At 41.8% G+C, this 1,153,433-nt stretch overlaps 8 protein-coding genes, 6 long non-coding RNA genes and 1 pseudogene across 59 annotated transcripts in view; 7 read left to right on the forward strand and 8 right to left on the reverse strand.

Annotated features, from left to right (window-relative positions):
- LOC144464645 (uncharacterized) overlaps window positions 1–2,910 on the reverse strand; it is a 13,861-nt gene extending 10,951 nt beyond the window's left edge. Inside the window, exon 1 of the long non-coding RNA XR_013492312.1 lies at window positions 2,800–2,910. This is a non-coding gene — a long non-coding RNA (uncharacterized LOC144464645). The remainder of the gene's footprint in view (window positions 1–2,799) is intronic.
- Window positions 2,911–42,143: 39,233 nt separating this feature from the next.
- Window positions 42,144–44,585, reverse strand: LOC117251032 (uncharacterized). Of its 2 annotated transcripts, XM_078172295.1 has the most exons (4): window positions 44,461–44,585; window positions 43,634–43,731; window positions 43,045–43,444; window positions 42,144–42,867 (listed from the first exon to the last, which is right to left on the reverse strand). In XM_078172295.1, the coding sequence occupies exons 2-4, from the start codon at window positions 43,728–43,730 to the stop codon at window positions 42,438–42,440; spliced, it is 927 nt and encodes a 308-aa protein (XP_078028421.1). In that variant the 5' UTR covers window position 43,731; window positions 44,461–44,585; the 3' UTR covers window positions 42,144–42,437. The 2 variants fall into 2 exon arrangements, with proteins under 2 accessions (XP_078028421.1, XP_033472880.2); XM_033616989.2 differs by lacking the exon at window positions 44,461–44,585 and having other exon boundaries at window positions 43,634–43,743.
- Window positions 44,586–44,702: 117 nt separating this feature from the next.
- LOC144464646 (uncharacterized) lies at window positions 44,703–46,108 on the forward strand. Its single transcript, XR_013492313.1, has 3 exons — window positions 44,703–44,762; window positions 45,873–45,974; window positions 46,053–46,108. It is a non-coding gene; the product is annotated as an uncharacterized LOC144464646 (long non-coding RNA).
- A 935-nt stretch (window positions 46,109–47,043) lies between these two features.
- Window positions 47,044–50,224, forward strand: LOC117251031 (uncharacterized). Its single transcript, XM_033616988.2, has 2 exons — window positions 47,044–47,185; window positions 47,391–50,224. Exon 2 carries the CDS (start codon window positions 47,591–47,593, stop codon window positions 48,929–48,931), a length of 1,341 nt encoding a protein of 446 aa, XP_033472879.2. The 5' UTR covers window positions 47,044–47,185; window positions 47,391–47,590; the 3' UTR covers window positions 48,932–50,224.
- Window positions 50,225–96,709: 46,485 nt separating this feature from the next.
- LOC117251027 (dihydropyridine-sensitive L-type skeletal muscle calcium channel subunit alpha-1-like) lies at window positions 96,710–687,561 on the forward strand. Its single transcript, XM_078166193.1, has 42 exons — window positions 96,710–97,088; window positions 97,362–97,467; window positions 116,533–116,672; window positions 131,538–131,680; window positions 131,981–132,133; window positions 135,658–135,863; window positions 168,550–168,653; window positions 168,827–168,972; window positions 223,354–223,435; window positions 238,795–238,955; window positions 242,389–242,614; window positions 268,476–268,683; window positions 268,820–268,940; window positions 269,077–269,191; window positions 280,582–280,684; window positions 280,786–280,855; window positions 280,953–281,085; window positions 313,048–313,177; window positions 313,315–313,374; window positions 319,744–319,850; window positions 319,986–320,073; window positions 320,161–320,268; window positions 320,374–320,426; window positions 350,432–350,578; window positions 350,802–351,003; window positions 387,822–387,980; window positions 388,750–388,860; window positions 421,907–421,990; window positions 424,446–424,493; window positions 426,946–426,972; window positions 427,069–427,194; window positions 427,280–427,345; window positions 427,779–427,870; window positions 429,823–429,982; window positions 468,465–468,592; window positions 505,045–505,141; window positions 506,919–507,021; window positions 559,955–560,056; window positions 573,309–573,439; window positions 653,076–653,201; window positions 654,246–654,400; window positions 686,641–687,561. The coding sequence occupies exons 1-42, from the start codon at window positions 96,901–96,903 to the stop codon at window positions 686,648–686,650; spliced, it is 5,025 nt and encodes a 1,674-aa protein (XP_078022319.1). The 5' UTR covers window positions 96,710–96,900; the 3' UTR covers window positions 686,651–687,561.
- On the forward strand, window positions 533,230–535,171 carry LOC144464642 (uncharacterized). Its single transcript, XM_078172287.1, has 3 exons — window positions 533,230–533,270; window positions 533,479–533,668; window positions 534,685–535,171. Exons 1-3 carry the CDS (start codon window positions 533,230–533,232, stop codon window positions 535,102–535,104), a joined length of 651 nt encoding a protein of 216 aa, XP_078028413.1. The 3' UTR covers window positions 535,105–535,171.
- LOC144464647 (uncharacterized) lies at window positions 535,592–536,393 on the forward strand. The gene is made up of 3 exons (XR_013492314.1): window positions 535,592–535,774; window positions 535,900–536,021; window positions 536,171–536,393. It is a non-coding gene; the product is annotated as an uncharacterized LOC144464647 (long non-coding RNA).
- Window positions 687,562–691,264: 3,703 nt separating the features above from the next.
- On the reverse strand, window positions 691,265–773,159 carry LOC144462470 (uncharacterized). 2 transcript variants are annotated; one of them, XM_078166262.1, is made up of 8 exons: window positions 773,000–773,159; window positions 764,724–765,005; window positions 731,216–732,151; window positions 730,998–731,061; window positions 730,767–730,867; window positions 719,270–719,413; window positions 715,835–715,872; window positions 691,265–692,254 (listed from the first exon to the last, which is right to left on the reverse strand). In XM_078166262.1, the coding sequence occupies exons 1-8, from the start codon at window positions 773,046–773,048 to the stop codon at window positions 691,904–691,906; spliced, it is 1,965 nt and encodes a 654-aa protein (XP_078022388.1). In that variant the 5' UTR covers window positions 773,049–773,159; the 3' UTR covers window positions 691,265–691,903. The 2 variants fall into 2 exon arrangements, with proteins under 2 accessions (XP_078022388.1, XP_078022406.1); XM_078166280.1 differs by lacking the exons at window positions 730,767–730,867; window positions 730,998–731,061; window positions 731,216–732,151; window positions 764,724–765,005; window positions 773,000–773,159 and having other exon boundaries at window positions 719,270–719,973.
- Window positions 773,160–801,193: 28,034 nt separating this feature from the next.
- LOC144462481 (uncharacterized) lies at window positions 801,194–816,945 on the forward strand. 2 transcript variants are annotated; one of them, XR_013490772.1, is made up of 7 exons: window positions 801,194–801,278; window positions 802,326–802,463; window positions 802,886–802,928; window positions 806,457–806,541; window positions 807,173–807,265; window positions 807,436–807,591; window positions 816,456–816,945. It is a non-coding gene; the product is annotated as an uncharacterized LOC144462481 (long non-coding RNA). The 2 variants fall into 2 exon arrangements; XR_013490774.1 differs by lacking the exons at window positions 807,436–807,591; window positions 816,456–816,945 and adding an exon at window positions 806,721–806,807 and having other exon boundaries at window positions 807,173–807,427.
- Window positions 809,144–827,245, reverse strand: LOC144464273 (uncharacterized; the record flags this gene model as incomplete). Its single annotated transcript, XM_078170804.1, has 5 exons — window positions 809,144–809,251; window positions 815,177–815,573; window positions 823,206–823,249; window positions 823,436–823,561; window positions 827,033–827,245. Coding segments are annotated over 5 exons (888 nt in total), but the record flags the coding sequence as incomplete, so codon positions are not given.
- Window positions 827,246–837,346: 10,101 nt separating this feature from the next.
- Window positions 837,347–1,153,433, reverse strand: part of plekha6 (pleckstrin homology domain containing, family A member 6) — a 374,661-nt gene continuing 58,574 nt past the window's right edge. The window contains exons 2-29 of one of the 42 annotated variants that reach the window (XM_078166767.1): window positions 1,142,126–1,142,263; window positions 1,127,536–1,127,588; window positions 1,065,032–1,065,115; window positions 1,063,750–1,063,787; window positions 1,061,618–1,061,732; window positions 1,054,655–1,054,771; window positions 1,054,383–1,054,455; window positions 1,000,630–1,000,730; window positions 909,869–910,050; window positions 907,628–908,206; window positions 905,319–905,805; window positions 901,199–901,285; window positions 899,304–899,357; window positions 893,574–893,645; window positions 893,093–893,173; window positions 892,174–892,323; window positions 888,024–888,119; window positions 881,155–881,266; window positions 880,898–881,037; window positions 878,745–878,912; window positions 862,693–862,768; window positions 860,573–860,676; window positions 859,765–859,923; window positions 856,335–856,481; window positions 851,862–851,995; window positions 849,946–850,094; window positions 843,829–843,936; window positions 837,347–842,928 (exon numbers count right to left, since the gene is read on the reverse strand). In XM_078166767.1, the coding sequence (XP_078022893.1) occupies window positions 843,839–843,936; window positions 849,946–850,094; window positions 851,862–851,995; window positions 856,335–856,481; window positions 859,765–859,923; window positions 860,573–860,676; window positions 862,693–862,768; window positions 878,745–878,912; window positions 880,898–881,037; window positions 881,155–881,266; window positions 888,024–888,119; window positions 892,174–892,323; window positions 893,093–893,173; window positions 893,574–893,645; window positions 899,304–899,357; window positions 901,199–901,285; window positions 905,319–905,805; window positions 907,628–908,206; window positions 909,869–910,050; window positions 1,000,630–1,000,730; window positions 1,054,383–1,054,455; window positions 1,054,655–1,054,771; window positions 1,061,618–1,061,716 (3,465 nt within the window). In that variant the 5' untranslated portion in view covers window positions 1,061,717–1,061,732; window positions 1,063,750–1,063,787; window positions 1,065,032–1,065,115; window positions 1,127,536–1,127,588; window positions 1,142,126–1,142,263 and the 3' untranslated portion in view covers window positions 837,347–842,928; window positions 843,829–843,838. Of the gene's footprint in view, window positions 842,929–843,828; window positions 843,937–849,945; window positions 850,095–851,861; window positions 851,996–856,334; window positions 856,482–859,764; window positions 859,924–860,572; window positions 860,677–862,692; window positions 862,769–878,744; window positions 878,913–880,897; window positions 881,038–881,154; window positions 881,267–888,023; window positions 888,120–892,173; window positions 892,324–893,092; window positions 893,174–893,573; window positions 893,646–899,303; window positions 899,358–901,198; window positions 901,286–905,318; window positions 905,806–907,627; window positions 908,207–909,868; window positions 910,051–911,809; window positions 911,855–966,560; window positions 966,704–1,000,629; window positions 1,000,731–1,000,840; window positions 1,001,281–1,054,382; window positions 1,054,456–1,054,654; window positions 1,054,772–1,061,617; window positions 1,061,733–1,063,369; window positions 1,063,461–1,063,749; window positions 1,063,788–1,065,031; window positions 1,065,116–1,126,288; window positions 1,126,375–1,126,405; window positions 1,126,751–1,127,535; window positions 1,127,589–1,142,125; window positions 1,142,264–1,153,433 lie in introns of those variants that run through there. The other 41 variants (XM_078166712.1, XM_078166743.1, XM_078166636.1 and 38 more) reach the window with 41 other exon arrangements.
- LOC144463002 (uncharacterized) lies at window positions 936,284–937,526 on the forward strand. Its single transcript, XM_078167535.1, has one exon. The coding sequence runs from the start codon at window positions 936,284–936,286 to the stop codon at window positions 937,154–937,156; it is 873 nt and encodes a 290-aa protein (XP_078023661.1). The 3' UTR covers window positions 937,157–937,526.
- Window positions 1,025,392–1,029,907, reverse strand: LOC144463153 (uncharacterized). Of its 2 annotated transcripts, XR_013491341.1 has the most exons (3): window positions 1,028,308–1,029,899; window positions 1,027,904–1,028,059; window positions 1,025,392–1,026,598 (listed from the first exon to the last, which is right to left on the reverse strand). It is a non-coding gene; the product is annotated as an uncharacterized LOC144463153 (long non-coding RNA). The 2 variants fall into 2 exon arrangements; XR_013491442.1 differs by lacking the exon at window positions 1,025,392–1,026,598 and adding an exon at window positions 1,026,614–1,027,658 and having other exon boundaries at window positions 1,027,904–1,029,907.
- Window positions 1,081,952–1,088,613, reverse strand: LOC144458333 (uncharacterized; annotated as a pseudogene).
- Window positions 1,122,520–1,126,280, reverse strand: LOC144463351 (uncharacterized). The gene is made up of 2 exons (XR_013491543.1): window positions 1,124,342–1,126,280; window positions 1,122,520–1,123,954 (listed from the first exon to the last, which is right to left on the reverse strand). It is a non-coding gene; the product is annotated as an uncharacterized LOC144463351 (long non-coding RNA).

The following is a 1,153,433-nucleotide window of genomic DNA, read 5'->3' on the forward strand; positions in this document are numbered from 1 at the left end:
TAGTGTGCACTGCAGCCCACAACACATCAGTTTGGGGTGACTGTGACCCAGATGGTAACGTAGGTTAGCACCTTGCATGGCAGCTCCCACCATTGGTGTGTGAGTGTGTGTGTGTGAATTGGTGAATGAGAGGCCATTGTAAAGTGCTTGAATGCCTCAGCTGGTGGAAAAAGCACTATGTAAGTGCAGTCCATTTACTATTTGGCCCATAGGAGTAACATGGGGGTTAAGTGTCATGCTCAAGGACACTGACATGTGGACAACAGAGCCGGGATTCGAACCACTAACCCCTTGGTTGATAAATGACCCGCTCTATGAGTACGTGAGACAAAGCCAGATTTTTTCATGAATCTTGTTTTGTCGGATTAAGTTTTTTCTCTGCTGTTATAGCCTGGGGGTACCTCTGCAAAATACAGGAGGGTATTCAGTGATTACCCCTTGAGCATTTTCAGGTATTAACCACTGTTCAGAAATTAACCCCTTCATGGCCAACTAAAAATGGTGCACAGAGAGCACACCCCTTGATGTGATTCGGATCCACACCAATAATTGGTTGAAGAATCCAAACCATAATTCCCCTTTTAAGGGGTTCTGCGTTGGCCCATGCTACATGCCTCCACCAAGTTTGAAGAAAAAACAATATTTTTTTGTGTAATTCCAGACGAATTAATCCAACAAAACAATGTTTATCCCTATGTTTTTGGTGAGGGAATGTTTTTTTTCAAACTCCCTGTAAGTGACATCCAGAAAGAGCATAAGAGTGAGGCTTGTTATTGTCTAATTCGAGGCACTTTGTCAAGGTGAACTTACTAGGTGATGGATCAGAAATGAAGATCAAGCTACTCAAAGCGGTCTTTGCTATTTTATCATTAAAAATCAAAGTGGCACAAGAAGGGGTTGGGGTGATCCAGTGTTTCCCATACATTGACGAGACTATGGCGGCCCGCCATAGTTTAATTTCCCCCGCCATAGTCTCCAAAAATCGGCCAGATATAAAATGCCTCTGGTAAATGAACAACACTCTGTAGTGCACCGGCTGGAGCGCCGTCAAAAATAGACCCGGCCCATATTTTTAGCGGAGTGGAGCGCCAAGCCGCTTCTAGGCTGCGGCTAGGAGGGCTGCGGCGCTTCTGGTGGAGCAGCTTATATTGACTTAAATGGCCGCGATTAGCTCCAGCACCCGCGCCTCGGCCAGCTTGCGCACGCGATGGATCCAGTGGGTTGCCATAAATGGGTCTGTCCCAGAGGCATTCAACTACCAGAGGGCTTTTGAATTCTTCTTTTTGAAGCTGTGTAAAATGCTCTGATTCAGGGTGCCGTACTTGCAAATCATGAGGGAGGGAAGCAGTAATTTGTGTCTGTTTGTGTGTAATTAATTTGAGTCTTACCTTTTGTTTTCTTTTCGTATTGCGTATTTTGTATTGTTTTGCGTATCTGTAACTGTGTTTGTGAGTGAGAGAGAGTTTTAAAAGAATATTTTGTCTGCACATGATTTAAAATCATAAAATAGCCCTGCAGAGGCATATCAGTACGTTAGTCATTTTCCTTTTGATTACTGAAATGTTAAACCACTAATCCTTAGCCATATTTTAAGTGTAACCCTTCACCATAACATACCACTACTGTTTTTATCAGTAAAAATCAGGGCTGGACTGGCATTTTTGGCCATGGCGGCCCACTATGATTGGTGATATGCCATACATACACACTACGCTGTTACCAAAATTAAAATAAATCTCAGTTGTACCCTACATGCCTGCATCAAACACTGCCGCCCGCTCTCCGGCTGCACTTGCACAATTCTGAAATTTGCTGTAGGCTACTACAAAAGCTTGAAATGAACGTTAAACTCATTGTTTTTTTATTGAAAATATGTCACTGACTTCATTTATTATGTATAATTTCTCTAGCAGCAAACACATTTAAAGGAGACGCTTGTCAAGTCTTTTATACGTGCGCTGTCTGGTGCTGAAATCCCCGCTGCAGCCGCCGCTCCTGCTGACAGCAGACCGGGGGAGAAAAAAAAAGACATTTCTTTGCTCTGTGCTTTCAGAAAATAACCAGGGTTAGAGGAAGAAAGACCAACGGTCTGTACAGCAGCCCCACTGTGTTTGCCAGGGCATACCAGGCTGTGTGATTATGCACAAAGATTGGTTTAAGGCATTGGAGCAATTTCATACAATTTCGGACATTTAACGTGATAAACTAATTTCAATTCAACATGGTCATTTGCTTAGAGGATTCAGCTGAAGCATAATGAGTATTATATGTCATTAAGATTAAGTATTTGCTTGTTTTGTGGTTAATTATGCACATGATCCGTTTGACTCTATCATGCGTCCCTGCAGACATGGGCAAAAGGGTCAATACGCAGCCTCCGTTTACTTTGCGTCTGTCTCGTTCATTCAAACTTTGTAAACACGGTTGGCATATTCTGCCATCATAACTTGGCTCTCAGAATTCACCAGATTGATGCCTTTAAATCAAATACAAAATACAAAAACAAAGCATGCCCCCGGACCCCCCTAGAAGGTTCGGACCCCCCGCCATAGTCTCCAAAGATCCTGTGGGAAACACTGGGTGATCATTCTTATAGCAAACATGATTCCTAACTATAAATAAAAAATATTCCTTAATTTTTATATTTTTAAACCTTTAATGCTGTATTTGTTTTGATGCCAAAATTCACATCGTGATCATGAACACAGCAAACACTATAAAAAAATTAAAATTAAAGAGTGTAGAAAAAGCACTGAGCACTGTGTCTGTCATTTATATCTTGCATATTTTGTGACTTACCGGTTTTGCTCTCCTCCATGTGCTCTAATGGCACGGTTGCATCCCCTGTCCCTGGCACCAATCAGCCATTTTGGCACTGCTTTTTCCGCATCTTTCCTTGTTATGTCTTTGGTGAGGTAAATTTTTTTTCAAACTCTCTGTAAGTGACATCCAGAAAGAGCATGAGAGTGAGGCTCGTTATTGTCTAATTCGAGGCACTTTGTCAAGGTGAACTTATCAGGTGATGGATCAGAAATGAAGATCAAGCTACTCAAAGCGGTCTTTGCTATTTTATCATTAAAAGTCATAGCGGCACAAGATTATATATAGGAGTGTTAAGTGTTCCCAATGCAGTTGCTTTATGACACTGATGATCAATGAACAGTGTGCTCAAAACAACACTGATGTTGTGTTGAGAATAAATAAATAGCATTAGAAATGTTCCGTGCACATATTCACTTCTGAGTAATTAATTAAATGATCTAAGCCACAATGGTGTCAGTTCGTTATTAACTTGGATTTTTAGATATAGACAGAAGACGGGGGAAACAATATAGGAAATGAAATGATGATGTTTATGGAATGTTTATTTGGAGATGGGTAAGTTTATGATGTTATTTACGCTTCAGACTCCGCCATGTTGGACAGCCAGCGCAGTTGTTTCTGCTGTTGCCATGACAACGCGCATCCATGAACCAGTCACCTGTTAACCCAAAACACCGGCCGGTCACGGCTTTTCACATGTCCGAAAACGTCGCAGCAGATTTACAAACAGGCGTTATTTGGACAAGCTAACCGCATATGGGGAATCTACATGGTTGCTTTCTCGCCTGAAAAAATGTTAAATCTTAATAATGTGACTCAACAGTCCCACTGTGAAAATTGCAGCTGCTTGTGAGTCTGCTAGTCTCCACTCTGTTCTCCTACAGAAAAACGCCGTTTTTTCATTTTCGGTTTTCCGTTTTGGTTTCAAGACGGAAAAACAGACCCATTTGCTTATTTTTCTGATTTTGTTTTGAAACGGAATAATGAAAGATCGAACCATACACGGATTAAACATACAGAGTTGCTCACTAACTGTCACGAAGTTAACGTTTGGCGTTATGACGGCATATCTACGTTGCTAACGCATGCATGGCACTGTGTTATAGTATGTGTTGTTCTATGTCTGTGTACATATAGCATAAGAAATCATACTCACTGTGCCATAAAATGCATTATGAATCGTCATGACGTTAGCCAACATGCGAGCCTCCTAGCGGAAACGGAAACACCGTTCCTGTGTCCTGTGTATTTGTGTAGGAGATAATAGAATCCCATTAGAAAAACAAACCGAACCATTAGGAAAACATAAGTAGCCATTAGAAACCATTACAAAACCAGTAGGAACCATTAGAAACCAATAGAATATGCCTAATGGTTTCTCTGACTTTTTTCAGCAGGGTGGGCTGCCTGGCTGTTCTTTTGGGCTCCTAATAAGTGAGCATGGACGGCCCAACCCGACGGACAGGCCGGGCTGGGCCTCGGGCCTCTTCTTTTTTATTTTTTTTGGCCGGGTTCGGACCGAGAATTAATGCTTGTCACTTGCATTAATTAGTCACTCCTCTCGCTCATAGACGGTAGAAAAATGTGAATGTAACCACGCCGTACCGGGCTGGCCCGCTGACCCACCGGCCCACCGGGAAAACTCCTGGTACTCCCGGTGGCCAGTCCGCCCCTGGACACCGCTCCTCATTCTCAAACATAAGTCGCAAATACAAAACAGTCTGTTACACTAGCTTTAGCTTCACATGTCCTGACAGAAGCCGACACAAGGAGACAGTGAAGTAATTCCCTGTGGCTTAGGCTAGCTTACACAGCTTAGCTAGCTTACACATGAACAATACTAGTTACCCAAATTTCAACCAAACAGGAACATCAAGAGGAACAGTATAGAAATTAATAATATAATAATAACAACAACAATTATTATTATAATGGGGCGAAGTAGCCGGTTGATAGTGGAAAACAGCATTCTGGGTTGGTTTTGCTGGTTGCAAATGAGAGTGGAGTAGTGGTGTGTTTTGGCCTGGGAGAGAGCTTCTTTATAGGACCTCACATCCATAGGCCTCAAGGTTGACAGTGAGGCCAGATTTTTTAAAGAACCTCTCCAGTTAGCGCCAGTGGCCTTCAAGGGGTGGAGTTCAGTGGTGAACCAGGGGCCAAGATGGGTATAGAAGACAGTCCTGATTTTGAGGGGGCCAAGAGAGTCAAGCCAGCAGGATAAGGCGGAGTGGCAGTGAGCAGCCAGCCCATCAAAAAGGGTGTTGGAATGAGCAGAGGCCAGGTGGGTTGTTATGAAATTGGTTAGGGCTGGTGTACTCACTGTCTTGATGTTCCTGTATGTGATGGTCCATTTTGTGAGCTGCCAGAACAAGACAAGAACAGTGAAGAGGATTGCATGGTGGTCAGACAGAGCAAGAACAGTGAAGAGGATTGCATGGTGGTCAGACAGAGCAAGGTTCAAGCACTGAAGATGGGATGGGATTGTGCCAATGGAGTTCACAAGGTCCAGTGTGTGGTCTTTGGTGTGGGTGCACCCTTTAACATGCTGTGTGATATTGAAGCAGTCCAGTATGCTAGTGAAAGGAATTCAGTGGCGAACAAGCAGTTGGTATTGTCCACATGACCCCCAATAATCATTATGTCAACATTTTGGGAATGTTATGATGAAGAAAATAATTTTTAAAAAGTCTTGATAGCAGACTGTTGCCATGTAACAGATCATTGCAAACAGTTCTGTGTCCATACGAACAAATGCAATTATTTTCATTCAGAGCAGTAAAAAACTTTTTAACTCAATAAAATCATATGAAAAATGTAATAAGCAGGATAATACAGTGAGTTGATTATTATTGCAGAAAACCTCTTCAAGGGGGATTTGTATCAGGATACTGATCATCCTGTCAGGATTTTTATCCTCAAGAATGACCACCTCGCTGTGCATTATCCATTACATGGCAACCTGTCCATTGAAGCTAAAACACAAAACATGACTAGAGGGCTGGCAAAAATATTGTCGTGCTGCCCCCACCCTCCCTCGTTCATTACAGCTGATGCATTGAGTAGAAGTTACATGTTGCCTGTAACTGTATACTGAATAGGTAACAATTCTCTTTTATTCCTTTTTCAATCAAACTGCTACATAGCCAGCAATGATGATGTGTGTGTGAGGAGGAGGGGCAGAGGAATTAATAGAATAGAATAGAATTTATTGATCCTCGAAGGGAGATTAAATTGCTTTGTAGCTCAACACAACAAACTATGTATTCTGATGGCAGTTTATATGAAACATTTCCAGAATCTCAGTTCTGCAACGTAGCTGGATCAGTCGATCTCTGCCTCATCCCTTCCATTCCACCGGTGCTATGAAGATGGTTTCTAACTTCCATTGTGTGTGCATTGCTTCACCACAGCCTCCAATGTGTCTAATCTGATTCCTATCACAAAGCCAGCTCTTTTCACCAGTCGGTCAAGCTGTCGTTCATCTTTCTGTTTTATGTTGCCTTCCTAGCAGACGGCAGCATAGAACAGTACACTTGCCACTACAGATTGGTAAAAACATCTGCAGCATATTTTTGCAGATGTCTGGATCTGAGCCTCCATAAGAAAAAGAGCTGCTCTGTCCCTTTCTGTAGAGTGTATCTATGTTAGGGGACAAGTACAACTTGTTGTCCAGGTGAACTCCCAGATATTTGTAGGTTAGCATTACCTCAATGTCCACCCCACGGATGTTCACTGGCTGGTCCAGGAGCTTGGACTTTTGGAAATCCACTATCATTTCCTTTATCTTTGTGGTGTTCAGTTGGAGGCAATTGTAAATATGATTAGTTTTTGGGTGACCCTGCAGTTTATGTCATTTGGAGTTATTCTGTGTATGCCTGACCTCTCTTGGATGCCCATGATGAATTTCTCCTGACAGAGTCAATAAATACAAATTAATCAATCAATCAATGGGGATCTCAGGAGAACATTATAAAATTCACACACACAAATCATTTGTGCAACGTTTTTAGAACTATCCAGAATTCAACCAAATGGGAACCTCAGGGGAACATTATAAAATTACTCTCAAAAGACGTTACAAGCATCTGGTTATTAGAATGTTTTATGAATGTTACATCAAAAACCAAATATGTGTAGAACTTTCTTAGAACTGTTGGGAAGAGGAGGAGCTAAATATGATCATTGGCAATAATTCATAATTATTAATATTAATTATGGATTATTAAAATATTTGATTAATTAATAACTAATTAATTATTACATAAGCATAATAATCATATTAGCTTACAGCGGGGCACCACCGAGAAAACCCGGACCAATGATCAGACGTAAATTCAGTCTCAAGAGTGTTCACTTAGGAAGCTAATTCTAGGGAGATATCAGCAACTATAAGATGAACAGGAAGGAGTGGAGCTCAGGCACTGACTTTGTCAACCAGCTTCATCACAGTATACAATGAAAGACCAGAGCAACCTCTCTTTGCAGTATAACAGGGTTTATTCACACTGATGACATTAATTTACAACCAACATCAACATTGCTCTATAAACCCTATCAACTATAAAACATTACCCAATCAACCAGCAAGCATCGAGAAGGGTGTGTGTGTGTGTGGGTGTGTATGAGGGTGTGGGAGAAAGTGGGTGAGTGAGCAAGAATGTGTGTGTGTGTGTATGTGTATGTATGTGTGTGTGTGAGAGAGGGCGTGGAAGAAAGTGGGCGAGTGAGCGAGAATGTGTGAGTGTGTGTGTGTGTGTGTGTCTGAGCGAGTGGGTGTGTGAGAGAGAGGGAGGTGTGTGAGCGTAGCAAGATGGCGGCTGTGACGCTGCAAGCTACGTCACGCAATGGCGGCTCGCCAAGAAAGCACGTGACTCAAGAAAAAAGGAGGGGAGCCGGTAGAGAGGGAAGTTCAAATTGCTCGGCTCCAAGTGTAGGTTAGTGGAAGAGAGGAAGAGAGAAAGGGGAGCACTCAGAAGTGTGGTCACGCAGGCGGTATTGAGATGCAGTAACCCGTCTGTGTTACGCAGAGACGCGCTTGGCTCAGCTGGTGAGCGGCGTGAATCTGGACATCAAACCAACACAGCTGAAGTACTGATCAATCCCGCGTGCGGGGCGACACAATAGCGGTCCGACGAGGTCGGATCACTACGTATTACAAGCAGACGCAAACGGGCAGAAGAACAACAGACAGCAGCAACACAGGCAATATTTTTACAATATCAATGCAGCCAAAATCGGACACGGCGGTCCGTATCAACAAGCCCTTACAAAACTTAAAAAGAAAACACACACTAACTAATACCTGCCCAGAGCTAAAGCCTCTTACTGTTGCAGAAGGTGGAGTGATGTGTCAGTCGTTCCTCGTGCGTCCTTTGTTGCGGCAGAGGTGAAGTGGTTAGCGGCTCACAGCGGCTAACGGGTCCTTGGCGAGGGGGCGAGTCTCTGGCGAGGCGAGTTAATTCCGGCTCGTAGCGGGGAATCACTCGGGGAAAGAAGGGGGTCCTTGTCCTTCTTCTTGAAGCAGGCAGTCCTTGTTATCTACTAAACTTCGCATCCGCGGGCATCCGGGTGAGAGGGTCAATCCGTGGTCTCGTACCGGGCTACTCTGTGTTCCTCAGTGCACAGAGTGAGGGAGAGGAGAGGAGATCAGCTCGACCAGCGAGGGAAATCCATAGGCCTAAAACGCGTCTAACTGTGCACAGTAATAACTCTTTCTAAAGTGTTCGCTGTGTGGGACGAGTTGCTAAGCTTTAGGAACAGTTGTGGGTACTTCTATTGGCTATGAGGATCGCAGCCAGAAGCGTTTCCCTCAGGCACGCTTTGTGATGATATACCCCGGCGTGACGTCATCGGTGCGGGGTTGGCCATGGCGGATTTCACCCAATGGGAGCTGTGTATTTCAAGGGATCTCTGCTGGTCAGCTGGGGTGCTGTGTTGGGGGTTGAATCAGCTGATTCACACAGAGAAAGGGGGTTGACTGATTCCTTTGTTCTTTTGGGCGCCAACATGTGGTCTCAGGCTTTGATTGTTACATGTAGGCCCAAAAGTTTATGGATAAAGTGTAGGCCTTTGTTAGAAATCCTTGTACGGCACAACATCCCCCCCTTTGATCTGAAGAGTGGGGGTGACGGTCACAGTCTTTGGATCAACGTAGGGCCGGACGGTTCCTAAATTGGATGTTAATTGAGTTCACAGTCCATGTGTTCCTGGGAACCAAAAGATGATTAGTCCGTACAGTTCATAGAGCATTGAGGACTTTAGCATCTGGGCAATTACTTGAGGCTATCTCTGGGCAGACTTCTTACTAACTCTAAACATTTCTTACAACCAAAAGAAAAGAAAGAAAGGAGAGAAAAAAAACATCACTTCAAAACTTCATAATGAACCACATTCTTTGCTGCTTTTCGGCTTATCTTCACAACATCAGAATAGTTGGAAAAGGAAGGAGAAGGAAAGGAAGCAGGAAGTGGTCAGGGGTTAATGACCTACTCTTGGAGAGGGCTGGAGCTAACCCGTGATGTGGGTACAGACTGGTGTGCAAATCGCGGTGAACAACTCGGAGGGTGTCCAGTCTGGTCTGTAGTGTTTGTATGTGTCTGTACATGATGTGTGCAATAATTGCGGTGATGACCCAGCCACTAAGGAGGAGCCCGAGGGCAACCAGGCTGACGTGGTGTTCTTGGTAAGATGACGGCCTGCTTAGGCGACTATTAAATGTGGTGGCCAGTCCAGTCGGTTTTAGACTAAGCTGTACCAATTTAGTCCCTTCAGCCAGAAGCTGCTGTTGAAGGGTGTCATCTATAGTGAGGTTGTGCCCTTGGAAGGCGTCCATAACCTCAATCTCCACTTTGTGTCTGTCGGGGTTGAGGTGATGGAGGACAACTTCCTTGATGTGCACGGTGGCTCCCTGAGGAACCGTCAAGAACACTGTCTGATTGGGTAGGGTTAGTTGAGTGGCTGTGTCATGGCGGTCGTAGGACATTAAGGCTTCGGTGGCGGGTGTGCTCACAAGCCATCGATTACCAGCTCGTTCTACTTTTGTCCCTGTCTGTTTGTCTTTGACCGACATTTTAGCTTGGCACTTTTGTTCGGGGGATGCGGCTCTTAAGCCACAGAGGTAGTTAGTGACATCTCTGACAAAAGGGTTGCCTGGGCAAACCCAGTGAATGTCTTTTGTTTTAGTGCACATGTCTAGGTTTGGGATGAGGTAGAGTGAGGGGTGATCGTCATGATATGCGAGTGAGGTAGGTGTCTTTAAATGAATATGAGTGTTGCCCTTCCAGAAACCGACATTCAATACTGACTTAAGTCTGTATATGTTCTGTCTTTCTATGATGGGCAGGTTGAGGAGGAATCCGATTTCTAAGCTTTGAGGGTTTACAGAGATCGGGATGGCGCTGCCAAGATTATATGCCAGGTGTACCTGCGATGGACGCACAACAGTGGTGGTAGCAGATTTCAAGATCTGAGTCACTAGATCTAGGGGGACCAGATAAGCTGGAATCCTTCCGCTGCTCAGGCTGTTAACTGAGGAGCTAATCTCCCTGAGGAGGTCCTGCATTAGATCTCTGACTACCTGCACGTATGTTACATCCTCTCTAACAATTTCCGACAAGGTTCCCAAGGCATGCAAAGTGTTATTTAGGATGGTGGAGTGCAGATTGACAGTCACTACGGTGCCCTGGAGGGTTTTACCAAGTCCCTGCAATTATTCCTGTTGGAGGCGAAGCCTCTGTTGGATTTCCGGCATCTCTTCATCGAGTTCGCCCATATGTTTTTGGAGTGCCCCAATGCTGATAGAGTTAGCAGCTGAGAGGCCAATGGAAAACAGGGACCCGACCGCTGACGCTGCGGCAAGCAGACCGCCCAGGAACCGTTTCGGTCTTCTTTCACCATTAAGGTCTTTTTCAGTGACCAGGAACTTTTGCAGCTGTTCAAGGGTGTGGATGGTCATCTGCTTCGCGTGTTCGACGGTGTCATGGGTTTGGGTCCCGCTTAGCCTGCCCTCGGTCAACTGTGGGGGGAGGCGGATGTGTCTTCGATACACAATCCAGGGGTCCAGGCGTACGTAGATTCTCTGGGTGTAGAGATCGCAATGGGTGATCAAGAGCCCTGGGGTTTCTTGGAGGATGATACTGGTCGGTGGGCCGGGTTCGACTATCACCAAGGGTGTGGTGACATGTAGGTTGAGGAGGATGCCGAAAAGCCAAGGGAGGCCCATCTGTAACGAGACCAGAGTGTGATTACTGTGTGTCAGGAGTGGACGAAGGGGTTAGGGGTTGTTGCATGCCGGCATGGGTGAGTTGGGCATGCAGTTAGTCTATGGAGCTACTGTGTAGGGTCTCCTTCCCTCTGGGGTGGAGCTGGCTCCGCTCTTTCAGGAAGAGTGAACGGCTCAAAGGGTTTGATTTGGTTCGCGTGAACCCACTTATAAGCCGGTGTCTGACTGGTCTTTGAGGTCCGAATCCGATAGGCAACCGGAGAGAGTTTCCCCACTATCTTGAAGGGGCCTGACCAGCGGGGTAGGAACTTCTTTGAAATGCCTACCGGTGTGGCGAACTTGAAAAGGAAGACTTTATTGCCCACCTGGTACTCGCGGTGGGATGCTTTCTTGTCATAGTAGGCCTTGGACCCTTTCACACTAGCCTCTAGATTTTCTTGGGCCCATGCAAACGTGGTCTGAAGGTGCTCGCGCAGATCTGTCACGTACTGATGTGCCGTGTAGGCGGTTGTGACACTGACATCTTCTGGGCGGTACAGGAGGTGCAGTGGAAGGGTCATCTCTCTCCCAGTCATCATTTTGAAGGGCATGACTCCGGTGGTGCAGTGTGGGGTGGACCGAATGGCCATCAGCACCAGCAGGAGCTTCATGTCCCAATCCTTGCCACCGCTGCTCACATACTTCTTTAGCATGTTGACGATAGTGCGGTTGGCACGTTCGACCTGACCAGATGACTGGGGATGATGCGGAATGTGGAAACTGACTTCCACTCCAAGAATTCCGAACATGGTGGTCATTACACTTGAAGTGAAATGGGTGCCTCGATCTGAATCTACCGATAGGGGTAACCCCCAGCGACTGAACACGTGGTTCATCAAAAGGACTGCGGTTGTTGCGGCTGTGTCGTTGGGCGCTGGAAGGCATTCGACCCACTTAGTAAAGGCACATGTGACGGTAAGGAGGTATTTGTTGCCACGAGAGGATTTGGGGACTGGTCCGATCCAGTCAATCTGGAGGTGGGACCATGGAAATGCAATTCCCCTGTTTTGAAGTGGGGCGCGGTTCAGCGGTTGAGACGGCTGGAACTGGCAGCAGGTCAGGCACCCCTTGACGTATGACTGGACATCGCGAGCCATTGTCGGCCAGTAGGCAACCTGCTGAAGGGTGTGGAGGGTTGCCTTGTAGCCCCGGTGGCCACTAGTTGGAGAGTCGTGGGCGTGAGTCAGCATGACCCCCCTATGATTGGTTGGAACGACCCAGCGGGTCGGTCCTTGGCCATTGTGAGTGTGGACCAACAAACCTTTGTCAAACCTGAGATGTGGCAGCTCTTTGTGTAGAGCACGTAGCTCTTTGGACTCAATGGAGGAGGTCTGTAGCGCACCCTGAGCAGGGGGGTTCAAGATGAGCTGCCGAATGGTTTGAATGGTCGGGTCTCGTTCCTGCATGGTCACCAAGTCTGCATCACCGGGTTTACGGCCCAGGTGCAAGGTCTGCGTGCAGGTTTGGGGGTCTTCTCGTCTTTCTCTCGCCTGCCAGCGGGTGATGGCGTTCACCGCGCAGGTTTTGGCCGTTGGAAGCCATTCTTCTCTGAACTCCCAGGGTGTGCCCTGTTCAGCCCCTAGCTTAGCTAGACGGTCGGCTTCATCGTTACTGTCCTTGTCAGGACCAGAGGTTTGGGAATGACCCTTGACTTTCTTCCAGTATACGGTCATTCCCCGGTCCGTGACGAGCCAGTCGCATGCCAGGAAGAGTTCAGAGTTCTTGACTTCCTTATTTCTGGCATTTCTCATGTCGTTTTCCTTCCACACAGGGAGATGAGAAACGAAGCTGTGCCGAGCGTAGTTGGAGTCAGAGCAGATCACTAGTTGTTCCATAGCTGCCTTGGCGGCTTGTTGCAGCGCGATGAGCACTGCGGCAATCTCTGCATACTGGCTCGTCTTGGGACCCAGCCAGTAGTTGTTTGGTTCGTCAACCATGAAGTTGACCCAGACGATACCAACCCCTGCCCGAAGTTGGTGCTCATGTTGGTACGCACAGCCGTCCACATAGACCCTTGGGAGGTCTAAGCAGATGTTCTCATCATAATAGTGGTGGTTAGAAGGAAGCGATGGAGTGGTGACGAGTGGAGGCTGGAGGTTTGGCTGCCCTTGGCAGTCACAATGCTGGCAATCCGCCAAAACTGTGGCTTAGAGCCATTTTGTGGTTCTGGGCGTATTTAACCTCAATGTCATAGCCTTGCAATGCCATCATCCAAGAGGCAATGCGGCTGTTTGATACCCGTCCTTCCCGCAGGCGTTGGCTGTTTAGGAAGGTGACAGGTTGGTGGGAAGTTTCAATGAGCACCTTCTGGCCTCCAATGTAGCTACGGAAATGTTCCACAGCCCATACGGTGGCAAGGAGGGCCTTTTCGCAGTCAGAGAACTTCATCTCGACACTGCTCAGGGGTCGGCTCGCGTAGGCGACGACCCGTTTGTCTGTATCGTGCTTTTGTGCCAGAGCAGCACTGAGGCAGTGGAGGGAGAAGCTCACCTCCAGATGAAACTCCTTGTCCTTGTCAGGATAGGCCAGACAGGGTGCGGCACAGAGTTTCTCTTTCATCTGCCGAAAGAACTGTTCTTGGGGTTCTCTCCACTCGAACAGCTGTGAGTGGCCTAGCTATCTCCGCGTAGTCTTCGACAAACTGTCGGGAGTAGTTACAAACCCCCAGGAAGCTCCTGAGCTCCGACACATTTGTTGGGGCGGCTATGTTCTGAATGGCTCGAATTCTCCCGGATTGGGGCTCGATGCCGTTAGCGCCCACCGTGAGACCCACGTACTCTACCTTAGTGCGGCACCACTGGCCCTTGGCGAGCGCCAGTTTGGTTCCTGCAGTGGCGAGCTGGTTGAGCACGTGTCAGATCTCGGTCAGATGCTCCTCAAAGGTTCTGCTCCTCATGAGGATGTCGTCCACATAGATGAGGTTACCACGAGCGGCGGCGTCGCTCATGGCTTTGTGGAGGAAAATGTTGAACTCGGCTGGGGAGTTTGAATACCCAAACGGGCAACGGTTCCAGGTGTACTGGCGGTTGCCGAAGGAAAACGCCAGCTTGTACTGGTCGGCTGGGTCAACTCTCATGGTCCAGAAGCCATTTGCCACATCCACTGTGGAGAAGAAGCGAGTGGTTGTCACCTTGGCCAGCTCTTGGTCCAAGTGGATCATGGGCCAACGGGAAAGTGGGACCTGCTTATTCAGCGGGCGGTAGTCAATGGTGAGCCGCCACTTGCCGGTTGGTTTCAACACCGGCCAGATTGGAGAGTTGTACGTGGAATTGCATTCCCGGATGATTTGTTTCTCAAGCAGCTTATCGAGGATCTCATGGATCGACTCATAAGCTGCTAACGGGATCTTATATTGACGCACAAACGTTGGAGGTGCATTCGGATTGGTTGGAATGCGGACTGTGTGGAGGTTCGTGACTCCACAGTCATGAGAGTCTTTTGAGAAAATGTGCTGGAAGTCACGGAACAAATTCCGCAGCGCATCTCTCTGATCGTCTGATGTCAGTGCGTCTGCCTTCGCGAGCTGTTGATCAATCTCTGACTCAAAGTTGTGGTCAGATGTCTCCGGTGGCGAGTGCACCGTGGCGTCGCTCAAAGGTGCACCATCTGACTGAGTCATGAGGGCATACACGACCAGATCACCTCCAGTACCCACGGATGCGCTGCAGATTGCTTCACTCTGCAGCGTCTCATGACGGGTGACGGCGATCATTTTGGTCGGGAATGTGAAGAAGGCGTCGCCTGGACTGTCATTAGTGATCAAGGATGGAGGCAGCTCTCCTGTTACTGGTATCATCAGCTCAAAGTCATGGAAGGAGCTGTCGATCAACATCCCTAGCGGTTGTTGCGTGGTGACTCGAATCGGGCTGTTTGTTAGATTCTGGACCAGCAGGTAGGTTGAACGGTTGTTCAGTTCCAGAAGGGGTGTGCCATAGACTAACAAGTCCAGCTCACCGAAGCGGGGCAAGGGTTGAAAGAATGCCCGTGAACTAGGAATCTTCTGCCCCTTAAGGATCACCAGGAGAATGGGGGCGCCCGCTGTGCATGCCGGGATAGTCAAATCAACTTCGCTGGCCACCTGACATGCTTGAGGTACAGTCTGCCCTGATGTCATGTACTCCAATTCAAGAGATGGAGGGTGTTTTTCGGCACTGGTCTGTGACCACAGGACTTGGTTCATTGTGTCCAGCTGGGCGCCAAGCCTGACCAGAAGGTCTGCCCCCACAAGGAACGATGGGAAGAGTTTGGGGACTACGCTCACCAAATGTACAACCTCTTTTCTTCCAATGTGCACAGAGAGAGCGCACACCCCAACTGCCTTGATAGGGGTCTGCGGTGTCTGTGCAGAAAGCAGGCGGTGGCTCCGCAGTGCGAAAGTAGGAGAAGGGTTGAGCAGGCACAGATCATTATAGAAGTCCTGACTGATGGCGGATTTCTCGGACCAGAGTGCCAGGAGCGCGTCAGGGACTGAGACGCCATTGAGGTGCACGCCTCCAATTATCAGGGCACTGTACAAAGCTGGGTTTGTATTCTTTAACGCACAAAGAAATGATTCATGGCTGTGCAGAGAATTGCGGTTACCGGCCAGCACTGGCTGAATGGTTGCCGGCGGTGGCGGAAGAAGGTCAGAGCCAGGATCGGGCTCTGAAAGAGGCATGAGCTTCGGCCAGGGTCCGAAGGTTCCCCGGATGGCGGCGACATGTCCGCCTAAGGCTGACTGACTGAGTGGTTTGGGGGTGTCGACCTGAGCCCAAATGTGTCCATGGTGGCAGTCAATGAGCTGAGCGAGTCGATCTAGCAGGTCTTGACCAATGAGCAGCGGCTCCGTGTCAATGGTGCAGATGTGTAAGGGGTGGACAAGCGTCATTTCTTGGAACATGAGGTCGACCCAGGCACGCCTAGTGATGGGTGAACTGTCTTGGGTGTAGCTGGTGATGCTCACATTACAGGCCTCGATCTGCAGGGGTTTGCCAAGGGTGGCCACTGCCCTGGCAACTTCTGAAAAGCTGTTGAAGTTTATCAGGCTGATTTCAGAGCCAGAATCAAGGAGGGCAAGGGCGTTGGTGCAACCCCCTACCACCACTTGGGTGTAGATACGTCAAGCGTTACCTCTTCGGACCAGATCGCCCAAGAATGATAGGAAAGGAGGGCGTGGAGTGGTGTGTATGGCAGTTGATGGGAGTGCTTTCGGTTCCCCTGGCTCCGTACCCCAACCTACAAGGTAAACCTTGGCGGTAGAGGGTACGGTTGCCCGGCCTAGTCATGCTGATGGAGGGCCAGTGCCAGCTCCCTTCTGGGAGTCTGGCGGGCCTGGTGGACGGCAGGGTATGTCCAGCTGCTTCACTGCTTCTGACACGCATTTTTGGATCAAGTCCTCCATCTTAGGCTTCATGCCCTTCTCTCTGGAGGGGCTCAGGGTGCCATTACGCCACTTACCTCTTTGGTTTCCCTGGTTGGTGTTCTGTTCTAACCGGCCTCTCCCTCTCTGCTGAGAGGTGTCTGGCCGTGACGCTCTCGTTTGGCTCTGGGGTTGGGGATGGCTGCCACCCCCCTGGTTTCGCCACCCACCCTGTTGGGTAGGCGGTTGCTGCTTCGGGGGTCTACCTCTGACGTCCATTCTAGCATGCGGAACCTCGCTTCCTTCCAGTGCTAAGTCAGCGTCCTCCGAAGCTTGGATCCCCAGGACCCTGGCGTCGACCTCGCGACCTCTAGAGGGACGCATGCATGTTTCCCATGCCAGCTGTGCATATTTCTTTATTTCTTGCATGGTGAGCCCACGTGTTCTGCAGTGCATCCTAACGTCGTAACGCAGGCTCTTGTGGAGGTTGTGGAGGAACAAGGACTTGAAAGCATGATCTTCTTCCAGGCCTGGTGCGTTACGACCCTGGAAATAGGCAGTTCTCAGGCGCCTGAAGTATTCTCAAGGGGGCTCATGTTTCCTCTGCAAGATGGCAAAGGCGCCGAGGGTGGCAGAGGCTTCGTCGGTGTACAGCGAATACTCCTCGCGCAGCGCTTTCTGAAGCGTTGCATAGCGGTCTCAGGTGTTAGGTGGAAGTGTTTCCATGAACACATGGACGCTCCTTGCCGTGGTCTTCCAGACCAACTTAAGTTTTTCCCTTGACGTAGCGTCAGGTAAGTCGACAAGGCAGCGTTCGACTTCCCGGAAGTAGTCCTCGATGTTGGCGTTGGGGCTATTCGGGTGGAAGCGCTCTATGTCCTTGGCAAGAGACTCAAGCTGTCGGGTACGCAGGCCCCGACTGTGGTACGACTGTTGACCGTCCGATTCCGAGCTTCCTGAGTCGCTCGGATCGCTGTAGCGATAAGCACGGCTCCTTCCCCACGGCCGCGGGGAGGGGGTGCGGTCGACGTGCTAGCGTGGGCTACGCGATGCGCCCAGCTCCCGGGTTAAGGATCGTCTTGAGTCGTTCATGCCACCTCAGGCGTGGGGATAGTCTCTCCCCTTTATGTTGAAGCGGGGGTGACTGGGAGTTGAAGGGGGTGCGGCCCCACAGCGTGGAGCGCTGTCCTCCCATGAGCGACCTGATGGGGGTGCTTGATAGTCGTCTACAACAACTAAATCGGAGGTTGCGCTGCTAAAGTGTGCTCGACTTCTAGCACGCGACTCCTGGCGTGCAGGGTTGGATAGCTGTGCAGCTTCCATCCTCCGCGGCAAAGCAGCCTCGCTTATCAGCGAGGGTCGGGGTTCCCGATCGTGCGGGTTCCCCGATGGAAAGGAATGGTGGCTGGGGCCACTAGGAGCGATTTCATCTAGCCCAGGAAGGCTGTCATGCATTTCTTCAGCTTTCAGGCCGACGGCTAGACTTACCTGGCCAGGCCGGTCTTCTCCATGCTTAAGTTCTGCTCTTCGTTGAGCAGAACGAACCTCAGCACGCAGGAGATCAAGGTCTTCCTGCGTCTGGTCAAACTCAGCCTGGGCTCTCTGTGCTTCACGCTGCAGGCTGGCGTTTTCCCACTGCAGCTGGGCAATCTGTGCTTGTTGTTCCGCTGCTTGCAGATGAGTTTTGCGCTGATACACAAGGAACATTTCGCCCACCATGTCTTGGATGGTGCGCTCTGGCTTACCTGCCGGGTTGTTGGCGTAATCCACGAGTTCCTGTAGCGCAGAATGACAGTCTTCGTTGTCATAACTGTCAAGCCTGTCCTTTTCTTCTGAGGAGAGGCGAAGGAATGCCACGACCACGTCCCTCAGGACTGGCTCGAGTGACCTCTTAGGAGCTTCGGCTCCGCCCACCTGGGGTGTTTGGGAGTACATTCTACTGGTAGTGAATGTGTCCTACCCAGTGGGTCTTACAAGAGTTCTGTAAATACAGAAGACTAGAATGCTGATGCGGGTGCACAGGCGTGAGGTTTCAACCTGTGGCTTACAAGCTGCAGTGTTACAATGTTGTCCTTCCTAACCTACTCTGTTAGTGTGTTAGTCTGCTGTAAGTGACAACAACAATAACAACAACAACAATAAAATTTTTTTTTTTTTTTTTTTTTGAAGTTATTAATTTGGTATTATTATGCGTGAATACTGTAATAAATCTGGTATCTTCAAAGCCTCACACGGGGCACCAAATGTTGGGAAGAGGAGGAGCTAAATATGATCATTGGCAATAATTCATAATTATTAATATTAATTATGGATTATTAAAATATTTGATTAATTAATTAATAATTAATTAATTATTACATAAGCATAATAATCAAATTAGCTTACAGCGGGGCACCACCGAGAAAACCCGGACTAATGATCAGACGTAAATTCAGTCTCAAGAGTGTTCACTTAGGAAGCTAATTCTAGGGAGATATCAGCAACTATATCAGCAACTATAAGATGAACAGGAAGGAGTGGAGCTCAGGCACTGACTTTGTCAACCAGCTTCATCACAGTATACAATGAAAGACCAGAGCAACCTCTCTTTGCAGTATAACAGGGTTTATTCACACTGATGACATTAATTTACAACCAACATCAACATTGCTCTATAAACCCTATCAACTATAAAACATTACCCAATCAACCAGCAAGCATCAAGAAGGGTGTGTGTGTGTGTGTGTGTGTGTGTGTGTGTGGGTGTGTATGAGGGTGTGGGAGAAAGTGGGTGAGTGAGCGAGAATGTGTGTGTGTGTGTATGTATGTGTGTGTGTGAGAGAGGGCGTGGAAGAAAGTGGGCGAGTGAGCGAGAATGTGTGAGTGTGTGTGTGTGTGTGTGTGTGTCTGAGCGAGTGGGTGTGTGAGAGAGAGGGAGGTGTGTGAGCGTAGCAAGATGGCGGCTGTGACGCTGCAAGCTACGTCACGCAATGGCGGCTCGCCAAGAAAGCACGTGACTCAAGAAAAAAGGAGGGGAGCCGGTAGAGAGGGAAGTTCAAATTGCTCGGCTCCAAGTGTAGGTTAGTGGAAGAGAGGAAGAGAGAAAGGGGAGCACTCAGAAGTGTGGTCACGCAGGCGGTATTGAGATGCAGTAACCCGTCTGTGTTACGCAGAGACGCGCTTGGCTCAGCTGGTGAGCGGCGTGAATCTGGACATCAAACCAACACAGCTGAAGTACTGATCAATCCCGCGTGCGGGGAGACACAATAGCGGTCCGACGAGGTCGGATCACTACGTATTACAAGCAGACACAAACAGGCAGAAGAATAACAGACAGCAGCAACACAGGCAATATTTTTACAATATCAATGCAGCCAAAAATCGGACGCGGCGGTCCGTATCAACAAGCCCTTACAAAACTTAAAAAGAAAACACACACTAACTAATATCTGCCCAGAGCTAAAGCCTCTTACTGTTGCAGAAGGTGGAGTGATGTGTCGGTCGTTCCTCGTGCGTCCTTTGTTGCGGCAGAGGTGAAGTGGTTAGCGGCTCACAGCGGCTAACGGGTCCTCGGCGAGGGGGCGAGTCTCTGGCGAGGCGAGTTAATTCCGGCTCATAGCGGGGAATCACTCGGGGAAAGAAGGGGGTCCTTGTCCTTCTTCTTGAAGCAGGCAGTCCTTGTTATCTACCAAACTTCGCATCCGCGGGCATCCAGGTGAGAGGGTCAATCCGTGGTCTCGTACCGGGCTACTCTGTGTTCCTCGGCGCACAGAGTGAGGGAGAGGAGAGGAGATCAGCTCAACCAGCGAGGGAAATCCGTAGGCCTAAAACGCGTCTAACTGTGCACAGTAATAACTCTTTCTAAAGCATTCGCTGTGTGGGACGAGTTGCTAAGCTTTAGGAACAGTTGTGGGTACTTCTATTGGCTATGAGGATCGCAGCCAGAAGCGTTTCCCTCAGGCACGCTTTGTGATGATATACCCCGGCGTGACGTCATCGGTGCGGGGTTGGCCATGGCGGATTTCACCCAATGGGAGCTGTGTATTTCAAGGGATCTCTGCTGGTCAGCTGGGGTGCTGTGTTGGGGGTTGAATCAGCTGATTCACACAGAGAAAGGGGGTTGACTGATTCCTTTGTTTTTTTGGGCGCCAACATGTGGTCTCAGGCTTTGATTGTTACATGTAGGCCCAAAAGTGTATGGATAAAGTGTAGGCCTTTGTTAGAAATCCTTGTACGGCACAACAGAACATTGTGGGAAGGTTACCCAAAATGCAACCAAACAAGAACCTTAGCGGAACATTCTAAAAATTATTCCAAAAAAACATTACAAGCATCTGGTTAGTAGAACGTTTTAAGAATGTTACATTAAAAACCAAATATTTGTAGAACTTTCTTAGAACGTTGTGGGAAGGTTACCCAAAATGCAACCAAACGGGAACCTCAAGGGAACATTCTATAAATTACTCCAAAAAAACATTACAAGCATCTGATTATTAGAACGTTATAGGAATGTTACATTATTTGTAGAACTTTCTTAGAACATTGTGGGAAGGTTACCCAAAATGCAACCAAACGGGAACCTCAGGGGAACATTCTAAAAATTACTCCAAAAAAACATTACAAGCATCTGGTTAGTAGAACGTTTTAAGAATGTTACATTAAAAACCAAATATTTGTAGAACTTTCTTAGAACGTTGTGGGAAGGTTACCCAAAATGCAACCAAACGGGAACCTCAGGGGAACATTCTATAAATTACTCCAAAAAAACATTACAAGCATCTGGTTAGTAGAACGTTTTAAGAATGTTACATTAAAAACCAAATATTTGTAGAACTTTCTTAGAACGTTGTGGGAAGGTTACCCAAAATGCAACCAAACGGGAACCTTAGGGGAACATTCTATAAATTACTCCAAAAAAACATTACAAGCATCTGATTATTAGAACGTTATAGGAATGTTACATTATTTGTAGAACTTTCTTAGAACGTTGTGGGAAGGTTACCCAAAATGCAACCAAACGGGAACCTTAGCGGAACATTCTATAAATTACTCCAAAAAAACGTTACAAGCATCTGGTTATTAGAATGTTTTATGAATGTTACATCAAAAACCAAATATGTGTAGAACTTCCTTAGAACGTTGTGGGAAGGTTACCCAAAATGCAACCAAACAAGAACCTTAGCGGAACATTCTAAAAATTACTCCAAAAAACGTTACAAGCATGTGGTTAGTAGAATGTTTTAAGAATGTTACATTAAAAACCAAATATTTGTAGAACTTTCTTAGAACGTTGTGGGAAAGTTACCCAAAATGCAACCAAACGGGAACCTCAGGGGAACATTCTATAAATTACTCCAAAAAAACGTTACAAGCATCTGATTATTAGAACGTTATAGGAATGTTACATTATTTGTAGAACTTTCTTAGAACGTTGTGGGAAGGTTACCCAAAATGCAACCAAACGGGAACCTCAGGGGAACATTCTATAAATTACTCCAAAAAAACGTTACAAGCATCTGATTATTAGAACATTATAGGAATGTTACATTATTTGTAGAACTTTCTTAGAACATTGTGGGAAGGTTACCCAAAATGCAACCAAACGGGAACCTTAGGGGAACATTCTATAAATTACTCCAAAAAAACATTACAAGCATCTGATTATTAGAACGTTATAGGAATGTTACATTATTTGTAGAACTTTCTTAGAACATTGTGGGAAGGTTACCCAAAATGCAATCAAACGAGAACCTTAGGGGAACATTCTAAAAATTACTCCAAAAAAATGTTACAGGCATCTGGTTATTAGAACGTTCTATGAATGTTACATCAAAAACCAAATATCTGTAGAACATTCTTAGAATGTTGTGGGAAGGTTACCCAAAATGCAACCAAACAAGAACCTTAGGGGAACATTCTAAAAATTACTCCAAAAAAACATTACAAGCGTCTGGTTAGTAGAACGTTCTACGAATGTTACATCAAAAACCAAATATTTGTAGAACTTTCTTAGAACGTTGTGGGAAGGTTACCCAAAATGCAACCAAACAAGAACCTTAGGGGAACATTCTAAAAATTACTCCAAAAAAACGTTACAGGCATCTGGTTATTAGAACGTTATAGGAATGTTACATTATATGTAGAACTTTCTTAGAACGTTGTGGGAAGGTTACCCAAAATGCAACCAAACGAGAACCTTAGGGGAACATTCTAAAAATTACTCCAAAAAAACGTTACAAGCATCTGGTTAGTAGAATGTTTTAAGAATGTTACATTAAAAACCAAATATTTGTAGAACTTTCTTAGAACGTTGTGGGAAGTTTACCCAAAATGATTCCCTGATGCATTTGGGTCTTCCTTGAACTGACACGTAACATCCTGTAAATTGGCAAATTTCATAAACAAGCTCTGTTGGCCTGGAAATTGATATACAAACATAATTTTTACCAACTAAGTTCTGTATTTGGAACAACAAGAATATTCAATATGAAAATGCATCTCTTTATTTTGGGAAATGGGTTAATGGTGGCATTATATTGGTTAGATGACTCATTAATACTGAGGGGGAGATACTGACATTCCTCTCTTCAGCTTACCACCCATTTTGTCCAGAAAATATACAGTAGTTTTTGATACTTTGCTAAGGGGGGTGCTGTCGCTTCTGAGAGGTTCAGAATCAAGGATTCAATCACTGACACATCTAATAGAGGTATATTCATGGCAGAAGTTTCCAAGAATACATGTTCAAATAAACACATGAGGAATCACATACAAGCTGTTACTCAATTGGGCTTCAATTTATGATAAAATTGATAGGCTGAAAGTTTGGCTAGTTGGGGACAATTTTTGTCATAATAAGTTTAAAGAGGTCTCTTTTTTTTTGTTTTTTTTTTACAAGATGGCGCCCCCAGTGTGGACGCCTGTTACAGCACCTCCTGCTCGCTGCTGAGCTTCTCTCAATTTCTTTTTCATTTAACTTTCTTATTTGGAGTTTTTTTCAGTTAGCTAGCTAGCACTTATGTTCTGTTTTGTTATGGAGACAAAGACTGCTCTCTTTATAGCGGTCTTTCTCCTATTTTTCTATGGATATGATCGTGTGCGGGGACCTGGCATCCAGCCGTGGCTCCATTGTTTACACCCGGGACCAGCTGTTAGCGCTACAACACACTCCAAGCCCGAGGAGAGGCACGATATTCCACGGAGGAGACGTGGATGTCGCGCTGGAGTGCAGTGCCAACAACGGAGGAGATGGTACAAACCCGTCCTCCTGTCCGTCGTTATGGGGAACGTAAGATTGCTCCCCAACAAGATGGACAAGCTGTCGGCGCTGACTCGCCATCAGAGGGAGTACGCGGAAGTACCAGACACGATTGCCGCACTGGACGGATTCCAGCTCATCAGACAGCAGACAGCAGTAAGAGGAAAGGAGGAGGGCTGGCTGTGTTTGTGAATAATAGATGGTGTAACTCTGGGCACATCACTATCAAGGAACAGCATTGCTGCAGGGATATTGAGCTGCTGGCTGTTGGCATGAGACCATATTATCTACCCAGGGAGTTTTCTCATGTCATTATGGTAGCAGTGTATGTCCCCCCTGTCTGCAAAGGCTGAGTCTGCTTGTGACATTCTCCACTCTGTTACAAGTAGGCTGCAAACACAGCATCCTCAGGCCCTCCTTCTGATCTCTGGGGACTTCAACCACGCCTGTCCATCCACCACGCTGCCCACCTTTACTCAGTATGTTTCCTGCCACACCAGAGACTTATTTTATGCCAACACCAAGGAGGCATACCACTCATCCCCCCTGCCCCCCCTGGGAAGAGCTGATCACAACCTGGTTCATCTTCTGCCTGTCTACAGACCTCTGGTGCAGAGAGAACCAGCAACCACCCGCACTGTGAAGAGGTGGTCTGATGAGCCCTGAACCCTGAAGGACTGCTTCGAGACCACTGTGTGAGAGGTACTCAGTGATTCCCATGGGGAGGAAATTGACAATCTGACATCATGTATTACAGACTACATAAACTTCTGTGTGGAAAGCACTGTACCCACCAGGGCTGTACACTGCTTCTCCAACACCAAACCCTGGATTACTTCAGATATAAAAGTTCTGAAGGAGAAGCGGAGAGCTTTTAACTCTGGAAATAAGGAGGAGCTGAAGGCCGTGCAGAAGGAGCTACGGAGAAACATCAGGCGGGGAAAGGAAGAATATAAAAAGAAGATGCAGGAACAGCTGCAGCAGAGTGACGTCAGCGGAGTCTGGAGAGGTCTGAAAAAAAATTCAGGACACAAACAACCAGACTCCCAGGCCAGAGGCGACCAGCAGTGGGTGAATGATCTGAATCTGTTTTTCAACAGATTTAATCAGTCTGCTGCTCCCCTGGCCCAGACACCACGGCTGCAACCTCCCTCATCCTCACCTTCACCTTTCCCCTCACCTACACTCCTGGCACACTGCTTTGACACCTCCCCCACCCCCGCTCCCCCAGACATCTCACCACCCACCACCCCTCCCCCCACCTCATCACCTCCACCCCCCAGCACACAGTCCCCCTGCTCCAGATTGTCCTTCACTACCTGTCAGGTGAGAGATCAGCTGAGGAAGGTAATACAATACAATACAAATTTATTTATATAGCACATTTAAAAACAACAGCGTTGACCAAAGTGCTTTACATCAAATATAATATACAAAAAGTCAATAAATAAAACACAAGAAAAGGAAACACAAAATAAGACTACAAAAGGCTGCCAACTCTCACACAGGGGTCGAAAAGGCTGACGCAAACAGGTGGGTTTTTAAACGAGATTTATAAACAGGGAGGGTATCTACCAGTCTAACCTGGAGGAGCAGCTCATTCCAGAGTTTGGGGGCCACAATCACAAAGGCTCTGTCTCCCCTCTGCGCTAACCTTGTTCTTGGGACAACAAGAAGTGATCTGGCCGCTGATCTCAATGACCGTGCTGAAACACATTTTTGCAAAAGAACGGAAAGGTAGGATGGGACCAGCCCATTCAACGCCTTAAAAGTAAACAATAAAATCTTAAACTGGATTCTAAAATATACAGGAAGCCAGTGGAGGGACTCCAATACGGGGGAAATGTGCTCTCGCCTGCGTGCTCCAGTTAATAGTCGAGCAGCGGCATTCTGGACTAACTGGAGACGAGAGAGGGAGGCCTGGGAAACACCAACATAGAGGGCATTACAATAATCAAGTCAGGTGGAGAAAAATGCATGAATAACCCTCTCAAAATTATTAAAAGAAAGGAAAGGCTTAACCTTGATAAAATCCTTAACTGAAAGAAGCTGGATTTTACAACTGAATTAATCTGCTGATCCATTTTAAAACCATTATCGATTTTAACCCGGAGATTTGTCACAGTGGATTTGACATAAGGAGCAAGAGAGCCCAGGTCAAGCGGGGCTTTGGAGGCACCACTGGGTCCAAACATTATGACCTCAGTTTTACTGTCATTAAAATTTAAAAAGTTCAGAGCCATCCAAGCTTTAATGTCCTTTAGACATTCAGACAAGGGCTCTATACAATTAGGGTCATTGGCTTTCAGGGGCATGTAGATTTGACTGTCATTGGCATGAAAATGGAATGAGATGCCATGTTTTTTAATAATAGCACCTAAAGGGAGCAGATATAGAGAGAAGAGGATTGGCCCTAGAATGAACCCCTGGGGGACTCCATAAGGGAGAGGGGCACATGACGATTTATAATCCCCAAGGTTTACCAAAAAACTTCTCTCAGACAGGTAAGACCAAAACCACTCTAAAGCAGTACCACGAATACCCACACAGTGCTCTAGGCGAGAAATGAGGATCTTATGGTCCACTGTATCAAATGCTGCTGTGAGGTCTAAAAGTACAAGAATAGCATGGTCCCCATTGTCAGTGGCTAAAAACAAATCATTAAAAACTCTTAAAAGTGCAGTTTCTGTGCTATGAAGAGGCTTAAAACTGGATTGAAACGTTTCAAGAATGTCATGTGTATTTAAAAAGCACTGTAGTTGTACAAGTACAGCTTTTTCTAGTATTTTTGAGATAAAAGGGAGTTTAAAATTATTTAAAACTAAGGTATCCAGGTTGGGTTTTTTAATCAAGGGCTGCACCACAGCCTGTTTAAGACACATTGGCACAATACCACTAGACAGACTGCTGTTTATAATGCTAGAAACATCGACTGCAATAGAGTCCCAGACTTCTTTAAAGAGGCGAGGAGGGACAACATCAGCAGGGCAACCTGAGGGTTTCATTTGAGCAACAATTTCCTTCAAAGCAGAAGGTGACACAGGCTCAAAGTGACAGAAAGTCATAAGAAGGAGGTGAGATACCTGCTCTAATAGAAGCGACCTTGCCCACAAAGAATTGGAGAAAAGCTTCACAAATTTGAGTGGAAGCCTCCAGATTACTGGATTGGGGGACGTTAAGGAAGCTGTTAATCGTACTAAATAGAACACAGGGTTTGTGACAGTTATTCGAAATTATATCAGAAAAGTATTTTGTCTTTTGAGCCTTTCCCCTTGACTGCTGTAACACTGGAATTTCTCAATTATGGGATCAATAAAGGTGTATCTTATCTTATCTTATCTTATCTTATCTTATCTTACCTTGCATCAAATATATCCAGCAAAGAAGGTCATGGAGACATCCTGACTTATATTGAATATTCTTGTACTTCCATCACTGACATTTGTTGCATCATATGTATACCAGTACATTTTGGTTAGATGCTCAATTTTATATAAGGAGAAAAAACTGGGCAAACAATTCATTTGCAGGGTAAGGACATTGTTTTATATGTTTTATACTGTTTTATATTTTATTTTTGTACAGTTTTATTAAAAAAAATAAAAAAATAGGACAAACAATGAAAAAGTAATATGATCAAAATACTGCCTCATCGCTTAATGTGGAATTTATCAAAAACATCGTTTGACTACTTGCCTTTTTATCTTAAAGGCCTCTAATTGTTGAAGTTCTTGAAAGAGACGTTCAAAATCTGGTTTGGAGTCCACCCACCTCCTTTTTTTGGATGTGTAATTTTCTCAATAGTAAAACCCCAATTACAAAAAAGTTGGGACATTGTGTAAAATATAAATAAAAACAGAATGCAATGATTTGTAAATCCTTTTGGGTTACATTCAAATGAATACAGCCCAAAAACAAGATATTCAATGTTTAAACTGATAAACTTGATCATTTTTTGTAAAATTTACACTTATTCTGAATTTGATGCCTTCAACACGTTCCAAAAAAAGTTGGGCTAGGGGCAAAAAAAGACTGGGAATGTTGTTGAATGCTCAAAAAACACACAGGTAAGGTATATTGGTAACAAATGATAGTATCGTTGATAGGTATGTAAGTGACATCTTCAAAAGGCTCAGGTGTTCACAAGCAAGGATGCTCACTTTTTGAAAAACTTTGCGGGCAAACAGTCTTAAGCCTACTTTACACTACATGGTTCAAGTGACCCAATTCCGATTTTTTCCACTGAAGTGGCACAGATCCGATCTGTAACATGAACGTGTAAACAGGAAAAAACCTGAGCAGCTGAAGCTGCGGCTCACACCCTCGGCACACACACACAGACAGTGCTTCTGCTTGCCAGCCAAACGTGTGCGCAACTGTGAGCAGTGTTGGGGAAGTTACTTTTAAAAAGTAGTGTTTGCTCGTTACTCGTTACTTCTTAAAAAAAGTAATCCCTTACTTTACTTAGTTACCCTCTGTGAAAAGTAACTTTTTACGTTACTCGTTACTTTTACGTTACTTTTATGGTGCTTGACTTTGAACCCCATCTCATTTCCTAAATGTAAAAAAATAAAAAAAAAAATCTGAGTTTCCCACTGGTATTTACCACTTTGGTGATAAAGATTAAAGAGTGAGAGTTAATTTGTGTTAACTAGGCTACATGAATTTGTTACATGACAGATTACTACTACTAATAGCCTATTTGCCAGACCTGCTGCATCACTGAATGAGGAAAATATTAATATTCACAGACACTATCTTTGAACAAATAGTGTCATATTCATGAATAAATCATTTTCTGTTCTGTTATTACGTGTGTAACTGTGAGACTGTGTTTGTGTAACAGACTCATACTTTGCAGTAAGCTACAGACCTGCACGAATAAATTAATTCATTTTCTCTTCTGGTATGGTATGGTAGGTACTTTATTAACCCCTTGGGGGGAAATTTCAATGTCACAACAGCAATTTAAAATACACAAAATAGGAGCTGCTGCAACAGGCTGCCGTTCACACAGCGCCAGGAAGGTAGGCAGGTTATGATTGTTCTGTTTTCTGTCAACACAATGCTGCGTTTTATTGATGTTTTGGGGGTCGTTTTGATTTCCTTTGAGGTTCCAGGGTTGCCCATGTCTGAGGTCTGACTAGCGAGGTAAACGTTACATTAAACAACACTTACCCAGCCATACAAGTGCAGTTCGCTGTCAGTATATAGTTGGTCGACTTGTTCAGAATCGCCCAGGTCTTGTACATTAGTTAACGTTACTGTTTTGTGTCCTTGTCGCTGGCGCGGCAGTACTTTGGTCCGTAGAGCACAAAAACCATCAGATAAATCCCGGTATTCAATATCTTGGACATGACCGCAAAGTACAAAATTATACACATCAAGGGATTTATATGCCTTGAGTTTTTCATGCGTATAAACGCTGGGTTTCTCCACAAGATATAAAAAAATATCCGGCCACTGTAGCTTAGGCCATTTCGTTGGGTCGGTGACCAACTGACCCGACATTAAGTACGGGTCAGGAAACCTCACTCCGTTGCTAATTGTTAGCTTATTACAATAAGCTAACCTGTCTTCAGTTGAAAAAACGTTAAAATAATAATCTTCCATATTCCTCATACGATTCTTGATTTTGGCGCTCCTGTCTGTACTGTTGACATGGCAACTGTCACAGTTCCTGCCTAGTGCGCAGCTGAGGCAGACAGGCAGTGTCACCGTCAAATCTGTCCCCAGGAAAAGTAACGTTGTGCCCAACTGACAAAGTAACTACGTTCCGTTACCATATTTTCAGTAGTAACGCGTTACACTACTTTTTACCCAATAAAAGTAGTTACGTTACTGTAACGCGTTACAGTAACACAACACTGACTGTGAGAAATAAATATGTGAGGTGTACGCTGCTTTTCTATCTTTTTTTCTGTCAACAACATACACTCCTAACACAGGATGGGTTGTTTTTATTGACTGAGTTGATTATTAAGCCATAGTAATGCGCAGATCGGCTCTGATAGCACCCGAATCAGCATGTACCTATCAATCATCCAGCCGCACCCGTCTGCAGCTGCACGGACATTTCCACCGCTCTGTGTAGGCTAAGTTACCTTTTAAATTATGTGGAGCAGCGCCAGCTTTCAAGGTGATTTATTCTTTAACGATTAACTTCAAATATTTAAAGTTAGTCCTTAAAATTGCTTTCAGTAATGTAAACATTTCCATGCGCGCAGTAATGTCACTGTAGCAAATACCGTGGGACATTTACACAGTGGTCAAGAGTGCTGGACCGGAAGTGTCGCACGAAAAAACGGAAGCTGGCTGCGTTCTGTTTTGCCTCCGTGTCTCTGTGAAAAATAAGGTGAATAGAACATGAAAACAGCAGTCAGGAAAAATCGGATATAGGCGACAAATCAGAATTGGGCATCAAGACATGGTAGTGTAAAGGCAGCCTTAGTGTTTGAGAACAACTATTCACAATGCACATTTGCAAAGAATTTGGGGATTTCAACTTCACCATTCCATAATATCATCAAAAGATTCAGAGAATCCAGAGAATCAGAATCAGAATCAGAAATACTTTATTGACCCCCGAGGGGAAATTATTTATGTTACAGGTGCTCCTTGCAAGAAAGGAAAGATACGTGAAAATATAAGAAATTTAAACAGTAGTATTTACAAATATATAGTTAAATAAACAGGAATTATTAAAAAACATAAACGTAAACAAATATGTATATATATATATATATATATATATATATACACATATATATATACGTATATATATATATATATATATATATATATATTTGTTTACGTTTATATATACGTATATATATATACACACATATATATATATATATATATTATAAGTTGAACAAGATTATTTACACAAACAGAATATATACAGTCAGGGTGAAATGGGGTTATTGCACAAGTTACATTGGATTTTTGCAGTGTGTGTGAAAAAGTCTCAGGGCCACTCAGAGGGAGGAGTTGTACAGTTTGATGGCCACAGGTAGGAATGATTTCCTGTGGTGCTCAGTGGTACATCTTGGTGGTATGAGTCTCCCACTGAAAGTACTCTTGTGCCTGACCAGCACATGGTGGAGTGGGTGTGAGACATTGTCCAAGATAGTTCTTAGCCTAGACAGCATCCTCCTCTCTGACACCACCATCAGAGTCACACTCCGTTCCCACAACATCACTGGCCTTGCGCATCAGTTTGTTGAGTCTGTTGGCGTCCGCCACCCTCAGCTTGCTGCCCCAGCACACAACAGCATAGAGGATAGCACTGGCCACCACAGACTCATAGAAAATTCTGAGCATAGTCCGGCAGATGTTGAAGGACCTCAGTCGCCTCAGAAAATAGAGACGGCTCTGGCCCTTCCTGTAGAGAGCGTTAGTGTTCTTAGCCCAGTCCAGTATATTGTCAATGTGTACCCCCAGGTACTTATAGTCCTCTACAATGTGCACACTGACCCCCTGGATGAAAACAGGGGTCACCGGTGTCTTGGTCCTCCTCAGATCCACAGCCAGTTCCTTTGTCTTTGCCACGTTGAGCTGCAGATGGTTCTGCTCACACCATGTGACAAAGTTATCCAGAACAGCCCCGTACTCATCCTCATCACCCTTGGTGATACATCCAACTATAGCAGAGTCATCAGAAAACTTCTGAAGATGGCAGGTGAAGAGGAAGGGAGAGAGGACAGTCCCCTGCGGGGCCCCAGTATTGCTGACCACTCTGTCTGACACACAGCGTTGCAAGCGCACATACTGTGGTCTGCCAGTCAGGTAGTCTACAATCCAGGACACCAGGGGGGCATCCACCTGCATTACTGTCAGCTTGTCACCCAGTAGAGTTGGACGTATGGTGTTGAACACACTAGAGAAGTTAAAAAACATGACCCTCACAGTGCTCGCCGGCTTATCCAAATGAGCGTAGACACGGTTGAGCAGGTAGATGATGGCGTCCTCAACTCCAAGTCGGGGCTGATAGGCGAACTGGAGGGGGTCCAAAAGTGGCTTGACCATGGGCCGGAGCTGCTCCAAAACGAGTCTCTCCAGGGTCTTCATGATGTGGGAGGTCAATGCCATGGGTCTGTGGTCCTTGGAGCCACTGGGCGCAACGTCTTTAGCACAGGAATGAGGCAGGATGTCTTCCACAGCAAGGGGACCCTCTGGAGACTCAGGCTCATGTTGAAGACATGCTGAAGTACTCCACATAGCTGGGGGGCACAGGCTTTGAGCACCCTGGGGCTGACACCATCAGGGCCTGCAGCCTTATTTGAGGGGAGTCTCATCAGCTGTCTTCTCACATGGTCAGCAGTGAAGCACATTGTGGAGGTGACGACACATGGGGGAGGGGTGTAGTCCTCATGATGGAGAGTACAGTCAGTCTGGCCACGGGGGGAGGAGGTGTGTGTGTGGGGAGGGGGGGGGGGGGTGTCAAGCAGGAGGGTGTTGAGGTGTGAGAGGGAGGAGTGGGGGAGGAGGGCAGAGTGGGAGATGGTTGACCAAGACAGACAGCAGAAGAGTCAAGGGGGGGGTGGGCAGATGTCCTTTGTTACCCACAGTTTGTTATTTGGATAACAATGGACAGTCCTGGCTGGGACAGTGGAGTCCACACAGAAGTTGATGAAGTCCGTGATGCATTCTGTGAGCCCGTCGATGTCCTCCCCATGTGGCTCACAGAGTGCCTGCCAGTCTGTCACACCAAAACAGCCCTGCAGTGTCTCAAGTCTCCTCCGACCATCTCCTCACTGTCCTCATGGTCGCAGGCTGGCTCTTGACTAGCAGGAGTTGAGGTGCACCAGGTTGTGGTCCGACCTACCCAGAGGGGGAAGGGGGGAGCAGCTGTATGCATCTTTGGCATTAGCATACAGCAAGTCCAGTGTTCTCTCCTCTCTGGTAGGGCAGCTCACATACTATGTAAATTGGGCAATGTTGTTTCCATGGTGACATGGTTGAAGTCACCCGAGATAGCTATGAAGGCACTCGGGTGTTTAGTCTGCAGGCGAGCTATGGCAGAGTGAATGACGTCACATGCCGACGTCGGGTTGGCAGAGGGGGGGATGTAAACAGTTACAATAATGGCATCTGAAAACTCCCTGGGCAAATAATACGGCCTGAGTCCAACAGCAAACAGTTCAATGTCTGGGCAGCAGATTTGTTCCTTAATGGAAATATGGTCAGGACTGCACCAGCGGTTATTTACTAGAACAGCAAGCCCCCCTCCATTGCACAGTCTGAAAGCCGCTGATGGAGACGTTGTTGTCGGGAATGTCCTGGTGAAGCCATGTCTCAGTGAATCACATCAGACTACATTCCCGATACTCCTTCTGACTCCTGGCGACCGCTGTCAGCTCGTCCATCTTATTTGCCAGCGACCTCACGTTGCCCATGACGAGAGAGGGGAGACATATCTTCTCTTCTCCATAAGCCTCCGTTGTCTCAACCCTGCTTTTTTCAGCTGCTGTTTACTTCCTCCCCTGCATCCTCTGTGTGTTTTCCTCCACAGTTCAGCTGGTATCTTCGATGTTCCGGCCGCCAAACTGACCGGCCTCAGCGCAATCAGCTGATCTCTGGAGTAAAGAATGCGGCCATGAAGTTGTTGCACAATGGTGCCGGGTCCAAATGAAATAAGTAATTCCAGAGTGAGGAAAACGAGCACAACTCACAAGGCGCAGTTTCAAAATGACAGTCACAAAAAAGCAAGCACAAATACCAAACTTAATAAAGCAAAAAAGTAAGAAAACTGAGAAAAACAAGCAGGAGCGACTGCAACAGGCTGCACGTGCAGGCGCATGCGCACTAAATCAGAGAATACTCACCATGTAAGGGACAAGACTGAAAACCAGCACTGAATGGCTGTGACCTTTGACCCCTCAGAAGGCACTGTATTAAAAACTTGGTTGTATAAAGGATATTATTTCATGGACTCAGAAACACTTTTGAAAACCATTACAATTTAGTTTTACTTTTACACACCTTTCTTTACTAAACTAAATGTTATATGTAACACATGTATTCATATATATATATATATATATACACATATACATATATATATATGTTTGTAATTAGGAATCCATGTGAATGTGATTTAGTCCATATTCATCTGCTGTGGTCCACACAAGCACTACATAAAACTGAGTTGTCCTATCACCAACCCATGAAAAACTCCATAGGCTCCACATGGGAGAAACTGGTTTTGCCCACATGGGACCTGTATGAAGCCCAACAAGGGCCCGTCATCAACCCATGTAAGGGAAAATCTGTGGGACCCACATGGGGAAAAACAGTTCTGCCCATGTGGGACCCGCATGAAGCCCAACAAGGGCCCATCATCAGCCCATCAGGGCTAACACATGTGGGGCCTCCATGGAAACTGAGGACAAATTTAGCTGGGCCCCAGATGGGCAGCCAGACTGGGCCCCACATATCAGCCCTGGTGGAGCCCATCTGGGCCCCACATGAGTGTGCTGGCTGGGTATATTTCCAGTCATCACAGGAAACTGATGAATGACAGCTTTCAGAAAATTTGCTTTTACTCTAAAGTAAATTTTGTCTGATCCACTTTTTAATCACAAAAATTCTAACCATTGCACAAACAGTTTAACAAAATTAAGTCAAAGCTTGCATTCATGAAAACATCCATATTAAAAGGTTACAAAAAGTACACATGAAATAAATGAAAATATTTGTAACAGTAATTATAAAACCTATGGATTAGGACCCAGTGTCATAATTTGCAAAATCTTAATTTCTTGTGAAACAACTTCTTTACTGTGGAGTAAATATCACATTGGTCGAGGCGTTGTAACTTTCCTCAAGTGTCCTACATGAGAGAAAGATGACAGGTTAAAAAACACAGGTAGAAAACATTGACAACAGCCTGTCTTGGTTAAAAGCCCACTCACCACCAAAATGATCTTATTGCTGAGTAAGTGGCTGTCATTCATAAAATAGTTATGTGTTTAAGTTCTGTAGATATTCGACTTTATATTTGAATGTGATTTTAAATTTAACTGTACTATCAAGACAACTGGAGTATGAATGTACAATATGCAATTCATCCACATTAAAATAATTGTTGCTATCAAAAAGAAACTGAACTGTTATCAAACCTCACTGCCACTGTGGAATCACGCTATGTTCGGCTGTCTCATTATGAGAATATTTTTTCCATTGGTTCTTCACAGACTGTGTGTGGGGAAAAAGGAAGTAATTCTCACTTTGATAAAGGGTCTTTGCATAAAAGGCACTAAAATGTTAAAGTTGGTAAATACATGTCATGTTCCTTGATTGATAAAATCTTCATTTGGCCTTTTGCATCAGGGGAACACTAAACTGCACTGGTGTGTCAGTAATTTCACCTTATCAGTAATAGTACGGAGCAAGCTGTGCCCTAATCGAGTACTTAGTAATGTATGACAATTAGTAATTTATGTAATGCATTTAAATGTATTATGGACAATAATTCATCATTTTAAACTAAGTTTCTTGACTCTTTGTGAGGTACTGTATGAAAAAAGGTGTCTTACTTCAGTGTTCAACAGATCATAATCAATTTATTTTAGCAAAACAAAAAGGTGGTGGCCATCACAGTCCTCATATTCTGTCTGTGCATTATCTATTGTTGTGTAACTACAGGCCTATATCATACACTAATCTTCGTAATATTTTATATGTTACAGTCAAATGTCACATTAGTTTTTTTTAATTACGTTACACACCTTATTGTAATTTCATACAGTTAGCCACTTTTTAATTTACATACACAAGTATAGCCTTAATGTTACGTTAACGTTACACTGCTCATATGACAGTAACATTGCATCACGTTAGCTAACTAACGTGGTGGACCTTTATTTTCAAACCTCACACAGCCTTTTGTTCAAAATATTCTCCCCCTAAATGCCTAAATCCTAACACTTCTCTGTTAGGTTCTGATTTCGATGCATCCCCGGACTGGCGTCTTGCTCGAAGGCTAACCGTTAGCTGGCTGGTTAGCTAGTTAACGAGCTAAGCTTGTGCTGTATCATATTGTCTGCTGCTCTGTAACTTGATGTGGATGTTGCTGCTGTGATACAGGTCGCACTTGAAAATAAGACCTCCGGTATCAACGTGATTTTACATGTCCTAAATAAAGGCTTAATAATATCCCATAGGAAAAATGTGCTGCTCATCTGTGGTTCAATCTCATCTCTTGAGATCAATTTGAGTTTCTCATATTGGTATCATTCTGTGATCATTTGTTTCTGAGTTACTTCTCCTAAGGGTCCCTTAGGAGCAAGAGTTAAGCTAAAAAGAGACAAGACATCACTAAGACAATGGAGGTTGAGTTGCGATAACCATTTGAGCAATACTTGAGAAGTAAGATAAACAGAGGAGATCTCATAATTGTCTGTCCCTGATCTCAATTATGTCTTGGTTATTTTGAAGGAGAATTAAAGAGAATAACATGAGATGAATCTGAGACTTTTATGAGACAAATCTGAGAAGTATGAGCCATAAGAGATCTTATCATTGTGTGTCCAATGTCTCTTCCATGTCTTAATTATTTCTCTTAAATGTCTTACTGAAGCTATATGAGAATTCTATCTGAGCCATATTTGAGAAATATGAGAACAAATTGAGAATGTAATTTAAAGATTAATTATCTTTAGTAATTAGAATTAACTGTAAAAACAATACTCAATATTGCAAAGTTTAATACTTTTATTTTGGTAACACCATAAGTATTTGGGTAGCAGCATTTACATTTTTTTTAAATTAAATTAAACATAAAAAACACATTAAACAAAATACAAAAATAAAAATAAATTAAATATAAAATGTAAATGAGATACGAAAATAAAAAATAAATAAATACAAAAATAAAAACAAATTAAATATAAAATGTAAATAAGATACAAAAATAAAAATAAATTAAATACAAAAATAAAAATTCAGTCGTCATCTACTCACTCCCTTGCTGTTAAGAAGTCAGGTATAGTTTTTAAATCCTCAAAACCTAAAACCTTAAAAAAAAATTCTACGGTAATCACAGATAAAACCAAATAAAAACCTTCAAAATCCTCCAAGCAGCGGGATGCAGAATTATGTTTTTTGGGGATACTTTTATTCGGTTTTGTCCGTGGTTACCGTAGAAATCTGTTGTCTGGAAAAATTATGTATTTAAAAAACTACACCTGACTTCTTCTCAGAAAGGGGGTGAGTAGATGATGACTGAATTTTCATTTTTGGTGAACTATTCTTTTAAGTAAAACAGAAATACATTTACAAAGTTGGAGACATGCCGTTTACACCCAGAGATCCATTTAGAACGGTGTGAAAGCTTTGTTTATGGAACATGAATAAGCACCATGTGAACTGTAGTGCAACAATGAACACACTGACCAACACTGCTGAGGTATGTGGAACAATCACACTTGGGTTTGGATCAAGCACATGTGAAAAGGACCTGAGAACATATTACCAGTAACTCACATACTACCAAACCTCAGAGTCAACTTGGCAGGTACTGACTTAACACCTCTGGTCCATGAAAATGAAAAAGAAAAAGAAAAAAGACAGGGTGAGAGAGAAAGCAGTCCACATACTGTAGGCTATAGCAGTGGCCTACTCCTTAGAACCTGCTCTGGCCCTACATTTGTTGACAAAGGCTTTCTTGAGCTTGGCCTCCTCGATTTGTTCCCAACCAGGTAGAGTAGCACATCTCAGGACATAAGCTGTAAGACAAGAGCATTAAAATCTGGCATGAGTAATTTGACAAAAAGACTTACCACAGCACACCATACACAACTGCACTTCAGGTTAAAAGGACATAATACCGTGAGATGTCCATTTCAGTTCAAAGAATTGCAAATCAGCAAGTTAGTTTTTTGGGCCAATCATAAACATAAATGTAAACAACATTCTGTTATCCTTAAAGGTGCTGTAAGTGATACTGGATAAAACTTCATTTCTGGTGTTAAACTTCTATTCTGATAGTAATCATTGCTAAACTGTCCTGATTGGATATAATCATTATCCCCACTATCCTGGCCTGAAAACACACAGAGCCTAATTTTGAAAAAACTTACTTAGGATTCCGTCAACTTTTTTACGGTCAAGGACCCGCTTTCCTTCCTTTCCTGAGGGGTTGTTGCCAGGGCGACCAAAGGGGACTGCATTTTGACACTCTTCAACAGTGAAGAAATGATCAAAAAGTGCATGAAACAGACGCATGCAATTTGGTTTTGATGCTTGATTCATGGCAGCAAGGCGGAACGATGAGATGAACACGCCGCTCCCAGAAAAGAGCTCCTGCTGGCCCGATGGTGAAGATGGGCTGTCACGATGTCTCTCTGGAATGAGGTCGCAAAGAGTCTGAAGCTCTCTGACCTGGCCTGGATCTGAAAGGGAGAAATAGTACAAACAATACAAGAGTGAGAAAATACCAAGCTACTCTTTATAAATGATAGTGCTGCACGATTAATCTAATCGCAATCGCGATGTCAGGCTGTGTGATTACATATCCGCAGAAAAGGCTGCGATTTGCGATTTAATGTAGGCTAAATAAATGTTAACGTGTGTGCCTGTGAACGTGGCTGCCTCTCCTGTAGTGTGTGGAGTTTGTTGACATCACGCCCACAAGCTATCCTGGTGCGTGCAGCCGGCGTGCAGCAGTGACCAACACAGACGCTGAAGAAGAGCATGAGCTCGACCATGAACAGGCTGAGTCGGTGGCGACAAAAACATCTGTTACATGGCGATACTTTGGATTCAGGTACGGCGACGTTGAACAGAAAGACGTGCTGTTGTGTAAAAGTTAAAGTCGCCACGTCCCGCGGCAACACGACCAATCTATATCAGCACTTGAGACGGGACGTGGCGACTTTAACTTTTACACAGCACGACTTTCTGTCCAACGTCGCCGTACCCGAAAGACGTGCTGTATAAAAGTTTAAAAGTTAAAGTCGCCACATCCCGCGGCAACACGACCAATCTATATCAGCACTTGAGACAGCACAGCACAGGGAAAGTAGGAAGAGTGCATGCAAGTGAAAGCCGAGCCGTGTAATGTTTAAGACAATGAGACAACTGAAAGCCGCCAGAGCCTCATAAAACAACATCCAAGCACAGTTAAGCAAACATTTGTAAGTGTCACAGGGAAATCATGGACTCCATAACAAATGAAAAATTGAGCAATTTTGCTCGGGTTCGGCCCACTTGACACGCTGCTGTGTTGTGCTATGGCGCTGGAATCTGTCATTTACGTGACAACGCCTGAACGCAACATATGCTCGCTCCACTGTGTGTACAGTTCCGTGCTGCGCTGCTGTGTGAACAGCGTGTTTGACTGTGCTCAGTCTGTTGATGGTCATTGACACACTGTCCGTCCATAACAATAACTATGTCAGATCAGTGCCCCCCTAATATAATGTAGGGGAAACACTGAATCAAGCAAAAAGACTCATGATACCATTTATTTATTACATTTTATTGTAATTATATTGTAATCGCGATCGCAAATCGCAATATTGTCCACCATAATCACTGCACTAAGCTGGTTTAAATCTTATTTATCTGATCATTTTCAGTTTGTTGACGTTCATAATGAATCATCCTTACGTACCAAAGTTTGTTTTGGAGTTCTGCAAGGTTCTGTGCTCGGACCAATCCTATTTATTCTATATATGCTTCCTTTAGGTAACATCATTAGAAATCACTCTATAAATTTCCATTGTTATGCAGATGATACACAGTTGTATTTATCGATGAAGCCAGAAGAAAGTAATCAATTAACTAAACTCCATAACTGCCTTAAAGACATAGAAACCTGGATGAGAACCAATTTCCTGATGTTAAATTCAGACAAAACTGAAGTTATTGTTCTTGGCCCTAAACAACTCAGAGACTCTTTATCTGATGACATAGTTTCTCTAGATGGCATTGCTCTGGCCCCTACCACTACCGTAAGAAACCTCGGAGTAACATTTGATCAAGATTTGTCTTTTAATTCTCATTTAAAACAAACCTCACGGACTGCATTTTTTCATCTGCGTAATATTGCGAAAATTAGGCCTATCCTGACCTGAAAAGATGCAGAAAAATTGGTCCACGCTTTTGTTACCTCAAGGCTGGATTACTGTAACTCTATTATCAGGTAGCTCTAGTAAGTCCTTAAAAACTCTCCAGCTAATTCAGAATGCAGCAGCACGTGTACTAACAGGAACTAAGAAACGTGATCATATTTCTCCTGTTTTAGCTTCACTGCACTGGCTCCCTGTAAAATCCAGAATTGAATTTAAAGGTTACTCGTGGTCCCTAAAGTCTCCAAAAGTAGATCAGGAGCCAGAGCCTTCAGCTATCAGGCTCCTCTCCTGTGGAATCATCTTCCTGTTACGGCCCGGGAGGCAGACACCGTCTCCACATTTAAGACTAGACTTAAGACTTTCCTCTTTGATAAAGCTTATAGTTAGGGCCGGCTCAGGCTTGCCCTGTACCAGCCCCTAGTTAGGCTGACTTAGGCCTAGTCTGCCGGAGGACCCCCCTACAATACACCGGGCACCTTCTCTCCTTCTTTCTTTCTTTCTCTCTCTCTCTCTCTCTCTCTCTCTCTCCTTCTCTCTCTCTCGTATTCTATTACTGCATCTTGCTAACTCGGCCATTCTGGATGTCACTAACTCGGCTTCTTCTCCGGAGCCTTTGTGCTCCACTGTCTCTCAGATTAACTCATATCACAGTGGTGCCTGGATAGTGTGACGTGTGTGGTTGTGCTGCTGCTGTGGTCCTGCCAGATGCCTCCTGCTGCTGCTGCTGCCATCATTAGTCATTAGTCATACTTCTACTGTTATTATACACATATGATTATTGTCACACATGTATACTGCCAGATATTAATATATATACTATCAACATATTGTACCACAGTAGCCAGAACTATAACTATAATATTATTACTTTCATTAATGTTGTTGTAAGCTACTGTCATTACCGTCTGTCTCTCTGTCTCATTGTGTCATATGGATTACTGTTAATTTATCATGCTGATCTGTTCTGTATGACATCTATTGCACGTCTGTCCGTCCTGGAAGAGGGATCCCTCCTCAGTTGCTCTTCCTGAGGTTTCTACCATTTTTTCCCCTGTTAAAGGGTTTTTTTGGGGGAGTTTTTCCTTATCCGCTGTGAGGGTCCAAAGGACAGAGGGATGTTGTATGCTGTAAAGCCCTGTGAGGCAAATTGTGATTTGTGATATTGGGCTTTATAAATAAAAATCGCACATTTTTACTAAATCGTGCAGCACTAATAAATGGTTAAACAGCTTTAATGGCAGGCAAGTTCATTTTTGAACATATTACAAACATGCCTACACGACCTTGTGTAGGCCTTCTTCAGGGCATACAGTATCTCACATAAGTGAATACACCCCTCCCATTTTTGCAAATATTTCATTATATCTTTTCATGGGACAACACTATAGAAATGACACTTTGATATAACTTAAAGTAGTCAGTGTACAGCTTGTATAGTAGTATAGATTTACCTTCCTCTGAAAATTACTCAAAACACAGCCATCAACATCTAAAAGGCCAAAACACACCGGCGGCGTCATATGACGGTGGCGTCATTGACGCGAGTCAAGTGCCGCCCCCAACACACACAAAAAGCGTTGCGCTGCGGGGCGTCAACCGGATTTCTATTGCACACTCCAGTCCGCTAGGCTGGGAAGTACAAAATAGCGCTTTTTCAAGGGCGGCGACGCTGATAAAATAGGACAATAGCATGAAGTGCCGCGGCGCGGAGCGTCGACGCGCGTCGAGACACCGCGGGTGTGGGTTTGTAAATAGAAAATAATGGGGGCGTCTGTTTTGACGTGCATCATACGCCGCCGGTGTGTTTTGGCCTTATACAGCTGGCAACATAAGTGAGTACACCACACAGTGAACATGTCCAAATTGTGCCTAAAGTGTCAATATTTTGTGTGCCAACCATTATTATCTAGCACTGCAATGAATTGTTGTGCTGTTAAATTATGTTCATACTATAATTTAACATGTTATGTGTTATTTCTAATTTGCTAACGATATCAAGGATTGTGTGCAATAAATAAGCTTAGTTCATAAACCTTTGTTCGACTAGATTATTTTTAACACCACGGCAAGCCACAATGCCACACGCCACCCCTCACTGCCCTGCCCACCACCACAAGTAAATTCTCAACCTAGGGGAAACACTGCATTAATGCTTTTATAACAGTTTTTCTCATTTGACTTTTAAGCCCCCACCCCCCTCCCCTTTTTAATAACCAAGGCGCAACTTCCCATACTGTTTTTATCTTATACCGTTTGTTTAACGCCACAGCCCTCTTTTCTGCCTTCTAGGATAGTTCAAACAGTATATTTATGTGTTCAAGGCCCAATCACTAATATAGGTAAACAAAACAATCACATCATGAATGAATTAGCAGAAATTACTTGCCTATTCTCGAGATGCCTTCATCAATCCTTCTCTTTTCACGTAGCATTCTTTCGACCTCCCCCTTACATCCATCACATGGTGTCCATGCATTTTCTGGCTGCTGTCCATATGGGATGTTGCCCTCGTCAGATGAGCTGCTGTATCTGTCCGGTGCCAGGCGAGCTGCTTTTCCGCTGCCAGGTGGATTGACCCCACTAGCTGGCGGGCCAGCTGCATGGCCTCCGCCGGGTGAAGGACCAGAGGTGTTGAGGCCATATGGTGATGGGCCAGCTGCATGGCCTACATCAGGTGATGGACCAGAGGTGCTGAGGTCATACAGTGATGGGCTGGGTGTATGGCCTCCATAGAGTGATGAACCAGGGGTGTCGAGGCCATACGGTGGTGGGCTGGGTGTATGGCCTCCGTAGGGAAATGGACCAGAGGTGCTGAGGCCAATACGGTGGTGGGCTGGGTGTATGGCCTCCGTAGGGAGATGGACCAGAGGTGCTGAGGCCATACGGTGATGGGCTGGGTGTATGGCCTCCGTAGGGAGATGGACCAGAGGTGCTGAGGCCATACGGTGATGGGCTGGGTGCATGGCCTCCGTAGGGAGATGGACCAGAGGTGTTGAAGCCATATGGAGATGGGCTGGCTGTATGGCCTCTGTAGAGTGATGGACCAGAGGTGTTGAGGCCATATGGTGATGGGCTGGCTGTATTGCCTCCGTAGGGTGATGGACCAATGGTGCCTCCTTTGGTAGAGCTATCATAAAATTACATTGAACCATAAATTACATTTCTGTAAACACAAATTGCCCAGAATAGATATGACAGATAACTACAAAGAACTGACTGAAGTGACCGGCATAGACATGAATGAAGGGTAGAAGTTTTGAACTTGTGGGCCCAGGCGATTATGTAATAATTATGACAAGCCTACCCATAGGGTGGTGGGCCAACGGTGTTGCGGCCTCTTGCATGTCCCCCGTCAGGTGATGGATTCAGCGCTGGGATTTTCTCGCCATGATCAGACAGTGGGCTACTATCTATTATAAGGGTGTCAGACCCTGACGTTGAGTCTGATGGCTCATCGCCTTTTAACATATTTAAAAAGGACTCCTGTGGAATTGGGTGGCCTTTTGGCGGCTTAGCCTGATCTTCCCCTGAAATATATTCAACAGTGGCCCTATAAAATTTACCATCTGACCACTTTGCTAAAACAGGATCTCCTGATCGAAGATCTTGCAGCTGCACAGGAGCCTCATCTCTTGCCAAAATGTCAGATCCTGTAAAGATTTTGCCGGTATAACCATCCTCCCATCTGACAAATGCAAAACACCCTGAGAGAGAGAGAGAGAGAGAGAAAATGTTTAACAATTTCTATCTGGGCACAACAATTTAGACTGGTATTTTTAGACCCTATTTAGACCATAATGTTATGATTATTAAACCCCCCCCCTTCTCTATTTGCAACATAAAGCATACATAACAGAAACTATACCAGTTCACAGTATTACCTCAATACTTACCAGATTGCTCATTTGGGGGAGGGGAGCTCTGCAGGTCCTTTATTTTCTGGGTGGGAACCCGAACCCTCCTTTTCGCCGGTATTTTCTTTTTGTCCATCCTGTTAATGAAAAAATACATTTTGGATCATCAAGTATAATATAAATACACACTATTTTAACCTAATTCAATTCATATCTTTGGGGACAAGAGTTGGATCAAAATGAGCAAAAATCAAATCAAATTATTTTCCTAATTGAATGTTAGTTTCATAACCTGTAAAACCACCAAGATTAAAATAATTTTAAGACCGTGAACCCTAGCGTCCCAGAAAAGAGCAGATCATTCCAATAATTTCCACTGGCAGTCAGGGGGATTGCCAATGGAAATTAGCCTTTCGGCTACAATTGGGTGCATTTACATTTTATTTTTAAAATGTTCATTAATGTACGTTGTCCCTCTACAACAAATAAAGACAAATGAAATGAAATGCAAGCTGACAACATGCCGACTTGTAACACAATGTGTTGTGAACTTGGAGATCTGCAATTTCATTATTTATATTTTCAAGTCAAGTTTAAATTGAATCAAATCGTTGCTAACGTTACTTGTTGGACAGGTGCCATTAACGTTAGCTTAACGTTACCTCGTTCCACCTTCCAACGGACCACTCCTAGCTTACCTAATTCCACCTTCCAACGGACCACTCCTATCTTACCTAATTCCACCTTCCAACGGACCACTCCGTCGTCACAACAGTTAAATATTTCACCTTTAGTCAAAATAATTTCTTATTCAACTCTTCACAACGTTACGTAGTTGACCAACTAATATATATTACGATTCTTACCTCTCCAAGTCTCGGCGTAGCCGGGCAAAACTTGCAGCAGCAGCAGCGGCGGCGGCCAACGGTCACGTCCGTCACTTATCTTCCCGCAGCTGCAACATTCAAGATGCCGGTTGGTCCAGTAAAATTCTGTCGTCTTTGAACGTGATGACATCATTGTGCGTGGCTCGAGATTTGTCCAATGATATTCTGTCTTTCTGGAAAACACGAGTAGCATTGCACGCATGCTTATTTTGGGGGCGGAACTGACATGTTTACGTTTGGAAGAAGCAGCACAGCGTCTCTGTGAAGAATAACGACAAAAGGTAAGTAATAGGGTAAATTGTTTTTGTTTTGCGAATTAACGGACTCTGTTAACACACATGAGGTAGGATTCTTTCAACTACAGTAACGTCACCACGTTACGAAACAGAGATATAAATGCCGCATTCAACGGCACGACCGCCATCTGCCTAGCTATGATACCTAGCTACACCTAGCTAATACATGTAACGTTATGTCTACTGAGGCAGAACGTCTAGTCTTCATTAAAATAATTACAACTCGCTATATCTATGGTTACGAATCTCATAGACTTCAGACTCTTCAGGAAGGTCAAAACATACGGGAAATACACGTGCGTCTCAAAGAATAATTGTGAAATTGTTTGGCAAAAACACACATCTTTGTAACCACATTGAAACTCTGGTATTCATTCAGTGGTGATAAATTGAATTTAAGCACCTAAGCCTAGCTGTATTTGTTCTTGATAATTTATATTTCATTCTGCGACATAGTTAATTATTAGATTCATTATGTAGATTATACATCATGATATTTTTATGAGTTAGTAATACAAATGAGTTTACATTACATTTACATTAAAGTGATCAAATTGATAATTAATGATCAATACTTTTGCGACTTTAAGAATATGATGCTAATAATTATTTTGTAGCTTGACGTAAGATTTTGAAATTGTGATACTTAACAGTGCAGTAGCCTAGTATTAATACAACAGCTCTATATTATTTCTGACACCAGTCATTGCTATAATTGTTAAATGACCATGGTCTCCTGTTTCCCCCTGCTCTTTAGAAAACAGAAAATGCATTTTCAGGTCGGGATATCAATTTTATCCAATTAGGAGAGAGAATTCACGCAGGATAAAGAATAAAAAAGTGAAATTGGAAGTGATAAGATAAGAGAAACTTTATCTATCCCAGAGGGAAATCAAAATGGTACAAAGAAATGAACAGACAAAATTGGAAGTGGAACAATATAAAACTGATGCTTGCTTGAAAATGTATTTCTGTTTACTAAAGAGCTGATTAGATGGGGAAATCTGAACAAACACTTGATGATTCATCATAGAGTTTTACTTTTACAAAAAGTTCCACTGTATATTCCAGCAACTTGTGTCTTTATTTATGTAGTATTGGAGTGTCAAAATGACCAGACGAAAACCTGGAAAACGATGGAGAAGGACTGGTAATGAAGAAGACCCAAATAAACGACCAAGAAGGACTGCACAATTGGTGAGTAGCCTGGCATAGCCGTGTTGCAGCAAACTTGCAGCAGATATGATATTTAATACCTTATTTTCCTCCCTGCAGTCATCTCTCCCTGCAGCCACCAATGTTCATGTGGAGACTGATCAGCAATATTTAGGTAAGTTATGAAATATGTGTGTGTGTGTGTGTGTGTGTGTGTGTGTGTGTGTGTGCTTTATGTTCAGAAGACAACTCCTCTGCTGTCTGACCTGTTTCAGCCACACCCAGTCCCAAGTGCAGAGAGAGATATCCTGAACACAATTAGTTATGATTGAGAATCACAGGCCCTGTAGATAGATAGATTGATAGATTGATTGATAGAATGCAGTCCACAGTTGGTCAAACCAAACATGGCAATATTGCTTTCTCTTATCCTGATGACAGTAGCACGTGTGAAAAATGAAACGTGAAATGTGAGTTATCTCAGCATGTATAATTAATATTCTTTGAACCTTTCACCTTTAAGTTAAAGCTGTTAATAACAAGGCCATGATCCTTTCATATAGGTCACCGTGTGGCTGCAGCCTCATGTTTAGTTCGCTGCTGTGGCATTCTACTCATTATTGGCATTGTCTGTCACTGTCAGCCTGTATCATATATGTCCTTCCAAACCCTGTCCAGCTACTCATTCACCTGAGGTCCCACAACTTCTCATTGTTATGTGTGTGTTGTGTTGTGATGAGTTACATTCAACACTGTGGATTACTGTTATCACAAACACAGAAAGAGATGTAAACATAAACTGCTACAATGTGATCAAGATGTGGGGAAAAAAGAATATGCCTCCCATTAGCTGTATTTGTATAATGTGTTCCATTTATGTCAACTTGCCTTTTGTGTTTTACATGTTTTCTCTTTTTCCTTTTTCATCTATCTATCTATCTATCTATCTATCTATCTTGCAAGAAAGTTTCTCACAAGAAATCTGTTCTTTGCTAATTGATGAAAAATGTAATTTAAGTAAAATGCGACTCTTTCAATATTTTCAAGAGGGTCCTGATCCAGAAAAAGGTGTGAACCATTGTGTGTCCTCTTCTCTGTGTCAGGAGGTAGCAGCAGGGGAACACAGCAGAGGGGGGTGCCTCCTGGAGGAGCCCAAAATGCTGCACTTCAAGGGGAACACGTCCAACTTCCGGGTGTCCATGCGGGATGTACCACACTCACTCTGGAACATCAAGCCACTCACCACCTGCCAGGTACACACACCCTCTGCCTGCCTGCCTGCCTGCCTGCCCGCCCAATGATGTGCAGTATATGTTGTCACTGAGCAGATCCTGCTAAAATATGACAACATCATTTGAGTGTAAGAAAGTTATATACAGCCTGAGACGATATAGGTTTTGCATTGTGACAAGATGTTGTTTTTTACCCTTAATGATTTTTATTCTATTTTATTACCAGCACAAGGAAGCGTGGCACAAGACAGTATTTCAACTGTTGACTCTATCGAAGACAATGAAGAACCATCATCTAGATCAGCCTTCAGAGATCCTCCTGATGGCCTAACAACTGAACTACATGGCAATGCTGAGTATGATCCATCTCAATCATTTGAGGAAGCTTTCCCTGATGTGGGGGATTGGACGTATGATGATGGATATATGTTCAGTGAGGGATTTGAAGAGGGTTTGAGTGAGGACTGTGTAGAAGAGTCAAATTTCAAGGACACAGCAGACAAACCATTATATGACAATGCATCAATAACTGTGGCAGAGTGCCTTTTGATCATCATGGCTTACGTAAACTGTCATAAAGTAACTGATAAGGCCCTTAGTGATTTGCTTAAAATGTTCAAGTTGCTTTGTCCCGATAGTCTGAATACAGACTGCTTAAACAGTGTACAGAAGTTCAAAGACTTTTTTTTCTCCCACTCTGCATCATCCCCTATTGTATTGCATACATATTGCAGTAATTGTTTTGGGTCATTAGAAGGTGAACAATTAGAATGTCTGTCTTGTGGGACCAGTGTGTCAGAAGAAAGATCCTCATCCTTCATAGAGGTTCCAATTGAGGCTCAAATAAGGTCATTATTTCTCAAGCCAGGTTTTCAGGAGAAGCTTAACTTTAGATTAAGCAGGAAGAAGAAAGATCCTAACAACATTGAAGATATATATGATGCAGAAGTTTACAAACAGCTTGTAGATGGAGGTGGTCCTCTGAGTGACCCTAAAAACATCTCACTTACTTGGAACACGGATGGGGTACCTATTTTCAAATCGTCCAAGTTTTCAGTGTGGCCTTTTTATTGTATCATCAATGAATTGAGTTTCATGGAACGCACAAAAAGAGAGAATATGATATTTGCTGGACTTTGGTATGGGGATTCAAAACCATCCATGGTTACATTTCTTAGACCACTAAGTGACACACTGAGTAAACTTGCAGACAATGGAATTCTTGTGCAACCTGCAGAGTTGACATCTGAACCTTTTGTGTGTAAAGTGCTCACCATTGCTGGAACATGCGACTTGCCTGCTAAAGCATTAGTCCTTAATTCAGTGCAATACAATGAGAAATTTGGATGTCATAAATGTGAGCAGCCAGGAGAGACTGTGAAGACAGGGGAGAGGGGACATGTCCATGCATTTCCATACCAACATAGAGATCCAAAAGGGCCACTGCGCACAAATGAAAAGTTTGTTCTTGATATGAAAATCGCAAATGAGACCAAAACCACTGTTAAAGGGGTGAAGGGTCCCTGTTGGCTTAGCAAACTTAAAAGTTATAACCTTATCAAAGGCACTGCCATAGATTACATGCACTCAGTCCTTCTTGGAGTAATGCGCCTTCTGATGGTTCTGTGGTTTTCTACAGAGTTTTCTCGTCAGCCTTTCAGCATGGCAAAAAATGCCAAAGAAATTGACAGGCGATTTCAGGATATCTCTCCTCCATCCTCAACTCGATATCCTCGATCAGTGGCATCTCACAGAATGTTTTTTTAAAGCATCAGAATATCGGGATCTTTTGATCTTCTATGGACCTGTTGTTTTCCGTGGAATTCTTGCAACACTGTACTACAATCACTTCCTTCTACTAAGTGAAGCCATTTTCATTTTGTTGATGGAATCCATATCAGTTGAACAGATTGATCATGCAGAGAAACTACTGTGGAACTTTTGTTCTCAAATGGCTAATCTCTATGGTGAACGGTACGAAACTGCAAATGTACACCTTCTCGTGCACCTAGCAGACAGTGTCAGGGCCCTTGGTCCATTGTGAACTCATTCATGTTTCCATTTTGAAGACAAGAATGGCTATTTGTTAAGGCTCATACATGGCACTCAAAATATACCTATGCAGATGGTCCATGCAGTCAAACTTGTGCAGTATATTCCTCTTATTTCACAAACCATAAAGCCAGTGAATGCCATAGCTGAATTTTACACACGGATGACTAAAGATGATAGTTTCTGTCAGGAAAATGATTTGTCTAGGACTAAACTATATGGAGCATCTAGTGAACTTCAGCTGGACAGAGTTCACCTCTCTACATTGGAAAGACATGCTGGTCACTGCATCAATTCTAAAACAGTAAGCATCTTTCACAGAGCACAAGTTAAGAGAAATTATCTCACATCAAAACACTATGGGAAAGGCAATAGAAGAAACAATTTTACAGTTGTTTTTTCTAGTGAAGGACAAACAAAGTATGGACAGATTGAGTTCTTCTTTACATCAGAACAATCATGTGCCAAATGGGCCCTTGTTCATGAATTCAAAGGTGCAGGTTTTTCTTTGCTGCAAGATAGTGTAACAAATGGTACATGCAATCATGTTGTTCCCCTATTGGAAACCTCTGCCAATACAGTAGTTTCCTTGGATCATATATTGGGTAAAGTTATTTTCCTTGACTTGACATCTATGCCTGGCATTGTGTTTGCAGCTCATTTCCCAAACACACTTGAAAAGTTTTAACCCTTTAACCCTCTTGTTGTCCTGAGGTCAAGAAAGGAAGGAAAGTAGGGATGAAGGAAGGGAGGAAGGAAGCAAGGAAGGAAAGAAGGGAGGGAGGAAGGAAGGAAGGAAAGGAAGGGAGGGAGAAAAGAAGGAAGGAAGGAAGGAAGGAGGAAAGAAGGGAGGAAGAAGGAATGAAAGGAGGGAGGGAGGAAAGGGAGGAAGAAGGAAGAAGGAAGGAAGAGAGGAAGGAAGGAGGGAGGGAGGAAAGAAGGAAGGAATGAAAGAAGGAAGGAAGGAGGGAGGAAAGAAGGAAGGAGGAAAGCAGGGAGGAAGAAGAAAGGAAGGAAAGAAGGATGGAGGAAGGAAAAGAGGAAGGAAAGGAGTAGGGAAGGAAGGGAGTAAAGGAAGGAGGGAGGGAGAAAGGAAAACTGGAAGGAAGGAAAGGAGGGAGGGAGGAAAGAAAGGAAGAAGGAGGAAAGGAGGGAGGGAGGAAAGAAAGAAGGGAGGAAGGAAGGGAATAAAGGAAGGAGGGAGGGAGAAAGGAAAAGTGGAAGGAAGGAGGAAGGAAGGGAGTCTTAAGTCTCAAAAAGGTGTCTTTTGAGCACATCATGGCTCTTTGTGTTAATGGGTTAAATTTTGGAACTCAAATTTGTAATTAATGAGTTATATGACTTGTGTAAGAAATCAAATTTTGTAAGTTGAACATTATGTAAATAAACCATATATCTCATAAATTATTTGCCTGAATTGATTACTTATTTTCTCAAGTTTTGGCATGAGATAAACTGAGATATGATTGAGGTATAATATTAAATCATGTATCACATTGAGACTCATTTGAGAGCTTGCACTACTCTCATTTTTCTTTATGCTGAGACGCTAGAAAAGAGACAACTGTAAGAGAATCTGAGAACTCAAATAGTGAGCAGTGAGAGACAGAATCATGTATATTTCTCACTGAGACATACTTGAGATAGTGCGTCCAAGTAAGGATATCAAAATGAGACATATTTGAAAGTGGCGCAATATGTCTCATTTTTCTCTTAGCTGAGATCAGGAAAAGAGACAGCTGTGAGAGAATTTAGAGAACCCGCACAGTGCTCACTGTGAGACTTATTTCTCAGGAGAGACATTTGAGAAGAATGAGAAAACCACTTTGGTCTCGATTAGTGCTCATTTATATCTAGGAGATGTAAATGTGATATAAAGGAGATCTCATCTTCAATTTTGCTTTGCTATGAGATGATAATAAGCTGACAAGCTAGATGGTGACCGCTAATTAGTGCTAACATATAAACATCCTAAATAAAATAATAACATTACTAGAATTGCCGAATTTCACTTACCGAAAAACCTGGAGCACAGACTTCTTGGACGGTCTGTTGGTATAATTAATCGAACAGCAAGCCATATTACTCCAATATTTGCCTGAAAAAATATCCGAAAGGCACAAACACGGCTGAGAGGACAGGTTCAATGCCTTGAACATCGGCACAAATTGGCTGAGATGACGCTAGGGTGGCCATTTCCACAACACCAAAAAGGAGGACACTTTGCAGCATTTAGTGAGGAAAGAAAAATCGCAACATACAACTCTAGTGTACTCCCCACGACAATACAATTTTGTACATGATAACGATGGTATCATGATACAGTGATTCTGAGATACTCTGTTCATCACGACAATTTATCTATGATATATCATGATGTATGTGTAACAGAAGAGGAAAAAATATTCCTGAGAAGGCAAAAAGTATTTGTTCACAGTATTTGTATTTATTCAATACATCTGTCTTGCAAAGTGCAGTGCCACAAAGCAGAACATTTACAGTATGGCCTTAAATGTGCAAATTAAATTTACATAAAAATAAATAAATAAATGCAAAAAATATACATTCCAGTTCTTAATAAGCATATAGAACTTTTTTTATGTAAACAACAAAAGACAGTAAGAAGAAAAAACACCATGTAACGGGTGAATATTGAACTGAAAAGTCCACAGTGTATTCCACAGTGATTCAGTCCTTTGGGGACATGTCTGCAGTGTATTTGTGTTTATGTATGTGTGTGTGCAGCTGCAGTCCACCTGTATTTTAACTGATTTAAGTCCCTGTCCTCAGTATCCTGTTCTTCAATATGGCTTCAGCCCTCAGCAAAATCCACCTTCACCTGCTGCAGCAGCTCAGGAGACAACAGCACCTCCAGGGTCCTCATAGGCAAGCCTCCACTGCCTGTGGGTCTTTCCATCTCCTGCAGAGGGTAGTCCACATAAAACATAGCCAAAATACTGTTATCAACCTTCAAAAGTCTGTATTGTTTTAAACCTAGTACATATTCATTTCATAAAGCCCATGCATAAAATCAGAATGTTGCATTACAATCAATTTGGCAGAAGTGTTAAGTGTATATTTGTTTAATTAAATATAGTATACAACAAACAAACAAAAGATGATAATATTGTACTCACCAAATAATTGACTCTCTATCTGCAATACTTCTGCCCTTTTCTGGCTGCATCCAAGAGTTTTTTGTTTCCAAGGAACTTCTGGTACATGCTTGTGCAGGGAAAGGTGAAGTTTACACAAACTTGGAGCTCTGCCTTTACGCTGTCCACATCCATACGGTTCCTCTCATTTCTCCATGCAGATGTCATCATTGAGAAGACTCGTTCTGTGTATGCGTTGCTGCATGGGATGGAAAAAATGTAGGCACTGACCTTCCTGAGATTCACAAGTGGTACATCTGCTTTGGAAAACAGTTTCAGATACCGCTCCACACTGTGGCAACCTTCCATTTCCGGAGAGCTGAGGGAAGCTTCCACTATGGCATATTCCTCATAAAGTCCATCCACATCAATGTCTTTCAGATTGCAAGTCTGGACAGCATCACTGTATTCTTCATATGACACAGCAGTTGTGAGGCCAAGCTTTCCCACTTTGCAATGAAAGCTGTTCTCAGAGAAGTCATATCTTTCACTTATGTATTTCTTGGCTCTTTCATAGAAACCAAGGAAATCCATTTCACATTTCTTTGCCTGGTTTGGGGATAGCTGCTTGAGCTTGCTGTTCACAACGAAGCCAAAGAACCTGTCCTTCAATCTTCTCTCAAGTTTCTGTTTCAGTTCAGTCATTACCTTAAACACAGATGTTATGCTGAACAATTTGGCCTCAAGTGCTTCGATGGTGTCTGAGAGCAGTTTCAGGATGTGACTGAGGAAAAGGAAATATGTCTCAGATACTTAGGTGTTTTCCTCTCCAAAGCATTTCCACAAAATCTTGCCGCATTCCTCCTCACCTTGACTCTGAAAGTAGCTGGTCAGGGGCTTCCAAAACTTCAGCATTCTATCAATAGATGGAAGCAGGGATAACCATCTTGTCACAATGTGCCGCAGCAGATTGCATTCCTCTGCTTCCACAAACTCACAGAATTCCTTCAGTTGTGCTGGTCTGCTTGCTGACACACTAAAGTGGCTGTAAACCTTGAGTACAGCATTTTCAACATCAAAATCCTGTCTGCCTGCTGCATATCGTGTTGCATTGTGGAGAATATGGGCTAAACAGTTTGCAGGTAACACATCCTTTTGTGTCAGTTTCAGCTTCTGATAAACACTGTTGTGTTTTCCGTAGTTCACGCTGGCGTTGTCTGCTGCATAAGCAGACATGTTTTGCACATTTAGACCAGACTTCTCCAGTTTAGCAAGCAGCTGGTTTGTTATAGCCTCTGACGTTTCGTTGCTGTCACTGTAAAAATCCAACAGTACATGTTGCACGCCTTCCTCAAAGTGCAAGTATCTTAGTACAACTGGAAAACACTTGGTCGTAGCTTTATTTGATGCGTCGGTTGACACAGAAAAATACAGATTGTTTTCTTTGATGTAATCTGTATGTGTTTGTACAGAGTAGGGCGCTAGGACATTCTCACACAAAGCCTTAGCTTTTGTTTTTCCACAAGTCATCCCCTTAGCTGTAGATGAGTCACTGAAGATCTCTCGGTCAACTTTAATTCCACAGTCTACACTCCTGTATGACTGGTGATGCTTGACTGCATGATAAACTTTACAAAGTTCTGCAGCGGATATCTTGTCATCTTCAGGCGATGACGTTGCTTCCCGAAAAAACAACCGGAGGGAGGAGGTGCCTGCGGCCCGTCTGTTGTATTTATGTTTCTCCATGTTAGCATGCCTTTCAATGGCCGCCTTTCCTTGTGTGCTAACGTCCACATCACAGCGACAAAGTGTGCAATACGCATGCAAATCGTCTTTGCTACTTTTGCTGACAAACGTGTGCTCTTTTGACCATTCGGCATTAAATGAGGTCCGTCTTTTCGGCATGTTAACATTCAGTTAACGAGATGAGTGACACAGCTAGCACATGGGAACAGGGGGCGGCTTGTTTACATTTTCAACCAATGAGAAATCGGAGAATTGAGTGACACCGCTTTTAACCAATCATTTTTAACCAATTTTTTTTTAACCGAAAGTCTTACACCATTGGACGATATGCAGCGTTGCGTTCAGGTGCAACTCCAAAAAGGAGGACAAATAAGCGTCCGGCTTGAGGCTGCGCCGGACGCCGGACAAGGCATTTAAATTCCGGACTGTCCGGCCTAAATCCGGACGTATGGCCACCCTAGATGACGCCCCCCACAGTGGTCATGAAAGGGGAAATTAACTATAGAGACCAAAACCATTTTTTATACCAGGCTGTAAACATGTTTATTTCTGCTCTAAACTTCCGCATTGGTCTCACTCGTCTCCCCCGGAGGTTGGGGCTTGGTTTTAACTCACAGGCCATGCTCTGTCAAAGGTCTCTGACACAGGCATGCAAGATATGAGGCACATCATAAGAAAAAATGCAAGAAGGAAAACTACACCAAGCCATTGCAAAGAGGACCACATGACAAGAACAGTTTTGTTTCAATTTAGCTGAAAAGAAGATTTCTTGGTTGGATGTGTGGTTCCTCTGTCTCAGGATGGCTATTTTACAGGGCATAAACTGTGAATGAACATGCACTTGCATGGCACCTTTCTTGTGTTTTGACCACGCAATGCACTAAAATAATAATAATAATAATAATAATAATAATAATAATATATAATTTATTTGATATAGCACCTTTCACAGAAATTAAATGTGCTTCACAAAATACAATCAAGAAATCAAACAATAAAACATGCAATCAATTAAACAAAGGGAATATAACAAATAAAATAAGGCTATAAAAAAAGAAAGTGAAACATAGAGCAAATACAGGTTACTGGGGCCCCAAAACAAAAACATACCAGAGAACAAGCACTGGACCATTGAGGGTGGGACATAGTCTTCAGTTAAACATTTCTAAAGAGGCCTAATGGAGGAGAGCTCCATAGTGTTGGAGCCACCACTTAAAGCGACACTTACCTTTCTGGAAATTCTCATATGGTTCTAAGAAAACTCTGACCAATCATTGCATTCTGTCGGAGTTTTCTCCTGTCCTGTCTGTCTTCCCCACGTGGAGGCCTCTGACTGACGTAACCGCTCGTGTAATATCCCAACCCCCACCCCTGAGTCTGTGAGACAACAAACAGGGTAGTAACAGGGACGCTTGTGGATATAAACTAGTAACAGGGATGCTTGTGGATATAAACTAGTAACAGGGATGCTTGTGGATATAAAAAAGGGACGAGATGGTCACAGAGTTTCTGCTTGACAAGTATTTTTAGTTTGCCTCTAAGTTTGAATGAACATGGCAGCGCGACCAATGCTTGTGGCAGCCTCCATGTGCACTGGCGAAGGAAACACGGTGCATCAAGAAGTAAATTCTTCAGTGCAATACAGTTGCAAGTTTCTAACAGACATTAGAAAACGCTGCAGAGATCTAACGCTACAACCAAGAGAGCTCAGGATGTGTAGCAAGCTTGGCCTGCTACGTCGAACTAGCCCTGAGATGACCGTGGTTTCACCTGAGGCTGTCCTGACAGGGAGACGCCGGCAGCGCTGTGACAGGATGCGGGAGCGGAGGGAGATGTTCCCAGCAGCTTTCTGGCGAACATCCACTCGCTGGACACGAAAATAGATTACACTGTGGAGATCCACTCACTGAGGAGTGAGGGACTGCTGCGTCTTTGTGTTCACTGAGACATGGATGAATGGTAACATATCAGACTCGGTGTTGAGCTAACGGGGCTAACACTTCATAGAGCCGACAGGGCGGCTGCATCATCTGGTAAGCTCCGGCAATATACACAAACAATCCATGGTGCTGTGATGCGAAGAGGATCTTCCAGTTCTGCTCTCAGGATGTGGAGTTTTTGACTGTGAAATGTCGGCCCTTTTCATCTTACAATTGCACTATATGTTCTTTCTTATATGTTGCACAAATTGTTTTTAAATGTTATGTTTCTTTTTGCTTGGGTAATGCAAAATGTCATTTAGTTTTTGTGTTGCGCATAAAAATGACAAATAAAGAAGTTCAGTTAAGTTTATAACGTTATATATGACAACACAGCATCCAGTTGCTAATGGCTAACGTAACTGTAGTGTAGCCTCTAAAACATAACGTTATCTTCCTTGTGCGTTTCCACTTACTAGTAACGTTAACGCTACTATCTAACGTTAGCACTGTAACCTTATTCTAAAACTCATCAGTCATCACTGACTACGGTTGAGTTTTAAAACTCTGGGGTTGCGTTTGACTGTCTTGGTTGTGACGTTACCCTCACTCTCCTCTTCCGTGTATCTAACGTTACCTTGCCAACGCCTATGTGTATCATAGACATAATGAGCACGTAATGGAGGAGGGGGGAGTAGGTCTTTGGAGGGAGGTGGAGTTGTGGATGTTCAATTTTTTTCTAAGTGCTGTGTGAAATGCAACAAAGGTAAGAGTTCCTTTAAAAGGCACAATCACCTTTTGTTTTCAGTCTGGAGCAAGCAACAGCCAGTAGGTCCTGTTTTGAAGACCTAAGGGCTGTACTGACAATATATGGATGGGAGAGATCACTGATGTATTCAGGTGCCTGACCATGGAGGGCTTTATACATAAGAACAAGTATCTTGAAGTAAATCCAAGTGTAACACTAAAATGGGAGTAATGTGGGTTGACCTGCTGGACCCGGTTAACACCCTAGCAGTAGCGCTCTGGATTATTTGAAGATGATTCAGAGAAGATTGTTTTCGACAAATAAAAAGAGAATTAGGGTAGTCCAGTTGGGAGGACACAAAAGCATGGATAATCATCTCCAGCTCAGGTCGAGATACCACACACCTGAACTTTGCAATGTGCATGTAAGAAGTATGTATAAAGCAAATAATATAAGACCTGGTACACCACACGAAAGAGCAGCAGTGTCAGACCTGAAAGGACCGAGAGACAGACACTGATTGAACAACATCATTACTACACAGTTATGCCTTTGAATGGTCACAATAAAAGGCCACTCTAAAATATGAGGTTTGATCTTGCAAAAATACATGTATAGGATTTCACATAACTAGTGTTACAGAAATGTATTTTTTGGCCACAGATACCCCAAATCAGTCAGCATCTGGTGTGATCACCATTTACCTCATGCAGTGCAACACATCTCCTTCACACATAGTTCAGGTTGTTGATTGTGGCCTGTGGAATGCTGGCCCACTTCTCTTCAATGGCTGTGTAAAGTTGCTGGATATTGACAGGAATTCTAACACCCTGTCGCACAAGCCAACCCAGAGTATCCCAAACATACTCAGTGGGTTACATATCTGGTAAGTATGAGGCCATGCAAGAACTGGGACATTTTCAGCTTCCAGGAATTGTGTTCAGATCTTTACACCACGGGGCCATACATTATTGTGCTGCAACTTGAGGTATTGGTGGCAGATAAATGGCATGACAGTGGGCCTCAGGATCTCGTCATGGTATCTCCGTGTATTCAAACTGCCATCAATGAAATGCACCTGTGTTCATTGTTGGTAGCTTATACCATCCTACACCATAACCCCACTGCCACCATGGGGCACTCTGTTCACAATGCTGGCATTAGAAAACCACTCATCCATAAGCCACAAGCCATCTGTCCTCTGGTCAATACAGTGTAAACAGAAATTTGTCCGTGAAGAGAAACGTCACCAAGGACACCATCAAATGTGTGCAGATGCCCACTCAAGTCGGTTAAGACAATTATCCGGAGGTCCTGAGCCAGTTTGGTTACACATTGTCAGTGGTTGTGTGACTGTTTGGATACACTGCCAAATCCACAGAAATCACATTAGATATGGCTTGTGGTAGTGAAAGAAACATCCAATTCATTCGGGCCCCCAACTGGGGGCATTTATAGTCCCCCAATTAGGGGACTTTGAGAGCGACTTTGCAAGCACAGTGTGAAACAATGCACTGATCATTTTACATGCCCCAAACACAGCTCAAACAACAACTAAATAAAAAACAACAAATCCAACTCCATAATGCACCGATATCCCGTCCCACTCGGTATATTTCGGGCTCTAACTCTACCACATGTTATGCAAAACACACACCGTTCATCTCAAATGAAAGCTGAGACTCCACTGTTTCTACACCAAAGCGCTCTACCCCAAAGCATCACAGAGATAGAGGCCAAAGAACAACATCAGAAATCTTTTCGCCAAAATATATTTGTAATATCTCTCTTACCTTGTTGTTTTTGCCGTGAAAAGCTCATTCTGCCATTAAATCACGCTTCATTCCCATTTACCGACTTGCTGTCCATCATTCAAATGAATCCGGGCGGAAAAAGTTGACGGCCAGAGGTTCCAGGGGAAGCATAACAATGACCACTCACAGCAGCCAACATCGCCCCACAACACGTTCTGCTGACTCTGATTGGCTTACAGTGCTGTAAATCTCGTTTCGGTGGGTATAGCATCATTCTATTGGCTCTAACGAATCAAACAAAGTGTCAATCACTCAAATGGCCAAGTCGTCACGGAAATACGGGCCTCCAAAGCTCATAATAGAAACTCAGTTTCAAATGTAGTAAGTGTGTATTGGTCAGTTTGGAGTGGGAAAAACAGGAAAAAAACGAAACGGACAGTTGTATGTGTATATCCTAAACATCATTAGGGATTTACAGAAACAAAAAATGAAAGATGTAGGATTGTACATGACAAAAATCACATACAAACATGATGCAATTTTGGAGAGCTTGGCTGAATTTTCTGTACTAAAACCTCTCTAATATTGTTTTGCTTCACTTTATCAGAATCAACCTTTGCAGAGTTAATTTTCACATATTGTACTATGATTTGATAGAGGTCTAGAGCTGCAATTTTCGAGCAGAGGCCTATAAAATAGGCTTAGCTTTGAAAAGGTTAAAATCAGTGACATCTATGGCATTTGTGTTGTGTGATCAACTGCACATTTGAGTGTGACCTTTTATTGTGACCATCCCAAGAACACCTCTGTAGTAGTCATACTGTTCAATCAGCATCTTGACATGCCACACCTGTCAGATGGATAGGTTAACTTGGAAAAAAATTGTAACCATGACATGCGCACGGTCGCAGTGGCCTGTGGGAGAGTCGTAGTGAATGACTTTTCTGTGAGTGTTGACCATGCCAGAAGTCTAGCCTACAGCAAATCTACACTGCTAAACATCAGGGCCAAGTATGCTGGAAAGATTGCAGAAATAGTGTGTGAATTGGACATACTGCGACAGATGGAATTCTATCAGACACCATCCAGGGGAGGAAGAAGTGGAAGCGGTGCCAGCGTAGACAAAAAAGGGGGAAGAGAGGCGGCATCCAACAGCTAACCCCACCATGCCTGCGGTACCATTGCTACTGCTGTCTAATGTCCACTCCCCCGACAACAAGTAGGACTAACTGCAGTGTGTGAGGAGAAAATGGAGAGAGTGGAGGGACTGTTGTGTTTAAGTTTTTGTGGAATCATAGCTCTCCATTGGCAGAATTTCTCTCAGGTGGACCACATCGACATCAGGGAATATGCTGATGCAGTCACCAGCTACATAGACAAGTGTACTGAGGATGTAACTTTCACCAAGACCTTCACCATACGCAGCAACCAGAAGCCTTGGATGAATACAGAGGTCCGTTCATTGCTAAGATCCTGTGACGCAGCCTTCAGGGTGGGAGATGCAGCTGCCCTCCATACAGCCAGGGCTGCCCTCTCACAGGGGATCAAGGCAGCAAAAAGGGCCTACATGGAGAAACTACAGGGGCACCTCAGTGACGCAGGAAATACCAGACAAATGTGGTAGGGTATCCGGGAGCTGATGGACCACAACACCAGGCAGCAGGTTGACGTCAGTGACACCAGTCTTCCAGACAGGCTCAACAGCTTTTTTTGCACGCCTTGAACCATCAAACCAGACACCAAAGGGGCGTGCCAGTCCTGCTGTATCCCGGGTTATGCCAGCTTTAACCATCAACCCTACGGACACCAGGAGGGTCCTAACCAGGGTCAACTCCCGAAAAGTAGCAGGTCTTGATAACATCCCAGGACAAAGCATGTGTTGATGAGCTAGCAGATGTACTGACGGACATCTTTAATGTTTCCCTCAGCCAAGCCAATGTCCCAAGATGCTACAAAACCTCCACCATTATCCCTGTGGCCAAATAGTCTGAGGTATCATGTCTGCATGACAACTGCCCTGTCACTGCTGTTTTGAATGGCTGGTCATACCAAATATCACAACCAGCCTCCCCCCTGCACTAGACCCCCTTCAGTTTGCCTATTGGCCCAACCATTCCACAGAGGATGCCATATCCACCATGCTTCATGCAGTCTTGTCTCATCTGGACTGTACAAACATCTAGGCCAGGATCCTGTACATGGACTTTATTTCAGCGTTTAAAACCATCATTCCCCAGAGACTAACAAATAAAGTGCTTCAACTCTGCCTCAACACCGCCATCTGTCTCTGGATCCTGGACTTTCTGACTGAGAGACCTCAGTCAGTCCGAGTTGGCAACATGACTCCCAACACAATCACGCAGGGTATTGGATCCCCTCAAGGCTGTGTACTCAGCCCTTTGCTGTTTACACTGCTTACAAATGACTGTGTAGCGAGATTCCAGGGAAACCTGATTTTCAAGATTGTGGATGACACCACAGTTGTGGGGCTCATCCACATGGACAATGAAGACTATGAACTAGGCTACTTACCTTTAGTTAACACTCATATATTAGATATGATCAATATATCCTTATTAACAGGCTATGTACCACAGTCTTTTAAGGTAGCTGTAATTAAACCTCTCCTAAAAAAAGCCCACCCTGGATCCAGAGGTGTTAGCCAACTATAGACCAATATCTAATCTTCCCTTTCTTTCAAAGATCCTTGAGAAAGTAGTCGCAAACCAGCTGTGTGATTTTCTCCATGATAATAATTTATTTGAGGAATTTCAGTCAGGATTTAGAGTGCATCATAGCACTAAGACAGCACTAGTTAAAATTACAAATGACCTTCTGATTGCTTCAGACAAAGGACTCGTCTCTGTCCTTGTTTTATTAAGTTTAAGTTTATTTACTTTATTAATCCCCCTGAGGGGAAATTCAATGTTTTCACTCTTGCTTGTCAATTACACACAGGTCTGAAAGACACACACATGCACAAACAGGACCTATACATGCACTAAGTGGAGAGATGTCAGAGTGAGGGGTGCCCTTGGTGAGGTGCCCCGAGCGGTTGGGGGGTTTGGAGGTGAACTGGCACCTCTCCAGCCACCAGTCCACGCTCCATATTTTGGTCTGGACAGGGACTCGAACAGGCGACCCTCCGGTTCCCAACCCAAGTCCCTATGGACTGAGCTACTGCCGCCCCAAGATCTTAGATCTTAGATCTTAGTGCGGCATTTGACACTATTGACCATCAAATTCTGCTACAGAGACTGGAACACTTAATTGGCCTGAAAGGTTCTGCACTAAGCTGGTTTAAATCTTATTTATCTCATCGTTTTCAGTTTGTTCATGTTCATAATGAATCATCCTTATGTACTGAAGTTTGTTTTGGAGTTCCGCAAGTTTCTGTGCTCGGAGCAATCTTATTTACTCTATATATGCTTTCTGTAGGTAACATCATTAGAAATCACTCTGTAAATTTCCATTGTTATGCGGATGATACACAGTTGTATTTAGCCAGAAGAAAGTAATCAGTTAACTAAACTTAATAATTGCCTTAAAGACATAAAAACCTGGATGAGAACCAATTTCCTGATGTTAAATTCAGACAAAATTGAAGTTATTGTTCTTGGCCCCAAACAACTCAGAGACTCTTTATCTGATGACATAGTTTCTCTAGATGGCATTGCTCTGGCCTCTAGCATTACTGTAAGAAACCTCGGAGTAACATTTGATCAAGATTTATCTTTTAATTCTCATTTAAAATAAACCTCACGGACTGCATTTTTTCATCTGCGTAATGTTACGAAAATTAGGCCTATGCTGACCCGAAAAGATGCAGAAAAATTGGTCCACGCTTTTGTTACCTCAAGGCTGGATTACTGTTACTCTCTATTGTCAGGTAGCTCTAGAAAGTCCTTAAAAACTCCCCAGCTAATTCAGAATGCAGCAGCACGTGTACTAACAGGAACTAAGAAACAAGATCATATTTCTCCTGTTTTAGCTTCTCTGCACTGGCTCCCTGTAAAATCCAGAATTGAATTTAAAATCCTACTTTTAACTTATAAAACTCTAAATGGTCAAGCTCCGTTGTTGGTATTCACAGGCACCTTCTCTCCTTCTCTCCTTCTCTCTCTCTCTCTCTCTCTCTCTCTCTCTCTCTCACGTCCTGGTGCCCGGTGTATTATAGGGAGTCCTCCGGCAGACTTTTAATGCACATTTCCCAATGATTGGAATCACATCTTGTTAACTCGGCCATTCTGGATGTCACTAACTCGGCTTCTTCTCCGGAGCCTTTGTGCTCCACTGTCTCTCAGGTTAACTCGTATTGCAGCGGTGCCTGGATAGTATGACGTGTGTGGTTGTGCTGCTGCCGTGGTCCTGCCAGATGCCTCCTGCTGCTGCTGTTATCATTAGTCATACTTCTACTGTTGTTATACACATATGATTATTGTCACATATGTATACTATCAGATATTAATATACTTTCAACATATTGTACCACAGTAGCCAGAACTATAATTATAATATTATTACTTTCATTAATGTTGTTGTAAGCTACTGTCATTACTGTCTGTTTCTGTCTCTGTCCCTGTCCCTCTCTCTCTCTCTCTCTCTCTCTCTCTCTCTCTCTTTCTGTCTCATTGTGTCATACGTATTACTGTTAATTTATTATGTTGATCTGTTCTGTACGACATCTATTGCACATCTGTCCATCCTGGAAGAGGGATCCCTCCTCAGTTGCTCTTCCTGAGGTTTCTACCGTTTTTTCCCCCGTTAAAGGGTTTTTTTGGGGGGAGTTTTTCCTTATCCGCTGTGAGGGTCCTAAGGACAGAGGGATGTCGTATGCTGTAAAGCTCTGTGAGGCAAGTTGTGATTTGTGATATTGGGCTTTATAAATAAAATTGATTGATTGATTGATTGATTGATGTATGGGGAAAAGGTCAAACATCTGGAGAGCTGGTGCAGAGACAACAACCTGGTGCTCTATGTGGAGAAAACTAAGGAGATGATCGTCAACTTAAGGAGGTCGTGGCCTGAGCACACACCTCCCTGCATCAGTAGCTATGTTTCCATCCAAAAGTGATTCGAATCATTGGGAAATGTGCATTTAAAGAAATACGAATCCTGTGTGTTTCCATTAAATGTACAGACTTTGGTGAGAACTACGAACTCGGAAACAAAACAAGTCTCGCATTCTTCTTCTTTTACGTTTTATGCTATGTCAGACTTAATTCGAACATAACTGTTTCCATCCTCCGTTCTGCGTATTTTAGTTTGTGCAAATCAGGGGATTTTAATTCGAATTTTGGCGTTTCCATCATAATTTTCCGATGTGATACTTCTAGATGCGTATCTAAACAAGCTGATGGAAACATGGCTAGTGGCTCCACAGTGGAGAGAGTGGAAAACATCAGGTTCCTGGAAGTGCAGATCTCTCAGGATCTCTCCTGGGGCCCATTGCACAAAAGCAGGATTCAGACATCCAGGATAAATGACAAGAGCGTCCAGGCTTAATTGGTTGCACAAAGACCAAGCCAGGATGAGCAGACATGGATTCATCAAGCCAGGTGAAACCAATCCTGGATCAGTGCGCACGTGGCTTCCTCAAATAGACCCCGCCATTGATCACAGAATCACCAATTCGCCATGGCAACAAGAGCGGCGTACTTTTCCCTGTCGGAGGCAGAAATCCTCATGGAGGCTTACGAAGAGGTAAAGGATCAAATCAAAAAGAAAGGCAACACCGCTGCAGTTGTAAAACAACGAGAGAAAGCATGGCAAAGTATTGCAGACCGCCTGATTGTGTAAGTAGTGCACAAATACCATCACAACTACAATCCAAATAGTTAATTAACATCTCCGAAAACGTAGTTGTACTCTGATTATGAATCAGTTGAAATTCTAAGTGAAATTGACTGCAGACGTGAGTGAAATTGTGTAAATGTAACTCCATCAGAGTGTATAACTCTTTGATATTCCCTTTGGGATAAATAAAGTTGCTCTTATTTTATCTTATCTTATCTTATCTTATCTTATCTTATCTTATGTTTGCTCCTCATGCTCCATGCTCCCCTGCTATAATCCTATAATCATGCCCATGCCAGGACAAGGGCCAGGATCAAAATGACCTTTGGCCTCCTGAAGGCACGCTTTCACTGTCTTAACCACTTGTGACATCACTGTGGCCTGTGCTGTCCTCCACAATGTGGCCTGCCTGAGGAAGGAGAGGGCCCCCAGAGTGCCATCACACATGGACTGGGACAATCCTCAAGGGACAGTTGTCTTGATGCTCTTCACCAAGGTGCCACACATGCTGAAAGAGCACCAAGACAACTGTCCCTTGCCTACAGTCAAGTATAGTGGTGGCAGCATCATGGTTTGGGGCTGCATGAGTGCTGCCAGTTCTGGGGAGCTCGGTTCATTTGGGGAAACATGAATTCCAAGCAGAGCATGATCGCCCCTCTTCAGAAACCGGGCTGCAATGCAGTTTTCCAACATGATAATGACCCAAAACACACCTAGTAGATGACAACCGCCTTGCTGAGGAAGCTGAAGGTGAAGGTGATGGACTGGCCAAGTATGTATCCAGCCCTAAACTCACCGGTGCACCTGTGGGCCATCCTCAAGCTGAAGGTGGAGGAGCACAAGGTGTCTTCACATCCATCTGCTCCATGATGTCATCATGGAGGAGTGGGAGAGGATTCCTGAAGCAACCTGTGAGCTCTGGTGAATTCCATGCCCAAAAGGGTTAAGGCAGTGCTAGATAATAATGGTTGGCACACAAAATATTGACACTTTAGGCACAATTTGGACATGTTCACTGTGGGGTGTACTCACTTATGTTGCCAGCTGTTGATGGATGTTGATGGCTGTGTTTTGAGTAATTTTCAGAGGAGAGTAAATCTATACTACTATACAAGCTGTACACTGACTACTTTAAGTTATATCAAAGTGTCATTTCTATAGTGTTGTCCCATGAAAAGATATAATGATATAGTGTACTCACTTATGTGAGATACTGTAGTCTATGGGAAACTGTAAATTATCTAATGATTGCAAAATCATCTAAAATCATCATTTATCTAAAATGATTGCAATTAATGATCACAAATGTTTAAATAATGACAGTGGGTCTGGTTGAATGTGATAACAATGTGCAGTGGGCAGTGGAATAACTATTGGTTTCCGTTTGTGGTGACTGCTGACTGAGATAAGGGATGACATTAAATAGATCCTGGAACTTAGCCTGGTCTGGAGCAGGCTAGCTCCACAGAATAAATCTCCCTGGTAACTTATGTCATAACATATCTCGCTTTCCACTATCCTGCTTTTGTGCAACCAGATCACGGATAAGTTGAGCCAGGATAACCAAGATATCCCGGCTTAATCCTTATCCTAGTTTTGTGCAATAGGCCCCTGGTCCCAGAATACCATCAGGGTCAGGTGTTGTGTTAGTATCATACTGGATTTTTAGTTTGTGATTTATTGTTGAATAATTAGGGTTTTATTGTATTTTATTGACGTATACTTTATGGTATTAGTATTTATTAATTTAGTGTTGGAAGAACACCCCCCTCCACACAGACACACAGACACACACACACACACACACACACACACACACCACAGGTTTTTCATGTGCAGGTTTTTGGTAAACAAACAGGAAACATTGCTGCTCTGACACTGATAACTGTGCAAATTAGTCTACATATATGTATAATATTTTATTTTGATAAACTCCATCAAAAGTCTCTACAGCTCTTACAGCCAACTGACAGGTGATCCAGCCATGATCAGCTGCCTCTGACATCGCTTCACGTTTCAGCCTTTGTGCTTGAACCCCTAATGAGCTGACTGGCATTTCTCAGTCAGAATACAGCATCCAAAAACACTGGTTCCTACACTTCCCATCATGCACCTTTATACAGTCCTTCATGAGACTAACTAAGCCTTCTCAAGTCAAATCACATCATTAAACTAATTTTTCAGAGTCTACAACTACAGTTTTTCAGACAGATTTTCTGTGGTACATTGATAGTCTAAATTCCTAAGGTGTGACAACTCTGATTACATCACTTTGGCATCATCGAGTTTATTTTGTCAGATATGATTAAGCTCTTTCAGAGTCACAGAAGACATCCTACAGATGTTTAACAGGTTGTGTTGTACTCTCATACACAAATATTCATGTGTAAAATTGGCAGAGTGCCCTTTGAAAGAAGTTAAGTGCCACAACTGAAAGAGTAGCAAGGTTGAGGAGCTTAAACTATTGAAGAGCCAATAAATGAAAAAGTTTTATTCTCCCTTTTTTAAAATTACACTTTCAATTTACTCTGAAACAACTGACTAGTTAAGTATTTATTTCAATTATCTTACTGTACTATTTGTTTTCTGCTCTCAATTTACATTCTGACTTATCAGCTTTATAATCCTAGTCATGTAAGCATTTATGAATAAGCTTAGTCAAAAAGGTTCTGTGAAATCTGTGTCTTGTTTGTTCTTCAGATCAGAGAGTACTCAAAGCTCTCAGAGATTTAAGCCATGCATCAATACCACCATCAGCAAAGAGTTCCGTGAATTTACCTGCTGACAGGGTCCATTCAGCTGATGGAAAGTTTCCCAGGTCAGGATGGTGGATCTCAAAGGTGATCTTCCCTCAGACCATCAAGAAACATCAAGATGTGTCTTCATACAACCTCAACTCCTTTGGTCTACGTTATGGAAAATGACAGGGAACATGATGTCTGTTGTTATTCTGTGTTAGATCTGATATTTTCATTGATTGCAGTTTACATAATTTTTACATTCAGACAAGGGAAAGAAACACTGTTACTGTTAAGGCTCAATTAAAATAATAATAATAAAAAATCAGTGAAAGACTATTACAGGATGTGTTTCCTTTTTTCAACTCTATACATAAGACAGGGGGAACACAAGAAGAAGACAGAAAGTGTGCACTCCAGAACTAAATGCAAGCACAGGTATTTCACCATATCCATGATATTCCAAAGTTCAGAAGCCTTTTTAGTAGTCAAATAAATAAATACCAATTAGAATGGGAGAAAAGCAGTAGATCTTTTCAAAATCTACTATCTACAAAATCTATCTATCTAATCTAGCCGCAGATGTCTATTTTAGGCCTCAAGCCAGCATGGACTGTTCGGAGCTGAAAGCTACAAAGAATCAAGACCTTTGACAGTTTACAACACCTGTTTTAAGAAGATGACCAACAGCTTTTATGATGATCAGACAGACGATCAGCTCATTCACTTATGTCAAATTTCTGGGCCATGCTTGTCTGTGGCAACACGTGTCACAATTCGGAATGCAGGTTTGGATCCAAACACAGACACACTGATGAGGAGGCAGCAGGTAAAATTCAATGATTTAATGTTGAAAAAATAAACTTACAGCATGTAGTCCAAAAACAGCCAGGCAACAGAGCCAAACTTAAAAGAAAGCAGGAACACTAAAACAATGGAAAAATCTGGAAATATGCTGAAATACTTCTCATAAGCAGTGGCGACAAACTGACAAGAGACAAGGGAGGACAAGGACTAAATACACAAATAGTGCAGGGTGATTAGACACAGGTAGACCCAGTGCAGGCGTGTGGCGTAGGCAATCATAGGGGGCGTCACAAATGGGAGAAGAAAAAAAAAATCAAAATAATAAAATAATATTTATATACATAATTATAATCATTTTATTTGTGTAGCACAGTTCATGTATGGAAGCGAATCGTGACCATTATTTAAATTAAAATGCATTTGCAGGAATGCTTTTTCATTTTAAGAATGTGGCTGCATTATTTGACTCATAAATAAAATTAATCATCAATCATCCTATTTACATTTTAATTTTCTTCTTCAAGACTGCTCATTCTTTCACTTAATTAAAATGAAAAAGCAAAAGACATTTTAGATTTAATTTTCAAAATATCCCCCAGCAAACAGATAACAAAATTCAATTTGAAATGTAAAATTTGAAAATTAAAATTCATTTGCAGAAATGCTTTTTCATTTTAAGAATATGGCTGCATTATTTGACTCATAAATAAAATTAATAATCAATCAACCTATTTGCATTTGCATTTTCTTCTTCAAGACTGCACATTTTATGCCATAATCAAAAAGAAAACAAAGAGGACATTGCTATTTCATTTTCGTGGTCTTCCCCACAAAATAGTGCCCATAATTCGAAAACGATTTGGCAATCTGAGCGGCGCAGGAGAGTGACGTCAGTAGCCGCTCTTCTTCAGCTCCGTGCTGACCGTGCTACCCATCTAATACGGTAGGGGGCGTTGTGCACATCTGATATACGGACGCATCACAGATCATGGCGCTCCCTGAGATTGTGCAAACACTGTTAGGATTAGCTGCCCAGGTGGATTCTAATATTATATCTGAGTCTGATGCCCGTGACCGAGTTGAGCAGGTCATAGAGAGCTTGGCTGCATACTCTGCCATCACAGATTCAGACGTTAATGAGGTTGCCTTAGCTAACCTCTCTTCAGTCCTGGAACGACTGGATGCTGTGGAGCCTCAAAGGGACGAGGACGACCAGCCATCAACATCCCTTTCGAGGCCGTAGAAAACTATTGTAATGCTGGTGTTGAGTTAGCATTAACTGTATAATATGGTATATAGGGTAGCGTGGGTAATAACAGCATGGGGACAACTTCTCTGGAGGAAAACGTGTGAATACTTTAATGTCCATTTAGAAAAGTAGGACAACTGACTATTTATTTATTATTTATTTATTTATTGACACATATCACTCCACCTAATGTAAACAAACACTACAAAGCAGCTTATAGTTCCTCATTCCAACAAATGTAAATAATGTATTTATCAAATAATGAGCCATTAACTAAATCATGAAATATTCAACTAATACCCAAAACAAACATTTGAAAATTAAAATGTAAATAGGATGATTGATGATTAATTTTATTTATGAGTCAAATAATGCAGCCACATTCTTAAAATAAAAAAGCATTTCTGCAAATGCATTTTAATTTAAATAATGGTCACGATTTGCTTCCATATTCATGCAGCAAGTGCAACTCATTTTAATTAAGTGAAAGAATGAGCAGTCTTGAAGAAGAAAATTAAAACGTAAATAAGATGATTGATGATTAATTTTATTTATGAGTCAAATAATGCAGCCACATTCTTAAAATGAAAAAGCATTTCTGCAAATGCATTTTAATTTAAATAATGGTCATGATTCGCTTCCATATTCATGCAGCAAGTGCAACTCAAAGTGCTTTACATAAAAAAGTTAAAGTACACATAAAAGACAAGATAAGATTTGATCACACACTCACACATACACACACACACACACACACACACATTAAAATACAAATTAGGTTTGAACCAATCAAGTAAATAAAAGCTACAGAAATGCAAGTCTAAAAACACAGGTTTTTAAATTTTTTTGAAGCTGTCTACTGAATCAGTCATCTGACATCCTCTGGAAGGCTGTTCCAGAGATGAAAGCCAATGACACAGAATGCAGCATCACCGTTCTTTAGTTCTACTCTGGGGGACATTTAATAGACCAGAGTTGGAGGATCTAAGGGATCTGGAGGGAGTGTAGTTGACCAACTTATCAAATAAATAGTCAGGAGCCAGTCCATTAAGAGATTTAAAAACTAAAAGTAAAATTTTAAAATAAATTCTTGATTTATTTTATTTTGAAATGAACGGGAAGCCAATGTAGAGACTTTCAAACCGGAGACGCGTTCTCAATGTTTTGTCTTGGTGATAAGACAGACATACTGCTGCATTCTGGATCGTCTGTAGTTTGTTTAAAGACTTCTCCGAGAGGCCTGAAAACGTTACAACATTACAGTAGTTAAGTCTGCTGTAAATAAAAGCATGAACAAGTTTTGATGTCTTTAGATAAAAGAGGTTGTAAACGGGCAATATTTCTAAGAAGAAAAAAATCATTTTTGGTGATGTCTTTTACTTCAGAACACAGGTCACAATCAAAGATGACACCAAGGTTCTTTGCTTCATGCTTTTTGTTCCCAGCCAACTTTTGTAAATGACTTTTAAATTGAACTTGCTTTCTCTTTGATCCAATGAATAGAACCTTGGTTTTGTCCCTATTGAGTTGTAAGAAATTTTGGGACACGTAATTATTAATTTGTTTAATACAGCAAGAGAGTTCTTCAACTGGGCCTGTATCATATGAAGAGAATGATATGTACAGCTGAGTATCATCAGCATAGGACTGGAAATCAATTTCATGCTCTCTAGTAATATTTCCCAGTGGCAACATACAGATTAAAAAGAGTGGGTCCAGGATGGACCCCTGGGGGACACCACAACTGACCTCAATTTTGTAAGACAGTGACTCACCCAGGGACACAACATAGTCACTTCCTGTCAGATAGGATTTGAACCATGTTAGAACTGAGCCTGAAATGTTTGGATTGGTATGGAGCCAGTTTAGAAGGATGCTATGATGAATGGTATCAAAAGCTACACTTAAAGGGATAGTTCGACATTTTGGCAAATTGGCCTATTGCCGTAATCCCTATAGTCATATGAGTAGGTACATTACCTTTAATTATCAGTGCCGGCTGTTCTGAGATTGGTGGGGCAGAGCTGCCTGCTGCTCGGCGCACAAAATGGAGGTGAACGGTACAGCCCCCTCTCTCCCTCAAAACTAATCAAATACACCATCACATGACTCCAAAACCCTCTTGTGGACAACTTGTAGCTTATACATTCACCACGCTATGAAATAATAATGTAATATTACGAGACACAGTTGTTTTGAAGCCAAATGCACAGCCAGAACTACATTCCAGAAATGCACTACTTGCTGGGCGGAGTGATTTCAAACAGTGTATGTTTAGTGCAGTTACTCCCGTCATCAAAACAAGTTTGTTGAGAAGAAGCCAGAATATACAGAGGAAGAATTACAGGTTTTGGAAGAAGAGAGAGCAAGAAGAGAGGCTGCCGAGCAACCAGGGGCTGAGGCTCCCCTTAGAGCCGGCATGGATTGCTAGCTTATAGTTAGGGCTGGCTCAGGCTTGCCCTGTACCAGCCCCTAGTTAGGCTGACTTAGGCCTAGTCTTCCGGAGGACCCCCTATAATACACCGGGCTCCCTCTCTCTCCCTCTCTCTCTCTCTCTCTCTCTCTCTCTCTCTCTCTCATCCTATTACTGCATCTTGCTAACTCGGCCATTCTGGATGTCACTAACTCGGCTTCTTCTCTGGAGCCTTTGTGCTCCACTGTCTCTCAGATTAACTCATACCGCAGCAGTGCCTGGACAGCGTGACGTGTGTGGTTGTGCTGCTGCCGTGGTCCTGCCAGATGCCTCCTGCTGCTGCTGCCATCATTAGTCATTAGTAATACTTCTACTGTTATTATACACATATGACTATTGTCACACAAGTATACTGTCAGATATTAATACATACTTTCAACATATTGTACCACAGTAGCCAGAACTATAACTATAATATTATTACTTTCATTAATGTTGTTGTAAGCTACTGTCATTACCTGCATCTCTCTCTCTCTCTCTCTCTGTCTCATTGTGTCATATGGATTACTGTTAATTTATTATGCTGATCTGTTCTGTACGACATCTATTGCACGTCTGTCCGTCCTGGAAGAGGGATCCCTCCTCAGTTGCTCTTCCTGAGGTTTCTACCGTTTTTTTTCCCCGTTAAAGGGGTTTTTTTGGGGGGAGTTTTTCCTTATCCGCTGTGAGGGTCTTAAGGACAGAGGGATGTCGTATGCTGTAAAGCCCTGTGAGGCAAATTGTGATTTGTGATATTGGGCTTTATAAATAAAATTGATTGATTGAATTGATTGATGGATTGGTGGTGTAAATGTGGGGCTTACTGGCCACTTTATTAAGTACACCTGTGCAATCTAATACAATCTAATACAACAGCTATGCCACACATTCTACGTTTACAAAGCTTTTACATTTTCAGTTTTTGTTGACATTGTCAGAAAAGTGATTATTCTACTTTATTATTGAGGTCGTAGTGGGTGGTGCTGGTGTACTGGAGTGCAATATATTGTAAAGTGTTGCTAATATTTTGTCCCCCTCAATTAGACAAAATTAGGAGGCCAAACCAGTACACCACCACCATTCACTATGACATCAATAATAAACAAAGTAGAATCATCACTTTCTAGACAATGTCAACAATAACCGAAAATTTATAAGCTTCAGGGAAAAAATCATGGTATAGCCGTTCTACTGGATTGCATTAGATTACACAGGTGTACCTAACAAAGTGGCCAGTGACTGTATGTTACATACATTGATGGTGGGATGGGATGAGAGTACGCCTCAAAATAACCACCAGAACATGGGGAGAACATGCTAACTCCACACTCATAAATCACCACAACTCCTGAGGGAACAACAACACAAAGGCCTCTAGTTTCGCAGAGTGGGCGGAGGCGCAGCGCACCTGCGCTTCGCCAACTGGGTGTGGCCAGGCGGATTTTGCAAGTTTGGCACACCATGCGCACTGACACAGCTACTTCTCTTTCCCACCTCCGTCCCTCCTACCTGCGCAAGTCGGAAAGAGGGAGGAGAGAAGGTGTGGAGTAGGTTTTACACACATCACACCAATCAAATGAGCCCCTCTCCTCGCCCTTAAATGCACTGCATGAAGGCGTAATGAGAGTTTACTCAATTCAGCATGGCAGAAGAGAGCAGCAGCGTCAGACGGTCAAACTTCTCCCAGGAGGAAACTTATGTTTTGGTCCGGGAGGTCCAAGCTCGCAGTGTCCGCATATATGGAACTGCGAGCAGACCTGCACAGGCTGATGATGCAAAGGTAGCCTGGGAGGAGGTCACCACAATCGTAAATTAATGTGCATGTCTCTCTTTCTCTCTCGCACTCTCACTCTGTTTCTTTTCTTCTGACTTTTCTAAGATGACAGATGCTGAATATATACTCCCTATTTGATGCTGTGGCTGTCTGTGGTTGGCTGAGAGGGATGTGAACTCATTAGTTTGCAGCTGTGTTAATCAAATCAGGTTGGGTTTCCATTACGCATGCCAAATCTATGTGCTGATTGCAGATAGTTGCATTGAATAGTGGTTTTTGTGGCTATTTATTGCATCGTTACTGTGCCTGACATACTGGAGACCTGTGTGCACACTGTCTGCCGGTCAGCCAAACTTTCACTTACACCGGCTGTGCTCCACCTGCGCTAACAGTAGACCTGGTTTCAGCTGGCGAGCTTTTAGCGTACCTTCGGCGAAGTCTTTTGGCACGAAACTGTCACTGCGCCAAGCTGGATCTGTCGACACCTCCCCCTGCTGCGCCGCCACACCCATCTCGGCGCACCTCGGTCTGCCAAACTACCAAACTGAGTGCGCCTAGGGTTGCGCTGCTCGAAACTAGCTCTGCGCGGGGTTCGCCACCCTGCGCCGCGCCAGGAAACTAGAGCCCAAAATGTTCCCTAGCAGTCTGTTTATTCCCAACAATGAGAAGTAATGCCAGTCACTTCACAATATGCTCTGGGCAAGCACTTATCCATAAAACCACAACATTTGTAGCCTTATTTACCATGCTTGGGTTTTAGGCTAATGTTACTCAACATGGAAGTGACGTTACAGCAGAGAGATTGCTGAGCAAAATACACAACGATCACTTACCATGTCTGCTCGTTTTGTGATGCCAACAGATGGTATGGCAGTATCTTTCAAGAAAAGCGTTTGAACCATTACTGAGCTTCTGCGCTCCATCCTTTCACTGTAGTCCTCTGGTAAAAAATGGTTGGAGCTAACAAACATTTTCCGGACCATTTCCACAGGCGTGTTGGGATCGATGTCCAGCACAAATAGCCATCGTTTCATCCTGTCCGTAGTTTTGGTTGGTACTACGTGAAAGTTCTCTCTGCTCCATGTCTTCGGCTTGTTACCGCAACCTTTTACAATATATGTGTAAACCATGATTTACAACAACACTCTGTAAACTTTTCTCAAACTTTCTGGTGCGTCCAGCTGACGATGCCGCAAATGCAAGGCTGCAAGCAATAACTACGGCACTGTCTCAGGTACGCACTCTGTCACTTCGCCCAGTGGTTTACTCAAGAAAGAAGTTCCGAGTATTCGCCTCATGTGTCGTAATGTTAATTAATTATCCATTTCAGCGGGCAGCTCTGCCCCACCGATGTCAGAACAGCAGGCATTGACAATTAAAGGTAATGTACCTACTCATATGACTATAGGGCTTACTGCAATAGGCGAATTTGCCAAAATGTCAAACTATCCCTTTAAATGTAACATCACTTTCTTTTCATATTTACCCTTTGAGAAAGTCATTAAATGTTGTTCAGTGTTTTTAATATCTGGGTGAAAATGAAATTTAAAAACAGACCCATGATTGCTCCTTACTTTGGTGTTATTCATATTCCACATATTAAACAAAGTAAAAGTTTACTCAGTCGCTATTTCAGCTTGAGTAGCTTTTACCACCAACAGATGCTGATTACCACACATCTAGTCTCCTAACATCCTGTTGAATAGATGAACATGTGGATAAAAGCACAGGTAGTGGTAACCTCTACCTCCATCACGTCTAACAAAAGGCAGAGAAACTGGTCCTGAGTCAGTGTCGCTGGATGACCAGAGCCTCAGGTCATCACTCACCCCCAGGTCCCCAAGGCCTACATTAGAAGCTATTGATGTTACCCTTAATGTTGCAGCAAATTAGAAACACATACATGGAAAGGGAGTTGTTGACAAAACTAAAAAAATAAAGGACTGCTGATTGTTGTTTTTGTATCTGCAGAGTTCGTTGAATGCCAAGGTATGGAAATCACAAAATCGACGCCAAAATGAACAGTTTGAATCAAAATGGCCAACTTCCTGTTTGGAGTAGAGCATTGGTGGCAGAGACTTTTTTTGTGCGTCTGGACAACTTAAATATATGCAAACATTTTCATCTTCCTACTCCAAAGAAACCCCTATGGGGAGGGTTTTTTGAAAATTTCAAGGGGGCGCTATAGAGACATTTTGTCCCCCCCATGGGCGATGCCCCCATCCAAAGGCAAGAGCTTGCCATTCTTAACCTGTGTATCAATTTTCATGAGGATATGAAGCCACTGAAGCCATCAAAAAGCCAAATGTATTTGATGGCGAGGGCGGCACCATAGCGGCCATGCCCCTTGACATATAGAAAAGCTTTTAATAATTTTTGATAAGCATGGTCTCAGGGTGATCTGTACCAAATCTGAAGTTGATTGGACAAAATCTGTAGGAAGAGTTCGTCAAAATACAAGGTGTCGAAATCACAAAATCGCCACCAAAATGAAAAGTTTAAATAAAAATGGCCGACTTCCTGTTTGGAGTAGACCATTGGTGGCAGAGACTTTTTTGTGCGTCTGGTCAACATACACATGTGTACCAATTTTCATCTTCCTGCTCCAAAAAAACCCCTATGAGGAGGGGCTTTTGAAAATTTCAAGGGGGCGCTATAGACACATTTTGTCCCCCCCATGGGAGGCGCCCCTATCGGATGCAAGAACTCGCCATTCTTGGCGTATCAATTTTCATGAGGATATGAGATCGTTTAAGCCATCAAAAAGCCAAACGTATTTAGTGGTGAGGGATCGATAGTCGCCACGCCGCCACATGGACACCATTAGATGTAGCTTCACAGCGTTCATAAGGTAGCTTTACCAACTTGTTCTGCATGCATTAGAAGTGGAATGAAGTTCATGCGGTCAAGTTTGTGTCATCAGTACATTTTAAAGTAAAAACTGGTCACATCCTGTTACCACCGGGAGGCAATGTGAGTAAGGTGGGATATTAATATATCTGGCCATTCAGGGTGGAGCCATCATCATGTCCAGCAAGTTTGAAGCTGCTGAGATCAAGTATGTGGGAGTGAGGTCCGTTCGAAATTCGATGGCGAGAAGACGAAAAGTCGCCAAAGTTTGTCACGCCCTATAGGCCACGCCCCTTGACATAGAGAAAAGCTTTTAATAAATTTTGATCAGCATGTTCTCAGGATGATCTGTACCAAATTTGAACTCGATCGGACGAAATCCCTAGGAGGAGTTCATTCAAACATGTCAAAAATTCAAATCAAAATGGCTGACTTCCTGTTGGGTTTACGGCATGGATCCAAGAGGATTTTTTGTGCATCTTGGCATGTTCTATGAGCCCACCAATTTTCATGCATGTAGGTGAAACTCACAGGCAGGGCTCGAGGCATGAAATTTTCAAGGGGGTGCTATGTTGCCATTTGGCCCCGTCCACATAGAACACTGCCGAAATATCAAATTTTTCACCAGACCAAACGCGTGTGCCCAATTTGATGAGTTTTTGAATTTGGGAAAGGGGCGAAATTGGGGATTAAATGGTCGTAATAATAATAATAATAGTAATTAAAGCTGCAAGCAGCTATGAACGGGCCCTCGCACCTTCACGCAACTCGGGTGGGCTGGCAGGATGCCTTCTGATGCGTCAGTTCATTTCTGTCAAAGTTAGATATCGCATGCAGGAGTGACTCTGCATATCCTTGATACAGTGCTGGAATGATATATTTCACATTTTGTATCACTTACTCTTTCCACTAGAGGGAGTTGGAGAGCGCACTAATTATACATCATGTTTTTGTACATCAAATATACACCACAGCATTGAAATTTCAGGTTAATCCAAAGATAAGTGTCTGATAAGAAGTACTTCCTTTCGACACTAGGTGGCGCTATGATTATCAGGCAATATGGTAATGAAAATGTGTTCAGGGCGGGACTAATATGAATCATGTGAAGTTTGGTGGAGATTGGACCATTTATGCCAGAGCTACAGCAATATTGTTTTTCATGGCGAGACCTCAAGATTCAACGCTCGGCAGCGGGCGCGCCATTCAACATTGGGCAAATCCTGTGATAACTTTTGGTCACAACGTAGTCACGCTTACATACACCAAGTTTGGAGCCAATCTGATTAAATGTGTAGGACAAGTTCGTTAATTTACAAGCCCTGGAAATGGGCAAAAATGCACAAAAGTGGCACAAGTAAATTCAAAATGGCGGACTTCCTGTTGGGTTTGGAGCATGGCTGTTACAGGTGCCCACCAAGTTTCATACATGCAGGTCAAACCAGCTTTGGGGGCTGCTTAATTGAAATATTGTAGGGGGCGCTGTTGAGCCATCTTGGTGCATCAAAACACAAAAATCACATCAGACAATAGGACTTGCGACCTGTGATGTGTATGCCATGTTTGGTGAGTTTTCAAGCATCCCTTGTCCCTTCAAAACATCATCGTGTTTGATGGCGAACAAGGCGGCGCCACAGTGACAGCGTTTGATGAAAACTAAAAAGCTTCATTTTTAAGTATCATCAAGGTCTAAGGACTTAGACCAGCAAGTTTGAGGTGGGTCTGATTAACCTGCTAGAAGCGGGACATCAAAGAATGTATAAAGTAGCTTTCTGTTGCCAGAAGGTGGCGCTATGGCGGTGATTCAAAATTCCTCTGTAGATGTGTTCAGGGCTGGACTGTCATCATATGTGTGAAGTTTTGGCAAGATATTCCCACATGGAGTCAAGTTACAGCAACGTTTATCATCACAGCGAAACATCAAAGTTTGCCCCCAGGCCATGGCCACGCCCTTCGACGAAAACTCACAGTTTCTACAATAAAGCATCATCAACGTCTTACGACTTTTTTCACCAAGTTTGAAGTGGATCTGGTCAAGTCTGTAGGAGATGTACATTAAAGTCTAAAACATGACATTTCCCATTGCCAGTAGGGGGTGCTATGGTTATCTCTAATTATTGACATGTAGATGTGTTCAGGGCGGGACTGTCATCAATCCTGTGAAGTTTGGTCAAAATTGGACCATGTATGCTGGAGTTAAAGTACTTAAAAACTACTTCCTGTTTAGTGGCGAGACCCCTAACTTTGACGCCATCCCACGGTCACACGCATTGACGAAAACTCAAGCTTTTGATAACTTTTCATCTTCAAGGTCTTGGGATGGGACAGACCAAGGTCTGAAGTTGCTCGGATGAAATCTCTAGGACTAGTTCGTTCATTTAGGACCCCTGTAAATGGCCAAAAATGCACCAAAATTGCACAGTAAATTCAAAATTGCCGACTTCCTGTTGGGTTTAGAGCATGCCTCCAAGAGGCTTTTTTGTACGTCTCTGGGTGTTACATAAGCCTGCCGAGTTTCATACATGTAGGTTAAACTAGCTTCAGGGGCTGTTTCCTCAAACTTTTGTAGGGGGCGCTACTGAGCCATTTTTTGGAACCTGCACATGAGACCCTTAAAATATCAAATTTTTCACCAGTTCTGAGATGTGTGCAAAGTTTCATGAGTTTTTGGGTATGTTAAGCCTCCCAAAAAGGCAATTCATTTGGAGGAAGAATAATAATAATAATAAAAAATCCTTGCATTTCAATAGGGTCCTCGCACCCCTAGGTGCTTGGGCCCTAATGATAATAATAATAATAATAATGATAATAATAAATCCTTGCATTTCAATAGGGTCCTCACACCGCTAGGTGCTCGGGCCCTAACAATAATAATAAAAAATCCTTGCATTTCAATAGGGTCCTCGCACCGCTAGGTGCTCGGGCCCTAATAAAAAATCCTTGCATTTCAATAGGGTCCTCGCACCGCTAGGTGCTCGGGCCCTAATAATAATAATAAATCCTTGCATTTCAATACGGTCCCCGCACCGCTAGGTGCTCGGGCCCTAATAATAATAACAATAATAATAATAATAAATCCTTGCATTTCAATAGGGTCCTCGCACCGCTACGTGCTCGGGCCCTAATAAACAGCATGATTACAATAGGGTCCTTACGGACGACTTCGTCATGCTCGGGCCCTAATAAACAGCGCGATTACAATAGGGTCCTCATGGACGACTTCGTCATCGCTCGGACCCAAATAATAATAATAAACAGCGCGATTACAATAGGGTCCTCACGGACAACTTCATTATCGCTCGGGCCCTATTAATAAAAAATCCTTACATTTCAATAGGGTCCTCGCACCGCTAGGTGCTCGGGCCCTAATAATTAACGGTGCAGTTTCAATAGGGCCTTCGCCGGTCTTCGGTCGGTGCTCAGGCCCTAATAATAAAAAATCCTTGCATTTTAATAGGGTCCTCGCACCGCTAGGTGCTCGGGCCCTAATTAGAGCTGCAAGCAGCGATGAATGGGCCCTTGCACCTTCACGCAAATCGGGGGAGCTGGCAGGACGCCTTCTGACGCGTCAGTTCATTTCTGTTAAAGTTAGACGTCGCATGCAGGAGTGACTTGGCATATCCTTAATACAGTGCTGGAATAACATATTTCACATTTTGTATCACTTCCTCTTTCCACTAGAGGGAGTTGGAGAGCGCACTAATTATACATAATGTTTTTATACATCAAATATACACCACAGCACGTAATTTTCAGATAAATCGAAAGATAAATGTCTGCTAAGAAGTACTTCCAGTCGCCACTAGGTGGCACGATGAGTATCAGGACATATGTTAATGAAAATGTGTTCAGGGCAGGACTAATATGAATCATGTGAAGTTTGTTGGATATTGGAACATTTATGCCAACGCTACAGCAATTTCATTTTTCATGGTGCGACCTCAACAATCAACGCTTGGCAACAAGCGTGCCATTCAACACTGGGCAAATTCTGTGATAACTTTTGGTCACAACGTAGTCACGCTTACATACACCAAGTTTGGAGCCAATCTGATTAAATGTGTAGGACAAGTTCGTTAATTTACAAGCCCTGGAAATGGGCAAAAATGCACAAAAGTGGCACAAGTAAATTCAAAATGGCGGACTTCCTGTTGGGTTTGGAGCATGGCTCCAAGAGGCTTTTTTGTACGTGATAGAGTGTTACAGGTGCCTACCAAGTTTCATACATGCAGGTCAAACCAGCTTTGGGGGCTGCTGAATTGAAATATTGTAGGGGGCGCTGTTGAGCCATCTTGGTGCATCAAAGCCCAAAAATCACATCAGACAACAGGACTTGCAACCCCTGATGTGTATGCCACGTCTGGTGAGTTTTCAAGCATCCCTTGTCCCTTCAAAACATCGTGTTTGATGGCGAACAAGGCGGCGCCACGGTGACAGGGTTTGATGAAAACTCAAAAGCTTCATTTTTAAATGTCATCAAGATCTAAGGACTTAGACCAGCAAGTCTGAGGTGGCTCTGATTAACCTGCTAGAAGAGGGACATCAAAGAATGTATAAAGTAGCTTGGCCGACTTCCTGTTGGGTTTAGAGCATGCCTCCAGGAGGCTTTTTTGTATGTCTCTAAGCGTTACATAAGCCTGCCAAGTTTCATACATGTAGGTTAAACTGGCTTCAGGGGCTGTTTCCTCAAACTTTTGTAGGGGGCGCTACTGAGCCATTTTTTGGAACCCGCGCACGAGACCTTTAAAATATCAAATTTTTCACCAGTCCTGATATATCTGCAAAGTTTCATGAGTTTTCGGGTATGTTAAGCCTCCCAAAAAGGCAATTCATTTGGAGGAATAAGAAGAAGAAGAAGAAGAAGAAGAAGAAGAAGAAGAAATCCTTGCACTGCTAGGTGCTCGGGCCCTAATAATTAAAGCTGCAAGCAGCAATGAACGGGACCAGTGCGAATTATTCGTAAGAGTCAAAATGTCGATAAAACAAGCAATGTCAAGAGAACGCAAATCTAGTGTTGTTCCATTTTCTGCATGTGTGTATATGTGGTGTCTGAATGTTCAGGGCCAGAGAGTGTGTGTGTGTGGGTGTGTGTGTGTGTGTTGTCAGGAAACTATGTTTATCATAGGGAAAAAACTTGTTTTGAAATCTAGTGTTCAGTTTTTTGCATATGCGTATATGTGGTGTGTGTAAGTGTTCAGGGAGGGTGTGTGTGTGTGTGTGTGTGTGTGTGTGTGTGTGTGTGTGTGTGTGTGCAGAAATATAAAGCTTTTATGTCTATGGACTCAAAAATGTGACCTTAGTCACAAGATTATGATGTGTTGGCCCTCATCCTTTCTTACAGAGATCATCATGAGGATTTGTGTGCTGCACCTTAGAACACTTCTAAAATCCAAACCGTTCCAGTAATGACAAATTCCTTCACAAGTAATGTTCACCAGGGGTAGAGCTGTAATGTGTGCACGTTTGAAGCAGTTATGATAAACAGTGTAGGAGCAAATATTTTTTGAGAGACAGAATTTGTGAAAAACATCATCTTACATTGAAAGGGCAATAGCGCACTTCCTGTTGGACTGAGGTCAGGGGTTGCAGCGCGAGATTTATAGGTCTTGATGACACGAACAAGCTAGTTTTGGTTTGGTCTTTCTGAGTGATTCCTACCGGTCGCAGCGGGCATTTTAGTGTGTCTAGGTGGCACAAAAATCATCAGGAGGTTTTATAAGCCATCACCTGGAAGACGCCATTAAATCCAAACCATTCAAGTAATAAAAAAGTTATACAGAATATTTGATAAGGATGCGTTGATCTGTGATGTGTGCGAGTTTGAAGCCCTTACGATAAACGGTGTAGGAGGAGTAGATTTTTTAAGAAATCTTTAAAAAAGAGCATTTTTGAGGCAAAATCTTACTTTGAAAGGGCAATAGCGCACTTCCTGTTGGATTTAGGTCAGTGGTTACAGCGCGTGATTTGTAGGTCTGAATGAAACCAACAAGACAGTTTTGGTTCATCTTTCGACGTGATTCCTACAAGCCACAGCGGCCATTTTAGTGTGCCTAGACTGCTAGGTGGCGCTAGAGAGGCCATTTTGACACTTTTCAGCTTGTTTTTTTCATTTCATTAAATTTATCGCCAGTCCTGACATGCGTGCCAATTTTGGTGAGTTTTGGAACATGTTTTGGGGGTCAAATTCCAGTTTAAATTGGCGGCGGATGAAAGAAAGAAAGAAAGAATAATCATAATTAAAGCTGCAAGCAGCGTTTGGCGGGACCTCGCACTCGTGCCCATTTCGGCCCCCAGCATATGTCTTCATTGAGAATTATTTAGAAATATCAAACATATTGCCATAAACACCAAAAAATCCTTACAGAGCTGAAAGGTTTGTTGTTTGAATGCTTTCTGTAGCTGTAGGTATGTAGAAGTGATGTCACAGTATGCAAATTAGATAAGTTAATTTACTCCCATCTGATTCCTGTTACTTTATTTTGAGGATGAGATGACAAAAACAACACAAAACAAAAGAAATCTACTGTGTAAATATGTTCAAAATGTTGTTTTACTGAGATTTATTAAATCCAATATGGCCACCGCCTAGTGACGCCACAATATGCAAATTAGATGAGTTAATTTACTCTCATCTGATTCCTGTTCCTTTATTTTGAGGATGAGACGTCAAAAACAACGCAAAACAAAATAAATCTACTGTGTAAATATGTTCAAAATGTTGTCTTACTGAGATTTATGAAATCCAATATGGCTGCCGGCTGGTGACACCACAATATGCAAATTAGATGAGTTAATTTACTCCTATCACAAACTTTGGGTCATGATGAATATTTTTCTCATTTACAGTATGCCTTTATCTCTCACCACTTTCAAGCCACAGCCTTTTGAAATGTTGAAATGAAAATGGAATATTTTCCTCAATAAACTCTGGCACCTAAAGGGTTAAAATGGAGATTGTGCCCCTGTCATGTCTGCATGTAAGATGTAGACACGCACAGACATCATGTTTCTGTGAGTTTGTGTGTGACAGCAGTTGCCATGGTAATTAAGTAAGTGCACCTAGCAGAAGAGCATAGAGAAAAAGACAGAACACACAGGAGACCTGTTTTAGTGGAGATTTAACTCCTCGAACAAATTCTTCCCATTCCCAAACTGTTGGTCCAATCATCAAAAAAAAGTAATGGAGAGATAAAGTTATAAAGAAGATCTGTTTAGCAGCAGTTGAGCTGGCACGTGTCCCTGTTTGAAGGCGATACGATAAACAATGTAGGAGGAGATGTGTTTTTTTGAGAGCACGTTTGAGGTAAAAAAAAATCAGCGCTCCCTTCGCTTTGGAGCCACTCAGCAAAAATGTGTATGTGTGAGAGATTCCATGTCAACTTATCTGTGAGCAGGACAAATTTTCCTACGTTTTGTGGTATAAATTGTGTCTGTACAGTGAAAATTGTGGCCATGGCAGCGAGTTAAAGACAAAAGTTTTAGACGATTTTTAGAGCCCTCTCCACTCTAGCTCACAGCATTCCGTGCAATACACACCCATTGTAAACTGAGAATTTCTCCACTTTTGCTCGTGGTACTTTGAGAGGCACAGATGAAAAACGGTAAAAGATATGAAAAAGATGAAAACATGAGTGAATAGATGAGACCTGTGGCAACATTTGAGAGTTGGAATGGAGTCTGTAGCACAAAGTATGGAGACGCTGTAAATGCTAGAAAAAGCCCTAAGATTGGTGTCTTTCTCCCCCCTGCTGCCATTCATTTCCTATGGGACAGCTTTCGAAGATCGCCAGGACGTTTTTCTGACATCTCACCTTATGGAGCCCATAAAATCCAAAGTAAACGAGTAATGAAAAAGTTACGAATAACTTTTGATTAGAACAAGTTGATCTGTCATCTGTGCAAGTTTGAAGCCGATTGGATAAGCGGTGTATGAGAAGAAGATTTTTTAGGAAAGGCAGTTTTAAGGCAAAATCTTACTTTGAAAGGGCAAATAGCTCACTTCCTGTTGGATTTAGGTCAGGGGTGTCAGTGCGTGATTTTTAGGTCTTCATGAGACAAACACGCCACTTTTGGTTTCATGTTTCTACGACGTTCCTACAGGCCGTGGTGGCCATTTTTGTGTGCCTAGGTGGCGCTAGAGAGCCCATTTTGGCACTTTAGGGGTTAATGTCATGATTTTCTAAAATTTTTCACCAGTTCTGATGTGTGTGCCAATTTTGGTGAGTTTTTGAGCATGTTTAGGGGGTCAAATTCCAGTTCAAAGAGGCGGCGGGAGAAAGAATAATAATAATAATAATAATAATAATAATAATAATAATAAACGCAGCAAAAACAATAGTGTTTCGGCGAGGACTGGTCTGTGAGAATAAACGCAGCAAAAAGTATAGGGGGGGTCCTTGCCTTCGGCGAGGACTGCTTTGTGAGTAGTCCACTGCTGTTGGGCCCGGTCACTAATAAACGCACGCAGCAAAAACAAGAGGGTCCTCGCCTTTGGCGAGGACTGGTCTGTGAGAATGAACGCAGCAAAAAGCAAATAGGCTCGGTCCCTAATAATAAACGGAGCAAAAACAATAGGGTCCTCGCCTTTGGCGAGGACTGCTCTGTGAGCAGTCCTCTGCCTTCAGGCTCGGTCCCTAATAATAAAGAATAAACGGCAAGGACTGGTCTGTAGGAATAAACGCAGCAAAAACTATAGGGAGGGTCCTCGCCTTTGGCGAGGACTGCTTTGTGAGTAGTCCACTGCTGTTGGGCCCGGTCACTAATAAACACACGCAGCAAAAACAAGAGGGTCCTCGCCTTTGGCGAGGACTGCTCTGTGAGCAGTCCTCTGCCTTAGGGCTCGGTCCCTAATAATGATAAACGCACCAAAAACAATAGGGTCCGCCCTTCAGCCGAGGTCCCTAATAATAATAATAATAATAATAAACGTACCAAAAAGAGAATTATGAGACACTGCAGGGCTGTTTTGGGGTGACAGACTGGCAGGCACTCTGTGAGCCACATGGGGAGGACATCGACGGGCTCACAGAATGCATCACGGACTACATCAGTTTCTGTGTGGACTCCACTGTCCCAGCCAGGACTGTCCATTGTTATCCAAATAACAAACCATGGGTAACAAAGGACATCAAAGCCATCCTCAATGCAAAGAAGAGGGCCTTCAGAGCTGGTAACAGGGAGGAGGTGAGAACAATACAGGGGGAGCTGAAGATAAAGATCAGGGAGGCTAAGGAGAGATACAGGAGGAAGCTGGAGAGGAAACTCCAGCAGAACAACATGAGAGAGGTCTGGAGTGGAATGAGGACCATCACTGGCTTCAGGACCAACAACCACAGAGGAGTTGAAGGCAGCATGGACAGGGCCAATGAAGTGAATCTGTTTTTTAACAGATTTGACACTGCTGGCCCTGCCCATCCCCCCCGACTCTTCTGCTGTCTGTCTTGGTCAACCATCTCCCACTCTGCCCTCCTCCCCCACTCCTCCCTCTCACACCTCAACACCCTCCTGCTTGACCCCCCCTCCTCCTCCTCCTCACACCTCATCCCCCCGTGGTCAGACTGACTGCTCTCTCCATCATGAGGACTACACCCCTCCCCCATGTGTCGTCACCTCCACAATGTGCTTCACGGCTGACCATGTGAGAAGACAGCTGATGAGACTCCACTCAAATAAGGCAGCAAGGCCCTGATGGTGTCAGCCCCAGGGTGCTCAAAGCCTGTGCCCCCCAGCTATGTGGAGTACTTCAGCATGTCTTCAACATGAGCCTGAGTCTCCAGAGGGTCCCCTTGCTGTGGAAGACATCCTGCCTCATTCCTGTGCCAAAGACGTCACGGAGGACTACAGACCTGTGGCATTGACCTCCCACATCATGAAGACCCTGGAGAGACTCGTCTTGGAGCAGCTCCGGCCCATGGTCAAGCCACTTTTGGACCCTCTCCAGTTCGTCTATCAGCCCCGACTTGGAGTTGAGGACGCCATCATCTACCTGCTCAACCGCGTCTACGCCCATTTGGATAAGCCGGCGAGCACTGTGAGGGTCATTTTTGACTTCTCTAGTGCATTCAGCACCATCCGTCCAGCTCTACTGGGTGACAAGCTGACAGCAATGCAGGTGGATGCCCCCCTGGTGTCCTGGATTGTAGACTACTTGACTGGCAGACCACAGTATGTGCGCTTGCAACGCTGTGTGTCAGACAGAGTGGTCAGCAATACCGGGGCCCCGCAGGGGACTATCCTCTCTCCCTTCCTCTTCACCCTCTACACCACGGACTTCAGCTATTGCACTGAGACCTGCCATCTTCAGAAGTTTTCTGATGACTCTGCTATAGTTGGATGTATCACCAAGGGTGATGAGGATGAGTACAGGGCTGTTGTGGATAACTTTGTCACATGGTGTGAGCAGAACCATCTGCAGCTCAACATGGCAAAGACAAAGGAACTGGCTGTGGATCTGAGGAGGACCAAGACATCGGTGACCCCTGTTTCCATCCAAGGGGTCAGCGTGGACATTGTGGAGGACTATAAGTACCTGGGGGTACACATTGACAGTAAACTGGACTGGGTTAAGAACACTAACGCTCTCTACAGGAAGGGCCACAGCCGTCTCTATTTTCTGAGGCGACTGAGGTCCTTCAATATCTGCCGGACTATGCTCAGAATTTTCTATGAGTCTGTGGTGGCCAGTGCTATCCTCTATGCTGTTGTGTGCTGGGGCAGCAGGCTGAGGGTGGCGGACGCCAACAGACTCAACAAACTGATCCGCAACGCCAGTGATGTTGTGGGAACGGAGTGTGACTCTCTGATGGTGGTGTCAGAGAGGAGGATGCTGTCTAAGCTACGAACTGTCTTGGACAATGTCTCACACCCACTCCACCATGTGCTGGTCAGGCACAAGAGTACTTTCAGTGGGAGACTCATACCACCAAGATGTACCACTGAGCGCCACAGGAAATCACTCCTGCCTGTGGCCATCAAACTGTACAACTCCTCCCTCTGAGTGGCCCTGAGACTTTCACACACTGCAATAATTTAATTTAACTTGTGCAATAACCCCATTCACCCTGACTGTTTATATTCTGTTTGTGTAAATTTTGTTTACAATATATATATGTATGTATATATATATATATTTATTTACGTTTATGTTTGTTAATAATTCCTGTTTATTTAACTATATACTGTATTTGTTAATACTATTGTTTAAATTTCTTATATTTTCATCTATCTTTCCTCTCTTGCAAGGAGCACCTGTAACATAAATAATTTCCCCTCGGGGATCAATAAAGTATTTCTGATTCTGATTCTGATTCTGAAAAACAAGAGGGTCCTCACCCTTCAGCCGAGGTCCCTAATAATAAAAAATCCTTGCATTTCCATATGGTCCTCGCACCGGTAGGTGCTCGGGCCCTAATAATAATAATAAAAAATTCTTGCATTTCAATAGGGTCCTCACACCGCTAGGTGCTCGGGCCCTAATTAAAGCTGCAAGCAGCTGTGATTGGGCCCTCGCTCCCCCATGCAACCGCGGGGGCCTGAGGTACACGGGGGCTGTAGCACAAAGCGAGAAGGGAGAAAAAACCTGGCAGGAGCGAAAAAAACACAATGTTTTGTTCATCCACCAGGTGGCACTATGAGCGTAACCAGATGTGGGCAGGTGCGTTCAGGGGTGGACCGTCATCACACGTGAAGTTTCAAGCAAATCGGACAATGTCAATGTTTAATAGGGCATTTCCTGTTTCCACAAGGGGGCGGCATGAGCAAGATTGCGTACAAGCATATGGAGGCATTGAGGGCGGTGCTCTTATCATGTATAGAAATTTTGAAGCAGTTTGGATGAAGTATGTGGGAAAGAGAGCTGCTTGAATGTGGATGGCGATGCATCAAAAATGGCAGTGCCATAGCAGCCACTCCCTTTGACCTACAGACATGCAGAGCACAACTTTTAATCAGCATGGTCTCTGGATGATCTGTAAAAAATTGAAGTCACTTGGATGAAAACCCTAGGACTAGTTTGTTAAAATACAACATGTGGAACTCACGCCAAAATTACAAGTCAAAAACTGGCACTTTAAACTGATGTGCACTTTAGGGCTTTGTGCAATTTCATCTGGCACCTTAGGGCATTGTGCAATTTCATCTGGCACTCATGCACTTTAGCACTTGACACTTTACCCAGCACCTATGCACTTTACTCTTCAAAACGAAACTCTTATGGTCTCCCTACCTGTGGGCTGGCTCTCCACCCACAGTCAATCTGTATTGCAATTTATCTGTCTGTCTGTATATTATGGTTTGTGTTTTTCAATGTGTTTTTCACTGTTAGTGCTTGTTTTATTGCTACTGCACCTTTTTTCTTACTGTGAAATGTTGTACTGTCTTAATTTGTTTTTATGTTAATGGGACTACGGATGGAAATTAGCGTCAAGCTACAATCCGGCATCTTTACATGTTTTAACATGTTCATCAATGTGCACTGTCCCATTCAAATAAACAAATAAATAAATAAAATCAAAATGGGCGACTTCCTGTTTGGAGTAGACCATTGGCGCCAAAGACTTAATGTGCATCTGGACAACATACACGTGTCCCAATTTTCATCTTCCAACTCCAAAAAACCCCTATGGGGAGGGTTTTTTGAAAATTTCAAGGGGGCGTTATAGAGGCACTTTGTCCCCCCCCCCATGGGCGACACCCCTATCAGATGTAAGAGCTCGCTATTCTTGAACTGTGTATCAATTTTTATGAGGAGATGAGGTAGCTGAAGCCATCAAAAAGCCAAATGTATTAAGTGGTGAGGGATCGATAGTCACCACGCCCCCACAGGGACACCATCAGACATAGCTTCACAGCGTTCATAAGGTAGCTTCACCAACTTGTTCTGCATGCATTAGAAGTGGAAAGAAGTTGATGCAGTCAAGTTTGTGGCATTAGTACATGTTAAAGTAAAAACTGGTCACTTCCTGCTATGAGTAAGGTGGGATATTAACATATTGGGGCATTTGGGGCGAAGCCATCATCATGTCCAGCAAGTTTGAAGCTGCTGAGATCAAGTATGTAGGTGGGAGATCCATTCGAAATTTGATGGCAAGAAAACGAAAAGTTGCCAAAATTGGTCACGCCCTAGCGGCCACGCCCCTTGACATAGAGAAAAGCTTTTAATAACTTTTGATCAGCATGTTCTCAGGATGATCTGTAGCCAATTTGAAGTCGACCAGATAAAATCCCTAGGAGGAGTTCCTTCAAATTTAAGTTGTGGAAATCGCCGTAACAAAAAAATTCAAAACAAAATGGTGGACATCCTGTTGGGATTTTACCATGACGTCAAGAGACATTTTTGTGCGTCTCGGTATGATACATGTGTGTACCAAATTTCGTTTGCCTACGACAACTTAACCCCAAGGGGAGGGGTTTTTGCAAATTTGTAGGGGGCGCTATTTCGGCATTTCGCGAAATGATCATCAATTTCAGAATCGAACTAAAGGTATAACCTACACCACTTTCATGTTTACAGTTTAAACTTGCATACTTACTATGGCAGCCACGTGTTTTTCAGATTTGTTGTATACAGCGTTACATTTTAGCATGGGTTTATACAACAGTATGCTGCTAATTGTCACAATTTGTGCAATGTAATTTTGCTCCCTGTTACCCTTAATTAATGGCACTTTAATGAAACCTTAATGAAAAGTATTGTCATTATTCTTTTTAATTGATAAAAAATTAATTTGCCATTTAGACACATTAAAGTTTGATACATTTCAATACTGGAAACAGTTTTAGTACAGATCTAGACCACATCTGGTCCAGAGCTGATCAGAATGTAATTTTTGGGTAACACATGTTTGCTTATTTGGGCATATTATTCTATGGGCTTATATTAACTTGCTTTTTGCTGCCCTGGACCAGTTTTGGTCCAAAGCTGTTGCAGATCTGACAAATGAGTCCATACCAGGTCAGGCCCATTGTCCAAAAAGATACTGGTGTGGATCTGTTTTACCAATTCGGTACGAACTTTTTAGCACTTCTGGACCAGGGTTCAGTTATATTTTGCTGTCTGGGTTTCAGCCAAACTCACAGTTTTTGCTCTTCTTCTGCTCTGTAATGAATCTGTCCACCAATATTCCTGCTGACATGGTGTGTGACCAGAAGTGAATGCTCAAAAACAATGTTCTTTTTTGGGCTGCAGTAATCCTTAAATGCTGTAAGAACTTCCTCCATTGTTACATTTTCTCCGGCTGGAACTATAGTGAGTGTGCTATAAACTTCTAGTGCCTCCACGCAGACAGTGTGAAACAGAAAGACTACTTTTACCGCCTCTTATTTGTCCAGCACACCCAAAGCGACAATATACAGCCAAAAGCGTTGCTGGTGAGTATCAGCGGTGACGGAGGCTTTAACTGCTCCGTGTTCGCGCCATTTACTAGCTGCGCTAGGGCTCCGTTAGCTATCGGCTAATCTTCAGTTAGCTCACTTACAGCACCGTCCTCAGCTCACTATGACACCATCTTCTGATACCATGTTGTGGCTTTATGTTATGTAGACTACTGTAGTACCACTGTCTGTGGGTTACTAACATATTCAATGATATTCACACACGGGCGAGGCTGCGGTACAAGAGTGGTCTTTACTGGCGCTCTTCTCAACAATATACAACAGGCCTGAATAATCAATCACACACCCTAGTGTTGACATTGACAGTCCAACATTATCGAGCACCGAGTGCTTGATCTAATACACAATTCATTTAAACCCTTGCTGATGAGGAACGATGAGGATGAGCTGCATTTAAAACAAAAAAAGAAAAAAAACAAAGGGCGGGCCCAAAACACACAGGCACAGAACAGTCGTAATTGTATTGGAGTTAAGTAGTGGTTTGATCCCTCTGACTGATATGTTAACCCTATGGGCCTGAACGACGCATAGTGCGTCCAAATTCACACCTGTTCTTCTCTACTGATTTTCTCCGCGACACGCATATCACGTGAAACAGCGGAATTGTAGCATTCCAACAAGGCCAAGCACTTGTCGGTAGTCCAATGTTTTCACAGCGAAAAAAAAGGATAAATTTACACTAAAATTATGTATAACAGAGCTTTCATACAGCTTTGCACACACATTACTCTTGGATGGATTACTCGCGAACGCAGGCTCACACAGAAATGCCACACATATCACATGAAAGCGCAAGAGCAGACCTTTCCAATGATACCACACACATCATTGTGCTCTCATCCCATCATGCTATAAATCCAGATTAATTGTCTACAAAACAAAAACCTGACAAATTTCTTTACAACCCATTATACAGATCTTGTTATCAGTCATTTCATATAGTGAGGAATATCATATCTTACCACGTCTCAGGCTTGCGTGTCTTGCCCTGTCTATCCACATTTGTAGTCCGGCTTTCAAGATGCAAATATCTCCATATTGTCCAGTTGACATTCCATCAAACTTTGTATGACAAGGCCAGGCACTTCACCTTTGCGCACCCAGACAACTGCAGCCTAATTATGCATGCTGACAGGGCCGTAGTCACCATATACATTGAGGGGGACATGTGTTCCCCCCAATGCCCAAAATGCCCCCCCAATATATAACTGAAACTGAAAAACAACAACAAACTTTGTTTACTGCAAACAAAGTGGCAAATATTATCTTGGAGGACATCATTGCACTTGGTTGACTATTTTTTTTATGATCTTAGATGTAAATATTGCATGTTTCTTTCAGATAAAACACATTTTTGACTTGTGAATGAGTCAATGGAATTTCTTGCAATAATGAAAAAATACTGGCAATCATGTCCGCCTGGCACAAACCACATGTTTTGGACAGCTGTGAAGTGACAGAATGTCCTAGCATCATGGTTCTTATATTGCCAGATTCCAGAGAGTCTTCCCTCTTCATATGTGGCAGAATATGTCATCTTCCAACTTGCTATGGTGAGATACATGTAAAAATGTAAGAATTTAGTCACACAGATTTGTTTTTTTCATTGATATAAAAGTTAATATAAAATACAGGCACATAGAATGACATGTAACGATGGCAAATCTGGTTAGCCCGGACTGTCCTGAAAAAAACAAGATATAGCATGTGTATGTAGCCTTTATAATGACTGTGATATGAGCTTAGAAGTAAAGGCAGTAAAAATACCCCAAAAACACCTAGGGCCCATAGGGTTAATAATAACAAACTAAGCACAAAAAGTAAGGAAATTTGTGTTTGGTAGGTTATTTCCTTGTTGTAACAATGCTTCTTGGCAATAAATCTTATGCCACTGGGATGCCTGTTTATTTCCCTTTTAAATGGTGTGGGGTTGGGCCCATGAAAAAATTGTCAGATCTTCTCTGCCAATGCCAAACAGATTTTTTTGCTGTTGACTCTTGTTTGCTGTTGTTTGATGGATTGGATGATTGAAGACTGAAGAAACAAGACATATTGGCCATTTAACAATTTATTCATTTAACAAACAGGAGCCTCAATAGCTTGTGGACGATCCATAGACAGCCACAACAGCCTGGCACCTCCTCATGCTGGTCACCAGCCTGGTCACACGGCTGTGTTATGGCATCCCATTCTTCAACCAGCATTTGTCACAAGTCAGCCAGCGTGGTTGTGTTGGTCACTCTGGCACGAACAGCACGCCCAAGCTAATCACACAAGTGTTCAGTGAGGTTTAGGTCAGGACTGCTGGCAGGCCATTCCATCCTCTCCACTCCCAAATTCTGGAGGTAGTCTCTGATAAACCTCACTCTGTGGTGGTGAGCGTTCACACCATCACACTGCCTCCACCAAAAGGTGTTACTTTATCGGTGCAGCAATCAACAAAGTGTTCTCCGCGTCTTCTCCACACTTTGACCCTGTGATCCAACTGCCAGAGGCAGAATCTGGACTCATCGAACGTAACGTTCCTCCACATGTTTAGGTTACAGTGCACGTATTGCCAACACCAGCGCAAATGGGCCTGACGGTGAAGGGCATTCATGGTAGGCCTCCTGGCACCCCTATGAGACCAGAGATTGGCTGCGTTCAGTCTGTTCCAGATTGTCTGTGCAGCGAGCCATCAGCCATATCATCCTGCAAACCTTGACTGCAAATCTGTAGAAGACTACCTACAGTGCCAGAGTGCTGACAGGATGAGGGTGCAGTCTTCTTGGGACACCCACTTGTCTCTGACATCCCCCGTTATTTGGAACTTGGCCTTCAGTTTGCAGATAATAATAATAGTTTATATTTATATAGCGCCTTTCAAGATGTCCAAGGACACTAAAACAAAACAAGACAGAGCAAGATAAACAGACTAGCTGCCAAAGGCCTGTGTGAATAAGTGTCTTTTCAGCACAGACTTGAAAGTGTTCAGAGGGTCGGGGACGCCACACTGAAGGCTCTATCCCCAAAGGTCCGCCTATTGGTGCGGGGGATTGAGAGGAGGCCTGGGTCAGAGGACCTCAGGTTAGGTCAGAGGACCTGGTACTAAGGCTCACTCCAAATAATACAGCAACTTGGTTTTGCGGAACACCAGCTTGAAGTTCGCACAGGCCCTATACAGGCCCAAGAGTCAATAGCAACAGCAAAAAAAAGCTGTTTGGCATTAGCAGAGAAGATCTGGCCAATTTTTCATGGGCGCAACCCACACACTCAGCTCTGCTGATCATCCCACAAATGCATGTTCCTTACAAATGTGGCACCATTTAAAAGCCAATATGTCTTCTTTCTTCAGACTTCAATCATACAATCCATCAAACAACACCAAACAAGAGTCAACAGCAAAAAAAAGCTGTTTGGCATTGGCAGAGAAGATCTGACAAACTGTTCATAGGCCCAACCCTGCACCATTTAAAAGGGAAATAAACAGGCTTCCCAATGGCATAAGATTTATTGCCAAGAAGCATCGTTACAACAAAGAAATAATCTACCAAACACAAATTTCCTTACTTTTTGTGCTTAGATATGACATATAACTGTCTGCTAGTTTAGTCCAGTGGTACAGTGGGGCGGCAGTGGCTCAGTCCATAGGGACTTGAGTTGGGAACCAGAGGGTCGTCTGTTCGAGTCCCTGTGTGGAGCGTGGACTGGTGGCTGGAGAGGTGCCAGTTCACCTCGTGGGCACTGCCGAGGTGCCCTTGAGCAAGGCACCGAATCCCCCAACCGCCTCACCAAGGGCAGCCCCCTCACTCTGACATCTCTTCACTTTGTGCATGTATAGGTCCTGTTTGTGCATGTGTGTGTCTTTTGGACCTGTGTGTAATTGACAAGCAAGAGTGAAAACAATGAATTTCCCCTCAGGGGGATTAATAAAGTAACTAAACTAAACTAAACTAAACTACACAACCTACGGGTTTGGCCCCTTCAGATGGTCTGTAGATAAATCTGAGAGATTGTCAGATAATTAATGTGAGCAGACGGGAAAAAAGTTCTGATGCACAAATCTGTACTATATTAAATACATTGAAAAAAAATATGTTTTGCCCTTGCTATTTTCTTTTTGAAGGTTGAGAGAGTAGCAATGCAAGAGACACTCTAGTATTAAGAAATGAGGAAAAGAAGCCTGCTGTTTCAGAGCAACCTGCAGGTAAGATATTTATTTAAGTTTATATTGATAATTATTATTAAATAAGAAATTATTTTTAATCAATATTGGTCAAAGGTTTCTCCTTTTGTCATCTTTTTCCTTCACTATATGTACCTTTGGTATTATTTGAGGTTCACAATTGTGTATTTTACCAAGCAGTTGTTGGCTAATTAGTTTTTATGATTCATATGCACTAAAATTCACCGGAATGCAGGAAAAGAAGTCTGAAGTAAAATTTTCCTGGTGGGGAACCCCCAGACCCCCCACTTACAAAGTGGCCTGACTGGGGCTGTATTTTGCCCTTTTTTTCTGGTCTGAATGATTTTGCCAGTCCAGCCCTGTTTTTAACTGAGCTAAATTGGCATCATTTAAAGTCAGCTAACTGTTATCAAAAAACACATAACTCAACGTACATGGTCTGATATAAAGATTGAGTGCAGGGTTTCCTGCCTCTTGGTGGTTTGTTTGCTGTACATTTTTGTTCTAACATACAGCACATCCTCCCCACTCGCATTTACAGAGGGAGCATGCCTGTCTGCTGTGGTGACAACAAAAGAAGCAGAAAGTGTGGACCCTACCCATCCACTCAGGGACAACTTGGAAAACAAGCTCTCACTTGTTAAAATAAATTGTCATCATTCCCATTCCCAAAAAGCCAGCTATCAGCAGTCTAAATGACTAAAGACCCATAGCCCTCATGTCAGTTGTTACAAAGTGCTTCGAAAAACTGGTGGCACAACATCCCCATCTACCAGGACTTTACCTGGGCTGCAACCACCACAGGAGTGGTCAAGAAGGCCCAACAGAGACTACACTTCTTAAGACTGCTCAGTAAAAGCGGACTAAAAGACAACCTGTTGGTGACCTTCTACCGCTCCACTATTGAGAGTGTGCTGCCATACTGCATCATTGTGTGATAAACTGGCTGCCCTGCTGCAGACAGGAAGGCCCTCCATAGGGTTTTCAGGACAGCAAAGGTGATCGGCTGTCCCCTACCCTCTCTGGAGGACATTTCCAGCTCTCTGTGCCACAGTACAGCCAGGAGGATCACCAAGGACAGTTTCCATCCTGGTAATAAACTCTTTGCACTGCTTCCCTCTGGAAGGTGCCATGCAAGTCTTGAAAGCCGCACTGAAAGACTCAAAAACAGCTTCTTCCACTGGGCCATTGGAACTGTGAATGCTGCTAAGCTGAGCCACCTCACATAAGCTAATAGGGGCAATATTTTACTTTGTACTGATCAGATGTGGCACTTGAATTTTGTTGCACTGTGTAAAGACAATAAAGGCATTCTAAACATGTACCCTGTGTCCACTAGGCCCCTGCCACCAGAAGTGTCTTCATGGGACATAAAACATTTAGTAAGATCATTATTTGTCATAGGGAATCAGTAAATACTACATACTATTCAGCAACCTAAGATCTCTGCTGACCCAGGATGCGTGATTCCAACCTTGTCTCCCACAATACTAAGAACCAAACTCACTTACCTTTTTTTTGCCCACATTCAAAATTTGTAAACCTCTCTGGCATTAAAGTCATTCTTCATTAAAAAAGATAACAAATGTTATTCTCTACAATGCGTGGAAATGTTCAGCATCTTTTTTAGACTTGTGCAAATTTTAATTTCAATGTTAAAAGGTCATGTAATTGTGTCGTTACAATGCATCACCTCATAAAATTATAAAGATAGACACTATAAAGTCTGTGAAAATACAAGTGCATATTGTATTGCAATATCCTTTTATCCCATTTGTAATTGTTTTTGTGCTTCCACCCCTTTGTAATTTCAGGACACTAATCTTTTTTAAAAAAAAATGATATGCTCTGACTGTATCTGTGTAAATGTCCTCTTTTGTCACCCCACACTACAACAGCCATGCTCATTGTCTATATTTATTCTCTTGACCCAACAGCTGCTCAGTAAACCAATCCCTTACAAGAAGGGGGCAGCTGCCACTTCATAGATAGAGACAGGGAAAGAGAGAGAGCTCAGTAAAACCAGTCAGAGAGAGACAGTGTGACATAAATTATTGAGATAAGTTAATACGGGTTATAAATGAGTGGACAGATGTAGCCAACACAATTACTGCATTTTGAAAAAGTCTTCGACAGGCCTTCTTGGAATACCACCTCTAATTCAAAGCAAACTTGGTACAAATACCCTTTTGAAGCTGCAATGGCAGATGGCAGCAGTCCCCCATTGTCATCCTACATCATGGATGAGGAAACTCTGAAGAGAAAACAAAAAGAGAAGCTAAAGAAGCTGATGGCTACAGGAGGCAACCCGAGGCCTGCACGCTCTCTCCTCTTCTTAACACTGAGGAATCCCTTCCGCAAGGCATGCATCAGTATTGTGGAGTGGAAGTATCCTGCTGTAGTAAAGGGTCCTATAGGGCAGAGGGTTGGCTGGATCAAACATAGGTTAACATTTTATGTGATTCCTGCTACCGCAGACAATATTTATTTTCAGTTACTGTTAAATTTATTTTAAATTTTAAATGTAAAATGTAAATTGTAGTACAGCTGTGTGTGTGTGTGTGTGTTGAGGTGTTTGCAGCAGTTTATTTATGTGATGTGGGAACGTCTATATCTGAACTACTATGGATGGCATGTTGGCTTCCTATAAATCAATTTCAGACCTTTTGAAATCATAATCCTACTGGCCATTTTTGCCAACTGTGTGGCCCTGGCTGTGTACTTGCCCATGCCTGAGGAAGACAGCAACAACACCAACAGCAACTTGGTGCGTCAGTATGCTTGTGTTTGTTCAAAATGCAATGAGATATTATTGATATCTCGTTGTATTTTGAAGATATTGGGGGAAAAAAACTTATTGATGATTCACATAAAACTACAAACTACAAATTAGAGGGGGTTACTTGACTGTCATGACATGTCTGCTTAAAATCACAGCTGCAAATTAAAGCAACAATAGATGTAAAAACAATCTTTTCAATCTTTTCCTCTTTTTCAATTTCTTGTTTAATTTATTGGAAGTGACCAATGTAAGTGCACTTGTCCTTTAAACTCAATTTTTAAAAAAAGCAACAAAATAAAAGACATCTGGTACATTCGTTACAGGTGTATCAGTTTGTAGAACAACTTTGTAGAACTATTTTGAATAGTTACAACAAGAGGCTGCACTGCAACATGCAAATCACTCCTCGTGGCTGCCTGCGTTTTCCCTGTCCTCGTGGCTGCAACCTGCGCTCTCTTCATCTACTACTTCATCGCTGCTGCTGTACACAATTTAAAAACTAAAACATCCATAATTCATGTAGGAACTGCTGCAGCCAATGTGCAGCTGGTGGGAGCTGCAGGATGACTTAACCACCATGATCAGTTTTTAATGCTTTATCAGGCAATAACTACTCTGGACTCTGTTCAAGTGTAATTTTTGCGACAATTAGGACAGGATTCGGGATTTGGGACAACTGCTTGGATTTCGGGACTGGTCTCCCTAATAGAGTTCACTGTGAGACACTGTTAAAACTTTTTTGATAACTTTTGATAAGCTTGGTGCATTGTAAATCCACATTTAAAAAACTAACAAAACGGATCTACGATTATGGAGATGTCAAAAATGTGTTTTTACTCAGGCAGACCTTAATGGTTGTTGAGGGCTTTTTGTAGAGCACACTGAGCTGAACCTTTATCTTGCATTTTAAGAGGGGGGTGTGGCCTTTCCAAAACTGAACTTTTGGGCCCTAATTTTAGCAACCCCATCTGGCTGATTGGTGTAATATGTGTTAAGGAGCATTTGCATGTAACTTTCAATCACTGGTGAAAATTTCATGTGTCTGTAATGTACTATCTCACGGGAATTTGCAAAAACATTGCTGAAGGAAAAAAAAAATCTAAATGAAACAATAATTCTAAAATTAATTCACACAAAACAATAGGTTTTCAGCCCTTAGGGATTGGACCCCTAATGAATGTAGCGGGAAGCAGCAAGTCTGGGGTTCAACCGAGCATGGTCTGTTAGAAATTGAAAGCTGAAAAGGATCAAGACCTAACTAATAAGTTTTATGATAATGGCAGATGCTTATTCATTTACAGCTTGGTCACATGCTTCTGCAGCAACGCCATAACCTGCTACTGGTCAGTTGGTAAAACAATTTGGAGTCATGTTTCAACAGCTTAAAAATTCCCACCAAGTTTTGTAATGATTGGACAAACAATTTCTGATTTTCAGTTTGTGTTTTGCCATACCCATTTTGTAATTTACATTTGTAGCATCCCCAGGTAATTATTTTGAATGGACCTTTCAGTGTATGTTTCAGGTAATTATGTGAACACATTTTGCAAGTTTTGTGATGACTGGCCCAACGGTAATGGATTTACCTTTATTTATTTGCTGATCCACACCCATTTAAAGTTCATTGGTCAATATCTTCAAAACCCAAGGAGATATCTCCAGGACTTTAAGCTTGATATAGGCTTAGTCCAGTCATTTTCTATAGAAACAAATTGTACAAGATGAACCTATGGTTTAAGAGGAGATGTTGACATTTTTTTTTTATTTTTTTTTTATTTTTCAAAAGATTGAAAAATGCAGAAAAATCTAGTCAGGCAGTCTGCCTGACTAGATTTTTTGCTCTTGAAGCTTTTTTTCCAGAGAGTCCACTGAACCTGGGTGTCAACTTCTTGGACTCTGCCTGCAAGGGTAGGTCACAGGTTGACAGCCACACCCTCTGGCCCACTTGGTAAATGGTACTTTCAGGCAGCCCTCGACATCAGAGGAAAATGCCTGGCTCCATCACATTTCCACCAGAGAAGGGGGTCTCCATCTCCCTGAATAACAGGCTCGCAACAACAAGCAGTTATCTCTGCTCCTGCTCGCTCCTGTATGGTGCCGACTTGGCCTGCCACCGCATCGGCTTTTCTTTGAAAGAGGCTGTCCAGAATCATCTTCTTTTGGGTGGTTCAGGTTTCGCTTCTCCTCCCTCCACTCTGATGGCCACTGGACCTACTGCTGCTGCTGCTGCTCCCAGAAGTTTTGAAATTGTGGGGTTTTTTTGGGACCAACTCGCTTGATGCGCAGCTTGCCATGTTTTCTTCTCTTTCTCATGTCCGAGCTGTCGCGTGACGACGTCACATCCAAAAACTTTATCAAATGTCATCTCCCAACAACAGTTAAGGGCAGTTATAAGAGAAACATTATAGCCTACTATTAGTTTTAAATTGTAATTAGTATTAAATTGAAAACTCAACCAAACATACATAGGTGATGGACAAGCACTCATTATTAAGACATTAAATAAATTATATTTAATATTATATCAGGCCCCTCTAGGCCTATATGGGCAGCAGATTTTTTTTAATGATGGTAATGAAACTGATACCGTTGCTATTTTTATATACCGCAGGATACCTTATTACTGTATTATCGCCCAACCCTAATGAGAGTGCAAAACTTCTTCCAGAATACTGATGTTAACTAGGATCCCTGGAAACCACACTGGGAGCTTGGGCAGGTGCATGAAGTGGGCCATCAGACTGAATCAGTCTACAATCATCAGAATGGTGGTGTGCCCATTGGATGGTGTCAGAAGTCCAAAGAGAAGCCCATTAGAGGACGTTGGACCTCCAGCTCTGAGGAATGAACAGGCGGTCAGGAGGGCAGGAGCTAGGACTGGGCTGGTTCTCCAGAATGGCCTAGACTTGGGGCGGCTGTGGTTCAGAGGTAGAGTGAGTTGTCCACTAGATTGTCCATTAGATTAGCGGCTCGATGCCCATCTCCTCCAGTCTTCCTGTGGAAGTATCCTTGAGCAAGACACTGAATCCCAAATTGCTCCTGATGGCTGTTCCATTGGTGTGTGAGTGTGTTAAAAACTGAGTAGGTGGCACCTTATATGGTAGCCTCAGCCACCAGTGTGTGAATGTGTGTGTGAATGGGTGAATGTGACTCGTAATGTAAAAAGCGCTTTGAGTGGACAGATGACTAGAAAGGTGCTATACAAATGCAGGTCCATTTACTTTCTCCTCTACCTCCCAGGTGAGTGAGGCAACTAAACCAGGAGCAGGGGGGCTAGGGGTGGCTCCACAAACTGGTGGGACAGGGCGTCGCAGGAACCAGCTTGGTAGAAGAAGGAGAATTTCAACCTTGTAAAAAACAGGGATCATCTTGGTTGCTAAGAGTTAAGCCTTTTGGCGGACTGGATGTACTCAAGGATCTTGTGATTGATCCAAACCAGAAAGGGCAACTTGGTATCTTGAGCTAGTTGCACCACTTGACCAGGGCCAGCTTAACAGCCAGTAGCTCTTGGTTCCCCATGTTGTAGTTTCTCTCCATCAAATAGAGTTGCCTAGAAAAGCAAGGGCAGGAATGGAGTTTCTGGTCATTAGCAGCCCACTGAAATAGGATGGCTCCCATTCCAACATCGAAGGCATCCACCTCCACAATAAATTGCTTTCAGGGTCAGGTACTTGGAAGATCGGGGCCAATGTTAACTGTACCTTGAGGTTCTGGAAGGCCTCTTCAGCCAAGGAGGACTACTGGAACAGCACCTTGAATGAGGTAAGGAATGTGAGCAGGGCAACCACAATGCTCTTGCCACAGGTGAATCTCAGATAGAAGTTTGTGAACCCCAGGAACTGCAGCTATTAATGTGAGTTTGGGACAGGCCGGGATGTAACAGCTGACCCCTTGGCAGGGTCCATCTGCATGCTTCCCTGCCCCATGATGTACCCCATGATGGAGACAGATGAGTATTTCTCAGCTTTGATGAACAAATAGTTCTTTAGGAAGTACTAAATGATAACATGGATGTGATGCACATGCACCTCCTTTGACATCATTGACAAGGGCCTGGAACAAGGCTGAGGCATTGGTGAGGCCGAAAGGTATAATTTTTATGTCATATTTATGTCCTGTTGGGGTGTTGAAGGCCATCTTCCACTTGTTACCCTCCCGGATCGAGTGGTAGGTGTTGCGTTGGATGACGTGATTTTGCAGGACCAACATTGCAATCAACCAATCACAGCCCTCTGACATCATCAGTGTGCTGTTCCTGTGCTTCTTTCAAAATTCCTTTGTACTTCTTCAGAGCTGAGCTAGTTTTCCAAATCAAAGTTAATGCAATTGAACAAAATCCGCAGTAACATTGAACAAAAACGTTGTGAGCAACAGCAGGGTTAGCGACTTGGCCTGCTAACTAGGTTGGCAATACTAATCAGTAAACTTGCTGATAAACAAGAATATTAGTGAGCTAGCTAGGTTCATTAATCACGCGTTGGCATCAGGGCCCAAAGAAACCACCTTGAAAACCTCCCATTCAGCAGTTCCTTAGTCTCCTTAGGGGAAGAGTTGTAGGGCTGCAGGGAGAAAAGGATGGAACAGTGCATGATAAATGGGTTGCAGCCCTTAGGATCTTCAGCATTCCACTCTGGGCTCCCCACCTGCAGCTCCAGTGCAGTCCCCAGAGGTGCAGGTGTTGAGCAGAAGGAGGAGCTGTTATTGCCAGCTGGGTCAGGGTTCCTGCTAGCTGCTGGACTTGGGTGGCTAGTGCAGCTAGTGCATGCTCATGGGTGGTTCGACCTGATTTGCCTCAGAGGCTGCACTGGCTGGCAGTGCCTTGTGCTGCTGGAGGATGTCTTCAACCCTCTCGAGGCTAGAGGCCTCTCGATTGTACTGTAATGGGTTGTCTTTGGACCCAAATGCAGTCTCTGGATACCAGGAACAGTTGATAAAGATGTGTTTACAATTCAACACTCCAACACTCCACAAAGTCCAGCTGAACCGAGCCGGGAGACAGGTGAGTGAGCAGTAATGCTTGCCCAAACACACAGTTCAGTTCAATAACATGCAATGGTACTGTGTAGAAGCAGGCAGGAGATGTAGTGGGGAACCAGGTAGAAGGTAGGTTGAGGCCAGGCAGAGGATTGAGAAGCCAGCAGCCAGAAGGCTGGTGCATTTATCAAAAATCAGATGAGGCAGAGGCGGCAACAGCGTCTGGAATAAAGTGCTCAGGAGTCTTGCATGAGTGGCAAAGAACAATCTAGCAACAAGTGTCTGTGAGGGTGGGCTATATACAGGCTGTGAGTAATGAGAAACAGGTGAACTTGATGAGGTGAATGTGACCGATGAGGCGGGGAAAACCAGGGTGAATGGAGAATGACTGACTGGGAGCTGGGTGACTGGGCATGCAGAAAAGAGCAGGTCACCATGAACACAAAACTGTGACACTGAGTACAAATCCTAGCCATTTAGTCGTTTCAAATTAAATCAATCATTTATTTAAGGTACAACTCCAGTGAAATGCGATCCCATTAGCTCCTTTAACTTGTACACTGCAATTTAGACCTTTATTGCATCTTCTGCTGCTTCAAAATTGTCCATGCTTCTGGATGGTTCCAGTAATACATAGCTTCTGATTGTGGAATGATTTAACTGTCCATTCATCCAGACCTCCAAAAGAAAGCCGCATGGTTGCCTTTCCTTTCCCACTTCTGCATGGTGTAATCTGATCCGCAACAGGGCCCACCAACACACCAGTCCCTGTTCACCAGAAAAAACACTCCTCTGTTCACACCTGCACATGAGAGAGAGAGAGAGAGAGAGAGAGAGAGAGAGAGAGAGAGAGAGACAGAGACAGAGAGACAGAGAGACTTTGACTTTTAAAACAATGTTTATTTACATAATAGTATAAGGACAAAATCTGTTTCTTTCTCATCTACTTCAACTGGTAAACTGAAAACAATAAATTACTACAATTCCATCACTACACACACACACACAATATTGGGTTAAAAATTAAGGACCAGTGAACCGTCTTCCGTCAGTGAACATAAAGCCTGTCTAATCCCCCACAGAGCCTTGAAAGAGTGCAGATTACTGGTCAGGGTATAGAAAGCGTGCTCTATTTTTAGACGAGCCGCCACCAGACCCTTCAGACTCTGCACTACATCGGTCCAGCCCTGACCTAATCTGGTTCTTCCTGGTCTTCCAGATAGCTAATTTTGCAGTTCCAAACAGAAAATTGATTAGAACCAAAGTTGATCTCTTACTTGATACATATTTAGGCCCAAATACAAAACAGGGGACAGAGAAAGTCTCTCTCAAAACCTCCACCCATTCCTGCAGTACCCTAAATAAGCCCGCTAACCGAGGACAAGATACCACTAAGTGCTCAAGTGTCTCACTTTGTGCACAGAACGGACATCCCTCCCCAGTGCTTGGAACCAGGTGAGCTCTGTGTCTGTTTGTGGCTATTGCTCCATGTATAATTCTCCATTGGAGGTCAGCCACCCGTTTCTCAGCAGGAGGCTTATACAGGACCCTCCACCTGCCTTTCGGGGTAGAGTCTGAAGAAAAAACCTCATTCCACCTCGACTCTTTTACCTCAGCCAGAGAGCGAAGGTTCAACACCTTCACACAAGGTTGATATAGCAGCTTCTTCCCACAAGAACTGAAATTGCCCAGCACTGGTGTTTTTAGAGAGAAAAGTCTTCCTCTCTCCACTCTCCAACAGCAGGACTGACAATCATGGAAGGGCAGATGTACTTTTCTTCACTCCACTGGTCAACCAGAGCACAATTTTTTACAAACACTCTCAGTGGTGGCACAGACAGGGACTGCCAGACTTCCTCCACAGTCCTCCTCAGCACTCTTGATGATCTGATGTTAGTGATATCACCAAGTGTTTCCATGGAAGCTTTTGCCAGATGTCCCAGTTTAATAATGCCAGCCTCAACAAACTTAGTCCTAAATGTACTGGAGGAAAACATGGTGTTTACAAGGAAGTCATTATAAAACAGTGGCTCCTCAAATAGCCACATTCCTGGTATGGGGTCAGGCGTCCGTGTGACTTTCAGCGTCTTCCAGGCATCAAGCACTGAGGTGTAGAAGGGTGTAAGCCCAGTCAGGTCAGCTTCAGGTCTCAGCAGAAACAGTTGTTTATCCAGCCCAAGTCGCCCAGCTGTCCTGAGAAGCAGCCGAGCAGGAGCCAATTAGCCGTGACTGCAGCCATACAGCAGCCTGTGCGCTGTCTGCAGTCTGAAGGCTGCAGTTCTGGACAGAATGTCTATGAGTCCTTGTCCCCCCTCTGCCACAGGGAGATATAAGGCCGATGCCCTCAACCAGTGCTGACCAGACCAGAAAAAATTCACAAGGAGCCACTGCACCTCCTTCACAAGTCCTGACGGTGGCACTAAAACAATGAGTCTGTGCCACAGAGATGAGGCAGCAAGGTTATTAACTATCAGAGCTCTCCCCCTGTAGGACAGGTGAGGTAGCAACCATTTCCATTTAGACAACTTGGCTTCCACCTTGTCCAGCACTCCCTCCCAGTTCTGCCTCTGAAAATCCTCAGTTCCTAAGTATACTCCTAAGATTTTAGCTCCCCCTTTTCCCCACTTCAGATTCCCTGGAAGACCAGGAATGCTCTCCAAGCTCCACTTACCCACCAAACAAGCTCCACTTTTTCCCCAGTTAACCCTGGCTGAAGAAGTTTTGGCGTATAAAGCCAGGCTTTCTTTCAATGCTTGGACGTCTCCCTGATCCTGGACAAACACATTTATATCATCCGCGTATGCTGATACAACAACAGGAGGGCTTTGAACTAGCTCTGGCAGAGAGAGACCCCTCAGCATGCTCCTCAATCTGCGGAGAAGAGGTTCAATAGCAAAACTATAAAGCTGCCCTGAGATGGGGCATCCTTGCCTTATCCCTCTCCTCACTGGCACAGGGCTGCTCAGCCTTCCTCCCACCTTTACCACACAACAAGCACCACTATACAGAAGCTTTACCCAGGACATGAATCCCTCCCCAACACCAAAAGCCTGCAATGTAGAAAAAAGAAAAGTATGATCAACACGGTCAAAAGCCTTCTCTTGGTCAATGGATATGATACCAACATTGATATCATATAACTCACAAATATCAAATACATCTCTCATCAGGAATAAATTATTAGAAATTATAGACCTATCTGGAACACAGTATGATTGATCAGCACCAATTAACATTTCAATGAAGATTTTCAGTCTATTTGAAGAGAATCTTGGAGAGAATCTTATAGTCCGTGCATAAGAGAGCTAGTGGTCTCCAGTTTTTTAAAAGGGCTAAGTCTCCCTTCTTAGGCAGCAGAGAGAGAACTGCACGCCTACATCAAGCTGGAAGTGTCCCTTTTTCAAAACACTCTTTAAAAATGTCCAAAAGGTCATGTCCCAAAATATTCCAGAAATGTTTAAAAAAGTCTGATGGTAAGCCATGTATTCCAGGAGCCTTGCCTGACGCCATCTGAGACACAGCAGCATTCAGTTCATCCAGTGTTATGTCCAAACTTAAAGTGTCCTGATCCTCTGGACTCAGCTGAGGAAGCCCCTGCAGAAGCTCCCCAGCAGCATCCACATCACAGCTATCCGCCCTGAACAAGTCCGTATAAAAATCCACTGCATGTTTCATCATCTCCGCTGACTCTGTGGTCACCTTTCCATCAGGGAAACGAAGACACACCATTTGTTTCCTTACACCAACTGACTTCTCTAAATTAAAGAAGAAAGTTGTCGGTGCATCCATGTCGTGGAGTTTAGTAAAGCGGGCTCAAACTAGAGCTCCTTTAGAGCTCTCTTGCATGAAAGAGTTTAGTTCTTGTCGTTTAGAAAGTAAGACATTGTTATTGTGCTGATCAGTTTGTGAGACAGCAAGATTTTCCAGGTCTCTTATCTCTTCTTCTAGCCTTTGCACAGCTCTCTTAATGTTAGCTGTCGAATAAGATGTATATTCCTGGCAAAACACCCTAATCTGAGCTTTTCCTCCCTCCCACCACTGGGAAAGGGAAGTAAAATCATGTTTCCTTGATCTCCAGTAATCCCAAAATAATTTGAATTTTTCACAAAATGTTTTATCATGTAATAATTTAACATTAAAGTGCCAAAAGGATTTTGGTTTTCCAGTGGGAGATAAAATCAGCTCCATTACAATTAAATGATGGTCTGTAAAAACAACAGGGAGGATCTGACAATTAACAACTCGAGTAGTAAAAGAACCAGACACATAAAACCTGTCTAATCTAGCTGCACTAACTCTACCATCTGTTATTTTGACCCATGTGTACTGTCTGACTGAAGGATGTTTCATCCTCCACACATCAACCAAATCTGTTTTCTTTAGAACATGAGATAAGACAGCAGATGACTGAAAGTGTGGCTCCTCTCCAGTCCTATCTAAAGTAAAATCAGTGCAGCAATTCCAGTCTCCACCCAATACAATACACTCCCCTTGATCAATGTCACTTAACTTTTCTTTAATTATTTTAAAAAGCCCTTCCCGCCCAGAGCCTTGGTTAGGTGCATGAACATTGATCAACGTAAAAACAAAACCATCTATCTTAACTTTCACCATGAGGACTCTGCCCTTCACTATTTCTGTGCTGGTTAAGATGTTAACTTTTAAAGTAGGTGACAATAAAATTGCAACTCCTGCACTAAAATTTGTCCCATGGCAAAGGACATGTTGCCCTCCCCACCATAAGCCCCAGTCGATTTCATTCATTACATCACTGTGTGTTTCTTGTAGAAAAACTATGTCTAGTCTTTTCTGTTGGATGACTTCTGCTATTAAAGCTCTCTTCTGTGCATCTCTGCCCCCATTTATGTTTAAGGATGCCACCCTCAAACCCTGCATGTAAAAAGAGGAGAAGAGACAGAACAATAAAAAGCCAGACAGAAACAGACAGTAGAAAAAAGACACCCAGTGTTGTATGATCATGGTACTTTAATTAAGTTTCATTTTCTTTCCCCCTTTAACTTTTAAAACTTTTCTTAGACCACTGACATGTTTTCGGAGATGGTAACATTTCCTGCCATCCAGTAAGTCCAAACCAACAACCTTCTGAAGGGTTGTCACTGATTTCATAAATTTTCCAACATCAGGAAAATACATGAATGGATTTACCGAATGTGTCATCCAAAAAAACATGTATCTCTTCTAGAGAATACAGATCTACATTTTGCGAAACACTTTCAGTGACAGAAACATTATCTGATTCTGATTCACAATCCACATCAGCCTCATCATCCTCAGGACATCCAGCAGACTCCATCACCTGCTCCTCTGCTTCCCTGTCCGGTCTGACCTGCAGCAGCTCAGCATCCTTCACAACAAACATCTGAACATCTTCACTCTGCCCTGTGTGGACTACAGGTTTAGCCTCAACCTCTTGTGCGTTATCTTTAGACACAGAGCCAACAACACCGCTGACCCCGACCTCGGATCCACTGACACCAGCAGCCGGTCCGATCATGGAGCACCAACACCAGCAGCCGGCCCAAACACAGAGCCACCAACACCAGAAGCCAGCCCGAACACGAAGCCACCGACACCAGCAGCTGGCCCGCTCACGGAGCCACCGACACCAGCAGCTGGCCCGAACATGAAGCCACTGACACCAGCAGCTGGCCCGCTCACGGAGCCACCGACACCAGCAGCCGGCCCAAACACGAAGCCACCAACACCAGCAGCTGGCCCGATCACGGAGCCACCGACACCATCAGACGGCCCAATCACGGAGCCACCAACACCAGCAGCTGGTCCGACCATGGAGCCACCAGCAGCGGCGACCCCGGGCACAGAGCCGCCAGCCCCGCTACATACAGGTGAGGCAGAAGGCCGCTGCCTGCTGCTCCCCTCACCGCTGTCAGCCACAGCGGGTCCCGCTGCGTGCTGTCTGTGGGGACAAGTGATCCGCTTTCTCATAGTGGATTGACGTGCTGACGTATTGTGGTAAGCGAGTTGTGTCATTTCCGGTGTTTCTGTGACAGCGTCTCTGTACTGCTCTGGTGAATTCTGCTAGCCTGCTTTCTCACCTCAGTTGCTTTAACGCTGCTTTAACGTCTACTTCAAGTCATAACCCACACTGGTTCTGTTTAAGCACTTATAGCTCTCCTTCTTTCTACGACTTTCTCGCTAATCTCTTAGCTGTTGTTTGCACGCTCTTAGCCTTGTTAGCTACTTTAGCTTAGCCATGGCTTCTCCTTCTCCTGCTCTTTCTTGCCCGGTGTGCCAAATGTTCAGTTATGCCTCTGCCTCCTTTAGTGACAGTGGTAATTGTAATAAGTGTAGCTTATTTGCTGCGTTGGAGGCGAGGCTTAGTGAATTAGAAGCGCGGCTCCGCACCATGGAAAACCATTCAGTAGCTGCAGTAGTTAGCCAGCCCCCTGTAGCCGGTGCGGAGCCACATAGCATAGCCTTAGCCTCAGCTAACTGTCCTCCGGTAACTCCCGTTCAGCCGGGAGGTTGGGTTACGGTTCGCCAGAAGCACAGCTCCAAGCAGAAGCCCATGGCTCACCACCAGCCTGTTCACGTTTCCAACCGCTTTTCCCCACTCAGCGACACACCCGCTGAGGATAAAACTCTGGTTATTGGCAGCTCTATTCTGAGGAACGTGAAGTTAGCAACACCAGCGGCCATAGTCAAATGTATCCCTGGGGCCAGAGCGGGCGACATTGAATCAAATTTAAAACTGCTGGCTAAAGCTAAACGTAGATTCAGTAAGATTGTTATTCACGTCGGCGGCAATGACACCCGGTTACGCCAATCGGAGGTCACTAAAATTAATATTGCCTCGGTGTGTGAATATGCAAAAATGATGTCGGACTCCGTAGTTTTCTCTGGACCCCTCCCAAATCTGACCAGTGATGACATGTTTAGCCGCATGTCATCATTTAACCGCTGGCTGTCCAGGTGGTGTCCAGCAAACGATGTGGGATTTGTTAATAATTTGCAAACTTTCTGGGGAAAACCTGGTCTTATTAGGAGAGACGGCATTCACCCCACTTTGGATGGAGCTGCTCTCATTTCTAGGAACCTGGCAAATTTTATTAGTAATTTAAATCCCTGACAACCCAGAGTTGAGACCAGGACAGAGAGTTGCAGTCCTAAACGCCTCTCTGAGCTTCTAGTTCAGTTACCCAGCCATAGTTTTCATAGTTTTATACAAACGGTGTCTGTCCCCCGACCACCTAAATTATTTAAATCTAAAATTAAACAAAGAGGAGTTGTGCATAACAACCTCATAAAAATTAAAACCTCTTCTGTGACAGAAAGACAAAACAGGAGAATTAAATGCGGACTGTTAAATGTCAGGTCTCTATCGTCTAAAGCAGTGTTAGTAAACGAATTAATATCAGATAATCATATTGATTTACTCAGTCTCACTGAAACCTGGCTGTGTCAAGATGAATATGTTAGTCTAAATGAGTCCACTCCTCCCAGTCATAATAATACCCACATTCCTCGAGGCAGCGGCCAAGGAGGGGGAGTTGCAGCCATTTTTAACTCTAGTCTGTTAATCAGCCCTAAACCTAAACTAGATTATAATTCATTTGAAAGCCTCGTTCTTAGTCTTTTACATCCCACCTGGAAAACCTCGCAGCCACTTTTATTTGTTATAGTGTACCGTGCTCCTGGCCCGTATTCTGAATTTGTATCTGAATTCTCAGAGTTTTTATCCAGTTTAGTTCTTAAATCAGATAAAGTTATTATTGTAGGCGATTTTAACATTCATGTCAACGTTGATAATGACTCCCTGGCTACCGCGTTTATCTCATTAATAGACTCCATTGGCTTCAGTCAGGGTGTACATGAACCCACTCACTGTTTTAACCATACCCTCGATCTAGTTCTGACGTATGGAATTGAAATTGATAACCTAAAAGTCTTTCCACAGAATCCCTTGCTATCAGATCATTATCTGATTACTTTTGATTTCTTTTTACTCGATTACACGCCACTCAGCAACAGTTACTATACTAGATGTTTATCAGATAGTGCTGTCGCAAAATTTAAGGAAAAGATTACTTCGTCGTTAAATTCAATACCAATACCTTCAGTAACAGAGGTTTCCCGTGCCGACTTTAACCTCTCCCAAATTGATCATTTTGTTGATAGCGCCGTAGGCTCGCTGCGAACAACGCTCGACTCTGTAGCTCCTCTTAAAAAGAAGTTAACAAAGCAAAGAAAGTTTGCTCCTTGGTATAACTCTCAAACCCGTAGGTTAAAACAAATATCGCGAAAATTTGAAAGGAATTGGCGATTAACCAAACTGGAAGAATCTCGTTTAATCTGGACAGACAGTCTCAAAACTTATAAGAGGGGCTCCGCAATGCCAGAGCAAACTATTACTCAGCATTAATAGAAGAAAACAAGAACAACCCCAGGTTTCTTTTCAGCACTGTAGCCAGGCTGACTGAGAGTCAAAGCTCTATTGAGCCTTGTATTCCTTTAGCCCTTAGCAGTAATGATTTTATGAGCTTTTTTAATGACAAAATTCTAACTATTAGAGGCAAAATTCATGACCTCCTGCCCTCGGATGGTAGGCCTACCTATCTAACCTCAAACACAGCTGTAGAATCTAATATATATTTAGATTGCTTCTCCCCAATTTCTCTTCAAGAATTGACCGCAGTGATTTCTTCATCTAAATCATCAACGTGTCTCTTAGACCCCATCCCAACTAGGCTACTTAAGGAGGTCTTTCCTTTAGTTAACACTCATATATTAGATATGGTCAATATATCCCTATTAACAGGCTATGTACCACAGTCTTTTGAGGTAGCTGTAATTAAACCTCTACTAAAAAAGCCCACCCTGGATCCAGAGGTGTTAGCCAACTATAGACCAATATCTAATCTTCCCTTTATGTCAAAGATCCTTGAGAAAGTAGTTGCAGACCAGCTGTGTGATTTTCTCCAGGATAATAATTTATTTGAGGAATTTCAGTCAGGATTTAGAGTGCATCATAGCACTGAGACAGCACTAGTTAAAATTACAAATGACCTTCTGATTGCTTCAGACAAAGGACTCGTCTCTGTTCTTGTTTTATTAGATCTTAGTGCGGCGTTTGACACAATTGACCATCAAATTCTACTGCAGAGACTGGATCACTTAATTGGCCTAAAAGGTTCTGCACTAAGCTGGTTTAAATCTTATTTATCTGATCGTTTTCAATTTGTTGACGTTCGTAATGAATCATCCTTACGTACCAAAGTTTGTTTTGGAGTTCCGCAAGGTTCTGTGCTCGGACCAATCCTATTTACTCTATATATGCTTCCTTTAGGTAACATCATTAGAAATCACTCTATAAATTTCCATTGTTATGCGGATGATACACAGTTGTATTTATCGATGAAGCCAGAAGAAAGTAATCAATTAACTAAACTCCATAACTGCCTTAAAGACATAAAAAATTGGATGAGCACCAATTTCCTGATGTTAAATTCAGACAAAACTGAAGTTATTGTTCTTGGCCCCAAACAACTCAGAGACTCTTTATCTGATGACATAGTTTCTCTAGATGGCATTGCTCTGGCCTCTAGCACTACCGTAAGAAACCTCGGAGTAATATTTGATCAAGATTTGTCTTTTAATTCTCATTTAAAGCAAACCTCACGGACTGCATTTTTTCATCTGCGTAATATTGCGAAAATTAGGCCTATCCTGACCCGAAAAGATGCAGAAAAATTGGTCCACGCTTTTGTTACCTCAAGGCTGGATTACTGTAACTCTCTATTATCAGGTAGCTCTAGTAAGTCCTTAAAAACTCTCCAGCTAATTCAGAATGCAGCAGCACGTGTACTAACAGGAACTAAGAAACAAGATCATATTTCTCCTGTTTTAGCTTCTCTGCACTGGCTCCCTGTAAAATCCAGAACTGAATTTAAAACCCTACTGTTAACTTATAAAGCTCTAAATGGTCAAGCTCCGTCATATCTTAGAAAGCTCATAGTGCCATATTATCTCACCAGAACACTGCGCTCTGAGAACGCAGGGTTACTCGTGGTCCCTAAAGTCTCCAAAAGTAGATCAGGAGCCAGAGTCTTCAGCTATCAGGCTCCTCTCCTGTGGAATCATCTTCCTGTTACGGTCCGGGAGGCAGACACCGTCTCCACATTTAAGACTAGACTTAAGACTTTCCTCTTTGATAAAGCTTATAGTTAGGGCTGGCTCAGGCTTGCCCTGTACCAGCCCCTAGTTAGGCTGACTTAGGCCTAGTCTGCCGGAGGACCCCCTATAATACACCGGGCTCCCTCTCTCTCCCTCTCTCTCTCTCTCATCCTATTACTGCATCTTGCTAACTCGGCCATTCTGGATGTCACTAACTCGGCTTCTTCTCCGGAGCCTTTGTGCTCCACTGTCTCTCAGATTAACTCATACCGCAGCGGTGCCTGGACAGCGTGACGTGTGTGGTTGTGCTGCTGCCGTGGTCCTGCCAGATGGCTCCTGCTGCTGCTGCCATCATTAGTCATTAGTCATACTTCTACTGTTATTATACACATATGACTATTGTCACACAAGTATACTGTCAGATATTAATACATACTTTCAACATATTGTATCACAGTAGCCAGAACTATAACTATAATATTATTACTTTCATTAATGTTGTTGTAAGCTACTGTCATTACCTGCATCTCTCTCTCTCTCTCTCTCTCTCTCTCTCTCTCTCTCTCTCTGTCTCATTGTGTCATATGGATTACTGTTAATTTATTATGCTGAGCTGTTCTGTACGACATCTATTGCACGTCTGTCCGTCCTGGAAGAGGGATCCCTCCTCAGTTGCTCTTCCTGAGGTTTCTACCGTTTTTTTTTTCCCGTTAAAGGGTTTTTTTTGGGGGAGTTTTTCCTTATCCGCTGTGAGGGTCTTAAGGACAGAGGGATGTCGTATGCTGTAAAGCCCTGTGAGGCAAATTGTGATTTGTGATATTGGGCTTTATAAATAAAATTGAATTGAATTGAATTGAATTGAATTGTGACCCACATCTCCTCACTCGAAACACTTCATGTTCCCAGAGCTTGCATACACTATATAGGACCCCTCCTCATATTTGACACGGAAAGAGACATCCAGTGTTTGAGTCGGAGACTCCAGAAACATAAACACTTGCCTCCGCAGAGACTGAACATGTTTCAGCTTGGCGTCCTTGCAGCCCAGACTCACCGTCCGGAACCCGCTCGCCAACCTCCCGAAGCGCTTCAGCTCTTTTTCCAGCGCCTCGTTGGAGATAAACGGAGGGACTCCGGACACGGTGATCCGAGTGGAAGGCACTGCCAGTGGGGAAACCTGTATGAAGTCATTGTTCACATTTAGACCGCTCTCTATGAGCTGATGGACAAACCCCTGCTCCTTCAGGAACACCACCACAGCTTTATTCATTCGCGAGGCACACGAGTTTCTGTGCCCCACCTGTTCACCTACCGTCAACAGAACATGCTTCACCATGGTGTTGGGCTGCGCTACCACCCTTACTCCATGCTTCAGAGACAGGGACACCGTCTCAGAAGATGCCATCCCTGCCAAGAAACACTGTTTACCGTCAGCCAAACAACCACCATACAACTACAACCATACAATAAACACAGGATGAAAAAAGAAGAAAAGTTTGAGAAACCATTCAAACTCTCAACCACCAATCTCCCAGCATGCACTCTGACAGAGAGACAGAGAGAGAGAGAGACAGAAAAGGGTGGCTCTCTGTCTATCTGCTTGAATACTGTTTGTGTCCATGGTGGCAATGGATGTTTAAAGAGACCAGGATACAGCGTTGGAGGCTGGACCCCATTTATTCCTATGAAAGTTGCTCAGTCGTGCATAAAGCCAAAAACAATTAACTGCTGCAAGTAAAATTATCTGGATATTTGGCATTGCTTCTGCATTGGGCCCTAAAGCACTGGAGACTTCCATCAGCTGAGCCCGCTACTTACGGCATAGTGCTCCAATAAGTTAAAATCACTTAAATGTGCAGATCTTCTAGACTTCCCAAATGTTATCCAACCATAGTAAAAGGAATTATTTTGCGGGGGTTGTGACATTCAAAAAAATGTATCCACTGATTTACAGACATCTCTTTCACTATTTAAGTATATGGGGAAAAGTCTTTTGGGGCCCAGTAGCATCACATGGTAAACTCAGATGTTTTAATTCCACTGTTTGGCCACTACAAAAATAAGTTTCAAGTTTTCAAGACTCAGATTGAGAAGATTGAGGAGTACCATAAGCAGTAGGCTACTGGTTGAAAAAACTTTTTGTTTTCTTTTTTGTTAAACTTTGTTTTATTTTATTTTCAATTTTGCTGACAATCACATAAACAAGAATACAGAGGGGCATCTCTAACATGTGTGGTTTTTCTTCTCACTTCTTTCCAATTAGTCCAGTTAATTGTAGGTAGCATCATTTTCCATGTAGGTGGTCCATTTCCTCCAGTTTTTGTCAAATATATGTGCCTTGAGTTTTAGTTGGTAAGTCAACTTTTCCATTGAGTGAATATCCAGGATGATCTCAAACCATTGCTCCTTGTTTGGTATTTCCACTTTGTACCAGTTCCTAGTTATAGCCTTTTTGCTGGCAATAAGTAAAATTTTAACCAGATACCTGTCTTCTTTTTGCACAGCATCATCAATTTTTCCCAGGTACATGACAACACAGTTATTTGGGATATCATATCCAATATGTCATTAACAGTTGTATTTACAATATTCCAAAAAGGTTTTAATTTACAGCAGTGCCAGAAGACATGTGTATGGTTGCCCTCTTGGTTCCCACAGAGCCTCCAGCATGGTTGTTGGGTCTTTAATTATCTGCTCTTGATCGGGGGTGTTATGAAGAACCTAGTGAGGTTCTTCCAAAAATATTCCCTCCATGTCTGTGAGCTGGTGGTAGTGCATTGTGTCATGCACATTTCGTATCAATCATCCTCCAAAATGTCAATATCTAACTCTGATTCCCATTTGCTTTTGAGGTATAGCGTTGAGTTTTCTCTATTATCCTGAAGGGCTTTATAAAAGGCTGAGATGACCCTAGATTTACCCTGATGATATGCATCCACTATAATTTGGATAATGCCATTCAATTCGGTTTTAGAATCAATTCTAATCTCTTTCATAACGTGATCTCAAATTTGTAAATATCTGAAAAAATCTTGTTTTTCTAATCCAAATTTCTCTTTTAATTATTGAAAACTCAAACTTCCCCTGTTTAAAAATGGTGCAGAGAGCAGTAATTCCTTTCTCTGTCCATTGTTTAAACCTTGAGTCATTCAGACCTTGTAGAAACTTTTGATCATACGCCACCCAATTTAATATTTTTCTTTCTGCTTGTAATTTGTATTTCCTCATTATCTTTTCCCAAATTTCCAGAGAAGAATTTGTTATTGGATCTATTGTCCTTTTTATCATTTCTGTTTGTTCTTTATTACCCAACAAAATTTGAATTTGTAAATCTGTAACTTCCATTTCCATATCTTTCCACCTCGCTTCATAATCAGGTATGCACCAACATGCTACAGGTCTCAGCTGTGCTGCATAAAAATATTCTTGCAAATTTGACAAGGACATTCCACCCCTACTCCTTGCGAGTTGAAGAGTTTTATATCTTGTTGTTATTTTACATTCCAATGGTGTGTGAGTTTGTAAGTGACATGAATAGACTAGTGTATAGATTAGTGTGACGTGTAGCATTAAACTCTCATAAGAAACATGAGCAGAGGAGGTCATTTCACTCCTCAACCAACAGTGTAAGCCCCAAGTGAAACAAGAAAAAGTCACAAAGCCTGTTGAATAAAACACACACACACACACACACACAAACAAAACAAACACAAAAAAGCAGTAAAACCTGTAAGGCACAGGTACAACAATATGCTTAACTGAATAACTTCAGCTCTATCCCTGACAAAGTCTGATATGTTTTATATATACATATTACATTGTTTTTAATATATTAAAATCAAAACCTTGCATAAAACATTACTAATAAAAACATTTGAGACTAACTTGTATATGCGAGTAACAACTGCTGTTGTTTTACAGGAAAGCCTGGAGTACATCTTCCTCATCATCTTCTCTGTAGAGTGTTTCCTGAAGATTGTTGCCTATGGATTTCTTTTTCATGCAGACGCATACTTAAGAAACTGCTGGAACATTCTGGACTTTGTTTGTGTATCTGTTGGGTAAGTTGATAAGATTGTGTTGAGTCTACTTAGTAATTTAATGTTCTGGCCATATAACTATATGCAGTGTTTTGTAGTGTCATTGCTTTGTAAAATAGTGATCAAGATAGTGGTCAAGAGGCAGAACCTCTTGGCATGAGTTGACATGCCAAGAGGGTTCAGGGTTAGATGTTTGGCCCTGGTCCATTCTCTTGTGGAAGTTCTCCCCTCATCCCTATGGTTTCCCAGCAAGTGCTCAGGTTTTGCCTGTCCTCTGATGAAGCCCAGTCCCCAAAATATAGGCTATTTGATTTAAAGTAACAAGGTTATGAGGCAGTTACAAGACAACATCTCCCCAGGGTGTTCTCAGTCATATAAGTAGCAGTCTAACAGATATGGCATGCTGACAGCAATGTTTTCATTCAACCATAAATATAGAAAGTCACTATTTACTGTGTTGAACCCATCAAATACATTTTAAAGCCCCCTTCCAGTGTATTTGTTTATATATATATATATATATATATATGTATATTTATATTCCAAGATTATGCAGGTACACTGTCTTAAATATCATCAACATTGTCATGAGCATGAGTGTTTCTGAGATCAAGTCATTCAAAACCAGTCCAGAACCAGTTTGCATCTATTTTGTCTTACCACTGCCCCCTGGAGGCTACAAGTGGAACTATGAAACATCCAAATGCCCCAGGGTTCCCGCAGCTGCCTGTTGAAGACTACAGGTTTCAAGCTGAGTTGAGTTTACACTGGACTAAAAGCAGCATTACCACCTTGAGAGCCTAAAGGAACTCTCTGCTAAGACCAGGCAACAGTCTGACAGCCCCCTGTGGGTCCAGGTATAACAGTCAAAGGTATTTAGGGAGGCATGTGATGTATTTGGACTAGCGGAAGTGAAATGCTGTGATATTGACTCTGTTGCTGAGGTTCAGCACCAGTCAGAGGTCAGGCCGCACTTAGGAAGAGTTATAAATATTACAGGCCGGTTCAGGGCCAGCTTGCCATTAGCAGGCTGGAGTGATGTGACTGTAACTCACACATACATATGGCTGCATTGTTTACTCCAGAGACCAGCTGATCGCACTAAGTCCGGCTGGTTTGGAGGCCAGAACATCAGGGATCCCCCCTGAAAAAACACATAGAGGATGCAGAGGAGGATTTAAAACAACGGAAGCTTATGGAGAAGAGGTGATATAAGCCGTGTCTCATCTCTCTCATCATGGGCAACGTGAAGTCGCTGGCAAATAAGATGGATGAGCTAACAGCAGTTACCACCAGTCAGAGGGATGTGCTTTACTGAGACATGGCTGCACCAGGACGAACCCGACGACAACGTCTCCATCAGCGGCTTTCAGACTGTTCAGGCCGACTGGAATTGCACCGGGAGCAGTAAGCGCAAAGGAGGGGGGCTTGCTGTTCTAGTCAACAACCGATGGTGCAGGCCTGCCCACATTACTATCAAGGAAGGAATCTGTTGCCCAGACATTGAACTGTCTACTGTTGGACTCAGGCCGTATTATTTGCCCAGGGAGTTTTCACATGCCATTTCGGTGACTGTTTCCACCCCCCCCTTCGTTGGCATGTGACATCATTCACTCCGCCATAGCCCATCTGCAGACACCCGAGTGTTTTCATAGCTATCTGGGTGACGTCAAACATGTCACCATTGCAACAACATTGCCAAACTTTACTCAGTATGTGAGCTGTCCTACAAGATAAGGGAGAACCCTGGACTTGTTGTATGCAAATGCCAAGGATGCATACAGCTGCTCCCTCCCTGCCCCTCTGGGTAGGTCAGACCACAACCTCGTGCACCTCTACCCCTGCTATGTACCTCTAGTTAGGAGCCAGCCTGCGACCATGAGGACAGTGAGGAGATGGTCGGAGGAGGCTTATGAGACACTACAAGGCTGTTTAGAGGTGACAGACTGGTAGGCACTCTGTGAGCCGCATGGGAAGGACAATGATGGGCTCACAGGGTGCATCACAGACTATATCAGTTTCTCTGTGGACTCTACTGTCCCAGCCAGGACTGTCCATTGTTATCCAAATAACAAAACGTGGGTAACAAAGGACATCAAAGCTATCTTCAACGCAAAGAAGAGGGCCTTCAGAGCTGGTAACAGGGAGGAGATGAGAACAATACAGGGGGAACTGAAGATCAAGAAGGCAAAGGAGAGGTACAGGAAGAAGCTGGAGTGGAAACTCCAGCAGAACAATATAAGAGAGGTCTGGAGTGGAATGAGGGCCATCACTGGCTTCAGGACCAACAACAACAGAGGAGTCAAACTCAGCGTGGACATGGCCAGTGAACTGAATCTGTTTTTTAACAGATTGTAGACTACCTGACACACACAGACCACAGTATGTGCACTTGCAACACTGTGTGTCAGACAGAGTGGTCAGCAATACCAGGGCCACGCAGGGGATTGTCCTCTCTCCCTTCCTCTTCACTCTCTACACCACGGACTTCAGCTCTTGCACTGAGGCCTGCCATCTTCAGAATTTTAACTGATGAGTCTGCTATAGTTGGATGTATCAGCAAGGGCGATGCGGATGAGTACAGGGCTACTGTGGATAACTTTGTCGCATGGTGTAAGCAGATCCATCTGCAGCTCAGCGTGGCAAAGACAAAGGAACTGGTTGTGGATCTGAGGAGGACCAAGACACCAGTGACCCCTGTTTCCATCCAGGAGGTCAGTGTGGACATTGTAGAGGACTATAAGTACCTGGGGGTACACATTGACAACAAACTGGACTGTGCTAAGAACACTGACGCTCTCTACAGGAAGGGCAAGAGCCGTCTCTATTTTCTGAGGCAACTGAGGTCCTTCAACATCTGCCGGACCATGCTCAGGATTTTCTGTCTGTCTGTGGTAGCCAGTGCTATCCTCTATGCTGTTGTGTGCTGGGGCAGCAGGCTGAGGGTGGCAGATGCCAACAGACTCAACAAACTGATCCGCAAGGCCAGTGATGTTGTGGGAATGGAGTGTGACTCTCTAATGGTGGTGTCAGAGAGGAGGATGCTGTCTAAGCTACGAATTATCTTGGACGATATCTCACACCCGCTCCACCATGTGCTGGTCAGGCACAAGAGTATTTTCAGTGGGAGACTCATACCACCAAAAAGTACCACTGAACGCCACCGTAAATCATTCCTGTCTGTGGCCATCAAACTGTACAACTCCTCTCTCTGAGTGGCTCTGAGACTATTTCACCCACTGTCAACAATCAATCAATCAATCAATCAATCAATCAATTTTATTTATAAAGCCCAATATCACAAATCACAATTTGCCTCACAGGGCTTTACAACATACAACATCCCTCTGTCCTTTGGACCCTCACAGCAGATAAGGAAAAACACTATGAGACGGAAAGAGAGAGAGAGAGAGAGAAAGAGAGAGAGAGAGAGAGAGATGCAGGACAGACAGTAATGACAGTAGCTTACAACAACATTAATTAAAGTAATAATATTATAGTTATAGTTCTGGCTACTGTGGTACAATATGTTGAAAGTATATATTAATATCTGGCAGTATATACATGTGTGACAATAATCATATGTGTATAATAACAGTAGAAGTATGACTAATGACTAATGATGGCAGCAGCAGCAGGAGCCATCTGGCAGGACCACGGCAGCAGCACAACCACACAGGTTAAGCTATCCAGGCACCGCTGCCATATGAGTTAATCTGAGAGACAGTGGAGCACAAAGGCTCTGGAGAAGAAGCCGAGTTAGTGACATTCAGAATGGCCGAGTTAGCAAGATGCAGTAATAGGATACGAGAGAGATAGAGAGAGAGAGAGAGAGAGAGAGAGAGAGAGAGAGTAGAGAAGGAGAGAAGGTGCCCGGTGTATTATAGGGGGGGGGTCCTCCGGCAGACTAGGCCTATGTCAGCCTAACTAGGGGCTGGTACAGGGCAAGCCTGAGCCAGCCCTAACTATAAGCTTTATCAAAGAGGAAAGTCTTAAGTCTAGTCTTAAATGTGGAGACGGTGTCTGCCTCCTGGACCGCAACAGGAAGATGATTCCACAGGAGAGGAGCCTGATAGCTGAAGGCTCTGGCTCCTGATCTACTTTTGGAGACTTTAGGGACCACGAGTAACCCTGCATTCTCGGAGCGCAGTGTTCTGGTGGGATAATATGGCACTATGAGCTTTCTAAGATATGACGAAGCCTGACCATTTAGAGCTTTATAAGTTAACAGTAGGATTTTAAATTCAGTTCTGGATTTTACAGGGAGCCAGTGCAGAGAAGCTAAAACAGGAGAAATATGATCACATTTCTTAGTTCCTGTTAGTACACGTGCTGCTGCATTCTGAATTAGCTGGAGAGTTTTACTTACTTTTACTTACTAGAGCTACCTGATAATAGAGAGTTACAGTAATCCAGCCTAGAGGTAACAAAAGCATGGACCAATTTTTCTCTGCATCTTTTCAGGTCAGGATAGGCCTAATTTTTGCAATATTACGCAGATGAAAAAATGCAGTCCGTGAGGTTTGTTTTAAATGAGAATTAAAAGACAAATCTTGATCAAATGTTACTCCGGGGTTTCTTACGGTAGTGCTAGAGGCCAGAGCAATGCCATCTAGAGAAACTATGCCATCAGATAAAGAGTCTCTGAGTTGTTTGGGGCCAAGAACAATAACTTCAGTTTTGTCTGAATTTAACATCAGGAAATTGGTGCTCATCCAGGTTTTTGTCTTTAAGGCAGTTATGAAGTTTAGTTTAGTGCTTAACTAGTAAATTATTACATATTTATTCCGCAGTTCACTGCTGACTTAATACAATATTCCATGCAATAACTAAAAGTTTTATTACTCGGTGCAATAATTTAACTTGTGCAATAACCCTACTGTCATACATACATACATTTCTTTTTAAACTGGCATATAATCAATCAATCAATCAATTTTATTGACTAACTCCGCGAGGATGCCGATGTTGTCGCTCCCCTCCACCTCTGTTAAATGGTATCTCCCAGACACACTATGTCATCAAACCATGCCATATTTGGTATTGATGGATTCAGGAAGCTCTTGACTTTTCAAAAATAACATCATTTTACTTTTAATTCTTGTATGTGTGTATTGTATTTTGCACAAGACCAGACTAAACACAGTCTAAAAAGTGGTGACAAGTCATGTCATGCCGTTTTTCGATGGGAAAAGTTACAGGATTACATATGCGGCCTTATGAGCAGCTGTTAGCATGGACTTAGCTGTTTTATAAAAGGTAAGAGTCTCACTCCTACCACTATTTTTGGCTGAGATATGCCATCTATAAAGTGGGATCATAACTTTCATATTTCCTGTGGCTTTATTCTGGTGATGTTTTATGGTGTTTCTGTGTCAAAAACAACATTGGCTTTCACAGTCACACCTGATTTCAATACGGTACAATGTCAGAAGCTGGCTGAGTGTTGTTTGATCTCTGACAGTACTGTTTTGAAGCCAAAAGACCGACTTATCTTTTGGAGCTCCACCTGGATCTTTTCATGGTAAAACACTGTAGAATGGTCATATGTTGTGCTTTCTTCTTCAAATTTAAAAGAAGCGTTCATTGATAGTTTGCCTACAGCCCCATACTTTCATTTACCTCCACAGATGAAGCCATAGATGGACTATGGCTATTTCCAGATCCACTGGCTACATCTAACTGCTTCATCTGACATTTCCTTCACTGTCTTCCTCAAACTCTGTCCCTGCACAGCTGATCTTGCTATGAATCCCCTACACCCCACTTCCACTGGACAAATCCTAGTCTTCCATCCTCGCTGCTCAGCTTCTGCTCCTAAGTCTGCATATCTAAGCTTTTTTTCTTTCATAGGCTTCTTCCACTGAGTCTAGAGTGCATCATAGCACTGAGACAGTACTAGTTAAAATTACAAATGATCTTCTAATTGCTTCAGACAAAGGACTCGTCTCTGTACTTGTTTTATTAGATCTTAGTGCGGCGTTTGACACTATTGACCATCAAATTCTGCCACAGAGACTGGAACATTCAATTGGCCTAAAAGGTTCTGCACTAAGCTGGTTTAAATCTTATTTATCTGATCGTTTTCAGTTTGTTCACGTTCATACTAAAGTTTGTTTTGGAGTTCCGCAAGGTTCTGTGCTCGGACCAATCCTATTTACTGTATATATGCTTCCTTTAGGTAACATCATTAGAAATCACTCTGTACATTTCCATTGTTATGCGGATGTAGGGATGGGCACTGAACTCCGGTATTGAATGAGCCCCGGGGCTACATTCTTCAAGACTGCAGTATTGATAAGCTCTGACCTTAACGGTTCTGCTATCGGTACTGGAGCAGTCGCGTTTTTTTTTTTTTTTTTTTGCAAGATAAACCATATCTTGCACATTTATCTCACCAACTCCGTCAATTATCCATCATTGTATCATAATTTTCGCTATTCTCCCTGAAGACGAGAGATCTGTCTCGCTCAACCTGGCTGCCTGCTGTGTGTGAGTGGAGAGCAGGGGGGCAGAGCTGTTGTTCCACTGACACACACACACACACACACACACACACACACAAGACAGCGCATACACCAACTCAAGCTCGTAGCCTACCTTTAGATAGATAACGATGGCGGAAATGGTCAAAAGTGTACGTATTCCTGTCAAATACGGTGACCATAGTGTTCTGCGGCGCAAGATAACGGCTTAACGGCGACGGAGAAGCCTGGCTCCAGGTCCAATAATTTCCTCTTTGTTGGTGTCATGACTGTCCAGAAGTACCTGAACAGCCGAGCCGTGGCGGCACACAGGTATATGACGTGTCAGAGGGGGAACGAGAGTCACATTTCTCTCTCTGTGGCAGGTAATGGTCCACAAACCTGAGCGCACTTTAGGGACTGTTCTTTACTTATGAAGGGACTGTTCTTTACTTGTCAGGGGAGGAGGGTGGCTGGTTGATTTTTATTTTATTTATTTATTTTATTTTGATTCCCCCTATGTTAATCACTTATTGATGCTGTTTTTGAAGTATGAATAAGTCAATAAGTAATTTATTCCATTGAAATATCAGTGATGTATTATAGAAAAGTGATTTATCTTTTTAAAAATGACAAAAGGCACATCTGCCTAATTTTTGCTGTGGTATTGTGATACTACTCAGAACCGTGATACTTTCACTGGTATCGTACCGTGGGTCCCAATTTTGGTACTGTGACAACACTTTTATGTATTTTACATTTGAAGTTGTAAAAAGTAAAATGTTTTGTTAAAAAACTATTTTGTTGCATAATGAGAATTGAGAAAATAAAGCAATTTATGTTCTTAATTAGTTTTTTTGTTCCTCAAAAAGTATCGATAAGAGTATCGTTAAAATACCGGATCGATAAGCAGTACCGATAAGAGAAGCAGTACTGTTAAAATCTTAATGATACCCATCCCTATGTGGATGATACACAGTTGTATTTATCGATGAAGCCAGAAGGAAGTAATCAATTAACTCAACTTCATAATTGCCTTAAAGACATAAAAACCTGGATGAGCACCAGTTTCCTGATGTTAAATTCAGACAAAACTGAAGTTATTGTTCTTGGCCCCAAACAACTCAGAGACTCTTTATCTGATGGCATAGTTTCTCTAGATGGCATTGCTCTGGCCTCTAGCACTACCGTAAGAAACCTTGGAGTAATATTTGATCAAGATCTGTCTTTTAATTCTCATTTAAAACAAACCTCACGGACTGCATTTTTTCATCTGCGTAATATTGCGAAAATTAGGCCTATCCTGACTCAAAAAGATGTAGAAAAATTGGTCCATGCTTTTGTTACCTCAAGGCTGGATTACTGTAACTCTCTATTGTCAGGTAGCTCTAGTAAGTCCTTAAAAACTCTCCAGCTAATTCAGAATGCAGCGGCACGTGTACTAACAGGAACTAAGAAACAAGATCATATTTCTCCTGTTTTAGCTTCTCTGCACTGGCTCCCTGTAAAATCCAGAATTGAATTTAAAATCCTACTGATAACTTATAAAGCTCTAAATGGTCAGGCTCCGTCATATCTTAGAAAGCTCATAGTGCCATATTATCCCACCAGAACACTGCGCTCCGAGAATGCAGGGTTACTCGTGGTCCCTAAAGTCTCCAAAAGTAGATCAGGAGCCAGAGCCTTCAGCTATCAGGCTCCTCTCCTGTGGAATCATCTTCCTGTTGCGGTCCGGGAGGCAGACACCGTCTCCACATTTAAGACTAGACTTAAGACTTTCCTCTTTGATAAACCTTATAGTTAGGGCTGGCTCAGGCTTGCCCTGTACCAGCCCCTAGTTAGGCTGACTTAGGCCTAGTCTGCCGTAGGACCCCCTCCGGGCACCTTCCCTCCCTCTCTCTCTCTCTCTCTTGTGTCCTGTTACTGCATCTTGCTAACTCGGCTATACTGCATGTCACTAACTCGGCTTCTTCTCCGGAGCCTTTGTGCTCCACTGTCTCTCAGGTTAACTTATATTGCAGCAGTGCCTGGATGGTGTGACGTGTGTGGTTGTGCTGCTGCTGTGGTCCTGCCAGATGCCTCCTGCTGCTGCTGTTATCATTAGTCATGCTTCTACTGTTATTATACACATATTATTATTGTCTCATATGTAAATATATACTTTCAACATATTGTACCACAACAGCCAGAATTATAATTATAATATTATTACTTTCATTAATGTTGTTGTAAGCTACTGTCATTACCATCTGTCTTGCATCTCTCTCTCTCTCTGTCTCTCTCTCTGTCTCTCTTTCTGTCTCATTGTGACATACGGATTACTGTTCATTTATTATGTTGATCTGTTCTGTACGACATCTATTGCACGTCTGTCCATCCTGGAAGAGGGATCCCTCCTCAGTTGCTCTTCCTGAGGTTTCTACCATTTTTTTCCCCCATTAAAGGGTTTTTTTGGGGGGAGTTTTTCCTTATCTGCTGTGAGGGTCCTAAGGACAGATGTAAAGCCCTGTGAGGCAAACTGTGATTTGTGATATTGGGCTTTATAAATAAAATTGATTGATTTTACTCTGTGCAGTAATTCAACTTGTGCAATGACCCTACCATCATACATACCGCTAAAGTGGCGCTGTGGCACAGTAGAAAGCCGGTGCACTCATTCATTGCAGGACGAAGAAGGGGTGAAGAAAATTTCAAGACATCCCGAGATAAAATGCATGTTTATTGAAAAATAACAGCTATACAAACACACGGTAACCCCCGTACACCTGCACATGCACGAAACACAATACAATGTTCTACAACAGACCACGGAGTCAAACATTAGTCCACATTAGCTCAGCGAGTGTTCAACCACCGGCATGTCTCGGCTAACATCAACCAACAAGAATGCTCCCGGGAGTTAGCCGAGTGCTAATCGAGTGACATGCGCTATACACACATTAGAGGCTGAACGCTTATAACGCTAATAAACCACAAATTATAAGTTACCTAAAGCACGTTGGGATAGCGTGGTGAACATCAACACACAACCATTTATAAATAATTCAGCCGTAACAACTGTGTGGCACAAACTCAGTGCTTTGGTTATAAATAATGTCGGGCTGGGTTCGGCTTCGAACAGAAATATGCGGCTGTGCCGCACTCTAACACACACACACACACACACACACACACAAACACACGGAAAACTGGACATTATCAGTTTATAAAAAAAACATTTTGTTGCACATCACCTTTAGGAGCCCATAAAATCCAAACCATTTGAGTAATGAAAAAGTTATACAGAAGATCTGTTAAGCAGGAGTTGGCCTGGCATGTGTGCATGTTTGAAGCTGATACGATAAACAGTGTAGGAGGAGATGTTTTTTGAAAAAGAGAACTTTTGAGGTGAAATTTTACTTTGAAAGGGCAAATAGCTCACTTCCTGTTGGATTTAGGTTAGGGTTGTCAGCATGTGGTCTTGATGAGACAAACATGCCAGTTTTGGTTTGATCTTTCTACGACATTCCTACGTGCCGCAGTGGCCATTTTTAGTGTGCCTACGTGGCGCTAGAGAGCCCATTTTGGCACTTGAGGGGTTCATTTTATAAAATTTTTCGTCAGGTCTGACATGCGTGCCAATTTTGGTGAGTTTTTGAGGATGTTTAGAGGGTCAAATTCCAGCTCAAAGAGGCGGGAGGAGCTGCCTACTAAACATACCAGAAACAATTTTCTTATATACGCATACATCTGTCTGTATACAATATCTGAAAAAAGTAACAAGCATGTAATAGTCACACCCCTACATACTGTCCACTGTATGACATGTCATAAAATCTAAAATCAAATAAAACAGAATAGAGAGAACTTCATGTCCAGCAGCTCATAACAGATAAAAAACAACCACACTTCCCCTCATCACAACAACACAGTTGTATTCAAATGAACATAAAATAAGTTAAAATAATCAATCAATCAATCAATCAATCAATTTTATTTATAAAGCCCAATATCACAAATCACAATTTGCCTCACAGGGCTTTACAGCATACGACATCCCTCTGTCCTTTGGACCCTCACAGCGGATAAGGGAACCCCCCCCCCCCCCAAAAAAAACCCTTTAATGGGGAAAAAAAACGGTAGAAACCTCAGGAAGAGCAACTGAGGAGGGATCCCTCTTCCAGGACGGACAGACGAGCAATAGATGTCATACAGAACATATCAACATAATAAATTAACAGTAAACTGTATGACACAATGAGACAGAGAGAGAGAGAGAGAGAGAGAGAGAGAGACAGAGACAGAGAGAGATGCAGGACAGACGGTAATGACAGTAGCTTACAACATTAATGAAAGTAATAATATTATAATTAATAATAATATATTGATATCTGATAGTGACAATAATCATATGTGTATAATAACAGTAGAAGTATGACTAATGATAACAGTAGCAGCAGGGGGCATCTGGCAGGACCATGGCAGCAGCACAACCACACACGTCGCACAAATAGAAATTAAATTAGAATAAATTTGTCCATTTCACAGTCCAGCCAGTTGTGGCTAATATGATGTGTGTAAGTGTGTGTGCGACTGGATTCAGGTGGTGTTAAACATTGTCATGGGGATGAAGGATCTCCTGTAACGCTTTGTTCTGCAACACAGTGAGATGAGCCGACTGCTGCAGCTGCTCCTCTGTTGCTCCAGGAGGCTGTGGAGAGGGTGTCTGCTATTGTCCATTATAGCTTTCAGTTTGTTCAGTGTGCCCCTCTCCACCACAGTACATAGTGGGTCCAATCTCCTGCCGAACACTGAGCCAGCTTTTTTAACCAGCTTGTCCAAAGGCTTGGTGTATTTGTCTGTCAAGCTGCTTCCCCAGCACACTGCAGCGGAGAAAAGTGCACTTGCCACGGCTGCGTGATAGAACATGGTCAACATCTCCACACACACATCAAAGGACCTCTGTGTCTGCAGGAAGAACAGGCAGTTCTGCCCCTTCCTGTAGAGCAGGGGTGGCCAACCCACGGCTATCAGTGTGTGGCTTTTGGATCCATTAATTAAAACCATCGGCGTGCGGCTCTTCCGTCATAAAAAAATCTATTTATTCTTATGAGTGCGTATGGCCCTTTAAGAAATGTAACAGGCTTAAGTGGAGCGAGTGAGAGAGAGAGGAGTGCGCACGGGCAGGGTGTGGAGTTTGGGAGGAATGCAGGACTGCAGTGTGGAGGCGATATCGCACAACAAAAAATGTCAGGGAAGAAATGCGTGTCTCTGTGTGTGTGTGTGTGTGTGTGTGTGTGTGTGTGTGTGTGTGTGTGAGAGAGAGAGAGTATGAGAGAGGGAGAGACTGTGAGTGGATGTGTGTGGAGTAGTGTTGCACGGTATACTGGGACCAACGGTAGACCGCGGTAGGCTGCTGCTTAAACACCACGGTACATGACATGGTGCCACTACTGTGGGATAAGTTCAAAGTCCAATCAAAGGAGGGTGAGTGTCCTTGCGCTGGCCAATAACAGCCATATTGCTCCGCAGCTCAAGATAACGGCTTACAGGTGACCGAGAAGCCTGGCTCCAGGTGAATAAATTGGCGTCATGACTGCCCAGAAATACCTGAACAGCCGAGCTGTGGCGGCACACAGGTATGTGATGTGTCAGAGGAGAAATGAGCTGTTCACATTTCTCTCCTTGTGGCAGGCGGTAACGGCCCACAAACCTCACCACACTTTAGGGACTGTTCTTTACTTATGAAGGGACTGTTCTTTACTTGTCGGGAGGAGGGTGGCTGGTTGATTTTTATTTCATTTATTTATTTTATTTTGATCCCCCCTATGTTAATCACTTATTGATGCTATTTTTGAAGTATGAATAAGTCAATAAGTAATTTATTCCATTGAAATATCAGTGATGTATTATGGAAAAGTGATTTATCTTTTTATAAATGACAAAAGGCACATCTGCCTCATTTTTGCTGTGGTATCGTGATACTACTCAGAACTATGATACTTTCACTGGTATCATACCGTGGGTCCCAATTTTGGTACCCTGACAACACTAATCTGGAGAGTGTATGAGAGTGGGAGAGACTGTGTGGAGAGAGTGGGAGAGGGAGAGACTGTGGGTGTGGAGGGGGGATGGAGAAAGACAGTATGACGCCAGGGCCACACTGCCACGCTGCCTGCGAAGCGCAGCGTACCGAAATTCTCGCGCACGCCGGAGCACCTCTGTTCACATCAGATGCGCATTTCTCCACGCCGGTCGACAAGTGATTCTGCTCCCAGCTGTTTTTTTTTCCATCATGGGTAACTGCCCGGCTTGACACATTCGCTCGTGGCTCGCGCAGTAAATAGACCAGACGCCGAAATGATCGCTGCAGAGCCAGCGGCGGAGCTGTGCGGCGCGGCCGGTGTGGATGAGACATTTGGTTAACATGGGCACCGAAAGGAAACTGGCTGCTCTTTGAGGCTATCCGCGGCGCTTCCGCGGGCGGTGTGGCCCTGGCATGAGAGACTGCGTTTGTGTATCTCTATTCATGGTTATTCATTTGTGTGTGACATAAATAAATCTGGCTTTGAAAATTAGAAATGTATGGATTTTGATTTTATGTCATTTCCTGTTTGTGTGAGAGAGGGAGTGCGTTTGTAAGCACACGTGTATGATGTGGATCTTTGTACTACCACGGTAATGTTTGTGGCTCTTGGTCTCTGACTGGTTGGCCACATCTGCTGTAGAGGGTGTCAGTATTAGAGGACCAGTCCATCTTATCATCCAAGAGGCCCCCCAGATATTGGTAGGTGTACGCCACATCAATGTCCTCCACCTGTATGGAGACTGGTTGATGGGGTGACCTCTTTCTTCTAAAATCCACCACCATCTCCTTGGTTTTAGCTGTGTTCAAGTGGAGACAGCACTTATTGTACGAGTCCCTGAAGGCATCCACAAGGTCCCTGTACTTGAGCTCCTGATCGCTCCTGACACAAGCCACAATAGCTGCATCGTCAGAGTATGTGACAGGACTCTGATTTGTACTTAAAGTCAACAGTTTTCTTTACACAGCAAAGTTCTGATAGTATGTACATCTTAAAACAATATTTTCTGCCAAAAGACTTTGGGGCTGCATATGAGATGTCATTTGAAATATTTAGCAATACATCTTACTCAAGAATCCACTTGAAAGGCTCAATGCTAAATGCAAGTTGCTCACTGCCTTCCTAGTGTAAAGATAATTGTCATGGTAATAATATTTTAAAAGTACTTGTAGAATTAGGATCAAGCAGCTCTGTGGTTTAGTTTTCGCTTCTCTGTTGGCCGCCTACTGATTCAAAACTTTTCTGGGGAAAAAAAAAAAAAAGTATGATCCAATGTTGCAGATTTCTAACAGGAACTGCTCAATTTGAATAAACAGAACAGGACCTGGATTGTCTAATTTTTTACAGTTAATTTGATGTTCAGTTTGTTTCTGCTGTCAACCAATAAAGTGTCTGTTTCCTTTTCTTGGTCCAGACTGTCATAATAAAATCAGCCTTTAAAAATGCATTATTGGTTGACCTCTGATACCCACCTTTTTTCTGGCCATTTGTTTGGCCAACTATCAGCCCAAAAAAAACACCGAAATAAATAGAGCAGTGGCTCCTAATTGGTGGGTTGCATTCCAAAAGTTGGACTTGCAAATGTTTCAAGTTTGTAACAATGACATCTTATTTTTAAGTACAGCACATTTCTGGCTCATAGCATTTATTTTGAAGTGGCATTCCTGCTGTAGAGTGAGTAAATGACAGACAGCTACTTAACAGAGACAGCAAACTAGCTTGACAACATGGCCAAACACAAGCAGATGCCAAATGTATTCAACTATGTGGACCTTGAACTAGTGAGTAAGGAGATATCTGGACCTCGTGGCTGGACCAGTTGGGAACCACTGATATAGAGCATACCTATTTCCTCCTACCTATCTACCTTGTAAACTCAACTCATCAACTACCGGTACGCCACTGGCTGACATGTCAACTCTGTAGAGATGGGGTACGTCCCAGTCCCCTTATATGATCTACTTTTTCTGCTCTGAGGGGGATCTCTGAGGAGACATGAGCGAGGATACATGAGACCTGCCTCCATTAAGCATATCACTTTAGATTATGCCTAAGAGAAAAGAAAATGCCATTTTACTAAGAATGCTTTTCCTTAATCTCTTGCTTTTAGCCTTTTTTCCCTGCATCTCTCACTCACATCCTCAGTAGGTAGTACATAGGTTTAAAGAAAATATGCAAGTCAGGTAAATGTGGATGCAATTAGGGAACTGAGTTTGACCAATGAGCATAGTCGGGGAAGATGCTCATTGTTTCTTACAGTGTATTTCTGGAACTTTGAATGTTCTAAACAACCATTTTGGCAAAAATCTAATACCCCAATATAAGACAAAACATATTTTCTGTTTTTATCTTTCTAGCCTCTTCACTGTGATTGTGGATGCCATTAATCACATCAGTGGGGTGGAGGCTCCAGTAGGAGAGAAAGGTGGTGGCTTTGACATGAAAGCTTTGCGGGCATTCAGAGTCCTCCGGCCACTTCGACTGGTCTCTGGAGTCCCCAGTGAGTAACCGGTCTGCTATTAAATCAGATACTTTGTACAACTAAATTACAGAATTTGCTCATGCTATAGCCAATAAAGTTGATCTTAATATTATTGTTATTCTTAGTAGTAATATTTATAATTAGTAGTAATGTAGACTTATGTCAGTGATCTACTGTCAGTGGTAGCATTAGGGGCATTAGCTTATTTCACTAACAGCTATTAACTGTAGGGGGATGATTTTTTGCTTTGATAGACAGCACATTGTGTAGATTATTTTAAGGAACAGTGGTTTGATTTATTCTTGTTTTCTCCCTTAGGCCTGCAAGTGGTGATGAACTCCATTCTAAAATCCATGCTGCCTCTTTTTCACATCACCCTACTGGTCCTTTTCATGGTCACCATTTACTCGATCATGGGATTGGAGCTTTTCAAGTGCAAAATGCACAAGACCTGCTACTACATTGGCACAAGTAAGCTACAGAATGCAGCACAACAGGGTTACATAAGACAGTAGTACTGCTGGTGCACTAACAGGATTTATGGCAGGATTTAGGGCCAATAATTAACTTATTTATCATGTACTGGCACAAAATAGTTTTTGTCTTCCTATAACTTGGTGTCTTTGCTGTCAGAAACATTTCTTTGACATCATTTTTTATTTACATCGATTTTACTCAATAGATTTCATTACATGTCTGACACAGCAATTTACTTAATCTCAAATTATGTAAAGTTATTGACAATGGATTTTTAGCGCCTAGAGTTTTTGTTTGTTTGTTTTTTAAACCCAGTACTGGGCAATATACTGTACTTTATGAAGTTAGTTTTGCTTTATAAGGGAAAATATGCCACACACAAGTGACATAGTTAGATGAAGAGATGCAGAAAGTTTGTACTCACTGTCTAGCTCTCCTGTTGACATACAGGGGATGTGTTGTTTCTGATCATTGTTGCTAACTGCAGCATAGTGCTGTTTGTGAGGTCTGTATTTCTACATAACACCATTAATACAATATCAGGAACTGTGGGTGTTAAATTAAATTTACAAGTTGACAAGTTGAACTGATGATGTAGTGGTCAGGAATGGTAGTGAAAAATAGCTAAGGTTGATAGATTGTAGTAATGCAATTACATTAATATTGTAGAAAATGGGTACTAGCCTAACGAGAATGTGTATGAACATGTTTTTTGAAGGTTAAGAAGTAAGCTTGATGTTACCTTACAAACAAAGAAGTGATCCTACTCACTTATATTACAATTAGATTTTTGCATTTTCATTTGAGAAACCAAGAGCAAAGGTATGGGGTTTATACTCAATATTGACCAGTACTGAATTTAGGTGGAGTTGGCACTAGGAGGGAAAAAATGATTAAGAGGCTACCATGTGTATAATATATGCACATGCACACGCACACACACACACACACACACACACACACACACACACACACAGAGGTCAACATAACCACTACTCACACAGTCTCCGCTCTCTACTGGACTCCATGGGTAATACTCTCCTCCAATCATGAGCATGCGTTAGCTACCTGAGATTTGCATAAACACAGCTGCCTACCCAAATAGGTGTGGACTGTGCAGTATATAAGGCAGTAAGGCACTGTCCATCATCCTTTTTCTCTTAAGTGATAGCGATTTGCCCATTGAACAGCTTTCTCCATGCATAGAGAACCTAATCAGTACCACAGCGCAGACCCCCCCCCCCCGTGCCCAACTCATTGCTGAGGTGCATGGTTGCAACATTGTTATATGTTGGTGTTCATGGCCGCCTGATTATGTTTTAAAATGGAGGAGCAATCCTTCCCTAGAGTAAAAAAATATATATAATTCAAAACAAATTGTATGCATTTCTACACCACCTGCACTAGTCTAAATTACTGAGATTGAGATTGTTATGACAACAAAGAATGCATCAAGAACAGTATAATTGGGTGGACCAGGACAGGAAATTATTGTTAGAAGAACAATTTTTCATGTTTATAATTATATTTAGAAAACAAGTAGAAACAATTTGGGTGAATGAAATGGCTCCACAGTAACCATCTAATTCCAATCTCACACAGGTTCTAGTGGTGGGCATTCTAAATGGCACCACAGGCTGGTGTAGGTATCATGTTATAAAGGAATGAGTAGTCAATTAATCAATGTTCAAATTACAAATTTTTAACCTAGCCTACATTATCTGAAATCAGGAATTATTTTAATGCACATCGCAGAAGGTGACTCTTGCTTCTCAAAACTTAAAATGGCCATTTTAGAATAGAATAAAATAGAATAGAAAGAACTTAATTCAAAGAATTACCATAGCAATCAGGGGTGGACTTGACAATTAAGTGCCCAACTACAGGGACCAAAACAGTGAGTGAAAGCTCTATTGTGATGGTAAGGTATGAAAAATATTGAATTATGTAACTACTCTAACTCATTGTACTCCAAAAGCACTTCTTTATAGAAAACAACTGTATACTTTGACATCAGAGGAAAACTATGTCCCACTACCTTTACCTGACGGATAAATATTACTGATTAAGTTGCAGATTCCAATCTTTACTCAGAAAATATAAAAATTAAAAGTAGTTCTTCCTCTATCCCTGCCAGTTTACCAACATTCCTTGTTAGAAAATTAATGAAAATAAAACAAGACAGAGTTTGCCTTGGGGCCCCAGGCCTCCACATTACTAAATCTGCCCATGATAATGAAAGCACAGCGAAGAGCGGCTAGAAGAAAGGAGACACATGAAGTCTGTGTGTTCAAAACAGTCCTGAAGTGCCTCCATACTATGCAAACCCTCACCTGCTTAACAAAGGGCCTTCCTCTGGTCAGGGGCTTGTATGCAGTGATTACCATGACAGAGAGGTGGTCTGAGGAGCCAAGGTGTGGTGCATTCTTGGGTGCTTGAGGCCTTGTGAAATGATCCCTTTGAGCCTCTGGAGGGCTTCTCTCTGAAGGTGATGTCATTCAAGACTACTTTGCTGCTTCAGTTTACCTCAGTTACAAGAGTGTGGAAACTGAGGAGCCCTGTGGGTGCACCCCAGCCGTTTGCTGCTTTGTGATGACCACAGTGTGGCTAGTGTCGGACCAAATTCCTCCTTTGTTCTGAGGGAGTTTGTTAAGTTGAGAGACAGTTTGATGTTTTTTGTCTTCCACTGCATGAGGGGGACAGAGAGGCAAAATTGCATCTGGCATGTTATGTTGAATGCACAGCCCTCATCAGACTCACTGAACAACTGTTCGTTTGCTTAGATGATGGTATGGAGTATAGTCTCTATCCTAGAAATGCCTTGTAAGATGGCTTCACAAGTGTATCTCCCAAGCCTACAGACAGGTGGGCAGGGACCTTCCCACTGTGATCTGCGCACACTCTACATGTGGTGTGGCAATGTTGGTGGCCTTGTTCAAAGGGATGAGTGTCAAAGACACATGTACGGCAGTATCTTGGTCTACGCCCTGCCTGTTCTTACGGTTCTATCTCTTAGACATGTTGGGCTCCTTTTCAAGGTCTAGTGGCCTAGGTTATAAAAAAGTAGGCGGGATACAGTGACTAACCATTAGCTGGTCAGGAACAGTGTGGCTGGGTCGATGTTATGTTGTGACAGGGCATTCATGCATCGAGCTCCGCCCATGCAGTCCAGTAGAGGGCAGAGCCTGTGTGAGATGGAGCAAAGGTTATGATATTGTAACCCTTGTTCTATCAGCACAGGCGGAGCCCTCTGCCTAGGGGTCCTGTTGCTCCTACGCCACTTGGTGAAGAGGATATATAATTGTGGACAGCATCGTGTACTGACTTATATACATTTGGTTTCGCAAGTCTTCGCTTATGCACATCCTGATTTGCCATCTGTGTAATTCAAATCTCAGTGGGCAAATATGTGCTTGTGATTGGAGGAGAGTATTAGCCATAGAGTAAAGTAGAGAGCTCCATTTGTGCTAACTAGGGTTACATTATCCTAACCATCAATATCCTCTTCTGGCTTTCAGATATCATTGCTACAGTGGAAAATGAGAAGCCAGCTCCATGTGCTCAAGCAGGGAATGGTCGGCGTTGTACCATCAATGGCACAGAGTGTCGAGCTGGCTGGCCAGGTCCAAACCATGGAATCAGCCATTTTGACAACCTAGGATTTTCCATGCTGACTGTCTACCAGTGTATCACCACACAAGGATGGACTGACATCCTTTACTGGGTAACATATTAGTCTAATCTAACAGCAAACTGGTTTGCTCTTACAGTAACTTTCTGGAGGAAAAAAAAAAAAGAAAAAAAATATATGTATATACATACATATATATATATATATATATATATATATATATATATATATATATATATATATATATGTATGTATGTATATATATATATATATAGGCCTGTCAGGATAACAAATTTTGCTGGGCGATTAATTGTGTCAGAAATTAATGCAGTAAGTGATAATATTAAGTAATATTGTGCTTTAAGACCATTTTTATTATTATTGTAATTTTTCTGTTTTTAGACCATTTTTTAAACTTATGATAACGATAATAAAGGCATAATGATGCAAGCGCACCCTTTCAAAGAGAAATAAACATTTATTTAACAAGAATATTTAGGAATGCAAAAAAAAAAATTTAAATATCTGAAATAACACATAAAAAAAATGATCAAAATAAAAACAAAAAATAGACTGTCAGTCTCTCACTCTCAAGTGTGCAGTTAAGTTGGTCGTATTCACTCTTTTTGTTGAGATGGTTTTAGTACAAACCTGGCACACCGGTTCGTCGAAATTACTGGGCACCCCTCTGTCATTTGGTTTAAATCCAAAACACTCCCACACAGGGGCCGTGGCATTTGGTTTAGGAACAAGTTCCATGCCTTTCTCCGACGCTCAACTCTCTGTTTTTTTCTCCGCCTCATCTCCCCCTCACGAAGATCGCACTGTGTGTGTGTGTAGCCCATAGCCCCGCCTCCCCCACAGAGACAAAGACACTCAATGACAAGAGCTTTCCCTCCGTTCATTACGCATTAATATGGCAATTAATCGCGGCCGGAAAAGTCACCATCTCCCTTTTAATTTACCGTGAAATTAACCGACTTATCGCATATCGCGACAGGCCTATATATTTGTATGTTTGTATTTATATACAAATATTATATATATATATATATAAATATATATATATATATATATATATATATATATATATATAGTTCAGGCCAAACGTTTGGACACACCTTCTCATTCAATGCGTTTTCTTTATTTTCATGACTATTTACATTGTAGATTCTCACTGAAGGCATCAAAACTATGAATGAACACATGTGGGGTTATGTACTTAACAAAAAAAGGTGAAATAACTGAAAACACGTTTTATATTCTAGTTTCTTCAAAATAGCCACCCTTTGCTCTGATTACTGCTTTGCACACTCTTGGCATTCTCTCGATGAGCTTCAAGAGGTAGTCACCTGAAATGGTTTCCACTTCACAGGTGTGCCTTATCAGGGTTAATTAGTGGAATTTCTTGCTTTAACAATGGGGTTGGGACCATCAGTTGTGTTGTGCAGAAGTCAGGTTAATACACAGCCGACAGCCCTATTGGACAACTGTTAAAATTCATATTATGGCAAGAACCAATCAGCTAACTAAAGAAAAATGAGTGGCCATCATTACTTTAAGAAATGAAGGTCAGTCAGTCCGGAAAATTGCAAAAACTTTAAATGTGTCCCCAAGTGGAGTCGCAAAAACCATCAAGCGCTACAACGAAACTGGCACAAATGAGGACCGACCCAGGAAAGGAAGACCAAGAGTCACCTCTGCTTCTGAGGATAAGTTCATCCGAGTCACCAGCCTCAGAAATCGCAAGTTAACAGCAGCTCAGATCAGAGACCAGATGAATGCCACACAGAGTTCTAGCAGCAGACCCATCTCTAGAACAACTGTTAAGAGGAGACTGCGCGAATCAGGCCTTTATGGTCAAATAGCTGCTAGGAAACCACTGCTAAGGAGAGGCAACAAGCAGAAGAGATTTGTTTGGGCCAAGAAACACAAGGAATGGACATTAGACCAGTGGAAATCTGTGCTTTGGTCTGATGAGTCCAAATTTGAGATCTTTGGTTCCAACTGCCGTGTCTTTGTGAGACGCAGAAAAGGTGAACGGATGGATTCCACATGCCTGGTTCCCACATGCCTGGTTCCCACTGTGAAGCATGGAGGAGGAGGTGTGATGGTGTGGTGGTGTTTTGCTGGTGACACTGTTGGGGATTTATTCAAAATTGAAGGCACACTGAACCAGCATGGCTACCACAGCATCCTGCAGCGACATGCCATCCCATCCGGTTTGCGTTTAGTTGGACGATCATTTATTTTTCAACAGGACAATGACCCCAAACACACCTCCAGGCTGTGTAAGGGCTATTTGACCAAGAAGGAGAGTGATGGAGTGCTGCGGCAGATGACCTGGCCTCCACAGTCACCGGACCTGAACCCAATCGAGATGGTTTGGGGTGAGCTGGACCGCAGAGTGAAGGCAAAGGGGCCAACAAGTGCTAAACACCTCTGGGAACTCCTTCAGGACTGTTGGAAAACCATTTCAGGTGACTACCTCTTGAAGCTCATCGAGAGAATGCCAAGAGTGTGCAAAGCAGTAATCAGAGCAAAGGGTGGCTATTTTGAAGAAACTAGAATATAAAACATGTTTTCAGTTATTTCACCTTTTTTTGTTAAGTACATAACTCCACATGTGTTCATTCATAGTTTTGATGCCTTCAGTGAGAATCTACAATGTAAATAGTCATGAAAATAAAGAAAACGCATTGAATGAGAAGGTGTGTCCAAACTTTTGGCCTGTACTGTATATATATATTTATGTGTGTGTGTATATATACATATTAGGGCTGTCAAACGATAAATTTTTTTAATCGCGATTATTAATTAAATAGTTATTTTGCATTTCAAGGCAGTTTTAAGCCCATAATGTAAAGCATTTCTTACCAGAGTGTTTTAATTGGGAATCAAATGAACACAGAGAAAGAATTTCATTTTTGACCTTTTGTATTTTCTTTCAAAAAAGTATACAATACGTCAAATACAGTTTTCCAATTAGAAAAAGTGCTATGTAGACCCACTTGTCTACTTCAAAAATACATCTTAAACAAAATGCTACAACAGTGTGGTCATGAAACCATGACTTAGAGGTTGGAAACAACTTCTAAGTATTAAGAGGAATAAAGTAACAAACAAACATAAAATACAATTTTCAAATAAAATTGTCATGTAGACCCACTTGTCTACTTCAAAAATACATCTTAAACAAAATGCTACAACAGTGTGGTCACGAAACCACAACCACAAGTGAAATGAAAAAAACTGCACTCATTAGACATGAGATTCAGAACTCCCATATGCGTGTAACAATTGTTCCCCAGAACGGTAAGGTATACGCCGGGTCAGAACATGCCAACCTGAAAGCATCCCTTAGACCTGAGTCTTCTACGATGTTGACTGGTCTGCAGTCAGTTGCCACCCATTTTGCGATCACTTTTGTTAACTTCTTCGATGTACTTTCATCCACGAGTCTGCAGCGACTCCCACACTCCAAAATGGTACTTTGGCGGAGCTGAGGCTCGCTTGGCTGGGGTGCGCTGGCTGCACCTGGGTGTTTATCGTGGAGGTGGTAACTCAAACTCGACATACTCCGGTGGTAGTTAAACTCCGTTTGACACAGGTTGCATTTTACTTTTGACTTGTCAACTGAACCGCCTGGAAGTTTTTTAAAGTTAAACAAGCCGTTTAAAAGACCAGTAGCACTCTTTCTTTCCATCACTGCAGTAAGCCACTTCGAAGCATGACGCTACAGCTAGAGGAGCCGACTACGGGTGAGTAGAAGGGACAAAAAGGCTTGCGAAATTAAAATTAAATTAAAATGCGATTTAAAAAAAAAATAAACGCGTTATGGATTGCATTAATCTAATCGCGATTAACACGTTAACACTGACAGCCCTAATATATATATATATATATATATATATATATATATATATATGTGTGTGTGTGTGTGTGTGTATATATATATACTGTATATATACATATATATACACTGAACAAAAATATAAACGCAACACTTTTGTTTTGCTCCCATTTTTCATGAGCTGAAGTCAAAGATCTAAAACATTTTCTATATACACAAAAGACCACTTCCCTCAAATATTGTTCACAAATCTGACTAAATCTGTGTTAGTGAGCACTTCTCCTTTGCCGAGATAATTCATCCCACCTCACAGGTGTGGCATATCAAGATGCTGATTAGACAGCATGATTATTGCACAGGTGTCCCTTAGGCTGGCCACAATAAAAGGCCACTCTAAAATGTTCAGTTTTATCACACAGCACAATGCCACAGATTTGAGGGAGCGTGCAATTGGCATGCTGACTGCAGGAATATCCACCAGAGCTGTTGCCCGTGAATTGAATGTTCATTTCTCTACCATAAGCCGTCTCTAAAGGCGTTTCAGACAATTTGGCAGTACATCCAACCGGCCTCACAACCGCAGACCATGTGTAACCACACCAGCCCAGGACCTCCACATCCAGCATGTTCACCTCCAAGATCATCTGAGACCAGCCACCCGGACAGCTGCTGCAACAGTCGGTTTGCATAACCAAAGAATTTCTGCACAAACTGTCAGAAGCCGTCTCAGGGAAGCTCATCTGCATGCTTATTGTCCTCATCGGGGTCTCGACCTGACTGCAGTTCGTCGTTGTAACCGACTTGAGTGGGCAAATGCTCACATTCGATGGCGTCTTGCACGTTGGAGAGGTGTTCCCTTCACGGATGAATCCCGGTTTTCACTGTTCAGGGCAGATGGCAGACAGCGTGTGTGGTGTCATGTGGGTAAGCGGTTTGCTGATGTCAATGTTGTGGATCGAGTGGCCCGTGGTGGCGGTGGGGTTATGGTATGGGCAGGCGTATGTTATGGACAACGAACATAGGTGCATTTTATTGATGACATTTTGAATGCACAGAGATACCGTGACGAGATCCTGAGGCCCATTGTTGTGCCATTCATCCACGACCATCACCTCATGTTGCAGCATGATAATGCATGGCCCCATGTTGCAAGGATCTGTACACAATTCCTGGAAGCTGAAAACATCCCAGTTCTTGCATGGCCAGCATACTCACCGGACATGTCACCCATTGAGCATGTTTGGGATGCTCTGGATCGGCGTATACGACAATGTGTTCCAGTTCCTGCCAGTATCCAGCAAGTTCACACAGCCATTGAAGAGGAGTGGACCAACATTCCTCAGGCCACAATCAACAACCTGATCAACTCTATGTGAAGGAGATGTGTTGTACTGCGTGAGGCAAATTGTGGTCACACCAGCATTTTCCTACTTCTGTTGGTACTCACATCAGAATGCACATTACCTCCAGAACACACCACAGAGTCATTTTGTTTATCATTGTTTTTCAATTCAATACCACCCTTGTTCTTTCCTTGAACTTTCATGCAGTGATTCAGGTGATACCATGTTGTGCTTCCTTCGACCTTTGATGTACACCTGATCACCTGGCACCACTGGTTTCTCACCCACTCGGTTGAGACTTGGTTCTCTCCTCCTTTCCTGTAGATAAATCTATGAATAGCAGCTAGTTGTTTCACATTGTCTTTTAGTTCAATCTGCAGTTGTTCAAGCGGGGGTCCCTTGTAGGGGCCTCGCAAATGTGGTGCAGGCACAGGTTGACCTGTGAGCGTTTCATGCGGTGTTAGATGCATGCTTCTGTGAGTCTGCATGTGTTAAGTCATCAGTGCAAGAGGCAAAGCATCTACCATCACCATGCCATTACTTTCTGGGTGATACACAGCTGAAACCCTTTGTTTAATTTGCAGCTGTTGTAGAACACTTTGTTTACTTTATGTGCAAAGGTGGAGCCGTTGTCTGAACTTATCTCCGACGGGATGCCAAAACGTGGAATGACTTCTCTTGTTAGAAACTTAATTACTGTCTCTGAACCAAGATCTTTTGATGGAACTGCTTCTACCCAGTGTGAGAAACAATCTATGATAACAAGCATATAGCACTTCCCCTGTACAGATTTTATCTCGTCAACATAGTCTATAGCCAGATGTTTAAACAGTCCTTCCTGGACCGCAAAGTGTCAGACGGGGGTCTTAATGCTTTTTTGCACGTTGTTTTGAGCACAGATCTCACATTGATTTAGTACTTCAATAACCATGGCTTGCATGTACGATGACCCGTATCCTTGCTGCCTTATCTTTTTTAACACTTCCCCCCTTGCACAGTGATGTGCACTGTGCACTTGGCGGGAGCAGAAAATCAAGAGGGAGAGGGATCCAAAAAAAACTAAACACCACCTGTGACAGAGCACACCAACAACAAAGGAATCCTGAAGGGACAACACCACCAGGGCATTTGGGCTGCTGCTGCTCGCTTCGGCCACCAGCACCTGTTAAACAAAAGAAAGAAGAAAACAGTTACTAGAAGCGTGACATATAGTTACCAAAACCAGTTGAAGTAAAATACCTTAAAATCACACTACCTGAGCAGAGCCAAAATAACCGCCCCCCCCCCAAAAAGTATATATACACAAAATAAACAAAACCCAAATACACCAAGACTTAACCAAATGAACTGAGTCCACAGAATCAATCCACCTCAGATGAAGAAGACAAAAGAAATGAAACAATGTAAATACAATAAAAGGTGTCTGCTTAATGAGCAGTGTTAACCAGGTGAGCCAAAAAGAAAGCCAAAACGGTACTCTGAAGAAAGAGTATCTGCAGGAAAAGAGAGAGAGACAAAACAGCAGTCTGTCCCAGTGTGGCAGTTGGAGACGGGCCGCACACTGAAGAACACAGGTGAAGCCTCGCAGACAGCAGGTGGGTAAGAACAGCGAAACTCACTGCTCAACGCTCATGGAAACCAAGCTGCACCCAGCAAAAGCCCGCACGGAGTCACTCGCTCCCCCGGCCCACATCCACGCCAGGGTGCTGTAATCGGGGATGCCGATGCGCCAAGACGTGACATCTTGGCCGCACCAAACAATGCTCCGCTCCGCTGGGCGACAATGACAGCAGTGCGCTCAGTAGGGGTGTGCCAAAATATCAATCAATCAATCAATTTTATTTATAAAGCCCAATATCACAAATCACAATTTGCCTCACAGGGCTTTACAGCATACGACATCCGTCTGTCCTTTGGACCCTCACAGCAGATAAGGAAAAAATCCCCTTTAACGGGAAAAAAAAACGGTAGAAACCTCAGGAAGAGCAACTGAGGAGGGATCCTTCTTCCAGGACGGACAGATGAGCAATAGATGTCGTACAGAACAGATCAACATAATAAATTAACAGTAAACCGTATGACACAGTGAGACAGAGAGAGAGAGAGAGACAGAGACAGAGAGATGCAGGACAGACGGTAATGACAGTAGCTTACAACAACATTAATGAAAGTAATAATATTATAATTAATAATAATATATTAATATCTGATAGTATACTTGTATGACAATAATCATATGTGTATAATAACAGTAGAAGTATGACTAATGATAACAGCAGGGGGCATCTGGCAGGACCACGGCAGCAGCACAACCACACACGTCACACTATCCAGGCACCGCTGCAATACGAGTTAACCTGAGAGACAGTGGAGTACAAAGGCTCCAGAGAAGAAGCTGAGTTAGTGACATCCAGAATGGCCGAGTTAGCAAGATGCAGTAACAGGACATGAGAGAGAAAGAGAAAGAGAAGGAGAGAAGGTGACCGGTGTATTATAGGAGGTCCCCCGGCAGACTAGGCCTAAGTCAGCCTAACTAAGGGCTGGTACAAGGCAAGCCTGAGCCAGCCCGAACTATAAGCTTTATCAAAGACGAAAGTTTTAAGTCTAGTCTTAAATGTGGAGACGGTGTCTGCTTCCTGGACCGCAACAGGAAGATGATTCCACAGGAGAGGAGCCTGATAGCTGAAGGCTCTGGCTCCTGATCTACTTTTGGAGACTTTAGGGACCACGAGTAACCCTGCATTCTCAGAGCGCAGAGTTCTGGTGGGATAATATGGCACTATGAGCTCTCTAAGATATGACGAAGGTGGACCATTTAGAGCTTTATAAGTTAACAGTAGGATTTTAAATTCAATTCTGGATTTTACAGGGAGAAATAGGAGAAATATGATCACATTTCTTAGTTCCTGTTAGTACACGTGCTGCTGCATTCTGAATTAGCTGGAGAGTTTTTAAGGACTTACTAGAGCTACTAGATAATAGAGAGTTACAGTAAACCAGCCTTAAGGTAACAAAAGCGTGGACCAATTTTTCTGCATCTTTTCGGGTCAGGATAGGCCTAATTTTCGCAATATTACGCAGATGAAAAAATGCAGTCCATGAGGTTTGTTTTAAATGAGAATTAAAAGACAAATCTTGAACAAATGTTACTCTGACATATTATTCGTATAGGCATGAATAATGCCTTTGAAACAGATATTTCTAATATACAAATATACCAGTTATTATTCGGATGGGAAAAAACATGCGCGTCATGCACTTTTTTTTTTTTGGTGATGTGGTTGAGAAACGCCGCGCTAATCAAACAAAGCAAACACTGGCTAGGTATGGAGTTGAACAGCCGAGCCGTGGCGGCACACAGGTATGTGACGTGTCAGAGGAGAAATGGGCCGTTCACATTTCTCTCTTTGTGGCAGGTATAGGTCCACAAACCTCACCGCACTGAGGGACTGTTCTTAACTTATTAGAGGAAGAGGGTGGCTGGTTGATGTTTATTTTATTTATTTATTTTATTTTGATCCTCCCTGTAGCCACAAATATTTTTCCTTGAGCTTTTCGAAGTGACTGGTGGAAAATGCATGACCCTTCACCATGAATTGGAAAAAAATCAAATTCATGGTGAAGAGTCATGCACCTAAGTGTGCCAGGCCACCCAACTACAAAAGCCAGTGGACTAAAGACATCCTTTGTGCCTAGTAGTAGAGCAGTAGGCCCAATGTAGCCCTGTGTGTGTGTGTGTGTGTGTGTGCTGGGCTGACTTATGTGTGTATTCTTATATAAACTATGTCTTATATAAACTATTCTCAATGCAAAACTTACTATTATTATCATTATTATTATTATTATTATTATTATTAGGGGTCCAAGCCCGCGGGGCCTGGGAAACCTATTGTTTTTGTTCAGACTCTTAGGGGGCTGAGCCCGCAGGGACTTTGGAACGCGTATGGAAGCAGATGCGTTTCCCAGGACCAGCGGTGCTGGGAAACCTATTGTTTTTGTTCAGATTTTTATTTTTATTATCCATCTTCTTATTATTATTTTTGCATAAGTAAAAGTGGTGCTGCAGGCTACACCGTGTAAGGAAGGGCAGTGCAATTTGGAGGGTTGGTCAAGACCCCTGCAAGGACCTCAGACGCAAGAAATTACACATATGTACCTGCAGGGGGCTCTACAATCAAGGCCAACACGTTTTGGCATGTAACTCCCACACTGTATGTTGCACATTCAAAAGCCTTATATCCATGGATTCCCTGAATGGAGCTGCATCATGTGTGCATGGTCCCGCCCACTTCCACCTAACTTTTTTCCCGCCAAAAATGGCAAAATCTACTTTTTCAATTTCCTCCTAGAGAGCACCTAGCGATGCGAGGACCCTATTGAAATGCAAGGATTTATTATTATTATTAGGGCCTGAGCACCTAGCGGTACGAGGACCCTATTGAAATGCAAGGATTTATTATTATTATTATGATTATTATTATTATTATTAGGGTTCGGGCAGCTAAGCTGCCAGGACACTATTGTAATCCTAGGTATTCTTCTTCTTTCTTCTTTCTTCTTCTGAGGAAATCATACTTCCCATGCAGAGCATGTGAGCGGAGCGGACCGGGCGAAAATTTCTACTCCTTGCTCGCAGACCTGTCACTTTGCGCCACTCGTCCGCTCGGTTCTGCGCATTCTTCACTCCGCTCCGGTCCACTCCATCATAAATTTTATCCCACTCCACTCGCTCACCACTCTGCTGAAAAAATCTGCGTTGTACTACCCTAACCTGTAATCTTCTATTCACAAATAAAACATGAGCTTGGTAGATTCACCGGGGAAGCCCTCTCCCCTCTTCCCGCAGTTAGGGACCGTTCTCCACGGTACCGCTGTCGGCAGGGTGGAAATAAGTCAAAGTGTGGAGGAGATGGACCGGGTTAAGTGGCCGACCTCCGGGGAAGCCCTCTTGCCTCTCCCCGCAGTTAGGGACTGTTCTCCAAGGTACCGCTGCTTCTCTTCTCAGTTTCTTTTCTGAAGTACACAGTAAACTCCATAGTTTTGAAAGAAAATAGTGTGGGTGTGCGCAGGTGCAAAGATGCATTCTGGGTGGGGCATGAGTGACCGGAGCGAAATTGGAGTGAGAGGTAAGGCTCCGCTCCACCTTAAAAAAAAAAAAAAAAATTGCCGCTCCTCGCTCCTCGTGAAAACTCACCAAACTTTGCACAAAGGTCCAGTCTCATGCCAGATATCCTCAGCTGTAAACTCAAGCCAATAGTCCTGATGGTGGCGCTACAGCAAGCGTCTAAAGTTCAAAATTTTGAAAATTCATAACGAATCAACCATATGTGCTACAACTTCACAACTTTCATCAAACTGTAGCCCCAATACTGAAGAAACTTTTATACATTTAAACCTATTAAAAATTATGAAGTTCATCACTGTTTTTTTCAAAAACTTTAAAACTTCTTAAACCAATCTCCTCCCACAATTTTTGCTCAGTTGACACTAAACTTGATACAGAGCATCTTCAGACTGTCCTACAAAAACTACGTTTCTCATATTTTTGATTTATTAAAAACTGAGCCTACAGTGCATCAAAATGTTTGACTGTACACGGTACTGTAAACATATACATGCAAATTGTTGCAAAATAAATCTTCAATGTTCATGAAAAAAATGACAAAATTCTAGAGTCATAGTAGATGATGTGTGGCAAATTTCAGAATTTTATCTCAAAAACTGAATTTTTGACAGCATTTTGAGTCAATGTAAAAATGGAAATTTTAAACATCAGTTTTTCACTGATGGAGTAAATCAGTCGTTGTTACAAACAAATTACCAACATCTCCATGCTGTCTAGATGCAATATGTGTATTTTCAGATTTTTGTTTTGACAACTGAATTTTTTACAGTGGTTTGAAATCTGCTTTTCCATGCATGGGCGGCTGCTAAACCTGCACGTCTGGCTTAGTCAATTTGTGAAGCTACACATGAACTGTCACTGACTAATTAGCTCAGTGAGATAGAAATTGATGCTTAGTCTCAGAGGTTGTGAGTTCAAGCCTCAGCTGATGCAAAAGGCAGATTGTGTTGCTAAATTCCTAAATGTCTTCCAATTCTTCTGCCTGTTGCTCAGAATTGCCTAAAAATGCCCGGACCCGACCCATCACTGCGCAGCAGCTATAATTAGGGCACAAGCGAAGACGAAGTCATCCACGGAGGACCCTATTGAAATCACATTGTTTATTAGGGCCCAAGTGACGACGAAGTCGTCCGCGGAGGACCCGATTGAAATCCCGCTGTTCGTTATTATTATTATTCCGACATTTCGTGTCCCAATTTCGCCCCTTTCCCAAATTTCAAAATGCTTCTGACTTTCCACATTTGTCCAGCCACATCCGAAGTTTGATAATTTTGGGCGGTTGCACATGGTCGACGCGAAATGCCGAAATAGCGCCTCCTACAAATTTTCAAAAAACCCTCCCCATTGGGGTTAGTTTGTCGTAGGCAAACAAAATTTGGTCCGCACATGTATCATACCGAGACGCACAAAAAAGTCTCTTGACGTCATGGTAAAATCCCAACGGGAAGTCAGGCGTTTTGTTTTGAATTTTTTTGTTACGGCGATTTCCACAACTTAAATTTGAACAAACTCCTCCTAGGGATTTCGTCCGATCGACTTCAAATTAGCTACAGAACATGCAGAGACCATGCTGACCAAAAGTTATTAAAAACTTTTCTCTATGTCAAGGGGCGTGGCTGCTAGGACGTGACTAATTTTGGAGACTTTTTGTTTTCTTGCCATCGAATTTCGAACGGCTCTCCCGCCCACATACTTGATCTCTCTTGAACAGCTTCAAACTTGCTGGACATGATGATGGCTCCGCCCCGAACGCCCCGATATGTTAATATCCCACCTTACTCATAGCGCCCCCCGGTGGTAACAGGTAGTAACCAGTTTTTACTTTAACATGTACTGATGCCACAAACTTGACCGCATCAACTTCATTCCACTTCTAATGCATGCAGAACAAGTTGGTGAAGCTACCTTATGAACGCTGTGAAGCTACGTCTAATGGTGTCCATGTGGCAGCGTGGCGACTATCGATCTCTCGCTACTAAATACGTTTGGCATTTTGATGGCTTCAACGACCTCATCTCCTCATGAAAATTGATACACAGGTCAAGAATAGGGAGCTCTTACATCTGATAGGGGCGTCACCCATGGGGGGGACAAAATGCCTCTGTTGCGCCCCCTTGAAATTTTCAAAAACCCCTCCCCATAGGGTTTTTTTGGAGTAGGAACATGAAAATTGGTACACATGTGTATGTTGTCCAGATGCACATAAAAGTCTCTGGCACCAATGGTCTACTCCAAACAGGAAGTCAGCCATTTTGATAATGTTGGAGTAGGAAGATGAAACGTCACACCACGTCAGGGTTAACTTAGTCTGAGTTTTCACATAACCGCTTCAGTGATGCGTGCTGCTGGCCCCCCACGTTGACGCGGGAGAGCAAGGGCCCGATCACAGCTGCTTGCAGCTTTAATTAGGGCCCAAGCAGGTCATAGACCTGCGAGGTCCCTATTGTTTTTCAAATGATTTTTTTTTTCTTTGTCGTAAATGATCGCATTTTTCACTGCCTGAACATACCCCAAAACTCACCAACCTTGGAATATAAGTCACACCTGGCGAAAAATTTTATAATCTATTGTCCTCCACTAGGTGGCGCTATAATTAAGGAAAGTGTGTTTTGGCTCATAACTCCCATATACTTTATCGCACATTCAAAAACCTTATAGCCACACATTCAGTGAATTGTGCTGAATCTAGTGCTATAAGCCACGCACATTTCCGCCGACCGTTTTTTTCCCGCAAATTCGCAAAATGTCGCAAACCTACTTTTTCGAAGTCCTCCCAGGCAATTTCAACGATTGGCGTGAAACTTTGCACACAGCATCTGTGGACCGTCCTGACAAAAAGTTATTAAAAGAATGTCGATAGTCCAAACAATACTCAAGTTATTAAATAGCAACTTCCTGCACATTTTGTTCTAAACAGGAAGTGCTGCATATCTCCATATTGGTGTATCCGAATGACATGAAACTCAGCAAAATTTTGGGTGATGACCACAAGGTGGCGCTCTTTAAATTGAAGTATTTTATATCTCAACATCGGTCAGGCGGATTAACACGAAACTTGGTATAATTATTGTCAATGCACTCTTGAGAATATCTGACGAAGAACTTACCGATCTGCCACTAGGTGGCGCTCTGGTGGCCGTGTAATTTAATATTTGGCACTGTGCCAACACCATAACACTCATGGAAATAAAATTGATAGGGGTGGTAAAGACTGGCCCCTGTAACTCACACACCAAAAATGACCAGCAGGTGGCGCTATTTTCAATGCAAAAGTGTTTTTGGCTAATAACTCCCACATAATATGTTGCACATTGTTAAACCTTCTATTTACGTGTTCTCTGAATTCAGCTGAATTGTGTGGTGTAAGTCACGCCCACTTTCGCAGTAACTTTCCATTTGCTAAATCGCGACAAATAAAAAACTCTTCCTAGGCGATTTTACCGATTTGCACCAAACTTTGCATTGAGCATCTGTCAACCCTCCTAACAAAAAGTTATTAAAAAATATAAAGCAACAAATTCCTGCACATTGTTTTCAAAACAGACAGTCTTTCATATCTTGACCAAATACAGTCGGATTACCACAACACTTTTGCTAATTGTGTTCCATGGCCCGATGAGGGTTTGTGCATAGCTTTTCTCTATTTCAAGGGGCGTGGCCGCGATGGTGCCTCCCTCGCCAACAAATACGTTTGGCTTTTTGATGACTTCAGCGACTTCATATCCTCATGAAAATTGATACACAGGTCAAGAATGGGGAACTCTTACATCTGATAGCGGCATCGCCCATGGGGGGAACAAAATGCCTCTATAGCGCCCCCTTGAAATTTTCAAAAACCCCTCCCCATAGTGGTTTCTTTGGAGTAGGAAAATGAAAATTGGTACATATGTGTATGTTGCCCAGACGCACAAAAAAGTCTCTGGCACCAGTGGTCTACTCCAAACAGGAAGTCAGCCATTTTGATAATTTGTAATGAATCCCTCACAAGCAGGAGACCAGAGGAGCATTCGGGAAAAAGGCCAGTTTATTTGAGCACTCCAAAAACTCCAGTAACACTCCAGGGGGTAAAAGACTCCGTCCCAAACTCTGACTCTTCTAGCGTAACAGACACACTTCATACACACATACAGTCAGGTCCATAATTATTTGGACAATGATACAGTTGTCATCATTTTGGCTCTGTACACCACCACAATGGGTTTTAAATGAAACAATGAATACTTGCTTAAAGTGCAGACTCTCAGCTTTCATTTAAGGCTTTTTTCAAAAATGTAGTATGAACCGTGTAGTAATGACAAGCATTTCTTCACACAGTCCCCCGACTTTAAGGGCTCATAAGTATTTGGACAAACTAACATAATCATCAATTAAACAGTCAGTTTTAATACTTGGTTGCAAATCCTTTACAGTCAATGACTGCCTCAAGTGTTGGACACATAGACATCACCAGATGCTGGGTTTCTTCCCTGGTGATGCTCTGCCAGCCCTTTACTGCAGCCGTCTGCACTTCCTGCTTGTGTTTTGGGTGTTTTGCCCTCAGTTTTGGCTTCAGCAAGAGAAACGCATGCTCATTTGGATTCAGGTCAGATGATATGACTTGACCATTGCAGAACATTCCACTTCTTTGCCTTAAAAATGTCTTTGGTTGCTTTTGCAATATGCTTCAGGTCATTGTCCAACTGCACTATGAAGCATCGTCTAATGAGTTTTGAAGCATTTGGTTGAATCTGAGCAGATAATGGTGCCCCAAACACTTCAGCTTTCATCCTGCTGCTCTTCTCAGCAGTCACATCATCAATAAATACAAGAGAACCAGTTCCACTGGCAGCCATACATGGCCATGACATAACAGTACCTCCACCATGCTTCACTGATGAGGTGGTGTGCTTTGGATCATGAGCAGTTCCTTCCCTTCTTCCTTCTCTTGTCTTCCCATCATTCTGGTAGTTGATCTTTGTTTTATCTGTCCATACTATGCTGTTCCACAACTGTACAGGCTTTTTAGATGGTTTTTGACAAACTCTAATCTTGCCTTCCATTTTTAAGGCTAACCAGCGTTTTGCATCTTGTGATAAACCCTCTGTATTTATTCTAGTGAAGTCTTGTCTTGCTTACAAGAGCAGCAGGATGAAAGCTGAAGTGTTTGGGGCACCATTATCTGCTCAGATTCAACCAAATGCTTCAAAACTCATTGGACGATGCTTCACAGTGCAGATGGACATTGACCTGAAGCATATTGCAAAAGCAACCAAAGACATTTTTAAGGCAAAGAAGTGGAATGTTCTGCAATGGCCAAGTCATATCATCTGACCTGAATCCAATTGAGCATGCGTTTCTCTTGCTGAAGCCAAAACTGAGGGCAAAACACCCAAAACACAAGCAGGAAGTGCAGACGGCTGCAGTAAAGGGCTGGCAGAGCATCACCAGGGAAGAAACCCAGCATCTGATGATGCCTATGTGTCCAACACTTCAGGCAGTCATTGACTGTAAAGGATTTGCAACCAAGTATTAAAACTGACTGTTTAATTGATGATTATGTTAGTTTGTCCAAATACTTATGAGCCCTTAAAGTTGGGGGACTGTGTGAAGAAATGCTTGTCATTACTACACGGTTCATACTACATTTTTGAAAAAAGCCTTAAATGAAAGCTGAGAGTCTGCACTTTCAGCAGGTATTCATTGTTTCATTTAAAACCCATTGTGGTGGTGTACAGAGCCAAAATGATGACAACTGTATCATTGTCCAAATAATTATGGACCTGACTGTACTCGTTTACCATATTGAGTGGGGACCCCTCCCCTCTCTGCTCCACCAATCTCCAGTCCGCATGCTGACTGACAGCGTAGCCTGTAAACAGAGCTCAGCTGTTTATTTAGCCTAGCAATATCTCCGGACTATAGCAGCTGCAATGGACGACTCTGAACGCGATTTTGAAGAGTTCCTTGTAGCAGACACAAATCCAGAGCCATACCTGTTTCAGCCGGAGCGTACAGATGAGGAACTCCATGTGTTTGATGCTGAGCGGGTGAGAAGAGAGGCTGAATGCACAGAATGGGATTCGGTGCTACCATCGTTGGGGAGATATATCATCAGGAGGAAAAGCGCCGCAGAGAGTGCATCACAAGGAGTGAAGTTGCGTCTTCTTTTCCTCGCAGATGATGGTTCAGGTTCATTCCCTCCTGTTGCGTGGTAAGTGTGGTCCATTCGCAAACTTTATAACTAAAAAAACGTTTCACTACTCTCTATCAATGAACTACTAACACTCTCTGCTGTTTTTTTGGAGTTGCAGCCATTTTTAACTCTAGTCTGTTAATCAGCCCTAAACCTAAACTAGATTATAATTCATTTGAAAGCCTCGTTCTTAGTCTTTTACATCCAACCTGGAAAACCTCGCAGCCACTTTTATTTGTTATAGTGTACCGTGCTCCTGGCCCGTATTCTGAATTTGTATCTGAATTCTCAGAGTTTTTATCCAGTTTAGTTCTTAAATCAGATAAAGTTATTATTGTAGGTAATTTTAACATTCATGTCGACGTTGATAATGACTCCCTGGCTACCGCGTTTATCTCATTATTAGACTCCACTGGCTTCAGTCAGGGTGTACATGAACCCACTCATTGTTTTAACCATACCCTCGATCTAGTTCTGACGTATGGAATTGAAATTGATAACCTAAAAGTCTTTCCACAGAATCCCTCGCTATCAGATCATTATCTGATTACTTTTGATTTCTTTTTACCCGATTACACGCCACTCAGCAACAGTTACTATACTAGATGTTTATCAGATAGTGCTGTTGCAAAATTTAAGGAAAAGATTACTCCGTCATTAAATTCAATACCAAGTCCCTCAGTAACAGAGGTTTCCTGTACCGACTTTGATCATTTTGTCGATAGCACCGTAGGCTCGCTGCAAACAACACTTGACTCTGTAGCTCCTCTTAAAAAGAAGTTAAAAAAGCAAAGAAAGTTCGCTCCTTGGTATAACTCTCAAACCCGTAAGTTAAAACAAATATCGTGAAAATTTGAAAGGAATTGGTGATTGACCAAACTGGAAGAATCTCGTTTAATCTGGACAGACAGTCTCAAAACTTATAAGAGGGGCCTCCGCAATGCCAGAGCAAACTATTACTCAGCATTAATAGAAGAAAACAAGAACAACCCCAGGTTTCTTTTCAGCACTGTAGCCAGGCTGAGTGAGAGTCAAAGCTCTATTGAGCCTTGTATTCCTTTAGCCCTTAGCAGTAATGATTTTATGAGCTTTTTTAATGACAAAATTCTAACTATTAGAGGCAAAATTCATGACCTCCTGTCCTCAGAAAGTAGCTGTCTAACCTCAAACACAGCTGTAAGACCTAATATATATTTAGATTGCTTCTCCCCCATTTCTCTTCAAGAATTGACAGCAGTGATTTCTTCATCTAAATCATCAACGTGTCTCTTAGACCCCATCCCAACTACGCTACTTAAGGAGGTCTTTCCTTTAGTTAACACTCATATATTAGATATGATCAATATATCCTTATTAACAGGCTATGTACCACAGTCTTTGAAGGTAGCTGTAATTAAACCTCTACTAAAAAAGCCCACCCTGGATCCAGAGGTGTTAGCCAACTATAGACCAATATCTAATCTTCCCTTTATGTCAAAGATCCTTGAGAAAGTAGCCGCAGACCAGCTGTGTGATTTTCTCCATGATAATAATTTATTTGAGGAATTTAAGTCAGGATTTAGAGTACATCATAGCACTGAGACAGCACTAGTTAAAATTACAAATGACCTTCTGATTGCTTCAGACAAAGGACTTGTCTCTGTTCTTGTTTTATTAGATCTTAGTGCAGCGTTTGACACAATTGACCATCAAATTCTACTGCAGAGACTGGATCACTTAATTGGCCTAAAAGGTTCTGCACTAAGCTGGTTTAAATCTTATTTATCTGATCGTTTTCAGTTTGTTGACATTCATAATGAATCATCCTTACGTACCAAAGTTTGTTTTGGAGTTCCGCAAGGTTCTGTGCTCGGACCAATCCTATTTACTCTATATATGCTTCCTTTAGGTAACATCATTAGAAATCACTCTATAAATTTCCATTGTTATGCGGATGATACTCAGTTGTATTTATCGATGAAGCCAGAAGAAAGTAATCAATTAACTAAACTCCATAACTGCCTTAAAGACATAAAAACTTGGATGAGCACCAATTTCCTGATGTTAAATTCAGACAAAACTGAAGTTATTGTTCTTGGCCCCAAACAACTCAGAGACTCTTTATCTGATGACATAGTTTCTCTAGATGGCATTGCTCTGGCCTCTAGCACTACTGTAAGAAACCTCGGAGTAATATTTGATCAAGATTTGTCTTTTAATTCTCATTTAAAACAAACCTCACGAACTGCATTTTTTCATCTGCGTAATATTGCGAAAATTAGGCCTATCCTGACCCGAAAAGATGCAGAAAAATTGGTCCACGCTTTTGTTCCCTCTAGGCTGGATTACTGTAACTCTCTATTATCAGGTAGCTCTAGTAAGTCCTTAAAAACTCTCCAGCTAATTCAGAATGCAGCAGCACGTGTACTAACAGGAACTAAGAAACGAGATCATATTTCTCCTGTTTTAGCTTCTCTGCACTGGCTCCCTGTAAAATCCAGAATTGAATTTAAAATCCTACTGTTAACTTATAAAGCTCTAAATGGTCAAGCTCCATCATATCTTAGTGAGCTCATAGTGCCATATTATCCCACCAGAACACTGCGCTCTGAGAACGCAGGGTTACTCGTGGTCCCTACAGTCTCCAAAAGTAGATCAGGAGCTAGAGCCTTCAGCTATCAGGCTCCTCTCCTGTGGAATCATCTTCCTGTTACGGTCCGGGAGGCAGACACCGTCTCCACATTTAAGACTAGACTTAAGACTTTCCTCTTTGATGAAGCTTATTAGTTAGGCTTATAAGCTTATAAGATAGTTAGGGCTGGCTCAGGCTAGTCCTGTACCAGCCCCTAGTTAGGCTGACTTAGGCCTAGTCTGCCGGAGGACACCGGGCACCTTCTCTCCTTCTCTCTCTCTCTCGTATTCTATTACTGCATCTTGCTAACTCGGCCATTCTGGATGTCACTAACTCGGCTTCTTTTCCGGAGCCTTTGTGCTCCACTGTCTCTCAGATTAACTCATATCGCAGCGGTGCCTGGACAGCGTGACGTGTGTGGTTGTGCTGCTGCCGTGGTCCTGCCAGATGCCTCCTGCTCCTGCTGCCATCATTAGTCATTAGTCATACTTCTACTGTTATTATACACATATGACTATTGTCACACATGTATACTGCCAGATATTAATACATACTTTCAACATACTGTACCACAGTAGCCAGAACTATAACTATAATATTATTACTTTCATTAATGTTGTTGTAAGCTACTGTCATTACCTGCATCTCTCTCTCTCTCTCTCTCTCTTTCTCTCTCTCTCTCTCTCTCTCTCTCTCTCTCTGTCTCATTGTGTCATATGGATTACTGTTAATTTATTATGCTGATCTGTTCTGCACGACATCTATTGCACGTCTGTCCGTCCTGGAAGAGGGATCCCTCCTCAGTTGCTCTTCCTGAGGTTTCTACCGTTTTTTTCCCCCGTTAAAGGGGTTTTTTTTTTGGGGAGTTTTTCCTTATCCGCTGTGAGGGTCTTAAGGACAGAGGGATGTCGTATGCTGTAAAGCCCTGTGAGGCAAATTGTGATTTGTGATAGTGGGCTTTATAAATAAAATTGATTGATTGATTGATTGATTTCCTCCTCCTTCTTCCTTCCTTCTGCTGTCTTTGTTGGTTCATTTATACACGCGAAACGCGTTCTCTGGCTGGCTGGATTGTCCGCTCGGGCTACCTCACATACATGGCGGCGCAAGATGGCGACCTCTCTAAAGCAAGGCCCTTGCTATATGTATATATACATATATACAGTACAGGCCAAAAGTTTGGACACACCTTCTCATTCAATGCGTTTTCTTTATTTTCATGACTATTTACATTGTAGATTCTCACTGAAGGCATCAAAACTATGAATGAACACATGTGGAGTTATGTACTTAACAAAAAAAGGTGAAATAACTGAAAACATGTTTTATATTCTAGTTTCTTCAAAATAGCCACCCTTTGCTCTGATTACTGCTTTGCACACTCTTGGCATTCTCTCGATGAGCTTCAAGAGGTAGTCACCTGAAATGGTTTTCCAACAGTCTTGAAGGAGTTCCCAGAGGTGTTTAGCACTTGTTGGCCCCTTTGCCTTCACTCTGCGGTCCAGCTCACCCCAAACCATCTCGATTGGGTTCAGGTCCGGTGACTGTGGAGGCCAGGTCATCTGCCGCAGCACTCCATCACTCTCCTTCTTGGTCAAATAGCCCTTACACAGCCTGGAGGTGTGTTTGGGGTCATTGTCCTGTTGAAAAATAAATGATCGTCCAACTAAACGCAAACCGGATGGTATGGCATGTCGCTGCAGGATGCTGTGGTAGCCATGCTGGTTCAGTGTGCCTTCAATTTTGAATAAATCCCCAACAGTGTCACCAGCGAAACACCACCACACCATCACACCTCCTCCTCCATGCTTCACAGTGGGAACCAGGCATGTGGGAACCAGGCATGTGGAATCCATCCGTTCACCTTTTCTGCGTCTCACAAAGACACGGCAGTTGGAACCAAAGATCTCAAATTTGGACTCATCAGACCAAAGCACAGATTTCCACTGGTCTAATGTCCATTCCTTGTGTTTCTTGGCCCAAACAAATCTCTTCTGCTTGTTGCCTCTCCTTAGCAGTGGTTTCCTAGCAGCTATTTGACCATGAAGGCCTGATTCGCGCAGTCTCCTCTTAACAGTTGTTCTAGAGATGGGTCTGCTGCTAGAACTCTGTGTGGCATTCATCTGGTCTCTGATCTGAGCTGCTGTTAACTTGCGATTTCTGAGGCTCGGATGAACTTATCCTCAGAAGCAGAGGTGATTCTTGGTCTTCCTTTCCTGGGTCGGTCCTCATGTGTGCCAGTTTCGTTGTAGCGCTTGATGGTTTTTGCGACTCCACTTGGGGACACATTTAAAGTTTTTGCAATTTTCCGGACTGACTGACCTTCATTTCTTAAAGTAATGATGGCCACTCGTTTTTCTTTAGTTAGCTGATTGGTTCTTGCCATAATATGAATTTTAACAGTTGTCCAATAGGGCTGTCGGCTGTGTATTAACCTGATTTCTGCACAACACAACTGATGGTCCCAACCCCATTGATAAAGCAAGAAATTCCACTAATTAACCCAAGTTAACAGCAGCTCAGATCAGAGACCAGATGAATGCCACACAGAGTTCTAGCAGCAGACCCATCTCTAGAACAACTGTTAAGAGGAGACTGCGCGAATCAGGCCTTCATGGTCAAATAGCTGCTAGGAAACCACTGCTAAGGAGAGGCAACAAGCAGAAGAGATTTGTTTGGGCCAAGAAACACAAGGAATGGACATTAGACCAGTGGAAATCTGTGCTTTGGTCTGATGAGTCCAAATTTGAGATCTTTGGTTCTAACCACCGTGTCTTTGTGAGACGCAGAAAAGGTGAACGGATGGATTCCACATGCCTAGTTCCCACTGTGAAGCATGGAGGAGGAGGTGTGATGGTGTGGGGGTGTTTTGCTGGTGACACTGTTGGGGATTTATTCAAAATTGAAGGCACACTGAACCAGCATGGCTACCACAGCATCCTGCAGCGACATGCCATCCCATCCGGTTTGCGTTTAGTTGGACGATCATTTATTTTTCAACAGGACAATGACCCCAAACACACCTCCAGGCTGTGTAAGGGCTATTTGACCAAGAAGGAGAGTGATGGAGTGCTGCGGCAGATGACCTGGCCTCCACAGTCACCGGACCTGAACCCAATCGAGATGGTTTGGGGTGAGCTGGACCGCAGAGTGAAGGCAAAGGGGCCAACAAGTGCTAAACACCTCTGGGAACTCCTTCAAGACTGTTGGAAAACCATTTCAGGTGACTACCTCTTGAAGCTCATCGAGAGAATGCCAAGAGTGTGCAAAGCAGTAATCAGAGCAAAGGGTGGCTATTTTGAAGAAACTAGAATATAAAACGTGTTTTCAGTTATTTCACCTTTTTTTGTTAAGTACATAACCCCACATGTGTTCATTCATAGTTTTGATGCCTTCAGTGAGAATCTACAATGTAAATAGTCATGAAAATAAAGAAAACGCATTGAATGAGAAGGTGTGTCCAAACTTTTGGCCTGTACTGTATATATGTATAAAAGCATAATTATAAGGCTACGAAAACCAAACGAATTTTATTTTATAGCGATTATACACTTATATAAACATATTAATGGGTAGAATATTCAGATTCAGATTCAGATTGACAATAAACCATGCCAAATATTACACACTGGCCCTTTAAAAGCTTTTCTCTATGTCAAGGGGCGTGGCCGCTATGGCGACACCCTCACCACCAAATACATTTTGACCTCATCTCCTCATGAAAATTGATACACAGGTCAAGAATGGTGAGCTCTTGCATCCGAGGGGGCATCGCCCATGGGGGGACAAAATGCCTCTATAGCGCCCCCTTGAAATTGTCAAAAAACCCTCCCCATAGGGTTTTTTTTTTTGGAGGAGGAAGATGAAAATTGGTACACATGTGTAAGTTGCCGAGACGCACAAAAAAGTCTCTGGCACCAATGGTCTACTCCAAACAGGATTTTGATTTTTGACTTGCCATTTTGCCGTGATTTCCACATGTTGTATTTTAACGAACTAGTCCTAGGGATTTCATCCAATCGACTTCAAATTTTTTAGAGATCATCCAGACACCATGCTGATCAAAAGTTGTGCTCTGCATGTCTGTAGGTCAAAGGGCGTGGCTGCTATGATACATGTGCATACCATCATACAAAAACTCTCCTGATGTCATGGTAAAATCCCAACAGGAAGTCGGCCATTTTGTTTTGAATTTTTTCGTTACGGCGATTTCCACAACTTAAATTTGAACGAACTCCTCCTAGGGATTTCGTCCGATCGACTTCAAATTGGCAACAGATCATCCTGAAAACATGCTGATCAAAAGTTATTAAAAGCTTTTCTCTATGTCAAGGGGCGTGGCCGCTAGGGCATGACAAATTTTGGCGAATTTCCGTTTTCTTGCCATCATATTTCGAACGGCTCCCACATACTTGATCTCAGCAGTTTCAAACTTGCTGGACATGATGATGGCTCCGCCCTGAACGCCCTGATATTATAATATGCCACCTTACTCATAGCGCCCCCCGGTGGTAACAGGAAGTGGCCAGTTTTTACTTTAACATGTACTAATGCCACAGACTTGACCACATCAACTTCATTCCACTTCTAATGCATGCAGAACAAGTTGGTGAAGCTACCTCATGAACGCTGTGAAGCTACGTCTGATGGTGTCCATGTGGCGGCGTGGCGACTATTGATCCCTCGCTACTAAATACGTTTGGCTTTTTGACGGTTTAATGACATCATATCATATGCCCAGACGTACAAAAAAGTCTCTGGCTCCAATGGTCTACTCCAAACAGGAAGTCAGCCATTTTGATTTGACGTCATTTTGCCGTGATTTCCACATGTTGTATTTTAATGAACTAGTCCTAGGCATTTCATCAAATCAACTTCAGATTTTTTACAGATCATCCAGAGACCATGCTGATCAAAAGTTGTGGTCTACATGTCTGTAGGTCAAGGGGCGTGGCTGCTATGGCGCTGCTATTTTTGATCCATTGCCATGCATATTCAAGCAGCTCTCTCTCCCATGTAATTCATCCAAACTGCTTCAAAATTTCTGTATGTGATAAGAGCCCCGCCCTCAACGCCTCCATATGCTCGTAGGCAATCTTGCTCATGGCGCCCCCTTGTGGAAACAGAAAATGCCCTATTTTACATTGACATTGTCTGATTTGCTCGAAACCTAACATGGGTGATGAGGGTCCACCCCTGGACACACCTGCACACATTTAGTTACACTCCCAGTGCCCCTGGTGGATGAACAAAACATTGCATTTTTTCGCTCCTGCCAGGTTTTTTCTCCTTTCTCGCTTCGCGCCACAGCCCCCATGTGCCTCAGGCCCCCACGGTTGATTGTCGTCTATAGCGCCCCCTCAATTTTCAAAAACCCCCCACCATAGGGTTTTTTTTTTGGGAGTAGGAACATCACAATCAGTACACATGTGTATGTTGTCCAGATGCACATAAAAGTCTCTGGCACCAATTGTCTACTCCAAACAGGAAGTCGGCCATTTTGATTTTGACTTGTCATTTTGGCGTGATTTCCACATGTTGTATTTTAACAAACTAGTCTTAGGGATTTCATCCAATCAACTTCAGATTTTTTACAGATCATCCAGAGACCATGCTGATCAAATGTTATTAAAAACTTTTCTCTATGTCAAGGGGCGTGGTCGCTATGGTGCCTCCCTCGCCACCAAATACGTTTGGCTTTTTGATGGCTTCAGTGACCTCATATCCTCATGAAAATTGATACACAGGTCAAGAATGGCAAGCTTTTGCATCTGATAGGGGTGTCGCCCATGGGGGGGGGGGGGGGGGACAGAATGCCTCTATAGCGCCCCCTTAAAATTTTCAAAAACCCCTCTCCATAGGATTTTTTTGGAGTTTGAACATGAAAATTGGCACACATGTGTATGTTGTCCAGACGCACATAAAAGTCTCCGGCACCAATGGTCTACTCAAACAGGAAGTCAGCCATTTTGATTTTGACTTGTCATTTTGGCCTGATTTCCACATGTTGTATTTTAACGAACTAGTTCTAGGGATTTCATCCAGTCGTCTCCAAATTTTTTACAGATCATCCAGAGACCATACTGATTAAAAGTTATTAAAAGCTTTTCTCTATGTCAAGGGGCATGGCCGCTGTGGTGCCTCCCTCGCCACTAAATATGTTTGGCTTTTTGATGGCTTCAGCGACCTCATATCCTCATGAAAATTGATACACAGGTCAAGAATGGTGAGCTCTTGTATCCGATAGGGGTGTCGCCCATGGGGGGACAAAATGCCTCTATAGTGCCCCCTTGAAATTCTCAAAAAACCCTCCCCATAGGGGTTTTTTTTTGGAGTAGGAAGTTGAAAATTTGTACACACGTGTATGTTGCCCAGACGCACAAAAAATTCTCTGCCATCAATGGTCTACTCCAAACAGGAAGTCGTCCATTTTTAGTTAAATTTTTCATTTTGGTGGCGATTTTATGATTTCCACAACTTTGTATTTTAACAAACTCCTCCTACAGATTTTGTCCAATCAACTTCAGATTTGGTACAGATCATCCTGACACCATGCTGATCAAAAGTTATTAAAAGCTTTTCTCTATGTCAAGGGGCGTGGCCGCTATGGTGTCTCCCTTGCCACCAAATACGTTTGGCTTTTTGATGGCTTCAGCGACCTCATATCCTCATGAAAATTGATACACAGATCAAGAATGGCTAGCTCTTACATCTGATAGAGGCGTCGGCAGTGGGGGGGGGGGGGGGGGGGGGGGGGGGAATACCTCCCCCTTGAAATTTTCAAAAAACCCTCCCCATAGGGAGGTTTCACATAACTGCTTCACTTATGCGTGCTCCTGGCCCCCCGCAGTGGCACGGGAGAGCGAGGGCCCGATCACAGCTGCTTGCAGCTTTAATTATTATTATTATTGTTCTTATACATCTTATTATTATTTATCCGTAAGTAAAAGTGGTGCTGCAGGCTACATTGTGCACACAAGGGTGGTGCAATTTGGAGGGTTGCTCCAGAGCCCTGCAGGGATGTCAGACATAAAAATGTACATACCTGCACCTGGGGGGGGGGCGCTACAATCAAGGTCAATGCATTTTGGCATGTAACTCCCACACCGTATGTCGCACATTCAAAAGCCTTATATCCATGGCTTCCCTGATTGCAGCTGCATCATGTGCATGGCCCCTTCTACTTCTGCTTAACTTTTTTCCTGCCAAAAATGGCAAAACTGCAAAATCTACTTTTTTGTAGTCCTCCTAGAGAGTTTGACCGAACTGCTTGAAACTTGGCACCTAGACTCACAAGATGGACCTGATGTAGAGTTGTCAAAAGAATTTTGCCCGGTTATAAAATGTATGAATTATTGACAAACAAATTTTTGTAGCTAGCTATGAAAATGCAAACTGTTCCATATCTTTGTCAAATTAAAAGCTATGAAGCCCAAACCTGAGATCCTTGGTAAGTATGTGACTGTGAGGGTGTTAATTAAAGTTAATGAACATTGGCCACTAGGGGGAGCTATAAACATGGGAAGTTTATATTTCCTAAACGGCTACACCGATTTTTATGAAATTTGGTGGGTATGATGTAGGGCCATTCCTGAGGCCATATATTGAAGGTGGTCATGACTGGTGGATGTGGCATAGCTTATTACAAGATAAACAAAAAACTTTTATTTCAGCTGAACTATTGTACTGAGGGCTGTAATATTTATAGAGTACATGTAGAATAGGACACAGACCTACCCTACCAAAAATTTTGCAGATACTCCACTAGGTGGTGCTATAACAGATACAAACACGTTTTTTCCTGTTACTTCCAAATTTTAAATCACATTGTTACACCCACAAATGTAATGACAGCCCACAAACATAATAAACCACAAACGTAATACAAATCTGCAGCTTTGAATATAATACTCCTGCAAATGTAATAAATTTCCCACAAACGTAATAGCAGCTGCCTACTACAAACGGAACACACAATTTTCCGCAAATGTAATAACTATTACATTTGCAGGAAATTATTACGTATGTGGGAAGGTGAAAATCTAAACTGTAATAACTTACCACAATTGTAATATGAGACTGAATAATGGTCTTTGTGGTTGTTGTTGTTTCTTTGTTTACTTATACACCTGCCAATAGTGATGCGTGTGTTGACAAGCAACCTGCAGGTTGGGTGGGGCGGGTCAGAAAGTGACAGAGCAGCGTTCTGAGTAAGTTAGAAATAACTTACAGAAACACACACATACACACACACAAACTGGTCATTCCTTCTCAGTTCACAGAATTACTCTGTGGCAGCAAATATGTCGTTTAATTGGATTTATTTTATTTCCTTCTGCCTCTTGTTAATATGGATTTCTCTGCAGCATCTGGCCTACAGTACCTGTTCAGCACCTTGGACAGCAGCGCTGCGGGATGGGTTGGCTCTCATAGGGGGTCAGGTGCAGGTTGTAAGGTTTTAAAAACCATGGTTTACAATAACTTAATCCTCCTCCACTCAAAAATGTGTTTTCTTCTTTTTCCTACAGATGAATGTTTGAGCCTCACTGTGCAGAATGATGTATGTGCAGAGCTTGACACTCGAAGGCTGTGTGTGTGTGAGTGTGTGTGTGTGTACGCCCCACCCGACCAGCGGGTTGCTTGTCAACACATGCATCACTATTAGCTGGGGCCTGTATCACGAAGCAGGATTTTGTCTTAGCGAGGTAACTTCAGGGTTAACCCTGGGTTTTCGGTCTCACGAAGCCGGTTCAGTTCTTATCGGGGTAGATCACCATGGTAACTTACTCTGAACGGCTATCCTGCTCCGGAGCAGGGTAAGTTCAGGGTTGAATCTGATCCTATAAAAAGCACCACCCACTGGCCAATCAGCTGTTCAGAAAAAAATGACTCCGCTGGCAGAAATGCAGCCCAGTCATGACGGGAAGTTTAATTAATTTGATTGATTTTGATTTGAAAGTTTATTTTGAACATCAAAAAAGAAAAGAAAGCAACAACAACAGACAATGAAAAGATTGTTCAAAACGGAGTGGAAAGAAGTCGAACTTTCATCCCACCCCTTCATAAGAAAGAAACTGATCATTTGTGGACACTTAATAGCACCATTAATTAGTGCCAATGTTTTGTTTTGTTGGAGGAAATGCTCCCTGTTAAAGATAATGGGCCTAATTGACAGCTTTGCTGCTGGAAATGTGGAAAGTAGCCTATCATGTCTACACTTCATGGTGTTTGAGGGATTTTCCTTTTTGTTTTTTAAAGAGGGAGACTAGGTATATTTCTGCGCAGCTGTTAATTTCTAACACAGCTCAATATCAGGATGATTTTATTCAGACTATCAATTTGGTGTTGATATGATTTAATTGTGGCATCAGCTTTAAGCTTTATTGTAGCATATATAATGTTATGACAAAGAAGACCAATTTATCAGACGCAATGATGTTAGACGATAATTGTAATACACGCAATTCATTTGCGCAGCATTGATTTCATGGGATTCAAGGGTGTGATCAGTGTCAGATGTACAGGTACAGGTACTGTAGCTACTTGAACCAGTGATGAGTAATTTAACCTACACATCATTTTATTTGCTACCTTGTTTTGTCTTGATTTTTCCCTCTCTCCTCCTCTATTTCTTCTTTCCTGACCCGTTTCTTTTTCTTCTCTATCATGTGATTTCATTGATGTTTTGACAGGGGAATTTCTTTGATAAGCTTTTAGTGGCTTCTAACCTCTCCGGCACTTTTCTTTTTTTTAATCTTGTAAATCTTATTTTTAACATTATGTGCAAATAAACTAATCTAAACTAAAACTAAACATTATTCATCCCGTTATGCGTTGCTACGCATGTTTCCTCCTCCTCCTCCTGCCACGGTGTTGGCCTTTTCTCTAATGTTGCTTTCCTCCTCCTCATATTTTAGTAGAATTAATCTCTGATCCTCACGAGAAATACTTTTTTTTCCCCTCACATACGGCGCTCTGTGAGGACGCTCTGTGAGGACGCTCTGTGAGGACGCTCAGTGAGGACGCTCAGTGAGGACGCTCAGTGAGGACGCTCAGTGACGCTGCGCTTCTCTCATGATTGTGATTGGTCCGCTGCGTGCGCGTTCACGGCTTTTGATAAAGCAACCCTGGGTTGATTTACCGGGTTGATATCCAGCGTCGTGATACCGATTATCCTGATTGCCATTGTTAGGGTTAGTCAACCCAGGATAGGTCTGAGTAACCCAGGAAAGGTTGATCTCGTGTTGTGATACAGGCCCCAGGTGTATAAGTAAACAAAGAAACAACAACAACCACAAAGACCATTATTCAGCCTTATATTACATTTGTGGTAAGTTATTACAGTTTAGATTTTCACCTTCCCACATATGTAATAATTTCCTGCAAATGTAATAGTTATTGCATTTGCGGAAAATTGTGTGTTCCGTTTGTAGTAGGCAGCTGCAATTATGTTTGTGGGAAATTTATTACATTTGCGGGATTATTTCATTCAAAGCTGCAGATTTGTATTACGTTTGTGGTTTATTATGTTTGTGGGCTGTTATTACGTTTGCAGGTGTAACACAACATATCCATAAACTTTATATATTGCTGACATAGGCCACACCCACTTCTGCGAAATTTGGTGAGGATGATGTGGGGCCAGCCGCCAAATTTGGTAATGATTGGTCAAAGTCGGCTTGACTTATTGCAACAAACGCATTCAGCCTTTTGCACTTCCAGCGCACTTCCCATTACGGTGAATACTGCAGCTCAGACGTTGGCCTGTGTCCTGACGCTCGCCCCGAGCCCATCATCCTTTGGGGCCAACTATCGTGGGCTCCATGGGACATGGAGGCCGAGTTGCGTGGGGAGGCTTGGACCCCGTTCATGACTGCTTGCAGTTCTAGTTATTATTATCATTATTATTATTGAAAAGTGAAGTATGAGGATATGAAAATATATTTCAGAACTTATTATATGCCAATATTAAATCTATTTACTGCTTTGAATGCTCAGAAATAGCATTGCCAATGATTATAAAGTTAGAAAATACAGTGTAACACAACTTCTGGTATAAGCCACGCCCACTTCTGTTTTTTATCCAAATACAGATACAGATAATTTTGCTGGTTGAACAGATACAAATACAGATACAGATACAGATAATGACGTCTCTGCGCATCCCTAGTGCTCAGGCTTGGGGAGGCTTGTGCACCACACTCTTGACCACGCCAAACAATTTTCTCTGCCACACCAACCTGGATGTTGCCTCTAGGAGGAAGCGAAAGGAAGAGAGGGGCGGCCAGCTACCTGTACTTCTAGGGGCGCACGGCGCCACTTCTCAATTAAAGTTTGGGGGAGTCTGTTGTGTTAGTCCTCAGTTGCTCTTCCTGAGGTTTCTACCATATTTTTCCCCCGTTAAAGGGTTTTTCTGGGGGAGTTTTTCCTTATCCGATGCGAGGGTCCTAAGGACAGAGGGATGTCGTATGCTGTAAAGCCCTCTGAGGCAAATTGTGATTTGTGATATTGGGCATTATAAATAAAATTGTTTGACTGATTGATTGATTATGCATAGCATATGTGTTATTTTACAGTTGTGAATTTTAAAATGACTTAGTCACAAGGGCTCCCTGAAAAAGCTCCACCTCCACTGTGCTGAGAATCTAGCTCCATACTTGTTCCCAAGGGTTTAGTGCCCCTGCCCTCAAAACAGGTGCACTTGTCCGTATGGACATTATCCCTTGACAAAGTATCAACTTACAGCAACATTTTTAATCAGCATTTTGATGTACAAATAGACAACTTTTCAGCTAACTTAATTAGTGTGTAATTAGCTACATTAAATGTTGACTAGTCCCACTACTGTAAAGTGATTGGCTTCAAAAATTGATATATTTTTGACTGACATGGGATTGTGAGCCTCTGATGGGCCAAAGTAAAAAAGAAATTGACAGATACCCTGACAAGTTTGCACATGCGTATGTCTAAAACGGTGGCTCTGGAACTTGCTATTGCACAAATCTAAAACTGTGGCTCAACAGCTCTACAGTTGAGGATATTGTGATTAAGAGTGAAAAACAAATCAACAAAAAACAGAAATGTCCATTTAAGCGCTTAGTGTACAGAAAAACACTTCTAGAAAACCCAAACTGATATTGTTTTTTTCCCTTAAGACAACAGAGGAGGCATTTGTCCATCCTTTAAGTACATTTAGAACAGTCTATGATGCTAAAAATGAGTAGAAAACAGCGGTCAAGGTCAGAAGTGTCATTGATTATAAGAATCATAAGCCAGCAGTTGGCCTGCTATTAATTGCCTCTGTAACCTGAGAAGTGAGGCAGGCCCTTCCTTTCAATACAGTCTCTAATTGGCTATTGTAGGCTGTGGAGAGGACATAGAAGCTCACGTTGGCTCAAGTGAGGTGTCAGTCAAAAGTTTGGAATTCAGCAAACATTTTGGTATGGTGATGTCAACATATTTGCATGCAATACGGAGTTATGCAGACAGTAAGAAGAGAAATATTAACATTTAAAATGATGCAATGACATTCTGTTGATATCTATGGATGTAATAATATGTTTGTACTAAATATTTCACTGGATTTAGATCATCTAGACCTTTGTGAATGTATGAGAACTATTCTTGCTGGAATATTATTTGATCTGTGCGTTACTATGAAGTATAATAGGTGAGTTAAATCCATTTGTTTGTTGTTTGTCTGGCAGAAGCATTTATTGAACCTGCTGTGGTGGTTGTATCTTCAATTTGTTGGCATCAATCAAACCACAAGAAGCGTAGCTTTCTATTGACAGGTTGTATGAGTTAACCACTTCATCACAGCAGTTGTTTATATAGCATAACATATCATAATCATTTAATAAACCATACCAGGGCCCACAGGTGAGTCTTCGGATTGTTAAGACCTATGCTATCTCATATCATTTATAATGTCATGGTTTTTTCATGGGATGTGGTATGTAACTGTCTTTGGTGTGATGAATACTGAAGGGTAAACAAATTTTGGATCAACAAAAATTTATGAAAAAAATTAATGGTGGGATATAGTAATTGCTGTATCTTTTCATGCATAGATTGTTAGAAGTTGAGTAAAGCATATTGATTTTTGCTATCATTCCACAACCAGAATCCATGGAATAAGACTTAAAAAAAAAACACTAAATCACAGTGCAAGAGTTAAAGGAGCTGATGGGATCCCATTTCACTGGAGTTGTACCATTTATTATTTTCATGAGTTGAATAAATGATGATTGATTGAATGATAACTGCTACCTACAGTGTAAGAAAGCAATTCATTTTTAAAGCTATGTACAACTTGATGTTTGGTTAATAACACATGCTGACTATTTTTGTATTGTTTTTATTTACATTTTTTTTTTTTTTTTTACCAGAATGTTAATTAGGTGACAGTAAACAGTCAAACTTAGAACAACTCTGTCTTCATCAGCAATAGCTTAACTTAGTGTTTCATCAGAGTTTCAACACACTGCAACTAAGGGACACATACACACAAACCACTTTCCACTCTGTGTACAGAGTCAAGCAATAAAAGTGTATTTGCCTTTAACTCCACTTTTTCTGGCAAATATGGCATTTAATTGTTGGTTATTACAAAATGTAAGTTACATGTTTTTAGTTCTTTGATAAAGACAAAAATGTGTGCTTTGTGTGACAGGTAAATGATGCCATAGGAATGGAATGGCCATGGATCTATTTTACCACACTTATCCTGGTTGGCTCCTTCTTCGTGCTCAACCTGGTTTTGGGTGTTCTTAGTGGGTAGGAATACCCTAAATTTATCTACCACACTTCCATACATTTATTTTGCATAATCATGATTTACTCTTTGCTTTGTCCATTTCACCCTGTGATCTTTTCTGTCTGCTCTTCACATTATCTCTTAGTGTGCTCTGTCTTTTTAATTCAGATTCAGTGTCTTGTTTCCCTTCTAGTGAGTTCACAAAAGAGCGAGAGAAGGCCAAGTCCCGCGGAGAGTTTCAGAAGCTGAGGGAAACCCAGCAGCTGGATGAAGACCTCAAGGGCTATATGGAGTGGATTACTCAGGCTGAGGTCATGGAGAATGAGCAAGAGGGACAGGGTAAGATACAAGACACAGACTACTTGTTGAATTGAACAGAACAAAATAAAATACTTTACTTTTTTTATATATGTATATATACATTTTTACATTGTCAACCAATCTTTACTTTTCTATACTGACAGTTTCTATTTCTCTGTAATCTATAGCAATATTATACAGTGCAGTTCTGATCTCCAAATATATTTAGTTATAACACTGAAAGTTTAGTTTAGTTTATTTAGTTTATAAAAAGGACAACGTGCACGTACATTAGTTGCTTACAAAACAATAAGATGTTTGCACTAGATTTAGCTAAAGGCTAATTTCCATCTGTAGTCCTCAACATAAAACATGAAACACAACAAAATACACAATCCACAATTAACACAAAGGAGCACGCAACATCAGATACAGACACATCATATACAGACACATATATAACGTCTCACGTGACATGCACATGTATGCCCCGCACGCTGCATGGCACATAATGCTATACGGCATATGATACCACACAACATGCACAGCACACCACACAAGAGTCATGTTTCCATCAGCCTGTTTAGATGCGCATCTAGAAGTACCGCATCGGAAAATTAGGATGGAAATGCCAAAATTTGAAATAAAATCCCCTGATTCGCACAAACAAAAATACGCTCGTTTTAGCCAGGTTTTGGTTGATTCGAAAAAATGTTGATTTGCAAAACGGGGGATGGAAAAAGTTATGTTCGAATTAAGTCTGACGTAGCGCACCTCTCTCCATGGTGATATCCACACTCTGGGTCGGGAAGGCAGTAATGCATTTACAAGCTGGTTGCCAACTGCCAGAAAACGTAGAAGAAGAAGAATGCAAGACTTGTTTTGTTTTTGGTTCTGAGGAAAACTCGCGCGAGTTCGTAGTTTTCACCAAAGTCCGTAAATTTAATGGAAACACTCAGGATTCGTATTTCTTTTAATGCACATTTCCCAATGATTTGAATCACTTTTGGATGGAAACATAGCTAGTGTCATACATACATACATACATACATACATACGTACACAGTATAAAAAATTATTCCTAATGTAAAGTGCAGGGCAAAATGCACCTAGTGTGCCCATATAAAGTGCAGTTTAGCCTATTATAAATATTCAGTGTTGCCTACATAAAGTGCCAATGCAATGCCTATGAATTTTTTTTTTTTTCCCCGTTTTTTTTAAACAGTAAAGTATAGTGCTGATGAAAAGTATTACGTTTACAGTGAGGTAAAATGCACCTATTGTGCTTAGATAAAGTGCTGTTTAGCCTATTTTAAATATTCAATATTGCCTACATAGAGTGCCAATGTAATGCCTATGGATTTTTTTTTTTTAAAAACAGTAAAGTGCTGATGAAAAGTATTAAGTTTACAGTGAAAGGACAATATTGACATATTACAGTTTCTTTTTAGGTACCAACCATGGTAGTTCAGAGTTGCAGAGGGAAATTAAATACCAGTAATGCTAATTAAGAGTTACAGAAGAGTTCTAGTATACCAGGACTAAGGTAACAGTCAACAGTAGTAACATTCTAAGTGTATACAGAACCAAAGAACAGAAAACAAACCAAAAAAAAAAACAACGTGAAGGTGAAAATACTCCATCTGCCTTTTATCTAATGTGTCTGGATGTGCTCAGGATTAAATGGGTAGTAGGCTACTCAGCAAGAAACTTAATCAGAATCGAAGGTTATGATATTGTTACCCTAAATTCTATAAGCACAGAGGGAACCGTCTATGGGACTCCTTGGGTAATACTCCTCTAATCACAAGCACGCATTTGCACACTAAGAAAAGCTTAAATGTAGCCGGCCCAGCCAACCAAGGCCCTAGGCCCTAGTAGGCCCATGGTGTGCCCTTGGCCCGGCCCGGCCCAAGTAGAGGCGAAGAGACACAGGCCCATGACCGTAAAGTTAAAGTTCCGCTGATTGTCACACACCTGAGTGTGTGAAATTTGTTCTCCGGATTTGACCCATCCCCTGAGGGAGCGGTGAGCAGCAGCAGTGCCGCGCTCGGGAACCATTTGGAGCCCTAATTAATATTCAAAATCACTCAGATGTCTACACAAGGAGAAAAAGAAATTACAGAGACGAGAATAATTTCTGAACAGCTCCGTGAAGGAAAAAAAAAGCTGCTTACCTTAGCATATTGGTTATATTCCAACAACATTGGAAAAACAATTATTCCAAGAATAAAGTGTCAACAATTTGTCCCACAAAACGAACTCGCCCAGAAAAAAAGACGTGATGCCACTGTCCTTTGGCATGCTCTCGACACAGTTGAACTTGCTGATTCGGTCCTGGAAGTAACGGAAACCCTGCTGGCAGCCAAGGCTGTAGTGAAATATTTAAAGCAAGCATTCAACCTGGCGTGTCAGCTCCCCAACTCTCTCAAACTGATGGCAGAAACCCGATTCAGCATGGTCTTCCTCACGCTGCAGTCAATCCAGTCAGTCTACACAGAGCTGCAGGAGCTGCTTGACAATCGAGGAGAGAGCCACATATCATGATCTCTTGTAGCCAAAAAAGACGTCATAGGCCCGGCCCGGCCCGTGCTCTGAGCTGTTGGTAACTTTTGAGCCCGAGGCCTGCCCTTCAGTGGTAAGCAACTGAAATGGGTGGAGCTGTGGCCTGACCTTGAAGGATCAAAAGATAAGCAATAGACAGGCAGGGCGTAGTACATACGGTGCTGCACATACGTCCTTGACACTCACCTCGCTGAACAAGGCCTCCGAAACTTCACATGCACTCACAAAGCCATCTCACAAGGAGTGTTTTGGTTAGGGCTCATCCAGCCACACCATCACCAAAGCACATAAACAGCTGTTCAGTGCATCTGATGAGGGCCATGTGTTCAAGAAAGATAGATAGCGGAGGCTATGGTGACCAAAAGCAGGTAAACATAACATGCCAATGTAAGTGGGCAGAGCAGATGCATTTTTGCCTCCTTGTCCCTCTCATGAGGTGGAGGTAAAAAAAAAAAAAAATACAATGATGTCACTCTCAACCTGAATGAACTCCTTATGTTCTTGTGATCTAAGGAGGGATTTGGCATGACAGAAGCCCCACTGCGGTCACCATGAATTAGCAAGCAACTAGGGTGCACCATTAGGGCAGATGGTTGAGCTAATATATTTTGTTTTATAAAGTGTTTGTTTTATGGCTTTTAATTATTTTTATCACTGTGAATTAAATTTGTTGTATGTCATTGTAAAGCGCTGTGTCACTGTTAGAAAAAGTGTAAACAAATAATGTGTATGATCATCATAATTAATATTTATCTCGCGTGTTCCAAAATTGCCCCTTACAATCAGGGATTTCCTTTTCACATTCAATCAATCAGTTGATGGGTAGGTATAAAAAGCAGCAATCACAGCATGTTCAGACGCATGATGGCTTACTCTTAGAGGATGTGGTGGATGGGAGACTCTGGAGGAAGCGGAAATTCAGGGACCGGCAAGACCTACTGGCCAACGATGATGAGTGGCTTATGAGCTGGTTCCCCTTAGCCTTAGTAATGCCCATATTGAGTCCACCAAATAACACTGTCTTTCTGTTATCAACCTCCACAACAAGAACTTAAACCTCACATTGTGTTTAGTTTTTTACGTTTTCTTGCTACATCTTCATGCAGTTTCTTGTTATTAATGAATATTAATTCAGGGCATTTCACTGGCCATTCATAGGCATCTATGGGTGGGGCAAGACGCTCATCCACTTGCGCCAAATTTCAAGTAGATTGTGTTTTATAAAGGTGTGGGACAGGCGTGGGACATGTGTGCACACTGTGTTATATATATCAGGATATTTTTGTGCCTAAGCACTTTCTGTGCATTGTTCATACGTCACCTTTAGTCACCTTTCCTGCACCCAGTTTTATAAATGAGGCCCAAGGTCTTGAGCACCAACGGCAGGTCCAATTGTTGAGAGGAGGCACGCATCACCAGGTGTGGTCTCCTGACCTGCAAGACTTGCGTCCCAATCTCAAGAACCGAGGCTGCTGTGGCTGGACCTTGAGCTTGGGATGGCTGCTGAGGCTCCTGGGCCCCCTGGATTTTGTTCGCATCTCCACGCCTGGATGCTGTAGGGTGATCAAGCCTGGTTATTTTGGATTTAAACTAATGGACTTTTACTCAGCATCCTGACATCAGAGAATAATTGGTGACCAACCACTGGGTCACTTCAAAGATAGACCTTCACTCAACTGATAAGTTCTCAATAACCCCCACATCACCAGATGTGGCTGGAGAGTTTACGACATGTCACAAACTCTGGAAACGAACAAAGAGACAGACTCAGCCACATGGTCTGAAACGTGTTTCAAATGTAAATCACTGAATAAACTAAAGAGAAGAACGTAACTTTATTATTTAACATGTTGATGTTGGTGTTATCCAGGAAGACGATTCAAGTTGAGATGCCACTCTGACACCATGACCCCTATGGTGCAGACGTCTGTATGTATGTTAATGTGATAACACCCACCTTTCCCTGCAGTTGTCTGTTCCTTAAGAGGACAGACAGAAATGCGGATTCTAGGAACCAACATGTGTTGATTGTAATTTTATGTTCCACCTTTCGTTCTATTTCAGTGCATATACATACACGTGTATATATATATATATATATATATATATATATATATATATATGTGATGTTATGACATGATCACCATGTATAACATTTAAATCTGAATTAGTAGTGTCTGTTGACCACTTATTTATAAGTTGGTAATATCCTGTTGCAGACAATGTGTGTTTGATACCATTCAATAGCAGACAGCGCCACGCTGGTAAATATGGAAGCATTAGAAATGTTCCAAGCTTCATTAATTATCTAGGAAGCAATTAAAGAAAATTAAACTTTAAATTAGCAAAGGTACAGGAGGGGAGGAGTGAAATGTCCTGCCAGTGACAGTGAACTGCTCCTACTGGACATCAGCCTGAGACAGACAGCTGGCAAGGCCAGTCACGGCGCAGAGGCCGGAGCCTGTCTGCCAGTCTCAACCCCTTTGAACAACTATAAGATGAGAAGAGACTTTTTTGTCTTGTTAAGTAAAAATAAGTTAAAGAAGTTAAAAGAGAAAAAGAAGAACTTGAAGAAGAACTTTTGAGAAGCCGGCGGGCCCTGCTGGGCCCCATCCAGTGTGGCCCCGCTGGGCAATTTGATTGCATTCTGAGCGAACTGAACATGCTAAAACCCAACAGAAAGAACTTTATGCCACAAGGTCTGCCTAACTCCTGTGTTGCGTCTTGGTCTCCTGTGTCAGTAGTTTAGAATAAATGTTTGTCTAAAAAGTTGTTGTCTTGGTCTTCTGTAGGATTACATTCAGTCACTTTACGGGTGCAAAGATCCTGGCTATTTGAGCTCTATTTGAATTGACAATTGATAATTAATAATTTCCCCAAAGTGCGTTAAACATTCTTGTCTGATCAACAAGAGGTGTGGTTTTATTAGTCTGACTATGAAATTATATAGCTGGACGAATAATTAAAGTGGTTATGTTTAATAATTCTTATTAACGTCACTTTTTCTTAATATTGAGCGAATCAAATGCTACAGTATTCATGGTGAAAAACGTAGGCACCTGAATAAACTGTTTATAATCAAACAAATCTTACTGGTGGAGAATGCAAACCCTAAATGAATCATATCAATCAAATGTTTCATACAAAATGGTGGAGAATGTTGGCGAGCATTTATTTAATAAATGCTGCCACAGAATAAATTATAAATTATGTAACAATCAATATTTCCTACAATGCGGAGATTTAATCTGATGGTCAGCTTAACCAACCTGTCCCATGTGGATGGGGGATCATGGAACACCAGTTCATCTTTAATGTAATCTGCCAACCCATGGAGAAAAGCGTCACACAAGGCTGCAGAGTTCCAATCACTCTGATGGGCCTGTGAACAAAAGTCTATAGAGCAGTCAGCCATAGTCTGATCTCCTTGGTGCAGACTCCTCCGTCCTCAGCCTGTGTATGCTCCAAAAGCCCCCACGCTGTAAACCCTGGGAAGTTCAGCAGAAAAGCCTGGAAAGATGAGCCCGCCATAGTCCTCTTCTCCAATTCTGCAGTTCCTCGTAGGCGAGCTCTCTGCGCTGAGTCCATTTCTGACCAGTGTGTGACAGGGGGGTTTTGAATGCAAAAATAGCACCACTGACAGGCAGGACAATTTATAATGAGTTTTGAATCTTTGATAAACAAAGAATGAGCAGGCAGGTGAAACAACTGGGATACTCAATAGCTTGACTCAGAGCCTTCAGAGAAACAGGCTCAGTCCAAAGGCAAAATCACCATACCACTATGCAAAATTTTACAGTCCCTGTGAATATAATCCATTTACTCATATTCCACATGTATTTTGTATCTACTCTGTGTTAAGACCTCATATTATCAAAAGCAGAGGCAGTCACATGCTGAAAAAATGCCATTCAATGAATGATTAGACAAAAGTCAAATCAAACATTGAATAAAGAAATTATTTCAGGGTATTTAATCAAAAGTTCAACAAATAGCCCTACCTTTTTTTTCTCATTTATTCATTCAATTTTGAGGGCTGCTTTAAGCATATATTGGTTAAATTGTGTGCTGAACTGAGATAGTGTAAAGAGTATGTGGTTGTCAACTCTGTTGTCAACTCAATTTAGCGTAAATTTGGGGCATTATTTGGCCCTCTTTCCAACAGGTTACCTTAACATGGTTGGTACCAATGGATGCCTTAGGTCCTCTACTCTGGTTAGATACAGTGACTACACTGTAGCTTTAAAACTGAAGCCAACACAGCTGGTTTTATTTGCTAACAATAGTCTGCCTCACTTCTCATCTTCAGCTCTGCCTGTCATACCTGCTGCTTCTTTTTTGCTACACATTTGTCCATCGTCTCTCTGCTTCTGTCATTGTCTTGTTCTCTCTGTACTCTGGCTTTTCCTTTAGTGGTTCTTTTGGTGAGGCATTGTGACTGATTCTCACATGTTAGCATTAACAGCACTTGTGATTTCTGAGCACCGCGTACCTGACAGAGGTCGGATGGACTGATCCATTTCACGATACCTACGAGTGGTGAGAGTATCAGCTGGCATGTTGAAATGTGTTTTAATGATAAAGATACATTTATTTATTATGTAAATACATATAAATTGTATTGTCAGTGATACAAGTCAGTAAGTAAATTGTTTTATTTGATCCCTTTTATGGGTCAACCATAGACATTATCATGGGCCCCACCCCCTTGGCCTTGGGCCTGGGTTATTTGTATCCTTTGACCAGTAGCGGCCCCAGTACATTTAGAGCCTCCCCCTCAACAGTTAACCTCTCGAACTCCCCTCGGACGCCGGTGTCCGTGCTCCCCTGTTGTTAAATGATATCTCACAGGCGCACTACGTCACCAAACCATGTGATGTTTGGTATCACCAGATTCAGGAAGCTCTCGGCTTCACTTTCACAAGAAACTTAAGGGGGTTTTCTTTCTGGCAAGACCTCATGCATGCATGTAGTCAGAGCGGTTCAGACGCTACAGTCATTTTAATTTGGGTATGTCATTTTAGGCATTTTCGCCACAAAATGGGGGTGTAGTGCAAGAGGTTAAAGTACTGCAAGTTTATTACCAAATGGAAATATACATCCTAGCTAAAAGAATAAAAAGATAAAAGGTATGTGCTAATTTCCTTTCAGTAACATTTTGTGCGTTATAAGTAATCTTATAAATCAATAATCAAAAAAAAAAATTATAAATTAAAGCAGGAAGCAGCGATGAACGGGCCCTCACACCTTCACACAACTCAGGGGGCTGGCAGGATGCCTTCCAGCGCGTCAGCTCATTTCTGTCAAAGTTGGACATCGCATGCAGGAGTGACTTGGCATATCCTTGATACAGTGCTGGAATGACATATTTCACATTTTGTATCACTTCCACTTCCACTAGAGGGAGTTACAGAGCGCACTTATTATACAAAATGTTTTTGTACATCAAATATACACCACAGCATGTAACTTTTTTAACCTCAAGATTCAACGCTCAGCAGCGGGCGCGCCATTTAACACTGGGCAAATTCTGTGATAACTTTTGGTCACAACATAGTTACGCTTACATACACCAAGTTTGGAGCCAATCTGATTAAATCTGTAGGACAAGTTCATTCATTTACAAGCCCTGGAAATGGGCAAAATGCACAAAAGTGGCACAAGTAAATTCAAAATGGCGTACTTCCTGTTGGGTTTGGAGTATGGCTCCAGGAGGCTTTTTGTACGTGATAGAGTATTACAGATGCCTACCAAGATTCATACATGCAGGTCAAACCAGCTTTGGGGGCTGCTTAATTGAAATATTCTAGGGGGCGCTGTTGAGCCATCTTGGTGCATCAAGGCACAAAAATCACATCAGACAACAGGACTTGCAACCTGTGATGTGTATGTCAGGTTTGGTGAGTTTTCAAGCATCCCTTGTCCCTTCAAAACAACATTGTGTTTAATGGTGAACAAGGCGGTGCCACGGTGACAGCGTTTGATGAAAACTCAAAAGCTTCATTTTTAAGTATTATCAAGGTCTAAGGACTAAAGCTGTGTTCACACCAAACGCGAATTTGCAAATTCGCATGTCAAGATTACATACAAAGTCAATGCAAAGACGCGATTAGACGCGAATTTGCGCCAGGTGGCGCGTTGGACACGATAGAGGTGTTTAGCCCAGCGCAATTGATGTGAAATTCACGTCCAGCGCCTCATCGATCGAGTTGAAAATATTGAACTTTTGAGGCAAATTCACGTGAGATTCTCCCGACGTCACTGGCGTGTGTCAACAACTGGACATTGTGGTGTGTGACGTCGGGAGAATCTCACAACAATAAACTGCTACTCACCAGAGACAGATGGACAGATGCTCCGCAGCTGAAATGGAGCGCCTGTAGTTGGTGTCCTGCCAGGAGATCCTGGCGCCAACCCTCGCCAACAGGTCCTAAAACTGGGCCCCAGTCAGCCTGAAGTACCGCTGAAAACGGCTATCATCCAGACGAAGTTCCTGGAGGAGGTAGTGAAACTCGCCGAGCTGGATGCACTTCTGCAGGATAGGGTGAACCCAAAAACGACGGCGTTTGGCCCTCCGACGCATCTGGGACTTCCAGAGCAGGTACAAAGCAGCGATGGTGGTTATCTCAGCCTGACGTCCAGTTGTTGATGCCAAGATGGAGGAGAAACTTATTGCGGTGTGCGGCTACCCGGAGCTATATGATACTACGTGTCTACTCTACAGAGACCGCAACAAAAAGGAGCAGGCTTGGGTGAAAGTCGCCGAGGAGACTGGTCTACTTGGTAAGTTCTGTAAATATGTGTCTTTAATTAGTTTGCAGAATGGTTGTACTATGAACGTTAGCACTAGCTTAGCTCCAGTTAGCACAGCCGGCTTCCCCGCTACTCGCGTGAATGACGCGATAACTCGAATTAACAAAATGGTCCAGCGTCCAAACTCACGCGTTACGTGCGAGTACTCACGCCCAGTGTGAATGCAGCTTTAGATCAGCAAGTTTGAGGTGGGTCTGATTAACCTGCTAGAAGAGGGACATCAAAGAATGTATAAAGTAGCTTTCTGTTGCCAGAAGGTGGCGCTATGGCGGTGATTCAAAATTCCTCTGTAGATGTGCTCAGGGCTGGACTGTCATCATATGTGTGAAGTTTTGGCGAGATATTCCCATGTGGAGTCAAGTTACAGCAACGTTTATCATCACAGCAAAACATCAAAGTTCGCCGCCAGGCCGTGGCCACGCCCTTTGACGAAAACTCACAGTTCCCACAATAAAGCGTCATCAGTGTTTTATGACTTTTTTCACCAAGTTTGAAGTGGATCTGGTCAAGTCTGTAGGAGATGTACATTAAAGTCTAAAACATGACATTTCCCGTTGCCAGTAGGGGGCGCTATGTTTATCTCTAATTATTGACATGTAGATGTGTTCAGGGTGGGACTGTCATCAATTCTGTGAAGTTTGGGCAAGATTGGACCATGTATGCTGGCGTTATAAACTACTTCCTGTTTAGTGGCGAGACCCCTAACTTTGACGCCATCCCACGGTCACACGCATTGACAAAAACTCAAGCTTTTGATAACTTTTCATCTTCAAGGTCTTGGGGTGGGACAGACCAAGGTTTGAAGTTGATCGGATGAAATCTCTAGGACTAGTTCGTTCATTAAGACCCCTGGAAATGGCCAAAAATGCATCAAAATTGCACAGTAAATTCAAAATGGCGGACTTCCTGTTGGGTTTACAGCATGCCTCCAAGAGGCTTTTTTGTCTCGGAGGGTTACATAAGCCTGCCAAATTTCATACATGTAGGTTAAACTAGCTTCAGGGGCTGTTTCCTCAAACTTTTGTAGGGGGCGCTACTGAGCCATTTTTTGGAACCCGCGAACGAGACCCTCAAAATATCAAATTTTTCAGCAGTTCTGATATATCTGCAAAGTTTCATGAGTTTTTGGGTATGTTAAGCCTCCCAAAAAGGCAATTCATTTGGAGGAAGAAGAAGAATAATAAATTAAAACTGCAAGCAGCTGTGACCGGGCCCTCGCTCTCCCGCTCTCCTGCGTCTACGCGGGGGGGGGCAGCAGCGCACATCACTGAAGCGGTTATGTGAAAACTCAGAGTAACTTAACCCCGACGTGGTGAGACGTTTCATCTTCCTATTTCAAAAAACCTCCTATGGGAAATTTCAAGGGGGCGCTATAGAGGCATTTTGTCACCCCCATGGGCGACGCCCCTATCAGATGTATGAGCTCGCCATTTTTGACCTGTGTATCAATTTCATGTGAATATGATGTCGCTGAAGCCATCAAAAAGCCAAACATATTTGGTGGCGAGGGCAATGTCATAGTAGCCACAGCCCTTGACATAGAGAAAAGCTTTTAATAACTTTTGATCAGCATGGTCTCAGGGGCTGAGGCTGTTGAGCAACCAGGGGCTGCGGGGAGATCCAGAGCAGGCATGGATTGTGATGTAAATATGGGGCTTACTGGCCACTTTATTAGGTACACTTGTGCAATCTCATACAATCCAATACAACAGCTCTGCCACACATTGTACGTTTACAAAGCTTTTACTTTTTCAGCTTTTGTCAGAAAAGTGATTATTCTACTTTATTATTGAGGTCGTAGTGGGTGGTGTTGGTGTACTGGAGTGCAATATATTTAAAAGTGTTCCTAATATTTGTCCTCCTCAATTAGACAAAATTAGGAGGCCACCTCAGTACACCACCACCATTCACTATGACCTCAATAATAAACAAAGTAGAGTCACCACTTTCTAGATGATGTCAACAATAACCAAAAATTTAAAATATAATAATATAATGGTATAGTCGTTTTACTGGATTGCATTAGATTACACAGGTGTACACAAAGTGGCCAGTGACTGTATGTTACATACATACAGATTTCCTCAAATAGTAGCCAGAGCTACTATTAACAAAATAATAGTTTGGGACCGGGCTACAAATAGGGGCAGGCTACTGTTTGAAGGAGGCTTTCAATAAAATTTTTTTTTTTAAATCACAGCCAAATTTGAAAATACAAATACTGTATTTTTTTAATTTAAACAGCAGAAATATTTATGTAAACCTGTCTTTACAGTAAAAATGATTATTTTCTATATAGTATTACAAAGAAAATACTGTGTTATTCATAGTAACATCCTTTACATTAACAGTAAAAATAGTTTTTGGTGTTTTTGTAAATCACCAATATTTACTATTGACTACACCACAGTGTACTAGTTGTCCTGCCTTGAAACAGCGAATCATCTCATCCTCTGTCCCATCTGCAGCCACCGTGATGCCACACACCTTACAAGACAACATGCCACAAATTAATTTTAAAACTAGGCTACATTCGTAATAATGACTTTTTATCTGACAATTTTGATTAGGAATAGCAATTTCTTTTTTTTCCATTACTGGCAAAAATGGGCTTCCATAGATAAAGATAGTTACACACCCTAAGCAGGCGTCATATGCCAGATGTTTCCACTTGCCACACAATAAATAGAACATAAGTCTTTAAGCTGGTTAATATTTTCTCCATCAGCTATCATTCTAAACAAGACTGTTGCCATACATATAACATGAATCTACCTACACATTATTTACATATTTAACAATGTCAAACACAACACAGAAGACCCAAAACAACCACATTGACTACATCTCCCAGAAAGCCCAGCGCTCTGGGAGCATGCGCGAAGCAGTCTCGAGATGGCAGCGCGGACATGTGAAGACACGGCCTGTGTTTACATACTGCACTAGCCTTGGACTAATACGTTCATTGCATGAACGTCTTGAAAACGAACCCCGTTTTTCGTTTGGGGGTTCCCGGTCTCGACCGATTCACGTCTCCATAAACGTTCAAATCAAACATGTAATGTACTAACCGCATAGTCACAGATTGCACACTTACTACCAATGTGTAATACACCTCCCAACCGCTAAAGTGGCGCTGTGGCGCAGTAAAAAGCCGGTGCACTCATTCCTTGCAGGACAAAGAAGGGGTGAAGAAAATTTCAAGACATCCCGAGATAAAATGCATGTTTATTGAACAATAACGGATATACAAACACACGGCAACCCCCGTACACCTGCAGGTGCACGAAACACAACACAATGCTCTACAACAGACCACGGAGTCAAACATCAGTCCACATTAGCTCAGCGAGTGTTCAACCACCAGCATGTCTCGGCTAACGTCGACCACCGAGAATGCTCCTGGGAGTTAGCTGAGTGCTAATCGAGTGACATGCGCTATACATACATTAGAGGCTGAACGCTTATATCGCTAATAAACTACAAATTATAAGTTACCTAAAGCACGTCGGGATAGCGTGGTGAACATCAACACACAACCATTTATTAATAATTCAGCCGTAACAACTGTGTGGCATAAACTCAGTGCTTTGGTTATAAATAATGTCGGGCTCGGTTCGGGTTCGAACAGAAATATGCGGCCGTGCCGCACTCTAACACACACACAAACACACAGAAAAACATTATCAGTTTATAAAAAAAACCCCGGACGCCCCGGACAGGACGTGAAAAGTGGACATGTCCGGGCAAAAGAGGACGTTTGGTCAGCCTAACGCCATTAATGTTACCTAACAAAAAGAGAAATGTTAACAGCTCGTTTCTCCTCTGACACGCCATGTACCTGTGTGCCGCCACGGCTCGGTTGTCCAGGTACTACTGGCCAGTCATGACACCAACGAAAGAGGAAATTACTGGACCTGGAGACGGTAAGCCTTTATCTTGCGTTTGTCAGCTGCACTCATGTTCCCTCCTTTTGTGAAGGTCTTGTTGCCGTCCTCTGCATACCAGGCGTCATATGCCCCACGATGTATTCCCCCGACATTTGTTCGGAGTATTTCAAAACTTCTAGCTTTAAATGAACACTGAAGTTGCGTCTTGTCGCCATCCTATCTGTTTACAATCAGCTGAGAGTGCACAACTGAGCATGTGCATGGATGAGGGTTAATGTGTGTGTGTTTTGAAGAGGATTTGAAGATTTTCAAATTTACTTCCATTCACATTAATTAGACTGCCACCAGAGCGCCACCTATTGGCCAATTTGCACCGAATTTTGTACAAACCCTCATCGGGCCATAGAACACAATTAGCAAAAGTGTTGTGGTAATCCGACTGTATTTGGTCAAGATAGGAAAGACTGTCTGTTTTTAAAACAATGTGAAGGAATTTGTTGTGTTGTATTTTGGGCGTTTTTTGGACTATCAAAATTCTTTTAATAACTTTTTGTCAGGAGGGTCCACAGATGCTTCATGCAAAGTTTGGTGCAAATCAGTCAAATCGCCTAGGAGGAGTTCGAAATAGTAGGTTTTTCATTGTTTGCGATTTTGCAAATGGAAATTTAATGCAAAAGTGGGTGTGCCTTTCATCACACAATTCAGCTGAATTATGGGAAAACTGAGATATAAAGTTGCAAAACGTGCGACATGTTATGTGGGAGTTGTGGGCCAAAAACGCTTTTGCATTGAAAATAGTACCACCTGCTGGTCATTTTTGGTGTGTGAGTTACAGGGACCAGTCTTTACCACCCCTATGAATTTCATTTCCATAAGTGTTACGGTGTTGGCACAATGCCAAATATTAAATTAGACTGCCACCAGATCGCCACCTAGTGGCAGAGCGGTAACTCCTTTGTCAGATATCCTCAGGAGGGCATTGACAATAATTGTTCTAAGTTTCATGTTAATCCGAGCAACCGATGTGGAGATATAATGTACTTCAATTTAAAGAGTGCCACCTGGTAGTCATCGCCTGACATTTTGCACAGAGCCTCAGGGGCTCATGGGGAAGTAGTAAACTGAGTTCTATGTCATTCGGATACACCAATGTGGAGATATGCAACACTTCCTGTTTTGTACCAAATCTGCAGGACGCTGCTATTTAATAACTTCAGTATTCTTTGGAATATCAAAATTCTTTTAAACTGGTCACTTCCTGTCACCACCGGGGGGCTCTATGAGTAAGGTGGGATATTAACATATCAGGGCGTTCGGGGTGGAGCCGTCATCATGTCCAGCAAGTTTGAAGCTGCTGAGATCAAGTATGTTGGTGGGAGAGCCACTCGAAATTTGATGGTGAGAAAACGAAAAGTCGCCAAAATTTGTCGCGCCCTAGCGGCCACGCCCCTTGCCATAGAGAAAAGCTTTCAATAACTTTTGATCAGCACGTGCTGAGGATGATCTGTACCAACTTTGAAGTCAATAGGACAAAATCCCTAGGACAAGTTCGTTCAAATGTAAGTTGTGGAAATCGCCGTAAAGAAAAAATTCAAAACAAAATGGCCGACTTCCTGTTGGGATTTTACCATGACATCAAGAAACTTTTTTGTGCGTCTCGGTGCCTACAACAAACTAACCCCAATGGGGAGGGTATTTTGAACATTTGTAGGGGGTGCTGTTTAGGCATTTTGTGCCGACCATGCACAACTGCCCAAAAATATTGAATTTCGGATGTGGCTGGATGAATGTGGAAAGTTAGAAGCATTTTCAAGTTTGGCAAAGGGGCGAAATTGGGACACGAAATGTTGGAATAATAATAATAATTAAAGCTGCAAGCAGCTGTGATCGGGCCCTCGCTCTCCCATGCAACCGTGGGGTCCTGAGGCACATGGGGGCTGTGGCGTGAACCGAGAAGGGAGAAAAAATGTGGCAGGAGCAAAAAAACCGCAATGTTTCATTCATTCACCAGGTGGCGCTACGAGCGTAACCAGATGTGACCAGGTGCGTTCAGGGGTGGACCCTCATCACACGTGAAATTTCGAGCAAATCGGACAATGCGACTTCGTCGTCGCTCGGGCCCTAATAATAAATAATAATAAACAGCGCGATTACAATAGGGTCCTCACGGACGACTTCGTCGTCACTCGGGCCCTAATGATAATAATTCCTTCAGTTTCAATAGGGCCTTCGCCCGGCTTTCGGTCGGTGCTTGGGCCCTAATTAAGTTGTTCAAAAGAATAAAAAATAAAAGTATATATGACAAGAAAAAGAAATAAAATGAGTAAAATGTAGAAATTAACTTTGTAAATGAACTAGGATACTAGATTTGATTTTGAAATTCTGGGCTGATACCGACACCATTGTTTAAAATAACAATTTCCCTGATAGCTGATACCAGTGTTTTTAAATTGGTGTTTCTTTTGTTCTTTGTTATTTATTCTTCTTTTGTGCCAGGGAGAGACAGAAACACTATAAAAAATAAATGAACAGTTTTAAAGACATTCAGTCCTTCATTACACTACCTTTGATTGAGTACAAATTCATAATCGACATTTATGAAACAACCTTTCAACATAATCTTTTTTCACATGAAAAATATTGTTTTAAAAAACTGAAAAGTCCTTTTTACCATGTATGATATATCATAATTCCCTCCCTCATATCTATTTTATAGTGTGTGAAAACATCAACAGTTATTTATCTTTCGAACAGCTGTATTTATTCAAGTTTCTCACTTAAAGCTGTGTTACATTATTACACATCATGAGAACCAAGAAAAAAAGGGCCTCTCTATTATTTAGTAGACTTCGCTATGTAGTTAGGTTTTTGTGGCTTTATGTAATATTTTAAAATAATGGTAGTAAAAGTATTGGTTAAAAAAATAGTAAAACAGAAACATTTTATTTTTTTTCTTCCCCCATTTGTGGTGCCCCCTTTGGATGAAGATGCCCTTAGCATCCGGCTATACTGCCTTTGACCCTCCTTGTCAGTGGGCCTGTTTTCAGTTTTCTGCAGATCAGAGAAGCTGTAGCTCTCCTTATCTCTGCTGTTAATCAGTCAATCAATCAATCAATTATTTATTTTTTTTATAAAGCCCAATATCACAAATCACATTTTGCCTCACAGGGCTTTGCAGCATATGATATCCCTCTGTCCTTAGGACCCTTGCAGCAGATAAGGAAACCCCCCCAAAAAAAACCTTTAATGGGGAAAAATGGTAGAAACCTCAGGAAGAGCAACTGAGGAGATATCCCTCTTCCAGGACGGACAGACGTGCAAAACAGATCCACATGATAAATTAACAGTAATCTGTGTGATACAATGAGACAGAAAGAGAGACAGAGATAGAGAGAGATGCAGGACAGAGCAGGAGGCATCAGGCAGGACCATAGCAGCAGCACAACCACACACGTCACACTATCCAGGCACCGCTGCGATATAAGTTAACCTGCAAGAGAGGGAGAGAGAGAGAGAGAGAGAGAGAGAGAGAGAGAGAGAGAGCTCGGTGACCAATTTTTCTGCATCTTTTTGGGACAGGATAGGCCTAATTTTTGCAATATTACGCATATAAAAAAACCCAGTCTGTGAGGTTTGTTTTAAATGAGAATTAAAAGACAAATCTTGGTCAAATATTACTCCGAGGTTTCTTACGGTAGTGCTAGAGGCCAGAGCAATGCCATCCAGAGAAACTATATCATTAGATAAAGAGTCTCTGAGTTGTTTGGGGCCAAGAACAATAACTTCACTTTTGTCTCAACTTAACATAAGGAAATTGGCGCTCATCCAGGTTTTTATTTCTCTCTTTTTTTTTTTTTATATGTAGATTTTATTAGGGGTTACATAAACACATACACAAACAGACGAAGGACAGAGCAGTACAAAACATTGCAATACTAGAACAGTATTACATAAACAAAACAAACTCGGGGGGGGGGGGGGGGGGGGGATGCAGTACAAAACAATAAGTAGGTAACACTGAGTTAGCAGTGTGTGCAAGCACTATAAAAGTCTTGACCTTACACACATGATATTTCCTGAGGGAAACATATGGAGTAGAGGGAGACAATATGGATGGAACTTAGGTGCAGACATGTGGACAGTCAATCACTAGGAACATCAACAAAAAGCCCTGTTAACAGTCTTAGTGGGCAAAAGGCCTTGATTCAATGGGACCACATTATGCTGGGGTGGGGGCAAGGTGCTGTGCTGTCATAAAGTTTCTAATTATGTCCCATAAGCCGTCCTCCCTCCTGTGAAGGTCCAACAGTGCCGAAGCAGCCTTTTCCATGCTTACAAGATTTAAAAATCATTCATCTAGCCATTTCAGGATGTTAAAACAGTCGAGGTTTCTAACTTTCCAATTCATGAGTATTATACGTTAGTTGCAAGACATGCGAGTGAGACAATTTTTTGTGCAATTGAAGAGTTAATGCCAATCGGTTGAACACCTAACAGGCATGTAGCTGGAGAAAGGGTCAGTTCAGTATATAAAATTTGGGACACTGTGGCTTTGACTGCATCCCAGAGGGCCTTGACAGTAGGACAGAACAAAAGGGAGTGGGCCAGGGTGCCTACCTCCCCACACCCATGCTAGCATAGGTCTGAAACAGTTATCCATCTTGTTTAGCTTGTAGGGCGTGATGTAAGCTCTTTGTAAGATTTTAAAATTGATAAACCTGAAACGTGCACATTTAGTAAAAGATACAGAGTTATTCCAAATTCTGTCCCATTCATGCTGGGAGAGTGAGATACCTAAATCTTCCTCCCATCTTGTCTGAGCCCTAGCGTTGGTATTGGAGGAGGATAGGAGTAGTAATTTATAAATGCCTGAGACCAGACCTTTTCCACCCACAAGTTTTTTTAGGGTTTTGTCTAAGTGTTCATGACTACACACACTTGATCCTTTTGAGGATATTTTGGTAATAACAGCCTTAAGCTGGAGATAGGAGAGGAAATTGGAATTATTCATATTAAACGTCGATAACATTTCAGAGAAAGGTATCGTGGTGTTATCCTTCACAACTTGCCCTAAAGTATGTAATCCACAATTTTTCATAGAAGAAATGTTTAAAGGGAGGCCGCCTGCTGAAATAAGAGGGTTACTCCATAGTGGGCAGGAGGGAAGGGAGCTCCCCACAATGCCTAGCCTTCTGTGCACGAGCTTCACTATGCCAATGGAGCACCTAATTACTGGATTGTCTATGCCTGCCATATCTTTAGGACAGTACCATAATGATGGTAAGGATATATGTTTATTATGGTCTTTAATTATCTGTTCCTCTAACCAACCCCAATTTGGCTTCCAGGCTTTAGTGCTATAACCCCATACAATAGGAAATCTGGCATTGTATGCAAGGTAATATAAATACATATCAGGAACACTTAGACCTCCTTTACTCTTCAACATGGACATCTTTTTATAACTAATTCTGGGTTTTTTATTCTTCCATAAAAATGTAGAGAATATAGATTGAATATCTTTAAACCAGTATTGGGGAAATTGAAGGGGAATGGATGATACTACATGGGCTAGTCTCGGCAGAACATTCATTTTTAATATGTCTACCCTGCCCCATAATGACAACGGTAAAGTTGACCATCTTCTCAAGCCTTCTTTGATTAATTTAAGTAGGCCTGGACCGTTAGCATCAAAAATCTTATTGATTGATGTTTTAACCGTTATACCTAAATATTTAATACCTTCAGGTTTCCAAATAAAAGGGGCTGAGCCCAAATGAGACGAGCGAGTAAGGGAGTTTAATGGTAAGGCTTTACATTTACCCCAATTTATTTTATAACCTGAAAGCAGACTAAAGGTTTTAATTGTCTCCAACACTCTAGGAATAGATTGAAGGAGGTCAGTTAGAGTCAATAAAATATCATCAGCAAATAAATTAATTTTAAACTGGTGGCCGCCCATGAGGATACCCTTTATATTAGAGCTATTACGTATGGCACAGGCTAGAGGCTCGAGAGCTAAGATGAAAATTAAGGGGGAAATTGGGCATCCCTGTCGTGTCCCTCGATACAATTTGAAGGGATCAGAAAGTATGTTATTGCTTCTAATCGTGGAGACTGGGTCAAAGTAAAGTGTTCTAAACCATTTCATACACACCGGAACAAACCCAAATCTAGATAAAATCTCGTACTCATACTCGTACTCGTTGTCCTCCGCTTATCCGGGTCCGGGTCACGGGAGCAGCAGCCTCAGCAAAGAAGCCCAGACAGTCCTCTCCCCTGCCACTTCTGTCAGCTCTTCCGCGGGAACCCCGAGGCGCTCCCAGGCCAGCCGGGCGATGTAGTCCCTCCAGCGTGTTCTGGGGCGGCCCCGAGGTCTCCTCCTAGATAAAATGTTAAATAAATAAATATGACCATTCTATTCTATCGAAGGCTTTCTCAGCGTCCAGCGATATTGCTATCGCTGGACGCTGAAGTGAGCCTGCTCTATGCATTACATGAAACAGCCTCCTCATGTTGTTAGCAGACTGGCGGCCAGCTATAAATCCCACCTGGTCCAGGTTTACAAGAGAGGGAACTACTTTTTCCAGACGAAGAGCAAGGACCTTTGCAAACACTTTGTAATCATTGTTTAAGAGACTTAAAGGCCTATAATTGCCCATTAATTGGTGATCTCTACTGGGCTTAGGAAGTAAACATATTATGGCTGTACGCATTGACAATGGCATTGACTGAGATTCAATCATGTCGTTGTACAACTCAACCAGCAAAGGAGATAATGCGACCATAAAACATTTGTAGAAGTCACTTGTAAAACCATCTTCTCCTGGACTCTTGTCAGATGATAGTGATTTTACAGCTGTCATAATTTCCCTGGTTGTGATGGGATTCTCCAGTTCATCTATCTGAGTAACACTTAAAACAGGAAGTGACACATTCTTTAAAAAAGTGTCCAATTTGTGATCTTGAACTAGGTACTCACTTTGATATAGTTCTGAGTAAAACTCTCTAAAAGCATCACTGATTAGTTTTTGATCCGTTATGATTGTGCCTTTAGCGTTCTTTATTGCTGGAATACACTGTTTGCTCTCCAGCTGTTTAAGCTGCAGAGCAAGCATCTTTCCCGCTTTATCCCCACACTCAAAGTGTTTCCTCCGAAGCCTGTAGAGGGCAAATGCAGTCTCTTCATGTATTGTTGCTTGTAAGTCGGCCCTTATTGAGAGGACAGAGCTCTTTAACATTTGGCTCGTGGGGTCTTGCATGTGTTGCAATTCCAATGATCTAAGTTCATTACATAATTTATCTTTCTTTGCCACAGCTTCCCTGTGCTTTGCTGATGCGTAGCTGATTATCCAACCTCGACAGGTGGCCTTAAAGGCCTCCCAAACAGTTTGTATAGAGGAAACAGAGGCTGTGTTTATAGATATAAATTCCTCTATTCTGGTTTTAATGTGGGAAGTAAAGGTATCATCTTTTAAAAGTGCATTATTGAATCTCCATTGTTCAGGTTTATTGAGGGGAGGATGGTCCAATATGACTATACTATATAATTCAGCATTGATAACCTTTTCTACCTGAGAGTTGGATAATAGGAGATAATCAATTTTAGAATAAGAATTGTGTACCTTCGAGTAGAATGTATATTCCCGAGAGTGAGGATTCACAGGTTTTTATTTCTCTAAGGGATTTTTGAAGTTTAGTTAATTGATCAGTTTCTTCTGGCTTAATCGATAAATACAATTGTGTATCATCCACATAACAATGGAAATTTACAGAGTGATTTCCAATGATGTTACCTAAGGGAAGCATATATAGAGTAAATAGGATTGGTCCGAGCACAGAACCTTGTGGAACTCCAAAACCAACTTTAGTACATAGAGATGATTCATGAACAAACTGAAAACGATCAGATAAATAAGATTTAAACCAGCATAGTGCAAAACCTTTTAGGCAAATTAAATGTTCCAGTCTCTGTAGCAGAATTTGATGGTCAATTGTGTCGAATGCTGCACTAAGATCTAATAAAACAAGTACAGAGACGAGTCCTTTGTCTGAAGCAATCAGAAGATTATTTGTAATTTTAACTAGTGCTGTCTCAGTGCTATGATGCACTCTAAATTCTGACTGAAATTCCTCAAATAAATTATTATCATGGAGAAAATCACACAGCTGGTCTGCCACTACTTTCTCAAGGATCTTTTAAAGAAAGGGAAGATTAGATATTGGTCTATAGTTGGTGAACACCTCTGGATCCAGGGTGGGCATTTAGAAGAGGTTTAATTACAGCTACCTTAAAGGACTGTGGTGCATAGCCTGTTAATGAAGATATATTGATCATGTCTAATATGTGATTGTTAACTAAAGGTAAGACTTCCTTAAATAGCCTAGTTGGGATGGGGTCTAAGAGACGCGTTGATGATTTAGATGAAGAAATCATTGCGGGGAGAAGCTATCTAAATATACATTAGGTCTTACAGCTGTCTTTGACGGGAGATTGGTTCCGTTTGAGGGCAGGAGGTCATGAATTTTGCCTCTAATAGTTAGAATTCTGTCATTAAAAAAGCTCATAAAAACATCTCTGCTAAGGGCTAAAGGAATACAAGACTCAGTAGAGCTGTGACTCTCAGTCAACCTGGCTACAGTGTTGAAAAGAAACCTAGGGTTGTTCTTATTTTCTTCTATCAATGGTGAGTAATAGTTTTCTCTGGCATTGCAGAGGCCCCTCTTATACGTTTTGAGACTTTCTTCCCAGACTAAATGAGACATGTCGGTCAGGCGGAATGTAGCGTGATTTAACGGCAGAATGAGCTTTTCAAGGCAAAAACAGCAAAGGTAAGAGAAATATTACAACTATATCTCGGCGAAACGATTTCTGTTGTTGTTCTTTGGCCTCTATCTCTCTGATGCTTTGGTGTAGCATGCTTTGGCACTTATGTGTGGAAACAGCGGAGTCTCTGCTTTCATTTGCATAACATGTTGTCAAATTAGAGCCCGAAATATACCGAGGAGTTGGATTTGTTGTTGTTTATTTAGTTGTTGTTTGAGCTGTGTTTGTAGCTTGTTGAATCCCATTTTGTAAATTACAACTTCATGGAAATGAGCATCTTTTTATCTGTAGTATTTGTAGAACTCCTGTCCACCTTCTTTAAACAACAGGATAAAATTTGGAAGATTTATAGGAAAACTAAGGACCCCGCTGTCTATACAAATATCGATCTTTAAGGAATTTATGCAAAACAAAGACAAATAATGCTAAATCAGATTTAAAAAAAAAACAAAACAAAAAACAACTCACTTAAGATATCCATAGTCCAAAACAGTTCTGGAAAAATATAAATACTATTCTCACTAAGTCAAACAAAAATACCAATACACAGATTCCACTCACCAGTAATATCATTCATGACCTGCACGTTGTTTCAAACGCCTTAAACCAAACATTTCTCCTCTGTAGATAGCTCTCTTGTGTTCGACTCACCTATGCTAGTGATTCTCTTAGTAGCTCTCCCTGCAGAAGCCCTTTCTCTTTTCAAAGAATACTACCTGTTGAAGTTCAACGTGTAATTATTGCACTTAAAGATGACTGCGCACCTTGTCCAGATGGCATTGAGATAAAAATATATTAAGTTGGCTGCTCATATTTTAATGTATCTACTCTGTGATTTATTTAATCTGTCATTATCAACCTGTGCCCTCCCTTCTGCCTGGAAATGTGCTATGGTTACTCCACGTCATAAGGGAGGTGACAAGTATGACATAAATAACTATCGTCCAATATCTATTATCAACTCTGTGGCCAAAATTTGTGAGAAATTAAATTTCAATCAATCATCATACTATGTTGCAGAATGCAATATTTTATCTTCATGCCAGTCTGGCTTCAAACCTAATTTCTTAACAACTACAGCCATTTTGAAATTCACAAATGACGTGTTTACTGCTTCTGAAAATGGCAAACTCACTGGTGCAATTTTTCTTGATTTATCTGAAGCCTTTGACATTGTTGATCATTACTTACTTCTGGACAAACTCTACTACAGTGGTGTCTCTCAAAACACTTTACTTTGGTTTAATTTGTGTAGGGACCTCAGCCAGTCTAAGAACAAAGGAAACGCGCCAAGCTTCCATTAGTCCGGTAGCTATAAAAGTGTAAATCACTTTTGAAATTCAAACTCTTGCTCCCTATTGGGCGACAGCAGCCAGGTTCAGGTGGAGTCAGAAGGAACCCCCTATGACGTCACTGAGACTTAAATTGCCGCTGCGTGCTGACGCCCCTCGCGATAAGCTGCTGGAAGGAAGCCAAAGCTTTCTGTGCGCAAGTTACTGCTAGGGAGCACCTCAAACGTTTGAATTTAACTGACCTAGGCCGCCCATTTTGTTTCTTGACTCGCTGGACAAGGAAAGACACTTTTTCTTTTCTTTTTAACACTCCACGGAGCACCAAAGGAACGCCGCGCAACCGTTCCTCAGCATCTGCAGATTTTGGAGAACCCCCTTTTTCTCCTGAGGAAGATGGAGTCACCGAGGCCCCGTTTCTTCAACCGAGTCGACTCAGCTGATCCCTCTTCTGGCACACCGAGGACAGCATCTTTCATTCCGCTGCAGGACGCTACAGCGGCCCGCGCACTCATCCCACAGCAACAGACGGGACACACGTCGTCGTGCTGGCAACTCAAGTAAGAGAGCTTCAGTCTGGGCAGAGACTTTATATATAGCGTATGACTTAAGAGTGACTTTAACTGTGATTTTGTGAACTTTGAGGACTGCCATTCTCTTTCTCTCTACCTCTCTTCCTTCACACACACACACACACACACATGCACACACGCACACAGAGACCCACTTGCATGCTTTGATTTGTTGCTTCTGGGAAGTCAATTTAGTGTAGTATGTTTATTAAGTGAACAGCTTGTGATTGTTGAATCATAATTGTTTAATAAACATTTGTGACTTTACTATAGCAGTCCTCTGTGGTGATTTGTGCATTGTTTTGTATCAGTAACTGATTGTGATGGTCAGTGTTCGGGTTCACGCCTTCTAATTATTTGATTGTTAATATTCACCTATATTAGCAAACTGAGACGAGGTTTTTTCCCTTTTCGTCTAAAAACCGGTTGGTCATTGATCCCTGTATCCAGGGTGGTGCCCCGGAATTATTAATACATACAGTGGTGGAAAAAAGTTTTCAGACACCCTTAAAATTTTACACAATCTCAAATATTATCATGAAATATTTGTGGAAAAATCTTTTTTGTGTTTCAGAAGGTGTGGCTGCATTAGACAGATACAAACAAATACAAATTATATTTTTTTGTTTATTGTTTACAAGAAAAACTAACAAAACTAAATTCTTGACAGTTTCAATATGTCAGTTCTCAACATTGTCGGTATCAAAGTCAACAAATAACAGAGAATGTGTTCAAAACTGAACAAAAAATAAATAAACCATCACATCATCAAATTAATATTTAGTAGTCCTGCCATTGGCACATAGTAGAGCTCTAATCCTGGCTGGCATGTTCCCCACAAGCCTTTCACACTGTTGAGGGGTAATCTTGTCCCATTCTTCTTGAATTACTGCTTTTAATTCTCCTAAATTCTTTGGTTTATGCTTTGAAACAGACCTTTTGATAATCCACCACAGATTTTCAATGGGGCTCATGTCCGGGGATTGAGCTGGCCACTCTAAGACCTGGATACTGTGCTCCTGCAGCCAAGTTCTACTGGCCTTGGATGTGTGGCAAGGGGCATTATCTTGTTGAAACATCCAGTTTTTACCTCGACGGAACAGTGCACGCGCAGAAGGGAGCATGTGGGTTTCGAGAATGGTACAATACTTGGTAGAGTTCAATGTGCCATCACAGACAGTGAGATGACCAACACCAGCAGCACTCATGCATCCCCAAACCATGATACTGTCTCCACCATGCTTGACAGTAGGTACTGTACATGCTGGAGATAATGCTTCGCCTGGCCTTCTGCGTACCCTCACATTAGTAGGAGGAAGATAAAGCTGGAAACTGGACTCATCTGACCACAAAATCTTCTTCCAATTCCTGGCTGTCCAGTTCTTGTGTGCCTGGGCCCAACGACGCCGGTCTCTCATTGATCAGGGGCTTCTTGATAGCCTTGTAGGACCTTAAGCCATGATCTAAAAGTCGGCCACGTACAGTGCGGGTGGAACACTGGACACCAGTTTGGTTTGACCACTGCTGCTGAAGCTCCTGTGATGTCATTCGGCGGTTTTGCCTGCACATGCGGATCAGGATGTGGTCGTTTCTTGCTGAAGAAACCCTTGGACGCCCAGATCTTGGTTTGTCTTCCAAGCTGTTGGTTCGTCTGTATTTCTGCAGAGTATATCCAACTGCTGAAGGACTGCATCTGCACTTCGTGGCTATCTGGCGGCAACTGTACCCTTCCTGGCTGAGAATCTTTATCTTCAGGCGTGTTTCCTGCGTTAGGTTCCTTGTTTTAGCCATTTTTGTGTCTGAAGAACTTTCAAATGTGCTGGCTTTATGTAGACACAAAGCTTGGCAACAAAAATTGTGTCTTTTAATAAAAAGAACGACCTTCATCACTGGTACCAAAATGACCCAATACTTAAAATTTCTTATGTATTTTTATGGAACCAATCAATTTTAAGTTTTTAATGGCTTTTTTAGGATTTATTTAGTATTTTGGCTGTGACTGTACTAAAAGAAATTGCAATTGAAGACCTAAGAGTGATTCTTAATGCAATATTTCACAAATGCATGGGGTGTCCGAAAACTTTTTTCCACCACTGTATTAATAATTTAATTTCTTAACTATTTACCATTGGTAATTAATAATCAATAACCAACTTGCCTTTAGCAAATCCCTACATTTGTATCTTCATAATAGACGCCAGCATGTCAGTATCAGTGGATGCCGATGTGATTATCTGATTGTTGAGAAAGGAGTACCTCAAGGGTCATCTCTAGGTCTGCTCCTTTTCTCCATTTTTATTAACGATCATCCGAGAAGTTACTCCAACTTCCATATGCTGATGACACTGTAATTTATACATCTAATGTAAACAGATCTGTAATTGAAAGATCTTTACGTTGTGGAGTTGCCTCTATTCAGAAGTGGTTCTCATCCAACAAATTACTACTGAACAAAAACAAGTCTTGCAGTATGGTGTTTGGTAGTAGATCAGGTCTTGGTGACTTTACAAATTGGTGTATCTCTTTTAATGATGGATCATCCCTTGAACATCTTGGTTAAATATCTTGGTCTCTGGATTGAGCCAATGCTCTCTTTCAAACAACATACTGACATAATAATTAATAAATTAAACTACAATCTAGCTATACTGTATCATTCCAAAAATTGGTTTTACTTCCAAACAAGGAAGAGAATTTATTATTAAAATTATTAATTTTTTTTATTATTATTAAAAACGCATTAGTGCTTTTAGAAATGGATTTGTCTGTGAAATCAAATTGTTTTTTTTTGTTTTTTTTTAGTTTCTGGTCTTGATGCTCTGGCATGCGGCCTTTGTGCCCTTAAAAAGATTACCTTGCTGCAGGCCAAATGGCCTTGTCCCTGAAAAGGTACAATTTCAGCCCTGCTACCAAGTACGATTTTTCTGTTATGCATTGTATTTTTGATGGTGATGTTTTTACGCACATATCCACAGACCAGAGAAATGGAATACACAGTAGTCCTCTAAATATGCTTAACATTTCAGCGATCATAATAACAAAGAGCCACAAAAGCTACTTCTATCAAGTGCATTTAACCATCTGGATACAACCAAGCTTATTTATTATTAAATAAACAATACCTAGGCTCTATCAATAAATTTGGTGATTAACTTTTTGTCAACTGGCTCAGTAATTAAGCAAGGGAGTGAAGGTGAATTTGCAGGTCCAACAACTGTGCCGCTCTGCACGCTACAGATGTTAATAAAAATACAGTTACAGATGCAGCCACTTTTTTTTTTTTTTTTTATTTTTTTATTTTTTAATTTTATATACTTTATTAATCCCCGAGGGGAAATTCAATTTTTCACTCTGTTGTCAATTACACACAGGTCCGAACACACACATGCACAAACAGGACCTATACATGCACTAAGTGGAGAGATGTCAGAGTGGGCTGCCCATGACAGGCGCTCTGAGCGGTTGGGGGGGTTCGGTGCCTTGCTCAGGGGCACCTCGGCAGTGCCCAGGAGGTGAACTGGCACCTCTCCAGCTACCAGTCCACGCTCCATATTTTTGGTCCGGACAGGGACTTGACAGGCGACCCTCCGGTTCCCAACCCAAGTCCCTATGGACTGAGCTACTGCCGCCCCCTTCAAATTTCCCACGCCATCTGCAAGCCTTCCGGATGCCTGCCAACTTCCAGCCAACTTCCAGCCAAATACCATCCCCCCCCCACCTTTCTGGGGGTGTGCCTAGATTCCATTGTAACATACCCATTTATTCAATTATAAGGTGTCACCATGAGATGGCGCTTCCTTCACAGAAACACAAAAACTAACAAAGGTTTAGAGGTGCTTGTACTTTACCTACAGTAGTAGTATTTCCATTCTATGCTACATTATATATCTACTCCACTGTCTCAGATGTGAATAATACACTTTTATTGTACTACTTTAATCTTAAAGATTTATTTTGGCCGCGTGACCGGCTGGACAAGATGGGGGCTTAGGCCTTTTGCTCTCGACCTACCCTCCCCATATTTGACTAGTTTATCCCACCAAATCTCTTTTTTTGACACACGAAGTATTTTGTTAACTTTTTAAGGCAAAAATGACTGACTCTGGAAAGAAATTCGGCCCAAGTGGAGCCCCTTCGAAGTCTATCAAGGGGACTCGCGGTGCTGAACTTGAAGCTATCACAGACACGCTAATGGAGAAGCAACGGGAATATCTGGAACCCCAGCTCGCTCAGCTCCATGAAATGGCCAAATGCACCGACGGAAAGCTAAGTGCCATCCAGACTGAACTGGCCTCGCTTTTGGGGAGTATTCACATAATAAAAGCGGATGTTTCGGCTCTGAAGTGCACTGTGAAGGACAACTCGAAGGTCGTAGCCAGCCATGACGCAGCACTACAGGCGCTGGAAATTAAAATGGCAGACATGGAAGATAGGAGCAGACGCTGCAACATTCGCATCATCGGCTTGAAAGAAGGAGCTGAGGGGTCTAACGTTGTGCAGTATCTCTCTCGGTCACTCCCAAAATGGTTCCCTTCCCTCCAGGATGAGACGCCAGAGATTATGCGGGCTCACCGTATCTTCAATGGTCGCTCTGTCGGGGACAGGCACCGCACTCTCATATTCAATGTCCTGTGTTACACAACCCGCCAGGACATCCTCCAGGCCGCAAGGACGGAACCAGTCACCATCGATGGCAGGAGAGTGAGATTCACCGCCGACTACAGCAACCATACAGTCAAATGCAGCCAAGCTTTTGCTCAGGCGATGGACACCGCACGATACAGGGGGATTGAGTTTTTTCTTCTCTACCCAGCGAGTTTGAAGATCAAAGATGGACCGGACTACTACTACTACTACTACTGTTCAACAGCCCCGGAGAGGCGGAGGATTTTCTCAACTCCCTACCGATAGCGACGCAGGAGCGTCCTCTCCGGGCCCCGGTCAGCGAGGCAGTCAGCCGCCATACCTGCGGAAACGCTGCACAAGCGGCTTCGGAGGATAACTGATTTCGCCCGCCTGCTGGATCACCTTGGTGTTGTGGCTGATGGCCAGACTTGAGTCTACAATCATAACTCATCGATATTAGACTGCATGCCCTTGGGCTGGCTCATGGGCTTCGGCTACTCCGAAACAGCTGACTTTTTCCGGTTCACCGGGAATTATCACTCGCCGATTTTGCACCAGATAGTAGCTGCAGCCCCGGCTTAACGTTGGGCTCTTAACTGCATGATATGAGGGACGGATGACTGAACCTTTTTCTTTTCAACCATTCACTTTTTTATCATCATCAGTTGCACAAGCCCGCTCAAGCTGTGGGAGTTTTATGGACGCTGAGTGAAGGTAATATGCATATGGATAATTTCGTTGTTTTATTTCTAGTGTTGGGTTGGCGCAACTGCCCCATTTTATCCCAGTGTATAGTTATTAACGTGCTGTATACCAGTCCCGTGTATTCATACAGTTGTTGTTTATGTTACAGCTAGAGGGATGAGTGATTTAATTGGTTTTGCACTGGGTACTTCGCTTCTATATTCTTGGTGTGACAGAGTTGTTGGGTACAGCGTCATTAGTACAATGCCTTTTCTTTCCTTTTTTAAAAAAACTTAGCCTAAATCTTATTTTGTTTATTTATTTACTTTAGTTATGAATTCTTTTTCTTTAGAAAACTGCGGGCCTCTGCATATTTCTACAGGCTCCTCCAGACAGTCCTTGGTTATAAAATTGGTTCAATTAATGTCGCAATAGGATGGTGGTTTTAAACTTCCTGCTCTGTATGCTTCTTCATATGTGCTGTGTGACAAAGTTTCATTTTTATTTAATTATATGTACATTACATTTTTTATTATTTTTTTTTATTATTTTTTCTTTATTTTTAATCGTATTGCTGAGGCAGCTAACACCATATATGGCAAGGAACCGCTCTGATTTGATTTGTGCGACACTGGTGCACCATTGTTTTTTGTTCATTTTAATGATAAAGCAGATTTAGGTACCTTACCTCATATTTGCGCTTTATGGTACCATCCCATATGACGGAGGCAATATCAAGAAATGGTGGGATAACTATGCTGGATTGCTTTGTACTGTGACTTAAACTTGGGGAGGTGGGATGGGCCATGACTGATCTACTGCTGACCAATTTCCATCCATGGTCACGGAACTTAGTAAGAGGGAGGGTTTAACAGTTAGGGCTTGTTCTAGCTCTCTTGGGTGGGTGGATGGGTGGGTGGGTGGGAAGGCAGGGACCTTTTGTTATTTTTTTTTCTCTGTTATTGTTTCTTTTTGCTTTATCACGTGGAACAGTTTGCAGGACAAGTTAATATGTGAGCTTATTTTTTGGTTTGTGAGGAAAGAGCCTAATTGGACACTAGTGATTGTTTGTTTCTGGGTGTTTTGTGGTGTGGTCACGGGCACTGTGTATATGTTTTTACTGGCTTTCACCTTTGAGAACAAGGCTTTGGATTATGACTGAGCTTAATATCTTGAGTTGGAACTTGGGGTCAGAATATCCCACACAAAAGAGTCAGCACATTGGGCTTATTACGCAGGAGAAAAATTGATATCGCATTATTGCAGGAGACACATCTTTTGGCTGGTGATGTGAGGCGCCTTGCAGATAAAAACTATCATATAATAGCTTCTTCGTTGTGCACAAAGACCAGGGGTGTAGCTATTGTAGCCAGACGTAACCTTAAGTTTAAGATCCAGGACATGTGGTTGGATACAGTGGGCAGGCTGGCTATTGCCAGAGTGGAGGTTAAATAGCATGGGGGCTTACAGATCTATCGCGATTAACCAATCCAACAGTTAAAGATTACACTTTTTTTTCTGCCCAACACAAATCTTCAAGAATTGATTACATTTTTACAACCCCTAAATTTTTTCAAGGCATCCATAATGTTGTGCTGTTTCCCATGGCCCGGTGTACTGTGTACAGTGATGTTTAGTAGCGTATCCTCTCATGCACCAAGGTGGCGCTTTAACAATACTCTGCTTAAACAGGAGGAATTTAAAGCACAGTTTGTAGTTAAACTTAAGGAATTCTTAGAGTTTAATATTGGATCAGTTGATGATCCTAGAGTGCTATTAGGGTTGGGTACCGTTCATAACTGAACAGATACGGTACCGGTACCGGTATCTGGAATTCGGTACCGGTACCCAACGGTACCTTATTTCGGTACTTTTTAACCCTATGGGCCCTAGGCCTTTTTGGGGTATTTTTACTGCCTTTACTTTTAAGCTCATATCGCAGTCATTATAAAGGCTACATACACATGCTATATCTTGTTTTTTTTCAGGACAATGTGGGCTAACCAGATTTGCCATCATTTCATGTTCTTCTATATGCCTGTATTTTATATTAATTTTTATATCAATGAAAAAAACAAATCTGTGTACCTAAATTCTTACATTTTTACATGTATCTCACCATAGCAAGTTGGAAAATGGCATATTCTGCCATATCTGAAGAGGGGAGACTCTCTGGAATCTGGCAATATAAGAACCATGATGGTGGGACATTCTGTCACTTCACAGCTGTCCAAAACATATGGTTTGTGCCAGGCGGACATGTTTGACAGTATTTTTTCATTATTGCAAGAAATTCCATTGACTCATTCACAAGTCAAAAATTTTTTTTTATCTGAAAGAAACATGCAATATTTACATCTAAGATCATAGAAAAATAGTCAACCAAGTGCAACCAAGATAATATTTGTTTTTCAGTTTCAGTTATATACTGGGGAGACATTTTGGGCATTGGTGGGGGGGCACGCGTCCCCCTCAATGTATATGATGACTACGGCCCTGTCAGCATGCATTAGGCTGCAGTTGTCTGGGTGCGCAAAGGTGAAGTGACTGGTCTTGTCATACAAAGTTTGATACTTGAAAGCTGGACTACAAATGTGGATAGACAGGGAGAAACTCACGCAAGCCTAAGACGTGGTAAGATACGATATTCCTCACTATGAAGTGACTGACAACAAGATCTGTATCATGGATTGTAAAGAAATTCGTCAGGTTTTTATTTTGTAGACAATTGATCTGTATTTATAGTGTGATGGGATGACAGCACAATGATGTGTGTGGTCCTGCGCTTTCATGTGATATGCGTGGCATTTTTGTGCGAGCCTGCATTCACGAGTAATCCATCCAAGAGTAATGTGTGTGCAAAGCTATATGAAAGCTCTGTTATACATAATTTTATTGTAATTTTATCAATTTTTTTCGTTGTGAAAACATTGGACTACCGACAAGTGCTTGGCCTTGTTGCTTGGCTTCTCGCTATGACGCACGGTCGCGGAGAAAATCCACAGAGAAGAATGGGTGTGAATTTGGACGCACTATGCGTCGTTCGGGCCCATAGTCTAAACTTCTCAGTTTCAATATTTTATTGAGAACATTTAGGAACAGTGCTGCACGTTAACTTTTGTTTGCACATTGTTTTTGTTGCCATTGTTGCTAAGTCTGAGGTGCAAGTCATGCGCTCTCGCTCCGCCTCCACCTCAGGTACCGAAATTTGGCACCGTTTCATTTTAAGTGAATCAGTACTCGGTAGTACCGACGTGAATTAGTACCAAGTACAAAAAGTACCGAGTTTCGGTACCCAACCCTAAGTGCTATGGGACTCAATTAAAGGTTTTATCAGAAGCAACACTACATTATTCGCCTCTAACCAACATAAAACGCGACAATCTAAGTTACAAGAATTGGAAAAAGATCTTGAGAAACTAGAATCCACACTCTCATCTAACTATTCAGAACAAATAGCTTTACAACGTGAAGTGGTCAAAAAAGAAATTAATATTATCCTCAAACAGCAATCAGAGTTCTTAATTCACAGAACCGGGCAAAAATATTATTTCCACGGATCAAGGCCCAGCCACCTACTGGCAATGAGAATCAGATCAAACGAACAATTCTCAGATATCTGGGCTATCAAATCACAGACGGGAGCTATTACTACTGACCCAATACAGATCAACAACACCTTTTGCAATTTTTACTCGGACCTTTACAAATTGGACAAATCGCCTTTTGGGACATTCTCGGCCCTTTACTCCTTAGTATGATCCATTTTTCAGTAGATCCATTTTTTACGTCCAGGGACGTAAATATAGCAGTAATCTCCTTACTACTAAAAAAGGACAAAAATCCAACAGAGTGTGGTAATTATAGGCCCCTTAGTCTGCTAAATGCTGATGTTAAAATCTATGCCAAGTTACTTGCTCTCCGCCTACAGACTCATATGTCATCGCTAGTTCATTGTGACCAAACTGGCTTTATCAGATCGCGATTAGCCTCCGACAATGTCCGTCGACTGCTTCACATAATCAATTCCGCATTGGACATCAAAGCCCCTGTAGCTGTTTTATCTCTTGACGCAATGAAGGCATTCGACTGTCTCAAGTGGTCCTTCCTTTGGTCAGTTCTAAACAAGATGGGGTTTGGAGAGGACTTTATAAAATTAATAAAGCTGCTTTATTCCAACCCCTCAGCGATGGTGCTTACGGGCAATATTTGCTCCCCTTTATTCCCAGTATCTAGAGCTTCTCGCCAGGGCTGTCCATTAAGGGCTGGCCCCGGTCTGTTTGCGCTTTCACTTGAGCCCTTGGCTCAGATGATTTGGCAAACGTCCATAATTAGACCCATTACTGTACAAGACATACAACACCACCTGGCACTTTATGCTGACGATATTTTAGTCTTTCTCGAAGATCCGTCACAGTCCCCACCCCACCTTTTGTCAATATTAGATGAGTTTGGGGCCATATCTGGATTCAGGGTAAATTGGTCGAAGTCTGCGCTTCTGCCGCTAAATGAAGCAGCTAGGACCGCTGTTCTGCCGGCTAATATTCCTACAGTTCAGCATTTCAGGTATTTGGGTATTGAAATATTCCCCTCGCCGAATCACATTGTGAAACACAATTACACTGAGACATTAAAACAAGATTTTTAGTGATTTGGAGAGATGGGCAGCTCTCCCCAATTCGCTACAGGCACGAATCTCGATTATCAAAATGAATGTATTGCCTAGAGTAAACTTCGTCAGTGCCATGATCCCTCTCCCCCCTCCTGTTGGCTGCTGGGGCAAGCTTCATGCTGCTGTTTCCAAATTCATTTGGAATGGGAAGCGCCCCTGCTTGAGGTTTGCCACGGTACAGCTCGGGAGATTGGATGGAGGTCTGGCGGTCCCCAATTTCAAACTGTACCACTGGTCCTTCACACTCTGCCCCCTTGTTAAGTGGTTTGATCCACAAGTTGTAGTTTCATGGCGAGCGGTTGAAGAAAAAATGGTGCACTCCTGGTCTTTAGCAGATGTTCTCTTTGCAAACATTTCTATTAGGCAATGTCATTTAAGATTTGGTCCAATTGTTACCCACCTAATTCAGGTCTGGCGCTCTGTGGAGCGGTTCTGTAATATTTCTTGCAGATGGCATCTTCACTCTTCCATCTTTGAAAATAAAAAGTTGCTGATTGCAGGCCAACCAGTTGTTTTCCCTGATTGGAAGGGGAGGGGTATTCATTTCCTGGGTGACATTTTTGGTTTGGATGGTTTACGGTCCTTTGAGGACATTAGGGATATTTTTGGTCTGCCGGGCAAATCCTTTTTTTTTTTTATTTACAGTTGAGGAGCTCTCTCAAAGCGCATGGTGTACCCTGGCAGCATCTGCTGCCCACACATCCTCTTCATGAGCTTATTGTCACAAAGAGAGGCATGCGGGGTATGGTTTCCATCTTATACCAATACTTTATTGAAGCTTCATATAAAACACTCCTACTTGACAGACTATGGAGGGGGGATGCACTGGGGCTGGCCCAGGATTTTGATTGGAGTAGGGTGTGGGTTAATATTAAATTAGCCTCTCGAAATCCAGACCACCAGCAGATTCATTACAACTTTGTCCACAGAACTTACCTAACTCCTCACAAATTATATCTTATGAAAATGATCACTGACCCCTCGTGCACCTTGTGCACATTAAATGCTCCCGGCACATATCTCGATATGGTGTGGGAGTGTCCTCCTGTTGCCCAATTCTGGCGGAATGTGGCCACCAAGCTGACGACACTCGTAGCAGAAACAGTGCCTGTGACCATACCAGTTTTGTTACTGAATGATATTTCCTCACTTCAGGTTACTAAATATCAGAAGCGTATAGTACTTGCAGGCTTAACAGCCACGGAGAAAATGATTGCGGTAAGGTGGAAGCGTCCACATACCCTGACCATCAGACAGTGGACTCTAACTTTCCTGGACGTTACTTACATGGAGCTATCTACAGCTCGAATAAATGGGGCCTCAGAAGTGAATGTAAACATGTGGCTCACAACAGCTGAAACACTGAAACGTCTGTTGTGATTTTGGTACCTGTTGTAATCTATATGTCCTTTATTTAAATGTATTGTTGTTATTATTTATTTATTTATTTATTCATTTATTATTTATTTATTTATTTTGTTGTTTTTGTTTTTAGTTTTTGTAATGTTATTCTTTCTCTGTCCTATCTGTCAGTTTGTTTGGTGCTGCTGGGTTTGGTTTGGGAGGGGGGAAGGGAGACGATGTTGCGGTATGTTCATTGACTGTACATCATTATGTTGTTTTTCTATTGTCAATTTTTGAACTGAAAAATAAATAAAACAAACTGATAAAAAAAAAGATTTATTTTGGCCTATTAGTTACAGTACTTTTGTACAATAATATAAATTTGTTGCTAGGTTATATTATTACACGTAACAATAAGCCACCCAGCAGTATTTAAGTTCATAAAATGACCTTAAGCTGCTGCAGCATCAGTGTTATAAACACATTAGTTATTAAGGAAAACCTAAAATGTTGATTATAATGTGAAGAATTGTAAAATGTCCCCTTTTATGACGTAGTTCAGAAATCGACAGTGATGATGAATGTTTGCATCAAAAGTTCGTATAACCCACTCAGTGTGATGATCTGAGTGACTGGGAAACCTATTCAAATGGAAACACTCACCCAATCAGAGGGAATGAAAAGGTTCATGGTAATGCTAATTATGTGTTTGAGCTCTCTCACCTTCCAAGATAAACAGGACCACATTATGTCGAGTTAGTGGAAGTACTCCACTCCTTTTCAGTTAAACTCTGCAGGCTACGTGCAGCTTGACCATCGTTGAGGCTCCATGTGAGAATGAAATGCCAATTTCAGTAGGGATGCACCGAATATTCGGTAACCGAATATATTCGGTCGAATATTGCAAAAAAACACACACATTCGGTATTTGGTGAAATAAGTGAAAAACAAGGCCGAATAATAGCAGCATGTTTTGATGACGCAATCAAACAGCGTGCGGTGATGGACGGAGTAAAATGCTGGCAGTGTGGTGATATTTCAAAGTGTTGGAGAGTGATAGAAGAAAAGCGGTTTGCAAAGAATGTAATACTGAACTATCTCGAGTAGTGTTGCAGAGTATACTGGTACCAACGGTAGGCTGCGGTACTAAAACACCACCGTACATATGATACCATAATGTTGGAGTACCGTAGTACTACAGTACCTCAGGTACCACTACTGTGGGATAAGTTCAAAGTCCAATCGCAAGAGGGTGAGTGTCCATGCGCCGTCCAATAACAGCACACGCTGGCCACCTGGCACTCAACATGCTGCTGCAGTGGTTTGTTTTCCAGTGACATTTCAGGTATTAGCTGAGCTATTGAGTATCTTTAAGCAGTGAAAGTTATTTTTTTTCTTTTTACTTGTAGGCTAGATTTGTTTATGTATGCTACAGTGATTTGTTTTCCACAAAGATGGTCCACAAACCTCACCGCACTTAAGGGACTGTTCTTAACTTGTCGGAGGAGGTGGGTGGCTGGTTGATTTTTGGTTGATTTTTATTTAATTTATTTATTTTTTTCAATCCCCGCTATGTTAATCACTTACTGATGCCGTTTTTGAAGTATGAATAAGTCAATAAGTAATTTATTCCATTGGAATATCATTGATGTATTACACAAAAGTGATTCATCTTTTTATAAATGACAAAAGGCACATCTGCCTCATTTTCGCTGTGGTATCGTGATACTTTCACTGGTATCGTGGGTCCCAATTTTGGTACTGTGACAACCCTAATCTGAGGGGGGGTTTATCTCCAAAAACTAATGAAAAACTAAACAACGGCATTCGGTATTTGGTACTCAGTATTCGGCCAAGCGTTTAATTTTATTCGGCTTCGGCCACAAATTTTCATTTTCGGTGCATCCCTAAAGTTCAGCATCAATCGGTGAATCAATTTTATTTATAAAGCCCAATATCACAAATCACAATTTGCCTCACAGGGCTTTACAGCATACAACATCCCTCTGTCCTTTGGACCCTCACAGCAGATAAGGAAAAACTCCCCCAAAAAAAACCTTTAACGGGGGGAAAAAAATGGTAGAAACCTCAGGAAGAACAACTGAGGAGGGATCCCTCTTCCAGGATGGACAGACGAGCAATAGATGTCGTACAGAACAGATCAGCATTATAAATTAACAGTAATCCGCATGACACAATGACACAGAGAGAGAGAGAGAGAGAGAGAGAGGGAGAGGTAAGGACAGACGGTAATGACAGTAGCTTACAACAACATTAATGAAAGTAATAATATTATAGTTACAGTTCTGGCTACTGTGGTACAATATGTTGAAAGTATATATTAATATCTGGCAGTATACACGTGTGACAATAACCATATGTGTATAATAACAGTAGAAGTATGACTATTGACGGCAGCTGCAGCAGGCGGCATCTGGCAGGACCACAGCAGCAGCAGCACCACAACCACACATATGAGATATGCCCGATATGAGTTAATCTGAGAGACAGTGGAGCACAAAGGCTCCAGAGAAGAAGCCGAGTTAGTGACATCCAGAATGGTCGAGTTAGCAAGATGCAGTAATAGGATATGAGAGAGAGAGAGCGAGAGCGAGAGAGAAGGAGAGAAGGTGCCCGGTGTATTATAGGGGGGTCCTCCAGCAGACTAGGCCTAAGTCAGCCTAACTTGGGGCTGGTACAGGGCAAGCCTGAGCCAGCCCTAACTATAAGCTTTATCAAAGAGGAAAGTCTTAAGTCTAGTCTTAAATGTGGAGACGGTGTCTGCCTCCCGGACTGTAACAGGAAGATGATTCCACAGGAGAGGAGCCTGATAGCTGAAGGCTCTGGCTCTTGATCTACTTTTGGAGACTTTAGGGACCACGAGTAACCCTGCGTTCTCAGAGCACAGTGTTCTGGTGGGATAATAAGGCACTATGAGCTCTCTAAGATATGATGGAGCTTGATCATTTAGAGCTTTATAAGTTAACAGTAGTTCAATTCTGGATTTTACAGGGAGCCAGTGCAGAGAAGCTAAAACAGGAGAAATATCTTGTTTCTTAGTTCCTGTTAGTACACATGCTGCTGCATTCTGAATTAGCTGGAGAGTTGGTTGCCTGCAGGAAGAAGCAGAGAGTGAGTGAATAAGTGAGCACAGCTTTTATCACCTTCAGTGCACCAGGCCCAGGTGCACTGAGTTGCAATCAAGGCAGCTTGGGAGAGACGGGCCTGAGAAACTCTCACAGCAGACACACCCCTAGATGACACAGGGATCATTACAGGCAGTTGTGGAGTTTAGTTAATTGATTCCTTTCTTCTGGCTTCATCGATAAATACAACTGTGTATCATCCGCATAACAATGGAAATTTATAGAGTGATTTCTAATGATGTTACCTAAAGGAAGCACATATAGAGTCAGTGATCTCTCACTGACTGACTGACAGCCTCATCCAAATGACATTTTACAATTCTTCATATTTAAAACTAACGAAATTCGTTAGTTTAGTGACATTTTACAATTCTTAATATTTAAGATCGAAATTCGTTTCTGCTCATGGTTACAATTCTTCTCTGCTCTCTGTATCGCGCACAGCGGAGTCGTGTTGGCAACCATGCACCGCTCCACACCGACGCGCTTCTGCCACCATACAGTCACAGATGTGTTGCAGCATGACATGATCCATCAGGCACATGAACATGCTCAAATGGTCATCAACATCACGGCAAATGGTCATCAACATTACAGTGTGCATGTGCATTTGGGCCAGCTACTTCAGTCAAGATCTTCTGTGACTGCACTCTCCCAGTGCGTAATCCTGGCTGTATACGCTTCCACACAGTCCCATCTTTTCCAGTTGCATTGCCCTCACACAGATCTGGTTAAATGCAATACAAAATGCATACAATTTGTTTCACAAGTGCAGTAATCTTGCTAGAAACTACTGTACGACATTCTCATTCTCTCTCTCTCTCTCTCTCTCTCTCTCTGTATCCATCAATCTTTTTATTTATTTAATAGTTTATTTGTTTAAGAAGGGACAGTGTACATCAATGAACATTCCTTTTAAAGAAAAAAAGAATGTAGATGTAGAAGAAAAGAAAATGTAGATGCACCCAATTACAGCCAGGGGCTGATTTACATTGGTAGTCCCCCTGTCAGATGTTTATCAGCATAGTTCCTAAAAAGTAACAAAAAAATCAATACAGTACACATAGAATATGCAATTACAATATAAGATACATTAAAACACATAACAGTCTTATCTTCGCAGTATAGAGTCGGCCAGTGACATATAACAGTAATATTGCGCACATCATGTTGTCTCCAGTGCCTTATGTATGTGTAAGCTTTATGGCTTGTTTCTGGATGCAACCAAGTAACAAGCAGACAGGGGAAAAGGGGCTGTATGGGGTGTGCGGATAGTGTGTAAGCCTGTAGCAATGAAGAGTCCAGTACATGGATCTTGTTGTAGTTGTGATCAGTTGTGATAGATGATAGTAGTAGATGTAGAGACAGGAAAAAAAAGATAAATAAATAATAAACAGCAGCTCTTTTTCCTCTGCATGCTCTTTGTCTTCAAACAAAGAGAGCTAGGTGACACCCATCTCCACAGGAGGTCTCACCTCACACCTTAGTGAGACACAAGTCTCACAACGTGATTGGACAGTACTGTTACAGTGATGCCCCTCTGTGACCAAACTCTAAGCTAAGTCTTGCTCCTTTCAAGCTCTCTCTCTTGCTCCAGCTGTTCAACAGCTGCACACCTCTTTCTGGCTGGGCCTGGAACAGCAGAGGCCCAGACCCTTGCTCCATAGCCCCAAACCACTAAAGGGAGGGCAATTGATCACAGACTCTCTTGCAAACACAAGGTTTGCAACTAGCTTTCCAGCAACAAGGAACTAAGTGAGTTAGCACCCAGCGTCTAACTCTGCGAAACCCTGAGCGACCAGCTTCCTCGGAGTTTCACCTTTGGAACAAAGGACCCAACAAAGACTGCACCTGGAACCATCTTCCCAGCCTTCTTCTGCCAGCTAACAAAGCAGCACACCACCAAGTGACTCTTTCTCCCATCCATTCAAGGATCGGTAACGTAACAACTGGGCATAGCTTATCACAGCTTTACAGGCTAAGCAAGACTGTTTAACTTGTTGTATGTGATTTGATGCTGTTTACTGAGTATTGTTGTGATAGATTGGCGTTAGGTCATTGATTGGTTGGCTTCGCCAAAGCTAAGTGTTTAGTTTGCTAATACTGTTCACAAACAGATTCTTGCACAAAACTAAACAATCTCTGCACTAATCCAGACCGTTTGCAACATATGTCACATTGACACAGACTCATTAACAAATAGGCTTTCAACAGAGCTACACCCAAACAGGCATCTCAAAGTTCATTCATTCATTCATCTTCTAACCGCTTCATCCTCTTGAGGGTCGCGGGGGGGGCTGGAGCCTATCCCAGCTGACATCGGGCGAGAGGCAGGGTTCACCCTGGACAGGTCACCAGGACTATCGCAGGGCTGACACATAGAGACAAACAACCATTCACGCTCACATTCACACCTACGGACAATTTAGAGTCACCAATTAACCTAGTCCCCAATCTGCATGTCTTTGGACTGTGGGAGGAAGCTGGAGTGCCCGGAGAGAACCCACGCTGACACAGGGAGAACATGCAGACTCCGCACAGAAGGGCTCCCACGCCCGGGATCGAACCGGCAACCCCCTTGCTGTGAGGCAAGAGTGCTAACCACCACACCACCGTGCCACCCGCATCTCAAAGTTCCCGCTTCTTTTCCTTTGTCTTTGTCCTGACCACACGGTCAGACAAACACCTCCCCCGAAGCCATCCTTGATTCAGCCATTTTGGTAGTTCTCTGTTGTCAGCCATTTTGTTTTGTAGGCCAAACGGCTCTTTGATCACCATACCCGCCTTTGTCTTTTTTTCTCTTCTTTCTCTCTCACAGACACACACAACACACATATACACACCAAGCTTGTATATAGTTAGCTAGAATTTGTGTGTTTTGGTGTGCTTTGCTAGTTCGTGAATAAATAGAATTCTTTGGAATCATACTTGCTGTCTGTTTAATGTTGCACAAGAGTGAATGAATAGTCAACCTCTGCTGCGTCAAGAACTCCGAAATCCTTCAGGTGTTACTGTTAGTTTTGGTCGTTGTCATTAATTTAATTATTAATCAAACTCCAAATTAATAGTTTAGCCTATTTTATGAGATTGATATCTTTAACTGGCTATCATTTTTCCCATTACGGGAATGGTGCCCCACGAGGTGATTTAATGTTAATTAAGTCACATTATTTAACATAATTATTAATTATTATTTATAATTATTAATTATTTATGATAGCCAATTAAAACCCAACATATTTGGTGCCCCTTGGTGAGACCTAATGTGTTGACCCCAACACATTTGGTGCCGCCGTGTGAAGCCCGAATTTATGTTCCCAACAAAGTACTGACTGCCTACACGAGGTACACCTGAGCGGGATTACACAGTCCCCTCTTGTAGTGGCCCTGGTCGTGTAGCTGATGTTTTCATTCTGCTTAACATAAATGGACATTGGGGACGGTGCTAATCCTTTCAATATTTTATATATTGTGCAGGCGTACTTGAACTTTGTGAAATTATCAAAACTAAGAAGATTGTATTTCTGGAGTATGTGGCAGTGGTGATATGATACGTTTTTTTTGTCCAATATTTTTAGCGCTCTTTTGTAGAGAATCAATCTGATTGAGTGCAGCTTTAGTAGTGAACGACCAGTTAGTGAATCCATATTCGATGTGAGAAAAGACCATTGCATGCAACACCCTAGCTGCCGCTGTTGTCAGAGATGGCCTAATTAATTTGAAATTGGAAAGATTGAATTTGATTGTTCTCGAGATCTTTTTAATGTGGCTTTTGAAGGTGAGGGTTGAATCCAGGGTGACCCCTAGATACTTTAACTCACTGACTAGCTCAAGCTCCTCTCTTCCCAGGAAGACACCAGAGTGTGTAAGATCCTTTGGTTTTTTAGAAAAATATATGCAAACAGTTTTTTTTTTATTTAACAAAAGGCATGATTTTTTGAGCCATTCGTGAATGTGAGTCAATTCCGTTATGAGTATGCGGGCAGCCTCTTGAGTAGTTTTTTCTGATGTTAGTATAACTTGGTTGTCTGCGTACATTTGTATATGGGTGTTTTTGCATACAAGTGGTATGTCATTAATGTAAAGTGAAAAGAGTATTGGTCCGAGGATCGAACCTTGCGGGACCCCCACTGAACATGTGAGAAGAGAGGACTTAACCCCCTCAACAACAACACACTGCTTCCTATTAGTTAAATATGATCTCGTCCACATGGTCGCCTGATCTGAGAAATTAAAAGAAGAGAGTTTGTTTAACAGCACTGCATGATCAACCGTATCAAACGCCCTTTTCAGATCCAGGAATACTGCACCAACACACACTGATTTATCAAGAAACTGTCTAGTTTTCTCCAAAAATAAATTAATCGCTGACTCTGTCGAGTGGTGTTCCCGGAAGCCAAATTGTGCGGGGTGCAACGGAGTATGGCCAAGGTTCAGATGCTCAGTTAGTTGTGTAAGCACACATTTCTCAATTATTTTGGAGGTGATTGGCAGGATGTTAAAAGGCCTACAGTAATTCATGTCTGTCCTGCTTCCAGACTTGAAGATGGGATTAACTATGGCCACCTTCCAAGAGGATGGAAAACCTGAGTGTCATATGGATAAGTTAAAACAAAGAAGACATTGCTGTTTCATTTTCGTGGTCTGCCCTGCAAAATAGTGCCCATAATTCAAAAATGACTTGGCAATCTGAGCAGCGCAGGAGAGGGACGTCAGTAGCCGCTCTTCTTCAGTTCCGTGCTGACCATGGTGCTACCCATCTAATACAGTAGGGGGCGGTGTGCACATTTGATATATGGATGCATCACAGATCATGGCGCTCCCTGAGATTGTGCTTTCTAAACATTATAATTTCCCAAAACTGAATAAATACCACACACAGCAACACAAAACTGCTTTGCTAGCTCAATCATGTTGTAACTAAGATATCTGCTGGAAAAAAATTTTTTCATGGACTGTTCATTGAGTTAAAAGTCTTGAAGAAGAAAATGCAAATAGGTTGATTGATTATTCATTTTATTTATGAGTGAAATAATGCAGCCACGTTCTTAAAATGAAAAAGCATTTCTGCAAATGCATTTTAATTTTCAAATTTTACATTTCAAATTGAATTTTGGTATCTATTTGCTGGGGCATATTTTGAAAATTAAATCTCAAATGACTTTTTCTTTGTCATTTTAATTAAGTAAAAGAATGAGCAGTCTTGAAGAAGAAAATTAAAATGCAAATAGGATGACTGATGATTAATTTTATTTATGAGTCAAATAATGCAGCCACATTCTTAAAATGAAAAAGCATTTCTGCAAATACATTTTAATTTAAATATTAGTCACGATTTGCTTCCACATAAATTCAGATGTTCAGTTAACTGTTTTAGATTTTTCCTGTCTGTCTTACTGTCCCAGTTTATGTTAAAATCACAGAGAATTATGATTTCTTTGTTGTGATCACATGCTTTAAGGATGGCTTTAAATTGATCGTAGAAATCCTTCTTAGCAGTGGGTTTTCTGTACAGGCATAACACAGTAAATGACATCTCCGGAGAAAGTACCATATTTACCCCAACACATTCAATATCAATACCAGAGAGCCAAAAAATTTGTTTACACTTCAGGGTGTTTTTGACATAATAACCCCCAACCCCCCCCCCCCCCCCCCCCATAAGTGGTTTGGGGTTTATACTTGCCATCACATGTGTGTGTTAAAACAATATCCTTCATATCAATTGATCTTGTAGCCAGCGGTTCAGCGGCCGTCTTAGAGGTGCTGTAGCCGAGCCCAGGTGGTACTAGCCCCCCGGCTAACGCCGCTGGTGGAGGAGGCCCCACGGGTGTCAGTTCAGCAGCCGTCTTACACCGCTGGTGAAGGAGGCCCCACTGGTGTTGGTTCAGCAGCCATCTCGTGGATGTCAGGGCCGTGACCTAGCGGTGCTAGCTCCCCGGCTAACACCACTGGTGGAAGAAGCCCTGTCGCCGTTGGTCCAGCAGCCGTCTCGAGGACACTAGGACCGTGACCTTGCGGCGCTAGCCCCCCACTGGTGGAGGAGGCCCCACTGGCATCAGTTCAGCAGCCGTCTCGTGGATGTCAGGGCCGTGACCTAGCAGTGCTAGCTTCCCGGCTAACGCCGCCGGTGAGGAGGCCCCACGGGCGTCGATTCAGCAGCCGTCTTACGCCGCTGGTGAACGAGGCCCCACTGGCGTCAGTTCAGCAGCCATCTCGTGGAAGTCAGGGCCGTGACCTAGCGGTGCTAGCTCCCCGGCTAACACCACTGGTGGAAGAAGCCCCGTCATCGTTGGTCCAGCAGCCGTCTCGAGGACACTAGGACCGTGACCTTGCGGCGCTAGCCCCCCGCTGGTGGAGGAGGCCCCACTGGCGTCGGTTCAGCAGCCGTCTTACGGAAATCAGGGCCGTTACCTAGTGTCGCTAGCCCCCCGGCTAACGCCGCTGGTGAAGGAGGCCCCACTGGCGTCGGTTCAGCAGCTGTGTTGTGGATGTCAGGGCAGGGACTTAGCGGTGCTAGCCCCCCGGCTAACACCACTGGTGGAAGAGGCCCCACAGGCAACCAGAAAGTATGAGTGGGATTAAATGTTAAGTGTCAGTCATGTATGCAGTGTATGGGTGAGTGGAGTGTGCTGTGTGAAAGTGTTGAATGCAGGAGGAAACAATACTTAGTTCCCCATGGCAGGTGGAAACCCAGAACCAAGCCCAAGTCTGAAAGCAGCAAGAGGGAGAATGCCAGTTTAGACAGCCCTTAAATACCCTGGTCCACATATACACACAGGTGAGGCAAATTGGCCTGACGAACTGCCCACAACTTCCACCCAGGGAAGTGAGAAAGCCAGAGAGCAGGCAGAGGGGCAGGCCGTCACACCCCCCTCCTAAAGAATGGTGTCCCACCACTTTATCTTTCCATTCCTCCAACTCTACACCTGTCAGCCACGCTCAGCAACCCGGATCCTAGGAGCAAATTAAGAGAGTAGTGAGAAGGCAGAACTGTAAAACAGCAGAATAGACAATCAGTGAGAACACAAACACAACTAGGGGAACCAAGAAAGGGCATCTGCTATCACATTCTCTGATCCCTTTATATGATGAATATCCAAGTAGTATGGCTGTAAAAACAATTCCCACGGCATCAGCCTCTGATTTTGATTTTGAAGCGACTGCAGGAAAGTCAGTGGGTTATGATCGGTATAAACAACCAGCGAAGTAAGACCAGATCCCAAATATACATCAAAATGTTGCAATGCCCATATTAATGCTAGTGCCTCCTTCTCGATCACAGAGTAATTGAGCTGGTACTTATTAAACTTCCTAGAGAAGAAGGCCACAGGTATTTCAACCCCGTGCTCTCCCGCCTGCTAAAGTACAGCCCCTGCCTCTACATTAGAGGCATCCACCTGCAGGGAAAAAACCTCATCCAACCGGGGGGCGTTGCGCAGGCCAAACGGCATAACAGTGTACTTGTACAGACCAGAAGGTGTAATAAACGCACAAATTTCCTGTGCACGCTTAGACAGGGGGACCTGCCAATAACCTTTTAGGAGGTCAAATTTACTCACATAAGTGGCAGACTCCACCTGATCTATACAATCTTCCACACGGGGAAGAGGAAACACATCTGGTTTTGTAATGTTATTAACTTTACGAAAGTCAGTACATGGTCTATGAGTTTTGTCTGGTTTACCGACCAACAGACATGGTGATGCCCAACTCGAAGAACACGGCTCGGCAATATGATTGTCCAACATATATTGAACCTCTTGATCTAAATGTTTGCGCTTATTTGATGAAACCCGATAAAAGCGCTGCTTTATTGGTGCCGTGTCACCGACATCCACATCGTGCTCAATAAGATGCGTGCTAGAAGGCACATCGGAAAACAGGGCAGGACAGCTTTAATAAGGGCAATCAACTCAGCAGGTTTCTTGTCATCCAAATTTGCCAACATGCAATCCAAATTTTGTAGCGACTCTGATTTTTTCAACCGCCCTTGCAAAACCACATCAGGAGTTGAACTCTTCTCCAGGCTGACTGCTGGAGATGAGCTCAAAACAACTGCAGATGAACAAGCAGAAACATTAGCCATACCACTCCCACTTTCCCCTTTTCCCTCTGTCTGACGTGCATAAAAGGGTTTCAGCAAATTCACATGACACGATCTAGTGGATTTCCTAGAGTTTGGAGTGGCAATGATGTCATTCAGGTCTTAAACTGCTTAGGCTCTGCACACCTGTCATAGAGAGTTTTCATTTTGTGCTGTGATTTTACCAACTTCTCCTTTGCACTTTCAACTGCCAAAAACAGCCTATGCCTGAACCCATTGACATAGTCAAGCAGATTTTGGGGAGGTTCTGTTATCTCCCATCTATCTCTCAAATCAGAGATGGGACCCCGTACCTTATGACCAAACACCAAATCATTGGGGCTAAAACCTGTGCTCTCCTGAACCACTTCTCTGGCTGCCAACAGGAGCCACGGCAACCCCTCCTCCCAGTCACACCCCAGCTCAGTACAATAAGAGCGCAGTAAAGATTTCAGTGTTTGATGAAAACACTCTAGGGCGCCTTGCGATTGCGTATGATAAGCCGAAGCTTTACTGCACTTAATGTGAAGCTGCTGGAGAACTTCTGCGAACATACAAGACGTGAAATTCGAGCCTTGATCACTCTGAATGATTTTTGGTATCCCAAACACAGAAATGAACTGTGTCAACGCTTTTACCACCGACTTAGTAGTTATGGTTCGGAGTGGATACGCTGCTGGATACCTGGTTACTTGGCACATAACAGTCAATAATTATGACCCAGTTTCGAATGAGGCAACGGCCCAACACAGTCAATAATCAAATGTTCAAACGGCTGCTCAACCACAGGAATTGGACAAAGTGGAGCCGGTCTGATTGACTGGTTTGGCTTGCCGGTTAACTGACATGTGCAACACATTTTGATATATGCAGATATATTATGCTTCAGGCGGGGCCAAAAACAGTACCGCAACACCCGGTCATATGTTTGCTTTACACCCGGATGCCCAGCTACATTATCATGACAAGTTTGCAACACCAAATCCCGAAACTTACTCGGCACTACAAACTGAAAAATAGGTTCCCCAACAAGAGCTTCTCTATGAGGCACCCACTTTCTAAACAACAAGCCCCCCTGAAGAAAATAACCGTGAGCAGAGCTACTGATCTCACCAAGTGGAAGCACTTTGTCAAACAGTTCCTTTAAGCTTGAATCATTTTTCTGCTCTGTAATCAACTCAGCTTGTGACATAGACTTAAACTGATCAGGCAAAGTTACACAAACCTCGGCATTTTCCAACTTGCCTCCTTGGTAGTAGGACTCTGCGCATCACCCGCAATGGTCATGGCACGTGTAACGGCACAGGCCGGATACACAACAACAGCATCTGATACACTTTCCAACTGACCTTGACTAGGCATTTTTTAGTGACTATATTAAGAAGAGGACCATCAGCCCACACCCACACCCCAGCAAGACCATTCCCCAGAATTATGTCCACCCCATCCACAGGCAACTCAGGGTGCACCCCCATCTCGACATCTCCATTCACCAAACCTGAAGACTCAGGCTATGCACGGGCACTGGGAACACCAACATCCCCATTCCCTGACCAGCACAACGTCTCCTGTGTCAGTTTCAGATGAAAAGGGTAAAACAGACTCGCGCACAAATGAGCCAACTGCAGCGGTATCACGCAGTATCTTAACTGGCACCTGTTCATCACTACCTGGCATAGACACCAAACCCTCAGAAATAAATGGTTCATAATCCTTCATGCTCTTCTGCTGCATGGGTTCAACCTGCTGCACCTCCACTGCAACTGGGCTGAGCGAATATGCCAAAGCAGCTGGTTTAACCTGTGCATTGGAGAATTTACTTTTTGATTTAAGGATTGGACACTCACTTTTCCAATGCCCATTACCTTTACAGTAATTACATGTCCTACCTACTGCCTGCCTATCTCGCACGCCATGATCACTTTTAGCATAAGAGTCTGATTCACCTTTTTGATGAGAAAAACTCTCCCTGTGCACCTTTGCTGAACCTGATGCACTAAAATTGCTTTTGTGAATTAACACATACTCATCGGCCAACACTGCCGCCTGACCTGGATTATTTGCTTTATGCTCTGTGATGTAAGTGGCCACATTATTAGGTACTGAGTTTTTAAACTGTTCTAATACCACCAAGTCGCACAGCTTCTCAAATGTGTCAACCTCTGATGCTGCACACCAGCGGCCAAAATGGGCAGTTAGGTCTCGCACAAACTCAACATGAGACTGTTTATCTCCTCTTTTCCAACCGCGAAACCGCTGGCGGTACGCCTCAGGCACCAACTCATATGCTTTAAGCACTGCAGACTTAACTCACTTGTAGACTTTACAATCATCAGTGCTCAAAGCGGCATACACCTCCTGGGCTTTACCAGTCAGGACGCATTGTAACATTAACGCTTGATCACCCTCAGGCCATTTCCTGGAATCTGCTATTTGCTCAAATAATGAAAAGAATGAATCAGGGTCTTTTTCATTGAACTTAGGAAGCAGGCGCAAATTACTGATTACATCAAAAGATGCCACTGGTGCACCAGACTGATTCACAGGGCCTTCACCATCAGACGAACGTGGCAATTTACCCTCTTGAATTAAGCTTAACCAGCTCAGTCTTTTGCTTCATCTCTTCCAAAGCCAATTCTTTTTGCTGTTTCATTTTTTTCAAGTTCTACTTGTAGCTGCAATTCATGCTTTTGCTTTAACAACAAAAGTTCCTTTTGCTGCTCAAAACTGAAAACAGTAGCTGCAGAACAAGAAGACTGAGTCCCCACACCAGGTTTAAGAATTCCCCTTTCCAACAAACCTGCTTTCAACCCGACCTTAACAGAGTCCTTTAATTTTCTATCTGCTATCTCAAGCTCATATTTCTCAGCAATTAGCAGAAACTGGTCCTTAGTACACTGATCTAATAGTGCTACTGACGGCAATTCAACAAATTCATCCACTATAGATGCCATGCTACACTGTCTACACAAACTGCCAAAAAGGAAGAAGAGAGAAGAAAAAACAAAAACAAAAAAACAAATCAATCCTGTGGAGTGCTGGAACCACTAACAAAGTCTGGGACAGCCATACCAAAATGGAACCTCCCCATCCCTGACCCCAAAACTATCTTAAATCCCTCCCTAATCTTTGTGTCGATACTGATGGGGGGTATTCAATTCAATTCAATTCAATTTTATTTATAAAGCCCAATATCACAAATCACAATTTGCCTCACAGGGCTTTACAGCATACAACATCCCTCTGTCCTTATGACCCTCGCAGCAGATAAGGAAAAACTCCCCAAAAAAACCCCTTTAACGGGGAAAAAAAATGGTAGAAACCTCAGGAAGAGCAACTGAGGAGGGATCCCTCTTCCAGGACGGACAGACGTGCAATAGATGTCGTACAGAACAGATCAGCATAATAAATTAACAGTAATCCGCATGACACAATGAGACAGAGAGAGAGAGACAGAGAGAGAGATGCAGGTAATGACAGTAGGTTACAACAACATTATTGAAAGTAATAATATTATAGTTATAATTCTGGCTACTGTAGTACGATATGTTGAAAGTATGTATGGCAGTATACATGTGTGACAATAGTCATATGTGTATAATAACAGTAGAAGTATGACTAATGACTAATGATGGCAGCAGCAGCAGGAGGCATCTGGCAGGACCACGGCAGCAGCACAACCACACATGTCACGCTGTCCAGGCACCGCTGCGATATGAGTTAATCTGAGAGACAGTGGAGAACAAAGGCTCCAGAGAAGAAGCCGAGTTAGTGACATCCAGAATGGCCGAGTTAGCAAGATGCAGTAATAGAATACGAGAGAGAGAGAGAGAAGGAGAGAAGGTGCCCGGTGTATTATAGGGGGGTCCTCCGGCAGACTAGGCCTAAGTCAGCCTAACTAGGGGCTGGTACAGGGCAAGCCTGAGCCAGCCCTAACTATAAGCTTTATCAAAGAGGAAAGTCTTAAGTCTAGTCTTAAATGTGGAGACGGTGTCTGCCTCCCGGACCGTAACAGGAAGATGGTTCCACAGGAGAGGAGCCTGATAGCTGAAGGCTCTAGCTCCTGATCTACTTTTGGAGACTTTAGGGACCACGAGTAACCCTGCGTTCTCAGAGCGCAGTGTTCTGGTGGGATAATATGGCACTATGAGCTCACTAAGATATGATGGAGCTTGACCATTTAGAGCTTTATAAGTTAACAGTAGGATTTTAAATTCAATTCTGGATTTTACAGGGAGCCAGTGCAGAGAAGCTAAAACAGGAGAAATATGATCTCGTTTCTTAGTTCCTGTTAGTACACGTGCTGCTGCATTCTGAATTAGCTGGAGAGTTTTTAAGGACTTACTAGAGCTACCTGATAATAGAGAGTTACAGTAATCCAGCCTAGAGGTAACAAAAGCGTGGACCAATTTTTCTGCATCTTTTCAGGTCAGGATAGGCCTAATTTTTGCAATATTACGCAGATGAAAAAATGCAGTCCGTGAGGTTTGTTTTAAATGAGAATTAAAAGACAAATCTTGATCAAATGTTACTCCGAGGTTTCTTACGGTAGTGCTAGAGGCCAGAGCAATGCCATCTAGAGAAACTATGTCATCAGATAAAGAGTCTCTGAGTTGTTTGGGGCCAAGAACAATAACTTCAGTTTTGTCTGAATTTAACATCAGGAAATTGGTGCTCATCCAAGTTTTTATGTCTTTAAGGCAGTTATGGAGTTTAGTTAATTGATTACTTTCTTCTGGCTTCATCGATAAATACAACTGAGTATCATCCGCATAACAATGGAAATTTATAGAGTGATTTCTAATGATGTTACCTAAAGGAAGCATATATAGAGTAAATAGGATTGGTCCGAGCACAGAACCTTGCGGAACTCCAAAACAAACTTTGGTACGTAAGGACGATTCATTATGAACATCAACAAACTGAAAACGATCAGATAAATAAGATTTAAACCAGCTTAGTGCAGAACCTTTTAGGCCAATTAAGTGATCCAGTCTCTGCAGTAGAATTTGATGGTCAATTGTGTCAAACGCCGCACTAAGATCTAATAAAACAAGTACAGAGACAAGTCCTTTGTCTGAAGCAATCAGAAGGTCATTTGTAATTTTAACTAGTGCTGTCTCAGTGCTATGATGCACTCTAAATCCTGACTGAAATTCCTCAAATAAATTATTATCATGGAGAAAATCACACAGCTGGTCTGCGACTACTTTCTCAAGGATCTTTGACATAAAGGGAAGATTAGATATTGGTCTATAGTTGGCTAACACCTCTGGATCCAGGGTGGGCTTTTTTAGTAGAGGTTTAATTACAGCTACCTTCAAAGACTGTGGTACATAGCCTGTTAATAAGGATATATTGATCATATCTAATATATGAGTGTTAACTAAAGGAAAGACCTCCTTAAGTAGCCTAGTTGGGATGGGGTCTAAGAGACACGTTGATGATTTAGATGAAGAAATCACTGCTGTCAATTGTTGAAGAGAAATTGGGGAGAAGCAATCTAAATATATATTAGGTCTTACAGCTGTGTTTGAGGTTAGATAGGTACTATCTGAGGACAGGAGGTCATGAATTTTGCCTCTAATAGTTAGAATTTTGTCATTAAAAAAGCTCATAAAATCATTACTGCTAAGGGCTAAAGGAATACAAGGCTCAATAGAGCTTTGACTCTCAGTCAGCCTGGCTACAGTGCTGAAAAGAAACCTGGGGTTGTTCTTGTTTTCTTCTATTAATGCTGAGTAATAGCTTGCTCTGGCATTGCGGAGGCCCCTCTTATAAGTTTTGAGACTGTCTGTCCAGATTAAACGAGATTCTTCCAGTTTGGTCAATCGCCAATTCCTTTCAAATTTTCGCGATATTTGTTTTAACTTACGGGTTTGAGAGTTATACCAAGGAGCGAACTTTCTTTGCTTTTTTAACTTCTTTTTAAGAGGAGCTACAGAGTCAAGTGTTGTTCGCAGCGAGCCTACGGCGCTATCGACAAAATGATCAAAGTCGGTACAGGAAACCTCTGTTACTGAGGGACTTGGTATTGAATTTAATGACGGAGTAATCTTTTCCTTAAATTTTGCGACAGCACTATCTGATAAACATCTAGTATAGTAACTGTTGCTGAGTGGCGTGTAATCGGGTAAAAAGAAATCAAAAGTAATCAGATAATGATCCGACTTTTAGGTTATCAATTTCAATTCCATATGTCAGAACTAGATCGAGGGTATGGTTAAAACAATGAGTGGGTTCATGTACACCCTGACTGAAGCCAATGGAGTCTAATAATGAGATAAACGCGGTAGCCAGGGAGTCATTATCAACGTCGACATGAATGTTAAAATCGCCTACAATAATAACTTTATCTGATTTAAGAACTAAACTGGATAAAAACTCTGAGAATTCAGATACAAATTCAGAATACGGGCCAGGAGCACGGTACACTATAACAAATAAAAGTGGCTGCGAGGTTTTCCAGGTTGGATGTAAAAGACTAAGAACGAGGCTTTCAAATGAATTATAATCTAGTTTAGGTTTAGGGCTGATTAACACACTAGAGTTAAAAATGGCTGCAACTCCCCCTCCTCGGACGCTGCCTCAAGGAATGTGGGTATTATTATGACTGGGAGGAGTGGATTCATTGAGACTGACATATTCATCTTGACACAGCCAGGTTTCTGTGAGACTGAGTAAATCAATATGATTATCTGATATTAATTCGTTTACTAACACTGCTTTAGATGATAGAGACCTGATATTTAACAGTCCGCATTTAATTCTCCTGTTTTGTCTTTCTGTCACAGAAGAGGTTTTAATTTTTATGAGGTTGTTATGCACAACTCCTCTTTGTTTAATTTTAGATTTAAATAATTTAGGTGGTCGGGGGACAGACATCGTTTGTATAAAGCTATGAAAACTATGGCTGGGTAACTGAACTAGAAGCTCAGAGAGGCGTATAGGACTGTGTCTCCGAGTCCTCATGCACTATAGCCCACTGGGAAGAAAAAGCAACTGTTACCGGCGACCCTTTCTTGCACCATGGATGTGCCCCCAAGACAACTGCTTTCAATTGTTTACCAAATTAACTTAATCAAACAACAGATGAGCCCCCATTTTGTCACAAACCGGGCCAGTTAGTGGCAAAAAGGGAGTCCACACATGAAGTACCAAATCAAAATATAATTTATTAGTAAATCATTTAAGTTGAAAGTAAATAACTGTTAAATCATTTAAGTTGAAATTAGATCAAAATAAACCAAGAAGTATGAGTGGGATTAAACGTTAAGTGTCATTCATGTATGCAGTGTATGGGTGAGTGGAGCGTGCTGTCTGAAAGTGTTAAACGCAGGAGGAAACAATACTTAGTTCCCCATGGCAGGTGGAAACCCAGAACCAAGCCCAAGTCTGGAAGCAGCAAGAGGGAGAATGCCAGTTTAGACAGCCCTTAAATACCCTGGTCCACATACACACACAGGTGAGGCAAATTGGCCTGATGACCTGCCCACAACTTCCACCCAGGGAAGTGAGAAAGCCAGAGAGCAGGCAGAGGGGCAGGCCATCACAATTGCAACTGGTTTCTACAAATTAAATTTAGGGGCGTTACCAGTCGACCCCGTATTCTCTACGTCATCGCGGGGGATCTCATAAAAGCTACAAGCCCGGCCAGGTGACGACAGGGACCTGTCACGGATCGGTCACGGCTCCACCACGGACCAAACGGAAATTTGAAGTGGCTGCATCTGTAACTGATCTAGATCTCATCCAATCTGCTTTGCTTATCTTCTTTTGACACATCTTGTGACAAGTGAGCACAGAATATGTACACTGATTTCAAACATTGATAAAACTGTACTTATGGTGTGTGTGTGTGTGTGTGTGTGTGTGTGTGTGTGTGTATGCACATTTTTTTCATCAGGCCTGCTCACCACTGAAAATGGAGGATCAGAGGCTGGAACTGTCGGCAAAATGGACACAATGCAGCTGATCATCTTTTACTAGTCAGTAGTATGCTTATATTACACCGTACCTTTATTTATTTATTTTTTTTTGAAGGATTAAGTTTATGAGCTATTTATGTATTTACATGTTAAATACTACATACAGTATGTAATGTGTCAGTGACAAAATTTAAAATGTTTTCTTTGATTTCATATTTTAAGTTTTAGTTTTTTTTAAGTTAAATATTTGCATTGACATCAAAGTTTGAGTGTAACCCTTTCATACTAGACTTGTGAAATAGGCCAATGAAATACTTAATACAATCTGAGACCCCCTTTTAAATTTCAATACTTAGTAGGGGTGGGAATCAACAGAGGATCCACGATACAATTTTATTGTGATTGTAAATATGTTGCGATATGCTGAGTACTGCAATAAAATATATTGAGATTTATTACCTTTTCTAAAACTGTAAATTATGTCCCCAAAGGAAAAGTTTGTCAACATCTGTTTTATCTAGTATGATAAAGTTTTCAGTCTGTTAAATCTCACTTACGCTATTTTTTTTTTTTTTTTTTTGTTGCTGCAGCAAAATGTATCTGGTGGACTGAAAGAACAATTGATTATATTATTCTAGAAGGCTACCTAAAGTTTAATTTGTAGTTTAATACTAAAAGTTTTAACAATAAAAAAACAACACTTGGCTCTGTGTGACGATACGATATTGCCACACAACATTATTACGATACTATGCTGTATCGTTTTTTATCCCCCAGCCTCTAATACTTGGTAAAATTGTGAAAGAGGCATCTCATTGTAAAAAAAAAAAAATGTCTAGGGTTTCCTATGACTCTTGCTCTTTCTGAAAACTAATAAGAGGCTAAGGAAATAATCCTGGTTTTAAAAACTCAATATAATGTTACTGCCAACATACAGTACATTAAATAAGCAGTTCAGGCATGACGTGCTGACTTACAGCGGTAAGTGTGTTGTGTCATTTCCAGTGTTTCGGTGATAGCGTCTCTGTGCCGCTCTAGCGAACTCCTACCAGCTAGTTCTCTGTTTTTTCTCACTTCAGCTGCTTAACATCTACTTCATGTCTTAACCCACACTAGTTCTGTTTAAGCACTTAAAGCTCTCCTCTTTTTCACAACTTTCTTGCTAATCTTAGCTGTTGTTCGCACATTATAGCTTTGTTAGCTACATTAACTTAACAGTTAGTGATGGCTTCTCCTTCTCCTGCTCTCTCTTACTCGGTGTGCCAGATGTTTAGTCATTCCTCTGCCTCCTTTAGCAACAGTGGTAATTGTAACAAATGTAGTTGTTTTCTATGTTGGAGGCGAGGCTTAAGCCTAGTTCACATTACACGATTTTCACCGCAATTTTGACGTTGCAGAGGATCTTGAGATCCACTTTGGGTTGGAGGTGAGTCTGCAGATTGTCTGCCACGACGAGTCTTCATGTGTGAACAAGCCTAAGAGCAAGTCGCCCCCTCGTCTGTGACTGGGACTGGATATCTGGCATGCTATAAAACTGGAGAAGTGTGATACAACTGACAAAGAGCATCATACGGGATATGTCCCACATCAGCCTGCAGGAGGACAGAAACAATTTGAGGAGAACAAGCCGCAGGGTTGCCACTTGCCAGGTCTCCTTATTAGCCGCGATTTTGGGCTTGTTTCTAAAGTGGAGTTGCTTATCTGGGCTTGCTCTCTAAATGTCACCTTTCTCTATATATATCCGTCTAATAAGTTATTTAAACGCATGATAGTCACTTCTATTGTCACTGTTTGGACCCAGACCCTGGAAGCAGATCTGATTCAACACTGGGAAGAATATCCATGCCTTTACGATGTTGGCAAGGGCTCGGTTTTATTTGTTATAGTGTAGCATGCTTCTTGCTCGTATTCTGAATTTGTATCTGAATTCTCAGAGTTTTTATCCAGTTAAGTTCTTAAATCAGATAAAGTTATTATTGTAGGTGATTTTAGCATTCATGTTGATGTTGATAATGACTCCCTTGTTACTGTGTTTATCACATTATTAGACTCCATTGGCTTCAGTCAAGGTGTACATAAACCCACTCACTGTTTTAACCACACTGTAGGGGAAATATTTTAAGAATTTTTTGAGAATATTTGCACTCGTAATAAATTTTGGGGCACCACCCTCCTAATGAGGGAAGCGATTAATCAAATTAATAACTCCGTAAATCACTTATTAATTCGTCAGCACGCTTATCAATAATGAATGAATCTCAATATCTGGGTTATGAATTCTCTATACAGTGATCTCAGCTCCTGTCCAAAAGTTATATACACAGACAACAACTTGGCGATAAATTAAGATTTATTTAAACTAAATAGGTAACAACTGAATAAATGAATAGCAAATGATGATTATATGACACAACACAAAATTAACAGTATATAAATGGAATGAAATGAGAAGTAACACTCGTGTGAGTGACTTAGTTTGGCGATAGTGGGAGAGTATATTAAAATATATATATTATAATATATTATAAATGGGGAATGCAGGATTGCGCAAAACCATTCATGTCAGCCTAATGAAACCTAAATTAAAATCAGGATAATTAACTAAGCCTCCTGCTCGACCTCACTCTTCACCGCACAACGTCTCACTCGAGTTATGGAAATTTTGGCCTACTTTTAGCAGCGGGGATCAAAGGCAAAGCTCCTCTTAGGGCCCCTGGACTGTCGCGCCGCAGCTCCCAGACTTTCCAGCAGAATTGAACAACTGTCTCACAGCAAGGGGGGGGAAGCGGTTGAATTTGCGATGTCCTGTGGGTGCCCAATGGGCTGGTTCACACTGCAGAAGGCCTTTGGGCTTGGCAGGAGGACCACTGTGGCAAGTGGCTGGCAGCCACTGGTTCCGATGAATCTGGAGCGAAGAGGTTGGTCGGCAGGTGCTGGTCTACTTGGTTCTGTTTAGCCTCCTCGCTTATAATAATGGTAACAGCAATCTCGTTGGCCGTTCGATATTGTTATCGAAGTTATTATTAACATGCAAAAAATGTTGAAAACACTGGAGATAACAGAAAACTGGATCGACAAAATTTTAAAAGTTCAAAATAACTTTGATCATGAGCACAGGGGGGAATGGTGCTTTCCATTCTGAAATAATAACTTCACGCCCCAGCATCAGTGCAGTCTGTACCCATTCTGCATCATGGGATGGGAGGTCCTCAAGTAGGAATGGGTCCCCCAAGATATATAGCCTCTGGGAGAAAGGCACATTACTCCCTATGATTTTTGTGATATTTTTGTGAATCTCAGACCAGAAATCTTTTATTTTTTGGCAGCTCCACAGCATGTGAATCAGTGTGCCTTCCCCATTTTGGCATCTCCAGCACTCTGGGCTCTGTATTAACTTGACTCTATGTAGCTTGGAGGGGGTCCAATAGACTCTATTCAGGATCTTGAATTGAACTAGTCTAGTCTTGAGTTCTCTGGATATCTTTTTCAAGTTTTGTAAGATCCCACTCCATTCCCTCTCTGTGAATGATACGTTGAGGTCTGCTTCCCAAGTCAGTCTAAGGGAAGATGCACCTTTGTCTGAGCATTTTACAAGCATTGAATAATACAATGAGGCTTCATATCCCTTGCCAAAGATTTTCAATATTTGTGTGAGGAAGCTCGCAGTAGGGGGAGGTGTTGAAAGAGATCCAAAGGCATGGAGCAACAGGTGTCTGAGCTGTAAATACTTCCAGAACTGCTGCTGGGGCAGATGAAATTGTGCCTTAAGATCAGAAAAAGACTTAAACGTGTCCCCCGCATATAGGTCCCCAAGGACCAAGATACCCCTCTCAACCCATGATTTCCAGAAAAATGGTGATTTCCCTATGCAAAGTTTAGGGTTGAGCCATATGGAGGCTGCAGTGTGGAGGTGAGCATTAAAATTGAACATGAAAGCCATTCTTTTCCATACCCATTGTATGTGTGGGATAATAGGGTGGGTCTGTGTCCCTGATGAAAGCTTAGTGGTGGTGTAATGCATAGGGGGGAGTGGGCTACACAAGGAGCCCTCAAGACCAAACCATGGGGGGGCTCTCTCAGGAGGTAGAGCCCAGTGCACCATGTGTTTGAGGCTAAATGCATAATGATAAAATAGCAAATTTGGGACCCCCAGTCTACCTTGATCTACTGGTCACTGCAGCTTTTTCAAGTTCAGTCTGGGTTGTTTACTGTTCCATAGGAATTTGTTGCATAACCTATTAAACTGCTTAAAATATTTTGGGGGAATCTTCATCGGGAGTGCCTGTAATAGGTAATTAAATTTGGGAGTACAATTCATTTTTATAACATTGACCTTGCCCCAGAGAGAAATGAATAGCGGAGACCATCTTTCTATGTCAGTCTTAAATTTGTCTAGGAGGGGCTCAAAATTAACCTGAATCAAGTAATTCAACGATGGGGGAAACAGAATGCCAAGGTATTTGATGCCCGTTTGTGGCCAAGCAAAGTCACCAGGTTGGAATAAAGTCGTAGGACAGTAAGGTGTCAGAGGGAGTGCCTCCGATTTGGCCCAGTTTACTTTATTTTTATCCAGACAATTTGGAAAACAATTTGATGATTTCAGACAATGAAGGGAGAGAGCGTTCTGGATCTGTTATCAGGACCAAAGCATCGTCCGTATAAAGCATCAACTTGTGACTACAGCCGCCTAGTTGGATACCTGGAAAGTCAGGGTCTCTGCGAATGGCCGCTGCCAGAGGCTCCAGCACCAGCGCAAAGAGCAATGGGCTCAGTGGGTAGCCCTGCCTAGTGCCTCTTTGAAGCTTAAATGACTGCGAAATGACGCCATTCGTTGCAACCGAGGCTCTAGGGTTAGTGTATAAGAGTTTGATCCAGCTAACAAATTTCTTACCAAAACCGAAGGACTCCAGGGTGGAGAAAAGGTATAGCCACTCCACCCTGTCGAATGCCTTTTCGGCATCCGAAGAGAGGGCCGCAGCAGGGGAAGCTTCATTTTGGGAGGCCCACATGATGTCAATCAAATGTCTAATATTATCGGCCGAACTGCGCATTCGAATAAAGCCAACTTGGTCGGGGTGAGTTAAGCTGGTTATCACCTTGTCTATCCTTCTAGCTAGGATCTTAGCAAGTATTTTACTGTCACAGCTGATCAAGCTAATTGGTCTATAGCTTCTGCAGTCTAATGGATCCTTATTTTTCTTTAAAATAAGAGAGATAAGTGCCTCAGATAGTGTAGGAGGCAGGCTGCCCTTATCCAAAGCCTCACTATACATCTGCAAAAGTAAAGGGGAAAGCTCCTCGGCATATGCCTTAAAAAATTCTGCCGTGAAGCCATCTGGGCCTGGGGCTTTACCAGATGTAAGGCCTCGAATAACGTCCACAATTTCCTCCCAAGTGATTGGTGCGTCCAACAAATCCACTTGGTCCCCTGATAAAGTGGAAAGAGCAAGAGGAGTCAGAAATGCACATATCTCTTGCTTGTTAGCTTGTATTTCTGAAGAGTAAAGTGCTGCATAAAATTCTCTGAATGTCTTATTTATCTCAGTGGGGTCACATTTAAGAGCGCCACCTTCTGTTGAGACCGCTGCTATAGTGCTCAGAGCCTCTCTCTGTTTAATATACCTAGCCAGCATTCTTCCTGCTTTATCACCTTCCTCAAAATATTTTTGCCTAGCTCTGAAAAGGGAGACCTCTGCTTTTTGAGTCAGGATGGAATTAAGTTTATATTTTAGTCTGGTTGGATTGGTCAAATTTGTCAAATTTGAGGGAGTCATATTTTGTTTAAATGCACTTTCGGCAGCAGAAATGTTCTTCTCCAGGTCAAGTTGTTTGGTGATGTTTGTTTTCTTTTTGAATGAGGCATGTTGTATTATATGACCTCTGATAAACGCTTTAAGCGCTTCCCATGCCACACCAGCAGAGGGTGCTGATGCCAAATTAGTTTCTAGAAAATGATTGATCTGAGCTCGTAAGGATTACTTAAAGCTTTGGTCAAGCAGAAGGCTGGACTTGAGCCTCCACCTGGGAGACTTAGGGACATTGCAAAAAGGGACCATACGGAGAAACACGGGAGCATGGTCAGAGAGAAGAATGCTACCAATAGAACTAGATACTATTGCCAGAGCTAGAGACAAAAAAATAATCAATCCTGGAAAATGTATTGTGACGTGGGAAGTAGAAGGTATAGTCTCTTGTAGCTGGGTTTAATAACCGCCAGACATCAACTAGTCCAGAGGCTTTACACATTTTCTACATAATGGAGGCTGATCTGCATTGGTGCTGTGAAGGAGTGCTGCAGTCCAGTATATTATCCATGACCTGGTTAAAATCACCCCCCATTATAATCGGGTAGTCTCCCATATCATTGAGTTTACACTCAAGCTGTCCAAAAAATGTGGGGTCATTGATATTAGGGGTATTAAGACCCCGGACATTCCATGTCATTAGATTCAAGGTCCTGCCTTTATCAGCCTGCATCATGAGGTTCGTATAGCTCAAGTAGCTGATGCATATACAGGATATGACATGTTACTGAAACCACTATCGCTGAGCAACAGACACCATGTAAACACACAAGAAAAATAAAACGAAATAATGAAGAAAAAAGAAAAAAGCATACTGTACAATAAACACATCTATGGTGACCCTGAACTGTCGTCACCCATAGGTGCTCCAAAAGCACCAAACCTAACACACAAAAAACTAGGTCCATGACCCTAAACAGTCTAACAGCCCGCAAAGAGGGCAGTCACGCAGCCATGGCTCTGCAACATTCCAGAAATGAGAAAGGGCTACAATACAAAAGCTGTGCAAAGGTCATAAACAGTGAACAGTCAATTTTGACAACAATAATTGGAGCATATTAGATTTGAATACCTCGCCGCCCATCCTGTGAAACCTACCTACATAGAATTGGACCAGCTTATATACCCATTATACGTCACTGTGTCAGGCCCTAATCAATTCTGGGTTAATGTGAAACCCTAATAAAGATGACAGAAGGAAGAGGAAAAAATCAAACAAATATGTCCCTCTACTCAGAAAATGAAAAGAATAAGTGAATAAATAAATTAAAACAAATAAGAATAAGAGGGCACACCACACAACTCGAGGTAATATGCATTACTGTGTCCTCTGCCACATTACCATATCAGCAACTATACCACCAAAATTATTAAACCAATAACAATTGGATCAGAATGCAACCTAGAATGATGGGTACCTGTTAAAAGCAATACTGACTCCATCCAAACTATTAAATGATATAAGAATATTATCTTAGAGTAACTCAAGTGTCTCTCAATTTAAAATGTGTTCAACAGAGTCAATGCTAGACTCTCAGTAAATAAGACAATACAATAGCAAAAGAAAATAAGAAAGGGATCACTTAGAGTTCTTGAGGTGTGGTAAAATAGGAGACTTACTTGCTTGTATCATTAGTTTTAATGTTTGTGGTCCTGCACGTGAAGGGCTTGTTCCTTTGGGTAATAAGTCAAGTATAATTGGATGGGTTCCCGTCCATTCAGAAATACAACATCGATATGCTCTTTAAGGGGGCAGAGAGCGGATGTAATCCAGTGCTTTCTTGTGATCTGTGAACTCACGTTTGCCCTCCGCCGTCTTCATGACGAGCACAGCCGGATACATCAGGGAGAACTTGGGACACATACTCTTCCCACTATGGTCAACATTGATTCTTAACATCCAATTAAACATACAGATTAACATTAAATCAAAATACACTTATTATGCCATGGTATCAGCTAGCCTACGTCAAATACACACACTCTAGATTAACAATGACAATATATAATGAAAAACAAAATGAAGGAGCACGTATTCATGCAACAAATTGATTAATAATCCCTAATTATATCTTCATTCAAAATATATAAAGTTGACTTCCTTGCGGTAACTCTTCTTAACTCCGCCACAAGATGGAAGTATGGCTACATGTTAGAGAGTTGAAACTAAAATTGAATTCTGTAACTTATCAATCTTTGTTTTAACAGGGTTAAAGCAAAGTATCATTCAGATAAAAAAAAGATTATGTACATATACAAGTCAGGACATGGCAAACGGCCAACAAAGAGGAAGAAAAAGAATAATCTCACTTCCAACATACATTTCAATTTTATCACACAGAAGCATTTGTTCAGCGAGGGGTAGCGTGCGGGGGCAGGGCAATAAACATCTGACCTTGCTGAGGATGGACTTATCAATATGCCCCTACAACACCCTTGATCTAGTTCTGACATATGGAATTGAAATTGATAACCTAATAGTATTTCCACAGAATCCCTCTCTATCAGATCATTATTTAATAACTTTTGATTTCTTTCTACTTGACTACACGCCACTCAGCAACAGTTACTATACTAGGTGTTTATCAGATAGTGCTGTCACAAAATTTAAGGAAATTATTCTATCGACGTTAAATTTAATACCATGTCTTTCTGTAACAGGTTTCCCATACCGACTTTAAACTCTCCCGAACTGATTATCTTGTCGATAGCACTGCAGGCTCGCTGCGAACAACACTCATCTCTGTAGTACCTCTTAAAAAGAAGTTAACAAAGCAAAGAAAGTTCACTCCTTGTGAAATATCGCGAAAATTTGAAAGATTGGCAAATAACCAAACTGGAAGAATCTCGTTTAGTCTGGGAAGACAGTCTCAAAACGTATAAGAGGGCCCTCCGTAGTAGCAGAGCAAACTATTACTCAGCATTAATAGAAGAAAATAAGTCCCAGGTTTCTTTTCAGCACTGTAGCCAGGCTGACTGAGAGTCACAGCTCTATTAGGCCTTGTATTCCTTTAGCCCTTTTTATGAGCTTTTTTAATGACAAAATTCTAACTATTAGAGGCAAAATTCACAACCTCCTTTCCTCAAACGGAACCAGTCTGTCCTCAAACACAGCTAATGTCTGTTAGAAACTCGCGACTGTATTGCACTGAAGAATTTACTTCTTGTTGCACCGTGTTTATTTCGCAGAGCTGTACGCAGATTCTGCAGCAAGCATTGGTCAAGCTGCCATGTTGATTCAAACTTAGAGACAAACTAAAAATACCTGTCCAGCAGAAACTCTGTGACCATCTCGTCCCTTTTTTATATTCACAAGTGTCCCTATTACTAGTTTATATTCACAAGTGTTCCTGTTACTAGTTTATATCCACAAGCATCCCTGTTATGCGAGTGGTTACGTCAGTCGGAGTCCTCCACGTGGAGAAGGCAGACAGGACAGGAGAAAACTCTGACCAACCATTGCTTTCGGTCCGAATGCAATGATTGGTCGGAGTTTTCTTAGAACCATATGACAATAGTATAATTATGAGTTTTCATCTCTGGTGGAATTCACTTACATTTTAGTGTGCCATAGCATTCTAACCTAAACAAAGAAAAGTGTAAAATTTCCAGAAAGGTAAGTGTTGCTTTAAGTAAACTTCAAAAATGCCTTAAACACATAAAAGCCTGGATGAGCTCCAATTTCCTTATGTTAAATTCCGACAAAACTGAAATTATTATTCTTGGCCCCAAACACCTAACAAATTCTTTGTCTGGTGATACAGTTTCTCTGGATGGCATTGTTCTGGCCTCTAGCACTACCATAAGAAACCTCAGAGTAATATTTGATCAAGATTTGTCTTTTAACTCCCATTTAAAACAAACCTCATGATCTGCGTTTATTCATCTGTGTAATATTGCAAAAATTAGGCCTGTCCTGTCCCAAAAAGATGCAGAAAAATTGCTCCATGCTTTTGTTACCTCTAGGCTGGATTACTGTAACTCCCTATTATCAGGTAGCTTTGTAAGTTTTTGAAAACTCTCCAGCTAATCCAGAACGCAGCGGCACGTGTGCTGACAGGAACTAAGAAACAAGATCACATTTCTCCTGTTTTAGCTTCTCTGCACTGGCTCCCTGTAAAATCCAGAACTGAATCTAAAATCCTACTCCTAATTTATGGGCTCGAACGACTTATAGTGCATCCAAACTCACACCTGTTCTTCTCTATAGTTTTTCTCTGCAACCATGCGTCATAGCGAGAAGCCACGCATATACGTGAAACAGTGGAACTGTAGCTTTCCGACAAGACCAAGCACTTGTCAGTAGTCTAATGTTTTCACAGCGAAAAAAAATGATAAAAGTTACACTAAAATTATGTATAACAAAGCTTTCATACAGCTTTGCACACAGATTACTCTTGGATGGATTACTCGCAAATGCTGGCTCGCACAGAAATGCCATGCATAATCACATGAAAGTGCAGGACCAGAGCTTTCCAGTGATACCACACACATTGTGCTGTCATCCCATCACACTGTAAATCCAGATCAATTGTCTACAAAATAAAAACCTGACGAATTTCTTTACAATCCATTATACAGATCTTGTTATCAGTCACTTCATATAGTGAGAAATATCTTATCTTACCACGTCTTAGACTTGGGTATATTTCTCCCTGTCTATCCACATTTGTAGTCCAGCTTTCAATATGCAAATATCTTCATATTGTCCAGTTGACACTCCATCAAACTTTGTACGACAAGACCAGCGCACTTCACCTTTGTGCACCCAGACAACTGAGGCCTAATGATGCATGCTGACAGGGCAGTAGTCACCATATACTTTGAGGGGGACGTGTGCCTCCCCCCCCCCCCCCCCCCCCCCTCCCCCACTGCAAACAAAGTGTCAAATATTATATAATATACTTGGTTGACTATTTTTCTATGATCTTAGATGTAAATATTGCATGTTTCTTTCAGATAAAACACATTTTTGACTTGTGAATGAGTCAATGGAATTTCTTGCAATATTGAAAAAATACTGGCAATCATGTCTGCCTGGCACAAACCACATGTTTTGGACAGCTGTGAAGTGACAGAATGTCCCAGCATCATGGGTCTTATATTGCCAGATTCCAGAGAGTCTCCCCTCTTCGTATATGGCAGAATATGTCAACTTCCAACTTGCTATGGTGAGATACATGTAAAAATGTAGATTTTAGTCACACGGATTTGTTTTTTCCATTGATATAAAAATTAATATAAAATACAAGCACATAGAAGGACATGGAATGATGGCAAATCTGGATAGCCCATATTGTCCTGAAAAAAAACAAGATATAACATGTGTATGTAACCTTTATAATGACTGTGATATGAGCTTAAAAGTAAAGGCAGTAAAAATACCCCCAAAAGGCCGAGGGCCCATAGGGTTAAATGGTGAGGATCCATCATATCTTAGAGAGCTCATAGTGCCTTATTATCCCACCAGAACACTGTGCTGTGAGAATGCAGGGTTACTTGTGGTCCCTAAAGTCTCCAAAAGTAGATCAGGAGTCAGAGCCTTCAGCTATCAGGCTCCTCTTCTGTGGAATCATCTTCCTGTTGCCGTCCGGAAGGCAGACACCGTCTCCACATTTAAGACTAGACTGAAGACTTTTTGATAAAGCTTATAGTTATGGCTAGCTCAGGCTTGCCTTGTACCAGCCTCTAGTTAGGCTGACATAGACCTAGTGAGCCAGGGGACCTGCTATAATACACCTCTTATTATACACCAAGCACCTTCTCGCCTTCTCTCTCTCTCTCTCTCTCTACTTTGCTAACACTCATGTCCTGTTACTGCATCTCGCTAACTCGGCTCTACTGCATGTCACTAACTCGGCTTCTTCTACGGAGCCTTTGTGCTCCACTGTCTCGCAGGTTTATATCGTAGCTGTGCCTGGATGGTGTGACGTGTGTGGCTGTGCTGTTGCCGTGGTCCTGCCCATGGTCGTTGTTAGACCTGGGCATTCACAGCTATAGCCTCAGATCTTTTGGGCTCAGCCCCGGTTCTTTTAAGCCTCTGTTTGTTTGGTTTTTTTTAAACTAATAAAGTACCTTGTTTCCAACTTCAAGTCCACAGCACAGACACAGCATGGGAGCACAACAGACAGCAGCGCACAGCACACTCACTGTCACACCATCTTACATGGCATATGCCCATATATGGGCAGTCAGAATTATAACTTGTTACAATTTTCAATTTTCATTTTTTTTTTCTTGTAGTAAGTATGGATATTAGATGATTTTTTTGAAAAAAAGAGGCAGCAGGAGGACAGAAAGTAGGAGAGTCATCATTGTTTTGTATACGGATTACTGTTAATTTATTATGTTGATCTGTACTGTACGACATCTATTGCACCTCTGTCCATCCTGGAAGAGGGATCCCTCCTCAGCTGCTCTTCCTGAAGTTTCTACCATTTTTTTTTTAAATTTTACTCAGTATTTTATGATCCAGGGTGCTTTTATTGGTTAAAGAGTTGATTGATTTGTAGGATGTATGGAGTGTTGCAGGATGATGCTATGAACTGATTGTCTTCACTGTTGCGTTAAAAAAATTAAAACCAAAATCCCCAAACGAACAGGCCTTTGCGAAAAAGTTCAAATCAAATGGGTGTTAAACGACTTCATCAAACAATAAAAACTAAGATTAACCGAATAGCCAGCGGTTAAACACTGTAACCCTGTGGCGTCTTCCACACTCCACCTCATTTCAGCACACCTGCCTTTAAGTAAAGGTTCCCGAGATGCCAGGTTAGGTGGGGCGTTAAAGTGACTCAAAAATATAATAGAAAACTAGGGGCCAGATCCACAAAGAATGGATTGCTCCTGCTGATAGCGCCATTATTTGCACAGAATTAGCTCACGCAATCTGCCCTGTTTTAGCGCCTTATCCTCAAAAGAATTTGTTCTAATCATATGCCGGCGCTAACACGCCCACAAAGTTTGGCAGCTGAGTGCAATTTGCGGCACATGGCCCTGCTGATGGATGACTGTGAGAGCCCTGAGACGCCTGCAGTGGGGTTCTGGAAAGAGCCAGATGCAAGAACCTGTAGTGTAGACACTAGAGATGCGCAGATGGCAGTTATAACTGCCAGGTCAATCGGGTGATAAAAATGAACAATCTGATTAATGGCGGATGGGTTATGGGCGGGTGAAAATAATAGCCTAATAATAACTTTTATTTAAATCGCACCCTTTAAAAACAAAGTTTACAAATTGCTTTGACAAACATTAATGAGGGGAAAATGTATTGCATGCTCTAAAATGTGAAATGAGCCTACTTGTGTCGTGTGCAATACAATAGGCCCTCTATATCATCATGCTTATATCCTGCTGATAAATAATGTATGATTGGCTGGGCAAGCATACTCTTTAAATGTGTCATGTGGAAGGGTTTATTTAACACAGTGATCCCCGCAGCAGCAGAAATGAGTGTCTCCTCATTAAGAGTGCCAATGTGCGCCTTTACGCACGGAGTAACGGCGCCATTTTATTGATTATTTTAATGTCAGTCAGCTGACGGGATCGGTCAGGATCTAATCTTTCCTGATAATATAAACATGCGGGTGCGGGTGGATGCGGGTCTGTAATTACAGAAAATTAATTTGCTCGGATGGGTGGTGGATGGATTATTGATGGATAGATGCGGATTTGGGTGCCGTCAGAGCCCATCCGCGCATCACTAGTAGACACTAACTTGACAGTGCCAGGTAAAGCATGGGATCTCTGGATGGCAGGCTCAATGTCATCCTTGATGTCATCTAGTAGCGCAAGGATCATGCGGCCTGGCAACTGGTATCTGCAAATGATTGCATTGTCATTTAAATCAAAAAGTGATACTCTCTTCCGATAAATCCTTTCTGGTGCGCGCTTGCCATTACGGTGCCTTCGCCTGGCTACAATCACTGCTGCCATGATTACTGGAGTCCTGGCATGACAGCCCTTATATAGGCTATGCTCCACAGTTACCACCAACTGAGTGAAATTTGCGATTATTTTGCGTGAGAGAGAGAGTGAGAGAGGGAGAAAGAGAAATTGCGCGGATTTAATACACGGGTCTCACTGGTGTTAAATAGCACCGCTTTACTGCCTGTGGCAATTAGCGCTGGTCTTTGTGGATTAGGTGGTATTTGCAATGAGGCTTATTTGCATAAGAAGGGGGCAATTTTGTGCAGAATTTATGAATATTCCCTAATTTACATGCATGCAAATTGGACCGGCGCAGCTAGGAGTGGCAGTGCAGTTTGTGTTCAGTTGGCGTGCATTTCACCCTCTCATTTGCACAGGTTTAGCGGTCGCAAAGGCAGTGCAATCCTTTTGAGGATCTGGCCCTAGGACTTTATAGAAATGGCTCTTACGAATACAAAAATAACTGATGCAATCAGGTTATTACATGAGCAATTCTTATTTAATATTTAGTAAATGCTGGTGACAGATTAAAGTGTAATTTCAACAGAGTTTAGAAAGGTGTTCAGAAAAACTGAAAGTAATGCAGAATCGAAAGTTTAGCGATGAATTGCACAGTTTATCATATGATTTTTATTATGTTGATCTGATCTGTACACACATCTATTGCATCTATATTGCATCTATTTGTCTGTCCTGGAAGAGGAATCCCTTCTCAGTTGCTCTTCCTGAGGTTTCTACCATTTTTTTTTTGTGAAAGGGTTTTTTTTTAGGGAGTTTTTCCTTATGTGAAGGTCTGAGGACAGAGGGATGTCATATGTTGTAAAGACCTCTGAGGCAAATTGTGATTTATGATATTAGGCTTTATAAATAGAATTTAGTTGCACTGAATTGATATGGGACATGACAGACTTTGGTTGATGTGCACTTGTAAATGTGATTTTGCTTTATAATTCCTGCACTATACTACTTCCAGTGATCTTCCTGACCCCTACTGCCCTCCTTTTTTCTTCAGATGACAGGAACTACCAATACCATTAGATGGCGAGAGATGTATTCTACTCAGGAAAACTCATACATTTTCTAGAGAAGTAATAGAAATATAGCAGGATTTGTACTTTAGTGCCTCTGGAAAACACTAGAAGCTTGGTGTGTAAAGGGGGATGTCATCAGCATCTTTGGAAAGTCTTAACTTAACAATTTAACAACATGACGTTGCTGTACGAGCCCCGGGTCCTGAAAAAAGGGAAGGCTATCACTGGAGATGTAAAGCATCCGCTATTCAATCAATATGACCTTATGAGATCGGGACGACGGTTTACTGTACAAAAGCTACAAGCCCGAGCGCAGAGGTCGTTTGTCCCCACTAGTATTGCGCTCCCTAACAAGCATCTTAGCTCTGCGTGTAAATGTAATTTCTGTTAATTCATTAAATCAGTACTTTAATAGGATAGACTTAACAACCCTATTGTGTTCATGATGCTGGCCCTATACTTGATGATATGTGTTGCTGTGTTGCTTTTTGTTTGTATTGTATTGTGTTGGTGCTTCTGATGACTGTGGGGCACAAGTCAAATTTCCCCATTGGGGACAAATAAACTATCTATCTTTCAATATCTTACTTTAGGGACACTATGAGGAGTCACCATTTCTCTTATTTGAACTTGTCTTTCATCCCCTTTTATGCAGTAAGCTGGCTCGCAAGTGGAATCGCTGGTTACGCCGTAAATGCAGAGTGTATGTGAAGTCAAAACTGTTCTACTGGTGGGTGATCATGCTCGTCTTCCTTAATACGCTGGCCATAGCAACAGAACACCACAAGCAGTCTCAGAGACTCACAAACTGGCAAGGTCAGAGCAGTATACACCATACATGCATGCATTTTTCTCTGTTTAGCATGTAACAGTTTAAATTTATCAGCTTCCTTTTGGTGAGAGCAAAAGAAACACATCATACTGGAGCCGTCTGTTCTGGAAAGAATAATAACAAATCCAATACATTATGGCTTCTCTTGGAATTTGAACTACAGGTGGGATCAAATGCAGACATTTCTAAGAGCAATACACTAATAACCAGTGTTAGGCAGTAACGCGTTATTAGTAACGTGTTACAGTAACACCGTTAGTTTTGACAGTAACTAATACTCTACCGCGTTAGTTTTTAAATTCAGTAACTCAGTTACCATTACCAAACGGTGCTTTACTCCGTTATTTTTGGCCAGGTTTTAAAACGACGCGCAGCATACAGTATTCCTTCACAAACTGAAGTTCCCTTTCACTAAAACATTTTAGCCCTAAAAAATAAAAGATAGTCAAGTCAGATAGAGGGATATGAACAATTCTTACCAGAGCATCTTAATGAAACACATCTCTCACCATCTCTGCTGGCCTCACCACAGTGCTGTGATGTTACATTAAGCGGTAGTGATTCTGTAACGTTAGATTATTAATCCCAGTAACGTTATATCCAGTGATGTGATATCCATTGTTATCCAGAGGAAGCTTTTGTTGTGGATAGACAATGTCTACGGTGGGCGACAGACTCGACATCATCATGTAGCTCTTCAAATGTTCTCTTTAGCTCATTTTCCATATTTGTATCCAAGTACCGTAGTTGGAAAACGTTTAGCTGCCTGAGAGCGAATGACTCCATTGTAGAAGATGGTTGCATGTTTCCGTTAAATTGTTTTGTCAAGTTGTAGTCTAACAGTCTCTTGGTTAAACTCAATCCGCTGTCGCTTAGGCGATGTAGCTACGAGCCAATACAGTTAAGAAATGTTTTGGGCTGCAGTGCTGTGTTTCCCAAAACATGATCCCTCTCAGCAACGTTGTCTTCTTTGTGGCTTAGAAAAACTACACTGCAAAAAAGAAAAGCACCTAGCGCCCTCTAGCTTACCCACTCAGGGCCGAATTCACAAAGAATGAACTGCGGCCGCTGATAGCACCTTGAATTGCACTTCACTTGCATCCGCAGTTTGCTCCGTCTTAACGTCCTATTCACAAAGGATATTGCGCTAATGATATACCAGCGCAAACACGTCCACAAAGTTTGGCAGCTGAGTGCAGTTTGCCCCTGATTGCAATTAGCCACATGGCAAAGTATAAATGCTGGCTTTGCGCCAAGAACACCGTGGCAGAACAATGGCAGACTTTGTTTGGTAAAGTACTGAATACTGTATACCATCATGTAGTGATGTCTGCTGGTGAGTCAGTCTAACAGTGTCGGGTGGGTTGAGGCTGTGGATTTTACCAAGTTTGACCACTTTTTCACTATTCCCTCTCACTTGTAGCTGTTTTTTCGTTATCTTTTGAATTTAATATGAATTATGGAACCATTTTTGTTCACGTTTGTTTCCCCCGTTTTGTAAAATAAATTATTGAAAGCTGCTTTTGAAATGCGTGACAGAAGTGCGTTTTGAGAACGACCACAGACTGTCACCTGTTAAACGCATCAATATCTTCGGATGCCATTAAAGTAATAATGATTATAATAATAATGTCAAAATATTATTTACAGACTGATTTAACAGACGATCACTGCTGCCACAATCACTGGAAAGTCTGGGCGAGAGGCTTCCACAGAGGAGCGTCCAGTTTGCACCAGCTTTCTAAAGACGTTATTTCCTTCACTCAAACTGCGTGTGGCTATTAGCGCCGGTGTTCGTGAATTAGACGTTGTTTATCAATGAGGCTCATTTGCATAGAAAATATATGCATATTACCTATTACATATTTAAATATGTGCAAATAACACCGGAGCACCGAGACGCAATCTGCTTGGCAGCGCAGTTAGTGGAGCATTTCACCCTCTGTGTGTGCTTTGTGAATTAGACAGTATCTGTTTGCTCCGTTTTTACCGGTTTAGTGGCCGCAAAAGCCACGCAATTTTGTGAATTCGGCCCTCAGTCATCTACAGCCAGGACGTACTCAGAGTATAGATGACACTAGTGCGCGTGCGTCAAGGTCATGGCATGATGGCAAGCCAAGACGAGGGTCCTAAGTCGAGTTTTTTTTCGGGGGGGGGCACAACACTGCTAATAACTGATGTTGTTGTTTATGTACATTGATATAGAATAATTGAACCACCCAGTGTGTCGCTAGAATAACTTAACATTTTTTTCAGTGGTTAATAATAAACATTCAGTTAGTTGATGCATAAGTTACAATGTGATAAGTTAAATTCTAATTGCATGATGCTATGAAAGACAAATAGAAGTTATTTAAATGACAGTAAATGGGCTTAATTACACTTCTGAGCCAAATTGGTTCTTGCATCCAGAGTTAGGAGAGATATGCATATCTCTCCTAACTCTGGGTGCAAGATGAGATATGCATATCTCTCCTAACTCTGGGTGCAAGAACCAATTTAGGAGAGATGCATATCTCTCCTAACTCTGGGTGCAAGAACCAATTTGGCTGCTGGTCTGCCAAACAAGAACTTATTGACACAGTGTGAAGAAAATATAGTACTTGTGTTTTGAAGGAAACAATTGCAAAGCACCTATATTCTGCTGAGGGACCGTGGAACATGCATTGGAAAGAAGATCAAGATGAAAATAAACATTTTCTTCAATTTATATGTAATGCCAGAATAATTGTTTTCTTTGCTGACAATAATGCAAAAGCAACAATTTGAATTCAGAATATATTTTCAATAATTTCAACCAGCCTTAGCTGTTATTTATGTCATACATTTAATCAACATGTCATATTTTTTGCTACTGGTGTAATTTTCAGGTTGTTGCTAAGGTTATCAACATAAACATTTTTGCAAAGTTTTTTTTTTATTTTTATTTATGACTAAATGTATTAATTACTAATTAGAAACAGTACAGTTTTATGGATAATCTACCTTTTCAGTCAACAAAAGCTGATTACAGACCTCAATTGGATTTTTGGGTTTTAGTTATTAATAACTATGGTGATATACAAATATTGAAAGCATAACCTAAATTGATTAAATACGAGGATTTTGTGCTGATAAAATGCCAAACCCTTTACTTCTTCATTGCTTAAGTTTTTAAATTGGGATTTTAGTAAAAAAGAATACTGTGTTATTTTTCTGTAAAATGTAATTATTGCACTTCAACCATAATTTATCACTTTATAAACAGTTTTCAAATTTAACAAATAATTAGTCAACCACTAAAAATATATGAAATTATTAATGTGGCACACTCCATATTTTCTATGCTGTTGACTACTGATATCATCTATAAATAACTATCTATGTTTGTCTTTTTCTTTCTCTCATTCTGTCTCTTCATCCTGTTGGCCCCAACAGACAATGCCAATAAGCTACTGCTGTCTATGTTTGCCCTGGAGATGTTCATGAAGATGTATGCCCTAGGCTTGCCCTCTTACTTTATGTCTCTCTTCAATCGCTTTGACTGCTTTGTGGTGTCAACTGGCATTATGGAGCTCCTCCTTGTCCACATGGGTGTTATGTCAGTCATGGGCATTTCTGTGCTGCGTTGCATACGCCTGCTTCGCCTGCTCAAAGTCACCAGGTGAGAATAGCTTTGATAAAGCATATTTGTTATGTGCAATGTGAAATGAGTTGTAGTGTCTTTAGACTATCTGATGGCAAAACTTGCTTACCAACCCAACTAGTCTGTCATTCACTCCTTATTAACAATTGTGTGTTGCATCCTCAATGATAGAAATCATCTTATTAGGGACCTCGGCTGAAGGACCAAGTCCCTATTGTTTTTGGTGTGTTTATTATTAGGGACCTCGGCCAACGGACGAAGTCCCTATTGTTTCTGGTACGTTTATTATTATTATTAGGGACCTCAGTTAAAGGGCGAGGACCCTATTGTTTTTGGTATGTTTATTATGATCATATTTCTCCTGTTTTAGCTTCTCTGCACTGGCTCCCTGTAAAATCCAGAATTGAATTTAAAATCCTACTGTTAACTTATAAAGCTCTAAATGGTCAAGCTCCATCATATCTTAGTGAGCTCATAGTGCCATATTATCCCACCAGAACACTGCGCTCTGAGAACGCAGGGTTACTCGTGGTCCCTAAAGTCTCCAAAAGTAGATCAGGAGCTAGAGCCTTCAGCTATCAGGCTCCTCTCCTGTGGAATCATCTTCCTGTTACAGTCCGGGAGGCAGACACCGTCTCCACATTTAAGACTAGACTTAAGACTTTCCTCTTTGATAAAGCTTATAGTTAGGGCTGGCTCAGGCTTGCCCTGTACCAGCCCCTAGTTAGGCTGACTTAGGCCTAGTCTGCCGGAGGACCCCCCTATAATACATCGGGCACCTTCTCTCCTTCTCTCTCTCTCTCTCGTATTCTATTACTGCATCTTGCTAACTCGGCCATTCTGGATGTCACTAACTCGGCTTCTTCTCCGGAGCCTTTGTGCTCCACTGTCTCTCAGATTAACTCATATCGCAGCGGTGCCTGGACAGCGTGATGTGTGTGGTTGTGCTGCTGCCGTGGTCCTGCCAGATGCCTCCTGCTGCTGCTGCCATCATTAGTCATTAGTCATACTTCTACTGTTATTATACACATCTGACTACTGTCACACATGTATACTGCCAGATATTAATACATACTTTCAACATATTGTACCACAGTAGCCAGAACTATAACTATAATATTATTACTTTCAATAATGTTGTTGTAACCTACTGTCATTACCTGCATCTCTCTCTCTGTCTCTCTCTCTGTCTCATTGTGTCATGCAGATTACTGTTAATTTATTATGCTGATCTGTTCTGTACGACATCTATTGCACGTCTGTCCGTCCTGGAAGAGGGATCCCTCCTCAGTTGCTCTTCCTGAGGTTTCTACCGTTTTTTTTCCCCGTTAAAGGGGTTTTTTTGGGGAGTTTTTCCTTATCCGCTGCGAGGGTCATAAGGACAGAGGGATGTCGTATGCTGTAAAGCCCTGTGAGGCAAATTGTGATTTGTGATATTGGGCTTTATAAATAAAATTGATTGATTGATTGAAATTGATTATAATACTTTCTCCTGCCGCCTCTTTGAGCTGGAATTTAACCCCCTAAACATGCTCAAAAACTCACCAAAATTGGCACACGTCAGACCCGGTGAAAAATTTTAGAAAATCAAAAAATTAACTCCTAAAGTGCCAAAATGGGCTCTCTACTGTCACCTAGGCGCACTAAAATGGCCACTGCGGCCCGTAGGAATGTCGTAGACAGATCAAACCAAAACTGGTGTGTTTGACCTACAAATCACGCTCTGACACCCATGACCTAAATCCAACAGGAAGTGAGCTATTTGCCCTTTCAAAGTAAGATTTCGCCTCAAATGGGAGTAAATTAACTCATCTAATTTGTATATTGTGGCGTCACTAGGTGGTGGCCATATTGGATTTCATAAATCTCAGTAAAACAGCATTTTGAACATATTTACACAGTAGATTTCTTTTGTTTTGTGTTTTTTTTGTCTCTTCCTCAAAAAAAGGAAGAGGAATCTGATGGGAATAAATTCACTCATGTAATTTGCATATTGTGACATCACTTCTACATACCTACAGCTACAGAAAGCATTCAAACATCAAAACGTTCAGCTCTGTAAGGATTTTCTGATGTTTGTGGTAATATGTTTGATATTTCTAAATAATTCACAATGACGACATAAGCTGGAGGCCGAAATGGGCGGGAGTGCAAGGTCCCAAACAACGCTGCTTGCAGCTTTAATTAGGGCCCAAGCGACGACGAAGTCGTCTGTGAGGACCCTATTGTAATCGTGCTGTTTATTATTAGGGCTGGAGCGACGACGAAGTCGTCCGCGGAGGACCCTAATGAAATCGCACTGTTTATTATTATTATTAGGGCCCAAGCGACGACAAAGTCGTCCGAGGACCCTATTGAAATCGTGCTGTTTATGATTATTATTATTATTATTATTATTATTATTATTACGACATTTCGTGTCCCAATTTTGCCCCTTTCCCAAATTTGAAAATGCTTCTAACTTTCCACATTCGGCCACATCCGAAATTCAATATTTTTGGGCGGTTGCACATGGTCGCCGCAAAATGCCGAAATAGCGCCCCCTACAAATTTTCAATATACCCTTCCCATTGGGATTAGTTTGTCGTGGGCAAACGAAATTTGGTACACACATGTATCATACCCAGACGAAAAAGTCTCTTAACGTCACGGGAAAAACCCAACAGGAAGTCAGCCATTTTGTTTTGAATTTTTTCATTACGGCGATTTCCACAACTTACATTTGAACGAACTTGTCCTAGGGCTTTTGCCTGATCGACTTCAAATTGAATTGGCTACAGAACATCCAGAGACCATGCTGATCAAAAGTTGTGCTCTGCATGTCTGTAGGTCAAAGGCCGTGGCTGCTAGGGCGTGACAAATTTTGGTGACGTTTCATTTTCTCGCCATCGAATTTCAGCTCTCACGCCCACATACTTGATCGTAGCAGCTTCAGACTTGCTTGACATGATGATGGCTCCGCCCCGAATGCCCAAATGTCCTACTTTACTCATAGCGCCCCCTGGTGGTAACAGGAAGTGATCAGTTTTTACTTTAACATGTACTAATACCACAAACTTGACCGCATCAACTTCATTCCACTTCTAATGCATGCAGAACAAGTTGGTAAAGCTACCTTATGAACGCTGTAAAGCTACGTCTAATGGTGTCCATGTGGCAGTGTGGCGACTATCGATTCCTCGCCACTCAATACATTTGGCTTTTTGATGGCTTCAACGACTTCATCTCCTCATGAAAATTGATACACGGGTCAAGAATGGTGAGCTCTTACATCTGATAGGGGCGTCGCCCATGGGGGGGACAAAATGCCTCTACAGCGCCCCCTTGAAATTTTCAAGAACCCCTCCCCATAGGGATTTTTTTGGAGTTGATCAAAAGTTGTGCTCTGCATGTCTGTAGGTCAAAGGGCGTGGCTGCTATGGTGCTGCCATTTTTGATCCATTGCCATGCATATTCAAGCAGCTCTCTCTCCCACATAATTCATCCAAACTGCTTCAAAATTTCTGTACATGATAAGAGCCCAGCCCTCAATGCCTCCATATGCTCGTAGGCAATCTTGCTCATGGCGCCCCCTTGTGGAAACAGGAAATGCCATCTTTTACACTGACAAACACCAACCTCAAGCTCCTGACCTGATCAACTACATTTTGTGGAAACATGACGATCAAGTTGATGAATCTCCACAGTGACACACGTGTCCTGTTATGTTTCATGTTGCAGCGGTGGCGGTGGAACATCAGCTTCGTATAAATCCTTTCATGGTCCGATTTGCTCAAAATTTCACGTGTGATGAAGGTCCACCCCTGAAAGCACCTGGCCACATCTGGTCACGCTTGTAGCGCCAACTGGTGGATGAACAAAACATTGCATTTTTTCGCTCCTGCCAGGTTTTTTCTCCATTCTTGCTTCGCGCCACAGCCCCCACGTGCCTCAGGCCACCATGGTTGCATGGAGGAGCAAGGGCCCGATCACAGCTGTTTGCAGCTTTAATTATTATTATTAGGGCCCGAGCGATGACAAAGTCGTCCGAGGACCCTATTGAAATCGCGTTGTTTATTAGGGCTCGAGCGACGACGAAGTCGTCCGTGAGGACCCTATTGTAATCGCGCTGTTTATTATTATTATTATTATCATTATTATTATTATTACGAACATTTAATCCCCAATTTCGCCCCTTTCCAAAATTCAAAAAGTCACCAAATTTGGCATGCGCGTCTGGTCTGGTGAAAAATTTGATATTTTGGCAGTGTTCTATGTGGATGGGGCCAAATGGTGACATAGCGCCCCCAAGAAAATTTTGTGCCTCGAGCCCCGCTTGTGAGTTTCACCTACACGCATGAAAATTGGTGGGCTCATAGAACATGCCAAGACGCACAAAAAATCCTCTTGGAACCATGCCGTAAACCCAACAGGAAGTCGGCCATTTTGATTTAAATTTTTGACATGTTTGAACTCCTCCTCCTAGGGATTTCGTCTGATGGACTTCAAAGTTGGTACAGATCATCCTGAGAACATGCTGATCAAAAGTTATTAAAAGCTTTACTCTACATCAAGGGGCGTGGCCGCTAGGGTGTGACAAACTTTGGCGACTTTTCATTTTCTCGCCATCAAATTTCGAACGGACCTCACGCCCACATACTTGATCTCAGCAGCTTCAAACTTGCTGGACATGATGATGGCTCCACCCCAAATGAGCAGATATATTAATATCCCACCTTACTCATAGCGGTCCCCTGTGGTAACAGGAAGTGTTTTTACTTTAACATGTACTGATGACACAAACTTGTCCGCATCAACTTCATTCCACTTCTAATGCATGCAGAACAAGTTGGTGAAGCTACCTTATGAACACTGTGAAGCTATGTCTAATGGTGTCCCTGTGGCAGCGTGGTGACTATCGATCCCTCGCCACCAAATACATTTGATGGCTTCAACGACCTCATATCCTCATGAAAATTGATAGACGGGTCAAGAATGGTGAGCTCTTTCGTCTGATAGGGGCACCGCCCCTGGGGGGGACAAAATGCTTTTAAAGCACCCCCTTGAAATTTTCAAAAACCCCTCCCCATAGGGATTTTTTGGAGTAGGAACATGAAAATTGGTACACATGTGTATGTTGTCCAGACGCACAAAAAAGTCTCTGGCACCAATGGTCTACTCCAAACAGGAAGCCAGCCATTTTGATTTTGACTTGTCATTTTGGCATGATTTCCACACGTATTTTAACGAACTAGTCCTAGGGATTTCCTCCAATCGACTTCACATTTTTTACAGATCATCCAGAGACCATGCTGATCAAAAGTTATTAAAAGCTTTTCATTATGTTAAGGGGCATGGCCGCTATGGCGCCTCCCTCGCCACCAAATACGTTTGGCTTTTTGGTGGCTTCAACGACCTCATATCCTCATGAAAATTGATACACAGGTCAAGAATGGCGAGCTCTTGCATCTGATAGGGGCGTTGCCCATGGGGGGGACAAAATGCCTCTATAGCGCCCCCTTGAAATTTTTAAAAAACCCTCCCCATAGGGTTTTTTTTTTGGAGTTGGAACTTGAAAATTGGTACATGTGTATGTTGTCCAGATGCACAATAAAGTCTCTGGCACCAATGGTCTACTCCAACCAGGAAGTCGCCCATTTTGAGTTTGACTTGTCATTTTGTCATGATTTCTGCATGTTGTATTTTCACGAACGGGTCCTAGGGATTTCATCCAATTGACTTCAAATTTTTTACAGATCATCCAGATCAAAAGTTGTGCTCTGCATGTCTGTAGGTCAAAGGGCGTGGCTGCTATTGTGCTGCCATTTTTGATCCATTGCCATGCATAATCAAGCAGCTCTCTCTCCCACATAATTGATCGAAACTGCTTCAGAATTTCTGTACATGATAACAGCCCCACCCTCAACGCCTCCATATGCTCATAGGCAATCTTGCACATGCTGCCCCCTTGTGGAAACAGGAAATGCCCAATTATACATTGACATTGTCCGATTTGCTCCAAACTTCAGGTGTGAGGAGGGTCCGCCCCTGGACACACCTGCACACATTTAGTTACACTCCCAGTGCCCCTGGTGGATGAACAAAACATTGTGTTTTTTCGCTCCTGCCAGGTTTTTTTTCCCCTGTTGCTTCGCACCACAGCCCCAGTGTGCCTCAGGCCCCTGCGGTTGCATGGGGGAGCAAGGGCCCAATCACAGCTGCCTGCAGCTTTAATTAGGGACCTCGGCTGAAGGGCGAGGACCCTCTTGTTCTTGTAAGGTTTATTAGGGACCTCGGCTGAAGGGTGAGGACCCTCTTGTTCTTGTAAGGTTTATTATTATTATTATCATTATTATTATTATTATTACTATTATTATTCTTTCTTTCTTTCATCCACCGCAAATTTAAACTGGGATTTGACCCCCTGAACATGCTCCAAAACTCACCAAAATTGGCACGCATGTCAGGACTGGCGAAAAATTTTAGATAATGACAAAATTAATCTGAAAAGACCACTAAAGACCACCACCACCACTAAAATGGCCAATGGTGCAGCCAGCAGGAACGTTGTAGGAAGATCAAACCAAAACAGCCGTGTTCATTTCATCAAGACCTACAAATCACGCACTCACACCCATGACCTAAATCCAACAGGAAGTGAGGTAATTCCCTTTCAAAGTAAGAGTTTTCCTCAAAAAAAGAAATTCCTTAAAAAAATCAAAAAGTCCTATACCGTTTATCGTATCGGCTTCAAACTCGCACACATTATTGTTCAACGTGTCCTTATCAATTATTCTGTATAACTTCTTCAATCCTCGAATGGTTTGGATTTTATGGCGTCTTACAGGTGATGTCCTCCAAAACCTCATGACGATTTGTTGTGCCACCTAGACACACTAAAATGCCCAGTGCGACGGGTAGGAACCACTTAGAAAGACCAAAACTGTCTCGTTTGTCTCATAAAGACCTACAAATGTCGCGCTGCAACCCCTGACCTAACTCCAACAGGAAGTGCGCTGTTGTTGTTTAAATGTAAGATGACGTTTTTCACAAATTCTGTCGCTCAAAAATTATTTGCTCCTACACCGTTTATCATAACTGCTTCAAACTTGCACAAATTACAGCTCTACCCCTGGTGAACATTACTTGTGAAGGACTTTGTTATAACTGGAACGGTTTGGATTTTAGAAGCGTTCAAAGGTGCAGGACACAAATCCTCATGATGAGCTCTGTAAGAAAAGATGAGGGCCAACACACTGTAAACTTGTGATTAAGGTCACATTTTTGAGTCCATAGACATACAAGCTTTATATTTTTGTGTTCAGAACAAATTTATCTATCTAGTGATGCTTTCAGATTGAAGATGGGACCCACGGTTTGGGATCTGGAAGGATTTGTTTGAGAAACTTTCAACCCATTCTGCTGTCACTTTGTCTGCCTGTCAGCCACATGCAGTCCTTAATTAGCATAACAAAAGCTTCACTCTGACAGTCTGTGTCAGAGTGAAGTGTGTGTGTGTGTGTGTGTGTGTGTGTGTGTGTGTGTATGTGTGTGGTCACACAGACATGAGGTTTTAAATTACTTTAAAAATGACCTTAAAAGTGTTTCCATTTATTTTATCAATTTTATGTCTCTGAACCCAAGTGATTGACCTGGAGGGTTGCAGTAAATCACCTCATTTCAAGTACAAGTCAGTAACAGAAACATCAGGAAAGAATATACATCTTTGAGGAAATGTTACATTGAACAACACCGTAGCCTCATCAAACACCTTTCTTTTGATGTAATTGACAGAAAAATTAAATGTTGTCTTTTTGATGCATACAACATTATGTATACTTAGTGCAATCTGTAACTCCCTCTGCCACAAACAGGAAGTATGTAAACAGGTGAGATATGTCAATATGTCAGCAAACTCTCTCTCTCTCCCTCCCTGTCCCCCCATCTCTCTCTCTCTTTCTCGTGTCCTGTTACTGCATGTCACTAACTCGGCCGTACTGCATGTCAGTAACTCGGCCTCTTCTCCAGAGCCTTTGTGCTCCACTGTCTCGCAGGTTAACTTCTATCACAGCGGTGCCTGGATAGTGTGACGTGTGAGGTTGTGTTGCTGCTGTAGTGTCAAATGCCTCCTGCTGATTCTGTTATCATTAGTCATTAGTCAAACTGAGTTTGAAGTGCCTGTGCTGTCACCTAATTACAAGGTCATTAATTAGCAAAACAATGGCTTCACGCTGACAGACACAAGCCTGTGTGTGTTTGTGTGTGTGTGTGTGTGTGTGTGTGTTTGTCTGTTTGTGAACGTGTGTGTGTGTGTGTGTGTGTGTCATACCTCTACTGTTATCATACACATATGATTATTGTCACATATGTATACTATCAGATATTAATTCAACATACATTCAATATAAGTTCTACTCCCAAGTCATGGGTTCATTGCCAAAAATGACCTTGCGTTCTATTGACGTTGCTTGTTTTATCGATGTTTCGACTCCTGCGGTTAGGCCGATCTGCGCTGTCTATGTGAGCTGGGGGACGACGGCGAGGGGCCAAGGTCCCGCCCAACGCTGCTTCGCAGCTTTAATTAGGGACCGAGCCTAGAGGCAGAGGACTGCTCACAGAGCAGTCCTCGCCAAAGGCGAGGACCCTATTGTTTTTGGTGCGTTTATTTATGGTCAATTCTTTAGCCCTGTAGTCACTAAAGTAAATATTGGGTTCATTTTCCACAAGCCACACATCTTACCAACATTCTGACACTAAAGCTGCATTTTTCATCCGCACAGATCAAGAGAAAGTTAACTTTATTTGAGCCCTGTCCATCTCAGAAAACATGTTCTCGTGAGATCTCGTGATCTTGATAAACAGGCGGTAAAATCACAGTTAGCTTACAAACAGTTAATTACCGCTAGTAATAAATAAAAAATGCCCAAGCTTTGTGCAGCAATAGGCTGCAATATTAGGAAGAATGTATTTTCATTCCACCTGCTTCTCGATCCGCATACACAGACATCCACAGACCCTCTGTTCAACATGGTGGTGGGGAGGGGGGGCCTACAGTTGGGTATCTCCCTTCATCCAGTATCTCTGGTTTGACTTACAAATCACACGCTGACACCCATGACCTAATTCCAACAGGAAGTGAGCTATTTGACCTTTCAAAGTAAGATTTCGCCTGAAACATGCTCTTAAAAAACATCTCCTTCTACACCGTTTATTGTATTGGCTTTAAAGACGCACACATGTCACCTCAACTGCTGCTAAACAGATCTTCTGTATAACTTTATCTCTCTCATCATCACATTATTTTCATGATTGGACCAACGGTTTGGGAATGGGAAGAACTTCTTCGAGGAGTTAAATCTCCACTAAAACAGGTCTCTCTGTGTTCTGTCTGTCTCTCTCTGCTCTTCTGCCAGGTGCACCTACTTCATCACCATGGCAACTGCTGTCACACACAAACTCACAGAAACATGGTGTGTGTGTCTAAATCTTACATGCAGACATGACAGGGGCACAATCTCCATTTTAACCCTTCAGGTGCCAGAGTTTATTGAGGAAAATATTCCATTTTCATTTCAACGTTTCAAAAGGCTGTGGCTTGAAAGTGGTGAGAGATAAAGGCATACTGTAAATGAGAAAACTATTCATCATGACCCAAAGTTTGTCATGGGAGTAAATTAACTCATCTAGTTTGCATATTGTGACGTCACTAGGCGGCGGCCATATTGGATTTCATACATCTCAGTAAAACAACATTTTGAACATATTTACACAGTAGATTTATTTTGTTTTGTGTTGTTTTTGTCATCTCATCCTCAAAAAAAGGGAGGGGAATCTGATGGAAGTACATTAACTCATCTAATTTGCATGTTGTGGCGTCATTAGGCGGCGGCCATATAGGATTTCATAAATCTCAGTAAAACAACATTTTGAACATATTTACACAGTAGATTTCTTTTGTTTTGTGCTGTTTTTGTCATCTCATCCTCAAAAAAGGGAGGGGAATCTGATGGGAGTACATTAACTCATCTAATTTGCATATTGTGGCGTCATTAGGCGGCGGCCATATTGGATTTCATAAATCTCAGTAAAACAACATTTTGAACATATTTACACAGTAGATTTCTTTTGTTTTGTGCTGTTTTTGTCATCTCATTCTCAAAATAAAGGAAGACGAATCTGATGAAGAAATTCGCTCATCTAATTTACATATTGTGGCATCACTTCTACATACCTACAGCTACAGAAAGCATTCAAACATCAAAACGTTCAGCTCTGTAAGGATTTTCTGATGTTTGTGGCAATATGTTTGATATTCCTAAATAATTCACAGTGACGACATAAGCTGGGGGCTGAAACGGGCGGAAGTGCGAGGTCCCGCCCAATGATGCTTGCAGCTTTAATTATCATTATTTTTACGAACATTTAATCCCCAATATGGCTCCTTTCCCAAATTCAAAAACTCACCAAATTTGGCACACGCGTTTGGTCTGGTGAAAAATTTTATAATCTGTTGTCGTCCTGAATTTCCACCACTAGGTGGCGCTATTATTAAGGAAAGAGCTTTTTGGCTCATAACTCCCATATACTTTGCCGCACTTTCAAAAACCTTATATCCACGCGTTCAGTGAATTGTGCTGAATCTTGTGGTATAGGCCACGCCCATGTCCGCCTACCATTTTTTTCCCACAAATTCGCAAAATGTCGCAAACCTACTTTTTCGAACTCTTCCCAGGCAATTTCACCGATTGGCATGAAACTTTGCACACAGCATCTGTGGTCCCTCCCGACAAAAAGTTATTAAAAGAATTTCGATATGCCAAACAATACTCAAGTTATTAAATAACAACTTCCTGCACATTTCGTTCTAAAAAGGAAGTGCTGCATATCTCCACATTGGTGTATCCGAATGACATGAAACTCAGATTACCCATTCCCCATGAGCCCCTGAGGCTCTGTGCAAAATTTCGGGTGATGACCACAAGGTGGCGTTCTTTAAATTGAAGTATTTTATATCTCAACATCGGTTTGGCGGATTAACACGAAACTTGGTATAATTATTGTCAATGCCCTCCTGAGGATATCTGATGAAGGACTTACCGATAGTGGCGCTCTGGTGGCCATCTAATTTAATATTTGGCACTGTGCCAACACCATAACACTCATGGAAATAAAATTGATAGGGGTGGTATAGACTGGCCTCTGTAACTCACACACCAAAACTGACCAGCAGGTGGCGCTATTTTCAATGCAAAAGTGTTTTAAGCTAATAACTCCCACATAATATGTCGCACATTGTTAAACCTTCTATTTACGTGTTCTCTGAATTCCGCTGAATTGTGTGGTGTAAGCCACGCCCACTTTCGTGGTAACTTTCCATTTGCTAAGTTGCGACAAATGAAAAACATACTTTTTCGAACTCCTCCTAGGCGATATGACCGATTTGCATCAAACTTTGCATGTAGCATCAGTGGACCGTCCTGACAAAAAGTTATTAAAAGAATTTCTATCATCCAAAAACGGCCAAAATATAAAACAACAAATTCCTGCACATTGTTTTCAAAACAGACAGTCTTTCATATCTTGACCAAATACAGTCCGATTACCACAACACTTCTGCTAATTGTGTTCCATGGCCCGATGAGGGATTGTGCAAAATTCGGTGCAAATCGGCCAATAGGTGGCGCTCTGGTGGCAGTCTAATTAGTGTGAATGGAAGTAAATTGGAAAATCTTCAAATCCTCTTCAAAACTCATCGACTTTCAACCTCTTCTTGTCCCTCATACTTTGAGCTTGAGACACCATGTCAACTTTCAAAGAGTCAGAAGACCTTCAACTATTGGGCATGTATTCAGCTTCTATTTTTTGTAAAAATACATACGTGGGTTGGGTGCCTACCTGTATACTGGAAATGTAAGTGAGAGATAAGGTTTATTTTTTAATTTATTACAGCTGACAAGACATCTAGGTGCACGCCCCCTGACGGCAGCATACCACGATGCGCGTGGACTGCGAGGGCCTGTTCATCGCTACTTGCAGCTTTAATTATTAGGGCCCAAGCGACGACGAAGTCGTCCGAGGACCCTATTGAAATCGCGCTGTTTATTATTATTATTATTATTATTATTATTATTATTATTATTATGATTATTATTCTTTACCCAACATTGTGTCCCAATTTTGTCCCTTTCCCAAATTTCAAAATGCTACTCTGACAACATGCTGATCAAAAGTTATTTAAAGCTTTTCCCTATGTCAAGGGGCATGGCCGCTAGGGTGTGACAAATTTTGGCGACTTTTCGTTTTCTTGCCATCAAATTTCGAATGGCTCTCCCGCCCACATACTTGATCTCAGCAGCTTCAAACTTGCTGGACATGATGATGGCTCCACCCCGAACGCCCCGATATGTTAATATCCCACCTTACCCATAGCGCCCCCCGGTCTTAACAGGAAGTGACCAGTTTTTACTTTAACATGTACTAATGCCACAAACTTGACCGCATCAACTTCATTACACCTCTAATGCACGCAGAACAAGTTGGTGAAGCTACCTTATGAACGCTGTGAAGCTACATCTAATGGTGTCCATGTGGTGGCGTGGCGATTATCGATCCCTCTCCACTCAATATATTGGGCATTTTGATGGCTTCAGCGACCTCATCTCCTCATGAAAATTCATAGACAGGTCAAGAATGTTGAGCTCTTACATCTGATAGGGGCGTCACCCATGAGGGGGACAAAATGCCTCTATAGCGCCCCTTTGAAATTTTCAAAAAACCCTCCCCATAGGGATTTTTTTGGAGTTGGAACGTGAAAATTTGTACATCTGTGTATATTGTCCAGACGCACATAAAAGTCTCTGGCACCAATTGTCTACTCCAAACAGGAAGTCGACCATTTTGATTTTGACTTGTCATTTTGGCGTGATTTCCACATGTTGCATTTTAACGAACTAGTCCTAGGGATTTCACCCAATCGACTTCAAATTTTTTACAGATCATCCAGAGACCATGCTGATCAAAAGTTGTGCTCTGCATGTCTGTAGGTCAAAGGGCATGGCTGCTATGGCGCTGCCATTTTTGATCCATCGCTATCCATATTGAAGCAGCTCTCTCTCCCACATAATTCATCGAAACTGCTTCAAAATTTCTGTATATAATAAGAGCCCCACCCTCAACGCCTCCATATGTTCGTAGGCAATCTTGCTCATGCGGCCCCCTTGTGGAAACAGTAAATGCCCTATTATACATTGACATTGACCGATTAACTCGAAACTTCACATGTGTGATGAGGGTCCACCCCTGGACACACCTGCACACATTTAGTTACACTCCCAGTGCCCCTGATGGTTGAACAAAACATTGCGTTTTTTCGCTCCTGCCATGTTTTTTCTCCTTTCTCGCTTTGCGCCATAGCTCCCGTGTGCCTCAGGCCCCCGCAATTGCATGGGGGAGCAAGGGCCCGATCACAGCTGCTTGCAGCTTTAATTATTATTATTATTAGAGACCGAGCTTCTAGCGGTGCGAGGACCCTATTGAAATGCAAGGATTTATTATTATTAGGGCCCGAGCAGCTAGCGGTGCGAGGACCCTATTGAAATGCAAGGATTTTTTATTATTATTATTGAAATGCAACAAATTTTTATTATTAGGGCCCGAGCACCTAGCGGTGCGAGGACCCTATTGAAATGCAAGGATTTATTATTAGGGACCGAGCCCGAAGGCAAAAACAATAGGGTCGGCGAGGACTGCTCTGTGAGCGACTGCTCTGTGAGCGACTGCTCACAGAGCAGTCCTCGCCAAAGGCGAGGACCCTATTGTTTTTGGTGCGTTTATTAGGGACCGAGCCCTAAGGCAGAGGACTGCTCACAGAGCAGTCCTCGCCGACCCTATTGTTTTTGCTCCGTTTATTCTTTATTAGGGACCGAGCCCGAAGGCGAGGACCCTCTTGTTTTTGCTGCGTGCGTTCATTAGTGACTGGGCCCAACAGCAGTGGACTACTCACAAAGCAGTCCTCGCCAAAGGCGAGGACCCTCCCTATAGTTGTTGCTGCATTTATTCCCACAGACCAGTCCTCGCCGAAGGCAAGGACACTATTGTTTTTGGTGCGTTTATTAGGGACCGAGCCTAGAGGCAGAGGACTGCTCACAGAGCAGTCCTCGCCAAAGGCGAGGACCCTCTTGTTTTTGCTTCGTTTATTATTATTAGGGACCGAGCCCTAAGGCAGAGGACTGCTCACAGAGCAGTCCTCGCCAAAGGCGAGGACCCTATTGTTTTTGCTCCGTTTATTATTATTAGATACCCTCTTGTTTTTGCTGCGTGCGTATATTAGTGACCGGGCCCAACAGCAGTGGACTACTCACAAAGCAGTCCTCGCCATAGGCGAGGACCCTCCCTATACTTTTTGCTGCGTTCATTCTCACAGAGCAGTCCTCGCCGAAGGCGTTTATTATTATTATTATTATTATTATTATTATTCTTTCTCCCGCCGCCTCTTTGAACTGGAATTTGACCCCCTAAACATGCTCAAAAACTCACCAAAATTCGCACGCACATCAGAACCGGTGAAAAATTTTAGAAAATCATGACATTAACCCCTAAAGTGCCAAAATGGGCTCTCTAGCGCCACCTAAGCACACAAAAATGGCCGCCACGGCCTGTAGGAACGTCGTAGAAACATGAAACCAAAAGTGGCGTGTTCGTCTCCTGAAGACCTAAAAATCACGCGCTGACACCCCTGACCTAAATCCAACAGGAAGTGAGATATTTGCCCTTTCAAAGTAAGATTTTGCCTTAAAACTGCCTTTCCTAAAAAATCTTCTTCTCATACACCGCTTATCCAATCGGCTTCAAACTTGCACAGATGACAGATCAACTCGTTCTAATCAAAAGTGATTCATAACTTTTTCATTACTCGCTTAGTTTGGATTTTATGGCCTCCATAAGGTGAGATGTCAGAAAAACGTCCTGGCGATCCTCGAAAGCTGTGCCATAGGAAATGAATGGCAGCAGGGGGGAGAAAGACACCAATCTTAGGGCTTTTTCTAGCATTTACAGCGTCTCCATACTTTGTGCTACAGACTCCATTCCAACTCTTAAATGTTGCCACAGGTCTCATCTATTCACTCATGTTTTCATCTTTTTCATATCTTTTACCGTTTTTCATCTATGCCTCTCAAAGTACCATGAGCAAAAGTGGAGAAATTCTCACTTTACAATGGGTGTGTATTGCACGGAATGCTGTGAGCTAGAGTGGAGAGGGCTCTAAAAATCGTCTAAAACTTTTGTCTTTAACTCGCTGCCATGGCCACAATTTTCACTGTACAGACACAATTTATACCACAAAACGTAGGAAAATTTGTCCTGCTCACAGATATGTTGACATGGAATCTCTCACACGTTCACATTTTTGCTGAGTGGCTCCAAAGCGAAGGGAGCGCTGATTTTTTTCTCATTCACTCCCATGTAAACTCTGAGGAGAAATTTCTGGAAACAGCTGGGGTGCAACACATTTTAAACTCGCTGCCCTGACCACATTTTTGACTCGAGAAATATAAAACGCGACACGTGCGTTCACGAGACGTGGCTGTCTCTCAAAATCACTTTATTTTCTTGCTCGGACCAACGGTTTGGGTATGCGAAGCATTTGTTCGAGGAGTTAAATCCCTTTATAAACAGCCTTCGGTGATCTGCTTTCCTGACGTGTCTGTGTCTGCCACAGGTGCGGGCAAGTCATTAATCGCCATGACAACGGCTGCACACACAGACACAGCCACAGGGCTCTCTGGTCTGTGTGTCTCACAATCTTTAAAGGACAGATTACAGCAGCAGAAACTTCATTTGAAACAGAACACACACATTATTAACCCCTAAAGTGCCAAAATGGGCTCTCTAGCGCCACCTAGGCACACAAAAATGGCCGCCACGGCCTGTAGGAACGTCGTAGAAACATGAAACCAAAAGTGGCGTGTTCATCTCATGAAGACCTAAAAATCACGCGCTGACACCCCTGACCTAAATCCAACAGGAAGTGAGATATTTGCCCTTTCAAAGTAAGATTTTGCCTTAAAACTGCCTTTCCTAAAAAATCTTCTTCTCATACACCGCTTATCCAATCGGCTTCAAACTTGCACAGATGACAGATCAACTCGTTCTAATCAAAAGTTATTCGTAACTTTTTCATTACTCGCTTAGTTTGGATTTTATGGCCTCCATAAGGTGAGATGTCAGAAAAACGTCCTGACATTTACAGCGTCTCCATACTTTGTGCTACAGACTCCATTCCAACTCTCAAATGTTGCCACAGGTCTCATCTATTCACTCATGTTTTCATCTTTTTCATATCTTTTACCGTTTTTCATCTGTGCCTCTCAAAGTACCATGAGCAAAAGTGGAGAAATTCTCACTTTACAATGGGTGTGTATTGCACGGAATGCTGTGAGCTAGAGTGGAGAGGGCTCTAAAAATCGTCTAAAACTTTTGTCTTTAACTCGCTGCCATGGCCACAATTTTCACTGTACAGACACAATTTATACCACAAAACGTAGGAAAATTTGTCCTGCTCACAGATATGTTGACATGGAATCTCTCACACGTACACATTTTTGCTGAGTGGCTCCAAAGCGAAGGGAGCGCTGATTTTTTTTCTCATTCACTCCCATGTAAACTCTGAGGAGAAATTTCTGGAAACAGCTTAGGTGCAACACATTTTAAACTTGCTCCCCTGACCACATTTTTGACTCGAGAAATATAAAACGCGACACATGCGTTCACGAGACGTGGCTGTCTCTCAAAATCACTTTATTTTCTTGCTTGGACCAACGGTTTGGGTATGCGAAGCATTTGTTCGAGGAGTTAAATCCCTTTATAAACAGCCTTTGGTGATCTGCTCTCCTGACGGGTCTGTGTCTGCCACAGGTGCGGGCAAGTCATTAATCGCCATGACAATGGCTGCACACACAGACACAACCACAGGGTTCTCTGGTCTGTGTGTCTCACAATCTTTAAAGGACAGATTACAGCAGCAGAATCTTCATTTCAAACAACAAATACACATTATTAACCCCTACAGTGCCAAAATGGGCTCTCGAGTGCCACATAGGTGCACTAAACTGGCCACTGCAGCCCGTAGGAATGTCGTATCAAGATCAAACCAACACTGGAGTGTTCGACCTACAAATAACACGCTAACACCCAGGACCTAAATCCAACAGGAAGTGAGCTATTTGCCCTTTCAAAGTAAGATTTCCCCTCAAACGTCCTCTTAAAAAAAAACACATCTCCTCCTACACCGTTTATTGTATCGGCTTTAAAGACGCACACATACCAGTTCAACTGCTGCTAAATAGATCTTCTGTATAACTTTATCTCTCTCATGATCACATTATTTTGATGATTGGACCAGCGGTTTGGGAATGGGAAAAACTTCTTCGAGGAGTTAAATCTCCACTAAAACAGGTCTCTCTGTGTTCTGTCTGTCTCTCTCTGCCCTTCTGCCAGGTGCACCTACTTGATCACCATGGCAACCGCTGTCACACACAAACTCACAGAAACATGATGTCTGTGCGTGTCTACATCTTACATGCAGACGTGACAGGGGCGCAATCTCCATTTTAACCCTTCAGGTGTCACAGTTTATTGAGGAAAATATTCCATTTTCATTTCAACATTTCAAAAGGCTATGGCTTGAAAGTGGTGAGAGATAAAGACATACTGTAAATGAGAAAACTATTCATCATGACCCAAAGTTTGTCATGGGAGTAAATTAATTTATCTAATTTGCATATTGTGGTGTCATTAGGCGGCAGCCATATTGGATTTCATACATCTCAGTAAAACAACATTTTGAACATATTTACATAGTAAATTTATTTTGTTTTGTGTTGTTTTTGTTGTCTCTTCCTCAAAATAAAGGACGAGGAATCTGATGGGAATAAATTCACTCATCTAATTTGCATATCGTGACATCACTTATCCATACCTACAGCTACAGAAAGCATTCAAACATCAGAACGTTCAGCTCTGTAAGGATTTTCTGATGTTTGTGGCAACATGTTTGATATTTCTAAATAATTCACAGTGACGACATAACCTGGGGGCCGAAACGGGCGCGAGTGCGAGGTCCCGCCAAACGCTGCTTGCGGCTTTAATTATTATTATTATTATCATTATTATTATTTCTCCAAATAAATTGCCTTTTTGGGAGGCTTAACATACCTGAAAACTCATGAAACTTTGCACACATCTCAGAACTGGTGAAAAACTAGATATTTTAAGGGTCTCGTGCACGGGTTCCAAAAAATGGCTCAGTAGCGCCCCCTACAAAAGTTTGAGGAAACAGCCTCTGAAGCTAGTTTAACCTACATGTATGAAACTTGGCAGGCTTACGTAATGCTCAGAGACCTACAAAAAAGCCTCTTGGAGGCATGCTGTAAACCCAACAGGAAGTCGGCCATTTTGAATTTACTGTGCAATTTTGATGCATTTTTGGCCATTTCCAGGGGTCATAAATGAACAAACTAGTCCTAGAGATTTCATCTGATCGACTTTAAACCTAAGTCTGTCCCATCCCAAGACCTTGAAGATGAAAAGTTATCAAAAGCTCGAGTTTTGGCCACGGCCTGGCAGCGAACTTTGATGTTTTGCCATGATGAGAGAATTGAGAATTGTGAATGTTTTCAGAATGTTTCTGCACTAGTGATGTGTGTGTCATGAACAAATCATTCGAAACTTGAGATTCTTTTTACTGACTCAGGAGTTGCAAGTCATCGTCTCCGTTAACTCATCCATTGACTTGCCCCTGCTCCTGCAAGCTAACTGCAAAGAGGAGACCAGACAACATGTAACTATTGTGCAATTGTTAACTGCATTTGTGTAAATATATCAAGTTAATGCGTTAATCTGTATTAGCCCAGTTGGAGAAGCAATAGCTTTGGTCCTTAATTCAATTGAACTCCCCCGTCTCCTCCCTTCCCTGAGCTGAGCTGTATCACAGGCTGAGGCTACAGAAAACGAATGATTCAATCACTCACTCAGTAGCTTCAACTCCCAGCTCACCGGCAGCACAAAGCTCACTCGCACTTTCCCCCTGCTTGGAGAGCCCCTCCCTTACCTGAGTAGTGTGCTCACTCTGGGTGACTGTCTCAAGTGACCCAAGTGACTCGGAAACCTGATTCACTTTAGTGAGTGACTCATACAATCTTGAGTCAGTAAAAGGAATCGAGTATCCCATCACTGTTTTGCACTAATGTTTGTGCCTTTTTAGATCCACTGTGATCTGTAAATTGTAATGCACATGTAGGCTAAAAGTGAATAATAGACTGACAGAATGTGGAAAAACTGAGACACATTGTTGAAATTGCAGTTATTTTTCTGGAGACATCTCAGGTTGCTTATCATCTGTTTTGTAAACAGATTGTTTACACTAAAAGAAAAGAATGTGGCCCCCCAACTGAAATGAGTGGTACACCCCTGGCTTTGAGAGAGGTTGAAAGTATAGGTCAGGGGTTGAGCAATAAAATCTGAAGCTAAAAAGAACAATTCAAGGTTTTCTGGACCAGCAAGTCTATCTAACTTGAAAAAGACTTCATGTCCTTCACTATCAGAAACAGAAAGGTTGATGTATACCATTTCAGTCTGTATTGGTGTTCAGTGGTGGGAACAGAATCTAACAGAAAGCAACACAAAATGTTCATTAAAACAGTTTTGCATAGAAGGCCTATCCAATACAATGCCAGAGTCAGTGGTAATGCGAGGAGGTAACGTATTACCATTATCACAGGAAGATAAAGATTTTATGGCTTTCTAGAACTTTGTGGTAACTAATAATCAAAGTAAGAGGCTTTGATTTATGAAGCACTGTAATTTCTTAGCTGTCTAAACTGGAGGCACTAGTCTGCCTCAGACCCGGTCCTTCAACCCTTTGCCCAGGCCTTATTTCTCTTGTGCAGTAGAATAGATAACTGGAAAACCAGTGATCTTGGCCCTTTTATGCATATCAAAATAGCTATTACTGAGGGAAAGAAGAAGAACATGAAAGTAACAACTTGATATGGTTCTTATTACAGGCTTAAGTGTTGTTTTGTCATACCTTGACAGTTTCGACAACTGCGTCTGTCATCATCATTAGAAGAGTCACGTGATGTTGTGGTGACGTGTCCTGTAGATGAAACTCGAAACTGATGAAATTGTCAAGGTATGACAAAACAACACTTAAGCCTGTAATAAGAACCATATCAAGCTAAGTAAAAAGTAGGCTATATGAATTTGTTTGGACTATGAAAGTAACAAGTAATCCAGAACTTTAACAGTGGTGTATGCCATAGTGTTGTACATTTGGCTTTAGCTTGTTTTTCAACTTTAGTTCAATGGACTTCCTATTGAAGGATAATTCAATAGGAAGTGTATTAGATTAGACTTAGTTTGGCTCTATAGATGTGAAGCTTCTCCAGTAAGTGGAGGCCCATGTGAAGATAACGGAAAGGACTGTCATAGTGGTGGTGAAGTAACACCTGTGGGCGGTTGGTGAAATCTTTCAGTTAAGTCTCCCTGGACATCCTGGAGGTCATGATGGAGATAGGGAGGAGGTGGATTGCAGAAAATAAGTCTGAAATAATGCAGGCGGAAAGATGATGGTGAATTGTGAATGCAGTGTGGTGAAGCAGAAGTAATGGAAAATATTAGAGCAGAAAAATATAACAGACTGAGGAATGAATTCTGCAATAAAGGGCACATGTTAGGGAAAATATATTGTTTTAATATACCCGTATATAACAGAAACTCTAATATGAGACTGCGCTTCCTTAACTTTAGATAAGCTTTTAATACTATCATTCCACAAACACAGGGTAAGAAACTGCCAGTCCTCAGTATAACCTCATCTTTATGTAATTGGGTTCTGAACATCTTGAAAAACAGGCCCCAGACTGTCAGAATCCACAACATCACATCCTCCTGCACCATTCTCAAAACTGATTCTCAACAAGGATGCATCCTGAGCCCCTTTAATGTACATACTGTTGACCTACAACTACACAGCTCGCTTTAAGAGCAACCACATACTGAAGTTCGCAGATGACCATGGTGTCAGAGAGGACAGCAGCAGAATCCCCATTTTAAACAGCATGTTAACATCATGGGCTCTACATTCGCAGAACGGGCGAGGTGGGGGGACAGCGCACCTGCGCTTCGCCAACTGGGTGTGGCCAGGCAGATTTTGCAAGTTTGGCACACCTTGCGTGCTGGCGCAGCTACTCCGTCCCTCCTACCTGCGCAAGTCGGAAAGAGGGAGGAGAGAAGGCGTGGAGTGGGTTTTATACACATCACACCAATCAAATAAGCCCTTCTCCTCGCCCTTAAATGCACCATGCGAAGGCGTAATGAGAGTTTACTCAATTCGCCAAGGCAGAAGAGAGCAGCAGCGTCAGACAGTCAAACTTCTCCCAGGAGGAAAGTGATGTTTTGGTCCAGGAGGTCGAAGCTCGCAGTGTCCAAATATACGGAACTGCCAGCAGACCTCCACGGGCTGATGATGCAAAGGTAGCCTGGGAGGAGGTCACCACAATTGTAAATCAATGTTGCGTTTCTCTTGTGAGAAACTCTCTCTTTATTTCTCGCAGTCTCACTCTGTTTCTTTTCTTTTGGCTTTTCTAAGATGACAGATGCCGAATATATATTCCCTATCTGATGCTGTGGCTGTTTGTGGTTGGCTGAGAGGGATGTGAACTCACAAGTTTGCAGCTGTGTTAATCAAATCAGGTTGGGTTTTGCCAAACGTGCCAAACGGTGCCAATCCCCTTTGATCTGACATCAGATGAGACGAGACAGTCGATATAGAGATACATTTATGTGCTGATTGCAGATAGTTGCATTGAATAGTGTTTTTTTTGGGGTATTTATTGCATCATTAACCCTATGGGCCCGAACGACCATAGTGCGTCCAAATTCACACCTGTTCTTCTCTGTTGATTTTCTCCGCGACCGTGTGTCATAGCAATAAGACTCACATATCACGTGAAACAGCGGAATTGTAGCTTTCCGACAAGGCCAAGCACTTGTCGGTAGTCCAATATTTTCATAGCGAAAAAAATGATAAAGTTACACTACAATTATGTATAACAGAGCTTTCATACAGCTCTGCACACACATTACTCTTGGATGGATTACTTGCGAATGCAGGCTCGCACAGAAATGCTACGCATATCACATGAAAGCAGGAGCAGAGCTTTCCAACGATACCACACACATCATTGTGCTGTCATCCCATCATGCTATAAATCCAGATTGATTGTCTACAAAACAAAAACCTGCCGAATTTCTTTACAATCCATTATACAGATCTTGTTATCAGTCACTTCATATAGTGAGGAATATCGTATCTTAACACATCTTAGGCTTGCGTGTGTTTCTCCCTGTCTATCCACATTTGTAGTCCAGCTTTCAATATCCAAATATCTCCATATTGTCCAGTTGACACTCCATCAAACTTTGTATGACAAGACCAGCCACTTCACCTTTGCGCACCCAGACAACTGCAGCCTAATTATGCATGCTGACAGGGCCGTAGTCACCATATACATTGAGGGGGACATGTGTTCCCCCCCCCCAATGCCCAAAATGCCCCCCAATATATAACTGAAACTGAAAAACAACAACAAACTTTGTTTACTGCAAACAAAGTGGCAAATATCATCTTGGAGGACATCATTGCACTTGGTTGACTATTTTCTATGATCTTAGATGTAAATATTGCATGTTTCTTTCAGATAAAACACATTTTTGACTTGTGAATGAATCAGTGGAATTTCTTGCAATAATGAAAAAATACTGGCAATCATTTTCCGCCTGGCACAAACGACATGTTTTGGACAGCTGTGAAGTGACAGAATGTCTCAGCATCATGGTTCTTATGTTGCCAGATTCCAGAGAGTCTCCCCTCTTCAGATATGGCAGAATATGTCATTTCCCAACTTGCTATGGTGAGATACATGTAAAAATGTAAGAATTTAGTCACACAGATTTGTTTTTTTCATTGATATAAAAATTAATATAAAATACAGGCACATAGAAGGACATGTAATGATGGCAAATCTGGTTAGCCCATATTGTCCTGAAAAAAACAAGATATAGCATGTGTATGTAGCCTTTATAATGACTGTGATATGAGCTTAGAAGTAAAGGCAGTAAAAATACCCCAAAAACTCCTAGGGCCCATAGGATTAATGTGCCTTACATTCTGGAAGCCTGTGAGGTTTTGGTGACGTGTGTGCACTGTCCGCCGGTCAGCCAAACTTCGGCTTACACCGGCTGCGCTCCGCCTGCACTGACAGTAGACCTGATTTCAGCTGGCGAGCTTTTAGCGCACCTTTGGCGAAGCCTTTTTGCATGAAATTGTCCCTGCGCGAAGCTGGATATGTCGACACCTCCCCCTGCTGCGCCGCCACACCCATCTCAGCGCACCTCGGTCTGCCAAACTACCAAACTGAGCGCACCTCGGGTTGCGCTGCTCGAAACTAGCTCTGCGCGGGGTTCGCCACCCTGCGACACCCTGCGCCGCGCCGGAAAACTAGAGCCCCATATATTAGTGTTTTCAGTCTATCATATAATGCCACCACCTTTACTACTAATACTACTTATGATATGAGTGTTAAATACATATTGTAACGTATTGTAAATACATAAACTATGATACACACATATTGCTCAGTACCTGTAGTACATGTAGTATGCAGCACTTGTAGTAGGCAGTACATATAGTAATTGTGACCATGTATTTAATACACGGGAGCGGTAGCAAGCACACAAAATTTCTTGCTGCTACTCCTGTTACTACAGCTTCTTCAACTACAAGTACTACAACTGCCTTTCCTGTACATCTTTTGGTTAATCACTACATCTGCATTCTTTCAGCTACAGAAGCCATTCAAATGTCAAAATGTTCAGTTCTTTAAGGACATCCATACTTCTACTACTTATCCTGTAAATGTTTTGATTAATCACTTCTTCTACATACTTTCAGCTACAGAAACCATTCAAATGTCAGAACGTTCAGCTCTGTCAGGATTTTCGGATGTTTGTGTCAATTTGTTTGATATTTCTGCATTTTCAGCATTTTCTTTCATTTCAGCATTCAGCATCCACACGCATTTCCCACAGGAAATGCTTTTTCTAGTTGTAATTTTAAAATTTGAATCATATTTTATTTTTTTATATTGCACAGGGCTATAATGTTTCTCTGTTTTAAAGATTTTATGATTTAAATGTTGACTGCACACTGCAGTGGTCACTCCAGCCATTTCTTTAATGTATTACTTATTTGTTGACATAGTGTTTTATTATAATGTTTATTATTTAATGATCACCAAGACCTGGGTTCTACATTTTATTCTTTTCATCTATTTGCATGGCTACAGTCCCAGATACCTGTTATATACCTATAATTTAGTGTAGGATGCAGGCATTGCAGTTGTCTTTGTATCAACTCTCTTCTGTGTGATATCTCTGTGGCTGTGATCACTGGTTTCCTTGCTATGCTGATTTCTATGTTAAGCCTCCAAAAACCCCAAGCAAGCTTACAAAAGAGGAGAATGAATTTGTTTCTCTGTTTCCTGTTATGTAGCCCTGGGTTTAGTCACTAATAAACTAATCTCTCAAGACAGATTCTGCAATTTACATTGTAAAATCTGTCGGCAGCCCTGTGTGAAAGACGACTACGGGGGGGGCAGGGCTTTGAGTTTGAACATGCTGAGCTTTAGCCAATCACAATGGAGGGGGCGTGGCCGAGACGTGCAGGTGTCCCCAGGAAATGTGTACCTACAGAAACAGCAAGCTCCGCGTCCATAGCGACCGCTCCACCCAAAACGCCGTCTCATCAACGTGAATTTTTTTTTTTCCAGCAGATGTCTTAGTTACAACATGATTGAACAAACTGGAGTAGTTTCATGTCGCATCCGGCAACGGGAGGCTTTTAACAGATGACATCCTGATGTTAGCTTTGCTGCTGCTGTTAGCTGTCCCTGTCAGCTGCAGCCACTGCTGCTTTCTAGACATTGTGATTTTCCATAACTGAATAAATACCACACATAGCAACACAAAACTGCTTTGCTAGCTCAATCATGTTGTAACTAAGATAGCCGCTGGAAAAAATATTTTATTCATGGACCGTTTATTGAGTTATTACCTTATTTTTATACAGTCTGTGGTTATTACAGACGCCGCTAATGGCTAACGTTAACAGCTAACGGTTAGCCCAGCTAATCTACGATAACCATGTTAATTACAAAACACACAGAAATAGTAACGTTTGTTCAATCATTGTGTTTATAGACTTAACAAACATCAGATTAGTCTACACGGTAATATAGTGACGTGAAAAATTTGATATATATAGCTAAACTCTGCTGGTTTTCTACCCAAAGTATTTGTAAACAACACGGTGATTCCCTGGGAGCACCGCCGGAAGTGAAGGGCGTGAGCGATCGCCGAGGCCCCTGCACTTCCGTTAGTCGAAAAACTCCGGGCTGTGCCTCCAGAGGTAAAGGAAGAAAAAAAACATTTTTTTTCTTTTTTTTACCAATGGATTTCCAGATTCCTAATAAACTAAACTGCTCTTATTGTCAACCTTGTTGATCATTATATTGATTTATTCTATTTAGATTTTAAAGTGATTTTAAACATAGCCTGACCGATGTTGTTGGGTTTTTTTAATATGAAAACACAAGATCTCTTCATTTTGTATTATTAAAGAGTGACAAGACATGTTTCACATGTGCCACTGGAAATGTAATCTCAAAACAAAAGTACATTCAAATATAAGTTACAAGTCCTGTGTTTTAGCCTAACAGTATGACTGAATACAATAGGAGGAATAACTGATGACTTATTCAGTTAATGTTTTGTGTTCTAGATACTGGACATCTCTCAGTAATCTGGTGGCCTCCCTCTTGAACTCGGTCCGTTCCATTGCCTGCTTGCTGCTGCTCCTCTTTCTTTTCATTGTAATCTTCTCCCTGCTGGGCATGCAGGTGTTTGGAGGGAAGTTTAACTTTCCCAACCAACCCAAACCCCGCAGCACCTTTGACAGCTTCCCTCAGGCCCTCATCACTGTGTTCCAGGTACAATCACAACTAATAATCATAAATTAATGAAAAAATGGATTTCTCAGAAAAAAAGTTGAAATATTTTTGAAAAATGTCTGTTATTTGCAGTAACAGTACTCTTAAGTTTTATTAAAACTTGTAAGTGTTTCAGATCCTCACAGGTGAGGACTGGAATGCAGTCATGTATGATGGCATCATGGCTCATGGAGGACCCAGCATGCCTGGGATCCTGGTCAGCATCTACTTCATCATCCTATTTGTCTGTGGAAATTGTATCCTTACAGAGAGTGTGTGTGTGTGTGTGTGTGTGTGTGTGTGTTGTGTGTTTAACCGACACTGAACTCCAACCATGACAGCCACAGTTCAGTTCAAATCACTGTCATAATCTTTGAATCCCCTTTCATTCAGTCATCCTTCTAAATGTCTTCCTGGCCATCGCTGTTGATAATTTGGCAGAGGCTGAGTCTCTGACTTTGGCACAGAAAGAGAAAGCAGAGGAGAAAAAACGCAAGAAAGCTATCAGGTAAGTCTTCCTAAATGTTAAAAATGAAACATATTTGGTTCATCAAAGCCCATCTTTTTATATTCTATACTGACTTGCATTCACATTCACAACTATGAGCCACAGCATATGTTACAAATCGTTGTGGGCAAATATTTGGTAAATGGACCTGGTAGCCTGGTAGCTTTCGAGTCATCTGATCACTCAAAGTGCTTTTTACACTACGAGTCACATTCACCCATTCAGACACACATTCATACAAGATGCCACCTACTACTTTAACACAATGATGGAACAGCCATCGGGAGCAATTTGGGGTTCAGTATCTTGCTTAAGGATACTTCAACATGCAGACTGGAGGAGCCGGCGATCGATCTGCTGACCTTTCGATTGGTGGCTGACCCGCTCTACCTCTGAGCCACAGCCGCCCCTATTTTGCACTACTTAGCCAAAAATGTGTGGACACCCTGACATTACAGCAATATGCGATAGTTGAGCATGTCATTCCAAAAGCATGGCACTCTGTTGGGAACATAAATTCGGGCTTCACACGGCGGCATCAAATATGTTGGGATCAATATATTAGGTCTCACCAAGAGGCACCAAATATGTAGGGATTTAATTGGCTATCAGAAATAATTAATAATTATTAATAATAATTAATAATCATGTTAAATAATGTGACTTAATTAACATTAATTCACCTCGTGGGGCACCATTCCCGTAAAGGGAAAAATGATAGCCAGTTAAAGATACCAGTCTCATAAAATAGGCTAAACTATTAATTTGGAGTTTGATTAATAATTAAATTAATGACAACAACCAAAACTAACAGTAACGCCTGAAGGATTTCAGAGTTCTTGACGCCGCAGAGGTTGACTATTCATTCACTCTTGTGCAACATTAAACAGACAGCAGGTATGATTCCAAAGAATTATATTTATTCACAAACTAGCAAAGCAAACCAAAACACACAAATTCTAACTAACTATATACAAGCTTGGTGTGTATATGTGTGTGTGTGAGAGAGAAAAGAGAAAGACAAAGGCAGGTGTGGTGATCAAGTAGCCGTTTGGCCTACAAAACAAAATGGCTGACAACAGAGAACTACCAAAATGGCCGAATCAAGGCTGGCTTCCGGTCGTGGGAGGTGTTTGTCTGACCATGTGGTCAGGACAAAGACAAAGGAAAAGAAGCGGGAACTTTGAGATGCCTGTTTGAAAGCCTATTTGTTAATGAGTCTGTGTCAATGTGACGTGTGTTGCAAACGGTCTGGATTAGTACAGAGATTGTTTAGTTGGGTGCAAGAATCTGTTTGTGAACAGTATTAGCAAACTAAACACTTAGCTTTGGCGAGGCCAACTAATCAATGACCTAACTGCAAGCTATCACAACAGTAACTCAGTAAACAGCATCAAATCACATACAAGAAGTTAAACAGTCTTGCTTAGCCTGTAAAGCTGTGATAAGCTATGCCCAGTTGTTACGTTACCGATCCTTGAATGGATGGTAGAAAGAGTCACTTGGTGGTGTACTGCTTTGTTAGCTGGCAGAAGAAGGCTGGGAAGATGGTTCCAGGTGCAGTCTTTGTTGCATCCTTTGTTCCAAAGGTGAAACTCCGAGGAAGCTGTTCGCTCAGGGTTTCGCAGAGTTAGACGCTGGGTGCTAACTCACTTAGTTCCTTGTGCTGGAAAGCTAGTTGCAAACCTTGTGTTTGCAAGAGAGTCCATGATCAATTGCCCTCCCTTTAGTGGTTTGGGGCAAGGAGCAAGGGTCTGGGCCTCTGTGCTGGTCCAGACCCAGCCAGAAAGAGGTGTGCAGCTGTTGAACAGCTGGAGCAAGAGAGAGAGAGATCTGTTGGAAGGGAGCAGATCTTTGCAGGCCTGTGACATCACAGAGTCACATGTCACTGTAAAAGTCCTGTGCAATCAAGTTGTGAGACTTGTGTCTCACTGAGGTGTGAGGTGAGACCTCCTGTGGAGATGGGTGTCACCTAGCTCTCTTTGTTTGAAGACACAGAGCATGCAGAAGAAAAAGCCTTTAAATCTCCAGTTTAGATTTTACCAAATGACAAAACATCTGTGGTCCTGTGAATCCCAACAACTCAGCAGATGTTGGAACCTGGCTGCAGGGATTTGCTCCCATTCAAACACAAGCGCATTACTGAGGTCAACTACTACTGTTGGGTGATAAGCCTTGGTTAGTAGTTGGTGTTCCAGTCTATCCCAGATGTGTCAGACGGGGTTAAGGTCAGGGCTCTGTGAAGGTCAGTCAAGTTCTTCAAACTGCAGATGCTTTGTACAAATGAAAAACAGCTCAGACCATCATTTACAGACTATCACCAGTTGGCACGTTCAGTTCAGACATGTTGCATACTCCTTGCCTCTCCCATATAGGAAAGCCAAATTAATCACTCCAGACAACACATTTCTACTGCTCCATAGTCCAGTGGTTGTGTGCTTAACACCATTTCAGCTTCTCTCCGGAGAACAAATGATTTTGCCTTTATTGGACAGTGACAGTAAAGGGAAAAACAGGAAACATGGGAAAGGAAAGGGGGGTGACATGCAACAAAGATCCCTAGCTGGGATTGGGCAAAGCCCCTTGCAGTTATATGGTATGCATCTTAGCCACAAGCCCTCCAAGTTTTCTCAGAATTAATTATTTTTTGCACAGTGCAGAGGCATAGTAGTAGGCCAGTTACGTGAGCTGTGCAGCTAAGACAGTTTCGCTTGTAAAGTTTTTTCGCCCAACAAAAGCAGCACAGCTGAACCCCCAGCAAACCCCCAAGGGGGCCCCAGGGACATGCCTCCCTGGGAAGAGCCTTAAAATGTAGATTTACAGTCAATTTTGTCAATTTTTAGAAGGATGTCAGGAAAAGCTCACTCCACAATTCATGTTATCTTACTGCTACAAAGGTAATGTAAAGAGAACATTGGTTCAGGGCACTTTAAAAAAAAAAAAATCATACACCTGCCTCAATCTGCTTTATAAGAAGTCCTTTGCTCCACCCCAACTCTCATTCTGAAATGGAACCAAATAATGAGCATTCATTTCACATACCGTAGCTTACCGGAATTAAGAAAATTAGCACAAACATTGCCACCCATCTTGCTTTTACTCGCATAACTTTGCAGAGGGAGGAGAAGTTCACTCGTGCAAGTAACAAGTCTTAACCAACAAGTCTCAAGCAAGTCCCAAGTCACTGTGGTGAAAATCAAGCATGTCGAATCCCTACTTTAAGTCAAGCAAGTCAAGTCATTACTCAGGTGAAGCAAGTCACAAGTCAAGTCATACTTCTTCTTCTTCTTTCAGCTGTTCCCTTTAGGGGTCGCCACAGTGAATCATCTGCCTCCATCTAACACTATCCTCTGCATCCTCTTCTCTCACACCAACTGACTACATGTCCTCTTTCACTACATCCATAAATCTCATTTTTGGCGTTCCTCTAGGCCTCTTGCCTGGCAGTTCCAACCTCATCATCCTTCTACTGATATATTCACTATCCCTCCTCTGAACGTCCAACATCCAACCAACTCAGTCTGGCCTCTCTGACTTTATCTCCAAAACATCTAACATGACCCGTCCCTCTGATGTGCTCATTCCTGATCCTATCCATCCTCATCACTCCCAAAGAGAACCTCAACATCTTCATCTCTGCTATCTCCAGCTCTGCCTCCTGTCTTTTCCTCAGTGTCACTGTCTCTAAACCAAACAACATTACTGGTCTCACCACTGTCTTGTACAACTTTCCTTTTAATCTTGCTGGTACTCTTCTATCACACATCACACCTGACAATTTTCTCCACCCATTCCAACCTGCTTGCGCACGTTTCTTCACCTCTTTTACACACTCTCTGTTGCTCTGGACTGTTGACCCGAAGTACTTAAAATCCTCCACCTTCTTTATTTCTACTCTCTGTAAACTCACCGTTCCACTTGGGTCCTTCTCATTCACACACATATATTCCATCTTGCTACGACTAACCTTCAGTCCTCTCCTTTCCAGGGCATACCTCCACCTCTCTTGATTTTCCTCCACCTGCTCCCTGCTCTCACTACAGATCACAATGTCACCTGCAAACATCATTGTTCATGGAGATTCCTGTCTAACATGTCCATCAATCAATCAATCAATCAATCAATTTTATTTATAAAGCCCAATATCACAAATCACAATTTGCCTCACAGGGCTGTACAGCATACAACATCCCTCTGTCCTTTGGATCCTCACAGCAGATAAGGAAAAACTCCCCAAAAAAAACCCTTTAACGGGGGAAAAAAAACAGTAGAAACCTCAGGAAGAGCAACTGAGGAGGGATCCCTCTTCCAGGACGGACAGACGTGCAATAGATGTTGTACAGAACAGATTAGCATAATAAATTAACAGTAATCCGTATGACACAATGAGACAGAAAGAGAGACAGAGACAGAGAGAGAGAGAGAGAGAGAGAGAGAGAGAGAGAGAGAGAGAGAGAGAGGGAAATGCAGGACAGACGGTAATGACAGTAGCTTACAGCAACATTAATGAAAGTAATAATATTATAGTTATAATTCTGGCTACTGTGGTACAATATGTTGAAAGTATTTATTAATATCTGGCAGTATACATGTGTGACAATAATCACATGTGTATAATAACAGTAGAAGTATGACTAATGACTAATGATGGCAGCAGCAGCAGGAGGCATCTGGCAGGACCACGGCAGCAGCACAACCACACACATCACGCTATCCAGGCACCGCTGCAATACGAGTAAATCTAAGAGACAGTGGAGGACAAAGGCTCCGGAGAAGAAGCTGAGTTAGTGACATCCAGAATGGCTGAGTTAGCAAGATGCAGTAATGGGATACGAGAGAGAGAGAGAGAGAAGGAGAGAAGGTGCCCGGTGTATTATAGGGGGTCCTCCGGCAGACTAGGCCTAAGTCAGCCTAGCTAGGGGCTGGTACAGGGCAAGCCTGAGCCAGCCCTAACTATAAGCTTTATCAAAGAGGAAAGTCTTAAGTCTAGTCTTAAATCTGGAGACGGTGTCTGCCTCTTGAACCGTAACAGGAAGATGATTCCACAGGAGAGGAGCCTGATAGCTGAAGGCTCTGGCTCCTGATCTACTTTTGGAGACTTTAGGGACCACGAGTAACCCTGCGTTCTCAGAGCGCAGTGTTCTGGTGGGATAATAAGGCACTATGAGCTCTCTAAGATATGATGGAGCTTGACCATTTAGAGCTTTATGAGTTAACAGTAGGATTTTAAATTTAATTCTGGATTTTACAGGGAGCCAGTGCAGAGAAGCTAAAACAGGAGAAATATGATCTCGTTTCTTAGTTCCTGTTAGTACACGTGCTGCTGCATTCTGAATTAGCTGGAGAGTTTTTAAGGACTTACTAGAGCTACCTGATAATAGAGAGTTACAGTAATCCAGCCTAGAGGTAACAAAAGCGTGGACCAATTTTTCTGCATCTTTTCGGATCAGGATAGGCCTAATTTTCGCAATATTACGCAGATGAAAAAATGCAGTCCCTGAGGTTTGTTTTAAATGAAAATTAAAAGACAAATCTTGATCAAATGTTACTCCGAGGTTTCTTACGGTAGTGGTAGAGGACAGAGCAATGCCATCTAGAGAAACTATGTCATCAGATAAAGAGTCTCTGAGTTGTTTGGGGCCAAGAACAATAACTTCAGTTTTGTCTGAATTTAACATCAGGAAATTGGTGCTCATCCAGGTTTTTATGTCTTTAAGGCAGTTATGGAGTTTAGTTAATTGATTACTTTCTTCTGGCTTCATCAATAAATACAACTGAGTATCATCCGCATAACAATGGAAATTTCTAGAGTGATTTCTAATGATGTTGCCTAAAGGAAGCATATATAGAATAAATAGGATTGGTCTGAGCACAGAACCTTGCGGAACTCCAAAACAAACTTTAGTACGTAAGGATGATTTATTATGAACGTCAACAAACTGAAAACGATCAGATAAATAAGATTTAAACCAGCTTAGTGCAGATCCTTTTAGGCCAATTAAGTGATCCAGTCTCTGCAGTAGAATTTGATGGTCAATAGTGTCAAACGCCGCACTAAGATCTAATAAAACAAGTACAGAAACAAGTCCTTTGTCTGAAGCAATCAGAAGGTCATTTGTAATTTTATCTAGTGCTGTCTCAGTGCTATGATGCACTCTAAATCCTGACTGAAATTCCTCAAATAAATTATTATCATGGAGAAAATCACACAGCTGGTCTGCGACTACTTTCTCAAGGATCTTTGACAGAAAGGGAAGATTAGATATTGGTCTATAGTTGGCTAACACCTCTGGATCCAGGGTGGGCTTTTTTAGTAGAGGTTTAATTACAGCCACCTTAAAAGACTGTGGTACATAGCCTGTTAATAAGGATATATTGATCATATCTAATACATGAGTGTTAACTAAAGGTAAGATCTCCTTAAGTAGCCTAGTTGGGATGGGGTCTAAGAGACACGTTGATGATTTAGATGAAGAAATCACTGCGGTCAATTCTTGAAGAGAAATTGGGGAGAAGCAATCTAAATATATATTAAGTCTTACAGCTGTGTTTGAGGTTAGATAGGTACTATCTGAGGACAGGAGGTCATGAATTTTGCCTCTAATAATTAGAATTTTGTCATTAAAAAAGCTCATAAAATCATTACTGCTAAGGGCTAAAGGAATACAAGGCTCAGTAGAGCTTTGACTCTCAGTCAGCCTGGCTACAGCGCTATCAACAAAATGATCAATTCGGGAGAGGTTAAAGTCGGTATGGGAAACCTCTGACTTGGTATTGAATTTAACGACGGAGTAATCATTTCCTTAAATTTTGCGACAGCACTATCTAATAAACATCTAGTATAGTCACTGTTGCTGAGTGGCGTGTAATCGAGTAAAAAGAGTAATCAAATAATGATCCGATAGTGAGGGATTCTGTGGAAAGACTCTTAGGTTATCAATTTAAATTCCATACGTCAGAACTAGATCGAGGGTATGGTTAAAACAGTGAGTGGGTTCATGTTCACCCTGACTGAAGCCAATGGAGTCTAATAATGAGATAAACGCGGTAACCAGGGAGTCATTATCAACGTCGACATGAATGTTAAAATCGCCTACAATAATAACTTTATCTGATTTAAGAACTAGACTGGATAAAAACTCTGAGAATTCAGATACAAATTCAGAATACGGGCCAGGAGCATGGTACATTATAACAAATGAAAGTGGCTGTGAGGTTTTCCAGGTTGGATGTAAAAGACTAAGAACGAGGCTTTCAAATAAATTATAATCTAGTTTAGGTTTAGGGCTGATTAACACACTAGAGTTAAAAATGGCTGCAACTCCCCCTCCTCGGACGCTGCCTCGAGAAATGTGGGTATTATTATGACTGGGAGGAGTGGATTCATTTAGACTGACATATTCATCTTGACACAGCCAGGTTTCAGTGAGACTGAGTAAATCAATATGATTATCTGATATTAATTCGTTTACTAACACTGCTTTAGACGATAGAGACCTGATATTTAACAGTCCGCATTTAATTCTCCTGTTTTGTCTTTCTGTCACAGAAGAGGTTTTAATTTTTATGAGGTTGTTATGCACAACTCCTCTTTGTTTAATTTTAGATTTAAACAATTTAGGTAGTCGGGGGACAGACACAATTTGTATAAAACTATGAAAACTATGGCTGGGTAACTGAACTAGAAGCTCAGAGAGGCGTATAGGACTGCATCTCTGAGTCCTGATCTCAACTCTGGGTTGTCAGGGATTTAAATTACTAATAAAATTTGCCAGGTTCCTAGAAATGAGAGCAGCTCCATCCAAAGTGGGATGAATGCCGTCTCTCCTAATAAGACCAGGTTTTCCCCAGAAAGTTTGCCAATTATTAACGAAACCCACATCGTTTGCTGGACACCACCTGGACAGCCAGCGATTAAATCATGACATGCGGCTAAACATGTCATCAGTGGTCAGATTTGGGAGGGGTCCAGAGAAAACTACGGAGTCCGACATCATTTTTGCATATTCACACACCGAGGCAATATTAATTTTAGTGACCTCCGATTGGCGTAAATGGGTGTCATTGCCGCCGACATGAATAACAATCTTACTGAATCTACGTTTTGCTTTAGCCAGCAGTTTTAAATTTGATTCAATGTCGACCGTTCTGGCCCCAGGGATACATTTGACTATGGCCGCTGGTGTTGCTAACTTCACGTTCCTCAGAATAGAGCTGCCAATAACCAGAGTTTTATCCTCAGCGGGTGTGTCGCTGAGTGGGGAAAAGCAGTTGGAAACGTGAACAGGCTGGTGGTGAGCCGTGGGCTTCGGCTTGGAGCTGTGCTTCTGGCAAACCATAACCCAACCTCCCGGCTGAACGGGGGTTACCGGAGGACAGCTAGCAGAGGCTAAGGCTATGTTATGTGGCTCCGCACCGGCTACAGGGGGCTGGCTAACTACCACAGCTACTGAATGGTTTTCCATGGTGTGGAGCCGCGCTTCTAATTCACTAAGCCTCGCCTCCAACGCAGCAAATAAGCTACACTTATTACAATGACCACTGTTGCTAAAGGAGGCAGAGGCATAACTGAACATTTGGCACACCGAGCAAGAAAGAGCAGAGGGAGAAGCCATCGCTAACTGTAGAGCTAATGTAGCTACCAAGGCTAGTAACGTGCAAACAACAGCTAAGAGATTAGCGAGAAAGTCGTAGAAAGGAGGAGAGCTATGTGCTTAAACAGAACCAGTGTGGGTTCAGACTTGAAGCAGACGTTAAAGCAACTGAAGTGAGAAAGCAGAAAGCAGGCAAGTAGAATTCACCAGAGCAGTGCAGAGACGCTGTCACAGAAACACCGGAAATGACACAACTCGCTTACCGCAATACGTCAGCACGTCAGACAGTCGGCCAGAGCTAGGAGGAATTAGAGCCGATCATCCAAGTCATACTTACATACTCATACATATAACAAGATAACAAAATGCGATAAACCCAGTGGTGGAATGTAACTAAACACATTTATTCAGGCACTGCATGTACAAGTCTGTCTTTTCTTTCCATGCCACTTTTCACTTCTGCTCCAATACATTTCAGAGGGAAATATTGTACTTTTTACACCACTATATTTATCCAAGTTACTTAACAAATTAAGATTTTTAAACACAAAACATATGAAAATGTACAAATACAGCTGGGACTATCAGTCAATTAATGAATTGACAGATTTCAGTTTTCATGCAGAAACATTTTATGGATCCAGCTTGACAAATGTGAAGACTTGCTTTTTCTTGTAATAATTTAAATGTTTAGGTTTGGACATTGAAACAATGTGAAGGTGTACATTTGGCAGCTTTTTTTTGCTGCAAAGTGGTTGTGTTGGTCACTCTGGCCTGAACAGCACACCCAAGCTGATCCCACCAGTGTTGAGTGGGGTTGAGGTTGACTGCTGGCAGGCCATTCCATCCTTTCCACTCCCAAATTCTGGAGGTAGTCTTTGATAAACCCCGATCTCATCTTGGAGGATAGAGTTCAGTCCCAGACTATTGAGATATGAAAGAAGAAACAGAAGTTTATCAAATCAAACACACAGACAACCTGACAACTCCGAGAGCGGCATCCAATACTGGGAAACATTGAAAGTATACAGAACAACACTCAGAACTATAAAGATGCAGCATGTGCAGCACCAACTAAATGAAACTGAAGAGTCCATTGACTCAAATAATTTCTGGAAAAAAATGGCAAACATTCAGCAAACCACACAAAGAAGATTTTCCTATTCAAACTCACTTCGAAAACCTGTATAGTACTATTACACTGAATTCGGCCCAAAATGAACTTCTCAACAAATTACAAACTCTAGAATCAGTCGTTAAAGACAACCAGAACCCTTTAGATTATCAAATTACTGAAAGGGAGCTACTATCTAAAATCCAGGCCCTACAATCAAGGAAGGCCAGTGGTCCCAATGGCATTTTTAATGAAATGATGAAATTTAACATTGACATATTGAAATTATTCAACCTTTTCCTCAGCATTGGGCATTTCCCTGACATCTGGAGCAGAGGAATTATAACGCCAATCTTTAAAAATGGAAATAAATTTGAGCCAGACAATTACAGAGGCATATGTGTCAGCAGCAACCTGGGGAAGTTATTCTGCAGCATCCTAAACAACCGACTGCAAGACTTCCTCAGTGAACATAATGTCCTGAGCAAGTGTCAGATTGGCTTTACACCACAACACCGAACTACAGACCACATCTATACCCTTCACACTCTCATTAACAAACATGTTCATCAAAACAAGAACAAAATTTTCTTTTGTTTTGTAGATTTCAAAAAAGCATTTGACTCAATTTGGCAGAGTGGTCTGTTCCTAAAATTAATTGAAAAAGTTATAGGGGGGAAAATCTATGACATAATTAAAACGATGTACACAAATAATAAATGTGCTGTGAAAATTGACAACATGGAAACAGATTTCTTCCCCCCAAAGTAGAGGGGTGAAACAGGGCTGCAGTCTCAGCCCCACCCTGATTAGCATTTATTTTGATGAATTGGCAAAATCACTTGAACAATCTGATATCCTTGGCCTCACCCTCTCTGACACAGAAATTAAATGCCTACTTTTTGCAGATGATCTAATATTGTTAGCTCCATCTAAGGAGGCATTACAACAGCAACTAGATCATCTGCAAAACTTCTGTCAGACCTGGGCCCTGACAGTTAATTTAGAAAAGACTAGAATTATGGTCTTCCAGAAACGACCCAGGTGTCAGGGAGACCCCAATCTGGAAATCCATCGGTAAAAAAAAAAAAAAAGAAAAAAAGAATGATTTTTTTTTTTCCTTTACCTCTGGAGGCACAGCCCGGAGTTTTTCGACTAACAGAAGTGGTTTCCAATTCCGGCAACTCCTCTCCTCCTATCTTCTCCTTACATAACTCCATCCATTTGATTGCATCTCCAGATAAATTAAAAAGAGGATTGTGGTTTATTGTATGTCTGGTTTTAATTTGGCCTTTTTCTGTTTGTTTATTTGTTTGCTTTTTAATAAATAAGTGGCCAGCCATTCCAATTAAATAGTTTGTTCTAAAATCAAATCGCATGAGATGGAGTTATGCATGTCATGAGTTTAAAATGTCAGTTAGTGGTTCAGACACAACTTTCTCTGGAATCTTGGATACTGTGGGTAGATACTGATGGGTCTATGGTTCATCACATCAGGTGGTTCTCTTGTCTTAAAAACAGGAATGCCAGCTGCAGACTTTCATACATTTGGGACTGTTGACTGATTTAACATATTGTATATTCAATTTAATCACAACAACATTAGGATTTAAGATGTAAAATACGTGCAGTTTTAAATAACACAAGCCAACAACAAGTTGAATCATTCTGTTAATTTATAGGGCCAACATGCCTGACAAGGTGTCAGAGGAGAAGGCAAATCTGGCAAAGAAGTTGGCTGAGCAAAGGGCAAAGGGTGTGGAGGGCATCCCTACAACTGCCAAGGTGAGGCATCCAAAAGCATTCATCAACAATAAATATACAACTATGTGGTAGTGTTTTTTTCTCTTTCTTACCTTTCAACTATTTCATTTTCAAATCTGCAGCTCAAAATTGATGAGTTTGAGTCTAATGTGAATGAGATCAAAGACCCTTTTCCTCCAGCAGACTTCCCTGGTAAATCCCAATCCCTTCATACTGTATTGTTAATCATACCATTTAAATTTATAGGTAAGAAGGCCTCTATTAATCCTCTGCTCTTTCTGTTGGCTAGGTGATGATGAGGAGGAGGACCCTGAAATCCCAGAAAGCCCTAGACCTCGTCCAATGGCAGATCTGCAGTTGAAGGAGGAAGCAGTGCCCATGCCAGAGGCCAGCTCATTTTTTATCTTTGGACCTCAGAACAAGTACGATACTGGCAATTATTGGGGTTAATAGTAATGAAGATGTAGTAATAACAAAGTGGGGTGGGGATTACTGGTGGTATTAATAAAAGGAAGAATAACAGAAAATGATTATTCTGATAAATGTCAAATAATATTTAATATTGATATCAAGATTACATAATACAAGCATATTAGATTATATTAGGTTAATTATCAGCTTATTCAGCATGCAAGCACAAAGCACAGGTTTGTTATATTTACTAGTATTAAATTAATACAAGCACTTTGCTCATGTATCATTTGTCAATTTCAGTTGGCAACCAAGTTTCAACAGGATCTTATCTACCATGAACTTGTCAGAGGGCAGATGTCAGAAGATGTGAGTGTGACAGTCCTCTGGCTGCCTGAAGGTTCATGTCTTGTCGAGCCCTGAGTAGCTGCTTGAGTTTTTTGTCTCCCTCCAGGTCCTAGTGGTAGGGGATATTGTATTGGTGCAAGTGGGTGCACCTAACCAGTCCATCTAGAATGCAGTTAAGATCAGCAATCCCAATTTCCTTCCGTCACTCTCCATCACTGGTTTTTAATCAATTTATTTGTAGTCTGAGTGGGTGGAAGTTTGCTGCAAAGATCAGCCTCTCATTGGGTGGAACGAGCCACCCGCTGAAGTCCCACCCTACCACCTCTGGTTGCAGTTTTCAACACGTCCTTTAATAACTTTTGCAGTGTTTGATCTTGCGGGGATGTAGCCATTTTTCTGCCATGGTTCGTGTCCTGCAGGCGATATTTTTGTGGGCGTGTTACACCAAAACCTGTTTCCCCCCGGCAATATTTTTGCAAGCACACTGTTGCTGTGGCACCGCCAAGAATGATTATGATTGGTTGAAAGAAATACAAGCAACCGGGGCGTTTTTTTCTCCAATCTTAAAGTGAGAGTCGGCCCAGCCAGACCTTTCTTTTCTTGAGAAAGGTCTGGTGAGCGAGACTAATTTATTTGTTAAATGAAATCATAAAATATGATTTCAATAAAATGTAATAGCTGTCAGATCCATCAATATTTAGTAGTGGTAGTAATAAAAAAATGTCACTGTTAAGGGTAAGGCAAGGTCATAAGTCAGTATCCTTGGGCTGAGTGCCCTGAAGATAGAAGCTCCGCCTGAGACTTTCAGTGCTGCCTGGTGTAGTCGGTACCTTCTTCCTGATCTCAGCAGGGTTTATCTGGGTGCCTGGGATCTTTATTGACTCTCCTGGACTTATTTTTGCAGCATCTGGTATAAACATTCCTTTTGCAGGGTAGAGCAGCTGAATGAACCACTCTTTGCAGGACCTTGTGGTCCTGTTTGGTGCTTTTTCTGTACTAGGCAGTGCTGTTTCCTGTCAGGACACTCTTTATGGTGCGGGAGTAGAAATTTCTCAGTATTTGAGGGAATACCTGCAATTTCATAAGGCGTCTCACTTAAAACACTCTCTGCCTTGCTTTCTCACCACTGAGTCAGTATGCAGCACCTAGGTCACCTAGGTGTGATGTGGACACCAAGGTTTTTGAAGCTGTCTGCCCACTCTACACAGGACCTGTTAATATTAAGGGGAGCATCATTCCTTGGCTGCTTCTTCCTAAAGGCCACTTTCAGTAGGTTGTTGTCCTAACAGCAGGGTCAGATTCTGTACTTCTTTTGGGTAGGCCTTTTCAGTGTTATCTGTGATCTGGCCCACCACAGCTGTGTTGTCAGCAAACTTAATGATGGTGTTGGAGTCTTAAGTGGGTACACTATGGTGTGTACAGGAAGTACGGCAGGGGACTCAAAATGCAGCCCTGTTAAGGGCTCCTGCGTGAAGGATAAGGGTGGACGAGGTGTGTCCTCCTACTCTCACCACCTGGGATCTGCCTGTTAGGAAGTCAAGGATCTACATGCACAATGAGTGAACTTTAGTCAGTGAACAGTAATTTCACATAGCTCCCCTCTTTCCAGGTGAAACAGAGTGATGTGAAGGATGTGTGCTATTGTGTCTCCTGTAGATCAGCGGGGACAGTAGGCAAACTGTAGTGGGTCCGTTGTGCTGGTAAGTGAGGAGCAAATGTATTTTTTTTTTTTTTTAAAGATATTTTTTGGGCATTTTTGCCTTTAATGGACAGGACAGGTTAATGTGAAAGGGGGAGAGAGAGAGGGAATGACATGCAGCAAAGGGCCACAGGCTGGAGTCGAACCGGGGCCACTGCGGCAACAGCCTTGTACATGGGGCGCCTGCTCTAACCACTAAGCCACCAGCACCCTGCAAATGTAATCTTTAGCCTGTTGTTCAAAGCACTTCATCACTACAGAGGTGAGAGCCACTGGGTGCCCGTCATTCAGGCAGGTTGGTTTTGTTTTCTTGGGCACAGGAAGGATAGTGGACTGTTCCCCACCATGGCAGGAAACCCCCAAAACCCTTCTCCACAGGGGGCACCCTTACCACAGCTCGTCTTGCTTTGTGCGGTGGGTAGTAGTGATCATAGTCTGTGTGAAAATGAGTCAAATCAGGAACAATAGTCACAGCAGGCAGTAACTTAGCCAAGTAGTACCCGCCACACCATCCAGGCTGCAGTGCCTGGTAAACATGTCTGCCACACACCCAGACGTGTTGTCTGAGTAATCCATACCCATCACTGGATGGCGTATATACAGCGGGGTTGTCGATTCCTGGTCGGTTAAGACTAATAGTGTTTGTGAGATTTAAAGTTGCAACGTGTGGTGTTGCACCTTTGCAATTGTCCATGTTGTAATCCCACATCACCCCACACGTAGCCACAACTGTCTGTGCACAGGCAGATGTGCCCAGAAAGTGATCCGCCGACGCTGCACAGTCTCTAGAGAAGCAAACAAGTCCTCTCTGGCTCGTGGGGTTAGTGCTCATGACAGGTTGGTATATCCCTTGCTGTGACATCTTTGTCACATTCCAGAACCTCACGGTTGTTCCCTCATAGTTTACCACACTGACATTAAGCTTCAGCAATGCATCAGTGATGTTGGACACAGTCCTGTTGGGTAAGTGAACCCCCTGGGTGAAAACAATCATTGCCCCCAGGGTCTCTGAAACATTCAGGGGATGAGGTTTCAGTGGCATAGAATTACCTAGTTCGTGTGGGAGTTCAGCGCAGACATAACAGCTCTTGTTTGTCAGCATTCTCGCAGTCGTCAGCATAGCTTTGTACCATACGTTGTTCTCCAGCTTAGATGTCATGTTGCCAACTGGCACAGCAGATCTCGGCAGGCGGTGAGGTGAGTGATGTACCAGAGTGTCGTTGACATCCAGCTCGGTGACGTCGTGACTGTAGATCTCGTCCAGCAGCAGTAGTATCAGCCCCACTCCGATGGAGATGACAAGCAGGAGGCCCACTGCCCCCCTTAGGCCGCACCCCAGGCGTCTAAAGGGATGCCACGGCCTTGGTGTCTCAATCAGCATCGTGATGTGCCTGGATCAGGAACCCATCTGCAGTGACTGGCGTGTATCCACGTAGCTCTCTCTGCAACCTTCACTGCTGTCTCCGTCACCAAAAGCACCTGGAACGGTCCGTTCCACCTGCGAGCTTTCCAGTTCTTTCATCTCAGATCTCTCACCACAACGTAGTCGCCTGGATTGAGATCATGCAGTTTCCCTACTGCAGGTTTGGGCAGGGCAGCTTTTACCTGTTGGTGGATTTCAGACAAAACAGAGGACAAGGTTGCACAATATCTTAACATTTCATCCTCGCAGTGACCAGTGTCTGGCAACTGCCTTTTAGGGGGCCCAATCCCGGTATTGAGAGGTCTGCCAAATAAGATCTCAAATGGACTGAATTCATTTCTGCTCCTCCTCCTGGCCCTCATGTGCATCAACACAATAGGAAGAGCTTTTATCCATGAGATCTTAGTCTCCTCACACACTTTCACAAGTTTGTTTTTCAAAGTTGCATTTTCCCTCTCACATGCCCCCCCAGAGGCTGGGTGATATGCACAATGTTGTCTTAGATCACTACCCATGAACTCACCAACAGTTTTCAAGGCTGTTGGAATTCCACACCTGGGAATTATCAGAGTCATCAAAGCTTTTGCCACTGCTGCAGCATCCTGTTTAGCTGTAGGAAAAGCTTCAACCCATTTTGAAAACATGCACACAATCACCAAAACAAACTTTTTCCCTTCGCTCGGTGTTAGTTCAATGAAACCCATCTGTAAGTGATCAAAAGGTCTCTCTGGAGGTGGATGTGCAGCCTGTGGTATCTTGATACCCCTCCCCACATTGTTTGTAGCACAGATCACACATCTTTTGCAAAACTCTGTGGCATAACTGGTAAAACCTCTTGTATACCAGTATCTCCGTATCTCCTCAACCATTCCCCCCTTTGACACGTGGTCCAAACCATGTGTCAATTTAGCACAGAAAATGAAAAAGGTAGCGAGGGAGACAAGGCAGGCCATCAGGTCCTGTCCACATTATCTGGCATTACCCAGATAGATGGGGTCAGTGTTGTTAGTGTGAGCATCACATTTACACACAGCAATTTGTTTAGGCAACAACACAGCATCCAAAAGAGCTGACACCAACACATGATGAGCAATAGATTTCCCCGTTGAAGTTAAGAAATCCCTGTTTTTCCAAATTTGTCCCAAATCATGAACCACACCCCAAGCATATCTGCTGTCTGTGTAAATGTTTATAGATTTGCCCTCTGCCAGTTTACATGCCTCTGTCAGAGCCACCAATTCAGCCGCTTGAGCTGAATGTGAGGATGACAAAGGACATGCGATCACTGTCCCCTGCAGTGTTATGACTGCAAATCCTGCAACATTTTTACCAGTGTTGGGGTCTCTCGAAGCTGATCCATCAACAAAGAATTCAAAATCAGCATTGTTAATCAGTGTGTCTCTCAAATCAGGTCTGGGAGAGCAAGCAGAAGTTATCACAGCTACACAGTCATGCGGTTCTTCATCAACAGCCATTGGGAGAAGAGTAGCAGAATTAATAACAGTACATCTCTTTATCTTAACGTTAGGCAATTCCAACAGAACAGCATTGTAATGCAACCACCTTGCAGCAGAAAGATGTGAAGTTTTCTGCTCGAGCAGGATAAGACATACTGCATGTGGGACAAGCAAGGTCAAATCAGCATAGCCCACAATGCCACATGATGCCATCACTGCTCTCTCAGCAGCAGCCACAGCTCTGAGACAGTGAGGCAGACCTGCAGCAACACTATCAAGTTTAGATGAAAAATAAGCTACAGGTCGTTGTTTTCCCCCGTGTTCTTGTAACAGTACAGAAGTCATGTACCCACCCTTTTCGTCAACAGTCTGGGTAAATGGTTGTGTACAGTCAGGCAGTCCAAGAGTAGGGGGTGTTTTCAAAGAAAGTTTCAAGTCAACAAAAGATTTCTCTGCATCAGGAGTCCAAATGACATGATCAGATGCTTTCAGGTCTTTCCCATGAGCAATTGTTGCTAATGGTGCCTCAATCTCAGCATAATTAGGAACCCACTGCCTGCAGTAGCCCGTCATTCCTAAAAATGCCATAACCTGTTTCTTGGTTACAGGTTTCGGGATCTTTTGAATGGCTTCAATGCGTTTGGATGTGAGGGTCTTTCCCTCAGGACAGATCACGTGACCCAAAAACGTGACCTCTTGTGAAACAAACTGTAGCTTTGACAGGCTGGCTTTATGGCCCTGTTCAGCCAAATGAGTCAACAAGGCAAGGGTGTCTGCAACACAGCCCTCTCTGGTGTCACTCGCAACCAATAGGTCATCAACATACAGCAACAAAGCACTGCCTTCAGGCATTACAAGAGTTTCCAAACTGTCCCTCAAGGCAGAACTGTAAATAGTGGGAGACTCCGAAAATCCCTGACAAACCCTCAAGAAAGTCCACATCTTACCTTCAAAACAAAAAGCAAACCAATATTGACTGTCTGGGTGTACTGGAACAAAAAAGCATTTGACAGATCAACAACTGAAAACCATTTGCTACCAGCTGGAACTTGAGACAGAATTGTATGTGGATTTGGAACTGTAGGAGCTCTGGCTTGCACAGCAGCATTTACAGCTTGCAGGTCCTGCACAAATCTCCACTCTGCAGGTTCGCCATCAGGTCGTATTTTACGCACAGGGAATATGGGCGTTCTCACAGGAGAATCTGGACATGGAACAATCACACCGGCTTTCAACAGAGCATCAAACACTGGTTTAATGCCTTCAACTGCTTCCCATCTGAGAGGATATTGATTATGACAGGGTCTGTAGTCTGATTTAGGTGTTATTATCACAGGCTCACAGTTTTTGATCAGACCAACATCATATTTACTTTTGGCCCAGAGATAAGCGGGAACCTGCTGTAGCTCTGGGATGTCTGCAACGGATTTAACCATGCACATGTCAGCCTCAACACCAGCTTTGTTTGCAAACACAACTGAACGGGAAGTCTCAATGTCACAATTTAGTTTCTTTCTGTACACCCCCATTTCCTCATTAAAATCAATATGAGGATCAGTTGTAGATTTCCAGCATGGAGAGGCGTTCAGCTCCCGCACCCACAGACTCAGGTCTGTGTGGTTAGGATTTACCAGTGAGATGTGTGGATGAGAGCTTTGTAACAAAATCAACTCATGCAATTGATCAGGAAGTTTCACCGAGACAGCACAATTAACGTCATTCCAATACAACCAATCTAGCTGTAACTTATCCATGTCTTGTCCTGTATTACACCAGATATTGTCATACCCATGGTCAGTGTGTGAAATGGGAAACATATCAGCTGTACAGTGCAGGCATGTGACATCAGCATGTGTGTGTGTGTCTGTGGGAGCTGCTGTGAAAAAGAAGGGGGGAGATTTATCTTCCACTCGCACACAAACTGTGTGCCCAAAGCAAAACTTTCCTTCATGTCATTCACTCTCCTCACCTGAACGCCTTCAGGTGTACAAATCAAAACAATTCCCAACATACACATGAGATCTCGTCCCATCAGATTGATAGGACATTTGTCAGAATACAAGAATGAATGTTTGAAAGATTTCCCTGTGTCAGAATCAAAACATTTCAGCAGAGCAGTATATTTTTCAATCATCGCTACTCCAGTAACCCCAATTGTTTTCTGATACCTCCCACTCAGTTTAGGTTTAGCCTTCTCACGAAAATCACAACTCCTGACAACTGATTCTGTGGCCCCGGAATCCACCAAGAAAGAGATCTCAACACAATTAACTGTCAATGTGTATCGAGGCATCTTTTTGTATGCCTCCGCTGAAAAATCAGGCATCACATTGCTATGCTCACTGTCTTTCTGTTTAGATTCAAGGTGCAGAATCGCATCAGAAACAAGCTCATACTCTGCATCAGTCATGATGTGCATGTTGTATGTTTCTGTGTTTGTGTTAGTGTCAGTGTTGTCACGTGTCTGAAGCGTTGGTTGGATTTCCAGGTCAGTGTCGTCACCAGATTCGTCCGTCCTCGTGCTCTCACCATATAGTCAATCTGACTCATCTGCCCCATCTTTTCCCTTGTTTTTCTTCCCTGTACGGCAGTTTCTCACCCAATGTCCTCTTTTGCCACAGTTGAAACATTTATCATTGTCTTTTTTTCCTCCTCTGGACTTTCCTTTCCGTCCTCCCTGTAAGTCCTGCAGTTGAGCCAGCTGCAGTTTAGCAGTGAGGTGGCCCCTTTTCTCCAGTTTCTTTGCTGCTTCCTCCTCTCTCTGACGCTGGAGTTCATCCCTCTTACGCTGGAGCTCAGCCTCTGCGCCCACAGCGTGTCTCTCAATGTCCGCAAGATCAGCTGTTGGCCATGTGAGGAAAACCCGGCGAATAATATCCACAATCTCTGGTTTTAGTCCATTGAGGAAAAGCAGACGCAGTTGAGTTGTGTGTCTTTCACCCTCTTTTCCCTCAACTTCTTCTTCTGTCAGTCCACCATACTGCATCGCTGCTTGTCTCAGGCGGTATAGATAAGCAGAGACATTCTCATCTGCCCCCACCACTTTTCCCCAGTCCAAACGGACAGGGGATTTCGTTTTCAGTCTTGTCATCAGCCAAAGTACAATGGCTTTGTAATCAGCATTGGCAGTGTTCTCAAAGTCATGGTGGGCCAGTCTGACATTTCCAGTCTCTGCAAACAAATCAAACACCTTGTGCCAGTCATTTGTCATGTGTCGTGACAGCATACGTTTCAGTTCATTGATGATCCAGAGGAGCCGACTGCTCCCTCCAGGTCAGGTAGGCCTAGTTCCTCCAGTTCGAGAAGGTCCACATACGGTGGTGGCCGTGTAGGTGGAGCCGAGTCGAGGTCTGAATCCAGCTTCGAACACTGCGCTGGGGGAAACCTTTGGAGCCCTGCCTATGCTTGGCTTCCCTCATCCAATTACCAAAAGCTGACCAATCTGCCTGGAACTTGACCTTACCCCCAAACTTCCCTTCTAATCCCTTCTTTCTAAGTCTGTTAACCTCACCTCTAAAGCCTCAAGCTGTTTAACACTCAGGCTGCCTGTCCTTGGAAAACAGCACTTACTGACCCACAGATCTAACTGAGCCACGCTCTCCTTCCCATAATTAATCTCCATGAACCTCACGTTGGGAGCGCCATAATCAGGCTCAGTTCTCCCCTTTGAGGATTTGCTCTGTCCAGATCCCATTGTAATTAAACTCTCTGTTTTTTCTTTTAGAATTAGAAGTGAATCAAATTTGTGGAAGCAAAAATCAATCTCAAAAAATGCACGACACACTGAACCAGCATGGCTACCACAGCATCCTGCAGCGACATGCCATCCCATGCGGTTTGCGTTTAGTTGGACGATCATTTATTTTTCAACAGGACAATGACCCCAAACACACCTCCAGGCTGTGTAAGGGCTATTTGACCAAGAAGGAGAGTGATGGAGTGCTGCGGCAGATGACCTGGCCTCCACAGTCACCGGACCTGAACCCAATCGAGATGGTTTGGGGTGAGCTGGACCGCAGAGTGAAGGCAAAGGGGCCAACAAGTGCTAAACACCTCTGGGAACTCCTTCAAGACTGTTGGAAAATCATTTCAGGTGACTACCTCTTGAAGCTCATCGAGAGAATGCCAAGAGTGTGCAAAGCAGTAATCAGAGCAAAGGGTGGCTATTTTGAAGAAACTAGAATATAAATCATGTTTTCAGTTATTTCACCTTTTTTTGTTAAGTACATAACTCCACATGTGTTCATTCATAGTTTTGATGCCTTCAGTGAGAATCTACAATGTAAATAGTCATGAAAATAAAGAAAACGCATTGAATGAGAAGGTGTGTCCAAACTTTTGGCCTGTACTGTACATCATACAAAAATGAGGTCAAATACCATATTTTCCATCACAATGTCAAGGGGCGTGGACACTATGGCGTGACAAATTTTGGCGATGTTTCGTTTTCTTGCCATCGAATTTCGAACGGCTCTCCCGCCCACATACTTGATCTCAGCAGCTTCAAACTTGCTTGACATAATGATGGCTCCACTCCGAACACCCCGATATGTTAATATCCCACCTTACTCATAGCGCCCCCCAGTGGTGACAGGAAGTGACCAGTTTTTACTTTAACATGTACTGATGCCACAAACTTTACCGCATCAACTTCATTCCACTTCTAATGCATGCAGAACAAGTTGGTAAAGCTACCTTATGAACGCTGTGAAGCTACATCTAATGGTGTCCATGTGGTGGCGTGGCGACTATCGATCCCTCGCCACGAAATACGTTTGGCAATTTGATGGTTTGAACGACCTCATCTCCTGATGAAAAGTGATACAGAGGTCAAGAATAGCGATCTCTTACATCTGATGGGGGCGTCACCCATCAGATGTAAGATATAATAAAACATAACATAACATAAAAGTCTCTGGCACCAATGGTCTACTCCAAACAGGAAGCTGGCACTTTTGATTTTGACTTGTCATTTTGGCATGATTTCCAAATGTTGTATTTTAATGAACTAGTCCTAGGGATTTCATTCAATCGACTTCAAATTTTTTACAGATCATCCAGAGACCATGCTGATCAAAAGTTAGTAAAAGCTTTTCTCTATGTCAAGGGGCATGGCCGCGATGGCGCCTCCCTCGCCAACAAATACGTTTGGCTTTTTGGTGGCTTCAGCGACCACATATCCTCATGAAAATTGATACACAGGTCAAGAATGATGAGCTCTTACATCTGATAGGGCCGTCACCCATGAGGGGGACAAAATGCCTCTATAGCGCCCCCTTCAAATTATCAAAAAACCCTCCCCATAGGGTTTTTTTTTTGGAGTAGGAACATGAAAATTGGTACACATGTGTTTGTTGTCCAGACGCACATAAAAGCCTCTGGCATCAATGGTCTACTCCAAACAGGAAGTCGGCCATTTTGATTTTGACTTGTCATTTTGGCATGATTTCCACATGTTGTATTTTAACGAACTAGTCCTAGGGATTTCATTCAATCGACTTCAGATTTTTTAGAGATCATCTAGACACCATGCTTATGTGCTCTGCGTGTCTGTAGGTCAAAGGGTGTGACTGCTATGGTGCTGCCGTTTTTGATCCATCGCCATGCATATTCAAGCAGCTCTCTATCCCACATAATTCATCCAAACTGCTTCAAAATTGCTGTGCATGATAAGAGCCCCGCCCTCAACGCCTCCATATGCTCGAAGGCAATCTTGCTCATGACGCCCCCTTGTGGAAACAGGAAATGCCCGATTGTACATTGACATTGTCAGGTTTGCTCGAAACTTCACATGCGTGATGAGGTTCCACCCTTGAATGCACCTGCCCACATCTGGTTACGCTCGTAGCACCACCTGGTGGATGAACGAAACATTGTTTTTTTTCACTCCTGCCAGGTTTTTTCGAGCAAGGGCCCGATCACAGCTGCTTGCAGCTTTAATTATTATTATTATTATTCTTTACCTGACTTTGTGTCCCAATTTCGCCCCTTTCCCAAATTTCAAAATGCTTCTAACTTTCCACATTTGTCTGGCCACATCTGAAATTCGATATTTTTGGGCGGTTGCACATGGTCGACCAGCCACTTCACCTTTGCGCACCCAGACAACTGCAGCCTAATTATGCATACATGACAGGGCCGTTGTCACCATATACATTAAAGGGGACATGAGATATATGTAAAAATGTAAGAATTTAGTCACACAGATTTTTTTTTTCATTGATATAAAAATTTATATAAAATACAGGCACATAGTAGTACATAAAATGATGGCAAATCTGGTTAGCCCAGATTGTCCTGAAAAAATACAAGATATAGCATGTGTATGTTGCCTTTATAATGACTGTGATATGAGCTTAAAAGTAAAGGCAGTAAAAATACCCCAAAACTCCTAGGGCCCATATTAACAGGCCGGGCGTGTGCCGTGGGTGCTCATCAGAGAGTGAGACCTCCGTGTTTGAGACGGGAGCGGGAGCGGGAGGCGGGAGCGGGAGGCAGGAGGCGGGAGGTCCGACGCTTCCAGCGAGTGGAGAGGGAGACATAAAACAAAATAAGTTAAAATAGGAAAAACCTGTCTCACTCTTTTATTGTATTTTCAGCATTTAATCAAGGCGGAGGCGGGCGGCTGGAGGTCCGAGACTTCCAGCATTAGGAGAGGTAGAAACAAACAGCCAATGTGTGTCTGTGTGTGTTATGTTCAGGTGTTGTCACGTAAATAACAGTGCCCAAGCAATAAACAGGACAGACAATAGGATTTTATTTATTTTTACACTACATTTTTACTGAAAGCTGACCGAATCCGACCCGAGCCCGAATACAATTTATATAGCTATAACAGGTCGGGCCGGGTTTGGTCAAAAATGTAGCTCTACATTTTTGACCAAACCGGGCCCGACCCGTCGGGTACCGTCGGGCTTGGATCGCCACACTCTAGTGTGGGTATGTGTCCCCTATAGAGGTCTATCTGAATTTCTGTCTTTGAGAAATATTATTTTGTAATATAACTGAATTTTCTATCCATACATATCAATTTTAAAAATATTAAAATTTGAGTAAACTGCGAGTATCATTTACGTAGGCTATGTCGTGGCCGGCCGAGTGTCCTCTTTTTTGGAAATCAAAATATTGTCACCCTAGGTAACGGCCCACAAACCTCACCGCACTTTAGGGACTGTTCGTTACTTATGGAGGGACTGTTCTTTACTTGTCAGGGGAGGAGGGTGGGTGGTTGATTTTTATTTTATTTTTTCCTTTTATTTTGATCCCCCCCTATGTTAATCACTTATTGATGCTGTTTTTGAAGTATGAATAAGTCAATAAGTAATTTATTCCATTGAAATATCAGTGATGTATTATAGAAAAGTGATTTATCTTTTTATAAATGAGAAAAGGCAAATCTGCCTCATTCTTGCCGTGGTATCGTGATACTACTCAGAACACCGTGATACTTTCACTGGTATCGTACTGTGGGGGGTGGGGCAGGGGGCACCGAGGGATGGTTCGCCCAGGGCGTAAAACTAGCCAGGACCGCCTCTGGCACTGATATTATTACCATACCATCTTTATCTATGGAAGCCCAGCAATGGAAAAAAAAATTGCCATTCCTAATCAAAATTGTGAGATAAAAAGTCACAATTATGAATGTAGCCTAGTTTTAAAATTAATTTGTGGCATGTTGTCTTGTAAGGTGTGTGGCCTCACGGTGGCTGCAGATGGGACAGAGGATGAGATTTGACTTTTACTATTTGAGGAAATACGGTATGTATGTATGTAACATACAGTCACGGGCCACTTTGTGTACACCTGTGTTATCGAATGCAATCCAGTAGAACGACTATACCATGATTTTTTCCCCGAAGCTTATAAATTTTCGGTTATTGTTGACATTGTCTAGAAAGTGATGATTCTACTTTGTTTATTATTGAGGTCATAGTGAATGGTGGTGGTGTACTGGGGTGGTCTCCTAATTTTGTCTAATTGAGGGGGACAAAATATTAGGAACACTTTTAAATATATTGCAGTCCAGTAAACCAACACCACCCACTACGTCCTCAACAATAAAGTAGAATAATCACCTTTCTCACAAAAGCTGAAAATGTAAAAGCTTTGTAAACGTACAATGTGTGGCAGAGCTGTTGTATCGGATTGTATTAGATTGCACAGGTGTACCTAATAAAGTGGCCAGTAAGCCCCACATTTACACCACCAATCCATGCCTGCTCTGGATCTCCCCGCAGCCCCTGGTTGCTCGGCAGCCTCAGCCCCTGAGACCATGCTGATCAACTGTTATTAAAAGCTTTTCTCTATGTCAAGGGGTGTGGCCACTATGGCGCTGTCCTCGCCTCCAAATATGTTTGGCTTTTTGATGGCTTCAGAAACCTCATATCCTCACGAAATTGATACACAGGTCAAGAATGGCGAGCTTTTACATCTGATAGGGGTGTCGCCCATGGGAGGGACAAAATGCCTCTATAGTGCCCCCTTGAAATTTTCAAAAACCTCTCCCCATATGGGTTTTCTTGGAGTAGGAAGATGAAACGTCACACCACTTCATTACTCTGGGTTTTCACATAACCGCTTCAGTGATGCGTGCTGTTGGACCCTGCAGTGGTGCGGGAGAGCGAGGGCCCGATCACAGCTGCTAGCAGCTTTAATTAGGGCCCGAGCAGGAGACCTGTGAGGTCCCTATTGTTTTTCGAATGATTATTAGGGCCCGATCGACGAAGAAGTCGTCCGTAGGACCCTATTGTAATCGCACTGTGTATTATTATTATTATTATTATTAGGGCCCGAGCGACTACGAAGCCGTCCGTAGGACCCTATTGTAATCGAGCTGTTTATTATTAGGGCTCAAGCGACGACGAAGTAGTCCGCAGAGGACCCTATTGAAATCGCACTGTTTATTATTAGGAGGCCAAGCCCGAGGGGCCTAGGACCAGCGGGAGGGCGGTGCAATTTGGATGGGTGGTCCAGACCCCTGCACGTACCTCAGACGCAAGGGGGGCTATAACCTAGGCCAATGTGTTTTTGCCTATAGCTCCCACACCGTATATCACACATTCAAAAATCTTGTATCCCCAGCTTTCCTGAATAGAGCTGAATCACTTTGCCATAGGCCATGCCCACTTGCGCCTAGAAAGTTTTTTCGCAAAATTGCGAAAACTGGAAAACCTACTTTTTCGAACTTCTCCTTGGGATTTTGTCCAATCTGTGTGAAACTTGACATATATACTCTTCTACTGGACCTGATCTAAAGTTTATTCGGTCAAAAAATGTGCAAATTATTAACAAACAAACTTCTATAGCTAGCTATAAAAATGCAAACTGTTGGATATCTCGGTCAAACTAAATGCTATTAACACCAAATTTGAGATCATTGGTTGGCATAAGACTGTGAGGGTATGAGCCGAATTTGGCGAATTTTGGCAACTAGGGGGCGCTACAAATATGGTAAGTTTATATCTCTTGAACGGCTCCACCGATTTCTGCGAAATTCAGTTGGTATGATGTAGGGCCAATTCTGAGGTCATATCTTGAAGGTGGTCATGACTGGTCAATGTGGGCGTGGCTTATGACAAGATAAACAACAAACTATTATGCTGAGGTCTTTGAAATTTTAAGGGTACATATAGAATAGGACACAGATCTTTCGTACCAAAAATTGCACATGTACTCCACTAGGTGGCGCTATAACGGATGCAAACGCGTTTTTGCCTGCAACTTACACATTTTAAATGACACTTTCACAAACATTATATCCATGTGTTCCCTGGATACAGCTGGGTTGTCTGACACGGGCCCCGCCCACTTCTGCTGCACATTCTCTTTGCTAATTCGCCACATGTCCAAAACCCACTTTTTTTCAGTGCCACCTGCCTGAAACTTTGCACATAGAATCTCCAGATGTGTCTGATGAAAAGTTATAAAAATAATTTTGGCACTGCAAAAAACGCGCTTGTTACAACCAAACAATCTTTTTTGCTAGCTAAAAAACACACATTGTTTCATATTTCGCTCAAAGCAGATGCTTTCACCATCAAACTTAAGTCACTCATTCCCCAGGTCATCCAGAGGCTTTGTGCCAAATTTGTCACAAATCGGTCTATAGGTGGCGCTATAACGGATGCAAAGGCAGTTTTGCCTGTAACTTCCACATTTTAAATGATACATTCATAAACATGCGCTCGCCCAGAGCCCGTCGTCCTTCGGAGACAACTTCCATGGGCTCCGAGGGACGCGGGGACCGAGTCACACGGGGGGGCTTGGCCCCCGTTCATAACTGCTTGCAGTTCTAGTTATTATTATTATTATTCAAGCTTTTCTCTATGTCAAGGGGCGTGGCCGCTATGGTGGCTCCCTCGCCACCAAATACGTTTGGCTTTTTGATGGCTTCAACGACCTCATATCCTCATGAAAATTGATACACAGGTCAAGAATGGCGAGCTCTTACATCTAATAGGGGCGTTCCCCATGGGGGGGACAAAATGCCTCTATAGCGAAATTTTCAAAAACCCTCCCCATAGGTTTTTTTTTTGGAGTAAGAACATGAAAATTGGTACACATATGTATGTTGTCCAGACGCACATAAAAGTCTCTGGCACCAATGGTCTACTCCAAACAGGAAGTCGGCCATTTTTAATTTGAGTTGTCATTTTGGCGTGATTTCCACATGTTGTATTTTAACAACCTAGTCCTAGGGATTTCATCCAATCAACTTCAGATTTTTTACAGATCATCCAGAGACCATGCTGATCAAAAATTGTGCTCTGCATGTCTGTAGGTCAAAGGGCGTGGCTGCTATGGCGCTGCCATTTTTGATCCATCGCCATACATATTCAAGCAGCTCTCTCTCCCACATAATTCATCCAAACTGCTTCAAAATTTCTGTACATGATAAGTGCCCTGCCCTCAACGCCTCCATATGCTCGTAGGCAATCTTGCTCATGGCGCCCCCTTGTAGAAACAGGAAATGCCATCTTTTACACTGACAAACCTCAAGTTCCTGACCTGATCAACTCCATTTTGTGGCCACATGACGATCAAGTTGCTGAATCTCCACAGTGACACACCTGTCCTGTCATGTTGCAGGCTGCTGCGGCGGCAGTGGCGACTTTTCATCCTTCACCACGGAACGTCAACTTGGTATAAATCCTTCACACGTTGTCAGATTTGCTTGAAATTTCACATGTGTGATGAGGGTCCACCCCTGAACGCACCTGGCCACATCTGGTTACGCTCATAGCGCCACCTGTTGGATGAACGAAACATTTAGTTTTTCGCTCCTGCCAGCGTTTTTTATCCGTTCTCACTTCGTGTGACAGCCCCCACGTGCCTCAGGCCCCCACGGTTGCTACTTGACCTTTCAAAGTAAGATTTCACCTCAAACGTGCTCTTAAAAAAACACATCTTCTCCTACACCGTTTATTTTATCGGCTTTAAAGACGCACACATGACAGCTCAACTGCTGCTAAACAGATCTTCTGTATAACTTTATCAACGGTTTGGGAATGGGAAGAACTTCTTCGAGGAGTTAAATCTCCACTAAAACAGGTCTCTTCTCTGTGTTCTGTCTCTGTCTGTCTCTGCTCTTCTGCCAGGTGTGCACATGGCAACCGCTGTCACACACAAACTCACAGAAACATGATGTCTGTACGTGTCTACATCTTACATGCAGACATGACAGGGGCAGCATCTCCATTTTAACCTTTCAGGTGCCAGAGTTAATTGAGGAAAATATTCCATTTTCATTTCAACATTTCAAAAGGCTGTGGCTTGAAAGTGGTGAGAGATAAAGGCATACTGTAAATGACAAAACTATTCATCATGACCCAAAGTTTGTGATAGGAGTAAATTGACTCATCTAATTTGCATATTGTGGCGTCACTAGCCAGCAGCCATATTGGATTTCATAAATCTCAGTAAAACAACATTCATTCATTCATCTTCTAACCGCTTCATCCTCTTGAGGGTCGCGGGGGGGCTGGAGCCTATCCCAGCTGACATCGGGCGAGAGGCAGGGTACACCCTGGACAGGTCGCCAGACTATCACAGGGCTGACACATAAAGACAAACAACCATTCACGCTCACATTCACACCTATGGACAATTTAGAATTACCAATTAACCTAGTCCCCAATCTGCATGTCTTTGGACTGTGGGAGGAAGCCGGAGTGCCCAGAGAGAGTAAAACAACATTTTTAACATATTTACACAGTAGAATTGTTTTGTTTTGTGTTGTTTTTGTCGTCTCATCCTCAACATAAAGGAACAGGAATCAGATGGGAGTAAATTAACTCATCTAATTTGCATATTGTGGCGTCACTAGGCGGCGGCCATATTGGATTTCATAAATCTCAGTAAAACAACATTTTGAACATATTTACACAGTAGATTTCTTTTGTTTTGTGATGTTTTTGTCATCTCATCCTCAAAATAAAGCAAGAGGAATCTGATGGGAATAAATTCGCTCATCTAATTTGCATATTGTGACATCACTTCTACATACCTACAGCTACAGAAAGCATTCAAACATCAAAACGTTCAGCTCTGTAAGGATTTTCTGATGTTTGTGGCAATATGTTTGATATTTCTAAATAATTCACAGTGACGACATATGCTGGGGCCCGAAACGGGCGCGAGTGCGAGGTCCCGCCAAACGCTGGTTGCAGCTTTCATTAGGGACCGAGCCCTAAGGCGAGGACCCTATTGTTTTTGGTGCGTTTATTATTAGGGACCGAGCCCGAAGGCAGAGGACTGCTGACAGAGCAGTCCTTGCCAAAGGCGAAGACCCTATTGTTTTTGGTGCGTTTATTATTAGGGACCGAGCCTACAGGCAGAGGACTGCTCACAGAGCAGTCCTCGCCAAAGGCGAGGACCCTCCCTATAGTTTTTGCTGCGTTCATTCTCACAGACCAGTCCTCGTCGAAGGCGAGGACACTATTGTTTTTGCTGCGTTTATTATTATTAGGGACCGAGCCTAGAGGCAGAGGACTGCTCAAGGAGCAGTCCTCGCCAAAGGCGAGGACCCTCTTGTTTTTGCTGAGTGCGTTTATTGTGGACCGACTCCAACAGTAGTGGACTACTCACAGACCAGTCCTCGCCGAAGGCGAGGACCCCCCCTATACTTTTTGCTGCGTTTATTCTCACAGACCAGTCCTCGCCGAAGGATTATTATTATTATTAGGGACCGAGCCCTAAGGCAGAGGACTGCTCACAGAGCAGTCCTCGCCAAAGGCGAGGACCCTCTTGTTTTTCTTGCGTTTATTATTATTATTCTTTATTCTTTCTCCCGCCGCCTCTTTGAACTGGAATTTGACCCCCTAAACATGCTCAAAAACTCACCAAAATTCGCACGCACATCAGAACCGGTGAAAAATTTTAGAAAATCATGACATTAACCCCTAAAGTGCCAAAATGGGCTCTCTAGCGCCACCTAGGCACACAAAAATGGCCGCCACGGCCTGTAGGAACGTCGTAGAAACATGAAACCAAAAGTGGCATGTTCGTCTCATGAAGGCCTAAAAATCACGCGCTGACACCCCTGACCTAAATCAAACAGGAAGTGAGATATTTGCCCTTTCAAAGTAAGATTTTGCCTTAAAACTGCCTTTCCTAAAAAATCTTCTCATACATCGCTTATCCAATCGGCTTCAAACTTGCACAGATGACAGATCAACTCGTTCTAATCAAAAGTTATTCGTAACTTTTTCATTACTCGCTTAGTTTGGATTTTATGGGCTCCATAAGATGAGATGTCAGAAAAACGTCCTGGCGATCTTCGAAAGCTGTCCCATAGGAAATGAATGGCAGCAGGGGGGAGAAAGACACCAATCTTAGGGCTTTTTCTAGCATTTACAGCGTCTCCATACTTTGTGCTACAGACTCCATTCCAACTCTCAAATGTTGCCACAGGTCTCATCTATTCACTCATGTTTTCATCTTTTTCATATCTTTTACCGTTTTTCATCTGTGCCTCTCAAAGTACCATGAGCAAAAGTGGAGAAATTCTCACTTTACAATGGGTGTGTATTGCACGGAATGCTGTGAGCTAGAGTGGAGAGGGCTCTAAAAATCGTCTAAAACTTTTGTCTTTAACTTGCTGCCATGGCCACAATTTTCACTGTACAGACACAATTTATACCACAAAACGTAGGAAAATTTGTCCTGCTCACAGATATGTTGACATGGAATCTCTCACACGTTCACATTTTTGCTGAGTGGCTCCAAAGCGAAGGGAGCGCAGATTTTTTTCTCATTCACTCCCATGTAAACTCTGAGGAGAAATTTCTGGAAACAGCTGGGGTGCAACACATTTTAAACTCGCTCCCCTGACCACATTTTTGACTCGAGAAATATAAATTGCGACACGTGCGTTCACGAGACGTGGCTGTCTCTCAAAATCACTTTATTTTCTTGCTCGGATCAACGGTTTGGGTATGCGAAGCATTTGTTCGAGGAGTTAAATCCCTTTATAAACAGCCTTTGGTGATCTGCTTTCCTGACGTGTCTGTGTCTGCCACAGGTGCGGGCAAGTCATTAATCGGCATGACAACGGCTGCACACACAGACACAGCCACAGGGTTCTCTGGTCTGTGTGTCTCACAATCTTTAACCCCCTGCGGTCCAGAACCGCGCCGGCGCGTCAAAATCACGTGACCGATTTGAGACGACGTAGCAGCAACACTCAGCCTCGCTGAGTCTCCGTTTCATTTTGTGTGGAAAGTGCAAACTTCAAACTTTGTACCACTTTTTAAATCGTCTTGATAGGCCATATAAAACCGGACTTATGATAAATAATAAACGCCATGATTTTCCTGAATATTTTTGTCACGTTTGATCCGCGTTTGATGCAGGAAGAAACGGTAAAAGCGGGCCGTTCGGCCGACTAAAGTGCTGAAGGCAACAGCAAAAAAAACAAAAAAAAAAGACACCCCCTTTCCTATTGGTTGAAAAATGCACCACGTCAACCAATCACAAAATTGTATGGCAACACACATCATTTGTTCCTGAGGAAGAGGGGGAAGTTGTGGGAGTAACGGCAGCGAGAGAGACCGCGATCGCGATCACAGATAGAGTTGGGATTTGTGACGTTTAGCGTGTTTGGAGTGTATAGTTAGTGTGTGGTGTAGTGTGTTTTGGAAGAGGAGAGAGGAAAATGAGCCTCCAACGACCGCATTGAGCGGTACTCGGAGGTCCGCACAGAGGAGCGGATGGTGTGGCAGGGCACGCCCACCAGGTCCGGATCTCCGTTTGCTCAGGCAGCAGAACCACACAGTGTGTGTCACTCCTCCTGTTGTCCTACTGTTGTGTCCTCCTCCTGTAGTGTGTTGTGGTGGACAGGAACTGTTTTTCAGAGTGGCACAAATAATTTATGTAAAATCACGTAGGAGAAAAGCAAGCACTCTCAAAATAAATCCCCTAGAAAGATGCATAGCCAAAAACAGCGACAAACACAGACATTTTGACAGAAAGACTTCTTCTATGAAAAAGACTTTCTGTCAAAATGTCTGTGTTTCTGGTACTGCCACCCAAGTTGGTTTATTAAATTTACCAAAAGGACATTTGTGAGTACTGGCATTTTTCCCTTTGACAAATAATTTGTGTGACATCTGATTGTTTTGTAAATAGTTGTTCAAAAAACGCCTGAGGCATTGCTTGCATTTTAATGTAAATAGTTATATATAACGTTGTTGTTTGCTAAATTAGGACATATGTTTTTGAAGTTTACAATTTATATTTTTATTCTAAGTTACACAAATGGTTCGTTAGACATGTTTATGGTTTTCACAGTAAAAAATCTAACTTTTTCCTACTCGGATTTTATGTTTTTTATGTGATTTTAGATCCAGTGTGTTAATACAGTATGTCAAAATGAAAAAATAACTGTAAAGTCACACAGGTGAGGTTGTGCTGAAAAGAATGATACCAAACAAGGCAAGGTAAACAGTTTTTTTAAGGTGAAATTTAAAGGTAAAATGAAAACTAGTCAAAAACGGCCAATTACCCCCTAGACCTTAAAAGACAGATTGCAGCAGCAGAAACTTCATTTGAAACAGAACACACACATTATTAACCCCTACAGTGCCAAAATGGGCTCTCTAGCGCCACATAGGTGCACTAAACTGGCCACTGCAGCCCGTAGGAATGTCGTATCAAGATCAAACCAAAACTGGTGTGTTTGACTTACAAATCATGCGTTGACACCCATGACCTAATTCCAACAGGAAGTAAGCTACTTGACCTTTCAAAGTAAGATTTCACCTCAAACGTGCTCTTAAAAAAACACATCTCCTCCTACACCGTTTATTTTATCGGCTTTAAAGACGCACACATGACAGCTCAACTGCTGCTAAACAGATCTTCTGTATAACTTTATCTCTCTCATCATCACATTTTTTTCATGATTGGACCAGCGGTTTGGGAATGGGAAGAACTTGTTCGAGGAGTTAAATCTCCACTACAACAGATCTCTCTCTGTGTTCTGTCTGTCTCTCTCTGCTCTTCTCCCAGGTGCACCTACTTCATCACCATGGCAACCGCTGTCACACACAAACTCACAGAAACATGATGTGTGTGTGTGTCTAAATCTTACATGCAGATATGACAGGGGCAGAATCTCCATTTTGACCCTTTAGGTGCCAGAGTTTATTGAGCAAAAAAAAATTCCATTTTCATTTCAACATTTCAAAAGGCTGTGGCTTGAAAGTGGTGAGACATAAAGGCATACTGTAAATGACAAAACTATTCATCATGACCCAAAGTTTGTCATGGGAGTGAATTAACTCATCTAATTTGCATTCCGTGACGTCACTAGGGGGGGGCCATATTGGATTTGATAAATCTCAGTAAAACAGCATTTTGAACAGATTCACACAGTAGATTTCTTTTGTTTTGTGCTGTTTTTGTTGTCTCTTCCTCAAAATAAAGGAAGAGGAATCTGATGGGAATAAATTAACTCATCTAATTTGCATATCGTGACATCACTTATCCATACCTACAGCTACAGAAAGCATTCAAACATCAAAACGTTCAGCTCTGTAAGGATTTTCTGATGTTTGTGGCAACATGTTTGATATTTCTAAATAATTCACAGTGACGACATAAGCTGGGGGCCGAAACGGGCGCGAGTGCGAGGTCCCGCCAAACGCTGCTTGCAGCTTTAATTATTATTATTCTTTCTCCTGCCGCCTCTTTGAGCTGGAATTTGACCCCCTAAACATGCTCAAAAATTCACCAAAATTGGCACGCACATCAGAACTGGTGAAAAATTTTAGAAAATCATGACATTAACCCCTAAAGTGCCAAAATGGGCTCTCTAGCGCCACCTACGCACACAAAAATGGCCGCCATGGCCTGTAGGAACGTCGTAGAAACATGAAACCAAAAGTGGCGTGTTCGTCTCATGAAGACCTAAAAATCACGCGCAGACACCCCTGACCTAAATCCAACAGGAAGTGAGGTATTTGCCCTATCAAAGTAAGATTTTGCCTTAAAACTGCCTTTCCTAAAAAATCTTCTTCTCATACACCGCTTATCCAATCGGCTTCAAACTTGCACAGATGACAGATCAACTCGTTCTAACCAAAAGTTATTCGTAACTTTTTCATTACTCGCTTAGTTTGGATTTTATGGGCTCCATAAGGTGAGATGTCAGAAAAACGTCCTGGCGATCTTCGAAAGCTGTCCCATAGGAAATGAATGGCAGCAGGGGGGAGAAAGACACCAATCTTAGGGCTTTTTCTAGCATTTACAGCGTCTCCATACTTTGTGTTACAGACTCCATTCCAACTCTCAAATGTTGCCACAGGTCTCATCTATTCACTCATGTTTTCATCTTTTTCATATCTTTTACCGTTTTTCATCTGTGCCTCTCAAAGTACCATGAGCAAAAGTGGAGAAATTCTCACTTTACAATGGGTGTGTATTGCACGGAATGCTGTGAGCTAGAGTGGAGAGGGCTCTAAAAATCGTCTAAAACTTTTGTCTTTAACTCGCTGCCATGGCCACAATTTTCACTGTACAGACACAATTTATACCACAAAACATAGGAAAATTTGTCCTGCTCACAGATATGTTGACATGGAATCTCTCACACGTACACATTTTTGCTGAGTGGCTCCAAAGCGAAGGGAGCGCTGATTTTTTTCTCATTCACTCCCATGTAAACTCTGAGGAGAAATTTCTGGAAACAGCTGGGGTGCAACACATTTTAAACTCGCTCCCCTGACCACATTTTTGACTCGAGAAATATAAAACGCGACACGTGCGTTCACGAGACGTGGCTGTCTCTCAAAATCACTTTATTTTCTTGCTCGGACCAACGCTTTGGGTATGCGAAGCATTTGTTCGAGGAGTTAAATCCCTTTATAAACAGCCTTTGGTGATCTGCTTTCCTGACATGTCTGTGTCTGCCACAGGTGCGGGCAAGTCATTAATCGGCATGACAACGGCTGCACACACAGACACAGCCACAGGGTTCTCTGGTCTGTGTGTCTCACAATCTTTAAAGGACAGATTACAGCAGCAGAATCTTCATTTCAAACAGCAAATACACATTATTAACCCCTAAAGTGCCAAAATGGGCTCTCTAGCACCACATAGGTGCACTAAACTGGCCACTGCAGCCCGTCGGAATGTCGTATCAAGATCAAACCAAAACTGGTGTGTTTGACTTACAAATCACGCGTTGACACCCATGACCTAATTCCAACAGGAACTGAGCTACTTGACCTTTCAAAGTAAGATTTAACCTCAAACGTGCTCTCAAAAAAACACATCTCCTCCTACACTGTTTATCGTATCGCCTTCAAACAGGCACACGTGCCAGCTCAACTGCTGCTAAACAGATCTTCTTTATAACTTTATCTCTCTCACCATTACTTTTTTTTGATGATTGGACCAACGGTTTGGGAATGGGAAGAATTTGTTCGAGGAGTTAAATCTCCACTAAAACAGGTCTCCTGTGTGTTCTGTCTGTCTCTCTATGCTCTTCTGCTAGGTGCACTTACTTAATTACCATGGCAACCGCTGTCACACACAAACTCACAGAAACATGATGTCTGTGCGTGTCTACATCTTACATGCAGACATGACAGGGGCACAATCTCCATTTTAACCCTTTAGGTGCCAGAGTTTATTGAGGAAAATATTCCATTTTCATTTCAACATTTCAAAAGGCTGTGGCTTGAAAGTGGTGAGAGATAAAGGCATACTGTAAATGACAAAACTATTCATCATGACCCAAAGTTTGTCACTGGAGTAAATTCATTCATCTAATTTGCATATTGTGGTGTCATTGGGCGGTGGCCATATTGGACTTCATAAAGCTCAGTAAAACAACATTTTGAACATATTTACACAGTAGATTTCTTTTGTTTTGTGCTGTTTTTGTCATCTCATCCTCAAAATAAAGGAAGAGGAATCTGATGGGAATAAATTCGCTCATCTAATTTGCATATTGTGACTTCACTTCTACATACCTACAGCTACAGAAAGCATTCAAACATCAAAACGTTCAGCTCTGTAAGGATTTTCTGATGTTTGTGGCAATATGTTTGATATTTCTAAATAATTCACAGTGACGACATAAGCTGGGGGCCGAAACGGGCGAGAGTGCGAAGTCCCGCCAAACGCTGCTTGCAGCTTTAATTTATTTATTTTATTTGATTTTTTTTTTCTTCCGCCCATATGATCGCTTTTTTCACTGCCTAAACGTATCCCAAAACTCACCAAACTTGGAATATAAGTCACACTTGGCGAAAAATTTTATAATCAATTGTCCTCCTGAATTTCCACCACTAGGTGGCGCTATTATTAAGAAAAGTGCCTTTTGGCTCATAACTCCCATATACTTTGTGGCACATTCAAAAACCTTATATCCACGCGTTCAGTGAATTGTGCTGAATCTTGTGGTATAGGACACGCCCATTTCCGCCTACCTTTTTTTCCCGCAAATTCGCAAAATGTCGCAAACCTACTTTTTCAATCTCCTCCCAGGCAATTTCACCGATTAGCATGAAACTTTGCACACAGCATCTGTGGACCCTCCCGACAAATATTTATTAAAAGAATTTTGATATTCCAAACAATACTCAAGTTATTAAATAACAATTTCCTGCAAATTTCATTCTAAAGAGGAAGTGCAGCATATCTCCACATTGGTGTGTCCAAATGACATCAAACTCAGGTTACCACTTTCCCATGAGCCCCTGAGGCTCTATGCAAAATTTAGAGTGATGACCACAAGGTTGCGCTCTTTAAATTGAAGTATTTTATATCTCAACATCAGGTGAGCGGATTAACACGAAACTTGGTATAATTATTGTCAATGCCCTCCTGAAGATATCTGATGAAGGACTTACTGATCTGCCACTAGGCGGCACTCTGGTGGCCGTCTAATTTAATATTTGGCACTGTGCCAACACCATAACACTCATGGAAATAAAGTTGATAGGGGTGGAATAGATTGGCCCCTGTAACTGACACATCAAAAATGACCAGCAGGTGGCGCTATTTCCAATGCAAAAGCGTTTTTGGCTAATAACTCCCACATAATATGTCGCACATTGTTAAACCTTCTATTTACGTGTTCTCTGAATGCAGCTGAATTGTGTGGTGTAAGCCACGCCCACTTTCGCGGTAACTTTCCATTCGCTAAATCGCAACAAATGAAAAACATACTTTTTCGAACTCCATCTAGGCAATTTGACCCATTTGCACCAAACTTTGCATGTAGCATCTGTGTACCCACCTGACAAAAAGTTATTAAAAGAATTTTGATCATCCAAAAAACGGCCAAAACATAAAACAACAAATTCCCGCACATTGTTTTCAAAACAGACAGTCTTTCATATCTTGACCAAATACAGTCCGATTACCACAACACTTTTGCTAATTGTGTTCCATGGCCCGATGAGGGTTTGTGCAAAATTCGGTGCAAATCGGCTAATAGGTGGCGCTCTGGTGCCAGTCTAATTAGTGTGAAAGGAAGTAAATGAGAAAATCTTCAAATCCTCTTCAAAACTCATCGACTTTCAACCTCTTCTTGTCCCTCATATTTTGAGCTAGAGACACATTATTATCATGGAGGAAATCACACAGCTGGTCTGCGACTACTTTCTCAAGGATCTTTGACAGAAAGGGAAGATTAGATATTGGTCTATAGTTGGCTAACACCTCTGGATCCAGGGTGGGCTTTTTTAGTAGAGGTTTAATTACAGCTACCTTCAAAGACTGTGGTACATAGCCTGTTAATAAGGATATATTGATCATATCTAATATATGAGTGTTAACTAAAGGAAAGACCTCCTTAAGTAGCCTAGTTGGGATGGGGTCTAAGAGACACGTTGATGATTTAGATGAAGAAATCACTGCAGTCAATTCTTGAAGAGAAATTGGGGAGAAGCAATCTAAATATATATTAGGTCTTACAGCTGTGTTTGAGGTTAAATAGCTACTATCTGAGGACAGGAGGTCATGAATTTTGCCTCTAATAGTTAGAATTTTGTCATTAAAAAAGCTCATAAATTCATTACTGCTAAGGGCTAAAGGAATACAAGGCTCAATAGAGCTTTGACTCTCAGTCAGCCTGGCTACAGTGCTGAAAAGAAACCTGGGGTTATTCTTGTTTTCTTCTATTAATGCTGAGTAGTAGTTTGCTCTGGCATTGCGGAGGCCCCTCTTATAAGTTTTGAGACTGTCTGCCCAGATTAAACGAGATTCTTCCAGTTTGGTTAATCGTCAATTCCTTTAAGATTTTTGCGATATTTGTTTTAACTTAAGGGTTTGAGAGTTATACCAAGGAGCGAACTTTCTTTGCTTTGTTAACTTCTTTTTAAGAGGATCTACAGAGTCGAGTGTTGTTCGCAGTGAGCCTACAGCGCTATCAACAAAATGATCAATTCGGGAGAGGTTAAAGTCGGTACGGGAAACCTCTGTTACTGAAGGACTTGGTATTGAATTTAACGACAGAGTAATCATTTCCTTAAATTTTGCGACAGCACTATCTGATAAACATCTAGTATAGTAACTGTTGCTGAGTGGCGTGTAATCGAGTAAAAAGAAATCAAAAGTAATCAGATAATGATCCGATAGCGAGGAATTCTGTGGAAAGACTGTTAGGTTATCGATTTCATTTCCATACTTAAGAACTAGATCGAGGGTATGGTTAAAACAATGAGTGGGTTCATGTACACCCTGACTGAAGCCAGTGGAGTCTAATAATGAGATAAACGCGGTAGCCAGGGAGTCATTATCAACGTCGACATGAATGTTAAAATATCTGATTTAAGAACTAAACTGGATAAAAACTCTGTGAATTCAGATACAAATTCAGAATACGGGCCAGGAGCACGGTACACTATAACAAATAAAAGTGGCTGCGAGGTTTTCCAGGTTGGATATAAAAGACTAAGAACGAGGCTTTCAAATGAATTATAATCTAGTTGAGGTTTAGGGCTGATTAACATGCTAGAGTTAAAAATGGCTGCAACTCCCCCTCCTCGGCCGCTGCCTCGAGGTATGTGGGTATTATTATGGCTGGGAGGAGTGGACTCATTTAGACTGACATATTCATCTTGATACAGCCAGGTGAGACTGAGTAAATCAATATGATTATCTGATATTAATTTGTTTACTAACACTGCTTTAGACGATAGAGACCTGATATTTAACAGTCCGCATTTAATACTCCTGTTTTGTCTTTCTGTCACAGAAGAGGTTTTAATTTTTATGAGGTTGCAGGGTCAGCCATTAACGGTTGCCCGAATGCCCGGGGCAGGTAAAAATAGCCGGCGGGCCAGCAGACCCTGCGCAGACATGCCCAATCGGGCAAGCAGCACTGACTCGGACACACACACATACCGGACAGCCTCTCAGTCATTACCCACCAACGTTAGCTCACGTACAACACAGGTACCACACAGAAACTTTTACAAAGGGTCATAATGTGCTTCTAGTGACTGTCAAACCACCAGCGAAAGTTGTTTTAAATGAGGACATGGAGAACAGCTGCCTGCTCTCATGGGACAAAGATCCTCTGAGAAGAAAGACAGTTCACTCTGCTCTGTCGCCAGGAACAAACTGGGAGGCAAAGATCCTCTCTGAGGAAGAGGGCTCACTTTGCTGCAGGTTTCACTAAAATGTTTTTTTGTTTTTTTTTCTTTTAATAAATTGAACACACATTAAAGAACATACAAGATCCTGTAGAGAATTAATACATATAATACAATACAATAAACACTGTCAAATTAAATGAAGGAAGAGGATTTTTTTAAAGGCAAATTAAATATTGGGGATTTATGTAAAAATATACATAGAGACATATATAATTATAAGATATGTAGGCTATGTTAGGTGAATACTCCTGTCAGTGACCCTGACCACTGGCATTGGCAAAAGAACTGGAGTTGGTCCCCGGACGCTGCACTGCCCACTGCTCCTAGTGTATACAGTAGGATGGGTCAAATGCAGAGGTCAAATCTATGTAATGTGCTGAGACAGGACAATGAAGAATCTTCTTCTAATAATAATTTCTTAATAACTAGGAGATAACAACAGAATAAAGAGATTTCAAAGACTTAAAAAATAAGGGGCATGAATCAAAACAACAAGAAACGAGATATATCCCCAGTCATACACACCCAGTTTTAATAAACTCAGTACTGTTTTTCAACACATATATTGTTTTGTCTTCCTTCAATGTAGTAAGCACATATTGTTATTGCGCCATTGGTTTTGGCCTTGGTGACCCACATTTTGGCCGTGATGCCCCAGTAAATTTTGTATTTATCCAAGGCAAAAGTGGCCTTGCCCTAAAAATATCTTAACTCCAGGCCTGTAATCGTGTATTTCCTCTCCTGTTTCTGTCCTCGGAGGGGCCAGTTGCAGTGTGCTGCTTTTTTATGTGCTGCTGCCTCCATTGGCTGAGCGTCTCTGCTAACGTAAGATATAAGTCATGAGCGAAAATATGCACCACACAGCCAGAAAAAGAACCTCTTAGGCAGGGCAAGTAAAAATTTCGATGGGGCAAGTAGATTTGAGAAGTACTTGCCCGGCAGGGCAAGTAGGAAAAAACCTTAACGTCGGACCCTGGGTTGTTATGCACAACTCCTCTTTGTTTAATTTTAGATTTAGATAATTTAGGCGGTCGGGGGACAGACGCCGTTTGTATAAAACTATGAAAACTATGGCTAGGTAACTGCACTAGAAGCTCAGAGAGGCGTATAGGACTGCGACTCTGAGTCCTGATCTCAACTCTGGGTTGTCAGGGATTTAAATTACTAATAAAATTTGCCAAATTCCTAGAAATGAGAGCAGCTCCATCCAAAGTGGGATGAATGCCGTCTCTCCTAATAAGACCAGGTTTTCCCCAGAAAGTTTGCCAAATATTAACGAAACCCACATCGTTTGCTGGACACCACCTGGACAGCCAGCGATTAAATGATGACATGCGGCTAAACATGTCATCACTGGTCAGATTTGGGAAGGGTCCAGAGAAAACTACGGAGTCCGACATCGTTTTTGCATATTCACACACCGAGGCAATATTAATTTTAGTGACCTCCGATCGGCGTAACCGGGTGTCATTGCCGCCGACGTGAATAACAATCTTACTGAATCTATGTTTAGCTTTAGCCAGCAGTTTTAAATTTGATTCTATGTCGCCTGCTCTGGCCCCAGGGATACATTTGACTATGGCCGCTGGTGTTGCTAACTTCACGTTCCTCAGAATAGAGCTGCCAATAACCAGAGTTTTATCCTCAGCGGGTGTGTCGCTGAGTGGGGAAAAGCGGTTGGAAATGTGAACAGGCTGGTGGTGAGCCGTGGGCTTCGGCTTGGAGCTATGCCTCTGGTGAACGGTTACCCAACCTCCCGACTGAACAGGCGTTACCGGAGGACCGCTAGCAGAGGCTAAGGCTATGCTATGTGGCTCCAGGGGGCTGGCTAACTACCGCAGCTACTGAATGGTTTTCCATGGTGCGGAGCCGCGTTTCTAATTCACTAAGCCTCGCCTCCAACGCAGCAAATGAGCTACACTTATTACAATTACCACTGTCGCTAAAGGAGGCAGAGGCATAACTGAACATTTGGCACACCGAGCAAGAAAGAGCAGAGGGAGAAGCCATCGTAAAGCTGTATGTAAAGCTAATGTAGTTAACAAGGCTAGTAACGTGCAAACAACAGCTAAGAGATTAGCAAGAAAGTCATAGAAAGGAGGAGAGCTATAAGTGCTTAAACAGAACAAGTGTGGGTTAAGACTTGAAGTAGACGTTAAAGCAACTGAAGTGAGAAAGCAGAAAGCAGGCTAGTAGAATTCACCAGAGCAGCACAGAGACGCTGTCACAGAAACACCAGAAATGACACAACTCGCTTACCGCAATACGTCAGCACGTCAGTCAACCAGACTTAGACTTAGGTCCTTCTCATTCACACACATGTATTCTGTCTTGCTACGACTAACCTTCATTCCTCCTTTCCTTCCAGATGACACACCAAATACTCTCTGATAACATTAGCTGTAGTTGTCCAGTAATTTGGGAGCACCTCTGGCCGCCCAGAGCCTGTCTCATCTCCTCCCTGAAAACCACACAACCCTCTTCCTTCAGCTTCCACCACTTCATCCTCTGCTCTGCCTTTGTCCTCTTCATCTTCCTCACCACCAAAGTCATCTTACACATCACCATCCTATGCTGTCTGGTTACACTTTCACCTACCACGACTTATCAGTCGCTGGTCTCCTTCAGATTTCATCGTCTACACAAGATGTAGTCCACCTGTGTGCTCCTACCTCCGCTCTTATAAGTCACCCTGTGTTCCTGCCTCTTCTGGAAGAAAGTATTCACTACAACCATTTCCATCCTTTTTCCAAAGTCTACCACCATCTGTCTTTCTGCATCCCTATCCTGGATACCAAACCTGCCCATCACTTCCTCATCAGCTGTGTTCTCTGCCCAATATGTCCATTGAAGTCTGCACCAATCACCACTCTCTCACCTCTGGGGATAGGATCACTTCTCTTCTAACTCACAACCTACCTGTGGGGCATAACCACTAAAAACATTGAACATCATACCTTCAATTTCTAGTTTCAGACTCATCATCCTATCTGATACTCTTTACACCTCCAAAACATCCCTTACAAACTACTCCTTCAGGATAATTCCTCCTCCATTTCTCTTCCCATCCACACCATGATAAAACAGCTTGAACCCTGCTCCTAAGCTTCTAGCCTTGCTACCTTTTCACCTGGTCTCCTGAACACACAGTATATCCACCCTCCTCCTCTGCATCATGTCAGCCATCTCTCGAGCTTTCCCTGTCATAGTCTCAACATTCAAAGTCCCTACTCTTGGTTCTAGACTCTTGCCTTTCCTCTTCTCTCTCTGCCTATGGACACGCCTTCCAACTCTCCTTTTTCAACTGACAGTAGTCCAATTTCCACCGGCTCCCTGTAGGTCAACAGCACCGATGGCAATTTTGTTAACCTGGGCCTCGACCGATCCAGTATGGAAGTCATGATCGTCGTGATTCATGCGTTTTATTTGGCATAGATTTTATGTCGGATGCCCTTCCTGACACAACCCTCTGTATTTATCCAGGCTTGGGATCGGCCCAATGAGAACACTGGCTTGTGGCCCCTTGGGGCTGCACACTCTGCCCAGCTATCTACCAGGCTATTGAAAAGTAATAGTTTTAGGGCAGGGAGTTTTATGGCACCAGGAATTATAACTCAGGAATTAAATTAAGACTCTGGTTCCTTTGGTCGTCTGGCTCTTGCATTGAAAACAGTCCCATTATGTTTTTAAAAGGGTGCCCACTGGGTTGCTATCAAACTGCATGCACCTTTCAACACTGAGTGTCAGTTAATTAGCAAAGGAAATGTATTGACCTACATGGTACAGACTTCGCAGTCTGGTAAATATGTTTTGTCACAATTAACTATGTTCACTTAACTTTTGGTTCCAGATGAACTTTTTGAAATGTATCCCCTTCTGAATTTCACAAGTTATTACAAAACTGACATGAAGATGTCTCTTAACCATTACAGGTTCCGGAGGCTCTGCCATCGCATTATCAATGCAACTACTTTCACCAACATCATCCTCCTCTTCATCCTGCTGTCATCTATTTCTTTAGCTGCTGAGGATCCCATTGACCCCATGTCCTTTAGAAACCAGGTGACAAGTGCTTGCCTGTACAATTGTAATTTAAATGTTAAAGTTTCATTGAATAAATTGCAGGTTTCAATCACAGTCAGCATTTAGTACAGATATTGTATCATTATTGACAATACAAACAAATGTGACACTTTCAGGTGTTGGCCTACGCTGATATAGTCTTCACTTCAGTGTTCACAGCGGAAATTGTGCTCAAGGTAATGACAGGCACCACAGTTAATATTGTTGATACAGATGAGTGACAAACCAAAGAAAAACCTGAAAAGACCTGGAGAAACAGTGAATCCTGATGCATCCTCAGAGGTAATAAAGGCTCACATAATAGTTCAATTCTGACCAAATTATGTGACTCATACGCTATGGCCTTCACTCTAACTGGATCTTAATGCAAAAGATAGAGAAGCTGCTTGTTTAGAAGAATGGTTTTCACCCCTCCAATAAAGTTTCACACACTCTAAGAATCTGCACCAAGGGGCGGTGAAGCTTTTCAAGAGACACATTATGGAACATCTTTTTTGGACATTGCATGTTGGGTTTTCCTTTTGTTTGTCACTATTGAACTACAGAAGCCCTGAGAGACAAGGTGAAAACAAAAATCCTGCAGACAATGTTGCAGTTTATTTAATATGTAGGAGATATTACCTTCTACTTACAAACTGTTATCTCCTAGGAAATAAACGTCCAGGAATTAAATTGACTATTTTGAGAGTGAGAAAGCTATTGGGGCTTCTTATGAGCCATCTGAAAAATGGGCAGACCACATCCTTATGGTAATACATGATAACATTCTAATTTGGTGATGTATTTTATTTAATTTTACCACTTTAGCCTCCTTTGATCTTTGGATAAAGGATAGGCAATGGAACTCCAATCAGACTGTCATGTGAATAATTCATTCTGTTGCTCACTCATTCACTCCCTAAGTAGACTGCTGATAGGTACATGCTTGGGAACCTAGACGTTGCTGGCAGGTGGCTCTGGTGCATATGGAATAGAATCCTGCTGGTGCCTCTGTATAGTTCTATAAAGTTTTACAATCGATAAGTTAACTGAGAAGGTAAAACTTTTTGTTTAAATTAAATTAATTTGTTAACTTAGGTTCAGGAGCAGGGCCACGTCTCAACCACACCCCTGATTACCTGCCAAGCCTGCTATACCTGGTGAACCCATCCTGCTCTGTTTGTCTCAGATTTCTCAAGACCTCTGAACACATTATCAAACTTAGACAACGCCAAAACTTAGGTTTCAAAAGAATCAACTTACCATGGATCCTGAATTACAAATCAACCCATCTGATTCAGAGGACTATTTGCACAGTGATCTGTTTGAAGCAGATGATCCTCCAGCCATGACAGACCAAGGTCAAGCCAGCATCTCCAGTCAGTGTCACCTAATGAGATCCCTCCAACTCCTGATCGGTCTCCAGACTTCTTTCCTCCTTCCATGGGGGCCGAACATAGCAACGCACACAGACAAAAGTAACACCAGCAATCTTCTTCTGGTACAGCCCCCGGTTATCCATGACAGCGCACTCGCAGCAAGCCCTCCGCTTCAATGCAGCTGTCTCCACATCCACATACAGAGCCAGCATCAGAGAATGAACCATCGCCCACCTTCAACGATTCTCAACTTTGTTCAAACTCTACTCAGCTTCCATCAGAACTCCGGCAGCAACAATCACTGCACCAGAGCCAATCACCACCAGTGTCATCTCAAATGTTGTCATCTGGGTTCTGTGGCCTTCAGGGCCACAACCCATATCATCACCCCACCTAGTGGGGGCCAGGTCGTATTACCCCCGGTGTCTGCTCCCTCTGTGTCTGACTTTTCCCAAATTTTCTCAGCTTTCTTCTAATCCCTGTGTTCTCAGGCTTCACAAAATCCCTGTGCACATACATCCTTTCATCCCATCATCCTTTCCTCTAACCTTCCTTCAGCCACATGCCCTTTCCCTCTCTGGACGTCACACAGCTCCTGCTCCCTCATTTTCCATCATAGCCAACACTGCACCACAAGAGCACCGTCCAGTCCAAGGGGCCCCACCACAAGCTAATTAATTAATTAATTAATTAATTATGCCATTCACATAATTCAACAAGCCAAATCATTCCTGTCCCGTCTTTTAACCAAAGTTGCAGCATTTCTTTCTTCTATGACGACTTCATCACACAACCCCGGGAAATTCAACTTTAAATGGATGCAGCTCCTTCCGTAGGTTTCAGTGGTTACTACGGAGGGAAATGGTTCACTTCTGCATGGCCCACAGAATTCAAAGCTCTTGACTCAGAGTCCCATTCTCCCTCATCCACTTCATAAGCTTTATTCCATCATCATAGCTGCCATTCTTTGGGGGCATGATTGGTCTAGGAAGTCCATACTAATACACTCTGACAACACTGCAGTTGTAGAGATCCTAAACAAAGAGCAATCTTGTTCCTCAGCCATCATGAATATCATGCGCAGACTCACATTAATCTCAGCTCAACACCAGTTCATTCTCAGGGCAGCCCACACTCCTGGTTACCACAACAGCATTGCTGATTCACTGTCTCATTTCCCATTCCAGAAATTCCGGCACTTGGCCCCAGAATCTGATCTCCACCCCACAGCAGTCCCACCATTTTCAGCCACAACATTCAACTAGCTCCTTAGCTACGAAATCTTCGTAACGCTTCACAACAGCCTCACCTCAAGCACTCTCTCAGCCTACTTATCTGGCTGGAAATGTTTCAAGGCATATCACATCACTTACCAGCTGCCATTTCCCTCTCTGGACGTCATGTGCACATGCATCCACGCGTTCAGCCTGTTGCAGTCGCTCCTGCTTGTTTTCCTACTTTTTTGCTTTATTAAGTTAGGTATTTGTGCTTGTTTTTTCTCAACGCAAAGAAGAAGGCCTTCAGAGCTGGTAACAGGGAGGAGGTGAGAACAATACAGGGGGAACTGAAGATGAAGATCAGGGAGGCTTAGGAGAGGTACAGGAGGAAGCTGGAGTGGAAACTCCAGCAGAACAATATGAGAGAGGTCTGGAGTGGAATTAGGACCATCACTGGCTTCAGGACCAACAACAACAGAGGAGTTGAAGGCAGTGTGGACAGGGCCAATGAACTGAATCTGTTTTTTAACAGATTTGACACTGCTGGCCCTGCCCATCCCCCCTCTGACTCTTCTGCTGTCTGTCTTGGACAACCATCACCCACTTCACCCTCCTCCCCCACTCCTCCCTCTCACACCCCAACAGCCTCCTGCCTGAGCCCTCCTCACACCTCCTCCCCCCGTGGCCAGACTGACTGCACTCTCCATCATGAGGACTACACCCCTCCCTCACGTGTCATCACCTCCGCAATGTGCTTCACTGCTGACCATGTGAGAAGACAGCTGATGAGACTTCACTCAAATAAGGCTGCAGGCCCTGATGGTGTCAGCCCCAGGGTGCTCAAAGTCTGTGCCCCCCAGCTTTGTGGAGTACTTCAGCATGTCTTCAACATGAGCCTGAGTCTCCAGAGGGTCCCCATGCTGTGGAAGACATCCTGCCTCGTTCCTGTGCCAAAGACGTTGCGCCCAGTGGCTCCAAGGACTACAGACCCGTGGCACTGCCACATCATGAAGACCCTGGAGAGACTCATCTTGGAGCAGCTCTGGCCCATGGTCAAGCCACTTTTGGACCCCCTCCAGTTCGCCTATCAGCCCCGACTTGGAGTTGAGGATGCCATCATCTACCTGCTCAACTGCGTCTACGCCCACCTGGACAAGCCGGCGAGCACTGTGAGGGTCATGTTTTTTGACTTCTCTAGTGCGTTCAACACCATCCGTCCAGCTCTACTGGGTGACAAGCTGACAGCAATGCAGGTGGATGACCCCCTGGTGTCCTGGATTGTAGACTACTTGACTGGCAGACCACAGTATGTGCGCTTGCAACGCTGTGTGTCAGACAGAGTGGTCAGCAATACCGGGGCCCCGCAGGGGACTGTCCTCTCTCCCTTCCTCTTCACCCTCTACACCACAGACTTCAGCTATTGCACTGAGACCTGCCATCTTCAGAAGTTTTCTGATGACTCTGCTATAGTTGGATGTATCACCAAGGATGATGAGGATGAGCACAGGGCTGTTTTGGATAACTTTGTCACATGGTGTAAGCAGAACCATCTGTAGCTCAGCGTGGCAAAGACAAAGGAACTGGCTGTGGATCTGAGGAGGACCAAGACTCTGGTGACCCCTGTTTCCATCCAGGGGGTCAGTGTGGACATTGTGGAGAGCTGTAAGTACCTGGGGGTACACATGGACAATAAACTGGACTGGGCTAAGAACACTGACGCTCTCTACAGGAAGGGTCAGAGCCGTCTCTATTTTCTGAGGTGACTGAGGTCCTTCAACATCTGCCGGACTGTGCTAAGGATTTTCTATGAGTCTGTGGTGGCCAGTGCTATCCTCTATGCTGTTGTGTGCTGGGGCAGCAGGCTGAGGGTGGCGGACACTAACAGACTCAACAAACTGATCCGCAAGGCCAGTGACGTCGGAACGGAGTGTGACTCTCTGATGGTGGTGTCAGAGAGGAGGATGCTGTCTAAACTATCTTGACAATGTCTCACACCCACTCCACCATGTGCTGGTCAGGCACAAGAGTACTGTCAGTGGGAGACTCATACCACCTAAATGTACCACTGAGCGCCACAGGAAATCATTCCTGCCTGTGGCCATCAAACTGTACAACTCCTCCCTCTGAGTGGCCCTGAGACTATTTCACCCACTGTGCAATAATTTAATTTAACTTGTGCAATAACCCCATTTTACCTTGACTGTATATATTCTGTGTATTATCTATTTATACTATATATATTGTGTAAATAATCTTGTTTAGGTTACAATCTCTCCCCCTCTCTCTCTCTCTCTCTCTCTCTCTATATATATATATATATATATATATATATATATTTGCTTTTATTTTTGTTAATAATCCTGTTTATTTGAACTATATATTTGAAAATACTCTTGTTAAATTTCTTATATTTTCACTTATCTTTCCACTCTTGCAAGGAGCACCTGTAATGCATATAATTTCCCCTCAGGGATCAATAAAGTATTTCTGATTCTGATTGTGATGTCCATGTGCAAATTTATCACCCATGCTCATTTCATTTCGCAATCACAGGCCACCATTGTCCTTCTATCTCTCACTCTCATGTCACAATGCTGATCAAAGGCTTGCGTAAACAGGAGCCCTCTCTTACAACTAGACACTTGCCACTCACCTCTGACCTTCTCAGTCCCTGCATTTGTTCACTACGCTTAGGCTTTGTATCCCCTATGGTCGACCTAATCCTAGAATCCATGTTTCTGCTGGCTTTCTTTGTCTTCCTAAGGTGCTCCGAATTTGCCCCGACTTCATCCGCCTACAATGCTGCTCATCATTCCAGTCTATCTGACATCACCATCCACACTTCTGACTCCCTCATATTCACACTGCTTAGGAGCAAATCAGACCAACTGGGAGTTTCTTTTCCTATTTACATTTCCTCCTCAACTCCTATCTCAGTCCATATGAGCCACTGACCATATACATCAGCTCTAGGTATGCAGCCAAAGCCTCACCTCAATAACCACTCTTGCTCACCGAAGCAGGAAAAATGGCCACTTGATTCTGGTTCCAGAAACATTTCCTGAAAGTCCTCTGCATTTAAGGCATATCCTCAGAACACTACTCAAACCATTCTTTCTGCATTGGCTCTGCATCCACAGCAGCTAGACTGGGCATCTCAGATCAACAATCCAGGTCCTCGACCACTGGTCATCTCAGGCATATTGGTATACATCCACAGCAATCTTAGCGATCGTTGTCAAGCCCACACTGAGTCTCCCTTTGCCCGATCCCCAGTTCATCCTCCCAGACTAACCTACATCCATTCACCATTCCTCAACAACTAACACCTCCTAAATTACAATTAAACAGAAGACATATTGTTGTGGCGTGGTCCTTGGTAGTGAAGCTCCATTTGGCTGAACTCTCAGTGCCTTTTGTATCATGCACTAAGCACTTCATTTTGCACAGGTTTCTCACTCTTAAAAAGCCTAATTAAGCCTAAAAGTTTATCTTGTTTGTATATTGTACATAATATCCCCTGCTTAGTTAAATTTAGGTTTTGGCCATCACTGTCTGCAGAACAAAACAAACAAAAAACAACAACAAAATACTTCTCAGGGCTTCATCACTTATTGGTCATTTAAAAATATATAAAATTGTATTTCACACTGCAGTCAAAAATGACTTATAATAAATGAGTTATGGTAAAGCTGTAATTAACAGACAATGATAACATTTCTTTCTTTTTTAGTTTTTTTTCCCCTCCTTTTACTTACCTGTCAAGACTATCCTATGAATTCAAAGACAATGTTAATAGTTTTGAGATGCAACAATATTTTTTTGTTTGTCATTCTGCAATTTTGTTTGTTTTTTATTAGCCGTGTGTTATGCCTACAGCAGATTGTTCTTTTATACAGTTGTGGTGTCATAATGGATAATATATATATATATATATATTTGTTTTTGTTGCTGTTTTTATTTTTTTTAGATGACAACATATGGTGCTATTCTTCACAAAGGGTCTTTCTGTCGGAACTCTTTCAACATTTTGGATCTTCTGGTCGTCAGTGTATCTCTCCTCTCAATGGGCATGGAGTAAGTGGAGTCTAGAAATGTATTGGATAAAGCAATGCTGTGTGCTATCACACCAAGAGAGCAAACAACAACATATTGCTTTCTAGTAAAACAATACAGCAGTAAAAATGGTGTGCCTTTGTTTGTAACATCTAGATCCAGTGCCATCTCAGTTGTAAAGATTCTAAGGGTGTTAAGGGTACTCCGGCCCCTGAGGGCCATCAATAGAGCCAAGGGACTCAAGGTATGAGATATCTATCAATATACCTGCTGTTTTAAATGGCCTAAAACTCACCTGATTCATCATATGTAATATCTCTTGTCTCTATAGCATGTTGTTCAGTGTGTATTTGTTGCTGTCAAGACCATTGGAAATATTGTACTGGTCACCATGCTGCTGGACTTCATGTTTGCCTGCATTGGAGTCCAACTTTTCAAAGTGAGAGAAGAAAATACAATGCAAAGTGTTCCATAATACTATATTTAGAAATGCTAACTATTATCTATCTGCCTTCTCATAAATACACTTTTGTTGTCTTCCCAGGGCAAGTTCTACGCTTGCACAGATCCTGACAAAATGACTGAGGAAACATGCAAGTAAGGACTTTGTTCTGTTTGTTAGAACAGTGACACTGCACATTGTTATTCTAGGATTCACAAGCTCTGCACAAAATTATTCAAAGGCAAATGTAATCCAAAGTGCTTAACTTGGAAATTAGAAAGAACCTGCAGTAAAAAAGGCACATTTAACAGGTCCACTTGCTACCTTTTTCCACTTTGGCACAAGACTAAATTGGTGTGTTACATCAGGTGTGACAGCTATGGGCCTAATGCCAGGTTCACACTGGATGCAGAAGCAGTATGAAGCACACTGATTTTCCACATACTTGCCAACTCTCCCGATTCACATGGGAGACTCCCGATTTTAACCCTATCTCCTGCGATGCTCCAGGTCAGTAATTTCTCCCGCTAATCTCCCGATTTTACAGTGAAGGAAACAAGTAATATTATGGGGGATATTTGTCGCAGTATCTGGCAACCCTGGCCTGCCTGCGCGTAAGAGGCAAGCCGGTGACGTGACTCAGTCACTTGCTGGAGGCAGTGATACGCCAAGTAGCGTTGATACTGCCGGAAAAGAAAGAGAAGAAGAAGAAGAAGAAGAAGAAGAAGAAGAAGAAGAAGAAGAAGAAGAAGAAGTAGTCACTCGCTGGTTTCTGTCTTCCGCTCAGTTCAGTGCCCAGACAGAGATGGATAGAGAAAGAGAGACACCTGATGCCAGGGCCACACCGTCCGCGGAAGTGCTGGGAAGCGCAGTGCACCGAAATTCTCGTTCGAGCCAGAGCACTTCCGTTCACATCAGACACGCATTTCTCCACGCTGGTCAACAAGCGGTTCTGCTCCCAGCTGTTGTCTCCGTCACCCGGCTTGACACAGTACGGAGCTGTGCAGCGCGGCGCAGCCGGTGTGGATGACACAATCGGTTAACACGTGCGCCAAAAGGACACTGGCTTCACTTCGAGGCTATTCGCTGCGCTTCCGCGGACGGTGTGGCCTTGGCGTGACACTCCTCCGAGGGTGGCACAGACAGTGGCACACACTTTTTAATTTGATGTACAATAAATGCTGCATACTAAATGCATTGCAGTGTAACCGCCTTATTATTTAGCCTTCTGGAACTCATTTCAACAATTAAAACTGCTAATTTTTTCATTGTCCTCAATGGTAAACAGAATCATTTATTGAATATCAAAGAAACAACATTTTCAGAACAAGTTTCCTTCATCAGGTTTAAAATACAAGGCAAGAAATGACGACAATTATATGCACACCCTGCGAAGGAACCTTGTTCCTTGGGCCGATAAACCGATGAAAAAAATCTCCCTATTTTTCACAACCCAATGTTGGCAAGTATGTTTCCATGAAGTGCTGCCCACCTGCTTTCAGTGCCAATGTCAACCGAGTGGGCTGTTGACACTGTGCGTAGCGCCAAGCACCCTGGATGGCTTGTGATCTGTGACCATAGTTTTTGCATCATTCCGTAAGCCACGAGGAATCGTCACAATATCCAGGCACCGCTGCGATGTAAGTTAACCTGGGAGACAGTGGAGCACAAAGGCTCCAGAGAAGAAGCCAAGTTAGGGACATGCAGTACAGAGAGAGAGAGAGAGAGAGAGAGAGAGAGAGAGAGAGAGAGAGAGAGAGAGAGAGTGAGCAGTGTTCTGGTGGGATAATATGGCCTACTATTGCTTTTTGAACATCAAGGATGACTTGAACAGGATGAAAAAAATCTGTGTGTTGTGAACAATATACCTCTGAGAAACCTATAAAAGATGAACTGAACTAGTTTGAGTATACCAGCTGTTGGAACTGACAACTGTATTTCACTGACATCACCATTTTATGATTTAATGTGACGATTGATTGATTGATTGATTGATTGATATAACATATCTGTAATTCAAACTAGGACAAAGAGCATTTCCATTTAATCATATTATTATTCACTTTATTTTAAAGGGCCAGTGTGTAATATTTGGCATGGTTTATTGTCAATCTGAATCTGAATCTGAATATTCTACCCATTAATATGTTTATACAAGTGTATGATCGCTATGAAATAAAATTCGTTTGGTTTTCGTAGCCTTATAATTATGCTTTTATATATATATATATATATATAGCAAGGGCCTTGCTTTAGAGAGGTCGCCATCTTGTGCCGCCATGTATGTACGGCAGACCGAGTGGACAATCCAGCCAGCCAGAGAACGCGTTTCGCGTGTATAAATGAACCAACGAAGACAGTGGAAGGAAGGAAGGAGGAGGAAACAGCAGAGTGTTAGTAGTTCGTCGATAGAGAGTAGTGAAAAGTTTTTTTAGTTATAAAGTTTGCGAATGGACCACACTTACCACGCAACAGGAGAGAATGAACCCGAACCGTCATCTGCGAGGAAAAGAAGACGCAACTTCACTCCTTGTGATGCACTCTCTGCGGCGCTTTTCCTCCTGATGATATATCTCCCCAACAATGGCAGCAGTAGCACCGAATCCCATTCTGTGCATTCAGCCTCTCTTCTCACCCGCTCAGCATCAAACACATGGAGTTACTCATCTGTATGCTCCGGCTCAAACAGGTATGGCTCTGGGTCTGTGTCCGCTAAAAGAAACTCTTCAAAATCGCATTCAAAGTCGTCCATTGCAGCTACTATAATCCGGAGATATTGCTAGGCTAAATAAACAGCTGAGCACTGTTTACCGGCTACGCTGTCAGTCAGTGTGCGGGCTGGAGGTTGGCGGAGCAGAGAGGGGAGGGGGGCCCCACCTCGTCGCTAGATAGACCTACTCCTGAAAAACTCGTGTGCAAGGCTTTTTGTCCCTACGAGGCCACCGTCATTTACCCGACGGGAGGGGTGAGCGAGTGAGCCCTGCAATCTAGAATTTGACCACTGATGTCACTGTTTCCAACGGTTTTCAACCCATTTTACACACTGGCCCTTTAAAAGCCTGAAATATGAGCTGTTTAAACATTTATTTAACCCATCACTGAGAAGCAGTGTTGTGCTAGTTACTGAAAAATAGTAACTAGTTACCATTACTAGTTACTTCATTAAAAAGTAACTCAGTTAGTAACTCAGTTACTTAAACCAAAAAGTAATGCATTACTGAGAAAAGTAACTTTTTAGTTACTTCCCCCTCCCAAAAATTTAAATTTTAGGACTCTTGTCACGCCATGACCTTGACGCATGCGCACTAGTGCTAGTACTAGTACTAGTACTCTGAGTATGTCCTGGCTGTAGATGACTGAGTGGGGACACTAGAGGGCACTCGGTGCTTTTCTTTTTTGCAGTGTAGTTTTTCTAAGCCACAAAGAAGACAGTGTTGTTAAGAAGGATCATGTTTTGGGAAACTCAGCCCTGCAGCCCAAAATATTTCTTAACTGTATTGGCCCGTAGCTACATCGCCTAAGCAACAGCGGATGGAGTTTAACCAAGGGACTGTTAGACTACAACTTGACAAAACAATTGAACGGTATAGGAAACATGCAACCGTCTCCTGCGTTTTACACGTTTTACAACTACGGTAACGTTACTTGGATACAAATATGGAAAATAAGCTAACATTTGAAGAGCTACATGATGGTGTCGAGTCTGTCACCCACCGCAGACATTGTCTGTCTGCAACAAAAACTTCCTCGGGATAACAATGGATATCATGTCACTGGATATAACGTTACTGGGACTAAAAATATACAGAAGCGCTACCGCTTTATGTAATGTTACAGCACTGTGGTGAGGCCAGCAGGTTGACAGTGACTTCAGAGATGGTGAGAGACATGTTTCATTAAGATGCTCTGGTAAGAATTGTTCATATACCTCTATCTGACTTAACTATCTTTTATTGTTTAGGGCTAAAATGTTTTAGTGAAAGGGAACTGAAGTTTGTGAAGGAATACTGCATGCTGCGTGCCGTTTTAAAACCTGGCCAAAAATAACGGAGTAACGCAGCGTTTGGTAATGGTAACTGAGTTACTGAATTTAAAAACTAACGCGTTAGAGTATTAGTTACTGCCAAAACCAATGCCGTTACTAATAACGCGTTACTGCTGAGAAGCAGGTAAGACGCCTTGTAAATCTATTAATAAATGCAACTAAATACTGCCCTTTGTTAATGATATTGATGTTAACTTCATTTTCACAAAAAAAACAGGATTTGTTTCCTTTACCAATGTTTACCCCACAGAAGACAAGCTGTACCACTCGAATACATTGCATTAGAGCAGTAGAAGAAGGGTTCTATCATAGATGACACTTAATGTGGTCATACATCAGCAAACCACTGATTAGTAGATGTTATTATACACACTGCAAACACTGCAAATAGAACAGGAAAACAATCTTGGGTGAGTATCAGCTCTCTGTGCTGCTATCTTGACTGTTTTGTGTGCGACATGCGACATGCTGAGGCTGAGCATGTCACAGGTAGGAGAGACATGGTGTGTCCTTTAGTGAATGAAGCTGTGGATGTTGGGGCACAGTTTATACAGCGGCTGCTGCATAAGGAGAAGGTGATTAGACCCTGTTTGGATTTCTCCCTGGAGGAGTGTCTGTATGAAAGATAGCCTACTGTTTAACCTCACAGTCTTTCATTTATCTAACCATCTGTTCCACACAGATATATCAAATATTACACATTGTGGATTTACATTATCATCGGAGCAAATTTTATGCATTGTCCTGTGATTCTGAGGCAGCAGCAGTTTTCATTATAACATCAGACACACTGAACACATCAGCGAGACAGCGGTTTGTCGGGCCGTAAGAAAAGTGACTCTGGTTCTGAAAAGACTTTTGACCGTTTTTTTGTGGTTTTCCTTGGACGTGAATCAGAATCAATTATCAAAGTATTTGCAACGGAGCATCGGTGGCTTAGTGGATGGAGCAGATGCCCCGTGATCAGACGGCCAGCACCTGATGCAGCCGCTGCGGGTTCAAACCCAACCTGCAGCCTCTTGCTGCGCTTCATTCCCTCTCTCCCTCAACATTAAACTGTTTTGTTTTTTAGAGGCAACAAAAGCTCTGAAAATAATCTTAAAAAAGAGGAATTCCAAAGAACTGCAGGTTTGTCAGTGTTAATCAGAAATGAATCTACGTTACATGATGCAATGAATCATGAATACTTTTCATATATTTAAAGATTCCACGGTGTAACTGGCTCATTTACGGGACTCAACATCCCATAATAGCTCCATCTGAGCATAAAGGAGATTACGTGAATCAGAAGTCATTTCACAGCAGTTCAGCAATTCAATTAACCTCAGCTTAATATTGACAGAATGAAGAAAGTATAAGCAAAACTTTTACCAGTCTGTACAATATCTTTGTGTTTGATTTTGAGTTGCTGCCAGATTACAGCTGAATAAGATGATACAGCAAATTATATTAAAATATTTGAACTCTGTGTAATGTTTCTGTATTTTCTGTATATTAGACACATTAACACATCACATTGCATAACACATTACCTACTAACACACTCTGCAGTCTGTTCCCATCACACCTCACACTGTTTAGCTGAAACAAGCGGCTTTCTGCTTTCGGCCACTGGATATCACTTTATCTGCACTCCACTGATGATGTCTTTTGGTGCTCGCTGTGAACGTGCCTCTCTCAGTCTGAACATACTCAGAGTTGATTGAACTGATTCTGATCAGCTGTTCTGGAACCGAAAATTCAGAGTTTCTCAGCTCAGGCTCAGTCAACCCGGAGATCGGGATTAGGCTCAGAGTTTGTTGAGCCTGCTTCCTGAAATAGAGCCCAGGATTACAGCCAAGCGATATAGTAACAAACAGCATAAGCATTCCTGGCCTGCAGTTAAATCAATACTGAACACGCATGACCTGCAGCCTACACACAAACAAACTCCATCATTTTTTAGCTGCTTATGTCATTTGCTCACTGTTATGTCTGCCATTGAGCACTGATTATTTTTGTATTCAATTTAATTCAATTCAGTTTTATTTATAAAGTCCAATATCACAAATCTGTCACCAAATATGTAGTGATCAACATATTAGGCCTCACCAAGGGACACCAAATATGTAGGGATTTAAATTCGGGCTTCACACGGAGGCATCAAATATGTTGGGGTCAATTGGCTATCAGAAATAATTAATAATTACTAATAATAATAATTAATAATTATGTTAAATCATATAACTTAATTAATATTAAATCACCTCGTGGGGCACCATTCCTGTAAAGGGAAAATGATAGCCAGTTAAAGATATCAGTCTCATAAAATATGCTAAACTATTAATTTGGAGTTTTGATTAATAATTAAATTAATGACAACAAAATTAACAGTAAAGCCTGAAGGATTTCGGTGTTATGATGCAGCAGAGGTTGACTATTCATTCACTCTTGTGCAACATTAAACAGACAGCAGGTATGATTCCAAAGAATTATATCTATTCACAAACTAGCAAAGCAAACCAAAACATACACATTCTAACTAACTATATACAAGCGTGGTTTGTGTGTGTGTGTGTGTGTGTGTGTGTGTGTGTGTGTGATAGAGTGAGAGAGAAAGACAAAGGCGGGTGTGGTGATCAAAGAGCCGTTTGGCCTACAAACAAAATGGCTGACAACAGAGAACTACAAGAAGGCCAAATCAAAGCTGGCTTCAGATCGGGGGAGGTGTTTGTCTGACCGTGTGGTGAGGACAAAGACAAAGGAAAAGACGCGGGAACTTTGAGATGCCTGTTTGGGTGTAGCTCTGTTGAAAGCCTATTTGTTAATGAGTCTATGTCAGTGTAATTTGTCTTGCAAATGGTCTGAATTAGTGCAGAGATTGTTTAGTGTGCAAGAATCTGTTTGTGAACAGTATTAGCAAACTAAACACTTAGCTTTGGCGAAGCCAACTAATCAATGACCTAACTGCAAACAATCACAGCAATAACTCAATGACAGCATTAAATCACATACAACAAGTTAAATAGTCTTGCTTAGCCTGTAAAGCTGTGATAAAGCTATGCCCAGTTGTTACTTTACCGATCCTTGAGTGGATGGGAGAAAGAGTCACTTGGTGGTGTACTGCTTTGTTAGCCGGCAGAAGAAGGCTGGGAAGAGCTGTGGTTCCAGCTGTATTCTTTGCTGTGTCCTTGTTCCAAAGGTTCTGATCCGAGGAAGCCAGTCGCTCGGGCTCCTTGCAGAGTAGATCAGGAGCCAGAGCCTTCAGCTATCAGGCTCCTTTCCTGTGGAATCATCTTCCTGTTGCGGTCCAGGGGGCAGACACCGTCTCCACATTTAAGACTAGACTTAAGACTTTCTCTTCGATTAAGCTTATAGTTAGGGCTGGCTCAGGCTTGCCCTGTACCAGCCCCTAGTTAGACTGACTTAGGCCTAGTCTGCCGGAGGACCCCCCTATAATACACCGGGCACCTTCTCTCCTTCTCTCTCTCTCTCTCTCTCTCACTCTCTCTCTCTCTCTCTCTCTCTCTCTCTCTCTCTCTCTCTCTCTCTCTCTCTCTCGTATTCTATTACTGCATCTTGCTAACTTGGCCATTCTGAATGTCACTAACTCGGCTTCTTCTCTGGAGCCTTTGTGCTCCACTGTCTCTCAGATTAACTCATATCGCAGCGGTGCCTGGACAGTGTGACGTGTGTGGTTGTGCTGCTGCCGTGGTCCTGCCAGATGCCTCCTGCTGCTGCTGCCATCATTAGTCATTAGTCATACTTCTACTGTTATTATACACATATGACTATTGTCACACATGTATACTGCCAGATATTAATAAATACTTTCAACATATTGTACCACAGTAGCCAGAACTATAACTATAATATTATTACTTTCAGTAATGTTGTCTACTGTCATTACCTGCATCTCTCTCTCTCTCTCTCTCTCTCTCTCTCTCTCTCTCTCTCTCTCTGTCTGTCTCATTGTGTCATGCGGATTGCTGTTAATTTATTATGGTGATCTGTTCTGTACAACATCTACTGCACGTCTGTCCGTCCTGGAAGAGGGATCCCTACTCAGTTGCTCTTCCTGAGGTTTCTACCGTTTTTTTTCCCCGTTAAAGGGTTTTTTTGGGGAGTTTTTCCTTATCCGCTGCGAGGGTCATAACGACAGAGGGATGTCGTATGCTATAAAGCCCTGTGAGGCAAATTGTGATTTGTGATATTGGGCTTTATAAATGAAATTGATTGATTGATTGATTGAAATTAACATGTACACATGCAATGAATAAAGTAATTATCAGGCAAAAATCTAAGTTTATCAGATTTCTCATAGTCAGATAACTGCCTTTTTCAGATTATGCTATTTACACACCCACTTGATCTCTCTCTCTCTCTCTTATTCTCCTTTTAAACCTGTCTTGCAGTGTTGAGCTGTCAGTATGTTTGTTTTTTACCGGCAGTGAGATCATAACTTTAAAAAATGTTTGAAAGAAAAGTAACCAAAGAAAATGTGTAATACTGAATATTTCGTTTGTTTACAAGGTATTTTGAATTTTGAAACCTGTTTTATTGACCTGTTCGTAATAAATTACTTTTTTTGGACTTTAAACACTCAGCATTGCAAGTTATTGATAACGAGAGAGTCAAGACTCAAGCCAGCAGCAGCCACATGTAGAAAAGTGGATATACAGTGAATATTTATGAGAAATGGCTTAACAACTAAACTAGTAAACTGGTTTATAAACAGTGTGCTGTGAGATCTGCCACTGCGCACCTCACAACCGTGCGTAATAGTCGAGCGTAATGACTGCTCCTCATCAGTTAAACTGCACGTCTTTCATGTTTGTCTCACTGACAGGTGGAGAGCCTACAGACAGGTACCCATTAGCTACAAGCCGCTCCGCCACTGACTGCTCTTGTCCTGTCCTCTCCCTCTTCTTTCTCTCCTGTCCTCTCTGACTATCACTAAACTCTGAGCTTAATCATTAGCTTTTAGCTTAGCAGCACTCATAATTGAGTAGGCTTTTGAACAATGCAGGAGAAAGGCAAGGCAAGGCAAGGCAAGGCAAGTTTATTTGTATAGCACAAGGTAATTCAAAGTGCTTTACAGAGACATTAAAAGCAACAAGACACAATTTAAAACAATAAAAACAGTCAATTAAAAAGGGAAATAGAAATTGAGAATGATAGTGATAATAAAATACAGTAACATAAAATAAAAACACGCTCAATACATTGCATCTAAGAGCACTGCATACACAGTCATTATCGTTAACAAACTATAGAACATTTGTATAGCTGCCTAAGCTATATGGCCAAGGGCCCAGGGCATGATAGGCCTTATCACCCCTGCGGCTCCTTGCCACCAAAAGCAATAGGCCAAGGGTCCAGGCCGTGATGGCCTATATCACTCCTGCGACTCCTTGCCACCAAAAAGTGCTTTTACACAACATTTAAGTTTAATTTCAAAAACCGGCTCTGTCAGAGATTTCAGCTAGGATCTCTTGTCCCTGGCTCTGAACCATCTTGAATTTGGTTGGTCGGGTCTGTTTTTTAATGAGTGTATAGGACGTCTCCCTTAATAATACACCCAATGCGCGCCCACTATTTGCTCTTGAGTCCTTCACTCAGAGTCTTACCGTCCCGCCAGACACAGGCTCCACACACTGGTCTTATTCAGATCGTAATGAACTCTAAAGATCCATCACAGGACGTCTCCCTTCTAGATCTGAATTCACAGCATTCTCCCCAGTGTCGAGTCACAGCAGTAGCTGACTCAGACTTCCCGATCACCCCCCGCAGGGATGCCGACAACCCAACCTCTTAATTTGGATGGTTGGGTCTGTTTTTAATGAGTGATTATCACAATATTACACCCAATGCGCGCCCACTATGTGCTCTTGAGTCCTTCACTCAGAGTCTTACCATCCCGCTGGACACAGGTTCCACACACTGGTCTTATTCAGATTGTAATGAACTCTAAAGATCCATCACAGGACGTCTCCCTTCTAGATCTGAATTCACAGCGTGTTCCCCAGTGTCGAGTCACAGCAGTAGCTGACTCAGACTTCCCGGTCACCCCCCCGCAGGGATGCCGACAGCCCAACCTCTTAATTCCTTAGACTCTGAAACCTCTCCTATTGGAGATTTCAGCCTGGACTCAGTCCTCAGCCCTGAAATCTCTGACATTTGCAGCCGATTTAACAATAAACCCAAATAGAACAGTCAGGATAAGAAAAGAAGTAGACAATAGTGTTTTTAGCCCTGATTTAAAGGAGCTGACAGACCTTAGATCTACAGGAAGTTTGTTCCACAGGTAAGGAGCATAATAACTGAATGCTGCCTCACCTTGCTTGGTTCTTGTTCTTGGAACACACAACAAACCAGTTCCAGATGACCTAAGGGGTCTGGATGCTTCGTAGGGAACCAGTAGATCAAGCATGTATTTTGGTCCGAGACCATTCAGGGCTTTGTAGACCAGCAGTAAGATTTTAAAATCTATTCTTTGACTCACAGGAAGCCAGTGTAGCGATTTAATGACCGGTGTAATATGGTCCAGTTTCCTGGTGTTTGTAAGGACTCTGGCGGCAGCATTCTGAATCAGCTGCAGCTGTCTGATTCCTTTTTTGTTAAGGCCTGCAAATATGCCATTGCAATAATCCAACCTACTAAAAATGAATGCATGAATAAGTTTTTCCATGTCTTGTTTAGACAGAAACCCCTTATTTCTAGCTATGTTTTTCAGGTGGTAATAGGCAGATTTAGTAATAAACTTTAAATGGCTGTTGAAGTTCAGGTCTGAGTCAATAATAACACCAAGATTTCTGGCTTGAGCCAAGGTGAGCGCTGATCTTTGCCCTTTCATTTTTAGGGCCAAAAATTAACACCTCTGTCTTTTATGGATTTAGCTGGAGAAAATTCTGGCACATCCAGTCATTGATTTGATGAATACAGTTACTCAATGAGAGTAAGGGACTGTAGTCATGTGATGACACTGAGATATAGAGTTGTGTGTCATCAGCATACGTATGATAGGAGATGTTGTGATGTTCCATAATCTGGGCTAGCGGTAGCATATAGATGTTGAACAGAAGTGGTCCGAGAATGGACCCTTGAGGAACCCCACATGTGATCGTAGTGCGCTCAGATTCATGGTTACCAATTGACACAAAAAGTCCCTATCTTGTATGTAAGATTTGAACCACTGTAGCATAGTGCCGGTGAGTCCCACCCACTTTTCCAATCTGCTAAGTAATATATTATGATCAACTGTATCAAATGCAGCACTGAGATCTAGTAATACCAGGACAGAGGATTTGCATGCATCATTATTCTGATTAATATCATTTAAGACTTTGATAAGTACAGTCTCAGTGTTGTGGTGTGGCCGAAATCCAGACTGAAATGTGTTAAAAAGATTGTTTTGCATCATAAAAGTATGGATTTGCTGGAAGACAACCCTTTCAATGATTTTCCCCAAAAATGGCAGATTTGATATTGGCCTATAGTTACTAATTGTTGTGGCATCCAGATTTGATTTTTTTAGGAGAGGTTTTATTACTGCAGTTTTCAAGGCCTGGGGAAACTGGCCTGCTTTAAGAGAAGTATTTATTATCTGCAGTACATCTGGAGCTATTCAGTTAAAAATGGTTTTAAAAAAGTTTGAAGGCAGAATATCAAGGCAGCATGTTGTGGGCTTTAATTTTGAAACTGTTTCTGTTAGAGTTGTGTAATCCAGGAGGCTAAAATGTCCTAGATTAACCGGAGGACAGGAAGGCACAAGTGTTATCATTCCTGAGCTGGAGCTGCACACTGCCTGTCTTATCTGTAATATTTTGTTTGTGAAAAAGGCTGCAAAGTCATTACATGACTTATTGGACAGTAGTTCAGGAGGGAGTGATGCTGTGGGGTTGGTCAGTCTGTCCACTACAGAAAAAAGTGTGCGGGCATTACTACTGTTTCTACTGATAATCTCTGAAAAATATGATTGCCTTGCATTCTTCAGTTCCGGGTTATAGTTGCGAAGACTCTCTTTATAAATGTCATAATATACCTGGAGTTTGTTTTTTCGCCACCTGCGTTCAGCTTGTCTACATACTCTTTTGTATTCTTTAACCAGTGTGGCATTTCTCCAGGGTGCCTTTTTCCTACCTGACAGAACTTTGGTCTTAATTGGGGCGATAAAATCAATAACAGTCATAACATTGGAACTAAAACTGTTTACAAGGTCATCAACTAGAGCTGAGGGCAGGGTTGGTGATGGTGTAAAACCCTGGGTGAATAATGCACAGATGTTATCATTTATATAACGCTTTCTGATCACCTCTGCTTCACTTTTCATAGGATTAGCAAGGGTGGTCATTTTGAACGAAACACAGTAATGGTCAGATAAAGCGACATCGTTCACCACAACCTCAGAGTTATTAAGACCTTTGGAAATAATTAGATCTAATATGTGTCCTCTGTTATGTGTTGATTCTGTGACATGCTGAGAAAGCCCAAAGTTATCCAGAATATTTAACATTTTGTTAGCACACCCATCTGTAAGATTATCAACATGAATGTTAAAATCTCCCACTAAAACAACACAGTCAAAATCCATGCACACAGTAGACAGCAATTTGACAAACTCATCAAAAAACCTTGCATCATATTTGGGGGGTCTGTAGATGGTCACTAAAATTGCTCGACGGGGATTTTAACTGAGTGGCAACATATTCAAAGGAGTCAAACTGACCATAAAACATTTGCTTACACTGGAAGCTGTCCTTGAACAGAGTGGCAACTCCGCCTCCTCTCTTATGTATTCTTGCTTCACTAAAGAAACTAAAATTTGGTGGGGCTGTCTCAATCAAAACTGCTGCACTATTTTCCTGACCTAGCCAAGTTTCAGTTAAAAACATAAAATCAAGTTTGTGCTTCTTAATAAAATCATTGATTAAGAAGGATTTGCCAGCCAGAGACCTGATATTTAGAAGTGCTAATTGTGAAACGCTTTCTGGCATAAGTTTAGAGACAGACTGTGATTGACATGAGATACATATCAGATTTGATGGGTTGACCGTCCTTGATTTTCTGCAGTTGTTTTTATTTTTGCCATGCCGCCGGCTGTGTTAAATTGCCGGCATAAGGGGGAAAGCGGCATGGTGACTGTCCTATCTCTTCTTTTCTTGACATTCTTGCTGGCACAAAGACAATCTCTGCAGGCTTCTTGTAATGTGGAGGACAGAGTCACAGACCGTGACGTCATCATCATGGGAGGCGGTTGTTGTTTTGGGAGCAGTAACTGTCTGTCTGCTCCCTGTGTGCTGACCTTCCTGCTTATCAGTGCATATATGTTCTGATAAGATGACTTGATGGTGTGAGGTATGTTGTAGCCAAGATGTCTGGAGCCAAGGTTGTTTGGGTGAATCCCGTCTGGCATGAAGCGGCTTTTTATGTTCCAAAAAATATTAAAATTGTCAATAAATCCAACCTGTTGCTCAAGGCAGGCTGATGACAGCCAGGTGCTTAAGCCAAGGAGTCTGCTGAAGGACTCGCAACCTCTGCCGAGTGTTGGGATAGGTCCAGAGATGAAAGACACTCCTGAGTGAAGTGTTTCCAATAAAAACAAAAAGTCCTTCTTTAGGGTCTCAGACCCAGATTTATTCTTGAAGATGTCAAATAAGCCAGCATGAATAACAATGTTCTTAATATGTGGCCGTGTGGACATGATGTCTGGTAGCATAGCTGCCACCTCTCTGACTGATGTGTTATTCACAGTTAGATTTTCAGTCCTGGCTATTTCCACCTGCCTCGTTATAAAATCCCCAATCAGAATAGTGTCTGTCCTCTTAGCTTTGTTTTTGGCAGAATGCTCTCTGGCTCTCGGCCTGGCACTGGCTTGTGACCCGTTAACTTTGTTATTGCTCAGTTTCATAGTCTCACCTTTATGAGTTAAGCGACTCTGTTCCCTCTGTTGCCGCTCTGTTTCCGTGGTGTGTGCTAGGGGGGACACAGAGCCGTCCGTGGGGGGGGCCTGCCGGCTGTCAGCCGGGAGGGGAGCTGCTGGCAGAGGATGACTCGTGGACTGGGGAGATGTGGGATGGGCTGCATCATCCTTGAGCTCATTGGAGTCCGGCGCTTCGACCCGTGATGACAGAGGCTCAAATCTGTTGGAAAGGCTGAGGTGGGATGAGAGACCAACGCCGAGCGAGGTCCTTTTTTTGCTCCGTAACACCACCTCCGACCATTGTGGCTTACGACGGGGCATTGAACTGCTGGGCTGTGGAGGAGAGGAGAGGAGGTAGGATCCCAGGCTACTGTGTCCTGAAGAGCAGCTTTTAACGAGGAGATCTGTAGAGACTGCTCGTGAGCCACGTCCAGGGTGTTTGTCAGCAGCTCAGATTGGGACTTGAGTTCCGCTGACAGCCTTCGGATGTCTTCCCTGAGGTTGGCAATGATCCTGTTTTTCTTAACGAGTTGCTGGTTTTTATCGGGAGGGCTGGATGTAGCCATTAGCTTAGCAAACCAAGCTAAGTTGCTACAGGTTGGTATGGGCAGTCTTGACTTGGAAAAAAAAATCAAATTATACCCAGCTGTATTTATCAATGTTATCTGCAATGTCAGATAACAACACTACAACAAAGGCAGTCGGTGGAACATGACCAAGATATTAATGATATCATCTACCAACAGGCATACACACATGAGAAATGTTGCAGACAGTTTATATTATCAGCCTGGATCTGGGGCTTGTTGTAACAGTAAATGGGATGTGTTGTAACTTGTGTAAGTTAAACTGTGTCTGTGTGAGTGTACATCTTACCCCGCGATGCGCGATGTGGGCAGCCGGGTCCAGCCACACACTGCTACTGCTGCCAAGTACTAACCGCTGCTAGCCCTGCCCATTGTAAAGAGTGTAGGATATACCACTACTAGGAATGGGAGGGGGGCACTAAATCTTTTAAGATTTAAAAAGCACATTATTGCGCGATTATAATGAGCATCCCTTACATTGTGCTTTCAATAAATACTACTGCATTGTTCAAAATTTATTGTGTCTCAAATTATTCTAGGGGGGGACAGCTTTACTGGAGGGGGGGGTCAAATACTCTCTTCCTTATACTGGTCAAAATGTGCCATCTCAACTCTGGAATGTTTCTTATTGTGATTCCTTTTGAGTAAAAGTCAAGTGTTTGAGTCACGTGTTTCTGTTGTTCCTCCGTTACTCTTTAATGATCTGAAAGCATCATCAGAGCTTCAACAATGTCATCCTCAGCTTTAAGGAAGATCTTCAACCATGTTGCGTTATGCCTAGTTAACACTTAATGACTTGAGCCCTGATTTAACACTAATTTAAAAGATGTATGTAAAATATCTTTTGGATCTCCCCACCAGAGGCCCCAGATAAGATGCAAATCAGTGATGGCTCCCCACTCACAAAATTGGTGCTCGAACGCTATCTGTTCAAAAATGTGAGAAGTGACCAATGCAAGGCAGACACATTCCAGATAGTCAGCATGCTAAAAATCTGGACCTGTCAGGGACTCAGGTTGAGAATAGAGACAAGATCTAAGCTCTGTGGTGCTTTTTCCCCTCTGTATCTGTGTCTTGAATCTGCTTTTATCCATCCACACAACATTCACTACACTTTAAAATGAGCTTGGGGTATGCAGTGGAGAGACGCCCACACCCAGTTAGAAGACTGGAAGTATATACCATTTCATACCATTGGCATAGCTTGTAATGAGGTATCTTTTGTTATAGAGTGTCTTTGGAAAGAGTAACAGAGAGAGGGACAGAGAACATGGACTGTTGCACACAATGTATAATATAACCTGTATTCTTTTATTAATAACCTATGATATTTGTAAGCACCACGAGTTGACAAACGCATTACAAGACATAGGCCTATTCATTGGAGATTCCCCCTGGTGAAGGATCTTGTAGTGTGTGACCCCTTTGTTTCTAGTCAGTCATGTAGTGTGAAAACCACAATAACTTCCAAGACTCCCGATTACAAGACAAGTTGTGTAGTGTCAAAAGTACTTTGGAAGTTGTGTGAGTTAGAGTGAAATGAGCTTAAACCGACTCTTGCAAACTGTACAGTCAGCAACAGAGAATGCATTCTGAACCTACAATATCCCAGAATGGTTAGATCTGCAGAGCACCTGAGGCCATCAAGATTGCAGTGTTCTTTGCCAGCAAGTCATAGTTGGCCATTGCCAAAAGCAGGACATCTGTGTCAGAAGAGAGAAAAGTAAGTTGAACATCTGCAGATTTTTGTTTTGCTGTTGATACAGCAGAGCAGATCATTTTGGTGTCAACTTTCTCATCATTGTTTTTGCTGAAGCTTCCAATATCTTTGTTGCTCTTTGTGCAACTAGATGTTGAGGTGATGTGACCAATTTAGGGGAAATATGGTTGTATTTTAGTGTTAATTTAGCTAAAGCGTTAACATAAATTAATCATTTATTAAGCACATGAAACGGTACAAGGTATGACTCCACTGAAATGTGATCCCCTCAGCTCCTTTAGCCTGTGCATTGGAAGTGAGTCATTTCTTCTTTCATTGTAGGCTACTGTTTTACAATCTGGCTGCAGTGTGTGTGTTTATGGCATCCTGGAAATTCTGTTAATCCATGGTCTCTTGTTGTAGAGAATAAGAATAATAAGAATAAGAATAACTTTATTCATCCCCAAGGGGGAAATTAAATTATCCATCAGCTCATCTATTATGTGTCAAAGAATTATAAAGCCTGATGGCTGTTGGTATATAGGATCTTCTGTATCTCTCTGTCCTGCATTGAAGAGAGAGGAGCCGTCCACCACAGTTTTTTTGGTCCATCAAGGTGTTGTGGAGTGGATGATCTGGGTTGTTCATGATGGCCTTGAACATCTTCAGTGTGCATCTCTCCACCATCTCCTCCAGTGTGTCCAACCTGACTCCAGTCACAGAGCCAGCTCTTTTGACTAATTTGTCCAGCCGCCTTGCATCTTTGTGTCTGATGCTTCCTCCCCAGCAGACTGCAGCATAAAACAACACGGTTGCCACCGCAGACTGATAAAACATCTGCAGCATCTTACTACAGATGTCAAGAGATCTGAGCTTCCTCAAGAAAAAGAGGCAGCTCTGCCCCTTTTTGTAGCGTTTATGTTTAGGGACCAGTCCAACTTATTATCCAGTACAGTATTATCTGTACACCTAGATACTTATAGCTTGGCACCACCTCAATGTCCACCCCACAGGTATTCACTGGCTGAAGAGGGGGTTTGGACCTGCGGAAATCTATGATCATTTCCTTGGTCTTTGAGGTGTTCAGGAGGAGACAGTTCTTGTGACTCCAGTCACTGAAGGCTTTTATCAGGTCCCTATATCCAGACTCCTGGCCATTCCTGATACATGCCACAATAGCAGTGTCGTCCAAGTATTTCTGGATGTGGCAGGACTCAGTTGTAGTTGTACTGAGTCTGTAGTGTAGTACTGAGTTGTATTTGAAGTCCGCCGTGTACAGTGTGAACAGGAATGGAGCCAGGACAGTCCCTTGTGGAGCCCCCGTGCTGCTAATGTACCAGAAACACAGTTCCCCAGCCTGACATACTGTGGCCTTCCTGTCAGGTAATCTGTGGGGGGCTGCCACATTGGAGTTGTACACCGTCAACAACTCACTCCCTGACCTGACGTGCTGACGTATTGCGGTAAGCGAGTTGTGTCATTTCCGGTGTTTCTGTGACAGCGTCTCTGTACTGCTCTGGTGAATTCTGCTAGCCTGCTTTCTCACTTCAGTTGCTTTAACGTCTACTTCAAGTCTTAACCCACAGTGGTTCTGTTTAAGCACTTATAGCTCTCCTCCTTTCTACGACTTTCTCACTAATCTCTTAGCTGTTGTTTGCACGTTACTAGCCTCGGTAGCTACATTAGCTTTACAGTTAGCGATGGCTTCTCCTTCTGCTCTTTCTTGCTCGGTGTGCCAAATGTTCAGTTATGCCTCTGCCTCCTTTAGCGACAGTGGTAATTGTAGTAAGTGTAGCTTATTTGCTGCGTTGGAGGCGAGGCTTAGTGAATTAGAAGCGCGGCTCCACACCATGGAAAACCATTCAGTAGCTGTGGTAGTTAGCCAGCCCCCTGTAGCCGGTGCGGAGCCACATAGCATAGCCTTAGCCTCTGCTAACTGTCCTCCGGCAACTCCTGTTCAGCCGGGAGGCTGGGTAACTGTTCGTGAGAGGCGCAGCTCCAAGCCGAAGCCCACGGCTCACCACCAGCCTGTTCATGTTTCCAACCGCTTTTCCCCACTCAGCAACACACCCGCTGAGGATAAAACTCTGGTTATTGGCAGCTCTATTCTGAGGAACGTGAAGTTAGCAACACCAGCGGCCATAGTCAGATGTATCCCTGGGGCCAGAGCGGGTGACACTGAGTCAAATTTAAAACTGCTGGCTAAAGCTAAACGTAGATTCAGTAAGATTGTTATTCATGTCGGCGGCAATGACACCCGGTTACGCCAATCGGAGGTCACTAAAATTAATATTGCCTCGGTGTGTGAATATGCAAAAACGATGTCGGACTCCGTAGTTTTCTCTGGACCCCTCCCAAATCTGACCACTGATGACATGTTTAGCCGCATGTCATCATTTAATCGCTGGCTGTCCAGGTGGTGTCCAGCAAACGATGTGGGTTTCGTTAATAATTGGCAAACTTTCTGGGGAAAACCTGGTCTTATTAGGAGATACGGCATTCATCCCACTTTGGATGGAGCTGCTCTCATTTCTAGGAACCTGGCAAACTTTATTAGTAAATCAAATCCCTGACAACCCAGAGTTGAGACCAGGACTCGGAGACGCAGTCCTATACGCCTCTCTGAGCTTCTAGTTCAGTTACCCAGCCATAGTTTTCATAGTTTTGCGGACTGTTAAATATCAGGTCTCTATCGTCTAAAGCAGTGTTAGTAAACAAATTAATATCAGATAATCATATTGATTTACTCAGTCTCACAGAAACCTGGCTGTGTCAAGATGAATATGTCAGTCTCAATGAATCCACTCCTCCCAGTCATAATAATACCCACATTCCTCGAGGCAGCGGCCAAGGAGGGGGAGTTGCAGCCATTTTTAACTCTAGTCTGTTAATCAGCCCTAAACCTAAACTAGATTATAATTCATTTGAAAGCCTCGTTCTTAGTCTTTTACATCCCACCTGGAAAACCTCGCAGCCACTTTTATTTGTTATAGTGTACCGTGCTCCTGGCCCGTATTCTGAATTTGTATCTGAATTCTCAGAGTTTTTATCCAGTTTAGTTATTAAATCAGATAAAGTTATTATTGTAGGCGATTTTAACATTCATGTCAACGTTGATAATGACTCCCTGGCTACCGCGTTTATCTCATTATTAGACTCCATTGGCTTCAGTCAGGGTGTACATGAACCCACTCATTGTTTTAACCATACCCTCGATCTAGTTCTGACGTATGGAATTGAAATTGATAACCTAAAAGTCTTTCCACAGAATCCCTCGCTATCGGATCATTATCTGATTACTTTTGATTTCTTTTTACCCGATTACACGCCACTCAGCAACAGTTACTATACTAGATGTTTATCAGATAGTGCTGTCGCAAAATTTAAGGAAAAGATTACTCCGTCAATTCAATACCAAGTCCTTCAGTAACAGAGGTTTCCTGTACCGACTTTGATCATTTTGTCGATAGCACCGTAGGCTCGCTGCGAACAACACTTGACTCTGTAGCTCCTCTTAAAAAGAAGTTAAAAAAGCAAAGAAAGTTCGCTCCTTGGTATAACTCTCAAACCCGTAAGTTAAAACAAATATCGCGAAAATTTGAAAGGAATTGGCGATTGACCAAACTGGAAGAATCTTGTTTAATCTGGACAGACAGTCTCAAAACTTATAAGAGGGACCTCCGCAATGCCAGAGCAAACTATTGCTCAGCATTAATAGAAGAAAACAAGAACAACCCCAGGTTTCTTTTCAGCACTGTAGCCAGACTGACTGAGAGTCAAAGCTCTATTGAGCCTTGTATTCCTTTAGCCCTTAGCAGTAATGATTTTATGAGCTTTTTTAATGACAAAATTCTAACTATTAGAGGCAAAATTAATGACCTCCTGTCCTCAGATAGTACCTATCTAACCTCAAACACAGCTGTAAGACCTAATATATATTCAGATTGCTTCTCCCCAATTTCTCTTCAAGAATTGACAGCAGTGATTTCTTCATCTAAATCATCAACGTGTCTCTTAGACCCCATCCCAACTAGGCTACTTAAGGAGGTCTTTCCTTTAGTTAACACTCATATATTAGATATGATCAATATATCCTTATTAACAGGCTATGTACCACAGTCTTTGAAGGTAGCTGTAATTAAACCTCTACTAAAAAAGCCCACCCTGGATCCAGAGGTGTTAGCCAACTATAGACCAATATCTAATCTTCCCTTTCTGTCAAAGATCCTTGAGAAAGTAGTCGCAGACCAGCTGTGTGATTTTCTCCATGATAATAATTTATTTGAGGAATTTCAGTCAGGGTTTAGAGTGCATCATAGCACTGAGACAGCACTAGTTAAAATTACAAATGACCTTCTGATTGCTTCAGACAAAGGACTTGTCTCTGTACTTGTTTTATTAGATCTTAGTGCGGCGTTTGACACAATTGACCATCAAATTCTACTGCAGAGACTGGATCACTTAATTGGCCTAAAAGGTTCTGCACTAAGCTGGTTTAAATCTTGTTTATCTGATCGTTTTCAGTTTGTTGATGTTCATAATGAATCATCCTTACGTACCAAAGTTTGTTTTGGAGTTCCGCAAGGTTCTGTGCTCGGACCAATCCTATTTACTCTATATATGCTTCCTTTAGGTAACATCATTAGAAATCACTCTATAAATTTCCATTGTTATGTGGATGATACTCAGTTGTATTTATCGATGAAGCCAGAAGAAAGTAATCAATTAACTAAACTCCATAACTGCCTTAAAGACATAAAAACTTGGATGAGCACCAATTTCCTGATGTTAAATTCAGACAAAACTGAAGTTATTGTTCTTGGCCCCAAACAACTCAGAGACTCTTTGTCTGATGATATAGTTTCTCTAGATGGCATTGCTCTGGCCTCTAGCACTACCGTAAGAAACCTCAGAGTAATATTTGATAAAGATTTGTCTTTTAATTCTCATTTAAAACAAACCTCAGGGACTGCATTTTTTCATCTGCGTAATATTGCGAAAATTAGGCCTATCCTGACCCGAAAAGATGCAGAAAAATTGGTCCACGCTTTTGTTCCCTCTAGGCTGGATCACTGTAACTCTCTATTATCAGGTAGCTCTAGTAAGTCCTTAAAAACTCTCCAGCTAATTCAGAATGCAGCAGCACGTGTACTAACAGGAACTAAGAAACGAGATCATATTTCTCCTGTTTTAGCTTCTCTGCACTGGCTCCCTGTAAAATCCAGAATTGAATTTAAAATCCTACTGTTAACGTATAAAGCTCTAAATGGTCAAGCTCCATCATATCTTAGTGAGCTCATAGTGCCATATTATCCCACCAGAACACTGCGCTCTGAGAACGCAGGGTTACTTGTGGTCCCTAATGTCTCCAAAAGTAGATCAGGAGCTAGAGCCTTCAGCTATCAGGCTCCTCTCCTGTGGAATCATCTTCCTGTTACGGTCCGGGAGGCAGACACCGTCTCCAGATTTAAGACTAGACTTAAGACTTTCCTCTTTGATAAAGCTTATAGTTAGGCTTATAAGCTTATAAGCTAGTTAGGGCTGGCTCAGGCTTGCCCTGTACTAGCCCCTAGTTAGGCTGACTTAGGCCTAGTCTGCCGGAGGACCCCCCTATAATACACCGGGCACCTTCTCTCCTTCTCTCTCTCTCTCTCGTATTCTATTACTGCATCTTGCTAACTCGGCCATTCTGGATGTCACTAACTCGGCTTCTTCTCCGGAGCCTTTGTGCTCCACTGTCTCTCAGATTAACTCATATCGCAGCGGTGCCTGGACAGTGTGACGTGTGTGGTTGTGCTGCTGCCGTGGTCCTGCCAGATGCCTCCTGCTGCTGCTGCCATCATTGGTCATTAGTCATACTTCTACTGTTATTATACACATATGACTATTGTCACACATGTATACTGCCAGATATTAATACATACTTTCAACATATTGTACCACAGTAGCCAGAACTATAACTATAACTTACTTTCAATAATGTTGTTGTAAGCTACTGTTATTACCTGCATCTCTCTCTCTGTCTCTCTCTCTGTCTCTCTCTCTGTCTCATTGTGTCATACGGATTACTGTTAATTTATTATGCTGATCTGTTCTGTACGACATCTATTGCACGTCTGGGTGACGTCACGGTGACTACATCCATTATTTTTTTACAGTCTATGGTCCGTCCTGGAAGAGGGATCCCTCCTCAGTTGCTCTTCCTGAGGTTTCTACCGTTTTTTTTTTCCCTGTTAAAGGGGTTTTTTTGGGGAGTTTTTCCTTATCCGCTGCGAGGGTCATAAGGACAGAGGGATGTCGTATGCTGTAAAGCCCTGTGAGGCAAATTGTGATTTGTGATATTGTGCTTTATAAATAAAATTGATTGAATTGATTGACAAGTTGTGGAGGTGGAGGTGATGGAGGAGGAGGTGGAGGAGGAGGAGGAGGAGGAGGAGAAGCAGCATTGGAAGTGGGAGTGGCTGCTGTATTGAATCTATTGAAGAACTGATTTCATTAGCTCTTTCTGCATCACCTACCACTGGCTGTCTTTTCTTGTTGTTGTAACCAGAGATGGTGTTGACTTCTCTCCACATTTCACGGATGTTGCTGTGGTGGAGTAGGACTCGCTGACAGACATATTTCAGACTCAGGACTTGCATTATGCCTGGTACACGCTACACGCTGGTACGCACCAATTATACCCGGTCGTCTTTCATGGCGTGTGTGATGTCATCGGGTTATTTTTGTCCTATTTTTATTACTTTCACTATTATTTGAGTCGCTGCCAGAACTGTGTCTGTTCATGTGCCAGCCGACATGTTGTTGTAGTCACCTAAAAGCGTCAGCAGATGGCAGGAGCTACATTTGAAGTGCCATACGTAAACTATCAAGCTACTGTATCTTCCACAGGAAATTCTGACAAATGTTTCAGAATAAAAGCCTATTTAGAAAATGGAGGGATTCTCTCAGCCGAGGTTATGAGGGGCTTTTAATTTGAAACAAGTGTTGAGTTTGAAATGACGGTGCAATATGTTAACTTTATAAAGACAACGGAGCGGATAAAAAGTAAATATATAAACACACAGAGGGATTAATAAATAACTAGTCTCGCCACCAGACAATCAGAGGTCTCCGCCTTCTGATAGTCTGGGGACACTCCTTTCTAAAGTGTGTTTAACACACCGGCGAATACGGCCAGCAACAAAGTAACGCCTCTTGCATTTTTGAAAAGGACACGCCTTCTCGGAAATGTGCGCTCCTCCTTTTCTCGTTTGCAAGGAAACAAACACACACAGCTTGAAAATGGATGCCGAGAGATTAAACTCTGTTTTATCAAACGTGTGCTCATCCATGAAGAAAATATTTTTTCCAGCGGATGTCTTAGTTACAACATTATTGAGCTAACTGGAGTAGTTTCATGTGGTATCAGACAACGGGAGGCTTTTAACAGATGACGTCCTGATAGCTTTGCTGCTGCTGCAGCCACTGATGCATTCTAGACATCGTGATTTCCCAAAACTGAATAAATACCACACATAGCAACACAAAACTGCTTTGCTAGCTCAATCATGTTGTAACTAAGATATCCGCTGGAAAAGATATTTTTTTCACGGACTGTTTAATGAGTTATTACCTATTACAGACACCGCTAACGGCTAACAGGGCTAACAGCTAACGGTTAGCCCAGCTAAACGTGCACACAGAAATAGTAATGTTTGTTCAATCATTGTGTTTATAGACTTTACAAATATCGGATTAGTCCAAACGGTGATACAGTGATGTGAAAAATGTGATATATAGGCTATATATTTAGCTAAAAGCTCTGCTGGTTTTCTACCTGGAAGTATTTGTAAAAAACAAGGCGATTCCTATAGTCCGGCCGGACGGATGAGTCATGGCCTTGTAAAAGATTATGTTTGTTTCTTTTAGTTGGCGAGAATGTGTCGCCAAACGCGACAAACATCCGCAAACTTTGATGGCGTTTTCTGCGAGCACGGCTGAGCCATTTTGTGCCGCTACACGTGTTTCTAGTGGGACTATGATTACAAGCACAAGAGTTCAGCGAGCCAGCAAAGGACCGCCCTGCAGATTTACTATTGGTTCTGCAACGTAGGGAGTTTTTTAAACTCTGAAATTGTATCCGCCCATCTAAACACAAAATCAGGGAGAAAGTCATCAGTCTTTAGTTAAGCAAAGCGTCTAAAGACTGACTTGTGAGTCTAATAAGTAACGGACCGTCTATAATGTAGTTTGTTTCAAATGAAGCTGGGAGCCTCTGCAGTTGTGGTGAGTAAAAGCCCAGCCGCTATTTGTTAATGTTATTACTTTATGTCCGACCGTGAGGATGTACCACTGTTTGCTAGCTTGATGCTAATGACAGTAACGTTAACTCAGCGGGTTGACAAAGTGCCTCTGCTGTTTCACACCATCATTTCCCCCTTTTACTCTGTGTGGTAACATCCCTCTGTAATTTTCTTTGACATTGGCATACAGCAGATCAAGGGTTTTATTTTCTCTGACTGGACAGTTAACAAACTGTGTAAATCCATCTTTGGTTCACAAATAAAGCCAGGCCCCCACCTTTTTTCTTGCCACTAGCTTTAGAGTCTCTTTCCGATTGTATGAGAGTGAAGCCAAGTAGATCCACGTTGGAGTCTGAGATGTTTTGATTCAACCATGTTTCCGTAAAACACATGAGACTGCACTCATGGTATACTTTATGAATCTTCACCAATATCTCCAGTTCATCACTCTTGTTGGGCAGAGAGTTGACATTTCCCATGATGACTGATGGCAGAAAGGGCTTATATCTCCATTTCCAAGCCTTCACCTTTGCAACAGCATGGCAACCACGAATACACCTCTTTTTCTCGGCTGGAATAGCATGGTGTCCTCCCGACTTGCTCCATTTCAACGATAAAAGCTCCTCTTTTGAATAAACTCTTCTCCTCACAGAAGTATCCATTAGTAGTTGAGAAAAATACAATAAAAATTCAGTAAAACTAAGTAAAATTGCAGAGCGAACAGACTTTGTTGCTACTAGTTGAAGCGCGTGTTCTATCTGTGGCTGTGTGTTTTGGGTGCAGTTGCTTCTGTTGTTTTACAAATGAAATCCACCACAGACTCAGTAAATTCATTAATGACATCAATGGAGTTGTCCTGGAATGTGCTCTATCCTCTGATTGGCCCCACCTCTCGCACCTCTCGGGGATGTGTTGAAGTATGTTTACATATCTCAACCTCAACAAGACAGTGGTATGGTCGCTCCTCCTGTACACAGGGAGTGCTGCTCTGCAATCACCTCTGAATGGCGTATGGCAGTGATTCAGGGTGTTTATTCTCCTTATGGCGCAGGGCGAGCAGGAACAGGACAGCACCTCACATTCATATTGTCACACCAGTCCTTATTTATCATTAAGCACACACTTCCTCCCTTTCTCTCGCCAGAGTCTTCTGCTCTGTCAGATATCTGTGCTTATGTCATAGTTGTCAAGCAAATTCTCAACTGACAACTGCTAAATAACTTACTGTGGTTAACATTAGATTGGTATGTCAACTAGTGGTTAACACTAGCTACTCAGCTAATCTTTGCTGTTGTTTCACTAAAGCCAGCTGCTAACGTTACCTAGCTGGTTGCCAAGTGTAGTAATAAGAGGTATAATAACAAGAGATACAGCAATTATTTGCCTAATACAACACACATTATAGGCAGATGTATCATTAGATTGATTTCTTAATGTATTGGAAATGGTCCTATTTGTTTCTTTGGCTTGAAAAATATGTAATTAACTTATAAACTCAGAACCCATTTGATTTATCATTAGGGACCCAGATAAAAAGAGGTTATGGGTGGTTGCTATTTTGAAAGTCCAAGATGGCTGCCACAGAGACTTTGAAAAAATGGAAACATTGGTTTTGAGGTTTGTCAGACTCTGAACTTTCCAAAAATGTTATAGTTTATAAACTCCCCAAAGGTTTTGAATGAAGGTTGAAATCAAGACATAGTGACCCTGACTAGTATTGACTTTCTTCACCTTGAGACCAGCTATTGAGGTAACAAGTATATTCTGGTGGTAGTCGGCCACTTCACCAGATTTGTCCAAGCATATCCCACCAGAGAAAAAGGCTGGCAAAACTGCTGCTAATAGGATTTTGAATGACTTTGTCCCTTGGTTCAGATACCTGGCCAAACTCTACCGTGATCAGAGCAGTGAGCAAGAAAATTTAATTTTCTCTCAGGCAGTTTGCTGACATAAACCATTCCAGGACCTTCCCTTTCCATCCACAAGGCAATACTGTGGAGAGGTTCAATCAGACTCTGGGCTCTAGTTTCGCAGACCGGGCGTGGCGGAGGCGCAGCGCACTTGCACTTCGCCAACTGGGTGTGGCCAGGCGGATTTTGTAAGTTTGGCACACCGTGCGCCCTGGCGCAGCTACTCCTCTACCCCACCTCCGTCCCTCCTACCGGCAAAAGTCGGAAAGAGGGAGGAGAGAAGGCATGGAGTGGGTTTTACACAGCCCATTCGCATCAGACCAATCAAATGAGCCCCTCTCCTCGCCCTTAAATGCGCCGCGCGAAGGCGAAATGAGAGTTTACTCAGTTCGCCATGTCGGAAGAGAGCAGCAGCATCAGACGGCCAAACTTCTCCCAGGAGGAAAGTGATGTTTTGGTCCAGGAGGTCCAAGCTCGCAGTGTCCGAATATACGGAACTGCGAGCAGACCTCCACGGGCTGATGATACAAAGGTAGCCTGGGAGGAGGTCACCACAATTGTAAATCAATGTTGCGTTTCTCTCATGCGCGCGTGCGCTCTCTCTTTCTCTCTCGCAGTCTCACTCGGTTTCTTTTCTTTTGACTTTTCTAAGATGACAGTTGCTGAATATATACTCCCGATCTGATGCTGTGGCTGTTTGTGGTTGGCTGAGGGGGATGTGAACTCATTTGTTTTCAACTGTGTTAATCAAATCAGGTTGGGTTTCCATTACGCGTGCCAAATGGTGCCAATCCCCTTTGATCTGACATCAGATGTGACGGGACAGTCGATATAGAGATACATTTATGTGCTGATTGCAGATAGTTGCATTGAATAGTGGTTTTGTGGCTATATATTTTTATTTATTATTTATTATTTATTTATAATGTGCCTGATATTCTGGAAACCTGTCTGTGAGGTTTTGGTGACGTGTGCGCACTGTCCGCCGGTCAGCCAAACTTTGGTTTACACCGGCTGCGCTCTGCCTGCGCTGACAGTAGACATGGTTTCAGTTGGCAAGCTTTTAGCGCACCTTCGGCAAAGCCTTTTGGCATGAAACTGTCACTGCGCCAAGCTGGATCTGTCGACACTTCCCCCTGCTGCACCGCCACACCCATCTCAGCGCACCTCGGTCTGCCAAACTACCAAACTGAGCGCGCCTCGGGTTGCGCTGCTCGAAACTAGCTCTGCCACCCTGCACTGCACCGGGAAACTAGAGCCCTATATTGCAAATGCTGCGAACATAAGGTGACAGAGAGAGAGAGAGAGAACTGGAAGAATCATTTGCTTCATGTCATTCATGCTTACAATTGTACTAAGCATAAGTCAACAGGCTACTCCCCATGCTACCTACAGTATTATGTGGTCACCGTCCATGTCTTCCTGTTGACCTCCTCTTTGGTTTGGTGGTAGAGGAAAATACAACAGTTAACAACACAGCAAGAGGCTACTTAGAAAAATGGGCAGAGAAAATGATTGAGGCATATTGGACAGCAAGCACCAACAGCCAACGGTCCAATGCCAAAGCTAAACATTATTATGAAAGAAAATGACAGAGGTGTGACTCTTCAGGTAGGAGACAGGGTCCTTGTCTCAGGCTGCTAAAAGAAGATATCCATGCAAATTTATATCCTACTGGGAAAAGACAATCTACATTGTCAAAAAGCAGCTTCGTGTCAACCCAGTCTATAAGGTGAGCCCTGAGACTGGGAGCCATCCCAACTGCACTCTCCACGGGAACTTGTTGCTCCAATTAAATTACTTACCTGTAGTGCCACCAGCCACGAACATACCTGTTAAGTCTCAAATGGGAAATGGAAGGTCAGCAAAACCACTGAGCACAATCAAACAAACACAGACAAATGAGACAAATGAATCAGGTGAAGAAGAGGAAGGACCAAAATATTGGCTGCAGGTATGTAGGGAAATTGTCACTGAGGAAAAACAACAAAGATAAAATGAAAGGGTGCCATGGGCTGATGAACCTCAGTCTTAGAATGAGCAGGAGCTGTCTCAGGCTAATGACTCTGACATAGAGGTCCAGAAGACCCAGTCGGACGCTCAGCCTACTTTGGTTAGGTCTACCAGAGACGGATATCGTGGCCAGATTTTCACTTACACCTCTCTTGTCAACCCACCTACCAGCCACATGTCATTGTTAGTGTCATAGGGAGGCTTATTAAAATAAGTTCTGAGTTGGAGGAAAAAACAGTTATTGACAATTTTCCATAGAGCACTCAGGAAACGTCTGGGGGATGACAAACCTCCACATCACCTGATGCTAAAGATTCGCTATGGTCATGTCTTTGATGACATCTTCCACAAGATAACCAGCAAGAGAGATGAGACTAGCTTTCCAAGGGCAATGCATTTCGATTTTCAGTGACCTCCCTCATTAAGTTGCCAAAGTCAGAGTGGCTTTCACCTCAGTCAGGAATACTGTTTTTTTTTCAGCCAAGGGTGACACACCACAGAGCTACTGTTGCCCAAAGAGGCCCTTGCTTTTTTTCACAAGTGCCATTTCAGACTGTGGTAGAAGAGTGGGACGGTAATGTAGTACTATTTATGCCCGGCCCACAGATATTACAACTTAAAAACAGCTTAACAACTTTTCTCTTTTTTAATCTAAAGGGAGCTGTTGGGGGCTTTTATAAGTTATTTCGGGGTGGAATAGTTAGAAAATAATTACAAATTATAAGTAGCCTAATTCAGTATTTTTTATATCTAAACATCATAATGGACATATAACTGTTTGGGCCCTTGGGGGCTAATGGTTAAGTCCACCCCTTATTACTATGGTGATTCTCTCATTTTTTATACAAGATCTATCCTGTGATTATGCTGTTCTCGTCACCCTAAATAACACTTATCCAGATCAGTGCAGGTGGTGTAGAAATGCAGGAAATTTGTTGTAATAAAAATATAATATCACAATGGACAACAACAACAACAACAACAACAACGATAATAATAATAATGATAATAAATAAAACTTAAAAGACTGGAATTTTCTGGTCTCACACTGGAGGACAGAGGGCATGATTAGTAGAATGGAAAACCTTTCATCTTTGAGCAGAAACAGGAGTTACCATTCCGCCTCTGAAGCCTGCAATATGTGATTGAAAGCTCTGAAAAAAGAAAGTGGATCTTGATTAAGATTAACCAGATACTCCCCCTTGTACCAATATTTGGACTTCATTAACAAGGTATCTACATGACCTGACAGGTCTTCAGAAGCACAGAATTCTGTTTCCTCATGTACAGACCAAATGAGGTATTTAGAAGTCTTAAATTGCATTCATAAAAATCCTAAATAGTTTCTATGCTTGCTGTAGGCAGTAATGTTAGCTATAAACAGTTATTCTGGCTGACTGCAGGCTGGGGGGAGAAGGAGGATTGTTGCTGTTCAATCCTTTTTTTGTGTATTTTTAATCAACCCCATAGCTAGCCCTGTTCAGAACTGCCTCATCCACTGCATGAGGGACAGTCTTGGATGGTTCTCTTAGAAAAGTTTAGTACTGTCATTGTCATGCAATGGATGGGATATTCGGAAATGGGGCTAACTTATGTCATTACTGCTGGCTACAGGAGCAAGAAAACTGATTGTCTCATAATGTGCAAGTGTCAGTTTTAGTAAAAATACTAATCAAGGTGATCCTGCCTATTTGTCTTTCCCTTCCACTTTGTGGCTCAGAGGCTGGTTTATAAAGTACCAGGAAGGAGCAATTCATGAAATGGAGGTCCACAAGAGGGAATGGATCAACTCAGAACTTAACTTTGACAACATTCTCAATGGGATGCTGGCTCTTTTCACCATTTCTACCTTTGAAGGATGGCCAAAGTGAGTTATGATCTGTACTATGCTAATTCTTTGATGGTTTCTATTAATTTCAGCATTGGCATACAGATGTCTGCTGTAAGCAGCTTCTAAACAGTTTACTCAGTGGCATTAAATATATCCACAATCCATTTTTTATCGATTTGGGGTTGATTCTCTTTTCTGTCTTCATATTGCATATATGTGGATTTGTGTGTGACTTCTTTTTTTTTGCATTTTTACCTAGGTTACTATATAAAGCCATTGATTCAAACTTAGAGGACAAAGGCCCAGTGTACAACAACCGAGTGGCCATTTCAATCTTCTTTATCATCTACCTTATCCTTATTGCCTTCTTCATGATGAATATATTTGTGGGCTTCGTCATCGTCACCTTCCAGGAGCAAGGAGAGCAGGAGTATAAGAACTGTGAGCTAGACAAAAATCAGGTATGTTAAAAGTGACTGGAAAGATAAATAAAATTACTGTTGCACAAGGTCAAAGTCAGGGCTGAGCACACACAAACACACACACACACACACACACACAGTCACTGACACGGACACGCCAAACAGGCAGTAATGTAACTTGAGAGCAGAGGCCACGACAGAGAGAATGAAATGCTAACACAAGTAAATTTTACTCTAGTTGCAATGACAATGCTAATTGCCACAAGTGCAATAGACCCTAAACATCAATATCAATCAATTTTATTTATAAAGCTCAATATCACAAACCACAATTTGTCCTTATTAAAAAATACTGGAATACAATACTGGCCTATATTCTGCTTGTTGACTGCCATCAGCATATCTACAAATAAGGTGAGAATCACAGATGACAGTGGCCGATGTTTTTCTGTTGTGTAACATACATTTTTCGCAGGCTAAACAGCAGAGCCTTAGACCATCAGCACACTGTCATCCTGAAGACAACAGGAAAGGTGTTTGGGATGAAAAGAGGACACCTTTGGAGCAAAAGGACACAGTATACTCACTATAGATGCGTGACAGCAGGGGTGTCAAACTCATTTTAGTTGGGGGCTGCATACAGCCCACTTTGATGTCAAGAGGGTCGGACTAGTAAAACTACCGCATAATAATCTTATGAATAACAATACCTCCAAATTGTTTCCTTTCTTTTAGCGTAAAGAATTACAAACACAATTAATGAACAATCTATTCACAAAACCTGAGATGTCTTCAGAAAAATAACTGCTATTTCAACAATGTGTCTCAGTTTTTCCACATTCCCTCAGTCTATTGTTCACTTTTAGTCTACATGTCCATTACAATTTATAGATCACAGTGGATCTAAAAAGGCACAAAACATTAGTGCAAAAACATTCTGAAAACATTCACAATTAATGAACACAGCATTTACAAAACAGATAATGAACAGCCTGAGATCTGGCTCACTCGTATGCTGTCATAATACTGTGTGACAACTTTGTTATGGCCTTGCATCATTTTGTTGGGAATATTCAAGTGCTCTGTAATATCCACCGTAAATGCAAGGTCCTGCAGCCATACAACATTCTTCAGCTCCGGCACTGGTTTTCCTTTTTGCTCCATAAATTGTCCAATTTCCTCTTGTAAATCAAAGACACGCATCAGCACGGCTCCACAGCTTAACCATCGTACTTTGGTGTGGCACAGCAGGCCATGGGTAATGTGTTTATCAATAAGAAGGCTGTCAAACTGATGATGGTTCAGACCTCTGCCTTAGATGAAATTAATAATATAGTCAACCACTTCAAAGACGTGATCCATTCTTAACGACTTGCAACATGAAGCTTTCTGGTGCTAAATACAGTGAAAAGTCCAAAAACTGTGCTCTCCATTTGCAGCCTGCACTTTTCCTCTGAATTTTGTCACACCTGACTTTTTACCAATCCTTGATGTTGCGTCGTCGGTAGCCAGGCTGACAGTGCGGGCCCAGTCGACCCCGACCCTGTCCAGTGCTCCAACAAGAGAGTTAATTCATTCATTAGTAGTTAATTATTAGTAATTTGCTGTTGTGGCGTCTGTCATTGTCACCAACTTAAGGAACTCCTTGGTGTTAGGAGTGATAGGGGGATTATAGTTCCTCTTTTCTTTTCCTTTTCCTTTCATTTACATTTTGGACTGGTTTCCGCTGAGAAATAAAGGTATGGTTGAACTATGTGTTTGTTTACGTCACATCATTGAGGTGCGCACGCACCCTCTGGAGTTAGTTAATGAGGTGACAAGATTCAGGTGTGTGAGCGCGGCAGAGGAAAATGTTTGCTTCCATGTCATGAGGAGTCCCTCCATTTTTGAAAGTGCCGCTGAAGAGGACGACAGCTACACCCACCCAGCCAAGCCACAGACTCTGTGAGAGCGAAACCAGTTTATGTTTGTTTTCAGATCCATTTTAACTACAAAAAAAAACTGAACTATTGGGAAGAGCCAGGACGGAGCTCGCCGCTCACCGGGAGCCGCGGCCAGAGCTGGCGGTGCCTGGACTGACTGACCAGCCTCTGAATGCACCTAGCCTGCGGACCTGGTAAGCTGGCCTACCTGTATTATTTCTCGTGCCTGGCAAACCAGTCCGCTGTTCCGTTCTTTCCTCCATTTGTTTCCTTCAATCACACTCCAGGTTAGGGCTAGCCTCTCATCTGAGCTGTTGACATCCTTAGACTTGACTAGTCCGTAACAATGGTGACAGTCTCATCACCACCACGAATGAATATGGCCAGTTGAGTAACATCGGTAATGTTCGTGGTCTCATCAACTGCAACCGAGAATGCAGCAAATGACTTAACCTTGTCCTTAATTTGACTGTCAAAATCTCCAGCAAGATCGGAAATCCTTTCTGCTACTAAATTTCTTGTCAGACTGATGTTGGTAAAGGCCTGGCACTTGTCGGGGCACACAATTTCTGCCGCCTTCAGCATGCATCTTTTCACAAACTTGCACTCGGAGTACGGCTTTGATGCTGATGCTATTTCATTTGCAATAAAGTAGCTAGCTTTAACAGCTGCATAACAGATCTCTCGGCAACAACTAAAAATAGACTGCTGTTTCCTCAAACCTGCCAGCAGTTCATTTATCTTCTCTGTTCTCAGTTGTCCTTGCAAGTTCTTGTATTTTTTGCTATGATTAGTTTGATAGTGTCATCAAATATCATATTCCTTTAGCACTGAAAGGTGCTGCAAACACACCAAGCACACTGGCTTCCCATTTACCTGTGTGAATAAATACAAACTGATCCATTTTTCTTGGAAAATCCAAGACTCTCTGTCCAGTTTTCTCCTCTTTGATGAAGACATTTTTCACCAGCGGCTCCTGCATGTAATATCTGTAAGCGCTTGACTGTGTTGTCACGTGACTCACAGATCCATGACAGGTATCCAGCTTGGGGCTTCCTACTTTTATTAGGACAGTGGGACCCCTAGTGGACAAATACAAGAACAGCAGTGCATTTTATTGAAAAAAAACAAGGAATCTACAGTGGTGGAAAAAAGTTTTTGGACACCCCATGCATTTGTGAAATATTGCATTAAGAATCACTCTTAGGTCTTCAAGTGCAATTTCTTTTAGTACAGTCACAGCCAAAATACTAAATAAATCCTAAAAAAGCCATTAAAAACTTAAAATTGATTGGTTCCATAAAAATACATAAGAAATTTTGAGTATTGGGTCATTTTGGTACCAGTGATGAAGGTCGTTCTTTTTATTAAAAGACACAATTTTTGTTGCCAAGCTTCGTGTCTACATAAAGCCAGCACATTTGAAAGTTCTTCAGACACAAAAATGGCTAAAACAAGGAACCTAACGCAGGAAACACGCCTGAAGATAAAGATTCTCAGCCAGGAAGGGTACAGCTCCGCCAGATAGCCAGGAAGTGCAGATGCAGTCCTTCAGCAGTTGGATACACTCTGCAGAAATACAGACGAACCAACAGCTTGGAAGACAAACCAAGATTTTTTTATTTTATTTATTTGTTTATTTGAAAGGGACAGTGCACATTGATGAACATGTTAAAACACGTAAAGATGCCGGATTGTAGCTTGACGCTAATTTCCATCCGTAGTCCCATTAACATAAAAACAAATTAAGACAGTACAACATTTCACAGTAAGAAAAAAGGAGCAGTAGCAATAAAACAAGCACTAGTGAAAAACACAAACCATAATATACAGACAGACAGATAAATTGCAATACAGATTGACTGTGGGTGGAGAGCTAGCCCACAGGTAGGGAGACCATAAGAGTTTCGTTTTGAAGAGTAAAGTGCATAGGTGCTGGATAAAGTGTCAAGTGCTAAAGTGCATGAGTGCCAGATGAAATTGCACAATGCCCTAAGGTGCCAGATGAAATTGCACAAAGCCCTAAAGTGCACATCAGTTTAAAGTGCCAGTTTGTATTGCACGAGGCCCAGTACACTCAGTTGCACATGCAGAAGCGTGTAATTATTGCACTAAATGTGATACATAAATGTATTATGTAAACACTACTGATGAGAAAAAATCATACACAAAAGTATTGTGTAATTTTTGTATACATGTAACGGAAAAAGAAAGAAACTCTGATGATGACCCAACAATTGCATTGCATTACAGGTTACAGGTGGTCGCATGTTTGATTTTCTAGTAACCATGCTTTCAGCTTCCCCTTGAAAGTGCTAAGAGTGGTGCTCTCTCTGATAATGACTGGGAGGTTATTCCAGCTTTGCCCACTTTTTATGGATAGAACATTCTGACCAAAGGTGGTTCTTCTGTGTGTAATTTCACAGTCACCTCTTGTGCCTGACCTAGTACCATGTCCTGTGAGTCTTTTTTTATGGATGAACTCTTTGACAAGAGCTGGTGCTGGTCCGTGTAAACATTTGTATATGAAACAGGCATTTTTGAATACTTTTAAATTTTCAAAGTCTAGAAATTTGTGCTTTTCCAGGACCTTACAGTGATGATGGGAGTTTGGTTTCCGGTCAAATATCTTTACTGCTCTGTTATACATCTGCTCTATGGGTTTTAAAGTTGAGGTGCTTGCAAACGCCCAGTTTGTGAAGCAGTAGTCAATATGAGAGAGAATCAGGCTGAAAAGATAGGTTTTAGCTGCATCATCTGTTAAGAAGGGCAGAATTTGTCTAAAATTTAATAGATTAAAGTTTACTGTGTTTCTGACTTTTTTAATGTGTTTCTTGAAAGTCAGGTTTGAGTCCAAGACGACTCCGAGGTATGTGAAGTGGGAGACCAGCTCTAATTCCTCCCCGTCAAGAAACACATTGGACCTTTTGATGTCAGTAGGGCGTTTGCTGAACATCATGCACACTGCATTTTTTGTGTTTAACAGCAGGCAGCTGTTTTTCAGCCAATGTTGTATGTTGTGCAGCGCATCCGTGAGCCTTAGAGAGATGTCTTTTGCGTAATTTCCATAAGTAAAAATGACCACGTCGTCTGCATACATTTGTGCATTAAAATCAGTACATACATTAGGCAAATCATTAATGTACAGTGAAAATAGCAAAGGTCCAAGGATCGATCCTTGTGGGACACCAACTGTGTTTTTAAGAAAGGGGGATTTTACACCATTTACCATGACACACTGTTCCCTGTTCGACAGATATGACTCAAACCATTCCATTGTTTCAGCTGAAAAGTTAAAATATGTTAGTTTTCTCAGGAGGACTTGGTGGTCTACTGTGTCAAATGCCTTTCTGAGGTCTAGGAACACAGCAGCCACATGCGATGTTTTATCCAACATACATTTTACCTTTTCTAAAAACACACAGTTAGCTGACTCAGTGGAATGGTGGGGAAGAAAACCAAATTGCATCGGGTGGAGTGGGTTAAATCCCTTATCTAGATGTTCAATTAGTAGTTTCGATACCCATTTTTCAAGCACTTTGGATAACACCGGGAGAATACTGATTGGACGATAGTTGGCAACTGATGTTTTGTCCCCTGTTTTAAAAACGGGCGTCACCGTGGCTATCTTCCAGGATGGTGGTACTTCCCTTGAGGTGATTGACTGATTTACTAAGATAGTTATCGGTTTTATCAGTGCATCAGAGTATGTTTTGATGAAGTCGGTGTCCAAGTCAGATATATCCTTGGCCTTGGAACATTTCAGAGCAGAAATAATCTTCTTCACCTCAAGTTCAGTGATTTGCTTTAATTTAAAGACAGGATGGTCATTTATGATTGGTCTGGGAAGAACATTGGAGGGGGCAAAGAGCTTTGTTATGTCTTTTACACTGTCTAGGAAATATTGGTTAAAAGTTTGGGCCAATACTGCAGAGACATTGACCATGATATTGCCAATTTTCAGTGCTAGAGTAGTGCTCGCCTCTTTGTTTTCTTTAACTAGTAACTTATTTAATAATTGCCAGGCTTTCCTGCCATTCCCTTTGGCCCCTTCAATAGCATTCATAAAAAAAATAGCTTTGGTCCTTCTTAGTAGCTGTGTTACCTTGTTACGTGCATGGGTAAATTTCTGTCTGTCAACAAGCAGCCCAGACTTGAGACTCTGCTTGAGGAGTGAGTCTCTTTTCTTCATCATAGCTCTACAATTTAAGTCTAACCAAGGAAGTTGATTTGTGTTTTTTGCTCTCTTTCACCCCCTTCTGCAGAAAGCAGATTTTATCTCAGAGATCTTATCTAAAAACAACCAGCAGTTTTCCTCTGTATTTTTAGAGGAGAGGATCACTTGCCAATCTGTCCTTTTTATTTCATCCCCAAAGTGCTGCTGCATGTGTTTGGGGATGTAATCGTTGGGAGGGGACGTTGTTTTGGAAGTGTTCAGAGAGCAATTTTTCCTTAGTTTCCTCGAGAACAAAATAAAGTTATGATCTGAGATACTGGTTAGAATGTTATGAATTTTACTTATTCTGTCTCTGTTATTTGTGAATAAGAGGTCAATTCTGGTTTGTGAGGTGTTTGTCACTCTAGTAGGTTTTTCAACAAGTTGTGTTAAATTGTGAGCATCCATAATTTGCTTAAGATTCTTTCTGCTTTGTTTATCATCCCAATTTATGTTGAAATCACCTACAATTATTTTCTCTCTGTTTAAATCACATGAATTTAGCAAGAGTTTTAACTGATCATAGAAATCTACCTTAGCAGTAGGTTGCCGATAGATGCAAATCAGGGAGAAGGACATTTCTTTAGAGAGAGTGATTTCAACACCGACACAATCAAAATTGAAAGCAGTTGACCAAACAATCTCTCTACATGTAAGGCTGTTTTTTACATAAAGCAGTACCCCTCCTCCTTTACCTTTCAACCTGTCTTTCCTGAACACATTGTAACCTGGCATAGATACAAGAGCTTCAGGGGACTGGGTTTTTAACCATGATTCAGAGATTGCTAAACAGTCGAGATCTGACTCATGTAAGATGTGCTCCAATTGTTCACGTTTGTTACAGAGGTTCTGATGTTTAGGTGACTGCACAAGAGTCCCTTTGGTTTGTGTTTGGGATCCCAAACTGTTTTAGCTTGATTAAGGGTTTGAAACAGTTTTGTGGAACGATGCCTTTTTAAAATAGGGTTCCTGGGTTTTACCTTTGGTCGCTGGGGGGCCGCAGTTGCTGGTGGTGTCTTGGTTAGCCTCCCGGCTAATGCTGGTGGTGTCTTGGTTAGCCTCCCGGCTAATGCTGGTGGTGCCTCGGTTAGCCTCCCGGCTAATGCTGGTGGTGTCTCGGTTAGCCTCCCGGCTAGTGCTGGTGGTGCCTCGGTTAGCCTCCCGGCTAATGCTGGTGGTGTCTCGGTTAGCCTCCCGGCTAATGCTGGTGGTGTCTCAGTTAGCCTCACGGCTAGCGCTGGTGGTGCCCCGGTTTGCCTCCCGGCTAATGCTGGTGGTACCTGCAGCCTCCGAGCTGCTGGGCTGGTCGCCGTGGGCACGACTCCGCTGGGGGCCGCTGTTGCCAGATGCTTCCCGGCTAGCGTTGGTGGTGCCTCGGTTAGCCTCCTGGCTAATGCTGGTGGTATCTCGGTTTGCCTCCCGGCTAATGCTGGTGGTGTCTCGGTTAGCCTCCCGGCTAGCGCTGGTGGTGCCTCGGTTAGCCTCCCGGCTAATACTGGTGGTACCTGTGGCTTCTGAGCTGCTGGAGCTGGTCGCCGTCAGCGTGAGCCCGCTCAGGGCCGCAGTTTTTGTCAGCTCACCGGCGAACATAGTTCGGGTAGGGAGAATCAGCAGCTGGAACACCGGAGGGGGGAGGTGGAGTAGAGATAGCACATTGCTAGCATAGCTGTTCGGTTGTTGACCAGCTGTTGTTTGTTGGGCGTCTGCAGTTTACAGTGGGGTAGTTCTCCCAGTAGCTGGTCCCGGGCACGGGTGAATGTCGCCAGACAAGAGCAGGCACAGAGAGATAACTGCAAGGATGTCCTCCTTACTCCTCCGTGCAGGCAGGCGCAGCGAGTGGCGTTCCAGTGTCCCGTGGAGTGCCGCATGACCAAAGCCGAGGTGTTTGCTTTCTGGCCGGTCTGGTTGGATGTACCAGTTAGGAAGATTTTCCATGCGAACTCCAACATGAGTTTTCAGAGTCGGGATGGAGCGCAGTCGTGCTAACAAAGTTTGTGCGGTGAAAATCACAAATAGTCCACGAATTGCACAAGCCGCTGCACTCCGCACTGCTCCTGCTTTCCGCGCTGCTCCTGCTCTCCGCGCTGCTCCTGCCGCCATGTCTCTAGCTCCAATAGATCTGGATCTGGGCGTCCAAGGGTTTCTTCAGCAAGAAATGACCGCATCCTGATCCGCATGTGCAGGCAAAACCGCCGAATGACATCACAGGAGCTTCAGCAGCAGTGGTCAAACCAAACTGGTGTCCAGTGTTCCACCTGCACTGTACGTGGCCGACTTTTAGATCATGGCTTAAGGTCCTACAAGGCTATCAAGAAGCCCCTGATCAATGAGAGACAGAGGTTAGCCCGGCGTTGTTGGGCCCAGGCACACAAGAACTGGACAGCCAGGAATTGGGAGAAGATTTTGTGGTCAGATGAGTCCAGTTTCCAGCTTTATCTTCCTCCTACTAATGTGAGGGTACGCAGAAGGCCAGGCAAAGCATTATCTCCAGCATGTACAGTACCTACTGTCAAGCATGGTGGAGGCAGTATCATGGTTTGGGGATGCATGAGTGCTGCTGGTGTTGGTCATCTCACTGTCTGTGATGGCACATTGAACTCTACCAAGTATTGCACCATTCTCGAAACCCACATGCTCCCTTCTGCGCGTGCACTGTTCCGTCGAGGTAAAAACTGGATGTTTCAACAAGATAATGCCCCTTGCCACACATCCAAGGCCAGTAGAACTTGGCTGCAGGAGCACAGTATCCAGGTCTTAGAGTGGCCAGCTCAATCCCTGGACATGAGCCCCATTGAAAATCTGTGGTGGATTATCAAAAGGTCTGTTTCAAAGCATAAACCAAAGAATTTAGAAGAATTAAAAGCAGTAATTCAAGAAGAATGGGACAAGATTACCCCTCAACAGTGTGAAAGGCTCGTGGGGAACATGTCAGCCAGGATTAGAGCTCTACTACGTGCCAATGGCAGGACTACTAAATATTAATTTGATGATGTGATGGTTTATTTATTTTTTGTTCAGTTTTGAACACATTCTCTGTTATTTGTTGACTTTGATACCGACAATGTTGAGAACTGACATATTGAAACTGTCAAGAATTTAGTTTTGTTAGTTTTTCTTGTAAACAATAAACAAAAAAATATAATTTGTATTTGTTTGTATCTGTCTAATGCAGCCACACCTTTTGAAACACAAAAAAGATTTTTCCACAAATATTTCATGATAATATTTGAGATTGTGTAAAATTTTAAGGGTGTCCAAAAACTTTTTTCCACCACTGTATGTCCTCTATAATTTTCACACTTTTCAAAGTCATCCTGAGGGCCGGATTGGACCCTTCAGCGAGCCGGTTCTGGCCCGCGGGCCGTACGTTTGACACCGCTGCATTGCAGGATGCACCCTATTTTGTACCTGATAATGCTACGTCATGAACAACAAATCTGTATTGAAATTGACGGGAGGACTGCCGGTTAAAATTAGCTGTTATCAGCACTGCCAGAAGGGTAGAAAAGGCTTAAAAATGATTGGATTTTGAAGATGTGTGTAAGTAAGTATTCTTACCTATGAGTAGAGACTAGAGTCAGAACTGCAAGAGCTGATAGGCATACATGTGTGTATTTAAATGACTTTTTAGCACACCTACAAATCTACCCACATCCATTTTTTAACTGTTTGCCATTCTGTGCAACAGAATTTTTAACCATATGTGACATGGTTCCCTCTCACAAGAAGAAAACATGTGATCTGGATAATTACTGGACATTACTAGAATATTTACATAAAATAACAGATACAAAAGAATAAATATATTTTATTCCATTCTTTGCCATCAATACAACAGCACCATCACAACATATCATTACACATGTTTTGTTTACTGTTCCCGCCACTATTTGACTATCAGACTATTTGTTCATTCTGTGCCATCCAGAAGGTGTTGTCTGTCTGCCTGATTCCATGTGAGCATAAGACCATTAATTTTTGTTATAGCTTACTATTATGAAATTAAATTACAAAACAAAATTACTGAAAACCTGTTCATATTCTGCATGAAAATTAGGGATGTCCCAATACAATCTCAAAGATCGGGATGGGGACCAATCAAGGTAATTTTTTTAACTGATCAGGATCACCTTTATTTAACTATATCGAGAATGTGATCCTTTATTTTTGTAAGCTGGTGTTTTCTTTCTTTTTTTTTTTTGTTTAACTCATAAAGCTTTCATGTGCAATAATGCTATGAGTGCAGCCGTCATTGACTCCCCAGCTCTCGGCTGCTCCTCTACTCTCTCTCTCTCTCAGCAGGGGCTGTGCACCACCTGTGGCGCAACACTACACACCATGCACAAAACAAAATATAGAATGAGAGTTATGAGCACTGGTTTTATTTCAGTTAGTGTGAGAAACTGCTTGTTTATCATCTATGGCACCTGGTGTTTCACTGTCCTGCTCTGGGCAGAGACAGACAGTGAAGGGTGAATGACACAGTCACCACACCACTGTAATAAAGCACTGAAAAATACTGTCTTAAAGGGACAGAGAAATTCCCTCCAGACAGTGACAAGACCAAAAAGATTAAAGAAACGTTTGTTAAATTATACTTTAGGTTGTAAAAACAATACAAACGAAAAACATTAAGGAATGGGTTGGATGGAGGGACCTTTTTTGAAGCCCATCACTCATCCAACTGGCTCCCCATAGTTCAACACTGCTGCGCTTCAGCACTCTGTTGACAATTCATTTCTAGACATTAAAACACACAGACTATGACTAGAAAAAAAACCTTCAAAGGGAATTCAATCATTATTTTTAAAGATTTTCATGGAAAAGTAGGTGAAAAAGTGTGTTTTGTGGTCAGTCATAATTGTGACCAGTGGGATAATGTGTTGTATCTGCCATTTATTGACCAAATGAACATAATCTCCATTGCAGTCATCAAAATACCCCAGCTCAGTTATTAAAACATTTAAAACTCTGTCATTGGCAGTCCCCAGCATTGCCACTAGAATACTTTATCACATTCTACAGTGACTACTTTACATATTAAAAACTTTTACATTGACATATGACATGCTAGGTATCCTTCTGCATCTGTTATTGACATTCCAGGACGTGCTACCAACACTGGGACATCAACTAAAGCATGTGGTTGGGTTTAGGCAACAAAAACATGTGGTTAGGTTTCGAAAAAACATCTTGGTTCGGCATTTGAGAAGGGCACACTCGGCTCCCAGGTGAAAGTCCGGGGTTCATTGGACCCATCCACCTCCCCTCCTCCCCACCCTATACAGACTTTCCTACTCCTTATATTACGTCGTTACTAGCAGCGTTTCAGCCTGACTGTATCTAGCAGCATGTCATACCGCCCTGATAGGTGCCATCCAGCCATCCAGAGGCATGTCATAACAATGCCAAAGGTTACGTCCAGCTGCGTTACATACTGCCACGAAAGGTGGCTTTTGGTGTCAAAGTGTCAGACACCAAAATCATTGACAAAGCAGGGTATTCAACAACTTCAGCTTAAGGTTAATGTGTACCAGAAAACCTCTGTCTGATTTTTATGTTAACAAACTTGATTAACCATTTGTCTGGGAGCTTTGATGTAGCAAAAAGGTTCATCAAAGCACGCACATCCAAATACAGATAAAGCTGGTGCTGGACACAAAGGTGAATCCAAAAATTACACGAAGAGGCCGCACACCAGATGTAGCTCCAATAGCTGTTTACTAGATAATCACTAATGTGGGCTACACGCCTTTCATCAGACAAAGTCTGGTAGGGGAAACACCTCTATATATATACATGTCAAAAGGGTCACCTGACAAGTCATGTGATAACATTGTGAGATATACAACATAAACATCTACAAGACACAAAGTAGGTAGCAAGACCTAAAATAGTATTTACATCATGTGTCAGGCATATGACATGTCTAAACATCAGGTAAGAAACGTCATGACATGTAATATCAAGAAGAAAAGTTCTTTTAAAAGACGATATAGCAATCACATATGCTAAACCGCATGGACACTTGAGCATATAGATGACATTTTTGGTGTTACATGTGATCACGCCCCTGATACTGTAAAATTTACCTGTACGTGGATGATTTTGGATTTTGACTGGTTTTGTTTGTGAAATTACACTGGGTGCAGTGGCCACATCTGTAATTCCCAGCAGGAACAGACTGTAAAAAATGGGGTGGAGTTCGGGGAGGAAGATGAGCTCTCACCAACAGGTTCCTGAGGTTTGGTGCGCTCTTATAAACGATCAATCAATCAATCAGTCAATCAGTTTTATTTATAAAGCCCAATATAACAAATCACAATTTGCCTCACAGGGCTTTACAGCATACAGATAAGCGGATAAGGAAAAACTCCCCCAAAAAAACCCTTTAACGGGGGAAAAAAACGGTAGAAACCTCAGGAAGAGCAACTGAGGAGGGATCCCTCTTCCAGGACAGACCATAGACTGTAAAAAAATAATGGATGTAGTCACCGTGACGTCACCCATCCGTTTCTGAGGAGCGGGTTTGAAGCTCAAAATACTCGGCTATGGACGTTGCCATCTTGGCAGTGCCTGACTCCGCCCAACTCCCAGACAATCAAAAATGGGCAAAGAGGCGGGCCGAAGGAAGTCTGGTTGCTTAAACATGCCCACCTCGCTCGGCGCTGCTAAGTTAGCTAAGGCTAACAAGCTAGGCTAAGAAGCTATGAGGTTAACAAGCTACACTACTTTGGCTAGCCCTGTGGTGTTGGCTGCTCCCGCTTGGTGCCAGCTCCCTCACGAAACTTGAGGTAAGTTGAGTTTAGCTGAAACTAACGTTATACAACAAACCTTGAAACAATGATTCAGCTGTTATTGAGATTACGCAATCTTAAAAACGCTTCAACGTTTTTAAATATATAACACTAGTTATTTATTACACTCATTTTACTTTCATATGCACAGTGTGGAGCATTGGTGACAGCTATGTCCGGCGTGGTGTCCAGAGAGCTGCAGAGACCTTAGGAAGCACCCTCAGCATGCCGGGCGTCCGTGTCTGCTGGTTTGGCTGGGGTGGAGAGGCCTTTTCTCCTTCTTTTCTCACTCCCTGCGAGGAAGAGCAGCACCAGATGTCCTCATCATCCACTGTGGCGGCAATGACATGGAGAAGGTCAGCAGTGTCAAGCTGGTCAGCATGATGAAGGAGGACCTGCACCAGCTTCACCTCCAGCATTCTGGCATTAAGATAATATTTTCTTCATTGGCCCAAAGGTGCAGGTGGGAGATTGACAAGGCCAGGAAATGTGTTAACAGTGTCATGGCTACATTTGTTCATAGTTTAAACGGTGCCATAATTGAGCACCCTCACATCAGACACATTCATCTCACACCTAGGAGAAATTATATTTTTAAGTAAATTAGTTAATTGTCTTAAAGACCATCTCCAAACGCAGTGAACTGCTTACAGTTGGCAGTGTCACTGCTTTTGAATTTGGCCTTTAGGACACATTTTGTTAGGCCTGAACATAGCCCAGGCTGTCATGGCTAATGTTAAGTTTTTAATATTCATCTATAACTTGTTTAAAATTTCAATAAATTCTATTTACATTTGCACTCCTTTTGTCTTTGTTACTGACTGAATGTTGTATTTCACAATCAAATCTGACTGTCAATTGAAAGGGCAAACAAATCATACACTACAGATAAAACATAAAGCATTAATGTTTAACATTGTCATTGACAAATAATTAAGCAGTCCATTTCCGTGTGGGCCTGATTATTTTAACTTTGTACTTGAAGATAACTAAGCACCTTACACCCAGCAGCAGAGCCTGAGAAGATTATGGAGAGTGACCTTTGTTTGCTGCTCTGTTAGAAGTCTAGTTTTAACACAAAAGAATGTGGCTGGATAAAAGGGCTCAAAGTGAAAAACAAAGAATTAGCTGGACACAATAGTTTTGAAGCCCCCAAGGAGGTATCACTTGTTCGCTATGTTGCCAACTCTGAGAGGGTCTTCCTCAGGCAAAGGTATTGTGACATTTTATAGTGAGGCAAACAGAAACATAACGAGCCAATTGTGTGTTACGTTTTTTTAGCCTCACTATATAAGCCTCAATACCAAGTAATACCCACAGAACCTTCTCATATGTCACAATGTCACAAATAAATAATACCTCCAATGGGACTTAAAACTATTCAGTGTGCAGATATTTCCTTGTTTTTCACAAAAGGAGAAGAGTTTCTCAGTGAAATTTCTTCATTTGTCTTAAAGAAATGTTAAAACAAAACCAGAAAAAAAGCCCACTCACCACCAAAATGATCTTATTGCTGAGTAAGTGGCTGTCATTCATAAAATAGTTTTGTGTTTAAGTTCTGTAGATATTTGACTTTATATTTGAATGTGATCTTAAATTTAACAGTGTACTACCAAGACAACTGGAGTATGAATGTACAGTATGCAATTCATCCGCATTAAAATAATTGTTGCTATCAAAAGGAAACTGAACTGTTCTCAAAGCTCACTGCCACTGTGGAATCATGCTATGTTCGGCTGTCTCATTATAAGAATATTTTTTTCCATTGGTTCTTCACAGACTGTGTGTGGGGAAAAAGGTAGTAATTCTCACTTTGATAAAGGGTCTTTGCATAAAAGGCACTAAAATGTTAAAGTCGCTAAATACATGTCATGTTCCTTGATTGATAAAATCTTCATTTGGCCTTTTGCATCAGGGGAACACCTAAACTGCACTGGTGTGTCAGTAATTTCACCTTGTCAGTAATAGTACAGAGCAAGCTGTGCCCTAATTGAGTACTTAGTAATGTATGACAATTAGTAATTTATGTAATGCATTTAAATGTATTATGGATAATAATTCATCATTTTAAACTAATAAGTTTCTTGACTCTTTGTGAGGTACTGTATAAAAAAAGGTGTCTTTATCCTGGAGTCAGTGCTGAAGTGATGACTCTCAAAGTGTTCACTGCACAGATGGGAAGTCTTGTTTGGAGTCCAGTTCTGTCTCCTCGTGTTGAGTGTCCACTGGTCCAGTCTGTCTGGGTCACCTAGAGGAAAACTTAACACAGACAAATAGATATTAAAAGTAATATATGTGTTAGCTACCTACTTAACAGACACCTTTACATGCAAACACTTAAATTACTTAAACGTTCAACAGATCATAATCAATTTATTTTAGCAAAACAAAAAGATGGTGGCCATCACAGTCCTCATATTCTGTCTGTGCATTATCTATTGTTGTGTAACTACAGGCCTATATCATACACTAATCTTAACATACATATTTTATATGTGACAGTCAAATGTCACATTAGTTTTTTTTAATTACGTTACACACCTTATTGTAATTTCACACAGTTCGCCACTTTTTAATTTACATACACTAGTATAGCCTGAATGTTACGTTAACGTTACACTGCTCATATGACAACGTTAACATTTCATCACGTTAGCTAACTAACGTGGTGGACCTTTATTTTCAAACCTCACACAGCCTCAGCCTTTTGTTCAAAATATTCTCTCCCTAAATGCCTAAATCCTAACACTTCTCTGTCAGGCTCTGACTTAGATGCATCCCCGGACTGGCCTCTTGCTCGAAGGTTAACCGTTAGCTGGCCGGTTAGCTAGTTAACGAGCTAAGCTTGTGTTGTATCGTATTGTCTGTGGCTCTGTAACTTGATGTGGATGTTGCTGCTGTGATACAGGTCGCACTTGAAAATGAGACCTCTGGTATCAACGTGATTTTACATGTCCTAAATAAAGGCTTAATAATATAATAATAAGCTGACAAGCTAGATGGTGACCGCAGACACCAATACACGCTGCTGACAAGCTAGGTGGTGACTGTGGTGACCGCAGACACCGATACCCGCTAATTAGTGCTAACATATAAACATAAATAAAATAATACTAAAATTTCCGACTTTCACGTACTGAAAAACCTGGAGCACAGACTTCTTGGACGGTCTGTTGGTATAATTAATCGAACAGCAAGCCATATTCTCTCAGCTTGCTGTCACACACTCGCTCTCGCTCTCGTTTTGTATTTTACTCTTTCACAACAACACTTAGACACACACACACACACAGAGATACTCACCACACACACACACACACACACACACACACACACACCAGACACTCACCACACACTTGCACACATATATTTATGGAACCACAACAACCTGGATGCGCGAAACGGCTTTTCTCCCGGTGTGAAGCTTTCGAGCTAATTACAGCGTTGGATGAAGATTCAGTCCACTCATCTGGTCCGGATTCTGCCGACAGTGGAGATGACGCCAACCTCATCCAAGGGAGAGATCCCTCCTATGACATGTATGTATATATTCATGAAATATTGTTTGTTTTTGAGTCAGAGTAAAGTAAAGAAAATATATATGTAACACAACTGAAAGCATTTTGCACTAAATACACACCATTATTGTATTACTCTCATGTTGAACATATCTAACACACTGTGTAACATCTGTATGCAGAGTTGACGATGATGATGAGGAGGAGGAAGTGGGGGTCTCCTCGCCCTGCACCCCGGAGGGAGGCAGAGGGGGAGGAAGGAATCGGTCTCCAGCAAACAGAGGCTCCAGGTCAGAGACACTCCCTGGTGATGCAGCTGGCTGGAGAACCGAAAAAGGAGCCACATCCCCTACCACATTTTCTGCCCAAAAGGAGGCCAGGTGTACAGCCACCTCTATCACAGTATGTGGACAATCCCTCTCCATCTGAGCTGTTCAGGATGTACTTTCATCAAAACACTGTGTGCCAACACCAATAAAAATGTAGCAAAAAATATTGCTCATCGTGGACAGGAACTGTCACAAGACCTATCACAGCTCCCCTGGTGCTATTGAAAAGTAATGTTTGACTTTGAACTTGGAACTTTGGTTGTTCTATTGTAAATAGTTTATTTTGATGTACATGTTGTATTTTTGCTAATTGTGCACAATGTGCATTTAACTTTCGTTTTTGTCACATTTTATAAAAATGAGTGTATCTCAAAAATTAAGCTATGAAAACACTCAAAATAAATTTTCTGTGGTTTGAAAGGATTTTGTGCAACTTTTTTACATTTACAATTTTGAGGGATACAGCCATGATATTTCTGTATTGAGAAAAATGTGAGTAAAAACAAAAACGATTTTCATTTTTTTAGTGGTTTATTGCACTTTTTTAGCAATTTCTTTCATTAGTATGGACATATGTCCACACATATTATTAAAATTTGGGATTTAAGGGTTGTATTGATGTATAGCATATTAAAATACTCCAAAAAATGGCCCTACAGCAGGTAAAATTGTAAAGATATGTTCTGGCGGACTTGTTCTATGGTAGGTCATAAAGAGTTAATAACATTTAAACGGACGAGATAGAAAAAAATTAACCCCCCACACACAGTTGTCATGAAAGGGGAAATTAACTATAGAGACCAAAACCATTTTTTGTACCAGGCTGTAAACATATTTCTGCTCTAAAGTTGGGCATTTTAACATGGGAGTCTATGGGGATTGACTCACTTCCGGAGCCAGCCTCAAGTGGACAGTCAGTGAGAACTGCAGTTTTTGGCACTTCCGCATTGGCCTTACTCGACTCCCCCGGAGGTTGGGGCTTGGGACGGACAGACGTGCAATAGATGTACAGAACAGATCAACATAATAAATTAATAGTAATCCGTATGACACAATGAGACAGAAACAGAGACAGAGAGAGAGACAGAGACAGAGAGAGATGCAGGACAGACGGTAACGGTAATAGCTTACAACAACATTAATTAAAGTAATAATATTATAATAATAATTCTGTCTTTTGTGGTACAATATGTTGAAAGTATATATTAATATCTGATAGTATACATATGTGACAATAATCATATGTGTATAATAACAGTAGAAGTATGACTAATGATAACAGCAGCAGCAGGAAGCATCTGGCAGGACCATGGCAGCAGCACAACTACACACGTCACACTATCCAGGCACCGCTGCGATATAAGTTAAACTGCGGGACAGTGGAGCACAAAGGCTCCGGAGAAGAAGCAGAGTTACAGAGAGTGACATGCAGTACGGCCGAATTAGCAAGATGCAGTAACAAGGCATGAGAGATAGAGAGAGAGAGAAGGAGAGAAGGTACCCGGTGTATTATAGGAGGTCCACGGGCAGACTAGGCCTAAGTAAGCCTAACTAGGGGCTGGTACAAGGCAAACCTGAGCCAGCCCTAACTATAAGCTTTATCAAAGAGGAAAGTCTTAAGTCTAGTCTTGAATAGGGAGACGGTGTCTGCCTCCCGGACCGCAACAGGAAGATGATTCAACAGGAGAGGAGCCTGATAGCTGAAGGCTCTAGCTCCTGATCTACTTTTGGAGACGATGCAGGGTGCTGTAGTTAAACTTTTGAAAGAAGAATCAGACTCAATAATGTACCAGTGTTTTTGAATGATAGATTGGAAATCTCTGCCCAGAGGTGAATACTGGATAACAATCAATCAATCAATCAATTTTATTTATAAAGCCCAATATCACAAATCACAATTTGCCTCACAGGGCTTAAACAGCATACGACATCCCTCTGTCCTTATGACCCTCGCAGTGGATAAGGAAAAACTCCCCAAAAAAACCCCTTTAACGGGGAAAAAAATGGTAGAAACCTCAGGAAGAGCAACTGAGGAGGGATCTCTCTTCCAGGACGGACAGACGTGCAATAGATGTCGTACAGAACAGATCAGCATAATAAATTAACAGTAATCCGTATGACACAATGAGACAGAGACAGAGAGCGAGACAGAGAGAGAGATGCAGGTAATGACAGTAGGTTACAACATTATTGAAAGTAATAATATTATAGTTATAGTTCTGGCTACTGTGGTACAATATGTTGAAAGTATGTATTAATATCTGGCAGTTTACATGTGTGACAATAGTCATATGTGTATAATAACAGTAGAAGTATGACTAATGACTAATGATGGCAGCAGCAGCAGGAGGCATCTGGCAGGACCATGGCAGCAGCACAACCACACACGTCACGCTGTCCAGGCACCGCTGCGATATGAGTTAATCTGAGAGACAGTGGAGCACAGAGGCTCCGGAGAAGAAGCCGAGTTAGTGACATCCAACAACACAATAACACAGTTGATTATGGACTCAGATGTTCTGGGTCTGGTGTTGTTTAAACATTCAGATTGTATTATGCTGTTGAATCATGTACGCGCCTCCGCAACCCATTCCTGTTTGTATTGTCTTTGTAGAAAACATTTTTCCAGGTCTGCAGCCTGGACTTGGAAGTCCACATCAGAGCTGAAAATGCGACGAATGCAGCTAAACTGGGGAATAGGCAAACTCCTCTTCAATGGAATGGGATGGAATGATTGGCCATGAAGTATAGAGTTTCTGTCAGTGCTTTTGTGGAATAAATCAGTGCCTAGTCGATCAGAGTCTCTGTAAACAAGTAACTCTAAAAAGTTAATTTTATGTTTGTTGTATTCCATGGTGAATTTCAAATGGGGACTGTTGGTATTGACATAATTATGGAATTCCTTCAGCTGGGTCTCAGAGCCCGTCCAGATAAAGAAAATATCATCAATATACCTCCTCCTGTTGGAAATGAGGGGTAGATGCGGGTTGCGAAGATGATTCAGAATGGTGTCCTTTTCAAAAAGTCCATAGTACAAGGAAGTAAAACTTGGGGCCATTTTGGCTCCCATGCTTGTGCCTGAGACCTGAAGATAAAAGTCACAGCCACAAAGAAAGAAGTTAGATGTAAGAACAGTTTGTATGAGATCCACAATACAGGCAGTGCTGGGAGTACAATTGGGGCATTTGTTTAGGAAAAATTCTGCCGCCTGTAGTCCACCATCAAAGGGTACATTAGTATACAGTGACTCGATGTCCATGGTCACTAAGAGGCAGTTATCATCTGTTAACTGAATAGATTGAAACCTCTTAGTAAACTCCATAGAGTCTTTAACATAGGATGGAAGAGAGATGACCAAAGCTGATATGTTCTCTGTTGGAGGCTTAGCATGGCTACTGAATAACTCTCTGAGCCACAAAGTCTGAAAAAAAGTTGTATCCATTGTATCAAAATCACGGCATTGTGTGGTGGGAGCGAAAGAAAGTCCTTTACATAAGGCGGTCAAACAAGTGTTGGATAATGTTTTGCTGGACAAGTTTATCACATTTTTGTACCTGTTTAGTTTCTGTGTCTGCCGGGTCCGATATGGCCCTCTGTCGGGAGGTGCTCTTACCCCGCCTGCAATTTTTTCTTCTTCTGCGTGGTGGTAGGAGATCGTTTCTTCTCCCATGTTCTAAAAAAGACTCACTCTTTTGGGAGAAGGCGCTGGATTCCGAGTCATACTCCAGGTCGCTGGTCAGCTGCTGGGTGTCTTTATGCGCTGAGTTACCTGCCCGTGCATTTCTGTTCACCGCCCTGGATCCACGTTTTTTCCACAAGTATGGGTTTTTCCACTGGTAAATTCTACCGCTGTTGCAGTCAGCAGCATCTCTCTCAAATTTCTTCTTTTTGGAAGCAGTGATTTCTTTGACCAGTTCATTTTTGTGGTGTTCATACTCATCGAGGAGCTGTTTGAGTTTTACGGGGTCTGTAGACTCATCCTGTAGTTGTTGTTGTACTTGTGTTATCTCCTCACGCACTCTCGCGAGGTTGGCCAATACTTCCTGGATGGTGAGAGCCATCAGGTCAAAGGAGCATTTATTCAGTACTTCACTCCAGCGATCACAGAATGCATCATTGTCTTTTCCTAGATAGGGCCCTTGTTGATCCTGAGACCCTGTGGGATCCTTTTTGCCTGCATGTAATCATTGAGTGTCACAGCATGCAGGAACAAACGTGTCTCTCTTTCTTGTAATCTCATCATACTTCTGGTAGAAACCCCCGCTTGTTCACTGACATTACCAGTGGCACTGAAGAGTGAGTCTTGTAAGATGATACGTGAGTAGGCTTCTGAGGAGAATTCAAACGTGGCAGAAGCATTCGGTTCCATGATCTTAGGTAGGTTGTGTTGATAGGTGGCACAGCTGTAGATACTCTTTATCAGGAGTCACAAGGGAAGTGCTGTGCTTGTAAAAATTTATGCAAAAAGGTTCATCAAAGCACACACATCCAAATACAGGTAAAGCTGGGTGCTGGACACAAAGATGAATCCAAAAATTACATGAAGAGGCCACACACCAGATATAGCTCCAATAGCTGTTTAATAGATAACCACTAATGTGAGGTTTCAGGCTACACGCCCTTCATCAGACAAAGACTGGTAGGGGATACACCTCTATATATGGGGCTTTCTACCGATTTTGTGCAAAGTGCTGTCCCTTAACAAAAAAAACAACAAAAATGATATAATTGAGTGTTTAGACATAGATATTTACAAAGATTATATTATGACCTATTTAAACCCAGGACATTAAATGAAAAAGTGATAAGCTAAATATCTACAAAATCACCATTTATAGGGTACTTTCTATTGGGCAGTAGCTGTCCCCAACCCTGACCTCTAAAATTCAATTCATGTAAATAACACTTAAAACATTTTTCATATTTTTTTCAAAAGTGTAATTTAAAACAAGAAGAAGTTGAAAGATTTAGATGTATTGTGGGATTAATTTTTAAATTAAGAAACTATGCTAAAAAAATTAGTGTCCCTTGTTTTCATGTCACTACTGAAACACAAGAGTTTTAATGCACTGGTTGAGTCTGGTTTTTAGCCACACCCCTGAATTTCTGAGAAGGGGGGTTGTACTGCACCCCCGTCCGAAATGGCTGCATGGTAAGTCGCTGACTCCCATCATTTTTTAAATAAATTTCTTCCAAAACCATGTGACTGCTAGCATTCTTTAGTGATCTTGAAAAATAGCTAGGAATGTCACTACCATAACAGTCACTGCCGAAACCTATGGTAAAGTTTCGGTAGTGACATGATCATTTCGGTACTGACAAAATGGAATGGTCAGTAGTTAAACCCCATAATTTTGTGGTCCAAAGTCTTGCTCTTCTCTGCTCTACTCTGCTCTACTCTACTCTGCTTTACTCTATACTCTACTCTTCTTTACTCTACTCTGCTCTACTCTGCTCGGTTCTACTGTGCTCTACTTTGCTCTACTCTACTTTGCTCTTCTTTACTATACTAAACTCTGCTCTGCTCTACTCTACTATACTATACTCTGCTCTGTTCTACTCTGCTCTACTTTGCACTACTCTGCTCTGCTCTACTTTACTCTGCTCTACTCTGCTCTACTATACTCTACTCTACTATGCTCTACTATACTCTGTTCTACTCTACTCTATTCTGCTCTGCCCTACTCTGGTCTACTCTACTATATTCTGCTCTACTTTGCTCTACTCTACTGCACTCTATACTCTGTTCTACTATGCTCTACTTTGCTCTACTCTGCTCTGCTCTACTATAGGAAGATTCAATACATGCTTTTTATAAAATGTCACACACACTTTTAATGATGATTCACGTAGAGAAACTATAAATATGGTATGTAACTGTAATATGCGAATAAATCTTATACTTCCCCATTCTGTGATATACCCCTTCACTCTTTTCTATCCCAACCTCGACAACATCCTTCAGAGACAATTGTCGTATCATCACGACAGGTCTATTTCCTGTGAATGACATTTGGGCAAGTGCACCCACAAAAGGATGTGTCTGCAAGACAAACTGAAACACCTCAAAACAGCGGGATGGTATCCCTCTGGGACATTTTAATGATACAGCCACAATCTGGAATAACTGATTTGTTGACTGCGGCATTACTGAACATGCATAACAGGAATTTGATGTTATTTTTCTCACTTTCCTTGTCATAAACTGATACCACAAATTAGAAACACTTGGATTATCTGCATGAAATGACAAATCAAATGTTTCATAAAGTAAATCCTCATCATTTTCCTTAAATGTCAATATACCTACAGCATTATCAGTACCTTGTCCTCCTACATCATCACCATCATCCTGTACAACTGGAATAAAAGTATCCACTCCAGAAATCCAATACGGGGCACACACACCTTGCCATCTCTCAGGAATGTATGTGTACACATTCAGACCACATACCCAAATAATATATTCTGTCACCGGAATGGCCAGATCAGAGTCCACATACACCATCTTTGGACAGTCTATGGTCATTCCTAAAATGTGAACTTTAGCCCCTCCTAAGGGTTGAATACAAATCTCTGGTGGGTGTTTGTCTACCGCTGTTACACGTGGTCGCTCCGGATCCAATAACACCTCTACATCTCTTTGGACAAGAAATTTAGGAGTCATTTTCTTCCATAACTCATTACAAAACTCTGGCATTGGAACTTCTGGTCCCTTCAATGTTCTGGAAATTAGCTCAATTTCTTCACTCACCGGAGAATCATATTCTGCTGTCAGTCGCACTACATCTGACTCAAAAGTAGTGAAATCAATCAAGTTAATATAGAAGGTTTTAGTACCAGTTGTTCGTGAAGGCATAAGCACGCACTGTACTTCAGCTTCAGTTAAGGGCACATGCTCTATTCTACCAATAGTGAGAGATTGATCTACATGTCGCTTCATGCGGTGCGTTTCTCCCCGTCCGGTTACATGCTTTTCTGACCTCACATTCACATCCTTGCATGCCTTCATCACAGTGGTGTTCGAAAAAATAACATCATCAGCAACATATGCAGCCTGTAAAAAGTTTTGATCTTGTTCTTGATTCTGGGTTTCATTCAGTGGTGGCATAGCAGTCATAAATCTTGATGTCTTCACTTCAGAATTCATTTCTGTCATAGCTTGGGTGTACATCGTCACCCAACACAAACCTCCACTTATCGTCAGGACAAAAAGAATACCATACGTAATGAAGGAGAGGTTCAATTTCGCCTCCTCCTCCCCTGTAAAAAAATATTTGTTGACTCAACTTGACTTAGTCAAGTCATCTTGTTGCTTTGACTAAGTTAAGTTAGGTAAACTTAAAAGTGCCAAGTTCATTACACTTAAATTAGTTAAACTAATAAATTAGTTAATACAATATGCAGTTTGTTGACTTAACTCTCTGAGTTCAGTTATGTCAATGTAATGTGTAAAGTTTATCAACTTAAATAAATTAGTTGATGCAACATGCAGTTTGTTCACTCAACTTCCTGTGTCAAATAATTTGAATTAGAAAACATTAGTTAAGAGAACTGAAAAGATGTTGGTTGAACTCGTTTTATCAAGTTTTTATAAATGTGAATCAAGTTGGCTCAACATGAAATACTTAATTCTTTCAACTTACATTACCAAGTTACTTCAGTTTACACAAGTTGACAGACTCTAAAACTTACCAGGACAAGCAAACAATACTTACGAAGCTACTATAAATCTACATGAGAACTAACCAATACAACCTAAATATTAACACATGAAAAAAGTAGCTGAAAAGACATTTCAGTCAAGAATTTTATTCATGTAAAGTGTATTTCAACTTCAACCCATTCACTCACATGTGTTCAGTGTTGCTTTTAAAGCTAAAATCAGTGTGTAGACAAAACAAAAGCCTTCAGGCCCTCTCACACATCCTCCTTTAATGAAAAAAAAAAAAAAAGATTCTAAGTGACTTGTTCAACAGACTCCAATTGGGGGAGTGAGTGTTGAGGGTTGCTGCAGTAAAATGCAACCAAACATAGAAAAAATGCCTCTCTAACTGAGAAACTTGGTTAAATGTCAGTCAGAACATGGAAAAAAGTAATTCAAACATTACTCAAATGTCCACTCTGTTCAACATAAATGCAGTGTCTCACACACAGATTTCCAGAGAATAGAGTAATAGAGATCAGTCAGAACATGAAATTTTTTTTTCCCCTCTTACATAGTGCAATGGACAAATGACAAAAAAAAATAGGATTCTTTGGGACAAATGCAGAGACATCTTACATGCCCATCACTCTGACCAACTGACCAATTTGTTCTTCAGTGTGTGGACCCTGGCAGTGCAGGAGTCCAACCCAATTCCCATGAACAGGCGCTGAATCACCTCAAAGGTGTATTTTAAGTCTTTTGGATAGTCAAGGTTCAGCATGTACAGCAGTCCCATCAGGTTCGCAAAAGCGTTGGGTACCTCACGCAGGTGACGCATGACAATCTTTTCCTTGATCATGATAGCAACATCGTTGTAGGAAACTGGAAGGGGTTCCTTCACATCTTCAGCTACGAAAAGGATTCCAATCACCATTCCCCTGATGATATCTTCTTCAGAATCCGTTGGCTTCATGCAAAAACAAAGAGAAAATAACAACAAAGGTGTCTGTGCTTTAGAGATGCATTGCCATTTAGTGCATACACACAGGATGCAGGAAAAAAAACAAGTGTAACCCATGGTTCTATTTCAGGAAGCAGGTTTAAAAACTTTGAGCCTAACCCTGAGCTCTGAGTTGATTAACCCTGAGATGGGAATCTCTGAGTTTTTGGTTCCAGAACAGTTGATCAGAGTCAGTTCCATCTCTGAGTTACTCTGTGTTGAGCCTGTGCATGGTAAATTAAAAAAAGCCATCATCAATGGAGCTCAGATACTACAATTCAGCACACCAACAGGTAAATAAAAGACAGAGCTAGGGTTGGGTCGGTATGAGAAAAAAACAACAGTCCGGTTTTTGTGAAAAACTGCATCAAGTCGGCAATACCGGATTTTCGCCACTTGGGGGCGCAATTGACTCATTTAAAATAAAAAAAACGACCTTAGGACAACAGAATGACAGTAACACGTTGTTTCTTTTATTCCTTACAAATAAAATTTGCAGCTTACTCAATCAGTGCAAACAAGGGTTGCCTCCTTCGTCTGGCTCAAAGCCAAAGTGTTGCCATAGTGGCGCATTCTTTGATTTCTTCGAGACTAAATAGTCCGCCATTATCGACTCCCCAGGCTACAGTAGAGGCCTCGGCGCAGGCACACTCGCACCCCCTAGCTCAGTCCCATGACACGTCACATACCTGTGTGCCGCCACGGCTCAGCTGTCCAGGTAGTTTTGGGCAGTCATGACACCAAGAAGAGGACGTTATTGGAGCCGGACTTCTCCGTCGCCGGTAAGCCTTATCTTGCGCCGTGAAGCACTATGGCCGCTGTATTTGACAGGAATACATTCCTGTCTCTGTCTGTGACCCCCGTTCAACCCACAACCGACGGGAGTCACCTTACGTTTCTGCTGCTGGTTGAAATTTGTACTCACACAGCGTGCTGAATGATTTATTTTGCTCGCACAAAACTATTTTTAATGGTAAATGCGAGTGCGGTGATGGACGGAGTAAAATATCGCCACACTGCCGTCATTTTACTCTGTCCGTCACCACACGCTGTTTGATTGCGTTATCAAAACACGCTGCTATTATTCGGCCTTGCTTTTCACTTATTCCACAGAATACTGAACGCCTGTTTTTTTGCAATATTCGGCCGAATATATTCGGTTACCGAAAAAAAAAAAAAAAAGGAAAAGGGAAACTGCCGTTATATAAGCCAAATATCGCTCTCTCTCCCTGAACCAGACTCCAGTAGCAAAATCAGTAATTTTACCTCGCAGAACACTGGAGTTACTGGTCTACCAATCTGTTGGTTTGTTTTTGTTATTGTGTGACAATATAACCTTTTAAAACACCAAAGTCACACAATAAGGTGTTGGGGATCAAAATATGCTTTTGACACAAGAATTATGCTTTGATTTTCCGTCCTTATGCTTCCTTTGATACGGACTGAATCAATGAGAAAATAAAACAGCATGTCTGGCTCTGAGGAGACAGAGAGAAACTCAGGGTTTGTCAAAGGTTAGGTTCACAGAGTCAGTTACCATGGTAACTGACCCAGAGTTTAAATTATCTCTCTTTCTGGAACTAAAAACCCAGAGTTTCTCTCAACAAACTCAGAATTTTCACTAAACCCACTTTCTGTAATACACCCCTGCTCATTGTGAACTAGTTTTCTTTGGATCATCTTGGATGAAATTACGCCATTTACCTCACACATCTTCATGAATGCAGAGGGATTCTCCCTCATGTACAATGGTAGGCCCTTCAACACTGCTGCCCTCTTCCTTTGGTTTGATGCCTGCCAAAACACATGATATATAAATACAGTTGCTATTGAAATTATATAACCTCAGTCCACAAGACATTCTGGTGACTTTAACAAAATTGAATGAAAATATACAATCTAAAGCCTCTGTAGATAGTAGGCAGGGCTTGACTTTTTTCCCAAGTAGCACGTGCTCCTAAGTTGAAAAAGTTAGGAGCACACAAAGAACTTTAGGGGCACAATGTAAATTCAATCAATCCATCAAATAATGTGTTTTCCGTAATAAACGTGATGCAAATAGACATTTACAAGCACAATTATTTAATGAAAATGTAGAGAAAGGTAAAATCATCAAGTTTTGAAAAAGTATTGCAATTTAATTTTGTCTTTAATGTTATTATCTTATATATATTATCTTTGCAATATGATTATCTTATATGTTATTACTATCCTAAAACATTCTCCAGGTCCTTTGAAACTCTGCAGGACTTATTTCCACCCTGCCCAGCAGCGGTACCGTGGCGAACGGTCCCAAACTGCGGGGAGAACGGAGCAGGTTTCTCCCGAGGTCCGCTGCTTTTCCCGGTCCCTCATCTCCGCCACACTTTGACTTATTTCCACGCTGCCGACAGTGGGGCTTATATTCATTGTGCCAACAGTGGCTTGGAAAACTGCCCATAACCGTGTCACACGGGGAAGAGGGAAGGCGGCTAGAGTTCCTCCAACATTTGCGGTTAGATTATTATATTTTTTTATTGACAAAAATATAGGCTGTTTTGGCTGATTTTTTTATGCGCACAGGTTGCTCACAGGTTGCTTCAGAAATCCTTTCCCACTCCTCCATGATGACATCATGGAGCAGATGGATGTGAAGACACCTTGCGCTCCTCCACCTTCAGCTTAAGGATGCCCCACAGGTGCACAGGTGAATTTAGGGCTGGATACATACTTGGCCAGTCCATCACCTTCACCTTCAGCTTCCTCAGCAAGGCAGTTGTCATCTGCTAGGTGTGTTTTGGGTCATTATCATGAGCTCGGTTCATTTAGGGAAACATGAATTCCAAGCAGAGCATGATCGCCCCTCTTCTGAAACTGAGCTGCAATGCAATTTTCCAACATGATAATAACCCAAAACGCACCTAGTAGATGACAACTGCCTTGCTGAGGAAGCTGAAGGTGAAGGTGATGGACTGGCCAAGTATGTATCCAGCCCTAAACTCACCTGTGCACCTGTGAGTTGAGGGACAGCACAAAAAACAAGTGCTGGAAACGGCAAGGTAGTAGCCCCTCCAGTAAATAGACATCATCTTCAGCTACTTGTGTATTTTAAATAAATACAAAAAATAGTGCACCAACAAATCTTACAAATCTATTTAGGCTGACACATGTTAGTGTACCATTTGTGGTGCCTGGCCAGTACAGGTGAAATTGATAGTAAAACTCTGATAAATTTAAATTTTACCTTACCTTTTACTGGTGTGTGTGTGTTGAGGACAGCTTGGTTTCTAAAAAAACAACAAAAAACATATCGACAATCACAAATGTGCTTTAATCAATCAATTGCACGATGGGAAGGTGATGATCAAACAAACTATTAATATATTTCATCACATAATGGAACTATTCAGTGCAAGAAAGTTTCAGAGCTCTTCCACTCCTGCCTGTCCACTGTCACTGACAACAGAGAGGAGAGAGAGGCCCTTTTTACACAGAGATCGCGCAATATCAGCGCCACGAACACTCTTCTATATTCTGCCTTTTGTTTTGTTTTGTTTTTAACACATAACCAAACAACACGGGCATAAAGGCGTAACATGCGTGACGCCGCGGGCTTAGACAGGAGGGAGAAGCCTGAACAGACCCGCTGTTCACCAGCACATTTATCTGCGCCGAACAATAAGTCAATCTGCCCCTCTGCTCCTCTTTAATCACACGTAGAGCGGATCTTTATAACATAATAATCTAATTAATTTATACCGTCAAGCTTTTTATAAGCAGGACGTCGCTTTTTCTGCAGCAATGAAGTTAAAAAGACCATCGCCTTGCTTAAACTCCCTAACAAAAAGAAAAAAATGATAAGTTACTCCTTAACGGACGCCAACATGAACATGAACATGAACAGGTGCCGAGCCCGACGACTTCCTCCCTCCTCCTCCCCCTCCCGGCTGAGAGGCTGACAAGTGGGAGAACATACGGGGACAATATGCACCTCTTGTAACTCACTTCATTTTGCGCTAATTAATTGGTTAGTTAATGTTACCGCTTAATGAGTGTGGCGCTAATGAAAGCAGAATGAAGTGAACTGATGCCATTTGTCAGCAAAATTTCCAACCAACGGCTAGCTAGCTTTGCTTATTCCCAATAAGCAAAATGAACAAAACATGAAATATGCATCGAATGAATGAATGAATGAATAAATGAATTTGCATTGCCTACGATAAAGTTGCTAGTTTAAATATAAATATACTTACTTGATGATGGCGCGCGGTTCCAGCTCTGAAGAAGATGTCAGCCAGCTTCTTTGCTCAATTTCAGATTTGCGTGATCACACAATGTCGTCATGACGCCCCCGCGTCATCACATCATACGGCGGCGCATGCGTGTTACATAAAATGACGACGCTAACATAGTATTTGCAGTTAACTGAAAGGATTACTATGAGTTTTTAAGTATATTTTTAAGTTGAAGTTGTTGTAACTCATCTTGCTTTGTTGTAATGGACAATGAGTTCACTCAGCATGATTACACTAGTCCATCTGACTAAAACCCCAAATCCCTCAGCCTGTGTCTGAGGTTCTCGTTGCCTCTCTTAGGTCCCGTACGGGTGGGACCGGAGCTTGCTTGACTCGACTGGCGTGGATCCATGTATGCTGGCCTTTGACCTTAACTGCCATTCTCGTGACCAACAAAACCTGCGTCAGTGGTCCGTAACGTGGTTCTCCTGGGGTCACCTTCAGGCTCCTCACCAGCACGTAGTCCCCCGGCTGGAAAGAATGCGTTGCTTCCTCCGCCGGCACTGGAAGGGCATCAGTCACCTGTGTAGAATACTCAGAAACAAAGTGGTATAAGTGTTTGACATATTCTTGCTGACATTCCTGCAATTGTGTTAAATCAACCACTGGCTTATCATTCATCAAAACTCCCAAAGCAAAGGGACGTTCCATTAATACCTCATGCGGTGATAAACCAGTGGTTTTATTTGGCATTGACCTTATTGACATTAGTACTAATGGCAACGCCTCTAACCAATTCATTTTCTTTGATTGGTATAGCTTTGTCAGTTTATCTTTAATTGTTCTATTTGTCCTTTCCACTTGTGCAGAACTGAGTCAATTCCAACAGGCAAGCCAAATCTTAATAATAATAATATGTTCCAGTAAACACTTAACCACAGTTTGGGCATTTTCTTTCCGAGCTGGAAATGTTTCAGGCCACTTAGAAAACCTATCAACAACAACCAAAAGATAGGAATAACCTTTAAATTTTGGCATATGCGTAAAATCAATCTGTAATTGCTGAAATGGTCCACTAGGTGGGGGCAAATGTTGATGCTTTGGTGTGTTCATGTCCGGATTACACCTAGCACAGACCAAACATCTCTTTACAAACTCTTTGGCCTGTTGTTCCACTCCAGTCGCAAAGAAAAGCTTAGAAATATAATCTGATATTCCCTTGTAATTCACATGCGTCAAACCATGCACATAGTTAATCAATGGATCATATGTTATCTTTGGCAATGCTATTCTTCCATCTCCAAATTTCCACAGTTGATCAGCATCCTGATAACATCCCCTCTTTTTCAATTCCACGATTTAATTTCAACCTCAGATGCTTCATTAATCATTAATTGTAAATGGAGGCCCTAATACTTGTGACGCAATTACAACATTCATCCATGAAGGAAAGTCAGCCTGCAATGCAGCATTTTTGCACATGCATCAGCTAAGTTGTTGCCTCTAGCAACCTTTGAATCCACCTTAGCATGTCCTGCACACTTCACTATTGCAATGTGTGCTGGTAGCATCATAGCTGCTAAGAGCTCCTTAATCAGAGCTGCATGTTGAATTGGCTTCCCAGCAGTTGTCACAAAGCCCCTGTTTTCCCATATTTTACTAAAATCATGTGCTGCTGAAAATGCATATTTTGAGTCCGTATAAATTGTTACTGCTTTATTTTCTGCTAACAAACAGGCTCTGGTCAATGCAATAAATTCAGCTGCTTGCGCTGATTTCACTGGCAGCTTATATGCCTCCAAACAGCGACCCTCTTCATCCACCACTGCATAACCTGATAGAATTGTTCTATCATTTGGGCGCATTGATGACCCATCACAATACAAAACAATGTCATTTCTCTCCAGTGGAGTCTGTTGCAAATCTGCTCTGATACTAGACGTGGAATTAATTAATTCCATGCAATCATGCTCAATCTCCATTTCCACCTCCTGTTTGCCCTGCTACAATGTTTTCAAATATACAGCTGGATTCAAGTGTGCTGCTGTTGAAATGGTGAGATTTTGAGTTCCAGTCAAAATGTGTTCATAATTACTTCTCCTTTGACTGGTCATGTGTTGTGATGTTGAGCAAAATTATGTTAACTGCATGTGAGGTATGAAGAATCATGGGATATCTGAGCACAATCGTCTGTGCTTTCTCAACCATCATCGCAGCTGCTGCCACAGCACGCAAGCAAGATACCATGCCTTTTACAATTAATGGCAGCATTTTACTGTAATAAACTACAGGTCTTGGTTTCTCCCCGTGCATCTGAGCCAGCACAGCAGCAGCCACATTTCCATCCTCTGCCACATATAGGTGAAAGTTCATCTTGTAATTTGGCAAGCCCAAAGCTGGAGCCGAACACAGCATGTACTTCACATGTCTGAAAGCATGCCTCATTTCTTCCGTCCATTGAATAGTCAGGGGTGTATCTTTCAGTGTTGCTGCCCTCAAAATAGCATTATATGCTGCATATTCTGGCAACCATGCTCTGCAATAATTCACCAGTCCAAGGATGGAAAGCAGTTCCTTCTTTGTCTTTGGTCTTTGAATGTCTTTGATCGCCTGGATCCTCTCAGGGGATAAATAACGACAGCCGTCTTTCAGTACATATCCCAAATAATGAACAGAGGTTTGACAAAACTGAAGTTTTGCCAGTGATGCTCTATGGCTACCCACAGCAAGATACGTCAGCAGAGTGAGAGAGTCTCTGATGCAGTCTTCTGATGATGATGCAATAGTAATGTCATCCACATACTGCGCTAACACAGATGAACCAGGTAAAACCAAGTTAAATAAATGTTTCTGCACTGCTGCTGCATAGACAGTGGGACTATCCACAAATCCCATGCTTAATCTTGTGAATCAATATTGGCTACCACAATATGTGAATGCAAACAAATCCTGTGTATTCTCATGTACTGGAATTGAATAATATGCTGAGCATAAATCCACAACAGTGTACCACTTAGAATCAGCTGGTATCGCAACCAAAATTGCATTCACATCAGGCACAACTGGAGCTAGAGGAAACACTGCCTCATTAATTTTCCTCAAATCTTGTGTAAATCTGTATTTCTTTGTTCCGGATTCCAAAATTGGATTTATACAGTAGGAGTATTATTTTGTGACTGACATGGAACAATCACTCCTTGTTCTAGTAAACTTTCAGTCACTGGTCGAATCCCTTCCTCTTTCTCTTTTGAAAGTGGATATTGCTTCACATACACTGGGTATTGAGCATAATTTATTTTTGCCTGATATGGCTCCACGTCTAATAGTCCCACATGATTTGCATGCTGGGCCCACAATTGTGATGGTACAGAGGCTAAAATTGAAGGCTGTTTCACTGAGACCTCTGTGTTGTCTTTTATCTGAATTTGTGGCTTCACATCATTCTGCAATGTTTTGATGAAAAAATGTGAGGAATCCTCATACACCCAAACGATGTAATTTTTATTTCTCTCTTCATCATTTGGTATCATATTAAGAAACTGATAACAAGAATCAAGCATTACATCACTGTCAATCTCATCCTTTGTGATTGCACAAATGAAAGGCTCTATTTCTCCTTCAGCATCCTTCCACAGTAACATGAGTCCATGTGGAGATACAAACAAAATCTGTGGAATTTCTTGCAGTTGTTCACTAGACACAAGCCTATCTGAAAATGGCTTATCAATTGGTTTCATCATCAATATTTTAGAGGCTACAGCAGCATGACAAGCAGCCAACTCTTTAATTCCATCTACTATGAAAAGTTTAGAAACAAAATCAACATTTAACAAAACAGATGTGGCTTTGTGACGCGCTGGAATGCACTTTGACAACAGCTGACACTTTTTGGGAAAGTCTGTGACTAAACCATCAAATCTGATAAAGGTTATGTAAATGCTGAGCCACAGCAAAAGAGGAATGGATTGGAATCATAAAAGAAACATATCGTAACCCTAATTTCTGGGGGAAGATAACTCATTTTGATACAGCAGCTCCTCATCATACACATAAACAGTATGTATGTTTCTGGAGTAAACCAGCCCTCTATAGTGATTACCAAAAATACCAAAAATGGACCTTAGACTTATTTTTTGGACTATTATTTGAAATGCAATGCACAACATGCAACATTAACACATTAACAGCAATTGACTGTTTCAATGTTTGTCTCTGCCTTTTTCCTTCTTGTCTGTATTATATAATACAAATACATAAATAAAAATACACTTCAAAAAAGAAAAGTGCTTGAAATCTACAAAATAATAATAATAAATACACACAATAGGAGTTATAATGTTAATGGGCATCCAGTCAGCTAGTCAGTAGCACCTTGGCTTTAATATTAACACATGCACATGACACAACAGCTAGCTTCTCTCATTCCAATTCAAACAGAGGACAGTGGTACTGACCACCTACGATTAAATACATCAAAAATGAGGACTGGTAATGATAATAATGTGTTGGTATTGAGTGGCAGAAGTTTAGAAATGTGCCACATGTCCTGGTTTCAGCCAGGTACTTACACCACTACTGCATACCACCCACTCTGGAATTCAGCGCATTGCTCTGTGCAGATAGAGCACTCAGAGCCCGAGTCGGGGAAAGGTGGGAGGGATGGGGTAGATCAAACCATTTTGTTACTGTATTTTTGTTGTTAAAATATTACGTTGCAACCAAGTACTGTATGGTTTTGACACTTTTGTAGCTTGTTAAAAAGGGACATACAGTAAAAAATTAAAAAAAATCTCTCAAATTTTAGGGGTGCTGGGATTCAATTTAGGGGTGCTTCAGTACCCCCAAAAATGGGCTAGAAACGCCTATGGACATAGCAGGAGTTAATCATAAATTGTCGATGTATGCAGACAATATAATAATTTACTTGTCTGAGCATGAACAGTCAGTTGAATCATTGATGAATATAATTGGGGAATTTGGAACCATCTCAGGCTATACATTGAATGTTAATAAATCAGAAGTAATGATTATGAGCGGTACAATTAGTGATGAACTAAAACACAAATACACATTTCATTGGGATGTGGAAAGGATAAAAAATATTGGGAATAATATAACAAAGAATGTGGACAACTTGTTGGCAAAGAATTTTGATGAATTAATAAGCCAAATCAAACAGGACCTAAACAGATGGTCCATAATCCCATTTTCCTTATGGGAAAGAGTCAAAATTATACAGATGAACATATTACCAAGATTTCTGTTTCTTTTTAAAGCACTACTCATATATATTGTCTCTAACATCTTCAAACAGTGGGATTCTATTATAAGGAAGTTTATATGGGATGGCAGGAAACCAAGAATAAAAATGAATTTCTTGAAAAAAACAAAATCCAAGGCAACTCTTCTCTGGTGCAAAAGTTAAAAGGCCTTTATTAAATGGCTAGTTCATGATGAACATTAAAATCACCAACATGTTTCGGCCATGCTCACTGGCCTTCATCAGGGCATATGAATAAAAATGAATTATCTTAAACTGCCAAAAGAAATGGGTGGCCTAGACCTTCTAAACCTGTAAGCTTATTATCAAGCAGCACAAGTAAGAAATGTTAAAATGTGGCTGATAGAATGTCCACATATAAAATGGAGAGAGATGGAAGTAAACTGTGGAGATAAACCATTAACTGCTCTCCCTTTTTCCAAATACAAAAAAATCATACGCTGAGAACTTAGACAATAGATGGGTAGTTGCTACACTTAAGGTTTGGAGGGAAGTCATAATTTAAAATTAAATGAAGATGTACTTTTTTTGAAAGAAATGGGGAGTGATCCTGACTTCTCTCCTAATAAAATGGATCAGACATTTAATATATGGGCTTCTAAAGGATTATGTAAATTTGGACAAATGTTTGGGGATAAAGAAATTAAATCCTTTGAACAGTTATCGTTGCAATATGGTTTATCCAAGCCTTATTTATTTCGATTCTTCGCAAGTGAGAAGTTATCTTTTTGATGTTTAAAAAAAGAAATCTATTCAAGAAATAAACCCCTTGATAAAATACATGCTTAAGATATATGATTGTGGTACTGAAAAAAAAACTCTTAACTAAATTAGTTGAACTAATACAAGCTAACCATCAAGATAAACAAATGTCTCTCAATGTTAAAAACAAATGGGAAAATGAAATTCTTTGTAATATCTCACCAGTAGATTGGGAACATGTGTAAAAACATACATGAAACAACTAACTCAAATTACTGGAAAGAATTTGCATGGAAAATTATAAATCGATATTTTAGGACACCCCAAATTCAAAGAAAATATAAAGGTAACTTAACTTCAAGCTGTTGGAGAAAATGCGGGGAGCAAATAGCACACCACAGTCATGTATTTTGGTCATGTAAAGTTATAGGTGGTTTCTGGGAAAATTCTGTTTGAGAATTGTCAAATATTTTTGGCATCTCTTTTAATAAAAATCTATTAGTCCTATTACTTGGAAAACTGCCAGAAAAAATCAGGAAGAATGATGTTCATTTGTTCAATAATAAGAGTAGCATTAATCAAACAAATTACAAAAAATTGGTTAAAAGATGATAATTTAAGTAACTCCAAATGGAAGGATCTTGTAAATGAGATATACGGAATGGAAAAAATAACAATGAGAATTAGAAATCAAGTTTATATTTTTGAAGAAAGATGGGAAAAATGGGTGAGGTATATAACAAACAATATCTCTAATGATTGGTAAAATATATTTTTTTATTATTTTATGACACCTGTAATGAATTCCTCATTGTCTTTGTTTCTGAATATAGGCATATGCATTTGTAAGTACTCAGTCTACATGTGTTAGTTGTTATGGTACCTTGTGCATGTATTGATGAAAATATATCCTCTGACTGAAACCTTATGCAATTAATTGAACTATTTAAAAAAAAAAAAAAAAGTAAGTCCTTTAAATATATATTGGAGGTATCTGTCTATCACTGGGGGAAGGATGTTCACTTGTATGGCACTTTGTTGTAGTTTTTTCTGTTATGATCACTACTTTAAACTAGCAGAGGCAAAATAATTTTATATATCGTTGTTAAATTTAATTTTAATTCTGAAGTGTCTGTTATTGCTTTTGGCCTCAAAAATCCATCATTCTGATTTATCACACACTTGTTTTGTGTAGAGCCTTTACCTCCACCTTCTTTTTTATCTCTCTAGCGCCAGTGTGTGCAGTATGCTCTCAAGGCCCGACCACTGCGATGTTATATTCCCAAAAATCCCTACCAGTATCAGGTGTGGTACATCGTCACCTCCTGCTACTTTGAGTATCTGATGTTCCTCCTTATTATGCTCAACACCATGTGTCTGGGAATGCAGGTATGAATACAACACACAGCACAAGCATAAAGCAGACTGTTTATCTTTCTGTGTCTTTGTCTGTCTGTCATATCTCTAATGCATTATAAGCACATTCATAGGACATTATAATGTATGCATTATAATATATTGTGCATTTATAAGGCTTTATGCAACTCCTAATAAATGTTCATCATTATGCATGACAACTTATACCAAGACTCATAAAGTATTACAAGTGGTGGACATAATGTATTATAAGTTAGGCATTCATAATGCAATATACCTTCATACTAAAGTAACAACGCTGTTTAAAAGAAGAATCTGAGTCCTATGTGACTCAGCACATTATAACTACCGTATCTTTAGCCAGGTGTAAAGACACATAGAGAACTGCTCTAATGTATGATAACAGACTACACATTCTGAGTTTTTGAAATGTAATAATGTCTTAAAAACATTGATAATATGTTTTATGCACAGTTATGAGGACTGCTTCACTATTGCTCTGTATAGTGGCAAGAAAAGAAAGTAACTGTCCAGTCGGAGTTGAGTATGTACATTCTATGCTTAGCTAAATACTCCAATAAGCTTCAGGCTGGTCAGAAGCAACAAAGAACATGCCACTTGAGGTCAAGTGTGTGAACAGGGCAACAGGAAAGCTGAGTCAGTCATGTGGTCCTGAACCTTTTACCAAATGATTTTACCAAATGTGTGAAAAGTACATACAAGTTCAATCACTCTGTCTTGATATTGATGCTGCTGTCATCTGTACCTCTTTAACCCCCAGCACTGTAACCAGTCAGACCATGTTACTCACCTGTCTGACATGCTGAATGTGATTTTCACTGTACTCTTCACTGTGGAGATGATCCTTAAACTCATGGCCTTCAAAGCCAAGGTGGGTCAAACTTCATCAAATTATTAAATTTTTTGAGATTCACAAGGACTGACTGTGATTCAGTGATAATATATATACCAATAAGGTTCAACTTTGTTAGAGAGAAGCCTGCTGTGATCCACTAAACACAAATCTACAGTGCAGTATCAGCAAATACATATGTACACACACACACACACACACACACACACACACACACACACACACACACAGGAATCACTCAGGCCACACATTTATACTTTTTAGTACATGTAGAATTCAATTCAATTTTTTTGTTGCGTGGAATCACAAATACGATTTCAGTAAAATGAATAGTTGAAAGTTCCTTCAATATTTAGTAGAGGTAGTAAATGTCTATGTTTACAAGGCAGGATCTTCATTTAGGATCCTTGCGGCTTGAGGGCAGAAGCTCTCAGTGCTGCCTGGTGTAACCAGTACCTTCTTCCTGACCTCAGCAGAGTAAAAGGGCAGTTATGTGGGTGGCTGGGATCTTTGATGATTCTTATATTTGCAGCTTCTGATATGCAGCAGTGCCTACGTTGAGTTTAGCTGAACAAATCAGTCTTTGCTGGACCTTGTGTTCTTGTTCGGTGCTGTTCCGTGCCAGGTAGTGATGTTCCCCATCAAGATGCTCTCACTGGTGCAGGAAAAGAAATTCCTCAGTTTTTCAGTCAATCAATCGATCAATTTTATTTATAAAGCCCAATATCACAAATCACAATTTGCCTTAGAGGGCTTTACAGTATAGGACATCCCTCTGACCCTCACAGCAGATAAGGAAACTCCCCCCAAAAAACCTTTAACGGGGAAAAAAATGAAGGCAGACCCACATTTTCTTTAGGTGTCTCTGATTAAACAGTCTCTGCCTTGCCTTTTTAACCATTGAGTCAGTATGTAGCGCCCAGGTCAGGCTCTCAGTGATGTAGACACCGTGGTATTTGAAGCTATTCTTCCTCTCCCCCGAGGACCCACTGAGAGGAAAACAGTTCCTCGGCTGCTTCTTCTTTTGTTTCTTTCTAAACTTCACTATCATCTCCTTAGTTATGCTGACATTTAGGCATAGGTTATTGTCTTGTATTTGTTGTGAATGTGCACTGTAGAAATTTGTGCACTTAGATAGTCTTATATCATCTTATTATCGTGCACAACTTAAATATGATTCAGTGTAGAAAGGTTTCTTTTTTCAGACGATGAGTTTTTTAGGAGATGTAGTTTACCTTGACATGTTTCAACTGTCACTGCAGTCTTCTTCAGAAGCGTCATCTGACGTGCGTCATGACGTGTCTTTATTAGCTGGTAGTATCCCGGAGGTGTGACCAGCCTGGCAAATCGGATTGCCAGGCTGATCACGCCCCCCGCCGCCCGTGTCCTACAAAGAACACCGGGCGGCGGGGGGCGTGACCTCCGGGATACTACCAGCTAATAAAGACACGTCAGATGATGCTTCTGAAGAAGACTGCAGTGACAGTCGAAACATGTCAAGGTAAACTACAACTCCTAAAAAACTCATTGTCTGAAAAAAGAAACCTTTCTACACTGAATCTAATTTGGGTAGACAAAATAAACCTATTTACACAACTTAAATATGAAATTTAAGTAAAAATGAGTTCTAAGACACAAAAACACACAAAAAAAAAACCACCAACAAGTTTACTTACAGTTACATTCATGTTTATTACTATTACTACAGCCACATATACCAAACACTACAGTTACAGCATTTTACAAACAATACACAAGAGGGAAAAAGGAGACTGGACCACAATATTTCAGTTTCAGTTTCAGTTTATTTAGAGTGTAAAATCACCATGGTAGAAACATGGTCTCAATACACTTCACAGAATCAATTACAATAAAAACAATCAAGGGAAAGAGTAGACAGCCAAATAAGCAAAAACACACAAAAAGACAAAGGAAAAACAGACAAGGATATAACAATTAGAAAACTCAAACTTCTCCAAAACATTGGGTAAAAGGTGTGTTTTAAGAAGTGTTTTCAAAATTGCAATGGAAGTGCATTCTTTAATATGTAGCGGGAGGCGATTCCATAAGTAAGGTGCACGGTAAGAGAAGGCCCTGCAACCAATTGTTTTTTTATTTACAGAGGGAATGACCAGAAGGTGAGAGTTCAAAGAGCGCAGGGGACGAGGCGGAATATAGAGTGTGAGTAATTCGGATAGGTAGGATGGGGCCAGACCATGTAATGCCTTGTAAGTTAAAAGAAGGATCTTAAAATCAGCTCTGGCCTGGACAGGCAACCAGTGCAGAGATGCTAAGACAGGAGTTATATGACTGTATTTACTGGTTCAGGTCAAAATTCTAGCGGCAGTGTTCTGCACAAGTTGAAGACTATGAGTAGCAGATGCAGGGAGGCCAGAGAAAAAAACATCACAATAGTCTAATCTAGAAGACACAAGAGCATGGAGGACGATTTCAGCATTGCGACGCCCCCACCTGTCATCTGCAGAAGTTCTCTGACGACTCTGCCATTGTCAGCCTCATCACAGATGGGGACGACAGGGAGTACAGAGAACTGAACCAGGACTTTGTGGACTGGTGCCTGAGGAACCACCTTCAGATCAACGCAGGTAAAATCAAAGAGCTGATGGTGGATTCCCACAGGCGCAGACTCCTCCCCCCAACACCGGTGAACATCCAGGGAAAGGACATTGAGATGGTGACATCTTATAAGTACCTGGGTGTTCATCTTAACAATAAACTGGACTGGACTAATCACATAACAGCACTATACAGGAAAGGCCAAAGCAGACTCTACCTGCTGAGGCGGCTCAGGTCTTTTGGAGTGCAGGAGGCGCTCCTGAAGACCTTCTTTGACACTATGGTGGCATCAGCCATCTTTTACGGAGTGGTCTGCTGGGGCAGCAGTGTCTCGGCTGCAGATAGGAAGGGACTGGACAAGCTGATCAAGAAGGCCAGCTCTGTCGTGGGATGCTCTCTGGACTCTGTGCAGGTGGTGGGAGAAAGGAGGATGACAGCCAAGCTGTCATTTCTGAGGACTAATGACTCCCATCCTCTGCAGGAAGAGATAAAAGCTCTGGAGAGCTCCTTCAGCGATAGACTGATTCACCCAAAGTGTGTGAAGGAACGCTATTGCAGGTCCTTCCTGCCTGCTGCTGTCAGACTACATAACCAGCACTGCTCACAGTAAACTGCACCATGGACACTTTTTTGACACTATGAACACTTTATGGACACCACAGGTTTTCTGCTGTTTTGCACATACAATCACTTGCACTAGATGTGCTCCCTTTATCCACTGCTCATTTTCATTCACTGCTGCTCATTATTATCCACTTCTCATTGTTATTATTATTATTGTTATTGTTATTGATCGCAGTTTCTTGTATTTTTGTACTTATTTTGCATGCCTAGTTTTTTAAGTTTTAAGTTTTTAAGTTTAAATTTTTGAAATCTTTAATCTGACTCTTTCCCCTTGACTGTTGTAACACTGGAATTCCTCAATTATGGCATCAGTAAAGGTGTATCTTATCTTATCTTATCTTATCTTATCAAAACAGGGCGGATTTTAGCAATGTTATGGAGATGAAAAAAGGTTGATTTGGTGATCTCCCTGATATGAGGCTGAAAAGACAAAGTATGGTCAAAGGCGACTCCTAAGTTTCTTATGCACGAACTCTCCGTGATCATACATCCATCAACATTACAACAAAACTTTAGAGACAACTGATTGTAATTAGAGGGCTTGATCACCACTAGGTCAGTCTTGGCAGCGTTTAACATGAGAAGGTTCTGACTCATCCAGAGTTTAATTTTACATACACATGCCTCTAGATTACGGGTCTGAGACGGGTCATCAGGCTGTAGTGGCATGTACAGCTGGATGTCATCCGCATAGCATTGATATTTGATGCCACATTCTGAAATGATCCTTCCTAGAGGAAGCAAATAAATACAAAACAAAAGAGGGCCAAGGACAGAACCCTGGGGCACACCAGAGCTAACACTGGAGCATTCAGAGAAAGAATTATTGAAGTTAACACATTGGGTTCTGTCGGATAAATAAGAGTGGAACGATGAAAGTGCCGACCCATGGACTCCTACGCAGTGCTCTAGCCTATGTAAGAGGATAGTGTGATCTACGGTGTCAAATGCCGCACTTAAATCAAGCATTAAAAGTATGGAAGCAGACCCAGTATCTGCTGTGATCAGCAGATCATTAACAACTCTGGTCAGGGCAGTTTCGGTGGAATGACAGGATCGGAAGCCAGATTGGAATTTATCAAAAAGATTACTGGTGGCAAAACGAGTAGTCAGCTGATTGGCAACAATTCTCTCAAGTATTTTAGATGAAAAAGGAAGAGTGGAGACAGGTCGATAGTTGGCAAGAACCAGTGGGTCAGAGTTGGGTTTTTTGAGGAGCGGTTTAATGATTTATATGCTAATGGGACAGACCCCTCGGACAGAGACATGTTGAAGATGGTGCATGTAGGACCATTTAAGATGTGAAAGAGTTCCTTAAAGAGGGCAGATGGGATAGGGTCTGATGTGCTCGTAGTGGGCTTAGAGGCTGCTACCAGTGAGGCTAAGGCCTCAGAGGGGATTGGTTCAAACTGTGAAAGAGAGCTGGTGAACTGAGTCTCAGGACGTAGATTAACTGTGTTGCTAGAGGGGTGCTGATTAATAATCTCATTTCTGATTAAAGAGATTTTATCAGTGAAAAACTTAAGAAAATCATCAGCAGTAAAAGACGAGCTTAAAACATGGGATCACTGGGTCAGCTTAGCCACAGTATTAAACAGGATCTGTTGATTATTCTTATTCATCTCAATCAACTTGGAAAAATAAGCCGCCCTAGCAGTAGAAAGTGCACGTTTGTAACATTTAAAACCGTGGGACCAGGCAAGGCGAGAGGATTCGGATTTGGTAACATGCCACCTGTGTTCAAGTCTGTGACAAGTCCACTTTAGCAAGCGAGTGTGATCTGAGAACCAGGGCACAGATTTAATTTGCATGCCTTTACTGGTTTTAAGAGGGGCGAAAGACTCAAGTGTTTCTAGCATTGCACTATTTATGTTATCAGTGAGGCAGTTGAGAGGCACGCTCATGGAGGAAGCTGATTCAAGTTTATCGTGTTTTGGTGAGACCAACAAATGCACCTCAGTGGCCTACATCGACAGGCAGAGTGAAGTTGGGTCAACTGCCCTGTCAAGGATAGTGGAGATCCTGTGGTCGTACGTCTCAGATCACCTGTTGTCTCTAAAGGCTCTTCACGTTAAGCCACGCTCACTGCCCACTATGGTTCTCCCTGGTGCCACAAGATGACCCCCCTCTGAGGGTAGATGTGTTTGCACATGGGTCATGGCAAAGAAAGCTGCTCTACGCCTATTTGCCCCTCTGACTCGTCAATCAATCAATCAATTTTATTTATAAAGCCCAATATCACAAATCACAATTTGCCTCACAGGGCTTTACAGCATATGACATCCCTCTGTCCTTATGACCCTCGCAGCGGATAAGGAAAAACTCCCCCCAAAAAAAACCCTTTAATGGGGAAAAAAAACGGTAGAAACCTCAGGAAGAGCAACTGAGGAGGGATCCCTTTTCCAGGACGGACAGACGTGCAATAGATGTCGTACAGAACAGATCAACATGATAAAATTAACAGTAATCCGTATGACACAATGAGACAGAAAGAGAGACAGAGAGAGAGACAGAGACGGAGAGAGATGCAGGACAGACGGTAATGACAGTGAAAACATTACTGAAAGTAATAATATTATAATTATGATTCTGGCTATTGTGGTACAATATGTTGAAAGTAAATATTAATATCTGATAGGATATGTATGTGACAATAATCATATGTGTATAATAACAGTAGAAGCATGACTAATGATAACAACAGCAGCAGCAGGAGGCATCTGGCAAGACCACGGCAGCAGCACAACCACGCATGTCACACTATTCAGGCACCACTGTGATATGAGTTAAACTGCGAGACAGCGGAGCACAAAGGCTCCGGAGAAGAAGCCGAGTTAGTGACATGCAGTACGGCCGAGTTAGCAAGATGTAGTAACAGGACATGAGAGAGAGGGATGGAGAGAAGGTGCCCAGTGTATTATAGGAGGTCCCCGGCAGACTAGGCCTAAGTCAGCCTAAGCTTTATCAAAGAGGAAAGTCTTAAGTCTAGTCTTAAATGTGGAGACGGTGTCTGCCTCTCGGACCGCAACAGAAAGATGATTCCACAGGAGAGGAGCCTGATAGCTGAAGGCTCTAGCTCCTGATCTACTTTTGGAGACTTTAGGGACCACGAGTAACCCCGCTATCTCAGAGCGCAGTGTTCTGGTGGGATAATATGGCACTATGAGCTCACTAAGATATGATGGAGCTTGACCATTTAGAGCTTTATAAGTTAACAGTAGGATTTTAAATTCAATTCTGGATTTTACAGGGAGCCAGTGCAGAGAAGCTAAATCAGGAGATATATGGTCTTGTTTCTTAGTTCCTGTCAGTATACGTACTGCTGCATTCTGAATTAACTGGAGAGTTTTTAAAGACTTACTAGAGCTACCTGATAGTAGGGAGTTACAGTAATCCAGCCTAGAGGTAACAAAAGCGTGGACCAATTTTTCTGCATCTGTTCGGGTCAGGATAGGCCTAATTTTCGTAATATTACACAGATGAAAAAATGCAGTCTGTGAGGTTTGTTTTAAATGAGAATTAAAAGACAAATCTTTATCAAATATTACTCCGAGGTTTCTTACGGTAGTGCTAGAGCGCAGAGCAATGCCATCTAGAGAAACTATGTCATCAGATAAAGAGTCTCTGAGTTGTTTGGGGCCAAGAACAATAACTTCAGTTCTGTCTGAATTTAACATAAGGAAATTGGTGCTCATCCAGGTTTTTATATCTTTAAGGCAGTTATGAAGTTTAGTTAATTGATTACTTTCTTCTGGCTTAATCGATAAATACAACTGTGTATCATCCGCAGAACAATGGAAATTTACAGAGTGATTTCTAATGATGTTACCTAAAGGAAGCATATATAGAGTAAATAGGATTGGTCCGAGCACAGAACCTCGCGGAGCTCCAAAACAAACTTTAGTATGTAAGGATGATTCATTGTGAACATGAACAAACTGAAAACGATCAGATGAATACCTAGTGCACCTATGGCAGATAAATCCCCCCCCCCCCTCCTAAAAAAAAAACTGTTGGGAGATAGTCTGAGGAGGCCAGTGAGCAGCAGAGGAGGGACTGCTTTGAAACCACTGACCGGGAAGTAAGAAGGACTAGAAGGAGCAACAGTAGATTGCTGCCTGGATACCTGGAACACCAACTACCTCACCACAGACCACTGCATCATGCTTCATGACTGCGTATCTAATGTGATTTTTTGCAGCACGAGGCCCTCACATGGTACGGTGCTGTCTCCTTTTTTGTTCACCATATAGACATCAAACTTCCGATGTAACAATTGTCACCTCCAGAAGTTCTCTGATGATACAGCCATTGTCAAATGTGTACTACAAGGGAACAAACAGGAATACAGGAAGATCACCATGGACTTTGTCAACTGGTCTAGGCTTAACAAACTGCACCAAAATGCCCAGACTACACCAGTAAAGATCGAGGGTTTGGATATTGAGATGGCGGGAAACCACAGATTCCTGGTTGTTCACCTCAACAATAATCTAGACTGCTCAAACCACATGGACGTCTTGTACAAAAAGGGCCAAAGTTGTCTTTAACTTGCTGAGGAGACTGAGGTCCTTTGGTGTAATGGGTGGGGTCTGAACCCAATTACAGCACCACAGGAGACAGGAAGATTTGTGATGACCTTTGATATTCTGCTTGTCAAACACAGAATGAGCAGGCAGGTGAAACAACAGTCAGAGTCAATTTCTTGGCTTTGAGCCTTCCAAGACATAGGTTAAGCACAAAGCACTCAGCGTAGCACATCAAAGCAGAGAGCAGGTGGAACAGTTCAAACATGTGTAGACAGGAGGAGACATCAGATGAACAGAGGTTTCCAATACCAGATGAACACATGAGGAAAGCCAACACATCTGTGAGGAGCCAGTTGTAGGTTGATCAGATCCAGCAAACACAAAGGCAGAATGTGCAGCCACACGACAAAGTTATCCATAGCACAAGAAGTCACAGGCAATAGAACAGGTAATCTCGTACTATAGAGCTGACTGGCAGTCTCTCCACACAGCCATGTGGAACAGGTGAAGAGAAACCAGGAACATGGAAGCAGAGCTGTGGTTTACCAGGGAGCAGGTGAAACAGGAGAGTCAGGCAGGCAGGTAAGATCAGCAACAAGGAATCAGTCCAGGGTTAAATGTTGGGGAGTTTTGAATGGACGTGACAAAGAACAATCTGGCAATTAGAGTCTGTGAGGCTGGGGTATTAATAGTGGTAGAGTGTCATCAGAAACAGATGAGATGAGTTGATTTCATGACGTGGGTAGCAGGAGAGGAGCAGGAAAACGTATGGACAGGTGACTGGCTGGCATGTAGGGGTGGTGGAGAGGTGAGGTGAGCAGAAATTTACTGAGAGAGCTGAATGACTGGCATGGATGGCAGACCAGAAATGCACACTGTGACATTTGGAGTGTGATAGGACACTGTTGAAGACACTTTATGCCCCTGTGATTGCATCTGCAGTACGTGCAACTGGGGCACAAAAAGGCCCCTGCATACAGAGGTCCAACAAGGCCACACAAAGTTCTTATATGTATGACTATAGACAGAAGAAGCAGAGAAGTGGCTTTCAAGTTTCAAAAGTGAATTACTTTTATTTAAAAGGCACAAATGGCAATCACTGTTTGATAAAAGCTAAAACATAGCCAAGTTAAAAAAAATAGATACATCTTATTGCAAGAATCAATCTATAATTTTTTTCTATAACTATATTACTATGTTGGGAATCAACATATATTTACCTCACACGGTGGCACCAAATATGTTGGGAATCAACATATATTTACCTCACACGGTGGCACCAACTATGTTGGGGTCAACACCTTAGGCTTCACACAGAGGCACCAAATATGTTGGGGTTAAATTGGCTATCAGAAACAATTAATAATTATTATTAATAATTAATAAATATGTTAAATAATGTGACTTAATTAACATTAAATCACCTCATGGGGCACCATTCCCATAAAGGGAAAAATGATAGACAGTTAAAGATATCAGTCTCATAAATTAGGCTAAACTATTAATTTGGAGTTTTGATTAATAATTAAATTAATGACAACAACCAAAATTAATGGTAATGCCTGAAGGATTTTGGAGTTTTTGACGCAGCAGAGGTTGACTATTCATTCACTCTTGTATAACATTAAACAGACAGCAGGCATGATTCCAAAGAATTATATTTATTCACAAATTAGCAAAGCAAACCAAAACACACAAATTCTAACTACCTATATACAAGCTTGGTGTGTATATGTGTGTGTGTGAGAGAGAAAAGAGAAAGACAAAGGCGGGTGTGGTGATCAAGTAGCTGTTTGGCCTACAAAACAAAATGGCTGACAACAGAGAACTACCAAAATGGCCGAATCAAGGCTGCTTCCGGTCGGGGGAGGTGTTTGTCTGACTGTAGCTCCTTGGTATAACTCTCAAACCCGTAAGTTAAAACAACTATCGCGAAAATTTGAAAGGAATTGGCGATTGACCAAACTGGAAGAATCTCGTTTAATCTGGACAGACAGTCTCAAAACTTATAAGAGGGGCCTCCGCAATGCCAGAGCAAACTATTACTCAGCATTAATAGAAGAAAACAAGAACAACCCCAGGTTTCTTTTCAGCACTGTAGCCAGGCTGACTGAGAGTCAAAGCTCTATTGAGCCTTGTATTCCTTTAGCCCTTAGCAGTAATGATTTTATGAGCTTTTTTAATGACAAAATTCTAACTATTAGAGGCAAAATTCATGACCTCCTGTCCTCAGATAGTACCTATCTAACCTCAAACACAGCTGTAAGACCTAATATATATTTAGATTGCTGCTCCCCAATTTCTCTTCAAGAATTGACAGCAGTGATTTCTTCATCTAAATTATCAACGTGTCTCTTAGACCCCATCCCAACTAGGCTACTTAAGGAGGTCCTTTAGTTAACACTCATATATTAGATATGATCAATATATCCTTATTAACAGGCTATGTACCACAGTCTTTTAAGGTAGCTGTAATTAAACCTCTACTAAAAAAGCCCACCCTGGATCCAGAGGTGTTAGCCAACTATAGACCAATATCTAATCTTCCCTTTATGTCAAAGATCCTTGAGAAAGTAGTCGCAGACCAGCTGTGTGATTTTCTCCATGATAATTATTTATTTGAGGAATTTCAGTCAGGATTTAGAGTGCATCATAGCACTGAGACAGCACTAGTTAAAATTACAAATGACCTTCTGATTGCTTCAGACAAAGGACTTGTCTCTGTACTTGTTTTATTAGATCTTAGTGCGGCGTTTGACACAATTGACCATCAAATTCTACTGCAGAGACTGGATCACTTAATTGGCCTAAAAGGTTCTGCACTAAGCTAGTTTAAATCTTATTTATCTGATCGTTTTCAGTTTGTTGACGTTCATAATGAATCATCCTTACGTACCAAAGTTTGTTTTGGAGTTCCGCAAGGTTCTGTGCTCCGACCAATCCTATTTACTCTATATATGCTTCCTTTAGGTAACATCATTAGAAATCACTCTATAAATTTCCATTGTTATGTGGATGATACTCAGTTGTATTTATCGATGAAGCCAGAAGAAAGTAATCAATTAACTAAACTCCATAACTGCCTTAAAGACATAAAAACTTGGATGAGCACCAATTTCCTTATGTTAAATTCAGACAAAACTGAAGTTATTGTTCTTGGCCCCAAACAACTCAGAGACTCTTTATCTGATGACATAGTTTCTCTAGATGGCATTGCTCTGGCCTCTAGCACTACCATAAGAAACCTCGGAGTAATATTTGATAAAGATTTGTCTTTTAATTCTCATTTAAAACAAACCTCACGGACTGCATTTTTTCATCTGCGTAATATTGCGAAAATTAGGCCTATCCTGACCCGAAAAGATGCAGAAAAATTGGTCCACGCTTTTGTTACCTCTAGGCTGGATTACTGTAACTCTCTATTATCAGGTAGCTCTAGTAAGTCCTTAAAAACTCTCCAGCTAATTCAGAATGCAGCAGCACGTGTACTAACAGGAACTAAGAAACGAGATCATATTTCTCCTGTTTTAGCTTCTCTGCACTGGCTCCCTGTAAAATCCAGAATTGAATTTAAAACCCTACTGTTAACTTATAAAGCTCTAAATGGTCAAGCTCCATCATATCTTAGTGAGCTCATAGTGCCATATTATCCCACCAGAACACTGCGCTCTGAGAACGCAGGGTTACTCGTGGTCCCTAAAGTTTCCAAAAGTAGATCAGGAGTTAGAGCCTTCAGCTACCAGGCTCCTCTCCTGTGGAATCATCTTCCTGTTACGGTCCGGGAGGCAGACACCGTCTCCACATTTAAGACTAGACTTAAGACTTTCCTCTTTGATAAAGCTTATAGTTAGGGCTGGCTCAGGCTTGCCCTGTACCAGCCCCTAGTTAGGCTGACTTAGGCCTAGTCTGCCGGAGGACCCCCCCCCCCCCCCGCCCCCATAATACACCGGGCACCTTCTCTCCTTCTCTCTCTCTCTCCCTCGTATTCTATTACTGCATCTTGCTAACTCGGCCATTCTGGATGTCACTAACTCGGCTTCTTCTCCGGAGCCTTTGTGCTCCACTGTCTCTCAGATTAACTCATATCGCAGCGGTGCCTGGACAGCGTGACGTGTGTGGTTGTGCTGTTGCCGTGGTCCTGCCAGATGCCTCCTGCTGCTGCTGCCATCATTAGTCATTAGTCATACTTCTACTGTTATTATACACATATGACTATTGTCACACATGTATACTGCCAGATATTAATACATACTTTCAACATATTGTACCACAGTAGCCAGAACTATAACTATAATATTATTACTTTCAATAATGTTGTTGTAAGCTACTGTCATTACCTGCATCTCTCTCTCTGTCTCATTGTGTCATGCGGATTACTGTTAATTTATTATGCTGATCTGTTCTGTACAACATCTATTGCACGTCTGTCCGTCCTGGAAGAGGGATCCCTCCTCAGTTGCTCTTCCTGAGGTTTCTACCGTTTTTTTTCCCCGTTAAAGGGTTTTTTTTGGGGAGTTTTTCCTTATCCGCTGCGAGGGTCATAAGGACAGAGGGATGTCGTATGCTGTAAAGCCCTGTGAGGCAAATTGGGATTTGTGATATTGGGCTTTATAAATAAAATTGATTGATTGATTGATTGAATTGACTGTGTGGTCAGGACAAAGACAAAGGAAAAGAAGCGGGAACTTTGAAATGCCTGTTTGGATGTGGCTCTGTTGAAAGTCTATTTGTTAATGAGTCTGTGTCAATGTGACGTGTGTTGCAAACGGTCTGAATTAGTGCAGAGATTGTTTAGTTGCATGCAAGAATCTGTTTGTGAACAGTATTAGCAAAATAAACACTTAGCTGTGGCGAAGCCAACTAATCAATGACCTAACTGCAATCTATCAAAACAATAACTCAGTAAACAGCATCAAATCACGTACAACAAGTTAAATAGTCTTGCTTAGTCCGTAAAGCTGTGATAAGCTATGCCCAGTTGTTACATTACCGATCCTTGAATGGATGGAAGAAAGAGTAACTTGGTGGTGTGCTGCATTGTTAGCCGGCAGAAGAAGGCTGGGAAGATGGTCCCAGGTGTAGTCTTGGTTGAGTCCTTTGTTCCAAAGGTTCTGATCCGAGGAAGCTGGTCGCTCAGGGTCCTTGCAGAGTTAGACGCTGGGTGCTAACTCACTTAGTTCCTTGTTGCTGGAAAGCCAGTTGCAAACCTTGTGTTTGCAAGAGTCTGTGATCAGTTGCTCTCCCTTTAGTGGTTTGGGCTATGGAGCCAGGGTCTAGGCCTCTGGGCTGTTCCAAGCCCAGCCGGAGAGCGGTGTGAGCTGTTGAAGCTCCAGGAGCAAGAAGAGAAAGAAGGTTTGGAGGGAGCAGACCTTGTACCGATGCCTGTGACGTCACAGAGTCACATGTCACTGTAAAAGGTCTTGTCCAATCAAGTTTTGGGACTCGAGTCTCACTGAGGTGTGAGGTGAGACCTCCTGTGGAGATGGGTGCCACCTAGCTGTCTTTGTTTGAAGACAAAGAGCATGCAGAGGGAAAAAGCTTTTAAATGTCCAGTTATGATTTTACCAGATGAAAAATCATCTGTGGTCCTGTGAATCCCAACAACTAGTACAGAGGGAAGGGTGCCATTGAAACCCACAGGAAGATGAAAGTGAGGGGGAGGATCGAAAGTGCTTCACCACCCCCAGACATATGTGAAATACCAAGCAAAGCTGTCTATATTCACTGCAAGACAAAAGAACCACACAGGAGTTAATGCCACAGCAAAGTTCCATGCAATTAAGCAGTCACTTACACACAGTTAGCTACAGGAAAGTCACACAAAATGCGATAACATGCAGCAAATCTCCAGGAAAAAACCCCCAAAGAACCTCCACCCCGTGACCAGTCCTGTTAACACTTGCCCACAAAATCAAAGTTGGTTGGTTTACAGAAATAAGGCCCTCTCCCCCATTACAACCAATGACCTACAAAGCGATTTAGCCACTGTAACAGAAAAGTAATGGGACCAGAGACAATCAACAATTATTGGAAATAAAAAAGTAACTAATTAACAGAATCACACAACAGAAGGTAATCAAAAGTAGGTTATAAGAAATTAGATAAGGAAACTGTAAACTAAGGAATGAAAACTGCAGTGGCATAGGTGTCCTTCCTAATAAAGCAACAGAATGAAATAGTAACAATTTGAATTGTTTACAACAATGACAATAAATAAGGAGACACTAACTACGTTGCTATACGTGCATTACCTTCACAATGTGCAGCAAAACTAGATCAGGCAGGGAAACCATAGCTTGTCTTTCATTCCTAGAAAAAAGGCACATTTTAATACCCAAAATATATTGAGACCATAATCAACAAAACATGACAATGGCGCACCTTAGAGACTCGAGTTACAGTGGCCAAACAATCAACCCTCATGGGGATCATCTGACATACACACGCACAACCATACTTCATGCAGGTATCTCAGGAAGAGCTAATGCTATTTTCAGTAGCTCCAGCCTGACTACAAACAGCACCTGCAAATGTGTCATAAACATACACTTTAATATTGGCACAAACACATCTGCAAGGACAACATGTAGCGGCATACCTTTGTCTCACTTTCATCACCCTCAGCGGTGGTAACAGGGTGGGAAGAGTGTTGCAAGCTTACCCTTAGCTGTACACAGCTACTTTTAAAGGGGCACACTGCTACCGGCCCACAATAGCCCCGTTTTCACCACAAACTTTCGGTATGGTACCTTTTGAACCAAAAGTAACCCTTCAGACATGCTACCTAGACCCTAGCCTTTCCACAGCAAACAGTATCCTTAAATGTGGGCGGGGTTGTTGTCTCTCACTGCTCCGTCCTGCACTCACTGTATTTTCTCATTACCAATGACACAGAGGGAAGTCTGCACCTTGTTTATTGTCCACAGAATGGAGTTGCACGGCAGCATTTTCATTACAAAATAAAACAGGGTGCAGTGAGAATCTCTCTCCATGGGATATTTAAAAACAGCGACTTTGTGCATTTAGTCCTTCTCAGGCAAGCTCTGGGCCCATATTCACAAAGAATCCTGAGACTAAAAGTACGTAGCTCTTAGTGACGTCATTCTAAGAAAAATCTTAGAATTCCTCGAATTCTAAGATTTTTCTTTTCTCATCACATGAGACCATGGGGGCCTATGGACACATTTGTCCAGTGAGCGGCAGCGTTGTGGCCCCCCTGGGGTCACATGAAGTGTCAGGATGCGGTCATCAAAGGGTGCATTGTTTTTCAAAGCAGAGCTGGTAATCAAAGCATTACCTCCGGGTGTAAAAGGAGACCCCCTTTATAAGTTAATGACTTACAAAGTCATTTGAATTATCTCACATGATCTTCTTGGAGACAGACTGTCTTTCACCAGACTGGGGTCAGTTCGGGGGCAGGGCAATAAACATCTGGCCTTGCTGAGGATGGACTTATCAATATGCCCCTACATTCCCCCACTCGATTCCAATGTTGACTGTCCTGGGAACCTTGGATCGCCCAGGTGGTGCATATTGAGGGTTAGACCATGTGAGCCGATGCTCAAGTCCTGTACAGGGTTCACTACTTAGAAATCCAGGTCCAGGATGGCCGGGGGCCAGGGGAGTACCAACTCCACTGTAGTCCCTGCCTTCCTCAACCTCCTGCAGTTCAGTTGATTGATTGTCTTTCTGTGACTTTCTGGATTTGGTTAAGGTTTGTAGACCTCTGTGACATTTTTCCAGTTTGCACTGTAGAGCTTGGGAGCGTTTAATATAGAAGAAAGCTATCCCAAAGGTCAGGAAGTACCCTAGGGCTATTGTGACGGCAAGTATGGTGTCGGGGATCAACCATGCATGGTTGATGGGTGGACTGGGGACCTGGCTAGATGAGGCAATCTCCTTGAGCATGTCATCAACCGGAGTTACAGTGTCTGGATCTAACTCCAAGGTGTGCTGGCTGAAGAACTTGGATACCTCTATCTCGCTCTCGTACTGATCGGGGTTCAGATGGTAGAGAGCTAAGTCCTCTATATGTAAAATGGTGTTCTCTGGTACAGTGATCCACAGTGTCTGGCCGGGCAGTGCAATGCGGGTAGCGGTGTCATGTTGGTCATATGTTAGAACAGCAGTACTAGCTGGAGTGTTGACTAGCCAGCGGCTTCCTACAATCTCAGCCTGAGTGTTAGTGACCTGAGATCGGGATGTTACCATTGTTGGGCATCAGGCATCCGGTGCCATAGACTTGAGGCCACATATCCCATCCGTGCTATTGTGGATAAATGGCTTACTGGGACATAGGTAATGGATATCTTTGGTCAGGGTGCACATGCGCAAATTTGGGGATAGGTATAGGTCCGGGCTATTATCATGGTAAGCGATGACTGGAGGGCTCTGCACTTTAACGTGCACATCCCCCTGCCAGAATCTGACATTTACTACATCCTTTAGTCGATAGATGTTTTCGGAGGCCATGATTGGTAGATTGATAATAAAAGCCAATTCTCTGTCTTCAAGATTGACGTAGATTGGGACCGCATTACCTAAAGTGTAGGCCAAATGGGCTTGAAGGGGAGTGACCAGACCTAGAGTAGCCGCAGTCAGGAGCCTCTGTACCAAAGAAAGAGGGACGAGATATGGAGGAATCCTACCTATAGCTAAGCTGTCCACGGAGGATCCAATATCTCGCAGCATGTCTGACATCAATGCACTAACGAGTTGCGTATGAGCATAATCAACTTGCACAACAGAGAGAAGGGAATTAACCGCATGGAGTGTTTTGTTTAATGTCTCACTGTGGGTGTTTACCACTAGGACAGTGCCTCGCACTGTCTGTCCTATGGTTTGAAGTTGGCTTTGTTGCTGGTTAATTTGTGCTTTGATGTCTGGGATTTCATCCTGGAGTTCGCCTATGTGGCGCTTAACAGTGGACAGACTTACTGCATTGACTGAGGAGAGTCCAATGCTGAAAAGAGAGCCAACAGCGGCAGCTGCAGTTAGCAGCCCACCAATAAACCGTTTGGATCTCTTGTTGTGTCCACCTAGTTCTGATTGGGTAATTGTGAACTTCTGTAGCTGCTGCAACATGTGGGTCGTGTCTGCCTCGACATGGCGTATAACCTCCCTGTTCCAGCTTGTGCCAGCCCGACTTCCTTCAGAACAATCCCAGAGTCAGGTCCTGGTTCTATGATCTTGGGGAGCACCGGTACAGTGATCAGGCTGAGGGTCAAGAGGGTGAGCAGCCAAATCATCCTGATGAGGGAAATGTACATAGTTAGGGAGAAATTTGGACTGTGCTATGTAGATTGGATTAAAGAGTCAGTAGCAGGTGAAATATAGTGTCACCCCCACTTATAACAAAATGATAAGATTGGGTTGGAGAGAGGGAGAGACAATAACTCGTGATGAAGCTGTTGGTGTCAGACTAAAGTATGAGATACCTGGCTTTAAGGTAGTTTTGATACCGGTGTTACGTAATACTGGCACTCTGTTTTATTGTTTAGCAATTCATGATTTATTTTCCACTAGTAATTGTCACCCCAAATGTTTGACTACTCCTTTCAAAAACTAAACAGAGACGTTGGTGTCCCCGTTACTTCCCATGGGGGTTTTGTGAGGCTTGATCTGGGTACGATGAACCCATTTGAAAGTTGGTTCTCTCTGGCCTCTTTTGATTCGGATCTGGTACATGATAGGTGAGAGCTTCTCTGTGATCACGTAAGGACCTTCCCAGCGGGGAAGAAACTTGCGAGCGAGTTTTCTTGAGCCGTGGTTGCTTGCTCCAGTTGGTTGGGCAAAGATGTAGTACCAGACTTTGTCCCCCACTTGTCATAGGACGCTTTTTGGTTGTAGTAGGCCTTGTGTCCTTCCACGCTGTTTTCTAGATTTTTCTGGGCAAAGGCAAATGTGGCCTTTAACAGTCTGTTCAAGTCAGTCATATACTGATGGGTCGTATATGCTGTTGTGATGTTAGCCTCACCTGGCTGGTAGAGCAGGTGTAGGGGGAGGGTCATTTGTCGACCCGTCATCATTTGGAAGGGAGAAACTCCTGTTGTTTGGTGGGGAGTGGCTCTGATGGTCATCAAGACCAAAGGCAGTTTTACATCCCAATCTTTGTGGTTGGATGCCGCATACTTCTTTAGTATTTGGACTATTGTTCGGTTCGCTCGCTCTACCTGTCCTGAAGCCTGAGGGTGATGACTGACGTGGAAGTTGGTCTTGGTCTTCCATCTCCCAGAGATGTTGCATGGTTTCAGCGGTGAAGTGTGTCCCCCTGTCTGAGTCGACGCGACTGGGCAGACCAAACTGAGAGAAGACGTGGTTCATCAGTAAGTATGCAGTGGTTTGGGCTGTGTCATTTGGGGCTGGCAGGCCCTCCACCCATTTGGTGAAAGCACAAGTGACTGTGAGGAAATATTTATTTCCTTGGGTTGATTTGGTTAGAGGCCCCACCCAATCAATCTGCAAGTCTGACCATGAGAAAGCAATGCCTCTTCGCTGTAAGGGAGCTCTGTGGAGCAGTCTTGATGGTTGAAACTGGCAGCAGACCAGACAGCCTCTGATGTAGTCTGTCACATCTTTCTGCATGTGTGGCCAGTATGCCACCTGCTGGAGAACTTTATATGTTGCTTTACTTCCTTTGTGTTCTGCTCATGGGGAGTCACGGGCATGCATTAACATTACCCCCCTGTGGCTCTGAGGCACTACAAACGCAGGTGAAGCGAGTGTATCAGAGACACGCACCAGAAGGCCGTTGACGACACGTAGCGCATTGTACAGGTGCCGCAAGCCGGTAATGGATTCAAGATCATTGCCGGAGACAGTATGGACAGCAGGATCAGACAAGGAAAGCAGCATTTTATTGATGGCAGGATCAAGAGACTGGAGGGAAACCAAATCAGAGTCAGTGAAGGCAGGAGTGACCGCGAGAGGAGCCCGCACAGGCGCGGCAGCTGGAGTGGAGGCTGCTGCTTGAGGCCGAGTGATTGCATAAACCGAAGGGGTGGGAGGGATGGGAAAAGCTTCTGGGCAGAGTTGCCAGGGTGTCCCGTTGATGGCCCCTTGTTTAGCCAGAGAGTCCACTTGGTCATTGAGCTCTTTGTCTTGGCCAGGTGCATGGGAATGTCCTTTGACTTTTTTCCAGTAGACCTGCATGTCATGTGTTTCGACCAGGTGATCACAGGCCATGAAGAGCTCTGTGTCGAACAGGTTTCCTGTTTGACGTTATGAGGCCATTGTGTTTCCACGACAGCAAATGGCAGGAAAAACATTCGTTTTGATGCCATGGTGATGTCGGCGAGGTTTCAGAAGTTGTGCTTGGCATATCGTCTTCCCTAGTAATCTCTGGTGGGTAGACTTGAGCCTTGAGTGACACTGACTCGGTGTCAGAGCACAGCAATGAGCTGCACCGTGTTGAGGAAGGGAGATAGGCAGAGGTTGAGGAAGGGAGATAGGCAGAGGTTGACGAACCTGTGCCCAGATGTTTAGTCGTTTGAAATCAATTAGTGGTTCAGACCGATTGAGAAGATCCTTGCCGACTAGAAGAGGAATGGTGTCGAGAGATGACACGTACACGGGGTGGACAAGAATCATTGGTCCGACAGTCAGCTGCACCAGTGTCATGACTTTCAAGGTGGTGCTATGCGGACCGTATGGTTGGACCTTGAAAGAGCAGGTCTGCAGTTTCAATCCCTTGTTGGAGCGAAGTGCTATTGCTCGCAGTGTATTGAACAGGGTCGCTGACATCAAGGTGATATCTGCGGCGGTATCAATGGGTGCTTCATGCACAAGTGCGTCTTCAAGCATCATGGATAGATAGAATTTACGAGCGACCCCTTTCTCGGTGAGGTGGTACAAGAACTGTTGGAAGAGTGGTTCACCCTGTATGGTTAGGGAGTTCTCCTTGGAAGAATCATCTTTTGAGTCCAGTTGAACCACCAAGACAGCACTGGGAGGTGTTAACTGAGACAAGTTTTATTCAGGAGAATTGGACTGGACTGTCGTGACCCTGTAAGGTTGGTCGAGCGGTGGGCAAAAGGAAGAGGACTTTAAACTGTTCAACAGTCCAATTTTTTATTTCCCTTTTCTTTTCCAGCAGTGGGTTAGGTGCGGCAATATGTACAGTGCAGTTCAGCTGGCCAAAACTGAAGAAAAACTAAAACAAAAATCAACTCTGCACCGGACTATGCCCCCTTTAAGTTTGGGCCCCTGGCAGTAACAGCCGCTGTGGCTGGCTTGCTAGACAGATCTCAGAAAACTCGAGAGAAGCTTCCAACTCCTGCATATATAGACCGTAGCTCCTCCTACACATGGGAAATACAATTAATAAATCAATTAACAATCAGCAGTGATTAATTCATACTCTTCAGAATACTTTTTATAAGCCAACAGTGAAGAACATTGCTACACACTCCAAAAGAGTAAAAATGTTCTTAAACTGCTCAAAATCAACACTTGCACAAATATCTCCCCAAAACTCCCCCTCATCCATACTACACTTGGCACATTCCCCCAGGAACTTGACTATAAAAGGAATCCAGATGGGTGGGGTCTGGTTTGGCAGTTCCTGAGTCCAAACCAGAGGTTGGCCAAGTGCAGTCTAGAGGAGAGGTGAGACACACAAAAGAATTAGTCAAATAAAGAGATTTAAAACCACAATATTGTCAGACTTTTCTTCCTGACTTCATGTAAATGTGCCTGTGACACTGAAGCACCAAAACAACTACACACCTACAACTACCAGGTTTCAACCTTAATTGTGCTAATTACCAACCCCAGACACCTGCCGGCTAGATGGTGTGTGAAAGTGCCTGGAGGTGGACAAGCATTGTGTGTGTTTGTCTTTTACCATTAGAGGTCACGGGGCATCCCCGTGACAGACCCAGTTTGAAAGCAGTGCAGGCTCGGGTTCACAGGAGTCCAAATACCTTTCTTCAGCCTCTGCCTCAGGTGAGTGGGTCAAAACGGCCTGAGGGGAGGGTTCAGAGCATGCAGAGGTGACGGAAAAGAGGTCGGCTTTATCCTTTTTCTCTCGTGTTGAGTTTTCTCTCTAGCGTTGAGTTCTTCCTCACTAAGATCAACTTTTGTAGACTTACATCTGGAGTCATTGTCCTTCTTTGTTTTTTCTTCAGACGGATCCTGCTTTAGCGGTTGTTTGTCCTGGAGGTAAGTGTCTTGTACCTTATGTCGGTCACTTTCCTTGCGGTCCCGGGCCGGACGGTTCTCCCATTGGTTTGGTGAAAACTTATCTGATCCGTAGTTGGGAAAATGGTGATTCCCCTTAAACTTTGGCTTCTGGTTCTGACTCGACCAAGGTGGTCATGAGTAGCCATTACTTTGATGGGCTGGTTTAGGTGGAGGTGGTTTTTCTGTCCGACCAGGCTGATGAGTTTTGGGAGGGGTTGTGCAGTGGTCATATGGTTTGCTGTTAGAAACCCCTTCCAACTCCAAAGTTGTAGCTTCGAGACTCAAGATTGTATTGGGTTCTCCGTGTTTAGTCACGTTTTGTTTTTGTTTAGTAAAACCCTTTAAAGCGAGTTCTCGTTGGCGTCGACTTGTTAAAGTACAAGGACATGCCGCAACACCAAGATGGACACTAGTGGTGGGATGGAGGTTTTGGATAAAGAGAGCCTTGAAATGCAGGTCCTCCTCCATCCCAGGTTCATTTCTGGAACCAAAGTAGGTGAGACGCAGACGATGATAGTATTGCTGAGGAGATTCGTTTCTTCCCTGTTTGACTGTCATGGCAGAGGTCAAACCAGTTTGTGAAAGGTAGTCAGAGAATTCCTCAAGCAATGCTTGACAAAGAAGGGGGTAGTCAGTCCTGATATAATCAGGCTGGCGGTCAATGAAAGCGCTGAAGTCTCGACTAGAGGTCACCTTGATAAGGTAAATCTTGTCGTCGACTGTGGCGTTTGGAAATTTCCGTAGATAGAAGTCGATATCTCTGAGGTAGAGATTGGTGTGATGTGAACCACCAAGATTGGGTTCAAAGCGAGTTATGTTGCTTGCGATTTTATCGAGGTGTCTGTCTGAGGGACCCTGCGCAAAATGAGCACCCACAGTCGGGTGGGGCTGTTGAGTGTAAATGTTACTTACCTGTTTCAGTGGTGGTCGGGTGTCCCGGGAATGGGAGACCTGATCAGGTGGAAACAGTGGGGCGGGTCGCACAGGCAGATCTCTGCTTGAGGGACCCTGCGCAAGGTGAGCACCAGTCGCTGGGTCGGGATGTCGAGTGAAGGCCCCCCCAGTTTGATCAGCTTGGGGCCGGATGTCCCGAGAACGGGAGGCATGTTCATGCGAGAGCAGTGGAGAAGATTGCAAGAGTAGGTCTTCCTGAGATGATTTCAGAGACTTGGTATTTCTCTTGGCTTCAAGGGGAGGTTCATCAAGAAAGGCTCTGCGGCTTTGGCTCTGTTCAAATGAGTACTGTAACTCTGTCTTTGCATCTGCCATTTCTTCTTCTTTGATAAACTGTTGGCATTGCGACTCAGCAACTTTGTCTTTGGCGTCCACCAGTTGTCGCTGATCTGCTCTTGATCAATATCTTTATACTTAGACTGGACTTTGACTTGGGCTTTCAAGTCTCTTATTTCCTTGAAGGCTTTCTTGAGGAGGCTCTTGGCCTCATCACGTTCTTCAGCTACTACTGTGAGCCTTTGTGTGGTTGCAAATAGTTCCATGTCACGGTCATGGAGGTGGCTGACCAACTCTGCGTTCTTACCTTGCAATTCAGTATTCTCTTCATCTTTTGAAGTTGCACCATCAGCGTCCCCCTGTGAAGTACTGGGCCGAGCTTTCAGCTCGCTAATGTCTCTTTCTGCTTTGGCCAGAGTCTGGTGAGTGCTCTCGAGTGTTTGTTTGAGGGCTCAGCTGCCATCACAACTGCCATTTTTCCTAACATCTCAGTTAGTGTCTGGTCTTTTAGTGGGGTGACTAAAGCTGTGGTTGTCAATAGTGACAGTATAGCTTCAAGTTCTGAAGGTTCAGTTTTCTGGATGTCATTTGCAAAGCTAGGTATCAAGTGTTTAGTCATGTCCACCAGCACTGGCTCGAGTTCATCAAGGGGGTCTCCCTGGCTTGAGGGTTCAGGAGAGTGACCTGTAGCCATGTTGGCTTTAGCTTAGGCTTCAGGTACAAGGAGTTTGGTTAAAGAGTTTTGACCTTTAGGTACAGATCAGTGGGAACACAAAGCGTGTCAAATTGAGAGTGTCTATCACTAAGTGTAGTATGAGAAAGACAAAACCAAAAGGATTTTTTTATTTATTTATTTTTTTTAAATGTGTAGAGTGTGTTAATATTTTGTTTTATTAAGTTTTATTTTAATTTGAGTTTTATCATGATATCAAAATTGTGTAAATTGGTTTCTCTCTCTCTATATATATATATATATAGATCGATAGATATGTGTATGTTTGTTAGCTTTACAAATCAATAGTGCTATTAGTAGTTATAGAAAATCAGATTGGTAAATTTAAATTTTTCGTTTGAGATGAAAAATAATTATTATTAAATATTATTATTATTTTGAGGAAGTAACTTTCTGCAGTTAACAGTCACATAAACAGTCAATAGTAACTAGTGAATTTTCAGTAACTAGAGTGGTTAGTCTATTTAAAATTTCCGGTGAAGGGAAAAAAAAGAGAATCACATAGCACAGTTTGTAATTAATCACAATTTAGATCAAAACACACAAAATAAGCCACTTATTTATGAATGGTAAGACAACTCTGTGTGTTTAAATACCCTTTACAATGAAATCAGGCTTAATATAGGTTAACTCAGATTTAAAAGAAATTGTTTTGTATAATGATAAGAATATAAGATAATGGGATGGCAAAGTTAACCAAACTTAACTTAAATCAATGCTAGTTCTTTAAGACTCATCAATTGTACACAGTTTGAATTTGTGAACCAAACTCAGTTAACTAAACAACCAGGAGAGGGCGCTGTTCAATTTGCAGACTCGATGTAATGAGGGACAGCAATCAGAGAGGGCGCTGTTCAATTTGTAAATTTAATGTAATGAGGCACAGCAACTGAAGAGGGCGCTGTTCAACTTTAAATTCAATGTAATGAGGCACAGCAACCTAAAGAGGGCGCTGTTCAATTTTAAATTCAATGTAATTGGGTAGAATAGCCCGAGAGGGCGCTATTCTGAGGAAGTACTAAATAGTGGAAGAAGATTAGGGCAGGAAGTGACGGTTTAGCACCGCCCACTGAGTGGCTTGTCCTGTTTTTGCTTCAGAAGCTCACAGCCATTCAAAACACCCAGGGCAAAACATCGTTGGCAATCATATTGCAGCAGTTTAGAATTTCACTAAACCCACACACAGATGAGCATGGCGGCTTCACCCGTTTAGCACAGTTACCCAGCAGGGCAATCAGCTAACACTTTATCGTTCGGCAACGATTTCATTCACTCTTACCAAAGCAGTGAATCACTTTAAAGCTCAGCAACAGACAGTGCTGTTCCAACACAAGCGTTATCATAGCAACGACAGTAACAACAACCTCTTCACTGCCGTCAAGCAGCTGTCTTGGCAAGGTAGCTAATCAAACCAGAGGACACAGAGGGTCTGAGTTAATTACAACTTTCTGGAGTATCGCAGCAAAGCTTAATTAAAACAGGACACGATTATGTTTTCGCGTTTCACGGCAATCCGTGTGTCAAATAGGCCTTTCTTAATGCGTACAGGGCGCTTCATATGCAGATATCTGAAAGATTCGGGTGTCACGGCACCACAATTGAAACATTAAGGCTTACCATAGTTTAGCTCTTAAGTTCCATGTTATAACACAAATATATCATTTACCATGGTCTGAAGGCGAGGATTTAAATCATCTAGCTTTTGGATTTAGTGTCATCCACCCAAACGTTATACTTTACTGCCGTTATTAATGCTTGTTACAAACCCAGCTCTTTATGGGAAAAGGGAAGTAACACACACACACAACCCGATGGAAGGATTACAAATTAAAGTGTATTTATTTATAAAGACAAATGGAAATTAATAATGAAGTCAACAGAAAAGGGCCGCCAGGTGCTGTCAAATCAACAAATAAATATAACCAAAAGAGGACTCCTTAAAATAAAATGGAGCTATCTGTCTAATGTTTGACATAAATCGGGAATAACAACAAATCAGGCAATCTTAAAACAAAACCTAACTAACTGCTCTAGTGAAATGGTGAAAACAAAAATACAAATGGCCAGCACCCCTAAACCTAGTGTTACTAAACAATGTGACAAAAACCTAACCGTGAGTGCAGGTGATCGAAATCAGTAATGAACTTACCCCTGGCCCAAATCTGGGTAATACACAAATCAAGAGCTAACGCTCACAGCACACAAATCAAGAGCTAACGCTCACACTATACAGAAAGCTGAACCACACAAAATAGAGCTTCTAAGGTGTCTGCCAGCGGCTGCAGGGCACACCAGCCGTTTATATCCTTTCCCCGCGCCGTCGCCCTCTGATTGGCGGAGCCCCGCACCAACCCGCCACACCAATCAGTCGCCGGGGAATCCATCCAGGTGCTGGAAGGACACGCCCGCTGGAGACGCTCTGCTGCAACACAGCGGGATAGAACACACATGCAGAGTGGAGAAACAATGCCAACGGCAAGTGTCTAATCAAATTAATAACTCCGTAAATTACTTATTAATTCGTCAGCACGCTTATCAATAATGAATCAATCTCAATATCTGGGTTATGAATTCTCTAGACAGTGATCTCAGCTCCAGTCCACAAGATATATATCACAGACAACGACTTGGCGATAAATGAAAATTTAACTAAATAGGTAACACTGAATAAATGAATAGCAAATGATGATTATATGACACAACACAAAATTAACAGTATATAAATGGAATGAAATGAGAAGTAACACTCGTGTGATTTACTTAGTTTGGCGATAGTGGGAGAGCATGTTAAAACAGCCTATATTATAAAAGGGGATCGCAGGAATGTGCAAAACCATCCACTTAGACCTAATGAAATCTAAATTAAAATCGGGATAATTGACTAAGCCTCCTGTTTGACCTCCCTCTTCACCACACAGCGGCTAACTCAAGTTATGGAAGTTTTGGCCTACTTTCAACAGCGGGGACCAGGTGACGCTCCTTTTGGGCCCCGGGACTGATGCTCCGCTGCTCCTGGGTTTTCCAGCAGACTGGCAGGCTGTTTCACAGCAGGGAGAGCAGTTGAATTTGCGATGTCCTGTGGGTGCCCAATGGGCTGGTTCACGCTGCAGAAGGCCTGTGGGCTGGCCTTATAATAATGTGACGACAATATTGCTGGCCGTTCGATATTGCTATCAAAGTTACTATGACATGTAAAAATGTTGAAAACACTGGAGATAAAAGAAAACTGGATCGATAAAATTTCAAAGTTCAAAATAACTTTGCTCGTGAGCACAAAAGAGTTAAAAGTGTAATAAAGGAACTTACACACAACAAAAAGGTAAAAAGCGAATAAGTACAGCAGAACTCACAGTACAGTAATAGGGAATAACTAACAAAAGACATGAAAAACAAGAGAGGTGACATAAGAGACGAGAACACAAGAGAGTAGAGTAGAGAGAGAGATGCGTCTAGTGCACGGGTATTTGACTGGCCCAAAAAGTGGGCGGCGGCCCTGATAAGGGGGGTTTCCCTCGTGAGGAAAAATATATCCCCATGAGATATAATCAGAGGAAACTTTAATGCTTTCCTCATACGAGGTCATATACTTTGATATGTTACGCGCGAGGGGCGCATACTCTTCCCACTATGGTCAACATTGATTTTTAAAGGACAACTTCTGTATTTTTCAACCTGGGCTCTATTTCCCCATGTGTACGTGTGCGTATGATTCATGGGTAACACTCATTCTAAAATTGGTTCAGTATTGAGCCGCAAAACGAGCTAAAACGGTAATGGGGGCAAATGCGTCCCCTATAAAAGTGCTTTTTTCGCCACTGACCGGTTCAGATCGCCAGTGCTATCTCTGTAAATAGCATATGGTAGCGGCCCTGGGGCAGTGGTGACTGTGAATGAGTGGAGTCAGCTTTCAGTCAGTGTTGGAGCAGAAAGGCGGAAGTTGTCCCCGCTCGGTATTGTAAATGAGTATGTGTGTGTGAAGTGTGTGTTTTTTTGCCACTGACCGGTTCAGATCGCCAGTGCTATCTCTGTAAATAGCATGCTAACTTAGCCTTTCCCTTACCTCTGGGCTGTGTGATGTCATGAGCTCTGCTCCACTGTGTCTATAGCTCTCTCTACTCGTGGGACAGCCCTTTTCTTGAGGAAGAGGTGTTTCAGGATTGGATGTCTTTTCTTCTTCGGCTGGCAGTAGTCATCTTGGGAGAAGTGAGCACTGCAGACCTGATGGTCTGCAAGGCGCAGTGTCTGGACAGGAGTGTTAGCATCCATTTGTAGCACAACTAGCCACAACTTCAGCATTTCGCCGTTCGACAAAGGCAGCCTATGAAAGCTGTATGGGGTGCTGCGCAACATCCTGTTCTTGCGTTCGGGAAAAAGGCCCGTTTATTTGAGCACTCCAAAAACTCCGGTAACACTCCAGGGGGTAGCACGTAAAAGACTCCATCCTCTGACTCTTCTGGCGTAACACACACTTCACACACAAATACTCATTTACATTACCAAGCGGGGACAACTTCCGCCTTTCTGCTCCAACACTGACTGACAGCTGACTCCACTCATTCACAGTCACCACTGCCCCAGGGCCGCTACCATATGCTATTTACAGAGATAGCACTGGCGATCTGAACCGGTCAGTGGCGAAAAAAGCACTTTTATACTGGACGCATTTGCCCCCATTACCGTTTTAGCTCGTTTTGCGGCTCAATACTGAACCAATTTTAGAACGAGTGGTACCCATGAATCATACGCATACATACACATGGGGAAATAGAGCCCAGGTTGAAAAATACCTAAGTTGTCCTTTAACATCCAGTTAAACATACAGATTAACATTAAATCAGAATACACTTATTATGCCGTGATATCAGCTAGCTACATCAAATACACACTCTGATTAATTCAATGACAATATATAATGAGAAACAAAATGAAGGAGCACATATTCATGCAACAAGTTGATTAATAATACCTAATTATATCTTCATTAAAAATATATAAAGTTGACTTCCTTAGGGTAACTCTTCTTAACTCCGCCACAAGATGGCAATATGGCTACATGTTACAGAGTTGAAACTAATATTGAATTCTACACATATCAATCTGGTGCTTTTAAAAGGTTTGAAGCAAAGTACCATTAAGAAAAAAAACATGATCATGTGCATGTACAAGTCAGGACATGTCAAACGGTCAACAAAGAGAAACAAGAATAATAATTACTTGCAACATACATTTCAGTCTTAGCACAAAGACACATTTGTCCAGCGATTGGCAGCGTTGTGGCCCCCCTGGGGTCACATGAAGTGGCAGGATGCGGTCATCAAAGGGTGCATTGTTTTTCAAAGCAGAGCTGGTAATCAAAGCATTACCTCCGGGTGTAAAAGGGGACCCCCTTTATAAGTTAAAGCAATACTGTGTAGTATTTTCTCCTTAAAATATCAGTTTCAAAGTCTATCTATTGGTGTGCTGGATTATTACAGAGAGAATGGCACCTCTCCCATTCCCACAGAGCGGCCCTGGTGGCCTGCATTTAGACTATGTAACTTTTGGCACCGGGACGCGGCTCTCTCGCGAGAAGTACGTTCGGCTTTACGGCACACACGGAGCTTTTGGATAAAGAGAAGCCGGCTAGCCCGGCTAGTTAGTGTTTACAAACGTGGCTGAGGCTAAGAGACGCAAGAGAACGATGTCGGAGGATGCCAGGAATAAAAAACAGAGAGAGTGACCGAGCACGGAGCAAAACTAGGGAAAATATAGGACCAGCTTTTTCACGTTGGAGAGAGCTAATGGAAAAAGAGGGCTGCAAGTCCGATGCCGAGATGGCTATGTTGCTGATTGAGAGGTGAGTTATATGCTCGTTTTCATGCCTTTTTTAATTTGTCACACATTGTTTTTGTTGGCTCTGTTATCGTGTGTAGTCACAGTCACTATATATAGTTACCAAAACGTTATTGTTTCAAACATAACCCCATTCAAATAATGTAAACAGGGTTAGCCCAGGTAGCGTTAGCATTTCACAGCCTGAGTTAGTATGCACCTTTTCAGAGTTATGTATAGCAAACTTTATGCTTCACGGCGAGAAAAGTTGTTGACTTACTAGCGATTATTGTTTGAAAGCAAAGTCAGCCCATGTCAGGTTTATACGCTGGCGTTATACCATCGTTTTATTGATCTTGTCCCGAGTTGAGGTTACAATAGCTACTACGTCTGCTAACGTTACTTTTAGGAGCGGTGCTTGCGCATACTTTGTTGTAGGGAAATAGTTTTAATTCAACGCTGTTGGAGACTTCTATGTAAACCTAATCATAACTAATGACTTTATTTATTCCAGCTTTGTAAATAGACGAGTTGTATCAACTCCAGGCAAGGGACATGCAGAACCCCCAGCCCTGTCCTTGTCCAGCTTGACGGAGTCAGACCGTGAAAGGTATGTTTTCATTCAGTAAAGTTGTCACTTCTAAACAAGTACACTTCATTGCATGGTCAGATGTGAGTATTTTATTGTTTTCTGAATTAGGAGAAAAGAGTTTGCCATACAGGGTGTGCAGCCACTGACTGAGGAGGCAGAAAATGTCTTAGAATCCAGGTAAATTTTTATTGCATCTGTGACAAAGACACATTTGTGTTGTCAAAATATTTACATTCTAATCTAAATTGTATGTTTGTGGTCTGGTTATAGCATGCATTCCCTGAAAATTACTGCTGAGGAGCAGCATGACTGACATGATGAGGAGGAGATCAATGATTTGAGAAATACAATGTAAGTGGCTGTCAGTGAGTCATTTTGTCTTATTTTGTTTTACTGGTGTGTAATTCCAATCTGTTGTGTTTATGTATGCTCATGTGCAGCATTGACATCAATGATCCTGGTCAGAGAGGTTCAGGAGAAGAAGGGGACAGCTCTGATGAGGAATATATTCCTCCTCTTCATTTACGGTATGTTTTACTTATTGTTTGTATATCAAGTAGAAAAAAATGATGTATGATGTCACAGATAACAGCATTGCAGTAAGTAAGTAAAGACGATGTAAAATTTTAATTTATGATTTCATCACACTTATTTGGCCACAAAAACTTCACTGTCAAGTTGTGCATAAGCTGCTGTTTTTGCTTCATCTCTCCCTCCATTGCCCCTCTCTGCTCTCTTTTCACATCAGCTCCTCTACTTGATTGTCAACCCACAAGATTCAGCCTCTCTGCTTTCTACCTTTCTCCCATGATAGCATTTTATTTAGCATATATTACTTGCACTCCTAAACAATATAATTTGAATTAACATGGCTGCACTGTTTGTTACAGATCCGGAGCCCTAAATGCCCTAAAAGAGAACAAAGACTATGGCTACATCCCTGAACTACAGAAGGCCATTCTTTCAAAGAGGCTTCAGAGTGGAATGGGCCTTCCCAAGAGACAAAGTCTGAGGCCTGGAGATCCAAGGCACCTGGGTCTGCTTTCCGCATCACAGCCACCTCCTACATATGAACTGGTCAAAACTAAGGTGTCACGTGGAGATGCAGGTCCTCGTGATGACAGCTAAAACTTTGATTGCCTGTTGTAGCTGTCTCAGGACTCAGGCCCACCAGGCATTTTTTTCAGGACAGAATAATATAATTTACGGACATAATCTCTTGTTCATATCTTGTCACAATCCCTAAATAAATAAATGTTGCTCTAATTGCAAATTATCCTATATCTCTGGTATTTTATGTTATCACAACCTGTTTTCTCATAACTTCTCACTTGACTAAAAATCTCTGGGAGATGCTCTGCATTTGTTGTTTTTCACAATGAATATAATTTAGATTGTAAAGTAATAAATTTTTATTCTGTAAACAAGGACACAACTCAACATTTCTATGATTTGTACATAATATTAACAATATAAAAAAGTTATGTAACATAATGAAAAAATAAATAAATAACAAAATAAAAGGTATAAAAATAAAAACTATTTACATTGACAGTGTAGTCAGGCTATAAACTGTAATTCACACCAGCCGGCACACAAGAAATCCTGTGTACTGGCCTGTTGGGTCAGGAAACTTATCTCTAATCTTCCAAACAACACAGCTTGGGATGACCACCCGGTTTCCTTCCCCTAAGCGGCCATGCTGCCACAGGACAAACTGTCTATATGCAGCATGCCGGAACTGTCTCTGCTCCACTCCAGGCTCCTGGTGGTCATCGATGGCAAATATGTCGTTCCAGGCTGCCCGGGCCAGCCGCAACAACCCCTCTTCTAATATGTAATATGCATGTGTGCCATGTTACTAATACAGTTTGGAGGTGCCTGACGGCAGCAGAGCTTCTCCAGGTCTGTAGGCATATCTCTGCAGTTTGTGCAGATGCACCAGTGCAGCTAGGGCTCATCTGGACCACCTGGACTTGAACGCTCAAGTAACGCCATCACATCAAACATCAGGCCTGGCAGTCTGGTCATGACCTGCTCCAGAAGCATGACCATCTGTGGTGGAGTCAGGGCTTGCCTACAACATAAAGCATTTATTTTATGTAATAAATAAATAGCTGGGTACATACCTATATGCAGTTGGTAATAACTCATGTAAAATTCGTGCAAATAACAAACCTGCATGTCAGCTGTCCTTCTCTCCTGCAGGTCCTGCAGCCACCTTTGGTCATCTTCATCTCCCCCTCCCCCTGCCTCTGGATCCCTCACCTCCCTTCCCCCTACCTCTACCTCTCCTCTGACTTCTACCTCCAGAAGCTGTTTCTCCAAAATCAGAGGAGGCTGAAGTCGAGGTTGAATCCTAACAACAAGACAAAAGATAACTGTTGTAAAAACAAGCCTCAAACATTGTGACCAATGCATAAATAAAACGTTACACAACAAAAGTAAGGTTGTAAACTGTTTATAGACTACTAGCCAACATTGACATATAATGGTCTGACTCACGGATAATTAGAAAGCAACAAACGAACGTTAGGGTGTAAAGTTGCATCCCAAAAATTATTATTCATAACACATAGCGGCGTATGTTGTAAACTAGAGCTATCTGTGTTATCATTGTATCATGTTTACGAGATTTCCTGGATGACGGGAGTTATCTAATCCAACTTAGATAACTGGTCACTGGTTTACAATCAATCAATCAATCAATCAATCAATCAATCAATCAATCAATCAATCAATCAATCAAACAAACAAACAAATAAATAAATGTTACACCAGTAAGTTGGCTTTGTAATTGTCTTTCCACAGGTAGCCCAACCCTTACAAGTTTTGACCCTTAGAAATATATGTCAACCAGCAAGTAATAAATTACCCTCTCTAATGTAAATGCCGTGATGTAGTTGTGATCTGCAGACATCAAGCCAACATTTTGTTTACATACTAACATGCTCCACATGCAAACATTATGCTAATAACAGGCTAAAAATGCTAGGAAAGTCATATTTGTGCCAAAATCCGGTAATATTACTGTACCTTGTCGGTCGACATTGCTCCTCTTTGTATTTAGAGCCTCAGGTTGCAAACAAATACACAGTGTTTCTGAGTGGGAGGCGATGTCTCAGCTGGCAACAGCGCTCTGTGTGTTTTACGACAGTGGTGTTGTGCTTGTACTTGCTTTAGTGGCCTTTAGTGGCCGCTAAAGCGAACGGAACTGGATTTCTACATAATGGGGCTTTAATGACTTACAAAGTCATTTGAATTATCTCACATGATCTTCTTGGAGACAGGCAGACTGTCTTTCTCCTGACTGGGGTCAGTTCGGGGGCAGGGCAATAAACATCTGGCCTTGCTGAGGATGGACTTATCAATGTGCCCCTACAATGGGTTTACTGCATCCTTTCAATTTGAGGGCATCCCCTGTTTGTCCCAAACACGATTTCTGTTGTCCATGGGAAGACTGAATGCTGTTAGAAGGTTCGATAGTATTAACTAACATCAAAGTAAAAGAGCAGAGCATCTACATTACACTATATACACCTTTTACAACAAAGACCAAATACTCGCTCAACAAGCAACTCTACTGACTGACATGAATCACATGGGGATCTGATTTTGCCAGTGATTTCTGGGCACACTTTTTATATATACATATATATATACATATATATACATACATGTGTATATATATACACATTTGTGTATGCGCTATGATGAGTAAGATATAAAGGCAAGTGACATTCCAAGACAAACACATCAACACTCAACTTTTTTTTTTTCTCAAAGGGTTATTTTGGAGACCCATGGAATGTCTTTGATTTTGTCATTGTCATTGGAAGTGTTGTGGACGTGATCCTGAGCGAAATTGATGTGAGTACCAATGCCTTGCTCTCTCTCATCTTCTTTTTTGTTTTTTGCCTCTCTCTCTCACACACACACACACACACACACACACACACACACACACACACTTTCATAATATGTTCATATATTTGAACACTTACATTTGGTTATGAGGTATTTTGAGACATTGCATAGACCTTGCTGCTAAGCCTAACTTAAGTCATCAACTGTACATATCTATCCCCCTTTTAACAAGCTGTTTCAATGATGAATGCAATGACGATATGGCCAGATTTGGCTAGACAAGCCATGGCAGTGGTTACTTTTTCTGAAAATGTTCCCCATGTGTGACCTGTGACAGAAAGACATTTGAAATAAAATGTAAGCACATGTTAATTAGTGGTCAGTGTCCAACAAATGTTGTAGCAGCCATTTTTAAGCCATTGTTAAAGACCAGCAAACAGCTGGTTGTATCAGCTGTTTGTAAGTTCAGACTTAGCTTACTTCTAACATAGGTGCTTAGTAAGTGGTTTATGAGGGGCTGGTGTAACCCGGTCCTGGAACAAAAATCAAATGAGGTTTACATTCTGCTACTCAGTGGTTTATTTTGATTATATAAACAAAATACGACATGCAGAAGTTCCTTCCTTTTCCTTTATTTTATGCATGACAAAACAATAATTCTCAAGGATACATGATATTTTGTGATCATGTCTTCAGTTCTGTAGATACTGTGTTTTATATCTATTTGAATTTCCTCATTTGTTATGTTGATATTTAACTGCCAGGAAGTAGAATATAATGCCTTTATTGTCATTGCATGTAGCATACATATACTCTTTTGTGAACACCATGTTTTAAAATATGTTATGGTCCATTCTCGATAAACCTCCCCAAAAAACACAGTTTCAGCAAATGGTAACACATAGTTTAAAAAAATAGTAAAAGGATATGTATAGAAATATTTGATGAAATATAATTTGTACATAGATCACATTTAACAGTGTTGAAGACTGGGACAAAAAATCCTCTAATAGTAAGTAAGTATATTTTTTTGTCTTCCACCTTTCACAGATAAAAAAAATCACAAAGCACTTTACATTAAATAAAAATATACAATAAAATAGATATAAAAATAGAAATAAAACTGTGGTGACAAACAGCACAGAGCTGACAAGTTAAACCACAGCACCAACAAACAAAATGAGGGCAGAGACACACATATACAAACAATAATTAAAACATATAAAAGGTAATAAATAATGCGGATTATGTGTTCTAACAAAAAGCCTGCCTGAATTAAAATGTTTTCAGCTGCTTCATGAAGTTATCACTGGAATCTAGGGATCACAGCTGTAAGGAGAAAGCATTCCATAAGTTTGAAAAGTCCAGTCACCTCGGGTTTTATAGCGGGTACAAGGGACAGGGGAGGAGGAGGTCAGCAATGTACTGGGGTGTTTGACCATGCAATGCTCTAAAAGTCAGCACTAGAATTTCAAAATGGGTGCAGAATTTAATGGGAAGCCAGTGACGAGTAGATAAAACTGACATGATATATTTCTTGTTAACAGCCTAGCAGCTGTATTTTGGACAGTTTGTAGATGATTTAAAGTTTGATTTAAACAGATGAAAATAGCATTACAATACTCTAAATGAGAAGATATAAAAGCATGAATGATCATCCACATCTTAACCTTGGTTACCACAGATTTTAATTTAGCAGTGTTCCTTCATTGAAAAAAATTTAACGCATAAGCTGGCTGACATGGTTATCAAGTGACAAGGATGGATCAAGGATTACACCTAAATTTTGAAGGTTTTGCTGGACACAAACACTCAAAGACCACACGTACTACTTCATGTCAGGAATATACTCGCCAGGAACAATAACAAAAGCTTTTGTCTAATTTGTGTTTAACTAAAGGCTTAATGGCATCCAAACACAGAGGCAATATGAAGCAGCAGAGCAACTCTGTTTTTACATTTCACATTAAAATAAATAAATCAAATCGATGCATACTGTTGTTAAAATGATTCTGTTAATTCATCCAATACCCATTAATACAGTCTGTACGCTCTCAAACCCTCTACAACCAACTGCATTATCACTTGGCAAAACTAAGTACGCATGCAGTGAAGCTGGCAGCAACCATACGCTGCAGAGATGGAGTCTGTGTAGCAGGTAGAAAACCCCGCTCTGCTCTGCCTACGTGACATGCCCCTTCTGTGCCCGATGTATTTCTGCTGTAATAGAATCTCAAAAACTTGAACTGACAGGGGACATGGGCTTGCTCGTGTAACAAATGTGATTTTACAATCTTCAGTATGCACACAGCTTGAGAATATATGCAGTTTATGTGTTCATCCTTTGTTTTATGAATGGTGACTTTGAATGTTTTTCCTTTTACACACCTCCACAAGTGGAAGCTCTCTTTCTTTCCTCTCTGACATCACTGCTTGAATTTATGTTCCCCTCCCACAGGCAGCACTGGCCTCCTCGGGAGGACTTTACTGTCTTCATGGTTGCGCTGTAACTATTCACTTGACAAAGTTTTGCATGGCATTCGCATGTTGCATGAAATTTGTCTGAACAAGGATTAAACTGACAAAAGTGTTTTAAAAGCCAGGGCCCCCTTTCCCGAAAGCATGGTAGGGTTTAGATGGATGTAAAATCCATCTTATGAACCTTCTCAAGCATATGATGTGTTTAATGGGCAGAGGCTGAGCTCAAATTATACTGTAACAACAACAGGGGTAAACAAGAATTGACTACATAATAACAAGTATTACAGAATCAAGCATTTCAAATATAATAAGCAAACAAGACACAGATGGTAATTATATAGCTTAAGTTGTAGCACTATACTTGGGCAGAAGAGCGTGTGTGTGGAAGAGGGTGAGTGGTGTGTGCCCAGCTGAATGTGCTTCATATTGGAGTGTGTATGTGCAAATGGATGCCTGCACAGACCCCATGGTTACTGAACAGGGTCCCAACGGATCCTTCAAAAGAGAGGAGTGATTACATTTGATGTAGGCCAGAATGAATGAGCGTGTCTTTCTTTTTTCAGTTTATAAGTTTTATTTGACTGGTATCCCACAATAATGACCATATTTGTTTGCATGTTAAATAGGTAGTGTAAACTCTACTTGGTGGGTTAATATGTCTTTTGTGGTTGTGATCTGCATTTTTAACCTTGAAGAAAAACGTGTTTATCCAGCTTTAGGTTTGAATGCTACACTGAGGTAAAAGGAAACCAAAAACAGCGAGCAAGCAATGCAGGCTCAGTAGAGAAGGACAAATATCATGATTGGCTGAAACAATCCAGCTAGTAATATGAAGTGGGGTGTGAAATTGGTCCCAAATAATTCAACCTTGGGTTGTAATGGGTTGTAAATCAATGGATTCTAACATTGAAATATTAAAGGCACAGGTGTGAACGTGCAATCCAAAATATGCCCATCAAGTTGTTTGCTGCTGCTGGTTTGATGTCCACTACAAAATTGTCCACTTTGGCAAAGCCTTCAGGTCCACTGCCAGACAGCATTCAGCTCTTTTTCCAAACAACCACTTTGGAGGCAGAAGTGACGTATGTTTTAGGTACAGTAACTTAACACCACTTATCAATCCAATGAAGATACACACATACATTTCTCCATGACATTTATGTGAAAGTTTTAGTTACTTTTCAAATGACTGTCCCCCTCCTGCTTGTTAAAACTATGTACCTCCAGATATGTTGAGTTTGAATGTTTGTGATAGACTGAAGGATGAAGTGTTCCTATACATGTTAAGAAAAATCTCCTTCTTCTTAAGCAAAATAAACTCGTAAGGAACCCTTTAAGATCAGCTGGAAAATGCATCATAATATAGCCAACAATTTCATACCGAACAATTTTGTCCTTCAAACCACACTTTGTGATGGGTGTGTTTTTAGCATGACTTAGAGACAGTTCAGTATGCAAAGTTACTTAAAAAGTTAATTCATCTCCACACAGCTGACATTAAAAGAGTGTTCTGAGAAAACACTCTTAACTCTAAAGATCAATCATTATAAGGAAATGGGGCCCTGCAGTGTTATCTATATGCTTGTACAGAAGCTGCTGAGATCTGATATTTTGCTGGGATGTTCTTTACCTTAAAAAAAATTCAGCTTTCTGTTTCGTAATGCTTAGGCTTATGGCGAATGGTGACACAATGGACTGCAAACTAATACAGGATACAGGTTGTCTACTGACAACTTTATTTGAATGAAAACATTGATAACAACATTGAAAGTCTTTATTTTTTGTTGGTTTAACAGACTGTTAAGTAAAACTAATAATTAATTAAATTTAATCAAATGAATTTCAGAATTGTTTAAGGAATTCTGACCTTCCTTTTCACTTATTTTCCAGGATTATGAGGGGGATTCCGAGGTGGTTTTTATTGTAGATGATACTGTAGAATAAATCTTACCTTTATTCTGGGATAACTCTACTCTGGTATACCTGCTTGACTGATAAAAAGGCACTAAATGTCTTCCTTTGGAAATATTTTATATTTTATATCAACTGTGAATGATTTTGACTGGCTGATTTGTTGTGGTAATAATAACAGTCATTTTTAGGCCCATATATTAGCAAATTCATACAACAGTCTTGTCCTTAGTTTGGCATAATTTTGCATGGATTTTACTGATATTATCCTCTCACTGACTGGACACTTGATCTAATTAATTTAGCAATAATAATAATAATAATAATAATAATAATAATAATAATAATAATAATAATAATAATAATAATAATAATAATAATAATAGCAGCATGTTGAATATCTTTTTTTCTTTGAACAAGCTGCTTTATCCTTTCTGAAATGATCAGATGTGATTGTGTTGGCAGTCACAAAATTTGCAACGTTAGCAACAGTTTAAAACCTTGGATCTATGTACCAAAAAGTGTGTTTGTTGAAGCCAGTAGAAAATATGTATTTGTATCTACAGGAAGTGGATCCAATGCAAGCAATTGCAGTGAGTTGCATTAATTTGTTTTTAATTCAAGTTTTGTAGAGTTTAGGAGCTGGCACTATGCGATGCTTAATTTGTGCTCTGTCTCTATCTGCAAAGTCTTCTGAGAACATGAGCGTATCGGTCACATTCTTCAGATTGTTTCGTGTCATGCGTCTGGTGAAACTTCTGAATCGTTCCGAGGGAATACGGAATCTTCTGTGGACCTTCATCAAATCCCTTCAGGTCAGTGTCATCTTTCAGCATCATTCAGCCTGTGCTGCAGAATTATTGTGTCTGTGTGACAGTGTCTTTGGTCTTTGTGTTGCAGGCTCTTCCCTATGTGGCCCTGCTCATTCTCATGCTGTTCTTTATATACGCTGTGGTTGGAATGCAGGTACACACACACACACACACACACATACACACACACCTTAAGCAATATCGCATGAGAGGCCGTACTGTTGTACTGAATATCAGCACAGATGTGGTCATAGGCATGAGGTTGCAGTTTCACTTATGAACCATGTCCTGTTTAGCTGGATGTTAGCAATGCAAACTACTGAAATTCTGACACCCAAAAACTATATCTCAAATTAATGATATATTTTAGGCTCTTAATGAACAAAAAGGTGAGATCAAAATTAGTTGTAAATGTAAATTAAAAGCGGATTTTATTAATTTTTATTAAATATGACATTTTGTTACGAAAGGCCATGATGTAAGCACAAAATACCCTTGAAGTTTGTACATTCCATGACTGATTCCAGAATTGATCGCAAGGGAGCCAAGACGTCACTTAAGCTAATATAACTGTCTTTTGTCTACAGATATTTGGTAAAATTGCATTGGTTGATGGCACATACATCAACAGGAACAACAACTTCCAGACATTCCCACAGGCTGTGCTGCTGCTATTCAGGTTGGTAGTCTGTTTTCTCTAGAATACAGAAATCCATAAAACTACTCTGTAACATAACAGCTGGACAGTTTGAGCAGTGCCTGTTTGGTGGTTCAGAACTGGTTCTGTATTCCACATAGCCTTAAACACATGTCTGTTTGGGTGTTTGTGCATTAGCAAGTGCTGGCACAGTGGCCTCTCATACAGAAGAGTCCATGTTTTTGTTGGATCAAAAAAAAGAGTAGTTATTTGTGATTGCGGAACAAGAAAAAATAGTCAAATATATTTGGCAAAACCAGGTCAAGCATTATGTTTGGTGGAAGCTCTCACTTTCGGGTATATGATTAGAGTAGGAGTGCCACGGGGTGTGATTGTACCCAAATGCAGCACACTGAGGCAGGCAGACAGTTGGTAATGACTTTTATTGCTTACACAGATATGCAAAAGTTCAGGGGTATTTGAGTTTAGCTTGATTGTAGTTCCAGCGGTGAGTGTGAATGTGGCAAGAGCAGGCAGGCAATACTTGAAAGCGGTCTGAGAGTTGTGGACTGTATTGTTAGTGCAGGGGGGGTCTCTCATGAGGCTGGTAGTGGGGTGAAGTCAGACATAGCTTACAGAACCAGGAGAACTGAGGGATGCAGGACTGGTGTTGCACCATGCAGCCACAGAGCCGAACCACGAAGGGGGCAGGCAGGACTCTGAGGTAATTACCAGGGCAGAGACGATCGAAGCAGGTCAGGAACAAGCAGGCTCGGCACCGGGGAATCAAGCCAAAAGTGAATGCTGGAATGGTCTCGCATGAAGTCAAAGAACAATCTGACACTGAGGGAAAGGCAGCTGCTGCTTACATGCAGGGAGTGCTGATGAGAAGCAGCTGTGTGCACAGGTGAGTGGAGTTGTCTTGATAAGGGGGGTGTGGCTGGCAGGTAGAGTGGAAAAAACGCAGGGAGAGCAGGGGAGCAGAATGCAGGCTGTGACAAGGAGAGAGGGAACAAAAGAAGAAAGTCCCCACATTTCAATTGTAGACAGTGCAACTTTTAAACTAAAAGGATCAGGGGCTTCCTAGTGCTAAGAGTTGCTCCTAGTGATGAAATTCAAAGACAGTTCTTAGAATTGTGACGTTTTCTTAGATTTCCCCTTAAAGTTAAGACTAGGTCCTTGTAAAACAAACAATGCACAAAAAACCACAGAGGACTACTCTAGTGAAGCCATAAATGTTTATAAAGGCAATAATTGCACAACCAATCACGCACTTGAATTAATAAACACACTGGACTAAAGAACAACTAACTAGAAGCAGTAAATTAAACCATGTTAGTCTATCTGTGCATGTGTGTGAGTGTGATAGAGAGAGTGTGTGTGTGAGGGGAGGGGTGAAAGAGAGGCAAAATGGCAGACGTGACCTTGCGAGGGTCAAGCAACCACAGACCTTAAATGGCAGACCCAAACACATCACCCCAGGTGCTGATAAGACTAAGGCAGAAGATTTGAGCAAGACAATGGTGACAAAGCTCCATGTGCTCCTTTAAGGTATGCACAAGATATAGCATCCAGCGGGGTTGAACACATTGTATGCTCTAACAAGGTAGCCGTGCTTAGAAGTGTGTGTGGAGGCTAATAGCCAGCTCTCCTAAGGAGCTGCTCACAGGACAATTTGTGATTTTAGGTGTGCGTGTGTGCCTTCAAGTGTGCATGTGTAGCAATGGTCACTTTCTTATCCCTCAGAGGCTGGTAGATGAACTGGGGTCAGTCCACTGTCTGCCAGTCCTTGTTCCGGATAGGATTTCAGGTTATACACTAAAGAAAACATACTTATTAGTTATATTTAATTTCTACCAACATAGCCCCTAAATCCTACACACTGAACCTTTAACAAGAATTCAAGACTAAGTAATGAATAAGGTTGCAAACTGGCTTTCAGTGTATCAGGCTAGAGGTGTGATTGGATATATTTTGTTATCTCTGTTGTGCAGATGTGCCACAGGGGAGGCATGGCATGAAGTGATGCTAGCATGTATGTACGGGAGGAAGTGTGACCCCAAGTCGGACTACCTGCCTGGGGAAGAGTACACCTGTGGATCCAACTTTGCCATAATCTACTTCATGAGTTTCTATATGCTCTGTGCCTTTCTGGTAAAGCAACACACACATTCACATGTTCTTAACACACTGTAAAGAGCATCTTAACACTTTACAGTTTCCCACAGAATTTATCAGTGTAGGGTATGAACTACACAACAGACTAAAGTCTGTACTTAGTGATAAACAGAGTGATGGGATGGCTGACTCATATGAACGGTCCATCGCAGGCTTAATGTGCATCGGCAGGTTTGTGTTCTATATATTCGGTGAATGAAATGTCTGTATCGTCATTGTGCTGCATTTTTATAAACTACGATCATCTGATTATATCTCTCACTGCATGCAGGTGCTGTTTCACTCGCTTCTTCTCTCGTTGCTGTTCTTGTACTCAGACAACTTCAGTTACGTCTAGTAATTGCTATTACTGATGGCAGACGGCAATGAAATGCTGGGTGTTTTTGAAAATGCATTGTATTAGATTATGATGTTTATTACAGTTTCAGTAATTTCTTGTGTCTTACATTTGAAACACAGCTCCGCTCAATGGAACGGCTTCAGTCTGCATTGGTCTTTGCCTATCAGAGGCATGGTAGCCTTCAGTGTTGATAGGCTATACTCATGACATGAAACCACTCAGTAGTGCTTTGGGCAGGAGATTGAGCAAAACTACAGAGTGGTGAATGCAGACAGAGACACGCAGCTGCATCAAAGCCAAAGTAGTGGAAAAAAAGGAATATGATATTTGGCAGGCAGTGTTGATTGTGTTGGCTCATTGCTGGCTCTGAATTGAAAGACTGCTTTGCTGGGACCAGAATCAGCTAATACTAGGGGTGGGAGGAAAAATCGATTTTTAGATGCATCGAGATTCTGATGTGAGCATCGATGTGGAAAACTCATAATCGATTTTAATTTTATTTTTATATTTATTTTTATTTTTTAAATTACCGTAACTCCTCAACCATTCGTGCTATCGACATAATTCCAATGGATTCGGAAAGCTGAGAAGCGGAGCTTTCCAGTGATGTCATTACCTGTGGAGGAGGGGAGGGAAGTGAGCACAGCAGGAGCAAAGTGACAGCTGTCGAGTAGAGTGCAAGTTGGAGTGATTTAGCTGTGTTTTAGTGGAGTTTGGGTGGCGTTTTCTTTGTAGTTAATATTTAGTGTGGTAAATAATAGTATTTGTGTTTTTTTGAGAGCTTTTGAGTTTTTTTATGCCATGTTTTTGAATGTTTTTTGCAGTGTTTTCATCATGTTTTCACCATAGTTCGTAGTTTTGCCATTGTTCGTCTTTTTTGCAAAAGTTTCTGTTTTTATAGTTCATAGATACTTATAGTCAGTTATAGTTTTGTAAATAGTGGAGGAGAAATGTCGAGGAGGTCGACAAGGGACAGGGGAGTCCTGTTGAGATTTGTGGATGAAGAGGATGGACCGGAGGAGACTGGTGGAGTGTAGCCATCTCAACCACAGTAAGTAATACAGTTTGTATGCACTGGATACGTATTCCCAGCTTTATTACAATAATGTTTTTCAATATCCAATGTAAATTTTCTTATTGACTCATTTTAGTATCGAGAATCATTTTATAATCGAAATCATTGCCCTCGGAATCGGAACTGAATTGAATTGAATTGTGAGGTGCCTAGAGATTCCCTCCCCTAGTTAATACTATAATAATGTGACTATATTGTTGGAGTGACATAAATCTCCAAATCAATCATACAATTTTACTTTTGATTTTAAGGACATAATTCCATTCAACTTTTTTTCCAATCAAAACAAACAAACGAAAAAACAAAACAAAACAAAACAAACACCAAAAAAAAAAAAAAAAAACCAGCACAGGCGCCAGATAAATCTGCAGGCTCATGTTTTATTTGCCCTGGCAAATGTCATGTCACCTTTTCTGTTCAGACAGTTTAGGTGTTATCTTTTACAGGGCAGCATCAACCGAGTTTGTTCATGTTTGAACAAACCCTCATTGATTTATGGCAAAATTTTGCGAAATGCCATTTCACTTGTTTGGAACTTGTGGTGCTTCCTACTGACCAATTTCAAAATAATTTAACACACATGGTTCATATTTATTATTCAACATACCCTGCAAGTTTTGAAATGATTGGACAATCAATTTCTGATTACTAGTCTGATTTGTGTCATTGCATGCCCATTTATTGCATTTGTGGTGCCCCCTAGTGGTCAATGTTAATAAAACTATCAGGATATGTTCCTGGTACCTCTGACGGAATCACTTGCAAGGTACACGCAACAAGATAATGAATATCACTGTAAGCTAACTAGAAAAATCGATCTGAACACCATTTAAAACATGTGACCTCTAGTATCCAAAAAATGTTTGTGGCAATGGTGATTGCATTTATGTGAAGACTTTTGGAGATATAGATGTTAATTAACCCTATGGGCCCGAACGACGCATAGTGCGTCCAACTTCACACCTGTTCTTCTCTATTGATTTTCTCCGCGACCGTGCAACATAGAGAAGCCACGCATATCACGTGAAACAGCGGAATTGTAGCTTTCCGACAAGGCCAAGCACTTGTCGGTAATCCAATGTTTTCACAGCAAAAAACAATGATAAAGTTACACTAAAATGATGTATAACAAAGCTTTCATACAGCTCTGCACACAAATTACTCTTGAATGGATTACTCGTGAATGCAGGGTCGCACAGAAATGCCACAAATAGCACATGAAAGTGCAGGAGCAGAGCTTTCCAGATATACCACACACATCATTGTGCTGTCATCTCATCATGCTATGAATCCAGATTAATTGTCTACAAAATAAAAAATATATACAAATTTAGTTACATGGATTTGTTTTTTTCATTGATATAACAATTAATATAAAATACAGGCACATAGGAGGACATGAAATGATGGCAAATCTGGATAGCCCACATTGTCCTGGAAAAAAAAACAAAAAAAAAACAAGATATAGCATGTGTATGTAGCCTTTATAATGACTGTGATATGAGCTTAAATGTAAAGGCAAGAAAAATACCCCCAAAATGCCTAGGGCCCATAGGGTTAATTTTGGAAACTTTTTAAAAATATAGAGTGATGGACTACTGAATCAACTATAGGTTGCAGCACAGCAAAGTTTGTAACAATTCAGTGGATGTGCTGAAAAAAGTTCTCAGCTCTGCAGGACACATTAGTGTTTTATTAGCATTTTTTGAAGTGTAGAATGTGAAATGTCTTAAAATTTAGATTTAATGTAATAAGCCACACCCCCTTTAAGCAATCGTTTCAAAATTTTGTGCATCAACTGAGACATGACCCCAAATGATGCAAACCAAGTTTCATACAAACATCTCTGGCAGATATCAAGTTTTTGCTTGTGTAGTGCCCCCTATTGGTTGATTTAAATCAAACTTTCAGCGTATGATTCAGATAAATTTGTAGACATTTACTATAAGGTTTGTGACAACTGACTCAGCGGTGAAGGAGTAAAATTAATTTATATGCTGAACCACGCCCCCTCTAAAGTTCATTGGTCAATATCACCAAAATACAATGACATATAAAAAATATTGGATATTTTTTTAAAAAGATTCATCCCATGATGATTCACAGAATGTTTAGTACAAATCGGACCTACACCTTGGAGGCAGATGTAAAAAAGATGTTTTTCAAGAAATTCAATATGACGGACATTCTAGTGGGCGGATCACCTTCCTCGAGGCAGCGGCCGAGGAGGGGGAGTTGCAGCCATTTTTAACTCTAGTCTGTTAATCAGCCCTAAACCTAAACTAGATTATAATTCATTTGAAAGCCTCGTTCTTAGTGTTTTACATCCGACCTGGAAAACCTCGCAGCCACTTTTATTTGTTATAGTGTACCGTGCTCCTGGCCCGTATTCTGAATTTGTATCTGAATTCTCAGAGTTTTTATCCAGTTTAGTTCTTAAATCAGATAAAGTTATTATTGTAGGCGATTTTAACATTCATGTCGACGTTGATAATGACTCCCTGGCTACCGCGTTTATCTCATTAATAGACTCCATTGGCTTCAGTACATGAACCCACTCATTGTTTTAACCATACCCTCGATCTAGTTCTGACGTATGGAATTGAAATTGATAACCTAAAAGTCTTTCCACAGAATCCCTTGCTATCAGATCATTATCTGATTACTTTTGATTTCTTTTTACTCGATTACACGCCACTTAGCAACAGTTACTATACTAGATGTTTATCAGATAGTGCTGTCACAAAATTTAAGGAAAAGATTACTTCGTCGTTAAATTCAATACCAATACCTTCAGTAACAGAGGTTTCCCGTGCCGACTTTAACCTCTCCCAAATTGATCATTTTGTTGATAGCGCCGTAGGCTCGCTGCGAACAACGCTCGACTCTGTAGCTCCTCTTAAAAAGAAGTTAAAAAAGCAAAGAAAGTTTGCTCCTTGGTATAACTCTCAAACCCGTAGGTTAAAACAAATATCGCGAAAATTTGAAAGGAATTGGCGATTAACCAAACTGGAAGAATCTCGTTTAATCTGGACAGACAGTCTCAAAACTTATAAGAGGGGCCTCCGCAATGCCAGAGCAAACTATTACTCAGCATTAATAGAAGAAAACAAGAACAACCCCAGGTTTCTTTTCAGCACTGTAGCCAGGCTGACTGAGAGTCACAGCTCTATTGAGCCTTGTATTCCTTTAGCCCTTAGCAGTAATGATTTTATGAGCTTTTTTAATGACAAAATTCTAACTATTAGAGGCAAAATTCATGACCTCCTGCCCTCGGATGGTAGGCCTACCTATCTAACCTCAAACACAGCTGTAGAATCTAATATATATTTAGATTGCTTCTCCCCAATTTCTCTTCAAGAATTGACCGCAGTGATTTCTTCATCTAAATCATCAACGTGTCTCTTAGACCCCATCCCAACTAGGCTACTTAAGGAGGTCTTTCCTTTAGTTAACACTCATATATTAGATATGATCAATATATCCCTATTAACAGGCTATGTACCACAGTCTTTTAAGGTAGCTGTAATTAAACCTCTACTAAAAAAGCCCACCCTGGATCCAGAGGTGTTAGCCAACTATAGACCAATATCTAATCTTCCCTTTATGTCAAAGATCCTTGAGAAAGTAGTCGCAGACCAGCTGTGTGATTTTCTCCAGGATAATAATTTATTTGAGGAATTTCAGTCAGGATTTAGAGTGCATCATAGCACTGAGACAGCTCTAGTTAAAATTACAAAGTACCAAAGTTTGTTTTGGAGTTCCGCAAGGTTCTGTGCTCGGACCAATCCTATTTACTCTATATATGCTTCCTTTAGGTAACATCATTAGAAATCACTCTATAAATTTCCATTGTTATGCGGATGATACACAGTTGTATTTATCGATGAAGCCAGAAGAAAGTAATCAATTAACTAAACTCCATAACTGCCTTAAAGACATAAAAAATTTGATGAGCACCAATTTCCTGATGTTAAATTCAGACAAAACTGAAGTTATTGTTCTTGGCCCCAAACAACTCAGAGACTCTTTATCTGATGACATAGTTTCTCCAGATGGCATTGCTCTGGCCTCTAGCACTACCGTAAGAAACCTCGGAGTAATATTTGATCAAGATTTGTCTTTTAATTCTCATTTAAAGCAAACCTCACGGACTGCATTTTTTCATCTGCGTAATATTGCGAAAATTAGGCCTATCCTGACCCGAAAAGATGCAGAAAAATTGGTCCACGCTTTTGTTACCTCAAGGCTGGATTACTGTAACTCTCTATTATCAGGTAGCTCTAGTAAGTCCTTAAAAACTCTCCAGCTAATTCAGAATGCAGCAGCACGTGTACTAACAGGAACTAAGAAACGAGATCATATTTCTCCTGTTTTAGCTTCTCTGCACTGGCTCCCTGTAAAATCCAGAATTGAATTTAAAATCCTACTGTTAACTTATAAAGCTCTAAATGGTCAAGCTCCGTCATATCTTAGAGAGCTCATAGTGCCATATTATCCCACCAGAACACTGCGCTCTGAGAACGCAGGGTTACTCGTGGTCCCTAAAGTCTCCAAAAGCAGATCAGGAGCCAGAGCCTTCAGCTATCAGGCTCCTCTCCTGTGGAATCATCTTCCTGTTACGGTCCGGGAGGCAGACACCGTCTCCACATTTAAGACTAGACTTAAGACTTTCCTCTTTGATAAAGCTTATAGTTAGGGCTGGCTCAGGCTTGCCCTGTACCAGCCCCTAGTTAGGCTGACTTAGGCCTAGTCTGCCGGAGGACCCCCTATAATACACCGGGCTCCCTCTCTCTCCCTCTCTCTCTCTCTCTCTCTCTCTCTCTCTCTCTCTCTCACACACTCTCATCCTATTACTGCATCTTGCTAACTCGGCCATTCTGGATGTCACTAACTCGGCTTCTTCTCCGGAGCCTTTGTGCTCCACTGTCTCTCAGAATAACTCATACCGCAGCGGTGCCTGGACAGCGTGACGTGTGTGGTTGTGCTGCTGCCGTGGTCCTGCCAGATGCCTCCTGCTGCTGCTGCCATCATTAGTCATTAGTCATACTTCTACTGTTATTATACACATATGACTATTGTCACATAAGTATACTGTCTGATATTAATACATACTTTCAACATATTGTACCACAGTAGCCAGAACTATAACTATAATATTATTACTTTCATTAATGTTGTTGTAAGCTACTGTCATTACCTGCATCTCTCTCTCTCTCTCTCTCTGTCTCATTGTGTCATATGGATTACTGTTAATTTATTATGCTGATCTGTTCTGTACGACATCTATTGCACGTCTGTCTGTCCTGGAAGAGGGATCCCTCCTCAGTTGCTCTTCCTGAGGTTTCTACCGGGTTTTTTTTTCCCCGTTAAAGGGGTTTTTTTTGGGGAGTTTTTCCTTATCCGCTGTGAGGGTCTTAAGGACAGAGGGATGTCGTATGCTGTAAAGCCCTGTGAGGCAAATTGTGATTTGTGACATTGGGCTTTATAAATAAAATTGAATTGAATCATTCGGATATTGATGACTATTGTAGAAACCCTTCACCTGACCATGTATGGAGTTTCATGTCAATCTGATATAAGGTGCGAGGGTGGTGGCCTTTCAAAACCAAATTTGCCTTGACCTTAATTATAGCACACCCATCTTGGCTATTAGCAATTGTATCTTTTGAGCAGCATTTGCACACAACTTCCAATCATTGCGGGGGCCTGAGGCATGCAGGGGCTGTGGCGCAGAGCAAGAAGGGAGAAAAAACCTGGCAGGAGCGAAAAATGCAATGTTTCGTTCATCCACCAGGTGGCGCTACGAGCTTAACCACATGTGGGCAGGTGCGGTCAGGGATGGACCGTCATCACACATGTGAAGTTTTGAGCATATCAGACAATGTCAATTTATAATAGGGCATTCCCTGTTTCCACAAGGGGGCGGCATGAGCAAGATTGCCTACCAGCATATAAAGGCGTTGAGGGCGGGGCTCTTATCATGTACAGAAATTTTGAAGCAGTTTGGATGAAGTGTGTGGGAGAGAGAGCTCCTTCAGTATGCATGGTGATGCATCAAATATGGTGGTGCCATGGAGGCCACGCCCCTTGACATAGAGAAAAGCTTTTACTAACTTTTCATCAGCATGGTCTCTGGATGATCTGTAAAAAATGTGATGTTGATTGGATGAAATCCCTAGCACAAGTTTGTTAAAATACAACATGTCAAAATCACACCAAAATGACAAGTCAAAATCAAAATGGCTGACTTCCTGTTTGGAGTAGACCATTGGTGCCAAAGACTTTTATGTGCGTCTGTACAACATACACATGTGTACCAATTTTCATGTTCCAACTCCAAAAAAAACCCTATGGGGAGTTTTTTTTTTTAAATTTCAAGGGGGCACTATAGAGGGTGACCCATGGGTGACACCCCTGTCAGATGTAAGAGCTCGCCATTCTTGACCTATGTATCAATTTTCATGAAGAGATGAGGTCGTTGAAGCCATCAAAAAGCCAAACGTATTTGGTGGCGAGGGCGGCACCATAGCGGCCATGCCCCTTGACATAGAGAAAAGTTTTTAATAACTTTTGATCAGCGTGGTCTCTGGATGATCTTTGTGGCATCAGTACATGTTAAAGTAAAAACTGGTCACTTCCTGTTACCACCGGGGGGCGCTATGAGTAAGGTGGGATATTAACATATCGGGGCATTCAGGGCGGAGCCATCATCATCTCCAGCAAGTTTGAAGCTGCTTAGATCAAGTATGTGGGCGTGAGAGCCGTTCGAAATTCGATGGCGAGAAAACGAAAAATCGCCAAAATTTGTCATGCTCTAGCGGCCACGCCGCTTGACATCAAGAAAAGCTTTTAATAACTTTAGATCAGCATCTTCTCAGGATGATCTGTACCAAATTTGAAGTTGATCGGACAAAATCCCTAGAAGGAGTTCATTCAAACACGTCAAAAATTCAAATCAAAATGGCCGACTTCCTGTTGGGTTTATGGCATGGCTCCAAGTTAATTTTTTGTGCGTCTTGGCATGTTCTATGAGCCCACCGATTTTCATGCCTGTAGGTGAAAGTCACAGGCGGGGCTCGAGGCACAAAATTATCTAGGGGGCGCTATGTCACCATTTGGCCCCGTCCACATACAACACTGCTGAAATATCAAATTTTTCGCCCGACCAAAGGCGTGTGCCAAATTTGGTGAGTTTTTGAATTTGGGAAAGGGGCGAAATTGGGGATTAAATGGTCGTAATAATAATAATAATTAAAGCTGCAAGCAGCTATGATCGGGCCCTCGCTCCCCCATGCAACCGCGGGGGCCTGAGGCACACGGGGGCTGTGGTGCGAAGCGAGAAGGGAGAAAAAAACCTAGCAGGAGCGAAAAACGCAATGTTTTGTTCATCCACCAGGGGCACTGGGACTATAACTAAATGTGTGCAGGTGTGTCCTGGGGCGGACCCTCATCACAAGTGAAATTTCGAGCAAATCGGACAATGTCAATGAACAATAGGGCATTTCCTGTTTCCACAAGGGGGCGGCATGAGCAAGATTGCCTGCGAGCATATGGAGGCATTGAGGGTGGGGCTCTTATCATGTACAGAAATTTTGAAGCAGTTTGGATGAATTATGTGGGAGAGAGAGCTGCTTGAATATGCATGGCGATGGATCAAAAATGGCAGCGCCAATAGCAGCCACGCCCTTTGACCTACAGACATGCAGAGCACAATTTTTGATCAGCATGGGATTTGGATGATCTGTAAAACAAGAGCTCGCCATTCTTGACCTGTGTGTCAATTTCCATGACGATATGAGGTCGCTGAAGCCATTAAAAAGCCCAACGTATTTGGTGGCGAGGGAGGAACCATAGCGGCCATGCCTCTTGACATAGAGAAAAGCTTTTAATAACCTTTGATCAGCATGGTCTCTGGATGATCTGTAAAAAATTTGAAATCGATTGGATGCAATCCCTAGGACTAGTTCATTAAAATACAACATGTGGAAATCATGCCAAAATGACAAGTCAAAATCAAAATGTCCGACTTCCTGTTTGGAGTAGACCATTGGTGCCGGAGACTTTTATGTGCATCTGGACAACATAAACATGTGTACCAATTTTCATGTTCCAACTCCAAAAAAAACCCTATGGGGAGGGGTTTTTGAAAATTTCAAGGGGGCGCTATAGAGGCATTTTGTCCCCCCCATGGGCGACGCCCCTATCAGATGTAAGAGCTTGCCATTCTTGACCTGTGTATCAATTTTCATGAGGAGATGAGGTCGCTGAAGCCATCAAAATGCCAAACATATTTAGTGGCAAGGGATTGATAGTTGCCACACCACCACATGAACACCATTAGACGTAGCTTCACAGCGTTCATAAGGTAGCTTCACCAACTTGTTCTGCATGCATTAGAAGTGGAATGAAGTTGATGTGGTCAAGTTTGTGGCATTAGTACATGTTAAAGTAAAAACTGGTCACTTCCTGTTACCACCAGGGGATGCTATGAGTAAGGTGGGATATTAACATATCCGGGCGTTCGGGGTAGAGCCATCATCATGTCCAGCACGTTTGAAGCCGCTGAGATCAAGTATGTGGGCGGGAGAGCCGTTCGAAATTTGATGGCAAGAAAATGAAAAGTGGCCAAAATGTGTCACGCCCTAGCGGCCACGCCCCTTGACATAGAGAAAAGCTTTTAGTAACTTTTGATCAGCATGTTCTCAGGATGATGTGTAGCCAATTTGAAGTCGATCGGACGAAATCCCCAGGAGGAGTTCGTTCAAATGTAAGTTGTGGAAATGGCCAACTTCCTGTTGGGATTTTACCATGACGTCAACAGACTTTTTTGTGCGTCTCGGTATGATAGGGGGCACTATGTCGCCATTTGGCCCCATCCACATACAACACTGCCATAATATCAAATTTTTCACCAGACCAAACGCATGTGCCAATTTTGGTGAGTTTTTGAATTTGGGAAAGGGGCCAAATTGGGGATTAAAGGTTCGTAAGAATAATAATAATAATAAATAATAATAATGATAATAAACAGCGCGATTACAATAGGGTCCTCACGGACGACTTCGTCGTCGCTCGGGCCCTAACAATCAGGAGAAAAATAATAGGGACCTCGCAGGTCTCCTTCTCGGGCCCTAATAATTCAATGTGCGACAAAGTATATGGGAGTTATGAGCCAAAACGCAATTTCCTTAATAATAGCGCCACCTAGTTGTGAAAATTCAGGAGGACAATAGATTATAAAATTTTTCGCCAGGTGTGACTTATATTCCAAGTTTGGTGAGTTTTGGGGTATGTTCAGGCAGTGAAAAATGCAATCATATGGGCGGAAGAAAAAAAAAGAAATAAAATAAAATAAATAATCAGGAGAAAAACGATAGGGACCTCGCAGGTCTGTGACCTGCAAGGGCCCTAATAATAAACAGCATGATTTCAATAGGGTCCTCCACTGATGTCTTCATCGTTGCTCGGGCCCTAATAATTAGAGCTGCAAGCAGCAATGAACGGGCCCTCGCACCTTCACGCAACTCGGGGGGAGGCTGGCAGGACACCTTCTGGTGCGTCAGTTAATTTCTGTCAAAGTTAGATATCGCATGCAGGAGTGACTCTGCATATCCCTGATACAGTGCTGGAATGACATATTTCACATTTTGTATCACTTCCTCTTTCCACTAGAGGGAGTTGGAGAGCGCAGTAATTATACATCATGTTTTTGTACATCAAATATACACCACAGCATTTAACTTTCAGATAAATCAAAAGATAAGTGTTTGAGACCTACTTCCTGTCACCACTAGCTAACACTATGAGTATCAGGAAATATGGTCATATAAATGTTTTCAGGGCAGAACGAATATGAATCATCTGAAGTTTGATGGAGATCAGAACATTTACAGCAACAATATAGCAATTTCCTGTTTCATGGCAAGACATCAAAATTAAACCCTCTGCAGCATACATAGACACTAATGATATGTCATGTTTGTGAACATCAAATATAGACCACAGCATTGAAATTTCAGGTTAATCCAAAGATAAGTGTCTGGTAAGAAGTACTTCCTTTCACCACTAGGTGGCACTATGACTATCATGGAATATTGTCATATAAATGTGTTCAGGATGGGACACATATCACTCATGTCAAGTTTGGTGGACAACAGACCATTTACTCCAAATTTACAGCAATTTCCTGTTTCATGGCGAGACATCAAAATTAAACCCTCTGCAGCGCGCGTAGACACTAATGATACGTCATGTTTGTGTACATCAAATACACACCACAGCACTGACATTTCAGGTTAATCCAAAGATAAGTGTCTGGTAAGAAGTACTTCGTTTCACCACTAGGTGGCGCTATGACTATTATGGAATACTGTCATATAAATGTGTTCAGGGTGGGACAAATATGAATCATGTCAAGTTTGGTGGACAACGGACCATTTACTCCAAATTTATAGCAATTTCCTGTTTCATGGCGAGACATCAAAATTAAACCCTCTGCAGCACACATAGACACTAATGATATGTCATGTTAGTGAACATCAAATATAGACCACAGCATTGAAATTTCAGGTTAATCCAAAGAAAAGTGTATGATAAGAAGTACTTCCTTTCGACACTAGGTGGCACTATGACTATTATGGAATACTGTCATATAAATGTGTTCAGGGTGGGACAAATATGAATCATGTCAAGTTCGGTGGACAACAGACCATTTACTCCAAATTTATAGCAATTTCCTGTTTCATGGCGAGACATCAAAAGTAATCCCTCTGCAGCGCACATAGACACTAATGATATGTCACGTTTGTGTACATCAAATATAGACCACAGCACTGACATTTCAGGTGAATCTAAAGATAAGTGTCTGGTAAGAAGTACTTCGTTTCACCACTAGGTGGCGCTATGACTATCACGGAATATTGTCATATAAATGTGTTCAGGGTGGGACAAATATGAATCATGTCAAGTTTGGTGGACAATGGACCATTTACTCCAAATTTATAGCGATTTCCTGTTTCATGGCAAGACATCAAAATTAAACCCTCTGCAGCACACGTAGACACTAATGATATGTCATGTTTGTGAACATCAAATATAGACCACAGCATTGAAATTTCAGGTTAATCCAAAGATAAGTGTCTGATAAGAAGTACTTCCTTTCAACACTAGGTGGCGCTATGATTATCAGGTAATGGTAATGAAAATGTGTTCAGGGCAGGACTAATATGAATCATGTGAAGTTTGGTGGAGATTGGACCATTTATGCTAGAGCTACAGCAATTTTGTTTTTCATGGCGAGATCTCAAGATTCAACGCTCGGCAGCAGACGCGCCATTCAACATTGGGCAAATCCTGTGATAACTTTTGGTCACAACGTAGTCACGCTTACATACACCAAGTTTGGAGCCAATCTGATTAAATCTGTAGGACAAGTTCGTTAATTTACAAGCCCTGGAAATGGGCAAAAACGCACAAAAGTGGCACAAGTAAATTCAAAATGGCGGACTTCCTGTTGGGTTTGGAGCATCGCTCCAAGAGGCTTTTTTGTACGTAATAGAGTGTTACAGGGGCCTACCAAGTTTCATACATGCAGGTCAAAGCAGCTTTGGGGGCTGCTTAATTGAAATATTCTAGGGGGCGTTGTTGAGCCATCTTGGTGCATCAAAGCACAAAAATCACATCAGACAACAGGACTTGTGACCTGTGATGTGTATGCCACATTTGGTGAGTTTTCAAGCATCCCTTGTCCCTTCAAAACAACATCGTGTTTGATGGCGAACAAGGCGGCGCCACGGTGACAGCGTTTGATGAAAACTCAAAAGCTTCATTTTTAAGCATCATCAAGGTCTAAGGACTTAGACCAGCAAGTTTGAGGTGGGTCTGATTAACCTGCTAGAAGCGGGACATCAAAGAATGTATAAAGTAGCTTTCTGTTGCCAGAAGGTGGCACTATGGCGGTGATTCAAAATTCCTCTGTAGATGTGTTCAGGGCTGGACTGTCATTATATGTGTGAAGTTTTGGCAAGATATTCCCACGTGGACTCAAGTTACAGCAACGTTTATCATCACGGCGAAACATCAAAGTTCGCCGCCAAGCCGTGGCCACGCCCTTTGACGAAAACTCACAGTTTCCACAATAAAGCATCATCAACGTCTTATGACTTTTTTCACCAAGTTTGAAGTGGATCTGTTCAAGTCTGTAGGAGATGTACATTAAAGTCTAAAACATGACATTTCCCATTGCCAATAGGGGGCGCTATGTTTATCACTAATTATTGACATGTAGATGTGTTCAGGGTGGGACTGTCATCAATCCTGTGAAGTTTGGCCAAAATTGGACCATGTATGCTGGAGTTATAAACTACTTCCTGTTTAGTGGCGAGACCCCTAACTTTGACGCCATCCCACGGTCACACGCATTGACGAAAACTCAAGCTTCTGATAACTTTTCATTTTCAAGGTCTTGGGATGAGACAGACCAAGGTTTGAAGTCAATCTGATGAAATCTCTAGGACTAGTTCGTTCATTTATGACCCCTGGAAATGGCCAAAAATGCACCAAAATTGCACAGTCAATTCAAAATGGCTGACTTCCTGTTGGGTTTAGAGCATGCCTCCAAGAGGCTTTTTTGTACGTCTCTGGGCGTTACATAAGCCTGCCGAGTTTCATACATGTAGGTTAAACTAGCTTCAGGGGCTGTTTCCTCAAACTTTTGTAGGGGGCGCCACTGAGCCATTTTTTGGAACCCGCACACAAGACCCTTAAAATATCAAATTTTTCACCAGTTCTGAGATGTGTGCAAAGTTTCATGAGTTTTCGGGTATGTTAAGCCTCCCAAAAAGGCAATTCATTTGGAGGAATAATAATAATAATAATAATAATAATAATAATAAAAATCCTTGCATTTCAATAGGGTCCTCGCACCGCTAGGTGCTCGGGCCCTAATTAAAGCTGCAAGCAGCGATGAATGGGCCCTCGCACCTTCACGCAACTCAGGGGGGCTGGCAGGACATCTTCTGACGCGTCAGTTAATTTCTGTCAAAGTTAGACATCGCATGCAGGAGTGACTTGGCATATCCCTGATACAGTGCTGGAATGACATATTTCACATTTTGTATCACTTCCTCTTTCCACTAGAGGGAGTTGGAGAGCGCAGTAATTATACATCATGTTTTTTACATCAAATATACACCACAGCATTTAATTTTCAGATAAATCAAAAGATAAGTATTTGAGACCTACTTCCTGTCACCACTAGCTAACACTATGAGTATCAGGAAATATGGTCATATAAATGTTTTCAGGGCAGAACGAATATGAATCATCTGAAGTTTGATGGAGATCAGAAGATTTACGGCAACAATATAGCAATTTCCTGTTTCATGGCGAGACCTCAAAATTAAACCCTCTGCAGCACGCATAGACACTAATAATATGTCATGTTAGTGAACATCAAATACACACCACAGCACTGAAATTTCAGGTTAATCCAAAGATAAGTGTCTGGTAAGAAGTACTTCGTTTCACCACTAGGTGGCGCTATGACTATTATGGAATACTGTCATATAAATGTGTTCAGGGTGGGACAAATATGAATCATGTCAAGTTTGGTGGACAACAGACCATTTACTCCAAATTTATAGCAATTTCCTGTTTCATGGCGAGACATCAAAAGTAATCCCTCTGCAGCGCGCATAGACACTAATGATATGTCACGTTTGTGTACATCAAATATAGACCACAGCACTGACATTTCAGGTGAATCTAAAGATAAGTGTCTGGTAAGAAGTACTTCGTTTCACCACTAGGTGGCGCTATGACTATCACGGAATATTGTCATATAAATGTGTTCAGGGTGGGACAAATATGAATCATGTCAAGTTTGGTGGACAATAGACCATTTACTCCAAATTTATAGCGATTTCCTGTTTCATGGCAAGACATCAAAATTAAACCCTCTGCAGCACACGTAGACACTAATGATATGTCATGTTTGTGAACATCAAATATAGACCACAGCATTGAAATTTCAGGTTAATCCAAAGAAAAGTGTATGATAAGAAGTACTTCCTTTCAACACTAGGTGGCGCTATGATTATCAGGCAATATGGTAATGAAAATGTGTTCAGGGCGGGACTAATATGAATCATGTGAAGTTTGGTGGAGATTGGACCATTTATGCCAGAGCTACAGCAATTTCGTTTTTCATGGCGAGACCTCAAGATTCAACGCTCGGCAGCGGGCGCACCATTCAACATTGGGCAAATCCTGCGATAACTTTTGGTCACAATGTAGTCACGCTTACATACACCAAGTTTGGAGCCAATTTGATTAAATCTGTAGGACAAGTTCGTTAATTTACAAGCCCTGGAAATGGACAAAAGTGCACAACAGTGGCACAAGTAAATTCAAAATGGCGGACTTCCTGTTGGGTTTGGAGCATCGCTCCAAGAGACTTTTTTGTACGTAATAGAGTGTTACAGGGGCCTACCAAGTTTCATACATGCAGGTCAAAGCAGCTTTGGGGGCTGCTTAATTGAAATATTCTAGGGGGCATTGTTGAGCCATCTTGGTGCATCAAAGCACAAAAATCACATCAAACATCAAAGTTCGCCTCCAGGCCGTGGCCACACCCTTCGACGAAAACTCACAGTTTCCACAATAAAGCATCATCAACGTCTTATGACTTTTTTCATCAAGTTTGAAGTGGATCTGGTCAAGTCTGTAGGAGATGTACATTAAAGTCTAAAACATGACATTTCCCATTGCCAATAGGGGGCGCTATGTTTATCTCTAATTATTGACATGTTCAGGACGGGACTGTCATCAATCCTGTGAAGTTTGGCCAAAATTGGACCATGTATGCTGGAGTTATAAACTACTTCCTGTTTAGTGGCGAGACCCCTAACTTTGACGCCATCCCATGGTCACACGCATTGACGAAAACTCAAGCTTTTGATAACTTTTCATCTTCAAGGTCTTGGGATGGGACAGACCAAGGTTTGAAGTCAATCGGATGAAATCTCTAGGACTAGTTCGTTCATTTATGACCCCTGGAAATGGCCAAAAATGCACCAAAATTGCACAGTCAATTCAAAATGGCTGACTTCCTGTTGGGTTTAGAGCATGCCTCCAAGAGGCTTTTTTGTACGTCTCTGGGCGTTACATAAGCCTGCCGAGTTTCATACATGTAGGTTAACCTAGCTTCAGGGGCTGTTTCCTCAAACTTTTGTAGGGGGCACTACTGAGCCATTTTTTGGAACCCGAACACGAGACCCTTAAAATATCAAATTTTTCACCAGTTCTGAGATGTGTGCAAAGTTTCATGAGTTTTCGGGTATGTTAAGCCTCCCAAAAAGGCAATTCATTTGGAGGAATAATAATAATAATAATAATAAAAAATCCTTGCATTTCAATAGGCTCCTCGCACCGCCAGGTGCAACTGCGGGGGCCTGAGGCATACGGGTGTTGTGGTGCAGAGCGAGACGGGAGAAAAAACCTGGCAGGAACTAAAAACGCTATGTTTTGTTCATCCACCAGGTGGCGCTACGAGCGTAACCAGATGCAGGCAAGTGCGTTCAGGGGTGGACTGTCATCACTCGTGAAGTTTCGAGCAAATAGGACAATGTCAACGTATAATATGGCATTTCCTGTTTCCACAAGGGGGTGGCATGAGCAAGATTGCCTACGAGCATATGGAGGCATTGAGGGTGGGGCTCTTATCATGTACAGAAGCAGTTTGGATGAAGTACATGGGAGAGAAAGCTGCTTGAATATGCATGGCGATGCATCAAAGATGGTGGTGTCATGGAGGCCACGCCCCTTGACATAGAGAAAAGCTTTTAATAACTTTTGATCAGCATGGTCTCTGGATGATCTGTAAAAAATTTGAAGTCCATTGGATGAAATCCCTAGGACTAGTTCGTTAAAATACAACATGTGAAAATCACACCAAAAAATGACAAGTCAAAATCAAAATGGCCGACTTCCTGTTTGGAGTAGACCATTGGTGCCAGAGACTCTTATGTGTGCCTGTACAACATACACACGTGTACCAATTTTCATGTTCCAACTCCAAAAAAAACCCTATGGGGAGGGGTTTTTGAACATTTCAATGGGGCGCTATAGAGGCATTTTGTCCCCCCCATGGGCGACGCCCCTATCAGATGCAAGAGCAAGAGGACGATCAAAATTCTTGTAATAACTTTTTGTCAGGAGGGTTGACAGATGCTACATGCAAAGTTTGGTGCAAATCGGTCAAATCGCCTAGGAGGAGTTCGAAAAAGTATGTTTTTTATTTGTCGCGATTTAGTGAATGGAAAGTTACCACGAAAGTGGGCATGGCTTACACCACACAATTCAGCGGAATTCAGAGAACACGTAAATAGAAGGTTTAACAATGTGCCGCATATTATGTGGGAGTTATTAGCCAAAAACACTTTTGCATTGAAAATAGCACCACCTGCTGGTCATTTTTGGTGTGTGAGTTACAGGGGCCAGTCTATAGCACCCCTATCAATTTTATTTCCATGAGTGTTATGGTGTTGGCACAGTGCCAAATATTAAATTAGACGGCCACCAGAGCGCCACCTAGTGGTGGATCAGTAAGTCCTTCGTCAGATATCCTCAGGAGGGCATTGACAATGATTATACCAAGTTTCGTGTTAATCCGCCCAACCGATGTTGAGATATAAAATACTTCAATTTAAAGAGCGCCACCCTGTGGTCATCACCCGAAATTTTGCACAGAGCCTCAGGGGCTCATGGGGAAATGGTAACCTGAGTTTCATGTCATTCGGATACACCAATGTGGAGATATGCAGCACTTCCTGTTTAGAATGAAATCTGTAGGAAGTTGCAATTTAATGACTTGAGTATTGTTTGGAATATCGAAATTCTTTTAATAACTTTTTGTCGGGACGGTCCACAGATGCTGTGTGCAAAGTTTCATGCCAATTGGTGAAATTGCCTGGGAGGAGTTCGAAAAAGTAGGTTTGCGACATTTTGCGAATTTGTGGAAAAAAACGGTAGGCGAAAAGATTCAGCACAATTCACTGAACGCGTGGATATAAGGTTTTTGAATGTGCGACAAAGTATATGGGAGTTATGAGCCAAAACGCACTTTCCTTAATAATAGCGCCACCTAGTGGTGGAAATTCAGGACGACAATAGATTATAAAATTTTTCATCAGGTGGGACTGATATTCCAAGTTTGGTGAGTTTTGGGTTATGTTAAGACAGTGAAAAACGCGATCATATGGGCTGAAGAAAAAAAAAAAAAAAAAAAAAAAAAAAAAATATATATATATATATATATATATATATATATATATATATATATATATATAAACAATCGGGACCTCGCAGGTCTCCTGCTCGGGCCCTAAAAATCCTTGCATTTCAATAGAGTCCTCGCACCGCTAGAATTGCTCGAGACCCCTAAGTTTGACGCCTTGCCACAGTCACAGAGTTTGACAACAACTCAAGCTTCTGATAAAGTTTCTTCATCAAGGTCTTTCGGTGGGACAGACCAAGGTTTGAAGTCGATCGAATGAAATGAGGTGTTCGTTAATTTAGGACCCTTGGAAATGTCCAAAAATGCACCAAAATTGCACAGTAACTTCAAATAGCCAACTTCCTGTTGGGTTTAGAGCATGCATCCAAGATCCTTTTTTTTCATCTTGGAGTGTTCCATGTGCTATCCAGTTTTCCTACATGTGGGTTAGGTTAAACCACCTACAGGGGCTGTTTTGTTTTTTAGTGGGCACTCCTGAGCCAATTTTTTGCAACCAAGCATGCAACCCCTAAAATAACAAAATTTCCACCACTTCTGATATGTCTGCAAAGTTTCACGAGTTTTTGAGTATGTTAAGTCCCTCCCAAAGGCAATTTATTTCAGATAAGAATAAGAATACCTTGCATTTCAATAGGGTCCCCGCACCGCTTGGTGCTCTGGCCCTAATAATTACTGCAGTTTCGATAGGGCCTTTGTCCAAATATCGACCACAGCATGTAGATTTTAGGTTAATGAAAAATAGTTGTCTGAAAAGATGTACTTCCCGTTGCCGGATATTGGCATATGGATGTGGTCAGGGCAGGACTGTCATTAATCCTGTGAAGTTTGGAGAAGATTGGAAAAGGTATGCTTTAGTTATAAAGTACTTTCTGTTTTGTGGCTGTACACCTAAGTTTGACGCCTTGTCACGGTCACACGGATTGACGAAAATTCAAGCTGATAATTATTTTTCTTCCAGTGGGACAGACCAAAGTTTGAAGTCATTTCGATAAAATCTGTAGGACTGGTTTGTTAAAATACAACATACACGTGGGAAACGCTAAAATTGACTATGGAATTCAAAATGGCCGACTTCCTGTTGGATTAAGGCAATGGGTCCAAGAGACAATTTTGTGCACAGCAGTGGCAGGCATGTGGAGCATCAGATTGGATAATGGAGACCGCAAACAGGGGCCACAGACTCCAGTTTGCGTCCACCCTACGCTGTTTCATTGGGATATTGTAGTCACTGGCTTAGGGAGAAAAGGCTCATATTTTGCAAGAGGAAATAACTCTGCAAAACAAGGGAGGTATTTAGGTGGCACCGCTAGAGCAGAGCTAGAGCAGTTCCTATTCAAGGCATCTTCCTGTCCTGGAGAGCCTATATTAGATCAATGTGCTCTGAACAAATACATGAGACAGTACAAGATCATAATGTTAACACATGCAGCTTTAATACAATTTGTGCATCCAGAGAACTGGTTAACATCCATAGATCTAGAGGACTCATATTGTCACATCCCTGTTTATCCCCCACACAGAAAATATCTAAGGTTTGCTTTTCAGGGCATAATTTACAAATATTTGGTGCTCCCGTTCGGACTTTAATTAAGTCCATGGGTAAAATGCACTGAATCTGCAATTCCATCCCTCACGGAGAAGGGGAACATATACGACTGGTTTGTGGCGGCTCAGTCGCCCCAGCAATGCAGGCACACACCAGACGGTTTGCATCATATCTGGTGGCTCTGGGTTTCAAAATAAACTGGGAAAAGAGTGTTTTGATTCCTAGTCAAACCATCACATTTATAGGCCTGTCTCTAATTCGGGACCTCGGCTGAAGGGCGAGGACCCTATTGTTTTTGTAGCGTTTATTAGGGACCTCGGCCGAAGGATGAAGTCCCTGTTGTTTTTGGTGCGTTTATTAGGGACCTCGGCTGAAGGGCGAGGACTCTATTGTTTTTGTAGCGTTTATTATTCTTTCTTTCTTTCTTTCTTTCTTTCTTTCTTTCTTTTTCTTTCTTTCTTTCTTTCTTTCTCCCGCCGCCTCTTTGAGCTGGCATTTGACCCCCTACCAATGCTCAAAAACTCACCAAAATTGGCACGCATGTCAGACCTGGTGAAAAATTTAATACAATGAAAAAATCAATCCCTAAAGTGCCAAAATGGGCTCTCTAGCGCCACCTAGACACACTAAAATGGCCGCTGCGGCTTGTAGGAATAACATAGAAAGATCAAACCAAAACTAGCTTGTTCGTCTCATCGAGACCTACAAATACCCCTGACCTAAACCCAACAGGAAGTGAGCTATTTGCCCTTTCAAAGTAAGATTTCGCCTCAAAATCGCTCTTTCTTCAAAAATCATCTTCTCCTACACCGTTTATCGTATCGGCTTCAAACTTATACACATGACAGATCAACTCCTCCTAATCAGATCTTCTGTATAACTTTGTCATTACTGAAATGGTTTTGATTTTATGGCCTCTTACAGGTGATGTCTTACAAAACCTCCCGACGATTTTCACACCACCTAGACACACTAAAATGCTCGCTGCGACCTGTACGAATATCGTAGAAAGACAAAAGCAAAACTGGCTTGTTCGTCTCATCAAGACCTACAAATCACGCACTGACACCTCTGACTTAAATCCAACAGGAAGTGAGCTATTTGCCCTTTCATAGTAAGATGTCATTTTTCAAAAATTCTCTTACTCAAAAAATATTTCCTCCTACACCGTTTATCGTATCGACTTCAAACATGCACACATGACAGACCAAGCCCTGCTAAACAATTCCTCTGAACAACTTTGTCATTACTCAAATGGTTTGGATTTTATGCCCTTTTAAAGGTGACATGTCACAAAACCTCTTGACAATTTTTGCACCACCTAGACTCACTAAAATGGCTGTTGCGCCCTGTAGGAATGGTGTAGAAAGATCAAACCAAAACTGGCTTCTTCATCTCCTACAAATCACTCATTCACACTACTGACCTAAATTCAACAGGAAATGAGCTAGTGCCTCTGAAAATAACATGAGCTAATGTGTCAGCTGTGAGCTAGACATTGTAAACTTGTGACTAAGATCGCTTTTTTGACTCCACAAACATGAAAGCTATATATGTCTGCGTTCGGAACGAGTGTATCTCTCTAGTGATATCTTCAGATTGAAGATCGGACCCATGGTTTGGGAGCAGGAAGGACTAGTTCAAGAAATTTGAAACCCATCTTCAAGTGCTTGGGCTCTCCCCCTTCCTCTCACTCAGCTACATGCTGTCATTAATTAACATAACAATGGCTTCACTCTGACAGACACAAGCCTGTGTGTGTGTGTGTGTGTGCGTGTGTGTGTGTGTGTGTGGTCACACACACCTGACAGGATAACATGACCAAACTCACTAGCTCATGTGTCTCATTCCTACATTTTCCTAAATAAATGCCTGATAGCAAAAACATGTAAATACAAGATTTCCAGGTCAAACTCTTTTGCCTCATTTAGAATCTGAATCAAATCTGTAGCTAAAACTGTGCTCCAGCAGTACACGATCAAATATATGTAGTCCTGCTCAGTTTCTCCACTGAAATTAACTAGTGTCTGCCTGCTGTTACATCAGGAAAGTATACACATCTTTGAGGAAATGTTACACTCCAAAATTACAAGCTCCTTTGTTTAATCACCACTTTAGTCTTTGTAAAAATCGTTTTCTTTTATGATTTACTCTCCTTTATAATTCATGTTTTGTCCATGTTAATATTTGTTATCCTGTTAAAATGTATGTATTTATATATTCATGTACTTGCAGGAGTACTGTCACCACAGACCTTTGGTTTTTACAGTACATGGGGAACACTTCAATTCTTAACAGTATGACAGACACCATGTTGCTGTTAACATTATATAATTTCTTTATCATGACAGTGTATTTCATTTCAATGTGGATGTTTTGGAGAAGACATTTTGTTTCCATAGCTGACATATCACAGTTACATTTTACTTAACCCTTGGGGCACCTTAAAAATGACTATACTCTTTGTAACCATAAAAGTGTAATAAAAATGCAATATAATTTTTTTTTTCACTTTCACCGCATCAGATCTTTTCAATAACTTCAGACCTAACCACAGATATTAAGTTTTTAATTATTTTTCATTATTTTATATGTTTTTATGCCCTTTTTGTCATAAGAACCCTGATTTTTTCAATGTGAAAAACAAAATATGCAATATTTTACAAAAAATCCAAAAATGAGGTGCAAAGTGGATTATTTGGGATGAGGTTATTACAGTCTTGATTAGGTCAATAATTGATAACAACATTGATTTTGATGCATTTTTATTTTTGGAGCTATGAGAGTTTATTCGACAAAATTACAATTAAAAAAAACGGTCCCTCTCATAAAAGTGTAATAAAAATACAATATATAAATATTTTTTTTCACTTTCACTGCATCAGATCTTTTCAGCAACTTCAGACCTAACCATAGATATTAAGTGTTTTGTTTTTTTTTAAATAATAATTTTTTATGTTTTTATGCCCTTTTTGTCATAAGAACCCCTGATTTTTTCAATGTGAAAAACATCAAATATGCAATATTTTACAAAAATGAGGTGCAAAGTGGATTATTTGGGATGAGGTTATTACAGTCTTGACTAGGTAAATAATTGATAACAACATTGATTTTGATGCGTTATTATTTTTGGAACTATGAGAGTTAATTCTACAAAATTACAGTTACAGTTGGAGCCACTCAAAAGTTCATCTTTGGTAAAACTTAGGTGTTATGTGTTCAGCAATGCCCATTGTGTACTGCTTACTCGAAGAACACTGTAAACACGGCTCATTCTTCTGTGGTTTAATCACTGCGGTCCGCTGCGGGCGAGCAGAATCACTTCCGCCTCGGGTGCCGTATTCTGGTTTGCTGACTTCCGCTGTGTGTCCGACCCGAGCGAGACTACGCTAAATAGCCATATAGAGAAAGGCTTTTTTGTTGCTGTTGGGTTCAAATAAATATGCGGATCTTCAAGGGGGGATGATACGAACTAGGGACAGTTTTATTAATGGTAAAAAGTTCTGCACAGCTGCTTTAATTATTCTGATATTGTAAAATAAACACATTTAATTTTTGAAGTGACGTGACGAGAAGTTCTTGAATGTGTGTTGGAGCCAAGTGTCCCTGGCTTTTATGGATAAAAAACCAACACACTAACATACAGCAGGAATTCACTGAACTAATTTTTATGTTGGCTCTGACTGGGAGAAATGTGTTTGTAGCCTATTTAATGATTCTTTTTTAATTTATTTTATTAATTCCTCCACCCACCGTAGCGGTGGGTAGCGGTACCAATGCAGGTTAGTATCCTACAGTAAAGCCTTAAAAATCAACAGAGAACCAATCAATATTTTTACTGTCATGTCATTGTAAGTTGAACTCAGGTTTGATAATGGGTAAAATAAAAAATAAATAAAAATAAAAGGTGGTCTTGCGCACTCCTGGCTCGCTGTCTAACCAGAACGAGGTTATGCAGGCATGAAGATTTTAAGCCTTCTCTGCACAGAGATGCATTTATTTATAGGAAACACATTTTATAGTGAGCAGCATACATATGTCCCCTACAAATCCCAACCGTGTTTACAAAGTTTGAATGAATGAGACGGACGCAATCAGAAAGGAAACGGAGGCTGCGCACTGATCCTTTTGCCCCTGTCTGCAGGGATGATGGTTATTTTCTGAAAGCACAGAGCAAAGAAGCGTCTTTTTTCTCCCCTGGTCTGCTGTCGGCAGCAGCGGGGATTTCAGCACCGCGCCTGGGCTTTAGTTGATTGTGTAGCCTAATTGTGTTTGCACCTTCAATAAAAACACGCAAATGGCAAAAAAACTCTACTGTCTTTCTTATTACATTTTGGGGAAATACCACTCGGCTGCGCATTGCAGCTGTGTAAAATGTCATACAAAAATAAATATAAATTCCAATAGAATAAGCTTGCCTGATTTACTGAAAATAATTACACAATAACGAAAAAAATAATAGCCTAACGAAAATATAAGTCAGTCAAGTGTGTTTGAGATCATCATGCACAAAGATCAGTTTGACGCCTTGAACAAATTTAATTCATTTTCAGACATTAAACATGAGAAGATTATTTCAAATGGACATTCTCATTTTGTAGAGGCCTCAGCTTAAGCATTAATGAGTGTTACACGCCAGTAATATGAAGTTATTTATGTGTTTTGTGGTTAATTATACCGTGGATTCTTTCGCTCTTCTCATGTAATCCGTGCATCCTGCATACAGTGGCACACGGGACCGATGAGCAGCCTTCGTTTCCTGTCAGATTGCTTGTGACTCGTTCATCCAAACTTGGTCGGGATTTGTAGAGGACATGTATATGCTGCTCACTATAAAACGTGGTTACTATAAATCTCTGTGCAGAGAGAGAAATATATGCTGCCTGCATCTGAGCAGGAGGCTACACAGTAGAGTGAGTGTGTGTGTGTGTCATCGTGGGAAAGTGTGGTCCACGGCTGCCTTTTACGCATAGAACACACATAAGTTACCATTATGACATGTCTTAGTGGGACTGTCCAGTGATTTCAGGCTTTTAAATTCCTGCATAGTATAGTAACTAATGCCGAAAACTAAGTAGTGAACCAACTGCATGTAGGTACAGGGTGGCAACGCGTCTAGGTCCCTGCTCCAGCTGCAGGTAGCTCGTATGGATCGATGTTATTTATTTCTTGGTTCTTCTTCAAATACCTCAGTTTGAATCATGATAACACGGCAAAAAAAGTCACACAAAGCACGGTAAATGAGATGGAGTTTAATTACACTGGGGTAGCCTAATTAACGGGAAACACAGGGACAAGTAGGTTTTGAAAGATAAAAAGAGAGCATCCTCTTGGCTTTTCACATGGTAATATTATTTTAAAAAATATGGGTTGCATACAGTAGTTGTAATTCGACCTAGTCATAAAATGCTACTAGGGTAAATAGTGGCTCTGTGGAGCCATGGACCAGCTGATAAGCCGCCTTTCCCAAATCTGCAGATATTACAGTATTTTGGTGATAATCACTCCTCCCCGTGGACAAATGAAGCATTGCAACTGGTTTTCACACAGGTCTCTAGGGGCGTTACAAGTCAGGGCTGCATTTCCTACGTCATCGCGGGGGATTAAATTAACTCCACGGAGCAGGCGGCAGGCTTGCACGGAGCAGTCACGGATCTGGCACGGACCTGCCGCGGACAGGTTCAGTCGTGGAAACGGGAACTTTTGAGTGGCTCCTATTGTATTAACCTAAGGACCCAAAGCAGTCCCTCTCATAAAAGTGTAACAAAATTGCAATATACATTTTTTTTTTCCACTTTCACTACATCAAATCTTTTCAACAACTTCAGAACTAACCATAGATATTAAGTTTTGTATTTTTTTTTTTCATGTTTTATGCACTTTTTGTCATACGATATCATGTGTTTTGTCATGTCCGGATGTTTACAATTGAAGGCATACACCACAGATCACTGTATGGTGCATTTTGCATGCGTGTGCTCCACATTTGGTGCACTGGTTCCACACCCTTCTGCACTGTGGGCACAAGACACACTGCCTTCACTTTCTGGAGGGCCCTGGCTGTGGCTCCTCCTCCTCCTTTTCCTCCTCCTGACCATTGACCTGGCCCCAAATGCAAACTACAGGTCTGTAAACAAAATTTCAAAAGATGTTTTGTCTCCATGATAAACAGAGCTTCCTGACAGCACAACTACACACACACACACACACACACACACCCCTACACCCCTCCCTGAACACACACACACACACACACACACACACACCACATAAACACACATGCAAAAAATGAAACAAATAATTGGACAATAACTAACTCATTGTGCTTTATAAATAGACAAATCAAGCCTGAGCAGCAGGTGTCATTATTGGCTCCCATTACAAAACACACACACACAACTTCAAAAAAACGGTCTGTAAACTAAATTTCAAAACAAGTTTGGTCTCCATGATAAACAGAGCTTCCTGACAACACAACTACACACACACACACACACACACACACACACACACACACACACACACACCTCCCTGAACACACACACACACACACACACACACACACACACCACATATCCACACATGCAAAAAACAAAACAAATAAGGCTGGTCAAGTTGACCAGCATGTGTCATTATTGGCTGGCAGTACAAAACACACACACACACACACACACACACAGGCAAAATATCACACCACTCTTTTATATCCATACCAACACACCAAGACCATTTTTGTGGTGTTCAGCTTTTATATTGCCATACATTTTGCATGGTAAAAGAACCATTGCAACACCTTGAAACTTTATGCTAATGAGCTGTGTTGCCCCTGGTGGTTTAGGGGGGTCATCAGACCTAAAACCTGTTTTCCCTTTATTTTGAAGGGAGAGGCTTAGATTTATTAGGTTTTCATGGGAAAAGCATTATAATATGTCAGGATTACAAGATATCAAAAACATGTGGTTATAATGGGAGTCAATGGGCCCAAACAGGTCCCTAAGTAAACAGATGGATGGAAATTTATACCTCCTAGTCTATACACTTGGAAAAGATGGGGTCATGGGATTTTAAAAATAATAGTAAAAATACAAAACCTGGCCCACTTTCATACAATTAACCTTTATACACACTGTAATGCACTGTAATATATAGTCCCTCTATTGCCAAAAATGACCATGCGTTCTCTTGACATTGCTTGTTTTATCAACATTTTGACTCTTACGAATAATTCGCACTGTCTATATGAGCTGGAGGCCAACAGCAAGAGCCCGAGGTCCCATTCATCGCTGCTTGCAGCTTTAATTTTACTTGTGTTCAAAGCGCGTCTATTGGTTGAAAGGGTAAAAGCCTTTCAATCTTGCACTCTTTCAAAAGGGGGGCATGGCTAAACTTTAGAGTTTGTCTCAGGCTGAGCTCACAGATGCAGTTTGTTCATGTACACTACGTGTAACTTGTTGTCTCACTGGCACTGAAAAATGCTTTGCTCTTTCTAAGAGGGCATCATGCTCTGCAAGGACAGACAATAGTGGCGTATATCAGCAGGCTGACTCAGGCCTAGTCTGCCGGGGGACCTCCTATTATTATAGGAGGTCCCCCAAGCACCTTCTCTCCTTTTCTCTAGCTACTGTCATTACCGTCTGTCCTGCATCTCTCTCTGTCTTTGTCTCTCTTTCTCTATCATTTTGTATACGGATTACTGTTAATTTATCATCATCATGTTGATCTGTTCTGTACGACATCTATTGCACATCTGTCCGTCCTGGAAGAGGGATCCCTCCTCAGTTGCTCTTCCGCTACCATTTTTTTCCCTGTTAAAGGGGTACCACAGTTACTGTTATTATTATTATAATATTATCACTTAAATTAATGTTGTAAGCAAATGTCATTACTGTCTGCCCTGCATCTCTCTGGCTCTGTCTCAATTTCTTTCTGTCTCTGTCTCTCTTTATGTATCATTTTGTCATATGGATGACTGCAAATTTATTATGTTGATCTGATGTGTACGACATCTATTACACGTCTGTTCATCCTTGAAGTTTTTTTTTTTTTTTTCTTCCTTATCCGCTGCGAGGGTCCAAAGGATAGAGGGATGTCGTATGCTGTAAAGCCCTGATTTGTGATATTGGGCTTTATAAATAAAATTGATTGATTGATTGACTGATTGATTGATTGATTGATTGATTTATTTAACAGACAAGGGGGGCTGCACTCATGTCATCATTACATGTTTGCACACAGACTGATTGTATGGAGCAGCTCATGCCTATTACTGCTGAGAGCCACACACGTGCTGGTCATACTGAACCAAGGGACAGATTTACTGTCCAGAGGCAGAACTGGAAATTCCATAGAGAGGTGGTGGCTCGAATATGGGAGAAATACGGCCAAGAGGAGACAGACCTCTTTGCATCAGAGGACAATGCTCAGTGTTCTCTTGTTGTTCTCTTGTCAGTCAGCGCACTTCGATTGGGGTGGGTGCACTGGCGGATGAGTGGTTGCATGTCCTTCGGTATGCCTCTCCCAGACTAGAGCTGATCACTCCTACTCTTCCCATGGTGTGGGAGATGCAGGCACAGAGATCGTCTATTTTATTATCCAACACCTGTATGTTGGCTTGCAAAATGCTTGGTAGAGAAATGGCAGAGATCTTACCTGATGTTTGATCCCTCCATGTTTGCCTCTGTGACTCTGATGCAGATAAGGACACAGAGAGGTTTTTGTTTGTCCATGCAGTCAGGATTATAGCTGGAGCTCATCTTTTACACTTTTTCCTTGATTTTTTTTCCTAATGTTTACATTTGCAAACCTTCACCAGCCAGTTAGCAGAGTCAGCAGGAGGAGATCGCACAACTCCGACAGTTGATTTCCTTATCCTGATGATTTTCTCAAAGCTGTACATAATCATTCTTGTCCAATATTAATCACAAAGGTATAGGTGATATTTTCAAATAACTTAAATAGCATAAGTTAGCATAAATTTTGCTGAACTGAGAGTGAGGTGTCTGGAGAGGTCTACGCCTCACAAAAACATGATAGCCAAACTATCATAAACTTCCTACCCTGCTTTGCTCTTTTGTATAAAGAAATTCTCTGTGTTGCCCAGTGGCTGTGCATTCTATTCACTCATTTCTATGTCCAGTCACATATATACACTTAGTAATTTATGTTATATGGACATTTTTTGGGACACTGTGGTAAATCACTGCTCCTGGGTTGTCATCTTTTATTATTTGAAGAGAATTAATAAAAGAAACTTCACCCTCAAAGTGACCATTTGCATTTCAATTACTCACCCTGTGTTGTATTAAATTGTTTTTCTTGCATGCCTCCATGGTGAACAGAGAATCTAAAAAGTTTAACATTTTTCAATAATTGAAATAAACAGGGACCACGTTTAACAACAGCAAAACTATATTCATATATCCATCTGCATTGCAGTTCTGGGAAAGTCAAAACACATTCTGGATCACAAATCGTTACACACTTTGTACTGCTCTCTAGTTTTTTAAGTTACTGTGTAGAAGTCTGGGGAAAAACCTACAAAATCACCCTACAGCCATTATGCAGATTACAAAAAAGAGTCATACGGACAATAAAGAATGTAGGGTAACGCTTTATATTAAGGTACTGTAATAAGCGCTAATTAATGCTTAATAAGCACAAATTAACAGTTAATGAGCACTTATAGATAGATAGATAGATAGATAGATAGATACTTTTTATTGCAGACTCTAAGTCCTGTTAAGAACAAATACAAAGAGACAGAGAAGAAAAAACAAAACAAAAAACAAAACAAAAAAAACAGTACAAACCGCAATAACAACAACGACAATGACAACAACAACAACAACACCAACAATGACAACAACAACAACATACTTATACCAGTGTTTCTAGAACAGTGACGTGTAACGTGTGGCACTAAATGCAATGTTCGTCAGTTCCAAAACAATCTGATTTTATGAGTTATTCAGACGGCAGATGAACTTAAACATGATGTTTCTTAAGACAGATTGGAGAGTGTTGACTCGAGCAGTCACAAACATTTTGGTGGCGCTGGTCCATCTGGGTCATTGTATGCCACTTGCATTCTCCGAAGGCTCGCTTTTTTATAATTTGACCACAGCAGTGTATAGCGGTGTGCAATAAGCTTTAAACAGAGTCAGCTTCACGCCATCAGAGCAACAGCCGAACTTCCGTATCAGTACATTTGCTTGCACATGTAACATGCAAGACTGACGCAGAATGTCCTCATCATCAGTCAGTGTGTCTGTGATCACATGACCAAGATATTTCACCTGACTACAGGTTTTTAAAAAATGACCTGACAGCTTAAAGTCAGGGAAAACCATATGTTTGTCCTCATTTGTTCTGGAGATCATAATAACACTCTTTACATCATTATATTTTATGTTATGTTGCTCTCCAAGGGAGCTGCTGCAGACCAGCTGAGCTCGGACTCAGTAGCACACAGTCATCTGCGTACATGAGATGGTTCACCACTGTACTGCCAAACATACAGCCAGTTTTACACATTTTTAACTCTTTTGACAAACTATTCATATAAAAATTAAATAAAATAGGAGATAGAATGCTCCCCTGTCTGTCTCCATTACTGACTTGAAAGGGAGCAGATAGACAATTATCCCATTTCACCAGCATAGTTTGGTGAGCATACCAATAAGACAGGATTCTCACTATGTATTTTGGGACGCCTGCTTCGCTCAATTTTTTAAATAACTTCCCATGGTTCACGCAGTCAAATGCCTTGGAAGCATCTAAAAAACACATAAACATGAATGAGTTTTTTCTTTTGTAGTTACTCAACAGTTCTTTTAAAACATAAATACACATATCCGTACTGTGCTTAGATTTGAAGCCAAATTGATTTTCTGCAGAGATAATTAATGCAGTGACTCTTTCAAGAAGAATTTGTTCAACAACTTTAGACAATACACTAGCAAGAGCAATGGGTCTGTAATTGTCTGAGCTGCATACTTTTCCTGATTTATCCTTGACAACAGGGACCAGCAGCACTGTCATCATAGAGTCTGGAAGCCAGCCATGGACCATGAAGGCAGTGAAGCACAGGGCAAGCAGAGGAGCTAACCTTGAGCTGGCAAATTTGAGATGTTCAGCAGAGATAGAATCCATACCTGTAGATTTATTGACTGATAGGTTACTGATCACTTGATACACCTCATGGGTCTTAATTGTACTCACACCTTCAACATTATCTACTTGATAGCATGTAGGATGCATAAGGATGGTTTGCAATTATTAACACACTTTACCTCTTTCCAGAAAGCTTTGCTGTTTTTATCTAAAAGTTTCTTGGCCATGGAGTCAGCCCTCAAAGTTTGCTCGTTTTTACTGATGTAACATATAGCATATTTATATTTTGCGTTTGTATGCTTCTTGTATTCATAGATAGGTCCCTGTCTTGTTTTACCAGCCATTGCCCAAGATTTAGTAGCTTCACAGGCTTCCGTATAGATTTCAGCCACATACGTGTTCCAGCCAGGTCTAGCTTTCCCCTTCTTTTTTGTTTTAAGAAGAGGCTCACTGGCTTTAAGTAGAGCTGTTACAATCTCAATGTACACTGCAGAGATATCTGTTTTATGTTTAATGCTAGAACAGTTAGTATTTTTACAGATGAGTGCCTCTCTTGGCAGATATATGTTGCTCAACAGTTGATCAGTGTGAGTAAAATAGGAAGCAATGTCTTCCTCTAAAAGAGAGGGCCAGTCCACATGATCTGGAATAAAACTGTTTGCACATTTTACAGTGTCAGGTATGTTATCCCATCTAATAACCATCTTTACAGGAATGTGATCTGAGGTAGATGCGTTATATAAAATTTCCATATGTGCCAAAGAAGTGTGAGCATCAGCTGTTGAGAGACAATGATCTAACCAGGATGTGGTGTGCCATGCCTCACTTATATATGTGTAGCTTTCAGATGGCAACAGCTCCCTGCTGGACAGTATTAGATTATTATCTCTACAGAGATGATTCAGGTGGTTAGCAAATACTGATCTACTGTCTGAAATATCTGCATTCATATCCCCAACAATAAAGACACTAGTAAATTGCTCATTTATTAAGAAAGAACTAATAAACGCCAGCTTATTCATAGAGTCTTCTTCATTATTCTGGCATTCATATGGGGTATAAATATTTAAAATTACAAATTCCATATCAAGCTGTGTCAAGTGTATGGCAATACACCAGTCCACACCAAGCCTGATGACATTCACCACTGAGTCCAGTTTCTTGTTCCACAGAATTGCCACACCTCCTGGTATTCTGCCCCTTTTTATACCCACGCTGAGGTCAGTGGTGGACTCACCAACACCATGGAAATTGTCATTAATTGAGTTTAGCCCTTTTAGATCCTGGTTGGCTAGAAAAGTTTCCTGTAAGCACAGAATGTCACAGTGCTCCAACAACTGACCCACAACAATGCGGCGCGCTTTATCCTCTGCGCTCTGACCCAAGCACAGGCCACGGCAGTTGTAAGACAGGACGCTTATCTCCATAGCAACATCAGACTTGGGCTGTCATGCCAGTAGCGGGCACATTTAAAACCCCAGCAGATAAACCGACAGCGTTAACATTAGTGCCAATGAATCCGGCTTTACAAGGTTCATAAAAGTGCCGTACATACGCTCCCTCCGGCCAGATCTCCGGGTTATACATGTCACCTACATCCTTGCATTCAGCGGATATTTTGAATGAAGCGTATCTGCTATTCATGGTGACAATTCTTTGACATGACACCTCATGAGTTTCTCCTCAAGATGAGCACGCAGAGTTTCAGCGACTATTTTTGGAGAGAACTTAGTGGCAAAAACACTCACCAGTTTCGTTGTTACCACTTTGATCCCTCCAGCTGCTCCAGTGCCCACAATAATTTTACCAGCTTTCTTCTGCCCCGTCGTCGATTTACCGGTGCGTAATCCCTGTCTAGCATCGGCCGATTCTGTGCGCTTCCGTTGCCCTCGTTTCACTACTTGGCTCCACTTTGGAGACCCAGGTGAAGGCATCATTACACCCGAGGCAGCTGCTGGTGTAGCCCTCTCCACGGTTAGAAGCGGCAGTCTCTGTGGATCTCCTTCTCGGTGTTCATCTCTTGTCGCTTCGGTCCCCCCCGCCGAGCCGTCAGCACCGCTGGCAGCCGCTGCGCTAGTGGGTCCCGCGGCGCTAGCATTCAGATGGTATAAGATGCTTATTAACATTAATAAGTCTAGACTAAGTGTTTATTACAGCATAACTGACTGAGTTATAATTGCTTATAGGAGCATTATAAGCACTTAATAGAAACTTTGGTAACAGTTTATAAACCTATACTAAATATTAATAAGATGTCTATTTACATTAATTATAATTTATAAGGGTTAATTATTTAATAATAACACGGTTTATAAGACACTAGAAGACCCTATAAGATTAAATTAATAAGGTGTTTATTAACATTAATGAGACTATAAGAAGTTAATATAAATGCCATATTGTGGTTAATAAATGCTTAATTATGCACTTATTAATAGTAAATAATGATCCTTTGCAGCTACTGGATCTAAAGTGGGAACAGTGTCATATAAAGGTTAATAAACTATTAATATGCACTTCTTATCAGCTCATAATGCATCTTTGCAGCTGCTGGATCTAAAGTGGGAACAGTGTCTTGTTGAGATTCATAAACTCTTTATTATGCACTCACTGAAGATAATAATTCTGTTAATTATGCACCTATTGCAACATCCAGATATCAATCATTATTTCAACATTAAAGAATTCTGATGTGTTCTTTTCACTCTAGTATGTTATTATTTTCTTTAGCAAAGGATCATGGGAATCTAATTTCCTCAAAATGGCATGCTAAGACAAACAAGAGTTATTTGAACGTAAAAATGTGAGCAGATTGATTCAGCATTAGCTGCTTTATTCTAAGAATTCAGCCTACCAATGGTGGTGAAAACACAACATAAGGACATATTTCCTTTTCATATTGACTTTAATGCAACCGCTATTGTCAAAAACGGGAAAAAAGGATTGGAAGGTACCCTAAGATTGGAAACCCCTAGTTGAGTTAAAAAAATGACAGATCTGAGTTCATTTGGCTTTTTCAAAAGCTTTGTTACTTAGATTGACTGTTTGTGAATACAGTGTTCCACAAAGCTCCCTGTAACCCGTCAGTTTTCTGAAAGTGAGTGACAAAAGTCTCAACATCGGCCAGGCCAAAGGTGGCCAGGTCAGTGATGTCTTCAGGCCAGTTGCTTAGGTCAAACATGGTGGCAGCGGCCTTCAAGACACCCTCATCAAGGTTGCCAAACCACGTGGTGAGGTTGTCACAGAAGCCATTGAGTAGTTTATCTTTCACTTTTTGGAAGTCATCATCATCCACTTGTTTCCTGTTGAGTTTTACACCAGAGAAGGTGTTTCCGGGAAAAGGTCCCACTTCATCCAGGAGCTGCTTCAGATGCTGACCTGGGACTGTCTGAAATACAGAAGAAAAAAACTTTCACTGTCACGATTGCTAAACATACACCGTAGCATATTAATTCCTCTCTAGGGAGTTCATTTTGTTTACCTCCATGGCTACAAGAGCCAGGGTCGTCTTCTGCAGACACCATCTGCAATGTCAGCCCATCCCTCTGAAAGAGAAGATTCAGAATTAAACCCATAAACACATTTAATCTGACTTCCCTTGTTTTTAATCCACAGCCTAGTACTGAATTACTCTCACAATGGTTTCACAAGAGTGATAATAAAACCCACACTGAGCCTGATACAAATCTCAATAGCAAAAATGTATGAAATACTCCTTTAGCCTTACTGATGGAGAGGAATGAAGTCAGGCTATGGCGTTAGCAAATCAGCAGAAGTTAGTATGAACATGACGCAACCTATATCCATTAGCCTGCTCAACATAACACAACACACAACATCGATGCTCCTAACACAATCACTCTGCTCATCTTGCTTCACACATTTACTGTCACTCTTGTATCTCAACCATATGCATCTTCACACACATTTAACTCAGTTTAACTCACACAGAACGTCATTAGCGATGCACTTAGCTACCGAAGCTATTTCTAGCAGCACCCTCCAAGAGCCGCGACACACACACACACACACACACGCACGTAGGCTAAAGTTGCTAGCCTAATTATTACTGACTGAATGAACCGAGTACACCTCTTCTGATTAACTGTAACGTTACCGTCATTATCATGAACATCCAAATTTAGAACACACAGTCACATTTTATAACTTTGATTAGCTGAGTTGTTAGTGTTAAGTTTAAGTTTAAGTTTATTTACTTTATTAATCCCCCTGAGGGGAAATTCAATGTTTTCACACTTGTTTGTCAATTACACACAGGTCCGAAAGACACACATGCACAAACATGACCTATACATGCACAAAGTGGAGAGATGTCAGAGTGAGGGGGCTGCCCTTGGTCAGGCGCCCCGAGCGGTTGGGGGGTTTGGTGCCTTGCTCAAGGGCACCTCGGCAGTGCCCAGGAGGTGAACTGGCACCTCTCCAGCCACCAGTCCATGCTCCATATTTGGTCCGGACGGGGACTCGAACAGGTGGCCCTCCGGTTCCCAACCCAAGTCCCTATGGACTGAGCTACTGCCGCCCCTTCTTAGCAATCGCAAAGAACTAGAACTAGCTAAAAATCAACAAGCTTACGTTAGCCTATAGCCTACTTTAACAAACTAACTTACCACAGGGGCAGAAACAGATGAAACATCGTCTTCAGAGTCCTGATGCCAAGTGTCACATCCTACTCCAACTGGAGCGGCACTGGAGGAGCTTGCATCAGTTTTTTCAACCATCTCAGCATTGCTAGGTTCTGTGCTCTGATGTGGAGTGACGAGCATAGCTGGCGAGTGGCACCCAGCAAGACCGTCATGCAGCGAGTTGAGTTCCGTATATGTGCATGCGCGCGCATGTGGAGCCAGATCAGGTGCAGCAAAAGCCACTGTATTTTTGCTGTTCATAAGTTTTTATTGAAATTATTCAAGCGACAAAAGCGACGTTCAGATACCCATATGTAATGACGTTGTAAATAACACCCATTTTGATATTGCTTTGACTTTTTTTTTGCTGACATCGGGACACCGTTAGTTTCGAGCCCTGAGAGCATATTAATAATTTATTAACCTTTATATGACACTGTTCCCACTTTAGAGCCGGTAGCTGCAAAGGATCATTATTAACTATGAATAACACCTTATTAATTTAATCTGATAGGGTCTTATAGTGTCTTATAAACCAGTAATAAATGTGGTTATTGTTCTATAATTAATAAATATATTAATATTAATTAATATATTCATTCATTCATTCATTCATTCATTCATCTTCTAACCGCTTATCCTCTTGAGGGTCGCGGCGGGGCTGGAGCCTATTCCAGCTAACATCGGGCGAGAGGCAGGGTGCACCCTGGACAGTTCGCCAGACTATCACAGGGCTGACACAAAGAGACAAACAACCATTCACGCTCACATTCACACCTACGGACAATTTAGAGTTATCAATTAACCTAGTCCCCAATCTGCATGTCTTTGGACTGTGGGAGGAAGCCGGAGTGCCCGGAGAGAACCCACGCTGACACAGGGAGAGCATGCAAACTCCGCACAGAAGGGCTCCCACACCCGGGATCGAACCGGCAACCCTCTTGCTGTGAGGTGACAGTGCTAACCACCACACCACCATGCCGCCCTAATTAATATATTATTTCTAGTAATTAATGTAAATAGACATCTTATTAATTAATATTTAGGATAGCTTTATAAACTGTTGTCAAGTTTCTATTAAGTGCTTAATATACTCCTATATGCAATAATAACTTAATTATTATTATAATTATAATTATAATTTATAATAATTGTTAATTATTATAATTATTAATTATTATAATAATTATTATACTATAATTAACGCATATAGTCTTATTAATGGTAATAAACACCTTGTTCTGTCTTATAAGTGCTCATTAACATTAAGTGGTGCTTATTAAGCATTAATTAATGCTTATTACAGTACCTTAATATAAAGTGTTACCCAATGCAGAATACAGAGATCACACCAACGCACTGTTTTTGAAGTCGAAAACCTTTAAGTTTATGGATCTGGTCAAACTCAAAACAGCACAAGTAATGTGTAAAACAATAAATAAACTACTTCCAAACAATATACAGAACATGTTCAAATAAAGAGAAAGGGTGTATAATTTGAGAGGAGAACTAACTTTTAAAAAACTCAGCATTCGAACAACAAGGAAAAGTATGTGCATATCAGTTTGTGGGGTGAATTTGTGGAACGGTTTCGAACTGGAGCTAAAACGAAGTACAAACATAAATCAGTTCAAAAAGAGGTACAAAAACACTTTTCTAGAGAGGAATATGGAGGAGGATAGGTGAAATTGTTTATATTTGTGTTATATGGGGTTGTATATACCGAAGGATAATCATTATTTTTGTATTGTTCTGGGTTGTATATAAATAGGGATAGCATTATGTTTGGATTGTTGTAAATATTGATTGTAAGTAGGGATAGCTGTTTATATTTATATTTATATGAATATAAATAGGGATATCATTATATGTGGATTGCTGTAAATACTGATTGTAAATAGGGATAGTTGTTTATATTCATATGACATTGGGATGTATATAAATTAGGGATAGTGTTTATATTGGTGTTGTATTGGGTAGCACATGTGAATTATGATATGGGGTCGGAGTTAGTAAGTGTAAACTTCTTCCTACTCCTTTTCGGACATGTAACACATTGTTTAGGTTTATTGCTTATGGTGCTTTAAGATCATTTTTGCATGTTTTTAATTTAATTTTGTTTGTTTTGTTTTGTTTGTTTTTTTGCACATTTTCGAAATTCATTCATTCATTCATTCATTCATTCATTCATTTATTCATTCATCTAAGAATGCAAAAACTTTTGCAGTATTATCCAAATGTCATTTATGGTCAGTACTTACCTACACACATGCAATTTCACAAAAACACAGTTCCGCCTACAAGCATTCTGCCTTGGCTGTGCATGAGACTGTATGTACTTATGTGTTTTAAATTGTAATGTTGTAGTAAAAGTGCATGTGCAATGCCACAAACATACTCAGACAAACATACAGCAACAACAGATTGCCTTTATCATTCACAGATCATCAACCTATTTGTGGCTGTCATCATGGATAACTTCGACTACCTGACACGTGATTGGTCCATCCTTGGCCCCCAGCACTTGGATGAGTTCAAGAAAATATGGGCAGAATATGATCCAGAGGCCACGTAAGTGTTTTTTGTTTGTTTGTTTGTTTTTGTGTGTGTGTGTGTGTGTGTGTATGGCCCCATTTCCTGCAGAAAAAGCCTGCTAAAACCCACAAACTTTTGGCTTTTTAATGTATTGGGAAAGATTACAGTGAGTATTCATATTGGGGTCACGGGTATTTATTGACTCCAGCTCCAAACAGCATTGATGGAAACACAACACCTGGGCAAATGCACTAATTTTAGACCTTTATCCGATACAAAATACTGTCCATTTTTGTTCAAGCAGCATTAAACAACCTTCTTAATTAGTTAGCACTGAGTTTAAAAAAAGGAGCTAAATAACTGAGAGATATATAAAAAGAAATAAGCACCATAAAGCTTTCACTGGCCTCCATGCTGCTTTAAACTATTCACTAACCTGTTTTCTGGCATGTCCTTGACATCGACTGTGACACACCAAAAACAAAACAAACAAACAAAAAAAAAACCCACACACAGAAAGGCATATTGTGTACACAGCTGTGGTCTACTGGCGATGAGAGGAGTCTATCACCTGTTTTTAGCAAGATTTTCCATGTTCAAAATAAGTGTGCTTATTTTGATGAAGGAGGGGTATATGTACCTGGTTCTAACAGGAGTGTTTATCTTTGAGACCTGCGGCTGCAACCATTACATTACATTACACTACAGTTATTTGGATGGGCACCTGCACATGCTCATGCCAAGGCTTATCTTGCTTCATATGTGCATGCACAATATGAAACTTGTGCTTTCCAGCAGCAGCAACCTCTGTGGGGACCTGTCCAGACCATATACAGTTGTGCTCATAAGTTTACATACCCTGGCAGAATTTGTGATTTTTTGGGCATTTTTCAGAGAACATGAATGATAAGAGAAAAGCATTTTTTTCACTCATGGTTAGTGGTTGGGTGAAGCCATTTATTTTCAAACAACTGTGTTTACTCTTTTTAAATCATAATGACAACAGAAACTACCCAAATGACCCTGATCAAAAGTTTACATACCCTGGAGATTTTGGCCTGATAACATGCACACAAGCTGACACAAATGGGTTTGAATGGCTACTAAAGGTAACGATCCTCACCTGTGATCTGTTTGCTTGTAATCAGTGTGTGTGTATAAAAGGTCAGTGAGTTTCTGGGCTCCTGACAGACCCTTGCATCTTTCATCCAGTGCTGCACTGACATTTCTGGATTCTGAGTCATGGGGAAAGCAAAAGAACTGTCAAAGGAGCTGCGGGAAAAGGTAATTGAACTGTATAAAACAGGAAAGGGATATAAATAGATATCCAAGGAATTGAGAATGCCAATCAGCAGTGTTCAAACTCTAATTAAGAAGTGGAAAATGAGGGATTCTGTTGAAACCAAACCACAGTCAGGTAGACCAACAAAAATTTCAGCCACAACTGCCAGGAAAATTGTTCGGGATGCAAAGAAAAACCCACAAATAACTTCAGCTGAAATACAGGACTCTCTGGAAAAAAGAGGTGTGGCTGTTTCAAGATGCACAATAAGGAGGCACTTGAAGAAAAATGGGCTGCATGGTCGAGTCACCAGAAGAAAGCCATTACTACGCAAATGCCACAAAGCATCCCGCTTACAATATGCCAAACAGCACAGAGACAAGCCTCAAAACTTCTGGAACAAAGTCATTTGGAGTGATGAGACCAAAATTGAACTTTTTGGCCACAACCATAAACGTTACATTTGGAGAGGAGTCAACAAGGCCTATGATGAAAGGTACACCATTCCTACTGTGAAACATGGAGGTGGATCGCTGATGTTTTGGGGATGTGTGAGCTACAAAGGCACAGGAAACTTGGTCAAAATTGATGGCAGGATGAATGCTGCATGTTATCAGAAAATACTGGGGGAAAATTTGCTCTCATCAGCCAGGAAGCTGCGCATGGGACGTACTTGGACGTTCCAACATGACAACGATCCAAAACACAAGGCCAAGTCGACCTGTCATTGGCTACAGCAGAATAAAGTGAAGGTTCTGGAGTGGCCATCTCAGTCTCCTGACCTCAATATCATTGAGCCACTCTGGGGAGATCTCAAACGTGCAGTTCATGCAAGACAGCCCAAGAATTTACAGGAACTGGAGGCTTTTGCCAAGAAGAATGGGCAGCTTTACCATCTGAGAAAATAAAGAGCCTCATCCACAACTACCACAAAAGACTTCAAGCTGTCATTGATGTTAAAGGGGGCAATACACGGTATTAAGAAGTGGGGTATGTAAACTTTTGATCAGGGTCATTTGGGTAGTTTCTGTTGTCATTATGATTTAAAAAGAGTAAACACAGTTGTTTGATAATAAATGGCTTCACCCAACCACTAACCATGAGTGGTTAGTGGTTGAGTTTTTTTGTTATCATTCATATTCTTTGAAAAATGGCCAAAAAATCATAAATTCTGCCAGGGTATGTAAACTTATGAGCACAACTGTATGAGCATAATGGTACTCCTTATAGGAGCACATAACAAGGCAATGATTACCTATTCTCTTAGTTAATGTCCAGTTGCAACTGGAAGCACATCTCTCAGTAAATAATAAACATTTTCCAAGTGTTAGCCAAACCATAGTATAAACAGTATTGTATATTTAAAAACATATTAAGGGGAATCTGAGGGAAAAAATTATGTTCAGCAAAGATAGTTTGTTCATCCTTCATTCTGCTGTGTATAAGTCTACCTATTGTTAGACTGACAGATGAAGAAAGCTTTCAAAGGAGGGGGGTTGTAGTGAGTGCACCACCTAGGTAAAAGGACTTAGCACTGTGTGGCAATAATAAATGGTTTCCATGTTATGTTAAATGATGTCTTAAGTTACATTAAATCACCCTGTGGGGCACCATTCCAGAAAAGGGAAAATGATAGCCAGTTAAAGATATCAGTCTCAAAAAATTCACTAAACTATCAATTTGGAATTTTGATTTATAATTAAATTAATAACAATAACCAAATGTAATAGTAAAGGAAGGATTTCGGAGTTCTTGACGCAGGAGAGGTTGACTATTCACTCACTCTTGTGCAACATTAAACAGACAGCAGGTATGATTCCAAAAAATTATATTTGTTCATAAAGTAAGCAAAGTAAAATCAAACACACAAATTCTAACTAACTATATTCAAGAGAGAGAGAGAGAGAGAGAGAGAGAGAGAGAGAGAGAGAGAGAGAGAGGTGATAATCAAAGGGCCATTTGGCCTACAAAACAAAATGGCTGACAACAGAGAACTACAAAACAGCTGAATCAAAGCTGGCTGACCTCTACAGGTCTCTAGTTTATATTTTGGTATGATAGCCCTGCCTATCTAGTAGCTTAATTATAGTTATCACTCTGTAAACAAACTTACACTCGTGTAGGCAAAACAGTACAAATGGGGTGAAAAATGAACTAATACATATCTCTGTGAATCTTGACTAGTTGATCACTCATATCAAGACAAGTATTTTTTGTATTACTAATTTTCTGAAATATTTTATTTAAATATGCACCAATTTTGTCTAGAGGCTCTGATTAGGGCCAGCATAATTTCCACCAGATCCAGGTAGCTCATCCAGAATGCAGACAGACTTGTGGCATTTCTGAGGAACTCCTGATATGCCAGGAACAGTTCATGGATACGTGTGCGAGACTCTGTCTGCAGTACTTTTTGAAATGTTTCCTGGCAAACCTCACTTTTAAAGCTCTCAATACACCTCTGGGCTTCCTCTAGGTAGTGGAGCTCCCCTGCCTGATTTTGATTCATCCATGTAAGGAAGCCTCTCCATACTAGACATAGCAAGGATTCATACACTACCTTGTGCAATCGAACAGCTTTGTTGTATTTCCGACCCTGCATGACCCGAACAACAGAGCCTTCCGCGAGAATGCCTGCCTCCACACAAAGGATGGTCATGGTTATATGCAGTGGGATCAGTAACAAAATCCCTTGTCCCATGTACCAGAAATGTGGCACTAAAAATCGTACAAGGTTCACTGACATCAACAAGCTGAGTCATGCACTAGGAGATAGTGTCTGTGATGCTATGATTGGAATGCACTCATTTACAGGCTGTGATACAGTTAGCGCTTTCAGTGGCTGTAGAAAGTCAGCCATATTTAAAAAACTGAAGACTAACAAGACGTGCCAAGACACATTCAGAGAGTTTGGAAGCTCCTGAGAGGTCTCAGATGACCTATTTGGAAAGCTCCAAGAGGTCACATGTCTGATGTACCTGCCTTCCACAAACACAACTAAAGTTAACACGCTTCGCTACCAGCTATTTTGTGCAAGGCGTGGAGAAATAGACTCCAGTCAGCTTCCACCTTGTGAAGATTGTCTCTACATGCATGCCTTATGAGCAAACTATCAGGCTGGTATCTGGCAGAGGAGTCTGGAGTGCAATCCAAGTGTACCAAATCCAAAGGATCATGGACGGAAGATCCATATGGGGATCTGGCCACTGACTGGATGCAAGGTACACCTGCACCAGAGGCTGTATTGGACCTACTATCATGCTCCTGCTCACGAACATGTAAACTTTCAGAATGCCCATGCCTGCAAAATGGTCTGCATTGCACAGACATGTGTAAACTACAAACCTGCAGCAACCAGGTTAATGAGCTGGAATGTTTTCCAGAGCTGAATGATAGTGATGTGGACAATGAATGATGTGACAGAGTAAGTGCTATACTATAGATGGTCTAAATTCTAATTTGTGCTCCTAGTGTTGACATTGGCCGCGTTTCCCAGACCGCTCTTAGCGCTAAGAGCTTCTTAAGAACACTCTTAAGCTTCCCGTGAAAGAAAAACGCATTTCCCAGATCTTTCACTAACGCCGGATTTCCACTGGATGCGTGTCCATTGCGGAAGCGCTGGCCGTGAACACTGTGTTTTATTTTCAAAAATAAACAAGATGTTTTATTTTGTTTCTGTGCACGACTTCCTGGCCGCACGATCTGCTCTGTGCTAAATTGCTGTGTTGTGCTCTGGCGTCCGGCAAAAATACAAGTCCTGCGTATCTGTTCCGGAGGGCTCCGGAGTGCCGGAGCTGAGACGGAGCCGAAACGCAGCACAGCCGCAGCCGGTGGAAACACACACATTGACTAGAATTGAATCCTATCGGCTCCGCTGCCGTGCCAGAGCGGAGACGTAACCAAAACGCATCTGGTGGAAATAGGCCGTCAGAAGGAGTTATAAGATCAGGCTGACCCACTCTTAACAGCCTTCTTAGCGACCAAATGCTCACAGAACCAGCCGCGGCAGGCACATTAATATTAGACTAAGCAAGGAGATGTTAAAACAGTGCGCACAGTATATATTTTGATCTATTTCATACTTCAGATTTATACAGAAAAGAACAAATTTCATTCTGCAGGGAAACGCGTGTCCTTACTGTGCATATTGAGTCTTGAATCTATATGTTTTATGAAGACCCTGTGTGCGCTCAAAGCTGTGGCACAAGTTACGCACCGAAATGTGGTGGAAGAAAAATAATAATAAAAATAAGTATGAGGAATAACAACTGTGTTCCTGTATGTGCTGTGCACATCAGGCTGGAAGAGGCACGTGCGTCATGCTTGAGACGCACATTACACACACTTTACAATGTTACAATTTCATTTAGCAGACGCTTTAATCCAAAGCGACGTACATCTGAGTGTTAATACAACAAAAGCAAGATCTTGTTAGAAGAAAACATCATGATTACGTGCCCAAAAGCAAAGTTTGAGGCAGCGCACAGAGGCAATGAGCCACCCCCCCCCCCCCCCCCCCCCCGCGTCACATGGGTTCTGCATCACCTGCAATGAAGGGAGGTTGTGCAGGTGCAGGTGGTAATAAGGGGCCGCCGGGTGAGGCCACCCTACATGCAGACGCCGGGCATTGCTGGTGCGGCTTGGCGCACAGGGACAGGCCTTGAGCTTGAGAGTGTGCAGGGGACGCCTTTGTCAGGCATGCTGATGCTGAGGGGCAGGGAGGTTGGTTGAGCTGCTCTGGCCCCGCTCCCAGATGACTCATCCTCACCCGAGTCACTGTGGGACGAGAGGCCCTCATCCCTCAGGACATCTATCCCCCCCTCGATGCCCTCAGAGGCGGTCTTACCAATTATTGACATGACCCTCTCTTCATCAGGGGTAAGGGTAGTGTCGCCAGGTCCGCCACCACCTGTGCCCTGGCTCTCTCGCCTGGCACTTGCAGCCCTCATTTTCATTTGGCTCTGAAACTCCTGTGACTTCTTTCTCACCGCCACCCAGTCTTGCAAGCCGCAGGAGCATGAGGCAGCCATTTTTTTTTTCAGTTCTTGGCCACTAATTTTTTTTTCCCTTTTGTTCCGCCGAAGAGTGTGCCCCGCTGCTGCCATACCTCATCCACCAGGATGGTCATCTCCTCTGGGGTGAATGCAGGTGACCGCTTGGCCCGCTTACGCCCTGCTTCTGCCATTCTGTCTTAATGTGTGCACCTATACCCACAGGTCATTTTATATCTGCCTAAACGGATGTAATTGCTACTTGGATACATCTGTCACCTGTAATTACACACGTGCGCAGCAGGGAATTAGTGCGTTAGGTAGCAGCGCTGTGTGTGACTTATGCGCTGATGAAGTGATGGGTGATCGATGTGCCTGACATTGATTGATTTAGTTTCAGCACCGCAGTAGTGGTCAGCTCCTGTTAAGAGCAACTTGAAGAGCGATCCTAAGAAGGGAAGGCATCTGGGAAACACTCCTATCTTAGCTACCCTTCTTACCAAAGACGTTCTTAATTGTGCCCTTAAGTCCTAAGATCGCTCTTAACTGGGAAACGCGGCCATTATCTCTGTGCTCTGCCTTATGCCATCTCTCACTCTGTTTTAAGGACTCACCAGCCACAGCTCCTGTCTCTCCATGCTCTCCGCTTACATTCAATTTCAGTATAGCAGCTCTGATTGTTAGTTAGGATGAGGGCAGCAGGTGGGCCCCCCTATTTTAGGAGGGCCTACAATGGAGAAATAAGGCACCTCCTTCCCTCTGCTAGCCTGGGAGTCCGCCTTAGGCAAGCGGTAGCACTCCCTTTGCCTCCTTGTTATGGGTCAAATAGCAACTGGGCAGCTCTGAATGCTAGTAGGCCTACTGTAGGCTACAGTAGCACTGGGTGTTAGCACAGTAACTGAGTAATCAATTTCCACTCCTTGTGATTGTCTTCATTAACAAAATTGGTGCATATTTAAATAAAATATTTCAGAAAATTAGTAATACAAAAAATACTTGATATGAGTGATCAACTGGGCAAGTTTCATGGGGATATCTATTAGTTCATTTTTCATCCTATTTGTAGTGTTTTGCCTACACAGGTGTAAGTTTGTTTACAGAGTGATAACTATAATTAAGCTACTAGATAGGCAGGGCTATCATACCAAAATGTAAACTAGAGACCTGTAGAGAGATAGAAATGTCAAATGTTTGGTCCCCGTGGGTGATAGAGGCCTACCAAGCTGTGAAAACTATCCCTTTAGCCCCTGGACTAATAGGGCCCCATTCTATTTGTCTGTTTGAAGTTCTGGCTGCACTAGTTACCTATCAGGGGCTGTTGACATCAGATGGTGAGGTGAATAATCTAATAACCTACTTTTATTCATAACATTCTTTGGCACATATAAATGCAATTTTGGGGTGATTGGCTTATTTACATTAATAATGGCAAACACATATATACATGCCTTTTGGATTTTTTATTCCTTATTCCATGTCTGCCTATAATTCATGTGTTTAGGTGTATACATTTTTTAAAAGGAGCAAGGTACTGATGAAATCTTTGCTGCATTGTGTGCAGTAACTATTATATTCCCGAGAGTCATGTGATAAGGCAGACACCGTCCCTTTTGGAGAAGCCTCAGTTTTGACTATTTTCAATTTTGGGGAGGACCCAAAGATCATCCAAAATTTTTCATTAAGCTACTAGATAGGCAGGTCTATCATACCAAAATCTTAACTAGAGACATAGAGGAAGTCAAAAATACCAAAACTGTTTGGTCCCTTTAAGTGATACCAAGTGCCCCTGGACTATATTCGATGTTGAGTTTCATTAGATACAGTTGAGTTTCATGACATACAGTTCCATTAAAGGGGGGTGTCCAAGCAATTTGACATATTTGAGCATTTTACAAAAAAGTAACGCTATAGTTACTTTTCCAGGTAATTAGTTACTTTTATAGTGCAGTAACTCAGTTACTAACTCAGTTACTTTTTGGGGAAAGTAACTATAACTAATTACTCTTTTAAAGTAATGTTCCCAACACGATATGTGTTGCAAAGGGTGTGGATCAATGCAGAGGATGTTTAGTTGCATGCAAGACGTTGTCTGTGACCAACATTAGCAAAATACAACACTTAGCTTTGGCGAAGCCAACTAATGAATAACCTAACAGCAAACAATCACAACGATGACTCAATAAACCGATCCTTGAATGGATGGAGGGGAGAGCTGATTTGAGGCGTGCTGCTTTTGTTAGCCAGCAGAGGAAGGCTGGAAAGAGCTGTGGTTCCAGAAGCAGTCCTTGTTGTGTCCTTGTTTCAAAGGTGCAGATCCGAGGAAGCCGGTCGCTCGGGGTCCTTGCAAAGTTAGACATTGGGGTGCTAACTCAACTTGGTTCTCCTTGTGTTTGCACCTCTAACTTCTCTGGTTCAGGTTTCCCTGCCATGAGTGAGGGCAAGTCGTGGTCCAGGAGAAAGGGTCTGTGAGCAATTTTCAATTCAATTCAATTTTATTTATAAAGCCCAATATCACAAATCACAATTTGCCTCAGAGGGCTTTACAACATATGACGTCCCTCTGTCCTTTGGACCCTCACAGCGGATAAGGAAAAAAAAAAAAAAACTTCCATGGTGAACAGACGTGTAATAGATGTCGTACACATCAGATCAACATAATAAATTTGCAATCATCCATATGACAAAATGATACATAAAGAGAGACAGAGACAGAGAGAGAAATTGAGACAGAGCCAGAGAGAGATGCAGGGCAGACAGTAATGACAATTGCTTACAACATTAATTTAAGTGATAATATTATAATAATAATGACAGTAACTGTGGTACAATATGTTGTAAGTATATATTAATATATGACATTATATGTATGTGACAATCATATGTGAATAATAGCAGTAGAAGTATGACTAATAACAGCAGCAGTAGGAGGCATGAGGCAGGACCACGGCAGCAGCACAACCACGACACACCATCCAGGCTACGCGTAGCTACGAGTTAACCTGCGAGGAAGTGGAGCACAAAGGCTCTGGAGAAGATGCTGAGGTAGTGACATGCAGTAGAGCCGAGTTAGCGAGATGCAGTAACAGGACATGAATATTAGCAAAGATTAACCAACTTTTCGGAAACTAAGGAGACAGAGAGAGAAGGAGAGAAGGGGCTCGGTGTATTACAGGAGGTCCTCCAGCAGACTAGGCCTACGTCAGCTTAACTAGGGGCTTGTACAAGGCAAGCCTGAGCCAGCCCTAATTATAAGCTTTATCAAAAAGGAAAGTCTTAAGTCTAGTCTTAAATGTGGAGACGGTGTCTGCCTCCCGGACTGAAACAGGAAGATGATTCCACAGAAGAGGAGCATGAAAGCTGAAGGCTCTGACTCCTGTTCTACTTTTTGAGACTTTAGGAATCACGAGTAACCCTGCATTCTCAGAGTGCAGTGTTCTGGTGGGATGATAGGGCAATATGAGCTCTCTAAGATATGATGGAGCCTGACCATTTAGAGTGTTGTAAGTTAGGAGAAGGATTTTAAATTCAAATCTGGATTTTACAGGGAGCCAGTGAAGAAAAGCCAAAACAGGAGAAATGTGATCTAATTTCTTAGTTCCTGTCAGTACATGTGCCGCCGCTTTCTGGATCAGCTGGAGAGTTTTTAAAGACTAAAGCTACCTGATAATAGGAAATTACAGTAATCCAGCCTAGAGGTAACAAAGTGTGGACCAATTTTTTTGCATCTTTTTGGTACAGGATAGGCCTAGTTTTTGCAATATTATGCAGATGAAAGAACGCAGTCCATGAAGTTTGTTGTAAATGGGAGTTAAAAGAGAAATCTTGATCAAATATTACTCTGAGGTTTCTTACGGTAGTGCTAGAGGCCAGAGCAATGCCATCCAGAGAGACTATATCATCAGATATAGAGTTTCTGAGGTGTTTGGGGCCAAGAACAATAATTTCAGTTTTGTCTGAATTTAACATCAGGAAATTGGTGCTCATCCAGATTTTTATGTCTTTAAGGCAGTTATGGAGTTTATCATTAGATCATTTGTAATTTTCACCAGTGCTGTCTCAGTGCTATGATGCACTCTAAATCCTGACTGAAATTCCTCAAATAAATTATTATATTATTAATTATTATGATCATAGGCCTAGTCTGCTGGAGGACCTACAGTTAGAATTTTGTAATTAAAAAAGCTCATAAAATCATTATTGCTAAGGGCTAAAGGAATACAAGGTTCAATAGAGCTGTGACTCTCTGTCAGCCTTGCTACGGTGCTGAAAAGAAACCTGGGGTTGTTCTTATTTTCTTTTATTAATGCTGAGTAATAGTTTGCTCTGGCATTTACACACTGGTGGCTGAGGCTACCATATAGGGTGCCACCTGCGACTCAGTTTTTAACACACAGGTAGCATGGGTAGCAATTTTGGGTTCAGTACCTTGTTCAAGGATACTTCGACATGCAGACTGGAGGAGCTGATCTTCCTATTAGTGGATGACCCAATCTACCTCGAGCCGCCCTCAAGCCTGAGCTGGGAAACTCTTGAGTTTTCAGTACCAGAACAGCTGATCAGAATTACCTCAATCAACCCTGAGTATGCTCAGCCATCAACAATGGAGTGTAGATGAAATGATTTTAATGACAGAAAGCAGAGATAAAAGTGGAGCCACTTATGTCACCCCAACTGAAATTGGAGATTTCAGTGACTGTGAATGTGGGTCGAACATGACTTTAAAAAAACAAACAAAAACAAAACAGTCTAATAGGGCATCTGCAGCTAAAGATTGCAGTAGGTCATAGGTAATGTGACATGATGTTATGTAATTACATGATGTGTTTAATGTGTGTCTAATGTACAGAAAATATAGAGACATTTTTATATATGAACAATGTTTGTGTATTTTAATATAATTTACTTTATCCTCTTATTCAGCTGCAATCTGATGGGGCCCAAACACATTTGGCAGCAACTCAAAATCAAACACAAACTATTGTACAGAGTGGTAAGAAATCTGCTTATACTTACTTAATTCTTGCAATATTAGGCTGAGGTTAACTGAATTGCTGTGACATGACTTCCGATTCATGTAATTTCTTTTATTCTCGGATGGAATTATGATGGGGATGTGAATCCCACAAATGCAGCCAATTACACCGCTGAATCTTTAAATATATGAAAAGTATTCACAAATCATGTTTTTTTTCATTGCACTGATTTATGCCCAGGGAAAACCACAAAAACAGGCAAAAGTCTTTTCAGAACCAGAGTCACTATTGTTTCGCCTGACAAACCGTTGTCTTGCTGTGTTCAGTATCTCTGATGTTATAAAGAAAAGAGCTGTTGCCAAAGAATGGAAGGGCAGTGCATAAAATTTGCTCCAATGATAATGCGATGTGTGATATTTCATATATCTGGGTTAAGAATATTGTTAAGATAAATGATAGAGTGTGAGGGGAAATGGTATCTTTTATATGGATACTATTCCGGCAATGATACGACATCCAAACAAGGTCTAATCACCCTTGCCTTAATCAACAGCCTCTGAATAATTTGTGCCTCAATGTCCACGACTTTATTTACAAAAGGAAATGCCAAGTACCTCCTTGTTGCTACACGCTCAGTGGGCAATCAGCCTTAGGCTTAGAAGAAGCTGCCAACCGGCAGGTTTGCTTCACTGAGTATGTTGCCATAGAAACTGACTCAGGGTTATGCTGAACTGGCTTTGTGAGACAGGAAACTCAGAGTTTCCCTAATTTCAGGCTTAACATACTCAGTTTTTTAACTAATCTCCCTTTCTGAAACAGGCCCCCTAAGACTTTTTCCCATTGACTTGCATGGTGAAAGAGATGTCTAAATCAGTGCAATTTTTTTGAGTGTCACAACCCCCAGGAAATGATTGCTTTCACCATTGGGATTCGATCTATTCAATCCGATAACAATCGTGAATTGTAGAAGAGCCAACTGTGAGATGATGGTACTGCAGTGTGATTGTTCAGTATTTACTTAATGTCAGATTCCATCACTTTTGTGTTTATGTGGTGCACACCTACAGAACCACTGCTTAATTGGTGTACCATCTTCATCAATATCATGCTGTATTAGCTTAGCTTTTATTGCGTGTGATGGTGTGTTACCAAGCAGGATACTTCCTGAAGTTCAACTGCTTATCAGGTAAACCAGCAAACTCCAAATTATGCAATCACAGGATCATCTGGCGCTCGAACATCTACTCCCTCATCCAGCCCCATAGCAGGAGCCATGTACAGTACACTGTACGGGTCTTTAAATTTTGCTTGAAGTAACCAACAATTAGAGTAAGGGCCAAAACCTGATTTCCAAGGCTGAATTGACAATGCTTTGGTTGGCAGTCATACCGACTTTTTTTTTTTACACTGAGCAACTTCAAGCTTTTCACACACCTTTTCAACAGCTGTGTACATGTGATGGTGAAAACCAGTGACTAGGGCTGCAACTAATGATTACTTTAGTAGTCGACTAATCTGTTGATTATTTTTTTGATTAGTCGATTAGTCACGATTATTTCTGTCATGCCCGCCATCTGTGCTTCCTGTCGACACAGCTCTTTTTACAGGCACCAGTGCATGTTTTACCCTATTCTCTAAATTGGCATCCCATGAATGTCACCCTGATTTCCCGTCAGTCACAACACAACATAATGTCCTTAAGTAAATTAAAAGAATGACCAGTTGAATATGAAATCTAAGTTGAACAGCTTACTCTAATTTATTTTAATACATTCAAACTCTGCTGTATTGTCATATCCAAACAATACAGAATTTGGCTCAAAAAGAAAACAAAATAAATAAAATAATTTAATTATACAAAATAAAGTGCAAGAGCATAGGGAACTGTGAACTTGCCCTCTGGCCATGTCTTGCAGTCACATGGTAGTCAATAGGCTTCATTTTTAATGAACTTTTTGAGGTAAGGAAATTCATACTTCAATAATACCCAAACAATATGGAATTTGGCCCAAAAAGAAAACATAAAATAATTTCAAAATACAAAATCTCTCGGAATGTCTCACAGTCAAACGGTTCAAATAAGGCCTCATGAAAACAAAATAGACCTTTTGAAGTAAGGAAATCTGTACTGCTGAACTACTCCTTAGATATTATCTGCATTGCAGTGCATGAAGGTCAGCATATCTACATGTTCTGGGTCGAGACTAGCTCTCTTCTTGGGTGTGTCTGGAGCACCTACAGTATGAATCGGGTGTCATGGCAAAGACTGGAAAATTCCCAGAAAACCTCAGACCACTCTCATCCAGACACACCAGTTTAGGAGTAAGCACAGGAGGAGTCAGCACATTAGCCCACACAGCACGACCAGCCACATTGTTTTCCCAGAATCATAAATACACCATCAACTGGCAACACGGGGCACACACAGACAGCAACAACACCTTGCAACAGGTCACACTCACACAGCATCATCTTCATGACCTCGCATTATCTATTATTATCTATTCACCTCACTGTCCCCTCCGTTCGCCTCACTACCATGGGGGGCAGAGCATTCAGCCGTTCTGCTCCCCAGCTCTGGAATTCCCCCCCCCCCCCCCCGAAAACTCACCTGTTAAGGCTTTCCTACTCTCTTTGAGTGGGTAAGCCTGAACAGATGTTTTGTATATGTTTGTTTTGTTCGCTTTTTAATATTTATATATATTTGTTTGTTTATTTGTTTGTTGTTAAATGTTTAATTATCTTGTACTTTGTATTTTATTGTATTTTACTCTGTATTTTACTTGGTAAGGTGATGTTGAGTGTCATGAAAGGCGCCCAGAAATAAAATGTATTATTATTATTATTATTATTAGGACAAAATCCTGTTTCTGTTGGTAAAAAAGACAAAACCGAGTCCAGAATAAATAAATGTTTGGCTCCTGTATCCCGCAAAAACCTTGTAGACCTCAGAACAATATATTGATCCTTCCAGTGGCCAGTTCCTTGTTAGTGTTGTGATCTAAGCCTTAACACAGGGCAGCATTTGTTGGGACCTGACCTTGGAACAGGCCTCCAATTAAAGTATCGAAATGGCTATCGGAAATAATTAATCATTATTAATAATAATGATTAATTATGTTGAATAATGTGACTTAATTGTAGGAGTAATACCTCTAGGAAATGTTTGCACTTGTCATACATTTGGGGCACCACCTTCATTTAGAAGGAAAGTGACTATAATCAAATTAATAACTCTATTAATTTGTCTGTACACTTATCAATCATGAATCAATCTCAATACCTGGGTTATGAATTCTCTACACATTGATCTTAGCTCCTGCTCAAAAGAAATATCCACAGACAACAACTTGGTGATAAATGAAGATTTTTTTAGGGCTAAATGTTCAATAATTGAGTAAATGAATAGTAAATGAGAATGATATGAAATGACACAAAATCAACAGTATGTATAAATGGATTAAGGCAAGAGGTAACATTTTTGGCAGTTATTCAGTTTGGCGATAGTGAGAGAGTATGTGACTGTAGATAAATTGGGGACGCAGGGATGTGCAAATACATTTACCTACCCCAACATCAACTCTTATCACAACACAGCGGTTGGCTGTGGCTACTCACTTATAATAAGGTTGAAAACAATCTCGTTGGCCATTCAATATTATTATCAAAGTTGTTATTAACGCATATAAAAAATGTTGCAATCGACTGGCTTCGTTGCTTCAGGTAGAATGTTACTGAAGGCACAGAAAACAAAGGAAAACTCAGGACAGATAAGGCAATCCTGGATGTGGTGAGCAAACTTAAAAGTTTGAAATAATTTCGATCATAAGAAAAGAAAGGGCTACGCAGGAACAGATTATAAGAGCATAATGGGTTAAAGCATAAAGAGTATAACTAGAGGGAAGGATGGCAAAAGAAAGGAAGCAAAAGAGAGAAGAACGAAAAAGCAAAGTAAAGTGAGGTAAAAGTAAAAAGTGAAGTAAAAGTAAAGTAAAAGAAAAAGTGAGCAAGATGCGACTAGGTTGAGTGGGCGTGTTTGAAGCAAGACGGGTCTCTTAGTTTAGACTAGGGTGTCCCCGACTAAGAATTTTCATAGTCGAATCTAATTTGACAGATTTTTCCTTTAGCCGACTAATCATCGAATCATGTTGTTTTCCCCCTCAATGATTAATGAGCTCATTTGCGTCAGTTTCCGCTCCAGAGAAAAGTGCTAAAACACCCAAATAAACAAATTTAATTATTCAGTTGGCATAATAAGATGATAATAATAAAAGTAAAAGGGTTATCATTTAATCTTTATCTTTATTCATTTCACTTCATCAAGGTATTATGCTCTAGATGAACGCAGATGCGCTTCAGCCTCATCCATGTCTTAAACAGGAGTCGTTTCTGACTCATCAAAACTTGCCATTTCATTCACAAATAAACATCCAAAAACATCATCAAAAGGTTTAGAAACAGTTTTCCTTCTTTCTGACTTCAAGTTACTTCATTAATCAACTCAGGTTAATACAAGTTCATTCACACGGACCGTGCGTCACCGCTCTCAATTGTTTGGCCACGTCGGACAAGAAGTATCCAAATAAATAATCAGAGTCTATCAAGAAAACAATCAGCGGTGAATTTCGTTTCAAGACACTTCAGGTAAACGAATAATCCTTCAAAAAAGTTTGATTTGAGAGCACATACCTCCTCCTAAGTGTTTGTTTATGCGCTCCGCCACCATAAATCATCACCACATGATTCCTGAGCACGGCACCGCTACTGCTCACCGCTCCCTCAGGGGATGGGTCAAATGTGGAGAACAAATTTCACACACTCAGGTGTGTGACAATCAGTGGGACTTTAACTTTAACTTTAAATTACGGTAGGCCTCGATGCTGCTCTGATGGTCCTGCAGCGCACTCACTCACCTCTGCTTATTTGGATCGGCATAATCATTACTATGCATGAATAAATCACCCGATTTATTAGGGACCGAGCCTACAGGCAGAGGACTGCTCACAGAGCAGTCCTCGCCAAAGGCGAGGACCCTATTGTTTTTGGTGCGTTTATTATTATTATTAGGGACCGAGCCTACAGGCAGAGGACTGCTCACAGAGCAGTCCTCGCCAAAGGCAAGGACCCTATTGTTTTTGGTGCGTTTATTATTAGGGACCGAGCCCGAAGGCAGAGGACTGCTCACAGAGCAGTCCTCGCCAAAGGCGAGGACCCTCTTGTTTTTGCTGCGTGCGTTTATTAGTGACCGGGCCCAACAGCAGTGGACTACTCACAAAGCGAGACCCTCCTTATAGTTTTTGTTGCGTTTATTCCTACAGACCAGTCCTCTCCGAAGGCGAGGACACTATTGTTTTTGCTCCGTTTATTCTTTATTATTATTAGGGACTGAGCCCTAAGGCAGAGGACTGCTCACAGAGCAGTCACCCCTGACCTAAATCCAACAGGAAGTGAGATATTTGCCCTTTCAAAGTAAGATTTTGCCTTAAAACTGCCTTTCCTAAAAAATCTTCTTCTCATACACCGCTTATCCAATCGGCTTCAAACTTGCACAGATGACAGATCAACTCGTTCTAATCAAAAGTTATTCGTAACTTTTTCATTACTCGCTTAGTTTGGATTTTATGGGCTCCATAAGGTGAGATGTCAGAAAAACGTCCTGGCGATCTTCGAAAGCTGTCCCATAGGAAATGAATGGCAGCAGGGGGGAGAAAGACACCAATCTTAGGGCTTTTTCTAGCATTTACAGCGTCTCCATACTTTGTGCTACAGACTCCATTCCAACTCTCAAATGTTGCCACAGGTCTCATCTATTCACTCATGTTTTCATCTTTTTCATATCTTTTACCGTTTTTCATCTGTGCCTCTCAAAGTACCATGAGCAAAAGTGGAGAAATTCTCAGTTTACAATGGGTGTGTATTGCACGGAATGCTGTGAGCTAGAGTGGAGAGGGCTCTAAAAATCGTCTAAAACTTTTGTCTTTAACTCGCTGCCATGGCCACAATTTTCACTGTACAGACACAATTTATACCACAAAACGTAGAAAAATTTGTCCTGCTCACAGATACGTTGACATGGAATCTCTCACACGTACACATTTTTGCTGAGTGGCTCCAAAGCGAAGGGAGCGCTGATTTTTTTCTCATTCACTCCCATGTAAACTCTGAGGAGAAATTTCTGGAAACAGCTTAGGTGCAACACATTTTAAACTCACTCCCCTGACCACATTTTTGACTCGAGAAATATAAAACGCGACACGTGCGTTCACGAGACGTGGCTGTCTCTCAAAATCACTTTATTTTCTTGCTCGGACCAACGGTTTGGGTATGCGAAGCATTTGTTCGAGGAGTTAAATCCCTTTATAAACAGCCTTTGGTGATCTGCTTTCCTGACGTGTCTGTGTCTGCCACAGGTGCGGGCAAGTCATTAATCGCCATGACAACGGCTGCACACACAGACACAGCCACAGGGTTCTCTGGTCTGTGTGTCTCACAATCTTTAAAGGACAGATTACAGCAGCAGAAACTTCATTTGAAACAGAACACACACATTATTAACCCCTACAGTGCCAAAATGGGCTCTCTAGCGCCACTTAGGTGCACTAAACTGGCCACTGCAGCCCGTAGGAATGTCGTATCAAGATCAAACCAAAACTGAAGTGTTCGACCTACAAATAACACGCTGACACCCATGACCTAAATCCAACAGGAAGTGAGCTATTTGCCCTTTCAAAGTAAGATTTCCCCTCAAACGTGCTCTTAAAAAAAAACACATCTCCTCCTACACCGTTTATTGTGTCGGCTTTAAAGACGCACACATACCAGTTCAACTGCTGCTAAACAGATCTTCTGTATAACTTTATCTCTCTCATAATCACATTATTTAGATGATTGGACCAGCGGTCTGGGAATGGGAAGAACTTCTTCGAGGAGTTAAATCTCCACTAAAACAGGTCTCTCTGTGTTCTGTCACTCTCTCTCTCTGCTCTTCTGCCAGGTGCACCTACTTCATCACCATGGCAACCGCTGTCACACACAAACTCACAGAAACATGATGTGTGTGTGTGTCTAAATCTTACATGCAGACATGACAGGGGCACAATCTCCATTTTAACCCTTTAGGTGCCAGAGTTTATTGAGGAAAATATTCCATTTTCATTTCAACATTTCAAAAGGCTGTGGCTTGAAAGTGGTGAGAGATAAAGGCATACTGTAAATGAGAAAACTATTCATCATGACCCAAAGTTTGTCATGGGAGTAAATTAACTTATCTAATTTGCATATTGTGACGTCACTAGGCAGCAGCCATACTGGATTTCATACATCTCAGTAAAACAACATATTTACATAGTAAATTTATTTTGTTTTGTGTTGTTTTTGTTGTCTCTTCCTCAAACTAAAGGACGAGGAATCTGATGGGAATAAATTCACTCATCTAATTTGCATATCGTGACTTATCCATCACTTATCCATACCTACAGCTACAGAAAGCATTCAAACATCAGAACGTTCAGCTCTGTAAGGATTTTCTGATGGTTGTGGCAACATGTTTGATATTTCTAAATAATTCACAGTGACGACATAAGCTGGGGCCCGAAACGGGCGCGAGTGCGAGGTCCTGACAAACGCTGCTTGCAGCTTTAATTAGGGACCGAGCCCTAAGGCAGAGGACTGCTCACAGAGCAGTCCTCGCCGAAGGCGAGTACCCTATTGTTTTTGCTCCATTTATTCTTTATTATTGGGTGTGAATGCTGCAAGCATTCACAACCTATGTTCTTCTACTACCAAAATTCTTTATTTTTCTTCTTCTTATTATTATTCTTCCGCCGCGTTTTTCAACATCAATTATCTTCAACATACTTCAACCGATTCAAACCATTCAAACTTCTTCAGATTCAACTTCATTAGGACATTATCGGAAACTTTCAAATTTTTCCATAACCTTCATATTTTCCCGGGAATTCAACGTTAAAATTCCGACTTCTATTAAAGCGGATGGAGCAAAAACGGTTGGACTGCTACTAGTTCTACAAACTTCAACCGATTAAAACCGTTCAAACATGAAAACGTTCAGCTGAATTAGGACATTCACGGATGTATTCACTTTTTTCCTAAAATTCATACTTTCCGAGATATTTCCGATTTTTCCCAAATCCTTTTCCCATTGGGAATGCATTACGGAATCCTCAAAAATCTAAAAATTTCACCTTTTTTCAAACTGTGACTACCCATTCATACTTTCAGCTAGAAACTCCATTCAAAATGGAAAATATTCATCATTTTGCTGACATTTTACATATGATTCAACTTTTCAATCCCATTCAAACTTTCAAAAATATTCAGCGTTTTCTGGAACTTTGTTATAATGGAAGTCAATGAGAAAATCCTTCAAACTCACTCATCTTCACCCACACATCATGAATTCATACATTGACGTAGAAACTCCATTCCAACTCTCAAACACTGACGCTCCCGTCAACTTTCAGGAACTAATTGAAATTTTCAATATCTCTTTTAGTTTTTCTACAAAGTCAGTTTAAAATACATGAAGTTTTCAGCCCTTCTCAGACTTTATAATGGGTGTGTATTGCGTGAGCTAGAGTGGGTGATGTCATCACTAGAGTGAAGAGCAGCTGTAAACTCATCAAGAAATTTTCTCTTCAACTCGCTCATACGGCCACAATTTTCACTGTACATATACAATTTATACCACAAAACGTAGGAAAATTTGTCCTGGTCACAGAAATGTTGACATGGAATCTGTGACATGTACACATTTTTGCTGAGCGGCTCCAAAGCGAAGGGAGCGCCGATTTTTTTCTCATTCACTCCCATGTAATCTGAGAGGAGAAATTTCTGGAAACAGCTGAGGTGCAACACATTTGTAACTCGCTCTGGTGACCCCATTTTGGACTGTAGAAATATAAAACATGACACGTGCGTTAACGAGAAGTGGCTCTCTCTCACCATCACTTTATTTTCATGATGGGACCAACGGTTTGGGTGTGGGAAGAATTTGTTCGAGGAGTTCAAACCCATTAAAAACAGCCTTTGCTGATCTGCTCTCTCATGCGCTCTGTGTGTGCCCCTCAAGTGCAGGCAAGTCAGGAATCGCCATGTCAACGGCTGCACACACAGACACGCACACACAGCCCTCTACTCATACTTGAATTTTCTCTTCAACTCGCTCATACGGCCACAATTTTCACTGTACATACACAATTTATACCACAAAACGTAGGAAAATTTGTCCTGGTCACAGAAATGTTGACATGGAATCTGTGACACGTACATATTTTTGCTGAGTGGCTCCAAAGCGAAGGGAGCGCTGATTTTCTTCTCATTCACTCCCATGTAATCTGAGAGGACAAATTTCTGGAAACAGCTGAGGTGCAACACATTTGTAAATCGCTCTGGTGACCACATTTTTGACTCGAGAAACATAAAACATGACACGTGCGTTCACAAGAAGTGGCTCTCTCTCACAATCACTTTATTTTCATTATTGGACCAACGGTTTGGGTATGGGAAGAATTTGTTTGAGGAGTTAAATCTCCTCTAAAAGAGCTCTCTTCTCTGTGTTCTGTCTGTCTCTCTCTGCTCTTCTGCCAGGTGCACCTAGTATACTACCATGACAACCGCTGTGCCACACAAACTCACAGAAACATGCTGTGTGTGTGTGTGTCTACATCTTACATGCAGACATGACAGGGGCACAATCTCCATTTTAACCCTTTATTTATTTGAGAAAAATATTCATTTCAACATTTCAAAAGGCTTTCGATTCAAAGTGGTGAGAGATAAAGGCATACTGTAAATGAGAAAACTATTCATCATGACCCAAAGTTTGTGATGGGAGTAAATTAACTCATCTAATTTGCATATTGTGGCGTCACTAGGCGGCGGCCATATTGGATTTCATGAATCTCAGTAAAACAGCATTTTATTTGCACAGCAGATTTCTTTTGTTTTGTGCTGTTTTTGTCGTCTCATCCTCAAAATAAAGATAGAGGAATCTGATGGGAGTAAATTAACTCATCTAATTTGCATATTGTGGCGTCACTAGGCGGCGGCCATATTGGATTTCATAAATCTCAGTAAAACATTCAAATATTCTAATCATTCAAACTTTATTTTATTAAAGGCAGCTATTCGGTGTGGAGTCGGCTTTTCAACAAACTTTCAAACATTCAAATCATTCAAACTTCATTGTATTCAAGACAGCATTGCAGCGTGGCTTCAGCTCGCAGCATTCACACCCGCAATTTCTTCAGAAATTGCTTCTCTAGCTACAGGCAGAGGACTGCTCACAGAGCAGTCCTCGCCAAGGCGAGGACCCTATTGTTTTTGGTGCGTTTATTATTAGGGACCGAGCCTACAGGCAGAGGACTGCTCACAGAGCAGTCCTCGCCAAAGGCGAGGACCCTATTGTTTTTGGTGCGTTTATTATTATTTCTTTCTTTCTTTCTTTCTTTCTTTCTTTCTTCCGCCGCCTTTTTGAGCTGGAATTTGACCCCCTAAACATGCTCAAAAACTCACCAAAATTGGCACGCACATCAGAACCGGTGAAAAATTTTAGAAAATCATGACATTAACCCCTAAAGTGCCAAAATGGGCTCTCTAGCGCCACCTAGGCACACAAAAATGGCAGCCACGGCCTGTAGGAACGTCGTAGAAACATGAAACCAAAAGTGGCGTGTTCGTCTCATGAAGACCTAAAAATCACGCACTGACACCCCTGACCTAAATCCAACAGGAAGTGAGCTATTTGCCCTTTCAAAGTAAGATTTTGCCTTAAAACTGCCTTTCCTAAAAAATCTTCTTCTCATACACCGCTTATCCAATCGGCTTCAAACTTGCACAGATGACAGATCAACTCGTTCTAATCAAATCTTATTCGTACCTTTTTCATTACTCGCTTAGTTTGGATTTTATGGCCTCCATAAGGTGAGATGTCAGAAAAACGTCCTGACGATCTTCGAAAGCTGTCCCATGGGAAATGAATGGCAGCAGGGGGGAGAAAGACACCAATCTTAGGGCTTTTTCTAGCATTTACAGCGTCTCCATACTTTGTGTTACAGACTCCATTCCAACTCTCAAATGTTGCCACAGGTCTCATCTATTCACTCATGTTTTCATCTTTTTCATATCTTTTACCGTTTTTCATCTGTGCCTCTCAAAGTACCATGAGCAAAAGTGGAGAAATTCTCAGTTTACAATGGGTGTGTATTGCACGGAATGCTGTGAGCTAGAGTGGAGAGGGCTCTAAAAATCGTCTAAAACTTTTGTCTTTAACTCGCTGCCATGGCCACAATTTTCACTGTACAGACACAATTTATACCACAAAACGTAGGAAAATTTGTCCTGCTCCCAGATATGTTGACATGGAATCTCTCACACATACACATTTTTGCTGAGTGGCTCCAAAGCGAAGGGAGCGCAGATTTTTTTCTCATTCACTCCCATGTAAACTCTGAGGAGAAATTTCTGGAAACAGCTTAGGTGCAACACATTTTAAACTCGCTCCCCTGACCACATTTTTGACTCGAGAAATATAAAACGCGACACGTGCGTTCACGAGACGTGGCTGGCTCTCAAAATCACTTTATTTTCTTGCTTGGACCAACGGTTCAGGTATGCGAAGCATTTGTTCGAGGAGTTAAAACCCATTATAAACAGCCTTTGGTGATCTGCTCTCCTGAGGTGTCTGTGTCTGCCTCAGGTGCAGGCAAGTCATTAATCGCCATGACAACGGCTGCACACACAGACACAGCCACAGGATTCTCTGGTCTGTGTGTCTCACAATCTTTAAAGGACAGATTACAGCAGCAGAATCTTCATTTCAACCAGCAAATACACATTATTAACCCCTACAGTGCCAAAATGGGCTCTCTAGCGCCAGATAGGTGCACTAAACTGGCCACTGCAGCCCGTAGGAATGTCGTATCAAGATCAAACCAAAACTGGTGTGTTTGATTTACAAATCACGCCTTGACACCCATGACCTAATTCCAACAGGAAGTGAGCTACTTGACCTTTCAAAGTAAGATTTCACCTCAAACGTGCTCTTAAAAAAACACATCTCCTCCTACATCGTTTATTTTATCGGCTTTAAAGACGCACACATGACAGCTCAACTGTTGCTAAACAGATCTTCTGTATAACTTTATCTCTCTCATCATCACATTTTTTTCATGATTGGACCAACGGTTTGGGAATGGGAAGAACTTCTTCGAGGAGTTAAATCTCCACTACAACAGGTCTCTCTCTGTGTTCTGTCTCTGTCTGTCTCTACTCTTCTGCCAGGTGCACATGGCAACCGCTGTCACACACAAACTCCATTTTAACCCTTTAGGTGCCAGAGTTTATTGAGGAAAATATTCCATTTTCATTTCAACATTTCAAAAGACTGTGGCTTGAAAGTGGTGAGAGATAAAGGCATACTGTAAATGAGAAAACTATTCATCATGACCCAAAGTTTGTCATGGGAGTAAATTAACTCATCTAATTTGCATTCCGTGATGTCACTAGGCGGCGGCCATATTGGATTTCATAAATCTCAGTAAAACAGCATTTTGAACAGATTCACACAGTAGATTTCTTTTGTTTTGTGCTTTTTTTGTTGTCTCTTCCTCAAAATAAAGGAAGAGGAATCTGATGGGAATAAATTAACTCATCTAATTTGCATATTGTGATATCACTTCTACATACCTACAGCTACAGAAAGCCTTCAAACATCAAAACATTCAGCTCTGTAAGGATTTTCTGATGTTTGTGGCAATATGTTTGATATTTCTAAATAATTCACAATGACGACATAAGCTGGGGGCCGAAATGGGCACGAGTGCGAGGTCCCGCCAAACGCTGCTTGCAGCTTTAATTTAGACATTACTTTATGTCAGAGGACACTTAATGAACTTTATTTTTATATTATATTAACATGTTACACGCGATAGACATACTCCTCCCATTATGGTCAAAATCGACTCTTAACACCAAATTAGATTTAATACGATTATTATATCACGTATATCATCGGAACACAAGTATAAAATGTTTCGTGCACAAACACTACAAACTAGTCTGTAGTTACATCAACATACTTCTACTGTTATTATACACATATGATTATTGTCACATATGTACACTATCAGATATTAATATATACTTTAAACATATTGTACCACAACAGCCAGAATTATAATTGTAATAATTATATTATTATTATATATTATTACTTTCATTAATGTTGTAAGCTACTCTCATTTCCGTCTGTCCTGCATCTCTCTCTCTCTCTCTCTCTCTCTCTCTCTCTCTCTCTCTCTCTCTTTCTCTCTCTCTCTCTCTCTGTCTCTTTCTCTCTCTCTCTCTCTGTCTTTCTTTCTGTCTCATTGTGACATATGGATTACTGTTAATTTATCATGTTGATCTGTTCTGTACGTCATCTATTGCACATCTCTCCATCCTGGAAGAGGGATCCCTCCTCAGTTGCGCTTCCTGAGGTTTCTACCCTTTTTTTCTCCCCCGTTAAAGGTTTTTTTTGGGGGGGAGTTTTTACTTATCCGCTGTGAGGGTCCTAAGGAGAGAGGGATGTCGTATGCTGTAAAGCCCTGTGAGGCAAACTGTGATTTGTGATATTGGGCTTTATAAATAAAATTGATTGATTGATTGACATACTAAATGAGAAAACACCTATTAATAAAGACAAGTTGATTAATCAATCTAACTATCTCTTAACTTGAACTATAATATGGGATTCCTACGGCATCTTTCTTAAGTATCACCACAGGATGGCAGTATGACTCTATGTTAAATGAGTAATTAAAGCCATGAAATTATAACTAACTCATATTACAACCTACAGAAGTGGAACTAACATTAATCAACTAAGAAACAAGGATTATGTAAAGTTACAATCTTAGAACATGACTAAAATGTATAGTTTACTTTCAAGAGACATTTCAAGTTGGTTAACATGAGAAACTTGAATTTATCCTGAATTTATGGCTCCCACATCTGGAGTTCTTATCTATTTTCACCAGGGTGAGAGTAAGATAGAGCTGGGGTTACTCCCACAGATGTGTTGTATAACAGATAGAGGGACAGAAGTGTGGAGAGACAAAGGAAGAGAGGATGTGGTTTTATTGGAGGTAAAGTATTCAGTCCTTAAGAAAACATTGACACCTTTACCACCCTTAGCATCAGGATGACAGTGAAAGAGTTCATCAACTTCAAGGTGAAACGGGCAAAGCCGGCTGTTCCTCCTACATAATCTACATTAAATCACCTTGTGGGGCACCATTCTTGAAAAGAGAAAAATGACAGCCAGTCTCAATAAGTTCACTAAACTATCAATTTGAAATTTTGATTAATAAGTAAATTAATAACCATAACCAAAAGTATCATATTAATAGTAAAGGCTGAAGGATTTCAGCTTGATATAGCAGAGGTTGACTATTCATTCACTCTTGTGCAATATTAAAGAGATAGCAGGTATGATTCCAAATGTATTTATTCATAAAGAAAGCAAAGCAACATAACACACAAATTCTAACTAACTTCATACAGACATAGGTGTGTATTTGTGTGTGGGTGTGTGTGTATGTGAGAGAGAGAGAGAGAGAGAGAGAGAGAGAGAGAGAGAGAGAGAGAGACACACACAAAAGGCATGTGTGTGAAACAAAGGGCCTACAAAACAAAATGGCTGACAATTGCTAACATTACTTAGCTTTGGTGACTCCAACTAACAAATAACCTGCAAACAATCACAACAATAACTGAAATGAAAGTAATCAGCATTCATCACAATCAACAATGTCAGACAGTCTTGCTTAGCCTGTACAGCTGTGATAGTGCTATGCCCAGCTGTTACATTGCCAATCCTTGAATGGATGAAGGGGAAAAGAGATGCTGTGGGTGTGCTGCTTTTGTTAGCCAGTAGTGGAAGGTTGGAAAGATTGGTGGTTCCAGATGTCGTCTTTGCTGTGCCCTTGTTCCAAAGGTGCAGATCCGAGGAGACTGGCCACTCGGTGTCCTTGCAGAGGTAGAGGTCTGGTGCTAACTTGACTTTGTCCTCCTTGTTTTTGGTAGGGTAGTTGCAAACCTGTGTTTGGCACACTAACTTGTCTGGTTGCCAGGTTCTGTGTCTGCTGAGAGTAGGCCACATTCAGAGCAAAACCGCAGCTCCTGCTGTGGGCTTGCAGAGGTAAGAAATGGGGGAAGGGCGTAGCAGGTCCTCCTGCCTACATCCTACCTCTTCAGAGGTTTAGGAGCTCAGGAGAAAGCGGAGCAAGAGTCTGATGGAGAGCAGAAACTTCTTCTTAAGTTGGTTTGTGACATCATGGGGTCACATGTCACTGTGGCAGTAGTATCCAATTAAGATTAAAGACTGGTCTCTCACTTAGGGTGTGACAATGATCCTGTGGAGATGAGTGATTTCCTTTGTTTGGTGAACAAAGAACATGCAGTCTAAGCCAACATTTCAGATGGCAAGGCCCAGAGGAAAAACCTTCACATGTCCAGTTTAGATCTGTACAAATGACAAATCATCTGCGCTGTAAACCCCAACAGTACTACTAACTTATAAGGACTGAGGGCACAATAATTAAAATCTGTTTAATAGTTGATAGAACATATAACTATTCAGTGATGTGAACAAGTAATCTAGTTTTAATTTTCTGTGGCACAGCACTTATGTGTAAAGTATTCCCCATCAATGATCACTTTTGAGTGAACGCTACGTACACGGACGTCATGACGTCACGACGTTGTGAATCTGCTGCCCTGACCGACGTAATTTTTTTTATCCAAGATGGCTGCCGTGTGCGAGAGTCCGCGTCTCATCTTCGTTCATGGATTAACTTGTAAGTAAACCAAACAAACTTGTCAAAATTGCTTTGCTTGTTATAACATTGCATGGATATCACAAATAATAAAGTGTTTGATCGTTAGACTGTGCTGTTTTTACATTTAGGGTACCGAGCAATGACCGCGGTGATTCGCGCTCATTTTTGAATTGCAGCGCCTGTGCTACCATTAACGATTACGTAATTATGTTAGCCGGTAACTCTTTTCAGTTAGCAGCCGTAGCGTTTCTTTGTGTGGTGCTGATATTTATGTTAAGCGCCCTTATCTGGTAAATATATTCTTCTTCTTACATGCACCCGAATGAACTGAATTAGGCCTAGTAGCTAACTTAAGACGAACGTTAAGTTGCAGCTAGTTTAGCCATTAGCCGACTCACTTTGAGGCTATTGGCTAACTTGTGGCAGTAACTTTTATGCACTTCAGTGCTAGTTACGTCCGTAGTAATGCATGGACATGAAGTTGGTTAGCTTATGTAATCTGCAAACTTACACTGAACCTCCATTTTTTCTTTCCTCATAGGCTGAAGTGGATGCAGAGAAGCGAGCATGCACACGAATCAAGGTAACTGAAATTTAGCTTGTGCTGCTCCCCCCCCCTAAATGGGCTAACGTTTTATTATTATTTGTAATAATCAAGTCTGTCTGTCTGTCTGTGTGTGCATTTGTAGATCTATGTCATTGACTGTATATGACCTAGTCACTTGAATCATCTGAGAGCAACTTTATTGGTAAGTTATATTAACACTTGAGATTCTGGGTTAATAAATTGTAAAGCTGTTGTTGAGTAGCCGACATAATTTAACTGGTTTCTTACTGCTTGTTATATCTGTTTCCACAGGATCAAGTTGAGAACATTGACCAGCACGGATCTTTTTCTTTGGTAAGCCAAATGATTTAAACTCACTTGTAGGAGAATTATGTTAGTTTGAAAGTAAGCACTTCAAATGATGGAGTGGAAGTGCAAGTTGTGTGCTGTGTCCTCAGACACCCGGACACAGTTATTTAAGCACTACCGTTTGAAACATAGCCATTATTCAAGAGTTAGTCCTTTGCCATGTCTCTACACCTCCTGCATTTGTACATTTCCGTCATTTAATGCACTGAAAATTCATTTATCACGGTTTCACAAAGACACGTGTAGAGCTGGTGCAAGTGAAGGAGCACAAGCAGGATACACAGTTTTTACATGTCCCTTGTGTGACTTCAAACAGCCCTTTTCAGAGGCAACACTGTTCAGTCATCTAAGGGGACACTTAAAGAACCATGAGAATGTAACATGCCCATTTAAGAACTGTAGCTATCGCACAAATGTCTATTCGTCATTTAATGCACACAAAAGTAGGATGCATGCAGGTAGTTCAGATTTCTGTGATGACATTGTGTCAAGAGAAGGTGATAGTGCCCCACTTAGCACTGCTGACCTTGATGGCGAGGATCCTACTCAGTGTCAGGATGCAGAAACATTTGATTTTCCTGAGGTTGACGGGTGTGACACCAGCCAGTTAAGAGCCCAGTTACACCATAATTTGTCCTCCTTGTTCCTGAAAATGCAAACTATTCTTCATGTTTCCGACATGGCAGCTCAGGAAATAGTTGATCATCTGGTTCAGATATATTCTTTGTCACAACCTCTTATCAAAGATGCTATAAAAGAGATACTACAGAGGCATAATGTCTCTCCTACTGAGGCTATCCTGAGTGATTTAGTGAATACTGTTATGGACACAAATGTTTTTGTGAGTGCCACAGCTGAAGGTGAGGAGTTGTCTTCGACTAAACGAAGAAAAACATTTATTGAGAAAAATTACCCTGTTGTAATGCCAGTGCAGTATGAGTTAGAGCCCGGACGAACAGTAGTTTATGTCCCTATACTCCAGATGATCCAAGAAATGTGCAAACATATGGACATCCTTGACAAAATTAAGGAAACCAAAATCTCACAAAAAGGCCATTACATGACCCATCAAGATGGCTCATATTTCAAAGAGAATGATTTGTTTTCATCTTCTGAGCTGACACTCCCACTGATTTTGTATATTGATGACCTTGAAATAGCAAATCTACTTGGCACTTCACGGAAAATCCACAAACTGTGTTCAGTGTACTGGGTGGTTGCTGATCTACCAAGTAAATACAGATCAGGATTGCATGTGATTCAGCTAGCAGCACTATGTAAGGCATCTGATATTCAGAGGTGTGGATATGAAAGAGCCCTTACTCCTTTGTTACAAGACCTTTGCACTCTTGAACAAGACGGTGTATTCATTGAGTGCCTTGGTCAGTCAGTTCGGGGCTCTGTTTTATGTGTTGCATCTGATAATCTGGCAGCCCATGCATTAGCAGGCTTTATGCAGTCTTTCAGAGCAGGATATATTTGTAGATTCTGCAAAGCTACCCGAGACCAAATTCAGTCTCATGAAGTTGGAGATAGTGAACTTAGTCTGAGGACAAAAGACAGTCATGACCAAGATGTGCAGGATGTCATGCAAGGGGATTGTGCAAGTCAGTTTGGTGTCAAAGGGGACTGCATCTTGAGAGAGCGTTTGCAGTATTTTCATACAACCACTGGTTTCCCACCTGATGTCCTTCATGATCTTTTTGAGGGCATTGTACCTGTGGAGTTAGCGCTGTGTATTGAGCAGATGATAAGACTCAAATATTTCACCCTTGAGTATTTGAATAGGAAAATTGTGTCATTCCCATACCAACACACAGACAAGGTTGACAAATCAAAGCCTATCTCAAAGAACTTTGCTGGAAAGAGGACCATTGGTGGTAATGGCCACGAAAATAGCACATTGTTGAGACTACTCCCATTGATGATTGGTAATACAGTTCCTGAGGGAGATGGTGCTTGGACTGTATTGATGGATTTGAAAGATTGTCAAGCTAGTACTGTCCCCAACATTTGATGATGAATCTATCCAGTATTTGCAGACTAAGATACAGGATCACAGACAAATACTTATGGAGGTTTTCCCTGAGTTCAGACTGCAACCTAAGCATCACTATGTTGAGCACTACCCAGATCTCATACGTTGTTTTGGGCCTCTTGTCCATTTGTGGACAATGAGGTTTGAGGGAAAACACTGCTTTTTTAAGCGTGTAGTACATGACACACAAAACTTTAAAAATGTGTTAAAAACACTAGCTACTAGACATCAGCATATGGTGGCATACTTATCTCACTGTACCATCATTCTTTAAACCACATCAGCAGACATCAAATGTTTCCTCTGTCTTTGTGTCTGTGCTTCCAGAGGTTGCAAAAGAACACATTAAACAAAAAACAGACAGAAACATGATTTACAGCACATCAAATATCATTATTGATGGCACTAGTTGGGTTGTCGGGATGTTTGTGTCTGTCGGGCAGGAGGGGGGACTGCCTCAGTTCAGCAAAATTGAACAGATCCTCCTTGTTAACAACAATGTCACATTTCTTTGCAAAGAACACAAATCTTACTATGTTGAACACCTGAGGTCATATGAGCTTTCCCCTGGGAATATGACTGTCCACAGCATATCTGAGCTCAATGACATCTCACCCCTCTCTGCATACTTTGTTGAAGGAAAACTGCTGTTGACACCCAAACGATTTGTGCTGCTACACTAAAAGGAAGCTTGTGTAGTTTTAAAATCTATAATCCCATATCCATCCATTCTAATGACTCAATACAAGGACTGACAATACTGTGTGCAAAGTGATAATTAGCTGTTACTTTTTTGTATGCACGAATCCAACTAAATCTACCCATTTTTCCATTTCATTTCAGGCTTCCTTTCGTGGACCTGTCCATCAGTTTATGGCACAACCCCAGAAATTTGTGCTGCGTGTTTACATTTTCACAGATGTTGCCGTGAAGGTAACTCTGAGTGAGCGTCCAGAGTCAGTGGAAGAGCTAATCAACATACTGCGAGAGAAACTCAAGCCAAGACTGGACTGTGAATTTACCTTGCAGTATGAGGATCCTGACTTTGGTGGACAACTCACCTGTCTAGTTGATATTCAAGAGTTACCAGAGAAGTGGACATTGAGAGTCGTCAGATCAGAATCTGATAACAGCTCATGTGCTAGTTCTGATACGGACATCCTCCCTCATGTACCTGTAAGTGTGCGTCACAAGACCTGGCCCGATGTTTTCCCTGTGCCTACTTTTTCATATGAGGTGGAGCATGTGCTTGAGGAGGGAAACAGTGTATTTGAGAGATCTGGAAAGACACTGAAATTAAGCAGGGCCCAAAAGCACAACGTTTTGGAGAACATGGCTGCAGTGATGCACAACTTCAAACCTTACCCAAGTGACAGGGATATGGGAATGGCAGCGGAAGCTCTTGTTACAGCTCATCCGTGTCTTAAAGAGCCTGGAAGTGTGAGTGGATGGTATGGATGGAAGATAAGCCTGAAGTTCAAGATGGGGAATTATCGTACCAAGCTGGCCAGATCTGGATGTGTGGAGGTGTCTGTCAACGCAGGCAGAAGGAGCATAAATAACCCTGACAAAGAGCATCCCCACTCCAACATAAAAAGAGCCAGACGAGCTGAAGTAAATTACCTTCCAAACTTTCCCAGAGGAGAAAACCAGGCCAGCCTGGAAGAAATTAGGCTGGAAATTATGCATGAAGTTGAGAAGAGTGAGAAAAACCTCCAGTTGATAGAAAAGCATATGCAGATGACTTTTGCCCTTCGTCGCCAAGAGATCGTTCAGGGGGATCCAATGGTGAAGGAGTTCCTACAGAAATGGCCGGCTCTTCGGATGGAATCACAGGTAAAACAGGCTCACTCTTTCTACCAATCTTTACACATCTTTCTCAGTCTGCCCTCTCTAAACATGTTTCATCACAATTCATTTGTCCTATTGTGTTTTTTTATTTTGTTTTGTAGGTTTGTGCAGAGTTCCACCGCATCACAAACGTCAATCTACGGAACCAGTTTTATGCTGAGCTTGACCGGCACACACCACGACTGTTGGCCATATACAGACAGAAGGCAGAACACACCGGCAAGATAGCAGAGGTGCTGCGTGACATCCTACATATTTATGACCTCCAGGTGAGTTAAAGTTGAACTTGGTCCAAATCAAGTTATACGGACAACAGTGACAGCAACAAAGTTCATCGTGTTCAATTTGCTTGTCCTTTCAGCAAGAACAAGATGTCAACATGAGACACACTGCAGCCCTACGTGCCCTCCCGGTATACCTGCGTGAGGAGGACCCACAGTTCTTCAAGACATGGAATGTAAGTATGCACTGCTTTTGCAGAACTGTTCAATGAGATGATATTGCTTGCTTTGTATGGATAGCATTATTTTCAACACTAAAAGCTGCCTAACTATACATAGCAACCACCTTCCAAACCCTGTGTGGAGGCGTGAGTGTGGATGCATATGGATACATACAGTATGTTGTATAGAAGCCCTGTAATCCTTAAAGCCCTGACCTCACCTTGCCCAGAGGGCTAATAATTTGGTTGACCTTTTGACCTTACCACTCGGAAATATACCACACACACACACACACACACACACACACACAGACACACACACACATATCCTGACCTTGTAACAATTACTTTAAACCCTCCTGTTGTCCTCCTGGGTCAAATTGACCCAGTCTGTTTTGACTGTTCCTTCTGTCCTCCCTTCCTCCATCCTCCTTCCTTCCTCTCTACTTTCCTCCCTCCTTCTTTCCTTCCCTCCTCCCTTCCTTCTTTCCTTCCTTCTTTCCTCCCTCCCTGCTCCTCCCTTCATTCCTTCCTTCCTCATTTTTTCTTCCTTCCTTCTTTCCCTCCTTCCCTTTTTCTTTCCTCCCTTCCTTCTGTCCCTCTATCCCTCCTTCCTTCCTTCTTTCCTTCCCTCCTCCCTTCCTTCCTTCTGTCCCTCCATCCCTCCTTCCTTCCTTCCTTCTTTCCTTCCCTCCTCCCTTCCTTCTTTCCTTCCTTCTTTCCTCCCTCCCTGCTCCTCCCTTCATTCCTTCCTTCCTCATTTTTCTTCCTTCCTTCTTCCCCTCCTTCCCTTTTTCTTTCCTCCCTTCCTTCCTTCTGTCCCTCCATCCCTCCTTACTTCTTTCATTCCTTCTGTCCCTCCATCCCTCCTTACTTCTTTCCTTCCTTCCTCCCTTCTTCCCCCCTGTCCTTCCTTCATCTTCCTTCCTTGACCTGATGACAACTGGAGGGTTAAAAAGACCTGTATGAGACACATTGACATACTTACATGTATACCTACCTGTTGGATGGTGACCAGTAGAATAGTCAGTTGAAATACCTACCTAATACTTAGCTGTTGAGTCATGACCTCTGAAATAGTAATATAATGCAATTGTCTAGTTCCTTAAAGTTAACCTTGTATAACCTGCAAATTCCAGGAGGACGACTCGCCTGAGCCAGACATCACTGACACGCCTGTTGCCCTTGTCACGGTGGTCTCCGAGAGCACTACAAGTCCAGCTGACTTCAGTCCTGCATCCATTGCTATTGTGGTGGAAGATGAACTTGTGATGAGCAACATCCCCAGGTTGGCTGAAGCATTTGCATTGTTGTTTGGGTTGATGTATGTATTGCATTTGGACTACCCCAGGAAACTCATTCACACTTTTACCTTCATCCAGAAAGTGCTGATGGGTCTTGATGATGGTAAACTACTCAAACCCTGCCTACTCAATCTAAAAAAGACCTGTTACTGAAAGAGTAGACCACATTACACTTTGTGTCTATGCACATGCACATGTCTGTGTGCACATACAGAAGCGTGCTTGTGGTGCCAAGTTTCTTAATGTGACAGTATGTTGAATATGCTGTTGCCCAAAGTATCTGAATGGAAGTTACACCTGGTAGGCTGTCTAACCACAAAAGCTACCTGTTCATGTTTGCACTTTAAAAAAAAGTTTACAGTTTTAATTGTTAGCAATTGTATATTTCTGTCATTTATTCACTGAAAATTCCTTTATAATGTGTAGAGCTGGTGCAAGTGAAGGAGCACAAGCAGGACACACACTTTTTACATGTCCCTTATCCACCAAGTCTACCTCATTCGTTCATGGTTGCACTTTAAAAAAGGTTTTAATAGTATATGTAGATTGTAATACTGTGAGATGTGCCTTTGTCCACCAAGTCTACCTCGCTTGTTCATGGTTACACTTTAAAAGTTAACAAATGTAGATTGGAATACTGTGAGATATGTCCTTTACAATAATGTATTTATTTCTTTTTTATTTTATTTTATGAAAGAGCTCTTGGTCCTTCGTTGCAAGACTGATGCACAAAGGCCAGTCGTATTGATTCATTTTATTTATGTTTAAAATTTCTTTGCAGTTTGATGAGCTGTAAGATCTTTTTAATTTCTGTTTTACAAAATCTTGCCAGATGTTTTACTTTAAGCACTTTAACATGCTCAGTCATGTCATGACATGTAGATGGACACGTTCACACACACACACACACACACACACACACTCACATACAGACACTTCACCTGTGTACAGGAGGTGACTGAGCTGTTTAATGTCCAGTTACATTTGCAGCAGGGTTTTAAAGAAATATTGCTGTACTTGTTCATACTTGTTTGGATTAAACAATGTTAATGCAAAATAAAAACAAACTGAAATTGTACCTGAAGTTGTGTGTGTGTGTTTAATTAAAAATTGAGTATTCGGAACTTAAATCAATAAAATTTTCATGAGCTTATGAGTTATGCACAAGTATGTTTTTTGAGTTAGACTTTTTTATTTAATTAAGTACTACTGAATTTAAGTAATAAAGTTGGGGGAACTTAAAAACTACATATGTTAAAACAATATTTTTAAGTACAGGGTACTCAAATTATTTTTTTTTTAAGTAAAATTTTAAGTTTGTATACATACAAGTTTTAATAACTGCTTAAAATACTTTTAAGTACAGTGCACTTAAATTAAATGAAAGTAAAATTTAAAATGTTTAAGTTTTGATAATTTATCTGTTTTAAGTAAGTATTTACTTAAAATATTTGGTTAGTTAACTTAAATATTTTGAGGTAGTCAGTTTCCACAAAAGTTTTGAGTACTCTGAACTTATTGGGTTTTACAGTGTGAGGTCCAGTGAATCCCAACATCAGTAATAACACACCTTGCCATCATCATCTTTAACCTGTGAGACCTTAAAGACATGAGATCGACCAGCTGCTGAAAACTTGTCACCATAACATGAGCTCCCATAATTGTTACCCATTCATCTGACATCACCCAAAGACCAATTTGTGAGTCAGACAAAATCATCTGCTAACTCAGCTGCTTTAAGTACAGTGGCTACTTTCTGTTCACTCAGATAAGTTACAGTGCACTAACAAAATGACAGATCTTCAAAACAATCAACAAAAGCAGTATATGTTAGAATGGCATAGCAAATCACAAGCAGATTCGATATAAGTCTGCTTATCGCCCTTTTCTCAGTTCCTGAACTTCTGATAAGCTTCAGGGATCAACTTCTTCTCTTTCAAAAACAGCAGCTATAACCTTAACACAACTTAGCATATGCTTCCTGAGCCCCACCAGTGAGGATGCACTGAAGCATTTAAGTCCTGTCCACATCTGGCCAATCATTTGCATCTGCAATGTATTCGAAAAGAGTAAAGAAAGTGTCAGAATCTCTATAATTGTACTGAGACATCGGATGTAAATTAGTACCAACATTAAAAGAAGACAGCACAGTTTCAGAAGAAAAAGACTCCTCCATTTTTTTAGTTTGTTGCAAACTTTTCCTGGTTCAATTTGCCATTCCATGTCCATCTTTATTCTTACTTTTTCCTGCTCAAACTGCAAAACCACCATTTTTTTTTTTTTGCTGCTTAAATGTCAACCCAGAAACTGGCACAGACACTAATTAATGAGCAAGATCAGTCAGAAAACATGTCCACCATCAGTTAAGAGACTTTGCAAAGGGTGGGGCTTAGCAGGAAATAGGTCACAACTCAAGTTGTCTTTGAACAATCCTAAGTAAACTCACTGGAAACACCAGTCTCGACCCTACCCAATAAGTTTCGTTCACATCCTTTAAAGGGAGGCAAATTGGTGGGACTTTGAGTTTGCAATTATTGAAATGTTGGATACGCTGTAATGATGATATGAGTGTGTGATACACCTCACTTCTTCTTCAGACAATGCAAACAAAGCAGCAAGAACCAACCAGTGACTTTGCTTGGCTTTATGAGGCCCAAATCTCTACTACTGGCACTTGTGGCGCCAGTAGTAGAGATTTGTCGTATTTGTCCTGCTATGCCACTGCTCATATTGCTGTGAGCTGTAATGGGCTGGAAACATGAAACCAAATATAACAAATATTTCTCAACAAATATGACCCCCAATTGGCCACATAGTTAAAATTTAAAATGTTGTATTCTTTCTTATAGGGGGCGTATTAAGCATCTTGACGTGGTGACACTCCTACGAAGAATACCTCCTCCTCTGGGTTTTGGCAAGTTCTGTCCTCATCGTGTCGCCTGCAAGGTGAGGAAAATGTTCAGCCTTATTTAGGGTGTCACATGGCAATCCTAATGCAATCATGTACTTTGCTCTTCAGTTAGATGATGGCGAGTAAGAAAGACGCCTCTATGCGGTTCTACTGGTTCAGTTGTTAGCAGTGAATTGTCACTTCAATACTTTTCCCAAGTTTTCTTAGGGCAGAATAAAATCACAACATAGGCAGGCCTTTGGGTTTTAAAGCAGGACAGATTATGATCCATTTTAAGAAAGACAATGTCTTCTTTAATTTTTATAGTACTAACTAAATAGTTCTAACATTTGAATGAACAAACCATGTTCCATTCAAGTACAATAAAGGAAGAGCAAATGGCAGAAATTTTGAGAGTGCTGTTATTCAAATGCTACACACATAGAAATAGTGGAGCAAGTCTGTGATTGGTCCCACTTTTTTGCTAGCCAGAATCAAACTAGCTGAGGTGACTTTGCACAGCTTTGTGAAGCCCGAAACTTGTATAGTACATAGTTAGTACCTGGAGTAAATCCACCTTGACTGCAAAGACATGCATTTTTCTTTACCCATTCTTGATACAGTCTGCTATAATGTAACACACTGGCCTGCAATGTATCCTCCAATGGAAAGGAAAACAAGAGACATATTTCAGCACTAACTGCTGCACAGTACTACAACTATTAGTTTACTATCAGTATCTGCAAGTTCAGTATTAGCTTTCCAAGCAAGACTAGAACAGTATGCTTATCTCCCGATTCATTATTGTCATGATACTTAGGTATCAATTGAATGTGTATTGCAATTTTTAAGTATTGCAATTCTACAAGTTTTGCTATTTGATATAATGATTTATTGCTATTTTTATCAATCAATATTTTTAACACTCGACAGTGGGAAATAGTTAAATCATGCACTTCTACAAACTGTATATCATGGGACATATTTCCAACAACATTGCACATCTCATGTCAGTCAGTCTTCATGACTTTTATTTCAGCGGCTGTTTTTAACAATTTTAGTCCAGTGAAGCACTTTTTGACGTTTATATGTGAAAGTTGCTATATTAAATACACTTCAAGTATTTAAGTATTTACTAAAATGTACATTATTAAAAAAAAACTCACGTGACAGATGCCATATCTGTTGTTTCTAGTGTCAGAATACTTCATACGTACTTTACATAACACATGCAAAGATACAGTGCAGCATTACATTTTCTTATCAGTGGAAAATCTGTGGATAGACTCAAATGAACAGTGCATGCAAGACAAAACAAGAATCTCACAGAACTTTTGCAGGAAGAATGGGTGAAAATCCCCCAAACAAGAATCGAAAGACTCTTAACTGGTTATGAAAAGCACAGATACTTGGTACTTTTGAAACGGGGTGCCACTAAGCACTGACCATGCAGGGTGCCGAAACATTTGCTTCAGGTCCTTTTCCTTTTTTATTATTGTGAAATTGTAAAAGATTGGAGAAAAAATGTAATCTTGCTTAAAATATTGAAGAAATGTGTCGTGTTATTATATTTCAAGTCTGTCTTCAAGGTGCCCATGTAAACATTGAAACATTTATTCTTTCATTCCCCCTGTTTATACTGGCCATTAAATTTTTCACAGAAAAAGAGTGTGGAATATTTTTTAAAAAACTGAAAAGAGAAAATGATGTGAAACTGAAAATATGAAAATGCATATGGAAAAGTTTTTAGCATTTCTTTTTGTTTGTAAGTCATTTATAAAACTAGATATGATCAACATTTCAACCTTATCTTGCATGTGTTTGTTTCTACAGAGGTTGGTCTCCATGAACATGCCTCTCAACAGTGATGGAACAGTCACCTTCAACGCCACACTGTTTGCCCTGGTTAGAACTGCACTGAAAATAAAGACAGAAGGTTTGTGTTAACATTTACAGTATGTTTGAGAGTTTTGATGAGATACAGAGAACCAGGATCAACATCAAAAACCAGTTGCCTATGCTTTGTGAGCCAAAAAAAAAACAACAACAACTTAGAGGTAAGACCTGTTACCATGGAGTCAGACAGCAGTGGCAAAAGAAAAGAGCTGCCTGAACTTTAAGGTTGCTGGAGCTGACAAACCCCACAAAACACATCTTCACACTAAATATGTGCTCTATCACTGTCTCCATCAAGTTGTTGGACCACGACAACAATGCACTGTCAAAATTGTGTGCCACTTGAACTTTTAGTAATAAGCAAAAAGAGCTGCGCACTTAACATCAGTCCAAAAACTTCTTAATTCTGGTGCGGTAGTCAGAGATGAAAGTCAAAAAGCGGAAAAGGACGCGCACACAGAAAACAAATGTAGACTGAGAGTCTTAATTAAAGATCATTTTACTGGGGATCTTCACAGACAAACAAGCAGTAAATGTTTCAGTCCTCAAGGGACTATCGTCAGTGCATATAATGAGAGGTCCTAGTGGCATGGTTCTTATAGTGTAGTCTTCTCAATCAAACTTGATTGGGCACACCTGGAGCCTCTCACAGAGGGCAGGTAATCAATTAGAGGTACCAGCACTGTGTCACACATCACACCATTACAATATACATATATACAAACGGCCTTGGACAAGGAGCTCAAAAGTGAATAAGTACATCAACAGATATACATCTGTACTCTGGCTTGGGGACTATTAGGGTCAGACTAGTGCACACAGACAGACCTACAAAAAGCAAGACATTTCTAAGTCTTAATTTAGCCCACTGGGTTGTAAGGTTTTTAAATAGTAAATGTATTTGCATTCACATTGTAGAAGCATTTGGTCCACATTGCCACCACGACGTTTGGGAATTATCATGTCAATGCCGCAAAATATCAGATCAGAGAGAGAATGATTTCCATCAGCAAAATGCCCGGCCACAGCTGATTTAGGATCAGCGCGGCGAATGGAGCTTTTGTGCTCATTGATTCTTAGTCTCAGTTGTCTCCTAGTTTTACCAATATATTGGATGCCGCATTTGTTGCATACAAGAAGGTAGACAAATTGTAGAGTTGCAAGTTATCATTTTGTTTATTTTGTATTCCTTTTTGGTAATAAAACTGCTAAATGTGTTAACCTTCAAGCCTGTGTCATTGTCCAGACGTCTCTGGTGGGGGGATTTTCTATGTGTGTCTGCATGCACTAGTGTGTCCCGAATGTTCTTGGCTCTGGAAAAGGAGAAAAGGGGAAGAGAGTTAAATATCTGTTTTCCAACATCATCAACAGACAGAACATTCCAGTGTTTTTTCACTACGGTACAAATATCATACCCAAGTGGTGAACAGGTGGTATTGAATACACAAGGAAATGTTTTTTGTTTTTTAGCTTTATCATTTGTTAACTCATTTCTGCTTTTCTCAGAGGCTCTACACAGTGCCTGCTCCAAGATATTTCATGGGTATCCTCTTTTTAAGAACTGATCAAAGAGTTTGTGAGCTTCTACCTGAAAATCATCATCTCTGGTACAGATGCGTCTCGCCCTTAGGAACTGGCTGTAGGGTAGGCCTTTTTGAGGGGAGGGGGGTGGTAGCTGAAGTAGTGTAACAAACTATTTCTGTCAGTAGGTTTACTAAAAAGAGTGGTGTAGATGTTGTTACCATTAAAGATTACCCATGTATCCAAAAAGCTGACTTTGTGACTGTCACATTCCATATTAAATACAATTGAATCAATGCAACTGTTGAGATACTTTAGGAATGCATGAAGATCGTTGTGGGAGCCAGTCCAAATTAGACATATATCGTCAATGTATCTTTTCCAAAACAGTACATGATGTGAAAAAGGATTGTTGTGGTATACATACTGATTTTCAAACCAGCCCATGAAAAGGTTAGCGTAATCAGGGGCAAAACTAGCACCCATTGCTGTACCATGGGTTTGGAGGAAAAAGTCTGTGCCATGAAGGAAATAATTTTTTGTCAAGACAAATTTGGACATGTCAATCAAAAAATCAGTAGGAGGAACATTTTCAGGCCTGGCATCAAGAAAATACTTCAAAGCATCGAGTCCAGAGGTGTGAGGTATGTTGGTGTAGAGACATACTACATCTAGAGTGGCCAAGATCAAGTCTCCACTACTGTGTGTTACTGTAGAGAGTTGGGAGATGAAGTCTCCAGTATCTTTGAGGCATGAGGGATGCTTCTCAACCAATGGTCTAATATGATGGTCCACATAATTAGACAGAGGTTCTGTGAGAGAGCCAATACTCGCTATGATGGGGCGACACTTAGGAAAGCCATCAGAAAGTTTGTGCACTTTAGGTAACCCATAAATCACTGGCTTGATGGGGAAATCAGTGAGCAGGTATTTGTACTCAGATTCACTAATATGACCAGAAGACTTGGCTTGCTTTAGAAAACAATCAACTTCCCTTTTAAAGGACTGTGTAGGATCACATGGGAGTTTTTTGTAGAAATGACCATCTGACAGCTGCCTTGTTATTTCATTAGCATACAGTTGACTATCCATCAGAGCTATCCCTCCTCCTTTATCTGTGGGCTTTACAGTAATATCATGGTTCTTAGATAGGGATGTTAGAGCAGCCAATTCACCTGCACTGCAGTTTGATCTAGAATGGGCCTTGGGTGTCTGAAAGAGCACCTCTACATCCCTTTCAACTAGTTTACAGAAAGTGTCAATACTGGCACAGTTAACCTGAGGACAAAATGTGCTTTTGCGTTTAAACTGTGTAGGGGTGGTGGTACTGTTGTCCACTTGAGCTTTTCCCATTTACCTGTGGCTGGTGGTGCCAGTTTGGTTTTGCAATCCTGCGCCCATTTTCTTCCCGGTGTACACAATAAATGTTTATCTTTGGTGTGGAGACACTACCAAGATTTGGCTGGCACTTGGGTAAAATTTTGGAAATGAAGAGCTTCCTCTTCCGTGAGAGGATCAGGTTATAACACAAGGCTGGTTAAAAATGTTTATGTTGCCTTAAATCATAAACCACAAGTTTTACTCTGTTTACTCCTCACTGCATTCATAATAAATCCTCTTCTGGTTTGCATATCCATATAAGTAACCCCAAATTTCACTTCTTGAGTCAAAACAGAAAGGTGGACCTGCACCCTATGCCTGCACCGCTACTGGGACTAGGGATGGGAACCGAAAGCCGATTCTTGTTGAGAACTCCCAGTGTTTCGATTCCTTGGACTTGTTTGCCAATTTTGCAAATGATTCCCTTAACAATTCCAGCAGGCGTGAATGGTGTCACCGCAACTTGCGTAAGCTACGCAGCGTGGCATTGTTTTGATTCTACAGGCAACATGGCGCCCAGGCGAGTGAAACGCTCGAAAGTTTGGTTGTATTTCACAAAAAAGATGACAACTGGGCAACTTGCAATGATTGCAAAGCGTCTATTTCATCAAAGGGGGGAAATACTAGCAATATTCAGAAACATTTGTACACACAGCACGCGATAACTTTGCATGAATGTCACATTTTTGATCCGCTCCGGACTGACCATAACGTGAGTGAATCTCAACCCAGCAGAAGCAGCAGCAGTAGAATTACTACTAACGTTAACGTTAGCACGTCTTCTGCTGTTTATACTGAAGGTAAAACTCCCCCTGACACTGCCTATCATGTTAGCGCCAATTGCTTCATTGTAAAACCTGCTATCACTAACTGTTACATGAATCCCTTCTCATGCATTACATTTAGATGACCATGATGACAGACAGAGTCTGACTGGCTCAGAGGCTGGCAGTCCTCGCTCTGGCTCATGTCCACCTCTAGCTTCTCCTTTCACCAAGGCAGGGAAGAGTAAAATGACCCAGGCCAGGATAGACAAATGTCACCGAGCGGTGACTAGGTTTGTGGTGAAAGGCTTGCACCCATTTGCCTCGGTAGATGCCCCTGATTTTCGGTAGGTGAGTTTGTTCAATTGTAAGTCAGAGAATGTCAAAGTTGCATGTTTTCCTCTAACCAGAACAGTTCTGTTTCATTCATTCCCATTATATATTTTAGATATATAGATTTTAAGATTTAAAACCAAGTTGATGCTAATCGACGTGTTTGTCCTCCTTTCTTCCCAAATGAGAATCGATAAGAGAATCGATAAAGAACCGAATCGTTAAGCAGAATCGAAAATGGAATCGGAATTGTAAAAATCTTATCAATTCCCATCCTTAACTGGGACACCCCTTAGCAGGCACTCGATGGTTCAGGAGTAGAAATTCCTCAGTATTTGAGGGGATACCTAAAATAAGCCTATAAAATATAACTATAAAACAAAGTCTACCTCGCTTTTCTCACCACTGAGTCAGTGTGCAGTGCCCAGGTCAGACTCTCTGATGTGGACACCAAAGTATTTGAAGCTATCCACCCTCTCATCTGAGGACAGGTTGATAATAAGGGGGGTGTAGTTCCTTCCCTTCTCCTTCCCAAAGTGCACTCTTATCCCCTTAGTTTTGCTGACATTTAGGAGCACCTCTTTCAAGTGGGCCTTTTCACTAAGTGCATTTTAATGAACATAAATACCCTGTTTATGATCTACGGGTTATTTAAGGGTTGTTATGGGTTTTCAGAGCATCCCATTTATGTGGTACATAAATATTCTGTTGTAATGGAGTACTCTGAAAGAAACCCGGATGTATACAGGGAATATGACTGACCCCTCATGTAAACACCATATCCCAAATGTGATCATAAATGGCATTAGCCTTACACATGGGTTATTCATCACACTCAATGTTATCTGTGATCAGGCCCAACACAACTGTGTCATCAGTATATTCAGTGATGGTGTTGGAGTCTGGAGTGGCTACACAGTCATATGTGTACAGGGAGTACAACAGAGGACTCAAAGCACAGCCCCGGGGTGCTACTGTATTAAGAGTTGTGTCCACCCACTCTCAGCACCTGGGGTCTGTCTGTCAGAAAGTCTAGGATCAATATGCAAAGTGAGGTGTTTAAACCCAGCTCCTTGTCCTCTGTGACCAGCCTGGAGGGAACTATGGTGTTAAACACTGAACTGTAGTTAGTTAACAATGGTCTTACATAGCTTCCTTTCTTTTCCAGGTCAGACACAGTGGTGTGCGGGATGTGTGCTATGGCATCTTCTGTAGATTGGTTAGGATGGTAGACAAACTGTTGTGGATCTAGTGTGCTGGTTAATGAGGAGCAGATGTTATCCTTAACCAGCCATTTAAAGCACTTCATCACTACAGAAGTGAGAGCCACTGGGCGGTCATCATTCAGGCAGGTTGGTTTTGTTTTCTTTGACACAGAAATAATGGTGGATTTCTGAACGGACGTGGGTATGACAGACTAAGCCAGTGACCGGTTGAATAATGTTGTGAACACCGGTACTAGTTACGTCGCGCATATTTTGAGAACCCGACCACTTTAACTGTCTGGTCCTGCTGCTCTCTTGGTGGTCAAATGCTTGAAAGTCCTCCTGACATCATGCACAGAAAGGGAGACAGGTGTCAGTGGTGCATTAAACTCTGCTTCAGCTGTGTTTACTTGTTGACTACTGATGGACTCAAAGTGGGTCAAGGAATCACCAGCATGTGACAAAGAATGGGGTGTGGATGTATCTCTGTGTCTCAAAGACCTTGGCACATGCTTCGGGGATTGTGAGTTCATTGATGTTCATTGATGTCATCAGTGATATTGGCAGTGGTGTCCTGGAACCTGGTCCAGACTGCACTGTGTAGTGCACACTGCAGGGTGGCTTCTGATTGGACTATTTCCTGGCTCTGGGAATGTGCCGTGGTTTGTTTACATACTTTGATCTCGACCAGATGGCTGCATGGTCGCTCTTGCCAAGCAGGGGAAGTGATTCTGTTCCGTATCTGTCTCTGAATGGCGTACAGCAGTGGTCCAGTGTCCGTATTCCCCTTGTGATGCAGTCAGTATGTTGATGGAAGTCAGGTGTAACCTTCTTAAGGTAAGCATGATTGAAGTCTCCAGCAACAAAGACCATCGTGATTACCAGTCTGTGAGCAGTTCAAGTCTTTGCAGACATCCGACAGGGCAGCCTCTATATATAGAGTGTAGATCGCTGTGATAATGACCAATATGAATTTCCTTGGTAGAAAGTGAGGTCTGCATTTGGTTGACACCAACTCTAGATCAGGTGAGCAGGAACATGATAGCCTTTTAATATTTTTACTTTCAAACCAGCTGTTATTCACCATAAAGCACACACCTTCTCCTCTTGTTTTTTCCTGGAGTGCTCTGTTATGTTACTTTGTTACATAGAAAAAGAGTCACCTGGATGAATGGTGCTGTCCAATATTTCAGGATTTCAGCAAGTTTTGGGGAAACAAAACTTGATCCCACTGGAAACAGAGATTGTCCAGTTTATTATCCAGCGTCTGTATGTTGGCTAGCAGGATGCACGCAGAAAACATTTATATGGCTGGGATCTTAGCTGATGTTTGAGCTCTTCACGATTGCCTTAATGGCTCCTCTGAAGCAGAGCTGGCTGCAGAGGTGGTCTTGCTTGTCGATGCAGTCGTGATTGTAGCTGGGGCTAATCTTTTCCACTTTTTTTTTAAAAGATATTTTTTGGGGCTTTTTGCCTGTAATGGACAGGACAGGTAAGCATGAAAGGGGGAGAGAGAGAGAAAGGGATGACATGCAGCACAGGGCCAGAGGCTGGATTCGAACCCGCGCCACTGCGGCAACAGCCTTGTACATGGGGCGCCTGCTCTAGACACAAAGCCACCGACGCCCCATCTTTCCTTCTCCTTCCTTGATTTTTTCTCTGATGTTTACATTTGAAAACCTCCATCTGCCAGAGTCAGCAGGAGGAGGACCTAGTTGATGTCTTTATCCAGATGAGTATCTACAAGTCCTTTGTTATCATTTTTGTCCAATATTAATCACAAAAGGTATGGCTGATATTTATAAATAAATTTAAACAATATGTTAGCATAAATTTTGCGGAGCTGAAAGAGAGGTGTCTGGAGGGTTCAGTGCCTTGCTAATTACTGTTAATAACAGCAGAACGTTGCCCGTCGAGTGTTTTTACAACCTCATCATATTGGATTGTGATCTTTATGACAACTTCAGTAATATCCGCTGTCTAACATGCAACACACAACAACGCTTTCTCATTAGAAGACTTTTAGTTTGCATTCCCCTTTGCCCACTGGACTGTGCTCAGTGGGCAAAGGTGAGATTTTAATAACAACTAGATACCGGACAGCAAGTTGGCACCTATTCATTCCAGTGGAGTTGCTCACCTTGTGCAGATGCCAAAAAAAAAAAAAATCTAGCTTCGTGCTTTATCTCTGTGATATGTGGCTCACTGAACATGTGCTGTAGTGTCTCTCTCCCTGGCCCTGCCCACAAATTCCCACTCAGCTCATAGACTTTACGTTGTGACAGATTGTAAAATCACTTTTCTTCGCTCCAGGGAAGTTTTATAAATATTAAATCACCATGGCTCAAAAATTCTGAGGAGAGAGATTCAAAACTGAAATTGTTTGAGGTTTGAAGTGTCCTGTTAACACTTTTACTGACATGTCTTTTAAAATGGTGGTTTTTGCTTTTTGGGTTATAGGAGATTTCTTTGATAGATAAATCTTTATTGTCATTGTACAGTCATACTTGTGTACCACAGCACAACAAAATTGGGATACAGTCCACTTTGGTGCAAAAGAAGGCATATAGTATCAACAATAAAAAACAAGATAAAATATATGAAGAGTAGAAAAATATATACAAAATATACTGTTAAGTGTGATCTAAAGTGCAGGTGATAAACAGATTATTGTTCATTGCACATGGCCCATTGTTGAAAAAAAAAAAAATCAGATGAGGTTTGTATTGATTAGTGCTATTGCCCCGTTATAAAAGTTATCCCCGAGTCTATTTGTCCGTGACTTCAGCGCCCTGAATCTCCTGCCAGAGGGGAGCAGCTCAAACACCCAGTGTCCTGGGTGCGTACAGTCTCTCAGGATGCTACTTGCCCTCTTGAGACAGCGGGTACTGTAGAGGTCTTCCAGGGAGGGGAGAGGGTGGCCAATGAGTTTCTGGCTGGTGTTAATGACCCCTTGTGATGCCATCTTGTGCGCCATTGTGCGGCTGGAGAACCACACAGAGATGCAGTATGCCAGCACACTCTCAACTGAGCAGCGGTAGAAGACGGTCAGTAGCTCCCTCCTCAGGTTCATCCTCCTGAGGATCCTCAGGAAATGGAGAAACTGCTGGGCCTTCTTCACTACCGCCAAGGTGTTAGTGCTCCATTGGAGGTCTGCGTCCATGTGCACACCTAGGAACTTGAAGCTGGGCACCCTTTCCACACCCTCCCCATTGATGCAGATGGGCTGCAGGTCAGGCTTCCTCCTCCTGCTGCAACGATTAGTTCCTTGAGAACAAAGTTGTTGTCTGCACACCACCCCACTGCCTTTGGATCTCATCCCTGTATGCCGTCTTGTCACTTCCAGGGATGAGCCCCACCACCAGTAGCCTCTTGGAAAGATTTGCTGCAAGACTGAGCAGCTTTGCTGGGGACCCAGGCACATTAGCCTTAAGTGTTGATTGACTGTAATTTATGATCATAAGTGCTATATCATAGGCAACCGGACTTGCTTGTGTTTCTTGAAGACGCTTCGCCTCTCATCCAGGAAGCTTCTTCATTTCTAAATTACTGGCACGGAGTTGCAGGCTTTAAACCCTGTGTGGGTGTCAGCCCTTACAGAGTTGTAGGGGTCACATGCGAGCTCTTGGTTTCAGAGTCGTTAAGGTCACAATGTGAGTGGTTGACCCACCTGGCCACCATGTGAGTGGTTAGGGTCAGGTGGGACCAAGGGTGAATGGGTGTGAAGTCGTCTGGGGAGGGATCCCAAGACTGCATTGTAGATGGGTGATCAGTGGTGTTGTAAGCCACCTGTAAGCCCTCTGTTTAACGATGGTCATTCCAGCTTGACGTAGGTGTGATCCCACCTGTGGCTACAAAAAGAAGGTCATAGACTATCTACAAAAACTGGAAAAGGACAAAATCACTGACAGACCACTGTATTATAACTGGTTGGTAACACTCCACACCATGTAAGGAACTCTCAGGATTTTATCAACAAGACCAGAGAGATAACAATGGACTCTGACAAAACTATGGTATCATACGACGTCACTTCACTTTTCACTTGCATTCCCACCAAAGAAGTAGTTAAGACAGTGTGGAAACATCTGCTACAAGACAGCTCCCTTCCAGACAGGACCAATTTCACCCCAGACCACATTTGTGACCTGCTGGATCTTTGTTTGACCACCACCTACTTCACATACAGCAAGGGTTTCTACCGAAAAAGCACGGCTGTGCTATGAGCTTACCGGTGTCCCCTGTAGTGGCCAATCTTTACATGGAAGATGTGGAGAAGAGACCTCTGACCACCTTTACAGGAACTGCTCCTAGCCACTGGTTCAGGTATGTGGATGACACCTGGGTCAAAATCAAAACTGAGGAAGTGGAAACCTTCACGGAATACGTGTACTGCAGAGGAGGAGGTCTCAGAGGAGACCGTCTACCCTTCTTAGACTGTGCAGTACACACTGAATAGGACAGGAACCTAAACATTGAGGTGTACAGAAAACCTACACACACAGACCAATAGCTGCTGTTTGACGGTCACCACCCACTGGAGCACAAGTTGGGAGTTATCATGGCACCGAATCATTGGGCCGAAAACATGCCCACTAGGACTGAGGAGAAAATAAAGGAACAGAAACACATTAGGGAAGCGCTTCAAACCTGTGACTACCCCAACTGGGCTTTTGCAAAAACCTCTAAAAGACCCAGAGCAGACAGAGAGGAAGGGACACAAAAATGTAACAACACTGTCATTCCTTATGTCGCAGGAGTGTCTGAGAAACTCAGGAGGATTTTCAACAAACACCACATCCCTGTGCACTTCAAACCCAGCAACACACAGAGACAAATACTTGTCCACCCCAAGGACAAAACACCCAGACATAAGCCATGTAGTTAGAGTCATGTAGTGTATGCAATTTGGTGCAGCCAGGAAAGCACAGATTTGCTGGGGAAACGAAACACCACCCCACAAGCGCATGGCACAGCACAGGAGAGCTAGCTCCTTGGGTCAAGACTCAGCTGTCCACTTACATCTACAGGAGAAGGGACACTCCTTTGAGGACAGTAATGTGCACATCTTGGCCAGGGAAGAAAGATGGTTTGAAAGAGGAGTAAAAGAAGCCATCTACGTCAAGCTAGAACGACCATCGTTAAACAGAGGGGGTGGCTTACGACACCAATTATCACCCACCTACAATGCAGTCTTAGGATCCCTCCCCAGACAACTTTACACCCATTCACCCCTGGTCCCACCTGACCCTAATGACTCACATAATGGCCAGGTGGGTCAACCACTCACATTGTGACCTTAACGACTCTGAAACTAAGAACTCACATGTGACCCCCTATGACTCAGTAAGGGTTCACACCCACACAGGGTTTAAAGACTGCAATTCTGTACCAGTCATTTAGAACTGAAGAAGCTACTTGGATGAGCGGCGAAACGTCTTCAAGAAACGCAAGCATGTCCAGTTGCCTACGATATAGCACTTATGATTACCATGACCTGGATGACTGAGAATCTTTACCGACATGTAATTTATGATGTGTTAACCAATCAGATAGTGCTGTGAGCAGGACACTGAGTGAGCCTACAAGGTGGTGACAACAGACAGAGAAGCAGCTGAAGGGGAGCTAAAGTAGAAGATTTTCCATTAATCAACTAATCTGATCATCTATCAGCTATTTAAATATTTGTGGTGGGCCATCACAAACAAATCAATGCATGGGAAACTCTGAGATGACCCAGTCAAAATAAAATTATGTCTAGAGACATTAACCTTTTACTACTTCAAGTAAAAAAAAGAAATACTTAAACCTAGTCATCACCTTTTCCTAGACAGGATCAGGTAATTAGGGCTTTTTGACATATGCATGGTTATTTTAGTATTTTTAGTAACTCAAGGGGGCAGAGTATGTGCCCTATTTTGGCACTGAAAAGCCCCTCACATATTTTATTTTATTTTGATTGTGAAGTTCTTTTTCCCTAAGCATTCTTAGTAATTGGCCTTTCACCCCTTTGTGAAGGTCCATCTAGCTGTTGGACATAGCACTGACTTCACACTGTCAAACTGCACTCCCTGAATAAATATGATCAAATTTATGAAAAACGAAAAGTGATTTTAGAGAGAAGCAGACAGAAGGGTCTTCAATATGCATTTAAACATTATTATATATATTTACACATATAGGACATCAAACTGACTCAGCAGCCAGATACAGAGGTAAAAATAGAAGCTAAAGCCTACAGATCACAGTGTAAAAGTAAACCATCATATCACATGCCAATCAAGACAGAGGACAATGCAATTAAAGGGAAAATTTGCAGATGTTAGACCAGTTATGTGTAATCGCAGTGTCATCAATCAGTTATTCAATCAGTCAATCATCTGCTGGTGGAGAGACAGGGAACTCCGGAGAAGCCAAACACCCTTTATCTGGAGACACTGCCATGACACAAACTGTAGCTGGGTGAAAATTGGCAAACATTTCTTGTTTCCCTCTACTGTCCTTGCAAAGCAAGGTAGATCTTTATTATATTATTTTTTACAATCATTAAAAACAAAAGCAGCATGTGTATACATTCAGTATACCTTCAATAGCTGGGTAGCTAACCCTACACTTCTCATGGTCTGATGTTGGTTTTTGGGGTGGGAAACTTCTCCTGGTTTGTGTATCACTATTACATATCCCCAGGCACAATATTTAATCATGACTAGCTTGAAATCCACAAGACCAGCCAAGAGATGGTTAGATTCTAATAAAGTAACACTTAAGTATAACCATTTTTTTTGTTTTTGGTAATCATGTAGTCAACAGCAAACTTGTGATAAATAAAATTGAAACTGAAAGCACATTGGAAATTTAATTTAATTTAATTTCTTTTTTTTGTAATAGATAATAAACTACGTTGGAAGTTGCACATAAATTACATCAAAGCAAAAATTTCAAGGTCAAGAGCAATATTATGAAGAACTTCTAAATAAAGCCTTGTTATACACCTTACACTGTTCGTTTATTCTGCCATACATTACTTATTGCGTGGAAGTGTGGGAAAATACGTATAAAACAAATACACACCCAATTTATTTTTATACTTCAGAAGAGTACGACATCTATTGCACGTCTGTCTGTCCTGGAAGAGGGATCCCTCCTCAGTTGCTCTTCCTGAGGTTTCTACCCTTTTTTTTTCCCCGTTAAAGGGTTTTTTTTTGGGGAGTTTTTCTTTATCCGCTGTCAGGGTCCAAAGGGCAGAGGGATGTCGTATGCTGTAAAGCCCTGTGAGGCAAATTGTGATTTGTGATATTGGGCTTTATAAATGGGCGGCACGGTGGTCTGGTGGTTAGCACTGTTGCCTCACAGCTAGAGGGTTCCTGGTTAGATCCTGGGTGTGGGAGCCCTTCTGGGTGGAGTTTGCATGTTCTCCCCGTGTCAGCGTGGGTTCTCTCCGGGCACTCCAGCTTCCTCCCACAGTCCAAAGACATGCAGATTGGGGATTAGGTTAATTGATAACTCTAAATTGTCCGTAGGTGTGAATGTGAGCGTGAATGGTTTTCTGTCTCTATGTGTCAGCCCTGCGATAGTCTGGCGACCTGTCCAGGATGTACCCCGCCTCTCGCCCAATGTCAGCTGGGATAGGCTCCAGCCCCCCCGCGACCCTCACGAGGATGAAGCGGTTAGAAGATGGATGGCTTTATAAATAAAATTGATTGATTGATTGAAGAGAGCTATAAGAATTGTGAACAAAACCTCATACAGAGAACCAACAAAGTGTTGGGATCTATGCCTCATCAAGGTGGCACCGTTGTTGGGACTATGCCTTAACATGGGCCTTACCTCATAACAGCTCTCCAGTGAAAGTATAAAAATGGCTATCAGAAATAATTAATAATTGTTAAATATGTTAAATAATGTGACTTAATTTACATGAAATCATCTCATGGGGCACCATTCCCAAGAAGGGAAAAATTATAGCCAGTTAATGATAACAGTCTCATAAAGTCCAGTAAACTATCAATAAAGCATGAAGGATTTCGGAGTTCTTGACATACCAGAGGTTGACTATTCATTCACTCTTGTGCAATAATAAACAGACAGCAGGTATGATCCCAAATACATTTATTCACAAAGAAGGCAAAGCAACAAAACACACTAATCCTAACTATCTTACTATTGACAAGCATGGGTGTGTGTGTGTGCAAGAGAGAGAGAGAGAGAGAGAGAGAGAAAGGTGGGTGTGTGAAACAAAGGGCCGTTTGGCCTCCAAACAAAATGGCTGACAACAGGGAACTACAAGATGGCCAAATCAAAGATGGCTTCAGATCAGGGGAGGTTTGTTTGACCGTGTGATCAGGACAAAGACAAAGGAAAAGTATCGGGAACTTTGAGCTGCCTATTTGGGTGTAGCTATGTTGAAAGCTATTTTGTAAGTCAGTCTATGTGAATGTGATATGTGTTGCAAAGGGTCTGACTATCTTGTTTGAAGAACAAAGAAGCGACTTCGTCGTCCGTGAGGACCCTATGGTAATCGCGCTGTTTATTAGGGTCCGAGCAACGACAAAGTCGTCCATAGGACCCTATTGTAATCGTGTTGTTTATTATTATTATTAGGGCCCGAGCGACAACGAAGTCGTCCATGAGGACCCTATTGTAATCATGCTGTTTATTATTATTATTTATTATAAGGGCCCGAGCACCTAGTGGAGCGAGGACCCTATTGAAATGCAAGGATTTTTGAGGGCCCGAGCCACGACCCTATTGAAATCGTGCTGTTTATTATTATTATTAGGGCCTGTGCGACTTACGAACATTTAATCCCCAATTTTGCCCCTTTCCCAAATTCAAAAAACTCAGGGTTGACTTACTCTAAGTTTTCACATAACGGCTTCAGTTATGCGTGCTGCTGGCCCCCCACTGTGGTGCGGGAGAGCGAGGGCCCGATCACAGCTGCTTGCAGCTTCAATTATTATTTATTAGGGCCCAAGCGACGACAAAGTTGTCCGTGAGGGCCCTATTGTAATCGCGCTGGTTATTATTATTATTATTATTATTAGGGCCCGAGCGATGACGAACTCGTCCGTGAGGACGCTATTGTAATCGCGCTGTTTATTATTAGGGCCCGAGTGACGACAAAGTCGTTTGTGAGGACCCTATTGTAATCGCGCTGTTTATTATTATTTATTATTGGGCCCGAGCGACGACAAAGTCGTTCGTGAGGACCCTATTGTAATCGCGCTGTTTATTATTATTTATTATTAGGCCCAAGCGACGACGAAGTCGTCCGAGGACCCTATTGAAATCCCACTGTTTATTATTATTAGGGCCAGAGCACCTAACGGTGCGAGGACCCTATTGAAATGCAAGGATTTTTTATTATTAGGGCCCGAGCACAGACCGACAGCCGGGAAACTGAAGGAATTATTATAAGGGCCCAAGCGACGACGAAGTCGTCCGAGGACCCTATTGAAATCGCGCTGTTTATTATTGTTATTATTATTATTATTATTATTATTAGGGCCCGAGCGACAAAGAAGTTTTCTGAGGACCCTATTGAAATCGCGCTGTTTATTATTATTAGGGCCCGAGTGACGACAAAGTTGTCTGAGAACCCTATTGAAATTGTGCTGTTTATTATTATTATTAGGGCACGAGCGACGATGAAGTCGTCCGCAGAGGACCCTATTGAAATCGCGCCGTTAATTATTATTATTATTATTATCATTCCTACATTTCGTGTCCCAATTTCGCTCCTTTCCCGGCCATTTTGTTTTGAATTTTTTCGTTACAGCGATTTCCACAACTTAAATTTGAATGAACTTGTCCTAAGGATTTCGTCCGATCGACTTCAAATTGGCTACAGATCATCCAGAGACCATGCTGATCAAAAGTTGTGCTCTGCATGTCTGTAGGTCAAAAAGCGTGGCTGCTAGGGCGTGACAAATTTTGGTGACGTTTCAGTTTCTCGCCATCGAATTTCGAACAGCTCTCACGCCCACATACTTGATCTCAGCAGCTTCAAACTTGCTGGACGTGATGATGGCTCCGCCCTGAATTCCCAAGTATGTTAATATCCCACCTTACTCATAGCGCCCCCCGGTGGTAACAGGAAGTGACCAGTTTTTACTTTAACATGTACTAATGCCACAAACTTGACCGCATCAACTTCATTCCACTTCTAATGCATGCAGAACAAGTTGGTAAAGCTACTTTAGGAACGCTGTGATGCTACATCTAATGGCGTCCGTGTGGCGGCGTGGCGACTATCGATCCCTCGCCACTACATACGTTTGGCATTTTGATGGCTTCAGTGACCTGATATCCTCATGAAAATTGATACACAGGTCAAGAATGGCAAGCTCTTACATCTGATAGGGGTGCCTCCCATAGGGGGGACAAAATGCCTCTTTATTCAAAAACCCCTCCCCTTAGGGTGTTTTTGGAGTTGGAACATGAAAATTGGTACACGTGTGTATGTTGTCCAGACGCACATAAAAGTCTCTGGCACAATGGTCTACTCCAAACAGGAAATCAGCCATTTTGATTTTGACTTGTCATTTTGGCGTGATTTCCACATGTTGTGTTTTAACGAACTGGTCCTAGGGATTTCATCCAATTGACTTCAAATTTCTTTCAGATCATCCAGAGACCATCCTGATGAAAAGTTATTAAAAGCTTTTCTCTATGTCTCTATGTCAGCTGGACGCAGCAGAAAGTTTGAGAAACGTTTACAGAGTGCTGTTGTAAATCATGGTTTACACATGTATTGTAAAAGGTTGCGGTAACAAGCCGAAGACGTGGAGCAGAGTGACGTATACGGACAGGATGAAACAATGAATATTTGTGCTGGACATCGATCCCAACACGCCTGTGGAAACGGTCCGGAAAATGTTTGTCTACGAGGACTACAGTGAAAGGATGGAGCGCAGAAGCTCAGGAATGGTTCAAACGCTTTTCTTGAAAGATACTGTCTTATCATCTGTCTGCATCACAAAACGAGCAGACGTGGTAAGTGATCGTTGTGTAATTGTGCTCAGCATCTTTCTGCTGTAACGTTAACGTTACCGGGCCCTATTAGCAGCTGGCCTCTTAAAAAAAATTTAATAAATAAACGCCAGCCTCTTTTATAAACTGGTGGTGTTTATGTGACATTTTTGGCATTTATAGAGCGTTAGACCCGGATTACACACGTCCACAGACACAGAGAAGCACATCCACACACACGTTAACACTTATCCAGGCACATGTGCAGTTGCGCACTCTCAGCTGATTGTAAACAGATAAGATGGCGACAAGATGCAAATTCAGTGTTAATTTAAAGCTAGAAGTTTTGAAATATTCCGAATAAATGTCGGGGGAAAATGCCGCAAGGCATATGACGCCTGGTTGAAAGATGAGGGCAACAAGATCTTCACAAAAGGAGGGAACATGAGAGCAGCTGACAAAAGCACCATTGTGAGCTGGGTCTGAGCAGCCTGGGCATCGACTTACCAGCGACAGAGAAGTCCGACTCCAGCTCCAGTAATTTCCTCTTTCGTTGGTGTCATGACTGCCAAGTAGTACCTGGACAACTGAGCCGTGGGGCTGAGGGAGGGTTCGCCCAGGGCGTAAAACTAGCCAGGACCGCCTCTGGCACTGATATTTTTACCGTAACCATCTTTATCTATGGAAGCCCATTTTTGCCAGTAATGGAAAAAAAATCGCCATTCCTAATCAAAATTGTGAGATAAAAAGTCACAACTATGAATGTAGCCTAGTTTTAAAATTAATTTGTCGCATGTTGTCTTGTAAGGTGTGTTTTTTTTTTCTTTCTTTTATTGAAAGCCTCCTTCAAATAGTAGCCTGCCCCTATTTGTAGCCTGGTCCCAAACTATTTTTTTGTTAATAGTAGCCCCGGCTACTATTTGAGGAAATACGGTATGTATGTAACATACAGTCACTGGCCACTTTGTGTACACCTGTGTAATCTAATGCAATCCAGTAGAACGACTATACCATGATTTTTTCCCCGAAGCTTATAAATTTTCGGTTATTGTTGACATAGTCTAGAAAGTGGTGATTCTACTTTGTTTATTATTGAGGTCATAGTGAATGGTGGTGGGGTACTGGGGTGGTCTCCTAATTTTGTCTAATTGAGGGGGACAAAATATTAGGAACACTTTTAAATATATTGCACTCCAGTACACCAACACCACCCACTACGACCTCAATAATAAAGTAGAATAATTACCTTTCTGACAAAAGCTGAAAATGTAAAAGCTTTGTAAACGTACAATGTGTGGCAGAGCTGTTGTATTGGATTGTATTAGATTGCACAGGTGTACCTAATAAAGTGGCCAGTAAGCCCCACATTTACACCACCAATCCATGCCTGCTCTGGGTCTCCCCGCAGCTCCTGGTTGCTCGGCAGCCTCAGCCCCTGAGACCATGCTGATCAACTGTTATTAAAAGCTTTTCTCTATGTCAAGGGGTGTGGCCACTATAACGCCACCCTTGCCACCAAATATGTTTGGCTTTTTGATGGCTTCAGCGACCTCATATCCTTACGAAATTGATACACAGGTCAAGAATGGCAAGCTCTTACATCTGATAGGGGTGTCGCCCATAGGGGGGACAAAATGCCTCTATAGCGCCCCCTTGAAATTTTCAAAAAACCCTCCCCATAGGGGTTTTCTTGGAGTCAGAAGATGAAACATCACACCACGTGAGGGTTAAAGGAATAGTTCACCCTAAAACAAAATTCAGTCATTATGGACTCACCCTCATGCTGATGAGTAATCCGGTGTAGTTTTTTCTTCCTCAAAGTGCACCTAGAGACCCCGGTGAGCCAGTCCTGCAGCGAAAATCCTTACAATGGGCGTCAATTGTGACCGACACGAAAAGGTCCATAAAACTACACAAAAACTTTGTAATATTCCTCCATACTGCTCATCCGCGACAATCCAAGTGTCCTGAAGTGGGAACATCCAGAGTTTACTCGCAACGACGTCATTTAGTATATTTTAATACCTTTTTTTTTTTTTTTACCTGTCTGCATTGGTCTTCGTAGCTTAGCGCCACAAAAGGGTGTAAGCTTCTTATGAAGATTTATGCATCGTTAATCTTGCAGTCAAGTATTTTATACCCATACTAGTGCGTGGTTGTGACCGTCACCCACCCTCCCTGGAGATTAGCCTATCAGCCTTTATTGGAGAAACTTCCTAATAAGAGCCAGAGAGGGCCGTGATACACCAAAGTGTGTCAAGGGGAAAGTAAGGAACAAGCAGGGGGGATTGAGGGGCAGGTGCTTAAGTCCTGAGTTATATAGCAACAGTGCATGCGGAGAAGAAGAAGGAAAAAACAAACAAACAAACAAACAAAAAAACAGAGGAGAAACAGGCAGTGTAGCTGATGCGGCCTTGAGGTGGTTGTGCTCCATACAGATTGTCAAAAATAAACATATACACGTCTACTATACTGTACTGAAAAACAAAAACAAAAGAGAAGTCTATACTGAACACCAAAAATGTGAGAGTCCTGGTGGAGGATGAAAGCCTGATTGTGGAGAAGAGTTGCCAGCGCAGCGTGGTAGGTTCGAGAAGCAAGTGGGCCCCTTTTAAGTGATCCCATCGGTTCTTTGCGATGCGTCACGGAGCTGAAGTATCGAACATGCATGCGTGTATTTGAACCCTCCCAGTGTGTTTATGAAAACCATCACCAGGGTCCAGGGCCAGCCCTGCGGGGGAAGGTGGGCGGTATGGCACCCCAAGACCGCAGGAGCGCCCAGACCCCACGCCCAGGGAGCCGCAGAGGCCGCAGGACACCACGCAGGCCCAAGGACCCGGGGCGGCAATGGCCAGCACCCCAGGGAGCCAGAGACACACCCCAGATGGGCGGGGCAGGAGGGCTGGCCCACCCATCGCCCGACGCCACAGCCGGTCAGGAGGCAGAACTCCGGCAGGAACCCACAGAGCCCCCAGGACGCCACCCGGCCCACCCGCCACAGGGCCACGGGACCCCCCTGACACCGGGAACCCAGTGACACCTACCATGATGTAAATGGGCTCCCTGGCTCCAACCCTCAGCCCAGGAGGGCCGGGCCCCACGAGCCATGCCATGCGTATCTACAGTGTGTCTAAACCCACCACCCCCCCTCTTACTATGATTCTCCGATCCCTGACGGAGAAACATTAACCCTACACCGTGAGTGTGAATGTGAGTGCCCATAAATGTGATGTGGTGCAATAAAATTGAGGGACATAGGAGACAAGTGGGGGCAAGGCTGATGGCTACAGCACACTGCTGTCCTGCAGCCCATGCGGCCTTAAGGCACCTGGAATCTGTTCCCATCTGTCCCCCAAGATGTAGGTGTGTGTGGTGCTTTAAAATTGGAGGACAGACAAGGATGGGCCGGGGGGCAGTATGGAGGGCTACAGGACACCACTGTCCCATAGCCTGCCCCATCATGAAGCCCCCAAGTCCATCAGTGGTCTGCACCTCGAAGAGTGAATGTATGTGGTGCGTTAAAACTGTGGAATGTGTGGTGGGTGAACTAAATGTGGTTTAGGAGGCCAGGCCAGTGTAGGCCCAGCCCGAAGGCTGGAGGGATGGATGAGAGGGGCTAGAAGGTGGTGCCAACCAGACCCCGGTGCCTCGAGGCCCCCAGCGCCCATGGACAACGGGCCAGGCGAGCCCCAAGGAAACCCAACAGGCCCCCCACCCAACCCCGTCCCCCAAGCAACTGCAGCGTCAGGCCCCCACAATGGTCCCGAACTGGGTCACACCACCTGCAGCAAACCGACCCCCAGCAGAAGGACGAGGTGGTGCACTAGGGTGCACGGACGACGAGCCCCACCCAGCCCCCCCCCGAACCCCGACGCGCAGGAGGACAGACCAACCCGCAACCCCGCCAGTACCCCCCCAGACCGCCCCAGACCCAAAGCCGGACTCCCAGCCCATCCGACCCGCCCCCCACCGCCGGCCGCACACCAACGGGCAGGCCCACACTGCGCAGCACCAGAACACCCCCCGCGGGCAGCACCCAGCCCCCACACCAGGCCCCTGAGGCAGGGAGAGAGGAGCAGGGAGGGACAGGGAGAGGGGAGAGGGAGGAGGGAGGGGGAAGGGTGGGAGAGGAGTGAAGGGGAGCCACCCCGCACCACCAGGGGCGGAAACAGCCCCCCAAGGGGGACCAGCCACGCCGCCCCAGGCCCAGGGAGCACGAGGAGACCCCGCCACCCCCAGGCATGCAGGGCAAGCAGTCCAGATGCACCCCAGGGGAAACCGCCCAGCCCCGCGATCCCCCACAGAGCCAGGGAGCAGGCCCGGATTCAAGGGGGAGAAGGTGCACCTAACACATGCTTAAGACCTTGAATTCTGATGAACCGCTGTGGTATATTGTGGTGAGAGAGATTAGGGGTTACATCATTAACACAAACACGTTACATATTACACAACAGTCTTTCTTGAGTTGTAATATTTATATGTACAGGTGGCATATGCTCGCAGGCTGAGTGGCACTATACAGACAGGTTTAGTGAGTGGATAAATGGTGACCATTTTTCTGTAAAGTATGTTAATTGGTTTCTGTGGCCAGCAGATATTTTCTCCAACGAAATATGTTCTGCAAGGAGATTCAGCCAGTGGCTGATGTTGAGGGTCTGTTTATCTTTCCAATTGACTAGGATTGTTTTCTTGGCGATGGCGAGAGCTACAAGAAGAGAATTGCAGTGGCTGTTTGGGAGGTCAATTGTCATAAGGTCACCAATTAAGCACAGGTTGGGAGATAATGGGATCCTGCAGTCCAAAATGGAGGAGAGTTTTTGAGTGACTGTTGACCAAAAGTGCTGGACAGGTGAACATAACCAGAATGCATCAAAGTAGGTGTCTGCAGTGTTCTGAGTACACTGAGTGCATATGTCAGATTGACTAAAGCCCATTCTATTCATCTTTTGTTGGGTGATGTGTGTTCTGTGGAGTACTTTAAATTGGATAAGTAGTGTGTCTTGTCATCTTGAATGTATTTTTGCATATCTGAGTCCAGAAGTCAGGGTCCGGTGATACACCCAGCTCCTTTTCCCATTTTAATATTGGTAAATGCATAGAACTGGTCTCTGACAGTAATTTATAAATCTTAGAAAGGTTCTTCTTATTTCTTGGAGAAACCTTTGTAATATGTTTGGCAAATTCTGGTGGCTGCAAAGTGTCCTGAGGCGCTGGAATTCTCCTCTTGATTGTTTTTATCAATTGTAAATACTGTAGAAAATTTCCATTTCTTATTTCAAAAGTTTGAAATAAGTTTGTGTATGTCATAAGTATATTGTCTTGGAAAAGGTGGTGGAGATGAGTTACTCCCTTCATCTCCCATGTGCTAAAATGGAGAGGTCTTTTGTTAATTTCAAAATCCGGGTTGTGCCAAATTGGAGAGAGCAAGCAAGGTTCTATCTGAGAGTTTGTGATTTCTAGTATTTTCCACCAGGCTGACAAGGTGGAAGCAATCATTGGGTTCTTAAAACAGTTATGGCGTCTGAGTGTAGTGGTGATAAACGGGAGGTCAGAGAGTTTTATATTGTTGCAGTCCGCCTGTTCTAGTTCGAGCCAGGAGTTGTAGTCTTCGTTAGGATGTAACCATTTGGATAGGTATTGTAGCTGGTTAGCTAAATAGTAATAATTAAAGTTAGGAGCGTCCAATCCCCCTTCCAGTATGTTTTTCTGAATGGTGCTTAGGCTAATTTTTGCTGTTTTGTTCTTTGAGTAGAATTTTATAATTGCAGAATCTAATGACAGGAACCATTTCGATGTGGGTGTGAATGGAATCATGGGAAAAAAATAGTTAATTTGGGGAAGAATTTTCATTTTAACTGTGGCTATTCGTCCCAGGAGGGAGATGGGAAGATCATTCCAGCGCTTCAGGTCACCACAGATCTTATCTAGCAGCGGGCTAAAGTTCAGGTGGACCAAGTCTGATAGTTTGGAAAAAATATTTATGCCAAGATATCTTATGTTGCCCACAGGGAGAGAAAATTTTTGGTCTGCAGGATTCCAAGAGTTCTCCGTTATTGGCAGTATTGTTGATTTGGACCAGTTGATGGAGTAGTCCGAAAGTTTAGAAAAATTTGTTATGAGATTAAATACTTCATGTAAAGATGATTTCGGTTCTTGTAGATAAAGTAAAATGTCGTTGGCATATAAATTAATTTTGTGCTCTGAGTTGGCGGAGTGGATACCTATGATCTTGCTGTGCCGACAGACTGCCATAGCCAATGGTTCGATGAATATTGCAAACAGTAGAGGTGAGAGTGGGCACTCTTGTCTTGTTCCTCTCTGCAAAGTGAAGCTTTGAGATGTGATCCCGTTGGTGGTGACTGTGGCCTTAGGGGAATTATATAAGGCTGATACCCACTGGATAAATGACTCTCCAAAGCCAAATCCACTCAGGGTGACAAATAGGAAGGACCAGTTGACCTTGTCAAAGGCTTTTTCTGCATCAAGTGAAACAATAATTGCTTTTGTGTTAACGCGTTGTACTTTACTTATCAGATTAAGAACTCTTCTGACGTTATTACTTGAGTGTCTGCCATTAATGAATCCCGTTTGATCATTATGAATTATTGATGCGATTATTTTCTCCAGCCTAGAAGCAAGTGCCTTTGAGATAATTTTGATATCACTGTTGATTAGTGATAGAGGACGGTAGCTAGAAGGAAGTATGGGGTCTTTGTCTGGCTTTAGTAATAATTTGATTGCTGCTGTATTCATGTGAGGTCTTATACCTCCGTTCTTTTTGATCTCTGTCACTGTCCTGACGAAAAGTGGTGCTAATATTGTCCAGAAATGTTTTATAAATTCGGCAGGAAAGCCGTCTGGACCTGGAGCCTTACCTGTTGGCATTTTGTCTAATGCGCTCTGTAGGTCATTAATAGTCAGGGGAGCGTCTAAGATATTTCTGTATTCCGTGGATAATTGAGGTAAATTTAGGTTATCGAGAAAAGCCTGAATATCTTCTGGGTTTGGATTATTTACTGTTGAATATAAGTTATGGTAGAAAGAATAGAAAATCTGATTAATCTCCTGGGGAAATTGTGTGTAATTTCCGGACGGCCCCTGGATTGTTGGTATCAGAGATTTTTCTTTATTGCGTTGGAGCTGATTAGCCAAAAATTTTGTTACTGTGTTCGAAGTTATTATATCTTAGTTGCTGTATGATAAATTCAGTTTTCTTTGATAGAATATTGTCCAGTTGCGATTTTGTACACTGTAATTGGGTCCATGCATCACTTGGATTGTTTGCACATTCCTGTGTTAGTTTAATTTTTTTCTCAGTGTTTTTTTCTGCTTGCAATTCTTGTTTCTTCTTGTAGGAGGAGTATGATATAATTTTTCCTCTGATTACTGCCTTCCCAGTTTCCCATATTAAAGATGGAGATAAATTTGGAGAGTCATTGTCTTCACGAAAGTTTGCCCACTCTCGTCTCACCATTTTGTCAAAGTTTGGGTCTTTAAGTAAAGAGATATTAAAGCGCCATGTTGGGGACCGTTTATGGGTGGTTTCTATTTGCAGATTGAGTGATATTGGTGCATGGTCGCTGATAATGATCGGGTGTAATTTTGTGGTAATTATTTGTGAGATGGAGTTATTTAAGAGAAAAAAGTCAATTCTTGAAAATGAGCGATGCACAGAAGAGAAGAAAGTATATTCCCTCTTCGATGGGTATTTGAGTCTCCAGCCATCGCCAAGCCCAAAATCATCCATATATTCCTGTATTACCTTAGCCGATTGCCATTGTTTTGTGTGTACTGAGTTACTAGATCGGTCTAATGAAGCATTTAGGACTGTGTTAAAGTCTCCTCCAATTATAGTTGTCGAGCTGTCTGATAGTAGATAGATAGGTTAGATAGTAGAGAGAAGACTGTGTGAAAGAAGGCTGGATCATCATTATTAGGGGCATACAGATTAACGATTGTATATAATTTGTTAAAGATTGTTGCCTGAATAATGATGTAGCGGCTTTCTGGGTCGTTACCGTGCTGTTTAAAGTAAATGGTAGTCTCTTGTGGACCATGATAGAGACACCTCTTTGTCTGCTGTTATAGCAGGATGAAAAAATTTGATTAAAATTTGGATCTTTAAGAGATTTTTCTTCTGACTTTAGCAAGTGGGTTTCTTGTAGGAGAAAAATATCTGTTTTCAATTTTGTGACAAAGTCCATCACTTTAATTTTTTTCGCCTGTGAGCGGATGCCATGTACATTCCAGGAAACCAAGTTTAGGTGTGACATTGACAAAGTGGGGGTTTTACCATACTGTGTGTGGATATGGAGAATAATCTGTGTGTGTTTCTATGTGAGTTTCTATCTGCGTGGATTTTGCATGAGTAGATGTAATTGTTAAGTGTATGTCTTACAGTCAACCGATGTGTCATGGTGAAGCACCGTAGAATTATGGAGCAGAGCGTTAGAATATATATATATATAGAATATATATATATATATATATATATATATATATATATACATGGAGGAGGGGAAAAAAAGATAAGGAAAGGGAGAATACTGGGTGGGGTATGTGAACTGTACGTTCACACCCTGTGAGATTTTTTTTTTTTTTCCTTTTTTCCTTTTCACTAATTCAGTGTTGTGTTCATTATATATCCATATATATCCATATATCCACATGTACATACATATATATCTACTTATACACATAAATACATACATATATACCAGGGTGGCACGATTAATTGCATTGCAATCGCAGGAATGCTTAATTATCTGTTGCAGGAGAAATGTGTCAGAATACCATTTTGAAAGAAATATATATATATATATATATATATATATATATATATATATATTTATTTTTTCAAGAATAGTGCAGCCCCAATATATATATACATGCATGCAAACATCTTTTGGTCTTTTTTTAAATTTTTTTTTATTCCTTTTATGATACAATTAAGCTATGGTCCTACTTTGTTTTACGGTTTTAGGGGCACTTATCTCACTTAGAAGAGCCATGGGGTGGTGGTTGAGTGCCAGAACAGCTGCCCATCTATGTATAATTTGTCGACCACAAGAGAGGTCCTATTTCCCCTCTGCCTGTGCTCTTTTAGAATGGGATATAACACTTTCCGCCTCTCGTTGATTTCCCTGGGGAACTGATCGTTCATACCGAACAAAGTGCCTTTTAGCTCTCGTCCTTTACTCTTAACAAGCATTTTCTGCTGATAATGTTCGAATTTGGCGATGATCGGACGAGGACGCTGACCTCCTCGGGGTCCGAGCCTGTGGACGCGGTGAAAGGTGATGTTGTTGACAGTCTCCGTCGGGATCTTGAGGGCCGTCACCATGAACTTTTTTACCTGGACTTCTGGGTTGTCTGGTGTGCTCTCCGGGATGCCAGAAATGATTAAATTGTCTCTCATGCGTCTGGACTGCACGTCGAGGACAGTTTCCTTCAGGAGTTTATTTTCCTTTTTGAGGAGATCTACATCTGAAGTGACCGTCGCTAAGGTGGAGCGGAGTTCAGCGTTGTTTTGCTGCAGGTCGCTAATTTGCTGGTAAGTGAACTCCAAGCTTACCTTCAGGTCTTTTATCTCCTGGTGGAGCATACCGAGCACTTCTAGTTTCTTGTTGATGGATTCCAAGACTCTAAATTCGGAGGATAATAAGTCTTGTGTATCGGTAGCGGAGTCGGTCTTCTTCCTCTTATTGGGGTTGTCGGCAGGACCCTCCATGACGCACTCATAGTAGTAGTGATCGATAAACTCTTCTAGGTCCTCCACTCTGGCTGATGGTGCAGGCTGGAGTTGTCACCCGTTAGATAATTATATTTGTTTGGCTAGTTTGTTGATATCTAATCTAGCAGCTAGGCGCCGCCATGTTGAATCTCAAAATCTCACAGTGGTCTTGCGGTCTCACGTTGCCATCCGGTCTCCTGTTCCTATATTTTAATACCATAAACAGTGGCTATGCTCTGTTTGCCCGGAGGCGCGCTCGCGCGTGCTCGCCCGTGCTCGCCCGTGCACGCCGTTCACTCTCTGGCCCGCTTGAACTACGGAAGCCGCGCCAGACAAGATCAATGATAACTCGCGATAGATACACCGGTATTTACATCCTGCTGTAAGCCACGAGAGCACAGAACGAAGTTAGTTTCTCCCCGAGCTGGATGAAAAACAACATTATTGGTTATTTTCTTTGTCACTCAAAGGTTTACTCTTTTTTCAATAGCGCCGGGAAGTTAAAATAAAAAGATGGTTCGAGTGTGTTCCTTTCCTGGATGCTTCAATCAGGAGATCCATGTGTTCAGGTGATCCGTGACTTTCCACAGGCTACCAGTTCAGGACCCTGAAAGACTACAGCTATGGCTGATTGCTCTTTGTCGTGATATCAACACCGTCAACGTCCATGCACTCCGGGTCTGTAGTGAACACTTTTCACCAGAGGATTTCAAATCTTCAAAAGGAAGAGCTTTGTTGAAGACTACAGCTGTGCCAACCTTGTCACAACTAAGGACAGAGGTATGTACTTTACAGACTTTTTATATAACTTATATGTTGGTATATTTATATACCTTTTTCACAAACGTGGTAACGTTACAGGGTGTTTGATGTTACTTGACTAAAAACTATGCATTTCCACATCATTTTGGACTATTATCACGAGTTTTCTCCTTGTTTCTGACACAGTTGAATATGCATTTTCACATAAGTTTGGACTATTATCACAAGTTTTTTTTAGTTCTGTTCATTTTGCTTTGGGACTGTGAAAGAACACCTGGGGGTTGCACATAAGTGTTATAATACTTGGGGAAAGATAACATCACTGTTTAATTCAGCTACAAAGACATTACCACACACATGGTCTTCACATTTATAGAACTACCCAGGGTAGTTATATCAGAATCACACATTCACTTATAAAATTATAACATAATTAGTGTCAGAAATAATAACCTCATATAATGCCTGTTTCCAGGACAGTTCACTCCATCCTGCTCCATCAGAGACCATGGCAGCTGACACTGAGGCTAATTTTGCTGGTGCGCTACACTCCGCACCAGTGAAGACAAAACCATCCAGTGATCGACCTGAGCACCCACATGCGAGAATGCAGCTGGTCCTAACAAGTCCTGAAATCATAAAAGAATGGACAAGTGCATCCACATCTGGAATTTACCATGCCTTCCCCCCGACATGGTCATCTCAAACTGTTAGTACCCACACAGGAATACTGAGACGTGGTTGTGAATTGACACATTTTCACATATAATTTTAATGTAATTTTATTAGCCTAAGTTTATGTTACCATTCATAACATTACTTTTCTGTGTACTCAGATTTTATATTGGTAAGAGAAATTATATCCAAATATTGTATGAACATATTGATTTGCTGCCATGGCCAATCTAGTAGTCACAGTATTAGCAAGTAAGTGGCTGAAAGCAACTAAATATAATTTGTATGTTATTCTAATAGTCATTTTGTTCATTGTAGGATATACAAGCACAGCCTGCAGAGGAAGGTTTTGAGGAAAGTTTGTCAGCATGGCCTCAATTGTTGTCCCTCCGGACCCCAAAGACACCAGTTTTGCCATTCCAAGTTCAACATCAACCTCAACTCCAACCTCTGAGGAAAACGAAGACTTGGTGACCTGGAATGAAAAGAAATGGCTGGTCAACGAGTCCAAATTATTGCAGCTTTTCAGGACTTGCCATCAGTGTGGAGGGGGAATCAAAGAAATAATGGTTAGCACGTGTGGGAGCCTCATCAGAATATCCTGGGACTGTTTAAATGGACATAGTGGTCAGTGGAGTTCCTGTCCAGATGTTAGAGGGATGCCAGAGAACAACCTCCTTATGGCAGCATCCACTATCTTCACTGGTGCCACATATACAACAATTGCTGATTGGGCTGGCCTACTCAATCTCCAGATACCCAAAAAAACAACATATTAGCATATACAATCGTCATACCTAATCACGGTCATCAACATTATATACAATGAGCAGCACAAGGCCATTATGGAACAGCTACTGCAGACACAGTATGTTCTTAAAAAGTGCATGTGTCTGGAGATGGTCGATCAGACAGGTAAATATATTATTTGTACTGATTTACAAATAATAGACTAATGATTATATAAGGTTATAGAGATAATAATTGATGTAATATTGGATTTGATAAATACTTTATTCTTTACTCTTTACAGCCTGGGCTTCTCTGCAAAATACAATACATACAGCTTCATGGAGGACACAACGAAAGAGATCATCCTCCATATTTTATGTTAACACAATACGAGAACAATTATTGGGCATGTAGGTGTAATATGTGCAACATATTACTCGAACAGTGTTTCCATCTGACTATGACATGCACTGTACATCACAGATGTATGTCACTTATTGGACGTGTGAATATTCTGTTTTGTGGTATAGGTGACAGAGGCATCCAGCTCTGCAGCCATGGAGTCAGTGGGCTTCAGGAGAGGTCCTGATTACCTTCTTGAGCAAGGTGTTGAGGTGGAGGTGGTAACCACAGACCGATCACCATCAATTCGAAAAATCATGCGCGAAGACTACCCAGACATACATCACGAGTTCGACATCTGGCATGTTGTCAAGGGTAAGTCAACGGTAGACAAATTATAACTTTTTAAAATGACAAAATGTAAAAGAATGACTACCTGCATTACCATATTAATAAAATAATATAAAATATGTAATCAATTTTTGGCTGTTTTTTGCTAGGGCTAATGAAGAAACTTCTGTCAGCGTCCAACAGAAAGGACAACCGAGACCTCCAACCGTGGATAAAATCCATCTGTAACCACTTGTGGTACGCTTGTTCTACTTGTGGAGGTGACCCAGATGTGAGTAACAGTACATTCTTTACATTTTGGGATTAGTGCGTTAAAAAATCAAAATAATTATAATAATAATTACAAGGATACAGCCCACTTACTGTATTTGCTTGTGAATTTATTTTTCCTATATTTTGTTATTTTTATTTTATTCTTAGGATCTGATAAAAAAGTGGAAAGCACTACTTCATCACATTTGTGGTGTGCACCGCTAGGAGGAAGGTAGACAGGAGAAGAAATGCGTGCATGATGACCTCAGTGCAGAGCAACAGAGGCGAAAGAGGTGGATTCTGAAAGACTCTCCTGCCTTCAGAACGCTGACTAGTATTGCCCTGGACAAAGGACTAACGAAGGACCTGAGGCAGATGGCCCTCTTCAAACACACAGGTTTGAAATATGAAAAGAGAAGCCCTATTCCAATTAAAAAAAGAAATAATTATGATGAATTCATGATTATAAATATTTAGGGAGCATGTCAATATTATGTTTTCTCAGGAAAGCTTGAAGTGTTCTATGCATCACTGCTGAAGTATTCAGAGAAGAGACTCCACTTCCACTACTCCACAATGAAAGCGCGCAGCCAGCTTGCCATTATGGACCACAACGAAAATGTTCAGCGTGAACAGGCCTCCACCACCACAGGTAATATACCTGCAAAAACGTAGCTACTTTTCCCACAAAAAACATACGAGGCAAGACTCTACATTATGTGGATAATATTTTTTTGTGACAAATCTTTACAAATCTAGTGGACTTTTGTTAATTGCTCACTGTCATATAGCCTATTGATTCATGTCCTGTTACTGACTTCTACTGGCAAAAACAACACATTACGTGTGACCTTTGATGGGAGGCACACCTGTTTTATGTGAGCCTGAACAAATCAGCCCCGCTGCACTTTGACGTCAGTCTGCATTATTAATATAGTAATTTGTGCTTTAAATTCTAGTATTACAAAATTGAAGAGACATTACCCATAATTATGTGGATATAATGTCTTTGTTAAATATTTTTAAAATCTATGGTTGATAATATGTACATATTGTATCATTACCATTTTCTATGTGTCCAATTATTTTGTTTTGTTTTTCAGGAAAATCAAAATTTAATGTGGTTTACCCAAAACAAACCAAAGAGTGGGTAGCCAAAAAGATCTATGTGCCAACGACACAAACATTCCGGCAAACTCTTGTGGTGCAAGTTCTGCGGAGACGCCTGGACCCCAACATCAAGTTCAAAGATCCACAGTCACATGTTTCTATTCCACCACTACCAAAAAACATAGCACAAAAACCTAAACCTCCAAAAGAGGAAGCCATACTAAAACATGCTTCACGATTTAGCAGTTAGTATGAGGGCTGCACAATCGGTTACTGCATCAACATGTGAAATGTCAAGTCAGATAAACACAAACATGCTATGTTTATTTATGCCTTTTTTATTTTTGTAAATATTTATCTTGCGTGTGTTTTTTGTTCTTTTCCAAATCAGGTGATGTTGGTCTAAAATTCTTTTAATAAATAAAGTTTGTTTGTTTTTAACTAAAACTCATAAGCTCCTCATTTTCCATTACTAAGCCACCAGAAAAATCTTTCTGATGGCATATAATTTCACCTTATTTCAGAGTTCCTGGATACACAGACTCTGATCAGTGGTGAACTACATCAGTTTATGAAACGACCAAAGCAGACCCTACTAGTCAGCTACCGTACTGAAAATGAGGCCCTTATATCTGTACATAAATAAAACACTGCATTTATCAGTTGGTGGCATGTCTGTATTTCAGTTTGTGCCAGTCAATCTCCAGTCAAAGGAGCAGCTTTACCATCACAATCCATAAAGAAATTCTTACCAACTATCTAGTCATATGCAAGATGCGTGCTTATGTTTATGAGCCAAATATTGACCTATTTATGGTACTTATTTTTTGTATTTTTCCTAATGTGTAACACATGCAATATGGTCTCCCTTGGAGTGAGTATTAAATGCAACTTAGTTTTGTAGTTGGTTACTGTTTTTTTCTTGTACAAACCACACAATACTCCAAAAAATGTTAACAATTACAGCCTATATAACCATTTTCAAATATTTTCCATTTTACACATTTTCTTTATTAATTATCGATATAGTTTCTAGTAAAAATATAGATGTGCAGCAGCATAGTTTCCATGCGTGTTATAATTATTCATAATGAGGTAGTATTTTATTTTGATGTATTGGAAAAAGTCCCAGATGATGTACTATGAGGTAATATAAAAATGAGTCAGTGAGAATGTGTTTAGATTGATTTATTGATCGTTTGATTATCTTCAGATCAGTTCAAAAGCCTCTTCTGCCTCCTTGAATCCAGTATAAACTCCATTGGGGGAAGGGTAGCTCTCACGGATGCTTGCAACAACACAGGCTGGTAACACTTTTCTATTGTCACCTTTCAGGACCCACTCCAATACCACCCGGTATGCTACCAACCTGCACTGACTGTGGAAAAAGGGAAAAAAAAATAGTTTAGCACTGAGCACAGCACAAAATACATCAATATTGAAAATCAAGTAGCATCAAAACAAAAGACATATTACGCATACTGTACAATGTAACTTACTCAACTGAGAGCGTGCCGTTTGGTCCTGCGGGTCTTGGCCTTTATTTCCAGTTGATTTTAGGCACATGGAAAAACATCTGGAGAACCCCACGGGTCAGTAATGGCAGATAATCTGGGTTTTCGGTGATACATTGTCTTTGGCCAGTGCTCTCAGTCTCATCAGTGGAGATACTGAGATCCTCCAGCGGTGGCATCAACAAATCCCAGTCTGTACAGCAAAGACTCTCCTCTTTGGTTGGCATAGCGTGACATTTTCGACATTTACACCACCATGTTTTTCCGATGCCCTAGGTCTGTAGTCTCTGGTCGAGCCGCGGCTGCTTCCTCCATCTCGCTGAGTTCCTCATCTGTGTACTCCGGTGCAAAGAGAAAGGGCTCAGCAAAGAACTCATGCTCTTCTTCGACATTGAAGTCCTCGGACATTTTTCTTTTTCTTTTCAAAGTTTATAATCACTAGTGAAGGCAGATCCCTCTTGTGTTTGTGTGTTGCTCACAGTAGGAGAAACTTCGTTCCGTGCTCTCGTGGCTTACAGCAGGATGTAAATACCGGTGTATCTATCGCGAGTTCTCATTGATCTTGTCTGATGCGGCTTCTGTAGTTCAAGCGGGCCAGAGAGTGAACGGCGTGCATGGGCGAGCATGTGCGAGCGCGCCTCCGGGCAAACAGAGCATAGCCACTGTTTATGGTATTAAAATATACTAAATGACGTCGTTGCGAGTAAACTCTGGATGTTCCCACTTCAGGACACTTGGATTGTCGCGGATGAGCAGTATGGAGGAATATTACAAAGTTTTTGTGTAGTTTTATGGACCTTTTCGTGTCGGTCACAATTGACGCCCATTGTAAGGATTTTCGCTGCAGGACTGGCTCACCGGGGCCTCTAGGTGCACTTTGAGGAAGAAAAAACTACACCGGATTACTCATCAGCATGAGGGTGAGTCCATAATGACTGAATTTTGTTTTAGGGTGAACTATTCCTTTAACTTACTCTGAGTTTTCACATAACCGCTTCAGTGATGCGTGCTGCTGGCCCCCGCAGTGGCGCGGGAGAGCGAGGGCCCGATCACAGCTGCTTGCAGCTTTAATTTGTATTTGTTGTTGATATTTTGCTTTGTCTGCCTGTTTTGTTTTGTTTTGGTGTTGCTTGACATGATGTGCTGTTAAAATGGTAGGTGTAGCTGTAGCTTCAGCCTACACCTTTTTCAGATTGCAGAAGTGTCTTAAATTATGTTGTAAATTCAATCTAGGGGTGGGAGATTATCCACTCAGTGGGAGAGCTTGGAGTGTCTCTATGTCTTTGCTCCCTATGTACCATAGTACAACTAAAAACAAGGTTGACACATCCATATTTTCACAGACATGGATGTAAACTGTATGAGAATCTTGACTTAACTCAAAATAGAGATACTAAGTCAAAATAATGACTTGCTAAGTCAAAATAATGAGATACTAAGTCAAAATTATGAGATACTAAATCAAAATAATGAGATACTAAGTCAAAATTATGACTTACTAACTCAAAATAATGACTTACTAAGTCAAAATAATGAGATACTAAGTCGAAATAATGATTTACTAAGTCAAAATAATGAGATACCAAGTCCAATAATGAGGTGAATGAGTACAGTTTCAGCCTTCAACAATCCATACTCTTCATCTCTGTCACGATGGATAACATCATTGAGGGATACTAACTCAAAACAGTGAGGTAATAACTCATTTACATCGGATATGCCACACATGATGTGACGTATGGGGTATGTTTGGCTAATTAAGTAGTCTACAAATTACAAAATGTAGTAAAATACTGTTGATTTTAAGTGTTTTGTTTGGCTAAGACATAAAGTTAATTATATAACATTTAGTTCCGACCGAGTAATTTGACTGCACGAGAAGCATTCCGTGAGTGCTGATATAGACTATAACATCACTGGGACTTGTAACAGTAAAATCACTCTGCTCACAGGTGTTAAAAATATAAACACAACTGTTAATTAACCAACTGTCACACTCGCGACAGTGACACAAACTGACACTAGCGTTACACCAAGAAGATGGATATTTTCCCCAAAATTACATTTGAATTAAATTATGAGTGGTCGTTAGGAGAGCCAGGAGTCTTCTGTGCAGACCTCCATGCAGGGGTGTCGTTTCAGCAAAAGCTAAGGTATGGCAATATGACATGACATCACAGAGCTACTGATGATGGAGTTTCAAAAATATGAACTTATATAAAACTTCACTTTGGTCTTTGACCTGTCAGAAGTACATACTATGCTATTGAAAAGTGTTTCAAAGGACATGAAGCTGTTTCTCACATTCATAATACCTCATGTCTGCATGTAATGCACGACTTGGTGAGAGCAGTGAAAACATCAGACCTATTTCGGTGCATATTTCAGCACCACGGACAGCGAGCGGATGTTTAATTATCATTATTTAACTTCACAGAAAATAAAGAAAATAAATTAATTACAAGCTCATTTCTAGAAGATAACCAAGGGGTCCGGTGTATGAAACACAGTAAAATAAAGTCCAATTTGGTACAATACTGTATAGGCGAATTTATTGGAGTATCTCCAGAGACCGAAAATACAAGCTTAACATGCCGACATGAAGAAAAAAAACCCACATACAATCAGACAGGTACTTCAAGACATCATTTAGACAGGCTGTCTACAGCAGCAGAGCAAAATGCTTTTACAACACACAGATACCGTATTTTTCCAAATAGTAGCCCGGGCGTTTATTTCACAAAATCAATTTTGACCCCAGGTGTTTAAAAGAACCAGGGGCTATTTGCTCAAGGCTTTTTTTTTTCTTTTTTTTTTTTTTGCACCGACCTGCACCAGGCCGTTATTTGGTTACAGTTCCTGTCCAGTATGTTTTTTAGTGCAAAAATACTGTATAATGTAGGAGTGAGTTCATGTGCAAAAATCTCTAAACATTTAGAGTGGGTCATTTTTTTTCATGTACACGGGTTTCACCGCTGGGTGGTGCTATTACATTATACTATTAAAGCCCCAGTTATCCGAATACCAACCGAACGGGCCATTTAACCAACAGTTACAGGCCGCCACACCGAAATATCAGCATCCCGATGGTCCGCCATCCCGAATTCTGGTCCCTGAGTCCTGACAGTAAGCTATGGCGAGTCTGTAGAAGCTGTATTCCCCCATGCATGTCAGTGATTTTCACCGGGGATGCACATGAGTAATTCAGGCTGACATTACCTGTTTTTCAGCGAACTCTTCTGGTAATTTTGTTAAAAGGCATGGCATATAGGTCCACAGTAACTTATTATTATTATTATTGGGTCTTATAAGAGTAAGCTACAATGAGTACCGGGCCATCAAATCACAGCATCCGCGGTGAGAGGACACGGAATTGTGTGCGCTTTTACGCACGCGGGTCAAGGCGATCACGGATATTTGATGTGGGAAAGATGTAGCCAGATGTATTACCTGTTTTAGATACGTGGCTGTCTGTCCGTCCGTCCGAGTCATGTGCATCACTTCACCACCAACCCGTGCGTAAAAGCGCAAACAGTCCCTCAAGGAGGGACAGCCATGAGGCAATGAATGAGGAAATAATCGCCCGGGTGTTTAATCGGACCGGCGTTTAATACGCAAAATGGGGTCAAACCCCCGGCAGCTATTTGTCACCGGACGACTATTTGGAAATATATGGTAACTCACATAACTAATAACTCGCGGAGGAGTGGCGAACAATTTGATTCAATAACACTTGTATTCACTAACACTCGTATTCACTGATGAGCATATTATTGACCTATTTAAGTGCAACTTAAACTAACTGTTGTATAATTAACTTTATGTCTTAGCCAAACAGAACACTTAAAATCAACAGTATTTTACTACATTTTGTAATTTGTAGACTACTTAAGTAGCCAAACGTACCCCATACGTCACATCAAAGTGTAGTGTGTGGCATATCCGATGTACATGAGTTATGACCTCACTGTTTTGAGTTAGTATCCCTCAATGATGTTATCCATCGTGACTGAGAGATGAAGAGTATGGATTGTGGAAGGCTGTAACTGTACTCATTCACCTCATTATTGGACTTGGTATCTCATTATTTTGACTTAGCAAGTCATTATTTTGACTTAGTATCTCATAATTTTGACTTAGTATCTCATTGTTTTGACTTAGTAAGTCTTTTTTTTTTTGACTTAGTATCTCATTATTTTGGCTTAGTATCTCATAATTTTGACTTAGTATCTCATTATTTTGACTTAGCAAGTCATTATTTTGACTTAGTATCTCATTATTTTGAGTTAATAGATCTTATTTTTTTCCATCAGGTGGCGGAAATGGGCTTCCATAGCAGAGAAGAGACACTGTGTCAGCTTTACAGTTTTCTTTTGTGGTGGAACACACCAAGAGATCACCACCACACTCCACAAGTGTGCTGCCATGCATTGGCTGCCAATGCGAGAGGTTTTCTGCCATAGCCACAGAAAACAAAGTTGGGCTAGAGGTGAAACCCTGCAGCATTCTGGTCCAGGTGCCACATTTACCATTGAAAGTGAAAGCAAACCAAAACTGTGAGTCAGGGTGAACAGAAATGCTAAAATATGCATTTACCAAATCAGTGCCAGTAAACCAACAGGAGTCTGCTGGCACCTGTGAAAGCAGTTTTGCAACATTTGGGACAATGGGGGCTGGGTGTTGCAAAGCCTGATTTATTACCCTGAGGTCCTGGACTGGTCTCCAGTCCCCATTGTTTCTTTACAGGTAGGATGAGGGTGTTACATGGTGAATTAGGACATTCCACAATGGCATCTGATTTATGAGTGACTGAATAACAAGAGCAATGCTTTCAATAGCCTCTGGGCGAAGTGGATAATGTCTTTTACATGGTCTAACAGTTGATTTTGGCTGAACAATAACAGAGTTGTCCCCTGTATATTCCCAAAATCAAACTTGCTTCCGCCACACAAGTTATCAGGCATTGTTGATATTATTGCCTCCCCTTCATCAGTCAATAACATAAATGTAATTGCGTTAGTGTGTGTGTGTGTAGCACCTCAACTTGTGGCCATCAGTGTTGCTGTATGTTTCTTGGTGTACACTGCATCATACAACCTGTCCATCATTGTGGTGAAATCCTTTGATCCAACTGCTGGGCTGGTGGACCTGTTGGCAGGTTGAATGTTGGCCCATCGGAGCTTGAAACATCTGGGACAAACAGCCTTTAGTTTAGTTTAGTTTAGTTTACTTTTATTTGCACATAATGTTAAAATAAAACTGTATAAAATTTACAAGATTAAAAAGGAACTGTGCCGGAGAGGTTAGAAGCCACTAAAGGCTTATCAAAGGACCTCCCCTCAATTAAATCATACAATAAGGATAAGAAATAAACAAAACAAAACAACAAAAAACAAAAAGGGGGAAGGAAAGCGGAAGGACAAGAAGGAGGAGGAATGAGGGAAAAAAATCAAGACAAAACAAGAGCAAATAAAATGAACAAAGTCAATATAAGATTACATGTTTGATAATGCACAAACAACTAAGAAATAATAAGACCAAAAACAAGGACAATCCAAACAAGGAAAAAAAAAAAAATCCACATTAAAGTTGATTAATTAAATTTTCATTGATTTTTGAAGATTGCCAGTGAAGATGATGCTTTAAGAGATGGTGATAGGTTGTTTCAGAGAGATGGTCCTCCATAACTCAGTGAGACTTGAGCAAGGGAAGTCCGACAAAAAGGACGATTAATGTATTTGGACTGTCTAGTGGAGTATGAGTGAATATCAGAGGAAAAAATGAAAAATTTTGAAAAACACTTGGTAAGTCATGAGTTAAATGTATGAACTTATACATAAATACACAAATCTGGTATTTGTTTACATCATAGATAGATAAAAGTTTGTATCTTCTGAATAAAGAAGCTGAAGGGTAACAACTATTAACAAGACCAATCATTCTCAGAAATCTTTTTTGGACTAATAAAATCTTATTAAGATAGGTAGAACCTGTAGCGCCCCAAACAGAATTACAATACATAATATAAGGAAAGATTAAACTGTAGTACAAGGTTAAATGACAAGAATGATTGGTTAGTGAACCAACTTTGCTCAAGATACCAATTGATTTAAGTCTTTTTGCATACATGATCTGTATGGAGTTTCCATGTTAACTTACTCATAAACAATGACTCCTAGGAATTTAATATGAGGAACATGAGTTATTTCCTTGTTGTCTAAGATAATTTGGGCATTTTCTTTTGAGTATTTTTTGTTTTTAGTGCAAAAGAGCACAAAATTAGATTTAATTATATTAAGAGAGAGTTTGTTTATACAAAACCAATTTGAAATAGATGACAATTCCTCATTAGCTTCTCGAAACAGAGTATCAACATTTTTATGTGATGCAACCAGGCACGTGTCATCAGCAAATAAAAGAGGTAAAAGAAAATTGCAAACCATTGGCAAATCATTGATATAAATCAAGAACAAGAGAGGTCCAAGGATAAAGCCTTGGGGAAAACCACAAAGTATCTTCGCTCTATGTGAAGAATGCCCATTAAATGAAACATACTGTTCTCTGTCCTTTAAATAATTAAGCAGCCATTTTCAATACCTTGAAAACCATATTTAAGTATTTTTTTAATAAGTATATTGTGATTGACTGTGTCAAAGCCCTTTGACAAGTCCAAAAACATAGCAAGAGAATTTTTTTTGATCTAAAGCAGTGGAAATATTATGAACAAGTTGTGAAACAGCCATTTCTGTTGACATTTTTTTTTCTAAAACCACAGTGGTGACTGTATAATATGTTATTCTCATCCATGTGTATTTTTACTCTTGAATAAACCAATTTCTCAGGAATTTTGGAAAAAACTGGTAAAATGGATATAGGACGATAATTTGTGTATACACTAGCATCACTAGATTTGAATAGCGGTATAATTTTGGCTAATTTAAGATCACTTGGAACAACTCCTGTCCTGATGGATAAAGTTAAAATATGTATTAGAGGCTGAATAATGGAAGTAACTATACTCTTAACAAGACTGGCTTGTGTTTCATCATGTCCTGTAGAGGATTCTTTCAATTCGATTCAATTCAATCTCCTGTGGAGTAGGAGGGTCGAACATGCTTAAACTAGGATATTGATTATTGAAGTTCTCAAAAAGATGACCATCCGTATCCTCAATTTTGTTGGCTAATGAAGGACCAATATTAAGAAAGAAATCATTGAAACCATGTGCAATATCTGAAGGAGTAGAGATTTTTTTTTCTCACCATCGGATAAAACAGATGGAATAGATGTGGAGGCCTTCTTCTTATTCAACAATTCATTGATGAGTTTCCATGTTGATTTGATATCATTACGTGATTGTTCAAATTTAATTGAGAAGTAGGATTTTTTTGCAATGTGCATCAATTTAATGAAATGGTTCTTGTATTTTTTGTAGAATTCAATGTTAAAAAGGGTGGGGCTAACAATATATTTTTTATATAGTCTTTTTCATAATGTAGGATTTCTTTAAACCTGGAGTAATCCAGGGTTTACAAATTTTAGACTTATATTATCTATTGATTTGAACAAAAGGAAAGCATTTATCAAATATAGAACTAAATACGTCCATGAAGGTACTATAAGCACATTCTGCACTATGTTCATTCAATACATCTTCCCATGAAACTTTATCTATTGAGGCTTTAAACAAGTTCTCATTTCTCTCATCTCTCATTTCTCTACGACAATATGTTTTCTCTTCTAGGTTTTTTTTTTTAGGTTTATTTGAATTATTAATTAGAAAAAAACTGAAAAATTGGAAAATGATCTGAAATATCAGTAAATAATAATCCAGAATTGAATACATGTTCAAAGTAATTTGTAAATATATTGTCAATTAAAGCTGTAGAGGAAAACGTTATTCTACTAGGTTTAAAGATGAGGGGATATAAGTAACATGCATGAAGAAAATCTGAAGAATTGGATTCATTTTTTAGAAGATGGATATTAAAGTTACCAAGGAGAATGCATACCTTACCCTTGCTACTTATCAGCTCAACAGTGGAGGACAATGCATCATTGAATGAACCAGTATCAGTATGAGGGGGACAATATATACAGTCAATCACAACACTTTTACCACCAAAATCACTGAGACTAGGTAGTTCAACAAAAAGAGATTCAACCTCAATTTGATCAAAATTACTGCTAAGCTCTTTTCTTTCAATAAAATTAAATTTGTTTTTGCTACATGAGTGCAAAGCATTATAATGAAAAACTGAATAAAGAGATACCAATTCATCACTTAGCCAAGTTTCTGTTAGAGCAAACACTGAAAATGTATGGTTTAAACTAGACAAATATTGGGTTAAGTGATCATAATTTTTTGATAAACTACGTATATTTAAGTGAAAAAACATGCTGGTCATATTTCAGGAATGCAATATTCCCCTTCATCCTCTACTCTCGGAGTTGAGGTAGTAGCTCTTTACGTTTCATGTGGAGCTGCGGAGTAGTTCAGTTATGTCGGCTTGGGAAAATTGAAGACTTGCTTTTAGGTCATGAATATCTTTTGAAATATTTAAAACATCTCTAACAAGATTATACATTCGGACAAACATAGAATCAACAATCACTTGAAAGCATGATTTGTAGCTTTTTTCTTGTTGCTCAAGAAGATCTTTGTAGAAAGTTTTTTGCTGCTCAAGCATTTCATGCAACACAGACATGGTGACAAACTTCTCATCCTTTCCAGCCACTGTGACCCACATACCTTATGCGTTTTTTTGTGGCTGACCTGTAGGAAGATGCAGCAGGTCCTAGTGGTGGCTGCTGCTGGAGCCTGGGCTCGGCCTGGTGGTAGATGGCTCCTGCTGAAGTCTGGGCTCAGTCTGGTGGTGAATGGCTCCTGTTAAAGCTTGGGCCTGGCCTGATGGTGGATGGCTGCTGCTGAAGCCTGGGCTCAGCCTGGTGGTGGATGGCCACTGCAGAAGACTGGGCTCAGCCTGGTGGTGGATGGCTGCTGCTGGAGCCTGGGCTCAGCCTGGTGGTGGATGGCCACTGCAGAAGATTGGGCTCAGCCTGGTGGTGGATGGCTGCTGCTGGAGCCTGGGCTCAGCCTGGTGGTAGATGGTTCCTGTTGAAGCCTGGGCTCAGTCTGGTGGTGGATGGCTCCTGTTGAAGCCTGGGCCTGGCCTGGTGGTTGGAGGCTGCCGCTGAGGCCTGGGCTCAGCCTGGTGGTGGATGGCTGCTGCTGAAGCCTGGGCTCAGCCCGGTGGTGGATGGCTACTGCAGAAGCCTGGGCTCAGTCTGGTGGTGGATGGCTGCTGCTGAAGCTCAAGCTGCTTGTTGCTCGCTCCCAGTGGGCCCAGGATGGTGGTAGATGCAGTGGGCCCAGATTGTTAATCCATCAAAAATCTCTTAAAGCATTGTCGATCCACACTTCAGCAAAATTTCTCCATAAATGACTTGAATAATTGATAAATAAAGTGTTTGTATGTTTTTTAAAAGTATTTATAAAGTCTAGAAATACAAGACAAAATTGAATAGCTTTTGTCTTAAAATAGGGGGTAACACTACATAATACACCCCGCGCCTTAGAGCGTACCTACCGCTCACTTAGAGCGTACCTACCGCTCACTTTGCACCTAATTTAACAGAAGTACTGCGTAACTCTCACTCCCCCCCCCCCCCCATTTCCCCCATGTTTTACAGTATAACTAGGCTGCTTCTTAGCGCGTAACTCCCGTTGACTTATGTCCTACTTTACACCAACTTCCACAGAAGTACAGAGTTACTCTTGCTCACTTCCCCCACTATTTCCCATGTGTTTTACAGTATAACTAGGCTGCGTCTGAGAGTGTAACTCCCGTACAATTACGTCCTACTTTACACCAACTTAGAGTAACTGTTGCTCACTTTCCCCCGCTACTTTCCATGTGTTTTACAGTATAACTAGGCTGTGTCTTAGAGTGTAACTCCCGTACAATTATGTCTTACTTTGCCCGGACTTACAGTGTAACTCCTCCTGGTCTTTTTTTCCTCACCAATCATTTTAAGTACCAGGTATATTAAATTAAATAGTCTGCTGTACAATATGATCACAGCCTTTCGCTCTTTGCAATTGTTACAATCTTGTTTTTTCTAAGTGTCAGCAGGCAAATTTCACCCCTATTGCAGAGATGTACTGTTCATTATGGTTTGGAAAAATAATATGTTGGGAAATGGGTATACAGTATGGAAATTGGCTAATAACAGGCTGGCTGGTAGCAAACTTACCTCTCTAAAATGTACATCTATGGAAGTCTCGTACTGTCATCCAAGGGCAAAACACAAACTATACAGTAATAAATCCACAATAATGAGTCATTCAGAGTTATAAAATGTTTTTATTATGTGATTACACAGAAAACACATGACAGGCACTATTCCTCTCATCCATACTCCGTAAGTACAATAATTTTTATTTATTTCATTTATCCTTTATTTAACCAGGTGAGTCCCATTGAGATTGACATCTCTTTTACAAGGGAGCCCTGGCCAAGAAGGCAGCAAACCAAAATTAAAGCTGCAAGCGCCCATTTCGGCCCCCAGCTTATGTCATCATTGTGAATTATTTAGAAATATCAAACATATTGCCACAAACATCAGAAAATCCTTACAGAGCTGAATGTTTTGATGTTTGAAGGCTTTCTGTAGCTGTAGGTATGTAGAAGTGATATCACAATATGCAAATTAGATGAGTTAATTTATTCCCATCAGATTCCTCTTCCTTTATTTTGAGGAAGAGACAACAAAAACAGCACAAAACAAAAGAAATCTACTGTGTGAATCTGTTCAAAATGCTGTTTTACTGAGATTTATGAAATCCAATATGGCCGCCGCCTAGTGACATCACGGAATGCAAATTAGATGAGTTAATTTACTCCCATGACAAACTTTGGGTCATGATGAATAGTTTTCTCATTTACAGTATGCCTTTATCTCTCACCACTTTCAAGCCACAGTCTTTTGAAATGTTGAAATGAAAATGGAATATTTTCCTCAATAAACTCTGGCACCTAAAGGGTTAAAATGGAGTTTGTGTGTGACAGTGGTTGCCATGTGCACCTGGCAGAAGAGTAGAGACAGACAGAGACAGAACACAGAGAGAGACCTGTTGTAGTGGAGATTTAACTCCTCGAACAAGTTCTTCCCATTCCCAAACCGTTGGTCCAATCATGAAAAAAATGTGATGATGAGAGAGATAAAGTTATACAGAAGATCTGTTTAGCAGCAGTTGAGCTGTCATGTGTGCGTCTTTAAAGCCGATAAAATAAACGGTGTAGGAGGAGATGTGTTTTTTTAAGAGCACGTTTGAGGTGAAATCTTACTTTGAAAGGTCAAGTAGCTCACTTCCTGTTGGAATTAGGTCATGGGTGTCAACGCGTGATTTGTAAGTCAAACACACCAGTTTTGGTTTGATCTTGATACGACATTCCTACGGGCTGCAGTGGCCAGTTTAGTGCACCTATGTGGCGCTAGAGAGCCCATTTTGGCACTTTAGGGGTTAATAATGTGTATTTGCTGTTTGAAATGAAGATTCTGCTGCTGTAATCTGTCCTTTAAAGATTGTGAGACACACAGACCAGAGAGCCCTGTGGCTGTGTCTGTGTGTGCAGCCGTTGTCATGGCGATTAATGACTTGCCTGCACCTGAGGCAGACACAGACACCTCAGGAGAGCAGATCACCAAAGGCTGTTTATAATGGGTTTTAACTCCTCGAACAAATGCTTCGCATACCCAAACCGTTGGTCCAAGCAAGAAAATAAAGTGATTTTGAGAGACAGCCACGTCTCGTGAACGCACGTGTCGCGTTTTATATTTCTCGAGTCAAAAATGTGGTCAGGGGAGCGAGTTTAATATGTGTTGCACCTAAGCTGTTTCCAGAAATTTCTCCTCAGAGTTTACATGGGAGTAAATGAGAAAAAAATCAGCGCTCCCTTCGCTTTGGAGCCACTCAGCAAAAATGTGTACGTGTGAGAGATTCCATGTCAACATATCTGTGAGCTGGACAAATTTTCCTACATTTTGTGGTATACATTGTGTCTGTACAGTGAAAATTGTGGCCATAGCAGCGAGTTAAAGACAAAAGTTTTAGACGATTTTTAGAGCCCTCTCCACTCTAGCTCACAGCATTCCGTGCAATACACACCCATTGTAAACTGAGAATTTCTCCACTGTTGCTCATGGTACTTTGAGAGGCACAGATGAAAAACGGTAAAAGATATGAAAAAGATGAAAACATGAGTGAATAGATGAGACCTGTGGCAACATTTGAGAGTTGGAATGGAGTCTGTAACACAAAGTATGGAGACGCTGTAAATGTCAGGACGTTTTTCTGACATCTCACCTTATGGAGGCCATAAAATCCAAACTAAGCGAGTAATGAAAAAGTTACGAATAAGATTTGATTAGAACGAGTTGATCTGTCATCTGTGCAAGTTTGAAGCCGATTGGATAAGCGGTGTATGAGAAGAAGATTTTTTAGGAAAGGCAGTTTTAAGGCAAAATCTTACTTTGAAAGGGCAAATAGCTCACTTCCTGTTGGATTTAGGTCAGGGGTGTCAGCTCGTGATTTTTAGGTCTTCATGAGACGAACACGCCACTTTTGGTTTCATGTTTCTGTGACGTTCCTACAGGCCATGGCGGCCATTTTTGTGTGCCTAGGTGGCGCTAGAGAGCCCATTTTGGCACTTTAGGGGTTAATGTCATGATTTTCTAAAATTTTTCACCAGTTCTGATGTGCGTGCCAAATTTGGTGAGTTTTTGAGCATGTTTAGGGGGTCAAATTCCAGCTCAAAGAGGCGGCGGAAGAAAGAAAGAAAGAAAGAAATAATAAACGCAGCAAAAACAATAGGGTCCTCGCCTTTGGCGAGGACTACTCTGTGAGCAGTCTTCTGCCTCTAGGCTCGGTCCCTAATAAACAGTACATAGATAGGTACATGAAGTACATACAGTACACATCAAACTGTAATCAGTGTCTAAGTAGATCTTAATTTCCCTGTAACTAGTGTCTTGGTATAGCCTACCTCTCCTGTAAGTACTGCCAAAGTACGGAGAACCGGGCTGTATTATGAAGTTTGCACTGTTATCCCCTCCTTAGTGTGTAAGTACACCCTAGCTCTCCTGGAGGTACATGCTAACTACGGGGAACCGGGCTGTATTATGAAGTTTGCACTGTTATCCCCTCCTTAATGTGTAAGTACACCCTAGCTCTCCTGGAGGTACACGCTAACTACAGGGAACCTGGCTGTATCATAAAGTTTGCACTGTTATCCCCTCCTTAGTGTCTAAGTACAGTCTACTACCACTGTAACTAATGTGTAATTAGAGCCAGTGAGTTAGAACAGGTACTTCAATGTTAACAATAACAACAACAATAACATCATCTGAAAACAATCCAAAGATGAAACTAAGTGTCCCTGACAACATAAAATAACACATTTCTACTGGTTTTTGTTATTTACGTTCAGTTTTGTTCCTTCTGTTATAAACTGTTCAATTTAGTCTTGATCCTTTATTTGATCCGTTTGGTTTTTCTAAGTCAAAAATAGTCAAGTCAGTTTCAGTTGACAAATGTACTTTCTAAGTCAAAAGTCAAGTGGAAAAGATCATTGTGGTACTACTATCATATCGGAGTGTGACACCCAGTGATGGAGATGGAAGAATGTATGAGCTCCTCCATATAAAAGGTGATCTTGATCCAACTCCTTGGGTCAAGGCAGAGATCGGGGTCATGGGTGGCTAGCCATCTCCCTCGTCAGGTTGAATGTCAAATCCACATGTAATTTTCCACAGAATCTCTAAAAAAACATCACCTGTGCAGAAAGAGAGGTATTACTATGTTGCATCATCAACTTCAATTTCTTTTTGTGGTCATTATCGTTATTACGTAAATACATCACAGTAACACAAAGTGAGCAAACTTTTAACTGTAAAGTTTTTCTCGGCATGGAATACTTTATCTTGTCTTTACATTTCACATCATGAATCATTAGCCTTTTAAACCATAACAAGTGGATTACATTTCCTTTTGAACTACAAAGTTTGTGTTTTTAAACATTCTTAACTGTTTTCCACTTAACTATGGATAACAAAACATATTTTGAAAATGTAGGCTACATCAGTGCACACACCGTATTACACTTGACTATTCATCGGTCAAATAGCATTCATGACCCAACTATAATGGTGCAAATGTATACAGTACACTAACACAAATACAAATGGCAAGGGGCCACGAGGCAAAACAAGTGCAGCATTTTAGAGTTACAAGTAGGTCGCTAACAGTAATTGCAATGCCAAGTAAGCGTAGTGTAGAGGGGAAGCACACATACTATAGCTATGTCCCGATTCGGGGTATGTTAGTCAATCAGTTAGTTAGTTAGTTAGTTAGTCTGTGTATTTTGTATAACGTTAGATAACTGTGCCCACGTTTCCTTTATAACGGAAATTTATTCCCTCTAAACGCAAATAAATCGCACGTCAATCATAAACTATGAACCAAAAAAGCACAATCTATCCCGAGTGAGACAAACTGCTTGATCCCCGTCTCCAGTGTACCAGCAGAGAACCTGCAGAACCGAATCAGCGAAAAAACACACCGGGCTAAGCCTCTCTACGTGAGCAGCTGAAGCTGCGGCTCACACCCTCGACACACAGACACATAGACACATAGACGGTGCTTCTGCATGCCAGCCAAACGTGTGCGCACCTGTGAGAAATAAATATGTGAGGTGTACGCTGCTTTTCTATCTTTTTTTCCCTTTTCTTTCTTTCTTTCTGTCAGCGACATACACTCCTAACACAGCACGGGTTGTTTTAATTGACTGACTTGATCATTAAGCCATAGTGATGCGCGGATCGGCTCTGATAGCACCTGAATCAGCATGTACGCAACAACCATCCAGCCGTTACAACATGATTGAGCTAGCAAAGCAGTTTTGTGTTGCTATGTGTGGTATTTATTCAGTTTTGGGAAATCACGATGTCTAGAAAGCATCAGTGGCTGCAGCTGACAGGGACAGCTAACGTTAACACTAGCAGCAAAACTAACATCAGGATCGTCATCCGTTAAAAGTCTCCCGTTGTCGGATACGACATGAAACTACTCCAATTAGCTCAATCATGTTGTAACTAAGACATCTGCTGGAGAAAATATTTTTTTCACGGGCCACTTTGTGAGTTTAGTGAGTTATTACAGACAACGGTTAGCCCAGCTAATCTACGATAACCATGTTATTAATTACACACAGAGAAAATACTAATGTTTGTTCAGTCATTGTGTTTATAGACTTTACAAACATCAGATTAGTCTAAACGGTGATATAGTGACGTGAAAAATGTGATATATACATATATATATAGCTAAACTCAGCAAGGTAAACAACAAGGCGATTCCCATTTACACAGTGGTAAGAGTGCTGGACCGGAAGTGTCGCACAAAAAAAAGGAAGCTGGCTGCGTTCTGTTTTGCCTCCGTGTTTCCGTGAAAAATAAGGTGGATATGACGGGTGTCTCATGCAGCACAAGTTAACATCGCTAGCTGCGTTAGCATCAACTCACCAAGACGTTGATAAACGCATTAACACTCCCACAGCACAGGTCCTCGGTCTCTCCCTCACGTCTCCAGCGAGGATCTCGGAGTGTTATCGTTGTGTTTACAGCAACACTTCTCACCGTAGACATTGTGTAGTTTCACTTGATTCCCTCCGTCGTCTGATTCCTGTGCCTGCGCAGTACAAGCTTATCCCCTCAGCCTCGCTGAGAGGTGGTACTTCCTGTCTTAACCAATGGGAAATGTGCACCTCCCTGTTTGACCAATGACTGCAGGTCTAAGCAGAGTGGCTGTGATTGACACCTTGTTTGATCAATGAGACTATGCCAGAGTGATCTAGTAATTGACAGTTAACAACGTAAAACCTAACAAATAAACAAACAAACAAACAAACAAACATTAAAGCAACTTCAAGACAACTGAGGAATCATACGGGAATATTGTAAGAAAATAAACCCGGTATTTTCTCTGTTGACAATGTCAAGCAAACTATGTCCCTCTGATGTTACAGCAAGGGACCTGTGATTAGGTGTTCTGTTCAATTCTCTTTTGTGTCACAAACTACTACCATACAACATGTCATCAGACAATTTTTGCATAAAATAAGAAAAAAAGAATTGATGAGATGTCAATCTCAATGGGACTCACCTGGTTAAAATAAATAAAAATTACTGTACTTACGGAGTATGGATGAGAGGAATAGTGCCTGTCATGTGTTTTCTGTGTAATCACATAATAAAAACATTTTATAACTCTGAATGACTCATTACTGTGGATTTATTACTGTATAGTTTGTGTTTTGCCCTTGGATGACAGTACGAGACTTCCATAGATGTGCATTTTAGAGAGGTAAGTTTGCTACCAGCCAGCCTGTTATTAGCCAATTTCCATACTGTATACCCATTTCCCAACATATTATTTTTCCAAACCATAATGAATAGTACATCTCTGGAATAGGGGTGAAATTTGCCTGCTGACACAGAAAAAACAAGATTGTAACAATTGCAAAGAGCAAAAGGCTGTGCTCATATTGTACAGCAGACTATTTAATTTAATATACCTGGTACTTAAAATGATTGGTGGGGAAAAAAAGACCAGGAGGAGTTACACTGTAAGTCCGGGCAAAGTAGGACATAATTTTACGGGAGTTACGCTCTAAGACGCAGCCTAGTTATACTGTAAAACACATGGAAAGTAGCGGGGGAAAGTGAGCAACAGTTACTCTAAGTTGGTGTAAAGTAGGACGTAATTGTACGGGAGTTACGCTCTAAGACGCAGCCTAGTTATACTGTAAAACACATGGAAAGTAGCGGGGGAAAGTGAGCAAGAGTTACTCTAAGTTGGTGTAAAGTAGGACGTAATTGTACGGGAGTTATGCTCTAAGACGCAGCCTAGTTATACTGTAAAACACAGGAAAAGTAGCGGGGAAAAGTGAGCAAGAGTTACTCTAAGTTGGTGTAAAGTAGGACGTAATTGTACGGGAGTTACGCTCTCAGACGCAGCCTAGTTATACAGTAAAACACGGGGGAAATAGTGGGGGAAGTGAGCAAGAGTTACTCTGTACTTCTGTGGAAGTTGGTGTAAAGTAGGACATAAGTCAACGGGAGTTACGCGCTAAGAAGCAGCCTAGTTATACTGTAAAACATGGGGGAAAGGGGGGGGGGGGGGGGGTGAGCGAGAGTTACGCAGTACTTCTGTTAAATTAGGTGCAAAGTGAGCAGTAGGTATGCTCTAAGTGAGTGGTAGGTACGCTCTAAGTCGTGGGCCGTATTATGTAGTGTTACCAAATAGGGATATTTATTTATTCAAATCACTTTATTCTACTTGTCTCATTTAAATTAAGAGCCTCCACTTCCTGCAGGGTTGGATTATACATGGCCAATAATTGTTGCATGGCTGTGACCCATTTCTCACCTCTAGTCTTTTGTGGATCAGGCAGCTCCTCTGCAACCTCCTTCAGCTGATCTGGCTGCCATGGCCTGTACACAAGCACTTCTGGATCCCAGTGGCTGTGCACTTGGTCCCCTGTTCGTCGTGGCTGGGGGTTGGGAAAAACCATCATGGGCATTTGGTGAACACCCCCTTTGTCCCCTTGGCTCCGCAGCCAATAGTCGAAAGATGGTGCTACTGGAGAAGCGCACTTTCTGGAAGGAGTAACATTAGGTTTTGCTTCCTTGGGGGGTCAGATGGAAAGCTGAAAGGTCAGGGTACAACAATGCCTCTTCCCCCTCCCTTTCAGAGTCTTTTTCAAGTTGCTCAGCGTCAGGGCCATGTGCCTTTTGAGGAGGAGGGGCTGCAGCAGTGGAGACAGCATATGGAGGAGGTAGAGCCCTCTCTCTTGCCCTATGTTTCTGTTTTTCCTTCCTTTCACACTTACTCTCATCTTTCATTTCTTGCTTAATCATCAAACTTGCCAATTACATAGAACTGGTCTACAATACCACAAAGGATTTATATGCCAATGAGCTCCACTCTCACAAAGGGAATACCATGGAGATAGGCCTACACACATACGCTCATGAGTTGAGTTTCACTACCGCTTGTCTGGAATTACGTGACAACTCGTTTCCAACACCAACCTCTTTAGGATTTACATGGAAACAGGTACCTTACTACAAAATAACTACAGTGAAAATGATTCATAACACTGTACTCACTTTTTAAAAGAAGATGGAGCGTCCGCTGTCTGCCAGCCATTCCTGACTTCAGGCGGGATCCTGTCCTCCGTTTATCAGAGCGGAATTTTCCCTGAGTCTCCTAGAGACTCCTGCCGGCGGTTTAACCCTCAGTCAGGGCAGGCGTCGATCAGCACAACGTCCATCCCTCGTCGTCAAATGTGAGGGAAATTCTCCTTTCTGAAGAAGTGATGGACTCGGTATGAGGAATCAAGTTTCTTTAATACATGCAGCATGGAGAGAAGAGCAGAGTTTTTCTTCTTTTTTTTTTTTACTGATTGTCACACAGTGTGTGAAATTCGTTCTCCGCATTTGACCCATCCCCTGAGGGAGCGGTGAGCTTGGGAATCATGTGGTGATCTAACCCCCCCAGTTCCAACCCTTGATGCTGAGTGCCAAGCAGGGAGGCAGTGGGTCCCATTTTTATAGTCTTTGGTATGACCCGGCCGGGGATCGAACTCACGACCTCCCAGTCTCAGGGCGGACACTCTACCACTAGTCTACCACTAGGCCACTGAGCTGGTTCTCTGACAACCTTCAGGATCTACAGACGTTTATACCAAGAGCTGAACCCAGGTTGCACCCACCAGCTGCACCCGTAAAGGAGATTGCCCCCCCTAACAAAAGGTTTAGCAAAACAGAAAACTTCCCCCTAAGAACTATAAGGTTATGACCTCAAGATGTGGAGAATTGCCCCCAATACAGATTCCTGAATAATTCCCACAATAATGCTTCCATTTACATTTTTAAATACCTCCAAGTGACTTTTCAAGCAGTAAGCTTTTCTTCAGACAAAGACTATAATATAGAGACAGACCTTGAAATACCTAATAGACCAGGGGTACGTCCCAAGTCTCTTATTTTATACTGCTAACTCCTAACTCCTTACTTGAACCAGAAGTCGTTCGAGGTCCGCCATCTTTAAGGCTGTCTCATGTCTCTTATTCCTGCCAGTAAGGAGTTAGGGGTAGGAGTTAGGAGGGATCTATTAGGTGCGATGAGTAAGTTAACATGAGAGGTTCCTAACAGGAAGTCTTTTTCAGCTTGAGGCCCTGACGTATAAATACCCGCCCCCTACGTCTGGCTCATTTGAACGAGTTGGCGGAGAAACAGCGCAAGTGTACCCGTTACATGCATTCTTTGCAATGAAATGCTGTAATTCACATGCCTACGTGACTACAAAGAGTAATAAAAAAATAAAAGATATTTCGTGCAAGACTGTCATGTTGTAATTAAGTTTATTTCATTCACAACCCGTTGCGTTGTTCAGCGGACTGTCGGTGCAGCTGCTCATGTCCAGAACCACAGGTGTTGATATAACACCACGTGCACACACACACACACACACACACACACACACACACACACACAAACACAAAAACACAAACACATTTGCCCATCATTTATTGTCCTGCATGTCATGTGAGTGGAATAATGTTTAATAGCTTGTAGGTAATATTAATTATTAATATTAATATTAATTAATATTATTATTTTAATTAATGTTGTTGTAAGCTACTGTCATTACTGTCTGTCCTGCATCTCTCTCTGTCTCTGTATCTCTCTCTGTCTCCGCATCTCTCTCTGTCTCTGTCTCTCTCTCTGTTTCTCTCTCTCTATCTCTCTCTCTGTCTCTCTCTCTCTCTCTGTCTCATTGTGTCATACAGATTACTGTTAATTTATTACGTTGATCTGTTCTGTACAACATCTATTGCATGTCTGTCATGCATGTCTCTTAATCAGCAATCCTCGCTCCTCACTCCTAACACCTGACTCCTTGCCTGTTTTCCTAAGTGGGAGGGACTAAACAGTTGGGTAAGGTGGCTAGGTTAGGTGGTTAGCAGTAATTTTAAGGGACTTGGGACGTACCCCAGGTTACCTGACAGAGCACTTGACGGGTTACAGTAGGCTTCCTTGGATTGAATTCATACAATATATTGGATAAACAAATACATACATATTACATAACCCCATCATGTAAGAACTGCACATCCATGCAGGCAATCTGATGATAATACTCAGCACAGCTCAGCACATTAGTGAACATAGTAACTGTATGACTGCATGTATAAATTCATATGTATTGTACGTTGTTTATATACACAGCCACATAGTTACTTTGTTTACTAATGTGCTGAGTGTACTGTGGATATAAACTGTATGCACTAATTTATCTACTATACTATAATTTTCTTTTTTCCTTGTTACTGCATGACATAACGGTCCATACCTGATGCTCTCGTCAGGCAATATTCAAGTTGATTTGATAAACCTCTGAGGTCTTTTGACCCAACATCCAACATCCCCAAGTGTTTTGTGAAGCTTCGTATATGCTGTGTGTCTAGAGACCAAAATCTGAACAGTGCAATAGCATCTTGTTGATGTCTGTGCCATGCTTATTGGAAGGGGTGCTGCTGAGAGATGGAGACAGGACGATAGGAAACAGCAAAACTATAAATCACATCAGCATATGGAAATGCTTAATTGTCATTTAGCTTGGATTAAGAGTCAGTATCTATCAAGCTATTCTAAACAACAGTGTTGGAATTAGTGAGTAATTATACATTATTATAAAAGTAATGACTTCAAATAAAGGGCAAGTAAACTCATTATGGCACTAGCAGGCAGCAGTGTATACCATTGTTATGCCAGTAGCTAAAGTTGCTGCTAACTTAGCTAGCCTGCTTTCCCGACAACCTAATGCAGTCACAGAATGGTAGATTGGAAATGATAATTAATGTTACCAAAAAAAACCGACAAGTCTTAACTTCACCTCTTGAAATTATTTTGAGTTGTGAAGACCTCAATGTGAGTAGTACAGGCATAAAACAGACATAAACATGAACTGCTTTGCCAAAAAGCATAAGTAAAGTGGCAACACTGTGAAAAGGGCCTGTCAAAGGAGCAGAGACATTGAAACATCAGCCACTGTCTATTGCATTACCACCTCCAAAGTGTCAAAAGTCAATGTGCTTGGGTTTTGAAACTGATTGAATGACATACTTTAACCAATCTAAATTTTGATTGTCTTGAATTTCAGTAATGTCTATTGTTTTATATTTTTTCAATTGTTTAGGTAATTTTGAACAAGCCAATGAGGAGCTGAGGGCAATTATCAAGAAGATTTGGAAGCGGACCAGTATGAAACTTCTGGATCAAGTCATCCCACCTATAGGAGGTCAGCTTTCATGCGGTCTAAGAAAAAAAGGCAATCATCAGGAGGAAAATGCACAGCCATTCATTTTTGCAGGTGTTCTGTAACAATAATATGCACAAACAAAGCAAAACATGTACCCGCACAGTGCTATCCTGTGCCAATTCTTCTTTCTTCTGTATGGACTTGACATTTCAACCACAAATGGTATTCGATACATAAAGTGCTAGAACTTATTTTGCTCTTTTAAAAAAAAAGAAGAAAAAAAAAAGATTTTGTCTTAAGGAGACAGTGATTTAGTGAATTATGAAGTTCTTACATACAGTAAATAGAGTTTATATCAAGTATTGCAATAGTTCAGTGTTTTCTGAAATGTAAAAGTCCACTATGAGTATTTCCTCACAGCTTTCCTTCTGACATTTATGGCAAAAGTGCTGAATGACATGATCTGACACTGCATGACAACTGGGATATTCGTCAGTAAGTGACTGCTCTGAAAGTACTGGTAAATGACTGTTCAAAGGAATTTGAAGACAGCACAGAAAACTTTCAGAAACCGTAAGTAATTTCTGTGGAGTTGCAATTTCTGGCAGTCTACAAGCCCAAGAATCACTGACCCTTCAACGGCTAGTTATTTGTTTCCCTTGACTGGGACAGTCTGGAGTCTTTATGCTGACCTTTGTGTTCTAAATCCAGCTATGGGTGAGTTACATAATAACACCATGGCAGTATGCAGGCCAGCCATTTGAAGTTATTGACAATGGGAAAAATTCATCCCAATTAGGCCCCTCATCAACACCCACTCCAGCACCACCACCAACAATTCTCCCATAGCTCTAATACAAGCAATACCAATTAAGCTCCGGGACAATGTCTATAGACACATCTGGGATGTGCTCTGTTTTGCATACAAATACCTAATGTGATTACAGAGCACAAAAGATATAGGTACAAAAAATCTTCCAAATTAGACTGTGACAGTTCTATTCCTTTTTTTTCCTCTAAAACAAAATGAGGAGAGAAAAATTCCCTTCAATAAATTATTTGAGAAAAGTAAACTCAACCATTGATTTAAGAAATTACTGCAAGTATTAAATCAGAAAATCAAATCATTAGTGAACAAATCCAGTGCTTATAATGCCTTAATTTATGAACTTTCAAGACTGTTTATGGACCCTGTGCATAAATTAGCCTAGTTTTGTAGAATTATTAAGCCCTGTAGACTGTATAAAACAGTGGACATAGCTCTGGGGTTTGAAAAGTGGAGCCAATGCGTAAGTGCCTTTAAACGGCATTCTTTCGAATGGCCAGGAGGGGGTAACTACACTGGTTGCAAAAAAATGTCTGATGACAAAAGACCCAAATTTTCATTTGATTTATTAACTCCGTAAACCTTTTCCTCAGGAGTCCATGGGCTTGTTGCTAGTTCTAAGTCTTCTTCAACACATGACATGATGTGCATTTGTAAATAATGGCCCTATTTCAAGTTAAATAGATGATAAAGCAGGGGTATGCTTTGAGGCATTGCTACCTTCAATTTGACCAGTTGCAACCATGGCAACCTGTCAAGAGGCATAGCAATGCTTATCCCTGGCACCGTCCACATTACCGTGAACTTGTGTTTGGTGTCAGTGTTTTCTGCTTTAAAGCCACAGTGTGTAGAAATTTCTCCCATCTAACGTTGAAATCATATATTGCATTCAAACAGATGGCGCACTCTAGCGCCTCACTGTTTCAAACACGTATTGCAACAACTGTAGCCGCTGTGTACCAAAAAGCTATGATAACACTGATGAAACCATGTCATCCAATACTACATGGAGTATTCATTCAGGCTCCTACACAGACACACGCGACGCGAGTTGACAAACCCCCTCCTCACCATGCTGGCTGTGTTTACAACGTAGGACTGTTGGGGCGGATGTAAATTGAAACAAACCAATCACGTCTTGTCCTTTGACAACTGACAAGTGGCTCAACCTCACACACTTCATCCCTCTCCTCGCATTACTGCGCCGCTAACAGCTGTTAGTGGCCAGCAGCACTACTGCCGCATAACAAAGTCCCACTCTTTGAGCATAATGCAGGATCATGTATTATGCAGCATCACGGGAGACAGAATCCTCGTCGCCAAGAAAGTGCAAAACGGAATCAAAAAGGCAGCGTGACCGGCGAATTAAAAAAACAAAGGTCAGCATTGGGGTTGCCTTTCCCAGGTGGAGAGAGCTGCTGAAGGAGAAAGGTAATACAATCACAGGCCAGCGCTAACAGCGGCTAACAGTGGCGCAGTGATGCGAGGAGAGGGATGAGGCTGTTAGCGACTGGCCGCTAACAGCGACTGGCCGCTAACAGCGGCTAACAGCCAACAGCGGTGCTGGCCTGTGATTGCATTACCATTCTCCCTCAGCAGCTCTCTCTACCTGGGAAAGGCTACCCCGATGTGGGCCTTCGTTTTTTTAATTCGCTGGTCACGTTGCCTTTTCTATTCCCTTTTGCGCTTTCTTGGCGACAAGGATTACGTCTCCCATGATGCTGCATATGCATGATCCTGCATTATGCTCAAAGAGTGGGACTTTGTTTCAAATTTGCCAGGGTAGTAGCGAAGCGCCTCTTGCTCCTCTCCTTCGGCTCCTCAGTCACGCAGTGCTGGCCTGGCTCCCAACGAAAACGCTGAAGGCGGTGCTGTATGTCCCTTGCTGGCGGGTGTATTCTCAAGATGGCGAAACGTAATGGAACCCCACAGACGACTTACCCGCACAATGTACAAACAAATCCGAAATTCTCCTTTTACGAGAATAAGTCAGATTATTGGTGGAGGTAATAGTACACCAGTGATGACATATTTATGAATGCAGACATCAATTTTTGCCAATAAACAACTGAAAATGTTACACAATGTCCCTTTAAACTTTGACCCTTGACAGTGCATTTTCAGGTCATTAAAGATTGCCTAAAATGTCTTGTTTAGTCGTCTCTTGTACTGTAAGACACACTAAGGAGTCAGCTGTACATATTTTCTGGTAAGTACATTTTTGTTTTGAGTCAGATTTTCACTAGCACAAGCATCCCACTTAATGTTAATTATAGATGCACTTTGCTAACCAAGATAGCTAGCCAGCGCTAGCATTACCATAATAAAACTGTCCATGAGGACATTATGATAGTTCAGGTTAACCAAATGTTTAGGTAACTTATACGTGAGTAAAATGTTATCAATCGACCAATAACTCAATGCAGGTTTTTTTTTTGTTTTGTTTTTTTTTTGTTACATGGAATCATAAAAGGTACACCTCCAGTGAAATAAGATCTCCTCAGTTCCTTCAATCTGTGCATTGTAATTGAGTCTTTTTTTTTTTTTTACCTTTTACATTGTAGGCTGCTGCTTTACAATTATAATCTATATCGTGTCATTCCTTATACATTCTATAGCTGTTATTATGTAACATTAGCAGGAGTTTGTTCACTTTATACTTTAGGTCCATACACAATAACCTTAGTCCACAACTGAAGCAGACATTTAGGCACCTGTCTTGACAAGTTGGTACATGTACATGATTCATTGTGATCCACTATGTTTTAACCAAAGTGTTTGTGTTTTACTGTAATTCAAAAGGGAACCACGCTGTGAAAATAGAATGACTGGTAGATAATTTTTTGTGTAATTCTTAAAAAAATAAATATTTTTAGTAACAACAGTGCAACAGTCATTGGAAAACCTATTGCAACAGTCCGTAAGTAATGGAGGTAAAGTGCAAAATGTCCAGGAGCCCAATATCCATCAAGACTTTTTATGTGAGACAGCATATATGTTGCAGGCTCACAGTTTGGCATAAGAAGCTGTTCTGAAGCCTTTCATTGTTACACATTCTTGGTTTACTCAGGTAACTATGAAAGGGACAAAAGGGCAACCTGACTGAGAGAATTTAAATGTAAATTTGCCTCAGAAGCATCCTTTCTCTAAATAAGTGCTCGGCACATTGATGTTAACTACAGTAACTGAAAACTATGAACTCTACGTTGGATATAGAGGCAGAGACTGTCAAAGACCATGACAATATATATATTAATTCAACAAAAGTAGCACTCATTAAGGAGGGACTGACACTGGTGCTTTTCTGAGCTACAAAAAGTTAAATAAGACTCAACTTCAACAGCGAATAAATTGTCAGACATGAACATATCACCGTTGCTGAAGTTGGGCTTTAAAGGACTTAGTTAAACTATCAAAAGAATATCAAATTTAAAAAAATCCCCTTATGTGAAATGAGCTCCATCAGGCTTTTCATTGTGTATAAAGTACTATTCCAGAGAGTGGTAACATATTGCTACATCCTTTTTGGTTTCATCACCAACTGGATCTGCACAGCTTACAGGCACAGGTAGGCAAGTGGTGAGTGTTTAAAGTGTCCAACTATTTTTTCGCCTACTGTCACCACATCCAAGATGGCGCACTGGCTCAGAACGCCGTTGTGAACAGCCAACTACATGGTGTGTTTCATGCAGCCAAAACTAGCCAGACCACTATCTGGCATAGCTTTTATCATATTTCTGGCTTTTTCTGTCACTACAGCATGCACTTTTGATTTGTCCATTTTCAATGTTTCAGACTTTTTTTCAGATGCCTCTGAGATAACAGAGGGGGGAACCTGTGAACTCCTCTGGGTGTAACACTGCTTTTATCAAGTTAAAATCTTTATCAATCCACTGCACTGTAAGGCTTAGTATGCACTGTAAGGCTTAGTACATCCCAACTCAATATATCAATTGTAAAACTGATGGCAAGGATGTCACAAGCCAGTAGTTTAGCAGACAGTGAGATTTGGACATTACAACTCTCCAAGCCTGAACCTCAGTACTGGTGCGCCACAATGCTGTGTGCTCAGCCCTGCCCTCTACTGTCTGACTGTTCACCCACACACCCCCAGAACACAATCATAAAATTTCCAGATGACACCACAGTGGTGGGACTCATTTCCAATGATGATGAAACAGCTTACAGAGATGAAGTCTACAAATTTACAATGTGGTTTATGGAGAACAACCTGTTGCTCAACGTCAAGAATACAAAGGAGCTTCTGACTGACTTCAGACGGCAGCAACACGAGCACCCTCCACTCAGAATAGGAGGAGAAGAGGTGGGGAGGGTCCCCAGTTTTAAATTTCTGGAGGAAAGAAGGATATTAACCGACAATACCCACCCATGCCACCATCTCTTCACACTGCTCCCCTCTTGAAGATGCCACAGGGCCCTGAAGTGCCGCACCACCAGACTTAAGAACAGCTTCTACCCCACAGCCATACACGAACTGAACTCCCACCCATAACCGACTGACGACTGGGCAGTGGGTAGCGGGGTTCCATATACTACATCAGGCTTTGAAACCACACATCCTCCACAATGGAGAAAGGTTGGTCATCTAACATGGTGAACTCAATCACCATGTTAGTGATCCCTTTAGCTTTGGTGCTGTCCATAGGGAATTTTTTTTCCTTTCTCAAATGCTGTAGTTATCAAGGACTGAGTCTTACTGCTGGGTGTTTGTGCTTTCTTGTCCAGTTAATCTCTCCTCTTTTTATTAGCTTTCAGGTAATCATTGCACACTTCTCTGTGTCTGGTATGTAAATGGTTGATGAGATTTGATGACTTAAAAATAAGACACAATGCACTCACTCACTATTAATCCTTAAAGTCTGGGTCCTGTATCCTTAAAGCAAGTAATAATGAAGTAAAGATCAGGACAGCACTCCAATTTTAATTTTTAATATTGCCACACAGATGTTTTGGGCGAGACGCTCTCCCTCAGGGTGTATTCTGGCAATGTCACAAACAATATACATAGGTGTGGTTAATTATAGGTGACCACAGCCAACACAATAGGTACATCCCAACAGGGGGAGCCACAACTTTTCATGACCATAAATCTTGTGGATTACAGCACAGAAGCATGAAACAACCCAAATATATTAACTTAATAAAAAACAGAAATAAACTAACTTCATAAAGAATTTAACTTAATAGAAAACAACTGAATGAAATCTGATTGAAATCCCCTCATTCATCCCATTGGGGATGAGGGTTTTAAGGAAATATATCCAATATATCTCCCTTTGGAGAAGGATTCTGTCTCTACTACTGCCTCTCTATGGCCACTGTCTAGGTGCCTGTGTAATAAGGGTCGCTCAGGATGTGGTTGTGACTGTTTAAGTGCCAAGCCACAGATGATTTATCATCGTGATTATGAATAGAACACTTGTGTTCACTGAACCTGGTTTTAACTCTCGTTTTGTTTTCCCAACATAATACAAATTACATGGACATATTAACTGGTAAACCACACGTGTCACATGTTATTCTGGCTCTAACCTTGGTGTCAACACCAGACTTAGGATGAGTAAACTGATTACCCTTGATGGAAAGGAGAAATCCTTTAAAGCCTCGTATACACAGTCTAGGAGGCTTGAGGCAAATCTGACTTCACTAAGTAATCATGGAGGTTGAAAGACCTTAAAGACCTATAAGCAGAGTTTGAAATCAACTCTTCAATGTGTGTCAATATTTACCCACTATTCTTTAACTGATTTGGATATAGAGCTTTAAAGGAGCTATATGTAAGAAATCTAAAGCAAATAGTCGTAAAATCATCCTAATATGTCACAGAGACTAAGGAATAATGTTCATATAACATACTGATCTCACCGACAACAATAGTACAGCCAGAATATTCGCATTTAAAAAAACATTTTCACAGTCCGCAAATCATGTTTATGTTTTGAATTTGTGTTTTGGCCTGTTGTGCCACCCACCGCCGTCTACCAGTCACACAGTCAGTAGAGTCTCAGCATCAGTTACAGTTATGACTGAGCTACAGCAGCACGGCAAGCAGCATTAGCAGTGTCCCGGTACATAGCATTAGCAGCCGGCTCCTCCTCAGCTGTATCCCGGCAGCAGCGTTAGCAGTGTCCCGGTACATAGCATTAGCAGCCAGCTCCTCCTCAGCTGTATCGCGGCTGCAGCATTAGCAGCAGAGAAGCCGGACTTGCTGGAACGGTCCGCTGGAAAACCGAAGATCAAGGACGCGGCGACGCGGCCCTGCCACGGCAGCCGCCCGTGGGCAAACAAATCAGTCTCCAGTGTGCTGCTGTCCAGGAACCTCGAATCTGTAGGGGAGGGGGGGCGGACATGACTCGCGGCAGTATTTTGAATTTGAGTGCAGTAACCGTTTTGGCCACATTCTTACACTTCTTAAAACTAAAAAATTCTGCAAGCAATTTTGACAGATGCCTGCTTTTGCCAACGAGTACTAGTAATAGCAGTAGCTGAGTCATTGATACTTAGTGCCCACATCAAGAATTGCATATTACACATACTACAAATTACAGTTAGTCCATAATGCAGTACTAATACTGCAGGTAGTAAACTACACATACTACAGTTACTGCATACTATGTTTGTACAATATACACTGCTCAAAAAAATAAAGGGAACATTTAAATCACACATCCCAGATCTCGATGAATGAAATACACCAGATAAAAATCTTTACTGATTACATAGTGTAATTCATTGAGAACAAAATAATGTAAGAACAACCCACGGAAACCAAAATCATTAATTCATTTAGGACTGGATTCAGAATCATACCCAAAATCAAAGTGGAAAAATCAGATCATAGGCTGATCCAACTTCTGTGAATTTCCATAGGACAACTCATAGTGTGGCTCAGTAGTGTGTATGGCCTCCACGTGCCTGTATACATTCCATACAACGTCTGGGCTTGCTCCTGATGAGACGACGGATGATCTCCTGGGGGATCTCCTCCCAGACCTGGATCAGGGCATCAGTCAGCTCCTGGGCAGTCTGTGGTGCGATGTGGCGGCAGTGGATGCTACGATAAATGATGTCCCAAAGGTGCTCGATTGGATTCAGGTCTGGGGAACGGGCGGGCCAGTCAATAGCATCAATGCCTTCATCATCCAGGAACTGCTGACACACTCCAGCTACATGAGGCTGGGCATTGTCATGCTTCAGAAGGAACACAGGGCCCACTGCACCAGCATATGGCCTGACAATGGGTCTGAGGATCTCATTCCGGTACCCAACAGCAGTCAGGGTCCCTCTGGCTAGCACATGGAGGTCTGTGCGGCCCTCCAAGGATATGCCTCCCCAGACCATCACTGACCCACCACCAAACCGGTCATGCTGGAGGATGTTGCATGCAGCAGAATGTTCTCCATGGCGTCTCCAGACTCTGTCATGTCTGTCACATGTGCTCAGTGTGAACCTGCTCTCATCTGTGAAGAGAACAGGGCACCAGTGGCGAATCTGCCAATTTTGGTGTTCTCTCGCAAATGTCAATCGGGCTGCACGGTGCCGGGTTGTGAGCATAGGCCCCACTTAGTACTGGCCCGCCTTATGATACCACTAATGGTGAGTGCACTGGAAAAATGCAAAAGTAGCCAAGAATCAACCAGAAAGGATGCAGAGAGGGAAATGGTCTGTGGTCACCGCCTGCAAAACCATTCCTAAATAGGGGTTGTCTTGGTAAATGCCTCTCCTTTCCACCTGTTGTCTGTCCAATTTGCACAACAGCAGGTGAAATTGATTCACAATCAGTATTGCTTCTTAACTGGACAGGTTGATATCCCAGGAGTTTGATTGACTTTGAGTTACACTGTGATGATTATGTGTTCTCTTTATGTTTTTTGAGCAGTGTATTATGTATTTGCAGCATGTTACAATATGTATTTAACATTTGTGATTCAAACATTAACAACAGTAGTAGTAGTAGTATTTGTCATAGTCATATAGTAGAAGCAGTATACTCCTACTTCTAGTAGTTGAGTATCAGTAGTCGTACGATAGGATAGGATTCACTTTGTATTGGGGATTTAGAGACACACATACACCAACATGTCTGTGAGTTTGTGTCAGTGGTCGTTGCTTTGGTTATTAATGAGGGATACCTGAGGCAGTGGATTTGAAAGCTCTAAAACACCTCCCAATCCCGCCAAAACCATGAGTCCAATTGTCAAAACATGGATACCAACAGAGAGAGGAGATTTTCCCAAACTCGTGGATGTCTTTTTTTATGTTTGTGGTGTCAAAAGTATGTTCATGGTCGCAGGTTAGAAAACTGGTGTCCTCAGCTCTTTTCAAGAAATTTGTCATCTCGGTTTACATGGGAGCGAATGAGGAAAAATGTTGCTTCGCTTGGGAGCTCAGTGAGCTAAATGTCAATCAATCAATCAGTCAATCAATTTTATTTATAAAGCCCAATATTACAAATCACAGTTTGCCTCACAGGGCTTTACAGCATATGACATCCCTCTGTCCTTAGGACCCTCACAGTGGATAAGGAAAAACTCCCCCAAAAAACCCCTTTAACGGGGGGAAAAAAAACAGTAGAAACCTCAGAAAGAGCAACTGAGGAGGGATCCCTCTTCCAGGACGGACAGACGTGCAATAGATGTTGTACAGAACAGATCAACATGATAAATTAACAGTAATCCGTATGTCGCAATGACACAGAAAGAGAGACAGAGTGAGACAGAGACAGAGAGAGAGAGAGAGAGAGAGAGAGATGCAGGACAGACGGTAATGGCAGTAGCTTACAACAACATTAATGAAAGTAATAATATTATAATTATAATTCTGGCTGTTGTGTTACACTATGTTGAAAGTATATATTAATATCTGGTAGTGTACATATGTGACAATAATCATATTTGTATAATAACAGTAGAAGTATGACTAATGATAACAGCAGCAGGAGGCATCAGGCAGGACCACGGCAGCAGCACAACCACACATGTCACATCATCCATGTGTAAGTATGTTTGATTCAATACGAACTTGTCTGGAACCAGCACCATTTTCCCTACGTTTTGATGTATAAATTGTGTATGTGGAGGGAAAATTGTGGCAATGACAGTGAGTTAAAGAGAGATTTTAAAGTTGCTCTACACTCTAGCGATTATGTCACCACTCGAGCTCTGTCCCATAGAAACTCATAATAAAATTTTTGCTTTAAATTTGTATGTATGAATGGGATTTGAAAGATGACCAATGCAAGTGCAAATGCAAGAATGAAGGGAAGATGGGGAACATTCAAAAATCTGAATGTAGTTTTTGAAGGCATGAATGAAGTGATAGGACTTGAAAATGCTTGAAAAAAACTTGAAATCGTAAGTTTCATATCCACATCAATAAAGCTTGTACTTTCAATCATCATGTTCCTTGCAAGTGCATTTTTTTTTCCTTTCACCAATAATGAATATTGATGTCATTGATAATAGTGTTGTCTGTGGGTTAACAATAACATGAATATACAAGATATAACATATCACATTATAGTCTTAGTAATTTTTATATAGGCTTACTAGTTATACACATAACTTAAAATGTAATGGTGTTATCATTATTATTATTATTATTATGATTATTATTATAAGTTTGAGGGAGGGTTTTACCCAAGCTAGTATTACAATAGCCCAGGAGAACCAATAGCAACACATCTACGAGCCTAATCACAATTGATTTTTCTTTTCAAAAATGGTGCTGTTCAGATGCTAATTAGAATGCAGACTCCAGACTGCAAACTTCTCTCCACTTTGTGCATGTATAGGTCCTGTTTGTGCATGTGTGTGTCTTTCAGACCGACAAAAAAGAGTGAAAAAATGGAATTTCCCCTCAGGGGAATTAATAAAGTATATAAAAAAAATAAAAAATTAAAAAAAAGACTTCACAGACTTTTTCATGCAGTTTACCTTTCAATTATTATAACCACAGCTATAAATGTATTTGTGGTGCCATGTGTTTATGTGTCACCACCGATTTCTTGGATAGGCTCTCTCCATTTGTTGAGCTATTTTGTTGTGCTTTATTGTAATGGGTTCATCTGTGAGACAAGCAATGAGAATGGCTGAGAGTTTATTATCACTTCATCCATCCACTTTACACTTAGCACCACTGTACTTAATGAACTATAATAGCAGGTGTGCTTGGAGTTGAAATTTTGCGATGTGTTAGTCACGCAAATCTATTCAACTCAAAATAAGGAACTGCATATCAAAAATGTAGGCTATTGGCTATGTAAAGAACAGGTAAAAAGTGTTAACACCCTGAGGTCCCCATCAAGATCTTGCTTTCCTTGTTTTCAGTCTTTGTTAGTATTTTCTGTTTTATTTTGATACTTACCCTTGTCTCTCATTCCAGGTACTTTACTTCCTGCCCCTGTGTGTTTCCCTCCTGTGTGATTACCTGCTCCACCCTGACTGGTTTCACCTGTTCCTCATTAGATAGATAGATAGATAGATGGATGGATAGATAGATAGATAGATAGATAGATAGATAGATAGATAGATAGATAGATAGATAGATAGGGGAATTGAGCCAATGACTTACTCTTGCATTTGCAATATTAGAAAGTGGATGTCGATACATAAAAAGAGAACCATCCATCCATCCATTTTCATCTGCTTATCCGAGGCTGGGTCATGGGGGGCAGCAGACCGGGCAAAGCACCCCAAACATCCCTCTTCCCAGCAACACTTTCCAGCTTCTCCTGGGGGACCCCAAGGTGTACCCAGGCCAGATGAGATGTGTAGTCCCTCCAGCGTATTCTGGGTCGGCCCCGGCCATCCTACCAGTGGGACATGCCCGAAACACCTCCAGCGGGAGGCGCCTAGGAGGCATTCTGATCAGATGCCCGGACCACCTCAACTGACCCCTTTCGATGGGAAGGAGCAGCAGCTCTGCTCCGAGCTCCCTCCGGATGTCCGAGCTCCTAACCCTATCTCTAAGGCTGAGCCCAGCCACCCCACGGAGGAAACTCATTTCATCCACTTGTATCCGTGATCTCATTCTTTCAGTCACTACCCAGAGCTCATGACCATAGGTGAGGATCGGGACGTAGATGGACCAGTAAATCGAAAGCTTCGCCTTACGGCTCAGCTCTTTCTTCACCACGACGGACCAGTGCAGCGCCTGCATCACTGCAGAAGCTGCATCAAACTGCCAATCCTCAGCTCAGTGGATTCTTTTAAATCTCTTCTAAAGACTCACTTTTATCGATTGGCCTTCTCTTAATCCTGTTTTATTATTGCTGTACTGTATGTTTACTTTGTTGGGGATGGGTGTTTTTAAGTTAATTTTTTAAGGCCAATTTTATTTCTCTTGGTGGTTTTTTATGCTGGCAATTGTATTGTATGTGATATGTTTTATCTCTGTTGTACAGCACCTTGTAACTCGTTTTTGAAAGGTGCTATATAAATAAAGTTATTATTATTATTATTAATCCATCTCACACTCTATTCTACCCTCACTCATGAATAAGACCCCAAGATACTTGAACTCCCTTGCTTGAGGTAGTAATTCTCCCCCAACCCGGAGGGGGCAATCCACCATTTTCTGGCAAAGAACCATGGCCTCAGATTTGGAGGTACTGACTCTCATCCCAACCGCTTCACACTAGGCTGCAAACCGCCCCACTGCTTGCTGGAGGTCATGCTGTGATGAAGCCAACAGAACAACATCATCTGCGTTAAAGCAGAGATGCAATTCTGAGGCCCCAAACCAGACCCCTTCCTCCCCCCGGCTGTGTGGGAACAACTACAAAGGGATTAGGATAGTCCTGATATTTTGGATCAAAGGTATCCAGATACGACCAAAATGTTTTGAAAAACACAAACTGAAGGCTTGATCTAGCTCAAAACCAGGATTGAATTACATATTCTCATCTGTTTTCAGATTATTTTTTTTCTCCCTTCTGAACCACCCATTTTCAAGATTTAATCCAATTCAATATCCAACCAGATTACCTCTGAACAACTGAACCCTGGTTTTTAAAGATGGAGACTGGATTGGTTTACAATTTACAACTACCATTTGGGTTGCGGAAAGAGCTTTCATTTGATAAAACTTTTTTTGGCCCAAAACTTCAGTTACACCCCTCAGGTTCTCATCCCTTATGCAGTCAATTTATGAAACCTGTGATAAGTGCACATTTTCACTCAAATTGAAATCGTTTCAACTTGTGCAGATACCTCATTGCATTTGCAAACGTCTATTTGCCTTTTTAAAAATTTACTTCTAATGTAATTCTTCTTGATATAACATTTATTTTGTCTCACTTTGTACAACTTAGTAATGTAAAGAAGAGCCTGGTGAGTCTAAGGTGTTTCAAAATGGTTACTGTACAGGGGGTTAACCCTTTTTAAATGTCAATAGTTGTTCGAAAGCATACTATGCTTTACATGCCTGTCTTTGTTTTCACAGACGATGAGGTGACAGTGGGAAAATTCTATGCCACTTTCCTAATTCAGGATTATTTCAGGAAATTGAAGAAAAGAGAGGAAGAGTACTATGGCTATGGACTCACCAAGAAAAGTGCTACTCATGAGATACAGGTAAGGAGTTCATTGGATTTGTAGGGAATGATTTGATTATTCTTTGATCTTGGTCAATCCAAATTATGTAATTCATGTGATTGCCACTCAAAATAGTAAAAGTAAGGATGTTGCCGTCCAGGAGCTTCTGGTGGTCCCCAGGACCAGACTAAAGGCCAAAGGAGAACGAGCCTTTGGGGTAGTGGCCCCAAGACTCTGGAATGCCCTACCCCTGGCCCTGCGTTCAGTCCCATCTGAGAGCACTTTTCAAACAGCAGCTGAAGACTCACCTGTACAGGCAGGCTCTCACCCACCTATAGCCAACCACCATTGTCTTCTCGTCGTATTTGTTGTCTTATTCTATGCTTTTACCTTGTTAATTTTGATGAAGCAAAATTTGGTGCCTGGAGCTGGGCCTGATGGCTCCCGACCTTGTCTTCAACTATTTGGTTGGACTCGCCTTCTACTCAAATAAGCATCTTAGAATCAATCAATCAATCAATCAATCAGTCAATTTTATTTAAAGAAAGGCACTCTTGCGCTTCAGCCAAAAATAAAGCTGGATCGGTGCTCACAGCACAGGACAAAATAGTAGACAGTACATCAAATGTGCCACTTCAAAAAATGACTGAACCCAAATGAAAGGAGGCTGGAGCACTTGATAAAATTGCAGAGCTTTTAATAAGGTGCAAACAGACTGACGTTTCGACGCTACTGCGTCTTCTTCAGAGTCAAACAGGTACTGGTAGAACAGTGGCAGTTAAATACCCACATCCTGAAACTCATACAGTATCTCACTGGTAAATGAGAATGAGGGAGAAATTAACCAATCCTGTTGAGGCACTCATCAAAAACAGGGTGTAAAGAATCAGCAATCCATAAACAGAAAACACTCCCCCTAAGAATGATGAAGATGAGAGAAAAAATAAAGTCCATGCAGTTCAACAGTGTTCAATGTATGAATCCAATAAGCTTCTCTTCTGAGGAGTTTGTTGACAATATCTCCACCTCTCTGTGGGGGGGAGACCTTTTCGATGCCATAAAAACAGAGAGAAGCACAAGAACCATGATTAGCTTTAACATAATGGCGTGCTATTGCATAATCCATGTTGTGATTGTGAATAGCAGCCTTATGTTCAGCTATCCTGGCTTTAAGAGGGTGTTTAGTCTGTCCCACATAAACCTTGCCGCATGGACATTTCAGTATGTAAATAACATGGGTTGTGCTGCAGTTGATAAATGAGTTAATTGTGAACTTTTTCCCCGTACGCGGATGACAAAAATATTTAGAATCAGTTGAGTTGGAGCAGTGGGTACAGTGACCACATCTATAAAAACCTAGAGGTGGGGAGGGTAACCACGTAGACCTGGGAGAGGGAACACACAAGACAGTATGGACCAGTCTGTCTCTTAATGAGCGCGCTCTTCTAAAAGAGAACAGAGGGGGTTCAGCACAAATGTTTTTGAGGGCAGGGTCACTTTGTAAGACGTGCCAGTGTTTTTTCATAATGTTCTTAATTTCTCCCGCAATAGGAGAGAATTCGGTGGAGAAGCAGAGACGTGGTGCAGATGAGCGCTTGGATTTATCAAGAAGGCTGGACCTGTTAGTGCGCGCTGCCCTCTGATAGGCTATCGATATATCCCTCTCAGCGTAGCCTCTTTCCAGGAAGCGCTCCGTCATTTCCACTGCCTTGTGCTCAAACTCCTCCTCAGTGCTGCAATTCCTTTTCAGTCGCAGAAACTGTCCCGTGGGAATATTTTTGATTAATTGCTTGGGATGATGGCTATCCGCTCTCAGGAGAGTGTTTCTGCTTAATGGTTTGTGATAGATTGTCGTGTCCAAACCCCTGTGTTTGTTTTTGTAAATGGTCAAGTCTAAAAAATTGATTTTTTGTTTGGATTGTTCAACTGTAAACCGTAGAATCTCCATGGTAGAGTTAATGAAATCGAGGAAATCATTAAGCTCATCAGTGGTGCCCGTCCACAAAAACAAAATGTCATCAATGTACCGTTTCCATAGGAGGATCATAGAGTTAAATGGGTTGTTGGCTGAATTGTGAATGAACTTATGTTCCCAATATCCCATCAATAAGCATGCATACGATGGCGCAAAAGCACTCCCCATGCTTACCCCTCGACTTTGCAGATAATAGGAGCCTGCATATTGAAAATAATTTCTGGAAAGAATTATTTCAGTAAGTGTCACCAAAAATTCATTGGGGGGCAATACCTCAGTGGGGCATGTTTGGAGATAAAATAGCAGTGCTTCAATGCCAGCATCATGAGGGATACATGTTTATAAACTTTGGACATCACAGGTTACAAGAATGAACTCCTGGTCACTCTTGAAAGAGTCTAACAATTTCAAAATGTCTGTAGTATCTCCCAAATAAGAGGGGAGATGGGAAACATGTTTCTTGAGAAAAAAAATCGAGATATTGTGAAAGGGGTTCTGTAAGACAACCAATACTCGATACAATGGGTCTAAGAGGGGGGTTAATAAGAGATTTATGAATTTTAGGGAGCCCGTAAAACACAGGACAAATAGGATGTACTACTGTCAAGAATTCTTTTTCTTGTTTCGTGATCCATCCTCGTGAAAACCCTGACTCCAAAACCACATCAATCTCAGTTTTATATTGCTCTACAGGATTTCGAGTTAAGGGGGTGTATCAGCTTTTATCTGTGAGTTGAGACATGATGCTGTTATTATATTGATCAAAACTCCTAACTACAATAGAACCCCCTTTGTCTGCAGAGCGAATCACAATGTCTTTTCTCTGTTCTAGTTCATTCAAACATTTTAGTTCAACATTAGATAAATTCATCTTATGATTTGCCTTCTTACAGATTTTGGATAAATCATTTTCTACCAAGTTGCTGTACGTGATGATAGAAGGATTGAGATTAGAGTGGGAAACAAAACAAGATTTCTTTTTGAATGTTGCAGCTTCTCTAATGGGCAGACGAGTCTCGTCTGTATTAGAATTTCTCAAAATGACATCACTATTAGTTAAGACATTATGTCTATGAGAGAAAAAATGTTTAAGCTGGAGAGATCGAAAGAACTTGAATGTGTCAATTTTTAATTTGAATGGGTCAACATTATTAGTGGGACAAGAAGACAAGCCCTTACTCAAAATCCCAGTCTCATCTGCAGTCAGATGAGACTGGGATCCGGTTGCGTTGGGAGCGACGCAGCAGCTCGGGAGCATAATTCTCTGTGTCTCTTTCATATTTCTTCATTTTGTAGCTTTGCAGCTCCTGTTGAAAGGATCTCAGGGAAGTCGTGATCTTACTGGTGATTGTATTGAAAGTCTCTGTGTCAACTTGTGCCTTGATTTTCGATTCCAGCGATTTGATTTCTGCATTTGTCTTTTCTTTCTTTGTCTTGGTTTTTTCAATAATCAGCAGCATCAAGTCTAGAGAGCATTTGTTCAGAATTTGTTCCCATTTGTGCATAAAGTCTGTGTCATCTCGGCCGAAGGACGGGGCCTTGTTCACGCGAAGCCCACGAGGAATTCGTTTTTCTCTCCAGTACTCTGAAAGGGTGATAGAGTGCCAGAGAAAGCGGGTGTCTCTCTTTCTTAAGTCCTCCAGGTCTCTCTCGAGGGAAAGAATGCTTGGCACTGGTGATTCCAGAGCTTCTTGAAATAATGAGTGCGGTAATATGATGTTAGCACCTTGTTTATCGGTGAATGATAAAGTCTCTGACTGTGTCTCAGTGGTCGCATTAATAGATGCAAATATACTCATGGTTCTTCAGAGATGGCAAGCTGCACAGAGAGGGAGGTCGTCCTGGAAGATCTCCAAGGTTATATCAAAGAAAGGCACTCTTGCGCTTCAGCCAAAAATAAAACTGGATCAGTGCTCACAGCACAGGACAAAATAGTAGACAGAACATCAAGTGGGCCACTTCAAAAAATGACTGAACCCAAAAGAAAGGAGGCTGGAGCACTCGATAAAATTGCAGAGCTTTTAATAAGGTGCAAACAGACTGACGTTTCAACGCTACTGTGTCTTCTTCAGGGTCAAACAGGTACTGGTAGAATAGTGGCAGTTAAATACCCACATCCTGAATCTCAAACAGTATCTAAATGGTAAATGAGGATGAGGGAGAAATTACCCAATCCTGTTGAGGCACTCATCAAAAACAGGGTGTAAAGAATCAGCAATCCATAAACAGAAAACACTCCCCCTAAGAATGATGAAGATGAGAGGAAAAAAAAAAGAAAGAAAGAAAGAAAGAAAGAAAGAAAGAAAAATATATATAATTATAATAATAATAAAAATAATGATATTTAATAAATAAAATATAGAAATAATAATAATAATAAAAAAGAACGAGAAAAGAGAGAAAATAAATAAATAAATAAATAAATAAATAAATAATATATATACAGTACAGGCCAAAAGTTTGGACACACCTTCTCATTCAATGCGTTTTCTTTATTTTCATGACTATTTAAATTGTAGATTCTCACTGAAGGCATCAAAACTATGAATGAACACATGTGGAGTTATGTACTTAACAAAAAAAGGTGAAATAACTGAAAACATGTTTTATATTCTAGTTTCTTCAAAATAGCCACCCTTTGCTCTGATTACTGCTTTGCACACTCTTGGCATTCTCTCGATGAGCTTCAAGAGGTAGTCACCTGAAATGGTTTTCCAACAGTCTTGAAGGAGTTCCCAGAGGTGTTTAGCACTTGTTGGCCCCTTTCCCTTCACTCTGCGGTCCAGCTCACCCCAAACCATCTCGATTGGGTTCAGGTCCGGTGACTGTGGAGGCCAGGTCATCTGCCGCAGCACTCCATCACTCTCCTTCTTGGTCAAATAGCTCTTACACAGCCTGGAGGTGTGTTTGGGGTCATTGTCCTGTTGAAAAATAAATGATCGTCCAACTAAACGCAAACCGGATGGGATGGCATGTCGCTGCAGGATGCTGTGGTAGCCATGCTGGTTCAGTGTGCCTTCAGTTTTGAATAAATCCCCAACAGTGTCACCAGCAAAACACCCCCACACCATCACACCTCCTCCTCCATGCTTCACAGTGGGAACCAGGCATGTGGAATCCATCTGTTCACCTTTTCTGCGTCTCACAAAGACACGGTGGTTGGATCCAAAGATCTCAAATTTGGACTCATCAGACCAAAGCACAGATTTCCACTGGTCTAATGTCCATTCCTTGTGTTTCTTGGCCCAAACAAATCTCTTCTGCTTGTTGCCTCTCCTTAGCAGTGGTTTCCTAGCAGCTATTTGACCATGAAGGCCTGATTCGCACAGTCTCCTCTTGACAGTTGTTCTAGAGATGGGTCCGCTGCTAGAACTCTGTGTGGCATTCATCTGGTCTCTGATCTGAGCTGCTGTTAACTTGCCATTTCTGAGGCTGGTGACTCGGATGAACTTATCCTCAGAAGCAGAGGTGACTCTTGGTCTTCCTTTCCTGGGTCGGTCCTCATGTGTGCCAGTTTCGTTGTAGCACTTGATGGTTTTTGCAACTCCACTTGGGGACACATTTAAAGTTTTTGCAATTTTCCGGACTGACTGACCTTCATTTCTTAAAGTAATGATGGCCACTCGTTTTTCTTTAGTTAGCTGATTGGTTCTTGCCATAATATGAATTTTAACAGTTGTCCAATAGGGCTGTCGGCTGTGTATTAACCTGACTTCTGCACAACACAACTGATGGTCCCAACCCCATTGATAAAGCAAGAAATTCCACTAATTAACCCTGATAAGGCACACCTGTGAAGTGGAAACCATTTCAGGTGACTACCTCTTGAAGCTCATCGAGAGAATGCCAAGAGTGTGCAAAGCAGTAATCAGAGCAAAGGGTGGCTATTTTGAAGAAACTAGAATATAAAACATGTTTTCAGTTATTTCACCTTTTTTTGTTAAGTACATAACTCCACTGATGCCTTCAGTGAGAATCTACAATGTAAATAGTCATGAAAATAAAGAAAACGCATTGAATGAGAAGGTGTGTCCAAACTTTTGGCCTGTACTGTATATAAAAAAATTATATATATATATATATATATATATATATATATATATCTATACACACATATATAAAATAAAATAAAATAAAATGATAATAATGACAATAAATAAAATAAATACTAATAATAATAAAATAAAATTACTAACCACCTAGAGATGTAACCCGATGTTTTACAGAAAACATGAAAAATTAAATTCTTCATTAAGTCCATGCAGTCAATTTTATTTATAAAGCCCAATATCACAAATCACAATTTGCCTCACAGGGCTTTACAGCATATGACATCCCTCTGTCCTTAGGACCCTCACAGCAGATAAGGAAAAACTCCCCCAAAAAACCCCTTTAACGGGGGAAAAAAAAGGTAGAAACCTCAGGAAGACTAGTCTTGCTACCAGACAATCAGAGATCTCTGCCTTCTGATAGTCTGGGGACACTCCTTTCTAAAGTGTGTTTAACACACCGGAGAAAACAGCCGGCAACAAAGCAATGCCCCCTCCTGGAAATGTGCGCTCCCCCTTTTCTCATCCGCAAGGAAACAAACACACAGAGAGCTTGTAAATGGATGCCGAGAGATTTAACTCCGTTTTATCAAACGTGTGCGCAGTCCACAAGATTGTGGAAATGAAGCACTTACAGCAACTTTGTTTAGAACTTTTAATGCAGTCGGACTATATTTACGAGCACAAGAGTTCAGCGAGCCACCGAGGGACCGCCCTGCAGATTTACTATTGGTTCTGCAACGTAGGGAGTTTTTTTAAACTCTGAAATTGTATCCGCCAATTTAAACACAAAATCAGGGAGAAAGACATCAGCCTTTAGTTAAGCAAAATGTCTAAAGACTGACTTGTGAGTCTACAGGAAGAGCAACTGAGGAGGGATCCCTCTTCCAGGACGGACAGACGTGCAATAGATGTCGTACAGAACAGATCAGCATGATAAATTAAGAGTAATCCGTATGACACAATGATACAGAAAGAGAGACAGAGACAGAACAACAGAGACAGAGAGAGATGCAGGACAGACAGTAATGACAGTATCTTACAACAACATTAATGAAAGTAATAATATTATAATTATAATTCTGGCTATTGTGGTACAATATGCTGAAAGTATAAATTAATATCTGATAGTATGCATATGTGACAATAATCATATGTGTATAATAACAGTAGAAGTGTGACTAATGATAACAGCAGCAGCAGGAGGCATCTGGCAGGACCACAGCAGCGCAACCACACACGTCACACCATCCAGGCACCGCTGCGATATAAGTTAACCTGCGAGACAGGCACAAAGGCTCTGGAGAAGAAGCCGAGTTAGTGACATGCAGTACGGCCGAGTTAGCAAGATGCAGTAACAGGACATGAGAGAGAAAAAGAGAGAAGGAGAGAAGGTGCCCGGTGTATTATTGGAGGTCCCCCGGCAGACTAGGCCTAAGTCAGCCTAACTAGGGGCTGGTACAAGGCAAGCCTAAGCCAGCCCTAAATATAAGCTTTATCAAAGAGGAAAGTCTTAAGTCTCGTCTTAAATGTGGAGACGGTGTCTGCCTCTCGGACCACAACAGGAAGATGATTCCTCAGGAGAGGAGCCTGACAGCTGAAGGCTCTGTTGGTTAGTTGATGTTGAGAAAATCACTGGAGACACGTAGAATCAGGTGCAACCGAGTTTAATGTGTTCACAGGGAACAACACATACAACTCAATGAGTCAAGCTCTGGAACAAGACTGAAGTTTCACTCTCTGAGCGCTTTCTTTTATGCTGGTGAAGATTCTGTTGAATCTCCACCTTTTTTCCTTAATCCTGCCCACTTGAGCCAGAACACATGTTTTTTTTTCCCTTTTGGGTGAGTCCAATTCTATTGGTGTATTCTTTTCACGCCACCTGGATGTGAGACACGTTGGTGTCCAAGTCCAAGGCCATACAGATAGCTGAGAGGCCCCAAGAGGCCCCAGCAATTTCCCCCAATGTGTTTGAGCCAAGTCTCGCCATTTTTTAAAAAACACTGGGTACACATTAACACTGAGTGCACACTGAACTCAAAAACACTGATAGCTCTAGGCACTCCTTACTCTAGTTCCACGTGTCTTCATGCAATATATGACAAAGTGTGTGTGTGTGAGTACAATACATGATTACATATAATAATGCATAAACAGGGGTATTAACTTCAACAAGCATCTCAAACTTAATGACCTTATGCCAGTGTATATCTACTGATTTATTATTTCATGATCTGTGTAGTTAAAGCTCATCCTTACACTACACCCCCCACCCCCCCACCCCCCCTTTGGGGCTGAGAAGTCCCACTAATTAGCAGAGGTGAAAAAAAAAATATATTCCCCCTTTGGGACTGAAAAGTCCCATTCTACACGCCAACAATACAATAAACATTAATCATGATCCAGTTCTAGTGGTTATAGTTCTATCTGTGTTCATTAAGAGTAAGATATTCACTCAATAGTAATACTTTATCATAATATTCAGGGTTACAAATTGTGATTTTTAGAGGTATTATTTTAACACATGAGGTATATCACTAACACACGAGGTATATCACAGTGGGCTATATTACCATTCCAGTGCATGCATAGTTATATGATGTTTACAGCGAATAAGGCACACAAGTAATCATACAACAGTTAATATGGTCCAGTCTCTGGTTATCAGGAGCGAAGGCCGACATACCAGCCACTCGCAGACGACGATATGATGCAACCTGATCCTGTAGCAACTCAACCTCCTGCTGCAATTCCTGGTAGGCTGCCAGCTGCCGCTGCAGGTCACGGTTATCCTGTGTCAGGGAGTTGACTTGTGCGCATAGGTTAAGTATCTCCTGGCGATCCTGTTGGTGCTCTTTCTTTAGGGCCCAGCGGTTCTCTGTTCTACTAATCGTGTAGGAGCCGGCCTGCAGTTTGCGCAGCTTTGGCCGTAACTCGGGAGGGAGGCTATGCACCAGCCGGTGGTAGGGGGTCTTAGGGACACCATGAAGCAGGGTTCGCAGATCATCCACAAACTGCTTCTGTCTCTCCGAGGTAGGCTTCCCATCAGGCTAGTAACGGAGGTATTTCTCTACCTCCTCAGGATATACCTCATACTCCTGTTGGGGGCAGTGGTTTCTGTGGCATGGGTGTTGAAACCCAGACCGGTGGGTCATCCGTTGAGTGGGGCTCACTGACAGGTGGGCTGGTTGGAGACCAGGATGCGTGTACAGATGCCTGCTCCTCTGCATCTGTTTCGGGGTCTTCCTCTGAGGAAGAGGATGTCTCAGAGGCTGGCCCGGGCAGTGGCGGAATCCACTGGTTGCACTCAGGGGTGTCGTATTGCAGTTGCTTCTGCATCATGGAGGTTGGCCAGGTCTCAGGTGCAGCCAGCGCCATGCACCGAGATGAGGAAGGTGCCACGCTGCCTGGACACATCTCCCAGGGGTTCCTCATTTGGCTTGGCCTGGGGGGGTTGGTTGAGGGTTCCATGGCCTGATGTCTCCCCTGTAGTTGTCGATCCCCATCCCATCATGGCCATGCCTTGGCTTGGGGTTTCAATCAGGGGCTGGGGCTCCGGCATAGTACGTTGTGGGTTGTCAGCGGGGCTGAAGGGGGTCTGGTTCGGGGTTTAGGTCAGTAGTGGCTGCATGGGCGGAGGCGTGTAGGTCATTGGTGAGGTCATCGGGGCATAATGGTACCAGCAGGCTTCGATAGGGGCTCCTCCTCAGGGCACATACAGGGGTGGAGGTCTGTTGATCAGCCTGGGAGACTGGTTGAGGAAGTTTGGACGATACTGCACAGCTTGGCGCTCCTGATGGTAGACTGGCCCGGGGTGGCACCCTGGGCTCTGATGGCATGGGTATGGGGTTCTCCAGTTGCTGGCTATGCTCTGCACCTATCTACATGTTGTGAAGGACACAATTCATTTTTCTCTTTTTCCCTTTTTCCACTAACTGCTCAACTATATAAACAAATTGTGCAAGTTGGTTAGTTTCTATGTCTGTTGCATTTAGTGATTATCCCTTGCCCCGTTTTGGCTCTCCCCTTACGCGATCTCATACTGCCCCTCCACATTCCCATTCACTGGCTCGTATAGGTAATAATTTACTCGAGAATCATCTCGTGCCAATAATTCTATTTCTTTGGGGAGCCTTGCCTGTTGATTTATCAACACGACAAACTGTCCTGTGGCAGTTTTCATGGCCCTTCTCACCATAATTTGCACTAGGGGAAAGACACAGCAGATTATTATGACAATGGTCAATACAACAAGTCCAAATATTATCCCTATTGTCTGCAACATCTTCTCAATGGACAACCACTCCAGAAATTATGGGGTGTTGGTGTTCCAATTGGAATGCTGCACGTTTTCAATTGCTCTACGAGCTCTTTTTGTGCTATCATCAGCTAAACTTATTATTGTAATTGGCCCTGTCAGCATAACTGGCACACCAATTCCAGTCCTATTGGCTGGTAGCACAGCTCATACCTGTCGATCTTTTTTCACACATCCAGAATATATCTGCCAGTGGATCGGTACCTTTGCTGAGATTGTAAACCCAAATCCATGTGGCGTGGGTATGGTTACGCCCCATGGCATGTGAGGTGGCCGCTGTACCGCTCACCACTTGATGACACTGAATCTTAGCTTTGTCTGTAGCTTGGCATGTTTTTGTGTTCCAAGTTCGATTGGTTTTAACATGCGTGAAATTTTCCCACTTGCACTGGATCAACTCCTCCGCTTCGTGAGTGGTGTCACTGAGGGTGGAGTTTTCTAGCCAATATTCTATGGCTCCCCATGCCACACAAAATGGAAATACAGTATCGCGTGCCAAATGCACTACTGGTGGTATCTGAAATTCTTTTTTGGTTTGATCAGGAGCACCAGATTTCGCGATTATTTACGTAATTTGCTTTCCCCGCCGCCATCCACATGGTACACTGTGCAAAACAGGTTTCTGTGACAGGCTATGCATGAGCTGTTGGTTACCTGTTTGGCAGAGTATTCTAGCCTTTGGTAGAAAATATTGGATCTCCAAGTGGTAGTTCTTATCAATTCCGTGCCCTGGGCTGGCACATTTCTGGGTCTCCTGTGAGGTTCTAGACTTAGTTTGAGCCATTGTTGAGCTATTTCTACGAGTATCATGTGCCCAGTGTTTATGTTGGTGCAACCTTTTTTGTCACACCAGACTCTTGCAGTCACCATCCCTTCTGCACTACATTAAGGTCCTATAGGCCGGCCATGAAACCTGATGTTTCCTGGGCCCTCCACCAATACATCATCATAAACCTGCGATTTATAGTAGGTCAGCTGTACTATCTCTCTACAAGGTATCTTTTGTTGCTTTACGGGCATGGATCCTAGTGCAATTAAACAGTTGTCTATCTGTTTCTGGTTCTGTCTGTCTTGTTCTGCTCCCTCACTTTGTTTTACCCCTGTCATGACAAGCAATAGTATTAGTAGCACGGCAGCTATTACTCCTGCCTTGACCCCCCCTCCCCACACACTCTGGCCTGACCTCCTGCATCTTCTGGGGCTCCCTCGCTATTTGGCCTACTAGGGTGCAGGTCCCCGTCCTGGGTTTGAGTCTCCTGAGTCTGAGTCTGAGCTTTCTTGGCCTTCTGGTGCACCTGTGTCTGAGCTACGGCTTTCTTCCTCTTCTTCTTCTGCAGCTTCCTCAGCTTTCTCTGCTCTTGCTGCCCCTGTGCTCTCATCAGCATCCCTACGGCTATCAGGTGACGACTCATGAGACTCATCGCTAGCCACTGTGGAGGGGGTGCTCCCTTCCGAGGTACTCTCTGGTGATACCCTCCCCGGTAGCAACCCACTACTGTCACTCTGGGCTCCGTTCGGATCCTGTCTGGCTGCCAAACGTAAGAATCGCCTTGTCCCCTGTTCGCCTCGCCTCCCCCTTCCGGTTGACCCCCTCTTCCCCTTGGGGGGCTTCGCCTTCCCCTTGTGGCCCAGAGGGAGTTGTTCTCCGTCTAGCCCTGGGTCGAGTAGGTCTCTCCAGGTTGTTAGCTCTGCAGCAGTGGTTACGATGGAACCAAATGTCCTTACCTTCAACTTTCAAGGCTGTTGGGGTTGCTAGTACAGCCTTGTATGGACCTTCCCTTCTTGGCTGGTCCCACTTTCTTTTGAACACCTTGACGTACGCCCACTCTCCTGGGAGTATTCTCTGAAGATCTTCTGTGATCTCGATCTTTCTGTCTTCCGTGGCCCCTTTCACCTGCTGGAATATGGCCCTGTGGATACGAGTTAGACCTCGTAAATAATCAAACATTTCATTTTGCAGTTGCTCCATTGGGGGCCCTTCATAGGGTCCCCTCAAATATGGTATTGGCATGGGTCAACCCATAAGCATTTCATGCGGTGTTAGATGCATGATTCTGCTGGCTTGTAAACCCATAGACATCAATGCGAGAGGTAAAGCATCCACTCAATTAAGCTTCTCCCTGCTATCTGCCACTATTTTGGCTATTTTCGTTTTCAAAATCCCATTGGCTCTCTCTACTGCTCCCTGTGACTGGGGGTGGTAAACGCAGCCAAACTTTTGTTTGATGCCCAACTGCTTCAATGTCTCTTGTATCACATTAGACACAAAATGTTTACCACTGTCTGACGATATGGTGTCTGGCATCCTGAATCACAGAAAAACTTCTCGACAAAGAAATTTTTCATTGTCCCGTGATCCGATCGTGCAGTGGCTGTTGCCTCCACCCATCTGCTGTATCTGCATATGACTACCAAGACATATCTCATTCCCCTTGCGCTAGGCTGTGGTCCCATGTCTATGTAGTCTAACATGAGGTGTCTGAACGGACCATCTGGAGATGGTATGTGAGCCAGTGGGGCTGTGAAAACTTTCCTGATATTGTACCTTGCGCAGTGTTCACATTCGCTTAGTACTCTCTCTACTGTGGCAGCCATGAATGGTGACCATCATACTACCTGCAATCATCGTAGGATCTCCCCCCTTGCGCAATGGCCACTACCATGCGCCCAAATTATGGCATGTCTTAACAACAGGGTGGGTAGTACAAAATGGCCATGACTACTTCTCCAGACACCATTTGCCGGGCCCTGTGTTGCTGTTCTGATGGCTCCTCGTTTAACCCATAGCCGTGTTTTTTGCTTCATTAATTCTATTTTGAGTGGCTATGAGAGATGACAGAGTAGTGAGGGTAGCACAGGTCTTCTATGGTTAGCATGGGTGCAATTACTGTACCCACCGCCACTTGTTTGGCAGCTGCATCAGCTAAGTTATTGCCTTTAGCTACCAGGGAGTCAGTTTTTTGATGGGCTGGGCATTTAATTATAGCCAGGGCTGTAGGAAGGGGCATGGCTTCTAGCAAGCCAAGGATGGCATCCCCATGAGTGACTGGAGTGCCGTCGGCTCTGCGGAACCCTCTCTGCTTCCAAATGTTAGCATGAACATGGCATACACCATAGGCATATGCTGAGTCTGTGTACATTCAGCGACTTTCCCTCTGCCAATTTACATGCTGCTGTTAAAGCTTTTATCTCTGTGAGTTGGGCTGAGCATGGCTGGGCAAGTTTGCATGATTGTATCGTCATAAAAATTTGGTCAGCCTTGTTGAGTTGGACAACACTGTAGCCTGCATGGCTACCTGTGGCATCTCGAAAACAGGAGCCGTAGACAAATAATGTGAGGTCAACCGGAATTGGTTGGTTATGCAAATCTTTTCCAGCTCACATAAATTTCTCTGTGTCCTGAAGACAATCATGTGGCATACCTTCCTTGGGTAGCACCATCTTTGTGGCTGGGTTAATGATGGTGCATCGTTGAATATTGAGTTCGGGGGGCAGACAAGATGACCTTGTAACCCGTGCGTCTGGCTTGCGTTAAAACTAATCTGGGACTGGTCAATGGGGCGTGAAGCTGGTGAGAGGTATACAGAGTTACGGGATGTCCCATTGTTAATGATGATGCTTTTTGAAATGCAAAAACAGCTGCTGCTAGCCCTTGATAGCAAGGAGGTAAGCCTGCCTCTATGTTATCTAGCTTGGTGCTGTAATATGCTAACAGTTGTTTTCCTGTGGGTGTGTCTTGCATTAGCACGGCGCAAGCAAACCCAGACTTCTCTGCCACATAGAGATGAAAAGGCGTAGAATAGTTAGGAGTTCCTAGGGCTGGGGCGGACTGCATGTCTACTTTTAAAGCTTGAAATGCACCTTCTGCTTCCTCTGTCCAAGGTAATTGTGCTGTGTTGTTTGTCTGTCCTGCCGCTTTTATTAGCGCTCTAAGTGGAGCAGTTTTGATGGCATAGTCACAAATCCACGGCCGGCTGTATCCTGTCATGCCCAAAAAAGACAACATCTGGCCCACCGTTTGCGGTTGTGGGGCCTTGATCACTGTTTCTACCTGAGATGGTGCAATACATCTTTTATCCCCACTTAACTTTCTGCCCAAGTACTCTACAGACTGCTGGCAGAATTGCCATTTGTCCTTACTGACCTTGTGTCCCCCTTCTGCCAATGCTGTGAGTACCGCAATAGAGTCTTGTTGACACTGCTCTTTTGTAGCGCTACAGACGAGCAAATCATCTACATATTGTAGCACCGTGCTTGACACTGTCAAATGGGCTAGGTCTTGTGTCAACACGCAATTAAAGATTGATGGGGAATCTGAAAATCCTTGTGGAATACGAGAATATGTATATTGCTGACCTTTGTAGGTGAATGCAAACAGATATTGAGAATCAGGGTGTATAGGCACGCTGAAAAAAGCAGAACACAAATCAATGACTGTGTACCACTGTGTATTTGGTGGTATGATTGAAAGCAACGTATGTGGGTCTGGAACATGTGGCGTCTCTGCGTCCACCACAGCATTAACTGCTCTTAAGTCATGCACTAAGGCGATAGTCTGTCGAATTGGATTTTCTGATGGGGAAGATGGGTGTGGCTCTAGGTTTTAACCAACACCCCCGCCCCCACCAAGCCTTTAATCATTGGCCTGATACCATCAATAGCATGCTGCTTGAGAGGATACTGCCTTTGATATGGTAAATTAACGTGTGGTTTTAGTGTGATGTGAACGGACTGGGATGATTTTACTAGTCCTACATCTGTCTTATGAGCTGTCCACACCTGCGGTGGAACTTGGCTTATTAACTGCTCATGTTTGCCTGCGACTACCATATGTGTAGATGGGCTTCTGTCTACCAGTATCTTGTCTGCAACTGTTTCATCACCTGCCTTGAATGAGATTCTGATGTACTGTTTGTCTTGAAATGTGGATGTATTTGTTGTTGGTGGGTAGCCATTCTCGCACCTGCAGTGCACACCTGACCATAGGACACAGATGATGAGACTCATAACCCTCTGCCACTAACAGTGTGACGTGTGGTGCGGAATTTGGGACCTGAAACCACCCAGACAATTATTCTGGGAGGCAGACGGCTGCTGCTAAGCCCTGTGGTCCCAAGTACATGTCTTCACTTGTGATTAGACATGGTTTTCTGTTGAGCACTGCGTCCCAACATTCTTGATAGTCTACATGAGTCTGATCTGCGTCGTACATGAGTGTGTAGTGCAGTGGCAGAGTGGGGGTGTTTGCTGCGTCGAAGTGTAGCTTGACCCATGGCTCCCATTCGGTCCAGGCCTGTTTGAGATGAGACTCCTCTGATGTCAACTGGAGCCAATAGACCAGTGCCTGTTGTGTTTCTGTTGCGTCTTGGGACAGCTGTGGCATCATGCTTTGTGGAGGGTCCTCAGGGAAGTCCAAGTACAGTCCATCTTGGGTACACATGATTTTAGCCTTTAGTGGACACAATATGTCTCTTCCCAGTAAGTTCACAGGAGTGTGGGCTGAATAGAGCAAGGGTGCCAGTATAACTTTTCCTGCAATGAGCATTGGAACGGGCTCCGTTAATGGTATGACTTGCGATTTCCCAGAGAAGCCTACTGTCTTTATAGACGAATTGGAGAGGGGGAACCTGGAGCCTTCTTTCCCAATGCATGAATACGTAGCCCTTGTGTCTACCATAAAAGGGTACTCACGTTCGTGGATGACAATGGGTATGGTTGGTTCGTCATGTGGCTGCAGCAAGATGACTGGTGAGATTAGTTCCCCCTCAGGCTTCTCTGGGCAGCCCTACCACGGGCGCCCTTGCTCCGTACTGGGCCAGTTTTCTGCTGGGCCCGCCCATGGATTGACAAAGCATTCCCTGTGTCAGTGGCCTGGTTGGCCACATCCCCAGCACAGGTTATCAGGTGCAGCAGAAGTTGCTCCTGGGTAACTCGCGCCCATTTCTTGGAGGCCTGGTTGGTGGTAGGGTGCGGCCTGTTGGTAGGTTTGTGGTTGGGGCCCTGCTTGGAAGTTTGGGCCTCCTCTTCATCCTCCTCGAATTGCCGTGCCTCCCCTAGGCCCACCCCGCCCCCGCCCCCACCCCCTTGGGGGCCGCTGGTTTCCGTTGTTTCCTGATGCCTGCCGTGGGTAATAGTAGTGATGATGTGTGGCGTTGGCAGGGCTGGTGTACTCTGTTGTATTTGGGTGTATGGGGGCCGTTTGTTCAGCCATTTGAGATGTTGGCTGGGGTTGGACGGGTTGAGGGGTTGCCTGGTTGGCCATGATGATGGGAGCTTGGATCTTTGTTTTCTCTTTTTCTTTCTTGGCAAGCTTGCTCAGTTCTCCCAATTGTAGCTGTGTCAGTCTGGTGGCTAGTTGTTTGTTGTCTTCTTCCTTTTTTTTCTTCTCTTTCCTGTAATGCTCCACGTGATGGGCGATATGCTCTGAGAACATAGGCCAGTCCATCTTCATCAGTCCCACCACACCGTCCAAGCCCTGCTGCACATCTTCTGGCATGGCCTTTTTAGCCATAATTTTGAATAGGCTCTTGGTTGTTTCATTGGCATTCCACTCTTCTCCTGTCTCTTCCTTCCACCTTCGTTGGAAGTTATGTAGGAACCTGGAGGGACACTCGTCATCAGACAGGGTCTCTTCTTCCAACTTGGATGGGTCTCTCTTTTCTGGGTACTGTTTTTCTCAGCTGTTGCCACACCCTGTTGCGGTGTGCTCCAAAGTCTGCAGCGTCGAATGTGTTGCCAGTGGCTACATGGCCTAAATGAGCCTCATTGAGCATGTCATGGGTGGTTTGTTTTCCTGCCACATACGTGAGTAGAGCCTTGATGTCCCCCATTGCTAGGCGCATGCCAGCTGTGGTCTCTTCCAATGCCATTATCTACTTATCGGCCCCATCTGTGAGGACAGGCAGGCGCTCAGCCAGGCCTACCATGTCCATGAAGGGCCATGGTTCATACTGGGTTCGTCCTGATGCTCTTGTCACTAGGGGGCATATGAAATCTGGATTGTTGCTGTCCTCCTCACAAGGGGCAGGCCTTTCAACTATTTTTACTCCTCTCAACACCATCCTATTGCCCCACTCGCTCTGGTACCCTTTGTACCTTCTCTCTTCACACCCTTTTCTGGCGAGTTTTGTCTCTGCCAGCTTCACCTTGCTCGTCTCTAGAGTGCCTTGAAGCTGTATTGTTGCGTGCTCTCTTGAGGCGCCGGCTGGGGGCTCACTACCTTCTTGCTGGGAAGCTCTGGAGTTGTTCAAGTGCGCCTCCAGCTAGTTTATCTCTTAAGCCATATGTTGCATTCTATGATCGCATTTCTTTATAGTTCCCTCCCATCTCCATAGTATTTCTGTTCGCCTTTCTTCTTCCGGTAATGACTATGCAGAGGCACTGCCTCTCAGGCACCAGTCCTCGCCATCTACCTGTATGATGTCTGTCGTGTTCCTGGTCAGCGGTGGGTCGGTGAGGGCCTTCTCTCGCCGCATTTCATAGGCAAGGTCTGCCTCTAGTCGCGCCAGCAATCTTTGGGTTTCCGCCTCCTCCTCTCTTTCTCTCCTGTGCCACACAGCTGGGTCTCATGCTCTTACCGTAGGGGTGCTCGTATCTTTGCATGATTTGGGGGTCTTGGATCTGCCCGCCTGAGATTGTCTCTGCTCTCCGTCCTCCATGTGTGGCTCTTTACCCCTTTTCCACTGGTCTCTGGCTTGGCTGTACCCCCTGCTATCTGGCTCTGCCTCTTCCGCATCTGTTTGTGGTCCGTGCTGACTCTCCTCATCTTGGCATGAGTCCTGTGGGTATGGCTCAGACTCCAGCTCCCCATCGGAGCCCCCTATGTCATCTTTTGAGGAGGTATGCTGTCATTTGTCCACTTTTCTTCTTCTGTTTCTGCGTCAGTACAGGGTGGTGACTGCATCGTCAGTATTCTGCGTGGTCCGGGCCACTCTCCGTCTCTTGCTTTTGGGTTTAGTCTTAGTTGCCTTGGCCAATGTCATTGTAAACTTCCCTTCTAACTGGCCCTCCATTGCCACTACCTTTGCCTCCCTTACCAGGTACTGTCCTGTCTCTGACTGTGGTATGTCCTGTGGGTATGGGGGTGGTGGTGCTGGTACCACGCCTCCCTGTGTCTGTGGCTCCTCTGAGTGCTTGCTATGCTCTAACTGCACCATTTGCTTCCTACCCCCTGCTTGTCTGAACCACCCCAACATTTCCCTTTCCTTGGTCCTTTTGTTTTTCCACACAGTGCTGGATTCGGTTCTTTCGACTTGGGTGTTGCAGCTTTAATACCTCTGCTGGGGTTAGGACCACTTTTTCCATCTTTCCCTGGTTGGCACTGATGAAACCCTGTTTTACTTAACTAGCCCTTGGGATGTCTGGCTGTTTGTCAGTTTCTTTTTTGCGTATTAACACTAATATTTTCCCTACTGTGATAGCAGTTTTATATTTCTTTTCTCACGGGTTATATTGTAATTTGCATGACCCGTCTCCTTGGGAGATTTTTGTTAAACAACCAAATTTCCCTGTTGCCCACTCAACCTTTCTGGGCACGACAGCAATTTGCAGCTGAGGAGTGAATCCCACTCTGTCTACTAAACTCTGTAATATTACCTGGTTCAGAGGAAGTGAAGTTAATGGTCCACACTTATAATTGTCACACAGATATTGCAGTAGTGGGTCTAGTGAAGAGGGAATCCACAATCTGCGCAAAACTGTCTCCCACGGTACGCCTGGAAATTCCTCCTGTACTTGCTTCAAATTTGTGATTTTAGTGATTAGCCAAAGCTTTAGTCGAATCAGTTGCTTGTCTTGCCACTGCTCCTCACCCTCGTTGTCTATGTAAGTTCTTTCTAGCCAAAAGTGTGTTCTTATACCTCGGGTTTCTACAGAGCCCTTTGTTGTGCAATGTTCCTCAGCCCAAGTCTTGTCTTCACTGCTGCCTCCCTCTTCCCTCTAATTCTAGACAACACCCTTTGCTCCCCGTTTTTATTTTATGCTTATTTCTCTATTTTAATATTAGTTCTCATATACCCGTTTTACTGGTTGTTTCTCCTCTATTTTATCTATCTCCTATTCTCCTCCTGATATGTCGTTAGTTTATTGTGTTATCAGTTTTTATACATTTTTAGATTTATTCATTCTTATTGTATTTAGAACAATTTTGTATCTCACTCTATAGTATTTACAATTTTTACACTTTGATCGATCATTGCCGCCGTCCCGTAAGGCCCCTTAGCGGCGTGCGCTGTAACTCTATCTTCCTCAGATCGCCGTCCCATAAGGCCCCTTAGCGATGCTATTGTCCTTTTTACTGTCGCAGTCCCATAGGCTCCTAGCGACTTCTTTTTCAATTCACCTATCAGCGTTCTGCACTGTGCAGACCTGTTCTCTGGTGTAGCACCCCCGCTCTCTAGGCTGAGGTGCTACGAGACTAACAGTGGTATCCACTGAAGCTTTTTATGAATTATCTCTCTCTTTAGCTCATACAGGTTACTTTCTGTTGTCTTATGTACTTCCTACAGTAATTTGCTATGCCTTTCACACACACACATTCACTCTTTCCGCCCCATGGTCACACTTATTGCACTAGATTCAGCTGTCTCCAGTGACATTAGTTTTGTTTCAATGCTCTACTAATTTTCAAACAGTTATCATATTATAGTTAGGTTCTTTAGGAGAGGAAGTTGTCAAATACCTTTCACCTGGGCGGCCCCCAGCACTGGATCCCAGACGCACCCGGTTTAGGCAGAAAAAAGCTCTGCTTACCTTATTTGGTGGCCACCTGTACGTCTGGTGCGCAGTCCAGTGCTCCTGGTCTCCGGATCTGACCTCCTCGCCCTCTGACGCTGGCTTGCCACTTGATGAAGCAGAATTTGGTGCCTGGAGCTGGGCCTGATGGCTCCCGACCTTGTCTTCAACTATTTGGTTGGACTCGCTTTCTACTCAAATAAGTATCTTAGAATCAGTTAGTTGATGTTGAGAAAATCACTGGAGACACATAGAATCAGGTGCAACCGAGTTTAATGTGTGTGGCTTCTCATTCAGAATGAAATAAATCTGAATGAAATCATTCGGAATTAAAGTTTTTCCAGGTAGTTTACATGGGAAATTTTCATTCCGAATGAGGGTTTACATGGGAGATCAGTTTAATCGCCTTTATTCGGGTCTGCGCATGGTTTGGGGCAGGGAAGGTTTCTGATTGGATAGGGGGTGGGGCGGATGTTACGTGTTTACGTTTACTGGAAGAAAACACTGTAGTCCTCGCTCCGGATAACAAGATTCTTGACGACGCCGTTCTTAGTGTCTTTTTCGGGCTTGTTTTGCTTATATTCTTGAAGCAGCAGTGCGACAACAACCTTGTTCTGCTAATGCTTCGTCTGTTGAGGAGGAGAAGGGAGGTAGAAGGTCGAAGAAGGGAGATAGAAGACTGTGCTTTAGCGAATGGAAACCGGTGAGTGCAATGAGTCTGACTCCTCTATCTCAGCCTGTTGCTCTGCGCGCTACATCATCGCGCCAGAAGGGCAGGGAAACGAGCATGCGCAGAAAGAACGGAATGGCTGGAATCAGGTAGGAGGTGTATACAAGACAGGACTTCCATTCGGGTTCTGAAAAGGAATATTCCACCCCTGTGCACCCGATTAGATTTTCTTTCGGGTTGGCTGTTTTCATTAGGGTTGAGGTGTTTACAAGGAGCATTCTATTTGGGTAGGGTTTCCAACCCGAATGCAAAAGGAATACATGGCTCCATGTAAACGCACGTACTGAAAGGATTTCCTGGGGCTCATTTTGACATTAAGTAGACATTCTGTTCATTATCAGTGGTTTGCTCAAGAGGTATTTTAACATACAATGTTTTCTTCTCCTCCCACTATTCCACCTATCATATGTACATGAGGGCTCGCATACAAGTAAGTGCACAGATACAAAAACATAGAGCGATACCAAAAACAATCAGAACAGGGATCAGGACATGAATGATCAGAGTACCCCAGGGGCCAAAGTGGTTATTTAACCATTTGTTGAAGCTAAAACCTGCTGATTCAGCATTAAGAAACATATCAACTGTGATTGTTTCTATATTTCTAAAAGTGATCTTAGTGGGGTCAGAAGTTGGTTTGAATTTGAATAAACTGACAATAGGATTTGGGCAATATGACATCCCCACAAACTGACCTGTGCCATTTGAACATAAAAAATTTGGTGTAAAATGCTTCTGTCTATGGGGACCTCAGTTGGCTCTACAGTATCTGAGTTGAAAGGGATTTTTTGCGGAAGCATGTGATCACAGAACCAGTTTAAACATGACAAATATACCTTTGATTGCTGTGTTGTATGATGTATGATATATTCCTTGTAGCATTATACCACATGTGATGGGAAAACTTACATTATTTCCGTGTGTCATCATTCATGTATGGATTATTTACAAAATACTGAACTAAACTAACCGGATCTAAGCACGGACAATCTTTTACCTCAAGTTGGAATAAATCAAATCAAATCACGTTTATTTATATAGCACCTTCTCATACAAGTAAATGTAACTCAAAGTGCTTTACAGGTTCACACTTTCGGTCTGGCGAATACAGTTCAAAGTGCAAAAGAGCAGGTTAAAGTGCTACACCCTTTAAAACAGTGGTACAAGATACAAAAAATATAAGAGGTAAAAAACAAATGTAGGCATATGCACACATACAAATATACATGCATATTTATACACACATACATCAATATACACAAACATACATGTCTAGACAGATATACACATGCATGCATGCATACACACACACATACATGAATATGGAATGAATAAAATAGCTCCAGGATGGTTCAAATGGTGTGGTACAGAGTGACATCTAATCAAAGGCGCATGAAAAGAAATATGTTTTTAGTTGGGATTTAAAACACATAGTGGTGGGAGCATGTCTGAGATTGTAGGGAAGCTTGTTCCAGCTCTGGGAGGCATAAAAACTAAAGGCAGCTTTGCTGCAGCGACTTTTGACTCTGGGAACAGTTAAAAGGCCACTCTCCAATGACCGTAGAGCTCTAGTGGGCTTGTAAGGTATTAGCATGTCTGAAATATATTTTGGTCCCATGCCATTAAGAGTCTTGTATACTAGGAGCAGGATCTTAAAATCTATTCTATGTGAAACAGGTAGCCAGTGTAGTGATTTAAGAATGGGAGTGATATGAGCAGATTTCCTGGTGTTTGTCAGGACCCTAGCAGCAGAATTTTGAATGAGTTGGAGTTGTCTGAGTGCCTGTTTGGAGAGTCCAGAGAACAGGCCGTTACAGTAATCTAGTCTACTGGATATAAAAGCATGGATAAGAATCTCCAGATCATGCTTAGACATGTAGCCTTTAATTCTAGAAATGTTTTGGAGATGAAAGTAGGCTGCTTACATGGTATTAGGTTAATTTAGCAACAGTGGCAAAAAGAGAGCGTGCATCATGAGCATTCCTATTTATTGTTTCTGAGAAAAAGAGTTTTCTGGCCATTTTTAACTCAATATTGTAAGATTGTAATCTTTCTTTGTACAACTTAAGACGAACATGGAGTTTGGATTTTCGCCATTGACATTCAGCTTTGCGACACTCTCTTTTTAGCGCTGAGACAGAGGCAGTGTTTCTCCACGGAGCTCATTCTTTACCAGACATTAACTTGGTTTTAACAGGTGCAATAGTGTCTAATATGACAAAGGAGGTTGTCTAATGGGGCAGGCAAGAGACTGGGAGAGGACAATATGATTTCTATAAACCTAGAGCTAGTACTTTCACCAATAAAGAGTTTCTTAATGAGTTTATTGGATATACCCAAGAGGAGATTGAGCTCAAAGAAAATGCATAAGTGGTCTGACATTGTGACGTCAATGGCCTTTGTAAATGATGCATCTAAGCCTCTTGTCATGACAAGATCTAAGGTGTGGCCACGGACATGAGTAGGCTGAGAGATACATGAGATACATGTTGACATAGGCCGAAATTGTCAAGTAGGTTGACAAATCCTTTAGCAAGGCTGTCATTCTCAACATCTATATGAATATTAAAATCTCCTGCTATGGACAAGCGGTCATAATTCGTAGAAACAATAGACAGTAGTTCTGCAAATTCCTCAAGGAAAGCAGCAGAGTATTTTGGCGGTCTATATATAACAAGAAACAATACATTGGGTGTGTTTTTTAGTACAGCAGCAAGATATTCAAATGAGGAAAACATTCCAAGGCTCACTTTTTTGTACTCCAGACTATCAGAAAAAAGAATGGCAACTCCTCCCCCTTTTTTATTTTCTCTTGGAGTATTTAAAGGGGGGGAGCAGATTCTAGCAGAACGACTGCACTATTGTTTCCACTGCCACTAAGGAGGAGGAGGAGGGGGTAGTAAGAGAGGATGCAGGTGACACTGAGGCCAGTATGCCAGTCAGAGAGAGAACCATGGAGCAAAAGGTATGATAGAGTTAGATGGCCTAGGGCAAATGACAGTAAAGAATGGGAGATAGTTAATAGAGATTTGTCAGTAATCTTGAGTAGGCTTAGAGGAAATGCAATAGAAAGGTTAGAAAAGATGGGAGATATAATGTATTCATATGGTGTAGAGAGGTTTGGTGTGCATGAGAGAAAGAGGAGTGAGAGGGTACAGTCAGGTAAGTCTAGGTGGCAAAGAGAAATAGAGAAGTTAGTCAAGGAAAGGAGACAGTTAAGAAAGTAGTGGAAAAAGGCTACAGAAGAAGAAAGGGAGGGAACTGAGGTGTTGCAAGAGGAGTTGGGAAGCAGGCTAGCAGTTCTTAGAAGGGCAGAGCATCTCAGGAAAAAGAGGAGGAAGAAGGAATATGCTAGGACAGTTTTTTTCAGGGACCCTTTTAAGTTTGTTAAAGGATTGTTCAGCCACGAAAAGGGAGGGCAGCTTAAAGCAAAAAGGCTAGAGGTTGAAGAATATTTAGTAATGTAGTGTGTGAAACAGAGTATGGTGAATGTGCTAGGAAAGGTAGTATCAGCACTACGTCTACTTGGAGCTTGCATGTACGGAGCCTGGGTTTGGTTGAAGGTGGCAGTGTTGTTTGGGCTGAGAAAGCCATGTGTAAGTAAGGAAGAAATCCAGGAAGAGGAAGGTTATTTAAGTGTGGGAGTGGCCTATTTGAATCCCTTTTGTTTGAGACCATGCTGCAAAGTGAGTGTGTTTGCTGATCCTGCAAGTTTATTTATCTCCTTTAACTTTAGCTTATATTGGAGTTATGCTATGTAGCGTGTGAAATAGAGTATGGTGAATGTGCTAGGAAAGGTAGTATCAGCATTGCTTCTACCTGGAGCTCACATGTACGGAGCCTGGGTTAGGTTGAAGGTGGCAGTGCTGTTTGGGCTGAGAAAGACATGTGTCAGTAAGGTAAAGGAGGTTATTGGGTTGGTGTGGGGAGCAGTGAGACCTGGCATTAGGGTAGTGTCTCTGGGACGCCAGAGATCACTGTCTAGCCTCCTGGAGGTGTCGTGGGACCATCTAGACGAAACACCGGTGAAAGGAGGTTCCCACCCGATGACCCCAAAGACATGTTAGTTATCACTGCTCATTGGTCTGTATAGTTAAGCCTTGCCATTATAGCTTATCATAGGGCTTAGGAGGTTATTCACTGAGTGCTGATCCTTTTCTAGAGCACAAACTTCTTGTGTTTATTTGAATACATTAAGCCAGGTCTCTGTGAGGAGGAGTAAGTTTGGTGTAAACACGAGTCAACGTGGGGCAGTGTGGATGGCATACTGTATGTTGGCAGCTAACACAGAGCTGCCCAGCTTGTTGGGGTGTACTCTGTCTGACTAGAAAAAAGACCGGCAGTTCCAGAATAAGTTGAAGTTATCAATGAAGCAGAAGTTGGTTTGACTGCAGGCTAGGTAAAACCAGGAGTTGAGAGCCACTAGCCTGGAGAAGTGTTCAGCGCTGTGCGACAGCACGGGCAGGACGCCACTGATCCAGACCGCCAGACCGCAGCCTGCCAGTAGCTTGAAAAGGATTTTAAAGTCTCTTTTAGTCTGTTCGGACTGGCATCGTGCTGTCTTGTTGCAACCCACATGGACAACTAGACGTGTTATTGATGGAGGGATGGACTTCAGTAGGCCTGGAAGAACTTCAACAATGTCCCTAACTTTTGCTCCTGGATAACAGCGAGTGATGGTGTTAAAGAAACAGATGTGCCGGGTAATACTGTTGCCCACAATCAAAGTGGTGGGGGGAAACAGAGGCCTCGGTTGTGAAGTAACAGGTGGATCATGGACCTTACGTGCAGCATCAACCTCATTTGTCCGGATCGATGTGTGATGCGGGCGAGGCTGGTCAGCCACCGCTGTCCCGGGAGCCGAGTAGCCCGACAGCACCGGAGTGCGGCGGAGCGTAGGTGGAGATGGGATGGAGGTCTCGTGTGAGCGGAGGAAAGTTCTGTTCCTGCTGTTTCTCCTGGAGGATGCTGAAACAGTTGGAGAGACGAAGTTCACTGGGGGGAGAAGAAGAAGGATGCTGGGGTGGATTCCTTCCCTTATTATTCCTGTGGACTGTAGTCCAATCCCAATTGGGAGTGGAGGACTGGATTTTCGGGTTTGGAGTGAATGAAAATGAAGCCGATTTTTTGGGCTTAGCTCCCTGTATTTGCCAGCGGTCCTCAGCGAGGGATTGGGCAGCAGGGATGGTGGAGTTTAGTTCAACCTCAGAAGAGGTGACAGGAGCAACGTCCACTGTGACCAGGGACTCGAGGAATACCTCTTCATCTCGGATTTTGTGGAGAGTAGAGATATGTCCTTTCAGCTTGGCGATGGTTTGGGTCAGAGAAAACAGCTACGGCAGTACGAGTGTTGAGCGTGCTGAAGTCCTGCTAAAATAGCCTTAGCTATGGTAGTGTTTTTAGCTTTAGCTACTGGTTGCAGAGTCACAGGATAAAAACTTACACGCGAGGACTCCACAGGCGGGAGTCCACGGTGTTCATTTAGCATGCGTTGAGGTAGGAGCAGGCTTACAATAGCTCTTCCAAGGAGTGGAACTGACCGGCACAGGCCCAAAGACTGGGCCCGCTGAGATGAATGAGACTCCGGTGAGTGAGAGAGTTCAGCCAGCCTTGATTTACTCCCAATCCAGGTGTCCGATCGCTAAAAACTCCGTTAGAGCATGTAGATAATACAGTTTGGAATAAGGAATTCCAATTTGCTGGAGGAGTTTGAATGGCTAAAACAGTAGTATCGGAGCCATACATTCTAGTTTTTAACCACTGGATGAAAAAATACCAACTTTTTTGTTGCCTGAAATTATCAATTAGGTTACCAGCATCAAACTTCCAGGGTTTCCAATCATTCTGTCCACTCAACTGTCTTTTGTTTCTGATCACTTGTTCTTTCCTAACAGGTGTGATACTGTCTTCTTCTGGGAGTCTTGTTTTAAGCCCATCTCTTGTCAGGCTTTACCTTTGCCAAGATGTCTGTCACCTTCTTGCTGAGCTGCAGACCCTGGTAATCTCAGCTGTGGTTACCAGGCCAACAATGAAACCCGCAGTCACAATACTGGGATGCATGGATCCAGGTGTCTCTCTCAGCTATCCGGATACAGTCATCAACAGCACCTGGTTTGGCTCAATCCACTGTGGCTGCTACCAGTGTTGTCTTCTGAGGTCCTTGATCACCACCCAGTCTCCTGGCTGGAAGTTGTGAAGTTGTTCTGCTGTGGCTTGGGAAGGGCAGTTTTGACCTTAGAAAAGATGTACTTCAAAAAACATGGTTAATTGCACAACAGCGTCAGACAATGCATCCGGGGGATTTGATGCCTTGTCAACCAGTTCCAGACTGGGATGTTCTTCTTCATCTAAGCTGTTGGGAGTAATGTCGATTAGGTAATGAAATGACACTGCTTTAAGTGGACATGGTCAGTAATATACTTGCCAGTGTAGTACTCCTGCAGTAGTTAGGTGAGCAGTTTTTGTCAGTGGAAGTCAAAGTCAATATGTCAGTCATGGCCAAATGTCTTCCCCCTGAGTGATGTAATACAAGGGTTGGGAGATCTCCACACAATCACAAATCCATGGATGGCAATAGCCTACTAAGCCCAAAAAAGGACATCATTTGTTTTTTTTGTTTTTTTTTTGTGCACACCTTTGGAACATCCAAAATCTTCTGGATGCGGTCCAGACCCAATTTACAACCCTCCAGAGTGATATTATGGCCAAGATAACGTGCTGAATGGTACACTAGCTGCAGCTTTTCTTTTCAAACTTTCTGACCAGTGTCAGCCTAAAAGCAGAGCAGAGACACTGTGTCAGCTTTACAATTCTCCTGTGTGGTGGAACACACCAAGTGATCCCCACCATACTGCACAAGTGTGCTGCCATGCAATGGACGCCATGGTGTAACGTTTACCATTGAAAGTGAAAGCAAACCAAAACTGTGAGTCAGGGTGAACAAGAATACTAAAATATGCATTTACCAAATCAATGACAGAAAACCAACAGGTGTCTGCTGGCACCTGTGAAAGCAGTGTTGCTAAATTTGGGACAGTGGGGGCTGGGTGTTGCAAAGCCTCATTTTTTGCCCTGAGGTCTTTGACTGGTCTCCAATCACCATTTGGTTTCTTTACAGGTAGGATGAGGGTGTTACATGGTGAATTAGGACATTCCACAATGGCATCTGATTTGTGAGCGACTGAATATCAGGAGCAATGCTTTGAATAGCCTCTGGGCTAAGTGGATAATGTCTTTTACATGGTCTAACAGTTGATTTTGGCTAAACAGTAACAGAGTTACTGTTTAGCCAAAATATTCCAAAAATCAAACTTGCTTCCAGCACACAAGTTATCAGGCATTGTTGATATTATTGCCTCCCCTTCATCAGTCAATAACATAAATATAATTGTGTAAAAGTGTGTGTGTGTGTGTGTGTGTGTGTGTGTGTGTTGCTCTATGCTCTGACCTGCCTCCATTGTCTCCTATGGCTGCATCAATGGTAATCCTGGAGAATGACCAGAGAGCCCCTGAGGTGGTGCATATGGCCAGGAGTCCCTCTGATCTTATCCTTCATGTTTCTCAGCCCAAGAAGTGGTATAATCACTTGAAATATGCCCAAAGCTTTCACATCTGTAGCACCTCAACTTGTGGCTGTCAGTGCTGCTGTACGTTTCTTGGTGCGCACTGCATCATACAACCTGTCCATCGTGGTGAAATCTTTTGATCCAACTGCTGGGCTTGTGGACCAGTTGGCAGGTTGAATGTTGGCGCATCGGAACTTGAAACATCTAGGACAGACAGCCTCCACTTCTTGCAGGGTTGGATTATACATGGCCAATAATTGTTGCATGGCTGTGACCCAATTCTCACCTCCAGTCTTTTGTGGATCAGGCAGCTCCTCTGCAACCTCCATCAGCTCATGTGGCTGCCATGGTCTGTACACAAACGCTCTGGATCCCAGTGGCTGTGTGCTTGGTCCCCTGTTGGTCGTGGCTGGGGGTTGAGAAAGACCATCATGGGCATTTGGTGAACACCCCCTTTGTCCCCTTGGCTCCGCAACCAATTGTCGAAAGATGCTGCTAGTGGAGAATAGGGCTGTCAAAATTGCTCAAAAATGACGTTCGAATATTCCTTCTAAAAATAACTCATAGGTTCATACCATTCTATTTTTTTTTTTTTCGCATTATGATCACAAGAGGGCAAACTAATACAAGGAAACATACTTTATGTATTAATACAAGGAAACATAACTACTTGTAGGTATTTTTATTTCAATATAAACGTCTTTGAAAACATTTACATACCTACACATTAAAACACATAAAACAATTATCTATAACATTACATTATAAACGACTGCGGACCTCTCGCTCGCCCCCACTCACTGACCCGTCAGGCCACACCGCTCGCCTTCCACCGCTCGCGGAAGCGCCAAGAAGCGAAGAAGCCATGTTAACCGATTGTGTCATCCACACCGGCTGTGCCGTGCCGCGCAGCTCCATGGTCGGCGCTTCGCAGCACCACCGCGGGCGGTGTGGCCTTATGCAGTGCGTTCAGTGCAGTGGCCCAGGCCAACGCCCACTCGCAAAGAGGACAGCTGCGGTGGTGTTTTTTTTTTTTTCTCCACAATCGAATATCAATTTTCACATTCGAATGTCCATGTTTTTTTTCAAATTCGAATTTAAATTCGAATTTAGAATATTCGTTGACAGCCCTAGTGGAGAAGCACACTTTCTGGAAGGAGTAAGGTTAGGTTTTGCTGCCTTCAGGTGAGATGGAGAGCAGAAAGGTCAGGGTACAATGGTGCCTCTTCTCCCTCCCTCCCTCTCTTTTTCAAGTTGCTCAGCATTAGGGCCATGTACCTCTTGAGGAGGAGGGGCTGTAGCAGTGGAGATAGCATATGGAGGAGGTAGAGCCCTACCTCTTGCCCTACATTTCTGTTTTTCCTTCTTTTAACACTTACTCTTGTCTTTCAATTCTTGCTTGATCATCAAACCTGGCTTTAGCTTCCCTCACTTCAGCTTCTCTTTAGGAACTTTAGGAATTCATCCTTCTTCTTCTTCTTCTTCTTCTTCCCTACTTCCTTTCCCCTCTCACTTTCTCATAACCATGGAACATCCTCAAATACATTTTTCCCCATTTATCTACCATTCATTTAGCAGGACCTGAGAGTGGGTCAGGTAAAGATTTTAGTTCCCCCCCCCCCCCCCCCCCTTTGTTCTCCATGTTTGAACTGACTCACAAGGACAGATGTGCTTACACCTCCAATGGGCTTATCATTCACACACAATTCACAATCACACTGATCTTCCCATACACGTATGGTCGGATCTTATCAGGCTTACACTACCTTTGAGCAACTCATTCAGCCAGTTGGTTTGTACGACACATTCATTCCGAGCAACGCACCCCTGTAGTACACAAGTATGTATACTAGACACTGAATGAGCCACCACAAAGTTTATATATAATTATTTCATCAATTCATACATTCGCCCATTTTATTATGGTGCACTATAATGTACTCTATATACTTATATGATATATATATATATATAATTACTATTATACTATTATATACTATTCTAGAATTTGTTCTGCCACAAACACTTATTTCTATGAGGATTATCTAGAACTCCTCCACCCTCTTTCAAACTCCTTTTTTTCCCTTTTTCTTTGTTTTGCTTTCCCCAAGTCAGTTCTAAAAACTTTTTTTTCTGGAATTACATAGAACTGGTCTACAATACCACGAAGGATTTATATGCCAACGAGTTCCACTCTCACAAAGGGAATACCATGCAGATAGGCCTACACACATACGCTCATAAGTTGAGTTTCACTACCGCTTGTCTGGAATTACGTGACAACTCGTTTCCAACACCAACCAGTTTAGGATTTACATGGAAATAGGTACCTTACTACAAAATAAATAAAAGTCAAAGTCAAATTTATTTATAAAGCGCAATTCATACACAAGGTAAACTCAATGTGCTTTACAACAAATAATCAAAAATAAGTAACAAAGTGCAAGTGTAAAATAAAACGAGATAAACAAGTCCAATCAGACACACATGTTCACACAACTATACACACACTCACACACACCTAACCAAATGCTGTCATAAAAAGAAAAGTTTTTAACCTGCTTTTAAAAGTGGCCACTGATGTGGTGCTTCTCACTGTTTCAGGCAGGGTATTCCATCTGTGTGGGGCATAAACAGAAAAAGCTGCCTCCCCTTCCTTAGTTTTTGTGCGGGGTATAAATAGGTTGTTGCTGCCTATGGATCTGAGGGTTCTTGCTGGTGTGTAACTGATGAGCATGTTTGTTATGTACTGAAGTGCGAGGCCATTTAATGCTTTGTAAACCAGGAGGAGGATTTTGAAATCAATTCTTGTTTTAACGGGTAACCAGTGCAAAGATTTAAGAACGGGATTGATGTGTTGATATTTTTTAGTTCCAGTGAGAATACATGCGGCTGCATTTTGAATTTGTTGTAACCTGTGAATGCTGGATTTTGGAAGGCCAGTGAAAAGGCCATTACAGCAATCTAATCTGCTTGTTATGAATGTGTGGATTATTTTTTCAGAATCGGATTGAGACAGGAAGCTTTTCAGTTTGGAAATATTTCTGAGATGATAGAATGCTGTTTTTGTAACGTGGTTGATATGAGTTTTGAAATCTAAATTACTGTCCATTATTATTCCCAGATTTCTTGCTGTAGATTTGCTCTCCAGAGACAGACTATTGAGATGTGCTGCAATTTTCTGTCTCTGACCTTGGGGGCCAAAAATAAGTACTTCTGTTTTGCCTTTGTTTAGTTGTAAAAAGTTTTCTGTCATCCAGAGATTGATATCATTGATGCATTGAGTGAGGGACTGTATGGGAGATAGATCATCAGGATATAGTGAAATGTACAGTTGTGAGTCATCAACATAATTATGATAATTTATGTTATGTTTCTGTATGACATGTGAAAGTGGAAGCATGTAAAGATTGAAGAGTAGTGGACCAAGAATTGACCCTTGCGGGATCCCATATGTAATGTTTGTTTTGTTGGAGGGGAAATGACCAAGTGATACATAAAACTTCCTGTCTTGTAGGTAGGTTCTGAACCAATTTAAAACTGAGCCAGATAGGGTCGACCCATCTTTCAAGCCTGTCTAGCAGAATGTTATGATCAACCGTGTCAAACGCAGAACTGAGATTGAGTAGTACAAGGATGGATATTTTTCTGGAGTCTGTTTTATATGTAGATCATTGACAACTTTGATAAGTACTGTTTCTGTGTTGTGGTGAGGACAAAAACCTGATTGATAAATATCAACAATGCTATTTGTGGTAAGATAATTTTTGAGCTGAATGTAAACTGCTTTTTCAAGTATTTTGCTGAGGAATGGTAAATTAGAGATGGGCCTGTAATTAGCAATGACATTTGGATCCAGATTATGTTTCTTCAGGAGTGATTTGATGACAGCTGTTTTGAGTGATGTGGGAAATGTGCCTGATTGAAGCAACCAGTTTATGATGTCTAAAACCTCAGCTGCTAAGCAATTAAAGATAGATTTAAAAAATGTAGTTGGGAGAGGATCCAAGCAACAAGTAGAGGACCTGAGCTGACCAACAATATTATCAAGTTCTGTCAAATTTAGACAGTCATAGTGTGACAACACACACGTGGAGTTCCTGGAGAAAGGAGGGAAAGGACGGACGGGTTCATTTTTTATTCTTCCGGCACTAATATTTTGCCTAATAGCTGTGATTTTGTTACTAAAGAATAGAGCAAATTGCTCACACTGTTCTGTGGACAGCATTTCTGATGGGATGGTGGATGGTGGTTTAATAAGTCTGTCAATAGTGGAAAAAAGTGCTTTGCTATTATTAATATTTTCATTTATGATTTTAGAAAAGAAAGATTGTCTAGCCTGTTTGATTGCTTTGTTATATTCATTCAGTTTATCCTTGTAAATGTCATGATGGACCTGAAGTTTGGTTTTTCTCCACTGTTGCTCTGCCTGGCGACACTTTTGTCTGACCGCCACTCCATTTCTCCAGGGAGCCTTTTGTTTGTCCACACATTTAGTTTTAACAGGTGCAATACTTTCAAAGATACTCCGTATTTTTGTGCTGAAGTTGTCCACAGGATCCCCAGCTGGAGGTACCATGGACAATGACAACTCACAAAAAATCCTTTGAAAACTTTCAATGGTATTGTTATTGATTATGCGTTTTTTGATTGTCTGAGAACCATTTCGTTGTACAGGAAAAACAGACACATCAAAATAAATACAACAGTGGTCAGAGAAAGCCACGTCCATGACACAGGGTGCAGTAATATCAAGTCCTTTTGAGATGATAAGGTCTAGAGTATGACCTTTATTGTGGGTGGGTCCATGGACATGTTGGAAGAGGTCAAATGCCGTCAATAAATTCATAAAGTTAATAGCATCAGGATCTGTCTTAATGTCAATATGAATATTAAAGTCACCAGGTATAATAAAACAGTCATAGTCAATGGTGACCTTTGATAATAGCTGAGAGAATTCTTCCAGAAAGCCACATTTGGATCTTGGTGGACAATAGACTGTAATTATTAAGATATTGGTTTTGCAATGTACAGATAAAGCAAGGTATTCCAAAGACATGAAATCACCAAGGGAGATTTTCTTACAACTATATGTGTCAGAGAATACTGCAGCAATTCCCCCGCCTCTCCTACCAGTTCTAGTAGTATGAATGAATTTAAAATTGGGAGGTGCAGTTTCGATAAGTGTAGCTGCACCATTTTCATCCAGCCAAGTTTCAGTTAGTAGGGTGAAATCTAGACTATGGGTGCTAATAAGATCATTTATTAAAAATGATTTATTTGTAAGTGACCTGACGTTTAAAAGGGCCATTTTCATTAATTGAGGTGCAGTGTGGCTGGGTGATAACTGAAGTGATATGGAGAAGGTTACTGAGGTGAGCTGAATTCATGTCAGAAGTGTATTTCTTAGGCCTAAAGTTTGTGATGATAGGGATTGATGAAACTGGGCTACTATAATGTATAGAGTGTGGATTTACTGACAGTCAACCACAAAAGGCCCTGCAGGAGCACAGGGTGAGTTCGATGTTCAAAGATAAAAGGCGAGACCCGCAGAGGTTTGGGTGGAGGTTGTCATGTTTGAAAAGATCCGTTCTATTGAGGAAAGTGGTGAAATTGTCCACATAGGGGATGTCTCTGTGGCAACAGTAACCTTTAAGCCAGATGTGGAGTTGTCTCAGCCGGCTAGATTTTACATCACCGAAACAGGGGGGAGCAAAAGGGCCAGAAACTATACATTGTTTGTTGGAGTCCAAGATGGTGTTTATACGGGAGATGTAATCATCTTTAAGCTTCTCCGATTGCTGCAGCTTAAAGGGATAGTGCACCCAAAAATGAAAATTCAGCCATTATCTACTCACCCATATGCCAACGGAGGCCCTGGTGAAGTTTTAGAGTCCTCACATCCCTTGCGGAGATCAGCTCCATACTGCTCATCCATAGTGATCCAAGTGTGCTGCAGCCGCGACGTAAAAAGTTGTTTTAAAAAAACGTCATATGAACTCTGTTTTTAGCCTCACTGTAGCCTGTAGCTCTGACTGCTTCTCTGTGCTCTGCGCTCACGTGTGCGCGCCTGTGCGAGACCAGTGAAAGCATGAGCTTTGCTCACACGGGGTTTACATCACGTGACACGTGCACCGCAGGGAGAGAGACAACGTAACCACAGAGCTAAAAGATAATTTGCACTACGGTCTTTTAGCAAAGGACAGCCCAACATGTCTGAAGACTTTGAAACTGAGGAGGAACAGCATTTCTTTTTCGAGCTGTATTTGTTTGAGCCCGAGTATACGCACGGAACTCAGGCTACTGGACGAGGCAGCCGCCACAGCTCATGAGCCTAACCCTCAGCCAGCTGCAGAATACCAGCCACTGCACTTGAGTCCAGCGCTGGAAACCTGGTGGTGTAGTTGTTTCAAATGCAAAGCAATGCCAATGGATGAGGAAAGTCTTTGCTGCTCAGGCTGGGAATTGGCGATGCCTGCACTTCAGAATCTGGACATAAGTACTGACGAGACTGCTGCTCTTCAGAGATCACCGATCACCCTGAGCACGCGCACATGTGAATGCGGAGCACAGAGAAGCAGTCAGAGCTACAGGTTACAGTGAGGCTAAAAACAGAGTTCATATGACGTTTTTCGAAACAATTTTTTATGTTGCGGCTGCAGCACACTTGGATCACTATGGATGAGCAGTATGGAGGTACTCTGTGGATTCAATTTTGTGTTCTTGGACGTTAGTCTGGGGCGCCATCTACCATTAGGTATGCTAGCCGCTCCCCCCGCTGATCTCCGCAAGGGATGTGAGGACTCTAAAACTTCACCAGGGCCTCCGTCGGCATATGGGTGAGTAGATAATGGCTGAATTTTCATTTTTGGGTGCACTATCCCTTTAAGCTGCAGCAATCGGAGAAGCTTAAAGATGATTACATCTCCCGTATAAACACCATCTTGGACTCCAACAAACAATGTATAGTTTCTGGCCCTTTTGCTCCCCCCTGTTTCGGTGATGTAAAATCTAGCCGGCTGAGACAACTCCACATCTGGCTTAAAGGTTACTGTTGCCACAGAGACATCCCCTATGTGGACAATTTCACCACTTTCCTCAATAGAACGGATCTTTTCAAACATGACAACCTCCACCCAAACCTCTGCGGGTCTCGCCTTTTATCTTTGAACATCGAACTCACCCTGTGCTCCTGCAGGGCCTTTTGTGGTTGACTGTCAGTAAATCCACACTCTATACATTATAGTAGCCCAGTTTCATCAATCCCTATCATAACAAACTTTAGGCCTAAGAAATACACTTCTGACATGAATTCAGCTCATCTCAGTAACCTTCTCCATATCACTTCAGTTATCACCCAGCCACACTGCTATGCACCTCAATTAATGAAAATGGCCCTTTTAAACGTCAGGTCACTTACAAATAAATCATTTTTAATAAATGATCTTATTAGCACCCATAGTCTAGATTTCACCCTACTAACTGAAACTTGGTTGGATGAAAATGGTGCAGGTACACTTATCGAAACTGCACCTCCCAATTTTAAATTCATTCATACTACTAGAACTGGTAGGAGAGGCGGGGGAATTGCTGCAGTATTCTCTGACACATATAGTTGCAAGAAAATCTCCCTTGGTGATTTCATGTCTTTGGAATACCTTGCTTTATCTGTACATTGCAAAATCAATATCCTAATAATTACAGTCTATTGTCCACCAAAATCCAAATGTGGCTTTCTGGAAGAATTCTCTCAGCTATTATCCAAGGTCACCATTGACTATGACTGTTTTATTATACCTGGTGACTTTAATATTCATATTGACATTAAGACAGATCCTGATGCTATTAACTTTATGAATTTATTGACGGCATTTGACCTCTTCCAACATGTCCATGGACCCACCCACAATAAAGGTCATACTCTAGACCTTATCATCTCAAAAGGACTTGATATTACTGCACCCTGTGTCATGGACGTGGCTTTCTCTGACCACTGTTGTATTTATTTCGATGTGTCTGTTTTTCCTGTACAACGAAATGGTTCTCAGACAATCAAAAAACGCATAATCAATAACAATACCATTGAAAGTTTTCAAAGGATCAGCAGCGGCAGCAGGACCGGGAGAAGCTGCGAGAGGAGCAGGACCAGGAGTAGCTTCAGAAACAGCCGGACCGGGAGCAGCTGCGAGAGCAGCAAGACCGGGAGCAGCTTCAGAAACAGCCGGACCGGGAGTAGCTTCAGAAACAGCCAGACTGGGAGCGGCTGCGAGAGCAGCAGGAGTGGTGATCTCAGATCGCTGAGGATCAAATATGATTGTCTCCATCAGTAACTCAGCCTCACATATCTGGTACAGGTTGGAGATACGATCTCAAGCTCATCAATTTTGCGGCTCAGGTGAAAGCAGCGATCGCATCCAGAAGGAGAGGTAAGTGGTGCCATGGTGGGAGCAGAATGGAGAGCCAATGTGGGCTGCGGTGACTAGGGAGCAGAGATAAGAGAGAGAGAAAGGAGGCCAGTACAGGGCTAAGGATGCACAGAAGCTAGAATCTTTTGGTGATCCGTGGTGAATAGTGGTAGCTGCAAAAATAGGTACGTCACAGGCACTTACTCGCAGGGGCTCCAACCCAGAGCCCACAGCGTTGAATTGACTTTGTAGTGCCGGATGATTCACAGACAGAACAGAAAACAGCGAGATTTACCGGCACGGGTCCAACAGGTGGACCCGGTGCGGTGGATAGGCTTTGGTATGTTAATGACAGATTGTAGGTTGTCTTGGTCTGGTGTCTGTGGTTCCAGTTGTGCTGATTGTGTAGCTTAGGTCAGCTCAGAAATGTGAAGGTGAACAAAGGCAGCAGGCCTCTCCAGTGATTCCTCTTGGTCGTGTATCCAAACCGAGATATATCCTTTGGAGCTTGATGAAGCTAACGGCGCAGGCTCCGGTGAGGTTAAAACGCTCCTTCTTCGTAGCAGTAGCAGTAGTGTAGCTGATGGCTAGTAGTTAGGTGCTGACGGTCAAGCTAACGCTAAAACATTACTGTCGGATCTAATACAGATAGAATTCAGAATACTTTTGGATCAACAAATTATCCCTAAACTAGACCATAAAAGGCAGACACAGGTGAAAACAGTGTCAGTGTAACTACAGAGAAAAATAATTCATAACAGAATACTCACTTTTTAAAAGTAGATGGAGCGTCCACTGTCCACCACCCGTTTGTGACCTCAGGCGGGATCCTGTCCTCCGTTTGTCGGAGCGGAACTTTGCCTGAGTCTCCTAGAGACTCCTGCCGGCAGTTTAACCCTCAGTCAAGGCACAGACATCGATCAGCAGAACGTCCATCCCATCCTCGTCGCCAAACGTGAGGGAAATTGTCCTCTCTGAAGAAGTGATGGACTCGTTGTGAGGAATCAAGTTTCTTCAATACATGCGCATGGAGAGAACAGCAGGGTTCTCTGAACACGTTCAGAACGTACAGACCTTTATACCTAATCCAAAGCTCTGAACCCAGGTTGCACCCACTAACTGCACTCGTAAAGGAGATTGCCCCCCCCAGTAAAAGGTTTAGCAAAACAGGAAACTTCCCCCTAAGAACTGTAAGGTCATAACCTCACAGTGCAGGGCAGGAATTTAATTTGGCCCTGTGCCCTAAGGCCACAGTGGCCTTGATGCCCCACCCACACTGCCCCAGGTGATTTTGCAGTTTTCTCCTCTGCCTCTTTCCTGTCAACACTAGTCTCACCACCAGACAATCAGAGATCTCCGCCTTCTGATAGTCTAGGGACTCTCCTTTCTAAAGTGTGTTTAACACACCGGAGAAAACGGCCGGCAACAAAGCAACGCCTCTTGCATTTTTTAAAAGGACACGCCCTCCCAGAAATGTGCGCTCCCCCTTTTCTCGTCCGCAAGGAAACAAACACACAGAGAGCTTGAAAATGGATGCGAGATTTAACTCCGTTTTATCAAACATGTGCTCAGTCCACAAGATTGTGGAAATGAAGCACTTACAGCGACTTTGTTTAAAACTTTTAACGCAGTCAGACTATGTTTACGAGCACAAGAGTTAAGCGAGCCACCGAGGGACCACCCTGCGGATTTACTATTGGTTCTGCAACGTAGGGAGTTTTTTTAAACTCTGAAATTGTATCTGCCCATCTAAACACAAAATCAGGGAGAAAGACATCAGTCTTTAGTTAAGCAAAGTGTCTTAAGACTGACTTGTGAGTCTATGTCCACATGGCTTTGACACCTGCGTCTTTTGAGAAAAAAAAAAAAGTGTCTTTTGATGACATTCTGGATTCTTATTGGGCAACATAAAATGAGACAATGCGTACAACACCAGTGGTGGGTTTGATTCGAGCCTGGCATGAACCGCTTGAACGGGCTATAACGACAGTTTGACATCAATCTATCACTGGCCAGCCAGGAGACTTCATCAAACGCCCAGGCAGGGACCCAAGACCCGGTATTAAACAACCCAAGGTAAGTTTATTCAAGACCGTAATAATAAAGACCATAATAATTGTAAACTCCGCCGTTATCGGCGTTACTTTTTAAAGTTTCGGTTACATGTATCATCATTCTGCAGCCTCTCTCCTGCTTTCTGCATGTCAGAGCTGACCTAATCCTCAAAGCGCGCGCACACACACACACGCACACGCACAAAACAGAGTGAAGTCAGATATCAGCAGAGAGGCCGCTGTGCAGATGAAGGGAATGTAACTTCATGATTACTCTAGTTGACAACAACTACGCTTGTTACTGTGAGTAAGTGCGATAAAACCTCTGCCAGTAAAAAGCCATTACTTTATCAATACATGTGATCAGCATGTAGAAAGCCATATTTCAAGCCACTCTGTCGTTGAAATATGATTCTCTCGTTCAGCGCTAATATTATTTACGATGGCGGTCAACACAAGCACATTGCGCTCGCGGTGCTAACAGCAAACTGTTAAAGACAAACTAAAATGAAAGCTGTCTGTATGTAGGCTAACAATTTATCTGAACATGTACCTGAGGCAGCCGACCTGCAGACAGTGAGTGTCCTCAGTAGAGGGGGGACAGAGAGCAGGATGAATGACTGATACTGATGTTTGTCTTCATGCTGAAATAACGTGACTTTCTTCACTCAGTATTGTGATGTCAGGAGGAATATTTATATTCCAGTCAGATATTATTGGGTTTTAAATAGTGACTTTGTTGTTGTAAACATGACTGTTGCTGCCATGGACTGTATAAAACTATGGACTTTTTCAAACTTGACAACATAAACATTCTACATGGGTCCCTTTGTATTTCCTGTTGGGATGTTTGTTAATGCAGAGGCTGACAGGAAGTTAACAGGGGCCAAAGCTGTTGCCCTAGCAACAGAGTAGCAACAAAAAGGTCTATAGGCCATCCTGTGTAACTGACCTATAAGGAAAGCATCAGGAGGTGGGGTGTGTCCATGTGTGTGTGTGTGGAGGAGAGGGGAGAGGGAGATGCTGGTAGAGAGATAGTGTGTGTTATTAGATACTGTTAATGTCACTTACTATGCTTCTGTGCATTGATAGCTCTATTTTATTCTGTTTCTACATTATGTTGAGGAGGGCCATGCCTGTATATGTATATAAATATATATATGTATGCTCGCTGCTAAAAATGTGGCCCATTGACATTATCTGGTTTTGAAATGCAGCCCAGTGGAAATAGTAATTGAATAGCCCTGTTGTAGTTTGTTTGTTTGTTAGCTATCTAACAACACATCAAAAATAATTGTAAGCCAGTCTTGTTCAGTGAATCAGTTTATCATGTACACTCAAAAAATATTTAGGCCTGATATTATATTATAGTACTAGTAAATAAATAAATCACATTATTACTTGTTATACTCATTATTATTACTTGAGCTTGTTTTATTTATTCATTTCACAGATAGTTATACATCCTTAGTACTTAAATTAAATTCATTATTGGCATAGACTTAAAATCATTGTTTTATTTTATGGCCTTGCTGCCCTGGCTTTTTGCCTTCGTGCCCTCAAAAAATTGACAACACGAAAGGCCAAGTGGCCTTGCCCCTAAAATGAAGAAATTCCAGGCCTGGTGGCAACTATCGATCCCTCGCCACGAAATACCTTTGGCTTTTTGATGGCTTCAGCGACCTCATATCCTCATGAAAATTGATACACAGGTCAAGAATGGCGAGCTCTAACATCTAATGGGGGTGTCACCCACATGGGCAGCAAAATGCCTCTATAGCGCCCCCTTGAAATTTTCAAAAAACCCTCCCCATAGGGTTATTTTTTTGGAGCAGGAATATGAAAATTTGTTCTTATGTGTAAGTTGCCCAGATGCACAAAAAAGTCTCTGCCACCAATGGTCTACTCCAAACAGGAAGTCAGCCATGTTGATTTAAAATTTTAATTTTGGTGGTGATTTTGTGATTTCCACAACTATGTATTTTAACGAAGTCCTCCTACAGATTTTGTCCAATCAACTTAAGATTTGGTACAGATCATCCTGACACCATGCTGATCAAAATTTATTAAAAGCTTTTCTCTATGTCAAGGGGCGTGGCCGCTCTGGCGCCTCCCTCGCCACCAAATACGTTTGGCTTCTTGATGGCTTCAGCGACCTCATATCCTCATGAAAATTGATACACAGGTCAAGAATGGCGAGCTCTAACATCTGATAGGGGCGTTGCCCATGGGGGGGACAGAATGCTTCTATAGCACCCCCTTGAAATTTTCAAAAACCCCTCCCCATAGGGTTTCTTTTTGGAGTAGGAAGATGAAACATCACACCATGTCAGGGTTAATTTACTCTGAGTTTTCACATAACCGCTTCAGTGATGCGTGCTGCTGGCCCCCAACAGTGGCGCGGGAGAGCGAGGGCCCGATCACAGCTGCTTGCAGCTTTGAATAGGGCCCAAGCACTGACCGAAGGCCCTATTAAAACTGCTCCATTTATTATTAGGGCCCGTTTAGGGTGCTGTTTATTATTATTTATTATTAGGGCCCGAGTGACGACGAAGTTGTCCGTAGGACCCTATTGTAATCGTGCTGTTTAGTAGGGCCCGAGCGACGACGCAGTCGTCCGTGAGGATCCTATTGTAATCGCGCTGTTTATTATTAGGGCCCAAGCACCGAACGAAGGCTGGGTGAAGGCCCTATTGAAACTGAAGGAATTATTATTATTAGGGCCCGAGCGACGACGAAGTCGTCCGTGAGGACCCTATTGTAATCGTGCTGTTTATTATTATTATTACTTATTATCATTATTTATTAGGGTCCGAGTGACAACGAAGTTGTCCGTAGGACCCTACTGTAATCGTGCTGTTTAGTAGGGCCCGAGCGACGACGCAGTCGTCCATGAGGACCCTTTTGTAATCGCGCTGTTTATTATTAGGGCCCGAGCACTGACCGAAGGCCGGGCGAAGGCCCTATTGAAACTGAAGGAATTATTATTAGGGCCTGAGTGCCGACGAAGTCATCCGTGAGGACCCGATTGTAATCGCGCTGTTTATTATTATTATTTATTATTATTAGGGCCCGAGTGACGACGAAGTCGTTTGTGAGGACCCTATTGTAATTGCGCTGTTTATTCTTATTATTAGGGCCCAAGCGACGACTTCGTCGTCCGTGAGGACCCTATTGTAATCGCGCTGTTTATTATTAGGGCCCGAGTGACGACGAAGTCGTCTGCATAGGACCCTATTGTAATTGTGCTGTTTATTATTATTATTTTTTTTTTTTTTATTAGGGCCCGAGTGACGACGAAGTCGTCCGTGAGGACCCTATTGTAATTGTGCTGTTTATTATTATTTATTAGGGTCCGAATGACGACGAAGTCGTCTGTAGGACCCAATTGTAATCATGCTGTTTATTAGGGCCCGAGCGACGATGCAGTCGTCCGTGAGGACCCTTTTGTAATCGTGCTGTTTATTATTAGGGCCCTAGCACCGACTGAAGGCTGGGCGAAGGCCCTATTGAAACTGAAGGAGTTATTATTATTAGGGCCCGAGCGACAACGAAGTTGTCTGTGGAGGACCCTATTGAAATCACGCTGTTTATTATTATAAAGGCCCGAGGGACGACAAAGTCTTCCGTGAGGACCCTATTGTAATTGCGCTGTTTATTAGCGCCCGAGCAATGATGAAGTTGTACGCGTAGGACCCTATTGTAATCGCGCTGTTTATTATTATTATTTATTATTATTAGGGCCCGACCGACGACGAAGTCGTCCGTGAGGACCCTATTGTAATTGCGCTGTTTATTAGCGCCCGAGCAATGATGAAGTCCTCCGTGTAGGACCCTATTGTAATCGTGCTGTTTATTATTATTATTATTATTGTTATTTTTATTATTTAGGCCCGAGCGATGACGAAGTCGTCCACGTAGGACCTTATTGTAATCGCGCTCATCCTACTCTCCAATGTGCTATGTGTGAGCTCATTCCTGCGTGTTCTTTAATGAAGCAATAGGAGAAGATATTCGGTCTCAGTTAATGTATTTGATTAAGCAGTAAAGGAATAAAATTACAGAGCTCTGGGTCTCAACTTCACGTCCCTGACGAACAACAAAGGTGTGTCAGTTCACGAAGTCTGACCTCCTGTCCTTTCCCTGACCCAGTATATTTGAGCGTAACAGAGTGTTATTGTGCACGCAAGGCGTTGTCCTCTTCTCATTGGCAGTTCCACTTCCTCCTTCACCACACCACGCCCCTGCCTCGTGTTAATTTGACTCCTTCCTGCTGGCAGTGGGGGCGTGGTTCCTGTTTTGAAAGACAAAAGAACAACACAACTCCCTACACGTGTTCTATCTTACTATCTGTACATCACTTTCTATTCTTTTTACCATATATGAAACTAATTATCTAAGCATTGCGGTATGTGCTCCTCAGACTTCATGTCTCTTCCTCTCCTGTACTTCTCCACTTCTGCAAAGCAAACACATTCAGATCAGCTGAAATCATCTCAGTATTCTCATTGTTCACACATCTAAAACTTATATAGTGAAACACAACTTATAGTAAAACACATAAAATCATTCTATTCCCAACAGTCCCCCTTTTGGCCTCATAGGACTGAGGCCACTTTTTTCAGTCTCAATGTATCCAGGTCCCCCTTTTAGGTCTTGTGATTACTGCACTTTTTGTTTCTTTTGAAACAAAAAGTTATAACTCCCCCTTTTGGTCTCATACACATGAGACCACTCACACCTTGTCTTCTCCTGAGTCTGAGTCCGAATCTGAATCAGTAGGCGGCCCTCCTAACAGGGTGACCGTCTCCATTTGAGTCATCTGATATGGTGGGGGCTGTGGATGTTTTCTCTCCACAGCTGTCACTATGATTCTTTCACAGAGTGACCGGATACATGGGATACAACAACAACCACACAATGCTAACACCGCGAGCATTCCCACCAGAGACAAGAATACCGATACCACTAAATCTTTCCACTTACCGATCCACTTCTCGAAGATACCACCCACGGGTTTATCAATGCCTGAGTGTTCATGCATTTCCTCAGAGAGCGTGCGCAGCCCTTCTAGCGCCTTAGTTACTGACCCGTCTGGAGCTGTGTTGTTTGGGATGAAGGTGCAGCAGAGGCCCTGGAACATAGAGCAGACACCCCCTTTCTCCGCCAAAAGCATGTCTAACGCAATTCAGTTCTGTACTGTCATCAGGGAGGTGGCTGCCAGTTGTTCAGAGAGTCTCCCGACTGCGTCCCTAGTGCTGTTGGCCAGTCTAAGAACATTGTAATGCACATAATTAATTCTGTCCACATTTTTGTTAGGGGTGATGGGAAACAGTGCAGCTAATATGGGTATGTTTTCAAATCCAGCGGCCACTTGGTCAGCCAATTTGTACTGGTCTGGGACCCCACGAGGAACACCTATGGCGTCCATGTACGTGGTTGTTTCCTGGCTCATATCAAATGCATTTCTTTTCTGTCTACCTGGGTTGGTCTGGGTATCCCTCATCCCTAACAGGACCAGGGGTACAGCCAGTCGGAACAGTGCACACGTACCAACCCAGGAGGATGGCAGGGATAAGTGGAGGGTCTTATCTCCACAGTACCAGAACAAGTCCCCTCTAGCCTGAACCATGCTGCTGGCGTTCTGCCACGTACTCACATTCAGTGTTCTCTGGCACCAGTCAACTTGCATCTGTCCCATATCAGTTACCACCCCGGTGGAGAGGTTTCTATGGAAACAAGTGTAATTGGCGATTCTGGGACTAAACGTTGGTGGGATGGTGTGATTCTTTATGGGTGGAAACAGAGAACTCAGAATGGTACAATTAGCAGGATCAGGATACATGGTCATATTTATCATACAGTTAAAACCAGTAGGGTCTGTGTCAGGATACAAAGGGGCTGGAGTGGTGAACAGCGTATGTCAAATTGCATACAATGCAATTTGACATGTTCATGGATTCCGCTGTCGCCACTACCCAGTCTAACCATAGGTTTCTGTCTCCATAGCCTGTGGCCAATCTGACTACGTCACTGCGGGTCAATTTAGAGTAGTCAGTGTTTATCACGCCTGTGTTCTGTTGGGGTTCAGGCGCCTTGGTTGCATTACCTGGGGATACAGTGGTATTAGGAGGGGGAGGATTCAATAAGGTTAGTTTAATTAGTCCCATGGTATCGGTGCCACTGTGGTCTACTCCTAACACCAAATACATTGTGTTGTTGGTGCGATCTCCACATTTGGTGCGGTGCCTAATTGAGTTTGACCATGGGTTTGTTGTGAGATTATACACGCTTAGCAATACCGGATTCTGCTTATGGGAGCCTGGGAGAGGCTGAAGCTGCTGTCTCTGTATCTTTATCTTTTTCCCAACATCCTGTCCTCCTACCCTATATAGAATACGTCATCACATCTCTCCATCTTCCACACCACGGATTGTGTGTGGGCCCTCCCCATGAGAATCCGCATATGTACACGTCATACCCCCTCCAATTTGGATCCTTTCCTTTACAGTTTATTACGGAGCACAAGTCAAACTGGAACCCTGTACTTTGCCCCATGATGTATGTCAATTCTACTCCACCATACTTAGCTATGCAGGAGTCTGACGTTCCACTCCCTGGTGTGTTTCTCCTGGTTCGGTTTCGTGGTGGTTCTACGGCTTTGTCTCTGAGGGAAGACTCATAATACAACAGAGGTAAAACAATAACACAGGTTAACACAACAACTCCCAACACACACCACTTATGGTGGCATGGTTCTAATCCTAATAATTCTAATAACAATTTCATTTCTTTATTTTGTATTGCAAAAAGGTAAATATAAACGTGTAAAATATAAGAGTAAATATGAAGTGTAAATGTTCTGCAAGCGAGTCTTTCTTGTATCCTGGCTCTATATTACTCAAACGTACTCTGGGCAAAGTGTTGCTTCAAAGGAGCTTCAAACCTTCACATTGATCACAGGATATCTCTTCCGCACTTATGCTAAGCTAAATGAATAAATGTCTGTGTGAGTAAGCTGTGTGTGTTTTTTTTTTTTAATCTTTAGTGTCTCTTATGTCCTCCAGTGTTCGGGCAGGTGTCTGCCACTGTACACTGACTCCAGTGATACCATGTGTCACCTTTTCCCTGTAGTTTGACGGCGTGGGACGTCCGTTCCACGACTTTGTAGGGACCAGTCCACCTTGGCTCTGACCACTTTCGTTTGATCACCTTGAGCAGGAACCACTCTGATGTTGGGGGGTCTTTCACTTCTGCTCCCTCCTGAGCTGTGGTCACCTGTTTGGAGAAAGCTGACACCAATGCTGTTAGTTGGTCATAATACGGTTTGTATTGCATAGGGCTTTCTATTTCTTCTGTAGTTTGGATCCCAGCTCCCGGTCCCGGGAACTGGTGTCCTGTTTTTAGTTCATATGGCGTGAACCCTGTCAATGAGTTCACTGAACTCCTGATTGACATTAGAGCTAGGGGTAGAGCATCTACCCAGCTAATTTTAGTCTGAGCACAGATTTTGCCTATTTTTCCCTTAATAGACTGGTTCATCCTTTCCACCTTGCCCTGTGACTGAGGATGATAGACTGTGCCAAATGTGTGTTTTAGCCCCAATGCCTCCTCTACCTGCTGTAGGTCTTTGTTTTTAAAGTGAGTTCCATTATCAGATCTGATTCGTTTGGGGAACCCGTGCCTGGGGATATATTGATTTATCAGAAATTTGATTACTGTGTTTGCATCCTCTGATTTGGCAAGTATGGCTTCTGGCCAGCCGGTGTATGCATCCACCGCCACCAGAAGGTACCTGTGTCCTCCCACTCTTTCTATCATATCTGTGTAGTCAATAATGACCTCTTGACCTGGGAGTTTAGGGAGAGGAAATTTCCCTTGGTATGGTTTCACTGTGGGTCTGACATTATACTCTGTACATATTTTACATTCTCTGATGTGATTCTCAATCATGGCTGGCAGAAAAGGGTGCCACCAATGAGTGAGACCTCGCACCATTTGCACCTTTCCACAATGAGTCATCCCGTGAGCCTCCTGGAGGACTGATCTCATCAGCCCTGGGGGTAACACTGGTCTTCCGTCCGGAGACCTCCACACACCCTCTGTTCTCACTGCTCCTCTCTCTTTCCAGACTGTAAGCTCCTGTGGAGAAGCTTTCTGCTGTTCTGCTATTAACATATTTACATCACATGGTGGCAGGAGATCATGTACTGTTTTCTCTGTTTGTAGCATGATATACTGTGGACTATATCCTGCCTTTCTCTTGGCTGCCATGTCTGCAGCCTCATTGCCCCTAGCGATAGCTGTCCCTGCTTTATCATGGCCCTTACACTTAATGACTGCTACCTGTGCTGGCTTCATCAGAGCCTCCTGTAGCCTCTTCATATCTTTTTCATGTTTAATGGGGGTTTTTGCTGCTGTTAAAAAACCAGATCTGATCCACTGTGTCATTTCCACATAGATTGCTCCTACAACATATACAGAGTCTGTGTAGATGTTCACTCTCTTCCCTTCTGACCATTCTAGAGCTGCAATCATTGCCTGGAGCTCAGCCAACTGCGAGGACTCTTTCCCTGTCACCCTTTCTGTGAGGACTTCCTCAAACCCTGTTTCTGTCTGTCTCACCACTGCATATGCTGCTTTCAGTCCCTCAGTTGGATGCCTGAAACAGCATCCGTCTGTGAACAGTGTTTCCTCTGCGTTAGTCAGGGGCTTCGCCTGCCAATCTTCTCTGACCCTGGTGTCTTTCTGCACCTTTTCCTCACATCTGTGTGGCTCGCCCTCTCCCATGTTATCTGCCATGTTTACACCTTCATGTGTGAATGTTATGTGTGGTGCATTTAAGATCTTTTCCAGCCTCGTCTGTCTGAGTGATGTCATAGTAAATGCCGCTGAGTTTACATATGCCACTATGCTGTGCGTTGTTAGTATAGTCAGTGCGTGTCCCATCACTATGTGTGCTATTTTCTGCAAAATTTTTGCCACTCCTGCTGCATGTCGTGTGCACGGTGGGTGTCTATCCTCGGTTGGGTCTAAGGATATACTTACATACATCAGCACCTGTCTGCCTCCCCCTTTTTTCTGAAAAAGCACAACAGAGGTGGTGTGTGCCTTTTCAGAAACGTCAAGAAAAAATGGTAGCTTGTAGTCGGGGATGGCTAGATCAGTAGCGGTAGAGAGTGCCTGTTTGAGGGAGATAAATGAGGTTTCAGCGTCAGTGGTCCATACCAGGGGAGCAGTAAGATTGCGCATGCCCTGTGCGTTAACCATGGCACGCAAAGGATGGGTTAATTCGCCATAAGAGGCCACATAATGCTTGCTGTACCCTGTGAGGCCCAAAAATGACAACATGTCTTTCACGGTGTGTGGTTTTGGGTGATGCAGAATCGATTCTCTGTGTGACGGGGACACAGCTGTGCCCTTAGCCGACACTATGCGACCCAGGAACGAGACCTGCTGCCTAAAACATTGTAACTTGGTTTTAGAGACTTTAAACCCTGTGTGGTGTAGGCGTAGTAAGACAGAGCGTGTGGCCTCTAGGCAGGTGGATGGATCGGGTGCGGCCAAGAGGATGTCATCAACGTACTGGATTACCACAACCCCTTCTGGTAGTGACTATTCAGCCAGCTGCTGTTTGAGAACCTGATTGAAAAGACCAGGTGACAGGATGAAACCCTGTGGAACGCGGGTGTAACATAGCTGACTACCACGATGAGTGAATGAGAAAATGTCGCGAAGGGGCGGCGTGAGAGGTAGGCAGAAAAAGGCGTTAGCAAGGTCTATACAGGAAAACCACTTGGCGACAGGCTAGACATGGCAGTGTATGGGTTTGGCACTGGTACTGTGGACGTGGTGATTACTGCATTAATTCGTCTGAGATCATGCGCCATGCGATATTTGCCTGTATTCTGTTTCTCTACAGGAAGAATGGGTGTTTTCCAGCTGGAGTTTGAGGCCTCCAACACTCCAGCCTGTAACAGACCCTCTATAGTATCTGCAATACCAGCCTCAGCCGCTGGCTTGTGACGATATTGATTCTGCCAAATCGGTGTCCAATCATTTAACTCAAATGTAATGGGGGTGACCTGTGCACAGTAGCCCACATCGGTGGGTCCAGAAGACCAGAGAGAGTCAGGAAGTGTGTGTAACATGCGTTCTGCATCTGGATGGTCAGTCTTTTCCCTACCATGAAACCTCTCTATCTGTCGGTGTTCCAGTATCGCCTTGTCTGTAGCTCTCTGCCTGATGCGATATGCTTTCTCAGAGGGTGAGAAATCCACCTGAGGAATTTGGGTGCGGATCCAATCAGTGAGTTGCATTAACCTCTTACACATAGGGCCCAAGTCTTTGGCCTGATGTTTTGCATGGATTGCCAGAGATATGTGAGGGGAGGCTTCTTCCTCCCCTTCATACCACTGTTGCTGTTCTGAATCGAGGTCAACAGCTGCAGCCACTCCCTCATTACCCACCAGTATACAGGACGACTGTATATCCCACCTGTGACCTTCAATTTCATTATAAAATGCCTGCTGATACATCTCATCCCCTTTTTTATCATAATAGAGTGTTACGTGGAAGGGATCAGGAGGAGGTGTGTAGGGATTTAATGACTGAACCCAAGGGCGCCATGACTGATAGAGAGCGCAAATCCCAGGAGTTGCTGTGGTGTTTGGCTCGAGGAGGCCCCAGTAGATATCTGCCCACTGTCCTTCAGCTGTGGGGGATGTGTCTGCAGATAACAACATTCGTGAAGATGAATGTACAGTTGACAATGAGCAGTTCAGTGTACCCGTTTGGGAATGTCACTATCAGTCCGTCCGGGCTGCACAGGATGGAGGCTCCACACTTTAATAACACATCTCTGTCCAAAAGGTTCACAGGACATGCCATTGAGGAAACAAATGTGTGTGGAAATGTCTGATCTGCTTGGAGTATGGTAGTGGTGAGTGGTTTTGTGAGTGGCAGATTTTCTGATTGACCCGAGAACCCAGTTAATTCAACCGCTGATGATGACGTGAGTGATGTGAGTAGCAGACACAGGGAAGTTTAATGTGGAATACCGTGCCCCTGTGTCTAACATGAAAGGCAATTCTTGATTCAGTACTTTCAGTCGTAGGTAGGGGTCTGCCAGCCCCTCCCGCGTAGGGGTTCTTGGGCCCCGTCAATATCCTTGGGAATCTTCCCAGGTCATCAGAGGATATTGACCCTGCGGAGCGACAGTGGCATTGGGTGCTTGATGCACATAATCTTGATAACCTCCCCTGTGCGGTCCCTGATATCCGCCCCTGGGGGATCTGTTTCCGCCACCCCTGGGAGGTCTGAGCTGCCCGCCTCGCATCCGGTGCATCCTGTCCTCCAACCACTTGGGGTCAGCGTTACATGAGTGGGTCTGGTGTGGACAGCGTTCCCGCCAATGCAATGGGTCTCCACAAAGGAAGCACCCCCCATCACCCTGACCCCCTCTTGGGCCGCCACGATTTCCCCCCCTGCCTCTGAATCTTCCTGTACCACCTCGGGAGCCGCTCCAATGGGGAGGGCGAGGGTCTACTCCCTCAGGGGTTGGAAAAAGATCTGGGGTAACTGTGGGTGATGGCTGAGGCTGCTGAATCATTTGATTGGTTGATTTTTTGTCTTTTTTCACATCGTTCGTTTTACGATGTGCATCCTCCAATTGAAGTTTGAGCAGCTGAACCTGTGCTGAGTCTGTGCTTTCCTTCTCTTCCGCCTGCTTAGCTCTGTGTCTTTTCATGTGGTGTGTGAGGTGTTTCTCCCACTGTTCAGTGGAACAGCCAGGAAGGTCAGGGTTGTTCTCTAATGATTCTTTTACCTTCGTGGGCAGTCCCTCTAACACGGCCTTTCTGAACAGGGTGGTTTGTAGGTCACAAGACCCTGGGTGTACTCCAACCACATCTACCCATGTCTTCTTACATCTGCTAAGGAATGTTGCAGCGTTTTCGTCAGGTTTGATGTGAAACATGAGCGTGTGCATGGCGCCAGACGGAATGGGAAACTGTTGTCGCATGGCCCGACCGATAGCAGTGGCATGGTGGGCGAATGGCTCTTTATCCGCTAAATTAACTGTTTTTGCCAGCGTCTCAAGTGCAGTTAAATCCCAGCTGGAGAGCTGTTGTCCCAATAGCGCTCTCCAGTCCCCTAATGCTAATTTGTGACCCATGGTTTGTTTACAGAAATGCTCCATCCAGGGGCCTCCTTCCTCTAAGGGCGGGGGCATCTTATCCAGGATGCAGTGCATATCCGTAAAGGAGAAGGGTTGGTATACCTCTCCTCCTCCTGGGGTCTTTTCCAGGAGTGGCATGGCGAATGTTTTTGGCTTGTTCTTATTTTGTCGGAGATTATAAGGAGAACGTGGACGACCTGAACATGAGCTCGCAGCACTGTGTGGCATTTTGATTGACTTCATTATTCCTGTTAGTCTTACAGCCCTCGTATCATAGTCGCCCTCAGAGTCTGACCCTGACCATCCTTGACTTTCCTCATCCTCCATCTCCTCTATCTCAGAACACTCCTCTGATTCTTCTATCCTTTCCTCATTTCTCTTTTCTCTGTTGCTTCTATCTGACCTCTCTCTTTGTGCCCTCAACTGAAACACTGCCTCTGCTAGTGGCCTCGGCTCCTCCTCCGTTGCTTCCACTTTAGGGGTGCTGGAGGAAAGAGGGCTCTGTTTCATGCTTCTCTTGCTGTCTCTGCTCTCTATGCTGCTATCACATCTGTATTAAGCACACCGTCTTTAATCATCAGCATTGGCATTTGCATATTCTTCCCTGAATATAGTGGGGGAATTGGAGCTGTGGGTGTTTGGGGTAGCTCAGGATACAACCTATTAGAGGTGGGCTCTGGTGGGGGTGAGGCTGGATCTTTTGCAGGAGCAGAGAAGAGATTGCTTATCTTTGTTTTGTTTTTTGTGGCTTTTGTCTGTGTTTTTCCAATAGGCCATGGCTGTAACTGCCATCTGATGGAGCAGAGCTTGTTTGCGCTCCTTCATTTCTTTCTGATTTTTCCATTTTCTCTTTATAAATTTAGGTTCACTCTCCTTTTTAGCGTGTTCTTCCAAATCATTTCGTGCTTTTACTTCTGCAGCCTGCAATTTCTTTGTGACGTTTCCCTCCTCATCATCCCCAGGCAACTCACCTTGTGCCTGTAATGCCTTCCACAGCTCATCAAACTCTCTACCAACTTCCTGTCTCCGCTTATCCTCTACTCCTGACAACAATTGTTTTCTAATTTACCAGCATGGGAGGGCAGCCTCCCTGCTCGCGACAGTCCCTGTCGAATTCGCCGATCATCACGTTTCTCTGTCCCTCTTCCGCTCTGACTTGTTTCTACCAGTAAGGTACTGCTGCACACAATTAAAAAAAAAAAAAAAAAACTATACACAATGCTTTGTGCCACGTGACCGCTCTACAATGCAGTCCACGCGGGCTTATTATTCAAAAAACAAAACTGTACACAATGCTTTGTGCCACGTGACCGCTCTACAATGCAGTCCACGCGGGCTTATTATTCCCCTTTCATTGCTGTGATTTCGCTGTTTAAGTTTCACCAGTTGCAGGCCGACACATCCAAGCTTCGACACCGCTCTCCTAGGAGGGTGCGGGATGCCTATGGCTCGACGACAACAACTCTCTTGCCCCGTAAAATAGCTGGTTGTCGGTAAGCCACCCACACAACAATATCCCCTTAAAAGACTTATTTATTTACACTCCCAATATCAGGGTGGTTCTGCAGACCACTGAATAGATGTCTCAACATGAGCGATAGTATTCAGTGTTAGGGATCACATGGAAAACGCTCCCCTGCCCGCAGAACTCTGTAACCTCTTTTTTGTGTTGTAACAATCTACACAAAGGTCTTTCAACCTCAGACAACCTGTGTCTTCAGACTATATTCTCAGCTGTCCAAGGGGCAACCTTATGGGTTCCCCCCTGAGCTTATCCACCTCAGGACTCTCTTCTTTTTCTTTTTAGAGATTAGATGGAAAACCTAATCCCAGGGCTTTTCACCTGACTGTTTCATATTTTGGAGTCAAATTTATGATTTGCTCCAGGGCCTTACACCCGACTATGTTTCATATTTAGGAGTCAAATTTATGATTTGCTCCAGGGCTTTTCACCCAACTATGTTTCATATTTAAGAGTCAAATTTATGATTTGCTACAGGGCCTTTCACCCTGTCCTGTCGAGGTGTTGACTATGTTTCATATTTAGGAGTCAAATTTATGATTTGCTCCAGGGCCTTTCACCCTGCCCCGGGGCATTTCACTTTTGTGTTTTGTTTTAATTTTATTCCTTTACATTTTAGACTAGGAGACTTTAGTACAATGACAACACAAGTTTTAGTGTTTCCAATTGCAGAACTTCGATAACACAGGTGTCTGCTTACCTTCTTTTTAGGCCGCGGCAAGTGTTGTCATGATACTGCTGTTCTCCGCTGTTGAATGTCTTTTGTCCCGTCACTCCTCCGGCTTCAATCACGTCGGGGTCACCAATTGATGGACTGGGGGCTCATCCTACTCTCCAATGTGCTATGTGTGAGCTCAGTCCTGCGTGTTCTTTAATGAAGCAATAGGAGAAGATATTCAGGCTCAGTTAATGTATTTTATTAAGCAGTAAAGGAATAAAATTACAGAGCTCTGGGTCTCAACTTCACGTCCCTGACGAACAACAAAGGTGTGTCAGTTCACGAAGTCTGACCTCCTGTCCTTTCCCTGACCCAGTATATTTGAGCGTAACAGAGTGTCATGGTGCACGCAAGGCATTGTCCTCTTCTCATTGGCAGTTCCACTTCCTCCACCACACCACGCCCCTGCCTCGTGTTAATCTGACTCCTTCCCGCTGGCAGTGGGGGCGTGGTTCCTGTCTTGAAAGACAAGAGAACAACACAACTCCCTACACGTGCTCTATCTTACTATCTGTACATCACTTTCTATTCTTTTTACCATATATGAAACTAATTATCTAAGCATTGCGGTATGTGCTCCTCAGACTTCATGTCAGTATTCTCATTGTTCACACATCTAAAACTTATATAGTGAAACACAACTTATAGTAAAACACATAAAATCATTCTATTCCCAACATCGCGGTGTTTATTATTATTATTTATTAGGGCCCGAGCAACGACGAAGTCATCCGTGAGGACCCTATTGTAATCGTGCTGTTTATTATTAGGGCCTGAATGACGATGAAGTCGTCCGTGAGGACCCTATTGTAATCACGCTGTTTATTAGGGCCAGAGCGACGACAAAGTCGTCCGTGAGGACCCTATTGTAATCGCGCTGTTGATTATTAGGGCCCGAGTGACGACGAAGTCGTCTGCGTAGGACCTATTGTAATCATGCTGTTTATTATTATTATTAGTATTATTATTTTTATTATTAGGGCCCGAGTGACGACAAAGTCGTCTGCGTAGGACCCTATTGTAATCGTGCTGTTTATTATTATTATTATTATTTTTATTATTAGGGCCCGAGCGACGACGAAGTCGTCCGTGAGGACCCTATTGTAATCGCGCTGTTTATTATGGCCCGAGCGACGACGAAGTCGTCCACGTAGGACCCTATTGTAAACGCGCTGTTTATTAGGGCCCGAGCGACGATGAAGTCGTCCGTGAGGACCCTATTGTAATCGTGCTGTTTATTATTATTATTTATTAGGGCCCGAGTGACGATGAAGTCGTCCGTGAGGACCCTATTGTAATCGTGCTGTTTATTATTATTATTATTTTTATTATTAGGGCCCGAGCGACGACGAAGTCGTCCGTGAGGACCCTATTGTAATCGCGCTGTTTATTATGGCCCGAGCGATGACGAAGTCGTCCACGTAGGACCCTATTGTAAACGCGCTGTTTATTAGGGCCCGAGCGACGACGAAGTCGTCCGTGAGGACCCTATTGTAATCGTGCTGTTTATTATTATTATTTATTAGGGCCCGAGCGACGATGAAGTCGTCCGTGAGGACCCTATTGTAATCGTGCTGTTTATTATTAGGGCCTGAGCCACGACGAAGTTTTCCGTGAGCACCCTATTGTAATCGCACTGTTTATTAGGGCCAGAGTGACGACGAACTCGTCCGTGAGGACCCCATTGTAATCGCCCTGTTTATCATTATTATTATTATTATTTATTAGGGCCGAGCGACGATGAAGTCGTCCGTGAGGACCCTTTTGTAATCGTGCTGTTTATTATTAGGGCCTGAGCGACGACGAAGTCGTCTCTTACGAGAATATAATCCCAAATTTGGCCCCTTTCCCAAATGAAAAAAATGCACCAAATTTGGCACATGTGTTTGGTCTGGCGAAAAATTTGATATTTTGGCAGTGTTGTATGTGGACGGGGCCAAATGGCAACATAGTGCCCCCTAGAAAATTTTGTGCCTCGAGCCACGCCTGTGACTTTCACCTACACGCATGAAAATTGGTGGGCTCATAGAACATGCCAAGATGTACAAAAAATCCTCTTGGACCCATGCCGTAAACCCAATAGGAAGTCGGCCATTTTGATTTGAATTTTTGACATGTTTGAACAAACTCCTCCTAGGGATTTCGTCCGATCGACTTCAAATTGGCTACAGATCATCCTAAGAACATGCTGATCAAAAGTTATTAAAAGCTTTCCTCTATATGAAGGAGCGTGGCCGCTAGGGCGTGACAAACTTTGGCGATTTTTTGTTTTCTCGCCATCGAATTTGGAACGACCCTCACACCCACATACTTGATCTTAGCAGCTTCAAACTTGCTGGACATGATAATGGCTCCGCCCTGAACGGCCAGATATATTAATATCCCACCTTACTCAAAGCGCCCCCCGGTGTTAACAGGAAGTGACCAGTTTTTACTTTAACATTGACACAAACTTGACCGCATCAACTTCATTCCACTTCTAATGCATGCAGAACAAGTTGGTGAAGCTACCTTATGAACGCTGTGAAGCTACGTCTAATGGTGTCCCTGTGGTGGCGTGGTGACTATCGATCCCTCGCCAGCAAATACGTTTGACTTTTTGATGGCTTCAACGATCTCATATTCCCATGAAAATCGATACACAGGTCAAGAATGGCAAGCTCTTGCATCTGATAGGGGTGCCTCCCATAGGGGGGACAAAATGCCTCTATAGCGCTTCCTTGAAATTTTCAAAAACCCCTCCCCATAGGGTTTTTTTTGGAGAAGGAAGATGAAAATTGGTACACACGTGTATGTTGCCCAGACGCACAAAAAAGTCTCTGCAACCAATGGTCTATTCCAAGCAGGAAGTCGGCCATTTTGATTTAAACTTTTCATTTTGGTGGTGATTTTGTGATTTCGACACCTTGTATTTTGATGAACTCCTCCTACAGATTTTGTCCAATGAACTTCAGATTTGGTACAGATCACCCTTACACCATGCTGATCAAAAGTTATTAAAAGTTTTTCTCTATATCAAGGGGCGTGGCCGCGATGGCGCTGCCCTCGCCATCAAATGCGTTTGGCTTTTTGATGGCTTCAGCGACCTCATATCCTTATGAAAATTGATACACAGGTCAAGAATGGCGAGCTCTTGCATCTGATAGGGGCGTTGCCCATGAGGGGGAGGGGGGCAAAACGCCTCTATAGCACCCCCTTGAAATTTTCAAAAACCCCTCCCCATAGGGTTTTTTTTGGAATAGGAACATGAAAATTGGTACACATGTGTGTGTTGTCCAGACGCACATAAAAGTCTCAGGCACCAATGGTCTACTCCAAACAGGACGTCAGCCATTTTGATTTTGACTTGTCATTTTGGCGTGATTTCCACATGTTGTATTTTAACAAACTAGTCCTAGGGATTTCATCCAATCGACTTCAAATTTTTTACAGACCATCCAGAGACCATGCTGATCAAATGTTGTGCTCTGCATGTCTGTAAGTCAAAGGGTGTGGCTGCTAAGGCGCTGCCATTTTTCATCCATCGCCATGCATATTCAAGCAGCTCTCTCTCCCACATAATTCATCCAAACTGCTTCAAAATTTCTGTACATGATAGGAGCCCCGCCCTCAACGCCTCCATATGCCCGTAGACAATCTTGCTCATGCCGCCCCCTTGTGGAAACAGGAAATGCCATCTTTTACACTGACAAACACCAACCTCAAGCTCCTGACCTGATCAACTACATTTTGTGGCCACATGACAATCAAGTTGATGAATCTCCACAGTGACACACGTGTCCTGTCATGTTGCAGGCTGCCACGGCGGCGTTGGCGACTTTTCATCCTTCTCCACGGAACATTAACTTGGTATAAATCCTTCATGCATTGTTCGATTTGCTCGACATTTCACTTGCGTGATGAGGGTCCACCCCTGAACGCACTTGGCCACATCTGGTTACGCTCATAGCTCCACCTGATGGATGAACGAAACAATGTGATTTTTTGATCCTGCCAGGTTTTTTCTCCCTTCTCGCTTCGCGCCACAGCCCCCACATGCCTCAGGCCCCCACGGTTGCATGGGGGAGCGAGGGCCCGATCACAGCTGCTAGCAGCTTTAATTATTATTATTATTCTTACGAACATTTAATCCCCAATTTTGCCCCTTTCCCAATTTCAAAAACGCACGAAATTTGGCACACGCGTTTGATCTGGCGAAAAATTTGATATTTCGGCAGTGTTGTTTTTGGATGGGGCCAAATGGCGACATAGCGCCCCCTAGAAAATTTCGTGCCTCGAGCCCCGCCTGTGAGTGTCACCTACTATGGAGCTTTATCCCTATCTTTATTCAAGAGAGTGGTCTATCAGTTTGAGAGCATTATGTATTGATTTCACGTTCAAAAACCCTGCCCTCGTACTTAAATAGCCTCTGCTTGCGCTTGGATCTTCTCTGTTTCTGCTCAAACTGTGTGCTCACACTCAGATACCATGTTGCTCGCACAGATTTCCTGCTCGAGCTTCGGCTTTTCTCCTCGCGCTCAAACTGTTTCTGTGCGCTCGCAGAATTTCTGCTCTCAGATTTCTGCCCTGCGCTTGGATTTTTTTGTGTAACCAACCAACCAACAAACCAATAGAATGCCAGATTTACTGTTAACCAATGCTCAGTTTTAGCAGAAACAGAGTAGATCCAAGCGTAAGCAGAGGCTATTTGAGTGTGAGGGCAGGGTTTTTGAACGTGAAATCAATAAATAATGCTTTCAAACTGATAGACCACTCTCTTGAATAAAGATAGGAATAAAGCTCCATAACCTACATACATGAAAATGGGTGGGCTCATAGAATATGCCAAGATGCACAAAAATCCTCTTGGACCCATGCTGTAAACCCAACAGGAAGTCGGCCATTTTGATTTGAATTTTTGATATGTTTGAACAAACTCCTCCTAGGGATTTCGTCCGATTGACTTCAAACTTGGTACAGATCATCCTGAGAACATGCTGATCAAAAGTTATTAAAAGCTTTTCTCTATGTCAAGGGGCATGGCCGCTAGTGCGTGACAAATTTTGGCGATTTTTTGTTTTCTCGCCATCGAATTTCGAACAGCTCTCACGCCCACATATTTGATCTCAGCAGCTTCAAACTTGCTGGACATGATGATGGCTCCGCCTTGAACACCCCGATATGTTAATATCTCACCTTACTCATAGCGTCACCTGGTGGTAACAGGAAGTGACCAGTTTTAACATGTACTGATGCCACAAAGTTGACCACATCAACTTCATTCCACTTCTAATGCATGCAGAACAAGTTGGTGAAGCGACCTTATGAACACTGTGAAGCTACGTCTAATGGTGTGTGCGTGGCGGCGTGGTGACTATCGAACCCTCACCACTAAATACATTCGGCTTTTTGATGGATTCAGCGACCTCATATCCTCATAAAAATTGATACACAGGTCAAGAATGGCAAGCTCTTGTATCTGATAGGGGCGTCACCCATGGGGGGGACAAAATGCCTCTATAGCACTTCCTTGAAATGTTCAAAAACCCCTCTATTTTTTGTTTTTTTGGAGAAGGAAGATGAAAATTGGTACATATGTGTATGTTGCCCAGATGCACAAAAAAGTCTCTGCCACCAGTGGTCTACTCCAAACAGGAAGTCGCCCATTTTGATTTAAACTTTTCATTTTGGTGGCGATTTTGTGATTTCCACAACTTTGTATTTTAACGAACTCCTCCTACAGATTTTGTCCAATCAACTTCAGATTTGGTACAGATCATCCTGAGACCATGCTGATCAAAAGTTATTAAAAGCTTTTGTCTACGTCAAGGGGCGTGGCTGCTATGGCGCCTCCCTCGCCACCTGATACGTGTGGCTTTTTGATGGCTTCACCGACCTCACATCCTCATGAAAACTGATACACAGGTCAAGAATGGCGAGCTCTTGCATCTGATAGGGGCGTTGCCCATGGGGGGACAAAATGCCTCTATAGCGCCCCCTTGACATTTTCAAAAACCTCTCCCCATAGGGTTTTTTTTTGGAGTAGGAAGATGAAACGTCACACCACGTCAGGGTTAACTTACTCTGAGTTTTCACATAACCGCTTCAGATATGCATGCTGCTGGTCCCCCGCGGTGGCGCGGGAGAGCGAGGGCCTTATCACAGCTTCAAATATTATTATTATTAGGGCCCGAGCACCGACCGAAGGCCGGGTGAAGGTCCTGTTGAAATTGAAGGAAATATTATTATTATTAGGGCCCGAGCACCTAGCAGTGCGAGGACCCTATTGAAATGCAAGAATTTATTATTAGGGCCCGAGCACCGACCGAATGCCGGGCACAGGCCCTATTGAAACGGAAGGAATTATTAGGGCCCGAGCATTGACCGACGGCCGGGTGAAGGCCCTATTGAAACTGAAGGAATTATTATTATTAGGGCACGAGCGAAGACAAAGTCATCCATGAGGACCCTATTGTAATCGTGCTGTTTATTATTATTAGGGCCTGAGCACCGACCGTACGAAATTTGGTCAGTATGATGTAGGGCCATTCCTGAGGCCATATATTGAAGGTGGTCATGACTGGTTAATGTGGGCGTGGCTTATTATAGGATAAACAACAAACATTTACTATAGCTGAACTGTTATGCTGAGGGTTGTGAAATTTGTACATATAAAATAGGACACAGATCTTCCATACCAAAAATTGTGCATATGCTCCACTAGGTGGTGCTATAACAGATGCCAACGCTTTTTTGCATGTAACTTCCACATTTTAAATGACACATTCATAAACATTATATCCATGTGTTCCCTGAATAGAGCTGGGTTTTCTGACAAAGGCCCTGCCCACTTCTGCTGCAATTTTCCCTTGCTAAGTCACCACAAAAAAACCTACTTTTTTGAACTCCTACGGTTTAAGTGCCATCTGTGTGAAACTTTGCACATAGAATCTCCAGATGTGTCTGATCAAAAGTTAGGGCTTCCGGTCGCGGAGGGATGGCGGCAGATTAAAACAATAGCATCTCCTTTGCTCCCGACTTTTGATCATTACTAAACAGTCGGGATTGAATAAGTACTCTAAAACTGGATGAAATGTTCACCAATATGGCTATGGAATGAATCTCTGATCCGGTGCGGAGCGCAAGGAACGTGGAAAGACGACCAAACAATTGACCCACGCCGAAATGGCAGAGGGGAAGGAAATAAAAGAGCTCATTTCCGAATTAAAAGACACTATCACGATGGAGATTAAGGACTTCCGATCAGAGTTTAAAACTCATTGTGAGAGAGATATCAAGAAAATAATAGAACAAACTACAGAGCTGCGGCAAAAACTGGAGAGAACGGACAACAGAGTTCACGAAATTGAACACAGAGTAGGAGAAATGCAAGACCAACAAATATTCCGACAAAAGACAAACGAGTGCTTGACAACCAGGATTAAAGTAATGGAGACACAGATGGACTACCTTGAAAGTAAGTCCAGACAAAATAATATCCACATGTACAATGTGCCGGAGAAAACAGAGGGGGAAAATATGACACGTTTTCTCACTAACTTTTTCAAAGAGACACTGAAATTGACGGGAGAATTTAATATTCTTCCTAGAGATAATACAGAACAAGCCAGGCTGATTATTGTAAACTTTATGAATCATGATACAATGAAAAGAGTACTACAAGCGGCATGGGCAAAGAAAGTGACCCTGGAGGAAACGCAGATCTTCTTCGACCACGATTTTACAACAAGAGTGAAACAACAGAGAGCTATGTATAAACCCATAAGGGACCAACTGAGGAAGAAAAATATTAAATCACATATCATTGCCCCAGCAAAGCTGAAAATCTTTAATGACGACAGATCGACAAGAACATATGACAACCCGGAGACAGCAGCTAAGGCCCTAAAAGAACTGGGTATCGCATACAACGGACCAAGACCTCACACAAGCCCACAAAAGGAAAATAGATGGAATACTGTACAAGGCAGACAGAAGAAATAAAACAAACTGCATGCAGATCCAGGTGATACTGTTTCACTCCGAGACAATGAGGAAAGACTGAATATAGGGACACGTGAGTGACACATCCAACTCGAATGGACTGAAATATGAACAATATGAAATCAAATAATTTGGTCTGGTCTTTCTCTCTTTCTGTCACTCTTTTTCTCTCTCTCTGTCTCTCTCCCTCACTCTCTCATCCTTACCCCTATCCTTCCCGATCTATCTAATTAATGTAGCCTATATTGTTTTTTTTCTCTCTTTTTCAGTTCAATACGCTAAATGCTTTTATCTCTTTCTTATTTGGTACTAAGCCCAAGTTCAATACTTGACTATATAGGTCGCGTTTAGTCTGTTTTATGTTGGGTTTTCTATTATCCTATATGAATACTAGTAAGGAAAGCTAAATTACGGGGAATATAGCCTAGGCCTAGAGTTTCAGAATGAAAGTTAAATGAGAGTGACCTTTGATGAATATAGGTATAAGGGAAAGGTGAGAAGGGGAAGAGGAGCATTGACTATGGAAATATTAAAGAAATGTGAATTTAATGAGAGCAGATTACATTATTTACTGTTAAGCTATGGAGTTATAAATGTACTTATTTTCTCTCTTCCTCTATACTTCTGTTTAATAGATAATTTAGAATACTTGTCATATGATGCACTAAATTCTTAAGAGAGCAAAACCATCCTCCCCTTTTTTTTTTTTTTTTTTAATTTTTAATTTTGATTTTTATTTTTATTTTACTTTCTCCTGTTCTGTTTTAGGGATAAGAAATGAAAAAGTATTGAATAAAGATAAAAAGTATTATTTACCTTTTTTTTAATTTTTAGATTAAGCGAGAAGTAAAAGAGAAATAGACAAAAGATAATTTTCGAGGTTTATTTATTGTGTGTGTGTGTGTGTGTGTGTGTGTGTGTCTGTCTGTCTGTCTGAGTCAGTGTTTTTTTCTTTTTTGCTTATAAGATCAGAAAAGTAGATATTTCATCTTAGCTTAGAGGAAAGAAGAGCGTTTAAAGGAAATGGGAGGAAAGGACTTTGCCTACTAATTTGGAACATACATATATTCTTTTTTCTTTTTAGTGTTCATGAGTAGAACACAGACTATCCATGCAATGAGATGCGCATGGAGAAAAAACAGCTACCTCGGTTCTAAGGTAGCTTATCAGGAAGCTGACTGCACCATTGATACGACGTTAATGATAATATTTCACATGTGGGATTGTTGTTTTACTGTTTTTTGTTGTTTTATGTTTTGCTTAAACTTTTCAGGGTTGAATAACTGCACAGAGGGTCTGCGATCCTGCCCAAGTTCTAGTAAGAATGAATACTTAAATTTGGTTTAGGTATAAATCTCCTGAAAATCATGGATGACTTAAATATTATTTCTCAGAATGTAAATGGTCTTAATAACTGCATTAAGAGAAAAAAGGGTAACACTACATAATACAGCCCGCGACTTAGAGCGTAACTCCCGTTGACTTATGTCCTACTTTACTAGCCTGAGTGTCAGACTGAAGGTTCTGGGACCTTCAGTCTGACATTGCCTCCATTGAAGGCGATTTACAAGGGGAGTGAATTTGATTTTTTCCCTAACCAATCAGTAGAGATCAACGACTCACCCAGAATCTGACGTCATTAGTAACCATGCCTCGGGGGTGCCGAAAACAAGCGAGCATTGGCCGTTTAAAATGTCTCCGTCGTCGTGCACACCCAGCTGCATCGCCGTTAAATCCAGTTTAACAGCTTCCTTAATAATGAGACCTACAGACCTTAATGTGGTCTGTAGGATCTGTAGCAGTCGCCATTGTTGCTATCCTCACCAGTTACCCAACGGCGTACAGCTTGACATCAGTGTGGCGCTGATTGGCTAATCGCTAGACCCGCCCCCACCCCCAGCGTTCATTGGTCTGTCCAGCGTTTGGACGAGATAAATCACAAATTCATTGAAGTATGCCAGACCAGAGATGCAAGCCTACTCAGTTGAGTGGGCAGGGTCTATGGTCTGGAACCAGGCTACTACTTTACACCAACTTCCACAGAAGTACACAGTAACTCTTGCTCACTTTCCCCCGCTACTTTCCATGTGTTTTACAGTATAACCAGGCTGCGTCTTAGAGCGTAACTCCCGTACAATTATGTCCTACTTTACACCAACTTAGAGTAACTCTTGCTCACTTTCCCCCGCTACTTTCCATGTGTTTTACAGTATAACTAGGCTGCATCTTAGAGCGTAACTCCCATACAATTATGTCCTACTTTGCCCGGACTTACAGTATAACTCCTCCTGGTCTTTTTTTCCCCACCAATCATTTTAAGTACCAGGTATATTAAATTAAATAGTCGGCTGTACAATATGAGCACAGCCTTTCGCTCTTTGCAATTGTTACAATCTTGTTTTTTCTTAGTGTCAGCAGGCAAATTTCACCCCTATTCCAGAGATGTACTATTCATTATGGTTTGGAAAAATAATATGTTGGGAAATGGGTATACAGTATGGAAATTGGCTAATAACAGGCTGGCTGGTAGCAAACTTACCTCTCTAAAATGCACATCTATGGAAGTCTCGTACTGTCATCCAAGGGCAAAACACAAACTATACAGTAATAAATCCACAATAATGAGTCATTCAGAGTTATAAAATGTTTTTATTATGTGATTACACAGAAAACACATGACAGGCACTATTCCTCTCATCCATACTCCGTAAGTACAGTAATTTTTATTTATTTTAACCAGGTGAGTCCCATTGAGATTGACATCTCATCAATTCTTTTTTTCTTATTTTATGCAAAAATTGTCTGATGACATGTTGTATGGTAGTAGTTTGTGACACAAAAGAGAATTGAACAGAACACCTAATCACAGGTCCCTTGCTGTAACATCAGAGGGACATAGTTTGCTTGACATTGTCAACAGAGAAAGTACCGGGTTTATTTTCTTATAATATTCCCGTATGATTCCTCAGTTGTCTTGAAGTTGCTTTAATGTTTGTTTGTTTGTTTGTTTGTTAGGTTTTACGTTGTTAACTGTCAATTACGAGATCGCTCTGGCATAGTCTCATTGATCAAACAAGGTGTCAATCACAGCCACTCTGCTTAGACCTGCAGTCATTGGTCAAACAGGGAGGTGCACATTTCCCATTGGCTAAGACAGGAAGTACCACCTCTCAGCAAGGCCGAGGGGATAAGCTTGTACTGCGCAGGCACAGGAATCAGACGACGGAGGGAATCAAGTGAAACTACACAATGTCTACAGTGAGAAGTGTTGCTGTAAACACAACGATAACACTCCGAGATCCTCGCAGGAGACGTGAGGGAGAGACCGAGGACCTGTGCTGTGGGAGTGTTAATGCGTTTATCAACGTCTTGGTGAGTTGATGCTAACGCAGCTAGCGATGTTAACTTGTGCTGCATGAGACACCCGTCATATCCACCTTATTTTTCACGGAAACACGGAGGCAAAACAGAACGCAGCCAGCTTCCTTTTTTTTGTGCGACACTTCCGGTCCAGCACTCTTACCACTGTGTAAATGGGAATCGCCTTGTTGTTTACCTTGCTGAGTTTAGCTATATATATATGTATATATCACATTTTTCACGTCACTATATCACCGTTTAGACTAATCTGATGTTTGTAAAGTCTATAAACACAATGACTGAACAAACATTAGTATTTTCTCTGTGTGTAATTAATAACATGGTTATCGTAGATTAGCTGGGCTAACCGTTGTCTGTAATAACTCACTAAACTCACAAAGTGGCCCGTGAAAAAAATATTTTCTCCAGCAGATGTCTTAGTTACAACATGATTGAGCTAATTGGAGTAGTTTCATGTCGTATCCGACAACGGGAGACTTTTAACGGATGACGATCCTGATGTTAGCTTTGCTGCTAGTGTTAACGTTAGCTGTCCCTGTCAGCTGCAGCCACTGATGCTTTCTAGACATCGTGATTTCCCAAAACTGAATAAATACCACACATAGCAACACAAAACTGCTTTGCTAGCTCAATCATGTTGTAACGGCTGGATGATTGATGCGTACATGCTGATTCAGGTGCTATCAGAGCCGATCCGCGCATCACTATGGCTTAATGATCAAGTCAGTCAATTAAAACAACCCGTCCTGTGTTAGGAGTGTATGTCGCTGACAGAAAGAAATAAAGAAAAGGGAAAAAAAGATAGAAAAGCAGCGTACACCTCACATATTTATTTCTCACAGGTGCGCACACGTTTGGCTGGCATGCAGAAGCACTGTCTATGTGTCTGTGTGTCGAGGGTGTGAGCCGCAGCTTCAGCTGCTCACGTAGAGAGGCTTAGCCCGGTGTGTTTTTTCACTGATTCGGTTCTGCAGGTTCTCTGCTGGTACACTGGAGACGGGGATCAAGCAGTTTGTCTCACTCAGGATAGATTGTGCTTTTTTGGTTCATAGTTTATGATTGACGTGCGATTTATTCGCGTTTAGAGGGAATAAATTTCCGTTATAACGGAAACGTGGGCACAGTTATCTAACGTTATACAAAACACACAGACTAACTAACTAACTTACTAACTGATTGACTAACATAAACAACTGAAAATTGAAAAAAAAAATTAGCTTGCACCGTTAGCTCTGGTAAGGGAAAGCATGAGGGAAAGCGGCTGACCGGAAGTCACGCACAAAAAAACAGAAGTTGATCACTATTTACTTCCGTGTTTGAAAATAAGGTGGATAAGCCGGTTCCGCCACTGCCGACGCAACTCCTCCTCCATGAAAATATAATAAATAAAATACAATAATAAAAACCACTACAAAATATTAACTGCCTTTGCCCCTTGCGTAATGACGCGACACAAATCATGACATGCTCACAGAACCAGGAAATCCTCCGGAGGCTAGACCGTCCCATTTCACAACGGTGGAGGCGGTGTTTGGAGGACGCTCCTGCATCCTTGAAGGACGCGGCCACGAAGGCTGCGTCCTTCAAGCACGCAGGCCCCGAATCGGGACATAGCTATAGTGTGTGTGCTTCCCCTCTACACTACACTTACTTGGCATTGCAATTACTGTTAGCGACCTACTTGTAACTCTAAAATGCTGCACTTGTTTTGCCTCGTGGCCCCTTGCCGTTTGTATTTGTGTTAGTGTACTGTATACATTTGCACCATTATAGTTGGGTCATGAATGCTATTTGACTGATGAATAGTCAAGTGTAATACGGTGTGTGCACTGATGTAGCCTACATTTTCAAAATACGTTTTGTTATCCATAGTTAAGTGGAAAACAGTTAAGAATATTTAAAAACACAAACTTTGTAGTTCAAAAGGAAATGTAATCCACTTGTTATGGTTTAAAAGGCTAATGATTCATGATGTGAAATGTAAAGACAAGATAAAGTATTCCATGCCGAGAAAAACTTTACAGTTAAAAGTTTGCTCACTTTGTGTTACTGTGATGTATTTACGTAATAATGATAATGACCACAAAAAGAAATTGAAGTTGATGATGCAACATAGTAATACCTCTCTTTCTGCACAGGTGATGTTTTTTTAGAGATTCTGTGGAAAATTACATGTGGATTTGACATTCAACCTGACGAGGGAGATGGCTAGCCACCCATGACCCCGATCTCTGCCTTGACCCAAGGAGTTGGATCAAGATCACCTTTTATACGGAGGAGCTCATACATTCTTCCATCTCCATCACTGGGTGTCACACTCCGATATGATAGTAGTACCACAATGATCTTTTCCACTTGACTTTTGACTTAGAAAGTACATTTGTCAACTAAAACTGACTTGACTATTTTTGACTTAGAAAAACCAAACGGATCACAATAAAGGATAAAGACTACATTGAACAGTTTATAACAGAAGGAACAAAACTGAACGTAAATAACAAAAACCAGTAGAAATGTGTTATTTTATGTTGTCAGGGACACTTAGTTTCATCTTTGGATTGTTTTCAGATGATGTTATTGTTGTTGTTATTGTTAACATTGAAGTACCTGTTCTAACTCACTGGCTCTAATTACACATTAGTTACAGTGGTAGTAGACTGTACTTAGACACTAAGGAGGGGATAACAGTGCAAACTTCATAATACAGCCCGGTTCCCCGTAGTTAGCATGTACCTCCAGGAGAGCTAGGGTGTACTTACACATTAAGGAGGGGATAACAGTGCAAACTTCATAATACAGCCCGGTTCCCCGTAGTTAGCGTGTACCTCCAGGAGAGCTAGGGTGTACTTACACACTAAGGAGGGGATAACAGTGCAAACTTCATAATACAGCCCGGTTCTCCGTACTTTGGCAGTACTTACAGGAGAGGTAGGCTATACCTAGACACTAGTTACAGGGAAATTAAGATCTACTTAGACACTGATTACAGTTTGATGTGTACTGTATGTACTTCATGTACCTATCTATGTACTGTTTATGTTTTATGATGTTTTATTGTTGTAATTTTGGTTTGCTGCCTTCTTGGCCAGGGCTCCCTTGTAAAAGAGATGTCAATCTCAATGGGACTCACCTGGTTAAATAAAGGATAAATGAAATAAATAAAAATTACTGTATTTACGGAGTATGGATGAGAGGAATAGTGCCTGTCATGTGTTTTCTGTGTAATCACATAATAAAAACATTTTATAACTCTGAATGACTCATTATTGTGGATTTATTACTGTATAGTTTGTGTTTTGCCCTTGGATGACAGTACGAGACTTCCATAGATGTGCATTTTAGAGAGGTAAGTTTGCTACCAGCCAGCCTGTTATTAGCCAGTTTCCATACTGTATACCCATTTCCCAACATATTATTTTTCCAAACCATAATGAATAGTACATCTCTGGAATAGGGGTGAAATTTGCCTGCTGACACAGAAAAAACAAGATTGTAACAATTGCAAAGAGCAAAAGGCTGTGCTCATATTGTACAGCAGACTATTTAATTTAATATACCTGGTACTTAAAATGATTAGTAGGGAAAAAAAGACCAGGAGGAGTTACACTGTAAGTCCGGGCAAAGTAGGACATAATTGTACGGGAGTTACGCTCTAAGACGCAGCCTAGACAGTCAAAAAAACCTTTACTGAATATCTGAAACTAAATGATACGGAGAAAATTAACAATATAATTTTAGTAGAAGTACTCAACAGTGAAGAAAAGACAACGGGAACAAATTAAGATGGAACTCGAATTACAAATAAAAGTACTAGAGGACAGACAAAAAATCACACAATCTGAAATTAAATAAACAGCTGAAATAAAAACGCATTGAATTAGACAGACTGCGGACAGAAGAAGCGGAAAAATCATTAATTTTTACAAAACAAGAGCATTACAATGGGGGGCCAAGATCAATGAAAATTTTAGCTTATAGGCTCAAGAAGCAAAAAAGTAAATCATATGTTACTAAGTTAAAGGATGATAAATCAGAAATACTAACAGACAAAACTGAAATTGCAGAAGCATTTGCAAAATACTACGAGGAATTATACAGGGATGATGCTGAAAGTATAGATGTAAGAAGAACAGAAATATATCTTGAGAAACTTAAATTAAAACAAGTTTCAGTATCCAAAAATGCTAACCTTATTAAACCAGTAACAATGGATGAAATAAAACAACAAATTAGAAAGCTAAAAAAAGGAAAGGCCCCAGGAGATGATGGGTACACTAATGAATTCTAATCAATTACTGACACCTGTATTACAAAAAGCCTATAACTTTGCCCTAGAATCAGGGAATTGGGCTTCAACATGGAACTCATCCATAATCACAGTCATATATAAAGAAGGGAAGGATAAAACGGATAGATCTTCCTATAGACCAATATCTTTACTGAACACAGATCAAAAAATATTAACATCGATTTTAGCAAACAGGCTTAAAGACATCCTCCCAGATATAATAGATACAGATCAGTCTGGTTTTATCTCGAATAGATTTTTATCTGATAATATAAGACGCACTTTAGATGTGATTGATTATTCTCAAAAAATAGAAAAGACTTGCTTTTGCTGACACTTGATGCTGAAAAAGCTTTCGATAAAGTCCTGTGGCCATATATCTTTACAACATTTAAAGCATTTGGTTTCCATCCAACCTTTATTTCATGGTTAAAATCAATGTACAAAAACCCAGTTGCTCAAGTAAGAGTTAATGGCACCCTATCAAGACGCTTTCATATACATAAAGGAACCAGACAAGGAGATCCACTGTCCGCATCAATTTTTAATCTATGTATTGAACCTCTTGCAGAAGCAATCAGACAGAAAGATGAAATAAAGGGTTTGCTTATAGGCCAGGAATGTCATAAACTAGCACTTTATGCAGATGACATTATACTTTATCTGACTACACCTGAAACTTCACTTCAAGAGCTTATTAAAACAATAAAAGAATATAGTGAGCATTCAGGATATAAAATTAACGAACGTAAATGTGAGTCTATATGTATAGTTAAACAACCAACAGATGACTCGAAAGGAAACCTCAAATTCAAATGGAACCAAATACTTAGGAATAACAATCCATTCGGACCTAAATAAAATCTATGAAGTTAATTATGAGAATTTAGAGAAAAAATTATACAAGACCTGACCAGATGGAAAACCATACCAGATTCTATTTTTAGTAGAATAGATACAGTAAAAATGATGGTCCTCCTGCAGTTCCTCTTCCTTTTTCAAGCTCTACCAGTTCCAATCCCTCCACAAAGTTTTAAGAGATGGAATGGAATGATAACTAATTTTATTTGGAATAACAAAAAAAAAGGGGTCAAACTCTTATTTATCTGATCGTTTTCAGTTTGTTGACGTTCATAATGAATCATCCTTACGTACCAAAGTTTGTTTTGGAGTTCCGCAAGGTTCTGTGCTCGGACCAATCCTATTTACTCTATATATGCTTCCTTTAGGTAACATCATTAGAAATCACTCTATAAATTTCCATTGTTATGCAGATGATACTCAGTTGTATTTATCGATGAAGCCAGAAGAAAGTAATCAATTAACTAAACTCCATAACTGCCTTAAAGACATAAAAACTTGGATGAGCACCAATTTCCTGATGTTAAATTCAGACAAAACTGAAGTTATTGTTCGTGGCCCCAAACAACTCAGAGACTCTTTATCTGATGACATAGTTTCTCTAGATGGCATTGCTCTGGCCTCTAGCACTACCGTAAGAAACCTCGGAGTAATATTTGATCAAGATTTGTCTTTTAATTCTCATTTATAACAAACCTCACGGACTGCATTTTTTCATCTGCGTAATATTGCGAAAATTCGGCCTATCCTGACCCGAAAAGATGCAGAAAAATTGGTCCACGCTTTTGTTACCTCTGGATTACTGTAACTCTCTATTATCAGGTAGCTCTAGTAAGTCCTTAAAAACTCTCCAGCTAATACAGAATGCAGCAGCACGTGTACTAACAGGAACTAAGAAACGAGATCATATTTCTCCTGTTTTAGCTTCTCTGCACTGGCTCCCTGTAAAATCCAGAATTGAATTTAAAATCCTACTGTTAACTTATAAAGCTCTAAATGGTCAAGCTCCGTCATATCTTAGTGAGCTCATAGTGCCATATTATCCCACCAGAACACTGCGCTCTGAGAACGCAGGGTTACTCGTGGTCCCTAAAGTCTCCAAAAGTAGATCAGGAGCTAGAGCCTTCAGCTATCAGGCTCCTCTCCTGTGGAATCATCTTCCTGTTACGGTCCAGGAGGCAGACACCGTCTCCACATTTAAGACTAGACTTAAGACTTTCCTCTTTGATAAAGCTTATTAGTTAGGCTTATAAGCTTATAAGCTAGTTAGGGCTGGCTCAGGCTTGCCCTGTACCAGCCCCTAGTTAGGCTGACTTAGGCCTAGTCTGCCGGAGGACCCCCCTATAATACACCGGGCACCTTCTCTCCTTCTCTCTCTCTCTCTCTCGTATTCTATTACTGCATCTTGCTAACTCGGCCATTCTGGATGTCACTAACTCGGCTTCTTCTCCGGAGCCTTTGTGCTCCACTGTCTCTCAGATTAACTCATATCGCAGCGGTGCCTGGACAGCGTGACGTGTGTGGTTGTGCTGCTGCTGTGGTCCTGCCACATGCCTCCTGCTGCTGCTGCCATCATTAGTCATTAGTCATACTTCTACTGTTATTATACACATATGACTATTGTCACACATGTATACTGCCAGATATTAATACATACTTTCAACATATTGTATCACAGTAGCCAGAACTATAACTATAATATTATTACTTTCAATAATGTTGTTGTAAGCTACTGTTATTACCTGCATCTCTCTCTCTGTCTCTCTCTCTGTCTCATTGTGTCATACGGATTACTGTTAATTTATTATGCTGATCTGTTCTGTACAACATCTATTGCACGTCTGTCCGTCCTGGAAGAGGGATCCCTCCTCAGTTGCTCTTCCTGAGGTTTCTACCGTTTTTTTTTCCCCGTTAAAGGGTTTTTTTGGGGAAGTTTTTCCTTATCCGCTGCGAAGGTCATAAGGACAGAGGGATGCCGTATGCTGTAAAGTCCTGTGAGGCAAATTGTGATTTGTGATATTGGGCTTTATAAATGAAATTGAATTGAATTGAATTGAAAACATTAGTAAAATCTAAAGAACGTGGTGGATTAGCACTCCCAGATTTACAGAATTATTTCTATGCGACACAAATAAGTAATATAATGAAATGGACTAATGATGGCACAAAAGCTAAATGGTTTATGATAGAAAAGGAGCTGGCTCCGATCTCAATTAAGACTTTGCCCTTTATAGATAAAAAAGATGTGGCACAATTGAAAGGACAAAATATATGGATTAACAACACTCTATATAGCTGGAAACAAATTTGTATAAAACAAAGGATTCATAATGACTTTTTTTATCTTAGGGAAATGGCATCGGACCCCCAATTTAAACCAAACAAAATGGATAATATATTAAAAATCTGGTCATCAAAGGGACTGCACATATACTCACAATTATTAATCAAGAATACTGTTAATACCTTTGAAGCTATGTCAAATAAATTTGATTTAGCACAGTCCAATTTCTATAAATATCTACAACTTAGAAACTATATCAAAAATTCTCAGAGAAGAGAGAGTAACCACTACCAGCACCCCCTAATTACATTTATGATAAAAAACTATAACACAGAGACCAAGAACATCCTCTCTAAAATATATAAAATACTAGAAGACAACATCGATACACAAGATATGATTAGAATAAAGTGGAACTCAGAACTACATGGACAGATAAAAGAGGAAGATTGGGAAAATGTATACAAAGCAATACATAAAACAACAAATTCTAGATACTGGAGGGAGTATGCATGGAAAACATATACAAGATTCTTTATCACACCAATAATGCAATCAAAATTTACAATATCCGTTAAACCAGATTGTTGGAGAAGCTGCGGTGAAAAGAATGCAAATCACTCACATATCTTCTTTTTCTGCCCAATACTAAAAACGTTCTGGCAATTAATTATAATTTCAGTCATGAAAACATTCCAAATTCAACAGACATTCAAATCAAAGTCTATTATTTTAGGTATATCACCACCCGAACTCACATCAGAAATAGACAGATACTTATATAGGATACTTAGAATTGCAGCTATGAAACAGATAGCATGGAACTGGTTAAAATCCACCCCACCTTCACTTAACAGCTGGAAGATAAATGTAGACAACATCTCAGAAATGGAAAGCATAACTTATAGAATCAGGAATCAAGAACTGGAAAATTTTAAACGATGGAATAAATGGTTTAAGTATAATGACTACAATTGATTCAGCTGAATAATATCAAAAGACTCAGCCCTTAACTTTGTTTTTTTTTTTTGTTTTTTGGGGGGGGTAAATGGGTGTAGATGTATGTGGATGAGGATGTATGAGCATTATCGTGCATTACCATGCATCATGCAATATTATTATTATTTTCACTCACACACAAAAATATATATAAATATTGTAAGAATGCTGTAAATAGCAAAATCATGTAAGTAAATGTAAAACTACGTAAACTTTGGCACTGACAATAAAGTATATATAAAAAAAAAAGTTATCAAAAGAATTTTGGCACTCCAAATAATGCGCTAGTTAAAACCAAACAATCTTTTTTGCTAGCTAAAAAACACATATTGTTTCATGTTTTGGTCAAAGTAAATGCTTTTAACATCAAACTTAATTCACTTGTTCTGGACGTCATCCAGAGGCTGTGTGCCAAATTTGGTGCAAATCGGCTAAGGGGGGGCGCTAAAAACCCACAAACATCAAGTCTCAAGTACAAGATTTGAACAAAATTTGGTGAGTGTGATGTGGGGTCACTCCTGAGGCCGGACCTAAAGTTAAGTAATGATTGGTCAAAGTGGGCGTGATTTATTACAACAAATCCAAATTGCCACACATTCAGCCTTTCACACTTAAGGCACATTTCCCATTACAGCAAATACCGCGGCTTGGACATCGGCCCGCGTCCCTGCGCTCGCCTTAAGCCCGTCGTGCTTCGGGGCCAACTTCTGTGGGCTCCGTGGGGCACGGACATACCCCAAAACTCATGAAACTTTGCAGATATATCAGACCTGGTGAAAAATTTGATATTTTAAGGGTCTCGTGCACGGGTTCCAAAAAATGGTTCAGTAGCGCCCCCTACAAAAGTTTGAGGATACAGCCCCTGAAGCTACTTTAACCTACATGTATGAAACTTGTCATGTTTTACACTTTAATGTCTCCTACAGAATTGACCAGATCCACCTCAAACTTGGTCAAAAAAGCCATAAGACATTGATGACGCTTTATTGTGGAAACTGTGAGTTGTCGTCGAAGGATGTGACCATGGCCTGGTGGCGAACTTTGATGTTTTGCTGTGATGATAAACATTGCTGTAACTTGACTCCACGTGGGAATATCTTGCCAAAACTTCACACATATGATGACAGTCCAGCCCTGAACACATCTACAGAGGAATTTTGAATGACCGCCATAGCGCTACCTACTGGCAACAGAAAGTTACTTTATACATTCTTTGATGTCCCTATTCTAGCAGGTTAATCAGACCCACCTCAAACTTGCTGATCTAAGTCATTAGACCTTGATAATGCTTAAAAATGAAGCTTTTGAATTTTCATCAAACGCTGTCACTGTGGCACCGCCTTGTTCGCCATTAAACATGATGTTGTGTTGAAGGGACAAGGGATGCTTGAAAACTCACCAAACGTGGCATACACATGACAGGTTGCACGTCCTGTTGTCTGATGTGATTTTTGTGCTTTGATGCACCAAGATGGCTCAACAGCACCCCCTAGAATATTTCAATTAAGCAGCCCCCAAAGCTGGTTTGACCTGCATGTATGAAACTTGGTAGGCACCTGGAACACTCTATTACGTACAAAAAAGCCTCCTGGAGCCATGCTCCAAACCCAACAGGAAGTCTGCCATTTTGAATTTACTTGTGCCACTTTTGTGCCTTTTTGCCCATTTCCAGGGCTTGTAAATTAACAAACTTGTCCTACAGATTTAATCAGATTGGCTCCAAACTTGGTGTATGTAAGTGTGACTATGTTGTGACCAAAAGTTATCACAGGATTTACCCAATGTTGAATGGCGCGCCCGCAGCCGAGCATTGACTCTTGAGGTCTCGCCAGGAAAAACTAAATTGCTGTAGCTTTGGCAGAAATGGTCCAATCTCCACCAAACGTCACATTATTCATATTAGTCCTTCCCTGAAGACATTTATATGACCATATTTCCTGATACTCATAGTGCCACCTAGTGGCAACAGGAAGTAGGTCTCATCAAACAGTTATCTTTTGATTTATCTGAAAGTTAAATGCTGTGGTGTATATTTGATGTATAAAAACATGATGTATAATTAGTGCACTCTCCAACTCCCTCTAGTGGAAAGAGGAAGTGATACAAAATGTGAAATATGTCATTCCAGCACTGTATCAAGGATATGCAAAGTCACTCCTGCATGTGATGTCTAACTTTGACAGAAATTAAGTGACGCATCAGAAGGCATCCTGCCAGTCCCCCCCCGGGTTATGTGAAGGTGCGAGGGCCCATTCATCGTTGCTTGCAGCTGTAATTATTCTTTATGCTTTTTTCTGCCGTCTCTTTGAACCCCAATTTGACTCCCAAACATGCTCAAAAACTCACCAAAATTGACATGCATGTCAGGACTGGCGAAAAATTTGATAAAATGTAATAATTAACCCCTAAAGTGCCAAAATGGGCTCTCTAGCGCCACCTAGACACACAAAAATGCCCGCTGCGGCCCATAGGAATGTCATAGAAAGACAAAACTAAAACTGGCTTGTTCGTCTCATCAAGACCTACAAATCATGCGCCGACACCCCTGACCTAAATCCAACAGGAAGTGAGCTATTTGCCCTTTCAATGTAAGATGCCGTTTTACAAAAATTCTTTCTCAAAAAATATCTACTCCTACACCATTTATTGTATCGACTTCAACAGCTACACATTATATATCAGTGTTTTCCATCTCCCACATACTACTACAGCCTTTATTACTGATAATATCATTGCTACTTTTGTGATTATGACTGTTAAATACATATTGTAATGTTCTGTAATCTATTTGTGTCTGCCTACATCAATCAAGCTTTCACTAGGTCACATGATTTCAAATAAATATGGATGTGTTGTTTGATCATCACACATGTCAAAGTTTCATTAGGTCACATGGCTTATGTCTACAACTTTCAAAATATAAGCTCACACCACCTTCATAAGAACCCTTTACTTTTTAAAAATGAACTTGAAAATGAGCGCAATCATTTGTTGTACACCCAAGCTCTTATGGGCCCTAGGCGTTTTTGGGGTATTTTTACTGCCTTTACTTTTAAGCTCATATCACAGTCATTATAAAGGCTACATACACATGCTATATCTTGTTTTTTTTTTTCAGGACAATCTGGGCTAAGCAGATTTGCCATCATTTCATGTCCTTCTATGTGCCTATATTTTATATTAATGTTTATATCAATGAAAAAACAAATCTGTGTGACTAAATTCTTACATTTTTACATGTATCTCAGCATAGCAAGTTGGAAAAAGACATATTCTGCCATATATGAAAAGGGGAGACTCTCTGGAATCTGGCAATATAAGACCCATGATGGTGGGACATTCTGTCACTTCACAGTTATCCAAAACATGTGGTTTGTGCCAGGCGGACATGATTGCCAGTATTTTTTCATTATTGCAAGAAATTCCATTGACTCATTCACAAGTCAAAAATGTGTTTTCTCTGAAAGAAACATGCAATATTTACATCTAAGATAATAGAAAAATAGTCAACCAAGTGCAATGATGTCCTCCAAGATAATAGTTGCCACTTTGTTTGCAGTAAACAAAGTTTGTTGTTGTTTTTCAGTTTCAGTTATATACTGGGGGGACATTTTGGGCATTGGAGGGGGGGGCATGTCCCCCTCAATGTATATGGTGACTACGGCCCTGTCATGCATGCATAATTAGGCTACAGTTGTCTGGGTGCGCAAAGGTGAAGTACGTTGGTCTTGTCATACAAAGTTTGATGGAGTGTCAACTGGACAATATGGAGATATTTGCATCTTGAAAGCCAGACTACAAATGTGGATAGACAGGGAGAAACACATGCAAGCCTAAGACGTGGTAAGATACGATATTCCTCACTATATCAAGTGACTGATAACAAGATGGATTGTAAAGAAATTCGTCAGGTTTTTATTTTGTAGACAATCAATCTGTATTTATAGCGTGATGGGATGACAGCACAATGATGTGTGTGGTATCACTGGAAAGCTCTAGTGCTGCGCTTTCATGTGATATCGTGACATTTCTGTGCAACCCTGCATTCACGAGTAATCCATCTAAGAGTAATGTGTTGCAAAGCTGCATGGAAGTCCTGTTATACATAATTTTTAGTGTAACTTTATCATTTTTTTCGTTGTGAAAACATTGGACTACCGACAAGTGCTTGATCTTGTCGGAAAGCTACGATTCCGCTGTTTCACGTGATATGGCTTCTCGCACGGTCAGAGAAGAACAGGTGTGAATTTGGATGCACTATGCGTCATTCAGGCCCATAGGGTTAACAGGTTAAGAGGTTTTAAATTACTTTAAAAATGACCTTAAAAGTATTTCCATTAATTTTCATCAATATTACTTCTCTGAACCCAACTGGATGACCTGGAGGGTTACAGCAAATTACCTCATTTCAAGTACAAGTCCAGAGTGTTACAAACATCAGGAAAGTATACACATCTTTGAGGAAATGTTACACTCCAAAATTACAAGCTCCTTTGTTTAATCACCATTTTAGTCTTTGTAAAAATTGTTTTCTTTTATGATTCACTCTCCTTTATAATTCATGTTTTATCCATGTTAATATTTGTTATCCTGTTAAAATGTATATTATGTATTTATATATTCATGTACTTACACAACAAACCAGGAGTACTGTCACCACATGTCAGACCTGGCGAAAAAAAGTATAAAATGAAAAAATTAACCCCTAAAGTGCCAAAATGGGCTCTCTAGCGCCACCTAGACACACTAACTGCGGCCCGTAGGAATGTCGTAGAAAGATCAAACCAAAACTAGCTTGTTTGTCTCATGAAGACCTACAAATCACGCGCTGACACCCCTGACCTTAATCCAACAGGAAGTGAGCTAGTGCCCCCCTGGAGAGGGTTCTATAACTGTCTACGTGAGCTGAAGGCCGTAACGGCGTGAGTCCGAGGTCCCGCCCAACGCTGCTCACAGCTTTAATTATTATTATTCTTTCTCCCACCGTCTCCCAAAACCTCGAACGGTTTGGATTTTATGGGCTCTTAAAGGTGACGTGCCACAAAACCTCCTGACGATCTCCGTGCCATCTAGACACACTACAATGGCCACTGCGGCCCGTAGGAATGTCATAGAAAGATCAAACCAAAACGGCTTCTTCATGTCAAGACCTACAAATCACGCGCTGACATCCCTGACCTAAATCCAACAGGAAGTGAGCTAGTGCCTCTGAAAGTAACGAGCAAATGTGTCAGTTGTGAGCTAGACATCTTAAACTTGCAACAAAAATCGCATTTTTGACTCCACAAACATGAAACCTATATGTCTGCATTCGGGATAAGTGTATCTCTCTGCTGGTATGGTCAGATTGACGATTGGACCCACGGTTTGGGAATAACAGGGAAGAGTTCGAAACATTTTAAAGTCATCTCCATCTGCCTGCTCTCACAAAGCTTGTCTCTCCCTCTCAGTGATGGACTCAGGATGTTTGAAGGGCAGGGGCGAAAAGGAAAAAAGGGCACCTACTGCATGACATGGGGCCCCATTGATGCTCAAAAAAACAAAATTTGACCCCCTAAACATTCTCAAAAACTCACCAAAATTGACACACATGTCAGGACTAGCAAAAAATTTGCTAAAATTAAAAAAGTGCCAAAATGGGCTCTCTAGCGCCACCTAGACACACTATAATGGCCACTACAGCCCGTAGGAATGTCGTAGAATGATCAAATCAAAACTGAGAGGGGATGACATGCAGCAAAGGGCCACAGGCTGGACTCGAACCCGGGCCGCTGCGGCAACAGCCTTGTACATGGGGCGCCTGCTCTACCACTAAGCCACTGACACCCCTATTTGCAGTTTTATTTATTTTTTATTAGGTTTTTACTGTCTGGCAGGTTAACTCGTATCTTGGTTCTCTGATAACTTAAGATCCAGACGTTTATGAGGTTTTCCCCTGGTGCTTAACCATCTGCAGAGGTCTCCCCCTCCCCAAAACAAACTGACTTAGCAATCAAAAATGGGAAAAAGATTAAATAAAGCAATTTCTTGTTAAGAAAATCAATGTTCTTCATCACAAACGGGCTGCTAACTACGGTGGCAAACGCAAAAAAAAAATCCACTAAAAAACTAATCAAAAGATTGACAGTTTGATCCCCTGGTCCTCCAGTCTGCATGTCAAAGTATCCTTGGGCAAGATACTGAACCCCAAATGGCTCCCGACGGCTGTTCCATCAGTGTGTGAGTGCGAGTGAATGGTTACTTGAGTAGCAGCTGGCACCTTGTATGGTAGCCTGGCCACCAGTGTGTGATTGTGTCTGTGAATGTGTGACATGTAGTGTAAAAGTGCTTTGAGTGGTTGGAAAACTAGAAAAGTGCTATACAAGTACAGTCCATTTGCCATTCACCGTAGAAGCAGGCCCACTGTGTATCTTCCTGAGACTGTCAGCTACCTACCTTTCACTGAGAATATCCCTCATTCAGATACTTTGAATGATAAACAATGAAAGAGAGTGAAAAGTCAAGGTATAATCCACATGATGTAGAACAACTAAAATACATATAAAAGTGCTTTATAAGTTTTTTGTTCTCTTCTGATAGCTACTACTACTTCTTCTCTTCTTTAGTAACCAAATCTTTCTGTATGTATATTAGGCAGGGTTGAGGAATATCGAGGAAGAGGCAGCTCCAGAGCTTCACAGGGCCATCTCCGGAGACCTTGTGCCTGAAGAAGAGATGGAGCGAGCTATTGAAGAAGCTGCTGTGGAGGGCGTCTTCAGGGTAACAGGACAGAATGAAAAGATGAATGGATAGGTGGAGGGAGTGAGGAAAGGAAGTGTGGAAGGACTGTGGCTCAGAGAAGAGTGGGTCGTCCACTAATCGGAAGATCTGTCTCTGTGGAAGTATTCTTTAGCAAGATACTGAACCCCAAATTGCTTCCACTGGCTGATCCATTGGTGTGAGTGTGTTTAAAAAAAACTGAATAGCAGGTGGCATCTTGTATAGTAGCCTTGGTCACCAGTGTATGAATGTTTGTGTGAATGGCTGAATGTGACTCGTAGTATAAAAAGCGCTTTGAGATTTCAGATGACTAGAAAGGCACTATTCAAGTGCAGGTCCATTTATATAGGCTAGGGTTTAACAAACAGCCTTCCCTGTCTTCACTCAAACAGTAGTCTAGGAGATAATAATAATAAAAAATATATATACAGTATATCAAGGAAATATAAGATAAGGGAGTATATTTGTACTACCCTGATGTCTGCATCAGATAAGTATATCCCTTGTTCTAACAACGGATGTACAGACCATGGGAGGAGATTACTTAACCTCATTATTCAGGCTGTAATAAAGCCTGGCCATAACTCCTGTTAAGCTTTCGCTGGGAAGAGGAGCTGAACCCACAATGCAGACAGAAGACAGGAGTAAGAGTTAACTGGTTTATTATCCAGAAAACGGCAGTAAAGCAGGAGTGTAGATGAGGGGAACTCAAAGCTGGGCCAAGTGAGTCGTTGCATGTCCAGGTGGAGAGGATCCGAGCAGATGAAAAGGCTGGGGCTGAGCGTGGAAGATGAAAACAGGCCGGGCACTGAGAGGACGACAAAATAAAGAGTCAGGAAAAGCATACAAAAATCTAGAGTCAAAAAAATTCTTGAGAATTTGGCCAAGAAGTTACCACTTAACAATTCAAATACATCATACTGACAGTCTCAATACTAGGGTGTCATGTTTTTCTATTATGTTGTATTGACGTATTTAACATACTGCATGTGTCAGTTATATATATAGGCTGCAGTAACTCTGCTGTTTTCTGTTTTGAAACAGAGACAAGGTAGTCTCTTTGGAAACCACTCAGACCCGTTTTCTGTGGAAAGTGAGATGGCCAATGCCAACCAAGCCACGAACCAGCGCCCTCTGCAAATGGCAGAAGGAGTCATCAACAACAACATAAATATCACCAACAGCAGCACAAGTCACAGGTCTGTTTGCTCATGTGTATGTTTGGGTGTATTCTCTTTATTTTGATGGAACCTCAAGTGTATGGCATTATTGGGAAGCTGTGGCTCAGCAGATAGAGCAGATCATCCACTGATCAGAAGACAGGCAGTTCTATCCCCAGCTTCTCCAGTCCGCGTGCTTAAGTATCCTTGAGCAAGATACTGAGCCCCAAATAGCTCCAGATGGCTGTTCAATTGGTGTTTGAAAGTTTATAATGAGTAGCAGTTGGCATCTTGTATAGCAGCCACAGCCACCAGTGTGTGAATGGGTGAATGTTACAAGTAATGTGAATGCACTTTGAGTGGTTGAATGACTGGTCCATCCATTCCATTTACCACATTGTTTTTTTTTCTTTTATCCTTTTTTATTGTGCACTCCAAAGAGATGTATTTCTGTATATTGTTTCACAAAATTAGACAATATAGTACAGTGTTGGTGTTGTTAGAACTGAACACAATACCCAGTAAAAGTAAAGCAAAACCTGTCCTTGATGTAAAAAGACTAAGGGCGATAAATTACTGTTTGGGGCTCCAAAATTGCATTATTTTTTAATTTAGAGAGTATTTATTCAGAGCCAAGATCATCTGATTTACATAAAGTGACACTTGTAATACCTGTTGATGCACTCTTTTGATGTATGTGCACATATCTGGAAATTAATGGAGCGCAGAGTGTTTTTTGCAGCTGAACTGTCAATATGGACAGCAGAGTAAAGATTCCTGTGAATGTAATCCAATTAATCATATTTCCACATGCATTTTGTGTCTACTCTGTGTTAAGACCTTATTTTCTTATTTTGAAAAGTAGAGGTAGTCACGTTTGTCCTGGGCTGAAAAATGCCCTCCAACGAATGATTAGAGAAAAGTCAAATCAAACATTTAATGAAGAAATTACTGCAAGGCATTATATCATACCATCATATCATGAGTGAACAAATATTTATATATATTTTTTATTTATTCATACAATCATGAGGGCTACTTTAATCAAATATTGGTCATATTGTGTGCTGAACAGAGATAGTGTAAAGAGTATATGGCAGTCATACCCCTCTCCAAAATGCTATCTTAAAATGATTGGTACCAATGGATGCCTCAGGTCCTCTAGTTTAATATGATACCAGTGTCTTCCCTGTAGTTTTAAAACTGAGCCCGCTACAGCAGGTTTTACAGATGCAGCCACTTCAAATTTCTGTTTGGCCCGTGGTAGAACCCTGACCGATCCATGACAAGTCCCTGTTGTCACCTGGCCGGGCTGGTAGCTCTAATGAGATCCCCCACAATGACGTAGAGAATACGGGGCCGACTGGAAACGCCCCTAAGTTTCATTTGTAGAAACCAGTTGCAATGGTCTGTCTATCCACCAGGAGGAGCAATGAGTGGGTAAGCTGAAGTGGTTTACTGGACCTCTTATTACTGTAATCGTGGGAGAGAGCTACCTCATAAAAGTGACATTTTACAACTCTTCATATTATAAACCAAAAAATTTTTTTTGTCTCTTAATTAATGTTAATGTTATTTTAAAATTTAAGTCTCTTAATGGGCAACTTTTTCAAAATGATTTAAGTAATTATTTTCAAAATGTTTCTCATTATTCTGAGAGACTAAGTCAATATTTTTAGATAGGGGAGACTTGGGCCAATTATAACAAAATTTTAGGTTTTCCTTAATAACTAATGTGTTTATAACACTGATGCTGCAGCAGATAAAGGTGGTCATTTTAATAACTTAAATACAGCTGGGTGGCTTATTGTAACCTGTAATAATATAACCTAGCAACAAATTTATATTATTGTACAAAAGTACTGTAACTAAGAGGCCAACCTAAGTCTTTAAAATACAAGTAGTGCAATAAAAGTGCAATATTCACATCTGAGACAGTGGAGCAGATTAATAATGTAGCAAAGAATGGAAATACTACTAGGTAAAGTACAAGCACCTCTAAATCTTTGAGAGTTTTTGTGTTTCTGTGAGGGAAGCGCCATCTCATGGTGACACCTTGTAATTGAATAAATGGGCGTTGGCAGGCTTCCGGAAGGCTTTCGGAAGGCCTGGGAAATTTGAAGTGGCTGCATCTGTATTTGCTAACATTAGTCTGCCCAACTCCTCACTTTTACCTCAGCCTGAAATACCTGCTGCTTTTTTACATTTTTTCCAGACATTTGGTCATCATCTCTCTTTTCCTTTAATTTTTTTGTTCTCTCTGTACCCTAGCTTTTTTTTTAGGAGTCCCTGAGTTTTGGTGCGGCATTCTGACTTAGCAAATCAGGCTGCAGTCTGGCTCACTTTTACATCAGCAACGCCTGTGAGTTCTGTGCATCATGCATCTGACTCCCCTGACTGCACCATTTCACAATACCTGCTGGGGTGGGAGTATCAGATGGCACACTGAAATGTGTTTTAATGATAAGAACACATTTATTTATCATGTAAATACATATAACATATAACTTTAAGGGTCAACCATAGACCTTTTCATGGGCTCCCCTTGAGCTGGGGTCATCTGTACCCTTTGACCTCCCCTGACAGTGGGCCTGTGTCAGATTATGGTGTGTCCAACATTACTCTTTAATTTCAGACACAGTTCCATCTGCTGCAAGGGTCAGTTTGCAGTGATAAATTAGACTAAGGGCCAGAGATGGGGACTTGAGTCATTGTGACTTGGACTCAAGTCGACTCGAGTCGCTGTTTTGATGACTTGTGACTTGACTTGACAAAAAATAAAAGACTTGAGACTTGACTCGGACTTGGAAGTTAAAGACTCGGGACTTAACTTGACTTGAGACACGATGACTTGAATGACTTGAGTGTTATTCACATCATGTTTTCGGTTAGAACAGGGGTAGGCAGTCTGTGGCTCCGGAGCCACATGTGGCTCTTTAGTCCTTGTCCAGTGGCTCCTTGAGCCTTTGAGAAAAGAATTCTATGGAAATTCATTCTATGAACGGTTTGGTGGAACTTGTTTTTTAATTTATTTGCTAACATTAACCCCAGAAAACGTGAGCAAACATTCCGACCAATCAGAAGACCGGCTGTACGTTTTATGAACGAGCAACACAGGGTTAAATGAGCTAAATAGGTAATTTTGGCCGCTGCCTTGGTTAGTGTGTGTGTGTGTGTGTGTGTGTGTGTGCGCACGCATGGGGGTCACCCCTGCAAAGTAAACATTGCAGCAATTAAGTCAGTGTTTACTGACAGTTACTTATATCTTTTCTTTTCACTTTATTAAGATCAGATTCTGCAGATAAAATTACAATAATAAGGTGACTTGACTTGGACTTGACTTGACCTATTACAGGACTTGACTTGACTTGACTTGACATAACCTGTGACTTGACTTGACTTGACTTGACCAAGAAAAAATGACTTGGGACTTACTTGAGACTTGAAGGTTAAGACTTGAGACTTACTTGAGACTTGCACATGTGTGACTTGGTCCCATCTCTGCTAAGGGCTCTAGTTTCCCGGCGCAGCGCAGGATGGTGCAGGGTGGCGAACCCTGCGCAGAGCTAGTTTCGAGCAGCGCAACCCAAGGCGCGCTCAGTTTGGTAGTTTGGCAGACCGAGGTGCGCTGAGATGGGTGTGGCGGTGCAGCAGGGGGAGGTTAATCAATTAATCAATCAATTTTATTTATAAAGCCCAATATCACAAATCACAATTTGCCTCACAGGGCTTTACAGCATACAACATCCCTCTGTCCTTAGGACCCTCGCAGCGGATAAGGAAAAACTCCCAAAAAAAAAACCTTTAACGGGGGAAAAAAATGGTAGAAGCCTCAGGAAGAGCAACTGAGGAGGGATCCCTCTTCCAGGACGGACAGACGTGCAATAGATGTCGTACAGAACAGATCAGCATAATAAATTAACAGTAATCCGTATGACACAATGAGACAGAAAGAGAGACAGAGAGAGAGAGAGAGAGAGAGAGAGAGAGATGCAGGACAGACGGTAATGACAGTAGCTTACAACAACATTATTGAAAGTAATAATATTATGGTTATAGTTCTGGCTACTGTGGTACAATATGTTGAAAGTATATATTAATATCTGGCAGTATACATGTGTGACAATAATCATATGTGTATAATAACAGTAGAAGTATGACTAATGACTAATGATGGCAGCAGCAGGAGGCATCTGGCAGGACCACGGCAGCAGCACAACCACACACGTCACGCTATCCAGTAGGGCGGGCCATACTCAAAAATGTTTTTAAATCAATTAAGAGGGGTGTTCAAATCATGTATTTTGGTGTGTAGAAGACAAATCTGAATTTAATTTTTAATTCTGATAACCCTAACCTACATCAATTTGCAGTTGATTATTTTTAAATTTTGGGTTATTTTGCTATTCTTCTGGAATGTTTGAATTGTATTTGTGATACCATCTAGCTCAGAAATAGTAAGAAAATTACTATTTTGAGGAGGTTTATCAAGTGAAACATTAAATTTTATATGATTAGAAGAAATTCTGGAGGGAAAAAGTCTTCTACCTCATAAGAGCCACCTGACAGTTATACAGTTATACTAGAAGTGATGTTCCAGTAAGTGTGTGAGTTTGTGTTAACGCAAAAAAAAGGAACAGAGCTAGGGAAACACTTAAATAATTTGATGTTTGCATTCTCACTCATTCAAATTGCTGACTGAGGGACTGAGTGAGAATTGCATTTTAATTTCATATTGTGTTGAGTTGTGCAGTAGTTTAAAAAATGTTATAACATCATCATAACTCATGTTAAAACAAGGTCGAAATCAAGCTCTCATTTGAGTATTCTTGTTGGCAACGGGCGGGAGCTGTTGGTGTCTGAACTGCCAACTGTGAGGGATATCCTGAGGTATGGCATCTACTTGAGGGAACAAAGTGAAGATGACCGGAGAAACTACCCAGTGGATCAGCTGGTGGGTGACATCTACCCTGCTCCGATTTGTCAGTGGAGTAAAGCTAATGCTCTTTTCAAGCCACCTGTTATCAATGAAAAGGTGACCATCATGTCCAAGCTCAAGGACGTCTGGAATCAGGCAGTGAAGTTTTCTGTTGGGAAGGGCAAACTTGATGCAAAAGAGAGGTTCATGCTCAAGTTAGACAAGTTATTTGATATTTTGACTTGCAAGTGTTGGATAACCAATTGTGAGGAAGAAGGCTGTGAAGGCTGTGTGAACCAAACCCACATTAACCGTTCCTGCAGCAGAGAGAAAAAGATTCCTGTTAAGGAGCTTGCCTACATCAAGGGCCAGAAAGAGAAGGTTGGAAGTAAAGGTCCCCACCAAATGGGGGGCCCTGATCTGCCAGAGCACAGGAGACAGGTGAAGAAATTGGAAAGACAGGGAATGGAAAAGAAGGGAGAGGAAAGGAGGAGGAGCAAGGAGGAAAATTCTGCAGCAGCAGAGAAGGCAGTCAAGAAGGACATTGAGAGATTTTTGGCAGATGGTGATGAGGATCTGGAAGTGGAGAGAAGTGGTGCTGAAGATGAGTTTGTCCTGAAACTGACCCTGAACCTGCAGCTTCAGTGAAGGTACAGAAAAACTATGATGAGATTCCAAACATAGCCCTTGCTAGTGTAAGGTATGGCATAGGGCTGAGGCCAACTGCAGCCATAGCAACTGCAGCCCTGATTGATGCGGGAATCATCACAGAAGACGACACAAGTAAAGTGATTGATAAGAACAAGGTCAAGAGAGCACAGGAGAAGTTGATGAGAGAGCTGGGAGAAGAGTTTGAGGAAAAGTGCAGGGAGGAGGGTGGGATCTCCTGTATCCTCTTTGATGGGCGGATTGACCTGACCAATATGATGATGGAGGCTGAGGGCAGTGTCCAGTCTTTTCCTGCAAAGATCAAGGAAGAACACTATAGTGTCGTTAGTGAGCCAGGCAGCAACTATCTGTTCCACTTCACCCCAGAGAAAGCAAGTAAAGAGGAGTCACATGCAGAGAAGATTGCTAAGGTCCTGTTTGCCTGGCTGAAAGAGCAGGGTTTTGATAAGACCTTGTGGGCCATTGGAGGAGACTCAACAAATGTCAACACTGGTGTGAAAGCTGGAGTCATGCGCAAGCTGGGGCTGCACATTAGGAGAAAGCTGGTCTGGTTGGTGTGCAACCTGCACACTGGTGAACTTCCCCTACGCCATCTCATTGTTGCCCTTGATGGCCCTACTCTGTCAGACAACAAATTATCTGGGACAATAGGAAAACTCCTTGATTCTGTTACAGAATTGGATATCAATCCAAACTTCCCCCAGATCTCTGTTGGCCCACCACTGATCAAGCTGTCTGACAAGGTCATTCAAGATCTCGCAACTGACCAACACTATGGGTATAAAATTGTCTGTGCAGTCAGGGATGGAGTGCTTCCTGCAAGGCTAGCTCTGTTGGAGATAGGACCAGTGAACCACAGCCGTTGGCTCAACACAGTGAACGGACTTCTCAGGCTCTGGGTGTCAAAGCACGGACTTAAAGGAAAGAACCTGAAGAATCTGCGATTCATTGTGGAATTTATCATTGGAGTGTACTATCCATGTTGGTTCAAAGTGAAGGTCAATCACTCCTGGATCGAAGGGCCTAGGCACATCCTGTTTCAGCTGGACTGCCTCAAGTCCCAGAGGAAGGAGGTGCTGGACATTGTGATGCCAACTGTGAAAAGATCTGCTTGGTATGCCCACAGTGAAGCCCTCATCCAGACACTGTTGTGCTCTGAGGATCAGAAGGAGAGGATTGATGGGGTGGAGAGAATCCTGGCTATCAGGGGAGACGGGGACCAAGACACTCAGTTGGGGGACTCCTCTGTCAGGACCAGAAGGACACCTGACATCAACTGTGATGCTTCCACCATTGGTGACTTAATCAGCCGGTCAGAGGGTGTATCAGAGCCACCTCTCACCTGCTCCCTAAGCACTTCAGAGGTGAAGAACTTCATCAACACCCCCATGAAGGTGCCCAACTGGCCTTGCCACACAGAGGGTTGTGAAAATGGTGACTGAGGCTTCTGCCAAATACTTCTCACAGGAAAAGAGGGATGGAGGGATCAGGGCTCAAGAGACCAGCAGGAGACTGATGTCCAAAAATGAATCAAAGCAGGACTTGTGCAACCTAACAATGTTCATGCATTAACCTGTTAATAAATATGGAAATTTGAATTGGATTTGTCCATTAATTTCCCTAACATCTTCTTATATCTTACAAAGGGTTTCAAAAGGGTAGAATTAGTTATTTAAATACAAAATTGATGTAGGTTAGAGTTATCCAATTAAAAAAATAAACTCATATTTGAATTCCTCATTAAAAAATACATAATTTAGACACCCCTCATGTTAGGATTTCCTTTAGATTCAAGTTTTCACATGAGTATGGCCCGCCCTACTATCCAGGCACCGCTGCGATATGAGTTAATCTGAGAGACAGTGGAGCACAAAGGCTCTGTCGACAGATCCAGCTTGGCGTAGTGACAGTTTTGTGCCAAAAGGCTTCGCCAAAGGTGCGCTAAAAGCTCGCCAGCTGAAACCAGGTCTACTGTCAGCGCAGGCGGAGCGCAGCCGGTGTAAGCCGAAGTTTGGCTGACCGGCGGACAGTGTGCACACATCACCAAAACCTCACAAACAGGTTTCCAGAATATCAGGCACATTAACGATGCAATAAATACCCAAACCACTATTCAATGCAACAATCTGCAATCAGCACATAAATGTATCTCTATATCAACTGTCCCGTCACATCTGATGTCAGATCAAAGGGGATTGGCACCGTTTGGCACGTTTGGCATGCGTAATGGAAACCCAACCTGATTTGATTAACACAGCTACAAACTAATGAGTTCACATCCCTCTCAGCCAACCACAAACAGCCACAGCATCAGATAGGGAGTATATATTCAGCATCTGTCATCTTAGAAAAGTCAAAAGAAAAGAAACAGAGTGAGACTGCGAGAGAGAAAGAGGGAGCGCGCGCGCAAGAGAGAAACGCAACATTGATTTACAGTTGTGGTGACCTCCTCCCAGACTACCTTTGCATCATCAGCCCGTAGAGGTCTGCTCGCAGTTCCGTATATTTGGACACTGCGAGCTTGGACCTCCTGGACCAAAACATCAGTTTCCTCCTGGGAGAAGTTTGGCCGTCTGAAGCTGCTGTTCTCTTCTGCCATGGCGAATTGAGTAAATTCTCATTATGCCTTCATGCAGCGCATTTAAGGGCAAGGAGAGGGGCTCATTTGATTGGTGTGATGTGTGTAAAACCCACTCCATGCCTTCTCTTCTCCCTCTTTCCGACTTGCGCAGGTAGGAGGGACGGAGGTGGGAAAGAGGAGTAGATGCGCCAGGCGCACGGTGTGCCAAACTTGCAAAATCCGCCTGGCCACACCCAGTTGGCGAAGCGCAGGTGCACTGCGCCCCCACCTCGCCCGGTCTGCAAAACTAGAGCCCATAGTGTTTAAAAGATGGCACTGCTCTGCTGGTGACACGGAGGAAAGCTCCTGCTGCAAATTGTTTGTTCGTGATGTCTCCATTTATGGTCTGTAACGGTCAGTGAATGGAGCTGCTTAGTAGCATGGCTAATCCTGTCAAGCCAGGTTGCTCAGTACTTCATAGACAGGCCCACAAGCACTGGTAAGCTAATGCACAAAGACTGAACTTCTGGGTTTATGGGACTATGGAGTGTTACCATTGCCAGGTTTGCTGAACAACATGCCAGGGAGCTGTTGTGGCAGTCTGGACTGGGCCTTTGCCAAGCCAGGAAGGCCAGAAACATGGCATCAAACAGCACATCCAGAGAGCCACAGAGCTACCATTTGCTCCCCTGCTGCTCTGTAGCCCTCACTCCCTGAAAAACAAGCTGGACGAACTGTGCACGTAGGTTTGAGCCAGCTATAAAGATCTTGAGTCTGGCCTGATGGTATTCACAGAAACTTGGTTCAGTAATGATGTACCACGCAACTTTATACAAATATACAAATGGATGGGTTTTCACCACATACACTCTGACAAAGATGAAAACTCCAGTTAAATAAGAGAAAGAGGGGTTTTTGTTTATGTCAAAGACAGCTGGTGCTGTAATTTTGCAGTCAGAGAGAGTATATGCAAGCCGACCTCCAACTGCTGTGTGTTACCCTGCAACCACACTACCACCTACACTACACCCATGCGGATTCTTGGTGACTTTAACCACTGCAGTTTGAAGACATCCCTGCCTGGCTTTCATCAGTACCTGAAGTGTAGCACTAGAAACAACATTCTTGACAAATGCTATGGTAATATTAAGGATGCCTGCACAGCTAGAGATAGCCCCCCCAAGCAACTCTGACCATAATGAAATCCATCTGCTCCCCACTTGTTGGTCAGTTTTAAGTTAAGCAAACCAGAAGTTCAGACTGTAAGTGGTCCAGTGAGCAGAGAGGATGCTTTATCTGCACGGACTCAGACATTTTCTTTCAGGATGCAGATATTGATGGGGTCAAAGAATCAATTACTGCCTACATTTCCTTCTGTGTGGATTCTACTATACCACATATAACTGCTAAGAGATATCCAAACAACCCCTATATCACAAAGACATTAAGAAATGTATCAGCAGGAAGAAAATGGCCTTCAAATCACGAGATACCGGAGGAGTCAGGGCTGCACAAAAAGACCTCAACCAGCAAATGAGAGAAGTTCAGTTGCAGCATAAGGAACAGGCAGAACAGGAACTGTCAAAATCCAACACAACGAAACTGTGGGACTCAGTCAGAAGAATGACCAACATGAGTATCAAAAGCAAGCCCCTGTTTGCCCACAATCATACTTTCATAGGTGATTTGAGACTGATAACTTTAGGAAAGGTTGTGTCATTTTAGAGGATGTTTCAACCTGATACCATCCAGCAGCGTATCATACTGCCACAACAGGTGCTCTCTGGCTGACCAGCGGCATATTATAACACAGCAAAAGGTTTGATTTGGCCACATTACAAGGTGATGCCACCCAGGCGTAGTATCATACTTTCACAAAAAGTAGTTGGGCATTGAGTGCTGATACAGAAATCACTGATGAAGTACTGGTGTTTGATGACTTTGTAATGAGAGCATTCTGGGATTTCTATTCCCTCCTCCCGCTCTAAAATGGAGTGCCTCAAAATATGTATTGCATCTGGCAAAACATGCAGTTTTCAGCATTGCTGCCAGTGTTTTTTTACTAGTGTAAAAAGACAAGTGCAGTCCTTTACACTGAAGTCTATCTGATGTCACAAGAACGCTGCCATTGTTTTGTTTGGGGGAAAGGTTATGTGTATTCTGTGGTCTGTTAACTGCATCTTGAGTGAGCTTTGGTTTTTAATCCTTATTGGTTAATTTTTAAATTCTAAATTACATTTCAATTAAAGCATATTGAGGCCAACATGGTATTTGATAATTCTGAAGCCCTCTTTGGTGATCTAATGTTAGTTATTTTCAGAATACTTGATCTGATTGGCCTCAGCATGCCTTGTGTTGTCTTATGATACCACTACCTTAGTGATAGTTTAAAACATGATGATGTGTTTGAGTAAAGTATTTTAAACTGGCCAAGCCTGGATGCATAATGAGCCTGTCCATCTTACAACCAGTCACCCAGCAGCTCTTTGGTATTGACTTCAAAAATAGTAAATCACACAGTGCAAAGGGCACAATAATAATTTGAGATAAATGTTAATGTCAGCATGCTAACATGCACTCATTCAACCCCAGTCAGTTTAGCTGAGGCAGATTAGGCTGTTCAACTTCAGACCTGCTTTTTGATACCTACATCAACTACATCAACCCCAGTCTCACACAACCCTAATGGCACATACTAACACACACACACACACCTCCAGCCTGAGTGGGCTGTATGTTATGGGTAGCCTCAACTTTGTTCTGCTGTTTATGCTTTTAAAAGTATGCAGCAGACACAGTTTTTAGAGTAATGCAGCTCAGCTCCCGTCTCTACTAATTTTACATTTCACCTTCAAGGTTTCAGCAGTGTGGTGCAATGCATTTAAACTTTCAGCCTTTTTCAGTAATAAATTTCAGTTTCTGCGTATGTCAGTTTAACTTTTAGCTTTTCTAGCGATGTATTTCAGCTCTTAGCTTTTTTAGGTAAAGAAGTTCCTTGGAGTAGGCTTGATGTTATGCTTGTATAGCATAAATGACATAAGGTTAAAACGTTAAAAACATCTAACTTTAAGCCTTTTCAGTCAATTAATTTCAATTACACCATCTGACAGTATTACAGTTTAGCTTCCAGCATTTTTAACAATATACCTCTGCAGTTAAGCTTCCAGCTGTGACAGTTTCACATTTCAGGTTCCAGGTTTTTTCAGCCATGTAGTGTAGTTGACCCCTCACTTAGCTCTCACTTAGCCCTGCCCCTTTGCTATGGTCCATCAACCTGTTGGACGTTGCATGGCGCCCACACTGTCACAGACTGCACTCCCTGAAGAAGTATTATAACATTTTTGGAAAAATGCAAAAGCAATTTCAGAGAGTGTGTCATCACTGTCTGTGCAGAATAGCGGTGTTTGGCTTCCCCCATGCCACTGCCAGCACCCGGACCTCCACCGACGGACCTCTGCATGCTGCACCTCTGCTGGTTGATGGGTAGGGAGCTCTGGGGGAAGCCAAACAACCTTTGTATGCACACACTTTGATGACACACAGCTGGTTGAATATGGGCAAAGTTTCCCTACTTTCCATCACTGGTTCCTGTGGAGCAGGGTAGGTCTTTATTCACTTTTATACTCATTAAAAAGCATAAGCAGCATGTGTATGATCAGCAGGCTATACCATTGGTAGTTAGCTAGTTAACCTTACACTTTTTCGGGTTTGCCTTTGGTTTTGGAATGGGGATGAAACATATATCTCCGTCCAGTCTCTCCAGGAAACGAGTATCAGTAATACATGACGTGTTCTAGGCACAATGTTTAGCTCGAAATCCAAAAAAACAGCCTGAAATGAAGGAAATCTGAATTGATTGCATGAGAGTTTGTGCTGCACAGCCATGTTGTGGTCTGACCCTTGTCTGAGCTAGCCAATGCTCTGCTATGATTAGCCAGTCTGAATTTGAGGGGTGGGACTTAGCGAAGGGTCAGTTCATTTGAAATTTCAGCCTTTTCAGGCAATCAATTTTAACTCTTTGACAGTCTTCAAGTTTAGCTTTCAGTTCCAAAAAATGCAGTTCAGCTTCCAATTCTGCCAGTTTTACCCTTTGGCTGGTTGTTTTTATTATTTTTTTTTCACTATTTTGTTTGTTTTGTTTTTTTGTTTTTTAGCAGTGCAGGGGGCTTTAAGATTTCAACATTTTCAGCCACTGGGAAAAATGTTCTGCATCATTACTGTTTTAGTCTGTTTAGTCTCCAGCTGTTTCTAGCAATGTTCTCCAGCTCTAAGCTTCTTTAGGCAATGCAGCAGAGCTTCCCTTCCAAAACCCTCTAGCCTGAAGTGGTATACAAAATACAGACAGAGGTAGCTGAGTGTCCACTGTCTAGCCCAGGTAGCTTAAACACACACATCATCTCATCATACTCTCTTCCCCTCCACTACTTTAATCCTTGGAGGTTCCATAACCGGGAACATCTGCTTCATAAACACAATCACACACTGTTTTCCTGGTGCTGCAGTCCCCATCATTTTGGACATCTCCAGGATGCACTGCCCTCACTCCTAAGCTCAATCAACAGAATAGAGCTCCTTAAAAAGATTTTATCCTCCTTTTTAACATTTTAAAGGACTGTGGAAGGTCTGTTGTTATTTCTAGCCTCATTCCCACTCTTGGCTGTGGACTTGGATTTTATTGACAATTTTGACTTGTTCTAGGATCAAGTTCCTCTCTTAAAAAGAGAAAGAACTCACCCAGACAATGTCATCAGTTTAAATTCAGCATGTGGTCCATTTGTCTCCACATGCATGACTTTCTACATGGCACACTCCCACTCAGAAACCCCTCTCTTCCTCTCCTGTCTCATCTCAGGTCACTGTCTCCTCTGCTCACCCCCTCTATTTTCCTCCCCCGGCATGAACACTTTCAGCGATCCATCTCCCCACTCAAACTGGTTATTCAGATCCTGGCTCTCTGATTCTCAAATCTCATGCCAGAGAAATGTGTCCCTGTTCATAAATCTACAATAAATGGTAGCAACCTCATCCAGATTGCCAGCAGTCATAAATTACAATCCACCCCTATTAAGATATAATTAACCAATGCGAGGTGGTGTGTAATAAAAGTTTTATCTGAAAACACTTCTTTGGGTCTTATGATCTGGACTTTCCGTTTATTCCTGAGGTCTAGACAAAATGTGGAGACAACACATCCTTGATTAAACTATGTTAATGCCACTCGGTTGACATTGTTCCAACCACTCTTTTTAAAAGGTTTTTTGCTTCCTTATTTCTATACTATTCTACCATTGTTAATAGCTCTCTTGCTGGACATGATGATGGCTCCGCCCTGAACACCCCGATATGTTAATATCCCACCTTACTCATAGCGCCCCCCGGTGGTAACAGGAAGTGACCAGTTTTTACTTTAACATGTACTGATGCCACAAACTTGACTGCATCAACTTCATTCCACTTCTAATGCATGCAGAACAAGTTGGTGAAGCTACCTTATGAACGCTGTGAAGCTACGTCTAATGATGTCCATGTGGTGGTGTGACGACTATCGATCCCTCGCCACCAAATATGTTTGGCTTTTTGATGGATTCAGCGACCTCATATCCTCATGAAAATTGACAAACAGGTCAAGAATGGCAAGCTCTTGCATCTGATATGGGCGTCGCCCATGGGGGGGAACAAAATGCCTCCATAGCGCCCCCTTGAAATTTTCAAAAAACCCTTCCCATAGGGGTGTTTTTGGAGTAGGAACATGAAAATTGGTACACATGTGTATGTTGTCCAGACGCACATAAAAGTCTCTGGCACCAATGGTCTACTCCAAACAGGCAGGCAAACAGGCATTTTGATGTTGACTTGTCATTTTGGCGTGACTTACACATGGTGTATTTTAACGAACGATTTCATCCAATTTACGTCAAATTTTATACAGATCATCCAGAGACCATGCTGATCAAAAGTTGTGCTCTGCATGTCTGTAGGTCAAAGGGCGTGGCTGCTATGGCGCTGCCATTTTTGATCCATCGCCATCCATATTCAAGCAGCTCTCTCTCCCACATAATTCATCCAAACTACTTCAAAATTTCTGGACATGATAAGAGCCCCGCCCTCAACGTCTCCATATGCTTGTAGGCAATCTTGCTCATGGCGCCCCCTTGTGGAAACAGGAAATGCCATCTTTTACACTGACAAACACCAACCTCAAGCTCCTGACCTGATCAACTACATTTTGTGGCCACATGACGATCAAGTTGATGAATCTCCACAGTGTCACACGTGTCCTGTCATGTTGCAGGCTGCCGCGGCGGCGACGACTTTTCATCCTTCGTCACGGAACATCAACTTGGTATAAATCCTTCATGCATTGTCCAATTTGCTCGAAATTTCACATCTGTGATGAAGGTCCTCCCCTGAACGCACCTGGCCAAATCTGGTCATGCTCATAGTGCCACCTGGTGTATGAACGTAACATTGCGTTTTTTGTTCCTGCCAGATTTTTTCTCCCTTCTCGCTTTGTGCCACAGCCCCTACGTGCCTCAGGCCCCCACGGTTGCATGGGGAGCCCGATCACAGCTGCTTGCAGCTTTAATTATTATTATTATTATTCTCCACATATAATCCCCAATTTGGCCCCTTTCCCAAATTCAAAAACTCACCAAATTTGGCACACACGTTTGCTCTGGCGAAAAATTTTATAATCTATTGTCGTCCTGAATTTCCACCGCTAGGTGGCGCTATAATCAAGGACAGTACGTTTTGGGTCATAACACCCATATACTTTGTGGCACATTCAAAAACCTTGTATCCAAGCATGAATTGTGCTGAATCTCGTGATATGGCCACACCCATTTCCGCCTAACGTTTTTTTTTCTGCAAATTTGCAAAATGTCGCAAACCTACTTTTTCGAACTCCTCCTAGGCAATTTCACCGATTTGCACGAAACTTTGCACATAGCATCTGTGGACTCTTCTGACAAAAAGTTATTAAAAGAATTTTGAAATTCCAAAGAATACTGAAGTTATTAAATAGCAGCTTCCTGCAGATTTGGTACAAAGCAGATTTGGTACAGGAAGTGCTGCATATCTCCACATTGGTGTGTCTGAATGACATGAAACTCAGTTTACTACTTCTCCATGAGCCCCTGGGGCTCTGTGCAAAATTACCAGTGATGACCACTAGGTGGCGCTCTTTAAATTGAAGTATTTTATATCTCAACATCGGTTGGACGGATTAACACAAAACTTGGTATAATTATTGTCAATGCCCTCCTGAGGATATCTGACGAAGGACTTACTGATCCGCCACTAGGTGGCGCTCTGGTGGCCGTCTAATTTAATATTTGGCACTGTGCCAACACCATAACACTCATGGAAATAAAGTTGATAGGGGTGGTATAGACTGGCCCCTGTAACTCACACACCAAAAATAACCAGCAGGTGGCACTATTTTCAATGCAAAAGTGTTTTTGGCCAACAAATCACACATAACATGTTGCATGTTTTGAAACTTTATATCTCAGTGTTCCCTGAATTCAGCTGATGTAAGGCACGCCCACTTTTGCATTAAATTTCCATTTGCAAAATTGCAATCAATGAGAAACCTACTTTTTCGAACTCCTCCTAGGCAATTTGACTGATTTGCATCAAACTTTGCATGAAGCATCTGTGGACCCTCCTGACAAAAAGTTATTAAAAGAATTTTGTTTGTCCAAAAAACGCCCAAAATATTAAACAACAAATTCCTGCATATTGTTTTCAAAACAGACAGTCTTTCATATCTTGAGCAAATACAGTCTGATTACCACAACACTTTTGTTAATTGTGTTCCATTGCCCGATGAGGATTTGTGTAAAATTCAGTGCAAATCGGCCAATAGGTTGCGCTCTGGTGGCAGTCTAATTAGTGTGAATGGAAGTAAATTGGAAAATCTTCAAATCCTCTTCAAAACTCATCAACTTTCAACCTCTTCTGGTCCCTCATACTTTGAGCTAGAGACACCATGTCAACTTTTAAAGAGTCAGAAGACCTTGAACGCATTAACTGTACATAATCTATCTATCTTTATCTTTATTTCGGCCATGACCAATATTCTTTTGTTTATCAACACTGGTAGATAACTATCTTGCCACCAGGTGATCTTAGGCTGCTCCTGACGCTACCGTCATAAAAACAAGAGACCGCACATGCGCAGTTGTGCACTCTCAGCTGATTGTAAACAGATGAGATGGCGACAAGATGCAACTTCAGTGTTCATTTAAAGCTAGACGTTTTGAAATATTCCGAACAAATGTCGGGGGAATACGCCGCGGGGCATATGACGCCTGGTGTGCAGAGGATGGCAACAAGACCTTCACAAAAGGAGGGAACATGAGAGCAGCTGACAAACGCAAGATAACGGCTTACCGTCTCCAGGTCCAGTAATTTCCTCTTTGGTTGGTGTCATGACTGCCCATTACCTGGACAACCGAGCTGTGGCGGCACACAGGTATGTGGCATGTCAGAGGAGAAACGAGCCGTTAACATTTCTCTTTGTGTTAGGTAACGTTAACGGTGTTAGGCTGACCAAATGTCCTCTTTTGCCCGGACATGTCCACTTTTCACGTCCCGTCCGGAGCGTCTGGGGTTTTTTATAAACTGATAATGTCCGGTTTTCCGTGTGTTTGTGTGTGTGTTAGAGTGCGGCACAGCCGCATATTTCTGTTCGAACCCGGACCGAGCCTGACATTATTTATAACCAAAGCACTGAGTTTGTGCCACACAGTTGTTACGGCTGAATTATTAATAAATGGTTGTGTGTTGACGTTCACCATGCTATTCCGACGTGCTTTAGGTAACTTATAATTTGTGGTTTATTAGCGTTAGAAGTGTTCAGCCTCTAATGTGTGTATCGCGCATCTCACTCAGTTAGCACGGTTAGCACTCCCGGGAGCATTCTCGGTGGTCGATGTTAGCCGAGACATGCTGGTGGTTGAACACTCGCTGAGCTTATGTGGACTAATGTTTGACTCCGTGGTCTGTTGTAGAGCATTGTGTTGTGTTTCGTGCACGTGCAGGTGTACGGGGATTGCCGTGTGTTTGTATATCCGTTATTGTTCATTGTTTTATCTCGGGATGTCTTGAAATTTTCTTCACCCCTTCTTCGTCCTGCAATGAATGAATGCACCGGCTTTCTACTGCGCCACAGCACCACTTTAGCGGTTGGGAGGTGTATTACACATTGGTAGTAAGTGTGCAATCTGTGACTATGCGGTTAGTACATTACATGTTTGATTTGAACATTTATGGAGACGTGAATCGATCGAGACCGGGAACCCCCAAACAAAGAGGTTCATGACGTTCATGCAATGAACGTATTAGTCCAAGGTTAGTGCAGTATGTAAACACAGGCCGTGTCTTCACATGTCCGCGCTGCCGTCTCGAGACTGCTTCGCGCATGCTCCCAGAGCGCTGGGCTTTCTGGGAGATGTAGTCAATGTGGTTACTTTGGGTCTTCCGTGTTGTGTTTGACATTGTTAAATATGTAAATAATGTGTAGGTAGATTCATGTTATATGTATGGCAACAGTCTTGTTTAGAATAGCTGATGGAGAAAATATTAATGGGCTTAAAGACTTATGTTCTATTTATTGTGTGGCAAGTGGAAACGTGGCTGGCATATGACGCCTGCTTAGGGTGTGTAACCATCTGTATCTATGGAAGCCCATTTTCGCCAGTAATGGAAAAAAAGAAATTGCTATTCCTAATCAAAATTGTGAGATAAAAAGTCATTATTACGAATGTAGCCTAGTTTTAAAATTAATTTGTGGCATGTTGTCTTGTAAGGTGTGGCATCACGGTGGCTGCAGATGGGACAGAGGATGAGATGATTCGCTGTTTCAAGGCAGGACAACTAGTACGCTGTGGTGTAGTCAGTAGTAAATATTGGTGATTTATAAAAACACCAAAAACTATTTTTACTGTTAATGTAAACGTTGTAACTATAAATAATACAGTACTTTCTTTGTAATACTATATAGAAAATATTCGTTTTTACTGTAAAGACAGGTTTACATCAATATTTCTGCTGTTTAAATTAAAAAAATACAGTATTTGTATTTTCAAATTTGGCTGTGATTTTTTTTTTTTTTTTTTTTTTTTTTTTAATTGAAAGCCTCCTTCAAATAGTAGCCCGCCCCTATTTGTAGCCTGGTCCCAAACTATTATTTTGTTAATAGTAGCCCCGGCTACTATTTGAGGAAATCTGTATGTATGTAACATACAGTCACTGGCCACTTTGTGTACACCTGTGTAATCTAATGCAATCCAGTAAAATGACTATACCATGATTTTTTCCCTGAAGCTAATAAATTTTCAGTTATTGTTGGCATCGTCTAGAAAGTGGTGACTCTACTTTGTTTATTATTGGGGTCATAGTGAATGGTGGTGGTGTACTGAGGTGGCCTCCTAATTTTGTCTTATTGAGGAGGACAAAATATTAGGAACACTTTTAAATATATTGCACTCCAGTACATCAACACCACCCACTATGACCTCAATATAAAGTAGAATAATCACCTTTCTGACAAAAGCTTTGTAAACGTAGAATTTGTGGCAGAGCTGTTGTATTGACTTGTATTAGATTGCACAAGTGTACCTAATAAAGTGGCCAGTAAGCCCCACATTTACACCACCAATCCATGCCTGCTCTGGGTCTCCCCGCAGCCCCTGGTTGCTCAGCAGCCACCAAATATGTTTGGCTTTTTGATGGCTTCAGCGACATCATATTCACATGAAATTGATACACAGGTCAAAAATGGCGAGCTCATACATCTGATAGGGGCGTAGCCCATGGGGGGTGACAAAATGCCTCTATAGCGCCCCCTTGAAATTTTCAACATACCCTTCCCATAGGGGGTGTTTTTGGAGTAGGAAGATGAAACATCACACCACGTCAGGGTTAACTTACTCTGAGTTTTCACATAACCGCTTCAGTGATGCGCGCTGCTGCCCCCCCGCGGGAGACGCGGGAGAGCGAGGGCCCGGTCACGGCTGCTTGCAGCTTTAATAAGGGCCCGAGCGACGACGAAGTTGTCCGAGGACCCTATTGAAATTGTGCTGTTTATTATTATTATTAGGGCCCGAGCACCTAGCGGTGCGAGGACCCTATTGAAATGCAAGGATTTATTATTATTATTATTATTATTTTTATTAGGGCTCGAGCACCTAGCGGTGTGAGGACCCTATTGAAATGCAAGGATTTTTTATTATTATTATTAGGGCCCGAGCACCTAGCAGTGCGAGGACCCTATTGAAATGCAAGGATTTTTTATTATTATTATTATTATTCTTCCTCTAAATGAATTGCCTTTTTGGGAGGCTTAACATACCCGAAAACTCATGAAACTTTGCACACATCTCAGAACTGGTGAAAAATTTGATATTTTAAGTGTCTCATGTGCGGGTTCAAAACAATAGCTCAGTAGCGCCCCCTACAAAAGTTTGAGGAAACAGCCCCTGAAGCTAGTTTAACCTACATGTATGAAACTCGGCAGGCTTATGTAACACCCAGAGCCGTACAAAAAAGCCTCTTGGAGGCATCCTCTAAACCCAACAGGAAGTCGGCCATTTTGAATTTACTGTGCAATTTTGGTGCATTTTTGGCCATTTACAGGGGTCCTAAATGAACGAACTAGTCCTAGAGAATTCATCCGATCGACTTCAAACCTTGGTCTGTCCCATCCCAAGACCTTGAAGATGAAAAGTTATCAAAAGCTTGAGTTTTCGTCAATGCGTGTGACTGTGGGATGGCGTCAAAGTTAGGGGTCTCGCCACTAAACAGGAAGTAGTTTATAACTCCAGCATACATGGTCCAATCTTGCCCAAACTTCACAGGATTGATGCCAGTCCCGTCCTGAACACATCTACATGTCAATAATTAGAGATAAACATAGCGCCCCCTACTGGCAACAGGAAATGTCATGTTTTAGACTTTAATGTACATCTCCTACAGAATTTACCAGATCCATCTCAAACGTGATGAAAAAAGTCATAAGACGTTGATGACACTTTATTGTGGAAACTGTGAGTTTTCGTTTAAGGGCGTGGCCACGGCCTGGCGGCGAACTTTGATGTTTCGCCGTGATGATAAATGTTGCTGTAACTTGACTCCACGTAGGAATATCTTGCCAAAACTTCACACATATGATGACAGTCCAGCCCTGAACACATGTACAGAGGAATTTTGAATCACCACCATAGCGCCACCTTCTGGCAACAGAAAGTTACTTTATACATTCTTTGATGTCCCTCTTCTAGCAGGTTAATCAGACCCACTTTAAACTTGCTGGTCTAAGTCCTTAGACCTGGATGATACTTAAAAATGAAGCTTTTCAGTTTTCATCAAATGCTGTCACCGTGGCGCCGCCTTGTTCGCAATCAAACACGATGTTGTGTTGAAGGGACAAGGGATGCTTGAAAACTCACCAAACCTGGCATACACATCACAGGTCGCAAGTCCTGTTGTCTGATGTGATTTTTGTGCTTTGATGCACCAAGATGGCTCAACAGCGTCCCCTAGAATATTTCAATTAAGCAGCCCCCAAAGCTGGTTTGACCTGCATGTATGAAACTTGGTAGTCACCTGTAACACTCTATTACGTACAAAAAAGCCTCTTGGAGCTATGCTCCAAACCCAACAGGAAGTCTGCCATTTTGAATTGACTTTTGCCACTTTTGTGCATTTTTGCCCATTTCCAGGGCTTGTAAATTAACAAACCTGTCCTACAGATTTGATCAGATTGGCTCCAAACTTGGTGTATGTAAGCGTGACTATGTTGTGACCAAAAGTTGTCACAGGATTTGCCCAATGTTGAATGGCGCGCCCGCTGCTGAGCGTTGAATCTTGAGGTCTCGCCATGAAAAACGAAATTGCTGTAGCTCTGGCATAAATGGTCCAATCTCCACCAAACTTCACATGATTCATATTAGTCCCGCCCTGAACACATTTTCATTACCATATTTCCTGATAATCATAGCGCCACCTAGTGTCGAAAGGAAGTACTTCTTATCAGACACTTATCTTTGGATTAACCTGAAATTTCAATGCTGTGGTCTATATTTGATGTTCACAAACATGACACATCATTAGTGTCTACGTGTGCTGCAGAGGGTTTAATTTTGATGTCTCGCCATGAAACAGGAAATTGCTATAAATTTGGAGTAAATGGTCCGTTGTCCACCAAACTTTACATGATTCATATTTGTCCCACCCTGAACACATTTATATGACAATATTCCGTGATAGTCATAGCGCCACCTAGTGGTGAAAGGAAGTACTTCTTACCAGACACTTATCTTTGGATTCACCTGAAATTTCAGTGCTGTGGTGTGTATTTGATGTACACAAACATGACATATCATTTATGTCTATGCGTGCTGCAGAGGGTTTACTTTTGATGTCTCGCTATGAAACAGGAAATTGCTATAAATTTGGAGTAAATGGTCCGTTGTCCACCAAACTTCACATGATTCATATTAGTCCCGCCCTCAACACATTTTCATTACCATATTGCCTGATACTCATAGACCCACCTAGTGGCAACAGGAAGTAGGTCTCATCAAACCCTTATCTTTCGATTTATCTGAAAGTTACATGCTGTGGTATATATTTGATGTACAAAAACATGATGTATAATTTGTGCTCTCTCCAACTCCCTCTAGTGGAAAGAGGAAGTGACGCAAAATGTGAAATATGTCATTCCAGCACTGTATCAAGGATATGCAGAGTCACTCCTGCATGCGATATCTAACTTTGACAGAAATGAACTGACGCGTCAGAAGGCGTCCTGCCAGCTCCCCCGAGTTGCGTGAAGGTGCGAGGGCCCGATCATCGCTGCTTGCAGCTGTAATTATTATTAGGGCCCGAGCACCTAGTGGTGCGAGAACCCTATTGAAATGCAAGGATTTTTTATTATTATTATTATTATTATTCCTCTAAATGAATTGCCTTTTTGGGAGGCTTAACATACCCGAAAACTCATGAAACTTTGCACACATCTCAGAACTGGTGAAAAATTTGATATTTTAAGGGTCTCGTGTGCTGGTTCCAAAAAATGACTCAGTAGCGCCCCCTACAAAAGTTTGAGGAACAGCCCCTGAAGCTCGTTTAAGCTACATGTATGAAACTTGGCAGGCTTATGTAACACTCAGAGACGTACAAAAAAGCCTCTTGGAGGCATCCTCTAAACCCAACAGGAAGTCAGCCATTTTGAATTTACTGTGCAATTTTGGTGCATTTTTGGCCATTTACAGGGGTCCTAAATGAACGAACTAGTCCTAGAGATTTTATCCGATCGACTTCAAACCTTGGTCTGTCCCACCCCAAGACCTTGAAGATGAAAAGTTATCAAAAGCTTGAGTTTTCGTCAATGCGTGTGACTGTGGGATGGCGTCAAAGTTAGGGGTCTCGCCACTAAACAGGAAGTAGTTTATAACTCCAGCATACATGGTCCAATCTTGCCCAAACTTCACAGAATTGATGACAGTCCCGCCCTGAACACATCTACATGTCAATAATCTGAGATAAACATAGCGTCCCCTACTGGCAACGGGCAATGTCATGTTTTAGACTTTAATGTACATCTCCTACAGACTTGACCAGATCCACTTCAAACTTGGTGAAAAAAGTCATAAGACGTTGATGACGCTTTATTGTGGAAACTGTTAGTTTCCGTCGAAGGGCGTGGCCACGGCCTGGTGGCGAACTTTGATGTTTCACCGTGATGATAAACGTTGCTGTAACTTGACTCCACATGGGAATATCTTGCCAAAACTTCACACATATGATGACCGTCCAGCCCTGAACACATCTACTAAGGAATTTTGAATTACCACCATAGCGCCACCTTCTGGCAACAGAAAGCTACTTTATACATTCTTTGATGTCCCTCTTCTAGCAGGTTAATCAGACCCACCTCAAACTTGCTGGTCTAAGTCCTTAGACCTTGATGATACTTAAAAATGAAGCTTTTCAGTTTTCATCAAACGCTGTCACCGTGGCACCGCCTTGTTCGCCATCAAACATGATGTTGTTTTGAAGGGACAAGGGATGCTTAAAAACTCACCAAATGTAGCATACACATCACAGGTCACAAGTCCTGTTGTTTGATGTGATTTTTGTGCTTTGATGCACCAAGATGGCTCAACAGCGCCCCCTAGTATATTTCAATTAAGCAGCCCCCAAAGCTGGTTTGACCTGCATGTATGAAACTTGGTAGGCACCTGTAACACTTTATCATGTACAAAATCATGTTCCCGGTCTCAACCGATTCATGTCTCCATAAACGTTCAAATCAAACATGTAATGTACTCACCGCATAGTCACAGATTTCACACTTACTACCAATGTGCAATACACCTCCCAACCGCTAAAGTGGCGCTGTGGCGCAGTAGAAAGCCGGTGCCCTCATTCATTGCAGGACGAAGAAGGGGTGAAGAAAATTTCAAGACATCCCGAGATAAAATGCATGTTTATTGAACAATAACGGAAATACAAACACACGGCAACCCCCGTACACCTGCGTGTGCACGAAACACAACACAATGCTCTACAATAGACCACGGAGTCAAACATTAGTCCACATTAGCTCAGCGAGTGTTCAACCACTGGCATGTCTCAGCTAACATCGACCACCGAGAATGCTCCCAGGAGTTAGCTGAGTGCTAACTGAGTGAGATGTGCTATACACACATTAGAGGCTGAACGCTTATAACGCTAATAAACCACAAATTATAAGTTACCTAAAGCACGTCGGGATAGCGTGGTGTACGTCGACACACAACCATTTATTAATAATTCAGCCATAACAACTGTGTGGCACAAACTCAGTGCTTTGGTTATAAATAATGTCGGGCTCGGTTCGGGTTCGAACAGAAATATGTGGCCGTGCCGCACTCTAACATTGCCAGGGAAACATTATCAGTTTATAAAAAAACTCCAGACGCACCAGACAGGATGTGAAAAGTGGACATGTCCAGGCAAAAGAGCACGTTTGGTCAGCCTAACGACGTTAACGTTACCTGATACAAAGAGAAATGTTAACGCTTTTCTGACACGCCACATACCTGTGTGCCGCCACAGCTTGGTTGTCCAGGTACTGGGCAGTCATGACACCAACCAAAGAGGAAATTACTGGACCTGGAGACGGTAAGCCGTTATCTTGCGCTTGTCAGCTGCTCTCATGTTCCCTCCTTTTGTGAAGGTCTTGTTGCCATCCTCTGCATACCAGGCATCATATGCCCCGCGGCGTATTCCCCCGACATTTGTTCGGAATATTTCAAAACGTCTAGCTTTAAATGAACACTGAAGTTGCGTCTTGTCGCCATCTTATCTGTTTACAATCAGCTGAGAGTGCACAACTGCGCATGTGCGGTCTCTTGTTTTTATGACGGTAGCGTCAGGAGCAGCCAAAGACCACCTGGTGGCAAGATAGTTATCTACCAGTGTTGATAAACAAAAGAATATTGGTCATGGCCGAAATAAAGATAAAGATAGATAATTATGTACAGTTAATGCGTTCAAGGTCTTCTGACTCTTTAAAAGTTGACATGGTGTCTCTAGCTCAAAGTATGAGGGACCAGAAGAGGTTGAAAGTTGATGAGTTTTGAAGAGGATTTGAAGATTTTCCAATTTACTCCCGTTCACACTAATTAGACTGCCACCAGAGCGCCGCCTATTGGCCGATTTGCACCGAATTTTGCACAAACTCTCATCGGGCAATGGAACACAATCAGCAAAAATATTGTGGTAATCGGACTGTATTTGGTCAAGATATTAAAGACTGTCTGTTTTGAAAACAATATGCAGGAATTTGTTGTTTAATATTTTGGGCGTTTTTTGGACTATCAAAATTCTTTTAATAACCTTTTGTCAGGAGGGTCCACAGATGCTTCATGCAAAGTTTGGTGCAAATCAGTCAAATCGCCTAGGAGGAGTTCGAAAAAGTACGTTTTTCATTTGTCGCGATTTAGCAAATGGAAATTTACCGCGAAAGTGGGCATGGCTTACACCACACAATTCAGCTCAATTCAGAGAACACGTAAATAGAAGGTTTAACAATGTGCGACATATTATGTGGGAGTTGTTAGCCAAAAAGGCTTTTGCATTGACAATAGCGCCACCTGCTGGTCATTTTTGGTGTGTGAGTTACAGGGGCCAGTCTATACCACCCCTATTAATTTTATTTCAATGAGTGTTATGGTGTTGGCACAGTGCCAAATATTAAATTAGACCGCCACCAGAGCACCACCTAGTGGCGGATCAGTTAGTCCTTCATCAGATATCCTCAGGAGGGCATTGACAATAATTATACTAAGTATCGTGTTAATCCGCCCAACTGATGTTGAGATATAAAATACTTCAATTTAAAGAGCGCCACCTGGTGGTCATCACCTGACATTTTGCACAGAGCCTCAGGGGCTCATGTGGAAGTAGGAAACTGAGTTTCACGTCATTCGGATACACCAATGTGGAGATATGCAGCACTTCCTGTTTACAATGAAATCTGCAGGAAGTTATTACATGATAACTTGAGTATTGTTTGAAATATCAAAATTCTTTTAATAACTTTTTCTCAGGAGGGTCCACAGATACTGTTTTCAAAGTTTCATGCCAATCGGTGAAATTGCCTGGGAGGAGTTCAAAAAAGTATGTTTGCAACATTTTGCGAATTTGTGGAAAAAAAACGGAGACAGAAATGAGCGTGGCCTGTATCACAAGATTCAGCAAAATTCACTGAATGTGCGGATTTGAGGTTTTTGAATGTGTGACAAAGTATTTGGGAGTTATGACCCAAAACGCACTGTCCTTGATTATAGCTCCACCTAGTGGTGGAAATTCAGGATGACAATAGATTACAAAATTTTTCACCAGACCTAACGTGTGTGCCATATTTGGTGAGTTTTTGAATTTGGGAAAGGGGCCAAATTGGGGATTATATGCGCAGAAGAATAATAATAATTAAAGCTGCAAGCAGCGTTTGGCGGGACCTCGCATTCGCGCCCGTTTCGGGCCCCAGCTTATGTCTTCACTGTGAATTATTTAGAAATATCAAACATGTTGCCACAAACATCAGAAAATCCTTACAGAGCTGAACGTTTTGATGTTTGAATGCTTTCTGTAACTGTAGGTATGGATAAGTGATGTCACGATATGCAAATTAGATGAGTGAATTCATTCCCATCAGATTCCTCGTCCTTTATTTTGAGGAAGAGACAACAAAAACAACACAACACAAATTAAATTTACTGTGTAAATATGTTCAAAATGTTGTTTTACTGAGATGTATGAAATCCAATATGGCCACCGCCTAGTGACGTCACAATATGCAAATTAGATAAGTTAATTTACTCCCATCACAAACTTTGGGTCATGATGAATATTTTTCTCATTTACAGTATGCCTTTATCTCTCACCACTTTCAAGCCACAGCCTTTTGAAATGTTGAAATGAAAATGGAATATTTTCCTCAATAAAGTCTGGCACCTAAAGGGTTAAAATGGAGATTGTGACCATGTCATGTCTGCATGTAAGATTTAGACACACACACACACACACACACACACACATCATGTTTCTGTGAGTTTGTGTGTGACAGCGGTTGCCATGGTGATGAAGTAGGTGCACCTGGCAGAAGAGCAGAGAGAGACAGACAGAACACAGAGAGAGATCTGTTGTAGTGGAGATTTAACTCCTCGAACAAGTTCTTCCCATTCCCAAACCGTTGGTCCAATCATGAAAAAAATGTGATGATGAGAGAGATAAAGTTATACAGAAGATCTGTTTAGCAGCAGTTGAGCTGGCATGTGTGCGTCTTTAAAGCCGATAAAATAAATGGTGTAGGAGAAGATGTGTTTTTTTAAGAGCACGTTTGAGGTGAAATCTTACTTTGAAAGGTCAAGTAGCTCACTTCCTGTTGGAATTAGGTCATGGGTGTCAACGCATGATTTGTAAGTCAAACACACCAGTTTTGGTTTGATCTTGATACGACATTCCTACGGGCTGCAGTGGCCAGTTTAGTGCACCTATGTGGCGCTAGAGAGCCCATTTTGGCACTGTAGGGGTTAATAATGTGTGTGTTCTGTTTCAAATGAAGTTTCTGCTGCTGTAATCTGTCCTTTAAAGACTGTGAGACACACAGACCAGAGAACCCTGTGGCTGTGTCTGTGTGTGCAGCCGTTGTCATGGCAATTAATGACTTGCCCGCACCTGTGGCAGACACAGACATGTCAGGAGAGCAGATCACCAAAGGCTGTTTATAAAGGGATTTAACTCCTTGAACAAATGCTTCGCATACCCAAACCGTTGGTCCAAGCAAGAAAATAAAGTGATTTTGAGAGATAGCCACGTCTCGTAAACGCACGTGTTGCGTTTTATATTTCTCGAGTCAAAAATGTGGTCAGGGGAGTGAGTTTAAAATGTGTTGCACCCCAGCTGTTTCCAGAAATTTCTCCTCTGAGTTTACATGGGAGTGAATGAGAAAAAAATCAGCACTCCCTTCGCTTTGGAGCCCCTCAGCAAAAATGTGTACGTGTGAGAGATTCCATGTCAACATATCTGTGAGCTGGACAAATTTTCCTACGTTTTGTGGTATAAATTGTGTCTGTACAGTGAAAATTGTGGCCATGGCAGCGAGTTAAAGACAAAAGTTTTAGACGATTTTTACACCCATTATAAACTGACAATTTCTCCACTTTTGCTCATGGTACTTTGAGAGGCACAGATTAAAAACGGTAAAAGATATCAAAAAGATGAAAACAGGTCTGAATAGATGAGACCTGTGGCAACATTTGAGAGTTGGAATGGAGTTTGTAGCACAAAGTATGGAGACGCTGTAAACGCTAGAAAAAGCCCTAATATTGGTCTCTTTCTCCCCCCTGCTGCCATTCATTTCCTATGGGACAGCTTTCGAAGATCGTCAGGACGTTTTTCTGACATCTCACCTTTAGGAGGCCATAAAATCCAAACTAATCGAGTAATGAAAAAGTTATAAATAAGGTCTGATTAGAACGAGTTGATCTGTCATCTGTGCAAGTTTGAAGCCGATAGGATAAACGGTGTATGACAACAAGATTTTTTAGGAAAGGCAGTTTTAAGGCAAAATCTGACTTTGAAAGGGCAAATAGCTCACTTCCTGTTGGATTTAGGTCAGGGGTGTCAGCGCGTGATTTTTAGGTCTTCATGAGACAAACACGGCAGTTTTGGTTTCATGTTTGTACGACATTCCTACAGGCCGTAGCGGCCATTTTTGTGTGCCTAGGTGGCGCTAGAGAGCCCATTTTGGCACTTTAGGGGTTAATTTCATGATTTTCTAAAAATTTTCACCAGTTCTGATATGCGTGCCAATTTTGTTGAATTTTTGAGCATGTTTAGGGGGTCAAATTCCAGTTCAAAGAGGCGGTCCTCAGAGCAGTTCTCTGCCTCTAGGCTCGGTCCCTAATAATAACTAGAACTGCAAGCAGTTATGAACGGGGGCCAAGCACCCCTGTGTGACTCAGTCCCCGCATCCCGCGGAGCCCATGGAAGTTGTCCCTGAAGGACGACGGGCTCTGGGTGAGCACATGTTTATGAATGTGTCATTTAAAATGTGGAAGTTACAGGCAAAACTGCATTCGCATCCGTTATAGCGCCACCTATAGACCAATTTGCGACGACTTTGGCACAAAGCATCTGGATGACCTCGGGAATGAGTGACTTAAGTTTGATGTTGAAAGCATCTACTTTGAACGAAATATGAAACAATGTGTGTTTTTTAGCTAGCAAAAAAGATTGTTTGGTTGTAACAAGCGCATTTTTTGGAGTGCCAAAATTCTTTTTATAACTTTTCATCAGACACATCTGGAGATTCTATGTGCAAAGTTTCAGGCAGGTGGCACTTAAAATGTAGGAGGAGTTTGAAAAAGTAGGTTTTGGACATGTGGCAAATTAGCAAAGAGAATGTGCAGCAAAAGTGGGCGGGGCCTGTGTCAGACAACCCAGCTCTATCCAGGGAACACATGGATATAATGTTTGTGAAAGTGTTAAAATGTGTAAGTTGCAGGCAAAAACGCGTTTGCATCCGTTATAGCGCCAGCTAATGGAGTATATGTGCAATTTTTGGTACGGGAGATCTGTGTCCTATTCCATATGTACCCTTTAAATTTCAAAGCCCTCAGCATAATACTTTGGCTGAAATTAATGTTTGTTGTTTATCTTGTAATACGCCACGCCCACATTGACCAGTCATGACCACCTTCAAGATATGACCTCAGAATTGGCCCTACTTCATACCACCCGAATTTCGTAGGAATCGGTGCAGCCGTTCAAGAGATCTAAACTTACCATATTTGTAGCGCCCCCTAGTTGTCAAAATTCGCCAAATTCGGTTCATACCCTCAAATTTGGTGTTAATAGCATTTAGTTTGACCGAGATATCCAACAGTTTGCATTTTCATAGCTAGCTATAGAAGTTTGTTTGTTAATAATTTGCACATTTTTTGACCTAATAAAATTCTTTTGATAACTTTAGATCAGGTCCGGTAGAAGAGTGTATATGTCAAGTTTCACGCAGATTGGACAAAATCCCAAGGAGAAGTTCGAAAAAGTAGGTTTTCCAGTTTTTGCGATTTTGCGAAAAAACTTCCTAGGCGCAAGTAGGCATGGCCTATGGCAAAGTGATTCAGCTCTATTCAGGGAAGCCAGCGATACAAGATTTTTGAATGTGCGACATACGGTGTGGGAGCTATAGGCAAAAACGCATTGGCCTAGGTTATAGCGCCCCCTGTAGGCAGATATACATAGTTTTTTGCGTCTGAAGTGCGTGCAGGGGTCTGGACCACCCCTCCAAATTGCACCACCCTCCCTTGCACGGTTTAGCCTGCAGCAACACTTTTACCTATGGAAGAATAAAAATAAAAATCTTTACAAAAACAATAGGGTTCCTAGCACCGCTGGTCCTAGGAAACGTGTCTGCTTGCATACGTATTCCCTTGGCCCCTCGGGTTTGGCCCCCTAATAAACAGCGCGATTACAATAGGGTCCTCACGGACGACTTTGTCGTCGCTCGGACCCTAATAAACAGTGCGATTACAATAGGGTCCTCTCCGACGACTTCGTCGTCGCTCGCGCCCTAAAAATAATAAACAGCGCGATTTCAATAGGGTTCTTGGACGACTTCGTCGTCACTCAGGCCCTAATAAACAGCGCGATTACAATAGGGTCCTCACAGACGACTTTGTCGTCGCTTGGGCCCTAATAATCATTCGAAAAACAATAGGGACCTCGCAGGTCTCCTGCTCGGGCCCTAATAACACTGGACTGAAACCCAAACCAGTAAATGGGCAATGCTTTTGTCTTTTGTGTTTTATGTTATTTGTTTTATGTTATTTGTGGTATGGATGTAAATGTTACTGTATTGTCATGTATGTTATGTCCGATATTCCGATTGACTATTTTTGATGGCCTTATGCATCAGGCTCCCTAAAATAAGCTTTAAATAGCTTCCTGGGAGACCTGATTCACACATGCTACTAATGAATCATGTGAACAGAACCTGTACTTCTTTTGTGTGTGTGACTCAATTCAATTCAGTTCAATTCATATGTGTCAAATCATCATTTATATTCCTTTAGCCCATAAGGGTCCACGGATCAAACAAACCAAAAGGGTTTTTACATAAAATGAATCCAAATTGTGAATATTGTTATGGGAAGTTCATTGCTAACTGTACGCTAACTTTGCTCATCATGATGGCAGTTCAATAATTCCTGTCTTCCTGCACCTTGCTGTAGGGTATACTCAGTTTTGTTATCTTGTGGTCTACAAACTTAAGGTATCCCCAAGCTTTTCTGTGTATTTTCAGCCCAGGACAGCCCCTGGAGTACAGTATGTGCCCCTACTTTGGTGTCAGTCACCATGTTATAGGATTTATAATTTCAAATGGAAACTTTAGGGAAATTTTGCAATAGTCCACAAAACCAGCGTTTGTCATGTTTCTGGGAAGTTTGTCTCACACACAACTATAGTCCTTTTTAAATAGGAATTGTGCAAATTTGCAGGAAAGCCCAATCAGTCTTTGTTCAGCATTGGCAGTATAAAAACAAAATCAGGGAGTGCAGCAAAATGCTGCCTGCCTACTTTTGTTCATACAGAATGTGCCTTTTTCGGGGCAATGGGGGGCGTGAGCAAGTAACAAAACGTGTAGCTCTGTGTGTGACAAAAACAGTGATGTACTGTGAGGGGAAGCCACGGCGGCCTCTTCGTTTGCGAGGGCAAGGAGGGCGCGCAGTTTCTTGTCTCCCCAGTTGCTCATCTTTAGTGTCTTTCAGGTTTGTGTTTCCCTCTTGCTACTAGCTGTTCATTCCTGCTATCAGCTGTTTCTGTTGGTCCCCCGCCTGTGGGTCGCATGTGCGGTGTCATCAACAGCTCCTCCCATAAGTCATAAACAGCCCCTCCCATGGTGGAAGGGCGCCTCGTTCTTTTTAAACCAAAAAAGTTCCGCCAATATGTCTACCCCTACGTGGCGGAAAATTGGGCACCTCAGCTCAACTCGCCAATCCGGCTCTGTGTGTCTAAACGCTAGCAGCTTGCCTGCAAAATGGCCCAACATTTGCTGAAAATCTGGTCATGATACACGTTTCTACATACAGTCTGAAAAAGTCATGACAAGACAAGACTACTAACACAACTCCCACATTTTACACATCACTCTCTCTTCATGCAGTATCAGAAAGGCTGACTTCCTCCAGACTGCTGAGCCAGTTTGAACAAGCAAATCACATTGACATGTGAAATAGAGCTCTGAATAAATCAATATTATATTAGCTCCCATTCAAGAAGTTATGATGTCATCATATTCAGAAACCGAACTTACCTCTATGTCCTTCTGTCTTTCTGCATGTATTGTACACTAGAAACAGATAGAATGTGATAGGGAAGAGATTGATTTGCAACAAATATGGAACCAGGGATGTTGCACCTTATGTTTGTATATCACTCAGCCATCCCTTTACCACATGTATACTATACTTCCTTCCTATTCCTACTCCATATGTTGCTTGTTTGAATGTATGCCTAAAACTGACATTTCATGACTGTTTCATTCTTGTCCCTTTGTTTTAACAGTCTTTATTAACAGTAGTTTGGAAGAATTGGCCTCTGACTACTGATGTCTGCCCGAGTATTTCAGTGCCATGACCTTTGACTTTGGCAAAATGGAGATGGCAGGAGCTTCTCAACAGATGCAGAGAAGGACTGATGAAAGGGACTGCCAAGGCTGCCAACCCTACCATCCAAACCTGAAAACAGTGTTAAACGTGTCAAATGCTTTAATGCTGACCATTAACCATAATAGTGAGTTCTAAGACATGTAATACCAGGAAATGCTACCTGTTACAGAAAGACTTTCCTTGATTTTATTTCTTATAGAGACACTGATCTGGTGTGAACTGTTTGTGCTGTCTTCGCAGAATTTCTAAATAATTTTTTAAAAATCTGTCCCATATTTTTCTTACCCTTATTTTGCTACGACTATAAAAACAGGAGGGTTGATTTAAGGATATAGTATTTTTAAAAAAAAGCCACATAATGAAAGAATGCAATTTTTTATATAGGCATTTAAGTAAATTCCCACTGCAGTGTAACAAAAGATGAGGGGGAAACAAGCCTTTTTTGATTAAATATAAGTATATTACTTTGACTGTCTTTTCTGTCAGGTTGCTAACTTTGTTACAAAACTATCCATAATTTGACATGGCCTTTTTATCCATTGGCTCTTTAACCTGCTGAACTCTTATCACAATTGAAGCATGTCACAAATGCTTTTTGTTTTTGCTCAAGTTTACTGTGTTACACGGACCTACATGTATTACTTAGACAATCTCCCTTTCATATCGAAATATTGATTAATTCAGATTTTAGTATATCGCTGCATGCTTTAAAAGGAAAAGCAATTAACTTTGTTTAAGACATGAAGCTTTTCTGTAGTTGTCAACCTCACGTTGTGTGGTGTCTTGGTGTGTTTGACTTAAGTGTGAATAAAGTCTAAATGCAACAGCATCTGCACCTGTGGTGTTGTTATTTGAAAAGATGAAAAGGCCACATCACATATAATTAAAGCTGCGAGCAGCGTTGTCGGGACCTCGGCTTCACGCTTTTTCGGCTTCCAGCTCACATAGAGATTTTGAATTATTTGTGAGAGGCAAAATGTTGATAAAACAAGCTATGTCAGTATAACGCAAGGTCATTTTTGGCAATGAACCCATGACTTGGGAGTAGAACTTTGATGGCTTCTGAAAACCAAACTACTGACGAGGACATCAATCAATCAATCAATCAGTCAATCAATCAATCTCACAACTCACAATTTGCCTCACAGGGCTTTACAGCATACAACATCCCTCTGTCCTCAGGATCCAATGACACAGAAGGGGAGACAGAGAGAGATGTAGTACAGACGATAATGACAGTAGCTTACAACAACATTAATGAAAGTAATAATATTATAATTCTAGATATTGTGGTACAATATGTTGAATTAATATCTGATGAGTTGACTAATGACTAATGATAACAGAATCAGCAGGAGGCATTTGACACCACAGCAGCAACACAACCTCACACGTCACACTATCCAGGCACCACTGTGATAGAAGTTAACCTGCGAGACAGTGGAGCACAAAGGCTCTGGAGAAGAGTTACTGACATGCAGTACGGCCGAGTTAGTGACATGCAGTAACAGCACATGTGAGAGAGAGAGAGAGAGAGAGAGAGAGAGAGAGAGAGAGAGAGAGAGAGAATATTAACAGTAGAAGTATTTTTATTTTCTCCTGCTTCCCCAGTAGAGCAAACACACATTAAATAATAAGCAGTAAAATTACCTGTATTTTTCTCCTACTTTTCCATTATTGAGGTTTGCAAGCCATTGTTGTAAATAAAATAAAATAAATGCTATGTTAGTGTTGATATGGATGTGTGGGTTAGGGTTAGGGGTTAGGCAAAAGAGTTTGACCTGGAGATCTTGTATTTACAAGTTTTTGGTATCAGGCATTTATTTCAAAAGTTTTAGGAATGAGCCACGTGAGCTGGACAGTTTGGTAAATGTTATACTGTCAGGTGTGTGTGACCACACACACACACACACACACACACACACACACACAAATATATACTAGGCTGAGGCTCAATGAGTCCTTAATTGGGTGAAATCCATATTTTGTTTTCAATCTAACACTGCAAAAAAGTAAAAATGCATAAAAACTAATATTCCTCAGAAACATTGCCTGAGCTCAGACAGTTGTGATCATTTCAAAAATTCCCTCTCTAACTACAGAATATTTAATTTTTGGCCTGTGTTTTTGTATAAAAATGAGTGGTGCATCACAGAATCCGGCCTGTAAAGGGTTAATTAACAAACTTTATTTTTTTTAATTTAACAGTCATAGTGAGAGATAAGTGAAATAACATAACCAAAAAAAAAAAAAATCTCTAAATATAAAACCATTACAAAGTTATGACTTCAACCATCACAAGGACTCAATGTGTCCTTACTGGGTGAGAGCTATAAATGTAATTACACAATGAAAAAAACAACTTTTATTTTTTTTATTTCAACATTAACAGATAAAGGCAAAACTTCCCCAAAGCATTCTGCTAAACCATGATTGCAGCCAAAATGCTGCTCAATAGAGGAACAAGCGAGGACTCATTGAGTCCTTGCTGGGTGTAAGGGTTAATGGAAATACTTTAAAGGTCATTTTTAAAGTACTTTAAAACCTCTTGACCTGTTGAAAGCTTGAGTGTACAACAAATGAATGCAATCATTGTCAAGCTCAATTTTAAAAATGTAAAAGGTTCTTATGAAGGTGGTATGAGCTTATATTTTGAACGTTGTAGACATAACCCATGTGACCTGGTGAAACTTTGACATGTGTGACAATCAAACAACACATCCATATTCATTTGAAATCATGTGGTGCTGCAGCACAGTTGTAGCTACAGATTTGATTCCAATTCTTAATGAGGCAATAGAGTTACACCAGGAAATCTTGTATTTACAAGTTTTTGCCATCAGGCATTTATTTAGGAAAATGTAGGAATGAGACACATGAGCTGGTCAATTTGGTCAATGTTATACTCTCTCACACACACACACACACACACACACACACACACACACACACTTGTGTGTGTCAGAGTGAAGCTTTTGTTATGCTAATTAAGGACTGCATGTGGCTGACAGGCAGACAGAGTGACAGCAAAATGGGTTGAAAGTTTCTTGAACTAGTCCTTCCAATTCCCAAACCGTGGGTCCGATCTTCAATCTGAAAGTATCACCAGATCGATAATCTTGTTCTGAACACAGAAATATAAAGCTTGTATGTCTATGGACTCAAAAAACTGACCTTAATCACAAGTTTACAGTGTGTTGGCCCTCATCTTTTCTTACAGAGATCATCATGAGGATTTGTGTCCTGCACCTTAGAACGCTTCTAAAATCCAAACCGTCCTTCACAAGTAATGTTCACCAGGGGTAGAGCTGTAATGTGTGCAAGTTTGAAGCAGTTACGATAAACGGTGTAGGAGCAAATATTTTTTGAGAGACAGAATTTATGAAAAACATCATCTTACATTGAAAAGGCATTACTGCACTTCCTGTTGGACTTAGCACAAGACTGGCCTGGCACAAGGGAACATTGGCTAACTTATACTGTATGTGGCTGTGCTGGCAGTCACTGACCTAAATCTACAGATCTGTGAGTCAGTGTACATTTATGTTTGGCTTCATACTGATCTGACCTGTGAACTGTATTGTTACTCACTAAACACAAGTCAGAAACATAGTTGGTCGCTGTGCCACAATTCAGCATATGGCTGCATTCTGATACTGAACATAGGTTACTTGTTGTTCATAATTACATTTCAGAAGCAGTTATTTCATATACCCCTCTTGTAGAGGACTGCTGCCATCATTAGTCATTAGTCATACTTATACTGTTATTATACACAAATGACTATTGTCACACATGTATACTGCCAGATATTAATACATGCTTTCAACATATTGTACCACAGTAGCCAGAACTATAACTATAATATTATTACTTTCAATAATTTTGTTGTAAGCTACTGTTATTACCTGCATCTCTCTCTCTGTCTCTCTCTCTCTGTCTCATTGTGTCATGTGGATTACTGTTAATTTATTATGCTGATTTGTTCTGTACGACATCTATTGCACGTCTGTCCGTCCTGGAAGAGGGATCCCTCCTCAGTTGCTCTTCCTGAGGTTTCTACCGTTTTTTTCCCCCCGTTAAAGGGTTTTTTTTTGGGGAGTTTCTCCTTATCCGCTGCCAGGGTCATAAGGGCAGAGGGATGTCGTATGCTGTAAAGTCCTGGGCTGAATGGACAACAGGGCCAATGCGTCGCATCACCTGGTGAGAATGAGACAGAGAATCACTCTCTCTGATTCTCTGTTTGGGCCCCTTTGTTCGACCAAGCAAAGCACACTCCTGCATCAGCAAACAGGAGTGACCTAGGTAGAACCATTCTGACGGGTCCCAAAAATTACTGAGGCCAGACTGTAGAGTCAGTGTTGTACCTACCCAGATATCTACTTACCTGAAGCAACGTCTTGAGCCAATGATGATGAGTAACATGATCCTTTATTGTCAAAGAATATATCAATAATAAATGACAATAAATCAATTAAAATAACTACTGAAGTATTGATCTCTAACCAGTCTGCCATTGATGTTATCAAGAAATTCTTCAGCATTGTCCCCTTTCATGTCCAAGGCTATGTTGGGAGCCCTTTCATCCTGAAACAGGTAATTTTATAAAAGAAAAAAAGTGCAGGCAACAATGATGTCACAGGCCCTGTGTGTGCTGACCCTCAGGTGGTGAAAGCTCTGGAAACAGGACTTTAAAAGGCTGAAAAATTGTCCTCATATCTGACTTCATTTAAAACACCTTTGCAACTTTATTAGCCATTTGTAATCATCTAAACAACTGCAATAGTATATTCATTAAACCTCAACCTAACAACAACATGAATAGCAGTCTTCATAAACACAAACAGTTACAATGTCTATAACATGCAATGTTAAAATAACAGTATTAACATGTACCAGTGGTATTTTAATGCAAGCTAATACCGGGCAAAACACAAACATAAGATTATGGAATAACTGTAAAAAAAAGAATAAAAATAAAAAAATAAATTGGTTTCCAACAGATAAGGCACCAGGAATAATCAAGCCTGGCTGTTAGCCTGGTCCTGAGCAGGCCTGCTCTACAGAATAAATCTTCATGGTAACTTATGTGCCACTGCTTTTGTGAAACTGAATCTAAATTCAGCCAGGATAGCTGGAAAATCAGGCCCATGATTCACTTACTTAAGTCTGTGTTTGGGTTTGATGATCACATGAGTGTAAGTGACTTCATCATCATTCTCTTTGTCACTACACCCTGAGCTACTCTGAGCAGCATCCTCAAACTGTTTTGTCACCACGTTGTCTGTGTTTGTCTTGCTCATGTGACCCACCTTATTTTCTCTACCTAAACCTGGTACATTGTCATTGTTACACAGTGGAAGCCCGTCTGTGCCAAACTGGTCTCTGTCCCTGAGCGAAGCAGGGACATTCTGAGACCAAGCTGCTCCTCCTGGTTTAACCCTGATGTAATCTGTTTCCTCTGGCATGACAGTGGAGGGCATCTTTGGACAAATAGGCAACTCCTCAAACTGGGGAACAAAGTGAAAAAAAAAATGGTTGAAATGGTGAACAGAAGAATATCTTCCAGACCCCCAGGAAAGACAGAAAAGAAATTTCCAGCCAGGTGGCCCTGTTTTGGTTACAGATGACCCTGCACCTTGGAACTCATGGATTATGTCTCGTATCCTGAAGACTCCTCCTAACTCCCAAGGTCTAGTATGTCAACTGTATTGGACAGGCCAGTAGCAAAGTTATGGCTGCTATAAGAGGCTGACTGAATAATTTAAATGAACAGTCAGAGTGGGTTAGTGGTAAAGACTGAGCCCCAACAAACAGACAACAAAAAGACTTTTGGACTCAAAAACGTACAAAATTCTATAATCACTGTAATTCAGTTTAGTGGCTCTTCTTTAAATGTATGTGGTAATTGTAAAACTACACATGCATTTGACAAGTGGGGCCAGTGTGTTAGAGCTGAAACAGATTTTTGTTTTTATTTCATCCTGGATGACCGCCAGAGGCGGTGCATAAACACTGAATATCTCCGTCTTGCGCATGCACGGGTCAAGTAAATTACCAACAAAGTCACCTGTGACCCTCACGTGACCCCAAGAAACTATAAGTTCCGGTGTCACCTGAGGATCTGTTCCTTTTCATCTTCTCGCTTGCACGAGTGGTCGCATCCGCTTCTTGTTGAATCAGTGTGAAATTATTCCATTCAGCAGTTTGTCGCCGGCAGTCTCGTGATCATAGTGATGCAGATGCTTCGTTTGCCCTCCAAGGGGCTGTGACACGCTGACTTTCTTCATGGGAACAGAAGGAAAAGACAACAAACTGGAACTAGTGGTTAGTACACTTGTTGATCGTGTTGACAGCGGTGCTCACGCTCACGTCATCTTTCGACATTGTGTTTGCAGCTTTGGCTGTTTTTTGTTACTGTTGCCGGCTGTGGCGTTCACGCACGCCACTGAGTAATATTATTTATGCGCAGCTTGTTGCTGTTGGTTTTTGTTTTGCTGCTATTGGCTACGGTGCTCACACTAACGCCATAGTTGCATCTTGAGCTGTATACTCCGTATACATTTTCTGTATTTGTATTCTGTTAATCCCTTTGCAGTAAGCTTCTACCGTTTGCAGCTTGTGCTGCTGTTTTGTGTTGGCTTTTCCGGCTGTGGTGTTCACGCCGTCGGGTGTTAAAAACAAACAAACAAACAAAAAAAACAGATAAATAAATAAATGAAATAAGATAAAATTTAAAAGGCTGTACATTTTGTATATTGTTGTTTAACTTAGGTGTTCACGCCACTGAGTAATAATATTTAGGCGCAGCTTGTGCTGTTGTTTTTTGTTTAATTGCTTTTTGGCTGCAGTGCTCTCGCTCACGCCATAGTCTGACCATAGGCTGTAATCTGTATTTTTGTTCAGCGATAGCAGCAGTGCCCACGCTCAGGCTACCTGCTGTTTTAGCGGCAACTTCCCGGTGAAGGCAGTGCTCTCGCTCCCGCTCCTGGTGTGTGTTGCGCAAAGGGTGGCGCAGTTATGTCCCACTCTTGTGTGGATTGCATGACCCATCTGGAGTTGGAAAATGGTCATGATCTTTGTCCTTCTTGTCTGGGCATTGACCACCTGAAGGCAGGTCTATCCGAAGACGCTTGCATGAACTGCAGTTGCATGCCTTGGTTCCTGCGAGTCGGCAGACTGAGGGAGGTGGCGCATTTGGCCAGTGTCACGGGTGTTCCCCTAGACACGGTCCCGCTTCCTGCAGGCCAGCCTGGTAGGGCTAAGCGGCCAGCTGAAGAGGCTGAGAGTGCCCCACCTGACAAAAGGGCTAAGGGTAGTGCTTCACTGCTGTTCGTCGTGGGTAGCCTTGTGACAACTTTGTCAGAGTTACGAGCTGCTCGCCGTCCAAGAGCTGCGACGAGCTAACGCTCTGATGAGAGGATTGTTGCGGTTTGCCGTGGACTCTCCTTCGGATCATCATCCTAGAAGCGGTTGGTCTCTACAGCTGGTTAACCAAGCTTAGTGATAAGTTTACTTTGTTAAGTTTTTGCTATTATGTATAACACTAACTAATTGATGGTGAAGGCAGTGTACTCGCTCCCTCTCCCGACATTTGTAGTGTTATTTAACATACTTTATTTACTTGTCTTAGTGGTTAGCATTGTGCCCGCTTGAGCTAACTTGTAGCTGTGCTTGCTTTATTATCATAGTTATCACCGGTGTTTTTGCTCAGCCTGCTTTAATTTATACATCTTGGTGGCGACTCGGTTGTGCCAGTTTTTGTGTTTATAGCCACAGCAATCTAACCTTTGTTGGTGAAGGCAGTGCTCTCGCTCACGCTCCCAGCATAAGTGTGTATTATTAACTATAGAAAGAGTTAGCTGTGTTTGCTTTGAGTTCATAGTTATCACCGGCGTTTTTGCTCAGCCTGCTTTAATTTATACATTTTGGTGGCAACTCGGCTGTGCCAATTTTTGTGTTTATAGCCACAGCAATCTAACCTTTGTTGGTGAAGGCAGTGCTCTTGCTCCCGCTCCCAGCATAGGTGTGTTGACTTTATAGTTAGCTGAGGTGTTTATGCTTAAGCTTAACTCATATATATTTGTTGCAACCCTTGTTGGTGATGGTAGTGTGTTCGCTGCCCCTCCCAGCATTTGTTGTTATTGTTTCGGTTAAATTTTGCTGGTTGTCACTATGTTGGGCAACCACTGTTGTTCGGCCTGTATGGCTTCTCTGCAGCCTGAAGATGGCCATAACATGTGCCCCTCCTGCCTTGGTCTCAAGCATCTGAGGGAGGGCCTTTCATGAACTGCATGCATGAACTGCAGCTTCATGCCTCGGGCAGTGAAGGCTGCTAAAGTGGCTGAGGTGGAATAACTGTTGGGCCATCTTCCATCACCAGAACAGTTGACTTCAGCTCAACCTAGCCGGTCAAAACGTCAGGCTGTTGAGACTGAGGGCGCCTCCTCCAGGAAGAAGGCCAAGGAGTCCAAACTTTCCTCCAAGGTGGAGCAGTTAACTGAGGAGCTTAACCAGATGAAATCCCTCTTCCTAGCCCTCCAGTCCGGGACTGGTGCAGGGGATGTGGGTGCTACTGCTCCTCCTGCGGCCATGTTTTTTTCCTAGCAGCAGCTCAGTTCATGGTACTTCCCTTCGGGCTGTCCCTCTCCCCGAGGGTGTTCACCTGATGCGTGGCTGCGGCCCTTGCACCTCTGCAGGCAGATGGCTCAACAATTCTACTGTACTTAGACGATTGGCTGGTTTGTGCAACGTCCAGATCTCAAGTGGCTCACCATATGGCTTGGCTCAGCTTCTGTCACATGTGGCCCGCCTGGGGTTGAGGGTGAACGCAAAAAAGAGCCACCTGGATCCTTCCCAGCAAAGGACATTCCTGGGGATCGAGCTGGACACCAACGCTATGAGGGCCAGTCTGTTGTCCCAGCGTGTGGACGACATTCTCGAGTCACTGTCTCCCTTCAGAAGGGGCAGAGTGGTCTCTTACATATAGTTCCTGCGCCTTGCAGGCAAACTAACAGCAGCCTCATCTGTGATCCCTCTGGGCTTACTTGCACCATGCCCACTGCAGAGATGGCTGAATGCCCTTCATCTGGACGCCGGGTGGCACAGACACAGGAGGGTCAGGGTGTCGCGGTAGTGCATCCTCTCTCTGTCCCCGTGGTGGGAGAGGCCATTTTTATCTCAAGCGTTGCCCATGGGCTCCATTCCTTCACCCAGGGAAGTTGTGATGGTGGACGCCTGTCCCACAGGATGGAGTGCAGTCTGGCAGAAGAGGACTGCCCATGGTTGGTAGTCTGTTCAGGACAGCACACGACACATAAATGTTCTGGAACTGCGAGCCATACACCTGGCACTCGAGCACTTTATGCCTTACCTGAAGGGGAAGCACATTCTTGTCCGCTCGGACAACACATCTGCTGTGGCCCAGGTCAACCATCAGGGAGAAACCAGATCGGAACAGTTACTCCAGGTGACCACGAGCCTTTTGACTTGGGCAACTCCCCACTGAGCAGAGCCCGATCGCAGATTTTCTCTCCTGGCACAAGCCCCCACCGGGGGAGTGGCGACGTACCCCCAAGGTGGTGGACAGGATTTGGGACCTTTTCAGACAGGCGGAGGTGGACCTCTTTGCCTCCAAGGAGTCAACTCACTGTCCCCTCTGATTCTCCTGGACAGGATGCCCTGGTGCATGACTGGCTGCAGGTGCTGCTTGATGCCTTTCCCCCTCTGCCTCTGATTCTGCCAACACTTCAGAGGGTCCTTCAGCAGGGCCACAGGCTTCTTCTGGAGGCCCCCCCTCTGGCCAGGGAGGACTTGGTTTCCACTGCTGCACAGGCTCTGCCGCAGCTTGCCGTGGTCCCTTCCCGACAGGAGGGATCTCCTCTCACAGCTGGGAGGCCGGATCGGGACCCTGACCCTGGCTGCCTCCGCCTGTGGGTTTGGCCTTTGCAGGGCCCGACCCACTCCTCTTAGGCTGTAGTGACGCCGTTCGGGGCACAATTCTTAATGCCAGGGCACCTTCCACTAGAGTGCAATATGAGAACAGATGGAGGCTGTTCTCTAATTGGTGTGCAGACAGGTAGGCAGACCCAGTGCACTGCCCTGTGGTGGTCATCCTGGATTTTTTACAGTCCCTTTTGGGTAGTGGGCATTCCCACTCCATCATGACGCTGTTTGTAACTGCCATCTCATGTCAGCACGCCAAAGTCAACGGGGTCACAGTGGGATCCCACAGACTGGGGTCCCTGTTTCTGAAGAGGGCCCTGGGACTGTGTCCTCCAGGCTAAGGGGGCCCCAGCATGGGACTTGCCCCTGGTACTGGAAGCATTGTGCAGGCCCCCCTTTGAGCCTCTATCCCAGGTAGAGCTCAAGTGGCTATTAATGAAGACGGCGTTTCTCCTTACCATTGCTTCTGCAAAACGGGTGGGAGAACGCCATGCCCTCTATGTGAGTCACTCATGCTTGAGGTGGAACCCCGATGGGTCTGGTGTTACATTGTGGCCGAACGTGGCATTCCTCCCTAAAGTCTTGACACCCTCTTACAGCAATCAGCCGCTGAAACTATCCCGATTCGAACCACCACCTGAGGAGGGCGGGTCTAGTCTCCTGTGCCCGGTGCGGGCCCTACAGGCATACATCGACGCTACCGCCGGTATGTGGCAGTGTGAGCAGCTCTTCGTATGCTACGGAGGTCATAAGAAGGGCTGCGGCCTGTCCAAACAGCGGCTTTCCCACTGGGTCGTGGACACCTACTCTGCCAGTGCCTGCCCTCCACCGTCTGGGGTGCAGTGCCACTCTACTCGGGGTGTGTCTGCGTCATGGGCTGCCCTGAGAGGAGTGCCCCTTGATGTTATTTGTGCTGCGGCTTCCTGGACCTTGCCTAGCACTTTTTCTTGTTTTTATAGGATCAATGTGGCTGCTGTCTCTCAGTTGGGCACAGTTCTGGTCCCTGGGTCCTCTGCATCTGGTACCTAAGATGAGTCTTCTTGGATTCCTCATGACTCTGTTGGTATAGGTCATCCAGTGCTTATGCACTGCCTCTGGCGGTCAGTAGGGATGAAATAGAATGAAAGTTACGGATGTAACTACGGTTCTATGAATTCCGGATGACCGCCAGAGCATTCAGTCACTCAGAATCCTCATGGTTTTGTGAGAAGATTCCAGAGGAACAGATCCTCAGGTGACACCTGAACTTATAGTTTCTTGGGGTCAAGTGAGGGTCAAAGGTGACTTTGTTGGTATATTTACTCGACCCGTGCATGCGCAAGACGGAGATATTCAGTGCTTACGCACAGCCTCTGGCGGTCATCCAGGATTCATAGAACCGTAGTTACATCCATAACTTTTGTATTATGGTTATGTAAATATGAAAACTTAATTTATTTTAATTATATATATATTTAATTATAATAAGCATTAGTTAATATGTAATAAGGCACTTATAACTCCTTATAAGATGCTTATCAACATTATTAAATGTTTAATAAGACTATTTAAGTGTTAATAATAGCATTATAAATAACTGTTAGATTATAAGACATTTATAAGCACTTATAAGAAACTTGTTAACAGTTTATAGACAGCTTAAGAACGTTAATAAAAACCTTATGAGTTTCTTACAAGTGTTTATAATAGCATTACAAACACATTTATTGAGTTTAACTAACTTACATATTATGTTTTAAGATTAAAACATACTTTATTATGCATTTATTAACAGTTAACTATGCTTTTTTGCAGCTACCGGATCTAAAGCGAGAACAGTGCCTTATTAAGCTTAATAAATCCTTTATTATGCACTTATTAACAGTTAACTATGCTTTTTGCAGCTCCCGATTCTGGAATGAGCACTACATGTGGTCAAGGTTGATAAAATGTGAAGAAACAATTGCATAACAATATAATGTTTTAGCGGTGAAACACAAAAACACACTTTAACACAGCTCTTTTGAATTTTTTTTTTTTAGTTGTCATCATTTATGCATGAATGGCAGCCACAAAGAGAACATTTTATAAAACATTGCCTAAAACAGGCCGTTGAAAATAAAAATATAAAAGTACAATCATTAATACTTTCAACATTGAGGTACATTGTATATTGTAAAACACATTCCGAAAATGTGATTTAAAACATCAGTAATTACATCCACAAAAAAAAGTGCAACTGTAACATAAAAACTGAGGTAGGTTTTAATGGGGGTAGGTTGCATTGTATGGAAAAGGGATACTTCAGCTGCCAGTATCGAGTTTAACAGAGGAATTTAAATGTACCAAGGTCAGGACAGAGCTCTTTTTATCTGGGAGTAAGGACGTGGTAGTTAGGAGTGTGGTTCCAAATCCAACCAAGGGGAGGAAGTAGAACCCAAGATCGGCAGTTCAGGAGGCAGAGGCAGCTCTTAGGCATGCAGAGATTGTAGGTAATGTTCAGTTTGGCCGGGGAGGCCTGGGGCTTGGCTCAGGCAAACCGGTATAGAATAAAGCAGGTCTAAAAGATAAAAGAAAGCTGGTTGTAGAACAGATACGTAGACAGGAAGAGATGTTAAGGGGTGCAAAGGTAGTAGCCCAGGCTAAACAGGGACAGTGGTTGAATTGGGAAAGTGTAGAGAAGAGGAAGCTTAGTTGGAGGGACCTGTGGAGTATGGAGGAGAACCGTATTAGATTCCTGGTAGGGGCTACATACGATGTGTTACCAACCCCCCAGAACCTAAAACTGTGGGTAAATGGGGACCCGTCATGCCCATTGTGTTCAGGTACCGCAACTTTAAAGCATATTTTGTCAGGCTGTAAAGTTAGCTTGTCATAAGGCCGATATACATGGCGACATAACCAGGTGTTGAAAAGTTTAGCTGCAGGCATCGAAGGGAAATGAAGACAGGTAAATTCAGAGGGTTTTAAGAATAGGAGTTTAGCAATTCAGTTTGTCCATGAGGGAGAGAAATACAGAAGGGATAAGTTAGTGAGGAGGCAACGGTGTGGCCGCCTAGAAGGTGCTTGTGATTGGGAAATGCAAGTAGATTTAGGGGGAAAGCTTGTTGTTCCCCAGGAAATAGTTTGTACCAGGCAGAGGCGTGACTTAGTGTTGTGGGCAGTGAGTCAATGGATAGTTTATTTCAGTGAGCTGACAGTTCCTTGAGAAGACTCAGTGGAAGAAGCCTATGAAAGAAAAAAGCTTAGATATGCAGACTTAGGAGCAGAAGCTGAGCAGCGAGGATGGAAGACTAGGATTTGTCCAGTGGAAGTGGGGTGTAGGGGATTCATAGCAAGATCAGCTGTCTCGCTCCTGGGGGAACTTGGAGTGCGGGGACAGAGTTTGAGGAAGACAGTGAGGGAAATGTCAGATGAAGCAATTAAATGTAGCCAGTGGATCTATAAGAGAAGAAATAATGTCAGTTGGGGGCCAGCAGGGGGAACTACTAAGCAGGGCACATAACTCCTTGAGATCAGGTGGAGAGATCCACTTCCTCTCAGGAAGAGGAAGTATTTAAGTGTGGGAGTGGCCTATTTGAATCCATTTTGTTTGAGGCCATGTGGCAAGGTGAGTGTGCTTACTGATCCTGTAAGTTCATTTAGCTCCTTTAACTTTAGCTTATATTGTAGTTATGCTATGTAGCATGTGAAATAGAGTATGGTGAATGTGCTAGGAAAGGTAGTATCAGCCCTGTTTCTACCTGGAGCTCGCATGTACAGAGCCTGGGTTTGGTTGAAGATGGCAGTGCTGTTTGGGCTGAGAAAGCCATGTGTAAGTGAAGAGGAAGTCCAGGAAGAGGAAGGTTATTTAAGTGTGGGAGTGGCCTATTTGAATCCATTTTGTTTGAGGCCATGCGGCAAGGTGAGTGTGTTTGCTGATCCTGTAAGTTTATTTAGCTCCTTTAACTTTAGCTTATATTGTAGTTATGCTATGTAGTGTGTGAAACAGAGTATGGTGAATGTGCTAGGAAAGGTAGTATCAGCCCTGCTTCTACAACTACACGGACCAACTACACGAAACACTGGTGAAAGGAGGTTACCACCCGATGACCCCAAAGACATGCTAATTATGACTGCTCACTGGTTTGTATAGTTAAGCCTTGCCATATTAGCTTATCATAGGGCTTAGGTTATTCACTGAGTGTTGATCCTTTCTCTAGAGCACAAACTTCTTGTGTTTATTTGAACTAATTAAAAAAAACAATAAATAAAAAAAAAATAATAATAAAAGAAAATCAAAGCTGCAGGCAGCTGTGATGGGGCCCTTGCTCTCCTGTGCCACTGTGGGGGGCCAGCAAAACTCAGAGTAAATTAACCCTCACGTGTTGTGACGTTTCAACTTCCTACTCCAAAAAAACCCCTATGGGAAGGGTTTTTTGAAAATTTCAAGGGGGCGCTATAGAGGCATTTTGGGCGATGTCCCTGTCAGATGCAAGAGCTCACCATTCTTGACCTGTGTTTCAATTTTCATGAGGATATGAGGCCAATGAAGCCATCAAAAAGCCGAATGTATTTGATGGCGACGGTGGCGCCATAGCGACCACGTCCCTTGACATAGAGAAAAGCTTTTAATAACTTTTGATCAGCATGGTCTCAGGGTGATCTGTACCAAATCTGAAGTTGATTGGACAAAATCTGTAGGAGGAGTTCGTCAAAGTACAAGGTGTCGAAATCACAAAATCGCTGCCAAAATGAAAAGTTGAATTCAAAATGGCCGACTTCGTGTTTGGAGTAGACCATTGGTGTCAGAGACTTTTTTGTGCGTCTGGGCAACATACAGATATGTACCAGTTTTCATCTTCCTACTAGTTAGGTGACAGCCCAGGCACTTCAAGATGAGTTGACTATTGACTAATGATAACAGAATCAGCAGGAGGCATTTGACACCACAGCAGCAGCACAACCTCACACATCACACTATCCAGGCACCGCTGTGATAGAAGTTAACCTGCGAGACAGTGGAGCACAAAGGCTCTGGAGAAGAGGCCAAGTTACTGACATGCAGTATGGCTGAGTTAGTGACATGCAGTAACAGGACACAAGAGAAAGAGAGAGACAGAGAGAGAGAGAGAGAGAGGGAGAGAGCGGAGGAAGGAGAGAAGGAGGAGGAGAGAGGGAGGAGGGAGAGAAGGGAGGGAGAGGGGGGAAGGAGAGAGAGAGAGAGAGAGAGAGAGAGAGAGAGAGAGAGAGAGGAGAGAGAGAGAGGGGAGAGACAGAGAGATAGAGAGAGAGCGAGAGAGAGAGACATAGAGAGAGATAGAGAGACCGATCAAATAAATGTATTTTAAAACTCACTTCTTTGGCTCTGATACAGCCGTCTCGCTCCCTGCCTGCAGTCCCCATTGCACTGGGCTTTGTAACAATGGCCTGCCTACAGCCCCCTCTCATTGGCTACACGGCACAAGTGATAGCCAATCAACACTGATGCCTGTGCATGCTTTCACATCATGTCACATTGAGACACAGAGCTCAGATGCAGCAGGAGAGGCTTTGGTAAGCCAGTGGTAATTTTGAAGGTAAAGTAAGTTTTAAAGTCACCGCCACAATGTTATATGATCCATTTCAATGATGACATGCTTGCACAGAGGGGAAATTTCGACGTAACTGCCTGTTTAATTCACATCAAGCGCGATACAATTTTGCAAACAGCCTATGATTTAGCTTCTAATAATAAATAGCACCAAGGCAAAAAAGACACACACAAGCATGTGTGTGTGTGTGTTTGTCTGACTGTGTGTGTGTGTGTGTGTCTGTCTGTGTGTGCCATACTTCTACTGTTATTATACGCATATGATTATTGTCACATATGTATACTATCAGATATTAATATATACTTTCAACATGTTGTACCACAATAGCCAGAATTATAATTATAATATTATTACTTTCATTATTCCATTTCACACACACACACACACACACACATACACACACACACACACACGCCGGCTTGTGTCTGTCAGAGTGAAGCTTTTGTTATGCTAATTAATGACAGCTGCAGCTGAGAAAGTGACAAGGTGAGAACAGAATGGGTTGAAAATTTCTCGAACTAGTCCTTCAAGTTCCCAAACCGTGGGTCCGATCTTCAATCTGAAGGCATCATCAGATAGATAAACTTGTTCTGAACACAGAAATATATAGCTTTTATGTCTAAGGACTCAAAAATGTGAACTTAGTCACAAGTTTACGATGTGTTGGCCCTCATCTTTTCTTACAGAGATCATCATGAGGAGTTGTGTCCTGCACCTTAGAACGCTTCTAAAATCCAAACCGTTCAAGTTATGACAAAGGTAGAGCTGTCATGTGTGCGAGTTTGAAGCAGTTATGATAAACATTGTAGGAGCAAATATTTTTGAGAGAGAGAATTTGTAAAAAACATCATCTTACAATGAAAGGGCAATAGCACATTTCCTGTTGGACTTAGGTCAGGGGTTGCAGTGTGAGATTTGTAGGACTTGATGAGACGAACGAGGCAGTTTTGGTTTGGTCTTTCTACGGGATTCCTACTGGTCGCAGCGGGCATTTTAGTGTGTCTAGGTGGCACAAAAATCGTCGTTTTGAACGACATCAACTTTAAGACGCCATAAAATCCAAACCATTCGAGTAATGAAAAAGTCATACAGAATATCTGATTAGGACCAGTTGATCTGTCATGTGTGCGAGTTTGAAGCTGATACAATAAACGGTGTAGGAGGAGTAGATTTTTTAAAAAATTTTTGAAAGGGAAATAGCTTACTTCCTCTTGGGTTTAGATCATGGGTGTGAGTGTGTGATTTGTAGGTCTTGATGAGATGAACAAGACAGTTTTGGTTTGATCCATCTAGGTCATTCCTACAAGCCACAGCAGCCATTTTAGTGTGCCTAGACTGCTAGGTGGCACTAGAGAGGCCATTTTGGCACTTTTCGGATTCATTTTGTCATTTCCTAAAAGTTTTCGGCAGTCCTGACATGTGTGCCAATTTTGGTGAGTTTTGGAGCATGTTCAGGGGGTCAAATTCCAGTTTAAAGTGGCGGCGGATGAAACAAAGAATAATTAAAGCTGCAAGCAGCGTTTGACGGGACCTCGCACTCGCGCCCATTTCGGCCCCCAGCTTATGTCGTCACTGTGAATTATTTAGAAATATCAAACATGTTGCCACAAACATCAGAAAATCCTTACAGAGCTGAACGTTCTGATGTTTGAATGCTTTCTGTAGCTGTAGGTATGGATAAGTGATGTCACGATATGCAAATTAGATGAGTGAATTTATTCCCATCAGATTCCTCGTCCTTTATTTTGAGGAAGAGACAACAAAAACAACACAAAACAAAATAAATTTACTGTGTAAATATGTTCAAAATGTTGTTTTACTGAGATGTATGAAATCCAATATGGCTGCCACCTAGTGACACCACAATATGCAAATTAGATAAGTTAATTTACTCCCATCACAAACTTTGGGTCATGATGAATATTTTTCTCATTTACAGTATGCCTTTATCTCTCATCACTTTCAAGCCACAGCCTTTTGAAATGTTGAAATGAAAATGGAATCTTTTCCTCAATAAACTCTGGCACCTAAAGGGTTAAAATGGAGATTGTGCCCATGTCATGTCTGCATGTAAGATGTAGACACGCACAGACATCATGTTTCTGTGAGTTTGTGTGTGACAGCGGTTGCCATGGTAATCAAGTAGGTGCACCTGGCAGAAGAGCAGAGAGAGACAGACAGAACACAGAGAGACCTGTTTTAGTGGAGATTGAACTCCTCGAAGAAGTTCTTTCCATTCCCAAACCGCTGGTCCAATCATCAAAATAATGTGATCATGAGAGAGATAAAGTTATACAGAAGATCTGTTTAGCAGCAGTTGAACTGGTATGTGTGCGTCTTTAAAGCCGACACAATAAACGGTGTAGGAGGAGATGTGATTTTTTTTAAGGGCACGTCTGAGGGGAAATCTTACTTTGAAAGGGCAAATAGCTCACTTCCTGTTGGATTTAGGTCATGGGTGTTAGCGTGTTATTTGTAGGTCGAACACTCCAGTTTTGGTTTGATCTTGATACGACATTCCTACGGGCTGCAGTGGCCAGTTTAGTGCACCTATGTGGCGCTAGAGAGCCCATTTTGGCACTGTAGGGGTTAATAATGTGTGTGTTCTGTTTCAAATGAAGTTTCTGCTGCTGTAATCTGTCCTTTAAAGATTGTGAGACACACAGACCAGAGAACCCTGTGGCTGTGTCTGTGTGTGCAGCCGTTGTCATGGCGATTAATGACTTGCCCGCACCTGTGGCAGACACAGACACGTCAGGAGAGCAGATCACCAAAGGCTGTTTATAAAGGGATTTAACTCCTCAAACAAATTCTTCGCATACCCAAAGCGTTGGTCCCATCATGAAAATAAAGTGATGGTGAGAGACAGCCACTTCTCGTGAACGTACGTGTCGTGTTTTATATTTCTCAAGTCCAAAATGGGGTCACCAGAGCGAGTTCCAAATGTGTTGCACCTCAGCTGTTTCCAGAAATTTCTCCTCTCAGATTACATGGGAGTGAATGAGAAAAAAATCGGCGCTCCCTTCGCTTTGGAGTCGCTCAGCAAAAATGTGTACGTGTGACAGATTCCATGTCAACATATCTGTGACCAGGACAAATTTTCCTACGTTTTGTGGTATAAATTTTGTATGTACAGTGAAAATTGTGGCCGTATGAGCGAGTTGAAGAGAAAATTTCTCGATGAGTTTACAGCTGCTCTTCACTCTAGTGATGACATCACCCACTCTAGCTCACGCAATACACACCCATTATAAAGTCTGAGAAGGGCTGAAAAATTCATGTATTTTAAACTGACTTTGTAGAAAAACTTAAAGAGATATTGAAAATTTGAATTAGTTCCTGAAAGTCAACGACAGCGTCAACGTTTGAGAGTTGGAATGGAGTTTCTACGTCAATGTATGAATTTGTGATGTGTGGGTGAAGATGAGTGAGTTTGAAGGATTTTCTCATTGACTTCCATTATAACAAAGTTTCAGAAAACGCTGAATATTTTTGAAAGTTTGAATGGGATTGAAAAGTTGAATCATATGTAAAATGTCAGCAAAATGATGAATATTTTCCATTTTGAATGGAGTTTCTAGCTCAAAGTATGAATCGGTAGTCACAGTTTGAAAAAAGGTGAAATTTTAAAATTTTTGAGGATTCCGTAATGCATTCCCAATGGGAAAAGGATTTGGGAAAAATCGGAAATATCTCGGAAAGTATGAATGTTAGGAAAAAAGTGAATACATCCATGAATGTCCTCATTTAGCTGAACGTTTTCATGTTTGAACGGTTTTAATCGGTTGAAGTTTGTGGAACTAGTAGCGGTCCAACCGTTTTCGCTCCATCCGCTTTAATAGAAGTCGGAATTTTAACGTTGAATTCCCGGGAAAATATGAACGTTATGGAAAAATTTGAAAGTTTCCAATAATGTCCTAATGCAGCTGAATCAGAAGAAGTTTGAATGGTTTGAATCGGTTGAAGTATGTTGAAGATAACTGATGTTGACAAACGCGGCGGAAGAATAATAATAAGAAAAATAAAGAATTTTGGTAGTAGAAGAACATAGGTTGTGAATGCTTGCAGCATTCACACCCAATAAGAAAAATAAAGAATTTTGGTAGTGGAAGAACATAGGTTGTGAATGCTTGCAGCATTCACACCTAATAAGAAAAATAAAGAATTTTGGTAGTAGAAGAACATAGGTTGTGAATGCTTGCAGCATTCACACCCAACTAGAGAAGCAATTTCTGAAGAAATTGCGGGTGTGAATGCTGGCAGCTGAAGCCACGCTGCAATGCTGCCTTGAATACAATAAAGTTTGAATGATTTGAATGTTTGAAAGTTTGTTGAAAAGCTGACACCACACTGAATAGCTGCCTTTAATAAAATAAAGTTTGAATGATTTGAATATTTGAATGTTTTACTGAGATTTATGAAATCCAATATGGCTGCCACCTAGTGATGCCACAATATGCAAATTAGATGAGTTAATTTACTCCCATCAGATTCCTCTTCCTTTATTTTGAGGATGAGACGACAAAAACAGCACAAAACAAAAGAAATCTGCTGTGCAAATATGTTCAAAATGCTGTTTTACTGAGATTTATGAAATCCAATATGGCCGCCCCCTCGTGACGCCACAATATGCAAATTAGAACTTAACTTTGGGTCATGATGAATAGTTTTCTCATTTACAGTATGCCTTTATCTCTCACCACTTTCAAGCGACAGCCTTTTGAAATGTTGAAATCAATATTTTCCTCAAATAACTGGCAACTAAAGGGTTAAAATGGAGATTCTGCCCCCGTCATGTCTGCATGTAAGATGTAGACACACACACACACACACACATCATGTTTCTGTGAGTTTGTGTGGCACAGCGGTTGCCATGGTAATAAACTAGGTGCACCTGGCAGGAGAGCAGAGAGAGACAGACAGATCACAGAGAAGAGAGCCCTTTTAGAGGAGATTTAACTCCTCGAACAAGTTCTTCTCATACCCAAACCGTTGGTCCAATCATGAAAATAAAGTGATGGTGAGAGAGATAAACTTCTTGTGAACGCACGTGTCATGTTTTATATTAAGTATTTAGTAGAGGTCCAACCGTTTCGCTCCGTCCGCTTTAATAGAAGTCGGAATTTTAACGTTGAATAACAATAATAAACAGCGCAATTTCAATAGGGTCATCCTCAGACGACTTCGCCGTTGCTCGGGCCCTATAAATAATAAAAATAATAATAATAATAAACAGTGCGATTACAATAGGGTCCTCACGGACAACTTCGTCGTCGCTCGGGCCCTAATAAACAGCGCGTTTACAATAGGGTCCTCACGGACCACTTCGTCATCGCTTGGGCCCTAATAAATAATAATAATAATAATAATAAACAGCGCGATTACAATAGGGTCCTCACGGACGACTTCGTCGTCGCTCGGGCCCTAATAAACAGCACGATTAAAATAGGGTCCTCACGGACGACTTTGTCGTCGCTCGGGCCCTAATAATAAACAGCGCAACTTCAATAGGGTCCTCACGGACGACTTCGTCGTCGCTCGGGCCCTAATAATAATAATAATAATAATAATAAACAGCGCAATTTCAATAGGGTTCTCCGCAGGTGACTTCGTCATCGCTCGGGCCCTAATAATAATAATAAACAGCACGATTTCAATAGGGTCCTCCGCGGACGACTTCGTTGTCGCTCAGGCCCTTATAATAAACAGCACAATTTCAATAGGGTCCTCAGACGACTTTGTCGTCGCTCGGGCTCTAATAATGATAAAAATAATAATAATAATAAACAGCGCGATTACAATAGGGTCCTCACGGACAACTTCGTCGTCGCTCGGGCCCTAATAAATAATAATAATAAACTTTGCGATTACAATAGGGTCCTCACGGACGACTTCGTCGTTGCTCGGGCCCTAATAACTAATAATAATAATAAACAGCACGATTACAATAGGGTCCTCAAGGACGACTTCGTTGTCGCTCGGGTCCTAATAATAATAATAATAAACAGCGCGATTACAACAGGGTCCTCACGGATGATTTCGTCGTTGCTCGGGCCCTAAAAAAGGACTATTTTGGACTCACAGCCAGTCTGTAGGTATTTGCCAGGCTACTTAACCTGTATAGCATGCTGCCCCACATTGATTCCAGTGTGCATTCATGAACGACTGGATTGCATTTATTTAAAATAATAAACAAAGAAAAATAACACAAAACAATTACACAAGTACTCCTTTCTAGCATAGACTGTAAAAAGTGGACGTAACTACCATGACATCACCCATTGGTTTGAAACATACAACAATTAATTGGCAGATTATCACAGTGACAACACCATTAGAAAGTATTCTAAAAAGTGAAATACTTTGAAAGGATCCTGTGTCTTAAATTGAATTTAGTTCAAAAGCATGTTTGCCTGGAAGTTGTTAATTACACTACATGAGCTGTTTCCTTTTTTTTTGCTTCATTGGTTTGCATCATCACAACAGTATGGGAGAGGAAGAATCGGTGGCACTTGGAGAAGATGGAAATGGGTGTTCGGCATGCTTGGTGTGCAGCAGCAGAGGAAAAGAGAGCAAAGCCAGTGCTGTGCCTTGTAGAAAGAAGAGGTCGACAAGACCTTCTCCCACTCATTGCACACCATGTCAGGATAGGATCATCCTTCATTAGCGATAAATGGCGTGCTTATCGTGTCCTACCTGCGCTTGGCTACAATCACATGACTGCAAATCATACAAGGTCTTATGTAGATCCCCAAACAGGTGCCCACACACAACACATAGAAAGAGCCTGGCGTAGCATTAAGGAGCAAGTTTGGAGACAAAGAGGCAGTCAAACCGAGCGCATACTGTCTGACCATCTTTGTCTGGTTGAGTGGACTGAATAGCTGGCAGAAGGCCAGAAAACAAGCGGGTAGCTCCGTGTCTGAAAAGTGAAGCCAATGCGGAAGTGCCTTAAACCTGCATTCTTTCTAATGGCCAGCAGGGGGCGACTCCACTGGCTCCAAAAAGAAGTCCGTTTGTATAGAAGTCTATCATAAAATGACTCTACTTCTCACTTGATCTATTACCTCAGTAAACATCTTCCTAGTGTGTTTATGATCTCAATTGCTAGTTTCAAGTCTTCAATACAGCATGATGTTCATTTTGTAAATTATGGTCCCATTTAGAGTAAAATACACGATAAAAGCAGGGTATGTTTTAGGGTGTGGTTACCACTGCAGCAACCCTGGTGATGTACATTACATATTGCAACCCCAGATCAGAATAGGAGTGGGTCACTTCTGGCTCCAAAAATCCAAGATGGCGGCAGCTAAATCACCAAACTCGTGGCTTCAAAACGGGAGTCCACAAACCAATGGGTGATGTCACAGTAGTTACGTCCACTTTTTACAGTCTATGCTAGAAAGGAGTACTTGTGTAATTATTTTGTGTCATTTTTCTTTCTTTATTATTTTAAATAAATGCAATCCAGTCTTTCATGAATGCACACTGCACTTTTTTTTTTTAATTAAAAAAAAAATTAAATTAAAACTGGGGACAAAATAAAAATAGCCTCATTCCATAAATGTAAACATAATCTTAACATTTTTTTTCTGATTTTATTGTAGAAGTGCATCAAATTCATGTTTCCAGCAAATATTTCTGCAATATCGTGGCGAAAACATTTTTATAACCTTATGATCGTAACAATCAAAATCTTATGCCATTTTCCTCACCTTGGGTTATGCAGGGTCAACTTCCTGATTGATGTTGGCCCCGCCGCCACATGTGACATCACACCAATGAGTGTAAGCAACTCTGATAATGTGGTTTCACAGCAAGGCTCAGCAAAAAAAAGTTTTTATTTTCGATGACCAGGGGAGAAAATACAGCCAATTTACTTATACTGTCCCACCCAACCTGATGTCCCACTCACCCTGAATTAACCCAATGTACCTCAGTGTTGAAAGTATCAATGATTGTATTTTTATGTTTTTATTTTCAACGGCCTGTTTTAGGCAATGTTTTATTAAATGTTCTCTTTGTGGCTGCCATTCATGCATAAAGATGACAACTAAAAAAAACAAATTTTCAAAAGAGCTGTGTTAAAGTGTGTTTTTGTGTTTCACCGCTGAAACATTATCTTGTTATGCAATTGTTTCTTCACATTTTATCAACCTTGACCACATATAGTGCTCATTCCAGAATGGGGAGCTGCAAAAAGCATAGTTAACTGTTAATAAGTGCATAATAAAGGGTTTATTAAGCTTAATAAGACACTGTTCTCGCTTTAGATCCAGTAGCTGCAAAAAAACATAGTTAACTGTAAATAAGTGTATAATAAAGGATTTAGTAAGCTTAATAAGGCACTGTTCTCGCTTTAGATCCGGTAGCTGCAAAAAAGCATAGTTAACTGTTAATAAATGCATAATAAAGTATGTTTAAAAAATCTTAGTAAAGGTTTAACAATAAATGTGTTTGTAATGCTATTATAAACAATTGTAAGAAACTCATAAGGCTTTTTTTTTTAACATTCTTAAGCAGTCTATAAACTGTTAAGTTTCTTATAAGTGCTTATAAATGTCTTATAATCTAACAATTAACATGTTTATAATGTTATTATTTACACGTATATTGTCTTATTAAACATTTAATAATGTTAATAAGCATCTTATAAAGAGTTATAAGCACTTTATTACATATTAACTAACGCCTATTACAAGGACCTTAAAATAAAACACTTCCCATTTATACTTAATCCTGATGCAGTCATAATGCTCTTAATTCACACTCATAAACACACATAAAGTTTTAGCTGTCTTATGGCTGCTCTTGACCAGTTATAAACTAGAGGTGGACTGATGGGGTTTATAATGCATTATGAATAGGCTATACACACTGTATAGGTATTTATAATGCATTATAAGCCCTATCACTCAACCTTTAGTTTATAACTGGACAAGAGCAGCCATAAGACACTTCACGTTTGTCATAAATTATAAATCACATCTATAATGTTTTATGACAGTTGAAGTGCATTAGAAAGCATTATGTGTGTTTATGAGTGTAGTCATAGAGCACTAAAAATGCATTATGATACACTATGAATGCCCTCATAATGCATTATAGATGTGGTCTTCATAGAAAACGTTACTGGATTTTTCATTGAACAAAAACATGTTGTGAATTTTAAAAGCGCTTACATCTACTTTATTTCACTAAATGTTTTGTTCATGGACTTAACAAACAATTATGTTTTTGGAATCATTTGAATAATGTGAGTTGGAAACAGCCCCATGCAGCCACCACTGACATTTAATTCTCTAGTAGGATTATTAAGGATGAGCTCACTTCTCGTTGTACTGCATAAAGCACAAGACATATTGATCTGGTCATTCTCCCTCTACTAACCCGGTCCTCACAGCCAAACACAAAGCAGCTTCACCTGAAATTGACTATATTCAACACCCGCTCCCTCAACAACAAAAGTCTCATTCTCAATGAATTCATAACAGACAATAACCTGGACTTTCTCAGTCTCACTGAAACCTGGCAAAAACCTCTGGACTACTTGTCATTGAAACAAACCACACCTACAGGATACACTTACATAGACAAACCCTGTACAGAAGGCTGGGGAGGTGGCATTGCTGCCATCTTCAGGAAAAATATCAAAACATCCACCGTCTCCATCCCTCCTGCCCCCTCATTTGAACATCTCACCTTCAAACTCTCTGGTCCCTGTCCTCTAGTCACAGCCATCATTTATGCCCCCCCCCCCCCCCCCCCCCAAACCACATCCCTCCTTCCTCTCTGATCTTGATGACTTTTTGAGTTATCTGCCATCTCACCATCTGTTCTCCCCCTGGGTGACTTCAATCTACACATTGACAGTACAGACAATAAACCTGCCACAGAATTTCTGGAACTGCTACAATGACTCAACTTCACCCAACACATTAACTTCCCAACACACAACCATGGTCACATTCTGGAGCATGTTCTGCTCCACTAATCTCAACATTCCACAATCTACACATCTCTGACCACCTGGCTATCGCTATGGACATAGACATCCCTATGCTCACCACAAAACACAACCGGACCATAACTTTCAGAAATCTTATATCCCTCAGCTCTCTCAGCCTCACTCACCCATTGTCTGTCTGCCTCACCTCCCCCACCGTCTGATGGCCCCGCTGAACTGAACAACTACAACGACACGCTCTCCTCCTGCTTGGATCAGCTCGCCCCCACCAAAACAAAAACCGTCTCATTCACTCACTCTGCCCCCTGGTACACCCCCACACTTTGCCAAATGAAGACCCAGAAACGACAACTTGAAAGACTCTGCATCAGTTCACCTCCTAGCCTACACCGACCACCTACAACAATACAAAGATGCACTCAACATTGCCCGGTCCACCCACTACTCTCACCTCATCCACTCTGGCTCCACCAACCCCAAGGCTCTGTTCTCCACCATAATCTCCCTCCTCAAACCATATGACAACAGCTCTTCATCATTCACCACTGAAAAGTGCCAATCCTTCTTATCATTATTCCAAACAAAAATAAACACCATCTACAGTAATCTCAAGTTCCAGGATCCCTCCCATCTCCCCACCTGCCTCACCACCCATCACCATTCAGCCCCTGTCCCACTTTTCTCCAGTATCCCCAGCACAGTTAACAACCATCATGACTGGAATAAAAACCTATACCTGCACTCTGAATCCATACCATCCAAACTCATTAAGGACTGCCTCCCTGTCATCTCCCCACTCATTACTGGTATTATTAATGCCTCCCTCAGCTCTGGTTCTGTCCCCCAAACCCTCAAACTGGCTGCCATCACACAAATAATCAAAAAACCCGGTTTAAACCCCGACAATCCAAGTAACTTCCGCCCCATCTCCAATCTCCCCTTCCTGTCAAAAATCCTGGAGCGTGCTGTTGCCTCACAACTCAGAACCCACCTCGCCTCCAATAACCTGTTTGAATCTTTCCAATCCGGTTTCCATTCAAAACATAGCACTGAAACAGCCCTCCTGAAAGTCACCAACCACCTCCTCCTCTCATTAGACTCTGGACACCACAACATTCTTATCCTGCTTGGCCTCACAGCAGCCTTCGACACCATCAATCACTCCATCCTGCTCTCCCGACTGGAATCATCTCTCCACATCAGCAGCACAGCACTCTCCTGGATTCACTCCTACCTCACCAACCGACACCAGTTCATCAGTATAAACAACTGCACCTCCCCCACCGCTCCCCTGTCCCAAGGTGTCCCCCAGGGGTCAGTGCTTGGTCCCCTACTCTTCATCCTCTACAAGCTCCCCCTTGGCAAGATCATCCGTCGTCACGGCCTCCAGTTCCACTGCTACACTGACGACATCCAACTGTACATCTCCACCAAAGCCACCACCAACACCACCCACTCCACACTCACCAACTGTCTCACTGAAATAAAATCATGGATGCAAACAAACTCCAAGCATCTCCAACTGAACAGTGACAAATTTGACATAATCAACAAATTTGACAAATTTGACATAATCATCATTGACCCCACATCCAGCACCAAAGCCACCCACAACCTCTGACTCAACTTCAGAGTAGATCAGGAGCCAGAGCCTTCAGCTATCAGGCTCTTCTCCTGTGGAATCATCTTCCTGTTGCGGTCCGGGAGGCAGACACCGTCTCCACATTTAAGACTAGACTTAAGACTTTCCTCTTTGATAAAGCTTATAGTTAGGGCCGGCTCAGGCTTGCCTTGTACCAGCCCCTAGTTAGGCTGACTTAGGCCTAGTCTGCCGGGGGACCTCCTATAATACACCGGGCACCTTCTCTCCTTCTCTCTCTCTCTCGTGTCCTGTTACTGCATCTTGCTAACTCAGCTTCTTCTCTGGAGCCTTTGTGCTCCACTGTCTCGCAGGTTAACTAGTATCGCAGCAGTGCCTGGATAGTATGTGGTTGTGCTGCTGCCGTGGTCCTGCCTGATGCCTCCTGCTGTTGCTGTTATCATTAATCATACTTCTACTGTTATTTTACACATATGATTATTGTCACATATGTATACTATCAGATATTAATATATACTTTCAACATATTGTACCACAATAACCAGGATTATAATTATAATATTATTACTTTAATTAATGTTGTTGTAAGCTATTACCATTATCGTCTGTCCTGCATCTCTCTCTGTCTCTTTTTCTGTCTCATTGTGTATGTTGATCTGTTCTGTACAACATCTATTGCATGTCTGTCCGTCCTGAAAGAAGGATCCCTCCTCAGGTGCTCTTCCTGAGGTTTCTACTGTTTTTTACCCCTGTTAAAGGGTTTTTTTTGGGGGAGTTTTTCCTTATCCGCTGCAAGGGTCCTAGGGACAGAGGGATGTCGTATGCTGTAAAGCCCTGTGAGGCAAATTGTGATTTGTGATATTGGGCTTTATAAATAAAATTGATTGATTGATTGACTTCGATAACTGCACTCTGTCTCCCTGACCACACACCCACAACCTAGGAATTATCTTTGACAGCCAGCTAAGGTCTGACCACCCCATCAATCACATCACCAGGACTGCCTTCTTCCACCTCAAGAACATTGCCCATCTCCACCCCTCACTCACCTTCTCTGCTGCAGAAACCCTCATCCATGCATCACATCCAGACTGGACTATTGCAATAGCATCCTCTATGGCTCATCATTCAAACTCCTCAATAAACTTCAATACATCGCATACAGTTCAAAATCCTCCTCCTCACACACAAAGCACTCAACAACCAGGCCCCCTCCTACCTCACACACCTACTCCACCACTACACCCCCTCCCGCGAACTCCGCTCATCCAAAGAAAATCTCCTGTCACTACCTGCACGGACCAAGCACCCAACCTGAGGGGGAAAAGGCCTTCTCCATCGCTGCCCCCTCCCTCTGGAGCTCGCTCCCCAAACCCATCCATATCTGCACACACCTCCCAACATTCAAGACCATGCTCAAAACTTTGTTTGTGTATTTTATACAGTTTTATTGCTGTTTTCGAGTTTTATTCTGACTTATGATTTTTTTAAAAACTGTAGTGTCTTTGAGCATTTGTTAAAAGCACTTACAAATAAAATGTATTATTATTATTATTATTATTATTATTATTATCAAGTGGTTTAGATAATCAGGATAAACTGTTAATTGTTTACCACCTGTCTTGTCATCTGATTACTTAAGTTTCTTATCATGTCAGACTTCTTTGCAGTGATGTTGCCCTATACCGAAATTTCAGCAATTGCTTGGATGAGTGCAGTATTATCAAAGCCAATCATGTTATGGACAGAAAAATGAAAATTAAACCTACATTATAATAAAGCATAGTTTCATCCCTGTTAAACACCTCTGTGTGCAGTTATTAACACCACCCTAGCAAATGGCAGAACTGTGGCAAGATGAATTGCAGGACAGGATGTCAATAATCCACAAAAAATGGACAAAACAAGCAAGAGTCACAGTGCTCACATGTTGCTTTTATGTTTTGAGAAGAGTAATAAAAATTGCAAAGCAACTGAAAATAATGTATTCTGTTTTTCAGGTAATATTTTCTGATGTAGGACTCACCTCCTCATCCGAGCTGCTTGAGGTCCCCTTGCCATTTCCTACAAAGACAGACAGCAACATTTTCCATCTCTGTCTCAACTGTCTTCTTGTTACATGCTGTTATAGCTATTTAGCTTATAGCTAAATAGTTAACAACAGAAAAACTGAAAACTTCAATAGGCCACACCCCTTACATCATGAATCTAAAAAATTATGGTCAATCAACCAAGCCATAACTTGAAGTTGTGTTTAGATTAAACTAAGTGGACAGACCTCACAATAAATCCTGAACATACACACCAAGTTTGATTCACATCTGTTAAAGTGTGGTGAAATGACTTTGAGATGCAGTTATTGAAACTCTGCATACACTGTAAGGATGAAATAAACATGTGATTGGTCTCATTCCTTTAGACAACATAAAATCAGCTAAACTAGCTTTGTAAAGGCTTTATTTTTGAATTTTGGAAATTAAGCTACTTTATGCTGTTGGCATTGTCACTTCATGCTATATCCATTTTTTGTAATGTCCATCATGATGGATTGTCTTTTTCTGTTCATTTGCTTAAAGTGAAAAACAGTAATTTGACATCTATTTTCATTTTTTTTTATTTGTTTTTTTATTGACTGTATCAATACAAAATTTGGTATGCAGCTTTGCAGGACACAATTCTTTTACAAATGAACAAGGTTGGTCAAAAATTATGGCCACAATCAATCAAAAAGTCTTCACCCAGGGCAGGGCATAGCAGGAAAAAAGCCATAACTGAAGCTGTTTTACAGCAATGCTAATTAATGTCAGTGGAGACTTCCTACATTAGGTCCCAAACATACTGTACACACCAAGTTTCTTTCCCACCTGTAAAAGGGGAGCAAAAGGGCAAAGGAGTGGAGGAGCAAACAACATGGAGGGACAAGCCCCTACATTGTGCATACCACCGTCAGATAGACCTACCAGTGGCTGGAGAATGCTGGACTGACAGACAGCACAAAGGCACTAATCAGTGCAGCACAAGAACAGGCCCTAAGCTCAGGGGCCATAGAGGCCAGGGTCTACCACAGCAGATCAGACCCAAGGTGCAGACTGTGCAAAGATGCCCCTGAGCAGTCCAGCACATAGTGGTAGGGTGTAAGATGCAGGCAGGATCAGCAAACATGGAGTGGCACAACCAAGTGGCTGGGATAGTGTACAGGAACATCTGTACCCAGTATAGACTCGAAGTACCCAAATCTCGATGGGACACACTACCGAAGGTGGTTGAGAACAAACAGCTGCTGGCTAACCAACCGGACATAGTGGTGGCTGACAAACATCAGAGGCGGGCAGTGGTGGTAGATGTGGTGATACCAGCCGACAGCAACATCAGAAAGATGGAACAAGAAAAGGTGGAGAAAGTTGAAATAACAGCTGGAACAGATGTGGAAGGTCAAAGTTGATGTGGTCCCTGTGGTAGTAGGAGCACTCGGGGCAGTGACCCCCAAACTGGGAGAGTGGCTCCGGCAGATTCCAGGAACATCTGAAGCCTCAGTCCAGAAGTGTGCAGTCCTAGGAACAGCTAAGATACTGCGCAGAACCCTCAAACTCCCAGGCCTCTGGTAGAAGACCCGAGGATGTCCTTGAGGATGACACAGATACTATATATATATAAATATATATATATATTGTCATTGCTAAGTTGGTGGTGCAGCTAACTCCTTTGTTGTACCACACAAGTTGGTCCGAACAGTTGCCTATTTTCACAATCAGGAGACACAGCAACACTACCATCCCTCTGGATTTTGTGTCCATTTGATGATGTAAGTCCATCACTTTTAGCTCTAGTTTGTTCTCCACCAACTCCTAAATTGAAAAGGCTGGCTTTTTAGATGCATAAAGTTCCATTATTTTCACCATGCTGCTTTCTAGAACCAAAGAAAACTGCAGAGTTGGCAAGTAGGTCTCTGTGGGTTAACCCCTTTGTGTAACCTCTTACAAATTAGAGGTAGACAACAAGTGATGTCTACTAGTGATGGATGATAGTCCATCACAACAGTGATTTATTGCTGTGCACCTACCCTCAGTAAGGCCCTTGAGTATCTACAGCATGCTTTTAACAGAGTCCCACAACTGTCCCAACTGAAGCTCATCCGCAATGCTGAAAAAATCAAGCTAATGATCTTCTCAAACAGTAAGACACCAGACTTAAATCAGAGCATTGTTACCACTAAAGGTCAATACACTGAGGCAGTGTTCACGTTTAAATACTGGGGTCTGCCCATTTTTCCGACAGCCCATTGGTCCGACATCCCATTGTTCTGACCATATTAAACCCATTGTTCCGAAGTCCCGTTGTTCCAAAATCATCATGATGCCCAGTGGTTAGGGTCTGGTTAGGTTTAGGCACAAAAACCACTTGGTTAGGGTTAGGAAAAGATCATGGTGTGGGTTAAAATGAAAAAGAAAGTGGCAAACACATAAGCCGTGAGCCTGCTCTGCCTCAAGCCTTTCCCAGCTGACCCAGAGCTGGTCGCGACACACCATCAAGGCAGAAATACGCCCGCCAGGAGCCATTCAGCACCGCGGAAAGCTCCCCACACAACCCGGACCCCAGAGTTAATAACAGGAGGTTATGGTGTTTCATTCTCTCCTCTCTATGACACTTGTATCTCGACCAGTAGCCTACTTTTGTTGCGTTGTTGATCCTCTATGGTACACAAATACAGTAATAATCACATATCGGAACAACGGGACGTCGGACTAATGAGAGGTCGGAAAGTTTGTCGCTGGCTGTGAATTCCTCACTCATCATTGTACACTGTACTGCAAAGTTAATTGGCCTGCTCTTTCTGTACGACGGCTAACTCACTGGTATATCTTTATCTATAGAGCCATTTTGGACAGACTCCCCGGTTACTTAGGTGAGTACCTATGCCAAAAACTTAGCTCTCATGGGTTGCGATCCCAGGACATTATCACCATGACTGTCCCGAGAGTTCGGACTGAGATGGGCAAAAAGGCTTTCATGTACTCTGCCCCCACAACATGGAATATTCTACAAAACACACTAAAACTCCAGGACAGAATCACACTAAATGAATTCAAATGTGCTGTAAGGCTACAGAATCTGAATCTATTAGCATTTGTAATTGTTTTAATTGAAAGTCATACTCCTATACCCTTTTACTTATTTTTGCACTGAGCTAATTTGTGTCAACATTTGTTGTCATTGTTGTGGCTATTGCTCTTGTTGATGTTTTTGTTATGTCTTGTTTTTCAGGAATCTGCGTAGCTGCCTTTCTTGGCCAGGACTCTGTTGTAAAACAGATTTTAATCTCAATGAGTCTATTACCTGGTTAAATAAAGGTTAATAATAGCCCAATGTTGATGTACAAAATATTGACTAGTATGACATTAATATGTAGCTGTGCAAAAATAGTTGGCTACATGGGAGGCAGCTGAAAAAAAATCATTCATACCTTCACTATGTTCATCAGGTGGGGGCACTTGACGTCGATGATGACTGTAATAGTGGGCGACTGAGTTGGCATACATATTTGCATGGAAGTCGACTGCTGACAATGGTGTTCTCCTTGTAAATAACCTGTCACTGAGTTTTTGACCTAGAGCATAGAACTGTAGTTAGTTTTTATATATTTGCAACAAATAAAACATATACAAAGAGAAAAAATATTTAAAATGCAATACAACAATACAGTGTAATCAGCAATATTTTTGTCTCTTTGTCAAAAAAGTAAACCTAATACATCAGGGTTTGAAAAAACGTAAGACATTTTGGTACCTCAGTTGCTGCTAAGTTTGTTTATTCCGAACAAGCAGAGCGGGTCAGACTCTCTGTTTATGCTGGGAATGCTGCACTTTAGATTTGGTTCCTCAAACAACAAATAACTGGACACTGATGTAGCATTTCAAAGGTGAAGAGCTGTCGACTCAAAATCTTAACAGGTCAGGTCATTTAAATTGCAATATATTTAAAATATTCAAGAGCAACATTTACAGAAACAGAGACCCTGTTGGTATATACTGTCCGTATATCAAGAGCCGTTTCCACCGAGCAGTACAGCACAGTATGGTTCAGTTGTTTGGTACGTTTTTTTTCCGTTTCCACTTCAGAAAGTTGCAGATGGTACCAATGAAACTGTTCCTAACCCTTACCATTTTTGGTACTAAAAGGTGGAGCTGTGAACACTGCAGTCCGTTGATTAGTCAATAGTGGACGGTTACTCTGCTCATGGCTAAGCTGTGACTGGTTATGAGGCAGAAGCCACTGTTCATATTATGGAGAGTTTAATTAGTAACTCTAAATATGCAATGAAAGGATGTTTAGCTGCCTCTTGCAGCAGCTGGATTCGGAGAAAAAAATTCACTTCATTCAAACTTCATTCACTGTGCTGATTGTCGGGATTTTTAAGTTGGAACATTAACTCGTAATGTTACTCAATGCATGAGCTGACGACGTGAATCAATCACCACACCTTAAATATGCCATATGACAACTTTGACCATTACTTTTCTTTTTATAGGACATTCACTTTTAGTAATCAGTGGATCTTCAAGCGTTAACATGTATTAATTTCGGCAGGGTTATGTGAACGGAATATATTTTAATCCTCACTCAGAGAAAAGAGGAAACACTAAACCCCTAAGCTTGCCTTAGAAGGACTAAATGCACAAACCTGCTATTTTTAATCAAATGCCCTATGGAGAGAGACACTCACTGCAGCCTGTTTTGTTTTGAGCTGTTTTGTTCTGAAGATGCTGAATGTAACTCCATTCTGTGGACAATAAACGGGGGGCAGATTTTCCTCTTAGTCAAAGCTAATGAGGAAATACAGTTAGTGCTGGATGGAGCAGTGAGTGACAACAACATTGATAACCACATTTAAAGGTATGGTTTGCAGTGGAAACGCTAGGGTCTAGGTACCATTGTCTGAAGGGAACTTTCGGTTCCAAAGGTTGACCATATTCATACGGTTTAGATTTGCTAACATTTAAATATATTTTGGGGTTTCATATGACATAGACAAATTTACTTTTTAATTTCTGTTATGGTAAGTGGCTATACCAATGAAATCAAATTTCTTGGGGTGACAATAGATGAGAAAATCAGCGAGAAATCACACATCAAAGAAGTACAAACTAAACTGTCAAAAGCATTTCAGTTTGAAACAAAGCAAAGCAGTTTCTTGACCACAAATCACTTCACATTCTCTATTGTTCACCTGTTTTACCATATTTAAATTGTTGTGCAGAAGTTTTGGGGCAACTTTACAAAAGTTCAGTAGTATTCACTTCTATTCTCCGCAAAACAGCAATATGGATAATTCATAATGCTGGGTATCTGGATCACACTAACTCATAACTCTTACAGTGAAGGTTATTAAAATTTTCTGATACTGTGGATTTTCAAACTGCACAAATAATGTTTAAAGCAAGAAATAACCTGCTACCAGGAAATATTAAAAAACTGTTCAATAACCGAGAGGGTGGTTATAATTTAAAAGGATTATTTCATTTCAAAACTCATTGTGTCCCTACAACCGGGAAAAGGTTTTGCATTTCCATACGTGGAATGAAGTTAGGGAACAGCTTGCAAGTGGAGCTTAAGCAATGTCCAAACATGCACCAACTTAAAATAAGGTATGAAGACTGATATTCAGGAGGTAAAGTGTTGAGGAGTGGGTTTGAAATTAACCAGCTGTTCATAGGGATTACTGCAAAGGTTTTAGGCAGCTGTGGAAAAAAATGCTGTAACGTAAGAATGCTTTCAAAAATATAAAATGTACCTGTTTATTTTTATCAATTTATAAAATGCAAAGTGAGCGAACAGAGGAAAAATCTAAACCAAATCAATATTTGGTGTGACCACCCTTCAAAACAACATCAATTCATTGAGGTACACTTGCACACAGTTTTTGAAGGAACTTAGCAGGTAGGTTGTTCCAAACATCTTGGAGAACTAACCACAGACCTTCTGTGGATGTATGCTGCCTCTTAACATTCTGTCTCTACATGTAATCCCAAACAGACTCAACAATGTTAAGATCAGGGCTCTGTGGGGACCATACCATAACTTCCTGGGCTTCTCATTTTTCTTTACACTGAAGATGATACCTAATGACCTTGGCTGTATGTCTGGGGTCGTTCTGCTGCAGAACAAATTTTGGGCCAATCACATGCCTCCCTGATGGTATTGCATGATGGATAAGAATTTACCTGTATTTCTCAGCATTGAGGACACCATTGACCCTTAACCAAATCCCAACTCTATTTGTAGAAATGCAGCCCCAAACCTGCAAGGAACCTCCACCATGCTTCACTGTTGCCTGCAGACACTCATTACCGGTACTGATTACTGCTTATCAGTACCGCTCTCCAGCTCTTTGGTGAACAAACTGCCTTCTGCTACAGCCAGATATTTCAAATTTTGAATCATTCGTCCAGAGTACCTGCTGCCATTTTTCTGCACCCCAGTCCCTACGTTTTCATGCATAGTTGAGTTGCTTGGCCTTGTTTTCACGTCGGTGGTATGGCTTTTTGGCTGCAATTTCTCCATGAAGACCACTTCGAGCCAGACTTCTTTGGACAGTAGATGGGTGTACCTGGGTCCCATTGGTTTCTGCTAGTTCTGAGTTGATGGCACTGCTGGACATCTTCAAATTTCGAAGGGAAATCTGCTGCACCAAAATTTCTTAGCCAACCACTGCATCTACGGTCCTCAACATTGCTTGTTTCTTCATGCTTCTTCAAAAGAACCTGAACAGCACATCTTGAAACCCCAGTCTCCTTTGAAATCTTTGTCTGGGAGACACCTTGTTGATGCAGTATTACTACCTTGTGCCTTGTTGCTGTGCTTAGTCTCATTATGGTGTATGAACTGTGACATGAAATTGTCCTCCAAAACCTTGGTAGCAGTTCGGCTGTTCCTCACCCAGTTTTAGGCCTCTTACACAGCTGACTCTGTTTCAGTTAATTACTGTGTTTCAACCTACATATGAAATTGATGATCATTTGGACGTTTGGTATAAATGGTTAATCATACACCTGACTATGATCCTACAAAAAAATCCCTGACTTTGTGCAAGTGTACCTAGAAGAATTGATGCTGTTTTGAAGGCAAAGGGTGGTCACACTATGTATTGATTTGATTAAGATTTTTCTTCTGTTAGCTCACTTTGCATTTTGTAAATTGATAAAACAAAACACAATGAAGCTTTATATTTTTAAAAGCATTTTTACTTTACAGAAATTCTTCAAACCTGCCTAAAACTTTTGCGAATCCCGGCTTGGGCGAACATCATCCAGTAAGGGTCCTTAGGCAAGACCCCTAATGCTAGTACAAAACTCTGAACCATACAGTGCCCTCCAAAAGTATTGGAACAGTGAGTCCAATTCGTTTACTTTTGTTGTAGACTGAAAACATTTGGGTTTGACATCAAAAGATGAATATGAGACAAGAGATCAACATTTCCGCTTTTATTTCCAGGTATTTACATCTGGATCTGATACACAACTTAGAAGATAGCATTATTTGTAATGGAACACAAAATTTTTAGGTGAGCAAAAGTATTGGAACATATAAACTTAAAATAGATTAAAGTGAATGAGACTTAATATTTAGTTGCAAATCCTTTGCTTTCAATAACTGCATCAAGCCTGTGACCCATTGACATCACCAAACTTTTGCATTCTTCTTTTGTGATGCTTTTCCAGGCTTTCACCGCAGCCTCTTTCAGTTGTTTTTTGTTTTGGGGGGTTACTCCCTTCAGTCTCCTTTTCAGCAGGTAAAATGCATGCTCTATTGGGTTTAAGTCTGGAGACTGACTTGGCCAGTCTAAAACCTTCCACTTCTTGCCCCTGATGAACTCCTTTGTTGTTTTGGCAGTGTGTTTTGGGTCGTTGTCTTGCTGCATGATGAAGGATCTCCCAATCAGTTTGGTTGCATCTTTCTTTAAATTAGCAGACAAAATGTTTCTGTAGACTTCTGAGTTCATTTTGCTGCTGCCATCATGTGTTATATCATCAATGAAGATGAAAGAGCCCATCCCAGAAGAAGCCATGCAAGCCCAAGCCATGACATTACCTCCACCGTGTTTCACAGATGAGCTTGTATGTTTGGGATCATGAGCAGATCCTTTCTTTCTCCAAACTTTCGCCTTTCCATCACTTTGGAAAAAGTTAATCTTTGTCTCATCAGTCCATAAAACTTTTTCCCAGAATTTTTGAGGCTCATCTCTGTACCTTTTGGCAAATTCCAGCCTGGCCTTCCTATTCTCCTTGCTAATGAGTGGTTTGCATCATCTGGTGTAGCCTCTGTACTTTTGTTCATGAAGTTTTGTGCGAACAGTAGATTGTGATACCTTCACTCCTGCCCTCTGGAGGTTGTTGCTGATGTCACTAACAGTTGTTTTAGGGTCTTTCTTTACAGCTCTCACAATGTTTCTGTCATCAACTGCTGATGTTTTCCTTGGTCTACCTGTTCGACATCTGTTGCTTAGTACACCAGTGGTTTCTTTCTTCTTCAGGACATTCCAAATGGTTGTACTGGCTATGGCCAGTGTTTGTGCAATGGCTCTGATTGATTGTCCATCTTCTCTCAGATTCACAATTGCTTCTTTTTCACCCATAGACAGCTCTCTGGTTTTCATGTTGGTTCCACTTCTAAATGCAGTCTGCACAGGCAAAACCTATCGTACCCAATCTGAAACTGAGCTCAGACATTCAGTGCTATTTATTGTCTGAATAATCAATGTAATTGGGAGACACCTGTCAGTCACATGTTTCAATACTTTTGCTCTCATGAAAAATGGGTGGGTTCAAACAAAAGGTGCTATCTTCTAAGTTGTGTATCAGATCCAGATGTAAATACCTGGAAATAAAAGCGGAAATGTTGATCTCTTGTCCCATATTCATCTTTTGATGTCAAACCCAAATATTTTCAGTCTACAACAAAAATAAAGGAATTGGCCTCACTGTTCCAATACTTTTGGAGGGCACTGTATATCACATACTGTAATGTCAAATGGAGCAATACATTCCCCAGTGATTTAAAAAAAAAAATTAGAAAGTCTTCAAAAAAAAGATAATTCGAGCTGTGTTCTTTGTCCAAATATAATGCCCCCACAAGCCCTCTCTTCCATCGTTTTGGTCTCCTCCAACTCACAGAGATAAATGTGTATCAAAATGCATGTATGATGTTCCAGATAATCCACAAAACAAATTTAAGGTTGTCTGAGCTTGCCCCAGTCTGCAGGAAAAACATCTCACCTCTGGGAAGAAGAGAAGACTTTAAAGTACTAGCTTGTCCATTGCTTGCAGGGGTCCGCTGCTCTGGAACGAGCTCGATGAGAGCTTGAAAGTGTTGAAATCCATCTCCACATTTAAGAAATTGTTTTTCAAAATTTAATTTTATATAGTTTATTAATCCCCGAGGGGAAATTCAATTTTTCACTCTGTTTGTCAATTACACACAGGTCCGAACACACACATGCACAAACTGGACCTATACATGCACTAAGTGGAGAGATGTCAGAGTGGGTTGCCCATGACAGGCACTCTGAGCGGTTGGGGGCTTCGGTGCCTTGCTCAGGGGCACCTCAGCAGTGCCCAGGAGGTGAACTGGCACCTCTCCAGCTACCAGTCCACGCTCCATATTTTGGTCCGGACGGGGACTTGAACAAGCGACCCTCCGGTTCCCAACCCAAGTCCCTATGGACTGAGCTACTGCTAAAAATCAAACTACTAAGTTCATATAATTAACTATTTTGTAATGTCCTAAAATCATGTGCTCCGAGAAAGCTTATGTCTCTGTGTTTGTTGGTATGTATGATGTTTTTTACCTATGTTTACTATGTACTGTATATTGTTTTGTTTTGAAAATACCCAGGCTCCCTCTAAAAGCTTTCAATAGCTTCTTGGGAGACCTGATTCACACACGCTGTTAACTTCATGCCTATATGAAGACATTTATGTTGATTCACCTGTGTGTGTTTGTGTGTGTGTGTGTGCGCGCGTGTGTGTGTGTGTGCCTGAATAAATCAAATCAAATCAAAAATGTTATACCTGCCTACCTCAGATATAAGCGATTACAATACAGATAATGTCATATCAGCTCAGAAGTCACCCAGGTCAACAAGGTCCAGGTCCCAGAGAGAAGGGATGCAGAAAATGTGGAACCTATGGCTGCTTCTAAACCCACAATCAAGACTAACTAAGAAACATCGTTAGCACAGTGTTCCAACATCCAAAACTGCCAACTACTATCACAACTAGAGATCAATGAAATACTTCAACAATGCTACAGCAAGGGGGAGCCAGGACGACAGGTCAGCAGGGGGAAGTCATCATAACCCCCACAATCCGAGATTAGGTGCCAAGCCCCAGTAGATACAAACAACCTCATTGAAAGAGCAGCTGATATGAGAAGGAAAATCGTGAGCAAACTGGAAACCTGGAGCCTCTGACGAATCCCAAAGCTGAGTTGCCAAGTACCTTCAGATGATCTGCTAGAAGATGTAAATGCTACCCAAAATACCATCCCTACAAGGACCATCACTCAGACCAACAAGCTGATTCACAGTACAACAAAAAGCAACAGTAATTCTGAAGATGCTTGGATACAAGATGGACATGGTACATAAGAACCAGTACCCTCCATGGAAGAGATGGTTGGAGGCCAAGATAAAGGCAACACGGAGAAAAGTTAGCCAACTAGCAGAGCTACACAGAGGTAACATGGTGAATAAAGGGGTACCAAGGAAATACAACAAGCTCTCCATTCGTGAGGCACTCGAAACTGCCAACAAAGACTAACAGCTCTGTCCACCCAGCTGAAGAGATACACCAAAGAAGCAGAAGCCAGGAGAATAAACAGGATGTTCTCCACTGAATCGGCTAAGATGTTCTCTTAGTGGCAGGGAAATAACAGCAGGTCAGACCCACCAAGAGCTGAGATGGAAACATACTGGAAGGGCATTTGGGAAAGAGAAGCAGCACACAACACCAGTGCCCAAGGGCTAGTGGATCTAAGAGCTGGCCACAGGTACCTCCCTGAACAAGAACCAGTAACCATCTCAATGGCAGACATCCAGGCAAGAGTGTCAAAAATGACGAGCTGGACAGCACCAGGCCCTGACATGATCCATACATGCTGGCTGAAGAAGCTGACTGCACTCCATGAACACCTAGCAGCACAGATGGCCCAGCTGCTAAGGGCTGGGACTCACCCACCAAGAATGGTTGACACAGGGCAGGACTGTCCTGATCATGAAAGACCCCCAGAAGGGAACCATCCCATCCAGCCACAGACCGGTAACCTGTCCCTCCACAACAGGAAAGCTCCTCTCAGGCATCATAACAGGTAAGATAACTAGGCATATAGGCCAATACATGAGCGAGGCACAGAAAGGAATTGGCAGTGACACCAGAGGAGCCAAGCACCAGCTACTGGTCAACAGAGCAATCGCCCGAGGCTGCAAGAGCAGGAAGACCAACCTGTGCCCCGCCTGGATTGACTACAAGAAAGCCTACGACTCAATGCCACACACATGGATACTGGAATGTCTGTAACTATACAAGATCAACAGGACACTAACCGCCTTCGGTAACGCTTTAGATTACAGCCTGCAATTTACACCATAACTATCGAGTAGTTACAGTGTAATCTGTTGTACTAATGGTGTACCAGTGTAGTACGTACCAATACATATATGTAGGTATAAGGGAACAAGATGTTAAGTTATGGAGTAAGGGGCTAACAATTCGTGAATTTACAGAGAATTTATATTTATTATTATTTATATACTACTGGGTACCTATTCTATTATAACAGGGTATGCGTGACCTACTGATCAATAATATGGAAGTTTGGGGGGAATTTAGAGAGAACTTATACAATAGGTATTTTTAATTACAGGATACTTATTCTATCATTACAGGATACAGTATGCCAATAAAACTGAAAAATCGGAGAGAAGATGGAGTGAAGACAAACAGGCAATCTACATTGTTCCAATTTTTAGCGGGTAGCCTATACAACTACAGGGTAGGCTACATATGTGCGTTTACTTCGGAACAAAGGTCCAGATGACAGTATGTTGTCATGAATACTGTTGGCATCTGAAGACCATCTCAGCTGTCACTCACTTCACCAGCATTACATTACTGGACGCTCGTTTATGGCTTTATGACTCTGCTTGCCGTCGTGGCAGGGTGTAAGATGCAAGCAGGATCAGGGTACATGGAGAGGCACAACCACGTGGCTGGGAGAGTGTACAGGAGCATCTGTACCCATAATGGACTCAAAGTACCCAAATCCCGATGGGAGACACCACCAAAGGTGATTGAGAACAAGAGGGCTAAGTTCCTGTGGGACCTCAAACAAACAGCTGCTGGCTAACCAACCGGACATAGTGGTGGTTGACAAACACCAGAGGAGGGCAGTGGTGGTAGATGTGGTGATACCAGCCGACAGCAACATCAGAAAGAAGGAAAAAGAAGAGTATCAAGGGTTGAAAGAACAGCTGGAACAGATGTGGAAGGTCAAAGTTGATGTGGTCCCTGTGGTAGTAGCAGCACTCGGGGCAGTGACTTCCAAACTAGGTAAATATTACCTTCTTTCTGTCTCTCTGCATCTTTTTTTAACATAACATTTGAAATGGTTATTAAATATCATATCATATTATATCATGGTATGCAGCTTCAGGTATTAAATATTTTTTCTTTTTTTTAATATTACCTTTAAATGTTTTAAAGGAGAAGTATTTCCTGTATCCTGTAAACTGATTCTGTTTCTGCCTACAGCTGAAATCTATTTTTATTTTTCTGACAACTTCATAAAAGATATACAGACAAATTGTATTTCAAATCCTGATTAAAAGATTACAATCTTGTAGTCACTGTTTAAAATGTATGCCAGTGTGCTGTCCACAGATCAATTAAACATCAACACAAGAAAAAAACTTTGTTTGATCTTTAAATGTAGATGATAAAATGTAAAAATAAAGTTTGTGTGTTTTGTTATTGTAAAATTGGTTAAGTTTGTTAAAAAGCAAAACTCCATGAGGTGACAAAGAAATAGGCGTACACTGCAGAGCACTGCACTGCTTCCTGCTGAAACTACAGTCAGGTCCATAATTATTTGGACAATGATACAGTTGTCATCATTTTGGCTCTGTACACCACCACAATGGGTTTTAAATGAAACAATGAATACCTGCTTAAAGTGCAGACTCTCAGCTTTCATTTAAAGCTTTTTTCAAAAATGTAGTATGAACTGTGTAGGAATTACAACCATTTCTTCACACAGTCCCCCGACTTTAAGGGCTCATAAGTATTTGGACAAACTAACATAATCATCAATTAAACAGTCAGTTTTAATACTTGGTTGCAAATCCTTTACAGTCAATGACTGCCTGAAGTGTTGGACACATAGGCATCATCAGATGCTGGGTTTCTTCCCTGGTGATGCTCTGCCAGCCCTTTACTGCAGCCGTCTGCACTTCCTGCTTGTGTTTTGGGTGTTTTGCCCTCAGTTTTGGCTTCAGCAAGAGAAACGCACGCTCAATTGGATTCAGGTCAGATGATATGACTTGGCCATTGCAGAACATTCCACTTCTATGCCTTAAAAATGTCTTTGGTTGCTTTTGCAGTATGCTTCAGGCCATTGTCCAACTGCACTGTGAAGCATCGTCCAATGAGTTTTGAAGCATTTGGTTGAATCTGAGCAGATAATGGTGCCCCAAACACTTCAGCTTTCTTCCTGCTGCTCTTGTCAGCAGTCACATCATCAATAAATACAAGATAACCAGTTCCACTGGCAGCCATACATGGCCATGACATAACAGTACCTCCACCATGCTTCACTGATGAGGTGGTGTCCTTTGGAGTCTTCCCATCATTCTGGTTGTTGATCTTTGTTTTATCTGTCCATAGTATGCTGTTCCACAACTGTACAGGCTTTTTAGATGGTTTTTGACAAACTCTAATCTGGCCTTCCATTTTTAAGGCTAACCAATGGTTTGCATCTTGTGATAAACCCTCTGTATTTATTCTAGTGAAGTCTTGTCTTGCTTACAAGAGCAGCAGGATGAAAGCTGAAGTGTTTGGGGCACCATTATCTGCTCAGATTCAACTAAATGTTTCAAAACTCATTGGACGATGCTTCACAGTGCAGATGGACATTGACCTGAAGCATATTGCAAAAGCAACCAAAGACATTTTTTAAGGCAAAGAAGTGGAATGTTCTGCAATGGTCAAGTCATATCATCTGACCTGAATCCAATTGAGCATACGTTTCTCTTGCTGAAGCCAAAACTGAGGGCAAAACACCCAAAACACAAGCAGGAAGTGCAGACGGCTGCAGTAAAGGGCTGGCAGAGCATCACCAGGGAAGAAACCCAGCATCTGATGATGCCTATGTGTCCAACACTTCAGGCAGTCATTGACTGTAAAGGATTTGCAACCAAGTATTAAAACTGACTGTTTAATTGATGATTATGTTAGTTTGTCCAAATACTTATGAGCCTTTAAAGTTGGGGGACTGTGTGAAGAAATGGTTGTAATTCCTACACGGTTCATACTACATTTTTGAAAAAAGCCTTAAATGAAAGCTGAGAGTCTGCACTTTAAGCAGGTATTCATTGTTTCATTTAAAACCCATTGTGGTGGTGTACAGAGCCAAAATGATGACAACTGTATCATTGTCCAAATAATTATGGACCTGACTGTATGTGTTAGATGTGTATGGCCCTAACCCCTAAGTCTGACCCTTTAAAAGCCAAATCCAACAAACACAACACAAAGATGAGTACTGCATGCCGCCTTTATATGAAATTGTGCCTATCTAATTAAAATGATTGGTGATGTATTGTGTGAAATCTGTCACACTGTAACAGTCTCAATTCTTATTATTTATTATAAACAAGTGTTTTTATGAATGTATTGTGTGGTACTTACCATTGCATCTAGTGACAGTAACAGACAAAATGATGATTAGAAGGATTATGCTGGTCACTACTATTATGATGCCTACACTGTGTTCTACGCCACCACTGGATCTAGAAGAGAGGAATATTTACTTCAGTCAGTTACAGTGCATGCAATAGATTCTGGTGTTCTTTTCTAACACCAGAAAAAAAAGAAAATATAATGAAATGTGTGAAATGATACACTGAAGAGTAATACTACTCTGGCAAAGTGATCCTTGGCTTTATGGGCCCCACAGCTTGAGTGACTGGTTGAGGAGGAGGTGCTATAATGAAATTAAACTTTTTTTTTAAATTTGAATATTGTCACAAAGTGTCATCACAAACTTTATAACAGTGTAACAAAATAGATCTGCTTTCTAATTATTTTTGTTGTTGCTTTTAATAAATGTATAATCTGTATGCAAATATCATACATACCAGTGACAGCAATCTCAACCTCTGGATTCTCCGTGTTGACTGAGCAGCGATATTTTGTTCCATCATCATTCGGTGTGACACATATTTGTAATATGAGTGAGCTTATTGTCTCTCTTACATTGGTTTTCACAATCAAACACCCAGAGTGACTCACTCTGCACCACTTAGGTTGGCTATGATAATAATAGTCATAGTTCCTTGAACCCCATCTACTAATTCTGTCATATTCCCGATTATATTTGTCAGGTTTTAAACAAATAAGATTAAGCTGACTGTAAGAATTCACCAGCACTTTCCGGTTCGTTAGATAAGAAGATAACTCCACGTTTACAACAGGATTCTGGTATGAAGGTTTCCGATAAACAATGGAATTAACAGAGCTCCCTGATGTCTTTACCACACACTGGAAATGTCTAATATTTGAGCAAGCCACATGATCAATAGTCAAAACTAGGGCAGACTGGAATCTATCATCTACACTCCTCACTGTCTCAGGACACTCTGAACTGTCACATAGCCAAAATTTTGAAAATTCTTGCAAGTCTTGGGAATACTGGCATGTGATCTTAAAAAGCTTATCTGTCCTTGGCTTGACTTGAACAGGACTGATCTGCAAAAAATTGGGTTTGTCTTTAACCTGGAGTTCCACTACATGGAATTTTGTCTGATTTTGAAAAACCTGTGTGAATCTGTAGAATCCTGAATCGTTGTGTGTTAGCTGACGTTTCTCTAAGGAAAATAAGCTAGGACTGTCTATGATCTTGAAATCCCCTCTGGTTTTATTTTCAGGACCCATGATTGTGTCTGGTTGACACAAATTTGCGTTGGCCAAGCGGCACCAGTGTTTCTCTGAGGCAGCCATGATGTCCAGTTCAGTACCACATGATATGACTATGGATTGTCCCACAGTCCCAATCACAATAGTTGGGTCTTGATCTGATGAAATCAAAAGAAAAAACAATTCACTCTCAGCACAGCTTAACGGATGACTGAAATCCATTTTAGAACTTTTACTTTGGTGCCACCAGTGTATGCAAATAGTCCACAGTAGAGAGAGACTCAGTTATCGGGTTTTTGAGTGAGTACAGGAAAAGGTGAGGTAGGTTGTTTTTGCAGGGTAATTTATAAACAGTGCTTAATTTGAGCCGGGACGTACTGGAACGCAAACCAGGATCTTTTCAGAAAAGGCCCTGGTGCGTTCCAGAACTAATTTGCATGGGTCTAGAACTTTTCACATCTAAAAACTACATACAGTATTGGCTGATGTCACTAGTGTTGCAGGGTGGAGTACCGTAGTACTACAGTGCCTCACATACCACTACTGTGGGATAAGTTCAAAGTCCAATCGCAAGAGGATGAGTGTCCATGCGCTGTCCAATAACGACGCGCGCTGGTCAATAACGGCGCGCGCTGGCCACCTGGCACTCAATATGCTGCTGTAGTGGTTTGTTTTCCAGGGCCTCTGAGAGAGCAGTGTTCCCCCACTCCCAAAAGTGGGGGAACACTTTTTTAAGCGGCACCCGAGCCGCCTCACTGCGCAACTCCAAATGGAATGGTTGTGACATCTAGTGTTGTCACGGTACCAAAATTGGGACCCACGGTACGATACCAGTGAAAGTATCACGGTTCTGAGTAGTATCACGATACCACAGCAAAAATAAGGCATATGTGCCTTTTGTCATTTATAAAAAGATAAATTGTGATAAATCACAATCAAGTAATTTATTCCATTGAAATATCATTGATGTATTATAGAAAAGTGATTTATCTTTTCCATGCGCATGGACACTCATCTTCTTGTGATTGGACTTTGAACTTATCCCACAGTAGTGGTACGTGAGGCACTGTAGTACTACGGTACTCCACCCTGCAACACTAGTGACATAAGCCAATACTGTATGTAGTTTTTAGATGTGAAAAGTTCTAGACCCATGCAAATTAGTTCTGGAACGCACCAGGGCCTTTTCTGAAAAGATCCTGGTATGCGTTCCAGTACGTTCCAGCTCAAATTAAGCACTGGAACTCACTAATGTATGGAGCTTTATCCCTATCTTTATTCAAGAGAGTGGTCTATCAGTTTGAGAGCATTATTTATTGATTTCACGTTCAAAAACCCTGCTGTGTGCTTGCACTCAGATACCATGTTGCTCGCACTCAGATACCATGTTGCTTGCACAGATTTCCTGCTCGAGCTTCGGCTTTTTGTGTAACAACCCTGTCAAAATCCCCCAACCAATAGAATGCCAAATTTACTGTTGACCAATGAAATGATCCCTGCCTCCTTGTGGGCGTGCTCGCCTTAGTTTTAGAGTGTCCCGTCCGGGCGGGTACTCTTTAACCGGGTTCATCCACTCCCACCCTCCAGGGAAAGCCCTGTAAATTAAATGTTTTTCCCTTGCTTTCTTTACCACTTTTGGAATAAAGGGACTGTTAATTTACACACGTGTGCCATATATATATATATGATATCTATAAATTTAATACTCTTTTGTCCCAGCTCATCAGATGTCTCTGTTACGTCGGCTTTGGGTCGGCCCAGTGCCATAGAATATACCCGCCCACATACGGAAGTCACCACTGAAGGCGGAATTTCATCTCTGCGGTGTTTGTTTGAAACTGAGCTCACGGGACACAGCATCTCATCGCAGTTGGTTTCAGGTAAGCTAACTGGAATAAACTGGCAGAAATTAGCTATGTTATTTATCCTGTGACCGTTAAAAGAGGTTCCTGGTGAGTGGTGAGGCATGACTGGGTGTATATAGCACATGTCCCCACCAGCTAACGTTATCTTTCGTTAGCTGATAGCTAGTTTAGCTCATGTTAGCTAACAGGCTAAAACTGTGGTGTTTTCATTTTATTTTCCCTAGTTGATGTTATCTGCGTATCTGGTTATCGTGAGCACTCATTTTGGGTTAAAAGTGGAAGTGCCCGGAGCTGCCACCCGTGGTCCCGGGCAGGGTTCGAGACTTGGGATCCACTCACCTATAGTCTCGCCCGGGCCTTACCTCCGCAGCCCCCAGCCTGACCCCCGCGGCCTGGACGGATGCTCAAGTGTGGCTGAGAGGAACGGAGAGGACCACGGAGGTCAGGCCGGGCGGGCCGACACTGTGTATCCCAGAACGGGTGCTCAAGTGTGGGTGAGAGGAGCGGAGAGGACCGCGGAGGTTAAATAGTGAAATTTAAGGATGCCTTCATCTTCGAAATGTTGTTAATATGATTTTATGAGCAGTTTATCAGTCGAGGTCTCCTCCTCTGCAAAGCAAACTGACCCGGTGGCTACAGGTAATAGCGCAGTTTTGAAACCACTGTTTTTCCGAGATTGTTGAGCTGCTGTTAACAGTTAACAGAGTTAACGGATCCCGTTATTTAACCGTTTCAACACTAAATGAAGCAGAGTGACGAACCCAAAGCCTTCAATCTGGCTAAAATACAGCTGAAATGCTAACAAAAAAAATACAGTGGTGACACTGGGATTTGTTTCTTGAGGTTATGTGCTCATCGTCTTTTCTGTCTCTTGCAGGCTGCCAGGGGAAGCGGACTGGCCATCAGATATTGTTTGTGGAAATTTGAAAATAAAGTTTGTCAAATTGTCTCTTTGTGCACACTTACACACAAAATAGGCTATGGTAACAGTCAAGCTAGTTTTGAATGTTAGCATTGATTTCTCACATTGAATGGTGAAATATTTGTAGTTTGAAAGGTCCGACCTAAATGAATAAAGGTCGTAGTTAACAAGCACATGAATATTAATGAAGGAGCGCCCACTGAGTGCAGCTTCTTTTATTGATCGTTTGAACGTCACGTGGTGGTCATTTTCGATTAAAGGCTGACATCTTGGCAATGAGCAAACGCTCTCCATGCTACGTCTTAACGATCTAAACTTGATAAATCGGGCCGACATCGGCCAGGTGTGCTATCTGGGATGAGTGCTGATATAGAGTATAACATCACTGCGACTTGTAACAGTAAAATCACTCCGCTCACAGATGTTATAAATATAAATACAACCGTTAATTAACCAACTGTCACACTTGCTACATTGATGCAAACTGACACTATAGCGTTACACCAAGAAGATGGATATTTTCCCCAAAATTACATCTGAATTAAATTATGAGTGGTCGTCAGGAGAGGACGAGGAAAAGGAAAGCCAGGACTCTTATGTGCAGACCTCCAGGTGTGTTTGAATCCGGCCGTGCCAACATCCAGGTTTGCCAACGTTTCATCAGCCGAACTGGACAAAGTTGAAGTTACACAGTTGCAGATCAATGTAAATACAAAGTAGCTTGTGAGTTCCTGGCGTGTGTCAGAGCGATAAATAGAACATCTATCCATCTATTGCTCTGGCGTGTGTGCTGCGTTGCCTAGCAACAGACTGGGGGAACTGGGGGGTTTTCGCGAAGCTACATAACATACTTAAATAATTTATTTCATGGACCGCGGAACGCATCTGAACAAGGGGGGGGGCCATAATTTCAAGTCACACGGAGGGGGTGGGGGGCATATGCATTGAAACAGACAATATTACTGATGTATTAAATAACGTTGTGGAGCACTTTTTTTTATTCTGACGCCACACAGTCACATCTACAGTACACGCATGAACACGAACACATGCTTGCTCAGATTAACCCCTCTGATCCCACTCTTACATTCACACACAACAGGCCAAGCCTATTTACACATAAACCCACAGATGAAACTATAGCAAACAACAAAGTACATCCAGTCCGCAACCACATCCAAAACTCATCTTGCTGCCTTGAATCTAAATCAACATCATATTCATTATCATCACAAGTCAGCACTCATATCAGACTGATGTGCACAGCCGCACACACACACACACCCAACAACAAAACAAGCGCAGCTGCGCAGTTACTGAAAAGTAACCAGAACGCTGAATTTCTGACCATTACCGCCCTCAACCGCGATGTGTATGTCCACTCCCGCCTGCTCCCGCAAAACTATGAGAATTTATGCCTGCACAATAATAGAGATGCATTGATTTTGTGTCTTCTCCTGTCCCACAGGAGAAAAGACGTCATTTTAGAGGCTATTAATAAAGAGATTCATGGGGTTGTTTTGACGCACTGGTCAGGAATAGCGCTCCTATTTCGTTGTTTTCATTTAGTTTTTAATGAAATAAAGGCTGTTTCATATTCTATCCTCCTCCTCTGTATTTATTTATTTTTCTACCTTCATATAATCACGCAGTGTTTGAGGTTAAGGCAAACCCAGCGCCAGGATGAAGTTACTGAGGGGGCGGTTAAAAATTACGAGGGGGCAAATCTTTATTATGCAACATAGGTTCACACAGTGAGTTATAAAGAGCGCGCAGAGGTGTGTAATAGTCGCGCGTAATGACAGCTCGTCGCCAGTGAAACACAATAAACTGCACGTCTTCTTTCATGTTTGTCTCATGACAGATGAAGCTGACAGACAGACAGACAGACAGACAGGTGGAGCAAGCGGCAAATTGGTATGAAAGCTGGTTCAGGGCATATTCGTCCACTTACAAAATAAATATGGAGTGGAAACGCTCATGCATGTGTACCAAGTTCCTGTGTTGACATCCTGTCGCTAGGCTACATCTTCTTCTTCTTCTTTTTCTTCTTCTTCTACTGTTTAATGGGGACCCGCGGGACCTGGCGGGACCCAATCCCAATGCAGCCCTGTATGTCAGAGTACAAAAGTTGCCCGGGCCATGGTCCCCCTGGCCCCCCCGGTTCCGTGGTCTATGATTTATTTCATCACCTTTTGTTAACATTTCCTTACTCAGCATTGCTGTTTAAAGAGGCAACAGATAGGATTCGGGTTTTAGCTTGGCGCCACCTAGCATCAGCAGTGTTGCTCGCACTGTCGCAAAGACCAAATTAACCGTGGGGATCAGAGATAATCAATAAAATGAAGGCTGTAAAGCCACCAGTATACCTCTGTATATGTAGAATGAGAAGGTGTGTGGACACTATACTAAATAAATGAGTAAAGAGACCGAGCAACAATTATCAGATTTATCTGAAGAAAAAAAAAACAAATAGTAATGCAAATAATTATACCAGAATGCACAGTACCAGTACAAACAACTCACAGTAAATTATACCAATATGTACAGTATCACTACAAACAAAAGTAGACACGTAAGGGATAATGTATAGTGAGCCGGTGACTGTTGAAAAATAACTCCCGACAGGGGAATGGAACCCCGACGCACAGCAAAGTTATTTTTCAACAGTCACCAGCTCGCTATACATTATCCCGCTTAGAACATGGCTTACTACTAAAAGATTCAAATGTTACAACTGGCATCAATATTATTAAACTGCTGGCAGAATGTATTGACAGAGGAGATGCGTTCACCAGATAAACGGGAGCGGAGTAGAGGATTTTACTCCACTTCACCCAGTCGGAGATGCTGGGTGCCCAGTAGCTGCGGCGGGGGGGGGGGTAATCACTGTCCGAGGGCTGCCATAGAATGGCAATGAGGATGTCAGCCAGCCAACACTTGCTACCCGGTCCCTGGTTGCGGCGATTTGCGATGCTGGCCAGCTAGGAATGAACTAGCAGCCAGTACAGTACAGTCCTCTCTCGGCTAGCTAACATTGAGCCGTGTTACTTATTGATCCATTAGAAAGAAAGCTAGCTGGACATCGGTGTTGAAGCCTCTTTGGTCACGGAGCTCCCTCCATCTCTTGCCTGACTGAGGTTTACTGTTTTTCCTCTTCCAGGGTCCGACATTAAGGTTTTTTCCTACTTGCCCTGCCGGGCAAGTACTTCTCAAATCTACTTGCCCCATCTAAATTCTTACTTGCCCTGCCTAAGAGGTTCTTTTTCTGGCTGTGTGGTGCATATTTTCGCTCATGACTTATATCTTACGTCAGCAGAGACACTCTGCCAATGGAGGCAGCAGCACATAAAAAAGCAGCACACTGCAACTGGCCCCTCCGAGGACAGAAACAGGAGAGGAAATACACAACTACAGGCCTGGAGTTAAGATATTTTTAGGGGAAGGCCACTTTGGCCTTTGATAAATACAAATTTACTGGGGCATCATGGCCAAAATGTGGGGCACCAAGGCCAAAACCAATGGCGCAATAACAATATGTGCTTGAATGAAGACAAAACGATATATGTGTTGAAAAACAGTACTGAGTTTATTAAAACTGGGTGTGCATGAGACTGGGGATATATCTCGTTTCTTGTTGTTTTGATTCATGTCCCTTATTTTTTAAGTCTTTGAAATCTCTTTATTCTTTTGTTATCTCCTAGTTATTCTTTATTGTCCTTTCTCAGCACATTACATACATTTGACCTCTGCATTTGACCCATCCTACTGTATACACTGGGAACAGTGGGCAGCCGCAGTGCAGCGTCCAGGGACCAACTCCAGTTCTTTTGCCAATGCCAGTGGTCAGGGTCACTGACAGGAGTATTAACCTAACATAGCCTACATATCTTTAATTATATAATTATTTATATGTCTCTATGTATATTTTTACATAAATCCCCAATATTTAATTTGCCTTTAAAAAATCCTCTTCCTTCATTTAATTTGACAATGTTTATTGTATTGTATTATATGTATTCATTCTCTACAGGATCTTGTATGTTCTTTAATGTGTGTTCAATTTATTATAAGAAAAAAAACAAAAAAATGTTTTGGTGAAATCTGCAGCAAAGTGAACCCTCTTCTTCAGAGAGGATCTTTGCCTCCCAGTTTGTTCCTGGCGACAGAGCAGAGTGAACCGTCTTTCTTCTCAGAGGATCTTTGTCCCATGAGAGCAGGCAGCTGTTCTCCGTGTCCACATTTAAAACAACTTTCGCTGGCGATTTGACAGTCACTAGAAGCACATTATGACCCTTTGTAAAAGTTTCTGTGTGGTACCTGTGTTGTACATGAGCTAACGTTAGCGGGTAAGGACTGAGAGGCTGTCCGGTATGTGTGTGTGTCCGAGTCGGTGCTTCTTGCCCGATCGGGCATGTCTGCGCAGGGTCTGCTGGCCCGCCGGCTATTTTTACTTGCCCCGGGCATTCGGGCAACCGTTAATGTCGGACCCTGTCTTCTTTTATGACTCTCCTTTTTGTGCATCCTCGCCTCCTCAGACAGATTAGCTCGTTTTCTTTTGGGAGGCCGTTTTTCACTTATCTCCAAACTTTGTCCATCTGCCACTGTGCTCCTGTCCTGACTCAACTATCTCATGCCCCGACCAGTTCCTCATAAGGACCAGGTCCAGTCCCTGATTGGCTGACCGACCAGTTTGGCAATACATGATGCATTTGTTGCTGTAAAGCAGATTTGCTCCGCGAAAATTCATCCCCGGTGGCAGAAGCTTATTGCAAAGATTGCAAAGCCATTAAGTAACCTATGTAAACGCTGATTTTACTGTGTATACTACCCTGTGCAACCCACGTTATTTTCATAATGATATATATAGGCAAAAATGCTGTCTGTTGCTTCTTTAAGCTGTTGTTGAACTGTTGTATAAAAGCAATATCACAGTCGAGGTCGTGATGTTGTACTGTATATCATCACGGCCTGCGGCCTCGTGCCATAGTGCCCATGACCGAATCACAGCCGTGACGATATACAGTACATCACTCCCTCTCGTGGGATATTGCTTAAATATATACATATATGTAAGGGATAATAGTGAGCCGGTGACTGTTGAAAAATAACTCCTGACAGGGGAAGAGGGTGGGAGTGGATGAACCCGGTTAAAGAGTACTCGTCCAGACGGGACACTCTAAAACTAAAGCGAGCGCGCCCACAAGGAGGCAGGGATCATTTCATTGGTCAACAGTAAATCTGGCATTCTATTGGTTGGGGGATTTTGACAAGGCTGTTACACGAAAAAATCCAAGCGCAGGGCAGAAATCTGAGAGCAGAAATTCCACGAGCGCACAGAAATAGTTTAAGCACGAGGAGAAAAGCCGAAGCTCAAGCAGGAAATCTGTGCGAGCAACGTGGTATCTGAGTGCGAGCACACAGTTTGAGCAGAAACAGAGTAGATCCAAGTGCAAGCAGAGGCTATTTGAGTGCGAGGGCAGGGTTTTTGAACGTGAAATCAATAAAAAATGCTTTAAAACTGATAGACCACTCTCTTTAATAAAGATAGGGATAAAGCTCCATACTAATGCACACAATCTGTTTTGCAAATGCACACGCTCTGGTTCACAAATATAATGTTTATGCAAACTTGTAATATAAATTCGGAAATGCACACGCTCTGGTTCACAAATATAATTTTTATGCAAACTTGTAATATAAATTCAGAAGTGCACACGCTCTGCTTCAGAAATATTATTTTGAAGCACACTTGGAATCGCTGAATGTGCATTTACAAACTGCTTCTCATTTGTGAACCTCTCTACATTTGTGAGAGAGATCTGTGTGGTGAATTTTGAGACTCCCCTGACGTCCAAGGTCAATGAACGTCACCATTGGCTGATAAATCTGTCAATCAAATTTATGATTCTGATTGACAGATTCATCAGTTAATCAGGCGTGTTCGCTTTCAGCCAATCGCATGACTCCTTACATTTTCTCCACACTTCTAAACCAATCGCAGAGCTACTGAGTTACTGTTTGCAGTGTTCAAACAAGACGCGCTAGACTGAAACGGTGGAAGAGACATGGATCAATCTCAACCTGTAAGTAACACATTTATCTTATTATCCCCTCGTTGTAAATCATGCAATGTTATTGAATTATAATCAGTTGAAGCGTTCTGCTTAGCCAAGTACCATGTTTGAATGAACATAAACTATGAATACAGCTTTCCCACCTTTCTGAAAATTGACCTCTATTCTTCTTAATGGCAGGGTTTCCCATTTTTCTAAAGCCCCCACTATTCCCCATATTGGGGACAACCCTCCATTCGAAAACCCCACCATTTCACGTGAAAAACCCTGCATGAGTTCATTCATTATGAGACTGATCTGACCCCATAACTTGCTGCCTAATCAAAATCCTCGCTGTTGCAGATCAATTGTGCTTTGACTCTGAGCTGCGGAGCTCTCGCCTTGAGACACTGACAGCCTGTCAGTGACAGGCACGCTGGTCGAGTATCGATGCCAAGCGAGGGAGGGAGGGAGGAAAAGTAGGCTGTTGATTGGATAGCTTACCGAACACAGCTGTCAACCAGGCCAGATAAGGTTTCGCAAGCTATGAATAATAATTCTAAAATGGTGATTTTGCTGGGTAGGCTACAGTTTTCACTCAGCATTATTTTTGGTTGGGACAATTCGTGTTTCCGTGGCTTTGGTACATGTCCATACCGTCCATACCTAAAACTATGCCTATGGAAAGAGACTATGCTGAGGTAGACTCGAGCCTTCAGGTGGTTGTTGGGCTGCATTTGTAGCTTTGTACAGCAGTAGTGGTTCTGGCAGCAGTAGCAGCAATTTTTAGCATAGTTTTCAGGTGAGTTGTCTGGCAGCAAAAAAGTAGAGAGCATTGGCATTTATGTACACTGCTGTGATTAAAAATGATTTGAGAGGACAGCTTGAATTAGCTTGCAGGCTTCACTTCATTTGATGTTAAATAGGCCACAACAGTACAACTTTAAAGATGAATATCAACAAAATGGAATGGTGTATCACATGTCAAAATGTTAGGACATAATTTTGGAAATAATTGAAAGACATTTTGTGGGTAAAACTGGCTGAGGTCTGTACTGAAAAAAACAAACACAGAGTGCTGTGTTTGTTTTTAATTTTGTTGTGTAATTGTTTTTTAGTGGGTTTTAAACATGTAGTTTTTGTCCAACTGGCCCTGAACTGCTCATGCCCTCCAGCAACAATCAGCAGCATTGACGCCAGGTGTGCAGCAGCCTCTGACAAATGGTTTAAGCAGCAGCAGAGCAGACAACAGGAGAGACGCCATGCAGAGACACTCCACGCAGCGACAGGAATACCATGCAGGCGACTCGGAGCAGGCCAGCGGAAAGGGGCTGTACGAGAACCTCCAGGAAGCTAGCAGGACGCTAAGCAGGGATGCGGTGCCAGGCCTGAGAAGTGACGACGGGAGCCGGGAAGGGAGACGACAGGACCGGGGAGAATAAGCCTCGCTGTCGGCTGGATTGGAGGGGAAGCAACGTGGGATAATAGAGGGGTGTGGTCGCGATGCACCCCTCTTGCAGCTAAGTACTCTCCATACTCATTTAACTAACCATTTTAACTTGCCTACGCATTGTCTTTTTAACTGGGGGGACTTTTTTTAGTAAGCTTTTATTGAAATCACTTCAGACCATTTAACTAGACACCTTGCACTATCGAGGCCATAGTTTTTATCCAGTCTTGGTTATTCTTGGTCTGTAAAACTTATAAACAACATGCTTGTGGGTGACACTGAGTGCTGTGGGGTGGGTGGATTGAACATATTTAACTTAAATTTATTACCCAAATGGTTCTTAATTTGCTGTGTGCAACTGAGTGTGTTGTGGACTAAGAAGTACTACCATTTGACCAACGGCTGACTTATTAGACTGGGTGTCTCTTATTTATGACCCGTGGACACTAGAGTGATTGCATTTGTTTTTTAATCCTTAAGGACTTCCGTCTGCAGCCTCAGGACTTTGTGGAGGACGAGACGGAGAGGACGGGGAAGACGACCACGAGTGACTTTGAGCCGGGGGTTTCTTAAATTCTTTTTTAAAAATAAACTGTTAAATTGTTGCCCTTGATTGTGGTTTTGTAGCTCTGCTCATCTGATTCCAAGAACCTGCATAGATGTTTTAATAGAGTCCTAGGCTCTTTTTAACCTAGGTGGCATTGTCGGTTTTATAACATTTTATCCAAATTTTAAAGTTCCTTCAACCTTACCACATACAGATGCCAGGAATTGAAGGAGGGAAAGCATTCTGTTGCTTAAACATAAACTGTTCAGAACATGTTGACCAAAATGTGAAAGTTGCTTTTATAGTACTGAAATGGAAGCAGCTGATGGACAGCTTGATGAGTGGATGAGGCTTATCTGGTGTATCAGAAATGAAAATGACTGCTTAATTTTAATGTCTTTGATGACTGTTTATTTTGATTTGCATCGCAGGTTACATTATTATATGCTTTATTAACTTGTGAATTTAGTTGTAGACATGAAAATCTGGAAATAATCTTCAAGTTATTCAAATCAGTAGGCCTATTCTTCATTTTGGGGCCTTTTTCAAGTGAGATTTGAAAATGTACATATGAAGAACTGAGTAATCAGTGATAGGAGTTTGGATCACTGCTGCTTTGGTCGTGCATAAAGCCCTGTACATACTCCGCAAGAACAGAGAAATTTGTTCTTTTTCTCGAGGTGGCAAGAACAAAGTTCTTTCTGGCCAGGACATTTCATACTTCACCAGAAAGTGCAGAACTCCTGGTTCTTCATAGGCCCCTCCAACTGCCTTATACGTCACATGCTTTTCTGCATTGGTCACGCCCACTTCTAATTTCTGACCAATCACAGAATAGTTCTTGGACACCACACAAGAATAAAGTTCTGCCCAGATGATGTATCGAACAAGCTGCAAGAACTCCCAAACCGGGGCTGCAATAAAAGAATGACGTCATTCTTTTCTTGCAGCCCTGTGAGAGAGAACAAATTTCTCTGTTCTTGCAGAGTATGTAAAGACCCTAACATATCCTCAAACTAGACACCAGGGCCCTATTTCAGAAAGCAGGTTTAAGAAAATCTGAGCCTAATCCCGATCTCCGAGTTGCTTGAGCCTGAGATGGGAAACTGCAGGGGTGAAATAAGTGGCTCTGCTTTTAACGTCGCTTTCTGCCATTAAAATCATGTCATCTGCACTCCATTGATGATGGCTTTTGGTGCTCACCATTACCCCAGGCTGAACGTACTCAGAGTTGATTGAGTTAATTCTGATCATAGTCCAGGGGCCAAGGGGGCTAATTTTCACAAATTGGTATCACTTAAAGGGACCAAACAATTTTGGTATTTTTGACTTCCTCTGTGTCTCTAGTTTACATTTTGGTATGATAGACCTGCCTATGTAGTAGCTTAATAAAATTTTTTGGATGATCTTTAGGTCCTCCCCAAAATTGAAAATAGTCAAAATTGAAGCTTCTCCAAAAGGGACAGTGTCTGCCTTATCACATGAATCTCGGGAAATAATTATCAGAATGTCACTAAATTTGGACTGAATGTTCACAGACAGTTGCTGCACACAATGCAGCAAAGATTTCATCAGTACCTTGCTCCTTTTAAGAAATGTATACACCTAAACACAAATGAATTATAGGCGGATATGGAATAAGGAATAAATTAAAGCTGCAAGCAGCTGTGACCGGGCCCTCGCTATCCCGAGCTATCGCGGGGGGCCAGCAGCACGCATCACTGAAGCGGTTATGTGAAATCTCAGAGTAACTTAACCCTGACGAGTTGTGACATTTCATCTTTGTACTCCAAGAAAATCCCTATGGGGAGGGTTTTTTGAAAATTTCAAGGGGGACTATAGAGGCATTTTGACCCCCCCCCATGGGCAACGGCCCTATCAGATGTAAGAGCTCGCCATTCTTGACCTGTGTATCAATTTCGTGAGGATATGAGGTCACTGAAGCTATCAAAAAGCCAACTGATTTGGTGGCGAGGGCGGCGTCATAGCTGCCACACCCCTTGACATAGAGAAAAGCTTTTAATAACTTTTGATCAGCATGGTCTCAGGGGCTGAGGCTGCCGAGCAACCAGGGGTTGCGGGGAGATCCAGAGCAGGCATGGATTGGTGGTGTAAATGTGGGGCTTACTGGCCACTTTATTAGGTACACCTGTGCAATCTAATACAATCCAATACAACAGCTCTGCCACACATTGTACGTTTACAAAGCTTTTACTTTTTCAGCTTTTGTCAGAAAGGTGATTATTCTACTTTATTATTGAGGTCGTAGTGGGTGGTGTTGGTGTACTGGAGTGCAATATATTTAAAAGTGTTCCTAATATTTTGTCCCCCTCAATTAGACAAAATTAGGAGGCCACCTCAGTACATCACCACCATTCACTATGACCTCAATAATAAACAAAGTAGAGTCACCACTTTCTAGACGATGTCAACAATAACCGAACATTTATAAGCTTCAGGGAAAAAATCATGGTATAGTCGTTTTACTGGATTGCATTAGATTACACAGGTGTACACAAAGTGGCCAGTGACTGTATGTTACATACATACAGATTTCCTCAAATAGTAGCCAGGGCTACTATTAACAAAATAATAGTTTGGGACCAGGCTACAAATAGGGGCAGGCTACTATTTGAAGGAGGCTTTCAATTAAAAAAAAATTCAAAAAAAATCACAGCCAAATTTGAAAATACAAATACAGTATTTTTTTAATTTAAACAGCAGAAATATTTATGTAAACCTGTCTTTACAGTAAAAATATTTATTTTCTATATAGTATTACAAAGAAAGTACTGTATTATTTATAGTAACAACGTTTACATTAACAGTAAAAAATAGTTTTTGGTGTTTTTGTAAATCACCAATATTTACTATTGACTACACCCACAGTGTACTAGTTGTCCTGCCTTGAAACAGCGAATCATCTCATCCTCTGTCCCATCTGCAGCCACCGTGATGCCACACACCTTACAAGACAACATGCCACAAATTAATTTTAAAACTAGGCTACATTCATAATAATGACTTTTTATCTCACAATTTTGATTAGGAATAGCAATTTCTTTTTTTCTATTACTGGCGAAAATGGGCTTCCACAGATAAAGATGGTTACACACCCTAAGCAGGCGTCATATGCCAGCTGTTTCCACTTGCCACACAATAAATAGAACATAAGTCTTTCAGCTGGTTAATATTTTCTCCATCAGCTATCATTCTAAACAAGACTGTTGCCATGCATATAACATGAATCTACCTACACATTATTTACATATTTAACAATGTCAAACACAACACAGAAGACCCAAAGCAACTACATCGACTACATCTCCCAGAAAGCCCAGCACTCTAGGAGCATGCGCGAAGCAGTCTCGAGACGGCAGCGCGGACATGTGAAGAGACGGCCTGTGTTTACATACTGCACTAGCCTTGGACTAATACGTTCATTGCATGAACGTCTTGAAAACGAACCACGTTTTTCGTTTGGGGGTTCCCGGTCTCGACCGATTCATGTCTCCATTAACGTTCAAATTAAACATGTAATATACTAATTGCATAGTCACAGATTTCACATTTACTACCAATGTGCAATACACCTCCCAACCGCTAAAGTGGCGGTGTGGCGCAGTAGAAAGCCGGTGCACTCATTCATTGCAGGACAAAGAGGAGGTGAGGAAAATTTCAAGACATCCCGAGATAAAATGCATGTTTATTGAACAATAATGGATATACAAACACACGGCAACCCCCGTACACCTGCACGTGCACGAAACACAACACAATGCTCTACAACAGACCACGGAGTCAAACATTAGTCCACATTAGCTCAGCGAGTGTTCATCCACCGGCATGTCTCGGCTAACATCGACCACCGAGAATGCTCCCGGGAGTTAGCTGAGTGCTAACCGAGTGAGATGTGCTACACACACATTAGAGGCTGAACGCTTATAATGCTAATAAATCACAAATTATAAGTTACCTAAAGCATGCCGGGATAGCGTGGTGAACGTCAACACACAACATATATTAATAATTCAGCCGTCGTTAGCAGGATGTTAGCAGCTAGCAGTTGTTACTCTAACGTTACTTACCAATGGGTTATGATCTCCTGCCCAAGGTCTGAATACAATGAGCTTTGCTCCTCTGTGTCTGTAGCTCTCTCTGCTCGTGATGTTGTCATCTTGGGAGAAGTGAGCACTCCAGACCCGATGGTCTGCAAGGCGCAGTGTGTGGACAGGATTTTTAGCATCCATTTGTAGCACAACTAAGTTAGCCACAACTTCAGCGTGTCGCAGTTCGACAAAGGCAGCCTGTAGAAAGCTGTAACGTTACGGGGTGTTGCGCAACATCCTGTTCTTGCGTTCGGGAAAAAGGCCTGTTTATTTGAGCACTCCAAAAACTCCGGTGACATTCCAGGGGGTAGCACGTAAAATACTCCGTCCCAAGCTCTGACTGTCTAGCGTAACACACACACTCCATACACACATACACGCTTACACTGCCAAGCGGGGACACGTGCTGCAACACTGACTGACAGCTGACTCCAGTGAATGGAGCCACGTTAGCTACTGTTAGCATGACCCCGGCTCAATTAGAGATCGGTACGCCCACGTTTTAAGTAGGTGACAATTCAAATAGCTGGCTCACATCAGATGGTGAGTGGCCTTCGTATGGCCTTAAAACACTACACATTAGATAATGGTATATTTACATTTTGATGCGAAAGCTGTGCTACCAACCGCCATGTACACACAGCGCAATGGATCATAATCTGAAAGCCACGCCCCCAAAGGGAAATTGTTTCAGATCCGGGGGCGGAGTCGTGAGATTTGGAAATTTACTTCCATTCACACTAATTAGACTGCCACCAGAGCACCATCTATTGGCCGATTTGCACCAAATTTTGCACAAACCCTCATTGGGCCATGGAACACAATTAGCAAAAGTGTTGTGGTAATCCGACTGTATTTGGTCAATATGAAAGACTGTCTGTTTTGAAAGCAATGTGCAGGAATTTGTTGTTTTATATTTTGGGCGTTTTTTGGACTATCAAGATTCTTTTAATAACTTTTTGTCAGGAGGGTCCACAGATGCTTCATGCAAAGTTTGGTGCAAATCAGTCAAATCGCCTAGGAGGAGTTCAAAATAGTAGGTTTTTCATTGTTCGCGATTTTGCAAATGGAAATTTAATGCAAAACTGGACGTGCCTTACATCACACAATTCAGCTGAATTCAGGGAACACTGAGATATAAAGTTTGAAAACGTGCGACATGTTATGTGGGAGTTGTGGGCCAAAAACGCTTTTACATTGAAAATAGTGCCACCTGCTGGTCATTTTTGATGTGTGACATACAGGGCCAGTCTTTACAACCCCTATCAATTTCATTTCCGTAAGTGTTATGGTGTTGGCACAGTGCCAAATATTAATTTAGACTGCCACCACAGCGCCTCCTAGTAGCAGATCAGTAACTCCTTTGTCATATATCCTCAGGAGGGCATTGACAATAATTGTTCTAAGTTTCGTGTTAATCCGAGCAACCGATGTGGAGATATAAAATAAGTCAATTTAAAGAGTGCCACATGGTGGTCATCGCTTGACATTTTGCACAGAGCCTCAGGGGCTCATGACGAAGTAGTAAACTGAGTTTTATGTCATTCAAACACACCAATGTGGAGATATGCAGCACTTCCTGTTTTTTACCAAATCTGCAGGAAGCTGCTATTTAATAACTTGAGTATTCTTTGGAATGTCAAAATTGTTTTAATAACTTTTTGTCAGAAGAGTCCACAGATGTTGTGTGCAAAGTTTCATGCAAATCGGTGAAATTGCCTAGGAGGAGTTCGAAAAAGTAGGTTTGCGACATTTTGCGAATTTGCGGGAAAAAAACGTTAGGCGGAAATGGGCACGGCCTATATCACGAGATTCAGCACAATTGACTGAACGCGTGGATATAAGGTTTTTGAATGTGTCACAAAGTATATGGGAGTTATGAGCCAAAACGCACTGTCCTTGATTATAGCGCCACCTAGCGGTGGAAATTCAGGACGACAATAGATTATAAAATATTTCGCCAGACCAAACGTGTGTGCCAAATTTGGTGAGTTTTTGAATTTCGGAAGTGCAGATTGATAATAATAATAATAATAATTAAAGCTGCAAGCAGCGATGAACGGGCCCTCGCACCTTCACGCAACTCGGGGGGCTGGCAGGACGTCTTCTGATGTGTCAATTCATTTCTATCAAAGTTAGACATCGCATGCAGGAGTGACTTGGCATATCCCTGATACAGTGCTGGAATGACATATTTCACATTTTGTATCACTTCCTCTTTCCACTAGAGGGAGTTGGAGAGCGCAGTAATTATACATCATGTTTTTGTACATCAAATATACACCACAGCATTTAACTTTCAGATAAATCAAAAGATAAGTGTTTGAGACCTACTTCCTGTCACCACTAGGTAGAACTATGAGTATCAGGAAATATGGCCATATAAATGTTTTCAGGGCAGAACGAATATGAATCATCTGAAGTTTGATGGAGATCAGAACATTTACGGCAACAATATAGCAATTTCCTGTTTCATGGCAAGACCTCAAAATTAAACCCTCTGCAGCACGCATAGACACTAATGATACGTCATGTTTGTGTACATCAAATACACACCACAGCACTGAAATTTCAGGTAAATCCAAAGATAAGTGTCTGGTAAGAAGTACTTCTTTTCACCACTAAGTGGCGCTATGACTATCACGGAATATTGTCATATAAATGTGTTCAGGGTGGGACAAATATGAATCATGTGAAGTTTGGTGGACAACGGACCATTTACTCCAAATTTATAGCAATTTCCTGTTTCATGGCGAGACATCAAAATTAAACCCTCTGCAGCACACGTAGACACAAATGATATGTCAGGTTTGTGAACATCAAATATACACCACAGCAGTGAAATTTCAGGTTAATCCAAAGATAAGTGTCTGATAAGAAGTACTTCCTTTCGACACTAGGTGGCGCTATGATTATCAGGCAATATGGTAATGAGAATGTGTTCAGGGCGGGACTAATATGAATCATGTGAAGTTTGGTGGAGATTGGACCATTTATGCCAAAGCTACAGCAATTTCGTTTTTCATGGCGAGACCTCAAGATTCAACGCTTGGCAGCGGGCGCGCCATTCAACACTGGGCAAATCCTGTGATAACTTTTGGTCACAATATAATCACGCTTACATACACCAAGTTTGGAGCCAATCTGATTAAATCTGTAGGACAAGTTCGTTAATTTACAAGCCCTGGAAATGGGCAAAAAGGCACAAAAGTGGCACAAGTAAATTCAAAATGGCGGACTTCCTGTTGGGTTTGGAGCATGGCTCCAAGAGGCTTTTTTGTACGTGATAGAGTGTTACAGGTGCCCACCAAGTTTCATACATGCAGGTCAAAGCAGCTTTGGGGGCTGCTTAATTGAAATATTCTAGGGGGCGCTGTTGAGCCATCTTGGTGCATCAAAGCACAGAAATCACATCAGACAACAGGATTTGTGACCTGTGATGTGTATGCCACGTTTGGTGAGTTTTCAAGCATCCCTTGTCCCTTCAAAACAACATCGTGTTTGATGGCGAACAAGGTGGCGCCATGGTGACAGCGTTTGATGAAAACTCAAAAGGTTCATTTTTAAGCATCATCAAGGTCTAAGGACTTAGACCAGCAAGTTTGAGGTGGGTCTGATTAACCTGCTAGAAGCGGGACATCAAAGAATGTATAAAGTAGCTTTCTGTTGCCAGAAGGTGGCGCTATGGCGGTGATTCAAAATTCCTCTGTACATGTGTTCAGGGCTGGACTGTCATCATATGTGTGAAGTTTTTGCAAGATATTCCCACATGGAGTCAAGTTACAGCAACGTTTATCATCACGGCGAAACATCAAAGTTCGCTGCCACACCATGGCCACGCCCTTTGATGAAAACTCACAGTTTCCACAATAAAGCGTCATCAACGTCTTATGACTTTTTTCACCAAGTTTGAGATGGATCTGGTCAATTTTGTAGGAGATGTACATTAAAGTCTAAAACATGACATTTCCTGTTGCCAGTAGGGGGCGCTATGTTTATCTCTAATTATTGACATGTAGATGTGTTCAGGACGGGACTGGCATCAATCCTGTGAAGTTTGGGCAAGATTGGACCATGTATGCTGGAGTTATAAACTACTTCCTGTTTAGTGGCGAGACCCCTAAATTTGACGCCATCCCACGGTCACACGCATTGACGAAAACTCAAGCTTTTGATAACTTTTCATCTTCAAGGTCTTGGGGTGAGACAGACCAAGGTTTGAAGTCGATCCGATAAAATCTCTAGGCCTGGTTCGTTCATTTATGACCCCTGGAAATGGCCAAAAATGCATCAAAATTGCACAGTAAATTCAAAATGGCCGACTTCCTGTTGGGTTTAGAGGATGCCTCCAAGAGGCTTTTTTGTACGTCTCTGAGCGTTACATAAGCCTGCCAAGTTTCATACATGTAGGTTAAACGAGCTTCAGGGGCTGTTTCCTCAAACTTTTGTAGGGGGCGCTACTGAGTCATTTTTTGGAACCAGCACACGAGACCCTTAAAATATCAAATTTTTCACCAGTTCTGAGATGTGTGCAAAGTTTAATGAATTTTTGGGTATGTTAAGCCTCCCAAAAAGGCAATTCATTTGGAGGAAGAATAATAATAATAATAATAATAAATCCTTGCATTTCAATAGGGTCCTCGCACCGCAAGGTGCTCGGGCCCTAATTAAAGCTGCAAGCAGCGATGAACAGGCCCTTGCACCTTCACACAACTCGGGGGGGCTGGCAGGACGTCTTCTGACGTGTCAGTTCATTTCTGTCAAAGTTAGACATCGCATGCAGGAGTGACTTGGCATATCCCTGATACAGTGCTGGAATGACATATTTCACATTTTGTATAACTTCCTCTTTCCACTAGAGGGAGTTGGAGAGCGCAGTAATTATACATCATGTTTTTGTACATCAAATATACACCACAGCATTTAACTTTCAGATAAATCAAAAGATAAGCGTTTGAGACCTACTTCCTGTCACCACTAGCTAACACTATGAGTATCAGGAAATATGGTCATATAAATGTTTTCAGGGCAGAACTAATATGAATCATCTGAAGTTTGATGGAGATCAGAACATTTATGGCAACAATATAGCAATTTCCTGTTTCATGGCAAGATCTCAAAATTAAACCCTCTGCAGCATGTATTGACACTAATGATATGTCATGTTTGTGTACATCAAATACACACCACAGCACTGAAATTTCAGGTGAATCCAAAGGTAAGTGTCTGGTAAGAAGTACTTCCTTTCACCACTAGGTGGCGCTATGACTATCACGGAATATTGTCATATAAATGTGTTCAGGGTGGGACAAATATGAATTATGTCATGTTTGGTGGACAACAGACCATTTACTCCAAATTTATAGCAATTTCCTGTTTCATGGCGAGACATCAAAAGTAAACCCTTTGCAGTGCGCGTAGACACTAATGATACGTCATGTTTGTGTACATCAAATATAGACCACAGCACTGAAATTTCAGGTGAATCCAAAGATAAGTGTCTGGTAAGAAGTACTTCCTTTCACCACTAGGTGGCGCTATGACTATCACGGAATATTGTCATATAAATGTGTTCAGGGTGGGACAAATATGAATCATGTGAAGTTTGGTGGACAACGGACCATTTACTCCAAATTTATAGCAATTTCCTGTTTCATGGCGAGACATCAAAATTAAACCCTCTGCAGCACACGTAGACACAAATGATATGTCAGGTTTGTGAACATCAAATATACACCACAGCAGTGAAATTTCAGGTTAATCCAAAGATAAGTGTCTGATAAGAAGTACTTCCTTTCGACACTAGGTGGCGCTATGATTATCAGGCAATATGGTAATGAGAATGTGTTCAGGGCGGGACTAATATGAATCATGTGAAGTTTGGTGGAGATTGGACCATTTATGCCAAAGCTACAGCAATTTCGTTTTTCATGGCGAGACCTCAAGATTCAACGCTTGGCAGCGGGCGCGCCATTCAACACTGGGCAAATCCTGTGATAACTTTTGGTCACAATATAATCACGCTTACATACACCAAGTTTGGAGCCAATCTGATTAAATCTGTAGGACAAGTTCGTTAATTTACAAGCCCTGGAAATGGGCAAAAAGGCACAAAAGTGGCACAAGTAAATTCAAAATGGCGGACTTCCTGTTGGGTTTGGAGCATGGCTCCAAGAGGCTTTTTTGTACGTGATAGAGTGTTACAGGTGCCCACCAAGTTTCATACATGCAGGTCAAAGCAGCTTTGGGGGCTGCTTAATTGAAATATTCTAGGGGGCGCTGTTGAGCCATCTTGGTGCATCAAAGCACAGAAATCACATCAGACAACAGGATTTGTGACCTGTGATGTGTATGCCACGTTTGGTGAGTTTTCAAGCATCCCTTGTCCCTTCAAAACAACATCGTGTTTGATGGCGAACAAGGTGGCGCCATGGTGACAGCGTTTGATGAAAACTCAAAAGGTTCATTTTTAAGCATCATCAAGGTCTAAGGACTTAGACCAGCAAGTTTGAGGTGGGTCTGATTAACCTGCTAGAAGCGGGACATCAAAGAATGTATAAAGTAGCTTTCTGTTGCCAGAAGGTGGCGCTATGGCGGTGATTCAAAATTCCTCTGTACATGTGTTCAGGGCTGGACTGTCATCATATGTGTGAAGTTTTTGCAAGATATTCCCACATGGAGTCAAGTTACAGCAACGTTTATCATCACGGCGAAACATCAAAGTTCGCTGCCACACCATGGCCACGCCCTTTGATGAAAACTCACAGTTTCCACAATAAAGCGTCATCAACGTCTTATGACTTTTTTCACCAAGTTTGAGATGGATCTGGTCAATTTTGTAGGAGATGTACATTAAAGTCTAAAACATGACATTTCCTGTTGCCAGTAGGGGGCGCTATGTTTATCTCTAATTATTGACATGTAGATGTGTTCAGGACGGGACTGGCATCAATCCTGTGAAGTTTGGGCAAGATTGGACCATGTATGCTGGAGTTATAAACTACTTCCTGTTTAGTGGCGAGACCCCTAAATTTGACGCCATCCCACGGTCACACGCATTGACGAAAACTCAAGCTTTTGATAACTTTTCATCTTCAAGGTCTTGGGGTGAGACAGACCAAGGTTTGAAGTCGATCCGATAAAATCTCTAGGCCTGGTTCGTTCATTTATGACCCCTGGAAATGGCCAAAAATGCATCAAAATTGCACAGTAAATTCAAAATGGCCGACTTCCTGTTGGGTTTAGAGGATGCCTCCAAGAGGCTTTTTTGTACGTCTCTGAGCGTTACATAAGCCTGCCAAGTTTCATACATGTAGGTTAAACGAGCTTCAGGGGCTGTTTCCTCAAACTTTTGTAGGGGGCGCTACTGAGTCATTTTTTGGAACCAGCACACGAGACCCTTAAAATATCAAATTTTTCACCAGTTCTGAGATGTGTGCAAAGTTTAATGAATTTTTGGGTATGTTAAGCCTCCCAAAAAGGCAATTCATTTGGAGGAAGAATAATAATAATAATAATAATAAATCCTTGCATTTCAATAGGGTCCTCGCACCGCAAGGTGCTCGGGCCCTAATTAAAGCTGCAAGCAGCGATGAACAGGCCCTTGCACCTTCACACAACTCGGGGGGGCTGGCAGGACGTCTTCTGACGTGTCAGTTCATTTCTGTCAAAGTTAGACATCGCATGCAGGAGTGACTTGGCATATCCCTGATACAGTGCTGGAATGACATATTTCACATTTTGTATAACTTCCTCTTTCCACTAGAGGGAGTTGGAGAGCGCAGTAATTATACATCATGTTTTTGTACATCAAATATACACCACAGCATTTAACTTTCAGATAAATCAAAAGATAAGCGTTTGAGACCTACTTCCTGTCACCACTAGCTAACACTATGAGTATCAGGAAATATGGTCATATAAATGTTTTCAGGGCAGAACTAATATGAATCATCTGAAGTTTGATGGAGATCAGAACATTTATGGCAACAATATAGCAATTTCCTGTTTCATGGCAAGATCTCAAAATTAAACCCTCTGCAGCATGTATTGACACTAATGATATGTCATGTTTGTGTACATCAAATACACACCACAGCACTGAAATTTCAGGTGAATCCAAAGGTAAGTGTCTGGTAAGAAGTACTTCCTTTCACCACTAGGTGCCGCTATGACTATCACGGAATATTGTCATATAAATGTGTTCAGGGTGGGACAAATATGAATTATGTCAAGTTTGGTGGACAACAGACCATTTACTCCAAATTTATAGCAATTTCCTGTTTCATGGCGAGACATCAAAAGTAAACCCTTTGCAGTGCGCGTAGACACTAATGATACGTCATGTTTGTGTACATCAAATATAGACCACAGCACTGAAATTTCAGGTGAATCCAAAGATAAGTGTCTGGTAAGAAGTACTTCCTTTCACCACTAGGTGGCGCTATGACTATCACGGAATATTGTCATATAAATGTGTTCAGGGTGGGACAAATATGAATCATGTCAAGTTTGGTGGACAACGGACCATTTACTCCAAATTTATAGCAATTTCCTGTTTCATGGCGAGACATCAAAATTAAACCCTCTGCAGCACACGTACACACTAATTATATGTCATGTTTGTGAACATGAAATATAGACCACAGCATTGAAATTTCAGGTTAATCCAAAGATAAGTGTCTGATAAGAAGTACTTCCTTTCGACACTAGGTGGCGCTATGATTATCAGGCAATATGGTAATGAAAATGTGTTCAGGGCGGGACTAATATGAATCATGTGAAGTTTGGTGGAGATTGGACCATTTATGCCAGAGCTACAGCAATTTCGTTTTTCATGGCGAGACCTCAAGATTCAACGCTCGGCAGTGGGCGCGCCATTCAACATTGGGCAAATCCTGTGATAAGTTTTGGTCACAACGTAGTCACGCTTACATACACTAAGTTTGGAGCCAATCTGATTAAATCTGTAGGACAAGTTCGTTAATTTACAAGCCCTGGAAATGGGCCAAAGTGCACAAAAGTGGCACAAGTAAATTCAAAATGGCAGACTTCCTGTTGGGTTTGGAGCATCGCTCCAAGAGACTTTTTTGTACGTAATAGAGTGTTACAGGTGCCTACCAAGTTTCATACATGCAGGTCAAAGCAGCTTTGGGGGCTGCTTAATTGAAATATTCTGGGGGGCGCTGTTGAGCCATCTTGGTGCATCAAAGCACAAAAATCACATCAGACAACAGGATTTGTGACCTGTGATATGTATGCCACGTTTGGTGAGTTTTCAAGCATCCCTTGTCCCTTCAAAACAACATTGTGTTTGATGGCGAACAAGGTGGCGCCATGGTGACAGCGTTTGATGAAAACTAAAAAGCTTCATTTTTAAGCATCATCAAGGTCTAAGGACTTAGACCAGCAAGTTTGAGGTGGGTCTGATTAACCTGCTAGAAGCGGGACATCAAAGAATGTATAAAGTAGCTTTCTGTTGCCAGAAGGTGGCGCTATGGCGGTGATTCAGAATTCTTCTGTACATGTGTTCAGGGCTGGACTGTCATCATATGTGTGAAGTTTTGGCAAGATATTCCCACGTGGAGTCAAGTTACAGCAACGTTTATCATCACTGCGAAACATCAAAGTTCGCTGCCAGACCGTGGCCACGCCCTTCGACGAAAACTCACAGTTTCCACAATAAAGCATCATCAACGTCTTATGACTTTTTTCACCAAGTTTGAAGTGGATCTGGTCAAGTCTGTAGGAGATGTACATTAAAGTCTAAAACATGACATTTCCCATTGCCAGTAGGGGGCGCTATGTTTATCTCAGATTATTGACATGTAGATGTGTTCAGGGCGGGACTGTCATCAGTCCTATGAAGTTTGGGCAAAATTGGACCATGTATGCTGGAGTTATAAACTACTTCCTGTTTAGTGGCGAGACCCCTAACTTTGACGCCATCCCACGGTCACACGCATTGACGAAAACTGAAGCTTTTGATAACTTTTCATCTTCAAGGTCTTGGGATGGGACAGACCAAGGTTTTATATTGTTGTGGAAACAGCTAAGAATAGTTCGGGAGAAACAATTTATCCGAAGAGCATGGCGTAGGGCAGGGGGTGTCCTCATTCCTAAGGAGAAGGAGTCTGTGGACCTTAGCCAATTCCGGATGATTTCTCTCTTGAATGTGGAGGGGAAGATTTTCTTTAGTGTAGTAATGCAGAGATTAGCTAGCTACTTAGAAAGGACTAGCTTAATAGATACTATGCTGCAGAAGGCAGGAATACCAGGTTTTGCAGGGTGTTTAGAGCATACTAGCATGATCTGGCACCAGATTCAGGCAGCGAAGATTAAAAAAAGGGACCTGCATGTAATATTTTTAGATCTTGCAAATGCGTTTGGTTCAGTACCGCGTAGCCTCATTTGGAGTGCGTTTGACTACTTCAAAGTGCCACAGGTAGTTGTTAACTTAGTGAAAGCATACTTTCAGGATATTAGGTTGTGTCTAAGTACGGCAGGTTTCACAACAGGTTGGCAGAGGCTAGAAATAGGCATCATGGCAAGGAGTACAATTTCTCCATTAGCATTTACTATGGTGATGGAAGTAATCATCAGGGCTTCTAAGTGGGTGGTAGGTGGGGAGAGACGGCAGAACGGGTTGCATCTTCCACCAGTTAGGGCTTACATGGATGACATGACACTGGTGACCACAACAATGCCATGTACAAAGAGGCTACTAGAGAAGGTAAATAAGAACCTCAAGTGGGCCAGCATGAAGATCAAGCCTAGTAAGTCTAGAAGCATCTCGATACGTAGAGGGAAGTTAAGTGACAGGAAGTTTGTCATAGATGATGAGGAATCCCAACAATGAGGGAAAAGTCAGTAAAGAGCTTAGGTAGGTGGTACAATCTGGAGTTGAATGATGAGGAACAGGTGGTGAAATTTAGAAAAGATGTGGCTGCAGGATTGAATAGAATAGATAAATCAGAACTATATTAGGAAGTGGTTGGGCGCTCCTAGGTGCCTAAGTAGTGTTGCATTGTGTGGAAAAGGGATACTTCAGCTGCCAGTATCTAGTTTAACAGAGGAATTTAAATGTACCAAGGTCAGGACAGAGCTCTTGTTATCTGGGATTGAGGACGTGGTAGTTAGGGCCCAAGCAGGAAACCTGCGAGGTCCCTATTGTTTTTCTCCCGATTATTTATATGTATACATGTATATATATATATATACATGTATACATATAAATTTGGTTGATGTATACATATAAATTTGGTTGATGAAAAAAAAATAAAAAATTCCGCCCATATGATTGCATTTTTCACTACCTGAACATACCCCAAAACTCAACAAACTTGGAATATAAGTCACACCTGGCGAAAAATTTTATAATCTATTGTCCTCCTGAATTTCCACCACTAGGTGGCGCTATTATTAAGGAAAGTGATTTTTGGCTCATAACTCCCATATACTTTGTCGCATATTCAAAAACCTTATATTCACGAATTCAGTGAATGGTGCTGAATCTCGTGATATAGGCAAAGCCCATTTCCGCCTGCGTTTCTTTTTCGCAAATTCGCAAAATGTTGCAAGCCTACTTTTTCAAACTCCTCCTAGGCAATTTCACCGATTTGCACGAAACTTTGCACACAGCATCTGTGGACTCTTCTGACAAAAAGTTATTAAAAGAATTTTGATATTCCAAAGAATACTCAAGTTATTAAATAACAGCTTCCTGTAGATTTTGTTCTAAACAGGAAGTGTTGCATATCTCCACATTGGTGTGTACGAATGACATGAAACTCAGTTTACTACTTCCCCATGAGCCCCTGAGGCTCTGTGCAAAATTTTGGGTAATGGCCACAAGGTGGCACTCTTTAAATTGAAGTATTTTATATCTCAACATCGGTTGGGCGGATTAAAACGAAACTTGGTATAATTATTGTCAATGCCCTCCTGAGGATATTTGATGAAGGACTTACCGATCCGCCACTAGGTGGCGCTCTGGTGGCCGTCTAATTTAATATTTGGCACTGTGCCAACACCATAACACTGGAAATAAAATTGATAGGGGTGGTATAGACTGGCCCCTGTAACTCACACATCAAAAATGACCAGCAGGTGGAGCTATTTTCAATGCAAAAGCATTTTTGGGTAATAACTCCCACGTAATATGTCGAACATTGTTAAACCTTCTATTTACATGTTCTCTGAATTCAGCTGAATTGTGTGGTGTAAGCCACGCCCACTTTTGCGGTAATTTTCCATTCGCTAAATCGCGACAAATGAAAAACGTACTTTTTCGAACTCCTCCTAAGCGATTTGACCGATTTGCACCAAACTTTGCATGTAGCATCTGTGGACCCTCCTGACAAAAGGTTATTAAAAGAATTTTGATCGTCCAAAAAACGATCAAAATATAAAACAAAAAATTCCTGCACATTGTTTTCAAAACAGACAGTCTTTCATATCTTGACCAAATACAGTCTGATTACCACAACACTTTTGCTAATTGTGTTCCATGGCCCAATGAGGGTTTGTGCAAAATTCGGTGCAAATCGGCCAATAGGTGGCGCTCTGGTGGCAGTCTAATTAGTGTGAAAGGAAGTAAATTGGAAAATCTTCAAATCCTCTTCAAAACTCATCGACTTTCAACCTCTTCTTGTCCTTCATACTTTGAGCTAGAGACACCATGTCAACTTTTAAAGAGTCAGAAGACCTTGAACTATTGGGCATGTATTCAGCTTCTACTTTTTGGAAAAATACATACGTGGGTTGGGTGCCTACCTGTACACTGGAAATGTAAGTAAGGGATAATGTTTATTTTTTTATTTATTACAGCTGACAAGACTTCTAGTTAGGAGTGTGGTTCCAAATCCAACCAAGGGGAGGAAGTGGAACCCAAGATCGGCAGTTCAGGAGTCACAGGCAGCTCTTAGGCATGCAGAGATTGTAGGTAATGTTCAGTTTGGTCGGGGAGGCCTGGGGCTTGGCTCAGGCAAACCGGTATGGAATAAAGCAGGTCTCAAATATAAAAGAAAGCTGGTTATGGAACAGATATGTAGACAGGAGGAGATATTAAGGGGTGCAAAGGTAGTGGCCCAGGCTAAGCAGGGACAGTGGTTGAATTGGGAAAGTGCAGAGAAGAGGAAGCTTAGTTGGAGGGACCTGTGGAGAATCGTATTAGATTCCTGGTAGGGGCTACATACGATGTGTTACCAACCCCCCAGAACCTAAAACTGTGGGTAAATGGGGACCCGTCATGCCCATTGTGTTCAGGTACCGCAACTTTAAAGCATATTTTGTCAGGCTGTAAAGTTAGCTTGTCATAAGGCCGATATACATGGCGACATAATCAGGTGTTGAAAAGTTTAGCTGCAGGCATCGAAGGGAAATGAAGACAGGTAAATTCAGAGGGTTTTAAGAATATGAGTTTAGCAATTCAGTTTGTCCGTGAGGGGGAGAAATACAGAAGGAATAAGTTAGTAAGGAGGCAAGGGTGTGGCCGCCTGGAAGGTGCTTGTGATTGGAAAATGCAAGTAGATTTAGGGGGAATGCTTGTTGTTCCCCAGGAAATAGTTTGTACCAAGCAGAGGCCTGACATAGTGTTGTGATCAGTGAGTCAACGTATAGTTTATTTCAGTGAGCTGACAGTTCCTTGGGAAGACTCAGTGGAAGAAGCCTATGAAAGAAAAAAGCTTAGGTATGCAGACTTAGGAGCAGAAGCTGAGCAGCAAGGATGGAAAACTAGGATTTGTCCAGTGGAAGTGGGATGCAGGGGATTCATAGCAAGATCAGCTGTCTCGCTCCTAGGGGAACTCGGAGTGTGGGGACAGAGTTTGAGGAAGACAGTGAAGGAAATGTCAGATGAAGCAGTCAGAGCTAGTCAGTGGATTTGGATGAGGAGGGATAATGTCAGTTGGGGGCCAGCAGGGGAAACTACTAAGCAGGGTACATAACTCCTTGAGATCAGGTGGAGAGATCCACCAATCAGTCCTCTCAGGAGAAAATGCAGGAAGAGGAGGGTTACTTAAGTGTGGGAGTGGCCTATTTGAATCCTTTTTGTTTGAGACCATGCTACAAGGTGAGTGTGTTTGCTGATCTTGGGAGTTTATCTTCTCTATCTCCTTTAACTTTAGATTATATTGGAGTTATGCTATGTAATGTGTGAAACAGAGTATTGTGAATGCTAGGATAGGTAGTATCATCACTGTCTCTACCTGGAGTTCGCATGTACGGAGCCTGGGTTTGTTGAAGGTGGCAGTGCTGTTTGGGCTGAGAAAGCCATGTGTAAGTAAGGTAAAGGACTAAAAGACTACTGTCTAGCCTCTTGGTGAAAGGAGGTTCCCACCTGATGACTCCAAAGACATGTTTGTTATCACTGCTCACTGGTCTGTATTGTTATGCCCAAACAGTTTCCTATACAGTTAGCACTTTCAGTGGCCGTGGAAAGTCAGCCATATTTAAAAAACTGAAGACTAACAAGACCTGCCAAGACACATTCAGAATTGGGAAGCTCCTGGGAGGTCTCAGATGACCTATTTCACATGTCAGATGGACCTGCCTTCCACAAACAGAACTAAAGTTAACACGCTTCGCTACCAGCTATTTTGTGCAAGGCGTGAGAAATAGACTCCAGTCAGCTTCCACCTTGTGAAGATTGTCTCTACATGCATGCCTTATGAGCAAACTATTAGGCTGCTATCTGGCGGAGGAGTCTGGAGTGCAAACCAAGTGTACCAAATCCAAAGGATCATGGATGGAAGATCCATGATGGGGATCTGGCCACTGAGTGGATGCGAGGTATGCCTGCACCAGAGGCTGTAATGGACCTACTATCATGCTCCTGCTCACGAACATGTAAACTTTCAGAATGGCCATGCCTGCAAAGTGGTCTGCATTGCACAGATATGTGTGAACTACAAACCTGCAGCAACCAGGCAAATGAGTTGGAATGTTTTCCGGAGCTGAATGATAGTGATGTGGACGATGAATGATGTTAAATGCTCTACTATTTTATGGCTCTAGTTGGTCTAAATTCTAATTAGTGTTCCTAGCATTGACATTATCTCTGTGCTCTGCCTGATGCCATCTCTCCCTCTGTTTTAAGGACTCACCAGCCACAGCTCCTGTCTCTTCTCCACCTGATTTGAAGTCTGCCATTGCTGTCTCTCCATGCTCTCTGCTGACATTCAATTTCAGTATAGTGTTAGTTAGGATGAGGGCAGCAGGTGGCCCCCCATATTTTAGGATTGCCTACAATGGAGAAATAAGGCACCTCCTTCCCTCTGCTAGCCTGGGAGTCCGCCTTAGGCAAGCGGTAGCACTCCCTTTGCCTCCTACTTATGGGTCAAATAGCACCTGGGCAGCTCTGAGTGCTAGTAGGCCTACTGTAGGCTACTGTAACACTGAGTATTAGCACAGTAACTGCGTAATCAATTTCCCCTCCTTGTGATTGTCTTCATTAACAAAATTGGTACATATTTAAATAAAATATTTCAGAAAATTTGTAATACAAAAAATACTTGTCTTAATGTGAGTGATCAACTGGGCAAGTTACATGGGGATATCTATTAGTTATTTTGTCACCTTATTTGTAGTGTTTTACCTACACGGGTGTAAGTTTGTTCACAGAGTGGTAACTATAATTAAGCTACTAGATAGGCAGGGCTATCATACCAAAATATAAACTAGAGACCTGTAGAGAGATAAAAAATGCCAAAATTGTTTGGTCCCCATGGGTGATAGGGGCCTACCAAGTTGTGAAAATGATCCATTTAGCCCCTGGACTAATAGGGCCCCATTCTATTTGTCTCTTTGAAGTTCTGGCTGCACTAGTTACCTGTCAGGGGCTGGTGACATCAGATGGTGAGGTGAATAATCTAATAACCTACTTTTATGATAAGATGACATTCTTTGGCACACATAAATGCAATTTTGGGGTGATTGGCTTATTTACATTAATAATGGCAAACACATATATACATGCCTTTTGGATTTTTCATTCCTTATTCCATGTCCGCCTATAATTCATGTGTGTTTAGGTGTATACATTTTTTAAAAGGAGCAAGGTACTGATAAAATCTTTGCTGCATTGTGTGCAACAATTGTCTGTGAACATTCAGTCCAAATTTGGTGACATTCTGATAATTATTTCCCAAGATTCATGTGATAAGGCAGACACCGTCCCTTTTGGAGAAGCCTCAGTTTTGACTATTTTCAATTTTGGGGAGGACCCAAAGATCATCCAAAAAATTTTATTAAGCTACTACATAGGCAGGTCTATCATACCAAAATGTAAACTAGAGACACAGAGGAAGTCAAAAATACCAAAATTGTTTGGTCCCTTTAAGTGATACCAATTTGTGAAAATTAGCCCCCTTGGCCCCTGGACTATGATCAGAATTAACTCAATCAACTCTGAATATGTTCAGCCTGGGGTAATGGTGAGCACCAAAAGCCATCATCAATGGAGTGCAGATGACATGATTTTAATGGCAGAAAGCGACGTTAAAAGCAGAGCCGCTTATTTCACCCCTACTGAATTGGAGATTTTAATGACTGCAAAAAAAAAAAGAATAATAGGGCAGCAGCACCTAAACAGTGTGAGGTGGCATGGGAAAATATTGCAGTGTGTTAATAGGTATGTGTGTGATGTTATGTAATGTGATGTGTCAAGTAAGAACTGGTAAGAAATTTTGCTTATACTTACTTCGTTTTTGCAATATTAGGCTGAGGATAATTGAATTGCTGTGAAATGACTTCCGCTTCATGTGATATCCTTTATTCTCATATGGAGGTTTGATGTGAGCCTTACAAATGCAGCCAGTTACACCACTTAATCTTTAAATATATGAAAAGTATTCATAAACCATTTCATAATGTATCCACATAGATTCATTTCTTGTTAACACTGAAAAACCTGCCATTCTGTGGAATTCTTTTCTGCTGATCCTTTCTGATTTATGCCCTGGGAAAATCACAAAAAAAGGCAAGACAGAGTCATTTTCTGACATTCTGACAAATTGTTGCCTTGCTGATGTGTTCAGTGTCTCTGATGTTATAAAGAAAACTGCTGTTGCTGAAGAATCAAAGGGCAATGCATAAAATTTGTTCCAATAATAATGTCTTTTGACGAAAACACAGTTTGTACAATAAAGCACAATCAAGGTCTTATGGCTGTTTTGTAAGAGATGTACATCAAAATATACAACATAACATTTCCTGTTGCCCGTAGGAGGCGCTATAACATTGACTAATTAATGGCATTAGATGTGTTAAGGGAGGGACAGTCATCAATCATGTGAAGTTTGGGGCAGATTGGACCATGTATACTGGAATTACATGTAACTACCAAGTTCCTTACATGTCGGTGAAACTAGCTTCGAAAGCTGCTTCGTAGGGGTTGCTACTGAGCCATTTTTTTGCACCTGAGCATAAGACCCCAAAAATATCAAATATTTTACCAGATGTGATGTGTGTGCAAAGTTTTATGAGTTTTTGAGTATGCTAAGCTTCTCAAAATGTGAGTCATTTGGAGAAAGAAGAATAAAAATCCCTTGGATTTCAATAGAGTCCCTGCACCGCATGGCGCTCATGCCCTAAAAATGCAGGACACTGTATCTCTGGGGGCATGTTATTTCAGCTCCAGGCAGAGCAGTTCAAGTTACCAATCAATTAGTTTGAAGGCTCTGAGAGTGATCAAAGAACTACTGTCTTGCAAACAAAATCACTTATTCTGAAAACCATCTGTGCTAACAGTGCAGTAATAGCATCTAGTGATGTAGGACTTACCTTCAAGCACATTTATTCTGTACTTTTTTCCAAGTCTTGGGCCTGATGAACTGAAGCATGCATACAGTCCTGAGTTACTGCACTTGAGTCCAAACAACTTAAAATATCTCTCTTCTTTATAGGTTTTAAAAGAATTGGCCAGTGGTATTACATCTGTACACTTTGGGCAATTCCGAGGGAAAGAAGGGCAGTAACACAACCCTAAGTTCTCTCTGCTGGAACAGACAAGTGTTACTGAAGCATTCTTCCTTGCATTGATGGTTAGCTCTGAACCCAAAGTACCTGGAATGACAAGTTACATAGATATTACTGTTGTGGACACAGATGATAGTCTGAGTTTCAAATTCATGTCTTCTAGTCTGCATATATGTTTGTCTTTGCCCTCCATGCTCACCCCACTTTTTTTCAGCTCTCTACCAAAGGCTCAGAAAGCATTTTTATCAAACTACCACGCTCTCTCTCCATTATCTGCTGAGTGTAGTGGCTTGTAGCTGACATGGAAAGCCTGATGTCTGACACAACAGTAGCACTCAAAACTTTCCATTCCTTATCAGATGCAGGAGGATGACAAGATTAATGACTCTATCTTTACCGACCGGTGCTTTACAAGATAATGCAATGGAGGCATGTTTAGCACCACAACTGACAGGAGCCTCTCCACCAATAACCAATACTGTCTCCCACAAATTTTATTTTGGTTCTAAATGCAATAGAGACATGTTTAACTTTCTGAATTTACAAAGGGTACTGGTATCAGATACAATGGGGAATTAAAATTTGAAGGGTATGTGGTAGTGGAGCAAGTAAGAGCACCACAACTTACAGGAGCCTCTCCACCAACAACCAATACTGTCTCCCACAAATTTTATTTCGGTTCTAATTTACTTTGTCAGATATGTTTTGAGGAAAGATTATATCTGCTTTGATTATGCATTTTGTCTCATGCTTCAAGTGACTTTGTCATGGCCAGATTAACCTGTTGGGGCCCTGGCGTAAAGCTTCGCTGTTGCCAGTAAAGCTGAGTGGTATCTTGAAACGCCTACCAAAGAGGAAGTCTCCACATCCAACTTTAAGCTCTCTCAGGGGCTAGAAATTTGAAGTACCCATGTATTAATTTGATTCAATTACAACTGTATTGAAGTAATGTGACAGAGATACACATTTTTCACAGACTCTGCCTGCTACACCAGCTGCCAAGATAGAGGAATGGACTTGATCAAACTAACTTCATGGGGTAATAACTCCATAAAAACTGCATGAAAGGTATTTTTAACCCTCATGCTCAAATTTACTAACATTGTTTATCCTTGGTGTCAGTTTGACCCCAGCAATTTTAAAATGATTATATTGAAAATTGTTACCCAAGGTTATGACTCAGGTACTTAATGTTGTGGTGGCAAAATTACAGTAAATGAACAGTTTTCAAGAGTCAGTGCTATCTGTATAATTCCCATAACACAAAAGTCAAAATATATGGCGCTCAGGTGGTTTGACATCCCTAAGACACAACATCTCTTGAGGCTAGCAAGGACACTTGTTGTGGGAACCTTCCTTTAACCCTATTCCCATCAGGCCTCTGTTGTATTTCTCACTGCTGTCACAGTAGGGGTAAACTGAGCAATATACATCATACATCATAGCAAGACAAAAATAAGGTCAAATGCCATATTTTCCATCACACTCCACACTTTTTAGCATTCTCATGCTAAACCATGAGCATGGAAAATTCTCCATTATCTAATAACCTTATGACCTACGAGTACTGCCCGCACCAGCCAAACGCCAGTACCAACGGCCTCCAATAAGGGAGATGAAAGTTCAAGCAGAAGTCACAGGCCATAAGCACAGGCAAGCCAAACATCTCCCTCCCTATGTGGCGAAGGAGAAGGTAAAAGACTTGTCCGTCTGACTACACTATCTAATAAGGGAACAAACCTCTATATGATGAAGGCAAAAATCCCTTATACTAAACTTTAAACTAAAGCAAGATAAACATAAATGAAAGAAATGTCATCTTTAATGAGAATACACAATAGTAAAAATCAATAAAGGGAACACTGACTGTCATGCAAAACAAGTAAAAAATGGAATAAAAAATATGAAAATGAAAAACTGAGTAAATATGGTGTTTACTAAACTAATGTTAAGTATAATTAAAAGGTAGTGTAAAGTAAAAATGAATGTGATTTGCAAAGCAAGTTTCAAATCAACAAAAGATTTCTCTGCATCAGGAGTCCAAATGACATGATCAGATGCTTTCAGGCCTTTCCCATGAGCAATTGCTGCTAATGGTGCCTCAATCTCAGCATAATTAGGAACCCATTGCCTGCAGTAGTCCGTCATTCCTAAAAAATGCCATAACCTGTTTCTTGGTTTCAGGTTTCGGGGTCTTTTGAATGGCTTCAATGCGCTTGGATGTGAGGGTCTTTCCCTCAGGAGAGATCACGTGACCCAAAAATGTGACCTCTTGTGCCACAGTTGAAACATTTTCATTGTCTTTTTTTCCTCCTCTGGACTTTCCTTTCCGTCCTCCCTGTAAGTCCTGCAGTTGAGGCAGCTGCAGTTTAGCAGTGAGGCGGTCCCTTTTCTCCAGTTTCTTTGCCGCTTCCTCCTCTCTCTGACGCTGGAGTTCATCCCTCTGACGCTGGAGTTCCGCCTCTGCGCCCACAGCGTGTCTCTCAATGTCCGCGAGATCTGCTGTTGGCCATGTGAGGAAAACCCGTATATATCCACAATCTCTGGTTTTAGTCCATTGAGGAAAAGCAGACACAGTTGAGTTGTGTGTCTTTCACCCTCTTTTCCCTCAACTTCTTCTTCTTCTGTCAGTCCACCATACTGCATCGCTGCTTGTCTCAGGCAGTATAGATAAGCAGAGACATTCTCATCTGCCCCTGCTTAACCGCCACCACTTTTCCCCAGTCCAAACGAACAGGGAATTTCGTTTTCAGTCTTGTCATCAGCCGAAGTACAATGGCTTTGTATTCAGCATTGGCAGCGTTCTCAAATTCATGGTGGGCCAGTCTGACATTTCCAGTCTCTGCAAACAAATCAGCCACCTTTTGCCAGTCATTTGTCATGTATCGTGACAGCATACGTCTCAGTTCATTGATGGTTGGTCTGTACTGCTGAATCAACAACAGCAGTCGCTCCCCAAATTTCTCTCCTCCCTCTATGATGAGTGGCAGAGTCGCCATGGCCTCCATCATGTCACTCATGAGCCATGGTCTGTACACGAGTTGTTTCTCCGTTCCCACCTGCCACCTCCATCATAGGAGCAACCATCATCATCTTCAATTCCTCTTCCTCCTCCTGTCCATCTCCTTCTTTGAAAACTTTTTCGCTGCGCAGGGCTGACGTGGAGGTAGGATCCGGGTGAGGTGGCACATCACAGCTTCCGTTCTGTGCTTTCTTTTTTGCTTTTCCCTCTACCTTTGGCGCTGATGCAGAGGAGACGGCTGCTCCCTCCAGGTCAGGTAGTTCCTCCAGTTCAGGTAGGTCCACGTACGGTGGGGGCCGTGTAGGCGAAGCCGAGTCGAGGTCCGAATCCAGCTTCGAACACTGTGCTGGGAAACCTTTGGAGACCTGCCTATGCTTGGCTTTCCTCATCCAATTACCAAAAGCTGACCAATCTGCCTGGAACTTGACTTTACCCCCAAACTTCCCTTCTCATCCCCTTCTTTCTAAGTCTGTTAACCTCACCTCTAAAGCCTCTAGCAGTTTAACACTCAGGCTGCCTGTTCTCGGAAAATAGCACTTATTGACCCACAGATCTAACTGAGCCACGCTCTCCTTCCCATAATTAATCTCCATTAACCTCACGTTGGGAGCGCCATAATCAGGCTCAATTCTCCCTTTGAGGATTTGCTCTGTCCAGATCCCATTGTAATCAAACTCTCTGTTTTTTCTTTTAGAATTAGAAGTGAATCAAATTTGTGGAAGCAAAAATCAATCTCAAAAAAATGCACAAACTTATCACTTTAAAGGAATTATTTTTTTTCCTTTTACCCTAAAACGCGCACGACTTACAAAAAGGAAATGAGGAAAAACGTGCTTCACTCACTCTGTCTGTCCCACTTTGATAGCAAGTGTTTCTACTTCTCCTCTAACTCAGACAGCTTCTCACCACCTTTTCTTCCGCCTTTAACGGCTGAAATAATCAGGTGTCGTGTTAGGTTCCTAACCTACACTACTTTTAGGTCCCTGACCTAAACCGAGCTCACCACTTTTCCTGCACTCCGCTTCCCAGAAACAGTGCCTGGCACGTCTGCCAACCTATCTCAATAGGTGGAAAAGATTTTCCCCTGCGCAATCCTAAAACTCACCCAGAAAGACAGCAAGGTGTTGACAGCCACAAGGTTCGTTGGACCCCAACGGTGAAGGGAATCCCAGTTCTCAGACGTCAGGCCCTCTCAACCTTCCTTTGTGGGGGAGTTTGAGGTGTAAGAGCCTCGGCTCTTGCTGTGCACAGTCTTCACACCTTCAGTCCAGAATTCCAGAATCTGCTCACAGATGAGGTCCATTCGTGTCGCCAACTTTGTGGTGGCAAAATTACAGTAAATGAACAGTTTCAAGAAAAAGTCTTCACACGTCGTCTGTCTTTCTTGAGTTTTATTAAGCATTCATTAATGGACTCACACACAGATACAACCGCATGAACAGTCAGTCAGTGAGTGAGGGGCGATGTCCTCTCACCCTTCTATCTTTATAGTTCCCATAACGAGTGAGTGCTATCTGTATATTTCCCATAACACAAAAGTCAAAATATATGGCACTCATTTGGTTTGACATCCCTAAGACACAACATCTCTTGAGGCTAGCAAGGACACTTGTTGTGGGAACCTCCCTTTAACCCTATTCCCATCAGGCCTCTGTTGTATTTCTCACTGCTGTCACAGTAGGGGTAAACTGAGCAATATACATCATACATCTTAGCAAGACAAAAATAAGGTCAAATACCATATTTTCCATCACAATGTTTATTTGTTGACTACCTAAAAAGCCATAAAACATAACCCTCCATCCACTTCCTTATAAATCCAGAATACCCATTATTTGACTATGGAAAAAATATACAAATTCCCATATAATCTCACCGATTGACCTAAAATTGGAAAGAGAGATTTCCATCGGGTTTTAAAGGATTTATATTATTTCTATTATATTAATACATTAATATATTTCTATTTTATCTATGATATCATTATTATTATTATTATTGTCTCTATTATTTCTTTTTTTTGTTATTTATAACATTTGGAAAGGAAAACAATTTTACTACTTTTAAAGGGTTTTTTTGGGGGGAATTTTTCCTTATGACCCTGTGAGGGTCCGAAGGACAGAGGGATATCGTATGCTATAAAGCCCTCTGAGGCAAATTGTGATTTGTGATATTGGGCTTTATAAATAAAATGTAATTTAACTGAAATCCTCAGAACATCAGTAACCTTGTGCTTTGCACCTTGTAGGGTAGTCTCAGCCACCACTGTGTGAATGTCTGTGTGAATGGGCGAATGTGACTCATAGGGTAAAAGCACTTTGAGCAGTCGGAAGACTAGAAAGGCACTCTGTAGTGCAAGTCCATTTAAAATTTACGAATTGATGGTGTAACAAAGAGCTCAAATGCTGACTTCATGTCTTTTTCATGGCTGACAGCATATCTTGTGGGGCCTGGAACTGTTTTGATAAGTTAGCAGCACTAAGGGCGGCTGTGCCTCAGAGGTAGAGTGGGCCGTCCACTAATCGGGAGATTAGCTGTTGGATTCTCCTCCAGTCTGCATGTGGACGTATCCTTGAGCAAGATACTGAACCCCAAATGTGTGAGTGTGTTAAAAACTGAGTAGCAGGTGACACTTTGTATGGTGGCCTTGGCCACCAGTGTGTTAATGTGTGGGTGAATGGGTGAATGTGACTCAAAGTGTAAAAAGCACTTTGGGGAGTCAGATGACTAGAAAGGCTATACAAGTGCAGGTCCATTTCCCAGGTCCGTTACTAACTCTCCTCTGTCATTCAAGTGGGGAGCGGGACCATAATAACTTCCCATTCTTGGAAGGTAACATGTCTGCTGGTGGTTGAGAGACAACAGGAGGATCAGTACTAAAAGTCGTATTCTCATCAGAGGAGGATACATCATAATTATGGTCCTCCTCAACATTCACAAATGTCCTTTTGGTAAATTTAATAAACCAACTTGAAGAAGACTTTCTGTCGAAACCTCCCAACCAACTTGGGTGGCGTTACCAGAAACACAGATGTTTCGACAGAAAGTCTTCTTCAGTGTGAAGAAGACTTTCTGTCGAAACCTCTGTGTTTCTGGTAACGCCACCCAAGTTGGTTTATTAAATTTACCAAAAGGACATTTGTGAGTGCTGGCTTCTTTTCTTTCTTTTTTCTGCTGCTTTTGGCCGTGCACCTGTTGAGTGGATTTATTAGTGCTTGCTTCTTTCCTACGTGATTTTCCTCCTCAACATTATCTTATGTCTCAGACACATTCTCCTCTCTCTCACTTTCACTGTCAAACGCTGTGACACAAGCTCACTGGCAGAAAACATTTTCTTAGAGGTCATATTCAATTGAGAGAGTGCATGCAGAGAAAGCTCACAGAGCACAGACGACAATGTGTGCAGGACACTGAAAACTTAACTTAACTTAACTTATTTGTTATGCTTACCCATAAACTCGGATTAGTCATTGAATATGGCGCAAAAACAAATAAATAAAAAAATGAGGCGTTAAAGGGCAATCCTATCCTCACAAATGGAAATCATGTTAACTTGTTTATGGACAGAAAACATAACACAGCAGCTGAACCTAAGTAATATATATCTTAATTACACATCCACAGATGTAGGGAGAGGCAGACAATATGTCAATTGGTGTTCACTTAAACCACAAGGCATCAGCGTTGTCACATTTGAGAATGATCAGTCAAAACTGATAACAGCCTTAAAGTTACAAACCAACATGCTCATTGGGAGGGAGGAGTAGAGAAAGACAGAAACAGTCCCAGTGGTATCAGCTTTGCATGAACAGTGAAGAAACATAGTCATGCTGTTCTGTGAGAAATTAGATTTATTGAAGACACAGGATAGAGACAAGGAGTGGGAAGTAATGAGAAAAAAGAGTATAATTGCAAGGCAATGATTCTTGATGTACATATTAGGTTTGAGTCATCCAACAGCAGTTGAAAGCAGAGCAGCGCTGGGCAGGGAAATATAAAATAGTAAATGCCTCTGTTCTCAACAACAAGGAAAATGTTCTTTGGTGGCATTTTAGTTGGGTTAAAAGAAAATGACAAATAGGAAATGATAAAATATTACAAATGCTGTGTGTTAACAACTCAAAAGTGAAAAGACTCTGTTACTGTCTGTAAATGTGTGCAAATTATTAAAGAAATGTGTAAACTAATGTATAGGTAGCCTGGGCACATTTACTGGCACATCAGCTTAGTTTACGGTATGATAATTAGGGTTCAAGCCTGAAGGGTTTAAACCCTGTTTTTGAGTTGGTTTGTCATTTTTATTCATTCATGCCATGAGCTGGAAATTATTTGCAAATGCTTCCCAGCTGAAGTGACTTTGATCAGCCTTGTGAAGTTGAAAACCTGCTTGCTGCAGCCAACAGAGGTGCTACCTGCTGCTGGCTGACAGGGCTTGAACCCTTGGCTTCGGGCTATTTTAGTTAAGCTATGCAAAATTGCAAAATAGCAGGGATGATGCTGGTCTAAACCCTAACAAACAGCCTCTGACATGTAAGATCATGTGTTGCAGTTCCTTCAAAATGCTCAATATAATATGGCTCAAAATAACATTGTTAAAAACATTACACAAGTTTAAGATCTTGTGATATGAAAGAGACAGAGTGATAATGGCCAGTGGGATACATGGCATGAAAAGAAAATCCAGCTGTCACAGTACAAGAAGATTTGTGAAGCAGCAAAGTATTTCATGGATCTAGAACAATTTGCATCTCCATTTAGTGCAACCAATCTTCCTTTCTGCTATCCAGTATCTCTGGAAGAAGCAAGAAAAAGGTGCTAATGGTATTAAGAGATTATCTCCTCAGCGGAAGCATCTGAATTTGTCAAACCCATTTAAAATGAAAACTGAGATTGTCCCTTTATCATGGATGTCAGAATTGATGTCGCAATGTGACAGAATAAATACTATAACTGGACTTGCTTGAGTTTGTCCAGTTGCCTACAATATAGCACTGAGAATTACCATGACATGGATGACACCAAAGTGTTTTAATGAAACAGTAAGTTCAAAATTACTTACCCTCTACAGTAAGGAACAGAAAAATGAGTTTCACAGCACAGCTGTTCATTTCGTATCTTGCAAATCCAGACTCTGTAATGATCAATATTTAGTTCAGTGCATTAAGGGAAGTCTTTGCGTTTCTTGTGCTTTTTAAGTCTAAGTATTATCTACATCCTCTCAAAAGTAAACACTTCATGCAGCTACTGAGTTGAGCAGGAAACCCAGTCAAACTTGTTGCCTAAGTGGAAAGTTGTGGTTAACCACACAGATGGAGGACATGAAGGTTAGAATTCACTTGAAGTGATGCAATCATATTAGGCCTAAAAATACTACAAAAAGTCCTCCAGACTGAGACTATCCTCTTCCCTAAAAAGTATCAATTATGTTAGTAAATGCTCAAAAACACATGTCCAAGACAAAAATTGATAAAAATGTGTCGTGTGTTATTGCCTTCTAGAATTATACAAATTCATATTTTTGTTCAGACATAAACTGACATAATTGTCAGTACCTTCCAAAACTCTTACAAATGTTTAAAAGTTACATTAGAGATTTATGAAACTTTTCTGATATTCTGCCACTGTAATTAAGGTTTGGTTTAACTGTTCTGCTATATAGAATTGGCCGTGTGAAAACTCATGGCATCATTCACTGCATTTAAGCCTGACATTGATCTTTATCTCTGCCATTTAAGTGATCTGTATACTTATAAAACAAAGCCAACAAAGCTTAACTGTTATTTCAATGGATTCAGACAGCTCTAAGCCCACAAAAATAAAAGAAGTGTGCTAGCATTTCTTCTATTTACTCTCACCAGACAATTTTGTCTGACCCCAAAAAGTTCCCAGATCAAAAGTGGTATACATCAGTGTATTATAGACATATAAAAATAACAACACAAAAGTTTTTACATGCTATTTTTCTTTTTATGCATCTACTTTAAAGATAACAGGTTTTATAATACTCGGACAAACGTTTATTAATTTATAACCAAATCTGTGCCAGGCCACACAGTTCTGCAGTATTGCTGTAACCCTCCATTATTCAAACGGCAGAAACATTTTGGGGACATATTTCAGTTGCTTTGTTAAAAATACCCAAAGAGCTTAGCAATCTTTGGACAAAGCGCTCAGCTCAACAGTTATGAAGGTACGCCTATTTATGTGCTGAGCCCTGCCCTCTCTAAAATTCCCTAGTCAATATCTTCAAAACGCAATGAGATAAACACGTTTTTGAAATTTTTTGATAAGTAATGATGATCCACAGAACATTTGGTACTAATCAGGCCTACAATTCAGGAGGGCATGTCAAAAATGTGTTTTCCAACAAATTTAAAATTGCAGAAAATCTAAGGCAGACCTAAATGGTTCCTAGGGCTTTAGAGCACATTGAGCTGGACGTTTTTGTCAAATCTCAAATTTCAAATTTCAATCTGATTTACAGTGTTAAGGGTGTGGGCATTTCCAATGCTGAATTTTCTGCCTTAATTTTAGAGCCTCCATTTGGCACCATATTTTTTGAGCAGCATTTGCACGCAACTTTCATTGGTGAAAATGTCATGTTTCTGTGATTTACAATCTCACACAAATTTGCAAAATTATTTCTGAAGAAAAAAAAGCCCTTGGGCTTTAACATATTTTATTAAATTTTATACAAACACAGTCCTTAAGTTTCAAAAGCGTTCTCTTAACTGACAAGATGTTGCGTTCAGTTGAAACGTGTTTTGCTTGACTACATTTGCACTGAAATTTTTATTTCATTCAAGATCTGGAATGCATCCCACGTCTATTAATTTATACACAATTAGTGCTACTATGTGAAAGGCGTAAAAAGTTATCCTGGAAAATGCAAAGATTCAGACCACCTGCAGGATGGCAAGAGCAGGATTGGAGCTCTTAACCTTTACATTACTAGTCAACAATCCTACCACTCAGCTACTGAGGAAACAGATGATTGTTGCAGGTCAAAGTAGGTTTTGACAGGGTGAATTATAAATTGAATGAAATTTTATTTTTTTTTACTTGAGTTGAATATTGGATATTTAAGATTTGTCTAAGGAGATTGGGGATTTCAGTTTGAAAATTAATGAAGTAGTGGAGGATATGGCATGTCAATATTTAAACCACAACAGTTCACAGCAAATCGGAAAAAAACCCAGAAGATCTACCCAGGCACGGGTAGTTTCCTGACAACCTGTCTAACCCCGCCCACCAGCTCCAAGCCAGAAAGCCAAACCAGCCTCAGAAGCAGAAGGCAGAGGGAGAGAGAGGTCACAAAAGTTACAATATTCACACCAATTTACCTGCTGTTAAATGCATAACATGCCACATATCACTTTTACAGAGTCAGGAGTGATCTACAAGGTGTTTATACAGACATTGAGACAGTAAGGATACCCCTACAGAAGAGGGCACAATAGTCACTTAAGTGGATATGTGTGTTTTTGTGACAGTTATTTGTCTAACTACATAGGGCTGGAAGGAAATAGAAAAAAAAAGAACCATTCTAGTTTAGTTTTATGTTTTTCCACATTTGTGCATCAAAGTCAATGCATTCCAGGTGACAGTTATTGTTACACTTAAAAAAAAAAAGGGTCACACAATTGCGTCCTTGTTATATCCATCTGTTCAATAACTTGGTAGTAGTAGTACAATTCACCAGATGCCTTTTCCTCAACCGCTCCTACTTGCTTATGAAACTCAGACAAAACTTTGACCTGAAAGAGTAAGCTTTCAAATTTCAGATTGATGTACAAAATGCTGGCACTTAAATTCTTGGATGGAATTCATGTATGACAGGCTAGGTCATCTGTCTGTTTGTCCAAACAGGGACAGCATCCCAGAAAACATGCCTGACAACTACCAAACAGGTTTTCCTATAACCTTTTAAATTTTATACTGCATGTTTTTTGATTTAAGAGGCTCACTGTTACTGCAAAAATAGATTTATTCGAACTGCAAGTTTACCAACATACTCAAGTCTCTTTTAGACTGTTGATCCACATGGTTCCATTTTATTTGCATCAACACTTTACACAGGATCCATTTCTGACCAAGAAACATTTAAACAGTGCAAAAAAAACAAAACAATTAAAGCTGCAAGCAGCATTGTTCGGGACCTCGGACCTGGGAGTAGAACTTTGATAGCTTCTGAAAATCTAACTACTGACGACATCAATCAATCACTCAATCAGTCAATTTTATGTATAAAGCCCAATATCACAAATCACAATTTGCCTCACAGGGCTTTACAGCATACAACATCCCTCTGTCCTTAGGACCCTCGCAGCAGATAAGGAAAAACTCCCTTTAACAGGGGAAAAAAACGGTAGAAACCTCAGGAAGAGCAACTGAGGAAAGATCCTTCTTCCAGGACGACAGACGTGCAATAGATCACGTACAGAACAGATCAACATAATACATTAACGGTAATCCGTATGACACAATGAGACTGAAGGGGAGACAGAGAGAGATGCAGGACAGACGATAATGTTAATAGCTTACAACAACATTATTGAAAGTAATAATATTATAAGTATAATTCTGGCTACCGTGGTACAATATGTTGAAAGTGAAAAATTAAAGTTTTTACTAAAATCCAGCTGAATCATACATTTTCTCCTGCTTCCCCAGCAGAGCAAACACACACTACATAATAAGCAGTAAAATTGCCTTTATTTTTCTCCTACTTTTCCATTATTGAGGTTTGCAAGCCACTGTTGCAAAAAAAACAAAAAAAATGCTATGTTAGATGTTGGATGTCTAGGGGCTGTGGCTATATAGCTACTACAAAAATATTGTGTGTATGTGTGTGTGTGTGTGTGTGTGTGTGTGCATGTGCGTGTGTGTGTGTGTGTGTGTGTGTGTGTGTGTGTGTGTGTGTGTGTGTTGAAAGGGCAAATAGCTCACTTCCTGTTGAATTTAGGTTAAGGGTTGCAGTGCATGATTTGTAGGTCTTGATGAGACAAACAAACCAGTTTTGGTTTTGTCTTTCTACGTCATTCCTAAACAAAACACACATCACAAAACATTGTGATGTAAGTACATGAATATATAAATACATAATATACATTTTAACAGGATAACAAATATTAACATGGACAAAACATGAATTATAAAGGAGAGTAAATCATAAAAGAAAGCAATTTTTACAAAGACTAAAGTGGTGATTAAACAAAGGAGCTTGTAATTTTGGAGTGTAACATTTCCTCAAAGATGTGTATACTTTCCTGATGTAACAGCAGGCAGACACTAGTTAATTTCAGTGGAGAAACTGAGCAGGACTACATGTATTTGATCGTGTACTGCTGCAGCACAGTTTTAGCTACAGATTTAATTCAGATTCTAAATGAGGCAAAAGAGTTTGACTTGGAAATCTTGTATTTACATGTTTTTGTTATCAGGCATTTATTTTTGGAAAATGTAGGAATGAGACACATGAGCTGGTCAGTTTGGTCAATGTTATCCTGTCAGGTGTGTGTGATCACACACACACACACACAGGCTTGTGTCTGTCAGAGTGAAGCCATTGTTATGCTAATTAATGACTGCATGTAGTTGAGTGAGAGGAAGGGGGAGAGCCCAAGAAGGACTAGTTCGAAAAATTTTATGAAATGAAAAAATGAATCCAAAAAGTGCCAAAATGGCCTCTCTAGCGCCACCTAGCCACCTAGAAGGAGGACAGCCCAAGAACTTGAAGATGGCTTTCAAATTTCTCGAACTAGTCCTTCCTCTTCCCAAACCGTAGGTCCGATTGTCAATCTGAAGATATCACCAGAGAGATACACTCGTTCTGAATGCAGACATATATAGCTTTCATGTTTATGGAGTCAAAAAAACAATTTTAGTTGCAAGTTTACAATGTCTAGCTCACAGCTGACACATTTGCTCATGTTACTTTCAGAGGCACCTGGATTTAGGTCAGTGGTGTCAATGAGTGATTTGTAGGTCTCGAGGAGACAAAGAAGCCAGTTTTGATCTTTCTACATCATTCCTACAGGGCGCAACAGCCATTTTAGTGTGTCTAGTTGGTGCAAAAATTGTCAAGGTTTTGTGACATGTCACCTTTAAGAGGGCATAAAATCCAAACCGTTTGAGTAATGACAAAGTTGTTCAGAGGAATTGTTAACCAGGGCTTGGTCTGTCATGTGTGCATGTTTGAAGTCGATACGATAAATGGTGTAGGGGGAAATATTTTTTTAGTGAGAGAATTTTTGAAAAATGACATCTTACTATGAAAGGGCAAATAGCTCACTTCCTGTTGGATTTAGGTCAGGGGTTGCAGTGCATGATTTGTAGGTCTTGATGAGAGAAACAAGCCAGTTTTCATTTGGTCTTTCTACAGGATTCCTACCGGTCGCAGTGGGCATTTTAGTGTGTCTAGGTGGCGTGAAAATCATCAGGAGGTTTTGTAAGACATCACCTGGAAGACGCCATAAAATCCAAACCATTCGAGTAATGACAAAGTTATACAGAATATCTGATTAGGACGAGTTGGTCTGCCATGTGTGCAAGTTTGAAGCCGATACGATAAACGTGTAGGAGGAGTTGATTTTTTAAGGAATTTTTAAAAAAGAGCATTTTTGAGGCGAAATCTTACTTTGAAAGGGAAATAGCTCACTTCCTGTTGGGTTTAGGTCAGAGGTGTCAGCGCGTGATTTGTAGGTCTTGATGAGACAAACAAGCCAGTTTTGGTTTGATCTTTCTACATCATTCCTACATGCCACAGTGGCCATTTTAGTGTGCCTAAACTGCTAGGTGGCGCTAGAGAGGCCATTTTGGCACTTTTTGGATTAATTTTTTAATTTCCTAAAATTTTTCACCGGTTCTGATGTGCGTGCCAATTTTGGTGAGTTTTTGAGCATGTTTAGGGGGTCAAATTCCAGTTCAAAGAGGCGGTGGGAGAAAGAAAGAATAAACGCACCAAAAACAATAGGGTCCTGCCTCTAGGCTCGGTCCCTAATAATAATAATTAAAGGTGCAAGCAGCGTTGGGTGGGACCTCGCATTCGCGCCCGTTTCGGCCCCCAGCTTATGTCGTCACTGTGAATTATTTAGAAATATCAAACATATTGCCACAAACATCAGAAAATCCTTACAGAGCTGAACGTTTTGATGTTTGAATGCTTTTTGTAGCTCTAGGTATGTAGAAGTGATGTCACAATATGCAAATTAGATGAGTGAATTTCTTCCCATCAGATTCGTCTTCCTTTATTTTGAGGATGAGATGACAAAAACAACACAAAACAAAATAAATCTACTGTGTAAATATGTTCAAAATGCTGTTTTACTGAGATTTATGAAATCCAATATGGCCGCCGCCTAGTGACGCCACAATATGCAAATTAGATGAGTTAATTTACTCCCATGACAAACTTTGGGTCATGATGAATAGTTTTCTCATTTACAATATGCCTCTATCTGTAACCACTTTCAAGCCACAGTCTTTTGAAATGTTGAAATGAAAATGGAATATTTTCCTCAATAAACTCTGGCACCTAAAGGGTTAAAATGGAGAATGTGGCCCTGTCATGTCTGCATGTAAGATGTAGACACGCACACACATCATGTTTCTGTGAGTTTGTGTGTGACAGCGGTTGCCATGTGCACCTGGCAGAAGAGCAGAGACAGACAGAGACAGAACACAGAGAAGAGACCTGTTTTAGTGGAGATTTAACTCCTCGACCAAGTTCTTCCCATTCCCAAACCGTTGATAAAGTTATACAGAAGATCTGTTTAGCAGCAGTTGAGGTGGCATGTGTGTGTCTTTAAAGCCGATACAATAAACGGTGTAGGAGGAGATGTTTTTTTTTTTTAAGAGCATGTTTGAGGCGAAATCTTACTGAAAGGTCAAATAGCTCACTTCCTGTTGGAATTAGGTCATGGGTGTCAGCGCGTGATTTGTATGTCGAACACGGCAGTTTTGGTTTGATATTTCTACGACATTCCTACGGGCCACAGTGGCCATTTTAGTGCACCTAGGTGGCGCTAAAGAGCCCATTTTGGCACTTTAGGGGTTAATAATGTGTATTTGCTGTTTCAAATGAAGATTCTGCTGCTGAATCTGTCCTTTAAAGATTGTGAGACACACAGACAGAGAGAGCCTGTGTGGCCATGTCTGTGTGTGCAGCCATTGTCATGGCGATTAATGACTTGCCTGCACCTGAGGTGCACACAGAGCTCATGAGAGACCAGATCGGCAAAGGCTGTTTAATATGGGTTTTAACTCCTCGAACAAGTTCTTCCCATACCCAAACCGTTGGTCCAATCAAGAAAATAAAGTGATGGTGAGAGACAGCCACTTCTTGTGAACGCATGTGTCATGTTTTATATATATATATGGGAGTGAATGAGAAAAAAATCGGCGCTCCCTTCACTTTGGAGCCACTCAGCAAAAATGTGTACATGTGAGAGATTCCATGTCAACATATCTGTGAGCAGGACAAATTTTCCTACGTTTTGTGGTATAAATTGTGTCTGTACAGTGAAAATTGTGGCCATGGCAGTGAGTTAAAGACAAAAGTTTTAGACAATTTTTAGAGCCTCTCCACTCTAGCTCACAGCATTCAGTGCAATACACACCCATTATAAACTGACAATTTCTCCACTTTTGCTCATGGTACTTTGAGAGGCACAGATTAAAAACAGTAAAAGATATGAAAAAGATGAAAACATGAGTGAGTAGATGAGACCTGTGGCAACATTTGAGAGTTGGAATGGAGTCTGTAGCACAAAGTATGGAGACGCTGTAAAGGCTAGAAAAAGCCCAAAGATTGGTCTCTTTCTCCCCCCGCTGCCATTCATTTCCTATGGGACAGCTTTCGAAGATCGTCAGGACATTTTTCTGACATCTCACCTTTAGGAGGCCATAAAATCCAAACTAATCGAGTAATGAAAAAGTTATAAATAAGATCTGATTAGAAGGAGTTGATCTGTCATCTGTGCAAGTTTGAAGCCGATAGGATAAACGATGTATGACAAGAAGATTTTTTAGGAAAGGCAGTTTTAAGGCAAAATCTTACTTTGAAAGGGCAAATATCTCACTTCCTGTTGGATTTAGGTCAGGGGTGTCAGCGCGTGATTTTTAGTTCTTCATGAGACGAACACGGCAGTTTTGGTTTCATGTTTCCACGATGTTCCTACAGGCCGTAGCGGCCATTTTTGTGTGCCTAGGACTGCTCTGTGAGCAGTTCTCTGCCTCTAGGCTCGGTCCCTAATAATAAACGCACCAAAAACAATAGGGTCCTCGCCTTTGGCCTAGGCTCGGTCCCTAATAAACCTTACAAGAACAAGAGGGTCCTCGCCCTTCAGCTGAGGTCCCTAATTAAAGCTGCAAGCAGCAATGGGCGGGACCTCGGACCCTCGCTGTCGTCCTCCAGCTCACGTAGACAGTGTGAATTAGCCTATTCATAGGAGTCGAAATGTCGATAAAACAAGCAATGTCAATATAACGCAAGGTCATTTTTGGCAATAAACCCATGACTTGGGAGTAGAACTTTGATGGCTTCTGAAAACCAAACTACTGACGATTATCAGTCAATCAATAATAATAATCAATAGAAAAAGATGCAGGACAGACGGTAATGACAGTAGCTTACAACAACATTAATGAAAGTAATATTATCATAATTATAATTCTGGCTATTGTGGTACAGTATGTTGAATTAACATCTGATAGTATACATACAGTACAGGCCAAAAGTTTGGACACACCTTCTCATTCAATGCGTTTTCTTTATTTTCATGACTATTTACATTGTAGATTCTCACTGAAGGCATCAAAACTATGAATGAACACATGTGGAGTTATGTACTTAACAAAAAAAGGTGAAATAACTGAAAACATGTTTTATATTCTAGTTTCTTCAAAATAGCCACCCTTTGCTCTGATTACTGCTTTGCACACTCTTGGCATTCTCTCAATGAGCTTCAAGAGGTAGTCACCTGAAATGGTTTCCACTTCACAGGTGTGCCTTATCAGGGTTAATTAGTGGAATTTCTTGCTTTATCAATGGGGTTGGGACCATCAGTTGTGTTGTGCAGAAGTCAGGTTAATACACAGCCGACAGCCCTATTGGACAACTGTTAAAATTCATATTATGGCAAGAACCAATCAGCTAACTAAAGAAAAACGAGTGGCCATCATTACTTTAAGAAATGAAGGTCAGTCAGTCCGGAAAATTGCAAAAACTTTAAATGTGTCCCCAAGTGGATTCGCAAAAACCATCAAGCGCTACAACGAAACTGGCACACATGAGGACCGACCCAGGAAAGGAAGACCAAGAGTCACCTCTGCTTCTGAGGATAAGTTCATCCGAGTCACCAGCCTCAGAAATGGCAAGTTAACAGCAGCTCAGATCAGAGACCAGATGAATGCCACACAGAGTTCTAGCAGCGGACCCATCTCTAGAACAACTGTCAAGAGGAGACTGCGCGAATCAGGCCTTCATGGTCAAATAGCTGCTAGGAAACCACTGCTAAGGAGAGGCAACAAGCAGAAGAGATTTGTTTGGGCCAAGAAACACAAGGAATGGACATTAGACCAGTGGAAATCTGTGCTTTGGTCTGATGAGTCCAAATTTGAGATCTTTGGTTCCAACCGCCGTGTCTTTGTGAGACGCAGAAAACGGAAAAAGTGAACGGATGGATTCCACATGCCTGGTTCCCACTGTGAAGCATGGAGGAGGAGGTGTGATGGTGTGGGGGTGTTTTGCTGGTGACACTGTTGGGGATTTATTCAAAATTGAAGGCACACTGAACCAGCATGGCTACCACAGCATCCTGCAGCGACATTCCATCCCATCCGGTTTGCGTTTAGCTGGACGATCATTTATTTTTCAACAGGACAATGACCCCAAACACACCTCCAGGCTGTGTAAGGGCTATTTGACCAAGAAGGAGAGTGATGGAGTGCTGCGGCAGATGACCTGGCCTCCACAGTCACCGGACCTGAACCCAATCGAGATGGTTTGGGGTGAGCTGGACCGCAGAGTGAAGGCAAAGGGGCCAACAAGTGCTAAACACCTCTGGGAACTCCTTCAAGACTGCTCCTTAGCCGTGGTTTCCTAGCAGCTATTTGACCATGAAGGCCTGATTTGCGCAGTCTCCTCTTAATAGTTGTTCTAGAGATGGGTCTGCTGCTAGAACTCTGTGAGGCATTCATCTGGTCTCTGATCTGAGCTGCTGTTAACTTGCGATTTCTGAGGCTGGTGACTCAGATGAACTTATCCTCAGAAGCAGAGGTGACTCTTGGTCTTCCTTTCCTGGGTCGGTCCTCATGTGTGCCAGTTTCGTTGTAGCGCTTGATGGTTTCTCCATGTACACATCAGTTCATATTGTTAAAGGCTGTACCTGCAGTTTTGCTGCAAACCATTACAATGCTCAGCAACCTGTTTTTGTGCTTTAAGTTAAGTGCCCCATACCAGCAGATAAAAGAAAAAAATGAGAGCTGATTCAATAAAACGGGGATCAAACATCTTCATGAAAGTGCCATCAGCATTAAAACATCGGAGCTTGCGGTAAGAATACATGGACTGATGAGCTTTATTGCACATGTTGCCAAGATACTTACACTGCTTCACAGCCTCAACAGCCTGATCAATGATAAAAACAGGAGACATGACAGTCAGACTCTTTCTAAAGTCTATACTGCCATCTCCTTGGTTTTAGATACGTTAATATCAAGGAAGGAAGACTTGCACCAGTTATTAAATTCTGTCATGAGGGAAGGATCCAGATTGTCATGGGATGACAACCATGACCTCTCTTCAGGCCCATAGCCCTCCCAATAAACAAGATACTGTCAGCACGGTCCTCTACAGTGCACAGCCAGGAGCCACTTGACTCTGAAGGGCTCCATTATAGACCCAGGGTGAAGGAGGGAACCAATGGACTTTCTTTGATGGGCTTGACACGAGTGGAAGATCCTGGGCTGACTGCCAAACCCTCTGATCTGGACAATAGGAAGGAAGAATCCACTGTGTGTCTGCAGCCTCCTTGTTTCTGGCAGCAGCCTTTAACAGCTGACGTCTAGCATGGGTCCAGACCCGGTGGTACCAGCGCTGTGTTGCCACAGGTTAAGAATGATCACACTTCTGTGAGCCCAACATGGCCACTGCAGATGGTCAAGTCCCGGTGTAGCAGTGGTGGTTTTCTGCAGGATGCTGATGTACCAGACGCCAATGAGATATTGTTGTCATCTACAAATGAAGCTAATGTCTCAGCAGGGATAACCACAGGCAGGGGTTGAAGCAGAGGTCTCGACTTTACAACCTATGGTCCTCTCAATCTTTATTATTATTCTGCCACATTTTTTGTCATCTTGCTTCTTCAACATACTTCAACATATTAAAACAATTCAAATGCAAAAATATTCAGCTCCATTAGGAATAGACTGCTTGTATTTTTTACATTTATATTTTCAGAAATATTTAACGTTTTTTAGGAAATTTTACCCCATACAAGTGGATGGCCGCATCTTCAAACTTGACACAACTTCAAGTTTTCTTAAGGCATTTTGAATTCCCAAGTCCTCATTCATACTTTCACGTAGAAACGCCATTCCAACAGTAAAATGTTCCTCATCTTCTCTACATTCTTACTTGAACTCAACATTCGTATCCCATTCATACCTTCTGAAATATTCAGAATTGTTCAGAGCATGGAAAAAATGCCCTCCACAGGTTTTATAATGGGTCTCTATGGGACAGAGCTAGAGTGCCTGACATCACCACTAGAGTGTAGAGGGGCTCTAAAATCATATTAAAAAAATTCTCTAAAACTAACTGGCATGGCCACAATTTTCACTCCACATATACAATTTATACACAGAATGTAGAAAAATCTGTGCTGGTAGCAGACATGTCCTTATGAAATCACTCATATTTACATATTTAGCTCACTGAGCTTCCAAGCACAGGTACAGCCAAATTTTCCCTCATTCACTCCTATGTAAACTGAGAAGAGACATTTCTGGAAAACAGCTGGGAGCACCAGTTGTCTAACCTGTGACCAAGATCACATTTTTGACTCAAACACCAAAACAACATCTATGCATTTGGGAGAGGCTTATCTCTCTGGACAGCATATTATTTTGATGACTGGACCAACAGTTTGGGGATAACAAGAAGTTGTTTTGAGAAGTGTGATCTCACTAAAACTGCTTTCCCCTGTCTGTTTTGTATGTCCCTCTTCTCTGTGCTCTCTCAGTTGGTCCTCATTAATAACCATGGTAACACAGACACAACACAAATATTGGTCTATAGTTGGCTAACACCTCTGGATCCAGGGTGAGCTGTTTCAGAAGAGGTTTAATTACAGCTACCTTAAAGGACTGTGGTACATATCCCAGCTAACACATAACATTCAGGTAACATTCCCAGAATGTTCCCTACAAGTTTTCTACTGAACGTTCCCTAAAGAACATTTTAAGAACGTTGTATAAATGTTTGTGTTTAATGTAACATTCCTAAAACGTTCTAATAACCAGATGCCTGTAACATTTTTTTGGAGTAATTTTTAGAATGTTCCCCTAAGGTTCCTGTTTGGTTGCATTTTGGGTAACCTTCCCACAACGTTCTAAGAAAGTTCTACAAATATTTGGTTTTTAATGTAACATTCTTAAAACGTTCTACTAACCAGATGCTTGTAACGTTTTTTTGGAGTAATTTTTAGAATGTTCCCCTAAGGTTCTCGTTTGGTTGATTTTTGGGTAACCTTCCCACAATGTTCTAAGAAAGTTCTACATATAATGTAACATTCTTATAACGTTCTAATAACCAGATGCCTGTAACGTTTTTTGGGAGTAATTTTTAGAATGTTCCCCTAAGGTTCTCGTTTGGTTGCATTTTGGGTAACCTTCCCACAACGTTCTAAGAAAGTTCTACATATAATGTAACATTCTTATAACGTTCTAATAACCAGATGCCTGTAACCTTTTTTTTCAAGTAATTTTTAGAATGTTCCCCTAAGGTTCTCGTTTGGTTGCATTTTGGGTAACCTTCCCACAACGTTCTAAGAAAGTTCTACAAATATTTGGTTTTTGATGTAATATTCATAGAACGTTCTACTAACCAGATGCTTGTAATGTTTTTTTGGAGTAATTTTTAGAATGTTCCCCTAAGGTTCTCGTTTGGTTGCATTTTGGGTAACCTTCCCACAACGTTCTAAGAAAGTTCTACATATAATGTAACATTCCTATAACATTCTAATAACCAGATGCCTGTAATGTTTTTTTGGAGTAATTTTTAGAGTGTTCCCCTAAGGTTCTCGTTTGGTTGCATTTTGGGTAACCTTCCCACAACGTTCTAAGAAAGTTCTACAAATATTTGGTTTTTGATGTAACATTCCTATAACGTTCTAATAATCAGATGCTTGTAACGTTTTTTTGGAGTAATTTTTAGAATGTTCCCCTAAGGTTCTCGTTTGGTTGCATTTTGGGTAACCTTCCCACAACATTCTAAGAAAGTTCTACACATATTTGGTTTTTAATGTAACATTCGTAGAACGTTCTAATAACCAGATGCCTGTAACGTTTTTTTTTGGAGTAATTTTTAGAATGTTCCCCTAAGGTTCTCGTTTGGTTGCATTTTGGGTAACCTTCCCACAACATTCTAAGAAAGTTCTACATATAATGTAACATTCCTAAAACGTTCTAATAACCAGATGCCTGTAATGTTTTTTTGGAGTAATTTTTAGAATGTTCCCCTAAGGTTCTCGTTTGGTTGCATTTTGGGTAACCTTCCCACAACGTTCTAAGAAAGTTCTACAAATAATGTAACATTCCTATAACGTTCTAATAATCAGATGCCTGTAACGTTTTTTTGGAGTAATTTTTAGAATATTCCCCTAAGGTTCCCGTTTGGTCACATTTTGGGTAACCTTTCCACAACGTTCTAAGAAAGTTCTACAAATAATGTAACATTCCTATAACGTTCTAATAATCAGATGCTTGTAACATTTTTTTGGAGTAATTTATAGAATATTCCCGTAAGGTTCCCGTTTGGTCGCATTTTGGGTAACCTTTCCACAACGTTCTAAGAAAGTTCTACAAATATTTGGTTTTTAATGTAACATTCTTAAAACGTTCTACTAACCAGATGCTTGTAACGTTTTTTTGGAGTAATTTATAGAATGTTCCCCTAAGGTTCCCGTTTGGTTGCATTTTGGGTAACCTTCCTACAATGTTCTAAGAAAGTTCTACAAATATTTGGTTTTTAATGTAACATTCTTAAAACATTCTACTAACCAGATGCTTGTAACGTTTTTTTGGAGTAATTTTTAGAATATTCCCCTAAGGTTCCCGTTTGGTCGCATTTTGGGTAACCTTTCCACAACGTTCTAAGAAAGTTCTACAAATAATGTAACATTCCTAAAACGTTATAATAACAAGATGCTTGTAATGTTTTTTTGGAGTAATTTGTAGAATGTTCCCCTAAGGTTCCTGTTTGGTTGCATTTTGGGTAACCTTCCCACAACGTTCTAAGAAAGTTCTACAAATAATGTAACATTCCTAAAACGTTCTAATAATCAGATGCTTGTAACGTTTTTTTGGAGTAATTTATAGAATGTTCCCCTAAGGTTCCCGTTTGGTTGCATTTTGGGTAACCTTCCCACAACGTTCTAAGAAAGTTCTACAAATATTTGGTTTTTAATGTAACATTCTTAAAACGTTCTAATAACCAGATGCTTGTAACGTTTTTTTGGAGTAATTTATAGAATGTTCCCCTAAGGTTCCCATTTGGTTGTATTTTGGGTAACCTTCCCACAACGTTCTAAGAAAGTTCTACAAATATTTGGTTTTTAATGTAACATTCTTAAAACGTTCTAATAACCAGATGCTTGTAACGTTTTTTTGGAGTAATTTATAGAATGTTCCCCTAAGGTTCCCATTTGGTTGTATTTTGGGTAACCTTCCCACAACGTTCTAAGAAAGTTCTACAAATATTTGGTTTTTAATGTAACATTCTTAAAACATTGTACTAACCAGATGCCTGTAACGTTTTTTGGAGTAATTTTTAGAATGTTCCCCTAAGGTTCTTGTTTGGTTGCATTTTGGGTAACCTTCCCACAATGTTCTAAGAAAGTTCTACACATATTTGGTTTTTGATGTAACATTCATAAAACATTCTAATAACCAGATGCTTGTAACGTTTTTTGAGAGTAATTTTATAATGTTCCCCTGAGGTTCCCATTTGGTTGAATTCTGGATAGTTCTAAAAACGTTGCACAAATGATTTGTGTGTGTGAATTTTATAATGTTCTCCTGAGATCCCCATTGATTGATTGATTGATTAGTATTTATTGACTCTGTCAGGAGAAATTCATCATGGGCATCCAAGAGAGGTCAGGCATACACAGAATAACTCCAAATGACATAAACTGCAGGGTCACCCAAAAACTAATCATATTTACAATTGCCTCCAACTGAACACCACAAAGATAAAGGAAATGATAGTGGATTTCCAAAAGTCCAAGCTCCTGGACCCCACAGATGTTCATCTGTGGGGTGGACATTGAGGTAATGCTAACCTACAAATATCTGGGAGTTCACCTGGACAACAAGTTGTACTTGTCCCCTAACATAGATACATTCTACAGAAAGGGACAGAGCAGCTCTTTTTCTTATGGAGGCTCAGATCCAGACATCTGCAAAAATGTGCTGCAGATGTTTTTACCAATCTGTAGTGGCAAGTGTACTGTTCTATGCTGCCGTCTGCTAGGAAGGCAACATAAAACAGAAAGATGAACGACAGCTTGACAGACTGGTGAAAAGAGCTGGCTTTGTGATAGGAATCAGATTAGACTCATTGGAGGCTGTGGTGAAGCAATGCATACACAATGGAAGTTAGAAACCATCTTCATAGCGCCGGTGGAATGGAAGGGATGAGGCAGAGATCGACTGATCCAGCTATGTTGCAGAACTGAGATCCTGGAAATGTTTCATATAAACTGCCATCAGAATACATAGTTTGTTGTGTTGAGCTGCAAAGCAATTTAATCTCCCTTCGAGGATCAATAAATTCTATTCTATTCTATTAATTCCTCTGCCCCTCCATCTCACACACACATCATAGTGCTGGCTATGTAGCAGTTTGATTGAAAAAGGAATAAAAGAGAATTGTTACCTATTCAGTATACAGTTACAGACAACATGTAACTTCTACTCAATGCATCAGCTGTAATGAACGAGGGAGGATGGGGGCAGCATGACAATATTTTTGCCAGCCCTCTGGTCATGTTTTGTGTTTTAGCTTCAATGGACAGGTTGCCATGTAATGGATAATGCACAGCAAGGTGGTCATTCTTGAGGATAAAAATCCTGACAGGATGATCAGTATCCTGATACAAATCCCCCTTGAAGAGGTTTTCTGCAATAATAATCAACTCACTGTATTATCCTGCTTATTACATTTTTCATATGATTTTATTGAATTAAAAATAAATTTATTACTGCTCTGAATGAAAATAATTGCATTTGTTCATATGGACACAGAACTGTTTGCAATGATCTGTTACATGGCAACAGTCTGCTATCAAGACTTTTTAAAAATTATTTTTTTTATCATAACATTCCCAAAATGTTGACATAATGATTATTGGGGGTCATGTGGACAATACCAACTGCTTGTTCGCCACTGAATTCCTTTCACTAGCCTACTGGACTGCTTCAATATCACACAGCATGTTAGGTGGGGTGCACCCACACCAAAGGCCACACACTGGACCTTGTGAGCTCCATTGGCACAATCCCATCCCATCTTCAGTGCTTGGACCTTGCTCTGTCTGGCCACCATGCAATCCTCTTCACTGTTCTTGTCTCCCTGCCCTGGCAGCTCACAAAATGGACCATCACATACAGGAACATCAAGACAGTGAGTACACCAGCCCTAACCAATTTCATAACAACCCACCTGGCCTCTGCTCATTCCAACACCCTTTTTGATGGGCTGGCTGCTCACTGCCACTCCGCCTTATCCTGCTGGCTTGACTCTCTTGCCAACCTCAAAATCAGGACTGTCTTCTATACCCATCTTGCCCCCTGGTTCACCACTGAACTCCACCCCTTGAAGACCACTGGCGCTAACTGGAGAGGTTCTTTAAAAAATCTGGCCTCACTGTCAACCTTGAGGCCTATGGATGTGAGGTCCTATAAAGAAGCTCTCTCCCAGGCCAAAACACACCACTACTCCACTCTCATTTGCAACCAGCAAAACCAACCCAGAATGCTGTTTTCCACTATCAACCGGCTACTTCGCCCCGTTATAATAATAATTGTTGTTGTTATTATTATATTATTAATTTCTATACTGTTCCCCTTGATGTTCAATTCAAGTTATAATAATAATAATAATAATTGTTGTAGTTATTAATATATTATTAATTTCTATACTGTTCCCCTTGATGTTCCTGTTTGGTTGAAATTTGGGTAACTAGTATTGTTCATGTGTAAGCTAGCTAAGCTGTGTAAGCTAGCCTAAGCCACGGGGAATTACTTCACTGTCTCCTTGTGTCGGCTTCTGTCAGGACACGTGAAGCTAAAGCTAGTGTAACAGACTGTTTTGTATTTGCGATTTATGTTTGAGAATGAGGAGCGGTGTCCAGGGGCGGACTGGCCACCGGGAGTACCGGGAGTTTTCCTGGTGGGCCGGTGGGTCAGCGGGCCGGCCTGGTACAGCGTGGTTACATTCACATTTTTCTACCGACTATGAGCGAGAGGAGTGACTAATTAATGCAAGTGACAAGCATTAATTCTCGGTCCGAACCCGGCCAAAATACAAACACAAATACACAGGACTTTAACTGGTCCCTACTAATGATTCCTACAGGAGTCTAATGGTTCCTACAGCCCTGCTGAAAAAACCAGCTTAGACCAGCTTAGGGTGGTTGATGGTTTTAGATAGTTTTAGCTGGTTTAACAGGCTGGTTGATGGTTTTAGATGGTCTTAGCTGGTGGGTTTAGATGGTTTTAGCTGGTAATACTGACTGGTTGATGGTTTTAGATGGTCTTAGTGGGTTTAGCTGGTTGATGGTTTTAGATGGTCTTAGCTGGTTGAACAGGTTGGATGATGGTTTCAGATGGTCTTAGCTGGTAGAATAGGGTGGTTGATGGTTTTAGCTGGTTGATGGTTTTAGCTGGTCTTAGCTGGTTCAATAGGCTGGTTGATGGTTTTAGCTGGTCTTAGCTGGTTGAATAGGCTGGTTGATGGTTTTAGCTGTTTGATGGTCTAAGCTGGTTGAATAGGGTGGTTGATGGTTTTAGATGGTCTTAGCTGGTTGATGGTCTAGAAGCTGGTTGAATAGGGTGGTTAATGGTTTTAGATGGTGTTAACTGGTTGATGGTCTGAGCTGGTTGAAAAGGCTGGTTGATGGTTTAAGATGGTATAAAATGGTTGATGGAATAAGATGGTTGAACAGGCTGGCAAAGCTGGACCAGACTCGTCAACCAGCCATGTTACGCTAAGAAGGTAGGGTGCTGCTGTAAATTCATCTAAATCCTAAAAGACACTATCTACCACCCACCTGATGAATCTCACATGAATTAGGGCTGGTGGTAGTGCCTCACGACCGAAGAGTCCTGAACATCTTTTCCCCCAGGCTCAACCAGCAAAAGCAACCTCCCCTGAGCTTGCCAACAATCCCCCTAGCTAACACTATTTCCAATAGCAATGCCTGAATACTGTCAATGTTCCTTTATTACATGTGCCACAGTCTTTCCAATTGGATTGAGTAAGTAGCTTAAGTGTTACTGCACCGACCAGACTGCTGCGATTGTCAAATGAAAACAATAGTTTGGTAGATTATCATATTGTCAACTACCAGATTGTCAATATTTGTATTTATAGTTGACCGCACATTGTAGGGACAATCTGTAAAATGTGACAATAAATCGATTCCATGTTCCAACACTAGAAGCAATACTCCTGAGCTGATCCCCGCCCATTAGTGTATTTTTTCTGTGGCCAAAGTGTTAAAATATGGCAGCTGGAGCTGTGTTGCATCTACCTAGAGGTCAACTAAAATCACCTGGGAGGATGGGCTTGAGTGTGACTGGCAGACACTCCAATGCCTTCAAAGGAAAAGTCAAATTACAACTGGACACAGCAAAAATTGCAGACATTCTTGGTGAGCACCAACTTGGAGGAAATAACTTGATACATTAACCCAAAAGTCTTTGTGTTCATATACAGTACAGGCCAAAAGTTTGGACACACCTTCTCATTCAATGCGTTTTCTTTATTTTCATGACTATTTACATTGTAGATTCTCACTGAAGGCATCAAAACTATGAATGAACACATGTGGAGTTATGTACTTAACAAAAAAAGGTGAAATAACTGAAAACATGTTTTATATTCTAGTTTCTTCAAAATAGCCACCCTTTGCTCTGATTACTGCTTTGCACACTCTTGGCATTCTCTTGATGAGCTTCAAGAGGTAGTTACCTGAAATGGTTTTCCAACAGTCTTGAAGGAGTTCCCAGAGGTGTTTAGCACTTGTTGGCCCCTTTGCCTTCACTCTGCGGTCCAGCTCACCCCAAACCATCTCGATTGGGTTCAGGTCCAGTGACTGTGGAGGCCAGGTCATCTGCCGCAGCACTCCATCACTCTCCTTCTTGGTCAAATAGCCCTTACACAGCCTGGAGGTGTGTTTGGGGTCATTGTCCTGTTGAAAAATAAATGATCGTCCAACTAAACGCAAACCAGATGGGATGGCATGTCGCTGCAGGATGCTGTGGTAGCCATGCTGGTTCAGTGTGCCTTCAATTTTGAATAAATCCCCAACAGTGTCACCAGCAAAACACCCCCACACCATCACACCTCCTCCTCCATGCTTCACAGTGGGAACCAGGCATGTGGAATCCATCCGTTCACCTTTTCTGCGTCTCACAAAGACACGGCGGTTGGAACCAAAGATCTCAAATTTGGACTCATCAGACCAAAGCACAGATTTCCACTGGTCTAATGTCCATTCCTTGTGTTTCTTGGCCCAAACAAATCTCTTCTGCTTGTTGCCTCTCCTTAGCAGTGGTTTCCTAGCAGCTATTTGACCATGAAGGCCTGATTCGCGCAGTCTCCTTTTAACAGTTGTTCTAGAGATGGGTCTGCTGCTAGAACTCTGTGTGGCATTCATCTGGTCTCTGATCTGAGCTGCTGTTAACTTGCGATTTCTGAGGCTGGTGACTCGGATGAACTTATCCTCAGAAGCAGAGGTGACTCTTGGTCTTCCTTTCCTGGGTCGGTCCTCATGTGTGCCAGTTTCGTTGTAGCGCTTGATGGTTTTTGCGACTCCACTTGGGGACACATTTAAAGTTTTTGTAATTTTCCAGACTGACTGACCTTCATTTCTTAAAGTAATGATGGCCACTCGTTTTTCTTTAGTTAGCTGATTGGTTCTTGCCATAATATGAATTTTAACAGTTGTCCAATAGGGCTGTTGGCTGTGTATTAACCTGACTTCTGCACAACACAACTGATGGTCCCAACCCCATTGATAAAGCAAGAAATTCCACTAATTAACCCTGATAAGGCACACCTGTGAAGTGGAAACCATTTCAGGTGACTACCTCTTGAAGCTCATTGAGAGAATGCCAAGAGTGTGCAAAGCAGTAATCAGAGCAAAGGGTGGCTATTTTGAAGAAACTAGAATATAAAACATGTTTTCAGTTATTTCACCTTTTTTTGTTAAGTACATAACTCCACGTGTTCATTCATAGTTTTGATGCCTTCAGTGAGAATCTACAATGTAAATAGTCATGAAAATAAAGAAAACGCATTGAATGAGAAGGTGTGTCCAAACTTTTGGCCTGTACTGTATAATCCAAAAAACTTCAACCAAAAAACTTCAAAATAAAGGATGCACACCATTGTGCTATGCGCAAGCCATATCTGAAAGCTTAGGCCGATCTGACAAACAGTCAGAGAGATGCGAGCCACAGACAGACACACAGGCGCTTCTTGCTTTATAGATAGATAACCAAAACAATTTAAGCCTATAGGCCTTTTGCGCAACAGCCATTCTGACAGCAGATACTTTCACATGTGAGCCAGACTGACATATGTGTAAATTTGGAAATACAGGCCGGGCATTTTATTTATTTATTTTATTTTATTTTTTATTTTATTTATTTATTTATTTATTTTCTATTTAACACAATAATAACACTAAAAGAGCCAGGAGAAAACCAACATTTGGGGAAATTAGCTTGTCTAATAACTTTTGCAGAGTAAGCTACACTGACATAGTACCATCAGTGCATTTTGGCACTTTTAAGGAAGAAAGCAAGTCAACTAGCTGGTTCAATGTTAAATGAGCTAGCTAGCGAATTTAAAGGTTTTGAACAAGCTAATTTCCCAAAATGTTGGTATTTGCCTTTAAGGATCAAAATGACAACAGTAGCAGTGATGCATCCTTAATTATCACTGTTTCCAGATCAACATTCCCAGATAGCAAAAGATGTTAAATCAACATTGAGTTATGGTCAAAAAGGTTGATTTTTAGTTAAGGTTTAAAAATCAATGGTTGATCAACCTTCCAAAATTTTTATGTTGAAAATATATCATTGAATCCACATTGTATGATGGTTGAGATTGTAGATTGAAATGCCAACACTGAATCAATATTGTTTTACTAATGCTGTTTCAATCATAGACTGAACTAGGTGAGACCATATAATGAGAGGGTGGGGGGGTCTCATACATTTTAATTTAAGCACCTTTTGCTGTGGACGTACCTTTTTACTATGTTAAAGTCTTCTGAAGGTTTGTGTGTAATTTATAATGACAAAGACATCTAAAAGGTGCTTTTGAACAGTGACAGCAAGGAGTGGAACAGCCCAACACTCCAAACTTTAAACCTAGTGAAATGGTACATCCCAGGTAACGTTAAACAGCCGCCAAGAAGGAGCTGGGTTTGCCGTTCCGTTTGCCAAGAAGAAGAAGCAGCCATTTTCCTCCTCCTCCCCTTTGCCCATGCTCGGCTACTGCTCAAGTAAGTTGGGAATATTACTGATTTTATTGATTCTACGAATGATAACTGCCGCTTTTGTGCTTAACGGAGTTTATTAAATTTTTTAACGTTTTGTTTTAACGTTACCTGGCACATTTCGAGCATACAGCATCACTTTAGCCACATCAGTTTTAGCTAACAGTGCATTTTGGCTAACGATAACTTCCCAGATAGTACACATACATCTGGCCGACGTCGGCCTGAGGACGACACATCGGCCCTGAATTTATAACGTCTGACAAGCGTCGGCCGCATGGGCGGATATCTTTAAATTTAATACTCTTTTGTCCCAGCTCATCAAACGTCTCTGTTACGTCGGCTTTGGGTCGGCCCAGTGCCGTAGAATGTCTGCCCACATACGGAAGTCGCCGCAGAGGCGGGATTTCATCTCCGCAATGTTTGTTCGGAACTGAGCTCGCACACAGCATCTCATCGCAGTTGGTTTCAGGTAAGCTAACTGGAATAAACTGGCAGAAAATAGCATTGTTGTTTCTTCTGTGACCGTTAAAAGAGGTTCCTGGTGAGTGGCGAGGCACGACTGGGTGTATATAGCTTAGCACATGTCCCCACCAACTAATGGTATCTTTCGTTAGCTGTTAGCTAGTTTAGCGGTTTAGCTCATGTTATGCTAACAGGCTACAACTGTGGTGTTTTCATTTTATTTTCCCTAGCTGACGTTATCTGCTCATCTGGTTATCGTGAGCACTCGTTTTGGGTTAAAGTGGAAGTGCCCGGAGCTGCCACCCGTGGTCCTGCGGCCCCCCGGCCCGACCTCCGGGGCCCTGGACGTGTGCTCAAGTGTCTGGGAGAGGAGCGGAGAGGAGCACGGAGGTCAGGCGGGGCGGGCAGACACTGTGTATCCCAGAACGGGTGCTGAAGTGTCGGTGAGACCAGCAGAGAGGAGCGCGGAGGAAAGTTGATGTTGACACTTGTTAAACATTAGCTTGCTAGCTCGCTGCTGCTGCTGCTACTACTACTCAAATCCATGTTCACCCACACCTGTTCACACTGCGCGGACTTGGAACACAACAACGCGAAATTCCACACCGTGTCCGTACCGCGCCTGTGTGTATGGTTTGAGCGCGGAAAAGCGCTGCGCAAATATTCCGCAAATCCGTCCCACATTTCCGTATCGCGGCAGTGAGAATGAACCTTTATGCTTTCTAAGATAGCAGTGAGGACCGGTGAGGACGTCCTGTGCTAAGGTTACTGTAGGACAGTGTGTTTCAAACTTGGGGTCGGGACCCCACGTGGGGTCGCCTGGAATTCAAATGGGGTCCTCTGAAATTTGTAACAAGTGAAATAAATAAATGGAATAAATAGAATAAAATAAAATTATAATAAAAACCACACATAATTTAAAACAACTGTATACTGCATTTTCATACATGAAATAGCGGTTAACGGTTATTTTCAACATAATATAAAAAAAACTATTACATGATTGAAAAATCAATTTTCGCATAAGATTGTCTGTCTGTGTTTTGAATGTCTTAAGTCTTTCTAACTGTCACTCAGTATTTTGATGTCAGTAGTGTGATTTAATTTATGGAGGAAAGTGAAAAAACAGCAGATGTTTTTGCTTTATTTTACGTTTATTCTATTTTCAGTTTATATTTGTTTTGTTTGTTCATTAATACTGTGACTACATGCTATGAAAATGCTGATGAAAAATCACGAGGCCATAATGATATGTGTATAGCAAATTAAAACAGTAAAAAGCAATTCACTGGCACTGGACACTGATTTACAATGATTACATTACATTGATTTTGTCAGATAAATCTCTTTATTGCAATAATTATTTTTTGTGGTATTGCAACATAAAAAATTAACCCATTCTGTTTTTCTTTCAGCCTCCAATACAAGCCACTTCCAAGAGGAGCAGAAGTTACAGCCAAGTAAACAATTTGGATGTATATATATATATATATATATATATATATATCCCAACAGATATAGCAGGATCCAGCTCGAGGCAATACACCCCCCACAGTCGCATCCACAAAATGGTATGTGATAGCACTCCTCACTAATAACCACAATTTATTAATTTAGAGCATGTAAAATAAAATTATTTGAACAAATTAGATTAGTCTTGTTTTTGTGTATCTGTTGGAACCTTTGTTTTTCCTACCTCCAGACATCTTAAGAGGGAACTAAAATATGTATAGAAATGTTTTTTGTGATCAAAACTAAAGTGGGCTGAGGTGGGGATTATATGTGGGTGGCCATGGCAGACTTGAAGTTAAATAATGCCTTTCAATGTGTGCAGTGATTAAGGTGCGTGGATGCTTGTTTTATACTAGGTGTTAAGCACACAGATGCAAGGTCAAAGTCAGTACACCAGGCAGCTTTTGAAAGGCAAGTCTATTTCAAATTGTGCAAGTTTTACTTTCTCTCTTACTAACAATTTTCTTTTTTTTTCTTTTCTTTTTTTTTTTTTTTAAAGACCTTTCCATCGAGAAGATGACCACAATGCACGCTGAAGTAGTAGTGGTAGTAAAGGAAATGTCAAGAGATGTGCAGTTCATCAAAAGTGAACTGGCAGATGCCAGATTTACTCCAGGTGGTCACAGGGGACCAGCGCCAGGCACAACCCTTGAGATGACTCCCATTGACCTGCCGATCATGAATGAAGACAACTTCAATGAGGCAGAATCATCACTGAAGAATGAATCAGTTTGTCAAAGCATGGTAATTTATTTGACAAACTGAACTGCAATATACTTAACACCTTACAATCTACTGCCTGTACAGTATCATAGGAAAAAAAACATAAACATAGGAAACAACTTCATATATCACAGCCCAGTATGAGCTAAGGGTGGGAATCTCTGGGTACCTCACAATTCAATTCCTTCCTTACCTGCCTAGGGACTATGGGTGGAAATTAGCAAAGCTGCTTTAACCTGGCATCTTTTCTTGTTCCTACAAGATTAATGTTTATTTGTGCATTGTCCCTGTTTTAAATAAATACATTTCTATTCTATTCTATTCTGATTGAGAGGGCCACGATTCGATGATAAAATGATTCTTGATGAAAAAATAAAAGGATTCCTGTGTGGGCAGCATCATGATGACAACCACTTCTCTCTCTCATCTCTAGATTGCTCGCTTGGCTTTGGTTGGGGGCACCTCATCATCTGATCAGACGGATGCTGTCACCTGCCTTGACCAACTCCCTGGCCTGTCATTTCAACTGGGCTGGCAAAGGAAACAAGCAGCCATTCAGTCGAACAGTGATGCAAGGCTGCATGTTTGGTATGTTTGCTCACCTGAAAATGGTTTACTGGCAGGAGGTCCGCGGGGTCTTGCAAAGTATTAAAAGTTGATAAATCAATTTTGGGGAAATTAAGACCCTTAAATTATTAAAAAGTCTTATCACGACTTAAAGAGGTCTTAAATTTTGAAGGTATTTTTCTGTGCCAGAGCGCACTCGGGCAAAAATTCAGAGGCACAAACGACTTTTCAAAAGACCAGAGAGCACACAAAGTACACTCTGGTGCTCTCAGGGCATATCACGAATAAAAAAAAAAAAAAGTAAAATAAACTTTGCCTTTGATTTATTCTCCCAGCCTATTTGAATTCTGTTGTATAATAGTGGTCTATAGTCTTTATCACAAACTAAAACTGTTAAGTTAAAGGTGTCACTGATGTAAACGGTTACAGCTCAAAGTGGCGGTGAGGTATTGAAATTAACGTCAAGATTCCTGTGTATTCCCTGACTGGGTTAAGTTTAGGGAGGTGGTGTTTGTAGTTAATGACTATTCGCGGATTATGGATTTGTACAGCAGAGTGGCATATTTTCAAGTAAGAGGAAATTATAATATTAGACAAATACAAAGAAACACAAAATCCAACCTAAAGACACTACATTAATTATTACAGCTGCCAAAAATCTCAGACACTAAATCTGTCGATCATTTATTTTAATTTTATTTTTTATTCATTTATTTGACAGGGACAGTGCATGTTAATAAACAAAACTGTAAACATGCCAGAATTATCCTACCTAGACTTGAGCAATACCGTTAAAAAGTGGCTGCGCCCCCCCCCCCCCCATGTTCCCCCCAATGTTATTTTGTTTGTGAAACCTTTTCGTGATTTGGGGATGACAGACCTGGTAGTTTAAAGCTATAACAGACCTGGTACTGTAGTTTAAAGTTGTCATTTTGTGAAATGTTTACGTAAAGTTTGTGGAGATGACAGACCTGGTAGTTTAAAGCTATGACAGACCTGGTACTGTAGTTTAAAGTTGTCATTTTGTGAAATGTTTACGTAAAGTTTGTGGAGATGACAGACCTGGTAGTTTAAAGCTATGACAGACCTGGTACTGTAGTTTAAAGTTGTCATTTTGTGAAATATTTACGTAATGTTTGTGGAGATGACAGACCTGGTAGTTTAAAGCTAATGGACCTGGTACTTTAAAGCTGTCATTTTGTGAAATGTTTACTAACTTTTGCTGTCAGTGTGAAATGTTGACAGAATGTTTGTGGGGATGACAGACCTGGTAGTTTAACATGCTGACAAAGATACTGGTAGCTTCAAGCTTTTGTGAAATGTTTCCAGAATGTGTTTTAGAATAAACGGGAACATTAAAAACCTGTTTTCAATCTTTTTTCTTATCTTTTTTTTTTCAGTTAATTTTTCTTAATTAATTAATTAATTATTTTTTTAACTTGAATAATTATTAATAAATAAATAAATAAATATTCTAATGTTGAGGTGTGCTCGGATTATTTGAATTGCGGTAGCCTAATTGGTGATCAGCCTTACCAGCTTACACCATCCTGACCAGCTAAGACCAGCCTGACCAGCTAAGACCAGCCCGACCAGCTAAGACCAGCCCGACCTGCTAGTCTGACCAGCCAAGACCAGCCTGACCAGCTAAGACCAGCCCGGCCAGCCAAGACCAGCCCGACCAGCCAAGACCAGCTAGACCAGCCAAGACCAGTTAAGACCAGCTGACCAAAACCTAGCTAAAACCATCAAACCATCAAACCAGCTAAGACCAGCTTGACCAGCCTAAGCTGGTCTAAGCTGTTTTTTTCAGCAGGGAGGTGTTTCTATACCAGTCTAATGGTCACTATACAGTGGTCACTACAGGGTGTAGTAGTCTCTAATGGTTCCTAATGTGATGGAGGAACACAGATGTTATAGCCTTCTTTGGCAATCACATCTGTGTGATTTCTAGTGGGTCCTTGTGTAGGATATATAGTATGTTTGTAGATTGCAGTGTTCAGTGATTTCATTAAATACATCCCAGCCAACACGTCCAAGTGGGGCCCACATGGGATTTACTTGGGTTACATGGGCTTTAACTGGGCATGGGCTCAGAGTGGGCTTTTAAGTGGGTTGGTGTTGGGCCCCATGTGGGCATCCCAGAAGAATATACATGGGCGAGAGATGGGCATCCCAGTTGGCCAGCACATATGGGAACTAGATGGGTCCCAACTGGGCCATAGCCTATTGTGAAATGACATGTAAATTTAATTGTTTTAGGTAAAATAATATTGTTATATACTGCTGTATTATTGACACTTAAGGTGTCATCAAAATGTTTTGGTATTTAAGCCACTATAATGTGAGGTAAAAAAAAAGAAAAAAGAAAAACCTGAATAAACTCAACCACAGCCGTAGATAGCCTATCTGCTCTTTAAAATAGCCAGTGCATTTTTTTTATAAACAGTGTGTGCACGTGTGTGTGGCGGGGGTTGTCATGGAAATGAGAGAAAGTAATCTCGCGATAATCGACGATGACTCATTCATTCTGGAGTTGCCGCTCAGGATCAGCGCCTAAAATATTTCAACTGTTGAAGAGGAGTTTTGAGTTGGGCCAAACAGTGTTGAAGGTAAGTCCTGACTAACAAACAACACTCTAGAACTGAAAAAAGCACTGTGTAAACCTAAAAGTTTATTCAACTACTTTTTTCCCTTTAGCGACGTTCTTGGCTAGGTGGCTAAACGTCCGTTAGCTAGCATGCTATGACTCAAATGAGTTTAACATGTAATGTCCTAACTTGCCAATGTAGACTCACTAATTATGTTAGAACAACTGTCAGACCATCGACGCTCGTATCTAGAGGTTTTTTTTTTCCAAATATAGGTTTGACAACAATTAATTTTCACGTAGTCACGAAGAAGTACTACATTACCCATAATCCCAACGTCTACCAGCGGGGTCTGTGATTGGCTAAATTCTTCTTTACCCGTGAACGGTGTTTCCGTTTCCGCTAGGAGGCTCGCATGTTGGCTAACGTCATGACGATTCGTAATGCATTTTATGGCACAGTGAGTATGATTTCTTATGCTATATGTACACAGACATAGAACAACACATACTATAACACAGTGCCATGCATGCGTTAGCAACGTAGATATGCCGTCATAACGCCGAACGTTAACTTCGTGACAGTTAGTGAGCAACTCTGTATGTTTAATCCGTGTATGGTTCGATCTTTCATTATTCCGTTTCAAAACAAAATCAGAAAAATAAGCAAATGGGTCCGTTTTTCCGTCTTGAAACCAAAACGGAAAACCGAAAATGAAAAAACGGTGTTTTTCTGTAGGAGAACAGAGTGGAGACTAGCAGACTCACAAGCAGCTGCAATTTTCACAGTGGGACTGTTGAGTCACATTATTAAGATTTAACATTTTTTCAGGAGAGAAGGCAACCATGTATATTCCCCATATGCGGTTAGCTTATCCAAATAACGCCTATTTGTAAATCTGCTGCGACGTTTTCGGACATGTGAAAAGCCGTGACCGGCCGGTGTTTCGGGTTAACAGGTGACCGGTTCATGGATGCGCGTTGTCATGGCAACGGCAGAAACAACTGCGCTGGCTGTCCAACATGGCGGAGTCTGAAGCGTAAATAACATCATAAACTTACCCATCTCCAAATAAACATTCCATAAACATTATCATTTCATTTCCTATATTGTTTCCCCTGTCTTCTGTCTATATCTAAAAATCCAAGTTAATAACAAACTGACACCATTGTGGCTTAGATCATTTAATTAATTACTGAGAAGTGAATATGTGCACGGAACATTTCTAATGCTATTTATTTATTCTCAACACAACATCAGTGTTGTTTTGAGCACACTGTTCATTGATCATCAGTGTCATAAAGCAACTGCATTGGGAACACTTAACACTCGCTCCTAAATATAATCTTGTGCCGCTTTGACTTTTAATGATAAAATAGCAAAGACCGCTTTGAGTAGCTTGATCTTCATTTCTGATCCATCACCTGATAAGTTCACCTTGACAAAGTGCCTCGAATTAGACAATAACAAGCCTCACTCTTACGCTCTTTCTGGATGTCACTTACAGAGAGTTTGAAAAAAAAAATTACCTCACCAAAGACATAACAAGGAAAGATGGGGAAAAAGCAGTGCCAAAATGACTGATTGGTGCCAGGGACAGGGGATGCAACCGTGCCATTAGAGCACATGGAGGAGAGCAAAACCGGTAAGTCACAAAATATGCAAGATATAAATGACAGACACAGTGCTCAGTGCTTTTTCTACACTCTTTAATTTTAATTTTTTTATAGTGTTTGCTGTGTTCATGATCACGATGTGAATTTTGGCAACAAAACAAGACTGTCGACCGACAAGATGGCCGCACCCTAGCTAAAAAACTAATGAAAAATGTTAAACTAGACTTCAGTTTTCTCCTTAATGTTTACGTTTAATGTGTTAGTTTAACTGGCTGTTGCGTGTCCTCTTTAATAAAATGTAGTGTCTGTATTCAAAGATCTGTCCTTTTATATTTAATATTTAATATTTAATATTATCTTTCTCAATATTTGCTATTTAATCATGCTCATTATGTGTCAGTGATTTAAAAAACAAACAAAAAGAATATGACAAGTTTTTTCTTTCTTTCAGTTGCTTTCAGGCTATTGGAGAGTTGGAGAGAAAGGTCACTGTGGTGAGTATATTTTCTATTTCGACAGAAAAAAGTGTCACTCAATACTCTCTTTTCATGGCACACCCCTGCAGAATTTTCTAATGTTGCAGACACCATCCTATTTGTGGACACCATCCTATTGACTTCTTAGGGCTCTACAGTGCAAATATTTTATGTGTATTTGCGCCCAAAAGTAGATATGTTTTTAATTGCTGGCTGTCCCCCTCGCTGACCGATGTGTCAGACTGATGAAAAAATATGATTCTGAAATATTGCAGTAACAAAAGCAATAAAATAGCAGTGATGTTGATTGGGTCCCTGGGAAATTCAATGGGTCCCCAATTAAAAAATGTATTTCTTTCTATTTCTTATATTCTTCTATTTCTTAAATTGTAGTGTTAAAGTCCTTTGATGGTGGTATGGTATGATATGGTTATAATTAATGGATATATTCATGTATGTTCAAAATGTAGCCTATCTGAAATTAAACAAATAAAATTCCAAATCTGAAAAGGTTATTGCAAAACAACTGTCACAGTGGCATGACATACAAAATTCAAATAAAATAGCATTATTGTAGCAACATAAATAGCACCAAAATAAATTACTAAAATTCAAATGAAAACAAAATGGTGTCTGTAGTACCAAAATAAATTATAGCTGCTGCGCAGCAATGTCGGGGCCGGGCAATTTTAGGCAAAATTAGGCAATTTGAAAGTGAAAGTTCCAAAGCTGTGACACATATGGTTGATTTGTTATGAATTTGAAATTTAGAGGCTTGCTGTAGTGCCGCCATCAGGACTATTGTCTTGTGTTCAGGGTTTCCGCGGGTCATTAAAAAGCATTAAAAGTCATTAAATAGATTTTGCAAAAATTAAGGCCTTAGATGGCATTAAAAAGCACTAAATTCGATGTCCAGAGGCATTAAAAAATTAAATACACTTGATGGAAAAAAAACATTGTTATTCACGATTTATTTTGATTATATAAACATGTAATAATTTTGATCGTAAGTATAATGTGATGATTGACAGGCAGAACCCTTTAATTGGCTATTGTTTACGGTCGGTGTACGAAGTCACAACACCTGATGCTTGGAATGCAACGTGCTGTGAGCGTGCTCATGCTGTGGCGAAAGAGCGGAGGGAATATTAGCGAAATGTCGGAAAAATGCAATAGTGGAAAGCTGACATAACCCATGGCCCGATGGCCCGGGCCAATAAAATAGTATGTTGGGCAAGTTGATTGACAGGTCACAGGCCCGCTCGGGCCAGTGACGCTGTAAGGCTTTTTTTGTCAGGGGAACAACTCCAGCGGATTTTTATCCCACTTTTCTGGAGCCTTCAGTGGATTTATTGGGCTTTTTGGCCAAAGGTGCCCTCACCTTTGCTCGTGCAGTGAAACGCCGGAGGAGGGGGAAACGTGCCGGTGCGCTTGTGCGTCTTCGCCAACGCGGACACCGCTGCCATGTAGGTACAGTGCCCTCCAAAAGTATTGGAACAGTGAGTCCAATTTGTTTACTTTTGTTGTAGACTGAAAACATTTGGGTTTGACATCAAAAGATGAATATGAGACAAGAGATCAACATTTCAGCTTTTATTTCCAGGTATTTACATCTGGATCTGATACACAACTTAGAAGATAGCATTATTTGTAATGGAACATAAAATTTTTAGGTGAGAAAAAGTATTGGAACATATAAACTTAAAATAGATTAAAGTGAATGAGTCTTAATATTTAGTTGCAAATCCTTTGCTTTCAATAACTGCATCAAGCCTGTGACCCATTGACATCACCAAACTTTTGCATTCTTCTTTTGTGATGCTGTTCCAGGCTTTCACCGCAGCCTCTTTCAGTTGTTGTTTGTTTTGGGGGGTTACTCCCTTCAGTCTCCTTTTCAGCAGGTAAAATGCATGCTCTATTGGGTTTAAGTCTGGAGACTGACTTGGCCAGTCTAAAACCTTCCACTTCTTGCCCCTGATGAACTCCTTTGTTGTTTTGGCAGTGTGTTTTGGGTCGATATCTTGCTGCATGATGAAGGATCTCCCAATCAGTTTGGTTGCATCTTTCTTTAAATTAGCAGACAAAATGTTTCTGTAGACTTCTGAGTTCATTTTGCTGCTGCCATCATGTGTTACATCATCAATGAAGATGAAAGAGCCCGTCCCAGAAGAAGCCATGCAAGCCCAAGCCATGACATTACCTCCACCGTGTTTCACAGATGAGCTTGTATGTTTGGGATCATGAGCAGATCCTTTCTTTCTCCAAACTTTCGCCTTTCCATCACTTTGGAAAAAGTTAATCTTTGTCTCATCAGTCCATAAAACTTTTTCCCAGAATTTTTGAAGCTCATCTCTGTACCTTTTGGCAAATTCCAGCCTGGCCTTCCTATACTTCTTGCTAATGAGTGGTTTGCATCATCTGGTGTAGCCTCTGTACTTTTGTTCATGAAGTCTTCTGCGAGTAGTAGATTGTGATACCTTCACTCCTGCCCTCTGGAGGTTGTTGCTGATGTCACTAACAGTTGTTTTAGGGTCTTTCTTGACAGCTCTCACAATGTTTCTGTCATCAACTGCTGATGTTTTCCTTGGTCTACCTGTTCGACGTCTGTTGCTTAGTACACCAGTGGTTTTTTTCTTCTTCAGGACATTCCAAATGGTTGTACTGGCTATGGCCAATGTTTGTGCAATGGCTCTGATTGATTGTCCATCTTCTCTCAGATTCACAGTTGCTTCTTTTTCACCCATAGACAGCTCTCTGGTTTTCATGTTGGTTCCACCTCTAAATGCAGTCTGCACAGGCAAAACCTATCGTACCCAATCTGAAACTGAGCTCAGACATTCAGTGCTATTTATTGTTTGAATAATCAATGTAATTGGGAGACACCTGGGCAACAAAACACACCTGTCAGTCACATGTTCCAATACTTTTGCTCTCATGAAAAATGGGTGGGTTCAAACAAATAATGTTATCTTCTAAGTTGTGTATCAGATCTAGATGTAAATACCTGGAAATAAAAGCTGAAATGTTGATCTCTTGTCCCATATTCATCTTTTGATGTCAAACCCAAATTTTTTCAGTCTACAACAAAAATAAACGAATTGGACTCACTGTTCCAATACTTTCGGAGGGCACTGTATATTTCTCTCCAACAGGGCTGACCAGTAAACTGGATGAACTTCAGCTACTGAAGTTCATCCAGTAAACTGGATAAACTTCAGCTACTGATGGTGAAAAACGGAGACTTTCTACATCTGCAGTTTTGTGCTTCATGGAGACGTGGCTGTGTGGATCGATACTGGACTCTGCGCTGCAGCTGGCAGGCTTCCAACTCTTTAGAGCGCATCGTAACACGGAACTCTCCGGCAAAACTAAAGGTGGAGGTATCTGTTTTTACACTAACAGCGGCTGGTATAATGACGTGACAGTGATCCAGCAGCACTGTTCTCCTGATCTGGAATCTTTCTTCATCAACTGCAAACCTTTTTTACTCCCCCCGTGAGTTTGCTTCATTCATTCATTCTGGTCGGTGTTTACATCCCACCGCAGGCCAACGTGCAGGAGGCACAGCGCAGCGCTCGCCGACCAGATAGCTACTGTGTGTGGAGCGGACTTTACCCAGACTTTAACAAAGGTAACCACACACATGAACTCCCCAAATAAAAACAGTTTATAAAATGTCCTGAGAACGACCTGAGAGAAGAATATTCTAGATCACTGTTAGACAACTGTTAACAAAGCCTATCACCCCATCCCCTGCGCTGCACTGGGTCACTCTGACCACAACACTGTCCACCTGATTCCCTCATACAGGCAGAAGTTAAAGCTCTGTAAACCTGTTGTGCGGTCATCTAAGAAGTGGACAGAGGCTGTGCTGTATATAGACCATCACGCGCTACGGTGAGGTATAATGGAGTTAAATGAAATGAAGTTAAATGAAATGAAGTTTTATAGACATTTTTTCTCTCTCTATTTTTTTTACTTGGGCCAGTAAGAATACACAAGGGGCCAGTAAAACTCTGAACTACTGGCTCAGGGGGCCAGTGGGGAAAAAATGTAATGTTGAACACTGTGCAAGTTTCAGCAGAAGTGGTTGGATGAGGAACTATTCAGAACCTGGTTAAAGCCTGTCGACAATAAACCACGAGATCTTCAAACACAATGCCCGTCAATGCGGTGAAATCACACATGCTGTCAGATAGTCACAAGTCGGTGATTAAAGGCAGGCAGCAGTTAACTGTGCTGAATTTCTTTGCTGTGACCAGCAACGCAACTTTTGCTTTCGCCACCACAACTGCAGCTGCTGCTGCTACCACCACCACACCTGCCACTACAGTGACCGCCTCCGGCCTTTTCAGGTTAGAGTTAGTTTTTCACATCATTCTTCAGGCTGGTTTTGTTCTTTTTGAAATGTGCAAATAAACCGTCTTGTGGGCCATCTGCAGTTTGACATGGGCATTCAATTTGTTTAAAGTGGCATTAAAAAGAGCATTAAAAAGCATTAAATTAGATTTGCTGATACCTGCAGAAACCCTGTGTGTTTCCAGTTGAGGACATCTGGCATGGGACTGGACCTTTGTGAAAAGTTTGGGTAGATTTCTCACATGGAAATGTTGAACGAGCAGAGGCTTGAACTCACAATCTTCAACACCAAGAAGCAGCCCCTATCTCACTGAGCTAATTGGTAAGTGGAAATGTCACATGTAGCTTCACAAATTGACTAAGCCAGTCACCTGTGTGCAAGACAGCAGCTGTTAGTGTGTAAAGGCAGATTTCAAACGGCTGTCAAAAATTCAGTTATTAAGACAAAAATACACAATTGCATCTAGACAGCATGGAGATGTTGGTAATTTGTTTTTAACAATGATTTATTGGCCCCATAAGTGAAAAACTGATGTTTAAAAATACCATTTTTGAATTGACTACCATAGCTGGGGCTTGAACTCACAACCTCTAACACCAAGAATCAGCTCGTAACTCATTGAACTAATTGGCTGGAAGTGGCTCCTAGTGTGTGTGGTCTGAAAAATGGACTCAGGTAGTCACCAACCCGGCAGCAGTTGTCAAGGCAGATTTCAAAAATTGTCAAAATGTCATCAATTCTGTTATCAAAACAAAAATCTGATAATACATAAATTGCATCTTGACAGCATGGAAATGTTGGTGATTTGTTTTTAATGATAAGTGTTTTGCTTCATAAGAGAAAATCTGATGTTTAAAAATGCCATTCTTACATTGACTCCAGTTGTTCGCATGAGAGTGAAATTCAAAATGCTGTAAAAAATTCAGTTTTTGAGATAAAATTCTGATATTTTCCATACATCATCTACCATGACTCCAAAATTTTGTCATTTTTTTAAATGAACATTGAAAATGTTTTTAGCAAGTATATGTTTACAATACTGTTTACAGTCAAACATTTTGATGCACTGTAGGCTCAATTTTGGATAAATCAAAAATCTGTGTGGATCGTTTGTGGAGGGCAGTCTGAAGATGCTCTGTAGCAAGTTTGGTGTCAATTGAGCAAATATTGTGGGAGGAGATAGGTTTAATACGTTTTACAGTTTCTGAAAAAAACAGAGTGATGAACTTCATAATTTGTACTGAGTTTGAGTGTACAAAAGTTTCTAAAATATTGTGGCTACATTTTGGTGAAAGTTGCAAAACTGTAGCACATATGGTTGGTTTGGTAGGAATTTTCAAAGTTTTTAAATGTAAACGCTTATTGTGACCCCCCCCCCCCCCAAAGAGGAATATTGACATGTGCTCGGAGTTGAGTAAATCTGGCATGGGACTGGAGCTTTGTGCAAAGTTTTTTCATTTTTTCCCGCATGGGAAGTAGGATTTCCTCGGAAGAAGAAGAACATTGAGGAAAACAATAGGGTCCGGGCAGCTTAGGCTGCCCAGCCCCTAATTATCAATAAAAGTGCTGATTTTAACACATAAACAGAACATTCTCATCACCATGACAGAGTTAACAAATAAATTGTCACCAAAATAACACCAAAATCTTCTTGTCTGAACATCAACTAAATGAACTGAGTCAATCACTGCATGTCCCCTAAACGTTAAAACATCATCGACACGAATGAACACAGTATTGAGCAGTGGAAACGTGGGTTTATTTACTACTTTACTAAGTTCGTATCTTTAATTGTTGAAATGAAATCCGCGGTGACTGGCTAGTTGTTTTGGTAGCGGCCAAACTAGCATGCCGCGATACTGTGTACAGGGGATCACGTCTGCGCTGAGTAGATCATGGCTGGTAGCGTTTCGGCGCCGTGCCAGATCTCCGGCGTCATGCCGGCGTATTGGCATGACTGCGTGCGCACGGCACTGGAACGCTATCAGCCATGGTAGATGCGCAGAGGGTTGAAACAGCGCTTGTCTGGTCTGCTGACAACAAGGTTTTTTTTGTTAGTTACTGTGATTTTAAACACGAGTTGTTGTTCACAATGTATCGTTTTTTCATGGGAAAAATGAGGTGCGTCCCCGGGACGCATGGATAGTGAGTTTACTGCGTCCTTTCAGATTTTAATGCGTCAGGGATGCAGGACGCGTACCTAGCAACATCACTGAAATAGGCTAATTTTATAGTATCTCAAACAGTGTGTGCATTTAGAAGATTTATAGAGTTAAAAGGGGTTGAAATAATCTTCATGTCTGTGGTCTCTTGCATTTTTAATATCGGTTAAGATTTGAAAATCCTCTGGTGTGGCCCCAGCCTTAGTCTGCCCCTCCCCTCCCTGTTTCAGCAAGATCCAATGAATGAGCCAGCAGGTCAGTCGCTCTGACAAATGTCTCTTTATTTTTAGAATGGATTCAGGAAGGAAGAGATCCAAATATACAAATCTGTGGAAAAGAGCAAAGAGAAGATGCCAGCATCAGGCTGAGAATGTTGTCAGTCCATTGTTTTTCTTCTGTCATGTTTATTAGTGTAACATGTAAAAACAACATGTAAGAGCTCTCCAAAGCCCTTCTGGCTGAAAAAATAAACAATATTCAGGTTTTGTTGGCACAAATTAAAGTCAGAGAAACAACAAAGAGAGATCTGTGTACACACTCACAGCGCTAACTGACTGCGACAGTCTCGTGAGATTTTATTTGAGGGAGCGGGAGAGAGTCAACTGCGCCTAAAATTAACCGGATGTTTTATTTTGTTTCTGTGCATGACTTCCTGTCCCGCACGATCTGCTCTGTGCTGAATTGCTGCGTTGTGCTCTGGCGTAAAAATAGAAGCTCTGCATATCTGCTACGGATGCTCCAGAGCGCCGCAGCTGTGACAGAGCCGGTGGAACCACAAACATTGATTAGAATTGAAACATATCAGCTCCGCTGCACACGCATCTGGTGGAATTTAGGGGTTACGGGAGGAAGCAGGAGACGGTCAAAGAGGGAGATGCAGCTTTCAGCAGCTGTATCAGAAACATTAAACCAATTTATAACTTTTCAATCGGGCCATCGGCCGGTTCAAGCTACATTGAGACCGATTCATTAATCTGTGTACCGATGCCCTCGCATCTTTTAAATCAAAACCGATTTTCTGATTCAAATCGGTTATTCGTTACAGCCCTAGTTGATATAATTTTTCATGTACTAGGTGTCAGGTCAATTTTCCCGTAATATCAATCTTTCACTATTATCAATCAATTCAATCAATTTTATTTATAAAGCCCAATATCACAAATCACAATTTGCCTCACAGGGCTTTACAGCATACAACATCCCTCTGTCCTTTGGACCCTCACAGCGGATAAGGAAAAACTCCCCCAAAAAAACCCTGTAACGGGGAATAAAGGTAGAAACAACTGAGGAGGGATCCCTCTTCCAGGACGGACAGACGTGCAATAGATGTTGTACAGAACAGATCAGCATAATAAATTAACAGTAATCCGTATGACACAATGAGACAGAAAGAGAGAGAGAGACAGAGAGAGAGAGATGCAGGACAGACGGTAATGACAGTAGCTTACAGCAACATTAATGAAATTAATAATATTATAGTTATAGTTCTGGCTACTGTGGTACAATATGTTGAAAGTATATATTAATATCTGGCAGTATACATGTGTGACAGTAGTCATATGTGTATAATAACAGTAGAAGTATGACTAATGACTAATGATGGCAGCAGCAGCAGGAGGCATGTGGCAGGACCACGGCAGCAGCACAACCACACACGTCACGCTGTCCAGGCACCGCTGCGATATGAGTTAATCTGAGAGACAGTGGAGCACACAGGCTCCGGAGAAGAAGCCGAGTTAGTGACATCCAGAATGGCCGAGTTAGCAAGATGCAGTAATAGGATATGAGAGAGAGAGAGGGAGAGAGAGAGAGAGAGAGAGAGAGAGCGAGACAGAGACAGACAGAGACAGAGAGAGATGCAGGACAGACGATAATGACAGTAGCTTACAGCAACATTAATGAAATTAATAATATTATAGTTATAGTTCTGGCTACTGTGGTACAATATGTTGAAAGTATATATTAATATCTGGCAGTATACATGTGTGACAATAGTCATATGTGTATAATAACAGTAGAAGTATGACTAATGACTAATGATGGCAGCAGCAGCAGGAGGCATCTGGCAGGACCACGGCAGCAGCACAACCACACACGTCACACTGTCCAGGCACCGCTGCGATATGAGTTAATCTGAGAGACAGTGGAGCACAAAGGCTCCGGAGAAGAAGCCGAGTTAGTGACATCCAGAATGGCCGAGTTAGCAAGATGCAGTAATAGGATACGAGAGAGAGAGAGAGAGAGAGAGAGAGAGAGAAGGAGAGAAAGTGCCCAGTGTATTATAGGCGGGTCCTCCGGCAGACTAGGCCTAAGTCAGCCTAACTAGGGGCTGGTACAGGGCAAGCCTGAGCCAGCCCTAACTATGAGCTTTATCAAAGAGGAAAGTCTTAAGTCCAGTCTTAAATGTGGAGTCGGTGTCTGCCTCCCGGACCGTAACAGGAAGATGATTCCACAGGAGAGGAGCCTGATAGCTGAAGGCTCTGGCTATTGATCTACTTTTGGAGACTTTAGGGACCACGAGTATCCCTGCGTTCTCAGAGCGCAGTGTTCTGGTGGGATAATATGGCACTATGAGCTCTCTAAGATATGACAGAGCTTGACCATTTAGAGCTTTATAAGTTAACAGTAGGATTTTAAATTCAATTCTGGATTTTACAGGGAGCCAGTGCAGAGAAGCTAAAACTGGAGAAATATGATCTTGTTTCTTAGTTCCTGTTAGTACACGTGCTGCTGCATTCTGAATTAGCTGGAGAGTTTTTAAGGACTTACTAGAGCTACCTGATAATAGAGAGTTACAGTAATCCAGCCTAGAGGTAACAAAAGCATGGACCAATTTTTTCTGCATCTTTTCGGGTCAGGATAGGCTGAATTTTCGCAATATTACGCAGATGAAAAAATGCAGTCCGTGAGGTTTGTTTTAAATGAGAATTAAAAGACAAATCTTGATCAAATGTTACTCCGAGGTTTCTTACGGTAGTGCTAGAGGCCAGAGCAATGCCATCTAGAGAAACTATGTCATCAGATAAAGAGTCTCTGAGTTGTTTGGGGCCAAGAACAATAACTTCAGTTTTGTCTGAATTTAACATCAGGAAATTGGTGCTCATCCAGGTTTTTATTTCTTTAAGGCAGTTATGGAGTTTAGTTAATTGATTACTTTCTTCTGGCTTCATCGATAAATACAACTGTGTATCATCCGCATAACAATGGAAATTTAGAGTGATTTCTAATGATGTTGCCTAAAGGAAGCATATATTGAATAAATAGGATTGGTCCGAGCACAGAACCTTGCGGAACTCCAAAACAAACTTTGGTACAGTACAGGCCAAAAGTTTGGACACACCTTCTCATTCAATGCGTTTTCTTTATTTTCATGACTATTTACATTGTAGATTCTCACTGAAGGCATCAAAACTATGAATGAACACATGTGGAGTTATGTACTTAACAAAAAAAGGTGAAATAACTGAAAACATGTTTTATATTCTAGTTTCTTCAAAATAGCCACCCTTTGCTCTGATTACTGCTTTGCACACTCTTGGCATTCTCTCAATGAGCTTCAAGAGGTAGTCACCTGAAATGGTTTCCACTTCACAGGTGTGCCTTATCAGGGTTAATTAGTGGAATTTCTTGCTTTATCAATGGGGTTGGGACCATCAGTTGTGTTGTGCAGAAATCAGGTTAATACACAGCCGACAGCCCTATTGGACAACTGTTAAAATTCATATTATGGCAAGAACCAATCAGCTAACTAAAGAAAAACGATTGGCCATCATTACTTTAAGAAATGAAGGTCAGTCAGTCCGGAAAATTGCAAAAACTTTAAATGTGTCCCCAAGTGGAGTCGCAAAAACCATCAAGCGCTGCAACGAAACTGGCACACATGAGGACCGACCCAGGAAAGGAAGACCAAGAGTCACCTCTGCTTCTGAGGATAAGTTCATCCGAGTCACCAGCCTCAGAAATGGCAAGTTAACAGCAGCTCAGATCAGAGACCAGATGAATGCCACACAGAGTTCTAGCAGCAGACCCATCTCTAGAACAACTGTCAAGAGGAGACTGCGCGAATCAGGCCTTCATGGTCAAATAGCTGCTAGGAAACCACTGCTAAGGAGAGGCAACAAGCAGAAGAGATTTGTTTGGGCCAAGAAACACAAGGAATGGACATTAGACCAGTGGAAATCTGTGCTTTGGTCTGATGAGTCCAAATTTGAGATCTTTGGTTCCAACCGCCGTGTCTTTGTGAGACGCAGAAAAGGTGAACAGATGGATTCCACATGCCTGGTTCCCACTGTGAAGCATGGAGGAGGAGGTGTGATGGTGTGGGGGTGCTTTGCTGGTGACACTGTTGGGGATTTATTCAAAATTGAAGGCACACTGAACCAGCATGGCTACCACAGCATCCTGCAGCGACATGCCATCCCATCCGGTTTGCGTTTAGTTGGACGATCATTTATTTTTCAACAGGACAATGACCCCAAACACACCTCCAGGCTGTGTAAGGGCTATTTGACCAAGAAGGAGAGTGACGGAGTGCTGCGGCAGATGACCTGGCCTCCACAGTCACCGGACCTGAACCCAATCGAGATGGTTTGGGGTGAGCTGGACCGCAGAGTGAAGGCAAAGGGGCCAACAAGTGCTAAACACCTCTGGGAACTCCTTCAAGACTGTTGGAAAACCATTTCAGGTGACTACCTCTTGAAGCTCATTGAGAGAATGCCAAGAGTGTGCAAAGCAGTAATCAGAGCAAAGGGTGGCTATTTTGAAGAAACTAGAATATAAAACATGTTTTCAGTTATTTCACCTTTTTTTGTTAAGTACATAACTCCACATGTGTTCATTCATAGTTTTGATGCCTTCAGTGAGAATCTACAATGTAAATAGTCATGAAAATAAAGAAAACGCATTGAATGAGAAGGTGTGTCCAAACTTTTGGCCTGTACTGTACGTACGGATGATTCATTATGAACGTCAACAAACTGAAAACGATCAGATAAATAAGATTTAAACCAGCTTAGTGCAGAACCTTTTAGGCCAATTAAGTGATCCAGTCTCTGCAGTAGAATTTGATGGTCAGTTGTGTCAAACGCCGCACTAAGATCTAATAAAACAAGTACAGAGACGAGTCCTTTGTCTGAAGCAATCAGAAGGTCATTTGTAATTTTAACTAGTGCTGTCTCAGTGCTATGATGCACTCTAAATCCTGACTGAAATTCCTCACATAAATTATTATCATGGAGAAAATCACACAGCTGGTCTGCGACTACTTTCTTGAGGATCTTTGACATAAAGGGAAGATTAGATATTGGTCTATAGTTGGCTAACACCTCTGGATCCAGGGTGGGCTTTTTTAGTAGAGGTTTAATTACAGCTACCTAAAAAGACTGTGGTACATAGCCTGTTAATAAGGATATATTGATCATATCTAATGTATGAGTGTTAACTAAAGGTAAGACCTCCTTAAGTAGCCTAGTTGGGATGGGGTCTAAGAGACACGTTGATGATTTAGATGAAGAAATCACTGTGGTCAATTCTTGAAGAGAAATTGGGGAGAAGCAATCTAAATATATATTAGGTCTTACAGCTGTGTTTGAGGTTAGATAGGTACTATCTGAGGACAGGAGGTCATGAATTTTGCCTCTAATAGTTAGAATTTTGTCATTAAAAAAGCTCATAAAATCATTACTGCTAAGGGCTAAAGGAACACAAGGCTCAATAGAGCTGTGACTCTCAGTCAGCCTGGCTACAGTGCTGAAAAGAAACCTGGGGTTGTTCTTGTTTTCTTCTATTAATGCTGAGTAATAGTTTGCTCTGGCATTGTGGAGGCCCCTCTTATAAGTTTTGAGACTGTCTGTCCAGATTAAACGAGATTCTTCCAGTTTGGTTAATCGCCAATTCCTTTCAAATTTTCGCGATATTTGTTTTAACTTACGGGTTTGAGAGTTATACCAAGGAGCGAACTTTCTTTGCTTTGTTAACTTCATTTTAAGAGGAGCTACAGAGTCGTGTGTGGTTCGCAGCGAGCCTACGGCGCTATCGACAAGATGATCAATTCGGGAGAGGTTAAAGTCGGTATGGGAAACCTCTGTTACTGAAGGACTTGGTATTGAATGACAGCGCAGTGGGTGGTGTTGGTGCAGCGCACTCCTCCGTCAGCGCCTCTCCCTCCCGCTGCGTCCCTCTCTTGCCCGGCTCGTGCGCGAGCCATCTCTGCCTGAACGGGATTTGCCGTGATATACAACATTATTGATAGTATTAATTAATTATTAATGATATTCGAATGATCCAATTTAGGTTCAAACTTATAAAAAAATAAATATATTTGAATATATTTCTAACTTCGATTTTTTTTTGACAGCCCTAACACACATTTACTGCTGATCTATTCGCACGGGATAAGTATTACCTGAGGTAATTGTCCTGGACCCTTTTACAGAAGGTAAAAGTCGCGGTAATCTTTACTGACATCGTGCGGTAATGATTACTGACATGGCACATTCGGACGGGACTAAAATCTCTGGTAATTATTACTTTACCCCTCATCCCTATGTAAAACTAATCCCGTCCGAACAGGGCATTAGTCTATTCCTATTTCATATTGCATGCAGTTTGGGCCTTTTCTGTCTGTCTCCATGTCTTAAACCTTATCTGGCCCACAAGGTCAGCATATGTGAAGTAGTTTCTCTCTGTGCACACAAAGGCGTTATCTGTTTCTCTGGCATAAGTACTTCCACTCTGTATGTCAATTTGTCTCTCATTCGCCCGGGAGCTGGGGTTCCAGGGTCTGAATGCTTGATAATTTATTTCAAAGAAAATAAACGCCCAAAGGACAGCTCTCTGTGTTTTTCATGATCACCACGAATTATTGCCATTACACAGGCATTTGACTGGTGAGCCAAAAATATAATTTTAGACCCTGCATTGGCTGTTTAAAGCCAAGTCTTAGAAACTTTTGTTTGTTTGTATGATAGTGTGACGTGTGTTGCAGTAAAAGATTATCTAACATGACTTTTTTCTATTTTACAGGGGGGTGAAGCAGCAGACCAAACTGCAGAAAGCCAGGACTAGGCCTGTGTTCCTCCATCTATGTTACTTCCTGTATGTTTCTGTGTGTTCCTGTTGCAGTGTTCCTCCATCTATGTTACTTCCTGTATGTTTCTGTATGTTCCTGTTGCAGTGTTCCTCCATCTATGTTACTTCCTGTAAGTTTTTGTATGTTCCTGTATGTTCCTTAGCAGAAAGTGTTCCTGTTTGCTCTCCTTTTTTTTTTCTCCGTTTTTTTTTTTTTCCTCATAGTTTCCAATAAATCGGACAAATGTCAATGTTGACAGAATTTTTTTCTCTCTGGTTTTTCAGTGAGTATGTGATGGTGACACTTTAAATGTATTGGTATTGATGTAAATGGTATTGTTAAAAAAATTCTAGGAACATTCACTGAGTGTTTTAATTTCCTAGGAGTAGGAACAGAATCACATTTGTTTTATAATTTTCATGAAGGGAACATTAAACTGAAAACATTGTGGTAACCTTCCTTTAGTGTTCAATTAACCTTGGGAACGTCAGGAAAACTTGCTGTTTATAATTGTGTTTAAAACATTTAAACATTTTGGCAACCGTCCTGTAATATTCAACTTACTTTCCCAGAACATTCTGGGAACTTCAAAATAACCTTCTGGTTATGTTAGGAAAACTTGCTGTTTTAACTTGGAAGGAACATTTGAGGGAGAACATTCTGGTAACTTTCTTAAAACATTAAATTAACCTTACCTAAACATTCAGGCAACATCAAAATATCCTTCTGGTAACGTCAGGAAAACTTGCCGTTTTAACTTAGAAAGAACGTTTGAGGGGAGACATTTTGGTAACCTTCTTATAACGTTCAATTAACCTTCCAAAAATGGTTAGGGAACATCAAAATAACCTTCTGGTTATGTCAGGAAAACTTGCCATTTTAACTTGGAAGGAACGTTTGAGGGGAGACGTTTTGGTAACCTTCTTATAACACTCAATTAACCTTCCAAGAACGTTCTGGGAACATCAAAATAACCTGGTTACGTCAGGAAAACTTGCCGTTTTAACTTGCAGGGAACGTTTTACGGAGAACATTCTGGTAACCTTCTTTAAACGTTCAATTAACCTTCCAAGAACGTTCCGGGAACATCAATATAACCTTCTGGTTACATCAGGAAAACTTGCCGTTTTAACATGCAGGGAACGTTTTACGGAGAACATTCTGGTAACCTTCTCATAACGCTCAATTAACCTTCCAAGAACATTCAGGGAACATCAATATAACCTTCTGGTTACGTCAGGAAAACTTGCCGTTTTAACATGCAGGGAATGTTTTACGGAGAACATTCTGGTAACCTTCTTATAACGCTCGATTAACCTTCCAAGAACGTTCAGGGAACATCAATATAACCTTCTGGTTACGTCAGGAAAACTTGCCGTTTTAACATGCAGGGAACGTTTTACGGAGAACATTCTGGTAACCTTCTTTAAACGTTCAATTAACATTCCAAGAACGTTCCCGGGAACATCAATATAACCTTCTGGTTACGTCAGGAAAACTTGCCGTTTATACTAGTATATTACGTTGTGTTGCAATGTTCAAAAAACGTTCCTACAACTTAAAACAAACTTTCCCAGAATGTTTAGGGAACCAAAATTTGTTAGCTGGCCTGTTAATAAAGATATATTGATCATGCCTAATATGAGTGTTAACTAAAGGTAAGACTTCCTTAAGTAGCCTAGTCGGGATGGGGTCTAAGAGACACGTTGATGATTTAGATGAAGAAGTCAGTGCGGTCAATTGTTGAAGAGAAATTGGGGAGAAGCTATCTAAATATATATTAGGTCAAACAGCTGTGTTTGAGGGCAGATTGGTTTCGTTTGAGGGCAGGAGGTCATGAATTTTGCCTCTTACATTTAGAATTGTCATTAAAAAAACTCATAAAATAATTACTGCTACAGGCTAAAGGAATAGAAGGCTCAATAGAGCTGTGACTCTCAGTCAGCCTGGCTACAGTGCTGAAAAGAAACCTGGGGTTGTTCTTATTTTCTTGTATTAATGCTGAGTAATAGTTTGCTCTGGCATGGTGGAGGTCCCTCTTTTTGAGACTTTGTTCCCAGACTAAACAAGATTCTTCCAGTTTGGTTAATTGCCAATTCCTTTCAAACTTTCACGACATTTGTTTTAATTTTCGGGTTTGAGAGTTGTACCAAAGAGCAAACTTTCTTTGCTTTGTTCACTTCTTTTTAAGAGGTGCTACAGAGTCAAGTGTTGTTCTCAGCGAGCCCACAGCGCTATTGACAAGATGAGTTCGGGAGAGTTTAAAGTCGGTACAGGAAACCTCTGTTACAGAAGGACATGGTATTAAATTCAACGTAGATGGAATCTTTGCTTTAGATTTTGTGACAGCACTATCTGATAAACATCTAGTATGGTAACTTGCTGAGTGGCGTGTAATCGAGTAAAAAGAAATCAAAAGTTATTAAATAATGATCTGATAGAGAGGGATTCTGTGGAAAGACTGTTAGGTTATCAATTTCAATTCCATACGTTCAGAACTAGATCGAGGGTATGGTTAAAACAGTGAGTGGGTTTATGTACACCCTGAAGCCAATGGAGTCTAATAATGAGTTAAACACAGTAGCCATGGAGTCATTATCAACATCAACATGAATGATAAAATCACCTACAATAAAAACTTTATCTGATTTAAGAACTAAACTGGATAAAAACTCTGAGAATTCAGATACAAATTCAGAATACGGGCCAGGAGCACAGTAGACCATAACAAATAAAAGTGGCTGTGAGGTTTTCCAGGTCGGATGTAAAAGACTAAGAACAAGGCTTTCAAAGGAATTATAATCTAGTTTAGGTTTAGGGCTGATTAACAGACTAGAGTTAAAAATGGCTGCAACTCCCCCTCCTCGTCCGCTGCCTTGAAGAACGTGGGTTTTATTATGACTGGGAGGAGTGGATTCATTTAGACTGACATATTCATCTTGACACAGCCAGGTTTCAGTGAGGCTGAGTAAATCAATATGATTATCTGATATTAATGTGTTTACTAACACTGCTTTGGATGATAGAGACCTGATAATTAACAGTCCACATTTAATTCTCTTGTTTTGTCTTTCTGTCACAGAGGAGGTTTTAATTTTTATTAGGTTGTTATGCACAACTGGCCTGGCGTTGACAGACCCAATTCGCAAAACGCAAATGGGTCTGGACACGGACTGTACATTTCCTCTATTCCCGAGGGGCGGTATCAACGGCTGTCACTCAAAGTGCCCCTTCAAACAATTGGAAAGACGGAAAACCAATCAGAGTAAATTTAATGTGTGACGTAGGCTAGCACAACGCCACTGTAAACAGACAAGCAAGCAAGTGCAGCGTGCAGCGGAGATGAGCTGTGATGATGTTTGGGAAAGAGTGTTGCCGTCTTTGCGGATTTCCTCCACATTGTGGACTCCAAGTTGCATGGCTGTGATTCCCAGCTTGGTTGTTTCCCTGACCTGTTCCTCCATGAGAGCAACTAGCGGAGAAACAACAATAGCCACTGGGTTTTCACTGAATCCCATCTTTTTCCCGATCAACAGAGCCAGTTGGTAAATTAAACTTTTACCAAACCCCATAGGAAGGACAGCAAACACATCCTTTTTTTCAATAAAAGCTTTCAGTGCAGCCGTTTGTTCTGCTTTTGAAGAAAATATACATTCCAGTTCGTTCAACACATTTACCATAGCAGTTTCAAAATCAGTAGCCATGTTGGTTGTTTACAAAATGCATTCACTCCGCTCCTTGTCCCTCCTATTCTGATGATGTAATAACCTGCCCCAAAGTAATAAATGGTTGTGACTGGCCCGGTAAGCCAAAACCGATGCCAGAATTCACGTTTATGACCCCATGGCCAGACTGATCTGTGGAACGAAATAGAATATGAGCTTGTGAGATCAGGATGGTTTCACCAGGCTAATGCACAACTCCTCTTTGTTAAGTTGTAGATTTAGATAATTTAGGTGATCGGGGGACAGACACCGTTTGTATAAAGCTATGGGTGGGTAACTGCACTAGAAGCTCAGAGAAGCGTGTAAGACTGCGACTGGTTCTTGGTCTCAACTCTGGGTTGTCAGGGTTTTGAATCACTAATAAACGTGGCCAGGTTTCTAGATATGAGAGCAGCGCCATCCAAAGTAGGATGAATGCCGTCTCTCCTAATCAGACTAGGTTTTCCCCGGAAAGTTTGCCAATGATCAACAAAACCCACATCGTTTGCTGGACTCCACCTGGACAGCCAGCAATTAAATGATGACATGCTGCTAAACATCTCATCAGTGGTCCGATTTGGGAGAGGTCCAACATAGTTTTATCATATTCACACACCGAGGCAACATTAATTTTTGTCACCTCCGACTGGCGTAACCGGGTGTCATTGCCGCCGATGTAAATAACAATCTTATTAAATCTATGTTTAGCCTTAGCCAGCAGTTTTGAATTTGACTCAATGTCGCCCGCTCTGGCCCCAGGGATACATTTAACTATGGCCGCTGGTGTTGCTAACTTCACGTTTCTCAAAATACAGCTGTCAATGACCAGAGTTTTCTCCTCAGCGGGTGTGTCGCTGAGTGGGGAAAAACGGTTGGAAACATGAACAGGCTGGTGGTGAGCCATGGGCTTCAGCTTGGTACTACGCTTCTCCCGGACAGTTACCCAGCCTGCACGGGGGTTACTGGGGGACCGCTAGCAGAGGCTATGCTAAGTGGCTCTGCGCCGGCTACAGGGGGCTGGCTAACTACCGCAGCTACAGAGTGATTTTCCATGGTGCGGAGCCGCACTTCCAATTCACTAAGCCTCGCCTCCAATGCAGCAAATAAACTACACTTGTTACATTTACCACTGTCGCTAAAGGAGGCAGATGCATAACTGAACATTTGGTACACCGAGCAAGAAATGAGAAGTCATCAGAAAATCCAGCAGTCAGTTTGCATCACCCTTGGTGGTGGTTTGGAAGAAGTCGGGTGACATGAGAATCTGTAATGATTTCCGCTGGCTCAATGTTCGGACAATCAAGGATGCTCATCCGCTTCCCCATCCAGCTGATGCTCTGGCTGCTCTGGGCGGACACTCCTTTTTCTCCACAATGGACCTCACTTCTGGGTACTGTGGTGGCAAAACTACTATTTAATGAACAGCTTAAAGAAAAAGTCTTCACACGTCTGCTGTCTTTCTTGAGTTTTAATTAGCATTCATGAATGGAGACACTCACACATACAACCGCATGAACAGTCAGTCAGTAAGAGTGCCTAGCAAGTCTTCTCACCCTGCTATCTTTATAGTTCCCATAACACATGCACATCAACAGTCAAAATATGTGGCGCCTTGACATTCCTAAAACACAACATCTCTTCAGACTAACAAGAACACTTGTCCTCCCTGGCTCATAATCTTGGTGTCTGAGCCTCCCTGGCTCGTGACCTTGGTGTCTCTCACTGCTGTCACAGTAGGGGTTAAATGAGCGACACACATCATTAGGTTAGAAGTTCAGTTTCATCAAAACAAGTAACCTTATACAACACATTATAGATTAAAGGTGTTTAAATACCAGAATTTTCCATCACATTCCACCCTTTTTAGCATTTTCACGCTAAACCATAAGCATGGAAAATTATCTTACAACCTTATGTCCTACGAGTTCCACCCGTACCAGCCAAACGCCAGTAACACCAGCCTCCAACATGTGAGACAAAAACCCAGGCAGAAGTCACAGGCCACAAGCACAGGCAAGCCAAACATCCCCCTCCCTATATGGCGAAGGAGAAGGTAAAAGACTTGTCCGTCTAACTACACTACCTAATAAGGGAAAAACCTCTATATGATGAGGGCAAAAAACCCTTATACCACACTTTAAGCTAAGGCAAGATAAGCATAAATGAAAAATGTTTTAAATGAGAATACACAATAGTAACAAATCAATTAAGAGAACTCTGACTGTCATGCAAACATTCATATAAAGCGAATGAAGATGAATAATGAAATAATTGTGTGCAGTCAATGTGAAGTAGTGTAATGTAAAAATGTGATTGCTAAGCGTGATTAAATGTGATATGCTAATCAGACAACTAATGAATCAACTTTAATGATCAAAACATTTCTAAACTAAAACACATAAATGTGAATCAGAATAAAACTTAAACGAATGACTCCTGTGAGTTGTAAGGAGGAGTCCACAGATCCATCTGCACGTAGCGCCCTACAGCAGGTGATACCATTGATGTAATCAAAGATCTCACACAGGGAACGATGCAACACATAAAAATGCATAACATCAGCAGGATCACTACGACATTAATGACGCTTTCCATCCACTCAAAGAAAACCAGGACCACAGGTCCACACCTGCTCCGAACTCAGTGTCATGTCTCTTCTCCAGATGTAGCAGGTCATTAAGATGAGCAACCACATGTGTCATGTTATCAGTGATGTATGTATGTATGTATGTATGTATGTATGTATGTACCGCAATCAGTACCTACAATATGACAAACCTCCCTTGGCTAGCCAGGACTAAATCCATAGCCATCCTGTTCTGCAGAGCCACATTTCTGAGGCCCTGTACTGCTGGTGTGAGTGAGCCGAATCCTGTAGCCACGTTACCTGTGAGATTTTCCAAGTCCACAGCTCCAGCATCAATCTTGTGTGTATTGTTTACTGTTCCCCCACCATGGCAGGAAACCCCCAAAACCCTTCTCCACAGGGGCCACCCTTACCACAGCTCGTCTTGCTCTGTGCGGTGGGTAGTAGTGATCATAGTCTGTGTGAAAATGAGTCAAATCAGGAACAATAGTCACAGCAGGCAGCAACTTAGCCAAGTAGCACCTGCCACACCATCCAGGCTGAAGGGCCTGATGAACATGTTTGCCACACACCCAGACGTGTTGTCTGAGCGATCCATACCCATCACTGGATGTCAGTAAGCCATCTCTGTCACCAAAAGCACCTGGAACGAACCGTTCCACCTGCGAGCTTTCCAGTTCTTTCGTCTCAGCTCTCTCACCACAACATAGTCGCCTGCATTGAGATCATGCACCTTCCCTTCTGCAGGTTTGGGCAGGGCAGCTTTCACCTGTTGGTGGATTTCAGACAAAACAGAGGACAAGGTTGCACAATATCCTAACATTTCATCCTCGCAGTGACCAGTGTCTGGCAACTGCCTTTTAACAGGCCCAATCCCGGTATTGAGAGGTCTGCCAAATAAGATCTCAAATGGACTGAATCCATTTCTGCTCCTCCTTCTAGCCCTCATGTGCATCAACACAATAGGAAGAGCTTTTGTCCATGACATCTTAGTCTCCTCACACACTTTCACAAGTTTGTTTTTAAAAGTTGTGTTTTCTCTCTCACAAACCCCTCCAGAGGCTGGGTGATATGCACAATGGTGTCTCAGATCAATACTTACCAACTCACCAATTGGAATTTCCCACCTGGGAATTATCAGAGTCATCAAAGCTTTCGCCACTGCTGCTGCATCCTGTTAAGCTATGGGAAAAGCTTCAACCCATTTTGAAAACATGCACACAATCACCAAAACAGACTTTTTTTCCCCTTTGCTTGGTGTTAGTTCAATGAAATCCATTTGCAAGTGATCAAAAGGTCTTTCTGGAGGTGGATGAGCCGCCTGTCAATCAATCAATCAATCAATCAATCAATTTTATTTATAAAGCCCAATATCACAAATCACAATTTGCCTCACAGGGCTTTACAGCATACGACATCCCTCTGTCCTTATGACCCTCGCAGCGGATAAGGAAAAACTCCCCAAAAAAAACCCTTTAACGGGGGAAAAAAATGGTAGAAACCTCAGGAAGAGCAACTGAGGAGGGATCCCTCTTCCAGGACAGACAGACGTGCAATAGATGTCGTACAGAACAGATCAGCATAATAAATTAACAGTAATCCGTATGACACAATGAGACAGAGAGAGAGAGAGACAGAGAGAGAGATGCAGGTAATAACAGTAGCTTACAACAACATTATTGAAAGTAATAATATTATAGTTCTGGCTACTGTGGTACAATATGTTGAAAGTATGTATTAATATCTGGCAGTATACATGTGTGACAATAGTCATATGTGTATAATAACAGTAGAAGTATGACTAATGACTAATGATGGCAGCAGCAGCAGGAGGCATCTGGCAGGACCACGGCAGCAACACAACCACACATGTCACGCTGTCCAGGCACCGCTGCGATATGAGTTAATCTGAGAGACAGTGGAGCACAAAGGCTCCGGAGAAGAAGCCGAGTTACATCCAGAATGGCCGAGTTAGCAAGATGCAGTAATAGAATACGAGAGAGAGAGAGAGAGAGAGAAGGAGAGAAGGTGCCTGGTGTATTATAGGGGGGTCCTCTGGCAGACTAGGCCTAAGTCAGCCTAACTAGGGGCTGGTACAGGGCAAGCCTGAGCCAGCCCTAACTAGCTTATACGCTTATAAGCCTAACTAATAAGCTTTATCAAAGAGGAAAGTCTTAAGTCTAGTCTTAAATGTGGAGACGGTGTCTGCCTCCCGGACCGTATCAGGAAGATGATTCCACAGGAGAGGAGCCTGATAGCTGAAGGCTCTAGCTCCTGATCTACTTTTGGAGACTTTAGGGACCACGAGTAACCTTGCGTTCTCAGAGCGCAGTGTTCTGGTGGGATAATATGGCACTATGAGCTCACTAAGATATGACGGAGCTTGACCATTTAGAGCTTTATAAGTTAACAGTAGGATTTTAAATTCAGTTCTGGATTTTACAGGGAGCCAGTGCAGAGAAGCTAAAACAGGAGAAATATGATCTCGTTTCTTAGTTCCTGTTAGTACACGTGCTGCTGCATTCTGAATTAGCTGGAGAGTTTTTAAGGACTTACTAGAGCTACCTGATAATAGAGAGTTACAGTAATCCAGCCTAGAGGTAACAAAAGCGTGGACCAATTTTTCTGCATCTTTTCAGGTCAGGATAGGCCTAATTTTCGCAATATTACGCAGATGAAAAAATGCAGTCCGTGAGGTTTGTTTTAAATGAGAATTAAAAGACAAATCTTGATCAAATATTACTCCAAGGTTTCTTACGGTGGTGCTAGAGGCCAGAGCAATGCCATCTAGAGAAACTATGTCATCAGATAAAGAGTCTCTGAGTTGTTTGGGGCCAAGAACAATAACTTCAGTTTTGTCTGAATTTAACATCAGGAAATTGGTGCTCATCCAAGTTTTTATGTCTTTAAGGCAGTTATGGAGTTTAGTTAATTGATTACTTTCTTCTGGCTTCATCAATAAATACAACTGAGTATCATCCACATAACAATGGAAATTTATAGAGTGATTTCTAATGATGTTACCTAAAGGAAGCATATATATAGTAAATAGGATTGGTCCGAGCACAGAACCTTGCAGAACTCCAAAACAAACTTTGGTACGTAAGGATGATTCATTATGAACGTCAACAAACTGAAAACGATCAGATAAATAAGATTTAAACCAGCTTAGTGCAGAACCTTTTAGGCTAATTAAATGATCCAGTCTCTGCAGTAGAATTTGATGGTCAATTGTGTCAAACGGCGCACTAAGATCTAATAAAACAAGTACAGAGACAAGTCCTTTGTCTGAAGCAATCAGAAGGTCATTTGTAATTTTAACTAGTGCTGTCTCAGTGCTATGATGCACTCTAAATCCTGACTGAAATTCCTCACATAAATTATTATCATGGAGAAAATCACACAGCTGGTCTGCGACTACTTTCTCAAGGATCTTTGACATAAAGGGAAGATTAGATATTGGTCTATAGTTGGCTAACACCTCTGGATCCAGGGTGGGCTTTTTTAGTAGAGGTTTAATTACAGCTACCTTAAAAGACTGTGGTACATAGCCTGTTAATAAGGATATATTGATCATATCTAATATATGAGTGTTAACTAAAGGAAAAACCTCCTTAAGTAGCCTAGTTGGGATGGGGTCTAAGAGGCACGTTGATGATTTAGATGAAGAAATCACTGTGGTCAATTCTTGAAGAGAAATTGGGGAGAAGCAATCTAAATATATAATAGGTCTTACAGCTGTGTTTGAGGTTAGATAGGTACTATTTGAGGACAGGAGGTCATGAATTTTGCCTCTAATAGTTAGAATTTTGTCATTAAAAAAGCTCATAAAATCATTACTGCTAAGGGCTAAAGGAATACAAGGCTCAATAGAGTTTTGACTCTCAGTCAGCCTGGCCACAGTGCTGAAAAGAAACCTGGGGTTGTTCTTGTTTTCTTCTATTAATGCTGAGTAATAGTTTGCTCTGGCATTGCGGAGGCCCCTCTTATAAGTTTTGAGACTGTCTGTCCAGATTAAACGAGATTCTTCCAGTTTGGTCAACTGCCAATTCCTTTCAAATTTTCGCGATATTTGTTTTAACTTACGGGTTTGAGAGTTATACCAAGGAGCGAACTTTCTTTGTTTTTTTAACTTCTTTTTAAGAGGAGCTACAGAGTCAATTGTTGTTCGCAGCGAGCCTACGGCGCTATCGACAAAATGATCAAAGTCGGTACAGGAAACCTCTGTTACTGAGGGACTTGGTATTGAATTTAACGACGGAGTAATCTTTTCCTTAAATTTTGCGACAGCACTATCTGATAAACATCTAGTATAGTAACTGTTGCTGAGTGGCGTGTAATCGAGTAAAAAGAAATCAAAAGTAATCAGATAATGATCCGATAGCGAGGGATTCTGTGGAAAGACTTTTAGGTTATCAATTTCAATTCCTACGTCAGAACTAGATCGAGGGTATGGTTAAAACAGTGAGTGGGTTCATGTACACCCTGACTGAAGCCAATGGAGTCTAATAATGAGATAAACGCGGTAGCCAGGGAGTCATTATCAATGTCGACATGAATGTTAAAATCGCCTACAATAAAAACTTTATCTGATTTAAGAACTAAACTGGATAAAAACTCTGAGAATTCAGATAAAAATTCAGAATACGGGCCAGGAGTACGGTACACTATAACAAATAAAAGTGGCTGCGAGGTTTTCCAGGTCGGATGTAAAAGACTAAGAACGAGGCTTTCAAATGAATTATAATCTAGTTTAGGTTTAGGGCTGATTAACACACTAGAGTTAAAAATGGCAACTCCCCCTCCTCGGCCGCTGCCTCGAGGAATGTGGGTATTATTATGACTGGGAGGAGTGGATTCATTGAGGCCGACATATTCATCTTGACACAGCCAGGTTTCTGTGAGACTGAGTAAATCAATATGATTATCTGATATTAATTCGTTTACTAACACTGCTTTAGACGATAGAGACCTGATATTTAACAGTCCGCATTTAATTCTCCTGTTTTGTCTTTCTGTCACAGAAGAGGTTTTAATTTTTATGAGGTTGTTATGCACAACTTCTCTTTGTTTAATTTTGGATTTAAATAATTTAGGTGGTTGGGGGACAGACACCGTTTGTATAAAACTATGAAAACTATGGCTGGGTAACTGAACTAGAAGCTCAGAGAGGCGTATAGGACTGCGTCTCCGAGTCCTGGTCTCAACTCTGGGTTGTCAGGGTTTTGATTTACTAATAAAGTTTGCCAGGTTCCTAGAAATGAGAGCAGCTCCATCCAAAGTGGGATGAATGCCGTCTCTCCTAATAAGACCAGGTTTTCCCCAGAAAGTTTGCCAATTATTAACGAAACCCACATCGTTTGCTGGACACCACCTGGACAGCCAGCGATTAAATGATGACATGCGGCTAAACATGTCATCACTGGTCAGATTTGGGAGGGGTCCAGAGAAAACTACGGAGTCCGACATCGTTTTGGCATATTCACACACCTAGGCAATATTAATTTTACTGACCTCCGATTGGCGTAACTGGGTGTCATTGCCGCCGACGTGAATAACAGTCTTACTGAATCTACGTTTAGCTTTAGCCAGCAGTTTTAAATTTGACTCAATGTCGCCCACTCTGGCCCCAGGGATACATTTGACTATGGCCGCTGGTGTTGCTAACTTCACGTTCCTCAGAATAGAGCTGCCAATAACCAGAGTTTTATCCTCAGCGGGTGTGTCGCTGAGTGGGGAAAAGCGGTTGGAAACGTGAACAGGCTGGTGGTGAGCCGTGGGCTTCGGCTTGGAGCTGCGCCTCTCACGAACAGTTACCCAGCCTCCCGGCTGAACGGGAGTTGCTGGAGGACAGTTAGCAGAGGCTAAGGCTATGCTATGTGGCTCTGCACCGGCTACAGGGGGCTGGCTAACTACCGCAGCTACTGAATGGTTTTCCATGGTGTGGAGCCGCGCTTCTAATTCACTAAGCCTCGCCTCCAACGCAGCAAATAAGCTACACTTATTACAATTACCACTGTCGCTAAAGGAGGCAGAGGCATAACTGAACATTTGGCACACCGAGCAAGAAAGAGCAGAGGGAGAAGCCATCGCTAACTGTAAAGCTAATGTAGCTACCAAGGCTAGTAACGTGCAAACAACAGCTAAGAGATTAGCAGAACCACTGTGGGTTAAGACTTGAAGTAGACGTTAAAGCAACTGAAGTGAGAAAGCAGGCTAGCAGAATTCACCAGAGCAGTACAGAGACGCCGTCACAGAAACACCGGAAATGACACAACTCGCTTACCACAATATGTCAGCCTGTCCACATTGTTTGTAGCACAGATCACGCTTCTTTTGCAAAACTCTGTGGCATAACTGGAAAACCCTCCTGTAAACCAGTATCTACGTATCTCATCAACCATTCCCCCCTTTAACACGTGGTCCAAACCATGTGTCAATTTAGCAAAGAAATGGAAAAGATAGCGAGGGAGACAGAGCAGGCCATCAGGGCCCGTCCACACTTTAACATCCACAGTACATCCTGCTTTTTTCCAAACGGCTTTCTCTGCCAGAGAGGCCCTTATCTGCAGGTCTGTTATCTCAGCCATAGCCATGACTGTAGGAGTAGAAGCAGGTGTTAGTGAGGTAGCATGCAAGGCTAAAGAAAATGGCAGCACATGATGAGCAATAGTTTCCCCTGTTGAAGTTAAGAAATCCCTATTCTTCCAAATTTGTCCAAAATCATGAACCCCACCCCAAGCATATCTGCTGTCTGTGTAAATGTTAATAGATTTGCCCTCTGCCAGTTTACATGCCTCCGACAGAGCCACCAATTCAGCCGCTTTAGCTGAATGTGAGGATGACAAAGGATGTGCGATCACTGTCTCCTGCAGTGTTGTGATGACAAAACCTGAAACATTTTTATCAGTGCTGGGGTCTCTCGAAGCTGATCCATCTACAAAGATTCAAATCAGCGTTGGCAATCAGTGTGTCTCTCAAATCTGGCTTGGGAGAGCAAGCAGAATTTATCACAGCTACACAGTCATGTGTGTCAACCGCAGCAACACTATCAAGTTTAGATGAAAAATAAGCTACAGGTCGTTGTTCCCCCCCGTGTTCTTGTAACAGTACAGAAGTCATGTACCCACCCTTTTCGTCAGCAGTCTGGGTAAATGGTCGTGTACAGTCAGCCAGTCCAAGAGTAGGAGGTGTTTGCAAAGAAAGTTTCAAATCAACAAAAGATTTCTCTGCTTCAGGAGTCCAAATGACACAATCAGATGGTTTCAGGCCTTTCCCATGAGCAATTGCTGCTAATGGTGCCTCAATTTCAGCATAATTATTGCCTACAGTAGCCTGTTATCCCTAAAAATGACATGACTTGTTTTTTTCAGCCCCAATTTTTTCTCAGGTTTTTGGGATCTTTTGAATGGCTTCAATGCGCTTGGATGTGAGGGTCTTTCCCTCAGGAGAGATCACGTGACCCAGGAATGTGACCTCTTGTACAACAAATTGTAGCTTTGACAGGCTGGCTTTATGGCCCTGTTCAACCAAATGAGTCAGTAAGGTGAGGGTGTCTTTAACACAGCCCTCTCTGGTTTCACTTGCAACCAAAATGTCATCAACATACTGCAACAAAGCACTTCCTTTAGGCAGTACAAGAGTTTCCAAACTATCTCTCAAAGCAGAATTTCAAATCAAAATGCAAACCAGAATTGACTCTTGGTGTACTGGAACAGTCAAAAAAAACATTTGACAGTTTAACAACTGAAAACCATTTCTATCAGCTGGAACTTGGGACAGAATTGTATGTGGATTTGGGACCGTAGGCACCCTGGCCTGCACAGCAGCATTTACAGCTTGCAGGTTTTGCACAAATCTCCACTCTGCAGATTCGCCATCAAGTCATATTTTACACATAGGAAATATGGGCATTCTCACAGGAGAGTCTGCACATGGAACAATCACGCCTGCTTTCAACAGATCATCAAACACAGGTTTAATGCCTTCAACTGCTTCACGTCTGAGAGGATATTGATTACGACAGGGTCTGTCGTCTGATTTAGGTATTATTATCACAGGCTCACAGTTGTTTTATCAGACCAACATCAACCAATTAGTCAATTTTATTTGTAAAGCCCAATATCACAAATCACAATTTGCCTCACAGGGCACATCATGTTTACTTTTGGCCCAGAGATAAGCGGGAACCTGCTGTAGCTCTGGGATGTATGCAACAGATTTAACCATGCACATGTCAGTATCAAAACCCAGTCTTGTCTGCAAACACAGCTGAACGGGAAGTCTCAATGGCACAATTTAGTTTCTTTCTGTACACCCTCATTTCCTCATTAAAATCAATATGAGGATCAGTTGTAGACTTCCAGCATGGAGTGGCGTTTAGCTCCCACCCCCACAGACCCAGGTCTGCGCGGTTGGGATTTACCAGTGAGATGTGTGGATCAGAGTTTTGTGACAAAATCAACTCATGCAATCAATCAGGAAGGTTCACCGAGGCAGCACAATTAACGTCATTCCAATACAACCAATTTAGCTGTAACCTGTCCTTTTCCTGTCCTGTACTACACCAGATGTCCTCATAACCACGGACAGTGTGTGACATAGGAACCATGTGTGCCGAGCAGTGCAGGCATGTGACGTCAGCGTGTGTGTGTGTGTCTGAGACCTGCAGCAAAACAGAGGGAGGGAGATCTATCTTCCACTCACACACAAACTGTCCCTCAGCATTTTGGAAAAAAAGTAGAACTTTCCTTCATTTCATTCACTCTCCTTACCTGACTGCCGTCAGGTGTACAAATCAAAACAGTCCCCAATCTACACGAGATCTCGTCCCATCAGATTGATGGGGCATTTGTCAGAATACAACAATGAGTGTTTGAAAGATTTCCCCGTCTCAGAATCAAAACAATTCAGCGGTGCAGTGTATTTTTCAATAATCGCTACTCCTGTAATCCCAATTGTTTTCTAATATCTCCCACTCATTTTAGGGTTAGCCTTCGGATGAAAATCACAACGTCTTACGACTGATTCTGTGGCCCCGGAATCCACCAAAAAAGAGAGTTCAACACCTTTAACTGACAGTGTGTATCGAGGCATCTGTTTGTATGCCTCCGCTGAGAAATCAGCCAGCATATTGCTATGCTCACTCTCTCTCTGTTTAGATTCAAGGTGCAGAATCGCGCCAGAAACAAGCTCACTCTCTGTATCAGTCATGATGTGCGTGTTGTGTGTTTCTGTATTTGTGTTAGTAGGGCGGGCCATATTCAAAAATGTTTTTAAATCAATTAAGAGGGGTGTTCAAATCATGTATTTTGGTGTGTAGAAGACAAATCTGAATTTAATTTTTAATTCTGATAACCCTAACCTACATCAATTTGCAGTTGATTATTTTTAAATTTTGGGTTATTTTGCTATTCTTCTGGAATGTTTGAATTGTATTTGTGATACCATCTAGCTCAGAAATAGTAAGAAAATTACTATTTTGAGGAAGTTTATCAAGTGAAACATTAAATTTTATATGATTAGAAGAAATTCTGGAGGGAAAAAGTCTTCTACCTCATAAGAGCCACCTGACAGTTATACAGTTATACTAGAAGTGATGTTCCAGTAAGTGTGTGAGTTTGTGTTAACGCAAAAAAAAGGAACAGAGCTAGGGAAACACTTAAATAATTTGATGTTTGCATTCTCACTCATTCAAATTGCTGACTGAGGGACTGAGTGAGAATTGCATTTTAATTTCATATTGTGTTGAGTTGTGCAGTAGTTTAAAAAATGGCTCATGTTAAAACAAGGTCGAAATCAAGCTCTCATTTGAGTATTCTTGTTGGCAACGGGCGGGAGCTGTTGGTGTCTGAACTGCCAACTGTGAGGGATATCCTGAGGTATGGCATCTACTTGAGGGAACAAAGTGAAGATGACCAGAGGAACTACCCAGTGGATCAGCTGGTGGGTGACATCTACCCTGCTCCGATTTGTCAGTGGAGTAAAGCTAATGCTCTTTTCAAGCCACCTGTTATCAATGAAAAGGTGACCATCATGTCCAAGCTCAAGGACGTCTGGAATCAGGCAGTGAAGTTTTCTGTTGGGAAGGGCAAACTTGATGCAAAAGAGAGGTTCATGCTCAAGTTAGACAAGTTATTTGATATTTTGACTTGCAAGTGTTGGATAACCAATTGTGAGGAAGAAGGCTGTGAAGGCTGTGTGAACCAAACCCACATTAACCGTTCCTGCAGCAGAGAGAAAAAGATTCCTGTTAAGGAGCTTGCCTACATCAAGGGCCAGAAAGAGAAGGTTGGAAGTAAAGGTCCCCACCAAATGGGGGGCCCTGATCTGCCAGAGCACAGGAGACAGGTGAAGAAATTGGAAAGACAGGGAATGGAAAAGAAGGGAGAGGAAAGGAGGAGGAGCAAGGAGGAAAATTCTGCAGCAGCAGAGAAGGCAGTCAAGAAGGACATTGAGAGATTTTTGGCAGATGGTGATGAGGATCTGGAAGTGGAGAGAAGTGGTGCTGAAGATGAGTTTGTCCTGAAACTGACCCTGAACCTGCAGCTTCAGTGAAGGTACAGAAAAACTATGATGAGATTCCAAACATAGCCCTTGCTAGTGTAAGGTATGGCATAGGGCTGAGGCCAACTGCAGCCATAGCAACTGCAGCCCTGATTGATGCGGGAATCATCACAGAAGACGACACAAGTAAAGTGATTGATAAGAACAAGGTCAAGAGAGCACAGGAGAAGTTGATGAGAGAGCTGGGAGAAGAGTTTGAGGAAAAGTGCAGGGAGGAGGGTGGGATCTCCTGTATCCTCTTTGATGGGCGGATTGACCTGACCAATATGATGATGGAGGCTGAGGGCAGTGTCCAGTCTTTTCCTGCAAAGATCAAGGAAGAACGCTATAGTGTCATTAGTGAGCCAGGCAGCAACTATCTGTTCCACTTCACCCCAGAGAAAGCAAGTAAAGAGGAGTCACATGCAGAGAAGATTGCTAAGGTCCTGTTTGCCTGGCTGAAAGAGCAGGGTTTTGATAAGACCTTGTGGGCCATTGGAGGAGACTAACAAATGTCAACACTGGTGTGAAAGCTGGAGTCATGCGCAAGCTGGGGCTGCACATTGGGAGAAAGCTGGTCTGGTTGGTGTGCAACCTGCACACTGGTGAACTTCCCCTACGCCATCTCATTGTTGCCCTTGATGGCCCTACTCTGTCAGACAACAAATTATCTGGGACAATAGGAAAACTCCTTGATTCTGTTACAGAATTGGATATCAATCCAAACTTCCCCCAGATCTCTGTTGGCCCACCACTGATCAAGCTGTCTGACAAGGTCATTCAAGATCTCGCAACTGACCAACACTATGGGTATAAAATTGTCTGTGCAGTCAGGGATGGAGTGCTTCCTGCAAGGCTAGCTCTGTTGGAGATAGGACCAGTGAACCACAGCCGTTGGCTCAACACAGCGAACGGACTTCTCAGGCCCTGGGTGTCAAAGCACGGACTTAAAGGAAAGAACCTGAAGAATCTGCGATTCATTGTGGAATTTATCATTGGAGTGTACTATCCATGTTGGTTCAAAGTGAAGGTCAATCACTCCTGGATCGAAGGGCCTAGGCACATCCTGTTTCAGCTGGACTGCCTCAAGTCCCAGAGGAAGGAGGTGCTGGACATTGTGATGCCAACTGTGAAAAGATCTGCTTGGTATGCCCACAGTGAAGCCCTCATCCAGACACTGTTGTGCTCTGAGGATCAGAAGGAGAGGATTGATGGGGTGGAGAGAATCCTGGCTATCAGGGGAGACGGGGACCGAGACACTCAGTTGGGGGACTCCTCTGTCAGGACCAGAAGGACACCTGACATCAACTGTGATGCTTCCACCATTGGTGACTTGATCAGCTGGTCAGAGGGTGTATCAGAGCCACCTCTCACCTGCTCCCTAAGCACTTCAGAGGTGAAGAACTTCATCAACACCCCCATGAAGGTGCCCAACTGGCCTTGCCACACAGAGGGTTGTGAAAATGGTGACTGAGGCTTCTGCCAAATACTTCTCACAGGAAAAGAGGGATGGAGGGATCAGGGCTCAAGAGACCAGCAGGAGACTGATGTCCAAAAATGAATCAAAGCAGGACTTGTGCAACCTAACAATGTTCATGCATTAACCTGTTAATAAATATGGAAATTTGAATTGGATTTGTCCATTAATTTCCCTAACATCTTCTTATATCTTACAAAGGGTTTTGAAAGGGTAGAATTAGTTATTTAAATACAAAATTGATGTAGGTTAGAGTTATCCAATTAAAAAAAATAAACTCATATTTGAATTCCTCATTAAAAAATACATAATTTAGACACCCCTCATGTTAGGATTTCCTTTAGATTCAAGTTTTCACATGAGTATGGCCCGCCCTATTGTGGGAACTCCGTTTTCAATCTTGTCATCAGCCGAAGAGTTGCTCCCTCTGGTTCGTGGTGTTCAACATACGGTGGAGGCCGTTCAGGTGAAGTCGAGTCGAGGTCCGAATCCAGCTTCGAACACTGTGCTGGGAAACCTTTGGAGACCTGCCTATGCTTGGCTTTCCTCATCCAATTACCAAAAGCTGACCAATCTGCCTGAAACTTGACCTTACCTCCAAACTTCCAATCCCCTTCTTTCTAAGTCTGTCAACCTCACCTGTTCTCGGGAAACAGCACTTACTGACCCACAGATCTAACTGAGCCACGCTCTCCTTTCCATAATTAATCTCCATAAATCTCACATTGGGAGCGCCATAATCAGGCTCAGTTTTCCCTTTTGAGGTATTGCTCTGTCCAGATCCCATTGTAATCAAACTCTCAGTTTTCTTATTAGTATTAGAAGTAAGTCAAATTTGTGGAAGCAAAAATCAGTCTCAAAAAATGCACAAACTTATCACTTTGAAGGATTTCAAAGTCATGTTGTTTCATGTTGTAGTTGTGAAGAATGACCAGTCATACCTTTAAGTGATGTCTCTGTGGACTCTGCAGAGTATAGAACACGGGTGTGGGTGTCTGTCCTGCTGTCTGAGACTTCAAGCAGGGCGAACCTGGATGATGTCAGTCCATCTGAAGATGCTGGGGATAGTCAGCGGCTTGACATGGCTCCTGTTCCTTCTGCTGGCATTGTCTTGCCTGAGTCAGTTCTTGTCCAGTTACCTCATAACTCATCCCAGCCTGATCCAGTCATGGCAGTAGTCATAAAGACAAGTGACACGTCTGCTGACTATCACCAACATACCTGTTGTTGATGACCCCTTCAACCCCATTGCGTGTGCAGCGGACCAGAGTATGGCCGGCGCACCTTTGCACAAGACTGACACATCTGTTAGGGACACCACATTATGAACCATCCTAGAACCAGAGCAGGGAGACTGTTGAAACCTGTTATAAGACTTATTGTGTTGAGGTTTTTCTGGATTTTAAGGTTGTGTGATATTTTGTTTTGTTTTTTAATGTAAAGCACTTTGAGTTTACTTGTAATGAATTGTGCTAAATAAATAAAATTGACATTGACATTGGTTGTACTTTTGTAAATGTACCTGGTGTGTTGTAGTTTTTTTCCCTTTCTCCCTCTTGGTTGTTTTGTTTGGTTCTTTTTGTTTTGGGTGCAAGTGGAATTTGGCAGGGCGGAATTTAACAGAGTTTGTGCCACTGCAGGCGCTAAATCATTGTCAGTCTATGAGACATGTGCCCGAGGTGAGTGGTCAAGCATAGCACTGTGAACAAATATTGTGTATTTATCTCTGTATGTTCACCAAATGAACACATATTCACTGTGAGTAATGTAAATGTTACTGGAGTGAGTTACTCGTGGGTTGTTATACTTGTTGAGTGATACAGTGTTCAGATAGCGACTAAATGCACTTTGTGAGACAACTAGCTAGCTAGCTTTAATGCTAAACTGCATGCCAGTCATGTTCTCTGCTCTGTGTTACGCCTGCTCAATCAATATCATAAAGCCTTACGGCATTGAAATCACCCCTTATCAAAAACCAATTTCTGGAGGATGTAACAATATGGAGGCAAGTGAGTCTCTGGTATTACACCAGCCTTTGGGTATGCGTGCCAGCAGCAACTCAACTTAACTGAAATTACTGGAACTTAACATATTTTTCAAGTACATTTTATCAGTAGAGTTCCACAGAGAATATGTCTCACTGCTAGTTTTTCATATGTTTTATACACCTTAATTTTATTTCTGAATGGTTATGTGTAAATTGTAAATTATGGCGATATAACCTGTCTTTAATAAATGACTGACTGTCAATCTCCCTGTCTATGTTTTGATTTGAAAGAATCCAGTCTGTCTTTGTTTTCAAACTTTATTCATTTAGACATACAGTTTGATATAACAAAGACTAGAATATTATCAGGGAGCCTATTGGTAAAGAGTCTGGGCAGTTAAACCTCAGTAGTCTTTTTGGCAGTGAACGTCATCGTCAACAAGTGGATTAAAATTAAAGCAGTAAATAGATCATTCCAGGAAGCATGACATGTTTTATCATACAAAATATTGTGATGAATTCAGAAGCATCTAGAGAACACATTATTTGTATACATTCACTTTATTGCAAGATTTTCTGAAAGCAAGCATATTATTTGTCCTTTTTTTTTATTTTTATTTTTTTGCATAGTTCGAGCAGTTTGTCTATTTCCTCCGAAAATAGCAATGGTTACATGTGATAACAGGATATTCTGTAACTGAAATCCAGATTATATACATTGAACAATGTATATAATGTATATATTCTTTATTTTCATCATCCACAAATGCTACATCTAATATCAAATATTGGACACCGCCTTTTGGATGTCATTTCTTTACACATCAGATTCCAATTAATCCAAAAATATCTATGTTCTGCTCCTCAAACAATCCTCAAGAGCAATAAAATAAAAAAGTATTTTTTGTTAAAAATGCAAAACATAATTGAGTGTAAATATTTCTACTGTCAACTTGTCATTGAATATCCATGTATTTAAAAAATATGAAATGCCTCTTTTGAACATATTGCCTTTCAAAAAAAAAAAGTATTCTCTTAAATTCTTGTTTTGTTTTTGCGCAGTGAGAGCTGTTGTCTGCTTTCAATGTAAAAGTCAATTTTCTTAATTTTCTGTGCCATATTTTCTCTGACTCTGAGTATGGACATAAAATAGCTTTGTACAAAGGCAGGTCACTTGAAAACTGAAGTGTGTAATGGCAAAAAACATAAATAATATACACATATGAAAGGGGAGGTTTGTGCACATGTGTGTTGTTTGTGTATGTGTATGTGTATGTGTATATGTATATGTGTGTGGTCACAGTGTTCAAATCTGGGGGAAGTTACAATGAGGAGGCATTGCCAAAGGAAGAGAGTTGAAACAGCTGAAGACAGAAATTTTCATAAAGTGTTTTGTGAATATAGTCTAATGACATGAAATTAAAGTGTCATTGGCAAATGCAATTATGGAGTAAAAACATACTTTTGTAAAACTGTTTTTAAATAAAATGTATTCTGTGATCAAATAAAAATGAACTCTACTAAAACATTGTTAATATAATATGATTACATAACACATCATGATAATAAATTGAGATTTAACATTTCAGTTATTTCAAAAGATTTGGTTAATTAATGCATTTAGTGTATTCAAAATGAAACTATGAAATGAATGGGTTATGTACTAAAATATATTGATTTCAAAATGTATTATCTAATTATTTAATATTGGCTATTTTAAAGCTCCCCTCAAAGCCATGTGTAGACATTTCTAACCTTGGCAACCCCCATAGGTACAATGAGTCATTGCATTTCTTCGAACTTCAAACTCCTTTATAAGTCATGTCATTAATATGTCCATTCATCACGACATATAAAACACAGAGAAATGTTTCAGACTTATGGCACTGCATGATTGGGTGAAACGTTGTTCAGATATGTTACATGACAATGTTTTACAGTATATGGTCCATCTTAAATGACTGCAGCAATAGCTAACTCCTCTTCACACAGACTATCGCTTTTCTAGCAGTTACTCTTCTAAGGTCACTTCTATTTTCACTTTGACATACACTGTACCATTCCTAAATGCAAAACCAACATACTTTACCTATATATTTGTAGACAGTCACTGGGGAATTTATTGGGCACTCTGATAAAGTCTACTGAATTTGATTCTAAATGCAAAGGTATTTAACAAAATGTAAAAAAACAAAAAAACAAAACTGCACAAAGTGGTTTATGGTGAGGTGATCATGCCCCTTCAGGATGCAGGTTGAATGTCATTTATAATCATCTGCCCTGGATACAAGATTTCTGCTCATTGCCAACAATAAGTGCTGAAAAAGTTGAGACGTGAAGTTCATAAAGAGCAATGTACAGTGACAGTGTGGAGGTCAGGGTGGTGGATGGCTGTATATGAGTCCCTGTTACTCATCCCATTTTCTACTTGTTTTCTATCCTAATGCTTTCCTCGACTAACCAGATGACCATTATTTTTGTCTAAAGGTTAAATAAGTTAGAGACCTAACTGCACTTTAACCACACTGTAGGTGCCTTGAGCAAATGTTGAAGGAATACTGGATTGACGATCGGTAAAAAGGCTTCTGGACTCATATTCGCCCGTCTTTAAGCTCTGTTCTATCTCTCCCTCTAGTTTTTGTTGTTTTCTCAAATAGATGCTTCCTTACATCCAGATGCTAGACCTTTCTCATTTCCAGGTCATCGTTTATGTTTTGTTATGCCCCTTCAGTGTGTGAAATTAAGCCAATGGCACTCTTTGGCGTCTCTACTCTAACTTACTCCAATGTAAACCCATCTGTGGCAATAACTGATGCTGAGAGCTACAGACGTAGTATAAAGAGAGACAAACTCTGCATGAGGTGGGCAGGAGGGGTGGAGGATGGGTCAAGTTAACACAGTCCAGGAGTCTGCTGTTTGTGTCCTGTGTGAAACCAAAAGTCAGCGTTGTTTTAAAGTAGCTTTACGTAACTTACATAAGTATGCGACGTACTTAGTCACTCACCTGACATATTTACATCAGGTTACATACTAAAGGTAGTTTTAACCGCAAAGACTGATGTTTTTTCTACACCTTATCAAATAGTTTTGTTACCTAAACCTAACCATGATGTTTAACAACTAGGGTTGGTACTCGTTAGGATTTTAACGATTCCAATTCCATACCGATTCCTTCTTAACGGTCCGATTCCTTACCGATTCCTACATTATATTCATTATTCTTGCTATACTTAAACAAGTATATAATAAACACAAATGCAATCATATAAATACAAAAACTTTATTCTAACTGTTGCACAGTACAATTAGATGAAAATACGCATTTGTGTGTGGTGTGTATTTCAGATTTAGAGCTTGTATCATCTCCCTGAGAATATATAACAACAAAAAGTGATTCTCTGATTTCTACAGTAACACTATTACCTCAAATTAACCACAGCAATGTAATAAAAAATACTTATATGCATTCATGCTTGGGCACTGTTATTTACGTGACAACACCTGAACAGAACACACACACATTGGCTGTTTGTTTCTACCGCTCCCCTGGCTGGAAGCCTCGGACCTCCCGCCGCCCGCCTCCGCCTTGATTAAACGCTGAAAATTAAATAAAAGAGGGAGACAGGTTTTTCCTATTTTATCTTATTTTGTTATATTTCTCCCTCGGACCTCCCGCTGCCCACTCCCATCTCAAACACGGAGGTCTCCCTCTCCGCTGAGCACCCATGGCGCACGCCCGGCCTGTTAAATAGCCTGTAACCATAACAACTGTGTGACACAAACTCAGTGCTTTAGTAATTAAATAATGCCGGGCTCGGTCGGGTTCCGACAGAAATATGGGGCCCGTGCCGCACTCTAATGGAAATGCACGTGACTTTTTTTTTTTTTTTTTTACAATCTAGGAACTGTTTGCAGGAACTGTTACTCCAAATGTGATGTAACCAGTTCCGGAACCGGAACTTTGGACCCGGTTCCAAAAAAGAACCGGATCCGGATCCCAACCCTATTAACAACGTTAACCAAGTGTTACAATGTGTTTCACCTGGTAGTCAGTTGTGCAGACAGATGGTAAAGAATACCTTTTGTGTCGGTATGAGAAGCTGAGGGGGTGTGACAAAGTGTCAGTATATGACAACCTGGGAATGAGAATGATCTGGTTACGTGCTCTTTTATGTTTGACCCACAAAATGGGGGGAAGGCATGTCACTTCCTCTCTGTAATAAGTTAAATATTTAATCTTTACAATCTGACTAGCTTCCACACTTAAATAAAGTGATGGGTCATGGTTTTGTAATGCTATTTATCTTCAGCTCTGCCTTGCACTAAACTTGGTGCTGTTCTCTTGTGTAGTGGGGGTGTAGTGAGTGATGTATCGTAGCAAAATGAAATTCAGGTGCCATTTAGTTTGACCCAGTCACATCAATGGTATTCTAAAGGTTGCTTATGAGTGTAACTGATAGCAAACAAAGTTGATAGGATGGTAGTAGTGTAGGGGATGGGGGCCCTTGGGGGATGGGGGTCCTTGGAGTCTTCAGCTTTTTACAAAGGCTGAAAGGCTTCTCTCTTTGTTTCAGTCGGTTGTTAAAGTGTCATAACATGTCAGTGTAGGCAAATATCCTCAGTCTGTCACTGAGCCCCACTCCTCACTGTGCCATGAAAACATGTGGTGGTTTTATAAGGCTGATACGGAGGTTAGACGGTAATGAACATTCTCCTGGCTTTTAATGTCCAGAAGCATGTTCAAAGACTCTCTGTAGGTTTTAGTGAGACTTTTGTCTACTAGTCAACCTCAGGGACATTTACATGGCCCAGCACCAAACTCTTTCTCTTGATTTCTCTTTGCAGCTCTTTTCCTTGTTTATATTCAGAGTGGGCCTCTCATATGCAGTTTTGCCTTGTGAATTAACACTGAACTTCAGTTGAGAGATATCAACATAGTTCATCAGTAATCTTTACTTTGTAAAATATGTCCTGAGCTAAATTAAATACAACCCCAATCCCCAAAAGGTCAGATGTTGTGTCAAACATAAATAACAGAATGCAAGGATTTACAAATCCTTTTGTGATCTATATTCAAGTGAATACAATATAAAGACAAGATATTTAATGTTCAAACTAATAAATATAAATGTTTTTTGTAAATGTATACTCATTCTGAAACTGATGCCCTCAACAGGTCAAACAAAAGTTGAGAGAGTAGCAACAAAAGACTGAGAGAGTTGTGAAATGCTCAAAAACACCTGGAACATTCCACAGGTAAACAGGTACTTAGTAACAGATCAAAGTATCATGATTGGGTATGATTGCATTCTTGAAAGGCTCAGTCATTCACAAGCAAGAACAGACAGAGCTTTACCACTGTGAAAAACTGTGTGGGCAAATAGTCTTATCTTTTTCAATGCACAGTTGCAAAATTTACATATTTCACCATCTACAATCCATAACATCATCAAAAGATGAAGAGAATCCACAGAAATCTTTCCACTTATTGGGCAGGGCTGAAAATCATAAATTAGATTACTGTATGGGCTCAGAAACACTTTGAAAAAACACTGCCAGTAAACACAGTTCATCACTGCATCTAAAAAAGGAAGTTAAGACTCTACCATGCAAAGTGAAAGTGAAGTCCTCAGTTCCCAAACACTTACTGAGTGTTGTTTAAAAAAACGTGTGGCAGCCATCACTCATTCAGAATGAGTGTAAATTCACAAATAAAAAACGTTTGAACGTTGAATATCTTGTATTTGTACTGTATTCAACTGATTAAAGGTGTAAAAAAAAGATTAGCAAACATTGCATTAAATTTTTATTTATGTTTTACTCAGCGTCCCAACTTTTTTGGATTTGGGGTTGTAGAAATATTATACACCTTGAAGCTGGTAAGATATCTGGAGCCTTTAACAGGAGACATTAATGAGTTGATGAACTGGAGTTGGGGGCAGTGGGGCGGTTAAACTTAAAAGTCATAATAGCTCCCATTTAGGTTATAAATTTGCTCTTGCCTCCTAGGAACCACCTTAAGGTGCAAAAAAAAAAACACTTGTCCGGGATCGTCTTCATTATTCAGTATGTCCATTGAATCCTTAGAAAGATGCTCCATCAAACTTGACAGCAGCCAGGGCTTGAGCTACAGACAAAAAGAAGCACAGACAGATGGCTTAAGTAAGATACAAAGATACATTTTAGATTACCTGTGCCATTGGGTACTAAGTGATGTTTGCTATCATGGGACTAATGAAATTCTAATTTTGTAAGCCATTTTAGGGGAAATTTGTAAGACGCTGCTACAGCAGGACATGTTGGGGTTTTTTTATACAGCAAGGGCAGACTTTAAGAAGTCCTCATCTAGCTTGAGTAACACAACATATTCTAAGCTACAGCAGATGGCGTCAACTTGAGAGTGACAAGAAACTCTCAAGACAAGGTCCAACTTAGTTGTTATCTGAAGCTTTCAACTACACCTCAGCCTTTTGTAGTGGATAGTGTAGCTGAGTTGTGAGATGTTGAAAATGTTCAGAAACAATAATTGGATCTTGTGTTGACAATTTTAAGAATATACCTTCATGTAAATACTAGAAAATTTAAAAAGAATGCTCACACGTTTTTTTCCAGATTATGTACAAGATATTTGTACACAGCTAAGCAGGTAGTTAAATTCTGTTGTCTCTCTCACTTCTTGCAAACAAAGACAAAAGCAATGGGGAAAGAAAATAGATTTTTTGGGGGGTGAAATTTGGCTGTCAGAAATGAACATTTGATCAATGAAATCTATGTGCATTTAATGATGTTACTAGTTTGAGGATGATATGAAGCGACCAAAAATTAGTCATCACCAGCTTCAATGTATAAACATGAGCATTTCTATTCAAAACATATTTTGATCAAACACAATGTACTATACTGAAAACCCCAGAAAATGAAATCAGAAGAATCCTGCAAAAGCAGTCCTGAGAGGGAAACAAACACAGGGTCTAAACAGGATGGGAGAGGGTAACTGGCAGAAGTGGTGTGGTGAACGGAGACTCACCTTGTATGACTCACACCTTCATGATGTGGGCGGAGTTGGGGAAGTCAGCAGAGGAAGGGGGAGGGGCCAGGCTGGTCGGGGAGGTGGGGGGACTGGGGGCGCACTGGACTGGAATGAGATGGAGGGAGGTTGGAGGAGTGAACACAGGAAAATGGAAAGAAAGACAACGAGTGAACCAATCAAAGGGTGAGAAGTACGGTGAGGTAAAACTAGGGACACCTGTGCTTTCAGATGTCTGACTGTAAATAAAGAGATATCTCTGGACTTTTTTTAGGGTATAGAAAACAAGAAACTCTGGTGTCTCTAGATCACCATGTATCTTTTAAATGCATATTTAGATTAGGCTCAGCTCTGCATGTGTGACTCCCCTCAAGTCCTCAGCACTACTGAATTATGAGTTGATCTGAGACACTGAAAAGTATCATATCAAGTCAGAAGAGCTTCAGGATAAGGGGCACAGGTCTGTTTGAATCTATCGAGAAAGATGATTTGGACGCTGGACTCAAAATGAAACCTGTAATGCTAATGATGTTAATCAGTTCATGTTTACCACATATACCCTCTCAGTTTAGTGTGACAGCATGCAACATCTGTCAGTTAGCACTTAAGTCAAAGTACAGCTGATGCTAATGGAAGCTGTAAATAGTTTTGCAGGTATTTTGTCATAAGATCGAATATTGGTAAAATTGAAAGCTAGATCTTACTATGGTGCTACACGAAAAGTCAGGGGATCACCAAAGCGTTTAGAATTGTTCTTCTGGGAACCATAAATGTAGATGTTGAAATATTTCACTGGATAAGTAAAACCTTGTTCAGGTCCAAAGATCCCCTAATACATAAGGGTTCATCCTTAGGGGACCATGATTTTTTTTTGTATGATGAAACTTTGGCTATCTGCCTCATCACTGCTGAGGTCTTAGAATGGGCGTCCACACACTTTTCATGGTCACCCCTGACATATGTGTCTGCCTCTCTATATTTTCCTAAATTTACCTAATAAAAAATGACAGCAATACAGATCTACAAAAACACAAAGTCATCTGAGAGAAAACAAAGTAAAAGCAAAAACAACAAAAAACACACTGCTTCTCTCAAAGTATACGGTTGTTTAAGGGGGTATGGGTTAATGCATTAATGTGTGATATCTGATGACATCATGACTTCAAGATGTATGCAATGAAATACTGAGTGTATAACTGCTCTGTGTGTGTGTGTGTGTGTGTGTGTGCGTGTGTGTGTGCAAAAAACTTACTGACGGTAATGCTGGCGTACTCTTCTTCACAAATAGTGAGAGACACAAATAGTTTTTTTCTCTACAGGTGTATATAACTTTTAACTTATCAACTGAGCTGTCTGGGAGATGAGTGAAATGAGCCAATCGAAAGCCCAGTAGTGTTGTTATTTTTTTTAATTATTATTTTTTTTAATATCGCCCTGAGGAGAAATTCATTTTTTTCATTCCATTGTCAATTACACACAGGTCCGAAATACACACTGAGGACCTTTACATGCACTAAGTGGAGCGATGTCAGAGTGAGGGGCTGCCCATGGACCGGCGCCCCGAGCGACCCTTGCTCAAGGGCACCTCGGCAGTGCCCAGGAGGTGAACTGGCACCTCTCCAGCTACCAGTCCACACTCCATATTTGGTCCGGACGGGGAATTGAACAAGTGACCCTCCGGTTCCCAACCCAGGTCCCTATGGACTGAGCTACTGACGTTATTTTCCTTCACTGATACAGCAGAGGGGCGGCACGGTGGTGTGGCAGTTAGCACTCTCGCCTCACAGCCCCGGGCGTGGGAGCCCTTCTGTGCGGAGTTTGCATGTTCTCCCCGTGTCAGCGTGGGTTCTCTCCGGGCACTCCGGCTTCCTCCCACAGTCCAAAGACATGCAGACTGGGGACTAGGTTAATTGATAACTCTAAATTGTCCGTAGGTGTGAATGTGAGCGTGAATGGTTGTCTGTCTCTATGTGTCAGCCCTGCGATAGTCTGGCGACATGTCCAGGGTGTACCCCACCTCTCGCCCGATGTCAGCTGGGATAGGCTCCAGCCCCCCCGCGACCCTCAAGAGGATGAAGCGGTTAGAAGATGAATGAATGAATGAATGAATGATACAGCAGGAAGCAGGATGCCCCTGCAGCTGCTTGACGAGGGTGCATCAAAGAGACAAAATAGCACACATCTAAAAACAATATAACACGTTATGTTTGGACCTGTATTACATCACGGTTAACGCATTAATGCTGACAGCCCTAATTGTTATATATGATACAGTTGTGACCTAAGCAGTTATTACATCATACTGTGTATGAGTGTACTGACAGAGATTTTAGAGACTTACAACTTTGGTTATTAAAACATCTTACCAACTAACTTGCTGAGGTCTAGGAACTTGACAAAAAACTGATTTGGAGGCCAGATTTGGAGGCCTGAAAATGAGCGCACCTGAAATCAGTGTCTTGTGTGGGATGCCTGCTGTGCACCAAAAAGTTCAGTGCCAGTACTAACCTATCACTGTGAGACCCATGACCGTACACCACATCAGTGATCAAACAGACTCACAGATGGCTACTGGCATAGGAAGTATAGCCAAGAAATGGGGTGTGGGCTATAGCAAAGAAGCAAAAGCAACGGGGGCCTTAATAAATCATTGATCATGATTCAGTGATCAATGACAAAGGGAAAAACGCCAGCACTCTCAAATGTCCTTTTGGTAAGTTTAATTAACCAGCTTGGATGGCAGTACCAGTACACAGACGTTTCGACAGAAAGTCTTCCTCAGTGTGTCACACTCTGATGATTGATGATCAGTGTTGGGTAAGGGTTACTTTAAAAGTAATAAAAGTACGTTACTGCGTTACTTTTTAAAAAAGGAACCAGTTACTTTACTGCGTTACTCCCTGAGTAAAGTAATTCAATTACTTTAAAAGTACTTTTGAGTATTCTACATTTCCTATTGGGCAATGGACCACAGGGTGCTAAGCCTACATTTTTTTGTCTCCAAAATTAAAGTTATGGACCACTTGCCCTTCACTGAGATCCAATTATCCCATCACAGCCGTCACTTTGACCAGTAGAAACACAGAACGATCTGCTGCCGTAGGCAACTGTATGACAACAACACCCCAGCATTTTTAATATTTCCTCTAGGGATGTTACCACACAGAGTTAAAGGGGGAAATGATGGTGTGAAACAGCAGAGGCACTTTGTCAACCCACTGAGTTAACGTTACTGTCATTAGCATCAAGCTAGCAAACAATGGTACATCCTCACGGTCGGACATAAAGTAATAACATTAACAAATAGCAGCGGGGCTTTTACTCACCACAGCTGCAGAGGCTCCCAGCTTCATTTGAAACAAACTACATTATAGACGGTCCCTTATTTATTAATCCCTCTGTGTGTTTATATATTTCCTTTTTATCCACTCTGTTGTCTTTATAAAGTTAACATATCGCACCGTCATTTCAAACTCAACACTTCTTTCAAATTAAAAGCCCCTTATAACCTCGGCTAGAGAATCCCTTCATTTTCTAAATAGGCTTTTATTCTGAAACATTTGTCAGAACTTCCTGTGGAAGATACAGTAGCTTGATAGTTTACGTATGGCGCTTCAAATGTAGCTCCTGCCATCTGCTGACGCTTTTTAGGTGACTACAACAACATGTTGGCTGGCACATGAACAGACACAGTTCTGGCAGTGACTCAAATAATAGTGAAAGTAATAAAAATAGGACAAGAATAACCCAATGACATCACACACGCCGTGAAAGACGACCGGGGATAATTGGTGAGTACCAGCGTGTAGTGCGTACCAGGCATAATGCAAGTCCTGAGTCTCAAATAGCGAGTCCTACTCCACCTATTTAGACTCCACTGTAGACAACGGCAGCATTTCTCCGACCACGTAGCGAGCCACAAGCTCCGTGGCTTCTTTCAGACTGATAGGTTTAACGTTATCTCAGTTATTAGAACCAAACAACAGCTGTTGCTTTTTTCGGAGCTGAAGGACCAGCGTTCTAAAAGTAACGGAAGTAACTGATGTCTTGTTTGAAAATGTACTTAAGTATTTGATTACTCATACCCAACTCTGTTGATGATTAGGATAACTTTTTACTCAGGAATAAATCAGCAGTGTGGAATAATTTTGGTTTTCAGGAAGAAAATACAGGTCAACAGACAGAGCACAAGCTGTATGTTAACACTGCCATTTTGAGATAAAGTACTCAAGAAACACAATGTACCTGCCAGGACAGGCACCATAAGCTGCTCTGTTTTAACATTGTTAGCCTGATAAAACATGCATCATTAGACATATAAACCTGGATGAGCACCAATTTCCTTATGTTAAATTCAGACAAAACTGAAGTTATTGTTCTTGGCCCCAAACAACTCAGAGACTCTTTATCTGATAACATAGTTTCTCTAGATGGCATTGCTCTGGCCTCTAGCACTACCGTAAGAAACCTCGGCATTTGATCAAGATTTGTCTTTTAATTCTCATTTAAAACAAACCTCACAGACTGCATATTTTCATCTGCGTAATATTGCAAAAATTAGGCCTATCCTGACCCAAAAAGATGCAGAAAAATTGGCCCACGCTTTTGTTACCTCAAGGCTGGATTACTGTAACTCTCCATTATCAGGTAGCTCTAGTAAGTCCTTAAAACCTCTCCAGCTAATTCAGAATGCAGCAGCACGTGTACTAACAGGAACTAAGAAACAAGATCATATTTCTCCTGTTTTAGCTTCTCTGCACTGGCTCCCTGTAAAATCCAGAATTGAATTTAAAATCCTACTGTTAACTGATAAAGCTCTAAATGGTCAAGCTCTGTCATATCTTAGAGAGCTCATAGTGCCATATTATCCCACCAGAACACTGTGCTCGGAGAATGCAGGGTTACTCATGGTCCCTAAAGTCTCCAAAAGTAGATCAGGAGCCAGAGCCTTCAGCTATCAGGCTCCTCTCCTGTGGAATCATCTTCCTGTTATCTTCCTTCCTTTTACACCGTCTCCACATTTAAGACTAGACTTTCCTCTTTGATAGAGCTTATAGTTAGGGCTGGCTCAGGCTTGCCTTGTACCAGCCCCTAGTTAGGCTGACTTAGGCCTAGTCTGCCAGAGGACCCCCTATAATACACCGGACACCTTCTATCCGTCTCTCCTTCTCTCTCTCTCTCTCTCTCTCTCTCTCTCTCTCTCTTTCTGTCTCATTGTGTCATATGGATTACTGTTAATTTATTATGCTGATCTGTTCTGTACGACATCTATTGCACGTCTGTCTGTCCTGGTAGAGGGATCCCTTCTCAGTTGCTCTTCCTGAGGTTTCTACTGTTTTTTTCCCCCGTTAAAGGGTTTTTTGGGGGGAGTTTTTCCTTATTTGCTGTGAGGGTCCTAAAGACAGAGGGATGTCGTATGCTGTAAAGCCCTGTGAGGCAAATTGTGATTTATGATATTGGGCTTTATAAATAACATTGAAATTGAAATTGAATTGAAATCACCCCACCCCCATCTGAGTAAGAAGTGTAAATTATACATGTTATTTGTTAAGCAATGAATAGGGCTGCTAGGTTAATTTATGCAATGTAAAAGTACCTAAGCTAATAATGGTGAGCAGCAAAAAAACAGTTGTTTGTCTATGTTTCTTGACAGTTATTACTTAACTGAATTTGATACTATTGTTAAAAAAGAAACGGGTTGCAGCTTTTTCTGTATGTCATTATGTTTAACATAGACATATCATTGTCCAGAAAACAGATAAAATATCATATTGTGATGAAACTAGTGATTTACAGCTCCAAAAGCAACCTCTAAATCAGTAAATCAATTAAAAAGTCTTACCTTCCAGCTATACATTTTCTCAAAATGGATATTACAAGTTTTTGCTTGTAAAAATACCATGGCTGATTACTTTGGCAGAATTTGGATCATAAATAACACATAAATATCAGCATTACTTTTCAGAAATGATCTGGGTGGGGAAATAGGCATGAGGTTGTGTTGGGAGTAAATACTGTAGCCTGTCATGAGCTGTGTAATCATGGTGAGTGGTTAGTAGGGGAGGGTTCATGATGTGGCAGTGGTGACTACGGCAGCCGTGTGGTGATAGTCCTTACCAGAGAGAAGGCGGCTGCGACGAGAGGCCTCAGCAGCCAGGGCACAGGAGATCTCAATGCGTTTCTCCTGCTCCTGCAACTGCTGCTGGGAGCTGACTGGAGTTCCCCCCTCTGCCGGGCCGTCCAGGATAGGAACCATATTCTGCAAGCTATCAATGAAAATAGACAGATAAACAGGAAGACAGGAAAATGGTGGCGGTTTTGTTAGTTATAGATTACCATAATGCTACATCTGACAATTATAACACATTATCATCTTTATATAAGGACATTTTTATATGTTATTAATACCTATCTAATCTTGTTTTGCAAGCAAGAAGTTCTACTGCTGAAACAAGCTATAATGAATAAATTGGGCAACCATTCTCGGTTCCACTGCAATCAAAAAGTAATGGAACCATTTCCTAAGATGAAGGCTTTTATACTGGCATAAATCATTTGAATCCATTCTCTTGAATACATGGCCTGTTGTCTTTGCATATCTATCTATCTATCTATCTATCTATATATATATATATATATATATACTGTATATACTGCCTATTAGAGGTGCCTACTTTTTTTTTATCAATTATAATAAATTATTTTAGGGAAAAAACTAATAAGAAATAAGGAAAAAAAAACATACAAAATGGCAAATCACTGACAAAGTCCAAACTCCTCATTAAGGCCTTTAGGGGCCAAAGGGCCCAGTGTATGTGTCTGAAAGACTTCACATTTTAGGAGCACAGAGTTAACGTCTCCCCCTCTGTGTGGATGTTTTATTACCTGAGAGTGAAAGTGTTGTGTTTTGCTTTGTAAAAGTGTACAGCTAATGGATGTTACATTGTTTCTGATAGTACCCTGCTGTTACGTGAAATGAGTTTTTAAAGATTTGGTGGTCTTACAGACGTTTGCCATCAATATGAGCATTTGACATTATGACATCATGATTATGATTATGGACATTATATAAAAGACATTAGCAGTCAAACATGTATTAAACCTTTACTGTTGTATTTCCTTCCTGTGTGGGGATGGTTGAGTGAGTCAGTTTTATGTGTGAAATAGCATTGTTGGCTATGACCACATATGTCATTTTTATTGGGGACAGATGTGAGAAAATGAGAGGCTGATGGGAAAGAGGGATGATCTGCTTTCACCAACATCTTACCTAGGTTAGGGGGGTCTCTTGGAAAGTACACAAGGGGACTTAGAAATGCAGTTTGTTAATACTGGATCTGTGCCAGTAATATGCCAGTGTTCTTTCATAACATTCCCTATAGCCTTAGAAATATACAAATGCTGAAAAGCACAAACCAATCTGTTCTGTTTCTGTTGGGTTAGTTGTAGCAGGGCATTCAGTTTGTGACAGGTTGGAAAAACGTGATGAGGCACTTTTATTCAGTATCTCCTTATATCTTCTTTGTCTGAAGTGACTTTTTTCTTGCATGTCCCAAGTGCTTGTAATGTCCACTGAGTATATATGACCCCTATTTAGCCCAAGGCCTTTATGGAGCACCTATCTATGGGGGGTTGGCAGGGGATACATACTGGTATTTTTCAAATGTATACCATAGTCCTCTTATTTGCAACTTTTGTATATTTTTAGGCTAGTATCTGTGTATATGCTTATTATAGTGTTGTTTCTTGCTAGTAGTTTCTGATGACAATTCGCATGGTATGTCACATGAGCTTGAATTTGCATTATGGGTGTTTCAGATGGTGACTGGATATTTTTTTAAAAGTCTGGGGAAGAGCCTGGTGCTCCAAACTATACACAGAATCAAAATCCTTTTAACTGGAATTTCTAGGTGTACAGATCTATTTCTGTCAACTCTACTAGAAATGTCTGTGATCCAGCACCCATCCTTGTGGGTACTGTGATGTGTGCGTCTTTTTAATCATGTTTTTGTAATGTCTTCAATCAAACCCACTTTGATTTGGCAATGAGGGTCTTGATCCGCTCCAGTTTCTTCTGCTTCTCCTTCTGTTCCTCTGGGCTAAGAGGAGTGTTATCCTCCTCGTCCACGTAGCGCTCCGGAATAAGAACCTTGTCAGGAGTCATCAGCTGGAACATATACACCTTTATAAATATGGATCCACACACATGTAGCCCACATGCATACAAATACACTGATAAACCAACATAATATCCCTTTCATAAAATAGAAACAGTGACCTAGCATGCTCTTTTATCAGCATGTTCAAATCTGCCTATTGTGTGTTTGTCATTTTATAAAAAAAAAAGTTATATTTTGGTGATTTAAAAAAAAACAGTCTGTTTCTTTTCAAGCATTTTTTTGTCATGTTTTTCTTAGTCTTCAGAAGAAGTGGAATTATTATCATTATTTGCTATTCTCTTTATTTAAACAGGGAAGGCCACTGAGAGCAAGGATGCACTGATTGCAGTACATTAAAAGCAAAAGGAACACATAGAAGTTATGGTATACATCAACAAATTAAAAAAACATGAACAACACGCAAGTTGCAGTATGTATCACAAGGGACAAAATCAATTCACAGAAAACACATCCATTAACATGGCTCTAATTCAGTCCAAAGGGATTTCAGTTGATTAAAAGGGATTACCTTGACTAATTTTACAAGCCTCTGCAGATTATTCTACTTATGGGGTGCAATATTAATTAAGAGCCAGTTTCCCAGTCTTGTCCACCCATAAACTCAGCTACATTTTAAAATTTTCAGATGATACAACCATCCTTGGACTTATCCAGGGAGACAACAAACCAGACTACAGGCAGCTGGTGGATGAGACGTTCACTCATGGGAAGGCTGACAGTTTTGTCCCCTACACTGACAAAATGAAGGAGTTAATCCTAGATTTCAGGAAGAAAGCTCCCCACTCTGCAACTTCTGCTAATTTAGGCATTTTTTCAAAATAAAGCACCCATGAAAACTCCGGATCATATTTAACATCACAACATCAACATCACAAAATCAAGAGAAAAATCAAGAAATGGCCTACAGTGGTCAATGTCCGGCAGACAGAGAAATCTTTTCTTTGTTTGTTGATGTCTTTATACTTCCAGGGTTTCCACAGATTATTGCGTGACATTATGATCTCACGATCCGCCAATTCCAGCCGCATCGCGCACACGACGGATCCAGTGGACATCCAGCATTAGACACACATCAGGCACATACTCGCTTTACAATTTTTATTTATTTTTAGCATGTAAATTGTGTGTATCTCTTTTCATGCATTATAATGTGTATATTTTTATTATATTTATTAGGGATGCACTGATACCATTTTTTTCACACCGAGTATTTTCATTTGTGTACTTGCCGATACCGAGTACCGATACCGATATTTCTACTACAAAAATAACTATTAGGCTAAAAATGCAATGGATTGGAAGACAGGTTTTATTTTATTTTATGCTTCTTAAAAGAAATGATAATAAATTAAATAGGCCTACAAATAAAAATGAGTAAAAAATAACTGACATTTCAAACAAAAAAGAAACTTTTTCAGTCTAAACAAAAAGCCTGGGGTCATCCCTATATTCCCCGGGTTCTATGTTCCCCGATCGGGGAAGGGTCCTATGTTCCCCGCTTTCCCCAAAAGGAAATATGTTCCCTGCTTTGTATGGGACCGGGGAACATTGAACCCTTTTTAAGAAAAAGGGTTCTATGTTCTCCGCTGTTGCCGGGGGACATAGAACCTATGTTCCCTGGGTCCTTTTGGGGAAAAGCGGCAAACATAGAACCCTTATTATTAAAAAGGGTTCTATGTTCCCCGGTCCCACACAAAGCGGGGAACATAGGACCCTTTTGGGGTCCCATACAAAGCGGGGAACATAGGACCCGGGGAACATAGAACCCGGGGAACATAGGTACGCTCCCAAAAGCCTCCACATTGGCACTGTCTTCACAGTTGACAAAATATCAATGACAGTTGACAAATTAAATAAAACGTATTGTACAGTTAACACAGTTAACTTAATATATCAATGAAACTATTGCATGATCTCCAATCTAAATTAAACAAAATATCAATTTAAACTAGAACTGCAAGCAGTTATGAACGGGGGCCAAGCCCCCCCCCCGCGACTCAGTCCCCGCGTCCCGCAGAGCCCATGGAAGTTGTCCCTGAAGGACGACAGGCTCTGGGCGAGCGCATGTTTATGAATGTGTCATTTAAAATGTGGAAGTTACAGGCAAAACTGCCTTTGCATCCGTTATAGTGCCACCTATAGACCGATTTGCGATGAATTTGGGAGCCTGGGCTGCCTCCAGAGACCGGACTTTTTCACAGCATATTCAGAGGACATGTAGCTAGCGGATCATGAGGAGATGTTTGCTGTATGTGACAAAAACTTTTCAAGCTTAGGAAGACTTAGAGAGCCTTTAAGGCTGCCATGATTGATTCTTTGCCAATCTGCATTATGTAAAAAATAAATAAGTGAAAAAACAATAACAGTAATCCCTTTAATTGTCCAAGAGGTGGGTGTTTTGGCCTTAAATAGTAGCATCAACATCAGGACGACTGGGATTAAAATTGATGTCAAGCACTGGGACATAATTTCTAGTTATGGTGCCAAGTTTCATTTCTCTCACTCATTCCAGCTTACGGTAAATTAAACAATGACATACAGTCAGGTCCATAATTATTTGGACAATGATACAGTTGTCGTCATTTTGGCTCTGTACACTAACACAATGGGTTTTAAATGAAACAATGAATACCTGCTTAAAGTGCAGACTCTCAGCTTTCATTTAAGGCTTTTTTCAAAAATGTAGTATGAACCGTGTAGGAATTACAACCATTTCTTCACACAGTCCCCCAACTTTAAGGGCTCATAAGTATTTGGACAAACTAACATAATCATCAATTAAACAGTCAGTTTTAATACTTGGTTGCAAATTCTTTACAGTCAATGACTGCCTGAAGTGTTGGACCCATAGACATCATCAGATGCTGGGTTTCTTCCCTGGTGATGCTCTGCCAGCCCTTTACTGCAGCCATCTGCACTTCCTGCTTGTGTTTTGGGTGTTTTGCCCTCAGTTTCGGCTTCAGCAAGAGAAACGCATGCTCAGTTGGATTCAGGTCAGATGATATGACTTGGCCATTGCAGAACATTCCACTTCTTTGCCTTAAAAATGTCTTTGGTTGCTTTTGCAATATGCTTCAGGTCAATGTCCATCTGCACTGTGAAGCATCATCCAATGAGTTTTGAAGCATTTAATTGAATCTGAGCAGATAATGGTGCCCCAAACACTTCAGCTTTCATCCTGTATAAATGTATATTTCATGCAAATAAAGCCTTTTCAAATCCCAAATGATTCTAAAATGATGACTTCTTTCCAAATAGAGCTATTCAAGTTATTGCAATACATATCGCAGTATACAAAATCGTCGCATTGTCAATTTTGTCTAATATCACGCAGCCCTCATTCAATTTGACTCACCAACACAACTGTTAGACTGATGATACACAGAGCAACTTTTTGAGCAATGTCAATGGGCATTACTCTGTCTTACCAGGCAGGCACAGCTTGCACACAGCTTGATTCACCCCTTTAGTTTCTATTTAAACTTTTGTTTTAACTTAGTAACGGATGAGATTTCAAATGTAGCAAAGCACAATACTTCAGTCAAAATTTACTTAAGTAAAAGTAAAATTACAGATTTCAAAAACTACTGAAAAAAATTACAAATTACACAAAAAATACTCAATTACAGTAATGTGAGTAAATGTAATAGTTACTCTCCACCTCTGCTTTTAGATTAAACACAGAAGTCGTGTAGTTAAAGGTGGTCACCGGCCATCTTTGGTTACTGGCTCCCTTATTTAGTAATCATTTCTTTTTTGATAGATTTGTTTTGTATTGCATCAGTTAATATGTTGTCACAAGCACCACAGGTATTTATAGTTAATTATTCTTCATGAAAAATCCCTTGATAAAATTCATGTTGTCACAGTATCTGACAATTCATAACATTTGTGCTGTTCCTTACTCTGCCACTAACTCTCCTTTGATTCCAGAGCCTGCCACTCTCACCTGCTCTGCAATAACCCTGCTCTATCTCCCAGATCACCTGACTCCCACACTTGTGTATACACGGCACGGGTCTATTGCGCTTGTATTAGCAGCCTTGCCTGTTACCTTTGGTTTGTTTCTGGAAGCCTACCTGCACTTTTGGACATGGGCCCTGCTGTGTTTTGTTTGCCTGGCACATTGTCTGCTTGTTGCCATCCACAGTCTTTCACATGGACTCGGCCGTGACAAATGTGCATGGAGAGCCGAAAATGCATGATGTGGGAAAAATTCTGCCATGAACAGAATGAGAGTGAGAGAGAGTGAGAGAGAGAGAGAGAGAGAGAGAGAGAGAGAGAGAGAGAGAGAGAATGAGGCGCAGTGGTGCATCAGCTTCTCACCTCTTTGCTAATGTCCAGGTCATAGGGTTCAACCTTTAACCGTCTTAGGCGAGCGATTTCTTCCCGAGGTGACTCCTGTCCCTGGCCTCGAACCGCTGCCTCCAAGTCTTTAATGTCGATCTCGTGAGCTGTTAGACGCCTACGAATCTGTCCACAGGTTGTCCACACACACACACACACACACACACACACACACAGAAATGCACACTAAATCAAATGATCTGCAGGCTCAAGGATGAATGACTTGAATGAAACATTTGGTGGCGATTGCTGCTTTTCCTTCACCCCAGTTTACACTTCTACATTGATATACTTTTACTGCTGAGAGGTTCACTCTGGGGGTACAACCCAAGATTTGTAGAGATTATTCAAGCCCAAGCATCGGAGGCAGTGTAAATCCTATTGAAATCACAAAATCTGACCAGACGCTGTGGAACATCCTGGCATTTTTTGGCATAGTACATTTGACATTCCATGTACCGGGACATACTGAAACCTTTTCTGGCATACTGAGTTGTATAATAGTATAGGTATTGGAATGCACAGTTTGTGTTGTGTGGTCCACACGGGAAGTGGAACAATACTTGTCATGTCAAGTCACACGTCATGCAGGATAGCATATCTATCTATCTATCTATCTATCTATCTATCTATATGTATGTATGTATGTATGTATGTATATATATATATATATATATATATATATATATATACAGTACAGGCCAAAAGTTTGGACACACCTTCTCATTCAATGCGTTTTCTTTATTTTCATGACTATTTACATTGTAGATTCTCACTGAAGGCATCAGTGGAGTTATGTACTTAACAAAAAAAGGTGAAATAACTGAAAACATGTTTTATATTCTAGTTTCTTCAAAATAGCCACCCTTTGCTCTGATTACTGCTTTGCACACTCTTGGCATTCTCTCGATGAGCTTCAAGAGGTAGTCACCTGAAATGGTTTCCACTTCACAGGTGTGCCTTATCAGGGTTAATTAGTGGAATTTCTTGCTTTATCAATGGGGTTGGGACCACCAGTTGTGTTGTGCAGAAGTCAGGTTAATACACAGCCGACAGCCCTATTGGACAACTGTTAAAATTCATATTATGGCAAGAACCAATCAGCTAACTAAAGAAAAACGAGTGGCCATCATTACTTTAAGAAATGAAGGTCAGTCAGTCCGGAAAATTGCAAAAACTTTAAATGTGTCCCCAAGTGGAGTTGCAAAAACCATCAAGCGCTACAACGAAACTGGCACACATGAGGACCGACCCAGGAAAGGAAGACCAAGAGTCACCTCTGCTTCTGAGGATAAGTTCATCCGAGTCACCAGCCTCAGAAATCGCAAGTTAACAGCAGCTCAGATCAGAGACCAGATGAATGCCACACAGAGTTCTAGCAGCAGACCCATCTCTAGAACAACTGTTAAGAGGAGACTGCGCGAATCAGGCCTTCATGGTCAAATAGCTGCTAGGAAACCACTGCTAAGGAGAGGCAACAAGCAGAAGAGATTTGTTTGGGCCAAGAAACACAAGGAATGGACATTAGACCAGTGGAAATCTGTGCTTTGGTCTGATGAGTCCAAATTTGAGAAAAGGGTGGCTATTTTGAAGAAACTAGAATATAAAACATGTTTTCAGTTATTTCACCTTTTTTTGTTAAGTACATAACTCCACATGTGTTCATTCATAGTTTTGATGCCTTCAGTGAGAATCTACAATGTAAATAGTCATGAAAATAAAGAAAACGCATTGAATGAGAAGGTGTGTCCAAACTTTTGGCCTGTACTGTACATATATATGTGTATATATATATATATATATATATATATATATATATATATATATATATATATATATATATTTCAGCAGTGAGAGTTGTGTTTATATCACCACGACCACATGACACAAACAGGCCAAGGCAGATTGGTAAAACAGAGATAAGTGTAGTGGATAACAATTAACATTGTTAGCATACCACTGAGGAGGTCATGGTGGGTACATTCTGCTTAATTTGTGCAAAATGACAGTTTCATGGAGGAGGATGGAAGACTAGGATTTGTCCAGTGGAAGTGGGGTGTAGGGGATTCATAGCAAGATCAACTGTCTCACTCCTGGGGGAACTCGGAGTGCGGGGACAGAATTTGAGGAAGACAGTGAGGGAAATGTCAGATGAAGCAATTAAATGCAGCCAGTTTATCTATTACAGAAGAAATAATGTCAGCTGGGGGCCAGCAGGGGGAACTACTAAGCAGGGCACATAACTCCTTGAGATCAGGTGGAGAGATCCACTTCCTGTCAGGAGAAATCCAGGAAGAGGAAGTATTTAAGTGTGGGAGTGGCCTATTGGAATCCATTTTGTTTGAGGCCATGCGGCAAGGTGAGTGTGCTTGCTGATCCTGTAAGTCCAGTTAGCTCCTTTAACTTTAGCTTATATTGTAGTTATGCTATGTAGTGTGTGAAATAGAGTATGGTGAATGTGACAGGAAAGCTAGTATCAGCATTGCTTCTGCCTGGAGCTCGCATGTATGGAGCCTGGGTTTGGTTGAAGATGGCAGTGCTGTTTGGGCTGAGAAAGCCATGTGTAAGTAAGAAGGAAATCCAGGAAGAGGAAGGTTATTTAAGTGTGGGAGTGGCCTATTTGAATCCATTTTGTTTGAGACCATGCTGCAAAGTGAGTGTGTTTGCTGATCCTGTGAGTTCATTTATCTCCTTTAACTTTAGCTTACATTGTAGTTATGCTATGTAGCGTGTGAAATAGAGTATGGTGAATGTGCTAGTAAAGGTAGTATCAGCATTGCTTCTGCCTGGAGCTCGTATAAACGGAGCCTGGGCTTGGCTGAAGTTGGCAGTGCTGTTTGGGCTGAGATCACTGTCCAGCCTCCTGGAGGTGTCATTGTTGTGAGGGCTCGTCCTGGGGAGGTAGACTGTACAGCCTAACCCGGCGGGGGAGTGTGATAGCCTAACAAGGCTTCCTTCCCTGGGTCTACCTCCTCTGTGGTAGTATAGGTAAGGTAAAGGAGGTTGTTCGGTTAGTGTGGGGAGAAGTGAGACCTGGCATTAGGGGAGTGTCTCTGGGACGCCAGAGATCACTGTCTAGCCTCCTGGAGGTGTCGTGGGACTAACTAGACGAAACACCGGTGAAAGGAGGTTCCCACCCGATGACCCCAAAGACATGCTAGTTATCACTGCTCACGGGTCTGTATAGTTAAGCCTTGCCATAATAGCTTATCGTAGGGCTTAGGAGGATTATTCACTGAGCGCTGATCCCTTTTTTTTTTTTTTTATTATTATTAGAGCACAAACTTCTTGTGTTTATTTGAATTCATGAACAGTAGTAGTGTTAAATGTGCTGTCGCTGACTGAACACTGGTTTTACTCTGCTTGCACTCTGTATTATAATGTTTGATCATCCTATGGTTGGTCATACCACTTTGTAGTTGGCTGGAGACTGGCCCCCTGAGAGGTTTAGACTCCGCCTCTTGTCCCTCACAGAGTTGCTCTTGTTGCGTCGGATTCGCTCATTCTGCTCCTCCACGCTCATCTTTGACTTCACCTCTGCAGGAAATACAGCACTCTTTGGACGCTCCTGTCACAAAGATGTGGCACAGAAACATACATTTATTAAGTCAATTCCATTATAATCAACTGAAGCTGCAACACTGACTACAGAAGCTGTGCTTGCTTGTGCAGGCTCTTCTCTGTTTTCTTGCAGCTGGTCTATTTTTTCTTCACTGGCTCAGCAACCCTCAACCGGTAAAAACTACAAAGAACTGTGTAAAAAATGGTTGTGATGAACATTTAAATAAATCAATCAAAACAATGCATCCTGTTGTTAAAATCCAGTTAATTCATTCTTTACCAGTTAACATAGCCTACATTTCCAAACCCTGCATAACCAACTGCATTATCACTTGACAAAACTCCATAACTCCATATACACAGTGAAGCTGTCATTAACCACAAGTTACAGAGACAGAGTCTGTGAAGCTGGTAAAAAAACAAACAAACAACAAAAAAAAAAACAACCTGATGACATGACGCTTCACGTCCATGACCCATGTATTTTGGCCCTTAGAAGCATGGCTTACACTCATGAGGCCATTTAGGATAGAAAGTAAGCATAAATACAAAAGGTAAGAGGGAACGAAGAAAAAAGGAAAGAAAGAAAGCAAGAAAGAAAGAACGAAAGAAAGAAAGAAAAAAGTATTATTTGCATGTAGTTTAGGTTGACATACCCTGGAGATTCCATCGGGCACTCTGCCATGAGGGCAGGAAACTCCAGCAGAGCTGCTGTGTGATTCATCGGTGGGGGACTTTGTTCTAGGTGGGACAATGCCAACTGGAAAGGAACACAACAGAGGAGTTCAAAACCATGGGAAAAATGGCAGAGCTCTCAAAGCTAACATTATAAAGCACTGTTTGTGTACAGTCTCAGCTCCGAAATACATGAGACACGGACATGATGCGTCACACAGGTAGAGCAGGATTTTTTTTTTTACCTGCTACACAAACTCCGTCTCTGCAGCTGTGGTTCCCTCGACTTATTGTGTGCCTACTGAGTTTTTCAAGTGAATATGCAGTCGGTTATCCAGAGTTTAGAAGCTTACAGGTTATTTTAACTGGTACTGAATTCATTAACTGGATGTTTTTAACTACAGGATACATTGGTTTGATTGATTTATTGAGCACCAATTGATGCATTGATTTAACTGATTTATTTTAATGTTAAATACAATAAACACACACAGTGTTGCTCTGCTGCTCTGCATTGCTTCTGGTACAATGAGGTATTCATCCTACCAGGGGCGATTCTAGGATCAGAGGTTTAGGGGTGCTGAGCACCCAGAGAGCTGTCCGGCCAGATAAATTTCAATGTTTTGTACATTTTAACTCAATTTCACTCCCACATTTGTGAAAGAAAAGCACAACACTTTTTGGGAAAGTCTGTGACTAAACCATCAAATCTGATAAAGGTTATTTAAATGCTGAGCCACAGCAAAAGAGGAATGGATTGGAATCATAAAAGAAACATATCGTAACCCTAATTTCTGGGGGAGGATAACTCATTTTGATACAGCAGCTCCTCAACATACACATAAACAGTATGTATGTTTCTGGAGTAAACCAGCCCCCTATAGTGAGTACCAAAAATACCAAAAATGGAACTTGGACTTTAAAAAAAAATGAGGACTGGTAATGATAATAATGTGTTGGTATTGAGTGGTAGAAGTTAAGAAATGTGCCACATATCCTGGTTTAAGCCAGGTACTTACACCACTACTGCATATCACCCACGCTGGAAGGCAGCGCATTGCTCTGTGCAGATAGAGCGCTCAGAGCCCGAGTCGGGGAAAGGTGGAAGGGATGGGGTGGATCAAACCATTTTTGAGGCAAGGGAGGGGGGCGGGGGTGCTGCTGTATTTTTGTTGTTAAAATATTACGTTTCAACCAAGTACTGTATGGTTTTGACACTTTTCTAGCTTGTTAAAAAAGGACATACAGTAAAAAACAAAATTAAAATAAAATCACTCAAATTTTAGGGGTGCTGGGATTCAATTTAGCCCAAAAATGGGCTAGAAACGCTTATGCATCCTACTATTAAATGGAGAAACCTCTGTCCCTCCGTCTGTTTCTTTCATTCTTTCTCCATGTTGCGTGTGTACCTGTGTGCCCGTGCATGGCCCCACACAAGTGCGTGCCTCTGTGCCGTCAGCCAAAACTATGCTCCACGTATTTTGCCATAAAGCATGTTTCTAAATACAGTGTGCATTGTTTGTCTTACATTAATAGTTATTACACAGTGCATTTACAGTGCTCTCATTTTGCATCTCCTCTAATATACTGTTTTTGAGTTCTTATTCCTCTATACATAACACATCCCCGGGTATGGACCAGTTTAATTTAATTATTTTAAAAACAACACACTGTTCTTTGTTGTTTTTACCAGTTTGAAGGCCAGAGAAGAAAAAATAGACCAGCTGCATGAAAATAGAAAAGAGCCACAAACATGGATTCTGCGGTCACTGTAGTAGCTTCAGTTGATTATAATGGACTTGCTCTGCTGCGGGCATGCTGCAGCAGACGTGTTGCTCCATGTGCGTGCCCAATGTATTTTGGCCGTCACTTCATTGGATGATACTATAACACCCCAAAAGACTGAATTCTGGACTGGATTATTACTTGTATATTTCATCTGTAATTTACAAACCTTTACTCGAAGTAGTGTCATCAGTGTAATCACATTCTCAATGAGGCTCGGTGTACCAGCTCAGGAGTAAATTGCTAGACTATGATCAGCAGCTGAGAATAGTTCAGTAGCATTATAAGATGGAAGCTTGATCTTAGATTGTTGTACCTTTATTCATGATGGATTGTCTGTCCTGGACCTGGTCTTGCACATCACTGACATTGTTCTGTTCTCCAAACTTGGGCTGCAAGGCAGAGAACTGATATTATTTGTCAAGCATTCATGTTAAACTTAAAGATAGTAAAACATTCCAACACACATCCAATGCTGCTGATTACACAGAATGCATTGGATAATGCATTATTGATGAGGGCATCATGTTAAAATTCTTGTAGGTAATGTTCAGTTTGGCCGGGGAGGCCTGGGGCTTGGCTCAGGCAAACCGGTATGGAATAAAGCAGGTCTCAAAGATAAAAGAAAGCTGGTCATGGAACAGATATGTAGACAGGAGGAGATATTATATGGATAGTGCACCCAAAAATTAAAATTCAGCCATTATCTATTCACCTATATGCCGAGGGAGGCTCAGGTGAAGTTTTAGAGTCCTCACATCCCTTGCAGAGATGGGGCTAGCAACAAAACTCCACCTAATGGAGGCTGGGCGCCCCAGATTAAAACGTCCAAAAAACACATAATTGAAATAACAGAATATCTCCATTCTGCTCATCCATAGGGATCCAAGTGTCCTGAAGCCCCGACATAAAAAGTTGTTTGGAAAAACTTCATTTAAACTCTGTTTTTAGCCTCATTAGCTCTAACTGCTTCTGTGTACACCGAGCTCATGTGAGCACGTCAACACACATGAAGGCGGTGCCCATGTCTCACGGTCTCGCGCAAGCGCACACACAAAAAGCTTAGATATGCAGACTTAGGAGCAGAAGCTGAGCAGCGAGGATCAATCAATCAATCAATCAATCAATCAATTTTATTTATACAGCCCAATATCACAAATCACAATTTGCCTCACAGGGCTTTACAGCATATGATATCCCTCTGTCCTTAGGACCCTCACAACAGATAAGGAAAAACTCCCCCCCAAAAAAAACCTTTAACGGGGGAAAAAAAACGGTAGAAACCTCAGGAAGAGTAACTGAGGAGGGATCCCTTAGTGACATCCAGAATGGCCGAGTTAGCAAGCTGCAGTAATAGGACACGAGAGAGAGAGAGAGAAGGAGAGAATGTGCCCGGTGTATTACAGGGGGTCCTCCGGCAGACTAGGCCCAAGTCAGCCTAACTAGGGGCTGGTACAAGGCAAGCCTGAACCGGTCCTAACTATAAGCTTTATCAAAGAGGAAAGTCTTAAGTCTAGTCTTAAATGTGGAGACGGTGTCTGCCTCCCAGACCATAACAGGAAGATGATTCCAGAGGAGAGGAGCCTGATAGCTGAAGGCTCTGGCTCCTGATCTACTTTTGGAGACTTTAGGGACCACGAGTAACCCTGCATTCTCAGAGCACAGTGTTCTGGTGGGATAATATGGCACTATGAGCTCTCTAAGATATGACGGAGCTTGACCATTTAGAGCTTTATAAGTCAACAGTAGGATTTTAAATTCAATTCTGGATTTTACAGGGAGCCAGTGCAGAGAAGCTAAAACAGGAGAAATATGATCACGTTTCTTAGTTCCTGTTAGTACACGTGCTGCTGCATTCTGAATTAGCTGGAGAGTTTTTAAGGACTTACTAGAGCTACCTGATAATAGAGAGTTACAGTAATCCGGGAACTGCTCATTGGTTCGACAACCCATTGTTCCGACCATATTAAACTCATTGTTCCGAAGTCCATTCCAAAATCATTATGATGCCCTGTGGTTAAGGTCTGGTTAGGTTTAGGCACAAAAACCACTTGGTTAGGGTCAGGAAAAGATCATGGTGTGGGTTAAAATGAAAAAGAAAGTGACAAACACATAAGCCATGAGCCTGCTCCACCTCAAGCCAGTCGCGACGCACCATATGCCCGCCGCGAGCCGTTCAGCGCCGCGGACAGTCGAACTAATGGGATGTCGAACCAATGGGCTGTCGAACCAATGACATGGACCCCAGTAATCCAGCCTTGAGGTAACAAAAGTGTGGACCAATTTTTCTGCATCTTTTGGGGTCAGGATAGTCCTAATTTTCGCAATATTACACAGATGAAAAAATGCAGTCCGTGAGGTTTGTTTTAAATGAGAATTAAAAGACAAATCTTGATCAAATGTTACTCTGAGGTTTCTTACGGTAGTGCTAGAGGCCAGAGCAATGCCATCTAGAGAAACTACGTCATCAGATAAAAAGTCTATGAGTTGAGTTGGGCCAAGAACAATAACTTCAGTTTTGTCTGAATTTAACATCAGGAAATTGGTGCTCATCCAGGATTTTATGTCTTTAAGGCAATTATGAAGTTTAGTTAATTGATTACTTTATTCTGGCTTCATAGATAAATACAACTGTGTATCATCCACATAACAATGAGTCACGTAGCCTGTCCATAATGATTAAATGTCACACTGCTAGCTTGCTAACGTCAGCACACGTAACGTATGGTAACGTTATATTACACAGTGTTTAATGATACAGTCTGTTATCTCCCTATTACTCTAATCTTTCCTGCTTATCGCTCAAACAAATGATTAATTTCTAAATTAATATCGGTACTCAGTTAAGATACCTTCATCAGTTACCGGAGGCCACTGTCTAACATCATCAATCCAGCTATACATGATGCTGTCATTGTAGAGAGTCAGTTCACAATGACAGCATAATGAATTGATGACTGACACATGTCACCGCAGCAATGGCGCCGCCGCAAGATGGCGGCATACACAAATGGCTCGCCGAATTCGTCTATATCGTGAGAATGCATTAATGACTTTCACTGTGCTGCTTCCTAGTGTGACTGTGCCAACTAGCATCACCACCAAAACACTACACAAATAGGCACTAGGACAGTTTGAAAGCTGATTGGTAGTAATATGATAATAGTGGGGTATTAGTTTCATAATTAATAATACAATGCCATTAACAAAGTAAGAACCAGGGCATATCTTAAATGGGTATACCTAGGTGATATGAGACTGAAAAGTATGTGATAGGGTAATTCCGGGCCAAAAGCAATGGAAAATAATGTGAGACACATTTAAAGATAGCAACAAATACAATCAACATTTGTATTACAAATAGTAATATGGTGACAATAATGGGGTAATAACCTAGATTACACCAAACAACAAGAGGCACAGTGATTACCTGAAAACACATATAGTAGTTTCTGTGTAATAACCATTAAAGCAAATCTTACCTTTCTTGCATTTCACACAGCACTTAGAAAAAATTTGAACCTCCACAACTCCCGCCTCCCTCCAAAGTCCCATCCCCCTCCTCCTGCAACTCCACCTCCCTCCAAAGGCCTACTCCCCCCTCCTCCATTACATCCTCATTAGATCTATGATAGACGTAGGCGTTAGCAAGGTAACGTTAGATACACGGAAGAAGAGAGCAAGTGTAACATTACAACCAAGACAGTCATTGGCAACCCCGGAGTTTTAAAACTCAACCGGAGTCAGTAATGACTGATGAGTTTTAGAATAAGTTTACAGTGCCACCACGGAGCTTATCAGATGATGCAGCTTCCCTGTCTGCTCTATGTAAGTGTTAGCCCCGTTAGCTCAACACCAGAGTCTGATATGCTACCATTCATCCATGTCTCAGTGAACACAAGGACGCAGCAGTCCCTCACTCCTCGGTGAGTGGATCTCCACTGTTGGATGTAATCCACTTTTGTGTCCAGCAAGCAGACGTTTGCCGGAAGGACGCTGGGAACAGCTGGTTTGATGGGGTTGGCTCTTAGCCTAGAGCTAACCCCTCCACGCTTCCCCCACCTCCGCGTCCTGTCACAGCGCTGCCGGCGTCTCCCCGTCGGGACGGCTCCAGGCAAAACCATGGTCATCTCAGGGCAAGCTCAACGTAGCAGGCCAAGCTTGCTTCACATCCTGAGCTCTCTCGGTCGTAGCGTTAGATCTCTGCAGTGGTTTCTAATGTCTGTTACAAACTCGCGACTGTATTGCACTGAAGAATTTACTTCTTGTTGCACCGTGTTTACTTCGCCGGCCGGTGTACGCAGACGCTGCCACCATGTTGATTCAAACTTAGAGGCAAACTAAAAATATCTGTCCAGCAGAAACTCTGCGACCATCTCGTCCCTTTTTAGCTCAGGATGAAGCTGCATCAGTCTTTGCCATTGCTCAAAAGCAGATCCGATATTGACCTGAGTTTTGGCTCTTGCAGCATCGAGTTCTCTCTTAGTGTTAGCTTTTTCTGCAATATTCTTTCTTTTGCCAACTGATATCCCTGTTGGAGCAGCTAGAGGTGGAAGCAGTGGTCTGCATTTGTCTGCCATTGTTACGGAGAAAAGTTTATATCCATAAGTTACTAGCATAATATTTGTTGTCTCACAGACTCGGGGGCAGGGATGGGGGGTGTGGGGTGGATGTTACGCGAGCGTCAGTCGGAGGCCTCCACGTGGGGAAGACAGACAGGACAGGAGAAAACTCCAAACAATCATTGGTTGGAGTTTTCATAGAACCATATGAAAATGGTATAATCATGAGTTTTTATTTCTGGTGGAATTCACTTACATTTTAGTGTGCCATCAGCTTATTATACAACAGTTAGTTCCGACCGAGTAATTTGATTGGATGAGAGGCATTCCACGAGAGCTGATAGCTATAGAGTACAACATCACTGGGACATAACAGTGAAATTACTCCGCTCACAGATGTTATAAATATAAATACAACCATTAATTAACCAACTGTCACACTTGCTACATTGACGCAAACTGACACTATAGCGTTACACCAAGAAGATGGATATTTTCCCCAAAATTACATTTGAATTAAATTATGAGTGGTCGTCAGGAGAGGACGAGGAAAAGGAAAGCCAGGACTATTCTGTGCAGACCTCCAGGTGTGTTTGAATCCGGCCAACATCCAGGTTTGCCAACGCTTTATCAGCTGAACTCGACTAAGTTACACAGTTGCAGATCAATGTAAATACAAAGTAGCTTGTGAGTTCCTGGCGTGTGTGCTGCATTACCTGGCAACAGACTGGGGGAACTGTTTTTTTTTCGCGGGGCTACATAACATACTTAAATAATTTATTTCATCACCTTTTGTTAACATTTCTTTACTCAGCATTGCTGTTTAAGCTGTTGTTGAACTGTTGTATAAAAGCAATATCACACTTGAGGTCGTGATGTTTTACTATATATCGTCACGGCTATGATTCAGTCATAGACAACAATTACAGCTGTGACGATATACAGTACAACATCACTCCCTCGTGTGATATTGCTTAATTAATAGCATTTTAACCTAAACAAAGAAAACTGTAAAATTTCCAGAAAGGTAAGTGTTGCTTTAATCAGGGGCACGGAATGCTAAACTACCTGTTTCCTCTACATTCATTTCCTAGAACTGAAAACCAAGAGCCAGAGAAATGTGCTAATTCTCATGGATGTTACAGTATGTATATTTTACTTACACTGACAACACTGAGAACTGGTCATTTTAAAACTGTCCACTGCATCTTTACTGAAGCATCTAAAACTACCAGAAGTGTGTTGATCTAATCACTGTGCCTCTTGATGTTTGGTTTAAATATAGTTAAAAGAAATAAAAACAGGTAGTTTAGCATATTGCAGTCCTGATTCATGGTTATAAACTAGCACAAGTGTTTCCAGGTAACAAGTCATAGCATTTAACATCATTTGTACAGTATTAGAAAAGAAACTGTCTGGAACATAAAGAAGAACTGATATTGGCATTATGATACGGTAACTGACAATTTTGATATATCCAGGAATTTTGATGTGATTTTGGAGGTATTACACTGATGTAGCCTATTATAGTGTAAAAGCATCAACCTATATTACATCATTATTATCAGTTTATTACCCCATTAATGTCACCATGTTACCATAGCTTAATACAGATAATGCATTGATTTAACTGTTTCATTGTTTGCCGATTGCCATATTGTTACCAAAATATTACTGAACTATTAAAGTTTTGCCTGTTGCTATGTTTAAATGTGTTTCCCCATTATTACTCATTGTTTTGTCTCCCTTATTACACTGTTTCATAAAGTCCATGCTACTATTTTTTTTTTTTTTTTTTGGAAACATAATTTTATTAATTTTCCTGGTGAAACAAAATATACATTTTACAGTTGTATCAATAATATACAGAGAAAAATGGAAAAGAGAAAAATAAACAAAGAATTTTTGGAAATCACATCAAATCACATTCAGAAATAAATTTGAAAATATGAAAATACTCTGTGTCATAGATTTTATAATACAAATTGACTACCCAACAACAAAACAAAATTTCCCATAGATGAAGGAAATATCAAGAATAGTCCTAACTGTGAAATGCAATGTAATTATAAAATAATTGCATTTAACTTTTGTATTTAAACCCAACCCACCCAAACCTCCCTGTTCCATAGACTCCTTTCCAAGGTGAGTTGAACCACTTTGCATACAAATAAATGTAACCATAGATACTCATGGGAGAAGGAAGATAGAAAAAGTAACTTAATAAATAAAAGTAAATAAATAATAAATAAAAGTAAATAAGTAAATAAATAAAATAAATTTAAAAAAAAAAGAAAAAACTTCAAGTAGCAGGTGTGTGTGTGTGTGTGTGTGTGTGTGTGTGTGTGTGTGTGTGTGTGTGTGTGTGTGTGTGGTGGTGGGCAGGTAGTGGGGATCTCAATTTCTACGGTGCCACCTTACTAGGATGAGGACGCTCAACAATTTCCCCTCAGGGGGATTAATAAAGTATATAAAATAAAATTAAAAAAATTAAACAATTCAATCAATGGCTTCCAGTGAAGATAAAATTTATCAACAGAGCCTCTCAGTGTAAATTTTATTTTCTCTAATTTAAGCAGAAATAAAACATCCTGTAACCAGGCTTTAAACAAAGGTGGCTGAGAGGATTTCCAAAGAAGAAGAATTTTTCTACAAGCAATTAATGAGACAAAGGCAATGAATAGTCATCATAGTATCTTTGTCTGGAGGGATACCAAGGCCCAATCCCAATTCCTATCTTAACCCTCAATCTTAATTCTCAAGCTCAACCCTCAATCTCACTAGCCCTCAAAACCAAGTGTTAAGGGATATCTTGTGACTTTAAAATGGGACACCCCTCAAAGGCAAATACGTCTTAAGACTGTCAGGGGCAGCAATATGCCAAAACTCCGTCCAGTCTGTCAGTTCAAAGAAGAAGAAATATATGTCATCAGTAATCGTCGATAAAAAGACGTGATGAGGTTTTTTTTCCCAACACTGTATTTCAATTCTTGTACAAAACAAGCAGTGACAGACATGAACAGAACAAATATGCCAAGGATAAGAGAAAAGAAAAAGAAATAAAATAAACAAATAAATAAATAAAAAAGTTCAGCAGCTCAAACAATTAAATTGTTTACATATTTTCAGAGTCTTTATAGCTTTGGAGTTCGTGGCGTGCTGAATGGTTTCTAAGTATTGCTGCATTTCATTCATAAAAATTTTGAACAAGGGTTTTCTGTTACAAAATTTTCTCTTATGAATATGGAATTTCACTAAGATAATAGATAGATTAATGATATAGAATTGTTTTTTGTTTTGAAATGCTGACATCATAAAATCCAAACAGCACATCTTTGTACAGTAGTGAAAATAGAACATAAATGTTGCAATGAATATACTCGACAAAATCTTTCCAAAAAGTGACAGTATAGGGGCAGCAAAACAAATGTACAGTTACTAAACAACAATCTTCGACAATGCCATCTGCAGCTGTGTTGACTGAGAATTATGTTATGAATATGAACAGTTCACAAGTTACAAATTACTCACTCCCATAGTTTTTTTTTGGAGCCTGCTTGCTTTTTGTAAACTTGTCTTCATTGGTGGCCCTGAAATGATCAGGGCTTATGTTTTGTCTGGTGGCCCTGAAATGGAACAGAGATAACAACATTACTTTCTTTTAGTTTTTACTTTTTTGGGCTACCTGTCAGATATTCGTTAAGTTATTAGTTTAGTTTCATGTAGTATTGCAAGTATTATCACAATGAATACTGTAGTCAACATCCAGCAGAACTGGTGAGGCTGTTTACACAGTCACACGTGTTATCTGGTGACTTTCATCCACGTTAATGTTTCACTCTTTTTGTTATAAGTTGATATTCAACCAAATGACCTGTACCACAACAACCGACGTAACTTATTCAGCGGAAAGACACCACATAATATGACCACTAACGTTAACCTACCGCTGTAACGTTACCAGCTGCAGTCAGACTCTACGGCTACAGGAGATGACACCGTCCGGTCATCTTACAAAAATGTTGATGCAAACATTTCATGTATATTAAAACAACTTAACAACTACATTATCACTGAGAAAAGACTTTTGTAACTGAATGACAGCATACTCGGTTATCAGAGAACCGGGGTTACGTGCGGCGGGACAGGCAAGCCGTCGCCCATGACCAAAAATATGTGTGTTACGCTAGGTAGAGGTCTAAAGTCCATAAAATGACGTTAAACTAAGATAATGCAATGGTTATCATAATTTTAAAACAACTATTAACGAGGAAAATACTCACATTGATAACTCTGCTTCCTCACGCTTGTCACCGCCATCTTGCATTGACTGAATCGTCTGTACTCGGCTGGGTTCGGCAGAGCTCGGCAGATGATATGCAAAGGATTCTGGGATAGCACTTACTGCCAAGGGTGGTCCTGGAAAATCTTAAAAGTGAGGGCCATACAGCCCTTATTCTTGACCCTCAACTCAACACTCTGGGAATCGGGACAGCACTAGCACTTCGCAGGAGAGCGGATTTTTGAGACTGAGGGTTAAGATTGAGGGTTAAGATAGGAATTGGGATTGGGCCCAAATATTGCTACATTATGAGAGGGGACGGACAGATCTTCATGTTCAAGATTTCTGAAATTGTGTTAAAAAATTAATTCCAAAAGTAAAGTCATTTGGGACAAGTAAGAACAGGTGTTTGCTGCAAACCAGGGTTGTTTGAGGTAAGTGAGACCAACCAAAATGATGCCTGATCTGCGCCAAGATCCTAAGAGATCTTACAATGGGGTTAGCAGTGAAGAGTGAAGGAGAAAGTGGCAGAGTACTAAAAGCAAGAGCCTGGAGTGAAGAAGAGGTACATGATTTTGCTTCAATTTGACACCAGCTACTTTGAGTGGAGTTAAACCAAAGCATAATCTTATGGGCGTTAGTGGCCCAGTAATAACCTATGAGGCTGGGCAGTCCTACTCCGCCCAAGGACCTATCCCTCCGGAGTAGCATTCTACCTGCTCTTGCATGTTTATTAGCCCAAATAATGTGTGGATCTTGTAATTTCTATGCCCAAATATTTAAATCCTGAACTAGATAACCTAAAGGGTATTGATGATTGTAAGATCTCTGTGGCTAATTGGTTGACAGGGAAACATTCGCTCTTTTGAATATGGACTGAAAGATTTATCTACAATAAAGTAATCTATCCGTGAGAATGAGCAGTGTTCATGGGGGGAAAAAAAAGAATATTGTCTAGCAGATGGATACAGGAATCTCCAAGGGTCGATGTAACCATATTGGTCCATGAAAGTACAAAGAGTCTGGGCCATTCTGGACGGTGCTATTGATCTCGCACTGGACCTGTCCAAAGTTGGATCTCTAACGCAATTAAAGTCTCCTCCTAACAGTATTAAAAGGGAGTTTAAATTTGGAATTGAGGAAGGTAATGATTTCATAAAGCTGTGGTCATCCCAATTAGGGCCATAAACCGACATTAAGATAACTGGTTTCTGGTAGAGTATGCCAGAAACTATGACATAGTGGCCATTTTGATCAGTAATTACACTTGTAGATTTAAAGTTAACGTTTTTCCTAATTAATATAATAGTGCCCCTTGTTTTCAGATTAAATTTTGAATGGAAGATCTGTCCAATCCAAGGCCTATTCAACAACCGGTGGTCGCAGTTACGTAAATGTGTCTCCTGAATAAACATTATATCCGCACTTTGATTTTTAATATGTCTCATGATTTTTGTACGTTTTATCGATGAATTTAACCCATCAGCATTTAGTGAGATGATCCTCACTGCCTGCCCACCACCAGCCTCATTCATGCCTGCCATGGTACAATCCTCTACCTCGGGAGCGTCAAGTTAGACTCATGATGCAATAAACAAGACACAGAAAAGTTTAGACATTTAAAAACATTAAGGCAAAAATAAACAACATAACCAAAATGGTACTCTCTAAAAAGTAAACATATGAAGGGGTCCTCCTCCCCACTCAGGGTTGGGATCCAGATCCGGGCACGGGCCGCATATTTCTGTCCGAACCCGACCGAGCCCGACATTATCTAATCACTGAAGCACTGAGTTTGTGTCACACAGTTGTCATGGTTACAGGCTATTTAACAGGCCGGGCGTGCGCCATGGGTGCTCCAGAGAGGGAGACCTCTGTGTTTGAGACAGGAGTGGGCGGCGGGAGGTCCGATGCTTCCAGCGAGGGGAGAGGGAGAAATATAACAAAATAAGATAAAATAGGAGACACCTGTCTCCCTCTTTTATTTAATTTTCAGCGTTTAATCAAGGCGGAGGCTGGCGGCGGGAGGTCCGAGGCTTCCAGCGAGGGGAGCGGTAGAAACAAACAGCCAGTGTGTCTGTGTGTGTTATGTTCAGGTGTTGTCACGTAAATAACAGTGCCCAAGCATGAATGCATATAAGTATTTTTTATTACATTGCTGTGGTTAATTTGAGGTAATAGTGTAACTGTAGAAATCAGAGAATCACTTTTTGTTGTTATATATTCTCAGGGAGATGATACAAGCTCTAAATCTGAAATACACACCACACACAAATGTGTATTTTCATCTAATTGCACTGGGCAACAGTTAGAATAAAGTTTTTGTATTTGTATGATTGCATTTGTGTTTATTATATACTTGTTTAAGTATAGCAAGTATAATGAATATAATGTAGGAATCGGTAAGAGGAATCGGTATGGAATCGGACCGTTAAGAAGGAATCGGTAAGGAATCGGAATCGTTAAAATCCTAACGAGTCCCAACCCTATCCCCACTTTACTCCTACTTCCCCACATCATCCCATCTCCCACCTGTTGGGCTGATAGCCCATAGGTCACCCACCCCTTCCCCTCATATTGTTGGTAATGTTACAAATAATGATAAAATGTAAATTACTAAAAAAAAAAAAAACATAGAAAAAATAAAAAATAAAATAAAAAAGTAGGCTACATCAGTCAGCATGTTTTAGTATAGGTATGGGCATTGTAGTCATACAGTGCATGTGCTTTTAACTATACCTGTGTATCCCCACATACACGCAGACACAAACACACACATGGTTACAGTTATATTCACACTTAACAACACATACCCACATTATCATATTCCTACTTCCTTGTACGCACCCGCTCAAGTTACACTGAACAAAAATATAAACGCAACACTTTTTTTTTTTTTTAATTTGATATACTTTATTAATCCCCGAGGGGAAATTCAATTTTTCACTCTGTTGTCAATTACACACAGGTCCGAACACACACATGCACAAACTGGACCTATACATGCACTAAGTGGAGAGATGTCAGAGTGGGCTGCCCATGACAGGCGCTCTGAGCGGTTGGGGGGTTCGTTGCCTTGCTCAGGGGCACCTCGGCAGTGCCCAGGAGGTGAACTGGCACCTCTCCAGCTACCAGTCCACGCTCCATATTTTTGGTCCGGACGGGGACTTGAACAGGCGACCCTCCGGTTCCCAACCCAAGTCCCTATGGACTGAGCTACTGCTGCTCCCATTTTTCATGAGCTGAACTCAAAGATCTAAAACATTTTCTATATACACAAAAGACCATTTCTCACAAATATTGTTCACAAATCTGTATAAATCTGTGTTATTGAGCACTTCACCTTTGCCGAGATAATCCATCCCACCTCACAGGTATGGCATATCGAGGTGCTGATTAGACAGCATGATTATTGCACAGGTGTGCCTTAGGCTGGCCACAATAAAAGGCCACTCTGAAATGTGCAGTTTTGCTTTATTGGGGGGGTCTGGGGGGGGTCAGAAAACCAGTCAGTATCTGGTGTGCCATTTGCTTCACGCAGTGCAATACATCTCCTTCGCATAGAGTTGATCAGGTTGTTGATTGTGGCCTGTGGAATGTTGGTCCACTCCTCTTCAATGGCTGTGCGAAGTTGCTGGATATTGGCAGGAACTGGAACACGCTGTCACATCCCAAACATGCTCAATGGGTGACATGTCTGGTGAGTATGCTGGCCATGCAAGAACTGGGATGTTTTCAGCTTCCAGGAATTGTGTACAGATCCTTGCAACATGGGGCCGTGCATTATCATGCTGCAACATGAGGTGATGGTCGTGGATGAATAGCACAACAATGGGCCTCAGGATCTCATCACGGTATCTCTGTGCACTCAAAATGCCATCAATAAAATGCACCTGTGTTCGCTGTCCATAACATATGCCTGCCCATACCATAACCCCACCGCCACCATGGGCCACTCGATCCACAACGTTGACATCAGCAACCGCTCACCCACATGATGCCACACACGCTGTCTGCCATCTGCCCTGAACAGTCTCCAACGTGCCAGACGCCATTGAATGTGAGCATTTGCCCACTCAAGTTGGTTACGACGACAAACTGCAGTCAGGTCGAGACCCCGATGAGGACGACAAGCATGCAGATGAGCTTCCCTGAGACAGTTTCTGACAGTTTGTGCAGAAATTCTTTGGTTATGCAAACTGATTGTTGCAGCAGCTGTCCGGGTGGCTGGTCTCAGATGATCTTGGAGGTGAACATGCTGGATGTGCAGGTCCTGGGCTGGTGTGGTTACACGTGGTCTGCGGTTGTGAGGCCAGTTGGATGTACTGCCAAATTGTCTGGGGCAACAGCTCTGGTGGACATTCCTGCAGTCAGCATGCCAATTGCACGCTCCCTCAAAACTTGTGACATCTGTGGCATTGTGCTGTGTGATGAAACTGAACATTTTAGAGTGGCCTTTTATTGTGGCCAGCCTAAGGCACATCTGTGCAATAATCATGCTGTCTAATCAACATCTTGATATGCCACACCTATGAGGTGGGATGGATTATCTCGGCAAAGGAGAAGTGCTCACTAACACAGATTTATACAGATATGTGAACAATATTTGAGGGAAATGGTCTTTTGTGTGTATAGAAAATGTTTTAGATCTTTGAGTTCAGCTCATGAAAAATTGGAGCAAAAACAAAAGTGTTGCGTTTATATTTTTGTTCAATGTACATTAAAGATGCACTGCAACCTAGATACATCAGAGAGATAAATAAATAAAATTGCAGATTTTTAGATGAAAAGGTATAGCAGCAGTAATTCAGAGGCACAGCTGATGTTCGCACAGAGTAATGGCACTACAGAATTGTAAAAAACAAAAATAAATACTTATAGTTATAAAAGAACGGGGAAAAAAGAAACCTTTCTAGTGGTGTCTAATGAGCCAGAACAGTCGTAAATTATACTAACTTATTAAACATCAAACATCAATCGATGCTGCCAGCATTCACCTTGTATGCCCCTTACAATTATGTGTCTCCCGTAAATTACGTGAAGTAAGACACCCTTTAACTGATAATCAAAAATAAGAAACAATGTCCAAAAGTTTTGGAAACAGAAATTACCTAACATTATTCAGTCTTTCTTAATCAGCATTCCTCAATGTTTAATATCCACGGCGTTATCTCCGGAAAGTTCAGTTTTCGTTTAAGTTTGCTTCCCCAGAGGAGCTACATGGTAGCAAAGTGTCGGCTAGCCTTGTGGGTAATCAAGTTAGCTTTTCAGTCTTGCTGGTAGTCAGCCGCAAAGCTTTCGGCTTCTTTTGGCGAGGCAAGCCATTTTCTAGCCCCACTTTGGAGTATGATTTGTAGGCGAGCTGGGTACAGCAAGGATGGTTTGACCATACAGCTTTGACATTACATCTCCGTACTTCACCCACTGCTCCAGTACCTCCGGGGTATAATCTTCAAAAATCTGTACAGCAGACCCATGATATTGAACCTCGTCGTTTGCGAGCTTCCCTGATGATCTGATCTTTAATCTGGAAGCAATGTAGGCGTATTATCATAGGCCGCAGCCTCGCTCCATTCTGCAGCCTAGCGACAGGCACCCTGTGCGCTCAGCCCAGCTCCAGAGGGGACACAAGAGTTTGTTCACCCAGCAGTTCGACCAACAGTTTTGAAAAAAAATCAGTGGGTCCTGGTCCCTCTATAGATTCGGGGAGGCCGATAATTCTGAGGTTGTTCCTGTGGTTCCGTACTTCCAGGTCTATTGCTTTAGCCATTAGCTTAGCATTGCTCTCGGCCAGAACCTCAAACATTTCCTCTAATTTACTAATATGCTGGTCCTGGAGATTAGCATTGGACTCCAAGGAATCGGCGTTGGCCGTGTTCTGACACCACAGACTGTATATTGTCCAGTTTCACCTCCAGTGCTGCGAAACTTGCTTTAATCTCTGCCATGAGGTCTGCTAGCATACCAGCAATTGCCCGTCTCGTGGGAGCCGCAACTCGCAAGCAAGGTGTCTTGTTCAGCTTTCTTGGAAGCTTTAAACTGTTTTGACATCGTGCCAGATGGTTGAAACACGATTTACTGTTTGCAAATCCACTTCAAAACTCTCTGGAGTGATGAAAAAAGTCAGAATTTAAGAGAGTTAGCAGGTGAGCCTGAGGTTGTGCTTCCACTCACATGTTCCCCAAACCAGAAGTCTAGTCCACTCTACTATTACCCAGACATACCCATTGTACCCTATATGGCAATCTGACAGAGCAGAGGACTTTGGTGAGAGAAGGAGAGGAGGAGTGTGCTATACAGTGAATAAAGACTGGTGTGTCCATGGGAATGTTAGGTGCTCCCACTCCTGATGTAGGTAACTGCTAAAACATGACACCGTGCAGAGGAGGCTGCAGCGCAGTGCTGCTGTTCAGGAGAAGGGACCACGTGGCCTTCTTGTTGAGTTTGGGATGTGTGGACAGTTAAGTTATTCCACAGCCAGAAGCCATGGATTACCACAACCATCCAGAAACATGAACAATTATCAAGCATCAGCCAATAATGTAAGGAGACAAAAAAATACAGTGCATAAGTTAGAGGAACTAATGAGATCACATTTCACTGGTGTTCATCCATGTATGATTTCCATGTGACAAATCAATAATTGATTGATTTATTGATTTATTGTTAAAAGCAAGCTATTCCCTGATTAGTACTTTAGTAATTACATGGTATTACTTATTATCTCTTACTTATCAAACTATTACTACACTATTGTCATGTTATTACTGAGCTTTAAAATGTACAATGCTACCAAAAACTCAACCCCAGAATTCATACTGGGTGCCATTTTTTTTTTTTTTTTTTTTTTTTTTTTTAAATTTGATATACTTTATTAATCCCCGAGGGGAAATTCAATTTTTCACTCTGTTGTCAATTACACACAGGTCCGAACACACACATGCACAAACTGGACCTATACATGCACTAAGTGGAGAGATGTCAGAGTGGGCTGCCCATGACAGGCGCTCCGAGCGGTTGGGGGGTTCAGTGCCTTGCTCAGGGGCACCTCGGCAGTGCCCAGGAGGTGAACTGGCACCTCTCCAGCTACCAGTCCACGCTCCATATTTTTGGTCCGGACGGGGACTTGAACAGGCAACCCTCCGGTTCCCAACCCAAGTCCCTATGGACTGAGCTACTGCTGCCAAGTGGTGCTACCTGTTCTTAACAAGAGACAGCCTCCTCACCAACACTTACACTGCATTTTAAACTGAAAAATTAAATGTTTAGGAAAGAAAAAAAAGAGCAAAGGGACAGCAACTACTCATGGAACAAGTGTTTTGAGAGGTCAACCGCAGGCTGATGTGGGGGCACAGAGGGATAATCAAAGCCAATGGGTGGGGTGTTTGAACAAATTAAGGTTTGTAAAGAGGAGGAATGTGGAATTTGGAGATATGAATGGTCTTTGGTCATTTCATTTTTAAAAGATGACATTGGACAACTGGGTGAAGCAAGGGCAAGACAAGGGTCGAAACACCCAAATACCTTTCTGATGTGAGAATCTTCACCATCAAGGAAACCATCATCGATGCCCAAGCTGTGTAGCCAGGTGGTGCTGTCAAAGGGCAGGGGAGGGACGGAGGGAGGGAAGGTAGGGGAGGGCTCTAGAGGGTAATAGGACTTGGGGAGGGGAGGCCTTGGGGGAACACTTTCCTAGATAACCATAAGGGCAGGATAGAGAGAGGAAGGAAAAAAAGGATAGGTGGAAGAGAGAGTGCTGCACATCAAGAGGAATGATAATAAGCCAGGCAAAGTGCAGGGCAGAAAGGACTCATGAGAATTATTCTGGGGAATGGGGTCTTTGTCATTTGTTAAGGAGTTAGAAGTGAAAATCTCCAGGGGGCCAATGAAATTCCTGGACTGAAGACTTCTATGAATTCTTATATCATAAAAAGTCAGTGAAAGACTCTGTGAAACAGCCGTGACATTTCAACCATCACTGTGTAAATAACTTGTCACCTAGAGTAGTCTTGTGAAGAAAGCCGATGTACAACATCCTATATAACAATTTAACAGCATTGCCTTGCTAAGAAACATGTTAGATACTGAAAATGGTATTGAAAGGGTAAAGTCTGCCATTGCATGTTACTGTAGCACTCACTTCAACACGTAAAAATTCATTTTAATGTTCAGTTCATATTTTCCTTTATTTTATTTAGTTGATAGGATACTCTGAATGTGAATGTTGTGAACAGATCAGCTGGTAACATTCATGTTTCATACTATAACGGGTTTTTAAGAAAGACTGACATCAATAAGAGAACATGCCTTATCTATGTTTTTATGCAGCAGCATCGGCAAACCCTGAAATTACTGTAACCTTGGCCAGATATTTAGGCTTTCATCTCAAGACTATAGCATTCAATCCCCAAATCTTTATTTGAATCAGGCCTAAGCACAACGGTGCCAAAGGGTGTTAATTGAGAAAAAGCGTCAGGGTTGCATGCAATTTTTTTTTCATCCATGAGATTCCTGTAGAGCAGTTAAAGAATATGTACTGACAACTGAAAGGTTAGATAAAGGTCTCTCTGCAAAGGCAGTTAACAGCACCTGTAGATTAACTAACTGGGGATGAAAATTATGTCATGATGACTTTCAGCAATGGCAGAAAATATCTGTAATATTGTATTTACAATATTAAAAATCTAATCAGATGGAATGTGGAATTATCTAAATCAACTATGACGTGGTGGATATCCTTTTCCTTAAAGATGGGTCTGCATGAACACTTTACCTGAATCACTAGGTGACTCTGACTGTGTTGTAGCACAACTCACTTGTGCAGAGCTAAGTACCTCTTGATGGTTGGGGTAAGTAAGTGGCCTAGCACCTGCGCCAGCATGACGTGATGACTGAAAAGCTAGCTGATGACGGAGTTGGGTTCCATGACTAGCACCTCTAAAACAACTGACTGAAGATGTATAAAAATCTGGGCTGTAGCGCAGTGATAAAACATCAGTCAGATGGGAGTCCTGGAGAAAAGGGATCTGGGACTCAGGCACAGAACAGCGTTTGTTGGAGGACAGGTTTCTGAGGCCAACATGGTATCCTGCTGAAGAGTGATATGGATGGGAGTCTGGATAGACATCTTTTCTGAGACCGATCTTGACTTTCTGGCTGCAAGCATTTGAGGTAAACCAAGTAAGTTCCTGAAAGTCAGAGTGGGTTTGAACTGTGTTTGTATGCTGATTGATGTATTTAGAGTCCTGGCATTTTACTTGAAGAAAATGGATCTGTTCCCCTGCTCTGGCTTTGGCTGGATTTATAGGTTGGTCAATGTTTGAGATGGTTCTACAGTTGATGTTGTGATCTGTTTCTTCTATCACAGGGTCTAATCTGCCCAGGAACTCCCCAGGGTTTTGGAAAGCTAGGGAGAACTGAGGAAAGGTGGGTTCATGGGTCTCACAACCATAGTAATTTATATTTTCTGCATGAAGGCTTATGTCAGGTTCCCTGTAACTTCTGGGTCTATACCTGGGCTTAGGGTCAGTTTTGAAATTAGGCACTATACATGACTTGGGGCGGGGTTTAGGACTTGATCTTTTACACACTTCAGGGTTGGTACTAGAGCTGAAGCATGGGCCTGTGCAAGGTTTTGGACTATGGTTGGTCCCTTGCTGGGTGTGTCCGGTGCTTACCTCCGGGCCCAGCCGTTTGGTGGGGGAGGCCTGGGAGCCGAGTACTGGGGAGAAGGGGCTGAGTGGACTGGTGAGGCTTACTGAGCTCAAGGGACTGGCTGGACTATTGGTGCTAAAGGAGCCTGATGCACCGCTGGCCACTGTGCAAGAGAAAGACAGGGTGGTGGGGGTGACAGAGATAGAGTCGTTAGAATACACATGGTAGAGACACCAGTATTTCTACTGAACTTGATTATTTTCCAGCACCAGTGTGTTACCTCTGTGCTTGGTTGTGTCAGTGCCTCTGGATAAGTTACTCTTGTGCAGGCCCTCTAATACATCTTGGACTCTCCAAAACTCTTTCTGGATATGCCTACGAACCAGTTCACTCTGCAAAACGTCAGGACAGACAAAGTAATATATTCTTCTATTGAAGAAACAGTCCCTGTTGAAAGTGCTGTATGTGGACTATCTTTGAGGGTTATTCAAAATAACTGACATTGTTGCTGGCGGAAATGTTGCTGTTTCTTTTTTGTTTTTTTAATCATGAAATTTCATAACTCAGTGATGAAGAATTCTATCTTAATTGTAGTTCTTTTATACAGTCAATGACTAATAAATGGCTGTGAAGTTCTGTGACATTTCCTCTGTCAGTTTGTTAGGCTCATGTTTATTGCTGTAAGGGTCAATGACGTGACACTACTTTTTTGTGTCCATATGGTTTAGTCAAATTTAAAAGGGTTAAATTTTGAAAATAAATGTATGATTAACTTACAAACCTTCTTTTTTTTGTGGATCCAGTATAAAATATCTGCTTTTAATCCATTTTGAGAGAATAATACTAGAGGATTATGGCAAAAATGCCTAAGTGGTGTAACCATAAAAACTTTGCACCAAATATTAAAACTTGCTTAAAAACACCAAAATTCTCAATAAAACACCATATCAACTAGTTTGGCATGATCTTATATTATTACTTTTATTATATTAAATAAAGGTAATGGAATACAGTTGTTCTATATGAAATTTTATGAAATTTAATTTAGGGAATAATGAAAGTCAAGTAAACTACATGAAGTGTCAAGTTGTGCAACCACCATTTAAGAGGCCATTTTGTTAATATTGCAAAGAAGGCCATGTGACAGGAAATGGTATTACAGAGAAGGACCCCTGATTATTACAACTGCTGCATGACAAGGTTAGAATCTCATAATTACTCATACATTCTCAAATTACTCATAAACGGTTTTAGGCTTTGGTCAAGTTTGGTAAGTTTACATGTAAAATGGTATGACCCTAGAAAAACATTACTAATTCATAAGAATCATAAAAATAAATATTTACTTTAAAAATTATGTTTAACTGTAACCAGTTACACCATTTGACTCCTATTAAAAGCCTTTCTGTTATAGGCCAATCACGTCAAATATCAGCAGTTTATGATGGTAATTTGTTAGATATCAGTAGTTTATGATGCTAATTAAAGATGTATTATTAAAAAAAAAAAACTACTTTTGAACTTGTACAGTACTTTAAAATACATAAAAATCCAATAATTCATTTAAAGTAGAAATGTTACTCAAATATTAAAATTTCTGTCTGTAAAATACAATTATTTACATTTTTGCTATTTCATTACTAATATATGATACATTTATAGAAAACTAAAGTAATCAAACTGAATAAATAAAATCAGTTTTCCCCATTAGATGCCAGTTTCTAACAAGGAAAAAGTGGCTCATCGTGGAGTGCTAATGCTAATGAATGCTAATGAATGCTAATGCTGCAGCAAGGGCCAATTACATCCTTACAAGTTGTTGTCAGGTGACTTTTTCCCTTATCAGAATTTAAAATACAAAACATAAAACATGAATTAAATTTTGAAATTAAATAATTGTTGTTAGCAAAGAATTTACAGTAGAAGAAATGAGTTCATTGTTGTCAGATGTTCCTTTTTCTGAACTTTCTCTAAGTTCACCCTTATGAGTCATTGTGAGGTGACTTTTTTCTTATCAGAACTTAAGATACAAAACATGAGTTAAATTTTAAAATGAAACATGATTGTAAAATGTTTTTTCAGCAAAGAATTTACAGTAGAAGAAATTAGCTCACTGTTGTCAGATGTTCCTTTTCTGAACTGAAATAACATTAAAAAAAAAAGTTCACTTAAAGCCCCTACAAGGAACTTTAATTTTGAGTTGATTTTGGCGACCCTGTGGACAAAAGCGGTAGTGTTTTGCCGGAATGAAGCCTACATTTCCCATGAGCTCTAGCGTGTATTGTCGTAAAGACACTTACATGTCTTTCTTTTGGGGATGAATGAAACAACAAGACGGGAAAACTTTGCCCCCGCTCCTATCGGGGATCCCAGCTCACCTCTGCCACGCCCCAGCTCCACCACTCCGGCGTAAGCACCACCGCTGCCGGGGTAAACGCAGCGGTCGGCTGGTAAGGCTGAAGGCCTGTTTGGCGAGCACTTCCACTGCTTCTTGGACTGAGTATGGAGCGGTGCCTCGCCTCTTTATTTCTCGGCGCCTGGCTGGTACCTGTCGTCGGCCCGGATGAGGTGTTCCAGCCCCGCGACCCCTGCTCTCCTCATCCCAGCTGGCGCGGGGTGAATCTGCGCAACCTGCGGCCTCTGTGTGTGGCACCCCGGACAGCTAACGCCGTAGACCCGCCGGCTGCTGCCAGGATTGGGCTGGTAAATGCTAGATCGCTAGCGAACAAAACGTTTATCCTAAAGGATTTCCTGACTTCCCGAGGATTGGATTTTCTCTGTGAATGAGACATGGCTGACTGTTGGTGAGTCCAACGGCGCCAGAAGTGGGGGGGCCAGGGGGCCATTGGCCCCCCCACTTTTACCCTCCTGCCACATTATTTTTAAGCCGAATCAAAGGTCCCTATATTACATTACTTACGGTAAAAAAGACTTTCATTCTTCACTTCCACTCATATGGTAGATAAAATACAGAGAGGGGCCATAGAGAGAAAGATACAGCCTCCAGCAGGCACTCAATTGTGCACACCTGTTCCTGCCTCACCAGCCCAGTAAAGCCTCGAGCATCCTCGGCAGGCTCCGGGTAGACTCTCAGCCATCTGGCTCTATCCAACAGCACCTAGCAGTAATCCCCACTAACCCTGGCACTGTATTGTAAGAACTCCCCAGTTATAAAAAATAGAAATAAATCAAAAAGCGAGCCAAATTGTAGGCCTATCTGGTTCGCAATCAAACATTTCTAGCGCTGGTGTGTTTTATTTTTTTCTCAATGCCCCTCTGCGGCTCCGTAGTACACAAACATAAAACAAAAAATAAAGAATCTGAATTTAAACTCAATTTGTCTGACTTACATTTATCTCTTTCATATCATGAATGCATAGATCTATGCTTTTGATGTGATATGCAGCCTGCCTGACAACATAGGCTACAGAGGCCCTGGACCTGCTGCGCACAGAGGTGGAGCGGCGTTTTGATCAGGAGGGACTCCGCGTAGCTGCAGGGCGAGAGCAGGCACTTCTTGAGGCGGCTCAGGGGAAACGAGAGTGGCTAATAGAGCTTAGATCGGGCCCAAAAAATCCAGCCCGACCCGGACCGAGCCCGTGCGCGTTATGTCCGGGACGGGACTTTAATTATGACGGGATTTTAATTATGATTTAAACCCGTCATTTTTCAATAAGTTGGCTGTTAAAATTAAGAGTATTAAACCACAATTCTTGTTATTTGAATGACAGAAATAGGATCTTAATGAATGGCACAACACGGAAGCATGATTATGTAATAAAACAGGTGTTTATTTTAGGATCCAGGTGGTGAAGGGCTGTGTGTGCACAATGTTCCAACAGGGGACAGCCCTCCATTCCGAAACACTGCCGTTCCGAACCAGCCCCACTCCAAAATTGATTTTCAATCAAGTTTGAGAATTGTATTGCGGAGTTTTGCACAGTGGCAACCGGATCTTTGCTCTCAAACCACAAAAAAATGTGATGGCACAACAGTCTCCTTCAGTACATTATTCTATGCTTTCTTTTAATTTTCACATTGGCTAGTCATCCTGTTTAATTTGTCTTCTGATTAAATCGGAACTGTTGAAACAAGTTGTAGGAAGCCTCTGCAAATAATTGGTTGCTGGCAGACACTCTGTGCTGCAATAAAATGGTTAATCAGCAGTGCCGTGCACTGTAGAGCCGATGCGCTGCTGGTTCTGCCGGCCTGAATAGAATATAATGTCTATAGCCTTACTGTTGTGTACAGCCTTTATAGACTGAGCTGAGTAGTGATGCGCGGGTCGACCCGTAACCCGCGGGACCCGCAAATGGACCTGCGGGTCGGGCAGCAGTGATCGTCTGTTAAATTGGTCTGTAAATGATAGTTTGACATTATTATTATTATTATTACAATCATTAGGCTACTGTCACGGCATCCAAAGGTGATGATGCGTTGAGCAGGTGACAGTCCGCGGTCGTTTTCAAAATACACTTGTGTCACACGCTCCAGAAACTTGTTGAAACTTTAAACAATAATTAATTGTACAAAACGGGGGAAACAAACGTTGACAAAAATGGTTCCATAATTCATATTAAATTCAAAAGATAACGAAAAAACAGCTATATAAAAATATGTAAAAAAAATAAAATAAAAAAAAAGAAGATCGAATATCACATTTTCATAACGAATACCTACCCATAGAAACGAATATTCGAATATCCAAATATTTGGGTACAGCCCTATTCGTAAAGGGTTCAAAGTGTTCAGGTTTCATGCAAACACTGTTAAGAAATAAACTGTTTTCTTTTTTACTCCCAAGATAAAGTTCGTGATTAAATACATTATCTGACTCTTTGTCTTTCTTCACCATCTTTTTAATGAGAGAGGACGAGCTGTAACTTGCTGCAAGATACTGCTGCTTTCACAAAAATACACTGTTGCCGCTGTTGCGCAAGCTCACACTCAACTCAGGCTGTACTTCAATCCCTGATCACTACGCACCTTTAACTAGTCCCTATTATTAACTGGAGATTACACAGGTAGCCATGCCCACACAGTGACAAGCCCCAGACGCACAGCACTTTTTGGCTCCCCCACTTCTGAAATGAATCCGGCGCGCCTGGGTGAGTCCAGTGCATTTACAGAACTTTTACCCGATGATCGCTGCTATTTTAACTCCCCGCAGACGTCGGGTCGAGGAGGAGGAATAGCGACTATTTATAAGAGTCACTATAAATGTAAGCAGCTAGGTAAGATGACGTGTGCCGTCTGAGTGCCGTAAATTGTTTCGTCCTGAAAGTGACCTGGGGTGGACCCGGAGACAGTTTCCTAAAGGTATGGATATACACTATATAGAAATAGCTTATCTTCACACCGATGGTCTCATTTGCTGTTGTAGGTCACACACAGACATCAGCAGAAACGAGAGACTTTTGCACATCCAGTTAAAAGTTCCTTGTAGTAGCTTTAACCTTGTTGACTGTCATATTTGATTTTCAGTGTCCATTTCTTCAATAAACCATGGTGTTGTAGAAGGAAGGAATTGACAAAACCCAGTGTCATTTGGTGTAACTGGTATTTTTTCATGAAAAATATGATTATATACAGGAAAATAAATGTGGAGTAAAATGTGGAATAAATGTAATCCACTTTTGCAGTGCAACACCGTGTTTTAACAAATTTTACATAATCTGTGAAGCATTATTTAGAAAAAAGGGGTGCTTATAGGATATGTCCTGCTCATTATTGCCAAAATGCATTAAAATTTAAATATAGAAAATATCTTATTTCAATTTAATGCTTTTAAAATAAAGATTTTTTTTATAAGTACACGTAAATCTACTGTAGGTGGATAAAATATTTAATATTTATCATTCTTTCATGGTTACATCATTTGACATTTCTGGAGCATTCAGTCTCTAACTTTTGATAAAAAATGGTGCAAACGTCATTTCAAATGACAAAACCAACAAAAATACAGAATGTACATTTTAACAAATCTGATGCATGCTTTTAAAACATTTTTTTAAGATATTTCTGAATTGCTCCTCTTGCCAACCCTTATTTGTCACTGAATCATAAACCAAATATTCCAAATTTCAATATCCATTTGTAAACAAGCTTTACATTTTTCATTTAAAGCAACTCTTACCTTTCTTGCATTTCACACAACACAACAAAATTGGAACATCCACAGCTCCCGCCCCCCTCGAAAGTCCCAAACCCCTCCTCCTGCAACTCCACCTCCCTCCAAAGGCCTACTCCCCCTCCTCCATTACGTCCTCATTATGGTAACGTTACACTTACTCTCCGGTGGAGGTTTCTGTTAAGTGCTGTAAAGTTTAGTTGATTCAAAACACACATTAAACACACATTAAACATGGCTTAATCGAGACAATTTCAAACACAAGTACACAAATCAGCTTCGCTATGACTAGCGGCATTCACAGACAAACACAAATACAACATGCTAACGTTAGCACCAGCCTATGGCATTTAACATTGTATAAATTAGCCTAGCGGCTAGCGATCTTTCCCTCTTCTCATATAAAACAAGGGATAACAGCAACATTTAACAAAAATAACGGCACATAATTTGGCTCCATTACAGCTCACAAGATTCACCGACAAAACAACTGTCTTATACTAAACAAGTTTTCCAAGCAAATACAACATTCTAACGTTATTAGCACAAGCCTATGGCATTTTACATTGTATAAATTAGCCTAGCAACAAGCGATCTTTCCCTCTTCTCATGTAAAGTCAGGGACAACAGCAGCATTTAACAAAGATAACGGCACTCAATTTGGCTCCATTACAACTCACAACATTCACCGACAAAACAACTGTCACACTAAACACGTTTTCCAAGCAAATACAACGTGTTACGCGAGTGGTTACGTCAGTTGGAGGCTTCCACGTGGGGAAGGCAGACAGGACGCTCGGCCTATCATTGCATTCGGTCCAAATGCAATAATTGGTCAGTGTTTTCTTAGAACCATATGAGAATGGTATAATTATAAGTTTGCATCTCTGGTGGAATTCACTTACATTTTAGTGTAGTGCATTAATAGCATTTTAACCTAAACAAAGAAAAGCATAACATTTCCAGAAAGGTCAGTGTCGCTTTAAGGATAAGGAATAATGACAAGTGTGACCCTTTACCTGTCCTCCTGCATTAAGCTGCTCCCATAGATCTCCATGAATGGCGTTGGCCTCATCTTCTAATGCTTCAAACTCCATACGAGTGGTAGTTAATGCCTAGGAGAGGTACAAATATATGCAGTTATTCTAAGAGAATGTTTCTAACACCTGTTGTTTGGATAAATTATGTCTGATTTTTAAAGAAAATTATGCCTCTCTGAGTCTATCCCAGCTATCATTGGGCGAGAGGCAGGGTAGACCCAGGACAGGTCGCCAGACTCTCACAGGGCTGACACATAGAGACAGACGGGAACTGCCCATTGGTCCGACAGCCCATTTGTTCGACATCCCATTGTTCCGACCATATTAAACCCATTGTTCCAAAGTCTGTTCCAAAATCATCGTGATGCCCTGTGGTTAGGGTCTGGTTAGGTTTAGGCACAAAAAACACTTGGTTAGGGTTAGGAAAAGATCATGGTGTGGGTTAAAATGAAAAAGAAAATGACAAACACATAAGCCGTGAGCCTGCTCCGCCTCAAGCCTTTCCCAGCTGACCCAGAGCTGGTCGCGGCGCACCATACGCCCGCCACGAGCCGTTCAGCACCGTGGACAGTCGGACTAATGGGATGTCGAACCAATGGGCTGTCGGACCAATGACATGGACCCGAGACAGGCAACCATTCACATTCACATTCACGGGTCCATGTCATTGGTCCGCCAGCCCATTGGTCTGACATCCCATTAGTCCGACGTCCTGTTGTTCCAATATGTGATTATACTAGGCTGTACTGTATTTGTGTACCATAGAGGATCAGCAAACGCAACAAAAGTAGGCTACTGGTCGAGATACAAGTGCCATAGAGAGAAGAGAGTGAAACACCATAACCTCCTGTTATTAACTCTGGGGTCCGGGTTGTGTGGGGAGCTTTCTGCTTTTCTACGTATTTCTGCCTTGATGGTGCATCGCGACCGGCTCTGGGTCAGCTGGGAAAGGCTTGAGGCGAAGCAGGCTCACGGCTTATGTGTTGGCCAGTTCCTCTTTCATTTTAACCCACACCATGATCTTTTCCTAACCCCTAACCAAGTGGTTTTTGTGCCTAAACCTAACCAGACCTTAACCACAGGGCATCGTGATGATTTCGGAACAACGGGACTTCGGAACAGTGGGTTTAATATGGTCGGAACAATGGGATGTCAGACCAATGTCGGAACAATGGGCAGACCCCCACATTCACACCTATGGCCAATGTAGAGTCACCAATTAACCTAACCTGTCTGTCTTTGGATTGTGAGACAAAGCCAGACAACCTGGAAAAACACCCACACTGACACAAGGAGAACAAGCAGACTTTACACAGAAGGGCCCACACTGGCTGGTGGATTCAAAACCAAAACAATCTTGCTGTGAGGCACCACCATGCAGTGGTTAGCGCTGTTGCCTCATGGCAAGAGGGTTCTGCCGGCCTGTGTGGAGTTTACTTTTAACAAAACAAATATTCATGTTAAATGAAAATGTAAATAATACTGTCTGCTGCTTGTCTACAACAACATGTTTAGATAATATGGTTGAAATAGAGACTGCAATCAGCCCTCATACACAGGTGTGTATGTGTAGCTGACAGAAGCACTTTCATACATCACATACCATTCAATCACCGGCCACTAGCAAATCGAATCATGAACAACTCTTTTGGTTGTTTTGGTTCTCAGGACACAACCATTGCCAACCAAGCTAACCATCACAATCCAGCGCAGTCTGAAAACACAAGCTTGCAACTTTTCAACAGCTAACCACTAGCTTGAAAAAAAAGATATTATCTGTCTTTTGGTAGAACAGAATTGAAATTAAGTGTGGGGAGGTAGGAGGGAAGAGGTAGGGAAAGTAAGAGGGAACAGAGGAGCAGTTAAAAACTTTAGATTACTGTAAAATATTACTTTGGTAGTTTTTAACATTGACCATCAGAGGGTAGGCTACAACAAAAATACAAGTCTGTATAAAACCAAAGTATAATGGTTAGTCAAAACTTTAGTCAAAATTTATTTTGAAATAGCTGCTAGTACAGTACAGACAGATAGATAAATAGTGGTTGTGATCGATGTGGTCGTGCAAGTCATAGACTGGGCACAGGATTTAGATCGGGTTTGTCCTGCTTGGAGTGCATGGCGCTGAAAAAGATCTATTACAAATGTTAAAAAAGTCATCAAATACTGCCGCTTTGTCAGTAATTTTGGCATCAGAGACCAATGCCAAAAGTTACCTTTTGCAACGGTATGATACGCTGCTGGGCGGCATCAGTTTGTAATTCATAACCTTTCGTGATGTTTTGATATGCCACTAACTGGCTGGACCGCACCTGTCATGGCAGTATAATACGCTGCCGGACAATGTAAGTTTGTAATGCGGCCGGACAAGCCGGAGTTTTATGATACATCACCCGTCTTCTGCATTGCACCTGTCGCGGCAGTATGGTACGAAGATGGATGGTACCAGTAACAACAAAATATAAGGAGCTGGAAAATCCCTTTTGGGCAGTTTGGAGGGGTGGTCCAACAAGCTCTGGACTTTCACCTGGAAAACTGGTGTTTGCTATTGTATGAACACAGAGGCAAACCATGATGTTTTTTTTTCGAAACCTAACCACATGCTTTTGTTGATGTCCCATCCCAGAACATCAACAGTAGACGCAGAAGAATACCTGTTGCATAATATGTAGACATGAAAGTCCACTGACAAAGCACCAATACGTGACAACTAGGGATGAGAACGTGTTAGAATTTCATACCACTTCCTGCGTCAAATATGTGGCACGAGAAAACCCACACTAATTATACCTCATGTTGCTGTATATTATTTGTAGACAACTCAATCCTGTTGTCAGTGGGTGGCACTGTGACTATGATTTAATATAGGAATGTAAACATCTTAAGGTATAAACATCTAAACTTCTCTTATGTACTGTATGTGAAATTTGGTGCACATTGGGTTGTGTAAATTCAAGTTACAAAAGCTTCCTATGTCATGTTGAAACATTAAAATTTGCCACGCTGTTGCGGAAATGGTTGGCACAGTGGTTAGTACCATGCTAACCACTGCACCAGGTTTTCCCTGGGAACTCTGGCTTCCTTCCATAGTCCAAAGACATGCAGGTCAAATGAATTGGTTACAGAAAATGAATGACAATGTCACGACAAAGTCATTCCAAGAAAAAGACAAATATTTTGCATATTTGCATATTGAAGGTCTTGAGATTGTGGATTGAAACCCAGTCTTTACATTGATATGGTCATTTTTGTTATAGTTATTTTACTTATTAGAGTTACAAATTGATAGTTTAGCATATTTTCTGAGACTGAATGATCACTATTTTTTCTTTTTCAGAGATTGTTCCCCACAAGTAAATTATATCTTATTATATCATATATTTTTCAACATAATAAATAATTATTTTAGATAATCATTGCTTAATTTTGAGAGCCATTTTAATACTTTGAACCCTGAGTTCCCAACAATTTGGAGGGTTAAACCTCCAAAATTTGGAATGGCAAACTGAATGTCATGGTAATGACTTACGTTCAACTATTAGACACACCCCCATTCTCTGTTTGACAAAGAATCTTAACTGAAAGTACTGAAGTACCACTGGCTGAAGTGGGGATTTAATGACTAAAATTGTATTGTAAATGATAGGATTAATTAGCCTGACATTACCAAACCAATTTAGTAATGTGAATTTGTCTGGAACCTGTCAGTTCATTTTTTAATTTCCATATAGCATGTGACAAAACACTGAACAATAGACAAATGTTAATAAGTGTGTTGCATCAATATGTCTGTAAATGAGTGTTACAGTTTTGCTATCAGAATTTGAAATAGCACTTAAACAGAAAGTTCCACACCAGCTGCAGTCATCTTGGCTTTTCTTTCCTTTTTATTAATTGATTTTTTTTTGTTTTGTTAAAAATGCCTCACTGGTCTTTCTCTTTACAAAGCTATCTTTATGCTCATTGAAGCGGCAAGAGGGTGCATGAGCCAAAAATGATGTTATCACATATTTTGCGTAAGGTGCAAAGGCTCCGCAAGTTATCAATCATTGTATCAAACACACACTATGATTGATAAATGTAAGACCTTGCACCTAAGTGGGTCCTGAAATTTCATGCAGTGTCTTACACTGGAGGCCTGGGAGAGCTCCCCTCTGATGTTGATGAGCTGGTTCTGCAGAGTTTCCTTTTTGAACCGTAGCTTTTCCATGGCCAAAGGCTGGTTATGGAACAGCTCCATCTCCTGATGTGTTCCCACCAACGCTTCCTCTAAGCTGTCCTGGAAACAGCAAGCATGGCAAGCCGGAAAGGAAGGGGTAATAAGCTTCACTGCCCTTTTCTCTAGACTTGTCTCAGTGACATTTTCCTTTTCATTCTTCAAGCTGCAATTGGAAAGAACTAATCGTGATTTTATCATTATACACTATATGTGATGTTAGGACATACAACACCTTTATTTAGAAATAGCTACTCAGGGTTTCTGGATTAAAAGTGCAAAGGTATACATTAATTTTGAATGTTAATATGAAAGTGGGAGAATATTAACACAAGCTACACTATACGCTGAGTGACCAGCAAAATAGAAAGCAGGAATAAAATGCAACAGTTCACTCTGTGGTCATTTAGGATGCTGTAGATAGTGGGGTTATTGTATTGGACTGTGAGCAACAAAATATTAAAAATACCTTTCAATATAAAGAAGTCATCTTACATAGCCTAAAAAATGACTGTAAAACAGTCACCATACAAACTAACTGTATGTCCTGACAAAAACTGAACACCTTGAGTAAGGCTGTAATAATTCATGCATTGTATTAAATTTAACTGTTAGGAGTTTTTTGGCCAATGAGTTCATGTCTTTACACATGGTAAGATACCCTATATGGGTTTTCTTCAAAATAACAGATCTTTACATCTGGTGAAAAGTGTTAAAGGCTAGGATAACATCAAAGCTTCACTTATTAAAACAGCACAAATTTGGTTAGCGTCACAATACAAAACATTTCTTCAACACATGGTATAATAATGTGAAACCAATGCAGGTCTACCTTGTCCATTCTTAGTCTGTGGACAACAGCCTCATGGTCTTTCAAAATTCGGTTCTGCTCACACAGCCGGCCCAAGAGTTTCTGTATCAGACAGGGCAATGGGTGGTTGCCACATAGGGAGACACAGGGAGAAAACATAAAAGGGTGAGACAGAGTTTGTGTGTAAATACATGCTTAGAGTGTAGGGACAAAAGTATATAAACACTAGGGCCAAGATCTGGAAAATCTGGATCACCATGAATCAGATTTGGAAATCCCCTGTTTTGCTTTCCAGTGCTCTAAATCGGACTACATATCACATTGTAGGCTTCTGATATGAAAAGACCAACAGATGGAATTGTTCATTCAATATGGATGAGGGCTGAACATAATTAACATACTTTTGGCCATGCAGTGCATTAAAAAAACAAAAACAAAAAATATGTGAATTGTCTGGGTGTAAGGGTGTGTTTGTATGTTTGTTAAATGCAGTGTCTCTTACACTGGTTTCAATCTCATTGAGCTTCAGTGTGGGATGTAGCTCTCTGCTGTATACATCATGGAAAGGAGGCACCTGTGAAAACAAACAGGAAAGCAATGGTTCAGCTTTTACATTCTCTTCTTTATTCTGAGGAATGTAAAGCATTTATTTGGAAAGTCATTAAGATCAGTATATCTGTTGGTAGAGAAAATGCTGATTTCCCTGCCACACAGAAATTGTGATGGAGTCAGAAGAACTCCATGAAGCAATTCTTTAGGCTGATAAAAACATGTTGGCATACTGATAATGCAGACCTGCACATTCCCTAATTTGTAAACTTCACAAAAGCTCTTTGGTTTATGTGTCAGAATGAAGAACTAAGCTGAAATATGTCATGTTAAATCTTGGGAATGTGGCTATAAATAACTTAACAGGGAAAAACTGTTCCCTCTCCAGCTACCCCAGCACCTTTCCACCACACCATAATTATTACATCTACATTTACAACATGTCCACCTAAGATCTGTGACAGAATGAGAACAAGATGAAGGAAACAGAATGTTGTATATCTCCTGAAGAGGGTTCTAAATTGATTGGAAAAACTATGTAAAACTATGCTGTAAGTTCAAAGAGGTCAACAAGACTGTACAAGAAAAGGTGAGTTTGTTTTAGCAGGAGGAGATCTACAAGCATGCAGGACTGCCTTTGAGGAGACTATGGTTTCGCAGACCGGGTGAGGCGGAGGCGCAGCGCACCTGTGTTTCGCCAACTAGGTGTGGCCAGGCGGATTTTGCAAGTTTGGCACACCATACGCGCTGGCGCAGCTACTCCTCTTTCCCACCTCCTCCCTCCTACCTGCGCAAGTCGGAAAGAGGGAGGAGATAAGGCGTGGAGTGGGTTTTACACACATCACACCAATCAAATGAGCCCCTCTCCTCACCCTTAAATGCGCCGCGCGAAGGCGTAATGAGAGTTTACTCAATTCGCCATGGCAGAAGAGAGCAGTAGCGTCAGACGGCCAAATTTCTCCCAGGGAGAAACTGATGTTTTGGTCCAGGAGGTCCAAGCTCGCAGTGTCCGAATATACGGAACTGCGAGCAGACCTCCACGGGCTGATGATGCAAAGGTAGCCTGGGAGGAGGTCACCACAATTGTAAATCCATGTTGCATTTCTCTTGTGTGTGCACATGCTCTCTCTTTCTCTCTTGCAGTCCCACTCTGTTTCTTTTCTTTTGACTTTTCTAAGATGACAGATGCTGAATATATACTCCCTATCTGATGCTGTGGCTGTTTGTGGTTGGCTGAGAGGGATGTGAACTCATTAGTGTGCAGCTGTGTTAATCAAATCAGGTTGGGTTTCCATTACGCGTGCCAAACGGTGCCAATCCCCTTTGATCTGACATCAGATGTGACGGGACAGTCGATACAGAGATACATTTATGTGCTGATTGCAGATAGGTGCATTGAATAGTGTTTTTTGTGGGTATTTATTGCATCCTTAATGTGCCTGACATTCTGGAAACCTGCCTGTGAGGTTTTGGTGACGTCAGCCGGTCAGCCAAACTTCCCTTACACCGGCTGTGCTCCGCCTGCGCTGACAGTAGACCTGGTTTCAGCTGGCGAGCTTTTAGCGCACCTTCGGCGAAGCCTTTTGGCAAGAAAATGTCACTGCGCCAAGCTGGATCTGTCGACACCTCCCCCTGCTGCGCCGCCGCACCCATCTCAGCGCACCTCGGTCTGCCAAACTACCAAACTGAGCGTGCCTCGGGTTGCGCTGCTCAAAACTAGCTCTGCGCGGGGTTCGCCACCCTGCACCACCCTGCGCCGCACCAGGAAACTAGAGCCCACTGTCTTAAGTGTGCATGTTATCTCTGTGTAAGACCATAAAGGCATGCAAACAAAAATGGGATGCAGCCAGGAGGAGGCTTTGATGGCACGCTAGATGTTTGTTTGAAGTGTACAGAAGCCCTTAAGTCAAGTTTTCACAGCTACCAATGCTGCAGCTTTTTATCTTATCTTCCTGATAATACATAGTCATTAAATTAAAAAAGTCTAATTTTTATGATCTATTATCTAACTTTTTGTCATTTATTATAGTTTAAGGACCTTTTAGCCCAGATCAGTGTCTGGCTGCAGAGGTCTCTGCCAGGCTGGGTATGGCCTAACTCCACCAATCAGATGGTTTAAGGTTTCGGTTAGATATGACTGAACTGTAGGTTTAGGGTCTTAGAAAGGAGTGATGGCAAAGAACATACGATACATCTGTTTGACTGTGAGCGACAGTATGGACCACATGCAGACAAGACAAGACAAGGACTGAAGAAAAGAGAGGCAGGCTTGGGCAGGTATGAAATATCTGGTCTATTAGTGGCTAGGAAGGAGGACTATATTAAGGCCCTGACACACCAAGCCGACGGTAGGCCGTCGACCAAAGTCGGGCTGTCGGTGAGCGTCTGTCGGCCTAGTTTTTGCGGTGTGTCCCGCACCATCGGCGTCAGCGGCTTTTTGGCCGATTGAGCATGTTGAATCGGCAACGGAGCTAGTCGGTGAGAGACATCACTCTGATTGGGTGTTCAGGTTTTATTTCCTCGCCCCTGTAGCGAGTGAATCTGCCTGTAGTGAAACCGGGGCTAACCGGTGCTTCCTCCACAGGCTCCACTTCACTCAGCTGCCCACAGACCCGCTGCTTCTTCCCACTTTAACCTGGATAACAAACCGGAGCTAGCTGGGAGCGGCTAGCTGGGAGCGGCTAGCAGAGCGTTAGCCTCAGCATGACCGGAGGGAAGCACCCAGTTAGCCTCCACTAGCCTCTGAGCAAGCCCCGGCTGTCTGTTTGAGTCCAAACGGACAGCCAGAGCTAGCTGGGAGCGGCTAGCGGAGGGTGAGCTGCAGCATGACTGGAGGGAAGCACAGCCAGTTGGCCTCCGCTAGTCTCTGAGCTAGCCCCGGCTCTCCGTTAGAATCCAACCTGAGCACCGAGCCCTGGTTTGTTATTCAGATTAAAGTGGGAAAAAGCAGTGGGTTTATCGGGCAGCTGAGTGAAGTGGAGCCTGCGGAGGAAACACTGGGACCATCTGGATGTAATAGTCCGTGGAGATGCTGCGGTGCTTGGCTACACAGATAGGGAAACCCCTCGGCTGTCAGGATGTACCGCTCTCTCACTCCGCTCTCTCACGCCATTGGATGTAGTCAGTGTAGTGTGTTCAAATGCAACTGACACAGGGCGACGTGAGGAGATGACGCAACAGTTGGCTTTTGTCGCCGCTAGTTCTTTGATGTCGGTTTGGTGTGTCTACACCTTTAGACTTAACTGGATGAGCCAACACTGGCTTGGAAATCCCCAAATGAGTTCCAAAGTCAAAAAGGCACTTCAGAGCCCAGTTGGACAGTTGGTAATCTGATCAGATTTCAAATTTCAGATTGGATCAAATCTTGAAAATGGGTAGATCAAAAGATAGAAGGGATTCTGAAATTGGATTAGATCACATAATCTAGTTTTGGCTTTGATCTGAATCAAACTTTTAGTATGTGTTTTCAAACTTAGTAGTCGGATTGGAATATCTTTAAACAAACAAACAAACAAACAAAAACGGGCTTCTACTGATCCCAGCAGAAGGCTGGACTCAGGGTGGTTTTCAGGATTAGAATGTAGTAAAACGTTAAATCAGTCAAATCTATACATTTATTCATATTTTGCACTTGCTTTGTTGAACTATTACAGTGAGTAAGTTTTACATTAGGCTACCTACAGTAAGCCTTTCAGTACAGTAGTAAAATTAACAAACAAATAAATGAATACATGATTATGCCCCCATAAAATAACACCCCAAATAGCTGTCAATATCTAATAACAGATACTTTTATTACTTAAATTTTATTTATAATTTATCACTTTATGTTAATTACGACACAGTCAAAAGGAGTTTATACCAACTGCATCCTGTTGCATGCTGTTTTCTGTCTCTTCAAATGTAACATTTAAGTGACTCCATGCTGACTATTCTACCTGTTGTTCTCTACAGAGCTAGTAGTCCATATTGAGATAGGTCATCCCATTTAGAGCACTACTTATTCGGATTTGGTCTTCTTGAAAAGTTTGTCTCTGGGTTGGGATGATCCAATCAACAATCCAATCACTTATTTGAAGAGACAGAAAATGGCATGGAGGATGCAGTTGTTAGAAATTACTTTTAACTGTGTCATTGTTATCAATATAAAGGGATGAATTAAAGTTAAAATTAATCAAAAGTTGCAGGTGGAGTAGACCATTCTAGGATATGGACTGAACTACAAGCCAAAAGGGTGTGTATTTGATGACCTGGGAATGAGACACCATTGAGTTCTGTTTGATATTGACACCTATGTATGGGATTATTTTATGGAGACTGAACTGGGTCCAGTTGCTCAGAAGAAACCTTCAGTACGTGTTTTACTCCAAGTTACAATCTTGAGGATCACCATTTCATTCTCTTTGGCGGCACTTATGGTGATAAACTGTAATTGCAGTGTAGTGGCAGAATAAGGCTTGAAACCAGGCTGGTGAATTTATTCATATCACCTTGTTTAATGAGTCCTCCAGCTGATGAGATAGATAGGGATATCACAGCATGTATGTATTTATGTTTTGGTGTGTGTTAATGTCGCCACAGACACCCAGACAGTAATACTGCAAATACTTTCATCAGTGGGCCACCATTGTGTGATCTCATTTGGTGATAGATAATGACTTAGCAGTCATTTAAATAATTTTTTTGAGATAATTATTTTTATTTTAACTTTAACTTATCACTTCATATTAATTCCAATGGCACAGTTAAAAGTAGTTTTTAAAAAAAGAATTTTATTCCCATAAAATAATCCCCAAATAACTGTCAATATCTAACAAATGTCATTTAAAGTTGCAATATCTAAGATCTCCATTTCGTGTGAATGTCACCACAGCCACCCAGACAATAATCCTGCAAATACTTTCATCAGGGTGCCACCACTGTGTAACTTTATTTGGTGATAGATAGTAACTTAGCAGACATTCAGTTAAACAACCTTTTTGAGCTAATTATTTTCATTCTATTTTACTTTCACAATTCATATTGATTTCAATGGCACAGTTAAAAGTAGTTTCTAACAACTGCATCCCTAACGTTTTGTGCACTGCTTAAAAAAAAAGCACTTAAAGTAACCCTACACTAGCTATTCTCCCTGTTTGTCTTTACATAGCAGAGGCCTACAATGTGTAATCCTGTTTAGAGCACTGGTTATGCACATCTCGTAACCTTGAAAAGGCTGTATCTGGATCAGAGGGATCCAATCCAATGTTGCTATGAAAAAGGGCACAAACATATCACATTGTAACTCATGGTTATCCAGATTTGGTAACCTTAAAAAAGTTTGTAACTCGATCAGGGTGATCCAATCCCATGTTGCTTTGAAAAGCCATCACAAAAGTAAAATTGATTCGCTGATTTTTTTTTTTTTTTTTTTTCTCTTTTTAAAATAGGCCTGAAGATTCAGATCAGATTACAGAGACCAGACAGCAGTCTGATTGGATCAAAACTGGAACTCTGTTAGAGTGAGCCAATATTATTTTTTAAAGCAAACTTACAAAGAGCATCTTTTGGAAGGAAATAAGAAAGAATGAGACTGTAATAGGGAATAAGGGAGCAAAGAATCCTCAGGCACTGACAATGTCGTCACTGACTCGATGTGTTTAAATATGTAATGACAAACAATATTGTGTGCTTGTCCTCTTACCTGTTGGTCTAAGTAATTCAGGTTGCGCTGGAGCTGAAGGTCTATTATGTCCTCCTGAGCCAAGCAGCAGCAACAGCAACACACAGACACATAACAGATAGAAGGCTTTCAGATAGGTCAGCAGCAAAGCAAAGCACCACAGCCAGTCTGCCAAACACTGAAGGTCTGCAGCTCCTGGCCAATCATCAACTGTGACACTTTTAACAGAATTAAATAGATGTTAATGTCCTGGCACTTGGCACTAAAAGCTGCTCATTTCACTGTTCTTAGATGAGTGACCTTTGACCTCTTCCCACGATTCCCTGAAAGGTTTTGCTCTGGTATTCACAGACGGCTGATGTTGTTTTTGCTATTTTTGCTGTTTTTTTCAGTCTCATGACCATGTTTATTGTTTCACTGTTTCAAGGCTGTCACATGTGATGTCATGATGATGTCATACTGCGTCTTCCTTTCAAGAGAGTCTTGTCTGTAGGTGAAACACCCCTGTCATACTCAATTCAATTTCTTATTCATATGTGCTGCTATTAATCATTAATGACCTATTTTTCTGTTAATGTTCTTTTTCTCAATAAAAAAGATCTTGTCTTTAAAGGAAATGGCCACTATAGAAGTACTTACTGACCCTCATGCCGACATTAAGTCCAGTGTAGTTTTTAATCCACAAAACTCGTTCGGGGTATCGGAAGTTGCCATGTAAACACAGCAGCCTGCAGGGCAGGCTAACTGAGAAATTATGCTATAAAAGTGGAGTAAATTACGTCTTGTTATTCCAGCTAGCTGTTATCCTCCGATACCCCAAACAAGTTTTGTGGATTAAAAACTACACTGGACTTGAGGGTCAGTAAGTATTGTCTGTATTTTCATTATAAAGTGGCCATTTCCTTTAAGGTGTACCAGCAGAAATGTTAAAGTGTTGACTGGTTTATAAGTTTCGTGCTGACTCCTTGTGACGTGAAGACTCTGTTCAGATGTTCTGAGAGTCACACAAGGGTCATATGGTCTCTGTTGATTAAGTAGTGTCCATTCTGTCCAGTCTGGTCTTAAGACAATCATCATCTATTTGTACCTTTTGGGCCAGAGTGCCTGTCTGACCCTCTGTACCCCCCTCTATTATTGGTCTGTGTGGGAGAGTTTCCCTTTATATGTTGTGTTGGATAAGGTGACTTTGGTCATGTGATGACAACTGAACACACCATAGATTTTGGGTGAAAATGTGTGTGTCCTTGATGCTTAACAAAAGCACTGAATAAAACACTGGCAAACCCAGTTTTTTGGCTCCTAGGCTGCTTTCTCTTTATTGCTTTTACACCAACGCACTGCAGTGTTTCTTGGCACATTACTGCCATTAGCTGGAAGAAATGCCTGGCCATAGTTTTTGTTTGGTTGTTTGTTTGTTTGTTTACTGGCAAAATGAAACATGCAACATCACATTTATCATATTTCCTCTTTAATCAGGTGGTCTGATGCTTACAAAACTTCATGGGGCTGTTTGAAAGTCTTACACTGATAATGAGTTGCATTGGTAGAGCCCATGGCGGTTAGCTCTCTCTGTAATTATGTCATGTTTCTCTCATGTGTAAAACACACATACAAACATAGACTTATACACATATGCACACCAGAGCAGTCCTTGTACCATGTCACGGACAGGACAGCAGAGGGGAGTAGAAGAAAGGAGAGTCAGAAAAAAAGGTCCAGACGGGGAATGATGCGTGCAGAGTTAGTGCAAATACACAGAGGACAGATGTGCAGAAGAAACCCCAAAGCAAAGCTACACATAGCACTGCATTAAGTGCCACAGCTACTGTAGACTGTGCCTACCATCAGATGACTTCTTGTGTGATTTTATATGTTATCCAGTAGATTGATATGTTTTGCACATTAGTGGCACATACCATTTTATTGTGGAACGAAGGGGATACAGGGTAGTTGTAGTGGAATAATCCTTGGCTTAAGGACCTTCTATCACCGGGATAGTCATACTGAAGGAGGGAGGGAAGGTAATAAGGAAAGAGTCAGGGCAGAATGGAGGCAAGAATTAATTCAAGTTGTTAGATTAGAGTAAGATGAATATGATTACAACGTATGAAAACAAAACATAAATCTCTCATAATTACTGCTAAAGGTCATTTACAGTTGTTTTTTGTTTTTTTTTTACCAATAATCAAACCTGCATTTAATCTAATTATCAGGGAAAACATGAGATTATGGAAGCACATTGCATTCACTGGATAAAAAAAAAAAAAAAATAGACAAAAAAAAAAGGCAAAAAATTAGACGTAATTACGAGATCAGGATCTCATAATTACGAGATAAGGATCTCGTAATTACGAGAAAAGATCTCGTAATTACAAGATAAGGATCTCGTAATTATGAGATCAGGAAAGGTGCCACATTAGCCACTGCTTTGCTCAGAACCACATACTGCACATCCACGAAGGGGGGTCGGAACTACTGTAACCAGCTGCCACTCGGGTGGTGCCATCTTGACTATATCCCATATCTTTATTATAATGTGTATATATTGGAAATTACGACGGAATATTACACTAAGCAAGGACAACAGTGCGCACCGTATATATTTTGATGTATTTCATATTTCAGATTTATATTGTTTGGCGTTAACTGGTGACAGAAAAGAATGAATTTCATTCTGCAGGGAAACGCCTGTCCTTACTGTGCATATTGAATCTTGAATCTATGTTTTATGAAGACCCTGTGTGCGCTCAGAGCTGTGGCACAAGTTACGCACCGAAATCTGGCGGAAGAAAAATAATAATAAGACGAAAAATAAGTAGGCTGTGTGTGACTTATGTGCTGATGAAGTGGTGGGTGATTGATGTGCCTGACATCGATTGATTTAGTTTCAGCATCATGGTAGTGGCCAGCTCCTGTCAAGATATGAACAGAATGAAAGCGGACAAGGTAATTACAGAACTTATCTTGAGAAATAGCTTTTCAATTCGGGGCTCAACAATAACGATTGCCCGATTGCCCAGGGCAAGTAAAACTCAAGGTCGGGCATGTAAACTAACAACTCATTTGCCCGATTGGGCAAGTTGCTAAAAATAGTAAAAGTTAATAAATAATTGATAAAATAAATGTATTTTAAAACGTGCTCCTTCGGCTCTGATGCAGCGGTTTCTCTGCCTGAAGTCACAGGCACACGCTGTGTAACAATGTCCTGCCCACAGCCCCCATTGATATTATTTTGCGCGACGGACACTTCATATAATAACATAACAATATACTATTTATGGTGTTTTGTCATCGTGTCATTTCTGTCTCTACATGGTCACGTGTTAACAATTCTCCTCTGCTCTCTGTATCCCGCATGGCGGAGTTCCGCCACACACACAGGTGAGTGTGGCTCGAGTCGCATTTTCCTGACCAAACCTGACCCCAAGCCCGGTGCGGTTTGTCAGCTGACAAAGTTACTGAAATGGCCAGTGTGTAAATAACCATAAACAGTCTGCTGTTACGCAAAGACAAACACGCTGCTCGCAGAGGATGGCACTCATGCTGAGCTTGTGTTGAGTTCAGGCGTTGTCACGTAAATACTTCAAGCACTTAAATAGGTCATAGCACAAAACAGCAGCATGTCAAGTGACTTTTTACTTTTATTATATTCAATACAATTGTATGTTCCTAAATCTTGAGACACCTCATATGTAAGCTAGACAGACATTTCACCTGCTCATACTGTGCACACATGTACTGTATGTACTTAGCCCTAAAGAGCCCTTCTGGTAGCCTACCAGTAGATACAAAGAAACATCCCAGCAGGCTGTGCTTTGCAAGCATACAAAAAAGTTTCACACATGGGAAAATTATTTTTCATGCGTGTGCTTCACCTCCACTGCTACAACTCCATCCTAGGGGAAACACTGTTGTGTGCGTTTTGTGCAACACGTGGATGTGGTAGTCTACTGGTAGAGTAGAGAGAGAGCTAAGTAGCGTTGAAGTAGAGTAGAGCAGGGCAGAGAGATGGAAGCAAAATATATTAAACCCGGTGTTAATACAGCAGAACTGGAGAGGGGGGGGAAATAGAGGTGGGCATGGCTCAAGTAGGGCGCAAAATTACAGCCGGAGAATGATTGACAAATTTTTCACTTTAAGCCCTGACACTGTCATATTTGTGTAGGAATTAAGCTACAATACATGACGTGTTGTTTTAATTAATAAATACAGTGTGAATAAAGATTACATAACATAAAAATAACTGCAGTCTTTGTTAATTGATAGCCACTTAAATTAAACAATTTTTATAGGGCAAGAAAAAACTGACTTCGGGCAAATAGATCTCTGACCAACTTGCCTGACTGGGCAAGTGAAAAAACCGTTAGCGTTGAACCCTGAAATTGTATCAGAGATTAAATGCATTTTCAATAGAGGCAACTTTTTAAATTAGGCTATTGCTTTCTTTTCACTGTCTGCATCCATTTAAGATTTTACTTGAGATCGCTCTTTAAGAAACTTTTAACAGGAGCTGGCCACTACCACGGTGCTGAAACTAAATCAATCTATGTCAGGCATCGATCACCCACCACTTCATCAGCGTATAAGTCACACACAGCCTCTTATTTTTTGTCTTATTATTTTTCTTCCGCCAGATTTCGGTGCGTAACTTGTGCCACAGCTCTGAGCGCACACAGGGTCTTCATAAAAACATAGATTCAAGATTCAATATGCAGAGTAAGGACACACGTTTCCCTGCAGAATGAAATTTGTTCTTTTCTGTCACCAATTAATGCCAAACAATATAAATCTGAAGTATAAAATAGATCAAAATATATACGGCGCGCAATGTTTTAATATCTCCTTGCTCAGTGTAATATTAATGTGCCTGCCGCGGCTGGATCTGTGAGCGTTTGGTCGCTAAGAAGACTGTTAAGAGTGGGTCAGCTCGATCTTACAGCTCCTTCTTAGTGAAAGATCTTAAGCGAAGAGCGATCTGGGAAACGTGGCCATTATCATGTCAACATACAGGGAAAATGTGTCCAGAGTTTATGACATTTACCGGAAGAGCTAGAACCATTTGATTAAGCTGACGTTATTACTGCTGTAGCATGATGTTATTAGGCTAAATATTACATTTCTAACAGTGTCTGAGCTGATATATTGACACAGTATGCTTGTAGGCTGCTATAACGTTAGGTTTACAGAGGAAATAACGGGATGTGACTTAATTGTGTGAAAATATCGTTAGTGAAACAGAAACAAGCGTTAGTTAGGGGACAAGAGTCAAGGTGTCACAAAGACTCACGTAGGCTATGTTAAAAGTTACTTACAACTGGTCTGTTTACTGTAGGTTATGTGTCCGGGGTCCTTCGCCTGTGGAACGAGTAACGTGACCACTAACTTGTCCCCAAACGAACGCATTCGGATTGTTGTTGGTTATTTCCTTAAAAAACTACGACTTTATTCTCGTAATATTATGACTTCAATCTCATTAAATAACGACTTTAATCTCATAATTTGACTTTATTCTCGTAGCCTAATATTATGACTTTTTCTCAGTTATGACTTTATTCTCAAAATCTCAGTTTTTTTTTTCTTCAATGTGGCCCTAATACTCCGTCGTAATTTCCAATATATACGCATTATAATAAAGATATGGCATATAGTCAGGATGGCACCACCCGAGTGGCAGCTGGTTACAGTAGTTCCGACCCCCCTTCGTGGATGTGCAGTATGTGGTTCTGAGCGAAGCAGTGGCTAATGTGGCACCTTTCCTGATCTCATAATTACGAGATCCTTATCTCGTAATTACGAGATAAGGTGTCTAATTTTTTTTTAACCAGTGAATGCAATGCACTTCCGTATGAGATAAAAGCCTGTTCCCATTAAATCGAAATATCTGATCCCCTAAGTAAGTGGCAAATATTTTAAAACAGAAAAAGTTGAAGAAGTGAGCTGTGGCCTGTTGTTATAGAACAGATTGTCAAGTTGGGGTAGTGGTCACCCTTTATATCCACTGTAACATTCTGTAAACACACACACTCATCGTTTTACCTTGGGTGAGCTGAGGGATCTCCTCAGGCTGTAGACAGATGGATCAGCATAGATCACATCATCCCTCATCCGTCCTGGGAACCTGTCAAAGCGGGCAGATGGCGATCGAGCCGGGGAGACAAAGCTCGGTGGCACCGGTGAGTAGGGCCCCCCAGATGATGAGGACGGCGACCTGGGCACAGACCTGGAGCGGGGCTGGATGGACAGACGTCTCATTGATGTTTCTATTCCACCATAGTACGGTGGTCCCCATTGGTCCCTGGACATTGGAGGTCCATGCAGGTGGTGGGGTCTATCCCTTAGCGAGTGACGTTTCTCCTCGACAGTCCAGTGTCGGTCGTATCCCCCCACAGCAGAGACAGAGCAGATACTGTCAGGTCGGACCCCCGGTGGGTACAGAGGGTACTCCTCCATAATCTGGGGGCCACCAGGGTAGCCGTAGTAGTCACCTGAGACCCCATGGTTCACTAGGTAGTAACGAGATGGGCTGGAATGACAGGAAGAGATAAAGACTATTGCCTTATCAAATGTCATGTCAAGTCATGAAAATAAGATTGAATGACAGGGACTTGTAGTTTGTGGATGAGTCAACCAGCAGCAGTAGAAAGTTTATGTGTAAAAAGTAATCTCTCAATTGTGCAAAATAAAGGCTAGGTTCAAATAAAGAATCAAATTACATGTTTTTCATGTATGCCAGCTGTATTTCAACAAACATCTCATGCTACTTTGATAAGACTTTTTTGACACATTTCATAACCTTTTATTAATTGTGTACATTCCTGAAAAAAGCAACTTTACTCACCAAATACTGTACATGAGGTATATTTATGGTGAAAGAAAGACATTTCCTTATTTGAGGGCGGCTGCGGCTCAGCGATATAGCGGGTCGTCCACCAAAAGATCAGTGGTTCGATCCCGGGCTCCTCCAGGCTGCATGTCGAAGTGCAAGATACTGAACCCCAAATTGCTCCCGATGGCTGTTCCATCGGTGTGTGAGTGTGTTAAAACTGAGTAGCAGGTGGCACCTTGTATGGTAGCCTCGGCCACCAGTGTATGAATGTGTGTGTGAATGGGTGAATGTGACTCGTAGTGTAAAAAGCGCTTTGAGTGGTCACTAGATGACTAGAAAGGCGCTATACAAATGCAAGTCCATTTATTCATAAGATAATGTTAGACACAGTGTTTCCCCTCATATTTCTGTCCATGAGCTGTGCTGTACCCTATGCTCAGGTAAATTATAGTAATTTTGCCAGGAGGCTCTGAAGCTCAACTTAAGTTTTACTTCATTGTAAGCTTAACTTTATCACAATGTTAATTAAAATGTGATATAGCGTGATAACACTGGTACATTTGGAGCACAGACACAACTTTGTGCTCAGGATTTTTAAGTAGCCCCGACTTTCCAATCCAGTTGGACTGACTCTGTCCTTGAATATCAATGTTACAAACCAATAAACTCTGGTGGGAATGAATATCAAAACCACTTTCTGTAAAAAAAATAAATAAATAAAAATGCAATTATAGCATCTTTCAAATTAGTCACATAGCATTTGTGTCTCAAGAAAATTTGAGCAATTGAAAACTGGTGCCACAATGATTTTTCTTTTTGAAACTATCACTATGTCACTATATTTGTATCACAGTTAGCTGTGTTAGTGCCGTTAGTAGTGTCTGCACGGCTAGTGGTGCTAACTTAGTTAACGGGATAAAGGGATTATGTAGCCCAAAATAAAGCTGCTTGCTCACTAGGGCTACCTAGGTGGAGACCGCAGGGTGGCTGCCAATGTTTCTGTAGCAATGCCGTCCTGCCAGCAGGACAGTGTTACTCGCGGTATTCGTTGAATGAGTGGTGCCACTAGCTAGCTCCCACCTGACCCTGGGTGGTTTGCAGTGCAGAGCAGCAAAGGCTGATGTTAGCTCACCAGTTAAGACTGGAGCTTGGGCAGTGGGCACTATGTTTCTGCATGTTAGTGCTGCTAGGTGGCTGTCTGTCAGCAGAACCAACAGAAAATAAAATATGGTTGTTGGTTACTGATTAAAGAGTGTTTGGCTACAGAAAGCAAAATTTACTGACACTGGCATCACTTTTAACATGCAACTTCATTGATGTTCGAATGGAGGGGCACCTGCATGCACCGAGTAATGACTTAGGTCATTGTAAATGGCTTACAGCACAGCAACACCATCAGTGTCTTTGTAGTATCCCCATGACCACTGAAGCGTCATCTGAAGCTCATTGCAGTGAACAACACAAGAAAACTTGAAGAGAAAGAGCAGTGTCATATTCCTCCTCTTCTCCTTTGATCTACCTGTTGATGTCCTCCTGGGAGGCCATACCCCGCCGCTGGTTGACCCACTGCTGCAGCTGGGCCATGGAGCTCTTCCTCTGGGCTACCCTCTCTGGAGCTGTCCTGGGAACAAAGCCCCTCCTCAGCACCACATTTTCCTGCTGCTCCCTAGGGTCATGTGACGGGCTGAGACCCCCCTCTGGGCATCCCTGAGGGGCTCGGGGTCCACTGTGACTCCTGGATGGTGGGGGTTTGCTATTGCTGTTGTGTGGCACGCTATTGCAAGGGCCATAGTTGCCCCAGCCATTTGGATGGTGACTTGGGTGAGAGGCGTGGTCAGGTCTAGGTCCTCCTCCTTCATCTTTACCTTCTCCTCCAAATTCACCTTGTCTTCCATCACTGTTTTTCCCCTCTTGATCAGAGCAGGGGATGGAGGGTGGGTTTTTTTTCAGGTTGCTGACCCCGTTGATCTTAGTCAAAAGGGGGAGGTCATTGTCTGTTTCACTGTGTATTTGTGTGTGTGGATGCTGTTCTTTTTGTGTGTTAGGAGCCTTGGTCACCATGGTGTGGCTGAGATCCTCCGTGGTGTCAGGGTTTGTTCTGTGAAATTTGAAGGAAAAAGGAATCATGATTGTAAATAGGCAGCTTTATTTTGTTTTAAAAAAGAGATTACAAACACAGAAAGTGGACCAACAAATCTCGACATCAGGTCAATTACCTATCCCTCAAAATGGTCATTTTGTGTGAATAAAGACTTTTGTACATTTCTCCTTTTAATAGTGTTTTTATGGTGGCAACCTCTAGCTCACCAGGGGTGTGCCCCATATAGTGCCCCAGTCCTTTAGAGCAGCCCAGGTTCGATTCCGCCCTGTGACCTTCTGCGGCATGTCATCCCGCCTCTCTAACCTTCCTGCCTCTCTATAGCTGTCTTCTAAATAAAGGTCACAAAAACATCCAAAAAATAATCTTAAACATTATTTTCATGGCAATCTCCAATTGTGCCAGACCAACACACACCAGGATCCTTTGTTACCTTTTTATCCTCAGTCTGGTTGGTGTTTACACTGACTTGTAACTACAGAACTACAGAAGGTGTAAACATAAGGTCTTATGAATGGGCAGGAAATTCGGTCATTGGCCAGTTTTGATGACAGTCTCTCTCCGTTATAAGTGCAGCACACAACTAGGGGGCAGATCCCCTTCCACTGATTGACTGCAGGTCATGCTGTACAAATCTGCATCTCATATACCCCTTTTACACAAAATCAGCTCTGGTTCTTGAACTGGTTCCATTCATGATTTTTGGAACCTTGGTGCTATGTAGTGTGATCAAGGATGTCTCATAAATGGAGGGCGTTGCACGATGCACTACAGAAGTAAACAATACTAGCAAAATTGCAGATTACTACTGCAAACTTTTTTTTTTTGTTGGCACAGTTCTTTGTTTTTGCCCCAAAAACTAGCATGGACCAACTTTTAATGAGATCACTGCAGGCTCTCTAAAATATGACACACCTGCTGACATCATCACAGTTCACATTTTGGGTCAAGGAAAACCTGCTATTTTTGTGGTTACAGCTGAGAACCAACTTTTCAGGTTCTGAACCAAATTAATTTTGGTCAAAATGCTCTGAACAGTATGAAAAAGGTGTGAGAACCAGAATGGAACCAGTTCCATCTTGGTGAAAAAGGGGTAATACAGTGCTTGAATTGGGCCAGTAATAAGACTATGCACACATTAGTTACGTACAACTGCATACATGTTACTTTTTACTCATATTCTAATATATGTAGGATTATATGCAGATTGGATTGGTACCTGTGTCATGTTTTTTTGTGTATTTTGATGACAATTGATGATTTTACCAGTGCATTCTGCTTTGGTTCCTCAGTTTTTTTAGTGTGTATTTCTTCCCCATCACTTTAACATCCTTTGTTTCTTATTCTAGTAATTCCCCACAGGTGTTCAACATTTCAAATTGAGGAAATTCCTTGCTTATTGAAGGTACTGTTATATGTGATTGTATGATGAATGGAAGACATCATGGAAGTGTAAGTACCATAAAACAGTTTGTTTCATGGTGGCTTGTATTGTTGCCTTTCTGATGCCACCTTTGAGATATGAATAGTACCAGTTGATACCAAAATCGCCATGACTGGACATAAAGGACAGGCCAAATTAAACAGAATCAGGAGAATGTGACCGCCAGTGCATCTGTATTGTATGTCAAAAATGGCCTTGTGCATGTGTGAGAACAGCACCTCTGCGCTGGCTGACTTTGGACCTCTGCAGCCCTGCTCATGGCTTTAATCCATTCTTCCTGTTCCTCACGACTGTCTGCGCTGAAGTAGTATGTCCTGGTACCAGTGTGCTCCGCCTGCATGCAAAACACAACAGGACCCTTCAATTCCCCATCCTCACCCTCTTCCTTGTGCAACCTCACCTGCAGGGGGAGATAAAACACAGCACAGGCAGCACATAAATAACACAGTTTTAGACACTGTTATTGTCATGATCAACATGCTTATGAACTTTATCAGCAGCATTCATCTTGTCATGCAATGAAGAGGCATGATATCAAATATGTCTAGGTAATTCTGGTCTATCTTAATTAGAAAACCACTTAATTTGGATGTCAAGCTGAATCTGGCAATATGATATGTATCACAACGCAGGGGTTATGATTTACTGTATTGTGAGATATACTGTAACCAAGGTGATATGTTGAGATATTTTTAAATCTAATTTTTTGCTCTCTTGTAATCATAACAGTGGGATCTGTATCTGTTTTAGAGGTTGACCAATATTGGAATTTTAAAAGCCAATTTAATTACGATAGCTTGGAGCAAGAAAAAGCCAACAGCTGATTAATCTGCTGATATCATCAAGACGGGCACCTTTTCCAGTACTTGTTTACTAATTTTGTATTTTCAAAATACTCAAAACAATTCGATAAATGAAAACATGGAAAAACAAGAATGGGTCAGACCCAGGAACATGGTTGTACTCTTTATGAAACACTAGGGTTTTTTTATATATTGAAACAGCTTTTAATTTGTAATAGGAAGTGGCAGCAGTCACTCAGTCACTGACTTACAGACTTTTGCTCTAGCACTAAAAGCACTCCAGCACTAGACCAGCTGATGTACAACTGTTTAATAAAATGGTGAGAGTACAACTACTGTAAAGTAACCTATAGTAAATCAAAGTTCAAACAGAGGATGCGTCTGTTAACTGTGATGGACGTTTACAGTGGACAGTTGTAAAGCTCTTTGAAGCAAATTTGTGATTTATATTAGGCTGTTTATGTGATGTGGATGTTTCCCTCTTTGTTAGCTCCACTAAATTTGCACACAATTTTCCTTAAATTTGCCCCAGATTTCTGCTCTAATGTCTATTTTTCAAGTGTTTTGGGGTCTTTTTGCGGTTGGTGTTGGACTGTGGAGGCAGGTGATCAATAAATTTACTAATTCTGTGGGTGAATTTGATTTATAAAACAACAGAAGCATCTTAACTTAAAACAACAGTTCAGTCATTCCACAACCAGAAACAATGGATTAGCAGAACCACACGGAAACATGGACATTTATAAAGCAGCAGCATGTAAGAAGAGGTATTTGCAATGCACATGTTGAAGGAGCTGACAGGGTCGCATTTCAACAGAGTTGTACCTTGTATGATTTCATGCGGCAAATACATGATTGATTGATTGATTGATAAAATTGACTTGACTTGACTAGACTGGGGTAATAATTACAGTTACTGCTAAAAAACTGTTAGGCACAACTTGTAAAATAAGACCCAAGTTGTGATAAACCAGAACTTTGCTTTAAAAGCATCCATGCACAATCCTCTAGTGGACTGTTCTGGTGTTAAAGCTACACTCACAGATTCTGTTACAGTTCCAAACCACAAAAAAACAATTCAACAGTTGAGTTTTAAAACAATAAGAGGGTTTGCAGAAGTGGTGCTGGTTTTATGAACAAAATCACAGGGTGTAACTTTAAAACAGCAGATTTAACATGCAGTCAATAACTAAACATGAACAACCCAAATAGGACAAGAGAAGATTGTTATGCATGAATCCTTAGGTATCCAACCATTAGGCAGACCTGCAGTACTGTTCAAGAGATGTAATCATGCATTCTTTACAGACAGGACAGTTCATAAAAATAAGGTTGGTAAAAGAATCAACATTGTACCTACTGTACTTTCTACACGACAGTCGACAGCAAGGACCGGCAGACCTCATGGGGGGTGGGTTGGGGGGAGACACACAGCTTTTAAATACAGTCTCTGCCATCAGAATCTCCACATGAACAAATGACAGTTAATAGATTGCAAACGTCCCCATGAATACTCTTGTGCATAATGGGGAATCAACCACGTATGGTTAGAAAGTCATGTCTAGACCCATAGACACGTTTCTAATTGCTCAAAAATAACATCAGTTAAATAAAACCTACAAAGAATAACAGTTGAACAGGAATGAATGCTACAATAATTACATATTTTCTGTATGCCTAATATGCAAGCAAAAGACACACTGATTGATATTGATTAATATTTGCCATACTTGTTAGTGTGAATGCTGTTGCATTCAGCAGCAGAACTATAAACCATGTATTCACTTTTTGATGTCTTTTACAGTTTGTAGATCATCACAGTTTGCTTTTTTGCTATTTAGGACCTTTCTGAGCTTATTATGGATGTGTACTACTGCTGTGAACTACTGTACTGTGTACTACTGCTACTGTTATTATTACTCCTTCTACTACCACTACTACTAATACTACTACAACAACTACTACTACTGTTGCTTCTACTACAACTAGTGTATGCCTGTGTGTTTTTTTGCCTATGGACCTCAAATAGGAGTAACAACATTTATATTTCATCCCTCAGTGACTGCCAGGCGGTGCTTTAAGCACTGGATATCTCTACTCACGCAAGCATGTGTTGAGTACAAATAACAGCAATGTCACCTGTGACCCCAGCATGACCCCCGGGAGGTTATATCTTCCGGCGTCTGCAGGTGTTCGGTTTCTCATTTCTTCTCGCGATTGCGCGCCAAGAGTACATGGACTGAATATGAGCTACAGCTGTAGCCTCTCAACTGCTTTTTGCCAGCCCTGTGCAGCCTCATGCCATCACGGTAGGAGTAACGATTTGTTCGTCCTCTGAGAGGCTGTGGCTGGCGCGTTATTTGATTTAATGTTTGATGCTCACCTGTCCTGCTTGGGCTTTGCTGGTGAGAGCGGCGTTTCGCCCCTCCCCCCCAGTATCGTTCAACAGCTGAGGGGAGAGCTACTAAGGTAATTATATTTTTTCAAGAAGAAAACGTTTTTTTGTGTTCCCTTTTGTCTTTCTTTTTTCTAAAAAAAAAAAAAGGGGTGAAGGCAGCGTGTCCACTCCCACTCCACTCTGGCATATTAACCTTGTTGGTGCGCGGAGCATGTCCGCTCCCCTCTCCCACCTGTGTTGAAGTGGTTGTTTTTTATTTTTATTTTTTACCTGTATAGTGACTTTGCTGGTGAAGGCAGCGTGTCCGCTCCCATCTCCTAGCTTTGTTGCATATCTATTTCGGGGCGCTGAGCCTGACCGCCGTCCCCCCGGCACCTCTAAAGGCTGGGGGGGACAGCGCTAGGGCTATGGGGCCGGTTGTCGGCTGCTTTTCTCAGCAGCAGCTCAATTACTGGGCTGCTTGCTCTTCGGACCCCTGGGTGATTTCCACCATGACCCAGGGGTACAAACTGCAGTTCCGTCGCCGGCCCCCTTGCTCCGGCCGGGTCACAATGACCATCATCAGCGACCTGGCAAAAGCCCTCGCTCTGGCTCAGGAGTTGTCCATCCTCCTGGCCAAGGATGCCATCGTGAGGGTGGATCCTCTACTACAGCCCGGGGCGTTCTACTCGACCTACTTTCTTGCCAGCAAGAAAGACGGCGGACTTCACCCCATCTTGGACCTGAGGGGCCTCAACAGGTATATGAAGGTTCTGCCCTTTCGGATGCTGACCACGGCGGACATGCTGTGTGTGGTCAGTGAGGGGGACTGGTTTACGTCCATAGATCTCAAGGACGCTTATGGGAATGAAGATTCTGCCATACCTTGATGACTGGCTGGTATGTGCGTCCATCCTGCGATCAGGTGGTACAGGATACAGCCCGCCTACTGGCACATGTGGCCAGGTTGGGCCTCATGGTGAACAGGGAGAAGAGCTGCCTGGTTCCTTCCCAGCGGGTCGCCTACCTGGGGTTGGTGCTTGACTCGGTTGCCATGAGGGCCTGCCCTTCGCCACGGCGCATGAGCGACATTCTGCAGCTCCTCCCCCATTTCAGGAGGGGCAGGTGGCTGCCTTACATCAAGTTTCTGCAGCTCTTGGGCAAACCGACAGCTGCCTCAGCTGTTATACCCTTGGACCTGCTGACGCTACGCCCCCTGCAAATGTGGCTGAACAGCCTTCTCCTGGACGCCAAGAGACACAGGCGCAGGCTGGTCAGGGTGTCACAGGCACGTGTTCGTGCTTTGACACCCTGGAAGGACAAGGCGTGCCTGCTGGGGGGCACGCCCTTGGGAGCTATTCCATACTTCTGGGAGACTGTCATCACAGATGCCTTCCTTTGGGGGTGGGATGCGGTATGGCGAGGCAGGCCTGCTCAGGGGCAGTGGTCTGTTTGGGACTGTGCAAGCCACATCAATGTCTTGGAGCTTCGGGCTGTGTATCTAGCACTCCAGCATTTTTTACCACACCTGCAGGGAAGACATGTGGTTGTTCAGTCTGACAATATGTATACTGTCTCCCAGGTCAATCATCAGGGGGGCACCAGGTCAACGGTATCCCGGTGCCTTCTGACTTGGGCCGCTCCTCGCCTGTCCACCCTGCAGGCAATGTTCCTGCCGGGCGAGCGGAATCAGGTTGCAGACTTTCTTTCCCAGTGCAAGCCTCCACCAGGGAAATGGCAGCTTCACCTGGAGGTGATGGAAATGATTTGGGACCACTTCGGCAGAGCAGCGGTGGACCTCTTTGTCTCGGAGGACTCAGTTCATTGCCCCCTCTGGTTCTCTTGGACAGAAGGGACCGCTCCTCTGGGACAGGATGCCCTGGGGCACGAGTGGCCCAATGAGCTCCTGTATGCATTTCCACCACTACCTCTGATTCTACCAGCATTACAGAGGGTCTTCCAGCGGGGCCACGGGCTCCTTCTGGTTGCCCCCTTTTGGCCAGGGAAGCCTTGGTTTCCACTGCTGTGGAGGCTCTGTTGCAGCTCTCCATGGCGCCTCCCGAAAAGGACGTACCTTCTGTCACAGTTGGGGGACCGGATTTGGCATCCCGACCCCCACCGCCTTCAGCTCTGGGTCTGGCCACTGCAGGGCCTGACCCGCTCCTGACAAGCTGTGTTGACCCAGTTAGGACTACCATCCTGAATGCTCATGCATCATCCACCTGCCTTCAGTATGAGTGCAAGTGGAGATGATTCTCTGCCTGGTGTGCAGGTAGGGCAGAGGATCCTGTGCTCTGCCCCATGGCCACGATCCTGGAGTTCCTTCAGTCCCTCCTAGATAGTGGCCGCGTTCATTCAACTTTGAAGGTGTACATGGCAGCCATCTCATCATGCCATGCCTTGGTTGGGGATGGCTCCATGGGGTCACATCGCTTGGTTTCTCTCTTTCTCAAGGGGGCTTTGAGGCTGCGCCCCTGTGTGTCCCGAGGGTAACAGCATGGGATCTGTCCCTGGTGCTGGGTGCCCTGTCTGCTCCACCCTTTGAGCCTTTGGCCCAAGCAGGTCTGAAATGGCTGTCAATGAAGGCGGCTTTTCTCATCGGCGAAGCGAGTTGGGGGGTTACATGCCCTGTCAGTCAGCGGGTCCTGCCTTAGACGGAACCCGGATGGCTCAGAGGTTACACTATGGCCGAACATGGCATTCCTCCCCAAGGTACTGCCACGTGCACATGTCAATCGGCCAATCCAGCTTGCCCGGTTTAACTCTCCATCAGACGAGGGTGAATCAACCCTGTTATGCCCAGTTCGGGCTCTTGCTGCCTATATTGATGCTACCATGTCTGTATGACAATCGGAGCAGCTTTTTGTTTGTTATGGTGGCCCTAACCAAGGTTGTACTCTTTCTAAACAGCGCCTGTCCCACTGGGTGGTCAATACCATCAAGCATGCCTACAGGGTCAGTGGCCACCCCTTACCCTCGGGAGTGAGGTGCCACTCTACCAGAAGCATCTCTGCCTCGTGGACTGCCCTGAGGGGGGTACCTTTAGAAGACATCTGTGCTGCGGCTTCCTGGACATCACTTGACACATTTTCCCGATTTTACAGAATCAATGTTGCCACTCCCCACCCGTTGGGTGTGGTCCTGCTCCCAGGTTCTTCTGCCTCTGGTCAATGAAGTAGGTGCTTGGGCTTCTTCATGACGTTGCTGATATTTGTCATCCAGTGCTTAAAGCACCGCCTGGCAGTCATTGACGGACGAAATAGAACAGGTGACATTGTTTTTATTTGTACTCAACACATGCTTGCGCGAACGGAGGCATCCAGTGCTTAAAGCACCGCCTGGCGGTCATCCGGGACTCATAGAACCATAGTTACAGTGGTAACCTTCAATTTCCACCTGCATCTACAGCCTCCATTTTTAAGAGCATGTAAACATCCATCCATATCGGTAAGCAAGTAGGTAGTTTTTTTTGTATAGCACCTTTCATAGATACAAAAGTACTTACAACAAATTACACAATAAAAAAAATAAAAGATAAAAACAATACACAGCATAGGGCTGACAAGATAAAACACTGTGGCAGCAATTAAATAAGAAAAGAGACAAAAAGCAGGTTATTAGCTATTCAGAAGCATTTAATGATTTATTCAGCGTGTCTGAATGACAATGTTTTAAACTGGTCATAAAAATATTGTATGGGTACAATGACAAGTGTTCCAAAGATAAGGACTGAGTTTCAATGTGGATTCAAGGGATGTCCAGTAATTTAAGCTCAGATGATCTAAGAGCTAGGGTTGTCATGAGAACCGATACTTCGGTACCAAGTCGATGCCGTCGGTACCTGTTTTTTTTTTCGGTACTGTAAGTCATACAACTTTGCCCTCAGTGGGCCGTGTCAATTCCTCCTGGAACTGACGGTAGCAGTATATTCGCGTCAGTTGGTGCCGAGGACGAGCGCTGAAGAAGAACGCCTGTTCTCCAACGTCTTTGCTAGAAACAATGGTTATGACAAGTGCTGCTGGAGCCACAACACCTCGGCTTGTGGAAAAGTCAGGTAGTAAGAGTCGTGTGTGGAGAGTCTCATTTACACTGCTTGCAAACGGTCGCTGTTAACTCGCGTTTTCATTTCGGCGAGCATGTTAACAGGCTAAAGCATTCACACCGCATCCGTTCTACGCGCTGCTCGAGTTGCGCTGCTTTCGCGAGCAAGCTCGAAAATAGAAGAGACGCTGTTTTTTTGCGCGAGTCGCGAGCGAATGGTCGTGGTATTCAACAAAAAACACGTTTGCGTGTGTTGTGACCTCGGCCACCATAGACATCTCCTTGACCAACCGATACCTGACAGGTACATGTTTCATGTAGCCTACTCATCCATTTGTAGTGTTAAATATTAATTCTCCAAGCGTTGGAATAATCACTGGCACGCAAACCTGCCCACCCTGGGCTTTGGGTCCAAACTCACTTCTTCTTCTTTGGGGTTTATTCGAGATTTGCAAACACGGTGCACTACTGCCATCAACTGTTCGGGTGTGGTTTGTATTTTGACGGGACAGCAGCGGCCGCTTCGCGTCGCATCTGTTCGGTTTTGGTGTGAATTTGGTGCTGCCACAACGCTTGTGGATCACTTGCGGTGTAAATGAGGCCTGAGTTAAAGTTAAAGTTTGAAACAGTTTTAACCCCTGGGGACCCTTAAGAAGAATACACACTCATAACCCTTGTGACTTGTGATTAAATCGATTTTTTCAACCCAGCTCTACTCTACAGCTTCTTCAACTAGACTTCAAACATGCACCTGCAGACACATGCTATCACACATCCAGTAGGAGACAGGGGGTGCTCTTTTCATGATTTCATGAATGACAGGATTAAAAAAACACACCTAAAAAACATACAAAGACACTCGCCAGTGTCTCCAGAAACTAGAATAATATCTGGTACTGCTCTTTTTAGGCATGGTTAAAGCCATAATAATTTTATTTTTAGAGTCATTTAGCCTTGCCATAAAATTAAACATAAAATTCCTGAGGACAGCATCTAAGGTGGGAACACCACTACACATAAACAGCTGACTGGCACTCGTCCACTGAGGGACCTTCAGTAAAATTCGAAGTGCATCATTGTATGCCACCCGTAGCTTACGATATTTAGCCCTACTGTAGCTGCACCACAGGTGGGCAGTGTACAGTGGAGTACAATAGGCTTTAAACAAAGCAATTTTTACATCATCCGTACACATAAAAAAATTTACGTGCCAACATATTAGCTTGTGCATACAGTTTACAATATTGCCTTTGAATATCATCATCATCACAAAGATCGTCCCTGATGATGTGACCAAGATATTTGACCTTATCAACAACATTCAACTCTCTGTCTGCCAAGAAAAAAGTAGGGAATGTTCTTTTCCGGTCCTCTTTAGTCTTTACAATCATGATCACACTCTTTTTAGAGTTAAATGTAACATCAAACTGCTTTCCATAATCTGAGCAGACTCTAAGCAGTTGCTGCAAACCAGCAGAATAGGGAGACATGATGACCAAATCATCAGCATAGAGTAAATGATTTACAAGCTTTTCTCCTACCATACAGCCAGTCCTACACCCTTTAAGCCTTTTAGAGAGCTCATCCATGTATAGATTAAAAAGAATAGGTGAAAGAATCCCACCCTGCCTAACCCCATTAGTCACCAGGAAGGGCTCAGATATGACATTACCCCATCTTACTTTCATGGTTTGATGTGAGTACCAATAATGTAGAATCCGTATTAAATAAGAAGGGACCCCTAGCTCTTGTAACTTTTTAAACAATTTCCCATGATTAATGCGGTCAAAGGCTTTAGAAGCGTCCAAGAAGCACATAAACGTGGTAGAGTTATGTTTACTATAGCTACTGACAGCCTCTTTCAGAGCATATATACACGTCAGTGCCATGTTTGGTAACACTTCATAAGTCAGCCTGCGTTTTAGAGTGTACCTCTTGCCCACTTTCCCAGGAGTTAGCGTATAACTCCCGGGAACTTACATGTACTTTCCCGGGAGTTAGAGCATAATTCCTCCCGGTCACTTACCACATACTTTCCAGGGAGTTAGTGTATAACGACGCAGTCACTTACCACATACTTCCCCTCGCGGTCATTTACCACATACTTCCCTGGGAGTTAGAGTATCCCTCATGGTCACTTACCACATACTTCCCCTCGCGGTCATTTACCACATACTTCCCTGGGAGTTAGAGTATCCCTCATGGTCACTTACCACATACTTTCCCAGGAGAGTATAACTCGTCACTTATGTAATTTCCCGAAACTTATGGTTTAATTTCCTCATATGAATGTGTATATGTATGAAGTGCAATAAAAACAAATGCTTTTGCCCTTTGCTCATTGCAGTTGATTCAGTCACTTTTATGTAGCCTATGTGTCATCAGGCAATTTCACCCACACTCCAGGGTTTTAATATTTATGTTTTGTTTACATTTCATTGAATGAGTTTGAATAGAAAGTGCAGTATATTTTCTCTGTACGTAGAGTTTATTTCTTACAATATTCCCGTATCATCCCTCAGTTGTCTGCAAGTTGCTTGAATGTTTGTTTGTTTGTTTGTTTTTACCTGTCAATCTAACTACATCGCTCTGGCATAGTCTTATTGATCAAACAAGGTGTCAATCACAGTCACTCTGCTTAGACCAGCTGTCATTGGTGAAACAGGGAGGTGTACACTTCCCACTGGTTAAAGGTAGAAAGTCCCACCTCTCAGCAAGGAGCTTGTACTCATAGGCCCAGGAATGACACAAGCAGACGACAAAGAGAAACGAGTGAAATTACACAATGTCTGTGGTGAGAAATGTTGATGTAAACACAAAGCTAACACTCCTAGATACTCGCAGGAGACGTGAGGGAGGAACCGAGGACCTGTGCGATGGGAGTTTTACCGCATTTATCAAAGTTTTGGTGAGTTAATGCTTACACACCTAGCGACGTTAGCTTGTGCTGCAGATGATATCGGCGCCTGCCGCCATGTAAAGTGTGTGCTTCCCTCTATACCACACTAACTTGGCGTTGTGACCTACTTGTAACTGTAAAGTGCTACAGTTGTTTTTCCGTCAAGGTCACTGCCGTTTTTATTTGTGTTAGTAGTGTACTGTATACATTTGCACCATTACAGTTGGTTATGGATGTTATTAACGATGAATAGTCAAGCTTAATACAGTGTGTCTACTGGTGTAGCCCACAGTTTCAAAATATGTGTGTTAATAGCATACATGATTTTGTTATTCATAGTTAAGTTGAAAAATGTTAAACAAATGGTTAAAAACATTAACTTTATAGTTCAAAAGGAAATACGTAGTATTTGTGATTGATTAATAAGCTTAATAATCACAAGTTATGGATTAAAAGGCTAATAATTCATGATGTGAAATGTAAAGACGGGATAAAGTATTCCATGCTGAGAAAAACTGTACAGTTAAAAGTCATTCATCTGCTCACTTTGTGTTACTGTGATGTATTTATGTGATATTGATTATGGCCATAAAACAACTGAAGTTGATGATGCAAAATAGTAATAGCTCTGTTTCTACACAGGTGAGGTTTTTCAGATCCTATGGAAAATTACATGTGGATTTGAGATTCTACCTGACGAGAGAGATGGTGAGCCACCCATGAACCTGATCTCTGCCTTGACCCAAGTTGTTGGATCAAGATCACCTATTATCCACAGGAGCCCATCCATTCTTCTATCTCCATCACTTGACCGTCACACTGTGTGGTAGTACTATCACGACAACCTTTTCCACTTGACTTGTGACTTAAAAAGTGCATTTGTCACAATAAAGGATTAAAACTAAACTGAACAGTTTACAACAGAAGGAACAAAACTGAACTTGAATAAGACAACCAGTGGAACTCTGTTATTTTTTGTCAGGGACACTTTGATTCATGTTTGTATTACTTTCTGGTGATATTGTTACCTTGTGAAGCATTGAACTAACTGTTTTTAAAGGGTTACCATCTGAGTGCCAAGCTACAGACTAAGGACGGGCAAACAGTGCAAACTTCATAATCCAGCCCGGTCTCTTTTGTTAGTATATACTTAGGTGGAAAGTACTGCCTAGTTTTAGGGATGCACCGAAATGAAAATTTGTGGCCGAAGCCGAAGCCGAATAATATTAAATATTATTACTTGGCCGAATACCGAGTACCGAATGCCGAATATTGTTGTTTAGTTTTTCATTAGTTTTTGCTGATGAACCCCCTCCAGATTAGTGTTGTCAGGGTATCAATATTGGGACCCACTGTATGATACCAATGAAAATATCATGGTTCTAAGTAATGATACCACAATGGAAATGAGGCAGATGTGCCTTTTGTCATTTATAAAAAGATAAATCACTTTTCTATAATACATCAATGATATTTCAATGGAATAAATTACTTATTGACTTATTCATACTTCAAAAACAGCATCAATCAGTGATGAACATAGGGGGGATCAAAATAAAATAAATAAATAAAATAAGAATCAACCAGCCACCCTCCTCTCCTGACAAGTCCCTTCATAAGTAAAGAACAGTCTTTAAAGTGTGGTGAGGTTTGTGGGCCGTGAACGGCTCGTTTCTCCTCTGACACATCACATACCTGTGTTCGGCTGGCTTGGCTGTTCAGGTACTTTTGGGCAGTCATGACGCCAAGAAGAGGATATTATTGGAGCCGACTTCCCATCGCCGGTAAGCCGATGGCCGCCGTATTTGACAGGAATACAACCGATGGGATTCGGCTTTCGTTTCTGCTGCTGGTTGAAATCTGAGGCTGCTCGCATAGCGTGCTGAATGATTTAAGCCTATTTTGCTTGCTCAAAACTATTTTTAGTCGCAAATGCGAGTGTGGTGATGGATGGATCGCCACACTGCCGACATTTCACTCCGCCCGTCATGGCATGCTGTTTGATTGCGTTATCAAAACACGCCGCTATTATTCGGCCTTGCTTTTAACTTATTCCACCGAATACCGAATGTGTGTTTTTTTGCAATATTCAACCGAATATATTCGGTTACCAAATATTCTGTGCATCCCTACCTAGTTTCCCTGTAAGTTTTGGGGAAATTACCTAGTACTTTCAGACTAAAGACAGGCAAACAGTGCAAACTTCATAATCCAGCCCGGTCTCTTTTGTTAGTATATACTTAGGTGCAAAGTACTGCCTAGTTTCCCTGTAAGTTTCGGGGAAATTACCTAGTACTTTCAGACCAAGGACAGGCAAACAGTGCAAACTTCACAATCCAGCCCAGTCTCTTTTGTTAGTATTTACTTAGGCGGAAAGTACTGGCTAGTTTCCCTGTAAGTTTTGGTGAAAGTACGCTGTAGATGTGAGAACAGCACCTACCATGTGGATTCTGTGTAATTAAATAAAAACATTTTATAACTTTTCATGACTCATTATATGATGTATTTTAAGATATATGTAGGCTATATTATTACATGACTGTATTGTTTGTGTTTTGTCCTCGGATGGCACTACAAGACTTCCATAGATGTGCACTTGAGAGAGGTAAGTTTGCTTTGTACTCCAGCCTGCCCATTAATTAGGCAATTCGCAGAATATAGACCCATTTCTTGACATATTCATATTCAAACTCATTCAATGAAATGTAAACAAAACATAAATGTTAAAACCCTGGAGTGTGGATGAAATTGCCTGATGACACATAGGCTACATAAAAGTGACTGAATCAACTGCCATGAGCAAAGGGCAAAAGCATTTGTTTTTACTGCACTTCATACAGATTCATATGAGGAAATTAAACCATAAGTTTCAGGAAACTCCCGGGAAAGTATGTGCTAAGTGACCGCAAGGGATACTCTAACTCCCGGAAAGTATGTGGTAAGTGACCGCGAGGGATACTCTAACTCCCAGGGAAGTATGTGGTAAGTGACCGGGAGGAGTTATACTCTAACTCCCAGGAAAGTACATGTAAGTTCCCGGGAGTTATACGCTAACTCCCGGGAAAGTGGGCGGGGAACTGCCCATTGGTTCGACAGTCCATTGGTTCGACAGCCCATTGTTCCGACCATATTAAATTCATTGTTCCGAAGTCCGTTCCGAAATCATCATGATGCCCTGTGGTTAAGGTCTGGTTAGGTTTAGGCACAAAAACCACTTGGTTAGGGTCAGGAAAAGATCATGGTGTGGGTCAAAATGAAAAAGAAAGTGATAAACACATAAGCCGTGAGCCTGCTCCGCCTCAAGCCGGTCGCGGTGCACCATACGCCCGCCGCAAGCCGTTCAGCACCGCGGACAGTCGGACTAATGGGATGTCGAACCAATGACATGGACCCAGTGGGCGAGAGGTACACTCTAAAACGCGGGCTGACTTATGAAGTGTTACCCCATGTTTACTTTTAAATCCAAACTGATCATCTGTGGTGACAATATATTCATCCAACCTATCCAGCAAGATTCTTTCTATCACTTTTGATAATACACTAGCCAAAGCAATGGGCCTATGGTTGTCAGTACTGGACATCTACCCCGTTTTGTCTTTAACTACTGGCACCAGCAGGACTGAGAGCATGGAGTCAGGTAGTATACCATGCATCAGCATTGCCGTGAAGCACAAAGCAAGTAATACAGAAACTCTGTGACATTAAAATTTCAAATGTTCTGCAGAGATCTGATGAAGGCCACAGGATTTATTTAAAGCCAATTTCCCGATGGCATAACTGACATCATCAGGCCTAATGACCACATTATCATGGGAAACATCACCAACAATAAAAACACAACAAAATCACTTTTGACACAGTTAAAAAGCTCCATATAGTGTCTTCTCCATAATTCTGTGGTATTTACACTGCCAGTTACCCCCTCCATACTAGAGTGCAAAGGTATTTTACTATGATTCATAATCTTGACTTCTTTCCAGAAATCTTTAACATCATTTTGTTGCATCTTCCTAGCCAGTGCATTTGCTCTCAGAGTCAGTTCATTTCTTTTAATAAAACGTACTGCATATTTGAGTGATAGCCTGCTTTTTAATTTCACACTCAGGTCCATGCCTTGATTTTCCTGCAATAATCCAATTTTTAAAGGCTTCTCTGGCTTGCAGTTCATCCACATACTCATTCCAGCCTGGCCTGAAATTATGCTGTTTTGCCCTTCTCTGAATGAACGGTTTACTAGCCTCATTCAGACCCTGCACAATTCTGTCATACAGTTCACATTGTTCTTCTTTGTGATTTGACTTACCACAGTTAATATTACCACATATTATAGCATCATTTGGAATTTCAATGTTCCCTATGCTCTTCTCAGTCAAGTCATGTGTCACACCTCGCCTTGTTAGTTAAGTTACTTTTTGTGTCTCACATTTATCTTTGTTGTTTTATGTTGAAACTCACCTGTTGTCTCATTTCAGGTCCTTCACTTCCTGCCCTCGTGTTTTCCCACCTGTGTGATTACCTGCCCCGCCCCTAATGTGTTGCACCTGTGTCTCATTGTCTCCCCTCCCTGTAGAGTATTTAGTCTGCTTGTTTTCTCCCCTTTGTGCCAGTTTGTCTTGTTCCTTTGTGACAGCGTTCCAGCGTTTTTTCCTTGTGAGTCTTCAGTGTTTTTTGACCAGTTGCTACCCTTTTTTGACCCTGCTTTTTGCCTGCCGTCTCTGTACCTTTGCCTCCGCTGTTTGACCTCCTGTGTACCGATTTTGGCAAGATTAAAGGACAAGTTTGTGTATTCCACTGTGCACGAGTCTGCTTTTGACTCCCTGCGTACATGAGTCTTTACATCATGATAATATAATAGGTCATTCTCTGAGAGTTTAGCCCACTCAATTTTCTCACCATGATTAACCTTATTATCATTAGTGGTCAGTGTAGGTATGTTTTCTACATTCAGCATAATGGAGACAGGCATGTGGTCTGTTGTTGCAAGCCCATGCAAAATCTCAACTTTATCTACACATTTGTGGGCATCAGCTGTACTAATACAATGATCTAGCCAAGATGTTGTATTCCAAGCCTCACTGACATATGTATAGCTATCCGTCGGCAAGAGGATCTTACTAGTTAAAAAAAGCTTATTATCATGACAAAACTCAATTTAGTATTGGCCAAATACAGACTTCCTATCAGAAATATCGGCATTCATATGACCCATTACATAAATACAGGTACATTCATTTTCCTCAATAAAAGAGCCAATAAAAGCAAGCTTTTGTGCGTCCTCTTTACTGGGGCATTCATAGGGTGTGTAAACATTTAAAATTATAAACCCATTATTATTATAAGAAACTTTTATTGCAATACACCAGTCTACACTCAATCTAATCACACTGATCAGAGGGTCATATTTTTTATGCCACATTATGGCCACACCGCCAGGTATTCTGCCATGAACCAACCCAAAGCTCAAATCTGTGGTAGACTCCCCCACCCCACAGAAGTTACTATTAACTGAATTAAGCTTGTCCAGATCTTGTTTAGCAAGAAAAGTTTCTTGCATACAATGAATGTCAGTTTCCTCAAAGAGTTTGTCAACGACAAGTCGCCGTGCCTTGTCCGCTGCATTATGTCTGCATTATGACTCTCATGAGAAATAAACACAGTCATATCTACTTTGTGACCGACACCCCAGGCTCATTCACAACGACCCCAGCTGAGCCAGCAGTCACAGTGGCCCTGGGTTTATGCACCTTGTAAAAGCACCGAACAAAAGCACCCTCTGGCCACAAATCGGGATCATACAGTTCATGCACATCATTACACTCTGCCGAAATTTTGAAGGAGCTGAATCGTACTGCACGTTACTCACCAGACGTTTTTCACATTCAGGGATTTTCAGAAAACATCCGGGGCTTGAGCCCAAGTAGCCACCCCCTAGCCCCACCCCTGGTGCTCACCTGTGGCTGTGTGTGCATGTGTGCGCACGTGTCTGTGTGTGTGTGTGTGTGTGTGTGTATGAAGTCCTATCCATATCAAAATAAACAGACACACGCGCAGCAACGTGTGTGTGCATCCGTGATTTACATAGTAAATTTTGGTACACGTGCATGCGCACGTGCGTTGTTATGTGCGGATTGTATTTCACGTGTAACAAGAAGATGCGCACTGTACTTACAGCGTGTGCACATCCGTCTGTCACTGTTAGAGAAATGTTGTTAAGTGTCCACACACACGTGAGTTCACATTTTTTGATACTACGCAACTGGAAGTTTATCTGCATCGTGCGCACCAGTCCGCATGCATGAACGCCTCACGTGTTTTCCTTTTCCATTTCATTCTATTTCTGTGTTCCATTTTAATCCAGTAGATGGTGCCATCGAGCCAGTAATACATTCTATACAGACATATATAATTAGGGACCGAGTCCGAAGGCAGAGGACTGCTCACAGAGCAGTCCTCGCCAAAGGCGAGGACCCTATTGTTTTTGGTGCGTTTATTATTATTCTTTCTCCCGCCGCCTCTTTGAACTGGAATTTGACCCCCTAAACATGCTCAAAAACTCACCAAAATTGGCACGCACATCAGAACCGGTGAAAAATTTTAGAAAATCATGACATTAACCCCTAAAGTGCCAAAATGGGCTCTCTAGCGCCACACAAAAATGGCCGCCACGGCCTGTAGGAACGTCGTAGAAACCTGAAACCAAAAGTGGCGTGTTCGTCTCATGAAGGCCTAAAAATCACGCGCTGACACCCCTGACCTAAATCCAACAGGAAGTGAGCTATTTGCCCTTTCAAAGTAAGATTTTGCCTTAAAACTGCCTTTCCTAAAAAATCTTCTTCTCATACACCGCTTATCCAATCGGCTTCAAACTTGCACAGATGACAGATCAACTCGTTCTAATCAAATCTTATTCGTAATTTTTTCATTACTCGCTTAGTTTGGATTTTATGGCCTCCATAAGGTGAGATGTCAGAAAAACGTCCTGACGATCTTCGAAAGCTGTCCCATAGGAAATGAATGGCAGCAGGGGGAAGAAAGACACCAATCTTAGGGCTTTTTCTAGCATTTACAGACTCCATTCCAACTCTCAAATGTTGCCACAGGTCTCATCTATTCACTCATGTTTTCATCTTTTTCATATCTTTTACCGTTTTTCATCTGTGCCTCTCAAAGTACCATGAGCAACAGTGGAGAAATTCTCACTTTACAATGGGTGTGTATTGCACGGAATGCTGTGAGCTAGAATGGAGAGGGCTCTAAAAATCGTCTAAAACTTTTGTCTTTAACTCGCTGCCATGGCCACAATTTTCACTGTACAGACACAATTTATACCACAAAACGTAGGAAAGTTTGTCCAGCTCACAGATATGTTGACATGGAATCTCTCACACGTACACATTTTTGCTGAGTGGCTCCAAATGAAGGGAGCGCTGATTTTTTCTCATTCACTCCCATGTAAACTCAGAGGAGAAATTTCTGGAAACAGCTGGGGTGCAACACATTTTAAACTCGCTCCCCTGACCACATTTTTGATTCGAGAAATATAAAACGCGACACGTGCGTTCACGAGACATGGCTGTCTCTCAAAATCACTTTATTTTCTTGCTTGGACCAACGGTTTGGGTATGCGAAGCATTTGTTCAAGGAGTTAAATCCCTTTATAAACAGCCTTTGGTGATCTGCTCTCCTGACGTGTCTGTGTCTGCCACAGGTGCAGGCAAGTCATTAATCGCCATGACAACGGCTGCACACACACACACAGCCACAGGGTTCTCTGGTCTGTGTGTCTCACAATCTTTAAAGGACAGATTACAGCAGCAGAAACTTCATTTGAAACAGAACACACACATTATTAACCCCTACAGTGCCAAAATGGGCTCTCTAGCGCCACATAGGTGCACTAAACTGGCCACTGCAGCCCGTAGGAATGTCGTATCAAGATCAAACCAAAACTGGAGTGTTCGACCTACAAATAACACGCTAACACCCATGACCTAAATCCAACAGGAAGTGAGCTATTTGCCCTTTCAAAGTAAGATTTCCCCTCAAACGTGCTCTTAAAAAAAAAACACATCTCCTCCTAAACCGTTTATTGTATCGGCCTTAAAGACGCACACATACCAGTTCAACTGCTGCTAAACAGATCTTCTGTATAACTTTATCTCTCTCATGATCACATTATTTTGATGATTGGACCAGCGGTTTGGGAATGGGAAGAACTTCTTCGAGGAGTTAAATCTCCACTAAAACAGGTCTCTCTGTGTTCTGTCTCTCTCTCTCTCTGCTCTTCTGCCAGGTGCACCTACTTCATCACCATGGCAACTGCTGTCACACACAAACTCACAGAAACATGATGTGTGTGTGTGTGTGTGTGTGTGTGTGTGTCTAAATCTTACATGCAGACATGACAGGGGCACAATCTCCATTTAACCCTTCAGGTGCCAGAGTTTATTGAGGAAAATATTCCATTTTCATTTCAACATTTCAAAAGGCTGTGGCTTGAAAGTGGTGAGAGATAAAGGCATACTGTAAATGACAAAACCATTCATCATGACCCAAAGTTTGTGATAGGAGTAAATTAACTCATCTAATTTGCATATTGTGGCGTCACTAGCCGGTGGCCATATTGGATTTAATAAATCTCAGTAAAACAACATTTTGAACATATTTACACAGTAGATTTCTTTTGTTTTGTGTTGTTTTTGTCATCTCATCCTCAAAATAAAGGAACAGGAATCAGATGGGAGTAAATTAACTCATCTAATTTGCATACTGTGACATCACTTCTACATACCTACAGCTACAGAAAGCATTCAAACAACAAACCATTCAGCTCTGTAAGGATTTTCTGGTTTTTATGGCAATATGTTTGATATTTCTAAATAATTCTCAATGACGACATATGCTGGGGGCCGAAACGGGCGCAAGTGCGAGGTCCCACCAAACGCTGCTTGCAGCTTTAATTATATATTTTTTTTGAAGTATTATTATTATTAGATGTAGGCTAATTGTAAAAACACGGACACAAAGTTAGTAGCCTAGATACGGTTTTTTTTAGTATTGTGGAAGAAAGTATTTGCATGGAATATTTATTGTACCCTTACCACAGAGAGCAGAGCTATCTTATTGGGTAGGGTGCTAGGATTACAGTCTAAACATTATGGGATCGAATCCCTCCATTACCATGTTTTTTTTGTGTGTGTATTAAAAAAAAATGTATTAGATCAAACTGCAAAAGAAGAATAGAAAGTCTGAAGCCTAATTTTGTATTTTCTTCAATATCAGCCAATTTTGGAAGAAAATATTTGACTGAAAGAAATTATGATAAAGCTCACTAGGCAAGGCAAGTTTATTTGTATAGCACATTTCAACAACATGGCAATTCAAAGTGCTTTACATAAAATATACAGCAAGTAAAAGCAATAGGCAACATAAAAAGACATTAATCACATTAATGTAACTACAGTTAAGTTTGAATTAAAACCTAAATAGGAGACAGAAATAAAACCGAAACAGAAGACAGATAAAACAGAATAAAAGTTACAGTGCAGTGTGAGAAGAAGAGGGCTCAGATTTGATTTAATCAAAGGCAGCAGCAAACAGAAAAGTCTTCAGCCCTGATTTAAAAGAACTGAGAGTTGCAGCAGACCTGCAGTTTTCAGGGAGTTTGTTCCAGATATGTGGAGCATGAAAAAATGAAAAAGAAAACTACGTGAGGCCTTCATGCATGTGGACTGGTGTGAACGATGAAGATAAACTTCCGGTTGCGTAGAATCAACAAGTGCGAACGCGCATGTGTGGACACTTAACAACATTTCTCCAACGGTGACAGACGGACGTGCACACGCTGTAAGTACAGTAAGCATCTTCTTGTTACTCATGATGTAGTTTGCGTGTGTCATAGTACGTGTGCGTGTGCGCGTGACAAAAAATGTAGTTAACCTGTTAACTTAGGTTCGGGAGCAGAACCATGCCTCAACCACACCTCTAATCACCTGCCAAGCCTACTTACGCCGGGTCAACCCATCCTACCCTGTTTGTCTCAAGATTTCTCGAGATCAGTCAGCCCCCTCTGGTGGGGGCCAGGTTGTATGTCCCCCTGTGCCTGCTACCTCTGTTCCTGAATTCTCTCAGATGATTTCAGCTTTATTTTCATCCCTGTCTTCGCAGGCTTCACAAAATCCCTGTGCACATACATCCTTTCATCCCATCATCCCTTCCTCTACCCTTCCTTCAGCTGTTCCCAGCAACACGGCTCCTGCTCCTCTTTTTTCTGCAATAGCCAATGCAGCAGCAGGAGAGCCTCAGTCAGCAACTCAAGGGGTCCCACTACAGGCTAACCAACTCGGTGATCTCCAGCCTCCTCCTTCACTTCCAACTGGTCTATCCTTTCCCCCTCCCCTCCCTATCCCCACCCCATCCCTTCCCCATCACCCAAATGTATTTTCTCATTGTACCGGCAATTTCACCCTCGCCACAGCAGCACCACCAGCCCAGCCAGCTTAATCTCTTTATGGCCCTTCTCCTGTCTCTCCTGCACTACGCCAACAGATTCTCACTGGTAATTACGTAGATTTAGCCCAGCTTCTTAAGCCATCAGTCATCGACACTAATCAGCTCAGGGAAGTGCACACAAACTTCGGCTCCGTGCAACTCCGCCACTCACTAGCCTCACAGTCTAAAGACCTAACCCCCACAGAATTTGCCTTCACTTTTTCTCTCTACCGTGACGTTATCTGTTCTGCATTTCCCTCATGGAGAGCAGAGCTGGATGATTATCTATCTATCGTGCTCGACATGGCCCTACGGCAGGATGGTGTGTAACAATTTCAACCACCTGGGCTGCGCACTTTCCAACTGCCGCCTCCTGCATGTCTGCTCCTTCTGCGGCGGTGCCAGGAGCACTTGCCCCCACAATCCAACCACAGCAGCAGACCAACTTGTACAGCACCTCAGCACCCCCGTTCAGGTAAATGTCCTTGCCACTGCTCTACAAAACCATCCTGATAGACAGCTTGTTCATTTTCTCATAGCTGGCTTCACACATGTTTTCATCCCGGTATGGCAGTTCTCCCTGACATTTTCCACGTCTGTCACAACCTCCAGTCTGCTCTTGCAGAACTCCACACTGTCGACACCCTGTTGGCTAAAGAGGTCAAAGAAGGATTCATGATAGGCCCGTTCAATATTCCTCATTTTCTACTGTTCCGCATCAGCCCAATAGGTGTTGCCACTCGCAAATACTCTGGAAAAAAGAGGCTAATTATGGACCTGTCTTCCCCACATGGCTCACACATTCCAAGTATCAACAGTGTCATTCCCAGTCCAGATTTCTCCATACAATACGCAACCATCGACCATGCCATCACCCTCATTCGGCTAGCAGGACATGGAGCTTGGCTTTCTAAAGCAGACATCACCAGCGCATTCAAAGTTTTGCCCATTCATCCTGACTTCTGGCGTTTTTTCGGCGTTTGCTGGAAGGGGGCATATTATTTTTCTGTGCGCCTTACCTTTGGCTGCAAAAGCAGTCCTAAGATCTTCGGTTCTCTTTCAGAAGCCCTATGCTGGATCCTTACTAACAACCACAGATTCCCTTACATTCTCCATCTTCTCAACGATTTTCTCGTCGTCACTCCACCATCCTCACCTCCTTGCCATGGGCTCAATACACTCACTAATGCTCTGCTTCTGTCAAACTACCTCCTAGCAGACAGATACACCAAATGCCAGCTGTTAGCCCTCCTTGGCCATCTCAATTATGCCATCCGCATAATCCCGCAAGCTTAATCCTTCTTGTCCATCCTTTTGTCTAAGGCTGCTGCCATTCCCTCTCTCCACGATAGGGTCATTCTAGACGATGCCTGCAAAATGGAAACGCGTATGTGGCTACATTTCCTATCTTCTTGGAATGGCATTTCCTTCTTCTACGACGACTTCATCACCCAGCCTGAGGACATTCAACTTTTCACAGACATGGCTCCCTCCACAGGCTTTGGTGGCTACTATGGAGAGAGATGGTTCGCCTCCATTTGGCCCCCAGAGTCCCGCTCTCCTTCCTCTGCGCTTCACGAGCTGTATCCCATCATAATAGCTGCCATTCTTTGGGGGCACGAATGGTCTAGGAAGTCCATACTTATCCACTCTGATAACACCACAGTCGTAGAGATCCCGAACAAAGGTCGATCTTGTTCTTTAGCCATCATGCAGTTCCTGCGCAGACTCACCTTATTCTCAGCTCAACACCAGTTCATCCTCCGAGCAGCCCACATTCCCGGTCACCACAACAGCATTGCTGACTCATTGTCTCGCTTCTCGTTTCAGAAATTCAGACACTTGGCCCCAGAATCAGATCTTCACCCAACACCTATCCCACCGTTTTCAGCCACAATATTCAGCTAGCTCCCCAGCTGTCAAACCTCTCTCACGCTTCACAAGAAGCCATCCTTAACAGTTTCGCCCTAAGCACACTCTCAGCCTACCTAACTGTCTGGAATTGCTTCAAGGCATATCACTCCACCTACCAGCTGCCTTTTCCCTCTCTGGACGTCATGTCCATCTTCAATTTCATCACCCATGCTCATTCCATCCAAAAAATACGGTCCTCCACCATCCAGACCTACTTAGCAGGAATCAACTTCTTCATCAAACTAGTCACTGGCTTCCATTGTCCTTCAACCTCCCATTCTCACGTTACTATGTTAATAAAAGGCCTGCGTAAACAGGAACCGGTTCTCCCAGCTAGGCGCTTGCCACTTACTTCAGACCTTCTCAGCCTCTGCATTTGCTCCCTTCATTCAGGCTACATATCTCCTATGGTTGACCTAACCCTAGAATCCATGTTTCTGCTGGCTTTTTTCGGATTCCTGAGGTGCTCCGAATTTGCCCCGACTTCATCCGTCTATAATCCTTCTCATAACCCCAGTCTATCTGACATAACCATCCACACTGCTGACTCACTCATATTCACGCTCCGAAGGAGCAAAACAGATCAGTTGGGAGTTTCTTTCCCTATCTACTTATTCCGCCTCGAATCCTATCTCAGCCCATACGAGCCACTGACCAAATACATCAGCTCCAGGTATGCTGCTAAGGCATCACCTCAACACCCACTCTTTCTCACTGAAACAGGAAGAATGGCCAATCAATTCTGGTTCCAGAAACATTTACACCAAGTCCTACGCATTTCAGGCGTATCTCCAGAACTCGATTCTAGCCACTCCTTCCGCATCGGCGCAGCATCCACAGCAGCCAGACTAGGCATCTCAGACCAAACCATTCAGGTCCTAGGCCGCTGGTCATCCCAAGCATATCGCTCCTACATCCGCAACAATCTTAACAATCTCCGTCAAGCTCATGTTTGAATCAGTTCAATTTAAATCTGACTCTTTTGGGGGATAGTGATCAGCTCGGGTGGATACATATGCCTGAGACAGAACCCCCACACTGAGTCTCCCTCCGCCGGTCTTCAATACATCCCCCGAGACCAGCCTAACAGATGACATCTTCCCTCTACTTCACCCACATCCATTCATCTATTCTCAACATTCAATAACTCCTGTATTCCATTAAACCTTTAAACGACATATTGTTGTGGCGTGGTTCTTGCTAGTGAAATGTAATTAACCTGTTAACAGAGTAGTGGGGCGGCATAGCTAAACTATCGTTCATTTTGTGATGAAAGCACAAAATGCGGTACATGTGTTGGTAGACTTATTTCAAACAAATCTGGATATTGGGGCATCGCGAAAGTGCACCCTGGTTGCCGTAGCAACCATTTATTCAATAAAATTAATCAAAATATTTAAATGATTCATTACAATATTTTAAAAATGTAAATATGTATTAAATTAAGAAAAATACAGTTAGACACACTCACAGTTCACATTAAATTAAGAACAAGCGCAAATTCGCAATAACTGCGACCTCATATATGCATGCATCCACGCAACATGCATACACACAACCTCAAGAAAAGCAAAATTTTCATTTTGAAATGCTTAGTATAGCGCCATCTATGAATGAATCCTGGTCATTTTTTCTGGCATAGTTACTCATGGTCTCTATTTGCAGTATACAAATTTCGAACATTTTTGGTCAAGTACTTTTTGAATTATTCAAGAAAAGCTTTGTGGACCGACCGACCAACCGACCAACCAACCAACCAACCAACCAACCAACCAAAAATGGCTGCCAGTGGTTACTGGCATGGAATGGTTTGGCTATCCTATAGGTGCTGTTTCATGTTTTTAGTGCCACAAATATAATTTAGAGGACAGCTTAGAGAGAGAGGGAAGGACATGCAGCAAGGACCACAGGCTGGAGTCGAACCCCGGCCGCTGCGGCAACAGCCTTGTACATGGGGCGTCTGCTTTACCACTTAGCCACCGACGCCCCGTGGCCGCCCTTATTTATTTGAGCCAGAATACACTGATGAAGAGCTTCGTGAAATTGAAGAACAGAGGAGGAGAGAGAGTCAGGCACAACAGGTAGAGGACGAGAGAGAAGGAATGGCTGCTGCAAGGCTGCGTAGCTCTGGAGATTGGTGGTGTACCTGTGAATGCTGTGCCCCAGTGCCCACAGAAGAAGAATGCCTCTGTTGCAAGGAATGGGACCGGTTGCAGCCTTAGCTAAATGGTAAACAAACATGGCACCACACAGGTAAGGTAAGACATGTTTACATGTCGTTTTCTATATGTTTTCTACTGAGGCCCATATTGATTGTTTTTCTCTTTAGCCTTTATCTATGATGTTCAGAATGTGTACATCCTAAAAATAACATATTTTATTACATAGTTACAGGTGAAATAAAATGTTTACCTTGATGGACAGTCCACTGCACTGCTTGTTGCAGGAAGCAACTGCTGCTGGCTGGCAGTTGGCTGGCAGTTGGCTAGCTGGCTTGTAGTGGTGGTGGGGTAGAAAGTGTTTGAGACACTGTGAGTGTGTCTAACTGTATTTTTTAGCTGCAACCAGCAGCTCTATAGGTCGCATGAAAATTTTGCTTTTCTTGAGGTTGTGTGTATGCATGTTGCGTGGATGCATGCATGTATGAGGTCGCAGCTATTGCGAATTTGCGCTTGTTCTTAATTTAATGTGAACTGTGAGTGTGTCTAACTGTATTTTTCTTAATTTAATACATATTTACATTTTTAAAATATTGTAATGAATCATTTAAATTTTTTGATTAATTTTATTGAATAAATGGTTGCTTCGGCAACCAGGGTGCGTTTTCGCGATGCCCCAATATCCAGATTTGTTTGAAATATATCCACCAACACATGTACCAAATTTTGTGCTTTCATCACAAAACGAACGATTGTTGTGATATATTGAGCTAAGCAGCCCCACTAGAGCAGAACCACGCCTCAACCACACCTCTAATCACCTGCCAAGCCTACTTATGCCAGGTCAACCCATCCTACCCTGTTTGTCTCAAGATTTCTCGACCCACCCTCCCTTTCCCTTCCCTTCATCCTTCCATCTTCCGACCTCATCCCTACCCTCATCCCCTCATCCCTTCATCCTCCTACCTCTTCCCTTCCCTCATCCCTTCACCCCCTCATCCCATCATCCTCCTACCTCATCCCTTCATCTCCCTACCTTATCCCTACCCTCATCCCTTCATCCCCTCATCCCATCATCCTCCTACCTCATCCCTACCCTCGTCCATTCATCCCCTCATCCCTTCACCCCTTCCTTCCTATTCAATCCGGTGCACACCTCGCCCATGTCTCATTCTAGGCACTGTCGGGGGGCCAGTGATCAGCTTGGGTGGATACATATGCCTGAGACGGAACCCCCACACTGAGTCTCCCTCCGCCTGGTCTTCAATACATCCCCCCAGACCAGCCTACAGATGACATCTTTCCTCTACCTCACCCACCTCCATTCATCTATTCTCAACATTCAATAACTCCTGTATTCCATTAAACCTTTAAATGACATATTGTTGTGGCATGGTTTTTGCTAGTGAATGTTCTATTATCTTCATGTGTGCGTTTATGCATGCGTTCGCAAAAAACGCATAACTGTTACGCGGCGTGCAGCAGTCATCACACGTACACGTGCGTGTGCACGCATGACTGTTATAAGTCAGTGGGGAAACTACATGACACGTCAGGCGTTGCCACACGTGTGTGTGTGTGTGTGTGTGTGTGTGTAGAGACAGAAATGAACACATACACACACACACACACACACACACACACACACACACACAGTGTGTGGCCTATGTACATCAGTGATTAACTGACGTGCTGACATATTGCGGTAAGCGAGTTGTGTCATTTCCGGTGTTTCTGTGACAGCGTCTCTGTACTGCTCTGGTGAATTCTACTAGTCTGCTTTCTGCTTTCTCACTTCAGTTGCTTTAACGTCTACTTAAAGTCTTAACCCACACTAGTTCTGTTTAAGTACTTATAGCTCTCCTCCTTTCTACGACTTTCTTGCTAATCTCTTAGCTGTTGTTTGCATGTTACTAGCCTTGGTAGCTACATTAGCTTTACAGTTAGCGATGGCTTCTCCCTCTGCTCTTTCTTGCTCGGTGTGCCAAATGTTCAGTTATGCCTCTGCCTCCTTTAGCGACAGTGGTAATTGTAATAAGTGTAGCTTATTTGCTGCATTGGAGGCGAGGCTTAGTGAATTAGAAGCGCGGCTCCGCACCATGGAAAATCACTCGGTAGCTGCGGTAGTTAGCCAGCCCCCTGTAGCTGATGCGGAGCCACATAGCATAGCCTTAGCCTCTGCTAGCGGTCCTCCGGTAACGCCTGTTCAGCTGGGAGGTTGGGTAACCGTTTGCCAGAGGTGTAGCTCCAAGCAGAAGCCCACGGCTCACCACCAGCCTGTTCGCGTTTCCAACCGCTTTTCCCCACTCAGCGACACACCTGCTGAGGATAAAACTCTGGTTATTGGCAGCTCTATTCTGAGGAACGTGAAGTTAGCAACACCAGCGGCCATAGTCAAATGTATCCCTGGGGCCAGAGCGGGCGACATTGAATCAAATTTAAAACTGCTGGCTAAAGGTAAACGTAGATTCAGTAAGATTGTTATTCACGTCGGCGGCAATGACACCCAGTTACGCCAATCGAAGGTCACTAAAATTAATATTGCCTCAGTGTGTGAATATGCAAAAACTATGTCGGACTCCGTAGTTTTCTCTGGACCCCTCCCAAATCTGACCACTGATGACATATTTAGCCGCATGTCATCATTTAATTGCTGGCTGTCCAGGTGGTGTCCAGCAAACAATGTGGGTTTTGTTAATAATTGGCAAACTTTCTGGGGAAAACCTGGTCTTATTAGGAGAGACGGCATTCATCCCACTTTGGATGGAGCTGCTCTCATTTCTAGGAACCTGGCAAATTATATTAGTAATTCAAATCCCTGACAACCCAGAGTTGAGATCAGGACTCAGAGTCGCAGTCCTATACGCCTCTCTGAGCTTCTAGTGCAGTTACCCAGTCATAGTTTTCATAGTTCTATACAAACAGTGTGTGTGTCCCCCGACCACCTAAATTATTTAAATCTAAAATTAAACAAAGATTAGTTGTGCGTAACAACCTCATAAAAATTAAAACCTCTTCTGTGACAGAAAGACAAAACAGGAGAATTAAATGCGGACTGTTAAATATCAGGTCTCTATCGTCCAAAGCAGTGTTAGTAAACGAATTAATATCAGATAATCATATTGATTTACTCAGTCTCACTGAAACCTGGCTGTGTCAAGATGAATATGTTAGTCTAAGTGAGTCCACTCCTCCCAGTCATAATAATACCCACATTCCTCGAGGCAGTGGCCGAGGAGGGGGAGTTGCAGCCACTTTTAACTCTAGCCCGTTAATCAGCCCTAAACCTAAACTAGATTATAATTCATTTGAAAGCCTCGTTCTTAGTCTTTTACATCCGACCTGGAAAACCTCGCAGCCACTTTTATTTGTTATAGTGTACCGTGCTCCTGGCCCGTATTCTGAATTTGTATCTGAATTCTCAGAGTTTTTATCCAGTTTAGTTCTTAAATCAGATAAAGTTATTATTGTAGGCGATTTTAACATTCATGTCGACGTTGATAATGACTCCCTGGCTTCCGCGTTTATCTCATTATTAGACTCCATTGGCTTCAGTCAGGGTGTACATGAACCCACTCATTGTTTTAACCATACTCTCAATCTAGTTCTGACGTATGGAATTGAAATTGATAACCTAACAGTCTTTCTACAGAATCCCTCGCTGTCGGATCATTATCTGATTACTTCTGATTTCTTTTTACTCGATTACACGCCATTCAGCAACAGTTACTATACTAGATGTTTATCAGATAGTGCTGTCACAAAATTTAAGGAAATGATTACTCCGTCGTTAAATTCAATACCAAGTCCTTCAGTAACAGAGGTTTCCCGTACCGACTTTAACCTCTCCCGAATTGATCATTTTGTTGATAATTTTGTTGATCATTTTGATTCCTGCGAACAACACTCGACTCTGTAGCTCCTCTTAGAAAGAAGTTAACAAAGCAAAGAAAGTTCGCTCCTTGGTATAACTCTCAAACCCGTAAGTTAAAACAAATATCGCGAAAATTTGAAAGGAATTGGCGATTAACCAAACTGGAAGAATCTCGTTTGATTTGGGCAGACAGTCTCAAAACTTATATGAGGGGCCTCCGCAATGCCAGAGCAAACTATTACTCAGCATTAATAGAAGAAAACAAGAATAACCCCAGGTTTCTTTTCAGCACTGTAGCCAGGCTGACTGAGAGTCAAAGCTCTATTGAGCCTTGTATTCCTTTAGCTCTTAGCAGTAATGATTTTATGAGCTTTTTTAATGACAACATTCTAACTATTAGAGGCAAAAATCATGACCTCCTGTCCTCAGATAGTACCTATCTAACCTCAAACACAGCTGTAAGACCTAATATATATTTAGATTGCTTCTCCCCAATTTCTCTTCAAGAATTGACAGCAGTGATTTCTTCATCTAAATCATCAACGTGTCTCTTAGACCCCATCCCAACTAGGCTACTTAAGGAGGTCTTACCTTTAGTTAACACTCATATATTAGATATGATCAATATATCCTTATTAACAGGCTATGTACCACAGTCTTTTAAGGTAGCTGTAATTAAACCTCTACTAAAAAAGCCCACCCTGGATCCAGAGGTGTTAGCCAACTATAGACCAATATCTAATCTTCCCTTTATGTCAAAGATCCTTGAGAAAGTAGTCGCAGACCAGCTGTGTGATTTTCTCCATGATAATAATTTATTTGAGGAATTTCAGTCAGGATTTAGAGTGCATCATAGCACTGAGACAGCACTAGTTAAAATTACAAATGACCTTCTGATTGCTTCAGACAAAGGACTCGTCTCTATACTTGTTTTATTAGATCTTAGTGTGGCGTTTGACACTATTGACCATCAAATTCTACTACAGAGACTGTATCACTTAATTGGCCTAAAAGGTTCTGCACTAAGCTGGTTTAAATCTTATTTATCTGATCGTTTTCAGTTTGTTGACGTTCATAATAAATCATCCTTATGTACTAAAGTTTGTTTTGGAGTTCCGCAAGGTTCTGTGCTGGGACCAATCCTATTTACTCTATATATGCTTCCTTTAGGTAACATAATTAGAAATCACTCTATAAATTTCCATTGTTATGCAGATGATACACAGTTGTATTTATCGATGAAGCCAGAAGAAAGTAATCAATTAACTAAACTCCATAACTGCCTTAAAGACATAAAAAATTGGATGAGCACCAATTTCCTGATATTAAATTCAGACAAAACTGAAGTTATTGTTCTTGGCCCCAAACAACTCAGAGACTCTTTATCTGATGACATAGTTTCTCTAGATGGCATTGCTCTGGCCTCTAGAACTACGTAAGAAACCTCGGAGTAACATTTGATCAAGATTTGTCTTTTAATTCTCATTTAAAACAAACCTCACGGACTGCATTTTTTCATCTGCGTAATATTGCGAAAATTAGGCCTATCCTGACCCGAAAAGATGCAGAAAAATTGGTCCACGCTTTTGTAACCTCAAGGCTGGATTACTGTAACTCTCTATTATCAGGTAGCTCTAGTAAGTCCTTAAAAAGCACGTGTACTAACAGGAACTAAGAAATGTGATCATATTTCTCCTGTTTTTTTCTGCACTGGCTCCCTGTAAAATCCAGAATTGAATTTAAAATCCTACTGTTAACTTATAAAGCTCTAAATGGTCAAGCTCTCTCATATCTTAGAGAGCTCATAGTGCCTTATTATCCCACCAGAACCAGCCAGAGGCTTCAGCTATCAGCCTCCTCTCCTGTGAAATCATCTTCCTGTTACGGTCTGGGAGGCAGACACCGACTCCACATTTAAGACTAGACTTAAGACTTTCCTCGTTGATAAAGCTTATAGTTAGGGCTGGCTCAGGCTTGCCCTGTACCAGCCCCTAGTTAGGCTGACTTAGGCCTAGTCTGCTGGAGGACCCCCTATAATACACCGGGCACCTTCCCTCCTTCTCTCTCTCTCTCTCTCGTATCCTATTACTGCATCTTGCTAACTCATTGTACCACAGTAGCCAGAACTATAACTATAATATTATTACTTTCATTAATATAATAATAAGAATAATAATAATAACTTTATTTATATAGCACCTTTTAAATACAAAGTTAACAAAGTACTTTGACAAACAAAGCAAAATCAGTACAATCAACAATATAACAGCAGCAGGTAATACAGCAACAACACACAATATAGCAGAGGCAGACATACAAAAAGCTCGGTCGCCCTTAGACTTCAGCCTCAACTCTGGAACAACCAAAAGGCCCCTGCCCGAGGATCTAAGGCTGCGTACAGGCTCATATGGGGTCAACATTTCTGTTATATAGGTAGGGGCCAGACCCAGACGTGCCTTAAAAGTGATCAGTAAAATCTTAAAATCAATTCTAAAACAGACAGGGAGCCACTGAAGGGAAGCAAGAATAGGGGTGATGTGATGTCATCTGTTAAAACCAGTGAGAAGCCTAGCTGCTACGTTCTGAACTAGTTGGAGGCGGTAGAGTGATTTATGGTTGATGCCAGAAAGGAGGGAGTTACAGTAGTCTAGTCTGGAGAAGATGAATACATGGATAACTTTTTCTAGGTCAGGGCGTGAAAGCATGGGTTTAATTTTTGAAATAATTCGTAATTGATAGAAACAGGACTGAATAACTTTCTTGATGTGGGGTTGAAAACTGAGATCTGAATCAAATGTAACTCCAAGATTTTTGGCTGTGGGCTGAACATTTGAGGATAATGGACTGAGGTTGTTTTTGATGAGGCTGATTGATTTTGAGGAACTGAACAGCAGAATTTCTGATTTTGAGTTGTTGAGTTGAAGAAAATTTTGTGCCATCCAACAGTTGATATCTTTGATACAGTCTACGACAGCAGCTAGGCTTCTGGGGTCACCGGGTCTCAGCGGGAGGTATATCTGTGTGTCGTCCGCATAACAATGGAAAGAGACATTGTGCCGCTGAATGATATGACCGAGAGGAAGCATATAAATAGAAAATAAAATTGGACCTAAAATCGAACCCTGTGGTACACCACAGGTAATGTGAGCTGTTGAAGATGAGTGATTACCTATGGTGACCGCAAAGGTTCTTTCTAAAAGATAAGAATAAAACCAACTAAGTGCAGTGTCCCTGATGCCAACCCGATTTTAGGCGGTCGATTAAAATGGCATGATCTACAGTATCAAAGGCTGCACTTAGGTCTAAAAGAATTAAAATTGCACTCTCCCCTCTATCGGTTGCTAAAAGAAGATCATTAGTTACTTTGAGGAGGGCAGTTTCTGTGCTGTGTAAAACTCTAAAACCTGATTGAAATTTCTCAAAGATGTTATTTTGACACATAAAAGCTAAAAGCTGTGTTGAAACCACCTTTTCTAAAACTTTGGATAAAAACGTAAGTTTAGAAATTGGCCTAAAATTATTAAGAATTGAAGGATCGAGGTTAGGATTCTTTAAAAGAGGTTGGACCTCAGCATGTTTAAAAGCAGCAGGAAAAATACCTTTTGTGAGAGAGCTGTTAATAATCAATAAAATACTGGGCCCAACTGTGTCAATGACATCTTTAAGAAAACTGGATGGAATAAAATCAAGACTGCATGTAGTTGGCTTCATGTGAGAAATAGTTTTAGTTAAAAGGGATAGAGAGATGGGTTCAAAACTGTTAAAACAGATGTGAGTCTCCCTACTGGCATGTACAGCATGAACTGGCGGGGTAATCTGTTGCCTAATATTTTCAACTTTATCAATAAAAAAATTTAAAAACCTCTCACAGAGCTCTTGTGAGGAGTCAGTAAAATGACTGTGGGAGGGGGAAGTAAGGGAATCTAGAACCTTAAATAAAATTCTGGGGTTAGAATGATTAGTTAAAATAAGATTAGAATAGAAGGAGGCTCGTTTGCCTCCTTAACTGCCCTTTGATAGTTAATCATTGCATGTTTCCAAATTTGATAAAATACTTGTAAACCTGTTTTCATCCATTTTCTTTCTTTTCTTCTGCAGTCTCTCTTCAAATCATGGGTGGATTCATTTAGCCAGGCTTGTAAAATTTTGTTAGACCTTTTGTCCCTGTAGGGGGTGACAGAGTCGAGGACAATCTGGCAGGTTTCATTAAAAAGGGAGACCAGCTCCTCTGTGCTAAAATGCAAGATTAACTCTTCTGTGTTAAAACTGGGATAAAAGGCAGTTAAAGAAGCAGGATTAAAAAGCTCAGAAAACTTAAAAACAGAGGATATTGTTGTAAGCTACTGTCATTACCATCTGTCCTGCATCTCTCTCTGTCTCTCTCTCTCTCTCTCTCTCTCTCTCTCTCTCTCTCCCTTTCTGTCTCATTGTGTCATACGGATTACTGTTAATTTATTATGCTGATCTATTCTGTACGACATCTATTGCATGTCTGTCCGTCCTGGAAGAGGGATCCCTCCTCAGCTGCTCTTCCTGAGGTTTCTACCATTTTTTTACCCCGTTAAAGGGATTTTTGTGGGGAGTTTTTCCTTATCCACTGTGAGGGTCCAAAGGACAGAGGGACGTTGTATGCTGTAAAGCCCTGTGAGGCAAATTGTGATTTGTGATATTGGGCTTTATAAATAAAATTGATTGATTGATTGATTGATTGATTGAATTGAGTGATACAGCTACTGTTATTAACTATTATTACACACACACACACACACACACACACACACACACACACACACACACACAGTGAGTGGCCTATGTACATCAGTGATACAACTACTGCTATTAATTATTACTCTGTAGTGGGAATATTAGCAATGTACACCAGGAAGCAGACACACACTCAACATTTCTTGCAACATTTTCCGGTTATGTAAAATGTAAGCCAAAAGCATTTCAGAAATGTACCAGAAAAGGGCAGCATAATCAAAGAAATTGGACAAAGGCATTCACTGACATTTAGTATGCATTGGCTGTGGCTTTGTCTCTATTTTATTCACCTATCACCAAGTGATGACCTACCTCCACAAAAGACTTCAGATTAAAATGTCAAGTTCAAAAATAAAATGTTTAATAAAAAGACTTGTTATAGGCTTAATGTATGTTATGAATATTAGAATACACTAACACTCAATTTCCCTCATTCTGCAAATTAACAAAGTTGAATGTTTCAACAAAACTACCAAAACAGAGTGCAGTTCAACCTACATCTTTCCACAATTTCTTTTTTTATACCAGCTACAAGGTACTTGTATTTTTGGAGATCCTTTGTTGCTGCCCTTCATGTCAGCCGACATAAAGAGCAGTATCTAAGTAAGTAAGTAGTACTTGCTCACTCTGGAATTGATATAAAATGCGGAATGTTTATGGAATGTTTGCGTTGTTTGGCATGAAAATGACAACCTTAAAAATAGCCAGAGGCCATTGTATTAGTTATTCTGTATAGGATGCAGTATATGCAACTGTTTCAAAATTACTTTACAAATACATTATATTTACTGCCCTTGAACTCAAACCAACTAGCCCACCAAAAACATGGAAAGAATAAATGAATGGATGAAAATGAAAGTAAAGAAGTTGCATATAACGAGCCATTTTACTTTCACTGACAGTGCTGGTATGCTGAACAAGATCTGAATGATGAGTACACATTTCACACAGAATCTGAATCTGCACACTGCCTTTGAATCATTCCCCTCTTGAAGTCGAATCTTTTAATCCCCTCTCTTTCTACAAATCTTTATTGTATTCTTTCCATATTTCACCCACTTCATAGCGAAATAGTTAAAGAACCTCCATTAATTGCACAATTTAAATGTGAAAAGTCTCATTGGCTGACCATCACCTGTGTGTATGCAGAGAAGGAGAGGGGCGGAGGGAGTGGAGCTGTGGAAACATCCTGCAGTCCCACATACTATGATGGGATAATTTAATAGACGGATATATATAGAGAAAGGCGATGTTTAGAGAACAAGCCCAAATAAGCAACTCCACTTTAGAGACAAGCCCAAAAAAAATGCAACCCACGACCAGTGTTGGGTAAGGGTTACTTTAAAAGTAATCAAAGTACGTTGTTGCATTACTTTTTAAAAAAGTAACCAGTTACTTTACTGCGTTACTCCCTGAGTAACTCAATTACTTTAAAAGTACTTCCAACGTTACTCCCTGAGAAAAGTAACTCAAGCACTTTTAAAGTACTTTTGAGTATTCTACATTTGCAATTGGGCAATGGACCACAGGGCGCTAAGCCTACATTTTTTTGTCTCCAAAATTAAAGTTATGGACCACTTGCCTTTCACTGAGATCCAATTCTCCCATCACAGCCGTCACTTTGACCAGTAGAAACACAGAACAATCTGCTGCCGTAGACAACTGTATGACAACACCCCAGCATTTTTGGATGTTACCACACAGAGTTAAAGGGGGAAATGATGGTGTGAAACAGCAGAGGCACTTTGTCAACCTGCTGAGTTAACGTTACTGTCATTAGCATCAAGCTAGCAAACAATAGTACATCCTCACGGTTGGACATAAAGTAATAACATTAACAAATAGCGGTGGGGCTTTTACTCACCACAACCAACTGCAGAGGCTCCCAGCTTCATTTGAAACAAACTACATTATAGACGGTCCGTTAGTTATTAATCCCTCTGTGTGTTTATATATTTACTTTTTATCCGCTCCGTTGTCTTTATAAAGTTAACATATCGCACCGTCATTTCAAACTCAACACTTGTTTCAAATTAAAAGCCCCTTATAACCTCGGCTAGAGAATCCCTCCATTTTCTAAATAGCCTTTTATTCTGAAACATTTGTCAGAACTTCCTGTGGAAGATACAGTAACTTGATAGTTTACGTATGGCGCTTCAAATGTAGATCCTGCCATCTGCTGACGCTTTTAGGTGACTACAACAACATGTCGGCTGGCACATGAACAGACACAGTTCTGGCAGTGACTCAAATAATAGTGAAAGTAATAAAAATAGGACAAGAATAAACCGTTGACATCACACATGCCGTGAAAGACGACCGGGGATAATTAATGAGTGCCAGTGTGTAGCGTGTACCAGGCAGCATTTCTCCAACCACGTAGCGAGCCACAAGCTCCGTGGTTTCTTTCAGACTGATAGGTTTAACGTTATCTCCGTTATTAGAACCAAACGACAGCCGTTGCTGTTTCGGAGCTGAAGGACCAGTATTCTAAAAGTAACGGAAGTAACTGATGTCTTGTTTGAAAATGTACTTAAGTATTTGATTATTCAAACAGCACACTAACGCGCTAGGTTACTCGTTACTGCAAAAAGTAATCAAAGTACTCTAACACGTTACTTTGTAAGGGTCCTAAGGACAGAGGGATGTTGTATGCTGTAAAGCCCTGTGAGGCAAATTGTGATTTGTGATATTGGGCTTTATAAATAAAATTGATTGATTGATTGATCCTAAAAGTTCCATTACCCCCTCTCCTCACACCTTAAGTCCCATTGACTTTAAATTCAACACACAGGTCCACTTTAATGTGCTCTACAAAAAGCCTCAAGAACCATTTAAGTCTGTCATGATTATAAACCATTTCTATTTTCTATTTTTTTGAAAACACATTTTTGACATTTCCTTTTAAACTGATGTGAAATTCTTGCCGGAATCTCAGAGAATCATTGTTTTACCAAGCTTATCAACAGCTTGTTGATGTCTCATAGTATTATTAAGATATTGACCAATGAACTTTAAAAGTGCCCTAACCCCTCAACCGTTAGATCAATTATTATGAAACTTTCATCAGTTCAATTCAGTTTAATTTCTGAAGCCTGAGATCATTCAAATCTGCCACCAGGAAGCACTAAAAATGGAAAAAAAATGCTTAGCATACCACAAATGAGACTATGAATGACAAATTGTGTGTCCAATCATTACAAGACTTGCATGGTATGTGTCATGACAATGTTGAACGGTGTGTGTAAAATCATTACTAACTAAAAAGCTCAACCGGGGGCATCACCAGTCTCAAACATGTGCATAGGCCTGCCATGGATTGGCAATAAATCAAGAACAGTCTGTCCAAACATCACCAGACTTAATGGATATTTTAATTAAGCTACTGAAACATGCGCCCAAAATATTGTTGCAATTGACCAATGAGGGTGATGGTGTTGCCAAAGAGGAGCTTGACCCAGCAGAAATTTGGGTGTGATAAAATAAGCATCTGTCAGTTCATCATAAAACTTGATAGTTATCTTTAATGGAGGTGCAGTGAACACTCCAAGGTATTGATCCTTTCCAGCTTTTAACTTCTAACAGTCTGTGTTGGCTTGAACCCTAAAATCAATGCTTTTGTCCACTAAAACTGTTTGTGCAGGTGGCAACAGGTGGCCTAGTGGGTTCAATCAAAGCCTGCAGCCCTCTGCTGCATGTCATCCCCTCTCTCTTCCCCCTTCACACATAAACTGTCCTAACAAATGAAGACAAAAAGACAAAAAATATTTGTTTGTGCAGCAAAACTGTAAGACCCAAAGTCACCACAAGTGGCAGGTGGGTTACAAATTTCACCCACTACTTAGGCACAAAAAAGTGATTCTCACTGACCTCAAGGTGGACCTGTAACAATCAAGTCGAGATTCAGAAAAGGCTTGGAGGAGTCTAATTCTTTTATCACTTCAAACTTAAAATTAATGCATAATTGCATTTTTTGCTCCAATTTTGCTACCAATTAAAAAATGTTAAATTTAGGGACTTTTTTTTGCAGTTTTTCTCTAAATCCTGTTTTTGCGATCTAATGTTATTGCAAAATTTCAATACATCAATTAGTTTTGAAATGATACAATTTTAAACATGGGTCTTTAAGTTCAGTTTTACATAAATAAAGAAAGCTTAAGCTTTAAAGAAAGCTTAAGCAATGTAAACAAACTGCATGTGCATATGTTCAGATGCTATGTCTGAGATTCTTTTGGCACTCTTGAAATACTCTGCTACGCGCAGGCATCACAAATGGGAAAAGTTTTTAATCTCATAAACGGCTACAGAGATTCATACGAAATTCGGATTGCACAATCTAGGGTCAGGACTCAATCAATTCACAAAATAAGGCAATAATTATTGGGCGTGGCTTAACACAACAAAAATACATTTATATACATTTCACATTCTAAACTTCAAAAATACCGTAATAAATCATCAGTACATCCCACAAAGCTGAAAGTTTTTCAGCACATTCATTGAACTGTGATTTGCTCCCAGACCTTGTTCTCCTGCTCCAAGACCTCCTTGATGAATAATTTCTGCCAGTTAATGGAGTTATCAGAAATATTAGAGTATTCTCACATGACTACGGACAGATGAGCATGGCGTCTTAGTGAGCAACGACTCGCCAGACCAATTTTAACCCCTCTAAAGAGAAAAAAGGGGGAAAAAAAGACAAGCTACAAAATAACAAAGTGGAGGAATATCTTTGTCAACTGGATGGGGTGACAAGACGGAGAATTAAAGATGAAGCTCCGCAAGAATGAGCACAAAGACTCACAAGACTCGCCAGCAGGACGCAGACGCATGTGATGCGCCAGCATGGGCGAAAAGTTTGTTCAGCTCATTCCAAAGTAATCAAGACTCTATGAGAGACAAACTTGATGAGATAAGCTCCTCCATCCGAACACTATCAAAAGACTCAAGCTGTGCAGCACGGGGTTACAAACGCAGAAAAACAAATAAGTGCCCTGGAGGATGACCTGGGAAACGAGCAGTCTGCGGTGCAAGAGCTCTCCAAAAAAGTGTCGTTCCTCAGCAATTGGCTGGATGATCTTGAATCGCGCAGCAGAAGAAATAACATCAGGATATTCAGCATTAAAGAAAGCATGGAGGCAGATGATCTGAATGGGTTACTAAACCGCATATTTCAGTATGTTCCGGGCACGGGCGAGGGAGATCCAGTGCCTGAAGTGGACTGGGCCCACAGACAATGGCGATTTTGGGGGGTGGCCCTGGACATGAATACTGTCTGGGTTGAAAACCACTTTTTGCACATTTTCATATGGTTCTGTAGCATTGTTTCGACCTCTCATTGTTCTGACCTCTCATTAGTCCAACGTCTCGTTGTTCCGATATGTGATTATACTAGGCAATACTGTAGTTGTGTACCATAGGGGATAAGCAACGCAACAAAAGTAGGCTACTGGTCGAGATACAAGTGTCACAGAGAGGAGAGAATGAAACACCACAACCTTCTGTTATTAACTCTCGGGGTTGTGTGGGGAGCTCTCCGCGGTGCTGAACGGCTCCCGGCGGGCGTCTTTCAGCCTTGATGGTGCGCTCTGGGTTAGCTGGGAAAGGCTTGAGGCGGAGCAGGCTCGCGGCTTATGTGTTTGCCACTTTCTTTTTCATTTTAACCCACACCATGACATTTTCCTAACCCTAACCAAGTGGTTTTTGTGCCTAAACCTAACCAGACCTTAACCACAGGACATCATGATGATTTCGGAACAATGGGACTTCAGAACAATAGGTTTAATATGGTCGGAACAATGGGATGTCGGACCAATGGGCTGTCGGAAAAATGGGCAGACCCCTTTTCGTACATATAATGACATTATTCAGTCATCAGGCCTTCAACTGTGTCACCTGTATTGTTACCTATGTTTGCTTTACTAATTTAGGCCCCATCTTGTGGTTAAATAAAAAAACACCTGGCAAAGAACAAACCAAAAAAAATCAAATTCCAGTATCTCCAACAAATTATATCTATATCTAATTATATCTGTAAAGAACAACAAATATTCCTTTTTTCCTTAGGCTACAAGCTTATTTTATCTTTTTGCTTACAGATAAACTTTTTAATAAGGCCTATCTTTAAGTATTAAGCTTTGATTTGAATTTTTTGGTTTGTTCTATTGCCTGGATTGCTGTGTTTTTATGTAACCACAAGATGGCGCCTCAATTAGTAGAGCAAACACAGGTAACAATACAGGTGACACAGATGATGAGCTGATGACTGATTAATGTTATTCTATAGGATGAGTTAAGAGCAGTTGAATATTCCTACCCTAATCTAACTTGTGAAGAGATGAGGACTTTAATCCACTATAAGGAAATGGCTCTTAGAAAATTTGTACCCTATCCTGAACATAATTACTGATTAAAAATCGACATGTTAAAATAACCAGAGATTCCCGAGGACTCTTTTTTTTTTCAAATATTTTTTTTACCTGCATAGACACATTTATTTGATAGTTACGAGACAGGAAATCACGGGAGAGAGAGGGGATGTGACATGCAGCAAAGGTCCTCCGGCCAGGATTCGAACCGGGGTTGGCTGCGTACGTGGCATTATACTTTGCTATGCCATGGCCACCCCACACTAGCTTTGTATCCCATCTTGGCCACCCCAGTAAAAATGTCCTGGATATGCCACTGCCCACAGAGCGCTGCGCCCTCGGCCAAATCCTGAGGATCCACCACGCAACATAATAGTACGGCTTCTAAGATGGGCAGATAAACAGAAGATAATGGTTGCAGCAAGAAATAAAAAAAAAAATCCTCTGGGAAGGTCGTCCCTTTTACATCCGTCAGGATCTGACAGCAGAGGTGAGGAGACAACGTGGTTATTCAACGATATAATACAAAAACTTAAAAAGCAGGAGCTAAGAGTCGGGATACTCCATCCTGCCTGGCTTGTGGTGACTATTGACGGCGAAAAGTTGATCTACAACACACCTGAGGCAGCACGGAGAGAGTTGGAGAAGAGGTGGCAGCAGATTCCCCAGACCAGCGCTCCGTGACAGCCTCATGCAGTGAGTTTATGACACGGACTTTTGGTTTGTTGTTTTTTCATGCGGGACGGCTCTTGTGTTTAATTTGGAAAATGGACAATAGGTCATAATTTATAGTTTATAATTAAAGTATGAAATATCGGCTATCCCGAACTAGATTTAGGTGTTTTTCTTTTTTCTTTTGTTATATATAGGGGTATTAACATTATTAAGCGTTGTAATGGTCTGGCAGTCAGTCATACGGCGTCTACGCCCGACTATCACGGATTGGAGATGGATTCTTTTTCTTTTTTTCATTTTATTGATGTTATATGTAATCTGCGCTATTGTAGGTTGGTATGTATATTTTATGTTAGGTGTAATGTGTTTGTCCTCCCTTCCCTCTCTCCCCACTACAGTACTGCCCTCTGCAAAACGTTAATTTTTACCTAATTATATCTAATGTCATCAAGGGTAATTAAAGTAATCACATGGAATATAAATGGCATCCAGAATCCTGTCAAAAGGTTCAAAGTTCTGTCTCATTTAAAATCTATGGATTGTGACATAGTAATACTACAAGAAACACACTTAACCAAGGAAGAGACTCTGAAGTTAAAACAGCGCTGGGTAGGACAAATATTTTACTCTTCTGGCACAAAAGCTTCCAGAGGATTCTGTATTTTGATTTCAAAGAGGATTTTATTAACAGCCTTAGAAGTGATCTCTGATAAAGAGGGGCAATGGGTAATAGTTTCAGGTGATCTGCAAAATAATAAAATAACTTTAGTTTATCTGTATGCCCCGAATTTGGAACAAGCCAACTTTGTTTCTTTATTAAACATTCAGCTGGCACAGTTCAAAAACACACCATTATTGGTGACTGGCGATTTCAATTTAGTAAATGATGCTTAAGTAGACTGTTCTGGCCCCCCTTTACCAGCAGATAAGTCTCTCTCAAGAGCCTTCAATGAACTACTAGAGATACAGTCATTAACTGATGTATGGCGTTTGATAAACATTCAATCAAGAGAGCACATTTTACTCAAGGGCACATAACTCCTATTCCAGAATTGACTATATTCTGCTGTCAGATGATTTACTGAACTCTGTTGTTGATACCACTATTCATAGTATTGTCATATTGGATCATGCTCCAGTGTCATTAAGTTTCTACCCATCTTCTAAATCTAAACCAAAATATAAAAGATGGAACTTTAATAATTCATTGTTCAATGATGACAAATTTGTTAAATTAATACAACAGAATGTAAAAGAATTCATTGAATTAAATATAACTCCTGACATTCCCATACAGACAGTTTGGGAGGCCTTTAAGGCAACATGTAGGGGGTGGATCATTAGTTTTTCATCATATAAGTACAAAGAGAAGATACAGAAGAAAAAGGAATTATTATGTAGACTTAAAGAGCTTGAGTTGATGCATATGGCAGATCCGAGTGATAATACTTTAAAACATGCAATTCTTTTGGCAAGGGCAGAGGTACAGGCATTAATGCATGAGGAATCTGCTTTTGCACTATACAAGTTGAGAAGGAAACACTATGAGAATGGCGAGAAGGCAGGGAAAATGCTCTCATATCAATTAAAAAAACTTGAACAAAGGCATTCAATCTCTGCTTTACGAAACGACAATGGTGAGATCATAAGCGACCATGATATTATAAATGATATGTTTAAAAGATTTTTCTCAACACTGTATGAATCTGAATGTAAAGTAATACAGCAAGAGTTAGATAATTATTTCACGAATCTGCCCTTGCCAAAATTAGATGAGCAGCAAAGACAAACACTTGATGCCCCAATCTCAGCAGTTGAAATTTTAAATAATATTCAGTGTCTGGTGAAGATGGTTACACCACAGAATTTTTTAAATGTTTCTCGAAAGAGATCACACCACTGTTGGTGCATTTATATAATGATATTATACAGAAGCAATCTATGCCGCAATCAATGCGGACAGCCATAATATCATAGTTGCCCAAACCTGGGAAAGACCGCCTAGATGTAAACAATTATAGGCCTTTAAGCTTACTTAATAATGATTATAAATTGTTTGCAAAGATACTAGCAAAAAGACTTGAAAAAACTGTGTCCACTTTAATCCACCTGGACCAGGTTGGTTTTATCCCAGGGTGATTACTATCCAACAATATGAGGAGGCTTATGCAGATTATGCAAGTTACCAGCTCTCTCCGACATCCAGTGATAGCAGTATCATTGGATGCGGAGAAAGCATTTGACTGTATTGAATGGCAATACTTATTTTACACTCTCTCCAGATATGGTTTTGGATCTAGATGTTTACAGTGGATTAGAGCTCTGTATCATGAACCTGTTTCAGCAGTTAAGAGCAATAATATTATTTCAGCACCATTTCAGCTTTATTGCTCTACTAGACAAGGTTGTCCTCTTTCCCCACTATTATTTATCCTGGCACTAGAGCCTTTAGCTTGTGCAATAAGGATGGAAAGAAATATTACAGGTGTCCCAATTGGGGATTATGATTTTAAACTTAATATGTATGCAGATGATATTTTGTTGACTTTGTCCGAGCCATCATGCTCAATCCCAAAAGTATTACAAATTATAAAAACATTTGGCAGTCTGTCAGGCTATAAAATAAATTGGAGCAAAAGTGAAACTATCCCTTTAAATTAGTTTACACACATTGCTGATCTGGGACCAGCTCCTTTTATATGGAAAAGAGAAGGGATGAAATATTTGGGCATTAAGATCAGAACCCCTATCAGCAAAATTTTTGAAATAAATGCTCAACCTATGGTTCATTCCATAAAGGAAGACCTCAAAAGGTGGTCTAACCTACCTTTGTCTTTATCGGGCAGAGCAGAGGTGCTGAAAATGAACATTCTACCAAGATGAACCTTTTTGACCTCTTCCATTCCCTTGCATATAAACAAACCTTGGTTTGATAATATAAACAAAATGTTCTCAGATTTCTTGTGGAAGGGTAAAAAGCCCAGAATAAATAAGAGGAAACTGTCATTGCCAAGAAATAGAGGGGGCCTGGGTATCCCAGATGTGTATATGTATTATTTAGCATTTAATGCCAGATTCCTTCTAATGTGGGACTATCAACAAAATAGATCAAAAGGTAGCTGGCATTTGCTGGAGGAATTTATGAGAAGAAGAAGAGAAAAAAACAAATCAATTTCATTATCATCACTGTGGTATCATCTTGCTCCACCAAAAATAGATAACTGTATTATTAGCTTGTCATGTGACATTGTTAAAAAGGTTCACAAAAAACTAGGAATAGCGAGGACTGCCTTAGCATCCTGTCCACTATGGTATAATTCAGCCTTCAAAGCAGCAGGGAACCCACTGTCTAACTCTGTATGGCAGCAACATAACATTAATGTAATCTCACAAATTGTCGAAAATGGGGTGATTTTGTCCTTTGAGGAGCTTCAAAAAAGATATAGTCTAAATGTCAACGCTTTCTTACAGTATGCTCAGTTAACATCAATCCTCTCAAAACTCCCAAAAGAATATTTGCAGTACAATGTTGAGTTAGATGATAAATTAAGATTTTAGCTTCACACAGAGGTACAGTCTCCGGGCTGTATAAATTGATAATATGTTCTTCCTCAAACCCTAATGTCCACACTCAGTCACAGTGGGAACAGGATTTAGGGGTCTCTCTAAATCCAATAGGGTGGGAGAGAATATGGAGGGATCCTGCAGCTATTTCCAAATCTGTCAGATTCAGAATTATACAAATGAAAATTCATCATAGAGCATATATCACACCGACAAAAATGAAGAAAATAGACCCCAACTCCTCTGACCTCTGTTGGCACGGGTGTGGTCAAGTAGGAACTTTAATTCACATGCTGTGGCACTGCCCTGCAATTAAATGTTTTTGGGAAGATGTGGTCCATTCATTGTCACGTGTCCTTAAGATAGAACTCTCTCCTTGTCCTCTCATTTATTTGTTGGGTTATAGGGCTGCACAACTCAGGTCAAAGAAGGATAGGAAAATAGCAGGCCAAGGCTTCTTGGCTGCTAGGAGAATGATTTTGATGAATTGGAAGACACATAAGGCAGATTGTTTTTCAAAAGAAACATGGTGGTTGGAATTTTTTGATCTTGGAATGGAGAGAATGACTGATTTGTTGAATGTAACAGAACATGATCCGAAAATATATTGAGATCAAGTTATGAGGACTTTCTCAGGTTTGCATATCTGAGTTGCAGGAATGTTGCTTAACTTGATGATGTTAATGAATTGAAACTGAAATTGCTATGGTACAGTACTCCCCCCCCCCCCCCCCCCCCCCTTTGGCGTTGTGTTGTTTTTGTTGTTTTTTATTGTGACTTTGTATGTCTTGTATGGTTTTGTTGGTGTTTGCTATGTCATATGTTGCTTTGTCATTGTTTTCTTTTTGTCTATTGTGTTTCCGTTGTCTGTATATAAATAAAACCTCAAAAAAAGAAGTATTAGAGTATTCTTCCTGCAGTGATGAGTGAGGGTTTTGTAAGAAGAGTAGTATGTCATTGGCATAAATATGAATTTTCTGATGTGCGTCTGGCATTTTCATTCCTGTGATATTAGTGTTTTGGCAAATGGCAGCAGTGAGTGGTTCAATGAAAATGGTGAATGGGCATGCTTGTCTTGTCCCCCTGTGTAATGTGGAGCATTGTGATGTTAGTCCGTGATTACAGTGACTGAAGTAGAGTGTACAGAATTTTGACCCAGTTAATAAATGATTCTTATGACACATCTTGAAATACCCAACATGTGAAAAATAATACAAAAGGTATATATTTAAAAAAAGTAAAAAGAACATCATTCAGTTTAAAAACAATCCTATCAAAATCTACTAGGCATGTTCCTAGGTATTTTTCATGCTTCTACATACACAATGGTAAGGTGATTTGCTCAGTAGTTGAGTGGTAACATGGTTTCTTTTAATGCAAAGGTTAAGGTTCAAATCCCACCTCTGCCGTCCTGTAAGTTATCTGAATCTTTGCATTCTCCAGGATAAGCTTTGAGACGTCTCATATAGTGGCACTATCTGTGTCTTAATCAATAGACGTGGGATGCATTCCAGATCTTCAGCAAAATGAACATTTATCATGTAAATGTCTACACTAAAGGTCATAAACTACATCAAATCATTTTGAAAGTAGATTCATACAACTCAACAGAGCATCAGCATTAATAATTACCACAATGAATAACTTACGGGAAAACAAAGAGTTTTGCTTCTTGTCAGTTAAATCAGAAATGAGCAGCCATATGCTCAAAAATCTGCTTGTATCCTGATTATAGATGCTTGCGGCTGTGTAGTTATTGTTTGTGTGGTCCTCTTCTGTTACATAGCTTATTGTTTTAATATTTCAAAATCCCAATGTTAAACTGCTGTAAGGACCCTAAACAGAGCAAACATCCATGATTGTCTGCTAATGAGGTACAATTCAATTTGATCTAATCTCATTTCAACCTCATGTGAATGATTGTGATCTGGACCCAGTCATACTCCTGCTTTTACCAATTCTTCACCAAGAACACACTCTCCTCTCCTCTCCTCTCCTAATACAGTGTGTGCACATATGTAGAAAAAATATACAGACACGTCATTCGAATCAGATTCTAAAGCATAAGCTATGGGGTGCCGTTTGTAAAGTGGCTCACGCTGAAAATAACATCAACATTTTGCCACATTTAGCTTCAGACAATGTTTAAAAAAGTGTGATGAATTTTTTAACGTCACCTTTTACCACATTTGCAGCAATATTTTTTAACTTTGAAATATATTAAATAGTTAAATCTAAATATTAAATGTGGCACCTAAATGTTAAATGTTAAATCTAAATATTAAATCTAAATCTAAATGTTAAATCTAAATCTAAATATTAAATCTAAATCTAAATGTTAAATCTACATGCAAAATCTAAATCTAAATCTAAATGTTAAATCTAAATATTGAATCTAAATCTAAATCTAAATGTTACATCTAAATGTTAAATCTAAATTTAAATGTTAAATGTTAAATCTAAATGTTCTGGGTGAAACTAAATATTTAGCTAATATGCAAATTCACACTGCCGGTCACCGGAAGTACCAAAATAAAAGCTTGAGATGGTCAGACTGTGTTTATAGAATCAAATAACAAATTAAAACCAACTTATCGGGGGAAATGAACACTTGAACATACATTAGCGTGATAATAACTACCTAAAATAACAAGAAACATGTTTGGAGAAATTTTATTTGACGTGTACTTTGAGTTGTTAGTGTCCCTTCGGAGGGAATCACCTTGTTGTTAACAAATACTTCCGGGTAGAAAACCAGCAGACTTTAGCTATACATATATATATATATATATATATATATATATATATATATATATATATATGTACATACATATATATTAATCTCACATTTTTCACGTCACTGTATCACCGTTTAGACTAATCTGATGTTTATAAAGTCTATAAACACAATGACTGAACAAACATTACTATTTCTGTGTGTACGTTTTGTAAATAATATGGTTATCGTAGATTAGCAGGGCTAACCGTTAGCTGTTAGCCCCGTTAGTGGTGTCTGTAATGACTCATTAACTCTAAACGGTCCGTGAAAATAATATTTTTTTCCAGCAGATGTCTTAGTTACAACATGATTGAGCTAGCAAAGCAGTTTTGTGTTGCAATGTGTGGTATTTATTCAGTTTTGGGAAATCACGATGTCTAGAAAGCATCAGTGGCCACAGCAGCAGCAAAACTAACATCAGGATGTCATCTATTAAAAGCCTCCCGTTGTCGGATACGACATGAAACTACTCTAGTTAGCTCAATCATGTTGTAACTAAGACATCCGCTGGAAAAAAATATTTTTTTCACGGTCCGTTTAGATTTAATGAGTCATTACAGACACCGCTAACAGGGCTAACACCTAACGGTTAGCCCCGCTAATCTAAGTTAATCATGTTATTAATTTCAAAACGTGCACACAGAAATAGTAATGTTTGTTCAATCATTGTGTTTATAGACTTTACAAACACCAGATTAGTCTAAATGGTGATATATTGATGTGAAAAATGTGAGAGATTCATATATATATATATGTAGCTAAACTCTGCTGGTTTTCTACCCAGAAGTATTTGTAAACAACAAGGTGATTCCCTCCGAAGGGACACTAACAACAAAGTACACGTCAAATAAAATTTCTCCAAACATGTTTTTTGTTATTTTAGGTAGTTATTATCACGGTAATGTATGTTCAAGTGTCCATTTCCCCTAATAAGTTGGTTTTAATTCGTTATTTGATTCTAAAAACACAGTCTGACCATCTCGACCTTTTATTTTGGTACTTACGGTGACTGGCAGTGTGAATTTGCATATTAGCTAAATATTTAGTTTCACCCAGAACATTTTGGTTTAACATTTAACATTTAGATTTAGATTTAATATTTAGATTTAACATTTAACATTTAGGTGCCACATTTAATATTTAGATTTAACTATTTAATATATTTCAAAGTTAACAAATATTGCTGTAAATGTGGTAAAAGGTGACGTTAAAAAATTCACAACACTTTTTTAATCAGTGTTTTCAGCGTGAGCCACTTTACAAACGGCACCCCATAATAATCCTCATTTCCTAATTTTTTTCATTTTGGTGTGTGTGTGTGTGTGTGTGTGTAGGGGGAAGGAGAGCAGTATTGCCATAAGACAGAGAGAGGAAATGATGTCAGTGATAAACACGAGTGCCTTCCTTCCACGGTGGAGCACTCTGACGCTCATGCGTCATCATGTGAGGTGATGCAATTGGCTGAAATGGCTGTATAGTAATAGGCTGCAGTAACCTAGCAACAGAGGTGGGGCTATGGAAAGAGTGTGTGTGTGTGTGTGTGTGTGTGTGTGTGTGTGTGTGTGCAGCTTCCCTCCTTCATTGTCCTTGATTTGTTCATTATTACAGGAGGGTAAAGATATATCAACGTTATCTCTCACACTTTTGTTTCAGTCATACAAATAAAATCACTAGAGTCAATGTAAAGACCAAACAAAAAGAAAGTAACAGAAAGAGATGATCAGATTACAACTATGAGAAAGTAAAGCCTAGTGGGCTTACTCCAGCCACACTGCATGGTTCCACCATTGAAAACAAATGCGGGCCAAGGGTGTAGAGTAGGGTGGGGCAATGGCGCTTTTCCTTCTTCCTAACCCCCTACTTCCAGCACCTTTGCTCAGACCAAACCTATCTTCAAACTCTACCTGAAGTTTGATTGCAATTACAAACTTGTAAAGTTTCATGAATCAGGAGCATAAAGTGAGGTGGCCAATTGCCGCGACCGGCTCTGGGTCAGCTGGGAAAGGCTTGAGGCGAAGCAGGCTCACAGCTTGTGTGTTTGTCACTTTCTTTTTCATTTTAACCCACACCATGATCGTTTCCTAACCCTAACCAAGTGGTTTTTGTGCGTAAACCTAACCAGACCTTTACCACAGGGCATGATAATGATTTCGGAACGGACTTCGGAACAATGGGTTTAATATGGTCGGAACAATGGGATGTCGGACCAATGGGCTGTCGGACCAATGGGCAGTTCCCGTACCACTGTCCTCTGTTTGAATTGGAATGAGAGAAGCTAGCTGTTGTGTCATGTGCATGTGTTAATATCATACAGTCTATGGTTAATATTAATGCCAAGGTGTACTAGCTAACTGACTGGATGCCCATTAACATTATAACTCCTATTGTGTGTATTTTTTATTATTATTTTGTAGATTTCACTTTATTTTTTTGAAGTGTATTTTTATTTATGTATGTATTATATAATAATACAGACAAGAAGGAAAAAGGCAGAGACAAACATTAAAAAAGTCAATTACTGTTAATGTGTTAATGTTACATGATGTGCATTGCATTTCAAATAAAAGTCCAAAAAATAAGTCCAAGGTCCATTTTTGGTATTTTTGGTACTCACTATAGGGGGCTGGTTTACTCCAGAAACATACATACAGGTTTGTGTGTGTGTTGAGGAGCTGCTGTATCAAAATGAGTTATCCTCCCCCAGAAATTAGGGTTACGATATGTTTCTTTTATGATTCCAATCCATTCCTCTTTTGCTGTGGCTCAGCATTTAAATAACCTTTATTAGATTTGATGGTTTAGTCACAGACTTTCCCAAAAAGTGTTGTGCTTTTTTTTCACAAATGTGGGAATGAAATTGAGTTAAAATGTACAAAACAGTGAAATTTATCTGGCCGGGCAGCTCTCTAGGTGCTCAGCACCCCTAAACCTCTGATCCTAGAATCGCCCCTGGCGGAGCCCTTTTAGTTTAAACAGACCGAGGCAGCCTTCCGCAATGGGAGGGGCTGTTGATGACTTGTGGGAGGAGCTGTTGATGACACCACATGTGCGAGTCACTGGCAGTGGATAAACAGGAAACAGCTGATAGCAGGAATTAGCGAGCAGCTAGTAGCAAGAGGGAAACGCAAACCTGACAGACACTGTAAAGATGAGCAACTGGGGAGACAAAGAACTGCGCGCCCTCCTTTTCTCGCAAATGAAGAGGCCGTTAACCGTCAAATGACGGGAACAGTGAAGAATGGGCTGACTTACGAGAGAATTGCCGAAGGACTGACCAGCCGCAGCTTCCCTCCCATGTCACTGTTTACATCACACACTGAGCTACACGTTTTGTTACTTGCTCATGCCCCCCATTGCCCCGAAAAAGGCGCATTCTGTATAAATAAAAGTAGGTAGGCAGCATTTTGGCACACTCCCCGATTTTGTTTTTATACTGCCAATGCTGAAAAAAGACTGATTGGGCTTTCCTGCAAATTTGCACAGTTCCTATCTAAAATGAGCAACAGAGTGCAGATGTGGAAGACACTGGAATGCTGACCAATCAGAGCAGACTGGGCTTTTTTGGCAGAGGGGCTTAAAGTATGGATGGTAATCATAGCCCGTTTCCACCAAACATTTTCGGTATGGTACCTTTGGAACCCGAAAGTACCCTTTAGACATGGTACCTAGACCCTTGCGTTTCCACTGAAAACCGTACCTTTAAATGTGGGCGGGGTTACTGTCAATCACTGCTCCATCTAGCACTCACTGTATTTCCTCATTATCGGTGACACAGAGGAAAGTCTGCACTCCGAGACTGCATGCCGACATTTTCAGAACAAAATAGCTCAAAACAAAACAGGCTGCAGTGAGAGTCTATCTCAATGGGATATTTATTAAAAATAGCAGGTTTGTGCATTTAGTCCTTCTCAGGCATGCTCTGGGGTTTAGTGTTGTGTTGTGTTGGTCGGACGCTACGTGACCCTTCTTTTTTTCCGGGATGAGGATTAGAATATATGCAGTTCACATAACCCGGCCGAAATTAATAGATATAAATGCTTGAAGATCCACTCATTACTTAAAGTGTCCGTCATATGAAAACTAAAGTAATGGTAAAAGTAACATTACACGTTAATGTTCCACCTTAAAAATCCCAGCAGTCGGCCTGGTGAATTAAGTGTTTGTTTTTTTCTCTGGCTGCTGCAAAAGGCAGTAAAACATCCTTTCATTGCATATTTACAGTTTACTAATTAAACTGTCCACGACATGAACAGTGGCTTCTCCCTCATAACCAGGCACAACTCAGCCCTGAGCAGAGTGACCGTCCGCTACTGACCAATCAACGGACTGCAGTGTTCACAGCTCCACCATTTAGTACCAGATCTGTGTGCTAGGTACCCCAACAGAGGGGTTACCAAAATGGTAACAGTTAGGAATGGTTCCATCAGTACCATCCACAACTTTTCGCAGTGGAAATGGAAAAACAACATACTGAACTGAACCGTATCGTACCGTACTGCTTGGTGGAAATGGGGCTTAAGTCTCCTGCAGCTTTACCATTTAACATTGATTAAACATTGATGTGCTTCATTGAAATTCACCTTCTGTTTGAGAAGGCGCAGCTCAGTCCAGTTGCCTCTGTGTCAGCTTTGCCATAACATTTATGCAAATTTATGCTCTATGTCTATTTGAATTGTATTTTTGAGTGTTTGATTTCATCAGGATTTGGGAAATCAGCAAACCAATCTCATCCTGCTGACTTTGCAACCTGGCTGGACAAAGTTTTTTTGATTTATTTATTTATTTATTCATTTATTTTAATGTTTTCCAATTTCAAAACATTGACCATGTGTCTCTTTTTCTACATACCAGTCTGAAAGACGGCTCTGGCAAAAAAAGGAGGAGGTGTGTGTTTTATGGTGAACAAGGACTGGTGTTACACTAGGAATATTAAAACACTATACTGTTTCAGCTCACCTGATTTGGAATTAAATACTTCAGACCACACTTTCTACCATGAGACTTCACATCACTCATTATCACAGCAGTCTACATTCCACCACAACAGAGTACAGAGGCTGCCTTTTTGGATCTCTGCAAAGACATGAACAGTTCAGACTGGCAACTCTGATGCTGGGCTCATTGTTGCTGGAGACTTAAGCTTCATTTCCTCCAAGCGTAGCATTGTACTGGTGTGCTCTGGCACCATGATACCCCTGTCCTTGCCTGACAAGGACTTAATGCACAAATCTGCTATTTTGTATATCTCATAGAGAGAGTCTGTTCGTCTTTGTTCTGAAAATGTCAGGATTCAACCCCATTCTGTGGACAATAAAAGAGGTGTAGATGTTACTTTGTATCACTGGTGAAGAGGAGATACAGTGAGTGCTGGATGGAGCAGTCAGTGACAAAAACCCCACCCACATTTAGGAGTGCCATCTGTGGTGAAAACACTACACCAGTCCAGGGTCTAGGCACATTCACAGGGGTAACTTTTGATTCAAGAAGTACTATACCAAAAGTTTTTGGTGGAGGCGTAGCTATAAACCAACATGTGCAATGCTCTAAAAGGGGAATGAACACTCTGGATCAGTGCCAGACACAACTCAGAGATGGCTTTAGAGCAACAAATGGTCAAGCCAATCAGAGGCTGCCCTGCAGTCTGCACTATATGATGCAGTCTGATGCACGTTTCAGGACACCACCATCAAAGTTGCTGATGACATCAATGTAGTTACTGAGTCTATGGCGAGTTTAATTTACAAAGCAACAAAAGTAACTGTACCCAAAGCCACAGTTAAATATTTCCACAACCACGAGTTAAACACACAAACTGCACCCTACAAGTTAGGACTGCAGTCTGAAAACCTGGACAATTAAAAAGAATTAGCCTACAATATAAGAGGAGCAGTAAAAAGGGCAAAAATGGACTACATGAAGAGCTGCAATTCCACAAGGGCAATCCCTAAAGCATGTGGCAAGGTTTAGGGAATATGACAAATTACAAGCCAACACCCCCCTACTTTTTAAATGCTGATGTGGGAATAGCAACTGAGTTCAATAACATTTACGGTCACTTTGATGCCCACTGCAGCCAACAAATAAAAACAGATGAAACAGAGATTAATGGATTGGTGGATACACCTCTGACACCTAGAAACATCAGAAAGGGATTTGTGAGCATGACGTCAGGAGGGCTTTCAAGTGTGTGAACACCAACACAACAGCAGGATCAGACAGGTCCTCAAACTATCACCAACTAGCACCGGAGTTTACAACAATATATAACCGGTCACTGGCTCAGTCATCATACCCATGTGTTTTAAGAAGTCCACCATTGTTTCTGTGCCCAAGAAAACAAAAACAACCTGCCTGAATGATGACAAACCAGTGGCTCTTAACTCTGTAGTGATAAGGTGCTTTGAACAACAGGTTAAAGATTAAATCTTCTCCTCACTAACCAGCACACCGGGCCTACTACAGTTTGCCTACCGTCCCAACCAATCTACAGAAGACACCACCATCCTCCACAACACCTTATCATGCTGTTCATTGCCTACAGTTCAGTGTTTAACATTATAGTTCCCTCCAGGCTGGTTCCAAAGCTCAATGAGCTGGGATTCAACATCTCACTGTGCATGTGGATCCTTGACTTCCTGACAGGCAAACCCCAGGTGGTGAGAGTGGTATCAACAATGATCCAAAGTGGCTGGATTACATCTTATTCTTGCCCCTGAACTGCTGGAGACATCTACAGATATTGGACAAATGGATCTAAATATCTGTTTGATTCTGTGGGGTTTTTTTTCTTCAAATATACAATAAATATCAAACTTTACTCCAGATAGCCATGACACTTCCATTAACTTCAAACAAAAGACATTTCACAACAGGAGCACTGACTTTGATCCTGGTTTAGTTTCTCAGTTCACCTTGAGTATTCCACAGCCCTGTGTTTGCAAGAGAATCAGCAAGTGGACACTGATGAATATCACTACATATCACATATACACACCCATAGGTGTAACCCTATGACTCTGGTTGTGAGTCATACATTCTCACACTCACACACGCATGCATTCACGCACACACACACACACACACACACTGCAGGCATAATTCTCATACTGTGCCATTTAACTTACTGCAGAAACAAAAGTAATTGAACTTTTCACTGAAGACATGAATCACGATTAGTAATGGTTACATTAAGAACCTAGGTTACAACTATAGACAAGTGTTTGGGTTTGTTCTGAAGACTGAGACAACAAAACCTAACCTTCAGTTGGAGATACTGTAAGGTGATTACCCTCCTTACTGAATGTCTCCTGGCTACAGCCACACCTCTACAGAGCCACATAATAAGGCTGCAGGTACAACAGGTTTCAACAGCTCTCTGACTATGTTGTTGATTGAAAGCAACACTACTAAAGAGTAGAGATCTCTGATATATGTGAACAACTCAGTTAGCTGAATGGGACTGTTTACAATTTGAAACTGTGCAACTCAGAAAATAACATTAAAAGGAAATCTTGAATGTTGTCAAAGCCACTTATCCTGCAGAGATAAAGAGCCAGTCAGACTGAACTGCATGAAGGACAAAAGACAAAGACATATGCAGTTATAAAGTTATGTTTAGATCTGACTGCAATTTTCTGTGAGGAGAGAGTTTGCTCTTCAGTACGAAATTTTTTGTCAACTGGTTTTTTGCTTCTTAGTCATGCCAGTGACATGGCTGTGAATGGAAATGCTGGTCTACTCTTTGGCCCAGACTGGAATGTCTCAACAACAACCAGTAGACTTAAAGTGGTTATAGGGGTGTAACATTTGTATTCTCCCGTGTTGTTAGGTACGTACGGGCGTCACGGTTCAGTGCACGCAGTCATACGACGAATATATCTGAGTGAGTATCAAAACAAGTCGAGTCCTCACTTCAATCCAGGAATTTGTTATTTACGTGACAACGCCTGAAAGCAACACAAGCTCCGCTCCAATTGACTGTGTGTCCAGCGCTGTGGTGCGCTGCTGTGCGAGCAGCGTGTTACACTGTCCATAGCAATAACTATGCCAGGTAACAAACTGCGTCAGACTCTTCTGTCAGGAAAATGCGGCCCGAGCCGCGCTCTAGTGTGCTGTCCTGTAAGTGCGCACACGTGTCTGTGTGTTTGTGTGCGCATTGGGGCGGAACTCCGACATGCGAGATACAGAGAGCAGAGGAGGATTGTAAACGCGCACCGTGTAGAGACAGAAATGACATGCCATTGTGTAAATAAGATAAATAACATAAGGCTATTTAGTTTGTTTAATAAAAGGACAGTGTATAGACCTGTTCTATAGGAAAGGTAACCTTAAATGACTTATGTTGTGATCTGGCGCTACATAGAAAATAAAATTTAATAAAATTAACTTGACCTTAAAGGGGGGGAACCCCCCTAATATATTGTGTTTCAGTGTTTCCCCTACCATCAAACATGTTAACGCATATAAGACGGCATCACCCCGATATGTCTATCACTGGTGGGAGGAAAAAAACAACTTGTGTGCAACAACTTATCCCCTTAAGCAGCCTCTTGACATGAACACAGACAGGGCCAGAAACATCACCGAAGCAATTGGCATATACATATCCACATCTATGCACCCATATGCCGTAGTAGAGGAGCCGGCTTCAAGTATTTACTGAAAGCACTTGAGCCAGTCTATGGTCCCTGCCATTTACAAGCTTGCAGGAGCAATGGTGTTTTATTCTGTTTATTTTTTACTTTTATAACAGGAGATGTTTTTTAGTTTTAAAGTCAACTGGTGTCTGTTCAAAATAAATGAAAAAAAGCTAGTGTAATACATGTGTGACTTTTTGTTGCTTTTTCCCCGTTGTACCGAACCGTACGGAACCATGACCCCCACACCGAGGTACATACCAAACCGTGACTTGTGTGTACCGTTACACCCGTAGTACATTATAGTTACTAGAGGATGAATCATACTGACTTTGGTGATCACCTGACTTTTCCTGCAATGTCAAAGTTTCAAGCAAGTCACAGATTCCCAGAGTAGAAAAACACCTTAGCAATCCTCTGATGTTTCCTCTTGCAATTTTGTTTGAAATGTCCCAACAACTGTTGGATAGATTGCTATGAAATCTGTGCTGAAAAAAAAAAAAAAGTTATTTCACAGAAATTTGTGAAAGTGTAAATCACCTTAATTGAAAAAAAAAATCATTATGGGAAATTCTACATTTATCTAAAAAAAAGATTATTACATTATATCTACTACTACTAGTACTAGTACTACTACTACTAGTAGTTCTATGTAAAAATACACATCCTGTTGCTGAATGTAAAATGAAAGCACCTTTCTGTTTGTTTGTTTTTTTGTTTTTTGTTTGTTTTACAATAAAACTTTGAATTTAATGAAAAAAAAAAGAATTTTAAAAATTGTAAAAGGCAGGGTAAAAAATGATCTGGCAGCAACAGTTACCAAACATGTACTGTCCAATGACAGTGAAAACTCTTTACTAGAATTATGTTTTAAAGACAGGCATTCACTGTATATTCTCTGCATTTATACAGTTCAATTGTTGTATGAATAATGGAAAAAAAGAAAAAATCAATAAAGAAACTCTAGAGGGAATAAAAAATAAAATATACAAGAAAAAATAAATAAGAAAAATATTGCAGAGATATCTTAGGATAACGTTATTCAAAACCTCGGTTTTATGGCGCAATATTGGATAAATTTATAGGACTATCCAATCCATCCAGAATTCCCCATCAAAACATAATGTAAAATTACGCTGAAATTAACCTGCTTTAAAGCCCACTAACAATATCTTGACAGCTTTACGCTTTTATTTTATGTGTTTATTTAAATTCATTTACTGTAAATTAGTGTTAAATATTGGTTTTATACAATACAAAACAAACAAACAAACAAAAATAAGGTCATCAGATAAAAGCTTATAGAACAATGTTTTTAATGGTCATTACTTGATATAAACATTATTTGATAGTAGTGCCTTGTGTGGGTTAATCTTTTAAAAACCCACACAAGGCACCTGGAACTAATGGCACCCCTGGATGAGCTCTCAAGGTGTGTGTGTATTAACTGGCAGACATCTTCACAGAAATTTTCAACCTCTCACTGATCTACATTATAGTCCTGACACATGTCCCCAAAAAGTCCAAAGCCCTCTGTCTAAATGACAACTGCCAAGTAGCACTCACCTCCACATCATGAAGTGCTTTAAGTCAAACTCTTCATCGCCTCTTCCCTCCTTGACTCACTGGATGCACTTCAATTTGCATACAGACCAAATAGATCCACAGATGACGCCATCATCCTCGCCCTCCATACTGCCCTCTCCCACCTGGACCAGAGGAACATGTATGTGAGAAGGCTGTCCATTGACTATAGTTTAGCATTCAACACCATTGTGCCCTCCAAGCTTGTGTTCAAGCTAAGAGACTTGAGACTCAACACCTTCTGTGACTGGATCTTAAGTTTCCTGACAAGCAGACCCTAGGCAATGCTGATAGGCACCACCACATCCTCCACCCTGACTCTCATCACTGGTGCCCCCCAGGGCGGTGTGCTCAGCCCTCTCCTGCATTCCCTGTTCACGCACAACTGCATGGCCACACAGTTCCAACAACATTAAGTTTGCTGACAACACGACCACCTGATCACCAACGGCAACAAGATGTACTACAGAGAGGATAGATGCCTGACATCTTGGTGCCAAGACAACAACCTCCATCTCAAATTCAGCACAACTAAGGAGCTATTTGTGGACTACAAGAAGAGACAGGAGGAAGGACACACCCTCATCTTCATCAACAGGACCACAGTGGAAAGAGTCAACAGCTTCAAGTTCCATTGGCTTCACATCAGTGAGGACCTGACCTTGACTCACCACAGTAAGACCATCACCAAGTCTGCAAGACAGCGGCTCTTCTTCCTCCATGGGCTGGGGAGGTTCAATATAGACTACAGGATACTCTGAAACTTCTGTGGGTGCACCATCGAGTGAATCCTGACTGGCTGCATTGCTGCCTGGTATGGCAGTTGCACTGCCCTGAACCTGCTGTGTTCCCACCAAACGCGAATTCGCAAATTCGCGCGTCAAGATTACATACAAAGTCAATGCAAAAACGCGATTAGACGCGAAATCGCGCCGGCCGGCGCGATGGACGCGTCTACAGCAACGCGATGGACACGATAGAGGCATCTAGCGCGGCGCGATAGACGCGAAAATTGCGTCCAACGCCTCATCGCTCGAGTTGAAAATATTGAACTTTTGAGGCGAATTCGCGTGACGCTGTGCCGCGAAAGCCAAATCAGCGTTGAGATTCTCCCGACGTCACTGGCATGTGTCAACAACAACGTCCAGTTGTTGACACAGCAATAAACTGCTACTCACCGGAGACAGATGGACAGGCGCTCCGCAGCTGAAATGGAGCGCCTGTAGTTGGTGTCCTGCCGGGAGATCATGGCGCCAACCCTCGCCAACAGGTCCTCAAACTGGGCCCCAGTCAGCCTGAAGTACCGCTGAAAGTGGCTGTCATCCAGACAGAGTTCCTGGAGGAGATGGTGAAACTCGCCGAGCTGGATGCGCTTCTGCAGGATAGGGTAAACCCAAAAACAACGGCGTTTGGCCCTCCGATGCATCTGGGACTTCCAGAGCAGGTACAAAGCAGCGATGGTGGTTATCTCAGCCATGGTCGTCAGTGGCTACCCGGAGCTATATGATACTATGTGTCTACTCTACAGAGACCGCAACAAAAAGGAGCAGGCTCGGGTGAAAGACGCCGAGGAGACTGGTCTACTTGGTAAGTTCTATAAATATGTGTCTTTAATTAGTTTGCAGAATGGTTGTACTATGAACGTTAGCACTAGCTTAGCTCCTGTTAGCACAGCCGGCTTCCCCTCTCGCGAATGACGCAAATTAACAAAATGGTCAGGCGTCCAAACTTGCACATTACGGGCGGCGGGTTACGAGCGATTAAATCGCATTCATCGCGTTTGGTGGGAACACAGCATAAGGCATTACAAAGGGGTTGTGCACCACGCTCACGACCAGCGAAAGCACGTGAACACAGATGAACGCGGCGCCCATGTCTCACCGTCTCGCACAAGTGTGCACACGTGAGCGCGGTGTACATAGAGGCAGTTAGAGCTGCAGGCTACAGTGAGGCTAAAAACAGAGTTCAAGTGATGTTTTTCCAGACAACTTTTTATATCGGGGCTTCAGGACACTTGGATCACTACGGACGAGCAGTATGGAGATATTTTGTGGTTTCAATTATGTGTTTTTGGCCGTTTTAATCTGGGGCTGCGTAAACCTCCATTAGGTGGAGTTGTGTTGCTAACCCCTCTCCCCTTGGATCTCCGCAAGTGTTGTGAGGACTCTAAAACTTTACCTGAGCCTCCCTTGGCATATGGGTGAGTAGATAATGGCTGAATTTTTATTTTTGGGTGCACTATCCCTTTAAGGAGAAAAACATTACAAAAAGGGAGAAATGCAAGAAAACCCAAAAAGAGCTAAATTTACATTATTGAGAAAAATACAATAAAGATAAATGACAACAAGAAGCACGTGGAACAGAAAAGGTAACCAGTCAGTGAAAACTAATTCGGTAAAGACCAAAAAATACATTAAACACAATGCAAAAATGTTGTTGTTTTTTTTATCTGTTGCCAAGCAATAATATGGCTGTATATGGAACCCTATATTTTTAAATCATAAAGGAGAGCTATAAAAAATATACTCCTTGGTTTACACAGTGGCTCAGGAAAGTGTTGGCTAATCAATGCACATGACTGTGCTATGTTGTGAAAACCACTGCATTGAACATTTGCTCTGTTTTCATCATGATCTTTTAGACTAATTTAGCAGTCTTTTGACTGCTAAGTATTATGCCACAAACTCTGTTAAGAGACCAACCCAGGATGGAGGAACAAGTGTCTCAAAAAGATAGTGGATATTCTTCATGGCTTTGAAAGTTGTGCTTGGATATAATTACCAGACTATGGTTTTCTGACTCAGGAAATGGTGTGTAATGTCCATTAATAAGGTAATTTTCTCTTATTTTGACCTTTACAGTTAACATGAGGTTTCACATTTAGAATTTATTAGAGCTAGTGTTATTGTCTGTCTGAAAAAGGTCACATTCTACATGCCACAGCCATCATATGATTCCATCTGGCCTGTAGCCGACAGCTGGCTCAGTTATCTTTTTGGTATCTGGCAGCAATTATTTTGTGCACCAATCCTGTGTGTATTAAGGCCGCTAAGTGAATTTAGCAAGTGTCAGTGACGTTAAGCATTAAAACTCCACTAAAAGCTCTGTATGTTTCAGTTATGCCATACAGACATTTATGAGCTTAATGAATGGACAAATGAGTGAATTATCTTTATTTACCAGGAGAGTTATTTTTGGCAGAGGTTAATTTTATGGATAGTTAAATTTAAAACCAATACCTCGGCTAAATGGACTTAAAGCATCTCTTCAACATGATCTTGTTTACCTACATTGAATAAGAGTGAGTTTATGTTTCTAGTAAAGCAACACATTAACAATCAGTGTGGTATGCCTTGATAAACCTTACAGTACAGGTGTCAATATGTAAATGAATGAAAAATGTATCCCCAAAAAAGAAATCTCATAAAAAGCCCAGTCCATATTGTATGTTCAGTCAGATACCAGAGGGATCACAGGCTGTCGCCTGCTTTGTCTCTGTGTCATCCCTGGGTCATTGTGAACTGACGTTTGTTGAAAACATAAGTGGTTGGACAGGAATCAACAGACATCTTTGAAGGAGGCGTGCTGGTACAGGACAAGACAGTCTGAGACCCACCTCTATGACGCCCTGAGGGGACTCACCTAATCAGCCAAAACATGAGGAGCTCAATTCAGAAGACACTCTGCCTCCACTGGCCAGCATTCACAACATGTTTGAACCCCTTTGAACCATGTCACTTAACATTAATCCTCTGCCTGTTTGGATTAAATAACATCCCTACAGAACACCATACAGACACTCACAAGACACATGGAGAGCTTCCAAGAAAAATGCTTCCACATGGAAGTGAAAATGAGAAGATCAAATATTTGCATACTGAACATAGCAGTAGAACCTGGCCCCAGTCTGTTTCAAAGCTGATCAAAGACACTCTGAACATAGATAAAGAAGTTCTGATTAACATTTGAATAGCTCTATGATGTAAGGGTTAATGCCCGACGAAGTGTCCATTATCAGGAATTAATGGACGACGCAGAGGCGTGAACCGTCCGACGCTTCCGCGAAGTCCAAGTTCATTCCTGATAATGGACACCTCGAAGGGCATTAACCCGCTTATACCATGGCAACTTACCAAAGAAATGAATATTAAATCAATTATTTATGCTTTAATGTGTTTTACAGTTAAAATCATGAGTTTTTCACAAGCCACAGCTGAGCGGACTATTTAATGTCTTTAGTTCACAGGCGTTGCCATGGAAACCCGCTGTGGCTGCAGCGTAGAGAGCATAGCGACCCTGATCAGTGAAGGTAAGTGAGATGATGGCTAAATGTTACGTGATATTATTCAGAAGTTGATTATTTCAGAAAGCCAGTGCACTTCTTACCGCTTGTGTGTTACAGACTCTGGTGGTCAGAGGATGATGTGCAAAAAAAAAAAAAACTTGAGATATTAGTTTCATAATTCATTGGCGTTCATTTATAGGTCCAAGAAAAGTTGTTTCAAATAATCAACATCCAAATAGTATAGTAGTCAAAATCATTTTTAATTGCAACAAATAATTCATAAGCATAGTAGTCGAGATTAAATCATATAAACACATTAACAAATTAATGGTTGTTTCCTATTTAAAATTAAATGCTACATTACCATTAATAGTGAAATTTTAAAGTGATATGGGTATGTCCATCATAGTGGCATTTGAACTGCCCATTTCATTGTCTTCTTGGTGTTGGTGTTCTCATCTTCTAAATTATTTAATTCTTACGGTGTCACCTCCTTGTGCCGTTTCTCCCTTTGCTTTTCATTCTCTATCCTCTCTTCTTCTGTATCCCAGTCATCAAAATGATCAAATTGACCAAATAAATTAAATGAAACAATAAAATCACTCATGATGCCCGCTGTAATCCATTGCCTCTGCTCCGAGTCTCCGTTGCTATGGTTACAAACTAGCAGTTGAGCCAGCGCAATAATTTAGAACCTGTCATCAGGCAATTTGACCGGAACGTCTTTTTAGCTGTCCTATAACACCTTTTAACTGACACCCTGCAGCCAATCGGAATTGAGTATTCACCCAGACCATGGTATAAGCATTAAGAAAATACTTCCCTGCATCCAAGCTGTTCCTTTATTCATTCAGTATTCCTAACCACCTTTCCTTTTCAGGTAATGTGTGTTAATGACAAAAAGAGTGAAAAAATTGAATTTCCCCTCAGGGGGATTAATAAAGTATTAAAGTAAGTAAGTATAATGGGCCTCATTCACCAATATCTTCTTAAGAATCTTATTAAATTCTTTCTTAAGCTGTTCTTAAGAAGGTTCTTAAGAAAACTCTACGTCAGATTAATCAACATGTTCTTAAACCGCAGAAATGTTCGCAGCTGTGTTCTTAAATTGATGAATCCTATCTCCTCGTAAACTGAGAGTGTGTGCCAGGTGAGCCTAATTAACATAGGATTAGCATAGGTAACCGCCCATCAATGCCCATAAAAGGATATTAGACTGCAAGGCCATGAGCAGACACAGATGTCATACAGAGTAAACAGCAACAACAAAATGCCCAAAGCAAAAAGTAAATCAATTGGAGCGCAGCAGGTAAAGAGAAAAAAAAACGTTGGTAGTTCAGAGGTGGAGGCACTGCTGCAGTACAGGTTACACTAATACTAACAAAAAGGAAGCATGGGAGGCTGTCACACATGCAGTGAACGCAGTATCTGGAGGACGCACAACAGAGGAGGTGAAAAAGAAATGGTTTGATCTCAAATCCGACACCAAAAAAAAACATTGCAAAATTCTGACGGGAGATGCAACGGACTGGAGGGGGAACAGCAGACACCCAAAAGTGTAGTGGTAGAGCAGGCGCCCCATGTACAAGGCTGTTGCTGCAGTGGCCCGGGTTCGAATCCAGCCTGTGGCCCTTTGCTGCATGTCATCCCCTCTCTCTCTCCCCCCTTCACGCTTACCTGTCCTGTCCATTAAAGGCAAAATGGCCCAAAAAATATCTTTAAGAAAAAAAAAGCGATTAATGAGAATTTAAAAAAATAAAGATGTGCACTGATACACTTAGTTAAAAAAAAATCAGACTGTTAGATTCAAATTGTAAATTTCCAAAAAACTAAAATAAATAATTAAAAAAATATGACAGAAATATCACTGTAATATCGTATTTTAGTGAACTGCACAAAAGAAGACAACACAACCAATGTGCCAACATGTCGGCCAGGGGGGGCGGATCTAGAAAAATATTTATGGGATGGCAAGAGGGGGGCAGGAATTTTTTAGGGGTGGCAACATATAGCAGACGTACAGTACAGGCCAAAAGTTTGGACACACCTTCTCATTCAATGCGTTTTCTTTATTTTCATGACTATTTACATTGTAGATTCTCACTGAAGGCATCAAAACTATGAATGAACACATGTGGAGTTATGTACTTAACAAAAAAAGGTGAAATAACTGAAAACATGTTTTATATTCTAGTTTCTTCAAAATAGCCACCCTTTGCTCTGATTACTGCTTTGCACACTCTTGGCATTCTCTCGATGAGCTTCAAGAGGTAGTCACCTGAAATGGTTTCCACTTCACAGGTGTGCCTTATCAGGGTTAATTAGTGGAATTTCTTGCTTTATCAATGGGGTTGGGACCATCAGTTGTGTTGTGCAGAAGTCAGGTTAATACACAGCCGACAGCCCTATTGGACAACTGTTAAAATTCATATTATGGCAAGAACCAATCAGCTAACTAAAGAAAAACGAGTGGCCATCATTACTTTAAGAAATGAAGGTCAGTCAGTCCGGAAAATTGCAAAAACTTTAAATGTGTCCCCAAGTGGAGTCGCAAAAACCATCAAGCGCTACAACGAAACTGGCACACATGAGGACCGACCCAGGAAAGGAAGACCAAGAGTCACCTCTGCTTCTGAGGATAAGTTCATCCGAGTCACCAGCCTCAGAAATCGCAAGTTAACAGCAGCTCAGATCAGAGACCAGATGAATGCCACACAGAGTTCTAGCAGCAGACCCATCTCTAGAACAACTGTTAAGAGGAGACTGCGTGAATCAGGCCTTCATGGTCAAATAGCTGCTAGGAAACCACTGCTAAGGAGAGGCAACAAGCAGAAGAGATTTGTTTGGGCCAAGAAACACAAGGAATGGACATTAGACCAGTGGAAATCTGTGCTTTGGTCTGATGAGTCCAAATTTGAGATCTTTGGTTCCAACTGCCGTGTCTTTGTGAGACGCAGAAAAGGTGAACGGATGGATTCCACATGCCTGGTTCCCACTGTGAAGCATGGAGGAGGAGGTGTGATGGTGTGGGAGTGTTTTGCTGGTGACACTGTTGGGGATTTATTCAAAATTGAAGGCACACTGAACCAGCATGGCTACCACAGCATCCTGCAGCGACATGCCATCCCATCCGGTTTGCGTTTAGTTGGACGATCATTTATTTTTCAACAGGACAATGACCCCAAACACACCTCCAGGCTGTGTAAGGGCTATTTGACCAAGAAGGGGAGTGATGGAGTGCTGCGGCAGATGACCTGGCCTCCACAGTCACCGGACCTGAACCCAATCGAGATGGTTTGGGGTGAGCTGGACTGCAGAGTGAAGGCAAAGGGGCCAACAAGTGCTAAACACCTCTGGGAACTCCTTCAAGACTGTTGGAAAACCATTTCAGGTGACCACCTCTTGAAGCTCATCGAGAGAATGCCAAGAGTGTGCAAAGCAGTAATCAGAGCAAAGGGTGGCTATTTTGAAGAAACTAGAATATAAAACATGTTTTCAGTTATTTCACCTTTTTTTGTTAAGTACATAACTCCACATGTGTTCATTCATAGTTTTGATGCCTTCAGTGAGAATCTACAATGTAAATAGTCATGAAAATAAAGAAAACGCATTGAATGAGAAGGTGTGTCCAAACTTTTGGCCTGTACTGTATATATATATATATATATATATATATATATATATATATATATATATATATATATATATATATATATATATATATACTGAATTTAATCACAGTTTGATGAGAAATAGTATGTTCACACTACATAAGGGCACGGGCTGCCATTTACAAACTCATACAGACAAATTTATTCTCATGCAATCAATGTCTTACATTTGAGATTTCATGTGAAACAGTTCATATTAGGAATAAGTGTTGAAAGAGGTTCAACAAACTCTGAGTCTAACCCTGAACTCTGAGCTGATTTACCCTGAGATGGGAAACTCTGAGTTACCGGTTCCAGAACAGCTGATTTGAGTTAGTTCAGTCAACTGAAGTTAAGCCGACAATAAAAAGCCATCATCAATGGAGCTCCGACTCCACGATTCACCATGGCAATAAGTAAATAAAAGACAGCGCCTCCATTTTAATCCAGTGGATGTAGAAATATCAGTGCATGAATGCATGTGTAGCAGACGGTGCACGTTTATCTTTAAAAGAAGAGCCTGAGTCAGAGCGAGGACAGTGTAAATAAGTTAACCATAAAGTTAATGAAAAAGTTTTATTCAGTGTTGTCCGTTCATTCATCATTTATCAGACTTACGTTTCTTTAATGAAGATAAAGTGGTGGAATCTGACTGTGTATCAGGCTGTCGATACATTACATTATATTAATAATATATAATAATATATTTGTTCAGATTTAATCTGATGGGAAAAAAACACAGGAGGCAGCAACTGAAAAATAGGAAGATTTAAAACATATCTAGGCTATAGATCAAAGACATAAAGACATGACTGTAAACTCACAGTCTGACCCAGTAATAATATGTTTGGTGGTTTGCACTTAAAAAGACGTTGAGGTTAAAATACAGTAGATTTTAAAATGTTGCACATCTATTTGTATCTTGACTCAACAGCATTCAGTGACTTTATTTCAGCCACAAATGTAGTAAATTTAAAGACACTGAAATGCTGCACCATTGCTCACTCAGAAATATTAACATATAATCCCCAATATTAGGCTAAAGGAGTTATGTTCCACCAGTGCGACCAATGACATCAGTGATAGAGATCATTAGTCACTGATACTACGTGTCTAAAGCTTCATACCGATTTTTAAAATTTAAATAATTAGACCTACACATTATGTGCAAAAAACATTTCGGAGCTGCTCTAACAGACTGACAGTCTGATCCTTGTGCACAGTGTTATAAAAAATAATAAATATAAAAAGGACAGAGGTTTGATCCTGAGCTGAGGGTGAATTCTCGCTGTGTAATATTTGAATGTAAAGACAAAAACTGATGTCCAAAGAAATGATTGATGTGCATAAATTCAGTAACTTAAGACAGTCCTGAGTAACAAACTAATATCCAGCAGGATTTAGACTGTGACAGACGGTAAATCTCTGCTAATGAATGCGCTTCGATACAAGCTTTGACACAGACTGAATGAATGAGGAAATGAAACAGCGTGCAAGAGGGAGGAGACAGAGAAAAACCTAACCAGCGAGCAGGTTAGGTTCACAGACTCAGTTGCCATGGTGATTGACTCAGAGTTTGATTTACCTCTCTTTCTGGAACTGAAAACCCAGAGTTTCCCTCATTTCAGGGTTAATATACTCAGAGTTTTCACTAAACCCGCTTTCTGGAATAGGCTACCCCTCTGACACCACTCAGTTTTCCAAACAAAGCAGTCTCTTGCCGCTCTGGTGTTATCTCGTGCTGCATTCACTGCAGTCGGACATTGGAGATTCGCGCTCGTGAATGTCAAATTGGCCATAACTTTTCTTTGAATTCGTTGCTGCCAACTGGGGTGGCAGCAGGGGTGGCATGGCTTTCTTTTAGGGTGGCATTTGCCACCCTATGCCACCCCGGTAGATCCGCCCATGATGTCGGCACTGAAATGTGCGTAAGAGAACTCCTGAGTGTTCGCAGAATTTATTCTTACGAAGAACAAATCCTGGATAAGAAAACATTCATGAATGCCACAATCTTCGTAAAAACTTCGTAAGTAGGACTTAAGAACAAATAAGAACGGTTCGTGAATGAGGCCCATTGAACCTAATCTTTGGACTGTGGGAGGAAGATGGAGAACCCTGAAAACAACCCACGCTGACAGAGAGCATGCAAACTCCACACAGAAACCTTCTTGCTGTGAGGTGACAGTGCTAACCACTGCACCACCATTCCAGTGCTATTGCTATTTTCATTTTACAAAATAATAGACACTCTTTAAACTTTTGGCCTTGTCACTGTCTTGATGGGATTTCTGTCCTTTTAAGAGTATTCACCAGTGTTTGTTGCTTTGGTGCAGCCTTGTCTGCAGCCTACCTGAGTGAAATGTATCCTGAGTGTAAATCATCTGTACATCTGTGTGGATTAGGCTACATTAGCATATTACTTTTATTGGCTTTTTGCTCATGGGGCTTTTGTTGTTCTTACAGTGGGGTGGTGAGTGTAAGTAAGTAAATTTTATTTCTATAGCACCTTTCACAGATAAAAATCAGAAAGTGCTTTACACAATAACAGCAACAGTAAAAACACAATAGCAGTAAATAAAAGATACAAGAGAACAACGATTCAGACGAATAAAGTCATACAGTGCTTCACAACATGGTGATAGCTAGGGAGGTGGAAAAGGAGATATGGCGGCATAAACACTCATTTAGCTAAAAGCCTGTCTGAATAAAAATGTCTTCAGCTGCTTTTTAAAAATATCGACTGAATTTAAGGAACGTAAGGTGAGAGGCAGTGCATTCCACAGTCTGGGTGCTACTGCTTGGAAGGAGCAATCTCCACAGGACTTAAAGTGGGTAAATGGAACTACAAGCAGCATCTGACCTGAAGACCTTAGACTACGAGTGGGAGTGTGCAGGTGTATTAGGTCAGAGATGTAAGAAGGAGCTTGTCTGTGTAGGGTTCTGAAAGTAAGGACTAAAATTTTAAAATGAATTCTAAAATTTACTGGTAACCAATGAAGAGAGGCTAAAACAGGTGTAATGTGTGCTCTTTTGCTCGTGCAAGTTAAAAGTCTTGCAGCAGAGTTCTGGACTGCCTGAAGACGGTCAAGCTCTTTCTTATTTAGACAGGTAAAAAGACTGTTACAGTAGATGAGGCGAGATGATATAAAAGCATGAATGATCATCTCCAACTCTGCCTTTGAAACAAGGGTTCTAAGTTTGGATATGTTCCTGAGGTGGAAAAAGCAGTTTCTAATTAATTGTTTGGAGTGGCACTCTAAGGACATTGCTGAGTCAAAAATAACACCTAGATTCCTGAGGTGTGGCTGAACAGATGGGACTAACGCACCAATGTGTTGTTTGATCTGTGATACACTACTGTCAGGGGCAATAATTAATGTCTCTGTTTTATCTGGGTTCAACTGTATGTAACTGTCAGTTAACCATTGTTTGATGTTTGACAGACAATTTGTCAGGGACGATAATTTATGTTACTCGGGGGGCTTCAATGTACAGTATAGCTGGATATCATCAGCATAAAGATGGTAAGAAATATGGTTATATTGTGCAATTAGTTGTCCTAGAGGGAGCACATATAAAAGAAACAAAATAGGACCTAAAACAGAGCCCTGTGGAACCCCACATGACAAGTCTTTAGTTTCGGACATAATCTGGTTTGCAAAAACACTAAAGCTTCTACCAACGAGGTAAGATGAGAACCATTCTAAAACTGATCCAGTCATTCCGACCAGCTCTTGCAGTCTTTTTATCATAATCTTATGATCAATTGTATCAAAGGCAGCTGAAAGGTCCAATAAAACTAAAACTGTGTATTCACCGGAGTCGGCTGACATCATAATATCATTAGTGACTTTAAGTAATGCAGTTTCCGTGGAGTGCACCTTCCGAAAACCTGACTGAAATCTGTCAAAAATCTCATGTTCCTCTAAGAAAGAGGTCAGTTGTTCTGCTACAATTTTTTCTAAAATTTTCGACATGACTGGAAGTTTGGATATTGGCCTATAGCTTTTCGGCTGTGAATGATCGAGACCAGGCTTTTTCAGTGTTGGTTCAACGACAGCATGTTTAAAAAAGCTGGGAACCACACCAGTTGAAAGTGAGTTATTATATAGGTCTACAATACAATAGGGTTTTTCTTATTTGAAGTTATTAACTGGGAAAAATATTCAGTTCTGGCATTTTGTACAATAGAATTTAAGGAGGACCTAAGTTCCTTAAGGTGTAGCCTGTGAACCTCAAGTTTAGTTGATTTCCATAAACGCTCTGCCTTTTGACAATTTCTCCTATGATTCAGGATAGTTTCATTTATCCAAGGACAGGGCTTTTTATGAGAGACAAAATTGGATTTGACAGGTGTTAATTTATCTAAAATAGCTGAGCATTTACTGTTAAATGTCTGCATAAAAACATCCATATCATCACATCTTGTCAGTGAGCGTGGGTCAAACAGAGCAGAGAACCTCTCAACAACATCCGGGTTCATAATTTGCCTTTGGATCATAGTTTTCAAGGGTGGAGGATCCAGAGGGAGGTTAAGATCAAAAAGTACACAGCTATGATCACTCACAAGTATATCCTCCACACACACATTTACAATATTGAAGCCCAGTGATAAAACAAGGTCCAGGGCGTGTCCCTTTGTGTGTGGGTCCAGAGACATGCTGCGTGAAATTAAAAGAGTCAGTGATGGATAAGAGATCAGCAGCCATGTTACATGAGGCATTGTCGACATGTAAATTGAAATCGTCCAAAATTAAGCATTAAATCTAGCATTAAGCAAGGCTATCCGGGCCGATGATGACGTGTCGGCATCCTCAACAGCTGACAGTGGAACTGACAGCAAACACCTGGTGTAGTCACGTGATGGGGGAATGCCCAAACGGGGCCTATTACCAGTGATGACAGGGATGATAGAATCGCTGGCAGTGGGACGGTATGGGGGGTGTGATGAAGAATCCCGTGTGTGAGTGACATCAGATGTAAATACTGGTAGGTGGGGCGTAGTGTACTGCGTGCTGGATGTTGGTAGTTAGCAGTTTCGAGCCAAGTTTATTCGGGTGCAAGCCGTCCCTCCTAAAAAGAGACTTGCGGTTCCAGAAGAGGTTGAAATTCTCAATAAATGCCATATTGTGAGCCCTGCAGGCGGACTGAAGCCAGTAATGCAGGTAGAAGACTCGGCTAAAACGACTAGGACTGTGGGACAGCGGAGCAGTGGGGCCAGAGATCAAAATGGATTTCCTTGTTTGTTCTAAGATACTAAAGAGGTGGTTAAAAGCAGCTTTGGTAAGCTCAGACTGTCCTTTTGCTGTATCCACAATGCCGCAGTGGATAATAAAACGATGGATGGAGTCCGGAAGTGAGGGCAGAATGTTCTGGAGCTTTTCCAAGATATCGAGGACAGTGGCACCAGGGAGACAGAGAGTGGTTGCATTAAAAAACTGGACATTTCTAATTATTGAGTCGCCAATTATGAGAGTGGTGGGAGAGAAAAGTGGCCAGGGGGATGTAGGCTGAGTGTTGTCAGTAGGAGGCAGCGGACGTTCAGTGGCCCCAGTGCAGGGCAAACTCACAGGAGGCTGGGCAGTCTGAGCAGGCGAGAGTTGCGGTGAGAGGAAGCAGTTCGGCTCCGGAGGCTGCTCTTCTGCTGGCTGCGGGCGAGTGAGACCACCAGAGCGTCTGTTCACAGCTTCCATCAGTAACCTGCGGCAGTAGGAGGAGGATTTCCCCAGATTCTCACTCTGCTGCCCCATGGTGGACCAGGCAGCGGCCCGATCAACACCAGCAACAGGTGGAGAGGAGACAGCACCAGATGCAGCCAGCCCAGAGGTCCGGTGGTGGTGAGGTGCTGGAGTAAACATCGGTGTGCAGCGGCGAGTCCTGGAGTGTGAGGAGCGGTCAGATATGGCTGGAGGAGGCTTCCGTGATGATGGCAAGCCGTTGGTCCCCTGTGACAGCAGTGGAGGTGAAGGAGGAGAATGCTGGGGTTCCTCGTTCAGAGGAGGGAAGTCGTACTGGTCAAGAGGCACAAACCTATTTTCCAGCTGGATATTGTGGTGCGGTGCGCCAGAGCAGCGCCTCCCTCTCCTGCTACCAGCTCTGACCAGGGTCCAGGGACCTTGATTGGATGGGGTCGAGCTGACCGGGACCTTAGGTTTAGCCCCCAGGCAGACCCAGGAGTTGTTGGGCTCAATGGCCGGCGGAGGGTCCACAACAACCGCAGGACAGACAGCGGTGGCAGCAGGCTCGGTGAGTGGAGGAGGAGAGGTGGGCTCAGCAGCCAGACAGAGAGCGGTGATGATGGGCTCGGTGACTGGAGGAGAAGCAGAACCAGCAGCGGTGTCGGTGTGTACAGGACCGAAAATGATGGTGTCCAGTAACTGCTCAGCGTCTTGGATTTTGTACAGTGTGGAGATTCGTTCCTCTAGTTCCTCAATCTTCTGAGTGAGACGGGTACAGCTGACACAGTCCAGCGGAGAGGTGAGTGGAGCCATTGGTTATAGATGTATAACAAAAGCCGGGCAGATTCACGGGCTGGAGGTTAGTGGGCAGGGTTAACAGTTGAAGGCTAGCGGGCTGGGCTGGTAGCGGGAGGTTAGCAGACAGGGCTGGTAGCTGAAGGCTAGCAGGGAGAGTTGACAGACAGAGGCTGCAGGTAGCAGGCTGTTAGCCCCCCGGTTAGCGCTGTTGGTGTTAGCATGGACCTCTCAGCTGCTAGGCTAATAGCTGTCAGCGCGACCCCGCTGAGGGCCGCTGGTGGTGTTAGCCCCCCAGCTATCACAGGTGGTGACGTGGGCCTCTCAGCTGCCAGGCTAGTAGCCGTCGGTGCAACCCTGCTGTGAGCTGCTGGTGGTGTTATCCCCCCGGTTAGCGCTGCTGTCAAAGGTGAGAGCAATAAGCCGCTGAGAGTCCGTCACCACTAACCCAAACATAGAACATAGAAATCCAAAAGAGGCGAGTTTACGAGCTCAATCCGACAAGTGAGCGCGAGCCGACCTGAGCTGTCACCGTCCAGCCGCACCCTCCAGCCGGTAGCCTGTGCGTGGGTGAGTGCTGGCTTGGTGAGTGGTGGTTATAGTAAACTGTCTCTCCTCCACCCACATTGAAACACCATGTGCCATAGATGACAACAAAATGCAGGAGACTCTCACACTGCGCTGAAATAAAACAAGTGTCAGACTTCAGACAACTTCAGTAAATAAACAGTCTCATAATGTGTTTTGCTGTCATTTATGCTGTGTGGTGTTTCACCACAGGAGGGGCTTGGCCCCTGCTTTTACAGCCACAGGAGATCAGCTGAGTGTTGACGATGGCTACACTCATTCCAATGGTGAGCATGAAAGCTTCACGAGTAAAAACACCTGTGTGACAGTGGACTAAAAACAAAGGACTCCACCCCACAAATGACGTTAAGTCCTTAACGTTCAGTTGCATAATTGACGAAAAGTTACAGAGGTTAGGTTTAGGAAAAGAAACATGGCTGGGTGTCTTTAGGTTCAGGCAAGTTAAGTTACTGAGGTTAGATTAAGGAAAAGAAACATGAAGTTGTACCTTATGACTCAAAAGCCCCTTTTCCACTGCAGGAACTTTTTATCATTTACCTGGGATTTTGAAAAATCTTGGTGGGTTTCCACCGAAATTAAATTAATCATTATAATGAATATGGGTGCATTGCTTTTCATAGGAAAACATATGAAAATGTGTAAGAACAGCATGTTCCGTTAGTAGTGGTGTAACAGGGACAGGTTAATCAAAGACCTGGAAGGATGGTAACATATGCCATTAACTTTGTGTTTTCTGTTGTAGGGACCATCCACGAAATGGTTCGACACTATACTTGACACAATAAAAAAACACAAGTACACATAAAAAACCCACAACAGCTACAGGTGGAAGGCTCCTCTCAGTCACAGCTCTCGGCTGCAAGTGTTGGTTGCAGAGTGACCTCTCTGTCCAGGTAGAGAGCAACGTGCCTCCACTGGAGCAGTCAACCGAGGAGACCACACCATAAGCAACATGGCCATTACAGTGGTTTACAACCTTTTTGTGATTTATTATTTTTATTATAATTCAACATGTAGAAACACATGTATTAAGTTGATTTAATTAACCTATTCACATTTTAAGAAACCTAATCTGAAGCTTAAATGTGTTTATTGCTAACTAATTTAGCTAAATATGTTATATTTCTAATTTCTTTTCATGTTTAAATTACATGTTTCAAAGGCATCTGTGTACTGAGAAAATAATAGCACAATACAAATTACAATTGAAATTTCTAATAATGGCAAGCATTATGTATGTGCATTCCTTATTCACGCAAGCACTACAAGCAGTCAGAAGCAGGTGCAAATTTTGTAAGTACCTACAAAAAGATCAGAGCTACTCACAGTGATGAATAAAATGAAAATTTTAAATTAAGTTAAACTAAATTTCCATCTGTGGACAGTTTACATACAAATGCATTGTGTACATGTTTCATGAATGTATGTTTTAACCCTTTTATTATAGATAAAGCTTTCAATTCCTGGACAAAAGATGGATTACTGATATTAAAAGACTTGTTATGTATATGTTAATTATATGTTATCTGTTATGTTAACTTATATGTTGACTTATGTTTTCAAGAGCAGTTGAGGTTTAACTCTCACTTTTCACTTTGCTCTCTCCTTGAATCTGTTGTGGAGCTCAGTCCCTACCCTGAAGAGATTACTGGCAGAATCCACACTCTGTGATCATTTAGAACCCTTGACATGTTTCAAAAGGCAATGGAAGAAGAATTAGATACAGAACTTTATGAGAATATACAACAAGTTGCATTAGATAAGATGCACTCATCTTCAATTCCATTAACACATAAAAGGAAAATGTAAAACTTAAGTACAATTTTACACCAAATATAGATCCTAAGTGTGATCCTTACTGTTTGGTAATTTTACTTTTGCACCGCCCTTTATTTTATTAGTATTTTTTGTGTGTGTGTGTCTTTACAAATCATTTATCATGTTTACCATTGAATTTATGCTTTGATATGTCATTGTAAATTTGTAATGGTGCAATAGGTTAGGGTTACTTGTGGGATGGGTTTTGTGAAAATACTGTATATCAAAATGTATGTGACCGAATCAGGTAGATTTCAGACCGTCGAACACTCAAACCAGAAACAACTCAGGGCCAAAACCAAGTATTACAAAGCAAATAAGAGCAACAAACAAAAACAAACAAACAAACAAAACTACCAGTAAGCAGTCTCTATGGTATATTTAAAATTACTCTGCTGACAACGCCAATTGTGACCGAATCAGGTAGATTTCAGACCGTCAAAGACTCAAACCAGAGACTGTTATACCAAAAATATTTAGGATTTATTTTTAATGAGCAGCATAAAATATATTTTGATTCAACTGGGGAGCAACAAAAGTTTAAACATAAATTTAAATGAAACCATACTAAACTAACAGCAATAATGTAGTTAAATGACTGATTAATATGATTAATCAATTAAACCAATAAGAAAACCAAACCATGCTGCACCATGAGGGAGACTGGGGTAGGGCTATGCAATGAACAATGAAAAAAACAAATAAATCACAACTTATGTAGGCAAACTATGAATTAAACACAGCACACAAATTAGTCAAAATAGATCAATTAATCCACAAAAATTTACCTACTTATAGAAAATTCAAACCACACAAAGCACAAAAATATTTGCTGCCCTACAAACCAGTCTCCCCCTTTAATGTGGAAAGGCCTCGCAAAACAAAACAAAATAAATGGCCCACTAAATTAATATATTAAAGGTGCAACAAAATCAACTAGTTGTGGGAAAAACAGTGGTTGGCTCCTCTATTTAGGTGTTGGTTTTAACTTGTAAAACAGGGGCAATTCTAGGATCAGAGATTTAGGGATGCTGAGCACCCAGAGAGCTGCGCGGCCAGGCAAGATAAATTTCACTGTTTTGTACATTTTAACGCAATTTCATTCCCACATTTGTGAAAGAAAAACACTTTTTGGGAAAGTCTGTGACTAAACCATCAATTTTGATAAAGGTTATTTAAATGCTGAGCCACAGCAAAAGAGGAATGGATTGGAATCATAAAAGAAACATATCGTAACCCTAATTTCTGGGGGAAGACAACTCATTTTGATACAGCAGCTCCTCATCATACACATAAACAGTATGTATGTTTCTGGAGTAAACCAGCCCCCTATAGTGAGTACCAAAAATACCAAAAATGGACCTTGGGCTTATTTTTTGGACTTTTATTTGAAATGAAATGCACAACATGTAACATTAACATATTAACAGTAATTGACTTTTTCAATGTTTGTCTCTGCCTTTTCCCTTCTTGTCACAATAGGAATTATAATGTTAATGGGCATCCAGTCAGTTAGCTAGTCAGTAGCACCTTGGCTTTAATATTAACACATGCACATGACACAACAGCTAGCTTCTCTCATTCCAATTCAAACAGAGGACAGTGGTACTGACCACCTGTAACGTTTCCTAGCTAGAAAAAACGTCAGCTAACTCCTACCTAACAACATAAACAGTGACCTAAGATTAAATGCAGCAAAAATGAGGACTGGTAATGATAATAATGTGTTGGTACAGAGTGGTAGAAGTTAATAAATGTATTTTTGTTGTTAAAATATTACGTTTCAACCAAGTACTGTATGGTTTTGACACTTTTCTAGCTTGTTAAAAAAGGACATACAGTAAAAAATAAATAAATAATAAAAATCTCTCAAATTTTAGGGGTACTGGGATTCAATTTAGGGGTGCTTCAGCACCCCCAAAAATGGGCTAGAAACGCCTATGTTCTAAAACAAGAAGAAAATTGTTCCCCTCAGTCAGAGGCTTGCAGGTGATTGGACTCTTACTTACCCTGGCATGCTTCGACAACCACTCCAAGGTTTTATTTGAAACAGACAAACCCAAATCATGCAGCAAATAATTGCAGGCCTCAGCTCTCCTCTCAGGTGTGTGCTTCAGTGCAGGCAGAAAGGCCCAGGTGAGTTCCCCTCCCCTCTTTATAGACTCTGCCCACTTGCATGGGTCCTAGTGCTGGGCGTGTTGCCCTTCCCTGCATATATAAATATGTATGTTGCAGTATAAATGACCCGGATGATGATGACAAGCAACTCTAGCGATTCATAAAAACATATTGGTGAAATGAACGAGTTTCGCAGCAGATAATGTGTTATTTACAGCCTCATTGTCAGTGCCCCGATCATTCCCACTATATGGATGTACGCGGCTCTCGCGGATCTAAATATCTTCCGAAGGACTCCAAATGACACCAAACTTATCTGGGTGAGTAAACAACCGTATTTAATGCCAGAAATAAGGTCCAGGTTGTAAAAAACGGAACTTCCCCTTTAATAACAGACACATCCTTAAACAGACATCTATAAGAGGAGGAGCTTAAACAGAATAACTGAATATTTCTCCAACCTCCAGCATTTTTTATAAGGGAGTGGAGGATAATTGGTTGCATTTTACACAGGTTTTGCATGAGCATGGTAAAGCAAACAGAATCCAGGAATTGTATGAGAAAATGTTCTACACTTAAAGGGGTATTTCACTGGTGGAAGGATGGCCCTTTAATATACTGTAACCTACATCTATGCAGTAGAAACATGCAAATACTTGCAGCTGGCAGAAGAAGGCTGGAAAGAGCTGTGGTTCCAGATGCAGTTTTCTTGTGTCCTTGTTCCAAAGGTGAAACTCCGAGGAAGCTGATTGCTCAGGGTCTTTACAGAGTTAGACACTGTGTAATAACTCAATTGGTTCTCCTTGTTGCTAGAAAGCTAGTTGCAAGCCTTGTGCTTGCAAATCTAACTTCTCTGGTTCAGGTTTAGAGAGTCTGTGATCAGCTGCCCTCCCTTTAGTGGTCTGGGGCAATGGCCTCTGGGTTGGTCAGAGGTGGTGGGAGCTGCTCAGCATCTCATGAGCAAGAAAGCATCTAGGCTGGTCCAGGCCCAGCCGAAAAGAGGTGTGAGCTGCTCGGCAGCTCCCAAGTAAGAGAAAGACTGTCTGAAGGGAACAGACCTTCTACAGACGCCGTGACATCAGAAGCCCCTTTTACACTACCAGATTTTCCATGAATGTTGGGCCATTTTACTGGCAAGCTGCGAGTGTTTAGACACACAGAGCTGGATTAGCAAGTTGATCCGAGGTGCCCAGTTTTCTGTCTCATAGGGTAGTCATATTGGCGGAACCCTTTTAGAAAAGACTGAGGCAGCCTTCCGCAACAGGAGGGGCTGTTGAAGACTTGTGGGAGGAGCTGTTGATGACGCCGCATGTGCGAGCCACTGGCGGTGGATAAACAGGAAACAGCTGATAGCAGGAATTAGTAGCAAGAGGGAAACGCAAACCTGACAGACACTGTAAAGATGAGCAACTAAGGAGACAAGGAATTGCGCACCCTCCTTGTCCTCGAAAACAAAGAGGCCATTAACCGCCAGATGACGGGGATGGTGAGGAACGGGCAGACTTTTGAGAGAATCTCCAAAGGACTGACTAGCCACAACTTCCCTCCCACATCACTGTTTACGTCACACACTGAGCTACACGTTTTGTTACTTGCTCACGCCCCCCATTGCCCTGAAAAAGTTGCATTCTGTATAAACAAAAGTAGGTAGGATTTTGTTTTTATACTGCCAATGCTGAAAAAAAGACTGATTGGGCTTTCCTGCAAATTTGCACAATTCCTATCTAAAAAGGGCTACAGAGTCACATGTCACTGTAAAAGTCCTGTCCAATCAAGTTTTGAGACTTGTGTCTCACTGAGGTGTGAGGTGGGACATCCTGGAGATGGGTGTCAAATAGCTCTTTTTGTTTGAAGAACAAAGAGCATGCAAAGAAGAAAAGCCTTCACATGTCCAGTTTAGATTTTAATAAATGACAAATCATCTGTGGTCCTGTGAATCCCAACACTTATCTTATTTTGTCTGGAGCGATGGTATCCCCTGTTCCCCAGCAAAGCCAATATATTTTAAAAATCAATTCCAAACTTCCATTCTTGCATTTCATTTTATAGTCATGGGTTTTGTTCGATGTTCTTGGAGTGCCACTTCAGATTTTATTTAATTTGATATTCTCAAACTTTGATTACAAATGTTCAAATGTGTACAGATTGAAAAAGTTGTGCTGGTGGGGGTGATGCTTCATGAAATTCCATTAAGTCGAGATCCAGGTATAGGTATAAGTCTGTATAAGTCGGTATAAGACTTCTCAGATGCCAAAACACTACACAGCGTTTTATTCTCTCTTTCATTGTGAAAGTTGTAGGGTTGGGTACCGAGCTCAGCACTTTCAAGTGTACCGACTGAATTACATCAGTACTACCCAGTAAGTCACATTTAATGGATCTTTGCCAAATTCTGGGACCTGAGACTGCACCTGGGGAAGCAGACAGGAAGCAAAACACAGCAAAGAACCCTGAAGCAGCCATGGAGCTCCACAGCCAACAACCCAGTGAGCCTAAACTGACGTTACAGCACCAATAGTTTTGGTGTCTGGTCTACTTTCCTTTTTATTCTATTTCAGAAATAGCTTGGTATCACTGCTGTTTCCGACAGTGTTTTTAGTATTGCATTAATTTTGGGTCAAACAGACAAAACATTGTTGCACAAAATCCACTTTATCAGTAGCTGCAGCCACCTGTGGCCTATATGGTAGGCTAAAATTATAAATTTTAAACAAAATGTTGTGCTGCCATAATTGGGTTTGAGCGATAGGTTTTATATTCCCTGACAATATAGGTCTGCACCTTAGAAGTAGCCCCCGCAATTTTTTTGTGTCAGTAGCATCCTTTCTAATGTGCAATAACAATAAAGACTTTCTATTCTATTCTAAAAACATTCTTACATTTTCATTCCACTTTCGTCCCACTTTCATGCCATTAAATGGTATCATCATATATTATGATGAACTGTGATTTGGGAATTTGGAATTGATATTTAATTCACAATGCCTTTGCATTAAAAATGTCTCTGTGACTGATTATGACCCAAATGTGATATGAAGAGTTGTAAGTTTTTGCAGTCAGTAGGAGCTGAGCTCTGGTAGATTTCACATTAGACAGTGCATCTGGCAACCTGCTCTCTAACTACAACATCCTCCAGCTCCTCCAGCTTAAAGGTCTAGAATGTAAGATTAAGTGGCATCTAGTGGTGAGGTTTTAGATTGCAACCAAATGAAACTTCTCTAATGTGTCAAGCAAAGAGGAGAACTACTGTGACCAGCACACAGATGCCACTGGCCCTATCCAGAGCCAATGTTTGGTTTGTCCATTAGGGGGTAATGTAGAAATGACATGGTGGACTCCATGGAAGAGGACCCACTCCATATGAAGCAGTAAACACCCTTTCATCCTCATCAATTATTAATTGAGAAATTCAACTATGAAATTGGAATGTCCCAGTTTTTATATTATAGATATTGTGCATATGTTTATTAGTAGTCCACAAATTAATTGGTAACCTATTAATATGCATGCAGAGTATATGAATGATTCTTATCTACCTCCAAGCAGCTGTTGAGATGGCATATCTAACCTGGAATAACCTGGAAGATAATGCAGTCTGTGCTTTCAGGGGAGAGCCAATCAGACCGACATGTTTGAACATGTTAGTAGTGAGTGATGAACAGCTTATCAGCTGTTTCTGACTGACATAACAGTCACAGACGCTCACCAACGGTTCGACACTGGTGTGTCAGGGCCTTCATATGTGCATAGAAAAAGCTTCACCCCTTTCTCCACGATGCACCTCTGGGCAAACATATGACCTTATATAGAGAAATGGGGGTATGGCCGTATGCTGATAGCAGAGCAAGCAGGCGCCTGTTAATTTAGAATGATACTGATTCAACAACATACGCATGGTATGAATAAAATCAGCTGGTGCACCCATGTTGTGAATCCAGTGGGGATTTTGCGTGTGCACTTATTTTACGTATAGAGTAAGAATGTTTCTTCACACATCTCAGTGAATGATGCCCAATGATTCTTTGCTTCAGGGTGTTACACACTAATAAAAACATAGTTACAAATATTATATTCCATTTGTGCCAACATATTGCCCTAAATCGTGCACACTGAACATTTAAGAGGAAACATCACAACACAGACAAGGTGATTAAAATGTCATATTTCTTTATTTTAGGGATCATAGTGGTTACTTCCCATGTTGTATTTTTATCCATATTTCCTCTGGTACTTGTTAAATAAGTTTGATGGCCCTGCTATGCTCTCACAGGGCAAAGTAACGTTAACCAATGTGGGTTTTGAGGGCCAGCAATGATATTTTCGTACTGCTGCTGCCAGGGGGCGGTGGTTCATGACAGAGATTCTCATGCTCTTTCTGGTCTGTGACCCTGTTTCACATCCCAAAACTCTTAGGAACCCAGCTGAAACATAGATGTCATGTGAATCTGATCAAGTGCCATTTACTTTTCTACTCTGTTCTTTTCAAAAGGATGTAAAGCATCCCACATTCATTTTTGGTAAAATATGGAATTTCATTTGAATTCTTTTGCTCTATTAACACTAGCACCACCAAGTTGATCACTTAAAACGCATTATGTTAATAGCTGCTTAAATAAAACCTACAAGCCTGTCAGCCCACAACTTTTCCTAAATGTTTCTGAAACCTAAAATTATCTAAATTAAAATACATAACATTTCTTAGCATTTATACCTTAGCCCTCCACCATGGTCATACTGACTGCTGGTGCTGTATTATACATTATATAGTGAATTCTACTCATTATGGATTACAAAGCAGTCTTAATTTTGACAGATATTTAGATTTAGTCTTAATGTTTAGGTGAAAATTCGTACTAGTTTTAGTCACATTTTAGTCAATTTTATCCTTCATAGTCAACTCAAAATGTTTTAGATAAAGAAACATCATTACATATTAGTGAACATTTAGTTCATTACTGTTATCAAAAATTTTTATTTTTCCTCTTTAAACTTATCCAGTTGGGCTAATTCAGGTATCAGAAATTTGAATCAAGGTGACAGGTTGTATCAAGGGTTGAAATTTCAGACATATTATTTCTTCTACAACTACAAATAATTTATGCACACTTACAAACTAGCATTCTGCCTGCAGTTTTTGACAGGTGAGGGGTGATTTATGAGCACACACTTTCTGACCATCATTTGAAAAGCTCAACATCTCTCTATTTATGGTCTCAAAAGCTTTGACAACACAAATAACTAATCTAAGACAACTAGGATTTGTACCCAGGTTCACTGTAAAATCTGACCTATTCATCTCACTGTTAAGAAGCATAAAATACATTTAATTATATTAAATTACATTTAATTTTGTTTTGAATCTGCAACATGTTAGTCTGGAGGTTTAAACTCATCCCCTCTCAGAGTCAGTGATTAAAACTAAACTTTCAGCTGTCATGGAAAACTGATCTGAGTTTAGACTGTTTACTTACAGCATAACTACACTCACAGATAACTGAGCCACCCGCCCGTCAAACAGCATCAAACCATAAACCTTCTTCAGACAGTCCAGACCCGAGGTGTCCCGAGTCCTGAGGGGATCAACAAATGTGAAAACCAGTTCCTGCAGTTCGGAGGCTAACAAGCGGAGTTAGCTACTAACGTCTATGAGTATCCTGAGAAGTGCTATGTAAATCCAATGTATTATTATCATTATTATTATTATTAACAGCCAACACTACAACCATCCAGCAAATTACACAAATCCATCAACTGCTCCACCATTCACAGTCAGACACAATATTGCTCATTTCTGGCCAAATTAAAGCTCACAGCTCACTCTAACAGCTGGTGCAGCCGGTGTAGATGAAATTGCTCCACAAAAAATACATTATTACATAAAATGTGAACATGAAAACTGAAACAGGACATCAGAAAGGTTGTAGATTCTACTCTGTGATATTTTGTTCATTTCCCATAATTTCTTGTAACTTTATAGAGCAAATGCATTATAAGGTAAGGTAAAACTTTAATGTCCCCGTGGGGCAATTTCACAGGCTCATGAACATCAACAATAAAATTCCAAATGACGGTCTGGCAGACCGTAGTAGGGTACTAGAATGCTGGCAGTCCTGGTGTTAAACACATCCATACATTAATTTTCAAATAAAAATTATACAATCTGAGAGGGACCTGCAGAAATTTAGCCTCAACTTAAAATGCAATTGACCTTGACAGACCCAAAAACAGAGAAAGTACTGGTGGCAGCATGACACTCCACCAATGAAAAGCAGCCTCAGTAAAATAAATAAATAACGAAAGAAAGAAAGAAAAGAAAATCAGCAATAAGAGGGCAAAAAGGAACTAAGGCAGGGGTATCACCATACCACTGCTGTCATACCACTATACTATTTCTCAGCATTAGAGAAGCATAGTAATTGATGAAATGCCATGAATAATCAAAACATTTAAACACATACCCTTCAATTTGTTCCCATAAAATCAATAGCTGATGCCATCTGCCTCACAGACTGAACCAGAGTCAACACTTAAACAAACAGGGGGTCACGTGATGACGCCGAGCAAGATGGCTGCTTAAGTTGGAGGCTGTAGTGCCACTAGTATACTTTGTGTGAATATATAGGCATTCGCAATCTATTGGACTGTTGTTTTCTCTCTCAAGTTGCTGATCATAAGGTTCTCCGACTACCAATATGCCGAATTCCTGGAAAAAACGAAAATGTGCCTCAACAACAGCAAAGCACTCGGGCTACCGCTGGCTCAAAAGCTAACCAGGCTTTTCCTGAATTGCCAGCTTTGGAGGACGTGGATGAGTCCATTTCCACGGCTAAAATATACACGCTTCTTCAGAAACTATCAGACGACCAATCGAAAATCCTGAATGACCAAGCCAAACACTTTGCAGACGTCCGTAAGGACGTGTGAGAAACGAGAAGAGCTGTCGAGGCGATTGAGGGTAAGCTAGCCGATATGCTAACCAGGATGACGAGCGTGGAGGCTCGCCTGGATATGCTGGAGGAGGTGGAGAGGCAGTGCTGTGACTTGCCCCCGGCTTCGGCTTCTGAGGTCGAGAAACTGAACGCCAAATTAACTGAGTACGAGGACCGAGAAAGGTGAGTAAATCTACGCATTTACGGCTTCCCGGAACGTGCTGAAGATAAAGATGCCATATCGTTTTTGACAGCTACTCTCCCTGAAATCCTCCAGGCTGATTTCCAGGGGGGCCTAGATTTGGAACGTGCTCATCGGTCGCTACTTCCAGCTAAACCCGGTGCACCTCCAAGGCCCTTCATTGTGCGGTTTTTGAGGTTTCAACAGAAGGAGCAGATGAGACAACTTGCGAGAGAAATCGGGGACATCCGCTGGCAGAACCATAAGATAAGCTTCTATCAAGACTTCTCCAAGGCCACGCAGGAGCGACGAAAACATTTTTGGAGTGTAAACGTCTGCTGCACTCAGCCAAGATCCCGTTTGGCATCGACTATCCTGCTGTGCTTTCATTCACAACGCCGGATGGGATAAAGCACCGTTTTGAAGATCCTAAGAAGGCTTTGAAATGCATCAAAAACCTTTAATTGACCCCGGTCTTGCACTGTGATGACCCCCCCCTTATTTTTGAACCTTGCAGAGTGGCTTGGGTAAGACAATGTGATTTATGTTTCACTCTCCATCTCCCCCTCTGATGAACATTCAGATGAACATTGCGAGTTTATAATGCTGGAGGTTGAAGATGTTTTGTTTTTGTTTTGTTGTTATGTTTTTGCCCGCTCTGTTATGCGCTACTACCTGTAACCTACCTCATAAGGCTACCACTTTATTCTTATGATTGATATCATTATTGGTGTCTTTATAGGTTCACACTTTATCATAATCTGTAGACCATGTGTGTATTATTAACAGGTAGGCATTATTATTTATGCCCAGGTCATGTGTGTTCGTGGGGTGGGGGCATGTCCAGAGGTCCTATGGACTGCTAAAGTTAAACCATACAGTTTTGAAGCAGATATTTTAATGTTTAAGAAAATGTTCACACTGCTGCTGTTTTGCCTTTTGATAATTGGCGGTGTCGCTGCCACACTTGGGTGGCCAGAAATGCTTAGTTCCTTGAGTTAGTTATCCAGTTGTGGATTTATCAGGAAGGTTTGACAGTTTTCTGTTTCTTCACCTTCCTTTGTTCTTTTTGGTGTTTTTGATGTTTTTTGTTTTATATTGTTTTGGGGTGTTTTTCTTTTGTGGATCCAGACTTCTCTCCTACTGCTGTGGGGGCAACTCCATTTTTTATTTCACTATGTTTTCCAGCATATGACCGCTCTCAATCTCATTTCAGTCAATACCAGGGGGCTTAACATACCACACAAAAGAACCACTGTACTAGAATTTCTCCGTAAGAAAAATATAGATTTTTCTATGATTCAGGAATCACATTTATTGTGCAAAGATGTGGGTCGATTAGCCAATAAGTTTTATCACCCCATTGCAGCTTCATCTGCAGCTACAAAATGTAAAGGGGTAATGATACTGTGTAAACGCAAATTAAAATTTGATGTGATTGACTCTTGGGTGGATGATGCAGGTCGGATAGCCATTGCCAAGATTCGAATGGATAGGAAAAACATTGCCCTTATTTCTGCTTATGCCCCTAATGCGTTCGATGTCACTTTTTTTGAGCTATTAACTAAATCTTTGCTTGATCTCACAGGATTTCATATGGTTTTAGGGGCAGATTTCAACGCGGTGTGGGACAGCAGCATGGACAGAACAGGTGCCATTGAGACTAGGGACCAACGTCTTGCGTCTGAGGCGCTGCGCCAGTGGGCAACTGACACAGGCATGGTCGACATTTGGCGTATGTTAAACCCATCTTTAAAAGACTTCTCATTTTATTCAGGAAGACATAAATCCTTTTCGAGGCTAGATTTTATCTTTGCCTCAAAAGATTTATTTCAAAATATTCAAAATGCGAATTACATCCCAGTTACCTGGTCTGATCACAAACCAATGTATTGTTCGGTCACTGTTCAACCTTCTTCCACTAAAGCCCCCAGGTGACGTTTCAATTCTGCCTTACTGCGAGATGAAAAATTTAAAGCTCAGTTTGAAACTAATTTCAGCGAATTTTTAGAGTTTAATGTTTGCTCTGTTTCTGATCCGAGGATACTTTGGGAGGCGGTGAAGGGCTTTATAAGGAGTAACACCACTTTATTCGCTTCAACACGAAATAAGGAACGTGCAGCCAAATTGGTAGCTTTAGAACTAAAATATGCGACCCTTGATGCTACCTTGCAACATAACTTCAACGACCACACAGCCCTACAGAAGGAATTGATTAAGAAAAGAAATTAACTCTCTACTGAGGCGCCGTTCAGAATTTCTCATGCACAAAACAAGGCAAACTTACTATTTTAACTCCTCGAAACTTAGTCATCTACTAGCAATGAAACTTCAGACAGATGAGCACTTTGCCGATATTTTTTGCATTAAAAACAAAGATGGCATTATACAATGCGACCCAAAAGAAGTAAATGCTTCTTTTGCCTCCTTTAATCAGGAGTTATATAATTCAGAAAGTAATTGTGATAAACATGACTGCAATGATTTCTTAAATAATATTAAACTATCCCGTCTTAGCAATGATGACTCTGTAAATCTAGATGGACCCGTCTCATTGCAGGAGTGTGAGGCAGCTGTTAGGGACATGCATAAAGGCATATCACCAGGCCCGGATGGAATTCCACCTGAATTTTACCTCACCTTTTGGCCTTTGATCGGTCCGTTGTTAGTGGACATGATCCAGTATTCAATCAAAGTGGGATCATTTTCCAGGGATGTTAATTCTGCATTAATTTCACTGCTCCTGAAAAAAGGAAAGGATCCGGCTGAGTGCTCCAGCTACAGGCCTCTTCGCTTTTAAATGCAGATTTAAAGATTTACGCAAAGTTATTGGCCCGGCGGCTTCAAGGCCATATAACAGAATTGGTTCATAGTGACCATACAGGATTTATAAAGTCTAGACTGGCTACAGATAATGTTAGAAGATTATTACACGTTAAAGATGTTGCTCAAAGTTTAAGTTGTCCCGCTGCTGTCCTTTCATTGGACGCAATGAAGGCCTTTGACCGCCTAGAGTGGCCCTTTCTGTGGTCAGTGCTTGAGGTTATGGGGTTTGGCATGCCGTTCATTAATATGATTAAGGTGCTATATAATAACCCGACAGCTGTAGTGCTTACAGGCAAAACTAGCTCTCCTCCCTTTGCTATCTCGAGAGGATCAAAACAGGGCTGTCCTCTCAGCCCTCTGTTATTCGCCCTTTCCCTTGAACCATTGGCGCAAGCCATCCGCAGCTCACCCACAATTTCTCCAATCTCCATCAGAGGAACACAGCATTACATCTCACTGTATGGTGATGATGTTTTATTATATATAAACAACCCAGTGCAATGTATCCCACGTTTTGTCAACCTTTGAACATTATGGGAACCTCTCTGGTTTCAAAATAAATTGGCAGAAGTCAGCTTTGCTACCTTTAAATCAGGCCATGTGTAATGCTCCCATCCCTGCATCTATTCCAGTCGCTAAAAACTTGATTTATCTGGGGATAGATATTTCATCTTCTATACAGACAATCATTAAAACAATTTTTGTAACACACTTAACAAAGTTATGGCAGATCTGGACAGTTGGCCTAACCTGCCAAATTCACTTTGTGGCAGGGTAGCTATAATTAAAATGAATATTCTGCCCAGAGTCAACTTTGTTAGCTCAATGCTTCCCCTTCCCCCGCCCACTCAATATTGGAACAAATTACAGTCAGCAATAACTAAATTTATTTGGCATGGCAAACGCCCTCGTGTTAAGCTCACCACAATGCAGCAAGAAAGGCAGGCCAGCGGCCTGTCTCTCCCGAACTTCATGTTTTATAAGTGGGCTTTCACACTTAGACCTCTCTTAACTTGGTTTCAGTCTGATGCTCAAGTGTCATGGCGAGCTTTGGAGGAACAGATGATAGCTTCATATTCTTTTATTAACATTCTGCATTCTAATATTTAACTCCATCATTGCCGTTTGAGATTTGGTCCCATCATTTCATATTTGCTATTGATATGGAGGAGGGCGGAGAAATTAGCTGATTGCTCTTCTGTTTGGGGCCCACACTCTCCAATATTTAACAGTAAGAGTTTATTGATTGGCAGTCATCCTATTTGTTTTCCTGATTGGGAAAAAAAAACATTTCTACACTTGGTGATATTTATGGGGAGGGAGGGTTACTTACTTTTCAGAACATATGTATTAAGCATGGTATGCCACGTACCTCCTTTTTCTTTTATCTGCAGTTGAGATCGACTTTAAAAGACAATGGTGTCCCTTTACAGGGCCCCCTCACACCACATCCTCTTCGTAAATTGTTCCACTCTGCTGGGAGCACAAGTGGTTTTGCATCGAGACTCTACTGGTTCTTATTGCAGCACTCTTACAGACCTCTGGCGTTAGACATGATATGGAGGAGAGATGTTCCAGGTTTGGAACCTACATTTGACTGGGATAAAGTGTGGTTTAGTGTGGGTTTAGCATCTAGAAATCCTGATCATCAGCAAATACATTTCAATTATATACATAGGTTATACTTAACTCCTAGGAAGCTTCATTTGATGAAAGTTATTGATGATCCTATATGTACTTTTTGCTCCTCCAAAGTGATCGGCAGTTTTTTTCATATGTTTTGGGAGTGTACCCCAGTGGCCGAATTTTGGAAGATGGTTGCATTTAATCTCTCCAAGTTGTTTAACATTAGATTGCCCTGTTCGCCTGCTACACTCATTTTGAATGATTTGTCAAAGCTGGGTTTGACACTGGACATGAGAAGAGCACTGTTGGCTGGACTTACGGCTGCAAAAAACTAGTTGCTACACGTTGGAAACCTCCACATTCACTCTCTTTTCGAGCATGGGTTCTAACATATTTAGATATTGTTTATTTGGAATTGTCGACAGCTAGAGTCCACGGAGCAAAAGAATCAGCGATAGAGGCTTGGCATTCACTTTTAACTATACTCCGTGGGTTTCAGGTGTAATATGTGACTGAGGTATGGAGTTCTGGATCCAGGGGTGGGTAGGTTATATTTGGGGTTGTTTACTATTATTTTTTATATTATTATCATTATTTACATTTTATTTATTTTATTACGTGTATCTGTGTGTATGGGTGTGTGCATGTACATATGCATATATATGTATAGGTGTGTGTGCATGTGTATATTTGTGTGTGTATGTATATGTATATATATATATTTATTATTTTCATTATTTTTTTATTTTATTTTATTTTACTTTAGTAGTTTTCTCATATGTATCATTATATGTGCATATGTATAGGTATGTGTGGGAATATATATTCTTATGCTCTATTTTTGTAACGTCCATATACCAATCTATATTTGTCTTTAAAATAAAATAAAAATTTGATCACAAAAAAAACAGCTCTGTTGCAACTGCACCCACACCAGCATGAGCAAAAGATGATCAACATCAACTGAAAATCAGCACAAAACCATCATAGTATCAAGTAACAGCAGATGTTTTATAAATGTAATGTTTACAAGTGTTCCATATTGCTGAAGGCCGCCTGCTAAACATCTCAGTGTTGGACAGAATTTCACAATAGATTTACTGAATGATGAGTCCAGACATGGTGTGTTGTCCTAAATATAAAACTTTCCAAAAATACTAAAAGGTGTGTCAGGATGTGGTTAGTTAAGTTTAGCATAAAGACTGGAAGCAAGGGAAAGGGCTAGCTTAATTAATTGTTAATATTATGACTGACACTTCAGATTGATATTAGACAGGGACAGTATACTCACTTTCCAGTTAGAACATTAGCTGAAATGCAGCACCATAACCCTTGGCAAGCAGTCAAAGCCACATTGAGTGTATTTGCTCAGTCTGCCTCAACTGCAGATGTGTGTGTGTGTGTGTGTGTGTGTGTGTGTGTGTGTGTGTGTGTGTGTGCGTGCGTGTGTGTGTGTGTGGGCGAGTGTGTGTATGTGTGTATGTGTGTGTGTGTGTACACTGGGTTAATGTACTGGACTTTGCACCAGTGCTTGCACTGGACATGTAAAGAAAGAGAACAACAGACAGGACTAAATGTTCTGAAAAAGTGAAGAAAACTGATATTAACAAAGAGTAAGTGAAGTTAGCAAAGAGGCTCACAGGGGCAGAGAGCTGAAGAGAGAGCTGTCACTGTGAGTGTGTGTGTGTGTGTGTGTGTGTGTGTGTGTGTGTTTGATGCTGATGCTGAAGGGGAAACAAGGCTAACTGTCCAACTTATATAAAGCTTTACTCAGCTGATTCAGATTCAGCTAACCTACATTACATCCCCATTGTCTCATCTTTATTCAGCTCTGACAAACTGCTCTGTCAGGTTATGTGCTGTGGCTGCTGCTGCTGCTGCCTCTGGAGCTCTTTTTATCTCAGCTGTTAGTGCTGCTGACTGATTCATCAAGATCTGAGGAAAAACAACCTTTATCTGTTTATCAAAAACAGCAATTATACAATTAAAATATTTTTGTCTGTGATTATCATTACCTGCTGCCAACAGTGCATGAGCCTTTCAGAGAAGTCCCACTGTGTCTTCAGACAAGGATGTTTTTAAAGTGGGACAAAGCCCTGTCAGTCCTGTCCATCTTGGACATCACAGATGTGATACTACTAAACTGGTTGTTTTTGGAGAGCCTTTTTTCAAGCCGCATTAAGGTAAAACTAAAATTACCACCCAGTGGTTGTATGCCTCTGCACACCAGTCAAGTTTCTCTTACAGTTTACACACGTCTGTGAAAAAATGGATGCTTCACACACATCTTCCCCACAGCAGCACAGAAGATCTTCACAATCAGCACAGTTTCAAGTTCAGCACTCAAGATTAGTGTAACCAGTTCAGTATCTGACCAAATATTTCCCCTTCTGTTCCTGAGATATGACGCTGAGTAATAGCCAGAAAAGTGTTTTTTGTAGAACACTATGATGTCACAGTGAAGGTGACCTTTGACCTTTTGGATATAAAATGTCATCACTTCATCAATATATCCTATTAGACATTTGTATCTAGTTTTGTCATAATTAGCATTTGAATTCTTGAGTAATGGCCAAAAGCAGTTTTGTGAGGTCACAGTGACCTTGACCTTTGACCACAAAATTCTAATCAGATTATTTTTTAGTCCAAGTGGATGTTTGTGTCAAATTTGAAGAAATTCTGTTGAGGTGTTCTTGAGATATTGCATTCAAGAGAATGAGTTACAGCTTTTGCCAGGCCGGAGTCATAAAAATGTACTCATTATCCAACCATCTTCATCAGTCAAAGTTTGATGCTTGCTTACTCATGCAGCTTCTTGTCAGCCTCTTTCAAAACCACTCAACTTCATCAGAGTAAAAAAGAAAAAAAGGCAAAGCATTATGATGTAACTGAATGTTTGATCGGTTGCAGTATCCAAAATATTGGATAATATTGGGTTTCCAAATATTTGCCACGGGGTTGCTCTGATGTATACAAAATTAACATAATATACATAACATTTACATAAAGCAATATCTGATTTAAAAAAAACATGAGAATCTGATCAAACAGCAAAACCCATAAGTCCTACAGCAAGGTTGCCTCCTCAACTAAAATAATCCAACATCAGTCCAAACAGCAGCCCCCATGGGGCTCTATGACAGTCATAAATAACATCATGTGACTAAGCAATGGGGCCAGTCAGCTTCTATCAGTCAACCACAACCAAACCAACACCCTCACTGAGCCACAGCCATGCAACCAAGGCACAAGTTCAAACTTAAGTAAATCCTGCTTTTGCAACAAGCAGTCAGATTGCACAAGGAGGAGTGTTGAGGGGTTAGAGTGGTTCAGTGAGGGATTGCTGTCACTCAAGAAACCAACAACCAACAGTCTTTCAGTACTGCTGCCTGAATGTTTCTACATAGAACCAGTTTGTTTTCCGCTAATGAATGTCTGGCACATTGAAAGTCATGCACACTCATTATCCTTCCCGTAGCCACTGCATCCCCTGCATGAAATGCAATTACACATGGACCTCCAAGCACCCTCTGTCCCTCCACCAGGATGTTACTAACCTTAAAGGAAAACTTGCGGGTGATGTTATCTGAAGGCTCCACTTCTCCGATTCGGAAACTTGGTAGCGGCAAACTCCCTAACACCGTGTCCTCCTTCTCATCTGTCAAGAGAAAAATGAAAAGAAATAATCAGAAAAACAACCAAAAAATGATCCAGGTTAAGGCTGTAACTACCGTAATAACAAGTACAGCGTGAGCCAGTACAGTCAACCTGCAGGATAAAAGACAGCAAAACAGAAGGAGTGTTCAGAGTCCTAACATGAGAGTGGAATCCAAGCCGCTCTCCTCCCAGCACACTCGCTGCTCCCACAGTGACAGCTTCCTAGAATAGATATCCATTATGGTCGAAGGGTCCCTCTGATAAGCAGCGGTAACACTCACACACACATAAAGCAGGATCCAGTGGTGATACTGTAGACGGGGAGCACCAGTGCTGACTAAATAATGCAAAAAGATTTCAGCAGTTTGAAAATGGATACACTCTTCTCTCTGTGAACTCCTACCTCTTACTTCCTGAACTCTCTGCAATGACATTCTCTCTGCTGAGCATGTGTTTATGTGTCGCTGTGTGTGTGTGTGTGTGTGTGTGTGTGTGTGTGTGTGTGTGTGTGTGTGTGTGTGAGTGAGTGAGTGAGTGAGTGAGTGAGTGAGTGAGTGAGAGAGAGAGAGAGAGAGAGAGAGAGCAAACAAGACAACAGGGAGACAGACAGAGAAGGAGGGCAGCGATCTGGGGAGGGGGAAGGGCTTGTGCAATCATACAATACCCTGATCCCTGCTGTGCATGCACGCTTGTGTATGTGTTTGCATGAGATAATGATCAGCCCATGTGACTCAGTGTTGCAGGAATCTCGGCCCCCAGCCAACTGTACCTGCTGCTCATCCGCACCAATGACACACATACACACACACACACACACACACACACACACATGCAAAAAGGGACTGCAGGTAAATAGAAACACTCCTGCTTCTCTCCCATTTGTGTCTCCCACACACATTTGAATGATTTATTGATGCCTGTATTTATAGACTGAAACCATTAACATTAATTCATTTTTTGAGGGAGTATCTATCCATGCAGATATTTTAAGTGTATTTGTCCAGGTCTGAGATATCAGTCAATCAATTCAATCAATTTTATTTATAAGCCCAATATCACAAATCATAATTTGCCTCACAGGGCTTTACAGCATGCGACATCCCTCTGTCCTTTGGACCCTCGCCGCGGATAAGGAAAAACTCCCCAAAAAACCCCTTCATAAGAGATAGATATCCGTCTCTTATATTTCTGCCTCCACCCCCAATATAATGGAGGTGACTGGAATGTCATTTGTGTGTTCACAGTTCACATGCATTTATTGATAAAATGTTAGCAACTGTAGTCCTTACTGTGAAACAATCATAACTGCCATATTAACAGATAATGAATGACAAGCTAATGTAAGATATTTGGCACACTTCCAGGCCATGGATGTATTAAGAGTCCTGGGGGGTATTCCATCAACATAGCTAAGAATATCTGTAATCTTGAAGTTTGACTAAACGCCAACTCCCAATCTAGCCCCAACCCGTTCCATCAAGTGAAATCAGATGGCTCCAACTGACACTAATTCAAGGCTCACCTGTTAAGCCTCAACTCATGCACGCGCCCAGGGAAAATAAAAAGCCCACAATAGTCGAGTGCCGAAAATTGCAGAATGTCAAAAAGCAAAGGAAAGGAGCGAACGGAGCCTTTTTCTGCGGCGGAGCAAACGCTCCTTATGGAAGTGTATGAGGACTATAAGGACATAATTAAGAAAAAAGGCAATACGGCAGTGATTAATAAAGCAAGGGAGGTGGCGTGGCGGAATATTGCTGACAGGCTAAATGCGTAAGTGACAAAGAAAATATCATGTTATATAAATCCCGCATCAAAGGGACAAAATATATGTAGATAAGAACACCTATTAAATCTAACAAATTAAGTATGCCTAATGAAATTCACCAAATGTGTAAATTAATATTAGTGATAGACTATTTATCACATTTATCTACTGATTCCTATGTAAATTTCAGATGATGCATTTAATCAAACTATTTTATGTGAATCATCGCATTTATCACATAGGCTAATTGATTGTAGATTATGACATTTCGGAAATGATCAGTTTATGGGAAATAATCACATGATCACATTATCTATTGATTGTAGAAAATCACATTTAGCAAATCCCTCAATTCAGTGGAGATGAGGAAACCTATTAAGTGAATGCAGGTCATAGTGAATCGATTATCTATTTCTCATCATTTTGGAGTCAATTGTAAGCTCTATCCCTTATTATATCAAAATAAGAAAAATCCCCTTAAATGTATGGAATGTGCTATAGGATGAGGAACAGACAGACCACAATGGTGTGTGTCCCATTTTCATCCCTCACTGTTATGTCTCAACAGAAGCAGTCTCAGTAGCCAGAGGAGGACTTGGCAGCAGGTCAAGATAAAATATAAGAATATCCTGCTTGCTCTGTCTCTGTGTCTCTCTGGGTGTATCCCTCTCCTTCTCTTGGATGCACTCCTTATATGGCCGTTGTCAGTTGATCTTAATTGGCTGTGAATTTACTAGCCAATTGGAAACAGAGTGGGGTGGGAATGGGAGGGCAATCACATATTCATGTGGTTTGGTGTACATATACAATCTTTTTTTAATGCCTCAGTTTCATTTTATTATAGTTTTGTTGTTATTAGTTTGATTTTGGCTTTATTGTTGTAAATGTTTTTTTTTAATTATCTTATTTTTATTACATTTTAATTTGTTTTTTAATAGCTAATGTTTTTTGATTAATTATGTTATATATTTTATGATCTACATATTATTTTATCATTACATGACAGTTGTGAGTGTGTAAAAGCACTGGCAGAACTGTCTCTTAGGTGTCTGTTCTTGTCTATTGAACATTTTTTGATCATAGATGGAGCTAATCCTCACCTTAATCCTGTTTAAGACCAGGATTGCCCGGCAGCATAAGTTACCATGGTTACTAGGCTGGGATTCAGGTTAACCACTTTGATGGAACAGAGTTGTGCCTCAGGTTGATGGAACAGAAACCGGAGTTTAGCTCGATGTATCAGGCTTAGCCAGAACCATGGTTTCCATGGTTACCGATGTGAGGCTAATCTTAGTCAATTTGATGGAACAGAACTCTGGCTCACATTAGCCAGACTTGGCCATTTAAGCCTGGATTTGCCTTTAGCCTGCTTGATGGAATACCCCCCTGGATACAGCATTAGAGGACCCTGGTTATTACTATGAAAGCCACTCAGTGGCACATAAAGCCAAAATAGCCAACACATTCTCGCTCCAACCTCGTCACATATCGACATTTGGTCATGGACTTTTCTATTGAGTTATGACGTGCAAGGTACCCTGGCTGTGTTGGTTGTTGACATTCTGGGACGCCCTGTCAACCTCAGCCTGTTACAAGCATTGTCTGTTTTCAAAATACACTTCTGTTTTCACAGGAAATGTACAGTTTGCATGTAGTCTCTTTCAAAATAAACACACTATGTCGGTACAACACCGCAAATTGACATCTTTTTCACAGTGTGTGTGCGAGTTTTCCCCTCCCCCGCTGTGCTCAAGGAGTAAGCAGACACTTGTGTTTTTGCTGACAAGCTTAAGGCAAAGGACCAGTCTGAGTCATAACTCAGTCACACAGACATGCAAGAGATACTAATATAAATCAGTGTGACTTACTTCCTGAGCATGTCCATTGCATCTAAACATCAATAAATCTGCTCAGAAGTCATAGAAAAGGATGCTTCAGAATGATCACATTTTTAGGTAATCAAGTGATATGTTTCATCCATGGGTACACTCCTAAACAAACATACTCACTCATTTGACAAGCTTTCATGGGGTCTTGTTCTCCTGATGGCTGTATTTTTCAGTCGTCATATAGACTGAATCCCACCGTATGTTTCCAATTATTTCCTGGTAGAAACCCCCACATCCAGTACATAAAATGAAATGGCACTGAGCAAACAGTAGTGTAGTTTTTAGCCACTACAAAAAGGCCCACCTAAAAAATCGATATCTGTTTAAAAGTAGGCTATACTAAAAAAGATTTATCAGAAATCTCTGATAGGAAACTGGAGCCATTACCTTAAAGCCAAAAGGCTCCACTGCCAAAAACAGTCATTTTACTTTATAGAAAGCTGGAGTTTCTGGTCTACTGCTACCTGCATCAGTTAGTCTGTAAGGTAAGGTGATAAAAGAGTGTACAGAGTGTACAGAGTGTACTCTTAAATTAAATCATTTTTAAGGTAGGTGTTTTGAGTAGTTAAAATACATTTTGCTGCAGCCCCCATCCACAGCAGAGCATTGTTTAGCTTTAATGCCTGTGATTCAGAGATAGAGCACATAAAACATAAGCACAGCAGAAATGCCAGACAGGTTGATCAGCCATGTTTAACTATTTATCTTTAAACGTTACATATAATGCTGAAAGTGACAACAGAAAAAAACAAGATTGCCAGTTTCACATATTTTCTCAATCCAAATCAACTGCCAGTCCCTGGAAGTTTTTAGCACGATATCATGGTGATTCTTAAAAATACAAAGACATCTTAGAGCTGGTCGTCCACTAAGCAGAAAAGGAATGGTTCGATCCCCAGCTCCTTCAGTCTGCATGTCGAAGTATCCTTGAGCAGTACACTGAACCTCAAATTGCTTCCAATGGCTGTTCCATCGGTGTGTGAGTGTGTTGAAAACTGAGTAGTAGGTGGCACCTTGTATGGTAGCTTCTGCCACCAGTGCATGAATGTGTGTGTGAATGGGTGAATGTAGTGTCAAAAGCGCTTTGAGTGGTCAGATGACGAGACAGGCGCTATACAAGTGCAGGTCCATTTACCAGTTCACAGAAAAACAGTAATAACATTAGTAATTGTGGATGTAATTATCACTTATGTGCTCTGGATGGGATGTTAAAATCCACCAATAGTGGCATCCTGTAGTTCCAGTCTGAGTTAGTTAGCGTTAGTCTTCTTTAATAATGGTTTGCAAAGCTCTAACTTTAACTATGTGCTCCAGACCACATCACAAAAAATGTCTTCATTCATGTTAACATGTATGTTTGGTTGAATGTCCTTACTTTTAAATGAACAACAATTATATTGTACAAATTAGCAATGATTATGTCACTACATAAGCAACTAGTCAGCAAAACAGTTGCAATAATCTAATGATTTATGCCCCGTCATTAAGCACATATACATTTTTCACCAAAAAACTGATTCATATATCCATGTCCTTAAGTATAAACTTTTATGAGACAGTTTAATACTAGATGATATAATGTAACTCAGTTTGTATTTTGAAGATACTCTTGAACTGGGAAGGCACTCTGAAAAAATGGGAAATGGTGGGTTAATCTTGAGGGATGTAAAGTCTACATGTCTCAATCATGTTGAAATAAATGACAGAAATCATGTTTTGTTGAAAATGGAAAGCCTGCCTCCTGGAAACAGGCTCAGCCCAAAGAGGACTGTTACACCCTGTGCCATTTTTCTTCTCAAATAAGAGGATTTGTCATGGACCTCTAGAGCTCTCTGCACTGTCAAGGTAATCAAAACTTGTCAAATCAGTCACAGTTAGAGATGGTCCCTTAAGATGCAGTATTGTTAGTGAGCTTTTATCCAGTTTATCTGCTGGTAAGCAACATGAGCTATGTTAACGCATATATTAGCCACTATTTGCAATGCATTGCATTTTGATTTTTTTTCAATATGTAGTGTTTATTTTAGGTTCTGATTTTTGTGGATATTCATTTTGCTTCCCTGTTATTGTTGGTAATACAGTGGTTAGCACCTCACAGCAAGAGGGTTCCTGGTTCGCAGCCAGGGTGGGGGAGCCCTTCTGTGCGGGGTTTGCATGTCCCCCCCATGTAGGCGTGGGTTTTCTGCAGGTACTCCAGACATGCAGGTTAGGTTCACAGGTGACTCTAAATTGCCCATAGGTGTGAATGTGAGAGCGAATGGTTTCCTGTCTCTATTTGTTAGCCCTGCCATAGTCTGATGACCTGTCCAGGGTGTACCCCACCTCTTGCCAATGTCAGCTGGGATAGGTTCCAGCACCCCCGTGACCCATAACAGGATAAGCACATACAAATATTATACTGAGAAATCAAGTTAAAGTTACAGCTAAAAATCAGGTACTCTGGTCATGATTATATTATTTAACAATTCACAATAAATTGGTATTACAGTAACTGACAAATTATATGTACAACCAACATAATTTTTTGAAACAGTCTAATGTGAATGAAATAGTTTGACAAGCAATAATTCATTAAGGAAAAGAAGGGAAATTGTGTCAGTTGTCCACATTCAGATCATGTGGGGCCAATGTACACATTAAAATCAAGTAAATCCAAATGACTTTTTTTTTTCAGTGCAACAAAGAGGCCAGTGGGCAACCAATGTGAATCTTACACCATTCTACTGCTGAAAAAATAGCTGATCTGGATGAAAAGACAAATACATTAATATAAAATGTTTATTTAGAAATTAATATCATCAATAATCAATTTCAACCCAAAACTCTTCAAATGACCTTAAGCAAATCGATTCAGGAGTATTCATCATTTATATCAGATTTTAGTGAAAATGAAGAATCTGAAATGTGAAATTTTTAGAAAACCTTCAATATATCTATTTTGAAACAGACACACTCATATACCACAAGCTGTGCCCTAGAGGAGCTAGAGACAGCCCTGTCAAACACAACCCGGACAACAAAAGTCCTTTGCTTTTTCTCCTCCCCTTGTGCCCATTTTTTGGCCCTTGGTCCTTGCTGGCATAGCAATCACAGTGGTAAATTGCACTGTCACAAATTCCTCCCTCCATCACTCCCTCTCTCTAAGCCGTCTTTTTTGAGACACAGCTGGGCCAGGCAGAGACAGAGGAGAGGCTGAATAAAAACAGACGTGTTCAGAATAAAGAGAGAGGCATCGAACGAATTAACGTCAAAATAAGAAAGAAAAGAAAAGAAGGCCATGTTTGTAATTAGAAGTTTGTAAAAAGATCACAACCGTAACCTGGATTATATATAGTTGAAATGTTGTTACTGAGAGAGAAAGACACAAGAGACAGAGAAGTGTGTTTCAAATTAGCAACAAAGAATAAGAAGTAGCTGAGCCATTAACCCATAAGGGACTGTGCTGTTGGCTGTTCTACTCAGCTGTGAGGTGGAGTACAAACAGAAGTAACATCAGATCACTGAGATATGAGACCCCCCAGAATCAGACTTAGGGGAGACCGGGGATGGTTGTGACACTTTTATATGTATCTTTGAGTTATTTTAAGCCAGTGCATTCAAAATGCAATACCAACTAATTACATGTGTCTGCTCTGAAATGGTATAGCTGCTATCTCTGTAATACAAACAGAAAATGCAAGGTTTGGTCTCAAACACAAGGCATGAAATATTACAGCTCACTCTATAGCCTGGGTGTAACACAGCCTGAAGGAATAGTAACATTATCAAATGACAATCATGACAAAGACTTAAGACACTGAAATACTACTACTACTATTAATAATAACAATAATAATAATAATAATAATTATTATTATTATTATTATTATTATTATTATTTGCAAGTTTTGTGAACATCTTGGTATTTGGAGTTGAGTAAACTCAGAAAAAATGTATCTCACTTTATGCTAAAAAATAAAGTACAGTCTACAGGAAACAGGCACAAAATAATTTTAACCATTGTCAAAAATTGCAGCATTTAACTGCATGACACTAAGTGAGTGAAAAAAGTAATATATACCAATAATTTGTATTCACTGAATTAATGTACTAAATATTATTAAACAGGGGTGTAACGGTATTTGTATTCGTCCCGTGCCATCACGGTACGAGCGTCACGGTTCGGTGCACGCAGTCAACGACGAATACATCTGAGTGAGTATTAAAAAAAAGTCGAGTCCTCACTTCAATCCAGGAATTTGTTATTTACGTGACAACGCCTGAAAGCAACACAAGCTCCAATTGACAATTGACTGTGTGTCTAGTATGGAGATAGCCTGGAAATCCAGACCCAAATCTAGAAAGATTTAGGGTCTGGCTATGAGTAATGCAAATGGCCCAACTCGAGGGGCGGCACCAAGCATGCATTTGAAAATATCACTGCACGCAATTGGATAACACTACAACCAATCAGAACAATACACGGGCTGACGTATCCAGAGCGCTATCAGTGGAGCTAACTGGTAGATTAGACTCTTGCCGTATCCGGTCGGCAAAACAGCAAAAACGTCCTTCTTGCAAAGGAAAGATTCAAGCGCCGTCTTCTGTTCCTCTTTTAGAGAAAAAGCCAAGTCTGTTTACTGACTGATTCCAGCACTGTCGTCATTTGTTCGCCTCTGGCACGCCTATATCAGATACACAGATGTGATTGGTGCAGCTCGGCTCCAAGGGCGTGGGTAATGAGCGTCATTACTGATTGCCAGAGTGACTTGATGAGCAAATTCAAATTGTGCTCTCACGAGAAATCTGGATTTCCAGGGTAGTATGGAGATAGATTTGTTTCATAATTATGTGTGTGAACAGATCGACAATCTGTGTGTAAACGTGTAATCTGTAAATATAAAACACCTTCCACAAATACAAAAAAAGATTTGTAAACTCACAAAAATATTTTGCAAGTATAAAACGGATCTGCAAATACATAAACAAATTCCACAAATAAAAAAAAATATCTGTGAATACATTAAATGAATTTGCAAATAAATGAAAAGCATTTGGGAATATCTTCCTAACATTTACAACTTTCAAACAGGCATTTGTTTTTATTTGTGAATCAAAAATACATTTGTGGTTCTCAGTTCTACGTGTGTGGATTTGCTTTTTACACACACAGAATTTTGAAATGAACTTTCCGTTGGTCTGAAAATGCACTCGTATCACTCGGCTATTTTCGGATTGCACGTGATCACCCAGCTAATGACGTCATCTCTGCATGTCAAAGTAAGACCATGCAGTCTTTCTGTGACCGTTTTTTTTTTTTTTTTTTTTTTTTATGTTAATGTCATACAGTGAGTATTAGTGCATGTTTATTTGTTATATGTATATTATTTGGCACACACTTTTTTATACATTTCTGTTTGAGTATGAAAGGCACGACGATGATAGTGGGCAACGTTCAGTTCTCTAAGGTGGCTTGGCTGCTTCTTCAGTTGGCAGTCATCAGCCAACTCATACTTTATATTTTTCATTTATTCTTTCATGTAGAATTAGAGTCACAAAGCACTTCACATCTTATTATTAGTGTACTCTTAGTAGTTGTAATCTCTGTGCTGACCGCACCGTGTTTAGTTAGGTTACATAGTTTCAGTGAGGTTAAGTTGTAATATATGACAAGTGGCAACACTCTGGTTAAGGTCTTTGATAGAACAGCTGTTGGTGTTGGTAGCTGTTTTTGTTTAGAAATGTCGTATTGTACACACACTAATACTCACTGTATGACATTAACATAAAACAATGAATGCATGCTACTTATCGCTGATTATGGAAAAAAAAAAAAACAGCTCATAGAAAGACTGCGTGCTCTTACTTTGACATACAGAGATGACGTCATCAGCTGGGTCTGTCACAGTCTCCAGTCTCCTTCACCCAGTATTTTTCCTTGCCACACCCATCTCATCAGGCAATTCCACTCACCTGTGTTCATCAGCATACCTGTAGCTCATCTCATGCAATCAGCCCAGCATACATTAGCTCCAGCCCCACACACACCAGTTGCCAGATTGTCTTCGCTCTCATGCAAGCCTTTCCAGCAATTTGTCTTGGACTGATCACCTGTTGCCGACCCGTTTCGTCCCCGTTCCTGCCTGCTCGCCTTGCCCTCGGACTGATTGCAAGATCCCGACCTGTTTCTGCTCTGACCCTGCCTGCTCGTCTGATCCCCGGCTATCGACCTCGCCTTCTGTCTCTGACACCGAGCTTTCTGCCTGTAAGTCCCGACTGTGCTGGTTATCTGATTCCTCGCCTGTCCCCGACTCTCCAACTGTCTGTTCCCCCGCAACTGTTCATCTGGATTGCAAGTCACGTAATCTCATCGTGGACGGGAGGTTACGTCTCTGACTCCCCTCCCGGCATTGCGGGTTCAAGCCCCAGCTGTACCAATGATATTAAAGACTCTGCTCCTGTGTTGCACACATCACCGCCTCGTGGCTTAGAGGTAACGTCGCCGACTCTTCCACCGGCGACACGGGTACAAGACCTGCCTGAGACAGTTACATATTTTCCTGAGTGTTCAATAAAGACTGTTGATTACTTATCTGCTTGCTGCTTCACATCTGGGTTCTTTCCTGTGAGTCTGGACGTGACAGGGTGATCACGTGCTCTCTGAAAATGGCTGAGTGATACAAGTGCATTTTCATTAGGACCGGCGGAAAGTTTGTTTCAAAACGTTTTTTCAATTCACAAATAAAAACTGAGTTCACAAATGCCTGTTTGATAGTTGTAAATGTTAGGAAGATATTCACAAATGCTTTTCATTTATTTGCAATTAATTTAATGTATTCACAGATTTTTTTACTTTTTTTGTGGAATGTGTTTGTGTATTTGTAGATCCGTTTTATACTTGCAAAATATTTTTGTGAGTTTACAAATTTTTTTTTTTTGTATTTCTGGAAGGTGTTTTATATTTACAGATTACACATTTACACACAGATTGTCGATCTTTTCACACACATAATTGGGGCATTCTACCGATTGTGTGCAAAGTGCTGTTCCTTTTAAAAAACAACAAAAATAATAAAACTGAGTATTCACAGATATAAATTTACAAAGATTATGTTATGACCTATTTAAACCCAGGACATTAAATGAAAAAGTGATAAGCTAAATATATACAAAATCACCATTTATAGGGTATTTTCTATTGGGAAGTACCTGTCCCCAACCCTGACCTCTAAAATTCAATTCATGTAAATAACACTTAAAAGATTTTTCATATTTTTTTCAAAAGTGTAATTTAAAACATATTTGTGATTAAGTTCAAACAGAAGTTGAAAGACTTAGATGTATTGTGGGATTAATTCTTGTGTTAATTTAAATTAATTAAAATTAATTAATTTAAATTAATTTAAATAAAATTCTTGTTTTAAAAATGTCACTACCGAACACGTTTTCTTCAATTTGTAAAAATTTGGGGGGTTTATGCAAAATATTATGTTTTTCTGTGTGAACAACTCTTCAAACATGTGCTTGTTAGCCATGTGACTGCTAGCATTCTTTAGTTATCCTGAAAAATAGCTAGGAATGTCACTACAGAAACAGTCACTACCGAAACCTATGGTAAAGTTTCGGTAGTGACATGATCACTTCGGTAGTGACAAAATGGAATGGTCAGTAGTTAAATCCCATAATTTTGTGGTCCAAAGTCTTGCTCTTCTCTGCTCTGCTCTGCTCTGCTCTACTCTACCCTGGTCTACTCTACTCTGCTTTACTCTATTCTGCTCTACTCTGCTCTACTCCATTCTGCTCTACTCTGCTCTACTTTGCTCTACTCTACTATACTCTGCTCTACTCTACTATGCTCTGCTCTGTTATACTCTATACTCTGCTTTACTCTGCTCTATACTCTACTCTTCTCTACTCTATTCTGCTCTACTTTGCTCTGCTCTACTCTGCTCTGTTCTACCTTGCTCTACTCTGCTCTGCTCTACTCTACTCTGCTCTACTATTCTCTTCTCTACTCTACTTTGCTCTTCTCTGCTCTACTCTACTCTACTCTGCTCTATACTCTATACTCTACTCTTCTCTACTCTATTCTGCTCTACTTTGCTCTGCTCTACTCTACTCTGCTCTACTATACTCTTCTCTACTCTGCTCTACTATACTCTTCTCCACTGTACTCTGCTCTACTCTACTACGCTCTGCTCTACTCTATTCTGCTCCGCTCTACTCTACTCTGCTCTACTATGCTCTGCTCTACTCTATACTCTGCTCTGTTCTACTCTGCTCTACTCTGCTCTACTGTACTCTACTCTTTCAAATGATGTAACCTTAAAAACAGAATAATGGTCACTACCCAAACAGTTAGTGCAGTCACTACCGGTGTTTTGTAAAAAATAAAGTATACTGAGTTAGCAGCTAAAGTATTATGATGCTAATCGGTTACATTTATGTTTTGTTTCATCAATTATTAACTCTGAAATCAATCTGATCAGCGTTATGCATTTTACAAAGCAACAGCATGAACTTTGGCTACAAGCTATTCAATTTTTGAATTTTTTTTTGTAGTCACGCTGTTTATTATTATTTATTATTAGGGAGTGATGACGAAGTCGTCCGTGAGCACCCTGTTGTAATTGCGCTGTTTATTAGAGTCCGAGCGATGACGAAGTCGTCCGTAGGACCCAATTGTAAACGCGCTGTTTATTATTATTAGGGCCTGAGCGATGATGAAGTTGTCCGTAAGAACCCTATTGTAATCGCGCTGCTTATTATTATTAGGGGGCCAAGCCCGAGGGGCCTCGGGGAATGCGTATGCAAGCAGATGTGTTTCCTAGGACCAGCGGTGCTAGGAACCCTATTGTTTTTGTAAAGATTTTTATAGTTTTTCTCTATTTTTATTCTTCCATTGATAAAAGTGGTGCTGCAGGCTAAACCGTGCAAGGGCTACACCCATTTCTACGAAATTCGGTCAGTATGATGTAGGGCCATTCCTGAGACCATGTAGTGAAGGTGGTCATGACTGGTCAATGTGGGCGTGGCTTATTATAGGATAAACAACAAACATTTACTACAGCTGAACTATTATGCTGAGGGCTGTGAAATTTATAGGGTAACGCGTTTTTGCATGTAACTTCCACATTTTGGGCCCTATTTAGATGGTCTAAAGCGGACGGCGGAGGGCGCATAATCCATGTCGCAAGTATCATTGCTATTTAGATGCAGGTGCAGTTGTCATTTTCACGCCCTGCGCCCTCGTCGTCTAACTAGCAAATGAACTTGTGCTTCTCTGGGTGTGTTGGTCTAAAAACACAGGAGTGGTCAGGCGCAGTCATGGCGCGTTGCTAGTTAGATGACGTAAAAAGCAAATGCGCCAGTGACCAACAAAAACCTGGTCTAAAGTCAACGGCGCAGTATTTCGTTGTTAAACAAGTTAGTAATTTGCATCTCTAGGCGGGTGCACAACGCGCGTGCACTCTGCTCAGACACACACGGAGCAGCCACACATATGCAAAAGATAACAAATAAAAATATGATTACACTGTGAAAGGTTATTATTGTGCACATTAAAATATTTATCAGAAACACGTCTTAATGGTCAGTCATTAATCAGAATGATCTAATCGCAGTAATAATGATCATCATAATCCGGGAGGTCCAAGCTCGCAGTGTCCGAATATACGGAACTGCGAGCAGACCTTCACGGGCTGATGATGCATAGCCTGTAAAATGAACTTGTCTTTCCCAATTGAATTGTGATCATTTTGGCATGTAAATCACAAAATCAAAGATGTGAAAACATTTGATAAACTTATACGAATATATATGTAAAAAAAAAAGCTTTTAGAACGTAAAACTTAAGATCATCTTGTCAGGAGGAGGAGGAGGACCCCAGCTCCGCAGCCAGCGCGCAGCCAGACCAGACGGTGCAGCCACAGGACCAGCCCTTCATGCACCTTCAGGCTGGGGGGGTTCAGGATGCTGGAGAGGGAGCTCTCTAACCTCCCGGGTTAAAATAAAATTAATTGAATAATTTACAATTTGTTGACAGCGTTTCTCTCTCGCGCGCGCGCTCTCTCTTTCTCTCTCGCAGTCTCATCTTGTTTCTTTTCTTTTGACTTTTCTAAGATGACAGATGCTGAATATATACTCCCTATCTGATGCTGTGGCTGTTTGTGGCTGGCTGAGAGGGATGTGAACTCATTAGTTTGCAGCTGTGTTAATCAAATCAGGTTGGGTTTCCATTATGCGTGCCAAACGGTGCCAATCCCCTTTGATCTGACATCAGATGTGACCGGACAGTCAATATAGAGATACATTTATCGTCTCCTCAGCTGTAAAACGCTCACTCTTTCCAGTTGGTAGGTCTGCCATCTAACCATCTCTCCGCCATGCGCTCCAATCGCGCCTCTTTTAAAGGGAATGAGAGGTGACACTCTGATTGGCTTATTGAATGATATGCCAAAAATACACCCATGACTAATTTACAAAGTCCAACCCTTTTAGACTCTCTGCCATGGTGCACAGTCTAAAAATGCGCTGTCTAGCTAGCAAGTGACTGGGACATGCCCATGCGCTGCACGCCTGGCGCTTTGCGTTTTAGACCATCTAAATAGGGCCCTTTAAATGACACATTCATAAACATTATATCCATGTGTTCCCTGAATAGAGCTGGGTTTTCTGACACAGGCCCCGCCCACTTCTGCTGCACATTCTCTTTGCTAATTCGCCACATGTCCAAAACCTACTTTTTCGAACTACTCCTACGGTTTACGCGCCATCTGTGTGAAACTTTGCACATAGAATCTCCAGATGTGTCTGATCAAAAGTTATCAAAAGAATTTTGGCACTCCAAAAAATGCGGTAGTTACGACCAAACAATCTTTTTTGCTAGCTAAAAAACACATATTGTTTCATATTTTGGTCAAAGTAAATGCTTTTAACATCAAACTTAATTCACTTGTTCTGGAGGTCATCCAGAGGCTCTGTGCCAAATTCGGTGCAAATCGGCTAATGGGGGGCACTAAAAATCCACAAACATCAAGTCTCAAGTACAAGATTTGAACAAAATTTGGTGAGTGTGATGTGGGGTCACTCCTGAGGCCGGACATAAAGTTAAGTAATAATTGGTCAAAGTGGGCGTGATTTATTACAACAAATCCAAATTACCACACATTCAGCCTTTCACACTTGTGGCGCATTTCCCATTACAGCAAATACCATGGCTCGGATGTCGGCCCTGATCCCTGCGCTCGCCCTGAGCCCGTCGTGCTTTGCGCGGGGAGGCTTGGCCCCCGTTCTTAACTGCTTGCAGTTCTAGTTATTATTATTATTCCGACATTTCGTGTCCAAATTTCGCCAAATGCTTCTAACCTTCCACATTCGTCCGGAGAGATCCGAAATTCGATATTTTTGGGCGGTTGCACATGGTTGCACATGGTCCCCCCCCCCCCCCCCCCCCCCCTTTAGTTTGTCGTAGGCAAACGAAATTTGGTACGCACATGTATCATACCGAGACGCACAAAAAAGTCTCTTGACGTCATGGTAAAAACCCAACAGGAAGTCGGCCATTTTGTTTTGAATTTTTTCGTTACGGCGATTTCCACAACTTACATTTGAACGAACTCCTCCTAGGGATTTCGTCCAATCAACTTCAAAGTTGGTACAGATCATCCTGAGAACATGCTGATCAAAGTTATTAAAAGCTTTTCTCCATGTCAAGGGGCGTGGCCACTAGGGCCTGATAAATTTTTGGCGACTTTTCGTTTTCTCGCCATCGAATTTCGAACGGCTCTCACACCCACATACTTGATCTCAGCAGCTTCAAACTTGCTGGACATGATGATAGCTCCACCCCAATATGTTAATATCCCACCTTACTCATAGCGCACCCTGGTGGTAACAGGAAGTGACCGGTTTTTGCTTTAACATGTACTGATGCCACAAACTTGATCGCATCAACTTCATTCCACTTCTAATGCATGCAGGACAATTTGGTTAAGCTACCTTATGAACGCTGTGAAGCTACGTCTAATGATGTCCATGTGGCGGCATGGCGACTATCGATCCCTCGCCGCTAAATACATTTGGCTTTTTGATGGCTTCAACGGCCTCATCTCCTCATGAAAATTGATACACAGGTCAAGAATGGTGAGCTCTTACAACCCCTCCCCATAGGGTTTTTTTCGAGTAGGAAGATGAAAATTGGTACATATGTGTATATTGCCCAGACACACAAAAAAGTCTTTTTGATTTAAACTTTTCATTTTGGTGGGGATTTTATGATTTCGACATCTTGTATTTTGACGAACTCCTCCTAAAGATTTTGTCCAATCAATTTCAGATTTGATACAGATCACCCTGAGACCATGCTGATCAAAAGTTATTAAAAGCTGTTCTCTATGTCAAGGGGCATGGCCGGTATGGCGCCTCCCTCGCCACCAAATACGTTTGGCTTTTTGATGGCTTCAGCAACCTCATATCCTCATGAAAATTGATACACAGGTCAAGAATGGCGAGCTCTTGCATCTGATAGGGGCGTCACCCATGGGGGGGGGGACAAAATGCCTCTATAGTGCCCCCTTGAAATTTTCAAAAACCCCTCCCCATAGGGTTTTTTTTTTGGAGTTGGAACATGAAAATTGGTACACGTGTGTGTTGTCCAGACGCACATAAAAGTCTCTGGCACCAATGGTCTACTCCAAACAGGAAGTCGGCCATTTTGATTTTGACTTGTCATTTTTGCGTGATTTCCACATGTTGTATTTTAACGAACTCGTCCTAGGGATTTCATCCATCCATCCTCAGTTACTCTTCCTGAGGTTTCTAGCGTTTTTTCCCCCCGTTAAAGGGTTTTTTTTGGGGAGTTTTTCCTTCTCCGCTGTGAGGGTCCTAAGGACAGAGGGATGTTGTATGCTGTGAAGCCCTGTGAGGCAAATTGTGATTCGTGATATTGGGCTTTATAAATAAAATTGATTGATTGATTGATTGATCCAATCGACTTCAAATTTTGTACAGATCATCCAGAGACCATGCTGATCAAAAGTTGTGCTCTGCATGTCTGTAGGTCAAAGGGCGTTGCTGCTATGGCGCTGCCATTTTTGATCCATCGCCATGCATATTCAAGCAGCTCTCTGTCCCACATAATTCATCCAAACTGCTTCAAAATTTCTGTACATGATAAGAGCTGCGCCCTCAATGCCTCCATATGCTCGTAGGCAATCTCGCTCATGGCGCCCCCTTGTGGAAACAGGAAATGCCATCTTTTACACTGACAAACACCAACCTCAAGCTCCTGATCTTATCAACTACATTTTGTGGCCACATGATCAAGTTGATGAATCTCCACAGTGACACACATGTCCTGTCATGTTGCAGGCCGCAGCGGTGGCGACTTTTCATCCTTCACCACAGAACATCAACTTGGTATAAATCCTTCATGCATTGTCCGATTTGCTCGAAATTTCACGTGTGATGAGGGTCCACCCCTGAATGCCAGGTTTTTTCTCCCTTCTCGCTTCGCGCCACAGCCCCCCTGTGCCTCAAGCCCCCCCGGTTGCATGGGGGAGCGAGGGTCCGATCACAGCTGCTTGCAGCTTTAATGTCTTATTGTATTTCTAGACTTTTTAAATACTTTTAACAAACATACAAACACTTTATTTATGAAATATTCAAGTCATTTATGGAGAAGTTTTGCTGAAGTGTGGATGGACAATGCTTTAAGAGATTTTTGATGGGTTAACAATCTGGCCCACTGCATCTACCACCATCCTGGGCCCACTGGAAGCGAGCAACAGTAGCCATCCACCACCTGGCCAAGCCCAGGCTTCAGCAGCAGCCATCCACCACCAGGCCAGGCCCAAGCTTAAACAGGAGCCATTCACCACCAGGCTGAGCCCAGGCTTCAGCAGCAGCCATCTACCATCAAGCCAGGCCCAAGCTTAAACAGGAGCCACTCACCAACAGGCTGAGCCCAGGCTTCTGCATCAGCCATCCACCACCAGACTGAGCCCAGGCTTCTGCAGCAGCCATCAACCACCAGGCCGAGCCAAGGCTCCAGAAGCAGCCATCCACCACCCGGCCGAGCCCAGGCTTCTGCAGCAGCCATTCACCACCAGGCCGAGCCCAGGCTTCTGCAGCAGCCGTCCACCACCAGGCTGAGCCCAGGCTCCAGTGGCAGCCATTCATCACCAGGCTGAGCCCAGGCTTCAGCGGCAGCCATCAACCACCAGGCTGAGCCCAGGCTTCTGCAGCAGCCATCCACCACCAGGCTGAGCCCAGGCTTCAGCAGCAGCCATCCACCATCAGGCCAGGCCCAAGCTTAAAAACGAGCCATTCACCACCAGGCTGAGCCCAGGCTTCAGCAGCAGCCATCCACCATCAGGCCAGGCCCAAGCTTAAATAGGAGCCATTCACCACCAGGCTGAGCCCAGGCTTCAGCAGGAGCCATCTGCCACCAGGCCGAGCCCTGGCTCCAGCAGCAGCCACTACTAGGACCTGCTGCATCTTCCTACAGGTCTGCTTTGAAATGGCTGCTCAATTATTTAAAGGACACGGAACAGTATGTATCATTTAATGGGCATTCCTCACATAGAGCGAAGATACTTTGTGGTGTTCCCCAAGGCTCTATCGTTGGACCTCTCTTGTTCTTGATTTATATCAATGATTTGCCAATGGTTTGCAATTTTTTTTACCTCTTTTATTTGCTGATGACACATGTCTAGTTGCATCACATAAAAATGTTGATACTCTATTTCGAGAAGCTAATGAGGAATTATCATCTATTTCAAATTGGTTTTGTATGAACAAACTCTCTCTTAATATAAATAAATCTAACTTTTGTGCTCTTTTGCGCTAAAAACAAAAAATACTCAAAAGAAAATGCCAAAATCATCTGAGACAACAAGGAATGGAAACTCCATATAGATCATGTATGCAAAAAGATTATGAAATCAGTTGGTATCTTGAGCAGAGTTTGTTCACTGACCAATCATTCTTGTCATTTAACCTTGTACTACAGTCTAATCTTTCCTTATATTATGTATTGTAGTTCTGTTTGGGGCGCTACATGCTCTACTTATCTTAATAAGATTCTGTTAGTCCAAAAAAGATTTCTGAGAAGGATTGGTTGTTGTTAATAGATGTTACCCTTCAGCTTCTTTATTCAGAAGATACAAACTTTTATCTATCTATGATGTAAACAAATACCAGATTTGTGTATTTATCTATAAATTCATACATTTAACTCATGACTTACCAAGTGTTTTTCAAAATGTTTTCATTTTTTTCTTCTGATATTCACTCATACTCCTTTAGACAGTCCAAAGACATTCATTTTTGTCAGACTTCCCTTGCTCAATTCTCACTGAGTTATAGAGGACCATCTCTCTGGAACAACCTATCACCATCTTCACTGGCAATCTTCAAAAATCAAATAAAAAAGTATTTAATTAATCAACTTTAATGTGGAATTATTATTTTTTTCCTTGTTTGAATTGCCTTTGTTTTTGGTCTGACTATTTCTTAGTTGTTTGTGCATTGTCAAACACATAATCTTATATTGATTTTGTTGATTTTATTTGCTCTTGTTCTGTCTTGATTTTTTTATCTCATTCCTCCTCCTTGTCCTTCTGCTGTCCTTCCCCCTTTTTGTTTGTTTGTTGTTTTGTTTTGTTTATTTCTTATCCTTACTGTATGATTTAATTAAGAGGAGGTTCTTTGATAAGCCTTTAGTGGCTTCTAACCTCTACTGCACATTTCCTTTTTAATCTTGTCAGTTTTATACTGTCTGTTTTTAACATTATGTGCAAATAAAACTAAACAAAGAAAGATTGCATTTACATTTTGAAGAATTCTATGATTTGAACTTCGAAATTTGATAAAAACATTAATTTTTATAGATTTAATTGTGAAAACCTTCAGTAAAAATTTGTAAAAAATGTAAATCTTTAGACAAGGGAAGGAACAAACATAACAGGTTGATATATACAGTACAGGCCAAAAGTTTGGACACACCTTCTCATTCAATGCGTTTTCTTTATTTTCATGACTATTTACATTGTAGATTCTCACTGAAGGCATCAAAACTATGAATGAACACATGTGGAGTTATGTACTTAACAAAAAAAGGTGAAATAACTGAAAACATGTTTTATATTCTAGTTTCTTCAAAATAGCCTCCCTTTGCTCTGATTACTGCTTTGCACACTCTTGGCATTCTCTCCATGAGCTTCAAGAGGTAGTCACCTGAAATGGTTTCCACTTCACAGGTGTGCCTTATCAGGGTTAATTAGTGGAATTTCTTGCTTTATCAATGGGGTTGGGACCATCAGTTGTGTTGTGCAGAAGTCAGGTTAATACACAGCCGACAGCCCTATTGGACAACTGTTAAAATTCATATTATGGCAAGAACCAATCAGCTAACTAAAGAAAAACGAGTGGCCATCATTACTTTAAGAAATGAAGGTCAGTCAGTCCGGAAAATTGCAAAAACTTTAAATGTGTCCCCAAGTGGAGTCGCAAAAACCATCAAGCGCTACAACCAAACTGGCACACATGAGGACCGACCCAGGAAAGGAAGACCAAGAGTCACCTCTGCTTCTGAGGATAAGTTCATCCGAGTCACCAGCCTCAGAAATCGCAAGTTAACAGCAGCTCAGATCAGAGACCAGATGAATGCCACACAGAGTTCTATCAGCAGACCCATCTCTAGAACAACTGTTAAGAGGAGACTGCGCGAATCAGGCCTTCATGGTCAAATAGCTGCTAGGAAACCACTGCTAAGGAGAGGCAACAAGCAGAAGAGATTTGTTTGGGCCAAGAAACACAAGGAATGGACATTAGACCAGTGGAAATCTGTGCTTTGGTCTGATGAGTCCAAATTTGAGATCTTTGGTTCCAATCGCCGTGTCTTTGTGAGACGCAGAAAAGGTGCACGGATGGATTCCACATGCCTGGTTCCCACTGTGAAGCATGGAGGAGGAGGTGTGATGGTGTGGGGGTGTTTTGCTGGTGACACTGTTGGGGATTTATTCAAAATTGAAGGCACACTGAACCAGCATGGCTACCACAGCATCCTGCAGCGACATGCCATCCCATCCGGTTTGCGTTTAGTTGGACCATCATTTATTTTTCAACAGGACAATGACCCCAAACACACCTCCAGGCTGTGTAAGGGCTATTTGACCAAGAAGGAGAGTGATGGAGTGCTGCGGCAGATGACCTGGCCTCCACAGTCACCGGACCTGAACCCAATCCAGATGGTTTGGGGTGAGCTGGACCGCAGAGTGAAGGCAAAGGGGCCAACAAGTGCTAAACACCTCTGGGAACTCCTTCAAGACTGTTGGAAAACCATTTCAAGTGACTACCTCTTGAAGCTCATGGAGAGAATGCCAAGAGTGTGCAAAGCAGTAATCAGAGCAAAGGGTGGCTATTTTGAAGAAACTAGAATATAAAACATGTTTTCAGTTATTTCACCTTTTTTTGTTAAGTACATAACTCCACATGTGTTCATTCATAGTTTTGATGCCTTCAGTGAGAATCTACAATGTAAATAGTCATGAAAATAAAGAAAACACATTGAATGAGAAGGTGTGTCCAAACTTTTGGCCTGTACTGTATATTTTTGTATAATATAATACTATATGTTTTGGTCGTGACAAATTCTGAGAGAGGAAAAACATTCCAAAACAGTCTGAAAATACAATATAAAAATTTACAGTCATTTTACTAAATATGTGACCTTTACATATGGTACTATATATAGGGACAAAGTTTTGGAAATAAAACATACAAAATTTCAAAATATTTCTAGCCTAACTTTGCACACATTCGGTAGAATGCCCCAGTTATGAAACAAATCTATCTCCATAGTCCAGCGCTGTGCTGCGCTGCTGTGTGAGCAGCATGTTACACTGTCCATAGCAATAACTATGCCAGGTAACAAACTGCGTCAGACTCTTCTATCAGGAAAATGCGGCCCGAGCCACACTCTAGTGTGCTCACCTGTAAGTGGGCGCACGTGTCTGTGTGTTTGTGTGCGCATTGGGGCGGAACTCCGCCATGTGAGATACAGAGAGCAGAGGAGGATTGTAAACGCACACCGTGTAGAGACAGAAATGACATGCCGTTGTGTAACTAAGATAAATAATATAAGGCTGTTTAGTTTGTTTAATAAAAGGACAGGGTATAGACCTGTTCTATAGAAAAGGTAACCTTAAATGACTTATGTTGTGATCTGGCACTATATAGAAAATAAAATTAAACTAGAACTGCAAGCTGTTATGAACGGGGGCCAAGCCTCCCCGCGCAACTCAGCCCCCGTGCCCCACGAAGCCCACGGAAGTCAACCCTGAAGCACAACGGGCTCAGGGCGAGTGCAGGGACGCGGGCCGACGTCCGTGCCGCGGTATTTGCTGTAATGGGAAATGCGCTGGAAGTGTGAAAGGCTGAATGTGTGGCAATTTGGATTTATTGTAATAAATCATGCCCACTTTGACCAATTATTACTTAACTTTATGTCCAGCCTCAGGAGTGATCCCACATCACACTCATCAAATTTTGTTCAAATCTTTTACTTGAGACTTGATGTTTGTGGGTTTTTAGTGCCCCCATTAGCCGATTTGCACCAAATTTGGCACAGAGCCTCTGGATCCAGAACAAGTGAATTAAGTTTGATGTTAAAAGCATTTACTTTGGCCAAAATATGAAACAATATGTGTTTTTTAGCTAGCAAAAAAGATTGTTTGTTCATAACTAGCGCATTTTTTGGAGTGCCAAAATTCTTCTGATAACTTTTGATCAGACACATCTGGAGATTCTATGTGCAGAGTTTCACACAGATGGTGCTTAAACCGTAGGAGTAGTTCGAAAAAGTAGGTTCTGGATATGTGGTGACTTAGCAAGGGAAAATTGCAGCAGAAGTGGGCGGGGCCTATGTTAGAAAACCCACCTCTATTCAGGAAATACATTGCATTGATGTCCATGAATGTGTTGTTTAAAATGTGGAGGTTACAGGCAAAATCGCATTTGCATCTGTTATAGCGACACCTATAGGCTGATTTGCACCAAATTTGGCACAGAGCCTCTTGATGACCTCGGGAACAAGTGACTTCAGTTTGATGTTGAAAGCATTTATTTTGACCAAAATATGAAACAATATGTGTTTTTTAGCTAGCAAAAAAAATAGTTTGATTATAACTAGCGCATTTTTTGGAGTGCCAACATTCTTTTGATAACTTTTGATCTGACACATCTGGAGATTCTATGTGCAAAGTTTCATGCAAGTGGTGCTTAAACTGTGGGAGGAGTTCGAAAAGTAGGTTTTGGACATGTGGCGAATTAGCAAAGAGAATGTGCAGCAGAAGTGGGCAGGGCCTGTGTCAGAAAACCCAGCTCTATTCAGGGAACACATAGACATAATGTTTATGAATGTGTCATTTAAAATTTGGAAGTTACACGCAAAAACGCATTTGCATCCATTATAGCACCACCTAGTGGAGCATATGCACAATTTTTGGTATGGAAGATCTGTGTCCTATTCTATATGTACCCTATAAATTTCACAGCCTTCAGCATAATAGTTCAGCTGTAATAAATGTTTGTTGTTTATCCTATAATAAGCCACACCCACATTGACCAGTCATGACCACCTTCAATATATATACCAAATTCGGCTCATACCTTCACAGTGTCATGCCAACTAAGGATCTGAGATTTGGTGTTGATAGCATTAAGTTTGACTGAGATATGCAACAGTTTACATTTTTATAGCTAGCTACACAAATTTGTTCATTAATAATTTGCGGAATTTTTGACAGAACAAAATTCTTTTGATAACTTTAGATCAGGTCCAGGTGAAGAGTGTACGTGCCAAGTTTCACGCAGATCGGACAAAATCCCAAGGAGGATTTCAAAAAAGTAGGTTTTCCAGTTTTTGCAATTTTGCGGAAAAAAAATTAAGGCAGAAATGGGCATGGCCAATTGCAAAGTGATTCAGCTCTATTCAGGGAATCTGGGGATATAACGTTTTTGAATGTACGATATACGGTGTGGGAGTTATAGGCCAAAACACATTGGCCTTGGTTATAGCGCCCTCTGCAGTCAGACATATGTAGTTTTTTCATCTGAGGTACGTGCAGGGGTCTGGACCAACCCTCCAAATTGCACCACCCTCCCTTGCACAGTTTAGCCTGCAGCACCATTTTTATCAACAGAAGAATAAAAATAGAGAAAAACTATAAAAATCTTTACAAAAACAATAGGGTTCCTAGCACCGCTGGTCCTAGGAAACGCTTCTGCTTGCATACACGTTCCCTGAGGCCCCTCGGGCTTGGCCCCCTAATAAAATTAACTAGACCTTCAAGGGGGAGTGAGGGGTGCCATTGGGGGGATGGGGCGCCCCCCTAATATAATGGTAGATGAAACACTGAAACACATCAAACATGTTAACGCATATAAGATGGCATCACCAGGATATGGTGTGAGGAAAAAAACAACTTGTGTGCAACAACTTATCCCCGCTGCTTTTAAGCAGCCTCTTGACATGAACACAGACAGGGCCAAAAACATCACCGAAGCAATTGGCATATGCATATCCACATCTATGCGCCCATATGCCATAGTAGAGGAGCCTGGCTTCAAGTATTTATTGAAAGCACTTGAGCCATGCTACAGGGTCCTATCCTTTGCGCACATCAGCCAGTCTATGGTCCCTGCCATTTACAAGCTTGCAGGAGCAGTGGTGTTTAATTCTGTTTATTTTTTACTTTTATAACAGGAGATGGTTTGTAGTTTTACAGTCAATTGGTGTCTGTTCAAAATAAATGAAAAAAAGCTAGTGTAATACATGTGTGACTTTTTGTTGCTTTTTTCCCGTTGTACCGAAGCGAAGCGAACCGAACCGTGTCCCCACACTGAGGTACATACCGAACACCGTGACTTGTGTGTACCGTTACACCCCTATTATTAAGTTTGACCATTTTTTAATGTTTTAAGTCTAATACACTTCAAAAATTTAAACATGAAGCAAAGAGACATAACTATCTCCCACATTTATTAAACAACAGCAAATAAATACAAAGTACTGCCATGTACTGTCAGCGACAATGAGCTGAACAGTAGTTAAGTTTAAAATTCCTTAACCATTCTTATATATGTAGCTTAGAATGCCTTCCCTGTCCTTTAGTATGTATACAATGTTTTCAAACGTTTTAACATCAAAAGACTGACCTTTGACCTCAGTACATAAAATACAGCTTAGAACATTTTAACATTAAACTACTGATATACAGATATGCTGACATTGGCATAAAAAATGCTGCTCACTAGAGCACTTTCACTGTAGCATATTTTTGTGTACATTTTTTAAACCATTTTAACATCAAAACAATTTCCATACCAGAAATTCTTACCTCAGCATATGAAATGCAGCTTAGCAGAACACCTTGACACTACAAACCAGCAGAAAATTCTCAAATAACGGAAGTAAATCTGGAAGTATTCTGTGCCCAACAATGTATAGCAGCAGCTGTAAAAGGGCCACTTCAAAGGGCACTCTTAATTTCACTCATGAAATATTTCTTTGAAATGAAAACACTGGGGCACAGAGCCAAATTCTTAAGAAATGATGCCTTCCAAGATGCTGTGCAGTGGTTCAGATTTTCAGTCACTGGGCAAGCGTCTTTTTACACAGCAACAGTGTTAAAACAGGGTTTTCTCTAACAGTCAATATGTGAGTGGCAAGTATCTTTATCTTTTTAGGTAAAAGGTAATCCACCTAACCTCACCTGATTTTGTTTTCTTTCATTTTGATCCTCAAGAAAACATCTACAAAAAATGGTCCAAAACATTTTTCAGGCTCAGAAAAAATGTACGACATTCAACACACACAAACAACTGAACAGTGTTTCATAAGTACAAGGCCAAAAGCCATGTTTGACTGTCTAGGCTAGAAGCTTGTTTTTGAGGGCAACAAACTTTGAGGTTAGTTCTGGGCACAGTGTATTGAGTCCTGCAAGAAGTCTCTGAAATCCCTCAAAAGTGTTGGAAAGTTTGGGTGGATACTTGAGACTCAGTGCATATATCATCCCGAAGAGTGGGCAACATGCCCATGCCAGGTTGTCAAGATCAGCTAGCATTGGGATTCCTCCAAGATGATGTCCACCGCATCCAGCTCATGGCAACCATAGATCCTCATACTATGCACTCTCAGGTCCTCATGCACAGTGTTATCTGCTGTTCCCTCTATGACAAAAAGAACATAATGATTAAGACAGACTGTTGTTGGGATCAACATATATATTTTGGCAACATAATTTTAGGTCTCACACGGCAGCACCAAATATGTTGGGATCAATATATTAGGTCTCACCAAGGGGCACCAAATATGTAGGGATTTAATTGGCTATCGGAAATAATTAATAATTATTAATAATAATTAATAATTATGTTAAATAATGTGACTTAATTAACATTAAATCACCTCCTGGGGCACCATTCCCGTAAAGGGAAAAATGATAGCAGTCTCATAAAATACGCTAAACTATTAATTTGGAGTTTTGATTAATAATTAAATTAATGACAACAACCAAATTTTTATCAAGTGATTACTTATTGATTGTTGACTTACCAGAAAACTGTTTTAATGGTTTTTATGTTTTTATCATTTTAATCAGTAACCACCACCACACCGTCTTCTACAGAACCCGCTTGTTGTACTGTTTTGTGACACTGTTAAATTTTCAGCAGGAGACGAAGCAATGTGTCGGCCAATATCCTAAAGGCTATTAAAAGGAAATCAAAATCACCTTGCAGGCTGTCAGAAATGGTGACTTCACTGTCTGTCCAAATGTAGATAGTGTTACAGTAAATACAGTGCTACCATGGTCTTTACTACAATCTACTACAAACTATACTGAATAATAAACAGTAACTTTTGCCTTACTAAGAAAGTAATCAATTATATCTAGTTCTGTTAAGTTTCATTGGCACAGTAAGTGGTACCACCTTCCTGTCTGTTTTTTTTTTTATCTTTGGACAGTCAGACTAGCTGTTTACTCAGCTTCAAGTATTTAGTCTGAGGCTAACCAAGCTGTGACTCCAGCTCTGTACTGAACTCTCACAGACATGAGATTTGTATCTATCTTAAGAATAAAAGCTTTTCTCAAAATGTCAAACTCCTTTCAAAAAAAAAATACATAGTAGTCTGAGTTGAGCTCCTGCCCAATCTCTCCTATGTACTCAATAAGGCATCCCAGGGTCACCTCCCTTTTCTTCACCACAGAAGTGCATTGGTCATACAGTCCTACAATGAAAAAAAAATGTCTTTCAGTCAGTATTACTCCAACTAAAACTACTGTGGGTCTTACCTACTCCACAGGGCGTATATTTTCTACGAAGCCAACCATCATCAATCACTCAAAAGAACCACTTGCAACTATTCATTAACAACATATATAAAGATCCACCCAGTTAGAGCAAGATAATTAAATACCAACCCAACTACTCATTGTATGATGTTCCTGGAACTTTTTACTACTTTTACCTCACCTGTATCAGGTCCATTAGCAAGGTCTTGATGCGCTGACCAAAGGCTCCTCTCTTCGCACTGAACAGCTCCAGGAGCTTTGGAGTGTGTCTGTCTGGGTTGGACATGAATGTTGATTCCAGTGGAACTGCGATGCACCTCCGGAGCGCCTCATTTATCTGTAAGATAGCAATTGTTTGGCTGTTAGGACATTCAAGAGGTGTGAGAAGTTGCCAACCTTTCAACTGTATGCAATCTAGTACTCCTCCAAAATTGTTGGACTTCAATACATGCTGTTAACCAAAAGGTTCATATAGGGGTTGTCCAACAACACTGCTCTTCACTCATTAATGGCATAAATAACACTTAACAGTTTACTCTGAATTGAGCTGTTAACTGAGGAACGTATAAATTATAAATCACTTACCTGGAATGGTTTGAAGAGGAGTAGGCCATTTTCTTTCAGTTCTGCCACCCCTGGAGACTGGCAAACCACTTCCTTTCTTCTCCAGCTGTATGTCTTTGCCATCATGTTATTTATGCTCTTGATGCTGCCTTTTTGCTTGCTGGCTGCAATTATGTCAAGTCTCACATTCTCAAGGGTGTCATCTGTTTCACCAGGTGGGTGTGGGGGGCAGGTAACTTAATTCTGCCTTTTTTGGTTTCTCGATGTTTTTAGCAGATGTTCTGTCATCCTCCAGCTTGTGTTTCATTGAGTTTATCAGAAGTTCAGGGCTTCCCGGTGTTTTACATTTTGTCCGGTAGTTTCTGCATTTGTACTTCAAGCTTTGCTGCCACCCCTCAAATCCACTGTAAGAGCCAGGATCCTTCAAGCAGGGATGCCTCTCTACAAGTGCTTGTGCTACTGCAGACCTCTAGACATCATTGGGGTAAGCTGTGTAGGAAAGCATGGCTTCTGCCAGGTGCTCCAGAATGTCTGATTTGATGTTTGGTGACATCAGTGAGGTGCCATGTCTGAAATAACTCTCGTTGCCTTGCCTCAAAGCCAGCTCACTGTTGTGCAAGAAAGTTGGAATGGAAAACACAGCAGACCATGGGTTCTGCCTTTCAGAAGGGGAAGGGTTCAGAATCACAGTATCTTCTGTACTAACAGAGTGTGTCACAGACTCAGAGGATAAAAAGCACACATCAGGGACATCAGGTGTGTGTTCCTGTGGAACAAAGGTCAGTGTGGCATCAGGGTTGCCTTCCTCTGGAACAATTAGTCAAGCGGCTTAGCAAAATAATGGGGACGCGTCGGACAAAAGCACCAATTTTTTTCCATATGTTCTTCATCATCATAACTTTCAATCTAGAAGGGGAGCAACTTCATCAAGATAGTGGAAGGCGGCCATCTTGGATTTCCAAGATGGCCATGTAAGATCTATAACTGCCAATATCTCAGCTTCCAAGCTACATAGAAGGTCAATCTTGGTGTCAAAATACACATTTTCTGGGTCAAGGAATGCATTAAAGCCATGAGGACTATAACTAGATGATTGTTTGTGCCAATATTAAATAATTTGGTTTGTTCCTTCACAAAAGACTGAAATGCACTTCTGTTTCTATATCTAATATAACCATGCAATTATAAAGGTATTTGACTTTTTAAAGAGATTGCTTTGAAACTTCTTTGTGATGTCTACATGTATCCCTAACCAAAGAGCACCTCCAAGAAATATTTTGAGTCCAGGAATTACTCCTACCCAAACATCGTTTGAGACAACAATATGCATTTGACAAAGTAAGCTAGAGTGATGCCACTCACTCTGCACATGCTCAGTTAAACAGTTAGATGTTCAGTTATTGACACAAACTCCCAAAGAAATTTACTATGGAGATATATTTGTGTCTTTATTACATGCGAGAAAATAAATGATATGAGAGGGGAAAAAAATGTTTGAGAGAAAAAAAAATATTTGAGAGAAAAAGTTTTCACACTGATAGCAAAAAATAATAATATTTGAGACTAAAAAAAGTTTTGAGAGAAAGTATTTTGTCATAGAATATAAAAAAATAATTTGAGATTTAAGAAATGATTTCCAAGAAAAAAACTCTCAAAAAACTTTTTTTACTCTCAAATATTATTTTTTTGCTATCAGTGTGAAAACATTTTCTCTCAAAAAAAATTGTTTCTCTCAAAACATTTTTCTTCTCTCTCTCAAAAGTCTTTGCTCTCGTGTCAGGATTTTGCTCTCACTGTGAAAATAATGTTATGGGCGGGGCCACGTTCCTATTGGCCAGTCTCAATCGAATTGACAGCTAGGTGAGGACCGTCTTGGGAGTCAAATTCAACTGAATCATTCATCCACCATGGTGGATTCACCGGCATAGATGTGCTGCGTTATTTGGGAGGGGATATGCATATATAACGTTATGCATGTGTGGCCAAATGGAGAGGAGAGGGAAATGAACCGACAACACCACCTGTGGAATTCCCCCCCAAGGGAATACACTCAAACCTGTAGACTACTCTTAACAACAGAAGGTCACACAGATTCGTACACTGGTAAATATGGGTACAGGAGACGGACTTCCAAATATAACACAGAGGTCCAAAGCCGTATGAATGCACAGCCGCATTACAGTGTGCTTTAATCCGTCTGTGGAAAACCGGCAGAACAGCAGTGGAAAACGGAGCGGCCGCACCGGGGCTGGAGGCCGTGGATAGCCGTCCTTCAGGATGCCCAGCTGACGGCCCACGTCACCGGGCTACAGAGTGCAGCCCCACACAGTGCACAGAGGAGGAGGAGAAGCCACAAGCTGTGGCCTCAGCTACAGCAGGACAGAGAGCAGGACAACCTGTTAACATAAAGTTAACAGAACTAGCAGAAGTAGAAATAAAAAAACAGAGCGAGCTTACCGGAGCGAAGGGAGCTTAAGCACAGCGCACAGCTCAAACCCAGTCACCGTCTCAGTGAGGAAGAGCAGACACCACGCTTTTCAAAGTCCCCCCCCCCCAAAGCTGCACACAACAGGAACGGCCAACGCCGCTGTAAAGCGAAGAGTCACGGCAGCTGTGACACCATAATACGCTTTAACAGTACACAAACATTGCAACACCCATGCCTACCTAATGAGTCCCAAGTTTGGGTACAGAAACCGGAGCACGACACACACAAAGCATGCCAACCGGAGCACGCCACACACAGCCCTCGCCAGGTAAACGCCAGGTACAAGTGAGCGCGCCCGTGAGGGGAACACCAAATAACGCAGGTGCCACCACTGCGCAATTAGGCTCCGACAACTGGAAATTAGGCCCAGCTGATGCCAATTAAGGGCGGAGGTGTAGCCGCGCTCACCCTGCCACACATGGAATGTTGGAAGAGAAAAGCACCGTAGTAAAGTAACGTTAATGGGATAACCTAGCTAGATGTAAAGTTAACACTAGCTGGCTAGTGCAGTTAATAACACAATCTCAGTAAAATAACATTAGGTGAGAAAAGGGATTCATTATAGGTATGATGTTGAAACCAACTTGCTCAGCTAGCTACCCATCAATTGTGTGTGTCACCATCTTATCCAAACATTGGAGTCTCCGCTCTCAAATAACGCAGCACATCTATGCCGGTGAATCCACCATGGTGGATGAATGATTCAGTTGAATTCGACTCCCAAGACGATCCTCACCTAGCTGTCAATTGAGACTGGCCAATAGGAACGTGGCCCCGCCCATGACATTATTTTCACAGTGAGAGCAAAATCCTGACACGAGAGCAAAGACTTAGGTTTTGAGAGAGAGATGAAAAATGTTTTTTTCTTGGAAATCATTTTTTAAATCTTTAAAAAAAAATTTATATTCTATGACAAAATACTTTCTCTCAAAACTTTTTTAGTCTCAAATATTATTATTTTTTGCTATCAGTGTGAAAACTTTTTCTCTCAATATTTTTTTTTCTCTCAAACATTTTTTTCCCCTCTCATATCATTTATTTTCTCGCATGTAATAAAGACACAAATATATCTCCATATTTACCAGCAAGTGTTTTTAGGTTAAAAAAAATAAAAAATAAAATCCCAAAAACATTTCTATCAGAAGAATGCTATTTTTGGATGATGACACTGCTGTAAGTAGCTAGTAAGTAGCTAGCAAGTACAGGTTAATAACTAGGCTACCTAGCTAGCTAGTTTCAGCGGGTTAGGGTTAGCCCTAACCAGTACTCAAGTTGTAAAAAAAAAAAAAAATCAGGCTGGATGGTGGATTTTTTCACATGGGGACATAATTTGTGCTGATGACAGCACAGAGGGTCTGCCATAGAACCACTGCTCTTACATAGTTAGGGTCAAATGCACAGGACAAGTGCAAAATCATTTCTTCTTCTTCTATTTGGGTCAACCGATGATACTAATAATAATTGAAGTCAATTTTGCTTTTAGAACATTTAATTATAGTGTATTTTTCAAAAAGCAGTTAGTGGTATATGATCAAAACTGGTATCTAAGGGTTATTTTTTAATTGTGATTAATTAAATGATATAAATTAAACAAGAACCCCTTCATGAATAAAATGAAAAAGAAATTGGGGAAAATGTTGATCTTTATTGATACAAATACAAATATTGTAGGTTAAAATTCCCAACTTCAGGGCATGGAGTGCAAATTGAAACTTAAAATATAAAAATATATTAAAAACACAAATAATACAAAATACATAGAACCAATTCTATGGCTGCCTATCCCACTCTCCCCTATCTCATAAAAGGTTCCAGAGATTTTCATAGTCATGCTTTTTGTTCTCAACATTTCTTGCCCTTGCTTGTTGGCCATAGTTATCCTGAAGATAACTATGTGAAGAAAACAAGCTCATTATGGTTTTGTTAGAATGACTGAGCAGAAATCTTATGCAAGCACATGACATTATTCTTCCAGTTGATTTTTAAGAAAACTACATATTTTCTTGATAATGGCCAACATTCAAGTGTGGATTTAAAAAAAACACTGAAGATAAAATAGTTTTGGGGCTGAAAATAATTTCTCACCTTCCTTTTAATATCACTGTTTAACCCTTTGGGCCCTAGGCCTTTTTGGGGTATTTTTCCTTCCTTTACTTTTAAGCTCATATATTATATATATCTTGTTTTTTTCAGGACAATCTGGGCTATCCAGATTTGCCATCACCACATGTCCTTCTATGTGCCTGTATTTTATATTAATTTTTATAGCAATGAAAAAAAACAAATCCATGTCACTAAATTCTTACATTTTTACATGTATCTCACCATAGCAAGTTGGAAGTTGACATATTCTGCCATATATGAAGAACCATGATGCTGGGACATTCTGTCATTTCACAGCTGTCCAAAATATGTGGTTTGTGCCAGGCGGACGTGATAGCCAATATATAGATGTGTGTGGTATCATAGGAAAGCTCTGGTCCTACGCTTTCATGTGATATGCGTGGCATTTCTGTGCGACCCTGCATTCGCGAGTAATCCATCCAAGAGTAATGTGTGTGCAAAGCTGTGTGAAAGCTTTGTTATACATCATTTTAGTGTAATTTTATCATCTTTTTCGCTGTGAAAACATTGGACTACCAACAAGTGCTTGGTCTTGTCGGAAAGCTGTGGTTCCGCTGTTTCACATGATATGAGTGGCTTCTCGCTACGACTCACGGTTGCGGAGAAAATCCATAGAGAAGAACAAGGGTGAATTTGGACGCACTATGCGTTGTTCGGGCGCTCTCTTTATAGGGCACGGGCATAACATCCACGGCGCAGCTCCCTGAGATATGATACAAAAATATCTTTGCATGTGTGCCCTCGCCCACAGTATTTTACTCGATATGCGTGAAACCAAAGGTAAAACTAAATGTTGAAATAGCAGTAATACCACATTCATTGAAAATATGACACAACGGATGGAATAAAGCCTGACTAAATAGTCAGCAGACTTTCTTGTTCAACAAGAGTTATGTGATCTGTCTTCTCCAGATGAAATTCACAATAGTGTTCATCATACCAAGACATCTGTTTTTTTATGATAAAATGCACACTTTCCCCAACAAGTGCAATTTACACAATCTCTGCATAATCAGGAAGGTCTGCTGTACAACTATAGACCACAATCATGCCTTTTGAGTACCTTGTTCCCTGAATGGTGGCCATGTCAGCCAGGTATACTTCAGACTGAAAAGGGGATAAACACCTGAGTGATTCCTGAACATCTACATGCAGGACATCTAACGGCGCTGATGTCACCCCTACAACACTCAGAGCAAGTATCATTGTTGTTGAATGCAAGTAGTGGCCAATCACAAGCTTCTGTTGACTGTCTTTGAAATATAATGCCTGGTTTAAAATAAAAAATGAAGTATGTGGAGTATGCTTCTTGTGTTAATGTGTTGCAAGTCCAATAAACATTTGTTTCACAACTCAATGAGTCAAGCTCCGGAGCAGGACTGGAATTTCTTTGTCTGCACTCATTTTTATTGTGAAGATTTCTGCTGAGTTGTCTTTTTCTTAATCCTTCCCACTTGGCTCTGATCGTAACGGTGTCACATTTCTGCTGAGTTTCCACTTTTTCTTTAGTCCTTCCCCCTTGGAGCTGAAACATAACGGTGTCACATTTCTCCGTTCTCCCCCTGATGGCTGCTTCTTTACTTGCACTCGTTCATAATAGTATCCCCGCTCTCCTTTTCTCCCTTGGAGCTAATTTCACCGTGTAATGCTTTTCTGGGCAGTCTAAGCCCACCTCCTCTAGAGTCATATCAGGACAAGCTGGAATTTCCCCTAACTGAGCCCATCCTCATGCTATTTTTAGAAATGATTCACAGTGAATCCTAGGTATTTCTCCACCACAATGCTTAAGTGCTCAATGAATGTATGTGTGTCATAAGAATACATACAATAATAAATCAGTGTGTGATTCGTCAGTTGCACAGAGTACATTGCTTCAACACGTATCTTTAAAAGTCAACTTAAAGGTACAGTATAAACACTTCAGTAAATCAGTACATTACACTACAAAAGCCCTTTAGTTTTGTTTGTAAACCTTAATTCCTCATGCCTTAGTGTGATCTACATGAGGCCTACCTAATGTGAGATAGAGCTTTTTAGGTGAATTGATGCTCCATGAAGATGTGATGGTGTTCTAAAAAAAAAAAAATACAAATGAAATAGTAAATTAATGAAAATATCTGAAGGGATGTTCATGCAAATCACCATTTATTCAAGAAGATCTTTAATTTCTTTTCACTTGAACAAATGGTTTAAAATGAATCAAATACATTACATTACATTACAAAATACATTAACAGATTAAAGTTGTAAACAGGATTCATTTACAACAAAAAAAACTCATAGAAATATGGATGTAATTATTAATTGAATAATGCACTATACATGTAATATATATATATGTACTTTTTCGTTTAGCAGTAATGTAGTCAAATCAGTAATTCCTGAAAGAATATTATGTTATACTGTCATTGTTTGACATCTAACAGACCTCACTGCTACACCACATCCTTCAAATTATTTATGACTTTTTCTGAGCTTTTTAAGAGGGCCAGGGCCACTAAAGATTCACAATTTAAAAGCTAAATTTAGCCTAATGTTGATAGACAGCTCAATGTCTGTTAAAACTTAAATCATGGAAGAAAATAGGAAGCAAAATCTACCAGCCTTTGAACCATGAAATCAGTTTTAACTTTTGGTAGTCTTCAATATCATCATCTTTTACTTGGTGACCAAGCAGGGACCACACATTCTCATAATAATTTTTTCATCAAGCAAAAGAGAGCACTCAGTCTTACATTAAAGACATAGGGCTCTAGTTTCGCAGACCGGGCGAGGCGGGGGCGCAGCACACCTGCGCTTCGCCAACTGGGTGTGGTCAGCCAGATTTTGCAAGTTTGGCACACCGTGCGCGCTGGCGCAGCTACTCGTCTGTCCCACCTCCGTCCCTCCTACCTGCACAAGTCGGAAAGAGGGAGAAGAGAAGGCGTGGAGTGGGTTTTACACACATCACACCAATCAAATGAGCCCCTCTCCTCGCCCTTAAATGCACTGCACGAAGGTGTAATGAGAATTTACTCAATTCACCATGGCAGAAGAGAGCAGCAGCGTCAGACAGCCAAACTTCTCCCAGGAGGAAACTGATGTTTTGGTGCGGGAAGTCAAAACTCGCAGTGTCCAAATATAAAGAACGGGCTTTTCTAAGATGTAAGATGCTGAATATATACTTCCTATCTGATGCTGTGGCTGTTTGTGGTTCGCTGAGAGGGATGTGACCTCATTAGTTTGCAGCTGTGTTAATCAAATCAGGTTGGGTTTCCATTACGCGTGCCAAATGGTGCCAATCCCCTTTGATTTGACATCAGATGCGACGGGACAGTCGATATAGAAATACATTTATATGCTGATTGCAGATAGTTGCATTGAATAGTGTTTTTTTTGGGGGTATTTATTGCATTATTAATGTGCCTGATATTCTGGAAACCTGCCTGTGAGGTTTTGGTGACGTGTGCGCACTGTCCGCCGGTCAGCCAAACTTTGGCTTACACCGGCTGCGCTCCCCCTGCGCTGACAGTAGACCTGGTTTCAGCTGGCAAGCTTTTAGCGCACCTTCGGCGAAGCCTTTTGGCACGAAACTGTCACTGCGCCAAGCTGGATCTGTCGACACCTCACCCTGCTGCGCCGCCACACCCATCTCAGCGCACCTCGGTCTGCCAAACTACCAAACTGAGCGTGCCTTGGGTTGCGCTGCTCTAAAGTAGCTCTGCGTGGGGTTCGCCACCCTGCGCTGCGCCATGCCGGGAAACTACAGCCCATACTGTAGCTGTGGCTATCCACTCTTATTTTGAGATTCAGCCTTACTTTTAATACTTAGAAAGAATCTCTAGTTTTTCTCAAGCTTCTTGTAATGTTCTAGTCATAGGCGTAGTTTTAGATATGGACGCTATGGACATGTCCATACCAAAGCCACGGAAACACGAATTGCCCCTATAAAAAATAATGCTGAGTGAAAACTGTAGCCTACTTCGCAAAATCACTGTTTTAGAATTACCATTCACAACTTGCGAAACCTTATCTGGCCTGGTTGACAGCTGCGTTCAGCAAGCTATCCAATCAACAGCCTACTTTTCCTCCCTCCCTCCCTTGGCGTCAATACTCAACCAGCGTGCCTATCACTGACAGGTTGTCAGCGTCTTGAGATGAGAGCTCGGCAGCTCAAAGTCAAAGCACAATCGATCGGCAACAGCGAGGATTTTGATTAGGCAGCAAGTAAGATTGAAGTTACTGAAAATAGGGAATAAAATGTTGAACAATTATTATTTTTCTGTACAGAGTTGTATCAATGCTAAAAGTTTAGTTTGCATCCTAAATGTCTATGTAAACTGTAATGTTGCTAACTGGTGGTGCAGCTCGTCAGAGAGCTAGCACTAGCTACTGTAGCTAGCTATTAGCTAACAGGTCTCATAACGTTTGCTGAGGCAGAGATAAGGTGCTGTCATGTTACCTTTAGCTAGTAATAAATCAGTTTTGGTATGCAATGTTAGAAATAACTGTTGCAAACTCCTAGGTAAGGTTTAAGCAATGACTAGGTGCACTCACCAACTGAATTGCGTCTGGTAGACATCTGGTTTGTTTATGCAATTCAATTGATGTCTGTGACTGCAGAATAACTAGTTCAACATAATTATGTTCATATTACATAGGCTACACAGAATAGACTATAGGCTACACGGAAAAGAGTGTTTCTGTCTGCAAGTAGTTTGATATATGGTCAATCATTTCGCTTTTATGATGAAAAAAATGGACATTCGACATTTTTTTGCCAAAGCAGCAGAAAGGAAAGATCAGGAGAGGCAGGAGCCTGGAGATGCATCAGGGTTACAGGTGAGATTAGAGTCTGACTCATACACTGCCTGGCCAAAAAAAAAGTCGCCACCTGGATTTAACTAAGCAAATAGGTACGAGCCTCCTATTGGATAATTACTGCATGGGCGATTATCTTTCAGCTGGCAACAAGTTATTTAACCCCAGCTGGTGCAATGAGTTGCTTCTCATTTCCTAAACAACCATGTCGAAAGACACATCCCATGGTCGTGGAAAAGATGTTAGTCTGTTTGAGAAGGGTCAAATCATTGGCATGCATCAAGCAGAGAAAACATCTAAGGAGATTGCAGAAACTACTAAAATTGGGTTAAGAACTGTCCAACGCATTATTAAAAACTGGAAGGATAGTGGGGACCCATCGTCTTCGAGGAAGAAATGTGGCCGGAAAAAAATCCTCAATGATCGTGATCGGCGATCACTTAAACGTTTGGTGAGATCAAATCGAAGAAAAACAACAGTAGAACTCAGGGCTATGTTTAATAGTGAAAGTAAGAGCATTTCCACACGCACAATGCGAAGGGAACTCAAGGGATTGGGACTGAACAGCTGTGTAGCCCTAAGAAAACCACTAATCAGTGAGGCTAACTGGAAAAAAAGGCTTCAATTTGCTAGGGAGCATAAAGATTGGACTCTGGAGCAATGGAAGAAGGTCATGTGGTCTGATGAGTCCAGATTTACCCTGTTCCAGAGTGATGGGCGCATCAGGGTAAGAAGAGAGGCAGATGAAGTGATGCACCCATCATGCCTAGTGCCTACTGTACAAGCCTGTGGGGGCAGTGTTATGATCTGGGGTTGCTGCAGTTGGTCAGGTCTAGGTTCAGCAACAGTATGTGCTCAAAGAATGAGGTCAGCTGACTACCTGAATATACTGAATGACCAGGTTATTCCATCAATGGATTTTTTCTTCCCTGATGGCACGGGCATATTCCAAGATGACAATGCCAGGATTCATCGGGCTCAAATTGTGAAAGACTGGTTCAGGGAGCATGAGACATCATTTTCACACATGGATTGGCCACCACAGAGTCCAGACCTTAACCCCATTGAGAATCTTTGGGATGTGCTGGAGAATGCTTTGCGCAGCGGTCAGACTCTACCATCATCAATGCAAGATCTTGGTGAAAAATTAATGCAACACTGGATGGAAATAAATCTTGTGACATTGCAGAAGCTTATCGAAACAATGCCACAGCGAATGCATGCCGTAATCAAAGCTAAAGGCGGTCCAACGAAATATTAGAGTGTATGACCTTTTTTTTTGGTGGTGACTTTTTTTTTGGCCAGGCAGTGTATATGATCATCTGTCGGCCAGATGCATCAGTTCAGGAAGCTGATTACAGAAACAGTCATCAAGATCATCTGATCCTACCAAAGCTCAAATCAAACCTAGGCCCCTGGTTCTAGTTATGTATGACTATTATGTTTAATTGCTGTTGTAACAGATATTTCACCTGACTGTTTTATCTCAATTCATCATTCATTATGTGACTTGTAATGTTGTGATTAACAACTGGCCTCCTCTGCTCACATCTGCAGACACGTTATTAACAGAGACAGATGATAACCAGATTCACAATGCTAATGTTATCCAATGTTATCACCAATGTTTGTTTTACTGGAGCAAGAATCCGAAAGAGTGTCAAAGACCTCTGAACAGTAATGATATGGAGGCTGGCTGCAAGCCAAGTTATGCAAACTTTTTTTTTCTCTAAAGCAATGAGCATTAATACAACATGCTGCCAATACTATTGATTGGATGGTTGATACTAATATGATCTATTGCAGTAACTGCTTTTGTCATAATAACACACTAAACCAACCATGTAATATGGGCAAAGTGTCAGTCAGTTAGCTTAACAGCTTGTGAGGGTAGTTTTGAAACAGGTAAATTACTGTAACTAGTCTGAACTTACATCGTCAACAGAGGATGTCAATTACCTCACCTGTCTATCTGTCTGTCGGTCCCTCTGCTCCTCCTTGTATGTATGTTTTTGTATACCTTAACTTGCGTGACAATCTACGCTGTGTCCCAAGAAAAAGCTAAAATTAATTCATGTCTTTCTTTTGGTTTGGCTGGGGTGACCGTTAGCCTGGCGGCCCGTCAGTCTGTACTGTTGTAGGGGACCCTCTGTCACCAAAAGTCCAGGCACTGTGGCCACATAAAGTATAGCTGGTTTGTTTGAAATGTCTGACTTGACAAACAAGAGCCATGTGACATGACAAGCTTCAAAGTAAGCACACAATTAGGTTAAAAATAATCTTGTAACATTAGTAAGTTGAGACTCGATCACATTAGGCTTCCTGGCGCCCAATTAACCTAGCAAAAAGTTTCAAATGTATACCAAAAGGAGAAAACCAAGCAACACTTTTGCCTTTGAAAGCTAGTGCAAAGTAATCATGCTCATTTGGGTAAAATATAACTTTAAACGATGCAAATTGTTACTTACGTGTATTGCATGAAGTATTGTCTCTCCCAGAGTCCATTGACAAATGCAGGGGTGTCGGTTTGAGCACAAGTGAGAAACTGGCCAGCACTTGTTCTGTTGCCGGATGTGGGTGGGTCATGACCTTTTACTTTTGGTATAAGCCCTTAAACTGAGTTTTGTAAAAGCAATTTACAATTTACTTTACAAGTTCATTAAAATCAATTACGTCATAGTTATAGTTACAGAAATATTCACACTTTTTTTTTACTAATTTGTAACTTAAAAAACACGCAAATAAAAGGAAATTAATTTACTGTTAGAAAATATACTTTTTTTTAAAAATAAAGTCATATGTACAATACCACTGAGACTATTTACCATGTTTTTAACAAAATTGGCGTGTGTGTGTGTGTTGTGTGGCTGTTTGATTGTGTCTGTGTTTATGTTTGTCTGTTTACATGTTTGCACTTGTCTTGCACTCTAGCTTACCTTACAGCTAACAGCTACAATATTAGTACTAACAACTTGCATGAAAGATATCTACATAGACATGTAATAAACATGATTTAAGTTTAATGAATTTAACAACAAAGCAGCAATGCTATTACAAAAATAAATCTAGTAAAAGAGTTTATTTCTTACCTCGAAATCTGTTCCCTTATAAACCTGACTTTGTTTTCCATAGGGTGCCAATTCCTCAAATGAAGAATGAGCTGAGACTGAACTAAGCATGTGCAGAGTGAATCAGGTGATTTGTAGCATGTTACTGGTTGGAGAAATTGAAGGTGTTACAACTATAGAGAGCCCAGGAATGAGTTGTAAAACCCAATGAGTTAGCCTTTTCACTGTCCAGGTTCCTTCTCCTTGAAGTCAATGAGTTTTTTTGAATGGGTTTTTGGTTAGATGTCTGAAATAAGGTCTGTGGTTAACACAAGCTGAAAAGACTTAGACATATTGTTCTACACTACAAAACACATCAGTAAATACCCCACTGTGAATTTTGAAGCTTTAATGAGTTTTTTAAAAGCCAGTTGCTAACAAGTGGCTAACTGAGATTACAGAGTGTCATCACGCTAACAGAGCTTTACAGCCTTTTTGTGGTAGGGAAGTTAAATCATGTGACCATGGTGTATTGGTTATAGCCTAACTCTAGCTTTTTACTTCTGTTGATTGCATTTAAGACAAGTCCTTATAGTCATTATAAGACTGGAATAACATTGAATTTTTATAGGCAGGGAAATATACAACACATGGGTTTGGATACAGAGTTGATGGAAATTATTGAATTTATAGATTTTCTTTTAAATTCTAATGTCTTTGATTAAGCTATGTGATATAGCTTAAAGATATTTTAAAAACGTCAGTCATCATTTATAACATCTCTGTTTTGTTGGAAATACATCTCATGAGCTAGTGATAGAAATACAGTGCATTCACCAAATGAACAAAAAAAAAAAGAAAATCTGACAATTAAAACTTTAAGAAAAGACCTCATAGTTGCAAAATCTTGTTTCACTGGTGCATTTCAAAAAACGGTTAGCAGAGTTGTAATAATGAAATCTTATTTCATAGCCAACAAAGAAGTTTTACCATCAGAGCAGTTTCTCCTTACAGGCATTAAGTGACTGCAATGGGTCCCAAAAACCACCAAGGGGCCTCATACTGTGGTGTTACAACATACAAGGCAGCTTGGCTCCCCTCGTGGACAGTTTGAAACAAAAATGAAATTTAGCATAGTTACCAACTGAGTCTCCCCTTTAAGGCGGCTGGTCTTGTGGGTGAGGTGTGCATGTGATGTAGTCTTGTGGATTTTGTTATAGGAAGTGTGTGAGAAAAAAGTACCAGCATGTGTTGCAAACTAAGTGAAGCACATGCTTTCCATGGGTCATTAAACTAACAGTAGTGAGCAGAAATTGTCTAGAACATGGATGTAAGAAGAGACCTAGATACAGCATTAGGAGGCAAGGCTCTGTTCATTCCCATTAGAATTGCTCAGTGGAGCATAAGGCCAAAATGGTTCTACTGCCGTATTTAAAACTACCCAGATGATTGGCACTGCTTCCACACCATGCAGCCCATAGAGAAGGCGTGCTGGGTAGCTACGTTAAATTGAATGGGGATAAAATGATTCAATTATGCGTCTAAACATTCAAATTATTGGAACAAAGTGTTAACTTTTCTGGTCTCAGCGTCCGAACCGTGGTTGGGAGGCACAGGGGAGACTTACTAGGCTGCTCCAGGGCCGAAGTGGCCACTCGTTTTCGGGGTTAACTCCCTACACTTTTTGTTCAACAGGTGGGGAATTTTTCCTTATCCGCTGTGAGGGTCCAAAGGACAGAGGGATGTCGTATGCTGTAAAGCCCTGTGAGGCAAATTGTGATTTGTGATATTGGGCTTTATAAATAAAATTGATTGATTGATTGAAGCATGACACGAAGCATGACATACGTTCCGTCCTTTTTTCGTACCATCACTATGGGCGAAGCCCAGCTGCTGTGGCTGCAGCAGGCCAGCCCAGCCTCCAGACTCTGCTGTATTTGTTGGTCAGCACTCTGTTGTTTCTCCCACGCCATCCGGCTTGGAGACTGCTTAACTGGGACACCTGGCCGAGTCACAATATCATGTTGTACCTCAGACGTCGCACTAGACTTTTTCATTGCCGGTCATTTTGACCAACAGGGTCATAAAAATCCGGTCATGATCTATTTTTACTGGTCATTTTAATTTTCCTTTAAGATATTCAAAGATATTTAGTTTTCATTCGTTCGTTTTTAATAAATCCAATAAGCAAGTTATAAAGTGTGCATTAATAAGGACATGAACGAAAAGATGAACAGACATCCACACACTCATGCCATTCTGGACACACCGGACACAGAACCGAAGCACAGCGCCCAGCAGCAGAGGCAGTTTTCAGTGTTAACCTATCTGACTGTAAGGGGTTGAGTTTCCACCAGAACACGTGCAACTAACACCCTGTGTTTCTCAACAAAGCCTTTAGTGGGGCTCAGCATCACTTCTCCTTTACCAGGCTCTCTGAGGTGGGCATGGCCTCTTACCACATACTCCTGTCCAGCCTCCAGCACCACAGTCCGGGCCACCCTCACTGCATGAGTCTTTGGTTTACCTGTAGTGTGGAAATATGGCACCTCCTCTCCGAACAACACGATGCGATGGTTTCTAAAGTCAAGGCGTGCCTGTGCTTGGGTGAGGAATGGGTGACCTAAGAGAGCCTCATTACCAGCGATGTCAGCAACTAGGAAATGCATGCTCACCTGCCAGTTGTTGATTTGGACAGGAATGGAAGCTTCTCCAAGCACAGGCACATCACCTGGCCCCACACCCAACAGGGTCTCCACACCTGATGGCTGGATGGTGGAGGTCTGGCATTGGGGTGAATGGCGTTGTAATGGCGCAGGGGCTACACACTTTTCCATGCCCCACTGTCCAGGACAGCACACACATCCAGTTCATGCACTGACATATGGATGCTCATCTCTTGCTCATGGGTTTTGAAATGTAATGCAGTGGGCTCTGGGCTCTCATTAGATGCTGCTGGGGGATGAACTCGGGTTGCTTTTCTAGGGGAGGTACAGTCTCTCTTCATGTAACCAATGCCAGAGCAATTATGACTGCGAATTTCTTCCCACTTAATGTCTTTGTGGTTTTTCAGGGGGGTTGGTGCACGGGGGTAATCAGGTAGTTTTGGCTTGTAGCTAACAGGTGGGGCAGCGGCAGCAGTCTCTGTGTCCTTCCCCTCAGTTCCCTCTCTGACCACAGCTGCACAAGGTCTTTGTTCTGGTGTCCTGTGTGCCCCTGCTCGCATGAGGCTGGTAACATGTGATGCTGCCCGCTTGGTGGTTTCATGACAGCGGGCTATGTCATAAGCCTGGGCTAGTGTGTGAGGTTGCTGTTCTAGCAGTTTCTGCACAATCCATGCATCCCCTACAGCATTTGTGAAAACTTCAACACATATAGTGTCCTGTTCATCATCAGTCCTGTCACTATAAGCTACTGACACCTGCTCATATATGTCATCTCTCAATACATGAAGAGTTTCACCTGGTTTTCGGACCTGCTGTCTCAGTTCAATAGCTACGGCTGCAGAATACTCTGAAGCAGGGCCGTAAGCAGTCGCCATCTCCTCCACCAGACAGCTGTAGTCCCGCTGCAGTGACCGTGGATTTCTGTGGGCGATTGCCCCGGCTGCACCCAGCAGACAGAACTTAAGCTGGATGGCCATAGTCTTTTTGGACCAGTGATTAGCTTTAGCACAGCTCTCAAACCGGTGCATAAACTCTTTCCATGGAGTGGTGCCATCATACTGACCAGGACGTAAAGTGAGGACTCTCTCTTTGTGGTCATAGTCCTCCTCACTCTCAGATGAAGGGTAGTTGTATGTGACACGGGGTTTGCATACATATGACTTGGGCCGCTCACATTTTGGGGAAGAACACTTTAACTGCACAGTCTCATTGTTGTCTTGCTCAAAAAAATGTCCATAATTTAGGGGTGGGTTGTAGCATGGGGTGTGTGGCTGTGGGCATGGGGGAAATGATGGATAACAAGGGGCTGGTGTGCTTTGAACAAATCTTTCCAGGTGAGCCGGAGCAAAGGGGTTTGAGTTGGGTGTTGAGACGACTACAGTCACTGGCAAAACAGTACTGTGCATGTTTAATGTCTGGACATGGGCTTGTGGATTATGCACATTATACCATGGGGCTGCTCCACAGTCTTTGAAACAGTCATTTTCCCCATGAACATCAACTAAAGGGTTAGTGCTAGACAGCTTTAATGGAGCTGGAACATATGGTGTTTCACCAGTCTGTTGTTTCACTGTAACCAGACCATCCTCACACAGAAACAGGTTATAATGTCCCTCATTTTCGCTTGCTTTATTCACCGCTGTTAGTGACATAAACGGGTTAGAATAGTTCGTCATTTCTCCCGGCCGAGCCGCGGGGAATCAGCTAGCAGTCGCCATTAGCTTAGCTTTAGCTTCTTCACCGTATGGGGGGAATACGGCACTTTGCTGACTATTACGGTTTATTTCACCGCTTTGCTCACCACTCATGTTGTCTATCTGGACGTGAGAGGGTCCCTTCGTGGTCACCAGTCTTAACCATTCCTTTCCAACCTGGTCTCACAGAAATACAGTACAGGCCAAAAGTTTGGACACACCTTCTCATTCAATGCGTTTTCTTTATTTTCATGACTATTTACATTGTAGATTCTCACTGAAGGCATCAAAACTATGAATGAACACATGTGGAGTTATGTACTTAACAAAAAAAGGTGAAATAACTGAAAACATGTTTTATATTCTAGTTTCTTCAAAATAGCCACCCTTTGCTCTGATTACTGCTTTGCACACTCTTGGCATTCTCTCAATGAGCTTCAAGAGGTAGTCACCTGAAATGGTTTTCCAACAGTCTTGAAGGAGTTCCCAGAGGTGTTTAGCACTTGTTGGCCCCTTTGCCTTCACTCTGCGGTCCAGCTCACCCCAAACCATCTCGATTGGGTTCAGGTCCGGTGACTGTGGGGGCCAGGTCATCTGCCGCAGCACTCCATCACTCTCCTTCTTGGTCAAATAGCCCTTACACAGCCTGGAGGTGTGTTTGGGGTCATTGTCCTGTTAAAAAATAAATGATCGTCCAACTAAACGCAAACCGGATGGGATGGCATGTCGCTGCAGGATGCTGTGGTAGCCATGCTGGTTCAGTGTGCCTTCAATTTTGAATAAATCCCCAACAGTGTCACCAGCAAAACACCCCCACACCATCACACCTCCTCCTCCATGCTTCACAGTGGGAACCAGGCATGTGGAATCCATCCGTTCACCTTTTCTGCGTCTCACAAAGACACGGCGGTTGGAACCAAAGATCTCAAATTTGGACTCATCAGACCAAAGCACAGATTTCCACTGGTCTAATGTCCATTCCTTGTGTTTCTTGGCCCAAACAAATCTCTTCTGCTTGTTGCCTCTCCTTAGCAGTGGTTTCCTAGCAGCTATTTGACCATGAAGGCCTGATTCGTGCAGTCTCCTCTTAACAGTTGTTCTAGAGATGGGTCTGCTGCTAGAACTCTGTGTGGCATTCATCTGGTCTCTGATCTGAGCTGCTGTTAACTTGCGATTTCTGAGGCTGGTGACTCGGATGAACTTATCCTCAGAAGCAGAGGTGACTCTTGGTCTTCCTTTCCTGGGTCGGTCCTCATGTGTGCCAGTTTCGTTGTAGCGCTTGATGGTTTTTGCGACTCCACTTGGGGACACATTTAAAGTTTTTGCAATTTTCCGGACTGACTGACCTTCATTTCTTAAAGTAATGATGGCCACTCATTTTTCTTTAGTTAGCTGATTGGTTCTTGCCATAATATGAATTTTAACAGTTGTCCAATAGGGCTGTCGGCTGTGTATTAACCTGACTTCTGCACAACACAACTGATGGTCTCAACCCCACTGATAAAGCAAGAAATTCCACTGATTAACCCTGATAAGGCACACCTGTGAAGTGGAAACCATTTCAGGTGACTACCTCTTGAAGCTCATCGAGAGAATGCCAAGAGTGTGCAAAGCAGTAATCAGAGCAAAGGGTGGCTATTTTGAAGAAACTAGAATATAAAACATGTTTTCAGTTATTTCACCTTTTTTTGTTAAGTACATAACTCCACATGTGTTCATTCATAGTTTTGATGCCTTCAGTGAGAATCTACAATGTAAATAGTCATGAAAATAAAGAAAACGCATTGAATGAGAAGGTGTGTCCAAACTTTTGGCCTGTACTGTACGTGAAATGACCACGAGCTCTTAACACCGCATTCCATGGTGGCAACACGTAATGGGTTGAAATTACGTGCTGCCACCACGAAAACAATGCCAATGTAAAGTCAATTAGGATCCTCTCCCGTGGTGGACACACGGATTCCCTGATTCAATCACATCACGTCAACCTCATTTTCCTCAATGATATCTTTAACATTGCTGTATACACACAAAAACGCGAAGTGTTCTTGATATTAAAACAGCAAATATATTCCTCTGTTATAATTTCCCACCAATAATAATAATAATGATAATAACGTGATAGTTTGGCTGTTCTAGATATTTGTTATAGCCTATTCAAATATTCAATCCCAAAAAGGCCGTTTCTAGAGAACTTGCTAAAATATCCGAAATGAACCATCATGCCTACTTTTTCTTAACATATTTCATCTAGGTGCAGTGTCATTACTAGTTCAGCTTTACTAGACATTTGATATATTCAGTAGATGTATCTTTTTACGACCCTGTTTTACAAGCCGCAAAAAAAACCTACCGTCCCAAAAACGCCGTTTTTAGAGTACTATCTAAAATAACTACGATTAGCCAACATCCTTGCTTTTTTTCTTAACACAGTCCATCTAGGTGCAGTGTAATAACTACTTCGGCTTTACTAGATGTTAGATTTATTCAGTAGATCTTACAACCCTATTTTACAAGCCGCAAACGAACCTACTGTCCCAAAAACGCTGTTTCTACTGTATTAGCTAAAATATCAAAAATTAGCCGACATCTTTACTTTTTCTTACCATAGTTCATCTAGGTGGAGTGTAATAACTCGTTCGGCTTTACTTGATATTAGATATATTCAGTAGATATATCTTTTTACAACCCTATTTAGAACCCTACTTTGCAAATCAGAAGAACTACAACTATGTTGCTGATATGTATCAAACTGCATGGGAATTGTAGTTTTTTAAAAATCTAAGTGTTTTTCCCAGATTTGGAAGTTGTAAATACTGAATTGAGAGTACACTGTGGACTTTAAGGGGATGGTAAACACATTTGTGAAATCAGATTTTAAATATCTAATTTCTAAATGGGTGAAAATTAATTTTATCCATATTTTATCCATATCTGACAGCACCCTCAGTTGTTGACTACACTCACATGATAGCTGAGGTCAAGAGCTCTCTATAACAGTTGGTCCCATGTCTGTACCCCCTTTAGTTGCTGAGTTATAAGCCCTCAAACATGCACTGAGGTCAAGGTTCAAAGGTCAATGGCTGAAAGCAGGAGCTATGTAGAATCTTCATACTGACATATGTCACTCTCCAGGTTGAGACCTTTCCAGTGATGTATTTGGTTTAGCTCTACGACAAAGTTTAGATTTTTTCATTTTTTGGACATAAGCCATGCCAAGTGTAGTTTCAGAGAGCACTTTGAAGGCCCAGTGTATAAAGTGAGTTTTGTTTGTTTCTTTGCTTGTTTTTTTCTTTTTTACTGTAGATAGTTACTAAAATGAGTCATCCTCAGACAATACAATACTACTAAAAAGTAAAACCAATAATAACAATAATGAAATAAGCAAAAATAATATTAAAATCATATTGAAATTTTAAAATCTATTTACAGAGTGGAATGGTAGCCTAATAGATAACTTAGATAATATTTATTATTGTTTAGACACTTTATTATTGCTTAGATACTATTTAGCCTATTATTGTATTTACTTTTAGCATGTTCTACTTTTGAGTAATTTCCGAGAAGTTATGATAAAAAAAAATAAAAAATTACAGACTATAGGAGACAACCTCTTCAATGTCTCACGTCAATTAATTAACACTATTTGTCGGCTTTTTATAATGCCTTTTTTTTTTGTTGTTGTTTTGCTGCTGTCTCCAGTTGAGAGTGGTGATTTGCTAAATACATTCTACAATAATAATTAGATTAACATTTGGTATATAATATTGTTGGCTATATTACACATTTTAATTTAAAAAAACGGAAGAATAAAAGAAATAAACACCAAAATAATTACTTTTTTTTATTGATACTCCTCTCTGACACAGCCTTATACCCGGGTGAGCAGACACACACACACACACACACACACATTGAACACGCGATTGAATGAATGAATGAATAAATGAACATTGGAAGTGGTTCAGCCACAGTCCCGCCGGCTGGCGCGGTCACATTGAGATTACATTTGTTTTTTATTACTAACAAAATGTTTTACATTGACTGTATGAATGGTTTGTATATGTATAATTTTCAGCAGCGGCTTGTGTGACAGCTGCCACGGTCGGAGGTATAACCAGCGGGGCAGCCGCTGGTTCTGTGGCGCTGGCTTGGGGTCCACTCTCCCCTGGTGGAGTGGAGGGTGGCCGGGTTGCCAGGGGCGGACGGCTCCATGTGATGGTGTTTCCTCTCTGGTTCTTCCGTGCTCAGCCTTATTTTTATCGTCTTATTTATTTATTTATTAGTGGCGTCTGGATTCAGTTACGGCAGACGGATGGCAATCTGAAATGGAATGAAGCCCACAGACGGCCGACAGCAGCTACAAAACAGTACAGCACAATGCTCTTAAAGCCCTACGCTATCAAAAGCTGGGAAAATACATTTATTTTATTTTATGGCCTTGACATTAACCTGTCATATTGTTGAGTTATCAAGGACACTTCCGCGTTTTTGTGTGTGTACAGGAATGTTAAAGATATCATTGAGGAAAACGAGGTTGACGTGACGTGATTGAATCAGGGAATCCGTGTGTCCACCACGGGAGAGGATCCTAATTGACTTTACATTGGCATTGTTTTTGTGGTGGCAGCACGTAATTTCAACCCATTACATGCTGCCACCACGGAATGCGGTGTTAAGAGGTCGTGGTCATTTCACGTATTTCTGTGAGATCAAGTTGTTCCTTTCTCAGCGTCCGAACCATGGTTTGGAGGCACAGGGGAGACTTACTAGGCTGCTCCAGGGCTGAAGTGGCCGCTCGTCTTCGGGGTTAACTCCCTACACTTTATGTTCAACAGGTGGCAAGCAAGGCACAGGGAAGACGTCTTGGAGGTTGAGGAGTTGTAGCATTTATTGCAAATACACCACACTTCAAGTACACTGCACTGAATTTCTGTAAACATTAGCTACTGCTAACTTTACTCCTTTCTCTGTTTCTCTCTGTCCGGTCGCCAGCTTCACTCACGCTCTCTTTTCCAGACACACACACACTCTCAAGACACACCCCCACTACGCACACACCTTGCGCACTGAGCTATTCCCTGCTGATTTACGTCACTTCTATAACAAAAGTGATTACAACCCAATGGTGAAACAAGTCATTTTACGGGGTTGTGATGCTCAAAACAAATGTATCATTGATTTACAGACATCTCTTTCGCAATGTAAGGCAATGGGAAAAGTCTCTTTGGGCTGCAGGGTGTCACATGACGGAGTAATTATTTGGTGTCTACACAAATTTGCTTCAGAGTTCAGAACACTTCCTGAAAGAAAGATGGTCTGGCTGGTGGGCAGTACTTGGTGCTTCAATCAACTGTTACCAATATGGTGAAAGGTCATAAACTCTCATTTTAAAGCTAAATGGTCACTATAATAAAACATTTGAGGTGAGAAATAGACAATGCAGTAAAAAATCTTGATTCATATTTGATCAACACTGCCTAGTTTGACAGTTTGACTGCAGTTCATGGGCAGTAACTGACATGAATAACAGCTGTGTTAGAGACTCCTCTTCGTCTGATTGGTTATTTTCAGTGCACCACAGTAGTTTCTAGCAAATGCCATTAGAGGCAGCAGCAAGGGAAGGGACTTTTCAGCAAATATGACACAAAGTAATTTTCTTAACCCTTAGATGCATAAGGGGGGTCAAAAATGACCCCAGGGGTTGTTTTTCTTCAATATATATTGAATTAAAAGTTTTTATCATTTCATATTCCAGGTATTCCTCATAAGACATGTTTTTGACATGAGGCCATTTGCATTTTAAAAAAGAATTATATACATTTTAAGAAATTGTTGTTTTTGTATCACTACCCCACTCTTCCATAAGTGGGGTCAAAAATGACCCCAAGCATTTCCTATGGAATATCAAGGGTTAGACCTAGGAATCTTTGATTCCTATCAACTATGACTGTCAGGTATACATTTACTGTCGCACTTACACATCTAATGCCAGCAATCTCACCACCCAGGAAGATTTTTAAACTGCAATATACTTGTTAGTATTAAATTTATTTTATATCTTGGAATACATATGGCGTTATAAAATATGAACTTATTTTCTACATCCATGACTTTTGTGTGATAAAGTATAGTATTATTGTCACCAAATCAGCCTACTACAATGTAGGTACTAGTTAGCTAACTACTATGTAATGTTAGTACTGTAATGTTAGCTAGCTAACATTACTGCATTTGTTGTGTAGAGATAAGCAGCCTTACTATGATATAGTTATAGCTTCCTTGTAATAAAATATAACCATTAGTGTGTGTGTGTGTGTGTGTGTGGTTAGCTATCTTAGAATGCTAGCTAACTTGTTGTGTAGAGATAAGCAGACTTACTATGATATTTATAGCTTCCTTGTAATAAAATCTAACCCGTTAGGTAGGCTATTATACTATTATTGATTATTCAGCCATGTCATTAGTTGTTAAAATGTTAATAAAAAGTGATAAATGAACATGTCAAACATGAAATCATTCTTTTGTTGACCAAAATATAATACAAATCATCATCTTTAACCAAAATGAAAGAAATTGCTTAAGTTTATCACATAAAACACATTGATTCTAATTACTTATGGAAGAGTGTAGGTATTGGTAGGTCATGCATCTAAGGGTTAAAAGTTAGCAACTGTGGCTTTAAAGTATTTAAGATTCTGTTAATTATTTTCAGAGTCTGCAGCCAAGATTACCATGGTGATGTACTCTGCTGAAAAGAGAGCAGAGCCAGGCTGCAGCCAGAGTTAGCTCAGTGACCCATTAATCTCCATGAGAAAAATGCCTCTGATGAGTGACTGCACATTCACAGATCTTCACACATGCACACACATATGGTAACACTACACGTTTTTATACAAATACCTCTGGTTCTTTACATGAAATGAGATCACAGCATTTCTACAGCACCACAGCACACATAATTAGGTGTAGCAGTGATGTCATTCATAAATATCCTCATATCCACAACAGATCTCAGTGATATCCTGTATCATACACAACAAAACCCATACTGATGAAATAAAGAAGAACAATAAACTTTCAGACTTTACAGAAAGAATGACTGAATTACTCACAGCTCAGTGTGTGCCACAGTCTGTGGCTTGACAACTGAAATGTACTCAGGTGACAGAACTTTCAAATCAATTAAAACAATAAATTTAAAAAAAGCAAGGGATGTTGCAGTGTGCATCTGGTGCTGAGCTGTGTGTGGTGGACATGGAAAAGTAGTTGGTGTGGCCATGTAGAGTCAGTGCTGTAGGCTTTAGTGGTTGTGCTTAAACTGTGCCTTTGAAGAGCAGTCAGCAAATGTTTGACACCAGCAGGTGAAATGATGTACATGATGACATTGTAGAGCATTTTACAGCATTGCAAAGACAGAAAGTAACCCCACACACAATGTCTGTTCATGATTTTATCATTAGCTTCATGTCAGAAAGGACACTGAATCCAAAATTCCCACAAAGTTTGCAGGCCTTTAAATTGAAGTTTTACTGAGAACAAAGAGAGACAAACTACCACTGCTATCAGATATTTCAGAAATATGAAATTTGACACAAATATACAGTAGAGCGTAGCTGCGTAGCTGTCACCTGACTGCAGTGTCAACAGTATGGCCACAGTAAGCTGGCAACATGCAGAAACCATGCAAATAATGTTTTTGTATTGTGTTTAACAATTTTCAAATTATTTTACACATCATCAGCAGGGGCGTAATGATCCATCAATCTGGATGGATATATTGATTCAGTGATCAACAATCCAACACAGTCGATGCAAAGTGAAAACATCTATCCACATCATCATATTTAGGATATGACACCACTGCCACTGCTGTTTGATTTCAGGTTATTTTGTTTAGTTCTTCTGTTTTGGTCGTTTAGTTTGGAGTCAAATACTGCTGCTTTGTGCTTTGTTTTGTCTAATTAATTTTAAGGTGTATTAAGTAGCCTTTAGTTTTAATATTTTCTGTTTGTATTCATTCATTTTGTTAATATTGTTGAGCCCTTTGTGGTGGTGGTTTACCCCAAGAGGTTAGCAGAGTAATGTTGCAAGTGTGTGTGAGTAGTGGAGCAACACAGTGCTAATGTTGTGAGCTAACACATGTTTCTTTCTTTGCAGCCTGCTATAGGACCACGGCGTGGCCACCTAGACAGTGGAAAGTTTTGGTGATAGACGTCCTCACCTGTCTTCTCACCCCCATGACAATGTGTCTGACCAGCATATTGCCATATTAGTTTTCCCTTTTTGCTTCTTTTTTCTTTGCAGTTAGTGTGTGTGTAGGGCACAGGAGCTGGGTGAGTGCCCTATACCAGCATAAAGTCTCTCCTTACACTGCATGCATCCACAGCCAGCCATCCGTTAGTACTCTCCCTTTTCTTATTGATTTTGGTTTCTATAGTATCTATTTTTAAATACTCTGTATTTTTTTAATCAGACTTAATAAATTGACTGGTTTAGTGGCCGCACATGTAATTTGCTAAGCTATGAGTAAAGGTAAAGTCTGCTGGTTGCTAAGCTAATTTGTTCAATATGAAAGTGCTTAAGCTAATAATGAGTGACTTACAAAAACAATTGTTTCATCTGTGAACCTTGACAGCTATTAATGAGCTGAATTTGATACTTTTGTTAAATGATGTTGTTATTTAATGGCTGCTGGAAGAAGTTTGCCTTTCACACTTTAAGTCAGATAACCCTGACGTTTTATGAAAAAAGGTAATGGTTTGAGTTGAAATGAAAAGATTTCCCCCATAAAGAGCTTTCTGTCAGAGAGCCCTGAAGGTTAATTTATCCCATGTACTGTTTTATGTGTGTTACAGGAGTACAATTATTTATGTATTGCTTTTATCTTTTATAGCCAAAAGTAAAACAGAAAGGGGTGGCAGCTTCTTCTATAACTGACTGTTAAATGGACAGTGATACTATCTCATATCTATCACAGGCCCCTGAATCACATCAAAACGAAATCATACTGTGGCAGATTTAGTGATATTGGCCAATAATTTATCATTGTCCAAAGAATAGATATAATATTGCATCATGATGAAAATAGTGATTAATACTCCTAATCATCAGTATGCTGTATATTTTGTTATTAAAGATGTGATGTGCTAAATGAAACAGATGAACAAGTTACTAGCCCTCATGTTGCCAAGACATCCTCTAAATACATGACAACTTCTCATTAAACATTCACAAGAGCAGAAATCTGAAGTGGAGAACAGAATGAAGCACAAACCTTTGTAGTAGAAAAGACACCTGTCAGTGAGGACAAACCACCTCTTGTTCCATTGCTTCACTCCACTGCTGGCCTGCAGGAACACGTCATAACAATAAACAATAAAACTACAATACGACATTTCTAAACAAAAACAGCTACCAACACCAACAGCTGTTCTATCACAAACCTTAACCAGTATACAAGTGCAGGTCCATTTACCATTTACCGTCTGTATTTCAGCTGATACATGACTAATGGTATTCTTCTTTAATATGAATAATACTTTTTACCTGCTTACATAGCCATCCCTGTTTGTTGACTTCTGCTTTGGGGTTCCTGCGCATAGAGTTGGACCGCTTGCCAAACGTAGCTGCCGTTCTCGAAGTACCTCTGACAGTATGGGATGGCTGCAGGTCAGAAGTAAAAAGAAGAAAGATAGACATAGATAGATAGATAGATAGATAGACAGACAGACAGATAATTGTGATTGTGTATTTATTAAATAACATTTATCAAATTCCAAGCAAGTAACACTGTAATGACTTATAGAGGACTGATAGAGATTCAAGTCTTTGTTTTCATTTCTGTTTGTTTTCATTTTTTTTCCCGCGTTAAAGGGTTTTTTTAGGTAGTTTTTCCTTATCCACTGCAAGGGTCCTAAGGACAGAGGGATGTTGTATGCTGTAAAGCCCTCTGAGGCAAATTGGGATTTGTGATATTGGGCTTTATAAATAAAATTGACTGACTGAAATTGCTAGTGCATGCAGAGATTTTAAGTTAACTTACGTAATTGATGACATGTGTTGTGTTGTCTTTCTACTGAGGTAAACAGCTGATCAATTCATTATCCAGATCGCGAGCACCTGGGCCCATGGTGCTGTGACGCATATAAACAGTGCTGACGCCGCACTCTCTCTCCCTGGACTCTTCGCCAGTGCCTGTACTTTTGTTTGGCTTTTCTATTTCTTTTAGGTTCTCTCCACAACACCACACCCCGCATGCTCCACACATCCACATGTACACTGCTGATCACACTGACTAACACACCCCATACCTGCATTATGTTTATTTACGTTGCTTTACTTAAATAAATATTTGTATTTGAGTTCACGCTGTGTCTCTCCGTTTTTGTCATTGCCTTTGAGCCAGGTTATGACAAGGTAAAAGAAACATGCTAGGTCAAGGGGGAGCCAGGACGACAGGTCAAAGTGGTGATGTCATTAACATCCCCACACTCCAAGATTGGGTACCAAGCCCCAAGCCCTTACAAGACAGATTCCCTTACAACAAGGGCAAATGACCTGAAATTGACAAGGTACTCTGTGAAAGTCTACTAGATGATGGGAATGCAGTACTACAAACTGTCCCCACTAGGATCATAACTGAGACAAATCAGCTGATATACACCACAGCAACAGTGTTACTGGGGTTCTTGGCTACAAGATGAACATCATGAGCTACAAAGCGCGTTACCCTCCATGGAAAAGGAGGCTGGATGGCAAGATCAAGGCAACACGGAGCAGAAAGGTGTGGGGAAAAAGGGGATACCCAGGAAGTTCAACTCACTGTCTATACCTGAGGCAGTGGAGACTGCCAAACAAAGGCTCACAGCTCTGGCTACCCGCCTACAGAGATACACAAGAGAAGAAGAAGCCAGGAGAATAAACCAATCCATCCAAAGTGTACTCTCAGTGGCAAGGTAACAACATGAGTATACATCTACCTAGGGCTGAAACTGAACAATATTGGAAGAACATATGGGAAGGGGAGGCATCGCATAACACCAATGCTAAGTGGCTCGTGGATCTGAGAGCAGACCACAGCAATCTCCAAGAACAAGAGCCAGTTACATTACATCGGCAGACATCCAAGAAAGAATATCAGGTATGAAGCTGAGCTGGACAACAATGAGTCCTAACATGATCCACTGGCTAAAGAAACTAACTGCACTCCATAAACGCCTGGTAGCACAAATGAACCAGCTGCCAATGGATGGGACTCATCCAGAGTGTGGAGTGTGTAAATCACCCCCTTCTCTCTGAATTTGTATTGTTGCCTTCAGGCCGTCGGTGGAAGGTGCCTGCTCTTAGGACAAAGAGATTTAAGGTTTCCTTTGTCCCTTCAGTCATTCAATTGTTGAACAGCAGTCTGTAAATTGTTTATGTGCTTATGTCTATTTGCACAGATTATTCAGGCTGCTGGCATCTGCATTTCATGTCTACATATTGCATTTTCATTTGCATTGGCACTTTGCACTTTGATGCTGATTATTTTCCTATTAATCTTCATTTATTTTTATTTTTATTTTTATTTTTATTTTTAAAGCCTCCTAGAAACTGCCCATTATGTCCATGTGTGTTTTTGTCCATCAGTGTTTTGTATATTGTATGTTTTGTGTATTTTCCTGGCTGCAAACCAATTTCCCTGAAAGGGACAAAAAAGATACTAATACTGGCTAACACCTCTGAATCCAGGGTGGGCTTTTTTAGTAGAGGTTTAATTACAGCTACCTTAAAAGACTGTGGTACATAGCCTGTTAATAAGGATATACTGATCATATCTAATATATGAATGTTAACTAAAGGAAAGACCTCCTTAAGTAGCATAGTTGGGATGGGGTCTAAGAGACACGTTGATGATTTAGATGAAGAAATCACTGCGGTCAATTCTTGAAGAGAAATTGGGGAGAAGCAATCTAAATATATATTAGGTTTTACAGCTGTGTTTGAGGTTAGATAGGTACTATCTCAGGACAGGAGGTCATGAATTTTGCCTCTAATAGTTAGCATTTTGTCATTAAAAAAGCTCATAAAATCATTACTGCTAAGGGCTAAAGGAATACAAGGCTCAATACAGCTTTGACTTTCAGTCAGCCTGGCTACAGTGCTGAAAAGAAATCTGGGGTTGTTCTTATTGTCTTCTATTAATGCTGAGTAATAGTTTGCTCTGGCATTGCAGAGGCCCCTCTTATAAGTTTTGAGACTGTCTGTCCAGATTAAACGAGATTCTTCCAGTTTGGTTAATCGCCAATTCCTTTCAAATTTTTGCGATATTTGTTTTAACTTACGGGTTTGAGAGTTATACCAAGGAGCAAACTTTCTTTGCTTTGTTAACTTCATTTTAAGAGGAGCTACAGAGTCGAGTGTTGTTTGCAGCGAGCCTACAGCGCTATCGACAAAATGATCAAAGTCGGTACAGGAAACCTCTGTTACTGAGGGACTTGGTACTGAATTTAACGACGGAGTAATCTTTTCCTTAAATTTTGCAACAGCACTATCTGATAAACATCTAGTATAGTAACTGTTGCTGAGTGGCGTGTAATCGAGTAAAAAGAAATCAAAAGTAATCAAATAATGATCCGATAGCGAGGGATTCTGTGGAAAGACTTTTAGGTTATCAATTTCAATTCCATACATCAGAACTAGATCGAGGGTATGGTTAACCCAATGAGTGGGTTCATGTACACCCTGACTGAAGCCAATGGAGTCTAATAGTGAGATAAACGCGGTAGCCAGGGTGTCATTATCAACGTTGACATGAATGTTAAAATTGCCTACAATAATAACTTTATCTGATTTAAGAACTAAACTGGATAAAAACTCTGAGAATTCAGATACAAATTCAGAATACGGGCCAGGAGCACGGTACACTATAACAAATAAAAGTGGCTGCGAGGTTTTCCAGGTCGGATATAAAAGACTAAGAATGAGGCTTTCAAATGAATTATAATCTAGTTTAGGTTTAGGGCTGATTAACAGACTAGAGTTAAAAATGGCTGCAACTCCCCTCCTTGGCCACTGCCTCGAGGAATGTGGGTATTATTATGACTGGGAGGAGTGGACTCATTAAGACTAACATATTCATCTTGACACAGCCAGGTTTCAGTGAGACTGAGTAAATCAATATGATTATCTGATATTAATTCATTTACTAACACTGCTTTGGACGATAGAGACCTGATGTTTAACAGTCCGCATTTAATTCTCCTGTTTTGTCTTTCTGTCACAGAAGAGGTTTTAATTTTTATGAGGTTGTTATGCACAACTCCTCTTTGTTTAATTTTAGATTTAAATAATTTAGGTGGTCAGGGGACAGACACCGTTTGTATAAAACTATGAAAACTATGGCTGGGTAACTGAACTAGAAGCTCAGAGAGGCGTATAGGACTGCGTCTCCGAGTCCTGGTCTCAACTCTGGGTTGTCAGGGATTTAAATTACTAATAAAGTTTGCCAGGTTCCTAGAAATGAGAGCAGCTCCATCCAAAGTGGGATGAATGCCGTCTCTCCTAATAAGACCAGGTTTTCCCCAGAAAGTTTGCCAATTATTAACGAAACCCACATCGTTTGCCGGACACCACCTGGACAGCCAGCGATTAAATGATGACATGCGGCTAAACATGTCATCACTGGTCAGATTTGGGAGGGGTCCAGAGAAAACTACGGAGTCCGACATCGTTTTTGCATATTCACACACCGGGGCAATATTAATTTTAGTGACCTCCGACTGGCGTAACCGGGTGTCATTGCCGCCGACGTGAATAACAATCTTAATGAATATACATTTAGCTTTAGCCAGCAGTTTTAAATTTGATTCAATGTCGCCCGCTCTGGCCCCAGGGATACATTTGACTATGGCCGCTGGTGTTGCTAATTTCACGTTTCTCAGAATAGAGCTGCCAATAACCAGAGTTTTATCCTCAGCGGGTGTGTCGCTGAGTGGGGAAAAGCAGTTGGAAACGTGAACAGGCTGGTGGTGAGCCGTGGGCTTCGGCTTGGAGCTGTGCTTCTGGCGAACCGTAACCCAACCTCCTGGCTGATCGGGAGTTACCCGAGGACAGTTAGCAGAGGCTAAGGCTATGCTATGTGGCTCTGCACCGGATACAGGGGGCTGGCTAACTACCGCAGCTACTGAATGGTTTTCCATGGTGCGGAGCCGCGCTTCTAATTCACTAAGCCTCGCCTCCAACGCAGCAAATAAGCTACACTTATTACAGTTACCATTGTCGCTAAAGGAGGCAGAGGCATAACTGAACATTCTCCTAAGACTGCAAGACCAGGCAGACCTACCTGTGCACTGCCTGGATTGACTACAAGAAAGCCTACGACTCAATGCCACACACATGGATATTGGAATGCTTGGAAATGGACAATATCAACAGGACACTAAGAGCCTTCATCAAGAACTTAATGGGGTTGTTGAAAATGACTCTGGAGACAAACTCAAAGCCAACTGCACAAGTTACCAACAAGTGCAGCATATACCAAGGTGTTGCAATGTCCCACTACTTTTCTGCATAAGCCTGAACCCCCAGCCTAATCATCACAAAGAGTGGCTATGGATACTGGTTCTGAAGTGGAGCAACCATCAGTCACCTCCTCTACATGGATGACATCAAGCTGTATGCCAGGAGTGAGCGAGACATCGACTCACTGATCCACCTCACCAGGATCTACAGCAATGACATCGGAATGTCATTCGGACTAGATAAGTGTGGTCGGATGGTGTCCAAGACAAAGAAAACAATCAGAACCGAGGGGGTTGAACTACCAGAGGGCAACACTGCAGATGTTCAGGACTGCTACAAATACCTTGGGGTCCCACAGGCAAATCACTGTGGAGGCCAAAAGACAGTCAGCCCCAGCCAAATACCTGCAAAGAGTAAGGCAGGTCCTGAAAAGTCAGCCGAACAGAAAGAACAAGGTCCGAGCCATCAACACGTACGCTGTGCCAGTCATCAGATACCCCAGTGGTATAATAAGCTGGGCAAAGGAGGAGATAGAGGCCACTGATATCAAGACAAGGAAGCTTCTCACAATGCATGGAGGATTTCATCCCAAGTCCAGCACCTTGAGACTGTACACTCATTGTACTGAGGGGGGGCTAGGACTGGTGAGTGTCAGAGCCACTGTCCGGGCCGAAACAACCAAGATCCAGGAAAACATCAGGAAGATGGCCCCCAAAGATGAGCCGCTAAGTGAATACCTCAGGCAGCAGAAACCCAAGAATGCAGAAGAGGAGGATGAACCATCATGGAAGGACAAGCTCCTGCACAATATGTACCATCGACAGATTGAAGAAGTGGCCAACATCAAGAAATCCTACCAGTGGCTGGAAAAGGCTGGACTGAAAGACAGCACAGAAGCACTAATCATGGCAGCACAGAAACAGGCACTTAGAACAAGATCAATAGAAGAATAGGTCTACAACACCAGACAGGACCCCTGGTGCAGGCTGTGCAAAGATGCTCCTGAGACAGCACATAATAGCAGGGTGTGAGATGCAGGCAGGAAGAGTGTACATAGAATGCCCTAACCAAATGGCTGGCATAGTCAGTCCCTCCAGAAAATCGCGATCTTGCGATTGCAATAATTAACGCAAATTCAACTTAAGTCTGCAATATTTGTGGGGGCTTGCAATTTTTCAAAAGTCCCGTGATTACTCCGCGTTTTTCCACATTTTCTGGCCAGCCGGAAGTCGTCGCACACGCAACATCATTTGAAACGTCATCAGAACCGTCATCAAATGTACTAATGGCATTGCAGTATGGAGAAACATTAGAATTTGCAAAGTGGAAACTACCACAGTATGTGTTGAATGTATTAAAATGTTATGTTTACAGAAGATGTAGCTTACATGTTGTTTTACAGTCACATTGTCTGGTTTGAGAGCTACAATAGTCACTTAGGATTTTTTGCAACATTATTGGAGTCCATGTTTTGAAACTAATTAAATAAAACTAAAGAAGAGAACAATAAAAAAACATTTGCAGCTATTTTTGTAATATTCAGCATGATTATTATAGCAAGTGATTACATGACTATTTTCTTTGGAGGTAGTAATTTAAAAAAAACAAAATCACATTTTTTTCTCCTTTCCTTTCCTTTTGTCATTTCCTGCAAAAAATCACATAAAATGCAGCAATTTTTATCGCAATTTTTGACAAAATTGGCTGCAAATTCAAGGGTTTTTTTTCCACTAGAAGTTGCAAGGACAAAATGGAAGACACCCCCTACAGTGGTTGAGAATGAACAAGTTAAGATCCTGTAGGACTTCCAGATCCAGACTGAAAACATGGTGATGGCTAACCAACTGGACATTGTGTTGATCAACAAACAACAGAAGAAGGCAGTGGCGATAGATGTAGCAATCCCTCTCTGAAATTAAATCTGTATTTCCTGGAATAATTTCTGTGATATGTGTGTGTGTGTGTGTGTGTGTGTGTGTGTGTGTGTGTGTGTGTGTGTCTGCTCACCCGGGTATAAGGCTGGGCATCTGGGGACAGGTCTGACACCATATTGGCACTTTTGGAGTGAGTGATCTTCTCAGCAGTAGTATTCACCTTCCCATTCATATCCACTTCACAGTGCCTAGACAGAGGAGCAAAGTCATAAGCTTCTTTTGTGCATCAGTGCATTTGTTCTTCTACCCCCTTTTTCGTAGTCTGCCAGCAGAAGTGTGTGATTGCCAGAGTACTGACTGTGCAAAATAATAAATGTAACAAATCTGATCTGAAGTGATTTGTCAGGGTCTCATCTGCTCCAGTTGGACACATTGCAGAGTTGTCTCTGGAAAGCTCATTCACCAGACAAACGAGCAATGTTTACATTTGTCTGACAAGGACCTCTGGTGGTCATGTGAGTAACGACTCCTGGCTGCCAGACAGGGATGTTGTTACAGTTTGCCACCTTGACACCAGAGACTGCTCTTCACATCCCACCACAACACTCAGTGTTGGTTTAACCATAACCAAGGCTGTGACTTGTATTATGCAGTAGTGGAATGTAAAGAAGCATATTAACTCAAATACTGAACATATGTACAATTTATTTGTTCTATTCTTAAGTAGCCTATTTCTTTTATACTACATACTTGTACTGAACTACTTTAATTTTTCAACATTAGTTACTTTGCAGATTCCAATTATTAATACAAAAAGTAAACTAATGAATTATGTTGTCATATTATGGATTAAGGTACCCAGAAGTATAAGAGGTATAATTGGCTTCACCTTTACCAGCTGCATCATTAGCGATACTCGCACATTAATGCATCACTAATTATGATGCAGTGATAAATTAGTCTAAAATGGGCCATTATGCAGAATGAGTACTTTTACTTTTGGTACCTTAAATATATTTTGATGCTACTACTTTATGTACTTTTACGTTTTCAATACGGGACTTTTACTTGTAACACAGTATTTTTATATAGTTGTAACGCTAATTTAAATAATTAAAAATCAGAGTAGCTTCTTCCATCACTGGTATCATAGTACAATAACAGCTGTTATAAAGAAAACTGAAACTCTATGCTGCGTTCACACTACAAGCAACACAACAACAGACTACAATTCATTTTCAGTGGAAGCCGGTGACATTGGAGCTACAAACTGATGCCTGACGCTTGCCACTGCAGACAGTTGTGCTACAAATGAAAGTTGAGCTGACCTCATCTTTTTTCAGTGCTCCAATGATGCGGTGAAGCATCAACCAATCATATGGTTTGTTTTTAGCTGTGATACTGTTATTTAGCTTACTTACCTGTCACTATGATAGCCTTCTGTGTATTGTAATGCATGATGATGCAATGGGGAACTATGATGTTAAAATGGAGCATAGATTCTGATCATAAGCGGATAGCAGCAGACACAGAAGGAGACTTCTGCAATATGTAGACATGAAAGTCCACTGACAAAGTGCAGATATGTGACGACTTGGGATGAGAATGCGTTAGGCTGCTGCTGCAGGAGTATGAGACCAGTGCCCGGAACAGTTGGTGAGAGTCCACCCACACGCATAAAGTGACAGCACTAACTGTTATTATGACACGGCTAATGTTACCACAGTTGTTAAGAAGTCAAATCTTCTTGATTTAAGTGTGAGTTTGTTTGGATCGTTTAACAGCTGCTGCTGTGTTAGCTTGTGCTACTCAGGCAGATGTTGAATTGACTGCTGCCCTGGGAGGACAGTGGCTCTGGGGACAGTCCTTCAGTGCTGTATCTCACCTGTGGAACAGCAGCAACAGAGAGTTTGAGTTGGATAAGTAAGGATGTCAGCTGAGTAGGCAGTCCTTTAATGTGGCCCAGGAGATGTGAGCTGAAACAATACAAGCATATGCAGCCCAGACCCCCTCCAAATGTAGTCTAAATGATTAGATCTCAACACATATTAAAGACTCAATGGGTGTATTTACAGCCATGCTGAGATCTGTTCACTTGGGATGCGATCACCCAAGATGCATGTTAATACCAGGTGTCGACAGGGCATTTCTGTTTTTTGGAGGGGGTTTGATGAATGGTCAGGTTAATTGGTTTAATAAAGGCTAAGTGAGCATGGGCTGGAACTAGGTCCAGTGCATGGCACCCATATATGTGAAGTAACATACCAATGGTTCAATGTGTTTTCTTTGTTCTGTTTTCAGCCCTGTGGGAAATGTAAAATGAGTCACAGTAGTTAACACCCAAATGGAATTCACCAAGGGAAAGATCACATGAAATAAAGTTCATAAATTGGAACAGTAATGTACATCCATATGAAACTGAAATAGGGTGCCACTGATACCAGTTAACAGCTGCTACAGCTGCCATGTTCATATGGGTCTAGCATTGGTTAGTAACAGATGATTGGTGAACTTCACTCCATTTTGAACTTCAAAAACAACAATTTCACAATGAATGCATAAGGGCTGCAATGGAGTCACCATGGACCACTGTCACCCTCCTTTCAGCACCCATTTTAAACAACTAGGTTGTTCACACTGGATGTGCCACACGCCACAGCTAATTAACAATCTGCAGCAACTGTCTGGTCAATTTATTCTACAAACCTTGACTTAATCTGACTAGAAAACTTCTAAACAAGACAAAATTGAAAACAGATTTAGGGGCTGTACACATGCTGCTTTTTTTTGCATCCTCACATTAATTGCTTTCAGTGTAGACGTATGGCAGGTGCACTCAAATGCCAGCACTTATTTTTCAGGATGCACTAGTCTGCCAGCAGAAGTGTGTGAGATAAAGAGTGTTCAACTTTTGGAATGCTGCAACATGCCTTGCATGTTACATGACAGGTAGCAACCAATTACAGCCGGCAGGTATATTTTCCTTCTTACTTAAATATCAGTCTGTGGTAAATATGGAGAAGTTGATCATTTTAGTGCAGGGCTACCCAGAGATTTACATCTGCCCAATACACACTTAAAAACAGCACCTGAAAGAAGATCAGCTCTGCACTCAGGATTTCGGGTAAGTGGGCTATGATACTGTGCTTGTTGTTAGCAACTTCAGACGCAACCTGTCTCCACGCTGTTGAAAGCTTGCAAAGATTAAGCACAAGAGTTGCACACAGCGCCAAACCTCGCGTTTTCCAGGAAGTTAAAGACACAGCATATGTACAGCCCCATAGGCAGTCCTGTATGAATATACACGCACTACCTTTAACAGCAAGCAACACACCTGTGTACAGTATCTACTATATCCTTACCAGCTGATAGTTGAATTGTTACTGTTAGTGATGACCTACTTTCTTTTTGTGTTAACAAACAGGAAATGTATTTTGATTACAGAATACTGAATAGGTCTAGGATTTGTAGATTTTTGTTAGTGCAGGTAGGTATGAATAAATGTAGCTGAGGATACATAGTACTGCTTTGTTTTTAGTTTACTCACTGTAGATAGGAGTGTATTGTTGTAGGCTCTTCCAGCTGGATCGGGCTCACTGCTGGTCCAGCTGGTCCACTGGGGTCATGTTGACTGGAAACAGACACAGTGGACATAGATCAACATACTATGTTACAGATGACATTACAGGATTTAGATCAAATTTCTTTGTTCAGCTGGGTTATCAAAAGGGTTAAATATAATTACAGTTAATTACACCTTGAGTCTTAAACTCACAGTTTTTCAGTTATGATACAGTGGGATTTTTTTTCACCCCAAATGTCAGCAATTAACTTGGTGAAAACAAAATTTCTATTACTGATATGAATGATGGACAAAACTGACAAAAAAGGCACAGTAAACCAGAATGATCTCTTAAGAGTGTGCCAAAAAGGCACATTTTCAATTATTAAACTGTTTGAATGCTAAATGGGAGTGTAACTGCTTTCAGATTTGCATGTGAGGACAACTGTGTGTGAATTTTTGATGGGTATGTGGCCATACATATTACTGATAACCTGGGATATATTTGTTTACAGTGGCAGTTAACACTCACGATCTTCCTTTTTGCAATAAAATTCTGATATTTTCCAATTCAGTTTTACATTTCATCAAAAACAGAACTCTGCAAAGATTATCATCCAAAAAGTCCACAATGTCATGGTTTCATGATAGTCTTAAAAAAGTATTGTGTCCCTTCGTTTTCTTTTCAAATTGTTGAGGATACAGTGATGTGAAACATGGCAAACTCAGGTATCAGCAGCAGAAATGAGCACTGGATTCGACAGCTGATCGTACCAATCAGTCACTGATGACATCATACACTCAGCTACTAATTGAACACAGCAGCACTGCAGTTGTCTGCCTGCATCGGCTCAGTTCTCACATCGTTTACTTAACAGTATTCAGAATCCTTGGGGTCACACACTCACATGCTGCTGTTCTGCAACCCAGAGCTCTGAGCTCTGAGCTTTGAGCTCTCTCTCTCTCTCTCTCTCTCTCTCTCTCTCTCTCTCTCTCTCTCTCTCTCTCTCTTCCACACACACACACACAGACACACAAGCACAACAGTAGCATCTGTGAAGTCCCTGTTGTTTGGTGACAGGCCTTCTGCTTTCTGCTGCTGGTGGCAATATGGTTTCTGAAAAACAATAATAACATGACATAACAATGATGTTCATAAAGCCTACAGCTAATGTTTTATGGGAGATATATGCTTATATGCCCCCCAGTTTATGTGTTTGAATCAATATATTGAAGAAGCATTCTGCAAACAGTTCACTGCCAGCACATATTTGCTACACTATCTGATCCCGGCGACTACAGTACTAAAGCATTTTCTGTGGCACCTCAAGGGACTTGGTTAAGGTTATGGATGCCAGTAGTAAATAATCTCATTTTGTGTGTGTGTATGTGTGTGTGTGTGTGTGTGTGTGTGTGTGTGTGTGTGTGTGTGTGTGAGACACAGTCTAAAAGGGTAACCTACAAGCCTACATAGAAGCAGCTACTGGATGAACAGCACACATCAGGCAGTAGGATCTGCATACTGTATCTGCTGGAAGACAAAAGAACAGCTGCACAGCTCGAGTGTCAGGAATAGTCTCCCATAACACAGTTAGCTCATATCGCTAACCACGACCCTGCCAGATGTTCAAACAAGGCAATTCCAGCTAGCTCCCTGCTACAACTGATAAAACCAGCATCATATTTAAAGGCTGTGCTATGCAGTGCACACTAGGAGGAGGTGGTAACAAACATGTAAGGATAAAGTAATACAGTATTTGTATTCATTCATTCGAAAGTGTGGTTAACACTCTAAAAGCCTGCTAATGTTGGACTGAGTCTGGATAGTGCATGGATAGTGAGCAGCCAATACCAAAAACCCCATAACAATTCTATTATGTGATCAATCTGTGAAAAATCACAATTAATAAGCATCCTGGGAAATTCACCTAAAACACATTTCCAAGATATACCCAAAGTAAACGCCTAAGTTCTATGCCCATTTTAACAAGCAGGACTTTTCAGAGGAATGTGTAAAACTTTTGAGAGCCCTCCTCCCCACCAGACCCAGATGAACTGTCCCCCTTCACTGTGGAAGACGTGAGGCGTCAGCTCAGCAGGTGCAAGCTGAGCAAGGTCCCGGGGTCCTGACGGCATATTAGCAAGGGTGCTGAAGAACTGTGCTCAAGAGCTTTTACCCATCTTTCATTCACTCATCAGCGAAGCCTACCTCAATGCCACCATACCCTCCATCTGGAAAATGATTACCATAATCCCTGTCCCCAAGAAGCCACGGCCCACTGAACTCAACCAGTACTGACCTGTTGCCCTAACATCCATAATTAGGAAATGCCTGGAGAAGTTGCTGCTGAACACCCTCCTGCCAGCTGACAACCCACAACTGGACCCCCTCCAATTCGCCTACAAGGCTAAGAGGGGAAATGAGGATGCTGCATGCCTGCCTGCTTCACCTCCTCCTGCAGCACCTGGATTCCCCAGGCCACTTCGCCCGGATATTCTTCGTGGACTTCAGCTCTGCTTTTAACTGCATCCAGAGGCACCTGATGATCCAGAAGCTGCACCACCTCAACATCCCCACCCGACTGATTCACCTCATCCACAACTTCCTCACCAACAGGCAACAAGTAGTACAGCTGGGCTCAACCACATCTCCTCCCCTCACCATCAACACCAGAGCATCGCAGGGCTGCATGTTAAATCCTTTCCTGTACACACTCTACACAAATGACAGCATCCGACACAGCCATTCTCGCCCTCCTACTCAATGTCAACAAAACAAAAGAGCTGATAGTCAGTCCCCCTTCACCACAGCACCCCTTATCCACTGCGAGGGTCCTAAGGACAGAGGGATGTCATATGTTGTAAAGCCCTGTGAGGCAAATTGTGATTTTTGATATTGGGCTTTATAAATAAAATTGATTGATTGATTGATTGATTGTCATCCCTAACCAAACAGTTGAAACAGTGGATAGTTTTAAATACCTCAGAGTAACATTAGACAACACACTCACCTTTGATCAGCACATCATGGACATTCAGAAAAGAAGCCACCAAAGACTGTCAATCATCTGCAAACTCAAAAGTCTTCATATTGCTCCACATCTACTACTGCTACTTTACCAAAGCATCATTCAGCGAATTCTGTTGTACTGTTCCACCTGCTTTTTCAACATACTCTCTGTCAAGAACTGGACCAAGCTTTCCAAAGTAACCAACACTGCTGCAAACATAATAGGTCTCCCCACACCCAACCTCACTGAACTCAACAACAGGGCCATTACACGCATCTCAATTGCAATAGCACAGGGCTCCACACACCCACTCAACACACCCACCCATTGAACATTTAGCCCCACTGCCCTCAGGGCGAAGGTACAGGACTCTGAGGTGCAGGAGGGCCCACTTTGGAAGAAGGCTGATCCCCTCAGTTATCACGGCCCTTAACAGCAGACCCCGTTAAAGTGTAATAACTGTTTGTGTGTCGTAGTGTTGTTCTTGCTGTGTCTATTTACTGTTCAGTTTTATTGTTGGGTTGTCGGGATGTCGTACTCATCACTGTTGTTGCTGTTGTTTTTATGGTTGTTGTGTCAAACAAGTACATTGCTGTGAGAAAGAATTTCCCTTTGGGGACAATAAAAGTCAAATTCTAATTCTAAAACTGGAAGCTGTTTGTGTTCCAATTTTAGTACATGTACATGCATGGTCTCATTTAATATTTACCTTAAGGCAGGGGTACTCAAATACACACACACATGCATGCAACATTTTTCAGTTCATTTTTTTTTTCATTCCATCACAAAGCTGTTTAATCAGATCACCAGCCAGTATTTCAGTATGTCTGGTTGTTGTGAATTCTTGTGCTTACCCAAGACCCACGCAACTCTGAGTGAGCACTCTGTTGCTTTTTGTTGTTGTGTCTGTGATGGAAAATTCTGGTATTTGACCATATTTAACCTATAGTGTGTTCTGCATGTTTTGTATAAGGTAACTTGCTATGATGTATGATGTGTGTTGCTCATTTAACCCCTACTGTGACAGCAGTGAGAGACACCAAGGTTATGAGCCAGGGAGGCTCAGACACCAAGGTTACGAGCCAGGGAAGCTCAGACACCAAGTGTCCTTGTTAGTCTCAAGAGATGTTGTGTCTTAGGAATGTCAAACCAACCTGGGCTACTGCAGGCGCCACATATTTTGACTATTGATGTGCATGTGTTATGGGAACTATAAAGATAGCAGGGCTAGAGGACATCTAGCCACTCACTCACTGACTGACTGTTCATGCGGTTGTATGTGTGTGACTCCATTCATGAATGCTTATTAAAAACTCAAGAAAGACAGCCGACGTGTGAAGACTTTTTTTTTAAACTGTTTATTAAATAATTGTTTTGCCAACACAAAATTGCCGACCACGAAGGGACCTCATCTGTGAGCGGATTCTGGAATTCTGGACTGAAGGTGTGAAGACTGTGTGCACAGCAAGAGCCGAGGCTCTTACACCTCAAACTCCCCTACAAAGGAAGGTTGAGAGGAGGGCCTCACGTCTGGAAAACTGGGATTCCCTTCACCGTTGGGGTCCAACAAACTTGGTGGCTGTCAACACCATGCTGTCTTTCCTGGTGAGCTTTGAGGACTGCGCAGGAAAAATCTTTTCCACCTACTGAGATAGGTTGGTTTCTGGGAAGCTGAGTGCAGGAAAAGTGGTGAGCTCGGTTTAGGTCAGGGACCTAAAGTAGTGTAGGTTAGGAACCTAACACGACACCTGATTATTTCAGCCGTTAAAGGTGGAAGAAAAGGTGGTGAGAAGCTATCTGGGTTAGAGGAGAAGTAGAGACACTTCACAGTGGAACAGGCAGAGTGAGTGAAGCGCGTTTTTTTTCCTGTATTTCCTTTTTACAAATTGTGCGTGTTTTCGGGTAAAGGTAAAAAAATTTCCTTTAAAGAAATAAGTTTGTGCATTTTTTGAGATTGATTTTTGCTTCCACAAATTTGATTTATTTTTAATACTACTAAGAAAACTGAGAGTTTGATTAAAAAGGGATCTGGACAGAGCAAAACCTCAAAGGGGAAAACTGAGCCTGATTATGGCGCTCCCAACGTGAGGTTTATGGAGATTAATTATGGAAAGGAGAGCGTGGCTCAGTTAGATCTGTGGGTCAACAAGTGTTGGTTCCCAAGAACAGGCCGCCTGAGTGTTAAACAGCTCGAGGCTTTAGAGGTGAGGTTGACAGACTTAGAAAGAAGGGGATTAGAAGGGAAGTTTGGAAGTAAGGTCAAGTTCCAGGCAGATTGGTCAGCTTTTAATAGTTGGATGAGGGAAGCCAAGCACAGGCAGGGCCCCAAAGGTTTCCCGGCGCAGTGTTCAAAGCTGGATTCGGACCTCGACGCGGCTCCACCTGAACGACCCCCACCGTATGTTGAACACCACAAACCGGAGGGAGCAGCTGGCCTCTCTGAATCAGCGCTGCTTACAGAGAAATTCTTCTTCGGCTGTTGAGAAGATTGAAAACGGAGTTCCCTGTTCGTTTAGACTGGGGAAAAATGGTGGTGGTTAAGCAGGATGCAGATGAGACTGTCTCTGCTTATCTATACCACCTGAGACAAGCAGCGATGCAGTATGGTGGACTGACTGAACTTGAAGTTAAGTGGAAAGGGGGGCACAAAGACAATGACCGTTGTTTCAAGTGCGGCAAAAAGGGACATTGGGCAAGAAACTGCCGTAAAGGGGGAAACAACAAGAAAAAAGATGGGGCAGATGAGTCAGATTGACTATACGGTGAGAGCACGGGGACAGACGAATCTGGTGATGACACTGGCTTGGAAAACCAACCAATGCTTCAGACACGTGAGAACACTGACATTAACACAAATACAGAAACACACAACATGCACATCATGACTGATGCAGAGTATGAGCTTGTTTCTGATGCAATTCTGCACCTTGTATCTAAACAGAGAGAGAGTGAGCATAGCAATATGCTGGCTGATTTTTCAGTGGAGGCATACAAACAGATGCCTCAATACACACTGACAGTTAAAGGTGTTGAACTCTCTTTCTTGGTGGATTCCGGGGCCACAGAATCAGTCATAGGAAGTTATGATTTTCTTCCAAGTGCTAAACATAAACTGAGTGGGAGATATCAGATAACAGTTGGGGTGGCAGGAGTAGTGATTATTGAAAAATACACTGCTCCGCTAATTTGTTTTGATTCTGGGATGGGAAATCTTTCAAACACTCGTTCTGTTGAAAGTGGGCGTGATTGTTCCATGTCCAGTCTCTCCTGTGGGAATGCCCATATTTCCTGTGCATATAACACAACCTGCTGGCGAACCTGCGGAGTGGAGATTTGTGCAAGACCTGCAAGCTGTAAATGCTGCTGTGCAGGCCAGGACGCCTATGGTCCCAAAACCACATACAATTTTGTCCCAAGTTCCAGCTGATAGCAAATGGTCTTCAGCTGCTGATCTGTCAAATGCTTTTTTCAGTGTTTCAGTACACCCAGACAGTCAATTCTGGTTTGCATTTTGATTTGAAATTTTGCTTTGAGAGATAGTTTGGAAACTCTTGTACTGCCTAAAGGAAGGTTGCAGTGTGTTGATGACATTTTGCTTTGCAAGTGAAACCAGAGAGGGCTGCGTTAAAGACACCCTCGCATTGCTGACTCATTTGGCTGAACAGGGCCATAAAGCCAGCCTGTCAGAACTACAATTTGTTGCAAAAGAGGTCACATTCCTGGGTCACGTGATCTCTCCTGAGGGAAAGACCCTCTCATCCTAGAGCACTGAAGCCATTCAAAAGATCCCAAAACCTGAGACAAAAAACAGGTCATGTCATTTTTAGGGATGACAGGCTACTGCAGGCAATGGGATCTTAATTATGCTGAAATTGAGGCAGCATTAGCGGCAATTGCTCATGGGAAATGCCTGAAAGCATCTGATCGTGTCATTTGGACTCTTTTGAAATCTTTTGTTGACTTGAAACTTTCTTTGCAAACACCTCCTACTGTTGGACTGCCTGACTGTACACGACCATTTACCCAGACTGTTGATGAAAAGGGTGTGTACATGACTTCTGTACCGTTACAAGAACAGGAGGGAAACAGCGACCTGTAGCTTATTTTTCATCTAAACTTGATCGTGTTGCTGCAGTTGACACACATGACTGTGTGGCTGTGATAACTTCTGCCTGCTTTCCCAAGCCAGATTTGAGAGACACACTGATTGCCAAAGCTGATTCTGAATTCTTTGTTGATGGATCAGCTTCGAGAGACCTCAGCACTGGTAAAAATGTTGCAGGTTTTGCCGTCACAACACTGCAGGAGACAGTGATCGCATGTCCTTTGTCATCCTCACATTCAGCTCAAGCGGCTGAATTGGTGGCTCTGACAGAGGCATGTAAATTGGCAGAGGTCAAATCTGTTAACATTTACACAGACAGCAGATATGCTTGGGGTGTGGGTCATGATTTTGGACAAATTTGGAAGAATAGGGATTTCTTAACTTCAATGGGGGAAACTATTGCTCATCATGTGTTGTTTTCTGCTCTTTTGGAAGCTGTGCTGCTGCCAAAACAAATTGCTGTGTGTAAATGTGAAGCTCACACTAACAACACTGACCCCATCTCTCTGGGTAATGCCAGAGCTGATGCAGCTGCAAAAGCAGCCTCAAAGCTGCCATTGTCTTCAGCCTTGCATGCCACCTCACTAACCCCTGCTTCTACTTCCACAGCTGTGGCTATGGCTGAGATAACAGACATGCAGACAAGGGCCTCTGCGGCAGAGAACGCTGTTTGGAAAAAAGCTTGATGTACAGTGGTTGATCAAGTGTGGACAGGCCCTGATGGCCTGCCCTGTCTCCCTCGCTACCTTTTTCATTTATTTGCTAAATTGACACATGGTTTGGACCATCAGAAAGATAAGATTTAAACCAGTTAAAAATAGTACCAGAGAGGCCAACCAGATTGTGAAGTCAAGCTAAAAGAATTGAGTGGTCGACTGTATCAAAGGCTGCAGTGAGATCGAGTAGTACTAGTATGGAGAGTTTTATCATATCCAAATTTGACGTCAGGTCATTAACAACCCTGACCAGTGCCGTCTCTGTGCTGTGATTAGCTTGAAAGCCAGACTGGTATTTTTCAAAAATGTCGTGGGCGACCATAAAATCATTTAACTTAATAAAAACAAGCTTCTCTAAAATTTTACTTAAAAATGGCAGATTGGACACCGGTCTGTAGTTGCAAAGTACCAAGGCATCTGAGTTATTCCGTTTCAAATGATGCTTAATCGTGGCAGTTATAAAAGCAATGGGGAAAATGCCCATCTGAAGCGAATAATTTACAATGTTAAGAATGTCTTCATCTAAAAAGCTATAAACTGTTTTAAAAAAAAGAAAGTGGGAATAGGATCTAAAAGGCAAGTTGCTGGTTTTAATTGAGAAACTACTTTTCCAAGCATTTCAGCATCAACCAGTACAAATTTCTCTAGTGTTTCCTCACATAAAAACAAGGGGTCAGGGTGCTAAAATTCATTGGCTAGGATTGACTTAAATTTGATCTAATTGTTTCTATTTTGCTACTGAAGTGGACTGCGAATTCTTCACATTTTAAGTTGCTTGACATTTATTTATTTTATTTATATTTAAGCGTTTATTTGGAAGGGACAATGCATATTGATGAACATCAGTATAAATACATCTGTAAATATGCCGGGGTTAGCAGAACTGCTAATTTACATCCGTTGTCCCTTGGCAGGTCACAGACTTGCTGCTGGACTTCATAAAAACTGGGTTAATTAAATGATCAGTGGTTGAAAAAAGAATTCTTGGGGTATTGCAGTTGTCAGTGATCATTTGGGAGAAGTGTGCCTGTCTTGCATTTTTAATTGCTTTATTGTAGATAGTGAGTTGATTTCAGAAAATCTGGAAGTTGATCATTAGCTTATTCTTTCTCCATCTTCATTCTGCTATTTGACATTTTTTCTTTAACTGTTTAATTTCTTCGTTTCTCCAGGAGAGTGTTGGATTAGTGGCAATCTTTTTCAGTTTTAGTGGGGCCACTTTATCCAGAGTTGATCTCAGTTTACTGTTAAAACTATCTACAATAAAATCATGAGACGAGGGTAAAAAGTCTGCAGGAGTGTCACTTAAAAGCTCAATAAAATTTGCAGCCACTTCCGTGGTTAGATAGTGTTCCCTGACAGTTCGTTCTGGAATATCCTCTTGTATAAAACCATTTACAGTAAAAAAAAAAAAAGAAAAAAAAAAGACAGACATGATCAGAAATGCCTACTTTCACAACTGAAGAAATTTGTGCAGAGAGGCCATGGGTTATTACTAGGTCTAAAGTGTGGCCTCTGTTCAGAACATTAAGAACATTTAAAAATTCTAATGCAAAAGAGTCCGATTGATTGTCTGTGCAGATTAAAATCACCTAGAATAATAACCTTGTTGTGGTTAGTGTGGATGGTTGACAGCATTTCTGAAAAGTCTGAGATAAAAGAGGAGCATCATCAAATGTAATCTGTCTAAAACCAAGTGACACTGAGAAGATGGATGCTGTTCCACCACCCTTTTTACCTGTCCTGGATGAAAAAGAAAAACTGTATTTGTGTGGTGAGGCTTTAATGAGTGTAGCTGGTCCATCAGTGTTAAGACAGGGACCTATTGCACAAAACTAGGATAAGGGATTAAGCCAGGATATCTTGGTTATCCTGGCTCAACTTATCCGTGATCCGGTTGCACAAAAGCGGGATAGTGGAAAGCGGGATATGTTATGATATAAGTTACCATGGAGATTTATTCTGTGGAGCTAGCCTGCTCCAGACCAGGCTAAGTTCCAGGATCTATTTAATCTCATCCCTTATCTCAGTCAGCAGTCACCACAGACCACGGAAACCAGTAGTTATTCCACTGCCCACTGCACATTGTTATCACATTCAACCAGACCCACTGTCATTATTTAAACATTTGTGATCATTAATTGCAATCATTTTAGATAAATGATGATTTTAGATGATTTTGCAATCATTAGATAATTTACAATTTCCTATAGACTATATATAGAATGCACATCTCATATTAATATAAATACACATCAAAGAGTAACATGATGTTCCTTTATTGAATAAGAATAAATCAAAGCAAGTAAACCATCAGCTCCTTTCAAAACTGAAGTCACACAGTGACTCTACAAGATAGAAAGCACGGAATCAAAGCATATTATACAACATAAGCATAAATACACATTCAAAAGTCTGTATATGATACACCCCACATGTCTGCACACTGAAATAAATGCAGGACAAATCCATACACAACAAATGAACAGACAAATGAATGGATGCAGTAGCCTCACTGCAAGCTTGTATACACACAGTATACAGCACAAACAACATAAGAGGCCAAATCAATTTAAACTAAATTTAAAAAAAAAACACAAATTCCTCTGCCAATGCAGGACATATTTAACTGAAATTCACAGCATGCATCTCTGCCACTGCAGGACATATTTAACTGAAATTTAAAGCATGCATGTTAACTAAAATAATTTAACACATATTGGTCCCTGACCAGCCGACCACTGTTGTCATCAGGAAGATGGCAGGATTGTCCCACTTTGGGGGCCCTCTCCTTCCTCAGGCAGGCCACATTGTGGGGGACAGCACAGGCCACAGTGATGTCACATGCATACTTAAGTGGTGAAGACAGTGAAAGCATGCCTTCAGGAGACCAAAGGTCATTTCAATCTGCTGTGCTTCCTGAGGGTCTGTGTATGGTGTGAGGAGAAAAGGCTGGCAGGCATACCCCCTGTCCCCCAGCAACACACCAGAGAATTCACCTGTCAATACAAAATCTCATCATCACAACCTCATAAATAGAGTGACATTCTTGACACAGCCATGATGTAAAAAGTGGTTATTAACAGAGGTTGTGTGGCTCACCTTGTGATAGGCGCTGATAGATTCCAGAGGTCCGAAAGAATCTGGAGTCATGGACTGAGCTGGGCCACTTTGCCACAACATTGCTGATCAGATAGTCAGCATTGCAGACCATCTGAAATTATAAGATGAAGACTATTAAACCAATCAACGCACATCACAAGCAATGCACAGTGTTCATTAATCGACAATAACAAAACGTCATGTTCACCTTAACATTAATGCTGTGAAAGGATTCCCTATTCACAAAATCCCCCTCATGGGCACCTGAGGGGGATTATGGGTATATATATATATATATATATATATATATTCTTATGATCAATCAGCACACACACACACACACACACTACACAAACTACATACATATAATGAAACAGCAGAGGAGCATGGAGCATGAGGAGCAAACATAAGATAAGATAAGATAAGATAAGATAAGATAAGATAAGAGGAACTTTATTTATCCCAAAGGGAAATTCAATTAAGTCAGTGAGCTCATCTATTTATCAAAGAGTTATACAGTCTGATGGAGTTACATTTACACAATTTCACTCACATCTGCAGTCAATTTCAGTTACAATTTCAACTGATTCATAATCAGAGTACAACTACGTTTTCGGAGATGTTAATTAACTACTTGGATTGTAATTGATGGTTTCAGCGGAGCAGTGAGTGTGTATTTGTGCACTACTTACGCATTCAGGCGGTCTGCAATACTTTGTCACGCTTTCTCTAGTTGTTTTATAACTGTGGCGGTGTTGCCTTTCTTTTTGATTCGATCCTTTACCTCTTCGTAAGCCTCCATGAGGATTTCTGCCTCCGACGGGGAAAAGTACGCCGCTCTTGTTGCCATGGTGAATCGGTGAATCTGTGATCGATGGCGGGGTCTATTTGAGGAAGCCGCATGCGTGCACAGATCCAGGATTGGTTTCACCTGGCTTGATGAATCCGTGTCTGCTCACCCTGGCTTGGTCTTTGTGCAACCAATTAAGCCTGGACGCTCTTGTTTTGGATTCGTTGAACCCAGCTCAGTCATTTATCCTGGATGTCTGAATCCTACTTTTGTGCAATGGGCCCCAGGTCTCAGTTAAAAACATACAATCAATATTATTATCTAAAATCAAGTCATTAATAATAAAAGTCTTGTTTAAAAAGAGATCTGACATTTAAAACTGCCATACTAAGGGTCATTGGTACAGGTTTCTTGGTTTAGAAGCTGGTAATGTGTGTGTGTACTGAGATCTAAGGTGGTTAAAAAGATTGACCGACTTGCTTTGATCTGTACAGCCACTAGATGTAGGAATGCATAAAAGGTTGTTTAAGTTTACTCCACTGAGTCAACCTAGATTTTGTAGGGGATTGAGAATTGATCAGATTGACATACAAAAATGGTCTGTTAGGTCTATTTTCCACACGCACTGGAATGGTGGCTATATTGCAAGACAAATTACAAAGTCCACAGTTAATTGTTGGCCTATTACAAAGAGCAGTGTGAAGTCTAGATAAGTTGTTAGAGGGCCCTGGCTCCACGTGATTAACGGAGGAGGAACATGCAGAACCAACTGGATCAGCGCTAGGACCCCGGGGGACGTCAATAGTAGAGGGAGTGGTCAGAAGGTGTGGACGTTGGGGAGACGCTATGACTGTCTGGGACGTGTGGACGGGGAGCGCTCAGGTGGGCAACACAGTATGAAATGTTTGAGGACAGTTATTTTGCCCCCAGCCAATTTGGATGTATGCCATCGTCTTTAAACAGCTATCTGCTCTCCCAGAAGAGATTGAAGCTGTCAATGTAGGAGACATCCTGAGCAGCGCAGGTTGATGACAACCAGGTGTGCAAAGACAGCAGCCTTGACAAACGCCCAACACCGCGGCCACAGGAGGGGTTGGGGCCGGACACGTAAACACACCTGGCCAAGCTCCTCAGTGAGGAAAACAAGTGCAGAAAGTCACTTCTCAGTAGTTCAGACTGCTGTTTACGGATGTCATTCCTACCGAAGTGTTTAATGACCTTGGTGATGTCCGGTTCGTTAACGAGGATTTCAGTAGCTTTTCCCTCTATTTCGCAGACAGTGGCACCTGGGAAACAATGAGATATTGCTGAATGTGTTTCAGCATTTCTGATGATAGATGATAGATGATAGAGTGCCGGTGCAGGACATGGGGACATGGGGACATGAAGCTTCCGGTGTAGAGGCTCCACTCATTCGGCTGGAACCCAAACTGGCTTTGGGACCGCTAGACTGTGGCTGCAGCGTGGGGGGTCGGCGCTTGGTCCAGTGAGAGCTGGGGCCAGTTGGAGACAGAGGAGGCGGGGGAAGATTGGAGCACTCCTTCAGCGGCGGAAACTCCTGCATGTTTAGGATGTTGTACCTGCTGGCCAGCGGGAGGTCCCAAGGTGGAGAGGGGGGAGACGGGCCCTTGGCACTGTGTTTTCCCTTGCGGGCAATAGTCCAGTGCTCCCGGTGACATGGGGTTGAGCTCACCGGAGCCTTATCACCCCCACCGACAGGTGACCGAGTCACGGCTGGAGAGGGAGTACTGTCCGCCGGTCGGGGCTTAGCCCCCAGGAGAGACCATCGGTCCTCAGGCTGAGCTGAAACAGCCACATGCTCAGGGAGTCCTGTGATGATGGAGCCGGTCCAGGGAAGAGTAGGATCATTGTCCGTCTCTGGAATGGAGCAGCCATGGGAGTGGGATGGACAGGATGCGTTTCCGTTGAGACAGCCGGAGGAGCCCAGCTAGGTATTTAGCCTGAGCCGTGGTGACAAAGGAAAGCTCCAAAATTAGCTTGTCTTTCTTTCTGAGCTCGGCTTCCAGATGAGTGATGCTTGTCTTCAGCTTTGTGACAGACACTCAGGTCCAAACTTAGCTATCACACATGCAGGTCATAAAAGTCCATAGAAGTGCCCAAAGCTTTACCTAGCCGCTAGGCTTAAAACAAATTTAGCAAGTCGGTAGCAGTTGAGGCCAATCCAGCTGTTGGTCAATTTTACTTAAGATGCGGGCATCTGATGACTTAAAAGTTCTTCCTTGTTAAAATGTATTGCTAAAATAATCAGGATCTAAAAGTGTAGCTTAAAATATGGCTTAAAATATGGCTGGATAAAAAGTCACCTTTTTGACAGAGCTTTCATGCGGGCAACGTAGAGACCAGCGCAATGCATTACAGTAAGAGTCACCAATTAACCTATCCCAAACCTGCATGTCTTTAGACTGTGGGAGGAAGCCGGAGTACCTAGAGAAAACCCACGCTGACATGGAGAGAACATGCAAACTCCGTACAGAAGGGCACCCTCCTGGGTTTGAACCAGGAACCCTCTTGCTGTGAGGTGACAGTGCTAACCATTGCACCACCTCTTATTCAATTCAAATTTTATATATAAAGCCCAATATCACAAACCACAATTTGCCTCAGATGGCTTTACAGGGCTTTAAGAGAGGAGCAGAGCTGTCAACTGATCACCACCTGGTGGTGAGTTGGATCAGATGGCAGGGGAGGCTGCTGGACAGACCTGGTAAACCCAAACGTGTAGTGATGGTGAACTGGGAACGTCTGGCAGAGGACCCTGTCCATCGGGTCTTCAACTCCCACCTCCGGGAGAATTTCTTATGCATCCCGGGGGAGGTTGGGGACATGGAGTCTGAGTGGGCCATGTTCAAAGCCTCCATTGTGGAGGCGGCTGCTAGGAGCTGTGGTCAGAAGGTTATCGGTGCCTGTTGGGGCAGCAACCAAAGTGAGGGAGGCTGTCAGGCTGAAGAAGGAGGCCTTTCAGGTCTGGCTGGCCCAGGGGTCTGCAGCTGTGGTGGTCGCTGAAGCAAAAACCCGGGTGTGGGAGGAGTTCGGAGAGGCTATGGAGAAAGACTTTCATTTGGCCTCAAGGAAGTTCTGGCAGACCGTCAACCAACACAGGAAGGGAAAGCTGGGCTTGTCTCAGGCTGTGCTCAGCAGAGAGGGAGAACTGCTGACCCGAACTGGGGACATCACCAGGCGGTGGAAGGAGCACTTTGAGGACCTCCTGAACCCGGCTCGGGGGAACTCTCGCCCATATCCCTGGTGGAGGTCGCTGAGGTAGTTAAAAAGCTCCCCAGTGGCAAGGCGCCGGGTGTGAATGAGATCCGCCCTGAGATGCTGAATGCTCTGGTCACTGTTGGGCTGTCTTGGCTGACACGCGTGTTCAGTTTCGTGTGGAGTTAGAGTATGGTGCCTGCAGAGTGGCAGACCGGGGTGGTGGTCCCCATCTTCAAAAAAGGGGACCGGAGGGTGTGCTCCAACTATCAGGGTATCACACTGCTCAGCCTCCCGGGTAAAGTTTACTCCAGGGTGCTGGAAAGGAGGCTCCGACTGATTATCGAACCTCGGATTCAGGAGGAGCAATGCAGATTCTGTCCTGGTCGTGGAACAGTGGACCAGCTCTTTACCTTTGCAAGGCTGCTGGAGGGGGTGTGGGAGTTTGCCTATCCAGTCTACATGTGCTTTGTGGACCTGGAGAAGACTTACGACCGCGTCCCTTGAGGGGTCTTGTGGGGGGTACAAAGTGAGAGCTGTGTCCGCATACTCGGTGTGAAGTCGACCACATTCTCGGTGGGTGTTGGCCTCCGCCAAGGTTGTCCCTTGTCACCAATACTGTTTGTGATCTTCATGGACAGGATCTCGAGGCGCAGCCGGGGGGAGGAAGGGGTCCGGTTTGGGGACCTCAGAATTGCATCCATGCTTTTCGCAGATGATGTGGTTCTGTTGGCTCCATCACACCATGACCTCCAGCATGCACTGGAGCGTTTTGCAACCAAGTGTAAAGCAGTTGGAATGAGAGTCAGCGCCTCCAAGTCTGAGGCCATGGTCCTCTGTCGGAAACCGGTGGTTTGCCCTCTCCAGGTTGGGGGAGAGTTACTGCCTCAAGCGAGGGAGTTCAAGTATCTTGGGGTCTTGTTCATGAGTGAGGGTAGAATGGAGCGTGAGATGGACTGGCAGGTCGGTGCGGCTTCTGCAGTGATATGGGCGCTGCGCCGGTCCGTAGTGGTGAAGCGGGAGCTGAGCCAGAAAGCAAAGCTTTCAATTTACTGGTCCATCTACGTCTCAACCCTCACCTATGGTCACGAGCTCTGGGTAGTGACCGAAAGAATGAGATCGCGAGTACAAGCGGCCTAAATGAGTTTCCTCCACAGGGTGGCTGGGCTCAGCTTTAGAGATAGGGTGAGGAGCTCGGACATCCGGGAGGGACTCAGAGTCGAGCCGCTGCTCCTCCACATTGAGAGGAGCCAGTTGAGGTGGTTCGGGCATCTAGTAAGGATGCCTTACGGACGCCTCCCTTGGGAGGTGTTTCGGGCATGTCCAACCGGGAGGAGACCTCGGGGCCGCCCCCGCTGGAGGGATTACATCACCCGGCTGGCCTGGGAACGCCTCGGGGTTCCCTCAGAGGAGCTGACGGAAGTGGCTGGGGAGAGGACTGTCTGGGCTTCTTCGCTGAGGCTGCTGTCCCTGTGACCCGGACCCGGATAAGCGGAGGACGACGAGTACGAGTATGAGTACGAGTGTTATATTATTATTGAAAAGTGAAGTATGAGGATATGGAAATATATTTCAGAACTTATTATATGCCAATATTAAATCAAGTTGATGCTTTGAATGCTCAGAAATTGCATTGCCAATTAATACAATGCAACACAACTTCCTGTATAAGCCACGCCCACTTCCGTTTTCTTTACCCGAATACAAATATAGATACAGATAATTTTGCTGGTTGAACAGATACAAATACAGATACAGATACAGATACAGATAATGACGTCTCTGTGCATCCCTAGACTGGGAGCTGGATGTGATGCTCCCCAGCCTCACACACCCCAATTGATGCTTCTTCTGCTTCTGCTTTCTGACCCGATGACAACGTGAAGGTCATCGGGTCAGAAAGCAACAAATTCAAACGTTGGATCAAGGAGGCCATAGAGATCAGGAAGCGGGCAAGGGACACCATCAACCGGGTGAGGGGGCTTTCATGACCGGCCTGGCAGATCTGTCAGATTGCCAGGCCGGTCCTTCAAGGAAACACCAGCTGATAAAGACACAACACGACACACGTCAGATGACACTTGAAGAAGACTGAAGTTAACAGTCAAAACATGTCAAGATAAAGCAACATCTCCTAATCTCTTTGTCTGAAAAAAAGAAAAACCTCTATACTGGTCAGAGGAGACTCTCAGGCAGGAGGGAGACACACCGTCAGGTCCCGGAGCCTTCCTGGTCTTCTGTCTCTGGAAAAGCTGACACACATCCTCTTCACAGACCTTTAGTGCAGGTGGGGGGTTAGAGGAGAAGGGGGAGGGTAGACCTGAGGGTGCAGGTAATCCCTTTGTGTGGTTGGAATGTGTGAAAAGGGCCTTTTCAAACCTGCAGTAGAAGCTGTTCAGGTCGTCTGCTCGTTGGAGGTTTTCCACAGGGTGGGGCGATGGTCTCCTGTAGTTGGTAATGTCCTATAGGCCTCTCCAAACTGAGGCAGGGTTGTTGACAGAAGCCTTTTTAGATAGGAACTGTGCAAATTTGCAGGAAAGCCCAATCAGTCTTTTTTCAGAATTGGCAGTATAAAAACAAAATCGGGGAGTGTGGCAAAATGCCGCCTACCTAATTTTGTTCATACAGAATGCGCCTTTTTCGGGGCAATGGGGGGTGTGAGCAAGTAATAAAACGTGTAGCTTAGCATGTGACGTAAACAGTGACATGGGAGGGAAGCCGCGGCTGGTCAGTCCTTGGGCAAGTCTCTCGTAAGTCAGCCCGTTCTTCACTGTTCCTGTCATCTAACAGTTAATGGCCTCTTCGTTTGCGAAGGCAAGGAGGGTGCGCAATTCCTCGTCTCCCCAGTTGCTCATCTTTACAGTGTCCGTCAGGTTTGTGTTTCCCTCTTGCTACTAGCTGCTGGCTTATTCCTGCTATCAGCTGTTCCTGCTATCAGCTTCCCGTTGCGGAAGGGCCCCCTCGGTCTGTTTAAACTAAAAGGGTTCTGCCAATATGACTACCCTACGAGGCGGAAAATTGGGCACCTCAGATTAACTCTCCAATCCGGCTCTGTGTGTCTAAACGCTCGCAGCTTGCCAGCAAAATGGCCCAACATTTGCGGGAAATCTGGTAGCGTAAAAGGGACTAGAGAAGCTGTTTTTTAGTTTCTCACTGTAGCCCCTCTTGGCTACCCCGATCTCTTTTGTCAGCTTGTTTCTGACCTGCTTGTACAGGGCCCGATCCTTGCTCCTGTAGGCCTCCTTGGCCTGGCACAGCTGCCTTAGTTTGGGTGTGAACCAGGGTTTGTTGTTGTTGTATGTACAGAGGGCTTGGTCTGTCTGATGAGCAGGGAGTCTGGATGTTTTTTCTCCACGTCTGTCACCTGGTCAGCTAGATGTTGTAACGCCTCCATTACACATGCCTGAGGTGGAATGTAAACACTGACCAGAACAAACAAGGAAAACTCCAGCGTTGAATACAACGGTTTATAGTTTATGACAAGAGTCTCTAAGTGAGGGTTGCATGACTTCTTTAACACTGTAACATCTGTACACCAACCTTGGTTTATGTCGAAGCACGTTCCGCCTCCCTTGGTTTTCCCCAAGAGCTCCGTGATGCGGTCCGCTCGGAAAAGTTGGAATCCCGGCAGCCATGATGCGCTGTCCGGGATGTGTTCACTGAGCCAGGTTTCAGTGAAACACAGATTATTTTAAATGGCCTGTGTCCAGCCTCTGCTGAAGAAACCTGGTTGAGATTCAAGAGTACCCAGTAATTACAGTCCAATATCCAAATTACCCAAAAATTGTTGAAAAGGTGGTTGCTGGTTGTATATACAGAAGGTCTTGGTCTGGTCTTGGGCCCTGGCATCCTTGTCCCAACTTTGCCATTTTACTGGGATGGGGTGGATTTTGAGTCCCGAAACACCTCAGGTACGACCTTATGCCTTTTGTACTGCGTACTACATAATTACAAAACTACTAACTACACAGATATGAATGTAAACCCTTGCAAATCACAGCTATTGCAACGTCTCTGCTTTGATTTAAAGGTATTTTGTATACACTATATTGCCAAAAGTATGTGGACATATTCACTGATACCTTGTTGACGTACAGGGAAATCAGCATTTATTTATTTCTAAATATCTGACACTGTGTCCTTAACTTTAAATCTGGACTCTCCCTGTCAAGACATATGATGGGGTGGTGATGAGCCTGGGTTACGCCCAAGCCGATGACAAAGCTCTTTATGTGCTTTCATCTCTTGTCGTCATTGATGAGGAGAAGAAGCAGATTGACGAAGCTACAGTCGGGCAGGCAAAGAATGCATTATGGTAAGAAAGCTCAGTAATAAAAACTGCTCCATCAACGACTGGAGTGGCCGAGGAGGGGGAGTTGCAGCTATTTTTAACTCTAGTTTGTTAATCAGCCCTAAACCTAAACTAGACTATAATTCATTTGAAAGTCTTGTTCTTAGTCTTTTACATCCAACCTGGAAAACCTTGCAGCCACTTTTATTTGTTAAAGTGTACCGTGCTCCTGGCCCGTATTCTGAATTTGTATCTGAATTCTCAGAGTTTTTATCCAGTTTAGTTCTTAAATCTGATAAAGTTATTATTGTAGGCGATTTTAACATTCATGTTGACGTTGATAGTGACTCCCTGGCTATCGCGTTTATCTCATTATTAGACTCCATTGGCTTCAGTCAGGGTGTACATGAACCCACTCATTGTTTTAACCACACCCTCGATCTAGTTCTGACGTATGGAATTGAAATTGATAACCTAACAGTCTATCCACAGAATCCCTCATTATCGGATGATTATTTAATAACTTTTGATTTCTTTTTACTCAATTACACGCCACTCAGCAACAGTTACTATACTAGGTGTTTATCAGATAGTGCTGTCGCAAAATTTAAGGAAATGATTTCTCCGTCCTTAAATTTAATACCATGTCCTTCAGTAACAGAGGTTTCCTGCACCGACTTTAACCTCTCCCAAATTGATCATCTTGTCAATAGCGCTGTAGGCTCGCTGCGAACAACACTTGACTCTGTAGCTCCTCTTAAAAAGAAGTTAACAAAGCAAAGAAAATTCGCTCCCTGGTATAATGCGCAAACCTGTAAGTTAAAACAAATTTTGCAAAAATTTGAAAGGAATTGGCGATTAACCAAACTGGAAGAATCTCGTTTAGTCTGGGCAGACAGTCTCAAAACGTATAAGAGGGGCCTCCGCAATGCCAGAGCAAACTATTACTCAGCATTAATAGAAGAAAACAAGAATAAACCCAGGTTTCTTTTCAGCACTGTAGCCAGGCTGACTGAGAGTCACAGCTCTATTGAGCCTTGTATTCCTTTAGCCCTTAGCAGTAATGATTTTATGAGCTTTTTTAATGACAAAATGCTAACTATTAGAGGCAAAATTCATGACCTCCTGTCCTCAGATAATACCTATCTAACCTCAAACACAGCTGTAAGACCTATTATATATTTAGATTACTTCTCCCCGATTTCTTTTCAAGACTTAATCAATCAATCAATCAATCAATCAATTTTATTTATAAAGCCCAATATCACAAATCACAATTTGCCTCACTGAGCTTTACAGCATACAACATCCCTCTATCCTTAGAACCCTCACAGTGGATAACGGGGGAAAAAAAACCGGTAGAAACCTCAGGAAGAGCAACTGAGGAGGGATCCCTCTTCCAGGACGGACAGACGTGCAATAGATGTCGTACAGAACAGATCAGCATAATAAATTAACAGTAATCAGTATGACACAATGAGACAGAAAGAGAGAGAGAGAGAGAGAGAGAGAGACAGAGACAGAGACAGAGACAGAGAGAGATGCAGGACAGACGGTAATGACAGTAGCTTACAACAACATTAATGAAAGTAATAATATTATAATTATAGTTCTGGCTACTGTGGTACAATATGTTGAAAGTATATATTAATATCTGACAGTATACATATGTGACAATAATCATATGTGTATAATAACAGTAGAAGTATGACTAATGATAACAGCAGCAGCAGGAGGCATCTGGCAGGACCACGGCAGCAGCACAACCACACACGTCACACTATCCAGGCACCGCTGCAATATGAGTTAACCTGAGAGACAGTGGAGCACAAAGGCTCCGGAGAAGAAGTCCAGTTAGTGACATCCAGAATGGCCGAGTTAGCAAGATGCAGTAATAGGATACGAGCGAGAGAGAGAGAGAGAGAGAGAGAGAGAGAGGGAGAAGGAGAGAAGGTGCCCGGTGTATTATAGGGGGTCCTCCAGCAGACTAGGCCTAAGTCAGCCTAACTAGGGGCTGGTACAAGGCAAGCCTGTGCCAGCCCTAACTATAAGCTTTATCAAAGAGGAAAGTCTTAAGTCTAGTCTTAAATGTGGAGACGGTGTCTGCCTCCCGGACCGTAACAGGAAGATGATTCCACAGGAGAGGAGCCTGATAGCTGAAGGCTCTGGCTCCTGATCTACTTTTGGAGACTTTAGGGACCACGAGTAACCCTGCGTTCTCAGAGCGCAGTGTTCTGGTGGGATAATATGGCACTATGAGCTCTCTAAGACATGACGGAGCTTGACCATTTAGAGCTTTATAAGTTAACAGTAGGATTTTAAATTCAATTCTGGATTTTACAGGGAGCCAGTGCAGAGAAGCTAAAACAGGAGAAATATGATCTTGTTTCTTAGTTCCTGTTAGTACACGTGCTGCTGCATTCTGAATTAGCTGGAGAGTTTTTAAGGACTTATTAGAGCTACCTGATAATAGAGAGTTACAGTAATCCAGCCTAGAGGTAACAAAAGCGTGGACCAATTTTGTTTTACCTTACAGGTTTGAGAGTTATACCAAGAGCGAACTTTCTTTGCTTTGTTAACTTCTTTTTAAGAGGAGCTACAGAGTCGAGTGTTGTTCGCAACGAGCCTACGGCGCTATCAACGGAACGCTCCATGTGTATTCTGGCACTGCAGATTTGTCTGTTGTGTCACTTCCTCCTGTGTGAACTGTCCATTGACAAGGAAAGATGGGGTGTTCAGTGAAACTCCCTCTGGCAAGATGTCACGAATTGTGAAGCCCTTGTCTGTCACCTGGTTGCCGATGTTGAAGAATTCCACAGTCAGCTGTTATTGGCTTGTCTGAGGCACTCCCACCGTACAGGTCACTGTTGAATGTAGTTACTCCATTCAGCCTGAAGCAGTCTGACAGTGATGTCTGGTTCTTGGTTATGGAGGGGATGTTGTTCTCAAACATGCCGACATACAAAATGTCATACAGCGCACTAATGATGGTGGTAAAGATGTTAATTACTGTGGCTGTGCTACAATTAAATCTTGTTGCAAGGTCTATGTGGCTGTAATTAAGTTTCATCTTCATTAAGGTCAGGAGCAATTTATTGACTAGTGGCTTACTTTGGACAGTCCAATGAGGCTGATATTGTAGCTCGAATCTAGAAAGAAGTGCTTCCAAAAATAGGACGGTGGCAGTGTCAGGCAATCTGGTGAAATATTGGACTCTGTCAGGACAGGAGGAAATTTGACTTGAGGAACATTTTGCTTCTGTTTCTCTAATTGTTTTTTTTCAATCTCTCATTCTCTTCTCTCAGCATGTCATTTTCTACCTCAAGCACCACAAGGCTTTTTGAAGTACTTGGCATCTGTGTACTTGCAATGTCAGCATTGTGTAGTTCATCTGTTCCCTCATCTTCACCATCAGCAGGGACCATCTTTTTCTTCCATTTAGGGGTATGGCTGAGGTGGTCGAATTATCGGAAAGTCTTCCTGTCATTCCATGCAAACCGTGATGGGCCAGCAGCTTTGCCTTGGGGAAATGCCAACTGCACACCCTAGAGTTGCAGTTTGGGGTGAAGTTTTCACACCTGTATCATAAGAAACATCACTATTACTTGAACACATCTACTTTACATGAAAAAGATTAAACTGTCATCATATGGGCCACAGGTGTCCAATCTTATCCAAAAAAAGGGTCGGTATGGTTTCACGTTCTCTTTCCAACGGAAAAGAAGCCAACATAACTAATTTAATCAACTTCATCTCAGTCATCACAGTGGATTCATCAGCTGTGTTCTTGTTTGGTTTCAAGAAAAAACTTCAGTCACGTTAGCACTCACTGTCAAAAGCCAATCTTTGTTTCACATCATACGTTAGTTAATCTACTCCGCTACCTGTTATAACATCCACAGTTACTGTGTACAATATCATGTTTTTTTGGTACACAATGTTTAAATATCTTCCCTGTTTTCATAGTTCACAACTTAAAAAAGTTACTTGTATCGATGTAAGATGTACTGATAACTAGCATGTAACATTTACTGGCATGTTAGCTTGATGCTACATTTAATGCGCTAATGTTACAAGTTAGCAAAACCACAGACATTTTATGTTTCCTTTTCATTCGTTTAAGATTCATAACTTACCTTATCAACTGCAGCCATTTCCTCTTCTCCTTTTCATCACAAGGGAAGCGGTAGAATCACAACTGAAGATCTTTTTTGGACTCGGAACATTTTAAACAACAAGGGACAGAGCACTGCGGCATATTGAAAAGTACAAGCGATTCTATTTCCAGGTCCAACAGTTGTCATACGTCACGACTTACCAGGCGGGTAGATGTCATGTGTACAGAACAGATCAACATAATAAACTTTATCCATTTATCCATATGACAAAATGATACATATAGAGAGGAAGAGACAGAGACAAATTGAGACGGAGAGAGACAGAGAGAGAGCCAGGGCAAGCAGTAATGACAATAACTACAATAACACAAATTTTAGTAATAAAATAATGATAACAATAATTGCGGTAGCATATGTTCTAAGTATATATTAATATATGGTAGTATATATATGTAACAATAATAATCATATGTTTATAATAATAGTAGAAGTATGACAAATAATAACAGCAGTAGTAGGAGGCATCTGGCAGGACCATGGCAGCAGCGCAACTACGGCACAAGATTCAGGTGTGGCCGCGATTCGAGGGGAACCTGCGAGACAGTAAAGCACAAAGGCTCTGGAGAAGATCATGGTCAGTGTGTTTCTGACCCCCATCCAAAAGGTTGGCACACCCTTGCTCTACAGGGACACCATGCCTGTAAGAAGAAACGACACCAACCACTACAGCTAGGCTGCAATGAGCACAAGGGCATACAATGTACCACAGTTACTTTCTGACTACCAGCCTCAGTGCTCGTTAAAATAATAATAATAACAATAATCATAATAATAATAATAAATATAGCACTTTTCTAAACCAAAGTTATAAAGTACAATACCAAATATGCGAAAACAAAGAAAAGAACATCATCTATGTATATGTATATATATATATATATATATATATATATATATATATATATATATGTATATACATATATATATATATATATATATATATATATATATATATAAACACATACATGCACCAGTGGTGTAGTGGAGGGTATACTCCCACTTCTTTTTCTATCCAGTTACAGTATACCCACCTATCAGCTAAAAAGCCATTGAAATATATAGGAGAATATGCCCACTTCCTCATCGGTAACCTACCTATCTACCTCGTAGTACACCCACCTCATCAGTTACCACTACACCACTGACATGCACATATAGGCTTCATATACACGCACACACACACACACACACACACACACACACACATAAATATACATACACATACCTACACATATGTACACACATAGAATATTATACAAATACCAGTCTGTACAGGTGGTTTTTAACAGCTTTTTATACTGAGGAACTGACCCATCTGATTTGATGATAAGTGGGTTTGTTCCATAACTTTGGTGCTAAAATAGTGAAAACATGATCGCCCTTTGTTTTAAGCCTGGACAGTGGGATTCTTAATAAAGTTTGGTTTTCTGATCTGAGGGATCTTGGAGCAGAATAAGGGGTTATGAGTTCAGAAATGTAAGATGGAACCAGTAGGGATTTGAAAGTAATCAGTAGAACCTTTAATTGTGTAAAAATATAAATATTACAAAAAAAATCTGTACTGAATGGGTAGCCAGTGTAATTCAGCCAGGACTTGGGTGACATGTTCTCTATGTCCACTGTTAATGAGAAGCTGTGCTGCTGCATTCTGTACCAATTGTAAACAATTACAGTAATCTAGGCATGGGAGAATGAGGGAGTGGATAAGTTGTTCAACTATGTTTTTGGAGAGTAATGGTTTGACCATGGCAATGTTTCTGATGCCCTGCGATAGTCTGGCGACCTGTCCAGGGTGTACCCTGCCTCTCGCCCGATGTCAGCTGGGATAGGCTCCAGCCCCCCCGCGACCCTCAAGAGGATGAAGCGGTTAGAAGATGAATGAATGAATGAATGAATGTTTCTGATTTGTAAAAAGTGGGATTTAACACCCTTAATGCGCTGATTGCAGTTTAGGTACAGATCAAAAACAACTCTCAAGTTTCTATTTGAGTGTTTTGTGTTAGTGATCCAAGGTAGGAGGAGGGTTACTGTAAGAAGTGTGGTCAGCAACCCTTACTTAGAGACTCTTGTCATAAACTGTAAACCGCTGTATTCAACGCTGGAGTTTTCCTTGTTTGTTCTGGTCAGTGTTTACATTCCACCTCAGGCATGTGTAATGGAGGCGTTACAACATCTAGCTGACCAGGTGACAGACGTGGAGAAAAAACATCCAGACTCCCTGCTCATCAGACAGACCAAGCCCTCTGTACATACAAAACAACAAACCCTGGTTCACACCCAAACTCAGGTGGCTGCGGCAGGCCACGGAGGAGGCCTACAGGAGCAAGGATCCTGTAGGCCTCCTCCGCAGGAGGACAAGCAGGACAGAAACAAGCTGACAAAAGAGATCAAGGTAACAGCTTCTCAGTCTCCAAACTGACGCAGGGTTGTTGACTCCAGACCCCCTCCAACGAGCAGACAACCTGAACAGCTTCTACTGCAGGTTTGAAAAGGCCCTTTTCACATGTTCCAACCACACAAATGGATTAAGCCTAGTTCACATTACATGATTTTCACCCTGATTTTGCGTCGCAGAGACTATTGTAATATTTAGAGTGTTCATAACTGGCGATGTGTGTTTCTGTCAGCGGGAGTCTCGCCAACTGTGTTACGACCTGTGTGTGCACACCACAAGATTTCTCCACCGAGCCCTCGCCAACAGAGCCCCAGATAATGCGGTGACGTCACCAAACTTGGAGACAACACATCGCAAAGGCATGGATATTCTTTATTATCCTGGGTCCAAACAATTAGCTCCCCATGATCATATGGATGCCGCCATTGTTGTTGTTGCTTGCCGGCCGGCTTGTCAGTGTTGCCAGATCTTGGGAGAGAAACAAACAACCAGGGCTATGGAAACAAGCCCAAAAGAAGCGACTGCAGTCCAACATACTATCATGCGTTTAAATAACTTATTAGACGAATATATATATAGCGGAAGGTGACGTTTAGAAAACAAGCCCAAAGTCACGGCTAATAAGCAGACCTGGCAAGTGGCAACCCTGTGGCTTATCCTCCTCACATTTCTTCCTTCCTCCTGCGTGATGACATGGGATGTGTCCCGCCTCTCATAGGCTGATGCTGTTTGTCAGTCGTGTCAGACTTTTCCAGTTTTCTGGCATGCCAGATATCCAATCCCAGTCACAGACAAGGGGGCGACTTGCTCGTAGGCTTGTTCACACATGAGGACTCGTGGTAGATTACCTGCCGACTCACCTCCGACCCAAGGTGGCTCTCAAGATCCTCTGCGACGTCAAAATCGCGGTGAAAATCGTGTAATGCACTGAAAAAATGGAAGATGGAGGGTTGTTCAATTTACAAATATGTAACTCGTATATATTAAATAATTGATTTATGTTTCTCTTTGAAACATGATTAAATCTTATAATAGTATTACAATCTTGAGGGATTTAAAATTTGCATGTCTCAGTCATGTTAAGAAGAAAGAGTTATGTTTCATCAGCCAGAAATAGGAAATCCCGCCCCCTGTAGGCGGGGTCTGGGATGGAAAAACTGTCACTGCAGACTTTCCATCTCCGCCATGTTTTCCCTCACTTTGGATACACAACTGTGAATTTGGACAGCTCTCTACACAGTTAAGGTAAGTAAAAACTATCAAATATCAGTCAGAATTTGAGGTAGAGTGTTTACATGCCATGTTTTAAAAAGTTGAGGTTTTTATTTGCTGGTAACATCAAGCAAAACCAAATCAATCTCATCATTCGCTGGCTATGCTAATGTTAGTCCTAGAATTTCCCTGTATGTGTTTTTATGTCTATGGATATGTGTGCACGGTAACGTTTCGTGGTTTGGATCTGGAAATTCATAGAACATAAGTTAGGTCTGCTCTTCTTTTCAAATCTGCATTAAAGGATAGTGGCTTAAAGCGAGGTATTAAACAAGTTAACGTTAGCTAACGTTAGCTAACGTTTGCAACGTTAGTGCGGGGGGGGGGGAGTTAATGTTACGTTCGGACTTCACTCTGACATTGGCTTTGGCTTTGTTGAAACATGTCTGCGGCAACAAAATGGGGGGAACTCGTCTATCGTTAAAAGTTTGGGTAAGCATTTCAAATTTAAATGTAACGTTACGTTAAATTTCGACCAACCCACAGCTACAATTAGTCGCTGCTTTATCATGTTAAGGTTATGTTTAGCTGCTTTCATTTAGCGAAATTTACCGCAATATAACGTCAACCTCAGGGAGAAAGGGGTAGATGATGCATTTTAGACACAAAAATGCCATATATTTACTGAGAGAGGCCATATGTTAACACCCGTTAACTGCCTGTGTGTGCGCCGCAGAACGGCAGCGGAGCTGAACTGCGTCTCGCGTATGTGTGTCTTTCACACCGGGTGCCTGTCTGCTGTGGAGCTGCTGCCGAGTCCTATCTTTCTGCATTGAACGTAACAACGTGGTTCTTGTTTACCGTCGTTCAAAGAGAGAGAGCGACACACACACACACACACACACACACACACACACACACACACAGGCACACAAAAAAACTGCCCTTCAACTGATCTTTTTTCATGTCTGTGTGACATATTCTACACACATAGACATTGAAACTGTAGTGACAATGGTATGATGTCGATATGGCTGTACAGGACTAGTGCTGCACGATTAATCTAATCGCAATCGCGATGTCAGGCTGTGCGATTACATAACTGCATAAAAGGCTGTGATTTGCGATTTACTGTAGGCTAAATAAATGTTAACGTGTGTGCCTGTGAACGTGACTGCCTCTCCTGTAGTGTGTGGAGTTTGTTGACATCACGCCCACAAGCTATCCTGGTGCGTGCAGCCGGCGTACAGCAGTGACCAACACAGACGCTTAAGAAGAGCATGAGCACGACCATGAACAGGCTGAGTTGGTGGCGAAAAAAACGTCTGTTACATGGCGGTACTTTGGATTCAGGTACGGCGACGTTGAACAGAAAGATGTGCTGTTTAAGTGTAAAAGTTAAAGTCACCACGTCCCGTGGCAACACGACCAATCTATATCAGCACTTGAGACGGGACGTGGCGACTTTAACTTTTAAACTTTTACACAACACGTCTTTCAGGTACGGTGACGTAGGACAGAAAGACGTGCTGTGTAAAAGTTTAAAAGTTAAAGTCGCCACGTCCCGCGGCAACACGACCAATCTAAATCAACACTTGAGACAGCACAGCACAGGGAAAAGTAGGAAGAGTGCATACGAGAGAAAGCCGAGCTGTGTAACGTTAAAGACAATGAGACAACTGAAAGCCGCCAGAGCCTCATAAAACAACATCCAAGCACAGTTAAGCAAACATTTGTAAGTGTCACAGGGAAATCATGGACTCCATAACAAATGAAAAATTGAGCAATTTTAATTGGTTTCAGCACACTTGACATGCTGCTGTGTTGTGCTATGGCGCTGGAATTTGTCATTTACGTGACAACGCCTGAACGCAACATGTTGTCGCTGTGTGTACAGTTCCGTGCTGCACTGCTGTGTGAGCAGCGTGTTTGACTGTGCTCTGTCTGTTGATGGTCATTGACACACTGTCTGTCCATAACAATAACTATGTCAGGTCAGGTCAGTGCCCCCCTAATATAATGTACGGGAAACACTGAATCAAGCAAAAAGACTCATGATAAAATTTATTTATTACATTTTATTGTAATTATATTGTAATCGCAATTGCAAATAGCGATATTGTCCACCATAATCGCAATCGCACATTTTTACCAAATCGTGCAGCACTATACAGGATCATTCTCCATGTCTATTTTGGCTGCAAATCGCGTGCGGCTTGCAGAGAATTAAGGTTAAATTAAGGTAACATTAGTGTGTCCCAGAAATTCAGCTCAGTTGCTGACAGTGGTCATATACATTTGCGTCCTGCAAATTATTAATTAAGTTACAGCAGCACATTGCAATGCATGGTAAAATATCAGTAAAGAAAATGAAAATTGGGAGAGTAAAGTATTTCTGATTGTGATTCTAATGATTGACTGCTTAAACTGTCAGGATTAGGTGTGTACCTGAATTAAAAACAGAATTAGTCATACAAATATTGATCTATTAGTGTAACGTTATCTGGCAAAGAAGAACGAGTTGGCCAACTCGTCTGTATCATAGACAGAATGTAAGGCTGGCAGCTGAAACACAGACTTGTAATAAATGTAAATTAAATACATTTTTAGTGAAACTATCTTATTTCTTTAGTGTGATAATTAGTTTTCTCAAATGACAAAATGACCTTTTCTATGTTTTTGTTTTTATTTTATTTTGAAAACAACATTTTGTTATTGTATAGGTATCTGGTGTGCATCTGGTGTGATCGACCTCTGCTTTGCTTTGCGGTGCTGTTCTAAAGGCTTTGCAATTGTGAGTATTATTAGTCAAATGCTTTAAATAATTGCATTTCATTTTGAACAAAATCTTAGGTGGTTGAACTAACACTTAAAGTATACATGCTGTCAGAGATTTACATAAGCAGAATATACATTACTTTCTCTAAAGCTTTTCCAACTAGTTTGAATACTAAAATTTAATTTAAAAGTGATTGTGAATACTACTCAAATGTTGTTGTTTTTTTTAATTCTTAACGAAATTGTAGGTTGAATTGACACTTGGATTAGATGTTAGATTTACATAATGAAATACTTAATTTCAATAAAGCTTGACTTTGGAAAAAAACAAAACAAATCACATTTAATTTTTTACTGTGTAGGTATCCTCCAGCCTAGGCCAAGGCCAACGTTTGACCCCTGCTTTGCTGTGTTTGCTGTGAGTGCTGTTTCAAAGGCTCTGTATTAGTGGTGAGTATTTTTATTCAAATGCTTTTCTTGGTTTACTTGATGAGACAAGAATGAATGAATTCCTAAGCATGATGATGATATTAATTTAAAAAATATTGTGGGCTAAAATAATTGCAGTTAAGTCCTACTTTCTTTAAGGTTCTAATGTTCATTTTTTGTTAAAACTATTTTAAAGAGGTGGTTCTAATATTTAGTCTAACCTTATTGTTCTAAATATTAACATCCCTCAGTATAACACAATAATTAAACAACACCATAAACTAAATATTCTAAAAGGGCTGTGAATTTTAATCAGCTTTTCTCAAGTTTTTCAACAACTGAACAGTACAACTTTCATGATGGGTTTAGATTAGACTGCATTAGTTTAATAAACTGGCAACTGAGTTTATGCATTTAAATTATATTAGAGAATAGCCCTATTTCTGTTGAATGTGTGTGGATGAGCTGACCTTCCATTTATTTGTGTCTCTTTCTCCAGTGAATGTGGCAGTGTAAAGGGTGTTCAGTAGCTGTTCCAAGTAGGTCTGAACTACTTAGCCATTACAAACTCAAACACCCACATTTTGGACGCACCATCCGCTATCCATGTACGTATTCTAAATGTCCGTGTACATTTAAGACATGGAATGCTTTAATTATACATCACAGTAGAGTGCATTCCACACAAGATAATCAGACACAAAAAGAGTTGTCTATATATTCAGCTGTCACTTATGTGCATGCAAAAATTTAGCTAATGAAAGGGAGTTTTTTGTTCATATAAATACACATCTGAAGAGAAATGAAAATGTCTGTTGCATGTTTGTTGGCTGTAGTTTTCAAACCAGTATTTATGGAACCTTTAAATCTCATAAGAGTCGCCAACACACACCTCACACATTAACTGATTTCTTACCGGGTATTGTGAAAACAACTACAGTAGCATCTGCCTACAGCAATGGTATGATAGTTGCCCATGGATCAGCAGATGGATTACCAGAGTTTGCTGAAATTATTCAGATGTGTGTAATCAATGAGAGGTTGTTCCTAATTGTGAAAGTTCTGTGTGGGTGGTACAGTGAACACTACAGAGCCTTTGAGCTAAGCTTGTCACTGTCCGGAGAACTAAAACTTGTGGAACTCAGTGAACTCACTGACCCCTATCCACTGGCCTGTTACATGGTTGGCTCAACCCATATGATGACCTTAAAAAGGCATATCATCATAAAAGGTTGGTTAACCGCCAAAGTGGTGATTAATAGTAGGGTTGAACAATTAATTGAAATTTTATCGAAAATATAATGGTGCTACGGTGATGTCCTATCTGCACATCATATTCTATAGACTTAACAAAACAGCTTTGTTTGGTACAGATCCCCACAAAAATCACATTATAATCATGTTATCAATAGTCATGTTTTCATGAAAATTCATAAAAAAAAGAGTGATGTAAAAATGACCATTCCCTCTAATATCACAAATTATTATTAAGATCAGTCAAAATAATGCACAATGAGATATTTTTTCAAAATTGTTCAGCCCTAAGTGTTTGTTTTGTATACACATGCAATATTAAGTGTGGTGGTGATGTGGTGGGATACAAAACCATGTAATGTGCATGCTGAGTTCTGTGTTGTTGTTTTTTTGTCTCAAGATATTTATCTTTGCAGTCTGTCACTCTGCCTGTATTTGTTGTGCTGTGTTGCCTATGGGAGTTTACCAAACATTCTCTTAAATCTAACCATTACAAGTCATACTGTATTGCATGCCATACTTACTTTTGTGGGTCACATCCTAGGCTTCTCATTTTTATCCACCCCTGTCTAGTTTCCAAGTTGAACTTAAAGCTGTTACTGATGTATTTTATCAGCTAGTTGTTGGCCAAACTATAAAATAAAAGTACGGCTAGATGATCAATTCTCTGGCTATAGTGTATCTGACTAAGTAATTTGAAAATGAGAAACCTAAAATCCTGTTGAATCAATGATTGTCTTCATGTCTTTTTTTTTTTTTTAAAACGTAATTCTCATTATTATTTTCCTTCTCTTCGCAGACTGAGACGTAGAAGGATGAATGCCCCAGCATTTCTCAAAGTCATCCTGTGTGACAGCAGCAGCCAAAGGATGACTTTCCAAAATGGACTTCCTGGATCTATTAATGAACTTGTCAATGAGGTACAATGACAGTGTGGACTTAACTTTAACTTCAGACTTCAGTTTATGGATGCACTATTTGGGAATGAGTTCATGAACCAATCTTCAATGGATGAAGTACAAGATAGAGGGACAATCAGAGTAATTGCCGTGACAGATGCCTCAACTCCCCAGTGTGCTAATATCCCTTCCACTTCAGCTACTGCACCATCCCATCAGTCGCTTCATGAGTCCTCATCCCTGTCCAGTCTGTCCAGTGGATGTGTTGACACTGACATACTCTCTTCACCAGAGTCAGAGTCATCCAGCTCTCGGTCGTTTTGGCCGAGCACCTTGCGTGTTCCTCAGTTTAGTTATGATACTGAGTTGAAACTTGAGCAGAGCAATGCAGCTTACAGGGAAAATGGTACGTTGCTTACTCCAGATCCTAAACTGAAGTCTAACATTCTTGAAGGCCTAGTGCAAGAAATAGTTAAGTACAAAGTTTATGTCACTGACAAAGAGTTCAACACAGTTGGAGATGCCCTCATCTCAAAACATCCTTGTCTGACTGAAAGAGGCTCTGTCACTGGATATGCTGGATGGAAAGGTAGCTTGAAGAATAAACTGGCAATCTACCGCACTCACCTGAGAAAGCTGGGGTGTCCTGAGGTTACAATAAACTCTTTCAAGCACAAGCCAGAGGGCAAATCAAGCGCTGCTTTTGGCATCAAAAAACCAAGGAGGTCTGAAGTGAACTTCTGCCCCCCCATCCTACTGGAGAATCTGAGACGAGCCTTGAGAGTGTGAGAGTGGAGCTTCTTTCAGATGTTAAGAGGAAGAACAACAGGGAGGTGGTGGTGAGGATGAAAATGGAAAAGACATTTGCATGTAGGAGACTTGAAGTGGTTCGGGATGCACCAATGATACAAGACTTCCAGGCAAGATGGCCAGCACTCTTTGAAGTAGGCGAGGTATGTGATGTATAAATCTACACACAGACACACTACAGCACAACAACACACACACAACAGCACAGACAATTAACAGGCTAAAATCAAAGCTGTATGTATCAATAGACTCCATTGGCTTCAGTCAGGGTGTACATGAACCCACTCACTGTTTTAACCATACCCTCGATCTAGTTCTGACGTATGGAATTGAAATTGATAACCTAAAAGTCTTTCCACAGAATCCCTTGCTATCAGATCATTATCTGATTACTTCTGATTTCTTTTTACTCGATTACACGCCACTCAGCAACAGTTACTATACTAGATGTTTATCAGATAGTGCTGTCGCAAAATTTAAGGAAAAGATTACTTCGTCGTTAAATTCAATACCAATACCTTCAGTAACAGAGGTTTCCCGTGCCGACTTTAACCTCTCCCAAATTGATCATTTTGTTGATAGCGCCGTAGGCTCGCTGCGAACAACGCTCGACTCTGTAGCTCCTCTTAAAAAGAAGTTAACAAAGCAAAGAAAGTTTGCTCCTTGGTATAACTCTCAAACCCGTAGGTTAAAACAAATGTCGCGAAAATTTGAAAGGAATTGGCGATTAACCAAACTGGAAGAATCTCGTTTAATCTGGACAGACAGTCTCAAAACTTATAAGAGGGGCCTCCGCAATGCCAGAGCAAACTATTACTCAGCATTAATAGAAGAAAACAAGAACAACCCCAGGTTTCTTTTCAGCACTGTAGCCAGGCTGACTGAGAGTCAAAGCTCTATTGAGCCTTGTATTCCTTTAGCCCTTAGCAGTAATGATTTTATGAGCTTTTTTAATGACAAAATTCTAACTATTAGAGGCAAAATTCATGACCTCCTGCCCTCAGATGGTAGGCCTACCTATCTAACCTCAAACACAGCTGTAGAACCTAATATATATTTAGATTGCTTCTCCCCAATTTCTCTTCAAGAATTGACCGCAGTGATTTCTTCATCTAAATCATCAACGTGTCTCTTAGACCCCATCCCAACTAGGCTACTTAAGGAGGTCTTTCCTTTAGTTAACACTCATATATTAGATATGATCAATATATCCTTATTAACAGGCTATGTACCACAGTCTTTTTAGGTAGCTGTAATTAAACCTCTCCTAAAAAAGCCCACCCTGGATCCAGAGGTGTTAGCCAACTATAGACCAATATCTAATCTTCCCTTTATGTCAAAGATCCTTGAGAAAGTAGTCGCAGACCAGCTGTGTGATTTTCTCCAGGATAATAATTTATTTGAGGAATTTCAGTCAGGATTTAGAGTGCATCATAGCACTGAGACAGCTCTAGTTAAAATTACAAATGACCTTCTGATTGCTTCAGACAAAGGACTCGTCTCTGTACTTGTTTTATTAGATCTTAGTGCGCCGTTTGACACAATTGACCATCAAATTCTACTGCAGAGACTGGATCACTTAATTGGCCTAAAAGGTTCAGCACTAAGCTGGTTTAAATCTTATTTATCTGATCGTTTTCAATTTGTTGACGTTCGTAATGAATCATCCTTACGTACCAAAGTTTGTTTTGGAGTTCCGCAAGGTTCTGTGCTCGGACCAATCCTATTTACTCTATATATGCTTCCTTTAGGTAACATCATTAGAAATCACTCTATAAATTTCCATTGTTATGCGGATGATACACAGTTGTATTTATCGATGAAGCCAGAAGAAAGTAATCAATTAACTAAACTCCATAACTGCCTTAAAGACATAAAAAATTGGATGAGCACCAATTTCCTGATGTTAAATTCAGACAAAACTGAAGTTATTGTTCTTGGCCCCAAACAACTCAGAGACTCTTTATCTGATGACATAGTTTCTCTAGATGGCATTGTTCTGGCCTCTAGCACTACCGTAAGAAACCTCGGAGTAATATTTGATCAAGATTTGTCTTTTAATTCTCATTTAAAGCAAACCTCACGGACTGCATTTTTTCATCTGCGTAATATTGCGAAAATTAGGCCTATCCTGACCCGAAAAGATGCAGAAAAATTGGTCCACGCTTTTGTTACCTCAAGGCTGGATTACTGTAACTCTCTATTATCAGGTAGCTCTAGTAAGTCCTTAAAAACTCTCCAGCTAATTCAGAATGCAGCAGCACGTGTACTAACAGGAACTAAGAAACGAGATCATATTTCTCCTGTTTTAGCTTCTCTGCACTGGCTCCCTGTAAAATCCAGAATTGAATTTAAAATCCTACTGTTAACTTATAAAGCTCTAAATGGTCAAGCTCCGTCATATCTTAGAGAGCTCATAGTGCCATATTATCCCACCAGAACACTGCGCTCTGAGAACGCAGGGTTACTCGTGGTCCCTAAAGTCTCCAAAAGCAGATCAGGAGCCAGAGCCTTCAGCTATCAGGCTCCTCTCCTGTGGAATCATCTTCCTGTTACGGTCCGGGAGGCAGACACCGTCTCCACATTTAAGACTAGACTTAAGACTTTCCTCTTTGATAAAGCTTATAGTTAGGGCTTGCTCAGGCTTGCCCTGTACCAGCCCCTAGTTAGGCTGACTTAGGCCTAGTCTGCCGGAGGACCCCCTATAATACACCGGGCTCCCTCTCTCTCCCTCTCTCTCTCTCTCTCTCTCTCTCTCTCTCTCTCTCTCTCATCCTATTACTGCATCTTGCTAACTCGGCCATTCTGGATGTCACTAACTCGGCTTCTTCTCCGGAGCCTTTGTGCTCCACTGTCTCTCAGATTAACTCATACCGCAGCGGTGCCTGGACAGCGTGACGTGTGTGGTTGTGCTGCTGCCGTGGTCCTGCCAGATGCCTCCTGCTGCTGCTGCCATCATTAGTCATTAGTCATACTTCTACTGTTATTATACACATATGACTATTGTCACACAAGTATACTGTCAGACATTAATACATACTTTCAACATATTGTACCACAGTAGCCAGAACTATAATTATAATATTATTACTTTCATTAATGTTGTTGTAAGCTACTGTCATTACCTGCATCTCTCTCTCTCTCTCTCTCTCTCTCTCTCTCTCTCTCTCTCTCTGTCTCATTGTGTCATGCGGATTACTGTTAATTTATTATGCTGATCTGTTCTGTACGACATCTATTGCACGTCTGTCCGTCCTGGAAGAGGGATCCCTCCTCAGTTGCTCTTCCTGAGGTTTCTACCGGTTTTTTTCCCCGTTAAAGGGGTTTTTTTTGGGGGAGTTTTTCCTTATCCGCTGTGAGGGTCTTAAGGACAGAGGGATGTCGTATGCTGTAAAGCCCTGTGAGGCAAATTGTGATTTGTGATATTGGGCTTTATAAATAAAATTGATTGATTGATTGATTGATGTATGAATCCTAACTGTTGTTCCACATGCCTTAATTATTCTTGTAAACTTCACTGCTGGCTGCTTATCAGCCCCCTCCCAAAGTAAATTAATTGTTATCCTGTTCTGATTTTATTCTTTTTTTTTTCTTTTTTTTTTAAATTATATGTGTGTGTGTATGTATATAGTAATGAAAAACAACCGATAAGAGTAGTAGTACTGATAAGTGATGATCCATGTTCAACTTGGTAATTTTCCCTAAAAGGTTTTTGCCTAAAACAGGACATTTTTAAAAACTTGTCACAAGCAGGTGATAATCAACTGGTACTGTTGAAAAGGGATTTTGAATTGATGTACTACATTGACTGAAAAGCAGCAAGTTGCAGGTGTAAAACATTTTTTGAGGATAAATGATATTTTAAGTATAGTCATGACATAAGATTACTAGAAAATAAAGTAATAAAATAATGACAAGGCACTTGTGGAATTATTGTGCTACTGTACAAATCTTGGAATTTAACTGAAGCTCACTGTTGGTCATGGTAACTTGATTGGTGTTAATTTTTTTTGTTTAACAAATCCCTTTCCAAATTGCTACCATATAGCATATTGATGTCTGTAATCATTCTTGTTTTCAGATAAATGCCGCGTTCAAGCGCATCACCACAATGCCCCTGCAGTCCAGATTTCTCTCGCAGTTAGATGTGCACTCCGAGAAAGTGATGAAGCTGTTTAAAAATAGAGGAGGACAAATGGGCAGACGCCTAGAGAGCATCGTGGCACCCATGGCTGAAGTAAGTATATTTCCGGGGAGCAACACTGCTTTGTTGATGTAACATATAATTACGTATACATATATACATTTACATATAATTACAATTACAAAGTAATCGCCCCCTTTACTATGACATGCCTAAATAAGCTCTTGTGCAACCAAATTTTTTTCTTAGTTGTTTGGAGATTATAGGGTTTGTGTAATCACACTTTGTTTCATTTCGTGAATGTGCATTCTTCAGGCAGCAGATGAAGCCTTCTTCAAAGGTTCCATTGAGGAGACCACAGTGGGAATATATGTATTCAAACGAAGAGATGCCAGTGATAAACCAGACGACATCGGGATCATCCTCAAGGGCCAGATCGTGTTGCAGGAGTTGGATAATGTTGCTTTAGCTGCTGCCATGTTGTTTGGCTTAATGTACACTTTGAATCTAAACTACCCTCCTGAACTCAAGTACACCTTCGAAGTGCTTCAGAAGGTGGTCATGGAGCTGGAAGGCAACACACTCTCCAAGAAAGCCCAAGTCCTTAAAAACAGACTTTATCAGTGAACTGACGTGTTTTGGAGTGAATCACTGAATAGAGGTTAGCTTGATGATTCTGACTCTGGTGAAATTCCTCTTCCTTCTGTTTAATCAGTGATGTTCAGTATTTGTTAAAAAGGCTATCCGATTTGATTGCTTGTCAGACTGTTGGCCTTTGTTCACCTCTACCTCTTCCAGTTGTTTGATGGGGATTCTTGATATTGTATACATGTGTAACCCTTACATCTAAGTGCAAGTGCAGTCTTTATGCCACTTCACAGTATAGCGGAGGCATTATGTTTTCTTCAAAAACATCCACTTGGACTCAAGGATGAACTGAAAAGACTTTGGTAGTCAAAGGTCAAGGTCACTGTGACCTCACATGTTTTTGATCATAACTAAGTCAACCTATAAGATTGGAAGCAAGCCATTATATTTTTGTTCAGAGCACTTGCACACAGTGTGGAGCATTTATTAATACATTTTCAACACTGCATTTTTTATTTTTATTTTTTTAACAACTAAACGTGTTCTTTTCAGGTTGTATCTAGTTGATTGTGTTTACTATGCTGTAGTGATAATGGGCCCAGTTGCTTTGCTTGGTAAGATTTGACCAATTATACCTCCTACTTATTCTTTTATTATAAAAGAGACATTTTCTCTCCAGTGACATGATGGGAAGTATGTAAGAACTATTTGTACTAAATGACTCTTGATTTAACCTGTTCATTTCAGGTTTTTGTTTTGTGTTGTGTTTTTTTGTCACAAAAGCAGATGTTTTAAGGACCGGGAGTATTGCATTAGGTTCCAGCAGTTATGAAGGTTTATTATGTACTGTCTTGATAATGTATCATCATATCTTAAAGTTTGTCTTGATGTGATAATCTCAGAGTTTTAGTTTAAAAAAATGTGTGTATTAAGGCTGCAGTAGGCAAATTTGAACATATAATGCAAAACTCCCCGCCTCTCAATCTACTGCCTTCTCTAGTTGCTGTGATTGATTGAGAAAAATAACTTTTAAGTTGCTGTGTAACTGCTGTAGGTGTCACCAAATCAACCAGCACTGAAATCTTTGAGATTGACACTTACTGCTTACTAGACAGTGCGTTATCCCAGACCTGCCAACCTGTACGCATTTTGCGTACCAGGCACGCATTTTGACATCAAAGTACGCTGGTACGATTTGATGCTCTAAAAGTACACATATCACTCGATCACGCATTTCGCCGTTTTCAGTGTATTTGTCTATGCAAGATGTCACTCAAGTTGATACCCGGTGAATATAGGCGCATAGGCGAAACGAAAGATTTCGGCCAATCAGATGGCTGCATATTGCCCGCCTTCCCATCCACGGCTGACTAAGAAAGATGCGCTTGATTCAGTTCCATCCAGTTAGATACAGTGCACTGTCACCCTCACCGTCAAGATAGATAAACCCTCTTCGCCCACACCTCTGGGTAGTCCTCAGTGATGACTCTATCAATTCAAACAACGCTGACAGGTAAAATGACGTAAGAAAAGCAAAAATTGAGAGCTTTGAGAGCTTCTGTCTGTAAGCAGTTAGCTTCTGTCTGTAAACAGTTAACTTTAGCTTGTGTCTATTAGAGCTAGCTTCTATCTTAGCAGTTAGCTTATGTCTGTAAACAGTTAACTACAGTCTCATAGCAGTTAGCTTCTGTCTGTTAGCAGTTAGCTCTTATTAGCTCCTCACCGTCAACTCAGACCGGAGTTACCGTGTGTTCAGTCCGGTAGACGGTATCACCTTCTCACGCCCGTTTAAGAAATCTCACTCCACCGCCGAGTCCTTTTTTATTTATTTTTTTACGCCCTCTAGTGTGTTCACTTGTGTGTGTGTGTGTGTGTGTGTGTGTGTGTGTGCGCGCGCCCAACGGGGCCAAACTCCGCTGTGCGCGATACAGAGAGCAGGGAAGGATTGTAAATGCGTGACTGGTCTGTAAATAAGATAAATAAATAAATAATAGATAAAGATAAGATAAATAACATAAGGCTATTTAGTTTGTTTAATAAAAGGACAAGGTATAGACCTGTTCTATAGGAAAGGTTACCTTAAGTGACTTCTTTGTGATCTGGCACTATATAGAAAATAAAATTAAATAAAATTAACTTGATCTTAAAGGGGGGGCGGGGCGGGGTGCCCCCCTAATAAAATGGTAGGGCAAACACTGAAGTAAATAGTGTCAAAGTCGCCTGTCGTCGATACATTGCTGGTGAGAATTGTACCAAGGTAAGCAAATTGCAGACAAATTAACATTCAACTGTGTTATGAAACCATGTGCCCTGCCTGAATAACTATAACACACTTAGGATAAAAAGACTTTTTGTTTGATGAGTCTGCTGAATTTCTATAAGAAAAAAACAAGGCAATAAGAAGAGAGTAGTTCTAACAGGTGTCGTACTACACAAGAACATGATGAGGAATGCTAATGTAATGCGCTTGTCTATAATCTATTATCTATTTCTGTATGAAATTACATGAAAATAGGATTTCGCCATGTGATGTTTCAAAATTTTCCTGGGGGAGAACCCCCCAAATCCCACTTGAAATCTTTCTTTTTGTCACAACAGGACATATTACTGTATTTTTTAAGCAGATGATCAATACTACCATCAGATTGATGAAATTGACCTTGATCTGCGCCATAAAACAAATATTGGGCGTCTATGGACATATGTGGGGCTTAGGCCTATAGATATGAATATGTAAACGTACGCTCGTTTCTTCTGTTTGCCACGTGTGCATATTGACTTTTATGGTAAAAAAAAAAAAAAAAAGTGCCGCCGTGTCCACATATGTTCATGACCACGCACGAGTGTCTGGTAAGGTGGTACTCATAACCTTTCTTCAAGGTTGGCAGGTCTGTTATCCAAATGTTTTCATTTGTATGTGTATGTTTATGTACACTCAGTGGTTTTTGGCAGATTTTTTTGGCTAATGTTCTAATCCTCACAATAATGCTGTTTAATGGTTGTACAATATTGTTACACCGAATACAGGTTTTGTGAATAAGTGAAGACGTGTTTGTTTGTTTATTACCACATATGCTTTTTTTATTTTTAGTAAATGTTGTAGGTAAAAAATTAGGCTGGATCAAATGGAGGGATGCACACACATTTATGAAATTACAAATGAGCCTACAAAAGTAACTCAATAGTGTCTGATTTACACGTGGAAGTTAGGTCAACTTCACAAAAAAGTTATGTTGGTGCAACTGATGATAATGTAATATCATTAACATTAAAGAAAAGCACTAACTTAACCTAAAAAATCATGTTACTTAGGCATATGACAATTGAACATACTTAACATTTAAGGAAAGTGTTAAATTACTATAAAAAAGTCATGTTAGTTTAACATACAATAATTTAATGTGTAGAACATGAATATATAATTTTGAGTAAACATAACTTTAATATGTGCAACCGATGTCCATAATATTTTCATGTAAATCCAACAGACTTTTTTTTTTTTTTCAGTGTGTAAACTAGGCTTTACTTGCACCCCCAGCTCCACCCTCCCCCCTCTCCTCTAACCCCCCACCTACACTAAAGGTCTGTGAAGAAGATGTGTGTCGGCTTTTCCAGAGACAGAAGACCAGGAAGGCTCCGGGACCTGACGGTGTGTCTCCCTCTTGCCTGAGAGTCTGCTCTGATCAGCTGGTCCCTATCTTCACTCGGATCTTCAAGCGATCGCTGGAGCTGTGTGAAGTACCCTCCTGCTTCAAATGCTCCACCATCATCCCGGTCCCCAAGAAGCCCTCCATCACAGGATTAAATGACTACAGGCCCATCGCCCTGACATCTGTGGTCATGAAATCCTTTGAAAGACTGCTGCTGCGCCACCTGAAGGACATCACAGTCCCACTGCTGGACCCCCAGCAGTTTGCCTACCGGGCAAACAGGTCGGTGGATGATGCAGTCAACATGGGACTGCACTACATCCTGCACCACCTCGACTCCCCGGGGATTAACACAAGGATCCTGTTTGTGGACTTCAGCTCGGCTTTCAAAACCATCATCCCTGAAATAGTCCACAAGAAGCTTATCCAGCTCACGGTGCCTGCCTCCACCTGTCAGTGGATTACCAGCTTCTTGACTGACAGGAGGCAGCGTATGAGGCCGGGGGGCATCACATCCAGCTCCCGGTCCATCAGCACTGGCATCCCCCAGGGGTGTGTCCTCTCCCCACTGCTCTTCTCCCTGTATACCAACAACTGCACCTCAGGGGACCCTTCTGTGAAACTCCTGAAATTTGTGGACGACACTGCGGTCATCGGTCTAATACGGGACTGTGATGCATCTGCATAAAGACAGGAGGTGGAGCAGCTGGTCCTCTGGTGCGGTCAGAACCACATGGAGCTGAACCCGCTCAAGACTGTGGAAGTCATAGTGGACTTCAAGAGAAGCCCCCCAACACTGCCCCGCCTCACCATCCTCAACAACACAGTGTCTACTATGGACACCTTCAGGTTTCTCGGTACCACAATCTCTTGGGACTTGAAGTGGACCTCCCACATAGACACTGTTTGAAAAAAAAAGGCCTAGCAGAGGCTGTACTTCCTGCGATAGCTCAGGAAGCTCAACCTGCCTCAGGAACTGCTGATCATGTTCTACACAGCCACAATCCAGTCTGTTCTCTGCGCATCCATCACCGTCTGGTTTGGATCTGCCACCAAACTGGACAGGAACAGACTGAAAAGGACAATCAGGTGTGCAGAGAGGATTATTGGGACTGATCTTCCCTCCATCGAGGACCTGTACAGGTCAAGCTTCAGAAAACGGGCAGGAAACATCATTGTAGCCCCCTCACACCCCGGACACAATCTGTTTAAACTCCTCCCCTCCCTTGGAATGTCAAGGCGCCACATATTTTGACTGTTGATATGCATGTGTTATGGGAACTATAAAGATAGCAGGGCTAGAGAACTTGCTAGGCACTCACTGACTGTTCATGCGGTTGTATGTTTGAGTGTCTCCATTCATGAATGCTTATTAAAACTCAAGAAAGACAGCCGACGTGTGAAGACTTTTTCTTTAAACTGTTCATTAAATAGCTGTTTTGCCACCACAGTACTTATGTCATTTCTGGTACACTGAGAGCAAGTCTACTGGACTCAAATTCCTTGTATGTACACACGTACTTGGCGAATAAAGCTGATTCTGATTCTGATTCATCTGACAAGCAGCACTGCATCCATCATTATAGACTCACATCATCCCTCCCGTCACATCTTCTCCCTACTGACTTCAGGGAGGAGGTACGCAAGCATCAGCTGTAAGACATCCAGGAAGCTGAACAGCTTCTTTCCTCAGGCTGTCAGGCTGATCAACACACTGCCCCGCCCCCCCCCATTCTTACACCCACACACATCCCCCCTCCTGACAGTTAAGCATCTGCCAAAGGCAACATGGACAATATTGCACGGTCAGCACTTTATGTACTTTCTTGAGAGTTGATGGTGTGTGTTTGTATAGCATTCTGTGATCTTAGTTTATTTATCTTGTTTTAGTCTTCTTAGTGTTGTAGATTTTTTACTTATTTTACTGACAGTATTTCATTTTTTTCTGGTTATGCAGGTACTCAGTGGAAAATGACATTAAATAAATCTTGTATCTTGTTTACTAGACTGTCTGTGGTGTCAAACAGAAGTCTTGTGTTATGCTTTTTTTTAAGCGACTACAGTGCAGAAGTAAGAAAGTCTCTCAGTCTTTACCAGTGCATTAAATGATGACATTAATCCCTCATCTAGAGTCAAGGAACTTGAAGTTGAAGTAACGCAGAAGTAGTGTGATAAGGAATTTATTACTCTACACAGAGAGTATTTTTTTTAAAGCAACTAATTATTTCAAATGAGGGTAACTGGTAATATGTTATGCATTACATATTGAGAGTAACCTGCCCAACACTGGTTGTGGGCATTTTTACTTGGAGGGTGGTGTGTCTGCATCGCTCTGCAGTTACAGAGAATTACAGTGGTGGGGTTTCTATGCCACTGTGTCGAGTTTGTGTTCAGCGCAGCAGTTTGACTGATTCCACCAACACACCTAAAACAAACAGCAAATAGCAGCATCAGTAAACAAAAGTAAAAAATTTGGCAAGGTTTGCAGACAAATCAATTGTCTTTTGCAAGACACATTTTTCACAAATATACAACATGGTAATGTTTTATTTTTTACATTGCATAAATTAGCTTAGCAGCTGATGGAGTTTTCCTCTCATATGCAGCCTGGAACCTGTAAATTGTATTTTTTTTTTACCTGTAAATTGTATTTTTCTAATGTATTTTGTCTATGTGAACTGTAAAGTGTTTCGAGACCATGTTTATGGTGATTTTACACTTTAAATAAAGCTGAATTGAATTGAATTGAACAGCGACAATTAAAAAAGGTAATGTTAGTAATGGTAATGTTGCTGTTGGATTGAGGTCATGGGTGTCAGCGCGTGATTTGTAAGTCAAAAACACCAGTTTTGGTTTGATATTTCTACGACATTCATATGGGCTGCAGTGGCCAGTTTAGTGCGCCTAGGTGGCACTAGAGAGCCCATTTTGGCACTTTAGGGGTTAATAATGTGTATTTGCTGTTTCAAATGAAGATTCTGCTGCTGTAATCTGTCCTTTAAAGATTGTGAGCCACACAGACAGATAGAGCTGTGTGTGCGTGTCTGTGTGTGCAGCCGTTGTCATGGCGATTAATGACTTGCCTGCACTTGAGGGGCACACACACAGCTCATGAGAGAGCAGATCAGCAAAGGCTGTTTATAATGGGTTTTAACTTCTCGAACAAGGTCTTCCCATACCCAAACCGTTGGTCCAATCAAGAAAATAAAGTGATTGTGAGAGACAGCCACTTCTCGTGAACGCACGTGTCGTGTTTTATATTTCTACAGTCAAAAATGTGGTCAGAGGAGCGAGTTTAAAATGTGTTGCACCTAAGCTGTTTCCAGAAATTTCTCCTCTGAGTTTACATGGGAGTGAATGAGAAAAAAAATCGGCGCTCCCTTCGCTTTGAGGCCACTCAGCAAAAATGTGTACGTGTGAGAGATTCCATGTCAACATATCTGTGAGCAGGACAAAGTTTCCTACGTTTTGTGGTATAAATTGTGTCTGTACAGTGAAAATTGTGGCCATGGCAGCGAGTTAAAGACAAAAGTTTTAGACGATTTTTAGAGCCCTCTCCACTCTAGCTCACAGCATTCCGTGCAATACACACCCATTGTAAACTGAGAATTTCTCCACTTTTGCTCATGGTACTTTGAGAGGCACAGATGAAAAACGGTAAAAGATATGAAAAAGATGAAAACATGAGTGAATAGATGAGACCTGTGGCAACATTTGAGAGTTGGAATGGAGTCTGTAACACAAAGTATGGAGACGCTGTAAATGCTAGAAAAAGCCCTAAGATTGGTCTCTTTCTCCCCCCTGCTGCCATTCATTTCCTATGGGACAGCTTTCGAAGATCGTCAGGACGTTTTTCTGACATCTCACCTTATGGAGGCCATAAAATCTAAGCGAGTAATGAAAAAGTTACGAATAAGATTTGATTAGAACGAGTTGATCTGTCATCTGTGCAAGTTTGAAGCCGATTGGATAAGCAGTTTATGAGAAGAAGATTTTTTAGGAAAGGCAGTTTTAAGGCAAAATCTTACTTTGAAAGGGCAAATAGCTCACTTCCTGTTGGATTTAGGTCAGGGGTGTCAGCGCGTGATTTTTAGGTCTTCATGAGACGAACACGCCACTTTTGGTTTCATGTTTCTACGACGTTCCTACAGACCATGGCGGCCATTTTTGTGTGCCTAGGTGGCGCTAGAGAGCCCATTTTGGCATTTTAGGGGTTAATGTCATGATTTTCTAAAATTTTTCACCGGTTCTGATGTGCGTGCCAATTTTGGTGAGTTTTTGAGCATGTTTAGGGGGTCAAATTCCAGCTCAAAGAGGCGGCGGAAGAAAGAAAGAAAGAAAGAAAGAAAGAAAGAAAGAAATAAAGAAAGAAAGAAAGAAAGAAAGAAAGAAATAATAATAAACACACCAAAAACAATAGTGTCCTCGCCTTCGGTGAGGACTGGTCTGTGAGAATAAACGCAGCAAAAAGTATAGGGGGCGAGGACTGTTCTGTGAGTAGTCCACTGCTTTTGGGCTTGGTCCCTAATAAACGCACGCAGCAAAAACAAGTGGGTCCTCGCCTTTGGCTCTAGGCTCGGTCCCTAATTATACCAACAAATCCCTTGTTGCCTGGATGGCTCATTCTCTGGAGTCCCATTTGTAGGTAGTAATACATAGCGACCCTTAGTCAACCTTACGTAGATCTTATTAGAGGCTAATTAGATATAAATTACAGCAAACCCGTACTCTAAATTAAAGTCTGCACCGTTCCGCCCTATTCAACCTGAACTTGATCTTATTAGAGGCTAATTAGGTATAAATTACAGCAAAACCGTACTCTAAATTAAAGTCTGCACCGTTCCGCCTTATTCAACCTGAACTTGATCTTAATAGAGGCTAATTAGGTATAAAATACAGCAAAACCGTACTGTACACTGAAGTGTATTTTTCAAAGTTTTTAACAAATACAACAACCATAAAAAATTTCTGGGTAAGGGTTACACAGGAAGGTGCAACACCCCTTGACGCAGGGGCACCAAGGATGAAGAGTTAATGTTGCCCCCCCATCCTCTTCTTGCTGTAGCATGTTTTAAGTGTTCAGCTGCATGTCTTCGGACATTATCTGTTCCCTCTTTAAATGACTTCAGGACGGCATCTGTAAAAGTTGGAAGACAAAAAGCCTTAGCAATGCATAAGCAATCTGTAAGCCATGCACTTGAGCACACTGTCTGCATAGAACTCCATTTGCTGCATAACAAAGCTAGAGAAACTACATTATACTACCTCAGTCAAATACACATCTTGAAAAGTGCTGCAACCAGCAAAAGACTCGAACATCTAAGATACTTCGTATGTCATGGTTCAATATAACATTACTTCCCTACTTCCCTACTCTTTTCACTGGCTCAGCCGCTAAAAAAATGAAAATAACTTTTTTTACCTAAGTTTTATTAATTTATTGATTTCATCTCACATTAATTTCATTGAAATGAATTCACATCAATTGTACACATTTCAGATAATAACAGATAACTAACAGACTAATTATAATTTATCAGAGAAGAGAATTTTGGACTGTTGAAGCTGAAATATACATAGTGTGCCTGTATAAAAAGCAGGCTTTATTAATTTTTCAGATAATTTTATCATCATCATTATCATTTTCATTATGTATATTACTCTTATTCTTATTACAACAACATTTTGCATCTTCTCTTATGTAGCGTTTCAGACGAGTGACGTCATTGATGACGTCCGAAGCCTCACTGCTAGGCTGTACCACGTGACTGGTTTGGGAAGCGGATCAGATCTTGGTGCGAGGTTTGCACAGAAGTGACACAGAACACGAATATTACCCCTTTTGCCATTATTATATTATATGACACTACACCACAATATAATTTTTGGCCAAATTATTGGTTTATACACATAGGATGCATTCACAAAACAATAACAGTTTATTGTACATGTATTTGATACAGTATAGTCCTGATATACTCACTAGAAAATACACTATATTGATAAAAAGAAAGTTATATGGTCATATATTTTTATTATATTTTATTTTATTTTTATAATTATCATCAGCATCATCATCATTATTATTATTATTATTATTAATAGTCATTCTCAACATTCATTACTGACACAAAATACCATGTATCACAGATTACATGGTTAAGATCACAGCTGCCTGTCTTACAACACTTTGGCCAGCAGGTGGTTTCGTGTGCACATGAAGCCTCCAGAAATGAACCCTTTTCTGAACCAATTTGCTGGAAAGCTTCAAGGCCTCATGAGGCTTCATCTCACCATCACTAATTTTAAGTTCAGGGTCTCATCCATTTTTAAGGTTTTAAGACGAAGCTGCGACAGCTGGAATTAACTACATTAGCATTAGCTAGCGTTAGCTAGCTAGCTTGTTAGCTCGGACACACGCTCTTATCTGAGCACACACATACAGCCTCTGAACTTCGACAAAAAACACTGTACTTACTCTAAATAGCAGCAACCGCAACTCACTGTGTCTCTCCGTCAACGTTACAATTATTACAATGCACCGATCGCAATAAGACTAGCTATGAATCAATCTCTTCTTCGTCTTCTTCTAATTCTTCTTTTTGATGTTTTATGGTGGGTGGCAACCAACGTTAAGGCGCATTACCGCGACCTACTGTGTTGGATGAATCGATCTCCCCTCACACAAACTAGCATAGCACTCTGTTAGGGTTGTCCTGCCCCTCCCTCTCCCCCCAGCAATCAATACCTAAGGAAATTAACGTTTCCTTTGACTGACTAATGAGAAGAAGAATAAAACTAAGGTTGTAACCCTTCCCATGCAGAACCAGTGTAAAAACCTACATTTCTTATGCTGCCTTCAATGTCATCTGTAAATTACAATACTCCCCATATCAGCACGTGCTGACCGTGCTACCTGTCTAATACGGTAGGGGGCGGTGTGCACATTTGATACATGGAAGCATCACAGATCATGGCGCTCCCTGAGATTGTGCAAACACTGTTAGAATTAGCTGCCCAGGTGGATTCTAATATTATATCTGAATCTGATCCCGTGACCGAGTTGAGCAGGTCATAGAGAGCTTGGCTGCACACTCTGCCATCACAGATTCAGACGTTAATGAGGTTGCCTTAGCTAACCTCTCTTCAGTCCTGGAACGACTGGATGCTGTGCAGCCTCAAAGGGGACGAGGACGACCAGCCATCAACATCTCTTTCGAGGCCATAGAAAACTATTTATTAAATGGTTTCAAAGTGAAGAAAATAGCGGAGCTGTTCGGCGTAGGCCACCAGACCATCTGTCGGAGGATGCAAAGCAACGGATTGAGGTAACGGTAACAGGCTCCTTATTACTATTATTTGTAAAGGGGCCGTGTTCACTACTAAACATATTTGTTGCCATTTGATGCTTTGTGCCAGAGTTAAAGCCTGATCATTGTTGATGTGACTGCTGTAGTGTAAGGCATACCTGGATTTATCAGTTTGGCCAATATCCATATTCACAGCAGCCATTTCGATGTCACTCACCAGGTACAGCTGATGATTTCCAGACCAAAAAGTGTTCAAAACCCGCCAAAACACACACAAAACCGCCAAAAAATGTTATTACCGCTTGTCATAAGAAAACACAATGCGCTCATGTAAGGTCCTCTTCACACAAAACACTCATTCAGTGCGCTATACACACACTTTTACAGGGCAGATCTAAATTATATTAGCCTAAATATTTAAGATGATTACTTATGTATGCAATGATTTATTGATATTAAATTGTGTTAATATTTAGATTTTACTCCAGACAGACGTGTGTGTGTGTGTGTGTGTGTGTGTGTGTGTGTGCCGGGTAAGTTGCAGATGTGTGGGCATGGGGATAATTGTGACTTTTAATATAATTAATTCGCACAATTCATGGAAAACTAGCCCAAATTCTCTCTACCCGGCTTTAACTCTGGCACAAAGCATCAAATGGCAACAAATATGTTTAGTAGTGAACACGGTCCCTTTACAAATAATAGTAATAAGGAGCCTGTTACCGTTACCTCAATCTGTTGCTTTGCATCCTCCGACAGATGGTCTGGTGGCCTACGCCGAACAGAGCAGAGTGTGCAGCCAAGCTCTCTATGACCTGCTCAACTCGGTCACGGGATCAGATTCAGATATAATATTAGAATCCACCTGGGCAGCTAATTCTAACAGTGTTTGCACAATCTCAGGGAGCGCCATGATCTGTGATGCTTCCATGTATCAAATGTGCACACCGCCCCCTACCGTATTAGACAGGTAGCACGGTCAGCACGGAGCTGAAGAAGAGCGGCTACTTACGTCACTCTCCTGCGCCACTCAGATTGCCAAATCGTTTTCAAATTATGGGCACTATTTTGCGGGGCAGACCACGAAAACGAAATAGCAATGTCCTCTTTGTTTTCTTTTTGATTATGGCATAAAATGAAGTCTTGAAGAAGAAAATGCAAATAGGTTGACTGATTGTATTTTATTTATGAGTCAAATAATGCAGCCACATTCTTAAAATGAAAAAGCATTTCTGCAAATGCATTTTAATTTTCAAATTTTACATTTCAAATTGAATTTTGGTATCTATTTGCTGGGGCATATTTTGAAAATTAAATCTCAAATGTCTTTTTCTTTTTCATTTTAATTAAGTAAAAGAATGAGCAGTCTTGAAGAAGAAAATTAAAATGCAAACAGGATGATTGATGATTAATTTTATTTATGAGTCAAATAATGCAGCCACATTCTTAAAATGAAAAAGCATTTCTGCAAATGCATTTTAATTTAAATATTGGTCACAATTCACTTCCATATGTATCAAATTAGACAGAGCTTTATTGTATATGTAATGTTCAGTCCTGTGATTATTGATATGGGGAGTATTGTAATTTACAGATGACATTGAAGGCAGCATAAGAAATGTAGGTTTTTACACTGGTTTTGCGTGGGGAGGGTTACAACCTTAGTTTTATTCTTCTTCTCATTAGTCAGTCAAAGGAAACGTTAATTTCTTTAGGTATTGATTGCTTGGGGGAGAGGGAGGGGCAGGACAACCCTAACAGAGTGCCATGCTAGTTTGTGTGAGGGGAGATCGATTCATCCAACACAGTAGGTGGCGGTAATGCACCTTAATGTTGGTTGCCACCCACCATAAAACATCAAAAAGAAGAATTAGAAGAAGACGAAGAAGAGATCGATTCATAGCTAGTCTTATTGCGATCGGTGCATTGTAATAATTGTAACCTTGACGGAGAGACACAGTGAGTTGCGGTCACTGCTATTTAGAGTAAGTACAGTGTTTTTTTATCGAAGTTCAGAGGCTGTATGTGTGTGCTCAGATAAGGGCGTGTGTCCGAGCTAACAAGCTAACTAGCTAACGCTAGCTAGCTAACGCTAGCTAATGCTAACGTAGTTAATTCCAGCTGTCGCAGCTTCGTCTTAAAACCTTAAAAATGGATGAAACCCTGGACTTAAAATTAGTGATGGTGAGATGAAGCCTCATGAGGCATTGAAGCTTTCCAGCAAATTGGTTCAGAAAAGGGTTCATTTCTGGAGGCTTCATGTGCACACGAAACCATCTGCTGGCCAAAGTGTAAGACAGGCAGCTGTGATCTTAACCATGTAATCTGTGATACATGGTATTTTGTGTCAGTAATGAATGTTGGGAATGACTATTAATAATAATAATAATAATAATAATAATAATGATGATGATGCTGATGATAATTATAAAAATAAAATAAAATATAATAAAAATATATGACCATATAACTTTCTTTTTATCAATATAGTGTATTTTCTAGTGAGTATATCAGGACTATACTGTATCAAATACATGTACAATAAACTGTTATTGTTTTGTGAATGCATCCTATGTGTATAAACCAATAATTTGGCCAAAAATTATATTGTGGTGTAGTGTCATATAATATAATAATGGCAAAAGGGGTAATATTCGTGTTCTGTGTCACTTCACAAGATCTGAACCGCTTCCCGAACCAGTCACGTGGTACAGCCGGGCAGCAAGGCTTCGGACGTCATCAGTGAGAAGCAAACGAGAAGTACACAGCTTGTCTTTTTTTTAAACTTTATTTCAGCTTGGCTGCTAACACAGAAGCTAACTGATGTCATCACATGATACGTGCCTCTCCCCGATCATTCTGGGTAGTGAAGTCCCCAGATCATACAAGCCCAGAATGCCTACTTAGTTACATTAATGAATAAGAGAAGATGCAAAATGCTGTTGTAATAAGAATAAGAGTAATATAGATAATGAAAATGATAATGATGATGATAATAGTAATAATAATAAAGATGATAATAATAATTAGAAAGCAAATATCTGAAAAAATTAATAAGGCCTGCTTTTTATACAGGCACACTATGTATATTTCAGCTTCAACAGTCCAAAATTCTCTTCTCTGATAAATTATAATTAGTCTGTTAGTTATCTGTTATTATCTGAAATGTGTACAATTGATGTGAATTCATTTCAATGAAATTAATGTGAGATGAAATCAATAAATTAATAAAACGTAGGTAAAAAAAAGTTATTTTCATTTTTTTAGCAGCCGGGCCAGTGAAAAGAGTAGGAAAGTAGGGAAAAAATGTTATATTGAAGCCTGACATACAAAGTATCTTAGATGTTTGATTCTTTTGCTGGTTGCAGCACTTTTCAAGATGTGTATTTGACTGAGGTAGTATAATATAATTTCTCTAGCTTTGTTATGCAGCAAATGGAGCTATATATATGCAGACAGTGTGCTCAAGTGCATGGCTTACAGATTGCTTATGCATTGCTAAGGCTTTTTGTCTTCCAACTTTTACAGATGCCGTCCTGAAGTCATTTAAAGAGGGAACAGATAATGTCCGAAGACATGCAGCTGAACACTTAAAACATGCTACAGCAAGAAGAGGACGGGGGGGGGGGGGGGGGGGGGGCAACATTAACTCTTCATCCTTGGAGGCCCTGCGTCAAGGGGCGTTGCACCTTCCTGTGTAACCCTTGCCCAGAAATTTTTATTGGTTGTTGTATTTGTTTAAATCTTTGAATAATACACTTCAGTGTACAGTACGGTTTTGCTGTAATTTATACCTAATTAGCCTCTATTAAGATCAAGTTCAGGTTGAATAAGGTGGAAGGGTGCAGACTTTAATTTAGAGTATGATTTTTCTGTAATTTATACCTAATTAGCCTCTAATAAGATCAAGTTCAGGTTGAATAGGGCGGAACGGTGCAGACTTTAATTTAGAGTATGGTTTTGCTGTAATTTATACCTAATTAGCCACTAATAAGATCAAGTTCAGGTTGAATAAGGCAGAACGGTGCAGACTTTAATTTAGAGTACGATTTTGCTGTAATTTATACCTAATTAGCCTCTAATAAGATCAAGTTCAGATTGAATAGGGTGGAACGGTGCAGACTTTAATTTAGAGTACAGTTTTGCTGTAGTTTATACCTAATTAGCCTCTAATAAGATCTACTTAAGGTTGACTAAAGGTCGCTATGTATTACTACCTACAAATGGGACTCCAGAGAATGAGCCATCCAGGCAACAAGGGATTTGTTGGTGTTTGTTTAATGTCTAATAAAATATTTTACCTCTTGTTTTTGTCTGATTTGTTTCAAAGCACGTCTTGTTAGCTCTCATTAGGATATAACTGTGTTTGTTTAATATCTAATAAAATATTTTACCTCTTGTTTTTGTCTAATTTGTTCCAAAGTACGTCTTGTTTGCTCTTATTAGGGTAATCACAAACAAAGAAAAACACACGCACATCCAAACCAGAAGAAGGGCAGGTGCTGAGCCGAAAACGATGCAAACAACAGAAAAATCAAACAGCTGTTTGATTTTTCTCTTATTAGGGTATAATTGTGTTCGTTTAATATCTAATAAAATATAATTATCTCTAGTTTTTGTCTAATTTATTCCAAAGTACGTCTTGTTTGCTCTTATTAGGGTATAATTGTGTTTGTTTAATATCTAATAAAATATAATTACCTCTTGTTTTTGTCTGATTTGTTGCAAAGTATGTATTGTTTGCTCTTACTACAATATAATTGTGTTTGTTTAATATCTAATAAATATAATTACCTCTAGTTTTTTGCTAATTTGTTTCAAAGCACGTCTTGTTAGCTCTTATTAGGATATAATTGTTTTTCTTTAGTGTTTAAATTGCAAACGTATTTCTACCTAATTTGGTACAAAGTACAGATTGTTACGTCTTCTTAGAGCAACGTTGTCTATTTTACTGTCTAATAAAGATTATATTAGGTTTAGTTTTTTCTAACTTGATACAAAATACGGCTTACTATGTCCAATTAGCGTACTGTAAAATAAAGTGCTACTGATGTTCCTTCAAATTGTTTATCCCTATGTGTGAACATTGTAGTTAAGATGGATAAAAATTGGTTAAGCAAATATTAAATTGCAATTCAATTCAGTTAAGTTAAATTTAATTCTGTTCAGTTAAATTCATTGATTCATTTTCTGTGACTGCTTATCCTGTTAGGGGTCACGGGGGATGGGTACATTGGGTGAGAGGCAGGTCGCCAGGCTATCACAGGGCTGACACGTAGAGACATACCCCTTTTCCACCGGGAACTGCCCATTGGTCCGACAGCCCATTGGTCCGACATCCCATTGTTCCGACCATATTAAACCCATTGTTCCGAAGTCCGTTCCGAAATCATCATGATGCCCTGTGGTAAAGGTCTGGTTAGCTTTAGGCACAAAAACCACTTGGTTAGGGTTAGGAAAAGATCATGGTGTGGGTTAAAATGAAAAAGAAAGTGACAAACACATAAGCTGTGAACCTGCTTCGCCTCAAGCCTTTCCCAGCTGACCCAGAGCCAGTCGCAGCACACCATCAAGGCAGAAATACGCCTGCCGGGAGCCGTTCAGCACTGCGGACCTTCGGACTAATGGGATGTCGGACCAATGGGCTGTCGGACCAATGACATGGACCCTTTCCACCACAGCTTTGCTTTTCCACGGCTCGAGGTGGTTAGGGTGTAGTATCTGACGTGCCACATGTTATGTGATGACAGGGTTTGTTATGATCAGTTAGGGGCCCAGGTCAAGATTTTATCATGGCTTAGGTCAAGGATAGATAAGTAAGATGAAAGGTTGGATTCCATCTAGATTGTCTCTTTGTCACTTGTCACATTTTGTCTCAAAGTTCATCAAAACAACCGACCTATATATGCAGGGTAAATTGAGCCGTTATTCAGAGCAGTTCATATTGGTTTCAAACTCTCTCTCAGGCATTCTAGATGCTTGATAGATGCTGTACTTCTTGTAATAAACCTTTTTTTATGCAAGCAAGATGGTGTCATCGGAGACTTCTTCATCACCTTCACATCATCGCTATTTAAGAAACAACAAGGGTGCCACGTCATTGCGGCACCATTCGTCAGTTACGTTGTTGCTTTCCCACTGGCGCCGAGCTCGAAGGAACAACAACAACAACGATGGCGGACCACGTATTTGTGCAGCTGTTACTCCTGGCTCTACGAGGCTTCATTGGCATCCAAACACGGCAGATACATCGTATTTCTGCTGCTCGACAAGATTTGCATGGACGGTGATTACATTCCAGAAGACAGGTAATAACCTAACACGGTTTGTCTCTTACTAACACTGAATGTGAGATTGTTATGTTAGCCTTTGTTGTAAGCTTTCACACAACGCAAATGTGTATGTGTACCTTTTTAGACAACTGAGGGCTAGTTTATTGTAGTTTCAGCTGGACAAAAGAGGATGCTTAGCTCTGTGAAATGAACTCTACTATTTGAAATGCATGTAAACAAACTGTATGAAAATACAAGTCACTGATTTATGTTTAACCTCATTTTCTTAACCCATATGCCTCACTAAGAACATTCTTGGTTTGTGACTTGATTTTCTTGATAATTTTGTCTGTGTTCATATATATATATATATATATATATATATATATATACATATATATATATGGCATCAATAGAATGTAATAAACCCAACAGAATGATATATTACACTTAAAATGTGCTGTACATTTCCTCATACATTAAATGTACAGCACATTCACATGCTATGAATGCAGATCTACAAGACCCTGTTTGTATCTGCACATACACACATTTATGTGCATACACATTTATTTTTCAATACAAGCAAAACTTTATTAAATGAGCCATAAGGGTTAAATAGCATGATGGATATTCATTTTAGTATTGATCACTCTCCACTCAACATGCTTATTTACCTATACATTTTTGTCTTTATAGGTAATCTTACAGCTGATGGCAAGGCGAAGATCACCCACTGTCTGGGCCCACACAAGATCTCACTACTGGTGGGATACAATTGTTCCTGATTTCACCTCTGTCCAGTTCATCCAGAATTTCCATGTGTCCCAAGAGTCATTCGAGTACATCTGCAGTCGAGTGAGGCATGTCACTGGGAGAAGGAACACAAATTACCGCTTGTGTGTCCCTATTGAGAAGCGGGTGGCGATTGCCATCTGGAAGCTGGCCACTGGCGGTGAATACAGAACCATCAGCCATCTTTTTGGAGTAGGCCTGAGCACTGTATTTAACTGTGTGCAGGATTTTTGCAATGCAGTCATCAAGGTGCTGCTCACTGCCCACATTACATGCCCTGATGCTGAGAAGTTGGTAGAAATGGCCGCTCTCTTTCACAGTCGTTGCAGGGTGCGTTGGTGCAATAGATGGAAGCCGCATTCCAATTATAGCACCAGAGGAGTATCCCAGAGACTACTACAACCGGAAAGAATTGCATACCCCATGCAGAGCTGGCTCATGAAGCCCTTTGCGGACACTGGCAGATTGACCCCTGAACAGCACACCTATAACTCCAGATTAAGCAGTGCACAGTCAGTTGTGGAAATGGCTTTTGGGAGATTAAAAGGACAGTGGAGGTGCCTCCTAATAAGAAATGACTGCAAGCTTGACCTGAGCAAGAAAATGGCGCTGACCTGCTGTGTCCTCCATAACATTTGTGAGGAACACGGTGACAATTTCACTGAGGTGCACCAGGACAGACAGGCCAACATTCAGCCTTCTCTTCATGCATTACCAGAGCATGGCAACCAAGAAGGGGCTGACATTAGAGCTGCTTTAATGGCATACTTTAACAGAGGGAACGATTGAACCTGCCATTCAAATGTTTGTTTTATTCAGTTCTGGTTGTGTATTAGGGTTGGGAATCTCTCTGTGATAGACACTTCAATACGTATCTAGATACACGTGTTATGATACGATTCAAAAACGATATATTTTTAATACAGAACGATTCGATACAGTGTAGGACTGATACGATACGATTCGATACGATTCTATGGTTAAAATTTGTTGATGTAGACATTAATCATACATTATAAAATAAAGAAGCCAATTCTATAAAAGTGACATTCGTACAGTATTTTCAGATTTGTAAAAGACCACACCCCCAAGCATTGTTGCTGTATGGCACTGGCAAAAATAAAATAAAAAGTCAAACAACAACAAAATCACATGTCAAATGTATTTATTTTTAGACATGGACCAAAAAAACTCTTGCTGAATGAACATCATTTTGTTGGATGGGATCAATATAAAAATGAGAAGAAGTTTTAAACTTTAAGTGAAGTGAACTTTAAGTAAAATTGAAGTGTTAAACCTACTTGTTGTGTTGTTTTTATGGTATTGTCTGTGTTTTTGTATGTATCTTATATGGACTTGAGTCTGGAATAAAGTTTATTATAACGCTGTACAATATAAACATAAAGCAGAATAAAATAATAACATGCAATGTAGGGGCAGAATCTAACATCTCCTGTTATTAGTTGATATCGTGGACTGTGATGACTAGCAGCTTATCACTGACAGCATGTCAGACTATTTCTCTGTGTTTGCTACACTCTGTGTTTGTCATTTATGAAAAGATAAATCACTTTTCTATAATACATCAATGATATTTCAATGGAATAAATTACTTATTGACTTATGCATACTTCAAAAACAGCATGAATAAGTGATTAACATAAGGGGGGATGAAAATAAAATAAATAAATAAAATAAAAATCAACCAGCCACCCTTCTCCACTGACAAGTAAAGAACAGTCCCTAAAGTGCGGTGAGGTTTGTGGAAATGTGAACGGCTCGTTTCTCCTCTGACACGTCACATACCTGTGTGCTGCCAGGGCTCGCCTGGTATTTCTGGGCAGTCATGACACCGACAAAGACTTCTTGGACCTGGAGCCGGGCTTGTCGGTCGCCGGTAAGCCGTTATCATGCGCCGCCGTATTTGACAGGAATATGTATTTCTGTCTGTGTCTGTGACCCCGCGTTCAACCCACAACCGGCAGGATTCGCCTTTAGTTTCTGCTGCGGCTTGGCTGCTCCCTGGTTTATCCAACCAGCATTAACTTCTGTTCCTCATCTCCACCAGTCAAGCTGGCGCTGATGTTTACAGCCATTATCGTTGTCAGTAATGCCTGCTACAGAGCGTGCCGCCGGCTCTCGCGTTGTTTTCAAGATGCAAACTATTAAAGTCAGTCAACTGATTGCTAGTCTCGCGATACCCGAATCCATGACTCTATAATCGATTCATCTAAGGATTCATGGCTGATTCGTATCGATTGAGGAGGCTGCTACCGACGTAGCCGTATCTCTCGCTTGTCAAACCGGATATCCGGTCGTATCGGTTAATCCTTCCCAACCCTATTGTGTATGCTGCACATGTTTTGGCTGCTACTCTCCAGTGTTTATGCTGTTTTGTTGCTGCTTACATGACTACTTTTACCTATGTTTGCTGGACTACTTCATGTCACCAATATTGTTTCATCCTTCAGTTCAGTAAATTCATAGAAATGATTATGGCTGTCATGTTCTCATTTCTTTATAAACACAGTGACTGAAGACATCTATGAAAAGCATCTTCATAAATGGATAACCTGTTGAGTTCTTGACTTGTTTTTGCTAACTTTATTTGAACTTATTACACAGTTAAATTGTACATCATTAAGCGAAAACATACAGAAGCAGACATGTCTCTTTAGAAAATGAAAATTTATTTAAATACAAAAAACAAGCTAATGATAACAGTGACAAGTGTGCATTGAATGCGCAAAACTAAAACTACCCATGAAACAGAACTGCTCATTTCTGGGCTTGGGCCTCCATCACAGATACCATGCACCCCATCAGTCCAAGAAATGCACTGGTGTCAGTCTCCAGTTTCTGCAGCAGGGCATCATTCAGGTCCTTGCTGTGCTGCAAGAACCTCTCGTCTGCCCTCTCCAGATATTCCAGCAGCCCTGTGTTGCTGTCTCTCTTCCTCTTCCCTGTGTACAAGAATAGAATAATCAGTTTAAAAGTTTTTTTTAAGTCATAAGTAGATAAACACAGGTTCAGCAGTACAGTGTAACAAACACTTCAGCTCAGCAATCAGCACTAGTCTTACGACAGATTATACAGGCCTCACACCATATGGAAATGAGGATGTGGGTATACAAGTAACAGTGACGATTGTGGATAGTATTGCTGTTTGGAGTATGTAGCTGCCCTGGTTCAATGGCAGCAGTCATGGGTGGTAGGGGATTGTGTATGAATGATTGTTCATTTATCACAGCACATATTTATATTATCAAGTCATACTTTTAGGTATATCTCCATGTTTGCATAGTGTCTGGTGAGACAAATTACTGGATAAACAGCACAACAACTCTTACCTGGTCTGGTCTGGTGGCTTTGACCTGAGCTGCTGAATGGTGTTGGCGAGCTGTATTTGGATAAGTACCGGCTTGGTCCGCGAAGCTCCCTCGAGTTTGTTTTGAACCTCTGCCGACAACCATAAGGCAAGGAAACAGCTTGTTTCCTCGACGGACCACTGTTGCTTCGATGCGTCCATGGCTTCACTCTTCGCGTGTTTTTAAAATTGGCGCTTTGCGTGGCCTCATTTATTGTTGTTGGTCTCAATAACCCCGCCCCCTTCCCAGTGATGTATGTGGTTCGTTCTTCTAGTCCAGCAAAGAACTGGCGCCACTCTGGAACTGGTTTTTATGGCCTAGAGCCAGTTCTTTTGTCTGTCGAAACAGGAAAACCGGTTCCAAATAAAGCTCTGGCCCCGAACCAGCACTGGAACTGCTTTGGTGGAAAACGGGTAACAGACAACCATTCACACCCACATTCACACCTGCAGTCAATTTAGAGTCACCAATTGACCTGCTTGTCTTGGGGCTGTAGGAGGAAGCTGGAGACCCAGAGAAAACCCACGCTGACACAGGGAGAACATGTAAACTCTGCACAGAAGGTTCACCCACCCCATGTTCGAACCAGGAACCCTCTTACTGTGAAGCAACAATGCTAACTACTGCACCACTGTGCCAATTTAATTCAATTTAATTCAATTCTGTTCAGTTCAGTTCAGTTCAGTTTAGTTCAGTACAGTTCAATTCAATTGAATCATTTATTTGTCACATAAAATTACACAACATACAACTCCAGTGACATGTGATCCAATCAGCTCGTTTAATTTGTGCACTGTAATTTAGTCCTTTTTATGTGTCGTGTTACATTGTTGGATGCTGCATTATAACTCATTTATAGTCCATGTTATTTGATGGTTCTGGTAAACCATGGTTTTTGATTGTGGAATAATCTAAGTGTCCACACATGCTGACCTCAATAAGACAGCGGCATGGTTGCTTTTACCAAACACTGACAGCACTGATCCACAGCAGGGATGGGACAGCAGCCCACAATCCCACCGACACACCAGTCCATATTCACCAAAGTACACTCCTCCGCTCCTTCTCTCGCCTCTGCTCTGTTGGAATCAACATATATAAAGAGTCACCTGGGTGAATGGCCCGATCCAGGATTTAGACAAGTTTTGATGAATCAAAGGATATTACATGATATCCTGTTGGAAAAGGACGCAGCACAGTTTATTTCTAATGCCGATGGTTGGCAGAACGCTAGTTCAGCTGGTCCCCATTCTTCAACATCTCTCTTTGATTTTTATAAATGTTTACATTTGAAAACCTTGACCTGGCTTGCTAGTAGCTAGCTAGCAGCTAGTCGTTAAACGGAGCGTTTACAGACAGGTGAGATGATTTCCTCATCCTGATGAGTAACTCTCAGCCACATGCCACCACCATCCAAGCCAACCACAGGAAGCACCACCAACACTGGCAAAAAAGACACAAGAGCCTAAATTTACAAAAACATTTGGTGGAGCTGACAGAGAGGCAGCTGGAGGCATCCATACCATGCAATTACAAAAGTGACAACTACAGAAACCAATACTGCATCATTATTATATGACATATTAATCCCACTGGCTGATTGACAACTGATGTGTAGTGAGGTCAAAAAGAAGAAAACAGCAAGGATTGCGTGTCACCAACAACATACAGACAAAACCATAACAGCCCTTTTAAATTCCTGCTCCTGATTTAGCACTGCACCACTGTGGAAGACACCAGCCAGACACACATCAGCGCACTGAGTCACATGATTCTCACACACACACACACATACACACACACAAAACAAACACACTCTAGTCTAAAAATCACTGCCCACAGAGCACATACATCGCCCATACGCATACACAGCAGGACTCATGGTTTTCCTGTGTTTCCTGCTGGCACTGCATTGCAGTCATCTCTGACCTCCAAGCTCCAGGCTGTCCACTCTTTCATCAACCTCCCCTTCTCCTCTCCATGTCTTCCTCATCTTGTCCTTACTCCAGCCCTGTGTGTCACTTCCTCCTTTCTCCCTCCACCTACCTCACTCTTCTGTCCACACGGAACTTCAACATCCTCCCCTGGATCAGTCATGTACCAGCAGTACAGGAAACGGGAAGTCCAGACAGACAAATGGAGGAGAGATAAGAGATGACGGAGAGGTGGAAAGCAGTTGGACAGAGAAGAGAAGAGAGATACACAGTCCTCTTCTATCTCCTTCAGACCGCATGCCTCTCTCTCTCAGCCTATTTCTCCACCTGTCTCTCTCACCCTCCCTCTCTCTCTCTCTCGCTCTCACGCACGCATGCACGCACGCACACACACACACACACACACTTGCTGCCCTCTGGCTAAGAATTGCAACACTCAGCTCATTCAGTCCCCTCAGTCTGGTTGATATATGCTCTATCTCTGTCATGGTCTCTCTCTCTCTCTCTCTCTCTCTCTCTCTCTCTCTCTCTCTCTCTCTCTCTCCCTCTCTCTCACTCTCTCTCTCTCATTGATTGTTTATCAGGCTAGTGATGCCTGCGCATGCCTGATAAGCCATCGAGTTGGAGGTTGGGTGGGGGTAAAGGATGTTCATACAACACATTCTCACTCCCAACTCCTCACACGTTGCTGCTTGGTCAGTGGACTTTCTACACCGACTTTCTGAGTGCGTCTGTTGTTGATGTTCTGGCATGCTGTGTCAATTTAATTTTGTTACATGCAATGAGTCTTTCAAAATACACTTCCGTTGTGCAGTTTCTGCTCCTTACATGCATACAGTCTTTTTCAAAATAAACTTACAATGTTGGTAACACACCTTGTATTTAGATTTATATCACTGTGTAACAAATGCACATGGTTAGGTTTAACAACAACAACAACAACAACAACAAAAAAACACCACGCTTTGGCTCTACATTTATATTGGAAGCAAAAGTGCAGTGTTGTTGCACCCTACCATCCCCCTTTAGGGACTTTCCAGGTCCTCAAAGGAGAACTTCAGCATTTTTCAACCTGGACCCTATTTACCTGTATAAATTGATCAAAGACACTGATGTAAATGAAAACTTTTTGAAATTGGTCCAATGTTGAGGGAGCTGGTAGCGGCCAGCGGCCACGGAATGAGCTTTAATGGAAGCACACAGGGCAACTGAACATCATAAGGGGCAGAAGTGTCTGTTTACCTTTCACTTGATCCGGTCTGTTTGTTATTGCCTCATTAAGCAGAAGTCTCCATCTGAAATATCACAAGATATCACCAGATGTCACTTGTTGCAGGAAAACAACAGTGAAAATCTGTTAGAGCTCTGGAGAGAGGTAATCAGAGTAGTTTACAGTAAATGTAGTTTTTTAGTAGTTTAGTAGTTCACCAAAAATGTAAGGAATTCTACTAGTGTTATAAAAAGCGGGGATACTATTTGTTGGAAATCTAGTAGGTCTCATGCGGCGGCCCCAAAATGTTGGGATCTATGCCTCATCAAGGTCCTGACCTCATAATAGATCTCCAATTAAAATATCAAATTAGCTATCAGAAATAATTGATAATTATTACTAATTATCATTAATTATGTTAAATAATATGAGGTAATTTACACTAAATCACCTCGTGGGGCACCATTCCCAAAAAGGGCAAAATGATAGCCAGTAAATGGAATCGGCCTCATAAAGTTCACTAAACTATTATATAACTATAATTTAATCTCTCTCTTCTCTCTCCCTCTTCTCTCTCTCTCAGAGAGAGAGAGAAAGAGACAAAGGCGGGTGTGTGTAATCAAAGGGCCGTTTGTCCTACAAAACAAAATGGCTGACAACAGCAAACTACAAGATGGCCGAATCAAAGATGGCTTCAGATCGGGGGAGGGTTTGTCTGACCGTGTGGTCAGGACAAAGAAAAAGGAAAAGAAGCGGGAGCTTTGAGCTGCCTCTTTGGGTGTAGCTCTGTTGAAAGCAAATTTGTAAATGAATCTATGTGAATATGATATGTGTTGCAAAGGGTCTGGATTAGTGCAGAGGATGTTTAGTTGCGTGCAAGACGTGAACAGCATTAGCAAACTAACATCACTTAGCTTTGGCAAAGCCAACTAACCAATAACCTTACTGCAAACAATCACAGCAAGACTCAATAAACAGCATTAAATCACATATAACAAGTTAAACAGTCTTGCTTAGCCTGTACAGCTGCTATGCCCAGTTGTTACATTAGCAATCAGTGAATGGATGGAGGGAAGAGTTGGTTTGAGGCATGCTGCTTTTGTTAGCTGGCAGGGGAAGGCTGGAAAGAGCTGTGGTTCCAGAAGTAGTCTTTGTAGTGTCCTTTGTTCCAAAGATGCAGATCCGAGGAAGCTGGTCACTCGGGTCCTTGCAGAGTTAGACATCGGGGTGCTAACTCAACTTGGTTCTCCTTGTTGCTTGAAAGTTAGCTGCAAACCTTGTGTTTGCACAGTAATTTCTCTGGTTTCAGGTTTGCTCCTGCCATGAGCGAGGGCAAGTCATGGTTCAGCAGAAAGAGAGTCTGTGAGCAACTGCCTTTCTCTTAGTGGTTCACGGGCAAGGGCCTCTGGGCAGGTCAAGGACCCAGGAGCAAGTGAGAGCTTGTCTGGGCTGGTCAAGGCACACAAGGAAAAAGAGGAAGAATGACAGTGAAAGGATCAGAACTTCTACAGTTGCCTGGTGACATGACAGAGTCACATGACACCGTAAAGGTACTGTCCAATTAAGTTTTGAGACCTGTCTCTCACTGAGGTGTGAGGTGGGGCATCCTGTGGAGATGAGGGTCAAATAACTGTCTTTGTTTATAGAACAAAGAACATGAGATATCTTACCATTTCAGATGGCAAGAAAAAAAGCATTCGCATGTCCACTTTAGATTTTAACAAATGACAAATCATCTGTGGTCCAGTGAATCACAACACCTATGTTGTAAAGGGTGGTTCATATTTGCGCATCTCCAGCCTGTGCCAACAAAATGAGGAGCTACACTTCTGGCAGCCATCTTTACTGACTTTGTTGGACCCTACATTTTTGGCTAGTTGTGCTACAAATGGATCCTAACACTCCTGTTCATACATTGCCTATGCAGACCTGCGGGTCTGCAGGGACCACCAGGATGACTACTACAAAGAGGAGAAGAAATCCAGAGCTTATTTTCCTATGGAAAACTGGTGTTCCAAGAGTGAATTTACCTGCTGCAGACAATTGGAGGTAGGCTAATACTATTAGCTAAAGTTATTACATAACATAGCATTACACATTAAAATATGGCAGAATAGGGGCGTCTAGGCTTAGTGGGTAAAGCAGACCCCCCCCCCCAAAAAACAAAAAAAAACCCGGTTGCAAAAACAATCAATCAATTAACAATTAGGAGGTGCAAAATATTATTATATTTATAGAGAGTCACATTATACCCATTTTCATCAGCTGACATTCATAATCATAAGTGATTTCAACAAGCTGACACTGCCTATGCCACAGTGTGTGTGTGAAAAATATAAAATACATTTTTGCTTTGCTATTATACAACCTATAATATAATTTTATTATATTTAATTTCCCACGCCATCCGAAAGCCTTCTACCCGGGGGGCAAAGGGGGGTGTGCTGCATTTGCCCTGCTGTAAAAGGTTGGCCACCAGAAATGATATCTATGACCCAGTAGGATCACAACCTATAGGGACAACCCAGTCAACTTGCTGCTGGAAATCCAATATGGCCAGTTTAAAATCAGTTTTACCATGACCTTTACCATGACTGTTGACTGTTTTGGCAAATGTTATGCTTTTTGAGCTATATGAATACATTGGCTCAGGTTTATACTTGAGCTCGCTTTTGCATACTGTCAATATGGCTGCAATCTCAAAAATACGTAGGCCATGTTATTACATATGTCCTCCTCAGATTCCATGTATTCCATGTGTTTTGAGTATGGAAAGTGTTAATGTTCACTATGTTTGTCTTCTTCTGATCACTAGACAGTGACTCACACAGTGCCTTCAGACCCAGTTCTTTCACACTGATCAGGTTGTCCTTGACTGTGGAATCAGGACACTGTCCTGTTGATATGTTGATCAGGGATGATGTGGTCACTGTAAATGGGTTAGTCTCCGCTGCTGCCATGACCTTGACTACCATCTCTGCATCCCTGGTTACACGACTCTGACCAGACTCATGGTGTGGGCTTGAGGAGTAGAGGTGGAGCGTAGACTTGAGCTCTGCAGAGACAGCTGCAGTGAGTGGTTTTGTGTAGACCGACTTTGTCCGGGCAGCAGGGCTGAGTCTAATGCCATCCAGACCACTCGCCTCCTTGGCATCTGCATTATACGTCTGCTCCAGAAGCATGTCAAGAGAAACACTGTTGTGGTTGCCATCTGCTCGTCTACCAACAAATACACCTGCCAGCAGTGCTTCATGTACCTCTGGGGCTGTGTCTGGCAGTTTCTTCATCTCAGCCAAATACAGAGGCAAATATTGCTGCCCATGTTTGTAGTGGCCTGCTGCAGTGAGGTAGGGTAGCATTCTTGCTGATTCACAGAGATGTCCTGTCCAGTCACCTTCCCGCTCGTAGTAGATAAACCTGTGGAGGATGTCTGACATCTCAATCAATCAATCAATCAATTTTATTTATAAAGCCCAATATCACAAATCACAATTTGCCTCACAGGGCTTTACAGCATACGACATCCCTCTGTCCTTAAGACCCTCACAGCGGATAAGGAAAAACTCCCCAAAAAAAAACCCAGGAAGATTGACCAGAGGACTGCAGTTGGTTGCCCATTCATTGATTCATGGAAAAGCAGTAGCTGCTCTCATAGGACTGATATCTGTGGATGTGTCATCTGGATCATTCAGTGCTGTGTTACCTTGTCTGCTGCCCATGCCTCAAATGCTTCCCAGAACAGGTGCCACATGGCTTCACTGAGGATCTTGAGGGCATGTAAGGTTTGGTAGTAGTCAGCCTTCTCACCAAATATCTTCTTGGAAGTTCCTTCCTGACAGAGACCTGCTGCTACAAAAAGATCCTCTGCACCTGCATCCCTGATGATCTTGCAAATAGCCTTCATGTAGTTGTGAGCTTGATGGAAGCCTCCCAGTAACAACACTACATTGTAGAACTCATCTTGGTGCTTGTTTCTGATGGCAACTGCAAGTTTATATGTAGCCTGATCTCCAGTGATAATGGTGTACTTATCACCCGGTGCACATCATGTAGTGACCAGTCGTTTTATCTTTTCTTTAAGAACAGAAGGATCAGTTGGAGATGCTGGGATGAGTGGAAGATAGACAATAATGCTAGCCTCTCTACATGGGTGGAGGTTTGCACAGAATGCAGAATAGCCAGGTAAACCTGATTCTGCACCTGGAAGAGCGTCCAGCAACTGTGAAGTTGAAACCATTCTCTCTAGGCGCCACATGAGTAAAAGGTCTTCGGCCATACCATCTGAGGAGGTCTCCAGACTCTCTAGCCTCTCAATGTGCTCAAGAGACCTGGACTTCTGTCTGTCTTTTGCTGATATATAACACCTAGGAGTAGGTGGGTCAGCAACACCCGATAGAGTCTTTCTACTATCAGAGGTGGAAGTGCGGATTCTGGCACCCTCCAGGACTCTGTTGATCTCTCGGTTTTCAATTATGATTGCAAATACAATAGGCTTGTACTTACGTCATGTGTACCCTACTTTATGCCTCTGCTTGAGGTGAGGAGTTTACCTCATGGCTGATCAGGATCGCTGGTGAGGAGTGAATGAGATCTAAGATAATTGCTTTGTCTGACAGTGACAGTAACCTATTGGCAGAGTTGGGTATAACGTTTGATTATTTTTTGTAGTAACAAGTAACCTAATGTGTTAGTTTGCTGTTTGAGTAATCAAATACTTGAGTACATTTTCAAACAAGCCATCAGTTACTTCTGTTACTTTTAGAACACTGGTCCTTCAGCTTCGAAACAGCAACGACTGTCTTTTGGTTATAATAATGGAGAAAACGTTAAACCTATCAGTCCGAAAGAAGCCATAAAGCTTGTGGCTAGCTACGTGGTAGAAGAAATGCTGCCGTTGTCTACGGTGGAGTCTAAAAAAAGGTGGAGGAGGACTCGCTGGTCAGACAGGTCAGACTCAGGACTTGCATTATGCCTGGTACACACTAGTACTACACTCGTACCGTGACTTGGCCGACAGACATGACACACTACACAATGGTACTCACCAATTATCCCCGGTCGTCTTTCACGACGTGTGTGATGTCATTGGGTTATTCTTGTCCTATTTTTATTACTTTTACTATTATTTCAGTCACTGTGTCTGTTCATGTGCCAGTTGAAATGTTGTTGTAGTCACCTAAAAGTGCCAGCAGATGGCAGGAGCTACATTTGAAGTACCGTACTCAAACATTCAAGCTAACTATATCCTCCACAACCAAGTTCCTACAAATGTTTCACAATAAAAGCCTATTTAGAAAATGGAGGGATTCTCTCACCTGAGATTATAAGGGGCTTTTAATCTGAAAGAAATTCAGGTGTTGAGTTTGAAATGACGGTGCCATATGTTAACTTTATAAAGACAACGGGAGCAGATAAAAAGTAAATATATAAAAACACAGGGATTAATAAATAACGGCCCTTTATAATGTAGTCTGTTTCAAATGAAGCCGGTAGCCTCTGCAGTTGTGGTGGGTAAAAGCCCCGCTGCTATTTGTTAATGTTATTACTTTATGTCCGACCGTGAGGATGTAACATTGTTTGCTAGCTTGATGCTGTTGGGATTCACAGGACCACAGATGATTTATCATTTGGTAAAATCTACACTGGACATTTAAAGGCTTTTTCCTCGCATGCTCTTTGTCTTTCAAACAAAGAGAGCTATGTGACACCCATCTCCACAGGAGGTCTCACCTCACACCTCAGTGAGACACAACTTGATTGGACAGGACTTTTACAGTGACATGTGACTCTGATGTCACAGGCATCTGTACAAGGTCTGCTCCCTTCAGACCATTCTCTCTTGCTCTGGAGCTACAACAGCTCACAGCCCTCTTGCTCTACAGCTGTGTAGCAGCCCACATCTCTTTCCAGCTGGGCCTGGACCAGCAGAGGCCCAGATCCTTGCTCCTTGCCCCAAACCACTAAAGGGAGGGCAATTGATCATAGACTCTCTTGCAAACACAAGGTTTGCAACTAGCGTTCCAGCAACGAAGAGAACCAAGTGAGTTAGCACCCAGCGTCTAACTCTGTTAAACCCTGAGCAACCAGCTTCCTCGAAGTTTCACCTTTTGAACAAAGCACACAACAAAGACTGCACCAGGAACCATCTTCCCAGCCTTCTTCTGCTGGCTAACAAAGCAGTACACCACCAAGTGACTCTTTCTCCCATCCATTCAAGGATCAGTAACGTAACAACTGGGCATAGCTTATCACAGCTTTACAGGCTAAGCAAGACTGTTTAACTTGTTGTATGTGATTTGATGCTGTTGACTGAGTTATTGTTGTGATTGTTTGCATTAGTTGGCTTCGCCAAAGCTAAGTGTTTAGTTTGTTAATACTGTTCACAAACAGATTCTTGCACACAACTAAACAATCTCTGCACTAACCCAGACTGTTTGCAACACACGTCACATTGACATAGACTCATTAACAAATAGGCTTTCAACAGAGCTACACCCAAACAGGCATCTCAGAGTTCCCGCTTCTTTTCCTTTGTCTTTGTCCTGACCACACGGTCAGACAAACCCCCCCCCCCCCCCCCCCCCCCCCCCCCTCCAGCCTGAATCCAGCTTTGATTCGGCCATCTTGTAGTTCCCTGTTGTCAGCCATTTTGTTTTGTAGGCCAAACGTCTCTTTGATCACCACACCCGCCTTTGTCTTTGTCTTTTCTCTCTCTCTCTCTCTCTCTCGCTCTCACACACACACACACACACATACACACCAAGCTTGTATATAGTTAGTTAGCATTTGTGTGTTTTGGTTTGCTTTGCTAGTTTGTGAATAAATATAATTCTTTGGAATCATACCTGCTGTCTGTTTAATGTTGCACAAGAGTGAATGAATAGTCAACCTCTGCTGTGTCAAGAACTCCGAAATCCTTCAGGCGTTACTGTTAATTTTGGTTGTTGTCATTAATTTAATTATTAATCAAACTCCAAATTAATAGTTTAGCCTATTTTATGAGACTGATATCTTTAACTGGCTATCATTTTTCCCTTTATGGGAATGGTGCCCCACGAGGTGATTTAATGTTAATTAAGTCACATTATTTAACATAATTATTAATTATTAATAATAATTATTAATTATTTCTGATAGCCAATTAAATCCCTACATATTTGGTGCCTCTTGGTGAGACCTAATATATTGATCCCAACATATTTGGTGCCACCGTGTGAAGCCCGAATTTATGTTCCCAACAATGCTAATGGCAGTACTCAGCGGGTTGACAAAGTGCCTCTGCTGTTTCACACTATCATTTCCCCCTTTTACTCTGTGTTGTAACATCCCTAGAGGAAATATTAAAAACACTGGGGTTTTGTTGCCCTACAGTTGTCTACGTCAGCATATCGTTCTGTGTTTCTACTGGTCAAAGTGACGGCTGTGATGGGAGAATTGGATCTCAGTGAAGGGGAAGTGGTCCATAACTTTAACTTTGGAGACAAAAAAAAAAAAGTAGGCTTAGCACCCTGTGGTCCATTGCCCAATAGGAATTGTAGAATACTCAAAAGAACTTTAAAAGTGCTTGAGTTACTTTTCTCAGTAAAGTAATTGGTTACTTTAAAAAAAGTAACACAGTAAAGTACTTTGATTACTTTTAAAGTAACCTTTACCCAACTCTGCCTATTGGTTCAAAAATAGCCTACAGGATTGCATCTTGTGTGTTCCAGTTGCCATTCTTTGGTGTTCAGAGCACTGGACCTCATGACGGGGGAATGATGAACAGGAAGTTCACTCAAACTGGCCCTGGATAGGCTAATTATCAGGAATTAATTAACACTGTGCAGCCATTCAAAATTGAGAATTCAAATATGTCAGTTGGTTACAACATTGCATATCTTGAGATAATTTTAGACACTAACATTTGTAATGCACTGATATTTAGTTAAATATGCACTGGAACCAAAAGTGCTATTTTGCAGTAGGTTAGATGCTTCATTGTTTGGACCCACCATGTATATTTCCAGTTGTTAGTTGACCAGGTTGTTCTGCACTGGTGTGATTTTTGAAGTTCTGAGACATAATTTCTGGATCATAATATTTTATAACATTCCATACCTGTTAAAACCCTCTTTGGCCCCTGGTAACTCATTGTCAGGTAACCACCATCTTGGAAACATGCAAATTAAGGGTCCAGACACACCCAATCATGAAGATCAGTATTCCATTGACTTTCTGATGGCCAGAAACTATAAAATAGACACCAAGTTTGTATCTCTGGCTCATCTGGTTCAAAAGATATACCCAAACCCATTTTACCCATTCTAATGGCGGCCCTGTTTGCGGCGGCCATATTGGATTTCCAGGAGCAAGTTGACTGCGTTGTCCCTATAGGTTGTGATCCTACTGGGTCATAGATATCATTAGCAATAGCAATCCAAAAAAATGGGAGGTTTGCCCCTTTCTGGGGGTGTGCCTAGATTCCACTGTAACATGCCTATTTATTCAATTACAAGGTGTTACCATGAGATGGCGCTTCCCTCACAGAAACACAAAAACTAACAAAAATTTAGAGGCGCTTGTACTTTACCTAACAGTATTTCCATTCTATGCTACATTATTAATCTACTCCACTGTCTCAGATGCGAATATTACACTTTTATTGCACGACTTTTATTTTAAAAATTTAGTTTGGCCCATTAGTTACAGTACTTTTGTGCAATAATATAAATTTATTGCTAGGTTATATTATTACAGGTTACAATAAGCCACCCAGCAGTAATTAAGTTAAAATGACCACCTTTATCTGCTGCAGCATCAGTGTTATAAAGAGGTTAGTTATTAAGGAAAACCCAAAATGTTGTCACAATTGGCCCAGGTCTCCCCTATCTGAAAATTCAGTTAGTCTCTCAGAATAATGAAAAACGTTCTGAAAATAACTGAAACTAAACTGAACTGAAAATAATTCCTTAAATCATTTTGAAAAAGCTGCTCATTAAGAGACTTAAATTTTAAAATAACATTAATATTAATTAAGAGACAAAATAATTTTTTTGGTTTATAATGTGAAGAATTGTAAAATGTCCCTTTTACGAGGTAGTTCAGACATCGACGGTGACGATGTGTTGTTGAATGTTTGCATCAAAAGTTCATATAGTGCACTTAGTGTGATGATGTGAGTGACTGGGAAACCTATTCAGATAGAAACACTCACCCATTCATAAGGAATGAAAAGGTTCATGGATAATGCTAATTATGTGTTTGAGCGCTCTCACCTTCCAAGATAAACAGGACCACATTATGTCATGCTAGTGAAGGTACTTCACTCCTTTTCAGTTAAACTCTGCAGGCTACATGCAGCTTGACCGTCGTTGCAGCTGCATGTGAGGATGAAATGCCAATTTCAGCCTGTGATCTCTTACTGACTGACTGACAGCCTCATCCAAGTGACATTTTACATTTCTTCATATTTAAAACTAATGAAATTTGTTAATTTAGTGACATTTTACAATTGTTCATATTTAAAACAAACGAAATTTGTTCGTTCGTGATTAAGTATTAAAATACGCACACAAAAAATAATAGTTTGCTCTAGGCTTTCGCACATATTTTAAGCAGAGGCATGCATCTGGCAGGGTGGTCTAACAGCACCATGAACTAAATACATTTAAATAGCCTACTCTGTAGCCACAATGAAATATACATATTATTGATATTATTGAGCTGCTCAGACAAGTGCTGCAAACGCAGTGTGGGGGCTGGGAATTTTGTTCAGATGGCCACTCAATAGCAATGGCCCATTCCGTAGGAACAAAAGGGTACAACATAATGCTATAAGCATGTGATAAATAGAAGCGCCGAGGAGTCATTTTCACACTATGTAAAACAGCTGAATGAGCAGCGCTTTGTGAAGTATGGCTTCCATGAATCTGTTTAGACAGACAGCGACAGATCAATGAGTAGAAGCCATAGCCTTATCGCGCACGACATAGTCATGTTGGCAACCGTGCACCACGCCACACCGACGCACCTCTGCCACCGTACAGTCATTGTTTATTTGCAGTATGACACGATCTATCAGACACATGGTCAAATGGTCATCAATATTATGGCGTGCATGTGCATTTGGGCCAGCTACTTCAATCAAGATGTTCTGCGACTGCGCTCTTCCATTGCGTAATCCCGGCTGTGTACGCTTCCACACAGTCCCATCTTTTCCAGTTGCATGGCCCTCACGTAGATCTTGTTGATCTGACACTAAAAAAAAAATTTAAAAAATTGTTTTGTGTATATATATATATATATATATATATATATATATATATATGTATATATACATATATATATATATATATATGTATATATATACAGTACAGGCCAAAAGTTTGGACACACCTTCTCATTCAATGCGTTTTCTTTATTTTCATGACTATTTACATTGTAGATTCTCACTGAAGGCATCAAAACTATGAATAAACACATGTGGAGTTATGTACTTAACAAAAAAAGGTGAAATAACTGAAAACATGTTTTCTATTCTAGTTTCTTCAAAATAGCCACCCTTTGCTCTGATTACTGCTTTGCACACTCTTGGCATTCTCTTGATGAGCTTCAAGAGGTAGTCACCTGAAATGGTTTCCACTTCACAGGTGTGCCTTATCAGGGTTAATTAGTGGAATTTCTTGTTTTATCAATGGGGTTGGGACCATCAGTTGTGTTGTGCAGAAGTCAGGTTAATACACAGCCGACAGCCCTATTGGACAACTGTTAAAATTCATATTATGGCAAGAACCAATCAGCTAACTAAAGAAAAACGAGTGGCCATCATTACTTTAAGAAATGAAGGTCAGTCAGTCCGGAAAATTGCAAAAACTTTAAATGTGTCCCCAAGTGGAGTCGCAAAAACCATCAAGCGCTACAACGAAACTGGCACACATGAGGACCGACCCAGGAAAGGAAGACCAAGAGTCACCTCTGCTTCTGAGGATAAGTTCATCCGAGTCACCAGCCTCAGAAATCGCAAGTTAACAGCAGCTCAGATCAGAGACCAGATGAATGCCACACAGAGTTCTAGCAGCAGATCCATCTCTAGAACAACTGTTAAGAGGAGACTGCGCGAATCAGGCCTTCATGGTCAAATAGCTGCTAGGAAACCACTGCTAAGGAGAGGCAACAAGCAGAAGAGATTTGTTTGGGCCAAGAAACACAAGGAATGGACATTAGACCAGTGGAAATCTGTGCTTTGGTCTGATGAGTCCAAATTTGAGATCTTTGGTTCCAACCGCCGTGTCTTTGTGTGACGCAGAAAAGGTGAACGGATGGATTCCACATGCCTGGTTCCCACTGTGAAGCATGGAGGAGGAGGTGTGATGGTGTGGGGGTGTTTTGCTGGTGACACTGTTGGGGATTTATTCAAAATTGAAGGCACACTGAACCAGCATGGCTACCACAGCATCCTGCAGCGACATGCCATCCCATCCGGTTTGCGTTTAGTTGGACGATCATTTATTTTTCAACAGGACAATGACCCCAAACACACCTCCAGGCTGTGTAAGGGCTATTTGACCAAGAAGGAGAGTGATGGAGTGCTGCGGCAGATGACCTGGCCTCCACAGTCACCGGACCTGAACCCAATCGAGATGGTTTGGGGTGAGCTGGACCGCAGAGTGAAGGCAAAGGGGCCAACAAGTGCTAAACACCTCTGGGAACTCCTTCAAGACTGTTGGAAAACCATTTCAGGTGACTACCTCTTGAAGCTCATCGAGAGAATGCCAAGAGTGTGCAAAGCAGTAATCAGAGCAAAGGGTGGCTATTTTGAAGAAACTAGAATATAAAACATGTTTTCAGTTATTTCACCTTTTTTTGTTAAGTACATAACTCCACATGTATTCATTCATAGTTTTGATGCCTTCAGTGAGAATCTACAATGTAAATAGTCATGAAAATAAAGAAAACGCATTGAATGAGAAGGTGTGTCCAAACTTTTGGCCTGTACTGTATATATATAATCCAAATCCCTCTCTTTTCCTCTTGCCCTCTTTTCTGTCTGTCTATCTGTCTTTTGGTCAAAACTAGCTTGCATTTTCTGTTGCTGGTATGGGCCTCCTCGCCTCCAAAACCAGCTTGCATATCAAAACCCTTGGTTTGACTGTGGACACTGATCTAAATCTAAAAAGACAAATTGGCATGGTGGTAAAAGGTTCCATTCACCAGCTTCGGCTCCTGGCAAGTGAAGCCATATTTATCCTTTGATGACTTTAAAAGGGTCATTCATGCTTTCATATTTTCTAGGCTTGATTATTCTAATTCTTTGTATATTGGTCTAGATCAGTGCTCCGCCTGCAGATAGTGCAGAACGCTGCCGCTCACCTTCTGACTGGCACTAAGAAGCGGGACCACATTACTCCAGTTCTGGCTTCCTTACACTGGCTGCCCATTCACTTTAGAATACATTTTAAGGTTTTATTGTTTGTTTTTAAGATTTTAGGTGGCTTGGCCCCCCAGTATCTGGCAGAACTGCTTCAAGTTCATAATCCAGTCAGAACCCTTGGATCATCAAATGAGCTGCTGTTTCAGGTCCCCAGATCCAGGCTTAAAACTAAAGGCGACCGAGTGTTCTCAGTGGCTGCTCCAAAGCTGTGGAATAGCTTTCTACTTCATGTCAGATACGCCAATTCATTGGAGACATTTAAGTCTTCTTTAAAAACGTACTTTTTCTCCTTGGCTTTTGGACCTGTTGTGCGCCAGACTTGATATTTTCTGTGACTCCTGTATTGTTTAATGTTGATGTGTATTGTATTGTATACTGGCATGCCTGTGGATATTCTCATTTATCCAGGTCATAGTTATCTCAAGGCAATTGAACCGAACGCAACTGGTCTTAGTTTTGTCTTAGAGGACGTTTCACCTCTTATCCAAGAGGCTTCATCGTATTGTATTGTATTGTATACTGTATTTATTTTAATGTTCTTATTATATGGTACTTTTATGGACGTTCTTGTAAAGTACTTTGGTAAACTTCGGTTGTTTTAAATGTGCTATAAAAATAAATGTGACCTTGACCTTACGTCATCGCGGGGGATCTCATTAGAGCTACAAGCCCGCGTGGGACAGGTTCACCACTCTATTGGAACGGGCAGAGGAAGGGGGGGGGGTCATCATTGAGGACTTTGCGGCAAGGAGGGCCAGAAGGGTGAGGTTTTAGCTGCAAGTGAGTTCTTCTGATCAGTGCAGTAGTATCAAAATTTTGCTCGGATTCGGCCCACTTGACATGCTGCTACCCAGGGCACCATTTAGGCTAGAACCGCCACTGCACCCAGGGTACCTTCTGCGTTATATGTCGACATAGAAAGTCCATGACCAAACGTCGATATGTGAGGTCGGAGTGAGAATGTGTTGAAAAAAGACAACAAGTGATTTTTATTCTGCTTCTTTGTATCCTCTTTCATCCTTTGAATCTCTTTCTCTCTGATTGTCCAACATGCAGATGCCAACCTGTAGCCTGCCAGCTGCCAGGGAGATATAGATCAGTGCCAGTCCCACTAGGGAGGCCAAGGTCCAGACCCCAAATTCTTACACTGCTCAAAGCTGTCCTATGAAGCCTTGCTCCATCACAGTCAAATACAGAGACTCAACAACACAGCAGAGAGCCAAACAGAGATGTGCTCTAAAGGAACAGCTTTACTCATACTACAAAAACATACTCTTTAACACCAATATTGTAAATTATGATATTTCTTTTGTCCAGGGTATTCTGAGATTTCTTTATAAATTTCTGCCTCCCACACAGTACAGCCTATATGAATTGAATTTAGTTTCTAGTCATTAAAAAATGGAAAACCTACCTTAAAAAATCAACAGCTACATCAACAAACAAAACAAAAACTGACAAAAACATGCTCACCTTCATTTGGTATTAACAGTGTTTAAGATGTAAACATTCTTTAAAAGGAGCTACCAAGAGTGTTACAAACTAAAAATGTAATACATAATGTTAATATAAAGTTGTTTAGATCACAATATTGGCACTCAAGTTATAAAAATCTCTTCTTTCTGATCAACAGTATTGTTACCTGAAATCCCTGTATAGTTTTAGGTTGCCAATCAAATGAGAGAACTGGAGCTTGCTCACCAAGCCATTGTACTAAAAACTGGTTGTAAACTGTAACCTCATAAACATCAAAGACAGTTTTATATACCACAGAGGATAATTCCTTTTACCACTGGTATCTAAAAATTAAGTTAGAGTTTGAGTTAACAAATGTGTGTTGTCACAAGTGTGGAGAGCTTTCTGAGTGGGACACACACACACACACACACACACACACACACACACAGATACAGTTTTCTATGTGTGGTCACACCCCACAGACATAGCTATATTTAGTCCTTCACATCAACAGCATGTCTGGCTTCAGCTGCAGGTTTCACACACACACACTCACACACACACACACACACACACACACACACACACACACACACACACACACACACAGAAATCCTCAGCATATGCACACTAAGCTGTGCCTCCCTCAACAGAAACTGAACACAAAGAGGGCAGAAACTGGAGATGGCTCCATCTTTTCTGCCCCTCCTCTTCTTTCAGTGTTTCAAATAAAGAACACGTGCAGCGCTGTTTACCTTCTTTCACCATCCCTTTACTTTATTCCTTCCTCTTCTCTGTTGCTTTCTTCACTGCAGTCTTCCTGTCGGTAGCAGCCGCCTACAACATGCTGGGGCTTGGCTGGAATGGGCCGATCTGCACAGAGCCCCACTGGTCTGGAGAAAATAAGAGAGCGAGGAAAAGAAAGGAAGAGATTCAATCTGCATGTGAGCACAGAATCGAAAGAAAAAAGAAATTTGAAACCTCCAAGGCTCCAGTAACAATCGCCCCCTCCTTCCTACTCCTCACTGCTGTCTACCTCCATCTACCTCTCTGCTTCCCTCCTTTTCCTTTCCTCTGCCCCATTTCCCACTCATTTATCTAGAATGCAAGTGAAAGCACTCACCCCTCCATACTGTCCATGTAGGCCTACTATTCACTGTTTTACCAGTCACTTACTTCTATTCTTTTCTTTCCCTCTCTTCCCTCACCTCTGTGTTTTTCATTCTCAGACCTTCATCTCTGTCTGGCTTTGTTTCATTGTTTTTATGTAGTTGAGGTTTGGTTGGGTGGTTGGGTGGGTGGCCAGCCAGTTGAGAAACAGACATCCTCAGAGTGCACAAAAATATCTGCAGCACTGAGTGTAAGCCTGAAGCTGCCTCACAGACAGGGACCCCTGGTTCAAACATGCTCCATATTCCTCATTTCATTTCTTCTTCTTCTTCTTCTTCCTATTGTTGTTGTTATTATTATTATTATTATTATTAGTGGTAGTAGTATTGTTGTTTTGTATGGATGACTTATGAAGAACATAACCTTTCAACAAAGAGTCTATTATGACAGAACACTTTTCAAAGTAAAATAAACCTAACAGACTGAACCCTGGATTTAAAGAGGTCATGAAACACTAAACATTGGTATCATAATTTAAAGAGGGTCTCTCACCCTAAAAAGATAATTTTAGTTTAAACACTGAATATGAAAGGAATCTCAAAATCCTGTCATTTAAGTTCAGCTGTCAAAACAAAGGGCGGTGCCATGTCTGTTGTGTCGCCGGACGTGACGTCAGCAGAGTGGTTGTCAAGCTAGCGATCTCAGTGAAGTGAAGACAGTGGAGCATTTCTGAACCGGATTGAGCGCCACACTTTTTGGCAATGAAGGAAGACGAACTGGAGAGGCCTGTTGAGTCTGTGACAAGCCCCATTGCCTACGATTATGAGCCTATGAGGCGTGGGAATCGAGCAGTGGTACGGGAGGAAGAAGTGGTTGAGCCGGTGATTTGGGGTCAAGGGCGTGTCGGCAACATTACGTGGTGTCAGTGTGGCTATTGTACGCCGATGCCCACTGTGCCAGAGTCCATTTGCTGCCAGGAGGCTGGTCTGGACCATCTTCTCCATGACCACCCCTGCATCACCATGGTGCGCTCATTCAGCATTCTGTGCCGGGAGGTGGACATGTTGGAGGAAGCAATGCTTTCGCTGAGGGATGTCAGAGCTGAGACGCTGCAGCGTCCCGTCAACAGCAGGTAATTCAAGCTAGCTGTAACCGCGGGCGAATGACTCTAACGGTATGCAAAAAGAAAACAAATGCATGCTCTACGGTGTTGGCCAGGAATATGATAACATACAAGGCAAACAATGTTTCCACGTGCAGTTTGTTTACATACAGTTGTTGTCTGACCAAAACGTCTTTGTTTATGTCGTTTCTCCGGTACTAATTGCTAGCTAACCCTTAGCGTTAGCTAGTTGACACTAACAGCTATTAGCTATCAATGCTGGTACCCAGTGTTGCCAACTTAGCGACTTTGTCGCTATATTTAGCAACTTTTCAGACCCCTCTAGTGACTCTTTTTCAAAAAAGCGACTAGCGACAAATCTAGCGACTTTTTCTGATGTTATTGAAGACTTCTGGAGACTCTGTTGTGAGAGCACGTATCATTCTTATTCTTCTCAATGGGCAGCAGATGCTACCGTGGGCTCCTCTCTCGCCCCAAATCACTCACAGACGGCCCAGTCCTCCCTCCCAGCTGCAGTCAGAGCAGGAGACGTTAACCCCTCCACGTCCAGACTGCAAGTGAATCGCGCATGCACAGAACCGCCGCTGGCTGATGTATCGCTCTGATCCCGACCTGGTTTACAGTCAGGGCGGGATGTAAATGTAAAATTTTCTTTGTCTAATATAAATCACTGAAAGAAGGTTCATTTTTATTCAGTTTTTGTCTCTCCCACGACGTTATTCCTCTCTCCTACAGCAGCCATTACAATCACATGCATATGGACAATTATGCAAATTAGGCGAGGACGTCATTTAGCGACTTCTAGCGACTTTTAGGACAGCCAATAGCTACTTTTCTTACTGAGGAGTTGGCAACAGTGCTGGTACCTAACGTTTGTTTGCCTGTTCACATAGCTGACTATGTTACATATTGCTACTGGTGAACGAGCCAGTTAGATGTGGAACATGTCTGAGAGGCCTGACATAACAATATAATGCCACATGAATGCTTTCTATACGTAGTTTGTTTACATCGTGTTGCGCAGCACGTTATGAAACCAACGTTTGGGAAACCGCTGTCAAAACACCGTGACGCAGACAGTTTGATGTCAGACATTCAGATGGGTTCATCCTCAATAACTTTTGAGTGAGATTAGCAATACACAGTTGACATATATTCTGGAATCTGAAAGGAATGATTCAATATTTTGTACTTTGTAGGTGATATAGAATAATTCATAGAAGTGGATATGAAGCAAGGCTCAAGTTAACATAAATTACCAAATGGATTTCCACTCTCACACTCTAACAAGTGGACACATAAAAGAAAAAAGACGCCCTGTTATATCTTTCCTGACAACAAACAACTTGTTTATGAGCTTATAAAATTGAGACTGCATGAATAGCAGATAGTTCTGGAGAGGAAATGTATGGAAATGTGGTTGTACTAACACTATGAAAAAAGGTAACTTATGCACACTTACTCCAAGCCACAAAAGTATAATAATGACAACATTTTATCCTACTTGGATCTTCGTCAGGTCACAATGTTCAAAAATGAAAACATACCTATATTTATACATCATGCACACCAATAGGCTGATAAACTCTATGATGGCAGGTGTGATTATCCATCCAAACTGCCCAGGGTGATAAACATCCAAAAACAATTAACAATTCAATAAAGTATATAGAAAAAGCAGTAATACAACAGCCATACTTAAAAATATCAAACATACATCTTATATCATCTTTCTTAATTTCCCTGAGGGAGTCTTCCCAAGGGATTAATAAAGTTCTATCTAATCTAATCTAATCTAATCTCATACTTTAAATCAGAGTCATCATCCCGTCTATCAGAATGTACATCACCTATGTTCAAATATTGTTTACTAAATCTAACCAATACATTTCTTTTCCATCAGTCTCTTTAGGTTGACTGCCTGCAGGCAGTTTACCCTCTGGGCAAGGGGCCATTTGGGAAGGAAGAACCGGGTCCCGATTCCAGCCTGTGTGGTCGGCTCCATCAGGGCAGTGGCAATGGATTTGAATATGCAGACATGTATGATGAATTTTAAGTTTTTTTGTTCAGTGTTTGCAATTAAATATGATTTACTGTTTAAATTTAATGAAGTGGTTGATGTGCATTTAAATGCTATTTTGTAGTAGTTATGTTGCTCTAATACACGTTTAAAAGTTTATCATCAAACAAATAATTATTTATTTTAGTATTATTATTATTATCACTTTGATCCTCATCACTGATGCTACCCTCACAACTCAACTCAAACTCATCATCATAGGAATTATCTTGACTCTCTTCCATTGAGCTTTCCTCCTCAGACTCTTCACAACCCTCACTGATAAGGTCAAGATCTTGCGGAGATGATGTAGTCCTAGCTGGGGAGAGGCCTTCCACAGATGTACAGTATGAGTACAGAATGTACTGCTTATTGTCTCCCTCTTCTGTATCCTGTTGAAATGGATCGGTCTGGGTGCCGACACTGACTGTCAGGGTGTGCACACTGCCTGTCACCTGCTCTATCTCCTCACTGATGTCAGCCTCTGGGAATTTGCTGCTGGCCACCAGTTGCATGCATGCCTGCCTAATCTGTTAACACAAATGTACACTTTTTAGGTACGCAAATGATGTTATCAGCCTTAACATGAAAGACTTTGTACTTACATCCTGACTACTGATTTATTAAAGTATCATATACCTAAACACTTTTTGTTGTGTTGTTATTCTTTTGATAACCATGCATAAAAAACTATCCAATGTATCGGGGTGTAATTGGTTTTGGTTCAATGTCCATACCAGTTCTGGCTGTAGTGCTTGTTGAATCAATATAATTATTTGGTGTTTTATGATCATAAGATTAACATGTATAAACACTGGGGATGTTTGCTTTGCTTCTGAGGGACAATAAACAAAATTGACAAAATTATAATGTTAATATCACACTTCTTGTAGGAGCCTGGTTACAGAATGTAGCAGCCAGAATCACATGTCATAATGTCACCTGTTCTTTTCCTCACTGACTTATTTTCTTTTCTACAGTTCTACTAGTTATTATTATTTTGTGACTATCAAAAGTATCAATGTACAGTTATTTCTAATGTCCATGGAGAATCATGCACCTCACTACATTAGCAATGTCCTCTTGATTTGCACTAATGTACAATGTGTTTTTACTAGGTGCTGTAGTAGGTAATAGTTACTAGTACTAGTTTTCAGAGACTGATAGTATCTGTCATGAAGTGTCTATTGTGTGTTACTGCAGTTCAGGACCAATACAAAGTTCCAGTGCTATTTGCATAAATATCTATAATGTATGTTCAGTAAAAGGTAAAAGCTAGTCTAGAATGAAATGCTGAATAACTGCCAAATGCATCAATATACTATTAGACCTGCCACAGCAATTATTCTTGTTGACTTTTTAGTGTTATGGTAATGTTGGTCATGGCTAAATATTAGCAGTAGCGAGTAGATAGCGCTAACATCGGCCAATCAAAAATGCAAATTTTGTTGTGAGCCAATTCCGGCCCAGTGGTAAACACAACATCAAGTGAGGCCTCAAGCGGGTTGCTGGACGGATGGTCAACACTTTCGGTTGAAAAAGTCAATTATTGTGCCTTACGTTGTGTCGTGATGGCGCCGACATATATATGTATATGTATATGTATATTTATTTTTTAATTTGCCACTAAACGCGTGTGACGGCTTTTCAGCAGCCGAGCCATGTGAAGGAAAAGCTAGCTAGAAAAAACTTTAGTGCATGCATAGCAAGAGGAATAAACAGGATGACGGTGAGGAAGATAACAGGATTGGAGTTTATGTATGGGGATTTTATTACGTTTGGATTCCTGACTGACTGCTTTGGAAAACGTGGAGTCAGGGTAAGTAGTATTTCTTTAGCGGTTTGCATCAGTTGTGATGACCGCTGACTGTATGGTGTGGGATAACATGAGTTTTAGGTGAAAACTCTCAGGCCTGGATGTTTATATGGGTTGTGGTTCATTTTTAGTTTCGGACAGTAATTTTGGCACATGCACCATGCAGTGTTGCTGTCCCTCTCCTGGCTGCCATCCTCGTCCGGAGCAGCTGCCTCCTCCGCAAAATTGTGACTTTCCACCCTCCTCCTCGTCACTGGCTCAAAAGCATACGTAGGCCATTTGATGATAGATCAATAGATCTTTCGGCTTCGTCCTCTGACATCTTTTCACTCGGTAAATTTCCCAAACTACTGCTTCTTCCTCTTCTTCCACCTACAGACACAGTGTCGTGAAACCAACCAACCACTCTGATGACGTAGTTAGTGACGTAAAATAAAGATGGCGCTGAGCACGACCCAAAACGTATCGTAAATGCATTTAAAAAGTGGATTTTCTCTAAAATAGGCTGACTTTTCTGACTTTTTATTTCGTCAGTATGTCTTAATAACGCACACATCTCCTATGTTGGTGTCTTTTCCATTGTTTAATGTCCTCTTTAAAGATGAGACTGGAGTTCTTCACTTTGTCAATAAACACTAGCCAAACAGTCCATGTGTTAGTCCATCTCTCAAGACTTAGAGCTCAGGACAGAGAAAATGTCTTCCTGAAGACCAAAATATTGAAGACTTAATGGCTCACTGTACTTTCAGTAGGCACAATGGTGCCTCCACTTGGCCTTCCATTGTTGTTGCTGCTCTTGCCTCCCCTACCGAGCGCAGGGGGTATTGTCCCATTTCTGATGGTGATGTGTCTTGTGGGTATGGTGATGGTGATGCTGTTAGGGGTGGGGCTGTGGGTATCACATCCGTCGGTGCCTGTGGGTCCTGTGGGTCCTTGCTGCGCTCTACTTGCACCATTCGCTTCCTACCCCCTGCTTGTCTGAACCACCCTAATACCTCCCTTTCTTTGGTCTTTTTGTTCTTTTTCTTATAACTCGCCTTAGTGTCTTTTGCCTCAGTGTGTCTTAGTTCTGACTCCACCTCGTCACACCATGCCAGGTTGAAGGTTCCATCTTTAGGCCAACGATTTTTTCTTTATGTTCTTTTGTGCCATTTAGTCACACAGCGTTGGATTCGGTTTCTCCAACCTGGGTTTTGTGTCATCACTATCTCTGTGGGTGTCAGAACCCCTTTTTCCATCTTTCCTTGGTTGGCTCCCATGAAGCCTTATTTAACTTCACTCGCTCTTGGAATTTTTTGTTTGCTCGTCTGTTTCTTTTGTGCGTATCAGTACTAGTAATTTCCCTACTGTGATGGCAGTTTTGTATTTTGTTTTTATTTGTTTTTTCCCAGGGGTTATATTCTAATTTATGTGACCCGTCTCCTAGGGGGACTTTGGTTAAACAGCCAAATTTTCCTGTCTCCCAAATCAACTTTTCTAGGCACAACAACAATCTGCAATCTTGAATTCCACTCCGTTCTCTAAATCTTGAAATACTACCTGGTTCAGAGGAAGTGAAGCTACGGGTCCGTTTTTATAATTATCACACAAATATTGCAGCAATGGATCTAATGAGCGGGGAGCCCACAAATCATTTAAAATTGTCTCCCACTGTATACCTGGAAATTCTTCCTTCACTTGTTTCAAATTGGTAAATTTACTAATTATCCAAAGTTTTAGTCGAATCTCTTGCTCATCTTGCCACTGCTCCTCACCCTCGTTGTCTATGTAGGTTCTTTTTAACCCGAAATGTGTTCTTTATGCCTCTAGTATCTACTGAACCATCAGTCATGCAATATTCTTCAGCCCAAATTTCATCACTACTGCTGTCACCCTCTTCCATCCAGCTCTTAGCAGCCTGATTTTAACTTTTCTCCTTTTTTTTTATTTTATCACTTATTTTAGTTATGTATAAAGCTATATTTATTACTTATTTTATTTATTTATAATTTATTACTTATTTTATTTATTTACAAAGCTAAATTAAGATAACCCCCCTTAACAACCAACCAGTTTGTATGGAGTTCACCCGAGCAGCTGGTTCGATCAGTGAAACATATGGACTTTCGTTAACATCGTTAGGTTTCCAGTCCCCAGACAATTTGTTGACACCGTTAAGTTACCCTTGTCTGGTTTTGTTTCACTGAGACACTGTTAATAACTACCATATTTAACAACCCTTTAAAACAAATCACATAAACCAGACACACAGATACCAGATTATGATGAAAACATTCAGGCACCAAAATGTCAAAAGAATTTTCTTTGTAATGACCTTTAAACCAATAGAGATCAGAGCCGAAGTATCAAATTTTTGTTTTACAAAGCTTTGTTTTTTCTTGTATAAGCCCACTTCTGTTGGCTGTGTGCACTTTTTTATCTACCTCTTATGCTCCCCATCTTCCTCCAGTCGTTATTATGTCCTCAGTCTTTTTATCTACACACGTCTATTTATCTTTACCTTATTCACAACAACTTCTATCTTCTCCTATAATATTTACAATTTTTTACACTTTGATCGATCTTTGAACTCTTCGCCGTCCCCTCGGGGCTCCTAGCGATTTTTATCTCTTTTATTTCTTATCTTTTAACTCTTTAGCATTACTGTCCGCGCAGACCTGTTTTGCAACACAACTCCCCTGCTTTTCAAGCATAAAGGGGTGTTGCTGAGATAAACAGTGGTAACCACAGAAATGCTTTTATGTATTATCTCTTTATCACTTCTCTTTATCTCTTCAGCATTCTGTCCGCTGTAGGAAATATTGATGTTACATAATTTATAATTTATTCTGTGGCAGCATTTATTAAATAAATGCTCACCGAAATTCTCCGCCATTACATATATGTAAATTTTGATTTGATTATAAACAGTTTATTCAGGTGCCTACGTTTTTCACCATGAATACTGTAGGGTTAGATTAGCTCAATATTAGCAAAAAGTGACGTTAATAAGAATTATTAAACATAACCACTTTAATTATTCGTCCAGCGATATAATTTCATAGTCAGACTAATAAAACCACACCTCTTGTTGATCAGACAAAAATGTTTAACGCACTTTGGGGAAATTATTAATTATCAATTGTCAATTCAAATAGAGCTCAAGTAGCCAGAATCTTTGCACCCATAAAGTGACTGAATGTAATCCTACAGAAAACCAAGACGACGACTTTACAGACAAACATTTATTCTAATACTACTGACACAGGAGACCAAGACGCCATACAACTAACAACAGACAAGACAATGAGTAAATGCAACTATGAATGGAATGAAATGAATACAGCGATGCATAATGAATGAAGGAACGAATGACCAGAGTGAACCAGATGAAGCAATGAGCAATGGTAAGATAATTATCACAGGAAACTTTGATATGGACCTGTGAAAAGCACCATTCAACAACTGAGAGGCATGGGAAGCAAAAAGGGAAACATCTGAAAACATAGGGGAAATCCTAGTTTTATCTAATGCTCCCTACCATAATTATTAAACTAAGCATCAAACCCCAGCAAAGGAAAATGATGTTGTTTCACCTGAGTTGTAGCAGACCAGAAAGAAGATGCTCTGGAGGGGGAGGAGGAAAAGGCAGCACTGCTCCTTGGTGGGCTGTCCTTCTCTTCTCCACAGTTGAACTCCTTGGCGTCTTTGGGCACTTTTGGGCGTTCTTGAACCCACATGGCAACTTTGGCTCGGGTGAGCCATGCTCTCCATATCAGTCATCTTCACACACCCAGTGTGGGCATGCAGGAGTCTGCCTTTCTTCAGTCCTGACCTTGTTGGTCCAGGACGCAGGAGTTAGGCAGACCATGTGGCATAAAGTTCTTTCCGTTGGGTTTCGGCATGTTCAGTTCTGCTCAAGATGCAATCAAATTGCCCGGCGGGTCATGCCGGGTGGGGCCCAGCATGGCCCGCCGGCTTCTCAAAAGTTCTTCTTCAAGATTCTTTGTCTCTTTCTCTCTCTCTTCTTCCCTTCTTTTCACTCTCTCATCTTATAGTTGTTCCAAAGGGTTGAGACTGGCAGGCAGGCTCCGGCCTCTGCGCTGTGATTGGCCTTGCCAGCTGTCTATGTCAGGCTGAGTCCAGTAGGAGCAGTTCACTGTCACTGGCGGGACATTTCACTCCTCCCCTCCTGTACCTTAAAGTTTAATTTATTTTAGTTGCTTCCTAGATGGTTAATGAAGCTTGGAACATTTCTAATGCTTACATATTTACCAACGTGGCGCTGTCTGCTATTGAATGGTACCAAACACACATTGTCTGCAACAGGATATTACCAACTTATAAATAAGTGGTCAACAGACACTACTAATTCAGATTTAAATGTTATACATGGTGATCCTGTTATAACATCATATATATATGTACATGTGTATGTATATGCACTGAAATAGAAAGAAAGGTGAAACATAAAATTACAATCGAAACATGTTGGTTCCTGGAATCCACATTTCTGTCTGTCCTCTTAAAAGACAATCACAGGGAAAGGGGGTGGTATCACATTAGCATACAGTACACACAGACGTCTGCACCCTAGGGGACCTGGTGCCGGGTCTTCTTCTTCTTCCTGCATGACACCCACATGTTAAATAATAAAGTTACGTTTGAAACACCTTTCAGACCATGTGGCTGTCTCTGAAGTGACCCAGTGGTTGGTCACCGATTCGTCTTTGATGTCAGGAAGCTGAGTGAAAGTCCATTAGTGTGAATCCAGAATAAACAGGCCTGATCACCCTACACCGCGCAGACCTGTTTTCCAACACAACTCTCCTGCTTCTTCAAGCTTAAAGAAGTGTTGCTGAGATAAACAGCAGTAACCACAGAAATGCTTTTATGTATTCTTCAACTTATTTTTTTCTTTTTCTTCACGTGATTTATTTTCTGCTGTACTGTACTCGACTAACACACACACATTTCCCTTCTTTTGCCTGCTTGGTTACTCTAGCTTACACACACACATTTGCTGCTTAGTCCCACACCTTCTTTCACTCTGCATGCTTATCTCTCTAGCTTCCACACACACACACACACACACACACACACACACTCCGCACCAAGGTCATGCTGTGTTGCACTAGATTCAGTTGTCTCCAGCAATATATCAGCTATGTCCCAATGTTGTGTTATTAGTTAGTAATTATTACATTACATTTTAGGTTCTTTAGGAGAGAAATTTGTCAAATACCTCCGACCTGGGTGGCTCTCAACTGCACCTCAGACGCACCCGGTTTAGGCAGAAAAAAAGGCTCTGCTTACCTTATCTGGTGGCCACCTGTACATCTGATGCACAGCTCAGTGCCCCCGATCTCAGGATCCGACCTTCTCGACCTCCTACGCTGACTCGCCAAAAATGTAGAAACATAAATTAAGGTCTGGAGCTGGGCCAGAAAGCTCGCGGACTCGTTCCCTTCTTCTCGAACAAACTTTCTTTGTTTTCTATTAAATATCAAAACTCAAATACTCAGAGGTCAAAAAATCACTGGAGACACGTAGAATCAGATGCAACTGAGTTTAATGTGCACGCAGGCACACGTCAACTCAATGAGTCATGCTCCAGAGCAAGACTGGAATTTCTTTGTCTGTGCACTCACTTTTATTGTGAAGATTTCTGCTGAGTCTCCACCTTTCTTCTTTAATCCTACCCACTTGGGCTGAACATAACGGTGTCACGGCTTCTTCTGTTCTTCCCTCAAAGCCAGCCTATCTACTTGCACTCGTACATAATAGTGTCCCCGCTCTCCTTTTCTCCCTTGGAGCCAATTTCACTGTGTAATGCTTTCCTGGATAGGACTCTTTACCAGAGTCCTATCAGGACAAGCTGGAATTCCCCTAACTTTCCACCAATGTTTCTGAGCCCATCCTCGTGCTATTTTTAAAAAATGATGCACAGTGAATCCTAGGTACTTCTCCACCACA

This window comes from Epinephelus lanceolatus, chromosome 1 (assembly GCF_041903045.1).
Source record: "Epinephelus lanceolatus isolate andai-2023 chromosome 1, ASM4190304v1, whole genome shotgun sequence".
Taxonomy (NCBI): domain Eukaryota; kingdom Metazoa; phylum Chordata; class Actinopteri; order Perciformes; family Serranidae; genus Epinephelus; species Epinephelus lanceolatus.

What these genes read in the sequence shown, in the direction of transcription:
- LOC117251031 (XM_033616988.2), top strand. Translation starts at nt 47,591, where the DNA reads ATGTTCAGTGAGGGATTTGAAGAGGGTTTGAGTGAGGACTGTGTAGAA.
- LOC117251032 (XM_078172295.1), bottom strand. Translation starts at nt 43,730, where the DNA reads ATGGACAAAAAGAAAATACCGGCGAAAAGGAGGGTTCGGGTTCCCACC. An exon ending in TCCCCCAAATGAGCAATCTG is followed by an intron (nt 43,445 to 43,633) that starts GTAAGTATTGAG and finishes TCTCTCTCTCAG; the next exon opens with GGTGTTTTGCATTTGTCAGA. An exon ending in GTTGGCCCACCACCCTATGG is followed by an intron (nt 42,868 to 43,044) that starts GTAGGCTTGTCA and finishes ATTTTATGATAG; the next exon opens with CTCTACCAAAGGAGGCACCA.
- LOC144462470 (XM_078166262.1), bottom strand. Translation starts at nt 773,048, where the DNA reads ATGAACAGCTGTGCTGTGAAACTCATTTTTCTGTTCCTTACTGTAGAG. An exon ending in TCTGTTCCTTACTGTAGAGG is followed by an intron (nt 765,006 to 772,999) that starts GTAAGTAATTTT and finishes TTGTCATTCCAG; the next exon opens with GTACTTTGGGTTCAGAGCTA. An exon ending in CCAAGGATCACTTTGCCAGA is followed by an intron (nt 730,868 to 730,997) that starts GTAGTATTACTC and finishes CCTCTCTTCTAG; the next exon opens with ATCCAGTGGTGGCGTAGAAC.
- LOC144464642 (XM_078172287.1), top strand. Translation starts at nt 533,230, where the DNA reads ATGATAACTCGCGATAGATACACCGGTATTTACATCCTGCT. An exon ending in ACCGGTATTTACATCCTGCT is followed by an intron (nt 533,271 to 533,478) that starts GTAAGCCACGAG and finishes GACTTTCCACAG; the next exon opens with GCTACCAGTTCAGGACCCTG. An exon ending in TGTCACAACTAAGGACAGAG is followed by an intron (nt 533,669 to 534,684) that starts GTATGTACTTTA and finishes TTTTGAGGAAAG; the next exon opens with TTTGTCAGCATGGCCTCAAT.
- LOC117251027 (XM_078166193.1), top strand. Translation starts at nt 96,901, where the DNA reads ATGGCAGATGGCAGCAGTCCCCCATTGTCATCCTACATCATGGATGAG. An exon ending in CAGCTGATCATCTTTTACTA is followed by an intron (nt 223,436 to 238,794) that starts GTCAGTAGTATG and finishes CCTTTTATGCAG; the next exon opens with TAAGCTGGCTCGCAAGTGGA. An exon ending in CAGCGGAAATTGTGCTCAAG is followed by an intron (nt 313,375 to 319,743) that starts GTAATGACAGGC and finishes TATTTTTTTTAG; the next exon opens with ATGACAACATATGGTGCTAT.
- LOC144463002 (XM_078167535.1), top strand. Translation starts at nt 936,284, where the DNA reads ATGGCTTCTCCCTCTGCTCTTTCTTGCTCGGTGTGCCAAATGTTCAGT.